General features: G+C 38.3%; 4 protein-coding genes, 1 long non-coding RNA gene, 4 other non-coding genes and 2 pseudogenes across 33 annotated transcripts; 6 read left to right on the top strand and 5 right to left on the bottom strand.

The window, feature by feature from the left end:
* Positions 1-68,384: 68,384 nt before the first annotated feature.
* On the bottom strand, positions 68,385-70,190 carry LOC122707415 (translation initiation factor IF-2-like). The gene is made up of 3 exons (XM_043922889.1): positions 70,066-70,190; positions 69,894-69,945; positions 68,385-69,107 (listed from the first exon to the last, which is right to left on the bottom strand). The coding sequence occupies exons 1-3, from the start codon at positions 70,188-70,190 to the stop codon at positions 68,385-68,387; spliced, it is 900 nt and encodes a 299-aa protein (XP_043778824.1).
* AKT3 (AKT serine/threonine kinase 3) lies at positions 69,096-341,901 on the top strand. 3 transcript variants are annotated; one of them, XM_043924030.1, is made up of 15 exons: positions 69,096-69,350; positions 79,545-79,708; positions 131,520-131,581; positions 203,717-203,842; positions 231,065-231,176; positions 236,731-236,875; positions 249,567-249,698; positions 257,517-257,582; positions 258,040-258,108; positions 280,558-280,680; positions 287,812-287,940; positions 298,371-298,585; positions 305,062-305,149; positions 328,804-328,906; positions 336,331-341,901. In XM_043924030.1, exons 5-15 carry the CDS (start codon positions 231,076-231,078, stop codon positions 336,414-336,416), a joined length of 1,257 nt encoding a protein of 418 aa, XP_043779965.1. In that variant the 5' UTR covers positions 69,096-69,350; positions 79,545-79,708; positions 131,520-131,581; positions 203,717-203,842; positions 231,065-231,075; the 3' UTR covers positions 336,417-341,901. The 3 variants fall into 3 exon arrangements, with proteins under 3 accessions (XP_043779965.1, XP_043779964.1, XP_043779966.1); XM_043924029.1 differs by lacking the exon at positions 131,520-131,581 and having other exon boundaries at positions 69,239-69,350; XM_043924031.1 differs by lacking the exons at positions 69,096-69,350; positions 79,545-79,708; positions 131,520-131,581 and adding an exon at positions 216,275-216,391 and having other exon boundaries at positions 203,716-203,842.
* Positions 307,002-328,676, bottom strand: LOC122708019 (annotated as a pseudogene).
* SDCCAG8 (SHH signaling and ciliogenesis regulator SDCCAG8) lies at positions 341,511-588,565 on the bottom strand. 11 transcript variants are annotated; one of them, XM_043924022.1, is made up of 19 exons: positions 588,202-588,565; positions 576,609-576,761; positions 575,808-575,890; positions 572,186-572,299; positions 561,170-561,292; positions 555,627-555,767; positions 542,735-542,799; positions 539,475-539,663; positions 526,654-526,792; positions 517,761-517,913; positions 497,834-497,968; positions 494,863-494,979; positions 453,426-453,568; positions 419,832-419,959; positions 417,632-417,740; positions 408,053-408,184; positions 352,057-352,162; positions 349,798-349,892; positions 341,511-341,863 (listed from the first exon to the last, which is right to left on the bottom strand). In XM_043924022.1, the coding sequence occupies exons 1-19, from the start codon at positions 588,266-588,268 to the stop codon at positions 341,815-341,817; spliced, it is 2,241 nt and encodes a 746-aa protein (XP_043779957.1). In that variant the 5' UTR covers positions 588,269-588,565; the 3' UTR covers positions 341,511-341,814. The 11 variants fall into 11 exon arrangements, 10 of the variants coding, with proteins under 10 accessions (XP_043779957.1, XP_043779956.1, XP_043779955.1 ...); XM_043924021.1 differs by having other exon boundaries at positions 349,798-349,895; XM_043924020.1 differs by having other exon boundaries at positions 352,036-352,162.
* On the top strand, positions 531,980-532,051 carry TRNAC-ACA. The gene has a single exon. It is a non-coding gene; the product is annotated as a tRNA-Cys (tRNA).
* Positions 547,489-549,580, bottom strand: LOC122707974 (annotated as a pseudogene). Its single transcript, XR_006344972.1, has one exon. The product of XR_006344972.1 is annotated as a zinc finger CCCH domain-containing protein 14-like (transcript).
* Positions 588,566-589,117: 552 nt separating the features above from the next.
* Positions 589,118-720,266, top strand: CEP170 (centrosomal protein 170). Of its 12 annotated transcripts, none has more exons than XM_043924011.1 (20): positions 589,121-589,374; positions 622,830-622,975; positions 632,499-632,588; positions 641,201-641,279; positions 652,651-652,709; positions 652,805-652,967; positions 654,760-654,894; positions 663,250-663,726; positions 667,997-668,640; positions 681,074-681,223; positions 683,916-684,042; positions 686,234-688,066; positions 695,640-695,874; positions 704,442-704,619; positions 706,611-706,781; positions 712,041-712,129; positions 715,472-715,565; positions 716,291-716,342; positions 717,926-718,051; positions 718,533-720,266. In XM_043924011.1, exons 2-20 carry the CDS (start codon positions 622,871-622,873, stop codon positions 718,541-718,543), a joined length of 4,818 nt encoding a protein of 1,605 aa, XP_043779946.1. In that variant the 5' UTR covers positions 589,121-589,374; positions 622,830-622,870; the 3' UTR covers positions 718,544-720,266. The 12 variants fall into 12 exon arrangements, with proteins under 12 accessions (XP_043779945.1, XP_043779946.1, XP_043779949.1 ...); XM_043924017.1 differs by having other exon boundaries at positions 589,123-589,374; positions 686,234-686,445; positions 687,523-688,066; positions 717,926-720,266; XM_043924012.1 differs by having other exon boundaries at positions 589,126-589,374; positions 667,997-668,160; positions 668,347-668,640; positions 717,926-720,266.
* On the top strand, positions 692,414-692,520 carry LOC122708351. Its single transcript, XR_006345138.1, has one exon. It is a non-coding gene; the product is annotated as a U6 spliceosomal RNA (small nuclear RNA).
* Positions 720,267-749,443: 29,177 nt separating the features above from the next.
* Positions 749,444-772,625, top strand: LOC122707373. Its single transcript, XR_006344820.1, has 3 exons — positions 749,444-749,551; positions 758,574-758,576; positions 772,592-772,625. It is a non-coding gene; the product is annotated as an uncharacterized LOC122707373 (long non-coding RNA).
* A 63,974-nt stretch (positions 772,626-836,599) lies between these two features.
* On the bottom strand, positions 836,600-836,672 carry TRNAG-UCC. The gene has a single exon. It is a non-coding gene; the product is annotated as a tRNA-Gly (tRNA).
* Positions 836,673-881,906: 45,234 nt separating this feature from the next.
* TRNAC-ACA lies at positions 881,907-881,979 on the top strand. The gene has a single exon. It is a non-coding gene; the product is annotated as a tRNA-Cys (tRNA).
* The last annotated feature ends 230,969 nt before the right edge of the window (positions 881,980-1,112,948 follow it).

The raw sequence follows: 1,112,948 nt of genomic DNA on the forward strand, positions 1-1,112,948 counted from the left end.
ACCCGCTGCCCTGAGAGCAAGCTCCACTTCTACCAACAGCAAAGGCCAGCCTGGGGTGGTCTGAGAAAAAGATCCTGCGGACAACAACCTCCTGGCTTCTTCCTCTAGCACAGGGGTGAACTGCTAGAATCCCAGGGGATATGGCACACAAAAGGTAGATGGAGGATGGGCACAATTCCCTGGGGCTGAAGAGAGAGCCACCACTTTATCTTCCCCAGCAGAGGGTGAACACACTGGAACACAGGTTCATAAGAGTAGAGACAGCCTTGAATCTGCCCTTGTGCATTCCTTTTTAACTGGGTGCTTGGCTATTGATAATAAATATAGATATATACTTTACAACAAGTATTAATAACCTGACAATTGAGAACCAGTATCATCTATTGATGTTCAATAGATCATCCAGATATACAAGTTGGATTTAGAAAAGGCAGAGGGACCAAAGATCAAATTGCCAACATCCGCTGGATCATTGAAGAAGCAAGAGAGTTCCAGAAAAACATCTATTTCTGCTTTATTGACTATGCCAAAGCCTTTGACTGTGTGGATCACAGTAAACTGTGGACAATTCTGAAAGAGATGGGAATACCAGACCACCTGACCTGCCTCTTGAGAAACCTGTATGCAGGTCAGGAAGCAACAGTTAGAACTGGACATGGAACAACAGACTGGTTCCAAATAGGAAAAGGAGTACGTCAAGGCTGTATATTGTCACCCTGCTTATTTAACTTATATGCTGGGTACATCATGAGAAACGCTGGGCTGGAGAAAGCACAAGCTGGAATCACGATTGCTGGGAGAAATATCAATAACCTCAGATATGCAGATGACACCACCCTTATGGCATAAAGTGAAGAGGAACTAAAGAGCCTCTTGATGAAAGTGAAAGAGGAGAGTGAAAAAGTTGGCTTAAGGCTCCACATTCAGAAAACTAAGATCATGGCATCTGGTCCTGTCACTTCATGGCAAATAGATGGGGAAACAGTGGAAACAGTGGCTGACTTTATTTTTTTGGGCTCCCAAATCACTGCAGATGGTGACTGCAGCCATGAAATTAAAAGATGCTTTCTCCTTGGAAGGAAAGTTATGACCAACCTAGACAGCATATTAAAAAACAGAGACATTACTTTTTCAACAAAGGTCCATCTAGTCAAGGCTATGGTTTTCCCAGTGGTCATGTATGGATGTGAGAGTTGGACTATAAAGAAAGCTAAGCACAGAAGAATTGATCCTTTTGAACTGTGGTGTTAGAGAAGATTCTTGAGAGTCCCTTGGACTGCAAGGAAATCCAGCCAGTCCATCCTAACGGAGATCAGTCCTGGGTGTTCTCCGGAAGGACTGATGTTGAAGCTGAAACTCCAATAATTTGGCCACCTGATGCGAAGAGCTGACTCATTTGAAAAGACCCTGATGCTGGGAAAGATTGAGGGCAGGAGGAGAAGGGGATGACAGAGGATGAGGTGGTTGGATGGCATCACCGACTCGATGGACATGGGTTTGGGTGAACTCCGGGAGTTTGTGATGGACAGGGAGGCCTGGCGTGCTGCGGTTCATAGGGTCGCAAAGAGTCGGACACGACTGAGCAGCTGAACTGAACTGATCATCTATTGAAGAAAGCTTTGACATGCATTCAAATCCTGGCTCTGCCACTTACTAACAGGCCCTTGCCCTTATTATTTCAGATTATTTATCTGTAAAAGAGTTCTACAGTTGTTATATGGATTAATAAGATAAGCACTTTGCATAGAATAATTGTTCAATAAATGGCAGACTTCGGTGCATGTTGGTGTGGCCTAAAATGGAGCCCAGGGAATTGCAAAATATAGAACTTTGCATTAACTCTGCCTGGGCTTTTACTGTAGGAAAAAATTATGAGACTCTTTCTGTTCCTGTTGCCAAACTAATGTACATGTTACAGTGCTTCCCAGGGCTACATGGATCTACTAGGATGCTTTCAGTTACAAGTACAGAAACCAAACTAAATGTACCTTAAACCATACAGCATTTAGTATCTCACATAACAAGACTATAGGTGGAAGAGTTCTAGGGTTAATCTGCAACCTGATCTATGTAACCAAGAATCTTTCCATTCTCCCATTCCCAGCCCTGTGGCTTTTGTTCTCAGGTTTATGGTTCTGGGGTCTTAAGATAGCTGCAGTAGCTCAGAGCATTTTCAGTTCTGTAAAGTTGCTCAGTTCCGACTCCTTGTGACCCCATGGACTGCAGCACACCAGGCTTCCCTGTCCATCAGCAACCCCCGGAGCTTGCTCAAACTCATGTCCATCGTGTCGGTGATGCCAGCCAACCATCTCGTCCTCTGTCATCCCCTTCTCCTCCTGCCTTCAATCTTTCCCAGCATCAGGGTCTTTTCCAATGAGTCAGTTCTTCATATCAGCTGGCCAAACTATTGGAGTTTCAGCTTCAGCATCTGCCCTCCCAATGAATATTCAGGACTGATTTCCTTTAAGATAGACTGGTTTGATATCCTTGCAGTCCAAGGGACTCTCAAGAGTCTTCTCCAACACCACAGGTCAAAAGTATCAGAGCATTTTACGCTTACACATTTTATTCAATAACTTAAAGAGGTAGGAAAACGAGGACATTTCTTAGCGTTTTCTTTTGAAAAGCAAAAAACCCTTTTTCATAGAAGATCACTACTCAGAAATCTTCTTCTCACATTGAATTGGTTACAGTTGTATCACACACTCATGTTTAACCAATCACTGGCAAACAGAAATAAGACCACCAGGAATGGGTCAGGACCTCTTCACTGAGTACAAGGACAATGGAGAATAAAGTAGACACACAACTGTGGTTGTTGCATCACTCAAAATATTTCCAGGCTAAGACTCTATGAGAGCCCCATCAATTATATTGCCCATGCTAGGTAATAAATGTCTACATATAGCAATGGGGTGGGAAGGTGTGAGCTTGGAGTTTTTACCAGCAAATTGCCATTAGAAAAGTTCATTTCATTTGTCTCTTTTAGGTTTCTGTCTCATTTGGCCAGATATGTGTTGTTGCTGTTTTTTTAAGTAACGACAATTGTTTTCATCAAAATGATATATGCTCATTACCTTTTCAAATGAGCAATACAGAAAAGTACAAAGAAAAAAAAGCAATAAATCATCCCCAAACCCACTGCCTAGAACTAACCACTGTTAACATTTGTTGTTCGTAATTGAATGCATCACTATGAATGTGAGATGGATTTGGAAATGGAGAGCTAGATAGAAATAACTGAACGAGGCTACATTCTACTAATTCTCTTAATAATTAAAAGTATTAAATTTAACTTTACTCGATTTTAATCTGCAAGAAAAACAACTTGAAGTGAAACTTCTGAATGTTAGACAAGTATTTCTTGACCACAAGATACGTTATTATACCAAAAATATCTATGATTTTTTTAAAAACAGAACAAAATGTTTAAGAAGCTAGACTATTTTAATTTTTAAAATACAGGTTGTAGATAATAAAGGTTGATAGATGGAATAATTAACCTCCTCCCATCTCTATTCCTGAATTTCTATTGGTGGTGATATTATTTTCATTTCGTCAAGTTTTGTGATGTCTTCACTCTGCTCAGTAACCATAATTCTGGGGCCAGATGTTTGAACAGGTCTCCCCTTCTTCCTTCAGGCCTTTGTGAAGCGAAGTGCCTTCAGGCAGTGCCTCCCACCCAGACTTCACCAGTTGGACACACAGCCACCTCACTTATGTCCAGCTACGAACTGTCATGCCTTCCTCTGAGATTTTCTATACTACTCCTTTCTCCCAGACTAACCAAGTCCTGTCCATTCTTCAAAGACTATTTTAACTTTCACATCGCTAATATTTCACGATTTAATTTTTACCTTTTCTCTGAAGCCCTCGTAAACTTCTTGTCTGTACCATTCATTTTATTATGCATTCTTCTGCTTATTTTGATATCTACGTATCATTTCCTCAGGTAAATAATAAGCTCCTTGCAGGCAGGGACCAAATCTAATGCCCTTTTTTTGACCAGCAGGCCGCTGAGTCCTCAGTATATACTAGTAGATACCTGTTCAGTTGAAAGAGCTATGTATAGAGTAACACAAAAGCAACAGACTCTGGTATAAAAGACTTTAAAAGTACAGATATACTCCTGCTTGCTGATTACAGAAAGCAAATGGCTGCCAAGCTCCCGACACCCTCTGGTAGAACGCACAGAAGTGTTATTTTCTGGCCTCTTGAACGATGATGATCTGTCACAGGAAATAATAAGTTGATTGAATTACTGTGAAGAAGTTCAGAAATTATAATGCTGAAAGTTCTTGGTCAATGGAAGGATGGTATTTTCAATCTAGGAAAATCCATATTTATTCACTAACTTGTCAAGTATTATTGAACAATTACTAGGTGCTAGATTCTGACATTGTTGAATTTGATATATGTGTGCTAGAGTTGGTGTTTGTTGAACCTGATATATATGGTCTCTGTCTGCAAGGAGAATAAGGGAGTGAAAAAGACAGACATTAAACAAACAAAAACAACATGGTGGGTAATTCAAAAGAATTGCAAATGCTAACTGAGGGTAGGACCTAACGGATCCAAAAGGCTTCCCAGATGAGAGGCTTCAAAACCAAGAGCTGAAGAGGGAGTGCAAGTTCCCTTAATTTAATTAGAAAAAGCTCCACCTGGAAATTTAGATTTAAGGACATCTTTGCATGCAGGTGTGGAATTAAATGTTAATACAGACAGAAGGACTGACTTCTTTAAACCTTAAGCAATGAATTAAGGATAAGGAAGTGAAAATAACCAGAGGTGACATGTGCTGCGTTAGTATCTGTCAGAAGGCTTGAAGTTTTAATTATGAAGCAGAAAATCAAGCTTGAATATCTCCTTAGTTGAGAACATTAATAAGTCCTTTCATTCTTTTATTTCAACACTCTATATCATTGGCTACCTACAAGGCTTAGAGGGTCATTTGCTTACAATTCAGCTCTGTACAATAACTTTTCCCCAGAAGCATCTTGAAAGCTTTTTCTATGACCGCTAGTGTATGAAAGCCTTTATGAATACATTTTAAGTGTTGTAGATGCAAAATAAATTTATTTACTTATACAACAAACATTCACATATTAGTCTATTTTTTAAAATAAGAATTTATCTTTTATCTAAGTTTATAAAGGGAGATGGGAGGGAAGTTCAAAAGGGAGGGGATATATGTATACCTATGGCTGATTCAGGTTGAGGTTTGACAGAAAACAAAATTCTGTAAAGCAATTATCCTTCAATAAAAAAATAAATTTTAAAAAAAGATACTTTGTATAGGTGCTTCACAAGCCCCAGAAAAACAGGTATCTCTCATTATACTAACTAGATAGATTATATCTAACTAGATAGATAGATTATATACTAACTAGATAGATTATATACTAACTAACTAGATTCCAGCAGTGTGTGCACGTTGTTGCTATTGTTGTGTTACTGCTGTTATTGTTGGAGTGGGGCCCTCATCAAGTACAATGTGTTTTCCCCAGTGATTTCTACTAGGGTAATAAAAATATCAGGCTGAAGGAACAAATAGAAATAAAAGCTTTCCAGAGTTGTTACAGAAACAAATGGTTTAGCTACACATCACTGACCAAATAAGGTCTTTCTCATCTCTGCTCTGCTTACACATGCTATTACATCAGCTTCAAACCATAATCTGCCCACCCCCACCCCAAAGTCACCCCGCTTTAAATGAGATGGAAGGCTCAGCTGACTGGCACAGAGTCAGCTAATGCATTTGCTAAATACAGGTTCCGGGCCCACCCCACCTTCAGAAATTCTAATTCAGGAGGGAAGGGAATATGAATTTTTGCTCACTCCTCCCCAAGGCATTCCAAAGTAGACAAATTGGGGAACCCCCCCCCCCCACAACACCCTGAAGCAGGATCTCCATCACATTATGCTTCCCAGTCTTAACATAAGACTCAGAATATGGTAATCCCTCATATATGTTTGTGAAATGAATCAAACCTACCAATCAGGAAAACTGGTTCACTATCTGTGAAGATGAAAGGCTAAATCAGGTTTGGTCCTTGGGGCACTCAGATATCTGCTGGGAGCCTCCATGTTCCTCTTCACCGATGGCCTTGCATTCCTGCCCCGCAGCCCCACAGCAATGGCCTTTATTCTAGAAGCCCTGGCTTTGGGCTCAATTCCCAGGTTGATCTTATCTCCTTTTGACCAGGAGTGGGGTTGCAATACTTAAACTTCACCCAAAATGCCCGAAATGGCAGACTTGAGATTCCAGGTCCTGAAACGTATCACATTTGAATGAAAGAGAAACACGTGTAATTTGGGTGGAGATTCTGAGTAAATTTTGATAGTGTTCTACCAATAAATTTATCTCCTGATTTCCACAAACACCATAAGACAGTTGTCAATTTCTGAGAATTCACTGTTAAATGAGACTTATATGGACAGGTAGGTACTAACAATCTTCTGAAATCCAATGACAGGGGAGCAAAGGGGCTGCCTGAAGAAAGAAAGAAAAGAGAGGTGACGGCGTAAACAAGAGCATTACTCTCTCCCAGAACGAAACGGGGTTTCGGTGGGCAGAAGGGCAGAAGGTTGTCTGTGAGGGGACAGTGTCCCTTCCGGAAAAAAAAAAAAAAAATGTAAAAGCACCCCGAGGACGTAGCTGTTTAGGAATGCCCGCATCGCGATTCTTTCTTTAACACTGCAGGGTTTGAGCCGGGCTGCGTACGCGCTCACAATATAAACAGGAAGGATTAGAGTGACCCCGCGTCCCGAAAGACTGCAGCAGTCCGGGGAAAAGGCTCTGGTTACCTCGCGTCCCGGGCAGCCCGCGCCTGGATGACAAACATCCCGGATGCGGGCGTTCTTTTGTGGTTCATGGGAAAGCACGGCTAATCCGAGCGGCCCCGCGCGCTCGCACAGCGCCCATTGAGCGCGGCTGACAAAGCGCCCGAGCCCGCTCCGCGCCGCCGCCCCCGCGCCCCCGCGCCCCCGCGCGGAAGGGGGAGGCCCGGGGAAGCGCTGCAGGGACGGGCTGCCTCTCCGCGTCCTCCGCAGCGAGGCTTCGGCGGAAGGAGGAAAAGACTCGATCACGCTGGTCTTTTTCCTCGTTCCATCTGGGATTTACCCCCACTTTTTAAACCCTCCAACCCTCTGTTCCCCTCTGCTTTTCCATCCTCTTGGTTCACTGAGCCCTTTGAAAGCTCCAGGCTCTAAGAGCCCTACAGGAAGTGACAGATCTAACAATCAGAATCGTCAAACACCACTGCGAGGCCGGTCTGTTTTACCGATGAGGAAACTGAGGCACAGGGTAACCCTTGGGGGCGCTGCACGCGAAGTCGGATTTCCAGTGTACACGTTCCTCATCACCTACGTTACACGCTGCGGCGGCTGTCACTGGCGCAGAACTTTCTGTAACCTGCAACTGAGAGTCACCTTGACATAAACACATCTATGTTTCCATATCAACTGTCTCATTTGGAGAGAGCGAGGAGTTCGCACGCCAGTCAAGTGGAAGAGATGAGGGGGGAGAAGCAGGGAAGACGGCTCGCAGTTTTTCAAGAGCACAGCGCGGCCGTGATGGGAGCTCCCTGGTTTCTGTAAGGGCGCAGGTTCAATGAAAGCGTCCACTTCCAGCTGCTCCAGCTTCCGCACTAAAGGGGGTGGGAAAAGTCTGTCCCTCTAGGAAGGGGGCTTAAAAACCAAGCTGTAAAAACATGAACCCTCTGTCCCAGCCATGTTCAGTGGATGGATGAAAGGAGGGTGGTCTGCAGAGGTTTCTTGTTTGCTGACAAGTGATCTGTTTGTCATTCTGGAAAATGCCCGCAATAGTTAGCTATGTTTCTGGGAATCATTGAATAATTCAGAAAACCAAAAGGCGGTAAACCAAGTTTACAAAGTCCAAGCAGATTTGTTAAGCTTTGGGGACATATTAATCAGAAAATTGTGCCGCATGGGTGGGGAGAAAGTTTCAACTTCACTAGTGATAAGAGAAACGAAATTAAACAGCAAAGAGATACTGAATTTTATCCTGCCCCTCCTTCCAAAAAATACCTAATGAGACAGAATGTGCCATCTTATGCACGGCTGGTGGGAGAGAAAATTGGAGTAAACTTTTAAGAGATAATGTGGAAACACTTAGCAGAAGCCTTTAAATGTATGTATTTTTGATCTTGCACTTCGAGTAACAGAGTTTTATACTAAGGTAATAAATTTAAATATGCCAAATAATTTTAATAGAGGAAGACTCAATACAGCACTCTTCAAAATACTGAAAGAATGGAAACAGATTTAGATGTCCATTAGTAGGGGACTGTTTAAATATGTTGCATAATCCATACAAAGGAAAACTGCTTATGATGTATTGCTAAAAGCAAAAAAGCAGATGGTAAGAGTCTGCATATCACAAAGCCTTTTTTTGGGGGGGAAAAAAGTCTTTAGAAATATATCTGGGAGGGCATGCAAAACATTAGTGCCCAATGATTGTGAATTTTGTTTTCTGCTGTTTCTAATATATCTTTTTTAAAGGTTTTTTTTTAATGTGGACCATTTTTAAAGTCTTTATTGAATTAGTTACATTATTTCTGTCTTCTATTTTTTGGCCAGGAGGCATGTGGGATCTTACTCCTTGACCAGGGATCGTACCTGCATTGGAAAGCAAAGTCTTAACTGTTGGACCACCAGAGAAGTCACTGTTTCTAACATATCTTTAGCTACTATGCATTTTGAATAATCAAGAAAAATGAAATGTTTATTTTTAAGAAAGAAAAACCAAATCTCTCTGTTTCCCCCATAACAATTAGGTGAGAGCAACCTTTGAGTTCAAAGTGGGATAGTCTTCAATTTGGGTGAGTATACTCTTCAGGCTCTATGACTTTCATAATGGAACATATATCTTGCCACATGGGTGTCTGGTACCCAGGCATAAGGATGTCCTTCAATCAGCAACACAAAGTTCAGACATGGATCTTAGACTTTCATCAGGGAATTTAAGTGGAAAGTGATTGTTGTCCGATGCTTGACAAATGCCCATCCAAGAGCAGCGAAATTCAGTAAAGATCATCTAAGGAGCCTACTGTCCACTGCTCCTGTAGGTATTAGCACAGTACTACTCCACACCAGTAAGACAATTAGCTCTGCACACAGACCTCATTAAATTAGTACTCTGCAGAAAAGCCTTTGCTGAATTACAGTATTATGTTACACACTTGGCTTTATGTTATCATATTACACCCTAGGCTTCTATCTGGGTTTAAAATGAAATGGTCATTTGATGGATTCCTTTTCTTTAAATCCTGCACTGTGGATGTTTTTTATGTCTCCGAATAGCTCTGTGTATTGACTCTCCTGATCAAATTCCTTCAGAGTAGTAGTGCTTAAACTGGCTCCCAGGAGATACTGAGCGGCTGAGGGACCACACATCTCTACCACCTGGGGACTCTGCTTTTCCTTACTCTGCCACAGATGCCAAATATAAGGCAGTTTTACCTCCTTCCAAAATTAACCCTCAGAAAAGAGAAATTCCTCTTATATATGTGCCCTTAATAACTCTCGTATTACCAGGTATGAACCAATTATTTTTAGCCATAAAGTATTATTTAGGAAAGACAAAGAATGTAAAATAGATTTAAGTAGCTATTTCTGGAGGTGTGACCTCACACTTGAAAGTTTATGGATGTCACTGAAATAAGCCTTTTAAAGATTATTTTTTAAAAAGAAAAAAGATGTGATTGTGTTGTAAGATCACAAATACATATTGCATTTGTTTCCTAGGACTGTTGTAACAAAGTTTCACAAACTGGTGACTTAAACAGAAATGGCTCACTCTTCTGGAGGCTAGAAATCTGAAATTAGGGTGTTGGTGGGCCGTTCTTCACCTGAAACCTGTAGGGGGATCCTTCCTTGCCTCTTCTAGTTTCTGGTATTTGTTGGCAGTTTTTGGTTTTCCTTGGCTTATAGATGTAGCACTCTGACCTCTGCCTCCATAGCCACATGGCTATCTTTTCCTTTTGTGTCTCTCCCCTGTTCTCCTTGGATATCAGACCGAGGGCATATTTTATTCCAATGTGACCTCATCTTAACTAATTACATCAACAAGGACCCTTTACTGGATAAAGTCACATTCTGAGGCACTAGTGGTTAGAACATCAACCTGTCTTTTGGGGAGACTCAATTTAACCCATAATATATACCTACAGAGCAAACAAAACAAAACAAAACTAATGTTATGTAAATTATATTTGTGTCTGGAAATAAAATTCCAGTAAAAGCCAGTGAAAATGTTAGTCGCTCAATCATGTCCTATTCTTTGCAACCCCATGGTCTGTAGCCCACCAGGCTCCTCTGTCCATGGGATTCTCCAGGCAAGAGTACTGGATTGGGCGGTCATTCACTTCTCTCCTGGGGATCTTCCTGACCTGGGTATCAAACCTAGGTCTCCTGCATTGCAGGTGTATTCTTTACCATCTGAGCCACAACCTATTGGTTCTGTTTTCTGGAGAACCCGAATACACACTGATATTAAACAGAGAACATATTTGTGGTTGCCAGCGGTGGGCAGTATAGGTCAAATGGGTGAAGGCAGTCAAGAGTTAGGAACTCCCAGGTATAAAGTAAGACATAGGGATGTAATATACATCATGGTGACTATACTTAATAATACTATATTGCATATTTGCAAGTTGCTATGAGAGAAACTTTGAAAGTTTTTATGTAAGAAAAATATTCTGTAACTATATAGAATTCCATATAGAAATTCTATAACTATGTATGGTGATTCATGTTAACAAACAATGTGGTGATAATTTTGCAATATATAAAGATATCAAGTCATTATGATGTATACCTAAAACTAATATAATGTTCTATGTCCATTTTATCTCAATTAAAAAAAAAGAAAATTGCCATTAATTCTGTTTAGAAGTAGAGAAAGTAATGCATTTGGGACAATAAGAGAGAAATAATAAGAGATTATGAAAAGAAGGGACAGTTAAATGAGGGATTTTTGGTAAACAATCCTTGGTGCCCCAAACTATTAATCTTTAGGAATCAGTGGTTGTTGCCTTCATTTGCACCTCCAGATGCTCACACGGCTTTCATTTTCACATCCTTCAGGTCGAAGCTCAAATATCTTCAACAGCGTATTTGACAACCTGTAACTTGTGTTTCTATGTATCTTGCTTAGTTCTTGTCTGTCTCCTCTTTAGATCATGAGCTCCTTGAGGGCAAGGATCTCATCTGTTCCATTTACTGTTGAATCCCCAGAGCCTGGATATGGACCACACAATAGTTCAATAGCAGTGTATTGAAAGAATGAATATTCCATCAATGAATTAATATGTGGCTATTTCGAAGATTAATTGAAGTAGTGCAAATTCTTCCCTCAGTGCTGTCCCATCCATCACTTTTCCCCAGTGAGACTTCTTCACTTTCTCACCTAAGATTGGTTTGACAAATGCATTCTCCTGATGAAACAAAGTTGGAATTCAGTTTAAAATCACGAGAAAGGACACTGTGAGCACAGATGAAAATCCCTTTGGGCCAAAGTAAAATAAATGCAGGGTCAATTTATTAGAATAAATGTAGGCCAGAAGGAGTACGGATTTTGGAAGGAGGCTGTCCTGCATTGAAGTCCTTGTTCTTTTCCTTCCCAGGTTTGCAGGATGGCAATTTCTCCAAGGTCTTCAAGCCTCAGTGTTCTTAGCTGTACCCAAGGATAACAGTATCTACCTCATAGGTTGTGAGAGCCAAGTGACCTGACAGACTGACACTCACAGCAGAGCCCTCTATAGTATCATTTTCATTTGCCAAAGCGGCAAGTCCCATTTAAAAAGCAAGCACTTATAAAAATAAATAAATAAATAAAAAGCAAGCACTTAAAGTAGCAAGTTACCTAACAGAGCTCCTCTTTTGCCTCATTTTTGAGATTTAATGTCAAGCATAATGATAAAGAATCCTCCTTCAATGCAGGAGCTGTAGGAGACTTGGATTCAATCCCTGAGTCCAGAAAATCCCCTGGAGGAGGGCATGGAAACCCACTCCAGTATTCTTGCCTGCAGAATCCCATGGACAGAGGACCCTGGCGGTCTATAGTCCATGGGGTCCCAGAGTTGGACATGAATGAACCAACTTAGTACACATGCACACACACATGCATAATGAAGTTACTTGTTTTTTTCCCTAACCCACACTTCAATAGGCTCTTGCAAGCAAGGAGAACTTACCAAGTATTTTTTAAAGCCATAATTTTTTTCTTTCTTGCCAGCATTGCATTTGAATGAATCTTTTCCCCAGTAATCATGCTGACATGGATTCATGTCTCTATTCAGCTTAGACTCCCACTGTTCTTTAAGGGTAATTTTCAAATATTTCTACACAAGTTGACATATATTTCCCATTGATAAATAATAGCCTCCATACTTTTACCACCTGCATACTATTTTGACAGATCACCACCCTGAAAAGTTTTTGTGTTTAAGAAAAGTAATTTGTCTAAAGGAAGAGAATATTTTCAAACCACACTTCTAAAAATGTCAAATAACAGGAATAAAGTGGGGGCGGGGAACGAGCCTTGGAGTAAAAGAGATAGCAGCTGAATAAAAGAAATCTCAAAATAAAAAGAGTAGAAAAGATCAAGAGATAATACAAAAAGGAAACTAGGAATCTAAACATTGTTAGAAGTAGAAAGTGAAAGTAGAAAATGAAACTGTATTCTTATCCAGTTGTGAGTTTTAAATGCCATGACAATGTAGGTGAAAAGGAAAAGAAATATTTCAAACCAGTGACTTCAGCTTTTGAAAAACTGTCTTTTTTTTTTTTTCTTTTAGAATTCAGGATACTGAGTACCACTTGCTAGAATGAATACACAGACACAAGTCTTTGTAGGTATAGTCCTTTAGTAAATTTAATAAAACTTATAAGTTCAAATAAATAGAGATAAGAATCTGTATATATGTGTTGTTTAAATATTAAGCTGAAATTAAAAATTCAATTATTCTGATGTATTCTCTTTTTGAGTTTTTTTTTAAACATAGATAATCTAAAAACCTCATTTAATGCTCTGAACACAAAAAGAAATTAAAATTTCTTTAAATTTAAAGCTTACCTACCTCCTTATAGCTCAATCATATTCTCAATAGCTGAGAATAATTTAAATTAGGCCATTTTCTTTCATGTTTGAATAACATATGGTGTAGTCCAGAGCTTCACTCACAAGTTTTACCTCATGCCCTCATTTAATTTTTTTTATATGTGTTAATAGGAGCTTAAGATATATTGTGTATCTACTGTATTCTAGATATTGGATGATAAGCCCTTTATGTATATTGTTTCACCTGCTATAATTTCCATGTTAAACTTAAGAAGTTTGAGGCTTATGGAGAAGCCTCACTCGCCCAAAATCACCCAGCTTTCAAGTATGGATTTGGATTTGAGTCTCTGGTGAGGCCATCAAGGTATGTAACTACAGAAATGGAAACTGACTAGCTACCCACTCCAGTATTCATGGGCTTCCCTGGTGGATCAGACAGTAAAGAATCCGCCTGCAATGCAGGAGACCTGGGTTCGATCCCTGGGTTGGGAAGATCCCCTGGAGGAGGGAATGGCAGTCCACTCCAGTATTCTTGCCTGGAGAAACCCCATGGGCAGAGGAGCCTGGCGGGCTACAGTCCATGGGGTCCAAAGAGTCAGAAACGACTGAGCAACTAAGCAACTGAGCACACGTAGCTGGTTTTAGCAAAAAGAAAGATTTATTAAATGAATAATAGATTCCTTATAGAACTTCCAGGAGGGCTACAGAAACAACCACAGGAAAACGGACAAGAGCAAGGGAAGTTATATATCTGGCCAATTCTGCTGTGCTGTCTCATTAGATATGAGTCATAGTAACTTGTAGCCCCAACAGTGCCAGCACTGGGCACTATACATTGATGTCACCACCACCATTCTTAGAACTCTGGAAATTGTACCCTTCAGCCACCACTACTTTCACCAGAAGGATATATACTTTTTTTTTGACCACCAGATGCAATCAAAAGTCTGGGGCAGGTTAATCTAATTGACTGAGTCTAGGTCATGTGCCTTGGCCTCAACTACAAGAAAGATTGAAATGTGAGTAGTCTGGCCCTTTTAGCACCAATAACGGGAGGCAGGCTACAACCTGCATCCAGATTCCTCCGGTGAGAAATTTCCTCCAAAGGGTAAAAGGGTCATTTCCTTTTGCTCATTAGTCAAGCATTTAACACAACAATGACACTAAGCAGATAGATGTTCAATAAACATGTGTGAAGTGAAGAAACGAAAGTATAATCCAGTCGTCTCTGAGAGAGGTGCAAGGAAGCACCATCAGTAGCTGATAACAGTATTGAAATGGCCAAACACATAATCTTCACTCAACTGAAGCTCTGGGCAGTGAATGAGGAAAACTGGAGGCCCTACTTCAGAACATGAAACTTAAACTGATGAAGCTGGGACTACTGCGCTTCTATACTTCCTAGGTAAGAAATCCTCCTGGAAAAGAATGCCTGAAAGAGCCCCCAAATCCTCAGAACTGGGCACTATGTGCTGTGCTTAGTTGGCCAGTCATGTCTGACCCTTTGCAACCCCATGGACTGTAGCCTGCCAGGCTCCTCTGTCCATGGGGATTCTCCAGGCAAGAATACTGGAGTGGGTTGTCATGCTCGCCTCCAGGGGATCTTCCCAACCCAGGAATCGAATCAAACTGGAGTCTTCCTACATGGCAAGCAGATTCTTTACCAGCTGAGCTCCCAGGGGACCCCACTTGTCACTATAGCTGTTGTCAACTAGGTCAGAAACAATTCACTTAAAAGTATGGAGAAAGCAGTCAGTGCTTGGTGTGTGCTACAGGTTTTACATGCATTATCTTGTGTAGTCATGAGAACACCCTGTGAAATAGCTACTGCTTGTAGTTCCATTTTACAGAAGACAAGAGGTAAGGCTTAGGGGAATTGCCTAAGGGTGCATAATCAGGAACTGGCAGAACCTGTCTTATTGATTCCAAACCCACCCCTTTAATAACTATGCAACAGTATACAACAGAAACTTAAACTGTAAAAACAGGTTATTGTGGAAGGCATTTCTGCTACAAAATTTACTCATTTCATGTCAATTTATACCATTATTTCTTATTTCACATTTTTACGGAAGAAATCAGCCTACACTTGAGCTGGCTCCAGAGAGGGAAATAGAGGGCTGAGCTCGGTGCTCTCCAAGGTTCTGAAAGCCAGTGTTTGAAATTTAAAATTTAACTGCCAGAGTAAAGGTAGCATCATTTTATATTGGCTCTTCAATTTTTACACCCAGGGCAAAGCCATCTGTGAGCGGAGGAAAATGAAATAATTATGAAATTTAGGCAGTTCTTAAGAAACTAAAGTTTTCAACACACCCACATCCATTCACTAAAATTAAGGGATATGAACTCTGAAAACAGACTTCCTTTATACATTTTTGGCTTTCCTCCACAGTTATGAAAGTCAATCCATGCCAGCAATGTCGAAAATCACGATGGGAATTTTCTGAGTGCTGCAGTAAATATATTCTCTTGGTTATGCATCATCAGTCCTGGAACGTTGCTGAGGCCAGGGTAAGCATCTGGAACTGGAGTACCTGGTGGCATAGGCAAGAAACAGCCAGTGGGGCGAGGATCAGAGTCAGAATTGGCAGCAAGAGAGGCTGGAAGAAGAAAGGAAATCAAAAGGAAAGGAGGGGAGTAAAGATCTGAAATAAAGAGAGAAAAAAAAATCTGAAAGCTTGAATGGGGCCAGACAGAAAGGAGCTGAGGCTGTGGCCAGTGGCAAGTCATGGTTTTCAATTCATGGGGAGAAAGGTATCATCTGCTCTCTCTTTACTCCTAATACCAACTGCAGTGATGCTGTTTCTTTCCAAGTCTTTCTACACAGCTCCACGGGGGTTGACATTGGGCTGGACTGACATCTGCTGCTACTTCTTGCTGCATTCTGTGCTATTTGGAGATACTCTATTGATATCATCCTTCTTTGACCTTGCTTCACTCTGCCCCTCCCACCCCTCCTTCCGCTGTCCTATTTGTAGCAGCCGCTTTAGTCCACTAACAAGGGCTCATTTATCTATTGGTCCTGCTCTTGCTTTTGTTTCTCTTGTCTATTTGGAGTTTAGCTTTTTGATATAAAGCCAGTGCGAATTCTCACTTGTCCTTGAGAAATGGTTCAACATAACTGACTTGCTACAACCAGCAGGTAAATGCCCAAGCTAATTCAACATTTCATAGTGGTCTATTTAGCAGCTTAAAACTTTAGCTAAGCAAATAACCATTCTCCTTTGCAGATATTGTCATCCTGCCCTTATTATCATGATCCCAAGCCACTGAGATGCAGAGACCACGTGTGTTTAGAATAAATAAATAAAAAGAACTGAGCTCCTGTCATATGGTTCTGGCTTGGACAGTTTGAACCCTGCCATTGCAGCTGAAGATGGGTTGCTGCTTACAGAATACTAATTGCTATTACTATTCTGAACTGATCTCTCTTGTGGAGGAAAAAAATATGAGAGAAAAGCTTAGTTTGGGTTGGTCACTCAAAATCATAAGCTGAGTTGTGAGAAATTCTATGTACCAAATGTATATAGATACATATTCTATGTTTTATATATATACATTATACAATAGATATATTATGCATAGAAAATATATATACACACATACGTTGTACTATATATAAATATATAGTATGTAGAAAAAAGTATATATATATATATCTCCAGGAGATATGTACTGAAATGCCATTGGGCTTGCACCAAGTCAGAAGTATCATGACTTTTTAGCTCTCATTTAATTTTTTGTGCTAACTTTGTCACAGCAGTCTGTCAACAATATTTACTGAGGGCTCATGTGTACACAGAATAGTGGAAGACTGGTCTTACAGTTTGTTTGAGTCTATTTAGATAGAACAAATTGATCTAAAAGTCTGTTTACCTGAGATTCACCATTGATCATGTATTCTTTGATGTGCCTTCTTTTTGTGGATTTAGCATCAGATGCTGTGTTGAAAACTTGAAAATAAGAGGAAGAGTATTAATCCTTGGACCCAGATACAGGTTTTCCTGGTTTGGTGGGAAAGTTATGGATTTGGAATCAGAGGACCTAGGATTAAAACCTGGCCCTGTTATTTACAAGGTGCTTGAACTTGGGCAAGTGACTTACTATTTTTGTTCCCTAGTTTCCCATATCACAGGATTATCATAAGGAATAAGTGAGACAGTGATATGAACCAGCTTTGTAAACTGTAAAAAAACCTTACCACATAAGGGATTAGAAACTATGATAATCTAACACAGTGACTATGAAAGGTACAAGTTGTCAGGATTAAGGATCACATTTCAGAGGATAGCCACTCTATATTGTCAACCTATCTCCCCCAAGTACAAGTTAATACTATTATTATAATAACTTCAAAATATGCTTCAATTTTCTCCTTCTAGGGTTTCATTCCACTGGATGAATTAAAACTGGAAACTTCACTAGTAGGGAATGGAAGTAGTTTGGTTCAACAAAGCTCTTTTCATTTAAAAAATATTCTTTATAATGTATGGTGAAGGGAACCATTAAAATCATTTTGAATATATCTGAAAGTGTCTCACCAAGAAATGAAGCAGTTCTATACAGTTTCTGATTAGTTGCCTCCTCCCAGGCAATGTATGTCAAATGAGACCATTAGGGCAACTTTTAGACAGACACATCCTCAATGAAGAGAGATCTAAGAGGCATTAGAGACCATTCTAAGAACATTCTCTTCAGATGCATGTTCTTCAGGAGACAGTACATTCCCTCTTTCTGGCAGTGATCTAGCAAAAGCCTAGTAAAGTTACCAGGGAAGAACTGAGGAAGAGATTTGAATGCCAGCTGGAGGTCTAGACTAGATCAGTAGTTCCTAGTTTAGGGTCTCTACCCTTTCCCCAATATTTAGGAAAAAAAAAATCAACTATTATACCATAACTTTACTTTTTTAAAAAAGGGATTATCTTTACATAAAAAGTAAGATCGTTAAAATTACAGAATAAAGATCAATCCTGCATTTCTTTTATTGAAAAACATTATTCTACTGTCCTTAGATTTTCCTTTTATTGCAAACAGGAAAAACTTCCCCTGCAGCTAGCACCAGTTGTTTGGCCAATATTTGGTAGTGCTTAGGAGTCTGTTCAATCTTGAAATGCTATGATCACAAAAATATACTAAAAGAAAATTATTGATTATTCCTCAAACACAAAATAATACTTTTTGGTGAGGGTGTGTGAGCAGCTATTTGTTTTGCTGTGGATAACTTCAAATTTTGAGAGCCTCTATCATTTAGTTTTGATGAAAAATGGTTTGATACTCTGATCATTTAATTCTGGTTACTTGCCCTTATACAATGAATTCACTTAAATAGCTAACAGGAAAAGAGGAAGAGAAAAATAAACTAGACAAAAATCTATTGCAGATTTTTTTATTATAAAATTGCACAAGCTGTTCAGATACTGTCAAGGAGGACATTTGACATTTTCCCTCAGGTGGAAGGTTCATTTTCTCAGGACGTTGCATCAGTGATTTCAGTTGCTCTTTGCCAGGAGTGTGGGATTCATCTGCCGTTTTCTATTTCTATTAGCTGTGAGTTTCTCTGCATGCAAGTTCCATCTGAGAAGACTACTAAACTTAGCTCATTTCAAAGAGAACAACTCCCACTGGGAAGGTGTCACTGGCTAAAGTCTCATGACCCAGGTACCTGAGAAATACAAAGCTCTGCAATTTTATTCATCATAAAAGAGAAAAATATGTTAAGATGTCCATCTTTATTTTTCTTAGCCATATTCAGATATTCACTAGACTAGACTGTTTTACATGGAAGCTCAAGAATCAGGATAAATTGTTTTTTAACAGAACAAAGAATTTTTTGAAACATCGATGTATTTCCCATAAATTGAACAAGATTGGGACTGTGCAAGAATATTTCAGAACTTTGTAAGCACGATATATAGCATTTTCATTTAGTGTTTCAGGTATTCTCTGCCTCAGAGAATAATTGTTTCTGTCCAAATCAAGTTTCCTTTTTTAAAGCTCCTGAAGGGACCAAGTTGATTTCCTGTCCTTATTTTCTCCCCATGTCAGCCTATCCTGAACATCAGCAAATGTAGGATAATGAGTTCACGGAAAATTAACCCATACTACATTAATGCTCACACATGCATTTACTATTTACTTGATGTGTACCCCATGCAAAGCACTGTGCTAAATTCTAGGACTACCAAAATGAAAAAAGAACTCACAGCCACAGTATGATGGGGTCTAAGCACACATCAACCCAAAAGGGGTCAGGACAATGTTTCTCAAAATAAAAGCTTTTTTTTTTTTTTAACTACAATCCACTGTAAGAAGTAAACTTTTTATCCCTATCCCATACTCAAAAACAGACATAGACACACCTTCATGCACACACATGCAAACACATGCAATCAACTCTCAACTGAAGCAAAATTTTTTGTTAAGTCAAGTTTATCCTTTCTACATGTGATACACAGTAATATTTTCTGTTCCATTTCCTTTAATTTTTTTAAAGACTGATATGACTGACTAAACTGATTTCACAGCTCACTTGCTACAACCTGCATTTCAAAAAATAGTGGTCTGGGATAATTCAGTATGAAGCTAAAAATACCAAAAAACGTTGTCAAGAAGTATACCGGAAAAAAAAAAACAAAAGGCAATACTAAAATAATATTAGAGTGTTTAGGCTGATGTACCTTAACAAAGATATTAACCACAGGAACACATGAAACAGTCTTTGCCCTAGAAGTGATAAGCTTAGATCTAATGAAGTATCATTTCACAAAGGGCATTAACTCAAGGGTAGTAAACCTAACACCCTGATTACACTGCAAGTGGTAGTAAATATAGAAAAAAAATGAACAGCTAAAAACTACTTGAATTTAATCTCCTATTCGACATCTGTTTACACTTGCACACCACAAGCTATATCTTTAGCAGTCTAAAAAGAAGATGAAGGTGATGTAAATATCTGATACAGTGGTAGCTTTCAGACATTCAGCCCAATCTTGCTAGAAGCAGAAGAAAGAAATCTGAGATGTAAATATAATTTTTATTAAGTACTTGGAGACTCATTGATAAATTAGCTGACAAATGTCTAAAATACTAGTGCTTTGCTTGCATATATGCTTCTCAGCATGGAACTGCCTGCTTGCTTCATCTCAGTCTGCATCAGCTTACCTGTCTGAGGGTGCTCCTCAGCTTACCTTTTCTTTCATTCTGAGTGCTCTCCTCAAGTGATCCATCCGTTTTCTTGCTTTGAACTTTCCTGAATGCACTGACTGGATAGTCACCGCAGATGTTCCCCAGACACATTAGTCAGCTGCCTATTGGGTCAATCAATCCAGCAGTCCAATAGATGCTTAAAAAGCAGACATATCTAAGGCCCAACTCCCTTCCTCCCTCATGGCAAGTCAGTTTCTTCTCCTCCTATGCTTCCCAATACACTAAATAGTACTAGTTGGAAACTGCCCATTCTTTCTAGGAGTCTTGTTTTCTCATGCCCCAAACCCAATCAATCAAGTCATGAAGTTCTGCCAGTTCTACCTCCTCAATGTATACTTTAATTTACCCTTTCTTCATACACATTGCCTCTATCTTTGTGCTGGTCCTCACCATCTCTCACTGGTACAAAAGTTTTTAAGCCGATCTCCTATCTCTGGCCCAGGCCCTGTAGCACAGGCCCAAGAGAAGGACTGTTTAGCATCACTCTCTTCTCTAAGTAGTCTTAGAGTGTCTGCCATGCCTACAGCCCCCTTCTTGGAAGTTTTTTGAAACAAACTGTTTATGTGTTATACCGCATCCCCACAGCTGATGAAAGAAGCTGACCCAAAGGCAGCCAATTGCAAGTCTAGGAGGAGGTCCAGCATCAGAGTCTTGCTCAAACTGGGAAAGGGGGTGAGAGGTGGGAATGGTCCACACTGGATTACAATTGGCTGCTATTCATATCCTCCCTCGTGGAGACAGGAGACAGAGAAGCTGCGGACACACAGATGCACAGCGGAGCACCAGAGACAGCCTAGAGCCACATGGGCAACAGGAGAGCACAGGCACCCAAGCGCACAGCGTTGTTCCGATTCTCACAAGGTCTCGCTGTGCAATGGTTGACATGGTTACCTCTTCCCTACTTTCTCCACAAATCGCTCAGGAGTCCCCCAAGAGCTAAGTGAATTTCTACCACTTAAAACTTTGAAGAGCCTAAAACTGCTCATTTTTTCCAATGCATCTTCTACGTGACTGCCAATGATTCTCCAAAATAAAATGTGAGGGCACGGTCCTGCCTTACACCTCTTTATAGCTTCTCCTTCCATGCAGGAGAAACATTTCAAATCCTGAGCACATCGTGACATCCAGTCCTGCCTTTTCTGCCTGGACCTCAGCTTCTGCCTCCCAGCCCAGGTGAACTCTCACCTACACTGTGATCTCTCACATGTGTGATGCGACAGACCCTCTTCCCTCTGTCTCGATCCCACCCGGTTACTCATTTGTCAAGTCTCAGCTTCCACACCTTCCCTCAGGAACTCCTTTCCTGTCTCCCAGACAATGTCTTCTATAAAAATCCCATGAAAGCAATCATGATGTGCACTGTTACCATTAACAAATCTGTATCTACTCTGTTCCCAGCTAGGATTGGGGGGTGGGGGTGGGGTGGGCAGGTAAGGTTTTATTTTGTAATTCCTGAAAGTATTAGTTGCTCAAGCATGACCTACTCTTTGCGACCCCGTGGTCTGTAGTCCACCAGGCTCCTCTGCCCATGGGATTCTCCAGGAAAGAACACTGGAATGGGTTGCCATTCCCTTCTCCAGGGGATCTTCCCAACCCAGGAGTCAAACCCAGGCCTCCTGCATTGCAGGCATATTCTTTACTGTCTGAGCCACTAGGGAAGCCCGTTTGTAATTCCTAATGGTCTTTAATTATGTCCCTTATTAAGCAAATACTTATTGAGCACCCTATGCAGACTCTGAAAATATACAATAAACCAAACAGGGGCAGAATTTATCATCTCAGAGCTTGGCAGGAAGATCAGCATTAAGTAGCATAAGGCAGTTAGGCAGTGGTGTTTTGTCAAGAATACAATGGGACACCATGGGAGGGGACAGCACAGGTGAGGAAGACTTCTTGACCTGGTGATATTCACATGAGACCCCAGGAGGGAGCAGAGCTCAGCAGAAAGGAGTTTTGTAGGAAGGAGAAAAGAGGGAAAGATAAAGGAAAATGTTAGAGGAAAAGGAGGCAGCATATATAAACCAGTAAGGTGAGAGGAATCTTGGTGTGTTCGTAGAAAAAGGAAGTTCACTGGAGGTCAGAGGGCCCACAGCCAGGGGCTGTAACCAGGTGGGAGTGGCCGCAGTGGTCAACTCACTGCGGCCTGTCTCAGTCATGATATTAATGCAGCATTTTATCCTAAGGGCAGTGAAGGCGTTTAAGCAGGACATCAGATTCTATTTTTAATAACCAATTAGCCTGAGTATCAATTACAGAAGAGAAACAACAGGTGAGTTGGAGGGCCGTTAGCGTAGCTTGGGTGAGCTCTGCTGACAGTGCAGGTGACAGAAGCGAATATAACTGGGAGATTAAGAGCGTGAGTGGGACTTTACTGGTGGGCCAGTGGTTAAGACTTTGCCTTCCAATGCAGGGGATGCAGGCTTGATCCCTGGTCAGGGAGCTAAGATCACAAATGCTTTGGGGCCAAAAATAACAAAACATAAAACAGAAGCAATATTGTACCAAATCCAATAAAGCCTTCAAAAATGGTCCACATCAAAAAAATTTTAAAAAAAGGGGGGCGTTGGTGACCAATAAGGACTTGGTGACTGATTCAGTGTAGGGGTGGTGGCTTTGTAATGTGTCAGCTTGAACTACCTTTCCTAGAATTCCTTATCCTGTATGTGTCCCGTCCTGTGAGCCGTAAGAGACTTCCTTGTGGGAGAGCTGGAAGAGGGAAGGTGTGAAAGAGGGAGGCCGTTAGACTGAGGTGGCTCTAATGCTTTCATGGTCGATGTAAGCAAACCCAAATCTAAGCCTGTAAATGCCTTAAGGTTATGGAATCAAGACACTAAGGACAGCCGATCACAAACAGCCAAATAGGCCTTGAGCCATAGCCAACCAAAAAATTATCCTTTCTTTGCTTTTGGTATTTTCTCTCTAATATCTTTCCCCGGCTCCTGTTGGCAAAGTGTTCCTAATCATTGCCTGATTAGAACTGATACACGCTCAAATACACTCTTAACATATTCAATATGCCTCACTTTGTCTTTTAGCAAAGTGAAGCAACAGCCATTTTGTAGCTCACACACCTTGTCATTTACCTGCAGGCTCATCAGCTCATCGTGAGAGGCAGTGACTGCCCCACCCTCCCCTGGACACCCTTCAGCTCCCCCATTCCCGGTCCAGCTGTGGGTGGCAGCATGCTGGCTTGGGCAGATACCCACACCAACAAGGCCAGAGGTGATGAAATCTGGTATGGGTTTCAGTTTGTCCCGAGGGGCTCCATCTCCTGCTTCTGAGCTCCAGGTTGCTCTTATTCTTCCTTTATATTCATCTCTCCTTCTTGGTTGCCCATTTTGTGGACACTAAACTCCAACATCAGAAGCAAAGAGAATATAGCCTTTCAAAGAGAGACTGATGCTGTGTGCTGCGCTTAGATGCTCAGTAGTGTCTGACTCTTTGCGACCCAATGCACTGTAGCCTGCCGGGCTGCTCTGTCCATGGGGATTCTCCAGGCAAGAATACTGGAGTGAGTTGCCATGCCCTCCTCCAGGGGCTCTTCCCAAACCCAGAGACTGAACCCAGGTCTTCTGCATTGCAGGCATATTTTTTTACCATCTGAGCCACCAGGGAAGCCCATAGAATATATGCATAATGGAATATTACTCAACCACAAAAAAGAATGAAATAATGCCATTTGTAGCAATATGGACAGACCTCGTGATTATCATATTAAGTCAGACAGAGACAAATATATGATACCACTTATATGTGGAATCTAAAAAAAAATGATACAACTGAACTTATTCATAAAACAGAAACAGACACAGTCACAGAGAGCATGCTTGTAGTTGCCAAAGTAGGGAGGGAGTGGGGGAAAGATGGATTGGGAATTTGGGATTAGTGGATACAAACTAGTATATATAAGATGGATAAACAAGGTCCGACAGTACAGCACAGGGAACTATATTCAGTATCTTATAATAACCTATAATGGAAAAGAATCTGAACAACTATACATATACATACATATATATATAAATATATAACTGAATCACTTTACTATACACTAGAATCTAAGGCAAAATTGTAAATCAACTATACTTCAATAAAAAATTCTATACAATCAAATTTTAAGTATTAATTTTTATTCTTAGTATATAGTGAAATTTTGAAACACTGCATATTTGAGAAGCTAATTTAGTGTTTTAGATCACAACAATAGCACTTACTTTGCTAGTTTATTGATAACCCAGCTTTCTAACAATTTTCATAATTTACTAGAACATACCAGTTTTATTGAGCCTACAAAAATTATATGAACTTTTATGTTTCATAAAGATAATATTCTTCTATCTAGTCCCAGTTAGGCATTTGATATTCTCGTCACATTCTCTCTCTCACGTCACCAGATTAAGAGAACCAAGAATCTGCTTTTACAAATGTCCACTGAAGATCCCTCCTAAAGAGATGCACTCATGAAAATAAACAAATGGAGTGAGAAAAGAAGGAAAATATGTGTCTTAATTTCATTACACCCATTAACCTATTTTCATCATGTGTCTGATATTAAATTTTTTTAAATTGTGTCCTGAATTATTTTAAATCTCAGGTTTTTGGATTACAGTTCTCCATTTTTCAAATGAGAGCAATAAGCCTAGCAACCTGTCCAAATTATTATATCTTTCAGAATGTGTTTGGTATTCTGAGGGGGTAGTATACACTTGGAGCTCCTGTCTTATTACAAAAATGCTCTTGAGATTTCCTTTACTGAATAAATAGTTGCATGGTTTACATTTGTACATACCCACTTTCAATATCAGAATTCCAATATAAAAAGAACCCACCCCAAAGCTCTTTTAATAAATTTGAAGAATTCTGTACAATAAAAATCTTAAGCCTTAGATTTTTTTCCCCATAATCTTTTGTATAGTGAAAATGCTACACAGTCTCAATATCCTTTATAACAGACATTTAGTTCACACTCCCTGTTCTGCCTGAGTAGCTCAGTATTCAGTTTTCATATTTTCAAAGGAGAAAGAAATACCCAGAAGTTAAGTGACATGAGGTAACACAGAAAGTGGCTGTGTCAAAAGTAGAATTTATAATTTTTAATTCTAATACCCAGGGTATTCAAGTCACAGTCCTGAAAATTATTCTTTCCCAGTAATAAATGTCAACTTTACTATATATCTGAAGTGTAAAATGAAATCTGCTATAGAATTCCATTTACCATTTTAACTAGAAAATTGGAAACCACAATCCAGGAGGACATGAATATCAAAACTGTAGATAATCTTTTTACAAACTACAAACAGCTTAATCAAACCAACAGGGCAGGTAAGGCAATTCTGTTATTTAATAACAACCCTCAGCTGTTTAAAATAACTATCTTAATAATCAATACCATGTTGAGACTTTCACCTAGCATTTATTTTAAGGAGCATCTTGTTTTGAACAATCATTTTAAATCCTAGTAAACTGAAGAATTAATTAGCAAGCACGGAGGCTCAGCAAACTAATGCTTTAGTCTGTCCAACCATCTGCTCAGGAGCACCCTTCTCAAATCTTGGCATTACAGAGAATGGGGGAGCACAGTACTCTCAATGCTTATGGTGGTAGACAAGTTGCTCCTCAGCACTTAACCATCCATCTTCCAAATAATCTTGAAGAAACCCATCTCAGGAACAAGCTCTTAAAATTTCTGCCTCCTTTTGCACTTATGGTCAGGATGTCAGGGGCTTCTCTGGTGGCTCAGACAGTAAAGAATCTGCCTGCAATGCAGGAGATCTAGATTCAATTCCTGGGTCGGGAAGATTTCCTGAAGAAGGGAATGGCTACCCACTCCAGTATTTTGCGTGGAGAATTCCATGGACAGAGGAGCCTGGTGGGCCACAGCCCATGGGGTCACAGAGAGTTGGACATGACTAAGTGGCTAATACTTTCACTTTCACTTCTTCAGAGCATCAATAAGGCCAAGGTTTCTTTAAGGGTAAGGACCTGGTTAAAAATGACTTCAATATCCAATTAGTAATGTTCCTTTCAAAATAGGTACTGTAGGAAGTTCTAGTCTTAATTCAATTATTCTTCCACTCAGATCACTTTTAAAATTTCATTTTTTGGAATTTTGTTTTGCATATCCCCGAACAGTGGGAAAGAATGCTAACCTCTTTAATATTGTTAGACATTTCCAGTAAAAGTTATATAATTATAAAGCAAAGTCTATTTTATAGTTTGTAAATTGACTCAGGAGGCTCAAAATTGGAGTTAAAAAAATTGGTTCAGGGATGGGCCCCAGATTCAAGCCTGAGACTTAATTCCAGGACTTCAGCTGAAACTGCCTCTTTCTTAAGGGTTATTAAGTTAAAATTACAAATCTGTAACTGCTAGGAACCATTATATGGGGAGATCTTCCTGAGGATGAAGTCAGTGCAGAGTAAGGCTGAGCTGAAAGATGGAGAAAGAATCCTGATGACCTTTGAGTAGCTAGATCCAGCTCCACCCAAAGCCAGGCTCCCGGGTTTTCAGTTATATGAGCCATTAATTCTTTTTTTTTTTTTTAACCCACTTAAGTGTGTCTCCCTATGTAATGGATTCAGTCAAGAAAAAAAAAAAAGAAATAAGAAATATAACAGCTTATACATACATAAACATGTGACTTATGTTCTGCCCACTTATGTCATTAGTTTTAATTTGACATCTTTAATCACGTATATTTTATTTTTCAATTTCATAGCTACACAAAGTATTTTTAATTTCAGGTCTACTTTACAAAGCTGGAGATTCAGTGGTAGGGGCAGGGAGGAAAAGGTAGGTAATCTTAAGACTGTTTTCATCAGTGACTCCTTAAGTTTGGAATGTAATGATTTTGAATGAAGACATATCCAAGTCAGCAATGTTACCATCAGAAGCTAAGAGAATTTAAACCAGAAATCAGCCTGACATCTTTTACCTTCCCTATGTGTTATGGCCTTTCCTTTGCCAATCAAGTTAACAGCTCTTTGAGTCTTTCTGGCAGGATATTTTCTGGGCTATCATGAAAAAACACTCCTAGTTTATCATATCTCAGCACAGTAAACCCATTGCAGGCTGTTTTTCTCTAAAAATCTGATCAATACATCTGTTTCCCCAGGGGTAGAGAAAGAACAAACAGCAAGTCCTGATAAAGCTTCTCTGGTATTGCTCATTTCCTCAAAGGCTATACATGGCACACACTTTTTGCTTTCGTCCTTTGCTATTAATAAGACTTCTTGAGGAAACACTAAAAGCTCTAATTCCATCCAGATGCAAGCAGTATGCAGCACCAGCACCTCACCCTTGATGTTTGGGCAAAATTACCGAGCGCACTTCATGACTCATACATTCTCAAGCATCCCTTTCTGTCCTCAAGTGAGACCAGGAAATTTTGGAGCAGGTTGCTTTTTGGAAACTGACTTTTCAGCTACTGTAACTCATATCATGGCTCTGCAATATATTTTCTCTCCTCGCAGAGAAAAGCAGCTAGCATTAAAGAATTAGCTCTGGAGTTCAGTTCCACATCGTTAAAGTTCCTCACAGAAAAATTCCAGTGCCACTCATTACAAAGGCGGAGCATCTTCAAAAGATTTGCAAACAAGTTCTTTGCTCCAGATTCTGAAATACCACCACTTCACACATTGTTGTTGTTATTGTTTAGCTGCTAAATCGTGTCTAACTCTTTTGCAACCCCATGGATTTTAGCCGGTCAGGCTCCTCTGTCCATAGGATTCTCCAGGCAAGATATACTGGAGTGGGTCGCCATTTCTGGCCCCAAGGGGATCTTCCCAACCCAGGAATGGATTCCTCGTCTTCTGTGTCTCCTGCATTGGCAGGCAGATTCTTTACCACTGAGAGGAGTTGAAAAAGCATTATTCTGTCAGGCTTGATGCAGAGAAATGAGCATGTGTCAGGCTGTGTCTTTTGTGTTGAACCAAATCCTCAAGATGCAATGCAATGATGAGCCTATGATTTCCATCTGTTCCTTTTTCTGCAGGAAACTGTCTCCTGGTGCCCAGTGGCAAGTAAAACTTGCCCCCTGTCATTTCTCCCACTGTTTCATTTCACAGTCGTATTCTGGAGAGGACGTGCTTCTGAGAGGCAAGAGCATTGGCAGCTTTACTAAAATGTCCAAGAAGTGTATTCTGGAATATTTGTGATAGGAAGTTTAGAAACAACTATTTCAACCATAGAAACTTCTGATATGAAGAGCTTAACTACATCCCACTCCACCTGCTCCAAGTAAGGCTACTTAAAGAGAAACATCTATTCAGAGGTAAAATAAGTGTATGGGAAACTACTACTTCTGCTTCAGAGTAGTCACTGGCTATTTGAACAAGATTATGGACAGAGGACCCTGGTGGGATACAGTCCTTAGGGTTGTAAAAAGTTGGACACGACTGAAGCAACTCAGCAGGAACACACACACACACACACACACACACACACACAGCTACCAGAAGGAGACAGAAACCCCTGGAAAGTTTGAAAAGGTCAGGGCTTTTCCAGAACAGCCTTTTTCCTTTTAAGTGTATTTTGGGGAGGGTAAGTAAGAGATGGGGAAAGGTAAAAGTTTTACTAAAAGATGTTGGTACAAAGTGTTCTTAAAGAAAGCACTGCTTAGTCAAAAAGTTGCTGCTGCTTCTCTAATTCATTTCAAATAAAGCTCTCGGTTTAAGAGCTTTGAAAGTTAACTATACATATCCCACTAATAGTTGGTTTGGGTTTTCTTTTGTCATTATATAATTTCCAACTTTGAGGAAAATACTAGTATTTATAGATAGAATTCATGAATTATGCAAATCAAAAATATAAAAGACCTTTAGTTGAAATGTTCATATCACCACATAGAGTGACTAATTTTTCAAATTAGTAAAGGAAGTTAGAACTGTGAGTCAGTCAGTGGATCACCCTAATGAATGAAAATAAAATTTATGCTTCTCCTAGATGCGCTGTATTTTATTTTTAAAATATTTATTAAGATTTATTAGTTTTGTGCTAAATTTTGTTAATAGTTATTCCCCATATGTGTTTCAACTATTCAGTATGCTATAGTGTTTCTACATGCACAATCTAATATTGAGTCAGAGAAAAAAATGGACCTTAGCAGATCATAAAGATATGCAAACAGTACAGTATATCCTGATCCACTCAGTAGTACAGGTAGTTCACCACACTTGGGAACAAGTTCAATATTTAACACAACCTTCAAAGCAGAAAAATAGTTCTGCACTCCTCATCTAATTACCAATATTGTTGTTCAGTTGCTAAGTCATGTGCAGCTCTTTGTGACACTATGGACTATAGATACCCACCAGGCTCCTCTGTCCATGGCATTTTCCAAGCAAGAATACTGGAGTAGGTTGCCATTTCCTTCTCCAGGGGATCTTGGATTGGTCCATGGATTGAACCCATGCCTCCTGCTTTGACAGGCAAATTCTTTACCAGTGAGCCACCAAGGAAGCCTAATTACCACCTACTAAACTACTAAAACCAGAGAAGGCAATGGCAACCCAATCCAGTACTCTTGCCTGGAAATTCCCATGGACGGAGGAGGCTGGTGGGCTGCAGTCCATGGGGTCGCTAAGAGTCAGACACGAGTGAGTGACTTCACTTTCACTTTTCACTTTCATGCATTGGAGAAGGAAATGGCAACCCACTCCAGTGTTCTTGCCTGGAGAATCCCAGGGACAGAGGAGCCTGGTGGGCTGCCGTCTATGGGGTCACACAGAGTCAGACATAACTGAAGCGACTTAGCAGTAGCAGCAAACTACTAAAACAGTGATGAAATCATTTATATGTCTATTTTCTTAGACCTTGTCAAATTTTACACATAATTAGATTTGTTTACCAGGTCTTGCTCTATGTGAAATAATCTTATTGCAGACTGCAGCAAGTGTTTGACATATTTAAGCATTCTTTATTTATTCAGCAAACATCCTTAAGCACCTACTATGTGCTGGCACTATTCTAGGTGCTATGATGACCAAAGAAAAAGGCACAGTCTTTGTGTTCATGGAGGCACATCTAGTATGAAGTGACCATGAAAACAGATATAATACAGGAGCATCATGACACGGTTTGTCAAAGCATAAAGAAATGGCTGCTGAGTGAAATGTGCACAAATTAGAAATGATAAAACTTTAGTTTCAAAGAGCTAAGATCAAGAGAAGCAATTGGGCTGATGATGAATATCTTTTATAGTAAAAAAAAAAAAAAAAAAGGGTAGCAACAAGATTCTTATAACCAACATACGGAGATTAATAGCAATAATGTGTCCTCAATCTTTCTTGAAAAGTTGAGGTCTGAAGGGAAAGATGCTAAGAATCCACAGGGATTCATTTTAGTAGCAAAGCAGAGACTGAGAGCATTGTAATGGTTTCTATGAAGGGGTCTCCAGGGACTTAACACCAAAGTTCAGGAGCTATGTAAGAAGCCCAAGTAGGTTTAGCATAAATATAAGCAGATGAATAGTGAAATCAGAATAATAAAGTTACCTTTTAAATAGGGCAGCTGAGGACTATAGCCTGGAAACCCTGTAATGACAACCTGGTTTAAAGTCTCAGAACCTTGTAGAAGTGGTCTCATTCCAAAAGAGATTCACATTGAGTTTGATTTCCTTCCTTCTTCTGGTTGTTGTCAAATTCTAAAGGAAAATTGGACCTGGCATAAATAGTGATTACAAACAGATTCGTTATAAAGGTGCCACAGTTGCCTTGATATTTATATTTCTTTAAATTTCACTCTAATGTAGTCAACCAACTACACTGTTCTTTAACATGTGTGCAAAGTCATTGCAACAAAAATATATTTGTATAAAAACACATGTGATTGAAACTAAAATCTTTTCAACTCAGTTAATTATGCTTACGGGATGCTTGGACCTTTGGAGGCCATTCTACCATAAGTCAGCACCCCCTCCATATACACATAACTATACAGGCAGATTATCTCATCTGCGGGCAAGATGAAATAACACAAACAGCTAACGTTGCTGATTTTTGCTATACGCCAAGCACTCTATTAATTATTTTGAATATGGTATTTTAGTTACTCCTCTCAACTACTTTAGCACATAGGAACCAAAGCCACTGCCATCTCACACATGAGGAAACTGAGAAGAAATTTGCATGTTTGCACAGCTGGTAAGTGGAGAAACAAGAATTCCAGGCCAGAGTAGATTGGACTCTAAAACCCAAAAGGCAAATGCATCTCTTTTTTTAAGGAATAGGCAGCAGGTAGGTACCTGCCTCTGAGTAAAAAAGAGAGAAAATTGATAGTGAGGAGGAGCATGAAAATGGAACAGGAAGGACAGAGAGACAAAGAGCAGAGGCCAGAAAAAGGAACAAGGCAAAAAATGTTGTCACTGAAGTAATTGTAGGGCTTCCCTGGTGACTCAAGCAGTAAAGAATCTGCCCGCAATGCAAGAGACCCAGGTTTGATCCCAGGTTGGGAAGATCCCCTCAAGAAGGAAATAGCCACCCATTTTTGCCTGGAGAATCCCATGGACAGAGAATCCCATCCTACAGTCTGTGGGGTTGCAAAGAGTTGGACATGACTGAGCTGCTAAACTTTCACTTTTTTTTCTTCACAACTACCTTATCCCACAACCAAACTCTCTTCAAAACGCTTACCGCAATCTGTAGTTTTCCTTCATTTTTAATCTTGATTAACTCCGACACTAGAAAGTCTGTTTTCCCGTAATGTACATACAGCACAAAGCACTGCCCAGCACATAATCAGTGAGCAAGTATCATGTATTGAATTCATTAAATCAATCCATTAAATAATATAATTTTCAGAACTGGAGGCTAAGCTAACATAAGGTTTTCCCCCATCAGCTAAGAATTCTGTTTGCTTTTCTCTAACAAGAGAGACATTGCTTGGAGCATAGTCTTAGTTTCTGCCCCTTGGGCAGTTAATTCTTATTTGCTTAGTGAAGACTCAAGGAACCATGGAAAGGAGAGGAGGAGGGGGATCATGTTAAAGGGGAGACGTTTGGATCTCCTTGAGATCAAAGATGGATTGTTTTGATTAGTAGATTCTGTACTACTTAAATTTGTCATGAAAGTCACTTTAGAGTTGCCTTCTTTGAAGAGGTAAGTTTTGTTGGAAGCCTATGTAGGAGAAAGGTGATATCAAATGCAGAAGAGGAATTCGCTTCCACCATCCAGGGCCATGTGGAATCTCATGAGGAGGTGGTGGTATTCAGGGAGAGTGGGAGTGGTGAGCAGTGTGATCTGAGAGTGGAGGTAGCAAATGTGGGAAGAGGAGGAAATGACAGCACTTAGCCGAACAGTGGGCTCAACAATCTGGCAGTAAACAGGGAGCTAACAAGGCCCACCTGGAGTGGTTAGCGACAAAAAAGACATTTGTAGCTCACCAAGAAGACTTAATTGAGGAGAAAATAATATGATGTTTGGCTAGCATGAGGCTCATGCTGTATCTTGGACCCAAGTTCTTTTGGAATTTTGAAATGGGCAAGAAATGACTGACATGTTTGTGCTTCTGGACTGAAAACGTTTTTCTTTGGTAATATTTTAGCACCCATGCCAGCATCATCGTTATTGGCTCCATAGTGATTTTGTCTTGACGTTCGTGTTTCTGAATGTAAGACGTTTTGTTACTACTATCTTCCTTATTAAAATTATTTTATTTTATGCTTTGATAAACTTCCTGGCACAGATGTACTTTCTGATGCTAATCATAGATTTGTTCCTTTTAACTTTTTATTTTCAATCTTTTCTATGATAGTTCAATTTTGCTTGATTATTCTTTTTGCTGTATACTTACAGAGAACCTGTCTTCCATTTTTAGTCATAAAGGATTCGTTCACCTTAGAGATTCTAACATGCTTTTTTTTTTAAGCCTACAGTCCATCTGTTACCATCTCCTCTGATATTAAATTGTATTACCCTTTGTCGTTTCCTCCAACTTTTGGCAGAAGAGACTGTTTTCCAATAAGCCCACTTATTGCATATGACAAGAAATGCATCAAGTTTTTTATCAGCTTTCAATGTAGACAAATCATTAAGCAAGCCCCCAAATGTTTAGATTTACCACGTGTTTATGTCACTGATGCAGTGGGTAGGGTGGGAGAGTTATCTACAGAACTATAACAAATTATCCTAAATTTAGCAGCTTAAAATGGCATATATTCATTATCTCACAGTTTCTGCGGGTTAGGAGTCTGGACCCAGTTTAGTTGGGCCTTCTCCCCAGGGTCTCACTATGCTGCAATCAAGGTGTCACCCAGGCTTCTTCCTTTCTGGAGCTCAAGGTCCTTCTCCAAGCTCATGTGGTTCCTGGCAGAATTCCATTTCTTGCAGCTATAGGACTAATGTCCATTCCTCCACTGGCTGTTAGTAGGGCTGCTTCATGTATAGTTCCTTGCCATGTATTCCCTCACAGACTCTCTCACATGACAACTTTCACCTTTTACAGGGCAGCAGGAGAAGGCAGAGTCTAACATAACCTGAGGTAATCACAAGAGTAACTATCCCCAGCCCCTTTGTGACACATCACTTTTGCTGTATCAGTAAGAACTATTCCTTTCAGTAGTATTGTGCGGCTTCTCCCTCTCCCCTCTGGGTTGGGTCACAGGAGTCCTACAAGAGATACATAACCATCGTTAAGATTTCCATAACCATCGTCATTCTTTGGACTCAACTGTGTCCCTCTCAAATCCTATGTCAAAGCCATCATCCCTAAAAGTGACCATACCTGGGGATAGGGATGAGCGTAAGTGTGGGGCCCTGATATAACATAACTAGTCTCCTTATAAGAAAGGACCCAGAAAGCACATTCTCTCTCACTCCCTCTCCCCTTCGCTCTTTCCCATGTGAGGTCACAGCAAGAAAGTAGTCATCTGCAAGCTGGGAAAAAAGCTCTCACCAGGAACAAGTCCTGCAGGAAACTTGAACTTATGGGTTCCAGAACTGGGAGAAAATAAATGTTTGTTGTTTACTGCAGCTCAATTCCAGAAAAATAAATGACCCAATCAAAAAATGGGCCAAAGATCTAAACAGACATTTCTCCAAAGAAGACATACAGATGGCTAGCAAACACATGAAAAGATGCTCAACATCACTCATTATCAGAGAAATGCAAATCAAAACCACAATGAGGTACCATTACATGCCAGTCAGAATGGCTGCTATCCAAAAGTCTACAAGCAATAAATGCTGGAGAGGGTGTGGAGAAAAGGGAACCCTCTTACACTGTTGGTGGGAATGCAAACTAGTGCAGCCACTATGGAGAACAGTGTGGAGATTCCTTAAAAAACAGGAAATAGAACTGCCATATGACCCAGCAATCCCACTCCTAGGCATACACACCGAGGAAACCAGATCTGAAAGAGACACGTGCACCCCAATGTTCATCGAAGCACTGTTCATAATTGCCAGGACATGGAAGCAACCTAGATGCCCATCAGCAGACGAATGGATAAGGAAGCTGTGGTACATATACACAATGGAATATTACTCAGCCATTAAAAATAATTCATCTGAATCAGTTCTAATGAGATGGATGAAACTGGAGCCCATTATACAGAGCGAAGCAAGCCAGAAAGATAAAGACCAGTACAGTATACGAACACATACACATGGAATTTAAAAAGATGGTAATGATAACCCTATATGCAAAACAGAAAAAGAGGCACAGATGTACAGAACAGACTTTTAGACTCTGTGGGAGAAGACGAGGGTAGGATGTTCAGAGAGGACACCATTGAAACAAGTATACTATCAAGGGTGAAACAGATCACCAGCCCAGGTTGGATGCATGAGACAAGTGCTCAGGGCTGGTGCACTGGGAAGACCCAGAGGGATGGGATGGAGAGGGAGGCGGGAGGGGGGATCAGGATGGGGAACACATGTAAATCCATGGCTGATTCATGTCAATGTATGGCAAAAACCACTACAATATTGTAAAGTAATTAGCCTCCAACTAATAAAAATAAATGGAAAAAAAAAAAAGAAATCTGGATTTGTCTGATAAAAAAAAATGTTTGTTGTTTAGGCCGACTAACCTATGGTACTCTTGTTATGGCCGCCTGAGCAAACTAAAATGTGTCAGTAACAGGGCCAACCTCCCCCCACCTCAGTGGCAGTGGAGGCCATGTGGGGAGCAATATTGAGGCACAGCTGTTCCATCTAGTCCTGGGGCATCAGAAGAGGACTCATAGGAAGCCAGAACTCCCAATCCCACTCAACGGTAATGAGAAACCCTTCCACCGTAAAGAGAAAAAAAAAACCAGAAAGTTTCAGCAAAGGAATTGAAAATCTTGGCAAAAAATAGATAAGTAAGAAACAAATGGAGATTATCAAACCCAAAAAAATTACCATAAGTGGGAAAAAAAGACTCCAGTGATGGAATCAACAGTAAAACAGAAAGGATAGAGTAAAGAATCAGTGAACTTGACTGTAGAGTCATATAATCAATCTGAACTGCTAGAAGAATATACTGAAAATTTTTTAAGTGAACAGAGCCTCAAACATCTGTGAGACTCTAAAAAAATATTTAGTATTCATATTATTCAAGTTCTGAAGAAGGAAAGAAAATGAGGATTTCCAGCAATAATGCTGAAACACTTCCAAATTTTGGCAAAATACATAAACCTACAGGAAGCTAAGCAAGCCCCAAACAAACAAACAAATAGAACCCCACCCCCAAATTGGTGTAAAGATACTTGATAATCAAGCTTTTGAAAACTAAAAGGAAATAAAAACTCTTGAAAGCAATGAGACAACATTATACATAGGAAAAAAGCATTGTAAAAGACAGAGAATTCTCATGAGAAACCACAGAGGCAGAAAAAATGGCCTAATATTTTTCAAGCTGTGAAACCAAAATTCTATGCTCAGCAAAAATTTTCCTCAGTAAAGAAGGGAAAGGAACTTCCCTTGTGGCCCAGTGGTTAAGAATCTGCCTTCCAATGTAGGGGACATGGTTTGGTCCCTGGCTCAAACCAGGGATCCCTGTGAAACTAGGATCCCACAAGCCACAGGGCAACAAAACCCACGCGCCACAACTAGAGAAGTCTGCACGCCATAATAAAGACCCATCACAGCCAAAAAAAGAAAAAAATACAAGAAATGAAGGGAAAATCAAAACATTTTCAGAATAAGGAAAATAAAGGAACTTGTTACCAGAAGATTTGCTCTAATAAATGGCTGAAGGAAGCTCTTTAAACAAAAGAAATGGTAAAAGAAAGTATTTTAGAACTTTAGAAAGGAAGAATTATGGAAAGAGTAAAGATACGGTAAATATAATGGATTTTCCTTCTCCTTTTGGGTTTTCTAAATTATAGTTGATGGTAGAAGAAAAACTTATAACACTGCCTGACTTGTTTCTCAGTGTATGTAGAGGAAATATTTAAAACAGTTACTGTACAAGGAGTAAGGAATGTAAAGGCAATGTAAAGTAAGATTTCTACACTTCATTCAAACTAGCAAAACGTCAAGCCAATAGACTGTGATAAATTATGTATATACAGTCCGCATTCCTATTTCACAGGTTATACATCCATGTCCCACCATTTTATATTAGGGACTTGAGCATCCACAAATTTTGATGCCTGTGAAGTTCTGGGACTGATATCTTATGGATACTGAGGGTGAATGTATAATGTAATACATAGTGCTGTGATGTGCTTAGTCGCTCTTGTGTTTGACTCTGCGACCCCAAGGAGCCTATCAGGCTCCTTGTCCATGGGGATTCTCCAGGCAAGAACACTGGAGTGGGTTGCCATGCCCTCCTTCAAGGGATCTTCCCAACCCAGGGATTGAACCCAGGTCTCCCTCATTGCAGGCGGATTCTTTACCATCTGAGCCACCAGGGAAGCCCATAGAGCAATCACTGAAAAAGCTACACATAAAGATACGTTTTTTCCCAGGTGGCGCTAGTGGTAAAGAACCTGCCTGCCAATGCAGGAGATGTAAGAGTCACAAGTTCGATCCCTGGGTGGGAAAGATCCCCTGGAGGTGGACATGGCAAATCATTCCAGTTGGACATGACTAAAGCGACCTACCAGGCAAAGCTTCACTAAAAAATACTACAGATAAATCAAAATGGAATTCATTTGCAATAGCCTGGATAGACTTTGAGGTCATTATGCTAAGTGAAGTAAGTCAGATGAAGCTAATCTCCAAAGGTCACATACTGCATAATCCCATTTATATAGTATTTTCAAAATGAAAAAAAATTATCAAGATGTAGAACAGGTTAATGACTGACAGGGGTTATGAATGGTGGGAGGGGATGTGTGTGACTATAAACAGCACAAAGGAGATCTTGGTGGTGATGGAATATCTCTGTATCTTGATTGTGATGGTGGCTATACAAATCTATACATGGGATAAAATGACATAGAAATATATAAGCATATTATCATAGTGTCAATTTCCTGGTTTTGATATTATACTATAATTATACAAGAGATAATTAATGGGGAAAATTGGGTAAAGGACATAGAAGAGGTCCCTGTATTGTTATTATACTGTACATATACATATAAACTTACTATATTGTATATGTATAAACTCCTTTCTTGCAATTTGTTGTGACCTACAATTTTTCGAAATAAAAAGGTTTTTGTTTTTTTAAGATGATTTTTTTTTGGCTATGTTGGATCTTTGTTGCTGCACGCAGGCTTTTCTCCAGTTGTGGAGAGCAGGGGCTCCTCTCCAGGACGGTGCCCAGGTTTCTCATTGTGGGGGCTTCTCTGGTTGCAGAGCCCCGGCTCTGGGGTGTGCAGGCTTCAGTTGCACATGGATCAGTATCTGTGGCTTGCAAGACAGTTACTCCATGGTATATGGGATTTTAGTTCTCCGATCAGGGACTGAACTCGAGTAACCTGCACTGGCAGGCAGATTCTTAACCATTGGACCACCAGGGAAGGCCTCAAATAAAAAATTTTAAAAACTGAATACAGATGTGTGTGTGTTTGTGTATTTGTGGGTGTCTGCATGTGTGCATGTTCAGTTGTGTCTGACTCTTTGCAACCCCATTGATAGCAGCCCACCAGGCTCCTCTGTCCATGGGATTCTCTAGGCAAGAATATTGGAGTGGGTTGCCAGTCCCTTCTCCAGGGAATCTTCCCAACCCAGGGGTCAACCCCGTGTCTCCTGCATTGGCAGGCGGATTCTTTACAGCTGAGTCACCTGGGGAGCCCCTGTGTGTGTCTACTTCCTGGTAAAATAGCTGCATCTATCAGGTACTCTGTTTAGTTTGTTTCTTTTTTTTAGCAAATTTTAAAGTCATTAACATAGGACAAGAATATTTACATATTGCTGTCACAATACCCAGTCTATGTACTGGTGGTACGACCTTGAGTAAACTCCCTGAACTTTGGATTTTTTAGTTGTAAAATTAGGATAATCATACTTACTTCACATGCCTACAGGATTTTTCTGAGGGTCAAACAAGGTTACATATGCAAAACCACTGAACCCTCTCTATCTGATAAATGATAGACACTCAAGAAGCAATTTCTTTCCTTCCTTCTTGCTTTCCTTTCACTTTGTATTCCACTACTTTATAAGTTTTTATTTCCAACTGGGTTTCAAGTACTATTCTTACTCCAATAGATGGATATATTTAATATAAAAAATATGGATAAAAGAAATTAAAGACCTCTGTAGGAACAATGATTTCAAGTCCAAGACAGGAAATGATTAGAATATCTTTTTGTACCATAAAGTAAGAAAACTCTCAAGGACTAATAGGATCATCTCAAAAAAAACACAGAAGCCTAATTTAAAGCACTTCCACTGGCTTTTCCAATGGCACCAATTGTGAAGGAAAAAAGATAGACTAAGAAGATAGCAGCAGAGGCAACATAGTTTTAATCTCCCTAAATTCCTCTAAATATGTAAAGGGCAACTATTGATAGCAAAACAAAAGAACAATGGATAGTATCTACAATAAGTCTAAATGACCAGATACTCCTATGATCCCTCAAGTGCTCAACACCTTCAGCTACAAGGCTTGAGCAATATCAGCATTTGTGCTGGAGAAAAAGAGCACGGACAGATGAGCTTCTAATGGCTCTGGGACCAAGAACCCCCAAATCACCATGTGGTGATCACTACAAAGCACTGGCCAATCTGAGAACAACAGCTGAAACTAAGAAGAAAGAAATTCATTGGTAAATTCAAGAGGACTGTGCTGTAATAAAGTCTAATGGAGCAGTCTGGGTCCAATAAGCTCTCAAAACTAAGAAAATAGATCTCCTCTACATGACATAGCCCCAACTGAGGATAAGCTGCTAAAAGGAGAATCCAAATGGAGCAAACTAGAAGGGCAAATAAAGAAAAGGACCAGTTAAAAGTTAGGAGGGGGAGAAAGCAAGTTAGGAGACAAACAGCAGAAATTACTTTTAGTCACTTTGGGGGAAAAAAAATACAGAAGCAAGAAATCTATAACTATAAAGCAAGAAAAAATCTTCTGCCCCTCTCCTGAATGGACAGGAAAGGTCATTTCATTTAAAAGTGAGCATCAGAAAAAAGATTATAGCTGACTGTCATACAAAGTAATTATAAGAAAAAATAGAATGTGTAGAATAAGATCCTTGTAGACAAAAAGAAAGTCATGACATGAAGAGTATAAAACTGAAAACTATAATTTTATACTTAAAAAACTAAAAAATTAAAATGATAGAAATTATGTGAAAAAACATGTATCAGAATTAGAAAAATTCAGGAATCAAATGATTGTTGAAAACAAATATTTAAAAAGACAGGTGAGGGAACTCAAGAAAGAATTAGAAAAAAATATATTTTCCAAAACACAGCTAGAATAACACACAATAGATAATGCTTTAAGAAAAGTAGAGTATGAAAAATAGAAAGCTTTGTAAAAGAAAAAACAAATTAAGAAAAGAATCATAAAGACTTGAAAGAAATAGAAGATAGGCCCAAAATGCCAACATACAAATGACAGGAAACCAAAGGAGCAAACCAAAGCAGTGAAACAGAACAAATGTTAAAAATTGTAACATTATAATATACTATAACAATACTAAAAGACAAAAAGTGCTGCACTCAATATGCCAGCAAATTTGGAAAACTCAGCAGTGGCCACAGGACTGGAAAAGGTCAGTTTTCATTCCAATTCCAAAGAAGGACAATGCCAAAGAATGCTCAAACTACTGCACAATTGCACTCATGTCACATGCTAGCCAGGTAATGCTCAAAATCCTTCAAGCTAGGCTTCAACAGTATGTGAACCATGAACTTCCAGATGTACAAGTTGGATTTAGAAAAGGCAGAGGGACCAGAGATCAAATTGCCAACATCCATAGGATCATAGAAAAAGTAAGGGAATTCCAGAAAAACATCTACTTCTGCTTCATTGACTACGCTAAAGCCTTTGACCGTGTGGATCACAACAAACTATGGAAAATTCTTAAAGAAATGGGAATATCAGACCACCTTACCTGTCTCCTGAGAAACCTGTATGCAAGTCAAGAAGCAACAGTTAGAACTGGACATGGAACAACAGACTGGTTCCAAACTGGGAAAGGAGTACATCAAGGCTGTATATTGTCACCATGATTATTTAACTTCTATGCAGAGTACATCATGCAAAATGCTGGGCTGGATAAAGCATAGGCTGGAATCAAGATTGTCGGAGGAAATATCAATAACCTCAGATGTGCAGGTGACACCACCCTAATGACAGAAAGTGAAGAGGAACTAAAGAGCCTCTGGATGAAGGTGAAAGAGGGGAGTGAAAAAACTGGCTTAAAACCCAGCATTCAAAAAACTAAGATTATGGCATCTGGTCCCATCACTTCATGGCAAATAGATGGGGAAACAATGGAAATAGTGACAGACTTTATTTTCTTGGGCTCCAAAATCACTGCGGATGGTGACAGAAGGCATGAAATTAAAAGATGCTTGCTCCTTGGAAGAAAAGCTATGACCAAACTAGACAGCATATTAAAAAGTAGAGATATCACTTGGCTGACAAAGGTCTGTCTTGTCAAAACTATGGTTTTTCTAGTAGTCATGTATGGATGTGAGAGTTGGACCATTAAGAAAGCTAGTGCCAAAGAATTGATGCTTTTGAACTGTAGTGTTGGAGAAGACTCTTGAGAGTCCCTCAGACTGCAAGGAGATCAAACCAGTCAGTCCTAAAGGAAATCTTAATGTTCATTGTAAAGATTGATGTTGAATGAAGCTCCAATACTTTGGCCACCTGACACGAAGAGCCGACTCACTGGAAAAGACCCCAAAGCTGGGAAAGACTGAGGGCAGGAGGAGAAGGGGGCAACAGAGAATAAGATGGTTGATGGCATCATCGACTCAATGGACATGAGTTTGAGCAAACTCCAGGAGATGATGAAGGACAGGGAAGCCTGGCATGCTGCCATTCATGGGATCTCAGAGTCAGACATGACTGAGCGACTGAACTAAACCTGCATGTGTGCGTGTGTGCTCAGTTTCTTCCGTCTTGTCTGACTCTGTGTGATGCTATGGATTGCAGCCTCAGTCCATGGGATTCTCCAGGCAAGAATACTGGAGTGGGTTGCCATGCCCTCCTCCAAGGGATCTTCCTGACCCAGGGATCAAACCTGTGTCTCCTGTGTCTCCTGCATTGCAGGCGGCTTCTTTAACCACTGAACCACTGGGGAAGCCCATATACTAAATCTACCTTATATTAAAACTGTAAAAGTAGTTTCTAAACGCTAAAGAAGAGTTTAAGCAATAGAGATTCCACCTATCGTGGCTGCAATTTAGTAAAGAAATAGGACAAATATATTGGTGATTTAATACCACCATTATTATTCTCATTTCTAAACCAACTTTGGTATAAGACTCTACAGCAGGGGATCCAAACTCCATTACCTACAGGGGATATCAAGTAACACACATGAGTGAAGGACTGTATCATGAGGGAGGAACTATGCCCCTTCTGAGGCAGACAGCCATTTGCCCCACTCCAAGGGGTAAACATCATTTGAAAACGATGAAGTATAAATAATTAAACAACAGTGGAGAAGAAAGAAGATACTAAAAATTCATAGGTAATAGTTTTAAAAAAGACAAAACAAACAGAGGAACAAAAAAAATTAGGCTGACAATAAAAAACAGTACGGTGGTAATCTTAAACCCAACCATACGGATAATCATACATACAAAAGTAAGGTCAAAACTAGCAATTACCAGACTCGTAGTCTTAAGAAACTTTGCCCTAATAGAAGATTATTGGGAACTCCAAAGAGCTTTTATCCATGTGGGATACACACACACACACATTATATACATAAAAAATCAAAAAAGAATATATTTATATATAAATACATATACCATGTAAAAATGCCATATTAGTTGTTAAAAATGAGAAATGTTTAATATACTTACATATTAATTCATCTAAAATAGCATAATGTGCTTTTATGATAGATAACTGTATTTTCCAAAACAAAGACAATGAGAAGAGTAACATTGTTTTACATTTTTGGAAATTTCTTTAATGCTTGGCTTGACAGAAGACAGTTGGATACTCTTGTTTTTACATTGAGTCTTCTGTAATAGGTTCTTTTGGTTGAAGTATACAAAGAAAATCTGGCCTCACATGGATATGTAGATGGAAAAGTTATGTTAATATCTTTTGCATATAATTGCAGACATTCATCTTTGATCCTACATCAAAACTTGAAATGTGGTAGTTGCTTAAAAGTTATGGAAAATGAAATTATTTCAATAAACTTTTCACTGTCAAGTACATTAAAATTCCTTTGTCTATCTAGCACCATGAATAGTTCTTTACCCACATACAATCATGTGTTAATCATTTGGAACATATTGGTTCACTGAGCTTTGCAAATGTTGGCATATTTCAATATACAACATTGCAAAAATTACAGTTGTTCATATCATTACTGATCTCATCTACTGGTAAACTATTAAGTTCACAGTGGCAAGTACAAGTTTTCCAAAATTCTAACTTTTACTTGAAAGCATAAATGTTATTATTGGTTAAAAAAAAAACCCCAAAACCTTCAGTCGTATTCCTTAAAGTGATTGAATAGCTAGATTTATTTTGGGGAGAACTGCTGCCATATATTCAAGTTTGAATAACCGTATTTCATTAGTTGTTCTTTCAAGTAAAAATAGTGCTTCATTTAAAAAGTGCTGTTTGTTCACCTTGCAACTCAAACAAGCTCACAAGTGCTTTTACTCAGGGCATCATACTTCAATATGTAGCTGAAGTACTTTATGTGTACTTCTAAACAATATGTATTTAATAAAATTGATACTTTGTAGTCCTTGATAAAGGAGTTTGTCTAAGTCAAACTTTTTTTTTCAAGTACATGCTGAGTATCAATGACTGTACTGCATTTGATGCCACTGCCTTGATTCATGCTAAGGCAATTTTATCAACTGTGGTTTTTGCATAATCAATACAAATGTACCATAGTGAACAAAACATCATCCTAGTATTATTATGAAAACCATTTTGATCTTAAAAACACACCCTGAAAAGGCCTTAAGTACTTCCAGCGGTCCACAGATTATACAATTGGTCTAAACTCTCCAATTAAAAGTCAGACGGTTATCAGAATGGGTAAAAAAGCAAGACCAAACAATATGCTATCTAAAAAAAAATAACACTCAAACACTGATCCTAAGACAGCTGGAGTGGGTATTCTTGTCTGGAGAAGCCCATGGACAGAGGAGCCTGGCAGGCTACAGTCCACGGGATTGCAAGAGTTGGACACGACTTAGAGACTAAACCACCACCAGACATCATGAAAAAGCATGAATAAAAGGGACATTTTATCATGGTAAAGTGTCAATTTGTTAAGAAGACATTATAATCCTAAATGAATACACAAAGGTACTAAAAATATCCAGAAAAAGTAGCAGAAGTAAAAGAAGGAATGAACAAATCCACAATCATATTTAGAAATTTCAGCACTCCCCTCATCAAGTGATAAAACAAATAGACTTCTAGATTCCAGTTCTGTGTACAAGGAACTTGAAGTCACCACTCCATTTTAACAAGAGAAAAACTTCGTAGACTGAGAAACCAACAACTTTTATTAGATCTATAAGAGTGGTAAGGACTCAGAGCAAGCCACTGTTCCCAAGATTGGAGAGACAGGCAGGCAGAGTCAGTTTCAGGAGCAGAGACGAAGGAGTAGAAACTGGCTTACGGATAGCGAAAGCTGAACTGTAATTGACAAACTGCCAGATTCTCAGTGTGGACAAATTTGGGGGTTAAAAACTTTAGGAGGACCCAGTCACATTGTAAAACATCATGAAATCAACCTCCAGGAGCTTGACCTAGTTCCCACAGTCAATACCAGGGAAAATCCTCTTGGGCTTCTAGCAGCCGGAGGAGAAAAGGAACCATTTTGAAATACATCAAAACACTCTGTTCTTAACATGGCTTGCCCTCAGGGGAAACTAGTTACCCAGAGCCTAATCTGCTAGGGTTTTATCAGGGCTTAAGAGTCTGCCTGCAGTGCAGGAGACCCCGGTTTGATCTCTGGGTCAGGAAGGTCCCCTGGAGAAGGAAATGACAACCCACTCCGGTACGCTTGCCTTGAAAATCCCATGGACAGAGGAGCCTGGTGGGCTACACTCCATAGGGTTGCAAAGAGCCGGACACGACTGAGCAACTAACACAGACACATTATTAGAGCCAACCTGAGTTGGGAAGGGAAACACCCAACTCCAGCCCATGTTTAGACATTCTGTCCAACCCAGTGGGAGAAAGAAAAGCTGAGAAACACTTGTGAAGTTCACAGTCCAGAGTCACAGGCTCACTAAAAGACCGATATCTACTTGTAAGACTATAGAACACTTCCCCTTTCCTCATAACTCATCAGCACATTACCAAGCTGCCACTTTACAATTCCTTTCACCCAGTACATCATGTTCCAAATACCAATGAAAAAATTACAAAGCATACTAAAAGGCCAAAAATACAATTTGAAGAAACAGAGCAAGCATCAAAACCATACATGACAGGGATCTTAAAATTCTTCAATCAGAAATTTAAAACAACTGTGATTAATATGTTAATATGTTAAGGGCTCTAATGGATAAAGTAGACAGGATGCAAGAACAGATGGGCAATGTAAGCAGAAACATGGACATTCTAAGAAAGAACCAAAAAGAAATGCTGGAGATAAATGCTGTAATAGAAATAAACAATGCTTTTGATGGGCTTATTAGTAGATTAGACATAACTGAGGAAAGAATCTGAGCTTGAGAATATCAATAAAACAAGTAGATGGAAAATCTGTAAGGATATAAAAGACCTGAACATTAGCAATAACACTGATTTAATTGGCATTTATAAAGCAATATATCCAACAACAGCAAAATATGCATTCTTCTCAAATTATTATGGAACATTCAACAAGATAGACTAATATACTGAATCAAAAGTCAGTTATTAGTCACTCAGTTGTGTCTGACTCATTGTAATCCCATGAACTGCAGCCTGCCAAGCTCTTCTATCCATGAGATTTCCCAGGCAAGAACACTGGAGTGAGTTGCCATTTCCTCGTCCAGGGAATCTTCCCAAACCAAGATTGAACACAGGTCTCCTGCATTGCAGGTAGACTCTTTCCTGTTTGAGCAACCAGTTGTCAATACTTTTACAAGGATTATAATCATACAAAGTATGATCTCTACTCACAATGGATTTAAATTGCAAATCAATAACAAGATGTCTAGAAAAGACCCCAAAATGTGGAAATGAAACAGTATACATCTACAGAAACCATGGTCCAAAAAAAAAAAAAAAAACCTACACAGAAATTATAAAATATTTTTATGATAATGAAAATATAGCATACTAAAATGTTTGTGATGCCTCTAAAGCAGTACTTGCAGAGAAATGTAAACACTTGTTTTAGAAAAAGAAAGGTCTAAATCAATAACTTACACTTTCATTTTAAGAACTATAGTAATTAGAAGGAAATTATAACTATAATACCAGAAATCAATAAAATAGGAAACATGTAAGAAATAGAGAAAAACTATTAAAATAAAAAATTACTTTTATGAAAAGATCAATAAGGTTAATAAATTTCTAGCTTTATTGATGAAAAAAGAAGTAAGACTCAAATTATCAATATCAAGAACAAAAGAAAAGCTATGTCTATAAACCTACAGATATAGAAGAATATTATGATTAACTTTATGACACCAATTTATATGAAATAGAAAAATTCATTAAAATTCTATAAGCCAAAACTTACAAAAGATGAAATAGAAAACATGAGAACTCCCATATCCATTAAACACATTGAATTTTTAAAAAACCTTCTCACAGAGAAAACTCCAGGCCCAAATAGCTTCACTACTGAATTTTAATCGAACATTTAAGACAGAAACAATACCAATTCTATAGAAGATTTTTTTTAAGAAAACAGAGGAAAAGAAAATATTTTCTAATTCATTTTATGAGTAGTATAATATAACCCTGACAACCAAAATAAGGAATGGCACTTCTCACAGAACTAGAACAAATAATTCTACAATTTGTACAGAACTGTATAAGACTCTGAAAAGCCAAAAGAATCTTGAGATAGAAGAGCTGAAGGTGCCATGCGCCCTGACCTCAGACCATCCTGCAAAGCTACAATAATCAAAACAGAATGGTACTGGCACATAGATCAATAGGACAGAATAGAGAGGCCAGAAATAAGCCTATGCACTTATGGTCAATTAATCTACTACTAAGAAGACAAGAATATACAATGGAGAAAAGATGCTCTCTTCAATAAGTGGTGCTGGGAAAACAGGACAGTCACATATAAAAGTGCATTTAGAACTTTCTGTAACACCATACGAAGATAAACTCAAGATGGATTAAAGACCTAAATCTAAGACTGAAAAGGATAAAACTCCTAGGAGGAAAACATAGGCAGAACACTCTTTGACATAAATCATAGGAATGCACCTGTCTTCTAAAACAAAAGAAACAAAGGCGAAAGGAGACAAATGGGACCTAATCAAACTTAAAAGCTTTTGCACTGGAAAGGAAATCATTTACAAAATTAAAAGACAACCTGCTGAATGGGAGAAAATGTTTACAAATGATACGATCAATAGTCAACATATATAGACAGCTCATCCAACTCAATATCAAGAAAACAAGCCTCCCAATTAAATGACAGGCAGAACTGAATAGACAATTTTCCCAAGAGGAAATGCAGATGACCAACAAGCACATGAAAAGATGCTCAACATTCTAATCATGAGGGAGATGCAAATCAAAACCACAATGAGATATCACCTCACATTTGTCAAAATGGTTGTCATCAGAAAGAACACAACAACTGTGGCAAGAATGTAGGGAAAAGCAAATGCTCATATTGTATTGGTGGGAATATAAATTGGTGTGGTCACTGTGGAAAATAGTATGTATTTCTCAAAAAACCTTTAAGCAAAACTATCATATGACCCAACAATTCCACACCTGGGTGTAAAAAACAAACAAACAAAAAACTAATTTGAAAAGATATATGCATCCCAATTTTCACAGAAGCATTATTTATAAATGTTAAGCCATGAAAGCAACCCAAGTGTCCCTCAACAGATAAAGAAGGTGTGGTACACATACACACACACAATGGAATACTATCCAGCCATAAAAAGAAAAATTCTTAGCCATTTGCAACACCATGAATGGACCTGGAGGGTATTAAACTAAGTGAAACAAGTCAGACAAAGAAAGACAAATCCTGCATGTCACTTACACGTAGAATCTAAAAATTGCAACAATCTAATGAACATAACAAAAAAGAAGTGGGCTCACAGATAAAGAGAACAAACTAGTGGTTACCAGTGGGCAGATATAAGGAGGGGCAGTATAGGGGGAGGGGATTAAAAAGTACAAAAATAAAATAAGCTAGTAGGATATGTTGAACAAAACAGGGAATATAGCCAATATTTTATAATAACTATAAATGGAGTAAAACCTTTAAGAATTGTGAATCGCTATATTGTACCTGCAATATATATTATACATCAACTCTACTTCAATTTAAAAAAGATATTACAAAAATACTACAGACCAATATCCTTATGAACAGAGATTCAAAGTCTTTTCTAAAAATTTAGAAATTACATTCAGCTATATGTAAAAAGGTTGACACAATATGACCAAGTGGGATTTGTCCAAGAAATACAAGGTGAGTTTAACATTTAAAAAAAATCAACTAATGTAATTCACCATATTAATAGAACAAAGGTGAAAAGGCAAATAAGTATATCAATAGATGCAGAAACAGCTTTTAACAAAGTTCACATAAATTTATGATAAAAATTCTTAACAAACTAAGAATAGAAAGGAATTTTCTCAGTCTTATAAAAACTTGTACCTAACATTTTCCTTAATAGAGAAATACTGAAGTTTCCCCACAACCCACATCCCTTTACTACTTTTATTTGATATTACAATGAAAGTCCTAACCAGTATAAAAAAACAACAAAAATAATTAAAAAGTATATAGATTTGAATTAAAAAATAATCTTTATTTATAGATGACATAATCATATACATATGCAGCTTACACAAAAGTTGTTAGAAATTGATAGACTAATTTAGCAAAGTCCTAAGATACAAGGTCAATATGCAAATATCAGTCATATCTCTACATGCTAGTAACAAATAATTAGAAAATCAAATTTATGAAAAAGAACCATTTATAACAGCTTTGAAGACCATGAAACATGTAAGGATAAAATTAACAAATATATGTAGATTTATACATTGAAATTTTTAAAAATTGTTGAGAAAAAAATTTAAATACCTAAATCAGTGGTGAGATATGCCAGGTTTGTGAATGGAAATTTCAGTGTTTTTAAGATGTTAATTCTCCACAACTTCATCTAGAGCTTCAACAAAATTCCAATCAAGAATCCAAAGTATTACTTTTTTGGCAGGAATTGACAAACTGACTCTAAAATTTTTATGGAAGAAATAACCTAGAATAGACAAGACAGTTTTAAAAAAAAGGTACAATGTTCCTTCAAACTACCTGTTTTTAAAACTTGCTAGTAAACTATTATGGTCAATAGAGTATGATGTTGACATAAGTAAAGAATGTAAGTCAATAGTATAGAATAGAGAATTCAGAACTAAATGCACATGTATATGAACATGATTTTGATGTTGAAATAATAATAGCCTTTGCAGCAAAAGATACTGGAATAACTAGATATCAATACTAGGAAAAGAATGAGTCTCAATCCTTGCCTCACATCATACACAAAAATTTTTCCCAAATAGCTCACAGACCTAATTGCAATTGACAAAATTATAAGATGTTTAGAAGAAAACACAGGAAGAAATTTTTGCAAAGATTTGTTAGATATCCTACAACAAATGCATAAAAAATATTGATAAATTGGATTTCATCAAAATTAAGAAATTCTCCTCTTCAAAAAATACTGCTACTATACATAAAAATGGGCTCATCAGGCAAAGGATCTGCCTGTAATGCAGGAAACATAGGAGACACGGGTTCCATCCCTGGGTCCAGAAGATTATATAAAACAGATAAACAACAAGCATTTACTGTACAGCACAGGGAATAACATTCAACATCTTATAATAACATATAGTTGAAAAGAATCTGAAAAATATACACATAATATATATATATAACTGAATCATTTTTCTGTACACCTGAAACTAATATAATATTGTAAGCCAACTATAATTCAATAAAAAATAAAAATAAAGAACACATTAAGAAAATAAAAGGAAAGTCACCAGCTGGGAAACAGTAGTAGCATTTCATATGTCTAACAGAGGATTTATACCCAGAATATGTAAAGAACTTTACAACTTAATAACAAGAAGACAAACATTCTAATCAAAACAGGGAAATGATACAAGAAGACATTTCACAAAGGCAGATACATTCATAGCCAACAAACACATAAAAAGATGATCAACATCATTAAATTTAATCTAACACCTCCACGAAATAACACAATATACTCCCTAGGATGGTGAAAATTAATATCACTGATAATATATTCAGTATTGGTGAGCATGTGGAGGAACTGGAATTCTCATACATTGCTAGTGGAAGTATAAAATGGTACAATTGCTTTGGAAAAGTTTTTTTTTTTTTTTAAATAAAGTTAAACATATGATGCACACGACCCAGCTATTCCATTCCTAGATATTTATCAGAAAGAAATGAAAACATATGTCCATCCAAAGATTTATATAGTAATGTGCATATTCATCACAGTCAAAAGCTGGAAACAGCTACAATATCAATCAACAGATGAATAAACAAATCATGCTACAGCCGTACAATGGGTAATCACCTAGCAGTATTATAGGACAAACAATCAATACACTCAACATAGGTGATTCAAAAGCAATATGGTGAGCATAAGAAGCTGGACACAAAAGAGTGCATATTGTATCATTCCATTTCTGTGAAATCCTAGAAAAGAGCATAACAAAGCAGAAATTACTAAAAGTAGATAGTTACCTGAGACTGCAGAAATGTGGTGGGGAGGCTGACCGCCAAGAGGCACAAAGGAGACTTGCACAGTGATGGAAATAATCTTTATTTTGACTCTGTCAGTGGTTACAGAGATCTATAAGTTTGTGTAAGTCTCTTGAAACTGCAAACTTAAAACAGAGAATTGTAGTTTATGTAAATAATACTTGAATAAACTTGATACAAAAAACTAGAAATTCAAATTCTAAAATATGACAGTTAGTTAAAACTTTTAGAAAAGTACGTATATGAAACTAAGGCAATACATCTGTAACCCAGAATTCTGGCCTGTAATTTACCAAGTACAGACTGACGAGTCCCTCTTGTCAACCACTGATGTTAAGTACAGTTGACTTTTGAACAGCTCAGGGCTTAGGGGCATCCACCTTCCTCACAGTCAAAAATCCACATTCCAGAATTCAACCAACTACAGATCATGTAATACTGCAGTATGTATTTACTGAAAAAAAATCTGTGTATAAGTGGACTTGCCCAGTTCACACATGTTACTATTATCTCCATTTTACAGATTGTGAAATGGAAGTCACATTACATATTTGCCCAATTTTACACAGCTGGTACATATAAAACTTGAACTCAAACCAAAGTTCCAAGTCTTCAATCCTTTGTCCATTCCATTCTATAATTAATATATATATATATTTATTTGCAGGCTTTTCTAGAAGACTTACTAATAATCCTAAGCCTCTCCTTCCTTAATGTTCTGAAGAAATTAACAAGCAAGTGATCTCAAACTACATATATTTTTTTCCTTTGTTGGACAAGAACAGTCTTAAAATTGTACATGGTCAGCACTCTCCCCTTGAGTTCTTTATATTTACTGTATTTGTAGTGGTTACTTGCATCTAAGCCTCTCCTCAATCCAAGTTTCTGTCTAGGTATTTCTTAATGATTTCCCTCACTTTGCACTCCCAGGATTAGTCTTTTACCCTTTATATCACATACTATTAACAAGTGTAACACAGCAGCCAAGGTTCTAACCTCCATATGTAACTAAAGGATAAAGAAGAATTAAATGTTATACAGTTAATTAATATTTTTTTTAATATTTTATCTTCATAAAAAACTCTCCTTTTCTATACTATCTATTGGAAGGTGGGTCACTGGAAAAGGAGATACTTATCAAATGGCAAAATAATGCAAAATGATATTCATTAATAAGACAAATATAACAATTTATCTGTAAATTGTTATGCTCATAAATATGCATACACATATGTGCTGCAGATTTACTGAACTGAAAACAAACTTGGAACTCAGTAAAAGATTATATTAAAGTTCTGAATATATTTCTAAGCTAGAAGTATTAATCAACCTAGAAAAAATTAAAAAAAAAACCTTGATATAAAAAAAGCTAGGACACAAAACAAGTATCAATAACTTTTAAAGAATTGAAATCATACAAAGTATGTTCCCATATTTTGGAGAATTAAGAAACAAAATTCTAAGAAAAATCAGAACTCAAATAAAAATTATTTTGAACTAAAAGATTATGAAAAGATCACATCTCAAATGTGATATACACTAAAGAAGTCTTTAGAGAAAAGTGTATAGCCTTTTACACATAACTGGAAAAAAAGAAAGGCTGGAAATGACTTAGTTCATCATCTATCTCAAAAAGTTAGAACACTGGGAGATAGAAAATTAGAAAGAGAGCAGCAACTAATGAATTTAAAATGTTGGTAAAATTGACAAACTTCTGGTGAGAATCAATCAGGAGAGAGAGACACACAGAAAGAAAAAAAAAACACCAGAAATGAAAAAGATGACATTAGAGATTCTTCAGACATTAAAAAGAAAGTAAGAAGACACTGTCTTTAAAAACCTCATGTCATTAAATTTGGAAAGTTTAGATGAAAAAAACGCCTTAAAAAAATCATGATATATTCACAGAGTGGAATCTATAAGAATGAAAAATATAGCTACTCACAACAATATGTATGGATTTGAAACACATAATACTGAGAACAAGGAGAAACTTAAACAAAACAATCTCAGCTGTGGACTGACAAATTGGAGGAAATAATGAAAACCAAGGAAACGATTATTCAGGAAGACAGGATAGTATTTACTCTTGAGGGAGGAGGCTCCAGTTGGGGAAGACTACACTGGATTCAAGGTTGCTGCTCGTATTCTCTTACTGGGCCTGGATGGTAGTTATATAAGTGTTTGCTTTACAATCACTGGGCAATCTATATACATGCTTTAAGTACTTGCTGCAAAAAGTGTTTTGCAATTTTTAAAATTAAATTAATACATGATGAAAAAGAAAATCCCATGAATACTCTTCATTTTGCACATATTAGTTCAATCTCTTTCTTTCTCTTCTTCTCATGCAAATATAGTATGTTGTACACTGACTATGAAAAAAATACATTCTTTTCTGAGCGAAGCACTGAGCTGATTTTGTCTCCTCTTGGAATTAAAATTTTGATTGCTAAAAAAAAAAAAAAAATTTTGATTGCTATAACAAGGTTGCTGCTGCTGCTCATTTGCCTCTGACTCTTTGCGACCCCAAGGGTACTGGAGTGGGTTGCCATGCCTTCCTCCAGGGAATCTTCCCAACCCAGAGATCGAACCCCTGACTCCTTCGTGTCCTGCATTGCAGGTGAATTCTTTACTGCCGGGGAAGCCCTGTAACAAGGCTGCATATATCCTATATGCATATTTATCTCAGCAGTCTTTTTAGTTAAGAATTTTTGAAAACAGTAATAGATTCAAATGTTGACATAAGCAGATTTAAATAGTCCTATAAATATTGGGTTGGCAAAAAGTTTGTTTGGTGTTTTCCATAAGCTGGCTCTAGTAGCATTCAGATGCCTTTAACTTCATTCAAAACAATTGTATTGTGACAACTGTCATATATGACTGCTTTAAAAAAAAAAAAACTTGTCAAAATTGGTGAATTTTTGGGTAGTCATTTTAATACAGAAGAAGGAAGAAAAAAGCAATATTTTTGGCATGGTATGCTTTATTATTTCAAGAAAGGTAAAAAATACAACTGAAATGCAAAAAAGGATTTGTGCAACATAGTTGCTGTGATGGACCAAAGGTGTCCAAAGTAGTTTTCGAAGTTCTGCAGGAGATTTCTCACTGAATCCATGGTCAACGGTCTGGTAGACCCAGTTGAAGTTGATAACTATCAAATCGAGATATTAATTGCAAATAATCAATGTGGGAGATAGCCAACATACTCTAAATATCCAAATCAAGCTTTGAAAATCGTTTGCACCAGCTTGGTTATGTTAATTGCTTGGATGTTTGGGTTGCACATAAATTAAGTGGGAAAAATCTTCTTGATCATATTTCTGCATGTGATTCTCAACTTAAACATAACAAAAATGTTCCCTTTTTAAAAAACAAATTGTGATGGGAGATGAAAAGTGGATACTGCACAATAAAGCGGAATGGAAGAGATCGTGGGATAAGCTAAAAAAACCCCTACCAACCACACCAAAGGCCAATCTTCATCCAAAGAAGGTGATGATGTTGTGTTTATGGTGGGACTGGAGGGGAGTCCTCTATTATGACCTTTTTCTGGAAAACCAGATAATTAATTCCAACAAGTACTGCTCCCAGTGAGCCCAACCGAAGGCAGTACTCGATGAAAATCACCCGGAATTACTCAAAAGAAAATGCATAATCTTCCATCAGGATACCACCAGACACATATTTCTTTGATGACCGGGCAAAAACTGTTACAGCTTGGCTGGAAAGTTCTGATTCATCTGCTATACTCCCCAGACATTGCATCTTCGGATTTCCATTTATTTCAGTCTTTTCTTTTTCCCCCAGTTATTTTTATTAGTTGGAGGCTAATTACTTTATATTTCAGTCTTTACAAAATTATTTTAATGGAAAAAATTTCAATTCCATCAAAGACTATTAAAGGCACCTGGAACAGTTCTTTGCTCAAAAAGATAAAAAGTTTTGAGAAGATGGAATTATGAAGTTGCCTGAAAAAATGGCAGAAGGTAGTGGAACGAAACAGTGAACACATTGTTCAGTCAAGTTCTTGGTGAAAAAATGTGTCTTTTATTTTTACTTAAAAGTTGAAGGAAACTTTTGGCCTATCCAATATAGACATTAGAGTTTTGAGGTTAGATTCAGATTTCTCTTCACTAAGGAGCCAGTGAAAACTCCTGATCAATAGTGCTAAACTAAGTTAGTTTTTAAGTATGATCCACATAACTTCTCTCTTTGTCAAAGTTCTGAGAATGCTCTTCTATTTCTCACACTCTTGTTGGACAGCACTGCTCTGTAACTTGCTTAGGTTTGGGTCTTTATGACTCTTTGTGGGAAAGGCTTGCTATTTTTGCAACTGTTTAAAGTTCACTTATTTTAAAAATCTTTTTTTGGCAGAGAAAGATAACTACTAACTGAGGGTTAGAAATGCTTTTCTATTGCATGTAAATGTGGTCACTCTGACACCCTGGCTCATTGTTATCCACCCCCCTGGGCCTCCTATGTAACCTTTTTTTTTTCAATTTCTTATATTTTTTTCCCTTTTATGCTTTTTAAATTTTATAAACTTGACTTATTACGCTGTGTGAATTTAAGGCTTATAATGTGTTACTTTGATACATTTATATGCTGTAATATGCTCACCCTTGTAGTAATATTTACCACATTATATAAAGATAGTACAATATTGTTGTCTATATTCATTACACTGTGCACTAGATCTTTAGCACTTTTCTGCAAGTTTGTACCCTTAAATAATATCTATCTTATCCCCCCATCCTCTAACCCCTAGTAATAAACATTTACTCTAATTTTTTAAATAAGTTTGACTTTTTTACTTCCACTGTGTTGCAGGCTCTACCATAGCATAATTTGACAACTTGAGACCTGTTTTTATGTGAAAAGTGTGGCTTCCTTGGTGCCTCAGATGGTAAAGAATCCGCCTGCAATGCAGGAGATTCAGGTCCAATCCCTGGATTGAAAGATCCCTTGGAGAAAGGAATGGCTACCCACTCCAGAATTCTTGTCTGGAAAGACCCATGGAAAGAGGACACTGGTGAGCTATAGCTTGTGGGGTTGCAAAGAGTTGGACGTGACTGAGCGACTGAACACACACATACAAGGTACTTAATGAGAAGCAGGCTTACCTCCTGTTCCGTTTCCCACAGCTTGGGATATTCAATTAAGAATAACTGGCAATAGGATAATTATTTAATTTTTAATGACTTTCTTATGGTGATTTGGGTTGATAAGAAGCTTGTATATTTTAAGCAATTACCTCTTCCTATTTCTGAGCTTATATCATCATTTGAAAACACATTGGTTGAATTGGGGAAAGTACTCAGACGTAACCAGATTCAAATGCTGAATAGATGGGTTGACAAATGAGGACACTGTTACCAGTTTAATCCCCATATGGGCCAATTAGTTTCACATAGAGAAGAACTCTGTTCCAAAGCCACAGATTGCACCATTAACCCCAGTCAGCCGTCTCCAAATTGTGTGTCATTGATCACGAGAGGCCCAGGTATGAGTGTCAATAGCTCAGAGCAAACCCATCATCACCTCTGAGAGCAGAGCCATTCTGTTATCTTACACATTCTTCACCTCATAGGTGAAGGAATATTACAGTAAGATGGAAAAGCTGAAGACCTCTCAGCTCCATTTCCTGCACCCCACAATCCTATTATAAAAGGTGAAAAATTACAACTGCATAGCTTCCATTTTTGTAAAAAATCATCACGCTTTAGAGGAAACTGGTGATAGCATTACTGATAAGCGATACAACTGGCAAGAAACAAACAGCTGGTGGATTCACTTCATCAATGATTAACTCCATCATTAAAGGTACCTTAAAAATCCTAACATTGACCCAAACAGAGAAGAAAAGCCAAATACATACTTTCCTGAAAACTTGCTACTCCTGGTTAGTTTGTAGAGTAACAAAAACGAATATCAAAAGTACAATTATATCAAATACTAAATCTGTCACATATGACTCCTGCAACAGTCTAAAAGGTATAGGTTTGTTAATCTTGGATTTTCCTGGCAAGAATACTGAAGTGGGTGGCCATGCCCTCCTCGAGGGGATCTTCTGCACCCAGGGATCAAACCCATGTCTCCTGCATTGCAGGCAGATTCTTTACTGCTGAGCCACCCAGGAAGTCCCTTGTTAGTCTTATTCATTCTCAAAACAAATAAGATCTTGCCTAATTTGATTTCTTGCTATGGAAAAAGTTTCAAAGCCATCCTTAACTTGGGACTAAGCCTGAAAAATTATCTCAAAAGGTAATTTGGGGTAAAATGGGGTCAAATTAATTTTAGAATAGGCATTAATAAAAATAATGTCATTCTTACCATCACTTTGGCAAAGCTATAATAGATGTTTTGATATGTATATCCATTTAGCATACTTATCCTGTGGTAATAGAATGCAATTAAGTTAAAGATAAAACTGATTTTAGCAAAAAGCTGATGTAGTTCTACTTTGTAACAGAGCCAACATTCTTGGTTCTTCACGAACCTTTTGAATTAAGCCCAAGATTTGGAGAATAAAGAATAATGATTTAAATCTAATGACTGGGAGCCTGGGTAGATATCCTTTGTGAGTCATGCCTTCTCTTAGGTAGGAACCACTTTGCAAACAGGATTGAAGTTCATGGACATTTTCTATCCTATGTTCCACATGATGTTTATTTTTCCCATTTCTTGTCATTCTTGCTGTTTCTTACCCTGCAAAGCCACCTGAACACTAAAAAAAAAAAAGTTTCTTTACCAGTGGTTTCAGAGAGTAAAATAACTCCTTTTTCTCCTGAATTTGGATCCCAATTGAAGAATACATACAAAAGGTAAGCATTGGAGAAGAAAACAGCAACTTTACATTAGTAAAAGTCAGAAATGTGCGTTTAAGCCTGCAGACAAGTGAGCTTGCTCATAAAATTCACGCCAGAACCAGAAAACCACAGGCCACATCTGCAGAGTAGTTCTCTGTTGGCACAAGGGGAGCAGACATGCTCCCCAAGCACAAGGACTGAGAAAGGGTTAAGTGCCTGTAGGAAGTTTGGGGGGATTCCTGTGGGGGGGTGAAGGAAGCAGGATTTGGCACAGTGAATTGCAGCACGATCACAATGAAGACTTCAGCTAATCCTGTGTGTGTGTGTGTGTGTGTGTGTGTGTGTTGTGGGGGGGTGGGGGGTGGTGTGCTGCGTGGGCAATAGAGAGGTCTGGGGATATGGATGGGCCTATAGGCTTGTCCTGAACTGAGGCAAGGGGCTAGCCCTTACATCCCAGACGGAACAGTCATTGGGAAGGGAGTGTGATCTGGGGTAAAGCTGCTCTCTCAGTAGACGACAATTCCTGGGAAGGGGACTTAATTAAGAAGTGTCAATGACCAACATTCTGAGCAGCTGGAGAAATGTCTGCTTCAGTCCTCAAAGGAGGGGTTGCAGATCTGGGCATGATGCCACTACAGTGTTGAAGGAACTCAATCAAATGCATGACATATACCGCCTTCTGTTCAAGGCACTAAAATGCAAGTTATGATTCAGTTTTCATCCTACATGCATCCTACAAGTACTGCACTTGGCCTTTCCTCCTCCATGTCATGGAGCACTGATGCCAGCAACATTTCCCCACCTGTCTACAAAACTCTTTCTATCCATGCAAATCCTTTCCATGTTTACTCTTATCTTGGAGAAGTATCTACCTTCCATTCAACGTAGGTACTATTATCTTTATTCACCTCCCATATCCTTTTGAAACATTCTTCAATAATCCCCTTTCCCTCATTTTCAATCTCTTTCTCTCAATTAGCTCTTTTTTCCTTTTCCCATTTATATTGTCTAATTTCTCTCATTCTTAAAAAAAGAAAGTCTCATCACCCTGGATCCCCTTCTGGCTACTATTTCACTTCTCTGTCCAACTTTTTGAAAAATATGAAATGATCTGACAGAAAGATCACTGGCTTCAGTGTAAAGCAGACCTGTGTGAGTTCTGGTTCTGTCCCTTGCTAGCCTAGAAAAATTTCTTAATTTTGTTTTGAAATTTGTCATTTGTCTCTGAATCTATTTCATCACTTGTAATGTGGGAATGGCAATTCCTACTTAATGAACTTGTAATGGAGGTTAAGATTAGAGTATGGTAGAATAGAAATGCATGAATTTAATTTCCCAAATTCAAGGGTTTCTAGAACTGAACTATATTTCAATATTGGGTCTCCATTGGGGTGAGTAATTAAAAACTTCCTTTCTGCCTAGGGTTGTCAAGAAGTCCTGGACGAAAGGCACCGGGGAGACTGGCTTCCATGGTATCAGTTCACGAGAAGAGAAAGGGCTATTGGTCTTGGCTGTACACACTGGCATCCTCTGAGATGTCAGTTATCTCAATTGCCCTTTGCTGCTGAGCTATCCGTTGGTCCCCTCAGTGTCATCTGCTGATGTGCGGGAACTGCAGTGCTAATCCTACCTTATAGTTGAGCATGGGGATCCCGTATGTCTGCTTAAACCTCAGAAATCCTGGTCACACGGGAATTGTGTTGCTGTCCAAGTCAAGCTGCCCACCTGGAAGCTCTGTGGGGACTGAATGCACACAGTAACTATGGGGACGAGACAACCCCTGGCCTTTCCATCCATCTAGAATCTCACGAGGAAAGAAACACAACTGTCTTTCTTTGGAATCCTGAAGACTGTCAGGTTATTTACTCATTTTCCCACTTGGGCTGGCCCTTCCCCAGAAACCCACCCATCTCCTCCTGCTAGTTTGAGGAGCATTTTACAGGTGGCACAGCGTGAGTGAGGCCGTGTTCTAGGCATCACGTAGTCTCCCAAGTCTGCTGTTTAAAGCCCTAGAGCTTCCATTTCCGCCGAAGGGCTAGACTTCAGAAACTAAAAAGCCAGGAAAGGATGCCTTTCTCTATCAATCTGTTCTAACATCTCTTTCCTGAGGCAGTGATCTTCTAGCTCTGTAAATGTCAAGAAAGAGCTAGGGGAGTCATAATCCAGAAAACAAAGGTGAATATTTCAAAACAGTGACCTGCTACACTTAAGCAAAATGCCAGAGGGGAACTTACTTGGTTCCCAGTTGTTGTTGTTGTTGAGTTGCTAAGTTGTGTCCGATTCTTTTGCAACCCCAGGGATTGTACCCGCTGGGCTCCTCTCTGTCCATGGAATTTTCCAGGCAAGAGTACTGGAGTGGATTGTCAGTTCCTTCTCCAGGCGATCTTCCCAACCCAGGAATTGAACCCTCGTCTCCTGCACTAGCAGGCAGATTCTTTACCACTGAGCCAACAGGAAAGCCCAACTCATAGTAGGTTTCAATAAATATTAGTTTCTGTTTCCATTACTCCACTATCCCCTCTTCCTCAATTGGCCATTTCCTCATTAACTCTTTGAAGCTATCATTCCCATTATACCATGAAATTACTTCCATAAAAATAACCAATGATGCCCCAGTTGTAAAATTCAACAGGGACTTATCAAATTTTCTCTTTTATTTGCCTCTCCTCGACAGCAGTTCCACTGGCAAATACATCTCCCTCCCCCTTTTTGAAACTCTCTCAACCTTGGCTTTTACAACTTCTGTTTCTCTCCTTACTCATTTGGCTATTTGTTTTTCCTCCTTTTTTTTTTTTTTCTGCCCTCAAGTATTACTGTTTGCCAAGGTTCAGTTTTTAGTATCACACTGCTGCCTTATCATTTACCCCATGCTCTGATGCAGACCCACAGCTTCAGACTAAGTCTTCTAGTCTGACCACCATATTTTCATATTCTCAAATGCCTCTAATATTAAATTAGCTATTTCCTATAGAGTGCTTAACACAATCATGTTAGTCACTGTATTTATTACCACATCTAATTGAAAGTCTGAAAAGTGTACATCAAATTTAATACCAAAAATGGTCCATTTTCTCTTTTCTCTCTCATAACCTTGCCTCTTGACAACCCTCCTCCCCAAAATAAGTGTTAACAACCATAGTGTGTACATGCTTACACACACACACACTCCCCACACACACACACTCCTCATCGCAGGGTCAGGAGGGCAGAATTCTGGACATCATCCTTCATTCCTCTTTTTTACACTATCCCTTTGCCCTGATGATTCTACATCAGAAATTAATCAGGAGATTCCTCTTTCTTATACCTCTCCAGTGCTCTTACATAAATATAGACTCGGGTTTTCTCATGATTATTCTTCAAGCCCAGCTCAAATGCTTTTAAGTCACTGAAACCTTCCCTGCACCATTTTTTTTTTTCTTTTTTCTGGAGTTCCTAATGGTACCCTCTCTTGCTTTTGTGTTCCTTTCACTGCCTGGAATGTCTCCTTCTGCCTTGTCAATTTCTGGACCTCATTTTATTTTACTTATTTTTTATTGTTTTGGTCAGGCTGTGTGACTTGTGGAAACTTAATTCTCTGACGAGGGATCAAACCTGGGCCCTTGGCAAAGAAATGCAGTCCAGTCCTAACCACTGGGGGGCCAGGTAATCCCTAACCTCATTTTAAAGCTCAATTAAAATGTCATTAACCTCTCTTTAGGTGGACCTGACTTATTCTGTCCCATCCCACTGTTCATTTTTCTATGGTGTGTTTTCTTACCCCTTTATATATGTTTCTATTATCACACTTGTTTGTATTGTGGTTGCTTATTTATGCTGGTTTCCTAATAGAACAGAACATCTTAAAGGTAGGCACTGGGTTGTATTCATATCTCTCTCTATACCTTTACATAGAGTGAATAAGTGTTTATGGAATTAAGTTGAAATGAATATTAAAATGTGAACTGTATGATTTGAGGTGTAAAACATTTTAGCAGAGGAGAACCTAGGACTAGGCCTGCCTCGTGGACGTTAGCCTGCCATTTGTGTCCAACTCTGACCCCATGGACTGTAGCCTGCCAGGGTCCTCCATCCATGGAATTTTTTAGGCAGGAATACTGGAGTGGGTTGCCATTTGCTTCTCCAGGGGATCTTCCCAACCTAGGGATCCAACCTGGGTCTCCCGCACTGCAGGCAGACTCTTTACCATCTGAGCCACCAGGGAAGCCATGGACTAGGCAAATACTCAAATGTTTTGTGAAACACCGACTGGAGATTTCAAAAAAGACATTACGATGACCCATCATGAAGGAGAAAGTACATGAAGAGTAACAAAAGTTGGAGACTTGCTTCATTCTTTATAAGTTTTTTCTTCATTCTTTATAAGCTTTTCCTTGCGAGCCATCTAAAGAAGCTTGTGTTCATAAGTAAGAGTTCTAAATATCATATAACTGATGTCATGTAAAGTCAGATATTTAGCAGAAGATATCTATAAGGAAGTAACTTTTCAGAAGGCAAGAGGGATAGAATGAGAACCTTCTGTAGGTACATGTGACATGTGTTTAGTAAACTGTTATTCTCTGACTTGTACACTCAAGGCTTGTAATAATACTTTGAATGGAGCAAGATAAAGTTAAGGGGTTTAACCTAGACATCAAAGCCCAACCATTTTCTAAATCTTTTATATTTTGATACAGAACAAAGAAAGGCAAGTCATCTTTGGTAATCACAGACATTAAAGGAAAATCAAGGCAGATTTACACTGTTAAAAAAATAAATACATCTAACTTGAGATTCATGCCTGTATCCAGCAGTTTTCATGGCTCAATGGAATTTAGTCGAAGTGACCAATTTTTAACACAAATTGTACTTCCAAATTTTTATTTTGGATTTTGTGGCATATTTACATTTTATAAACTCTTCAGGGATGAAATTTCATAGTGTTCAACTTTAAATTTTTTAAGAAAAAATTCTGAGAAATTAATCAAAGGCTAGAATCTAAATATTTAACATCATTAATATGGATAACAATGTATGAAAAAGGCAATTCGTTGTCACATATTTGTCAAACATAAATACAAGCAAATGTACAGAAAATACTCCTTTAATTAATTTTGTGCCTTGAACACCTATTAACCTCAACACATTTTTTTTTTTTTTTTGGAACAACTGATAATTTTTTTATACATCCCTGTAGCTCAAATGGTAAAGAATCTGCCTGCAAGGCAGGAGACCACGGTTCAATACCTGGGTTGGGAAGTTCCTCTGGAGAAGGGAATGGCAATCCACTCCAATATTCTTGCCTGGAGAATTCCATGGACAGAGAAGCCTGGTGGGCTACAGTCTGTGGGGTCGCAAAGAGTCAGACACGACTGAATGACTAACAGACAAGCACACATGTAAGTAGGAAACAGCAGATATTTATCCTACAGAGAGAATATGCTTTTTAATAAGCATTTAAAACTGAAATTTTAACTGAGAGCCCCAAATACCAAAAAAAAAAAAAAAAAAGGTGAAATTTCAAGTTAGGTAATTATTAAGAAGGAAATAATTCAAAACCTATTCTATAACTCAGATGCTCTTGTTCACTTTAAGAATATCAAATAGTTGAGACAGAGGATATCTGTGTATGGATTGTACTGGGGAAGGTTGAACTCACCATCTCTAGTGGGGAAGGGATGGAGAATGCTTCTTCAGCTCATGCCAGAGGGGCATCCATGGGCTTCCATGGGATCAAGTGCAGAGCTTGGGATATGTTCGTTCCCTGCATTGAGGGGATTCTGTTGATACTGGGAATCAGGTTGCCCAACTGTTTCTATGGCAGAACCACAAGGGAGAGAATGGTCAACAGGTGAGTATTTCCCAAAGACCAGATGAAGCCCCGCAGGAGAGAAGGAGTGGGCTGGAGCCATCTTGAGTCCTGCCTAGGAGACCTCTGCCGAGGCTGGGAGGACCCCAACAGGGAGACTTCAGTAGGGCTGAGGAAACTGAAGCTGAAGAGTGAGTAGGAGTAGGCAGCTAAGAGAAAAGGTGCATCGCCCACATTGTAGGTGTTGCAGTTAGAGAAGTCCGGAAGCAGCTCTCCAAAGAGCCCCTGGAGAGCCGACCTGAAACACAAACAGGTCATGGGCCAGTGACCTGTGTCGTCCCAGGCACACAGACTGTGCTTGGTTTAACTCTCTGCTCTTTTAAATTCTTCATTCCTGTTCTACAGCGGCGCCAGCATTTCCATTTTGCACTGGGTCCTGCAAGTCCTAGTGGGTAGGGGGGTTCTGTATGTCAGGCCAAGAGAGTGCAAAACTGGATTACAACAATACAAGCTAGATAAGAACTGTTTTGTTCTTCACCCTGAGACTGACTTGTGGGGTGCAAGAGGGAAACGAGATGGACAAATAGAGAAGCTGAGCTGTTTTCCCCATACAGGTTTTCAGCCTAAAAAAGGCTTGAATTCTAAATCAAATTCAGGGTTTTGATTAAAATCTAATTTCTAACTGAGATAGTATTTGCAATTGAAAGTGGCCATAGTTTTATTTAGGAACTAAAGGTGAATAGAAAAATTCTGATACTGAGTTACCTCTTAACATAAAAAAATCAAACTAGGATTATTTAATGAAATATTGCAAATACAACAGTTGAAGGGCTTTGTAGTGGGTGTAGATTTGAATCCTTATAGTTGACCCAGAAAGTATTTTCATTAGTAGAAGTTGTGTTTTAAAATAGATGGGGAAACTGTTTGGAACAGAACTGTATTTACATCAGATAACTGAAGAAGGGGTTGAGGTGATTACCGAGGTGAAGGTTGGAAATTTACTGTCATTATTTCACTGATAGCTGTGGTGTTAAGAAGTTCAGTCCTCTCAGAGCAGGTTCTGAAACAGCTAAAAAGGCACATCATCTCAGGGAGTCAAAATTATATCCTAAAATGAGGTTCTGGGATTAAAATATAGAGTTACTGGTATTATTGCATACCTTTATTTAGCTGCAGTCTGAATAATAATATGTATGCTCTTGCTTTGGAATCAGAACCTGAATTCTAGGTCAATGCCCCACAAGCAGTTATTTGATTGTGGTCAATAACCTTCTGTGGGCTCTCTTGATGGCTCAGTGGGTAAAGAATCTTCCTGTAATGCAGGAGATACAGGAGAGTTGGGTTCCATCCCTGGGTCAGGAAGATCCCTGAAGGGGGAAATGGTAACCCACTCCAGTATTCTCGCCTGAAAAATACCATGGACAGAGGAGCATGGTGGCTTACAGTCCACGGGGTCGCAAAGAGTCAGACATGACTGAGTGACTAAGTCCACACACACACCATGACACGTATAAAAAAAAAAAATTAAAAACTTTCTGTGTTCAGACCCAAGGATTCTGAAATACTAAATATTTAAGTATTAAGTTGCTAACAGACTTAGCTGTCTAAGAGAGAGCATGATAATATCAGTGAAAAAATTTTCATTCACACTCTAGTAACATAGTACGGAAAAAAAAGTCTGCCAATAAAACAAGGGAGAAGTTTCCAGAGAACTTTAAGTATCCCCTTTGCACGTGGCATCAGATTAGTGACATATTTAACCCTCAGGTATTCTCGTGTGTCACTAATCTAGCCCCATATCTTATAAAAACAGTATTTGTGAAAAAGAGAAAAGACAATTAGTATTGATAACTACTGTAACTTACTCTTCTGCTACTTATACCTGGACTTAAACTATGCTCTTTTGAAAATTGCTCTATAAATCATCTAGGATATTCATTAATTACGGTTATAGACTTAGCATGGTTATATCAGAAACCAACTGTGGCAGAGATTGGCTGGCTGTTCATGAAACCAATTACTTTTTCTTTGTGGGCTAGACTCCATTTCATGAGCTGCCTTGTAGTTTGGTGGCTTTGGAGTGTTCTAGCCAGCGAAATGTGAATGGAAGTGAGATGCATAAAACTTCTATTGAGTGATCTTCCATGTTTTGCCCCTTTCAGCCAGCTTGATATCATGATTACATGTTGAACATGTCATAACCCAAACATGGAAGAAACTTCACTCATAAATGCTTAGCAGAGACTTGCCCGCCATTCTGAACTTCACATGGATGAGAAATACATTTCTACTGCTGTGTGCAGGACAGATTTTCACAATTGTTTGTTTTACCACTGTTAACACATATATTTATGTTTATGGTAAAGGAATTTTAGCTTGCTGATCACTCACTATGTTTTAGATGCCATCTAATATTTCATCACATTGAATTCTCATAATAAGCTGTTGAAGTAGTTGTAACCATCATGGCACAAATGAGGAAATTAAGGCTTAGAAGAGTTCAGAAACTTGCCTGAGACCTAAACTCTGCAGAGAGAGGATTTGAACTCAGATCTCCAAGTCTGCAATGCGTGTTCATGATCTTTCCAGTAAGCCATCCCAAGAGAAGAGTACAGTATAAACTACACACAGGACACAGATTTATTTGTCCATTCATTCATTTGTCCATCAAACATATTTTGTGCATTCTGTGTGTCATGTTCTATTCTAGATACTGGAGACAAGATATCTTTGTTATTAAAGCACAGAAGCAGTAACTTAACTTTTGTTACCTGATGTCCTGTAATTCTAAATGTGCCTTATAGTTCAAGTTACTCCCAAGCAATGGTTGGAGGAAGGCATGGCAATCCACTCCACTATTCTTGCCTGGAGAATCCCCATGGACAGAGGAGCCTGGCGGGCTGCAGTCCATGGGATCGCAGAGTCGGACAAGACTGAGCGACTAAGCACAAGCAATGGTGGAAGTACAAGAAATAGCTCTCAGTATCTAATTTACTCATTGTTAGTCAATAAGAGTAAATGTTTTTCTTAAGACATATAAACAACTAGTACTGAGAGATATTAGCCTTAAGGATTTCTGGCTTAGTAAAGAATGAGGGTATGTTTCCAAAATTTAGGAGGGATATTCCCATGGATAAACATACTCCTGTTGCCCATATTATTGGAAAGTGATGACAGTGAAGAGGAGAAATCTAGAATACACTCTGTATGGAGTACCATCATCTCACAATCAGCAGATTCTCCACAACTCATGATGGCACAGTCTAAGAGAAAGAACAATGCTACTTAAGTAAATAACAGTGCTATAATCAATTCTTATGTAATAAAAGCTGTTATGCTTTTATTACAGAAATGGATGAAACTACCATAGTAGAAGAACAAAACACAGAAGAAATAAAACTTTACAACTTTTCAAATACATGAAGCCTAGAGTACATAATCCATGGCAGTTTATACAATATTTACTTGTAGGTTGTAATCTGGTTAAGATTTAATCCAACCTGCTGAGACTGAGAAAAATTTTGAGGCAGTATGGCTCATAAGACAAATTTGATTCTCATAAATACATTGATGTTAAAATTGGAAATAAAATTGCAGTTGAGAAGGGATATCCGGTAATTCAGAGTATCACAAGTCTCAGAGTTAAGTATTTAAGAGAGCTTTCAAAACACTTTTTAATGCTAGTGTCATAGGGACTATTTTCTTAAAAATAAAAAGTGACTTGAGTTATTATAGAATAAAAAATCTGACTCATTTTTGTTACTCTCATGCAAGAAATTTTTAATGAAATCACTTTACCAGTAGGGACTGTTAGAGGTCTGATAATTATAGCAATAAATTATATACTTTTTATACACAGATAAGCTGAATAGAGAGGCTTCCCAGGTGGCTCAATGGTAAAGAATCTGCCTGCTAAGGCGGGAGATGCAATTGTGAGACTCACGTTCCATCCCTGAGTCAGGAAGCTCCCCTTGAGAAGAAAATGGCAACCCAGTATTCTTGCCTAGAAAATTTCATGGACAGAGGAGCCTAAAGGATAGAGTGTCTATCTATTAATCAGTTCATGATGTGCTGGGAAATATGAAAAAAGGAGAAAGGCAGCAATTGGGGACTTTTACTCTTGGGTAGACTGTACATCTTAAAAAAGCATATTTTATGCTGAAACTGTCAAGTGTAGTGTTTCCTTTACAAATGGAGAAAATTGACTTAAAAAGCCCTTTCTTTTCTTATTAGGTTAGGTTCCATACTCCTGTCCACAATCCCAATAGATGTGCCTTTCACAACAGATGTCGACACAGATGTATATACCAGGGATATAGTGTAAAAGAATGATTACCATCCCAGTGTTGTCAGGAAATGGAAAAAGCACAGTAGGAAGTGCCCTTCAGAAACAGTAAGTCTTCTGCAGAAAAAACCCAAAAGCACTACCAAGAATCTTACATTGGAAGAAATAGCAGGTACATCAACAAGGCTAGAGTCACATGATGAAATAATATGATTTTTTTCAAAGTGTTCTAGAAGCAACAATACGTGGTGTCAGAAAAAGTAAACTTCTTTCATAACTTTCTGGAGTATAATGTATGGTTTTAAAAAAATGGCATTTTGCAAAAACAAAACAAAATAACACAATCTCCTTTGTAAACACTCTTAGAAGCCATGAACTTCAAAAGAAAGCAATGCTGTCTTGGTAGTGAAGGCAATACATCATGGCCTCCTCAAAGTCAACGAAAACTCTATACTATCTCTAAAAAATGTGAAATTTTAAGGTTGAATTACGATGCTACTGCAAGGTGTACACTATGCGTGGTGGTTACTGCTTACAGGAAGCGCTGGGATGGCTCTTCCGAGAGAGGTGTTCTAGGACTGGACTGTAAGGTCTCCCGCTCTGTACTGACCCGAGAGGTGCGGAGGGGTGGGGTCGCTTCTCTTCCAGCTCCTAGCTTTCGGGGGGCGCGCCCCTACAGGGAACCGCCTATCTCGGGGGCCTCAGGTCCCGTCCCTCTTGCTCCCGGCCTGACCTTCCCCGAGCTGCGGCGGGCGGGAGGAGAAGCCCCAGGCTCGGCTGCTCGTGGAGGGCAGAAGAGCCTCCCCTCCCGGGCCTCGGGAGCCTGCAGCACGCCACGAGGGCGCGGGGGAAACCCACAACTTCCCGCCCAGGAACGACGCCCAGCTCCTGGCTCCGGCTGGGGGGTGTTCTCGCGAGAGGAGAGGGGGCGCTGGCCGCCGCGGGCTCGGGGGCTCGGGGAAGCCCGCGGACGGGGGCCCGCGGGGAGGGGGCAGAGGCGGCGGGCCGGCTGGGGACGCGGGGAAGCCGCTCCCGCCAGTCGCCGTGCGCCAACCCCTGACGTCAGGAGTTTTCCTCAAAGTCAACAACAAGCCCCGCGGCGGCGGCGGCGGCGGCGAGAGCTGATCGCGGCCGCCCCGGCGGGAGGAGGGGGCGGGGAGGCGGCGGCGGGTCCCCCCCGCCCCGCAGCGGGGCGCGGCCCTAGAGGAGGCCGCAGACCCCCGACCCGCGCTGGGCCGCCAGGGCCTCTCAGAGCCTCCGCCCGCCGCCGCCTCGCCTCGCCGGCGCGACCCGGCCCCCGCCCGAGCGGAGTTTTCTGGTGATGAATTGAATTTGTAGCCGAGATCCGATTCCCACGTAGAGTCTCCGCCCCCTCCCCCCCGCCGCCTCCCTCCTCCCGCCGCCGCCGCCGCCGCCGCCGCCGCCTCCCGCTCCAGCTCCGCGGCCCGGCCGGCTCCCTCCCTCCCTCCCCTGCAGCCCGCCGCCTGCCCTCCCGCCGGCCACACCGGGCTCCAGGGGGGCCAGAGGCTCTGCGGGGTGGGGGGAGGACAGGAGGGGAGGAGGAGGGAGGGGGACCCCCGAGTCGCCCCCTCTCCTCCCCCCGCCCCCCGGCTCCATCCTCCGCCGCCGCCCGAGCAGCTGCGGGGCCGCCGCCGCCGCCTTTGCAGGTAACAGCCACCGCCCCCCCCCCACTCTCGCCCTCTCCCCGGCGCGCCTGCACTCCCTCCGGGGCCCCCCTCGGGCGGGGGTGGCGGTGGGTGAATGAGGTGGGGGCGTCCGGCTTGTCACCGCGCCGGGGGCGTGGGCGTGGGGCTGGGTCGCCGGGGGCTGGGGTGAGGGATGCGGGTGCGGAGGCCGGGGATGCCCGGCGCGGGCGGACCGCACCCCTCACTTTGCGGGGGAAGCCGGGGCGGCGGTGCGCGGGGGCCGGGGAGGGTGTTCCCGGCCTAGCGGTGCGGTCCGGGTCTGGGCCGCCCTGGCCCGGCGCCTCCGGTCTCGCTCGCTCTGCGCCACTCTCGCTCCCGCCCCTCACCCTCCCCGCCGGCCGGCGGCGTGGGGAGGGGGCCCCGCTCGGCCTGGGGTGGCGGCGGGGTTATGTAACGCGGGGAGCCCGGGTGTCAGGGCGTGTGGGTGGGGGAGGGGGCTGTGTGCGCGTGGGTGGGGGAAGGCAGGGATGCGACGGCTCCCCGGGGTCTTGTTCCCCACCCCACCCCCCCCGCCGTCGCCGCCGCCGCCGCCGCCGGCGCACAGGAAGAGACTGCACTGGTGGGGTGGGGGTGTGTGGGAGGTGGGGAACGTGCTTGTCTGTGTTTTTAATAGTAGTGGGTTTTGATCCGCTCGGGAGTTGTGTGCTAAGAATAGAAATGTGCGGAAGATGCTGGCTTTGGCGGATCCAGTGATGCTGTCGCTGCTGGCGGCGGCGGCGGCGGCGGCTCTGGCTGCAAGTAAACAAACCAGCCTCTTCCTCGTCCACCTCCTCCTCCTGCGCATCGGTCTGCATCAGCCATGATGCTGGTGGGGCCGTTCTGAGCCCAGAGTTGAAGCGGAGCCGGTTGCTGTGTGCACCCAGACTCTTAGGCGGGGTCACCCCTTGTTTGGGATATCCCGGGAATCTGCAGTTAGGCTCGATTGAATTTCTTTGGGGCCAGGTTTTCGATACCGGTATTTACTGTTTATCTTCTGAAAGCAGAGGAAATGCTTACCCATAAGGCAAGGCTGGGATACTCACATTACTTCCATCAAAATAATGTTATGAAAGTGACACCAACACGTTCCACCAGTGTGGTAATTGATCGAAAGCCCAGTAGTTTGTAATTGATAACGTTTCCAAATAGAAATTCAACAGTGAAACTTACATATCTATAGTAATTACTAGTGTTGATAAAACGTTCACGTTTTCAGTTTATCATGACGCTAAAGAATGTGAAATAATGACTTTTTTTTGTAGTTAATACGTTGTCAGCTGCCTCATGTCATCAATTTAGATGTATGTTTCATCTTTGGTAAAGTATGGTCTTATAATATCTTCTAGTGCATTATAAATCATTAGACAACTGTTGGGCTTTGGTTTTGGTGATAAGTCGTTAAATTAGGTTATAGATTGTTGGAAAATAGTTGAAAAAGCCAAAGGAGAAAGAATCCTATAAAGATGGTTTAGGAAACTCTGTCCTCAGAACTTGTTATTGCAAAATATGTATAAATGAATAAGAATATTCCTGGAGGTAGTTGTCTAAAGCGTGAAGACAACTTTTATTGGCGTATCTACTTACTAGTAGTACTTACTGGTATTACTAGTTTTCCAAGGTATACGACAGAATGCACAATTATTTGTATGGTATATGTCGGGACTGTAGATGTTTTTTTCTTTTGCCCATACATAATCTAGACTTTGAAAGTTTACCAGTGAGACTGTATTTGACGGTCTGCTTTTTGTTTTTCTCACTAAAGTTCACCCCACTATCTTTGGTTAGTTTGAGCTTTTAATTTTATAGTGAGGAAAGTGCATATATCACATGAATGAGACAACATTGGAAGTTAGAGACCAATGAAGAGTTTTAGTCTTGTTTGTATTGTGTATTTGTAGTATGTTTTCTTAGAGTGTTTAAAAAATAATATCGTGTCTAAAGTAATTCTGCAAAAAAATTTATGAAACTATTATTTGTGTTCATCTTGTCCCATACTCCTAGCCTTTCTGTAATGACTACTTTAGTGAATTGTTTTTGAATTTAAAATTAGTTTTTACTTTGACTCTTGAAGTTGCGTATTTAAGAATATTACTTTGGATGTTTTTGTTTATGTAACTTTAATGGCTGTAAAGTATTTTAAATAAGATTTCATTCATTCATTCATTCATTGAACAAGTACTAGAGTGTTGACTGTGTAGTAGGGACTGATTTGATCGAAAACTTTTACTGTTTACATTTCCTCCAGAAGATCACTACTACTAGTGAATTTGTTTTCAGAATCACTGCAGATCTAAACATGTTTTGGCTAAACATATGGAACAAATGTACTTAGTATAGAGTTTTGTGCAAAGTAAGGATTTAAGGTTTTTTAAATTCTAGCTCTCTAAACATGAGACCTTCTTACAAAAAACTCAATGGAAAATTTCAACTATTTAGGTTTCTTTAGAAAGAGGAACTGGTTTTCCAAATTGATTTTGTGGAAGTTTAGAATTTACTTAAACTTTGCATAGTTTATGAAAAGATGGTTACACTTTGTTGTTACAGCTTTTAGTACTAGACTTCACCCTTGTGAAGATAAGGCAGTTATTGTTAATGATGTGTTAATTGCATTTTTTAGCATGATTTGATAGGATCTAGTCTTTATATTGTGAAAGTTTCAAGCCCTGAAAAATACTTAATTTAGAACTATTAGCTTTGAATAACGTAAAATGCAAGGCATTTCGTTTTGACCAAATCTGTAGTTTGACTTGATTTTTATTTTTAATATAAAATATAATTAATGCACATGATTCATTTTTGTAGATTTGTGTTTATTTAAATTACTTAAAATTTGTTTTTCCCTCTGAGTTTTAGAGTGTGCATCAGTATTCTAAATCTTGGTTTCATACAGCATGTACTTTTCCGTAGTTGCCTGAATCATTTTATGATAACTTAAATATTTCATCATGATCTTTTGTGTTAAATAAGAGCTGGATTCAATTTAGAGTTAACGGGAGGCAGTGCCTGATGAGTGCTTGCATGTTCCAGGCACTGTTTTATGTGCTTAACATGTATAAATGCATTTAATCATCATAATAGCCTGTTACACATCTGAAAGTGATTTTCACAGGAGAAAACACTTTTCCTTGCATTGTAAAATTTTTGTTTCATTTGAACTTTCTTAGTTTTGAGGCACTTCTTTTACTGTTTTCCTAAACTGTTTATACCTATTATTAGAGTTCACAGTGACAATGCTAAATTTCACTAATGTACAATAAAATTTACACAGAAATCAAGATAATATGATTTGATTATCATCTTATATCAAGTCATATATAAAAAAACCATATTGACTGATCCACAACATTTTTTTCATTTTTTTCAAATGCCAAATTAAATGCCTCAGATGTTTAAATGTTTTATTCTAAGTACTATAGTCTTTGAACGTGTTAGATGTAAACATTTCCTAGTCTTCAAATAATAGTCGATAAGTAAATTAATATATGCTTCTTGACCTGTAGATTTCTTAGTTTTTTCTTTTCAATTCTCTGGTTATATTTATTTGTCATCAGTTACAGATATTTCACATATTTATATGGGTATATGTTGCTAATATTCAGAGGGAAAAGTAAAAAAAAAATTACTGGAAGAAATCACTTAGAGATTTTCAAATGAGAATTTTTCTTTATATTAATTGAAAAAGTCTCTGACTACATTTGGCAGTCTAGGGGATGAGAGGGGGAGGAAGATATTTTTGCCAGTGTTGGCATTTAATCCAAATTTTGTCTGAGTGAAATTGATGTTTGAATGTTTTACTAACCTTTTGAGGACTGGAACTGTGTATAATCAGGATACTGTCACCTAAGAGGTCATCTATAAGTGAAATAGGTACTCAGTAGCTTTGAACTTGAAGAACTATAAATAAGAGCTATTTACAGTTCATCTAATGCTACACTTTTGTTTTTATGGCTAAGGAAACTGAAGCACAGAGAATTAAAGGACCTTATACAGCATCACTCTGGACGGGGCAGAATTGGGAACAGGGACCCAAGTTTCTTACCCTGCCCTATGCTCTTTCTAATGCACCACTGAGATGAACTTTGTTACAGAATTCCATACCTACTGGTTAATTCTCAGCTTAATCAGGAGTAAAATCTGTCAGGCTGATTAGTAGCATGTTTGTGTGTGTGTGTGGGTGGGTGCTTTTTGTTTTAAAATCAGGAAGGTTCTCAAGTCAGAGTTTAGAAGGATTTTACATGTATATTAAAAAAATATGGCCAACCATGCAACTGAGATTCTCTTAGTAACAACCTTCATCCTATCCATTGGTCATTATATAAGTGCTTTCATATAGAGACAAGCCACATTTTATATTAAAAATGTAGGGGTGAATTTGTCAGTAGCTTGTTCAGTGGTTTAGGAGAACCAAAGGAATCCAATAAGCATTTTCTTAGTTGTTTCAAATTAAAATATTAACTATATCACCCAGTACAAGTTGCCGTTTTTAATTTGATTAATAGTGGATATGTTGGTTGAAATGACACTCAAATGCCCTGAACAGGGGTAAGAAAGAGGGCAGAAATGGTTTATGGTTTTGTATACATATTTCAAAGTTTATGAAGTTGATTTTTAAGAATTTGCAATTTAAAATAACTGATATTTTGTGTGAAAGTTAGAAATCTTGCCTATGCTTATTCAGGTATTTCCCCATAGTATAAAACAGTGAAGATATCTATATAGAAAGAGTTTAAAGAAAATCCACAGAGTGTATTATAATCTGAAGAGAAGAAAGGTATCCAAAGTATATAGTTTGTACTGTTCACTTCCCTGTATGATATGTTTTTAGCAGGATAGCAACTCATAAAAGGACAGACTGGCTTAGAGTTATTTGAAAAGGAGATCAGGTTACCTTGAATTTCCTTTCCACTCCAGTATTTTTCCTTTCCCTCAAATCTTTATAAATGTTTACATGTATTTATTACGGCATATATTAGTTTCACCTATTTCTTAGAATCAGTAAATACCATAGAAATACATTGTGGTTACCCTTGACCATCATTTGTTTTTCAAAGTAGAAACTTGCTATTGTGTTTGGACATCAATTCTTCATTAGTTTAGTTTGGCTAGCATATCTAAAGTATATTAAAAACGTGGGTACAGAGCAAGTATATTCTGCATAGTATTAATTATATCCAAATGTATAGTAGCTTTAGGGCTTCTCTGATGGCTCAGCGGATGAAGAATCCACCTGTGATGCAGGAGACATAGGAGACGTGGGTTCAATCCCTGGATCAGGAAGATCCTCTGCAGGAGGGAATGGGAACCCACTCCAGTATTCTTGCCTGGAGAATCCCATGCGGGCTACAGTCTATGGGGTCACAGAGTCTACATGACTGAGCATGCCCAAGCACAATGATGTAGTAGTTTATAGAAGGTTGTATTACAACCTGTTAACCTATGAATTTTATTCTTTATAAAGAAGAATTGCTAGGGGTGCTTTTTAACTTTCTGTCAACGTACTTTTAGTCTTCTGTTGTAATCTGTGGTGCAGTAGTTATATTTAATTTTTAATTTGTTTGAAAACATCATGCTTTATTGGACTTCTGATATATAATTTGTTATAGAAAAATTGTTCAGAACTATTCACAAATGTTGCACATATTTTTGAGAGTTCATATTTTGTTACTTTATAGAAAGTATACCAAATTGATAGAAGACTTGAATTGCTTCTTGTTACTTGTCATTAATTTGTTATGGTAACTGTGAAGAAATAATGTTATCATTATTGGTTGGTTATGGTCTTCTTAAGATCAAAACTGTAGATGTGATAACTACTGCACAGATTCATTTTTAGAGTTAATTGAGAAAATGTATGTGAAAGCACTTTGATAACAAATTATAGGTTTGGAAGACATTTTAAAAATATTTTGTTTAGCTTGGCCCTTGTATACTCAGTTTAGTTCTTGTCACAGAGTAGATATCAATACATATTTATTGGCTGAATATACATAGGGGTGTGTGTTTATTATATGTTATATATATACACACACACACAAAATTTCTTGAGTGAAATTTTTAAAAGATATTTGAACAAGTTTTTTTGCTTATAATTGAATGGTTGACTGCTCTAAGTAAACTGGTATCTTTTAAACATTCTTAAAAGTATCATTAAGAAAATATTCCATTCTTTCCCTTTTTTCCCTCCCATAGTGGATTATTTTGGGCCGTGTTGCTGCTTAATTTGTTTGGAAATTGAAACTTGACCATCTCAACACAAAGAGTCAAAAAATACTGAGGAAAAAAAGGATAATTTTAATGTATGTTAGGCCTTAAAATTAATGGAGGTCTATAGGAAACATACTTTAATGAATCAGTTCAGTTCAGTCGCTCAGTCGTGTCCAACTCTTTGCAACCTCATGGACTGCAGCATGCCAGGCTTCCCTGTCCGTCACCAGCTCCCAGAGTTTGCTCAAACTCATGTCCATCTAGTCGGTGATGCCCTCCAACCATCTCATCCTCTTTCATCCCCTTCTCCTGCCTTCAGTCTTTCCCAGCATTAGGGTCTTTTCCAGCGAGTCTGTTCTTTGCTTCAGGTGGCCAAAGTATTGGAGTTTCACCTTCAGCATCAATCCTTCCAATGATTATTAATGAATAGGGAAGAATATTTATTATAACTAATTATTTTTATGTAGGTTCTTCTATAATGTTTAAGTTCAGGTTTGTTTTTATTGTGGCTTCATACCATTCTGTTTGTTAACTTAGAATTTTAGTTTACTTTATCTTAATTCGTTATCTAAAGCTGCATCTTTTTTCTTTCACTCATCCATCTATTCATTCATTTATTCCATATTTGTAAAGCATCTCTTTATGTGCCAGGAAGCATCAAATTGCTTTACTAAATAATAATGCTATTGAATGAGATAAAAGATGTGAAAATGTTTTGTAAATTGTAGAATGAATTTAAAATATCTATCAAAATCTCAGATAATTTCGTATGAAAATACTTCCAGTGTAACTATATGTGTAAATTCTGAATTGAATATACCAATAATTTTGAATGAAATTTTTCATAAGAATGGGAAAAATTAGATATGCATTATGTTTAAAAGAAAAATAAGCCAAATTTTGTTGCAATAGCTCAATGGATAGAACAGATTTCTAGAGAAGTAGTTATTGTAGGAGGAAGTGAAGTTCACTCTACCTTAGGAAACAGATTACAAACCTAAACTACAGCCCAGCATTTAGCAGATTAGTGTTTTTAATAACATGTGGGACTTGAGTGGGAGAGACTTGTGTGGTGTTGGGCAAGACGCTTCATTTGTCTTAACTTTTTTTTTCTCGGTTGTGAAATGAAGGTGCCTTCTAGCTAACAATGTCTAACAATGAAATGTACACTTAAGAGAACAGAATCAATTTTGAAAATACTTTTGTTTTTCTGGTGTTTTATGTAAGGGTATGACAATGCAGATTATTCTAATAGGAAAATACTTATATTTGTTGATGTGTATTATTTGTTTGTTTATTACTAAGTGTTCATCACAGATCTCTTCCATTTCCAATCCCAAGGATATTAAGATACGAATTTTCGTTTACCCGGAGTATATCGTTTAATAGTTAGAAACCAAGGATGATTAATAGATGTGATGCCCCTTGTTTTAAGTATGACCAAAGAAGGTCTAAGTGCAGTTCTTCTAAAGACATCATTTTGCACTAGTGTCCCTAATATTTAACTTCCTTATACAGTTGACCCTTGACCAGTGCTGGGGTGGGGGAAGCGCCCCACCCCACCCCTGTGTCAAAAATCTGCCTACTGCTATCTGCCTCAAAAACAAAGGAATTGATAAATGACTCATCCAGGGGCAGGAAGCTGACAGTTTGGATAAAATAAGGACTCTTAGTTCTTTTGATTCCACATATTGTGATCTCTAATTGAACACAAACTTTTCCTCACACTTGGGTAACTTGAAGATCTGTAAAATGAAAATGCACGTACTATATTTTTTGGAAAAAATCTACATATAGGTGGACCTGCACAGTTCAAACCCATGTTGTTCAAGGGTTAATCGTAATTATTTATGCTGTATAAGGAGTCAGCCCTTTCAGTTATCTAGCTCCATATTAAGTAGCCAGCTGAGCATGTTGAGTTTTTAAGGAAGTTACGTAAATCAAATTAAAATGATGTTTTGATTCTTTACCAAGAGCTTTTTTGTTTTTTTGCCTGTTTTTAATGGTGAAATCGGTCTTGTCTTGAATTATGTGGTCATTTCCTATGGCTGTTTGTCACAGTATGTTCGCTTGGATTTCATTGCATGTTACTAAAGAGAAAAAAAAGCCTTGTGTGGTCAAATATGTTTAGAATTTGCTGAGATAAATAAGATTATACATGATATGTTTTATACCTTTAATATGGTATTGGTGATGTTTCAAGAGAATGACATGGTTTATAGAATTTCCCCAACTTGTTTGACCAAATAAATTTTTTTTCTTCTTTTAACCCTCTTATTTTTCTGGAATTTCCCTTTGTATTCTGTCAAACATGTTTTGGAAAAATACACAAAGATTCTAATATCCCTTTTGATTCTGTACAGTAGTTAGACTGGAATGATTTTGAGGACAGTCTTGGTGCAGCCTGTAGTAACTGCCCTCAGCCCCCTGGCACATGACTGGCGTGGTCTTCTATTCAGCCACACAGACTTTGTCAGGCTCTCTTGAGAGAATGGTAGTCTTATTTCCTGACTGCTAAATGATTGATTAGGCTCTGTACTTAAGGTGCATTGGAAAAAGAACTGTAATTCATTTCAGTACTAGCTAGGAAGTCTAACTTTGAACTTATTCCTATGCACTGTTTATCAAAGTCATATTTCAGAAAATACTGGATTGCCCAGAAAGTTCATTCGGGTTTTTCCCTGTTACAGAAAAACTCAAACTTTTTGGCCAATCCAATGGTATAATTCTATGGTCCATCCATTTTTTCTGGTTATCTAAAATTTATACCTTGGTTCCTGTATCATGTTTCTTGGTCCCTTTTTGTGGAGCTGCTTTCACTCAATTGTACTTGACATTTTCTCTTTGAGAGAGACAAGAACTAGCCTGTAAAACTCACTGCTGTGTGTATGTGAGGATATTTTTGAGGACTTTTGTTGATTACACTACAAGATCTCTTATAAAGATTCATGGGTTAAATTTCAGATTTTTGTCCCAGGAAAAATTTTCTTCTGAACAACATATTTTCTTTTAAAAAATATTTATGGATACTGTAAATAATGAAACTGATTTTATTTCCTTATTTGCATTGCTTCCTGAAAGCTTCATGTTAAATTTGTGGTCCTTCTTTCACAAATATGTAGATTTTCACCCTGGCGGCTTTTTATCTTTGCTAAAGTCAAAGAATGCGGGCTTCAGAGTCAGATTGCATTCAGATCTCGGTGCCGCCATTCATTAGTTGTTTTTAAATCTGGGAATCAGCTTGATCTCTGTAAGCCTCGATTTCCCCGTCTGTGAAATGTAATCGTGCCCTCACAGGGTTGTCCTGAAGATTACCAGAGAATAATTGATGTTACAGTTCTTGACATGTCTTGAATACGCCATACTGTTTCCCACTTTCATATTCCCCATGTTTCAATTCACCTACTTTAGAAAATGATTGATTTTATATTATTTATAATATTTTATTTGTTGTAATCTACCTAAGATATTTCTTGGAACAAGGCAGAGTAAGCCTGCATAAACGTTGGTTTCTTAGCACATTGGTTTTTACATAAAATCTAGCAATTTAAAGCTTTCACAATTGTTTTGCCATAACTATTTCAAAATTTACTGAGATTTTGAAACTAAACATACGTGAAGATTTACTTTTAGTCTGTCTCACTTTCATTTTCTTCCCCTTTCACCTCAAACACCCATCATCAAGTCAATTTTCTGTACTCTTTGAGTAGATATGACAGTGGTTAAGACTTTTTTTTTTGTTGAAACCTCTTAGGTTAAAAGTTTCACTATCATTTGAAATCTGTCACAAGACCAGAGAAGTGCATTCATTGTAAAACTACTTAATAAATAGGTTCCGCAGTTTGAAGAGCTAGACTTTTATGTGAGGTCAGGTCAGTTGAAGACATTTACAAAGAATTAGTTGTTTGTTATTGCTATGTGAGTTGCAAGAATGGAAAAAAAAGAAATTCTTTCTTCAATACTTCCTTCCAGGCTGAGTCATCACTAGAGAGTGGGAAGGGCAGCAGCAGCAGCAGCAGAGAATCCAAACCCCAAAGCTGGTGTCACAAAGTACCATTTCTCCAAGTTGGGGGCTCAGAGGGGAGCCATCATGAGCGATGTTACCATTGTGAAAGAAGGTTGGGTTCAGAAGAGGGGTAAGTGTTCAACAAAACTGAGAACAATATGGTTGGTAAGTGTGCTAACACTTAGTTGTGTCCTGGAAGTCAGTATCTTTTTTTCTAATGTTGGAAACAAAGTAAACTGACATACTATGTCCACTAAGATAGAAACGATATTTAACATGTGTTAGGAGTTTGCTTGTTATTTTGGAATTCTTTGTAATACTTGATTTTGATCATTTATAATCAAGTTATAAAGGTTTGGCTTATCTGGTATGTTGTGTGTACGTATGTTACAGAAAGTTTGTGTTGTATTTTCTGTATTGTCCACAGATTCTACAATCCAGAGAGATGTCTCTAGATATCTAGAAAAATGTCTAGCTTGTGTGCATTTAAAGACATGTAAATAAAAGTACTCAGTGATATTAAGCCATTTTTGGGTGGTGGCAGGGAAAATGATTAAAGTAGTAAAGAGGCAGGATTCTCTCACAAACTCATGGATTCAGTAATCCTGTATTTAGATAAGTAAAGTCCTAAAGTAAAAGACCTGATGAGGAAAGGGAATGTGTATGTGTGCCCGCGCATGTATGTTTAATTTTGTATTTTAATTTTTCATGATCTACTTTTATTATTTCTTATTTACTCCTATTTTAGATAAATAATTCAAATGCATTATTATTCCTTTTTAATACTAAAAAAAGCCTCTTGAATGTAAAGCTTAGTTTATCTTCCATGAGATCACCTACTAATGAGGTTAATGTGCTTATTTTGAAATCTAGACTAGAGTTTAGACTAGTTGCCAGGCAACTACTGTTTATCCACATGGCCAAATTCAGTAGGATGAAGATGGCTCCATTTTCAGAGCTTTAACTTCTTGTATATCTGTTTTCTAGTTAAAAGTTTCCTCTTAATAATTTTGTAATTTTTAATATTCTTTGAAGCTTTGTAGTTACTATTTAGGCTCAAAAGATGTCAGTAGTTAAATATGATTACATATTAATGAGCTTTTTAAAAATAAGCCTTATTGAGTTGTAATTTACATACAATAAACTTCACCTGCTTTAAGTGGTAAATGTTGCTAAATTTATACACTAGTGTAACAAATGCTACAACCATGATGTAGAACATTTCTGTTATCCCAGAAGGATCCCTCATTCCCCTATGCACTCAGTCCTCTTCCTTGAACCCTGGCAACCACTGATCTGCTTTTACTATAATTCTGCTTTTCTAGAATTCCGTATAAGTAGACTCATACAATATGTAGTCTTTTGGGTCTGATTACTTTTACATAGTATAATACTTTAAAGTTCCATCTGTGTTGCTGTATATATCATTAGTTCCTTTTTATTGTTGAGTAGTATATCACCGTCTAGATATACCACAGTTTTTCTGTTTACCGGTAGGTGGGTTGTTTCTAGTCTTTGACTGTTATGAATAAAGCTGCTGTGATCATTTGAGTACATATCTTTGTGTGATGTGTGTTCCTTTTTCTTGGGTATTAACCTAAGAATGAGATTGCAGAGTCATATGGTAAGTATATGTTTAACTTTATAAAAACTGTTTCCCAAAGTGGCTATTTTTATTGTTAGAGTTTAATTTTTCCCATGTTATTCTCATAGTGTAAATTTGGAAAGCATTTTCATATTTCAGTGCTGTATGAAAATTATTTAAAAATTTTTTAACTTGTCTGTTACATTTATATATTTTTTCCTACTTTTTTTGGGGGGGATGGCAAATCATTTAAACCTTTTGGAGTTTTATTTTATTAATCTCAAATATCTGCTCTCACAAGATAGTTGTGAGGGTTAAGTGAGATAGTGGATGTGGATGTGTTCTGACAGTTCTTAAGGTATTACTATCACCACATTTTATCAAGGTATTAGGAGTGGTTCTTGAGTCTTATTTAACTGTGTCTTGTCTGAAATACTAAAATAGAAGTTTGGTATGTCGTCCATGGCGTACAGAATAAAGAAAAAACGAAAGTGAGTTCTCAGTGTTTTTCCTGTATTGTTTAGTGAATACGATTGTGATGAGTGTGTGTGTGTGTTTATTTTGGGAAATAATGGTCATATAAACATAAGAATTTGAGATACACAAGGTATAGAATGAAGAGTAACTCTACCTCTTCCAGCTAGTTTCTCTCCTTAGAACTTTTTTATTTTTAATTCTGCTGATTATTATCCCAGCTTTATATTTAATATGCTAAACCTTATTTTTGATGAATCTTAAGTAATCTAGTGTATCTTCATTGAGAAAAATAAAAAATTTTAACTTTTAATACCTATTTTCTCCCTTCTTCTGTTTTTTTATTGTTTGGTGTTTGTGGTTAAACTTCTAGCTTTTGCATCATTAATTCTAGAAAGTTTTTAGACATTGACTCTAAACTTGCCACTTTATAAGTTGAGAAAAAGTGATACCCCTCCCAGTCTTTTCCTTTGAATTCCACATTCCCTTCCCATTTTATGTCGACTGTAATATTGATTTTATATTTTTAAGGCTTATAATAGTTGCTGCTTCAAAAAGCAGTAGTCTATATTATGATTATGTATATATTACTCACTGCTAAACAAAGTAGTATGATGGGATCCTTAGAGAAGAGGTGGATTTTTATACTCTATTGATATTCAAGATCATTCCATACTTTAGTTTGGCTTCTAGTATGGCATATCACTTTTTTCTGGATTTTCCAATGACCACATTTTCCCCCTGTTGGTAGAAGGGCCTTCTTCATCATATGACGTGGTTATCTAGCTTTTTAATCATACTATTTGTGGAAGTTCTAAGATAAACTGACTTTTCTGAGAATGATGCTTAGCTAGTGTCACATTATTTAATTGCATTCTTGGATAAGTTCTTTGCTTTCTTAGCTCTCATGTCTTTCCTCTTTTTGTTTTGGATTTATTTTCAGTTTTCTGGAGTATTTCCTGAAGTCACTTTTTCAGAAAGAACGTATGTGGGTGCTTGTCAACACCATGTTTGAAATGTCATTTTCACTTCTGCACCTGTACATGCCTTGGCTGGGTGTAAAATCAGGTTTAAAATAATTTTTCTTCAGCATTTTGAAGGTTGCGTTTCATTACCTTTTAGTAATGTTTTACTGATAAGAGATTTGATGCTATTCTAGAATAGTATTTTTGTAGGTAGCCTGATTTGTATTTTGGAAGCTTTTTGTGTTGATGCCTTTTTATCCTTGGCATTATAAAATTTGAAGAGGATGAGTTATAGTCCTTTTAAATTTTTTCTGTAAAGCATTTGTTAGACCCTTTGAAAATGTGAGCTGTGTCTTTAGTTCTGAGAATCTTCTGTATTTCTTTCATTATTTTTCCCTTCTATGTTCTCTGTGTTCTTTCCACATTGTTTCCCCTAGAGCTTCTATACCAAAGTCTGTTTTAAAGTTTTTCTTTTGTTTTACATCTCTTTGTTTTTTTGTCTATTTGTTCTGAGAGATTTCCTTGACTGTTCCGTAACTCTTTATTGAACTACTTAGCTCAAGTTCAAGTTCAGTCCTCCGACTCTTTGTGACCCCGTGGACTGCAGCACGTCAGGCCTTCCTGTCCATCACCAACTCCTGGAGTTTGCTCAAACTCCTGTCCATTGAGTCGGTGATAACCATCCAACCATCTCATCCTCTGTCATCCCCTTCTCCTCCCACCTTTAATCTTTCCCAGCATAAGGGTCTTTTCAGATGAGTCAGTTCTTCACATCAGGTGGCCAAAGTATTGAAGTTTCACTTTCAGCATCAGTCCTTCCAATGAACACCCAGGACTGATCTCCTTTAGGATGGACCTCTTTGCAGTCCAGGGGACTCTCAAGAGTCTTCTCCAACACCACAGTTCAAAGGCATCAATTCTTTAGTGCTCAGCTTGCTTTATAGTCCAAGTCAGCTATTACTTTATATTTCTGGGAATTTCGTCTCATCCATGGTCACTTGCTCTTATCTTATATATGTATATATATAATGTAATTTTTAATCTTAGGACACTAAGTAGGTTTTAAATTTTTTCTCCTCATCGAATAACTCTTCCAATTTGTTTATTCTGGTTCTTTTTGATGGTGGTAGTTGTTTCTTCGGGTATCTGGTCATCCTTATTTGTCTGTGTATACTTCTGAATGAAAGACCAGAATTACAGATAGTGCCCTCTCTTTTTACAGAGTGGGGATAATAATGTTTTGTTTTAGTCAGGCAAATGTCATGTAGTCTGTTGTTGTTTGGCTATATTTTGGTTCAAAGAATTTATTCTAAAGGATTGTTATGACTTCCTGCTTGCTTATTACCCTGTGTAGATTATTATCACCTGAACTTTGATGTACTCATTTGAAAATAAATATAATATCTACCTTCTTTACCTCACAGTGTGATTGTAGGCATTACAAGATAATTTATTTAGAGGAGTGGTTTCAGACTTTTAAACTATAAATAAATAAATATAGAAAAAGTTGTAATATAGTTCTTTGTCAGTCCTTTTTCTCAAATTTCTATTTATGAATCAGTTACTAGCTCCTGTCCAGGTATAATCTCATTGTATTTGTACTTTTAATGTGAATAAGTTGCTCTTTAGCTAATATCTTAGAATAGGGAAAGAAAGACTTAAAGATAATTATTGATATTATGTAGGATGCACACTTTTCTGACTGTGGCTATTAGTGATATATCAGTAGTGGAAACTTTTTTCCTCTACTTATCCAAAATCATGAGTATTGAGCTAACTCATTAATTTAGTATTGTTGGTGTTAGAAATTACAATGAAAGAAGTATCAGTTGCAAACTGGAGTATTACCTGCATTTTCCTTCTTCGTGGTCCTAGGAGCGCACCTAGCAGTTTGGTTGCACATCAGAATAAGAGGCATTTGCGCGTATATCAGACACTTCTTAAATCACTGTCTTCAGAGATCAGCCTGTGGGTGTACTCTGGGTAACTTAAAATCTTTAAACTAGGTGTCAGAAGGTTTGCTTTCTTAGTTTCTATTACAGCTAGTAGTAATATTTGCTCTGAAGAAACTTACTGTATTAATAAAATGGGAAATTTTAACCTGCTTAAAAGGTTTAAATTCTAGAAATATGTATATTTTAATAATGTTGCATAAGGGCTTATTGTAGTTCATACAATTTTGTTTGGTTAATAGTACTGTTTTTTAAAAACCTAAGTAGTCTATTAATGTGGAGAGCCAGCTCCTTTGATAGCAAGATAAAATTTGAATGTGTTTCTAGTCAACTCATCATCTTACTGTTTTGAAATTGGTACAAATCTAAGCGGTAGTTTTATCATTAAAGCATTTTGATTGATGAAAATGCTGCATGATGTGTCAATTCCTTACACTTTTTGTTGTATTAGTATCTAACAAATTGAACTTCATGTTATGGTCTGTGTGTGTAACCAGCTTGTGTTTTCAAAGAACTTTTTCCCTAGTTACCTTGTGATTATTATAGTTTCCATTCAGGGACGTCCATTGTCCGTAAACTGTGTCCTTTGAATGATATTTGTCTTACATTGTATGAAATGGTTTGCTTAGATGAACTAGAATGTTAGTATTTGGTGATTCTTAGCTAAAACTTTATATGTTTATGAGTTTTTTCACAAAACAGCTTAATCCCAACTGTGCAAAGTACACCTCTGTAGCAAAGATTGTAAGATAGATTATGGTTTAATGCATGTTGTGATCTAGTCAATTGTGTTATTACAGAGAAAACAAAGGTGCCTTTTTTGGGGCTGCTTTTCTAAGTCCAAAGGCCTTTCCTTCTCTTTTAATTTGTGTGTACTTATGTACATTTTGTTCATATTTTATTCACAAGGTGACTTTTGAAATAAATTATAAAGTGATTAAGAAAAGAGAAAATGACAGCATGATTTCCTGTTTACTAGTCAGTAGCAAGCATTTTCCATAGAGAGTAAAGAGCTGTGGTAGTGACTGCATAAACCACATTGTAGATTAGAGAAGCTCACTTTGACTGTTGACATTATAAAAGGAGCAGAAACATGGAAAAGTTAAATTTATTTTCTAATTGCATTAAACTTGGGGATTTAATGTATCTACAGTGATGTGAAATTTGTTCTTCCTATTGTTTCAATGTATTTGTTTTGAAAGTGTTAACCAAGTCAACCAAATGGAGAGAAACCAAATGGAGAGAACCATCAAATAGCTTTCATACACGTTCTAGAGTGTAAAATTGCTGTTACCCACCTTCCCAATCAACAATTGAGTTTGTGTATTGACTTTGTATTCTACAGTCCCATTAAATTCACTTTTTAATGTTAGTTGACTTTAAAGGTTTTTGTGTTGTTAGTCAAGTCATCTGCAAAGAGCCACAGTTCTGTTTCTTCCTTTCCAGTCTTTATGCCTTTAATTAATTTTTCTGGTCTTATTTCACTGGTTAGGACCTTTAGTACAGTGTTGAGTGTAATTGATGAGAGGAGACATTTTTGCTTTACTTCTTAAGTTTCATATTAGCTGTAGGATTTCACTGCTGCCCATTATTGAGTTGAGAAAGTTCCCTTCTATTCGTAGTTTGCTGAGACCTTTTATCATGAGGGGGTATTCAGTTTTTTCAGGAGATTTTCTGGTACCTATTGAAATGACCATTTAACTTTTCTCATTACTGTTTTAATATGTTAATATGGCATACTACTTTGATTGCTGGAATAAACCCCATTTGGTCATGATGTACTATTTTTAATATATTAACAGTTTTAATTCACTAATATTTTGTTAAGGATCCTTTTATACATTTATCAAAATATTGATCTATAATTCTTATTTCAAGTTTGTGTAATAGTTATGCTAGACTTATAAAATAGATTGAGAATCCCCTCCTTGATTTTTGAAGGAATTGGCAAAAGATGAGTTTTATTTCTTCCTTATATGTTTGCTAAACTGCAGTCAGTGAAGCCATCTGGGTTGGAGCTTTTTAAAATAATACATTCAATTTATTTAATAGATACAGGAGTCTTCAGATTTTGTTTCATCTTGTGTAGTTTGAGTAAATTGTGTATTTTAAGGAATTTGTCCATTTCCTCTAAATTGATTTATTGTCTGCTAACCTGACTTTAGGGTTTTCTTGAAGTTGATTTCTGTTGACAGCTCTTTTTCTTTGCTTCACATGTCTGGTATATAGTTCATTGTGTTGACGTGTTATACAGACTCTTGATCTCTTATTTCCTACTAATGACTACTGCTTTTTGTTTTTAATTGATACTTAACTCATTTTTATTGTTTCTTTACTTCATTTTCTCTGTTGTGAAAAGCAGTTAAAATCTCTGCTTTTTTCCTCGACGTTTTTGCTTTCTGTTTTTAGGCTCTTTTTTTTTTTTAATGCATGGATTATTCAGGGGTTAGCTAGAATTTGGGCAGAGTTTACATGTAGGTTTTGGGGCTCCTCCCCTGTGTTTTCCTGTCTTGTGGGGTATTCTCATTTTCTAGTCATGAAAAGTTTTTGGCAGCTCTGAGCTCCAATCTGACTCCTTTAACCAACATGACTGATTTTTTGTCAAAGTTTTATCCACACTAATCTCAAGAAATGGTGGAGCCTCTCAAGCAAGTCATATAAAAATGTAAATCTCATGCGGTATAGTCAGTTCCCTTCTTTCAGGGGTAACTTTCCCCAGTTTCTGCTTACTTTTGGTGCTTTCCACTGCCTTCAGATAGTTTTTATTTTAGTATTTTGTACAGGATTTATAGCTTTAAGTATGGGAAAGTTAGCTTAATACAAGTCACCCTACAGTCAATGAAAGTGGAACTCTGCTAGACATATGTTTTAATGTATAGATGTAAAGTTGTTTAAGCTTTGTAAGTCACTAAGTTTTGTTATTTGTTAATTTAAATTACTCATAACAAATTAAGAGGAGTAGAAACTTCATCTGTCTGTATAACCGAGGAAACTAATGGTTTAAACCATCTGAGCTCCAGTCACCTGGAAACATAGCTAAACCTTTTTTCCAGTAAATTTATAGAATTTTAAACTAGAGGAGTCTTTGGAAGTTGTCTAGTCTTATACCTGTTTATCTTACAGTTTAGAAAACAGGTCAGTTTTGGAGTTGAGGCAGAGCAGGACCAGTAGTGGAATTACTGTATTGCCAATTTTATGATACTTCATATTTTGTTCCTTTCCTGTCACTAAGGAATATACTGTAGTTCTTTTTTAAAAGCTATTATTAGTACTTGATGGGGGAGTAGATAAGAACTGTTGAACAGGAGGCTTTAAAAATCTCTAAGAATGGAAAAGGGAGTAGCTTCCATCTGTTGGAAACCTTGTATCCCAGTGGGGAGTACAGGGACGCTGTACCTGTTGAATTTACTGTGTCCGCTGCCTTGGAGAACCTGATACTGATGTGATGACTGTGCACTACTGTATTTTGTTAAAGATATGTTTTTGCTTATGCCAGTTCTGCTGCTTGGCATTTTCTTCCCTTCTGTCTTTGTCAGTGAAAATCCTTCATTTTAATTTTGATATCATCTTGATATTTTCCCAGATCACAGCCTTACAGAGTGAAGATGACTTCTCTTGTCTCTAATGCATTTGTGCCTTGGCTTCCTTTAGGCTTTTGGTTGACTAGTTATTACATAGATACATTATTTTACCTTCTCCATTATAAACTCCCTGAGGGCAGGAACCTTGTCCAGTACAACAATATTTCTTCCCCCCATAGGGTCTACCAGTACCTTGAACATAGCTCTTAATCTTTCTTTGATAAATGAATAAGGAAGAGGAAAAAACAATTCTAGATGTTCAAATATCAGTATGTCACAGATATCAGGGCTTAGAACTCAATTTGGGACAGCTGAGGCAGGGCAGGGAATACAGAATAGATAGTCACAGTTGTGGAAGTATCTGTACCTAGGATGGACTTCCCAGGTGGCACGGTGGTAAAGAGTCTGCCTGCCAGTGCAGGAGACACAAGAGGTGAGGATTCGTTCCCTGGCTCAGCTAGGTCCCCTGGAGTAGGAAATGGAAACCTGCTCCAGTGTCTTGCCTGGAAAATTCCATGGACAGAGGAGCCCCCCTCCCCCACACGCACCCTGTACATACCCACCCTACACAAACACATCCCACATATATACAGACACATACTCCTAGAATGGGATTTGGGGATTCCAGATCAGGTCCTACATTTATCATTTTGTTGTGCTTTTGTGTATAGGACTAATGGAGTAGAAATTAGGGCTGACTAAATGGTTATTCCCAGCAGAGATGGCTGGGCAGATCCCTCACAGTCCCAGAATAGGTGAGTATGTAAGTTATCTTAACCAGGTAAGTGGGACACTGTAGTGAAAAATGTAGTAATAATCATAGTTATGAAAGATTTTTTCATATCTAAGAATAATTTTTGCTTTACTCATAGAACTGAGAAGTACTTCCAAGTTCATGAAACTTAACTTTTCAAGCCTATGAGGAGAATCTTTTCTGATATGTTTCTGATGGGTCGTTTATTGAAACTAAAATCTCATTGTATAAGGCATAGCTGTTTCATTATTTAATAGCTCTGAGCACTAGTAGTCTTTATTTTGCCTTCCTGAGCAGAAAAAAAAAAAAGTTCTGTTTTCCCTGTGATAGGCCTTCAGATTGGAGAAGGAAATGGCAACCCACTCCATCATTCTTGCCTGGGAAATCCCATGGACAGAGGAGCTTGGCGGGCTACTGTCCATGGTGTTGCAAAAGAACTTAAGGCAACAAATAAGGCCTTTAGATATTTAAGATCACTGAAACGTCTTCCTTAAAATCTTCTTTCTAGGCAAAAAGTTCTCTTTTCTTTAGTTTGTTTATTGTATGACATGGTTTCTAGCTCTCTCATGCATAATCTTCGGTGTCCTTTTATGGAGATATCTGTTTGTCTTAAAATGTAGTGTTATAGATGATCTTATTTGCAAAACAGAAGTAGAGACACAGATGTAGAGAACAAATGTATGGATACCAAGGAGGAAGCAGAGGGTGAGATGAATTGGGAGATTGACATGTATATATATGAACACACTAGTATATATAAAGTAGATAAGTAATGGGACCCTGCCGTATAGCACAGGGAACTCTTACTGGGTACTCTGTGGTAACCTAAATGGAAAGAAGATCCGCCAGAGAGGGGAGACATGTGTGCGTATGGCTGATTCACTTTATATACAGCAAAACTGACACAGCCGTGTAAACAACTATACTCCAGTTAAAAACAGAACAGCAAAAATGTGGTGTCCAGAAGAGATAGTATATTTATCTTCCCATTGCTGGTTTGTAAACGTTTGTGTTGCCTCATGCCGTGGCCATCACTGGGTATTATTTTGTTTTTTAAGATGTTTATTGGTGATCTGTTTTATATGTACTAGTGTGTATATGTCAATCCCAGTCACCCAGTTTACCTCTCCTCCCCCAACATTCTTCTGTCTTTTTCAGTTTTTGCCATTTTATTGCTGTCTTATTTTACATCTCTTTGTTACTGAGGTTTAACTTTGTTTTTATTTCTTTTAGCCATTCCCCTCCCCCCGCCATAAATTGCTTGTTCTTATCCTTAGTCAGTTTTTGTATATGAAACTTATGTCTTTAATCAAGTTCATAAATTGTGTATGTTATTTGTTTGTAAGAGCATTTTATATATTCTGAATACTATTATTTTGTTGATCTTTTTGTTGCTGCTGCACATCTTTTACTGATTTGTTTATGCCTTTTAACTTTAGTTTTGTCATATAAAGGTTTTTAACTGCTATTTATTCTATTAATACTGTATCAAACTTTTCTTTAAGGATGCCATTCAGGTCATACTTAGAAACTTTTGCCTGTTTTGAGCATCATTATGATTTAAAAAATTTGTGTTATGGAAATAATATATGAGTTCTTTTTGTAAGAAGGCTAAAGCAACAGATAGAGTTGCACTATTATTTTCCTTCTCAGAAATATTGCTATCAAGTGTGTTGTGCCAATATAAAATCAGATTTTTCCTCAAATAGTTAAGAACCAGAAAGACACATGCCAAACTATAAGTAATATTTGTCTCTTGTCAAGAGATTTGGATTCAAGGAATTGAGCAGGGCACAGGAATCGAGATAATGAAAAAGATGAGACTTCTGTGCTTTATTCTGTATAAATATTTGGATCTTACTGTTTTGTCTCATTTTACATAAATGGTGCCATAGTCACTTAACAATATGTCTTAGAGATTTGTTTATTCTGTTGCAACATGTCGTCAGAAAAGAATGACTGCTCTGACAGAACTTGCTTTTAGTGAACCTATTCTTCTCATTCATCTGTTTGTCTCATTGTTAAGTACTCATATACTGTCAGTTTAGTCCAGTAGTTGAGAGAGTAGAACTTAAGTCTTTGCCTTGCCTTTTGCTAGTGGCTATAGGCAGAATACTCAGTATGCCTTGAATTTACCATCTGTAAGATGGAGAGGACAATAATTTCTCTCATATGGTGGTGGTGCTTTTGTCACCAAGTCACATCCAAATCTTTTGTGACCCAATGGACTGTATAGTCCACCAGGCTCCTCTGTCTATAGGATTTTGTGGGGTAGAACACTGGAGTGGGTTGCTATTTCCTTCTCCAGGGAATCTTCCTGGCCTAGGAATTGAACCTGCATCTGCCGCATTTGCAGGTAGATTCTTTGCCGCTGAGCTACCAGAGGAACCCTTTATATGGTTATGTGCTGTGCTTAGTCTCTCTGTCATGTCCTCGTGTCCGACTCTTTGCAACTCCTTGGACTGTGGTCCACCAGGCTCCTCTGTCCATGGGGATTCTCCAGGCAAGAATCCTGGAGTGGGTTGCCATGCCCTCCTCCAGGGGATCTTCCCAACCCAGGGAATGAACCCAGGTCTCCTGCATTGCAGAAAGGTTCTTTACCTTCTGAGCCACCAGGGAAGACCATGTAAAACATCGTAATGTTTGATTAGTTTTTATAACAGTACATGGGATATTCTAAATAGTTAATAAGCAATAGCTGCTATTATTGCTATTATATATACCTGCTATTATTATTATATATTATTACTACTATAGAATAGCTGCTATTATTACTTAGTAATCTGTTACATGACCTTGCTGAATTTGACATCAGTTTTACTGATATTTAATATTTAGCGTCACCCACTGTTTTCTTCTATAAAAACAATAAGGATCTTTGCCTGTAAAAGTTTTTGTTTTGTTTTTAATACCTTTCTGATGCTCTGTATTTCTCAAAGATTATTGATGCTACTTGGAACTCAGTGATAACTATCTTCTCAGCACCTTTGGACATTATAGAAGTGTGAAAGAGGAGTTACTCAGTATTCCTTTTCTCTTATCTGACCTGAATGTTGTGCTGCTCTCTTTCTTCCTCAGTCTTTTTTATCATTTTAAAGTTTCTGTTTATTTGTAACAGTTTTTAAAAATTTGTTTTTCTGTATTTATTCTCTGTTGTGATACTGCTGTCTTTTCACTTTTTCTAAGTGGATTAGTGCCACAGCAACAAGTGTAAACATTTTCCCTCCGCACTCAGGACTGGGTAAGGCCAAGTGATAGTTGCATTTTAATCTTGTGGTTGACTAAAAATGTTTGTCATTTAAGAACACTAATTTCCTTATTGTCCACATTTGCAAACTAACACGTCCCATCTAAAATTCATGTGTCAAGAGAGGCATAGGTATATTTTTTAATGTTGTGATAGCAACAATTGATAAATGAAAACAAAAAAAGCAAGTAAAAGTTGGGAAAGAAGGTAAAGGGGAACAGTTTTTCACCTTCATAGTGGGAAGTCAGTTGAAATCAAGAAAGAGAGCCATATGCCATAAGTATTAAAAGTGGCTGTATTTGACAAGTAGAATGATAAGGGTGTGGGGTGTATGTATGAATGGTAGAAGAGACACTACTATTTTTAAGTCTTTAAGTCCTTTCATATGTTACTGAATTATTATTACATTCTATAGGTATTAATAATAGTAGTAAATTGTATCCCATATGATCCTAGCTTATGCAGATAAAAAGCATATTTTTTAATATTGATATAGGTATAAAAATTGATTGGAAGGAAATATATACTGCAGTATTAAAAGTGGTTATCTCTAGGTATTGGTTTTTTTTCCTCATTATATTTTTCTATATTTTATAAAATTTCCAAAGTGAGTTTATTACTTTTATAATCAGAAAAATATTAAGGGGAAATATATAGGACTGTCTGCATTTAATTTGTCATATCTGGCATCAGTATGACATTTTTCTTTATATAAGTGCTATAACTTTTTTAAATTAAAGAAGTTCGAGAACCATTTGGAAAGATCCCCTGGAGAAGGGAAAGGCTCCCTGCTCTAGTATTCTGGCCTGGAGAATTCCATGGACAGTATAGGCCATGGAGTTGCAAAGAGTCGGACACACGACTTTCACTTTCAGTTTTCACTTTCATTCTCTCCATGTTTTAAATGTATTAGTAACACAGTATTCAGCTAAAAATAACAGAATAGGTAGCCAAGAGTAACAAACAAAGATGTGTTTATTTTTTCCCTTAAGACGGATAAAGGTCGGCAAGGACTGGTTGTTTATCAGATAAGGATAAAATCACCAAAGCTTCAAGCTGTCTCTGCTTGTGCACCTTTAGCTTACTGGCTTTTCATTCCTGTACTTGTTGCTTCAAGGATTCAAGATAGCTTTCAGTCTCTAGTGGGAGGCAGCCAAAGTTAAGGGGATTGGGGAAAGATGCTGCTTTAAAGAACCAACAGTGTGTGCCAGAAAACCTTTTCTTTTATGTGTGTGTGTTTGTGTGTGTGTGTAGTTGTAATGTCATTACTGAAGTTCTTAGATTTCCGGCAGAGACAATTTCCAACCTTTGTACAGGTCAGATTGAAAATTTGGCACATAGCATTCTCTAAAATTTATCCCTGTGGGGATTATTCTAAAAGATAGCTGTTTTGACTGTTTGTAGGACTTCTAGGCTTGTGCTCCCTTCTTAAAAAAGATAGTTTGTTATTCTGAGGTGATAGTGAATTAGGAAGTATGTTTGTAAAATGATCCTGAGTTTTTTTTTTTAAATGATCCTCAGTTTGATTTGACTTTCCTTGTAGAATCCAAATTTTAGTTTCCAGCCAGTTTTCTGAGGATTGTGACTTTTTAGTGTTATCAAATGAATTATATAAAGGTTTTCATTTTTGTTTTTAAGTCAGAATATGCAATGAAATTGGTAGCACGGGTGTTATAGCTGATGATTCCAGCTCTGTTGTTTAGTTCTCAGTTGTGTCCAACACTTTTGAGACCCCGTGGACTGTAGCCCGCCAGGTTCCTCTTGTCTGTGGGATTTTTCAGGCAAAAAGAACTGAAGTGAGTTGCCATTTCCTTCTCCAAGGGATCTTCCTGACCCGGGGATCGAGCCCGAGTCTCCTGCATTCCAGGTGAATTCTTTACCACTGAGCCACCTGGGAAGCCCGATTCCAACTCTACCATCTGGATTAGCCGAAAAGACCCAGATTACATCCTTCAAAATATTAGGGCTTATATTTACTTGGATTTTTTCGTTCATATATTTTAATGAATATTACTCCTTATTTTCTTACTCTTGTGACTGACTTCTTTAAAAATTTTTTTAAATGCAAGTTTATATAGCTTTCAGTGTTATATTTATGGCTTTCAGCATTAAAATGGTGCTGAATAAAAATACATGACTGTCAAATTAGACTCATTTGTAAAAGTTTAGATCTCTATAGTGTGTTTATCAGTGAATTGATAAACTTTTTTTTTTTTTTTGGTTAATTTTTCTTACCATTTACCCAGAGATACTTATTTATCCTCAAGCAATTTTTTTTGTTAGTCTAAAAAGCTGTTACCACTTTATGCTTTTGAGGAGTGGCAAATTCTTCTTGTAAAATAAATAAGCATATTTATTTCTAGTATTTGGATAACTAATATCTTTAATCAAATTAGGGAAATATTTGTTGGAGACTGGGAAGAATATGAAGATATAGGTCACCTGCCTTCATGGAGTTTAGAATTTAGTGGGGAAAGAGGCTCTTTAAGGTGAGTCAGTTTCCTCATCTGTATCATGGCATCATATAGTTCTTACCTACCTCATGAGAGTTGTGAGTATTGAGTGGGTTAAATCATGTCAAAGGCTTTGAACTATGCCAGGGACATAGTAAGTGCTTTGTAAATGTTAGCTGCTGTTACCATTATTTTTAAAAAATAGAGATTTGCACAGAATGCTTTGGGAGCACAGACTAGGCAAGACTGACTTCCTGGAAAAGGGAGGGAGTGATAAAATTTGTACCTGCTGTCAGTTCTGCTTCATAGTTTCCTTGTTTATCATTGCCATTTGAGTGCCTAGTGCATAGTCAGTCCTCAGAGGAAGAACTCAGAGAAGTTACAAAGGTGAACTTTTCTTAAAACATCTTAAAAGTAGATGACAGTAAAATTGGAAGATGTAGTGTTAAAATTTGTCACCCAATCTTCTATGCCTGACTTAGTCCTAGGATAGAATTTAGAATACTTTTGCAAGTAAGTAAGTAAGTAATAGAGGATAATTTTAGAAATAGAAAAGCTATTATTTTCAACCAGGCTTTTGAAACAATCTGGGTTTTCAAATAGTTTAAGATAATGCTTTCTAGCAAGGACTTGAGATGCAAGAATCATACACTTCAGACCAGACTCATGGCTATGAATTTTGACAGTGCTGTGTTGTTTTCGGTCAGTATAACTACATTGATTATTATCTGCTGCTGTATAACAGATTATCCAACACTTGGTGGCTTAAAACAATGATTTATTATTTTTCGTGATTCTGTGGTTTGATTCAGTGATTCTTCTGGTGATTTCAATTGGGGTCACTCATCCGGCTGGATTGAGAGTGTCACGAGGCAGAGCTGGAAAATCCCGGAAGGTCTTGCTCCCGAATTTGGTTCCTTGGTGCTGAATGTTGAGTGGGAGTGCCTCAGGTCTCCTTCCTGTTGCTTTTGTTGAGCAGGAAAGCCTGAACTTCAGAGCATCTGACTGGCTTCTGAGAATGAATACTGCCAGCCCTCCTAAAGGCTAGAACCAGAGTTGGCACAGCATTTCTTATAATCCATTTTTTTTTGTCAAACAAGTCAGAAGGCCAGCTTGGATTCCAGAGGAAGAGAAACAGAGTCCATCTCTTGATGGAAAGAGTGGCAAAGAATCTGTGGCCCCTTAATCTATAATGGATAGCATGGTGCCTTAATTTTCACTGGGTGTTTGCTTTCTGCCCTCCCTATTTATCCATTACGTTTCTTTCTTTATGTTTTATCTTCTTCTGTTTTACTGATTTAGATTTCTGTTCTTTTGATAGTGTGGATTTTAGTTCTGCCTTTGTTTTTACTTTCCCTTTATGTATTTTTTTTTCTAATTTTCTTTTAATATATCCTAATTTTAATATATCTTTTAATATAACCTTCTTACTTTACTTTGTCTTTTATCTTTAATTTTATGGAACCTAAATCTTTATTCCCACCGTAGGTCATAGGTGTGGTATTTGGGTTAGAAGAAGTGTTAGAAACACAGGGGTGGTATCCACGGGGTTATGTTACTGACGGTAAGACACTGAATCTTTGGTGTAGGGGCCTAGTGGAAGATGACGAGATAGCCCCTTTGATTGAGACAACTTTCAGCTTTTGATAATTACTACTGAGTTTTTACATGTTGTTAACATGGTTTCAGCTGGTTACCCATAAAATTGTAGTGAAATTATAAATTTCTTACATTTTGTGGTTTCAAACAGGTAAGATAAGCTGTTGATACGCTAGTTCAGAAAGCAGTTCAACCTGTGCATAACTTAAGTAAACTCAAGCCTTTAAAAAAAATTTTTTAGTAATATATTTTATTTAGCCTACATGTACAATGTGAGATTTCATTGTGTATCAATATGAAAAGTTATTGACAATGTATTTTATATTCTTTTACAATCTGAAGTCTTTAGAATGTGGTGGGTATTTTGCACTTTGAGAATCTCTCAGTTAATTCTGGCCACAGTTCAAGTGCTCACTGGCCACATGTGACCACTGGCTGCCATATTGGACAGTGAAGTCCAGAGTCGAGTAGAGCCTTTTGATAACTACAGCTGTGGTTAACACGTTGCCTGCAGTCTCAGGAGTGATCCTGGTCCAGAACTGAGCTAAGCCCCTCCTGCCCCGTTGACACGGTACTGAAGTTTACTGTATTGGAAAAGGTAGCACTTGACGTAATTTATTACATAAAAATTGTACAGATTTTGGTATCAGAGTGGTTTTATTTTGCTATAACAACAACCTAAAATGGAGGTCTGTCATTGGAACTCAGTGGTGGACACAAACTAGAAACATTTTGAGGCATTAGTGAAAGCCTAAAAAGCCTGATTAGACTGTTATTAGAAGTTTGATGGCCTTTGAGAAGACTGTGCGTGAGAGCTTAGAGAAAAATGAGAGAATTGTCATCAGCAAATTGAGGAAGGAGATTCTTGTTCTCTAGTGGCAGAAGTTTAGGAACTCTGTTACCTGCAGTAAAATAGGAAGTAGAAGAATATATGCAGTAAACTAGGTGATCTAGCTAAGGAGATTTTTTAAGCAGAACATTAAGGATACTCCTGGTTTCTTCTTGCTGCTTATATATAAAATGTAAAAGGAGAGAGACCAATCAACAGAAGTACCATTAAACAAAAAGCATATGTGAGTCTGAAAATTCCTAGCCTCTTCATTTGACCAGTGTTGCGAAAGTGAAGAACGTTCTGGAAAACAGCAAATCCAAAACACTCTCAGAAAAATATGTTCTACAAATGAAGCTAAGGATGTGACTTTAAAATCCTTTAAAACCTCAGAAAAATCCAAGGTGTTGCCTTAACAACCTCTTGAGTCAAACAACAGGGTTTCTAAGAACATTTAGAGAGTTGTCCTTCAGTGGTCTTCAGCAGAGGTGCAAGGAACAGAAGGAAGGGCTTGTCTTGAAGAGCTTTATGGGTATGGCCTTTGTCTCACAATGGAGTAAACCATAATAAGATTGTCAGGGGGCCCACGAAGTTTCTTCTCTCCTCTCTTCTTGCCTTTCACCTCTTTTTCTTCTAATGAGAATGAATCAGCACTGTCAACTTGGACTGGACTTGGGACAGAGACAGTACATGTGAAAAGCAGGCTTTGAGTCTCTGAACCTCTGCATGTAGGAAGCATGTTGAGATAACTACGTGGCTGCCAACATGGACTACCCTTTATGGAAGAGAAAGCATGATTTGGAAAGCAGGACCAAGAGCCTGGAGGACAGAAACAGGTCTAGGATTCTGATCAGAAATTGACTGTGTTGCACTGGATTTCAGAATTGCTGTGAGCCAGTGACTCCCCTTCACCTCCTGCTTTACCTGTTTTGAGCACCAGTGCTTTAGTAGTTTCTCTGTGCCTTTTGTGACTTTGGTCCTGAATTCCTGACCCACAGAAACTGAAATATGTGAAAGGTGTATTGTTATTTTAAAGCTTTAAGTTTTGTGGTAATCTGTTATGCAGTGATAGGTAACTAATGCAGTGGCAGGTTGAAATTGGAAGGGCTGAGAAGAGAACCGCACCAGCATTTCAGGCAATGGGAGTGGGGGAAAACAGGAACACAGAGGGGGAATAAGACCTCTGATTTCAAAGGTCTTGATCGGTTAGAACCATGGACTGACTGCTGGTCATTGGAAAAGATGTAAAGTCAAGAATATTCATTAATGTGTGTTCTGTTAAATATCGGAGAAAGGAATTCTAATTATTGCCAAGGACTTGAATTTTATGTTTAAAATGGGGAAGAACTTACTTATTTTATGTATAGTTTTACCATTTGACCTTGTTTCTTAGTAAGCAAGGTTGATTATATAGTGTATATTCTCAGAGGTCAATATTATTTGGTGTAAAAGTATTTAAGATAAATAAATGTACGATAGAGTTGGGCTCTAAACTCAGGTCTTACCAATTTACTTTAAAATGACTGAAAAGAAGAGGAAATTACTTTCACTGTTCACTTGAAGATTTTGAAAATTTTAATTATGTACAAAAGCTAAAAGTTTTAATACAGAGCTAATAAGCACATAAATCCTTAGTGTTTCACCATACTTTCTTTATGTATTTCCCCCCTATCTTTGAGGTATACTTGCTAAAACTTGTATATATTTGACATGTACAATACAGTGTTTTGGTGTATGTATGCTTTGTGGGCTTCCCATGTGGTGCTAGTGGTAAAGAACCTGCCTTGCCAATGCAGGAGACATAAGAGATGAGGTTCAATCCCTAGGTTGGGAAAATCCCCTGGAGGAGGGCACGGCATCCCACTCCAGTTTTCTTGCCTGGAGAATCTCATGGACAGAGGAGCCTGGCAGGCTGCAGTGCAGTGGGTCTAAAAGAGTCAGACATGACTGAAGTGACTTAGTGTGCGGGCATATGTTGTGAAATGATTGCCACAATTACGCTGGTTTAATGTTTTCTTTAACACTCATAATTACAGTGTTACTTTGGGTGTTTTGTTGTTGTTGTTGAATCATTTGAAAGCAAGGTGCAGATTCTGGTCCATCCCTAAGTTCTTTTAGTCCAAATCTCCAACAATAAGGTCTTTATGGTTACCATTAATCCAACCAAAAAAATTAATACATTGAATAGTCACATCTAATATGGCAGTCTAAAAGAGCTTTTATAATTTTTAAAAATCTAGAATCTATACAGTATGTTTGGTTATGTCTCTAGCCCATTTTATTCTGAAATAATAAAAATGTGACATAGTATTGCTTTCTATGACATTGAATCTGATATTCTTTGAGGATTTTAGGCCTCCAGTTGCCTCTGTAGAATGTTCCACATTCTGGATTTGTCTTAATTTTTGTTCATTATTAGGTCCAGGTTGATCCTTTTTTGGTGAAAATACTATATAGAAGACGTATACTTGATCAAAAAAGTGACTTCTGGAACTCTTCACTATAAATACATTTTTTCCATTTACAAACCTGTGCGGTCATAATTCCTAACAACCTTTCACTTTGGTTTTAAACTTCAGTTGATTGATGCCGCTGCCTGAATCCATTTTAACCTTGTGAATTGTAGGAAAATTCCTTTGTAATGGTCATATATAATGATCCATGTTTACAGTTTCCTGCCAAAAAAAAAAGAAATGCCTTGTCACTACTGAAAGAATCCACTGTTTTTTTCTTGTTAAAAATAAATATGTTATTTGGACTGTGGATTTGAATGCATTTATTGTCTGAGTTCCATGTATGATTATTTTCCATAATGAATAATTTTGAAAAGCTTTAGTTTAAAACAATAAGTTAATAACAGATCTCTTAGGATAGTTTTAGAACTGTTTAACAGTGAGGCTTATTGAACAGTTGTGTGATGCTTTTTGAATACCAGCTACAGTATTAGGAATCACACCAGATAGTATAATGTATTTAGCGTTAAAAATGTAGCCCTCAGATACTCACCAGATAAATTGAAAAGATAAGACACATATGCATGTAGAAACAGAAGACTATTTACAGCAAGAAAGCACATATGCTGAATCACTGGTATAGTCAATAGATGATTTTTGTGTTCAGGAAACTGTCACTTTGAACTTTGACATGTGCAAAAGGCGTGCAGGTATATGAAATGTCTTAGGATGTCCTTGACATTCTGATCCTGGACTTTTGAAACATACTTTGCAATAATAATCTAGTGCCTATCATGTTATAGCAACCAAAGAAACAAAAAGAGTAAAACATATCCATTGCCTTTGAAATGCGATTGCATGAGATGAAAAACACAGGGATCAATGCTACATAAGATCATAAAAAATGCTATAATAAAGGCATCTACTTAGTGCCAAGGCTGTATAGGGGAGAGAACTAGGAAGTCACATTGCTCCAGAGATGGGTGTGTGACAGGAAAGTCTTCCCCCAGAGTAAATGGCCTTTGAGTCTGGGAGGAAGTTTTTTGACTGAGAATGGAAGAGTATTCTAGGCAATAGAAGTGAAGTGAAGTGAAATCGCTCAGTCGTGTCCAGCTCTTTGCGACCCCGTGGACTGTAGGCCACCAGGCTCCTCTGTCCATGGGGTTTCCCAGGCAAGAATACTGGAGTGGGTTGCCATTTCCTTCTCCAGGGGATCTTCCTGACCCTGGGATCGAACCCAGGTCTCCTGCATTGCAGGCAGACTCTTTAACCTCTGAGCCACCAGGGAAGCCCCAGGCAATAGAAGATGGGCCCAAATACCCAGAGATTTGATTGTGTGTGGCATGTTTTAGAGCCACAACACAGTTGAACTTTAATGTTATGTACACTTTTTCAGAAGAATGCTCAAACTACCGCACAATTGCACTCATCTCACACACTAGTAAAATAATGCTCAGAATTCTCCAAGCCAGGCTTCAGCAATACGTGAACCGAGAACTTCCAGATGTTCAATCTGGTTTTAGAAAAGGCAGAGGAACCAGAGATCAAATTGCCAACATCTGTTGGATCATTGAAAAAGCAAGAGAGCTTTATTGACTACGTCAAAGCCTTCAGTTGTGTGGATCACAAGAAACTGTGGAAAATTCTGAAGGAGATGGGAATACCAGACCACCTGACCTGCCTCCTGAGACATCTGTATGCAGGTCAGGAAGCAACAGTTAGAACTGGACATGGAACAACAGACTGGTTCCAAATAGGAAAAGGAGTACGTCAAGGCTGTATATTGTCACCCTGCTTATTTAACTTATATGCAGAGTACATCATGAGAAACGCTGGGCTGGAAGAAGCACAAGCTGGAATCAAGATTGCCGGGAGAAATATCAATAACCTCAGATATGCAGATGACACCACCCTAATGGCATAAAGTGAAGAGGAACTAAAAAGCCTCTTGATGAAAGTGAAAGAGGCGAGTGAAAAAGTTGGCTTAAGGCTCCACATTCAGAAAACTAAGATCATGGCATCTGGTCCCATCACCTCATGGGAAATAGATGGGGAGACAGTGGAAACAGTGTCAGACTTGATTTTTTTGGGCTCTGAAATCACTGCAGATGGTGACTGCAGCCATGAAATTAAAAGGCGCTTACTCTTTGGAAGGAAAGTTATGACCAACCTAGATAGCATATTAAAAAGCAGAGACATTACTTTGCCAACAAAGGTCCATCTAGTCAAGGCTATGGTTTTTCCAGGGGTCATGTATGCATGTGAGAGTTGGACTGTGACGAGAGCTGAGTGCCGAAGAATTGATGCTTTTGAACTGTGGTGTTGGAGAAGACTCTTGAGAGTCCCTTGGACTGCTAGGAAATCCAACCAGTCCATCCTGAAGGAGATAAGTCCTGGGTATTCATTGGAAGGACTGATGCTGAAGTTGAAACTCCAATACTTTGGCCACCTGATGTGAAGAGTTGACTCACTGGAAAAGACCCTGATGCTGGGAGGGATTGGGGGCAGGAGGAGAAGGGGACGACAGAGGATGAGATGGCTGGATGGCATCACCGACTTGATGGGCATGAGTTTGAGTAAACTTCGGAAGTTTGTGATGGACAGGGAGGCCTGGCGTGCTGTGGTTCATGGGGTTGCAAAGAGTCGGACACGACTGAGCAACTGGACTGAACTGAACTGAACACTTTTTCAGAAAAGTATATGGCAAGCAGTGGATTGAAGAATGAATCCAGGAAACACTTACTCTACCTACAGTTGAGGAATGAGAGGAAAAGGAGTCTTCCTTAGGAATGTACCAAAAACATTTATTAGAAAGGAAGAAAGCTACAATAGTAGTGTCATTAGAACAAATTGATGAGATTTTACAAGAGGATGGTTAATATCACATACAACAGAGTGTACAAAGGAAATGAAAATTTTTAAAAAGGCTGTTGGATTTGACAATAATTTTGTGATTTCGGTATCAGTGATTTGGGGAAGGGCATTGGAAGCCATTTTTTCTTGGGGACAAAGGAGAGTGATGAATGCTTAAATACTCGGTTTAAACTATTTGGAAAATCTGACAGTGAAAAATAGAGGAGCAACACCATGAGTACAATTTGGTCAAGAGAAATTGTGTTTACAAGTTAGAGAAAGCCTTGTACATGTATGATGGCCGAGTGGAACATGCTAGTGGGACAGGAGATGCTGCAAGTTGTCAGAGCATAATTGATGGAGCAAAGGGTTGGGAAGAGATGACAACACAGGAGAGAGGATTAGCTTTGGAAAGGAGGAGAGGCAAGCTTCCAACTGATCCAGAGGGAATGAAGTGATCATGAAGGAAGAACAGAAAGGGAAGGATTATTAAAGAAGAGGATTGTAAAAAGGAACTTAGGTGATGCTATTACATTCTCTGTGAGTTTGGATAGAGCAAACATTTTGGTTTTTGAACTTTCTCTGTGATTTATGTATTTCAGGAGCACTGATGGATAAAGTACCCATCCAACATAATCTAAAGTTGAAGAGGGGCATGGCAGAAAATTAAAGGGCAAGGAGTAGACACCTGATATTTTCTATCATTAGAAAAATTTTAGTACAAAGAAAATACTGAACATCAGAATGCTCTAGTATTGTTTAAAAATGCAGTCATTTTTTAAACCTTGTTTAGGAACACTAAATATTACTGTGTTAAAAAAAGTTTTGGTATATAAATTTCAAAGTATATTTTATGTTGATAAAACTATTAACCTAATTTTTAATTGTTTGAAATTTTGCTGCATTTTTTAAAAATGGAGGACTTTTCTCTATGAGAATAATTAGGACTTTGCAGATTTTAAGCAACAGCAATTCAACACAAACTTAAGCAGTGAAGGATAAATTCAGAAGAAGGGATAGATTTATTAGATTATATAAATGAGGAATCCCGGTGGACTGATTTCAGCGATACCTGAATCCAGGAACCCTGGTGATGATGTCAAACATTCTTTCTTCTACTCCATTCTGGTGTTTTCATCTGTGATGTTCTCATTTCCAAGCAGGGTTCTGCTCTGTAGTGAGCATGTGGTTACTGGTAGCCTCTGGGCAATATCATGGCTCACTATTCGAAAGTAAGGTAGGCTTTTTCCCACCAGCCATATAGTAGATACCAGAGTAGATTGTGCCATTTTTCCATCCTTGATTATCACTGTAACCAGGGGTATATGTACTCTAATTATATAAAGGTTGGGTTGTGTAATCACCTCTTGAAGGAGGTCACAATAACTATGAGTTAAAGGGATGGTGGCTCAAAAATTTGGCACATTTCCTTCTATTTGTATGTATGTGTGTATCTACCTGTTGGCTCTGTAACAAACCAAGTATAGTGAATGCCTTGTGTCAAATTTCTTAGGAAAGAATCAGCCTTTGATTATATAAATAAGTCTTAACAGCTTTTTTAGTTTATGATTTCATAAGAGATACTGTAGAAGCCTTTTCTTTTTTTACAAGGAAAAGTGTTTTCTGTGGTATGTATCACAGTATTTTCAGGCCTTCACAAAAATGGGGCAGCCGTCCATGAGTTGACTTCAGTAGTAGTGAAAATAAACATCTTGTGATGCTGAAAACAACTGGATGGGAGTCTCACTGAAGTCCTGAGTTTTAGTCTTAACTGTTTCAGTAATCAACTGTGTGTAAATAACACATAAAACTACTTGACACCACTGAGGCTGTAAAAATAGGTGAATTGGAGATCTTGTGAAGCTCTAATAATTCAGGTTATAGAAAAATGTAAAATAGGAATCTTAGTATACTGTAAAGAAAGTTAATGATTGTAGTTTTCACTTTAGACAGATTTGGGTTTGAATTCCAACTCTTCTACTCACCAACTATGTAAACTTGGACAAATTGCTAAACCTTGTCTCCTCATGTAAAGAAAGGCAATAATAATAATACCTGATTTGAAGTTTAAGGATAGAAATGCATTTGATTTATGCCCAATAAAATTTTGATTAGTTTCTGTAACGTTCCTTACAGCTCCAAAATTTGATATTTGGAATTATTTTTGCCACATGTATATTCATTTCTCCCATTATAACTTTAATAACTCTATCTAGGAAAATAATGTAAGTTGCAAATGTATAGTTTTAAATGTATGTTTGTAACAGTTACGTTATGCCTGTGACATGCTTCCCTTTGAGCCATGTAGTGTAGAGAACTCATATGGACCTTTTCATAACAGAATTTGAACATTTAATTTAGCTATCTCACCAAAAGTTAGGCTTAGTAGTAGATTGTATTGGAATATACCTGGTAAAGGGCAAATTATGATAGCAAAAATGGGACATACAAATTTTGAAAAAAGAAAATTCTGATTAGGCAGTTGGAAATGAACTGTGGACTTGAGATCTAAGATTCCCAAAATCAAGCTAAATAGATATCACTTAAGCTTGTTGTAAAGATCAAAAGAACTAAAGTTTGTAAGCTCTTTATGCATAGTATTTTTCATATACATTAGTTACTACTATTATTGTTTTTATCTTCTAGGTGTACTTTTTCCTCATGATCAGCAAGCCACATTTAGCTGAGAGCAAAGGCAATGCAAAAATCCAGTGCCATTATTATCTAAGAATTCTGCTGGAACCTTCAATAGAAAAAAACAAAACAAACCCACAAAACTGAAGAAGTGCATCCAAAATCCAAAATTAGGATTTTTTTTTTCTGATTTTGCTTTAGATTCCTGAAATAATTTTTCATGAGAAAAATTTTTAGTATTCTTTCATTCAACAGGTATTTATTTAGTACTCATTATGAGCTAGGTAGCAGCTTCTGAGGTGGCATTAGTGGTAAAGAACCCGCCTGCTGATACAGGAGATGTAAGAGACACAGGTTTGATCCCTGGGTCGGGAAGATCCCCTGGAGGAGGGAATGGCTATCCACTCCAGCATTCTTGCCTGGGAAATCCCGTGGACAGAGGAGCCTGGTGGCCTATAATGCATGGGGTCGCAAAGAGTTGAATATGACTGAAGTGCCTTAGAATGCATACATATGGGCTAGATACTGAAGAAAAGAACAGTGAACATAGATAACATACTTTATTAAGAAAAAAAAATGGCTTATTTACATTTGATTTCATAATAGCTTTGTAGTTGCAAAATAAAATTAATTGCAACTATAAGATCAATTAAGGTGTTAGTATACCAGTGACTTTGAGTAGATAGTAAAGAAACTTCTTCAACTTTGTTTAATTTGGTGTTTCTGAAACTTGTTTCCTATTTTACCCCTTTTCCTCCTTCACTGAACCCAATTTCGGAGATAATAGTATATTAGTAGGTTTGTTTAATTGGAAGTGAACAATATTAGGTTAACCGTGTGATGTTTGTAGGGCAGAAACGATTGCATATCAGCATTTTATAGTTCATCTTATACTAATTGGACTGCTGTGTCCTGGTTCAGCTAGGACAGTTTCTGGTTTATGCCCTGTTGCTGTAGTGGTGTTATTTATAGTCTTTCTCAGAAGTGCCCTGGTTTGGATGATAAATTATATGATGCCCCTCTTGCTGACACTTTTGAACCACTTAAATGCCAGGCAGCATTCTCATCATTTGATGTATATTAACTCGGTCCTCACGACAACCCTGTGAGGTTGGTACTGTATTATCTTTCTTTTTTTAAGATGAATAAGATGAGGTACAGAGAATTTTAAGATTACACACCTAGTAAGTCATGGGCTCAGGATTCAGATCCAGGCACAAGAATGCTCTGTGAAGATGCTTAAGGGAAGAGGGGGAGGGCAGAGCTCTGGAGAATACTGCCAGTTAAAAGCAAGTAAAGGGAATAGAGACTTGGCGGTGTGGCAGATAAGGGACTAAAAGGAAGCAACTTTGAGTCATACAAAATACAATTTGGTGAATTTGATTTATTTCCTCTAATTATTCTCATCCCCTTTTTAACCAAAAGGAGATATGTTCCTCTTCATTGTTTAGTAAGTGCTCCAGTGTACTAGTCTGAGAATCCCAGGATTCTCATTCAAGAGGTCTAAGTTGGGACCCAGAAACCAATTAGTTTATTTATCCATCAAGTGCTTATTGACTGCTTTCCTAACATTTTCTTATGACCACAGTGTGTCAGTGATGTCAGAAGGTGACTCTGTTGCCTACTCTCTCATTGAAGGACAGAGATAATAAGTAAATAAACAGGATAATTTAATCAGCAGTAAGTGCTACAAAGAAAGTAAATTATGGTGTGTACTAGAATGTTACCCTGTCAGAGGAGAGAGACAACTGCAGATCATGATCTTGGAAGGGATCTTTCAGGAAGTAACTTTTTTTTTAAACCTTGCTTTTAAAAAATTATATTTGAAAACAGTGGTAAAATCTACATAAAATAAAATTGACCATTATAAGCATACAGTTGCGTGGCATTAAGTACATTCACATTGCTGTACAACTGTAACCACTCTCTATCTCCAGAACTTTTATAAAACTGAAACTTTGTACAGTTGCTGCTGCTGCTGCTGCTAAGTCGAGGCAGTCGTGTCCGATTCTGTGCAGCCCTATGGACGGCAGCCCACCAGGCTCCCCCGTCCCTGGGATTCTCCAGGCAAGAACACTGGAGTGGATTGCCATTTCCTTCTCCAGTGCATGAAAGTGAAAAGTGAAAGTGAAGTCACTCAGTCGGGTTCGACTCTTCCCGACCCCACGGACTGCAGCCTACCAGGCTCCTCTGACCATGTCCATGGGATTTTCCAGGCAAGAGGACTGGAGTGGGTTGCCATTGCCTTCTCCATTTGTACAGGTGGTCCCTTCCATATCCAAAGGTCCGTATGTTTGCCCAATTGCAGGCTGAAAATTTTTTGGAAAAAAAAAAAGGTTTCAGAAGGTTCCTGAAAGTAAAGCTTGAATTTGCCTTGTGCTGGCAGCTGTTTGCGTAGCATGTATGTTGTTTTAAATATTGTAAGTAATCTGTGATGATTTTAATTAAACAGGAGTGTATGCATAGGTTGTATGCAAGTACTTTGTCATTTTATATAAGGGGTTGAACATCCACAAACTTTGGTATCCGCGAGGGTCCTGGAACCCTGTGGATACATACCGAGGGAGGACCATACTCTTTACAGTAACTCTCCATTTCCCCCTGAATGAGAGGTACAGCAGGAATCAGAAATAGCTGACTTTTCGAAATCAGAAAGCAGATGGACAGGCAGTAACTGATTAGCAGAAAGGAGAGCTTACAGTACCTACAAGTGCACAATACCTGGAACAGGTGTAATGCAGTTGACCCTTGAACAGCACAGGGGACCCCCAGGCAGTCACAGTTTCACATGTAAGTTTACAATCTTGCCCTCCATATCTCGTGTTCTGTATCCACAGTCAACCAGCTGTGGATCATGTAGTACATATTTTGTGAAAAAATCTGCATATAAGTGGATCTGTGCAGTTCAGCTCATGTGATCAAGGGTCATCTGTACTGTATCTCTCTGAAGCTCCCAAAAGGCTCAGCGTTGGAAAGCATCAGACATTAAGAAAATCGAGATCAGAAGTGGAGCAGAAAAGAGAGAGATTGATCAGCAAATATGTACGCTTACAGGTGGAATCCTTAGGTTCTCTCCCTTTGTATCCTGCTGGTAAGTGACTCCGTTCACCACCAACCCTGGTCTCAGTGGACCAAGATATATTGTTTATAACATTGAAGAAGTACTTGTATTTTAAAACCAGGGGCAGTGGATGGCTGATTATTTAAAACGGGAAAATTAAGGGAAATCTGCATCCAAACTCTGGAACTCTTAACTTGGCTTCTTGTTCATCTGTCCAGCTCATATTCTGCAGCTGTCTTCAGGTACTGGTAGGCTCACCCAGAATAAATTCCATCTGTTGAAAGATCCCTCATATAGATCTTTCAGTCAATTTTTTTTTTCCAGAATCTTATTCTTAACTATGAACTAAGAATCCAAGACCATCAGACATTTGGGGAAAGCCTCCATTTAAAAAAAAAAAAAAAGAGGTCAAAATAAGCAAACAGAAATAAAGAAGTGAAGGAGGGAAATGATACTTGGAGTATTGGGAGAAAACAGACACCATAGGGATCAAAAGAAAACCTTAAAAAAATCCTCTATTGTATTATCAGAGAAGATACCCATCTCTCTCCCCGCTAACATGATAGAGAAAACTAAAGAACAATCCATGAGAATAAAGAGAGGGTAATGAGGGTAAAGAGAGCCGGATGAGAGATGAAAGCAGACAGAAGATATCAGCTGTTGGAAGTTGAGAACCTGATGCAGATTTAGCAGAATTGGGAAAGCAGAAACTTAGTCCTGTGGTATGGATAGGCGTGCGATCAGAAATCGGTCTTCTTTCAGTTATGTACTTTGCTTTATTCACACTACTGGTTCTTATTTTTTGAGTAGGATACTCTTTCTTGATTGAAGCTGTTCATGGGTTATCCACCAAGGGAAAGATCAGAATTCTCAAAGCATAGTTTTTGTTTTCGTGTGGTTCTGTTAAGTGGTCATACATTGCACCTGTCTCCCTGTTGTTTCTGAATCATAATTTTATAAGAATGGATAACTGATGCTTTTTTGGGTGCCAGTGACATGGGATTGAAAAGGATGCTCTAAAGAAAATACAAACAATATTTAGCTAAGAATGTGTTCTAAAGTTTGCTCATAAAGTAGTTATTTAAAGCTTGGTACTTTCTTTTAAAATGATGTAATAAATGGTCATTAGGTTCTCAGACTAAATTTTAAAAAACTTTTAATCAACAATTAAATGGGCATTGGTGAGTGCTCCAGGAGACTGAACTGCTTTGTGTAATATTTTCCTACAAAAAATTATTTTTTTGTGGTTAAAGTGGCTACATGGATTTGGAATCATGAAGACTTGAATTCAAATCCTGCCTCTGCCATTTTTATGCTTTGTAACCTTGAATAAGTTATCATTTCTGAATCTAAATTGAATCTAAATCAGCAAAATGAGATTAATAATATACTGCTCAGAGGGTAGTTGTCATGATTCAGTGAAATTAAAATAGATAACTCACTCAGACTAGCTCCTGGACCCTATATGGTCAGTGAATATTATTAGTTTCCTTCACTTTTCCCCTTCTGTGGTATGTAGTAAGAGGGAACATTAAGGAGGGACTTAAGGGAAGTGTGTGTCGAGTGAAGGTATGTTAATATTTTTTAAAAGGAATGCCTATGTTTTTAAAATTTTGCCTTGCTTATTTGCTACACATGTTTTCCTTGCCACTTGATATACTTGTTATTTTAATACTGTAGAAAGAGCATAGGAATGGGACTCAGGAAATCCAAGGTCTAGTCTGCTTCCTTACTGACTAGATGAATGATGACTGTGTATGTTACTTCTCCGCTTTGGGTCTCATGTCTGATTTGAAAAGTGAAAGTGTTTTATTATAAGATGACATCTAGAAATCTGTTTCTGCTCTAACATTATATGATCTTGTGATCTGTGAGGCTGAAGTTATCTTTTTTGCAACTTTTGTTTTATGGGGTGTTAAGGCTTAGGAAACATGTGTTGTTGTAAACTCAATATAAGGTGTTTGGAAGACCTGAGATTATTTGAAAGTAACCAGACTTATAGCTGATGTTTGGCTTTTTCTTTGGGAAATAGTTCTGGCTATGAAACCTATTTTTGATTGGAAATGTACCAGAAGTAGCCACTGTTTTTCTTCTTACAGAGATAAGTGATCTCTCTTAGTGCTGTTTACATGAAGCTATCACCGTTATTTTTTTCAAAGTCATACGGATTTTACCATTGCTCTTGTAAACCCTTTCCTCCTGACAGTTGTGGACATTCTTACTCCTAGCATGATTTGGGAGATGTGTGTGTATGTGTGTGTTTTAAATTGTATTTAATGTTTGTTATGCTAATTTTAGTTCATTTGTCATTACAAGAGGAATCCTACTCCCACCCCAGGCTAGATCTTGTTTCCATGGTGTTTTTTTCATAGTCTGAATATTATATATATTTATATATATTATATATATATATTTCTGATTTTATATCTTTTTTCCCAGTTGGATTGAAAGCTCTTGAAGGGTAGTGACCACATTTTTTTGCTAACTTTCATCTCTAATGTCTGGCACATAATTGACATTCAGGGTGTATTTTTTTAGAAAACGAATAAATTCATGTTGTTTCCTAACAAATATTAAATGAGTAGAAATATAGTGGTAAATAAAAACTCAAAATACTTACTGGAATTAACAATAGCCTTTGCCTTTGCTATTGTTAATAAAAACTCAAAATAAAAACTCGAAATCCTTAACAAAAATTAACTGTAGCCTTTGCTCTTACAAAGCAGTGAATCTAAAAGGAAAGGAAAAAATCAAGGTGATTGTATAAATGACTTTTGTTATTGTTTGTGCAAGAACAGTGAACATTCCCTAGTACAGGAAGCAACTTTTAAAAACTGTTGGCAGAACTAAGAAGTCAGACTGTCCTTGACCCTTAGATCAAATGTTTTAGAGCCCAAGTTTCTTAAATCTTTGTCAGTTTGGAATAAACATTTTGACACAATGAAAGATTTATTCTGTAATTCTGGTCTTTATAAACAAAGAGCTTAACTAAATTTGCAGAAACAAAAAGCAAAAACTTTCTAATTTGTATTAGTTTCATTTTTAAAAAGTTCATTTCCTTTCAAGTGCATAATACTGTCCTGGGAGCTCGGCTGTATTAGTAGATAAACATGTTGATGCATTTGGCCCTGAGCTATCAGTGACGCCTGGAGGGGCTCCTTTTGTTCTTTCCCCCACCCGCTGGCATAATGTTTTTCTTCCTCTTCTCCTTATTGTGGGAAGGGGCCTGGAATAAGTAACTATTCAGTTTTACCTGATTTGATTAAGAGGTAAGGGGAAAAGATTTCACTGTTTACTTCTTTTTCTTCATCATTAACATACTATGCTGTACTCTTCAGTCTCCTAAGTCACATCTGACTCTTTGTGACCCCATGGTCTGCGGCACGCCTGGCTTCCCTGTCTTTCACCATCTCCTGGAATTTACTCAGATTCATGTCCATTGAGTCAGTGATGCTATCTAACCATCTCATCCTCTGTTGCCTGCTTCTCCTTTTGGCTTCAATCTTTACCAGCATCTGGGTCTTTTCTAGTGAGTTGGCTCTTCGCATCAAATGGCCAAAGTATTGGACCTTCAGCTTTAGCATCAGTCCTTACATGAATGAATATTTATGGTTGATTTCCTTTAGGATTGACTGGTTTGATCTCCTTGCTGTCCAAGGGACTGTCAGGAGTCTTTTCCAGCATCACAGTTCAAAAGCATCAGTTCTCCTCTCAGCCTTCTTTTTGGTTCAACTGTCACACCCATACTTAACTACTGGAAAAACCGTAGCTTTGACTGTGTGAACTTTTGTTGGCAAAATGATCTCTGCTTTTTAATATGCTGTGTAGGTTTGTCGTGGCTTTCCTTCCAAGGAGCAGGTATCTTTTAATTTCATGGCTACCGTCATGGTCCACAGTTGGTTTGGAGCCCAAGAAAATAAAATCTGTCACTGTTTCCACTTTTTCCCCTTCTATTTGCATAAGGCATATGCTTTTCATTCAGTGCACATACTTTACTGAGTATGAAGTAATGTATTTCACGTCTCTTACAAAGCCCTTTAACTTAATGCTCTGTTTTGAATACTTTATTGTTATGAGTCAAAGGTGTCTTCAGGTATGTTGAGGATGGACTTAATTTTGGAAGCAAAGTATGCTTTTATCCAGTGGTATTGGGATAATATACTCATGATTAATTTATGGTAGAGATTTTATGTACTGTGTGAAGAACTTTTATAAGAAACATAGGATGATCCTTCGTATTTTGGAATATAGTTTAGAAAAGGACCAATGTATGTGATTTTTATATAAATCCTCTGAGTAGCTGCGTGTTTCAGCAGACATTGTTTTCTGTGTGTTTCATGTCACTTTAGTTAGTTCAGTTGCTCAGTCGTGTCCAACTCTTTGCGACCCCATGAATCGCAGCACGCCAGGCCTCCCTGTCCATCACCAACTCCCGGAGTTTACTCAAACCCATGTCCGTCGAGTTGGTGATGCCATCCAACCATCTCATGTCACTTTAGGTGTGGTTAATATGCAAAGATTAATAAGAAATTCTCTGTGCCCTCAAGTAGCTTACTATCTGTATAACATTCCCAAAGTCATTATGGGTAGCTGTTCCTCAAAAATAGATTCTTCTTTTGAATAAGTTTGGGAAATACCTAGACTAAACAAAACAGAAGGTTTCTTTAGTAGAGTTCTCCAAAGTGTACATTGTGGAATTCCAAAAAGTAATTATGCTTTGTGAAATTCTCTGAACACATTTTTTTTTTTTCCCCTCATGAATCTTCTCAGGTGGGATCTGAAGGGATGGGAGAGTGTCAGAGACAGTAGCAGTAGCATGTTCAGGAAGAGGATGATTAATGTGTCATGGGACATCCTTTGTAAAACAGTGGACTAATGTTAATATTCTTTTCTAGCCCATACTATTTGAATACTGTCTCAAAAGTCTAGCATTTGCTATAGAATCTATGCATCTTAATCCTTTCTAGGTCAGATGATGGGCTTGATTCTTGTGATGAATCAGTTAAATGGAAATGGGAATGACTAATTACTATGAAAAATGGTACCAGTTATCTTAAATTCAACCTGTCTGAATGCAGACTAACCATTTCTTCCAAAGTAGTTATACTTCCCAGCTTTTCTATTTGATTTTACTGTTTTATTCCTTTTCTACATGACCACAATCGTTATTGACCCTTTCCGTCATCTTTCCAACCATAGTCCCAATGCCTATAGCTTACTTTTACCTTAACGTTCTTTAGTCTTTCTTTCCATCCCCACTGCTGTCATATAGATTAGATATGCATGAAGTGAGTGACCAGTAAATATCTGTCAAGTGATGGAATCTGTATATGACATTTCCCAGGTTAACCTAATCCAACAGTACTTTTGTGGCTCAGCTGGTAAAGAATCTGCCTGTAATGCGGGAGACCTGGGTTTGATTCCTGGGTTGGGAGGATCCCCTGGAGAAGGGAAAGGCTACCCACTCCAGTATTCTGGCCTGGAGAATTCCAAGGGGTCGCAAAGAGTCAGACACAACTGAGTGACTTTCACTTTGACTTTTCAACAGTACTTTTATTCTGTCTCCCACTCCTAAATTTGTATATCTGTCTGAATTATGCTTTTCTGTGTGTGTTACATTATACATTGTTCTCAGATCAGTTCTCATGTGCCCCTCCCCCCTTTTGCACTCCTTAATTTCCTTTTCTTTGCAGCTTCTTTTTCTTTCGCATTTCCGTAGCAGGAATATTTTGTGTGGTAAGAAGTTGCTGTACTCTTTCATCACACTGCTTTCCAAAGTGTGGATTGAAGAACTGTCGGTGAGTTTCAAGGACTGAGGAATGCTGTCACCCTCCAGCATTTCTGGTTCCACGGCTTCTAATCATTTTTGTTATCTCCACCCCCAGTGCTTTTAATAACTTCAGGGTTCATGATTGACTGGTTTGCTGTTATTTACTTATTGTATACTTATCTGTTAGATACTGAGTTATTAATTGTTTGTAAAGTTAAGTTGCTAGTTAAATTTTGCTAATTTAAGCCGAAAGGAGATCTCCCTGAACCAACTGATGGAGAGACCAGGCTGTCAGAATTGGGGCTGACAGAAACTTCCCCAGAAATGGGGAAAGTGCCTTCATTTTCAAAATAGCTGTAGAAGAAAACTCAGTAGCTGAGTGTTTTGCTTTTTTAAATTGCATTCATATAGCTATTATACTCTTTCATTATAAACTTGTAAGTTGAGGAATTAATTATTTTTCTTCTCAGGTAGAGCTTGTGAGGGCAATAATGAGATAAGTGGATTTGTATATCCTGAAATTTTAAATCCAGAGATGGGGAGAAAGAGGAAACACAGATTTTCAGAATATGAAAGCATAATTTTGGTCTACTTTGTGTTTGAGTACCCCTTTCGTGAGGGCTTCCCAGGTGGTGCTAGTGGTAAAAAACCTGCCTCCAAAGCTGGAGGCACGAGTTCTGTCCCAGGGCTGGGAGATCCCCTGGAGGAGGGCAGGCAGCCACTCCAGTGTTCTTGCTGGGAGAATTCCGTGGACAGAGGAGCCTGTCCCTCTGTGACCCTGTAACCCTATGGGCTCTAACCCTATGGGCTACATTCCACAGGGTCACAGAGTTGGACACTGAAGTGACTTAGCACGCACCCTTTTTGAACAGAGTTAGAGGATACCCTTAGGTCAGTACTTTCCCAGTGTGTTGTCAGAACAACTCAAATCCCTTGATTAAAGCTCTCCAGTGGTTTCTTGTCTCCTGTAGAAGGAAAAAATCCAAACTGCTGTCAATAATCTTTTAGGATCAGAGTGATCTGGACAGAGGCAGGTCCCAAGAGTTGGACACGACTTAGCGACTACACCACCACCACCACAGTTACCATGAAGCTCAGTAAAGCTTAATGTGTCTTGTGTAGGCTATTTCTTGGACTGGACCTAAATTAGTTAAGCCCCTATAGTTTTAGACTTTGACTTCCTCCCTGTCACACCTTCCACTCTTTTCAGGTATGTTGGAGTGGACTCAGGCAGTTTTGGAATCCTAAGGAGAGATGTGTGGGATACATTAATGTGATTTGCTGTGGTTTTCACATATAGTTTAGTTCTTGTAGGCCGACCCAGTTTAAGAATGCTTTCCAGCTGGCATCCTCACATGAACCTACAGGACCAGAGGCTGAATGGTGATGTGAACTTGTCCTGTGTCATTCAGTCAGGACTGGGATGTGGATAATGGAGGAAAAACCAAGACTGGCCATTAAGTCTGTTGTACATTCTTCTGATCTTACAACCCATATGTGAAAGAAATGTAGAAGTTTTCACAAATTTGGTAATTTGAAGTGTTTATGGCAGTGGTGAAGCTCAAAGAAACGTCCGTGAACTATCGGTTATAAAAAACAAAATTTCACTCTCTATTCTAGATAAAAAACTGAACTGTTCTCTCTATAGAAAATATTATAAAATCATTGTCATAAAGAGGCAATCAAGTGCAATACAACCAAGATATGTAGAAAAATTTTATATAAAGGTATGCCAGGGAACTAATTATTTAAAATATTATGTTATTGTTTAGGATTGTTTGATGTGCTTGAGAACTTTTAAAATTTTGTAATTTAATGTAGTTTTCTTTCACAATTTAAAGAAATATTTAATTTAGGATTTAATTTTGTTTTCATAGTTTTGTATTCTCTTCCCCCAATTTATAAGCTTCAAGCTCCATTAAAAGTTGATCTACCCCAGATTTCCTCTTATGTACCTCTTTAACTTCATCTCACGTACTCATCCCCTCATTCATTGCAGTTCAGACATATTCATCATTTTGTTCCTCAAATGGATTATTTGCCATCATGACAGGCCTTATGCACTTGGGTATTCCACATTTTCCTTACCTTTTGAAGGATTTTTAATTATTTACTTCACAGGACAAGTATACTTCTTCTAGAGTCTTTGACCACCCAAAGTATCCTTTTCTTCCTCTCTCATCTCTGCCACATCACTTGTTCTAGTTTCAAAGCATTTACCAACACTTGACTTTTTACTTGTATTTTTATTGACTGCCTCCACCTTTGAGAATATGAACTTCATGTATGAGTTATATTGTTCACACTATGTTAGTAGAGCCTGGAATAACACCTGGACCTTTAGACACTCAATTGATATTGGATGAAGTGTTACTAATGAGTTTGACCATGTACATTTTGGTTGTATTTATTTGCTGTGTATTTAAAGTTTCTGTGTACATTTTGGTCTGTATTTATTTATTGTGTATTTAAAGTTTCTGACTTTGTTGTTTTTGCATGCCATTTGTGTATTCACTGAACGTAATGCTGGGTTGGTTTATCAATTTGTGAAAACTCTCTTTTGATCTTTTTTAAGCAAATAGGGCTTAAGTCTTCAGTTCAGTTCAGTCGCTCAGTTGTGTCCCACTCTTTGAGACCCCATGAATCGCAGCACGCCAGGCCTCCCTGTCCATCACAAACTCCTGAAGTTTACTCAAACTCATGCCCATCGAGTCGGTGATGCCATCCAGCCATCTCATCCTCTGTCGTCCCCTTCTCCTCCTGCCCCCAGTCCCTCCCAGCATCAGGGTCTTTTCCAATGAATCAGCTCTTCACATGAGGTGGCCAAAGTATTAGAGTTTCAGCTTCAACATCAGTCCTTCCAGTGAACACCCAGGACTGGTCTCCTTTAGGATGGACTGGTTGGATCTCCTTGCAGTCCAAGGGACTCTCAAGAGTCTTCTCCAACACCACGGTTCAAAAGCATCAATTTTTTGGTGCTCAGCTTTCTTCACAGTCCAACTCTCACATCCATCCATGACCACTGGAAAAACCATAGCCTTGACCAGATGCACCTTTGTTGGCGAAGTAATGTCTCTGCTTTTTAATATGCTATCTAGATTGGTCATAACTTTCCTTCCAAGGAGTAAGCGTCTTTTAATTTCATGGCTGCAGTCACCATCTGCAGTGATTTTGGAGCCCAAAGAAATAAAGTCTGACACTGTTTCTACTGTCTCCCCAAGCTACCATATTTTGGTTAAAAGCATTCTGTTTTAGAATATTAAAGCAAAGAAAAAAGTACAGAGAATAATAAAATGAGCACTCAAATACTCATCTTCTAGTTTTGTTGTATTTTAGTATCATGTTCTTTTTTTTTTTCCATTTATTTTTATTAGTTGGAGGCTAATTACTTCTTTTTTGTTAATCAAGCCTTAAGATACATTTGAAGTTTATGCATCCCTCTAGTACTACTCCCATCCCCATTTACCCTGCTTATCAAAGGTACACCTAGTTCAGTGTTTGCCATGCTCATACAGTTATGTTTAAATTTTTTTCTTTTGTAAACTTGCATATATTAATAGAACTAGTATGTTTTCAGACTTTGTATAAACAATGCCATCTGTAAATATCTTCATCAGATTTTTTCTTTTTTTTTAATTGAAGTACAGTTGATTTGCAATGTTGTGTTAGTTGTAGGTATACAGCAAAGTGACGCATTTATCCATATATACATATATATGTATTCTTTTTCTGATTCTTTTCCATTATAGGTTATTGCGTAGTACTGGATATAGTGCTATACAGTAGATCCTTGTTGTTTACCTATTTTGTATGTAGTAGTGTGTATCTGTTAATCCCAGACTCCAAATTTATAACTTCCACCTTTGGTATTCATAAGGTTGTTTTCAGCGTGAGTCTGTTTTTATTTTGTGCTATGCCGTGCTGCGTTGTTCACTCGTATCCGACTCTTTGTGACCCCATGGACAGAGGAGCGTGGCGGACTACAGTCCATGGGGATTCTCCAGGCAAGAATACTGGAGTGGGTTGTCATGCCCTCCTTCAGGGGATCTTTCTAACCCAGGGATCAAACCCAGGTCTCCTGCTTTGTAGGTGGATTCTTGACCATCTGAGCCACCAGGGAAGCCCTTCTATTTTGTAAATAAGTTTATTTGTGTCATTTTTTTTAGATCCCACCTTTAAGTGATATCATGTGAAATCTGTCTTCTCTTACTTCACTTAGTATGATAATCTCTAGGTCCATCCATGTTCTGCAAATGGCATTAATTCATTCTTTTTTATGGCTGAATAATATATGATTATATGTGCTTACGTGCTTAGTTGTGTCTGCCTCTTTGCAACTATATGGACTGTAGCCCGCCAGGCTCCTCTTGTCCATTGAATTTTCCAGGCGAGAATACTGGAGTGGGTTGCTATTTCCAACTCCAGGGGATCTTCATATATTATATATATATACACACACACACACACACACACACACACATGTTTATTTTTATATATATACACCACATCATCTTTATCCATTCCTCTGTCAGTGGACACTTAGGTTGCTTTCATGCCTTGGGTGTTGTAAATAGTGTGCTACGAATATTGGGGTGTGTGTATCTTTTTGAATTAAGACTTTTCATCTTTTCTCGATATATGCCCATGAGTGGGATTGCTGGACCATGTGGTAAGTCTGTTTTTAGATTTTTAAGGAGCCTCTGCTTTTTTCCATAGTGGCTACACGCATTTACATTCCTACCAATAGTGAAGCAAGATTCCCTTTTCTGCACACCCTCTGTATTATTTATTATTTGTAGACTTTTTGGTGATGGCTATTCTGACTGATGGGAGGTGATAACTTTGTTGTAGTTTTGATTTGCATTTCTCCAATACATAGTGATGTTGAGCATCTTTTCATGTGCTTGTTGGGCATATGTATGTCTTCTTTGGAGAAATGTCTATTTAACTCTTCTGCCCATTTTTTGATTAGATTGTGTGTTTTTTTTTGATATTGACCTATATGAATTGTATATTTTGGGAATTAATCCCCTGTTGGTTGCATCATTTGCAAATGTTTTCTTCTTTCGGGTTTTCATTTCTTTTTTAAAAATGGTTTCTTTACTGTACAAACTTTTAAGTTTAATTAGGTCCAATTTATTTTTGCTTTTGTTTCCTCTACTCTTGGAGATGGATCCAAATGAATACTACTGTGATTTATGTCAGTGAATGTTCTGCCTGTGTTTTCCCCTCGGAATTTTATAGTATCTGAGCTTACATTCAGGTCTTTAATGTACTTTGAGTTTATTTTTGAGTTATGTTATTAGAGAATATTCTAGTTCATTCTTTTACATGTAGCTGTTCACTTTTTCCAGCACCACTTATTGAAGAGACTGTCTCTTCTTCATTGTATGTTCTTGCCTCCTTTGTTGTAGATTAATTGACCATAAGTGCATGGATTTACTGCTGAGCTTTTCTTTTTTTTTTTCCTATCCTTTTCATTTGATCTGTATGCCTTTTTCTGTCAATACCATATGGTTTTGATGAGTGTGGCTTTGTAGTGTAGTCTGAAGTTAGGGAACCTGATTCCTCCAGCTCAGTTCTTCTTTCTCAAGATTGTTTTGGCTATTTAGGGTCTTTTGTGTTTCCATGCAAAATTTAAAATCATTTGTTCTAATTCTGTGAAAATTGCCATTGGTAATTTGATAGGGATTACATTGAATCTGTAGATTTCCTTGGATAATGTGATCATTTTAACAATTACTGATTCTTCCAATCTGGAAACATGTTATCTTTCCGTATGTTTGTGTCATCTTCAGTTTCTTTCACCAGTGTCTATAATGGGGACACGGGTCTTTTGGCTCCTTAGGAGGATTTATTCCTAGCTATTTTATTCTTTTCGATGTGATGGTAAATGGGATTGTTTCTTTCATTTCTCATTCTGATATTTCATTGTTAGTGTATAGAAATGCAACACATTTCTGTATATTAATTTTGTATTTGCAACTTTACCTAATTTATTGATAAATTGTAGTGGTTTGCTTCTTTAGGATTTTCTGTTGATATGCATAGTATTATGTCATCTGTAAGCAGTGACAGGCTGGCTTCTTTTCCAGTTTGATTGATTTTGTTTTTATACTCATCTGATTGCTGTGGCTGGCAGTTCCAGAACTGTGTTGAATAAAAATGGCAAGAACAGTGTGTACATGTCAATCCCCAATTTCCCCCCTCCTTCCCCTCACTGGTAAGCATAAGTTCGTTCTCTAAATCTGTGAGTTTGTTTCTGTATTGTAGATAAGATAATCTTTATCATTTTTTTAAGATACTGCATGTAAGCAATATCATATGATACTTGTTTTTCTGTGTTTGACTTTCTTCACTTAAGATGATAATCTCCAGGTTCATCCATGTTGCTACAAATGGCATTATTTCGTTCTTTTTAATAGCTGAGTAATATTCCATTATATACATGTACCACTTCTTTTTCCATTCCTCCGTTGATGGATATTTAGGTTGCTTCCTTCTTCAGTTTTGTTAATGTGGTATATTATATTGATTGATTTGCTAATGTTGAAATATTCTTGTATCCCTGGGACAAATGCAACCTGATCATGGTGTGTGATCTTTTAAAGGTACAATAAATTCTCTGTATATGAAACTTCAAGTTGAGAACTCTCAAAATTGTGAACCTGCGTTCCATCAACGCCAAGTGTGAGTGAAATGGCAGCTAGCTCTCCATTTCCTAATGCTGATGACCCTTCACCTCTGCCATTGCCCACCTCCTCTACTTCCTCCAGTCAGTAGCTCTTCTTGCTTGTTTGCTCGATGCCAGCCACTGTATGCCAGCTGTTGTATTGTGCTACTGTACTTTTTGAGGTATTGTACTGTAAGATTAAAAATGCTTTCTATATTTTTTGGTTTTGTTTTTTATATACTATTTGTTTGAAAAACATTGTGAATCTATTATAGTACAGTACAGTATAACACATTGTGTTAGTTGGGTACCTAGGCCAGCTTTGTTGGACTTAGGAACAAATTGGACTTACCTGTGTGCTCTCACAACTGAACTCATTTGTGTGCAGGGGACTTGCTGTCTTGTTGGACTCTGTTTGCTAGTAATCTTTGCATCTGTGTTCATTAGAGATGCTCACCTGTAATTTTCTTTTTTTTGTGATATCTTAGTGTGGTTTTAGTATCAGGGTTATGATAGCTTTGGAATGGCGATGAAAGTTTTCCTTTTTCTGCAAATTTTTGGAATAGTTGCAGAAGTATAAGTATTAATGCTTCTCTAAATGTTTGGTAGAATTTACTTGTGACGCCATCTGGTTCTAGACTTTTGTTTGTTGGGTGTTTTTAGATTACTGATTGAATTGCATTACTGTTGATACTGACAGAATTGATCTGTTCATATTTTCTGTTCCTTCCTGATTCATTCTTGGGAGATTATACCTTTCTAATAATTTGTCCATTTCTTCTAGATTGTCCATTTTATTGGTGTATAGTTGCTTGTAGAGTCTCCTAATGATCCTTTGTGTTTCTGTGGTGTCGTTTGTAGCTTCTCCTTTTTCATTTCTGTCTTGTCTGATTTGGGCTTGCTCTCTTTTTTTCTCAATGACTCTGGCTAAAGGTTTATCGATATTGTTTATCCTTTCAGAGAACTGGCTTTTGGTTTTGTCCATTTTTTTCTGTTGTTTTTGTAGTCTCTATTTCATTTATTTCTGCTCTTTATGATTTTTTGATCTGATCTTTATGATTTTTTTCCTTCTACTAACTTTGGGTTTTGTTTTCCTTTCTCTAGTTGCTTCAGGTTAGGTTGTTTATTTGAGACTTCTCTTGTTTCCTGAGGTAAACTTGTATTACTATGAATGTTCTTAGAACTGCTTTTTCTGTGTCCCATTCGTTTTGGGTTATTGTGTTTGCAGTTGTATCTAGGTGTTTTGATTTCCTCTTTGATTTCTCCAGTGACTCATTGGTTGTTTAGTAACATACTATTTAGCCTCCATGCATTTGTGGGTTTTTTTGCAGTTTTTTCTTATTGTTGATTTCCATTCTTATAGTGTTGTGGTCAAGAAAGGTGCTTGATTTGATTACTGTTTTCTTAAAGGCACTACAGCTTGTTTTGTGGCCTAGCATGTTCTCTATCCTAGAGAAAGTTCATGTGCAATTTAAAAGAATGTGTATTCTGCCACTTTTGGGTGGAATGGTGTCTCTGTATATCAATTAAGTCCATTTGGTTTAATGTGTTATCTAAAGTTTAGGTGATTCCTTACTGTTTTTCTGTCTAGATCATCTGTCTATTGATATAAGTGGGGGTGTTAAAGCCCTTTACTATTATTGTATTATTGTTGATTTCTCCTTTTATGTCTGTTAATATTTCCCTTATATATTGAGATACTTAAATGTTGGGTGCATGTATATTTATAATTATTGTATCTTCTTGGATTATCCCTTGGTCATCAAAGTGTCCATTTGTTTGTTTATAATAATAATCTTTAATAGTCTTTCTCTCTTTAAAATAATAGTCTTTGTTTTAAAGTGTATTTTGTCTCATATGAGTGCTTCTGCTCCAGCTTTCTTTTGATTTTTTCTGCCTGGAATACCTTTCTCCATCTTCTCACTTTTAGTCTCTGTGTTTCTAGTTCTGAAGTGAGTTTTTTATAGGCAGCTTATATATGGGTCTTATTTTTGTATCCAGTCAGCCAATCTAAATCTTTTGGCTAGAGCATTTAGTTCATTTACATTTAAGGTAATTATCAATGTTGTGTTGGTTTCTGCCATACAACAATGTGAATCATCCATAAGTGTACATATATACCCTTCCTCTTGAACCGTTCTCCCACCCTACCCCCTTCCCACCTCTTTGTTGTCACAGAGCACCAGGTTGAGCACCATATATTGTATAGTAACTCCCCACTGGCTAGCTATTTTACATACAGTAATGTATATCAGGGCTACTCTGGATTCGTCCCATTCTCTCCTTTCCCTGCTGTGTCCACAGGTCTGCATCTCTACTCCTACCCTGCAGATAGGTTCATGAGAACCGTTTTTCTGGATTGCATATATATGAGTTAATATATGGTATCTGTTCTTCTCTTTCTTACTCGCTTCAGTCTGTATAACAGGCTCTAGGTTCACCTGCCTCAGATCAACTGACTTGTTAATTGTTTTGAATTTGTTTTTGTAGGCCCCCCCCCTTCTTTTTTGTTCTCTTCTCTTGTGATTTGATGACTATCTGTAGTGTTATGTTTGGAGTCCCATTTCTTTTTTGTATATATATCTGTGATAGATTTTTGGTTTGCAGTTAGCATGAAGTTTTTGTATAGCAGTCTGTATATATACATGGTTATCTTAAGTTACTCATCTCTTGCTTTCAAATGTATTTTAACAACCCTGCATTTGCACTCTCCTCCTCTGACAGTTCTTGTTTTTGACATTATATTTACATCTAATTGTTCTGTGTATCCCTTATTGTGGACAGAGATGATTTTAATACTTTTTCTCTTTTAACTTCCCTACTAGCTTTGTGTGTGTCCTTGATTTCCTACCTTTACTGCATGTTTCCCTTTGAAAGTGAAAGTGAAGTCACCCAGTCGTGTCTGACTCTTTGTGACCCCATGGACTGTAGCCTACCAGGTTCCTCCTTCCATGGGATTTTCCAGGCAAGAGTACTGGAGAGGGTTGCCACTTCCTTCTCCAGAGGATCTTCCTGACCCAGGGATCGAACCCGGGTCTCCCACATTGTAGGCAGACGCTTTACAGTCTGAGCCACCAGGGAAGCCTCATGTTTCTCTTTAGTAGTGATGTATTTCATGTTGTAATTTTCTCATTTCTAGTTGTGGCCTTTTCTTTTTTGCCTAGAGAAGTTCCTTTAACATTTGCTGTAAAGCTGGTTTGGTGGTGCTAAATTCTTATAGCTTACTTGTCTTTAAAGGTTTTGATTTCTTCATTGAATCTGAATGAGAGCCTTGCTGAGTAGAGCACTTGGTTGTAGGTATTTTCCTTGAATCATTCTAAATATATTGTGCCACGTTTTTTCTGGCCTGCAGTTTCTGCTGAAAAAATCAGTTGATAACCTTTACAGCCTGGTTTATTTTTTTAGTGTTAGGTTTTTAAGGTGTATTTATATTGATACATGGAGTTGTGATTTCTTCATTTTCACTGCTGTGTGGTTTTGCATGAATAAACCACACTTTAAAAAACTGTTCTGTTGAAGAGCTTTAAGTGGTTGCCAATTTTTTCCCTATTACAAGCAGTGCTGTAACATGTTTTTGTACATGCCCTGTGTATATGTGAAATTTTTATTGCAACTAGAAAATTGCTAGATCTTAGGGTAGATCCTCTGGAGAAGGAATAGGCTACTCACTGCAGTATTAATGGGCTTCCCTGGTGACTCAGATGGCAAAGAATCCTGCTGCAATGTGGGAGACCTGGGTTTGATCCTTGGGTTGGGAAGACCCTCTGGAGGGAGGGCATGGCAATTCACTCCAGTATTCTCTACTGGAGAACCCCTATGGGCAGAGGGATTCTCTGTCCCTGGTGGGCTGTGGTCCACGGGGTTGCAGAGAGTCACACACGACTGAGTGACTAAGCACCGCACAGGGTGTGTTCAGCCTTCACCTTTACTAGACTTTCTACATTTTCTAAAGTGGTTGTTAGCATTTTATTTCCACCAGCAGTTTGTGAGACTAGTCATCTTGTCAAACATAATTTTTGTCATTCTGATGTATGAGAAACGGTATTTAGTATTTTAAATTTGATTTTCTCTGGTTATTAATGGCAGTCCTAGTTCTTTTTATATGTTAATTCCTATTTTTTTTTTAATTGCCTTTTCTACTCTTTGCTCCATCCCCCTTGTTCCTTTTGGCTTGTGGCTTGTCCTTCTAGTTGTTGTGTAGTAAAATTTTTTTGTACCAGAAATTTTCATTTTCAATATAGATACATTTGACAGTCTTTTACTTTATAATTTGCTCCTAGTATCATATTTAGGAACTTCCTTTCCTACACTGAGGTTATAATAATAGTCTTTTTATTAATTAACTGTTGCTCTATAACAAATTGGGGCTTCCTAGGTGGTGCAGCTGGTAAAGAATCTGCCTGCCAATGCAGGAGACACAAAAGATGCAGGTTCGATCCCTGGGTTGGGAATATCCCCTGGAATAGGAAATGACACCTCACTCCAGTATTCTTACCTGGAAAATTCTGTGGGCAGAGGAGCCTGGCAGGTTACAGTCCATCGGGCTGCAAAGAGTTGGGCACCATTGAATGACCGAGCACACATATCCATACACATACTATTAACAAATTACCAGCAAAACCTGTTTGCCTAAAAGAATAGATATTTGTTATTCCTTTTCACTTCTGGAAGTAGTGTGTCTGGGTGGTTCTGATCTTGGTCTCTTATGAGATTATAGTCAAGGTGTCAGTCAGGGTTTCAGTCATCTGAAGGCTTAATTACAGCCAGAGGACTTGCTTTTAAAGATAGCCTACTCAGATGGCCAGTGAGTTGGTGTAGGCTTTTGGTGGGAGGCCTCAGTTCCTCTTGATGTGACCCTTTACCAGGCCCACTTGAGTGTTAAAATTTGGAGGCTGACTTTCCCTGCATGAGTGAGCCAGGAGGTACCAGTGGAAACTTAGTCTTTTATGATCTATCCTTTGTAGTCACAGACATCACTCAGCTTGTTCTTTGTGGGAGGAGACTATACTGAGGTTGGAATACCAGGGAGACAGGATCACCAAAGGCTGTCTTAGAGCCTCGCTAGCAGAGTGTCTTGTGTGTGTGCTTTAGTCACTCAGTTGTGTCCAACTCTTTGCAACCCCATGGACTGTAACCCACAAGGCTCCTTTCTCCATGGGGATTCTCCAGGGAAGAATGCTGGGGTGGGTTTCCATGCCCTCCTCCAGGGGATCGTCCCAACCTAGGTCTTTCTCATTGCAGGCAGATTCTTTACTGTCTGAGCTACCAGGGAAACTCAGAGTGTCTTACACTTTAAAATAAAATACCTAATAGTTATTTCACATTTAGGCTTTTTTAAATCTACCTTGAGGATGTTATGGTGTATGTGTGTGTGTTTAGAAGGGGACCTAATCTTATTATTCTTCTAAAAGTATAGTAATTGCCGCATTTGTTGAATAATCCATCTTATTGTTCTTTTTATATGTGGGTTTGTTTCTGGGCTCTCTGTACTCTCTTTTAGCCTGTTTTTTTAAAATTTCTATGCCAATAGCACTTTACAGTACCATAGATCAATACCACTTGATCTAAGGCAAGTTTCAAACTCTTTACTCTTCTTCATGATTGGCTTAGTTCTTGTCTCCAAAGACTGTTAAGAGACAAATTGTTGAATAAATCCTTTTGACTTTTAGAATCAGATTCTATGAACATATCTTTTGGGATTTTACTTATTTTAAGGAATATAAACATATAACCCTTTTTTCATTATAAAAATAATAGTTGCTTACTGAATATTTATGGTGAATAAAATATAGATAAGCTGAAAAACTATAAAAAAATAAAGTGTCCATAACCCCATCCTCCAAACATGGCCATTATTGTAGCATTAAGAATTTTTTAAGTATTCATGTCAATGTATGGCAAAAAGCACCACAATGTTGTACGGTAATTAGCCTCCAATTAAAATGAATAATTTAACTAAAAAATTAAATCTGTAACAAAAGACATCGCATATTGGGAAAAATAAGGACTAACAGTGTTATTGTAGTGTGTGTCCATACAACATTAAGAAAAATATAAATAGAAAAATGGACAAAGAATATGAACAGGCATTTGACAGAGGTGGATGTACAGAGAAATCCATACACTCTTTGCTCAAATGTTAACATTTACCACATTTGCATTGTTTTTCTTTTTTCTCTCCTCCTCCTCCGTCTCATTTCCTCTCTGTCCCAGTGCTTTGTCCCTCATTCCACATCGATATATTTATTAGAAATACTTAAAATATTTTGAAGATACTTAGGTTCAAATACATGTTTATTTTCTGAACCATTTGAGACGTGATGACCCTTTTATTTTCTAAAACTAGAACACGATCTTACATAATTAAAGTGCAGTTATCAAAATCAAGAAACTAAGATTGACACAATGCTATTATCATCTAAATATTGCCAGTAATAATCTTCATAGCTCTCTGTCTCCAAAAAGTTCTTGGATCATTATGTAAGAGTCATGTGACTTCATGATGTCTAGTCATGCAGTGGAAGCACATGGTACTGATTTGTCCCAATCCTGGTGATGTTAACTTTGATCACTGGTTACAATGGTGTCTACGAAGACTGTTCCCCATTGTAAGGTTATTATTTTTCCCTCTGTAATTAAAAAGAATCTTGTGGTGTGACACTTTGTGACAGTATAAATATCTAGGTATTCTTCAAACTTTGGCCCACCAGTTTCAGCATTCAATTATGGCTCTTGTTTGGGTCAGCTATTTGTGATACATGGTGCTTTTCTAATTTATTGTTCCTTCTTCATTTTAATTGACTTTATTGCAGAAGTTTTTTCTCTTATGGGTACTATTTTACTCAATGGATTATGGTCTTTTACTATCATTATTAACTCTGAATTCTCAAACTATCCTGGATTTGGCCCCTGTAAGCCCCCGAAAAGCTAGGTCTGTATTATTTTGACATGTTCCCAGCAATTTGTGAAGACTTTCTGACACAATAAAATATTCCAGGCCTATCATATAGTTTCCCAGGTATGGAATCAACCATTTTCCCAGGGAGTTCGGATTCCTTTTCATGGGAAATAGTATTATCTTTCTTTTATTCTTAATTATCTTTATTCTTCATTACTGTTTGTTTTATACTATCTTGATTTGTTCTGTTTTTCCATGACTTATTGTACTGCTTTAATTAGGTTTTATAGTTTAGCTCTTTAATTATTCGATCTCCCTGCTATATATTTGACCCTAGAGAAGAATCATCTGTTTTTACTTGTCATCCAGTAAATATTTTTACTGTATATCCAGTAAATAATTCTTGTTTTTTCTTTTGACCTGTTTGATTGTTTATCTCATGCTTCTTCTGGATTCTTCTTCCTTGATTATAATTTTAAAGGGTAGATTTCCCTAGGATCCTTCCCTTCCTCTGAGGAACCAGTCAGTGTCACTGGTTCCTTCTTCCTAGGGACAATTTGATAATATATATCAAAATTACAAAAGTATATTCCCATTTCAGGGAGTGTATCCTTCAGGTATATTTTCACATTTTGTGATGATATATGTACAGGGTTGTTCATACAAATGTTGTATGTAATAGCAAAAGATTTGGAGATTATCCACAATAATCTGAAAGAAAACCTTATTATTGTTTTTATTCTGTTTTCTGCTCATACATGTGTAAAGTTTGATTTTTTTTCTTATATGTCAACCAAAACAGTATATTGTAATAGAGTGGAACAAAGGCTCAAATGTCCATAAATAGTGGATAGGTTAATAATGATGCAGTAGTATAGTGGAATATTATGCAGTTGAAAAGGAATAGGAAGAATAGTATTTATATGGAAAATCATGGAAAAATCATTGCAGTTAAAAAGAAAAGAGTAAGATGCAGAACTTATATAGAGTACTTTCTATGTAAAGGAGGGAAACAGATTGTGTAGTTTTATTTGCTCTATTGGTATAAAGGAACTCTGAAAGGAAAAATAAGAAACTAACAGTTTTCCCCAAGAAGAAGGATATGACCCAGGCAGGTCCCAAAGGTATGAAGAGACTCTTTACTGTGTATCTTTTTAATCTGTTTGATTTTTGACATGTGAAAATACTACCTGTTGAATTCAACTTGTCTTCCAGTATAACTTACACCTGGTTTTGGTGCAGTACAAATTCAGAGTTTTTACTAGTTCTGAACCACTGGCCCACAGCATAAAATGTTTTTCAACATACTGTGAAGCCTTTTTTCTCTGTAGCTTTATACTTTGCCACTTCTGGCTCCGTATTTTACACCCTGGCAACATTGAATGTCCTGTAGTTCTCACAAGTGGCACTGTTTCGTACCTGTGTATGTTTTACCTATGTATTCTCATATTTATATTTGGAGAATCAGTTTGTTTTCTTCTCTGGAAAGCTGTTGTGCACCTCTGCAGGCTGAGTTAGGTAATTGTGTAATACTCTCTGTGATTGTCTAGTATTACCCTAACCATATTGCCTTTTAACGATTAGCTCCTTATACAGTACCCACACATAGAAACCCAAAGATTTGCTTCGATTTTTTTTTTTTTTCATAATAACTCTGCATGTAGGGTAGAGGCCATCTCTCAAATGGCTTGTAGTCTTCAGTGGAGACCTTCATGCAGGAATGTAACTGACATATGACAGAGGGTAATAAATGAGACAATAGGCAAGGTTATACTTCCAGAGAAGTTCTTTTACATGGGTCTTAAGATGCACCACAGTCCAGATGGAGACCTTTTAATAGGCCTGTTCAGGAGCAGCAGATAATCAAGTATAGCTTCAATGTAGAGGAATCATGACTCAAGGTGAATTGGGAGGGAAAGTAAAAAAAAAACAGGGACAGATTGTGAGAGGCCTAATATTCTAGTCTGAGGAATTTAAATAGTATCTTGTAGGCAGAGTAGGACTATTGAATGTTTTTGAACAAGGAGCCAATCTGATATGTGTTTTCGGATGATTACTTTTATACTTTCTGTAGAGTGGTTTGAAAAAGGAAGCGATGAGAGACAGGGGCATCTGTTAGGATATTTTATACTGTAAACTACAGTGTTGAATATGGAATTGAAAAGGAACAGCCCCAGCTATATTTTCAAACTCCATTTTTCTGTCCATCTAGTCCATTCAACTTTGAACGGTCTTTTATTTCAAAAGTGACATTCTATTCATCTTTGGAGAGAGAGCTTATATGTAATGTCTACTAGTAATCCCTGAAAAATTCCCTCAAAATGTATTAATTGTACTCTGTTCTGACTGCATTTCACTTATTTATGACTTTTTTCATACTGTCTCATAGTAGTTGTCTTACTCACCCCTGAAATTGTTGCCTTCTGGAAACCTTTGAGTTACTTTATTTGTCTTTGTTCATCTAACACTTATCATAGTGTATTATTGTTGTTTGTTTCAGTAAACATTTCTTGGGTACCAAACCTGGAGGAATTCATACTTTTGGCAGTCCATATGTTATAATATATGATTAGATGTATGAGTTTTTTAGGGCAACTTTATTTTGATTTCTTGCACATATTTGATGATAGATATTTTGAACTCAGTATTATGGAGATACCAGAGGAACAGTGTTAGTTAAAAGCCCAATTTAAACCCTGGTTCTACCACTGTAGCCTGGGTCCTCTGTAGAGAAGTTATTTAGCCTATTTAAGCCATAGTTTTCTCAACTTAGGCTTCCCTGATAACTCAGTTGGTAGAGAATCCACCTGCAATGCAGGAGACCCCAATTCAATTCCTGGGTTGGGAAGATCTGCTGGAGACGGGATAGGCTATGCACTCCACTGTTCTTGGACTTTGCTTGTGGCTCAGCTGGTAAAGAATCCACCTGCAATGTGGAAGACCTGGGTCGATCTCTGGGTTGGGAAGATCCCCTGGAGAAGGGAATGGCTACCCACTCCAGTATTCTGGCCTGGATAATTCTGAGGACTGTATAGTCCATGGGGTCGCAAAGTAAAATGGGAAATTGGCTTGGGCTGCCATGACAAAATATAGACTGGGCGGCTTCAATGACAGAAATCTGTTTCTCACAGTTCTGGAGGCTATGAAGTATAAGAGCATAATGTCAGCATTTTTGGGTTCTGGTGAGAACTGTTCCTGGCCTACAGGCAATACCTACCTTCTCCTTGTGTCTTACATAGTGGAAAGAGACAGGACAAACTCTCTGATGTCTATTATAAGGGAACTAATTCCATCATGAGGTCTCCACCCTTGTGACCCTATCTAACTCCAATTTATTCCCAAAGACCCCACCACATTTCGGGTTAGGTTTTCAACATGAATTTGGGGGGAGCACAAATAGTCCATAGTACTATCTTATGCAGTGGTTTTGAAAATTAAATAATTAATGGAAAGCATTTAGCACTGTGCTTCTAGCATAAAAAGTGATATATCTGTTTATTCTATTGTCATCAGTATCATTTTGACTTTGCCTAATTTTACATACTATGAATGGAGGAAAACTAGAAATGAATTGGCGATTTTGCTCTTCATTGATGGAGAATATGTGATAGTATTAATCACGAAGAGAAATGTAGGAAGAAGGGCAGGATTGCAGGCTTGCTGATGAGAGGTGCTTTATTCACTCTATCAAGAGGCAAGGAGAACATGGGTGCAAATGTCAGGTTTATAGATGTAGCATAAAATGCCTAGAGTAGAAGAAAAGAGAACCTTTAATATTCTTTATATGTGTATGACCTTTAAATGCAGCTCTTAATTGTTTTTATTAAAATCTTTTATGTTTCTTTTCTCTGATTTCATTGATAAGGATGAGTTTTTGTGTGAGCCCAGGAAGGCAGAAGTATCATTTTTATCTTTATCCACAAATACCACTAAATTTGTTTTGCCGGATTTTCAAAAGTTCTGTTTCAAACATTGTGAATCTTTTGACATGTTTTGACAGTTTAGAGTTGGGCTATAATCTATTCATATCCTCTAGCTTGTGGGATTTACTTTCTCCTCTCTAAGTTAATGAATCAAGGGCTTATTAGCCTTTCTAGAACTATTAAGAATCTCTCAATCTTTCACTTTTGGCAATAATTGTCTCCACATTTACTTTATAGAGTCCCCTTTGGTGGAGCCCACAGGCGGAGAGGAAGCACAGGATTCATAAGATGGCGGGCGGGTGAGTGACTGAGAATTTGGGCTGAAATTGGAAAAAAAAAAGTGGCAGTGGTCACACCTTAGTAAGAGGAATAAATTTGAAGTCTGAGTTGGGACACTACATTGCCTTGGTAAGGTCTGTAAAGAATGGAATGGTTTTAAGGTTTATTTTTTTTAATACAAAGTTTATTAATACTTTATATAACATAGCTATCATGCCATATTGTATGATTTTATCAAAATTCACTCTGTGACTCAACACATAGTCAACAGTTTGAGGGAACATAGAAGAAATATTTATCCCAGAGTACATCCTTTTTGTGGTAGTAGTGGTTAAAAATACATCATTAAATTGTGATTTCGGGCTTATCTTTTTTGTTTTAAAAACAGAAATTTCACCTCTTAATAGTATACCCTTGAGTTGGCATACTGGTTTACTGATGAATTTATGACTTTTCTGTGAGTGTATGTGGTGGTATGTAGTTAGATGAGGCTGACTGTGCAATTATAAAGTAGAGAAAGTTTGTTTCTAGGCCCCTTTCACTGCTATTTCCTTATTGCTTCAGCCTCCTCCTTTGGTTGAAGGAGTTATCCTCCACAGGGCCTTGACAGGCTGTCTTTGTTGTTTCTATTTTCTTTCCGTTTATTTTTTGACAGGTTATCTTTGAAAGATTGAATAGCAGATTATTTTACGTTTAAATGAGGCTTTTGAAAATCCAAACAGAATTTCCTTATGATGAAACTAGAAACATTGACATCTCTTGGGACAAATATTTTTAGTAAAGAGAGTTTTTTGACTCTGCTTCTTGAGTCACAGCCTGTTGCCAGGTAGGAATGGAATGGACACTGTAACAGATCTCAAACATGCTAGTGTCTGAGTATCTGTGCTTGTGAGATAGGCATTCTTACTCACTTTTTATAGTAGAGGTACTGAAAGAGACACAGAGAAGTGAAGTCACCTTCCTAAAGAGGTCACAGTGGGGCACGTCTTAGAATCACATCTTGGGACTCTCACACTCCAAACCTTTTACGTTTACCAGTACACCAGAATTTGATGATCATTTTATCTTATTTCTTAATCTGTAGTTCTTTTTGGTGAATATAAGATATCTCGCCCTCAAGACTTCCTCTACATGCTTCTATAGAGATGGTTCCCCATCTTCTCTATATGTCACCATGCTAGATCATGCTGCTTGTAGTGGATGAGTCTTGAACTTTTTGTGTGTTTCTTGCTAGGAGTATAAAATTGCCTTATTAGTAGAGATGGCCAGCAACTACAACATTCAGCGGTAAACATTGAGTTAGGTTTGTTTTCCAACAGATTGACCAGCTCTGAATTTTGTATAGGGAAGTATATATGAGAACTGTATATATATGTGACGTATATGTGTGAACTGTAATGTTTGGGAATTATCACAGCAAGAATGAATAAATTTCTTGTTATTGATGCTTTTGAACAGGTATATTCAGGATTACAAAACATTTTGAAAATATTCATTCAACAAAGAATTATAAAGTGCTAAATTCTATACTGAACACAACATGAAAAACACATGGTTTCAACCCTCAGTGCAATGATAGTTTAAAAGGAGACAAACATGTGAGGTAACTATTAAGATACACTGTAGTCATTACAGTGATGGAGACCTGTAGGACAAAGAGTGGGCATACCATGAAAGGTCAGGTTAACTGTGCTTGGGTGATCTGAGAAGACGCTGTAGTTTAAACTGAGGGCCGAATATATTCTAGACTACAAGAAAATTCATGGTCTGCTTATACATACTGCATACACAGCGTTTGCACAGATGCATTTTCCTTCCTTGTGCATGTAATTATAGTATTAGGCTTGAACACTTAGTGTTTTTCCTTTACCTCATGTCGTACATCCCCATATATATCTTTCAGAAGGCTTCTCCTGTAATTGTTTCTTTGTTTCCCTTTATTTTTCTGTTCTACAGCTTTAAAATTTCTCTGGTTTTTGGAAAGAGGCAGACTAATTTCTGGATAGTAAAGGAAAGTTAAATTTATGATGATCGCTCTATTTCTGCATTCTTTACAGCACTTAGTAGTGAATGAAGCATCACAGTGAAGGTGGGAAATGGTAAAGAGAGCAGGGTAATGGAACTAGGCACCTGATTGCTTTATAATTTTTACTGTCACACAAATGGTTTTCTTCTGCCCCAAATAATCTAAGGACTAAAAGTGTGACTAGCTATGTTCTTGAGCTGAGAGTGAAATAGAGGACAGTCGTCTAGAGGGAAACACTGCATTCAGTGGTATATTAATTATTTCCTGCCCCATTTTGATTGTAAGGCTTTTTGGTGAATTATGCTTATGAAGCATTCCCCTATGATTAAGTATTAGGATACATGCTTATCTCTGTCTCTAATATATGCTGGTTTTTATAGGCTGACACATTGGCATATGTTTAGGCAGTTCAGTTTAGTTGAGAAGCCACTTTCCATGGTATTATGGAAAGAATCCTGCACCGAAAGTTAGGAAAACTGAATTCTGATCCTGCCTCTGCCTCTTAAGTAATTTTTTTCTCCTTTGATCTCACCAGGTAGCCTCTCTTAAGTCTCAGTTTCTTGCTTTTTAAATACTGGGATGGGATAATGCTCCTTAAGGTATTGCTCAGCTCACACTTTAATTATTTTATTGTTGACAAAAGGCTATTTATTCACCTACTAAATCTTTATTGCATGCTTCCATATTTCAGGTTCTGTGCTAGGTAGATGCAATCAAAGACACGTGGAGGATAGACGTATGGTCAGTGAGAGGGAATCGAGAGTTGAGAAGTAACTCTGGTAAATTTTTGACAAAGGTAGCAAGACAATTCACTGTGGGAGGATAGTCTTCAACAAATGATGCAGGAAGAAGTGGACTTTCACATGCTGAAGAATCAATTTAGATCCCCACTTCATACTATATACAAAAAATAACTCAAAATCGATTAAAGACATAAACATGAAAGCTACAACTATACATCTTTTGGGCTTCCCTCATAGCTCAGTTGGTAAAGAATCTGCCTGCAGTGCAGGAGACCCAGGTTCAATTCTTTGGTTGGGAAAATCCCCTGAAAAAGGAAATGGCAAACCCATTCCAGTATTTCTCCCTGGAGAATTCCATGGACAGAGGAGCCCAGCAGGCTACAGTCTATGAAGTCAAAAGAGTTGGACACAACTTAGCGACTAAACCATACATCTCTTAGAAGGAAATGATTACATCTTTGTGATCTTGAACTCGGCAATAGATTTGATATCAAATGCATGAGCAACCAATGAAAAACTGAAAAATTGGACCTCATCAAAATTAAAAACATGTCAAATGACAGTCTTAAGAAAGTGAAAAGATGATCCACAGGATGGGGCAAAATATTTGAAAATCATATACCTGATAAAGTACCCAGAGTATATCAAGAATTTTTGTAAATCATCTATAGCCCAAATTAAAAGTGGCCAAAAGATCTGAATTGACATTTTTTTTCAAAGAAGATACACAAATGGCTGGTAATACTTGACAAAATGCTCAATATCAGTAGCCAGCAGAGAAATGCAAAATCATGAAGGATACCACTTCACACCCATTAGGATGGCACTAATCAAAAAGATGGACAATAAAAAGTGTTGGTGAGAATGTGAAGACATTTTAACCCTCATATACTGCTTGTGGTCAAGGCTGTGGTTTTTCCGGTGGTCATGTATGGATGTGAGAGTTGGACTATAAAGAAAGCTGAGTGCCGAAGAATTGATTCTTTTGAACTGTGGTGTTGAAGAAGACTCTTGAGAGTCCCTTGGACTGCAAGGAGATCCAACCTGTCCATCCTATAGGAGATCAGTCCTGGGTCTTCATTGGAAGGACTGATGTTGAAGCTGAAACTCCAATACTTTGGCCACCTCATGCGAAGAGCTGACTCATTGGAAAAGACCCTGATGCTGGGAAAGACTGAGGGCAGGAGGAGAAGGGGATGACAGAGGATGAGATGGTTGGATGGCATCACCAACTCAATGGACATGGGTTTGGGTGGACTCCGGGAGTTGGTGATGGACAGGGAGGCCTGGCGTGCTGCGGTTCATGGCGTTGCTGAGAGTCGGACATGACTGAGCGACTGAACTGATACTACTTGGGGGTTTGTAAAATGGTGCATCTGTTTTGGAAAACAGTTTGGTAGTTCCTTGAAAACTTAAACCGAGTTACTGTGTGACCCAGCAGTTTCATATCTAGGTATATACCCAAGAAAATTGAAATCATGTTTATACAAAACTTGTCTGTGAATGTTCGTAGTAGCATTATTCATAGAAGGCCCCAAAGTGGAAATAACCCCAAAGTCCAGTAACTGTTATATGAGTCAATAAAATGTGGAATAATCTGTAAAATGGAATATTATTTAGTTGGAAAAGTAATGAAATATACATGCTATTACCATGGATGTACATTGAAAACCTTGTGCTAAGTGAAAAAAGTCGGATACAAAAGGCCATGTATTATATGATTCCATTTATATGAAATGTCCAGAATGGGCAAATCCATAAAAGACAGAGAGCAGGTTGTCAGGGAGAGGAGGAGGGAATGGAGAGCTAAAGACTGCTAATGGGTTCAGGCTTTCCTTTTTGGAAGATGAAAAGTTCTGAAGTTAGTGCTGATGGTTACACGACCTTGTGAATATACGAAAAGCAAAAACTGTATTCTTTAACATGGTAATTTTTATGATATAGGAATTGTATCTCAGTAAATTTTTTTTTTAAAAGACATGATCCTTTCCTTCATGGTGCTTAAATGAACTGCTTAATATGATAGGGATAACAAAGGGTTCTGTGGGAGGCCACAGTATGATATTCTGTCCTACTGTGTGGAGTTGGGGTCAGACTCCTGGAATAAGTAACATTGAAATGAATTGAAACTACTTAGGTGGAAAAACTGGTACAGTGGAAATTAGGAAACAGGAAAGAATATATCAGAATTAATAACTTAAAGCAAGTTTAGTTTTAAAAGGTATAGTCTCCTACCTCTGTCACTATGTAAGATTCTCATAGATCTTTTACCTTAAGTAATTTAATTATCCTGTAATGTGTATTATGAAAAAAATGTATCTTAACCTTCTGGAGGAAATGGAGCATTTATTTTTCATAATTTAATTCTAAATATTTAAAAATTTCAGTCTATAGCGTTTTAAAATTTAAATTTTCATGAAATCAGAGTAGATTCTATAAGTTGTTTAAGCTAGGCTTTGTCTCCCCTTTCCCTTTTATATATTTTATAAGCCAAGTTTCCAACCTTCCTTCATATAAAAGTTGTATTTTCATTCCTTTTGACAGTTTGAGGTTAATTTCAGAACCTTGTAAGAATTATTTGCTATGGGGTTAGGATAAATACAGATGTTTGTTTCTGTTTGCGCTTAGGTAGTAAAATATTTTATTAAGAAATTTCAAGCATGTACAAAAGTAGTAATAGCCACACCCATGAAATCAACACCAGCTTTAAAAATTTCCAACTCATAGCCAATTTTATTTTATTATACACTCATCTATTCATTTACTTTCTAAATTATTTGGGAGCAGATCGCAGAAGTCACATCATTCTTCATGCATGTTCATGTATCTCTTAATGAAAAGAACTCTTTTCTTTTTAATATGTATTGAGACAGTTTTAACTTGGAATGTTTTCATATGAAAATAAATTACTTGAAAGTTATCTGTTGCTGGAAATGAATAGTTAATTTTTACTCTTTTATACAGTGTTTTATTCACTTATATATAGTGTTCATTTCTTCTAATAAATGCTAGGTATGGTTCCAAAATCATAAAATTGATGGTATGAGAATGTGGTTCATAGTCTTTATGTTCCTCGTGGTGATTATTTTTGATTAACTAGGGCTTAGAAATGATAAAACTTTTCTCTACAGCTGATTATGTCCTTTTTCCATATTCAGTGGGTTTGACTACTTTGCCTTATAGGAGTGTCTATCACTCCTTGCGGAATGCACATCTTTAGGCTTCCTTGACATTTGACTTTCTTGGTTCATTCCTGTATTGGAGTGTTCTTTTACTGGCACGTTGTCTTTTGACATCCACCGCATGCGACTGTATCTCATCCCTACTCTGTTCTTCATCCTCTTTTATTCTCTCTGCAGACTCTCAGTTCTGCTGTCAGGCTATGCCGTGCCTACGTGCTCAGTCGTTTCCGACTCTTTGTGACCCTTTGGACTGTAGCCCGCCAGGCTCCTCTGTCAGTGGGGTTTTCCAGGCAGGAATACTGGAACAGTTTGCCATTTCCATCTCCAGGGGGTCTTCCTGACCCAGGGGTTGAACCCCCGTCTCCTGTGTCTCCTGCATTGAAGGTGAATTGTTGAATTGCTGAGCCGTCAGGGAAGCCCATGGCTGTCAGGTTAACATGATGTTATTACTTACATTCTGTATATATTAGTGAATCCCAAATATTTGTTACTAGTGAATGAAAACACCTATCTTTATTCTGGTTAATTATTTAAAATGTTCCCATGGATATATATCTTCCTCCTCTTTCAGTCTTCTGTGCACCTGCTGTTATCTTGTTCTGTTGACTCTTCAAAATGTATGTTATTTGTATTTTCATTATTATTACCTGTTCTATGCTGAACTACTTTTAGGTCATCTGAGTGCTCCTCTCTGTGATTCCATAAACCTTGTGTGTTCTCCACAGTCAGAGTAGTGTCTGTCTCTCCCTTATTTGAGTTCAGGCTCTTCGGGGCTGAGTTTGGATTTTATTCATGCTAGGACCATAGTACATGAGACATAGTAATATTCATTAAATTGTTAATTGAATTCTAATCTGTTTACCTACTATATTCCAGCAATATCTACCTAAGGTCTTGTCTTAGTACATCCTATGTAAAGTACTCCTTGAGAATCCAATAAAAGTGACAATCTCTATCATTGTGCCCTGTAAATTTCTGTCATAGAACTTATTTAATCTAAAATTATTGTTTATTTTCTTTTTTATTACCTTTTCTCCCCTTTGAATGTATTTCCTGTGATAGTAGGGACCATGACAGTTTTATACATTTTATGTATACATTTTATATAACATTGCACAGGGTAGGACCTTAATAAATACTTACCGAATACGAATGAGTGTGCTTCCTCCTTGGTTGAGAGCAGTGTACTTATCCATAATACAAATAATTTCATAACACTTATAAACCTTAGACTTTGAATCATTGTTTTATTGTTATCTGATTTTTTTATTTTTTGCCCCTCTGTGCTGTGAAGGATTGGGAAACCTGGCATGCTGTAGTCCATGTGGTCACAAAGAGCTGGACAAGTCTTGGGACTGAACGACAACTGTGATGCTTGTAGGATCTTGGTTCCTTGACTAGGGATCGAACCCAGCAGTGAGCACACCGGATCCTAACCACTAGGCTGCCAGGGCATTCCCAGACTGATTTTTTTAGAACAGTACTTTCACTGGTGAAATATCTAGTCAAACTCTTCTGCCAGATCTGAGATAGGTTCTGGGAATACGAAGATAAATAAGAACTTTGTTCCTTACTTTTATGGCATTTTGGAATAAAGAGAAAGAAACGCTTAAATCCCCTTGAGGAGGTCAAGGAAAGCTTCCCAGGGGACTTCTGATATCTCTAAGGTTTTTTAAGCTCAAAAATTGTATCATTCATAGGAGCCATTTTCCCCGGCAGTAGCAAAAAATTTCAGTAATCACAAAAGACTGATTGCTACCAGCAGGAAATTGTTGGCTTTCCTATGGCTGCTCTTATTCTGATTGACTTGAATATTTATTTCAACCTAGAAGTAGTAACTTTGGAATTTAAATGTAATTCCTTACTAGATAGAGATGATTTTTAGGTTATCCATTATTTTGTTAGCTGAGATAACTGAAAGGAGAATTCAGCATTTTTTTTTCATTTATTTTTATTAGTTGGAGGCTAATTACTTTACAGTATTGTAGTGGTTTTTGTCATACATTGACATGAATCAGCTATGGATTTACAAGTAATCCCCATCCCTATCCCCCCTCCCACCTCCCTCTCCACCGGATTCCTCTGGGTCTTCCCAGTGCACCAGGCCTGAGCACTTGTCTCATGCATTGTTATACGTGGCTTTACTGAACCCAGTGCAAGCTTTCCTTATTGGTGGTTGGTTTGATTTTTGTTTGGTTAACAAGAGAATTAGGAAATACTTGCACTTAGCACTATTAATACACTATTTTTTTGACTTATTTATATGACTGATTTACTTATTTTTGTTTTCTCTTTCATTCCTGTTAGAAGGTAAGCTCTGTGAGAACAGAATTTTTGTCTGTGGTGTTCATTGCTCTATAAATATTTGTGGAATGGATACTTATAAAGTCCATTGGTAGCCTTAACAGAGTGGTTTAAATAAAATAGTGGGGATGGAAGCTGGTTAATATGGTTGAGGATAGCCTGAACTGATAGTGATCTAAAAATCAAACAGGAATAGATTTTTCTTTCCTTTTAAAACAGTTGATAAAGAATATTTATGAAAATTCCCTTAGCCGCTTTCATTTCTTTTTACTGCTGATAGATTATAAAATCTTTTTAAAATTAACATGTTCTATTAGATTTCTGTTTTTGTAATTTATATATAAACTTTCTAATCACTAAATTCACTTATTACCATAAGTCATATGCCCTCAACTTAAGACTTTTTAGATTTTTGAAAAAATGAAAATTTTAGGTATTTTCTTCTTTAACCTAAACATAGATGTGAAGTGATGTATCAGTAAATAGTTTTAGACCTTAGATTAATTTTATTTTTTCAAGTTACTAAGCAAATGTGTACCAAAAGTAAATATGTATATAAATGACTTTATGTTATTCAGAATTCTAAAATTAGACATCTGTCTGATGAATGTTGTTCTGCATGTTGCTAAATAATTAATAGTAATTAAAAGGTTAAATATAAGCTGAAGAAAGCTTTGAATTTTGAAATGTTTGCAACAGCTAGTAATCTGACTGATGCAGACGTTTTTGTCAAAGTTGAAAAAGTTAGAGCTAATTAATTTCTTGGGAGACATATGATGAAATTGTAGGTGTGATAACATATTTGAGTAACATATGGTAGTTATGGGGCACCTTTCTAATGATTGAGCAGCCAGTTAAATATAGACTTTTTTGGTTGTTTTTCTTTTATTATCATTCTTTGTTAATGTGTATTTTTAAAGTAATTTTGCTTTCCGGAAGTCGGTACTCGGGATTTAATGATTTATATTTAAAATATTATCATGAATACTTTTTTCTAAATTGACATAAATTTAGTAAAAATTTTTCTTAAAAGTACAGCCACTTTTTCCCCCTCAGCATATGTATGTATTATACTTAACATGATTAATCCAGAGTTTAGGGGATTATACTGTCAGTACACATTGTTTAACTCAGATTACCCTTGAATGAAGATTTCCCCCAAATATTTTATGGTTACTTTTGATATATTAATATAAACAGCACATATCTGGAGGAGGGCATGGCAGTCCACTCCAGTGTTCTTGCCTGGGGAATCTCCATGGACAGAGGAGCATGGTGGACTACAGTTGATGGGATCGCAAAGAGTTGGATATGACCGAGTGACTACGCACAGCACAGCACATATAGATACGTATTTTTTTCTTTAGCTGTGTTTTTCTCTCATAAGGATTCAGTATTTGCATTTTGACTAATTTCCTTCCTTCCAGTCTTACTTTCTGAATACTGCTTGATTATGATAGCAGATTAAAAAAAGAACTAACCATTCTGTTACTAAAATAGTGTCTTACACCTTGGTAGAGGAATTTTGAGTTAAGAATTTTGCAAATAGAGACAAGTAATGACTTAGAGGTTTTTGTTTTCCCTCTTTTAAAAGTTGGATTTTTACCAGAATTTCTATGATTATAATCTAATGTCTAAATCTAAAATTTTCTCTTGTTCAAAAATCTGCAGAGTAAAACAAATTCAGGATGGAAATGCTTCTGTTGTGCTGCAGAGCCAGCCACTGGAGGGTGTTCAGATTAATTTCTCTTGGTCTTAGTATTCTGCTGATCTGTTAGGTTGATAGAATGAAATGTGAATGTGAAGGTTGTGCACTCTTTTTAAACTTTTTATTTTGTATTGGAGTTTAGTCGATTAACAATGTTGTGATAGTTTCAGGTGAACAGCGAAGGTACTCAGCCATACTCCCCCAAACTCCCCTCCCATTAGGTGGTGCTCTAACATTGAGCAAAGTTCTATATGCTATACAGTAAGTCCTTGTGGTTATCCATTTTAAATATAGCAGTCACACACAATTTTAAGAGACGATTAATTGATTACTGGGTTCCTAAAACACTATGGTACTTTGGAGACAAACTGTATGCATTAAAATCTATTTCCTAAGGGAATTCCTTTGGCAGCTGTCAACTAAGAAAAAACGCACAACATGAGAGTTGCGAGTTAAGTTTTATTTGGGACAAAATGTGGCTGCAGCCTGGGAGAGACAGCACCTCAGACAGCTCTGAGACACTGCTCCAAGGCTCTGCCTTGTTGTGTCATCTGATACTAAAGGAAAAGTGATATCTGCATCTAAAATGAAATAAACTGAGAGGGAATATGATTTTGAACCTTAAAGGAAAGTGAATTGAAAGTTGCTCAGTCGTGTCTTGACTCTTTGTGACCCCATGGACTATACAGTCCATGGAATTCTCCAGGCCAGAATACTGGAGTGAGTATCCTTTCCCTTTTCCAGGGGATCTTTCCAACCCAGGGATCAAACCAAGGTCTCCCGCATTGCAGGTGGATTCTGTACCAGCTGAGCCACAGGGGAAGCCCAGGAATACTGGAGTGGGTAGCCTATCCCTTCTCCAGCGGATCTTCCTGACCCAGCAATCGATCTGGGGTCTCCTGCATTGCAGGTGGATTCTCTTTATCAACTGAGCTATGGTGATGTGTAGATTCTAGAATTATGAAGGAGGTAAATATAATATTCCTTTGGGTTCTCATCTAGAAATTATTCAGAATATTACTATATATATGTGTGTGTCTGTGTGTGTGTGTGTATATTTGTGCATGCCAAATCAGTTTAATATCATACAACTTATAGCTTGGTGAAGCTGAAAAAATAGTCTTTGAAATATGTTGAAAATTGTATGATACGCAGTTGGGAGTTTGTCATTTCCTGTATATAGGAAACTATTTCCCTTTTTCTTCTTTTAATAATCTTACTTAAAAATTTGCATACAGTTAGAGGATCTAGCATTTCTAGAAACCTCCCAACTTGATTTACTAAACATTTTTTATATTACCACAATTTTTTAATTTAAATTTGAATATTCTACAGAGAATTTTGGTATGGACATCAGTTCTATGAATTCTTCCTTATTTTGAATCTGTTGCAAAGTTTTCCTTGTCAGTTGACTTGCTTTTTAGCCCATGGTGACAAAGACCAGATATTCATGAGGGGACTGCTGGAGAATTTTGCTCCAGTTGGGCTCTGAACTTAAGCCTTAAGTTAATAATAAAGGTGAACTTTCAAGTGACTCACAATAAACCACTTACTTTCTCATTAATTAAAATTTTGTAAAATTTGGATTATTACTAGTTATCTGTGAATACCGAGTCTTAAAGATAGCAGAATTTTCTGTGTATAGCTTACCAGTTTGAAAAATGGGTTTAGAGGTTTATTCAGGGCCTGTAAACTTTAAATAATTTAATTGGTAGGATTGTTAATGGTGATTAGAATCTCCAGAAACAAAATCCTAGTGAATAGACTCTTCACTTTTGAGAACTAGCAGTAAAATGATGATATATCAATTAACTGTTTGTTTTGTTAATTATCAGCAATAATAAAATATTAAGTTGGATAATTGTTAAAAATTAACTATTAAAAATTATAGTTATAATCCATATAATTCTAGTAAACAATAGGCAGTATTAAATGACAAATGGAAAGATGATAGTGTTTCATTCAGTAGGAAAATTTGATATTTGATTTCGTTTCATAGTTGAATAATTTTTTGCTTTCATAAGTTGTTAAAATATTTTCTATTCAGATAAGTCTGTCTTTATGTCATAAAGAAGGTAAATGACAGATATCTGTAAGCCAACACTGAATTTCACTGTAAAACTTGGCCCCAAACCTGAAAGCTATGGTTCATTCTAGAAATATTTCTGGAACAGTGAGTGAATGATTTTGGAAGATGAGATTTACATTTTAAGTACAGTGTCAACAGTCTTTACCTTGCCATGCATAATTTTTGTTGCCAGATGTGCCGAGGTCAGCATTTTAGCCATTCCTGTCTTACTTATTTTCTGAAATTACTAAATAACTGTTGAGGGGGCTTATGATCAAAAAGAAATTTTGGGGGGGAATATATTAAGAGCCTTATTAGTCCATTTTGTGGAGCATAATATGCTCTGTCACATGGAAATATTTTTTGGATGCTTTCATAGCCATCTGTAGAGGTGAATCTTTGATTATACATAAATCAGATAAAAAAGATAATTTTGACATTGTCTTTCCTTCCTGAAATACCTTGCTTCTGTGAAATAGTGTGTTAGCTTGATCACATCATTACAAAGGGGTTTCATAGTCAGCAATTAAAAGTATGCATAGTAAATTCATTGTTTATGATTTTTAGTGTTGACATGAAAAATTTTAAGAGCAGATGATCATCAGTCTAGCCTGAGAATAAATGATTTTTTTGCCTCTGGAATGAAAGACTAATTTTAATAAACGTATTTAAAATCTATCCATTTCACATACTTTATTCACTAAATATGTGCCAGAACATTTTAGAAACTCAGAATTACTATGAAGCTACTACACTTAGGCTTTTGAAAGTCAGGGGAAACTGTAGATGCTTTATTCATTTACAGTTACCAGGTATACTGACAAAAATCTATTATTTTGACTTTTAGAGATTATCTTAGCATCATAATTTCTTGTGAGATGTTGAATTGGACCAATTCAGGCAGCAGGAAAGATTCTGAGATAAAGGCACTAAAATCTTGTGCACTTTGTCTTCAGTAATAAAATACTTACCATATTTCTTAAATGAATATATATTACTCTATTCCTTAAAATGCATTCATATTATTTGCCTTGAAAAAACTGTCTCTCAGTTAGATGGTATCTCTCTGTGGCTACCGTTAAATCCTTGCTGTGTATCAGGCATGGTGCGGTGTGCCTTGCGTGCAGTAAGCCATTTTCTGTGTTAAACGCTACAGATAAAGTGGAGCAAGATCATTAGACCTCTGACTGCAGTCATGGGGGTGATCTGTGTTATTTAGGCCTATGCAGGTAAATGGGACAGCTCCTTCATAGGTACTTATTGATAGTGCAGCTGACTGACAGACGATCCCCAGGGTTTTAGGAAATCTTTCCAAACTTTCGTTCCTTGCTTGACTGAATTTTTAGTAGCCAGGGAAGATTTTCTGTCAATTCTGAGTTTTGATGTTTGGGATTCAGTAAGTACTTAGAGCAAGAGTAAAGGGGAAGTGCTTACCAAAGTGGGCGCTGAGTCTTGCCTCAGTTAGCTGTTCTCCATCTATTCATTTTTTTATTCAGTCAAATATTTATTGAGTACCTATACGTTCGTGGAGCTCATATACAAGTGAGGGAAATAACCAATAAAGGAGATAAATACATAAAGCATGTGATATGTTAGACAACAGAGAAGAATCAAGTCTAACCATGGGCCTTCATATCTGAGGATGCATATTCCTAGGTTAGCAGCCATTGCCTCTATTAATCAGGTGTTTTCTCAGTTAACAGGATGGGCCACCTTAAGTGTAAAACCACATCATGTACCTACAGTGCAGTTTGGGAGTATTAGGGTAAGTTGTTTAGAAGTATCATGATATAAACATTAGGTGCCTTCATTAATGTAGGAGATGCATTCTAACCACACTGTTTATTGTCTAGAGAAATAATACTTAATCCATAGAGGTGTGTTCCTTAATATCTTAGAAGTCTAGCTACCTTGCTGGTACATGTGATTATAAAATAGCAACTGATTCTCTTAAGATACACATAAAATTTAGCAGCTTTATATAGAGACTTATGGTTATTGGTTTACATTTACTTCATTTTCCCCTTGTCTCTTAACATTATTTTCTTCATTAAAAAATATATTGTGTTTGAAGTGAAGTGAAAGTCACTCAGTCGTGTCCAACTCTTTGTGACCCCATAGACTATACAGTCCATGGAATTCTCCAGGCCAGAATACTGGAGTGGGTAGCCTTTCCGTTCTCCAGGGGATCTTCCCAACACAGGGATCGAATTCAGGTCTCCCGCATTGCAGGCAGATTCTTTACCAGCTGAGCCACAAGGGAAGCCCAAGAATACTGGAGTGGGTAGCCTATCTCTTCTCCAGCGTATCTTCTGGACTCAGGAATCGAACCAGGGTCTCCTGAATTGCAGGCAGATTCTTTTTTTTTTTTTCCTTAACTGATCTATCAGGGAAGCCCATATTGTGTTTTAAAATGTAATATTTTGATCAGAACAGTGCTTCAAACATGAGTTTACAGTAAGATGGAAGATTATGAATTGATTTTGTATCTGCCAGTTGCCTCGGATGCCTTAGCAGTCCAAGGAGCGCCTTAATTTAAGTGTGTTCCCATCTCAAAGCCTTATTGTTCTGTATGTCAAGAAAACTGTTCCCCCATATATCTGCATCTAGCTTCCTCATATCTTTTCAATTTCCCTTAAAAATCACCTTCGCAATGGCAGCCATCCTGATTTACCTTATCTAAAACTTTAACTCCCCTATCCTGTTCAAACTCTTTATATTCCTTCCTTGACTGTTTTGTGTTTTTCTCCTTAGCACTTATCAGTATCTACCATTTTATGTATTCTTTTCCCCTCCATTAAAATATAGAGCTCATGAGCAGTGATTTTTGTTAATTTTTTTCCTATTATATTCCCAGTGCCTGTCATAGAATAGAGCACTCAGTATTTATTGAGTTTAAACAAATGAATAAAATTTTTTACTAGAACCTATTAAGAGCCTTAGTTGTTCGATAAATCTGTATCAAAATGCAAATAGGGAATATAAATGTAAAAACCTTCACATTTATTTTTTAATTTGTATTTTGAAGTAATTTTAAACTTACAGAAAAGTTGTAAGGATATTTCAGAGATCCATTTGATATCCATATAAGATATTTCCTGATCCATTTGAGTATAGGATACCTCATACTGCATACTTTGATGAATTTTTCTTACAATCAAGGACATTCTCATACATAAAAGAGTTTAACTATTAAGAAATTAATATTGATTAGTATAAGTCACTACCATCTAATCCTCACATTGTCTCCATTGTTCTTTGAGCTCATGCTTACTATCTGCACAGGATACTCTAGGATCATCTTGCTATATCCCCACCCTAGCTCTGGAATCAATATGCTCCAAGGAATCACATTTGTGTGTATTTAGACCTGAAAATGTTGGTACTAGTTGTTTTCGTTCATTGTATTGGGTGCCACTGTTCTCAGCCCCTTTCAGTACATAGTTAGGAAGTATCTATGTCTATGTGTGTACATATATATGTATATTTGTGTGTGTGTGCGTGGTGTACTGTCATTTCAGTCGTGTCTGACTCTTTGTGATCCCATGGAATATAGCGCCTCTGTCTGTGGAACTTCCCAGGCAAGAATACTGGAGTGGGTTGCCATTCCCTTTTCCAGGGGATCTTCCTGACCCAGGGATCAAACCCGGATCTCCTGCGTTGCAGGCAGATTCTTTATGGTCTGAGTCACCAGGGAAGTTCTCTAGATGTTGCCAAATGTCCACCAGGGATGGGGAGCAAAATCACCACTCCTGGTTGAGTGCTGCTGATCACGGAACTTAAACTCAAGTACAGACACAGGTATTAAACAGCTAGTCATTTAAATATATTTATTTATTTATTATAAATATAAATATATTCAATTATATATACAGTTATCAATTGTGATAAATGCTATTTAAGTTCAAAGAGCCAAAAAAAATGATAACTCCATATTGAAAACCAGTGAAAGTTTTTATACATTATATATTAGGTAATTGGTGTAAGTAAATTTTAGACATGGTCTAAATTTAGACATGTACATTACTCTACAATGTATTATACAAAATAGGAGGATTTTAGGAGTGTCAGAGTATACTGTTAGTAACCAGGATGAAACAATAAGTAGAAATGAGGCAAATCCTACATAAGGGCTTCATAATCTACTTCCAAGCTTCTATAATCTACTCAGGAAAAAGACTAATATATGAAACATGTAGAGATTAATTCAAGGAAATAGGAAATAAGCACTAAACTTTTTCAGATATTGGACTTTCCTGGTGGCTCAGATGGTTAAGCATCTGCTTGCAATGCAGGAGATCTGGGTTCAGTCCCTGGGTTGGGAAGATATGGAGAAGGGAATGGCTACCCACTCCAGTATTCTTGCCTGGAGAATTCCATGGACAGAGGAACCTGGCGGGCTATAGTCCACAGGGTTGCAAAGAGTTGGACATGACTGAGCGACTAACACCATCTTGTTATATATTAGTGTAAGAAGTGGTTTATTGTTATTTCTCCATTTTGACTTTATAGAAGACTTCATGAAGAAAGATGGGATTCTAGGTCTAAAACTTAGTTCTTGAGGTCCTCTCTAATATGACTCAACTGTTCCTGTTGAGTTCTTATACTCTGCTACATAATTTTCTAACCTGTTGAAGAGTTTGAATTTGATATAGCAAAAGGAGACCTGCTGCGGAGTCTTGATGAGGAATGTAACATGATGAAATGGTTATCTGTTCTGGTAGACACCATTCCTTTGTATACCAGCCTTTATAGTATCAAAATTGGGTTTTAAGAGAACAATATTATGTGAACTACCAAGTATATATACTGAAAGAAAAAATTTTTCTTAAGCCTATATGTAAGTCTCTTATAAAAAACTGATCTCCAAGGATTATTCTTATATCAGTGTATCTTCATAGTCTCTGGTTGGTTTTTTTTTTTTTTTATTAAACATTGCTTATATTTTAATTTCATATACTACTTAAGGCCCTATAAGTTGTTACTATAACTTTAAGCTAGTAGCTAAGATATTTATGTGTTGGCCAAAAAGTTCCTTTGGTTTTTAAGTAAAAATAAAAGATAATTTTTTTCATTTTCACTAGGACCACCATTGAATAATGTATTGACCATTTTGTTGCACTGCCTTCTGGTATTTTTCAGGCAGCTTCATAATTCTATCCTCCCAAAACAGTTTATCTTTTTGAGCAAAGAATTGTTCCAGGTGCCTTTTACAGTCTTCAAAAGGAGTTGAAATTTTTTCAATTAAGGGAATCTTGTAAAGACCAAGATAAGTGGAAATATCAAGGTTCAATGTCTGATGAATATGGCAGATAAATCAGAACTTCCCAGAAAGAACTCTTCCCAGAACTTCCCTGGAAGAGTTTTTGCTTGGTCACCAAAGAAACATGTGATCTTGCATTATCCTCTTGGAAGATTATGCACTTTCTGTTGACTTTTCGTCACGTGCTGCTTTCAGCTGGTCTAACTGGGAGCAGTACTTGTTGGAATTGATCGTTTGGTTTTCCAGAAGGAGCTCATAATAGAGGACTCTCTCCCAATCCTACCATAAACACAACATCATCTTCTTTGAAGACTGACCTTTGGTGTGGTTGGTGGTGGTTCATTTCCCTTGTCCCATGATCTCTTCCGTTTTGTGTTACTATACAGTATCTATCCACTTTTCATTGCCTGTCACATTTAAAAATGGAATGTTTTTGTTGCTGTAAATAGAGAATCTCATGCAGAAATACGGTCAAGAAGGTTTTGTTTTTTTTTTTTTTTTTTGCTTTTGTGGAACCCAAAAATCTAAGCAATTAACACAACAAAGCTTGGGGAAGATGATTTTGAATGCTTGATTTGGATATTTTGGGTATATTGATTATCTCCTACGTGGTATAATGTGGATCATTTTCAATTAATGTATTGATTTGATCACTGTCAACTTCAACTGGTCCGCAGCCTGACTGTGGAGCATTGTCCAACTAGGAATCTCCCACACAAAACTTCACAAACCAGTTTTAACACGTTTGATCAGTGACAGCACCTTCTCTGTACACTGCACAAATCTTTTTTTGTTTTTTGCTTTTCAGTTGCATTTTTACCTTTCTTAATAAAGCATAATATGCCAAAATGTTGCTTTTTTTCTTCTTTTCAATATTAAAATGGCTACACAAAAATTCACTAATTTTGATTTTTTTTTTAAACAGATGTACAGTGAGATGACAGCTATCACAATACAATTTAACAAAATTGTGTTGAATGAAATTAAAGACACCTGAATGCTATTAGAGTTATTTTGTGGGAGAAAACCAAACTTTCTAGCCAACTCAATAACGTTTTAAAAGGTTAAGGCATAGCTTTTCATTTATTCCTTTGACTGTTTGCATTCTTCTTGCCTTGCTGACATCAGGTGCTAGTAAAGGGAAGATCATAAACTTTGAAATATGGAGCATTTGGGGAAGTTAAGGCAGATCAAGATGGTACAGCATGATGGAAGAGGCATGAATTTCTTGAAACTGATAGAAATAATATCTGGATGTGGGAGAAAGATATGTATTGGAGAAAGGGTGCAGGAAAATATGCCAAAGGTACACTTACCCATTTCAGATATTTGCTTTCTGCTGATTTTGTGCCTGCGAAGAGGGATAGAAACTTTTACTTCCTTTTCCCCATCGTTCGTTTCAAGGATCTTTATTTAAGGCTGCTTTAGTTGATACAGGGCTTCCCTGGTAATGCAGCTGGTAAAGAATCTGCCTGCAATGCAGGAGACCCCAGTTCTATTCCTGGGTTGGGAAGATCCCCTGGAGAAGGGATAGGCTACCCACTCCAGTATTTTTGCCTGGAGAACCCCCATGGACAGAGGAGCCTGGTGGGCTACAGTCCATGGGGTCGCAAAGAGTCGGACAAGACTGCGCTACTAAGCACTGCACAGTATCTCAAGAGGGGCTGAGACACAAGAACAAAACTGTTGGGACTTCCCTGGTGACTCAGATGGTAAAGAATCTGCCTGCAATGCGGAAGACCCAGTTTCGATCCCTGGGTCTGATTGGGATTATTTAACAAAGTTAAATATACCTTTGTGATGACATCCTTACATTTAATAACAGTGTTATTCTCTGGAACAAAGCAGTCAGGGTACCCAAAAGCTACCCCTGAAGTTAAAGTGTAAAAGACCACTTAGAAACCTGCAAAGTGCTTTTATTATTTTAAAGTTTAAAATCTATTGAGTTTGAAAAAAAGTTGAAAACACCAAATCTAATACTGTGTATACTAATTGGAATGAGGTTTTTTAGAAAATTACATTTGGCAAATAATCCTTAATAAGGATTAATTATTTTATCTATTTTAGGGAAAAATTAATTTAACAAACCTATTATTATGTGAAATTCATGTAATGAACATGGGCAGTACATAATTTCTGTAATATTTATAGCGTCAACTACAAGAAAAGGCTGAATTAGTATTATCAATTGCAAAGACCATTCATTTCAGAATCAAAGCTATTCTTAAAGCACTGCTCATGGTCACTATAATTAATTCAACATTACAGGACTGTTTAAAATGCCATGCCATATCACTTTACTGGATATACCTTTTAGGTGCTTATGTGCCTCATTTTGGATAAATATCACTTTTTTATACCTTCCGATACTGAGTAGACTTTTTCCTTAGTTGAAAATGTTCACTCATCTGCTAACTTCTGGCTTTGTACCAAAAGTAAAGAAGCTCATAGTTAAGTTAGATGATAAAACAGGTCACCCAGCAAGCAGTTTACAAGACCCCAATACAGAACGTTAGCCCTTGCTCAGCAGCTCATTGTGGTTAGCGAACCAGGCTTCTATAAGAAAGTTCTCTCTCTTTTCCCTGGAGCCATTGGACTTTTGGTTGGGTAGAATATCATTGTGGATAGCAGATTGGCTTGGCAGTTGAAGGCCCCTGGGGTGAAGTTTCTAGCGGATAGGCAATCTCCTTGACAACTAGGAACCTAGCCCTTACTACCCGTCTCAGTCCTGCTTTTCTGTGTCTCCCATATCCTTTTCTTCCCAGCCCCGTTCCCTGTGGGCTGGATCCTGTTTCAGTTGTTCCATGTGTATCTCAAGCCTGTTCCTGTAGACAAGTTCATTTTGCAGTGAATGTTCCTGCTTTCTCCATTTTGCATTTCTGAGTTGGAGCCCTGATCAGATCAGAGCACCACTCACTCTCTGACAGTGAAGCACATAGCAGAATATCCTGTCTTTCTCTTCATTAGGCTAAGGCGGAAAACAGCAAAACAAAAACAAGGACTGTATCATTTTAAAAGATGAATACAGCACTGTCCTCCTAAAAAAAAGGAAATTAAGAGTGTATTATATATGTAAAATTTAGGTATAATTATATTTCTTAGACTATTACTCATTTAAGCTTTCTTTATGCTTAAATCCAAACATTTGGTAGAAAAGTCACTTACTTATCACTGCCTTAGATACACTTTAAAAATTCTGTAACATGAGTGGTCTTTGTACTTGCCTTGTGGCAAGTATCTTCACATTATAGAAGTGGCATAGATACTTAAAATGTGTTGTTCTTTGTAATTCTGTAGTAATTTCTGGAATTTCTTTTTTTCCCTTTAGTAGGCTATCTTTTAGAAGCATTTTAAAAAATGTGTCTGGTTTGATGTAGTTTAGAGCTGTGACATGTAATTTTCACAAGTAAATTGGGTCAGAGAATTCCAAATTAATAATTTTTTCCCCCAAAACATTAACTCATTTCCTTTGTGTGTTTATAACCTAGTGTTGTGAGTACCAGCAACTAAGACAAAAGGAAGTTTTCTTTTTAAAAAAAATTATCTAAAAATGTGATTTTATTATTTCCTAGTAGTAAATTGACTGTTAAGGCTGTCTAGCCTTAATAATACTTATTAAGAACCTACTGTGTGAGTGAAGAGTACAGTATATTTAGAAATAACCCCAGTTGGAGGATAAGGGCATTAAGCTCATTATTCTTGTAAAATACTGTGTGTATCTGTGTGATCAGGAGAGAGGGCAAGAAAGGGAGGGATGGAAGAAAGGAGAGTGGTAGGATAGGGGTGCATATAGTAGTTGCAAGTAACTTGTGGAGTGAAATAAAAAAGACTTAGGACACATCTAAAGATGACATAAAATACATGTTAGTATCAGTACAGTGTAAAGGTTTGGATTATTAGAGAGAATGAAATTATGATTGGAAATTATTGGGGTAAATTTAAATGGAGGTTTAAAGTAGTATTTTGAAGAAGCAGGGCAGATCAGCAGAATGTAAATTTGGGCTGAGTTCATAGGCAGGTTAATTTCCGTTTAGTAACTGAACCACTTTATTCATAGAAATAATACTTTGCCTCTTTCTATTGAAGTATATGGGAGTCCATATTGCATTTAGACAATCTGGGAAGTGTAGGCAGGGAAAGAGTTATTTAGGAGATTGGAAAAGATAAGAAGATTGCTGTGCCATAGAAGCTAAGCGATAGCAGTTATCCACATATATAGATTTTAGAATGAGGCCTGAAAAGAGGCCATTAATGACGGTTTCATTAATGACCTTGTAGAGACCAGTTTCAGTAGAATAGTGATGATAAACAAATTGCAGAGTTGAAGGTGGATATTGAAGAAATGGAGAAAGTCACTATATATTATTACTTTTGAGTTATTTTTTGATACAAGTAAAGAAAACATTGTAGCAGGTCAAAGATGATGCTTGAATGGGGTGAGCATGTTCATAGATTAGGGAAAGAGTCAGAATACAGAGGGAAATTCTGAAGATTCAAGGGAGATATAATCATTGACATAACAATATTTTTGTAGGGAACAGAGGATAGCCCTTGAAAAGGAGGATATATACACCCTCCTTTGAAAATTTCAGAGAGCATTCCAAATAAAGAGACTGTTTCAGATGGAGAGTTGAGACCCTGTGGACTGTAGCCCGCCGGGCTCCTCTGTCCATGGGGATTCTCCAACAAGCCTACTCGAGTGGGTTTCCATGCCCTCCTCCAAGGGATCTTCCCAAACCAGGGATCGAACCCAGGTCTCCCTCATTGCAGGCAGATTCTTTAGCAACTGAGCCACCAGGGAAGCCCTGAGATTATTTGCATTCAGTAGTTTCCATATTTTCTAGGAAGTAAGGTCATTACAGAATGAGAGAGATGGCATTTAGAGAAGACAGTTTTGAACAGGGTAAAGAAGATGTCTGCTTTTTTGTAAATAATCATTATCTATTTGACTTGATAGATGGTCAAGTCAGAAAGAGATGAGTTAATTTCCCAGGGTTACATGAATTACAGTGTAGTTTTTTTTTTTTTTTTGGCTTAGTTCCATGATTTAATATACTATTGCTCAGAGCAGTTACATGGAAAATAGATTGAATAGCACACTGAGGGTGGAGATTAATAAAATCTGTGCAGTGAAAGAAAAACTAGATGAGAAAAATAGAGACTGACCAAGGATTCTATAGAGAAGGAGACACATGAGTAAGGGTAGAAGGGAACTTGCAGATAGAAAACTGGAGAATGAAGGACTCGAAATGGTAAGTAAAAGGAAGGAGGAAGTTCAGTGGGAGTAGGAAAATTGGAATATTAGTTTAAAATACTAACAACAGAGTAGTTTATTCCTTCAGCAGTATTTGAGTGCGCGGCCCCCCCCTCGCCCCCCATTTTGCTGGGCACTATTCCTTGTGGTTTCTTAGAAAATGAAGTACCAAGTGGGTACTGTTCAACAGAGTTGCCACTAGATGTCACTGTGACTCACATGGCAAATTTAAACTACTCTCAAGATACAGAGCTTTGAAAGTCAGCTATGCATAAATAGGCAGTCTTTACAGAGTTTACACAGATTAATTAGTTCTAATCCAGGTATCTTATCTGTACAGCTACATCCAGAGAAAACCTCTTTTAGGACAAAAGCAAACCCTGAAACTTCCATGTGATGAGTACTGTCTTTGCATTACTGATTCATTTTTACTATGTTCGTCACACTTAAATAGCATTTTCTCTTTGTGTGCTGCTCAGTTGCTCAGTTGTGTCTGACGCTTTGTGACCCCATGGACTGTCACTGGGCAGGCTTCTCTGTCCGTGGGGATTCTCCAGGCAAGAATACTGGAGTGGGTTGCTATACCCTCCGCCAGGGGATCTCCCCAACCCAGGGATCACACCCAGGTCTCCCTCATTGCAGGCGGATTCTTTACCATCTGAGCCACCGGAGAAGCCCAAGAACAGTGAAGTGGGTAGCTTATCCCTTCTCCAGGGGATTTTCCCGGCCCAGGAATCGAACCGGGATTTCCAGCATTGCAGGCAGGTTCTTTACTGTCTGAGCAACCAGGAAGTATTTCTCTAGTGAGCTTTAAATTTTTCTGAAATCCTATATTGGATTTTTGCAGATATTTTCCTTTTTTAATAATACTTTAGTTGTTTGCCAGATTGGTTGTGGTTTTATAGGGACTAATGAGTTTTTATAAGGACTAACGAAGCTGCTTGTTACTAAGTGCTCAAGATTGTGCATGTCTATACCATACTGTGACTTGAAGTTTTGCTTGTGTGGCCTTTCTGTTCTCAACTGTAAGGAATGGTTAGTATCTATTCAGCTTTTTAAAAAAAAATCTCATTCTTGTTCCCTATCCCAGATAGGATCACCAAGTAGTTCTGCTTCTTTATCTTCTTGTTCAAAGAAAGGAGTCATGTTTAGGAAGCTTATCATACTTCTTGCCTTCCCACAAGGCTTTTCAACTTGGTTCTTTCAAAACCTCTGAACAATTTTGAGCAACTTTGCAATATAATTATTTAACAAGCATGCAAAAAAACAGACAAACTGACAAACCACGTTGACTTTTTCAGAAACATGTAAACAATACCCAGGCACACTATATATGTTTCAGGATTTGTTTATAATCTTATGTTTTCAGTTATGTTAATTTTTCTCCATTAGACTGAAGAGCCTGAGGAGACATTGCTCAATATAAACAATTTGAAAACCATTATAGTAGAAAAAATGTAGAGTCATCCTTTATGCATGTGATATGCCTAACAATATAACCCAGTGCTTTTTATATAACTCTTTTATTGCTGACCCTTAAGTTAGCTTGTGATCTGTTATGATCTTAAATAATTTTTAGTCATGTTTGCAAAAAATCTATACTGTGTCTTAAGTACACTATTAAATTTATCTCTTGAATTTCATTGTGTTTATGGACAAAGTCAGTTTATATTTTAAGGTGATTTTCTGTTGTACTTCCCATTGTAATGTTAATACTTTCATTTGGAAACGTACCTGTTTGCTAGCCTCATCATAATCTATAAACAAGTAGTAATCAGGAGAGCCGTTTGCATCAAGACGCTAGGAACAGAACCTCTGGCCTAGAGTTGGTAAGCTGCAAAGAAGGAAACAAGCACATTATTTGGAATAACTGGAAATAGGCTGAAGATGCAACTACAGCTTGCTTTGAGAATTTTACAAAAGACTTTTCCTCAATTGGAAAAATACTTATTTTTTCATGGGTTCTTAAGACCAAATGTTGTCAGGTAATATGTTGGTCTATTAATTGAAGATATCTTCCTTTAATGTTTAAATAAATTTCTCGAAAAAAATTATTTTGCTTTTTAGACAGGTAAACATGAACATTGCACTTACTGAGGTGTACTAGGTAGGATGGTAAACAGGAAAGGAGGTCTGCAAAAACTTCCCAGCAGTTGCGTCCTGATTTTACTTTCTAAAAATTGTATGGAACTAAACGACTGAACTGAACTGAATCATGGTTATAACCTCTGTAATAAAAAAAGCATTCAACTATGATGCAACAATGTTCCATTAATGAAATTCTTCTGGGAATTTTCCAGTAGTCACTTTTTAATTCTTAAACTCACTTTCATAATAATTTTCAAAATGAAACTTTTTTCTGACATTTCTTTGAAGCTTTACAGTGAAAATATTATATGTTCCTTTTTAGGAATATACTCCTCTGTTGTACTGGAAATAATAGGTTTATTTAGATAATGGCCATCTACACTCTCTAGCTCTAATCCCTAAAGGCCTTAACCTCCATTAGGAACAAGTGTAGATTTTTGTTTGCTTGAAATAGCTTCCTGGGCATGTGAAAACTCTTTTGACATCATTATTTAGGGGCTCCCATCCTCCCAGTGGAATCACAGCCTAATACAAAAACTTTGCAGCTGGTGAGCTCCCAAAGCCCCATTTGATGATTGTTTTTAAGCTCAGCATGGCAACTTGCAGTTGTTCCTTTCCTGTACTGGTACCCCCGCCTCACCCCACCCCTATGCTCATGGTCTTCTAGACAGTAAGAATTCTCCAGTGGTAAAATACAGGGCTGAAAATTTCTGATGCCTTTTTCATCCTCTGTTCCTCCTAATTCTTTTTCGTTCTAAACATATCCATAAAGTTTAATGGAGATTATCAAGGGAAAGATATTGTGACCTCTCTTACTCTGTCTCTCTTACTCTGTCTTCTGTGATGCCTTACTCGCTTTAACTCATTTATTAAATTAAAAAATGTCTATATCAACAGGCAGTAAGTATCCAGAGGTTACTTATGGGATTCCTTTGCTTTTCAGTAAAGTGTTCGGAATCAGAGATTGAATCTGCAGGTCTAACTATGGCCTAGTTATCAAACCTTGAAGTTTTTTCAGCTCTTATTATGTTCTCTATTTAAAAAGTAAGTACAGGTAACCCAAGCAAGTGGCAGTTAATGACTTAACACCCTGATAAACTGGTTGACAAGAAATTGTCTCTAAAGCTTTTTTTTTTCCTTTGCTTTAACTAGCTTTACCATCTATAGGCTTGTATTGGTAATTTTTAGACAAAAAAAATCACTCAAGATAAATTATGTTTAGCTCATTGAAATGTAAAGATAGAATATATTTTAATTGATTAAATAGGATGTGATTCACATATTATGAAAATATTTTGAAAATACATAATGTAGCTATAATTGTGTGTGTTAGTCTCTCAATCATGTCCGACTCTTTTCGACCCCACAGACAGTAGCCTGCCAGGCTTCTCTGTCCAGCTGTAATTGGGAAGCTCTAAAAAGACATGGATGGAGAAGGCAATGGCACCCCACTCCAGTACTCTTGCCTGGAAAATCCCATGGACAGAGGAGCCTGGTAGCCTGCGGTCCATGGGGTCGCGAAGAGTCGGCCGTGACTGAGCGACTTCACTTTCACTTTTCACTTCCATGCATTGGAGAAGGAAATGGCAACCCACTCCAGTGTTCTTGCCTGGAGAATCCCAGGGACGGGGTCGCACAGAGTCGGACACGACTGAAGTGACTTAGCAGCAGCAAAAAGACCTGGAACTGATAGGCAAGTAGTAGTAGTTTAACATTCAACTGATGAATGTTAAAATATGGGGAAAAAGATACAGAGAGAAATATGTTTGATTATTAAGTACTACCTGTGTTTGAATTTAATAAAATAAATGTTGAACTAGGAAAATAGAAGTGAAGCTAAGTGAAAAATTGTTCAGTGAAAGATCTTTTCAGTTTGGTTCCACATTGGGAATTTGTGCTTTTGCAGTTTATTGATAACATGTATTAAAGTTATGTTCCAGAGTCAGTGCAGATTTTGCTAAGTTAATTTTTTGCAGGCCTACATAATGCATTTTTAAATTGAGATATAATTGACATATAATATTGTATTAAAGTCAGGTGTACAACATAATGATTTAATATTTGTATATATTGTGAAATGATCACACAATAAGTTTAATGCATTGATTTTTGAAAGTTGTTTTCAAGATAAATACTGCAAGTACTGTTGATGCTCATTTTATATAATTATTATATGTCTTGAACTCACTAAATCCAACTTGAAAGGCATCATTTAGGAAATCCCTAGAAGTGTTAAGTAGTAAAATCTCCATTCCTAGTACCAGTGATCAGATGGGCAGGAAAATAGTACCGCAGTAAAATAAATAATCTCTCAATCTCTCATTCTGGAGAGTTGAATATGAGTATCTGTTGCCACCTATTTTTGCAACCTTGAGCAAATTACCTGTTTGTTTTGTTGTTTTTTTTGTGTGATATAAGAGGAATTGACCTAGGTAATCTCGAAAATTTGTACATGTGTTAGCAAAGTGTGATATTTTAAAATCAATGTTTTTGATGTCTTGATATGTTTTGATATGCCCCAAACTTCTGTTTTAGAACTAAAGTCTTTAATAGGATTATCACAAGAAATTAAAAAACCTCTCCCATTACTTGCAAAGGAAACATTTTTTTGAGAAAATAATAAACATATATTTTTTAATTCATAAGGACTAATATATATAGTTATCACAAATGAGATGCCCACATGGCAATAAGAATAACCGTTTCAAAAATTACCATTAAACATAGGAATATTGGAACTAATACATAATGGTGTAAAATATAGTAGGTTAAGAGATTCTGTTTCTTTACCAGTGATAATTTTCTGAATTATTTACTAATTTAAAGGTAAATTTTTTATTAGGGTATGAGATACATACAAAAAAATAAAAGAATTATTAAGAGCACCCCCTATGAATTTTCACAAAGTGAGCATATCATGTAACTATCATCTGTGTAAAAACAGAGATCATTACCAGTTCCTTCTACATTTTCACCTCCTATCCCTCTAGTCACTGTCCTCCAGTAAGCTAATAGGATGGCTTCTGCACTGTGGATTTTGTTAGATGCTTTCCTGAAGTTTTTTTTGTTTGTTTTTTACATTTGCACCAGCAGTTTATGAGTTCATTTGTCCTATATCTTCACCAGCACTTGAAATTGTCTTTATTTTTAATTTTAGTCATTCTGCTGGATATATAGTGACATGGCATTGTGTTTTTAATTTGTTTTCCCCTGATGACTACTGAAGTCAAACACTTTTCTTATGTGTTTGCTATTCATGTGGAGTACTAAAATAATTTTTTGACACTGTATCATAAAATACACTTCCTTATGTTAAGAAGAGGCATTGTAGATTAGATATTAGGTAAAACATTTGGCATAATCCCTTCTTCTATCTCTAGTTGATAAATTGTGAAATGCTTTGAAAATCTAACTTAATAAAACATTGTATTTCAAACCATAAAACTAATTTCAAATGCTTATCTTTTAAGTGTTCTTAAGACTAGTTATTAATGGTATTTTTTGGAAAAAAACTATCAAAATGAAGTAGTTTGAACAAGCAGTATAGACCTGTTTTTGTTGTTTTTTTTTTTTAAAAACACCAGAAGAAAAATAACTAGACTTTGTATAGAGTGTAATTTAAAGTTGATCTATCTAACTAATTTTAGTTTTAGTGGCCAGTTACAACCTGGTATTCTAACACAGAAAGTTTGGAATTTCTCTGAGCAGTGCTTTAGAGGTATATGTCTGAGGTAGAGACCAACTTTTCCACAGGCTTCTACATTTCCTACCTTTCTGTGTAGTTGTATTGGACACATATGATTCGTTTCTGGTCAGTGGACTGTGTGGAAAAATACCCTGTGTCGCTTCTGGGCTGAGGCAGTGTGTCTCCTCCCTTGATCCTTTCTCTCACGCTCTGGTGACTTTGAAGGCTGCCTACTCGAGAGTCTCTGATAAGCCAGCCAGCTCTTGTTTGTTGTAGCAGTCAGTATTAAGTAACCTAATACAATTTCAATTCAGTAAGCGATGCTTTGAACAAATATGCTTAGAAGCCCCTGAAGTGTTTTTATGTTCATGGTTTTTGTCAATAGAAGGATGTCTTCCTTAAATAGTACAGAGAATATGTTTATGCAGAGGAATAGATTTCTGATGGGAAAATAAAACAGACCAAAAAGTTTGTTTTTGTTTTTCTATCCCATCAAATGAGAAGAAAACATAAAGACTGATGTTTGTTTCTGATTGTCAGAGTCATATTTATTGTTTACGTGGAATCCCATTCTTTCTGTGTGGTTTTATCTAGTTTTTTTTTTTTTTTTTCTGATTTAGGAAGGTGACAGTTCTCACAAGAGGTATATGTCAGAGTATTTTGAAAGATTATGAAAAAAATATTGTAGTCTTTTGCTGAATATTGGGAATTCAAAGAAGCATCCTAATTGAGATAAAAAAAATACGTTTAGGAAAATAAGTCCTTTTTAGCTCCTTCTGTTATTTAAAACTTTTTTACATGAAAGTGATTTCTTTGAAGAGCTCTGATTTATTTCTTACTCTTTTGTTTTGTTTTAACAAGAGTTTCCAACAACCCAAAATAAGCCTTAGTAATAGGTAAAGAAGTATTTTATATACCATCATGTATTTGCTAATCTTCTTGTTTTAAATTACTTAAGCAACTTTAGTAGAAAACTTCAGAAATGTGAGATGTGTAGTACCAGGGGAATTATCTTAAATTGGACAAAATTGGTTAAGAAATTGAAATGAACAAGGAGCATGTGATAAAAATATGTAGCACTCATATTGGACTATTTAAATATCTTATTTGTGATTATTATTGGACTATGTTGGTGGCTCATCCTTATGGCAGAAAGTGAAGAAGAACTAAAGAGCCTCTTGATGAAAGTGAAAGAGAAAAGTGAAAAAGTTGGCTTAAAACTCAACATTCGGAAAACTAAGACCATGGCATCCGGTCCCATCACTTCATGGCTAATAGATGGGGAAACAATGGAAACAGTGACAGACTTTATATTTTTGGGCTCCAAGATCACTGCAGATGGTGACTGCAGCCATGAAATTAAAAGACACTTGCTCCTTGGAAGAAAAGCTATGATAAACCTAGACAGCATATTAAAAGCAGAGACATTACTTTGCCAACAAAGGTCCGTCTAGTCAAGGCTGTGGTTTTTCCAGTAGTCATATATGGATGTGAGAGTTGAAATATAAAGAAAGCTGAGTGCTGAAGAATAGATGCTTTTGAACTGTGGTGTTGGAGAAGACTGTTGAGAGTACCTTGGACTGCAAGGAAATCCAACCAGTCCATCCTAAAGGAAATCAGTTCTGAATATTCATTGGAAGGAATGATGCTACAGCTGAAACTCCCAATACTTTGGCCACCTGATGCGAAGAACTGACTCGTTGGAAAAGCCCCTGATGCTGGGAAATATTGAAGGTGGGAGAAGGGAACGACAGAGGATAAGATGGTTGAATGGCATCACCAACTCAATGAACATGAGTTTGAGCAAGCTCCAAAAGTTGGTGATGGACAGGGAAGCCTGACTTGCTGCAGTCCATGGAGTCACAAAGAGTCAGACATGACTGAGCGACTGAACTGATGTTGGTGGCCCAGTGGTAAAGAATCCAGCTGCCAAACAGGAGACATGAGTTCGATCTCTGGGTTGGGAAAATCCCATGGAGAAGAAAATGACAACCCCCACTCCAGTATTCCTGCCTGGAAAATCACATGGACAGAGAAGCCTGGCAGGCTACAGTCCATGGGGTTGCAAAGAGTTGGACATGACTGAGTAAACAGCAAGAACAACACAATGTTCTGTAAACTTACAAGAAAGTGAAAGTGAAAGTTGCTCAGTGTGCCCAGCTCTTTGTGACCCTATGGAGTATACTGTCCATGGAATTCTCCACACCAGAATACTGGAGTGGGTAGCCTTTCCCTTCTTCAGGGGCTCTTCCCAACCCGGGAATCGAACCCAGCTCTCCCGCATTGCAGGCAGATTCTTCACCCGCTGAGCCACGAGGGGAGCCCAAACTTAGGAAAATATTAATTCCCTCTGTTTAACCTCTTAGCAATATTGTCAAGTTTAATATTCTTACAGGTAAAGTTTCACAAGAAAGTATAATAGAATTGTCACTAGCCATAAGATTTTAAATAGCATCAGTATGAGGGAAAAAAGATAAATGCTCCTCAGTAAATTATTAGAGTAGTTTTTTTTTACTAGTGTTACTGGAAATAGGTGATCTAGTGCTAACTTTCTGTGTAATATTGATTTGTTTTGAGAGAGAGACAGAAACATTCAAGGAAACAAGAATCAATAATGTCCAAAGAGTAACAAACTTTTTACAGGAAATACAGGTATAAATTTTTATAAAACGAAAAACCATCGTTTCCTTCGAGAAGCAGATTTCCAGGTACTTCATAGCTTGAACAAGTACTTGTCCGAGTCCTTCCCTTCCACTTTCATATTTGAATATAATAAATATGCTTAGGAAATTTACACAGGTGAAGTTTCACTGTTTTTAGAGGCACAGTATAAATAATTACTCTTTCCTGTTTGGCCCTCTATACACTATTAGACATAAAATGAAGTGTAAAGATGGAGGTTAAAATATACTACTCATAAAGATTAAATTGGAGATTAAGCGTGAGGGCCAAATGGCTTGCTGATTGAATTACAGAACTAAGAAGAGTTTCCAAGCACATTTTAGGTAGTATAAATAAGACAGCACCATAGAACTTGGATGGTTTTCTTTTTTTTTTTAATAAAGGATCAAAGAGTAAATACCTTTGCAAGTCACATGGTTTCTGTTACACCTGTAGCTGCTCAACTCTGATTGTAGTGCAGGAAAGCAGCCAGACGGAATACCCAACTATTGGGCCTGGCTGCGTTCAGTAAAACTTTATTTATTTAGAGAAACAGACTGCAGGCCTTGTGTAGTTAGTGTGCTGGTCTCTTCTTATACATAGGAACAGAGACAGCAGACTAGCTTCAAAAGGAAGAAAAAGGACTGAGCTTAAATTTTGCATACCAGTTTATCCACCAGATAAATTACTCCAGAATTAGTGAGTAAAGGGAGAGAAAGAATCCTGGAATTATATTAAGGAGCATCTCTGATAGGAAATGAAGGGCAAGTTTTCCCTGGATCTTCAGGCTTACTACCCTTCCAGTGGACACACAAGAATCTGTTAGGCACAAAGCATTACTTCATACTGAATGTTTCAGCTCCGACAGTCTTGGTGCTTAGTCAGTGTTAATTTTGGCATAGTTTCTCACAGTCAGTCTATTTCTGGCTAGTGATAGTAAAATCATGTTAATGAACTCACAGGAGGACTCTTATCTTCCTGCCACATGTGTTGACACGAGGGCATGCTTTAAGATAGCTCAGATTACTCTGTTGACTGATTCGTATTTATTGAGTGCCTACAAAGTGCCAGGCATTTTGATAGGTGCTAGGGATGTAACAGTGAACACGAGTGACACAGTTCCTGCCCCGACAAGAGTTTGTGTCAGGTAGCTGGGAGGGATCTGAGGAGAGAAAATGACCTCTGAGTTGAAACCTAAAGTTTGAGCTGGAGGCGGCCAGTTGATAGGCATGGGAAGGAAAAGAGTGTTCAGTAGAACTAACAGCTTCAGCCCAAAGGAAAGAAGCATTGAGTAGAGATGGATGAGGCTGGAAAAGGAAGAGCAAGCCACTGTTGCAGGGCCTCTGTAAGAGTTGGGTTTATCCGAAGATCACTGAGAAGTCGTCAGAGGGCTTTAAGACAAGTTTGCACTTTTGCGTACATTGGGTTTGGATCAGAAGAGACAAAGGTTGGAACCCTGTTGCTGCGCTGCCCAACACTGTAGCCAGGAGGTACTTGTTGAGCACTTGAAATGTGGCTCATGTGGCTGTGGAACTGAATTTTAAATTTTATTTAATTAAAAATGGGAGCAGTAAAAGTATTTTCCTTTAACTTTGTTACAGGATTGTGTGATTGTTTTGGTGGGATTTACATTTTACTTAAACTGTTGAAAACAGCATCGAAACATGTATATTATCTAGGGTGAAACAGATCACCAGCCCAGGTTGGATGCATGAGACAAGTGCTCGGGCCTGGTGCACTGGGAAGACCCAGAGGGGTGGGGTAGAGAGGGAGGTGGGAGGGGGCATCAGGATGGGGAATACATGTAAATCCATGGCTAATTCATGTCAATGTATGACAAAAACCACTACAATGTTGTAAAGTAGTTAGCCTCCAATTAATAAAAATAAATGAAAAAAAAAAAAAGAAAATAGACCATCTGAACTGAATTGTGACCAACACATACTGGGTTTTTAATTCATGCTTTGGAAAAAAAAAGAAAATATCTCGATGTTTTTACTGATTACTTATTGAAATGATAGTATCTTGGATAATATTTAGTTGATTAAAATATATTATTTTAAATAATTCTACCTGTTTACTTTTTAAAATGTGGTTTTAGAAATATTAAAATTGGATATGTGGCTTGCATTATATATCTGTTGAATTATTTTGTCCTGAGATCAGTTAGGAGACTCTTAGGAAAATTCAGGTGAGACATCGTGATGATCTTGAATCAGGGTTGCGGCAATAGGGTAAGGTGGGTCAATCTGAGAACTATCTAGGAGATAAAACTGATAGGATTTGGCATTTGAGTAAGAGAGGTGGCAAACTAGTTGTTAAGAGAAAAAGGGAGCCTCCAAGTACTTAAAATATAGGAAATGGTATTAGTAATACTAGGTGGCAAATGAGGCACAGGTTTTTATATAATTTTGAGTGTGTAATGTTTCTTAACACCCTCCAGTTTGATGTCATTGAAATTTATTTGCATGTTTTCTTTAAGAGTAAACTTATTTCTGTTTAAAAGAATAAACACTTTAATTACATGTGAAGGTTACCGAGGTCCATCTTTAAAGTTGAAGCCCTAAAGTAGCTGATGAATGTTAAACATTTAATACTTTTTCCTACTGACCTTCTAAGAAATAAGATGCATTTTTAGCTTCATTTTCCAGTCTCTTAAGCTTATGAAAGTAGTCGAGACAGTTTGTTGACCCCAAAGAGCCCTTTCAGTCTCTGACTTGTTAGACAACAGGGTCTGTACTCTTCATTGGCATTCAGGTCACAAGCAGCCACTGGGCTCAGTGCAAAGCCAAGCACAGCTTTAGGATTTAGACAAAGCCAATCTGGCAGAGGAACCCAGTTGTCAGGGAAGCTGGCTGTATTGTAAAGAACTGTTGCATAATGGGGAGACCAAGTAGAACTATTAGGATGCAAATGTGAGAAAAATGGTGGAGCTAACCTGCAAAAACAAACATTTCTTTTTTGGTGAAGAGTCTATTCACTGTTGCTTTCTTCTGTTTAACTTTGCTGGGCTATAGATGTAGTTGGTGCAATTTGAGTATATTAGTTTATCTTAATCTCTGGTCAGAATGCTACTCTATATTGTTTTTAAGTAAACAGCTAATTTGTATAAAAAGACTAAGGTACTACAGTATTTTGAAATCTTTTCATAATTTTCAACTGTGTTCTACTTCAGCATTGATCAGTTTTTATGTGTGATTTTAATTCCCAGATTTTTGATGAGGAATCTTTTTGACCTTTGATTTCATTTCATCTGGTTTATAGCAAAATATCATTCTCATAATTGACATCAAATTACTTCCCATACTCGACTCTAAACTGTTGTCTTATTTAACGTAAAGCCTTCATAGGTACAAGAGGAAAGTATTGAAAGTCTTAAAACAGGAGTTCAGTTTTGTTTTACTAATGTCCTCTTAAGGAAATCTACTGTTTCTCTTGTCCTTTACTCTGTTCATCCCTGCCTTGAGTGCCCACTTTTCCTTTTGCTTTCTACTTCTTTCTTTCTTTTTCTACTTATTATCTTCTTTAGTTAATTATAACTGAATCCACACCTTGGTAAGTGCTGTGAAAGTGACTTGTGTAAGCTTATACATCTTATACATGATAGGTCAAGAAGGGTTTTCTAGAGATGGTGAAGGTAAAATTGAGATGGAAAGGAAGAGTAAGTTGCCTATACAGTGTGAGGGAAATCAGGTTACTGGAAGGAGACCGACAAAAAGTATGACAGAATGGAATCTGGCACTTTTCTGGAAGTGAAAGTAGATCTGTAGTCAGGGTAGTCTATAAGGGAGGGACTGGTGAGAATGAATCACTCTGTATTTGGATAACATTTTTCATATGCTGTTTAAGTATGCCACAGTTCATTTATTCAACAAATATTTTAAGAATTCACAAGGTTGCCAGTTACATGGGTCCTATCCATGGGAAATTGGAAAGAAAGTTAAAAAATATGGGTAGCATCCATCTGAATGAAATCAGATGGACTTTGAGGTTTTTAAAGGAGATGAATCTTGAGCAAAGTCTTTGTACCTCTCTGTTTTGTTTTAAATTGGTGTATGCTTTGACTTTCTCATTTTGTAGTTAGGCTTCCATTTTTTTTATCTTAGCACTTTGCAAATTTCCTAATTTAAGATTCTATTACTGTCTTCTCCATTCTTGTTTTGTTTTTGTTTTGAAATATCTTTAAGAACAAAATTGCTCTACACCTGGTGTTTTCCTGACTTTTAAACTTCTATCTATAGAGTCATTTTCTCCCTAATTCTATTTTTTTGTTTTCTTCCATGACTATGCTTCATTCAGCCTCCTTCAGTACCTTTTTTTACCAGTAAATTTCATTAACATTGGGCATCAAGCTTCGCCATTTGAGACCTTTCTCCTTGACCTCAGTTTTTTTGTTTCTTAAATTTGAATGCTGATTATTGTATCTGATAATGGTTAGTGACTGTAATTTCTGACATTTATCAGTCACAATATAGTATATACCAGGCACTATGCTGATTGCTTTATCTATCAGTTCAGTCGCTCAGTCATGTCCGACTCTTTGTGACCCCATGCACTGCAGCACGCCAGGCTTCTCTGTCCATTACCAACTCCTGGAGCCTACTCAAACTCATGTCCATCACGTCGGTGATGCCATCCAACTATCTCATCCTCTGTCGTCCTCTTCCCCTCCTGCCTTCAATCTTTCCCGGCATCAGGGTCTTTTCCAGTGAGTCAGTTCTTTGCATTAGGTGGCCGAAGTATTGGAGTTTCAGCTTCAGCATCAGTCCTTCCAATGCGTGTTCAGGACTGATTTCCTTTAGGATGGACTGGTTGGACCTCCTTGCAGTCCAAGTCCTGGGATGCTTTATGTATAGTATGTAATTTAAGTCTTGGAACACCTTTATTTGGTAGGCATTGTTATTGTCCAGCACAATAGTGAAAGAAATAGATCTTCAGAGAGATTGTTATTTTTTTTTTTTTTATGATACACTGATAGTAAGTTGGAGAGCCAGGATTTGAACCTAAATATCTGGAAACTTTTTACCTCATCTGAAGCTTTCTGTCTGGTATTTACATTTTCTTTTGTTTACAGATTTGTATTTTAAAAAATATTTGGCAGGTGGTTTAGACTAAATATAACCACAGCTAAATGTGTTTTCCCCTAAATTACCATTATACTTAATATTTACTTAGGATATTTTGCATTTACCACCAGCAAAGGGAAGTAATTTCAATTTGAATTATTAATTTTCAACTTCAAATTCATTCTGCCATTCTACTTAATTTCCCATGGCACTATCTCACATACCCATCATTTTCTTCCCTTCCTTTCTGGTACTTCTGAAATGTGACCCTTTTATTGGACTGAAATTTTATTTTCTACATATGATTGTGTCAAACATGTTTACTTCAGCTCAGTCTAATTAAAAAGGATAGAAATAGCTGGAAAGACTAGTAATAATGACAGTGATGACCACAAATACGATGATGATAGAAAGACTTAGCCACTCAGATACTGAATTTTGTTTCTGGGCATGCTATAATAGTGTCTAATAATGAAGGAACATGTTATGAGGGGATATAGAATAATATTTTCTTGCTGTAAAATCATATTACTAATTATTTTCAGTATGATTAGCATGTGGTTAAAGTTTTAAATATCTTACAAAAATGGCATTTTAAAAAATACTTTAATGTAATAGTATGATCTTCTTTTGCTTTTCAAAGCTCACAGTTTTTAAAAACAATATTCTAACATTTTAGTTTATATATGAACATTATACATGCATTCACTCACTCATACATTCTTTCATTTATGAATTCTGTTTGTGATCAGGTACTTAGCTTTTACTGGAAGTGCTAGCTAGGTCCAGGAGATAGAGTGACCACGGGGCTGACGTAGTCTCTGCCCTCATAGACTTCAAATATATCTATTACTGAATTGGATTTTAGGAGGAGCAGACTAGTTATATATTTTTCTTGTTCAGAGGTCCTGCTACATTTGACTTGTGTGGATTTTAGGCTTTGTGTTAATATATTTGAAAATCTTGACTTTAGACTATAACTTTTAGTTATAGTTATTGATTTGGTTATATGTATATAGATATTGATTTGGTTACTGGATATTTTTATGATGGTTAGCTTTTACTTTGCATTCTGAAATTTTCTTTTTTTCACTCAGTATTTGTGTTTTTGTGCTGTATCCATACCTATAGTATAGCTAAAAGGTCGTGCCTTTTAATTACTGTATAGTACTCCAGTTGAATAATTAGCACTATATTTTACTTGTTCTTTAACTGACAGACTTTTAGAATATTTCCACCTTTCCACTTCTATTTAATCAATGCTACAGTAATTTGAGTCTCTTCCCAATCAAAACTTTAAATAGCTTTTGAAAAAGAACCATCCTTTGTGTCATTAACATGTGCTTGAAAACAGAAGTTTTGAATTTTGCCTTTGGTATTTTTGACTGGGTCGTTTTGCAGAAGGTTCTAGTTAAATTAGCTTAAATTGCCTCTAGTGTGTCCTCTCTCTATACCTTAAGAGTGAAAGCCTCAAATTGGTCATTTTACTTAGAGCTTATGAGTTGGCATTGCATGGTACCGAACAGGTAAAAGGAAACAAAGTGTAGGAACGCAGCTAATTATAGTAATTGCAGCTGGTTTCAAAGTACTTCTGACAGTTTGTGCATAATGCTTACTTGAAAGCATCAAATGGGTGCTAGTTGTGAAATAGAACACCTGTTTGTTGTTGAGCCTGTGTTTATGCAGATGATTGTTGTTGTCAAAGCACCTTGATGTAGAGTAGTCCTGTTTACATTTACATTCTCCCCAAAGGATTAACAGTGTTCTCTCAATAAATTTGCAGTCTATTCTCCTCTCAAAGGCTGCTGTTTGGAGGGTGGTGTGAAAGAGGCAACAAGTGCTAGCTAATCACTTGAATATACATAATTAGCTACAGTCTGGTGCACTGGATTCTTTGTAGAACCATAACAATGCTGATAGGAAAAAGCTCATAACAATCGATGTGTTACCACATAGTTTTTGAGGGTACTTGTTTATTCATTGGCATTTAGTTCTCGTTTTTTTTAGAACTTAAGTTTTACTTAAAAGTATACAAATTCTTGTTCTTTTTAATGAACTAGTGTCAGTTATATAGCAGCTCTTTAAAGTCAACCCTAAATAGCAAATTTCTACTTCTAAAAAGACCAGTGAGAGTCTGAGGTGATTATTTAACACATTAGACATACTTAATAATTCCAGAGATTGAGAACCATTTAAGCTTATCGGGCAGCTAAACTCAGTCCACAGTGGAGGATTTTTAGAACAATTAAAAAAAGAAAACAAAACAAAGTTTAAGAGGACTAGATCTGTATGCAAAGAAACAAAATATATTCTCTTACTTCCTAATGTTCTAGCTTTGTATCATTTTGTTGAATAGCTTTGTTGTGGGAATATTTAGACCTCAAATTTTATATCTTGAAATTCAGAGGGTCATAGGCATTTCAGGTAGCCTTTCATGAAACCTATAAGTCTGTGGTAACTGTTTTCCTTTCCCATTCCCTTTTACACTGACATCCATTCAGACTTCCATTTCTGATTCCTATGAAGTTGTAGACAGATGGTCACTCACTAACTTAGTGTTCTAGAGGTCTAAGTGTGGTTTTCCTCCCTGCATAAAAAATCTGATAGTACCCTCAGACTTCACCAGTTTTGATTTAGAAGTGTTAATAAAGAAAAGTAGCATAGACGAGAAGCTTGTTCATATAGGAGCGCAGAAAAGAAGCTTGTTAACTGTCTTGGAGGTCACAGTGTTGGCCTATTCGGGAGATTCCTCCAGTGTCTCCTGCCCATAACCAAGGCACAGTGTGGCTGTTTAGGTGGTGCATGGGGGGAGTATTTTACATTTGGTTAGTGAAGTGTTTATTTTATAAATTGAAAACTACGATTGGCTTATCAGCTGTGTAAACTTTTGGTGTGGAAATCAACACAGACTTCTCCTGGAACAGAATGCAAGCTATTTACTCAGAATTTGAGCAGCAGGAGAGTCGGCCACTTTCACTTTGCCTGATATTCCAAGGCAGGCAGGGGAGTGGGAAAGCTTTGCAGTAAAAGCAGGGAGGCTCCAGATGTGCCCTGATGGGAGATTATTGGCATGGGGAATCTAGAGGCGGGGGTCTTACGTGATTGGTTTGGGGAGCATATTTAGCTTTCTCTGGTTGGTCACAAGTTAGAAGCAGGGGCAAAATTAACAAGGCTAGTCACTGTCCAGGTTCTGACTGTTTCGGGCTGTAGAGCTTGTGGTTTGGCTTTCTGGGCTGGTTACAGAGGTCAGAGTTCTCTTGTCATATATTGCCTGGTCATTGTCTGTTTTCAGTTCAGCCTCTTAGTAGGTAGTATTGGTGAGACTAAATGTATTAAGGAAAAATATATCCTTGTAATTTTAAGGACATGTACCTTAAACTCATTAACATTAGAAAGCTTTAAGATTTTAGCGTTTTGAAGTTTTCTTTCAACTGGTTATCCTTTGACACCTTGAAGAATTGAAAGTATATGACCAGAAGTTTTTAAGAACGTTGCAATTGCCTCTCTAGCTTTGTTTCATAAGGTTTTAGGTAAAGTAAACTTTATAATCAAAATTCACAATTGCTAGTATGATGCCTTAAGAAGCCGAAAGTTCCCAAGAACTCTCTATAAACTTTTCCTGATAATTATTAAAATTTATAATTGGCATCATGTCAAATGCTTACTTCGCAGATATCTCCCTCCCGAAGTGTTGATAGGAGAGCCAAGTTTATTGCTTGCTGCTGTAAGTGAGAATACCACTTGGTCAGAGCTTTGGCAGTGTCTTAGAGGGGAAAAGGCCAGGTTGTTATGTATTGAGGACCGAAGTTTGGTTTAAGGTGGGCAAGTATAGGGAGTGTCTGTATGTATGCATACGCGTGCATGTGGTTTGATTAGAATTGTATAAGAGGCTTGATACAACAATAAGGGATTCAAAGAATCTTAACAAACTCTCTCTTGGTACTTTCCATTGAATAACTTAATGTCATAGGAACTGCAACATTGTACTTTAAGCTGTTGAAATGGTGATTTTTCACTTATGTTAAAGAGATGTAGCTGAGGTCCTTACAGTTAGATCAGTTCTTACAAAATATCCACCTTCTACTATGGGTAACTATCAAATCAGTATTATAATTCTATTATAAAATTCATGTCAGCATCAGATCTATTAAATTTTTCAGGGTTTCTAAAATATTTATGATGCTTCATTTTCTTGGCTTTACTTTTTTTTCTTTACTAGAAATACTTTGAAATATGAGGGTGGAGGTTCCTTTTCTGTAGACTGAGAGGATGTGAAACTTCATTTCTTGAGTTCTAAATTCCCCTAAAGGCATTGTTTCAAGAATAGGGCTTCAACTTTGCATGTTTCAACCTACAAATTGCAGTTAAGGGCAATCATTATAATAATAAACCTTTGGTATTGTAGGTTGATTTATGAAGACTCACCTTGGAATTAAATGTTGTCTGTTGTCTGCCCTTTATTTTTATTCCCTTAACAAATGTCAGGTTGGCCTGCCTTGTCCCAATTTTGACCAGTAGTGTGTACGTTCAGCCTCAGTGTATATTATCTAGGTTGAACTCCTTTTGAACGTTAATTCGTTCACATTAATCAAAAAAATTTATACTGTGTGAATTGCTCATTTTCTATCATGACCTCGGGGTGTGGAAGTCGTCTGTTGAAGACTGAGTGGGCCCTCCACTGGGGCAGGTTTTACCACGGCATTGACAGTCTCTCCTCAGCTGGGCAGGAAGCCTTGGTCAGGCCACCTGTGCAGTCGCCTCAACAGGGTCGGATTGGCAGAACCTTAATCTGCATTGCTTTGATTTAATGAGCTTGTATTTGTAGAAGGATGCCAGGTGTTTGGGTAAAAGGAATTCCTCTTTGCTCTCTACCCCTGTCATTACCAAATTACCTGCTTTTTCATGAGGATACATTGGCTTTTAAGGGCTATGAGAACCATAAAAGAGGACAAACTTGATTCTCAGTTTGAGCATTTTGACCCATCTGGAACCTTGTCTTTGGTCCATGTTTTTTCATGTTGTTTTGACAACTCTGCTAGGGCTGTGGGACTGGGGACTTTTCCACAGATAAAGAACTTTCTCTTGGGTTGAGAAAGAGACTATTGGTTGATAAGTTGAGCAAATACAAATTTTTCCAGGAAAATTGTTTTCTGGTATTTTGAGAAGTTACTTTTGTAAGTTATAGAGACGGAATTTAGGTATTACTAAAAGACCATATTAAATATTTGCTATAGTTTTAGGTCATTATCTGCTTTAGTTAAATTCACTTAATGTATAAAATATTTTTATATCTAGTTGGTAGGTCACATGATATTAACACAACTGTTTTTGGTATATTAGACAAACTGAACTTTTTCATCCAAGGAATTTTTCCAGATGTTACCACTAGAATTTATTTAAGCATACTCTAACACATATAAAATCTTATTCCTTTTTCATATACTTTTCATGAATATATGAAGTAGCTTTGGCCAACAAGTAGGTTTATCCCCCAGTTTGAACTCCAGATTCAGCAAACTTGAGATCTGTTATAATGCCCAGCAACAGAGTAATCAGAACAGACTGCTGCTGCTGCTGCTAAGTCGCCTCAGTCGTGTCTGACTCTGTGACCCCATAGACAGCAGCCCACTAGGCTCCTCTGTCCCTGGGATTCTGCAGGCAAGAATACTGGAGTGGGTTGCCATTTCCTTCTTGAATGTATGAAAGTGAAAAGTGAAAGTGAAGTCACTCAGTTGTTATTCCCAACTCTTAGCGACCCCATGGACTGCAGCCTACCAGGCTCCTCCGTCCATGGAATTTTCCAGGCAAGAGTACTGGAGTGGGGTGCCTTTGCTTTCTCTGCAGAACAGACTAGGAAAGGCCAAATAATCTTCTCCCAGTAGGAATTTAGCAGTAAGTTAGTATTCCTTAAAGTATGGATTATAGTCCCTGTATATTCAAATCCCTTGGGACGCTTATTAAAAGTGCAGTTTTCCAGAAACTGTAATTAGAATGTCTAGTTTTGGGATCCTGCCTGACAGATATATTTATACTAAGTACCGCTGCTAATTCATATTTACACTAAAATTTAGGGTTCTTTGTCTTAAATTATGATGAAAATCAATAAAAATATATTTCAGATTGGAGAATATTTAATACATAATTTTGTCAAAAATATAACTAACTTTTAAGATATAGTAAGTTTCATAATGTAGAACATTTTTCCACGTTTTTTTGTATTTGAAAAATTGTCTTTGGAAACTAACTTCCTTATTGATTTTCAGTTCTTCATATTGACTACTGATTTGTTCACTTAATAGTTCTCTAATTAGGCTTAAAAGTATTTAGGCTTAAAAACCTTAAAACTAGATGTATAATCAACCTATTTTGTTGCTATGTAAAGTAGAAAATGGTAGTCTTATCTTTCTCTGAATTCTTGGTGTTTTTTTTCCCTTACGTCTTGATTTTTGTCCTTTCTCAGTTCTTTCTCAGTTGTTTCCTGGGTGTAGACTTTCTCTTTGGAAAGCCTCCGGGAAAAGGGTACTGTCTTCTCCAGCAGTCTCACTCAGCATTTGTACAATGGCACAGAAAAACAATTTTTAAAGGTTGAAGTACAGTTTGCAGTGTTAAACTAGTTTCGGGTATACAGCATAGTGATTTGATATTTCTATAGGTTTCACTCCATTTAAAGTTATTATAAAATATTGACTATATTCCCTGTGTTGTGTGTAATCGTCCTTGTATCTTATCTATTTTATACTAGTAGTTTGTACCTCCTCTTCCTCTTCCCCTATGTTGCCCCTCCCGCCGTTCTTCTCCCAACTAGTAGCCACTGGTTTGTCCTCTGTATTTGGGAGTTTGTTTCTGTTATGTTAATCCTTTTGTTTTATTTTTTAGAATTGACATATATAAGTGAAAATGTGTGGTATCTGTCTTTTTCTGTCTGAATTATTTCACTAAGAATAATACTCTCCAGACCCATCTGTGTTATTGCAGATGGCAACATTTCACTCTCATGTATAGCTGAGTGGTATTCCACTGAATGTATAATAACATCACATCTTCTTTATCTATTTGTCTGTTGATGGACGCTTAGGTTGCTTTTGTATCTTGGCAGCTGTAAGTAATGCTACTGTGAACATTGGGGTATATATATCTTTTTGAATTAGTGTTGTCGTTTCTTCTAATGAATGCCCAAGAGTGGGGATTTTGGGGTCATGTTCTATTTTTAATTTTTTGAGGAACCTCCATACTGTTTTCCACACTGGCTGTGCCTGTTTACATTCCCGCTGACAGTGTACTGGGGGTCCACATCTTTCACCAGTACTCGTTATTTCTTGTCTTTTTTTTTTTTATTTCTTGTCTTTTTAACTATAACCATTTTAACTGGTGTGAAGTGTTATCTTATTTTGTTTCGACTTGCATTTTCCTAATGATTAGTGATGTTGAACATCTTTTCATGTGCCAGTTGGCCATCTGTATGTCTTGTTTGGAAAAATATCTATTCCAGTCTTCTGCCCATTTTTTAATTGGGTTATTTGGTTTTTTGATATTGAGTTATATGAGCTATTTATATATTTTAGATATTAACCTTTTATCAAATATTCTATTTGCAAATATTTCCTCCTACTTAGCAAGTTGCCCTTTCATTTTTTTTTCAATTTTCATTTTTTTGTTTATTTTTTTTTCCCTTGCCTAAAGAGACATGTTTTTAAAAGTTATCTTTTCATATCTTTGTGTCATCTATAGCTTCCTTCATTACTGTCTTAGTTTTTGGAGTACAGGTCTTTCACCTCCTTGATTAAGCTTATTCCTAGGTTTTTTATTCTTCTTAATGTGATTGTTACTGGGGTTGCTTTCATGTTTTCTCATTTTGATAGTTTATTATTAGTGTATAGAAAAACAACAGATTTCTGTACGTCTTGTATCCTGCAACTTTACTGAATTCATTTGTTAGTTATAATAGTTTTTTGGTGGAGACTTTAGAGTTTTCCATTACAGTATTATGTATCCTGCAAGTTCTGACAGTTTAATTGTCACATCTGATTTAGATGTCATTTATTTCTTTTTCTTGTCTTACTTCTGTGGCTAGGACTTCCAATGCAGTGTTAAATAGAAATGGCAAGCATGGGCATCGTTGTCTTGTTTCTGATTTTGGAGAAAAAGCTTTCATTTTTTTCAGAGTTGAGCATGATGTTAGCTGTGTGTTTGTCACAGATGACTTTTTTTGTTGAGACATGTTTCCTGTATACCAGTTTTGTTAAATTTTAAATCATGAATGGGTATAAATTTTATCAAATGATTTTTCTGCGTCTGTTGATCATGTGGGGATTTTGTTTTGTTAATATGTTGTGTTACATTGATTGACTTGTGAATATTTAACCATCCTTGCATCCCTGAACTAAATCCCACTTGATCATGATATGTGATCCTTTCTATATATTGTTAAATTACATTTGCTAATGTTCTGTTGAGGATTTTTGCATCTATATTTTTCAGAGGTAATGACCTGTAATTTTCTTTTTTTGTAGGACACTTAGCTGGTTTTGGTATTAGGATAATGGTGGTCTCATAGAATGAATATGGAAGTATTCCTTCCTCTTCATTCTTTGGAATAGTTTGAGAAGGATAGGTATTAACTTTTTTTCATATGTTTGTTTGAATTTCCCAGTGAAGCTGACCAGTCACGGACTCCTGTTTGCTGGGAGTTTTTTGATTACTGATTTAATTTTAGTACTGCTAATGTGTTTGTTCAGATTATCTTTTTCTTCCTAATTCCGTCTTGGAGGATTGTATGTTTCTAGAAATTTATCCATTTTTCTATTTTGTACAATTCGTTGTATATCTTTTTCTAGTATCCTTTTATGATTGTTTTTCTGTGATGTTGGTTAGAATTTCTCTTATTTTCACTTTTGTGTATTTGGGTCTCTCTTTTTTTTCTTAATGAGCCTGGATAAAGGGTTGGTTGTCAGTTTTGTTTATCTTTACAAAAAACAGCTTTTTGTTTCATTGATCTTTTCTGTTGTTTTCAGTTTTTGTTTTGTGATGGAATTATGATTGTGTATTATAAATTTAGGTAATTTCTATTTCAGATCTCTTTCTCTAAAGTTTTACATTATAGCATATTTCTCTTTTATGGTAGCAAGTTCAAATGTAAGCCTAATAAAACAATAAAAACTTAAGCCAGCAGTCTAGTACTTGCAAAATGAATTTAGCAGATGTGTCAAAATATATGAATTGTTTTTAAGGTTAAACATTTTGTTTGTGAGAATAACATAACACCTGCTGTGACCTTTTAAGCTATGTAAATTTTAGTGACTGTAAAATTAGAATGTATTCCTTTCCAAAAGGTGTTAGGAAATTATTTAGAATGTTTTAAGCTTGGCTCTTTTAGAGATTTTATTATGTAATATGATGACATTCAAATTTGATATGAAAACTGAAACATATCATAATTCCTAGTCTTAAAACTCTTTTTTTAAAAGTTATCTGTAGGATAATCTCATCTCTGATGTATGTTATCCAGGAGCAACAGTAAGTGTTATCTAATACTACACTATTAGCTGTTTCCTTTTAGCACTAACAATCTTGGGGTCTATGGCTATATCTATACCTTGTTAAAGTACCAAATAGATAGGCTTATACTGGAATAATGAATTTTCCAGAGTTATTAATTCCCCTTTCTCTCCATGATATAGAAAAGAGTAAGAAAACATAAAAATTGTAAGAGTACTTGAGATATGGGTTCGATCTCTGGGTTGGGAAGCTCCCCTGGAGAAGGAAATGGCAGCCCACTCCAGTATTCTTGCCTGGGAAATCCCATGGACAGAGGAGCCTGGCAGGTTACAGTCCGTGGGGTCACAAGAGAGGCTGATATGACTTAGTGACTAAGCAACAACAACTTATTTTTCTAACTCTGTTTGCCAATGGAATGTGTTGCAGCAGCTATTTTAAAAGAATGGTTTACCTAATTTTTTTCCTGAGAGATATACTGTGAGCTTGGAAGATGTTTAAAAGAAAATGGTGTTTTACATTTTGATTTGATGCAAATTGCATTAATCCACAATGTTTATTACATTTATAATTTTGAAAGATAATCCTATTTCAGGAGAGTACCTCTTTAACTGGTTAAACTTGTGAATTAAGGCAGTATTGTGGTATTACCAAGTCTGCTTTTTTCTCCTCACATCTTTTAGACCAGATGATTAACTAGGGTCAGTCAGGTTGAGACCCTATTTGGATAAAAATCATAAAGCTCTATGTAGTATGTGTGGTAAAGCAATTGAAGACTGTATTTGATACTTGCTCATATTTGATTTAATACTTTTTGTATTGAAACATGTTTTTAACTGTTTCGTGTGTGTGTGGGTGTGTGTGTGTGTGAACAGAAAAAAATTTTAAGCTCCTTAGTGGCAGAGACTGCTTTCATCCCTCTGTTTCTTTTAATACCACTTTAATCGTTTTCAGTTGTACATTTGCTTCCTTTTTTTATGTATCCCATGTAATACAAGGTAGTTAAGAATTTATTGAGAATATATACTAGATGTTCAATATAGCAGAGATGGGCTGCTTGTTCACTAAATTCATTTGAATATCCCTCTCACCCCCACCCTTACACAGCCAGACTCTTTTTCTGGCTGTCTTGATATTAGATGTGGCCATAGTCTTTAAGTACTGGCTCCTAAAATACGAGCAACCTTAAGTTTTGTGACTTCCAGGTATAGCTTGTAAATGTCACCCCTGTTCAGTCCTCTTTCTCTTGTCTCTTCTATTGGCAATCAAGAAGCCAAGGAGATGGGTGAGACTCTAGAAGGAAAAATTCTGAATCCTTGAATTACTGCCTGGAGGAGAGCCACGCACGGATCAGGAATATTTGTTTGACTTTACATAGCCCCAAATAAAATTTTGGTTGTGTTAAGCCCATAAGATCCCATGGTTGATCTCTTTAAGTAGCTTACTAACACACTTGTTAAAGTGAATAATTTAGTTTACTCAATTTAATTCTCTTTGTTAGGAGTTGGAAGTGGGAGTCAAGAAAATAAAGTGGAACTGTGAGTGAGAAATTGAGTTTGTCTCCAGTTGGAGGAGGAGTCAATGTGGAACTAACTCAAAAGATGAGAGATGCATAGAGGATAGTGAGAAAAATTTAGAATGATGTGTTAGGGACCTGATAAAAACAGAGAGAGCAGGAAGTTATAGTGTAAGCACATTAGGAGAGCAGTCCTGGGAGCTGGAGGAATAGGGGACATTGTGAAATAAGAAAACCAAATCTCAGAGTTGGATAGGATTTTAAACACTTATTGGTTTTAAAAATGGGAATTTTGTCTCATTCTGTATGCAGTTTACAAATGTGTTTCTTTGCTTATTGCAAGTTTAGTTCATGAATATCTTGACAAAATATGATATTCACAAAAAAGTATAATGATTAAATGAATAGAGTTGCAAACCTACATGTGTATGCTGCAATTTAGATTCATTAGTTCGATTATTTTTAAAATGAGTCGTCGTGTCTGAAGTGAGTCATTCTCTTAGGTACGTGAAAAGAAAAGAATTATGGCTATGTTTTATGCATATATAAAATACAGTATGTCATATTTTTACAATGCCTAAATATAGGTGAAATTTACTCTGTGTTTTAGGCATGTAAGATACTGCACAGAATGTTTAAAAAGTGGAACATTTAACAATTCATTTACCATTTACATTTATTTTTTGTATTTTAATTTGATACCATTTAACCTTTTTGTGCCACGAAACTAGATTTTATCACTCAAGTAAAAAAAGCAGATTGGTTGAATATTGTGACTTAGATAGCTTTTTTAAAAAAGCTTTAAAATTGTAGAGTTAATAACACACATAAGTTAAAAATATACTTCACAACTGACCTGATGTTTCCAGTTTTTATCTCCTGTGTAAATAACAAGGAGAATATGTGCCGTCATTGGCTTATGAATACCAACATCCCAAGTCTTGTGTTTGTGGCTGTAAGATGTGAGGATTTTCTTGCCCGCTGTTAACGGCAGGTCAGCTGCAGATGAAATTACCTTTTATCCATGTGGTGAGACACTATCTGACCTGTACTTTGGGTGGTGTTGAGCAAGCAGTGGAGAAGGCAATGGCAGCCCACTCCAATACTCTTGCCTGGAAAATCCCATGGACAGAGGAGCCTGGTAGGCTGCAGTCCATGAGGTCGCTAAGAGTCGGACATGACTGAGCGACTTCATTTTCACTTTCATGCTCTGGAGAAGGAAATGACAACCCACTCAGTGTTCTCGCCTGGAGAACCCCAGGGACGGGGGAGCCTGGTGGGCTGCCGTCTCTGGGGTCGCACAGGGTCGGACACGACTGACGCGACTCAGCAGAGCAGGCAGTGGCAACCTCTGATTAAGGACTCCTCTCTCTTCCTGGAGGGAAGTAGCCTCCAGCAAGTAAAGAATGCAGCTCTGTTCTCCCACCGTGCACATAGTCCCATGCATGTTGAAGATCATAGATGTGTTGTATATTCAGTGTCCTGAATTCATTACAATGCTTTGTAAAATAGAAATGCTATTAAAGGTGATTTGAGTTTCCAAGATTTCTTGTAAGTATAATGTGAATGTATGCTGTATGATCTGTCAGTTAGCTGGAACTGCACTGGACTTGAATTCAGAAGAACTGTTCAATGGACAAGTCTCTTCACAGCTCTAAATCTTGGTTTCCTAATCTGTAAAATCATAATATCCTCAAATTTTAATGTTATAAATGACCGAAGGAGCAACCTTTCACTCAGATTTCTTTTAATTTTTGGTACATGGCCATCCAATGATAGGAAGCCTCAACATCATTCTCTTCTCCTGTCTAACCGTTTTCAAACTCTTGAGCAAAGTATCTCTTCATTGTTTGTGGGCCATTCATAGGAGTAGAAAATACTGATTGGAATATTAATACATGACCTGTCCATCTCACAAGGTAAGGAGAAGCTCACATGAAATAATGGGAGTGAAGGCAAAGTGAAGCATTGCAAAAATCTCGAGTCTTGTGATTCATACTTTGTAGTGCTTTTTCAGTTAATGACGTGTAGGAATTAACTGTCATTTGTAGTAGTAAAATTATTTTTATGATAAGCTAAGTTTTCAGTCTTTGACAAATAAAATAACCTTTGCAACCCTGTCTGTCAGATGGAGTCTATTAGTGCCCTCATATTTTTGATGCTACCTAATCTCTGAAAATTAAAAATCTTGACCCACAATTTAAAAACTATTGGATGAGAATCTTTGGGAGGGGTTTAGATTCCCAGTGCACAATAGTAGTAACCTAAAGACTATAATACAAACTGAAGTTGTAGTCATGCAGAGTCACATACGCTTTTGCCACATGATTAGTCTTATTCTTGAATACACTGTGTAAAAACTACTTGCATAAAAACATGACTATGTTTAATGTACTAACAGCAGATGACAGACTCAAGTGAGTTTTGCCTGGATGTGTTAATAGTTCCAACTAGTAGTCATTTAAAACATAAAGCAGTTTGGGGTAAGTTAGTGTGTTACTTTTTTACTGTGTTCATTGACTAATTCCTGAAAGTTTATAATTAGTAATTTTTCCAATTACTGAAACATCCAGTAAATTAGAAATATGTTTCTTGAGGTACACACACATACACACAGCTAGTATGGCTAAGTGTACCAGAGAGGCCAGTGATTTACTGCTCTCTCTCTAGTCCTTTCTAAGGGAAACTGCTCTACCTTCACGGCCTGTTATTTGGGATAGATACTCCTGCCCCAGTCAAGCTGATTAGTGGACATCTGACCCAACAACTCCTTCTAGAAGTTGGAGAGGTGAAAGACTGTACTAGTAAAGAGATGGAGAGATGAAGGCATAACAGTGTGTTGGGGTTAGAATTGCTAGTAACTTAGGAGGGAACTGACCCTCTAAAGCAAGGTGAAGAGCTAGTAGGTAGAGAGAATGTAGCAGACATTTGGAGAGCTAGGCAGTGGAGTGGTGGGGGAAATGGGAGCAAGAAAGAAGAAAGACCAGAGATGGAAACAGAACCAGACCACCCACAATCCCTGAGCAAGACAAAGGGAAGTGATGTTTGTCATTTTCTGGATCTAATTTGCCTAAGTTCTGCCTTTACAGTTCTTTTCCTCGGATTATATTTTTGTATTCTTAAAATAAATAACCCTTTGCTTGTATTAGCTTAAGTGTATTTTTGTTCCTTGCCACTGAAAGAACCTTAAAAGAACACTCAGCATTAGGGACAAAATATCAGCGGTATTTGTCCGAGGCCTGCCTGCTTCTGACTACTACTGTAGAAAATAACCCTCTTTTTTTCCCCCCATTCTTTCTCTATGTAACTGTAATAAAAATTTAAGTAATCATTGCTTTTTAACTTCTAGGCCCTCTTGATTTGAATTTCTGTGATAGGCATTCTTAGTGCTTGAATTGCTTTTATTACAGATACGAGAAGTTTGTTGTAAACTGATGGATTGCTTTTGTTTCTGCTGAAGAAGTCTGTATGAACGTTAGTCTTTTTGAATCTTTTTAAGTCTTGGAGTGGGTTTGCCATCATCGTTAGGGCATCAGCAGACGACATTGTTTTCTTAGTGGTGTGTCACTGACTTTGGACAAATATATGCAGGTATTTAAGGGTATTCTACGTAATACAAATTGTATTTGGTACCTGTTATAGGGATTTTGGTTATTCACATTTAATAAGAAAACATCAGCTTTTTACTTCTGTGGCATACACGAGCTCTTAAAAAGATATATGTTAGGTAAACCAGAATGAAAATGCTTATTGGACATAGTAGTATCACTTGGTTCTGTAATTTTAATTTATAAACATTTTCTTGACACTTTAGTTCAGTCTGAATTTTGTTCTTCACATTGCCATCCATCCCCGCTTAGGTAAAGTCTTCAAAATTGTGACTACACAAAGCATTCTTCTTAAACTACTGTTTTTACTCAACAAATAATTCTTATTAAAAAAGACTTTTAAAATAGTCTTAATTTAGCCCTTGGACAATTAGATGTTTTGCATTAGCATTGCATACTGCAAAAATGGTTTCAGGTAGAAGTTGTTGGTAGAGTTAGCTAAGGAAAATTGATGATGAAATACAGTAGCACAGTTTTTCAAAGTCAGGCCAATCTTTACTATTTGGGAATGTTTAGAAAACTATAAAGCAAAATATAAAAATGAAACATTTTAATATTAGGGTAAATTGGTTTTGTGGCCCAATGCTAGTAGCATAGAGGGAAGCCACCAGTAACAGTAGTTAGTGATAAAGATTTTATTTTCTAAGTTTATATCTTCCGAGGTAGAGATTTATTGCAGGAATTTACTGGTGCAACTTTTGGATGGACTGGTCCTTTCAAATGTAATTATGCCTGCCTTGGTGGGAGCACAGTCTTCTAGGATAGTGTTGGGATATCATTACCATTGATAAAACATTGTTTACTATCATGTAAGACACCAGTTTCAAACTTTAGTAGGGACTCCTGAGTTCTAAGTTGAACTGAAAGTTTCTTAAAATATATTACTTTTTCGTGTCCCCAGAATGCTGATCGGAACAGTACTTGTGGGTACATGTAAATGGTAGAAATTCAGACCTGTGATTTCATTTCACTTGACTGGAAATTTCAGTGATTCATATAAGTTCTAGTTGAGTAGTTCAGTGTTTAAAATATAGTTCATGGAAGATAAACACTTTACATTTTTTATCTAGTGAGACACACAGCTGTTATTAAAATGAATTTACTTCCAATTAGGGAAAAACTAACCTTACTTTTTTTTCTACTCATATTTCTTTGTCAGAAAAATGTCACTGTCATATATTGGATTTATAAGCAATGCCCTAATGTGATTAAACACTTTAAAAAAAAGAATGGTAGGTAGGTTTCTTATAGATTTCAGAGTGGACAAACAAAAATTTATGTTCAGATTTTAATTTAGAAAACTTTAATTTTGAAAACTTGTGGATATATCCTTCTTTTTCCTTTCATAGTGCTTGGCACATGGTACTTAAGCTATTTAATGGACAGATTTTCTGGAAGAAAATTTTAGGACACATACAAGGAAATTCTGTTGTCTAGGTTTACTGATACATATGGAGAAGAGTTATATCTGCATCAGTGAAATACAGACTTGAGTGACATGATCTTAATGGAAGGTCATTTAGTGATTTGCTATATTGAAATTTGTCCGTTCAAATCTTTTTAACAGCCATAGTTTATTCTTTTGGAAATTTCAAAAATATACTGTATCTTAACAGCAACACTCCTATGAACCTGTATTTATTTTTTTTTTTTGAGTTAAAAAACATTTTACAAAGTGGACACATTGTTTAATTTTGTTTTGCATTTTCTAGATTGGAGTGCAAGGCCAATAAATTAAACCCAGGCAGTTCTGTTGCTAATTACACACAACTTCTCTTGAGTATCAGATATTCAAATCCATTTTATGAATATGGTAGAGAGAATAACAACTGTAAAACAAAGCAGTGTGCATGTAAGTGACTGTTAGCGTGCATTTCAGAAAGGATAAATGCTCACCATATGGTACAATTACTGTGTCCAAGTTTTCAAATTAGCTTCTCTCATCCTCCTTATTACTGTCTTTAAAAAGAGAGGAAAAAACCCAACATGATTTATCTACTCTGCAGCAGAACTCTTGACGCAAAACAGCAGCCCAGTTCTGTCCAGTTTTTTTTTCCTTTAGCATAATAGAGGCTGTCGGACTTTTTTATACTAATTACTGTGTGAGCCTCAGATGAACCCCCTTCAATTCACAGGGCTTTGTTAAGGGAGGAGCTGTCAATGTGTCTGCCCGTTTGCAGCTGTGCTGTGGCTTTAGCTTGCTTAACATTATGCTGCTTTTTAGACTTGACAGAAGGGATTTTTTTTTTTTTTTATTAAGGCAAAGCAGCCTTGTAGCGAAATGGTTTAAGCAGCTGCATTGTAGGGAAGCACAAAGAAGTTATTATTGTGTCTGTTTAGGGGGGTGGAATGGAGGGGGGGATATTCGGCTGCTGTTGATGCCGATTGTTGACTTGCCATCTGCCAGATAGGGAGAAGAAAAAAATGACAGCTCCAGCAGGGTGTTCAAGAGGTTGTTTGGAGAGACGCATAAACATGTGCAGATGTCGAACTGAATAATGGCTGGAACTTGAGACGGTTTATGATGCTGCTGATGTTTGTGCATATACAGAATGAATGTATGTGTGGATTTGGTTAACCAAGGCTACATACTAATTATCATTGTTTTCCTGCATGCCCCTTCCCCTTAGTTCGTTAATTAGTTTAGGGGCTTAGTACTTCCTCTTCCTTCTGTTATTCACGTCTAGTTTTAGAAAACAGCTTCTCTTAAAATGGCAATAAAACCTTATTTCTCTGTACTGTTTGGTTAGTATTAGGTGTGAGCTGCTGACTGATAACAGGAGATTTTGATAAGGAAATAAGTCAGGTGAATCACCTTGCTCTTAATGCATACATATATTAACAGTTTGACACTATTCACTGAATTGATGTTATAGCTTACCACTAGGGGTGAGATACTACCAAATGCACTTTACTAAGCAATTCCATCATACTTTGAACTTAGAGGATACAGGTTGTGAAACAAAGTTATATAACAGCCTGGTCTTCTTGGTTACCCTTCCTTCTTTCTCTTGGTTGTCTTTGATTCTGGAAATGATAGTTACACATTTTCTTTATGGAGTAATGCATTGGTTGTCTATTTCCTTCTGATTCATTCTTGTCATTAGGTATTAGAGATGATACGTCTGTAATCTTTTTAAATACTGTGATAGCACTTTAGGGTGCACTGAGTATGTTTAGTTAACTTTTTAAAAATTACTTTGACTTTAAATAATTGAAAAGGAATAGTGATGCTAGGTAAAATTTCTGAAAGGTGTTTATGTTGTAGAACACCTCAGAGTTTTGCAAGACTTTAAGACCAGTCATATATGAGTTTATTAGAAAATGGAAAGAGAAGCTCTGACTTCTCTATTTCCTTTTTTCTCTATCTCTATCACCAAAAAAAAAAAGTCTGGGGAATTAGAGGGTTTTTATTTTGACTTTTGGTAAACTCATGCTTTCCTAACACATTTAGGGTCTTGTTGCCTAATTATTAAGAAAAAAGCCTTAAGTGTGGTTGAAAGGCAAACAGACTGACAGAGCTTTGTGTCCACAGTAATGTCTTTCTGAAAGGACTAAAGGGAGATTATCTGTTATTTTCTACTCTTCAGAAAGAAATAGAGGTCAGGTCTATTTAGAAAAACTTTGTGTCTTAAACATCAGTTTTTCCCCAAGTGACTAATCCATATTTGCTGAAAAGGCTAGAGGACCTTTCCTTTGTCTTGTATATTTAGTTTTTTCTTTTATTTGGAAAGCCACACATATGTCCATATTTTTGTATGTAGAATTATGTACATATGTTTATAGTTTTATAGTCAGTCCTGATATCCCTGCTAGGCTTGGGAAGAAGCAGCAAATCGTTTTCCAGGTAGAGGTGTTAAACTGAGAGTGTGATTTGACAGTGGCCGGGATGTTAGTGAGAGGCTGAGCAAAAGCAAGCTTGTATAAAAGCAGACTTGCAGTTCCTTGCTTTATTCATCATATCATGTTACCTCAGAAGCGTTTGTAAAATCTTGTGTGCAGGCAAATACACTTACTAAGGGGTTTGAAATATTCAAGGCAGAGTGTCTTTGAAGTTACACCAAATTTAAATATCAGTTAACTTAAATGAGTGACTTCATGAAAGTTCCTTTAACATGTCTGAATTTCTTCATGTGTTGAAAGAAGGAAACAACCACTGATATTTAAGGATTTTGTAAGAACTAAATGAGATAGTAATATCTTTGGAATGTCTGGAACATGTGCAATAGTAGCTGTTACTAATGTTTTATTTTTGTTGATGTGTAAGTCCAAAGACCTGTAACTATTGTAATTGAAGTGCTTTTATAATGCCTACTTGTTGCAAAATGAGCACACAAAGTCCAAGAGAACCATCTAAGATATATAAGGTTTTTTTTATAACCTAACATTTATTTGGTGATTTATATGATTGCTTCGTAAATCTGAAGGGAAATCAGTTATTTCAAGAGAATATCAAGAAAGTTGTTGAATGTAACTATTTTGGGAGTGTGAGGTCAGTGGTCATTTAGTAATGATGTTTTTATGTTGTATCTTATAAAATTGTTTTTCTACTTCAAAAATTTAGCACAGGGTGCAGAAAATTGTATTCATTCCCTTAATTCAATATTAATCCCATTATTTTGGAACCGTATTTTTCTCTGCTATGTGTGCATGCTCAGTTGCCTCAGTCGTATTTGACTCTTTGCCACCCCATAGACTGTAGCCTGCCAGGCTCCTTTGCCCATAGGATTCTCCAGGTAAGAGTACTGGGCTGGGTTGCCATTTCCTTCTCCAGGAGATCTTCCCAACCTGGGATCAAACCTGCATCTCTTACGTCTCCTGCATTGGCAGGCGGGTTCTTTACCACTAGTGCCACTTGGGAAGCCTTTTCTCTGCTATAGTCAGTACTTAAGCTGTATTGGGGTTATGATTATTTTTAAAATAAAGGTGTTTGAACACCTTACAGTTAGTAAATGTAATAACTGTAGTGAACAAACAACACTAAAAAGAATATTTTATCTCCTCAGGGCATTATAAAGCATTATTTGGTTGTTCTAACTGTTTTGCAGACAAAGAAACTGAATAGGCTCATATAGTGAATATAGTGATGAAAGTTCTGGGATAAGCCAATGTGTTTTTTTAAGAGGAGTAAAGAGGAAATGGCTTTGATTGACCTTCAGGAATCAATAAATTCAGTATAGGATGGTTATCACTCAGATGTTGATGGTTCTTTAAGGTTTTTCTTTTAAAATTGTTTCTGTCAAGTATCCTCTCTTCACTAAATATTACTAAGTAATTTTGGATGAAAGGCAAGGGATGTTGGGATGGCTGCCTGATCTTGTTTCTAAGAGTGGTTAACAGGACTGGGTATAGTCACTAATCCAACCAGTCCATCCTGAAGGAGATCAGTCCTGGGTGTTCATTGGAAGGACTGATGCTGAAGCTGAAACTCCAATACTTTGGCCACCTCATGCGAAGAGTTGACTCATTGGAAAAGACCCTGATGCTGGGAGGGATTGGGGGCAAGAGGAGAAGGGGACGACAGAGGATGAGATGGCTGGATGGCATCACCGACTTGATGGACATGAGTTTGAGTAAACTCCGGGAGTTGGTGATGGACAGGGAGGCCTGGCGTGCTGCACTTCATGGGGTCGCAAAGAGTGGGACACGACTGAGCGACTGAACTGAATTGAACTGAATGGTCACTAACGGAGAAGGAAATGGCAACCCACTCCAGTATTCTTGCCTGGAGAATCCCATGGACAGAGGAGCCTGGTGGGCTACTGTTCAAGAGGTCACAGAGAGTCGGACACGACTGAGTGACTAAGCACATGGTCAGTAAGGTCTTCTGTTTTAGTTTTAAAGAATAAATTGGTTATAGTTTTTAAATGAACTGCAATTTGAGCAATACTAGCTTCGTACTATGCTGTTTTAATTATTAATAGCACCTGAATGCCAGTATTCAGATACCAGTAATTAAGTATTACACTCTAATTTTTTTTTAAAAAAAAGGTATTTACCAAGAGCAACTTATAATGCTAAAGAAGTGGAAATATCTCCTAGTTTATGAAATATATCACAGATATTAGAATGAATTTATTTCACATATGAGTCAAACTGTACTTGGTGATCTTCAGGATAATTTTAAGAGAACTTAAGGAACTTCTAACTTTAATGGTATATAGATGTATTTGAATTGTGCCTCAGAAAAATCCTGCATGAATAGTAATTTTTTTAAATATTGGCCAGTCTGTTGAAAACAGAGGAATATTTTAGTCTGACATTCTTTAAGGCATCTTGTTAAATGTTTTGTCTTAAAATTTTTAATGTGTTTAGTTTTAAGAAAATCTGATTAAAGATGTTGGTAAACTTGGTAGCACTTTTTAGAACAGAAGATGATTAAGATACAAAGGCAGAAAGGCATAAACCGTGAAGTTCATGTGCTTTTTGGCTAGACGAGTCATTTATTTGCTTTTAGGCTGGAACACAGCATCAAAGTTCATAATTTTATACTTTTAAGTGAAAGCACAGAGAACAACAGCTGTTGTTTCCTGGCATCTTTCTGAGGAGATATTTAAACTTAAGTGTATATATATATATATATATATATATTATAGAAAAAAATTTTCTAAAATGACCTTCTTTCCCATCTTTTCATTTGCATTGTTTTCAATTCACTCTTTTGAGATAGCTGTTTGTACTTTCTGTTTTAGTGAAATAAGACTTGGAATTGAGTTAAGATTTTTTTACCTTAAAAATCAGTATGAAAATTAAGTGGGTGCTTTGACCTTTTAGTGCCAGTTTGTCATTTGAATTGTATTTTATTAATAAATGAATGGTTCATAACAATTGGACCTATTGGCTGTTAACTGCTTATAGGAAGAAAATGGAACCCCAGTATAATTTGGGGCTGAATGTTAATTGATTTGAAGTGCTTCACTCAAAGATTTATATGTTCTCATGTCCTGCAATGTTTAAAAAACAAATTATTCTACAGAGATCATTGTAATATAGATTTAATAAACAGCACACAATCATTTATATAATTTTTCATTTTACTATATTTTGAATAACTTCCGTGATATTGAGTCTTCAAGTCATTTTCCTTCATGATGCCTTAGTTCTAAGAAAATCTTTCCTCTCAAACCTGGAAATATTTGAAAATGTTATTGTGCTTATAGAAGTATGCATAATGACAATAAAAGAAATCCTTATGTACAGTGAGCAGATACACAGGTTGTTTCATTAAAATTTATTTATTTTTGAATGGTAGGTAAAGATTGTGTTTTTTGAAATTTCTGCCTATGTGTTAGGTAATACTGCCCTCAGAGGGCCAGGGTAAGTAAATTCATTTTTAACATTGAGAAACAGCTTTACTGCTGTTTATCTGATCTTTAAACTTGCTCCGGGAGGAGAAATGGACTTCTTTGAATCATTGAATAGTGTTTGATTTATGGTTGCGTCTCTTGGATTTGTTCTGTTCTTTAAATGTGTTAGCTGTATCCGTGCACTTCACTTTGATGACAGCCTCTAAGCATGTTCAGTTCTTTTCTAAGAAAATTGTAACAGATGACTGGCCACATATTGCCGAATTAGATTGGTTTACAATGGGGATTAGAAAATTACCTAGAAAAGAAAGTTAAGATGATTTTCCTGGGTGTGTGGGTGTGTTTTACTTTTTGTTTCTTTGGTAGTGAATATTCAGGTATTCAAAATTATGTGAGCCATACTTTTGAATGTATGGTAGCATTCATTGAAATGGAAGTATTATATTCCCCTCAGTTTTATAAATTGAAGCATAGTCACATCTTTAAAATATAATAAATCAAAAATAATGTACTTTACTAGAAATGCAATTGTTATATGTAAATATAAATATACCAAAAGTTGAAATATAGTATTATTCCATTTATAAAAGCCTAACACCTAATGTATGTTTTAACATGTCTTTGAAGTCAGAATGTTTAAGGTTAAGTGATAATTAACTCTTGCAATAAAAAGGTAAAGTGGGAAAGGCCTGATGTTAAAATACTGAGTTGCATGCTTTTGCCTTTTGCTTTTTTTGTATGTCGTAACTTTCTTAGGAGATAATTTGAAAGAAACATTGAGATGTTTAGTAGTAAATCCAATGAAGTGCTTGATTTTTTTCCCCCTAGAATTAACTTGATACTAAATTAAGAAAGACTATTTTTGTAACAGAATTATTGGTTTTTAATGGAAGATTTCAGCTGGTAAAGAATAAATGACCTGCAATTCATTATTATCAATAACAGTAGGTGATGAAAATAAGATATAAGCAAGGTGAAAAACAAAAATTGAAACTTTATCCACTAAAAAACAACACCTACTTTTCTCAAATAATTTTAACAGTGATAGTATATAAATGAAATTAATAAATTGCATTTGAAATTTTTTTGTTTTTTATCTATCTGTTTTGTTTTTTGAGGGAGGGGATGTTGTAGCCCATACAGGGGGAAAAAAACCCTACATTTGACTTTTTAAAATAATTTCCAGGTTTATAGCATTATAATTCAGTATCTGTATACATTATACCATTTTGTCCACTCCCCAAGCCCCACTTCCCCTCTGGTAATGGCTGATCTGTTTATCTTATAAAAATAAGTTTATTTTTGTTCTATTTTGTTTGTTCATTTGTTGTATTTTTTTTTTTTTTTTTTTAGTTTTTTTGCATTCCACATATGAATGAAATCATATGGTATTTGCCTTTCTCTGGCTTATTGCACTTCAACATAATACCTTCAAGGTCTATCCATGTTGTTGCTAATAGCAGGATTTCATTTTTTATTTATGGCTGAGTATTAAATTGAAGGCAAAAGGAGACGAGGGTGGCAGAGGATGAGATGGTTGGATAGCATCATGACTCACTGGACATGAACTTGGGTAAATTCTGGGAGATTTAGGGACAGGGAGACCTGGCATTTTGCAGTCCATGGGGTTGCAAAGAGTCAGATACAACTTGGCAACTGAACAACAACAACAAATCGTTCCTCTGTGGGCTTCCTTGGTGTCACAGTGGTAACAAATTCACCTGCCAATGCAGGAGATGTAAGAGATGCAGATTTGATCCCTGGGTCAGAAAGATTGAGCGACTGACTGAACATTATTCCATTGTATATATTGTGATATATACAGAATTATTCCATTGTATGTATTGTGATACACACACACATGCCTGCTTGGTAAGTTGCTTCAGTTGTGTCCAACTCTTTGTGACCCCATGGACCATAGCCTCTCAGGCTCCTCTGTCCATGGGATTCTCCAGGCAAGAATACTGAAGTGGGTGGCCATTCCCTTCTCCAGGGGCTCTTCCCAACCCAGGGATCAAACCTGTGTCTCATGCATTGGCAGGCGGATTCTTTACCACTGAACCACCAGGGATGCCCTGTGCATGCATGCCTGCTCTGTCGCTTCAGTCACGTCTGATTCTTTGTGACCCCGTGGACCATAGCCCACCAGTCTCCTCTGTCTGTGGGATTCTCCAGGCAAGAATACTGGAGTGCATTGCCATGCCCTCCTCTAGGGGATTTTCCCAACCCAGGGATCGAACCAGCGACTCATGTGTCTCCTGATTGTAGGTGGATTCTTTACTACTGAGCCACTGAGGAAGCCCCCCAGGGAAGCTCTACAATGAGCCAGATGTTCTATGTGCATTACAAATATCAATTTATTTCTTCTTCACTACTGTTGTTCCCACTTCCCTAGAGAGGAAGCTGAGACACAGAGAGATTAAACAGCATGCCCAAAGGCACACACAACTAGAGTGACAGAGTTGGCATTTGAACTCCCGTGTGTACTATGTAAAATGCTTGCCTCAGTTTTGCAAGCTTGAGTAGCAGGGCAGAGTAGAATTTTGTTGATTGCATTAGATATTTATTCAAATCTCAACTTTGTCCTGTACTTGTTACTAGTGTCTCAGAGCCTCAGCATGGCTATCTGTGACAAGATAGGATGCCGTCACAACAGTCTCTGCGTGCCTATGGGAACAGGTCTCTTGTGCCTAATGCCTGAGCCACAGTGCTTGGCTCAGGATATTCAAGTGTACTTGCCTGCCTTACATTAACCGCTTACGACTGTGATATATGAGTCTCATTAAGTATATCGCCCAGGGAAAGCAAAGGAGAGAAGAGAGAACCTACAAAAGCCCAAGTATTCACCCTCAGAATAATAGTTTGTGATTTGATGCAGTGCAAGTTTTGGGTCCCATGCTATTGGAAGTAGGCTTCTAAGGTGGCTCAGTGGTAAAGAATCTGCCTGCCAATGCAGGAGACGCAAGAGATGCAGATTCAGTTCCTGGGTCAGGAAGATTCCCTGGAGAAGAAAATGACAACCCACTTCAGTTTTCTTGCCTGGAAAATTCCATGGACAGAGGAGCCTGCCAGGCTACAGTCCATGGGGTTGCAAAGAGTCAGACCCAACTGAGTGACTGAGCACACATGTGTGTAGGTTTTGATTACATGCTATGCTATTGGAAAGTTCTTGTAGGAGGCTCTCCATTGGCGAGAGTCTAAGATAAAACCTGATTCTATTTTGTTGACTTTTGTTCTATGAGGCAGTGATTTTAATACAGGGGTGGGAAGGTTGAATCACCTGAGGGTTTTTTCAGATGACACAGCCCTCCTCCTGGTGAGCAAGCATGACCGCCGTCTCTGCCAGCTCCCTCTCCCTGCCACAGTGAGACACTGTTATTGTTGTCTATTCTATCCATCAGGTGTATTACCACAGAAAAATGGATTGAACTATGCAGGGTTGGGTTATAGTGGGATTTCCATTTGAAAGAGCTTTTCTGACATGAATGTAGTCCTTATTCTGCCTAGTGGTAGGTTTATTCGTCCATTCAGTTAGGGGAAAACGCCAGCCTTCTCCGTGGTAGGTGCCGGTAGTACATGTAAGTAGATTTGCAAATGGGCTCAGTACTTCCATGTTTGAAATTCATTAAGGTTGTTTACTGCAGTGCAAGATATTACATTGATTTTAATATAGAGAGAATATGATGTGGTGAAATGGAAAATACAGCAAGGAAATTATAAAAGTTTCCAATGAAGCCTTTTTTAAATTGGTCCATTTCTTTGAAGTAGTTAAAAATTCTGTTGGCCCTCGCTACTCTGTTAAAATACTGCAGGAATGACTGTATGTTTAATGTAGTGTGTGGAGTTGGAGTCTTTTTCCTATAATGCAGAAAGCAGATTAAAAAGAAAGCTTTTTTTGCTTTTGCAATCTACAAGGGCGTAAATGTAAGCAAAATAATAATTTAGCTCACATTTAACCCAGCAGGAAGCTGAGTACAGATTGAGTAATTCTCCACAACATATCTACTGCTATGTAAACTAATCTCACGGTTTATTCATTAAATTGCCAAGATGCTATTTTTCTGTTGGCTAGTTTGTATATGTGCTTTGTTTTCTCTCTCTCCCCCCCATTTTCCTTGCTTTTCTCTCACATCAAAACTTTATACTATAACTCTATTAAGATATTCTTATGTTTATAAGAATAATAAACATCACATTTTTGGCTTCCAGTGCAATGTTTCCTAAAAACAAAGGGAGCCAGGATTTGATTAACTAATTTACAGAATACTATGAAACAAGTACCAGACTGCTAAAGGTAGATGGTAATTGTGCAATTTTCTGGATAACAAAAGAAAATTATAAAGTAGACTAAGTAGTGGCAGACTTGGCATTCTGAGATCTTAGAGGAGCTGGCATTCCAACATCTTGTGGTATTCAGTGCTTAGGTACTTTTCTCATGATTGCTTCGGCTTCAAAGCAAAACATGGACCCCAGCCTTCTTCAGGAAGTAGATATGAAAACTACACTTAATATAAAAATGACAAGTTCATGCATTATGCAGTGGAAGAAAAATTTCTTGACTATAATATACTTTGAAAATAATCATGAAGGAGCATACGTGGTAAAACAAGAATGTGGGTACATCTGGAAAGCATTTAAGGCATCTTGAAAGCAGGATGCGGAATCACCAAAATTGTAAACACCTTCCATCTGGCCAGTTACAGTGGTAACGTTGACCAGTACCAGAGCAGACAAATCTCTCATGTGACCTCATGAGATAGCCAGACAACCTGGGTGAGATAATCATAAAAATATGAATGCTTTGCAATATGGCCTCATTAATCAATACCATACAGAAAAGTATGAGAGAAAAAGATACTACATTGATCAGTACTATACAGAAAATAATGAGAGAAAAAGACAAGCCTTGAAATGTGAAAGACTAAGGTGGTGTTATATGTTATGCTGGATGGAGGTTGTATCAATTAACTATATAACTCTGCTTCTCTGCTTGTATTGTCATGAGGCTTAAAATAGGAAGGGGCCTCATTTTGAATTAACACAGCTGCAAACCTGGATTAGCACAGTTCTTTTGCGAAATGTTCAGGGACCATATACTGCTACTGGTCTCTTCCTCACAATAATGCTTCAAACAGCAAATACTGAGCACCTTTTTCAACGGGCACTTAGGTTGCTGTTTGGAAATAACCAAGACATAGCTGGTATTACCATCCCTCACTATGACCTGCTGGAGCCTTAAAAATGATTATAGAAATGGAAGAAGTTTTCATTTTGAATTTTAATTGCTCAGTCATCTGCTTTTCTCCAGCTCTTCCCACAGCTGACTACTAAAAGCCACATGAGGGCAGGCACTCTGCCTGTGTCATTCATTGCTGCATTCTCAGTGCTTTTGTTTTTAGTAAGTATTTTGACACTAAGTATTTTTGAATGAGTTGATCAATTAGAAGCCCATTTCCCCCAGTGTTAAATAAATACGTGTAAAGAACCTTATTCTTTGATTTGGGATGCTCATGGGCCAGTAGCTCTAAACTCGGAACACCTGAGCTGGGCAGGAGTCATTAATTTCTTCCCCAGTGGCCCAGTGGCAAAGAATCCGCGTGCCAAGCAGGAGCCATAGGAGACAGGGCTTTGATCCCTGGGTCAGGAAGATTCCCCTGGAGGAGGAAGTGGCAGACCCACTCCATTATTCTTGCCAGGATAATCTCATGGACAGAGGAGCCTGGCGGGCTATGGGCCATGGGTTCACAAAGAGTCTGATGCGACTGAGCACAGACAGAGGCACATTTTGCAGATACCACCTAATTTCCAGAGTCTGACAACATCCAGAGCAGGTTAATGGCTGTGTGTTGAAGAGAGTGTTAGTGACCATAGAATCTAACAGTTTTAATTTGCTCAAGGGCAAAAAGAAAGAACATCCTTGAAAGGACTTAATAAAAAGGGGAAAGATAACCTAAAAATTTAGGTTTGCAGGAGAAGGAAATTAGTCAACATATGTAAGTGCAAGAGCATTTTCATTTATTAACATTTCAGATTGTCCCTCGTTGAAAAATTGTTATGCTAGCTCATTGCAGTGTAGGTGATATTAAAAAATTCTTTAAGATTATTTTCAAGACATCTATGAAATAGGATGATGATAATTTAAGTGAGAGAAATATTTCTTCTACTCCCTCAGGGATAGAAATAGGGCTTTTTCTTAGAACTAATTGGAATGTGATACTTGGATCTGCTATGTAAAAACGTAACAGGCAATTTTAAGAACTGCAAATACTGTATTATGTTTATCATCATGCATTTCTTCAGTAACTATATTTAGTTATAAGATATTTATAATATAGCACACTATTATGAATTATATATTCAGCATTTATTTGTTTATAGTGCTAATATTTATTTATGAAAATCCACTAGTGGAAAAAAGATTCTGCTGTGTTTTCTTTTAGGTAGTTCATATGTGTAAATTTGGTTGGCATCTGTCAACAAGCAGCAGAATATTTATAATATTGTGAACCATAAAATTAAATTTTATACTGAAATTAACATTAAACTTCTTTTGGTCTTAGGTAAAAACTGACTCATGAAGACTTTTATTTAAGACTAATAGTTTCTTAAAGTTATGTACATTTATTTTTATTGAAAGCTGTCATCTTTTGGCTTAAAGCGCTTCTTTGAAATTCTTAAACTATGCCCTATGTTTGTCATTTAATAAAAATAATTCAGAGAGACCTAAGACTTTGACTTTTTTCTTTGGAAGAGTAGTTACATCTGTGATATCCTATCCCTGTCTTAAAAAAGAAGTGAAAGTATTAAATCAGTGTTGTGTTTTGACACTGGATAACCTTTTTTATTTCTTTAGATAGGATTTGCTTTGTATACTTGAAACCAAGGAGACTTTTTTCTGTTGATGAAGTAAATTTATTGCTGATTGCTGCCTATTGCCTCAGTTACGTAAATATGCCTGAATAAGTGCTGTATTGATTAGTAGACTATTTAATGTGAGGTTGTTGCTGAATTGTAAATGATAACTACAATAAATGATTGTGGCTTCATTTAATAATAACAATAATAATCTAACACCTGCCATATGTCAGGGAATGTTATAAGTCCTTTTTATGTCCTTCCAAACCCTTTAGGTAGGCACTGATTCTCATTTTTCAGGTGAGGAAATTAAACTTTATGATGAGTCCAAACAGTAATGCCTCTTTCCTGACATTCATGTGAGAATGCCTTCAGCCTCTTTGTTATTAGTAGCAAATGACTAGCTTTTGAAGCTTCTGTTACAACAAGCATGAGTGACCATTGGTATTTTTAAAACCTGTATTACCTGTATCTATTACAGAAACCAGAATTTCAATTTGTTTTTAGGAGATTACAAGAAATAAATTATTAAGTAAGGTAAGAACATTGGCAAAAGTCCAGAATCTAAAATCATAACTAAGTAAAACTGTGAACTCCGAACAACATCTTCCAACCCCGCATTTCTTAAGTAGGACTCTGTTTTTTATCAGAGTGGTGTGGATTTTCCCCTCTGTATGTGTAAAGTATTAACTTTGAGTCTCTGTCAATGCCAATAACTTAATCAATAGGGTTTTTGTTGTTGTTGTTTGTTCCGGTTTTCAGTTTTTTGTTTGTTTCTGTAAACAAGCCTTTGGTTGTAGTGTTGAGAGGCTTCATTTGGTTTTTAGGTGTGCTGTAACAAATTACAGAAATTTGGGTGGCTTTAAACAACAGACATTTATTTTCTGACTGTTCTGGAGGCTAGAAGTTAGGATTACTATATCGGCAGGTGTAAGCAATGATTATAAGTTAGAATCCAGGTGTAAGCCTCCCTGCAAAGGCTTTAGAGGAGAATCCACTTGTTGCCTCTTCCAGCTTCTGTCTTCAGTTAGTCCTTTGCTTGTGGTGCGTCATTCCAATCTCTGTCTCTTTTTTCACATTGCCTTTTCCCCTTCTCGATGTGTCAGACCTTCTTCTGCTTCACTGTTACAGATACTTGTAATTGGATTTAGGGCTCACCTGGATAGTCTAGGATGGGCCTTCCCAGGTGGCTCAGTGGTAAAGAACCTGCCTGCCAATGCAGGAGACATGGGAGATGCAGTTTTGATTCCTTGGCCAGGAAGATCTCCTTGAGGAGGAAATGGCAATCCACTCCAGTATTCTTGCCTGGGAAATTCCATGCACAGAGGAGTCTGGCTGGCCACAAACTTGGACGCGATTGAGCACGCATGCACAGATTGTCCAGGATGAGTTTCTCTTTTGAAAAGCCCCTCTTCTCAAATCCTTACCTTAATAATCTCTTTTGCCAAAGAAAGTAATATTCCCAGTTTCCAGAGATTGTCGCTGCTGTTCAGTCACAGTTGTGTCCGACTCTGCGAAGCCATGGACTGCAGCACGCCAGGCCCCTCTGTCCCTCACCATCTCTGGAATTGCCCAAGTTCATGTTCATTGCATCAGTGATGCTGTCCAGCCACCTCACCCTCTGATGCCCTCTTCTCCTTCTGCCCTCAGCATCTTGGACTTTCCCAGCATCTTTCCCAGCATCATGGACTTTTCCAGTGAGTCGTCTGTTCGCATCAAATGACCAACGTAGTAGAACTGGAGCTTCAGTTTCAGCATCAGTCCTTCCAGTGAATATTCAGGGTTGATCTCCCTTAAGATTGACTGGTTTGATCTCCTTGCTGTCCAAGGAACTTTCAGAAGTCTTCTCCAGCACCACAGTTTGAAGGCATCAATCTTTGGCGTTGTGCCTTCTTTACTCTCCAGCTCTCACAACCGTATATGTGACCACTGGGAAGACCATGCCTTGACTATATGGACCTTTGTTGGCAGAATAATGTCTCTGCTTTTCAACACACAGTCTAGATTTGTCATCGCTTTCCTCCCAAGAAGCAATCATCTTCTGATTTTATGGCTGCAGTCACTGTCTGCAGTGATTTTGGAGTCCAACAAGAGGAAATCTGTCACTACTTCCACCTTTTTTTTTAATATTTAGTTTTAAGCCAGCTCTTTCACTCTCCTTCACCCTCAAGAGGCTCTTCAGTTCCTCTTTGCTTTCTGCCATTAGAGTGGTATCATCATATCTGAGATGGTTGTTTCTCTCGCCTATCGTGATTGTGGCTTGTAACTCATCCAGCCCAGCATTTCTCATGATGTGCCCAGAGTGTAAGTTAAGCAAACACGGTGACAGTAGTCAGCCCTGCCGTACTCCTTTCTCAGTCTTGAACCAATCAGTTGTTCCATACAAGGTTCTAACTCTTGCTTCTTGACCCGCATACAGGTTTCTCAGGAGAAAGGTAAGATGGTCTGGTATTCCGAGGTAAGAGCTTTGCACTGTGTGTCATGATCAGTACAGTCAAAGGGTTTAGCATAGTTAATGAAATTGATAGATTTTTTCCGGAGATTAGGGTGTATACATATATTTTGGGTTCACCCTTCAGTCTACTACAGAAGTCAAAATATCAGAAACTTTGTTATAAAATATATTTTGGTATTGGTAACGGCATACTTCAAAATATACAAAGCCTCCAGCCAACGAGTATGAATGAATTGGAAACACCCATTAAGGCAGATAGAAAGCTGTGATAGACATCTTGTCCAGGTGTGACTGTGGTGCTTGCTGACGGTTAATCATGATGGTGCATACACATTTCGAATCTATGATGGGTATCTGTTGAACAGTCTCTTCAGAAGACTTGGTACTCAAATGCTGCTGCTTTATTTAACAAGACTTTCTCCCCATTATAACCAGGCTGTCTTTTAAATTAGTTGAAATCTGTGGGCTATGAATATAAAAGTATGATGCAACTTCATTTTAATGCAGGAGGTACAAACTTGGGTGTAAATGCTATGCTTCAAAGATAAGATGTGATTAACTTTTGTTGTTGTTTAGTCACCAAGACTTGTCCAACTCTTTTGTGACCCCATGGGTTGTACCCCACCAGGTTCCTCTGTCCATGCAATTTCCCAGGCAAGAATACTGGAATGGGCTGCCATTTCCTTCTCCAGGGGATCTTCGTGACCCCAGGATTGAGCCCACGTCTCCTGCATTGGCAGGTGGATGCTTTACCACTGAGCCACCAGAGAAACCTTTTATCTCAGTCTGTCTAAAAAAGAATGGTGGCAGAGAGGGTAACTTTATTCTAGGAACTTAGCCCCTGCGAAAGCCAGGACTTTTTGGCCATATTGTTAGAGCAGACTTAGATGTGCCTTATTTGAACTCCCACTGCCTAAGCTGAGTCAGTTAAGGTGTTCCATGAGCAGCTGGACAAGATCTTGGTTTTCTTGGGAGTCCCAAGGCTGCAGGAGCAATTCTGCTTTGCTCTCCGTGTGCACACTGTCTTTGCAAACTGTTGGGGAAAGCTGTAGCTTTTTAAAATTCTTTTAAGGATTTTAGGAATTCCTAGGATATTCTAGGAATATTATCCTTCTTTTGTACTGGGTCTAGTATGTAGCAGTAAGCTCACTTTTTTGCTTTATTGATACCTTATGAGTTTGTGTCCTCTGTAAGGCCCATTTCTTTAGAGCTTTTGGAACTCAAAAAATGAATATTTAATTAGGCCCACACATCATGATATTACATGAGCTTTAGTTAAGAATGTTTATAGGAACCTATAATAAAGGCTTTGCTTTCAGGAAATACTCATAACCCTTCTCCAAATTTTAGTGGGCACCAGAAACCTGGTATAATACTGGAATATAAGCTTTATGAGTTAGAGACCATTATTTCTGGTCTGCTACTGTGTTCCTAGCACCTAGGATGATTTCTCAGAAAGCCCATTCATATTATAGATGGAAAATGATAAAATAAAAACTACATTCAGAAGTCTTCATTGAAAGTTTGGGATAAACTGTTAGCTTAGCATGAGAGTACAGTTGTTGGTTAACTGAATCAATTCAAAATTAGTAATAAAATTTTCTGAGAAATACTTAATGTTTATCTAATAAAGAAGGGAAATTTTTACTTCAGTTTTTCTTCTGGATAAATGACTATCACACTCTTCAAGTAATATGTGTCAGGGATGCGTAACAGACTTATTTTTAAGAAATTTTTGTTAATCAAAAGCCCTGCTATAAGCCACATAATATTTTTTATTCATTAAGATTCATTTAACAAGAAGAGAAAATATTTGTGGTGATGTTTTATGTCTTTCATCTACACATGTAAATTCTTAGTGGTTGATAGGAAATTATTCTTAGAATTGAAAACTTGACTTATTTCTTTCAATTATACATTTTTAAAAGAAATGTATTTAGTACTCTTAAAAGATAAGGAGAAATGTTGTGTAAGAAAAAATGATGTTATCCTGATTTTTTTCTTCTTTAAAATTTACAAAATGGATTTGTTTCATTTTATCTTTGGTATAGTTATTAAACTATTATTATTTAACTTATCAAAGTTATAGCATTTTGTACCAGTACAAGTTATTGTTTTAAAATAACATTTGAAATATAAATATAACATCACTGATTAGAGAACATCTAATGATTTTAATTTTTATATAGGAATACTTAAATATGAATAGAAAAATAAAACAATAAGTACAATTAAGAAAGGATCTGTTTGATTTTTTTTATTGAGAACTGTGAGTTTGTCATTCCGATTTTATAAATTTGGCCTGTGTTTATTCACATTAGGGCCATATTTTTAAGTAAGTTAAAGTTATGAGTGGTGTCAGGTTTTCCTTTTCTTTCCCATAAGTTTTTCTTGTATGCTTATATACTTGTGGGGGAAGATGTTCATATATATACTTACTCATTTAGTAAGTTATTTTTGAGCATCATCAAGTGGCAGGCACTAGATTGGACACTTGGAGTGTATCACTTTAAGAAAAATGAACTGACAGTATTTATTTCCATTGATTAAAACTGAGTTTTAAAGCAAAGTGCTTTAAAGAGTAGGATTTTGGAGAACATATCTGCTGTCATGAGCTGCAGAGCTTCCCACTGCTTACTTTCCTGATAAGATTTGTAGTGGTACTGAATGTGATTGTGTAGTGAATTGTGTCAGTATTTAGAAGATCAGTAGAACTTGGTGGACCAGTGTTTCCTAAATGAACGGTGTGTGCTGTTGGAAAATCATGCAGCGTGTAAAAGATTCGTTCAGTGTGAAATACAGACCCAGGGATTTCACATAGCAAAGTACAGAAGTTCATTGATAGTGGTTTCAAATTCCACATTGCAGGCAACCTTTTAGAAAATGACTGCTTGTCAAATGCTGGTGTAGTATCAAAGAAAGACATCCATAACTATCTGAATACTCATCCCTTTTCCAACTACATATCCTGTTTGGGCTAGAATTTTTTTTTAATATTTCAATCAAAAATATATTACTGTAACAGTTTAGATGTAGGAACAGATATGAAACTCTGACTGTCTTCTTAAAAGCCAAACATTAAAGAGATTTGCAAAGATGTAAAGCAATTCAGCTCTTCACCTTGATTTCTTTGTTTTAGAAAATAAAACTGTTGTCATAAAAATATTAATGTTGCATGCAATGAGTTTATTTTTTTACTGTTAAAGGAAGTAATAAAAATTTAAATTTTCTCCTTTTCAGTTTCTAATACAGTAAATGTTATAGTTGTAATCTACATACACAAAAATTCATTGGCTATATTTAAGTATTAAAAATATTTAAGGGTGTAAAGAGGTCTGAGGTGAGAATTTGGAGAATTGTCGACCCAGAGGAATGATTCCACATCTGAAATACATGTCAGGGATGAGATTATGGAAGAACTCATATTTTATACTAAGATACTGATACTAAACAGTAAGGAGTCAGAATATTTTTGAGCATAAAAGTGGTATCATCAAAGCAGTATATAAGGACATTAGAACTATCTGGAGGTGATAGATACATTATGATGGAAGAGGGGCGAGTAGAATGGGAGAAAAGTCATAGTGCATTAGCAGAAGAGCAGATGTAAAGTGTTAGGGCGTCTTAGTGAAGTGAAGTCGCTCAGTCGTGTCCGACTCTTTGCGACTCCTTGTACTGTAGCCTACCATGGGATTTTCTGGGCAGGAGTACTGGAGTGGGTTGCCATTTCCTTCTCCAGAGGATCTTCCCAACCCGGGGATCAAACCCGGGTCTCCCCATTGTAGGCAGACACTTTACCATTTGAGCCACCAGGGAAGATATCTTAGGTTGGCTAAATAAGAGAGACTTGTGAAGTCAGTACTGACTTAGCTACTGATGAGAGGGAACAGTCAAATGTTAGGTTTGAGCTTAGATAACTGCTGTCAGGAGAAACTGATTTGAAGGGGAAGCTGAACTGCTTTCAAAGTTTTGTAGTACTGTGATTAAGCACTTGACATTGAAAAGCCAGATAGAAATATTCGATAGAGAAGTGAAAATTGAGACCAGGGAGCCTTCCGGCTCTTATGGTATGGAGTGCCTCTCTTGCTTAAAATTAAAAAAAAGTGTGAAGTAAGAAAATGGTGATCTTGATGCTAAAAATTTATATTTTGGTAGCTAGTTGATAGCTTGTATCAAAATCTGACATAATATACATTTATTGACTGTTGTGTGCTTGGCACTAACTACTGTGTTCTTAGTTCTTACATTTGTGTGTATGAATGTGTGTGTGGTTTTTAAGCTCTGTTAACCCGTGTTCTTTCATTTCCTTGACTTGTTTACAGCATTTGTGCAGTTATTTTCCTTTTAATAATAGAATGTTGTTTAAACAAGTTATGCTCAAGATTTAACAATGAAAATAGACTTTTTCCCTTTCCTTTTAAAAAAATGACACGATTAGTTGTGGTACATGGAAGAGAAACATCTATTTCATGTCCCTCTTATGATAAGTGTTTTTCATCGAAATTCCTTGATACTGTGTGTATGATTTATTTACCAAGGCTTTTTAAGATGACTGAAAATATGCTCTAACAACCATCTGATATGAAAAACTGAACAAAATGTGTGCTCAGTTGAATGATTCTCTGAAGAAATAATGGTGCAAATGAATTATCAAAGTGTGAAATCATTAGAAACAAAACATGTTTGGGTTTTTATTGAAACTTAATTGCAGGCTTATGTATTTCCTTTTGTAAGCTAAGTTAAAAGAAAATTGCCTATCTAAATTTTTGGAGGCCAGTGTTGTAGGACATATATTGTACCATAATTTATTTTTTCACATAAAAGCTGCTGTTCATTTTTCCCCCAGCATTAACATGCATGCTTTCCTCATGTAGGAGAATATATAAAAAACTGGAGGCCAAGATATTTCCTTTTGAAGACAGATGGCTCATTCATAGGATATAAAGAGAAACCCCAAGATGTGGATTTACCTTATCCCCTCAACAACTTTTCAGTAGCAAGTAAGTTAATTACAATTGTTGATTCACCTTGTATTTATTTATTTGTATGTCTGTATGTGTCAGATACTTTGAGATATTTGGAAAGCCTATGAAAAAGTTTAGGTTTGTTCTTAATTGCAGATAAGTTTTCAGTTTATATAGAATTTCAGTTCCTTAGCATTGGAACTGAAAGGTTCCATGGATTATTATAACGTGTAGTCTTATATAATCCAAACTAGTGTAATTTTTTCATAGTTAGAACTTTGTCATAAAAACCATTCCCCAAGTACATACCTCAAGTTTTTCTTTAAAGTGTACTTTGAACTTGACTGCTGGATTGAACTTGGTTGTAAGATGTTGCAGTTCTTAGTGCACCTGTAATTGAAGTTTCCTGTCATAATCTTAACCCTTTTGATTGATCGTATGATAAGAAACAAGTGATTTACTTTAAACATTATTTTCTGAGAAGATTTTGTTTGTGGTCAATTTTTCTTCCTTACAAATATCTAACACTATTTCTTCCTTACAAGTTTCTAAATAAGTTTGTAATTTAAACTTATTTAGGAATTATATATTTTCTTGAAAATAGCCAAAAATAAACTGAAAGATGATGATGATGATAATGGTGATTATAATTGTTATAACCAGGCTTTCAGATTGTTCAAATTGCTGATTAATCAATGAAAGGGCTTTTCTGTGTTAATTCAGGAGTAAAGCATTTTAAAGCATAATGTTAAGTTAAATAAACTTGCATAAGAGATAAAATTTGTACCATTGTGATAAAATCTTTAACTAGACACACCATTCTTAATTTTTATTTTGATTGTATGCAGTTATCTATTAGTCACGATTTGGAAAGATATGAGGGAAAATTGAAGCAAAAATCAGTTAAAAAATATAGCAGCATCAGAAAATCCAAACTGATAAAAATCCTCGAATGTTATACACGTGATTTTATCATTATATAGCACCCCAGTCTCTCTCTTTTTTTAGATACTTTCTTTCAGTTTTTTTAAACAACAAGGTAGGACAATAAACCAAAAAGTTTGTGAAATCATTTTAACTAAAAAAAAAAAAAAAAAACTCTTGTTTATGTAAGTGGATTTTTCCATAGGGAATTTCATTTTTTAAAAAGTGAGGATACCGTTACATTTGTGTATTAAGAAAATAATTTTTTCTCCACCAAAATGGCTCATTAGATCCTTATGGCTTTCTCTCAGTAGAAAATTATTTTAAAAATTCTGTTGTCAATTGCAATAATATCTTATATTTTGTGTTGACTTACGAATACATTTTCTTTCTAAAGACATTTTGGGCAAGCGTTTGCTTTAAAATGATAGAAATTGTCTTTTAAAACATTAGCAGTATACATTATCATATCTGACCTAAAGCCAGTGTGGTTTCATAGTTTGTCTATTTTACTAGCAAATGCTATTATTGGTTTGTCTGAAATAATTTATAAAGTACAGAACTCCTGTATCTGCTGATCAAAATGCAGCATTTTTTGACCTTATGAAATTTCACACCCCAACAAGTTTTAAAGACATACTGTATGTCACAGTCTGCCAACATCTGCTCCAACACTTCCACTGGCAGAGGCTGAAATAAATGCTGCAGTCTTGAGGAGAGAACCTATTTTGTGCCTGACAGTCAGCTTATCCATGAAATCAATATTAGTTGGCATCTGTAATCTTTACTTGAATAATCAACTAGTTGTGGATAGTTAAATTAATAAATGAAGTTATAGACCAGCTCCTTAATTTTGGGAAACATGTTAATAACATGGATCTTACAATAAACTGTTTAAAACTGATTATTTTTAACACCTGACTTATTATAGTCATAAGTTTGCAATAATTTGCTTTTGTCAAAGTCGCGTCTGACTCTTTGCGACCCCATGGACTATACAGTCCCTGAAATTCTCCAGGCCAGAATACTGGAGTAGGTAGCCTTTCCCTTTTCCAGGGGATCTTCCCAATCCAGGGATCGAACCCAGGTCTGCACTGCAGGCAGATTCTTTAGCAGCTGAACCACAAGGGAAGACTGTGAATACTGGAGTGAGTAGCCTATCTCTTCTCCTGCGGATCTTCGCGACCCAGGAATCTAACGGGTCTCCTGCATTGCAGGCGGATTCTTTACCAACTGAGCTATGAGGGAAGCCCCCTTGCAATAATTGCCTGAGATGACAGTGTGTAGTGAAAAGGGCCCTAGTTGAAGAAATAGTTCAAATTTAAGCTCAGCCAAAAACCATGAGTATGACCTTGGGCAGGTCGTTCTCACACTCTCTGGTTTTTAGTCCCTTTATCAGCATGGTGAGGACACCTGAATGAGTTTGTAAGGCCCCTCTTGTCTCTAGCTTTCTGTGATTCTGTGAGGGAAGTTTGAGCAGGCCATTGAAGAGTGAGTGGGAATGAAATTATAAAATAGAGGACAAGAATATTTCAGGCAGAGGGTAACAAGGAATGTTTTCGTGAGGTTTTAAGAGAAGGAACAGGAAGAGCCAGAGAGGGTTACTCTACCAGTAGTCTCCCTCTGGTTCTAGCTGTCTTCAACATGTGACGAAGAGGAGCTAGGAATACGAGGTGCAACATACTCAGGTATGTCGGGAGATGTCATATATACACGGGTATTCCATCCATAGCTACAGAGTGTCACCTGATTTTCCTGATAATTAAAATGTGGTACTTCAAGATGAATCTTTGTGAGTTTTAATGAAACTTTACCAAAATAGGCTTTTTATTTGTATGAAAATAATAAAGTAAGAGAACTAGATGGGACTTAGTATTGATCTTTCCATTCTTCATTAAGTTTCAGATTCCTTTTCTTCTAGTTTAAAATTTCCCCAGAGATAAGTCTTTATACTAGTTGTTTCTACTTTTCAGTCCACCGCAGTCTTAACTTTTTTATTTGCTTGATGAAACCACTTTTAGTAAGTTCTCCAGTGACCCCTTAATTGTTCAGACTAGGAGACATTTTTTTTTAGTTCTTTTCCTGGATTTACATCTGGGGGGCATTCTATAGTTTTGATTACTACTTCTTTCTTGGGATGATCTCTCTCATTGTTTTCTAAGATGCTTTTCTTTCCTGGTTTTCTTGGTTGACTTACTGCATGCATTTGGATATCTAACTGGGTTCTGGCCAAGGACTATTCTCACTTTGTACTCTCTTCCTGGATGGTCACATTCACATTAAGGTTTCGTTACTCCTAGTATACAGCTTGCTCTCACATTTACATATCTTCAGGGCAGGCCTCTTTTCTGAGCATTAGATTTCAACTGACTATTGGACATCTCTACCTAGATATTTTTGGAGGCAACATATCTTAAGCTGAACTGAAGATAATTTGATTAACTTTTCCCCCTGTATTTACCACCTCAGTTCTGTCTTGAGCAGAAACCTGGATCTATTTCATGCCTTTTTTCCCCTCGTATCTTCACCTTACTCCCAATTTATTTCTAGCCTTTCCCGTCTTGCTTCTTATTTCTTGAAATTATTTCCTTCTCTCTAATCTCTAGAATAGGCCCTCATCATCTCTGCTATAGATTTTTAACTATAGATCTCTGCCTGTAGTTTCTACCACTCATATTCTTCCTTCCCATGAGTGTCAAAGTGATCTTTCTAAAATTAAGTCCTAACTATGCTGCTAACCTGTGAAAACCCGGCCCTAGATCTTCATTTTATCCTGCTGGATAAAGTCCAGATTCCTTAATATATCACGCAACGATCTCAGGCTGGCCTCTGCTCTCAGCTCTTTCCTCATCTCTCTTCTGCTGTCCATCTACACTTTGGCAATACTGAACTGTTTGTAATTTCCTGTATAAACTAGGTAGCATTTCTACTCTGAGCCTTTATGCTGTTCCCTATGTCTGCTATTTGCTGGAATATTTTTTTTTTCGTCCTTTAAGACTATTCAGATTTAAATCCTCAGCCTCATTCCTTGCTGAATCCTTCCTCTCTGTTCTTCACAGAGCTGTTATCTTTTGTTGTTAATCACGTTGCTTGGTTGTCTTGTTCATGTGTATGTCTCATCCAGTAAACTGTGAGTCATTTCAGGGGAAAGAGCTTAGTATTATAAGATCTTTATATCTCACATATCTTAGTGCCTACATCCTAGGCACTAATAGCGGGTTTTGAATGCATTTCTGAAAACATCTAGTCCAGGTTTTTCCTTTTGTAGATGAGAAAAATGAAGCCTTTGAAAATCCAGTGATTTTTTTAAAAAATTAATTAATTTATTTTAATTGGAGGCTAATTACTTTACAATATTGTAGTGGTTTTTGCCAAACATCGACATGAATCAGCCACAGGTGTACATGTGTTCCCCATCCAGAACACCCCTCCCACCTCCCTCCCCACCCCATCCCCCAGGGTCATCCCAGTGCACCAGCCCTGAACACCCTGTCTCATGCATCGAACCTGGACCGACGATCCACTTCACATATGATAATATACATGTTTCAACACTACCCTCTCAAATCATCCCACCCTCGCCTTCTCCCACAGAGTCCAAAAGACTGTTCTTTACATCTGTGTCTCTTTTGCTGTGCTGTCTCGCATATAGGGTCATTGTTACCATCTTTCTAAATTCCATATATATGCGATAGTATACTGTATTGGTGTTTTTCTTTGTGATTTACTTCACTCTGTATAATAGGCTCCAGTTTCATCCACCTCATTAGAACTGATTCAAATGTATTCTTTTTAATGGCTGAGAAATATTCCATTCTGTATATGTACCACAGCTTTCTTATCCATTCATCTGCCAATGGACATCTAGGTTGCTTCCACGTCTTGGCTATTATAAACAGTGCTGTGATGAACATTGGGGTACACGTGTCTCTTTCAGCGGTTTCCTCTGTGTGTATGCCCAGCAGTGGGATTGCTGGGTCGTATGGCAGTTCTGTTTCCATTTTTTTAAGGAATCTCCACCCTGTTCTCCATACTGGTTGTACTAGTTTGCATTCTCACCAACAGTGTAAGAGGGTTCCTTTTTCTCCTCACCCTCTCCAGCATTTATTGTTTGTAGACTTTTTGATAGCAGCCATTCTGACTGGCATGAGATGATACCTCACTGTGGTTCTGATTTGCATTTCTCTGATAATGAGTGATATTGAACATCTTTTCATGTGTTTGTTAGCCATCTGTATGTCTTCTTTGGAGAAATGTCTATTTAGTTCCTTGGCCCATTTTTTGATTTGGTCTTTTATTTTTCTGGAATTGAGCTGCATGAGCTGCTTGTATATTTTTGAGATTAATTCTATTTTGACATTAATTCTATGTCAGTTGCTTTGTTTGCTATTATTTTCTCCCATTCTGAAGGCTGTTTTTTCACCTTGCTTATAGTTTCCTTGTTGTGCAAAAAATTTTAAGTTTAATTGGGTCCCATTTGTTTATTTTTGCTTTTATTTCCATTACTCGGAGGTGGGTCATAGAAGATCCTGCTGTGATTTATGTCAGAGAGTTTTGCCTATGTTTTCCTCTAGGAGTTTTATAGTTTCTGGTCTTATGTTTATATCTTTAATCCACTTTGAGTTTATTTTTGTATATGGTGTTAGAAAGTGTTCTAGTTTCATTCTTTTACAAGTGGTGGACCAGTTTTCTCAGCACCACTTTTTAAAGAGATTGTCTTTTCTCCATTGTATATTCTTGCTTCCTTTGTCAAAGATAAGGTGTCCATAGTGAAGTCTCTCAGTTGTGTCCGATTCTTTGCTACCCCGTGGACTGTAGCCCACCAGGCTTCTCCGTCCATGAGATTCTCCAGGCAAGAATACTGGAGTGGGTTTACAGTTCCTTCTCCAGGGGATCTTCCCGACCCAGGGATCGAACCCAGGTCTCCCACATTGCAGGCAGATGCTTTAACCTCTGAGCCACCAGGGCAGCCCATAGGTGCGTGGATTTATCTCTGGGCTTTCTAGAAAATTCAGGGATCTTTTTAAGGTTGCTTTGCTAGGTAGTGGTAGCTAAGTGTGCCAGTCGCTCAGTTGTGTCTGACTCTTTGTGACCCCATGGACTGCAGCCGGCCAGGCTCTGTCCATGGGATTCTCTAGGCAAGAATACGGGAGTGGATTGCCATTCCCTTTCCCAGGTAGTTAAGTATCAAAATTAAAATTCATATTTCTCTAATGTCACTGAAGTGTTATCTCCCATTCCGTGCTCCCCCATTTCAGTTCAGTCGCTCAGTCGTGTCTGACTCTTTGCAACCCCATGGACTGCAGCACACCAGGCTTCCCTGCCCATGGGTTGTTCCCCCAACCCCTCCTCCATTCCCCACCTCCATTCTGTTACATTTTCCCTATCTAGAGCTTTGAGATCTGATTTTGGGTCAGAATTCCAACTCTTAAATTGCTAGATATCCTTTGGCATGCATAATGTAAGTTCTCCAATACCTATAAAATGTGGATAACAGTATTTGACCTTTATCCTTTTTTGGATGGATCAAATATGAACTATATTGGAAATGGCCTTCTAAATATAATACTGTAGAAATGAAAGTAAAATTATATTTTTTCCAAGAAAGTTGTATCTCTGCTCAGAAATATGGTTAGGTAAATTACTAACTATCAGCATTCAAAACACCAAGATCATGGCACCTGGTCCCATCACTTCATGGCAAACAGAAGGGGAAAAAGTGGAAGCAGTATCAGATTTTATTTTTGGAGGCTCCAAAATCAAATCATTGCATACAGTGACTGTAGCCATGAAATTAAAAAACACTTGCTCCTTGGAAGGAAAGCTATAACAAACCTAGACAGCATATTCAAAAGCAGAGACATCACTTTGCCAACAAAGATCCATATAGTCAAAGCTATTTTTCCAGCAGTCATGTACAGATGTGAGAGCTGGATCATAAAGAATGCTGAGTGCCGAAGAACTGATGCTTTCAAATTGTGGTGTTGGAGAAGACTCTGAGAGTCCTTGGATAGCAAGGAGATCAAACCAGTCAATCCTGAAAGAAATCAACCCTCAGTATTCACCGGAAGGACTGTTGCTGAAGCTGAAGCTCCAGTACTTTTGCCATCTGATGCAATGAGCCGACTCATTGGAAAAGACCCTGATTCTGGGAAGGATTGAAAGCAAAAGGAGGAGGGGCAGCAGTGGATGAGGTGGTTACATAGCATCACCGATTCAGTGGGCCTGAATCTGAGCAAACTCCGCGAGATAGTGGAGGACAGGGAAGCCTGGCGTGCTGCAGTTCATGGAGTTGCAGTCAGACACGACTTAGCAACTGAACAACAGCAGCAAATTTTTTTTTCATTTATTTTTATTAGTTGGAGGCCAGTTACTTTACAATATTGTAGTGGTTTTTGCCATACATTGACATGAATCAGCCATGGCTTTACATGTGTTCCCCATCCTGAACCCTCCTCCCACCTCCCTCCCCTAGCAAATTATTAATTATAGATTGAAATTTACCTTTGCATAGGAAACATTTCATTTTGACTGAAAAATAATATAGGATACATACAAGATTTGTTGCAAAGCTCTTTTCAAAGGTACATTGAGCATAATAGCTTATCTACCCAGGTAGTAGTGACGATTCCTGACATGTTGACAGTTAATTAGTTCAACTCAAACGTGGATGCAATTGATCAGTGGAGAGCTTGAACATTGCCCATGTCTTGAGACTGATCATACTTTTGACTTAGTCCTTCCTTCTCACTGTGGTGGTAAGGGGAAAGTGCCAGCCTATGTACCCAGGAGCACCTGCTAGAATTCTGCCTTATTCTGTGATGCAAATACTGGCCCACTCTGACAATATCCCTTTCCTCTCTGAAACCTTTCTTCTGTCTCTCTTAAAAAAAGAAATTGGTCAGCATTTCTTAGGCCAATTTTAGAAGTGCAATGGCCTGTTTACTCACTAACCTATTATTTGAAAGAAAATAAGGGAGTTATGGGACTTAAACCTACCCAAAACCATTTTTACCTCTGAATAATATTAGACTCTGAGATTTTAAATAAATGTGTAGAAAAATCAATTGATTCCTACTAATGCTTTCATTGTATTTGTTCATGGGGATAAAGGAATAGCTTATGACTTGATTCTTAGTATTATATGTGATAAAAAATAGTCTGTAGAAAACAACTCTGTAAATCTAGAATAACCATAATATATAAATACACAAGGATTATGGGAGATCAGAAAATTAATGCTGTGGAGGTTGAGGGAATAGATAAAAGTAAGGTAGGATGACTAGAAAAGAATTTATGCATAAGGCAAGGTTAACATAAGCCTAGAAGGACAGGTGATATTTAGGTTTTCAGAAGGAAGAAGACTTTCTCAGTGAGGTTAACAACATAAGCAAAAATGAAGTCCAGAATTAAAGATTAGCTTGTTTGTAAACATTGTAAATAATATGGATAGAAAATTTTTGTTGAGGGAAAAAACTCTTAAGGTTGGATAAACTATAATCAGACTGTGAAAGATCTTGAATACTAGTTTGATTTTTTTTTGATGGAAACCCATTGGAAACCATTGGAGACTTTTGATCGTTAGGTATCCAAGTCAGTATTGATTTAAAAACAACCTATCCGGTTTTAGTTCTCTTCCTCTTCCTGCCATAAGTCAGCCAGTCAGCAAGGTACTGCCATATTTTCCCTACTTCTCAGTCTTACTGCTGTCTTCCTCATTCAGTTGGATTATTATGATCGTCTCTTAATAATTATCTCTCGCCTTCAAGTATTCTCTGTAGTATTTGGAAGCAATACATAGGATCTTCAAAAAGAATCTTCCTTAGCAGATGACATTTTGCTTAGGGAAATCTTAAGTTTTCTCCATTTTCACAAGAGGAAGATGAATTTTTTTCTTATTTATGTTTATACATGTATATGTAAGTATTCCTTTTTTTCTTCTGTTACTCCTCCATGTTCCATATGTTTTTTTGGACACAGATTAGTAGATTTTATTAAGTTCAACTGGATGTGAAATTCCTAATCCTGTTTTTGTTTTGAGTGATTTTTAGACTATTTTATGTACTTGATCATTGTAAGACTTGTTTTCTCTAATTGTGTTCAGATTTTTAGGAAAATAGAAAGTTATATCTGGTACTTGGATTATCTGTCTCACTATGAGGAATGCCTTGGAAGAAAGTGAAAGTCGCTCAGTCGTGTCCAGCTCTTTGGGACTCCATGGACTATATAGTCCATGACAGTTCTCCAGACAGGAATACTGGAGTTGGTATCCATTTCCTTCTCCAGGGGATCTTCCCAACGCAGGGATTGAACCCAGGTCTCCTGTATTGCAGGTGGATTCTTTACTGTCTGAGCCACCAGGGAAGCCCAGGAATGCTGGCGTGTGTAGCCCATCCCTTCTCCAACACGTCTTCCTGACCCAGGAATTGAACCAGGGTCTCCTGCACTGCAGGCGGATTCTTTCCTAGCTAAGCTACCGGGGAAACCTGGTATGCGTTACTTAAATGAATTACTGTAAATTTAATCGAAATTTCTTCCTATCCTTCATTTTTATGGATGATACTATATTCATATATTTACAAACTTTAACCCATAAAACCAAGTTTAGAATTGGGAATGTCAAGAACCTTTTTAAAAAAATCACTTTAAAAGGAGGTAGTTTTTAGACAATTTTGAAGAATAATAATGCCATATTTAGTCACATATTTCCTCCTTCTCATTGAAATCACACTTCAATCTGATTTAACAAATTTTTCCACAGAATTTCTACTCTTTCGTTCTTTTTTCTACATTGTACAACAAATGTGCACAAAAGAAAATGTGTAATTCCATTTTAATGGATATGACTATGACAGTTTAGAATGTCAAACCCAGCTCCTACATATGAGAACTGTCTGTATCACTGAAACATTTCATCAGTTATATGTCCTCTATAAATGTAAATGTATGTGTGTATCATTTGAGCTTCCTGTTAAGTAATCTCATGATTTTACTACTTGCTTCATTATAATATTGCAGGTGAACTGCTCAGATTTTGCTTAGAGCATGTATTTTTCCTGGTAGCAGCTCTCATGATTTCGCACTCCTCTTTTCTGATTTACTCTAGAGCTAATCTGGGGCTTCTCTGGTGGCTCAGAGGGTAAAGTGTCTGCCTGCAATGCAGGAGACCCAGATTCAATCCCTGGGTCGGGAAGATCCCCTGGAGAAGGAAATGGCAACCCACTCCAATATTCTTGCCTGGAGAATCCCATGGATGGAGGAACCTGGTGGGGGTCACAGAGAGTTGGACACGACTGAGCGACTTCACTCTGAGAGCTAATCTGTTGAGTTGTGGTCTTTACCTTCTCAGTTTCAGTCATCAGACTGTAATTTAGTGTGGGTCTTATGTAGAATGGAGGAAAATAATAAACTTCCAGAGCATCATCACTATGTATACTCACTTAAAAAATTTCCTCCATGGTTTATTATAAGATCTGATATATTAGAAGATCACAAAACTTGGAATCAGAAGACCTAAGTTTAAGTCTTGGTTCTGCTTTTTTACTAGCTCTGTGACCTTGGGCAAATCACAAAACTCTCTTGATCTTCGTTTTTCTTAGCTTTAAACATGAGGTTATCTGCTGTTCAGGATTAGGATGGGGGTTAAATGAGGTGATATATGTGAAAACACTTTGTAAATTACAAATGCTTACAAATAAAAATAATAGCATAAGATAGAATATGCTCAGTAATATTTGCTTCAGTTCAGTTCAATTCAGTCACTCAGTCGTGTCCGACTCTTTACGACCCCCTGAACTGCAGCATGCCAGGCCTCCCTGTCCATCACCAACTCCCGGAGTCCACCCAAACCCATGTCCGTTGAGTCGGTGATGCCATCCAACCATCTCATCCTCTGTCGTCCCCTTCTCCTCCTGCCCTCAATCTTTCCCAGCATCAGGGTCTTTTCAAATGAGTCAACTCTTTGCATCAGATGGCCAAAGTATTGGAGTTTCAGCTTCAGCATCAGTCCTTCCAATGAACACCCAGGACTGGTCTCCTCTAGGATGGACTGGTTTGATCTCCTTGCAGTCCAAGGGACTCTCAAGAGTCTTTTCCAACACCACAGTTCAAAAGCATCAATTCTTTGGCACTCAGCTTTCTTTATAGTCCAACTCTCACATCCATATACGACCACTGAAAAAACCATAGCCTTGAATAGACGGACCTTTGTTGACAGAGTGATGTCTCTGTTTTTTAATATGCTGTCTAGGTTGGTCATAACTTTCCTTCCAAGGAGCAAGTGTCTTTTAATTTCATGGCTGCAATCACGTCTGCAGTGATTTGCTTAATTGAGTTAAGTGGCAGCCAATTTTCCAGTTAAGTTGTATCAGAGTAAGGTGGAAACTACTCTGTTGGGTTTTCTTTAAAGATGTTGCAAGTTTTAAGTAGAAGCTATGTACAACTAACATCACTGACTCAGTGGAGGTGAATCTGAACAAACTCCAGCAGATAGTGAAGGACAGGGAAGCCCGGCACACTGCAGTCCGTGGAGTCTCAAAGAGTTGAACATGACTTAGCAACTGAACATACAGATCTACAACAAGATTGAAATTGAGAATGACTCCTCTTGTTTGGTTTTGGGCAAAAAAATCTCAATTGTATTTAACCCCAAAGAGTTTGTTTGTAGAGACTGGTCTTTCTTATAACTAAGTAACATGTGCTAGACCCCTCAACCATGCACATGGCCTCCTTCTGGAAAATGAAGAACATCACTGCAGCTGAAAAGGCAGCACCTTTTCTGATCTCAGAGGACCAGAGTGATCTCAGAGGACCAGGGTGCAGGCCAAATTCTTTAATTAGAGGTTTAGTCAGAAGTGTTTTGTTTTTTCAATAAAGATAATAATATCCCCAAATGTCTTTCTGACTGTTCTAAGAGGATCCTTTGGTTACTATTCACTGGGGGAAAATTTCACATTAATTTGGTTCTTCCATTAGATAATTACTTTTTTGTGAGATGGAGTGTGCAGTGGGAATTGTTTTTAATGGAAGGTAGTCAAGGAGTGGTCAGCTTCTATAGCCTATATTAATATGAGGACATAAAAGAGGTCCCAGCAGAACTAAGCTTCCTTCCTCCCTTCCTTCATCCTTTTCTTTTCCCCTTCCTCCCTTCTCTTCTTCCTCTTTCTCTCTGCCTTGCTCTCTTCCTCCTTCCCTCCTTCCTTCTCTCATTCAGCTTCCTCTTAGGTCAGCAGTCAACTCTTGCTTATCCAGAGATACTTGTGTGAAAAATACTATGTGTGCAATAATTTTCACTGAATTGTTCTTAAATACGATTTCCTCTGACTCCTTTCTTTACTTCCTTTTCTCACCATCTTAAGTAGCAGCCTCATACACTTGTTCTGTTTTGAGATTTCCTACTTTGTTTGCATATGATTTAAAGTAACACAATTCGGATATATAGGAGTTATCACTTAATATTTAAACAAATTTTTAGGAAATCTAAGTTCAAATGAATATTTAGAAAGTTTTTATTGAGGGTTTATTGTGTTCTCAACATTGTACCAGGTACTGAGGGAAAAGAGAAGGAAATAAGGAAGGAAACCAACCTTTCTTTGAGCCTTACTATGTGCCAGGCCCTTTCACATATGTTATCTCATTTAATCTTCACAACAACATTCTGAGGTAAGTATTATGTTCTCCATTTTAAAGAGACTGAGAGATTATGTGACTTAACTGGCAAATGGCAGAGCCAGAATTTCAGCCCATGTCTAACAGAATGCTAACCTTGAAGTCTGCATTCCTTTCATTAATCCATAGATATAGCCCTTGGATTTGAAGAATTTATAATCTGCTAGCAAAATATGCCACAAGCCCTTGGAATTAGTATTTTTTGAGATTGGTATTTTGATGGTTCAGTTCTGAAGTAGGTTTATAATTAATATATTCAGTAAGTTTTAGGAAAAGGAGGTATCATTGAGGGGTAGATCATCAAGAAAAGCTTCGTTGGAAATTGAGATTGTTTGGAAAAATAGTAAGATTTCAAAAGATGATGTATATTTTAGGTAACAGATCACAATAATTTGAAAAAATTATTTCTGAGAAACTTCAGTTGAATCTCTTATTGTTAATTTAAATGGGTATGAAATCCTCAGAATATGGATGAAACCTCCAGATGGTGTGTTATTTCTTGTCCCTGTATAGACTGAAAGATACCAAAGGAGAAAGAAACATAAGTGACAGGAATAAATATGGCACCTGAAATATTTAGCAGACTGCCATAATCGTACCAGATACTCTGTATGATTTCTCAGTGTCAGAGTTAGGCATTATGTCCTCTATTTGCTGACTTGGCTTTTACATGAAGTTTCTGTCGTCACATTGCTATTCATCTTCTCTCCTAGTAGAATATAAAATAATTTTACTGATACAAATAAATAATTCTATTTTAAAATACCATCTTAAAGTCATTATTTTTTCTTTAGTTAAAAATAGTTTGAACTGTAGGTTTTAGCTTGGAAAGGGGCATATCATCTGTTTACTGTTTTTTAACCTGACTTATTTTATGTAAGAGAGCCGATGTGGTGTGACTGGGGAGTGAATAGTGGGCGTGGGGTAGGAGGACCACCACCTGCAGCCTGTGTATGATAAGCAGCTATGATGGGGTTTTGCATAATTTTTAATGTTAAATACTGTTAGGTCAGTATACTTCAGTTTTTCAACTACAGTTTTGCTAAGTGTATAACACTCAGGTAGCCTTTGGTGCTGAGGATCCTTGTACTATTGGTTTCTCTTATTACTGATCCTTTAATTTTCCTCTGTGATACTGTTCCATATCTGAAGAGTGACAATAATCCTTTTTATACACTTTTCTGTGTATACTCATTTATGGCCTAATTAAATCTATAGATTGTTTTTGGTTAAGTTAAATATAGATAAAACGTACCTGATTTACATGTTTAATATTTACTTTTTAACTTAGTTTCTTTTCTAGAAAGTAAAAGCTTATTTGTAATTACTTTCTAAAATTTTAAATTAGGGAATTCCCTGGCAGTCCGGTGGTTAGGACTACTCCGCTCTTTCACTGCTGAGGGCTCAAGTTAAATCCCTAGTCAGGGAACTAAGATCCCACCGGCCATGCACTGCAGTCAAAAAAAAAGTCCCCCGAAATTGTAAATTAAAAAATGGTTATATGCCCATTACTTGCTCCTTTAATCCTATTTTACTTATAATTGGGCTTCCCAGGTGGCTCACTGGTAAAGAATCTACTTCCCGACTTACAATTAATACATGTGAAATTAATAGAGACTTAAGGAAGTAAAAGGAAGAGAACTAACATTGTAAGCTCCTATGTATAAAGTGCCTTATTTACAGCAACATAACAAGAAAATCATGAGATAAATATTACCTTAAAAAAAAAAAAAAAAACTAGTGAAGCTGGGGCCTTGAGAGATTAAGAAATTCTAGACTCTCAAAGCAAGTACTTGGGAAAACTAATGATTTGGACCAGACTGTATAACTTCTGGGGCTTCCACAGTGGCTTAGTGGTAAAGAATCCGCCTGCAACGGGGGTTCGATCCCTGGGTCAGGAAGATCCCCTGGAGAAGGAAATGGCTATCCGCTTCAGTATTGTTGCCTGGAAATTCCCATGGACAAAGGAGCCTGGCGGGTCACAGTGCATAGGCGTGCCAAGATTCGGACACGTCTGAAGCAACTGAACAAGCATGCATTTCTCACACCTGGCTTGAGTGTATTTAATCATAAATGGAGTTCAGAGATAACTCTTCTTCAAGTAATGCTTATTCAGCACCACAGAAACTTTGTGATATGTCAAGTATTATTAACAGTAAGTTAGTAGCAGACTCTTGTTTTTGAGAGGTATATTGTATATAACCTTGATACTTAATTATGCTTTAGCAGAGGGACAAGCATGGAGGTGGTAGCCAGATGTCTGATTACTTGATAGAAATTTATTATGTAATATTGGGCCAGTCACTTCACCATCCCTGGTGTTTTATTATTTGTGATATGAAGGCGTTGGCATGAAGAACCTCCAAAGTCTTCTAGAAATAAATGATTTGCCTGTGAGCCACAGATAATTTCTTGGAACATTCAATCTTTTGAGAATTAATGCAAATAATAATTTACCACTTGTTGAGCATCCTTGTGTTATGCATTTTATATGTGTATTATTAGTCACAATGATAGTTTTGCAGGATATGTAATGTCTCTGTTTTATAGCTGGGGAAACTGGGCCCATAGAAATTGCCCATGGTCATGCATTTGGTGAACTTTGGGACTTAAAGCTAAAACCACAGCTTTCAGGTGTCAAGGCCAGTGCTTTTTACACATCACTGCTTAACTAAAACATCTCTGGCTGCTGTGGGGTCTTGTGGTAAAACGTTTTGTAGCATAGGAAGCATAGGTAGAAGGTGTGGGCTTTCCTTCCTCTAGATTATATGTCAGTGTCATGGATTGAGTCTTGTCATTCTCAACTAGTATATGAAAATATGTTTCAGAGCTTTCAGATGTTCCCATTTAAGGAAACTGAAACTAAATGCAGAGAATTTACTCTAATAAGTGAAGATTTCAGCCTTCCTCTTCTATCAAAAAAGGCATAAGAGTTTTAGAGACAGAATCGTCTGGATATTAGTATGAATTATATGATCATTGCATTTTTAACAAGTTAGGCTTGAGGGACACTATTTTTATCTTGCTGCAGCTATATACTGAATCACTGCCTTTCTGTTTCTTCCCCTATATCTTTGTTATTTTAAACCTTTGTTATATTTTGAGTAAAGTTAAATGAGGCTCAAGGCCATAGTGAGGGGAAGGACCTTTAAGCCTTGGAATTTAGGAAGGATAGAGGAGCATTCTTTTCGGTTGGAAATAATACATAATCAAGCAGATGCTAATGAAAAAATGAAATGCAGAGAATGAAAAAAGAGGCAAGGGTGCCTGTTTGAAAGTTTTATGGAGGAGAGTACATTGCCCCTTTATTACAATAATGTTTCTGCACTATAATAAGGTCTTTCATTGCAAGTTCAGCTTTTTTCATTCATTTGTTTTGTGCTCTGCTTCCTGTTACTAATTGTCAGCACAATGGTCTTCCAGCTATGAAGTCTCAGTGTCCTTTTGGACCAATTTGTCATTGTCTTTCTCCCTCACCCCCAACCCGTGCACTATTACTATGGTTGCATTTTTAGACATTTTTTATGTTTTAAAATGGCAATGCTTTTGAAACATGCCAGAATAGTTCATGCTAATTGAATCATCCATCCAGCAACAGTTATTGCTTCCAAAAGCACACTGATAAAGTTTCTTTCTCTATAGGATATTCTTATAAAGTAATTAAAATATATAATACTTTCTTCATAGCATTATTTCATATGAATTGTTTCCTTTGAGCTTTACAGTTGTGCTATGGACATAGGACATTTTGTTAAAATATTTTTGTTAAACTATATTAGTTACAGTTCTGCTGTTACCTCCTAAATTCTTTGGGATTTCTGTGACTTTAGGAACTTAAATTTCTGTTGTTTTCCTTCTCATGGCTCTATACTCTAACAGATAGATTATCTTATCATTAAGGAATCAACAAGATTGACTTAGATTGACAAACCTGAACAAGTTCTGATTCCAGCAACTCTAGTCACACGTTAATTTGTGTTAGTTTTAACATTTGGGCCAATAAGTATTTCAAATGTGCTCTCAGCTTTATATCAGCAATCTAATATTGACAGAAAGACATTTTTTCCAGTGAAAGTTTGGTCAGTTTTCTCTGGGGGAAAACTGTTTCAGTATTCTCCATGTCACCTGTTTCTGTCACTTTAGTATTGCAGAAAACTTGAAAATAAAATATAAATAAGTCTTGTTATAAATAAAAAATAAAACATTTCTTCCTTTCTTGTAGGAAGCTAACATTCCTAAAGCAGTATGTGACATACAAGAAGGTCCAAGAATTTAGAGCTAGAAAATCTGAATTTAGAGACTCAGCTTTACAACCTTAATGACTTGATGATTTTGAACAAGTGACTTAAAAATCAGACAACCTTCATTTTCTTATTTGTGAAATGGAAATGATGAAAATACTTTAGAACTTTATCGAGAGAATTAAGTGAGAAATCATACATGTAATATCTTAATCTTGTGGTTAAGCTGCTAATAACATGCTAAAATAAAGACTTAGTAGTTAATTATTGAAAAAGAATGAATTTTCGAGAAATGTATAATGGAAAACAGTTTTCCTATTGACTTAAATTGGCAAAGATGAAATTTGTTTCAATTCTGCTAGAGATGAATGAGCTGATTCTTCCAACATATGCTGTTCCTTTGGCTTACCAGTTAAACTAGATTATAAATTAAGTATTTTTATACTGCTGCAAGGACTTCCCTGGTGGCTCAGATGGTAAAACATCTGCCTACAATGCGGGAGACCCAAGTTTGATCCCTGGGTTGGGAAGATCCCCTGGAGAAGGAAATGGCAACCCACTCCAATATTCTTGCCTGGAGAATCCCATGGATGGAGGAGCCTGGCAGGCTACAGTCCATGGGGTCTCAAAGAGTTGGACATGACTGAGTGACTTTACTATACTGCTGCAAAGACCCAGAGACTTATTTGTGGTTGTGGTGGAAGTTTTTTAAATAAAAGTTTGAGTAAGACTAATCAGGCTGATAGTATGTAGGACAACTCAGACAGGAGAGAAGGCCAGAGAAAGGGAGACCATCTGGGAAACCATATTAGGGGTCCAGATTTTGGTAAATTCTCTGGATGGATATAGCAATGAAAAGAAGGGATGGTTCAAAAGACATTACAAAAGAACTGTTACAGTGAGTGTTGTAGCCTTAGCCATGGGTTGAAAGACAATCAAAGATGACTGAGGATGTGTTTCTTGGATAATTAGTAAGATTATATAGTATTAAAATGAACAGAAGCATTGTGTTGTGCTAATTTTCAGTTTGGAAGATTAGGAAAAAACACCCATTTAGATATGTTGAAAATAAAGAAATAATAGGTCCTCAAGAGAGCTGCCAGTTTTGCCATAAAGAAATGGAGCTTGATGGAAAGGCTGACACTAGAGGTGCAGGCTTGACATCAAATGTCACGTCTTAATTTTGGCAGAGTCATGTGAGAGACTCCCCAGAGTGACATCCAAAGTCCTTACCAGGTCACTGAGCATCTTGTAGAGCTCCTCTCCTCATATACTCCAGAAGTTACTTTGGTCACACTGCACTTAGAGTTTCTGACATGTCTGAACTCTCCAGCTGTGGGTCTTTGTTCTTAGCGTTCCTTCAGCCCAGATCACTCTTCCCACAGATAGCTGCGTTGACTGCCCATTTCACTAAGAGAGACCCTTTCTAACTAATCTTTCTAAAATAGTACTACTTTCCCTTTTTTCTGACTTGTTGCCCTGTGTAATTTGTCTTCACAGTACTAATTAGCACCTATTATGTTATAAACTAATTGTTTTTCATGTTTATTGTTTGATCACTCATCTTTTTAGTAAAACATAAGCTTTATGAAAAATACAGACTTGGTTTTGTTCACTGCTCTATCTTCAGTGCCTGGTTTGTTGCATACTGTAAGCACACAATAAATATTTATTTAACGAATGTCTAAATTTACTAAGGATAAAATTATCATAAAAGAAAATTGTAGCACAAAGTCCTCAGCATAAGGGAGCAGCTCAGTTCTAGGGAAGAGGCCCTAAGAAAGAAGATTAATGAATGGTCAGAGAGTTTCAGGTAAAATCAGGCAAGTCTGTGTCACAGGACCCTGGGGGAGTACCTTATGGGTAGGGAGCCAAGAGCATCAGATGCAGCAAAGAAATGAAAACGAGAAAAACAAAATATATCTGATGAGAAGAGATTTCAGGAGACCAGTAGGAACCACAGCTTATGTAAATGGTTAAAGAATATGTAACAAAGACCATTTTTGTAAATAATGGTTTTTAAAGGGAGGGAAAGGAGCATTTAGTACATGTGCATCTTGCTCTATATGTATATTTATTATTTATTCACCCTGGTATGCATTGATAAGCAACTATGAAAATGAGTAGAAATGGTCACATTGATACATGGAAGCTTGAGGTATTTAAGTTGTAAATTAGAGTTAATACAACTAAATTGATTTTTCTAATAGTGATACCTTTCCCTGGTGGTTCAGATGGTAAAGAATCCGCCTGCAGTGTGGGAGACCTGGGTTCAATTCCTGGGAAGATCCCCTGGAGAAGGGAATGGCTACCCACTCCAGTATTCTGGCCTAGAGAATTCCGTGAACAGAGGAACCTGGTGGGCCGCAGTCCATGGGCTCGCAGAGAGTCAGACATGACTGAGTGACTTTCACTTCTCTTAAACTTCAATGCCCAAGTGAAATAGTCTGAAGTTTAATTTATGTTCAGTGAATTTCATTTACTAGAAGGGTCTTTGTTTTAGATATTAAAATGCACATTTTATTTAAAAAAACAATTTCCTTGGACATTTTGATACATATTTTGTGAAAAGAATCTAATATTATTCTGGAAGGAGTTTCTATTTTTAACTTTTTATCATAAACATTTTCAGAGATACAGATAAGTAGAGAAACTAGTATTGAACTCTCATGACTACTGTATGCCTAACAAACAACAGAACCAAAAAAAAAACTAGCTTGCCTAATGGTATATTAGATGTTTGCATGACTGTTACAACTCTGTTAGGAAATGCCTCTTTTTATTTTCATTATCTTAATCATTCTCCCACAATGACCACAATGTGTTTTTACCTGAAGTTTCAAGTATACGGAGGATATGCAGAGAACAGTTGTTCTAGAAGACTCTTGAAGTGCTCGTTTGTTTAATTAAAAGCAGGATATGGTGGACCAACAAAATTGAAATATGTTGATGGGGGAAAATGTTGGCTCTAAAATGTATTATTGGTAAATGGTGGTGTCTATGGTGACCATATTCATTAAATAACAACGAATTAGGAGAGGTTCACCGTAACATGTTGTGATTTCAAATATAAGTTAAATCCACAAGTAGTATTCCATGTTACAACCAAAGCAGTGAAGTTTATGATAATGAAAATGTCAGGATTTGATATATGTATCATAAAGTGAAAACCTCTTATAGAGTGGAATATAATGTTAATAACCCAGTCTTATTCCCGTCTTTCATAGAATTTTGTATGTTATAAAATGTGAGAACTTCTTTTTTTTTTTTCCTATTCTATTTCCTTATGTGAGAGAATGGTTTGTTGATGCTGGGTAATAGGTAAATGATTCAGACCCAAACAGCTAGAAACATGCAGCTGGACCAGTGCTAGTTTGGGAATCACTTTTTTGTCATAAGTAGTTGAAATTTTTATTATAGCTAGCTTTATTGATATTGTAGTGCATAGAATCCAGCAGTGAAAAGATCTGGAGCCTCTGCTGCCCTCCTGGCTATGTTCTTTCCCTTCTGCTTCTCATCTGAATCCACCTTTCCCCTACATGCCTGCTTGGAGAAACAAAAAATGCCAGGACCAGTATCCTACTAAGAGTAGTTCTCATCCCTGACCGTCTCATCGCCATGGTGTGCTCAGAGCCAGGAGCAGACACACTGGGGCCTACCTCCCTCTCCAGACATTGTTTCCAGTGAAGATTATCCTGGTTTTCTTTGTAGGAGAAAAGATGTCACGCAAGGGAGAGCAGTCAAGCTTAGCAAGGTATGGGGAAGGCACAGAGGAGGGAACAGCCAGGCCTGCCTTCTGCAGATTATTGCTAACCTTTTTACAGGCAGTTTTCTTAACAGTGTATTCTTTCCAGATAAGAATGGAATGTGGTTTCAGACAGACCTGGGGGTAAAGCCTTATACAGGTACTTAAAACGAGCTAAACAAGCTGTGTGTTTGTGAGCAAGTTATTTAGCTAGTTTCAATCTCAGTCTGCTCATTTATAATGTGGAGGATAATAACAGCTCTTAGGTTTGACCTTCAGGTGAAATTAATATTTAGAAACCTCTAATGAGTACAGTGCCTGGCACATAGTGATCTCAATATATATATCCTCAATGTATATGATCTTGCTGTCTATCATGGTACCTACCTGCCACACCTAAGCTATTTTCCTCTTAGCGTAATGAATACATCTCTTTAAGGTTGATGAGTTGAGTCTTAACTGGGTGCTATGATTTTCTGCTCCCTGGACAATAAAAACTTTACATAAAAGAAAGAAATATTCTTTTCCCTCTTATAAAGAATATCTGTAATAGTACTATAATATGGGGCTTTAAAGATAAACTCTCCTTATGGTCATTATAACTCATAGTTAGCATTATTTAATTTTGTGATTTAATAATTAGATAGAATATATTATTACCCCTTTGTTTTCCACACCATATGTTAGTAGAATTATTTTTAAAAGAATATAGTTAGCATTTAAACGGTTAAAATCCTTGAAATAAGACCTAATCTTTGAAATAAAATCTGAACAGGTGATATCCAAAAACTTTTTTGGTATGTGTATTTTTTATCTGGGATCTTGCAGTTCCTCTGTTTATTTGGCTTTCAAGTTTACAGAATAATTACAGCTTTGAATAAACTTGGTCACCTGTGGTTCAGAGTGGTTCTAAAAGTAGAACATTTGAGGTTCAGCTTATAGTTTAACTTGGTCAAGCTGATTCTTTGAAAAGGTAAGTAAAATTAATAAAGCCTTAGCCAGACTCTTTGGGAAAAGGAGGGAGAGGGCTGAAATCAATAAAATTAGAAAAGAAGTTAGAGCAGACACCACAAAAATATGAGACAGGATCATGAGAGACTACTGTAAGCAACTACATGCCAGCAGAATGGAAGACCTAGAAGAAATGGACAAATTCTTAGAATGTACAGTATCCTAAGACTGAACCAGGAAAAAAAAAAAATGCAAACAAAACAATTATAAATAGGGAAATTGAAAGTGTGATTAGAAAACTCCCAACAAAAGTCCAGAACTAGATGGCCTCACAGACGAACTCTATCAGAAGAGTTAATACTCATCTTTCAGAAACTTCCAAAAAATTGCAGAGGAAGGAACACTCTCAAACTCATTCTATGAGGCCACCATCATGTTGATATGAAAACCAGACAAAGAGACAACAAAAAAAGAAAATTGCCGGCCAGTATCATTGATGAACATAGACATAGAAGTCCTCAACAAAATACTAGCAATCTGAGTCCAACAGTGCATTTAAAAGGATCATGCTGCTGCTGCTGCTAAGTCACTTCAGTTGTGTCCAGCTCTGTGTGATCCCATAGACGGCAGCCCACCAGGCTCCCCCATCCTTGGGATTCTCCAGGCAAGAACACTGGAGTGGGTTGCCATCATACATCACGATCAAATGGAATTTATCCCATGGATACAAAGGTATTTCAGTATCCACAAATCAGTTAGTGTGATACACTACATCAATAAACTGAAGAATAAATCCATATGATTATCTCAATAGATGCAAAAAAGCTTTTGACAAGATCATTCATTTATGATAAAAACTCTGGAAAGTGGGCATAGAGGGAAGATACCTCAACATAATAAAGACAACATATGACAAACCCATACCTAACATCATACTAAGCAGTGGAAAGCTAGAAGCATTTTGTCTGTGATCAAGAACAAGACAAGGATGTTCACTCTTGCTGCTTTTATTAACATATTTTTGGAAGTTTTAACCACAGCAGTAAGAGAAGAAAAAGATATTAAAGGAATCCAAATTGGAGAAGAAGTAAAACTGTCACTGTTTGCATGTAACATGACACTATACGTAAAATATCCTAAAGATGCCACCAAGAATATATTTTACTAGAGGTCATCAATTAATTCAGTAACGTTTCAGGATACAAAATTAATACTCAGAAATCTATTGCATTTCTATACAGTGAATTTAAAATAGGTAACCAATAAGGAATAGATCCTGATGGTGGGAAAGAATGAGAGATGGGAGCGACAATAGATGAGATAGTTGGATAACATCACCAACACAATGGACATGAGTTTGAGCAGACTCCAGCAGATAATGAAGGACAGGGAAGCCTTGTGTGCTGCAGTTCATGGGCTCATGAAGAGTTGGACACAGCTTAGGGACTGAGCAACAACAAACCAATAAGGACCTACTATATAGCACAGGGAACTTGGCTCAATGTTCTGTAATAATCTAAATGGGAAAAGATTTTGAAAAAGAATGGATACTTATGGGTCTAACTGAATCACTTTGCTGTATGCCTGTAACTAACACATCATTGTTAATCAACTCTAATATAAAAATTTTTTTAAAAAAAGAAAAATATCATGGGTTATGATATAATAAAAATTAGCTACCTGACATTTTATCTAAGAATGCTTGTCTATTTCTCTGTATTAAGTTGTTCAGCAATCACAGATAATCACTTAGTTAATACCTTTTTAGACTATCTAAAATTTCTTCCTTAAAAAAAAAAAAACTGAATTGTTCTACTTTGAGTTAAGAATCTTTACTAAAAGGAAAATATTCTTCTAAGTATTGATTAACCAGTTTACTTATTAGCCGTCTCCCTTTTAAGAATCCTCTTTAAAAAAGTGAATGTTTTCAGACATGCACTGTGTTCTGAAAACGTTCATGGCTTGTTTTTCTTCACTGTAGAGAGAATTGTGTGCTGTGTTCATGTTTCCATATTATGGCTAACATAAGAGAACCCAAAGTGTTTTTACTTACCGGCTCACTTGTTTTAGTATGGTAATTTAAAGTTTCAAGTGTTTTAAGTTTGGAGTCAGCTGTTTAATTATATTTGTTTATGCACAGCAGTAAATCCTGAAGTGTGGTAGAATATTCTCCTCTCCAGATGTTGACCTGTCACTTGAATATTGTGGACTGTTCTTGGCAGCCACTTTTCTTTTCTGCACTTTCCTGCATTCTCAAACTTACTTAGTTAAATTATGGCTTTGCTTAAATCCAATCCTCTGTGTTCCCTATCTGTACCCATGCAGCTGAATATATCTGGGGAAAAATATGATCCCCGGTGATACTTTAAATTCCAAGAGATCTTCCTGACCAAGAAATGGAACCCACATCTCCTGCATTGCCTGGTGGGTTCTTTACCATTAGGGCCACCTGGGAAGCCCCATTAAGTTCCATTGGACCCTTAATGCCATTTAGCAGTCATGGGTATTTATTTACCTGTCTGTTTGCTTCTAGAAGGCTATTACATATCTTTCTCAAAGCCCCAGTGCATCCTCATCCAACCTAATTCTTAAGGATGTCTTTACATCCTGATTCATTGAAAAAATGGAAGCAATGAGCATAATTTCTACTGGCTCCTACTTTCATATATACCCCTGTCTGCATTTGGACTCCTTTACCCAATCTTCTCTCCAGTTCCATCACTAAATTATCTGTACTCCTGACTGCAGCAGCCCCGTACTTGTTCAGTGAATCCTTTCCCTTCCTGATTATATAAGGAAGTTGCACCAGAAATTTTCTCCTCTTTCCTGTGTCATCAAAATTACCTTCTTGTTGGATTATTACTATCAGGATTCATTCACTAGGAAAATATTTACTGAGTGTCTGCTATATGTTAGGCACAGTTATAGGTGCTATGAATATGTTAGTAGAGCTTACGTTCTAGTTGAAGAAACAAACAGTAAATAAAAAATATATTAAGTTAGTCATCTCATATGAACAAAGATGGAAACATGCTATGAGAAATAAAAAGTAGAGCAGGCAAGAGGGGTTGGAGAGTCCTGGGGAAAGGATACAGATTTCAGCACTGAACATCATGGTTGAGGCAGGCTTCACTGTGAAGGTTTTTAGATTTAAAACTTGAAGGAAATGGGGGAGTCAGCTAGGGGGTTGTGTGAGGGGAAGAATACCCAGCAGAGGCACGACTAGATGAAAAACCCTAAAGACAGAGACTGCAGTGCATTGTGGAGGAAGTGCAGGGTGGCAGGGTAGTTGGCAGAGTGACCTGAAAGAATACTAGGGGGAGAGGTGAGAAACTTTGGTGGAATGGGTTGGAGGTCCAGATCGTAGGACTTTTGCTGATCATCTAAAGGCCTTTGTCTTCTGTTCTCAGTGAATTGAAAACATTGCAGGTTTTTTTTTTTTTTTTTTTTGCAGTTGTTCATTTTAAGGTTTCTGACTGTAGGTCTCTGCAGAGAGGAGCAGAGGAGAACTGTTCTAAGATTTTGGGAATATTCATGTCAGAGACAATGATGGCTTGTTCCAAGATAGTGGAGGAAGTGTGAAGTGATACTAATATATCTTGAAAACAGAGTCAACAGGATTTCCAGAGTGAGATGTGAGAGAAGAAGGGACTTAAAGATGATCCCAAGGTTTTTGACTTGAGCAGCTGAAAGGCTGGAGGTGCCATCATCTGAGATAGAGAAAGCTATAGTTAGGAGGTTGGCAACGGGAGCAAGAGTGGGAGATATCAGGAGTTTAATTTTGAATGAGTTCAGATGTCTCTCAGAATGCAGTTTCTATATTTAGTAACTTATCTGACCTTTCCACATCTCTAAGTAAGAAGATCCAGTTTTATGGCACCTGGGGAGGTTTAGGCATTGGATGGTGAGAGCCTCAACTATAGTAGCATCAATGGAAAAGTAAGAGCATATGCTCCCAGTATCAAAAAGGAAGGTCACCATGTTTTCAGTTTGAATGATGGAAAAATTAGGAAAGCCAGGTCTAAGAACAGATTTAGAGGGAAAGATAGTAGGTTGGGTTTTAGGTGTGGTTCCAGTAATTCAACCAGGTAGAAATAACCTTTGTATAGTTAGAATAGAGATTGTATAGTTAAAATAGAGAGCCTAGATGGAAAGAAATTTGGCTGAGACCATAAAAACTTGTTAGAAAAGAGAATGAAAAAAAAAGCGGAGACCCTTGATGAATTCTCTCTTTTAGTGTGAAGAGTAAAGAATTGGTCCAGTGTGATTAATGACTTTATCCTATAAAGACCCATGTAGTTGATAGTTGGTAATGATGAAGCTAGCACAAAACAGATAAGCAGTGAGAAAACACTGCTGGGTTTGTCAACTAGGGGTAAATTAGTCTCTTCTAAGAGAAAAGTGTCAGCGGACAGCCCTATCCTGTTCACTCGTGTTGTCCAGTACCAGATGGTAGCCCACCAGACTTCTCTGTCCATGGGATTGTCTAGGCAGACTACTGGAGTGGGTAGCCGTTAGGGGATCTTCCCGACCCAGGGATCGAGCCTGGGCATCCTTCATTGCAGACGGATTTTTTACTATATGAGTCACCAGAGAAGCTCAGGTGTATACATAATAGCAGCTAACATGTGAAACCTAACATACTGAAAACTTAGTATGCGTCATACACCACACTATTGTATCTACTCATTATTAATCCCCTGATGGCCCAGATGGTGAAGGACCAACCTGCCAATGCAGGAGACCCGGGTTTGATCCTTGGCTTGGGAAGATCCCCTGGAGAAGGGAATGGTTACACGCCAGTATTCTTACCTGAGGAATTCCATGGATAGAGGAACCTGGTGGGTTATAATCCATGGGGTCGCAAAGAGTTGGACATGACTGAGCCACTGACACTTTTATTGTTAATCCCCACATCACTTTCATGATGTAGGTACTCTTATTGTTTCCCCATTTAATACTTAAAGACCAGACAAATTAATTAACTTGTCCACAGTTGCATAGTTAATGGTAGGAAAAAAAGATCGTATCCAGGCTCTGTAGTATTAAAAATCCATGCTTTTAGCCACTACAGTATGCTCCTTTTCTTTGAAGTCTTCATAGATAATCCTTGACAGAACTTATCACTCTTTGATTGACCCTAGGTGACTCTAGAGTTTTAGGGGGTACTTACTGTCAAAGGCTTATAATCTAGGTAGGCATAAGGATATCGTCTTAAAAATTATAATATTAGATACTCTATGCTAAGGGAAAAATGAGAGGTACAATAATAAAAAATGAGACTATAGGGTGGGGAATGTAATGATAATGTTATAAGAATATAGGGTGGGGAATGGTCAGTCTAGACCAGGTTTTTATAAAAGGCTTCATGGAAGGAGTAGAATTTGATACCTTAGAGGACAAGTATTCTTTTGACAATTGGATATGCCTAGGGGTAAAATAAATAGGAAACATTCCAAATGACACTATTAGCTGGAGCAATGGTGTAGATACAGGAAAGAGCAAGATGTATTTAGGGAGAGTTTAATAGTCTAATTTAGCTGGGCGTGTGACCAGAATGGGCAAAGGATTAGAAAGGAATACTGAAGTCAGGTTTTGAACAACCTTGAGTGAGATCCATAGAAATCTGTGAAGTTGCAGTGGTTTGTTTAGAATGGAACTCTGTAGCTCTCAACTGTTTACTTGTTTAAATATAAGTATATTCAAAGAGACATTTTATTTTATTTCTAGAATGCCAGTTAATGAAAACAGAACGACCAAAGCCAAACACATTTATTATCAGATGTCTCCAGTGGACCACTGTTATAGAGAGAACATTTCATGTAGATACTCCAGAGGAAAGGTAAGAAACTCATTTTTTCTATTTTGTGAAACAGCAGCAGTCAGTCTGAAGATGTATGCGTAATCTGACTTGACCACTTGTCAATATATTGGTAAAATGCTGTTCAGTTCAGTTGCTCAGCCGTGTTCGACTCTCTGTGACCTCGTGAACCGCAGCACGCCAGGCCTCCCTGTCCATCACCAGCTCCTGGAGTTAACCCAGACTCATGTCCATTGAGTCAGTGATGCCATACAACCATCTCATCCTCTGTCGTCCCCTTCTCCTCCTGCCCTCAATCTTTCCCAGCATCAGGGTCTTCTCAGATGAGTCAGCTCTTCGCATCAGGTGACTAAAGTATTGGAGTTTCAGCTTCAACATCAATCCTTCCAGTGAACACCCAGGGCTGATCTCCTTTAGGATGGACTGGTTGGATCTCCTTGCAGTCCAAGGGACTCTCAAGAGTCTTCTCCAACACCACAGTTCAAAAGCATCAATTCTTCGGTGCTCAGCTTTCTTTATAGTCCAACTCTCACTACCATACATGACTACTGGAAAAACCATAGCCTTGACTAAACAGACCTTTGTTGACAAAGTAATGTCTCTGCTTTTTAATATGCTGTCTAGGTTGGTCATAACTTTCCTTTCAAGGAATAAGCGTCTTTTAATTTCATGGCTACAATCACCATCTGCAGTGATTTTGGAGCCCAGAAAAATAAAGTCAGCCACTGTTTCTACTATTTCCCCATCTATTTGCCATGAAATGATGGGAGCAGATGCCATGATCTTAGTTTTCTGAATGTTGAGCTTTAAGCCGACTTTTTCACTCTCCTCTTTCATTTTTATCAAGAGTCTCTTTAGTTCTTCTTCACTTTCTGCCATAAGGGTGGTGTCATATGCATGTCTGAGGTTATTGATATTTTTCCTGGCGATCTTGATTCCAGCTGTGCTTCCTCCAGCCCAGCATTTCTCATGATGTACTCTGCATATAAGTTAAATAAGTAGGGTGACAATATACAGCCTTGACTTACTCCTTTTCCTATTTGGAGCCAGTCTGTCGTTCCATGTCCAGTTCTAACTGTTGCTTCCTGACCTGCATACAGGTTTCTCAAGAGGCAAGTCAGGTGGTCTGGTATTCCCATCTCTTTCAGAATTTTCCACAGTTTATTGTGGTCCACACAGTCTATAGTCCCTTACTCTGTTTCTGGTATAATAGATAAATGACAGGCTTACAAAGATATTAAAACCTATAGAAGTGATGTAAGATATACTTTTAAACAGAAGACTGAACACTTAAAAGTCAAAATATAAATTAAAGAGGTCACCAGACTACATTTTAAGAATTATGTAATTGATTGTGGTCATATTTGGAATTCTAGGGCTGGTGATGGCAAAAGGTTTTAAACTGTGTGCCGTTATGCAAGTGGCTTCCCAGAATGTTATGCTGAGAAGGATTCTGAGATTGGGGCTGAGCTCAGTGAGGGGAAAACATCAGGTGTGATTGGTATTAACTGTCATCATTGCTAAAGAGAGGGATGTTAGCAACTAGCACACCAACATCAGGGCCACATGTCATCCTCCTGATCTACTGTCCTCGAATTCTATCTTAATGTTCTTTTATCTGGTGGCTCTGATACTGAGCTAAGTCCAACAACCACCAAATAATTTTTCTACGCATGTTACCATATTTGATCCAAATCAGAAACTTTGTGAAGTTAAATGTTATTAGCCTTACTTTTCAAGTGAACAAATTAGGTCCTAAGAGACTTGTTTAAAATTTAAAACAAAAACAACCTCTTCCTCAAATGTGGTGAAGTATTATTTTAGTAACACTTTTTTGTCAATAAATAGTAAGTAATAAAGTGTGATTGATTACTTTAGGAAGTATAGAAAAGAATGAAAAATTACTCAATTCTAATTCTATAACCAGACCTAGGGTCTGATAATATTTTCTTTAATATACTTTCCATCTGACTCAGTGCAGATGTGTAAAGGTCTTTGGTATACATAAAATTTGATATGTCCTCCTTTCCCACATACCTCTGTCTTCCCTATGCATTGCTATATGTTGGATCCTCAGTTTTCTTATATCTCTACTCATAACCATGGTTGAGCCCATGGTTGAGTCCTATAAATGAGGTAGGACTCCCTGCTGCCTACTTATGTATCTCCTTATGTCCTCTGTATCAAGTTTGTCTCCACTGTAATCTTTGTTTGCCTTTTTCTCTCTTGATTATAAGACTCTTGACTAGCAAGTATCATATCTTCCTTGCTTATTATTTTATCTTTAGCATGTAGTTGAAGATCTGACACAACGTTTGTTGACTGGCTGAATGAATGGAACTTTTCCCATGTCAATACATAGTCTTTGAAAATATTATTCTTAGTGGATTGTAACATCCCTTTGAAACAGTGATTGATTTTTCCATTTATGTTGGCAAAGCTGGACTTAAGCCATATCTTAATGCTTTAAAATATCTAGTTTGCTGTTCTTCCAATAATATCACACTACTTTTTAGAAAACTAGGAATAGAAGAATAAGGAATAAACAGAACCTGAAGTTAATAGAAAGAGACAATAAAGACTGGAGTAGAAATGAATAAAATAGAGACTGAAAAGAAAAACTAGAAAATATCAATGAAACTGAAAGCTGGTTCCTTGAAAAGGTAAACAAAATTGAAAATCCTTTAGACAGACTCATCAAGAAAAAAAGAGAAAAGGGCAAAATAAAATCTGAAATGAAAGGGGTGACATTGCAGCCAAATCCACAGTAAAAGAAAGGATCATAAGAGATACTATGAACAATTTTACACCAGTAAAATGAACAACCCAGAAAAAATCGATAAATTAATAGAAATGTGCAATCTTCCAAGACTGAACCAACCAGAAAGGAGTATATGAACAGACCAGTTACCAGTAATTGAAATTGAATCAGTTAAAACCAAAGTAACAAAAACAAAGCCTTTCCAACAAACCAAAGTCCAGGCCAGGTAGAAAATATTTGCAAGCAATGTAATCAATAAGGGCTTAATTTCCAAAATATATTTCCAAAATATACAAACTCATATAACTCAAAAACAGAAAAACAATTGTCCAATTGAAAAGTGGGCAGAAGATCTAAATAGACATTCCTCCAGAGAAGACCAATAGGCACTTGAGAAGGTGCTCAACATCACTAGAGAAATAACAAATCAAAACTGCAGTGAGTTACCTCCCACAAGTCAGAAAGGCTATCATTAAAATTCTACAAATAGCAAATACTGGAGAGGGTGTGGAGAAAAGGGAGCCCTCCTCTACAATTAGTAGGAATGTCAGTTGTTGCAGCCACTGTGGAAAACAGTATGGAGATTCCTCAGAAATCTAAAAATAGAATTAGCATATGATGTAGCAGTCTCACTCCTGGGCTTATATACATACAAAACTATAATTCAAAAAGATACATATACCTCTATGTTCATAACAGCTCTATTCAGAGTAGAAAACAGAGAAACAACTAAATATCCATTGACATATGAATGCATAAGGAAGATGTGGTATGGTTTTACAATGGAATATAACTTACCCATGAAAAGGAATGAAATAATGGCATTTGCAGCAACATGGATATAACTAGAGATTGTCATACTAAGTGAAGTAAGTCAGAAAGAGAAAGACAGATATTGTATGATATCATTTAGGTGTGAAATTTAAAATATGGCACAAATGAACCTATCTGTGAAACAGAAACAGAATCATGAACCTAGAGAATAGCCTGGTGGTTGCCAAGGGGGATGAAGTTGGGGAAGGGATAGAATGGGAGGTTGGGGTTAGCAGATGTTAGCTTTTATATATATAATGGCCTTGCTGTGTAACATAGAGAAATGTGTTTTAATATCCTATGATAAACCATAATGGAAAAGAATATATTAAAAAAGCATGTGTATGTATAAATATATATAAAACTGAATCACTTTGCTGTATGGTAATAATTAGCATTGTAAATCAGCTGTACTTCAATAAAGATATTGATCAAAAAAAGAAGAAAGAACTATAGCCCAGTATACTTGTTACTATTGTGAATGCAAAATTTCTTAACAAAATTTTAACAAACCAGATTCAAGAAAATATGTAAAAAAGGTCATATGTTATGACTAAATGGAGTTTATCATATAATGCATTTGTATTAAATCTGAAAATCATCCAACTAAATTCACTATATTAGAAAAGAGAAACTACATGGTCATTTCAACAGGTGCAGAAAAGGCGTTTGAAAAAATCCAACACCCTTTCATAACAAAAACACTCAACTGGTTAGGAATGGAAGGGAAGTTAATCAACTTGATTAAGTGTATCTACAAACAAACTACAACTTATATAATATTCAGAGGTAAAAGACTTGATACTTTCTCCCTTAACATCTGGAACAAAATAAGAATGTCTGCTCTCACCACTTTTATCTAATATTGTACTGATAGTCTGCTCTAGACCATTACAAGGCAAGAAAAAGAAATAAAAGGGAAACACATTGGAAAGGAGGAAGTAAATAGCTCTTCTTTATGGTTACATGTGTGGAATATCCAAAAAAATAAAAGCTATTAGAACTAGTAAATGAATTTATTAAGGCTATAGAATATATGGTCATCATACCAAAAGCAATTGTATTTCTAAATACTAACAGAAAAGTTGGAAAATCAAAAAAAAACTTAAAACTCCAAAATAGCATAAAAGAATACTTAGAAATAAATTTAGTTCATGGTTTGCAAGACATTTTCACAGAAAATTACAAACACTGAATTGGATAATTAAACATCTAAAATGGAGAGCTATACCATGTTCAAGAAGACTTAATTTATTAAGATATCAGTTTCCTCCAGATTGATCTATAGATTTAATGTAGTTCCACTTAGAATAATAGCAGAATTTGTCTTATGAAATCTACAGACTGATTTTATACAAATTGTATATGGAAGTAAATGATCCTTTATCTGATAACACAACTGTCAAAAGTAAAAAGCCTCATATTACTGCTCCTAAATCCTATTATTTAAGTTACAATCTATACCTATCAGTTTTTAAAAAAGAAACTTACCTATGATCTGGGGACAGTTTTTGCCTGTGAAAAGTTTTTTAGAACTTTTAAAAAAATTTATTTCTAACTGGGGGAAAATTGCTTTACAGTGTTGTGTTGGTTTCTGCTGTCCAACAACGCAAATCAGCCATAATTATACGTCTGTCACCTCCCTCTATTGGATCTTAATAGAGAAACTGAGTGTGTCAATGATGGACTTACAGATGCATACAGAGAATTAAGATTTGGTCATATGTTTAAATAATTTTTACTCAGTTTTCTTAAAACCATCATCATCATCTCCTCCCCTTCTTCTTCTTCTTTTTACCTCCAAGTAAATGCTAGTATTGATAAAAACTTTAGGCCTGTGATGTAAAATGCTTCTAGGATCAGCTTCAGCTTAGAGTTACGGTGGGGGATTTGTATTATTTTGAAATAGAATTTATATTGACTTTATATTTTATAGAAGAGAAATATTTGCATCATTTACGATTCTTTATTATAATGGGAATTTTTTCCTCGTTTTTATAGGGAAGAATGGACAGAAGCTATCCAGGCTGTAGCAGACAGACTCCAGAGGCAAGAAGAAGAGAGAATGAATTGTAGTCCAACTTCACAAATTGATAATATAGGAGAGGAAGAGATGGATGCTTCTACAACCCATCATAAAAGAAAGGTAGAAGAGAACATTTTATTCCCCTCTTCAGCACAACATTTATGTGTGTGGAAGAAATATGTCAACAATTGCCATTTGCAAAAATTGTTAGCCATTTATCTTATGATATGCCATTACATTGGTGTGAATGGTTTTTAATCAGGTGAATCTTAAACCTGTCGTTGTTTAAAACCACATGATTGAAACATCACTTTTTTCCAGTGTTTCAGCAATTAGCACTGAATGCTGGAAGGGCTTGTTAGGATGCAGTGACTGATGTGCCTTCATACTACTTTGTAATTTGCATGTTTCCCTTACTGTTTTTAATACTATTTTAGAAACTTGGAAATAAAATGTTTTCCCTAATGATTTGGTCTTTCTCCATTTGGCATTCTGTGTTCTCCTGAAAGCAGAAGCTTAAATGGCTCTGTGAACTTCCTGCTTGGTGCTCCAGCCTCACTAATATCAGCAGGAAAGTGAGCAGTCTTGGAAATTACAGCTTTTTATTTTAATGGCTGCTTCTAAGCCAGTGAGGGAAACAGACTTTTCCTATCTTCAGTGCTCTAGAATAATAAACACCAATTTATGTATTTATGGGAATTGTAAATTATGTTTTTCATTACAATAGAATATTGAAAAGCATCTTCCTATGCAAAAAGTGGTATTTTAAGATTAAGGGTGTAAGTGTTCAAAATAGATGAACATGCCATTTTTTTATGTTAGAATATATTTATTATATTAGATTTTAAATTAATCTTCAGGTTGAAAAATGCTAATTCTTAAGGTAATTATCCATGTAATTTTGTATTAGCACAGTGATTAAGAACTCTTTGGTGTTAGACTGCCTGAGTTCAAATCTCTTTTTCCTGTGTGCTAAAGATATGAAGGTAAGCTTTGCAATTGCAATTTAGATTTAGTTAATGTATCCTTTCCTTATCTGAAATTGCTGTTCTAATTAGAATTATATTCTATGCTTGATCTTGACCACATGTCTGAGAGCCCTGTGTAACTTCCTTGAACACTTATCCTCTACTTGTTAGCTATACTGTATCCCACTTTTCCTTTGAGTCACCTTATCTACCCTGTGCCCTTGCTCCTTAGTTATTGCCAAGAGAAAAACACAGTCTAGCTTTACCTCCTTCCCAGAGAGAAAAAAGTTCCTTTTGCTCATGTATGTTCACATGTACCCAATTAATTTGAAATTTGACTGTGCTCATAAATTTAAAGTCATATCCTGATTATTCTCATCCTTTGAGTAATAAACTACTTCATTCAATAGCAAACTATACCAGCTGTAGAATTTCTGAATAACAAAGATTAATAAGATGTTGTATCAATAGTTAGAGGTTGAAATTGGAAAGTCTGTAACATTCTTAACTAGAAATATTGGTGTAAAAATTTTGGAAATGAAAATGGAAATTTACAGAACTTTGAATGAAGAGAGACAAACATTTTGAATGATGCAAGAATGGAAAATACTACTCTTTCTGTTAAGGCTGGTTGTAAATGATTTTTAAACCATAATACATTTTCCTGTTTGCAGTTACCAGTGTCGATTGTCTTGCAGTTTCTCACCTTTACTAGTTATCACTTGTAAGCATTTATTTTATGTTTATTTCATGCTAGGCTCTGAGCTGTACTTTCATATGTATTATCTCATTTGATCCTTATAGGAATCATACAAGGATAAGCACTGTTATTATTCCATTTCACACTTGAGTCATCCGATATTTAGAGAAGTTAAATATCTTGTTCAAGAATGTAGTGACTTTACACACTATGCAACTTCAGTATGCAGTCTGCTTTTTGTTGATTCACGTATCTTGAGCTTCTGCAACCTCTATATTGTTATAATCAAGCTATATTAGAAAGAAAATTATACAGCCAGCCTCTCATTTTATACTTTGTTTCTCAAAATAGTATGTCCTATTGCTTTTACACAGTGGTTGGATATTAATTAATTTCATTTTGTATTAGAGCACTTCTGGAAAAATCAGTAGAATTTGAATATTATAGAATACTGGTGGAAAGGGAAACTTTTGTTGTCCTAGTGCTTGTGTTCGAGTCCTGGATCTACCATGTGTATTATTGTGGGGGAAGTTTCTTAATTCTTCTGTCCTTTAGTTTCTTGTCTATAAAAGGGAGATAACAGTGGTATTTACCTCATAGAGTTGTGAGGATTAAAATATAGTTGGGAGTGTATGTAAATTGTTTATATACTAAATGCTCAGTGAATATTAGCTAGTATTAGATAGTATTTTACTTTATCCACATAAAGATAATTAAACATTCACATATTTTTGAAACAGAGTCTCTTAGAATTCTCTTGTTGAAACTAAGTCTCCAAAATGGAAAATTGGTAGTCAGAAGTATTATTTTGAATTTTGGAATGGGATCCATTTTCTTATTTGGCCTGTAACTTATTTCCTTGTAATTTTAATATTTCATTTAAAATGAAATGATATAAAATAGTTTGAAATAACAGTACAGAAAAAGAGCATTTGTACCACTAGCTAACTGTTCTAGAACAATCCTAATAACTTGTTTCAAAAGGGTGAAATATTACTATCACTTCCTTAAGATAAATGACTCTAAAGCTACAGTTGACACTTGAACAACACAGAGGCTTGGTGAGCCCCACCCTCTGTACAGTTAAGAATCTGCCTTTAATTTATAGTTGACCCTCTGTGTCCGGGTTCTTCTCTATCTGTGGTTCCTCTGAAGCAGCAGTACTCCATATCCACAGTTGCTTTCTATCTGCCTGTGGTTGTGCATCTGAGGATTCAATCAATAGTGGATCTAAAAAAAATCGATTGAAAAAAATCCACAAATAAGTGGACCCATACAACCCAAACCCATATTGGTCACAAGGCAACTGTATATCTTTTGTGAATGTTACTTATAAAAAGAATTGTATAAATTCAGATTATTTTTAATTTTAGATTGTAAACCCAAATATTCTGTGATAAGAATATCCTTCTCATAATTTATGGAATACATTTTCTTGGTTCACTTTTTGACAAATAGATACTAGGAGAAAGAGAATAGCTACTGGTAATGGTAGCTATGATGAGAATTGTCCTGACTGTTCTCTCTTGTTTGGGTCAAACAGATGGTTATTTTTTCTAAGTGGTAGAGTATTGCCATTGTATCTGCTCTTCAGATTGAAACTCTTGGAGAGGGAAAGATAATGGTGGTAGAGAGAAGAGGCGACAGCCTTGCAACCAGATTCAAGTGCTGATCTTTGTTTAAATTAAAAGATGACGTTTCAAAGGAATTTGATTAGAATTCTCAGAAGTGTCTAATCTTGGTCTGCCAAGCTGCCACTATCTGGACCCTGTTAGGTACGTAAAGGGCCACAGTAAAAGCATTAATAGCCAAATGGGAATAAAATTTTTGCTTAGTTTTTGAATGATCAATATAGACTTCCCTGGACATAGCTGGTTATCATCTCATGACTTAGGAAGTATAATCAGTAAAGTATAATTCAGTTCAGTTCAGTCGACTACTCAGTAGTCTGTGACTCTTTGCGACCCTATAGACTGCAGTACTAAAGGATAATTTGTACCTCCTATATTCCCATTATGTGTGATTCCAGTTCTTGGAATTTTATTATTTAATGCCCGACTACCATAACTCATAGGAATCACTGGCAGACAGAGAAGGAGAGAAAGAAAAGAACAGACCTGACATCAAGTCATTTCTCACTTCCTCCCTAGAGGGAGGAGCAGCATAATTAGTGTTGTAGAAATTGATAAGATTAGAGCTTCCCCTTTCCTTGGGAAAAATCACTTGAGGAATGGAGGAGAGATGTGGGCAGAGAGATTTATTTCTTGAAAGACTCCTTTTCATTGCTTGGGCCTTATTTGGTGTATCTCTTATATTGTAAATGTGTGTGGAATTGATCTTTTTGGCCAAACTTGCTAAAACCACTGTATCCTTTTCCTCGTATTCCTGTTCATTTATATATATTTGTAACCTAATTTGGGGGTTTGGCGGCTTGACAATTATTTTTGTTACAATCTAGTGTGTGATTTGAATATACTTTTTAAAAATTTATTTATTTATTTTAATTGCAGGCTAATTACAATATTGTGGTGGTTTTTGCCATACACTGACATGAATCAGCCATGGGTGTACATGTGTCCCCCATCCTGAACCCCCCTCCCACCTCCCTCCCCATCCCATCCCATCCCTCAGGGTTGTCCCAGTGCACCGGCTTTGAGTGCCCTGTTTCATGCATCAAACTTGGACCGGTGATGTATTTCACATATGGTAGTATACATGTTTCAATGCTATTCTCTCAAATCATCCCACCCTCGCCTTGTGTATGCACATGCATCTTTTAGCCTAAAACAGCTACATTGATATGTTACAGAGATTATGTACAGGAAAGAGTATAATTCTGTAAAAATATTTTGTAATAAATTCTTAGGTTTGGGTTTTGGAGCATTACTTTTCTACAGAGTATCTAATGCTCTTATTTTAAAAAAGTTTTATTGAAGTATTTTTATAGACATTTCAGCTATTAAAAATTTTCTTTTATTTAAGTATAGTTGATATACAAAATTATGTCAGTTGATTTACAATATTGTGTTGGTTTCCCCTTTGGTAATCATAGTTTATTTTCTGTCTGAATGTTTCTGTTTTGTAAAGAATTCATTTGCACTGGTTTTTAAATTTCCACATATAAATGATATTATTGTCTTTCTTTATCTGTCTTACTTCACTTCACTTCTCTAGGTCCATTCATGTTGCTGCAGATAGCTTTATTTCATTCTTTTCTATGGCTGAGTAATATTTCATTGTATGTATGTGTATATATGTATACACACATATGTATATTTACACATATATACATATGTGTAATGTGTATATTACATATTACATGTATATACATGTATACATATGTGTGTACAGTTACACACATATATACATAAACACGCATTTGTTGGTTTACTTGCTAAATTGTGTCCAACTCTTTTGCGACTTCATGGATCATATAGCTTGACAGGCTCCTCTCTCCATTGACTTTTCCAAGCAGGGATACTGGAATGGGCTGCCATTTCCTACTCCAGGGGATCTTCCCAACCCAGAGATCAAACCCATGTCTCTGGTGTCTCCTGCATTGGGAGGCAGATTCTTTACCACTGAGCTACCTGGGAAGACAAGATATTAATACATACCACATATTTATCCATTCATCTGTTGATGGACACTTAGATTGCTTCCGTATTTTGGCTGTTGTAAATAGTATGTCATGCTCTTAAGTTTAAATAAAATCTTATTATATCTTTGCCCTTAACACTATCCAAAAAAGGAAAATAAGTTGCATTTTATTTGTAAAGAATAGATAATCACTGTGTATACTGCACTGAAGATGAGCATTTGCTATCATGGATACTTTTTTAATTTTTCTGAAGTTTTATCAAACTGGATCTGATACAACCTAGATATCTTTGAGAGATGAGTAGATAGGGAAGTTGTGGTACATATATACAATGGAATATTTTTCATCTATGAAAAGGAACACATTTGAATCAGTCCTAATGAGGTGGATGAACCTAGAGTCTATTATACAGAGTGAAGTAAGTCAGAAAGAGAAAAACAGATTTCGTATATTAACGCATATATATGGAATCGAGAAAGATGGTATGATGAGCTATTGGCAGGGCAGTAGTAGAGACGCAGACATAGAGAACAGGCTTGTGGACATAGCGGGGGAAGGAGAGGGTGGGATGAACTGAGAGAGTAGCATGGAAATGTATACATTACCATATGTAAAATTAGGTAACCAGTGGAAATTTGCTGTTGATGAAGAGAGCTCAAATCAGGTGCTCTATGACAATCTATAGGAGTCGGAGCGGGTAGGAGTGGGGAGGGAGTTTCAAGAGGGAGGGGACACGTGCATACCTGTGACTGATTCATGTTGATGTCTGGCAGAGACCAACGCATTATTGTAAAGCAATTATCCTCTAATTAAAAAGAGATTTAAAAAAATCTAAGAATTAAAAAAAAACTCTTCTAAAAATAGATATGATAAATGTTTCTTATTTAATCATATAGAATGCTTTGTTAGTAAAATAAATTTCCATGTAAATTCTTTTTTTTTTTTAAAAGATTGACAAACTGACAGAAGCTGTGAAATTTGGTGTTAAAGCTGTCATCCCTTTTTTAACCTCCTTGTCCCTAAGAATTGCAGTCCTTAAAGAAGATAGTACTATTTCATTATTATATATTGCTTTTCGGATGAAAATGTTATAAAGCAGCTTATAAATTCTTTTCTAATCTTTATCCTCAGAATTCAGTTTCAGTTTATATGATATTTAGTATTTAATAATGGAACACAGTATCATTTTCCAGTATTTTAGATATAAAGTGAGAGAAGGTACTGTTCAGATGAAGCTTTGAACAATAAAATAACATATGGCTTAGTCACAAGACGTGGATCAAAAACCACAATTTGATTGCTGCGATTTATGTCAGAGAATGTTCTGCCTGTTTTCCTCCCAAGAGTTTTATAGTATGCAGTCTTAACATTTAGGTCTTTAATCTATTTTGACTGTATTGTTATGTATAGTTTTAGTGAATGTTCTAATTTTGTTGTTTTACCTGTAGCTGTCCAGTTTTCCCAGCACCACTTACTGAAGAGACTATCTTTTCTCCATTGTATATTCTTGCCTCCTTTATAATAGATTAAGTGACCATAGGTACATGACTTTATCACTGGACTTTTTATCCAGTTCCATTGATCTATGTTTCTGTTTTTGTGACAGCACCCTACTGTTTTAATGACTGTAGCATTGTAATATAGTCTGATGGCTCGGCTAGATTCCTCTAGTGTCATTATCTTTCCCTCGATTGTTTTTGGCTATTCAGGGTCTTTTGTGTCTACATACAAATTAAAATTTTTTTTGTTCTACTTCTGTGAAAAATAATGTTGCATAATAATAAATATCCCCTCACTTTCAGTCTGTATGTGTCTCTAGGTCTGAAGTGGGTCTCTTGTAGACAGCATATATATATGGGTCTTGGTTTTGTATCCATTTAGCCTGTCTGTGACTTTTGGTTGGAGAGTTTAATCCATTTACATTTAAGGTAATTATGAATATGTGAGTTCCTATAGCCATTTTATGAATTGTTTTGGATTTGTTGTTTTTTTCTGATTTGGTGGTACTGAATTCTCTTATTTTTGTTTTTCTGTAAAGCTTTTGATTTCTGTCAAATGTAAATGAGAGCCTTGCTGAATAGAGTATTCTTTTCTTTCATCACTTTAAGTGTATCATAACACTTCTTTCTGGCCTGCAGAGTTTCTGCTAGAAAATCGGCTGGTAACTTTATGAGGATTCTCGTGTATGCTATTTGTTGTGTTTCCCTTATGACTTTTAATGTTTATTTGTCTTTAATTTTTGTCAGTTTGATTAATGTGCCTCTGTGTGGTCCTCCTTGGGTTCACCTTGTACAGGATTGTCTGTGATTCTTAGCCAAGTGACTGTTTCTTTTTTCATGTTAGGGAAGTTTTTGGCGATAATCTCTTTGAATTCTTCAAATATTTTCTCAGGCCCTCTCGCTGTTTCTTGTCCCTCTGGGGCTCCTATAATTGAATGTTAGTGCATTTGATACTGTCCTAGAGGTCTGTTCTGTGGTGGTGACTTCCACCACTGTGTCTTCCACCTCACTTTTGTTCTTCAGCCTCAGTTATTCTGCTGTTGATTCCTTCTAGTGTCTTTTTCATTTTAGTTATTGTATTGTTCACCTCCATTTGTTTGCTCTTTAGTCTTCTAGCTCCTTGTTAAACATTTCTTGTATCCTTTCAATTTGTGCCCCAAACTCTTTTTTTGGCTCATCTTTCCTATCATTAATCTCAATTCTTTTTCATGTTGATTTTCTGTCTCCTGTTCAGTTAGTTGTTCTTGTGGGTTTTTATCTTGTTTCTTGGTTTGCAGCACGTTTCTCTGTTGTCTCATTTTGTCTTTCTGTGTCCGTGGTCTCCTTTCCATAGGCCACGGGACCATAGTTCCTCCTCTTTCTGACGTCTGCTTCCTGGTGAGAATGTAGGTCCACGGGCTTGTGTAGGCTTCCTGGCAAGTGGGATGGGTGCCTTCCCTCTCGTAGGTGGAGCTGGGCCTTTTCCCTCTGATGGACAGGGCCATGTCAAGGGGTGTGTTTTGACGTGGCTGTGAGCTCAGTGTGCATTCGGCCATCTGTCCTGTTGGTTGTATGGCTTGAGGCTTTGCAGCTCTGGAGCTTGCAGGTTGTCGGATGTGGCCAAGTCGTGGTGCCAAACACGGACCTCCAGGAGATCTTACATGGATTGATATTCCCTGAGACTTCTGTTACCAGTGTTCTTTCCCTCACAGTGAGTGACAGTTGACTATCACCTACCCAGGAGTCTCTCTAAGACTCATGAAAAGTGAAAGCGAAGTCGCTCAGTCATGTGCGACTCTTTGCGACCCCATGGACAGTAGTCTGTCAGGTTCCTTTGTCCATGGAATACTCTAGGCAAGAATACTAGAGTGGGTTGCCATTTCCTTCTCCAGGAGATCTTCCCGACCCAGGGATTGAACCTGGGTCTCCCACTATGTAGGCAGACGCTTTACTGTCTGAGCCACCCTGGAAGTCCTCTAAGACTCATCAGTCAGTCAGTCAGTCAGTTCAGTCGCTCAGTCGTGTCCGACTCTTTGCGAGCCCATGAATTGCAGCACGCCAGGCCTCCCTGTCCATCACCAACTCCCGGAGTTTACTCAAACTCGTGTGCATCGAGTCGGTGATGCCATCCAGCCATCTCATCCTCTGTCGTCCCCTTCTCCTCCTGCCCCCAATCCCTCCCAGCATCAGGGTCTTTTCCAATGAGTCAGCTCTTCACATGAGGTGGCCAAAGTACTGGAGTTTCAGCTTCAGCTTCAGTCCTTCCAATGAACACCCAGGACTGATCTCCTTTAGGATGGACTGGTTGGATCTCCTTGCAGTCCAAGGGACTCTCAAGAGTCTTCTCCAACACCACAGTTCAAAAGCATCAATTCTTTGGCGTTCAGCCTTCTTCACAGTCCAGCTCTCACATCCATACATGACCACTGGAAAAACCATAGCCTTGACTAGATGGACCTTTGTTGGCAAAGTAGTGTCTCTGCTTTTTAATATGCTATCTAGGTTGGTCATAACTTTCCTTCCAAGGAGTAAGCATCTTCTAATTTCACGGCTTCATAGGTGGGTTTAATCCAGGTTTCCATGGAGCTATCACTTTATGCTGGGTACCAGCATGCATGAGACCTTGTGTACATCCTGCAAGGTTTCCCCCAGCCCAGTAGAGCTCCTGCACTCAAGTGCTGCTGGCCTTCAAGGCAAAATGCTCTGGGTGTTCTTCTTTCCGACCCCATACCCTCAGATTGTCTTGGAAGGCTGTTTTGCATGGTAACATCTCTGAGTAGCCTGTGTGGGTTTGATGTCTTTCTGTGTGAGGGTTGTTTTTAGAGTGGACGGCTGCCACTTCTTTTCTCTGTTGGCCATTATCACATTGATAGGAAGCTGACTGATGTTTTGGTGACCAGAGCCTGCACTGAGTATTCAGCAGGGCCTCCTCATTGCTCTGTGATTGTCACTGTCAGAGGTGGGATCTGCTTCCTAGCTGGTGGTGTAGAGGCCCCCAGATCTGTTCCTTAGCTTTTGTGTTTATGATCTGCAGTGCAAGGTAGGAGGGATTGGAGCACTCAAGCTGAAAGGGAAGACACTGTAGCTGATCACCTGTGAGTGTGCTCTGTTGTGTCACCCGTTACTCATTGTGCGAGCTCTCGGATTACTTCCATGGCACTGCTCTCGACCCCACCGCAACTGTGCGTATGCCATCTGTTGGCCCTGGTGTCTCTGAGATTGTTTTCACCAGGCCACCAGCATAGGTCCACTGAAGTCAGGCCCCAGGAATGCAGTAATCATGGGTGTGGATCCGTTGTGGGCACTATGGAGGCAACTCCGACTCTAGCCTGGCCCAGTCCCCACGTGTATGTGCTGAGAAAGTCTACAGCTGCAAAAGCTTGGCTGCGGGAGCACTCACTGGTTGTCTGTTCAGATGTTCTATAGGTGCTGAGTTTATAAGACTGGCCTCGAGAGTGTCAGTTTGCCTTTTGGGCAACTGAGAGGAGAGATTCTAGCTTTTCTTTCTTAGTTGCATATCCCCTAGGGCTTAGCTGTGGCTATAGCCTCCACCTCTTCTGTGGGCCATCCAAAGGGGTCTACTCCCGAGGTGGCCCTGGAACACATGAGTTTGCCTGGATGAGAAGGGAGTACAAAGGCTGTGAGGCAACTGGGATCGCGGAGCTCTGGTGGCAAGAAAGTGTGGGGACTCTGGCAGCCATAGGCATGAAAGAGTCAGAGTGCTGGGGCCCTTCCCAGCACTTGGCTGCATGCAGGAGCGTGCATGCTCAGGTGTTGATGAGGTGTGTGGGGAAGCTGGCTCTACCTCGTGCCCAGTGGTGGGTTCTCAGGGTAGCCAGCAGCTGTGAGTGTGAGAGAGTGTCCCGGCAGAGGTTCCTCCCAGCGCCCGGCCACAGGTGTGAAAGAGCCAGCCCACCCGGGACCCTTTCCAGCGCCTTACAACTGGTGTGGGAAAGCCAGCCAGCAGGGACCCTTCCTAGTGCCTAGGCGTGGAGAGCAGCCCCCGTGGGCTCTCTTCCTGGTTGCTGGAGAGCGGCAGCTGTGGAGAGAGAGGAGGCAGTGGCAGCTCCCCTTCTGACACATAACAGTGACCCTCCACAGACATTCCTACTTGTGGATTTCCTCACTTCCCACCCCTCAGGCTGTCTCCTCGCAGCAGCCTATAGCAGACCTCTCCCTGGGTTTGCTCCTCAAACCCCAAGTTCTTGCCCCGAGTCCCGTATGCACCGGGAACCCATGTCTCAAGCTGGAGCCCCAGGGCTGTGGCATGGACTGTCTGTGTAGGTCTCACTTTGTCCTGCCTACCACAGACCTGTTCTTGTCCTTTTCTGATAGCCTGTTAAACTCTGCTGCTCTGCCTACTGATCTCTCCACTGGTGAGGGGGCTTCCTGAGATGTGGGACCCGCTCTTCTTTTTTCTCTTCTTTCTTTGGTCCTACCTGGTTCTGCAGGGATCTTTCTTGTCCTTTTGTGTGTCCAGGGTCTTCTGCTAGCATTCAGCCTTTTCTCTGAGAATTGTTCTTTTGTAAATGTGTTCTTGATGCTTTTGTAGGGAGTGATGAACCCCACATCCTCCTAACTCCTCCACCATCTTGACCTCCCCGCCTTTTCTTTCTTTTTAAAATTTAATTGATTTCTTTTTTCTTTCTTTCTTTTTTTTTTGGCCACACCATGCCATGCTATATAGCAAGTGGAATTCCAGTTCTTTGATCAGGGATTGAACCCATGCTCCCTGCAGTGGAAGTGCAGATTCTTAACCACTGGAGAGACTGCCAGGGACATCCCTAATTGATTTCTGCCCTGATCTTTATTTTATTTTATTTTTTCTAGTTCGTTTGAGTTTAATTTGCACTTTTTGTAGTTTCTTAAGATAGAAGCTGAAGTCATTGCTTTGAGACATTTCTGACATTTACTTCAAATGGGTGGTAAAGAGGAAAAAAATACTTCTAAAAAGGCACAAAAATTTTCAATAACTTCTGATTGTTAGTAAGATAAAACCCCACCCTCTTATATTGTTTTTGTTATTGTTTTGGTCATTCTGTGTGACATGCAGGATCTTAGTTTCCTGACCAGAGAGCAAACCGGCACCTCCTGCAGTGGAGTGTGGAGTCTTAACCACCGGCCTGCCAGGGAAGTCCAATTTGTTATTTTAATATCCTTCTAAAAAGAATTTAAATTTAAGATTGTAAACTAAGCATACCTCCTCTTTCGTCTAAAGCCTGTTAAAATGATAGTAAAGACATTTTTAAAAGGGAAAAGTTCACAAAAATGAAAAGCTGGGTGGGGAAAAGGCCTTAGTGAACAAACATCATCAAATTTTTGGAAGTTTATGGATAAATAAAACAGAGCAGGATAAGCATTCAGAGAGGAAGCTATAGAGAGCAAGTAGTAATTCTCCTCAGTAAAATCCTGGTAATCACCTTACTTAGAGATGGGAATGAGAAATGAAATTGAAAACAGACAGATTAGGGACATTCTTAGAGTTTCATGACTTCCTGTTCTGAATTGGACGACTTGTTTTCTCAGCAGACGTACTGCTGTTCTTTCTTTGAACTGAGCTGCAGAATTCTTTTCAGTGTTTCTTATACACACATCTTTCTTTTTCTTGGAGTCCATCCTTATTTTGATAGAGTACATTCTCAAACAGTCCATTCAAAAGTACTTTTCTCTTTGATATATTTGGAAATGTTTTTGGAGGACATTTTTGATTGACTCATCGTTTAGGGGTAGTGGCACTACTAAATCCTTAGAAACTTGAATACTTGGAAGTGAGTAAAGTTGATTTTATTTTTCCCTTTGCCCTTATACTTTACTAATAATGAATAGTTGAGAGATTCTCTGCTCAAAATTATTGTCTCCACTATCTGAAAATTGTTTAAATTATTTCCAGCATCCATGGTTATAGATGGGAAAGCCAATGCCAGGCTGATCCTGTTTAATTTAAGCGTTCTTGGAAATTGGTAAAATTTGATTTTGAGTAGATAATGCCAAATATATACATACATGTTTACAAATAAATTTCATGAGATGTTTCATATTATATATTTTAATTTGTATTTTTCAGACAATGAATGATTTTGACTATTTGAAACTACTAGGTAAAGGCACTTTTGGGAAAGTTATTTTGGTTCGAGAGAAGGCAAGTGGAAAATATTATGCTATGAAGATTCTGAAGAAAGAAGTTATTATTGCCAAGGTAATAATACAAGAGTTGATTATAAAATTTTGGTTTATGTTGTCCACATGTCTGTGTGCTCATGCACGCACATGACTAGACTGTAGAAATTCCATTAAATAAGCAAAATGTTGATTATAGGCTACAGCTGCATAATATCTATATATTGATATTTATTTATAGTATTAAAATTTTCAAAATTTTATAATAATCTATTATGTACAATCTTTTATTCTTTTCAGAGGAAATTTTAGTCTGTGTTCGTTTGGGAGAATGTTTTCACTATGTGTTTGGGACCTGTGTCACTAATTATACTAGTGATTTTTTTATATTCCCCTAACAATTTGAACTTTTTATTAAAGTAGTGAATAGTATAGATTATTAGCATAGATTATTTATGCTGATAAATTTTATATTGTTGAATGGAAAAGCATCCTTAGTAGATTTGAAACTACTAGAATAATAAAACTAAAATGATCACTACTGTATGTCTACTTAAAGTTTATTACTACACATGGGTACAAACTTTATTTCTGTCATGAGAACTTTTAAGATTTATTTTCCTAGCATCTTTCCAATACACATTACAGTATTATTAACTATTTATCATTCTGTACATTAAATCCCCAGGAATTCTTTATTTCACAACTAGAATTTTGTAGTTTTTTTTAAAAGTATTTATTAAATTGAATTATACTTGGTTTATAATACTGTCTTAGTTTCAGGTTTATAGCTTAGTGATTCAGTTATTTTTTGTGATTATATTCCATATTAAGATTATATTCCATGTTAAGTATAATTCTCTGAGATACACAATAAATCCTTGTTACTTATCTATTTTATGTATAGTAGTTTGAATCTGTTAATCCCATATGCCTAATTAGTCCATCACTTCTGGTAATAAGTTTATTTTCTGTGTTTGTGAGTCTTTCTGTTTTGTTTATAGAATTCATTTAATTTTTTTTAGATTCCTCATAAAAGTGATACAGTATTGGTGTTTCTGTGTCTGACTTACATCACTAAGTATAATGATCTCTAGGTCCTTTCATGTTACTGCAAATGGCATCATTTCATTCTTTTATGGCTGAGTAATATTTCATTGTGTATATGTATGTATGTGTGTTTATATACACATACATATGCCAGATCTTGTTAAATTAATCATCTACTGATGGGTACTGAACTTGTTTCCATGTCTTGCCTGTTGTGAATACTACTGCTGTGAACATTGAGGTGCATGTATTTTTTTAAAATTTATTTATTTTTAACTGGAGAACAATTGCTTTATTGTATTATGTTAGTTTCTGCCATATATCAATATGAACCAGCCATAGGTAAATGTAGTTTGTTTTTTCTGAATATATGCCCAGGAGTGGGATTGGTAGATCATATGGTAGTTGTGTTTTTAGTTTTTTAAGGAACGTCCATACTGTTTGCCATAGTGGCTACACCAAATTTACATTCTCACCAACAGTATAGGAGAGTTCCCTTTTCTCCATATCTTCTCTAGCATTTATTATTTGTAGCCTTTTTGATGATAGTCATTTTGACAAGTGTGAAATGGTACTGAAGTGACAGTGTACTTTGCTGTGATTTTTATTTCCTTTTCTCTAATAATTAGTGAGGGCTTCTTCAGTGGTAAAGAATCTGCATACCAATGCAGGAGACCCACATTCAATCCCTGGGTCACAAGGATCCCCTGGAGGAGAGCATGGCAACCCACTCCAGTATTCTTGCCTGGAAAATCCTGTGGACAGAGGAGTCTGGTGGGCTATAGTCCATGGGGTCGCAAAAGAGTTGGATATGACTTGGCAACTAAACAATAGCAAAAATAATTAGTGACGTTGAGCATCTTCTTTGGAGGAATGTCTTCTGTGCTTCTGCCCACTTTTTAATTAGGTTTTTGTTTTTTTTTAAATTCAGTTCTATGAGCTTCTTGTATATTTTAGATATTAATTCCTTGTCAGTAGCATCATTTGAAAATATTTTTCTCCCATTCCATAGGTTTTTCTGTTTTGTTGATGGTTTCCTTTGCTGTGCAAAAAAATTTTAAGTTTGTTTAAGTCCCATTCTTTGTTTTATGTTTGCTTATACTTCTTTTGTTTTCAGAGACTAACCTAAGAAAATACTGCATTAATTTATGTCCAAGAATATTTTGCCTGTGTTCTGGTCAAGGAGTTTAGTTGTGTCATGTCTTATATTTAGGTCTTTGAATCATTTTGAGCTTATTTTTGTATACGGTGTTAGGGAGTTTTCTAATTTTATTGATCTACATGCAGCTGTTTAACTCTCCCATCACCATTTGTTGAAGAAGCTGTCTTTTTTCCATTTTGTATACTTGCCTCCTTTGTCATGGATTGACTATAGGTACATGGGTTTATTTATGGGCTCTCTATTCTGTACCATTGGGCTATAAATCAGTTTTTGTGCCAGTACCATGCTGTTTTGATTACTGTAGCTCTGTAATATAGTCTGATGTCAGGGAGCATGATATTTCCAGCTCTGTTCTTCCATCTCAAGATTGCTTTGGCAATTCAGGGTCTTTTGTGGTTCCGTATGAATTTTAAGAATATTTGTTCCAGTTCTATGAATAAAGTCATAGGTATTTGGATAAAAATTGCATTACATCTGTAAATTCCTTTGGGTAGTATGGCCATTTTAATTATATTAATTGTTCCATTCCAAGGGCATGGGATCTTTCCCTTTCATTGTTGAATTTTCAGTTTCCTCTATCAGTGTTTTATAGTTTTCAATGTATAGACTTTTCACCTCCTTGGTATTTTATTTTCTTGATGTGATTTCAAACAGGAATTTTTTTTTTATTTCTTCTTGTTGATATATCATTGTTAGTGTAATGAAAGAGATTTGTTTTATCCTGCTGTCTTGCTGAATTCATTTAGTAGTTCCACTAGTTTTTGTGTAGTGTTAGTGATTTTTGTGGGTTTTGCTGTCTTAAATGATCTTAAATGTCTTAAATGATCAGTCATTGAGAAAGTGAAATTTCAGTGAGCATTTGAAGGAAATAAGGAAGCAAACCATTCAAGTATTTGGGAGGGAGAATATTCCTGATAGAGGAAATCACAACCAAAAAAAGCACTGAGGAAGCAGCGTATTTTAAAAATAGCTAGGAATCTAGTCTAGCATGACCTGCATAGAGTAAAAACAGTGGAGAGTTGTTTATGATAGTGGTAGATGCTGTAAGGATATTGGGTTTTACTCATTGTACTGGTCAGCCATTGGAAGTTTTTATACTTTTTTTTTTTTTTTTTACTATATCATGTATAGTAACATGATATAGTTTTCATTTTAATATCATCACCTTGGCTATACTGTTGAGAATAGACTGTGGAAGCAGGGAGCTTGTTAGGAGTTATCTGCAATAATCCAGACAATTGATTATAGTGGCTTGCATCAGGGTATTAGCAGTGGAGGTGGTAAGATATATTCAGTCTGGGACATATTTTGATGAAGAACCATCAGGATTGCCTGACAGATTGAATGACAGTATGGTGGCTCAATTGGTAAAGAATTCACCTGCAATGCAGGAGACATGGATTCAGTCCCTGGGTTGGGAAGATCTCCTGGAGAAGGAAATGGTAACCCACTCCATTATTCTTGCCTGGGAAATCCAATGGACAGAGGAGCCTGGTGGGCTACAGTTCATGGGCTTGCAAGCATCAGATACAACTTAATGACCAAACAACCACAAGTATGACATCCTTTCTATGCAGAAAAATACATAGATTTCTGACATATGGCTTGTCAAAACAGAGCAAGTACATAACGATCACTTGTAGTCATTGTGGTTGATTAAGAATAAAGATACCAAGGTAAAATCTTTTCTCCCCTCTTCTCCCTGCTTCCCCGCCTCCTTCATCTTCTCCTCTCAGCCTCGTTTATAGCTCTAGATTATTTCTTTTTTAATGCTTTAGATGTCATGTATCTTGATTTCAACCAGCTTCATGAAGTCAGTCTTTAGAGTCTTGTGGTCAAAATGGAGAAAATAATGTGAACAGAGTTAAAGTGTACCTGGTTAAGTTGCTACTGAGTTGTTGAAAATGACCATTGATGTTGGACTTAAATGAGCTCAATCTTGACCTTTTCACCTGCAGTTTGAGCAGTTTGACTTCTGTGAACCTCAGTTACCTCATATAAAATGGGAATAATCAAAGACACCTGCTCAGTTACTACAAGGATTAAAGGAGATGACACTGTTGGTGTCCACAGTCATAGAGATGTTCTGTTTCTCTGTCATCATTTGCTCCTTGTCCACCTCCCGCCAAAAACTTAACTACCAAAAGCAATAAGTGGGGAGAATGAAAAGGAGAATTTTAGACCATGTTTGGTAAAGGGTAGTGATAAATTAGAGAGGATTGGAAAAATGAGTATGAGGAAGACTATTCTTCTGTGTCATGTTTGCAAAAAATCATGAAAAAATCCATTCTCCCTAAGCTGCTTTCTATGAAAGAAATTAGATTTTAAAATTCATTAGTCTTTTGCCATGGATGAATATATATGAAACTAAATTTCGAAAGCTTTTTCATGAAAACATTTTACTTATATACCCAAGCACTCTTTATTTGTAATCATGATCAACAAATGGATTTTTAGAAAAGCATCATATTGTTTTAACCCCTAAGTTTTATCAGTGTTATTTTTAACTTTTTGTTTTGACATGTTGCTTTTAACTGTAATTAAAAATTATTGACATCTGTGTTTACTTTTTAGCTTGTGCATACCTTATCTTCATAGCAGAAACTAATTAGTATGTGAAATACTGTACCATTAAATTTGCATTAAGGAGAAAATTTTAATTTGATCAGATGTAAAGTATGGTAGAAAATACATTTTAATACATAAAATATATGTGCATGGTATTAATTCTGGTTTCATTCTTATAACAAAGAAATACTGTTTTAGCTTTTGCCTACCTACATCTTTACTTGACTCCTTTAATGTGGTTAGGCAGATTACAGAATTTAGGGAAAAAAAATAATCTTTCATGGAACTTACTAAGTGATTTAGAAAATCAACTATTACATATAATGAGCTTGTTTCAACAAAATAGAATGAAATAGCTGCCAGAAATATTAACTGAAGTTCTAGGATATCTTTTCCAAATGGGTTTCATACTTCTCTTTTTTTTAGTCTTTTTCTAGTTTACTGCCTCAGATCACTTAAAATCCTAAAGCATAACTGGTAAATGTTGCCTTCTCTGACTGCATATAAAGTAATACTTCTGCTTTATCCTCTGTTGGAGGCATATAGCTGTTAGTTTTTCACTGTTAATTTTTTATCTCAGAAATATTTCAAACAGTCTTTCTTGCTCCTGGTGCCACTGCAGTCATCCTAGCCATCCTAATTTCACTCTTACACGCAGTTGTCTCCCAATTGATCACCCCTGTTTTTGCTGTGCTTCTGAGACGAGCCTGAGCAAATTTAAAACCAGAAATCAGTGTGTGCCCCGATCCCCAAATCCTACACCATCATGTTACTCAACCTGTGATCTTCCAGTAGCATTAATTTTCCTTCTTTACCCCACTTTCTCATAAGATCACTTATCAGAATTCATAATTATATCTTAAATTGGATGTCTACCAGTTTGATATGCACCAATGTCTTCTCCACTAGCGTGTCAACTCCATGAGCAAAAGAATCATAGAGTCTTTTTTACAAAAATGACTTTATACTTATACTGTTATTGTTATTTAGTAAGTGCATGTCAAGGATTTCATTTTTTAATCAATGAATTCAATTTTATAGCCCATAAAATAGCCACTTGTATAATCCTTAATCGTGTATTTTGTATCCATTATATGGTTCTCATAAACTTTATCATTCCCTTGTCTTTGTTTTTTCCATTAATGCTGACCACCATCTGACCAACTGGAATGATAGCTCCAGGAGGGCAGGACTTTTGTCTGTGGTGTTCAATATCCTGTCTTCAGTGGATAGAACAATACCCAGAGTATATTTGTTTCATATTTATTGAAAAAATAAATGAGTGAATGAGTGAAAGTTCCACATATGAGACATCTTGGAATTCATTCCTATGATAAACTGTTAAGTTCAACAAACATTTAACAACTACCTACTGTATACTAATCATTATGATAAGCGTGGGTATAGAAATTAGTTCTGATATCGTTTATATTTATTATTTTTTCCTAAGATGTTTGGTATTCTAATTAATTTAAAATTTATGGTAGGATATGATGGTGGTTTTCATGTTGTTTGAACATTTAAACCTGGTTCTTATTAACCAAATAAGACTTGAATGATTTCTTACCCATACTTTATTTCACTGGTTTTAAATACTATGTCATTACACTTAATTGAAAAAGACACATGTACCTAGAGCCTATTATACAGAGTGAAGTAAGTCAGAAAGAGAAAGACAAACACCGTATTAATGCATGCGTATGAAACCTAGAAAGATGGTATTGATGATCCTGTGTACAGCAAAAGAGACACAGACGTAAAGAACAGACTTTTGGACTCAGTGGGAGAAGGAGAGGATGGAATGATTTGAGAGAATAGCATTGAAACATATATATTACCATATGTTACTGCAAGTTGGACATATGAAGCAGGGCACCTAAAGCTGGCGCTCTGTGACAACCTGGAGGAGACAGGGTGGGGAGAGAGAGAGGAGGGGAGTTCAGGATGGAGGGGACTCATGTATACCTATGGCCAATTCATATTGATGTATGACAGAAACCATGACAATATTGTAAAGTAATTATCCTCCAAGTAAAATTAATTAATTTTTAAAAAAGAATTGGTTTCACTCTCTTGGAATGGCTTTTGGATTTTAGCATCTTTGATCATTCTCTTGCTCGTTTATCTTCTAAGTCTAAATAAGGTCAGATGCTTTTGTAAAGATTAATACAATGTCCTAAAGTTTCCACTTCTTACTTATAATCTTGATTTGCTGGCTGTGTTAATAAATTGATCCAGCAAGGGCTTTGTTCAGGATCTTGGCAGAAGCAGAAACCAGAGATGTTGTGTTAGTTTCAGCATTTATCTCCCTTTCCTTTCTTCTTTAAGATAGTGTTATTTTTGAGATGTGAAACATTTTTCCAGTTCTCCATTTGTTGAAGAAAATCTTCCCTAGTTTACTTTTGATGTCAAGATGAAATTTATGTACAAAATTGAGGAAATATAATTTAGTGTATTTTTGGCTTTAAATATATCCAGATATTGAAAGTGTCCTAAAATAGGCTATGATCTTTTTTTTAATTTCTTCTTTATTTTTCTAAAGAAAAGCATGCCAAAAAGCCACAAAGCAAAAATATACAATTTTATACTGTTTTTATTTCTGAAATGTATAATTTAGAATTAAACCTCTTAATGTGTACTGTGTTCCTCTTTTCAATAACTTATTTTTCTTCTAGGTAGAAGACTTACCAATTCTATGATCTTTACTGAAATATATCCTTTGTATCCCCCTGAATACAATGTAATACAAACATGGAAATATTAACTACTCCATACCTAGCTGTTAACTTACAGGACATTCTCTTCAAGGGGAAAGGCTTACTATTTCATTTTTTGTGTCCCTGGTAATTTTTGCTTATTATTATATCATTATTGATATATTTTGATAAAGTATGACTGAGTTTATACATTATAGCCACCTGATTTAAATCACTAATTTGATTTTTTTATTGTTGTTTTTTTTGGTAGAAGAGAAGCTAAGCAATAAAGGAGCATGTATTTAAAGTCTTTTTCTGTGTCTGGGTTTAATTTCTTCTGGTCTTAGAGGAATAGTGAAATTTTTGTATTATTTGTGCTCGGAGCATATATTAAAGGTTTATTTGCCTTTTTCTTTTGTAGGATGAAGTGGCACACACTTTAACTGAAAGCAGAGTATTAAAGAACACTAGACATCCCTTTTTAACAGTAAGTGACTAGAGGAAAGATGTTATAATCGTAACATTTTATATATAAGGGAGTTACAGCAATTAAGTATGAAAAGTAACATTTTCAGTCACATTTATTTAGGTATGCCATTTTCTTTGATTTGCAAAGTTCTTGTATGTTCCAGGTCCCAATGAAGTGTTTTAAGATTAAGAACAACAGATAGACTTTCAAAAGGAAGAAACTTTTAAGAGTTAGGATTGTTTTACTAATAATTATAATTTTAGTTTTTCCCGAAATAATGCCCATTGCTGATCTTCACAAAATGTGTTTTATATTTCTCATAAATTTTTATTTAAGTGTTCTTACAGGAATAAATAGACTCTTAAGGAACATGAACAATTTATCAATCACACTTACTGTTTCGAAGTGTTCTATTTTGGATACTGTTGTAAAAATGTAGGATTATAATATAACATGTTTTCTTTTTCATTTCAAGTCCCTGAAATATTCCTTCCAGACAAAAGACCGTTTGTGTTTTGTGATGGAATATGTTAATGGGGGAGAGGTGAGTCAAGTATAACCAACACTTGCATTTGCATGGTAGTATTGTTGTTTTTCTAAATTATTTACAAGTTATAGTGTAATAGTTCTCTACTTCTTGATAGAGATTTGATAGCTCTCTACTATTTTAGTAAATGAGAGCTGAATAATTTTTAATGAAATATAATGATCATTTTTTTAACTAGCAATATTTTCTGTATAGGGAAGCATAATCAACTCTTTTCTAAATTTTTTAAATGTAAATTTTACTACAGATAGTGATTTTTAAAATCACGGGTTTTAATTTTGAAAACCAGACATATAGGGTTTATGATGCTTTACATAGTTCTTCTGCAAGTTTTTTGTGAAATTTGTAAAAAATTATTTCACCCATTTTAAACTCAGTTTAACAATAGGCCATAGGTACATTGCGGTTGAGTTTTCTCTTCTACATAGTAGTTAAGAGTAACCTTGACTGTATTTAGATGATTTTTTAGTTTTGAAGGGAAATTCAATCATTTTAGTAGTATATTCACCTTTTCCTTTATTCTTTATCCTTTTCCCTATTTTTCATCAAAATCAATGTGAGGGGAAAATGTAGTTTACTGGAAATATTTCACATTGTGAGTATTCTGGAATTTAATTCTTAAATAGCGGCGTGTATCTCACAGACTTTAAAATAGTCTTATTACCTGAAAGAAAAGAAGAAGGAGAGGGAAGGAAGAGGGGAGGAAAAGAGGGAGGGAGGGAGAGGGAAGGAGGAAGATGAAGAAATAAGGGAAGGAGGGAAAGAGAGGGAGGAAGGAAGGAGGGAAAGAGGTAAGGAAAGAAGAAGCAATTATCCTCTATAGCATGTTTTCTCCTATTGAATTATCTGACTTACAAGAATTAGTGCATTGCAAAAAATTCATTCATTCATTTGGTAAACACATTTTGAGTACCTTGGCAGTGTGAGTTTATCAAAATGTGTTAAGAGTATATAATTTATCTTATAACTGTATTATAAATTAGAATATAGTAAAAGATTTAAGTGTTAATAAATTCATAAAAGGAAATTTGTTATGAATGGATCTAGTGTTTAGGTTAGGCTTAATGAAATTCCAACAGGGGAACTGATTTGAGAGGATATTTCAGGCAGAGAGAATGATTTGAGCAAAATCACTGGTAGGCAGGTACAGAGGAACAAGTTGAGTAGTTAGAATTTAGTAATCCAGGCATTCTGAACTGGACCCTTGTCAGATGTCTGAGAAAATAAAAAGAAAATGGGTGTCATAGAATTATATAGGATTGATCTGTCTTAAGAGTTCAATGTGGGTAGAAAAGCATTTGGTTGGGATCACGGAGAATTAATATGTGTGGTGAACTTATGAAGAGTGTGTTAAGAGTAAAATTATAAATTTGGTTTTAAAAAGCTTTTTCCTAAGGTTCCAAGAAATATGTATGTGGAAATACCACAGAGAATAAATATGGCTTAGAATATGGATACAGATTTGGAAGCCATTCCCATAAAGGTTGTAATTTAAGTTATGGAGGTGAATATTTCCTATTTTATAGGAAATTTAAATTGGTGAAGTCTCTATGTTAGTATCTATCAAAATTAAAAATGCACATATTCTGGAACCCAGCAATTTCACTTCTAGGAGTCTACTTAGATATTCATGCAGTGAAATACTTTATATTCATTAAAAAGAATGATGTTACCCAGTATGGGCTGAGACAATGCAGTTTCTAAGATATGTTGTGAAATAAGAAAAGCAAGATGCAGACAGAATATAAAGTATGCTACTGTCATGTTAAAGTAAGACCATATATGTGTGCATATATGTCTGTGTGTACATTGACTACCTCTGAATTATGTACTGGACATTAGTGCTTACCTTCAGGAAGGCAAACTGAATCACTGGGGGAAAGATGGGAGGAAGTCTCATTTTTCACTTTATTCTTGGGCATCTTTTGTATTTTGTATCGAAGGTGTATATTAAAGTTGAAGGAAGAAAGATAGGTAGGCAGATGGATGGATGACCAGTGGAGAGAATATTATATAGGGAAATGATAAACTGCAGGCAAAAAGTTGGAGAAGCACTTTTAAATTATAGAAATACTCTTAGACAGTATCATGTGTTTGTATCTATCATAAAAATTAGCACATTGCTTTATAATTATTTACTTATCTGTCCTTCCTACTAGGCTCAAAGCTCCCTAAAGACTTACCCACTGGTATAACCCTGGCACCTAACTCACTACCTGACACATAGTAGGAACTTGACACTTACTGGATGTTTTGAATGAGCAAATAAGCAAATAGATGAAAGTTTTCCCTCCAGGAACAGGGATGAAATAAGTTAGCAAAAGTGGTAAACTAGAGGGGACATCCCTGGTGGCCCAGTGGTTAAGACTCTGTCTTCCAGTTAAGGGACACAGGTTCAGTTCCTTCTTGGGGAACTAGGATCCCACATACCATAAGGCAACTAAACCCACGTGCGCCAACTGAGGCTTGAAGCAGCCAAATAAATGAATTAAAAAAAAAAAAAACTGGTAAAATAGGAACTACTGAGATGTAGGAAGTAAAATAGAGAGTAATGTGGTACATAGGTTCTTTAGAAAAAATGCTTAAAATGTATTTTCAGGAGAACCTATTTTTTTGTGTATTTATAAAATATTTATTTATTGAGAATGAGCAGTGTACTCTGGTAGATAAGTGGGTGTAGAGATCTGGATTAAGCATAGCTCTTACTCTAAAAGAGTTTATGGTCTAGTGGGGAAGATAAGGTATAAAATTTATACTAAGTGTAAAAGTGATATTTATCTCTGGTATCAGAAGTATATAGATTAAGGACCATGGGACTTCATAGGAAAGAAGGAAGAGTTTTAGATGGTGGGATGAAGGGAAGCTGCCTGGAAGCTTAGTAGAAGGAGCTAGTTGTCACTCGTACTTCTGTTCTAAACCTTGAGTACATAGACAATTAATCAATTGATGATTGTTAAAATATTTTTTTCTTACACAGAAGCAGATTTTCAAGCTAGCCAGATGGTTTTCTTACTCATTGAAATGCCTACACTATTTCTCTTGTTTGGCATTTTTTTTCCTTTTTCAGAACTTCTGTTTTAGATATGTGCTATAGATAAAAACTAAATTATTTTATGTATTGAAGCAGGTACACTTTTATATGGTAATGTAATTTTACATGCATGTATAGTAACTATAGAATTGCCATAAATATAAAAAATGGAAATAAAACTATGTTTACATGATTTTTGAAAAAATGAAAGTTTTATATGTGTACTCTCTCAGTTTTTTTATTCTTTTAGGTTATCAAATACGCTTTTAAATTCATTTTATGCATTTTAAGTATACTTTAAAATGTGCTTTATAAACACATACAAATAGTTTTTTATTTAATTCTTGGAACTTGATGGGGTTATTTCAGTTTTTAAGTTTTTCTGAGAAGCAAATCTGTACTCAGTGTATGCTTATGGTGACATTTTATTTTGGTGAATTGTTAGTACTCACCCAAATGGCACCATCCTCAAATCTCTTCTGTCCAGTGATTGCTGTGAGATAGGCTTCTTTAGTGGACCCATTGAAGTTAATTAGTAACTAGCTGAGTTTTCACTCAGTTCAGTTCAGTTCAGTTGCTCAGTCGTGTCTGACTCTTTGAACATTCATACTTATTGTCTGATGATTTTCAACTAGCTGTAGTATTCTTCTAGCCTATATTTTGGAATGTTTATTTTGAAATGTAAGTACAGCAGCTGAGACATTTCTTTATACTTTCTTCACATTTTTGTGAATGTTTGAACTTCTTTCAGCCTAATAGATGGCACAATAGTTTAGCATGCTTGTGGCTATGCTTGTATATTCCTATATTTGCAAATATTGTTTAAAGTGCTACATAATCTTGGTGGGAATAGATTATGAGAGAAATACTGGTTGTGAACAATCCTTATAGGCGTGTCAATACAGTGGAGTCACATCATAATTTATATGAATTCAAAGAAGTAGGCTTAGCAACAGATAACATAGATAGGAATGAAGGAGGGGTGAGGGAGGGGAAGAAAGGAGTGGAAAGGTAGCAAGGAAGAAAATGGTGATTCTGCCATTCCTCTTGCTAAGCATATTCAGAGTAACCTCAATATGAGAGAGAAATTGCTGTTCTTTTACTCCACATCAGTTTCTACTTGCCATACTTGGAGATTCATGGGATAGAAATTCTAGTGCTTAAAAATGCATAGTTTTTATAAAATATTGTCATTAAGTGGATTGTAAGTATGGATGGTCCTCCAAAGAAACTAGTATTTCAGTGCTAGAGGAAAAACTGTGCTGGCTTAAATATGTTGAGGCAGCAAATTTGGTCTTCAGTGTAATGCCTTCCTAAGGAATTTCCAAGGGTGGTTTTGGTTTATTTGATGGTTTATATGTTAAGTTCAGAACCCACTCCAGTATAATCCATTTGCCTATTAAATATTTAATGGGCAATTACAATGAATTGGACACCAGAGGATGTAGAAATAAGGGAAATACGGTACTTTCCTTGAAAAGATGAGTATCTAATTGCAGACAAGAAAATATACATATTCAGTGTCATTATTGCCATGAAAACACTGGTTGTCGTGGGATACAGAGAATGTGGATTTGAATCAGTCCAAAAGGAAGAGAAAGGAAGGGGGAGAATGGCATGGTCAGAAACACTTCTTCAAGTACTTGGCTGAGCTAAGTCTTAACTGTGACTGTAAGTTACATAAGTAAGGAAGAGAGGGAGAGAAAATAGAATGTTTAGAATATGGGAGCTCATGCAAGCTCTTCCCTACCTCCCCAGATGTAGCATGGTATGAATGACGCACAGAGTCCTGCAGAGAAAAGCCAGAAGAATGTGACCAGGTAGTTAGGGTCATGTTAGGCCAGATCTCTCCCAAGTAATTTAGATTTTATCCTGAATGCAGTGAAGCATCATGGAAGGATTTCTTATGAAATGTTTTAGAAGGAAGACTTTGGTAATGGTATGAGGCTTGTATTGGAAAAGATAAAATTGGATGCAGAGGAACAGTTTTAGAAGCTACTGCAGGTGGAAGGTTTAGGTAACCTGTTCAAAAAATGGTAGGTTGTTAACTGAGGCAATATTAATGAGAAGGAATCAAATTCTAAATGCTGTTCAGGTGTAGGATTTCTGGGATTTAATGACTGAAAGGAAAAAAAGGAAAACATCACACAGTTTCCTGTTTGCTACTTGGAGAATTTGTGTGGGTACTTGGCTATTTGTAAAATCAGGGAACAGTAAAAGGAATGATTTCTGAGTTGATCATCCTGTATGTGAGGTGCCTCAAGGGAATCTGCAGGAGGTGGGAGAGTTAGGTCAGAGATACAAACAGAGTTGTATCTGTTGAATACAATGTTGAAACCAAGGAAGGGAAGATGTCCAGTATGAGAATAGTGTGTAGTTCGAAAGATAAATGGCTAAGATGGTGCCTGAAGATACCGACATTGGATACATTGGTGCGAAGAGAAGCCTAAGGACGATACTGGGTAGAAGCAGCCGACAAGAGAAGCCTTAGAAGTTCAGTTCAGTTCAGTTCAGTTGCTCAGTCGTGTCCAACTCTTTGCAACTCCATGGACGGGGACTGCAGCATGCCAGGCTTCCCTGTCCATCACCAACTCCTGGAGCTTACTCAAACTTATGTCCATCAAGTTGATGCAAGTTGGTGATGCCATCCAACGATCTCATCCTCTGTCGTCCCTTTCTCCTCCCACCTTCAATCTTTCCCAGCATAAGGTCTTTCCAGTGAGTCAGTTCTTTGCATCAGGTGGTCAAAGTATTGGAGTTTCAGGTTCAGCATCAGTCTTTCCAATGAATATTCATGACTGATTTCCTTTAGGATAGACTGGTTGGATCTCCCTGCAGTCCAAGAGACTCAAGAGTCTTCTCCAACACCACAGTCCCCACAGTTCAAAAGCATTACAGTTTTGAACACCACAGTTCAAAAGTATCAATTCTTTGGTGCTCAGCTGTCTTTATATAAAGCCTTAGAAGTTAAGGGAAGTATATTGAGTATAAGAGTAAAGATACACAACTGAAAGTTAGCAGTTGAATTCATTGGATTTGACCTCTACTACTAGTTCCACTGGAGAAGGGATAGGCTACCCACTCCAGTGTTCTTGGGCTTCCCTTGTGACTCAGCTGGTAAAGAATCTGCCTGCAAAGCAAGAGACCTGGGTTCGATCTCTGGGTTGGGAAGATCCCCTAGAGAAGGGAAAGGTTACCCAGGACTGTATAGTTATGGGGTCACAAAGAGTCGGACATGACTTAGCGACTTTCACTAATTCCTAAGCAGAATAACCATGAATTCTTTTTTTATGGCTTGATGAATGTTATGTACCTTGACTATATAAGGGTTGGTTTGGAGCTCAGTAGAACAAAGTTATGATGGTTCAGTGCAACCGTCTACTTTGGTAGACAGTAAATCAGCACATGGAGAACTGATTATAAAAGCACTCTAATAATGTGACCCATCGCACTGCTGCTAACATATCCAAGCCACTCTCTTTTTGTAGCTTGTGTGGGTGTATGTGTGTATGCGCACTCAATCGTGTCTGACTCTTTGCAACCCCATGGACCATAGCCCACAAGGCTTCTCTGTCCATGGGCTTTTCCAGGCAAGAATACTGGAGTGGGTTGCCATTTCCTTCTCCAGGGGATCTTCCTGACTCAGGGATCAAACCCATGTCTCTTGTATCTTCTGCACTGCCAGATGGGTTCTTTACCAGCTGTAGCTTAGGTATTACCAAATTCATATGAGAAGCAGAAAAATATTGTTGGGGGGTGGGGGAAGAGGAGAGTAAACTGAAAACTGTTTAGTTTGATTTAGAATGTCTTTACTTAGGACCCTTTCCCCAAATCCTTACTCGTGGCCTTATTTCTTTCAGGTCTGTAAAACAAACCTCTATAAATCCTTCTCCAGGCTAAAATCTCCTGGAGATTGATACGAGATTGATTAGTAGGGAAAGAAAAATGATTACATAGAAATGTTAGTCATCTGATAAATTTTTCACATTCTTCTATATTCTTTATCTGGGTACAAATGAAGCTAACATTTTCAGTTGTTTACTATTTCTGTCCATATTTTAGCTCATTGTACACTCTATAGTAAGCCCTTTGATAAAATTCATTTTATTTTTTGCATATGACTTCTAGTTTCATGCCAATCTTGAGAGTCTCTCATACTTATTTTAGATTCTCATTATCTTGGTGGCGTATTGTCTTCAATGATCTCATTTTAAATTCACATGAGACAGAAGTGCCAGCAGTCAGCATGCTAGATCTACTTACTAATTTATGGAGGTGTGATTTGGGTGACTTTTAAATTAAAAGTATCCTTTCATATTCATAGTGATTTTTAAAAGTTTTCTAAGTTTACAGATGTACGAATATCTATATTGTCAGGAGTCTGACAAGTAACTTCTTTGCTAACCATTTTAGTTATTAGTATTTTTATCAGAATTCTATTGTTTTCATTCAGAGCTTTTCTAAAAAGTATCAAGCCAAGAAGGATGCATTATAATATTCACATTAGTACATAAAGTTCAGGCAAAATACCTTTGGGAGTGTTTTTTGCTGTGTGATTTTATGTTTCAGGGCTGCTGCGCTGTGCTTAGTCGCTCAGTCGTGTCTGACTCTCTGTGACCCCATGAATTGTAGCCCACCAGGCTCCTCTGTCCATGAAACTCTGCAGGCAAGAATACTGGAGTGGGTTGCCATGGCCTCCTCCAGGCGATCTTCCCAACCCAGGGACTGAACCCAGGTCTCCCGCACTGTAGGCAGATTCTTTACCATCTGAGCCACCAGGGAAGCCCATATTTCAATGATAAATTCCCCAAGTTCATTAAACCAGTATATCTCTGCTTGTGAAGTAATAATCCAAAGACTTGTCTAGCCTCAACATCTAAGTTACTTACTTTTGTATGTGGAACATCAGATGAAGTGGCTGAAGCTCCTGGAGCTGACTGGGCATTTATCTGTTTTCACAGTTTTTCTCCTTGTGGTTTTGGCACAGGATGGCAATTTCAATGTAGTCACACTTTTTGCACAAAGGTAGGATCACCCCAGAGTGAACATTTCAAGAGAGTGAAAACAGAAGGCACAATATGTGTATAAATTGGAAACTTGGAAGGAGAAAAAAAAAAAGGACAGTGTAGCAAAATAATATTTAAATATTTAAAACTATAATATCAAAACACAGTGTATAGTCATTTGTGTTCTGTGTCTTACACTTAACATAATAGTTTAAAAATTCATCAATATTGTTGCATATATCAGGAGTTTATTCTTTTTATGGTCTTATGTGGATATATTATAATATATTTATATAATCTTTAGTAAATATTTGATTTTCTTGCAGTTTGGGGCTATTATGAAAAAATTTCATGTGAATATTCCAGTACAAATCTTTGTGTGGATGTATAGTTTCAGTTGCCTTGGGTGAATATCTAGGAACACAATTTCTGTGTCATTTGGTATGTTCAACTTCATAAGAAACTGCCAAATTGTACCATTTTGCATTTCTAGGATATTATTTAACATCATTGCCGCACTTGGCGTGGTTAGTCTTTCTTATTTACCTCTTCTTTTGGATGTGTAATGGCATCTTTCAGTTTTAATTTGAATTTCCTGAATTATTAATGGTATTGAACATGCGTTCCTGTGCTGATTTGCCATGTTGTGTCTTCTTTATTGAAGTATCTGTTAAAATCTTTGGTCCATGTTTTGATTGGGTTTCTTAATATTGAGTAGTCAGACTTCTTTATACTGTTTGCAAGTACTTTATCATATATATGTTTTGCAAGTAGTTTCTCCCAGTCTGTGTTCTGCCGTTTCATTTTTTAGTGGGGAATTTTTTCTCTGTGTTTATTTTTACTTAAATCCATTTTTTAGAAGTCATATTGTTCATATGTAATTTATATTCAGTAAAATTTACCAATTTAAAGTGTATAAATTAGTGAGTTTTGACAAATGTGTTGTTTACCAATACCACAATCATGATATAGAACAGTTCTATCATTGTAACAAGTCCTTCATACTCCTTTACAGTCAGTTTCTACCATCACCTCCTATCCTTCTAACCACTGATGTGCTATCTTACTTACAAGTATGTTTTGAAGCACAAAACTTTTAAATTAGATGAAATACAATTTATCAGTGTTTTTCTTTCGTGGTTTACAGATACGGGATTTAATTTAAAACACCTTTTCCTAACCCAACTTTGTTAAGATTTACACCTATGTTTCTTCTAGAAATGTTAGTAGTTTTTAGAATTATATTTAGTCTGTAATCCACTTCAAGTTAATTTTTGTTTATGGTATTAAAGAATCAAGGTTCATTTTTTTTTTGCAATTGGATATTTAATTGAAAAAATATTTGTTGAAAATAGGATTGCGTTAAGGCAGTATGTGATTTTAAGTCTATGTTAAACAGGAACAGATCTTGTGGGGCAAAATATACCTTGTAGTTCCTCCAGTAAATAAGCTTGTATCTGATTAGGATGGATGATTTCAGACATATAAACCGATAAGCACAGATTTTTTTTGTCCTTTTATAGTTAAGAGTATATAAACATTCTGGACAGTTTTGCAAAGTTCAATAAAATTACATATAAATAAATCAGACACAGTTTCATTCAGTAGCATCATGATTTGAAATACTTAAGCATGAAATGATTTCTCATGACTTGACCCCCAGATATTTGTTACAGTTTTATTCCTAAGCTCAAAATTTAAAGTACTAACTCTCTGCCCTTTAAAAAAAAAAATTGGGCTGTTGACTTCTAATTTTTCTCTCATGGTTAAAATTCATTTAAAACAATTTAGTGAGTCGAGAAATTCTTTTTACTTGTAGCGGTATCTTGCTTGCCTCATATTTTTCCTGATTAACTTCTTCATAATTTCTCGATAAAGAGGCAAAAGAGAAAAGACTCCAGGGACTGATCTTTTCTGCTGGTGCAGATGGGTGACTCAGTGCATCAACTCAGGTGTTCTGGGCTTTCTTGGTATGTTGTTGTTACATATTGGCAAGAACTTCAGGTCTTGAAAGACTTCTATAAGTCTACAATAAACCTTGGTTTAGGGATAGAGTAAACGAAGAAGTGGGCTTCCCTGGTGGCCCGTTGGTAAAGAACCTGCCTGCCAATGCAAGAGTCATGGGTTTGATCCCTGGGTCGGAAAGATCCCCTGGAGAAGGAAATGGCAACCCACTCCAGTATTCTTGCCTGGGAAATCTCATGGACTGAGGAGCCTGGCGGACTACAGTTCATGGGGTCACAGAGAGTCTGACAAGACTTAGTGACTAAAACAACAATAAGAATTTTTTGAAAAGTATTTGTTGAAAAAGCTATTTTTCTCTCATTGAATTACCCTGACACCTGTGATCTCTGTCCATCAATCCGTATGCTTTATCTCACTGTCTTTAGTACTTTTGCTTTAGAGTATTGAAATGAGGCAGTTTTGAGTCTTCCAGTTTTACTCTTTTTTTAAAAATTATTTTGGCAACTCTATTTGCTTAACATTTTATACTAATTGTAGAGTGTTGATTTCTACATGAAGGTCTACTAGACTTTAATTAATATTGTAATCTGTTGATCAATTTGGGGAGAATTGACGTGTTAACAGTATTGTCTCCTGATCCATGAACATGGTATATCTTTCCAATTATTTAGATCTTCTTTAATTTTTCAACAATATTATGTAGTTTTTAGAGAACAGGACCTGAACATTTTTTGTTATATTTATCCTTATTTATTGTATGTGTTTTCTTATACTATAAATGATTTGTTTGAAGTCTCAAAAATGAGTTGTTTGTTGCATTTAGAAATACAGTTGATATTTACTTATTAGCCTTGAATCCTGCATCCTTTCTCAAAGTTTATTTGCTTGTTCATAAATATGTTGAGATTCTCTTTGTGGATAATCACATCATATGGAAACAAAGACAATTTTACTTCCTCTTTTTTCAACCTCAATAGGTTTTCTCTCTTTTTCTTGTGTTATTAAGCTAAGACCTTCAGAACAGTGTTAAATAGGAAGTTAAGAGCAATCATCTTTACCTTATACCAGATCTTAAGGCAAATGTATTTATACCCTCACTGTTAAGACTTTATTAAAGATTTATGAATACTTTAACAAGTTGAATAAGTTCCTTTTTATTCCTCTTTTCCTGAGTTTTTTTTTTTAAATAATAGAATGTAAAATTTTGTCAGATTATTTTTCTTTATCTGTTGGGATGATCATGTGGTTTTTCTTCTGTATTCTGGTAGTATCTTGAATTTCTTTTTTTTTGTTTGTTTTTTAATGTTAAACCAAACATTGCATTTCTTAGGGCTTGAGGTAATTTAGCTGGAAATTTTTAGCCAAATAACTATTTCAGAGTCCAGCCACCTGACTTTAAATCACTTTTAAATCTCTTATAGCATCCTAATGACTTAATTTGTATTTTAAGAAATGTAATATTGAACTATTTATTAAAATGACATTTTAATATTTTTGTCTAGATCACTATCTTTTCTGAAAGAAACTCTTCAAGCACTAAATATATATTTACATTACATCAAGTTTTCTATGCAAAATGCATAGAAACTATGGAGTTTAGCTTGTGAAAAGAATAGAGAAGATCTAAAAAACAAATGTATTATCTGTTAAATGTAGGTGTACTTTTATTTGATCTTGTAGAAGTACATGTTCAAATGTTTTATTGTATAACTAATACCATTCCAGTTGTGAGTGTAGTATTTACTACAGACTGAATCTTTCCCTCCCAAACTCATAAGTGAAAACCTAATCCTCATTGTGATGGCACTTGAAACAAAGTCTTTGGACTGATTAGGTCATGAAGGTGGAATCCTCATGAATGGAATTAGTGCTCTTGTAAAGGACATCTCACGGTTACCCTGATAGCTCAGCTGGTAAAGAATCTGCCTGCAATGCAGGAGACCCCGGTTTGATGCCTGGGTTGGGAAGATCTGGAGAAGGGATAGGCTACCCACTCCAGTATTCTTGGGCTTTCCTTGTGCTCAGCTAGTAAAGAATCCGCCTGCAATGCAGGAAACCTGGGTTCAATCCCTGGGTTGGGACGATCCCCTGGAGAAGGGAAAGGCTACCCACTCCAGTATTCTGGCTGAAGAAGGCCATGGACTATACGTCCATGGGGTTGCAAAGAGTCAGATATGACTGAGCAACTTTAACTTTCATAAAGGACAGCTCAGAGAGTTCAGTTGCCCCTTCCCCAATCTGAGGACACAGTGAAAAGACAGCTGTCTATGAGCCAGGAAATAGATACTCAGTTTGCCATTGCATTGATCTTATATTTCTCAGCCTCCAGAATTATGAGAAATAAATTTGTGTGGCCCAGTATTCTGGCCTGGAGAATTCCATGGACTATATAAGTCCATGGGGTCTCAAAGAGTCGGACTTACTGAGTGACTTTCACTTTCACTTTTATAATCCACCCAGTCTGTGGTAATCTGTTATGGCAACCCAAATGGACTAGGATAGTATTGTTGATGAATTGTCCTGTATGTGAGCTTGAGACATTCTTTTCATCTGAGGTTTTTTGTAAACTCAACTGATGTGTTAATCAGCATTATTGCACAGACTGTCATGCCTTGTTGCTTAATTAGTTGTTTTTAGAGTATTCGGGTTCTGAGCTCATCAGTATTATGATAATGAATGTAATCATTGAAATTATTGACTTGTATTGAACTTATTTTGTTATTTTCTCTATTAACTTACATTTTGCCATTACGAAAGAATGACTAAAGTTTGTATATACAGATAATATTTGCAAGAAAAATATAGTTTTGTTTAAAGTCTCAGATTGCGTTGATAATTCTCAGGATATTGTTTAAGTTCAGATGTTTATTTTTTTTGAAAGTTTGTTGCATAGTTTTCAAAATACAGTAATTTGTTTTCAAGATAAGCATTCTGGGTTTGTGATGAAATCTTGGCTTGTTTATTTAAATCATTAAAACAGTCTATTTGCATTACTCTGTTCTCACAGCATTATTAACCACAAGACACAACCAAAAAACATGTAGTCATTGCTAAAGAAAGTCAAACTTCTGAAGATGTGCTTCTTCCTTGAGGAGCAAATAATTCTTTTTTTTTTTTTTTTTTTTTTTAACACAAACAAGATTATTTAGTTGTAGTCTTTTTAATGTTTCTAATAAAAAACACTTTACCTTTAAAACTTTAAGCCTTATTTTTCTTACAAATAATTCTTTGGAAAGTATTTTTTTTGTTTTTTTTGGAAAGTGTTTTTGAATTTAACTTTATTCTCTGCAGTACATTTATAAAGCATATAATGTGCCCACATACTAGGCTTGTTGCTGAGGATGCGAAACTATAGAGTACTTGTATAGTCTTCCTCTTTGTCCTGAGCTTCTGCCAACAAAAAATTGTCAAAAGCCTGAATTGCTAAAAGAATCAATAGTATTTTAATTGAAATCTTTATATAATTTTCTCCATTATGAAAGTAACAATAATGCATATTCATTGTAAGAAAATCAGAAAATTATTTCAATTGATAAAATGTTTTATTTATTTATTTATTTATTGCTATTTACTGACTGCATGCTACAAGCTAGTCACTGTGCTATGTAATTAGTAAATGGCATGAAGAAGACATGGTGTCACATTTAAGGAAATTATAGGCTGTACCTTGCCTTTTCATTGTTTCAGTGATATTTTTGAGCAACAGGAGTTTTAAATTTTGAAATCCAATTTATTAATTTTGTTTTAAATATTGTTTAAGAAATCTTTGTCTGTCCTGGATCACAAATATTTTCTCCTGTATTTCCTTTTATAACTTTTATAGTTGTATCTACCACATTTAGTTTTATGATCTGTTTTATTTTTAGTACGCTGTAAGCTAAGAATTGAGGTTCTTTTTTTTTCAATCTCCTGTGGATATCTGCTTATTCCAGCATCTATTGTTGAAAAGTCCCATTGAATGACCTTGACACCTTTGTCAAAAATCAGTTTGACACATGTGTGTGGCCTTTTCTCTAACACTAATACTGCTGCACTGCAGAGGCAGTGTGTTCAAGGACTCCACTGGGTGCCACGTTTCTTAAAAAGTTTTTCCATTTTGCCTGGTGAAAACAAAGTATTTTTAGCTCCATGAGCTGTGATTTTTTTTTCACCTGATTCTTTCCAATGGCTCTTTCCCTGACCTTGGAATTTTCCTTATATACATGTGCTGATTAGTAAGACTCAAGGCAATTCATTGCAGGTCTCTGGAGCTCTCCGTTCTGTGGTTTTCTGTCTCATGAATTATAGCTACTTTTGTCTCCCCAGTCTCTGAACTCAATTCAAGGATCCCCCAAGTTCTTCTTGATTTTCCCTCCCTGTGTTGCATTCTATATGGTCGCTCAAACAACCATTAATTGTTTCCTTTTTCTTGTTTCCCTTTTCTTTGGGGTCAGTGTACCTTGAAGTGTAATACTTGATGTATAGATTTCCTTGTTTTATTTCTTTTGTATGTTTTCCTAATTGTTGAAGAAGGGAGTATAAATCTGTTATCTGTTACTCAGTTGTGATCAAAACAAAGTCTCTAACCTTTATACTTTATAGATAATTCCACTGGATGCAGGATTTTAGGATATGGGATTTTTTTTTTCTTTTAGCAATTTGAACTTGTTTTTCCATTGTTCGTTTGCTTATATAGTTTCTGAGGAGAAGTCTCCTATTTGCTGTGTGTATTGTTTTTTTCCCCTTCAGAATTTTTTAATGATTTTCTGCTTATCGCCAGTTTTTTAGCAATTTTACTGTGATCTGACTGGTTATTTTGGTTATGTTCTTAGTATTCATGCATGATTGTGAGTTTTCATCTCATTGGGTTTCATTGTAATACTTAGTCTGTACATTTATCTTTTTTTTCCTAATTTAGAAAAATTCAGGCTTTATTTTGCAGATGTCTCCCTCTGTCTTTCAGGATCTGGTGTTATTCACATGTTAGACTGCTTGATGCTATCCAACAGGTCACTAAGAGTCCCTTTTTTTGTTTTATAGGTACAGTTCATATAGTTTTCTTCTGCTATAATTTCATGTTCATTGATCTTTTCTCTTGCAGTGTCTAATCTGTTGTTTATCCCATCTAATAAAATTTTTATTCAGGTATTACATGTTTCATCTTTAAAAGTCCTATTTATTTCCCATTATCTCTTATTTATGTTCATTCATGTGCTTCCTTAAAGTTACTGTATGTTAATTCCATCATCTCTTGTTATTTTTTAAATTCTATGTCTAATGACTATTTTTTTTGTTGGTGATGCATCATATTTTCCTGCATCTTCTCATGTCTAGTAACTGTTGATTGGATCCTTTGAATTTTACGTTAAGTGTTTAGATTGTGTTGTCTTCCTTCAAAGAGTAAGACTATTATATCTTATTCTGGAGAGTAGTTTTTTACAAATATGATATTCTACAGTCTTGTTTGTTAGCTTTGTTAATGTAGGTTTAGCTTTTACTCTGACTTCTTTGAAATATCTACTGAATGCCTCTGTGTTCAGTAATGACACTCTAATGACTGATTAGAAATGGAATTTCTCTCAGGTCTGGGAATTATTTGGCATAGAGATCGCTACTCCTCTGCTTATTGTACGTGCATAACTTGGTATCAGATACAGGCAACTATGTAAATTGTATAGCTTCTTCCTCACTGGTATTCTGTTCTGATAATGCTACCCACCTCACCCGTCTCACCCACCTCAAAATCTGATATTTCTTTCTCCAACAATGAGACATCTGTGTTATGGTTGGTATGTTCTTTATTGTATAACATTCTAGAAAATGCCTCCAGACAGAAAGCAGACGATTTTAGGACTCACTACTTTTGTTTTCACAGGGATCATAGTCTTGCACCGCCTATTGTCCACTACCTAAAAAGAGTTCTGTTGTATATTTTTCTCAATTTTCATTTATTCCTTCTATATTTGTGTTTAGTTGCTTCGGGCAAAAGGGTAAGTCTAGTCGCATGAACTTTTTATTTTTGTTTTCTGCCTTTTTAAATTAGTTTCATATTTTATATTTAGCTGTCAGTTACATCTAAAATTTATTTTGTTGTGTTAGATAAAAGAAATCTAATTTAAAACATGTTCAACATGATTGAAAGTCTGTTTTCACATTTTTGTCTTATATACTGTACAAGAATATCCTTGTGTAGGAGATTTCTACATTGCTTTTTTTTTAAGGAAATTTTAAGAGGAACAACTGTATTTTAAAAATGAGTTCAATATCTATTGCCAATTGTCCTACAAAGGGTTTATGTTTACATTCTAGCTACCAGTGTGTATTTCTTCACACTTTCACTGATAATATTTCTCGAAGTGTTAAATTGTTTCATATATGTTTTATCTCTACTTCATTGATTATTATAAGGTGGTATAATACATACTATAATAAGTTGTATTCCTCTTATGTTGTCTTTGCCCTTTCTCTTTTTTCCCCTTTTGTTTTAGTGTTGATATGATTTCTCTATATATTATGCATATACACTGTAGTATTTGTCATAAATATTCAATTTACATTTTTGCTCTTTCATGTAGTTAATTCTACCAGTTCCTTCTTTTATGATTCTGTTTCCTCTTGCATCCTGAGATCGGGAAACTATTGGTTCATATTCTCTAGTTTATGAATTACATGAAATTAATTTTGTTATGATGTGAAATGAAAATCAAATTTTACTTTTCTCCAAAGTTAAGTGAATATTGTGGCACCATTTGTTAAATGGTCATTTTCCCCGTATACTTTATCATATGTAATTATCAACTTCACCATATTTTGACTTTTTATAAAGTAACCTATTCTGGCTGCCTGATATCATCGATATTTCTTTTTTTCCCCAAACCTTAACCTTTTATTTATATTGGGGTAGAGCCCAGTAACAATGTGCTGATAGTTCGGGTAAACAGCAGAGGGACTCAGTCATGCATACACATGTATGCATTCTCCCCCAAGCCCCGCTCCCATCCAGGCAGGCACATTAACCTTGAGCAGAGTTCCATGTGCTCTACAGTAGGTCCTTGTTGGTTATCCATTTTAAACATAGCAGTGTGTGCATGACCTTCCCAAAGTCCCTAACTATCCCTTCCCCCCGGCAATCTAAACTTCATTTTCTAAGGTTGTGAGTCTTTCTGTTTTGTAAGTAAATCATTTGTATCATTTCCTTTTAGATTACGCATATATGGGGTGTCATACAGTGTTCGTTCTTCACTGGCTGACTGGCTTCCCTTAGTATGACACTGTCTCAGTCTCTCCACGTTGCCACAAACGGCATTATTCCATTCTTTGCAGTGGCTGCGCTGTGTTCCGTTTTGTACGTGCACGTCTTCCTTATCCACTCCTCTGTCAGTGGACGTTTAAGTTGCTTCCGTGTCTTGGCTGTTTTCAGCAGTGCCGCGGTGAACATTGGGGTGCGTGTATCCTTTCGGATCATGTTTTTCTCCAGATATGTGCCTGTTGCATATGAATTGTAGCTTTATGGCATCTGTCATTTCTTAGGCAAAAGTTTTCTTGAAAGCATTTATGTATTGAGAAAAAATATGTTTCAGTAACACCTTGGCTCATCTCATTCATTTTTTTCTAACAGAGTCATGTACCATTTCTAGTTTATATTCTCTTCTTGGCCCACCTAAGTGTGATACCCCTTCCCTGAAAGATAACAGATGACCCAATTCCTTTGTCTGATAAATGTTAATTTTCTTGGTGAAACTTTTTGTATCCTTTATTCTTCAAGTATCATATATTTTTTTTTCTTTTGTATTTCTTTTAGGACTTTATCTTAATGTCCTATTCTGCCTCTTTTCCCTGTCCTTATCCCTGTCATGATACCCTAAAATTCTGACTTAATTCTGTTTCAGTTTCTACTAAATTTCTGGTCTATATCTTGCTTCCCAGCATCAGATTGTCATCACCAATTCAATGGACATGAACTTGGGCAAACTCTAGGAGAGCCTGAGAAACAGGGAGGCCTGGCATGCTGCAGTCCATGGGGTCGCAGAGTTGGACATGACTTGGCGACTGAACAACAACAATTTTGCTTCCTTGATGTTAACAGCATCCTGACTCATATTTATCTCTGTACCATTTGGTCCCATAGTACTGAACTGTGCTATAGTTCTTATTTAAATGTCAACGGGTCACGATAAAAGCCGTTGCTCCTCTGTTCCCAGCCCCATTCCTTTCCTTACACTGCTGGCAACAACGCAACACACTGCTGGAAACCTCAGAACTCTTTCTGCCTTTGCCCAAGTGGTGCTTGCTAATTCCCCTTGGGATACTGGCTCTCTTGAAATGTCTGGTACTACTGCTCCAGTTAAGGTTCCTCAGAAGCTCTTACCAGCTTAAAGGTAACTTCTTATACTACCAAAGATACTTACTTACTTCTTAAAGTGTGCTATTTTAAAATTATGTATTTTTAATGTAATTGTATATGTCTGGTTTTTCTAACCAAATAGTTAAATTCTTTCAGATTGATACAATTTCCTCCATTGTGTCTGCAGCTTTTTACAACACTGAATTGGTGTTTAGTAACTTCTGTTGCACTTTATGAATTGTTTTACCTGACTAGTCTCAGTTTGTTTGTTTTTTACTTTTTAAAATATTTATTTGTTTGTTTGGCTGTGCTGGGTCTTAGTTGCGGTGTTTGGGTCTTTAGTTGTGACATGTGGGATCTAGTTCCCTGAGCAGAGAATGAACTTGGGCTCCCTGCATTGGGAGTGCACAGCCTTAACCACTGAACCACCAGGGAAGTCCCTCAGATTTTAAATTGATTCTCTCCTTGCTGCCAGAGTTGTCTGTTTAAAATTATGCTAATTTTGGACCCAAATATCTTTGACACTCTTTATCTGCAGAATTAATCTCTAAACCACATCATGGAAGTCCAGGTCCTAAACAGTCTGACCTCATCTTTTTTTTTTTTTGCTTAAGTTCTGTCATTGTCATGAGTGGCTATCTTTGTTCTTCAGCTCTGTGCACTCCCTGCATGCTGTTTCTTTGCCAAGTTTTTTTCTTCAGAATTAATTCCTTCGATATGCATTTGTTAATTACCTACTATGTGCTATTACTATACTAGGTTGTGGTCAGAACATTAAGATGGGTATAACTTGTATGGCTCCCTTTTGTATGCTTCCCTTATATTCTCCATTTGTGAAAAATCCCATCCTTTGAAATATAAGTGAGATACTTCCTTGTCCATGAAGTCTCCTCAGATCATTCCAGTAAAGATTAATCATCCTTTGCCTCCAAAGCATTTTGAATATCAGATTTACAAAATTTCTCATAACTCTCTCATTTGTTATCTATACATCTATAGATTATGTCTTAATCACCATTGTATGTCCTCTTTTTCTCTTCCCAGTGACCTTAAAGTAATTGATGCTCATTAAATGGAAAGTTGGTTCAAAGCCAAGGTAGAAACTTAGAAGGAATATTCAGGGAAAATCAGGAGAGTTGCAGTACCAAACCTAAGGAATGTTTATAAGAAGAAGGGGATAATAATTGATATTCTACGCTCCAGAACAACAGGTCATTGGTTATGTTAACAAGTTCAGTTCAGTCGCTCAGCTGTGTCCTACTCTTTGCGACCCCATGGACTGCAGCACACCAGGCTTCCCTGTCTATCACCAACTCCTGGAGCTTACTCAAACTCATGTCCATCGGCATCAGTGATGCCGTCCAACCATCTCATCCTCTGTCGTCCCCTTCTCCTCCCGCCTTCAATCTTTCCTATCATCAGGGTCTTTTCCAATGAGTCAATTCTTCACATCAGGTGGCCAAAGTATTAGCGTTTCAGCTTCAGCATCAGTCCTTCCAATGAATATTCAGGATTGATTTCCTTTAGGATTGGCTGGTTGGTCTCCTTGCAGTCCAGGGAACTCTCAAGAGTCTTCTCCAACACCATAGCTCAAAAGCATCAATTCTTCGGCACTCAGCTTTCTTTATGGTCCAACTCTCACATCCATACATGACCACTGGAAAAGAGTAAGGTACATAAAGTAGCAAGGACGGACATCCGAGGACAGCAGACTGAGAAATAAATAGGTTTCTTCTCCTTAAGTAGTTTTTTTTTTTTTTTTAAGCTGATATTTTTACAGAAATTGGCTGAGAGACAAATTGAGGATTTATGATCTAAATAAAGATCTAGAAGCCTGCATATATTATGTTGATTTAGGGAGGATCTATATATTTTGTATAGAAGATGAGTGGGTACTAGGCTTGACATTATATGAAGAAAGTTTAGAAATCTAACCACTATTTTAATCTCATTAGAACACTACCATAAATCACCATAGAGATCACAGGGGTTTCTTCATCAAAATTAGTCATATCTTGTATTAAAGGATGATAGAAATTACTTTGCCCTAGAAGAATTTCAGATGATCCATGCTTCTTTCTACTTCCTGTCTTTGTTTGAATAGTAGTGTATTAATAGCATGAAGTGAAAAGTGCAAGTGTTAGTGGCTCAGTCATGTCTGACTCTTTGTGACCCCATGGACTGTAGCTTGCCAGGTTCCTCTTGCCATGGAATTCTCCAGGCCAGAGTACTGGAGTGGGTAGCCATTCCCTTCTCCAGGGGATCTTCCTGACCCAGGGATCAAATCCGGGTCTTCCACATTGCAGGCAGATTCATTATCATCTGAGCCACCAGGGAAACCCTGTTAATAGCATGTATTTGCCTGTATAAGATGAATCAATTTTGAAGCATATCCCTTATAAACATACCAGTTATACATTGGTATGATTTTGGGCGTAGTATATTTGGTTATTTATAAGATACTGAATAATTTCTTCAGTTGGAAGGCCTTTTATATTTGATGATGTGTTATAGTTTTAATTCACATCATTTTTTTTTCTTTCTTGGTCTTGACATAAAATGTTAGTGAAGTTACAATCAGCGGCATCTTAGATTTGATGAAATATGACAGTATAGTAGAGAACATTAAAGTTTAGAGACTGTCTGCCAAATATTTTAGTTTTACTGTAATTAACATTGAACGAGTCTTTTTTGGCAATAGTTACATGATATTAACTCCCTCTCTTTATTGGGAGAATGGGTTATGCATTAATTTTTATCTTAGTGATAGACTCTAAAGTGGAGTTGGAAGTGGGAAAGAGGAAAGTGAAAAGTAAGTGAAGTTGCTCAGTCATGTCCAACTCTTTGTGACCCTGTGGACTGTAGCCTACCAGGATCCTCTGTCCATGGGATTTTCCAGGCAAGAGTACTGGAGTGGGTTGCCATTTTCTTCTCCGTGAAAAGGGAAGAAGGAATCTATAAGGAACCTACTTTCTGTTACCTAGATTATGATTTGGTGCATGAGAAAAAAATCTTGGTTAACCATAATTCTTAGAAATTTGTAGAAGCAGTTTGTAGAAGTAATCCCTGTGAAGTTATAGTTCATTTCTGATCTTGCAATCAAGGATACACTGACTGGTTCATCACTTTTAATCAAAGACATGTATTAAGTACCTACTGTGATGTTGGCAATGTACTCAGTACTGCAAACACTCTTTGGTTGTTCATGACGGATTTCTTAATACAGTGAAACAGTACAACAAAAAGGTCAGTAATCAATTCATAGTGCATAGAACCGGCTCCTTTCTCATATACACGGTTGAACTGAGAGATGAAACAGGCAGTTTCTTAAACAAACAGCTTGTCTAAATGGAGAGCTGGATGCTTGACCACAATGAGCACTCAGTAAATACTTGTTGACTGATGAGTTGAAGTATCCTTTTAGGTGATTGACAGGAAATGGATGGGCTTATCATTTTAAGTGATTACATGTGAAAAGATTGGTGTCATAGGTAATTATTGTTAAAATAGGAAGAATATACATTGAGAATTATTAAGGGAATAATGGGAGCGTCTCAGTACCTTTTGGGCATTACTAAAATAAATTGAAAATGTAAAAGCCTCCCAATTTCTCATTGTGGAAAAGATATCATGATGAATCAAGAGTTGTAGAATTTAACGAGTTCATATAAATAAGGTTCCACAAACCCGCAGTCCTTTCTTTGAAATCAATTGTGAATCAGATAATTAAGTAGAAATGTTGCATCTCTGCTTATGTTCATTTATTTTAATAAAGTCTCAGTACCTAATCCTTGAAAGAGTTGAAGCAACAGTATATGGAGGAGGAGATGTAATCTGATGATGCATACTTTTTCCTCTGGTAACTGAAGGTTAAATGGGTAGCAAACAGAATGCCTTAAACAAGATTGGTATATTGATTAAAGCGCTGATTTAACAGCTCTCAGTCTCCCCTTGGAAACCTGGAAAAGATAAGCCAGCTGCTGTCTAAGAGTGCTCAGTGTCCACTGAGAGTACACTATCTATCATCACAATATGGTGATGAGAGGTGTTTTATGTTTGTGTTAATTTCCCCCACTAAATCAGTAATTATTACAGTCCTGTCCCTGCTGTTTACCCTGCAGCTGTTTTTCCATTTGTCGAGAGAGCGGGTGTTCTCCGAGGACCGCACACGTTTCTATGGTGCAGAAATTGTCTCTGCCTTGGACTATCTACATTCCGGAAAGATTGTGTACCGTGATCTCAAGGTAAAAAAGAAAAGTAATCAGAGTTTGTTTCTGCAGAGACTATAGGGACAAAGTAATTACAAAGTTACACAGTTTGAAGAAAAGAAGATCTAGTTGGGGAAAAAAAAACAACAACAACACTTTAAGAATGTGGTTCACTGTATCTGACAGGAAATTTCATTCACTGGTAAATGTGTAGTTCTTTTTATGTCCAAGTTTTTGACATGCAAAATAAGTTCTGTTCTACTGCTCTGATCAAAACCATCTACCAGTAATAGTTCCACTCTTCTGTTAGTGTAATGAGTAATGTTAAACATCTGATTCAACGTCTAGTCTCTTTGCAAGTGACATTTTAAAATCAATTTCATTATTATATTGTAGCATCCTGTGATGTATTATGAAGAAACTTTTATAGTAGATAAGGTTATTTAGGGGAAGGTTTTGATTTTAAAATCAAAGTCAAATATTTGATTTTGACTTTGAATATTTAGTGGGCTTAAAGAGCTGAAGCACTTTAATATAGCCTTTTATCAATTTATTTAGTTTCCATTTTAAAAAACACTGTGTTTGTTTTATCAGTAATGATGCCTGTATGTCTCTTAAGTTTCTTTCCGACAAGACCCTCGGAATAGCTCCGGAACTGGCGAACATTCTGTGAAGCCCAGAGAGTTCATATTCTAGGCGCTGCTGCTCTTAACTGTATCTTGTGCAGCTCCTCAGTGCTGCTGTTGTAGGATGAAAGCAGCCAAGCACAGTATGTAAATGAGCATGTCTGGCTGTGTTCCAGTAAAACTTTAATTACAAAAACAGGCAGTAGACAAGATTTCGCCCCCAGGCCATATTTTGCTGACCCTTGGAGTAGCTCATAAAAGGCAGTAGTAATTCTCACGACACTGTTTTCATTTAGATTGGCCATGTTAAGGAAATTTGTACCCTGGCACAACTCTGAACAGGTTCTAAATGTGACCATCTTACTTTCTTAAAAAGTGAATCATGTGATAATCTTGACCTGTTAAAGTCTGATACAGAATTGCTTTGTTTATCAAGTATGAGTTCATTTAAAGTATAATTCTGCTTGTAGAAATAGAAGTTATTTTAGTCTTTTATGAAATGCTGTTTGTGGGAAATGAGGTATGCGTGTTAGTTGCTCAGTCATGTCCAACTCTATGTGACCCCGTGGACTGTAGTCTGCAGGCTCCTCTGTCCATGGAATTCTCCAGGCAAGAACACTGGAGTGTGTAGTCATTGCCTTCTCCAGGGGATCTTCACAACCCAGAGATCGAACCCTGATCTCCCACATTGCAGGCAGATTCTTTTACCATCTGAACCACCAGGGATTGAGGTATATATCTACATGTTACAGCACCTGAGAGAAGTCACAGTTACCCCTCACTCCCATTCACTTGCTTTCAAACACCTGTGATTCTTAAATTATCTAATTACTTAACCAATTGTCTTAAGTTATTTCAAGATGTTGCTATCTTGTACGTTTGTATTATGAATGATCCCTAAGAAGTAACTATCTCAAAAAATATTACTCTACATGATGACAGTGAAATATAGTGTGTATGTCTATATAACATCATTACAGTTTTTATATTATTTTCTCATTTTATTTCTTAACATGTTATTTATGAAACAAGCTATGAAATTCTATTTTTAGAAAACATTTTTATACTATATCTATATCAGAGATGATCAACTAAGTGCCAAAATAGATCAGAGATGGATATAAATCAACAATATGATTGTCTTAGCCTGCAGCTTTTATAGCCAGGAGTAGTAGAATTCAGCATCCCTGTATCTGATGTCTGCATGGCCAAATAATCCTATAATGTTTAAATGTCTTGAATCTGAATTTTTAAAAAAGAATTTAATTATATGGTATGAAAAAACTTATGTTATATGTCATTTTCATATTTACTTAGAAGTAGTTAGCTCTTTTCTACTTGATCTTCCCCCTCCCCCCACTTTATATTTTCTGAATCCTATTTATAAGGATAAGGGCGAGGACTTCCTGGATTTAAGAAAAGGAGAACAGTTTTGAAGTACTTAGTAATATATCCAAAATGCTTAAAGCTCAAATAATTAGTCTAAAGAAACAAAAGAATGCTCACTTGATTGATAGCATTGAAAAAGGAATGATATAATTGGCATGATTTTGGTCAGTATCTCCACTGATCATTTCTCATTAATCAGCTTATCAGTACGTTGACACTCATTTAATGAGTTTTGTTGCTCTGTCCTTTCTGGTGATGAAACTAGACTAAATTTATTAGCCTGCAATGTGAATACCAGTCATGTAGTTAGTATATAAATAGACCATCAACTACTAGACAATTAAGTGACCTCTCCTCTCAATTTATTTCTGTTTTAATATAGCTTTAACTTAAAAGGTCTAAGTAAATGTGTAGCATTGGACAGGATCCATGGAATTTACACAAAGAAGAATGGATATCTCAAGTCAGACACTGAAAATTTGTACAAGTGTTATATCCATATTGTTTCATGATAGAATGAGATCTTTAGGTACAGTTGTAGAAATTCAGAGCTGACCCATAATTTACAGCTGAGGTCACTGAAGACTAGAAACCTAGTAAGTGATTTTCTCGAAATAATGGACTCAATTGGTAACATAGTCAAGATTGTTGGATTCCATGAATCCTAGCTCCAAGTATAATGTTCTTTTTATTACACCAATCGGCCTGTCTAGAAATGAAATGAATTTTAGGTGGGGGGATGCATTGGATTAACTCTAGGGGATCTTTGTAAATCTAAAATTTGAATAAAGCTGCCAAAAATAAGGAATGTTTTAAGTATATTCAAGGCACATCCTCTAACTCCCACTTCTAACTACTCTGGATTTCCTCTTTTATAAAAATGTTCAGCCATTGCTGCTATGAATCCCTTCCATTTCTAACATTCACATGTACTATTGGGCTATATTCCTCAAGTGTAGGAAATTCTTAAATGTAGTAACTCTGAAACCCCAGTCTAGGTGGGATCTCTGCTATTGTATATTGTGAATTCTTTTTCCAGTTTAGGAAGGTTCAAAGATTTCCTTTTGGCATTTTAATGCACTGTCCTAATCCCATGGTCATTAAGTTCATACGGGTCACAACATTTGGCACTTTGATGCCCATAAACCTAAATATGCAGGGTGCAAGGGAGGAGTTTCTTACTGTATTCTTGGGCCTGAGGCAGTCTTGGTACTGATATAACTGTGCTAAAATGGGATTGTAAGAGTGAGTGATGGGACTTGTTTGTGTTGCTACAATAGTTGTCAGAGCCCTTAGGAATTGCTATTATCATTCCTTTGCTTAATCACAAAATGTCAGCCATATAATTAAAATGAGACCTAAAAGATATATATGTGTGTATGTGTATTTTACATAGCTAGGTATTAGAATATATGATATATGAATTGTATATTAGAAAGCTTTTAAAAACTTAGAAGTTAAAAATTTGTAAACTTTCTAATAGCAAGAGTTTAATTTTATTATAGGCACCAGCAAGAGCAGAAAGGAGCATAGTATTTTCTTGCTGTCATTTCTTGTTAACGAAGCACAGAGGAAAAAAGATTTCAAAACCTACCAAATCAAGATCCTCTGTCAAATAATTTTTGTCCAGTTCAACTCGATAAAAAAATGTTGCCTTTTTTAAATGGAAACTCTGGGACGTATATGTCTAGTATATTTGTTTTCTCAAAGTATGAACTATTAGATAACAAACAACCCTCAGATACAAATAGTAAGCATTACCCAGATTTTGAATGTATACTCTTTTCTTTCACACTTCCTATTTAACTTCATACATTGCTTTTGCCAGTGGGTGTATCCATTAAGTATCATCATAATGCCCCGACCTCAATCCTGGATGCTAAGACTGATTGTGGAGAGAAAACAGATGCATTTAATGTTTTATAATAGAGAGTACCTGAACAGGCAGTTATGGTGTACATTTTTCCTTTTATGGTTTAAAAAAAAAGGAAGAAGGAAAGCATTCGATTTAGGAGAGAGAACCAAAGAAAGACCATTTGTAAACATTTTTATTCCTCCTTTACACAGTGGAAAGATTCCTAAAAATAACTTGACTGAATCTTCTTATGTTAATGTCACGCGCACTAAGGAAGTGATTTCCAGGTGTTTTTTTATATCTTTAAGTCATTGGTCTGCTTTTGAAAGATTTCCAGGTAATTCTGTGTATCCTTCACCTTTGTGAATCACAGCACTAATGGTTCTCATATTTAATGAAATCTTTGTTATGCATCTGCATAAACTCATTTATGTTTTTAACCAGACAGGATATTTAATTACCCCCGATTTACCTCTTTATAAGGTTAGATTTGGGGATATCACTTTTTTAAGGTGATGCATTTCTGACTATTTTTTCATACTGATAGACAAGTTGTTTTTGTCTTTCATGCTCAGCCAAATGATATTTCAGGATAGTGAGAGAAGAATAGTAATTGATGGAAGAAAGTGGACACCATTATAAAATAACTGGCTCAAAAATTGTAAAAATTTTTTTTGTTTATTCAAAAGAAATTGTTGCATATTAAAAACTGTTTTAAATGAGGTCACTGAGCTGATCAAAATTTTTTATAGGGTTCCATTTCTGAATTTTGCTCTTTCCTTTAACATACAGTGTTGTCTAGAAGAACACATACCATGTTGATAAATTATAAATCAGCCATTAAACCCTCCATGTTTAATAAATGATCAATACATTTGTTGATTAAGTTCTCCATTCAGTATCATTTCATTCTCAGAACAGTCACATTGGATTGTTCCTGTTATTTACCTGTGTATTATAGATCAAGTTGAGATGCATAGATATCAATAGCATACCCAAGGTTACACAGCGGGTGAGGGGTAGAACTTGAATTTACATTTAAGTTCTCTGACTTGCTTCCATAATCTCACCCACATTGCCCTCAACTGCCTCCTATTAGGTATGCTACCTTGTCCCCTTTATCGTGACCTCTACCCCATCTCTCACAGTCGTCCTGTAAGCTGACCTTATTTCTGACTGTATCATTATAATAAAGCTGATTAATAAAACAAAGGAATGATTAGCTGTTGTGGTTAGCCTGGCACTTCCCCAGCTAAAGAACTTTTATTAAAGATCCTTCATCCTGGGAAACCTCCTCAGTTGTACAAACTGAGAATTCTTGGTCACTTTCATCCTGTTCCTGTTCTTCACGCAAATCCTACCCCTGAATCTCATTTCATTCCTCTTCCCTCAACCCTTGGTATCTTGGAGATGAGATTAGATAATGAAGTATGGATCAAGATTTTTTAAAATGTATGTTCTTCTTTTTATTAAAAAACAGTATATATTCTGATATTCTGTATCTATGCTTTGCAAGATAGTCTTGTCAAAATGTGGACAGTTAGCACATTAGTGCATGCAGAGTTTTATTTTGCAGTGCATATAAACTGAATTGTTGTGATATACGTTAAATTATGTATTTTATTTAATACTACTATGTATTATTTGAAGTCTCCATAAGAATTCTTGTGTATTATAAAAGGTCTTTATAGCATTTTAAGGTTTTGTTTTTATATTGTAATGTATTTCTATTGTAGAACAATAAGCATATTTTTTAAAATTAGGAACAGAGCATATATTTAACACAGCAGACATCCATTATATACTTGTCTTTCCCATTATGGCAAGATAGAAGTAGGAGGAAGAAGAGAGTGTTGTTTGCAAGAGAAAGGGAAAAGGGAGAAAACCAGAAGCATGAAGAAGAAAAGGAAAGAGAAGTAGACAAATTCTTTTTTTACATTTCTGTTCAGTTTTACTATTTAGGACGTATTGTCATTTGTGCACATTGGGTTTGATTTTTGGGTTCCAGTTAGTAGAGAATCAGTCTACCTAAATTTAGATAAAATAAGAGAATATTCATTTTTAAAAGGTTTAACAATGTATTTAGGGTTCATTTAGCTCTCTGTAGACAAGTCAAAACAGACTCACTTCTCTAAAGTTTATGCAGTGTGTGAAACATGTATTGAGCATTGAGTTCAGTTGGGCAGCACATTTAAGTACTATACTGAGCATAGCTTACTTAACTGTATTTAGTTTCTGGTTTATAAGACATTGGATAATATATAGCAGTATAACATCATCACGTTTTATAAGATTGGTATCTATTTATGTTCTTATATGGAGTTCTGTTTTGAATTTGATATTGACTTCAGAGTTTGAGTAGGCACTTTCATATATTATCATGTTAAGGAGTAGAATAATTACCTATTCCTCAAATAAATTAATTATCATTCATCCTGCTAATATAATTTTTTCACATGTGTTTCTTTGTGAATGCATTTCTTATGTATTTCCTTAGGTATATGTACATGACTGAGCAGGGTTAGGGGCCCCATTGATATACATGACTATAAAGTGACAACTCAGAACTCATGTGTATTTCTGTATGGTGATAATCATAACTTTAGGTTCAAATTGAAAGAGTAAGATCAGTTATTGTTACTGTTTTTATTTGCATTAGCTTTGCACAAGCTCTTTTTCCCCCTTGCATTGCTTAATTTTTCACTTGAGGCTATTTGGTTATCTCTTTTAAGACTGTTGATTTTGTATGAATGGGTTTAAAGAAGTTCCAACTTTAAAAGGATTGGTATTTCTTTGTTACAAATAACTGCAAGAGAAGATAGTGCCTTACCTTACAAAATAAGATTTAGATTTGATTTACAGCCACCACCAAAGAAACATTTCTGTAAATAAATATTTTATCATAGAAATAGACTCCCAAGAGAAATTGTTGAAAACCATCTCTACATATCTAGAAGAAGATACTTGTCGCTTTGAAATTGTTTAGATCAAACTTTATTTTAAAAAAGGAAAAAAGAAGATTGATGTTTGCTTTCAAAACTTAATTTAGACTTTAGTTCTTAGGACTTATACACAATAATGGCTCTTACTTACTCCCATGGGTTTAAAAATCAGTTTATTATTGTAAAGTATTTGATAAAATATTTCTTTTTACACATGAATTAGGCAGCTATAGGGTTTAAGTATCAAAAGTTCTTTGACAAATTATGTCCTCTTTCCAGAATATCTTACTCAGCATTCAGTTGTTTTTCAAAACAGTATTTTCCTGTTTTTGAAGACTATTGTCTTACTATGCAGTTGGAGAATTTGATGCTGGATAAAGATGGCCACATAAAAATCACAGATTTTGGACTTTGCAAAGAAGGGATCACTGATGCAGCCACCATGAAGACTTTCTGTGGTACACCAGAGTATCTGGCACCAGAGGTAGGCTATGTTTCCATTTACAGAAAAATAAAAATAACACTGATGTTTTGCAAAGTAAATCATTTACGCTTTTGAAAAACTGCAATGTCTACTACTTTGACCTGGATTTCAACATGAATCAAATCTATTTTACTCCCACTTGTTTAACATGGTATTCCAGGGCAAAAAAATATATAAATCAGCACAAAAATACTGGTAACTGCAATCAAATTAAATCAGTTTTTACTTGTTGGCCATATGTGTTTTTTTTTCTTTGATTATGCTTATTTTTATTCACTTATTAAAATTAAATATTTCAGTGACTTCAGCAAGAATGTTAACAGTTTTATAAATCATTTTGGATTTTCCTTAGAAACAAAGAAACAATGATAATTTGTATTTGTAATTTTGTGGGTTTTCATACTTAATTATTAGAAAGGATTTCACTGGAAAAGTTAATGAAATGACAGTGGCTACATTTTGGAAATCATGCTAAACCAAAACAAGCTTCAGCCAGTGCCCTCCCATGCTGAGAATTCCATAGTGATGATTGATTTGTTTGTTCAACAAATATACATTATTCATCTACTATATACTGGATAAATTTCTGTGTGTGTGGTTATAGAAACAAGATACAAAGGACCCTGCTCTCAGGGAACTCACTTCTGGTGAAGGGCAACAGAATAAAAATAAATATATAGCATAATGTCATGCAATAAGTATGTGTCGTGAAGGGAAAGAAGCTAGATAAAAGGAGGCTGTGGTGGCTGTGTTAGGTAGCGTCCTCATTACTATTACTGCAAAACAGACCATCGCAAAACCTAACCATTTCATGTGATCGAGGGTTCTGAGTCAGGAGAGCAGGAGTGACTACTCATGGGGCACATGGGGCACAGCGGTGGCTGACTCTGTGGCTGGAGGCCGGAATCTGGAAACTCCCCGCTTTAGGTGTCTGACAGTTGATGCTGACTGTCAACTGGTGCTTTACAGGGCTCTCAAAAGCCTCAGCTTCCCCTTATGGCCTGGCTTCCTCATAACCTTGTGGCTTCAGAGTAGCCAGACTGTTTTGGCTTCGGGTTCTAAAATGTCCTAGGGAAGGAACAGTTTAGAAACTGCTTCAATTTGGTTTTTTTTTAACGTAGTAAACCATGAAGAAATGTTTTATTAATTTTTTAAAAATTTCTCTTCGTAGTATATTTTTTAAACTTTATTATCATATACCATAAAATTCAGCCTTCTGAAGTGCATAGTAGTGGTTCCAAGTTGTGCAATGCAACCATCACCACTCTCTAATTCCAGAATATTTTCATCACTCGAACAAAGAAACTCCATACATATTAGCTCCTGCCTAACCTCCCCTCCTGCTAGACAACTGCTAATCTACTTTGTTACTATAGGTGTGTCTATTCTAAACATTTCATACAAATGGAATCATACAATACATGGCCTCTTGTGTCTGGCCTCTTTTACTTAGTTTATTTTCAAGGTTCATCCATGCTTTAGCATGTTGTTGGTACTTCATTTCTTTTTATGGCCAAAATAATATTATGTTGTATGAATATAATACATTTTGTCTATCCATTCAGCAGCTGATGGACATTTGGATTGCTTTCAGGTTTTGGCCAATAATGCTGCTATACACATTTCTCTGTGAATTCCCTTTTATGACTTCATTTCAGGAATTGCACATCATTTCTGCATATGCTGAAACATTCCTGAGCCTGCATGTGTTTAAGAGGGTAGTGACATAGATCCCACCTCTCCATGGCAAAAACATGTGAGATGGGAGATACTGTTGTAGCCCTCTTTGGAAAGTATAATCTTCTACAGATAGGATGTTCAGGGAAAGTGATGTTTAATCAGGGACCTGAATGCTAAGAGGCAACTATTGTAAAAATACAGGGGACGAGTTTTCCAAACACAGGAAGCACCTAGTATAAAACCTGTGAGGCACAAATTCATTTCTTCCCTCAAACTCCAGCAGGGTCAGTGTGGCTAGAGCAAAGGTGGGAGGCATTTACGTTTGATGGATGATGATAACTACTTATTGAACATGTGTTATGTGCCACATGCTATATATGTACATTGCAAATTTGGAATAATCTTTTGAGATAGCAGACCTGTTCTTTTTAAAGGTAAGGGAACTGAGGATCAGAATTTTTTAATGTAGTCTGTACACAGGTAGGAGGTGGTAGAGGTAGAAACAGGATTCTAATGAGGTTCATCTTATAAAGCCTATTTTTACTTTTTTTAATTGCATAACATGGTAGCCAAAAAAAAAAAAATCACTGTTTCAAGGCCACTATAGATGTAAGTAATTGCCATTTTTAAAATAGATGCTTTGTAAATGCTCAACAGGAAAAGTAATCAAAAGAATTAGGAAATGGGAATATATTCAGAATGATACTAGCATTCCTTATATGTATAATAACTAATGCCAGTTTATTACTACAATAGCTCTTTTCAATTAGAGATTAAAATTACATTTCAAGAATTTTAAGTTTTTGTAAATAAATGCTAGTAATTTGAAATATTAGCAGTATTTTTTTACAGTAAATTTCCAAATATTATTTTATCAAGGTCTGCCAAAAGTAACATTTTTTTTCTGTTATAAAATCTGGAGTTTAAAATTTTCCATTTTTGTAGCTGAATTTGGTAAAAGTTTAGAATAATGTTTCTTGTTTATTCAAATACAAGATCACATTTTCTAGAACAGGATTGTTTTTGTGAATGTCATGAAAAACAAAATCTTTGTTTCTCTGGAGTTCCAATTGCCCCTGCTATACATTTGCCATAGATGATGATATCCCATATTTAGAATAACAAAATTAGTTGTATCACAATTAGGGGAAATTATTTCTGTAGAAGATAAACACATATCATTTCAGAAGCAGATGATCGCCTAAGAAACAAAGATACTGTTTTTATATGCAAATGTCATCAACTGAAGAACAAAACCAGGAATTTAATCCAAGAAGAGTCCAGTTGTTTCTAAATAGAAAGTTTACAGTTCACAAGGAATTATCAATTTCTTCTTAAAGACAGGTAAACCCTTTCTGTATGGTTTTTAAAAGATATTGCAGAAGGGTTTAAAAGCAGTTTATATACCTGATGGCTGAGAGATGTTGGTTCATAATTAACATCTAGACCTTATTTTCACAGGGGAGAGTGATCGTTGTGATTACTATTTGAGGATGACAAAACTTGAGACAACTAAACTTCTCACGCAGTTTCAATTTTTATATTTTAAGCATTTGTGTCAAACTGCATTTTGTTAAATCAGGGTAACTGTTCTATATTCTCACTTTTAAAAACAAGAATTTAAGTTCTTTCTTCTGGTCTCTGGTGTAGGCCATTTCACTGAAGAACACTCATTCATTCATTAAAGAAATATTTGTTGGGTATTTATTAGGTGTCATGCATTCTGTTAGGTGCTGGGAATACAAAGATCATAGAAATGTTTTTTGTCGTCCAGTAGCCTGCCATATTTACTAAGGTGATATGATTTGGAGAATAATCATACTGTCCAAGAAAAATAATTGCTTTACTAGAGTTATGTACCACTGGAGAAGGAAATGGCAACCCACTCCAGTATTCTTGCCTGGAGAATCCCAGGGACGGAGGAGCCTGGTGGGCTGCTGTCTCTGGGGTCGCAGAGTTGGACACGACTGATCAGCAGCAGAGTTATGTACAGTGCAGTGAAAGGAAGGGTGGTGGGAGGGTCTGGTGGCGGTAAAGAGGGAGCAGACTGAGAGGAGGCTGGGTGTGTAGATCAGAACCAGAATGGGAAAGAGTTGAGATTTGGTCTCACGGACAAGAGAAAATCACGTGAACTGAGAGCAGGGCAATAATATGATCCAGATATGCATGGTCAGAATTAGAGAGGGATTGGCAAGAGCTTAAACTAGCCTCTTCCCTTTACTGCAGATGCCACCTCTCACTTTCTTTGAACCTTAACATTTCTAGTACATAGCATTATTGATGCCAGACTTCTGGTAGTTTGTCAGTAGTAGCTGTTTATCAGACCTGGAGTACGTGCCTGAGTACTGCTTCTCTTCTGAAGGGCTCCTTGTTGGTATGTTACCTTCTCCTCACATGGGAGACCTGTTTACACATTGTGAAGACATCTTTCTGCAGCCTCTCATTTGTCTAGCAGTGGCCATCCTTTACCTTTTCAAGTAGTTTTGGAGGGGTTTTGTTCACTTGTTTGTTCTGTTTTTTTGGCCATGCCGCAAAAGATGCAGGATCTTGGTTCCCTGATGAGGGATTGAACTTGTACCCCTTACAGTAGAAGCTGGGAGTCCTAATCACTAGGCCTCCAGGGAATTCCCCAAACAGTTTTAATTTGGTCAGAATGCTTTGCTACTTAAAGGTGGTTGCAGGATATTTTAAAAAATACTTAAAAAATACTGTTAGAAATCAGTTCAAAACTGGTGTATTAACTGTACTATATCTCAGACTTATACCTGATTTTTAAATGAACTGAAGTTTTAAATGAACTTAGATTTCTTCTTAAAGACCACCAGGAAAAGAAAAATTTTATGATATAAAAATTCCATTTGTTAAAAACAAAGGATATTTTTTAAAGTATTTGTTCTCGTCTTTTGATGAAGAACTGTGTACCTTTTTTATTAAAGAGGGAAAAAGTATCTTTTTAAAAAGATGTTGCAGAGATACAGTCCTAATGGGCATATAAACTATATGTTTAGTGTGCTGCATCTCTAAAGCTGCATTAAAAATTAGTATAGATAGTTTTAAAGTGGTTTTGCTCTTTCTTGTATTAGAAGGAAATAAATTTGACCTGCCATATATTATGGACTGTGGTATTTTGAGGGGATTTTGTTTTCATCATCTCTACTATATTCTCATGCCTAGAAATATAAAGAAATTAGAAATCATATATAAAATCTTACTGTTAAATTTTATTATTTGATTTGGCTCTCATTGAATCCAAACCATCCTTTTATGCAGTGCTAATTATTTAGAGTCTCAGCTTTGCTCTTGAGTTAGCAGTACCTGATCAACTTTCCAACTGTAAAACAGTTTGAAAATCAAATGTAGCTTACATGCAAGACCCAACAAAATTAAAAGTGTTAAGTACGTTTTGGCAGTTCACTTTTATTATGCCCAGTCCTCAAATGTACCAGCAGATAATCATCTGAATGTTAGTTATTTTTCACATGCTTATGTGATCACACAAAAAGTACATGCTAAAAAGAAGCAGATGGTGACAGATGGGGAAGGTTGAATAAGGTGGTTTTGGAAACCTAGAGAAATGCACTTCTGTAATAGTGTAAAAATAAAAATTATTTGATAATCAAGTTAGAACTAACAAAAAGATTGCAAAAAATGACTTGATTGTTGGAAAATACATAATATCTAGTTGTGGTTGCTATTCAGAAAAAAATGTATATAATTTTATTTCATATGTGTAAAATGCTATGTTTTTCAGTGGCTGAAAATGCATTTTTAATGTATTCCAAGTTTTTGGAAACTCAGTTTTAGAAAATAGTCACTGAGTGTCATTTTATTCACTTTTCTTTTAAAGCCTACTAGCATCAATATCTTTTATAATATGTATTTTGACAGTATCTGAAATAGATGAAAATATTTTGATAACTATTTTCATACAAAGATTTGCTTAAAGTCATTGTGATTCTTTATAGATAATAGCGCAAATGAAAGGCCAAAAGTATACATTAACTTCTTCAGAAGGGTGGAGAGAATCATATTAATTAAGGGTGAAGATAGTTGGTAGCCTGGAGTATAGTGTAAATAGGTGGAGTAGGTAGAACCAAACTTGATTTTAAGTGTACTAAATGGAATTTTGTTTATTTTAAATACAACAAAGAATAAATGAAAAAGACATCATTTTATAGGCCTTATCAGTATTATCTTGAGGAGATCTTAAAATGAATGAAATCAAAGTTATTTATATATATATATTTCTACATTTAATCTGTAGATAAAAATAGTAGCACACATAGTTATATTTTGCTTACCCTTGGACAAAATTCTACTAGTTCTAACAGATTATGAAACCAAATCGTAAAACTTCTAAGCTTTTTGTAAAAATTAAAAGTTATTTTAGTAGCTTTTCCCAAACTGTATACATCCCTAATATTTTATTTAATTCTTAATGATGCATATAGCACTTGTCCTCTTGAAGTATTTTTGAAAGCCTTCACTTGATGGTTCTAAAACGTCTCATCACCAATATTAAGGAGGAAATTAAGTGAATGAGCACAGTGATTAGTTCAGACAAAAGTTGTCTGCTTTATTGTTAGAATTTTTATTTGAGAACGTCTGTCATGAGTTGGCTGTTTATACTGTTTCTGGATAATATTAAAAACCATCCCATTTTGCTGTACATCTGAAACTAACACAGTATTGTAAATCAACTATAGTTCAATAAAAAACCAGGTAGTTAAAAAAATTCCTACTTGGTCCCCAAATTAGATATTGTTTAAATATAAACAAAAATGATATTTTTAGTTCAATGTTAATGTCTCTCAACATTTATAAGTAGCAGCTTTTACTTCCCTAGAGTTCTGTCAGGTTTTTTTGTAGCTATTTTTCACCTAAAGTTCTTTTGAGTGTTATATAGTCTTTTGATTTTAACAATCAGAATATTTGCATTCAGTACTTTGGAATGATTCTAATTTAAGCACAGAGTTTAATTTTAAATTCTCTGAGACATAACATATACAAAACCAACCCTAACTGGGAACACTAGTGATTGCCTATAGTGTTTTATAATGGCCATTTTTACTTTGGTTACAAAGACCCAGTTTCTTAGAACCCCATAATGTCTGTTGCTTCAGGATAAAAAGGAAGTATAGGAATCTCTGGGAAGATACCTGTGAGTATGATTGAATCACCACTCTTGTTTGTATCCATTTAGCTTTGCCTGTTCTTCTAGCCAGAGAATGCTTCTGAAAGTAGGATGTTAACTGCATGCAAGTACTTGTGTTTGCATGCTAGGAGGTAGCCATAAAGCTTACAGCATCTTAATTTAGAGCAAATGGCACAGTTTCAGTCTCTTTAGAATCATTAGAGCAGTTGAAAACTGGATATACAGTGTATATTTATGAAGAAAATAGCAGTAAACCTTGGAATTCATTATTCTTATGAAATGTATGTAATATTTCTGTAGCTGCAACACATTTTAGAATCTGAATTAGAAGATTTATAGGTCACCTTTTAGCAACATTTCTGTGATGTTAGGAATATTAAAGGATTTCTGTAGATTATATAGCATATGTTTATATATAAAACACACATTATCAGTTACCTGAAATATAAGGTTACCAGAAAAAAAATTTTTTTGAATTAGCGGTAAATTGGTTCATCCAAGTTCGCAGTTTACTTTCACAACATAGGTGTGCAGACAGTTTGTTTAGATGTTTAGTTTCCCCCCATCTGTTCTGTCAGGATTATTGATTGAGCAGAAAGCCACTCCAGGGCACACGTAGCTCCTCAGAACTACTTGCGTGAGTGCTTCGTGTGGCCTGGCGAACAAGCTGAGAAAGGTATTCCTTCAGCCCCCCAGTAAATCTTACTCGGTACAAGAATACTGAAATGAATATGCCTTTTGAAAGCACTCATTCACGAACTAAATATTTACTTTGGGAACTTTAATTGATGGTATCATTTTTAAATTTATTATTTAATGTCATTCTTTGAAATTAGTAACCATTCAAGAGCTGTTCATAGTGATTTTTTAAAACTCAGCTGGTTTTTGATAAGTGGAGGTGTGCACATCAAATGTTACCAAATAGTAATCAGGTATTACCAGATCATTTAAAAATAATTGATAACCTTCTGTGACTTCCTTGAATTTTGGATTTTATTAGAAAGTGAAGCAATCTCTGGCTCCTAGTGGACAAATGGAAACTGCACCTCATTTCCTAGAACTTGGGCTCTGTTTGGGGTTTATTGATGTGACCTCTCACCATTTTTTAACATTTACATTCTTTTAGTGTTTCAAATCCCCACTTGTCCTTCATCTCTGGGGATTTGTGTTAAATGTTCTCGTAACATGTGAGGCTACATCTAGGGTTACAGAGGACAATAGGTATAGAAGGAAATACCAAATATCTTCCTTCATATTTTAACTTGATCTTAGTTTAAACATTAATGACATTGATTTCATGGAAAAGAACACTGTCTTTAGTTCTTCAGATAAGTCTTTCAGTGAATTATTTCTTTAGAAGCAGATTTTGATCTGCATATATATCCACATTATATGATAAATTGCATTGTAATGGAGTTTGAAATGTATTAACGTTGTACCTCTACATTACCATGTACCTTCTCTTTGGATCAGCCCTGATGCTAACCATGAAGTTAATTAGCCTTTTTGCTAGGAGGGGAAAAAATCATCAGAGGTAATCAGAAGGAACTGCAACTCTTAGGTTAAAGAATGTAAATTTTATATATTACTAGGCTGTGGGTGTTAATTTCAGTCAGTTCTACATTATTTCAAAGTATTATATTTCGAATTAGGTGTAAGGAGAAAGGATACTGTATGAATAGTGGTAACGTTATTTTGTAGTATATCCACATGTAGAATATTATAATCACTTTTATTTTTATTTTCTGTGTATTTCATCTTCCAGCTGTCTTGAGGTAGGAGTTGAACAGAAATCTTTCTTTTTAATTGATGACAAAGACTTCCAGATAAAGAGGACTGGCTGAGTTGTTAGGATATTTTCTCCTCAACATTGCCTAAGTTTTACATGTCACGGAGATGATATGTTAGTTACATCACATTTGTTCAGTACAGAGTAATACAGCAAACAGTTCTAATTGTAGCATTATGTATATATATTTCAATTAAAGCTCGTATGTTCAGAAGCAAAACCACTTATCTTGAGAATCAGTGTTCATTTTACGAAGCTAAATAAAATATACTTTATTTTATCAAACAGATTTTTTTACAATACAGTTTTATTTTTCAGTTGCTTATTTCTCTTCAAAAATAAAACCTTTTTTTATGTACTCACTTTCCCTTCTGGCTGCAAACCAGGTATTTAAACAAAAATAAAGGATTGCCAGTTTTGCCAGCTGGGGATGAGAACCCGGCTGGTGAAATGTGGGTTCGGGAGGCAGTTAATCCAGCTTTTATGCTTTTTATGGTTTTATGAAAAAAGAGGTTAAAAACCACATTTGGCTCTTTTTTTGTGTGTACCACTGTTTTGTTGGTGTTGTAGGAGTGCAATAAGAGGTTACTTAGACTTTAAAATTTTTGTTATTAGGTAAAATCCAGTGTCTATTAGATAAAGGCCTGTTACAGACAGCACATTCTGCTAATTGGCCATGGAATAGATTAAAAAGTCACTGGTGTTTAAAAATTACATTACTATACAAATACAGTATCTTGAAATAAAATATTAAAAGATCCAAAGGATTAATTTCCACTGAATGAGGAACATATCTTGTATAAAAGTAATCATATTTTTCCTGGTACAAACAGCAAGTTATGTTTCAATTTGAACAGGTTGCTCTAGCACAGCATAACTGATATTTGCATATTGTTTCTTACTAAATATATTTTGCATGTCATGTGTTTTGGGAAGTAAATTTAAGGGCGTATACCAGACAGATATTGAGTCCATGATTTTTATTGTTTGTGTTTAATAGAAATTGTTGTGAGGTTCTAAAACTTTGGATACCAAAGTTTATTACAACTCAGTCAATCAATCTTTATATTCACTCTGTTGCCTAAATATTTCCTGCAAGAGTTTCAATATGTAGGGTCCTCCAAAAGGTTTCATATAAATTTTCATGATTGTCATGCCCTGGATGCTTCTTTAATACAATGCATCTGTTTACTCCTATCTGTCACTGATTTGTATTAGTTAGTTCTTCTCAGTGCAAGAAGGTGTTAGACACATTATGTTCTCTATAATCAACACAGTTTAGCTCTAAGTTGTTACTTACTGACCACCTTAGTGGAGCCAGAATGAAAAATTAAGTAGGGCTAAATGAAAATGTGTAAGTATGCAAATAGTTTTCTTTTGATCCTTAGGGCACTCATATATTCATTTACTTTGTTTTGCTGTTCAGTGGCTAAGTTACGTCCGACACGTCCGAACTTTGCGACCTGACCTTGTGGACTGCAGCATGCTAGGCTCCTCTGTCCTCCACTTAATTCATTTATTTAGAATCTTGCAGTAGGCTGCAAAAAAGGTTGCAATACCTCTTTTTTTCCCCACCCCTTATATCTGGCTATATATTGAACATTTTACATATTTGATGTGATTTATATCTTTTGTAAGCTTCTTCATAGTTTAAATGTCAAGATCATAGAATCGCCTACTTAGGTTTTGAAAGTTATGATTCACTTTTGTATAAAAAGCTTATGTTTTATAAATAATCCTTTAAAAGTTAACATGTAAAAATTAATCTTTAAAAAAAAATTAATCTTTTACTGGTTTCACTTTTAGGTATTAGAAGATAATGACTATGGCCGAGCCGTGGATTGGTGGGGCCTTGGGGTTGTCATGTATGAAATGATGTGCGGGAGATTACCTTTCTATAACCAGGATCATGAGAAACTTTTTGAACTAATTCTAATGGAAGACATTAAATTTCCTCGAACACTCTCTTCAGATGCAAAATCATTGCTTTCAGGGCTCTTGATAAAGGATCCAAATAAACGGTAAGCCACAAATAACACGCAGTGAGTTACTGATGAATGTGGTTAGAAATTGTGATATGGAAATTAATTCACGTATAACTAACTCCAAGAAGCAATATATTTGATGCAGACATCTTCCCACTGAGACACTGACTTATTTTTAACTGCATAATATAGAACATTTAAAATTTTTTCTCAACTCTTCCCTAACTTGGAAATTTTATACAGATTTTACCAAATAAGGATTTTGAGAGTGTTACAAGCAAACAATTTCCTCATTTGCATGGTGCTTGCTATTGTGGGGATAGGAGGATCCCTTTTTTCCCTTTCAATCTCTGGGCTTTATATTTCTGCTGATTTACATTATAAAACGGATAGAACTGTCTCTATACTGTCCTCCCACACTAACCTATGTTAACATATCTAGCTACTTTTTTTGTTTGTCGTTTGAAGATAATTCTTTTTCATGCACGGCTGAAAGGACTAGTGGAAAAAATGTCTTTATACACTTTGTATTTCTATTTTTATAGCTATAGCTATGACCTGAAAAATCCTACAGTTCTTTGCTTAACGAGCTATAGTATTCTTTGTTCATGTTTATATATTTATTTATACATACATTTTATAAGTCACACATGAAATGACTATTAATTATAAAATGTATCTTAATCTATGTGTATACATGTAAATTCATTGTTCCTTTAGATATATATATATATACATATCACTGTTTCTCTGAAAATCTCTCAGACCTTAAGTATCTTAAGGGTAGACCATTTTATATATTTAACTTTTTGTAACACCTCACATAATTTTCATAATGTTCTGTTAGTGGTTGATGCTCAGTATGTATTTGTGACAGACTGAACTAATGAGTAAAGGAATAAGTGAATTCTAAAATGTGGGCTCTGTTTATCTTGGAGAAGGTTTCCATCACACACTTACAGCTTTTAAATTTGTGAGGAACATGATTGTCCCTTCGGCAGAAATAAGCAAACATAATAAAAGAGGTACCATCTTTTTGCTTAGTGAAGAACCATTAAAAAATGTTTCTGAATCCTGTAACTGAGACCTTACCTTATATTTATAAAGTAAAGTAATTTTGTGTTCTTTGCCAGGACATTTGCACATCTCTTATTTCCCTTGCTTTTTAGTAGCCTGTGGAGTAGAAGGGATAGATAGTATTCTCATTTCCATTTGACTGGGAGAAAATTAGGCCGAGGGAGGTTTAAGTGATTTATCCTAGTTCTCACAGAAAATTCGTGTAGAACAAGAATAAATATCAAGTTTTTATGTACCTATTTGATATTTATCTTGTATCTTCTTTACAGTGCACCATGTTCTTGGTTTAGGTTTTAAAATGTATTCCATTTGATGTGATTGTTTCACAAGTGTTGTAACAAGAGGTACTTGGCTATAGATAATCTTATAAATGGAGCTAGGATTTCTGTTCTATCTACTTGAGTTTTGGATCTAATATTTGCCTTAGGGCAGTGAATTTTTAACCCATCTTTTTCTGACTTCTCCTTCTGGTTTTCGTGTCTCCTTTATTTTTTTATAGTCATTTCCCCACCCACCACCCTCACCCCACCCTCTGAGAATAGCACATAGTAATTATTGAATATATGTGAGGGGAATTTCTAGAATGTAGTGGCCTGGTATGTAGGACACATCTTAAAGTTTTGTCTACCTAGAGGTTGATACTGTCTAAAGAGAAGATGTGCTATTTTAAACTGTTATTTCCTTTTTAAGGTACATAAGTCAAGCCCCTCCACTCCTACATTAAAATATTAGGAATGCAAGATGAATAAGATGAATTATCTCTGCTCTAGGGATTCATAGAATCATGTGGGGTACAAAACATATTTACAGATGCTCGGGCCAAACTACAGACAAATGCTATTGAAATTATTAGCTATCTAGGGGATTGGAAAACTTGAGCTGGCTTATGAAGGGGTTGGAATTTGCAGTGGTTTTCATGCAGAGAATTTTACATGTAAAGAACAGCTCGAATTACAAGTGAACATGGCATTTGAGAAGTTCATCAGCTGGAGCATAGAGTATGAGTTGGGTGACACTGGGAGATGATGCTCATGTGTTAGATTCTAAGGACCTTATGCTTCTTAGAAATAATTAATCTTTATTCAGAAGGAGATGAAAGCCACTGAATTATTAATAGTAAGGGATGGCGTAATCAGATTTGTGTTATGAAAAGATAACTCAGGCAGCTTTGTCATGGATAGATTAGAACAGTGAAGGGCCAGGGGCAAGTAGGCAGAGTAATGAAGAGTACATATGGAATTGTCCACATAAAGAGATGGGATCCATCCCCAAACAGTGGTAAATAGTGCTGAGTAGATTTTGTGAATGATTAAATAGAAATGATGAAGAAGTGGAAGGACTTTGGGATGCCTCTGAGGTTTCCAACTTGGATGACTCGTCTGGAGAATGGAGTTATTATTGACAGAGTGGGAGTACAGGCAAGGGAGAAGGCTTGATGGGGTGGATGGTGATATTAGTTTTGCTGTACTGAGTCTGAGGTTTCTGTAGAAAACCTAGATGTCAAGCAGGCAGCTGAAAATAGTACCAGTGCTTACTAGAAACACAATAGCTGATTTCCTCCAGGTATATACCCAGGAATGGGATTGCTGGGTCATATGGTAGCTCTGTTTTTAGTTTTTTAGGGAACCTCCATACTCTTCATAGGGAACCTCCCAATTTATACTCCTTCCAACAGTGTAGGGGGGTTCCCTTTTCTCTACATCTTCTCCAGTATTTATTGTTTGTAGATTTTTTAATGATGGACATTCTGATCAGTATGAGGTGATAACATCATTGTAGTTTTTGGTTTTCATTTCTCTAATAATAAGTGATGTTGAGCATCCTTTCATCTGTCTGTTGGCCATCCATATGTCTTTGGAGAGATGTCTGTTTAGGCCTTGTGCTCATTTTTTCACTGAGTTGGTTGGTTCGTTGTTTGCTTTATTGAGCTGCATGAGTTGTTTGTATATTTTGGAGATTAATCCCTTGTCAGTTTCATTTGCAAATATTTTCTTCATTCTGAGGGTGTCTATTTTTTTTTTTTCATGGTTTCCTTTGCTGTGCGAAAGCTTTGAAGTTTAATTAAATCCCATTTGTTCATTTTTGGTTTTATTTTTATTATTCTAGGAGGTGGGTCAGAAAAGATCTTGCTGCAATTTATGTCAGAGAATGTTCTGTCTCTGTTTTCCTCTAAGAGTTTTATAGTGTCTGTGCTTACATTTAGGTCTTTAATCCATTTTGAGTTTATTTTTGTGTGTGGTGTTAGAGAGTGTTCTAATTTCCTTCTTTTACGTGTAGCTGTCCAGTTGTCCTATCCAAAGTGAACTTATTTGCAAAGCAGAAATAGAGACACAGAAGTAGAGAACAAACTTATGGTTACCAGGGCAGGGTAGGGAGGTGAGATGAACTGGGAGATTGGGATTGACATGTATACAATGGTGTGTATAAAATGGGTAACTGATGAGAACCTACTGAATAGCACAGGGAACCCTACTCAGTGCTCTGTGTGGCCTAGATGAGAAAGAAGAAAAGAGGGGATATAGGTATATATACAACTGATGGATTTTTCTGAACAGTAGAAACTAACACAACATTGCAAAGCAACTATACTCCAGTAAAAATTAATCTAAAAAAACAGAAACACAAGAACTGAATATTTGGATTTGGGACCTGTAAATATCTCATGACTGGAGCCATGAGAATAGTGAAAAGAGTAGAATATAAAAAGAAGACACCCTAGGACAGAGACTTGGGAAATGTCAAAAATTTAGGAGGTAGAAAGAAGAGAAAGAGCCAACAAAGGACCCTGAAAAGTCTTTGGAAACATAATCAAAGATAGTATACCTCTTTATTGTTCCTGTTCTTTATTTAAATGCTGCTTCGGTTTTTCTGATACTCTTTACCGAATTGCTCTTAGTTCTATCAAAGAGTCAGCTCTCATTTTGCTTTTATTTCTTATTCTTCATTACTTTATGATTATTCTGTTAGTATCTCTTTTAACATCCTATGCAAATTTTGTAGGAACATCATAACCTCATGTTGCATTCAGTAACACAAGGAAAATGTAAATCCCGTGTTGCTTCTAGTTATGAAGAATCTATAATGGCTGAGGATTTTAGATTAGCTTTCTGATATGGGAATTTAGTATTCTTAGACAAAAATATCTTAATGTAAATCATATTTTGATATTATTTTGAAGTCTTAAATTGTATATTAGGGAGTCATTGACATTGAAATTTTTGACAATTTCACACTTTGAAGAAGCTTGTGTTAAAGAATCTCTACCAACTTCTAAAATGGCAGTCTAAGATTATATTCTTAGTCTTTGTATGGTATTCATGGCCTATACTTTAGTTATATATGTATTTGATAAATGTAGATTAAATGCTGACTATGTCCAAAGCCAAATATTGCTTGAGAACTAAGGAGTGACATAAAAATGAATGACTGAAGCTGAATTAAAACCTTTTATTTCTAAAAATGATTATAGTTTTCCATTTTAACTGCTACTTTACTCACTATCGTCCATATTTAGGTTGAAAATAGTATTGAACTAAATAATAACATAGATATAAGAAAATACAATGAACTTCTGATTTTTCTCATACATACTACTTTGATGCATACTTTGAAATGTTAATTCTTTCAGAAGCAAGTATTTTGGTGTTTCTGCTTTTCTGGCTTCCTAAGCACAGGCTTAAAACACTTTTTAGATAATCCAGTACTGAACTCTCCCCTCAAACGATTTGCATTCTACCAGGGGAGAGGCATACATAACTTGAAATAGAATGAAAAAGAGTGAGGCCAGAAGTCCAGTGCTGAGTGTTAACTAAATATAGAGTTGCCAGTCTGAGAGTTCCAAATATGAACATAACTATTATGATCTGAGCCAATCTAAAAGTTCTAGTCAGAGGTGTGATTTATTCTGTATGAATCTTAGGATAAAAGACCTGGGTACTGGGAACTATAGGATCATCCCTACAGATATTCAGAAATCCGCTGATTGTTTTGTGTTTCCATTCTGACAGTGTGTCAGAGGATCCTGGATTCTTCCTAGTGATGTATTCCTTATACCTAATAATAACCAGAATTCATTAAAATTGTATAACTGCTTATTTTCTATGACATGTTTGCTTTTCTTCCTACCCAGTGGTATGTTGGGAGTTGACATGTACCAGCTTAGAATAGCCAGTTGATAAATATCGAGAATTTTGTGAGCTGGTTGTTGAAAACAGACATTTTTTAAAATTACATTATATAAACTTATAATTAAACCAGGAACATTAAAATCAAGAATAGAAAATACTCAAAACTCATCACTCTTTGATAATGTTGTTAAATTTTACTCTTCTCTGTACTTTTGAGGATACTTATATATTTTGAAGTTGGAAATACTGAATGTTTTGCTTCTGCACATCTTCTATCGATAAATCTAATAATACATATATGTATTATATTATACATCTATAATTTCTCAAGATAGCTGATTATTAAACATTTACCAGCATGTATCATTCCTAACAATAAGAGTAAAATCAAATAAAACTTGCTTTATCAAATTCAGATTTAAAAATAGATTTCCTTTATTTTATTTTCCTCCTTGTTTCCCTGTCCTTTTTTCCTCTTTTCCTCCCATCTTACTTCCTCCTCTGTTATTTTCTGTTTCTCTCATCCTTTCTTCATAGTGACTAGTATGTACTATATGAAACTGAGAAATCTAGAAAACACCTGAATTTCAGATTGTGTCAGGTAACAGTTGAATAAGAGTACCTTCAGAAATGGGGTGAGGGTATTTTTTAATTTTTAATTTATATTGAAACTTGTATAGCAGATTCCATTGCAGTGATATTTCATATATTAACTTTCTCACTTCTGTAAAAATTCATTTGAAACATGAAAGCAATTTATTGGTTTCTGTTAGCAATGCTCTCTAAATTTTTTTTTCTAACCAGTTATGTAGTCTTTTCAGAATTTATGTTGACAAGGGTGCGTTTTGATTAAAGTCATTCTAAAATAATTTTGGTTTGAGAATTGACTATAGCTACTATTTATTGTGCTAGGTACTTGTCATTTCTAAATACTTAGCATTTAGAAATAACACGTACCCTAACAGTAATCTTCCATGCTGGTATTATTATTCCCACTATACAGATGAGAAAACTGAGCTTAAGTAATTTTTCATTGTCATACATCTCATAAGTTCTAGAGTTGCTTGCCTAGTTCTGGTTTGTCCCCAAAACTTGTGCTTTTTTCAGCTACCATACTGTCCCAAGGCAAATTCTTATTAATAGTGAATTAGGAAGACTAGATCTTCTACAAAAGCTTTTTATTTTTATGGCTATTTATCACAAGAACTATTTACACACAGAAAGTTACATTTCACAAAAGCTTTGTAGTTATGCATTCAGCTTATGCAAATGTTCTATAATCATTTAATTTTATTTCTGTTCTCACAGCCTTGGTGGAGGACCAGATGATGCAAAAGAAATTATGAGACACAGTTTCTTTTCTGGAGTAAACTGGCAAGATGTGTATGATAAAAAGGTAGGTTATCTTCATGACATTGTATTTTTACTCTTTTAACTGAATATTGAACTTCTTAGCACAAAACATTATTGATAGTTTTTGCATCTGAAATGCATTTTGAAATTTTATTCAATGTGATCAGTTTTTCTCTTTGTTATCACAGTAATTAGTTAGTCTACTTCTCATCATTTAATTAATTCAGAAAAAATAAAGGCACCAATGTCATGTTATTCTTCAGGAAAACTAGCAAAACAATCACAATTTTGAAACTTTGTCTCTATAACCTTTCATTTTAAAGTGAACTCTTCATGTTTATTTATACAGTTCCTTATTTTTAAAAGGAATTTAAAGCAGTCTAGTTTTAATATGTAACAAAATAATACATTTATTTGTCTTCTTTGGGGCTTCTCTTTTACTTGAAATAGAACTTTAAGACTTACAAGATGGACGCTACAAATCATATAATTTTATTTTTACTCTAATCTCTACTTGTTTCTAATACTGCAGTGTTTACTTAAGTTTAGGAATAGGAAATTATTGTCTATTTTATCTTTTAAATTTTTTTAATTTTGTTTTTACTACTTCAGATATTGTTAGTAGAGTCAATGATTTTGATATTTTGATTTTCAAATGCTCATATGAAAATTTTACTATGAAATTTTTATGTTATTCAGCATTTGCTTATAATTCTTATCTAGTCAGTTTATGTACTCAGTCCTTCCATTTCAGTTTATTCTAGGTTTTCATGTTTTTCTCTGAAATGTATTAATTAGCAACGTTTATGCAGTGTCTTAATTTGTGCTAAATACTCTGTTAATACCTAAAGCAAAGATAAAATGATATCATAGAGTTATGAGGAAGTAAGACAAGTGTACCATTTTTGTATTATGTTACAGTAATAGGGAATATGGTGATTTTAAGCATTTCTTGTAACTAGGTGTTTAAAATAGAGGCACCATGTTATGGTACCTCTACTCAAACTTCTATTAAATTTACATTTCTTGAGTTCTTACCATGTATAAAGCACTGAGGTAAGTATTGGATCCTTCTCAAACCTTGTGAGAAGTTTGTGATCATTCTTAAGTATCCTCAGTGTTTATTAACTTCAGGCAGACAGTTATATATCTACTTTATAATACTGATGAAATTCTTTATGAGTGGCATCTGTATATAGCCCCTAAAGCACCACTTGCTGTTTATCATGTCAGTGCACGGCAAAAGAACCTAGAAATAATATATGATCAAAGGTTTCCTTTGGCACACAAAGTTATAAGCCACAACTAAATGTTCCTTTGGTATATACTCTGTCCAAAGAGGACTCCACCACCAACAACAACAACAAAACAGAAAGAAAAATTTCCTTAAGAGCAAAATGTGGGGCACTGGTATGGCACTGCTAACTTCAAAGAAGGGGCAAAATATGGATTTTCTTCAGTCCTATTCAGAGTCAGATACGCTACTAAGATTGTAGTTTGGCATCACCTAAGGCAGGCACTGAGAACCCAGCCAGCACACAGTGAAGAAACAAGGCTTATCCTGTCTCTGCCCCATGGGCTCACATGCCCAGAGTGAAGGGACTGTTAAGATACCCAGGCAGCTCCCTTGTGGTGAATGAAACTGGAGAAGCCAGCAAGAAGGGCAGGACAAGGAGCTGCCAAAACAGAGCTTTAGATGATGTATGTGAAGAAATGAATTTAAGTTGTTAGAGTTTAGATAAAAATAGTTGCTGCTGAATTTGAGCAAAAATGCTAAGTATCCTGCATAAAGAAGCACAACCACAAAAATCACAAAGTTTCTATTAGTTGACACTTGCTACAGGTTTGCTCGGGGGTGTGGGTGGTGTCCTGGATGTCATACGGCACTGATGTTTTTAGCCATCTTCATACACCTGAGGAAGAACAATGTCATAGCAGCATGCTTAAATTTTGACACTCTTTCTCAAAGGTGGTGGAAATATGATTGGGTTTATTTGGGTTTGTATTGTGTTACAACAAACAAGGAATTAATTATAGGAATGCTAATACAGTAGCTATTTTCATGAATTTACTTGTGTTTTCAAACATTTTTGAGGGGTCTTATATCTTTAAAATACTTAACTTATTCTTCATCTCTCAGGTCAGGTACTTTTCAGTTTTACTAATGTGCTTTGGGAGAATTGCTGTTTTTATAGATTTATGACATGATTATTGGCCATTTTCCTATTGATATGTATCATGGTAAACTCTCCAGATGAAGGTATGTGTGAAGATACTGGTATGTTTAGCGGAAGGGCTTCCCCAGTGGCTCAGTGGTAAAGAATCCGCATGCCAGTGCAGAAGATGCAGGAGACGCAGGTTTGAGCTCTGGGTTGGGAAGATCCCCTGGGGGAAGAAATAGCACTCCATGCCAGTATTCCTGCCTGGAAAATCCCATGACCAGGGGGGCTGACAAAGAGTCAGACAGGACTGAGCGCCTGAGCATGAGCACTTCTAGGGGAAACTGAAACCTCTTCCTAGGGAAAGTTAAAAAGTATCATCATGGACCACTCCTAATAACTCCGTACTGGAAGGTGGGGGTACTCATCCTAGATGAGATGGCTGCTTCTCTCTTGTGTGGAAATGGACAAGTAGTTCTACAGGAAATTATGATCATTGAAGTGTCTTCAGTCTTTCAGATTCTCTGGTAGGGTGTTTTATATGAATTTATCTAGGTAAATTTCTATATGTTTTATACTCAGTTTGTCAACTTTATACACACAAGTCTGCTGGGAGTTCCCTGTGAGACTGTGTTCAATTTATAGAAGAATCTGGGGAGGATTGGCATTTGAAAAATGCTGACCTCTTTACTTATTTAGGCCTTCTTTAATTGCTCTCAGTAATGTTTCATAAATTTCAATGTTCTTATTCATATTTTCTTACATTTATCCATAAGTATTTCATGTCTTCTGATGTGAATGCTACTTTAAAATTTTATTTTCATATTGTTTGCTACCAGTAGAAATAGGATTGATTTTTGTTTGTGGATCTTGTATCCTACAATATTAGTTTTGGTAGTTTTTTTGTACATGATGTAGGGTTATCTAAATAGATGACCATTTTTATATAAATAAAAAGCTTTACTTCATTTTCAATCTGTATGTATTTTATTTCTTTTCCTTTATTATATTGGCTAGGACCTTTCTACAATGTGGAATAGAAATGATGAAAGTTAACATCCTGGTTTTGTTTCTAAGGAGAGAAAACATTGTTTACCATTAAATATGACATTAATCACATCTAACACTGAAATATTCGTTACGAAATATCATTCTCCAGTAAAAAGAATCAAAGTTATTTGGAGAAGTAGTTGATCTCACAGCTGGGATGGGGAAGGTAAAAGAAGAGTCCAAGAAATTTTGTGGTGCCAGAAAGTAAAAAAAACCAAGGAAGGTAGATGGAAAGGTTCTTGTTAATAGAACACAGGAACCAACCTTGTGGTGAAAGCTGGAACAATTTCAGTAGCAAAACAAATATTGTATGTGACCCAAAGAATGAGATCCATGTCCATTAGTCTGTACTGAGAAATTCTTGATTGAACAAATAGATAAAATGTTGAGAAGAGACATGTCTTCATTAAAGAAGTAGTAGTATTGTTGCTCAATCATGTCTGACTCTTTAAGACCTCATGGACTATATCCTGCCAAGCTGCTCTATCCATGGGATTCTCCAGGCAAGAATACCGGAGCGGGTTGCCATTCCTTTTTCCAGGGGATCTTCCTGACCCAGGAACTGAACCCAGGTCTCCCATATTGCAGACAGATTCTTTGTCACCTGAGCCACCAGGGAAGTCCCATCTTCATTATAGGTAAATTCCAATTAATAAATGTAGAAGGAATCAGGGAAATAGAAAATTATCATTAAGAACCTCAGAATAAAAATTGCTATATGCAATTCACCAATGAATGCTAAATATAGTGGGTAAAAGTCAAGAAACAGAATATTTGCATGTCCACATCTCTCTCTCTCAAAATATATATTTACAAAGATTAAAAGAGTAATTTTAGAGTTTAAAAAAAACCCTTGGCAGACGTTGCAAAATCATTGTAACCCATACTATGATAGCAAGAGAAGGCTATATCACTTTTGTAGTATTCTTTTTTTTTTTCTTCTGTAGTATTCTTCAAAATGAATAACCTCAGTATGATCATGAGAAAACCTGAAGAAACCTGCATGGAGAGATATATACCTCAAAATAATTGGTCAGATAGGTTTAAAGGTATCGGCTTCATGAAAGGCAAAGAATAATTGTGGAACTTTCACAAACTGAAGAGACTAAGGTGGCATGACTAAATGTAGTATGAAGTTCTAGATTGGATCTTGGAATAGAAAAGGGCCCAGTAGGTAGCTGATGAAAAAGTGAAAGTGTCAGTTGCTCAGTCATATCCAGCCCTATGTGACCCCATGGACGTAGCCCGCCAGGCTCCTCTGTCCATGGAATTCTTCAAGCAAGAATACTGCAGTGGGTAACCATTCCCCTCTCCAGCGCGTCTTCCCCATCCAGGGTTGAACGTTGAGTCTCCTGCATTCCAGGCAGATTCTTCACTGTCTGAGGCTCCAGGGAAGTTTTGCTTAACTTGTTTTTATCTCTTTCTGAAGTATATGTGCTACGATCTTTGAAGAGTGGCTACAGTAATTCCTGTCTCATCTACATCCCTCACTGAATCATCTCCCTCATCTACCTGTTCCCTGCGTGTAACAGGTATTATCTGCTTCCTCCTTGTTATCATCAATCAGCTGAGGACGAAATTCATACATTTTACAACCACTGAAAACTAGTGCCTACCCTGTTTTGAAGTCCTTCTTTCCATTTCTTGCTCAAGTTTATCCATCTTTTCTTGTCTTTTCCTTCCATATAAAGAAAGATTCTGGAGTTATTTTGGCAGTATTTGGACCTAGGGCCGAACACTCTGTTAGATCTTTTAATGACATTTTCTGTTCATTCTCTTCTTTCTTTAAAAAAAGATAGACGACACAGTATAAATCCAGGAGGAAGTGTGTCATGATGCATGCAGATATCTCCCCCTCCATGGCATACCCAAAGCCAGCCATGTTTGTTGTTTCTAGTAGTTCAAGAAAGTATTTGAACACTCTCAATTGTGGAGTTTTTCTTTTCTGCCTTATTGTGCTTCTTACTCACTGCTTCTGGTTTTTTCTCATCCTAATTATCTATAGTATATTTTTCAAGTTCTTCACTGCTTGCGTCACATTTTCTCACTGCAGTCAAGTCATGAGAGAACTTATACTTTAGTGTTCTGCCCGTGCATGTACCACAGATTGACGATCTGTACCTTTACTTAGTTTTTGAGCAGCAACTACAGGTTTGAATAGCTCATTTAGCTCTTGTAATTTTTACTGCTTGTCATCTGGTAATCTTTTTCTACTCCACCTTTTGGCTTCTCCAAGTCTTAGCAGGTTTGGGGGAGGAAGTCTTAGCAGGTTTGGGGGAGGCAAAGGGTGGATTATGGAGACAGCTGGCACTAGCCAGACTTTTTAGCACAGCTAGACAACATCATGGGGTCTATATCCATGGTAGGAAGAGAAGGAGGAACACACAGGCTTAATCACTGTACCATACTTTGACTTTTCCCTTATTCATTAGATAATATATGACCTCTAATGGAATATGCAGCCAATTTTTATTTAATTCAATTATTAACATAGTTGGGTTTAAATCTGCCATCTTGCAACTTTATTCCTTTTTTATCTACCTTCTTTTGAATATTTTTGTTTTGATTTTATCTCAGCTATTGTCTCATTAGCTATTCTCCTTTGTTTTTTTGTCTTGAGGTTGTTTCAGAGTTTTCTGTATATATGTTTCACTTACCACACTGTGCCTTCAATTAATATTATAACCATATCACTTTGAATAGCATATTCCTGTTTCCCCTTCCATTCTTCATTTTCATATATTCTACTTTCACATGTTATATACCATCAGAATATATCATAATTCTGTTTAGCTTTAGACAATTATATTTTAATGTGCTAAAAATGCTTTTTATTTACTACTAATAGCATTCTCCATTGCTTTATGGAGATCCATGCTCCCATCGGGTATCTTTTTCTTTGTTTGGTGAATAGTATTAAAGTTACACTGGCACTTTTCATGACTGAATCATGACTTACTATTTTCTGATTGAAAAATTCAGCATGAAAAATTTGGTGATTGATGGCAGTTATGCCACTGTTAGTGATTGTTGTTGTTTTCTTAAGTAAAGCAAGGTTAGACAAGTACAACATGAACACTCAACAGAGAAAAGAAAGAGGCTAAACAGATGCATCTAGGTAGCTTCACATTGATGTTCTCCTTATCCTACTCAAATGGTAGTCCAGTCTAAGACTTCAGATCAGAGAAAAATGAGCCACAAATATCTACCAAATGTTCTGAGAGTTTAACTTTAAAATTACTCTCTTCTGTTGATTGTAAGGCATTGCACTGAGGATATAAAAGAACACAGACAGCTGTCAAAACCACGTTAGCTATGGTATGAAATGCAAATGGTTTGAGCTTTAAAACCCTCAAGTGGGTTAAAAACAAAATGTAACTGGATGTTCTGTATAAGAATCTCACCTAAAACAGAATTACACAGAAAAATGGATAAAATAAGAGGATAAACAGAGGTGTAACAGTCAAATGTCACAAGAAATGAACAGACAGTAGTAATTTTGAGCTCAGTAGAGTGCAACATATAAACATTAAATGTGAGAAGTCATTTTTGGCACAATGAGCAATAGTATGATCTTCATGTAAAAATTAAAATTTTTGCACCGATAGGATTTGTGTACACAAAACACTATTATAAATGCCAGAAGGCCTGATAGAACACAATTTCTGTTTAATGTGGCAGAGGTTCATGAATTTTCTTGATCTTTTCAAAAAACCAGCTTGTGATCTTGGTGATTTTCTCTATCAGTTTTTAAAATTTATGAATTTCTACCCTCATTTTTATTTATTTCCTTATTATTTCAGATTTTATTTGCTCTTCTATTTCTGGCTTCCTAAACTGGAAGCATAGATGATTGCTTATAGAGCTTTCTTTTTGAATGTGTGATTAAGCGCTGTAAGTTTTCCTATATAGACCTTTTTTACTGCATTCCACAAACTTTGATGAGTTGTATTTGTTTTTGTTTACTTAAAAATATATTTAAAATTTTCTTGAAATGTCTTATTTGACCCATGTGTTGTTTGAAACTATATTGTTTGATCTCTGCTGCTGCTGCTGCTAAGTCGCTTCAGTCGTGTCCGACTCTGTGCGACCCCATAGACAGCAGCCCACCAGGCTCCTCCGTCCCTGGGAATCTCCAGGCAAGAACACTGGAGTGGGCTGCCATTTCCTTCTCCAATGCATGAAAGTGAAAAGTGAAAGTGAAGTCGCTCAGTCGTGTCCGACTCTTAGCGACCCCATGGACTGCAGCCTACCAGGCTCCTCCATCCATGGGATTTTCCAGGCAAGAGTACTGGAGTGGTTTGCCATTGCCTTCTCTGATTTGATCTCTATTTGGAATTTTTCCAGATATATTTATCTTACTGATTGCCAGTTTAATTTTTTTGTGCTCTGAGAACATACGTTTATATGATTTCTGTTCTTTTAAATTTAAGATGTGTTTTATGACCTGGAATATGGTTTCTCTTGGTAAATGTTCTGTGAGCTTAAGTAGAATATGTATTCTGCTATTGTTGGAGGAGGTAGTCTATAAATATCAACTCAATCCAGTTGGCTGATGGTGCTTTTCAGTCCTTACTAATTTTCTGCCTTTTGAATCTGTCAATTACTGATAAAGGGATGTTAAAAGTCTCCAACTATCATAGTGAATTAAATCTATTTCTCCTTACAGTTCTGTCAGTTTTTGGCTATTGTATTTTGAAACTCTCTCATTAGATGCATACACATTAAGCATTGTTATATCTTTCTGGAGGATTAACCCCTTTATCATCATGTAATGTTTCTTTTTCTATGATAACTTTCAATCCTCTGAAGTCGGTTCTGTCTGAAATTAATATGGCTATTCCAGCTTTCTTTTGATAAGTGTTACCATGGTTTCACCTTAACTTTTTTTTTTAACCTACAATTAATACAGTATTAGATCACATTAGTTTGTTTTATTTTTAATCAAAGTATAGTTAATTTACAATATCCTGTTAGGTGTATAGCACAGTGATTCAGTTGTACATATATGTATATTTTTCTTTGTATTCAGATTCTCTTCCCTTATAAGTTATTACAAGATACGGTGTATAGTTCCCTGTGCTATACAGTAGATCCTTCTTCGTTATCTAGTTTATATATAGCAGTGTGTATGCTAATGCCAACCTCATAATTTCTCTCTCTCCCTACTGCTTCTCCCCTTTGGTAACTCTGTTTGTTTTCTATGTCTGTGTGTCTTCTTTCCGTTTGGAAATAAGTTCATTTGTATCTTTTTTTAGGTTTTTCATATAAGCGATATCATATGATATTTATCTTTAACTGTCTAGCTTATTTCACTTAGTGTGATAATCTCTAGGTCCATCTATGTTGCTGCAAATGGCGTTATTTTATGTCTGAGCAATATTCTGTTGTATATATGTATACTACATCTTTTTTGTCCATTCATCTGTCAGTGGACATTCAGGTTGCTTCCATATCTTGGATACTGTAAATGGTGATGCTATGAAAAGTGGAGTGCGTGTACCTTTTTAAATTGTGATTTTCCCCAGATATATGCCCAGGAGTGGGATTGCAGAATCATATGTAGTTCTATTTTTAGTTTTTCAAGAAACCTCCATACTGTTCTGCACAGTGGTTGTACCATTTTACATCCCTGCCAACAGTGAGGGAGGGTGCCTTCCCCCCGCCCACAACCTCTCTAGCATTTATTATTTGTAGACTTTTGATGATGGCCATTCTGATCAATGTGAGGTGACACCTCATTGTGGTTTTGAGTCAGATTTCTCTAATAATTAGCGATGTTGAGCATCTTTTCATGTGCCTTTTGGCCATTTGTACATCTTCCTTGGACAGTTACATGTAAAAGAATGAAATTAGAACATTCTCTAACTCCATACACAAAAATAAACTCAAAATGTATTAGAGACCTAAATGTAAGACCAAATGATCTGTAGTATGGTGCCTAGCAGTAATTTTGGAATACTGTTCTTGCTTCAAGTATTTCTTCTGCGCCTATTTGTCCCTCCTCTTCTCTTAGTCCCATTACATGTACATTACATCTTTTATAGTTGTCTCAGAATGCTTGGATATTCTGTTCTTTTTTATTCTTGTTTCTCTTTGTATTTCAGTTTTGAAAGTTTCTATTAACATTTCTTCAAGCTCATCAATTATTTCCTTGACTGTGTTCTGACTATTGGTGAACCTATCAAAGACAAAGGCATTCTGTGTTGGTGTTTTTGATTGCTAGCATTTCCTTTGATGCTTTCTTAGAGATTCCATTTATCTACTTATATTACTCACCTATTCTTGCTCGTAGTTCACTTTTTCTACTAAAGCCTTTAGTATAGTAATCATAGCTGCTTCAAATTCCTGGTCTCTTAATTCCAACATCTCTCTCTCTCTCTCTGTCATATCTGAGGCTTGCTTTGTATCTTGAAAATATACATTTTTATCCCTTTAGTATGTCTTGTAATTTTTTTGTTGAAAGTCAGACATTATGTGCTGAGTAAAAGAAATTGAGCAATTGAGGTAAATAGGTCTTTAGTGGAGGTGTTACGTGTATCTCACTAGTTTACCAGATTTGAACATACTCACTAGTTTTAGTGCCATTTTTTTTAAGGTGATAATCTATATAATATAGATGATTGTGTCATCTGTTTCCAACTTGCATGCCTTTTATCTCTTTTTTTTCTTGCCTCCTTGCATTGACTAAGATTGCTGGAACAATGTTGTATAGAGATGGTGAGAATAGACATTTAATTATTACTAATTTGGGGGAGATAGTATTTGCATTTCCCCTTCTGATTATGATAATAGCTATAGGTTTTTTTATGCTTGCTGTCTCTCAGGTTAAAATTATCTGCTGTTTATTTCCTGAGCACTTTTGTTATGAACAGATGCTGGATTTTGTCAGATACATTTTTCTGCATTCATAGAGATAATTGTGTAATGTTTTTACTTTAGTTTATTAATATAGTGAATCACATAGATTTTCAAATATTACACCTATATTGCATGCCTAGAATAAACTTCTAAACAATGATGGCATATTATCTTTTTTATATATTGCTCGATTTTTGTTAGTATTTTTATTTTAGGATTTTGCATTGATATTCATAGGGAGCATTGGGCTATACATTTCATGTACTATCTGGTTTTAGAATCAGGATAATAATGCTAGACACTGAAAATAAATGGTGTTCCTTTTTTATTTTATGGAAAAGTTTGCATAGAGTTACTATATTTTCTCTTTCAGTGTTGATAGAATGTCCTGTGAAGTCATCTGAGCCTAGACTAAAGAAATTCAATTTATTCAGTGTATGTTCAGCATTTCTAATCTGTTTCTTTCCAAAAAGATTTTGTAGTTTATATGTGTTTCAAAGAATTTTAATACTTTATCTAATTATTGAATTCATTGACACTGAGTTGAGGGATTATTTGCTTTATTTTTCTATTCGTTTTACCTTGTTTTATAAATTAGCTCTTCCTTTTAGCCAGTTACATTGAAAACTTAATATATTTGAATCCTTTCTTCTTTTATAATATGATCTTGTAGTGCTATATTTTTACTACCTCTCAGCATTGCTATAGCTGCATCATGTAAGTTTTTTTGGTCATATTATGATTTAATTTTTATTTCAAGATGCTTTTTAATTTTCCTTATGATACCTTCTTTTACTCTATAGATTATTGAAGTACGTTGTTTGATTTACAATATTTGGAGATTTGTTAACTATTTTTCTGTTTAAGTTTCTAGTCTAATTCTGTTGTTAAGGAACATACTTTTATAATTTTAAATACTTTAACTTTTTTAGGTTTATTTTATGAAAAAATATGATTTATGTTGATGAGTGTTTCATATACATTGAAAAAATGTGTTTCTTGTTATATACAGTGTTCTATAAATGTCAATTAGATCAAGTGGGTTAATAGTTTTAAGTGTTCTACATCCTTACTGATTGTTTAACTGCTTGCTTTTATCAGTTAATAAGAGAGGATAAGTAAAATCCTGAACTATAATTGTGGTATTGACTAATTCTCTTTCAGTTCTATCACTTTTGCTTTAAACTTGCAGTTCTGTTCTTAGGTGCACCCAGTTTTAAGACTGTTATAACTTCTTTAAGTGTTACAACTTCTTTCATCACCTCATCTAGGTTAGCAAGCTTTTTGCATAAAGATTAGAGTGGCTGTACATGAAATAGAAAATATAAAATAGAGAAAGTCAGTAAAACCAAAAATAGTTGATTGTTTGAGAAGATCATAATTGACAAATTTTTACCTAGATTGGCTAAGAAAATGAGAAAAAATATTAAAATCACAGGTGGAAAACATTAATACTGATTTTACAGAAATAAAAAGGATTGTTAAGAGGATAGTGTGAACAGCTATATACTAATAAAGTGGATAAACCTGTATGTAGTGGAACAATTCCTAGAAACATACAAACTGCCAAAATGACTCAGGTAGAAGTGTGTGCGTTAGTCACTCAGTCATGTTCAACCCTGCAACTCCATGGACCTCAGCCCACTGGGCTCCTCTGCTCTGACCATCGGATTCTCCAGGCTAGAGTACTGGAGTGGGTCGCCACGCCGTTCTCCAGGGGATCTTCCCAACCCAGGGATCGACGCTGGGTCTCCTGCATTGCAGGCATATTCTTTACCAGCTGAGCTACATGGGAAGCCCCCCAAGTAGCAGTAGAAAATTTGGATAGCCCTAAACAGGACTGATAGGGATAAAGTAAACCGAGAACTCCAATAAAGAAAGGCCCACTCAAGATCAGATGGCTTCACTAGAGAATTATTCAAACATTGAAAGGAGAAATGATGCCACCCCTTCTCAGATTCTTCAAAGAAACTGAAGAGTAGTGAATGCTTGCTGACTCTGTTAGGACAGCATTACCCTAATTCCAAAGTTAGGCAGACACACATGAACAAAACTCCACAGCAGCATCCCCAGTTAATTCCCACGAAAGTACTAGCAAACCAGTCAGTGGCATATTAAAGGGATTATACATCCTGATGAAGTGAGTTTTATTCCAGGAATGCAAAAATTCAACATACTAAAATCAATCAATGGAATACCCTACTTTAATAGAATAAAATAGAAAATGTGATCTCCATTGGTACAGAAAAAACTTTTGACAAAGTTCAACACCCCTTTCATGGTAAAAGAACCAAAACAAAATTATATTTAGAAAACTAGAAATAGAAAGAGACTTCCTCATCACAATATAAACCATTTGTGAACCCACAGGTCACACACTCAAATGATGAAAGTCTGAAAGCTTTTCCCCAAGGATAAGGAAGAAGACAAGGATGCCTACTTTCAGCATATCAACATATCAACAAAAAGCTGCTCTTCTTTTCAACATAATACTAGAAATTGTTGTCAGAGTATTTAGAAATAACAGGCAATAAAATGCAGTCAAATGGAAAAGGAGGTAGTAAAACTACTTCTGTTAACAGATGTAGAAAACACGAAGGAATACACACAAACACCAAAAAACTCTTAAAGCTAATAAAATCACGCACAAAATATATTTCTGTACATTAGATAAAAACACATGAAAAGCAATTTAAGAAAATTCCACGTTAAATAGCGTCATAAAGAAGAAAATATTTAGGGTTAAATTTAGTTATTATATAATAATGTGTATTATTCTGTTTAACAACATAGGAATTATTAAAGTCCATCTGGTCTAATGCATCATTTTAAGCCTTACTGATTTTCTGTCTGGATGATCTGTCCATTGATGTAAGTGGTATGTTAAAGTCCACCTCTATTACTGTGTTCCTGGCAATTTCTACTTCTATATCCATTAATATTTGCCTTATATATTGGGCTTCCCTGATAGCTCAGTTGGTAAAGAATCTGCCTGCAGTGCAGGAGACCCCGGTTCGATTCCTGGGTCAGGAAGATCTGCTGGAGAAAAGATAGGCTACCCACTCCAGTATTTTTGGGCTTCCCTTGTGGCTCAGCTGGTAAAGAATCTGCCTGCAATGCTTGAGACCTAGGTTCGATCCCTGGGTTGGAAAGATCCCCTGGAGAAGGGAAAGGCTACCCACTTCAGTATTCTGTCCTGGAGAATTCCATGGACTGTATAGTCCATGGGGTCACAAAGAGTCGGACATGATTGAGCAACTTTCACTATATATGTATTCACTATTGAAGGCCTCCTATATTGGGTGCATACATATATATTTACAATTACTGTATCTTCTTGGGTTGATTCCTTGATCATTGTGTAATGTCCTTTGTCTCTGGCATTTGTCTTTAAAGTCTGTTTTGTCTAGGTATTTGTACTCCAGCTTTCTGTTGAGTTTCATGTTCATGCAATACCTTTTCCAGTCCCCTCATTTTCTGTCCGTGTCGTTACATCTGAAGTGAGTCTCTGTAGGCTGCATATATATATATATATATATATATATATGTATGGGTCTTGTTTTTGTATCTGTTCAGTCACTCTCTGTCTTTTGAATTAAGCATTTAGTCTATTTACATTTAAGATAATTATCAATAAATATATTCTTTTTGCTGTTTTCTAAAATTGTTTTGGGGTTGTTTGTGTAGGTCTCCCCACCCCCCGCCCTTCTTGTTTTGTTCTCATGCTTTGATACTATATTTAGGGTTAGGTCTGGATTTATTTTTTGTATGTGTATCTCTTACAGATTGTTTGTGGTTATCAGGAGATTACTACCGTATATATACATATATAATTGTTTTAAGTTGCTGATCTCTGACTTTCAAATGTACTTTAATAATCCTGCATTTGTACTCTCCTCCCCTCATGATTACTGTTTTTGATACCATATTTTACATCTAAATGTTGTATATATCTATTAACTGCTTATGGTGGATAAAATGGCTTTACCACTTTTGTCTTTTAATCTTTCCACTAGCTTTACACGTGGACATTATCCTTTCTTTACTCTGTAGGGTTGGCCAAAAAGTTCGTTTTTGGTGTTTCAATGCAGATGTTTTATAGTTCAGTTAAAATGCATTAATAAGTGATCCTCCAAACATATCTTTGTCCTTCTTAAGGAATACATGCAGACCTTGTTTTATTGCACTTCACTTTATTGTTCTTCACAGGTAATACATGTTTTTGAAAATTGAAGGTTTGTGGCAACCCTGTGCCTATCAAGTCTATCAGTGCCACTTTTCCAAAAACATTTACTCACCTCATGTATCTATCACATTTTGATAATTCTTAAAATATTTCAGACTCTTTCATTATTGTATTTATTATGGTGATCTGTGGTCAGTGATCTTTAACATTACTACTTTAGTTGTTTGGAGGCTCCATGAGCCACACTTAATGGATGCGCAGTAGATGTTGTGTGTGTTCTGACTGCATCACAGACTGGGCATTCCACCATTTTTCTCCCTCTTCTCGGGTCTCCTTATTCCCTGAGATACAACATTATCTGAAGAAGGCTGATTGATAACCCTACAGCGGCCTCCCAGTGTTCAAGGGAAAGGAAGAATTGCATGTCTCCCAGTTTAAATCAAAAGCTAGAAATGATTAAGTTTAGTGAAGAAGGCATGTTGCAAACCAAGACAAGCCCAAAACGAGGCTGCTTCTCCAGTTAGCCAAGTTGTAAATGCAAAGGAGAAGTTCTTGAAGAAAATTAAAACTACTACTCCAATGAATACAGAAATGATAAGAATGCAAAACATTATTGCTAATGTAGATAAAGTTTGAATTGTCTGGATAGAAGATCAAAGCAGCCACAGCGTTCCCATAGGCCACAGCCTAATCTGGCACCACGCCCTGACACTTGGATTCTTTGAAGGCCAACAGAGGTAAGGAAGGTTCTGAAGAAAATCTTGAAACTGGATGTTGCTTCACAAGGTTTAAGGAAAGAAACTGTCTCCATACATAACGTAAAAGTTCAAAGTGAAAGAGCAAGTACTATGTAAGAAGCTGCAGCAAATTATCCAGCTAAGATAATTAATAAAGGTGGCTATAGTAAACAACAGATTTTCAATGAAGTTAAAACAGCCTTCTTAAAAAAAAAAAAAAAAAAAAACAGCCTTCTTTTGGAAGAAGATGCCATCTAGGACTTCCATAGCTAGAGAGGAGAAGTCAGTGCCTGGCTTCAAAGCTTCAAAGGACAGACTGACTCTTTTGAGTCAGGGGCTAATGCAGCTAGTGGGGCTTCCCAGGTGGCTCGGTGGTAAAAAATCTGCCTGCCAGTGCAGGAGACACAGGAGTCGTGGGTTCGATCCCTGGGCCAGGAAGATCCCCTGGAAGAGGAAATTGGTAACCCACTCCAGTATTCTTGGCTGGAGAATCCCATGGACAGAGGAGCTAGATGGGCTGTAGTCCATGGGGTCACAAAGAGGCAGACACAATTGAGTGACTGAGCACGCATGTACAGTGCAGCTGGTGACTTTAAATTGAAGCCAGTGTTCATTTTATCATTCCAAACATCCTAAGGCTCTTAAGAATTATACTAAGTCTACTCTGCCTATGCTTTAAAAATGGAGCAGCAAAGCCTGTATGACAGCACATCTGTTTACAACATAGTTTACTGAATATTCTAAGCCCACTGTTGAGACCTACTGCTCAGATAAAAAGATTCCTTTCAAAATGTTACTACTGCTCATTACCATGCACCTAGTCATCTAGTGGGAATGCACAGCAAGGTTAATATTTTCCTGCCTGCTAAGACAGTCTGCTAATTCCAGTCTGTTTTAGTTTGCTGATCCCTAAAATGTCGATGTTCACTCTTGCCATCTCCTGTTTGACCACTTCCAATTTGCCTTGATTCATGGACCTAACATTCCAGGTTCCTATGCAATATTGCTCTTCACAGCATCAGACTTTACTTCCATCACCAGTTATATCCACAACTGGGTATTGTTTTTGCTTTGGCTCCATCTCTTCATTCTTTCTGGAGTTATTTCTCCACTGATCTTCAGTAGCATATTGGGCACCTACTGACCTGGGGAGTTCATCTTTCAGTGTCCTATCTTTTTGCTTTTAAATGCTGGACTGGATGAAGCACAAGCTGGAATCAAGATTGCCGGGAGAAATATCAGTAACCTCAGATATGCAGATGACACAACACTTATGGCAGAAAGCGAAGAACTAAAGAACCTCTTGATGAAAGGGAAAGAGGAGAGTGAAAAAGTTGGCTTAAAACTCAACATTTAAAAAACTAAGATCATGGAATCTGGTTCCATCACTTCATGGTAAATAGATGGGGAAACAATGGAAACAGTGACAGACTTCATTTTGGGATGCTCCAAAATCACGATGATAACTGCAGCCATGAAATTAAAAGATGCTTGCTCCTTGGAAGACAAGTTATGACCAAACTAGACAGCATATTAAAAAGCAGAGGGATAATTTTACCAACAAAGGTCCGTCTAGTCAAAGCTATGGTTTTTCTGGTAGTCATGTATAGATGTGAGAGTTGGACTATAAAGAAAGTCGAGCACCAAAGAATTGATGCTTTTGAACTGTGGTGTTGGAGAAGATTCTTGAGAGTCCCTTGGACAGCAAGGAGATACTACCAGTCTATCCTAAAGGAAATCAGTCCTGAATATTCATTGGAACGACTGATGCAGAGGTTGAAACTCTCAATACTTTGGCCACCTGATGCGAAGAACTGACTCATTTGAAAAGACCCTGATGCTGGGAAAGATTGAAGACAGGAGGAGAAGGGGACGACAGAGGATGAGATGGTTGGATGGCATCACCGACTCAGTGGACATGAGTTTGAGTAAACTCTGGGAGTTGGTGATGGACAGGGAGGCCTGGTGTGCTGCCATCCATGGGGTTGCGAAGAGTCGGACACGACTGAGTGACTGAATTGAAGACACATCCATTATGAAGCCCTTGAATTAAGGAATCATTTCAATTTTCAAGTCTTATTAGTTAAATTCATTTTTTTTAAGGCCACAGTTGCTGTACAGATTTCTCTGTTGGACCTGGGCAAAGTAAGTTGAAAGCCTTCTGGAAAAGATTCACCATTCTAGATGCTATTAACAACATATCATGAAGAAGTTAAAAGTTCATCATTAATAGGAGTTTGGAAGAAGTTAATTCCAGCCTTCATGGATGACTTTGAGAAGTTCCAGACTTCCATGGAAGAAGTAACTGCAGATGTGCTGAAAATAGAAAGAAACCTAGAATTAAAAGTGGAACCTGAAGATAGGACTGAATTGCTGTAACCTCATTTTAAAACTTGAACTCGTGAGGAGTTACTTCTTGTGGATGAACAAAGAAAGTCATTTCTTGAGATGGAGTTTACTCTTATCTCAGAAAGATCCTATGAAGATTGTTGAAATGAAAACATAGTGTTTAGAATGTTGCATAAATGTGATTGATAAAGCAGCAGTAAGATTTGAGAGGATTGTTTCCAATTTTGAAAGAAAATCTACTGTGGGTAAAATACTGTCAAACAGCATTGCGTGCTACAGAGAAATAATTTGTGAAAAGAAGAGTCAATTGATGCAGCAAGCTTCATAGTTGTTTTAAGGAATTGCCACCCCATTCTTCAGCAACCACCACACTGATCAGTCAGCAGCAGACATAAGTCCGCATGGATACAAAAGCCTCTACCAGCAAAAAGATTAGAACTCGCTGAAGGTTAGATGATACTTAATATTTTTTTAGCAATGTCATTTAGACATAATACTGTTGCACACATTATAGACTACAGTATAGTGAAAACACAACTTTTATATGCCCTGGGAAACCAAAAAGTTCTCGTGACTCTCCTTACTGTTCTTTTAGCTTTATTGCGGTGGTCTGTTCCAGAGTCAGTAATATCTCCAAAATATGCCTGTGGAGTCATTCAGATCATTTAAAGTTCTGTTTAACTAAAAACTTCCCAGGTTAGGTGGTACTGCTGCTTCTTATTTCTTTTAATTTTACCATTCTGCTGTTTAACTGCTAGTGTACATCTACAAGGGGAAGCTTGAATATATAACTTAGGAAAGACAAGTATGTGTTCACCTGTGGCCTCTCTCATAGATGCTGCCCTCTCTGCCTCTCTTCTGCAAAGTAAAGACTATATCTTTTCATCCTCAGCTTTTAAATCCGCTACTTACCTTCATTTCTCACCAAAACTTCGTCCCCATCAACCTAGGAGTTCTCTTATCACTGCCTCTTTTCTAGGGAGTTGATCTGGTGTGATAATGAGAGAGAGTGGTTGTCATTACAGGAACTTGAGCAAAGGAGCTAGGTTCTTGGTCATCCTCATAGAAATATAAATGAATTTTTCTATGAACGTATTATGATTAATGGTTGGTAGCCTTATTAACATTGCTTTCCTGTATTTTAGGTTTAAAAGACTTTAATATTACTGCCTGGGAGCCACATTGTATAGGATTTTTTAATTTGCTTTTGTTTTCTGTCTGTTGAAATAAGTCTTAGGTTTCCCCAGTGTACATATAGGCTGGTTTATAAGTTGAGAATTGCCTATATATATAAAATTTCTCCCCAATTTACATACTCATTTAACTTTTGCCCATGTTCTTGAACATTTCTAATCAGAAATAGTAATGAGTGGCTGCCACACTGCTGCTGCCAGACAATACCTATGGAATCTCCTAGAGGAGGGATAAAGAATACATTGTTTCAGCAGGTTCTCAGTGAACCCTGAATTTATATTGCATGCAATTTGCCCGCCATCACTATCACAGAAGCATCCAGTAAGTCCCTTTTCATTTCACTAATGAGAACACTCACCTTATAAGCAGCTCTTTTCCAAGTATTACTGAAATCTTCAAATATGCCTTGTACCTGTGGATGCTTGTGAAATAGTATCACCTATCCACAGACCTACAGTCAAAAGCCCTTCTAAGTTCCAGGTGTATTAATTAAATATTTAATGTGTGTTATAGCTAAAATAGTCATTTTGTTGGGGTCAATTCATGATAGAATAATTGTATATTAGTGTGATATATACCTTGGATCCCTTGGTGCATTTTTTTTTATGAGATCAAAGTGAACATTATGGACATGAATTACTATTGTTTAGTAATTTTGAAAAAATGAAAAATAGTTCTTGAGTTTCTGGTCATCTGTAAGGATAATTGGCATGGGAAAGCTTGGCAGATAATATAATTAAATCTTGTTAGTTTTGTCTGAAATAAATCCTCTTTCCATATTCCCATTTTTCCAATACCTGTATATATTGGAATACACAGACGTGCACACACACACACTCACAAACCATAAAACCAGTTTTTCAGAAGAATTAGAGATTAAATAAATCAGAATCCTTGCCTAATTTTAGTTACTCTCTTGAGTTATTTTAGAGGTGGAGCTGCAGTACCAGATTAGTGCCTATGGCAAATCTGAACATTCAACAGTTGACAGTTTTTACTATCAGAGTCTGTGTTCCCAGTACTTTTGATCCATGTATGTCATTACAGAATGGTGTATGAGATAACCACAGCATTTATTTAATTAAAATGGCAATTAAAGTTCCATAATCTATGTCAAGTTTAAGTCAGCAAAAATAAGACTAGGAGCTGATTGTGGCTCAAGATCATGAATTCCTTATTGCAAAATTCAGATTTAAATTGAAGAAAGTAGGGAAAACCACTAGGCCATTCTAGATTCAAGGGATTAGATCTGATAGACAGTGTGCCTGAAGAACTATGGGCGGAGGTTTGTAACATTGTACAGGAGGTGGTGACCCAACCCATCCCCAAGAAAAAGAAATGCAACAAGGCAAGATGGTTGTCTGAGGAGGCCTTATTCGCTGGATTTAGAAAACACAGAGGAATCAGAGATCAAATTGCCAACATCTATTGGATCATAGAAAATATAAGCAAATTCCAGAAAAACATCTATTTCTGCTTCATTGACTACCCTAAAGCCTTTGACTGTGTAGATCACAACAAACCATGGAAAATTCTTCAAGAGATGGGAATACAAGACCATCTTACCTGCCTCCTGAGAAACTTGTATGCAGGTCAGAAAGCAACAGTTAGAACCGGATATGGAACAACAGACTGGTTCCAAATTGAGAAAGTAGTATGTCAAGGCTGTATATTGTCACCCTGATTGTTTAACTTATATGCAGAGTACATCATGTGAAATGCTGGGCTGGATGAATCACAAGCTCGAATCAAGATTGCTGGGAAAAATATCAGTAACTTCAGATATGCAGTTGATACCACTCTAATGGCAGAAAGCAAAGAGGAGCTAAAGAGTCTGTTTAGAAGGTGAAAAAGAAGAGTGAAAAAGCTGGCTTGAAACTCAACATTCATAAAATGAAGATCATGGCATCCAGTCCCGTCACTTCATGGCAAATAGATGGGAGGAGAATGGAAACAGGGACAGATTTTATTTTCTTAGGATCCCGAAATCACTGCGGATGGTGACTGCAGCCATGAAATTAAGACGCTTGCTCCTCGAAAGAAAAACAGTGACCTACCTAGACAGCATATTAAAAAGCAGAGCCATTACTTTGCCAGCAAAGGTCCGTCTAGTCAAAGCTATGGTTTTTCCAGTAGTCATGTATGGATAATGAGAGTTGGGAGTATAAGGAATGGTGAGTGCCAAGGAATTGATGCTTTCGAACTGTGGTGCTGGAGAAGACTTGAGAGTCGCTTGGACAGCAAGGAGATCAAACCAGTCACTCCTAAAGGAAATCAATCCTGAATATTCATTGGAAGGACTAATGCTAAAGCTGAAGCTCCAATACTTTGGCTACTTAATGTGAAGAACTGACTCACTGGAAAAGACCCTAATGCTAGGAAAGATTGAGGGCAGGAGGAGAAGGGGGCGACAGAGAATGAGATGGTTGGATGGCATCATCGATTCAATGAACCTTAGTTTGAGCAGACTCCAGAAAATAGTGAAGGACAGGGAAGCCTGGCATGCTGCAGTCCATGGGGGGGCAAGGAGTAGGACATGACTGAGTGACTAAACAACAACAAAAATTACCCAGCAGTAAAACGGATGAGCTGTCAATACATGCAGTGATGTGGATGAGTGTCAAAATAACCTAATGCTAAGTGAAAACAACCAGATGAAGAATACATACTATTCGATTCCAAATACATAAAAATCGAGAAGATATAAGCAAATCGTTCATGACAGAAAGCAGACCAGCTGTTGCCTACAGGTGAATGGAAGAGCTGAGGGGATTATACAGGGTTATGAGAAAACATCTGTAAGTGATGGGTGAGTTCATCATCTTTATTGCATGGGTGTATACATATGTCAAAACATAAAATCGTATACTTTTTTGTATAGCCTTATCTTAAGATATATTTATAATTTATGTCAGCCATACCTCAATAAATCTTTTTTATAAGGACTTGCTCTCATGGAACTTATATTTTATTGGGGAGGAGACACAATTATGATGACAATAAACCTGTATTTTTTCTGTGTGTATATATAGGTAGATATGGATCAGTTGTTAAAAAGTTTTTTGAAGAGAAAGCAGTGTGAGGATAGAAAGTGGGGAGGGGAGGGCAGGTTTTGAGAGAGGTGGTCAGGTAATGTGATATGATATTTGAATAGAGACTAGTTTGAGCTCCCTGTAGTATTGTGAAAACTGCATAAAGTTTGTTTCAGTTTTTTTTTAAAGTTTCAGGTGACCATTCTCTCTCTCATCTAAAAAGATAACATCTTTCTCTTAACCATGAAGGCAGATTTAAGTTTCTGCCATCAGAAGGAAACAGATGGGAAGGGTGGGCAGAGATAAGCAAAACCTACTCCGCATTCTCAATAGAAGCCATTTCTGCTCTAAGAATTTCTTGTGCTTAATTTCTTATTAGAAGGGTGAGACCTATTTTTGGAACATTTGTAGAATAGTGAATCAGAAAGTTACAACCAAAATCCCTGTCTCCTGGTTTTCTGCAAGAGAGGCAGTTATCCATTTTCTTGAAGGAAAACCCCAAATTCTGCAGTCACTATCACCATTGGTGTTCTTATGTGTATGTCTATGATGCCAGAGGGATTTGCAAAATCATGCTCTCATGGGACTTTTATTTTGTTGCGGAGGAGGTGTAATGGTGATGAATGTGTGTATGTGTCAGGTGTTGAAAAGTATTTTGAAGGAGGATAAAGCAGTGTGAGGTTGTACTTCGGAATGAATGGAAGAGGGAAGATTTCCATCAGTGGTGTGAACTGCTTGCTTGTGTCCAGTCATCCTAATTGAGCTGCTGGAAATATGTTATCTTAGCAACAGTTGATCAGTGCAACCTGAATTTGATTCAGTCCCCCCAAGAAAGAGTGCTTGCTAGTGATAGAGACTTTAGAATATCTATATATTGGGGGCATAGAGAAAAAATGTTCAAAAGAAAAAAATTTCAAATGCTTTATAGCATGTGCTATAAACTGAAATGCGTTCCTTTATTTTGAAAACATGCTTTTAACTTTGCTTACCCCTTGGTTTTTTAAAGCATAGTCCCTCTAGAGAATAATTTAAAGATCTTTGTCTTACTGTTTAACATAAATTTGGTGACAGTAAGTGTGGAAAGTGCATTGAGTGATGCCAGTTGGGTATTCGTTTCTGTAAAATTTTTATAAAACATACTAATTTCTGTCATTCTGTTTTTCATTTTCTCTCTTCATGGTATTCATCAGAACATCAGAATGAATACCACCATTCATCAGAGTGGTATTCATCAGAGTATGCTCTGGGGCTGGGCTCCCTGTGTTAAACCTGTGCACTCTCACCTGTGAGGCTGGGAGCCCTGAGAAGCAGGAACCCCCTCCTGGCTCCAGTCCCACGGGCCAGTGGGGGCTACCGATGCAGAGGTTCACATGACTCAGGCGTCTGTAACCCTCAGCAGCCCAGGACTTTTCCCCCACCGCGTGCCTGCTGCGGGTTGGAGGCAAATGAGTCCAGTTCTCTGAACCCTTAGAGTAGTTCCTCCTGATCTTTTGGATCCTGGCTCCCTTTGAGGAGCCGATCAAATCTATGAACAGAACGTTTGCGCATCACTTCAGGGGCTGCTACAAGGCCCTCTTCAGTGCAGGGACAGATAGTAAGACCCATCTTAGGTTAGCAGAGTTACAGGTCTTTGCCAGGTACAGAGGCAGTGCTCTATTTGTGACCTAGGTAATATCTGTGTTATTAAGTTGCATTTTTAATAATAACCTGTTAAACCAGGCACCAGGAAGAGCTAGAGAAAGCCAGCAAGTACTTTTCCTCTAGCAGGAAGACCTTATGTTCTGTGACAGCAGTCCAGATCCATTGGTTTTGTATGTACTTTCCTAGGAAAAAATATTGGGACAGACTTTTCAATATTCTCTTCCCATTCTTTTCTTTGGTTTTCATTTGTTCTATTTCACATAACTCCTCAAATGTTAAATAGAACAACCAAGTATCTACTCTTCTCTGTTTAGACTTAACCATGAAGCCAAATACCTTGACCATGAAGCCAAAGACACATCTGCCTTGTACAGTGACAGAGAAGTCTAACCTCATACACTATTCATTCAATATTTGCTCTCTGATTTTATCCTAGGAATGTATTTTCCTAAATTAAAGTCTTAACAGTACCCTTTTGCTTCTTACAGCTTGTACCTCCTTTTAAGCCTCAAGTAACGTCTGAGACAGACACCAGATATTTTGATGAAGAATTTACAGCTCAGACTATTACAATAACACCGCCTGAAAAATGTAAGTAAATCTAGAAGGCAATTGATAATGTTCTAATATAATTGAAGAAAACAGCCATTTTTTTTAAACTGATTGTTTTTTAGTTCAAATTCAATAGTGATGTTAATCTGTTCCTTTTAAGAACATGGGTTTCTCAGTGGAAATACTTAAAGACAGGTAGCTAAGAGAAAAGTTTTTTTGAGTAAAAAAAATTATATATGGAAAAATTGTAGACTTGCGAATTATAGTCAATTTTAGACTAACTGGCTCTTCTCTGCGTGCATGTGTGCTGAGTCGCTAAGTTGTGTCCCACTCTTTGCAGCCCTGAGGACTGGCCCGCCAGGCTTCTCTGTCCATGGGGTTTCCTGGGCAAGAATACTGGAGTGGGCTGCCATGTCCTTCTTTAGGAGATCTTCCAGACCCAGGGGTCGAACTTGCATCTGCTGCGTTGGCAGGTGGATTTTTTACCACTGAGCAGCCAGGGAAGCTAATTCTTCCCTACCATTCTCCAATAAATTATTTTGACCTCAACTAAAAGGATTCTGAAATGAAGACCTCCCTTGTTTCCCACTGCTCATTCAGACACTACCTTCAGAATTTTGGTAATTCTGGTCTCATGCTTACTTAGCAGTTTTTTTAAAATTCACTTTAAACTGAATCACCCTTTTTTGCTTAGCTTTGTCTTAAGCATTAATATCTGTGAAGAAATAATTTAGTAGTAGTTTTTGATAAGTTAAATTACAAATTTATTAAAACTGTGCATTCATGCACCACTTAAAATCATTCCACATGTACTAGTGTGTGCCCCACATTTTAGTGAATACCTTTCCCTTAATGGGAAGAAAAGTTTATAAAATATAATTTATAAGCATTCTTACATATTGAAAAATCTATCTGTATCTATCATCACTAGATTAGGAGTGAGGACAAAATTGAGTTTCAGGGACAGACTTGGATAGCTAGAAGATTTCTTCAAATCACACGTCTTGTGGCTCACACAATAACATCGTATTAGTTTTTCCTCCTTTTCTTTTCCTTTATACCCTTCTCTACATTTCCTCCCCTCTCTTTTCCTTTTTAAAAAGCTGACTGGTTGATTGTGCTGATTTACGCCGAGCATCCATGAGAGGGAAGGTTGAAGTACTGTTGCAGTGGTGGATGTGGTCAATTGAGGACAGCTCTGAAAGGCAAAATAGGAGTCGTCCAGGCTGAGTTTTGAATCTGAGACCTATGGCCGACAAAAAAGAGGGATCATGAATACTGTGAAATGAAAAATATAATTATGTGTGCATATATACTTTTCTTTCTTTAAACTTGCAAGAATTTAAGAGCCTCTTAACTTTAATTTTATAAGGGAAAAAATTAAAACCCAGAGAGAAGAGGAACTTTCCCAAGTCCCGCAGTTAGTATTAGCTGTAGTCAGGCAGGAGTCCCAGCTTGGCCAGTGGTAAAGTCGGTAGACTTGTGAAATGGCAGTATATTGAGGCCCTACTTGTAGTTTGTCACCAGTGGTGGGTGAAGGGCTTCGTTGCTAGAATCAGAGTCTCTGAGAGTTGAAGATGTTAGAAGGCCTGTGGAGCTGTGGGCAGTCAGCTAAGGACCATCTGAATAGGAGCAGTTGGCAGAACCATGGCATGGTTTTCCCTGGCCCAGTGTAGGCTGTGGTGATACAATTTAATTGTCTGAAATTCTGGGCAACACCATTGAGTTGTTGGACTAGCCTAAAAGTACTTGCCACCAGAGAGCGTTTTGGGGGCCTCCTCATTTGTATATAACCTTGATTGTAATCAGACCACATCATTCTGCTTCCAGCCCTCCAGGGGCCTCCCAGCCGCGCCGTCAATCTCGCCGCTGACGCTGTCTGCACAGCTCTGTCAGATCTGGTCCTGTCCTCGTCTCTGAACTCATCCTGTCTGTCTTCTCTACAGTCCCTGGGTTCCAGGCCACTGTGAACTCACAGTGTGCCTCAGGACTGTGTTTACCGTTCTCTGCCTAGAGTTCTCTTTTCCCAGACATCCGCATGAATAATTCTTACTTGTCCTTCAGATCTCTTTAAGTGTCACTGTATCAGAGCACTTTCTTTAGCCTCCTCACCTTAAAAACAGTGCAGTCCCTCAGACCCCATCACCCCACCCCCTAATTCTGTACATTGACACCTTTACTTGCTGGAATCCTTCTGGTTAATTTGTTAGTTTGTTTTACTATCCGTTTCTCCAACTTGAACACGGTAGCTCAGAGAAGGATTTGGTTTGTCTTATTCGCTGCTAGCCCCAGCTCTGAGTTAGGTACCTGGCTCAGCATAGATATTCAATGATTATGTGTTAAGTGAGTAAAGAAATAGACTCTAGTGAGGCCTGGGCCAGGAGGAGGCACGGCTTGCTCCAGACAGTGCTGCTGCCCATCCCAGCCCAGAATTTGTGTTTGGCTGACGTCCTCATGCAATTTCACATGGAGCTTGGTGAGGTTCAGTAGAGCTTTTGGTATTTGTGAACTCTAACTCTTAGGAGAAGCTAATTGTGCTGTTTTGAGAGTCATAGAGATAGGTAGGCCGTGTAAATGCAAAGCCATGAGTGCTTTCCAGAAAGTTAAAAGGAAAATATCAGTGTGGAAGAGAAAGGTGAATTGAAAAAGCCCTGGACTTGGGCCCTCCTTTGTCTCCCAGCACCCCACACTAGCTCTGGGATGTGGCAGGTCACTTGTCGTGTGTGCCTGAAAAGCCATCTCTTTCCGAAAGGCACCCAGAGTCCTATAGGTTTAATTAACCCTATTTTTTATTTTATTGAAGCATCAGGTTAACCACAACCATAGTGTCCTTTGATATGTGACCCACCCTGTAAAGAGTGATGATAGGTAAATACCTAGCAAAAAAGAGCGGGCATGAGTGGAGGGGCATGGGGAAGGGACTGCTGAACTGTGATGCTGGCAGTGAGGCGGGACCCTTCCCTGACTCTGAGCCCTAGGTGGCCCCAGAACATGCATCCAGCAGTGTCTGGACTGACAAGAGTGTACCCCAGTCTACGGGCAGGACAGCCCTGTGGACCTGCTGTCTTAGTTTCTGATTCAGGGTTTCTAGAGAGAGAGGTCAGATGAGCGAGCTCAGTAGGGTGGGCTGTAGCCAAGAGGTGGGCACCAGCCAGGCTGTCCTCTGCAGCTCAGCCCAGCGTGGCTCCCAGGGCCAGGCCGTGGGGCTGGACCCCTGTCTCAGGACGTGGCCTCTGTGCTTGCCGTCTGCGGCAGCTGGCTTCTTCTGGGCACAAGGGCACTGTTTTCACTTGGGTGATCCGTGGGTATATCCTAAATCCCCTTAAGAGGCGGATCAAAGGAAAATCTGTCAAGCCTTGAACTGTGATTACATTTAACATAATCTTTTCTTCTTGTTGCTTTGAATAGTGTTGCTGGTGAGAAACCAGTGCAGCTCTGAAGCTGCTAAAAGCACAGAGGTTTTGTTCACAAAAGGCCGCAGTAGGACCATTAAGTTAGCGATTGTCTCCCCACTTGCCACCTTGCTTTTGTAGAACAGAATGGAGTTATTTTTTAGAACAAATCAGCAGTTAGAGAGGCACATGTTCCTTTTTTACAAACAGCTGCAGTAATACGCCAGATTGTCCTCACTGGTGTTAATTAATTGAGCAGATTTTGGAATGTGTCTTCTTGCTTTACATCCATTAATGGTCCTCTGCCTTCTTCTTAGAGAAAAAGGGGATTTCTTTGAGCTTTTGCTGCCATATAATTACTTTGGTTAACGTTCTAAGGAAATTAGGCAACTAATGCTGCCTGGATCCAGGGATTCGGTTGTAGAATATAGAGTTGATCACCCTGTTTCTTTTTCCCAGAGGTGTGCTGTTTGAGTTTTTTGCACAGTTCATGTCCACTATCATCACTGTCCCCTCTGAATCTTCTTTCTGAGTGGGAACACATTTATATACGTTGCCTGGGTGTGAAGGCCTGGCTGGGGCAGCCGGCTGCCCTGTCAGCCCTGGAGCGCTCCTTCCTCCTCAGCCCCCCACTGGCGTGCACAGTACCAAGGGCTCAGGGGAACCCCTCATTCCTGTCCCAGCGCCTCCCCAACTCACAGTTCCTCTTGTGGCCATGATCAGAGACTTGCCCCTCACTAATGCCATGTTCAAAAGAATAGGAGGGAAATGGAGAAGGTGATGTAACTGACTTTAAAGAAGATCCAGATGTGGGGCTCTCACAAGGTTATCAATGAGATTTATCGTTATGATCAGAAATGGGATTAACTTGTTCCTAAAGTGTCAGAATGAAAACTTTCTCTTAACTTTGCTGCCTCATAGCAATAATAATCCTCAGAAAGGAAATCCAACCCCTCCTCCTGTCACGAGCCTGACTGCCCTGGTCTCCAGGCTTTCCCCACCTTGGTGCAAGTCCTGGTTGCAGCTCAGGGAGCTGGGCAAGTCCTTCTGTGTCCGAGGCCAGACAACATCAGGCTTCCCACACATGCTGTCTGTTCGCTGTGCCAGAACACACCCAGCGAGACAAAGCTGCTAGTGGGGAGAACTGTTCTTTGCAATGTGATTGGCAGAGTCTGAGTGTTAAGATTTCAGCTGCCTTTCTGCTAGAGCAGGCTTCCCCAACCTCCGGGCTACAGACCAGGGCCTCCTGTCGGATCAGCGGTGTCAATGAGATTAGAAATAAGGTGCATAGTAAACGCGCTTGAATCATCTCAAAACCATCCCCCACTGCCTGGTCCGTGGAAAAATTATCTTCCACGAAACTGGCCCCTGGTGCCAAAAAGGCTGGGGACCGCTGCTCTAGAGAGTTTTTATAGTTTGTGACTCAGAACAGATATGCCATCCTCTCTGTCCTCCGTCTTGAGTATGTCTGAAAATACTGTGGAAGGTATTTGACCTAAAAGATGCTTGTGGTTTGCTTGATCCCTAACCAGTTATTTTATACGGAGGCAGAGATTTCCCTAAATCACAGTGCTGTCTGGAAATGCTGACTTTAAAAGGTCTGCTTGCAGGAGGAGGGTTTACAGGGAGCCGGGAACCACAACTGCTTCTTGATGGATTGAGTCCTACCTAATAAAATGATATTTTCTGGGATATTCAAGGCTACAAATTTTGGTTAGCAACTTGATCCCATTTCTGATGATGTGAAAGTTGCTCAGTTGTGTCCAACTTTTTGCAGCCCCCAGGTCAGAATACTAGAGTGGGTAGCCGTTCTCTTCTCCAGGGGATCTTCCCAACCCAGGGATCGAACCCAGGGCCAGAATCTTCTGTTAAAAATAGCGTGCTGGGTTTTCCCTGGTGACTCAGAAGTGAAGAATCGGCCTGCCAGTGGAGGAGACGGGTTCAATCCCTGGTCTGGGAAGATCCCCATGCCTCGGAGCAGCTAAGCCTGTGCGCCAAGCTGCTGAGCCTGGGGGCCACCGCTGCTGAGCCCACAACCCCTGGAGCCCGTGCCAGAACCAGAGAAGCCACTGAACCATGACTGAAGAGGAGCTTGCTCAGCATCTAAGACCCAGTACAGCCAAATAAGTAAATAAAATTTTTAAAGAATTTTTTAGTTAAAAAAAACCAGGATACTGAAAAGAGCAGTGAGGAAAGGAAAGGGCAGCAGTGTTTGTTATTCTTCAGAGGAATGCAGAGCAACATCCTTGTGTGACAGGGTCAGTGTCCACGACACAGCAGGGTCTGGCCCGTGTTCCTTCTCCCATTCTGTGGAGAGGCCGGAAAATTAAGAGTTGGTAACACGTATTTCCTATCTATTTTCGAGGAAGGGGAATTATTTTGCTGGAAGGAAAGAAGGTTGGGTATTTGAAAGACTCTCACTTGTTTCATCGGAGAAGGCAATGGCACCCCACACCAGTACTCTTGCCTGGAAAATCCCATGGACGGAGGAGCCTGGTAGGCTGCAGTCCATGGGGTCACTGGGAGTCGGACACGACTGAGCGACTTCACTTTCACTTTTCACTTTCATGCATTGGAGAAGGAAATGGCAACCCACTCCAGTGTTCTTGCCTGGAGAATCCCAGGGATGGGGGAGCTGGGTGGGCTGCCGTCTACGGGGTCACACAGAGTCGGACACGACTGAAGCGACTTAGCAGCAGCAGCAGCAGCACTTGTTTCATATAGGATAGCATATGACCAAAGGCACTTTGAGCAGAGCAGAGGGATTTAATGGGGCACCTCCCCTGCAGACAGTGAGCCCCAAGGACAGGAGGGACTTTGTTCAGAGCCCAGAACAGATGCACAGGGAATGTGGTGGGCCAAGTGACTGAACTCATGACCCAAAGAAGGAAGAGCATTCTGACACTGCAAGATTTTAATCATCAGAATAGTTATGGGAAAAGGTTGGGTGAGCCTTTGTAGTCTTTCGAATGCAAGAAAAAAGAGAGGAGCAAAGGGAGGAACTGCTTAAGTGAAAACAGTCTCTTTCCATGCCTTTCAAATCTCTCAGTTTGTTTCCTGATGAACTAGTACCTAAGATGCTTACATCTTTTCCTTTCTTTCCTTGACTTACTCTCTTTATTCTAGTTTAAAGTTTTATCATATGAAAATTAGGATTGATGAATTAGAGCAGGTATTAGATGTAAAGAATGTAGAGAGAACAGCATCGAAACATGTATATTATCTAGGGTGAAACAGATCACCAGCCCAGGCTGGATGCATAAGACAAGTGCTCGGGCCTGGTGCACTGGGAAGACCCAGAGGAATCGGGTGGAGAGGGAGGTGGGAGGGGGGATCGGGATGGGGAATACATGTAAATCCATGGCTGATTCATGTCAATGTATGATAGAAACCACTACAGTGTTGTGAAGTAGTTAGCCTCCAACTGATAGAGGTGAATGGAAAAAAAAAAAAAGAAGAAGAATGTAAAATCTTAACCATGTAATCAGGGGCTCAGATGAAATGGAATCACAAATAAACTTAATTTTGCAATCACACCGAAAGTGCCATGAAGAAGAAATACAAGTATTTCAAGACAGATTGATACTGGAAATATTAGCAGATAACTTTGAGTGCCGTAGGATTCTTTGACTTCGTAATTTTGACCAGCATGATTTCATGAAATTAAAGGTAACTGAAGATCGTTTGTTCCTTTTTATTTTTAAAAATCTTTTTTTTCATTTATTTATTTTAACTGGAGGCTAATTACTTTACACTATTGTGGTAGTTTTTGCCATACATTGACATGAATCTTTTCTTCAATAGTTTTTCACAGTTTTGAGTCTTGTTAGTGTCATGTTAGTATCGTGAAGGAAATGATTTGACAATATTATTTCTTCATAGATTATATGTTTGAAAATGAGATGGTTTTTGAGGTAAGTATATCCATTGTATGTTCTATTGAGAGACACAAGATTCTGGGAGCATTAGCCTCTGTTAATCTTTATTTTGTTAGGAGTTAGAGCTATATAGACCAGAGATTATGTTGCAAAAAATTAATGTAAAATTAAAATAGCTGTTTCCTGCCCACAGATGATGAGGACGGTATGGACTGCATGGACAATGAGAGGCGGCCGCACTTCCCTCAATTTTCCTACTCTGCAAGTGGACGAGAATAAGTCTCTTTACTTCTGCTACTTCACTGTCATCTTAGGTTTATTACTGAAAATGATTCCTGGACATCACAGCAGTCCTAACTCTTACAAATGCAGGAGCACCTTCAGACATCCCAGACCAGTCCAAGGTCTTCACCCCTCGCCGCCTTTCACACACATGAGAATACACATATACGCAGACACACTCGACATTTTTGTTTTTGCATGAAATTGTATCTCAGTCTAAGGTCTCATGCTGTTGCTGCTACTGTCTTACTATTATAGCAACTTTAAGAGGTAATTTTACAATCCTTGAAAGTCATGAGCCCACCATTGTTCATTTGTGCACCAACTGTCATCTTTTGATCTTTTAATTTTTGTTTTTCCCTAACAGTGAAGGCTAAATGATTCTAGGTACATTTTTTAACTTTCTAGACGATAAATCAAAAACTAATTAGACTAAGAAGATTTAGTTTTTAATTCAGAACAAGCAACTGTGGAAGCGTGGTGATGTGCATATGCAGAATCTTAGTAAAGCATATCAGCTGAGTGCATAAAATAGGTATGTATCAGTAAGATCCGGCTGGAATTCATTAGGAAGCATTTGAGAGAAGGACTGAACAACTGTTAAGATAGACAGATACATTTGTAAATTTAAATTCCTGTTCAGTACTGCAGAGGAAGCCTGGTGCTCCACGTGGATGTCCAGATTTCGCAGGCTCTTATTGGCAAAGGAACATCCTTCTGCCAAGGAAGGAAGTGTGTGCACAGCAGAGTAGGTGACGTAAGGGTCTCTGACATGATTTGCACCAGAGAGCATTTTATTTCCCCTGTGCTTGGAAACCTCTTCCCCTTCCTGATACTATCACCTCTGATGGCTGAAGAATGTAGACAGGTGTAACGATCCTGTTTTTCACCAAAATCTGTACACCGAGGTGAACAGGTGTTCACCTCATTTGTTTCGATTTGTTTTACTTTCAGTTCTACGTGAAATAGCTTTTTCTCAGATGTTAAAACTTCGAATGTCCTTTTATGATTTTGTTTATATTGCAGTAGTATTTATTTTTTAGTGATGAGAACTGTATGTCATGTTAGCAAATGCAGCTCCAACTTACGTAAAATAGACTTACTGCAGTTTCTTTTGACCCATGTGCAAAGAATGTACACGCCAGTGAGACTCATGCACTTTTTCTCCTGTGTAAAAAAATTTTTGATGAGGCTCTGAAATTGTACATATAGATTAGAATTTGGCTTTGGGAGAAGAGATGCTGTCATTCAACCCCTTGGTGCTAAAAATGAGAAATCCTCAACTATCTATGCCAAGGGGTGGAAACAAATGGATGTTATATTTGCTATTTTGAGAATTGAAAGGTTATGATGGCCTGGCAACATAATATAATGAAGAAAACTGAGACCTGGATGATAAGAAATGGACTTTATTTTGCAAAATGAACACATCTCAAGTATTTACAAAGTGGGCAGTAAAGAATAAGGACCTGGTGTGTTTATTCTGATCATGGTACATTTATCACTGAATTAAGCCATCAGGGAGAAAAACAAAACAAAAAAGAACACCTCTGACTTTTCTTTTTCTGTATATACTCATGTCCTCAAATTCCAACATTTCTCACTGAAAGGGGACATGTATGCAAACCTCATCTTTCTCTTTCATTAATGATGATCTTCAGATTAAACCCTTTGGTGCTAGGAGCTGACATTTTCCAAAGCAACCTATGAAGTCCAGGGGGCAGGGGGCCCTTGTGGCAAGCTGGAGGCCTCCTGACTCCATGGAGCCATCGTGGAGATGTATTTTAGTTAAACTATCTGACAGCTCCCAAATGGAAGACTACAGCGTGCCGTAGTGTTATGATTGCATTGTATGAAAGAGCAAGTGACTTTCTAAGTGGGATGAATCATATTCATATGCAGATGTCTTAGCCTCTTGACGCTGGAAGTGTGGGTTTATAGACATGAAACCACTGCTGGCGGTGGGTGGACCACTGGGACTGACAGGGGGTTAAAGGGCATTTTACTAAGGCAGCTAAGACATATTCAGACATAGATTTTATCCTAATTTTTCATATCTCTATCTGAGTGAAGTTCATCCTTAGTACTGAGTAGGAAGTTACAGTCAATGGTAGTTCATTCTTACTTACACATATAGCTCAACCTTTTTTTTTTCCACTTGGAATTATGTTGAATGTTTCACTTTGACAAGGAAGTAGACTAGAAGGTATGTCCTGTAAGTTGTCTTGCATCCATTATATGAAAAAGAAACAGGCGAGAGGAAGAGAGGAAAGCTGAGGCTGGCTGGCATTCAGAACATTCATTTCTGCAGAGGGAAAGTATAATACCATACACTAGCACACAGATGGTTTTGGTTTTGGGTTGTTTGTTTTGTTTTTTTCCCCCCCAAATCTTAAGGTGATTTCCATGACCTTGGCCAAGGACACTTCCTATGGATAATGACAGCATTGACTGTGCCCCAGGCTGGCCACTCTGCACGGCCCTCCGTCCCCAGCTGGTGCCTGGGGCACCCTCTGAGATGCCATTAGTGGCACACAGGGTGTTTTCTTGGCTTTGATTTTGAGAATCCCTTACTTTCATTCTCTGATCTCAGTCAGCTGACATGGAAGAACAGAGAGAAACAGAAACTGCGTGTAGAAGGAGATTCTAAAACTTCCCTCGTGTCTGCCCATAGCTGAAGTTTTGGATTCTGGCAGATGGAAAGGCCTGAACGTGGAGTCACTCTTTGGAATGGCGGGAGTTCAGGCTTTGCAGACTCATTCCTGTACCGACTTGCACGAAGTCTGCCTCTTGGCCGTAATGCAGCCATCTTGGAGGAAACCGGCCGTTTCTGCGTGGATTTCTGGCAGGGCTGCTCAGAGCTTTGCTTTCCACACTAACTCCATAGCATTATTCCAGTGTTTCCCATTTCCCATACCCGATCTCCAGCTTCTCAAAGCTGACTGTTCTTGCAGGGGCCACTTGCTTCTCTTAGAGTCCATAGTAAGGGCCTTCCTTACTAACTGCAGGGTCTTTCTATTACACGTCAGTGTACACACTTCGCTGCTACTGTTTGTACTGTCTACAGTAGAATTTCCTTATCTTGCTCCTGGTAGTGCATTACAGGCAAGCATGAAATGTAAAGTATTTATTTAAATAAAAAGAAAAACCTCTAAATTGGTAATTGAATTACCTCCCTGTAGCTTTATAGTTTGTGACATTTCTTGACCTTGCTAGTTCTTTCATTAGATCGGCACAAGATCTAGTCATCTGGTTAAGGATTTTAAGCAGACGCAACTACGAACCCCAGAAACTGTATTTACTCTTACTGTTGGTCATACTAAAACTGTTTCTTTCCTTAAGTATATGACCCACAAGGATGTGAAATAACTACAAGAAACTGTTTTTGTACACTGTACATCCTTAGTATTTTTACACGTATATGATAGGGACGCACATTATTTTCCTTCGTACAGACAGCTTAAATAAAGCACTATGTCAATCTGCTACTTCTCTGTTTATTGTTGTTGGATGTGGTTCTGTAATCTCAGAAAATTAAATATCCTTCTTTTCTGAAAAGATTTAATAGGTCCACCTGGTATTACTGCATTCTAGGAAACAGGAAAGTATGTAAATTTCTTGTAGCTCGAAAAACACACAGGGTTGTTTTACTACTTCAATAAAATGGCAATAGTGCAACTGTACAAAAGGGCTGCTTCCAAAGGGGGGATGCTGACTTCTCAGCAGCGGGTCTAGAAGAGATCTGTGAAGCTGGAGATTGATCTTTGTGGAGATTTGTTAAGCCCTAATAGTCCTCACATCAGGTGGTTTGAACCCAGAATTCTTAAGGAGTGTAGCTCATCAGCAGTGTCTTCCTGATTATGTGTTGCTCTGCATACTTCCTTTCTTAAGAGTATATTTTTAAAACTTCATGGCAGATTAACCAACATAGAAATGGATAATAGATGGGTAGGATGGTTGGACTACAGTCTGATTTACCTAGGGTCATTTTGGATGGGGCCTTTTTCTGATTTTACCTCATAAACCTACTATTGATGAACCTTGGCTTTGCTCCTGTGACTAAGCCAGATAGAGGAACGGCTTTGGGACCAGAGTTGGTCAAACATGTATGTGTGTGTCACACAGCCAAACGGAGGGCATTCTAACACGTGCTCTTCTCTCAAAACCACTGGGGTTGACAGATCCAGGAGGCTTACATACAGTGACCTCTATAATTCTTTAAAGGTGCTATATTTTTAGAATATTGTATAATTTATTTACTGTCCCTGAAATAGAATTAGGGACAATTAATATATCTTACGTGACAACCTTGATGTCTAGCACAGTTGATGAAATCAAGAAAACTTCTGAATCTGAATAGAAGTTCTGTTCTTTCAGGCTTGAACCTTGTCCATGCTCAAGAGACTCGGATGGTCTTTGCGGGTGTATCATCCCACCGCCTCTGGAGCCTAGTCCGCATCCATCTGAGAGGCCATGATGGTGATGTGATGACGATGATGATAGGTCTGTGCCAGGGAGAACGGCCCGAGGTTAGGGACTGGTCCCGACTGCAGCCTTGCCCTCAGTGTTCCTTGTCATCCTCAAGGACAACATAACACTTTCAGTGCCCATTTGTATTACTTTGAAGCATTCGAGGGCTTAATTGTGTATAGTAGAAATACTATTTTAAACTAAAATAATGATCTGTGTACAGATGTTTGATAGAACTTAAGTAAATTTTGTAATTTCACTGAGTACGTTTTTAGGCTCCTCTCAGTTACTCATATTGAAGGAAAAACATGACACCACCAAGCCAAAGATGCTTTTTGTCTGTTTTTGTCGCTAGCAGAGTGGAGAGGATAATGCTTAGTGCTTCCTGGTGTCTTCTGATTGTGCACAAGTGAGCACGATGATAAACAGTGGAGTCTGATGAGATGTTGATGACAAGTAATTAAAGCTGGAGGGTAATATGTATAGATCACCAAGAGGGAAAGAAACATGGATGGTAGGAAAAAGGTTTGGTCCTTAATACCCTTTAGCCTAGTTAAAAAATATGTGCCTTTTTTTGGTGTGTTTTTTTCATCACTACAAGATATAAAGGAAACATTTCAATTCGAGTCTTCAAAAATTTCATTTATTGAAATTCGTATGTGTAACAGAGCATACAAATGAGCAGATATAAAAACATAATAACTTCAAGCCTTTTCTGAAAACATACACCAGGAGGTCTCCTCATCTAGTGTCAGACTTCAGCTCCAGCCCGTCCGTCCTGCAGGGACCGCTTGGCAATGAATGTGGCGATGACGACGCAGCCCACCGCAGTCTGAGGTGGGGTCCATTGGGAAGGTCGCGGTGCATTGTGGCATATTACGTACAAATCAGATGAATGTAAATATCTCTTTGTAAATCATTTATTTCACTCTGTTTCATCCAGGTCAGCAATCAGATTGTGGCATGCTGGGTAACTGGAAAAAAATGATAATAAAAAGTAAGTTTAAATAGATCATGTTCTTCAATGTGATTTGTCTTCTTGCTGGTTTAGTGACCTCTTTCCAAGTTTTTGGAGGAAATTCTTTTGCAAAAACATATAGTTGTATGTAACCAATTGTATGAAAAGTCTATAGGTGTATAAGGTGAACTCTTATTTTAATGTTTTAAATTTGAAATCAAGCTATATTCCAGACATGTATGTGTCTGAAGACAGAAAACAGCCAAAGACCCATCTCTTCCCCTGTGAACAGGAGAAAGGAGACATGGATTTGTGCCAGGAACTGTTTACTGAAAACTGCTCAGAATTAGAGTAAAACTAGACCAAAAAAAGAAAAAAGAAAACCAGGATGTAGACTCAGTGTCCCTAAGAAATTCCTGGTGAAGTGATACAAGCTAACACCTCCAAATGTTTAAATGTAGTGTGTTTTATCACATATAAAGGCATTTTCATACGGACACCACCTCCCACATGCTGGAAGAGGGAACTTGGTAGATGTGGTCTCTTGGTTTTAAACAGGAATAAATGTTTCAAAACTAGCTCAGGAGAATTGGGTTGAGGGATTCGCAGGTTAGTGAAGTACTGAATACTGCTGCCTGTCCTGGCTGAGGTGGCTGTTGAGATCAGCTTAAACCATGTCAGGAACCACTGGAGATGGTTAATGCTGTGCAGGACACTTCTCAGGAAACTGCTGTGCTCTGTGTGGGAAGACGACTTGCCCTCTAGGAGCGTGAGGTCACCAGGATGACAGGGACTAGACAGAGGGCTAAAGTGATAACTACCAAATCCCAGTTTTCACTTCAAGAGACAAATGGGAAGGTAATGCAGGGATCTGGGCCCATCTGGTCTCTGTTTGGCTGGGTGAGAGTCGTCTTCAAGAAAAGCAAGTGGGCTCTACACTCCCCAGCAAAGATTGCCTGTGCTGAACAGGGCTCCTGTCTCCCCAGCTTAAGCCACTATTACTTGTGGAGGATTTCCAAGATAGGACAGTGAGTGAAACCAAATCAGTTTGCACAAGAAAAATATGAAAATTAGTCGGTTGCCTTTTTTAAAAAATGAGAAGATGTTTACTTGTCAAGTAGATTTCCCAGTGTGAGACACTCGTGATTTTCTTATGAGCAAGTCTGAGTTTTGACACGGTGATTACTCTCAGGTGTGCACCCCCAATCACACACAGCGGGAGGCCCCAGGCATGGTGAGGAAGCATGTGGGGTCTGTACGTGGCTCTCTGGGGGCTGGGGAGGTGGACGGGCCCTCTTCTGTGGTGCTCACGGGGCCCTGGAGTGCCACAGGGAGGCCAGGGAGCCCCAGAGCCCTGCCGTTGCAGAAAGTGTGCCCCTGTTTGCATCAAACACGTGATCTCCATGAGCCGACTGGCCTTCTGGTCCTGACGGAAATGATCAGTGAATGAAGGGCTTGAATGGCCCACCTGTCTCCTAGCTGGGCAGACTGCTTGCCCACCATGTTCTCTGGAGAAGGTGGCTTACTTTCTAATTTTAGAGATTCGAGGACATCTTTGACTACAAGGATAAGTATAAACCACAATAGACACATTTAAAAAAAAAAATTTCCACTTGAGGTGGAAAACACAACACCTATAACGTGAACAACACAGGACAGTAAAGACCTTAAGTAGAAGGGAACCATGTTGCAGAATTTTTTTAAACCCAGGCTCCAGGAAACAGGTATTTCTCACACGAGTCTCTTCAGGAACCTGGCCCATTCCTGCTAGTGCTCCTGCAGGGGTCAACCTGAGATTCCTGGGAGCAATCAAAGGTTTTTTCTTTGGTTTGGTTTGGCAAAGCTTTTATATCACAGAACTTCCTGTTCATTGCCTGATGCATCACGAGCACTCAGCAAATGTGACTGAATGAATAATTTACCCTATAACGTCATTGTCCTGCTAACCAGCTCTGGTGTCACCCTCAGGTGGCTGAATCTTTAGTAAAGAATGTTACTTGGTTCTTCCCCGTAACCGTGAGCATGTCCAGAGAGAAAGAAGCTTTAGTTACTGCCAACATCTGGCTCTGCCCTGCTTGGCTCAGATGGTAAAGAATCTGCCTGCAATGCAGGAGACCCGGGTTTGAACCCTGGGTTGGGGAGATCCCCTGGAGAAGGAAATGGCAACCCACTCCAGTATCCTTGCCTGGAGAATTCTGTGGACAAAAGAGCCCTACAGTCCATGGGGTCACAAAAAGTTGGGTACAACTGAACAACTAACACTACACTACTAACATCTACTCATCTGCCATCACTTAGGACGTCAGCCGTGCCTAGTTCCAGAAAGGTGTCTCATCATCCACACCACAGTGGTCATGGTCTGGCTGTATGTGGGACACAGCCAGTGTGAACTGTGGCTGGGGCCCTCAGCCACCCTCTTCCCATCACTGTGCCTGCAGACTTGTCACCAAGGCCCCTCGCCATGGCCTGTGGATGGTGTGGCCACACCTGCAGTTCGTGGCTGCTCCGAGGAGGGCGGAGGGCTGACAGCCCCCCTGGCAGCCGCTCCTCTGAAGGGTTGTCCACAGATGACATAAATGCTCCCCAACTGCAAGCCCAGTATCCCTGACTCGTTTTCTTTTTAAACACTAACGGAGCCTTCTCTTCACAAACCCTGACTTGTGCATCTAATTTTTTACTGAAGTTTAACTTAATTCAGAGTTTAAAAAATGAGTCTCTCTGGGTGATCTGAACTGTTCCCCAAGCAACCACACCTGGGGTCCAACCCAGCCTTCTCTGTTTTTTCCCCAAGCCTGTGGCCCAGGGACACTGCGGCACCAGCAAGGCCTCAAGGGGATGCTCAGACCTGGCCTGCCCCGTGTTTCCATCTGTCTCTTCTCTACGCGTCTCGACCTGGCCTCTTTCTTACCAGCCCCTTCAAGTGGAATATCTCCCTTCCTAGCTCCCTCCTTTGCTCATGTGTACATCTTCTGTCTCTGTTTGACCAGGATTTAAAAAAAAAAAATGAACCTGTTCCTCAGGCCTCTGGCAGAAGAGCATCTATTTTTAACTCAAGAGGACAGAATCCCTCCCCCAGCCTCCATGGGGGGTATTTCAGAGCTCGGCCTCAGCTGACAGAGCTCCAGGGAAGCCTCTAGTACCTGCCTCCTGCTGCCCCCACTTCGGGAGCCAGGCCACAGCTCTGTAGCTGCTCAGCTGGGGCCCAGCTCCAAGGCGCTGCCTGGGAGAGAAGACCCCCACGTCCCCCTTCTGTGCAGCCCAAGGCCCAGGGAATGAACATCAGTCTGGAAGTTCGTTCTGCCCATTCACTTCCCAGCTCTATTCACGCCACCTCTCTGGGCCTGATTTTTCCACCTGTGCAGAAAGATGTTACGTGATTTCTCCAAGTGGCCCTTTCAAGCCTACAGTGACCTCAGTGCCACCCTGGTGGATGCTCTCTGCTGGGCTCTGGGAATGCAGAGAGCTCCCTTTTAAAAGGAAGCTGGTTCTATTACTGATTTTTTTTTTAACCAGAAATTGACTGATGAACTGATGTGGAAGCTAAAAACTTAACTGAAGTGGTCCAGAACTGAGATTTGAACCCAGGCAGTTTGACCTCAAAGTCCAGGCTCTTTTTAATGCTATTCCAACCAACTTAGTGAAACAGCCACCAAGTTTGGTGTTTGTGGGATTAAGCAGCAGTCAAATATATCAGGCAACCTGGACTATGTAAGCCATGTGACCTATGGATGGTCATTAACTTGTCCTCCCCAGTCCTTCTGTGGAACTCTGGAAATGCGGCTCAGACGTGACCACTGACCTGTTAGAAGGCAGTTCTCCGCCAGCACAGGGCTCACGGTCGCGGACTCCAGGTCAAGAGGGGCCTGCCTCTGCCCTGCACAAGTCACCGAAGCTCTGGATGAACTGCCTCCCCCTCCAGCTGGCGCAGCTGCCAAATGGGCCGGAGTTCACAGCAAGGTCGCCGCAGACCCTCATTTTGTTCTTCCCCCATGGCTGCCCGGCTGGGCCCCAGACAATGAAAGCTCTGTGGCAGTCAGAGTTCAAGCTCCATTTTCCCTGAACTCTGGAGCCTGGGTTTGCCACCTCCAGGCAAAGAACTGGAAAAGAACTGCAGAAGCCAGAAGACAGCACCGGTAGAGACAGGACAGACCTTCTTGCAGAAAGAAGGTGAACACAGTGATTCCTTAGCTTCCTGGAAAACAGCACCTCTATGTGGACTTCAGACTTGAGACATGGGGGGAAGGCAGAGGACCCCATGCACAGACAGGAGTGGTCAGGTGGGCGGACCCACTAGCCAATGACTGGCATCTGCTCACCATCTCTTCCCCAGAGCACACTCCAACACATACAACGGTTCTTGCCACAGTCCGCGGGATCCCGACTTTGTCATCTTCCAGCTTTCTTGAATCCCATGAGTCACAAGAAACTTCCCGGGCACATGGGCAGGGGTCTGTGTTTTGTACGAACCGTGTTTCCATGGTAAATAGATTTTTAAGAATTTCCCAAAGGACAGACAGTGTCACCAACAGCAGAGAATGGAGCCTCTGGCTGCCTCATGTTTGAAAGCGTTAAAAATAAAGACAACATTGACATTTGGGGTTGTAATGTGACGGAATTACAGTCTTTTAAAGGCAAGAACCACTTATCTACACTACATGTAATATTCAGTGTTTTGTTCACTTGTCTAATTGGATTAAAATATTTAGCTCCCTTTAAAATCTTGATTGTGAATTTATATTGCAAAATGTAATGTCTGACTCGGGAAGCAATAAGTGGAGCAAATGTATCTGAAGCAATGTTAAATTCAATGTATTTTTCTTCCATAAGTCTTATTCTGAAATTATTCACTCTTGGACAAAGTGAACTGTTAGCAGAAGAGCAAGTTTGGCTTCAATAAAGCTGTATGCACTTTTCAATATTAATTACACGCAGGGCCTTCAGTTGAAAAAAAGAAAAAGTTAAACTATGCTATTTGAGTTGCTTGAGGAAGCTTCCCTGAGGGTCACAAGACCCCTATGTTAGAAATGTGGCACCAGGGGGTCTTACGTCATTCTTTTACAACACTCAGGCAGCAGGGAGTTAATGACATTTTAGCTGCATATGTTCAAGTTTATTTAAAAAAATATGCAAGTCACTTCGGTTGACAGTGTCTTGTACACAGTTTTGAAAGAATCAGGGCAAACTTTAACAGAGTCAGTTTTTATTTGAAAAATATTTTCTGGGAATGTATCAGTGTTTATTTTTGAGACTGACAATTCGGGTGAAAATCAGGATAAAAACAAAAAAACAACAATTTGGTTGAAATCAAATTGTTTGTTTTCATCTATTTAGAATTCTTTCCAAAAAAATCTTGGTTCAGGAGGAGGCTTTTTAATTTATTTTATTCAGTGTATTTGCTGTTCTATCAAGCACCATCTGTCCTGCAGGTAGCTAGCTTCGTGGAAGTGCTGATTTAACTGGGTGAAGCCCCCCCGGGCTCAGGGAAGGCCCACCACAGACTCTGTGGACACCTCCAAGTCTCTGCCGGGTGACCCTCCGGCTTGGTTTGCAGGCACTCAAGGGAGCCGAGCGGCTCTCACTGGAGCTCACATTTCGAGGCTCCCCCCTCCCTTTCCTTCAGGTCACAAACGGGCCTTCCCTCCCTTTGTCATCATCTGTTGTCTTTGTTTCTTGTGCTTGTTTTCAGCTCTTTTTATGAATCCTTTGGTGTAGAGAGATAATGTCCGTGATTTTGAATATAATCACATATGTCTGCTGGATCCATACACAAGTTTAAATCAAATTAGAAAGGAAATTCACTGCCAAAAATGCTCAAAAGTCATAGGGCCAACTGATTAATCACCCATCAGTCAGCTTCAGATGCTGTTTTCTAAACTGTGTAAGTGACGCATCTAAAGGGACTACAAAGACATCTCTCCCAGACTGAACACTGAGGATGGAGTCAAGCAGTCTGTTGGGACAGAGCTATCAGAGAATGCATATCGGCTGAAACCATACCCACCACCAGAGAAAGATACAAATAAAATAATCTTGGTATAAATGACATCCTCTAAGTGGACAGATAATTTCCATCCTCTCCCATCTCTCAGATGCAATTCTCCCCAAGAAAAGACTCTAATTTCCTTACCAGCTGGAGCCACCCTTCCTGGCCAGATGTTAGAGCTCCAGGCCCTGGGTCACAGACCTCTGACCCAGCTCCCAGCTGTCAGCCCTTGCCAAAACTCCTCTGGGACCCAAGTTCCACATACTAGACATCCCCCCAACCCCAAACAAGCCAGCCCTCTACTGTCCCTGAAAAGAACAGAAGAGAATCGTGTTTGCAGTGTAAAGCTGGGTTAGTGTTTTCACATCTCTTATTTCTCCCGGAGAACTAACATAGCATTTCATGATGTTTTAAAAGCTATTTTTCCAGAAGTTTTTTTCTCCTAAGAGTGAAGCAGGAGATTCATAAAGCCATTGTTTTTCATCAGTCCTAAACTAAGAACAAGTCAGAAAAGCAGCCTTGAACTTGGTGATCAGCAGACTGAACCACGTCTATTGGGTAAGCCACAGGGCCGGCCTAGCTCTTGCTGGACTGGCCACCACAGGTCAGCAGCCTTTCAGGGGATATAGGAACTCTCACGGCCAAAAAATGTCACAGTGGCAGTTAGGACTGTGACCATTGGCCAGGCGTGTTGTGCATGTTTCAGAAGTTAAGTAGAAACAATTTAGAATAATAAAGCCTTCTGAACAGGCTAGATGTTTCCTGTCGGAGGCCACAGGCCAACCCGGACTTGTCATCTGCTTCAGAGCACGGGACTGAGGCACAGGAGCAAATTGGAGGGATGTGACTCAGCTTTAGAGCAGCTGCCCAGGCCAGAAAATAGCCATTCTCTTGTGAGAATTCAATGGATTGAGATTTTTAGAGGCTGACGTGCAAAATTAACTTATTGTGCTTAATTCATCCAGGCTGGGAAAATGGAAGCCTTTAGCTAAACCACCCTGAAACCAGAGATAAACCAGAGGACTCTCTGGGAGAAGGGTGGGTGTGGAGTTGGTGTGTCTGGTCACCCCAGAACCCTCAGGAGGCAGCAAGCACCCTCTGAATATCTGCTGTGGACAAACAGCATCCTCAAGGCCTCATCAGAAGCTAAACGCAACAGTTCAAGTTTATTTTGGGGCAAAAATAGGTCTCAACACCACACTCGGGTACAAAGAGTAGGCCTTTGATTTAGAGAGTAGAAACCTGCCTGGGCTCCTGCCTCGTCTTTGAACACCAATACTTGCTACTGAAAGCAAACATTTTCTTGACCAAATTTCCTTTGTCATGTCCACAATTAAAATAACTCCAAATGTAAAATCTGAATCTGGAAAGATCCCTTTACAGACGAGCCAGATGGGCCAGTATCAGATAGCATAGGATGTCAAATCATTTCTGTTGCTTCAGGCAAGGGGGGAAGAAAAAAGCTTTGCTGATTTTTCTGAAGAATTTTGAGGTTTTAGGTTTATCTTTTTTCTTTTCTTAAAATGCATTTTACAAAAATTTCACACAATCCATTTGGCAATTATTGGGTTTTTTAAAGCCCCAGATGAGGTTTCTAAGCATCCATGATCCGTGTTAAGTTCTAAGGGGACTGTAAGGTAGGCAGATGGGGAGTTAAAAGGCAAACCCCAGAGGATAACGATCTGGCCCAGAGTGGAGAGGAGGCTGCCACATGCTTGGAACTTGTGTGCAAGACTCTCCACAACCCACATTCTGAAGTCCTTCTCGGCTCTCAGCGGCTGGGAGCTCCACTGATGCCCTGAGTTCCGCCAGCCTTCTGGAGGCCCAATGGCCCCAACCTTTGGCTGGCACCACCCAGGCCCCCCACTTCGAGGGCCACCCAGTGCTCCCCCAACCCCACCTTGAGGACCTGCCCAGAAAGCTGAGTTCTGGTCGTGGTCGGGCCACACAAGTGCAAGATGAGGTACCTGGGCACGTCGGAGGAGCTGGGTGACAGGAGTGCACGTCGTTCCATGGCTGCTACCCCACAGGATCTCTGCCGGACCTGTGCTTCTCCCGGGACCTTCTCCAGTTTGAGGAAGAGAAAGGAAAAGAAAAACCCTGACATTTCTTCCGCCTGCAATATACCAGACAGCCTGCCACACACCTCACAGCTGCCCTCATTTATTTTCCAGTGTCCCTCTGAGTTAGGCTGGTATGGTACCCACTTTGCAGATGTGGACACTGAGGCTTAGAAGAGACTTCAACTTGTTCAGGCCCTAGTGACGTGGATACATCCTGGGCTCATCCTCTGTTCTTTCTGCCTCCCAGCACTTTCAGAGGCTCTCAATCCCTAGTGTCTTCCAGAATTATCCAAACAGCTTGTTAAGCTGCAGATTCCTGGGCCCTGCTCCCAGAGATGCTGTCTGGTGTGTGTGAGGAGAGGCCCTGGGACCCATGTTCCTTTATTTATAGGTTGACAAGCATCCTGGATGACTGTGACTGTAGGGCGTGTAGAGCAGCCTCTTGGGAGCAGACAGTGCAGGTGTGTCTCCAGCCCAGGGCCTGAGCTCAGGGACTGGTTCCTGGGGGTGCTCACTCACTCTCTGTGGAACCACTGAGGACTTTGCAGAGGGGTCTGGTGGGCTGAGTGGGAAAAATCACTCAGAGGACAGTGGCTCCTCAATACCCTGCCCAGAAATGGTATGGTAAGGGTAAGGTAATACCCAGAAAGGGTATTTGGGCTCATGGTCATTTTGGAAATAGAATGAGACGACTTCTCATCATTTTCATTTCCAGATGCATTTTTCTCATTAATCATTCCGAGTACTTGCTGCGTGGAGTCCCCCAGGCACTCGTGGAGCACCTGGGCGCACTCCTGATCAGAGGCTGAGGCCTCGGCCAGCCCATGGACCACCTCCTCATCCTAACTGACTACTCAATGGGGTAAAAAGCCCAGCCTCTTAGACAGGAAGACAAGCAATGTAGGAAAAGAAGGTTTCATTCAATCCTCCAACTTTATTGTCCCTGCTGCTGGCCACAGACCTAACCTGAGCAGGGGAAGTCTGGATCACGGAGTCAGACTTCAGCTCTATTTTCAGTGTCCCTACTTGCTAGCTATATGCGCTTGTTTGAGTCTCAGTTTCCCTATCTGTAAGACAGAGACAATAATCAATCTTGCAGGTGTGTTCAAGGATAGGGGGAGTTAATGTGTGTTATCTAGGTAACATTCCCACACCCTCTGCAAGCACTCCAGACATTAGCTCAATTACCAGCTGCTTTAAAACAAGACTCCTACATTCTGTTCACAAGGACTCCCCTAATTGGGAGCATGCCTTTCCTCCACCAATTCAAACTACACACACCCTCCAGGGGCAGTTCAAAGCCCATCTCCTCCAGAAAGGCTCCTGACCACTGCAGCCCCCCACCTCCTGCAGCCTCCCACCTCCTGCTCCCCTCAGCGGGGGTGCCCTCACGGTGCTGCCCTGTCTGGCTTGGTGCTTCACTGTGGGTCTGCTTTCCTGTGCAAACTTTAGCTCCTGAAAAAGGACAGATTTAGGGCTCACACTTCCCTTCACTGGGCCCAGAACAGTCTTCAGGGTCTCCCTCCCAGCTTATTCGCTAACCCATGTGACCCCTGGGAATTTCAGCCTAGTAAGACGAATGGAGAGAGTAGCATGGAAGCATATACACCACCAAATGTGAAAGAGATAGCCAATGGGAATTAGCTGGATGACTTGGGGAACTCAAACCGAGGTTCTGTAACAACCTAGAGGTGTGGGAAAGGGTGGGAGGTAGGAGGAAGGTTCAAGAGGGAAGGGACATATGTGTAGTTAGTGTTAGTCGCTCAATCGTGTCCAGCTCTTTTGCGACCCCATGGACTGTAGCCTTCCAGGCTCCTCTGTCCATGGAGTTCTCCAGGCAAGAATACTGGAGTGGGTAGCCATTCTCTTCTCCGGGGCGGGGCGGGGCTTCCCAACCCAGGGATTGAACCCAGGTCTCCTGCATTGCAGATTTTTTTTTTTTTTTAACCATCTGAGCCAGCAGGGAAGTCCAGTATACATATGTATACTTACGGTTAATTCATGCCGATTTATGGCAGAAACCAAAGCAATATTGTAAAACAATTATCCTCCCATTAAAAATAAATTTTTTAAAAAGGGATAAGGAAAACACCATGTGCACCCCAGTGTGTTCCCTGGTGGGTGAGGTGCCATGCACGGTACCTGGGATCTCAGGTGTCCCACCTCTTCCGACAGGCTCTGTCTCTCCAGCAGAAGCTGGTTCTGCTTGTTGAGGAGCTGCACCAGCTGCTGGGCCGTGGCCTGGCTGTGCTGGTCTAGCTGCTTCAGCCTGGAGAAAGATCCACCCCAGAATTAGAGACGGGTTCTGAGGACTGGGGGCAAAAACTTCCACTTGCTCCCTGTATTCCCCTGCTCTGGGCGTGGGAGGGACGCCCCTGACAGTGGACAAGCTGGAGGTCAGATGCACCTGGATGCCCTCCTTCAGGGGAATGGAATTGTATCAAATGTGAAAGGGAATTGCCAGTCTTTTCAGTGAGTTGTTATTTAGGGAGCACACAGATAAAACTGAAGAAAAACTCAAACCTTAAACTCACAGAGCTCAAAGAAGAGGGGGCCTGAGTGCCTCCATTGTTCAGCGGGAAACGTCTCTGGCAAGCTGGAGCAGACGGCCGGCCCCGGCTGGGGATGTGGGTGAGGGAAGGCGGAAACACTGAACTAAGGGTTTTCCATTATTAATCACTCAGTCAATCACGAGCTCCGGCATCGCTGACCAGATGTCTTTAAAGATCCTATATTTGTCATTCTGCTGATGGACTCTCCTTTCCAGACTTGCTAATTCACTCAAACTATTAACCACATTTGTCCAAAGACAGCTTCCTACAACCAATAGCACACTCACCCGTGGAAATGTAGGCCTCGGATTAAATTTAGACTTGAACAACTACCGAGAACTGGTCTGTGAAGAAGTTGGGTAGATCATATGCCCTTCCTCACGGTCTTCATGGACCAAAAGCACCAGCAGTGAAATTAAGTTCTATTTTCATAAGAAAACTCCAGGCTACATATCCCACATTGAGTCAAGAAATTAAAAGTCTGTTTTGCAGACACTGGGCTCAACCCGCCGTCAGTTCAAGCTCTCCGATGGCCACATTTTGTGGGGAGGGGGCGGGGGCGGGGAGCTTTGAGCACAACTGAACATCTGTGAGGACAGACATTCAGGACTCCGGGAGCGGTGGGCAGACTTGTTTGCTAAAAGTGACTCAGCATCTGGAGACAGGTAAACCTAAAACTGCACCCTGGGAAACCTAACAGTGGTCTAGTACTTCACACACTGGCCTCAGATTCCTCTGCCTCCTGCAACCCTCCTCACTTCCCAGGTGGCACCTACTGCCTGACCCGCCCCCTTCTCGAGCTCCGGGCGGTTGTTCAAGCTGCCCCACCAGGCACACTTACTGCACCCCAGTCCACACCCCTGCACTCTCCTAAGAACACTCCGAGCTCCGGGTTTCAGTCACACCTGGTTTTCTACCACCCCTCCTCCAAATTCTACATTGCAAGGATGACAGGTCTGAACTGGAGATACTGGGGCAGGCGTCTAGCAGGCACTGCACATGCTCTCCCAGTAGGAGTCAGCTCTGACCATGCCCACAAGCCTATGCACCACCCCCTGCCCATGGCTGCTTCTGGAGAGAGCAAGGACCAAGGACAAGGCTTAGTTCTTCCTTCCTGTGTTTGTAGCTGCCTAGGACCAGGTTCCCCTGATGGCTCAGATGGTAAAGAAACTGCCTGCAGTGGAGGAGACCCAGGTTTGATCCCTGGGTCATGAAGATCCTTTGGAGAAGGAAATGACAACCCACTCCAGTATTCTTGCCTGGAGAATCCCATGGATAGAGGAGCCTGGCAGGCTGCAGTCTATAGGGTCACAAAGAGTCAGATACAACTGAGCAACTAACACACAAAATGCTTAAAAGGGGCTTTCCAGGTGGCATTAGTGGTAAAGAACCCACCTGCCAAGGCAGGAGATGTAAGAGATGTGGGTTTGATCCTGGGGTTGGGAAGATCCCCTGGAGGAGGGCATGGCAACCCACTCTAGTCAGTATTCTTGCCTGGAGAATCCCATGGACAGAGGAGCCTGGAGGGCTACAGACCATAGGATTGCAAAGAGTCAGACATGACTGAAGCGAGTTAGCAAGCACGCACACAGGACCAGGTTTGGGCTTCCCTGGTGGGTCAGATGGAAAAGAATCCACCTGCAGTGCAGGCGACCTGGGTTTGATCCCTGGGTTGGGAAGATCCCCTGGAGAAGGGAATGGCTACCCACTCCAGTATTCTTGCCTGGAGAATCCCATGGACAGAGGAGCCTGGCAGGCTACAGTCTATGGGGTCGCAAAGAGTCAGACACGACTGAGCAACTAACACTTTCACCTTCACTTTAGGACCAGGTTCAGGGTCTCCCTCGCCCAGAGCCTGGGCGACAGTCTGGTCCTGTCCATCCATGTATGAGCACTTTCTTGCATCTGTACTGTATAAATTACAATACCCACCTCCCTTGTACCCATTACTCTCCCCCTAATATGGGAGGAGAGAAAAATAAGTTCCCATGGCATTGCAGCTTTGGAAAGCCCAATCTGCCTCTACTGCCACTGACCATGCTGTTTATGTGGAGGAATTTTTCCTTAGAACAGAGTCTCCAAACTACCCCATTGGCATCAGACCAAACCACAGTTTTCCTCTATAGCATCCTCAGCATGGAGAGGCTTGGAGAAGCAAGGACATTCCAGGGAGCAGAGAAGTCAGGCCAGCTGGCTTCAGGGGGTGGGGAGCCTGGGAAAGGGAGGAACTATGCCCAGGCTCATCCAGCAGCTGATCTGAGTAGTGACTCTGCTTTCCAGCCCTGGAGTGGGTACCGTTGAAGATACAGAGATGTTGAGAACAGCTTTTTCCCTTAAGAAGCAAACAATCTAATGCTTTGACATTTAAATCAAGCAAGCAAAAAAATCCTCATTTGCAGTGAAGCTCTGTAAACCACCAGATGTAGGTGACCTTCCCCTACATCTAGTAGGGGAAGCAGACTGTTAGTAGCGCCGCAGACTAACAGTTACTGAGGTAGTAGCCCATTGGCGTCACGTTTGCTTAGAACAAATCAAACAGAAACATGTGACAAGTAGATGATACCATCAAGGCTTAAGGTCAGGAAAGGTCCAGGAGTGGCCACCCTCCATGAGGTCCCTTGCTCTGTGAATTGATCAATGAGTTAATATTTGGGCTAACAGATGGGTTTGGTGTGCGGTTTTGGGCTCCTGAAAAGAGTGGCTGCCTGATCCAGGGCTCTGGGATCAGCCAAAGCCTGTTTTCACAACATAAACAGCCAGCCATGGGCTGGCCACACCACTCACTGCCAGAAATGGGATTGGTTCCTGCCTAGACCCTCCTCCAAAGGAGCCCTCAGAAGAACCTAGATGAGGCTCAGCTGGCCGTGTTCTGCAAACTGTGGGCCTTGGATCCCTGCAGCAGTTATACCCAAGAGCTCAGGCCCCACCTAGACCAGATCAATCAAGTCCCAGCTGTGAGCTTTGCATCAGCATGAAACCAGCTGCCCAGGGTTTTCCTGCAGGAAAGTGAAAGTGTTAGTCACTCAGTCACATCCGACTCTTTGTGACCCCAAGGACTGTAGCCCACCAGGCTCCTCTGTCCGTGGAATTCTCCAGTCAAGAATACAGGAGTGGGTTGCTATTTCCTTCTCCAGGGGATCTTCCCAACCTAGGGATTGAACGTGGGTCTCCCACATTGCAGGCAGACTCTTTACTGACTGAACCTCCAGGGAAGACCTTCCGTCCTGCAGAAGCACAACTGATAAAAGGAGTAAGACCTGTGGGAAAGTCCTGCCTTCCCTCCAGGAGGCTGAAGCCTCACTAGCTTCACAGCTGAAGAGCCAAGGATGGATTTACTGTGACTCAACTCGAACTCCTCTAAGGAGGCCCTTTAAAAAGTATGCTCCCTCTTTTTTCAGAGTCAGCCTCTACCATGCCACTTTACTACACCGATAAAGTCAATCACAAACTCAGAAAAAGTAAAACCAACAAAACCCAAACTCACATTTGTTGAAAAAAAAAAAAAGCTACAATCCAGATTTTACATAAAAAGGACTTGTTAAGGAAATATATTAATATTTCAATGGTAGCCCTCTCAAGGGCTATTTTGAATTATTGGGAAAACAGATTTTTTTTTTTAATTGAATAGTTCTTTTTTGTAACTGCTCTCCCCAAACACTATACAACCCAGCCTACACTATTCACGAATGCTTTATTACTGTCAGTTAGAAGAGATTTCTTGGGGTGTCCGATTGGCACATACACTATCTTTTATTTTCTGTGGTGGTTGCTGCTCTCATTTTTGTTGTCCTAAGTTCACGTCTTCATCCAATCACAGCTGCAGCCACCACCACTAACAGCAGCTAACATTTGCTGAGCCTCTCAGCTCATCGCCCCATTAAAGCTCACTACAGTTCTAAGAGGTATGGCCAGGATTATCATCCCATTTTACAGGTGAGAAAACTGAAACTGACAGGTTCAATGAACTTGCACGACGTCACACAGCAAATAAATGGCAGGCTCCGGAGGCAAAGCTAGGCTGAGTGCAGGTGTTCTTAACCATCAGTAAAGGCTGGTTAATTCAGTGAGTTAACTCAGCAAACCAACCAACCCTTGGTAAACGGTTCTCATGACGTCAAGTTACAAAAAATTCCTCGCCTTAGGAGTTTCCCTACTAACTTTGGAGACAAAACAGGTGCTGCACTGAGAGGACCACCAAGGCATAAAAGCTACAGGGTCAATAGGGCAAGTGTGAGATCCAGGAAGGCTTGTGCCTACTCAGGAGAAAGACCAGCATCATCACCATCGTCTACTGAGTGCTCACTGTCTGCTAAGTGTTATTATTTATTAACTTCTTAGTGCTGTGACAACTTCAAGAAACAGGAACTGTTGTTATCCCCACTTTACGGATGAGGAAACTGAGTTATATAGGACTAGTCCAAGGTTACTTGGATAGGATATAGGATATAGCACTATGTCAGGATATAGTCCTGGATATAGGACAGGAAATGGGGCCAGTTCAAGGTCACTCAGCTGGCAAGTTGGGATGTGCAAAGATGAACGGTGTTGGTCTGGCAGGGGCCAGGGCAGGGCCTTCCACCTGGGAGGTGGTGCTGCAAAGACAAGGGTGGGCAGTGTGGCTTGACCAGAGGCTGCTCAGAGGGAGGGAATGCTGGACCCAGTAACGCTCTGACCCAAACTAACAAATACTGATGCTGTTCTTCAGACAACGGCATTGCCATTTACCAAAGGAGAATGGGAGGAGGCGCAGGGCCAGGGTGAGGTCCTGTGAGACACCCACTCACCCACCCAGCCGGGGTTCAGCGTGGGGTCTGAGGAAGGGTCCGGCTGGATCTTTAGCTGTGCCAATCAAACCCACCGAGAGGTGAAGCCATGAACGTGCTGGGAAAGCCTGGTGTTCAAGTTTGTTAAAGGATCATCATCCCATTCTACAGATGAGAAAACTGAAAATGACAGGGTTCAATTAACTTGCACAAAGTCACGCAGGGAATAAGTGGTAGAGCATGGAGGCAAAGTTTGGCCGAGTACAGGTGTTCTTAACCACCATTAGTGGTTGGTTAATTCAGTGAGTTGACTCAGCAAACCAACCAATCTCATGATGTCAAGAGTTAGAATAGGTTGGGCCTGCTGTACTGCCTACTGGCCAAGAACCTCTGCTGCAGAGAGAGGAAACACGGCCCGGGTCTTGGGGAACAGCCGCCTGTCAAGGCTGGGGGCAGGGAGCCAGAGAACACTGACGGGTGATGGGAATGAGGATGAAGGCTGGGAGATGGGAGAGGCGCCCAGGAGGGGCACGGCAGCTGGTAAGTGTCCCCTCCCTTCAGTAGGAGGCTGTGGCAGAAGCTGATTACAGGCACGGGAGAGCGGTGATTACCCTAGACAGGGGCTTGGCTGAGCGCAAGGTGGCAAGAGTGCGAGCTGGGGATGGAGAGGCTTGAGCCGGCGGGCGGGATGTGCTGGAGGAGAGAAAAGACATCTTAACACAAAGGGAGCTGGGCTTTTGGAGGCAGGAAGGCACCCGGGGAAGCAGGTGGCCCTCCTCCTGGAGGCAGAGGAAGCAAGCAAGGTGAGCCTGAGCCTGAGAGGCCTGCTCGGTGGCCTCCTTATTCCACCCCAGGTAAGAGCTGAGAGAAGAGGCAGCTCAACGGGAGATCTCTGAAGGGCGGGGGAGCTGGTCGTGGCAGGGTCACCCGAAGGGGTGCCTCCTCAGGTGGACACAGGCCTCCTGGTCTGCCCTCTGGATGATCTCACCCCCTCTCCAGCCTCTGGGGTCAGCGGCCCCCAGGCACCCTTCTGCTCCTTCCACCTACAAGCTTTGGGCCCCCTCTGCCTGGACTAGGACTCCTCAAAGTCCTCAAAGGACTTTGATCTCAAAGGGCTGGAAATGACTTGTTTTCAATGTTCAGGTCTCAGCATAATTGTCCTTCTGAGAGTTTGCAATTTCATGTTCTGTTTAGGCCCCTTGTTTTGAGCCATTCCCTCTACCAGGCGTGGAGTAATTAAAGGAGAGAGGGGGGCTGCCCTCAGGGACCTGTGGAGGAGCCTTTCAGCCAGAAGCCCCTCCTGCAAGGAGAAGCCAACAGCTTGCCAACCACGCAGAGGTTTTATACAGCAGGCAGGAGAGTGGAACTTTCAGCTTTCCAAGCTCAGTCCCTAGGTTGGATGTTCCCTTTTTAAGGTTTGGCCTTTCCAGGTGCCTCAGTGGTAAGGAATCCACCTGCAGTACAGGAGACATGGGTTCAACCCCTGGTAGGGAAGATCCCCTGAAGAAGGAAATGGCTGCTGCTGCTGCTAAGTCACTTCAGTCGTGTCCGACCCTGTGCAACCCCATAGACGGCAGCCCACCAGGCTCCCCCGTCCGTGGGATTCTCAAGGCAAGAACACTGGAGTGGGTTGCCATTTCCTACTCCAATGTGTGAAAGTAAAAAGGGAAAGTGAAGTCGCTCAGTCATGTCCGACTCATAGCGACCCGATGGACTGCAGCCTACCAGGCTCCTCCGTCTATGGGATTTTCCAGGCAAGAGTACTGGAGTGGGGTGCCATTGCCTTCTCCAAGGAAATGGCAACCCACTCCAATAGGGGTTGCCATTGGACCACAAGGAAGGACACTTCCAGGCTACTCTGTGCCCAGGCCAGGGCCACCATCCTGATCTCAGGTACAAGGTCCATTTCCTCAAGGACCTGTCACCACTGGGCAGACTGGGGCCTCTCGGAGGAGAAGAGCAGTTGTGCCCACGCTGGAGTAGCGTGCTCAGCACACCTGCCTGTGCAAAGGCTCCCCGGGAATTTCTGGCAGGGGGTGGGGGTGGGGGGTGAGGGCGATGGGGGAGGGGCCACAGTTGGGCTTCCCAGGTGGCGCTAGTGGTAAAGAACCTGCCTGCCAATGCAGGGGACGTAAGAGATGAGGATTTGAACCCTGGGTAGGGAAGATCCCTGGAGGAGGGCATGGCAACCCACTCCAGTATTCTTGCCTGGAGAATCCCATGGACAAAGGAGCCTGGTAGGCTACTGTCCCTAGGGTCGCAAAAAATCAGACATGACTAAGAGACTTAGCCTGCATATTGCAGGGGCAAGAGTTATGATGGGAACAAGAAGGCCCAGGATGCAGATACAATGAAAGGAGACTGGGACATGAGCTAGGCCCAAGCATGCTTCTATTGGTCCAACAGTGATGCTCTCTGCCACACCCTGCAGGCATGATCAGAACCAACATTTAAAAAAAAAAAAATATGCACGACTTTAAGATAAGATGGAGCAAGTGGTGAAATACAAAACAACTTTATGGAGCTGAGTGGGCTGGGAAAAATATCTTATGCAAAACAGAAGCAGTGCAAGCTGCCAGCTCTGGTCCTGTGCTTCAGACACTCATTTGCTATGAATACTGTGAAAGCAAGTGAATACATATATTTAAATTTTTGTATGTTGTATGTGATACATACAAAATATATGCAGTGTCTAAATAAGTTATGAGGCATAATAATCAAATGAACACTTGTGAACACGGTGCCAGTGCTGCGGGGCCACTCCCTACATATTTTTCTCCAGCCCAGCTCTCTGCTTACCTCAGAGGTGGCCAGTAACTTCATGCATGCATGTTCTTTCATCAGAGGTTGTAGTTTAACTCAACATTTAACCTGGGAGCTCCCTCCAAACTGCAGTGGGTGGTTTTTTGTTTGTTTGTTTGTTTTCGGTGGTGGTCATGGTAAAATGTCTTTTGTCCTGAAATGTTTTCAGACCAGAGATAAGTATTTTCAAAATGCTCAGACCCGCAGTTTCCCTGGGAGAGGGGCTTCCTCATGTAAATGAAGAGCAAATTTTCAACTAACATATGAATTTCAAAGGTGCACGTACTGTGACTGTAAAATGTGACTCAGTTCTCTACTCTTCCCAGTTGTTGTTCAGTCATTGTCTTGTCTGGCTCTTTGTGACCCCATGGACTGTAGCCCACCAGGCTTCTCGGTAAATGGAATTTTTCAGGCAGGAACACTGGAGTGGGTTGCCATTTCCTTTTCCAGGTGATCTTCCCAACCCAGGGACTGAACTCATGTCTCCTGCATTGGCAGGAGGATTCTTTACAATTGAGCCACCTGGGAAGCCCCAATAGAGTGCTCTAATATTTACTGTACTCAAGGAATACTGTACTCATTAGCTAAATTAATTCTCATAACAATCCTACACAGTATGCATTATTATCATCTGTATTTTGTGCATGAGAAAAGCAAGGCACAGTAAAGTTAGTCATTTGCCCAAGTTCAGACAACCAGAGGGCTTCCCTCATAGCTCAGTTGGCAAAGAATCTGCCTGCAGTACAGGAGACCCGGGTTCGATTCCTGAGTTGGGAAGATCCCCTGGAGAAGGAAATGGCAACCCATTCCAGTATTCTTGCCTGGAGAATCCCAGGGACAGAGGAGTCTAGAAGGCTACAGTCCATGGGGGTCACAAGAGTTGGACATGACTTAGTGACTAAACCACCACCACCAGACAACCAGAAGTGGGCAGAGTCAGGATTAACGAGCCACAAATGACATGTTCTTCCCTCTGTGCCCCTCTCACATGGAGGAGACCGCCCCGCGTCACTTGCCTCTGAGTCTTCCTTGCCTTCTTCCTCTCTGCCCATGTTGATTCTGATCAGTCCCTAAACCTAAATCCCTCTACAGCTTGTTCTATCTCATGCAGCTTATCCCCACTTACTACAGTCATTGCTGGTCTGCCTCTCCCACTGAACAATGAGTACTTTCAAGGACAGGAACAGGATCTTATTCAGCTCTCCAACTCTAGCACTTAGCAAGGTGCTGGATACATGTGTCAGAAGCAAACCACTTACCAGTAGAAAATGTTTATGCCAAATATAATAACTGTAATTTCATCTACAGTGTGAGTACACTTTAATATTCAATAACTTTGTTGCTTCAAAAACATAACATGTAAAACAAATAATTTTAGGTATGCTATTGAAATTTGTCACTTAAAGGAATCCTAGAAGAGATGAATGAGTACTGCACTTGGAAACAGGAGGCATGGGTTCAAAATCCCATCACAAACTACCTATTTTACTTGGGCATGTAAAATAGGCTTGTCCTCTCTCAACCTCAGGTTCTCCACTTTTAAAACTGAGCAAGGAATACCTCCTGATCTCCTGAATCACAAACACTGAGGATGCAGCCAAGCAATATATGTTTTAATAAGCCTTCTGGGTGATTCTGATCAATTCTCAAGTTTAAGAACCACGGGTATGCTATAATTCACAGTATCAGTCACATACAAAATGACTTCTTCTGGAGAATAACTTTTTTTTGTGAGGCTCCAATTTAATCATCAAAGCAGCCCATGTATAAGTGAAAACTTAGTCTACTCCTAAGTTTTGCTGTCAGTCATACAAACTTAAGCAAATCGTGTGATCACTTTGGATCTCAATTTCCTCACATATGTAATGACAGAATAAGCTAGAAATAGATCAGCAAACTTCACACCACAGGCCAAATTCAGCCTGGTCCACTGTCTGTTTTTGTACAGCCTGTACGTTAAGAATATTTTTAATATACATTTTTAAATGACTGAAAAAAAAGAAAAAGAAAAACAATATTTTGTGACATGAACATCCAATGAAATTCAACTTTCAGTGCCCCTAAATAAGCTTTCATTGAAGCACAGCCACGCTCATCCACTCGTGTATTGTCTACAGACAGTGACAGCAGAGCTGGGGAGTTGCGACAGAGACCACATGGCCACAGAGCCTAAAATATTTATTACTTGACCCTTTAGAAAAAAAGTTTGCCAGCCCCTGGGCAGGAAGATGACTAAGTTCTCTTTGAACTCCAAACTTCTAGGAAATTTTACTGTCTGTAAAATACAGAATTTGCCTGTCTTCAAATACTGCCGGCTATGTAGTCGGAACAGTACACCTAGGTTGCCCAAGTCAAAGTTTTGAAAACCCAATTACCCTAATTACTGCTCTAGGTAATTAATTTGGTGAATAAACCATATTAATTTAAAGTTGTACACTTTGTTCCAGTGCTTAAAAATTGCTGCCACATTTTATGAAATTCCCTTTCATTACTGTGGCCATACAGAATCAGTGAGAATAAGCCGTGTGCTCAGGAAGCTGGAACATATTCTAGCCAGTTATCCTCACTTAGAAAATTAAGGCAGTTTCTATGGCTGGTTTGCTGTTTAAATATCCTTTGCTCAAATCTACCCTTTTCAATAACTATGTCAGTGGAGAAATTCATTCTAATGGTCATGCAATTCTGGAGAGAGCTTACATTTCTGATAAAGACAATTTACATCCCCACTTACTGGTTTCGTTGCTGGCTCTGTGGTAAAGAACCCGCCTGCCAGTGCAGGAGACAAGAGTTGGATCCCTAGGTTGAGAAGTTCCCCTGGAGTAGGAAATAGTAACACACTCCATGGGTTGGTGAACCCCATGGACAGAGGAACCTAGCGGAATACGGTCCATGGAGCCTCGAAAGAGTCAGGAGTGACTTAGCAACTGAACAACAACAGGATTCCCTTTAATTTTTCATTCTCTCTAATTTCCAATGAGCCTTGGGTGCCTGTGGAGGAAAGCAGGTGGTAGCTTAGGACAGCAATGAGGAAAAGACCCCTGCTCTTCTCTTCAAAAGGGTCAGGTCATGTTAGACGTGAGAGGCACCTTAAGAGGCCATTCAGTCCTGCCCATTATGGTGAATCTGAGGGCCAGAGAGTACAAGCGACTTATCCAAGGTCACACAGACTGTCTAGAGTCAATCTAGGACTGAAACCCCTATCTCTTGACTCCAGATCCAGTGCTTGGCAGCATTTCAAAACCCTTTGTTTGAAAGGTCTGACTTCTATTCCATACTAAAAGATACAGATTTTAGGCAAGGACCTTAGAAAGGTGACATGCTGGACAAGGCACTGAGAAACGGCTGACACGCCAAGTTTTACCGCCAGGGCTGGGGAGAAGGCCTTCTCTAACTCAGTGAAGAGAGCTGAGAACTTCCGGTTTTGCAGTCGTTTTTTCACTTCCCCTCTGTTGCAGACTGATACTTTTGTGATAAACAATAAAAACGCTGGTGCACTACCTAATTGTGATAACAGTTTCTAAACATTCTCAATCTCTCTTCTTAACTCCCTGTCTGGGACCCACACTGACCTAGTTCACAGCCTGGCACTGGCATGAAGTAGGCAGGAACCAGAGGCCTAAAGCTCCAAAACCAGCCTGGACAACTCCTTGGGGGCCGCTCCGGTGCCACAGGACCCTGGGCAAGCCTGAGCTGAGCACTCAAAGGGCCCTGGCACTGCCCCGGAGCCCCTGACAGTGTTGCCGGCTCTCTGCTGAACCAACGGCTTAGAACACAGTTGCCTTTGCAAAGGAGGCACAATTTCCCCTCAGGTCAGTTAGGAACATCTGCCGGGTGGCTACCTTGCAGTCTTAAAGTGCATGTGCTATCTGACTAGGCTAAGCTCGTAATTCCCTTGGAGGGCTGAGCCTCATAAGGAATCCACAACAGAGAAACAGCGGGCATAGGAGCTGACATGGCAAGAATCTCAGACTCTGACAAACCCAGGAACACCATTTGCCTTAAGTCTCAGACACCCTTAATCAGTTCTTTATAAAGCAAGAGCAGGGTCATGGTAAGCACCACCCCACTGTGCAAAGAAAAAAACAGGACAGAGGGTTGAAAACTGTTGAAAATCACAACCTTTGCAGAGTTGAATCCAGGCAGGCCACTTAAAAGTAACAGTAGAAAAGCCCACACCACCTGTCCTGCCACACCTGGCCTAAATCCAAGCCTGAGCACTCTCTTTTCAAAAATGAGTTATTTAGAAATCATTCCATACTTATGGAAAGTTGCACAGTGTGGCATTTTCAGAAGATTCTGTTCTAAGGGGATCCTCCTGGTGCCCCCTGAGACAAATGCCCCCTCGAGTGGTCCTGGAGTGTTAGGTTCCACATTGCAGTGAGGATCCTTCTGGTCCCTTCATGCTGGACAGCCCCACCCTTGAAGTAGTCAGACTGGTCACAGAGGTATGATGAAATGAGAGTGAGCCCACGGCGGCTAAGTAACCGGACTCAGTCACCACGGCGCACTTAGTGGCGCACGTTTAATTAGGTTTTAATGCAAGTAATTTGATAACTACTCCTGGCCATCCACTACGGAGCTGTCAATGCTGAGAGCTTTTTTATTTAGCGTCTCTTCCATCTACACTGAGGCAGCCTCCCCGCTGACCCTTGTCAAAGAACCCCATCTGCTGGTTGCCACGGTAACTGAAGGCGACCAATTGAGCTGAACAGAGTGACTCAGAAATAAAATCTGCGGCCAAAGGAATTCTGCTAAGAGTAATAAATCATTTAGTAAAAGGGGATCCTCCACACAGTGAAGAGTGTTGGGATAATATGATGGCATAACTCTTCCAGCTAGAAGGTCCATGGCAGATCAGAGTGGTCAGCCTTGCCGGAGGGTTCATGTGGTTGTTAGTGGGCTCAAGCAGCAGAGAAGTCAGATCCTGCCCATTTATGCACCATCCTGGGGGAGAAGGAACCAACTACATCAATTGTTCCGTGTTCAGGCTGCAAAATTCTGAATTTTAAGAAGTGGCAAGAGAACCAGTCCAGGCTTCCAACACTCCATACTTTTTTTTTTTTTTTAAGTAGCACAAGTAAACAAAATGCCCCATGTAGCTCATGTGGCCTTGAGGAAGATGGCAGAGAGAACAAACACTGAGATTGCTTTGGAATAAAAATGTCTAGCACCATCTCTTTGTCATCAATCAACTTTTAGGTGCTACAAGCAGAGGTCATCTGTGTGAACAAAACATGCAGTCCTTGAAATAGCAAGGGAGATGGGATTCAACTTAGAGGGTTGACGGTATCTCCACAGGATGGTCTCAGAGAGGGTCGGGGCTCTGAATAAGATGGGCAGAAGAGAAAGGAAAGGAGAGGCCTTGTGGGGGGTGGGGGGGCAGTACTCTGGGTGACAAGAGGCGGCACACTGCAGGCCCCTGCAGCGGGCACAGAGTTGTACCTGAGTCCCACTAGGAATCTCTACAACCCACAGTGCCCAGACTTTAAGAAAAAACCCCAGACACACTAAATCATCCATCTAGCATTTAATCTGTACATGGCAGTTCCTTAGTGGTTGTGGTGCGAGAAGCAAGGTTAAGGGCAGCAGACATCACTGCCCTGACAGCCAATGACCACAGGGGATGACCGGCTCCAGGACACAGAGACAGCAGGGGTGTGTGCTGGAGCATAGAGGTGGGGGCGCTCCGCAGCCTTCCCCGCTGTGCTGCTCAGGCTGTACCCCACCCCTAAGAGGGCAGGATACTGACATCTTCCCAACCCCTAACCCCCTGAGTGAGGGGAGGACTATGGATCCGAAGTCGTGAACCCCAGAGATAATTTCCTGCTTTAGAAAAGAGCAACTGCCAAAGAGAAGGTAGGTCCCCCTCGCCCCCCTCCCACCCTAGATGTCACCAATAAAAGGCTTCATCTTAGAGTTTTAGTGAGATTCCGTAGATGGCTTTAGGAGCGGCTGTGCACGCGAATCCCAGGGACGGGGGAGCCTGGTGGGCTGCCGTCTATGGGGTCGCACAGAGTCGGACACGACTGAAGCGACTTAGCAGCAGCAGTGCACGCCCGGGACGAGACTTTTCCGGTGCCTCGCCCGTCCCAAGAGCCCACCAGGCAAAGCCTTCCGGGCCACGGCGCTTCTGGGAGCCGCCAGCCCGGGTCCCACCCAGCGCCGGGCAATGGTGTCTCTGCGGGTTGAAGGGTCGGCCGGGCTCCACGAGCGCCTCTGGGGCCCCACACCTGCGCTCGGGCGCCCGCGGAGGGCAGGGCGGCCTCCCGCTCCGGCTCCCGCCGCGGCCGCAGTGGGCCCCGCGCAGCCCAGCGGCTCGCCCTCCCCGCGGCTCGGCCGGGTCCGGGGATGGGGGGCGGCGGGCTCCGGCCGGCCGGCCGCGGGCGGGGCGGGGCGGGGGAGGCCCGCTGGCCGGCATCTGGCTCTGGAGGCTCCGCGGGGGCTCGCAAGGCCTCTGGACTTTGGCAGAAGGAGAGGATTAAGCTGAGATGGCAGTTGAAGGAGGGAAACGGATGAAAGCTTCATTAACTCCAAGCTCACGTCCCAATTTCTTTCCCTTGAGAAGCAATGTGAAAAAAGTTTCCTTGTGATGGGAAAGTGCTGAGTGATTGTGTTTGCTTTTCTTGCATTCAATTCCTTATTTGTAAACAATAACAAAAATTAATCAGTTTGCTGATCATGGGGGACTCAAATTTTAATTAAACAGGAGAAAAACTTGCTAATAGAGACGCTGAAGAAATATTACAACTCATTTTAATATCTACGTTAGTGATTAAGCTTCTCACGTGACTTAATTGAAACTGGCAAATATCTTAAAGAAATGGAAATTTAAAAGGTGCTGGGTATGATATGTCTTTAATTTTCCCCTGTTCTCGTCCAATAACTAAACTGACTTTTATGATCAACCCTAAAATGTGCCATAGAAAACAGGACTTTTAAAAATGATTTTATGATTCCATAAAAATATCTTTAGTCCTGCTTGATGACACAGTTGTTCATGCCTGAATTCCCTCTCCCTTCTTACAAAGTTACCATTAGTTTCACTTCTAAAACCCTACTTCCAATTCTTTGTCTCTGCTCACTCTCCCGAATTCTCCTCCATATTTCAATTCCCAGACACTCTTGAACTTTGCACATGCTGCCAGTTTGAGCCTGCACAGAATAATCAGTATATTAATTCCACTCAAAGACAGTGAGATTTTTCTAACACAATCTGCCCAACCTGAACTCTTTCCTTCAGAAACACTTTGCCTTTAAAAAGAAACTCCCAGCATGAACCTCATAAGAAGCGACATGTAACAGACAGTGCATGTGGCGCTGGGCGTGCAGCTCAGAATTAAAAGAGAATTTTTTACTTTGTTTCTTTGGTGCCATGTGCATAATGTACATGTGGACGAAACTGACATCAGACATTTAAAAGCAAAAAAGAGTGGGGGGAGGGGGACGTGATGGTGGAGGGAAAGAAAGAAAATATGTTGATAAAAACAGTAACTTCTGTTAATCTACATTTTTCAGTTACTGTCTTAATTAAGAATGTTAGGAAATATGTTGCAGTTTAATTGCATTGTTTCAAGAAATTCTAATGCTGACAAATTTGGGACCAGGGTACACTTGGATGGTAAAAGGAATTGAAGTGGTAGTTTCTTCCAATTGGTAGATAATCAAAATTATGCTTTCCACAAACAACCCCCATGCCCTTGATCCTAAATTCAGAAGACAGAGTAAGAATAGCCTAATACTGTGTTCAGTATGAAATGAGTTATGAAAAATAAAAAAGAATGTTTTTAATCTACATATATGAGATAGGAATAATTTTTTAGTATAAATGAAAAAAATTCACACAAAAAATGAAATAGCACTTCATCTGAAATTTCTGGGTAACATTATTATCCCTGTAGAAAATAGCTATTTAGGAAAAAGTTGGTAACAATCTTCAAATTATTCTCTGATGACCTCGAGACATTAAAAATCAAATGCCTCAGCCACAAGTACATAAACATAATGACAGTTTGAAAACATTCAGATGTCAGATGGCTGCGTCCTTTTCTTCTACTGCAGCCCAGTCACACAAGCTCTAGGCTTCATTTCTTTTGGAGTGGAGGGAAGACTGTATCACCACAAAGCAAAATAAATTAGAATGTATTTTCCTTGCTCAGTGTTCCTGTGATAGAAGTTGTAGAAGTAACTTCCCATTTCCTACAGTATACCATAGCCCACTCAGTTTTAACCTGGATGTTAACATTTCTTACTTGATCCCATTTTCTGGGACCTGTGCAGTTGAGCTCACTGCCTCTAAGAAGGGAAGTGGGGGCTCAAACCCTAAGGAAGGTGTTGATGTTCAGTGCCCTCCAGTCCCTAGGGTGCAGCACCAACTAGCACCAACCAGACCAGCGACCTCCACTGACCCAACTACTTCATTCAAACCGGTTTGATGATTTGGTCAGACAAACTGACCAATTCTTTGACTGCATTGACTATTCATTTCACCTTCCATTAACCATGATTTATGATACACCTAGTCTCAGGGTTCACAGCCCCCTTGGAGGAGGCGGGCCTAACTTTTCTAGCAGCTAAAGATACTTGCACCGTATGTGCAATGGCCCTGGAGTGAGAATAAAATAAGATCTGTTTGCCCTAAAACGTAGCTGAAATGTCCAAAGAGCTTGGGGCAGAGAACCAAGTCAAAAGCTCTGCTCTCACTGGGAGGTCTCATGGCTCCTTCTGCCTCAGCCTCTCAGAACAAGAATGGTCAGAGGACTTGTCCACGGCCGAAATACTGCCAACACGCTGCCATTCTCTGTGTCTCAATTCTTAAACTTTCATTTACTGTTTGTATTAGAGAATAGAATCCCAAGGTCTCAAATTGCGGGGTAAGTAGCATGTGTGACCTCAAATTCCAGAGTCTTCAATGCTATGGAATTAACATAATTTTTTTCCTATCTCACAGGAAGGCCAAAATAGTGAAGGACGCATCTCTGGTGTGCTCAACACCTGCAGCTGCCTGGCCAAGAAATGAAACATTTTCCATCTTTGGGGGTTTCTGGAAATTCTGGTGGTCGAAAACATTCCCCCCAGTAGCTGGGCAACCTTCCCAGAGAGGCCTTTGTCGGGCAGCGCTGGAGGCTGGTGTGCGGCGCCCGGACCCCTGCGGAGGGCGGCGGCGGCGGCCACTGCGCTGAGCAGCCCCTGAGCATCGGGCATCGTTAATCACCAGATCAGACAGCAAGAGGAAAGTTCAGGCAGGACACAGAGGCGGGGAGAACTCCCGAGTGTAATTAGACGTTGAAAAGTTCTGAGTCAATTCTCAGAGTTTAGAGAACATTAAAAGAAGAATACACAATACTGGGGTGGGGGGGTGGGGAGGATTGGAGATAGGGAAGCAGTACGCGCCCGAGGGCCAATTGCCTCTCCAGCAGCGGCAAGGCTGTTCCTGGGCTCGCAGGACCATTTGTTCCATTACACAATCTCCTGAAGCCATTTAGAGAGAGCTCAAACAACTGCCTGTACCAACACGACACATGGCTTCCCATCCCGACTCTTTGCTAATCCAGACGCTCCAACCATCTTTCTTTAAGATGCCATATGGTTGGCAGAAGCCTGTAGATCTAACAGCACATCTGCTTGTGCGTTTCTTCTTTCCTCCATCCCCCCAACAAAAGAAGGATAGAGAGACAGACCAAGAGGAGGGCATGCGTGTGTACCTCTGCCTATGTCGTTATTTCCTTTTATGGACTCTAACTAAATAAAACTATGATGGGGATGATTGCAGTTATTCAGGGCTGAATCAGTTTTTACTAGACAACATGGTGATCTCTTTGCTTGTCAATGATTTAAATCAAGATTAGAAAAACAAAGGATGGATGATCCACTTTCTCCAAAAGGGTGATTATTGGAAAAACCACTTCAAAGCTCTCCCTCATGGAATCCTTGCGAAGCTTTCATGCCGAAAGGGAGGGACAGCACCCTTGCCTGAAGCAATTTATCCTCTTCTTTTCGGTCAAGGAAGACAGACAAGCTGAGAAACTAGCAGATACCCAGAGCCTGCTTTGTTAGCAAGCACGCGCGGCTGTATGCTAATGAGTCGGCACCGACACACGCTGCTTTTTTGGTATGATGAGCAAAGATTGTTGACACTGTTGAAATCCTGGCTCTCCTGGCCTGTGAGCACACGGGCTGCCTCCTTGGAATCTGGCCCCCAGTAAGACAGGCTGCAAAAAAATAATACATTTTCTACTCTCCTGATGACTGAAATCTGGCCATTTGCGACTTAGAGCAGTTGGGCGGGGGGGAGGGGACGTTAGAAAAACATTCTAAAAGATTCTATCAAGCTGGGAATCACAAAGACACAGGTGAAATTTATGGGTTTCTTTTCAACTAAAAGTGAAACCTTGTAGACACATGTTGAGTGATTAAGGCCAGGGCACTGGCTTTAGGAGCAAACCCCTGAAAAGTGAAGGTGAGGGGCTGTTACTGTAGCCTTGGCCACATGGAGTGGCTGGGACATTCCCACCACCCTGGGCAGAAGGCACTCTGCAGATGAGACCACACTACTAATGGCACCATCTCAGTTATAGGAGAAAAGCTAAGTGTCTGATTTTCTTGTAAATCTCTCTGACCCATTTGTCAGTTGACCATACATTGTTTTCCAAGTCTGTGGAAATATAAGGTGGGAAAAAGCAAAGCAGATATTCCATTGTTGCAAAAGTACAACTTTTTTTTTTTTTTTTAAGTCAAGGAAGAGTGGGGGAAACTACATCTTTTGATTGCTGAGCATGAAATACCCCTTTGCCTGCCAAGAAACTCTAAGGGGTGGGTATTATTATTGCAGTTTAGCTAGATAAGAAGACTAACACTTAGAATTACACACAAAGAAGCAAAAGATCCCAACAGCAAAGCTATGCAGCTAGGAATTGCCAAACTCAAAAGCCCATGCCTGTCTCACTTACAGACCAATAGGGCCCACGTGTGCAACTACATTTATACACCCAAGCATTACCTCATGGATATGCCCAGGGTCACGTACGCCAGTCTAAGCAGATCACTCTTAGCTGGTGAGCAAAATGCCAGTTAGTTATTCAGGCAATTAGTATTCAGGCAAGGGGACCAAACAGTAAATTCCATTTACTTGTAATTTACAACATGAATATAGATTCATGTAACTGAAATGCAAAAACATGCGACAATACTAAAAAAACATTGAACATTGTAATAAAAATATTAGAATTTATCTATTCAAAAAGTATGCTCTTTAAATTATTCACCTTGAGGACGGCACATGCATTTCAATAACACTGCCATCACCTAGGACCTGCTGCTATGTTCCTTCATAGGTACGTGTCACTAAGGCCTAGGGCTTAGTGAATACACATGTAGGTTTGTAAATGAGTGCATATTAAGTACATTTCATCAAAATCATTTGTTTTAATAAAATACATGCAGTCTATGAAGCTTGGCATACTGCAGTCCACAGGGTCACAAAGACGCGGACATGACTTTGCGACTAAACAACATGCTGTGCTAACTAATGATGACACAACAACTCCGAGAAGATATGGAGCCTAATTCTACTATCAGCAGAGACGATAAACTATCATTACAGCTCAATTATTATCATTGAGGTATGGCTATGTAGAAAGACGGGTTTAAATTTTTAAAAAATATATGTTGAAATCTGAACACGATCCAAGGTGAGTTCTAAGCCTGTTTCATGTCTAATATAAAATGATACTACCTACCTCACAGGACTGTGGTGAGGATTAGAGATAGCCTGTAAAGTGTCTGGTACTTTGTAGATTCTCAAGAAATAAAAATACAATCATTATTGTTATTGTTTTCAATAGAAGGTTTCAGAGCATATAGAAACTGCTTTCACATACGTTAGCGCATCCAACTCTGAAAACAGCCCTGGAATGTAAGAAGTTTTTCTTCTGTCAGTGAATGAAATAGCTGAAATTTGAAAATAAAATAACTAAATCAATAATGTGAGCTATTATTGATCATTTGTTGAGCCCTTTCTGTATGCAGTTACTGTGATAAGTGCTTTTCTAGCCATTTTCGATCATAACAGCAACCCTTTGAGGAAGATACTACTGGTACTCTTATAATTCTCATTTAATAGACAAGAAAGTGAGGCTAAGAGATGCTGCCAATATCTTGCCTGGTAAGTGGCAGAGCTGGAACACAATCCCAGGTCTGTCTTCTAAACCCATGATACTAACAATAGCTATAAAACACTGAAGGCAGGACTAAAAACCAGATTTCTCTGTTTAAAACCCATGGCCCTTTTGTCTGTAATCATATTGTCCTTGGGTAGGATTTACCTAATGCTACTGCACATGTGACAAGGAAATTCCCTAGTACAAAAATCCTTGTCCTTACCAAATTTCCTGTACGCTAACAAATTCTATAGGGTCCATGGTTCAAGTGTCATAAACAGTGCATGCTCACACAGAGCCTGAATGCTGGGTGCTCCCTACAGCACCGTGAAACATTAAGGCAGTGTTCTTTTATAAGATGGCAGGACATGACATATGCATCTGAATGCATCACACACATAAACACACGCCAACAAAGCTGTCATTATAGTCATTATATATTTGGAAACTAACTTAATATCACTGAAATTGTCAGAAAATTTTTTATCAAGATAATAGTTGTTCAATAAAAATGAACTATCAATAGAAGCCTTCCAAATCAAAATTACGTGCTGGGGTACTGGAATATTCTGAGGTTTCTGATCAGATACTGACATGAAGAAATGGGAGCTGATGCAACTAAAATTTGGATTTATGGTTCACATATGTGCTTTACCAGACAACCCTCTTCAAATAAAGCCATGGAGCTGCTCTCATGAACTCCCTGCTTGTTTCTGATGGAGTGGGAAAGGGGCTGTCACCTCAGGCAGGCTCACCTTGATCCCTCTGCTCTCTTCCTCCTTATGTCTCCTTTATCTTACTGGACATGAACTGATTTCTATAAGTCAAGTTTCCCCACTGGTTCTCTCCTCTATTACCAGAGCTTCCAGGCTCCTAATTTCAAGACTGACTTCAACTCGGTTCAAAGTGGAACAGGATTTAAAAAAAAAAACAAATTCATAAATCTTTGATCACATTTTTAGTTGATGGTCGAAAGCAGTTTCCGGGAGGGTCCCAGCACATGGGTTGTAAATGGAGATGTGTCACTTGGAATTTAGAGCGCTCTAAGTACAAGGTGCCCCACAGGTTATAAATCTCAAAGGCTTCTCAAGAGTGTTCTGGAATGCATTATTATGAGGCAGCACTCGGATCTACCAAGAATGATCTACCAAGACCTGCGTATTAACTGTCCCACAAGAGTGAGACCAGGGGCCCCAGAAGCAGACATTTTAAATAACATTTCCTTCATTAATTTCATATAATTCCATAGGCTGCAGTAGCCTTGGATTGTAGCATGAGAACAAAAATACCATTTTATTCTAACTTTGCTAAAGATATGGGTAGGATGGACTTCCCCTATCATACGTGAGTGTGATTTCCTGAGCCACTTACCCACTCTGAACAGGATCAGTAGAACTTCCATCTCCCGGAGCACATGAGCTCAGTTTCCCATTACACCTTGTTCCTCGTGCTGAACACTTTAGCAACTCACATACCTCGTGTTTGCTGAAAACTTTCTATACTCCAGGCACTGTTCTGAACATTTCTGCATAATAACTCATTCAATTCTCTTAACCAATTCTCATAATTTAATAGCCTCACATTAAGTGAGGCTGCTGTTTAGTCATTCAGTCATATCGGATTCTTTGCAACCCATGGACTGTTGCCTGCCATGCTCCTCTGTCCATGGGATTTCCCAGGCAAGAATGCTGGAACGGGTTTCCATTTCCTTCTCTAGGGGATCTTCCCAACCCAGGGATCAAACCCACATCTCCTGCTTGACAGGCAGATTCTTAACCACTGAGCCACAGGGGAAGTACCATGCCCCAGATCCCACAGCACAGAAGTAGTAGAGCCTGTATTTGATGCTAAGCCATCTGGGTTCAGGATACACAATCTTAACTACCCTTCGCTCAAAGTGACTCTCAAAGACATTATGTAGGAAACGTTATGACGTCTACCTAGCCTACCAGTCATGGGAATTTGCTGACATTTAGCTTCTTTTGACCCTGAGTTTCTTCAAAGTAAAACATAATTTAAATAACACTTGTCCTACCTATCTATGTCACAAGGATATGTATTATATTTTTTCCATGTTTACTGCTTTTTTTTTTTAACCCTATGTGTAGAGGTCTTTTCTAGGCCCAAATCAGTTGTGACCACCTTGAGGGGAGAGGCCAGTATCTAATATATTTTGGTAACTACCATGACCAGAACTCAAATTTAGTCAGCACCATCTTAATCTTAGTCTCAGAAGTTGCCACTTTGGGTGCTATTAATAACTGGGCCCCCCAAAATGAAAAAACAAGGATCCCTTGCTTTGCTAGTTAAAGATAGGGGCAAAGACTTTTTCATACTGCATGTGGTGGTTAAATGCCTTTTCCAAAGCAGTCTCAGGTGAACTGACAAGCAGTGAAATGAGCCAGCCCCACTAAGACACGAAGTGATGGCCTGACCTGGACCAAGGGAGAGCTTCCCTTCTGGAAGCCCCTGAGGTCAGTCTGTCACCTGCTCACGGTCCACACGGATATTAAAAACAATGCCACAACAATGGACTGAACACAGCTAACACGATGAGAAGGATGATGAGATTATATACCTAAAAAGAAACACTGCCTTTCTGGAGACAGAGAAAATTGTTAATACAAATGAACAGCTGTTTGGGAAGAAAACATTATTTCCAAAACCCAGACAAAGCTCTATTTATTATATTTCAGAGACACTTAAATTATAGTGTCTGAAAGCTATCTTGTCATGGGTATCTGTGACATCTAAATTATCCAAAAATCTGAAAGGTTAAGCCACAATAAAGATTTTAAGTGAGAAAGACTTAGAAAAAGTTCTTTTTGTCTCAAAGGATCAGGTGAGTAAATCTGCTGTGTAGCATAACCTGATGAGTACTAAGCTCCAGGACTAAACCTTATGGAAATCCAATAGCATATGCAATTCAAAATTCATTCAGAGATGTTAATATGTGCCATTTTAAAATCTAAATGCAAAATTCACTGTCCCCATGGTCTGTGACCTTCTTGTTCACAGTGGTTCTCTGGGCACTTCAGCGCCCCAAGCTCCAGGCCTGACCCAGGTGCTCCGCAGGAGTCCTGGATGTTCTCTGTGCAGACTGTCCTGGGCCAGGCCTGCAGAGGAGATGCTGGGCACGGCAGCCACTGAGGGGGCTCGGGCTCAGATTTGTCACCATCAACCCTGACCCTCCCAGAAGAACCCAGGGCTTACCAATGCCTCTCCCACTGACTAGCACGTGTCTGACTGCCTCTAGACATTTCCAGAGAATGGACTGTCACACATTGGCTAAGGAAAAATAAAGGAGATCTTATTTAGGTGCATCTAGGAAAAGTTAAACAGTGGATCAAGTGAGCACACTGGGAGTCACTGTCACAGTCCACTGTAGATGTAACTCTAAATCTTTTCAGTTCATCATTCCAGCTGATTCAAGTAAAATACAGACTTCAATCTAGATTGGAAAGACAACTAAAACAACAGCTTAAAGAAGTAAACTGAAATCCATTATCACTTGATATTTACAGGTACTTTCAATCTCTGTTTCCTTGCCCGTGGGATGACCTGATCTTGAATGCCAGGGGTGTCCAATAGGAATCTTGATCACTCTATGCAAGTGCACTTGCCTTCCTCCCATCATCCATCTCTTGTTTATCGTTCTACCTTACTTCCTACACACCTCACCGGGTGTTGTGCAGCTTAGTAAGTTAGCAAAGGCTTGCAATTTTCCTAGTGAAAGGTGTTATGGTGTTATGTAAATACACAGTATTATTTTGTCTTTATTCCAGCATTGCCTGGTTTGAAATAGTTCAGTGTGTGTAAATATGTTGAATAATGTGTATTAATTGGATTTTTTTTTAGTAATTCCCTGGCATCCCAGTCACTAAGTGGAAGCAAGCTTACTTTCACAATGAAATATTAAGTATAGTCTCAGACAACTGTTCATAATTCTTTGTGCCTTTCAAATTGAATTTTAGCTAGATGAACCCACGAAGCACAATGAATCATTTGCTTGGATACTAGACAGAATCACTAAGTTGTGACCTCTTATGAAAATAAATAGAGGCAGATGCAAAGGTTAAAGTTCACAACACAGCAAGTAGCCCACTCCAGAAGATGGGAACAAGTATGTAAGCTCTCTTAATTGTAAACAGTTAGTGTAATTGAAGAGCCTAAGTGTACAACATTCAGAAAAATATTTCAAAGTACCAATACCACCACACGTTTTAAGTTGGAATTTTCAAAAATAAATATCACTCTGAGGATCAAGTATCAGTCAGGACCACGTTAGCTCCTGATGCCCACTTTTGTTGCCCCTGTGAACATCGTTTCATTTAACCATGTCAGCAATCTAGGGTCAAGGGGACCTGACCATGGCAACCTAACTTTCTTCACGGGGTACTGAAGAGAGGACTATTTCCAGACTTCTCTCTAGAGAACAGCCCCCCTACAGACTGCTGGCTGTCATGGGGACACTGAGAACTCATGTCAAGTACAAGTATTTCCAGGAGTGATCACTATTTACATAGCCTGTGTAGGCATGTGCCCATTTGGCAGAGTAGTCTCGTTATAGGCTCTATCACAGATGACAAAGAGTGCCTCCCAAACAAAGGGAGTCAAAAGTATAAGCTCTAGAATAATCATAAAGATGGGGAGAAAGTGTCGACAGATTGCTGAAAAGTGCACAAAACTCATAAAAGGGTGAGTTTAATGAGTGACATGACTATAGATAATGTTTTTGTAAGGTAGATTATTTTTCCTCCTAAAATAAAAATTTGCCTATAAATTCATACTGTAATTGGATTACAGGCATTATAGGAATTGGTTTGAGTCAGGACGGTCTTGGGGTTGAAAAGCCACAGGAAGATTCCTGGCTAGCTGGCTGAATCATCAGGTGGTCCAAAAAGACAAAGAACCATGCCATGATACTGGGAATAGAAGGGCAGTCAGCCAAAAGTGATGTGCTGCTTCTCATCTTGGGCCTTGAGTCTAAAATGATCTTCCACAGTGAGGAACCCAAGAACGTTGTTAGAGCAGGTACCTTATTCCCTTCTCTGTATATACCCCGCATCCCCTTAGGAGTCAGGAATCACTCTACTGTGGAGCATTTTCTGGTTTCCTCATACCTTTCCCTTCTGTGTTCCCCACGACGGCTCTTATCACAGTACATCATGACTGCCTGTCTTCAGCACTGAAATGTTAGCTCCTTGCGAGCAGGGATTGAATCTTACTGGTACCGACTGCATCCAGCCTGGTACCTGACACATATGAGTGTCGAATAAAAGAATGAATTGTAACGACAGCACCATAGAGGACTTGAGCGTGCTTCCAAAGCACCAGTTGGCCCAGAATCAGATGATATCATGCTGTAAATGTAAAGATTTGTTTATCCTTTTTATATAGATGGTTTTCAAAGAACTACTGGCAAAACTGCCATTTCTACCTTTGGTTGAAATAGAGAACTGGTGGCATTTGTGGCAGTCATGTTACTTTCGCCTTCCAAAGAGCCTAGACTTTTTTTTCTAAAAGAAAATTAGATGAAAGAGGAAAATGCCTTGGTGTAGAGAAAGCCTTGGGGACTTTCTAGGAAAACAATTTCATTGGCAGCAGTACTATGCTTTTTCTAAGGCTGTTTAAATGCCATACACACTATTATCATTGTTGCTGTTCAGTCGCTCAGACGTGTCTGACTCTTTGAGACCTCATGGATTGCGAACGATAGATGTTGGTGTTTTCTAGGTGACTAAAAGGCAGAGGCTTTAAGGCAATGTGAAAAAAATATCACAATATTCATTTGTTCTATTATTCACTCATTCATTTGTTCAACAACTATTTACTGATCTCCTATAATGTCTTCTCTCCTGGATATTGGGAAATGGTGGAAAACAAGACAGACAAGATTTCATTCCAAGGAGGTTGTGTAGTTGTTAACAGGATGGCACATTTGGGGGAATTTTGCAAAGTGCTTCAAGGAAAGTGCTAGGGGAGAAACCTCACTGGTGGAAAGCAGGAAAGTTGAAACTAAACTTAAGATTAAGTAATTCCTTAATGGTCTCATCCCAAAGATGAGGGGTTTCAGTTACCTTTGTCTAAACAGAAGTCCAAATACATTTTCTGAGCTCTGACCTTAGTGCCTACCAAAATATGTGATACTGGCCCCTCCTCTCAAAGAGGTCACAATCTATTTGGACCTAGAAGAGACCTTTACACATGGGAAAAAGAAAGCAGTAAACGTGTAGGAGGGAATGGTCCAAGTGTGAGTGAGTGGTCTTGGAATGCAGAAGAGGAATTCATTCAGGAAATCTTCTCCATTGATTCTAAGGCACTGTGTATTACTGATTTAAAAACAGTGCATTTATATATATCAATAACCCAGAAATAAGTATGGGGATGGAAATGAAATAGACAGTCTTGCTGGTAACAAAGGCTTCAGGGCAATAAATTTCAAAACAAAGTAGAATGGTAATGTAGCTTGAATCTGACTGGAAGTGCCAGAAAGAAAAAAATGTTTCCCACAAATGCAAACTTTTTTGGAAGCTAAGAAAGTGGACTTGTAAAGCTTCTCAAGGACTGCAAGTCATGCCACAGACGGTTAGAAGGAACGGGTGCCTCCTGAAAGCCATTCTGCAGATTGCTAAGACTTAGGATGCCACTCACTCCAGCTAGAATTCATGGCCTCCCGAGGTCAGGGACGCCTAACAGAGCACATACTGGAATAGTCAGGCTGACCCAACACACTTTCTCTTTGATCAACCTTATATTTGACTGTATTTTAGTAAATTATCCATGTAGTTGTATTTTGACAGCTCTCTTTACAGCAGTAAAACAAAATGTGTGCATCGCAAATGGCAAAGATTCAAATTTCAGCTATGTTTATCCAAAATAGCACTGAACTGCTTCTGTACTTATGCTATACTGCCTACAGCTTTACGGAAGGGAAGACAGATGGGATGAATTTAGCAGGGAAACAGCTGTGGCTTGAAGAAGAGACAAGCAAAAGTTTTGCTATCAGGCTTCATTATGTATCAAGGTACCAGTAAAATGTGTATCCGTAAGGCAGCCAAAAAAGTGTTTTTCATCTGACTAGTGATAATTACCTTTTCTCAACAGCTGACAATGTTCTAAGTGGCATTAAATAGGTAGAGTAATTAAGCAGTAAGATACAACAGGCAGTGCCTTGCTGGGAATCGTGGTTCCCCTTACGTGGTTGGGAGGTAGAAGCTAGAGAGCCATCGACTCCAACCTCCTGAGCAGTGCAGCGAGCCCAGGGATTTGCCGGTGGGAGTGCACACAAACAGGAAAAAGGGGGAAAAGCCATCCATGGAGACAGGCTGGGAGCCTAATCATGTGACAAGGACACTCCTAAAGAAAGTTAGGTAAGCTCCCACCTCTGACCTTCCCACCCGTGCCTTAGTGATGAATGTGCATCATTCACACTTTGTGGCAATCAACTGGACCTTGAAATGGGAGAGCTTGGGCTATTTATTTTCCAAATCATCTTTGCCTATTTTTAAATGTCCAATTAGATGCTCTTCAAGACTAAGATGCTTCAACTTTCTGAAAACAGGAAATCTCCAGTTTTTACACTGTTGAGGGGGTGATCAATTACTTTGTGAGTTAAGCTTGCACAGAGTGACCATTCCTGTGGACACCAATCCCATCCTCTCCAGCAGCCTCAGGAAAAACTTAACACATGTGCTACTGCAAATCCTATAGGTCCTTCTATACAATGTACCGCACCTGCACAAACTTTGTGTTTAAAATAATAAACCATGCCTTCTGTGAAAAAATTTTACCCCTGTGTTAATTACCTTAAGTAGAAGACTCTATATTGGGAGCCACCCCCAAATTATATATAATGTGCACTTTATTAACCTCTGATAAACTGTACTTTATTAACCTCTGATAAACTGTTTTATTGAATAGTTTTCTTTTAATAAATCTAACTTATGTCACAGTGGTAAATAACATTATATTCCACCCAGATTAATAACATTATCACTGTCATGGTAACAGACCAGAGAAAATCAGAGAAAGCCTTAAAAAGGAACATACAAAATACAACACTTCTCTGGTGGTCCAGTGGTTAAGACTCCATGTTTCCAATGCAAGGGGTATGGGTTCAAACCCTGGTCCGGGAACTAAGATCCCACATGCTGCATGGCATGGCCAATATTTATATATATATGTACGGTAAACCATTGTGTGACTAATATTTGGTGGCACAGACTTTTCTAAAAAAGCTGGAATTATCACATCACCACTGAATAGCAATAAATGAAAAGCATTCACATACTCAAAAAAGCATGTTCACTGTTTTAGACACTTAATAACTTCCTAAGAATTTTACCATCGCACTGCCATTCTTTCAAAAGGTGGTATGTTTTATTTCCTTTTATGTGAAACTATCTCTCCCATCCCCCAGCCCACTGTAAGCTTATTGTAAAGCTCCTCTGCCTTTTCAGTGACTTTTGCTCCTGGCAACACTTCTCAGGCCTCTATCCACTACATCTTGACAACCCCCCGACAGCCACTGATTTTCTGGGTCTGTTTAGCAGCAAAAAGACAGTGGGTTACTGTGCGACAATCATAGGTTTTGGAGTCCGGCAAACCTGGCAGGCTACAGTCTGTGGGGTTGCAAGAGTCAGACACGACTTGGTGACTTAACTACTACTACTGAAATTCACATTGGAGAAGGAAATGGCAACCCACTCCAGTATTCTTGCCTGGAGAAATCCATGGGCAGAGGAACCTGACGGGCTGCAGTCCATGGGGTCACAGAGAGGTGGACACGACTGAGTGACTAACACACACACACACACACACACACACACACACACACACCTGTTTAAATTCTAGCTTCTCCTTTTATGGGCTATGCAACTATGGTCACATTTCCTTCCTCTGAGCCTCAGTTTCTTGGTCTGTGAACTGACAGTAAACCTTGCAGGGCTGTTGCAGAGTTCCTAGTGTAATGGAAGGGTAGGAATGACATTACAGAAAGAAAATATTTTACTGAATTGCCCTTCTGCCATTGTCTTATTTCAAACTATTGCTTCTCTTCTCTTTCTGCTCACTATTCATCAATTTGCCTTAAAGGTAACATAAACGTATTTGCAACTGTTAACGTTTTACTCTCCCTACCACACTTTCTTCCATGTATCAGAGCATAAGTTTTCACATATAGAAGAGGATACTCATGCTTAGGCTATGCATGCAACAGCTTAAGACAGGTATGTTGGGACTCAATACAGAAACTGGTCAGATGCTCCTTGTGGGACAACTGTAGCAGTTTAATGGGGGAAAGCAGCTCATAAAGCAGAGAAAGGGAACATAAAACAATACTGAATTTTTTTGAATAACAGGAGGAATTTCTTAAAAATTGTTATTATCGGAGCTGAAGTATTTCTAAGACCTGTCTGCATCCCTTCTTCATAGGCTTGGGAGCAATACTGCCTGGGATCAACTTCAGACTCTGTCATGTAGTAGCTGGGTGACCTTGAGTCAGTTACTTAACCTCATTATGCCTCAGTTTCCTCACTGGTAAAATGGGGACAATGCTAGTATTTACCTCACAGGGTTGTTATAAAAATTAAGCATGTTAATGAAGGGAAGTGCTTAGAGTAAGAACAATGGCTGGTACATAGCAAGGACTATCTACATTAGTTGCTGCAACGATAATGATTATGACAAATACTATGTATTTATTATCTATTGTCTAATCATAAACTGTATAATAATTATCATTATTGTAAGGGGTGTCAGGAAATTTGTACACCATAGCAAGTGGCTTAATACCGTGTTCGATGCCTATCAAACTGTGGAAACTGGGGAATCAAGGAGAGGGCCGTTAAGCACGAAACGAGAGCAGATACGGGGCCCTGGAGCAGGGAGAGGAAAGGTGTGGATGAATTTACCTACATGAGCAATGACCTTAATACCGTCCTTGGTGAATAATCAAACCTCTTTATAAGGAGTAAGGTCCTAAAATTAGTAATCTGCTCAGACTCACACAAAAGTCAAGATCAAACAGAACTGTGTTTTGTGTATCCCGAGTGCTCATTCTGGGATGGATCCTGAAGGTTCCTACAGGGAGCTGTCTATCCATACCAGGATACTGTACTTGCCAATTTTATTTCTGACACAGAGAGATACCTTGGATACTGCAGAGGACAAGAGAAGAGCACCATTGCAGCAATCGAGCACCAATGCTGTCTTACAGTGTAAGTCAATAAAGATCTCTGTCTCTTGGTTTCCTTGTATTGTAAATGATAATAACCACCCATGGTAACCACTTAACAGGGTTGGAGAGTGCCAGCTGAAATCCATAAGGGGCCCTGTGCTGTTGCAATTATGTAAACACAGGGATAATCTCACTTTTAAGAATCAGTTTTGAATGACTTCAGATCCATGTGTTAAGGACAAAAGCTTTATAAAACTAATGAAAAACTGGACTTACATACTGTACTTTGACATCAAGCATCAACATTTCAAATTTCAGGTTTGCACAAGGACTGCTACTAGCGGACAGTTAAATAAACACATTGTATTTAAAAAACTTTTTCTTCATGTAGTGAAGCCACTCAACAGTGGGAAGCTGTCACAAATAAGGATACTGACAGGGCAAATACAGTTTTACCTAAAAGGGCGGATTCCTTCTTTGTATTTTCTATAGGTCTCCTATATTAAATTTAAAATTATCAGCTATAAATGATCAATTTTAAAGGAAAGAACTGGGTCCAAAACCAACTATAAAATAATGTGGGCATGTAAACAAATTATTTTTAGCTCTGTGATAACTTTCACCATTGATGTGACACTGAGAATAACATTCCTTTCATGTCTTCGGTGTTCAGGACAAACAGAACAAACATATGCTGAATTTAAATATTTGTAAGATTCTTTCCAGACAGGAACATTATGAAATAATCAATAAACTAAGTTTTACAAAGCAGGATGCATCTGGCCAAAAAAGAATAGAAGATCCATTTATTACTCACCAAGCATGAATGTTTTCTAACATGTGTGGTAAATACCTATGATTTTTCCACCTATTTTCCTTTTTGGAAGTTTATCACTATATATTCTGAGACAATCTGCTCCCCTAGACTATGGAGTTTGAATAAAGCAGATTTGGTTGATTTTTTTTCCTTAGATGAATACACAAAGACCCTTAAAAAACAAGTGTTGTTTAAAATAAGGCATGATGAGTATATTTAATATTTATTAAAAATACAGCATCTACCAAAAGACCTTGAAACTGAACTCTAGCTCTTCCAGCCCAATTCTGCAAGAGAGAGTTAAGTAAGCTCAGAATAAAAGGTTTAGGGAAAGCACTAAAAAAGAAGGGATAAAGACAGAAGACTGCCTCCCAAAATATAAAGAAAGAAAAAAAGAAACAAACCTTCCCCCCTCACCAGAAACAAACAAGTAAACTGCTTCCCCTACATTTTTTCAAATGCTGGGAATGATCCACTTTGACCTATGCATATTAGTGTAAAAATAAAAGCTAAAAGACTGGTTTTCCTTATGTATTTTCAAGAAAAGAATTATACACACAGCTGACAGCTCATTTGAATTTCCTTTATTGCTTTTTAAAAGTAGATTCTCCATTCTAGTTTCATTGCACTTGGAGGCATCCATTTCTTAAGATGAATTTTATTTTGTCACTATAGTCCCAAATTTGTCACGTGACTATTTCTGCAGGTTCATTAAACTAATCCCCTGAAATGCCTCATATCTCTTAACTTTGAATAACATGAATGGCTCAGTGGCCTTGGGTCACCCAGGCCAGCCACAGAGTTAATAAGAGAATTTCCCCACTGGCCAGGGAAGCATCAAGGATAAAAACAGAACCTGACCACTCTTCTGACGTAATTACATCAGGCTTTCCCTTTCCATGAACCAAACCAAGGAGGGGAAGCAGAGGAACAGGGCTCCTGGTTCACTCAATGGACAAGCGATTGGAGGAGACAGAAAACGAAGATGATGAGACCACAGACAGGAGCAGTGTTCTGAGGCCCCCAGTGCCTGAGCACGGCCATCACCTCGCCCTACTGGTCCGTGCTCCCGGAACACGCACGTCTGGAATGCAGAGACCACTCTGACTCATTTTGTTTGTTTCCTCAGGACGCAGGACAAGGCCCAACCAAATACTCCGGCAAATTTGAAACTGCTAATGTTTGGGGTAACATTATCAAATATACTCTGCCCTTGATATGTGGCAGAAATGGAAGGGTCTAATAAACTGAATCACACTTACAAACATTACAAGCAGAACTTACTGCAACGAATTATGTTAAGTGAAGAATGTCCACTTAAGTAATCAATTTTGCAAAATTAAATGTAATATATTGGGTGGGCCTAAAGTGAGATATAATGACAATAGCTTGGTTTTCTATCAAGCTGAATTTGGAGGAAGACATTTTGAATTAGGGTCATTTATTAAGTTTCAGAACCTCCAGTCCCTTTTCATAATTGAGTGTGACCAAGACAGAGGGCTTCTCTGGTGGCTCAGACAGTAAAGAATCAGCCTGCAATGCAGGAGAGCCAGGTTTGATCCCTGGTAGGGAGGATCCCTTGGAGAAGGAAATGGCAACCCACTCCAGTATTCTTGCCTGGAGAATTCCATGGACAGAGGAGCCTGGTGGGCTACCGTCCATGGGGGTCACAGAGAGTCAGACATGACTGAGTCACTAACACTTTTGCTTACTTCATTTTCAAGATAGATAGAAGTAAAGCAATTAAGTGTTTAGCAATTGGCCTACTTTTTTATGTCAGGATAAAACAGAACCTCAAAATTCCCTAGGAGTTTTTTGTTATGATTTTAAAAACTTTTCATTTCTTCATTCTGAAATAGATTCCCTTTTTTTAAAAAAATTGTTGTACTTTTTTTTAGAAATGTGCCCCAGATTTTTCTTGTCTGAGAAATTATGAAATTTTTATTCTAAGTAGTGTACATAACTTTAAAACTAATATTTATTTTGGTTATTGAAACTAAAATAAACAATGTGGTGGATTCTATTCACTATCTCCACACCCTTTGGCAAGTTTTCTCTGACCAACCTAGATGCTCAGCAGGGTGATGGTACACTTGTCAGGTTTATTGAAAGCTTGACCAGATCAATGGCCCATCCAGTGAGAAGTGCTATGTTGCTCACTATGCAAGATGGAAAAACATATAATACTTTCTCAAGTGCAAATCAGAACTATAATGAGGTATCAACTCATACTGGTCAGAATGACCATCAGCAAAAAGTCTACAAATAAAAAATGCTGGAGAAGGTTGGGAGAAAAAGGAACCTTCCTACACAGCTGGTAGAAAGAGAAATTGGTACAATCACTGTGGAGAAGAGTATGAAGGTTCCTTTAAAAACTAAAAATAGAACCACCATATGACCCAGCAATCCCACTCCTGTGATATCACTTAGGTGTGGAATAAAAAAAAACCACAAATGCTACAAATGAACTTATATACAAAATAGAAATAGACCCAGAGGCATAGAAAACAAACTTAATGGTGATCAAAGGAGAAATGAGGGGGAGGAATAAATTAGGAGTTTGGGGATTAACATAAACATACTATTATATATAAAATAGGTAACTAACAAGGACTTACTGTACAGCATAGGGATCCATAGCCAATATTTCATAAAAATTTGCTATATATCTAAAACTAACCCAATATTTTAAATCAACTATGCTTCAATTAAAAAAAAAAGAACATTTCTCTCAAGGAATTCACCATCCGGTGGGGAACAGAAGTCTATGTAACCCGGAAGATGGTGCAGGTTACAGAAAGAGCATGGGTCTTAGAAATCTCAGTTACTGAATAATTAAACACCAAATGAAGAGTCTCTCCTTGACCAAACTTTAGTCAGGTTCCCCTAAGTCCTCTTTTCAATTAGGCTTTGACCTTGGGCTTCACTGTCTGCCCTTGCCAGGCCTTCATTGCCAGTTTTAGCAAGAATATTACCAGTTTAGAGAGAATCTCCTACCCTTGATAACTGATCAACCTAAATATCTGATCAAATTCCCTTCCCCTTCCCCACCCACGATGTGATGTCTGGTCACCTTGGCCTGCCTTTAGGAAGAATCCTGTTAGATCCATTTAGCCAGAGTCCTCCCTTGTCTCTGGTGTTTCTTCTGAGTAATTTTCTGTCAACTGACTCCACAATCCCACACCCCCACCATCCTGCTCCTTGACTATGAACCCCCACTCTTCCTTATATGTGAAACTGAGCCACGTTCTATACTAAGTTCTCTCCCTCGCCCATTACAATAGTACCTCAATAAAATCTATTCTTACCCCTTTAACTCCTGCAAGGCTCTGGTTTCTTTGATACCTCTCCAAGATTTATTTTGCTCCTTTGGAGAATAAGATTATTATTATCAATATTAAAAATGAAATAAAATATTATTTTAGTTGAGGCCAAATCCCTATTAGTCATTCAGAAAATACTATTTCTTTTCTTGTGTGTGTGTGTGTGTATTAGTCACTCAGTCGTGTCTGACTCCTTGTGACCCCGTGAACTGTAGCCTGCCAGACTCCTCTGTCCATGGGATTCTCCAGGCAAGAATACTGGAGTGGGTAACCATTCCCTTCTCCAGGGGATCTTCCTGACCCAGGGATTGAACCTGGGTCTCCTGCATTGCAGGCAGATTCTTGACTGTCTAAGCCACCAGGGAAGCCCACTTTGTTCCTTACTTACAGTTAAAATACATGTTCTAACACCCCCAAACACATAATAACATAGTCTGTGGTGTACTGGGGCTGCAGGGCAAGAAGAACCACATTCAGGGCGGATGCGTTGTCTCCTACAGCTCCAAGAAGACCACACATGAAAGAGGTCTCTCTGCCCAGATGACTATGACGATGTGTGAGCCCATGAAGAGGAAACTATGAATTTTAGCCGAGTTACAATTAGTTCCCAGATGCTCAACTTGGCCTCTATGTCTCAGACTCATTGTCTCAAAGGGAAGACAATACTAATGATCCATCTTGCACGGTATATATGAAAAAAATATCTATTTCATGTTTTAAAGGTCACTGAATATATAACAGCTAGATAGTTAAAGCAAAATACCATATTCATCAGTGAAATAGAAAAGTTTAGCAGCATTCATCTGTTCTCATTTTAAATTTACCACAGTATGTAAATTAGAGGATTTAAAAAAGCATCAGGCAAAAATCTGAGCTAGGTGCGAATGAAAAGCACAATCAGAAGCAAATTTGTGACTGCTTGAAGTGTAAGAGTTTGCCAAATGGGCTGGTACTTAGATTTTACTACTAATCTGAGTTTATACAAAGCCAATAGAAAGATCCCAATTATTGTTAAATACCCAGAGTAGAAATTTGCTGCTAAACTGCTGTATAGTATTGGTCTCAGGTTGGTTTTTGTAAGCATCTTATTTTAGGTACTGAAATTATCACAGGAATACCACACACAGAGCTGAACTTTAAATACACAGTCCCAGGCATATATATAGCCTGAGGAAAATAAACTCAATACAATTTGGATTAGAGGCTGAATTACCTGATTTTAAAAAATATTTCACAGTAGTAGAACCTACTTAGCCAGGAACACTAGTTATCCTACCAACTTAACATGACAAGATACAACTGATGGCAAAATGAGATAACCTGATCATTCTTAACAGGATTTTCTTACATCCAAAACATTCACACTCTATCAGAAAAGTACAGAGGCGGGTTTGTGATTCACACTCTTGTAGATCTCAGTGGGCCAATATGTTGCATTGAGACATCAGCCTACTATTTAAATAGCACCTTGTCTGGTTTCCATGGAACGAATTATCTTCAAAAACAAAATGAACTAGATTAAGTTGAAGCCCAGGGAAGGTCAAACTCAGGAATGCTGCACATTCTTGGGAGACCTTGGGAGCCCTGCTGACTTGGGCTGGGGCCTTGAGCCAGCCAAGAGTGAAATTTCGCATCAGAAACAGCTTAAGTGACTACCAAGTCCAGCCGGAGAGACAAGGAGATAGATGTCCAGTCAGGTGCCAAGACCACCCCTGCTTCAAGACCAATCTTGTGACAAGACAGCATAAACCTCAGTCTCAGAATGCTTTCGATTATTTCCCACTTTCTCAAGTCACATCATGATATTTAATCAACTCTGAAAAGTGGGGATAATAAAATAAATGTCTTTTCTTCCTCATAATGCCTAATCATTCAAAATGTTGCACTTTTTTAGTGTCTGCTGTATTCTGAACACTGTTGTGCTGTGCTGCTTAGTCACTGAGTCACGTCCAACTCTTGGAGACCGCGTGGACTGTAGCCCGCCGGGCTCCTCTGTCCATGGGACTTCCCAGGCAAGAATACTGGAGTGGGTTGCCACTTCCTCCTCCAGGGGATTTTCTTGACCCAGGGATTGAATCTGGGTCTTCTGAACTGCAGGCAGATTCTTTACAGCTAAGCCACCTGGGAAGGCCCTGTAGCTTTGTACACCCTCTGAAGAGAAGTCTTGGCATCCCATCTCTATAAAAAGTTCCCCAACATTTCCAGGCTGGACCTCTGTCTGTCTTCAGTGATCCTGTACTGTTCCATGCCTATCTCTACTACAGTCTTTACCACATGAGGACTCGTGAGGACTTTGCACCTCCTCCACAGAACAAGGGAGGGGTCCGTGATTACTCAATATATCTTACATATCTCCAAGGCCTGTAGTTCCTATCACGTAACCACGTTTGTTTGTGTTGGTTTATTTTTGTTTTGAATGGACCAAACCATTCTGTAGTTTTAAAAGGTTATGTGTGTATGTTAGTTGCTCAGTCGTGTCTGACTCTTTGTGACCCAGTGGACACACCAGGAGCCCACCAGGCTCCTCTGTCCATGGAATTCTCCAGGCAGGAATACTGGAGTGGGTTGCTATTCTCTTCTCCAGGGGATCTTCCTGACTCAGGGATCAAACCCAGGTCTCCAGCTAATAGCTAATAGCTAATAAAGCCATTTCCTTCTCCAGGGGATCTCCCAATCCAGGGATTGAACCTGGGTCTCTGGCACTGCAAGCAGATTCTTTACTCTCTGAACCCCAGGAGTCCCCTAATAAAGCCAGGTGTGTTCAAATCCTAATAGACTGGTGGGGAAGAAAAGGACATATGGAATCAGCATATATTAACCCTAACCATTAGGCTAACAGCTTTTAAACAAACAAACAAAAAAATCAGTTTCTAGATAATTATTCATTAATTCAACATAGTTTTATACTCCAAGACTTCAGGGACTAACTCATGATTCACACAGAAGATGTCACAATCTAATAAAAGAGAAGAACATAGAACACCATGAAAACAGTGCTCTAAGAGCTAGGAAATAGAAACAGTTACTGTAGACATAAGAGGGAGTGACTGCCTAGAATTAAGAAATGCTGGCTTCTAGGGAGAGCTCAACTTTCTATTAGTCTTGCCCCTGAGAAAGTGAAGTCGCTCAGTCGTGTCTGACTCTTTGCAATCCCATGGAATGTAGCTCACCAGGGTCCTCCATCCATGGAGTTTTCTAGGCAGGAGTACTGGAGTGGGTTGCCATTTTCTTCTCCAGGGGATCTTCCCAACTCGGGGATCGAACCCGGGTCTCCTGCACTGCGGGCAGACGCTTTACCGTCTGAGCTACCTCCTGTCCCTAGCCACCCCCAAATCCTTCCCTGAAAGCTGTTCCTATATGAGATATCCGCAGATCAGGCCCAGACACCTTTTTCAGCCTATCCTTGTGGTCATTTAGTCTACACATTGAAGAGTGGGAGATCTAGGACCCTATGACGGGAATGTAGACAGGAGTGAAGGGAGGCTGTCTGGGCCACCTCATTTGCAGTCATTCAAACCTCTCTATTCTAGGCAAAAAGCCAAAAGGAGTTCAGGCCGCTATGACCCAGCCAGGCCTAGCAGGAGTTAACCTTGCAGGTAAACACAGTGGCATAATTCTAAATAAGAATTGTGGGCTTCGCAGTCAGTTCCGACGGTAAAGATTCTGCCTGCAATATGGGAGACCAGAGTTCGATCCCTGGATTGAGAAGATGCCCTGGAGAAGGGAATGGCAACCCACTCTAGTATTCTTGCCTGGAAAATCCATGGACAGAGAAGCCTAGTGGGCTACAGTTGATGGGGTCACAAAGAGTTAGACACAACTGAGGGAAGAAGTATTGTGACACTGTGAAATGCAAAACTAACTATGTTCTAAGAGCCATGTGGGAAAACTGGAGCACTGCAAGATATAGGTCACAAAAATGATTATTTAAATGTAGGACAGATAGAGAAGGCAAGTATATTTGGTTTGAGCTGGAAATGATCATTTCTTTCCAAGGATCAGCTTCTAAGGGCCCTTCTGCCTGGCCATGTAAAAAGAAGAAAAGTGTTTCCCAGCCTCAATTCTACATTATCATCTGCATCAATGATACAGAAATCACTAGCATTATGCGAAATGTTATTTTTAGCTGATTAAAAAAAAACTGTCACAAAAGTTGCATCTTAATAATTATTCTGTAATATATTAGGCCATTTGTGGAAAACAAAAGCTTGGAAAATGTATAACCCATTCCAAATAACTGTCATAAAATTTATAAAGTCAAAGTCATTTGTTTAACTGTTAACAACCTTAACAAGTAGCTCCATTAAGCATGACCTATAAACCTTGCAAAATAAGGACCAACTAATAACACAATGTAGTTAAATGACCTAAATAGAGTGAGAGCTCCATTTGTTTTAATGAGATCAAAGCATACTTAATAGTTGTGATTAATATTTACTGAGTGCTCACTGGTTGTGCATTACTATGCAGTAAAAATTTAGATTTATGTTACTTAATGATAGTAATTAGATGCACATATCTTGAGCAGTTTTTCCATGTGTGGGGATGTGGATAAGAGGTTATAAATTATTTTTAAGTTGTATGTACACATCAAACTCTGCTTTTGTCTCATGTTTTTTTTTCCCTTTTATAGTTTTGGGAGACTGAAAAAGGTGAGTTAGAAGACAAAAATGACTGTGGATTCATTTAGCGAGTGACTTCTGAGGGCCTGGCCCTTGGCTATGTACTAGAGAAACAATGATAACTAGGACATTGTTCCTGTTCTTAAGAAACTCCTACTCCTGAGTTAGACATTCAAAGATATGTGGTAATAGAGATAATCAAGACTTCCAGGAACTATTCTTTTCCAAATCCATTCTTTGACATGGCCTCAGTAACCTGGAATAATCACACCTCAACTTTCACCTGTGGGTAACAGACTCCCACTGTGTGGCAGTGTGGCTGTATGCAACAGCCACAAACAGCTCTTCCTACGTAGCGGTTGGAAAGCATAGATGTTGTATTCATGCCACACACTAGAGTCTAGAAGGAAACAGTGAAAATAAAAACAGAGTTTGGAATAGGAAAAGTAAGGGACGAAAGATGATTCAAGAGCCATGAAAAAATTACACAGGTCCTCCATGAAGTGCTACAGTGGGTCATTTTCAACTTTGGATTAACGTCTCCAAAAACAGCCCTACAGAGCAGTTTATGCCACACCCTCATACCCCCATTTGCGAAGTTTTAAATTTTGACATTTTAATTTATAATTTTATTTATAATATTATTTTAAACCAACTTAAACTTTAAAACTTTAAAGTTTAAAACTTTAAAAATGATTAATAATTTCTCAGATTTATGAAGACTTTTTAATACACTAATGTGTATTTGACTTTTCAGAGAAAGAGTCTTTGTAATATATCCCAAACTAAAACACACAGCATTCCTTTTTTCAAAAACCATTTTGCATGACTGATTGCCCATAGAAAACATATTGAAAAATGCTGCCCTATCCCTCTGTGCCACAACAAATGTAGCAAGGGAGTAAAGAGGCAGCTACATAGCATATTTGTGTGTTTGTTTTGTGAAGTGGGTGTGTAATATAATCATCTTGATAAATACTGATTTGATTAAGAAAGGAAAATGCAATGGATGCATAAACCAAAAGAATGACAAAAGGAGAAGGTGAAGGATTATATTCATAACTCAATTTAGAAAAAGGATAGTTGTTAATTACTTGTTGATTTGTTCATTCATTATTTAGAAATGAGACTTACTGCATCCATAGTACCCTTTAAAAACCAGACACAGGTTCTTAATACAAAAATTTATTGAAACCAATTTTGAAATCACTTGCATTTTTCAGCTGTGCAACTTCCTAGGAGAGCAGTTCTTCCAGGATTTTATACAGAGAGTAGATCAGTTCCCTAAAGAAAGCAGGGCTACATCCCCAAGGATCCCCAACTGAGTAGCAAATCACTTGAAAATCTGTACATGAGGGGTCATTCTCTAGGCTAAACAGTGGCCACTGCTTTTACTGCCAAGCAGTTGTGGAACATTCACTGAGTATAAGAATGCTCCGTTTGCCCATCTTTTGGGCAATGTGAAGCTGGCCTAAGACCCAGGGGGAAGAGAAAGCAAAAAGGGAACAAAGAAAGTTAACTTTCTTCTGCCTCCAGGTTGGTTGCCTCCACTCTGGTATTGATACAAAGGGGAAAACTGTGCATGGAGAATGCAGTGCAGCTTCTCTTATAAAACTAGTTTGGTGTATATCTTCACTTGTCTGACTCCAGTTGTTCCTTCCAAAGAATAGCAGAAACTCTCTGAATGGAAGGCCACTTACCCTGATCACCTGATGAACCAACACTCTCCCTTCCTCTCTATTACATGTATTGAATGGTGTCCAGGGCACTCTCAGTACTCATGGCCATTGGCTGGGTGTTTATGCTCTCACCAGCTGTGTTATATTTCCCAAAGTCTGTTGTGTTTCTTCCCAAGTCTGTACACGCTGCTAACATAGGCATAACTTAATGTCTAGTGAACTCAGAAATATGATTATTAGAAATTACGTTTGCTGAGTCTATGAAAACAAAGTAGAATGATTTAGAAAGAATCAACAAAGCTGAGTTTAAAAGAAGCCTGTCAAATTAAGTGTGCATGAAATAAATGTAAAAGACATGGTGGGAGAGCAAGAGGGTCATTAAAATAGCAAATTCTGCATGGAAGTTGCTTCTCAAGTATCTTTATGTCCTCAGTTGTTTCAGCAAAGTCAAAATTGGGTGAATCAAAAGAGGCTATTTTGGTATCATTTATCCAGGGAAAATGATATGGAACTCCAAATAGGGCAATTCATAAACGAAGAAGATGTCTTGGCCTAAACATAGTGTCACTTGCTATGACTTCCTGACTTTTCAATTAATCATCCAACTTCTGGTCTCAAGCTTACTGGATGAGCCACTTTCTGCCAACATCTGTTTAATATTTTCCTTCTGACTTTTAGTACTAACTAACCCATTGCCCTACTTATGGGAACACATAAATTATTGAGAGGGTACAGCGGAAAACACAGAAGCAGAAAACATAGATTTTAGTCATTACCTGAACTGTAGTCTTAGAAATCACCTTATCTCTTTGGGCCACCTTCCTCATCTATAAAGTGTCCTCCGTCCTTGTAGGGATGGAGGATGAGAGGTAGGTTGTAAGAGAAGGAGTGGGACTAGATAATCTTTCAGGTATCTTCTGCTTATTTAAAATGCCATTCTATGCAATTCAGCCTGAATTTTGAAGAACAAGCAGAGTTCTTCAAAACATCTGTTAATCTTTATTTGGAATATAACATAAATATTCAGGAAAAATACATAAATTCTTTGTTAATGTAAAGAGTAAGTAAATAAATTTACTTGAGAAAACAAATATTATTTAGAATTTTTAGAAGTTTTAGTTACAAAAAAGAAAATATGAATTTATTCAAATAAGATCTAAGTTGCCAATATAAAATTAATAATTGGCATCCTTATAATTTGAGAATGGGGGAAATGTCTTTAAGATGTTATACTTCAAGTATCCATGCTGTCTATAATAAAAAACTTTAGCAGAAACTATCCTTATTAATTGATATTTCCAAAGTGGACTACAAAGCTATAGTTCTGGGAATAGCATGTACTGTAAACTTGTTTAAATAATTTCCAGTGTTAATTTTAATTTGACAAATGCAAAACCACAATCACTGATTGGAAAAAATAAAATACTGAAAGAAAACAAATGCTGCCTTCTTTAAACTCATTAGTTCTGCAACAGAACTAAAATGAAAAATTAAGCTCAGGACTCAATTTAGATCAAAACTGAATTTCTTTAACAGCAGTGAGTCTTGTCAAAAATGTGTTTCTAGATGAAAAGAAAATTGCTAGAGAGTTCTGCCTAACATATTGTTTTGGTATTTCTTTCATTTTAATTAGAATGATGGCTGAATCAATTTTTGTGCAATGAAAACAATACAAACTAGACTCATATACAAAGATAAGAGATTTAAATCTATGTACACATCATCTTTTAAAATAACCAGTTGCCATTTGTGAGTGGGAAAAGAAACTGTAATATTCAGTTTATATGTTCCTTTGGAGTCTATATCAATTTCAAGTTTTCTTTTATGATTCAGCTATTCTAGGAATATAAAATATTTTATTAAGAATTAATGTGTTATCCACACAAATGGCAAATATTGAAAATGGGAATATAAATAAGAAAATAATAAAAATAGTAAGTCTACTAATGCTGAAGAGGAAGGAAGACAGGAGGGGGAGGCGAGCATGTGAAAGGGAGAGAGATTTTAAACATCCGGTTTCTATTCTGGACCGTTTATGGAAACAGACAGACACAGCGAGCAGAAGCCAAATATATTCTCGGGCTCTGACAGGATTTGTTTCCTATCTTGCCATTATTTTTACGGTATCCTTCCTAATAAGATTTCTCCAGTGTTCTAGATTTCCAGACCAACAATACCAGTCTTCCTGAGAGCTTAAAAATGAGAGTCTCAGAGGATTTGGGCATGTTCATGGAGTCTGTCTGTCTGTGAGCCTACTCGCTAGGGGTTTACAGGTTTTCCAGGAACTCTTCAGCACAAAGGCACACAATCATGGCAACATTCATCCCTCATCATATGCATCCTTCCCGAATTCCACTGAATGATTTTCTTAGGATCTAACATACAATCCCTGGCAGAGCAATAGATACCTGGTCTGTTGCAGAAAGGTAAAGATAGACGCATGATGTGCATTTCACTACCGCTGGCACAAGGGCAATGGACTCACTCAACAAGCCTCCTCTTTGTATGCTCTCTTTATGAGAGCAATTTCAAGTCATGCTAATATCTCAAGCAAGTACCTATCTACCTCAACCCTTTAAATTTCAACGCCACTGAGAGAAAGTCACAGTGCCCACTAAACATGCAGCTAGCTTGTCTCTACATCAAAATAAAACACAATAGAGTTCCTCTACTCCACAGATAATGAGGGAACTATTTTGAAAATATGAATGATCTGTTTATGCAGGCTATAAAAAAACATCCCTTTGCATCAAAATAAGTGTCCTTCTTTATTGCACACAGATTATTTTCTATAGAACTTAAATTGTACATGAAATTATAATTGTGTCTTGTTTAATGTAAATTGATTGTCTCAATTATTGGGAAAGCATTTGAATTTTAATGGACTACTTTGCTGGACATGTGCCAAGCAAATCAGCAAAAAACTCTAATAGCTCTAACTGTGGAGGTACACAGCCAAACATTTATATAAATCAGGAGGGACTCCTTGGTTGCAAGAATTAATCCTAAAGTGGTCCCGAACTGCTATTCACCATGAAGAGGAAATCAGCTGTTGATTTTCAGTGTTAGAAGATTCTGTGATAGCGAGGCTGTAATTTGGTTTCTCTCTCTGAAAAAAAATGAGTAGAAAGGACTCATTTCCCGATTAGTAGAAAGGACTTTTATGGATATACTTTTTTTTTAAATGTTTTTCCTTCTACAGATTAGGTTATCCATGAAAAATCAAGGCTTTGTCCTGAAGGCAGCACCTGCAGAGAATCTAGCAGTACTGCGTCACTAGGCACTAAGACGCACTTGGACATGAACCTTGGACGTCTGAGAGAAGGCCGCCCCAGGAAGTTGGCTGTAGGTAGACACATCTCAGCAGTGTGCCACATAGTCACTTCTTGACATTTCTCAGTTTATAAATTTAGTGTCTATGAGGCCAAACAAATACACTCCACACTTACAATCATAGGCAGACCTCACTCATTTTGCTACCAAGATAGTTGTAACATTTTCAGTTAAATTATAACCAGTAGTGCTGGAGGTATAGATATGTATCTGCCCAAAACTGTTAGCTTTATAAGATCTTTTTCTTACATCCTCAGCCTTAAGAAGCACTGTTGCTAGGTATAAAAATCACCTCTGGGTATAATATGATGAACTTCTTACTACACAGCCAAAGTTATAGTTCAGCTATAAACCATCATGAATTTACTATAAGTGCTATCTATTTGAGATATTTTAGGAATTGAAAATATAAGGTTTTACTCATTTCAATCTTGAAAGAGTCCTTTTTGCAACAGAAAACCGGCAGCATTAATCTAGACATAGATGTAGTTTTTAGGTACTGAGTGTAAATTAAGATTTGAGCCAGTGAATAAAGATTTCTTCTCCTATTCATCAAACTCTTCTGAATGAATTTCTATGATATTAAAGAATCAAGCTGAATATAAGGCATTTCTTTCCATAACAAATATCAGAAAGGGCAATAAGTTATGACCAATTACACTCTTGATTGATTTCTTTCTAAGCATTGATGTGGCTTGTATAAAACAACCTCAGTGTTAAGAGAGTTCAATATATTCATGTCCTATAACCTTTTTTAAGAACCCAGAGTTTCCTGCCAACTAGATACTTGATTAAAATTTGTAATTGGTAAGACTCAGGTTTTCAAAGATCATGTCAGTGTATGAGTATGGAATCTGACCACAGGTGGGTATCTAGAAATAAACAGTCAAAGCAAAGCAACAGAACCATGAAAAGAGAGAGAAGAAAAGTAATGGAAAGTGATGGGGAGTATCAGGCAAAGAAGAAGATGATGAAGAAGTAGCAGATAAGCAGAACTTTCGGGTTAGAGAATAACTCAGCATGACCTGCATGTTTGGCACCTCAATACCCATCCACCCACCCCCGGCCCCACATTTGCAGGGGATTGGTTAAGCTTCACTTAGCAGTCAGAGTTAGCAATGCATCAGCTACATGGATGTCACCTTTCTTTTAATGACATTTGCCTAGCAGATACACATTAAAATTTGCATTAAGAGGAAATGAGCGATTCAAAAGACACTTTAATGCTGCTTTTCTGTATTTCTGCAAAATACTTCTAAAATATATGCTCTTTAAACTGCTACCTATTTTCCATAGGCAATAATGAGAAAATGGTTCTGCCCCTATTGACACATACAGACACACACAGACATCCACAGACACACACACACACAATTTCATGTACAATAGTAATTTTTAAAACCAATTAATCTACAGAAAACAAAAACCCAGAAAATATCACTATCATCAAGATACCGTAAAACCAAATTTTCTCTCTAGTCTTACTAAATTTCCATCCCTAGCAGTCTGCATGTTATACATGGCAAAAACAACACGTGAAATTGCCCTCCTCAACCCAACTCATGAAATGTTTAACAAAGGAAAACACTTTAAAAAGGGCTGAAGGCATTATACTCCTTATGTAATCACCTTAGAAGTTATTTTGTTCAAAATGATCAAAGAAATGTCAAAAACAACACGGAATCCCACAGTTAGGGTTTTATTGATTCTAGATGTTGATCTTTTGAGCAACATGAAAGAACTAAAAGAGCACAAACAGGAATACTACCTACAGGGCTGCAAACGCAGCTCCAAGTGCCCAGCTGATCAGAGCCGAAAACTCTTCTTTGAGTTGAGAGGTCGGGACGGCCCCTCCCAGGTCACGTGGAAAAGGTCTGCCTCGGAACAAAATTCCACTAAAGCAGCCTAAAACAGAGAGCTTTCTGGGAGAAAAGTGAGCTATTTTTGCAATCCTAGCTATCAGTGCAGTTTATTTTGTTTTAAAGGAAGACCTGCTATGAATATTTTGTGTTTCTATTTTGTTTTGTTTTATTTAATGATGATACACTATTAAGTCTGAATTGCAAAATAAAATCCAAGAGCTTATTATTTAACAAAAGTATACATTGTTTCTTATGTGACTAGCAGATACTAAACTCTCTTCAATCTCAGAATAACCCTAGGCAAAGGGAACTGTTTTCCCTCCTTTTACACCTGAGGAGACTGCATCACCAAGAAGTGAGGAGACTTGCCTAACATCCACAGCCTGTTCCTTGGTGGGGCTGGGCTTAGAATCCAGGCAAGAAGCTCCAGAAACTGCATGTTTTTAACTACTATGTACCACATGCTCTATTAGTAATTTAAGAATTGTCTTAAAAGCTCATTTAGTCTTGCCATAAGCTGGGGAGATTTCTAAAGCACATGAGCCTGAAAAACCACTAGGGGAGACTTTGGCTCTTAGATGCTACACTATCACTCATGACTTAGAATGGGAAAATCTGCTCGGGGGCTTTTGTGACCTGGTCTTCTGGAGACCTGGAGACCAGGGCTGGCTCAGATGCTGGCTTCCTGGGAAACTTGGAGAGGTACTGAAGCACACTGATGGAACATGGGCTCCAGCATTAGATAACCTTGCATCTTTAGACTGGAGATGCAACATATTAGCATTTTAGTGTCTGTGGATAAGTCACATAATCTCTTGGAGACTCAGTTTCCCCTCTAAAAAAATAGGAGATGAGTATTATCTCAACGAGATGGATGAAATGGTTGGATGGCATCATTGACTCAGTAGACATGAGTTTGAGCAAACTCTGGGAGATAGTGAAGAACAAAGAACCCTGGTATACTGCAGTCCATGGGGTTGCAAAGAGTCAGATATGAGTTAGTGACTGAACAACATTATCTTAATAGAATTGATCTGATGCTTCAATTACTCAATGCCTCTCTGCTGCAGATTCTTTTATTACAAAAATGCAGTGCTGTGTTAGAGATCACAGTCCCATCTACCTAACAAATACTGTGATTCCATAATACTATGATTACAAGACAGTTGACTGGGCTTCCCAGGTGGCACAGTGGTAAAGAATCTGCCTGCCAATGCAGGAGACACAAGAGATGTGGGTTTGATCCCTGGGGCAGGAAGATCCCCTAGAGGAGGAAATGGCAACCCACTCCAATATTCTTGCCTGGAAAATTCCATGGGCAGAGGAGCATGGCAGGCTACAGTCCATGGGGTCACAAAGAGCACATATACACAGGCACGACAGTTGACTATACTAATACTGCACTATATTTATATAGTGCTTATGATTTCCAAATATTTTCACTTCTATGTTCTGATTAGATCCTCATTACTAATCTGCATAGTATTCAATCCTCATTTTATGGATGAAGAAATCAAAGCTGAGAGAATTTATTTGGCTTGGGCATGATCATACATTGTCAGGTGACATGGCTGGCCCACAAACTCTGAACTTTTGCTCCTTATCCAGGGTTCTTTTCCTTATAATTTGCTGGGTTTCCACAGAAGACATGAGGCTTGCTTGCAATAAGCTTATAGCACAAATGGGGAAAGTAAAAGAACATGAAGAAGTAGAAATGAATACTAATTGCTCTAAGATCCTGGATGCAGCAGCTGTCTCTGGTTTGTATGTCAGTTAAAATTTACTGAGGGGCCTCTTACACATCCAGTGGAAATATGATGCCTAGGCTTGCTTGGACAGCAGAAGCCAAGGTAGAGTTTCCATGAGGAGAATGAAGCAAAGGAAATGAGAGACATTTAACGAAGACATGGTTGCAAGAATGCTCATAACCAGTGAATGGTAATCGATGGCTCTGGAAGGGAGTAGAAGTGAAACAGTTGAAGTGATTGGAGATGCACATAATGAAGGTTTTCTCAAGGGCTGGCCTTGAGGTTGACATTATTTAATGTTATTAATATTCTCCATGACAGATATATCAGATTTGCTCAGGGCCATCCTTTCCTGGGCTCAATCCCTTGTTACTGCTACTGAGTTATTTGAATTCATGGAACTCTCTTGGTTCTGCCAAGGCTCACGGCATATAACTCAAGTCTCAGGTTCCTCCTGCCACTTGAGAGTCCAATGACATACCAACTTCTAGAATTTAGGATTTGACTTATGAAGCAACAGCTAAAAGGACTGATAAATGTAATATGAAATACAGGGGAATTACCTCCCATGAGGAAAATTCTGGACCCATGGGAGACATGAGATGGAAGTGGGGCAGATAAATTCCTTCTCCTTTCCTCCTTCCAGTGAGCTATTTGGAAGAACAGTTTCTCTGTACAGCCTGCCCAGAAACAGCCTGTGTGGCTGTGATTCTGTGGCTTATTATAAGGCAGTTGCCTGTATAGTAACATCACCTTACACGATTTTGCATTCTTCCATGCCTCACCTTCCTTCCTTTCCCTCACTCTCACTGTCCTAGGTTTCAACTAAAATATACATTAGCATTTAATCCTTGCTCAAGTTCTGGGACAGCAGAAGTGAAGGGATTGGTGAAGTCATAGTTGAAATTACCCAGTTAATTAAAACATCCAAAAACAGGCATGAAAAGATATAATAAGTCATGGAAATGTAAGTAGTCTGATAATGTAAGAAAAATGACTGGTGAAAAAGTCAATAACTCAGAAATCAAAAACGAACTACAGATGGGAAATGATAAGCAGAAAGCTATGAAGAGGCCCTTCTAGCTCACCAAGTAGGAGATAAATACCACGATGTTTAAAAGGCTAACATCACAGAAATGCCAACCCCCACTCTCCTACCTGCTTAAAATCCTTCAACAGCTCCTCACAGTACTCAGGATAAGTTTCAAACATTTTTACATGACTCAAGAGAAAGACCCTTTCAGGTCTAATTTCTGAGAGTCTCACTTTCTCTAAATATGTTGTTGTTCAGTCGCTAAGTCATGACTGCCTCTTTGTGACCCCATGGACTGTAGCCCACCAAACTCCTCTGTTCTTGGGATTTTCTGGGCAAGTATACTGGAGTGGGTTGCCCTTTCCTCTTCCAGGAGATCTTCCTGACCCAGGGACTGAGCCTGTGTCTCCTGCATTGGCAGGTAGATTCTCTACCACTGAGCTACCAGGGAAGCCCTCTTATGCAGAAAGCGACACACACACAAATGTTACTCCCACCCTAACAATGAGGAAAAAAAGTCAGATAACAAAGCCATATTTATTCTCAAGCCAGTCAGAGAGCTGAGGTTGGACAATAAGTAGGTGAACTAAACTTCAAAAAGCAGTGTGCCTCTCTGAGGAGAGGCAGAAACACTTGGGTTGTTTTGACAGAGCATGGGGAAGAGAAACAGCCACTATAAAAGGAGGGAAGGTGAAAGCAGGCAACATTTTAACCAGTTCTTAAGAGTGTGGTCCTTTAGTGTGATTGTCTACAACTCCTGGGAGCCCCAGACACAAGAGAACAAGAAGAGTTCACACTCATTCTTTAGCACTTTTCCATAGGCTTCCCTCCACTGGATGCTCACAAGAAAGACTGGGAGCAGGAGAGTAGACATGTATTCCTACTGTGCAGGGCATAAGAAAAAACCCTGCCCTCTGCCCACATACTGGACTCTAGTTTTTCACATGAAGCAAAAGCCTCAAGCTTCTGGGGAGGTGGAAAGAAACCTTCCCAGGAAAGGGTTCAGTGCCTCTGGGGAAATATTAGAAGCAAAAGCCATCTTCTCCTGGGAGGGGTGGAAGCCTCTTTACCTGACCCTAGGAATAGCTAAACTTTCACCAAGGAACAGGCCAAAAATCCATCATCAATGTGATGGTACATGCTTGATATCCAGCTCTCAGGGGGAAAACAAAGTCCTGGTTTGTAGTGTCTGCCCATTTCTGTGATGTGACTACTTCTGTGTGTGTATCTGTATATGTGCTAAGTCATGTCTGACTCTTTTGCAATCCTTTGGACTGTAGCCTGCCTGGGTCCTCCATCCATGAGATTTTCCCAAGCAAGAATACTGGAGCAGGTTGCCATTTCCTTCTCCAGGGGTCTTCCAACCCAGGGATAGAACCTGTGTCTCCTGCATCTCCTGCATTGCAGAAGGATTCTTTACCTCTGAGCCACCAGGTAAATATTTCTACCATGGCCAATTTAAAACTACCAGCATGATGTCAGATGACTCACACATTTATAAAAATTTAACAATCAGCTCAAGGACACAATTGCATCTGACCCTGAAAAGGTATTGGGCTTCCCTCGTAGCTCAGCTGGTAAAGACTCTGCCTGCTGTGCAGGAGACCCAGATTCGATTCCTGGGTCAGGAAGATGCCCTGGAGAAGGGAATGGCAACCCACTCCAGTATTCTTGCCTGGAGAATCCCATGGACCGAGGAGCCTGGCGGGCTACAGTCCATGGGGTCGTGAGAGTCAGACACGACTTAGTGACTAACCACCCCCCGCCTCCCCAGAGGAGGCACCAGAAAACCCCATCCTCATCCTAGTGCCCATCATAAAACCACAATGAGAGTCAAATGGAAAAGACCAGAAATAAACAAAAACCCAGCATCAACAATACAGAATTTCTTTGATGGGCCTGTGAACGGAATGGATTCAACACAGGGAAGGAAAATTATGAAGTCTGAGATTGGCCAATAGACATTATCCAAACTAAACACAAAGAAGAGAGAAAGGAGTTGGTGGGGGAGGCAGGGGGGTCGTGTGGGCAGAGAAGACTAGAATGGTGCATCTAAGAGCTATGAGACGTCAAATGATCCAAGCAATGTATAACTGGAATCCCAGAAGAGGGAGAGAGAGAAAGTGGAATGGGGAGATCTAACTCCTGTGCACTGCCTATGCATTTGCTGTCAATCTCCCTTCTTGCAGCCACCCTGAAGCTACTGAGAGGCCATGTCTTTGTCGACTCTCAGGACCTTCAAACAGTTATTCCTTTTTCTCTGTTAAGATTACTTCTACTTCTCAGGATTCAGTTAGGTATTATTTCTCTAAGGAATTGTACACTGGGTCTCTAAACCTGAATTGGCCGCCAGTCTGGTGTGACCCAGAACATCCTGATTCACTCTCATCATAGTATATTACACCCCTGTGATTACCATGTGCTCCTGGCAGAACTGAAAACTCCTTAAGGGTAGAGATGATGACTTTTTTCTTTTGTATGCTCAGTGCTTAATAAATGTGAATAAATATAGGGATATATTAATAAGCTAGAAGATACAAAATATAGCACAAACCAAGCAATCTAGTTTAAGTTTTCACATTGAACATGCAAAGCTCAACGTTACTGAAAGTTTAAAAAGCAATACAACAAATGTGAAAACAGAAATGAAAAATAAATGGTATTTAACTTGAAAGCATAAATTACAATTTAAATCATAAGAGTTAGGATAACAAAAATGCTAATCAAAAGTTCTCAAGCTACTTAAAAGATAAAACCAAAGTGATAAATTTGGCTTTAAAGAAGGAACTGACTCAGAGAGGCTTACATTGGATATATGGAAGAAATTTTTAGGGATCTTAAGCATGGAGACACATTCTTTTTCTTCAAACACACACACACATACATTCATATGCTCACAAACACTTGGAATATCATAGGCATATCACAAGTATGGTCTGAAATGTTGTTCTATAAATCATCTGTTGAAAACTCAGAAGGCATTTATCCTTAGAAATAACATCATGTAAACATGGTATTTTGTTTTACAGACTGGTTTCACAATAGCCTATTTAACCCATAATGTAAATATACTACCTTCTAGAATGTTTGCCTCTCAAGTTTCTGTTGGATGTCCAAAATCTAGAACAGAACCTGGTGTATATGTTAAGGAGTTGGTAAGTATGCTGAATGAAGGATGCTGAATGATTAATACTGGGAAACATTTGCTGTGGACAAAGATACTATTCTAAAGAGTTTTCAGGGGTTGTTTTAGGCCATTATCACAGCCTTATAAGGTAGCATTTTTCAGATAATCAAAGTGATAAAGTGAGGAAATAAGAAAGATTAAATTTATGATTTAAGGAATTTGCTTTTGACCTCACATCTAGGAAGAAAGCCTTCTTCTAGGGTGCATGCTCTTAACCACGGTACATACTGTGAAAATTAGTAAATAGAAATCTTATTTAAAATGGAGTTGGGAAGCCAGTAGGGGGAACTCTCAAGCCCTACCACTCCAAGTCAGGCCCAAACCCAAGAGGAAAAGACATAATTTGTATCTCCAACAGGTAGAAGGTTACTATTTTAAACCAACAAGAGAAAGAAAAAAAAGACTCCTTGCCAGGCAACAACCTGGCCCTTTAGAGACTGCCACAACTCAGCCAATGAAAAGCCACTACTTCAAATTCCCAGTTTCCTCCAATGAACTCTTTGTTTAATAACAGCTCCACCAACTCCTTTTCTAGAAAAGAACATTCTTCTAATTTGTTATTTGGACTTGCCTGTGGTGTGCTACAGATTACATGTCCTGAATTGTATATCCTTGCTGTTCTCAAATTAACCTATTTTGTTAGTAAAATAACTGGCTGTTTTATTGTTTTAGGTCAACAAGACTGTCTCTCTACTTTCAGTTTTAGGTCTTAAAAAGCATAGGACTAGAACCAGAATGTAGTTAAAAGAATGGAAGCTCCATAAGGGCAGGATGTCTGCGGGACAAGCAGATTTATCCAAGCACATCAGTGCTATGTAATAAGCACTCAATAAATATTTGACAACCCACTCCAGTGTTCCTGCCTGGAGAATTCCATGGACAGAGAAGCCTGGTAGGCTACAGTCCATGGGTCACAAAAGCTGGACATGACTGAGCCCCATTCTATTTTGCCTGAAAAATCCCATGGACAGAGGAGCCTGGCAGGTTACAGTCCAAAGGGTTGCAAAGAGTCAGACATGACTGAGCACGCATGCACACAGAAATAAGTAAAGGAAAGTCTTTTCCCTTTCCTTGGATATTGGGCCTATTCTAGCAAGAAGCATGGAGAAGGAAATGGCAACCCACTCCAGTATTCTTGCCTCGAGAATCCCAGGGACAGAGGAGCCTGGTAGGCTGCAGTCCATGGGGTTGCTAAGGGTCAGACACGACTCAGTGACTTCACTTTCACTTTTCACTTTCATGCACTGGAGAAGGAAATGGCAACCCACTCCAATGTTCTTGCCTGGAGAATCCCAGGGACGGAGGAGCCTGGTGTGGGCTTCCGTCTATGGGGTTGCACAGAGTCGGACACGACTGAAGCGACTTAGCAGTAGCAGCAGCAAGAAGCGTGAATTATAAGCCTGACATTTCCCTCCTTCTCTTTTGTTGGGTATATTTCTCATTTAATTTTCTTCCAGGTGATCAGTTATGATACTGTCTGCTTTGTTCTAGCTATAGCAACTGCACAGCCTGTTTTATATAACTTATTCATTCTCAGATCAAAATCTAACTCCTATAGCTAGAACTTCCTCTGTTACTGGGAGGAAAGCATCTGATTTCAGATCTTCCCAATAAAATGTAATTGAAAATGCCTTCCAGTCCTCTTAGGGATTTGCCAATAATGCATAGAATAATTGGATTTTAAAGAAATTGCTTGCTGACCCCAATTGACATAAATTTGGTATAATCTGGGGGGCAGGGAAGGGTCACGCTTTCTAAGCTGTTTCTGGTTTGTGTAGCTTCCTTTTTCCCTCTACACAATACTCTCAGATTGTTTGTCTTTAGACCCCTTAGGGGAGGCAGGCTACCTAATCCATGGTCTAACAAAATGAAAGCTAGTGATAACAAAGAAACATTTCAAAACAGAGTTGAAATGAGCTTCTTTCCTAGCAACATATGGACTACATATCAATGATTACAATTTAATATTATAAAATAATGGCATATAAATCTAAAATAACACATCAATTATGCTAATTTACTTTTAAAAGTATGTTGTCAGTTATTTAAACACACAGATTCCCAAGCAGTTCATCACCGAAGGAGTACTTCCCTAAAGAAAACTGGTGGTGGTGATGGACAGATAGGAGGTGGGAATTATACATACATTTGCTTTAGCGAAAGAGATGACAGATGATTCACTTCTGATTACAATTCATACAGGACTTGAAGCATATTTCTTGAGAAAATAATACACTGCTGTTGCAAATATGAAGTATTTCTTTATAAGAGGTTAGCAAAACAACTCACAACAAGTGAAATCAATTACTGTGAAACTAAATTGAGATTATGTCATAGCTAAAATTAAGAAGATCAGCATTGGAAGAGCAAGATGACGTCAGTGCAACACTGGTAATGCAACATGAACTGAATGTCCTTCCCCCAGATCACGGGAAGTCACACTAATGGTGCTTGGGCAGCATCACAGGAGCTCTGCGAGGCACGGAGGCCCGTGAAATATGCATTGGCGTTCTCAGTAAGCTGTTTTGACCTCTAAAACCCACCCTGTGGTACTTCTAAAACATTCATTTAATAGATTTTGACACTATCCATACGAGCTGCAGAAATGACCTATAATTTTCGGTCAGTTTTTCTGACCATCACTACCCAGGGAACTTTGGTCTATATTTTGATTACTCTTCTTAATGAGGAAAGATCAAGTCAAGAAATTACCTCGGGAATGGGGAAAGTTTGATCACTATACACCCCAGATTTAATATCAACAAACTTTTGGTTTATGCAAAACCAAGAAAACAGGAGAGCAAAACAAACAAATGAAAACAACCCTCCAGGCAACCAACTCCTGCCCAGGCTGCCAAGGGTGGCTGTCCCCCAGGACACCCCTCCTTTTTGCTTCTGGGGTTCCAGGAGGCACAGAGGCACAAGTCACCTCCTCCAGACGCAGGGGTGTCACAGCTGCCCTGGACCCTGGGTTCATAGCGCCTTGACCAGCTCAGACAGAGGGGGAGCTTGCAACTGTGGGAAAGGGGAAGAGGTGAAGACCCTTTTTATTTTTCTATCCCCTGGCCAAGTACAGTGACTTGGTACAAAATAGTTGCCTAATAAATACACAACAAACAAATTCTGGCCTCAGCTTACTTTACCAGCACCATATCCATAAACCTGCACTCAACAGCTCCTACGCTCTTTTCAACCACACCTACAGCAGTGTAGGAAGTAACTCTCCTGTCCAAATTTAATTCCTGATCAATGCTCAACGTCCCAACCTTCCTCTACACTCAGGACACCTGCATTGCCTCTGTGTCTGTGTTAGTATCTCCGTTTATTTTGATTCTAAAAACCCCCTTCACAGAAGTATATAGTTTTATGAAATCCCTTAGAAAATTTTAAATTATTTCATTGTTTTACATAATACGATTAAGAGGGGAATTTTAAGTAAAAACATTTTATTTGAAATAAATATATGTTTGTTTTCCTGGTAGCTCAGTAGTAAGGAATCCGCCTGCCAAAGCAGAAGATGTGAGTTTGATCCTGAGGTCAGGAATATCCCCTGGAGAAGTAAAAGGCAATCTGCTCCAGTGTTCTTACCTGGGAAATCCCATGTACTGAGGAGCTTGGTGAGCTAAGTCCATGGGGTCACAAAAGAGTTGGACACAACTTAGTGACTAAACAACAATAACAACCACCTCTGATTAAGACATCTAATTTTCTTAGGCTATTACATGTTTTATCTTACAAAAAATACACAAAACCTAATTTCTAGAAGAGAAGTTTTGAAATTTCTGCATATTACTTTACCAGCTTCCACCTTAAAGGTAGATAGTTTTCCTATAGTGTTCTGTATTAAATCTACTTCTGTGTCTTTAGAAAATAATAAAGAGGAAAAAAAAAAAAGAAAATAGTAAAGAGGGAACGTGCTCTCCTGTGTGTTATAAGAACAACCTAAATTGAGAAAGCATAAATAAACAGAAGTATTAGATTTTGAGCATGCTCCTTGAGTACCACAGTAACCATGAATTCTATTTATTCCAGAGCAATTCCCATTCTGTTTTTGAACCAAACACATTCACTATGTGGCATATCAGTTGATGATAAAGTATTACCTTTGCTTCATTATCTCATGCAGTCTCCCATGCTGGACACACTGTTCCTCTAATTCATCATTTCTTCTCTGTAACTTTTCCAGTTTGTCATATGTATACATTTTTTCTTGACTGAGCTGAGCTATTTCAGATCTAAAGAGATGTAAACAGAAATAACAGATGTTAAAGGTTTTTATTACCAGAGTATGTTTTTATTGTATAACCTCATCATTTCCTTGAACTCTACACTTGAACATGTGTTAATAAAATTTTTTATGTAAAATATTGCAGAAATTAGGAAATGTCTAGTAGAAGGATATACACATTGCAGGAACTCAAGTGGTAGCACATAAAGGAATAACAACTTGCTCTAATAGATTTTTCAAGAAACAAGGCAAAAATGATAATCAAATCCCATTTTTAAATAGGCTACTATTAAGTTACCAAATATTTACTGAGTATCTATCACAGACAAGCTATCATGCTGTTACAGGAACAACCCCAGGCCTAATTTCTATGAAAAAGAGTTGTTTCTTTTAATTGACATAACTAATTTAAAGGCACAAGATTAAAATAATATCATTTTTAAAAATGGTGGTTCACTGCTCCCTGACCCTATGTCTAGATTGTCAATATAATTACTATTTCGGTTGTAGTTAAATCAGTATCAGTTTTATGTTATAACAACCACATAAATATTGGTCCTTGTTACCTAAGGAGTATACTATGACTCTACATGTGTACATTTATATGGGGCTTCCCCAGTGGCACGAGTGGTAAGGAATCTGCCTGCCAATGCGGGAGACTCGAAAGACATGAGTTCAATCTCTGGGTTGGGAAGACCTCCTGGAGAAGGAAATGGCAACCCACTCCAGTATTCTTACCTGGAAAATTCCATGGACAAAGGTGCCCAATGGGCTACAGTCTATGGGGTCGCAAAGAGTTGAACATGATTGAGCATACATGTATACACATACATATTTTCCCTAAATGGGTGGGCTTTAGTGTGGAGTGATTGAGAGGTGAGCCATCTTTTCCGATGGGAGATTCCCAATAGTATCAGTATCTGTAATTCTTTCCCCTGCAGCCATTCTGTTTCTCAAAGGAAGGATTCTCCAGTTTTCTGCTTGTTGTGTACAATACTAATCATCAGTGGCCTAAGAGCTGACTGGAAATAGAGGCGTGGTGTTCTCACCTTTCAGAATGTAGTGCACGCATGCTTGTATGTGCTCAGTCACTCAGTCCCGTCAGATGCTTTGAGACCCCATCGGCTGTGGGCCCCCAGGCTCCTCTGTCCATGGGAATCTCCAGGTAAGAATACTGGAGCGTGTTGCCATTTCCTACTCCAAGGGATCATCCCCACTCAGATATCAAACCCAAGTCTCCTTCAGAATGTAGACTTTCTATTAATTCCTCTATTCTAACTTCAGTACAGCTATTTAAACCAGTGCTTGCTGGTTTAATTTCTTCAGAGAGGAAGCCCATAGTCTTCTGGGTGGAGGAGTGATGGTCCCCTGGCTGCATGGGGTCGGGGGTAGAACTGTCAACTTTGGTTTCAGTCCTGTGTTCCACTCCTGCCTTCTAAGTTTTTCTGGGATCCTGAGAGCAGATCAGCTTGTCTCACATACAAGTAACCCTGTCTGCAGACATTTAAGATTCCTCTTCCTCCATTTGCTAAGTCAGGTACCATTCCCACAATTTTCTTTCAGTCTTCACTAATTTCATTTGGGATTACAGATATCTATTTTGATGATGTTTGATGTCTGTCAGGAAATATGCTACCTCTTCTGTGTCTTGGATGGCTATTTCAAGTATCAAAATTTGAAGATAAGAAAGATATCTATCCAAGAAAAATTATATCCTTGTCCTTGCTTTAATTAATCATTACTTCTCACTCCACCATTTCCTCATACTACACTGCCTCATAGATTAGAAGCGAAAGCTTAAAACTCATGAATACTAAAATATGAGTAGCTAACAACTGGTTTGTTTCTTGAAGTTTAAATATTGAGTTGGCCAAAAGGCTCGTTTGGAAAAACCCAAATAAACTTTTTGGCCAACCCATAAGACACTTGATGTAAAATTACTTCCCTCCAAAGAAAGAATTCCTCCATTAGGAGCAATAGCCTTTTCAATTTTTTTTTTTTTTCCTGGAAAAGACTGGGATTTGCTAAAGGAGTTTCCCTCAAGGACCAAACTGTTTCACATGGCAAAAAGCAATTTCTCACTTTAGTTCAACTCATTCCTCATTTTGTTTTTACTTTGGTTCAAATTTCATCACAAAGGAAGCTTGTTCTGATTAATACGTGCAGTTCTTAACATGTCAGCATATTTTTTGAAACCTCTAGCTTTTATGCATACATTAGCTTATAATTTATTCCCATGAACTGTGCTCAGGGCTTCATCCTTCTTGCTAGATTACGCATGAGGGCAAGGATTATCTCATTTTCAAGCTCAAATGAGGAACTCAATCTACATTTACTTTTTCTAATAAGAATTTACTTATATTTGAAACATCTAAATAAGTAAATAATCACTTCTCTCTCCTTTCAAAATCACATACAATGTAAAAGAATTTAGGAGCAGTTATATAAAGCTGTTAATTTAGTATTCTTCCAAGGTTAGCGTTTTCTATCACAATATGCACTATGCACTAAAATTCCTAAAGGACCCAAAATACCCTTAAACCAGATTAGAAGAAAATGCAGAAGAATGTTATCTATTCTCAGGTACTTTCCCAGAAAAAAAACAGTCACTATAAGAAAAATCAGGGAGGAAGCATAGATTTTACAGTATAAAAATATAAAGCTTTTATTAACAACAAAAAACATGTTTTCATGAGAATGTTCCTTGTAACACTGTTTCTAGAAGCAACCTTGTTCTGCAACCTAATCTAATAAAACTTAACCCAGAAATGTATCAACAGATGATTAGTTACATTACATGAAAAAAGAACTATCAAGATGCTATTCTGATAATATAGTTATCTACTGGTATTAAATATTGACCTAAAACATGACATATTGGTAAAAAAGAAAAATATTAAAAATCAGTATAAAGTAATTCTATCTTATAAAATAAAAAATATCATCTCTTGGTGTCCAGATTAGAAATTTCTTTTTTTCCTTTTATTTTCTGAATTTTTACAATGAACATGTATTTAAGACAAAAAATAAAGTCACTTTGATTCTGAAAATGTTCATAAGAAACAAAAAGAACTGGGGACAAGTTTTTCAAAGTTAAGAAAAAGGGGGGATGTAAAAAATGAGATGAATGAATATTAGAAGCATTAAATAATAAATCACAATTCCCCACTCTTCATCAAAATTCCAATTAAAAAAGTACAAGGGGTATGAAAAATATTCACAGAAGAATAAACATAAATGATCTATAAACATTTAGAAAATATTCAATTTCCCTATTACTCAAAGAAATGCCTAATAAAAGCAGATAAATTTGTCTTTAATAAAAGTCAAACATTTATTGTATGCCTATACTATACCAGGTTGTAGAATTCATCCTTCACATTATGATCTCAATTAATCCTACAAGGTAACTGTTTATTCCCTTTTCTCTGTGGGGTAAATATGAGATTTAATGATTTGCCTAAGGTCACCCAAATGGTTATTAGCCAAGCCCAGACACAAACACTGTTCTGGCCAACTCTAAAGGGGTTGCCCCACCCACTGTGCCACACTGCCTCTCACTTCTTTTTATAAAAATCTCTCACTTCTTTTTGTCACATACTGGTATGCACAGAGATATACTGAGCAGAATTTACTGCAGTACTTAAGCAAAGTCATACACGTTAACAGCCTTAAAAGGGTGCATAGTCTTTGGACCAGCAATACTCCTTTCAGACATCTCAACTAAAAAGATCATGAAAAAAATCAGATTTAGGTATAAAATTATTATTATTCATTACATTTAAAAATAGTTTAAAATTCTGATGAATTACTATGCACACAAATGATTCAGTTAAAATTATGTTTCCACAGTATTTACTGATGTAGAAAAGTGTACATTAGATAATATTAAATAAAAAAGCAAGATGCAGCTATACGCACACACACACACACATGCACACTAATATGCCACAGTATAAATGTATGATAACTTACACATATACCTACACATGGAAAAGGACAGAAAAGAAATACATCCAAAGTTAACAATGGTTAGCTGGATGGTAATGTCACAGAAAAATAAATGCCTGATATTGAATTTATCTTATGTATATAATTTCAAAAATATAGATGTTAATTGTAAAGTACATATTACTATCAGGTATTTTATTTCTACAGTATTTTTCTGCTTTGCATATTTTATGTGTATGTTTTTTTTGTTTGTTTATAGTAGTAATTTGCCTACCAACTTCCAATGCTCAATAAAAATTTGGTACATGTATATGTTCATTATCTTTTATTTGTCTTTAGTCCATGATATATTGAAAGAACTAGCCATTTGCAAAGTTTAAAGAGTAAACTTATGAGCTTCTATGTTAGCTTGAGATTACATTTGTGGCATGACTATCCTAGCATCATATAAAAAGAAAATTGACTCTAATCCATTTTCATAGAAAATTTAGGTAATTTCTGGCTTTACGGAAGCATGAACTTCTCTCTGCATTTTTATATAGCAGTTATATTGTGTAATTACATTTGCATGAAGTATAATATTTTACTACTATAATTAGTATTACAGTGATTGCTTTTTAAGGAAAAACATGACCCCTTAATTTTTTATTCTTTTAGAGATTCATTCAACTTTTGGTAGTAATTAACAGAGGCCAATATCAGTTTCTTCCTGTATAATATAATTTTTGGAGCATCCCAAACTAACATCATCTAAACATGCAAAAAAAAAAAAAAATAGTTCAACCGGGTGTGTGTTCTTTACTTCAATTAAACTCACACAGTTGGATACCTACTGTTGCCAAAACAGTAATATAATTTATACATTATAGTCCACACAGTAAAACTACACTAAAAGTCATTTAACAATATTTATAACACCATAAAATACAGTGTTAAAATATATGAACTGCAATATGTACCAAAATTGTAAAATTTGTTTCTCATCATCAGTGATTAAAACCAGGATCATTGCTCTAGCCTCAAAACCCACAACCCTGGTGACAGATTAGAATTCAAATCTTAATGATCAATTTACAATTAACAAGATAGAAGTGAAACAAATTAAACCAACCATTAGATATAACGAGACCCAATGGACTCCCATTGTTCCTCTTAATTACAAAACGCAAATCACAAATACACAATGGGTACTGTTAGACATCAATCCACAAGCCTAGCAACCCAGAAAGTGACAATGATAGAAAAGAAAGAGAAGCAAAACCACATAGACCCCAGTTCTATGCTCTATGTCCTATTCTTTTCAATGGGGCAAAAGTGTTGAGAGGTGAAAACCTAGCACATGCTGGACCCCCAGTCTGCAGCTGGCAGAGGGTCCCTTCTAGCCGGTGCCCAACCTTTCTGAGCTCTTCCCAAGGCATGTTTTAGATTTCACTGCAAACTGCGCTGCAAACATTTTAGTGCTGATTCATCTAAGCGCTTTGGGAGAGGGAACACTTCCTTTACTTTAATAGAAAAAAAAAAAATCACAGTTGCACCAAAGATATTTAAATATCTCCATGTACCAACTTCGAAAACAAGCCTATCTATCACTGTAATAAGCTCTCAGAGTCCTGGGGAATAAAGACAAAGGGAGCTAAAGTTTATGTGAGTTTCATCTAAAATCAGCCAGAATGTCTGCCTGGTGCCAATTAAAAGCAAAAAGGAATTACTGCTCTTGTCTGATGGTCAAAAACAAGCTACATAAAATGCATGAAATTGGCAGTTCACTTTTAGCTTTAAAATGAGATGTGCCATTCACAAAACCTGGGGTTACAGACACCACTCGAGCAGTGTGGAAGGCATACTGTGTAGGAAGTACTGGCTCATCACTGTGGAGGGCTTGCAGACAGCAGAAGCAATAAGCACAGCCATAATGCACTTACGTCTACTTGGGAAAAAACACATATAACATACACACAGGCGGAGGAAACATTTCTAAACACTTTCACAAAGCAGCTTAGCATGGGGACGGGGTAAAGAGTAAGAGTGTCTGGGAGTGGTTTCCCTGCATTGTCAGCTAACCCAGTGATTCTTCAGGGGCTCTAGTCAAAGGACTAGATCTATGATTTAAAAAAAAAAAAGCTTAAATAAATGGCATGAATCCATATATTTAGTATGGGCTTTTGAATAACATAAAATTCTCAGACCAAAAAAAAATGTTTAAATTGTTCATCAACATGAAATAAATACACTTACTTTCAGGAAAAAATTTTACTGTGGTACTCTGAAGAAACCTGGATTAAAATTACCCTGTGGTTTAAATAATGATTTTGGAGATGGCACTTTCAAAATGACAACAGCTTAGAAAAGTCAAAAGACTTCAAGATTTCCTCATCTCAAAGCACAGGGAGGGGGCTATTTACCCCAAAAGTTTAGTAGAAGGTAAATAGAGACTCACTCCTGGAGAGCTTCTACAGGGCTTCATAAATTCATAGTTTTATTTTAAAAGAAATACTTGGAGCCCTACAAGTTTTATAGATGTTTTCAAAACAAAGATAGTATCTAAACATGGAGTGTCTTTCATGTAGGAAGCCAGAGTGAGATGAGAAATTAAGAGTAAACAAATAAGAAACCCCCAAACACAACTGATCCTATCTACTAATTTCTTGTGAGACACACAAAACATATATTTTGTCAATTTTAGGGGCCCTAAAACATTGTAACAATAATAAGTTACAACTTATTTAGTTCTTATTATTTGCTAGGTTTTAGTTTGGAATCAACTTATAAAGTTACAGTAGATGCGTATTTTAACTCTTCAGACTTACAAGACAAAGTCCAGAGCAGGACCCGAAACACAACCAAATCTACAATTTCCTGATCCTGCATTGCCTTCAAAAAGGTTTTCCATTGAGGTATAGACTTAATGTCTGTCAGCAAATTATGGCACTCAGACCCTGGCAAAGACAATGATTGCTAGGTGAAGGGATATCTTCATTGCTAGTCAAGAGCCTTAAAATGATGCCATCAGTGACAGTAATCGCACCTACTGTACACTTTTATGTGTCAAGCATGGTGTTAGGTGCTCTGTGTATACCTATATCTCCCTCTCTAAATTTCTAATTTCCACCAAAATCCTGTATCATAGTTTTTAAAAGGTTTTTACAAATGGAGAAGCTGAGGTTTGGAGAAATTAAGCCAGGGACCCAAGGTTATGAAGCTAAGTGGCAAAGCAGGATTCAAACCTTATTCTTTCTCAATTCCGAAGTGTTTGTTTTTACTGCACACTGCCTGTCATCAACAAAGAAATAGTGTGGAACCAGAGTCAGATCATGATACAGAGGGTAGCACCATGCTTGTTTGTTTCATTCATTCATTCATTCATTTATTCATTCAGTATGTATGTATTGGCTACCAGGTCAGATGGTAAAGAATCCACCTGCAATGCAGGAGACCTGGGTTTGATCCCTGGGCTGGGAAGATTCCCCTGGAGGAGGACATGGCAACTCAACCCAGTACTCTTGCCTGGAGAATCCCCATGGACTAGTCCGACACGACTGAGCGACTAAGCAAGCACAGCACCAGCCCTGCATCAGACATAAAGGAATACATTCAGTTTACAAAGTAGTGGTCAGGAGCTAGAATCAGAGTGAGAGGAGATGAAGTGAAGAGAGGCTGAGGGTCAAGTTCACTAGAGCCGGGTAAACTGATAGACCTAGAACAGGGAGAAGGCGGCCTCAGACCACATGGCACAGGTTAACCCCGGCTCACAGTTAACCCTCACATATGCAAGTATGCTCCATGGAAATTTAAAGATTAATTTTTCCCTCCTAAACTTTCCCATCATAATTACTTTGGTCTGGATTTTCTTTTATGGTGGATGTAAGATATTATTCTTATGAAAGGTCATATGTAGGCTTTGGAACCAGAAATATCTAAGTTAGAATTCTAGGGTACCTACTTATTAGCTATTTAAATGCTCTGAGTATTGGTTTCCTCATCCATAAAAGAAGCTAATTCATGTCTCAAGCTGTTGTGAGAATTAAATAATATAAAGCAAGCATATAGCTTCTCTTTCTCTTTTATATACTTCAATTTCCTGAATTATATCTGAATTAGACAGCAAGATAATTAATCAGTAATCAATCCCAAAGCAATCTTAAGATAACACAATCTTTTAAGGCCCAATTTTTTCTTAAATTATTAATGTGTTTGTTTGTATCTATGTTAAGTAAATCAAATATTTCTAGTTAGAATACTTCCTGTTGATATGAGGGTCTCCTCCAGGGCAAAATTATTTGGGTTTCCTTGTCAAATTTCCTGGAAATACTGGGTTTTTGGCACTCTGAGCCTTTTCCTTTCCCAAATAAGATATCTAATTAGTATTCACTAAGAAGGTGCATGCTCAGAGCACATTCTGGGTGGTTATAGGAGTTTCTGCCTTCCTGTGAGCAGAATGAATTGGATTCATAAGTGCTCTGATTTTCCAAAAGATTCAGGGATGGGGATTCCACAAGCTAGGCCAGATTATTGATGCAGGAACCCAAGCTGGGGCTCAGAGTGATCAGATACACTCTGATCCTCCTAGAAATTTGTTCTGAATGACACACCTAAGCCAGTAGTTGGTTTGCTGAGCCCTACTGCTTGCTCTTTGATAATATAAGTGAGTTTCAAAACGAATATAAAAGAGAAGATATACTATTTTCCCATTAGGTTATATTGTAACTGATACTTAAGCTAGTTAAGTGAATGATTTCTTTTGAGTTCAAGTCAAAGCAATTCTGTTCAACATCATTCATTTGCAAGAGGAAACCAGTTTGAACAGGCCAAATAAATTTGTCCAAGATTACACAGTTACTGTCAGAGTTAAGATGAGAACTCAGGCTTCTTAGAATTTAGAATAGAAATAATTCATTTATTGTGATAATATGATTGAAAAATGTACAGAAAAAATTCACTAAGATCTCAATCAATGGATTTATAAAAGAGCATATACTTATAAAATGAATGATGGCTGTTCTATTAAAATAAAACAATTTTAGGAGAAAAGATGGTTTTGGTTTATTTCAAAGTGTCATCTACGTTAATTTTTATACATATGTATTTTATTTATTATTATTTGACTTAAAGATAGCTGTTATGTGTTCATGGAGAACTATAATACACTAAAACATGTTGGCTGAATTAAAATCAAATTTTAGAACTGCTTGACTCACCTGTATGTTTTATTAGAATAATTGCCATTTTGACCCTTGTGTTCTAACATTTTGTAGTTTTTAATTCTGAACATTAAAAAGGTCAAATAATAGTATGTATACCTAATTATGAAAAAACACTGAGGTGTCTATATGGACAATTAAGAAAATTTTCATAGAGAGAAAATGTTTTTTACAGGGAATATGTCAATACCTATCTAATTTTGACATTAGACTATAAAATAGTGGAAATGCTGTCTTTTAGGGAAAAAATTACAGCATTCACATAAACAGTGCTCTGAAAGTACTGCATAAATAATATTACCCACCTGCTTTTCTGGGAGATTTGTTCCAGTTTCTTGGCTAACATGCAGCACTCTTCCTTCAACTTTGTCATAAATGAATTCTGGGAGGTCAGCAATGAATACTGTTCATTTTCTAGAAATAACAAGAAACCCTCCTGTAAACATCAGATGTTTATGGTTGTAGCTCTGCAGTGCAATGCATAGTGGTAAAAGCAATAAGACTGACTACCACATGTTTCCTGTAAGACACTAGATCACTTTTAGGGTCCTAGGTCAAAGGAAAGCTCATCTGGCAAGACACTGAATCTTGTGAGACATTTATTTTCCTAATAATTACACACCAGAAACATTTCTGATCATACCAGTTTTGTGTAAATTTTAACATGCTAATAACTGTCAAATACCTCAAGTGGGGTCATAGATTTTTTGATCTTTGTAATTTTCAGTATACTCTTCTTTTGAAAATTTTACTCTAAACAGAATGTCAAACTTATCACAATCAGGTAATTCAAAACTAAAATAATTGAGGAACTCTTTCTATACTGTAATTCATGCTTTATGTTTCATATTTTCTCATATATTTCACTACCCCCCCCCTTGCATATACTTCTCTGTTTATAAAAGAAAAACACATAATTTTCCTTATATTTCCATCAACAGTGTGAGCTTCAGTGCAGATCTTACCAAAGAAACTGAAGAGAGTATGTATTTTTGAGCAAAATACAAGGAAGTATTCTTATGGTGGCTCAGTTAATACTCTTATCTAGTATTCAGAGATACTGCCGAAGACTCCTTGACCACCAGGATCCTCCCAGTAGTGGGGGCAAACAATAATTTATCCTATAACTTCCTCCTTTTGTTTTTAGTGGAAAAACAACTAGTAAGCCTGGTAAATTTTCATTTCTTCTGGCCAAATGCTGTGAGAAGAAAATCTCTACTGAAATTGATGGGTGAATTATGCAGATCAATATGACATTTGCCTCTTTATTGGCAAATACATAATTTAATGAATTTTATGTTAGCAATTTTTCACTTATAAGCAGCACTTTTTTTTTAACCATGTTATCAAATATAGTATACATTAAATCACATGAAAATTAGGTGAAAGGTTTAACAGGCCCTTTCTTTCTCTTCAGTTTTCGATAGTGACTGGCAAAAAAGCATATAGCATACAAAGCAAAATAAATCAAGACACTAAAAATTAAGCAACATTTCTCTGGAAGAGACAGGATCAATTAAACTTTCCTTTTAATAGTACAATCAGCTTGGAGTATGTGGTGTGGAATTATAATGACTGACACTGTCTTGTTTTGACTAACACTTTCTGTGAACACACAACTCAAAAGTGAAAGGAACTACAGAATGCTCCGACTGAACAAATCAAACTGCCTATTTTCAAAGTGCATTTTACTTTCAAATTAAAGGTAAAGAGTTACTGGCCAACTCAGCCTGCAGAAAAGCGCCAATGTGATGAAAGATGGCAATTTTTAGCCAAGCTGCCAGCTGTGGTCAATGCCTTGTATTAGTGAATTTTAACAGCAGTTGTGAGAACTTGAAGAATGCAAAGGATTAAACATCACTTTAGACTGGGTTGGGGGAGGTGGGATAATCATACAAATGCTAAAAATGTTCGAAGCTGCAAAGATTAAATAAAGGAACATATCAATTTGGAGCCACTGAATTACATCCAGCTGCGACAGTGAATTAAGAACCGATTAATGGCTAAAGCTTTTCTCCAGTTTGGATGCTGAAGCAAACTCATTAGGCTTTTAGAGTAGCTATAATGTGTGTACTGTGGGAACTGTTCAGTGCTATTCAGGAGACTCTAACTGTAAGCTCAGAGCATTTCCCGCAGAGCTTCTGATGCTATTTTCTTTATATAACATGTGTGCCTGAAAACCCAGCCAAAAACAAGCCCTTTGTTTTTCTACTTTGTTGTGGTCTCTCTCAGCTTTACGTTTCTTGAACACAGGTAAATAAACTCATAATCCAGATGGTGCAACAGATGTGAGAACAGCACTCTGAAATCAACAGACAGTGGGCAATACTTTCCATTTTCTCTTTTAAACGCTAACTAATATGTAATTCGGAATCTCCGGTGTAGTTAGCATCTGCTCCCTTCGGCCAGCCAAAGGTTACAGGTGTTCCTGATGTCATTTCACAGTAAGGCGTGGGCCTGGCTTGTGAGCAAGTGCCCAGGCTCTAATCTTTCCCTACCACCTACCAGTTTTGTCATGCTGGGCTTCCATTTGCTGTATCTTCTGTGTCAGCTCCTGCTCTCTTTGCTGGGCCTGAAGGGCTTGGGCCTTTGCTTCATTGCTAAAGCTCTGCTGAATGCTATCTTTTTCCAGTCTACAAGGCAGAGAGGAGACAGACAGAAATTTAATCTACAGATGCACTAACCCCCATCATTTCCCCTACAGACCTCAGAGAGCTGATATGGAGTAAAACTGTTCAGCATAAGCAGACAACAATCTTTCCACAAACTCCCAATTTTCAGGGGAAAATTCAAAGGACCTTTCGAGCAATGTTTATTACCTGCCATAAATCCAAATGGACTAAGGTAAGCAACTTTAAAAATCAAAATATCATGACAACTGAATTAATGGTGTTTTGTAACTTTAAAACACAAATATCATTTTCTATAACATTCTCATTGTTGCTAGCTGCCAATTAATCTTTTTTATCCTGAATGGTCAATATTTCCTAAAGATCCTGAAGTTATAGGATCAATACCGTGTGACCCAATACACCCCAAAACTTAAATTCTTGAAACTAAGCTTTGGGGATCACCTCTGCTTTTCTTCCCAAACTTAATATGGAATCACAAATATAATGCAGGAGATTCTATCTAGAGGCAGAAACGTATGCTTTCATTAAATATTTTCACACATTAGGCCATGTAATGCAAATATAAATATGAAAATGAAAAAATGTTTCCCAGAACTTCATAATAAAATCCCTTTTGGGTCACACTGAAAGAATTGCAGGATGAGAAGCTTCTGAAGTCAAAGACGAGAGCTCATCCCACTGTGATTGGATATTGACCAGTGGATAGGTCTATATCCAATCACAGTGACTCCTAAAGAGATAAACTTCCTAAACAGTTAGAACCTGAAGAATGCAAGGACTTCATCTCTGACACCACTGGGGATACTGACACTGTGTGCAAGCACACACGCACACACACACAACACACACATGCTCGTGCAAAGACACACATTAGGTGGGTTCTTTGTACTCTAAATATGGGTAGGTGATATGAAAGTTTCCTTCCATTAACTGGCTGAGTTATTTCTAACTCCTAATCTCCTTGTGGGCATTTCTCATCCATGCTGCTTTAGTTTACTAATTGAGAGATTTACTGTCTTGTCTTTGCCAAACTAAAAATAAACAATCCCATAAACCTATCACTACTAGTCTATGTACCGCTGTGGAACTTCAGATCACTGGCTTCTAATTATAAAGCAACATAAGGAAAGTCTGTATTGAAATCGGTCAATGCATGTGGTAATGTTGTAGTAAAAAATTCCAGAATGAAAATACACCCACACCTCACTCAAATGGATCATCAGGGGGCCACGCTAAATGTGAAATAAGGTCCCTTCTGGTACTTTTAATAACAACACCCCTTGGACTGGCTCCAAGGTCTTGCCTCATACTCAGTTCCAAACTGGCATATTGCAGCAAATGGAGTTAGGCTAGGCCACTTTTTGCCTCTCCAGTCATACCACATACTTTTTGGCCATGGAAAACTGCATGTCTCCATGTTTTGCTGGGTGAGGGGGGTCCTCACCCCCTCTCTGCCCTCCACCAACTCCTGTCATCCTTGCCCAATATATGCTTTTCCTTTAGGACCTGCTCAATATTCCCCTCCTCTTCTCCCTCTTCTCCTAAATTAGCTATTCTTTCCCCAAGGTGACATCAATAATGAAAGAAAGTGAAAGTGTTAGTCATTCAGTGTCACATCCAACTCTCTGCGACCCCATGGACTGTAGCCTGCCAGGCTCCTCTGTCCCGGGGATTTCCCAGGCATTTCCTCCTCTAGGAGAGCTTCCTGACCCAGGGATAGAACCCATGTCTCCTGCCTTGGCAGGTGAATTCTTGACTTTGAGCCACCTGGGAAGCCCTGTGTACATTGCATCCTACTAAGATAACATTTGTCACAGTCCGGTTGTTGGTTTACTTGTCTGAATCTTTTTGTCCTATTTGTCTATACATACTCTGAGCCCAGTTCAGTATGTGGCACATAGGAAGTGGGCAGTGAACAGTTAATGAATGGATGTTCTTACATACTTGCCATAGGGAAAAGAAGGCTGCAATCTTTAAGAGAAGCTGCAGAATCTGCTCAGGTCTTACATGAGGAGGCAAAAACTTTCCAAACATGTTAAAAGAGAGAGAGAGAAGAGTACAGAAGAGGATAGTTCTAATGGTGTTGCCAGCTAAGGAGTCAACTTAAAAAGGGCACCTTGCATTCTTTCATTGAGCAACCATCTCCAAGACAGAGACTTAGGATTCTGAGACTCCCAATGCTGGGTGACCAAAAAATGCAGTGTTCAAAACCAATACCCACTGGAGAGTAAAATGGGCAGTAAAAAAAAAAAAAGAAAGAAAATTATTATTATTAATTAGTCATTAATAATAAATTATACTAAGGCAGTCATAACTGGGACTACCATTTGTAGACTGGGGCTTATGGTTCACTTACACAAAGGAGTTGTCAATCTCCAGTAATTTTCAGAATGAGGAATTACCTGATTATTGATCTCCTAGAGAAAAGAATCACTGTCTTATTGTAGTTCTCCTCATAAAACAATTTAAAAGGATGCTCTACCAACAATGTTGTTACACATCAACTTTTGTTTCTTGACTTCTCCAACTTTTACTCTTTTTAAGAAACTACACATTTTACTTTCAATTACATAAAAAATGGCATATTCTTGCTTTCTTACCTTCTTTATATACTCCTTTCCTTCTATGTTGCCCCTTTTCCCCCACAAGTTCTTTCTTTTTTTTTTTAAATACAACTTTAAAATGTTAGAAATGAGAAGGAATCTCAAATTTGTTTAATCAAACCCTTTCACATTATAGTCGGGGAAAAGAAGAGGGCCATAAAGTGTTAGAAATCTGCTCAAAGGTTACTGTAAATGCTATAAAGGCAGAGGTGGGATTTGATATATTTTGATTTAGGTAATGCAATAGTGGGTTGAAAGAATTATTAAAAGTTATCTGGGTATTCAAGGACATGATCAGAGAAGAATCCAAAACAATTTATTTAATATTTAACATAACTCTATTATGTGAAAGACATTCTGCTAGACACAGGTCAAATGAAGATAGGTAAATATGGCATAGTCCTTACCCTAATAGGAAATTCAAAATGGACAAAATAAAAGGTGACATACACTATAAAAAAGGTACTAGGGAATAAAACTTTCAAAGAATAGAAAGAGGTCAATGCCGCCTGGGTGTGAGAGCCTCATGAAAGATAGCTAGGCCGGTCTTCCCCTGCTGGTTTTCATTCAGTCCTCACTCAAAATACTGATAATCTCATGTAACCAAACTTATAGTTAGACATACTTTACAAACTGGAATAAAAGCAATGGGAGTAGAGAAGAATTTCTTGGTTGTTATTAAAATAATGCTGAAATATTTATTCATAATAACTAAAACCTAGAAATAACCTAAACGTCCATGAACTGCTTAATAGATAAACTGTGATACAGCCTTACAATGGACTACTAGGAGTGGTAGTAATAAAATAGTGATAAAAGGGAGCTGTTACATGTAACACCTGGGTGAATCTCAAAGACAGTATGCTTAAAGAAGCCTGGCACAGAAGGTATATTTTATGATTTCATTTACATGAAATTCTAGCAAATTAAACTATAGTGTGGCCTGGAGGTAGGGGACGGGCATAAGGGAATTTTGGGGGTTGATAGAAACGTTCTCTATCATGGTTATGATGGGTCTGTAACTGTTCACATTTGTCAAAATACATTTAATTGCAAACTTAAAATTGGTGATTTTTATTATATTTAAATTTACCTCAATAGAGCTGACTTTAAAAAGGAGCAAATGTACTAGAATTGGAACATCCACATTTTTCTCCAAGTTATCTACATCACCTGTGGCAGCACATGCATGTGCGAGTCATGTCCATGCTTACTTGATAACAATTGAGAGTTATTAATAAAAGGAGGGAGCAATACTCTGGAGTCTCAAATATGACTAAGTATACACAGAGGTTTAGGCACTCCTTTTTTACAATTATAATTCTGGTTGATTATATTTTCTCAAAATGTCATTTGCTATCCCATTTTAAAAAAATGGATTGAATAAAATGGAATTGAAGAATTAACTTTATGTTTCTAATCCACAGCTTTTCCATCTTGTTTATTTTAAATCTTGCTATTTAAAAAAATCCATGTTACAGAACAAAGATGATTTATTAAATAGATTTTTTAAAAATTTCACTACTTACATTAAAGGACTAAAAGTTTCTGATGATCCTAAAGTTCAGCGGTGAGTGTGGGTCAGAAATCATGAAAGCCTTAAGAATAACCTGAGGACAAGGATGTGGTGGCGGTGATCTGAGGCACCAATCCTGTCTGCCATGTTTATACCCATCTTTTTACGAGTGACTGAAATTCTAGTATCAGACATATAACCCTTTTTGGTTAAAAGGTGTTTTTCCCTTTTAAAGTAAAATATAAAGAGCTTTCTAACAGTAGCTTATTGGTATAATAAAATGTATGAGACCATTTACAACATGCTTACTAGATGAGAGCCATTCTTGATGGACTTATAGAGAGAAGTAGCAGGGAGCTAAGTTATATGATGTCCTTTTGTCCCAATAATGGTGATATCATCTTTGATCACTTGGTTGATGTTATTAGTGTCCTGGAAAATGTTTAATAATTGATTCGGGGTGGGGACATCCCTCATTTGCAGTGCTTACCAAATTTCAGTGTAAATACTTCTACCAAGGCCTATTTTAATGATATGATATTATCTTATTCTTGTGCACTTGTTGGCTTTCTATTCCATAAGATGTTCCGGGTTCATCTTGTACTGTCCTTTACCAGCCTTGGAATCAGCATTTGCTCAAGGAGCTCTTGTGCCTTTTAGTGGAGAATCCAAGATGTGTCACTAGGTGGTGATCATTGCTACTGACAAGTCTTGGCTTCTAGGTCACCTTAGTAGACAGAGCCAGTATATGAATATGAAAGCATATATAAATGTATAGATATGAATATTTGTCTATAGGCCTTTATATGAATATAAACATAACACATTCAAATTGATGTCTCTAATTCCAACCCAGTAACATAGATAGAACCTAGTTTTCCCTCTTTCCCTAAGTGTAACATTCTTCTCAACAGCGAGAAACTTGGAATCCGTTATCTTTAACATATTCATTTTCTTGAACTTAATATACACAGAAAGTGCTTTCAAAGTTGCTAATCTACTATGGAAAGCAAATCTATGAGTAACTAGAATTAAATATTTCCTTATAGTTTTGCTTTATCTAAAAAACTGAACAATAGTTGATTTATGATATTGTGTTAGTTTCAGAGGTACGGCTAAGTGATTCAGATTCTTTTCCATTATAAGTTACTACAATATATTGAATATAGTTTCCTGTGTGATACAGTAAATCTTTTTTATTTATTTTATATACAGTGGTATCTACCTATTAATGCTTCTTTTTTGTTGTTGTTTTAAAAAAAAGCATACACACCATTTTTCAATTGATTCTCTGTATTCTGGGAAAATCACATCTAAGGCAATGGAGTACAGCAGAAAACTCACAGAGCTAGAGGGTCCAAGTATAGTATAATATCCTTATTACCTCCTCATTGCCTATGTGACCACGAACAAGTAACTTAATTCTTTAAATCTGAAGATTCTTCATGGAAATAGGACAGGAAAAATTCTATCTTTAAAAGTTAATAATTTTAGTAGCCTGTTACTTATTAATATTTAGCATAAGCTAAGTTCTTTATGCATTCTTTTATTAATCTCACACAACTCTAAGAAGTAGGTTCTCTTATTATCCTTACTTTATAAATGAGGAAATTGAGGCCTGGAGAAGGTGTACAATTTTTCCAGAGTCACCCAGTTATTAAGGGACACAGCCAGGAAATTCAGGCCTACCTAAATCTAAAGTGCACATATGAATCTCTAAGTTTCAGTATCTGACTCTGTCAGCGATGCAGAGAAATGAGATAAAGGGTGACAAGAGGCTTATTTCAATTATCCATATATGTGTGTGTGTCATTTAATACCCACAGTACATCCATCTTGATAGCCCCGTTCCAAGCTAGTTTTCTTTCTCCTTTCCCATTTGCCCCATATGCAACTGGATCACTTCTTCCTACAACGACACCATCAATTAGTTGTATCCTCCTTAAAGAAATAAATTGACCTGTGCAAAAATATTAAAAGGCACATAAATATATCTCTTGCCTCAAGTTGGTCACAGACTTCTAGGATAGACAAGACATGCACATCTTAATTGGAATATAAGTACCTGAAAAATAGAGACCTTTGTTTTGCTCACTAATTTATCCCAAGAGCCTAGAACAGTGCGTGGAATACAGTTGTGTAGAACAAACATTTGATGATTAATGAGTGAATGAATGAACGAAAACTGTTAAGGAGTATGAAATACTAACTATCTTTATGGGTTTAAGGATCCTCCTGTCTACCGATTAGAAGAAGAAAATGGGATAAAATCATCCCTATTTTAGCCAATCATTTAATTTGGTTTTGTCATTGTTATTGACAATAACAATAAAAACAACAGTAAAATTAGTAGACAGCCTGATATCTTCCATTTTTTGGAATCCTTTACCTGTTTACCACTAACAAGGACTATGTTCTCATACTGGAGCAAATGAAGAAATCCTGGTATAGAACAAATAGGGAAAGGAAAATGCAAAAGGACTAGGATTCAGTAATCCCTATTTCCTATGCTGTGCTCAGTCATTTCAGTTGTGTCTGACTCTTTGCGACTCTATGGACTGTAGCCCACCACGCTTCTCTGCCCATGGATTCTTCAAGCAAGAATACTGGAGTGGGTTGCCATGCCCTCCTTCAGGGGATCTTCCCAACCCAGGGATTGAACCTGTATCTCTTTTATCTCCTGCATTGGCAGGAGGGTTCTTTACCACTTGTGCCACCTGGGAAGCCCCAATCTCTACTCCCTCAAATATGCATCATGCATATTTCTGAGAGAAAATTATTTATATTTTCTTCACTGCAAAGTATACCACAATTTTAAGTACAATATTGAAAGATGAATTATCAGATCAGAGCATGAGCTACTTCTAGAAGGGAAGCAGAAACAAAAGAGGTCAATTTCTTTCAAAGGAAGAAACACAAGAGGAAGGAAATAATTAATAGAAACTTTCCTAAAAATATTTTTGCCTCCAAAAATATTCTCTTTTAGTCTCTCCAAAATAATGTGAAAACTCTAACCTTCAAGGCCAAGGAGGGTATGGTAGACTCGATATTGCCTGCTTCTATTACACCTTCGGTATCATTCACATTTACTTAAGACAAAACCACAGACTCTTATCATCTCATCATCTTCCAGCGTCTGTGCTTTCTGTTTGACAAAGCACAGTCAGATGCATTGGCTTCTTTATTCTTCGTAATAATTCTGTAAGGCAAGGTGACAGAGCAGATATTCTTGTTTGACAGATGAGGTATCTCAAGCTCAGATAATTAAAGAGATTTGCTCAACACCACACAGCTAGCAGTAAGTTTGGTGTCCTTTCCATTCCATGGCATTGTCTTACATGAGGAGTATTCAACAAATACTTAAATAACTACTTTGTGCCAGGCACAAAAGTGTGGGGGTGCGTCAGTATACAAGATACAGGCCACGGCCATCCCTTCAAAGAGTTCATGATCTAGTGAAGAACACAAACAAGAAACAGCAACTAAAATAGTGGTGGTTTAGTTGCTCAGTCGTGTCCGACCCCTGCGACCCCATGAACTGTAGCCCGCCAGGCTCCTCTGTCCATGGGATTCTCCAGGCAAGAATACTGGAGTGGGTTGCTATTTTCTTCTCCAAGGGATCTTCCCGACTCAGGAATCGAAACTGGGTCTCCCGCCTTTCAGGCAGATTCTTTACCAACTAAAATAGTAAGGTAAATAATAAAAGGGGGCTAAATTCCTGCTCTCCTACAGTGGATAGGACTAGAGTTGGGGAGTGGCTAGGCACAGTGAGGCATGATTTCAGGAAGCTTAAAATATTAGAGGCTTAAAATGAGTAACAATTAGCCATATAAAGAAAGACAGGGATCTTGTTACAAGTGAAGTGGACAACTGGTGCAAAGGCCCAGGGACGAGAGAGAGGATCAGGTGCCTCTGGAAAACTGCAAACAGTTCTGGCACAAGTGGAGGGTGGAATATATGGGCTGTGGGGTAGAAGCGAGCAGTTGGTAGAGGGGAGACTGAAGGAAGATGAGACTGGAGATGTAGGCAGGAGCCAGAACATGAAGCTATTTTTAAGGACTCCATCCTCAGGGAAATAGGGAGCCAATGTAGGGTTTTAAGCAGGGGAGTGTTGTGATCACACCCAAGCTTTAGAAAGATCACTCTGGCGGCAGTGTGGGGAACAGATGGGGAAGGGACAACATTAGAAGCAGGGAGGGCACTTATTACTACAGCGATAGCAAGAGCAGTTCCTGTAATGGTTTCTTAGAGATAGTAGATATCATAGGTAGACACAGAGGCTGAAAGCCCTCAAATGCACACTGTGGGATTTTCAGCCTTGATATCTTTTGAATAGCACAGAGGACGGCGGAGCCTGGTGGGCTGCCGTCTACAGGGTTGCACAGAGTCGGACACGACTGAAGCGACTTAGCAGCAGCAGCAGAAGTCTCAAATGCATTAAGTGCTTGCACCGATCAAAGTTCCTGGGAAAATATCAGGCGCTCCTGTGCTGTTTTACAATACCAGGGGCCCAGTTCTAAAAACTAAAGAATAAGAACAAATACACTATTGCACGGAAGAATTTAGACCATGACTTTCCCTTTGCATTTTCATATTGCTAAAATGTTCACATTTCCATCTCTGGCTTTTCTGTGTAAACTGATTGCATTGGTCCACTCTTGCCTTTCCTCTCCAAAAAATATCAGTGTATCTACATATTCCCAATAATTAATCCTTCTGATGAGTAACTTCAAATTAGATATCAGAAGGATCAATATATATTATAATTGTATTTCTGTAACCTGTCAATGGATATGCATCACTGTCAAATTGTAGAACTGACAGAAAGTAGTTTCTATTCTATTATGAAAATGTTTTTGGATTAATTTTCAGGAACCATTTTTAAATGGGGAACATGTTGGTTACTCTGCTGTCTATTAAATTTATTCAGAAATATAATAGCAAGAGTCACAAATATTAAATATATTTCATAAACTCATTTCTCAAGCCTAATAGAGTAATACTTCATTTATCTGGAATATTGGGAGTGTTACACAAAAGAGAACTTTCCAGGTATTAGACCCACAGAATTCTGACCATTGCAATAGAAATATGTCTAAAATATATTACATCTCTGCTTCTTTAAGCAAACTACACCAAATATAACAAACTCTTCATAATCAAGGTTCATGCCTGCTTGCTGCAACATTCCCTTTGCTCGGAAGCTCCTAGGAACCATTGTTTGGTGCTGAATCTTCAGGTGTCTAACACAGTGATTGGAAATAGCAGACACTCAATACTGTTTGTTGCATGGAAGGTCTCAGATGCTATTCTAAGGAAACAGAAAGTATACAGAAGCACTAATCTGCTTCTTATAATTTTTTTTATTGGTTGGTTTGCTATGAATGCTGCCATGCTTTTCATTTTGTTATGTTTCAAAATTTTTTTAACATATAAAACTGATGCTTAAGATAGTTCCACGGATCCTACACAGAAAACTATGAGGGCTTTGTGATAGTTACTTGCTTCTCAGAAGTACTTTTAAATTTATATCTCAGTTTATGGCTATGTGTCAAATGGCTGAATTTACCAGAAGTCTACGCTTGAGGAAGTGGGGGAGTTTTGTAATAAAAACAGCAGGATTTTCATTTTTCTAACATGGTGGCCTTTGGTCAAACACCCAGTATGTTTGTACACAGAAATAAGGATTGTGAGCTACTGACTGACCTTGGCTTGGTAACAAAAACGCAGTTCATTTTTAAAGTTTGACTGAGAGCTCTAAAACCTCTCCATTGTTGCACAAAGTTCTGGAGCTGAAAAATACTGCACTTAGACAAGAAAGAAACTGACCCAAGGCCAAGTTTTCAGATTCTTACTCCAGTATAATTCTTACTCTTCTCAATAAGAAAATCATTGTTCTTGTCATAGTAATTAGGTCATTTTCCTCCTCAAAACATTTTTCTTTTCAGTGATTTTGTGATTTAATTATTTCTATTTGGTTCATAACACTTGCTTATAGCTGTTCTTATCTACATCCTTAACAGTTTCCTCTGCTTCAGTAACATAAAGTGTTTGTTGGGTTTTCTTCTTCCTCAAGCCATTTCTAAGCCATCATATTCATCATTCCTATAGTAGCAGAACTGCCTTTTCTATTTCTGAAAACCTGCTTTTACCTTTATTTTAAATCTATATTCAAATTCATTTCTAGGAGGCAGCCTGTCTTGAGCCTACCCAAACCAGCAGAATTTGTACCCTGAGAAAAGGAACATAAGCAACTAAAATTCTAAAATATATTTAAAGACAATGTTTCACTTTTGACCTTTACCCCTTAGTACATAAATTTCACTGCCAGAAGGGCTGGGTTGGCTATTATTCTTTTTAAGCAAGGAAGTAGGGATGAGGGAGCAGACTTTGGTGTCAGCCAAACTTGGCATCAGAGTCTCAGTACCTTCACTTACTAGTCATGTACTCTAAATGAGTTACTTACGCTATCAGCCAGTTTTCTTGAATGTGTAGTGGGGTTAGTAACAGCACCTCTCTTTATAAGACTAGGAAGGATATTGTATGTAAAATATACTTAGTATAGCACTGACACATTATTAAATGTTAAAAAATATCAATTAGTGCCATTATTATTATCTGACTCTGTGTTACCCCATGGACTGTAGCCCTCCAGGCTCCTCTGTCCATGAGATTCTCCAGGCAAGAATACTGAAGTGGATTGCCATTCCCTTCTCCACGGGATCTTCCCAACCCAGGGACTGAACCCAGCTCTCCTGCATTGGCAGGCAGATTCTTTACCATCTGAGCCACCAGGGAAACCCTATTATCATTATAATTTCCTAAAAGATGACACCTCAGCGTAACAATCAATACGATTACCTCAAAGACAAAAAACATTGGGGAAAAAATAAAAAATTTCCTCAATTTACTGACAAAACCCACAGAGGGAGGTGGTACAGTGGATATGAGCTTGGATTTGGACATATAGTGTCTAGATTTGAACCCTGGCTCTACCATGCACTAGTTGTGTGACACCAGAGTGGAGTTTCAGCCTAAGGCTTGTTTCATCATTTAATAAAATGATGGTATCAGAATACGTGAGGTAGTCTACATAAAATGACCAGCAATGTCCAGCCCAGATCACCATCTGAATGGTGCCTAAATTCACACAATGGGCTGGTATCAAATTATTTGTCAAGTTTACTTTCCACAGCTCTTCACATGTAAAGGTGAAGAGGGGACAGTAAGATATGGAAGAAATTATTGTAACGTGCTGCTAGTGCAGCTGTTGTTCAGCTACCTTCCCCATCTTCCTCCTCCCCTCAAAGTGACAGTTCTTCAGAAAAAAATTAACCAAAGTTAGTCCTGGCTACTGGTTTCCATTGGCTTTTTTTGGAAAGCTGACATGATTTTCTCACTTTACAGAATGATTCCAATTATTGTAGCAACAGACTCTAGGGTTCATGGCTGCATCTACAGTGGGCATTGTGGGAAAGCCAGGAAAACCGAGGAACAAAAGGTCAAGGGCTACCGTGGCTCGGACGACAGCCACTGGCCACGTGTGGCTACGGAGCGCTTGAATTGTGGCTAGTTTGAAGAGAGACCTGCTGGAAGTCTGGACCTCTGTGAAGAATTAGGGATAAAAAAGAGTAAGATATATCTAATTAGTTTATATTGGTTACATGTTGATGCTATTTTATACATTGGGTTAAGTAAACTATGTTATTACAATTAACTTTCCCTGATTCTTTTAAAATATGACTATTTGAAAAGTTTAAATATATGGTTTGCATTTTGTGGCTCCCTTATTTCTACTGAAGTGTGCTGATTTAAGCAAAACTCCTTTCCTCCTTCCCTAAAGCAAAGCATCATTTTTAATTTTGATGTTCCATAAATCAAACCAACCATGTTACCACATACTAACTTTAAGTATATCATGAAGATATAACATTTCATAATTTTAATAAAAAGCAAAAATTATTAAAATAACATTTTCTTATCTTGATAAATTGATTTGTGTCATCCAGTCATCATTGCTCGAAAGGAGAAACAAAGAACAACTCTGATAGAAAACTAAGAGCTAAAGCTGAAGTAGTCACCATATTATACAAATGTAAGCAATATAAGCTTTCTAAATTTTTTTCTGTAAATCAGATTTGGTTTGAAGCAACTCCCCAAATACATATTCATATTTAAAATTAAATTATAAAGCATATTAAAAATTATTCCATATAGCCAAGCTGGCAAATTATAGAAAAATGTCCAGTTATATACATGGATTACAGGCTTCTAATAAGTTAATGTGTGTATAATTGGAAAATCTTAATCATTTAATAGCCTTTGTATAATTGTTAAATGGGAAATAGCAGATTCTCTAAGATAAGCTCTCCCACAGATTTTTTTTACTGAATCTTCGGCAATCATCCTCATATCATTCAATCTTTATTTGTTTATAGTAAGAAACTAACAGTTTCAAAGTCTATCAAGAGTATTAGTCAGTCAGTCAATCTATCAACCCATGTAATAAACTATCCTACTGCCTGGTGAGTTTATCCACTGCCTTGTAATTTTTACTTATTGCAAAACATTATCTCCATTTTGTGAAATACAAATAAGCCACTGAATGGTTTCAAATCTCTACCGACACTGGTAGGGTTTATTTGTTGGAAGAAATACCATTTGAGAACCCGGAAAGGAGAGTGAGTGGGAATGCCAGGATGACATGTAAGCCCTCATGAGAATCATAATTCCAATCATCAATATCATTACAAGATCATTATTTATAGAAAATCTCACTTGAAATATTTATGAATTCTAAGCACTTTCAAGTGTATTTATAGAAATGTTAACACATTATGAGTGCTAAACTTCTCAACTTTTAGAGCATACTGCCCATGAGTTTGCTGCCTTTCTACTGAATATGGGGAAGGATACACACAGAAAGGAGGAATATCAGTATGCCAAGAACTGAGGGAGAATGAAATCTATCGCAGTGTTTGACTTAGGGTCCCAGACTTTAAATGCATGCCAATAATTCCTAGCAGAAAATTACTTAAAATAATTTATACCCAAAAGTACCCATCATGTTTTACTCTATGAAATCTTATTCTAAGAGTCAAGCTTTGAAAGGTACATCAACTCAGTTAGCTGATTGGCATCAAATTAATTGTCAAATTTATTTTATTTTCTAGAACTGTTGACATATATAAAGGCAAGTATGGAAGGACTTGCTATAATGTGACTCTGGCACAGCTAACTGTTCAAGTGATGGTCAAAGACGTCTCCCCTCTCTCACTTCCATTTTAGAGCACTGATCACACCTGACATGAGTTACCCACCTCCCTGCTTTCTTCATGAACGAGAGTGGGAGGTGGGGACAGAAAGTGAAGTTCCAGAGGTGCAGATGAGATAAGAAAACAATTCCCACGTGATAATTCTCAGATGTCCTGCTACAAAGTGATTTAGATTATTTTGTGTATTTCCCAAACCTGTTTTCTGGGAGATATGTGGAGATTTAAAAGCAAAGTTTCTCATACTATGTGTTAGCATGTTAAAAGCTCTGAGAAGCCCTACTGTCAGGAATCCTATTTAATTCAACTTTCCAAAAGGAATATTTTCACCCCACCCACTACCATCAGAGGCAAATAGCATAATGGATAAAACCTTATTCTGGAGCCTAACTGCCTAAGCTTGAATCCCAACTCCACCACTTGGTGGTGCTGTGACCTTGGTCAAGGTATTAACCTGCAGACACCTCAGCTTTCTTATCTGTAAAATGGGACTCATGGCAGAATCAACCTGGAAGGGTTGCATGGAGATTGAGTTAATGTGAGTAATGTGCTCATCTGAGCAGTGTGTCCAGGGAGCTATCTTTACCATCACTCCTAGGAGGAGTGTTCCAAGAAGCTGTAATTTTTGTTTGTAAGCTAAAACTCTGCTTTTTTGTTTCAAGAACCAATAATCATATGTCTGAGCCCCAAAAGAAAATTCGTTTCCCTTTCAGCCACAGGTCATCTGAGATTTCTACAGAAAGATTTTAATGTGTTTATTCAGACAAGCTATATTATCAATGAATACAAAAGAATAGTATGTGGAAGCCAGGGGAAAACACGAGATTAAAAGCGAAGAAATGGAGATTCTACTTCTAGCTTCCACTAAATGACTGTTGACCTTGGACATGTCACTGAACTTCTGTGCATCTCAGGTTTCACATAATGAGCATTGGCCTACATGGGTAGTTTCATTAATTCATTCATTTAAGATGATCTTGAGTTCAGGATAGTTCATAAATCTAAATATGCTGTTTTCTAGCTTTTACGCACGCGCACACACACACACACACACACACACACACACACACAGTATGTAGTTACAAAAACCTTGTCCACTAGGTTGTAGGATATCTGTAAAGAAGAATCACGTTCTCTTCATTTAAAAATTTTACAGAGCTTAAATGTTCCCTCTATAGCGGTAATAGAATATGCACTCAATAAATTTTCAATGAGGGCCTTCCCTGGTGGTCCAGTGTCTAAGACTCTGCTCTCCCAGTGCAGGGGGTCCGAGTTTGATCCCTGGGCAGGGAACTAGAGCTCACGTACCTCCATTTAGAGTTCACATGCCACAACTGAAGATCCCATGTGCTGCAACTAAGACCCAGTGCAGCCAAATAAACAAATGTTTAAAAATGAATAAATGTTGAATGAATGACTTTTTAACAGCAATCAACCCCTTACCCTTCATTCAAAAAAAAAAATTTCAAGACCCCTATGATGTAAAACACTATGCTGGGTACAACTAAGTTCACATATTTCTGGAAAGTTATTAGTTCTACCTATAAAGAGCTTTCAAATTGATTTGCAGTATGAATATCAAATGATGACACTAATTGTTGCAGTTTTTGTTCACTATTTTTCAATTTGAATTCCATAATTCAAGTGAGTTTTATGGTATTATTTTACACAGCAGCACCATGCTAGTAACATTACTATCAAAAGGTATTTAGTCACTATGATAGAAGAGTTGGCAAAATTAGTATATTACAATGAAAGCAAGTAGCTTCTAATCAATTTTATGTAAAAATTTAGATTAATAAGAATATCTATTGGATGAAAACTTCTTGATGAGTTGGAAGAAAGAAGTACATTTTAGAGTTGGTTTTAAAAAATCACACAGGTTATCAATTTCCTTTTATTAGAAGAAATCACTATTTTCCCTTCAAATGGATAGTTGTATATAGCCTCATCCAGTCTCAAAAGTGACCGAAAGTGTTGATCTCTACAGACAATATAAACGTAAGTAAACATCTTCTATAACTGCTAATCAAATTTCAGTTCTCTTCACTGACAAAAGCATGTCATAGATCATAGGCATTTTCTCTAAAATCAGTGTCCCAAAATACTCTGACCTAATCAGATGTAATCTATTTGATCCAGGTTGCTCTGAGATAGGGAATGTGAACACAGTGCTCACTGAATTTACTCTGAGTATTTAATCTTTGTGAGAAGAATGCAGAAACTTTTGTGGGTAAATTATTAGATCTTTAAGATCCCCAAATAATTGTGCATTTTCACTGTTTTTCCTGGTGATTGCTTTCTCACGGCTGCTCTTCTATTGGCATCTTTTTATCAATAATGTAACATAAGAACTTTTCAAGGACAAGAGTGGAAGACATGGGCCCACATAAATGGAAGGCATGATGTGACCAGACAGATGATCAGCAAGATGTCTTTAGTTTGCAGAGAGAAGGTTTCGTTTTCATAGGTCTAAGAAAAATTGTTTAAAAGTCTCTTATCCCCATGTAAACTGTTCCAATTATAAATGATACTTAGTTTGCAGGTGTCTGCCTGAAGGCAGGTCACTGAAAGTCAATGAAAATCAGGACAATCTCAGCAACAGAAATTAACCTGCAGATTGAGGCAGGCAAACATATATTTCAGAGAGCATTATTCCGACTGAAACAATCAAACTGGACTTCACAAAATGAACAGAGACTTACAACAACAAAAGCACCCATCGGCATCTATTTTAACATTGCAAATTTCTTAGATATTACAGATGCCACCCAACAGTGCGTGCATTCGCTTCCCATATGTGAACAAAACTGAGGCATCACAAGATAAATTTGAATGGAATGTTAATCTTCACTTAAAATTTTTTTTTTCTTTTCCTAGCTGACGACACAATTTTAGTATTATCATAACGGAGCTTCTGGCTGGAAGAAATTAAATTAATGGATGGATAAAAAAAGCTTAGAAACTTAAAAAAAATAAACAACTTTCAGATATCTATACTTGATGGTGTCAAGAGCCAAGATGAATGTATTTCAATTGCAACTTCCAAACTAAACTCACAAATTACTACCATTATGCTAAGTGTTAGCTACCCCACTGTGCAGTTTTGCTTTGTGAATTTTTACCTTCCTCTATGAACACTTTTAGCCACTGATCGCACAGCCTTGCAATGTTTTCTGCCTTTTCCTTTAAATAAACTGGCTCTGGCTCCTTCCATCTGGTTCCCCTTCCGTCAGCAACCCTGCACCTGTTCACACCTCCTCTCCTGTTGGATTCCACTGAACATTTCCTCCTCTGCCAGGGCTATTCTGGCACTCGCAACCTTTCTGTCATTCAATCCATCTGTCAGAAGTGAACTTTGTTTACCGCAAGCTTCTGCTTTCTTCTTCAAGAAGCAAAGCCCCTCAAGGTCATTGTCAAATGAACTGTCGGCATGGATTTAAATCCTCTACTGCTAACCAGCAGAAGATGAAGTTCTGTTGTGTAACGTACTTGTGAAAATTACTTTTGGGTTCGGGAAGACAATAATTTGGAGTCAAAGTAGTAAGACATAGTGTTTTAATGATCATTTGTAAAACCAGACAGCTGATATGTATCTCCTTCATGTGTGTCTGCACTTCTTATTATATCGAGTATGAACTATATGTATAAGAAGCAAAATAAAAGTTTTAAAGTGAAATCAAAATATCATAAACAAGTTTACACTATGTAAAAATTTCTTCATACTATATAGCATTAACTTGAGGAATAAATATTTTCACTAATGAATTAGCCAAGGGAAAGAGTATTCCAATTAAGAAATTTTACACTGAAGTGCTTAAAATGTACAAATATGTACCATTTCAATTATAAGCTATATATTAACACACAGCTCCATTACTGCTTTGAAAACTTTAACCTATGATATACAAATCAATTCATGGATATTTTAAATTCCATCATGTAAGAAATAAACAACTCTGCTTAAATAATACTCAAATACATGTTGCCAAACATATCATCTATCTGAAGAATGTAAGTTGTATCAATAGGCCAGTTTTGTGAAAGAAATAAACTCATGGAAATTAGGTGATTAGATGAAAATGATACTCTCAATTAAATGTATTCTGTGTCATCTACAGCTATCAAAGACTTATCCTACCTTCATAAATTGAACATGAAATCACTTTATGTTGAATTATTCACTAGTATTTTAGACAACCATATTCTTTAGCAAAAGACAAATCAATGACTTGACTCAAATTTCTTAAAAGAAAAAGATCACTTTTTAGGAGAAAATATATTTTAACCAAAGCATTCTTACAAATATAATGCTAAATGACACTTTGTTCATAATGTTGCTTTTATAATTTGGGAGAATTATTCCAAGATTTAATCTTATTATGTGTGCTTTTATGAGGTAAAATTAATCAAACCTATAAAATTCACTAAATTATTTTTAGAAAAGATAAAAATTAAATTCTTTTCACTGCTATATAATTGAAAGCAGGTTTTCAATTTAAAAACATTCTAAAACACGTAATTAAAAATTTGAATCTTAAGGTTCTGACTGATTAAATGTAATTTACTTAAAAAGATTTTATCAGAGCAATTTTTATATGTTTTAAGAAAATTATTTTAATACCAAATATAAAAGTAAAAATGAAAACCAAAAATGATAGTTTAAAATCCAAGTGCATAGCCATTCTTTTTTAGCTCTAATTTCAATTTTATTACTAATATCTAAAATACTCTATATCCTATAAATCACTCATATAATATATATAATATAATTTAACATATGGATTTTGAACACAAAATATGATTTCTTAGAGGTGCTTTCTCTTTCATCTTCCTAAAACATAATTTCTAAATAATTCCTTTTCACGTGGAAAAAATTTCAAAAATAGTATCTAATTTACCCAGCAAATTTGTTAACATTATTTTGGCTACTTTTTCCCTTTAGTGTAATCTGTGCTTTATGGTAGGTTTGGTACCTGGGTCCCTGTTTCTGAATAACATGGAAAGAATACTGGTAATTTAATCACTTCTGTGGTCTGATTTGCTATATGATAGAAATAAGTATTAGCAAAATGTTAGTTTAATAGAGGTTGCTTAAATTACCGTGAAGAAACTCTTCATTTTTAGCAAATTGCATTTGAAAAACACACTAGTAGGGCTGTTTTGGAAAATTTGTATAAGAACATAAACAAATAAAACCACTCAGTTTAACATCACTTTTAGTCACACACAGATGTATGAATGTGCATACACACACACACATTCACTATTCCCCTCCATAAACACGTAAGAAAAAGAACAGGGAAATAATACTATGATTACTCTTACAAATGGGCTACTTTAAGAAATTCAAAGACTACTGTCAATGTTAATATGCCTAATACATAACATGCTTATTTTATCTTCTAAATAGAAAACACTTCGGAAAAAGTTTCAGATAGTTTGCTACCAACACCTGAAACACAAATTTCACAGAAAAAATAAAGAGGCTTTGAAGCAATGCTGCCAGGTTGCACTAGAGAAAAGGAAAGCCGTTTCTAAGGGCACTTCCAGGTAAAGACCAAGAGCTGATGTCGTTCACGTTCCTTAACGTCAGTTTTCCTAAAGCAGCATATGGACATAGGATGGAAGGTAAAATATTTAAACTCCTTAATGAAGAACTGACCTTAATTAATCTACATACTGAAGGAGACATAGTTCTGTTTTTCTAAGAATTGAAAATGATTAAAATACTATTATTTTTCTCTGGTTTATTGATTTTTCTGCCTTTATATTCACGAAGTCTTTCAACACCGGAGGATATCCATTCTGCCACCCCCTTCCTCAATTACCTTAAGGCAAGACCTTCTTTCAGATGTGGAAATATTTGCAGGACTGCAGGACAAAGAACTGAGACATGTTCATAGAGTTGATTAAGGGGGAGAAACGGATTTGCAAGATTCTGTTAAGTAAGAAGAGACTAAATGACAACTTTAAATCTGCCACAATCATTTACTAATGTGCTGCTATATCAAATAAGTCTAATTTTTTGACAGCACCAAATTAGATTTATTGCAGAAACTGCTGCATAAATAGCATATGGCTATGTTATACCACCTATTTCAAATCCTGGTAATGTTTCCCCCTCCCCCTTCAGAATGAATAAATTGAGCCAAGCTACAAACCTTCTGCAAAGAAAGAAATATACTAGCTCAAAAACAGATGTAGGCGATCTGGATTTCTTTGTTAAAGTAATAGTTTTAACATGAATGTCCCACTTCTATATTTAAAAAATCACGGGCTCCTTAGTAAGTTATGAAATTTACCAGGTCAGTTTTCTCTTTCATTTCTTTCAGAATGACTTATTTTGATTTTTGTTTTAAGGTTTTACGTTTTGAATGATGCTTACATTTTGATGTTCAATCTACAATTACATAGGGGAAAAAAGCAAGGCAAGTGGCTCTGAATCAAACATGGCTTAAATCAGGTTATAAGAAATTATTAAGCACAAGGGCATGGATCTTACGGTTGGTTTTGGTTTGCATTAGTGAAAGACATGTAGCAGAAATCATCAAAAAGTCGTTTCTAATTTTAACTACAGCCTTGATACGGTAAACTCTTCGCTATGTAAAATATATAAAGTGATGGCTCCACGTGCCACACTATACACATGAGGATAGCAGAACCACACAAACTGCAAAAATTAAAGTTCTGTGAAAACTGGGATTGAAAACTCACACAACCATTCTGAGAGGGACAAGTCTTACTTTCTCCATCTCTGCCCAATACTCACCCCACCCCCAACTGTGATGCCATTCAATTCAATTTTTCTTTTTGAACAAAAGTTTCAGTTCTTCCTTAGATGGGAAAGACGTTGCAAGGTCTTATCTCAGACCAATGGGCACACCACTGCAAACATCATGGCACTCGGCTACCCCGCGGATTCTCTCTCTGTGGTCAGCCTTCCCAGCTGCCCTATCTGTTACTGTCTGATTAGTTCTGCTAAGGAGCCCCTCCCCGGCCAGCTTTCCGTGCCATCTGTTCTACACAAGATGGCTGCTGCCCAGCAACCTAACACTGCCCTCCTACCTGGCACCCGGCTACCATCCTTACCCCAAAGTGCTAACACAGGTTCTCACTGCTGGCAGAGTCAGGATTTCATTACTACTACTTTGACAAGTGCAGGGTTGTTTGTAATTTCTCTTTTATCCTGATTTTGATTGTACAACAACCTCCCACTGATTCAGTTTGCTTCAGTTTTGTTGCTCACAGATTTTACTCTCCACATTAATCTCCCTCTGGCATGTTACTGCATCTGTTCCCTTTTTTATTATTAATTTTCAAATTCCCACCATTTTTGACAAAAAGGAGGTAATCTACACTCTGTTTCTGCCCATTTCATTTTCTTTAATTTGGAAGATAAGTATGAAAGCATGCCAAAGAAGTTAATTCTCCGTTAACAGTTTATTTTCTGGCATCCCTAAGCCTTTGTATATGAAAAACAGATAGGAATAAATGTTGACTGAATCACAACAACATAGTCGCAACCATTCCTGAATTTAATGAAAAGCAAACATATGAAACAGCATTTAAAAAGTTTATTAGTTACATGAGTTGTCTCCTGCTGTCATTCTTTCTTCCACTTTTAACAGATAATTCTTCAGATAATTCTTTGTGCGAATTAGTCGGAGTGCAGGGTCTGAGTCTGGGTTCATCTACCATTCCACCATGAGCTCTATTTTCACTGTAGATGAATTTTATTATTCCTTAATATAATTATCATCTCTCCTCAACCCCAACATTGATGATTATGTCAATTGTGAATGACTGTGAATAAATGCCTTATTTCAGAAATAGGCTAAGAAGAGAGAACTGCCGTCAGTGCATAAAAGCAGGGCTTGAAGAGCCCCTAGGTTGAGGAACTGTTTCCATTAGATCTTGTTTAACAAACAGTTAATATCAGGAATGGCAAGATGGTTTTTCCTCTAAAGACAAGGAGGGCTACCTAAGATTCAGAAAATAGGTAGTCATATTATTTAACAATGTACTCTCTCTGTATCCCTAATTTGTCAACACCACCACCTTGCAACAAAGGACTTGGGTAATGAGATCATTGTCCTAACATTTTCTAGATTGAGCAACACACTGTGACTGATAATTCGTTTATTTTACATGCATTCATACTTACAGCATTGGAGTCCCTGAATAGATGAGCAACACCTCAGATTTACAGAAACCTGCATTAGTTTAGATGATTTTCATACTCATGTATATCCTCATAAAATCACAGTTAAGATCTGTAGGAAATAAAGTGTGGTAGGAGACTTCCCAGGGTGATGGAAGATAATCAGAAACAGAACTATGTCTAGGCAGGTGAACAACACTTCAGATCTGCTATTGAAAAACCAGAAAATCTTGAACTCCGCTAAAACCCACTTTTAAGGTCCTGTCTTGAACAGCCCTCTACCTCTGTCTCTTGCATATATTCCAAAAGTGAATTGTTACTTTATTTTATATAGTTCTTTTGTGGGTACAGTTATATTTATAACTACTCTCTCAACACAGAGTGCCTTGTTTTGTTAAGTCCCCTGGTCTACAATAGTAGTCACACGTTGGTTTCAAAGGACTGAGTTTAAAAGATACTGGTACCTTCCCCGTGCCCCACCTCTCACCTGGCCAGGGAGGGGCACGCTCAGCCCTCCCACCGGTGACCTGAGCTTGCTGGGCGGAGAGAGCTCACACAGAGCCAAGGTGAAGCAGTCTTCTTGCTCAGCTGGACATCTGCTCTACACGCTGCTTCTACACATTTTTTGACCTCTCTGGTTCCCATGCTGAGTTCCTGAGTTCAGGGCACTGTCTCCTTTGCTTGGCCTGTCTAATGGAGTGGTAGTTTAATAAAAGCTTGTTTACTGGAACTGGGCTTCCTGGTGGCTCAGATGGTAAAAAGTTTGCGTGCAGTGTGGGAGACCCAGGTTCAATTCCTGGGTCAGGAAGATCCCCTGGAGAAGGAAATGACAACCCACTCCAGTATTCTTGCCTGGAAAATCCTATGACTGGAGGAGCCTGACAGGCTACAGTCCATGGGGATGCAAAGAGTCAGACACAATGAACGACTTCACTTTCTTTCTTTTCTTACTTGAACTGGGCCTTCGTCCTCCATGAGACATGGCCCGAGACAGGCACTGAGGAGACTGGTTGTACTCCAAGCCTCTTCTTTCCTCAGGATCCTTAAAATGAGCTTTGATTCCAGGATTTACCAACCAATATTCACCCTTACCTTGGTTATAGTGGGTATATATTCACCCACTCTGTGGGTATCAGGGAGACACTAAATAACAAGTGGCTTATGCCTAATATTAAGTTGATGATTATTTAAATACTTCTTTTACCTTAAATTAATGTTAGCAGATCTTTCCTGCAGAAACATATTTAGACTGAGGGCTACTAGGATAACAATTCTGCTCTTGCTTTTTTCTCCTATTTTCACTGAGGTTGATGATCAGTGTTTTGAGTCAGGCGAGTGGTGTGGGTAATACTTTCTCGGTTTCCTCTGGGCTTCCTCAGAAAATGAATTGGCAGCCACCACCACCATGCTCCAGGCTGTGGGCCTGTGTGGCAGGGAGAACAGTACATCTCCAGTGTGGATGTTCATTGCACACACATTTGGGCTTCACAAACGTTAAGCAGAACCTGCAGAGACCATTCTCTGGTAGCCTCTGACTCTAACCTCTCTATTCCCCTGGGCCACACCTAGACAAGGGTTCTTAGCTGGTCAAACAGGTGGAGCAGAATGGACTCAGGCAACGTGGCATCCGTCAGAGCACAATGAAATGTCTTGTCTTTCCAGGCTCCCTGACAGCTTGTTCCCTCTGATACTGGGGAGGGGGGGTGGTGGGGGGCGGGGAGGAGGGAAGGAAAAGAGGACGCAATTTAAAACAGTACCAAGGCCGTCTATTTCAAGACTTAAAGATGTTGGTTGCACATATATCCATTTAAAATTATTTTTGACACGTTCTCTGCTTAATTTATTCATGAAAGGAGTATAAGAAAAAAAATGAGCTTAACTTTTAAATGGAAACTTTAGGCTAAAAATTCCTCAATAATTTGGAAAAAAAAAAGATACAGTTCACTATGGAATAGCAAGAATACATGTCAATGTTATACCATTCCCTTCAAAAGAAGAGATATTGAAAGACTGGTCTTTTGACCTAAATTAGCTGTCACCCGAAAAAGAGTGCTATTCCTTCCAAATTTTCACTAACAATAGAGAGGAAAGGAATGTTAATCCAGCATTTACAGAGATCTTGTCAAACAACCTACTGCCGAACTTGGTGCTAAAGACACAGAGAGGAAAAAGGCCTGTTTCTGGCCCGTGAACTGACACTTTACAATCCCAAAAGTATTCCTATTTAGCTCTTAAATATGTTTTTACACTTATTTGTGAATACCAATTCCAGATCACAGGTTCTAGAGTTTGATGGATCCAATGCAAACTCTGCCTCCTTTATTCTCACTCCCCCTTCCCGTTGTGTGACTTTTTTGGTTCCCTTATCCAAGACTCAGCTTCTTCAGGCTTGTTGTTCTCACTGAGAAAGCAGGGTGTTTCAAACTTCTTATGTAAAAATATCATTTTTATAAGCAATAGCTAATCTTTTGCAAAGCATTAACTTTGTAAAATGAAAAAAAAAGAAATACTAGAAAAAAAATAAAGATACAGAAAAAAAAAGAGAGAGCATACTGATCTTACACGTGGATGTTGTGGCAATTTAAAATTATAAAAACATTTCCAAACACTCTCATCATGGATTTATCTTGCCACAGAGTAGTAACACACAGCCCACCATGGACCACATTTACTAAACCACTGTTATCTGAAGCCAGGCACAGTGCTTGGCATGTGCTAGACATTCATCTATGCATCCTTTACATCTCTCTTTTTATATTCTAAGAGTTCTCTAAATAGAACCATAGATTATCCCTGTGGAGAACTGATCATGCCTCCTTGGACTTATGTTGAAAGTGGAGAATATCATTCTCAAGCCAACATGACAGAGATGTACTCTTCTTTCTCTTCTTTCCACTCCCAATCATCCCTTAGCCAAAGGAAAAAGCCGAGATTGCTAAAAAGACAATAGAGGACACAGAAGGGACCTCTGTTTTTATATTTAGTCAAGGTCTCTGACAACCTCCCCTTTGCTTAGTGCAACTCTCTTCCCTTACTCTTGGGGTTTTGCTGAGGCTGCCGGCCCCAGGACCCAAAAAGGTGTGTGTGAACATGACTCAGTTTTGAAATTTGAACTGAAGGTTTCAAATTAGAAGTGGAGGAGCCAAGAAATCACATTCTTATAGTTTGAAAACAAGGCATATCCTTTATCTTTAGTTCAGATTGAAGGATGTGGCTCTATGGTATGGAAGAACCTGAAAGAATGAGCCAACATTCAGACAGAAGTCGAGCCCTGCGATTGACAGAAAATGACTGCACTCGGGAGCTGCCTTGAGTCCCTGGTCCAAGAAACTCCGCGGCCCCAGCCACACCTGGGTTTTACATGGTCTGGTCATCAAACTAATCAATTCCCCCTTTTGGGGTTTCTGTTTACCTCAACCAAAGAGTCCTCACTCATATTGGCAATCTGAGAAGTCAAACCACTAAATTCAGGAACGTACTTGCGCTCAGTTGAGTCCAACTCTTTGAGACCCTATGGACTGTAGCCCACCAGGCTCCTGTGTCCATGGAATTTTCTAGGCAAGAATATTGGAGTGAGTTGCTATGCCCTCCTCCAGAGGAATCTTCTCGACTCAAGGATCGAATTCAGATCTCCTGTGTCGCTTGGATTGCACGCGGATTCCTTACCACTGTGCCACTGGGGAAGCCCAACCAATGGTTACTACCTGGAAGCTAAAGGCTCTGGAACAGAAGACTTAATCATCCTGCCAAAGTTAAAGCACCCATCACAATTGGATAACTCCTCTCTTACACTCTTTTTCACTCCCAAAAAGACACAAATACTAAAGTTCAAGTTTCTACATCTCACGGTCATAACGTTAAATCTTCCCATCTAGATCACAAAAGTATGTCATAGCATAATTACCCATTTCATGAACTGCCTTAGATTCCTGCTCTGAGAAGTTCTTCGATATATATATCATTGAAAACATTATTTATGTAAAAGTGGAAATATACATTTTAAAGGAAACTCTGCTGATATAAGCTGGAGCCTGCAGGATTACTGGCAGGTTGGCCCCCCTTTTGCATTTTGTGCAATCCAACTTCTAAATTCTCTGGAAAATAAACAGGGAAGACTTCCTGTAGTAATTTCCCTCCAGATTAGATCTGAGAAAAAGATACAGGATTCCAAAGAATGTGTTTCAATATACGCATGATAGTTATGGAGAAGAGTGATTGCCTCAATCAGTATTTAATAACAATTACACAAGCATTCAGAAATGGTTGTTTTAATATGTAATATCACTTTATATAATCTGTCCACTATGTATGTAAGTAGAAGTCTTGTGAGAAGGACTAAAATTCTATAGCTTTTTAAAGATGTTTGGATATGTCAAAAACAAATATGTGAAGGAAATTCCACTTTTTAATAAAAGCCTCTCTTTTCTCTTGGGTACAAAAGAAATGAAGAAGTAGAGTGATCGCTTTATTATAATACATTAAATGACTAAGGTGAATGATGCACCAAAGGACACTGTTTCTTAGGAAAATCACAAGCTAAGACGACAATTCATTGACTGGTATTTATATCAGTGTATAAGGGAGCATATGAAAAAGCAGAGACATTACTTTGCCAACAAAGGTCCATCTAGTCAAAGCTATAGTTTTTCCAGTAGTCATGTATGGATGTGAGAGTTGGACTATAAAGAAAGCTGAGTGCCAAAGAATTGATGCTTTTGAACTGTGGTGTTGGAGAAGACTCTGAGAGTCTCTTGGACTGCAAGGAGATCCAACCAGTCAATTGTAAATGAAATCAGCCCGGAATATTCATTGGAAGGACTGATGCTGAAGCTGAAACTCCAATACTTTGGCCACCTGATGTGAAGAACTGACTCATCTGAAAAGACCCTGATGCTGGGAAAGACTGAAGGCGGCAGAAGGGGATGACAGAGGATGAGATGGTTAGATGGCATCACTGACTCAATGGACATGAGTTTGAGTAAGCTCTGGGAGTTGGTGATGGACAGGGAAGCGTGTTGCAGTCCATAGGGTCACAAAGAGTCGGACATGACTGAGCAACTGAACTGAACTGAACTGGTAAGGGAGCAGCTAACACTTATCTCTATTATAAATTTATGTTATTAGTTTTCTTGGTTGTCTTTTGGAAATGATTGCATTAATCCATTTCCCTACTAACTCACATAGAAAACCAACTCACATAGAACTACAGCCTGATGGATAACTATATAGGCTTTGCAGGCAAATTTCTGGGTTTCAAAGACATACCAGTTGTGTGACCTTAGATGAATCATTTTACTTCTTTGTGCCTTAGTTGTGTCCACTGTAAAACAAGGAAATAATGGTCTTCACCTTACAGGGTTATTGTGAGAGCTCGATGAAAAGCACTCAGCTCAGTTCCCAGAACACAGTAGAGGTTCAGTAAGTGATGGCCACTTGCCTTTAGCCTCTGTTATTACTTTTTTAAAAGCCACTACATGTGGCATGGTACAAGGCAGACCCAAAATGAACTTATTCTTAACCTCAGAGACTGATGAAAATGAAAGTGAAAGTGAAGTGAAAGTCACTCAGTCGTGTCCAACTCTTTGCGACCCCATGGACTATACAATCCATAGAATTCTCTAGGCCAGAATACTGGAGTGGGTAGCCCTTCCCTTCTCCAGGGGATCTTCCCAACCCAGGGATTGAACCCAGGTCTCCCACATTGCAGGTGGATTCTTTACCAGCTGAGCCACAAGGGAAGCTGATTTATACTTGTATGTATTTAACTTTCTCATGTATACATGTGTACCTCCCAAACGCTAGTTTGGCCCCTGGAATTTCCCATGAAATGTCCTTCATTTCCATTTTCCTATATCCAAATGCTACCCAGGATAATAAGAAATTATCTGTCCCTCTGTTTGCATAATATTTTATCTGAAAAGTCCCTTCTGGATCTTATCATTTATCTTACCAACTCTTTGTGTATTTTCTTTTTGCCCCCACTAGCCTATAAGCTTCTGAAGGGCAGCATCTGAAGCTATTTTGTATTTATGTCTCCCACCATCCCTAGGATAGTGTCTTGTAACAGGAAATGTTCCATGTAGAGTGAGTAAATACATGAACATATATTTTTAAACATAGCTGGACGTTTGTTATGGAAAAGAAAGAAGCTATTTGATTACTATTAGCAAAGACATAAGTGGGAAGGGAGTAGCCTTGCTTTTGTTTTCATGTATAAAATAGCAACCTACTCCAGTATTCTTGCCTGGGGAATCCCATGAACGGAGGAGCCTGGTAGGCTACAGTCCACAGGGTTGCAAAGAGTCAGACACGACAGAGCGACTCCACTTCACTCACTCACATACTAGGCTATGTATGTTTAATGATCATGTTTATCAGGCACTGGTTTCAAACACTCTCAGAGGGACCATCTTTTAATTATAGAGACCTCTAGTTTAAAATTCTGTGTGTGTGTGAGGTTTTCAAGTAAGGTGAGAGGCACTTTACCAAACCTACTGAGTTGTTATCATCATTTGATTTGACTATACTTAAACTTATGTGCATAATAAGCTAAAAATTTTAAAAAGTTATAAAATCATAACATAGTATAATATGTACAAGAAAAATTCCCAACAAAATTTTTCATCTTTGTTCCATCTCATATTTTTTACCTGATGTATCTGAGAATACATATATATATATATATATATATATACACACACACACACACACATCAATACTGAGCTTGAATAAACAGTCATAAACTTGTATTAACCATTCTTATAATAATGACTTATTGAACTCCAACTCTTTGCAAAGTGCTAAGCTAGGTGCTCTGAGAACTATAATATTAATAAGATCTCTCCTCCCATTTGAAGAACAATACATCACAGAAGAGAAGACAAGCAGGTACATAAAAATCTTCAGAGTATGAATTTATTTTTTCAGATGTTCATTTTCCCTGTTTTGAGGAATTTGTTTAGTAGTAGCAAGTGCCTTCAGCTCTAAATGGGAAGGAGGATTCAGAGGGAGATGTGCTCCCTCTAGCATGGGTCCTCAGGGAGGACTACAGTGGAAAAATTAGGATTTCAGGGAAACCTGGAAAATAAGATTATAATAGAGCTAAAGAAGCTCAAAGGGGTATTCAGGGTTTACAGAACAGTGAAAGGAGAGGAGAGACCAAAAGTCAAAGGAGGTCTGCATCTGCTTAAATCACATGCTGGAAATCAGTATGTGAGAGGGTGGAACTGGTAGCAGTGAAATCAAGTTAGAAGGCTGGGAGCCTGTCATGTGTGCATGCATGCTCAGTCGCTCAGACATGCCTGACTTTGCGACCCCGTGGACTGTAGCCCTCCAGGCTCCTCTGTTCACGGGATTCCGTGACCGAGTCAAGACAGTGTTTATGAATATACACAGCAGTGGCTGGCAAAAGAGATTGGAAGGATGTTAGAAGAGTATTTTCATAACCCTTAAGAGAAGTCACCAGAGCCTAAATTATGATGAATGTAAATGGTGGTATGAAGGACATTTCCATGAAATCTCTCTGAACTTCACAAACTAAGGAAACATCTTGAGCAAAGGATATTTCAAGCAATTTAAGTACCTAATGCCCAGAAACAGGAATTTAATAATGCATTGTTTTAACTCATGCTGTTTGACTATCAGAGTTGGAAGAAAACTTAGAAATCATCTTGTCTAACCTAACTTTACAGGTGAGTATGCAGGTTCAAAGAATTAAGTAATTTGTCAAAAATTACAAAGACAGTGAATGCCTGGGTGAAGATACCAAAACTCAATTTCCTCAATCCTAGGATACCAGCTCCCCCCACCCTAGTTAACATGTGTATGGTTTTAATTGTTACTTCACCAAAAGTATACCTGAACCACACTTTATTCTTTTCTTATACACTGAAGGCCCCATTTCATTTCCTTGGCTATTCTTCCAAGTTCTTGAAAACATGGTCCTCTCTATGTGCTTCTACCCACTCCTTTGGCTACAATATCTTTATGTAAAAGCATCCAGATCTAAACCTCTGTCATGATCTTTCTCCTCACATTGGATCTACACTGGACATCTTCATCAGAGTTCCAAAATAAAGCATATTCTTTCCTCTGCTACTCCTTTAACATTCACTAGTTGAATTAATGGATCATCTACTTAAGACAGGCTAGAAGCTTTGGAATCACCTTTTTAAACTTTAAAAAAAATTTTAATTGGAAAATTGCTTTGTAATTTTATGTTGGTTTCTGCAGTACAACACCACAAATCAGTCATAATTATACACATATCCCTTCCCTCCCTTCCCTCCCCTCATCCCAGTATTCTAGATCAGGAATCATCTTTAATTCCAGTCTCCCTTATCATCACCCTAAATGCCTCCTGAAGATACTATATCCTTTCCATTTTCCTGGCGCATACACAGCTGAGGACTACTACTGTACTTATATTCTAATTGGAGTCCCTGCCAATCATCTCTTCCACAACCAATCTGTTTTCACAGTGCCTTTCAATTACCTTCCTTAAATATACATTTGATCCTAGCATAGTTCAAGCTCTCTTGACTTCTTGAGTTAAAGAGGACTCCCAACTGAGGGGCTATAAACTTTTTCTATGAAGGGCCAGATAATAAATATTTTAGGCTTTGAGGATCATACTCAATTCTGCCATGGAAATACTACACATAATACACAAAGGATAATCATGGCTGTGTCCAATAAAATTTTATTTATGATTTTTGTGTGTCATAAAATATTATTTTTCTTTTTTCCTCCCAGTCTAAAAATATATATAAAAAAAAAAACATTCTTAGTTCATGGATCACTTTAGAAACAGATGGTGCACCAGATTTGGCCTATGGGCTGTAGTTACCAACTCTGTCCTAACTGGTTTTCTTATCTCCTACATCAACTCTCCAAGTTCACTCTACACAGCTGTCTGAGTCGGGATCCTAACCCCAAAAGTTGATCATGTTAGAAGCCCTGATTAAAATATTACATTAAGAGTAATCCCTTATTCTTGGAATGGCCAAAATTCCAGAATATGGCCCACAAGACCCTTCCTCTGGTCCCTCTCCCTCTCTTGCCAAACACCTAAAGTGACTGTAGAGTCTACATTCTCTCCCAACTTAACATCTTTGCATATATTGTTCCCTCTACTTGGGGTGTTTGTCCCACCTTTCTCTACTTTGAGGACTCTTATTCCTGAACTCAGAAAGCTTTCCCTATCTCCTTCACCTCCACTTAATAGAATGAGACAGTTCTCTTTCCTATGTGCTTCGTGGCAATCTTAATTTCTCTCATTACACTGTCATCACACTCTACTGTAACTGCATATATGGATCTGGCTCCTTTGTAGAATGTGAACAACCTAAGGATAGGAACTGAGTTTTTTTTTTCTCTCTATGTCCAGGGCCAACCAATGTATGTAAAAGATAGTAGGTGCTCAATAAATACTCATTAAATAAGTGAATGATATATTTACTAATTGAGTCCTTCAAAAAATGTTGAATTTCTATTTTCCATATTTAAGTCCAATTAGATAATAAAGGGAAATTTCAAAAGAAGTGACAGGTTGACCTATAAATTTCTATTCATTTTAAAATTTTATTTGCCCTAGAAGATTTGAAATCCTTATTTTAATCACTGTTTTAAAGCATCTTTTTCATATTTAATTTTAAACTTTGTTTAGAATATGACACTGAAAATATTTAAATTAAGGCTAAATGAAGTGTTACCTGTGTGAGATTTATTTATTTCAGCTAAAAACAAGATATATGAAATTTCTCATCACACACTTGAGTATATAAATCAATAAAGAATGGTGAAGGGAAGGAAATGCTAAAAAAAACCCAAATAGTGTGTCAGAAATATTTAGTCCAACAAGCAAGTAATTTTCTGTGCAAAACAGAGATATATACAGTTCCTTTCATTTTTATTGTCATCTTTAAATTTATGAATGTGGATTTTATAAAACATGAACATAGACTAAGTGTAAAATGCTTACAAAAGAGTACTGCATTTAGAAAATAGATAATTAAGCTTTATTTTCTATAAAACTAAGTTAAATTTCTGTAGACTTGGAGTAAATAAAGCTCAATAGAAAAAGCTTTCTATGGAACCAAGCAAAACCGTTTTTCTTAAGAACAAAGGAATTAGTTACCACCAGTCCATTTTCAGCAGTTGCTGCATCTTAATATGCTCTACTTGCAAGAAATGGATCTCGTCAGACAGTACAAATTGATATAGCACAGGAAAACTCTCTATGGACTTTGACTTCAGAAATTAACTCTCTGAATAAGACAGAATGGCAAAGTGGGCAAAAGCAGCATTAATATTTATTTATTGAAGCTCAGCCACACTGAGACATTAAAAGCTGTCCTATTTCTGTGGGTTAGTAGTACTTAGCACACAAATGGTTGGTTCTCAATAGAAGTCTGACAGAGAAGAAAAACTATTAAATATCATGATCAAGCTAAATTCTGAAACTTCTAAGATTAAATAACCATAGGAACTTTGTTAACATTATGTTCTCACTTCTATAGTGAAATACTTTAAATGGGCATTAAAAGAATGGCTATTATTCTGCAGTATTAAGCAATTTTTTTCTCAATAAAGTGTTTCAACTATTGGGATTTTTCCAGATATCACATGTGTATAAATAATTTTTTTTCTTTCTTTCATTTTTTTCCTTTCTCTCTTTCTCCTCCTTTCTTCTCTTTTCTTTCACTGTTTAAAAGGGAAGTTGGCAAACCATTTGGAATATTATCATAACAAAATGTTTTTAACAAAGTTTGATTTTAACAGAACTAGAGGCATCTTAACACTAACCGAAAACTTTGGGAGGTTCAACAACCTCTAGAATATTTTTTTCTCCAAATGCAGGCTGTTCAAGTGGTGCTTTTCTCCATCTGTTATCATACCGTGCTCAGAATTACATTGTCATATTTAATGTAAAAGGGATCAGTCCCCTTTCATAGTTTAAATTCAACATTTTACTATGATTAGAAGACCAGTGTTTTTCTAATTTATGAATAAACCAGATTTTATAAACTTATGTAGGTATTTAGACAAAGTTCTCTCTAAAAACTGAAAAACTCTAAGAATTGAACAAACCCAAAGGCTTGATCTGAAAACTGAAAAATTGTACTAAAACTTGAAAGGAAAAGAAACCATTTATATGGTACTGTGAAACACCTACAACCTCAGTTTGAATTTTTCTCTGTGTCTGTATATTTATGCATATTGTGTATGTTTTCAATATAACTAATTTCCCAATGTTTACTACCTAAAATGTATTATCGTAATTTAGGGCTGGGCTATGTGTTCACTAAAGTTTTATGACAATGATGCTCTCACATCACAATATCTCATGATGGAAGTGATGTAGTTTGAAAGCGCGATGGTATAAGCACGGTTATAGTAATGGTTTAAACATGAACAGCGTCAGTCAGTCCCATGTCTAACTCTTACACCTCCTTAGGACTCAGGTTGCTTATTTTGTAGCTCTGCCACCTCAGTTTGCATCTTAGGATGTCTTTTGTTTTGTCTCTTTCACCACTGACAGTATCTCACTCTTTTCCTAAATATATTCCTCAGATACTTCAGTTCAACATTTTTATTAGACATAAAATTAACAGGAGAGGTAGTGGCTGTGGTAGAAGAAATATGTCATTTTGCTTATATTGATAGAGAATCACCTAAATATTTGAGCATTGTAGATGAAAGGTTTTGTAATCTATCAGTAATTCCCTGCCACACTTATCATTCACATGTCTGGGTGTTTTGCTTACCACATCTCCACTTTTCTTAATATGCCTAAAACTGTGTGTGAATTGAATGACTAAGACTTAACTCTAACAACTGTTTGGAAGCCTGTGGCAAAAATCCGAGGGATGAAATGGGTGCTGCGGTGCATAATGGGATTAGGCAGTACCTGGTGAGGTGCAGTTGGTGCTCGGAGTCGCCTAGCAGTTCTGTCAGTTTCAGGCACTCCTCTCTGGCCCGGGCTGCCTTCTCCTGCTGCTGTTCCAAGCGCTGCTTGCTTTCACTCAGCTCTAAACTCAATTTCTCTATTTCCTTAGGCAGAGAGAAGAGGGTGAAGAGTATCACTATAAAATATATGCACTTTAAATCAAAATTATCTCATTTTTATTTTTGCCATGAATTTCAATATGATGAAAAATTATTAGAAAATTTAGGCTAGCTTCCACTTTATGACAAAGGGAATTAACCCAGCCAGAAATGCACATTAGTGAGGATTTTTTGGATCGTAAGATGCAGTCTAATTTTAAAAATGAAATGATTAAATGAGCATAGTCAAAATGGATAATCTGTGCTTTGAATCTAAGGCTCAGTCTCTTTAAAAAATAATACGAACTTAAAAAGTCACTACTTTTTAAATATAACAGTTTTGTTTGTGAGATAAGATCAGACATGTGCAGTGATTTACATCAAATGTGAGACTTGATTTTAAAAGACACATTTATGGTTACATTTGGATGTTTTGAAAATCAAATTAAATGGTAAAATAATTTAAGATATCTTTTAGAAAAATATGAGGTGTAAAAGAAGACATCAATACGATGCACAGTATTATTTGGAAAAAAATACTTTAGGGAAAAATAAAACATGAGAAATTTCAAGCATTTGAATGTATGACATTGCCAAGCTAAAATAATATTGCATTAAAATTGCATTTAAAAGGCAATAAAACCACTCTGAGATTAACAAATATAAACATCAAAATATATAAAAATCTATAATAGCTTATTCTTTGGTTTCAGTATGAAATTATACTTTCTTACTGTAACTCCAATATTTCAAAGCAAAAGTACTTTACATAGAACACGGTTTAAATAATTTACACATTAAAGTACAAATATTTATTTATTATAGAACATCCATAATTTTTTAAAAAAAGAAAATAGAAGAGATAAATATTCAGACCACTAAAACAAGAAAAACAAAATAGGGGAAAGTAAAGACTGAAATATTTTCAATTCAGTAGAAAGCAAGAAGCAATTTTTATAACAAAAATGCAGTCCACTCTTGGAAAAAAAAACATGTCTAAGTAGAGTTTTAAACTTAGTATTTAAGTACATTTCAAATTTCTTCATGTTATGACTCAGTATTCTGAACAATCTACAACTACACTGAATATATCAGGCAGGATAAATTGTTTATTTTTCAACATTTATTGCACTACAAATGTTCAGTTTATCTCCATCAAAACTGTACATTACCATATAATAAAACAACATATAAGCTATTTTTTAAAAATTATGTAATAACGAGCATATTGCTTTCATTCATAATAGATTTTCTATATCTTTCAGATTAGATTACTAAGTGAAACTGATTTGTTTAAAATATTTTAAATTGTTAAAGTTCTATCAGTACATTTCTATCTCATTATGCAATATAATTAAAAAGATAGAAAAACATAAGAGAAAAGCCTAGCCTACTAAGTTTGATCTAACATTTATGAAATTAACAAAAAAGCAAAGTAGAACCAGAATTATATGTTAATTTTAAAATTACAAAAATGTATCCATTAATTTTTTTTTGCTCCTGCTCATGCTCAGTCACTTCAGTTGAGTCTGACTCTTTGCGACCCCATGGACTATAGCCCGCCAGGCTCCTCCGTCCATGGAATTCTCCAGGCAAGAACACTGGAATGAATTGCCATGCCCTCCTCCAGGGGATCTTCTTGAGCCAAGGATCAAACCTATGTCTCCTACATCCCCTGTGTTGCAGGAGAATTCTTTACCACTGAACCACCAGGAAATCACAAAAATTTATCCATTAATATTTTTACACAGTGCTATATGCAAGAAACTATGCTAAATATTATGATGGACTCAGTTTTCACCTTCACACTCAGGACTTAGCAATTCAGTTGAGTAAATGAGACAAACACACACAAAAAGACAATCAAAATACCAAGCGTGTAAAAAACAACAAATGGGTCTTAGAGAAAATCTGTGCTTCAGTAGGCCAGATTAAGGATATACCAGCATGGGCAAGAAAAGTGGGAAAGAAGGAAAGGCCACATAAACTCATGGAATGATAGATTAGACCAATTACCAAACATTTTAAATTCTAGATTTATAAAGCTGTATTTTTCCTTACAGATAATGAGGAAATAATGATTTAAACAGGTATGCAACATGAGAGAAGCTGAGCTTCAAAATACTGGATTAATGTGTATGATCATTAAGACAGTAGAGACTGGCAGTAGTAGTAGACCACAAAAAGATGGTTGCAATACTCCAAATATAAGACGTAGTGACAGTTAAGACAGAAATATAAAGAGAACATGATGAGTATATGTAAATAAAAGGATAGATATCAGAAGATAACAAAGATGACTCCAGAATTTTGAGAGGACACTACACAGTGACAGAAATAGAAGATGTATAAAATTCTAAACTTCCTTCAAAAGAAAAGGTGTAACAATTTTATCAGTACAGTCCAACAACAATAACATATGTAACCTTATATTGATAATCGGGTTTTATGTATAAAGTAGCTGCTTTCTTAGTCTCATGTAATAAAAAGTCAGATGCTGCACTGAAATCCAGTCAAACCTAGACATAAAGAACATGGGCTCAAGGATCAACACAAATCAGGGCTCAGACACAGCGCTGGCACTCTCCAGCTCTGTGACCTTGGACAAGTCACTCAACTCTTACCAGTTTCTTCAGTCTAAAACGGGAGTGACAACTCTAGAAAGCTCCTAAAACTACTGGGAAGACAAAAGGAAATGGTGAATACTTACCAGAGTGCCTAGGATATAGCAAGAGCTGAATAAAAAACAGCTGATATCATTACTGCTGATTTTTCTCTACCTTTCAAGAAGAGCAAAAATACAAGTAAAGGAAAAAGACCTGCCTAAGGATTTATGGGTATCCCTGAGCACTAAAGAGTTCCTAATTTAATTCAATAAAATTTCTGGATAAGCACTCTTTTGGAGGACACTGAATAAAACTTTATTATAATTTCAAAATGCAAAAAGCATTTTTGTTAGGAAGATGGAAAGTTACTGCCTGATTCAGATTATCTGTGCCAGAGAAACAGCTTATTGGTGCAGATAATCAAAATCAACAAATAATCGAACCAGCTGGACCAGGGCTCAACACTTACTCCCCGAGTCAGGAAAATCTGCCATGGCACCAACTCCAACAGTTAGAAGGGGAATCTCTTGCCAGAAATGCCATACTCCCACTGGCAGGACAACCCTTTGCTTTGCCCAACTAGGTCAGGGCTGCTTCCTTGGCTGTACACAGTGGCTCAGGGATGAAACACCACAACAGTCATAGGCCAATTGTACTCTACTCTCAAAGTACTCTATTAACCTGCAATGTACAGTGCAGTTTGACATGGCCATCTTCTGGCTAACTGGGTAAAGATGAGTCCGGGTAGCTTTACACTTTATCAAAAGATATACTTCAAGCCATGAATGTAACCACCAGAATAACTAAAAGTTGTTCAATTGTCAAGTCATGTCTGACTCTTTGTGACCCCCATGGACTGCAGTACACCAGCCCTCCCTGTCCCTCACCATCTCCAGGAGTTTGACGAAGTTCATGTTCATTGAATCAGTGATATCATCCAAAAATCTCAATAACTAAAAGTAGAAATGATTAAAGGTGGCTACCTCAGGAGAACACTACCAAGGAGGGGATATGGAGAAACAAGAGACTACTGTTCATTTACAATCTATAATGCACACAATTTTCTTATTAGTCATTTCTTTTCATCATTTATTAGATTTTCTTATCAAAGTAATGTGCCTAATTTAAGTCAAATAGTACTCAGTTGCTCCTAGCAGAAAGTCAGTGCCTGTGCTCTTCCCCTCCCCCATCTCTAAGCCAAATTGCCCATGGCACATAGTATCCATCCTTGATATTTATATTCTTACTTTAAAATAACATACTTGCTTCCCTGGTGGCTCACATGGTGAAGAATCTACCTGCAATGCGGGAGACCTGGGTTCAGTCCCTGGGTTGGGAAGATCCCCTGAAGAAGGGAACGGCTACCCACTCCAGTATTCTGGCCTGGAGAATTCCATGGACAGAGGAGCCTGGCAGGCTACAGTCCATGGGGTCACAAAGAGTCAGACACAACCGGGTAACTTTAACTTTTATCATGCTATACTTTGATTTTGCTACATAAACTTCATCTATTGATTTCCTATGTGGCACTAGTGGTAAAGAATCCACCTGCCAATGCAGAAGATGGAAGAGATGAGGATTTGATCCATGGGTAGGGAAGATCCCCTGGAGAAGGAAATGGCAACCTACTACGGTATTCTTGCCTGAGAAATCTCATGAATAGAAGAGCCTGACGGGCTACAGTCCATGGTGTTGGAAAGAGTTGGACACGACTGAGTGATTGAGAACTCATGCATGTTGATTTCCTATATTAAAAAAGGTAGTGATTTATCTTTCTTATACCATCCAATATACCCACCTCATCCTCCTCTATAACAATTTTGGTTAAATCATTAGTCAGTAGTTCATTTACATTATAATGATTATAGAAACATTGTTCAATACTGAGATAAGCATTATTCTGCTTAAATTAATTTTCTTGTAAAAATCTTTTATTATTTACAGAATTAATTGCTTGCTTTTTTAATAGTTTATTTTTCTTGGTAAGTGACATTTTTTTCCCCCAAACGTTCAAACAGTTCTGTGAAATACTCATTAATAATATTTTTTCAATAGTGGAACATATCAGTAAATCATTAGTTCCTTTATTTTCCTAGATATACCCTGCTTGGTGACATGTCTAGCCTGGCTAATCTCTGACTTGGTTGATTCATTTATACATGCTCCTATTGGAGTTTCTTGTTTTATGTGTTTTAAGTCATCCTGTTTCTCAGTTTACCCCCTTCTGTAGTTGAAATACCTTCTCCGGGTAACTTTCACAAGAAAGGGTACACAAATAATGCATTTTCAAAAAGTATCTGTATGCCTGAATATGTTGTTATTCCATGCATATCCTTGATAGTTTAAAGTGAAAGTCACTCAGTTGTGTCTCACGCTTTGTGACCCCATGGACTGTAGAATCCATGGAATGCTCCAGGCCAGAATACTGGAATGGGTAGCCTTTCCTTTCTCCAGGGGATCTTCCCAACCCAGGGATCAAACCCAGGTCTCATGTATTGCAGGCAGATTCTTTACCAGCTGAGCCATAAGGGAAGTCCAAGAATACTGGAGTGGGTAGCCTATCCCTTCTCCAGCAGATTTTCCTGACCCAGGATTCAAACTGGGGTCTCCTGCATTACAGGCAGATTCTTTACCAACTGAGCTATCAGGGAAGCCCACTTGATAGTTTGGCTAGGTATAATATCTATGCTGAAATTAACTTTCATTCAGGATTTTTAAGGGACAGTAACACTGTCTTCAAAATTGTAATATTACAATTAAAAAGCCCTATGCTATTATGATTCCTAATAGTCTGTGATTTGCTTTTTTGTTTCTAAAAGCCTTTATAATAATTTTCCTCTGGAATTTTGCAACTTTACAATGCTAGACCTTGGAATGGGCCTTTTTTCATACATTGTGTTGGGTTGTCAGTAGGACCTTTTTAATCTGGAGGTTTTCTTTTGTTTGAATAAATTATCTTATATTTTTATTTTAAAATATTCTGATGCCATACATTTTAATAATTCCTTTTCCTGGAACTCATGGACATTGGTTTTTGGCTCTGTTGCATTGATCACTTAATTTTACCTACTTGTCTTTTGATTCTAACTTCCGGGATGGTCCCTTGACATCATGTTCCAAAACTTCTATTGAATTAAAAAAACTTTTTAGCACAACTTTCATTCCAGGAGATATCTCTTTTTTCACTGTTTTTATATAGCATGATATTTTTATCATATGACTATAATACTGTATGCCTCCATTAAAATATTAAAGTATTTTAGATGTTCTCCTCTGCTATACTGCATCAGTTTCCTTTTTTGCTGTTTGTTTTAGACACTCTATTATGTAAAAGGCTTTCCTCAAATACATAGTGATACTTGGCTGTCTTTTTATATTTGAGAATGAAGTATTTAACCAAGTTTTGGTGTAACGTAAAAAGTTTATATTATCCTTCAGCAAATATTCACGTCTGTCTCCTTCCACTGGTAATGAGATACACTATATCTCCCCAATGACTTTGGGCTTCGTCATCTCATTTCAATTAGCCAATAGAATTTTCATGTTTATAATGAAAGCAAAAGTCATAAACATGTTTTTGTAGTTTTTGTTTTTATATTCTGGTGATTCTCCATGAGAAAAGCATGCCTTGAATAGCTGCTGTCCCTTTTGCCTGGACCACATAATAAATACATGTGGATCAGAACCAAACCCAAACCATAGCTCAGACAACCCACAACCTGAAGCAGAACCAACCAGTCAAATGCAGCACAGATCAGTCAAATTCCAGATGACCTGAAGATTCATAAACATGAGCTTAAATGATTGCTATTGTAAGCCATGAGATTTTTCAACATAAAGTAACTGACAAACCACTCTAAATGAACAAAAGGAACACTCTAAAGGATTCTAAAGAAACTAAGGGTCAAAAACATTGAATAATTGTCCAAAGGAGTAAATCTAAGCCTTGAACCAGATCTTCTTGATTTTGCTCCTCTATCTCATACCATAAATTAGCCAACATGCTTTTAATTTCTTTTCTTTTTAACCAAGATCCATAGTAAGAAATACATTTTATACCACAATTTATAAACATATACACTCTCTCACACATATGTATAAATGTAACTATTACCATAAAACAATACTAACCCTAATTATATTTGAAGCACTCAGATATTTCCTATTCCTTCCTTTTTTTCTCCTTTTTCTCCCCTATTCCTTCTAATTCTATTCCCCTTAAAAAAAAAGAAAAACTTTTGGTTTCACCCCATAAAATTGATTTTATGATAATACAATTTAAAAAGTAGCAAAGGAGTCAAGATGGTGGAGAAGGAGGAAGTGAAGTTCACCTCTCCCCACAAATGCATCAAGAATGCATCTACAAATGGAACAATTCTCAAAGAGCACTGGCTGAACATTAGCAGAGGTCTCAGACACCAAAAAGGACAAGAAAGACCCAGGCATAACCAGGTAGGATGAAAGAAAGAAGGGAGAAAGAAAAGGAGAGGAAGAGGGATGGGAACGGCACCACTGGCGGGGGAGCTGAAGGAGAGAGGAGGTTTCTACAAGGGAGGCAGGCTCCTCACAGTGGGGAGATCAGTTGGGACAGAACGGAAGCACTGGGGACTGTCAGAGGCGAGCACAACTGGTGAATGTGGCAGAACAGAGGCAGACCTTTACAGCTGGTCTGTGCCCCAGCCTAAGATGTGTGTCCTCTGGTACAGATGGGGGCTAGGTTCTGAAACACGGGTTTGGAAAGCAAATCCTGAAAGGGGACTGCTGTTAGCAACAAAGAGACAGCCTGAGGGCATAGGACTGAGGAATTCCATAACCCTGAATGCTTGTGGAGGAAACCCAGACTCCACAGAAGCAAAGCGCCATTGTTGAGTGATGTGCAAGGGGCAGGGCCACCTTTGCAGCCTCTCACCAGGCACTGGCTTCTGCCTCATTGCGCATTAGGGAGACTCCCACCAGGGCTGACTTTCACAAGTCCATGGCCACTGGCCAAAGCACCTCATTTCAGTCCAGGCTGGCCCTCTTATGAACGCAGCTGCAGACTTCCCCAAGCACCTGTCCCCACCCCTGTGGCCCCAGCGGCCACCACCGTATCCTCTTCACTCTATCTCCTCTATAGTAGGCACCCTTGTGACCGCAGCCACCACCACTTCTGTACCCCTTTCCTGCTGGGGCAGACTCATGTGATCTGGGGCAACCTTGAGAGCAGACCTCTGTGGGGCTGAAACCACAGCTGAACCCCAGAGGCCATACAACTAAGGAAGAAAAGCTAAAATCTCTCCTTGCAGCTACACAAACCATGAATTGATATTGCCATGATTGGTTTTGTAAACTCAGTGCCTACAGAACATCTGAATGAACAAGCTCCTCAGGTAAGACAGATCTGACTTTAGCAGCTGTAAACTTTATGAGCACAGACATGCCAGGGTTGGGCCAGGCCAGAGTCTGAGCTGCCTCCACAGTGCCTACAGGGGGTCCAGATCCAAATTACTGCAGTCCTGGGACCTGATTTCAGTGGACCTACCTGAGACTAATACAATATTGTAAGTCAATTACACTCTTACAATTATAAGAGTTAAAAATAAAAAAGAAATAGAATCACAAGATGTAGAAACACTTATGCTTACCAGAGAGTAAGAGGGGGAAGGATAAATTGGGAGTTGAGATTGACATAAATACACTACTATATATAAAATAGATAACTAATAAGAGTCTATTGTATAGCCCAGGTTACCCTAGTCAACATTCTGTAATGTCCTATATGGGAAAAGAATCTAAAAAAGAGTGGATATATGTATATGTATAACTGATTCTCTGTGCTGTTGAACAGAAACTAATACAACATTGTAAATCAGCTATACTCCAATAAAAATTAATTTTAAAAAATAGGGTATATTTCTGATTATTAAAAACTATATTTTTAATATAAATTAAATAGAATGAAATAAAGAATTTCATTAAAATAAGTTCAATATATACTTCTCCTGACTTCCTGAGTAAAAAAAGACTTAAGAAATGAATGTAAAACCCATTTAAAAAATTATGTCATCTTAATTCCAAAGAATAACTTTACTTGGAGTGAAAAAGTAGCATATAGGAACTATTTTAATCCAATGGTAGTGACTTATCCCTGCTAATAAATATGTGAATTAAAAATTATTTAACAATCATTAATCTAAGGTAATTTATTTATACACATAAGAAAATGAGGAGAAAAGCAAAAACACTACAGAACACTAGGAAGACTGGAACTCTTGCACAGTGAGAAAGAAGAACCTGTGGTTTTGAAGTGGTCAAAATTTGACAATGTGAATTTATCACTCAGAACCCAATGGATGAATTCATAGAACATATATAGAAAAATAAAGTGGTATATGATACTGAAAAATAAAACAACAATATATCACTTGAAAGATAAATGATCGTTTCTATCAAGTTCTGTGTGGATAAAAAGAATGTACTCATCTGAAATTGAGTATTCATCCATTGACACTTTTATTAACTTGTTGATGTTAAGAATGACTTTGCCAAACCATAAATAAGGTTGTCTGTAGCTGCACTAGCTACCTGTGGGCATATAAAATTAATTTAATTAAAATAGAGAACATAGCTCCTCAACTGCATTAATCACATAGTGCTCAGTAGCCACATATGGATCATGGCTGCCATATTGAACAGTGCAGGTATAAAATATCTCATCATCACAGAAAATTCTACTTGATAGCACTGGTCTAGAAAATAGCCAAATTTATTACTAAGACTCACTCTCCAAACTAGACTCTTAGAAAACCAGCCTATGTAAATAAAAAGATATTATAAGTAATATGAAAGTCATTTTAGAAATAGACAAAAATGGTTGTCTTTACTGTAGTAGATGTAGAAGTGTAAGCAGCTTCTTTGCCCCTTTCCTGTTCATTCCTGTTTTCTTCCGGTCTTAACGATAAAGACGAGATCACGACACAGCATTTAACCTAACTTCTGATTTCTGCCTTAATGAATGTACACAATGCCTTGCCTAATCTATTGATGCCTTTCCTGGATTAGAAGGCGTAAGAATGAAGACTTAAGTAGCTAAAGAAGGATTGGTTCTCTGCCCCTAGCTTCTCCTTAGTAAATCTGCAGGCAGACCCCACAGGTGCAGTTGCATTGTGTGGGTAAAACAGCGTCCAATTGTACAGGCAGATCACACGAGCAAGACAGACTCCTAAGGAAGACTAGAAGTCAGAAGGTTTGCATGAAATGGAAAAAGGATGAAGAATCTTACCTCCTATTTTAATGATTAACTATGATTTTTTTCCCTTTAAAAACTCATGGCTAAGCAGAATCTTCAGAGTTGGTCCCTGGACAGAAGTGCACCTTCTCCCAGGTTGCTGGCTTTTCTGAATAAAGCATCTTTCCTTTCTACTGATGCTCGCTCCTCAGTTACTGGCTTTGAGTGGCAAGCAAACTGAACAAACCTGAGTTCTATAACTGAAGGTTGCTGACACCATCCTAGAAGTTCTGTTCATGCTTATCATCACTGAGGGCACACAATATTGATTTAATAGGCTTTTACTTCAGGCCTAATAGTAACACTGACACCAGCCATCATTTCTCATGTGTCAGGCACTGTGTTAGTATTTCATACTATTAGATTTCCTGTTTTTAATCTCATTTTGTGTTCATGGCAATCTTGTAAACATAAATATCCTATCGTTGTTTTATGATGAGAAAACAGACACAGATATTTAGTGACTTATACAAAATGATATAGCGGTGGAGATGGGATTCAAAATGGGATTAATCTAATTTCAAGTCCTATACTCTTTATACTATACTGTATATTGTCTTCCTAAACAAACTTCAGAAGATTAAAAAGAAAAATGACAAAATGTGCTTTCTAAAACCTGTTGGACTACAACTTGGCATGGGTAAAAGACACGGACAGAGAGATTAACTCAAGACGTCTGGGATCAAATGTCACACTAGCTAACACAAGGCTCTCAGTTTGCAAAGCCCTGGCTGAGATTCACTTTGAAGAAGCATTTCCCCAAGGGATTTTAGGGGTAGCCTTGAGGGTGTGGAGTTTGAATGTGCTTAGCCTTAGGTCCCAGAGTTTATATCTTTTACAACACAAAGACTCCACACAGCAGGAGAGTCAAAGTGGCACTTGACCTTTTAGCCTTCCGAATACAATATGTAACAGCTGGTAAAACTTTTCAGTTTTCTATTCATTTCTAACAGACTCCTACATCAATTCTTACTCTAAGCAAATATTCTTTAAATAGTTTTAATAAAAGTTTTTTTTTTCTCTTTCCATAATGATAAAAGAAGTGGGATCAATGGATCACTTCTACTCAGGAGCACTTCCTTGGAGCTAAAGGAGCTCTCAAAACAAGTTTTCAAAACAGATGAGATGGGTCTATGGCAGAAAAAGTACCTTTCTAAAACAGTGGGTCTAAAGAGAAGAATTTAAGACATCTGGTACAAAACTGATTCTGTTACACTGTGACAATACACCAGCCTTTTTTGTTAAGCAAAGCTCACACTGCTGTTACGCGATGCCAGAAAATTCATGGGCAAGAAGAAGAATCATCGCAGCCCTGTGGTCAGTTTACAAAAAAGAGCTCAGGTCATAGGATTTTCTTTCGGGGGCTGGTTTCCTCCTTGTCTTCATTCATATCTGGTCTCCGTCTGAATAAATAGTAATCTATCCCAACAATAAAAGTAAAGTGATATGAATTAGAGTTTTTAAGGGAATGTCCTGGTGGTCCAGTGGTTAGATATCTGCAGTCTCACTGCCAAGGGCCTAGGTTTGATTCCTAGTTGAAGAACTAAGTTCCCACAAGACCTGCAACATGGCCCCCTCCACCCCCCCAAAAAAAGGTTTTTGAGAAACTGTATGAATGTCTCCAATGTAGTAGGAATACATGGTTCTAAACACATATAAATCAATACATACAAATCCATGTAGACTATGTTAATTTTAATGATTCAAAAGATTTTCAAAATTAATTTTGACCATATGGACTATTTACCTTACAAATTAAATTCAGAACATAACCCTCTCCTGAAATGTCATTATGCTATAGCGAAATATACTGTTTATTTTAGTAGTAGAATTTATTTCAATGGGCTCACAAATAATTTTAGTTCTATATTTATAAACATTCTAGAGGGTGAATGGGTCAGTTAAATACATTACTATATTTAATAGCAGGAATTAATTGCTTTTGCTATCATTAGTGAAGAGACTGGGATGTGTCCCTATAAATATCAAGGGACTGTAACTTCAAAGACTTGAAAACAGCTTCTTAAAAAACTGTCTCCTAACCACCCCCCACTCCCAGTTGCAAATTGATTGAATCAGTAATGCCTGACTACTGGACAACTACAAAGTTTAATGTATCTATAAGTACTGGGTTGGCCAAAAAGTTTGTTTGGCTTTTTCCACAAGATGTTATGGAAAAACCCCAATGAACATTTTCTCCAACCTAATAAAAACTTCCTTGGAATGACTGCTTAATTATTTACAAATTCACCTAATTGAATTATCATCCAAGAGAATATTCCTGTTTTACTCATAGCAGTACCTTAAGAGCTATATTAATGGAGTTGATAAACTAACATGTTAAATCTTTGGCAGTTTCTTGCTTTACAAAGCTAGTAATCCTATGGCACCTATCTATTCTACTGCACATGTCTTAAAATGTTTATTTATTTTTAATTGGAGGATAATTGCTTACAATGTTGGTGCTGTTTTCTGCTGTACAACGTGAATCAGCTATAAGGAAATATATATGTCCTCCATCTTGAGCCTCCCTCCCCGTCACCCCTCTAGGTCGTCACAGAGGACCAGGCTGGGCTCCCTGTGTTATAAAGCAGCTTCTGTGTGTGCGTGTACTAAGTCGCTTCAGTCGTGTCCAACTCTCTGTGAGCCTGTGGACTGTAGCCCACCAGGCTCCTCTGTCCATGGGATTCTCCAGGCAAGAATACTGGAGTGGGTTGCCATGCCCTCCTCCAGGGGATCTTCCCGACCTAGGATGGCAGCTTCTAATAGCTATGTATCTGACACATGGTGTGTACATCTGTCAATGCTACTTTCTCAATTCGTCCTGCCCTCTCCTCCCCTCTCTGTGCACAAGTCCATTCTCTACAACTGTGTCTCTATTGCTCTGTAAGTAGGTTCATCAGCACCATTTTTCTAGATTATGGAATCTAGATTATGGAGCCATATATATGCGTTGACATTTGTTTTTCTCTCTCTGACTTACTTCACTCTGTGTAACAGGCTCTAGGTTCATTCACCTTAGTTCAACTGATTCACATCCGTTCCTTTTGGTGGCTGAGTAATATTCCATTGTATATATATATATATATATATATATACATACCACAACTTCTTTATTTCATCTGTTGATGGACATCTAGGTTGCTTCCATGTCCCGGCTATCAAAATTAGTGCTGCAATGAACACTGGGGCACATGTGTCTTTTTAAAAAATTTAAACATATTTATTTTTAGTTGGAGGATAATTGCTTTACAGTACTGTATTGGTTTCTGCTTATGGAATCAGTCATAGGTATATGTGTGTCCCCTTCCTCTTGAACTTCCCACCCACCTCCCACACCATCCCACCCCTAGAGGTTGTCACAGAGCACTGGATTTGAGATCCCTGCATCATATTGCAAATTCCCACTGGCTATATAATTTTACATATGGTAATATATGTATATGTCTCAATGCTACTCTCTCAATTCTTCCCACTTTCCCCTTCCCCCATTGTGTCCGTAAGTCTGTTCTCTATGTATGCATCTCCATTGCAGCTCTGTAGATAGATTCATCAGTACCATATTTCTATATTCCATATATATGCATTAATATATGATATTTGCTTTCCTCTTTCTGACTTACTTCACTCTGTAAAATAGGCTCTAGGTTCATCCACCTTATTAGAACTGAGTCAAATGTATTCCTTTATATGGCTGGTAATACTCCATTGTGTATATGTACCACAACTTCTTTATCCATCTGTTGATGGACATCTATGCTGCTTCCATGTCCTGGCTATATGTAAATAGTGCTGCAATGGACACTGGGGTACATGTACCTTTTTGAATTATGGTTTTCTCAAGGTATATGCCCCGTAGTGGGATTGGTGGGTTATGTGATAGATTTATTCCTAGTTTTTTAAGATTTAACAGTTTTTTCATACTATTCTCCATAGGCTGTATCAATTTACATTTCCATCAACAGTGCAAGAGGGTTCCTTTTTCCTCACATCCTCTCCTGCATTTACTGTTTATAGACTTTTTGATGATGGCCATTCTGGCTGGTGTGAGGTGATACTCATTGTAGTTTTGATTTGCATTTTTCTAATAATGAGCAATGTTGAGCACATTTTTATGTGTTTACTGGCCATTTTTATGTCTTCTTTGAAGAATTAAAATGTTATGTTGGAACATTTAAATAGTCTTATAATGTTTTTGTTGAGAGAATATAACTAAAAACACCAATGCAGGTCTAAATTCTGTGTACACACATGAAGGAAATCCTTTAATATGCTGTAACCATCCTTGTTAGAAAATTTTTTGCTTTAACTTTTAAAACAAAGTAAAGCTCAAAAAATAATTGTTTGGCTTCTTATTTTCTAGAAGGAAATTATGTCAGCAATGTACTTAACATTCTAATTTGATAAAAAGAGAAACCATTTTACATTTAAATTGTTAATATATAAAATTGACTTTAGGGGAATGTTATTAATGAATTGGTGCAACCACTATGGAAAACAGTATGGAGTGTCCTCAAAAAATTAAAAATAGAACTATCATACAATTGAGCAATTTCACATCTGAGTATTTATCTGAAGGTAATGAATTACTACCTTGAAAAGATATCTGCATTCTTATGTTCGTCACAGCATTATTTACAACAGCCAAAATACAAAAACAACCTAAGAATCCATTGACAGATGAATGGATAAAGAGAATGTGATACATACACACACACACACACACACACACTCTGAAATATTACACAGACATAAGAAAGGAAATTCTGCTTTTTGTGACAATATGGATGGACCTGAGACCATTATCCTAAGTAAAATAAGTCAGACAGAGAAAGACAAATACTGGATGATCTCATTTTTATGTGGAACCTAAAAACTGTGAACTCAGACACATAAAAGGTAGGTTGTTGCTAGAGTTGGGGAATGGGGAGGTGGGCAAAATGGGTGAGGGTGGTCAAAAGGTAAAAACTTCCAGTTATAAGATAAATAAGACATGAATTTTTTTTAAAGGCCAATAATAAACTATAAACCGTGATTCCTTCTATTCTTCCCTGAGAATTGTGGCCATGATTCTTTGGCTGAGAGGCAAGAGGGTGGTCAATGAAGATAATCGGAGGTAAGAGTCATCAATGCAAAGTCACCAAGGCACCAATGCAAATTTTACTTGAATTTCCTAACAAATTATTATAATTATTTTTTACAGTCATAATTTATGTGAAAAAAAGTTAGACCTAACTCTAACCCAATCCTTTTGAAGGTACTTCAAAAGTATTTTGCTTGCTACAGTAAGTACATTCAAAAGAAAATAAGCCTGGAGCTTTCTTTCAAAATAAACTGTAATAAAAACAGGAAGGTCTCTTTTCTGATGGACCATCTTTATATAAAAAGGTTGGTGTTTTCAAACACCAAAGAATTATTTGGTATGCCTTTCTCTCTGACAAAACAGGAATGGTCTAATAAGTACAAAATCTGGAAGATAAAAAAAATGACTAAAGGAGAAATATCTACAAATAGATACTCCAAACTCAAATGTTCACACAGTTGACTTTAATCACCATTTGAAAATTGTTTTATTACCAATTTGGAAAATCACCCACAGTAAAAATAAAAGAATTCCAGTTTAGGAAAACTGTTACTTTATTTCCCCTTAAACAATTTCTTCCTAACTCCTCAGTTCAATACAATAAATATTTCTGAGTACCTATGTGCCTACCATGTGCCAGATATTGTATAGTATGTATATTTTATATTACATATATAACACAGATTTTATATAGGTATATATATATAAAATCCAGATGACCAGACAATTACAAATATATATCCAATCTGCTACTCTTCATCTCACTCTGTCTTTCTTATGCTTCATTACTATTAAAATAAAAATTTCCTATCATTTTGATAAAAAGACAAACCCAGTGATACATCTAAACTATTATATCATTTTCTCCTCAAATTTATAATAATCTCAGCTATGGTAAATAATAGAAATTACTGCCATACTCTTGCTTAGTTCTTATAAAAATTTATAGCAGAAAATGTTTTATAAGAATTAATATTAAGACTCCAGGATTCACATTAAAAGAAGTCCAACCATAATTTTCAGATTATATTATTACATTTTGGCTATAATTTGTTCCTTACAGCTCTGTATATTAAAGTTATAAACATTTTCCAATATAATAATTTGATTTAAAATACATTAGAATATATGATTACAGTAACTGGTTATATTGCCCAATACTAATTACAGAGTTCTTGTTACTGCAGCATTCTTTATGTGTAGAAATACGGCTAAACACAAATAAAAAATAAGACTAAAACAATTATAATAAACAAGAGAATGAAAGGCATTTTCAAGTAAGATTCTTTATATCTTTATTATATTTACCTATCTACTGGGCTTCCCTGGTGGTTCAGACAGTAAAAAATCTGCCTTCCTTGCAGGAGGCCCAGGTTTGATCTCTGGGATGGGAAGATTCCCTGGAGAAGGGAATGGCTACCCACTCCAGTATCCTAAGGGTGTTCCTCATGGCTCAGATGGTAAAGAATCTGCCAGCAATGTAGGATATGTAATTCAGGATATCAGTAAGACATTCTTATATCTTTATTATGCTTATCTATCTATAAAGATAAATAAATTTAAGTGAACTGAAAATACTACTAATCCTAAAGTTATATTTGATTCTGCCATAGGAAACATTATACATAAATTTAAGTATGTGAAGTTAATTATGTATTCATTATTTATAAAAAAATATTTTTATTACTAAATGTATTTACAATGATGTCAGCTTCTCATTATGAGATTAAAAATATTTAAATGATATCAAAGATGTCATTTATAACCCCAAATTAGTTTTCAAATTTTTTTTCCTTCAAAATTGAGACTGTTACTTTAAATTAACTGCAGCATAAAGTTCAGTGCAATGTGAAATTTCAATAATATCCTATATTTTCCATTAATGCATCAAATGTAATTTTTTTTGGATACTATAGTTATAGGAATATCAATATAATATTCAAGTATGCTTTCAAAGCCCCATACATTTTAGAATAGATATAAAAGTACTGAGAACTATAAAACCACAATTTCCAAAAAAAACTACCTAATAAAGCAGCTCTTATTCTAATAGTAGCATGATTATCCAGTTATTTTTTTCAGCTATTAAAAACTATATAAGAATAAATTATCTGATTTAGTCTTATCTAGAAAAACAGGGAATGCTGGCATAACTATTTTGTCTTTTAGATAATATACACATTTTTATTATTTTACAACAAGAACAAATTAAAACTCTTATGCTCAATGTAGCTTTTATAGGAGCTGTTAGAAGAATATTGGTTAAATATTCTGCTTCCTAAAGGGAAAATACAAGAAAAGTTTTGGGTTATTTTCTCATAACTTTCAAGACTTCAGTGTACATTTTTAAGTTATCAAATATAATTCCTCTTCCTTAAATATTATACTGGCTATATTTCTTCTATAAAAATGTGTTCCCACCAAAAGGACCCTAAAACATTTGGGAAGTTTAACTCCTCTGTTTACACCAAGATTTTGTTTCATAAAAACACAGGCCTTTAAAAATGGACACAGTTAAAGATAGGAGTCTTACTTATCATCTTTATCTATTCCCTCTCTTTACAGATGAGAACACTGGGGTCCAGTGAGGTTAAATGACCCACTGAGGCGCACTAAACTGGACTAGAATCCAGGCTTCATGCTCTTTACCAATACCTAGTTCCCTTCAAATGTGGAATAATGCCAAACCACAAAGCTAAGTCAGTTATTAGTACAAACAAGCTTCTACTGCAATAATTAATTTTTAAATGTAATAAAGAAAACACATCGTCTGTTTCCTTTCTGACAACTATTATTCAACATGAAGTTTTTCTTCTTGCTCTGTGTATCTCCTATTAGTTAAATTCTGTCTATCTCTGGCAATCAGAACAAATTTAAGACTCAGCCCCCTTTTGTAAAAAGTTAGTTTTATAAGACCATATATACCATTTCTCAATTGAGGGAAAAATATATTTTATTGGATTTCATTTTTATCAACATGATTGTTTAGTGCAAAATATTTCTCTTCTCTCAAACCAAGAAAAACTCAAACCTATTCAAGATCTCCCCACCTTGCACTTCAAATGGAATGATTTTATGTTACAGGAAATCATATTTTAATTCTCTGCTATGTCAGTTTCAAATGACTGAGAAAAGGAAACATCAATGTAAGGAGTCTGGACACAGCAGTATGGATGCTGGAGAACAGCTCCTCTTCTTTCTCATCTTAAGTACACTGGACCTCTGTGAGGTCACCTCTCTCTTCTACCTGCCCAGTTTCCACTACTCCTTAGAGTATTTGACTACAGAGAACATCAGTATCAATACTCTGGCTCTAAAATTCTGAAGAAAGAAAGACAAGTGGCATATTACTGAAAGCACACCTAGAAATTCAGACCTACAGACTCTTCGCTGAACACTTCTGCTGGGATACAGAATATTCCATGTCTATCTCCCACTCACCTCTTTGCTGCTACTCTGCTCGTGACACAAAATGGATCCTCTTCCACTGGAAAACTGGACAATTTAACCTTATCTTGTTGGAGGAGTTTCACCGAAATTAATGAGATGTTCTTATGTGAAGAGGAAACAGCAATTTTTAACAACAAAACTAGGTTTATTTTTAGAGATACAACTGATTGAAGAAAAAAAAAATCCTTCTGTACTGAGACATGGCGTACGTGATCTCACCTTATGGGGAGTTTTTAGAAAATTCACTTTAGCTGTGAATTATATAAATGTTTCTGTAAAATACTATTTGGGGAACATAAGAATGTGTTGTTCTTAGCTTTAACTATAAAATCACCTATATTTTCTAACTAATTTTGGCAAGAAGCTTTTGATGTAAAGTAGATGCTTTTGTGAATAAATGTTTTCAGTATGCTTCTTTCAAATTAACACCATCTGCATACAAAGGAGTAAATTCATCTATTCAATTTATTGACCATCTATTCCATCATAAAAGCTCCATTCTACACAGCTTTTCATAGTTTATGAAACACATTTATATGCAGTACTGAATTTACATGGGCTTCCCTGATGGCTCAGTGGTAAAGAATCAGCCTGTAACACAGAAGACAAGGGTTCAATCCCTGGGTTAGGAAGATCGCCAGGAGAAGGAAATGGCAACCCACTCCAGTGTTCTTTCCTGGGAAATCCCATGGACAGAGGAGCCTGGCAGGCCACAGTCCTTTGCGGTCTCAAGAGTTAGAATAGACTTAGTGACTAAACCACCACAAATTTATATGAATTTATATGCTATGACAATTAGAAAACACATAATTGTTGCTTTTATTCCTTTTCATAGAGAAAGATGAAATAGGTATAGAACAGATAAACATAGGGTAATGATTAGTACAGAACACTTTTTTTTTGTATTGAGATATAATTAACACACAACATTGTATTACTTTCAGGTATACAACATAATGATTTGATATATGTGTATGGACATAATAAGACTTTTAAAATGAAAGTAGGTCAATAGAATCAATAGAAGAAATCTCAACAAAGTGTTTTTGTAGACTCTAATTCCTCTAATTTCCAATTTAATCCATTTATCCAGATTATTTAGATGACAAAATTAGAATTCCAGGGAGGTCCATTCCTCTTCCATTGGGAGATTCCCAACACAGGTTTGAATCCTGCCAACTAGAAATCTGCTCCATATTTATAAAAGAACTTTGATTTCTTAGCTACATGCCTAATTTTTCACTATTTGCCATCATTATATTCTTCCATCAATGGCACCTAATGGTACCTAATAGTTCAGTGGTACCTAAGCAGACCAACTGTAAATAGTAGGTATGAAAGTAAATATCTTTTGATTGACTCGAGTTATTTTGAAGAAGGTAAATGGTTTGGTTCTTAAACAGGAAAACAAACACATTATACAGAAGACAGAATGGAAAATATCAATCTACAAGGAGGTCTTCAGCTACAGGCTGCAGGGCTGTGCCCTGCCATTCAAGTTATACTGCTTAAACCACTGATCTTAATGAAGGCACCAATGATATGATGATCAAATCTGCCTGTGACATAAACCAGAGAGGACTAATTTATTACAGTGAAATGTTAAAACCAGAATCCAAAAGGGTTCAGACAAGCTGACACCATTCATCCAAACTAAAATGATCAAATTTCAAAGAGACAAAGGCAAATAATCTGTACTTACTGCCCAATTGTAGGGCAGGACACTTATGCCATTGGAGGTTTTAATTGAATTTAAACTCACAAAAGTTCACAATGAGACACATTTGATAAACACATAACCCAAGTGATAACTGGCTCTGAAGCTAGATTAATATAAACTTAGATGATAGCTCCAATTTTATGTACTGCTGAGGTCATACCCAAAATATTTCGTTATCATCATGGCTCTGTAAAGCAACTAGATAAAAAAGAACAACAAGGGCCTACTGTATAGCACAGGAAACTGCTCAGTGTTATGTGGCAGCCTGGATGGGAGGGGAGCTTGGGGGAGAATGGATGCATGTATCCACCTGCTGTCCACCTGAAACTATCACATTGTTAGTTGGCTATGGGCGTGCGAAGTTGCGTCAGTCATTTCTGGCTCTGTGTGACCCTGTGGGCTATAGCCCTCCAGGCACCTTTGTCCCTGGGTTTTCTCCAGGCAAGAATACTGGAGTGGGTTGCCATGTCCTCCTACTTAATTGGCTATACTCCAATATAAAATAAAAAGCTTAAAAAAAAAAAAAAGACATGATTTTTAAAAATATAAATAGAATACAGTCAGGAAGCAGAACTGACAGTAGAGAATGTGAATAAAAATAGTAACATTAGTATAAAAATAATAATTATTAATATCTATGGATCACTTTAAGAGCTTCTCTGGTGGCTCAGTGGTAAAAATCTGCCTGCCACTGCAGGAGATGTAGGAGGCTTGCTTGGGTTCCATCCCTGGGTCAGGAAGATTCCCTGCAGAAGGTAATGGCAACCCACTCCATTATTCTTGCCAGGAGAATCCCATGGACATAGGAGGCTGGTGGCCTACAATCCATGGGGTCGCAAAGAGTCAGACACAACTTAGCAACTAAACAACCATAGATCATTTATTAATGTCATGTCCTGGGCTATGAGATTACCTCAAGGTTTGTACAAAACCCCCAAAAGTGGTAATTTTATCTATCCTCATTTTACAGGTAAGACAAAAAGGCTGGGACATATTATTAATAATTTGACCAAGTTCACCAGATAATATTATAGATATTAAGGTAAGAATCTGACTTTAGCCTATCTACTTTCAGGGTCTGAACTTCTGGCTACCTAACCACCCACCTATCCAGTTACTGTGACCCTAACTGCATGCTAGGCACTGAAGCCCTGGAATACAAAAGAGGATGTGACAAGTAAGAGAATCTGACTTCAAACTTAACATTCCAATGAAAGAGACATTTTTTTTTTTAACTAAAAAAAAAAATCATAAAAAGTTGTAAGTTTCATGACGGAAACAAACAAGGTACTTTGAGAGAATAATAGGGTGGTGTGCAACAGGATATATGTTAATAGAGAAGTGAAGACATTTAAGTGGAAACCAAAGAAAGAGAAAGAGTTGGTTAAGCACAGGAAGAGTGAAGAAGAACAGAAAAGGTCAATGTTTGTCCAAAGGCCTTGACATCTTTGAGAAACTAAAGGAAAACTATGAGGCTCGAGTGAATGGAGACAGGAAGAATAGATAAGGGTAGGTATTAAGACAGTTGGTGATCAGATTACACAGGGTCTGGTAAACTATTTATGTTTCTAAATGCAAATGGGAAAATATCTCAATCTGTTAAATGGAAGAACACTGATTCAATTCACAGTTTGTCTTTGCTAATGTGTTATATACATATTGAAGGGGACTGACTTCATAAAACTAATATTGTGGCAAGATAACAAACACAATAAATGAGTAAGATATAGAGTACAATAAAGCAGAAATGGGAAAGAGTGTACTGGGGGAGTGGTATACAATTTAAAATAAGGTGGTCAGCGATGGGCTCACAGAGATCATATCAAAGCAATTATTTGCTGGGTAGTGATTAACCTAGTGATCCATAAGGTTATCAGGCAGAACAGTGGTCCAGGCAAAGGGAATAGAAAGACAAAGGCCCTGAATAGGATTGTGTATCTGATGTGTTTGAGGAACAGCAAGGAAGCCAGTGTGACTAGAGCAGACCAATGGAGGAGAAAAATAGGAGATGAGGGGCAGAGAGGTTAACTAGAGGGAGGGACTTTGCAGCATCTTATAGATCAACTGTGGAAACTTTGCCTTTCCATATCTGAGGTAGGGAATCACTGGTAGTTGCAATCAGAAGAGGGACAGTATTTGACACAGATTTTAACAGATCCCTCTGTCCATAAAGGGATTAAAGTGGGTTGAAGCAGGAAAAAAAAGGAAGCCAATTAGGACAGTACTTCAATAACACCTGTAAAGATGGACATGGAAAGACAGACTGGTTCCAATTCAGGAAAGGAGTACGTCAAGGCTATATATTGTCACCCTGCTTATTTAACTTATATGCAGAGTATATCATGTGAAATGCCAGGCTGGACGAAGCACAAGCAGGAATCAAGACTGCTGGGAGAAATATCAATAACCTAGGATATGCAGATGATACCACATGTATGTCAGAAAGCAAAGAAGAACTAAAGAACCTCTTGATGAAAGGGAAACAGGAGAGTGAAAAAGTTGGCTTAAAACTCAACATTCAGAAAACTAAGATCATGGCATCCGGTCCCATCAACTTCATGGGAAATAGATGGGGAAACAATGGAAACAGTGACAGACTTTATTTTTGAGGGCTCCAAAATCACTGCAGATGGTGACTGTAGCCGTGAAATTAAAAGACACTTGCTGCTTGGAAGGAAAGTTATGACCAACCTAGACAGCATATTAAAAAGCAGAGACATTACTTTGCCAACAAAGGTCTATCTAGACAAATCTACGGTTTTTCCAGTAGTCATGTATGGATGTGAGAGTTGGACTATAAAGAATGCTGAGCATTGAAGAATTGATGCTTTTGAACTGTGGTGTTGAAGACTCTTGAGAGTCCCTTGGACTGCAAGGAGATCAAACCAGTCGATCCTAAGGGAAAGGACTAATGCTGAAGCTGAAACTCCAATAATTTGACCATCTGATGCAAAGAACTGACTCATTGGAAAAGACCCTGATGCTGGGAAGATTGAAGGTGGGAGGAGAATGGGATGACAGAGGATGAGACGGTTGGATGGCATGAGCAACTCAATGGACATGGGTTTGAATAAACTCCAGGAGTTGGTGATGGACAAGAACGCCTGGCATGCTGCAGTCCACGGGGTCACAAAGAGTCGGACGTGACTGAGAGACTAAACTGAACTGAACTGAAAGACGACAGGACTCTGAACTAGAGCATAGCAGTGGGTATACTGGAAGAAGATATATGGGTGGCAAGTAAGCTTCTGTAAAGATGTTTAATATCATTAAACCTTAGGGAAATGCAAACTGAAGCCACAATGAAATACCATTATACACTTACCGGGAATGGCAGCATATAAAAAGACTGATCAAACACTTTAAGTAAATATAATTGCTGAAATATAAATATCATTATAAAAGAAGTTATTTTCATCCTGAATTTAAAACTTTCTAATTAAACTTATCTCTTCAAGAAAATTAGAGATACCAAGGGAACATTTCATGCAAAGATGGGCACAATATAGGACAGATACAGTATGGAACTACCAGAAGCAGATGATATGTTAAGAAGAGATGGCAAGAATACACAGAAGAAGTATACAAAACAGATCTTAATGACCCAGATAACCACAGTATTCTTGCCTGGAGAATCTCATGGACAGAGGAGCCTGGCAGGCTACAGTCCATGGGGTCACAAGACTCGCTAAGACATGACTTAGCAACTAAACCACCACCAACCACACTGGTGTGACCACTCAACTAGAGCTAGACATCCTGGAGTGCAAAGTCAAGTGGGCTTTAGGAAGCATCACTACGAACAAAGCTAGTGGAGGTGATGGAATTCCAGCTGAGCTATTTCAAATCCTAAAAGATGATGCTGTGAAAGTGCTGCACTCAATATGCCAGCAAATTTAGAAAACTTAGCAGTGGCCACAAGACTACAAAAGGTCAGTTTTCATTCTAATCTCAAAGAAAGAAAATGCCAAAGAATGTTCAAACTGCTGCACAATTGTACTCATCTCACACACCAGCAAAGTAAAGCTCAAAATTCTCCAAGTCAGGCTTCAACAGTACCTACGTGAAGTGAGAACTTCCAGATGCTCAAGCTGGATTTAGAAAAGACTAAGGAACCAGAGATCAAATTGCCAACATCTGTTGGACCATAGAAAAAGCAAGAGAATTTCAGAAAAACATCTACTTCTGTTTCACTGAGTATGACTTTGACTGTGTGGATCACAAGAAACTGTGGAAAATTCTTCAAGATATGGGAATACCAGACCACCTCACCCACCGCCTGAGAAACCTGTATGCAGGTCAAGAAGAAGAGTTAGAATCAGACATGGGACCACGGACTGGTTCCAAACTGGGAAAGAAGTACGTTAAGGCTGCATATTATCACCCTACTTATTTAACTTATATGCAGATTACATCACGGGAAATGCCGGGCTGGATGAAGCACAAGCTAGAATCAAGATTTCCAGGAGAAATATCAATAACCTCAGACATGAAAATGACATCACCCTTATGACAGAAAGTGAAGAGGAACTGAAGGACCTCTTGGTGAAAGCAAAAGAGAAGCATGAAAAAACTGGCTTAAAAACATTCAAAGCATTCATGGCACCTGGTCCTATCACTTCATGGCAAATAGATGGGGAAAAAAGGAAACATGGAGAGACTTTATTTTCTTGGGCTCCAAAATCACTGTAGACGGTGATAGCAGCTATGAATTAAAAGACGCTTGTTCCTTGGAAGAAAAGCTATGACAAACCTAGACAGTTTATTAAAAAGTAGAGACATTACTTTGCTGACAAAGGTCCATATAGTCAAAGCTATGGTTTTTCCAGTAGTCATGTATAGATGTGAGAGTTGGACCATAAAGAAGGCCGAGAGCGAAAGAATTGATGCTCTTGAACTGTGGTGTTGGAGAAGACTCTTGAGAGTCCCTTGGACTGCAAGGAGATCAAACCTGTCAGTCCTAAAGGTAACCAATCCTGAATATTCATCAGAAGGACTGATGCTGAAGCTCCAATACTTTGGCCACCTGATGTAGAGACGACTCATTAGAAAAGACCCTGATGCTGGGAAAGATTGAAAGCAGGAGAAGGGGATGACAGAGGACAAGATGGTTGGATGGCATCACCGACTCAATGGACATGAATGAACAAGCTCTGCGAGATGATGAAGGACAAGGAAGCCTGATGTGCTGCAGTTCATGGGGTCACAAAGAGTTGGACATGACTGAGCAATTGAACACAATTAAACTTAAAAGCTTTTGCATAGCAAAAGAAGTCATTGACAAAGCTTGACAAAAAGACAAACTACTGAATGGGAGAAAATATTTGGAAATGATATGACAAATATGAAATTAATATCCAACATATACAAATAGTTCATACAGCTCAACATCAAAAAAGCAAACAACAGAATTTTTAAAAATGGGCAGAACCTAATAGATATTTTCCAAAGAGGAAATGCAGATGGCCAAGAAGCACATGAAAAGATGCTCCACATTGCTAATCATCATGGAAATGCAAATCAAAACCACCATGAGATATCACCTCACACCTGTCAGAATGGCTATAATCAAAAAGCCTGTAGATAACAAATATTAGTAACGATGTGGAGCAAAGGGAACCCTTGTATACTGGATGGTGGGAGTGTAAGTTGGTGGAGCCACTAAGGAAAACAGTATGGAGGTTTCTCAAAAAGCTTAAACTGGAACTACCATATGATTCAGCAATTCTACTTCTGGGTATATATCCAAAAAGCAAAAACAGAAACGCTAATTCGAAAAGACCCATGTACCTCAACATCCACAGAAACATTATTTACAATTGCCAAGACATGAGAACAACTTAAGTCTCCAGCAATAGATGAAAAGATAGAGAAGATGTGGTGTACATATACAATAGAGTACTACTCAGGCATAAAAAAGAGTGAAATTTGATGGACATAGAGGGCATTATGCTAAGTAGAATAACATAGAGAAGACAAGTATGATATCACTTACATGTGGAATCTAAAAAATATAACAAACTAACAAATATAACATAAAAGAATCAGACTCACAGATAATAAACCACTAGGGAATAAACAAGTGGTTACCAGTAGTGGGGAGCAACACAGGAATAGGGGAGTGGGAGGGACAAACTATTGAATGTAAGATAGGCTCAAGGAAGTATTTTACAACATGGGAAATAAAGCCAGTATTTTGTAATAACTGTAAATTGGAAGTAACCTTTTGAAATTGTATTAAAAAACTTTCTGCCTGTTATAGCACAACAAAGATGAACTAGGAGTTAGAGGATCTGTCAACTAGTTTAGGCACGATTAATTATTTGGGCTTCCCAGGTGGTGCTGGTGGTAAAGAAACTGCCTGCCAATGTAGGAGACATGAGACGTGGGTTTGATACCTGGGTCAAGAGGTATCCATGCCCCTGGAGGCAGGCATGGCAACCCACTTGAGGATTCTTGCATGGAGTATCCCATGGACAGAGGAGCCTGATGGGCTACAGACCATATGGTTGCAAAGACTCAGACATGACTGAAGTGACTTAGCAAGTGTGCATTAATTATTTAAAATTCTTTAGCTCATTTAGGCATTAATTTATTCAGTCATTCAACTAGCAGATAAAACTTGTAGTAGGCCTTCTTTGTGCTGGATACTAGAGAGACAATGATGAATGAGATATGGACTCTGACTTTGTCGTGTACGGACATTTCTGGCAAATGATAGCTTTCCTGGGCTCGGTTGTCTCTCCTCATCTCTTATGCCTCCTCTTGCCTTCAGGTATATATAGAACAAACAGTGTCTTTGCATATTTTATCCATTTTGCTGAATGACCTTCTATTCCCACTCTTTTTTCTCCTCCAGACTATGTTGAAATACGGATTTTATGGTAGAATCTCTTTTATAACAACTTTATTGACATAATTCACATACAATTCCTCCATTAAAGTATATCATTGAATGTGTTTTAGTATATTCATAGAGGTGGGCAACCATCACCTTGACCAATTTTAGAACATTTTTTCACGCCAAAAGAAAGTCCATACCCATTAGCAGTACTCCCCATTTGCCTTCAATCCACTCAATCCAAGCATCTACTAATCTTTCTGTCTCTATAGATGTGCCTATTCTGGATATTTCATGTAAATGGAATCATACAATATGCTGTCTCTTGTGACTAACTTCTTCCACTATGTGTAATATTTTCAGGGTTCAACCATGTTGTAGAATGTATCAGCACCTCATTCCTTTTTATTGCCAACATATAGCTGTATAGATACAGATAATCACATTTTATTTATTCTTTTATTAGTTGAAAAACATTTGGGTTATTAGTTTGTGGCTATTATGAGTAATGCTACTATAAACACTCATGAACATATTTTTACGTGGACATGTTTCATTTCTATGGGGTATATATGTAGTAGCAGAATTATTGGTCATATGGAAACTTTAAGCTGAAACTTTTGAGAAACCATCAGACTATTTCCCAAAGCAGCTGCACAGCTTATAATTCTGCCAGTAATATATGTCATTCCAATTTCTCCACATTCTTGTTGACACTTATTATTATCTATCTTTTTGATTATGGCCATCCTAGCAGATGTGAAGTAGTATCTCATTTTTGGTTTGATTTGCATTTCTCTGACAGCTAATGATGACGAGCATCTTTCCATGTGTTTATTTGCCATTTGTACATCTTCTTTGGAAAAACATCTATTAAGATGCTTTGCCTGATTTTGAATTGCGTTTTTATTATTAAATTGTAAACCTGCTTTATACATTCTAGAAACAAGTCTCTTATCAGATAGGTGATTTGTAAAAATTTTCTCCCATTCTGTGGGTTTTCATGCCACTGTCTTGATGATGTCCTCTGAAGCACATAAGTTTTTAATTTTGATGATATCCAATTTATCTTTTTTTTTCTGCTGTTGCTTATGCTTTTAGTGTCCTATCCAAAAAGTCATTGCCTAGTCCAAGTTCACAAGGATTTATGTCAATGTCTTCTTGCAAGAATTTTATAAGTTTAGCTCTTACATTCAGGTATTTCATCTACTTTGAATTTACTTTTACATATAATAAAAGGTAGGGGCCCAACTGCATTCTTTTACACCTGGATATCCAGTTTTCCCAGCATCATTTGTTGAAAACCTGTATGTCATCCATTGAATTGTATTATCCATGTTGAAAACTGACTGACTGTTGTGTAAAATATTTTTGAACCCTCTCCTACCACAGTAAGCTACCTTTCACTCAGCCCTCATCTCATCACAGTTAATGGTCTCACCAGACTATAAGAGTTGTGTGAGTAATAAATATATTTTGTTTCTCAATGCAACCCCAGTGCCTATTTGTTAGTGACACCTAATAAGTTACCAGTACTAATAGTTAAATAAATGGATTCATTAAAATGAATGAGAGGCATTCACTCTCAGCTCACTCACAGCCTAATCATTTCTGAAATGAAGGGGCCAGACTAACATTGAGTCTTATTGATTCTCAGTGCCCATCAAACTATTGCCCTTTATTATCTGATGTCCTCCCTTTGATCCTTCATATTTAGCCACTGAAACAAGGGAGACAAAAGATAAAAATTACCTTCATGAATTTTATTGCTATGTGGTTAGAAAGCATGGTCTGAAAAATGCCAAGCTATATGAAGTTACTCTCAACAATCAGCAATGGTTGAGGGAAATGGGAGTGGAGAAGAGGAATGACAGCAGTTACAGTTTTAGAAAATCCATGATTATGGATCCCTCCTGAGAATACTGATGGAATATAATGATGGATCTGTGGTTATGTTGGCCCCTTCTGAGTTATAATTGAATGTGAAACTGAGTAAGTAGAGGTAAGTAAGTAGAGGTGAAAGCCCAGTTATTCTTAGTATGACTTTAGAATGCCTTGTAAAATCTTTCTCATTTTCTCTTCCTACTTTGTTTTGCTTTTCCTCTTTTCTTCTTGTTTTTTTTTTTTTTTTATTTTTAACATAAAAGTTCTATTTTCTTGTGAGGCAGCAACAAGTAAATAACTGGAATAACTCAAGGTTCCTTTGTTCTCTCCTGGCTGATGAGGTAAGTCAAAGATATTCCAAATTCAGCATTTAGAGACTTCAGGCTCTGCTCAAGAAAACCCTGTTTATCAGTAAGTCATACTTCTTGTATTACATATTAGTGATAAATATATATATATATATATATATATATATATATATAAAATAGACACATACACTCATACATGTATCTATACATATACACACACAAAGATATATTTATAGATTTTTAATACATAAATAGATATTTGATCCATCCATTTACCTTAACTCCCCTTTTAGATCAAAACATATCTGGCTCTTGATATATAAACCCTTAAACAGCTTCAATTACTATGCACATAGTGGACTTTCAGTTACTTAGGGAAAAAATACTGTCCCAGCCCTATTCTTCTGTGATAAACTTAAGTGTAGAGGTAAGTTGAAAATGACAGCCTAAAGATTCTAATTCAAATTAGGATATGACAGTTACCTCTCAGTATGAGATTACCATATTAAGTAAGTCAGACAGATAAAGATAAACATTATACCATTTAAATGCAGAATTTAAAAACATGATACAAATGAACTTATTTACAAAACAGATTCATGGACAAAGAAAACAAATTTATGGTTTCCAAAGGGGAAATGTGAGCGCGTGCTCGGTGGTTTAGGGTAGGGCTTAGTTAAGCTTAGCTTAGTTTAGCACTAAGCACTAAGGTTAGTGCTTAGTCAGTTTAGTATCCGACTCTTTGCGACCCTTTGGACTGTAGCCTGCCAAGCTCCTCTGTCCATGGGATTTTTCAGGTAAGAATACTGCAGTGGGTTGCCATTTCCTCCTCCAGGGGATCTTCCCAACCCAGGGATCAAACCCACGTCTCTTACATCTCCTGCATATGCTTTATATGTAGAAGTATGTACATTTTTATGTACATATGTGAATTCTCTAAGAGAATTAAAAATCTGTTCTTGTTCTGATGATTAAAAAATCAAAGAACAAAAAATATCATATTCTAGGTCATCTAGATCCAGTATTACCATAGCATTTCATTCCAAGGCTCTGTTTATGAGATAGCACAAAGGAAAAACTGAAACTTAAAGCATCAACTATTAATGCCACGTCTCAAGGGGTTACCAATTTGTTCCTGAGGGTCAAGGGTTCACATAGATACAAAACCCTGGCTGAGAGTATTTAATTCTGCGGGCTTCCTGAAGAGTGACTTCTCTGCCAAAATACTGTTGAGAAGTTTGCTATTACCTAAAATCTTTCCTATAGAACTTCATTCCTAATTCAGAGTATATCTTTAATTCTTACTGCAGGTTAACTGATGTCTATCTTGTAACTTAATTCAACTGTTTAAAGGCTAGACATTTTATTGCTGTAGCATTCATCATAATGAAAAGAATATAATCTAAGGCCGATAATAGTGAAAGTTCATTCTTATCATAACAGAAATGTCATTTTTATAAATCAGAAAGAATGGCAAGTTTGGAATAACACTTGAGACTGCACATAATTTTATTGACTTTATTAATACTTAATTCATAATTAAGAATAGCAGAAATATATTTATGTTTCTGGAAACATGGGCATTCAAGACATAAAGAAAATTTAACTTTCACTTAGCCAAGCTTCTCACTTTACTGGAAAAGAAAATGAGGCTCTCAGAGGTTTGCTCAGGAAGTTAGGTGAAAAGTCAAATCAGGAAGTCAATCAAGTCTTTGGACTCACACTCCACAGCTAAAATAATACGCTGTACACTCTGTTTCGCCTTCCATTATCAGCCATGTGGAAATGTTCTACAAATCATTAAGGTTTCTTATTTCTAGACAACTCATCCTACTTAATTCTAACACTTTATTTTTAAAGTAGGAGTACACTTTGGTTTTAAACAATACTTTTTATTTATTTATGTTTGGCTATAGCGAAGTGAAGTGAAAGTTGCTCAGTCATGTCCGACTCTTTGCAACCCCATGGACAATAGAGTCCACGGAATTCTCCAGGTCAGAATACTGGAGTGGGTTGCCATTTCCTTCTCCAATATTTGGCTGTGCCAGGTATTAACTGCAGCATGCAGGGTATTTAGTTGTGGCATACAGTTTCTACTATCCAAAATACTATCTTGAGAAGTTTGCTGTGGCCTAAAATCTTTCCAATAGAACTTTATTCTTAATTCAGAGTAGACTTTAGTCCTCATTGCTGATTCAGTTCAGTTCAGTTCAGTTCAGTCGCTCAGTCGTGTCCGACTCTCCGTGACCCCATGGACTGCAGCACACCAGGCTTCCCTGTCCATCACCAACTCCCAGAGCTTGCTCAAACCCACATCCACTGAGTCTATGATACCATCCAGCCATCTCATCCTCTGTTGTCCCCCTCTCCTCCCACCTTCAATCTTTCCCGGCATCAGAGTCTTCAAATGAGTCAGTTCTTTGCATCAGGTGGCCAAGGTATTGGAGTTTCAACTTCTGCATCAGTCCTTCCAATGAATATTCAGGACTGATTTCCTTTAGGATTGACTTGTTGGATCTCCTTGCAGTCCAAGGGACTCTCAAGAGTCTTCTCCAACACCATAGTTCAAAAGCATCAATTCTTCGGATCATTAACTAGTGTTTAATCAGCATGTGGGTTCTAGTTCCCTGACCAGAGATGGAACCCAGGCCACCTGCATTGGGAGCATGGAATCTTAGCCATCGAACCACCAGGGAAGTCCCCTAACACTCAAATAAAACGTCATTTTGTTGTATGTCAACTGAAGTTTGAAAATCTTAAAATTGTCTCATTACATAGAAAACACTAAAAAAGAAACGAAAAACTTACACAAATATTCCCAAAATAAGATATGACTTCTGTGCCTGGTGGTAGGACATGCAGAATGTTGTAAGTAGGCAATTACACTGGGATTCTGAGACTGATATAAGCCTTTTTCCTATGGGCAATCTTTTATAACAGGGATGTGGCACTTGAAATACTGAGGTCAGTGATACAAGCATGCTATGGAATCAAAATATACATACATTATTTGAATACTTCCTCCTTTCCCTACAGGCCCATCTCCATTTCTTTGTTCAATCTGCCTTCTTCCAACCTACATGCCTTCATCTCCCACCCATGGTGGGCAACATCCTTACCATCCTTCAAATCTGTCCTCTCTCCTTCTCCTAAATCCACACACCCTTTGGTGGTTTGCTAACGACAGTTACTATGGTCTTTGACATATACTTACTTGGAAACCTATCTTATTGATACACACTCCCCTTTTTAAGATCAGAAGTTCACTGCAGTGTAGGGAGCTCAGCCTGGTGCTCTGTGGTGCCCTAGAGGGGTGGGATGAGACAGTAGGAGGAAGGGGATGTATACATAGAGCCGGTTCACTTCCTTGTGCAGCAGAAACTAACATAACATTGTAATGCTACTATACCCCCCAGGACAACAAAGAAGAACAGAAGGTTATTCTAGGTCAGGATAGTACATGCAATATATGGTTGTTGAATTAAAGAAACAAGTAAAGTCTAGGGCAAAAGGATTCTAAATTTATAACAGCATCTGTTCTCTTCAAAATATGACGTATCACTTTCTTTTGAAAGCACTGGGTTGACCAGAAAGTTCATTCGGGTTTTGAACCCAAATGAACTTTCTGGCCAATCCAATCCATGTAAATGACCACAGTAAAGTGATCTATGAAGAGAAGGCAGCAACAACGCAGCAACACATAAAAAGCTTAAGATACTGTTAAGTGAAAAAAGTAAAAAACAAAAGTATATCTAGGCGGTATTTACCACTTGAAAATAATATATATGCATATGGACAAAAAGTGGAAGGTAAAACAGAAAAATGAAAACAATTTGCTCTATTGGGTGATGGAATCATTGGCTTCTGTGAATGTGCTTCTGTTTATACAATAATTATTGCTTTTAAATGTATACATATGTAGTAATTAGTAATATTTATACTGGATAATGGTACTAATATTTCTGGACTATAAATAAAGCAGCTGTAGCTGTCCTATGTCTAATATCATTCAGTTTGCTGGCCCACATGCAAACATATTCAAAGAATTGCTGCTACAGAGTAGTCACCAGAATTTCTGACTTTGTAGCTAGAGAAGATGATCTGTAAGGTTAGAAGGTTGGGTCAACTTTTAAAGTCAAAATAAGTATGCCAAAAATTTTTAAGGACCAAAAGATGTATCATTCACTGAAACTGAAATAGAGCAAAAATTACATTTCTTTAGAATCAATAGTTTGTATGACTTCCTTAAACACAAAAATGTTTTTTGACTTCTCTTTACAGTTTTATACTCCTATCCAGAGGTAGGCATTTATCTAAATGTTTATCCCATAACACATATTATTTCTAAAAGAGCTTGTTTTATTTGTACCATTATTGCTAAATAGCCCTGAATTGTTACTTTCATTTACATTGTTTCTGCTTACACATTTGATTTTTTAAAAGATGTATCATTACGGTGAATAGCATTATCATCTTACCTAGAAAATCAAATGACTTTTTTGAGCATATGAATTTCTATAGTGTTTTTATGAATGAGACATACATATACTGCCACCTAAAACCACTGCCCAAATCATTATTAAAGTTATTCATGCTAAATGCCCCAAGGACCTGCAACTTGATATCCTTCACTGGATTGATGTGGAACGGTTTCTTTGTTCAAAAAAATCAAACTTACTTTTCTTTACTGCTAATTTTCTGAGCTTATGAATGTAATTATAATTTTAAATGAAGAAATTAACTTTATATGGTGTTTCAGAAAAATAACAAATTGGTAATATTTCATTAAATGGAGATATGTTAAATTATTTACATAACTCTATTTGTCCCATTCAAGCACCCCACAGCACAAGAACAAAAGAAGCTGATTTATTAGACATACGCCAGGGTGAAAATTTTTCTCAGAATTCTTGGTTGGGCTGTGATAAGAACACAAATTTATCTAAGTATATTGAACAATGCTTTAGGGCATACTTAGGGAAGATGCTATTTAAAAAAAAAAAAAAAGCCTTATTGCATCACACACATGGAACCAGATTCTCCTCTCATGGGCTGCAGCCAGCATGAAGTTCACACTACATTAATTTGCACTTGTCGATATGCTACTTTACAAGTATTTTTAGGCACATTCAAATGTGTACTCTGGCTCTTAAACTAGAATATAAACCCCCTAAGGGCAGGACCTGGGTCTTCCAGTTATCACCCCACAGTGTCTAGTGTAGCTGGTGTGGGCAGGCCAGGCCCTCTGGAATGGCTACAGTCTAAGTGAGGAGCAGGGAGAGGAATGTGCTAAACCTCCATCACTGAAAGAGGGTGTGAAGAACACTGGAGAGCAACTCTGTCATCACCAGGACCAAGTGATTACATGTACGAACGGCGTGCCCAAGTGGCCCCTCCCAGTCATTTTTCAGAGCTAGAAGTGAGACTGCAGGTGGTAGGTGGATAGTCTCTGAAGCCTAGCTCTCAGAAGCCATCCATTAATCTCAGTAAATTCCCCAAAAGCCCTCTGAAGAGAGTATATAGCATTACAGACACATAAGAGAGAACAGAGCCGAACAGGATTTTATTTTAATCTGTTAGTGCTGCATTATGAATGAAAGTGAAAGTGTTCATCACTCAGTCATGTCTGACCCTTTGTGACCCCATAAACTGTAGCCCCTCGGGTTCCTCTGTCCATGGAATTCTCCAGGCAAGAATACTGGAGTGGGTTGCCATTTCCTTCTCCAGGGGATCTTCATCAACCAGGGATCAAACCCGGGTCTCCTGCATTGCAGGCAGATTCTTTACCATCTGAGCCACTAGGGAAGCCCGAAATTATAGAAAAGATAAATATTAATAACCTTAGTAGCCATGTTAATACAGACCATGAAATGTTCCTAGGATGTTTCCAGAATCAAATAAAAGACAATGGACCTCAGAGATCCATTAGCTGAGTCTTCAGGTAGAGCACATTACGGCTGCTGTTTAAAGCTAAAAGTTTCATGATCTGTTACAGCAATCTATTTCAATCTTCTTGCTGTCAGAAAATTCTTATTTTGGGCTACTGTAATTTCCAGTTGCTGTGATTAAATCTCTTTGTTCTTATTCTTTCCTTAGTAAAGATCAAGAACAAGTGTTTAACTTACTCCTTGAAATTATGTCAAGTCCTTAAAGACAAGTGAAGCAATGCTTCAGTCTTTTCTAAGTAGAAAGGTACAATTCTTCAACTTTCCTTTATTGCTTTTATTTCTCAGGCCTTAAGTAGGTCGTACTTTAGGACATGTAGGGGTTCCTCTCTACACAAAGCCATACAAAACAGATGTACTACTCCCAACAATCTAATTAATTCAATTGAACTTATAACTCTTGTGTTGACACAGTCCACGTTTTTTAATGTCAGCATTAAAGTGTGGAGTCATGTTGCTGTAGATATGAGCAATCCTCAAATCCTTTTTTTTGCCCTAATTTTCTAGTCAAAATTTGCAGATTTATTTCTTTTGTATGTGAGCTTTACCCTTAAATATTTTCTTTCATTACCCCATTCAGGTAATTTTGAACTTCAGCTATTCCTATGCAATATTAGCCACAACTCCAGAGTTCTAACTTACACCATACTGATAAGAAAGTCTTATTTTTGACAGAAATTAAACTAACCTAAACATTTTGTACTATTATTATAAAACAATTTATGTATTTATATTTGTATTCCCATCCAAGCCATTATTAAGTCACATGCCTCTAATCAGACAATAACACAATGACCAGTCATATACCCATCTGCTGATGCCACTAGAGATCAGAGATCAGGCATCAGGCACATTTCCTATACTGCGAAATACTCTAAAGCTGTTCCGTTATACTTCAAGATTGGTGAGTTTTCAATCTCAAAGCTTCACATTCTAGAGGGCAGGGGAAACAAAAGTTTTATCTTTATCCTCAGGGTAGGGGTTGGCAAGCTTTTTCAGTAGAGGCTCAGAGAGCAAGTATTTCAGTTGTGGGGGCTATGCCACAGCTTCTCAACTCTGCCTTGTGGCAGGAAAGCAGCCATAGACAGTACATTAACAAGCGAGTGTTAACCCTCTTCTATGACAACTTGATTTGTAACAACTGCCTGCAGGTCAGAGCTGCTGGTGGGCTGTAGTTTGCTAGCCCTCTTCTACAGCTACAGGGCACCTGTGCATAAACATACGCTCATATCTGTGTAAGTAGGCATGTATATATGTGCATTAGCATGGTGGTCCCCAACCTTTTTGGCACCATGGACAGTTTTGTGGAAGATGATTTTTAAAGTTATTTTTTATTTTTTAATTGGAGGAAAATTGCTTTACAGTGTTGTGCTGGTGGCAGACAGTTTTTCCACGGAAGGAAGTGGTGGGGCAATGGTTCCGGAGATAATGCAACCAACAGGGATGGCAGATGAAGCTTCCCACACTTGCCTGCTGCTCGCCTCTTGCTGTGTGGCCAGTTCCCGACAGGCCTTGGACCACTACCGGTCCCAGGGATTGGGAACCCCTGCATTAGCACACCAAATCTTTGTCTGCTTATCCCCAAAATAGGGTGGCTTCATGGGCGTGTGACCAGTGTGCTCATATAGGGACCTATGTTTAGAAGGGCTCTGAACCTGCAGTTTAATGCTCTGTGGTCAACGTTTTAAAATTCTTCTTAATGTTTTATGTTGGAATCTGTGTTCTATAGGTGAAGTCTGATGGCACCAATGGAAGCCCCACTCACATCTGTGGTCTTGTCTCTCCACCGCCTCATGGCTTGGACACTTGTTCCCTTTCAGTTTCCTCTTCCTGGCCCCTGCCTTGGGACCATGCTGCCCTCCACCGTGGGTGGGACCAGGTCACAGCAGTTTCAGGGGGTGGAACATGTTCTGCTGGGCTTTGCTGGTGGCTGAGAATCCACCTGTAATGCAGGAGACCTGTTTTCGATCCCTGGGTCAGGAGATCCCCTGGAGGAGGGCATGGCAATCCACTCCAGCATTCCTGTCTGGACAATCCCATGGACTGAGGAGCCCGGCGGGCTATAATCCACAGTATCACAGAGTTGGACACAACTGAAGCAACTGAGCAAGCAGGCATGCACCTGAGTTCCGCTATTATCCTTTACATCTGGGGGGGGCCTGGATCTGAGCTTGAGAAAGGCTGGGTTGAGTATGTATGTCCCTGACATCTGAGGGTGGGACATGGAGCTGACAATCCCTGCTCCTGCCTGAGCCGTCAGGAGGAGCACACTCCGTGGACTCAGCGTCGAGCCTCTGCCCACCCTGATCCCAGCACGTGGAGGCTGCCCAGCTGACCCACCCTCGGATGAAGACTGACTGTCTCTCTTCCCCACTGGGGCATGGTATACAGGTGTTTTGACTGGTGGCATGGAGAACCTGGAAACTATGGACCCATCTGTACACCCAGTCACGGGGCACCTATGGGGGTCTGCAGCCCCCACCATGAGTATCCCATGCTGGAGGGGGTCCAACACTAAACAGCAAATAAATGACATGCAGGGGGAGGGAGGAAGAAGGAAAAGGAGAGAGGGGGAGAGAGAGAGAGAGGAGAGAGGCTGACTGCAGGAGAAAGGAAATGTTTCATAATTTATTACCTTTAACATCACTTTTTTCCTGGTTTTTTTTTTTTTTTTTTTTTTTGAGCAAAGAACCTTGTATTTTCATTTTGTATTAGGTCCTAGTCAAAAATTAGGGACTTAGATTAGAATCATCTCTAAGACTCATCCCCCAAAACGGAGGCTAACAAAGAAAACTTCACTTATGCATCACTTATTTCAGAGTGCTATCCTTCGTGCTTCCAGGGCTTCCTGCAGCCTTCCTAAATCTTAAATGTAAGGCTCTGAAATTAATTATATATTTTGAATGTCAGACTAATGGGCTCCTTTCAGAATATGATGATTGGGGTTGCTGCAAGGTAGCCATTTCCTTCAGATAGTTTGCTACAGAATTAATTCATATTTCCTTAGAATGGTGATGAAGTACCTTACAAATATAAAGCACTATCAAGACATTATGCTTGAAACTTATTGATAACAACAGACAGGAAAAGGCAACATTTTTCTAAGATTTCCCTTTATTTTCTATTAAAGAAGATAACACCATAACATTCTAACATACAAAAACATAACTATCTTCCTGATTCGAATAAGCTGACTACAGTCATTGTAGAGATGGTCAGAAAAGATTGAATATGGGTTGTGCATTATAGGATATTAAAGAATTACTGTTAATATTGTTAGGTGTGATGACATAGTGATTGTGAAAAAATTCTTCATAGGTGTACACAGAAGTATTTATTATGGGTGAAATGACTCAATGGCTGAGATCTGCTTTACATATTTCAAAAGCAGAAGAGAGGGAAAAAGACAGGAGAGGAGGAGAAGATGAAGAAGAAAAGGATGATAAAGATGACAAGGAAAATGGAGAGATAAAATGTGAAGTAGATGGAAAAGAATTGCAAAATGAGGAACCTGGGTGATGGAGATGTGGGATTTCATTGTAATAGTCTCTTTATCTTCACAAATATTTTAAAATCCCCATAGTAGAGTGTGTGTATGTGTCTAACTGTTGCCTATAAAAATTTTCTAGTAAAAAATCAGGGCACAGATTTTTCATTCTTCTACATACCAAATGTCCCCCCTTTTTTTTTTTTTTTTTTTTTTGGTGCTAGAAGCACCCTCTGAGGCTGGCAGGAGCTCTAACTGAAGAGACACAAAGGAGTTAGTTGATGGGAAGGATAATCTGCCCATCAGCTCCTGACACAATAAAAAAAAGAGAAAAGGAAAAAATGGGAGGAAGAGATTGTCATTGTTACTCTCCTAACCTTCCCTTCTAATTATGCCAGAGTCAAGGCTTGGGTCACAAGGAAAATGATTTTGATGCTCAACCATTTGCCCTATTTTGTATACATCAAAAAAGCTCTTGTTCTCACCACATTCCAATCTGACAGTTTCCCACCTACTTTAAAAATGTATCAAGAGGCCAGATTAACAAAAATATAAATAAACGGACCATATTACAAGGAACACCTTGTTTGTAAACATAGAGATAGCCTTCCTGTTATTCTGAATTGCATGATATGTAACACTTTAAAAGTGAAATCGCTTTATATTATTTTATAGGTATTCAGATATATGTTCAACAGCCCAGCTTTTAAAAGTTAAATGTAAATTTCTCTCCTGAGTGCAGATGGTGGCCAAGCAAAGTAGCTCCTCAGTCCTAAAGACAGAAGGTCAGGTCATGGCTGAAAGACCAAAGAACAATTGCTGCTTTGCTATTCCAGATCATCCATGGAATGAGACACCACTACTTTCTTGTTTTGAAACTGTCTCTTCAATTCAGAATAGTTACACAGAGTACCTATAAGATTTCCTCAAATTCTGTCCAAGAAAAAAATAGTATGCACATCACATTATAAACATCTTGGAAAACTATTAGGAGATTTTATTCCTAACTCTGACATCCTAAAAAGGCATACCTCTATCTAAAACTAACATTGAAATCATTATAAAAACTGTTCATGTTTCACAATTTAGCAGGTAATATTTACAAATGAAAACTGCTTCTTTTAAAAATCCTGCAGAATTTAGCCTTCACATCATTAGTAGTTAATTAAAATGAGATATAGTGAGAAAAGACAAATATTACAAATACTTCTGCATGTGTTATTCATTTATAAGAGATATTAAAATCTTATTGCTCCTATAGTGTTTTTTTCTCTCTAGAACATTAAAATGTAATTTTTAAATAGCTTGGAGACTCTACCTTATGATATATTTTCAGTTAGTCTAAAATGTTAAAAAAAAAAATGTTATGCTAGCAGATGCTACAGAATAACAGGAAAGGTATATAATAATGCTAGGGAGCATGACAATATGATACCTTTTTCAAAAAGTTATGATACATCAGAAAAGGAAAGTTCCATGTTGGTTGGTAATACTAGACCTTCAGTTTCTGATATAAAGGATTTTTAATTCCACTATCAGGCACGCCCCCAACTGGATAGAATAAAATAGTGTCATTATTTGAACATAGTGAAATGTACATTATTTGCTAATAATAAAAATTCTTCTGAAAATTTAAAACTCATTATAACACTATGAATGTAGTGGTGCAAAAGTAGAATTTGATTTTGGCTGTTTGGATTTTATTTCAGTACCAGGAATTTCAGCCACCACTTGAAAAACTTTTGGTACTAAATTTCATCATCACTTTCATTTTCAATACTTTTCCTGATTGTCTTTGCACTATTTGCATAGAGAGCTGATTGGGTTGAAAAGCAAATATGTTGGAAAATTTGGTAAAAAATGTTGAACTAGAATATATTTCAAAAAATTTACTTTGGGCTACCCCCTTTTAAACCATAGCGATTTCTTTAAAATAATGACACTGAGAACTCAGTCTTATTTTAATTGAATAGATTTATCAACCTGCTTTCACTGAATATAAAGAATGAAAGCTTTCAATGTTCTGTCACACAAAACTAAGAAAATCAAAAGTCAGTATATTTGGAACTGCCTCGCTAAAAACTTCATCCATGTTGTCAATTAAAATTGAAGTATCTACATGATCTGAACAAAGATATAATGTAAAACATCTGTTCAAACTTAAATTGAAGTAAGTAACATTTTTTCCCTAGCATTTCCAGTTTTACTGTATTTAGGTTTCCTGAACAAACATATTCATGATAGTCTTAGTTAAAACTGGTTCCACTCTGCCAACAATCAATTTGATTGACATGTTTACATATCAACTCATCTCATCTCACAAATTTTAAACTTTTTCACTTAAAATTGGATTCAAGTTGGCATTTTTCAAGAACTTTATTTACATATATTTTAGGTTCAAAATGTGCATTAGAACATTTTTTTCCACTTTTTAAAGTAATGGATACATATATCCAAATGTATATTTATGACCTGTCAGATTGGAATTTAATATGCATGCAGTTGTATTCTCACAACTTCATGTGAAAGGTGATAATTTTAGGCAACTGTATATGAAATTCTTTTAATAGTATAAATTGAATCATTCCATTAATTAGAAAGAATATAATAGAAATAAATGACTTAGGAATAAAATCACAAAAATTTCAGGAAAAAAACATTAGTTATGTCTTTAATTGCTGCAGGTACTACATTTGTACCAAATCTTACCTGATCTTTAATTTCAAGATCTCTTTTAGTTTTTGTTCTGTACTCTCTGTGCTCCTTTTCGGCCTCATCCTTCTCCATTTTGGTTTTATTCAATTGATAGCGCATTTCTCCACACACCTGTTAGATTACAAAAACTAGATCAATAGCTACTGGAATCTACTAGGCAATGCCTGCAATCAGATCTTTTGGTGCCCCCTAGAGGTCGTATTAATAAATACAACAGAAGTTTTCTAAGAATGGCATTTTCTATTTGCATATTCAATATATTGTTAAGATGTGGAGGCAATATCAGATATTATTGAGCCTTGCAACTTCAAATTACAGATAAAGCAAAGCACAACCAGGGAACTCTGGCAATATACACAAGAATTTTTCATGTAAAATAAGAGTTTCAATTGCATATTATTATCTAAAATGCACTATCATCTCACTTTTAAATAGGTAAAATTATTAATTAAAATATTAAGCTATGTTATTATTCATTAAAGTTGTCATGGTTAAAGATACACTCTATATTAAAAACTTGCCTTGAAACTCTTTATCAGTTAGGTTTTTATTTAAGGAAATTAATAAAGGAATTCTTCTCTCTGTTAATAGACTATATTATTAATATTTAGGCATAGAGTAGAACCCAGCCAGTATTTACTGTAGCCTTTGTAGATAATGTAAGTCTTACCATGCAAAACACTATGTATTCAAGTTAAGAAAATCAAAAATCACAGACTGCAATTAAGCCCACTCTGCTTTTAAAATAACTATAGCATTCAACATAAAAGGAAAATATACATGTAATTGAAATGATTTTAATACAGAATTAAACAGTAAACACATGTAGTATCTAAAAATTATGTATCATCCTTTACATATTCTTTCAATCCAGGCCATCTCCATACAGATAAATACGTTTGGGAAATGCAACTAGCAGACAAATCTAAATAAAGAAGTTACAAACTTCTGAGACAACTGAGAACTTGTAGGGAGATCAAATAATACGTGTCTGCTAAGTCAGTTTCTAAGTTACAAGTATGATATTTTAAAAATTAGGTATCATCCAATGGCTATTTCTACCTGAAACTTAAATTTTGGTAGTTCTCTAAAGTGATTATTAGAATTTTAGAAATTAGTTTCATCATTATTGAAGTTTTAGAATCTTGTAAAATCTATATGAACTTCCTATGTTCAAATAAAAAATACCTTAAGACTAAACTAGTCTGTGTTTGAAAATTACAGTGACAGGATAGAAGAAAAATTAAGTTTCTCCCCAGTGACCCTCAAAAAGTTTTTAAAAAATGAATAAAATTACTAAAACCTGTACTTGAAATTCAGTTATCTTCAATATGTGAGTTGATCCTTTCCATTTCAAAAATATTAGTAATGCATAAAAAATTATTAGTTAAAGCTACATAAAATTTAAAAATTAAGAACTACAGAAAAACATGAGAGGAGCCCTAATTGTCTTCCTTCACTATTTCAATCTATTTGATTTACATATAAGAATACAATTTAAAAATCCAAATTATAATACCAACACATAACAACTACACAGCCATGGTGCTTAAAACTCAGTATCAGTACAAAATTATCTATATAATAACTATCTAAGCATTAAGTCCTATTTAAAATAATTTTATCCCTTAAGTGTATTTTTAAAGTTTCCCCGCCTCACTAATTTCAGTTTAAAATGCATTTGTTAAATTTATTCATAACACTTAAGTTTCATCTAAAATACATCAACAAATTAAATTTAACTAGGATTATATTATCCCAGAGTTGGAAGCAATCACACAGCACTCCCCTGATGTCTGAGTCCTTCTGAACAGTTCTAAAGACAGAGTAATCATTCTTTACTGTCCATATTTCAACAGGAAGTTCTCTCCTTATAATGAACAAAAAATCCTCATGTAGCTCTCACCTATTATCCAGGTCAACCATTTCTATCCCTCTGTACCAATTCCCTTACTTCTGTCCCCTACTTCCACACAAACACATCAATCAAACTGGCAAATATGATATTTTAAGCTTCTGCATGAACTAGCTGGAATTCTAGAAAGCAAATGAAGAACTATATAAACTCAAGGGAAAAAAAGAAAAATTAGGCTTTCTTTCCCATTATATATTAAAGATAATTCAAATTACTGAGTTATAAAGCAATAACGGCATTAAAATGTGTCAATATTTGGGAAAATACGTTGAGAAATAAACTATAATATGAGATGAGTATGCATTTTAACAAAATTATCTGTGTATATATTGATGAAAAACAAATTGATTTATTACATCACGCATATCCATATTGAGTTACTTAGCCTTAAACCAATGATTACTGATGTCTATATAGACCTCTAGTGTTTCTTAAACGTGTACCTTCGCCACTTACGACCATTAAACATTTCAGTTCTTGGTTCACAAGTTTGCGATGCCCATAGCACAGACATTGTGATACCATAGTGTAAAGTATAAATTTAAGGACCGAAAGAATAAGAAGTTGTAGTATTAGAATCTTGATTTTAAAGAACAGGTCTGAAAGGAATGAGAGGTAGAGAATTTTTTTATGTTAAACATACCTTTATGTTGTAAATAAATGTATGTCTTTTAGTATTATTGAGAAGACCAAACTTATACTATCTCTGGGGAAAAAAATTACCCTTAATTGATTTATTTAGAAATACAAGTTTTATCAAATACTTAATAATTAACGTAATAAAATTTGCCTATTTACAAGTCTGTCTCAGCAACTTAACCCTTAAGTTCTTTGAGGACATTGTTTGTATCTAACCCTCTTCGTATTTGCAGCACCTAGCAAAGGGCCTGATGATAATAAACAAATGCTTGCTGAATGACCATTATGTGGATCCTTACTATCTCAAAACAAAAACATTTTTCTACTCTAGACTTCTTTCTGAGATTTACAGACTAGGAAAAAATTTTCAAAGAAAAGATTTACATAATTAGTAAACTAAAATCTTTGTACCTTTGTGACATCCATTTCCCGGGAAGCAAGCTGGTTTTGAATTTCCTCGAGTTGATGAACAGCTGAAATTTTCTCTCTTGTAACCTTTTCCACCTCAGCCTCCAGTTGGGCAATATTCTGAGATAGGGTCAACATCTATAACAGGAAATAAAAGTCCTAAATGATAATGTTATTTGACAAAATAAATATTTAAAACATCTTAAGTTAACAGAGTTTCAGCATGGCCACTTGACTCTCTAAGTCATTTCTCTGTGGATGGGGTATCTCCATGACTCTGCATTCTCAATTCATCAATTTCCCTTCACTATCACCTCATATAATTACTTATTTTTCCTAAACTTTTAAGATTTACTCTCTTAGCAACTTTCAAATATACAATGCAGTATTGTTAATTAGAGTCACCATGTTTTTTATTTTTAAAAGATATGTAAGTATGTATTTATTTGGCTGTACCAGGTCTTAGTTGCAGCATGCTGCATCTTTAGTTGTATCTTTAGTTGGATCAGGTCTATTTACCTGATCAGGGATGGAACCCTGGCCTCCTGTGTTGGGAACACCAAAGTCTTAGCCACTGAATTACCAGGGAAGTCCCACCATGCTTTTTAAATATTAAAAATAAAATCGATCAGCAGACATTTTTTGAGACACTTCCATATGCTACACTAAGTCTTTAATACCAGAGTTTATGAATTTCTAAGCACTTTAGAAAGACATGTCTAATATCTGAAAAATTCAATAAGAATATAAAATAGTATTTTTTAAAAACACTAAGTATATTAGTAATTTTGTATTAAGGCAGATACAAGAATAAAGGTGCTGAATTTATCCTCCAAGTTAAAATATATTTAAAATTTTATTGATATATTCTTTATCAACTAAAATTATTTACATGCATAGTGCTTAAGACATCACATTTTTTGCTGTCTGTTTCCTCATTAGACTAGAAGTTCCTCAAGAGCATATTCCTTAAGAGGCATATGATTAATGTTTGATGAATGAATGAATTGTTAGAATAAATGGGTTTTCTGAGGGACTCTATGATAGCAGGTGCTTAGTTTTTCTTCTAAGGGTTAGAAATGCTTTCTATATCTTAAATTTAACCTTCATAGTTTTTGGTTTGCAATTACATTTTAACTTCTGCTCTGGTGAGTCAAACTTTCCCAGGCAATTAGCTTCTCATCTGTATTAGTACTTTTAAAGTGATGAAGAAATGCTACCGTGCCCCCAGATTAAAACACAGCTATTCATTTTTAATCAGCTAAAACAAAAACTGATAACAAATTTGACATAATATTTAAAATCTACCATAATATTTAAAATCTACACTAACATGGGTGTGAATTCAGTTTTACAACAGAAATCAGTAACTAAAGTTTGTAGTAAAAATCAAGATTGCCTTTGGCAACTAACTAAAATTGAAAATAGCAAAATAATCAGCCCGGGTAGCTATTTTCTAATTTAGACAGTAGAGGTATTATTTAACTTGTCTAGGGATTGTGGAGAATTATACATTTAATATATGATTGTTTACATGTCCTTCTTATCATCAAGAAATTGGCTACAAATCTAAATTGCATGTAAAATTTCTTTTACTAATACCAGGCTACGAATTATCCTTATGCAGATTACAATCTGAAAGAAAAATTAAAGGTCAAAAGAAATTAAATGTAACAAATCAAAAATACTAACTAAATTTCCTTAATTTAAAAATTCAAGTGCATGAGTAAGCATATTATGAATATGTAATTATAGCTTTTCTGGAAACTTACAGTAACAAAAAACTTTAATTACCAGCTACTAAAAAATTCATGTATTATTTATGTTAATCTTATGGCAAATGTATTAATATTGTGTGTTTTTTTTTGAAGTAAATGTGCAGACATTTATTTTGCTAATGGTAAATTCTGAGTCAGTTTCTACAGCATGTGACAAATTGTGCACTTTCCACGTGATTCCCTCCCTCTGCCACCCATCACTTCATTCCTCTACCCACTACCTGTCTGCTCCCTTCTGTCACCCACTTCTCGGAGCCTCCCCTCCTGTTGACACACCTTCTTTTTCCCCATGCCCACCATCTGGAAGTCAACATTACACTGCAGGAACTTCTCCATCCACATCTGTTGCAGAGGCAGAAGTAACACAGACAGCTGCAACACTGTTGGAGGGCCAGGGTGTTGACATCAGGTAAGTCCTTTAAACTTTGACAGGGGCAAGCAACAGACAAGGACACCCAGGATGGGAGAGCCTGATAGAAATTTCTACAATAAAGAGTCCCTGGTGTATTGAATGTAGTATAAAATGGCATTCCTCATAAAAAAAAGGTACAAGAAGTAGGGATTCTAGCAATTGGCTATTATCAAGAAACCAACTGAGAAAAATTCACAAACCACAGGGGGCATTCAATAAATAGAAGACTGAATAACTGACTGAACTAACAAACTTAGTGTCTTAGTGCAACCAAAGACCATTACTGATGCCAACAGGCAAACTCACAGCAAGAACTGTTCATGGAGGAATGATTCAAAATCTGTCTAGGTGGAAGGCATCTGCTCTTCTAGAACTTCCCACATAAATGAAATTTTTAAAGCAGTAAGAAGAAAGGGAAGAAGAAAAATAATAAAAAGAGAGAAAGAATGTACAAGTCTCAGTAGCAAGCCCACCACAAGGAAAGCAGAGACACGTGCTCCAACACTAACCATTAGAACTTAAAATGTGATTGTTGAGACTTCCTACTAAAGTAACTTCTGGTGCTAGGCAGTGTGATAATATCCTCTTTTAACCCCCTTGGAAAAGGAATGTATTGGATTAACTTTCTGGTGAAAAAAATGAAAGCCAAGAATTTTCCCGGATTCATTCAAGCTAATAAATAAATAAAGCTGGACTTTATATTAAAATGTGTCAGCTTTTACTAACACAAAGGTCCAAGAAAGCTACCCAATAGAGCTAACTCTTTCACTAGAGTAAGAATAATAGCCACAAACTAAAATTTGTTTAATGTCCACCCTAAGCCAGGTAGTTTGTTAGGTACTTCAAAGCATTATTTTATTTAATCCTATCAATTCTTAAAGTAGATCAAATCTGTCATTTACTACTCTGAAATTTGGAGAGGTTAAACGAATTGTTCAAGGTCACAAAAAGGTAAAACTGGATTCAATACTAAACCCTTTTACTTCAAAGATTCTGCCATTTCCTGTGAAAGTACTGGCTTCACTGCTAGGATCACTTTCAACTCTTTATTCATACATCTTTATTTTGGGCAGGATCTTGAGATTAAGTGTCAAAGGTTTAATGGGGACAAAAAAAAATTCAGAAATGCACTGCATTTCTGTTGCCACTTGTTTAAATAAAATAATTATCAATTTAAGAAAATTATACATAAAAGCACCTGGAATATTGCCTGGCACATTTCAGACTTCATTTCTTCTTATCAGGAATTCTCATCAACATATTTTTACATAGTAAAAGTACTCAGCAAGGCAAAAGTTGCCACTAAACAACCCAGGAAAAAAGTCTCCTAAGCATAATTAGTGGCTGATCTTTGCTCTTGCTGCCATTGTCTCTCTCACACAAGCTCAGCTCACAACTTTGCCTTCCTCCACAACTTACTCATGTTCGCGTATCTCCCCCTCATACTGCATTTCTGCTGCTGCTGCTGCTAAGTCGCTTCAGTCGTGTCCAGCTCTGTGCGACCCCACAGATGGCAGCCCACCAGGCTCCCCCGTCCCTGGGATTCTCCAGGCAAGAACACTGGAGTGGGTTGCCATTTCCTTCTCCATTTATAAATCCTGCCTTTTTTTTTTTTTTTGAAGCTCAGTTAAAATGCCATCTTCTCCACAAAGTTTTCCATGATCTCTTGCAGACAGAAATCTGTTCTGATTCTCTGAACTCTTAGCATTTTAGTTATGCCTTTCCAGGGGAGGGAAATGGCAACCCACTCCAGTGTTCTTCTTGCCTGGGAAATCCCATGGACAGAGAAGCCTGGAGGGCTACTGCCCATAGGGTCACAAAGAGTTGGACACAACTGAGCAGACATGCATGTATGCCTTTCCAATGGCCTGGGGCCTTCTTTCTTCCATTTGTATTCCCCTTGTATTCATTCAATAAATATATATTGAACACATTTTACGTGGGAGGAATGTGCCAAGCAATTAGGATGTTAACAAACCATACATGCAGGAGAATCATAGTAAATTAGGGGAGATAATTCAATAAGATTTTGCAATAAATTGAGTTTAGAAGCCCATAGGAGGGGCTCCCAAAAATTCATCATTGGGAGACTATGAAAAGATATGGTGTCAAGAACTCTAAACCATCAGTTAGAGAGGCTAGAGGAAGATTCCTCTAGGCAATGGTGGTGGGGGGTGCAGGGATGGGAGAGGAGGGGCAAGGCCTTGCAAAATCCTGAAATGAAAAATTGGTATGGCAGATTGGCATGTTTGACATTTGAGAAAGTGCAAGTAGGTCAGTATGGTGATAATATAGGAAAGAAAAGAGAAGGGAGATGAGACTGAAGAACCAAAGGGGAAAAAAAGGTACAATCTTTATGTAACAGTGAAAGAGCTTAAAAAGATGCCACAAAAGAAGAAAACTACAGGCCAATATCACTGATGAACATTGACACAAAAATCTTTAACAAAATTCTAGCAAACATAATCCAACAACATATTAAAAAGATCATACATGATGACCAAGTGGGCTTTATCCCAGGGATGCAAGGATTCTTTAATATCTGCAAATCAATCAATGTGATACACCACATCAACAAATTGAAAGATTAAAGCCATATGATTATCTCAATAGATGCAGAGAAAGCCTTTGACAAAATTCAACATCCATTTATGATAAAAACCCTCCAGAAAGCAGGCATAGCAGGAACATACCTCAACATAATAAAAGCCATATATGATAAACCACAGCAAACATTATCCTCAATATTGAAAAATTGAGAGCATTTCTCCTAAAATCAAGAACAGGACAAGGGTGCCCACTCTCATCACTACTATTCAATATAGTTTTGGAAGTTTTAGCCACAGCAATCTGAGAAGAATAAGAAATAAAAGGAATCCAGATTGGAAAAGAAGAAGTAAAACTCTCACTGTTTGCAGCTAACATGATCCTCTACATAGAAAACCCTAAAGACTCCACCAGAAAATTACTAGAGCTAATCAATGAATATAGTAAAGTTGCAGGATATAAAATTAACACATAGAAATCCCTTGCATTCCTACACACTAACAATAAGAAAATAGAAAGAGAAATTAAGGAAACAATTTCATTCACCATTGCAACGAAAAGAATAAAATACTTAGGAATATATCTACCTAAAGAAAGAAAATACCTATATATAGAAAACTATAAAACACTACACTTGATCTTAGCCAAAAGGCCAAGAAGCAATGGTGAAAGAAATCAAAGATGACACAAATAGATGGAGAAATGTACCATGTTCATGAATTGGAAGAATCAAAATAGTGAAGATGAATATACTATCCAAAGCAATCTATAGATTCAATGAAATCCCTATCAAGCTACCAGTGGTATTTTTCAGAGAACTAGAACAAATAATTTCACAATTTGTATGGAAATACAAAAAAACTTCAAATAGCCAAAGCAATCTTGAGAAAGAAGAATGGAACTGGAGGAATAAACCTGCTGACTTCAGGCTATTCTACAAAGCTATAGTCATCAAGGAAGTATGGTACTGGCACAAAGACAGAAATATAGATCAATGGAACAAAATAGAAAGCCCAGAGATAAATTCATGCACCCATGGACACCCTATCTTTGACAAAGGAGGCAAGAACATACAATGGAGAATAGACAATCTCTTTAACAAGTGGTGCTGGGAAAACTGGTCAACCACTTATAAAAGAATGAAACTAGAACACTTTCTAACACTATACACAAAAATAAACTCAAAATGGATTAAAGATCTAAACATAAGACCAGAAACTATAAAACTCCTGGTGGAAAACATAGGCAAAATACTCTCTGACATAAATCATAGCAGGATCCTCTATGACCCATCTCCCAGAGTAGTGGAAATAAAAGCAAAAATAAACAAATGGGACCTAATTAAACTTAAAAGCTTTTGCACAATGAAGGAAACTATAAACAAGGTGAAAAGACAGCCTTCAGAATGGGAGAAAATAATAGCAAATGAAGCAGCTGAATTAATTAATTAAAAGAATCAATTAATTTATTAATTAAATTAATTAATTAAAAGAATTAATCTCAAAAACATACAAGCAGCTCTGCAGCTCAATTCCAGAAAAATAAATGACCCAATCAAAATATGGGCCAAAGAACTAAACAGACATTTCTCCAAAGAAGACACACACATGGCTAACAAACACATGAAAAGATGCTCAATATCACTCATTATCAGAGAAATGCAAATCAAAACCACAATGAGGTACCATCTCATGCCAGTCAGAATGGCTATCAAAAAGTCTATAAACAATAAATGCTGGAGAGGGTGTGGAGAAAAGGGAATCCTCTTACACTGTTGGTGGGAATGCAAACTAGTACAGCCACTATGGAGAACAGTGTGGAGATTCCTTAAAAAAATGAAAATAGAACTGCCATATGACCCAGCAATCCCACTGCTGGGCATACACACCGAAGAAACCAGAATTGAAAGAGACACGTGTACCCCAATGTTCATCACAGTACTGTTTATGATAGCCAGGACGTGGAAGCAACTTAGATGTCCATCGGCAGACAAATGGATAAGAAAGTTGTGGTATATATACACAATGGAATATTACTCAGCCATTAAAAAGAATACATTTGAATCAGTTCTAATGAGGTAGATGGAACTGGAGCCTATTATACAGACTGAAGTAAGTCAGAAAGAAAAACACCAATACAGTATACTAACGCATATATATGGAATTTAGAAAGATGGTAATGATGACCCTGTATGTGAGACAGCAAAAGAGACAGAGACATAAAGAACAATCTTTTGGACTCTGTGGGAGAAGGTGAAGTTAGCTATTCTCTCTCTCTGTGAGAGAATAGCACTGAAACATGTACATTATCATATGTGAAACAGATCGCCAGTTCAGGTTCAATGCCTGTGACAGGGTGCTCAGGGCTGGTGCACTGGGATGACCCTGAGGGATGGGATGGGGAGGGAAGGGGGAGGGAGGTAAAGGATGGGGAACACATGTACACCCATGGCTGATTCATGTCAATGTATGGCAAAAACTACTACAATATTGTAAAGTAATTAGCCTCCAATTAAATAATTAAAAAAAAATAGAGACAGCTTAACTTTTATCCATGGGGTTAAAGAGAGACATGAAAGGATTTTAAAGAAAGAGACTGACTTATTGATGGATTCATTTTAGAAAGAGCATCCTTGGCTCTTTGGGTAAGAGAACAGATGAGAAAGAGGTGAGACTGGAAGCAAGGAGACTATGGTGGGGCTGTGGGAATTATCCAAGGGTGAGATATGGAGAGCAGTGGGATGGTGAGACAGGGAAACATTGGTAGGGGTCTGAATCTCTAGAAGTTGGTAACTTAATGATGTACAGGGTAGGGAGAAGGAGGAGACCAGGATGACAGCAAGATTTCTGAGTTGGGCAACTGGATGAATGAATAGTAGTTTAATATGAAAGGGAAGGTAGGAAGTGAAGCTGGTTTGGGAGCTCACTAGAGAGCTAAAGATTTAGGAATCAATACCATATATATGGGGTTTCCCAAGTGGCTCAGTGGTCAAAGAATCCAACTGCAGATACAGGAGACACAGGTTCAAGCCTCGGGTCAGGAAGATCCCCTGGAGAAGGAAATGGCAACCCACTCCAGTATTCATGCTTGGAAAATCTCATGGACAGAGAGCCTGATGGACTACAGTCCATGGGGTTGCAAAGAGTTGGACATGACTGAGCATGCACTCATGCACAATGTATATGAAATTAAAGCCACAACAGTGCTACAGTGCAGTAACGAAGATACAGCACAACCAAAAATAATAAGTAAATAAATTTTTAAAAAAATTTAAAGCCACAGTAGTGCTAGAGACACCTAAATCTAAAGCTCTCTGCTAAACCCCAGAACCTCCTATCAAGGTGCTTTCTGGATGTGTCTCTTTCATTACCTCAAAGGCACCTTAAACTCAGACTAACCTAAAAGGCACACATCATCACTTTCCCAAATTAAGAATATCGATTCAGAGAAATCAAAGAAAGAGAAACTTTTAAAGAGAATAAGAATAAAAAAATATTCATTAAAAATAGCATAAGGAGGTCTTCAGTGAACATAGCAATGGTAATTTCATTGACTATGGGCACAGAAGCTGAAATGCAGTGGACTGATGAGTGGTGAGAAAAAGACAATGCATGCTCAGTAGTGTCTGACTCTTTGTATCCCCCTGGACTGTAGCCTACCAGGATCCTCCGTCCATGGAATTTTCCAAGGAAGAATACTGGAGTGGGTTGCCATTTTCTACTCCAGGAGATCTTCCTGACCCAGGGGTTGAACCTGCATCTCCTGTGTCTCCTGCACTAGCAGGTGGGTTCTTTACCACTAAGCCATAGAGAAAGTCCCCAAAAGACAATTGTATGTATGGACATATCTTTCAAGAAATTTGACTATTAAAGGAAAGAGTAAGGAGGGATATGGAATTACTAAGGTGGTTTCCAGCCTTGGCTGCACACTGGAATCACCTGGACAATTTTTTAAGATACTGACACTTGGATCCTACCCTCAGCTATTCTCCCATAGTTCATTTGGGATTCAGACTGGCTGAATGAGAGTTTTGGAACTTCTACACAGCCAAGATTGAGAATGACTGGATTAGAAGAAAGAGACTATTTTCCTGATGATAAGGAAAAGGCTATAGTGAAGTAAAGGCTGAAGATTCAGAAGAGAGTGGGGAACAAACGGAAATAAGTCCCTGAGGTGGTTGAGGGGCATGGGATCCAGAGAAAGAGGAAAGGATGAAGTCACTCTCATCTGACAGGGTTGCGGTGCAGGTGAAATTTTACTTTAGGTACAAGTGAGGGGAAAAATAAATAAGTTGAAGTGGTTACCATCTAATGGCGTCAACTTTCTTTGTTAGGTAAGTAGAGGTTCTCTGTTGAGAATTAGGGGAAAGGTAGTATGGTAGAGAACCTGAGAATTAAAGTGATTTGAAATAGTCCTTGAAAAATGGGGCTTAGATACCATCATTTCCCATCTGGACTACTGTAATTACTTCCCACTTGGTCTAAGAGGTTTATTCTGGTCCCCCTTCAAATCTATGGACAGATGATTTTTCTCAAATATAAATGGCATCATGACATTGCCCAATTTAAAGCCAGTCAGTGGTTTGTTGTTGTCGTTATTGAGTTGCTAAGTCATGTTTGACACTTTGCGACTCCATGGCTGCAGCATGCCAGGTTTCCTTGTCCTTCACTATCTCCCAAAGTTTACTCAAGCTCATTCCTTTGAGTCGGTGATGCCATCCAACCATCTCATCCTCTGTCCCCCACTTCTCCCCCTGCCCTCAATCTTTCCCAGCACTGGAGTCTTTTCCAATGAGTCAACTCTTTGCATCAGGTGGCCAGAGAATTGGAGCTTCAGCTTTAGCATCAGTCCTTCCAATGAATATTCAGGGTTGATTTCCTTTAGAATTGACTTTGATCTCCTTTCTGTCCACAGGCCTCTTGAGAGAGTCTTCCTCAGCACCACAGTTTGGAAGCATCAATTCTTCAATGGTTTACCATCACTTTTTGGATAACATTTAAAATCTTTCTCATGGATTTTAAGACCATTCATGATTTGGTCCCTGCATATTTCTCCAAACTCATGTTCCATTACTCTGTCTCTTACTGCCTATGCTCCAGTCACTTAAACTCTCCCTAAATTCCCAAAATGGATTATGCTTTCTAGCTTCTGAGCCTTGGGAGTATTGTTTTTCTGGGTCTGAAACTTCCCCTCAACTCTTCCCTTGACCACTCCTACTCAACTCCTTTGAGTCTCACTTGTAAAATCTCATGCTTAGGAAAATCTTTCATGACTGTGTAGACTAAGTCATATTTGCCTGTCATGCATTTTCATGGTAACTCTATACTGTATCTTCATGCTTTTATCACAGTGGTAAAAACTCATCTGTGGAAGTATGTGCGTAATGTCTACCTCTCCCACTAGTCTATAAACTCCATGGGGGGAGTGCATTGGTCCTGTGATGATGACATCCCCAGGACCTCTACTTAGTATCTGTTGAATCCCTGAATGAACAAGAGAGAGAGGAATGTACAGGGGGACTGCTAGAAAGCACCAAAAGAACCATGGACACCAAAGACCATAAGGGTATGGTGGTGTCATCTGCAAGATTGTAGCATTTTTCTTCACCAGCTGAGATCATCAATCCAAGTCATAGACGGTAGACAGTTAGACTTGAAGAAGGAATTCATAGGGCCTGGAATCCATCTTAGGCCTGTTCATGCTGATCATGCTCGGCCACCTCTCCAATGGACTCTGACCTCTGCGTTTAGTGTCTATGGAAATGACAACAGAAGGAAAAGTCTCCCTCCGGACAGGGGAATCTTGAAGATCATATCCAGGTTACTCATCACCTAAGAGAACATACACTAATCACCCCTTCCTCCAGACAGGCCATAAATTTTTCTGTATCTATTGGAGTGTAACCTCGTGCTTATTGATTATTGGCTAATTGTTTAACTGTCTGAGCACATGGCACATGAGTGATGGGGTTATTGGGATTGTATTTACCCTTCCTTAGTTAATGTAACTCTCAAGGAATTTGGGGTGGTGGGTTTGGACACGTGCACATGGAGTATAAAAGATTTTCGCAAATGCTGGTTGGGGTCCTTGGCTAAGAGGAGACTCTGCCTTGGGCCTGCCAGTGTAATAAACTGCACTTCACTATCTGCAATGCCCTTCTGAGTGAGTTTGTTTCCCAGAATGCGTGGCTACAACATTTGGTGCATGGGCTGGGAAACTTCTCACTTTGAGGAGATGGGTCTCATTTGAGGCCACCCCGAGGCTTTGTGGCTTAAATCTCCTAGAGGGGGGAAGGCGCTTTGCCCCTCTGGAAGAATTCAGCCTTTCAATGCCCGGTTTCTTCGCTTTGGCAGGTAGTGAACGGCAGCAAGGGAACTGAGTGCTCAGGTGAGGAGGAGCCCACCTGGTAGGGTGGAAGAGGGGGTCTGATCACCACCCTGGGAGGGACCAGAAGGGAGCCGCATAGGAAACTGGTTTAGGTTGGCGACAATAGCTGCTTGGCACTCAGGTCGAAGGCCGTGCCAGGGATAAAGAAAGGGAACTTAGGGTTTAAGAAAGCCAGTCAGGAGGTGTGTCCACACTGTCTTAGGAAACATGCTGTGTGCTCCTATTCTGCCCTCCCCCAGGAGGTACCCATCTGCTGTGTGACCCATCATCTCCCCTACCAGTGGAAACAGGTAGATTGGCTTCTCGGGAAGGCCCTGGGATGTGGGAATCCAGAGGTAAGAAAATGGGAGGAAACGAATCTAAAACTAAGGCCACTGTATTGGAGAATATGATTAAGAATTTTAAGAAAGGATTTGATGGAGACTATGGGAGGAAAATGACACTCAGCCAGCTCCGCACCCTTTGTGAAGTCGAATGGCCTTCAATGGGGGTTGGCTGGCCACCGGAGGGAACTATGGACTTAAATCTCATAAAGGCAGGCTACGCTATAGTTATGGGAAAGCCTGGACACCCCGATCAGTTCCCGTACACAGACTCTTGGCTGGGAATAGTCCAAGACCCCCCAAACGGGCCCGTTTTTTTCCCCATGGTGGGGGAGGAAAAATCTTGATGGCCCAAAAGGTAACCAAGGATGAGAACGAAATTTTACAGGACCCTGAAGGAGATGAACTTCCCCCACCGCCGTATTGGATGATGGTTCCACCAGCTAGTAACACCACGGCCACTAGAGGCCCAACCGGAGGAACCAGCCCGAGACTGGTAAGCCTCCCGGGTTCCTCAATGGTCCTGACAGCTCCACAGGTTGTAGAGCTGCCCCCCCGGCAGGCTCCAGCCTAAACTGGAGGGACAATGAGCCCACCGGACTCTACCAACCTGGATGCTGCCACTACATTCCCTAAACTCTACCTTCCACTCCCAGTAAGTACTCCGGGACAAGGGGGATGAACCACTGGAATTAAACAAAGGCTCCGCTCTGCCAAAGAGCCAGAGGAAAGAATACCCTTGCAGATGCCTCTTAGAGAAGTCCAGCAACCTCCAATGATAGGGGAAGACAGTAATTATTACCAAGCTCCTGTAGCCTATTACTATCAGCCCTTTTCATCAACCGACATACTGAACTAGCAAAAACACACTCCCTCTTACTCGGTAGAATCCCAGGGCATGACTAGACTAATAGAGACTATTTTCCGCACCCATCGACCAACCTGGGATGATATAATGCAATTACTAGCATCCCTCTTCAGTACAGAAGAGAGATAAAGGCTCAACACTGAGGTGAGGAAGTGGTTACAGGAGATGGTTCCTGAGGGCACTGCTAACCCAGAGAGGTGGATAGAGCAAGCCTTTCCCACTGACAGACCTAACTGGGACTACAATACAGAGGAGGGGAAAATCCAATTAGACAAGATACCGGACAGCGATTATACAAGGACTTAAAAGCGGAGCCCGGAGGCTGATGGACATGTCAAAACAGGCCAGAATAGCTCAGTAGGAGAATGAGTCACCTTCTGAATTTTACAAGAGACTTTGTGAGGCCTACAGACTCTATACATCCATAGATCCAGAAGCTACGGGCTCCCAAATCGTTATCAATTCGTCATTTATCTCACAAGCATTTCCTGACATAAAACGAAAGCTTCAAAAGACCGAGGGAGTTCTCTCCATGTCTAGTTATCAGCTGATTGAAATAGCAGATAAGGTGTTCTGGAATAGGGACACGGAAAAAGAAAAGAAATATGAGAAAAGGTATAAAGATGAGCAGAGGAGAACAGACGAGAGGTTTGCAATGTTGGCTGCGCGCTTGGAAAGTCTTTCAAAGACTTTTCCACCGCCAAAGGAAAGAAACCCCCCCCCAGCCTAAAGGTCAGGACAGCCCTCCAACCGGTCCCAACGGAGGCCTTGGGCTCCATTACAGCCAAATCAATGCGCCCGATGCTGTGAGTTTGGTCATTGGAAGAATGAGTGCCCAGAAGGAAGAAGGGAGAATAAATCCCTCCCAGTTGCAGAACTCACTAATACAGAGACTGAATAGGGATGCCGGGTCTCAAAGACATCAGGTCCCCGAGAGCCCATGGTAACTTTAAAAATTGGGGACCAAGACATTGACTTTATGGTGGACACCGGAGCAGAATTGTCTGTGGTAACTAAGCCTGTGGCGCCTCTGTCTAAAAGGACTGCCACTGTAACTGGGGTTTCAGGAGAAGAAATGGTTAAGTTGTTTTGCCAGCCCAGGAAATGTCAGATGGGGGGTCACCAAGTGACTCATGAGTTCCTCTACATCCCTGAGTGCCCAGTACCCCTGCTGGGGAGGGACTTACTCTCCAAGCTGGGAGCACAAGTGACTTTCTCTCCTGAAGAGAGGCCCACTTTTCGGGTGGGCACAACAACCTACTTACTCTCCCTCTCTGTGCCCCCTCAAGACGAATGGAGGTTACAGGAGCCCCCTGGAGATAGACAAGACAAGGCAAAAGAGTTGGAGAAAAGGCTAACTCAGCTGTTCCCTGAGGTCTGGGCTGAAGATAACCCCCCTGGGCTAGCCAGACACCAAGCCCCCAAAATAATAGAACTCAAACCAGGCGCCACCCTGGTGAGAAAGCGTCAATACCCAATACCCACAGAAGCCTGTATTGGGATTCTGCCTCACATCAATAGGCTAAAGCAGGCAGGCATCCTGGTGGAATGTCAATCACCCTGGAACATACCAATCTTGCCGGTAAGAAGGAAGGAGGACAAGACTATAGGCCTGTACAGGATCTCAGATTGGTCAATCAGGCCAGTGTAACTCTGCACCTGACTATCCCAAACCCCTATACCTTGCTTAGCCTCTTCCCACATAAGACAAGGATCTATACTTGCTTGGACCTCAAAGATGCCTTTTTTTGTATACGCCTAGCACCTGCGTCAAAATCCATCTTTGCCTTTGAATGGGAGGACCCCATCGGAGGCAATAAGCAGCAGCTCACCTGGACCCACCTCCCGCAAGGGTTCAAAAACGCCCCAACCATCTTTGGAGAAGCCTTGGCCTCGGACTTGGAAGCTTTCTAGCCTGAAAGGTATGGATGTTGGCTCCTGCAATATGTGGATGACCTATTGCTGGCTGCTGAGACCTGGGAAGAATGCTGGAAAGGGACCCAAGCACTCCTCCAATTGCTGGCAGAGGCGGGATACCGAGTGTTGAGGAAAAAAGCACAAATCTGCAATGAGGAGGTAAGGTATTTGGGGTTTGTCTTAAGGGAAGGCACAAGGTTGCTAGACCAATCTAGAAAAGAAGTAATTCTGAGGCTCCCCATGCCTAAGACTCGGCGGCAAGTCAGGGAGTTCCTAGGGGCCACGGGATTCTGCAGGATTTGGATTCCAAGGTATTCTCAAATAGCCCAGCCTCTATTTGAGTTCCTGATAGGGCCTGAAGAGAATCCAGTAAACTGGACTGAGAAACAGCAGAAAGCCTTTGAGGAGTTAAGACTAGCAATCACCTCTGCCCCCACCTTGGGATTGCCAGACCTCACCAAACCATTCACCTTATATGTGACGAAGAAAGATAAAACAGCCATGGGGGTTTTGACTCAAACCTTGGGAACATCGGACAGGCCAATAGCTTATCTTTCAAAGCGACTTGATAATGTTGCCACCGGGTGGCCTAGCTGTCTGCGGGCAGTGGCCGCGGTCACCTTACTGGTACGTGAAGCCACAAAGTTGACTTTCGGCCAGGATCTAATCATAAAGGTCCCACATGAAGTCAACACCCTCCTTCAAGGAGACCCCCACAAATGGCTGTCAAATCCCCAGATTATTCAATACCAGGGACTGCTATGTGAAAACCCCAACCTCTGTATCGAGCCTTGCCAGGGTTTAAACCTGGCAACGCTTCTCCCAAAGGGAGAAGGAGGACCTACTCATGATTGCAAGGAAGTCTTATAGGAGGTCTATGCTAGCCGTCCAGAGCTCCGAGACAGGCCAATTTCAAATCCTGACTGGACTCTGTATACTGATGGCACCAGCCTGGTAAAGCTAGGACAGCGACTGTCAGGCTATGCTGTAGTCACAGAGAGGACTGTTATCGAGGCCGGCCCCTTAACACAGCACTGGTCAGCCCAACGAGCAGAGCTATGGGCCTTAGTCCGGGCACTGCAGTTGTCAAAGGGCAAGAGAGTAAATGTCTACACCAATTCCCGGTATGCTTTTGCTACACACCACGTACATGGGGCGCTATACCGGGAGAGAGGCCTTCTAACAGCCAATGGAAAGGACATTAAGAATAAGGAGGAGATCCTGACCCTCCTAGATGCTGTCTGGAGTGCCACAGAGGTAGCAGTCATGCATTGCCGTGGGCACCAGAAGGAAGACACCCCACAGGCTCGAGGAAATAGGCTGGCTGATGAGACCACCAGACAGGCAGCCGAGGACAGAAAGGAATCTGGGGAAATCCCCATGAGAACATTTGTCCTAGCTGAGCTACCTGAGCTGGCCCTAGACTCCTCAACAAACACCGAGGCTCAAAACCAACTAGCTGAAGCGGAGGGAGCCACCAAAACAGAGAAAGGATGGTGGGAGCTACCAGGTGGTAGGCTACTAGTGCCCAAAGATATGGCCCCCTCTCTGGTGAGCCAAGCTCATCGTATGACTCACCTAGGACATGACAAATTGGAGGAATTGATCCAAAGGTATTTTCTGGTTCCTCACCTCTCTTCTCTATGTAGAATGGAATCCCAAAATTGCAACGCCTGCTCTCAGATTAACGCTGTTCCAGGGTGCAGGTCAAAACCCCCAGGTATCCAACTAAAAGGAACCCTTCCCTTCGAACATCTGGAAGTGGACTTCACTGAGATGAAACCACATCGCCATTTTCGTTACCTGTTGGTCTTAGTATGTACATTCTCAGGACGGGTGGAGGCCTTCCCCACCCGAACTGAAAGAGCATCAGAAGTGGCTCGGAGCCTGCTTAGGGAAATAGTTCCTCAATTTGGATTCCCCACCAGCATAGGATCAGATAACAGCCCAGCCTTCATATCAGATTTGATACAACAAGTAAGTAAGGCCATGAATATAAAATGGAAGTTACACACTGCCTACTGGCCTCAGAGCTCTGGAATGGTAGAACGAACTAACCAGACACTAAAGGAGACACTTTCTAAATGGATTATAGAGACTGACTGTTCCTGGGTGGATTTACCCCACGGTCCCATGGCTACTCTCCCTACAAAATTGTGTATGGGAGGCCTCTTCCCATAATAAGACAGGTAACAACTGATATACTTCAGGTAAGAGGAGACGGGATATCACAGCAGATGGAACAACTAGGTAAGGTAATTAATCAAGTAACTAGGTTTGTGCAAGAAAGAATACCGTTCCCCTTGGGGGAGCAAGTGCATGAGTTATACCAGGGGACCAGGTATGGGTGAAAGACTGGAAACATGACTCCCTAGCCCCCCGATGGAAAGGTCCATATACTGTTGTTTTAACCACCCCTACTGCAGTTAAAGTTGCAGGCATTGCCCCTGGGATCCATCACACCAGAGGGAAGAAGGCATACCACGCTGACCTGGAAGACGCCGAGTGGACCACCCAGAAGGACCCCACCGACCCATGGGAAACCAAGATCATTCTGAAGAGGAAGAAGAAAATGAGGTCCTGGATAAGCCCTCTCTAGTATGGAGCTGGGTAAACGACTCCTACTACTCGGCCTCACCAACACAATTCTGAACCTGACCACTGTTCCTGCACAGGACAACGTCTTCATCTCATGGGCACATTCTTACATGGACTTCCACAACTCCTCCAACTGTTGGGTATGTGGGGCTACGCCCCTGTCAGTAATGGACAGACTCCCATGGTGGGTATCGCCACTCCGTTATGGGGACTTTATACCATTTGTGCTCCTTCTTGGAACAACAGAAAGGAACTTTCCTTTTTCTCACCAATCATAACCTTTCTTTGCTCTCCTGATGTAAGAAAAAGCCACCAATGGGCTGGGGACATAGGGTTACATTTAACATGAACACTAGTCTTATGGAGGTAACAAGGGCTTATACCTCATATACGAAAAATAAAAAGGAGAGTGGCTCCCTTACAAAAGAGGGACACGCCTCCTGGTACCTTGAGCAATACTACCAGGTCTGGGATGAATATTTCTGATGACTCCTGAGAAAGGACAGTTGATTACTCCTGCTACTATTTGCTGGGAACAAAAAGAACACAAAGTTGGATTTGGAGACCACCCCTTAGGCCCAAAAGAATTAGAATATATGGGTTATTTGTCCCCTGAACAATGTAAACAAATCTCTGAAGTTACCTATCACCCCAATCGGTCTGTTCAGTGGCCCGGTTCCGACTGGAAATATAATCCCGGAATCCGCTGGGTAGCCCCCAGTGGGACCCAGTGGCTCTGTGGGCTTAACTTATGGCCATGGTTACCAGTTGGCTGGGTAAGGCGTTGCACACTAGGATTTGCTTTCGCCCATGGCAGTATTAAGCCTAGCCTACACCAACCTCCAGTAAACCTGCCCTATCTGCATGCAAGATGGACACGAACTGTGTTCCAATGGTATGACTATCTTGCTGCCTTGTTTGTACCCTCTATAGGGACAACGGATATCATGGTTAAGGTAGAGGCCTTAACTAATTTCACTAAACAGGCCCTCTTAGACAGTACAAAAGCCATTCAAGCCTTGAACGAAGAACAAATTCAGATGAGGAAGGCAGTAATTCAAAATAGGATGGCATTAGACATACTCACAGCAGCCCAGGGGAGGGACTTGCACCATAATTAAAGCCGAATGTTGTGTATACATCCCTGACCTATCTGGAAATGTATCTACTGCCTTGGAGGATATGCAAAATCAAGTGAAAGCCATGTCTAATGAAAATATTCCCTTTTGGACTTAGGTCCTATCCTGGGTAAAGGGAGACTGGTGGAAAACTATTGCTACTGTTGTCATAACCATTCTAATCATACTGCTTTGTGGGCCCTGCCTCTTACAAGGGCCTCTTACAAGGCCCTGCCTTGTGAAGTTTGTAACCCAGAGGTTGACAGTGTTCTCTCATGTGGGTAGCGGGAGGGCTAGGGTACAATATATCACAATAAATGATGCTCGTTACAGAAACTAGGAGCATCAAGAGGGGGTAATGAAGAAGGAATTCATAGGGCCTGGACTCCATCTTAGGCCTGTTCATGCTGATCATGCTCGGCTACCTCTCCAATGGACTCTGACCTCTGCGTTTAGTGTCTATGGAAATGACAACAGAAGGAAAAGTCTCCCTCCGGACAGGGGAATCTTGAAGATCATATCCAGGTTACTCATCACCTAAGAGAACATACACTAATCACCCCTTCCTCCAGACAGGCCATAAATTTTTCTGTATCTATTGGAGTGTAACCTCGTGCTTATTGGTTATTGGCTAATTGTTTAACTGTCTGAGCACATGGCACATGAGTGATGGGGTTATTGGGATTGTATTTACCCTTCCTTAGTTAATGTAACTCTCAAGGAATTTGGGGTGGTGGGTTTGGACACGTGCACATGGGGTATAAAAGATTTTCACAAATGCTGGTTGGGGTCCTTGGCTAAGAGGAGACTCTGCCTTGGGCCCGCCTGTGTAATAAACTGCACTTCCGAGTGAGTTTGTTTCCCAGAACAGGTGGCTACAATAGACTGACCTGTAAGTTAAGTTTTGATAGGCACAATTTTTTTTAAAAAAGGATAAGAAAACAAGGGAGTTTACATTGCCTCACATACTTGTATGACTTAAAACTCACTGGGCAGAATTTGTGCTTTTTCTTTTTATATAGCTTCAGGCTTACACATTGCTGTGCATACAGCAGATAATCAGTAGAATGAGTTAATTTTCAAATCTTGGAATATTATAAGACAGCACTTACAGTATAAGGTGTGAGACTGCTTTGAACAAACAGAACATATAACCATTGTTTGGGTTACTTCAAGGACCACATCTTGCTCAGTTTTGCTCTACTATAGCAATTAATAGCAATTTTAAAACTAGATTCCACTGAACTCTATATTCCAGTTTGTTACTGTTTTTCAAACACTGCCCATCTCATATTATCTGTTCCTTTTGCCTCTAATTTCCCTCTTCCACTTATTCATCATGTAATTTGTTCAGTTCAGTTCATTTCAGTCACTCAATAGTGTCTGACTCTTTGTGACCCTGTGGACTGCAGCACGCCAGGCTTCCCTGTCCATTTCCAACTCCCGGAGCATGCTCAAATTCATGTCCATCAGCTTGGTGATGCTATCCGACCATCTCATTTTTTTTGTAATTTGTCAGAACCTATTTTATACAAAGCATATCATCACTGTTTTTGGCTACTTGGTTTCTTACAAGTGTTTTATCTTCTTAATGTCTAATTTGGGAGTGGGGGGACGAAATGAAAGGGTAATCTCTCCTTAATTTAACCAAGGTTGAACTAAAATATGGATATCTGCAGAACACCTGCTCTCCTCTGACAAACGGAGAGGGACTCAAACAGAATGGCAGCATTAGAGTATATTTCACAATTTCCTATCATGAAATCTACTTATTTTCTTTGGAAAGGTCAGAGAATATAACTTTTATTGAGAAATACATTGAGAATAGAAAAATTTTATGAACTCTAATTAATAAGCAACTTGAATACTTAAAATATTTAAACATTTAAAGATCATTCAAGAATTGCAGACTGCAGACTCATCAATTACGTCACAAAAACACTTCCTCTGCAATGTGGATAACAAATTGAACTCTTAAGTACCTTTGAGCCCATGTCTTCTCTTTCTTTTGTTATTTCTTTTTTCAACATCTCTTTCTCAAAGGCTCTTTTTTCTTGCTGAGATGCAAGTTCTTTCTCAAGTCGGTCTGTCTGCCTCTCCAGCTCATTTTTCAACTGTTCGCATTGGATCAAAGCCTGCCAGAATAAGACACAGTGAAATGGAACCATAGAATTTAGAAGAAATATGGGGGAAATGAGACAATTGAGCTTTAATAATATTTAAAATAGTTACAACTTAATGTAAAGTCAAAGAAAAGAATATTTTTGTATTTGTCAATACTACTTGGTGATTCAAATATTACATATATTCAAAAGTTACAGTTATTCACATATTTGTTTTCACAATTAAGGCTATATTAACTAATCAACTAAGAAAATCCAAGCAACAAACCATGATAAAGGCCACAGAGGAGTTTGAATTTTATAAAAGGGGATCAGAAAATGTTCTAGTATCTTCAATTATATATCATTTTTATACTGTAAGAAATACATAAGTATATAATTTAACTGATTTTTCATTTGGACATGGTTAAAAATTATTTGCACTTTAAATGATAAATATCAAAATTTTAAGATGAGATGTGTTTGTCATTACCTAAAGGCATCTATTATTTAACACACAGTAATCAAATATCCTTAAATATAAGTAAGATAAGATTTGGTTCACTCTCCTTACACACATAGCTAAAGTAAAAATTAGGTAATAATCAAATTTCAGTAAGGAAAGACTCAAAACAGCCTTTACTACCTAGTTTTATAAAATGAGAAGTCTCATTTCATTTTGGCAATTTAAAAGTTGGTAATTATCCTTTAGACTAAATTTCCAGAATTTATACTAAATTCTGTGTTTCCAGAAATAAGAACTCTCTAATTTTCTTTTGGCTATATTCAGAATATCTTTATGTATAACACTCAATAAAAAATTGAATTAAAACTCTCAAGAGAAAAAAAAAATACAATTAAGGTGCTTGACTTATTAACAGAAAAATCTAAGTCATACTAGGGTTTCTTAGTCTTATCCCATGTCTCCTCCCAATATCCTCCTCTCTCAACCTCTATGTTGTTCCCTTGAATTGAGAGAAAGAAACTGAAGCCTTATATGACTTATATACTGTATGCTTATAATTTGATAGTCACAGTCATTGTTAATGGAGCTGGAAGTAGTCTCAGTAAGCACTGCAAAGTTTTATGCATTGCTATGCTTCCCTCTGGTGAAAGCTATAGTAAATACAGAAAATAAATACTTAGGAGAACTCATTAAACTCTAACTTCTTTCAAGCTCTTCTGAAAATGTTCTATACTCCTAGGTATAAAATATGAGGATAAAATGCAATTGTCTCAGATTAATTGATAAGCAAACACAATGCCTAAAAAAAAAAGATTCTCCTAGGGAGTTAGTCCCAAATCCAATTCTAGTTGAAAATGTTTGGAAGATAAAATTTTACATTAGATTTTAAAGGAAATGGAAAAGCATAATTTTTATATAATTTAAACCATTGGAGCTTGAAATATTACTAATTAGAGATTTTTGTGCTTTGGAAAACAATTGCTCTGGTGTAAAGTATTTTATAAGAACCTAATAAAAGCATTCATAAGGTTCACTGGCACATGACTATCATGAAAGAATAAAATGATTATAGAATATAAACTAGTATATCTAATCAGAAGGCTTTTCATTGAATAAGAACTCAGGAATCAACCTTAATAGGTACAAGAACAGTGGAAGGAACTGCTGAAGATCAGGCTAACATGAAGAACAACGAAAGAGTCAATTCAAAGAATTTAATCAGTTCAGCAACAAGGAACAGTAAATGATCCTGGCAGGTAAAAGGCCTAGTGCCAAAATGATATAAGCGAAAGTGAGCCAAAATGATATAAGCACAAGTGAGAAGCTATAAATCACATAAACAAAATATGTTGCTGAAGACTTGGTTTTGTGGATGGCCTTCTATGAGAAGTAGCTACCACTGAGAGGAGATGATGAGTATGAAAGCAGTAATGAAACACTGAATAAAAGTAGTAGGTTAAAAACTGGATATTGATCACTCTTGGTTTGTAACCAGTAATCCCATATAAAAATAGCTTTTAGTTTTACTGTTTTCATTTTAATATATATTCCTGGTCACAGTGAAGGAAATATTAACTAACACTTGGAATTAGAAAAGTTATTTAATCTTACAACAGACCTCATATACAAGATTTAGTTCTACTAAACAAATATGTATACATTCTTTCCATTAGGGCTTCCCGCAGTTGGTAAAGAATCTGCCTGCAATGCAGGAGACCCTGGTTCGATTCCTGGGTCGGGAAGACCCCCTGGAGAAGGGATAGTTACCCACTCCAGTGTTCTTGGGCTTCCCTTGTGGCTCAGCTGGTAAAGAATCTGCCTGCTATGTGGGAGACCTGGGTTGGATCTCTGGGTTGAGAAGATCCCCTGGAGAAGGGAAAGGCTACCCACTCCACCATTCTGGCCTGGAGAATTCCATGGACTCTATAGAGTCCATGGGGTTGCAAAGAGTCAGACACAATTGAGTGACTTTCACTTTCACTTTTTTTCTTTCCATTAAAGCTTTGTCTTTAAATTCTAAGACTCCTCTCCTATTTTTCAGAATCCCAGATGATTCAGTACTCCCTGATTATTCTCTATATAACCATTTAGTAAAGGCATATAACTGAATCCTCAATGACTAAGTCAAGGAATGGCCACCTACAATTAACTGATAGATCTTCACAGGTGACCATGTTAATTTGGGATCTGCAGCTGTCATTTCTCCTAGTAGTCCCCAAGGTCGTGGCTCCTTCTTTTCCCTGAGCACAACCCCTTTCTTGGTGGAAATGGCTGTAGGTCTTGGGGAGTTGGGGACTTAGACAACCTTCTTCCTTTTGCCCCCTTGGTTTGAGGTATTCAAAATTCAAATAAAGGCTAATGCACCTTATTTCAGTTTTTGTTAAAAATGACCTAAAATGCAGTGACCTAGACGGGAAACCTGTGTGCATGCTAAGTCACTTCAGTCGTGTCTGACTCTGCGGCCCCGTAGACTGTAGCCTGCCAGGCTCCTCTGTCCACGGGGAGTCTCCAGGCAAGACTACTGGAGTGGGTACCATGCCCTCCTCCAGAGGATCTTCCAACCCAGGGATTGAACCTCCATCTTCTGAGGCTCCTGCATTGCAGGTGGATTCTTTACCACTGAGTCACTTCCTACTGGGGGAAGCCCTTTATATATATATAGACACAAACTCTGGGAGATAGTGAAGGACAGGGAAGTCTGGTGTGCTGCAGTCCATGGGGTTGCAAAGAATCTGACACAACTTAGCGACTAAACAACAACAACAATAACAAATATATAGACACACATACATCCTTTATTCACATTCTTTTCAGGCAAACTAGTCTGTGTCTGCGAGTCTATTTCTGTTTCATAGATAAGTTCATTTGTGTCATGTTTTAGATTCCACATACAAGTGACATCATATGGTATTTGCCTTTTTTAAAACTTTTTATTTTGTATTGAGGTATAGCTGATTAACAATGTTCTAATAGCTTCAGGTGAACAGTGAAGGGACTCAGCCATATATATTCACATGCCCATTCTCCCTCAAACTCCCTTCCCATCTAGGCTACCACATAACATTGAGCAGAGTTCCGTGGAACTCTGTTTGATATAATATTTACAAAATGTAATTGCTTCCACTAACTTAGCATGCAATATGCAAAATATAACACTAGATGGCAACAAATGTTAAGGAACTATAAGAACAAAGTAACCATTTCATAACGCAGTAATAAAATAGTTGATTTTAAAATTAAAGTATATATGCTTTTTGATTCTTACTCTCAAAAAGTAAAATTCCTAGTATGTTTTACTATATCTTGACGGTGATTATTATAGTTGCACTGCATTTTGTAAACTGCTTAGAAATCAATCCTGGCATAAATACTAACTCAGTGAAAAACAGATTCACGATACACTATAGGCTTTCTAGTTATTAAGCACTGAAATATTAAATCATAAAAATTATTTATAAAAATTCATACTAGTACTTAAAGTTAATAGCTAACTTTATTTCAATTCAGCAAACATTTATGGTACAATTAATATGTAAATAGCCATTGTGAAGAATACAGTGATAGATGTCACAGGCCTGGTTTTTAAGGTCTTTTCACGGAGAGAACTATGTACACAGCCACAAAAACTATATACAGCTCATTAGGAATACACAGAAGGAAGAGATTAATTCAAACAAGAAGGGGTTGGAAAAAACTTTTGGGAAGATTGCCACCTGAGATGACTCTCAGAGATTGAATAGGTATTTCACAGATGAATACAGTGCAGAAAAGTACAACATGAGCAAATTCATGGAAAGAGTTGATATAGGTCCCATTACAGAAACAGCACAAGTTATATGAAATGTGTAGTAAAAGATGAGGCTGGAAAAGTTAGAGTGGGACCACATTGTGAAAGATCTGGAAGGTTATGCTAAGGATTTGTCTTTTATTCTACTGCAAGGGGAGAGCTGCCCGAATAGGGAGATTTACAATTTAGGAAGACTTTGGCAGCAAAATGAAAGATATACTGAGGTTGAAAGAGACCTGAGAGAGACCAACAGAAGGTTATTCCAACAGGCCACATAGGCTGCATAAGAGTACGTGAAGACTTGAACCAGGGCAAAGGTACGGGAATGGAAGCTGCAGGGATAACTTAGTGAGGGTCTCTGAGGAGAAGGTGCGAGTTTGGTAACTGATTGGATATTGGGAGTGACAAATGGGGAGGAGCCAAGGTATTTTAAATGATCTAGGCCAGAACTGTTGGTAAGATGATAATACCATTATCTGAAAGAAGATAATATGGAAATTTGTAGAAAGAAAAGGCGTGACAGACAGTAAGGAGGAGAGAATTAACATTGGAGTTTCAGATGATAATAGCGTATCGTCCATATAAAGAGATCCAGTAGCAGCTAGAAATGTAGGTCTGGGGCACAGGGGAGCTGCTAGAGCTAAAGACACAATGTGGGAGTGTTCAGTGAGAGGAAGACACAAAGTCCTGGAAATTAGGGCAACATGGGTGGAAGTCTAGGAACAAAATGAGGAATGTCTGCATTCAAGGCTTCTGGAAAACAAGTTAAAAGGCATGTGAAAGAGTAGAGAAGAGCAATGCAAAGATGACCCACAGAATGAAATACCAAACTAATCAAGGAGGAAAGATGATGTTATACTAGGACAATTAATGGCTTCCTAGAGTTGAGTCAAATGAGGACTAAGATGAAGTCACTGGGTTTAGCAATCAGGAAGTGACTGGTGACCATAAAGTGACCAATTCAGTAGTATGAAATCAGACTACAATTTGTTGAAAGCTTGACTGCAATGTGTTCAAAAGTGAATGGAAAGCTACAAAGGTAAAAACAATGGAGAAGGAAGGATGGAAGATATAAAAAAGATATGATAACAAATTGTTTAGGGTCCCTGAAACCTTGGGAGTAGGAGATATCAAGAACTGGGAGAGATTCATCTTGGAAAGTAAGAGGACCAGATAAGCAAGAAAAAAATGAGAAGACACATTTGCGGGATGATAACTTTTGAAGAGCCTCTTGTCAGTTGGTTGTGATCTCAGTTATAGGAGGTCAGCTATGAGAGTGAGGTGCTAAGTTGGGAAAATGAAGAAAGTAAAAAAGTCAACAAATAGATCTTAAAAAAAAAAAAACTTGCAATTAGTAATTGATTGGAAGCCAGGTATAAAAGAGAGGATGACATCCAGGTTTCCAATTAGGACATGACAGTGGACAAAAGTGCCATTCAGTAGGTAAAGAACACAGCTATCTTGATGGAGTAAATATAATGAGTTTAGCTTGAAATTGTAAAATTCACATCTAAATGGAAAGGGAAGAGGGCCAGCCTGGAGGTAATAGAGAAAATGAGGTATGAGAGGAGGTAGAAGGGGACACTGAATAGATTTAACTGAGATAGGGAGGAAGAGAAAAGGCTCTGGTCAGAGAGATCAGTTTTAGAGTTTGACATCTCATGGACACTTCAGTTCATGTGGGAGTTACTGCAGAACAGAAAAAAATCTTAGAGTTAAGGAAGACAAAGTGTGTTGGGACTAAGATGTTGCATATGTTAATAGCATGGATGTTGAAACCTTTCAGAATGATGAAAAGAGACAGAGTGGAGGATGCTATGAACTGAATGTTTGTGCTTTTCCAAAATTTATATGTTGAAACTTAACCCTAATATGATGGACTTAGATAGTGGGCCCCATGGGAGGTGATCAGGTCATGAAAGCAGAATCCTCATGAACGGAATTAGTGCCCTTATAAAATAGATGCCAAAGAGTTCTCTTGCCCCTTCCACCATGTGAAGACATAGTGAGAAGACAGAAAGTGAGCTCTGACCAAACACCAAATCTGCTGGTGCCACGATCTTGAACTTCCAAAATTGTGAGAAATAAATGTTTGTTGTTTAAGCCACCATGTCTAAGGTATTTTCATTATGTTAGCCTGAAAGGACTTAGACAAGAGAAAAAAAGGGTCAGAGGCTAAAGTTGTTAAAAAGTGTCAAAGATCTTACAATTATTTTATAAATCCAAGTATAAAAGGGATGATTTTTTAAAAAATGTGTCAAATAGTATCTTCTAGATTGAGTGTTTAAGTCAATTAAAATTAGAGAGAGGAGAATCAACGATGATTTCAAAGAGAAGTGGTAACCTAATTTCAAAGAGGAATTAAGCAGGACTTCCTGGTAGTCTAGTAGATAAGACTCCACGGTCCCAATACAGGGGGCCTGGGTTTGATCCCTGGCCGGGGAACTAAGATTCCCACATACTGCAATTAAGCCTGCCTGCTGCAACTACCAAGCCCACCCAGTCTAGAGCTCACATACCACCACTAGAGAGGTCCATAAGCCACAATAAAGAGTCTGTGCACCACAGCAAGCACAGGCAAAAGAAGTTATATATATATATATATATATATATATATATATATATATATGTAATAAAAGTAGAAAAAACCTATTTTTAAAACAAGAGGAATAAGGAGTAGGTACCATAGAAAACTAAGATCATAGCATTTGGTCCCATCACTTCATGGGAAATAGATGGGGAAACAGTGGAAGCAGTGTCAGACTTTATTTTTTTGGGCTCCAAAATCACTGCAGATGGTGATTGCAGCCATGAAATTAAAAGACGCTTACTCCTTGGAAGGAAAGTTATGACCAATCTAGATAGCATATTAAAAAGCAGAGACATTTTATGTTGCCAACAAAGGTCCATCTATCTAGTCAAGGCTATGGTTTTTCCAGAGGTCATGTATGGATGTGAGAGTTGGACTGTGAAGAAAGCTGAGGGCCAAAGAATTGATGCTTTTGAACTGTGGTGTTGGAGAAGACTCTTGAGAGTCCCTTGGACTGCAAGGAGATCCAACCAGTCCATCCTAAAGGAGATCAGTCCTGGGTGTTCATTGGAAGGACTGATGCTGAAGCTGAAACTCCAATACTTTGGCCACCTCATGCGAAGAGTTGACTCATTGGAAAAGACCCTGATGCTGGGAGGGATTGGGGGCACGAGGAGAAGGGGACAACAGAGGATGAGATGGCTGGATGGCATCACCGACTCAATGGACATGAGTTTGAGGAAACTCTGGGAGTTGGTGATGGACAGGGAGGCTGCGATTCATGGGGTTGCAAAGAGTCAGACATGACTGAGTGACTGAACTGAACTGAACCATAACAAAGGCCTGGAAATGGCAGTATGGAGTGATATGAATGCTAACCTCCTCCATCATAGCCAAACGAGATGAGATGAACAGCAAAGGGCTCCACTGGGGGTCATAACACCAGCAAGGGGCAGCTAGAGTTCATTATAAATGAAGAAGTAAGAGTGTTTGAAGAAACAATAAAGTATATTAGGGTATTTGGTCAGAATGAACATTACTTTCAAAAGGCACAGGGGCACTATGAAGGTCAAATTGTCTAGAAAGAGTTAAAGATGAACTGGACAGAGAAAAATGGATAAGGCAATGACTGAGGAGAAGTTTAATATGAATATTATTGATTAATATTAATCAATATTAATTGATTATTAATTAATATTAATAATTAATATTGATTAGCCCAATAAAATAGTGATGCTACTATATGGCTTAGACCAATGCCATCTAAGAGCATTTGTCGTGATAATGGAAATGTCCTATATTACACTGACTAATGCAGTAATCACCAGCTACATGTGGCTACTAGGTACTTCAAGTATGGCGAGTGTGTCTACAGAAAACACTCAGCAACTTTAATGGTTTAAGGTGTGGCCTCAAACAGCAATGAATCAACAGTAACCTCCTACTATTCAAAGTGCTTAGAACACTGCCTGATCACTGTGTTAACTATTACTGACGTTATCATTACCATTAAATGTGTTTGACTTAAGTACACAATGGATACCAATTCACAGCTAAAGATGCTATTAAGTACATGTATATTATTATTGTGGTATATTTGAATGTTCTCAAAATTTCCCAGGGACAGAGAAAAAACATGTGTCTTCAGTCATATATGAACATACAAAATGGGTCACTATGGGTGTTAATAGTTTCATTTAGCATTAAAAATTATTGGCAAATGAAAAGGTTAAGCATCCAACTCTCTCAAAGTACCATATTACATTGTACTGTTCTTTCAATAGTGATATAGCAAGAGAATTTTCAGAGGAATAAGAATTCTCCAAAGAGCAAATTTGTTTAATTTAGAAATTCAACACTAACAAACTGGTTTCCACTTTGTGTGTTTGGAAAAAAATTTTAGTTATGGAAAATAACCAAATAAGTACTCAGAAAAGGGAAAGAAAAAGGCAATTAAGGCATGCTTTCATTTTAATCTTATTAGACTTGCCTTGGTTTTTTCAAAACTGGCTTCCTCAGTCATCTTCACAGCTTGTTTCACCTGCTCATAAGCACTTGCTTCGCTTTGCTGCACCTCTGTCAAGCTGTTCCTCACGGAAACTAGTGCAGACATTAAGTCATCTCTTTCTCTGTCAGCACAAAAAGAACATTGAAAACAAGAAATGATCAAATGGTCAAGTATTCATAAGGCAGGGAGAAAAAAACATTGATATATATTAGAAGAAGAGCCAGGGCAGGCCAGCCCAGCACACGTTCAAGCACACCCCAGAGAAAGACCCTCTGTCCTCACTTGGTGAGGGGCAGGCAGAATGGCCAGAAGAGCAGGGAGCATTCATGGCAGGACTGCATCCGCGTGGGGCAATAACCCATTGTGGACAGGAATGGCACACTGAGGGCTGCAGAGGAAAGCCCAGAAAAGAGGAAATTAGCTAAAAATCTAAGTGTAGGCAGCAGAAAAGGAGAAAAAACTAATAAAGTAGTGAAAGTGTGAAGGTCGCTCAGTTGCGTTAGACTGTGACCCTATGGACTGGACGATACTGTCCATTGAATTCTCCAGGCCAGAATACTGGAGTGGGTAGCTTATCCCTTCTCCAGTGGATCTTCCCCACCCAGGAATTGAACTGGGGTCTCCTGCAGTGCAGGTGGATTCTTTACCAACTGAACTATCAGGGAAGGTGGGAATTGTACCTCAAAGTAGAAGTAACCACGGTAAGAAGGGACTAATGAGGTTTCATTTACACTACTGGCTCTCCGCTCTACTAGAACGAACGTGTCTTTTTTTCTTTTCATCTTCCTTCACAACCCTCTTTTTGACACTTCTTGGCTTCCCTGGTGGCTCAGATGGTAAAGCACTTGCCTGCAATTCAGAAGACTCAGGTCCGATCCATGGGTTGGGAAGATTCCCTGGAGAAGGAAATGGCAACCCACTCCAGTATTCTTGCCTGGAAAATTCCATGGTCGGAGGAGCCTGGTAGGTTCAGTCCACAGAGTCTCAAAGAGTCGGACATGACTAAGCGGCTTCACTTATGAATGAAAAACTTTCACCTACTTATGAAAGTATTTCTTCTTTCAATGGGTAGTACTGTTGGATTACTCAAATGCCTTGATTACACATAATGCTCATTATTTTACAAAACCTTACACCCCTAGGCTTGATCATTGCCTGGCTCTACCCCCTTCTCAGCAATTCTCATAGCTATGTCACTTCAGTCATGCCCGACTCTGTGTGACCCCATAGACGGCAGCCCACCAGGCTCCACCGTCTCTGGGATTCTCCAGGCAAGAACACTGGAGTGGGTTGCCATTTTCTTCTCCAATGCATGAAAGTGAAAAGTGAAATTGAAGCTGCTCAGTCGAGTCCGACTCTTGGCAGCCCCATGGACTGCAGCCTACCAGCCTCCTCTGTCCATGGGATTTTCCAGGCAAGAGTACTGGAGTGGGTTGCCATTGCCTTCTCTGATTCTCATAAAGCTAAGCTATTTCTTGGGGACAGAACTGAACTGAATGTCAAAATGCTTTGGCATGTAAAATGGCAGCAAGGTTCCAATCTCATGGATTAATTTAAGCAAATTCCACATAAAAGATTTCAGGATATCTGGAACTCATCCACTGGATAAAAATGATCAGTAGATCCCCCCAAAAGTGAGGTGGGAAACTTTCTATTAACACAAAACAAACAAAAAAAGTAAGTTGGACTGTTATTTATGCTATTCCACGCTTTGTTAAAGAGCTCAAGTTTTAAACTGTGATTTCAAATTCAGTTGAAGTAACTGCTGTAGCTTCCTTTTCATTGCCAAGTTCTGAACTATTGCTAAACAGTCAACTGTGTAAACTATTAACAAAGAGTAAATTTTAAGGAGTCCTAACTTAAAAAATGAAATCTCTGAGTTTGAATTACTTTCAAAATTAACCAATGCCTTGATTAAAAAATTTTCTTAAAAATAAAATAATTCAAACTATTTGTGGTATTTGGAAAACAGTCATATTTTTAAAAATATGTAATACTGAACAAAGTTACATTATTAACAGTTTCATAAAAGCTCTTTTTTTAAGCTCTTTTTGTTAAAAAAAAGAATACATTGCTGCAAGTATCATAAAATTTGTGGGAGCATAGTGATCTTCATTTTAGAATTTTCTGATTTATTTATTTCCTATTTATTTTCAATTGAGAAAAATAATTTTTTTGTCTAAAGGAAATGAAAAAGGAGTGAATTATTTTGATCAAATATAATCAAACACAATAATTATGTGAAAAAGTGGAAGAATCAAAGCAAGATTATTCTGGTTGAGTAAAAAATATTAAGTAAAATGCAAACAAAATCAAATTCATACTTATTTGCATTTCAGAAAAGATTCTAACATAAAAGGGACTAGCTTCATTGAGAATATGCAATCCAACTAGAACCTGTGTTTCTAAGTAGAAAATAAAAATTCACTCTTATGGATAACACGTCAACATCATATAGTTACCTTTCCTAAAGTTCTAGACCTACTAAAAAACCAAAATCACTATTCAATGATACTCTTACCTGTTCCTAATACTATACCACCATCAAACCTGAAGTTAAAAATAAAAAGATTAACAAAAAACCTCAGAATATATATTAACAGACAGGCCACAATAGGATCAAGTTTCTAACAAATTTGCTTCTTACAGGAGACTTACACTTAATTTATTTAAACTATTTCTAGTATATCCTCTTGCTGAGAGTAGTCTGTCACACAGTACATACTCAGTGAAATAAATGACAAGAGAACAAATGAATGAATAATGACTTTGCTACAGGAGGGCATCAAAAAGGTTAAGCAAAATTTTGTCCCAGTTCTAATATTTTACAGTTAAAAAAAGTCTTTTTGGCTTCAAAGCGTACGGAATCTTAGTTCCCCTACAAGGGATTGAATCCATGTTCCCTGGGGGGGGAACATGGAGTCTTAACCACAGGACTACAAGGGAAGTCCCCCCTATGTCAAAATTTAAAAAGTCACTAGACTATTTAGAACCGGAAACAAAAGAGTTTAATTGCTCTGGATCAAAAATTTTTCAGAATATGAACTCACCAATTTCAGACTATTTAATGACAAAAAATCATCAAAGATAAACCCTCAAATACCATGGTGGTTCAGACAGTAAATAATCTGCTTGCAATGCAGGAGAAGCAGGTTCAATCCCTGGGTCAGGAAGATCTCCTGGAGAAGGAAATGGCACTTCAGTATTCTTGCCTAGGAAATCCCCTGGACAAAGGCACCTGAAGGGCTGCACTCCATGGGGTCACAAAGAGTCAGAGAGGACTGAGCAACTAACACTCGCGCTCGCGCGCACACACACACACACACTGATGTTTTGTTAAGGTCACCATTCAACAGTGAATCTGTAAAAGGATTGTACTAAAAATTCGTGCAACCACTGGACTGACACACTCCAGTTTTCTGTAGAAGAAATGTAATATATGCTTCAAGGTGGCCCTCAGACCATCTGAAAAGTTCAGGAGAGATACTTAAATCACACACATGCTTATAGGTGCCACTAACAATTTTGGCAATTTAGGACTATCTAAATTTGGCAATTTAGGGCTTCCCTGGTGGCTCCGATGGTAAAGAATCTGCCTGCAATGTGAGACCTGGGTTCAATCCCTGGATCTGGAAGACCCCCTGGAGAAGGGAATGCCTACCTGCTTCCAGTATTCTTGCCTGGATAATCCCATGGATGGAGGAGCCTGGCAGGCCATATATAGTCCACGGGGTTGAAAAGAATTGGACATGACTGAGAGACTAACACACAGGACTATCTACTCAGTCACCACATTTTTGTTTTATTTGTTTTGTTTCAACTTAACCAGCCCACATACCAAATAGCAAGCACTTGAAAAAACAACTCTGGGTATGTTAGCCCTGTCCTCAATATAAGGCTTCCCATGGGGCTCACTAGGTAAAGAATCTGCCTGTAACGTACGAGATGCAGGAGAGGAAGATTTGATCCCTGGGGTGGGAAGATCGCCTGGAGAAGAGCATGGTAACTAGATCTAGTATTCTTGCCTGGAGAATTCCATGGACAGAGAAGACTAGCAGGCTACAGTCCATGGGGTCGCAAAGAGCTGGACCCAACCAAAGTGAATGAACATGGACGCAACATAAGGCCCTGCTTCCTGTCCCATTTCTATGTTCATCTGGCTGACACCTTCTTGAGTTTTTTCTCCTCTACTTCAGCCCCATGCTACCACTCATTATCTGTCCTTCAGAAATGGTCAGTTCTGGCTACCCCGATTAACTACTCAGTCAGCTGCAGTGCTGCTCCGAGGCCACAGCGCCAGCCCAAAGCCAGGCCAGAGCAAGCCTCTTACAATGGGGAGCTGTACAAACTTACACGATACATCAATGTGACAGTGAGAAGGCAGTTCTCCAAATTACCATCTCCCATGGCAAAAGTTCTTTAACTGCTTAAAAACACCATGGGAATATTTTGATGAGTGTGATCAAGGAGTTCTTCAACAAAGCAACCAATACAGCATTAATCCCGCAACATGCCATGATGCAGATAGAACAGTTGAGGCAGAAAATGAAGTAAGAAGCAGGGGTGTCGGTTCTAGGATGAACTAACAATCATGTAGTATTTAAGGAAACTAGTATTTAAGGAACCTAGAGCAACAATTGAGCAAAAAGGACTGAGAAAGTCTCTGAATAATCTTGGCCAATGTTTATAATAAGGAAAAGAGAGGAGTTGGTCTGATACATACATGAGCTTCATCTTGAAATATGGAGTACTCCATATTTAATTCCTTCAATTCCTAAGCTATTCCACAGTTATTAGCAGTTTTAAGCTTTATTAAACATCACTGTTTTTTAAAAAAAAGTCTAGAAGGCTGACTACAACATTCCTTTGTTCCTCATTTCTGGGAAGTTCCCACTACAGTCTTTCTTTTTCTTTTGGTTTTCTGTGTATGTGTGTAAGAGAGATGATGAATTCTTTTATTCTTAAGCAGTTAGTCTTAGTTCTTTAATTTTCTTTTGTAAAAACTGAAATACAGTTGCAAAGCAAGCTATACAGAAGATCGCCAATCACCCATTCCCAAATCACAAGCTGGACTGAAGTTCCAGGATAGTACAGCAGTAATCATTTCTGAAAAATACACTGAGGTTCCTTCAAGGCACTGTGAACTACAGATAGGAATTTAATACAAAGCAGTTCCATCTTGATTCCCATTTGAAAGTACTTTGATCATTAAGAAAGAAAGGTTACTGTTGCTCTTACCTACTTATGACATACTGAAGACTGAGTGAAAGGCAGAAATTAAGAAATACTATAAGGACTTCAAAGGGTTTCCCTGGTAGCTCAGACGGTAAAGCGTCTGCCTACAATGCAGGAGACCCAGGTTCAATCCCTGGGTCGGGAAGATCCCCTGGAGAAGGAAATGGCAACCCACTCCAGTATTCTTGCCTGGAAAATCCCATGGACTGAGGATCCTGGGAGGCTACAGTCCATGGGGTCACAAAGAGTCAGACATGACTGAGCAACTTCATTTCATAAGGACTTCAAGCTATCTTTTAAAATATATCCAATAAACTCAAAAGTTGTTAAATTTTCTCTCCAAAAAGTTTCAAGGGTCCTAATAAAACACCACAAACATGGGCAGTCTGGTCTTCAAGTTGTGCCTGACCCTCTCCTTTTCAGCTATCCAATGTTGTATCATGGGGGCTTCCCTGGTGGCTCAGATAGCAAAGAATCTGCCTGCAATGCAGGAGACCTGGGTTCGATCCCTGAGTCGGAAGATCCCCTGGAGAAGGGAATGGCAATACACTCCAGTATTCTTGCCTGGAAAATTTCATGGACAGAGAAACCTGGCGGGCTACAGTCCATGGGGTCACTGAGAGTCGGACATGACTGAGCAACTAACACTTTCACTACTTTCACTAGTGTTGTGTCATATATATCATATATTACAAGCTAAAAAATCAACAAAGTAGCTTAAAATTGGTACCACAATACTACATTTTTCAATAGAGACCAAGACACACTATTAATTTATCATATTTGGGATACAACTTCAAAAATTTCACATTAGAGTCATGCAGGAAATACTACAGTACAGTTCATTGAGGGCTCAGGCTTCTTAATTATGCTTAAAACTAGAAATCAAACCTAAAAAGTTTTGGCCACTTTTATGCTTCAAAGTCAGCATAACATTCAATATTTAGCATTCTGCATTAGTAAATTGAAAGAAACTGAACACCAGCTCAGGCCATGGGAATAATACAAAGATTTTCATTGACAGTAAAAGTAGAAACCTTCCACAGTATACTGTTATTAAAGTAGAATATGAGTCAATGACATGCTGACAAAGCAGAAAACTGAACTGAAAAGGTTGACATTTATTTTAAGAGGCTAAGCACTGAAATTTAGGATAGAGACAAAGGAATATATAACTGGGCAAGAATTGAATTTCTAAATGACTGCCAGGCTTGGAATCAATGTAAACATTGCAGCTTCCTTTTAAGGCATTTTACTTATAACCCAGGAGGATAATATGAAATCAATATAATAGGAAAAGGAAACCCTGTTTTTTATTTGCTGACTGGTTTTGCCTGACTAGTTTATCTTAGAATATCCTCTTCATCTGCATGACTTTGAATATGCTTTTTCCATTTTAAAATTAATCTTTCATTACATTCTTCTTATAATAAGTTAATTACCAATATGGTTAAAATTGTTAATTAAAATTTCAATGTATTAAAAAGCAGAGACATCACTTTGCCAACAAAGTCTGTATAGTAAAGCTATGGCTTTTCCAGTAGTCATGTACACATGTGAGAGTTGGACCATAAAGAAGGCTGAGTGTCAAAGAATTGATGCTTTGAATTGTGGTGCTAGGGAAGACTCTGAAGAGTACCTTGGACTGCAAAGAGATCAAACCAGTCAATCCTAAAGGAAATCAATCCTGAGTATTCATTGAAAGGACTAAAGCTCTGATACTTTGGCCACCTGATGCGAAGAGCTGACTCACTGGAAAATACCCTGATGCTGGGAAAGACTGAGGGCAGGAGGAGAAGAGGGCAGCAGAGGAAGAGATGGTTAGAAAGCATTACTGACTCAGTGGACATGAATCTGAGCACACTGTGGGAGACAGTGAAGGACAGCAGAGCCTGGCGTGCTACAGTCCGTGGGGTCAAAAGAGTCAGACACAACTTAGCAGCTGAACAGTGTTAGAGACGACTTAACAGACACTGTCAATTTCGATGCCTTCTTCTACTTCTCCAGTGGTAATCACTGTTAAATATTGTGATTATTCTTTTGCATCTTTTTCTACGCATGTATTCACCTGGTTGTGAGTGAGCCTCTAAAAAAATACAAATAGTTTCCTGCCAGGTATGTCTTTCTCATCCTTTTTCATTTTTTTCCTTCAATAACATATTTTGGAGCTTAGTTGAACATTAGTACATATAGATCTACTTCATTCTTTTTTTTTTTTTTTACATAAAATTTCATACTTTATCTAAACTGAAGTCCAGTTATTCTTCTTTGAGGGATATTTAGGATATCCCTCAAAGGGATATTTACATCTAAAAGGAAAACCTATTGTTTTCTTCTATAGTTCTATATTCACAATACTTCTGCTACCAGGTCTGTAGGTTATCCACACGTAGCAATTCTCTAATTCTGAGTGGCTACTAACTCAATTCTGATACTAACTGTCTGGAGTTGACACAAACCCCACAGGTTAAGGCTCAGTCCCATAAAACAATCTCAACTTTAGGTTCCAATTTTAAGTCCCAGGTACCTTATATCTCTTCTGACCAGCTGACCAAAAACCATAGGTTTCCATGATCCTTTCCAGTGCAAAATAATTTGCTAGAACAGCTGACAGAACTCAGGAAAGTGTTTTCCTTACTATTGCTCCCTTATTATAAAAGATTCAACTCATGAACAGATAAACAGAAGAGATCACTAGACAAAGGTATGTGGGAAGGTGTGTAGAGCTTCCACATCCTGTCTGGTGTCACATTCTAGTACTCAATGTGTTGACCAATCCAGAAGCACCCTAAACTCCATTGTTTAGAGTTTTTATTGAAGTTCCATAGGTATGATTGATTAAAGCATTGGCCACTGATGACTGGACTCCATCTCCAGCTCTCTCCCTTCCTAAAGGTTGGGAAGTAGAGACAAAAATTCCAATCTTCTAGTTACATGGATGGTTTCTGTGGCAACCAGCATTCCCATCCTTAGTCAAAAGTCACCTACTTAATATAAACTCATGGGCTTAATAACCTATTTCAGAAGCAGAGGACAAAACACAAATGTTAGTACAAAAAACATACTTATTGCTTTTACCACTTAGAAAAATACAGAAGTTTTAGGAGTTCCATGCAAAGAATAGGAAATGAAGACAAAAATATGTATTTCTTATCAAATGACAATATCACAACAGCATTACAAATAATGCTGCAAATGAATTCCCTACAAATGCCCTAGTATGGTATACATACATTCTCTAGTGTAGATTTTGAAACGTGTAATTTCACAATTTAAGTATTAATGAATAGTGCTAAATTACCCTCAAAAGTAGTGTCAATCTATAGTTCCACTAGCAGTGTATGAAAATACAGACTTATTCATAGCCTCATCAATTCTTGAGACTGCTAGTCTTTTTAAAATTTTCACCAGTTTGATAGTTGGCATTTTTAAACTGGTATTTCCTTGAATGAGGTTTTGTTGGTGGCTCAGCAGTAAAGAATTCACATGTAATACAGGAGATGCTGGTTTGATCCCTGTGTCAGGAAGATCCTCTGGAGAAGGAAATGGCAACCCATTCTAGTATTCTTGCCTGAAAAATCCCATGGACAAGGAGCCTGGTGGATTACAGTCCATGGGGTTGCAAAAGTTGGACACAACTTAGTGACCACCATTTTCTTGAATAATAACACCACCACCATTTTCTTGAATAATAACAGAATGAAGAGCTTAAATGACAAAGTGACAACAAATAACAAATGTTGGCAAAGATGGAAGAAAAGGCAACTCTAGAGCACTGTTGGTGGAAATGTAAATTAGTAAGCTGTTAGGTAAAACAGCATGAAAGTTCCTCAAAAAATTAAAAGTATCAAAAGAACTACGGTACAATCCAGAAATCCCACTTCTTGGTAGTTTTCAGAAGAAAACAGAAACAGAAATCTAAAGGGATGTAGACGCCACTATGTTCACTGCAGCCTTATATCCAATAGCCATTGTATAGAAGCAACATACAGGTCCATCAAAGAATGTAATAAAGAGGATGTGACATATGTGTATAAATACACATGCATAAACAATGAAATATTACTCAGCTATACAATGGCTGAATGAAATGAAATGAAATCTTGCCATCTGCAACAATATGGATAGACTTAGAGGGTATTATGCTAAGTAAAATAAGTCAGACAATAAAATATGATTTCATTTATGTTTGGAAAATCTGAATAACAAAACAAATGAACTAATGTAACAGAACAGAAACAGAATCAGATACAAACAGGTGGTTGCCAGAGGGGAGGGTTTTGGGAAGATGAGTAAAATAGGTAAATGAGATTAAGATTATTTATTTTGTAACTTAAAACAAGTCAAAAGGATGAAATGTACAGCATGGGATATATAGTTAATAATACTGTGATAATTTTACATGGTGACAGGTATAACTAGACTTATTGTGGTGATCATTTTGTAATGTATAGAATTACCAAATCACTATGTTGTGCACCTGGGGCTAACATGGTATTGTGAGTCAATTACACTTCAATTAAAAAAAAGAATGAATACTTACTCATGCATTATCATCCTCTTTTATTGCTTACCAATTCCTATCCTATACATACTTTGCAACTGGGAAGTTTTTCTTTTCTGTTTTTTTTTAAAAGAAATTATTTATACATTGTACCAAAAATTTTGTTATATAAAACATAAATATTTTCCTATCTTTTAGTTTAATTTGCAATATTGTATCAAAAGTAATTTTTTGTTTTAATGGAATCAAATGTAACATTTTATTTCCCCTTCTGACTTACTTTCCTCACCAAGCTCAGAACTTTAATTAGCCCAAGTCCATAAAGATGTTTTTCTATATTTTCTCCTAATACTTTCGTAGTCTAGAACTCATATCTAGGTCTTTAAACCATCTTGAATTTACTTTTGTGAAGTATGATTTCATTCTTTTTTCAAATATAAACAAGCAAATTTTTAACTTCTCTGAAACTCAGTTTACTTAGTGGTAGAATGACAGCAATCTACTTACCTCATCGATATTTTACTAAGATTAAAAGACAATATGTTTTAAATTTCCTGGTATAATCCTTGGTATATTAGAAATGTTTATTACACATCAGTTGCATCTGAAAATATATTTAACATACATTTAATAAATTGTCACTACATGAAATAGTAGCATGCGTGATCAGTTGTGTCTAATTCTTTGCAATCCCGTGGACTGTAGCCTGCCAGGCTCCTTTGTCCATGGAATTTTCCAGGCAAGACTACTGGAGTGGGTTGCCACTTCCTTCTCTAAGGGATCTTTCTGACCCAAGGTTTGAACCTGCATCTCCTGCACTGGCAGGTGGATTCTTTACCACTAAGCCACCTGGGAAGCTGAAATGTAATAAATATGTATAAGTTAATATTATATTTAATAATTAATATAATATTTAATAAAAAGCAAGGCCACCAGTGCAGATCATGAAAAGTACCAGTGGAGAAATTTAGTTTTTATATAACAACCAATAAGTTAGTTACATGTAGAAACCATGGCTATGGTTTTACTACTTCCAAGTATAGGAGGTACAGATGGGTTTTAATAGTTCTAGAGAATTTATAATATGGCAGGAAATGTCTGAAGCAATATATAGGTATGTATGCACTCAATGTTCCCTCAAAAATAACACTACTAGGCACTTTTACCTCCATTTTCAAGTGGGGGAACTGAGGCATGAGAGGATTGAACTCAGGTCTCCTGCACGCAGGTGGTCTCCGGCACTGCAGGAGATTCTTTACCGACTGAGCCACCAGTGAAGTCCTAAACAAGGGAAGCTGGCAGTAGAACCAAAGTATAGATCCAGGCAGTTTGACTCAAAAGCTAACACTCAAGTCACAAGGCTAAGCTGCATCCATAATATCCCAGGAGGTGGTATTGAATATCATTCACCAAAACAAAGGAAGACTTCAAACTCAGGGAAGTAAATTCATTCATCCAAAGGCCAAAACTGACTTCAATGACCAAATCTTTTCAGTCTCGACACCAGTTCCAATTAGAGGATCTCTGATGTTAACAAAGTTATAACCAACCTAGACAGCATATTAAAAAGCAGAGACACTACTTTGCCAACAAAGGTCTGTCTAGTCAAGGCTATGGTTTTTCCAGTGGTCATGTATGGATGTGAGAGTTGGACTACTAAGAAAGCTGAGCTCCAAAGAATTGATGCTTTTGAACTGTGGTGTTGGAGAAGACTCTTGAGAGTTCCTTGGACTGCAAGGAGAGCCAACCAGTCAATCTTAAGGGAAATCAGTACTGAATATTTATTGGAAAGACTGATGCTGAAGCTGAAACTCCAATACTTTGGCCACCTGATGCAAAGAACTGACTCATTGGAAAAGACCCTGATGCTGGGAAAGATTGAAAGTGGGAGGAGAAGGGGATGACCGAGGATGAAATGGTTGGATGGTATTACCAACTCAATGAACATGAGTTTGAGCAAACTCTGGGAGTAGGTGATGGACAGGGAAGCCTCGCGTGCTGCAGTTGATGGGGATGCAAAGAGCTGGACACGACCGAGTGACTGAACTGAACAGATGTTAACAATAAATGCCAAAATGTCTTGTCATATAAACAGCAAGTTACTGAGTGTCTGCTACAGACCAAGTACTCTTCCAGAAGCCAGGGATATAGAAATAAAATACAGTTGCTGCCTGCAAGTATACACAATATATTATAAAGTTACAAAAAGAAGGAGGCTAAGTCAATTGAGGACAAAATGGGGTAAGGCTGGTGAGAGAATACTTCTAAGAGGAAGTGATGTTTGGGCTATTTAAATGAACCCCAAAAGATAGTAAAAGGTGACCATGAGCACAGAGAAAAGCAGAGGGCATGTGAGAGAGAACACGCACTATACATCATCACTGGATACTGTATTAAATAATAATCCTCAACTTCTACAGAATAAAATTTTCATAGGAAAAGGCTTCCTCTGGAATAGTGAAAACAAAACAAAAAAGATGTACTCAGAGAACTGTAATATTTCAGCCTAGATGAAAATTTTGACTCCATAAAAACTCACTTGTAATTTGTCCCTGATCAATCCTCAAATATTAACAAATGGGATACAGTGGATCCTTCTTCCAGTGTACTCATAATATTCTTCATGACAGGCACATATTAAAGACTTGATAAAAAAAAAAAACTCACTTTATACTACAGCAGGGAAATCTGAAATCGGGCAAAATCAAGAGAATTCCTCTCAAACTGAGTGCTATTATGAATAGTGCTGGATCTTCCATTACAGAGTCATAGAAATGAACAGAATTATAAAGGCTATCTACTTCAATCCTCTCATTTCAAGATGAGACTGAAACCAACAAAGATAAAATCATTTGTCCAAAATGACTAGATTATACACAGTTGGCAGAACCTACATATTCTCTCTTTAAGAAAGCTACAACGAAGGGACCTTAGAAAATTCATTTTATTTGAAGCTTAACATTAATCACATGTGATTTAGCATGGGGATAAAAAAACTATACTGCTCATTTAAAGATATGGGTTTCCATGTTACCAACAATCCCACATACAGAAGCATACTTACTTAGTCAGTCTTTCAATGGTTTGTATGTGAACATTATTATGGGTTTGGGAAAGAACAGCTTCATGCTGAGCACATTTCAAACAAAGACCACCAACACGGTTAGAAATATTAGCAGCAAGAAGTGACTCTTTATGCTTTAGTCGCTCTTTAAGATCTTCACAGTTTTTCTGATATTCAGCTAAGTCTTTCCTAAAAAGAAGAGAAAAAAGGTTTAGCAAGTGGACATAGCAGGGGAAGAAATTAGGATAAACTGAAAAGTAGCACTGATATATACACACTATCATGTGTAAAATAGAAAATAGATAGTGGAAAGCTGCTATATAACACAGGGAGCCCAACCTAGTGCTCTGTGACAACCTAGAGGGGTGGGATTGGGGCGGGGAGACTCAAGAGGAAGGGTATATAAATATATATACACACACACATATAAAATCATGAATGATTCACATTGTTGTGAGGCAGAAACCAATACAACATAGTAAAGCAATTATCATCTGATTAAAGTTTTTTAATTAATTAATTTATTTATTTTACTGCAACAGTGTATTGGTTTTGCCATACATTGACTTGAATCCACCATGGGTGTACATGTCCAGGTAAAAGTATACTACTTTTAAATGTATCACCACAGTGATAACTACTATCATTTACTGGTATTTACCTTATTAGGTGCTTTTTATACAATACCTTATTAATTCTTACCACAACCCTGAGATGTAGATGTGATTATCCGAATTGACCCTTTGAATAAAGTGAGACTTGAAAATATTAAATTTAAAGTTGTTTTAAGATTTTAACACAGACTAGAGCCTTGACACTGGCTCTCTTTTCAAGGGATCCCATCTCTTCCCAGAGATAAAACTCCAAATACAAATCCTAAATAGTTTCTCTCAATAAAGGGATAACACAATATCCTTAAATTGAGGGAAATATCCTATTTCAAGTGTTAACTCTTTAAAACTTATAAAGAGAACCTTAAAAGATTGCATAAAGGACATGGATTTTATGCATGAGTAATTTACTACTGCCCATTTTTCTTCAGTAAAAAAAATCAACTAACCACAAAATTCTACAAAGAACTGACAGTAGACTACAGAAGGAAGTCAGAATTCGACAGACATAAGATTTCACAAGTAGCAGCTACTAGCTGGAAATATACAGCTTGATAATGAAAGGGCAGAGGAATTGTGTGTGAGTGTTCTTCATTTGTTTGTTTGTTTTAATGGGATAGTTCCTGGATAAGGTTTTTCTCTATGTTGATCTGCTAAGGATTAAATGACCAGTATATGGATTGTATTTTCCTTCCCCTTCTCTAAAAAGCTTTGGTAAAGTCAACTTAGGTCACTGAGCTTCCTTGCACACATATCCCTTTCATATTGTATTTTTTTTTAAAGTCTTAACTTAAAGAAATTGTTCTTAAATTCTTAAGACTGCAGAAGGCAGGCACTTTATCTCTGGCTCAGATTACTCTCTATAGATAAATTCAGGGATCTATAGCCATCCTATTTTGTTCCCTGTCACAAAGGAGAAGCCAACAGTCCAGACACCTGGCTGTTACACACTTCGTCGACTCTTGGGATTTGGGGGGCTTTCAGACAGCCTGGAAGAAGTGGAAAAGATCTACGGGCTATCTAAGGGTTAAAAAAAAAAGCAAATCTAATGACACTCTGAAGCAGAAAAAAAATGAGCTATTTATATCTTTTTCCCAAGACAATATCTACAACATAATGTTTCCTTTTAAGTATCATGTAGAAAAAGTCTGATGGTTGGATGGCATCACCAACTCAATGGACATGAGTTGGAGCAAACTCTGGGGCATGGTGAAGGACAGAGAAGCCTAGCACACTGCAGTCCATGGGGTCACAAAGAGTTGGACACAACTTAGTGACTGAACAACAACACAGTTTGACTTTCGAAAGCTTTGTAAAAAAAACCTCAGAAGTACATTCCGAAGTCAGAGAGTCCCCATTACTACTTCTGTCAGCTCCAAATTCAAAACACTCAAGTAGATTCAGTTACATGAAAAGGCAAACAGAAAATTAAAAAAATAGGTAACGTAAAACTAGAGTTTCCAAGAGCAGTGATTTTCTTTCTTTCTTTAAGAAAATGTTTCTTTAAATAATCTTAAATTATGCTAAAAGAAAATGAAGAAACAGAAGAATGCAGGGAACAAAGTCTGGTCCATTGCAAGGTGATATTTTAATGCAACGCAAGACTGCATAGTTGAATTGTGAATGGAACAAAATAAGTCATATTCCCATAAAATAATAAGCTAGAAATATATCACTAAATACTGAAGAACCAAAACGCAATAGAAATCAAACTATAGCAAAGCAAGAAAGCAAAAATCAGACCATCTTATGAAAGTTCAGATTTCTTCATGAAAAATTAAGAGTCTCTACAGAAATCCTCAACCTTATATGGCATGGAAGGCATCAGAATATATTAAAGTAAATGAATAACTACATTTGTAGCAAAAAGCCATGAGTTCTGGCTCTTGGTAGTACTTTAGTTATCACTCTAGACAATATATGACCTGTTAAATTTTATGTTTTTTTTAAAATTTTATTTCAAAAATAAAATTTACTAAAATAAAATTATAAAAATATTTTAAAGGTTATTTCATTAGAAAAGATTTCATTACCACTGTTTCAATTAATCTTTAACTAAAAAACTTAATTCCTGTATCTTTTCCTACTCACAATATAGAACAAATCACTAATGGTTAATCTATAATATATAGGCTCTACTGGGATTTTTGAAAACATATCAAAAAGTACATGAAAATTTGTATATACTCAAATTTGCCAAGGATATAAAAACTCAAACTATTATACTACTGTTGCAATTTTAAAATTAGATGAAGACCTCCTACAGAAGAAAAAAAATATACTTGCTTGTAATTTGAAAATTACAGTGCTTTATTTACATTATTTTATTTTAAAAGTATAATTTCTATAAGAAGAGCTACTGATTCCTTATGAAAGAGCTACTGATTCTATGTGAAAACATAATATTTTACAACTGATGAAGGGACAAAATTTATAATTTAGTTCACATTTCTTTGAAACAGGATTTGAAAAACGACCTCACAAATCCCTTTAGCCTTTACTAATCTGAGGAAATTTCATATAGTGTATATAAAATAACATCAAGCAATTCCTATATTGACTAAAACTTAAATTTCAGTAAACATTCAAACATATTTTTAAGATCATTATGGTTTTGCCAATGACTTTAAGTAGATGATAATACTTTACCTCAAAAAAGTCAATTGAGATTCCAGGATTTCACTCTTTTCCTCATAAGTAAGTTTTAGTCTCTCCTTTAGAAAAGAAAAAAAAAATGTACATTTTGTCCATGTCCTGTGTTTTAATTATTAATATTAAATCAGTTATTTTTTTTTTACCCAGGAGGAAAATCAATGTGCCCTCTCTGGAATCACTTTCCCTTTTCCATTCCAAACACTCTATTTTTATTGAGTGAAAGCCTGTGAAGAACTACTGAGTCATAAAATGGTGATTACTAATAAAAAAGTGTTTTTTTTCAAAACTGCATACACCAGTTCTTATTTTTACAAGTATGACTGGGCAAAACCAATTATAGCCTATAAAGTCCATGAGGGCAAGGATCAAATCTTCCTGGAATCTCCCATTGTGATTGCTGCATAGCTGACACACCAAAAAATATTAATATGTGTTAGATGAATGATAAAAGTTATAAATCACAGTATGATAGATCAAAGTGGTATATAATCTACAAGCCTTAGCTGATATCCAGTTTTTCTTTAATTCTAAGATAAAAACACTGCTACCTCCAAGAGCTTATATTCTGAGCAGAAATAGCAAGACAGATGAACAAATATAATTATATACAATTTACTCTAGTGAAAATACAGAAGGTAAAATGAAATAGAAAAGGCAGGAACTTGTAATTTAGCTGAAGAGAAGCAGAGAAGGCTTCATTTGAAAAGATGCTAAGACTTGGATAATTTCCAATAAAGCAAAAGGCACAGTGGCTGGAGAAAGTGTTTCCTATATATCTGGTCAATAAGTAGTTCAGTTATCACTAGAATGTAGAATGTTGGATGGGAGAGTAGATAGAGATGAGCTGATTAGGTAAGGTGGTCAGTGAGAAGAATAAAAATATGAAGACTTTTATTTAGTACATATAGCTAAATAAAAGCCTCTCCATAGCTGAGGCATTGGATGAATATTGAAATCTTTTTATCAGAATTGAATCTTATATTACACTGCTGCTGCTGCTAAGTCGCTTCAGTCATGTCCGACTCTGTGAGACCCCATAGGTGGCAGCCCACCAGGCTCCCCCGTCCCTGGGATTCTCCAGGCAAGAACACTGGAGTGGGTTGCCATTTCCTTCTCCAGTGCATGAAAGTGAAAAGTGAAAGTGAAGTCGCTCAGTCATGTCCGACTCTTCGCGACTCCATGGACTGCAGCCTACCAGGCTCCTCCCTCCATGGGATTTTCCAGGCAAGCGTACTGGAGTGGGGCGCCATTGCCTTCTCCGATATTACACTGAAGGATATGTAAAAGGGATCATCACAAATGAAGACATTGCAAATAAATAAGAGAGAAGCTGAGGAAGAAGTAGCTAACAGAAACAGACTCACAAACTTAGAGAATGAACTAATGTTTGCCATTAGGGGTAAGAACGGGGGGAAAGAGATAGTTACAGAGCTTGGATCGACATGTACACACTGCTATATTTACAATGGATAACCTACAAGGACCTACTGTGTCGCACAGGGAACTCTGCTCAGCATCATGTGGCCACCTGATGGGAGCAGAGTTTAAGGGAGAATGGATACATGTGTATGGACAACTGAGTCCCTTTGCTGTACACCGTAAACTATCATAACATTGTTAATTGGCGATACTCCAATATAAAATAAAAAGTTTAAAGAAAGAGTCATCAAGCAGCAAAGATAGAAAATATTTAGTACAAAACTGCAAACAAGCATAATTTATAGAATTTTTTTCTCTTGGTTTAGTGTTAAACTTTATTTATTTTTATTAAGTATAGTTGATTTACAATATTAAGTGTTTCAGGTGTACAGTCAAGTGATTTCAGTTCAGTTCAGTTGCTCAGTCATGTCCAACTCTTTGCGTCCTCATCAACTGCAGCACGCCAGGCTTCCCTGTCCGTTACCAACTCCTTGAGCTTGCTCAAACTCATGCCCATCAAGTCAGTGATGCCATCTAACCATCTCATCCTCTCTCATCCCCTACTCCTCCTGTCTTCAATCTTTCCCAGCATCAGGGTCTTTTCCAACGAGTCAGTTTTTCGCATCAGGTGGCCAAAGAATTGGAGTTTCAGCTTCAGCATCAGTCCTTCCAATGAATATTCAGGACTGATTTCCTTTAGGATTGACTGGTTGGATCTCCTTGCAGTCCAAGGAACTCTCAAGAGTCTTCTCCAACACCACAGTTCAAAAGCATCAATTCTTTGGCACTCAAATTTCTTTATAGTACAACTCTCACATCCATTCATGACTACTGGAAAAACCTTAGCTTGACAAGATGGACCTTTGTCGGCAAAGTAATGTCTCTGCTTTTTAATATGCTGTCTAGGTTTGTCAAAGCTTTTCTTCCAAGCAGCAAACGTCTTTGAGTTTCATGGCTGCAGTCAACATCTGCAGTGATTTTGGAGTCTAGGAAAATAAGGTCTGTCACTGTTTCCATTGTTTCCCCATCTATTTGTCATGAAGTGGTAGGACAAGATGCCATGATCTTAGTTTTTTGAATGTTGAGTTTTAAGCCAGCTTTTTTACTCTTCTCTTGCACTTTCATCAGAGGCTCTTTAGTCCCTCTTCACTTTCTGCCGTAAGAGTGGCGTTATCTGCATATCTGAGGTTATTGATATTTCTCCTGGCAGTCTTGATTCCAGCTTGTGCTTCACCCAGCCCAGCATTCCACATGATGTACTCTGCATATAAGTTAAATAAGCAGGGTGACAATATACAGCCTTGATGTACTCCTTTCCCGATTTGGAACCAGTCTGTTGTTCCATGTCCAATTCTAACTGTTGCTTCTTGACCTGCATACAGATGTCTCAGGAGGCAGGTAAGGTGGTCTGGTATTCCCATCTCTTGAAGAATTTTCCAGATTGTTGTGATCTACACAGTCAAAGGCTTTGGTGTAATCAATAAAGCAGAATAAAGATTTTTTTTTTGGAATTCTCTTGCTTTTTCAATGATCCAGCATATGCTGGCAATTTGATCTCTGGTTCCTCTGCCTTTTCTAAATCCAGCTTGAACATCTGGAAGTTCATGGTTCACGCACTGTTGAAGCCGTGCTTGGAGAATTTTGAGCATTACTTTGCTAGCATGTGAGATGAGTGCAATTGTGTGGTAGTTTGAACATTTTTTGGCATTGCCCTTTTTTGGGATTGGAATGAAAACTGACCTTTTCCATTCCTGTAACCACTGCTGAGTTTTCCAAATATGTTCCATTATAGGTTGTTATTATTAGGTACTGAATATAATTCCCTGTGTTACACAGTAAATCCTTGTTGCCTATCTATTTTATGCATAGTAGTTTGTATCTGTTAATCCCATACTCTGTCCCTCCTTCACTCCCTCTCCCCTTTGTCAACCATAATTTGTTATCTATGCCTGTGAGTCTGTTTCTGTTTTGTATATAGATTTATTTGCATTATTTTTTCAGATTTCACATAAAAGTGATGTCATATAGAATTTGTATTTCTAAAAAAAAAAAGAATTTGTATTTCTCTTTCTTCACTAAGTATAATATTTTCTAGGCCCATCCATGTTGCTACAAATGACAATATTTCATTCTTTTTATGGCAGAGTAATATTCTATCAGATATATATATAAACAATATCTTTTAAGCCAATTGTCTGCTGATGGACACAAGTTGCTTCCATGTCTTGGCTATTGTAAATAATGATGCTATGGACATTGGGGGGGCATGAGTCTTCTCAAATAGGAGGTGTCATTTTTGGGGAGGATAAATACTCAGGAGTGGGTATCATATGGTAGCTCTATTTTGAGTTTTTCAGGGAACCTCGATACTATTTCCCAAAGTGGCTGCACCAATTTACATTCCCACTAACAGGGCACAAGGGTTCCCATTTCTCCACATCTCTCCAGCATTTATTATTTGTATACTTTTTGATGATAGCCATTCTGACTAGTGTGAAGTGATACCTCACTGAGGCTTTGATTTGCATTTCTCTAATAATCTCTTTTTATGTGCCTGTTGGTCATCTATATATCTTCTTTGGAAAAATGTCTGTCTGGGTCCTCTCTCCATTTTTGATTGGGTTGTCTGTTTTGGTTTTTTTTTGTATTGAGTTATGGGATATTTCTATCTTTGGATATTAACCCCTTGTTGGTCACATAGTTTGCAGATATTTTCTACTATGCTATAGGTTTTGTTGTTGGTTTCTTTTGCATAGTAAAAGTTTTTAGGTCCCACTTATTTATTTTTGCTTTTATTTCTTTTGCCTTGGGACACCGATCTAAGAAAATATTGCTAAGATTTATGTCAGAGAATGATTTGCTTATGTTCCCCTCTAGGAGTTCTATCTACTCATGTAAAACTGACAGAATTTTATGACTGAATAGATGTGGGGGAGAAAAAGAAATTAAAAATAACCCTGGGTTGTTGACTTGAACAAAACCAGGTGAATGCTGGTGCTAAAGATTTTTCCAGAGTGAGAAAACGAAATAAAATGGAACCATTAAAATGTCCAACTAATTCAAAAGAAGGCAGGAAAGGAAAAAAAAAGAAAAGGTGAAGAAATAGCAGAAGGGGAAAAAAAGACATAACAAGATAGTAGATTTAAAGCCAAGTATACACATAATCACTTTTTTTTTACAAACATGCCTCAAATGTTTTAATAGATTTCAGCTTTTCCTTAAACTGTCTTTCCATAGTCAAAACAAAACAACAAAAAAAGACCTAATGTTAAAATCACTTAATAAACTTACAAACTTGAAAAATTAGACACTTCAGATAGGCAATAAACTTCATATTATGAAAGCAATATATTCCAAGTTTCAAAGATTTGACAAATTCTGCAGAATGTCTTTCATCAGTAGATGGAAACTTTCAAACGCCACAGTCTTCCGTCAGGTAGGACTGGGTGTCATTCACTGGTCTGAGGTCGAATCCGTTTCAAGGCATGTCGCGGTGGCACAGTAATGGTGGGGTGATAAAACGTACAGTCAGGTCGCGTACACTGCGTGTTAAACCTACAGTGTTTCGGATGATAGAGGGACACTCCATTTTCTTACAAGCTGGGAAGTGGCGGCACAGCTGATACTGGCAGGCGGTGCTGGTGCTGTGACTGGTTTTGGAGGCAGTCCTGGGGTTCTTCGGCTCATGTGAGTGAAGGGACAGTCTGGTTTAGTACATTTTGCATCATATTTACAATTTGGATGAACAAACAGACACTTCTCAGCAAATTTACAATTGGGAAAGGATTTGCAAGGCGACACGGGGTGACGGTAAGCGCACTCGTCCCCGTTCTTGCAGGCAGGCCAGTACCTGCAGCGCTCCAGCAGCTTCTCTGGCTTCTGTGCCACACTCAGCTCACTCATCTCAGCTTGACTGATCTGCAGAGTTTCCGCCATTACGGGGTCAATTTGCAATCGGGATAACAACTGCCTCTGTTGAGTTCCTTGACTTTTGTCTGTATCATCTCCTTTTGCTTCCTCTCCTTTAATGGGAGAACTTATCCTGGGGACTCTGCCTTGTCCCTGGACCCTTTCTGCTAGCAATTCTTCCTGAGAAGTTCGAGTTCTGGGAGCAACTGGGAGTGTCTGTTTCTGTGAGACTGTAGAATAGTTAGTTGTTTTTGTTACAGATTCTTGAGCTTCAGAAATAGCCTTCAAAATCAGATTCTTGTTAGCTTGTTTAGAAGGTGGAAGTGAAGGTCTCCGTTCGGGCTTCGCCGGCACCGACACACTGCCGGAGAGGCTTCCTGTAGGGACCCACAGTCATCATCTGCCTCCTCCTCTTCTCCATCGTGACTGAGCTCTTTTACTTTAACAACCGAACTTACCACAGGCAACTTTCTCTTCCGCAAGTTTTCTTCCTCAATACTCATCTTTTCTGAGTTGCTTCTGAAGAAGGGACTGTAAGTCTCTTCTAAGCTGTGAAGCACTTCTGGTTCACACAGACGTCCTGTCTCATACACTCGGCTGCTCTGAACATCAAGTTGTTTAGCGGCATGAATACTGTTTTGCTGCTGTTGAAACTGCAACCTGTTTAAATGAGCACCACTGTCTGCGTTTCGACTTGCAGGTGGTCGATAAATTTCAATAGAAGGGCGAGAAGAACCGTACGTAAGTGTCACTGTAGTTTTTTTCTTAGATAAGGGATTTTCCTGCACAAAATTGAGGTCTTCATCAGTGAGATCGTCTGGTTCTGGCTTAATATCAATCACATCTTCAGAGGGTGCTAGCTCCCTCAAAGGTTTCACTGTGGACATTAGTCGGGTTGCAGCTCCATCATCGCAAGTCTATCTGCTATTAGTGGCTTTCTGCTCCTGTGAACTTGTAGAAACTCTAGATTCTCTTTTTTCAGGTCTAGTGCTAGAAACTGCAAGACGTGGCACAGCAGCTTCGTGCCTTCTCTCATCTCCTGGACTGAAACTGCTCTTGTCTGAAGGTACGTTACCATCAAAGAGGTTGGTATCAGAAGACTTCAGACTAGAGGGGTCGGTTGTTACAGAACGAAGTTTATCTAATACACTGTGAAGCCATACGGTGAATGGAATTGCGTTGTTCCCTAGAAACAGGGACAGGTCCTCTGTCATTTGGTCCTCACTTTTCTTGTTGGCCACCATCACCATAATGTAATCAGGAAGTTCTTCATTGACATAAGCTCCTAATTCTTGCAATTTCCCTTAATGGCACTGGCTGATCTCCGTGGTGATCTCCATGGCTCCACGGGGGGAAGCGGCGGGCATTGCGCGGCATCCCACGGACCAGGGGCCCGACGCCAGCTTCCCCACCCGCAGCCAGACCTCCACCCCCATAATCACTTTTAAAGGACAGATATTGTCAGATTGGATAAAAAAAGCAAAACTCAACTATATGCTGTCCATAGAAACCCATATTAAATATGAAGATATAAGTATGTTAAAAGTAAAACAATAGGAAAAAAATACAATGATAACACTAATCGAAAGCAAGTAGGAGTCAGTCAAAATACAGAAACCATGGGCTTTTCTCTATACTAGCATGAAGAATAAGAAAATGAAAATTTTAAATATGTATATTGCTTATGATAGATAATACTCTTAAAAATCTAGAGGTTAATTCTAAAGAAATATGCGTAAGGCCTTTATTCAGAAAACTATAAAAAACTGAAAAAAATTAAAGATGACCTAAATGGTGTGCCAGACATCCTGGAATGTGAAGTCAGGTGGGCCTTAGAAAGCATCACTATGAACAAAGCTAGTGGAGGTGATAGAATTCCAGTTGAGCTTCAAATCCTGAAAGATGATGCTGTGAAAGTGCTACACTCAATATGCCAGCAAATTTGGAAAACTCAGCAGTGGCCACAGGAATGGAAAAGGTCAGTTTTCATTCCAATCCCAAAGGAAGGCAATGCCAAAGAATGCTCAAACTACTGCACAACTGCACTCATCTCACATGCTAGTAAAGTAATGCTCAAAATTCTCCAAGCCAGGCTTCAGCAATATGTGAACCGTGAACTTCCAGATGTTCAAGCTGGTTTTAGAAAAGGCAGAGGAACCAGAGATCAAATTGCCAGCATCTACTGGATCATCAAAAAAGCAAGAGAGTTTCAGAAAAACATCTATTTCTGCTTTATTGACTATGCCAAGGGCTTTGACTGTGTGGATCACAATAAACTGTGGAAAGTTCTGAAAGAGATGGGAATACCAGACCACCTGATCCACCTCTTGAGAAACCTGTATGCAGGTCAGGAAGCAACAGTTAGAACTGGACATGGAACAACAGACTGGTTCCAAATAGGAAAAGGAGTACGTCAAGGCTGTATATTGTCACCCTGCTTATTTAACTTATATGCAGAGTATATCATGAGAAAGGCTGGGCTGGAAGAAGCACAAGCTGGAATCAAGATTGCTGGGAGAAATATCAATAACCTCAGATATGCAGATGACACCACCCTTATGGCAGAAAGTGAAGAGGAACTAAAAAGCCTCTTGATGAAAGTGAAAGAGGAGAGTGAAAAAGTTGGCTTAAAGGTCAACATTCAGAAAACTAAGATCATGGCATCTGGTCCCATCACTTCATGGGAAATAGATAGGGAAACAGTGGAAGCAGTGTCAGACTTTATTTTTTGGGGCTCCAAAATCACTGCAAATGGTGATTGCAGCCATGAAATTAAAAGATGCTTACTCCTTGGAAGGAAAGTTATGACCAACCTAGATAGTATGTTAAAAAGCAGAGGCATTACTTTGCCAACAAAGGTCCATCTAGTCAAGGCTATGGTTTTTCCAGTGGTCATGTATGGATGTGAAAGTTGGACTGTGAAGAAAGCTGAGCACTGAAGAATTGATGCTTTTGAACTGTGGTGTTGGAGAAGACTCTTGAGAGTCCCTTGGACTGCAAGGAGATCCAACCAGTCCATCCTAAAGGAGATCAGTCCTGGGTGTTCATTGGAAGGACTGATGCTGAAGCTGAAACTCCAATACTTTGGCCACCTTATGTGAAGAGTTGACTCATTGGAAAAGACCCTGATGCTAGGAGGGATTGGGGGCAGGAGGAGAAGGGGACGACAGAGGATGAGATGGCTCGATGGACATGAGTTTGAGTAAACTCCAGGAGTTTGTGATAGACAGGGAGGCCTGGCATGCTGCGATTCATGGGGTCACAAAGAGTCGGACATGACTGAGCAACTGAACTGAACTGAACTAGACTGATATGTAATTTTACTATTAGACATATATTATCATAAGATATCAAGTCTTCCTCCCACGAATGACCTATACCTTTAATGTAATCTCAATCAAAACTACTTAATGGCTTTTTGAAAGCTAACTAATTATAAATGTATTTGGAAATGCAAAAGGCAAGAAATAGGACATTTTTTAGTTCTAAGAAAAATGTTGGAAGACTTGGTCTACCAGATACAAGGTTATAAGAATCAAGACATGATGGTAATAGCACAAAGAAGTAGTAACACAGACACCAAGGATATAAAACACAAAGCCCAGAAACAGACTCACACATATATGCAAACCTGATTTATAACAAAGGTATCAGGCAAATGACTGTCTTCTCAATAGATGATGTTGGGATATATAAATAACCCAATCGAAAAAGTAACCCCCTACACTTCCCATCAGATACAAAAATAAATTCCATGTACACTGTAGTTCTAAATGTAAAAAGCAAGATTATAAGTTTTCTGAAAGATAATATAGGAGAATATCTTCAGAATATCTGATGGCCTTGGGGATAGGGAAATACGTTTTTATATAGGTCAGAAAAGATACTAAAAAATAAAGGGAAAACACTGGTAAATTGGACCACATTAAAATTAAGAAATTCTAATCAAGAAAGAAAGAGAAAAAAGAAACCTATCAAGAGAGTTCCAAGAAAAACCACAAAAAAATAGGAAAATATGTTTCAACAGAGGTAACCAATAATGGGCTTATACTCATATTAAGAACTTTAAAAAAACATTGTCAGATAATTCAAAAAAATAAGTAGGATATTTGAACAGGCATGTCACTAAAAAGGACATCAAATGGCAGATACATGAGAAGATACTCAATCACATGAGAAATCAGAGAAATGAAAATAAAAATCACAATGAGAACACTCTAGGACCACCAGAAAAACAGAATATCAAGTATTGGCAAGGATATTGAGCAATGGTATCACTCATGCTGCTGACAGAAGTGTCAACTAATAAAAAAATCACCTTGGAAAAGTTTGCCCTTTTTTACTCAAATTGAGCATATACATACACTGTGACCAACAATGACACTCCAAGGTACATACCCAACATAAATGTGTACAATGCACACCAACAGACGCATAAAAGAATGCTCACAGCAGCAATAATCACAATATCCCCAAACTGGAAAAATACAAATATCTGTCAGCAATACATAAATACATAATTCTGTTATATTCATACAGTAGATCTATCAATGAAAATGAATAAACTTCTAACACATGCAACTAAAAAAATCTATGAATCTATCAAATATAATACTGAAAAATAGCTACACAAGAAAGAATAAGTACTATGTGATTCAATTTATGTAATATTTTAAAATCCAGGCAAAAATCAATTTGAATGTTTGGGGATCATGCTTAGGGATCAATTTTCATAAAAGTCAAGCGAGTGTTTAGCTTTAAGAGAATGAGAGGTGATGATTGGGAGTGGGCATGAAGAGGGCTTGTGGGACATGGTAATGTTAGACATCTTACAGGGACAATTACATGGTTGTTCATTTGGAGATAAATCCTAAAGCTGTACATTTTTGTTTTGCATACTTTTCTGAATTTATGTTAAATTGTGTCATTAGAAATATCAAAGGATGGCATGACCAGCTAATGTACATATTATAGAATGCTGCTCTGAGATGAGGAAGGAAGATGAAGACTGATATGTGGAGGTTATTAATGACCTTGAAAAGAAATGGTTTAGGGGAATATGGGGGGAGAAGCTCAAATAAACTATGTTGAAGAGAGAATGGGCCATGAGGAACAGAGGCGTGAGTATAGACAACTGCTTCAAAAGCCTTTGGTATGAAGGGGAGTAGCTGGGTGATAGTTCAAAGGGAATGTAAGATGAAGAGAATATATTGTGTTTACTTGCTTTAAGACAGGAGCTAGTATAGCACATATTTTGCTAAAAACCCAGTTAAGAGGGATATAAGGTACAAGAGCAAGAGGAGATACGTGCAAGAGTGAAATCTTTGAAAGAAGTGAGGAAGACTTGGAACATAAAGCACACAGAAGCAGAGACTGACCTTTGACACAAACAGGATAAACAAGTGAATCTATAATAGTTATAAATAGAACACTAAGAGAAGATGTAAGAGGGAAACTAATTCTAATGTGGGAAAAGGAGGAATGGAAGCATGTAATTAGGGAAGGTAGGATGGGAGGGGACATTTGAACTAAGTTTGGTAGGTAAACATTTCAATAGGTAGAGGATAAGAAGGAAGCATTTTAGGCAGGCATTATTACATAAGCCAAAGTCAATTCTTCAAAGAGAAATGGAACTGGGAAATAAGCTTATGAAGTAGCAAGAAGTGAGTGGTGTGTGTGCTTATAGCTAATACTTGTGAGAATGACAGAAGAATGAGAAGCGAGGCTGGAAATGTAGTTTGAAGAAAATAGCAGATGGCTTGGGAGATTGGTCCTAATCCTATGGGTATTAAGTAGCTATCATAGCTTATTCAGTTGGAAAAAAACCATATAATTTACTTAGTCTTTCTGATTTTTTTTTAAAAGAAAGGAACTCTTTCCTAAATACTAGAAAAAAGCTTGGATTAGAGAATGAGAAGGAGCAAGGAAATTTGGGCCGGAAAGAGCTTTTAGAAAAATTTAACAACAAAACCTGTGGATAATAATGAGAGTGGAACTATGATTCATTATATTTTCCCCTGGAACATTCCATTTTTGGTTCCATCATTCCATTATTTTCACCCAGATCAAAGGATTTAAAAGTATCATTTGATCTTAAAATATAATTATTTTAGACTCCTCGAGAGATTGGGACATTCAGAAGCATCTATGTATATGGGGAGTTTAGAAAGCCACAAACATGCCCAGGGAAAATGCATTCTCAGAAAAGTCCTAAGAAGACCTGAAGCTTTCACTTCAGGCTGATCTCTAGGCTCACAGCAGGCCTAACTGTAAGCTAACGTCCAGCACAGTCAAAGTGCAAAGACTTGGAGAGCTGGTTGTTCTATTTTTGGGGGGCTTCTTGGCTTTCTTGTTGTTGTTTGTTTCAGCTGCTGGCAGTCAAGGAAATCTCTCAAACATCAGCTGAATATGAGCTAATGGAACAGAGATCTCAGTGATCACACACAACAAGGAATAGTTTTTACAGAAATAGTTTGGAAAATTCTTTAAAGGACTATGACAGCCTTCAACAATAAAAAAGACATCAAACCTTAAAAAAATAGGGTATCTGATTTCCAGAGTTATCACATATAACAGTTTAATGCCCAGTTTTCAACAACAAAAAATCAGTAGGCATACAAAGAAAGAGGAAAACATGGCTCACTCAATTCAACAGAATAAACTGACAGGAACCATGCCTATGAAACTGCAGACATCAGACTTACTAGACGAAAACTTTAAAATGACTGCCTAAGAACACTCAGAATGCTAAGAGAAAGTACAAACTAAGAACTAAAGGAAGTCAGGAAAACAGATTATAGAAAAGAACCAAACAAATTCTGGAGCTGAAAACAACAAAAACTGAAATAAAAAATTCACTAAAGAGATTTTAGAGATTTGGGCAGCAGAAGAAAGAATCTGAAAATTTGAAGATGGAACAATTGAAATAATTGAGTCTGAGAAGCAGGAAAAAAAAATGAAGAATTACCAAATGATCCAACAATTACTTTCTGATTATATTTGAAAGTAGGACCTCAAACAGATACTTGTGCATCAATGTTCATAGCAGCCTTACCCACAACAGCCAATAGGTTGAAACTCCCCCAAAATCCATTAAGAGATAAAAGGAAAAACAAAGTGTGGCATATATGTACAGTGGAATATTATTCACCCTTATAAAGATATAAAATTATGATACACATTACAATATGGATGAAACTTGAAAACTGTATGCTCAATGAAATAAGCCAGTCAAAATGAGAAACACTTATGTGAAGTATCTAGAATAGACAAACTTATATAAAGACATAAAGCAGAAAATGTTCCCAAAGGTTGTGGGAAGAGGGGAATGGAAGTTATTATTTAATTGGTAGAGTTTTTGTTTGGGATGATGAAAATGTTCTGGAAATGAAGTGAGTACTGTTTATGGTTGAACAACACTGTGAATGTACTTAGTGTAATTAATTGTACACTTAAAATTTTAAATGGTTAAAATAGCAAATTTTGTGTTATATATATTCACCACAATAAAAAAGTACCAAAAATGTAGATGCATATGAAAAAAGTACCCAATACTCACCAGTTCTAGTTTCCATTTTTCAGCCTCACCAGCAGAAGCAACTTTGATAGTATCGGCATTGCCACATGAAAATGATCTCTTTGGAGCTTCATCCAACCTATAGTCTTCACCTGTTGTAACCCAAGAATTCTGCATGTTTCCCTAAAATAAAATGTGAAAGTACTTGCAATTGACTTTTAACTTCTAAATCAATATACATACTTTACAAATGGAATACTGATTATCTGTGATGAAAGGAATAAGGAAAACAGCAGATGCTTCTAGATACAAATCAACAATTATTTTGCATTTTCAAGCCGTTAGGGGCATATTCCAAATCCGTGTTGCAAAGTTGAATTCCTACAGGTACAGGCAATAATGTAAATGAGCGAAGAGGGCTCTATATCAGTGTATTGAACAAATGAAATTGTCTCTTACCTCTTTCGAGACATATACTCTTGAAACACATAAATCTCTCTTGGTTTGTTTTCTATTTTCCACATTTCATATAAAGCTTTGACTAATAATAATAATTACTACATAAGATGTTTACTATGTACCAGACACTGTTTTATGTCCTCCACATATATTAACTTAGTTAATCATTACAATAATTCTATGGGACAAGTTTCATTGTTATCTCCATTTTATAGATGAGGAAACTGAGTTACAGAGAGTAACTGCTAAAAGTCACAGAGGTAGAAAGTGACTAATAAGTGGCAGAGCTAGGATCTGAACCCTAGCAATCTAGCTCTAGAGTCCTAAACCACTATGCTCTTCTGCCTTTTCAGAAAACTATTTATCTTCAATGAGAAAAAACAGTGCATGGTGATAAACAGAACTGACATGCAGCTTGCCTGTCAAGGATCCAAAAAGTAGTCACAGGGACCATGACAAAGCAACCCCAGAAAGAAGTTACTATTCAGTTCCAGTCAATTGCTGCCGTGTGTGAATGCCATCTCATATTACCCCCAAAAAATCTTTAGATTTTCAAAAAGATGAGGCAGATATCTGGCTCTTCAATTGAAACACTGTTAAATACTGAGTCAGTTTTTCAAATAGACAAAACATGTCTAGAGACTGAATTTGGTGTACCCACTGTCAATTGGCAAACTTTGGCATTCTCTCAGCATTCAGTATAATAAGCAGCTCAAAATCTGGGTGATTTATGTGTGAATCCAGAACTAAAATATTTATTTAATTTATCCAACAAGTAATTAATGAACTCCTATTAAGGGCTAAGGGACACAGTAGTATTCATAAGCAAGGATATGTCCCCAAACGCAGAACTATACTGTGGTGTCATATCATGTTAGAATGTGGTAAACTGTATTCATTCAAAGTAGTATTCTGAGATTCTATTCCATATTCTTTGGGAAGTTCAAAGAACTTGTATAATACTATGTTCAGGCATTCTGCTAAAAGCTTGGTGGCCAGTGGTGGGTGGTAAAAATGAGCAAGACCAATCTTAACCTTGAGGAGTTTATAGGCTAACGAAGAAGAGAAAAACCTAAGCAGATAATTTCAACTTAATAAAGCCATAAGTGTGCATGTCAGGACAAGGCCAGACAGAAGAGGTATACTAAGAGCAACTGGAGATTCAAGGAAAGTTTCTGGAGAAGTTTTGACACTGGTGTGATATCTTGAAGGATGAAAAAAATAAGTTAGATGCCAAGAAGTGAGAACACCATGAGAAAACTCACAGAAATGAGAAATAGCATGGTGCTTCCCAGAGGCTTTTAGGAAATTCAGTATTATTAAAGGTTGACATACAAGGCAATAATGTCAGAAGATGAAAGTAGAACTGTTTATGACAGCCAAAGCATGGAAACAACCTAAACGTCCATTTACAGATGAATAAATAAAGATGTGGTACACATACACAATGGAATACTACTCAGTCATGAAAAATGAAATAATGCCATTTGCAGCAACATGGATGCAACTAGAGATTATCATACTAAGTGAAGTAGGTCAGAAAGAGAAAGACAAATACCATTTAATATCACTTATCATGTGCCATATTTGTACCTAAAATTTGGCACAAATTAATCTACGTACAAAACAGAAACAAGCTCATAGACATAGAGAACAGATTTGCAGTTGGCAAGGGATAGGGGAAAAGAGAGAAGGATAGACTGGGAGCTTGCTGTTGGTAGAAGCAAGCTATTACATTTAGAATTGATAAACAAGAAGGTCTTAATGTATAACACAGAGAACTATTTGATATATTCAATATCTTGTGATAAACCATAAGGGAAAAGAGTATAAAAAAGAACGCAAATATGTGTATAACAGCTATTTTGTGGTACAGCAGAGATTGGCACAGCATTGTAAATCAATTATGAAAGTGCGTGTGTTAGTTGCACAGTCGTGTCCAATTCTATACGACCCCATGGACTGTAGCCTGCCAGCCTCCTCTGTCTATAGAATTCTCCAGGCAAGAATACTGGAGTGGGTAGCCATTCCCTTCTTCAGGGGATCTTCCTGACCTAGGAATGGAACCCAGATCTCCCACATGGCAGGCAGATTCTTTACTGTCTGAGCCACCAGGAAAAATGAAAAAAAAAAAAAAGAAGAAGCCAGAGAATTAAATAAGGATCTGGAAAGTAAAGTATGCCATGCTAATAAGCTTGAACTTGATTCTTTAAGTAGGGAAAAATCTTCCAAGATTTAATTGTATTAAAAATAGTCTTGCAGAGCAATGAAGGAAAGTGGTACAAATTTCCTATGGAGAAATTGGAGGATGTATGTAGACTATAGATCACTGATTTATGATATCAAATAATATTGTTTGGAAATAAGTGCTAGTCTAATTGACATGTTCTTTCACAGATAGCTTTCAAAAAACTTGAATGATATTTGATCAAGATATAAAAAGTCAAACTACATTTACATCCCTGAAGATCACTGAAGACCTCTGATTTCTTAATTGAGGGGAGGGGTTGAAATGGAAGGGATGAAGAGACATGGAAAGAAATAGCTCAGAAATTTTCTACTTAAAAAGAAATTCTAATAAAAAGAGTATTTCAATATAATTTTTGAATTTGCAAGAAAAGCCCCTCAAGAAGGAATATGATAAAAAATGAAGATGCAAATGAAATATTCTTTGAATGGTTTTAGTTATTTAAAAATAATCTGCTTGCCTTTCAACTGTTAAGTCAAAAACTAAGCTAAAAGCTAAAAGTCATGTAGGCTACCATCAAAGTCCCAGTCCATGGCAAAGATGGTTTGGTTAAATACTGATAAGCTATTCCTAATCTAGTCAGAAAGGCAGTATTATTCAAGGCCAGGGAGATGGATCAGGGGAGTCAGACAGTGCTGTGTTTGAGTTCTAGCTTTGTAGGTTACTTAACTGATGTATACCTTAATTTAATCATCTGAAAGCAGATGTAACAACACCTGCCTTATGCGGCTATCATAAGACTGAAATGATACAATGTAAACAAAGTATTTGATACAGTACCTGGTACAGCATAACCATGCAGTCATCAATAAATATTAATTATTACTCTATACATATTTCAATTGTTTTTCCAAAGAAGGCATTAAGAAACATTGAAAATATATATTCAAATCTGCCAATAGCTTAGGCAAGATTTACCATCAACACGGTAATAGGCTCATTAAAAAGAGTTTAGGAAAAAAGGAAGATAATATCTCTCGATCTGTTTATATTTAAGATATTCTAAGTAGCTTTATTTATATCAGAACTCTCAATACAACACTATTCATAGGTTGCCAAAATGCCTCAATTCACCTCCACAAGTAGAAAGTGGGAAAAATAATTTTGTAACAACAAAATAAAACAGAAGACTAACATTAAAATAGGTATCAAGTTCACCTGACACATATGCAACAATCATTTCAATATCTGCATTATGTTTTTTCATGTGAATGTTTTTTTTAAAAAAAAGCTTTCTACAACTCTATCCTTTCTATAATCTGTGTATCTGTAGTTTTCTTAAGCAAGTTTCCTTTGTTCATAAGGCAAAGCATGTGTGCTTTTACCATCATTTCCTTCCCCTTTTGCATTACTCACTTCTCTAGCCCTCTGATTCACTTGTCTGCCTTATTTCCTTTCTCATTTCACTTCCCCATCTTCCACTTCTTTGCACTGTATAAATATCAAAGACTATGAATAACTGAGTCACTGTTCACTGCATATTTGGAGGAAAATCAAAAGAATATATTATTTTAAAAATGAGCTTACTTGTAAGTACTTTTTAATGAATCATTTTCAAATTGACCCAAAATAATAGCACCTAAGGCAAAATTTTTAAACACTAATATTAATAATACAATACTATAAATATTCAGAAAAAGTTATATGATGAGGAAAATAGCTGATCACAAAGTGATGTGTAATTGCAGAAAAATAAACTAAAGTGCTAATCAGCTCACATTATTATTCAGAGTTAACACATCCAGATACAATAGCAAATTCTAACACATAGAACTCCAGGATTACAAATGAAACAACAGGTCAGGTTAAGAAAAAAACTTCAAAAATTAGAGGACACCTAAGTAAAACATTAAAAGAGTTGTTTTTTTTCCTAAACAGAACTAATAATGACTAAAGCAAAAGCACCAAAATACACTGCAAAGTAAAGCCGAAACAGGCAAGTACCAAAACTTTCCCATGGAAAATTGAGTTTTGTCTCAAAAAGCAGAACAACTGTTATCAACTACATCCCACAGCAAAAGAGTAAAAAATATTTTGAAGGCAAAAGTATCTCTGACAACTCATAAAGAGAAATTAAATTTAAACATTATTTAAATATCGTTATAAAAATTTTATGTCACAGAATTATAGAGATCACATAATTCTCTGTTCCTCAAAATGTATTCCACCGATAGATTCACTTTGGTAACGTGCTCAAACACTAACCCAGACCAACTCTCAGGGGATAAAGCCGAGGATCTGCACTGTCAGCAGGCATCCCAAACCCCATTCACAATAAAGAGTAAGGACTGCTAATATTGGCGAATTTCTCAAATTGCCAATAAATGAACAGAGGACTTACAAGGTGAAGCCACGCCTGAAAAATCCTATAAAATTACTTGCCAGACATACAGCTTGTTAGGGTCAATGGGAAGAGTAACATTTTGAATCTTGGACACACGTCAGTGTTCTTTCTGCTACACCATGCTAATTCGACTTATTGGAACTCAAAGTTCAAAGATGATTTAGAGAAATACAACAGAAATCTAAGCTACAGTTCTGAACAGTTGCTGGGTTTAACGGAGTCCAGCCCTGTTAACACACTTCCTATATGACATACTTGCTGCTTTCAGACTTGCTCTTTCGTATGGAAAACACACAAATGGTAATGCTCAGAGAGGAAACTGGCGTGGCTGCTGGGCACCACTGCATCATTTAATTTGAGGATTCATACCACCATAGTGATTTTTAATTTCTGCAGCCCCAAGTGAATACCAGCACAGTACGTCTGCCAAACTTTAAGAAAAAAACTGAAGCAGTTAAGAAGGCTGAGGGAGAGGGTAGGAGGCAACATTCAGACTATATATATTTTAGTTTAATGGTTTAAATAAATGCTCACAGATTCATCCAGAAGTGTTTGTTCCCTCATTTCTTCTTGTCCTCGAGATTTCAGCTCTTGTTGGAGCCTTTCATTTTCAAGCACAACTACTTGTACCCTATTTTTCATTCCAGAGAGTTCCTCCTATAAAAAGCAGAAACAAATACCAAATACATTAAGCGTTTTTTCTTGCCTCTTTTTTTTCTTTTTAAGAAATGCCACTTGCAGACTGCATACATTAAGCAATCCTAAGTAGTGCTTTTCTTTTTTTTTTCTCATTTATTTTTATTAGTTGGAGGCTAATTACTTTACAATATTGTGTAGTGCTTTTCTTTGTTGATTACTAGATGATCCAACATGATATGAAGCATGGAAGACTGATGCTCTCTATCCATTTTCTGAAATATTATAATTATATCTCGACAAACAAGAAACTCAAGCATTAGCTAACAAACAGAAGGCTGGGGGAAGACAGTAGACGGCCTGCTAATGGCCATACCACAGGACTGTGTGGTTTCTGACAATTTTATTTTACAGACTTATATAAATTCTTTAATTAAAGGGTTTCTCTAAAAGACTTCTAAACATGATGTAGATACACTCCTAAACAAATAAGGAAAGATATATTATTATTTATGCTCAAATGCCAATAACATTGAAAACTGACAGAGGGCTACATAGATAATAAAGGACACTGAGACAGAAAGGTGAGGAAAGTTACAGTGATTATCTATGAACGGGTAGCCAGATGGAAGGAAACTATGAGTGAAAAAAGCTTGGTGGATAGTTCTTAAAGAGTGTTTCCTTGGCTGTGCAGGGAGTAATATAAAGAATTATAGGTATATAACAATTTGTATAGCTATTAAGTAGCATCTCATCCCCCAAAAAATGTAAAAAATACTGATATATTGAGGGTATAACACTTAATCTTCATTACCATTATAATAAACAACTATTGCACAGCATATAAAAATTCCATTCCATTTATCTTTTCAGAAAAAAAATTCAAAGCTGTAATTGAAAACCATAATTAAACAAATATTGTAGACTTCCAATTTTTGGTCTGACATATAAGAAGCTTGGAAGACATCACTCCCATCTTCATAACCAGAAAAAGAGCTGAACAAGCTTAAAAATAAACTACTCTTCTTAGATCCATCAGAGAATTAAGGTCACAGGGAAAACTATTATCCCTCAGAATGGAAAGACAGACAAGCACTCCTGAGAACCACAACCTAGCAGAGCAGAAACTTCTGGAGGAGCCAGTGGTAGGGTAGAAAAATATAAAAATAATTGATGAAATGCTGGAAGCTTAGTATAGACCAGTTTGAGTTAAAAACCCCAGAGGAACCCAGTCTCTGGAGGGGAAGGTGTCTCCCACACTTTTATGAGCTTTATCTCCAGGACACGAGCAGATTCTAATAGCAAAGACTAGAGGAAACCCCACTCCTGTTTCCTCCAGTAGGAGAGGAAAAGTAACCCAAAAGCATTCTGTTCTTTTTAACCAGGACTGCCTCAAGAGAAACTATTTTACCAGAGCCTGAGAAACTGGTTTTTGTTTTTTTCCCCCAGAACCTAAGTGACCTGGGGGAAGAGAGGGGAAACCCAACTCCAACTTCCTAGCCTTCTCATCCCACTTAAGGGGAGAGGGAGACTGAGAAACATTTGTGAAGGATATAGCCAAGGGCACAGGGTCACTAAAAGACTGAGACATGATCATAGGATTACAAAATGCTCCCCCTACTCCCATACCCTACCACCACATCAAAAGTACTCTTGTATCATAACAAGGGAATACACTAAAATAACTGCACATCTCAGTATATACTTCAGAAATCTTGAGGGAAACCCAAAGACAACAGTGGAGACAAAACCAGAACACTAGAGGAAATTTTAGCCTCTGACACATATAGTAGCAGCAAATAATAAACACAGTCTAAGTTCTACAACAAACAAAAAACCTTACACTAAATGTATATTTCCCTCAGTTCCTTTTATTCAATCCACCATGTCCAGAATTCAACAAAAAATTAGAAGGCATACTAAAAGACTTAAAATACAGTTTCAGGAGACTAAGTAAACACAGAACCAGACTTAGATATAGCAAAGATGTTGGAATTATCAGATGGAGAGTTTAAAATAATTATGATTAGCATGCTAAAGGGTCAAATGGGGAAAAGTGGTCCACATGCAAGAACAGATGGATAATATAAACAGAAATGGAAACTAAGAAAAAAAGCAAAATGCTGGAAATCAAAAACACTGCAGAGGAAATGAAGATTGCTTTTGAAGGGGTCATTAGTAGACTGGACACATACAAAGAATTAGTAAGCTTGAATAAGTGTTAACAGAAACTTCTCTAACTGAAATGCAAAGAAGAAAAAGAATGATACTGACAGAACAGAATACCCAAGAATTGTGGAACAATAATAAAGGTGAAGAAAGAGAGAAGGGAGGAGAAGAAATATTTAAATGAATAATGATTGAGAATTGCCCCAAATTGATTATAAGCACCAAACCGCAGATCCAAGAAGCTCAGAGACTGGGCAAGATAAAACTGAAAAATCAACACCAAGGTATATCATATTGAAACTGCAGAAAATCAAAGACAAAGAGAAAAAAGAAAAATTTTAAAGATGTCAAAGGGAAAAACCTTACCTATAGAGAAGCAATGATAAGAATTACATGAGGTACTCTTTAGAAATCATGCAGGCATGGACAAAGTATAATGGAATATTTAAAGTTTTGAATGAAAAGAGCCCCAACAAGCTAGAACTCTGTAGTCAGTGATACCAACCTTCAAAAGTTAGGGAAAAATAAAGACTTTTTCAGGTAACCAAAATTAGAATATCTGTCTCTGGTAGACCTGCCTTGCAAGAAATGTTAAAAGGAAGTTCTTCAAGAAGTAGGAAATTTATTTAGGTTATAAACTCAGATCTACATAAAGAAAGAAAAAGCAGTCCAAGAAGGCATATAGAGATAAATATAATCTTTTATTTTTCTTAATGTTAGCTGGTATAACAGATAACAATTTGTTCAGTATCATATTAGCAATAGTGTATATAGATTCAACCGGTATATCCTAAAGGAAATCAGTCCTGAATATTCATTGGAAGGACTGATGCTGAAGCTGAAACTCCAATACTTTGGCCACCTGATGCGAAGAGCTGACTCATTGGAAAAGACCCTGATGCTGGGAAAGATTGAAGGCAGGAGGAGAAGGGGATGACAGAGGATGAGATGGTTGGATGGCATCACCAACTCAATGGACATGAGTTTGAGTAAACTCCAGGAGTTGGTGATGGACAGGGAGGCCTGGCGTGCTGCAGTCCATGGGGTCGCAAAGAGTCGGACATGACTGAGTGACTGAACTGAACTGATATAGTGATAATAGCTTGTGGGTAACTGAAATGAATGACAGAAATGCATAAGGGTCAGGAGGAAGGAACTGGGACCACTCTGTTAAAAGGAATTTTCCCAACCCCTGAAGTGTTTATTGAAAATACACTTAGATTAGTGGTAAAGGTAACTGCAAACTCAAGGACAACCACTTATTAAGTTTTTTTTTTAAAAAAAGAATTTCAATTGATATGCTAAGAGAGGAGAAAATCACAATCATATAACATGCTAACTCAAAACCAGAGATGGTACCAAAAAAAAACCAGAAAGAACAAAGGCAATGAATAGAAAACAGTAAAAAATATGGCAGGTATTATAGATAGCCAACTGTATCAATAATCACTTTAAACATCCATGCTCTGACTATATCAATTAAAAGACAGATTGCCAGAGTAAATAAAAGACAAGACCCAAGTACACACTGTCTACAAGAAGCCTTCTTTAAATCTAAAGACACAGATACTTTAAAAGTAAAGTAATGGAGAAAGATATGCCATGCTAACATAAATCAAAAGAAAGCTAGAGAAAAAGCAATACCTGAGCATTTGCATATTTTTTCCTCCAGAACTCCAGGTATGTTTCTAATGAGCAATCATGTTAAAAACAACTGGACTATATGATGATCTTTTACTTTTATCTAGTTTCACTTTTTCTATTTCATATTCAGTGCTCATTTCATTTAGTATATGTTCTCCAGTTTCTTCATCTTTTTTTTATGTTCTTTCTCAGCCCTTATCAAGTGTAGCAGAAAAGTTTCTGTATACATATATATAAATATGTGTAATACATACATTTTAGAAAGCTTATGAATTTATGCATAACTAAAAAATTATGACAGTTTTATTCTACTTGTTTGATTTAATATGAATAGAATGCTAGATTTCTAATTAAACAAATAGATATGCAATAAGCAACAAAGGTTTACTGTATAGCATAGGGAACTATAGTCAATATCTTGTAATAATCTATGATGGAAAATAATTTCAAAAATAATATATGTGTATTTGTATAACTGAATTACCTTGCAATGCACCTGAAGCACTATGTCAACCGTACGTCAATAAAATATAGATATTTTTAAAAAGAAAAACATAAGAACAATAAAAAAATAAAGCTAGAGTAGCTATATTAATTTCAGACTTCATAGTAAGGAAAAAAATATCAGGGATAATAAAGAGGCATGACATATTGATAAAAAGTTCAATTTTCCAAGAAGACATAATAATCCTAACGTATATGTGCCTAACAACAGAGCATCAAAATACATGAAGTAAAAACTGATAGAACTGCAAGGACAAATAGATGTATTTACTATTTCAGTTAGAGATTGCAACATTCCTCTATCAGTCATTGACTGATCTGGCAGACTGGCAAAATATCAGTATGCACATAGTTGAACTGAATACCACTATTAATCACTTGGGTCTAAATGACATTTATATACTACTTCATCCAACAACAACAAAATATATACTCTTCTCAAGCTAACACATAACATTCACCAAAACATACCATATTCTATGGTCTAAAACCATACATTAATAAATAAAAAAGAATGGAAATCACAAAAAGTATGTTCAGACCACAATGGAATTAAACTAGAAATAAATAACAGAAAGATAGCTGGAACACGCCCAAAATATGTGGTGATTAAATAATACTCTTCTAAATATTTACAGGTCAAGGATAAGCTTCAAGAAAAAAATTTAAATTATTTTGAATTAAACCAAAATGAAAATACCACTTATCAAAATTTGTGAGATGCAACTAAATCAGGGGAAACATTAAAAAGAATAAAGATTTCAAAAGAATAATTTCAGGAAACTAAAACAAACAACAACAAAAGAAATTAAATCAATAGTAAGTAGAAGAAAAGACAATAAAAATTAGGGCAGAAACAAATGAAATTAAAAACAGAAAATCAAGAGAAAAAAGCAGCAAAACCAAAAGACTGGTCTTCGAAATGATGAGTGAAATTAGAGTCTAGCCAGGTTTATCAAGATAAAAAGAGAGTAAACACAGATTACCAGTCTCAGAAATGATACCACTACAGATTCTATGGAGCTTTCCAGGTGGCGCTAGTGGTAAGAACCCGCCTGCCAATGTAGGAGACATAAGAGATGCAGGCTTGATCCCTAGGTCAGGAAGGTCCTCTGGAGAAGGGCATGGCAACCCACTCCAGTATTCTTACCTGCAGAATCATGGACAGAGGAGTTCATAGGGTTGTGCAGAGTCAGACATGACTGAAGCAGCTTAGCACACATGCACAGATTCTATGAACAGTAAAAGGATAATAAAGGAATACTATGAGCAACTCTAAGTCCATAATTTGATCACGCTAGAGGAAATGAACCAGTCCCTTGAAAGACACAATCTACCAAAACCCCTAAAGGGAAAGGCAGTTAATCTGAATAGGCCTAGTGAAGTCACTTAGTCATGTCCAACTCTGCGACCCCATCGACTGTTGCCTGCCAGGCTCCTCTGTCCATGGGATTTTCCAGGTAAGAATACTAGAGTGGGTTGCCATTTCCTTCTCCAGGGGATCTTCCCAACCCAGAGATTGAACCCAGGTCTTCAGCATTGCAGGCAGACTCTTTACTATTTGAGTAGTAAAGAGTACTACTACCCTGAATAGGCCTACTTGTATTAAAGAAATTGAATAAATAATTGATCCTCTTTCAAAACAGGAAGTACCAGTCCTAATATTGGTTCACTGGTGAATTTTGATAAACATTTTAAAAAGAAATTAGATCAATTCTCTAAAATATCTTTTATAAAATACCAGAGAGAATACTTCCTAGCTCATTCTATGAAGTCCGCATTATCCTAACCAAACTAGGTGAAGAGACTACAGGGCTGAAAAGTGGCAGATCAATATATCCCATGAATATAGATGCAAAAATCCTCATCAAACATTAGTCAATCAAATCCCACAATGTATAAAAATAATTATACAACAGGACCAAATGGAATTTAATCTACCTATACAAGTCTGGCTCAATATTTCAAAATCAAAATAATTCAACATGCTAGAAAAAAAATCAAATGATCGTATCAATAGATGTAAAAAAAGCAAGTGACAAAATCCAAGAGCCATTCAAGGTAAAAACCTCAATAAACTAGGAATAAAGAAAAAACATCTTCAGTTTAGTAAAAAAAATCTACAAATAACCTATAGCTAACATTGTACTTCACTGTGAGACAATAGGTAGCTTCCCACTAAGATTAAGACAAGGAGGTCACCTCTTATCACTTCTATTCAACATCATATTAAAAGTCCTAACTAAAACAATAAGGCAAGAAACAGAAATAAAAGCTATAAAAGAAGAAATTCTTTAAAAGATAGCTGTATTTGTCACAGATGACATGACTGTCTATGAAGAAAATCTCAAAGAATAAAAAAAAAACCTGCTAAAATAAATCATTAAGCAAGGTTGCACATTACAAGGTTAATATACAAAAGTCAATTGTTTCCCTATATATTAGTGATAAGTAATCGGTATTTGAAATTAAGAACACAGCGCCATTTACATTAACACCAATAAAATTAAATACTCAGGTATAAATCGCATAAAATATGTATCAGATCTGTAAGAACAAAATTGCAAAACTCTGATGAAGACATCAAGGAATATCTAGATAAGTGGAGAGATATTCCATGTACATGGATAGGAGGATTCAATATTGTCAAAATATCAGTTCCTCCTAACTTGAGAGATTCAATACAATCTCAGTCAAAATTCCAGCATGTTACTTTGTAAATATTTACAAATTACTTTGGAGCTTACATAAAGAGGCAAAAGACCCAAAATCATCAATATGATATTGAAGGAAAAGACAAAAATTGGAAGATTGACAATGGAAGATGTCAAGACCTACTATAAAGCTCTAATAATCAAGACAGTGTGATATTTGTGACAGAACTGACCAATATATCAATGAAACAGAATAGTGAGCCCAGAAACAGACAGACACAAATAACAGTCAACGGATCTTTAACAATGGATAGAGAACAAACATGTGGATACCAAGGATGGAAGGGGGAGGGGGATAAATTGAGAGATTGGGATTGACAAATACACACTACTAATACTATGCATAAAAGAGACAACTAAAGGGAATCTACTGTATAGGTCAGGGAACTCTGATCAGTGCTTTGTGGTGACCTAAATGGAAAGGAAATAAGAGGGTATATATATATATATATATATCTGATTCACTTTGCTGTAGAGTAGAAACTAACACAACATTTTAAAGGAGCTATACTACAATAAAATTAATTAAAAAATGGAATAAGAGTAACTCAATGTTGATAGTCTTTTCAACAAATGATGTTGAACAAATGGATATCAATATGCAAAAAAAATTTTTAAACGTCTAGATACAGATCTTATACCTTCACAAATATTAACTAAAAATGGGGCACAGATCTAAATGCAAAACACAAAACTATTGAAAAGCTAGGAAAAAAAAAAAAAAGAAAAGCTCGAAAAAGAATTAGAGAAAATATTGGTGAGCTTGGGTTGGGTAATATTTTTAGATTTAATGCCAAAAGCACAGTCCATGGAAGAAAAAAACTGATAAGTTGGACTTGATTAAAATTAGAAGCTTCTGCTCTCTGATGCTGTTAAGGCAAACCAAAATTAAGAAAAAAGAACTGCAAAAGACATATGTGATAAATGACTGGTATCCAAAATATATAAAGAAATTTTGAAGTTCAACAATAAGAAAATGCACAACCCAGTTAAAAAATGGGCAAGAGACCTGAACAGACACCTCATCAAAGAGAGTATATAAATGGAAAATAAGCATATGAAAAAATACTCAACATTGTATGTCATCAGGGAATTGAAATTAAAACAAGATAGCATCACATATTTCTAATACACTAGAATTCAAAACACTGACAATACCAAATCCTGGCAAGGACTGTTCCACGTCATGAGCTTTCATTCATTGCTGGAGGGAAAGTAAAATGGCACAGCCATTCTGGAAGACAGTGTGGCAGTTTCTTATGAAAATAAACATACTCTTATATGTGATCCAGCAATTTTGCTTCGTGGTATTTACCCAAATGAGTTAAAAAAACAAACAATAGATTTATTTGTAGTTGCCACAACTTGGAGGCAAGTGGGATTTCCTTCACTTGGTGAGTAGTTAAAAAAAAAAAATCCTATATCCAGACAATGGAATATTACTCAGTGATAGAAAGAAATAAGCTATTGAGCCATGAAAAAACATTAAGGAAGCTTAAATGTATATTGTTAAGGCAATAAAGCCAATCTGAAAAGGCTTCAAACTGTATGACTCCAACTATACGACATTCTGGAAAAGGCAAAACTATGGAGGCAATAAAAAGATCAGTGGTTGCCAGGGGTTTAGCAGATAGGAAAGGAGGGATAAATAAGCAGAGCACAGATGATTTTTAAAGCAGTGAAACTATTCTCTATGATATTGTAATGGTAGATATATACCATTACATATTTTTAAAAAGTTATAGAATGTAAAACACAGAGTCAATGCTAATGTAAACTGAGGAATTTACTAAATAATAATGTAACAGTATTAGCTTATCAACTGTAACAAACATACTACACTGATGCATGATGTAAACAGCAGGGGAAACTGCTGGGGAGCTATAAAGTACATGGAAATACAGGATAATTCTATGTATTTTCCATCCACTTTTTCTGTAAACTTAAAGCTGACAAAATCTATTAATTAAACAAACAAATAAGGTTTCTAAACCCTTAAACATTACTTTCAATATCCTACTTCCTTGTTAACATGTGTCAAATGTATACTCTGTCTGACTTTCAAGGATTTTGTAATCTTCTATTTAACCAATTCGGCATTATTTTAATAATTTCTAAGTGATATCTTCCATTGAAGGAATGTAGACTAGATGCCTCATGACCCCCATAAATAAATCATATACATCCTGAATATTTTTTTCACTGCTGCTGTTTTTCCTTTAAAATTCTTTCATCTCCCTTCTGCTGATCTAATGATCCTACACCTTAAGATTTTTCTCTCCCATAAAAACATCCTCAAAGACAGTGAGCTTTTTAGTAACCTTCTTCTCTTATTATGACTATAGTTTATACCACAAAATAAAGGACCACACTGCATCTTTACTATCGTGTTGCTGTGATTCTCATAGGTAATAGTGCTGTCAACTAGATGGTGAGTTTATTACAATTTTTATTACAGAGTGGAAGAATCTGCCATCTCAAAATATGCCCCTCTGGAAGAATTATCTTGAGCTAAGGGCCCATGAAAAACAAAAGGCACAAGTCTGCTCTGACTTCCCCTTTTCTTCCAGAAAGCAGGACTAAAACTCCCATGTGAACGATGCCCTCCCTACACCAGGAAGAAAGAACAGTCTCATCACCAGAGACAGGGAGTAGAGACAGAGAAATCTGTACAGACAGACCCTGTTAAAAGAACTCATCTTCTTTAGCCTCCCCACATATTTTCAGTACATTTTCACAGCTGCCTCTCTTTGTTCAACCAAGTACAAAAGCACTTAGGTTTCACCACTTCTTCAGGTCTTCATTTCTTTATGAAGGCTCCAATGTCACATAAATCTTACATTAAATAAATGTGTATCCTTTTATCCTGTTAATCTATCTTATGTTGGTTTAATTCAAAGGCCCAACCAAAGACACCAAAAGGGCAGAGGTAATGTTTTATCTCCCCTACAAAATCTTTCAAGTTTTACCCACAGCATTTTAGCAATTAATAGAAGCTTATAATGGAATGAGTCCTAGGATACTATTTCAGCTTTTTTAGTAATCCAAGAATACCTGTATAATAATGAGTGCATCCTCCAAGAACAAGGAGAAGTGACATTCTAAGATCAGGAAACACCCTTGAAAAGCTGACGATGAAATGTTTAAAGGTTTCTTAAGCTACATATCAGACTTACACTTTGGAAGAGGAACCATATGTTGAAAATATAACACATGATACAAAAGATATCACTAAGTTCTATAAAAATATCACATAATCTGATGTATTAATATTAAAAAAAAGAAGACACTAATATACTTGGGAAGGCATTAAAAACATTATTAAGCCTCATACAGTCATGCAATACATAACATCTAGTGTTATAAGCCATAAGGGACAAAGTTTGGTTTCTTGATTCTCAGTATCAGTACCCCCATGAGCTATCTTCATTCAAAGTTACAGTAAGAACCTTTATACTGACAAGGGGTAGATACAGTCTACCAGCTTAGGATCCCTATTTGCTGCACAACAATTTCAACAGGTTGGCAAGAGTGGGAAAATGATTGGTATTACTATTCCAAAGCATTTGCCATAAGCTGGGCTGAAGCAGGGTGGAAAGGAAAAACTCTGAGACATAAGAGAACACTATCAAAATATTATAGACTACTATATAATTATAAACTACTGGGAAATAAAGTACTCAGAAATGGCATGGTCAGGAGTACCATTCCCAAGCTTGAGAAGCTCCGATTACACATCAGTCTTTTCAATCACAGAAAGATGGCAACGATCAAGGTGTTGCTATAAACATGAAGACTAATTAATAGCAAATTTTCACACAAGATATTATTATTAATAACAAATTTAACATAGTCTGGCTTAAATTTTTAATGGGATACTCACCTTGCAGAACTTGACTTCCGCCTCTAAATGATAAATGTACTGAGACTGGTCATTGATGATAGGAACAAGATTGTGGACAGTAGGCATATTGGTTTCCTCACATTCTGATGACCTCTAAGGCAAAAATGAAAACAAATGAAGCATGTTCGGATTTAGCAAAGAATCAGTTAATACCATCTCCATACTCAATTTAGCACTTATGTCATATAAACATAGAATAAACAGACTAAATCACAGTGCGGCTAGCAGTATTATTTCATCTTATAAATTCTATAAATAGATAAGATTCAGGAATATGAAAACTATTTTTTAAAGAGGGAAAAGGAAAATGGTTGTAAAAAGCACACAGCAAATGGAAAAATGCTCGAGTAGTATAATTTGGCTCGGGATGAACCACCCATTTGAGCCATCTGGAAATGTGACGTGCTATTCAGTAATTCTCAGATAAAGGGACAGCTTTTTAAGAAATCACCATAGAAGAGGGCTGCTAGCTAAAACTGCAGAACAGCTGCCTGAAGAAGGGATTCTTTAGACAAGTGTCTGATGCCAAATGTGTGTCACTGAGGTAAAATTTTATCTACAAAGAAGTACATAAGCAAAACCTGGTTTTTTATTTTTGACCCTAATACTTGAGGCAATTGGAGACTATGCTGTTCTGGAGCCTCCAGGACTAGAGTGCTAAAGCAGATATACATGAAAGTGAGACATTGCATTGAGGACTTTAGAAAAAAAATGTTAATTCTCTTTACTTTTGCAGCAGTCCTGTAATCGATTTTTAATATCCATCTTACCTTGTCCTAAAATGACTGTAAAATGGTTTATAAATCATATATCATCCACTCCAGTATTCTTGCCTGGAGAATCCAATGGACAGAAGAGCCTGGTGGGCCACAGTCCATGGGGTCGCAAACAGTCAGACACGACTGAGGGACTAACACTACTACCATGATATTACTTAAAGAAAAGAGGAAGTTAGGAAAAGGGAAAGTGAAGCTCTACCAGTTAGATGAATCCAGAGGAAAGTTTGAGGTGAGACACACAATCATTTTGTTTTTCAACACAGCAGAAATTCCTATAAATGATGAAGTACCAGCTCTCATGGCAGAATAATTAAGTACAGCTTTGCTTCTGGCCACATTTAATAAATTTAAAACCAAAAGACATGTTAATTAAATGAATTATCTGTGGTAAGTAGAAAGCAACTAATTATAATAATTAATATTAATAGAAAGGGATTCAGTGTATAGGCAAATATAAATTATTACTATGTGTATACATAGGGCAAAATCAATGGGAAAATTAAAAACAAGCTAGTATCATGTGGAAAATGTTCATATAAAATCACTTGTATGTTTATCACAGTTTGAATGTCCGTATTTTAAAATAACAAGTAATAATGTTTAGACATATTTTCTACCTCAGCACTGCCTCATTTCACTCTTAATACAGCCACATATTTCTCATACGTCATTTTGGCTATGAAACTGCATTCTAAGGGGTACAGTCTTCAAAAGCTACTTATTATTATAGCTTGTAATCATCATATGTAGGTTGTATACATTTAGAGTCTAAGTTCCATTCTTTCACATAGAGCCAATATAAATAGACCTGTGTATTGGCATATACTGTATATATTGAACTGATCATCTTGATGAGTCTTCTTGCTTATCTAAAGTCAATCAGTTTTGCAATATCACTGCTCAGTAATATCTTAAAAATACTAAGAAGCATGTCTGAGCATTCAACAGATACAGAAACTTAATCTATTAGACTTAAAAGTACTCTATCCGTATGTGCTTAGGAGCATTCTAGAAACTAGGTGTAAACAGTAATAAGTTCACTGAATAATGAAATATTTTATCAAAATTATAGTTTATATCTATAAATATTGAATAGGAACATGTAGTCCATTTCTCTAAAGTGGGAATTAAGCATGAAAGTCTGTGTCAGGCTGGAATGAAGTGTTAATATGGGGGTACTCTTTAGGACATTTCAGCTGTGAGTAAAGGTAACTGACATGTCTTCAAGTTTTCAGCATGTAGCCTGGGTATCCAACAGTCACAGACATTGAAAATGCAAGGTGGTTATTGTTGCCATGACATTTTATATTTGTGCCATATTTCATAGGTTTCCAAAGAATTTTAAATATGTGATCTTACCTCATTACTATAAAAACCCTGTGAGAGAGTACATGATAGACCCTAGATCACCCTAAAGCATAGACTATTATTTTGACCATTTAAACCTGGCCAAATCCTTACTTCACAGTACCCCTTCTCTACAGAACGCTTCCCTCCCACCCACCTTCTCCTGACACATACCCTTCCCTCACAGTACTCTCCCCCACTTCCACCCTTCCTTCACACCTATCTCAGGCTTTACAGCACACTGCTTCAGTCAGAAATAATATGCTCCATTAAAGCAAGAGCAGTAGAAAACAGCTGCAGAAGAAATAGAGTACAGTTTCTCATATCACACAATTTTATAACTATATATTTTTTAATGTAGAAAAAGATTACATGCTTCAAATTTAACATTTAACATAAACAAAGGACAGCCAGAATTAGAAAGTAAATTCTAAAAGTAATAAAAATACAGATATGCCCCTCTATAAAAGCAATGGTTAGGGACTTCGTGGTCCAGTGGTTAAGAATCCGCCTTTCTTTCTTTTTTTAACTATTTATTTTTAAAATGTATTTATTTTAATTGAAGGATAATTACTTTACAATACTGTGTTGGCTTTTGCCATACATCAACATGAATCAGCCATAGGTATACATATGTTCCCCGAATCCTGAAACCCCCTTCCACCTCCCTGACCAACCCCACTCCCCCAGGTCGTCACAGAACACCGGCCCTGGGGGTTCCGCTTCATGCATCCAACTCGCACTGGTCATCCATTCTACATATGGCATACGATAATGTACACGTTTCAATGCTATTCTCTCAAATCATCCCACCTTCTTCTTCTCTCACTGAGCCCAGAAATCTGTTTTTTACATCTGTGTCTCCTTTGCTGCCCTGTATGTAGGATCGTTGGTACCATTCTTCTAGAAGAATCTGCCTTTCAATACAAGGGATGCTGGTTCGATCCCTGGAAGGGGAACTAAGATCCCCAATGGCCCTGGGCAGCTAAGCCCACATGCCACAAGCACTGAGCCCTCACCTGCCACAACTAGAAAGAAGCCTGCATACCGAATGAAAGATCCTGCTTACTACAACAAAGACTTTGCATGCCACAGCTAAGACCTGAAGCAGCCAAAAATAAATGAGTAATAATAATAATAAATACTAAAAAAAAAGCAATGGTTACTCTTTCCCATATATTGTTCCTTTAAAAAAAATATTTGCTAACAGTTTCAAAGTAAATTCTCCAAACTATTTCTTCACTCACATTTTTCAAGTGAATAATAAATTAAAAAATCAGAATCCCCTCTGCCATGGAAGTCTCTTCTTCGGCCAAAATAATTTTCAGAGGGAAGATCATTTCTTTTAACACTTTCCACTATTAGCACGTCCAGCTCAGAATCTGTTTAACACATGTACTACTAAAATGATACACAAAATTAAAACATAGTTAGAAAAATAATGCTTTTGTTAGGCTGTAAATGGTGATACTTACCAAAGAGGATGTTTCTTGTCTTCTTAGAGATACCTCACTTTCCTTGGTTGCTTGTTGGCGCAACAAAGCTTTGAGTTGATTAACTATGGAGCAAAAGCAATAGGTTTATTCATCTTATTTTAAATCCATAGTTTATCATCACCCATCTATCCTTCCATCAATCTAACAAATATTTGTGTATTATGCATCACAAAATGTGCTATTGACAGACACAAAAACAAACATAAGAAAATCTCTCTCATTTAAGAGGTAAGAATCCACTGAGCAAGAGGTATATAACTAACAGATATAAACTTATATCTGATATATCTAACTAACTAACAAGATTATAAGCTCTAAATCTACCTATAAGAAGCTCTAGGTCTGCCTATAATGCTGTAAGAAGAAGAAGCACGTAACTGTGCCTGTTTTCACAGAGAAGAGAGTGTGAAGGATGTACAGGAGATCACCATGCAGAAAAGGGTGAGAAAAAGCCAGTTTGAACACATGGCTCATGCAAAGCAGAGAAGCACGGCCATAGGGTGGCATGAATAGAACATGGCTTGCAAGATGAATAGTTGAAAGGAAGATAGAAAAATGAGGCTGGAGAGGCAGCTTGGAATTACCTTAAGAAAACACTGCTTTGACATCCTATAGGCATAGGGAAGTCAAAGGGGAAAAAAAAAAGCAACGGAACTAGATTAGCTGCTTTGTGTTTCTTGACTAAAATCCTAGCAGTGAGGACAGGCTGGCGTCATTACTATATGGAGTTTAAAGAATTCACTGTGTGTCATTCAGGTTAGGACTGACATTCACACTCACCGGCATGGCTGTGTTGTAGTTCACGCCAGGCATTTCCAGCATCCTCGTTTCCTACACTGGTATTAAAAGAAGGATCCAGCATATCTTCTCCAACGGTGACATCACCTTCTTTCAGGGCACATTTCAACTGGTGAATGCTTCTATTTGCACGTTCTGCAATAGCATGATGAAAATCAGAGCCAGTGAAATCTGGGTGATCAAATGAACATGGACTTGAGAAGACAATTTCTAAAGGAAAAGCAATCATTTCTGATACTTTGTGGGAGGAAAAAAAAGCATAGCTTTGCTTCTAGCTTACTGAGGAACATGCCAGAGGAAATGTGAGATTAAGTTCATGGGGCAGAGGTTAGACTTAATGATCTCTAAGCTCCCGGACACCACTGTGATTGGTATTCACTGTATATAGCTCTACTGCCACGGACGACTGAATGGGAGAGCTTTTCCCCTCTTCACTCTCCCAAACAATAATCTCACAGGGGAGGCACTATCCTGACTCCTCAGTGCCTAAGACTCCCCTACACCTTTTGGCACGGTGTGGATAGGCAAGACTGGCAAGAGGGATCCCACCACCTCAAGTTCCTACCCAAAGAATCCTCCTTGTCCCTGGGGGCCACATGGCCCTCTAGCATCAAGACAGCTGACCACCTGGCCTAGTTCTGATCAAGATTTGAATAGCTGATGCGCTTAGAGCGGTATAGTTGTACTTATATACTGTACTTAGTATAGTTGTACTTATATACTGCTGGCTGACTACATCTCATGTAGAAATTCTCAGTTACTATGCCTGATTACTCTTAGAATTGAAGTTTAAACTTATTACCACATACTTAACATAAATAGTCTAAAATTAAGTATTTTAAGGTATATTACTCTAATAGTTCATCTCTAAAAACAGCCCCCAAAGAACTCACCCTTACATCCTTGTGCTCTCCCAACTTGAAACTTAGTGGACCTGTAACCTACACTCAAAAAGAGAATGCACTGGAATGCACATGACGCCTGACCCGTCACATCTTTAAAATGTTCGGAAGCTTCTGCTTCTACCCTCTTGGAATGTTGGTTTTTGTCAGCCCCAAGCCACTAAGTAGGAAGTCTGGCTACCCTGCTAGAGAGACTCTGAAGAGGCCATGTGGAAAGGAGAGGCTCTGAGATCACCACAAGGAGAAAGAAGAAGCCCAACCCCACTAACAGTCTGGCAGTCTCCTGGTGACTCCAGAACCAGAGGTCATCTACCCACGATGCATGAGAGAGACTCGAAAACTGCCCAGTTGCGGTCTGGTAAAACCACAGATCTGTGAGAGGCACTAAAAATGCTTTTGGTTGTTGGTTTCTGCCATCAAGCTTTAGAGTGAGTTGTGTGTGGGGGGTGTGCGTGTGTGTGTGTGTGTGTGTGTGTGTGTGCGCGCGCGCGCTTAATTACTCAGTCTTGTCCAACTCTTTGCGATCCCATGGACTGTAGCCTGCCAGGCTGCTCTGTCCATGGGAATTCTCTGGGCAAGAATACCGGAGTGGGTTGTGCTTGTTAAGCAACAAAAGGTAACTGAAATAATTATTCAGTGAAATACTCACCCAAAAAACCTTTAGCAAAGGATCCAAGTCCTACATTAATAACAGAACTACATACTAATATAGTAATGATACTGGGCATGTGTGCTCAGTCGCTACAGTCGTGTCTTTTTCGTGACCCTATGGACCATAGCTCTCCAGGGTCCTCTGTCCATGGGATTCTCCAGGCAAGAATACCGGAGTGGGTTGCCATGCCCTCCTCCAGGGGATCTTCCCTACCCAAGATCAAACTTGCATCTACTGCATTGCAGGCAGATTCTTTACATCTGAGCCACTGGGGACGCCCCAGTAATGATACTATATTATATGTTAATACTATAACATACTAATGACACTAGACATGACATTACTAATAACTCTATCCTGTTTTATGGATTTTTTTACATGTATGACAACTGGAGAATCAGAAAATTGATGGGTAATTTCATTAGTTAAAGACCAGATACTTTTTCAGGTTTAAACTTGTTACTTCTGCTAATCTCTTATAATTAGTTCTCCAGTTCCAATCTAGAAACATTAACTGTAACAAAAAATGTTCCTTTTACATTAGAGCTGAGACCCAGGTTTCAGTCATCATTTTTAAATGTTGACATCTGTATTTGAAAGTTATCTTTAATTCATTTATTTATTAAATATTTATATATAGCTAACATAGAAATTTATGTTAGAAAAAGATGAATTCCCATGCAAGTTCATGTACAGCTATTATCTATCTCAAATGGATTCCATCAAAAGAATTCTTAACATCTTCAGAGGAGAACTTTTTCTAAGTAAAATCTTTCCCTAATTCAGAGCAATGCATAACAATAACACCAATGAAGTTCTTTCTTCTGATCTAGGCCCTTTCTTGACAAGTTAGATCTACTTCTGTATTCAGGAGAAAAAGCTCCTCATCTTTAATACCTATAAGAGAACCCTAAGAAAGCTATAAAAATGAAAAAGCTTTTCATTACCAATCATGGATGAAAATATATTTATAAATATATAGTCTACAGGACCTTGAAAAATACATTCTATTTCTTTTAAGCTCATTAATTTGAATGTGTGAAACAGACAAAAATACCATAACTTAACAGAAAAAATATTCTCTATCTTACAAAATCTCTAATACAGGTCCTTCACTTACAGCAACTCATTTTCCCCTTGAGTAAACTAACAAAAATAGGTCTTTTAGGTCAGGGTTCAGCAATCTACACAAGAGACCCAATAAATTTATCACTGCAATTTTCTCCACACCAATCCTATTTCCACACAGACCTTTCTCTGACAGGAATTTGGTATTGATAACTAACCAAGCCTGGCCTCCTTTTATTCCTCATGAGTTTAAAAAAGTTTAGATAAGATGCATTCCTGGTTTCAGTAAAATGAGAAGCAGCAATAGTTTTTTTTTTTTTTTTTACTAACTCAGTATTTTCTAAAGAGATTTGTTAAAGGATAAGGAAAAATCGAAGTGTTACATGATAAGCAATTTAGTTCACACAGTTTTGGACTTACACACTGATACCTATGAATAAAGCACTTATCTTTACTGCATCCATTAAAAGGAAAAAAAGGGTTTGAATTACACTAAAAGGAGGCTCTGCGGAGCCATCAAATGACTTCATCTACAAGACAAAGGATAATTACTTATTTATACTTAATCTGACTAAAAGCTAACAAGCTATATTAGGAAAAAGAAAGGAAATCTGAAAAAAAATGTGTAATTGAAAATTCCTACAGGTAGAGTTATTTCATTAGCTTACAATAATGGGAGAGTTTTATGAGGCCATTTAATCCCTTTCCTGATATTCCTGTTTAATCTTTTAGAATTTTTATCATTTAAAGACTATGTGTTAAACTCTACTATGAAAATAGTATTATGTGAAATACTAATATATTGAACTCAACAGCCATCTCACTTTTCTCAGTGATTACACAAGGTCTGGGTTTTTTTTTGCAATGAATGACTTCAGTTGCTAGGGTCAGAGATGAAGAGAAGGAATTTGCAAGAACTGTATCCTGAAACTAAAACTAAGGAGGTAAGTGATATTTTAAAGTCATTCCAAGACTACATTTTAAAACATGCTAAACGTTTTTCAAATATATACATAAGAACATAATTATATACACTGCAACAGACAAACAGAATTAATCCCTTGGAATAACAACACTCAGATCTTTGAAGACAGACGAAACCCCATTGCTTTTCAGCTGGAGCCATTGCAACTGGTCTCATAATCCTTATTAAGAACACTGCTCCCCAGATGCCATTAACTGCTGCTTCTTGTTGTTGTTTAGTTACTAAGTCATTTCCGACTCTTTTGCGACCCCTTGGACAGTAGCCTGCTACGTTCCTGAGGATGGGATTTCCCAGGGAAGAAGAGTGGAGTGGGTTGCCATGTCCTTCACCAGGGGATCTTCCTGATCCAAAGATAGAACCTGAATCTCCTGCATTGGCAGGCACATTCTTTACCACTGAGCCACCAGGGAAGCCCTAACCCCATTCTGCTTACATGTATGGAAACCAGATTAGATAAGAGGTTCCAGTTAGGGTTTCCTATCCCACTGTTAATGGGCATAGCTTTATCCTCAAGAGTGGGGAAGAATACTTAGTTCCTCTTCTCTCCTGAGAGGATAGTAACAGATTTCACAATACATCCTGATTTCTTCTTCCCAGCATCAACCACAGGCTGAATACAAACTTAATTACAAATACAAACAGAAATACAACCTCTGAGTCCTACAGAATCGCATGAACATAAATATAAGTAATATTTCTGCTAGTCCACTATCCAAATATCAATCAATACAATGAGCACTGAAAAGGTTTTTAAGCTCCTGACTGCCAACAAATTTGTCTGTTTCATTCATTTTTGTAATCTAGTTGCTCTACTTTCCAGCTCCTAGCTCAACACCGAGCCTCTCTTCATCAAGACGTTTTTGAACAAAAAGGAAAATACGTCCCTGTATACCAAGGATTATCACTTACATACATACTGTGAATTATTAATGTCTACATTCTCCATCTGTAATGAGAATTATCCTGGTGACAAGGAGGCAGAACCGCACCCAATGAAGTGCCCAGCTGTCTCTGGGAAAACAAGCAGTGAACCATACCTCCCCAGGCTAAGCATGAGGCAAGCTGCAATGCTCAAAACAAGCTTAGATCTGGGCAGACAAGCAGAAAAATGAAACCACACCCAGATGAGATGCATGTGTCCGTCCACACTTGACTGGGTCTCAGCTAGTTCAGGGGATTGTTGTCACAGTTTATTGGGGGACTGACAATTAGTGTGACCAAGATGAAGACAGCATTAATCCAAAATTAGAAAAACCAGCTTTGTAACTGGCAATTACAATGATTAAAGAGACTAAAAGTTGTATGCAGAAACTACAAAATCTCAAAAAAAATTACTATCATAAGACTCTAATAGCTGAAAAATGTGTTAAAACTGGTTGGTACCAGAAGTGAAAGATAATCCAAATAAGAATGTAAACATCTTTAAGAGCAGTGTCTGGAAGATCATTAATGATGGATGGATGTTGGGAAATCAAGAAGATTGACTATACACATTATGAGGGATACACCTGGTTCTTTTTTTTTTTTTTTTTTTTGTACCAACTGAGAATACTTATGCACCTGTCACTTTTCTATTAAAGAAGTTATCCTAGCCAGACTGGCAGAACTTAGGTACAATTATCAGCCAAAACAATCTATATCCTTAATTGAAATTATTCTCAAGCACGGTTCTCACAAAGCAAATGCTATGAGTAATAACCTTGCTACTTCTAGATAGTGGTTCTCAGTCTCAGCACTATTGATATTTGGACTTGGTAATTCTTGACTGTAAGGGGATGTGTTGTGTTTGTACAGGAGCATCTCTGGCCTCTACCCACTAGATGCTGGTAAAACTCTCCCTGCCAGTTGTGACAGTCAAAAATGCCTCCAGACATTACCAAATGTCTTCTGGATGGGAAAAAAAGTCACTCTGATAACTGCTGGTTTATAGTAATGAAACAAGATAGCCAGTGCTCAGTTTTGAGGAGAGACTACCCACACTGCTACACCGGAATTACAGGTGCAACCTGATGAAAAGTGGTCAGGACACTGAGCTATTCTACCATTGTGGGAGGCAGCACACACAACCCATCGCCATCAACACCAAGATGAGGCACTTCTGATCCAGGTGTCAGGAATACCTATTGTGATCAAGAACTTGAAATTCATATTTAGTTTCATTTTGTTTAATACATGAAGCAATAGTTATACTCCAAGGCTATTTTTTAGAGCTTCTTTAGTAATCATTCCTTTAAATGTTCCAGTGGGCTTTGATGAAGCTCTCCCATAATCAAGGCTGCTTTAGCAAGCACACAAGCATGTTTCAAGCTATCTTTCCTACCTTTTGTACAATCTTGTAGCACCAAACCATTGTTTTGGTTCTACATTATTTCACGGATGATTATTACTTATAAAACACGCTTTTTGGGCTGCTAAATTCTGTCTTTTGTTTATTTTACCTCATTAGTTTTAGGGAAGAGAAAATGGAAATGCTACTACTTTTTGGTATTCTGGTAAAAGAAATAAAAGTTAAAACTACTAAGAACAGCCATATAAGTATATAAAACAAAAAATGAATATATGTAATTTAAATTTTATTAGCAAAAAAGTCAATTTAAATGTTTGAAAAATCTCATTTGCATTACCAATCCTTATTTATTAATAGCCAAATCATTGTATTTCTTTAGTTTCATAATGAATGCTTCCAGGGCCTTTCTTACATTGTTGCCAGTCTTGGTTTCAGTGAAGCTGATAGTTAAATAAGCAAACATTAGCCATAGACAATGTGTGTGAGTGTGCACCTAAATATTTTAAAATTTTAGAACACATTTAAGAACAGCAAAAACAAAAAAGAAGAAGAAATACAAGTTTGATGTGTAAAACTGAGAAAAAGAGGAACTTTTACTTAAGTTATATACATGTTTCCTTAAGTCTGCCAAAGGTCCAGATAATATCACTGCTAGTTAATTCAGTGACCAAATTATGGACTAGTAAGATTAACATCAGCTTTCTACATATGTATCCTTCTCTGGAATAAAAAAAAAAACACAACAAACACTTGTTTATATTTTACTTATGTACAATTGGAACATCAGTATTATTTTCAGTTTTATCCAACTAAATCAACTTACAAAGAAAAAGATCACCCCCCCCAAATTTTATATTTTCTTCCCATATTCAACTTCTCACTTTCCATGAACTTAGTTCCTTAATCTCATAAGGAAACACAACTTTTTATCATTCATGTGGTCCAATCCAGTGTTGATAAAAGGGACATTACAGATCTAGAGATCTGAGATAGTGGCTGAAGGGGACCTAAGCTCTCACATATTTTGCTTGACCCACATAGTATAGGATGAAGGGAAAAGAATAAAAGAAAGGGAAGGAAGAAAAGAGGGAAAGAGCAAGAGAGCAATTGCAAAGTTTTCAGAAAAAGCATCAGCTGCCCAGTTTGGCCATAGCCTCACTATTCCCTAATGTCTTCCACTGACTTCATCACACATTTTGTCATCTCCTTGGTTCCTACTGGCAATAACCCTACCTCCTAGTCCAAACTTTTCATATTCCCGATGAGGAAACAAGAGTCCAAGAACAGTTTATTAACTTGCCTAAGGTAACACAGACGGTTATTAGAAAAGCAACAGTAAGAATTGGAACTTGGATCCTAGTTTTGCATTCTTTTCTCTGACTCCATCATACTCTTCATAAATTCAATCTAGAGCCTAAAATAACAAAACATTGAAAGAAAAAGGAGGAATTACCATATAAAATGCATACAGAAAGTAAATGATGCATTCCTGTTTCAGTATAAGTTTGTTCCATTTCTTGATGCCCACTCAATCAAAGGTGGCCAGGAAGTTGGAGAATAGGTGAGTAATGTATACAGGCATAAAACTGAATCCACAGCTAACACTGCAGCAACATTTGAAACATGATTCAGTTGTTAAGGCTGGGACACTGAATTTCTAACAAATTTCTTCTTTCTAACATCACATTTCTACATTCAAGTGTATAGAATTTAAACAGCCTTCTGTTATACTATAACAGAACTAGCTTATTTTATACCTCATAACCTTGTACTATGATGTGTTAAATTTAGAGGGGGAGTATTTGCTATACTTCACAATTACCAATATAATTCTGTGGGTCTTGAATTTTAGATGCCTAAAGAGTGAATCACTGCAGATGGTGATTGCAGCCATGAAATTAAAAGACGCTTACTCCTTGGAAGGAAAGTTATGACCAACCTAGACAGCATATTAAAGAGCAGAGACATTACTTTGCCAACAAAGGTCCGTCTAGTCAAGGCTATGGTTTTTCCCGTGGTCATGTATGGATGTGAGAGTTGGACTGTGAAGAAAGCTGAGCGCCAAAAAATTGATGCTTTTGAACTGTGGTGTTGGAGAAGACTCTTGAGAGTCCCTTGGACTGCAAGGAGATCCAACCAGTCCATCCTAAAGGAGATCAGTCCTGGGTGTTCATTGGAAGGACTGATGCTGAAACTGAAACTCCAATACTCTGGCCACCTTATGCGAAAGTTGACTCACTGGAAAACACCCTGATGCTTGGAGGGATTGGGGGCAGGAGGAGAAGAGGACGACAGAGGATGAGATGGCTAGATGGCATCACCGACTTGATGAACTTGAGTTTGAGTAAATTCTGGGAGCTGGTGATGGATAGGGAGGCCTGTCGTGCTGCGATTCATGTGGTCGCAAACAGTCAGATATGAACTGAGCGACTGAACTGAACTGAACTGAACTGAAAGAGTGAATAAACACTTAACTAGACTTGGGAAGTCTTGAACTTTTGGTTCTAGATTAAACTAAAATAAAGTCTAGAACTTTTGGTTCTAGATTACACTGTGACTCCCAGGATACCTAGGATATGCTCAGCACTGAAAACAAACTTTTAGATCATCTACTATGTAGGCATACATTACAGATCTGTAGGGCAATGAAGCTTTCTAGTTTGTCTGCCAGAATTGTTACTTTGAAGGAGTCTTTACACCATTCCAATTCTCAGTGAGGGCACAGACAAGGGTTATCCCCAGAGGGTGACTACATGTGAAAGGCATCAGGGAAAGAATCAGCAGTGAGTATGGAGTCTGTAGATGGCTCTATTTCCATGGCTGCCATGGGATCATCAGACTCAAGGAGAGGCAAGAATTCACTTAAGTTTCAAAAGCAAGAAAGCAACACTGACTCTGCTTTTTACATCAGAAATTCAAATTCTTCATATACTATTAACAGAATAGTTCCAAAAATTATATTTAAAGTAAAGAAATAAGGAAGAGCTATAAAAACAAGAAACTATAATGGGAAAATTGTAAAACCATTTTGCATTTTTACATGTCTACTTCCTGGCTAAATACAAATGAAAGAATTAGTAATGATTACATGTAAAATTATTGAGTTAACCAGAGAAATAACTTGAGAGGAAAGATCAAGAATATCTATGACCTTTTCTTTAAGAATGAACGAGACAAGACATTTTGGGGAAGTAATGGTGAATAGAAAAAACCAAAATAACTTTACATTTTGCATTTTATCTGATTGTATAGTAACACAATTCTAGAGTTGTCAGACACAAATGCTTAAAATAATGAAGTTTCATATACAAAATAATGCCACCATACTGTGTTTATTCAGAAACACACATTTTGACTTTAAAGGGAATTATCCTATCTAAAAGTGGTCATTTATAGTGTGTGGAGTGAAGAGCTTCTGATCGTGCTTCTCTTCAGTATTAGTTCTGCTTCCTTCCATAAGCTGTTATATAAACTATTTAATAAACATAAAAATTAAAATGCTACTAAATAAATGATAAGTGCTGAAAACCCATGAAAATTTCCTAGTTGCATTTCTCAATTTATTGTTAAAACTATCATTATAAATTAATAACAAACTTTTCTCTGCTTTGTTTGCTCTTGATTATGTTTTCACTATCTTATATTGTTATAACACTAAATTTTTACTTCATTTTAAAATATCTTATCTTTGAATAAGAACTCTTCACTCTATAATTACTGAAAGCAGTATTGTGGGTTTTAAATATAGTACTATAACAGTTTGAAATTAACTGCATCAAAATGCCTAATATTAAATAGTCTCTAATGTTTAAATAAAGGTTCATACTAAGGTTAAAGAAGAAGAACTAGGAGGAACATAATGGAAAACAGAATTTTTTTTAACAACCTCAAAAATCAAATGCCACTGGTACTATCATTCTGCACAGTATTTTCTTGTTTTCAAATGAAAAGTTAGAAGTGGTTATTTCTGTATCTAACAGCTCTTGAAACATCAGTAGGCTGATGAAGATATTCATCCAGACTGATGATTTTACTCTTGCAGTTTGAATACTGAGAATGTTGACAGTTTATAACACTGCTGACAGATGGAAACAATACGTAATAACCTTTCAAAGTCTAGACTCACTAGATTCAAGTCTCTTATCCCCTCAAAAAATCTTCACTTTGCCACAAGTACCAGTTATAAATTGCAGCTAACATTTAATGAGGGCTTATGTGTCAAGTACTGATCTTTACCCTTTTTTTTTTTTATTGTGATAATCTGTAGCTATTTTACTGTCCTTCACCCCATTAATCCAAAGCCTCCCTGAGGACAGACACTTTGTCTAGTTACTTACGATATCCCCAGCATGTGGTATGTCTAACGTATAGTAGGCACTAAATTAATAAATGAGTCAATGTTTTAAATGCTTTAAATATTTTTAAAGCTGTTGGTCAGGACCTAAAGGGTTAAGAAAATGCAAAGGAACAGAAAGTATAGTGAATTACTTCTAGTAGAATAAATATTCTTTAATGAAACTTTTATTTTAGTCTGTATGCATGTGCGCATGCTCAGTGGCTAAGCTGTGTCCAACTCTTTGTGACTGTGTATGGACTGTAGCCCGCCAAACTCCTCTGTCCATGAGATTTCCCAAGCAAGAAAACTGGAGTGGGTTGCCATTTCCTCCTCCAGGGGACCATTCCGACCCAGGTATCGAACTCCCGTCTCCTGTGTTTCCTGCATTGGCAGGCAAGTTCTTTACTACTAAGTCACCTGGGAAGCCCCTAGCCTATATGTATATGACCCATATAAAATATATTTTTACTTATGGCTAAGAGTTAAAAAAAAGTCTGAAGAATCACTGCTTTATTTGAATTATTTCATTTGTTCCTCACAAGAACCATGTAGACAATATCATAACTTCTACCTTAAAATAAGAGAAATGAGGTTTTCTAGATGTTACATATGATGTTCAAGATGACAGACTATCTACAAGTATGTCACTTTTATTAATGATGTCACGATTACTATTAGTGAAACTTTAGTTAATTCAGATTTTCTTGTGATGCTTATCGGGCTTAATTAACTAAATAAAGTTTCAGTAATAGTAATTGAGACATGATTAATAAAGACAAACATAGGCTTTCAAGGCAGACAAGTCTGATTGAATTTAATACCTGGCTCTGCCACTAACCAGCTATGTTGGCTTTGGTCTAACTTAACCTCTTTGACCTCTATTTCCTCATGTGTAGAAGAGGGACAGTCATAAGGTTGTAAGTTTTAAGTGATTTAATGTATGTAAATAGCCTAGACCACTAAATAGAAGCTGTTGTGATTAAAATAATTATTAGCGGGTTTCCCCGCCCTCCCGCCCCCGGGTCCAATAAATCACATTCTGTCCAGTATGAGAACTGGACAGAACAGGCATAGAGCCGACCAAGAGTTTCTGCGGGCCTCGGGTAAAAAAGATGCCTAAGACAATCAGGGAGTTGGTTCAGGTCACTAGGGGAATCAAAGGAAACAACGCTGCTTAAACGTAAAAACAAACACAACTATTTAATCCTTCCACAGCAACATCCATCTTCTTTCTCTGCAGTCTGGCAAAGGCTGAACCAAGGTGTCAGGAATCGCACCAGGTCAGCTCCCAGCCACGAGGTCCTGGTATCAAGGGACTAGGGCACAGAGGTTCGGAGAAACTCACCCCGGAGACTACGTTGATACTGCCCCAGAATCTCCTCCAGGGTAGAGTTCTCCGGGGACTTCGCCATGCACAAACTCGGGGGCCAGAGATGGGAGTTGCGTGGGGAAGTGTCCAGTGTCCTCCCCTCCAAGAATAAGAGGCCTCAGCCCCCACGATGCGCCCGCCTGCTTCCTCCAGTTGCTGTCACAGGGGAGCAAGGAATCCCGGAGATTTCGGGCCTTTTTCCACCCTCGGGCCCTCGTGGTGGACGTCGGAAGCTGTAGTCCTCAGTGTCTAGGTCTACAGTCTCGAAGTTCCTACGAACCCGCCCAAAGACTACAATTCCCAGAGGGCAACGCGCTCGAAGTTCACGCTTTGGCGGTTTGGCGACCAGATCCGGTTGCCAAGAGACTGCTTGGAGGCTCCGCCCATTTCTGTAGCCCAGTCAGGCTTAGTCCTGCCTTCATCCTATCCTGCTGTCTGGACCACCTAACTGACAGAAAGGACTCGTTGGAAGGCTTTATTTATTCTTCTAAATTCACTAATATGCAGTTGATCCTTGAGGATTCTCAAGAACGCAAATAACGAGCTCCTACACCCTTCAGCCGCCTCAACATCTCTCAACACTGCTAAATAAATTTTCAAGAAGAAGCAGCTCTGAATTTCCCAAACGGCGTAGATTGTGAAAGCGGCTGACACTAGCAATCTTATCAAGCCCAGCGACCCGACAGCAGCTTGGAGTTGGCGCACTGCCCTCTGGGAACTGTAGTCCCAGCCCGTTGCGGTCCCAGCTAAAGCCCGGGTCCTGTTCATTGTTGAAGCCGGTCTTCGGCGTACGCCTGCGCAGTCAGCAGCTGGAGAGGCCTGTGGTTGAGACCCCCCGCACAACTCCTTTTCATTGTCTGTGCTTGGCGCCTGCGCAGTAGGAGTTCGCCGGGACTGAGCCGGAGCAGGGGTAGGGCCGGGCTCCTCGCCCTCTCCCCAGGCGCCTGCGCACTGAGCGGCCGCTCCTTGCCGTTACCGCTATGTGCGGAGCGTGTGTGGAATAACGTTATTGCCCAGCAGCGCCGAGGGGCCCAGAGCTCGACCGCGGCGGCGGCGGCGACGACGACAGGGTGGGGGAGGACGCTTGCGAAAGACTCACGGGACGCGGCGCGCCCCGCCCCCCCGTCCGGTCCCTCTCAGCAGTGAGGGGTAAGTGATGCGCTCTGATGCCGTCGCCGCCGCCTTTCCACACCCTGTTCCTTGGGTTTGCAGCGGGGGCTCGGGCGCGGCCCGCAGCGGGCGAGGGTGCGGGCCAGCGGCGAGGGGCGCTTCCCCGAGGCTCCGCGCGCCGCCCCCTCCCCCGAACCTGGGACTCGGCGGGGACGCCCATCCCCCCCTAGTTCCGCCCCCCCCACCCCCAACCCCCAACCCCGAGTCCCCCGGTCCAGCGGCCCGGCTTCCCCTGCTAGTGTCCACGTAGTGAGTCGTCTTTGGCTGTCCGGGCTTTGTGCAGCCCCCTCCTCCCGAGCTGTTTGCAGGGGTGCGGGCCGAGCAGTGGAGGGAATGGCTACGCTGCAGCGGGAGAAGGGGTTTTTCCCGATCTGAGCAGCTCCCGGTGTCGACCCTTTTTGTGTGGTTGGTTTTGGGGTGTGGGGCGGTTTGGAGAGGTCTGGCGAGAAGCCTTTTGGACGTGGTGGGAGGGCGTGGAAGACGTGGTGTCACTCAGCCCGCCGGGCCACAGCACCCGCGCAGGCTGTGGCTCCGTAGTAACCCGGGGGAGGAGAGAGTGGCTTCCTGTCGACTTCATTGTCCTGAGATTCAAATGTGGGCTTTGGTATGGGTCCCTTCGTTTCTGCCAGGGAAAGAAGAATTAGCAGCTGCCTAACCAGGGGCGGAAAGATGTGGGATTTGGATCCTAAGTCATAAAATCTCTGTTTTTTTAAGTGTTGAGCGGAGTTTTTGGTTTTTGTGTGTGGTTTTTTTTTTTTTTTTTTTTTTTTGAGAATGTAAGCTCCAGGAAGACAGGGACAGTGCCTGTCCAAGCATTGCCAAGGTGATCCATGTAAAATTACTAGATCACGATGAAGAAAGGACTAGGACGGGCCTGACGACAAAGCTGTTTGTGTAGCAGGAAGATGAACCAGCAGAATGTTTTTTCATTGGGTGGGTAACGCATTCACGTTCCTAAGGGAATAGGGTAGGATACATCTTTCCATTGTTTTTTAAGCATTCAAAATTAAAAATAGGCCTGGTATATTTCTGTTTCTGAATTTTTAAATGCATGTTTTTATTCTCTTAATAAAAATTTACCCGCTTGGAAGAAATGTGGTGAAGTAGATGATGCACTTGATTGAAAATGCATCGTTTAAAATGATTTTATTGTTAAGCTTTCAGTGCATACAATCGTTTGCTGGCGTTAAAACCAGCAAAAGAGATTGAAGCAGGAAGGGGAGGACCCGGTGGAGGAATGATGTGAAAGGAGAGAGTTACATTATGAATACAGTATCCAGATCTTCACTAATATAACCGTAGCGGGGCATGTGCAATGATTTAGGAATTCTGCTCTGGAAATACTACATTGCACGTTACAAATCATTTTGTATTTTTCTGCCATTTCTTTAAGTAGTAAAACCAGTGCTGCTTTTACTTTTTCGTAACTTTGTGTATTTTGTAGAATTTTTTTGTTTTAAAACTGAAAAATCTAAATGCACTTGACGGAGGAAGACATAAAACTTGGAAAGTCAACTGATTTGTCTGTCCAAGCCCAACTGCTAATGAAAGGCAGAATCAGATAAAACCGAAGTCTTTTTTGCAATGTGCTCTTTCATCTGTGTCCCTTGGTCCCCCTACCCTGTCAAAATTATGGAATGCTTTTCTGCATGCTCTTTGAGTTGTCTGTGACAGTCAAGTTTATTGATACCTCATAGTTGTATTAGTCTAGTCTTTTTCTTTTGATGTAAAAGTAACACTAATGAAGAGGAACTTTAGTTTATGAATTAACTTATTGATACAGGAAAAGATGCCTTAAAGTGGACTTTTCATAAAACAGAAACTGTTGGAATTTTCCCCCTACTTCATATTAGTAACCATATTTTAATGTTATCTTCTGCTCTTCAGTACTATTTTATAGTATGATCAACTCTATAACTGTTATAAATGAAACTGCCCTATAGGAACTCATGAAGTTCATCGTTCTTAAATTCAGTGAATTTTGTTATATTCAAGTTAAACAAGAGCTTACTGTTTGAGGGAAGAAAATTCACGTTGAACTTTTTTATTAAAATCATGCTCTTTTATTCAGTTGATTTTGCCATAAAATGGTTTTATTGTCTTATACTTTTTATCTTTTAGTTCTACACTATATTTTGATAAACTTTTAAAAGAGAATTAGTATGTCTCTTAAATTTCATCTTACTTAAAAGTAATCTGTAATCACCATGTGGAATTAAATCAAACTTGAAATGTATTCTACTTTTAAATTTAATGGTGTGCTAAAATTACTTTATTATGGGAGTAAATAACTATCTGCAAGTTTTTCAGCTTTACACTGTAGAATTATCATACATTCTGTCTATTAGTATGAATATCTAGGTGATTTTTAAAACCCTGTGTTTAAGGATTTGTTTTATTTGTTCCAAGTATCAGTTTCTTGTTTCCTTTTATCTCTTTAAAAAAACCCAAAAGCCTCTGAAACTAGTTTTATTGTTGCATCTGATAGTGATCAGCTATCACTCAGCTAGTACTAAATACTGTATATGTTTAAACTTTGTTGTCAGTATGATTTTTACTCAACAAAATTCTGTCCCTGAAAAATAACTTGGTATTTTAATTAATGTGTAGTGATTTTCTTTTCTTCTTTATCATGAACGCTGGGGGGATAAGCAGTATACTGTGCTTATAAATATCTAACAGACAACATGATATTAAACTGCCAACTGAAATATCTGTATAATTGTGAATTATTCTGCAAGTATATAAAAAAGGAATTGCATACTGTCTGAAAAAAATTTGGTGGATAAATATTATTGACTGAAGTATTAAGTGTTGATGTGTTTCAGTAAGAAATGGGTTTCCTCTAATGGGGAGAAACCTCAGACTATTTTTATTTCATAAGCTTTTGTTAATAACTAAGATTTCTAATAACTACCCTTGGTAAAATGGGTCTTTATTTACTCAAATATTTCTTGAGGGAAGTGCTCAGCAATGAGTTAGCCAGTGTAGGCTGTCTAAAAGAGTAAGAAAACATCTGTTGTAGTTGTTGTTTGGTTGTTAAGTCGTGTCTGACTCTTTGCAGCTGTATGGACTGCAGCATGCCAGGCTTCCCTGTCCTTCACTATCTCCCAGAGTTTGTTCAAACTCATGTCCACTGAGTTGGTGATGCCATCCAACCATCTCATCATCTGTTGGCCCCTTCTCCTCCTGCCCTCAATCTTTCCCAGCATCAGGTCTTTTCCATTGATTTAGCTTTTCGCATCAGGTGTCCAGAGTATTGGAGCTTCAGTTTCAGCATCAGTCCTTCTAGTGAATATTCAGGGTTGATATCCTTTAGGATTGACTGGTTTGATCTCCTTGCCCTCTGGTAGTATGCTTGATTAAATTGGATATATAGTCCAGTTTAGTTGAAATGATTATGCAACAGTATATTATATTTTGGGGGCAAAATAAATGACATAGCTGATATGTACTAAAGTAAATCCCACTCCTGTTCAGAGGTAGAAAGGAAACCAACAAAAGCAAGGTTATAGAAATTTCTTTCATCCAATAGAGACTATGCAAAGCATAGAAGTAGAAATGAATTCCAAGTATGCATTGCATAGGTTTGAAAATAAAAAAAAAAAAAAAAAAAAACACCGCAGAGAACAAGTTATTATTTAAGTGTATTGGTGGCTAACAAATAATATAGAAAATACTACCGTTTGGAGCATAATATTTACTGAATACATGAGTAACGTATGTGTGCGCTTAGTTGTTCAGTCGTGTCCTGACTCTGCAACCCCATGGGCTGTAGCCTGCCAGGCTCCTCTTTTCATGGGATTCTCCAGGCAATGAGTAATACTTGCTGTGTATTGAGTACCTACAAAGTGTCAGGCATTTTGTGTGTCTCTGTGTAATTCATGCAGCCATTGTATGAGTGAGGTTTTATTTTACACTTAAAGTTGAAAATACTTGAGGTCCTGAGTTAGTGGATATTTGCCTCTGTGTCATTCATTACTCAGTGGTAAAGCCTATTAACTGAAACTTTGTCTTTTTGACTGAAGCCAAAATTGTTTTCATTCATCTTTTTCAGTAAGTTTTTAAAAATAACATTTATTTCCTTCTAATTCACATTATTTTAGAATCAGAGGAGAGTTTAGAAGTCATCTCAAACAAGGTGCCGTTTATTACTAATCCCTGAAATCTTACTGAGCCCACCTTTTCCATGAGCAACACTTCCATGAACAAATGGCCATAGGATGGCTAATTTAGCTTTTGGAAATTATAATAGAATGCTCTTATTTAAACTGAGCTAGTATCTGCTTTACTATGTAACTTATTCCATTGGTTATAGTTCTTTTGTCAGATACAGTAAGGTTTTTCTCAATATAGTGGTTCTCTGCCAAGTTTTCCCTTTTCTAAATTAAATCTGCAACCACTACAATTTCATATGATTAAGTTTCCTTTACCTTCCTCATCTCTATCACTAGATAGCTATCAGTCAGTTTCCTCAGTGCTGTTCTTTTTCATTCTGATTCTGTTTCCACATATAGTTCTGCAGTTGTGGTCTGAACGCAGTGTAGTGAAATTATCCCTTTCCTTAATTCAAGCCATACAGTTGTGTTTACAGTCTAAAATTGTGTTAACTCCAACAACAGTAATATCTTACCAGTTCTAAGCAGAAAAATGCTATGTGGCTTTTCAGGTTATATTTATCCAATTCAAGGGATTATTTTCTTTTTTACATTCTGTATTTCTACTTTTCTAGTGTTAAAAATGACGTTTTTTTATGAAATGATAGTGTTGGTAGGTAGTAAGTTTCTTTTGATATTAATCTTTGGGTTTTGTTTTCATGTTCTTAAATAAGCAATAAAAAGTTGGCCTTCTGTTATTTCCCATTCTGTTTCTTAGAAAAATTTGTCTGGAAATCACTGATGTGGTCAATATAAACATGCACCTTTTTTATGTTAGGATATTTCCCATTCTGTATATACATATAGATAATGTTTTTAAGCAATGTTTACCTTTAGCCCTTTTAAATATCATCTAATTGAAGGTAGTTAAAACTTGAGATCTTCTTGAATAATGATTCTGTCATCCAAGGATTAGCTTTTCTTCCTGGCTTTTTGACATTTATAAATTTAACAAGCAAGCCCTCTTAGATCTTCATCCTGCGCATGTATTGGATATAGCCAAGGACATACCATGCAAATTTATAAATAGAAAAAAAAGTTACATAAAGTATGCTGGAGGAAAAAGGTCACCTTTGTGTGTGTGTCAACAAGAATAATGAAAACCATTTGAATGTTTTGTTTGTTTGTTTGTTTTTAATTAAAGAGAAAATCATTATATACTCTAGTACTAAGGGAGTTGGTTGAAGCTTACTGTCTGGTGTGGATATAGATAATTATATAATTATATATAAAGTCAAGCATAGATGCTGTGAGTAAAAGTAAATCAGAGTAAAGGGATAGAGAGTGATGGACTGCTATTTTTTATTTATTCTTAAGTAGTCATTCACATGGCACATTAAAATGGTCCAAAAAAACTATTTGAAAAATAATGTGAAAAATCCTCTCACCCATCCACCTTATCTGCTGACTTAACCACTTCTCCCAATCTAATAGGTAATTTTTTAATGTATCCTTCCAGTGAGTTTTTTTCAATTTAAGTAAATACTGTATATATATTTATACTATTTACCCTCTTTTACACAAAGATAGCTTCTTTATACAATATTCTGCATCTTGAGAGCTACTAGAGACTGGTTAGGTAATATCACTCTTTGAGAAAGTAACTGCAGCCATGAAATTAAAAGATGCCTGCTCCTTGGAAGGAAAACAGTGACAAACCTGTGCTAAGTCATTTCAGTCATGTCTCTTTGTGACCCTATGGACCGTAGCCCACCAGGCTCCTCTGTCCATGGGATTCCCCAGGCAAGAATGTTGGAATGGGTTGCCATGCCCTCCTGCAGGGGATCTTCCCTACTTAGGGACAGAACCTGGCTCTCTTATGTCTCTTGCATTTGTGGATCTTTACCATTAGTGCCACCTGGGAAGTGAAGTCGCTCAGTGAAGTTGCTCAGTCATGTCTGACTCTTTGCGACTCCATGGACTGTCAGCTACCAGGCTCCTCTGTCCGTGGAGTTTTTCACCCAACTGGAGTGGGTTGCCATTTCCTTCTCCAGGGGATCTTCCTGACCCAGGGATCAAACCCAGGTCTCACGCATTGCAGGCAGACGCCTTACCTTCTGAGCCACAGCCTGTGCCACCTGGGAAGCCCCTGACAAAACTAGACAGTGTATTAAAAAGCAGAGACATCACTTTGCCAACAAAGGCCCATATAGCAAAGCTATGGTTTTTCCAGTAGTCACGGATAGATGTGAGAGTTGGACCATAAAGAAGGCTAAGCCGAAGAATTGATGCTTTTGAATTGTGGTACTGGATGAGACTCTTGAGAGTCCTTTGGACTGCAAGAAATTCAAACCAGTCAATCTTAAAGGAAATCAACCCTGAATATTCATTAAAAGGACTGTTGCTGAAGCTAAAACTCCAATACTTTGGCCTCCTGATGTGAAGAGCTGACTCATTGCAAAAGATCCTGATGCTGGAAAAGACTGAGGGCGAAAGGAGAAGGAAATGGCAGAGGATGAGATGGTTAGAGAGCATCACCAACTCAATGGACATGAATTTGAGCGAACTCCGGGAGATAGAGAAGGCTCAGCTTGCTGCAGTCCATGGGGTTGCAAAGAGCCAGACACGACTTAGCGACTGAACAACAACAGGAGCTTTCCTAGGTGGGTGGATGTGACCACTGCTGCTGCTGAGGTTTGAACAGGAGAGACAGTTGCAGTGAGAAGAATTTGTTATCAGGAATTGCCTCAGAGGCATTAGTTGTGTGATCTTGAGCTTGTCACGACTTAGCGACTAAACAGCAGCAGGAACAAGGTATGTCACTTAATTTCAGAAGTTCAGTTCCTTTGTTTATAAAATAAAGCTGGCAATAGTCCAACTACCTCAGAGGTTTATTTTGAAAAACTCATTAGATGGATGGATAACAAAAGACATGAAAGTTGTAATTACACTTAGTGATCCTCTTCCCAGCACCACAGGTATGGTACCATTTGATGTTAGATTTGAAGAAATGTTTCCATCAAGCCCAAAATATCTGTAATGAATGAAAAAATAAAATCTGCCAAGGGTTTTAGTATTTTTTTTTAAAGAATGAACTTTTTTCATTTGTTATTTTTATTTTAATGTTTTAAATTTATTATTTTAAAAAATCTTTAATATTTATCTCTACTAATTATTGAATGATCAGTTTATTTTTTAGTTCAGAGAAAACACAAGCCTGTAAATATTTTTATCAGTACACCTTTGGTTACATTCCTTAGATTTTACATATACTGGTCTCAGAGTTTCTACTTTTTAAATTATTTTATTCCTTTTCACCAGAGTAAATTCGTGAGGTAAGTTTTGTTGTAAAATACAGAGCCTGTGTGTATGTGATTTATTATCGTTCTGGATTTTTTCCCTACTATTTTTAATGAAAATTGTTAAACATACACAAGGAAGTTGAAACAGTTTCATAGTGATGACTCGCATACCTACCATTTTGATTCTGCCATTAACATTATGTTAGTTTATCAGGCCATAAACCTTTGTCTATTCACCAGTCCCTCTTACATTGATCCATTTCAAAGTAAACTGTAGAGGTATATTTTTCACAAAAGGGTTCTTAAATCATTTGAAATTGTTTCAGGTTTAAGTTTTCAGAATGTACTTTTGAAATATTTTGTAGTAACCACTGTCATATTAAACAGTAGTTTAAAAATGAAGTATGCTGTTTTCTATTCCAGTAGTATTACTGAGGGCTTCCCTGGTGGCTCAGCTGGTAAAAATCCACCTGCAATGCAGGAGACCCCCATTTGATTCCTGGGTCAGGAAGATTCCTGGAGAAGGGATAGGCTACCCACTCCAGTATCCATGGGCTTCCCTGGTGGCTCAGACGGTAAAGAATCTGCCTGCAATATGGGAGACCTGGGTTTGATCCCTGGGCTGGAAAGATCCCCTGGAGGAGGGCAGGATAACCCAGTCCAGTATTAGGGCTTCCCAGGTAGCTCAGCTGGTAAAGAATCTGCCTGCAGTGCAGGAGACCCCAGTTCGATTCCTGGGTCGAGAGGTTCCCCTGAAGAAGGGATAGGCTACCACTCTAGTGTTCTTGCGCTCCCCTGGTGGCCCAGACGGTAAAGAATCCACCTGCAGTGCGGGAAACCTGGGTTCAACCCCTGCGTTGGGAAGATCCCCTGGAGGAGGGCATGGCGACCCATTCCAGCATCCTAGCCTGGAGAATCCCCATGGACAGAGGAGCCTGGCGGGCTATAGTCCATGGGGTCTCAAAGAGTCGGATACGACTGGGAGACTAAGCAGAGTATTACTGAACTCAGTTTTTCTGTAAATAGCTAGCTGACAAAGTTGACACCAGTGACGCAGGAAGACAGGACATTCATTGTTTGTTCATCTGTGTGTGTGTGCTTTTGAAGAGGAATGGTAGATAGTTTGGTTTTTGTTTTTGATTAAGCTGAAGAGCTATTGAAGGAAACATATACTGTTTCTCCCATCCAAGTACTAACAATGTCCGACCCTGCTTAGCTTCTGAGATCAGGCGTGTTCAGGGTGGTATGGCCATAGACTACACTGTTTCTCTAATCCACTGATTCTGCTATTTCCTTCAGTCACAAGTCAAGAAATGAAATATTTCTTCTCAGTTCAATACCTCACTGCCTTCCACTTCCACTATTCCCCTACCCTTCTTTTATGTGAAAAAGTCTGTGTTGGGCCATTCACTAAGTATAAGACCCTTTGCTTGTGGTGAAAGAGCATGGTTCCACATTGAGATTTTAAGTGGTTCCTGTAACAGATTCCAGAATGTTAAGGATCTACTATATGGACTAAAGAATTTAAAATTTGTAAATTGGAGAGGTGGAAACAAATAGAATGCAATTAAATGAACAGTAAATAAAGTAAAATTTAGACATTTATTTGGGGAAGGTGGCCTGAGGACAAGAGAATGGGCTTTTAAGTCTCTTGGGGAAGCAAGTCTACTGATTATTGTTAATAACATTCAGAACATAATTCATTAATAGAATCTAGCACTGTTTTGCTAATGGATTTTAGGTTAATTACAAGTTCATAAGTCTTGTTCACCAAAGATATGATGAAGTTTGTATAAGATGGATATTTCATCAAAGAATACTATCCGACGACCATTTCTTTTTTTTGAATTTTCAGGGGTCTAGTTTTATCACTAGGATTTCTAATCTCGGTCTTGCTCTTCCTGTTCTCTCTTCTTCCTGGGTGCAATCTGTAGTTTTTCCTCCAGTCTCAGCATTCTAAATCAAAACATTGTGTATTTCCTGTGTGCTCAGTTTCAGTTCAGTCACTCAGTCATGTCTGACTCTTCACAACCCCGTGGACTGCAGCACACCAGGCTTCCCTGTCCATCACCAACTCCCGGAGCTTGCTCAAACTCATGTCCAGTCAGTTGGTGATACCATCCAACCATCTCATCCTCTGTTGTCCCCTTCTTCTGCCTTCAGTCTTTCCCATCATCAGGGTCTTTTCCAGTGAGTCAGTTCTTCACATCAGGTGGCCAGAGTATTGGAATTTCAGCTTCAGCATCAGTCCTTCCAGTGAATATTCAGGACTGATTTCTTTTAGGATTGACTGGTTGGATCTCCTTGCAGTCCAAGGGACTCTCCAGAGTCTTCTCCAACACCACAGTTCAAAAGGCATCAATTCTTCAAAAATTCCTGTGCACCAGTACTTTGTAAATTTCTTTCTCTTTATTAAGTTACAGCCCATTCCCCCCATTCCCTTCTCTGCCATGTTGTCAGTCCAGTCAATCCAAGTTGAAGTGGTCTTTTTGAAGTACTGGAAAATACATGTTTTCGTGTACACATTTCTTCAATGATTTATCTAAATAAAGAGAGATTGGGGGAGAGAGTACCTGGGTTCTTGATACTGCCATTTATCAAGATAGAACAGAAGGAAAGGCAGATTTTGTTCAGAGGATGGAAAGATGCAATTTTTTTTTTTTTCAGATTAATTCTGACAGGTGAGTGGGGACTTGGAAATGAAAATGATTTACGAGTAATTAGAAATCAGGTCTCTATCTTATAAAAGAGGTTTTGGCTTGACATTTAGATGTGTCGCTTAATAAACTGTATTTGAAGTCCAGTACATCTGTCCCCAATCTTTTTGGCACCAAGGGCTGTTTTCGTGGAAGACAATTTTAGACAGTTTTTGTATGGCAACCTAGATCCCTCACAGTGGGGTTTGCAGTCCTGTGAGACTCTAATGCTTCTGCTGACCTGACAGGAGGCAGTAATGTGAGCAGTGGGGAGCTGCTGTAAATACAGATAAAGCTTCATCATTCTTGCGCTGCTCACTCCCTGCTGTGCTGCCCGGTTCCTAACATGCTACAGACAGTACCTGTCCATGGGCCAGGGGATTGGGATCCCTGGGTTCCAGTGGCTTCAATGAAGTCTCAAAGAGAACGTATATTGGGAACTAACCTCCTAAAAAATAAAGATTTAAAGAGAAAGTAGAGACTTACCAGAGAAGTCAGAGAAACCAAAGTAATGTTTCCAGAAGGTAAGAATGGTCGGCGAAATTAAGAGGTGATGTAATAGGAATGTTAAAGATTATTGGGCTTACAATTATAAGGATATTTTTGACCATGATTCAGTAAGGCAGTTGAGAGGAAGAGAGAGGACAGAAATTCAGTAAACTGTCAGAAGATATTCAAGAATGTTTTGAAAGGTAAGGAAGTTGGTTAGCAAAAACAGGCTGTTCTTTAAAGCCTAGCACCAAAAACAAGGAGGGAAAGCACTCTTAGACACTATATACTGTCTGTACTTTACTTTTTCAAGGTTTTAAAATTTTTTTTCATACTTTTTAATCATTTTAAAACAGTTTTAAATAATTTTTTTTGTACAATAAATTTTCAAGATGTAAAAACTTACATTTAAAAAATAATAAGCTCTTAGGACATATGATAATATATTTATCCCTTTATTTGAAAGTTAATTTTAGGACATAGATTCTGAAAGGTAAGATATTCTTAGGTTCATTTATATTCCAGCTTTGCTAGTGTATAAGGAGCTAGTTGTCAGAACTAGATTTTTAAAATAAGCTGCTGTCGAAGGGTATCATGCTCAAAATCCAAAAGTTACTTTGGCCTTGGAAATCCAAATTTACTAAATATATGTACTGAGTCCTGCTCTAAAACTGCTTTCTCCTTTTTTTTTCGATATTTATGTATACCACATACTCTTAAAAGTAAGTTTACCATTTGACAGAATTCAAATATAATGATCAAAATCACTTCTTTAAAATGTAGTAAATGTATTCTTTGAAATGATATTCTGATAATTAAGAACCTAATTTTGTAACCATCAGTTGTTTAATGAATTATATGTGAAAGAACAAACTTAAGGACATAATAACAGTTGAAGCGACTATTGAAAATTTTTGGCCAAAGATAGGCTTGATTGCTTATGTAACTTACTAATTTGTATGAATGAATTCTGTATACCTTTATCATTGAAAATATCATGCTTATTTGATCAGACCAGAGTTTCTCTTTCCAATGTAAATTATTTTCATCCTCCTATTCTGTGTGCTTCTATTCGAAAGGTATGAGGTATTTAACTGAAGTTATCCTTAATGTAAATTATCTTGTGATTCCTGTCTGTATAAAGTTGATCTAGCTAGAGTACCCACTAGCGGTAGGTGAATATTTGCATTTAAATTAATAAAAATTAAACAAAAAATCTTCTCAAATGCATTTGCCATATTTCAGGTGCTTAGTAGTTCACATGTGGCCTATGGCTCAGATATTGGACAGTGTAGATGTTAATACAGAACCCTTCTATCATAGTTCTTGTGCACAGTACTGGTATATTTACTAGCATTATAATTTAACATGAAGGTAAAAAGAAATAGTGCATAATTCAGGCTAGTAATTAGCAACTTGTTATTAAATAGTAAGTGCTTCTCTGATACATTCACAAAGTGTATCCTTGTCTAAAACATATTTTGAGACTTTTAAATTACTTTTTGATTTCAGTTTTCATCTATTTTACTGATACTATTATACCACCTCCCAAACAGTTTATTTATAGTGAATTAGAGGAGAAAAGGTAGTGATGATAAGCAGAAAAGGTTGTTTGCTTTTTTTTTTAATTGAAGTATAGTTGATTTACAATGTTGTGTTAGTTCCTGGTGTATAGAAAAGTAATTCAGTTATACATCCATCAATACTGTTTTTCATATTCTTTTTCGTTATGATTTATCATAGAATATTGAATTATAGTTCTCTGTGTTGTATAGTAGACCTTGTTGTTTATCTGTTTTATACATAATAGTTTGTATATGCTAACTCCAGATTCCTAATTGGTATCTGAAAGCCCAGGTTTGAATTCAGATAGCTTCTGTCTACTAGTATTAGATTTGTGACCTTGCTTAAGTCATTTAACTTCAACTTTCTTCCAGGGAAACATGTTTCTCACGTGCTTGTTTTGTTTCACTCATGCTTGTGTGAAAGCATAAGCACTGAGTACAGTTACTGGAACAAAGGACATACTAAATCTTTGAATCTGAGTCTTAATTGATTTGTTGGTGTAAAACAAAATTATGTTTTAACAAAGTCATACAGTTCTACAAAAGCAAGCAAATCAGCTTTTACATTTTTCATAAACTGGCAGAGAAAACTTAGCAGTAACCTTTACTGCCTAGACAATTTATAGAAAAGCCTGTCATCAAATCTAAGTCTTTTGAAGATCTATAGTAAACTCAGATATAGAATATATGACTATTGATATTAGAAATGTCATCTTCATTTTTCTTAATGAAAAATTTTTTTACTCTTTAATGCTGTTTTAGGCAAAAGTTGTTTCATAAATTGGGTTTTTTTTCCAACATGTATTTGCCTTTTTTTTTTTTCAAGATTTAATTAATAGTATATATGGCAGATTATAAAGTAAAATTTGGAGCAGTTGTTCCAAAATAATCAAGAGTATATGAAAGCAAAAGTTTTCCCAGTACAGATTTTGTTCACATGATCATGGAACAAGTATCTTGGTAGGTATCCAAAATAAGCACAGCTGTGGATTTAACTTTTTGGATTAACTGTACTATTTCAAATGAGGGTGGGGATTTTAAAAGGAATACATTTTTCCCAGGAGTGTATTTCATTATCTCCCTCATCTCAATTTAATTATACAGCAAAGCTGAATTTTTGAATATATTCTTTCTTGAATATATCACTTTCTCAGAGATGTTTCCCAGACCACCCAGCCTAAACAGCACCACCCTAACACTTATATTATGCTCTTCTTGTTTTTCATGTTCATATCTTCCCACTGTCACTGAAATTGTCTTATTCATTTACTTAGCTTTTGTTTGTCTATTTTTGCTTCCTTGAGGTTGTGAACTTTTTCTGTCTTAACACTCTCTCCCTCTTATTAGTGGGTCATACTTAAGTAACCTTATGAATGAAGAAAAATAGATTAATTCATTTTATAGTACTCTGTAAAGTGGAATTTTCCAGTGTAACTGTTGTATAATGTTTGTACATTTCCTAAACCTTCTGTCATTTTTGTTGTTAAAAACAACTATGTGAATGTGTGTGTATGAAATTCTTAGAACTGTCTGGCATATGCTTTCCTGGTGACTCAGATGATAAAGAATCCACTTGCAATGCGGGAGACCTGGGTTCGATCCCAAGTTGGGAAGATCCCTTGGAGGAGGGCATGGCAACCCACTTCAGGATTCTTGCCTGGAGAATCTCCATGGACAGAGGTGCCTGGCAGGCTACAGTCCATGGGGTCGCAAAAAGTCAGACATGACTGAGCGACTAAGCACAGCACAGCATAGCACATCTATTATTGTAAGTAAAAGATTATAGAAAAGTATGTGTTTGCCTTTGTAACAAGTGGTCAGTCATGTCTGCCCCTTATTTGATCCCAAGTCCTTAGCTGAAATGTAGCCCTAATGTTTTCCTCATTTTCAGAAATATGAGGTGTCAGAGGCAGAGCTTTTAGTGTTGAGGATATTTTCGATTAGGGCTCTAGTATGGGGAAAATGTGAAGTAGTAGTCCTGAATTTATACATTTATGTAAAATTTAGTCACTTATCTTTTAGGTACTTGATATGATAGAATAAAAAGACATGATATTTATAGCAGCTTTATTCATAACTGCCAAAACTTGGAAACAATAAAGATGTCCTTTCACAAGTGAATGAATAAACTGTCACTATCCAGAGAATGGAATATTATTCAGCGTTAAAAAGAAATGAGCTATCAAGCTGTGAAAAGATTCGGAGGAAACTTAAATGCATATCACTAAATGAAAGAAGCCAGTCTGAGAGGCTGATTATATGACATTGTAGGAAAGTGTGGACGCAGTAAAAAGATCAGTGGGCGCCAGGTTTGGTCAAGAGGGTTGAGTAGGAGGAGTACAGAGGATTTTTTTTAGGGCAGTGAGAATACTCAGTATACCGTAATGAGGGATACATGCAGTCGTATGTGTGTCAAAACCCCCAGAATGTACAATACCAAGGGTGAACCCTCATGTAAGCTAGGTACTTTGATACTGGTGTGTCAGTGTAGGTTCAAGAATTGTAAAAAAAAAAAAAAAGTATCACTGTTAGTGGGGGATGCTGATAATGAGGGGAGCTCTACATGTTTGGTGGTTGGGAGTATTGGGAAATCTCTGTACCTTCCCCACTCAGTTTTACTGTGAACCTTAAAGTGTTCTAAAATAGTGTCTTAATTTAAAGTAATTTTTAAAGACATAGTACAGGTTATAAAGGCCTAGATGGGCAGTTGATGCATCGATTTAGTTCATTTAATTTATAAGCTTTACTGCTCCTTAGATGACAGTTTCAGGAGGTGAACTTGATCACTTTTTTTTGTTGTAAGTTTTCTTTTTCCTTTCTCCTACTGTTTGTTCATTCAGGAAACAGAGCTGGGCACTGGACCAAACCCATGGAGATCATTGTCACCCTTTCATGCCTGCTAATACCAGAAGAAAAGTTGTCATGTGGGTGATAGGGTTTTATTAAAATAAGGATTATACCAGTTGAGGAAAGCATTTTCAGCTGTGTAGATTGATAGTGCTTATGTTTCCTACAGCGGTTATTTCTTACTGCAGGATTTGAGGGTTATGAGAGGAAGTTCGTTCTCTGTAAAGACATCTGGTGCTAATCAGCCAAGTGATTGCCAGAGCATAAGGATAGACTTTCCTTAACAGGTTTTTTTAGCTCAAGTAGTCGCATACACGGATGATCATTTGTGTAATAGTTTTATTTTTCTGCTCAAACCTAATAATCCAACTAAAATAGTTCTTTGCTGGGGGTTATGTGATGCATTCTTTCAAATTTCTTTCGTAATGTTATTATATATCAGGTACACTGTTTTTACCTATCACAAGGCTCTACATTACAGTAATTAAAATCACATACTCTTCTTGCTGTCAGTCCTCCATTTGAACTGTGACAAGCAACTTTAAAAAAATATATAAACAAAAGCAGTAAAATATATGTAATGTTGAAACTTAAAAGTGTGATGAGAATGTGTTCTGTGGTGAACATTTGCAGTCCCTGTGTTTTTGTTTTTTTTTTTTTTAATTTAAAGCTGTAATACCCCATTTGTAACCCATTAGATCCTGAAATGAACTCTTGATTTAATAAGAGAATCAATTTTTAAAGCTGACTGTAGCTACCAGGAACTTGGAAATGGGACTGTGATGCTAGGTCAGTGTTTACCTCCTCCCTGTGACCTCCAAATGTCAGAGCTTTAAACTTTGGCAGCTGCTGCCAAAAGACCTTATCTGACAAGGAGATAAAGAATAAGAGAGATAATTGAAGGCAGGGAGGTGGTGGAGAAGAGGGAGTTAACCAGGATTTAAAGGCTATATTTAATTGTAGCAAAGGTTTAATGATTCATTTCTCACCCTTTATGCTTGCAGATTTCCATATTATTCTCAACTCAAGAAGAGTTGTAGCAGCTCTATAGAGCTACTCATTCATTCATTAAAAATATCTTGTCACTCACACTGCAGAGCTGAGGAAAGGCCTCTCAGCCCTGTGCTGACTTGCAGTGCTGCTCCCCTCGGTGTTCCCCTCCCAGTCTGGAGTAAGGCAGCTTCTTGTTTGCTCCGGTATCACCTTAGGCTTGTCTCTGTATTGGCATCTACTGACCAGCCAGTAGATGGATTGAGTTCCTGGGGCAGGCTTTTCTTTTTGTTTTTCCTTTGTGCACCTTCAATTCTCAGAGTGCCTGAATTTGGTAGGTTTCTCTTAAGCATTTCCTGAAAGAAGAGGGATGGAGGAATAGACTTTGCCTACCTTCAAAGAGCTCACCAACTAGAAACATATGGTAACATTGCAATCTAGAGAACATAATCATATAATAATATTGCAGATATCAGTAATGCTTTAAGTTACAGTTTAAATGATAGCATGATAGATGTTTGAACTAAGTTTTGTAGGGCTGTAAAGTGTATTACTCCGCCACGGGGAAAGACTTCTAGGCAGCATCTGTTAATACTGCTCTTTATTATACTGTGAGATATCTTAAATGCTGAAATTAAGAAGCACAGAAGGTAGAGACTAATGCAGTTTTGTATTATGTGTAGTCTGCAACATATCTAAGATTGTAGGCTTCTTAATTTATTCCAGTGTTAGAAATTGATGCTATGGGAAATGGAAGTTTGGGGTTGTATTTTAGTTATATTGTTAATTACTTTAAATGAAGCAAGAAAATGTGTTCATTTCTCAATAATAGGCTTTAATATTTTGTAATTCTTAAGTTACCTTTTTTTTTTTTTTTTTTACATTTTATGGTTAAAGCTCTTACCTCTTCTCATACCCAAAACACACATGCACATAAATATATATTTAAGAGTTTTGTTGATTTTCTTTTTTAGAATTATGTATAAAACTCTCAGGACCCTGAATCTGTTTAGCTTATTAAATCTAAACCTAAGCCATGCACATGTTAATTATATGTTCATGGCTAATGGGTGAGCATACTCCGTATGGTCTAATCTCTGAAACTATATTAGTAAGTTTCTGAGCTAATATTTTAATCTCTTAAATTCCTCTTTAGATAAAATAAAATTCTTCCAGTTTATCAGATAATATGTATTAATGCCCTGGATGTATCAGATTCCTTTCTTTTTAACTCAAAGAATTTATCGCGAAAGGATTTTGCATGTTGTCAAATAGTTTTTTTGCATTGATCAGCATAATTAGTTAACTAATGCATTTCTGATGATTTTTTCTTTCATTTTAGCATTAAATTCTATTACCTTGATTCATCTTTATATGTTGACCCATCTTTTAATTCCAGGAATAAATCCCATGTAGCCCTGCAATATAATTTTTTTAATATTCTAGTGAATTCGATTTGCCAGTATTTTGTTGAAGATTGTTACATCAAATAATATATTAGTGTGGTTTTCTTTTCTTGTAGTTACTATGTCTCCCTTTGGCATCATAATGCTGCCCTCATGGAATGGATTAGGATGTCTTTCCTCTTCAGTTTTTGGAAGAGTTTGTAAAGAATTAGTGTTAATTCTTTTTTGTAAATTGAAGTATAGTTGATTTGTGCTAGGTTGCTTCAGTTGTGTCCAACTCTATGTGACCCCATGGACTGTAGCCCGCCAGACTCCTCTGTTCATGACATTCTCCAGGCAAGGATGCTGGTGCGGGTCGCCGTGCGCTCCTCCAGGGGATCTTCCTGGAGTAGTTGATTTACAGTTAGTTTCAGGTGTACAACATAATGATTCAAAATTTTTGTAGATTATACTTTATTTGGTATAATATTCCTGGTGTGTACATCTTTGAGACGTGTTTATATTGTATGTAGTAGTTCATACCTCTTAATCCCCTCCCCATTTCCTGCCCTGCCCTCTTTCCTCCCTCTCACTGGGAACCACTGTATCTGCAAATCTCTTTTTTGTTATATTCACTAGTTTGTTTTATATTTAGATTATACATATATGTGATATCATTCAGTATGCAGATGTCTTTCATGGACTTATTTCACTTAGCATAATATCTTCCAGGTCCATCCATGTTGTTGAAAATGGCAAAATTTTATTCTTTGTAATGGCTCAAGTAGTATTTCATTTATATCCCACATCTTTATTCGTTCATCTATTGATGGATGGACTCTTAGATTACTTCCATATCTCAAGCACTGTAAGCTCTGAACATTGAGGTATATATTTAATATATCTTTGAATTAGTGTTTTTGTTTTCTTCTGATATATACCCAGGAATGGGATTGCTGGATCCTATGGTAGTTCTATTTTGAGTTTTTTGAGGAACTTGCATACTGTTTTACCAAGTAAAACAGTTCCCTTTTCTCAACGTCTTTGTTGAGTTCCCTTTTCTTAACATCTTTGCCAGCATTTGCTATTTGTGGTCTTTTTTGATAAGAACCGTTCTTTTTGTGTGTGTGTGGCTTGGGATCTTAGTTCCCCAACCAGGGATCAAACCTGTGCCCACTGCATTGGAAGCACAGAGTCTTAACCTGTGGACCACCAGGAAAGTCCCCTGATGATAGCCTGGTGTGAGGCTGACAGGTATGAGGTATCTTATTGTGGTTTCACTTTCCTTTTTTTTGGTGGTTAGCAGTGTTCAGCATCTTTTCATGTTCCTGTTGATGTTGAGTTGCATGAAATCTTAGTGTTTTTGCCTTTTATCACATAATTTGGGTATTAAACCTTTATCATGTACATAATTTGCAAATATCTAGTCCCGTTCAGTAGGCGGCCTTTTCTTTTTGTTGATAGCTTTCTTCATAGTGCAACAATGTTTTAGTTTGATGTAGTCACACTTGTTTATTCTTTTGTTTTGCTTCCCTTACTTGAGGAGAAATATCCAAAAAGACATTGCTAAGTCCATGTCACAGTGTACTACGTCTGTTTTCTAGGGGTTTTATGGCTTCAGTCTTTACGTTTAAGTTTTTAATCCATTTGCAGTTTATTTTTGTATATGATGTGAGAGAGTAGTCCAATTTGAGTCCTTTGCATGTAGCCATCCAGGTTATCAACATCATTTATTAAAGAGGGCATTTTTCTCCAGTGTACGTTCTTGCCTACATGTCATAGATTAATTCACCGTATAAGTATGGGTTTATTTCTGGGCTCTTTGTTCTGTTCCCTTGATGTATGTGTCTCTTTTTAGACCAGTGCCATACTGTTTTGATTACTGCAGCCTTATAGTGTGATTTGAAAATGAGGACTGCCAGCTTTGTTCTTTATCAGTATTTTTGGGGGCTATTGAGTGTCTTTTGTGTTTCCACACAACTTTTAGATTTGTTCTAGGTATTATTTGCTTTTGGCGGTATGGACATTTTAACATTTTAAGTATTAATTCTTACAATCCATGAACACAGCATGTCTTTCCATTTGTTTGTATCATTTTCAATTTCTTTCTTCCGTATTTTACAGTTTTCTGATTATCAGTCTCTCACCTCCTTAAATTTACTCCAAAGTACTTAATTCTTTTTGATACAATGAGAAATAAGATTGTTTTCTTAAATTACTTTCTGATCGTTCATCATTGGTATACAGAAATGTTGCAGATTTCTGTACACTAATTTTGTATACTGCAGTTTCACCAAATTCTTTAATGAACTTTAGTAGTTTTCTGCTGACATCTTTAGGATTTTCTGTGTGTAGTGTCATTTTGTTTGCAAACAATGACAGTTTTACTTCTTCCCTTCTGTTTTGTATTCCTTGTATTTCTTTTTCTTCTCTGATGGCTGTGGCTAAGACTTCCAGTTGTTAGGTAAAAGTGGTGAGAGTGGGAATCCTTGTATTATTCCTGATCTTAAAGGAAATGCATTCTGCTTTTCTCCACTGAGTATGATGTTAGCTGTAGGTTTATCATATATGGCCTTTATTATGATGAGGTATTTTCCTTCTGTGCCTACCTCCTGAAGGGCCTTTATCATAAATAATTGATTATCAGATATTGCAAAGTCCTTGCATCCCTGGAGTAAATCCCATTTAATCATGGTGTGTAATCTTTTAGATATATTGTTGAATTTGGTTTGCTACTAACTTGTTTAAAAGTTTTGCATCCTGGTTCATCAGTGATACTGGCCTGCAGTTTTCTTTTTTTGTGTTGTCTTTGTCTAGTTTTGCTGCTGGGGTGATGTGGCTTCATAAAATGGGTTTGGAAGAGCTCCTTCCTCTGCACTCTTTTGGAATAGTTTAAGAATAAGTTAACTCTCCTCTAAATATTTGTTAGAATTCACCTGTGACGCTATCTGGGCCTGAACTTTTGTTTGCTTGTTTGTTTAAATTACTGATCAGTTTCATCTAGTAATTGGTCCATTAATGTTTTCTGTTTCTTCCCAGTTCTTTATTGAGACAATTGTGTATTTCTGGGAATTTGTCCATTTCTTCTGGGTTGTCCATTTTATTGGCATAATATTGTTCATAGTAATCTCTTACAATTCTTTGAGTTTCTGCAGTATTGATTGTAACTTCTTTTTCATTTCTGATTTTATGATTCGTGCCCTCTTTTTTCTTGATGAGTCTGGCTATAGGTTTATCAATTTTGTTTATCTTTTCAAAGAACTAGCTTTAGTTTCATTGATCTTTTTTTTTTTTTTTTTCTTTTTTTTTAGTCTCTGTTTAATTCTGCTCTGATCTTTATGATTTCTCTTCTTCTAACTTTGGGTTTTGTTTTGCTGGGGTGTTTTTTTTTTTTTTTTTTTTTTTTGGTAGTTCCTTTAGGCATAATGTTAGGTTGCTTGAGATCTTTTGTGTTTCCTGAGGTAAACTTGTATCACTATAAATTTCCATCTTTGAACTGCTTTTGCTGCAACCCAAAGACTTTGGATCATTGTGTTTTCGTTTTCACTGTCTACAGGTATTTTGGGGTGTCTTATTTAATTTTTTCAGTGATCCATTGGTTGTTTAGTAGCATTTTGTTAAACCTCCATCAATTTGAGTTTTGTATATTTTTTCCCCCTTGTAGTTGATTCCTAATATGATATTGTTTTGGTGTAAAAGTTGCTTCATATGATTTCAGTTTCCTCAGGTTTACTGAGTCTTGTTTTGTGGCCTAGCATGTGATCTGTCCTGAAGTATATTCCATATATGCTTGAAAAGAATGTGTATTCTGCAGCCTTTGGATGGGGTGTTTTATATGTTGCTATTAAGTTCATCCAGTCTAACATTTAAGGTTAATGTCTCCTTATTGATTTGTTGAGTGAATGACTGTTCATTGATGTAAATGGAGTGATTAGTAAAAAATTAGAAAATGTAAAAAAGAAACACAGCTGAAGAATATATAACTGGAAATTTAAAATCCATTAGAAGGAATTGGCAGTTGGTTATATGATACAGAGGAATAGTCAGCAAACTGGCAGACAGAGTAGTGGCAGTCACACAAGATTAACAGAAAATAATTTAGATTTAAAATGAGGCTAGATTAAGAGACCAATGGCACAAAGTCAGGTGTAAAAACATTCACATTATAGGCTTCTTAGAAGGAGAAGAGAGAAAAGGACAGAGAATATTTTTGAAGATACAGTAGCAGAAAACTTCCCTAACCTGGGAAAGGAAGCAGACATCTAGGTCCAGGACATACAGAGTGTCCCATAGAGGATCACCCAAAGTGGACTACATCAATATATATTCTAATTAAAATAGCAAAAATAAAAAATAGAGTATTAAAAGCAGCAAGGGATCAACAACAGTTACATACAAGGAACTGAGCTTCTGCAGGTGAGAAGAAAGTGACACAATATATTTAAAGGTATGAAAGGGAAAAATCTACAACTCAGAAAAATCTACCAGACAAGATTCTCATTGAGATTTGATAGATCAAAATTTTACAAACAAGCAAAAGCTAAAAGAATTCAGCACCACCAAATCAGCTTTTCAAGAACGATAAGTGATTCCTTTAAGCAAAAAAGAAAAGGCCACAGCTGGAAATAGTAATCTTTATTGTCTTCTTCCTTCAGTTAGCTTTGGTTTTGGTTTCCTTAAAGTGTTCACCTAGATTATTGATTTGAGATCTTTTTTTTGCTTTTTTTTTTTTTCCTTTTTACAGTGGTTACATCTATAACTGTAATTGTAACTTTCCCTATTAGGACTAGTTTTGAACAAATATTATTAGCTTTTTATTCTGTGTTGTTTTCATTTGCTTTTTCTTTTAAATTCTTTTATGATTGCTTCTTTTACTACTCATTGTCAAAGTGTGTTGTTTAATTTTTACGTACTGAGAATTTTCCAGTGTTCCTTCTGTTACTGATGAATGATTCCATTCGACTGTGATTAGAAAAGTTGTTTTGTACATTTTCCGTCTTTTTAAATTCATTAAGATTTGTTTTACTCCTAACATTATGTCATGAACATGTTCTTCAAGCGCTTGAGAAAAATGTGAATCTGAGTGAAGTGTTACATCAGATTGGTTTCTAGTGTTGTAAAATCCTCTCTTATTGATCTAGTTGTTTTTCATAGTTGAAAGTGGAGTATTGAAGCCTTCAACTTTTATTGTTCTACTGTCTATTTTTTCCTTTAATGTTATCTGTTTTTGCTTCATATATTTCAGTGTTCTGTTGTTAGGTGTGTATGTTTGCAGTTTTTATATCCTCTTGATGTATTGAACCTTTTATCAGTATATGATGTTCTTTGCTAATGACCAGTGCATTCTCTTGGCAAAACTCTATTAGCCTTTGCCCTGCTTCTTTCCGTACTCCAAGGCCAAATTTGCCTGTTACTCCAGGTGTTTCTTGACTTTCTACTTTTGCATTCTAGTCTCCTATATGAAAAGGGCATCTTTTCTGGGTGTTAGTTCTAAAAGGTCTTGTAGGTCTTCATAGAACCGTTCAATTTCAGCTTCTTCAGCGTTACTGGTTGGGTCATAGGCTTGGATTACCATGATATTGAATGGTTTGCCTTGGAAACGAACAGAGATCATTCTGTCATTTTTGAGATTGCATCCAAGTACTGCATTTCAGACTCTTTTGTTGACCATGATGGCTACTCCATTTCTTCTAAGGGATTCCTGCCACCAGTAGTAGATATAATGGTCATCTGAGTTAAATTCACCCAATACAGTCCATTTTAGTTTGCTGATTCCTAGAATGTCGACATTCACTCTTGTCATCTGCTGTTTGACCACTTCCAATTTGCCTTGATTCATGGACCTAACATTCCAGGTTCCTATGCAATATTGCTCTTGACAGCGTCAGATCTTGCTTCTATCACCGGTCCCATTCACAACTGGGTATTGTTTTGCTTTGGTTCCATCCCTTCATTCTTTCTGGAGTTATTTCTCCACTGCTGTCCAATAGCATATTAGGCACCTACCGACCTGGGGAGTTCATCTTTCAGTGTCCCATCATTTTGCCTTTTCATACTGTATGAACAGTTCTCAAGGCAAGAATACTGAAGTGGTTTGCCTTTCCCTTCTCCAGTGGACCACATTCTGTCAGACCTCTCCACCATGACCCGACCGTCTTGGGTGGCCCCACATGGCATGGCTTAGTTTCACTGAGTTAGACAAGACTGTGGTCCTGTGATCAGATTGGCTAGTTTTCTCTGATTATGGTTTCAGTGTGTCTGCCCTCTGATGCCCTCTCACAACACCTACCGTCTTACTTGGATTTTTCTTACCTTGGATGTGGAGTATCTCTTCATGGCTGCTCCAGCAAAGCACAGCCGTTGCTCCTTACCTTGGACGAGGGGTATTTCCTCCCAGCTGCCCCTCCTGACCTTGAATGTGGAATAGCTCCTCTTGGCCCTCCTGCGCCTGCACAGCCACCGTTCCTTGGACGTGGGGTTGCTCCTCTCGGCTGCCACCCTGACCTCGGACGTGGGGTGGCTTATCTCAGCCGCAGCCCCTGACCAGTGGTCATATATGGGTGTGAGAGATGGACTGTGAAGAAAGCTGAGCACCAAAGAATTGATGCTTTTGAACTGTGGTGTTGGAGAAGACTCTTGAGAGTCCCTTGGACTGCAAGGAGATCCAACCAGTCCATCCTAAAGGAGATCAGTCCTGGGTGTTCATTGGAAGGACTCATGCTGAAGCTGAAACTCCAATACTTTGGCCACCTCATGCAAAGAGTTGACTCATTGGAAAAGACCCTGATGCTGGGAGGGGTTGGGGGCAGGAGGAGAAGGGAACGACAGAGGATGAGATGGCTGGATGGCATCACCGACTTGATGGACCTGAGTTTGGGTAAACTCTGGGAGGTGGTGATGGACTGGGAGGCCTGGTGTGCTACGATTCAGGGGGTTGCAAAGAGTTGGACACGACTGAGCGACTGAACTGAACTGAACTGAATGTTCTTTGCCTTTCATAAGCTTTTTTGAACTAAAGTCTACTTTATCTGACATTGACATAGCCATCTCAACTTTGTTTTGATTACTGTTTGCATGGAATTTCTTTTATTGTGTGTTCTTTACATTGGCAGATTCTCTCATAGATGGCATGAAGATGGACCCTTTTATATTACCCAGTCTACTATTTTCTTCATTTTATTAGGAGAATTTAATACAAAGGTTTTATTAGGAAGCACTTTGAAATACATAGGTGTTTGAAGTTTTCCTTAGAGTAGCTTCTTTCCAAATTCATAAAGTTACCAAGAATATTTTTAGCCATTTCATTTAAGAGTATGGAAATATATTAGCATGTCATATGTTGTTTGATGAACTGTTATACTCATTTGTCTAGGGTTTGTCTGGAGACATATCCAGAGTTAGATTAACATAATCATGGAGACTTTTCCCTCTTACTTTTTAGCTTCTATTGAATCACAGTTGGTACTTGCAATATTAATAGTACCTGACTTGAAATCTGAACTCAATGCATTTAGAATGAAATGACCAAACTATAGATATGGAGAACAGATATTATCATTGGAAATTCACTTCTTTTAAGAGTAGCTCAATTTCTCAAGTCAATCTGTAGTTCAGTGTTATTCAAAATTGTATGCTAAAAGAAACAGTTTTCAAGAAGTATTTTGAATAGGACCCCTGGAATTTTCTCATTTCTTCCCAGTCTCACTAATACAAAGAGAAGGAGAGGAAGAGAAGTTGAGAAAGTTTTGGAAGAGGGGGAACTGTGGGAGGAAGAACTAAATAAATAAATTCTGTTAGAATCTTGGAAGGGCTTGGGAATGTGACATACCTTGTATCTTAGTAGGCAGGGTAAACAGATAAATTCTCTTAGAATCTTGGAAGGGCTTGGGAATGTGACATACCTTGTATCTTAGTAGGCAGGGCAGACTGAAAACAAGGAAATTAGTTGAAAGTTCATATAAAAAACTATCAGGTCTCATTGCCCAAACTCCCGTTCTCACAGATGAGAGGTTTATTATCAGAAGATACTAAATCAGAGAGACTCCAAACATGTGACCATCAGGCTTATTCAAGGGTAGGGTAAAGTGCTATGCTTAACCAAGGAAATAACATAGACACTCTTCACACAGAATGGTGATTCTTCCCAATCATTTGTCTTGACTTGACTTCCACAACATCATCAGTGTGTTTTTGCTCACTATGAGAGGAGATTGGATGATTCTCCTGTGGGTAAACTGAACTGTTCCAGATGATGGAAAAGTAAACTGTAGATGTTGACCCTTTCCACCCGAAAAAGTGAGCTTACATCTTCTTCTATTTCTGGATTCTCTCATTTTAGTATTTTTTGTTAATATAAGCTCCCTTTACCTACAGTTTATAGTTCTGTAATACATCACAGCCTTCGGTTTAATTATACAAATAAATGTTACCATTCTGAGATGAAGAAACTGGGGCAAAGGGAACAATTTCAACAAAAATTTCATTTGTATATTTTTAGAAATAAGTGTATTGGATTGTCATTCTACTGTTGAAAGACCTTCTATTTCAGTAAATTATACTCATCTTTTGTGCATTATAATCAATCTGCAAATCTCTCAGTGATTCAAAACAACAGTAATTTTATTATTGTTCTATATCTGTTGTTAGTAGTTGAATGATGTTCTTGAGGGCATGCTTCAGGTTCTATGTTAGATCTGTATCTGTTCTACCAGTGGGCTAGCCAGGGCATGTTCTTTTTATGGTGAAGGCAGAGGTACAAGAGATCAAACCCAGTTGCCCAAGCATTTAGTCTCCATTTACATCACAGCTATTAACATCACCCCATTGGCCAAAACAAGTCATGAAGCATAGCCCAGAGTTATATAGGGGAAAATTATACCCCCACTGAAGCAGTGCACCTCAGACTGGGACTTGAACCCGCATTCTGGGACTCAAATTTCGGGGCAAAACCCTAATAAAAACTTGAACCCATGGTCATTCAATCAGAATCAGTCACCTTGCATCTGGACTTACTGAGGCTCAGGTTCATTGTGTCTCAGCACACAAGTGATAGGCAAGAAGTAGTTTTATTAACATAAAGCACTCATGAGAGATACAAGTGGGCAGGTGAGGAAGCTCTGCCCCGAGGATCAAGAAGACTATAATTTTATAATCAAAGGAAGAGAGGGAAAAGATTACCTTCTTCAAGAAGATAGCAGGTTTACATCACCAGCACCTCCTTCATCTTGGGCAGGAGAGTGTCTGACCCTGGGAGGTCAACTAGGATTATCATAGCATTTATTCAAATCAGTAGAAGGGTGGTGACATTTTTCTTTCACCTGATGGCCTGGGACATATCTAGTGCTTTTATTTATGGCTATATAGTTAAGTAAGGCTGCTTCCTCCCATGATATTCCAGTAGCTTTCTTGAGCGATCATTAACTTAAAGTGGTCTCCTAGAGTTTCCTAGGTTTCCCTCTCTGTCTATCCTCCTTTTCTAGGACTTCCATAAGTACCTGTGTGTCTATCTTATTCTGTCCTTATCACCACCTTTAATTGGAGGAATTGCAAAGTCATAGAGCAAAGGTTATAGTTTATGGTTGTACTTGAGTATGTAAGGTCTGAGACTATAATCTTTGTGAAAGTCAGTGGTCCTCCATACTATTGAGTCTTTAGATTTCCAGTATGACTTAAAGACTGTGCTTTGAGAAAGAGTTTCAGGAAGTTTAATCAGTGATCAATTACATGGACTCTTCAGAATTGAAATATGTATGAATTAAAGGTTGTGATATTTTTCATTTTATGAATAAGTTACAAGGCATTTTATATTGCCATAATTTTTCCCTAAAATGTTTAAGTGAGTAATTTTAGAGTACTGATATAAAAGATATGCAATGTATGATTATTGTTTAGTTGATGTATTTTGTTAATGGGTGGGGCTGATGGGTCTGGCCGATACCAGACCACCATAGCTGCCTCCTGAGAAATATGTATGTAGGTCAAGCATCAACAGTTAAAACCAGACATGGAACAATGGACTAGTTCAAAATTGGTAAAGGAGTATATCAAGGCTTATTGTCACTCTGCTTATTTAACTTACATGCAGAGTATATCATGAGAAATGCCAGACTGTATGAGAGGCACAAGATGGAATCAAGATAGCTGGGAGAAATATCAGTAACCTCAGATGTGCAGATGACACCACCCTTATGGTAGAAAGTGAAGAGGAACTAAAAAGCCTCGTGATGAAAGTGAAAGAGGAGAGTGACAAAGCTGGCTTAAAACTCAACATTCAAAAAAATTGAAGATCATGACACCTGGTCCCATCACTTCATGGCAAATAGATGGAAAAACAATGGAAACAGGAGAGACTTTATTTTACTGGGCTCCAAGATCACTGCAGATGGTGACTGCAACTATGAAATGAAAAGATGCTTGCTCCTTGAAAGAAAAACTATGATCAATGTAAACAGCATATTAAAAAGCAGAGACATTACTTTGCCAACAAAGGTCTGTCTAGTCAAAGCTATGGTTTTTCCAGTAGTCATGTATGGATGATAGAGTTGGATCATAAAGAAAGTGAGCACTGAAGAATTGATGCTTTTGAACTGTGGTCTCGGAGAAGACTCTTGAGAGTCCCTTGGATTGCAAGGAGATCAAACCAGTCCATCCTAATGGAAATCAGTCGTGAATATTCATTGAAAGGACTGATGCTGAAACTGAAACTCCATACTTTGGCCATCTGATGTGAAGAACTGACTCGTTGGAAAAGACCCTGCTGCTGGGAAGGATGAAGGATTGAAGGATGGATGAAAGAGAAGGGGATGACAGAAGATGAGATGGTTTATGGCATCATCGACTTGATGGACATGAGTTTGAGTAAGCTCCGGGAGTTGGTGATGGACAGGAAAGCCTGGCATGCTGCAGTCCATGGGGTCACAAAGAGTCAGACACGACTGAGCAACTGAACTGAACTGAACTGATCACATCCATACACGACTCCTGGAAAAACCATAGATTTGATTATATGGACTTTTGTCAGCAAAGTAATGTCTCTGCTTTTTAATACACTCTCTAGGTTTGTCGTAGCTTTTCTTCCAAGGAGTAAGCATCTTTTAATTTCATGGCTGCAGTCACTGTGCGCAGTGATTTTGGAGCCCAAGAAAGAAGTCTGTCACTGTTTCCATTGGTTCCCCACCTGTTTGCCATGAATTGATGGAACCAGATGCCATGATCTTTTTTTTTGAACATTGAGTTTTAAGCCAGCTTTTTCACTCTTTCCTTTCACCTTTACCAAGAGGCTCTTTAGTTCCTTTTTGCTTTCTGCCATAAGGGTGGTGTCATCTGCATATCTGGCATTATTGATATTTCTTCTGGCAGTCTTATTTCCAGCTTGTGCTCTATTCAGCCTGGCATTATGCATGATGTACTCTGCATATAAGTTAAATAAGCAAGTTAACAATATACACCCTGCTTGAAGTACTTGTTCCCAATTTTGAACCAGCCCATTGATCCATGTCCAGTTCTAACTGTTGGTTCTTGACCTGCATACGTATTTCTCAGGAGGCAGTTTAGATGGCCTGGTATTCCCCTCTCTATGAATTTTCCATAGTTTGTTGTGATCCACACAGCCAAAGTCTTTTGCATAGTCAATGAAGCAGAAGTAGATGTTTTTCAGGAATTCCCTTGCTTTTTCTATGACCCAGTGGATACTGGCAATTTGATCTCTAGTTCCTCTGCCTTTTCTAAATCCAGCTTATACATCTGAAAGTTGTTTTTCACATTCTGTTGAAGCCTGGCTTGAAGGGTTTTGAGTGTTACCTTGCTAGCATGTGAAATGAGCATGATTGTGCGGTATTTGGACATTCTTTGGCATTACCCTTCTTTGGGATTGAAATGAAAACTGACCTTTTCCAGTCCTGTGGCCACTGCTGAGTTTTTCAAGATTTATATAAAATTTTATTTTATATAGTTATGTACTGACTTGGGCTTCCCTGGTGGCTCAGGCAGTAGAGAATCCACCTGCAATTCAGGAGACCCAGGTTCGATCCCTGGGTTGGGAACATCCCCTGGAGAAGGGAATGGCAACCCACTCCAGTATTCTTGCCCTGGAAATCCCATGGACCGAGGAGCCTGGTGGGCTACAGTCTATGGGGTCGCAAGAGTTGGACACGACTTAGCGACTGACACTTGACATATGAAATGCTAAAAACCGTTTTGACAGAAAGTAGACAGATGAATGCTTCCTTTGCTGGCTCAGTGGTAAGGAACCTGCCTGCCAGTGCAGGAAATGCAGGTGTGATCCCTGGATCAGCAAGATCCCCGGAGAAGGAAATGACAACCCACTCTGGTATTCTTCCCTGGGAAATCCCATGGACAGAGGGTCCTGAGGGCTACAATTCATGGAGTCACATAGAGTTGGACACAACTTGACAACTGAGCTTGCACACATGCAGACAGATGAGTAGAAGACTAACAGCAACATCAGCATCAAGGAGTTAGGTGAATGGAAGATTTAAGAATCCACATAAATTGACCATATTAATTTAATAAACTCAAAAGAGAATAGGACTTAATTGTTTTCACTTTACAGAAAATTATTTGCTTATTTTGATGAAATGCATTCTTTCATGTATGTGTAGACAACATACACATACACATATATGTATTTGTAGACAATGTGTAGGTAACATACAGGGTTTTTACTTTAACATAAAAGTCCACATTTTAAAGGGTTTTCTTTTAATATATAGATGTGTTTCTTATTGCAGAATGTTTCATTTCACTGTTTTGTGGTATAAAGTGAAAGTGAAAGTCACTCAGTTGTGTCCAACTCTGCGACCCCATGGACTGTACAGTTCATGCATGAACTCTCCAGGTCAGAACACCGGAGTGGGTAGTCTTTCCCTTCTCCAGGGGATCTTCCCAACCCAGGGATCCAACCCAGGTCTTCCGCATTGTAGGGGGATTCTTTACCAGCTGAGCCACAAGGTTTGCTGCTAATTAAATCGTAAGAGAATGTATCATTTCACGGGAAAAATATTTATAAGTAGTAGTCTTTGATGCATAAGAAAAAAGCTGTCGTGTAGACACTATCCTTGTTTCCATTGTACACAAGAGGAAACTAAGGGACCCGGGTAAGTAACTTGCCCAGGGTCATGCAGAAATAATTGTAGAACCAGGAGTGTCTGACTCTTAAGTTTATGCTCTTAATGACCACATCCTCTAAGACAGTAGTTCTTGAAGCTCAGTCAACAGGCCTCTGGGAGTCCCTGAAACCATTGCAAGGGTCGTGAAGTCAAAACTTTTAATATTATCCAAACATCATTTGCCTTTTTTATTGTATGGATCTTTGAACTGATATGAAAAGCAATGCTGGTAAGGCTGCTGCTTCCTTAGTGAAGGCATTGGCATCCTACTATGCTAATAGCAGTCATATTCTTCAATGCCATGCACTTGAAAGTAAGGAAAAAAAGTCGCTTTCACTAAAGAATGTCCTTGATAAGGTGTTAAAAAATATTAAGTCTAATAAATCTTGACCTTTGAATCACCATCTTTTTAATGTTCTGTATGACTAAATGGAACTGCACATAAAGCACTTTTTTTTTTTTAGCACTTTTTTCTGTATACCAACGTACTATGGTTGTCTCAAGAAAAGCTTTTGTGTTATTGTTTAAGTTGTGAGCTGAACTAGCCAGTTGTTTCATAGAACACTATTTTTACTTGAAATAATGACTGGCAGACAAATTATGGCTTTGCAGACTTGAGTATTTGGTAGACAGTATAAACCTGTCACTTCAAGGAAAAGAATTGACAGTGTTTTTTGACAGTAAAATTAGGCTTTCAAGAGAAAATTAGAATTTTAGGAACTTGATTCTGCTGCTTCACAACTGCCCAGAACTTAAAAGACTTTTCTGATGAGATGAATGATAATATTAAATGAATGTGATATTTTTAAATAGTACAGTAGAATGTATTATCACTTGGAAGATCTGTGTAACTTTGGGAACCAGTGTTTTTCAAGTGATCAATGCATGAGGTTACAAAATCCCTTCAAAGCAGAAAATGGATTCTCATGTTAAAAGGTATGGAAAGTTTCAGATTCCGTATTGTAATAACATTCAAGAAATTACCACCTGGGAAGTTTTGGTGTAATATCAAAGAAAACTGTCTAAAGTTATTTGGAAAGACTATTAAAATAAATTTACCATTTCCCACTAGTTATCTGGGAATAAGTATGAAGCTAGGTTTTTAAATATTTTAAGGTAAACAGATTGAATTCAGAGCAGATATGAAAATCTTCTGTTAAATCAGACCTTAAAGATTTGATTTTAAAAAATGTATAATGGTATTATTCTCACTTATTTTGGGGGAAGTATAATTAGTCTTCATTAAAATGTTAGCTATTGTTCTGTAAAGTTGATTTATCAATAATTTTAAAATGAATTCATACTAGTTTCTTAGTTTTTATTTCTAATATCATAAATATTAATATATCTAATCCATGTAAACAAAATGGTCTCTAGGGTCTTTTTTTTTCTTCCCCTGGGTATAGAAGAATCTCAAGGACAAAAAGTTTAGGAACTGCTGCTCTAGAAAAAATGAATTCAGAAAGTTGTTTTTCAGTTGCCATGGACTGCAGCACACCAGGCTCCTCTGTCCTCCACTGTCTCTTAGAGTTTGCTCAAACTCATGTCCATTGAGTCAGTGATGCTGTCTAATCATCTCATCCTCTGCCACCCCCTTCTCCTGTTGCCTTTAGTCTTTCCCAGCATCAGGGTCTGTTCCAAAGAGTCAGCCCTTTGTGTCAGGTGGCCAAAGTATTGGAGTTTCAGCCTCAGCATCACTCCTTCCAATGAATATTCAGAGTTGATTTCCTTTAGGATTGACTGGTTTGATCTCCTTGCAGTCAAGGGACTGTAAAGAGTCTTCTCCAGCACCACAATTCAAAACCATCAATTCTTTCTTGCTCAGCCTTCTCTTTATGGTCCAGCTCTCACATCTGTACTTGACTACTGGAATAAACCATAGTTTTGATGATATGGACCTTTGTTGGCAAAGTGATGTCTCTGCTTTTTAATATGCTATCTAGGGCTTCCCTGGTGGCTCAGATGGTAAAAAATCTTCCTGAAGTACAGGAGACCTGGGTTTGATCCCTTCTCTGGAGGAGGGCAACCCACTCCAGCATTCTTGCCTGGAGAATCCCATGGACACAGGAGCCTGGTGGCCTGCAGTCCACGGGGTTGCAAAGAGTTGGACATGACTGAGCGACTAAGCACAGCACAGGTTTGTCATAGCTTTCCTTTCAAGGAGCAAGCGTCTTTGAATTTCATTGCTGTAGTCACTGTCCACAGTGATTTTGGAGCCCAAGAAAATAAAAGCTGTCACTGTTTCTACTTTTTCCCCTTCTGTTTGCCATGAAATGATTGGACCAGATGCCATCATCTTTGTTTTTTAATGTTAAGCTTCAAACCAGCTTTTTCACTCTCCTCTTTCACCCTCATCAAGAGGCTTTTTGGTTCCTCTTCACTTTTTGCCATTAGAGTGGTAAAAGTACGGTACATAAATTGCATACTTTTGAAAGAACATTGAAGGGTCTGCACTGATAGTGAAGCAGTTTCTTTGTTGTCCCTTGTTAGCTCTTAATCAGTCATCAAATATATTCATTTGAATTGAGTCTGTCTTTCTCAAATCACTTGTAATTTAGACACTTACTTGTATAATATTGTAATATTGCTAGCATTTACTGAGGTTAACATGATACAAATGTGATCATTTACTTGAGAATTGTAGATCTTTATAAGCTATGCTCAAAACCTTTCAGATGTATGATAAATGTTATTAGTTGACTGCCTAATTGACTAATGTCTTTTTTTTTTTAATTGACCTTTTATTGGAGTTTGTGTACTTACTTCTGAGAATATGTTAGATATATTTTTTCCTGGGAACTGTGGACTATCTGTTTATTTAGTCAGGTGTAAATGTTGAGTGCAGTTCTATTCCAAGGTGTACTTATAGGGTTTGGTGAATAGATACCGAAATTGAAAATACCTCAATGTATGCTTTTCTAAATCTCTCTCTTCAGGATGACGTAGCTTTCCCAAGGACTTAGAAGCTAAACAGAAAATGAGCGTAACATCCTGGTTTTTGGTGAGCAGTGGAGGCACTCGCCACAGGCTGCCACGAGAAATGATTTTTGTTGGAAGAGATGACTGTGAGCTCATGTTGCAGGTAATTGTGTCCACCTTCTATGTCTACTCAAAACCTGAAATTGTTATGAAGTATTTTTCTACTCCTTTGAACAGCAACACAACTTTACTTTGAACTTTGAACTTTCCAACTCTCCCTCTTTAAACTCTAGCTACTAGTTTAATTTTCTCCTTCTTGTACCATTTAAAAATAAGTTCTAAGTCTTGGAGATTTATATATTAAAAAATGAGAACTTTGAGTAGAGAAGTTTATTTTTAAGAAGTTTCACATTATGCACTTTTAAGACACAAGTAATTTTATCTCTATGGAAGTGTACTAATTCATAAAATTAGCGTAGCATGAAGTAAAACTGAATTTTATTCATGGGTACTTGATTGATACTGGAATTAATCTGTTTCTTCTAGAGATATTCATATTTTTTCATTATATCTTCTAGTAGTTTGAGCATGCAGATTATTTGTATTTAAAACTGAATTATTTTTAAAGGTGAGTGCATGCTCAGTCGTGTCCCAACTCTTTGCAACCCCATAGACTGTAGCCCACCAGACTCCTCTGTCCATGGAAATTTTCCAGGCAAGAAATACTGGAGTGGGTTGTCATTTCCTTTTCCAATGGATCTTCCCAACACAGGAATCAAACCCATGTCTCTTAGGTCTCCTGCCTTGGCAGGCAGATTCTTTACCACTGTGCCACCTGGGAAGCCCCATTTTAAAGCAATTAATTTTAAAACACACCTTTAAGATATTTTTGAGCAAAGTAATTAGCAAAAATGATCCCCAAGTTTTTGAGAACTTTGTTAATTTAATAGGTCCTTACAGTCTAGAATAAAGTCTTATCCAATTGCTCTCCCTGCTTTTATTGATTAAAAACTGTAAACAAGTGCTTAGAGTAGAGATGTTTATTGTGTTAGCCCAGTGGTTCTCAGTTGGGATGATCCTGCCTCCCCTAACTCTTCCAAAAGATATTTGCAATATTTGGAGACATTTTGATTGTCATGCATGGTGGAGGGTTGGAGGTGATTGCTATTGACATTCAGTAGGCAAAGGTCAAGGGGCGTTGCTAAACATCCTACAGTATATAAAATACTTCTTCATACCTTCTATGTTACCACCGAACACACACAACAAAAAATTATTTGCTCAAAAATACCAGTAGTGCTGAGACTGAAAAACCCTTCATTGTCCCCAGAAAAGTCAGATTTGCATGTATTTATGTACATTTTTACTTTAAGAACTTATTTTATAGTTTTGAGACAGTAAAAGTAAAGCCACTATAGAGCTATATGAGTTACATGTTTAATGATGCTTTAATTAAATTCAGTGAGAGAAATAGAATAGTACAAAGATTTTCTGGGCTCCTTAGTGAGATGGAGTGGTGAGAATAGCAACTAAGAAGAAGGCAGTAATGATTCTGTTTGGATTTAGGCCACTTGTAACTGAAACATATCTTAAGTTCATATTGGGTAGAACTCATTCTTTAGAGAGTGGAAGAGGTAGTTTCTATGTGGCATTTGTCTTGAACCAGCATGGCATTATCTTAAGAAATATGGGAATGGCTGTTTAGGAACTTACAGGATAAATCTCTTCTTACATTTACATGGAGATAAGATTAAAAGACATGACTGGTGAGGTGTCTGTGTCTTGGTTTATGTATAACAAATGTAGGTTGTCTGACAATTAGTCAGGCGGAGGGAGGAAACTTGAGAATCCAAGGAGACCAAGACGTGATCCAGTATCGCAGAGGAAAGAGCTACACAGAGAAGAGCTCTGCAGAGAATTACCCTCGAGTGTGTGACTGAGTGGGACTTCCCTGATGGCTCAGTGGGTAAAGAATCCGCCTGCAGTGCAGGAGACACAGGAGACCTGGGTTCATTTCCTGGGTCAGGAAGATCCCCTGGAGGAAGAAATGGCAACCCACTCCAGTATTCTTGCCTGAGAAATTCCATGGACAGAGTAGCCTGGTAGACTGCAGTCCAAAGGGTCACAAAGAATCAGACAGGACTGAGCGACTAAACGCACACACATATGTGATTGAGTACTGATCAGCACACATGTGTGAAGAAACTCCCCAAGGGCAGGGGGAGAAAAACTCAAAAAGATTACAGTTAACAGTAATTGGCACTAACAGGGTTAGAAATGATTCCCATTTCTGACAGCCAGATTGGAGATCCTCATAATCTCTAATCTCTAATCACAGGGCATTAATCTCTACCGCTCTGTATTGGGGAAATAATTAATGCTAGTCTGAGTTCTACTCTTACCTAAATATTTTAAAAACAAAAGGGCCACATTTTTTTTTAAAGTAATTTATCTGTGTCCCAAAGCAAAGTTCAAGAATATTTATAGGAATACAGAAATATCCATCATCCAAAAAGGTAAAATTCCCAGTGTCTGGTAACCAGTAGAAAATTATCAGGCCTGAACCCACTCCAGTATTCTTGCCTGGAAAATCCCATAGACAGAGGAGCCTGGTAGGCTACAATCCATGGGATCGCAAAGAGTCGGACATGACTGAGTGACTTCACTCACTCACTCAAAGAATCAAGAAAATGGAACCCATAATAAAGATTGATTAAAGATTGTTTGTTTCTGAATAATTTGGCAAAGTTGGCAAAATTTAAAAATGGCAAAGCAACCTTCAAAAGAAGAATAAAGTTGAGTGACTCACAAATTTATTATAAATTTATTATGAAGTTATAAAGTTAGCAATACTGGAATAAGGGTAGACATATAGACAAATGAAACAGAATGGAGACTTCAGAAATAAGCCCATATACTTATGGCTGTTATGTTTTGAATTGTGTTCCCCCAGAAGATGTATGAAAGTCTTAATACCCCGTACTTATGAATGTGACCTTATTTGGAAATAGGGCCTTTGAGGATATAGTCAAGTTAAGATGGAATTATTAGGGTGGATTCTAAGCCAGTATAACTGGTGTCATCAGATGAGGAAAAGACAGACACAGAGAGAAGACAGTCATGTAAAAATAGAAGCAGACATTGGAGTTATGCTACCAGAAGCTCAGGAAACATGGGCTATGAGAAACTGGAAGAGACAAGGGAAGATTCTTCCCTAAAAGTTTTAGAGGAAACATAGTCCTACCAACTGCTTGAATTTGGACTTCCAGAGTCCAGAACTTTGAGAGAAGAAACTTGTATTGTTTTTAACTGATTTTACCACCCAATTTATGGTACTTTGTTGTGGCAGCCTGAGGACACTGCTGCATTGGGTTTTTGAGAAGGGAGCCACGTCCGTTCAGTAAAGAATGGTCTTTCCAACAGATAAAACTGGGACAACTGTACTTACACATTAAAAAAAAAAAGTGAATTTTGTCCCCTACTTCACAACATATATAAAAATTAACTCAAAATGGATCAATGACCTGAATATAAAAGCTAAAGCCATAAAACCCTTAGAATAAATCATAGGGATAAATCTTTATGACCTTGGATTTGGCAGTAGATTTGTGATACCAGTAGCACAAACATAGAAGCAGAAAGTAGATAAATTGGACTTCATCAAAATGAAAACCTTTTGCATCTAAGGATACTATCAAGAGAGTGAGAGGACAACTCATAGAATGGGAGAAAATATTTATAAAACCTTACATATCTTATAAGAGTTTAGTATCCAAAGTATGTAAAGAACTCCTACAACTCAACAACAGATACACAAATAACTCCCTTTAAAAAAATGGACAAAAGATTTGACACATTTCTCCAAAGAAGATATAAATATGGCTGATAAGCACGTGAAAGATGCTCAACATCATTTGTCATTAAAAAAAGCAAATCAAGGGGCTTCTCTGGTGGTCAGTGGTGAAGAGCCCACTTTGTGATGCATGGGACAGGAGTTTGATCCCTAATCCAGGATGATTCCACATGCCACGGGGCAGCTAAGCCCATGTGCTACAATGACTGAGCCTGGGCCCTGGAGCCCCCACCCACAACTATTGAGCACATGCACCAGAACTGAAGCCCATGTTCCCTAGAACCCGTGTTCCACATGAGGAGCCACTGCAAAGAGAGCCCCACGCACCAGAACTAGAGAGTAGCCCCCGCTTTCCGCAACTAGAGAAGGCCCGAGTGCAGCAACAAAGACCCAGTGTAGCCAAAAAAAAAAAAAAGAAAAAGAGTGTATCTATATGTATGTATTCTAGACATGAACTATCTAGAACAAGCAAATTCATAGAGGTGCAGAGTGGATTAGTGATTACCAGTGGCTGGGGGAAGGAGACTTGGGAGTTACTGCTTTACAGTAACAGAGTTCTGTTGGGGGTGGTGAAAAGGTTTTAGAATCCAGTGTCGTACAACAGTGATGTTTGCACACCATTGTAAATTTAATTAATGCCACTGAATCATACTCTTGCAAAGTTTAAAATGATAAATGTTATATATATATTACCACAGTAAATAAAAGGAAATCAGTGGCAACAAAATTTTAAAATCTCCTTGATTTGATTCAGGTATTATAATTGAAACAATGCCTGTATAACAAATTTAAAACAAAATAAATATTTTTTAAAGAGCTGAAAGCAATTTTACCAGTGTAAAAAGTCAAAAATCAACATTTTTATTTAAAGTTCATCAACGTGTCTAATGTGGACACCTCTTCTACTCAAGGCTACTTTTTAAATTTATGCTTTATTTTAAAACTGAAATATAAAGTTGATGAGGAAGCTCAGGGATCAAGTGAGGAAAAAACGCAGTTTTTACCTGTTCCTCAGACTCCACCTCTAAAGATACTTATGCCCTTTATCTGATGGGAGCATACTCCTTTTAGCACTGTGCTAGACACTGTATATTCTCTGAAAAAAGTCCATGATTTGATAAACATAATGGTTATCTGGTAATCAGAATCAGTGCTACAAATTAATGGAACTTCTTAGTACAGAGAGACATATCTTGTGTATGAAAGTGAGAACAAGTACTTTTACAAATTGTGTTTAGTTTTTAACTGGTTTAAATCTTTCATAGTCTATTAGTAAAATAAATGGATTATTTAAAACTTATTCTTTCTATATTATTTCTGAAAAGTGAACTAAGCTCATGTATGGCTTATACTTTTGAAAAGTGAATATTTGCAAGTATATAAATGTGAACTATATTTGTTTTGGAAAATGAGAGCTCTTGAGTTGATGAAGTTATGTTTTCATCTTAAGATGTTACATAGATTAAATGGTTCTGCATTGGTTAGACCAGTTGGTTTGATAATTGAAATTGTTAGAAATAAAAGTAGTACTATTTGATTGCTTTTTAATGAGTAAATAAAAGATCTTTTAAGATTTTGTTATCCTAATTAGCATTTATGGTTTAAAAACCCTTCATTTTTAACCTACAGGAAATAACTGGTTAGTTGCTAGGTTTTAGAATCTCTGCTAGATTATTTTCAGCAGTTTCTTACCTATAAAGATTTCAACTACAGTTAGATTTACTGGCAACAATACTTTGATGACAATGTAGCTTAAAACCTACTGCAAAAAGGGAACAAATGATCCCGTGAGGTCATATGATCTGTTTAGTTACAGCTAATTTTTTTTTGTTGTTAATTATGACCAAAAAAAAACTGAATTTTTTTTTTTTTTTGTGGTTTTTTCATCTCACTCCAAAAAAGATAGTGTAAAGAATGTGGTCCTTGAGAAGAAAATGTGCTTGGATATTAATGAGTAGGTAATTCTGAAATTAAGAATTCTGTTTCTACCACTTAATCTTGGAAGCCTTTAACAAATTAATTTGCTGTGCTTGTTTGTCTTGAAGGATGATTATACTATATTCCCTAAGACATGTTATATAAAACAAATCTTAAAGAGCCATGAATGCAAGGTATGAAGTATAATTAAGGATAAAGATTATATTTGCTTGGCTTTGAGTGACAGACAGTATTACTATTAAAAACACCATGCAGTTGAATAACACTTTCTCTTGTTCTCATTATTCATTTATGTTATTTCAATTGTTCCTCAACAATTTTTGAAAGATATAATTACCTCCACTTTGCAAATGATAAAATTAAGATTTAGAAAGATTTAGTGACTGGGTTTTATTATAATATATTGGATTCCTCTGTATGCAAATGAGTTGCCTTTTGAAAAGAGTTTTCAAAATTCTGATTTTTATCTTCATAAAATTTTTTAATTGCCCCAAATGCATGAATTTTCCTCTATTTGGAGAATCATCATTGTATTAATTAAACATTTTTTCTAATGCATAATAGTAAATAAAATTATATTTGATTCACTAATAATTTTGTGTGATGTATTAATGATGGAATATATTTTGAAGCTCATAGGTTACTAATTTTCATCGATTCTTTGGAGCAAAGGATAGCAAAGGATAAATCACTATTACTGTGATTGTAAAAATGCACTGGATGTTTAAACAATCTTTCAAGTACAATATCTTTAAAATTTTTAAAGTGATGGTGACATACAGTGGCAGTCTTCTCTTTTTAGTTTTTTCTTAGCATGTTTTCCATGTGTTTCTCTTTTTTGCTGTCTTAGATTTTAGTGAGAAAAAATAATAATGTTGATCAATAGCTGTTTCATACTCAAAGCATGTATGACATATCAAGTAGTCATTTGTACCATTTCATATGTTAGTTTTTAGTTACAGATTGGTCAGTGTGAGTTTTTGATGCTTTTTTGCTGTGCCTGGCCTAAAATTGTTTTTTATGTTTTGACTTTATTCAGTGGCAGGCTTTTTCTTGTTTGTTTATTGAGGAAAGGAAGTATTTCTTTTTAAGAAAAGTATTATTGCTTCATTTTGATACCCTTATTTTCCAAAATTTTCTAGTTTTATAATTATCTGAGAGCCTGTATTGTTTTGTTTTGGTTTGGTTGTGTTGTTTCAAGCCATCTTGTTTGTTGGCTTCTTAAAATTTGGCCTGAACTTTGTAACTTCTATACTTTTTAAATTTTATACATGAGAGAACTTTTCTACCTCTATCATTTATGAAATGAGATTGGCCAAATAGCGTGGATTTTCTTTCCAGGGATCCGGATGGGGAATACTTGTAAATCCATGGCTGATTCATGTCAATATATGACAAAAACCACTACAATATTGTAAAGTAACTAGCCTCCAACTAATAAAAATAAATGAAAAAAGATAATTTAAAAACAAAAAAAGAAAGAAACCAAAGCTACAAAAAAAAAAAAAACATATGCTAGGTAGGCCCTATGCTGCCTATGCTGCATGCTGGTGCTTCCCTGGTGGTTCAGATGGTTAAAGAATCAGGCAACCTGGGTTCAATCTCTGAGTCGGAAAGATCCCTTGGAGAAGAGAATGGCAACCCACTCTAGTATTCTTGCCTGAAGAATACCATAGACAGAGGAGCCTGGAGGGCTACAGTCCTTGGGGTTGCACAAAGTTGGACATGACTGAAGGCGATGTAGCACACATGCTGAGTGCTGAGGTATCATCGTGTATACAGATGGGGTCTCTCTGTCCTTAGGGTGTAGCTCTAATAGAAGGAGATATGTATGTAAATAAGTAAGTTTAACACAGGACAGTGATGGGAGTTGGTGTGGGGTACACAAAAAAGAGATTGATCACTTCTCCCAGTGAGAAAATGTGGGAATGAGGAATCTGGAAAGACTTCTAGAGGAGATGGCTTGAGCTGAATTATCTTAAAAGATGAATAAGTGGTTTCAGGAACATTAGAATGTGGTTGAATGTGTGGAATTGAAGATAGAATGGCATTCAATATCTGTTTAGGTAATTTAAATAGTTTCTTGTTTTTATATAGAATGTGAACACAAGCATTTAGAGAGGGTAAGACTTAGGCATTTGAAGACACCAGATCTTGGCAGGCCCTGTGTACTGTATTAAAGACTTGGTGTATTTTAACTTAGCCAGTAAGAGGATTGAGGAGTTTTCAAGCAGGGCAGTATTGCCTTTACAAATGTCTGCCATGTGTTTAGTCATCACACACAAAAAAAAACAACTATGAGCTAGATGAACCTTTTTATAGAATGCTTAATATGAAGATGAGTAATTTTACCAAGGTTCCACAATTGGCAACTGGCTGGACCAGTTCTTTTTGACTCCAGAATCTGTACTTTAAACCAGGGGTCCTCAACTCCCAGACCACAGACCTCTACCAGTCCATGGCCTTCTAGGAACCTGGCCACACAGCAGGAGGTGAGTGGCAGGCCAGGGAACCTCTATCTGTATTTACAGATGCTTCCTATCACTTGTGTTACCACCTGAGCTCCATCTCCTCTCAGATCAGTGGCAGCATTAGATTCTTATAGGAGCTGGAGCCCTACTGTGAACTGTGCCTGTGAGGGATCTAGAATACATTGTGTTCTCCTTTTGAGAATCTAATGCCTGATGATCTGAGGTGGAACCCAGGCAGTGATGCTAGCTCTAGCTCCAGTGGGGAGTGGCTGCAAATACAGATTAACATTAACACAAGAAATGAGTGTCCTTGAATCGTCCTGAAACCACACTCTCCCTCCAGTTATGGAAAAACTATCTTTCACAAAACCAGTTCCTGGTGCCAGAACAGTTGGGGTCTGCTGCTTTAAACCACTAGGGTTAGAGATCAGAATTGATGTAAGCAGGTAGACTTAATGACTTCCAAACTCTGTACAACAGTTCAGTTCAGTTGCTTAGTTGTGTCCGACTCTTTGCAACCCCATGGACTGTAGAATGCCAGGCTTCCCTGTCCATCACCAACTTCCGGAGCCCACTCAAACTTAGGTCCATTGTGTCGGTGACATGTATGTGCTGGACTGAAAACTGAAAATGATTACCTCCTCCCCATTTTGGATGGTTCCTTTGCTTTTAGTATACCAAGGATAACATAGTATCCCAGTAGTAAATAAGTGGTTGTTGAGTTCATATTCAGAGGTTCTCAGATTATTTCTTCCTGTGGCTATACTGTATTTCCTTTGGGTGCAAATTTCCAAAGGCTTATAGTTCATCTCTGAGCTACTTTCGTCTATAGATAACTCACTAAGCTCTAGGAGAAAGTGTGTGTGTATACTTTAAAAGAGACTCGAGCAATTTTCAGAAATCCGTTTGCTATTCTAATTCCTTTTTTTTTGACTTTCTCTTTCTCTCTTAGAGCTCTCCCATGAGTTTTAGAACCCATATTCTAAGCGAGGATAATTTTATATTCAGGAACATATCACATGAAAGATGAAAAGCCTGTATGGTAATTTTTCTTGCAATGAGGTACATAACACATGAAGTTATAATTCACATGATTTCCATATAAGAGTTTCATATTATTTTAAAAAAAATATTGTGATTTGATACATTCAACAAAGTCAGCTGATTTAAATTCTCAAAAGTAGAATGTGTGACTTTGGTAGAAAAGAATGTCTTAAAATTGTGGCAGCTTTCCTCTTTGAAAAATGATGCCAAATTTCTGTTGGATAGTAACAGTTTAAATCTTCATTTAATCTAGTCTTACTTTGGTGTTTTCCTATATTTACAATCTTATTAAAGTATTTAGCCAAAAATCATTGTTTTGGTTATTTATTCTGGCATTTTCTTGCATTTTTTTTTTTTTAACTTAAAATTTTTTCTTTCAGTCTCGTAGTGTGGATAAGCAACATGCTGTAATCAATTATGATGCCTCTACTGATGAACATTTGGTGAAAGATTTAGGCAGCCTAAATGGGGTAAGTTAAGAGTTTGCTTTTTGTCTTATTTGAATTTTTGTTTAACAGATAAAAACACAAAATCCTGTTTGTGTTTTATTTCCTTTTCTTCAGTGTGCACCTACTTTTAAGTGCTTACTAGGTACATAGCACTTTGAGGACCTTATGCTAGAATATGAATGTGGCTTATATTCCCAAGAAACCCTCTTGGTGGTAAATACTTACAGGAATTCAGATGGTTGTTGGTTGTTATTGTCTAATGGTTAAGAAAAAAGACTTCTTTAAGGAAGTAAGAGGAGGGCTTGTCCTTACTGAATGACTTGAATTTATATGTGAGAAAAGAGTGATAAGTCATGGCAGTAAGAATTCAGAAAAGCAGTCTTTGAGAGACATAATTGTCATGCGTGTGGGTTAACTTTGGGCAAAAAAAAAAGATGCAAATATGGTTTGGTGTTAGATCGTTGAAGAATCTTCTATATTAGAGTAAAAAGGAGTGAAACACATTCATTTACCTTAACAAATGTGGTGTGTTGTCTAAACTCTCGTGTCTGTTATTGCTTCTTTGGATTCCTGTGCTGAAAATTTTTGTGTTATTAATTTTTTATTAATTTTGTGTTAGTGAAATTTTTTTCCCTAATTCTTCAATTGATCTTTCTACATTGACAGAATGTAAGTAGCTGCAGAGTAACAGAATGCTGAGGTGTTGAATAATTTATCTTATTTCTTCTCAGTTTTCTCATGTCTTTGCTAACAAAAACAAATATAATTTTGTTGAGATCTGTGCTGTTGAAATTCTTTAAAAGAATTTCACAGAATTAAATGTGTCCATACTTCTAACTGGTACTGCTTTTCAAAATATACCATTAAACATTATGTGGAAAAACATGTAGAAATTTGGCAAATATGGTAATTTTTTCTTCTTCTCTGAATTGGCCTTCTCCTGAAGGACTTTTATGTTTATTCATTGAGATACATTTTTGGAAGCATGTTTTTCTCTTAGTTTTATTCACACCTTTGTTTGTTTCCTATGACACATAAATAATTAAGTCTTAATTCCTCATATTTGAACTGAAACACCTCATATTCGGCATCACCCACTTTTCCAGATTTATGCTCCATCACATTTTCCTAACCATGCCTCCAAAATAGTAGTTTTCCTACGATGCTGTCTCCCTCTGCAAATAATTTGTTAGATTTTCTGCAGCCCAGCCGTCCTTGCATGTGCCTTGTCTTATAAGTCATACTTTCTTTTTTTTTTCAATTGGAGGCTAATTACTTTACAATATTGTGGTGGTTTTTGCCATACATTTCACATCTTCCTGAAGGCAGCAAAAAAAAAGGTATTGAAGAATATTAACTTGTTGATGTAATTAACATGTTGAATGATTAAGATAGAGGAAATAGGCAGATGAGGTAGAAATTGTTCTAACATGGGGCATGTAAGAACGTAATTTGGATTCTGAGGGGTATTTACAGAGTACTCTATTCCTTGTCCACACCTACAGACTTCTGTTTTAATCTCTGTCTTAGGTGCTTTATCAGCCTTGCTAGTGCAAGGTTTAATAATCTACTTGTCAATCTGCTTGTGAATATCTGCCACTGTGCTAGACTTTGTGTTCTTCTGAACAGTTCATGGGCCTTTTGTTTTGGTAAACACACCACAGTGTCTCACACGAGGCTCTGTACAGTGCCTGAACCCAGTAAATCTTTTTGAATGGAATTGAATGAATTTTCTATATGAAAGACTTTATAGAGAATTTTTAATCCACTTCTATATGTGGAATGTTTTAAAAATGGTATATTCTGCTTTTAAAACTGGAAAATTTCATCTTGACCACAGCACTCCTCTTAGGTGTCTTTACATTATATCTTGGAAAATAATAAGTGAGAATTACATTCGTGTTTTAATCTTTTAAAACATTGTGACCAAATATAAAAATTATTGATGTAGGTTATAAAAATCAGGTGAAATATTAACTTCTAAGTTTATCAAGGCTGATCTTTCTTGTAATTTGATTGTACTTAGTAATTTTCTGAAATACGGTAACTCATAGAGAGTAAGATCTTCATTTTGAACTTGAAATCAGGACCTAGATTTGAATCTGTCTGTAACTTACGAGCATTATAATGTTGAACAAATTATTTAAACCCTCTGAAATTCCATTTCCTCATGTATATTCATAGTTGTGCAAATGCAATGAGTTGTGGTTCATGGGGTCGCAAAGAGTCACATGACTGAGCAACTGAATTGAACTGAATGAATTGAAGTTTATGAATGTGAAGACTCAACGCAAAATTTAGTTACCTGACTTCACTTTTAGAATACTGAAACCATTCAGTTTCAGTTCAGTTCAGTCGCTCAGTCGTGTCTGACTGCCAGCATGCCAGGCCTTCCTGTCCATCACCAACTCCCAGAGTCCACCCAAACCCATGTCCGTTGAGTCAGTGATGCCATCTGACCATCTCATCCTCTGTCGTCCCCTTCTCCTCCTGCCCTCAATCTTTCCCAGCATCAGGGTCTTTTCAAGTGAGTCAGCTCTTTGCATCAGGTGGCCAAAGTATTGGAGTTTCAGCTTCCACATCAGCCCTACCAATGAACACCCAGGACTGGTCTCCTTTAGGATGGACTTGTTGGATCTCCTTGCAGTCCAAGGGACTCTCAGGAGTCTTCTCCAACACCACAGTTCAAAAGCATCAATTCTTCGGCACTCAGCTTTCTTTATAGTCCAACTCTCACATCCATACATGACTACTGGAAAAACCATAGCCTTGACTAGACAGACCTTTGTTGACAGAGTAATGTCTCTGCTTTTTAATATGCTGTCTAGGTTGGTCATAACTTTCCTTCCAAGGAGTAAGCGTCTTTTAATTTCATGGCTGCAATCACTGTCTGCAGTGATTTTGGAGCCCGCCAAAGTCAGCCACTGTTTCCACTGTTTCCCCATCTATTTGCCATGAAGTGATGGGACCAGATGCCATGATCTTAGTTTTCTGAATGTTGAGCTTTAAGCCAACTTTTTCACTCTCCTCTTTCACTTTCATCAAGAAGCTCTTTAGTTCTTCTTCACTTTCTGCCATAAGGGTGGTGTCATCTGCATATCTGAGGTTATTGATATTTCTCCCGGCAATCTTGATTCCAGCTTGTGCTTCTTCCAGCCCAGGGTTTCTCATGATGTACTCTGCATATAAGTTAAATAAGCAGGGTGACAATATACAGCCTTGACGTACTCCTTTCCCTATTTGGAACCACTCTGTTGTTCCATGTCCAGTTCTAACTGTTGCTTCCTGACCTGCATATAGGTTTCTCAAGAGGCAGGTCAGGTTGTCTTGTATTCCCATCTCTTTCAGAATTTTCCACAGTTTATTGTGATCCAAACAGTCAAAGGCTTTGGCATAGTCAATAAAGTGAAACCATAATTCTTGCTTTATAGTAGTGTTGTGAGGATTAAATGTGACAATATATGTGTGTCTGTTACAGAACTTTAAAACATTACACAAATAATAAATGCCCTGTTACCCAAATGAATAGCCTAGGAAATATGCCAGAATGGACTCTGGTAGCCAAAGTGTGTGAACTACCAGCTGTCATTAATTTTGTTCATAGAAAATTTGGCTATCAGAGGTGCAGGTGCTCCAGAGCACGGAGGAAGCAGAAGAACTGGAGGCAAACAAGGGCTGTCATAAAAAAGAGAAGCCTCAAGGAGCTTGCAGGGAAACAGCCCACTCACATAAGCTACAGAAGCAGTTCCAGCTTCCTCAAGCAGAGCAGCCTCATTTCTGGTAATAATAACATTAAGTATGGACCTAGGTAACTTAATATTCATAGAATTCTAGAAATTTGAGCATCAGGTTAAAAGTAGTAATTTCAGAGAGGGCACAGCGTAGTGGTATGAGCCCAGCTTGAATTCTCACTAGTGGTGTGATGCTGGGCAAGTCACTTAATTTTTCTGATCCTCAATTTTTTAAAAATAGAAGTAGTAAAGTGGTACTCCTCAGGTTGTTGTGAATAAATTAAGAGTTTTAAACACCTAGAACAGTATGTAATAAGCATTCAGTAAGTGTTAGTTACTGGAGTTCCCAGGTGGTTCAGTTGTAAAGAATCTGCCTGCCAACGCAGGAGATGATGGATTCTGTCCCTAAGTTAGCGGGAGAAGATAGCAACCCACTCCAGTATTCTTGCCTGGAGAATCCCATGGACAGAGGAGCCTGGTAGGCTCAGGTCCATGGGGTCACAAAGAGTTGGACACGACTGAGTGCGCGCGCGCACACACACACACACACACACACACACACAAACACACAAGTGTTAGTTACTGCTGCTGTTATGATAAGAAAAATAGTTAAAACAAAGTTTAGCATCCTGTAGGCTACCTACTTTTTAGTGAATACATATGCAGTTAAATTTTTTTAAAAAGCACTATCAACTTAATTTATAAATAGCTACCTGTGACTACTTTCACTCCTACTTCCTTTCACCCTACCCTAAAATACACTTCCAAGTTACCTAGGTCCACACTTAATGTTATTACTACCAGAAATGAGGCTGTTCTGCTTGAGGAAGCTGGAACTGCTTCTGTAGCTTATGTGAGTGGGCTGTTTCCCTGCAAGCTCCTTGAGGCTTCTCTTTTTTATGACAGCCCTTGTTTGCCTCCAGTTCTGCTTCCTCCATGCTCTGGAGCACCTGCACCTCTGATAGTCACCATTGGCTTTTGCCATACCACTCTCATCCCATTCTACCTCAGCTCCCTGTGTTCCAGCCCCTGCTGTGTCCTCTTTTACACTGTATATCCTGCAGCATCAGACCAGTATAGAATGAGGAAGTAGGAAAGTAGTTAGGGGAGGAAGAGGAGACCTTACTCGCTGGCAACATGATTGAGGTATTGTGCTGCTGGCCACTTCCTTCAGATTTCCCAGAGCATTGCTGCAGTACCTGGTCGTTAAATGATTTTATACTGTCAATTATGTAATACATTCGTATTTAAATTAAACAGATGTTTATCTGGTTCAGTTGGCTTCTCTAGGGGTAGTGGTTTGGAAGGGGAAGTTTGGGGAGCTGACTTGGCTTGGTCACCCAAGCTTTCTCGATGTGCAGATTTGTAGTTCAGAGACCTGATTTTGAATCTCAGTAATTCTACTTCTGAACTCAAACCTTGATTGTTACTTCATGCTGTGTGCCTCATTGTCCTCACCTGTCCTACCTACCAGGTAGAGGTATGATCAAATGATGCTGGCATAAGAAATAAAACCTATTTTTCTTTCCATATCTAATTTATTAAAATGCTTCATAGTTGATTTATATAAATGATTTTTTCTCTTTTTGCTCTTTGAAATTTTCTCCCCTTTTATAATTTTAAACTATCAGAAGACTTTTTGCTCCCAGGTGTTCTCAGTTACATTTTGTGAGATGAAACTTTGTGTCTGGCTCATATTTCCTCAGCCTTTTTTAGACCTGAGGAAATATTTTTGTCATAAATGCTAGCATGTTAAAATTATGTTTTTTAATCTCTGAAAGCTCCTAGTACATTTGTTAAAAACAGTAAGTGTTTAATATTTAAGAGAGTTAAGCGGTGAGCTTTGAGCACATCTTATAGGTCATCTTAGGTCTTTTAAGTAAATATGGTATTTTAGCATGAGATGGTTTTAAATAAAATTGGTTTAGAACTGTGGCATTTCTCTTATACTGTGTATCTATCTTCTGCATACCAGACATCAGTTAGTTAATATGTTCTTTATTCTTTTCTCTTTCATCATGCTCCTCAACTTTTCTCTTCTGTAATTAATACAGAATATGTTGGTAAACTCAAAATATAATTCTTGAAACACTCTAAAATGTGCATTTTGGAAATGAGCCTGAAATTAGTGTTTATAACTGCCTGAGCCTTTGAATTTTCTTTGAATTAACTTTTCCTCCTTTCTGTGAAGCATGTTAGAAGCTTGTTATTTAGGATTATTCATAAATCATACTAATGTGTGATCTTGAGTTTGGCAGTATTCTGCTGTCTCCTTATATCAGGAATAAGATTGCAGCTTCTATTTTTGTTTGTTTGTTTTTGGTAGACTTAGAAACTGGTATTCTGTGACATATTACAAAGTGCCAGCTATGCAAAGGAATTTGAGAATATGATCATAATAACACAACCCCGATATGTATTTTACTTTATAACATTCTAAACTTATTTATTGTGGAGGGAACCTTCTCAAGCAAGGTATGATGGCCATCTCAAATCCAGTAAAATAAAGAACAGAAAAAACAAGATTCAAAAAGAATAGTTTTTAAAGTTTCAACTTATCAAAGAAAAACATTGGGCATTTACACGATGTCTGCATTCTAGGTAATTAAGTATAACATTGTTCTATGTCTTATAAATCAAGTGGATTCTAGATCTTAACTTCTAATATGTCAGGAAAAATAATCATTACCATTGACCATCTTGTGTCCAGTGGACCCGTTGAGTCTTTTTACAAATAGTTTACACAAGTAAAAATTAAAAGATGAGAGAACAGCTTGAACTTTTATTAAAAAATGAGACGTGTGTGTGTGTCGTAGGTCGCTTCAGTCGTGTCCAATTCTTGTGGCCCCATGGACTGTAACCCATCAGGCTCCTCTGTCCATGGGATTCTCCAGGCAAGAATACTGGAGTGGGTTGCCATTTCCTTCTCCAGGGGATTTTCCCAACCCAGGGATCGAACCCACATCTTTTTTGTCTCCTGCATTGACAGGCAGGTTCTTTACCCCTAACGCCACCTGACAAACTCCAATTTTTATTCCATATTTTCCTGGTTTTGAAAGATATGTAACATACAGAATGAGTATTGTTCTTTGAGAGCCATGAATGCATCAGTTGTCATGCATTCTCTGGGATATATATCCATTTTATAGATGCTGATTCAGATTTCAAGTACATCTCTCACTGGTTCTAGTTTACTATTATTTCTAGTTTTTCTTGCTCTTGCATTATCAAAATGCATCATTTTTAAGATTTTTGACAGTTTAAAATTTTATCAAGAAGAAGGTCATCTTCATTTTCTTCCATAATTGTAAAACATTACAACAGTTGCAGGATCAGTTCAATAATTTTATTTCTCTTAATACATCATCTCTTTACTATCAGTTACTTTTATTTAGATACATTTGTTCTCCTACATACTAAATCAAATAAATATTAAAGCGCAAACATTAAAAAATGAGAGAAAACTGTCACAATTTCTTTTAAAATGCAGAATCGTCAGTTTTGTGTTAAAAAATACTGTGTAATTCCTCTTACTGACTTAGGCTAACTGGATGAAAAATATTTTTTCGGGTTTTTTTTTTAACTTTGGAAACATTCTTCTCTCATCAGTTCTGTGTTAGCAAAATTCATCTAGGATTATCTTCATCCAAAGACTCATGGTCTGATATTTTGCTTATTTTGTTAATGTTTTATCATTGTTGCTATAGTCTAGAATGCTGCTATACTTTTTATATTTACCCTTATAACTGAAATATCTTCCCTTTTTTTCTTTGCCTTTATGGATGTTAAATAAAAAATGCTGAATTCTCAATTGTACTCTTTAGTTGCTTTTTGAAAAAGGGCAAAGATGCTGTCTTCAGATGTGTTTCACATCTTCTTGGGAAGATGGTGCAATATTTTGGATAATGTAGTAAAAAACTGAAAGGTTATACAGTATTTCATGATTGCATCATCCATCTAGCTCTGTTGATATTCACCACACTATCCATGTGTGGCTATTGAGCAATTGAAATGTGACTAGTCTAAAAAGCAAGGTACAAAAAAAATAATGTAAAATGCCTCCTTAATTTTTATATTCTAAGATGGTACTATTTTGGATGTGTATGTTAATTAAAGTATTTTATGAAAATTAATTTCACCTCTTTTCACCTGCTGGAAAATCTAATAGTATACCTACTAGTATAGTATACCTAGTATAGTGTACTAGTGTGTTCTAGGTAATTCTATTCTTCTGTTACTATTTTGGCCATTTCCGCAGTAAGAAATAATTGATAAAATGAAATAATTATGGGATAATGATGTTGATGAAACAGAATATTTGAGATACAGGAAAAATAATGTTTCTATAATGTATCTTAGATTCATGTAAGGGTCTTGTAATGTATCTTAAATTCTTAACAGCATCCAAAGGACTCATATGGCAATTGTAAAATAGAATGAGTTTTATTCCGTTTTTTTAAGTAAATTTGCTTTTTCTTCTTCAAAAGACTTCTAGGAATAACCTCAATCCTTACCAATAATTAAAACTGTCCAGAAAAATTAAAATTGAGTCTAGTGGACCCTGATATTATATCTAGAGCTAAATATTTCACCCTTTACAATTTCTAACTTCAAGTAGGATCTTTTCTTGGCACCATTTTTAGGTGCCTAAATTTGTCTTGGCAACATAGTAGACTTAGAGGAACTGCAAGTTGGTTCTTTGTATGTTACTTGTAATAGTAATAAAGAGCTTAGTATGAAATCTTTTATTATGAAATCATTTATTACAAGATGAATTTTATGATTATACACAAGCTGTATTAGCCACCATTCGATCTATATAGTATAAGGTTTGAATATTTGCTTGTCTAAAATATAATAATTCTTCAAATATTAACTTAACATCTTTTTTTTCTCTTGTAGACTTTTGTGAATGATGTTAGAATTCCAGAACAGACTTATATCACCTTGAAACTTGAAGATAAGTTGAGATTTGGATATGATATCCTTATATGATTTTGTGCATTTATTAAATTTATTCAAAAATCTTTATTCTGGTATAAATTAAACATTTCTTCAGACATAAGAATTCATAATATAAGCATGCTGGAAGTCTCTTTGCCCTTCCAAATTAAAATGCATGTTTAAAAATATACATTTTCTTTCTGCTTATTATGCCTGTTCCTAAAAACAATGTTGGAAAAGTTGATGGACTCTTTTTTTCCCTCCTCACTCTGTATTATAGTTTCAGCAGAAATATTTTTGCAGTGCCATTACATACGCACTTTGGTTATCAAAGAATGTAATTGGATAGAAGACAGAGTGTGTAATAGTAGACAAGTCTAGGGATTTATTTTTTCTGGTTACATGATAATGGCCAGGTCAACCTCCAGGAGGCATGGAAAGAAATTAATGCAGTCTTTTCTTCTGTCTCCATTTTTACTCCGTTTTATGCATTCCATCTCTGTTGCCTGTTTAATTCAAATTTTTCCATATCCTATGTCTTTTGAGACCTATGCTCCATGATTAAGTACATTATGCATTTAGCATATATTTAAAATTCTTTTGTTTGGAAATAGGATTCTAAGAACTGAATGAGGACATGGTGGTGTTCTCCTAGTAAAGAATCACTAGTGAAGAGAAGGGCCCTGACCGGATGAACAAGAATAAAAACAATTCTATTCATACAAGGTGGAAAGCTTTGTAAAAAGAATTTAATTAATTTAGAATTAATTAATTTAAATAATTTATTTAATTAAAATACAGATATTACATATTATATGGAATTTTTTTTAATCTGCACATTGATATTAAGGACTATATCAAATGTACTGGCAACTGGATGGACTTATCATTCTAGCAGAGAAAATGTCTCAGCTAAGGAGAGTTGATACTTAAATGTACTAACACTTTAAAAGTGTTCATAGAGCATAATTAGTTTTTTTAGATTTAACGTAAAATTTATGAAAAAAATAATTCTATAGCATTCATATATAATCTTTACATTTGTATAGGCAAAGCAGCATTAGTCATTAATACTTTTGAGTTGTATGTTTTAAATCCTTAAAAAATATATATATATATATCGAGCACAATGATTAGGAATTAGCATTAAAGCCTTGATTGATGGTTTGTTTTCCACCAACGTAAGTTTCATCCAAAAATAAAAACAAATATGTTTTGAATTTAAGTAGGTCCTTCATTCATTTGACATTAGCTGTTTCAAAATGTGAGAAAATAGTAGGAAATGGGTTTCAATAAAACTCTATAAAGTTTACTTTGAATTTTAAATTAAACTATTGAGAAGCTACTCATCATGCTTTTATAGATTGTATAATCATTTCTTAATAGTGAACTAATATTTCCTTATATACTTGCTCACAGTATGTCTGTCAAGCTGGGACAAGTGTTTTGTTCCAAAGGACTTTTTCAGTGTTGTAGATCAGTGTTAAGCCAGACTATCCAATCGCTCAGGTTAGACTCAGTTGATTTCATTATTTAAAAATGACATCTCATATTGCTCCTGATTTTTGAGCACTGTCTATGAATGAGCACTGTGCTGTTACAGTGGCAGAAATTGTATTATATAGGATGAAATTTTTAAAACAAATTTTTACATATTACATATACTAGACTGCAGCCATTATTGTGCTTTATTCATAGTAAAATTAGGTTTAGTAGTTAACTAGTCTACAGATTGTTATACTTTGTAGTTGAAAATTGTTTAATTAAAATGCCACAGCAACAGAAAGAACATTTACCGTGAATTAAGACTGGAAAGAACATTTACCGTGAGTTGAAACTGGAATACAATATATCTGCCAAAAGTATTTTTTTCTAATCAGAGTAATTAATTGATTTGGAAAAGCAAGTAGTGAAATATCCAAGTTTAAGAAATGACTGTAAACTCAGGAAATATAGTGAAATGCTACACTTCAGAAATAGGTACTGTATCTCCAGGTGGCTAGATATGTAACAGATCAGCAAGCCTAAATTTATTTATTTTACAGTTATTTATTGAATGTCTTCCATGTGCCAGACATTGTCCCCACAGTATGGGGATGTTTTGTTGTTGTTTAGTCATGAAGTTATATTCAACTCTTTTGTAACCCCATGGACTGTAGCCTGCCAGGCTCCTTCTGTCCATAGGATTTCCTGGGCAAGAGTACTGGAATGAGTAGCCATTCCCTCTCCAAGGGTTTTTCCCGACCCAAGGATTGAACCCACGTCTCCTGCATTATAGGTGAGTTCTTTACCACTGAGCCACCAGAGAGCCCCAGTCTGGAGATACAGTACTAATTAAAACAGACCACAGTCTCTGTCCTCCTGGAGCTTACACTTTGATGGGGTTGCAGGTAGCTGACAGCACACACAGAAAGAATGATAGAGGGTGATTAATTCTATCGAGAAAAAGTGTGAATGGGATAGAGAGCTAGTGGTGGTACATGAGAAATTATACTTTAAAAAGGCTGTTCATGAAGACTTCATTGAGAAGCCAACATTGGAGCAAAAATAAGGAGAAGGTGAAGATGCTGACCTTATGGATATATCTGGAGAAATTGCTCTTCAAGCAGATAGAGAGTTAAATGCAAGATTTAAACCAAAAACCTGTTTGCCATATTTGAGGAACAGCCTTGAAAAAAAGTCAGTGTGGCTGGAGTTAGTGAAGGGTCAGAGTATATGGGAAACCAGAATGTATCACCTTTAATAGGCCATTGTAATAATTTTGGCTTTTAAGTGAAACAGGGAGAGATTAGAGGGTTTGATCAAAGGAGTGAGGTGATAATGACTTACATGTTTAAAAGAATCCTCTGGTTACTCTTGTTCAAAGACTTAAGGGTGGGAGTGGGCAGGAGTGATAAGAGGGAGACCAGTTAGAAGGTTGTTATGGTGGTTGCAGTAGGTCCCTCCAGGTGAGAAATAATGGAGGTTTGGACCAGGGTGATAGAAGCAGAGGTAGTGAGAAATGATGGGATCTGTACATGTCTTGCAGATGGAGCCAGTAATATTCTTCATTAGACTGGATATGGACTAAGAGAAAAGAGTCAAGGATGAATCCAAAATTGTACAGTTGATGTAAACAGTTAGAAAAATGGAGTTGCTATTAATCGACAGCATATTCTGTAGGTAGAGCAGATATTGTGGAGAAAATGGGAAGAATCCGGCCCCCCCCCCCCAGTTCATTTAAATTTGATATAATTGAATTTTTCAATTGTTAATGTTTTCTGTTTGACTTCTATTGTCATTATTAACTTCTTCCAGGTGAAAGCTAAGATCATTCTAGACCTTTCTTTTCTAACATAGGCATTTAGTGCTATAAAATCCACCCCCACCCCACCCCCCACCCAGTATAAGCTTGCCTTAGAGATATTGTTTCAGTTCCAGACCACTATAGCATTGTAAGAAGCCAACCACACAAATTTTTTGGTTTCCCAGTGCATGTGAAAGTTAATGTTTAAATGACATTGTAGTCTGTTAGGTGTGTGATAGCATTATGTCTAAAAAATTTGTATATATCTTGATCAAAAAATGCTTTATTACTAAAAACTGCTAACTATCATCTGAGCATTCTATGGGTCATAATCTTATTAAGGATGCAGGGTCTTGTCTTGGTGCTGATGGCTGCTGACAGATCAGGAGGTGGTTGCTGGAAGTTGAGGTGGCTGTGGCTATTTCTTAGAATAACACAACAGTGAAGTTTGTCACATGAATTGACTCTTCCTTTCATGAGTGATTTCTCTGTAACACACAGTGCTCTTTGATTGCATGTTACCCAAAGCAGAACTTCTTTCATAATTGGAGTCAGTCTCTCAAACATTACTGCTGTTTTATCAACTAAGTTTATGTGATACTCTAGATCCTTTGTTGTCATGCCAACAGTCTTCACAGCATCTCTACCAGGAGTAGATTCCATTTCAAGAAACTGCTTTCTTTGCCCATTCATAAGAAACTTCTTATTCATTCTAGTTTTGTCATGAGATTGTAGTAGTTTAACCACATCTTCAGGCTCCACTTTTAATTCTAGTTCTGTTGCTATTTCCACTATCTCAGCAGTTACTTCCCCCACTGAAGTCTTGAACCCCTCAAAGTCATTCATGAGGTTTGGAATCAACTTCTTCCAAACTCCTGTTAGTATTGATATTTGACCTTTCCATAAATCACGAATGTTCTAATGGCAACTAGAATGGTGAATCTTTTCCAGAAGGTTTTCAAATAACTTCCCAGATCCAGCGGAAGAATCACTGTGGCAGCTGTAACCTTGTGAAATGTATTTGTTCAATAATAAGACTTGAGGTACTTCCCTGGTGGTCCAGTGGCGAGGCCTTCACACTCCCAATATCGGGGGTGCAGGTTCAATCCTTGGTCAGGGAAATAGATCTCACAGGCTGCAACTAAGACCTGGCACAGTCAAATAAATAAAAATATATTTTTTTTAATAATAAGGCTTTAAAGTCAAAATGACTCCTCGATTCATGGGTTGCAGAATGGATGTTGTTGTTAGCAGGCATTAATTTTGTACATCGCCATCAGAGCTCTTGGGTGACAAGGTGCATGGTCAGTGAGCAGAAATACTTTGAAAAGAATCTTTTTTTCTGAGCATACATGCGTGCTAAGTCTCTTCAGTCGTGTCCCACTCTTTGTGACCCCATGGACTGTAATGTGCCAGGCAGTAGATCTCAAACAGTAGGCTTAAAATATTTAGTGAACAGTGTTGTAAACAGATGTCCAGTCACCCAGGCTTTATTATTTGCTTGGCAGAGTACAGGCAGAGTAGATTTAGCGTAATTCCTAAGGGCCCTAAGATACTCAGAATGGTAAGTATGCATTGGCTTCAACTTAAAAGTCACTACCTGTTTTATCCCCCCCCCCCCCCCCCCCCCCCCGCAACAAGAGAATGAGCTTGCCCTTTGAAGTGAAGTCATTGACTTCTCCTCTCTAGCTATGAAAGGGTGTCTTCTTCCAAAGAAGACTGTTTTGTCTACATTGAAAATCTGTTGTTTAGTGTAGTCACCTTCATTATAATTATCTTAGCTAGATCTTCTGGATAATTTGCTATAGCTTCTGCATCAGCAATTGCTGCTGTACTTGCATTTTTATGTTATGGAAATGGCTTCATTTCCTGAGCTTCATAAATCATTCTCTCTAAGCTTCAAACTTTTCTTCTGCAGCTTCCTCAACTCTCTCAGCCTTCATAGAAGAGAGGGCCTTGCTCTGCATTAGGCTTTGGCTTAAGGGAATGTTGTGGCTGGTTTGGTCTTCTATTCAGATCACTAAACTTATTCCATATTTACATTAAATCTATTTAGCTTTCTTACCATGCATGTGTCACTAAAATAGCACTTTTAATTTCCCTCAAGAACTTTTTCTTTCCATTCACCATTTGGCTGTCACATGAGGCCTAGCTTTGGTCCTGTCTTGGCTTTCTTTTTTTTTTTTCTCAAATGTCCCTCCATCTCTCTCTCTCTTTTTTTTTTAACACCAAAAATATTTTGCTCTCTTGGCCTTTGACACGCCTTCCTCACCAAGTTTAGTCATTTCTAGCTTTTAACTTAAAGTACAAGATGTGTGACTCCTTATTTCACTTAAATGTTTAGAGGCTGTTGTGGGGTTATTAATCAGCTTAACATTAACGTCGTCGTATCTTAGGGAATAGGTAGACCAGAGGGAAGAGAGAGAGAGAGAACGGCCAATTGGTGGGCCAGTCAGAACGTGCACAACATCTATCAATTAAGTTCACCGACCTATATGGGTGAAGTTCATGGTGACCCAGAATGATTACAATAGTAGCATCAAAGATCACAGATCAGGGACTTCCCTGGTGGCCCAGTGGTTAAGAGTTCACCTTCCAGTGCAGGGGACTGAGATTCAATCCCTGGCTGGGAACCTTGCACCACAGCTACTGATTCTGGGCCCCTTGATAGAGAGCCCATGTGCCACAAACCGACGGACCACAACAGAAGATCCCACATGCTGCAGCCAAGACCTTGCACAGGCAAAAATAACTTTTTAAAAAGATCGCTGATCACAGATCCCCATAACAAATATAAAAATAATGAAAATGCTTGAAATGTGCGAATTACCATACATAGACACAAAGTAAGCGAATGCCATTGGAAAACTGGCTCTGATAGACTTGCTGGGTGCAGGGTTGCCACAGACCTTCGATTTGTATGAAGCACAGTGTCTGCAGAGCACAATAAAGGGAAATACAATAAAGTATGCCTGTACCGCTTTCACATGTAAGATACTTTCTAGTTTCTCTTTTGATCTTTGTTTGAGTTATCTTTGTTACTTAGTTTCTAAATATTTGGAATTTTTCCAAGGGACTTTCTGTTACTCATTTCCAGTTTACCCATAGTGGTCAGAAACATACTTCGGGTATTTCAAATCCTGTCCTTTCATGCATGGTATATCTACTCTATCTTGGTAAATATGCTCTGTGTACTTGAAAAGAAATGTGCATTCTGCTGTTTTTGGTTGGAGTATTCTATTAGGTCAAATCAGTTGTAGTGTTGTTCACATCTTCTGTATTTTACTAATTTGTTGTCTAGTTGTTCTATCAATTATTGAGAAAGTACTATCAAAATTTTAGAATCTCATTGGGTTTGTTTCTCCTTGCAGAAGTTTTGGCTTCATGTAGTTTGAAACACTGTTATTAGAAGTGTAAACATTTAGGATTGTTGTGTCTTGATGAGTTGATCCCCTTTATAGTTATAAAATGCTCTGTTTTATCTGTGATAACATTTTTTGTGCTGAAATCTGGTTTGTCTGGACATCAGTTTTGTTTGGTGTTAGCGTGGTATATCGCTTGCATTCTTTTACTTTTAACTTATTATTGTCTTTACATTTGAAGTAGGTAACACATAGTTGGTCTTAGTTTTTATTCAGTTTGATCATTTCTGCCTTCATCTGGGGATTTAGAGCATTTACATGTAATGATGTGGTTATTAAATCTGTCGTATTGATATTTGTGCTCTATTTGCCCCATCAGTTTTTTCTCTTTTTCTCCTAATTTATTTTGGATTACTGAGCTTTTTTATGATTTCATTTTGTCTTCTTTGTTATTTTATTACTGTAACCCTTTTTTAAAAAATTAGTGGTTAAGATTTTATAATTTTATCTTTACTTTTAAGCTGTGTCTTCAAATGACATTATACTACTTCACATACAGTATAAGAATGTTACAGTAGTATACTTTCATTTTTTCTGTCCTGATCTTTGTGCTGTGATTGTCATACATTTTATTTCTATATATGTTACAAATTGCATTCTACATTGATATCAGTAAAGCATCAGTTATCTTTTAAAGAGGTTTAAATAATAAGAAAAATAGATTTTTATGGCCATTGTATTCATATCTTGAACCACTGTAATTACCATTTCTTGTGTTTTTCATCCTTTTTTATATTGATCCACATTTTCATCTAGTTTCATTTTCTTATTGTGTAAAGAACTTCTTTTACTATTTCTTATAGTACAGCTCTGCTGATGATGAATTCTTTCAGCTTTCATGTGTCTGGAAAAGCATTTCACCTTAGTTATTAGAAGTTATCGTTGTTGGACATAGAATTCTAGATGACATTTCTTTTTTAAGTACTTTAAATTTGTTGTTCTCACTTGCATTGGTTCCCTTTTCCCCTGGTTTTGAGCAGTTTGATTTTAATGTGCCTTTGTACAGTTTTCTTCATGTCTCTTGTGCTTGGGGTTTTTTGAGCATGTTGAATCTATGGGTTTTTACTTTTAATCAGATTTAGAAAAAAAAATCAACCATTATTTTTTTAAATTCTTTTTTTCTGTTTTCCCCACTTTTTTCCCAAGGACTTCATTTAAATGTATATTAGGCTACTTGAAGTCACCTCCTAGCTTACTGAGGCTCTGTTTATTATTTTTTTGATGAGTGTTTGTTCTGTTTGTGTTTCGCTTTGGGTTGTTATTATTGTTGCAGTCTTCAGGTTTACTAAACTTTTCTTTGGCTGTGTCTAACATGCAATTTCCCTATCCAGTATAGTTTTCAGCTCTAAAATTTGGATTTTGTCTTTTATATCTTTCAAGTCTTTACATATTTTTTAAACATATGGAATACAGTGATATTAACTGTGTTAGAATGTTTGTTGACATTTGTGTCAGCTCTGAGTCAGTTTTGATTGATTTTTACATTCATTGTTTTGACTGAATGACAGACATTGTGACTTTTTTTTACCTTGTTGAATATTGTATGCATACTTTTGGATTCCTATAAATATTTTTGAGCTTTGTTCTGGGATACAGGTTACTTTGAAATAGTTTTATCATGTTGAATCTTGCTTTTCTAAAATTTTTTGAACTTCTAAGATTAGTCTGGGGCTAATTAATTCCCCATTATAGAAGCATGACCTTTCTGTATACCCTGCTTTAGGGGTCAGCAAGACCATTGGTAAACCTGGCTCTCAGCCTGTGTTTATAAATAAAGTTTTATTTGTACACAGACATATCCACTCACTTCTTTCTTTAGCTGCTTTTGCACTGTCATAGCAGAGTTGAGTAGTTGAAACAGAAATCATATGGCTTCCAAAACCTAGAAAGTTTACTGTCTGGCCCTCAATAGAGGAACAATTTGCCAACCCCTGCTTTATCCAGTGGCCCGTTATACATGAGGTTTTCCAGCTTGGCTCTTGTGATTAGACATTATTCCTAGCCCTCTCTGATAAGGGGCACTATTACCTCCAATACTTTAAGGTGGTTCTTGTCCCAGCCATAGGTATAAGTTTTCTCAAATTAATGTGCTGATCAGTACCCAACTGAATGCTTGAGCCAGCCCCTGTAACAATCTCTGGAATACTATTTCTGTGCAGCTTTCTGAACTGTAGTCATCTTGGTCTGCCCAGACGCTCAACCCCTTTTCTTCACAGCTTAGAGTCTGCCAGGTTCAGCCTTGCTTACCCCTCCCTCCAGTGTGACTTGGAAGCTCTCTAGAGATCCTGAATTAGGGCAGTGATTGCACTCCCCTTGATTTGTTCGTCTTCACTCAAGAATCACTGTCTTTTGTTACCTGGTATTGATTGTCTTTGCAAACCATTGTTTCACATATTTTTTCTGTTTTTCAATTGTTTCTTATTCAAAGAAGTTTGGAAATAATTTATAAATATTATATTTATTAATATCAATCAGCAATCATTAATCTAACAATTAAATTATTAATTATATTTAATTAATTAAATTAAATTATTATATTTAATTATATGTGTAATATGTAATTATATATAACATATATAAATACATATAATATATAATAAAATATAAATATATATAAATATATAATTATATTTAATTATATACATATTAATTAATTAAATATTAATTATTGACAAGAATTTTAGTAAACATTATTAATATTTAGTAAGCATTAGTATTAATTAAATAATTAATAACCATTAATTAAATAATTATATTTATTTATATAATTATATAAAATGTAAATAAATATATGAATATCTATAATATATAATAAAATATAATAAAAATATGTAAATATATAAAGTATATAATTATATAAATAAATATTAAATAATTATTAATCATTAATGTTAATGATTTTTAGTAAACTAGATTTAAGTAAGCATGTAACTTTCTGGAATGTTTTGCGATATGGTTGACGTACAGTCTGTACTGTGTGTCTTGTAACTCGGCCTCATAAGTAGTCGCACCTTGGACTGCCTGCCATTCCCTGAGCTCAGCGAGCTAAAGCAGCCGCCTGGGTCTGAGCCACTAGCAGGGTGGTGGCTTTGAAGGTGAAGCTGGAGTCAGAGCAGCCTCAGAAATCTCATGGTCACACTGGGGTTCTCAGGTGAATTCATGACCTGAACAAGAGGACTCTTGAATTCTTTGGTCTCCCACCCAGGAGTTTTTTGGTAAGGCAAAGTATGTGAATCTGAGTTATATCCTCTTTATAAGTTTTCCTTGATCCTAAAGAAGTCTAAATTTAAGAGGATGCCCTAGACTAACTTTGAGGAATAGCCTGGGGCACTCCCAGGAGAAATGTGAAGCAGCAGAAAGCACTCACAGCAGGCTAAAATCATATTTCCCATTGAAAAATAGAAATGACTCAGTATTTTTAAGATGGTGTTTTCCACTGTAAATGTAGGAATGCAATGAATCTTCTGCAGCTGTTAGTGAGTTTTTTGGGAGTAAAACAAAAGCTTACTAGAATTTTTACTTTTTCTAAGTACTTAACTATGAACTATATATTGTCATATATACCAGCAAATGTGTATCAGCATATATACATAATAAAAAAGGAAATTTTTTATTATTTCACAGTTTACTGGAAGCAATGTAAAGTGATAAGAAAGCCCTGGACTAGTATTCAGTTGACTATTATCTTGGGTTCTGCCTCTCTAGTCCTCAAGTTCCACATGGATAGAATGGGAAGGTGGGTTAATGGAATTGAATAGGATATTCCCAAAGTGCTTTACAATTCTGGAAAATTCTGAGTTTTTATTATTTTGATGAGTAGAACTATGGAACAAATACTTGTAAACAAGTTTACTGCTTGTTATGCATGGGAAGTCTATTTGTCTCCCAAGTGGTCATGATAATTACAGCTTTTTACCCTTGAAGTCATGGGTGCTCTGAACTGATAAAGAAGACTAGAATTTACTATGTGGTTATGAAAGTCCTTTCATTAAGGGGTTAAGTAATGGTGAGAAATGTGACCTCTGTTGTTTAGTGAAAGATCTTTTTAACATACAGAGGCATTGTTCTTTTTGGCATAATAATGAAAGCATTCATTATATTTAGCACTTGGTTCTAATCTGTATAGAATCAGTTGTTTGATAATGTAATTTGACCCTGATTGCAATTCATGGGGAGAAGGAGTGGTTGTAGTTGCTTAAAGACCCTAATTATAGCATTTCTTTTGCATTTTCAAGATGGATTTCATTTTTATCAGTGCTTGGGAAGTAGGAATAATTGAATTTCTTCAGGATTTACTGTTGGGTAATCACTGATGACACTTCTTTTTAGATTTTTGTGATTAGCTATCAATATAATTTGATCCAGGTGCTTTTCTTCTTTGTGGTCATATTACTGTTAGTGAGAACTGAAAATGTCTTTTGTGCTTAGGTTATTCACCTAGTTTGCTTCTTGAAGGCCGTGATTATTACCTAAGTTTGGAATTACTTGCTAGACTTTTTAAGATTTTATTTAGTATTAAAAAATTTTTATATGTGTGAACATAATTTAACATTTAACTTTTTTTTAACATTTAACTCTTAAGGGAAATATGGTCATTTTCTTATAATTACTTCTTGAAAACAGGACAATTTCTGTATTATCTTTGATTGTTTTAAGCTTATCAGAGTTTTGAAATTATATTCTTCCTTAGCCCTGTTTACATACAAATCTTTTCACTGTAGTACGAGGAGAAATGAGGGTCCCTGAAGAAGCTCTCAAGGTAAACAGTTTTACTTATTTCTTTTGTAAACCTGCCATTTACTAGGGTTGATTTCACTCATGGATATTTCACTTCCATTTTAAAATGTTTTGTAGCATGAGAAATTTACCATTCAGCTTCAGTTGTCCCAAAAATCTTCAGAATCAGAATTATCAAAATCTGCATGTGCCAAAAGCATAGATTCAAAGGTAGCAGATTCTGCAACAGAAGTGCAGCACAAACCTACAGAAGCACTAAAATCTGAGGAGAAAGTTGTTGGTAAGTTAACCTCTTTGAAAATACCATGTTTATTCTTGATTATGAAGAAATTGCATGCTTTGTTCTCAGAAAATTGTCCGTGTCCTTATAAAAATAATGATAATGACAATTTCAGAGTGGGTTTTAATGCAGCCAGTGCTTCTTAGAAAGCAGTACAGAACATAATTATATGGCAGTTGTATGTAGGTGTGTTTAGTATGTTCATTTGAAGAAAGTAAATATAATTTGCCTTATAGTATTTTTATTATTTCATATTTGCTTTTTTCCCCTTAGATTATAACTGAAATGAATGAAAAGGAAATGTCCAATAATGGCTACATTATCATAATTATTATGATATGTATCATATTACAGTAGGAGCTTTAAGAATATTTTATATACATAATCCCAGTCATACAAAAACAATTTTTAAAACTTCTAGAGGTTACCAAATTGCTCAAATATAAGCTTATTAGTCCAGTTAACAACTAGTTTAAATTTACTGTGCAGTGTCCTTAGGCTTTCAAATTTTTTAAAACAGCCACTTATACCAAAATTTAGTTTTGTCTTTTATGTTTAGACTTATGAGCCATTTCTATGTACCAGCGAACAAGTTGCACTTTGACTAAAAGCTGTTGGACTAGAGCAGTTTATATTACTTAGATATTAGCCAGTGCAAAATTTGTTTCTCATGTTCAATATTGAATGAGATCCACAAGTACTATTCAACTTAGAGTATTTTCTGCTATCTAGACTGTGCAGTTAACCCTTGAACAGCACTGATTTGAAATGTTGAGCAGCTGCTGCTGCTGGTACTGCTAAGTCACTTCAGTCTTGTCTGACTCTTTGCGACCCCGTAGACGGCAGCCCACCAGGCTCCCCTGTCCCCAGGATTCTCCAGGCAAGAACACTAGAGTGGGTTGCCATTTCCTTCTCCAATGCATGAAAGTGAAAAGTGAAAGTGAAGTCGCTCAGTCATGTCCAACTCTTCGCGACCCCATGGACTGCAGCCTACCAGGCTCCTCTGTCTGTGGGATTTTCCAGGCAAGAGTACTGGAGTGGGTTGCCATTGCCTTCTCCATGTTGAGCAGCACCATATTAAAAAAAAAATGCAGATTTTTTTCAATAGTTAATACTGCAACACTACACAATTCACATTAGTTGAATCTGTGAATGCAGAACTGCTTCCCTCGTGGCTCAGATGGTAAAGAATCTGCCTGCAATGCGGGAGACCCAGGTTTGATCCCTGGGTTGGGAAGATCCCCTGGAGAAGGAACTGGCAACCCACTCCAGTATTCTTGCCTGAAGAATGCCATGGACAGAGGAGCCTGGTGGGCTAGAGTCCAGGGTGTCGCAAAGAGTTGGACATTACTGAGTGACTAACACACAGGAACCATGGATTCGGAAGTGAAAGTTGTTGAAAAAGTGTTCTGCTCTTTGCGACCCATGGACTCTAGCCCACCAGGCTCCCCTGTCCATGGGATTCTTCAGGCAGGAATACTGGAGTGGGTTGCCAGTTCCTTCTCCAGGGGATTGTCCTGACCTAGGGATAGAACCCAGGTCTTCTGCAGTGCAGGCAGATTCTCTACCATCTGAGCCACCAGGGGAGCAGGCTGACTTAAGTTATACTATGCTTGAATTTTCAACTGCAGAGAGGGTGGAGGCTCCTAAACTCTGCATTGTTCAGGGGTCAACTGTACTTTGTTTATTCATTAAGTCAACTGAGCAATTCTAGCATTCTCCAAAGGCATGTTTGTTTGTTTTTTTTTCCTGTTTCATGTGCTTTAGACAGATTTTCCCCACTTCTTTACAGATACTTCTGCCATGCCCCGTGGTACTCCGTTGTATGGGCAGCCTTCATGGTGGGGGGATGATGAGGCGGATGAACAAAGACCTTTCAAGTCCAATGGCAAACCCGAAGAGAAAAATCATGAAACTGGAACATCAGGTAAAAAAATCTCAGACTATGACATTAAATGGTTTTTAGGAAGAACTTACTATCAAAGCAAAAATCTATCTGTTCTTAAAAGTGGTATCTCCTATTATTTAAATGATATAGTTTAATAATATGGTTGGCCATTTTGAAATAATTATTAAAATGTTTTAATTAGACCAAAACAGTAAATGCAGACTGACTTTGTGTGTTTTCACTAGATTCACAAGCGTATAATCGTATTTTTAAATGAAAAATTTTTATTATGTTCAAAATGTATGAAGTTAAAACTTCTTTAAAATCTCGGTGTACCTAATTTTGGGGGGTGTGATAGCAACAAGATTAGCTGTTAAGCAGCCAGAATGAAGAAATAATTCTGAATCACATTCTCAGATTAATTGTCAAAGAACATATTCTTGTGTTGCTGGAGAAATTTAGTAATGAACTAAGTCAAAAGCCAGAAAATCAAGATTTCCAGGAAATAAATGGAGGTATCAGTTGCCTCTTACATAAGGTCTTGACATGGACATCAACACTGGTGGATGGAGCAGCCGGTTTCCTTGATAATGGCAGATAAGGATCAAAACTGGGAATTAAATACAGGCACCAGGGAGCAATATGTAAAGCCAACTGTGACTCTGAGTCAAGGATAGATTCCATCAGCACTCCCGTCAACTTTCTACCTTTCACCATAATTCTACAAGATAAATGACATTATTCTTAGCCAGAGAATAAGGACACTGGTTCTTATTCATAAATATACTCTAGTTTTACCAGGATACAGGTCTAAGAAAGCTGGCCTTATCAACTTGCTCTTAAAGTGCCCCAAACTAAAGATGTCAACTTTGCAAATAAAGTCCCATCTCAGTTTTCTTATTTCTGTGGCCAACAAAACTTTTTCTTCATGTTCAAGCTCAAGCTTAATGTTATTTAGCATACTTTCAGATGCAAGTAACAGAAATGCCACCTGATACTAAACAGGAAGGAAATGTACCGGCTTAAATAATGAACTGCTTTAGAATTGGTTAATGCAGCATCTCAGTGGCACATCAGCTAGTGTTTTCTCTCAGACTCTCAGCCCTTCTGTTCCGTGGTTGCACACTAAGGAAGTTTCCCCTAATACTCATAGGCTGTTTGCCAGTAGCAGTTGGGGTGCATGCTACTTTGATCACATCCAGTTGGAAATAGCAAAGGTTGCTTCTAAAAGACCCCCTGGAAACTTTCCCCGAAGTTTTTAACACATCTGTCGTTTCATTGACCTCATGGGTTCAGGAGTAGATCACCTGCTTTTTTCTGAACCAATCCCTGGCAAGGGTTATGAGATTACCCTTATGCCAGTCTTACCCATCCTGAAGCTGAATGTGGGGTTAATTTTCCCTTAAGGCACATGAGCTGTATCAGGACAAGCAGATACCTGGGAATGTTGGAGTTCTTTTAGGAGGGAGGAATAGGAAATGGATTTTGGAAGACAGTCAAGAATGTCTACTTTATTTGAAATTTTTGTGTACATTGCCTACTTCTGTTGTGCTTTTTTTTCCCCATTGAATCATAACTGAACTATTTCCAGTTTCAACCTTTCTGCAGATTAATTTGTACAATAAATCTAAGCTGTCCTTTAATATCTTTGCTTAACAAAGACTTTATGTGAAGATTTTATATTTTTCGCACAGATTTTATGTCAAAGTTTCTAGCTGTATCCCACTTTGCTTAGCCTTGTATCCCACTACAGTTGTTTAGTGCTCTCCGAGTGCATTCCCACAAAATTAGACTAACTCCTGCCTTCTCTTCTCCCATAGGAGTATATACACATAAATCCAGTAGTATAAAATTCTAAAGGATATGTCTGTGTATGTGTATTGTAACACTTTTATTTAGTATTTTGTGTGTATCCCTTATCTGAACTGCACATTTCTTACTTCAAGGATCATGTGTTATATTATCATGTGTACTAGAGCCACCTAGGAGAAAGAGAGAGAGGGAGGGAGAAAAGGAGGAAGGAAGAGAGAGAAGAGTGAGAAAAAATATACTAATTATTAGGGAGTTAAATGAAACACAGCAGAATTTAATGTTCCCAGATTCTGAAAATAATTGTGATGGTGAGTTTATCTAGCCGTTAAAGATCCTTGTACCCAAAACAACTTCTGAAATCTTAAATATCTTGTGGAACACAGTGAAGTATAATTGTAATTTTTGTACTGGAGACAGAACTATGATTTATTAACAATAGATAATACTTCAGTGGTGCTTACTTTATCCAGACAGTCTTCTGAGTGCCCGCATGTATATTTAATCATTTAATCCTCATAGCTGTACCTGAAAGTAATACTATTATCATACCCATTTTATAGTTACGGAAGTGGCAGCACAGTGATGTGAGTTTATTCACGAGGTCACTCAGCTAGAAAAAGTGTAGCTGGGATTCTAACCCAGGTGGCCTGACTTAGAGTCCATGCTCTTACTCACAGTTAACATTTCAGCGGTCATTACACACCCACCCACACACACACAAAACCATTCCAAAAGAATATACTTTGTAGAGTATAAAGACTAAAACAAACACCCCAAAAACAAATTGACATAAAAATCAGTCCCTCATGCCTCAGCATAATAAAATGAATTTCAATCTGTGAAGTGTCCAGTAGTAATTTCATCTATGTGAATGGAACTAAATTCTTAAATGATTACCAGCTTGTGTAGCCTCTCTCATTGAGTATCTTTTCTGCCAGATGACAAAAGCTGCTTCATAATAGTGGGATTATTTTTGAGTTAGAAGGAATTTAGTGATTTACATCTTCTGTTAAGAAGCTTAAAGCACTCTGTCAGATTCAGCTGATTAAAAGCTTTAATGAGAGTCTCATTTACTTTCATATATTAGCATCAGGATGTGATTGTTTCAGATTCATCATTTGTAGTTTTTTAAACTGCTGTAGGGTGAGGGAAACAGTTTACAAGTCTGATGTAATTTATGATGCCAGCACGTATTGTAGAGTGAAGTTTGAAAATGTATATTAAATGCTATTTCATTTGGTCATTGTGAAATTAAGGTTTTTTTTAAGTGTTTAAAATTGTGAAATATAAATGATTAGTTTATTTGTGCTCTAAGCAATCTTTTCTGGTAAAAACAAAGTGATTTCCTTCTTCATTACCAGTTTTTAGAATGTAAAATCTTAGTTGTTGTCCTTTACTTGCTAAGTTGTGTCCGACTCTCTGTGACCCCATGGACTACAGCACGCCAGACTCCCCTGTCCTTCATTGTCTCCCGGAGTTTGCTCAAACTCATGTCCACTGAGTCAATGATGTCATCCAACCATCTCATCTTCTGTCACCCCCTTCTCCTCCTGCCCTCAATCTTTCCCAGCATTAGGGTCTTTCTTTTCCAGTGAGTTTGCTGTCTGCATCAGTTGGCCAAAGTATTGGAGTTTCAGCTTCAACATCAGTCCTTCCAGTGAATATTCAAGATTGATTTTCTTTAAAATTGCCTGGTTTGATCTCTTTACTGTCCAAGGGACTCTCAAGAGTCTTCTTTAGCACCCGAAAATCTTAGTACTTATTTTGAAAGGTGAGCATTCCAGAAAGGATACTAGAGTATCTACTCCCTAGTAACTTACATCCCTTTCTGTGGGTCCATGTGTATCCAGAATCTCCTACCGATTTACCTTAAAGTCCCCAAAACCCTGGAAGCAAATAGTAGAGCAGTAAAGTTCTCCTGAAGTAGTGTGAACATTTTGAGTCCTATTAAAGGAGAACTTGTCCTCAGTTTAGTTCAGATGTGTTCTCCAACCTGCTAACATGATTTAAACCCTTTTAAAGTTACAATTAAAGGCCTCTAAGTGTTGCATACATTTTGAAAAGGTTGCATACAACTGTAAAGAGTAGATTTTTGGCTCTTTTACACTGATTTTTTAATCTAATTGAACTAAATTTAAAAACTTGAGAGTTGTAATTCCTTTTTAGTAAAAGGAGTTTCCCACTCTTTGTAATTTGAAGTACTTGAACGTACTAGGTTGGATGGATATCTTAAGTAGAATTCGCCTTCGTAATTACAGTCTTTGTAAGCATCTTGAAATAGCTTAATATTTCATGTAATTTAGTACAGAAGACGGAAGGGAACATTTTTTTCTAGATTATGTATATCATGAGATTCCCTGGAAAGTGACACATCATAAAATGCCTTAAGAACTTAAGGGTATTGCTCTTCTGGTTTAGATAACCATAATTGATTCTAGCATGATCATTTATTAAATACTGTTAGTCAAGATTAATAATTAAGTATTAGTATGAATGGAAGTTATTCTAATAATATTTTATTCATGCCAATGTTTTATTATTAATCTCATTAAGAGTATTTAGGGCTCCCCTTGTGGCTGAAATGGTAAAGAACCTGCCAGCAATGCAGGAGACCCAGGCTCAGTCTCTGGGTCGGGAGGGTCCCCCTGGAGAAAGGAATGGCTACCCACTCCAGTATTCTTGAATGGAGAATTCCATGGGTGGAGGAGCCTGGAGGGCTACAGTCCATGGGGGTCGCAAAGAGTCAGACATGACTGAGTTTACTTTAGTATAAATAAAACAGGTTTTGAAGAGAAATGAATGTTAAATTCATAAATTTCAGAATGATTGTTACCAGTACTGAGAGAGGAAAGCTGTTTTATTTTTCTGTATTAATTTAGAAGACTCTTAATAATTTCTCTAGTGGGCCTACAATCCCAAGTATAGTAGGCCCACACTTGATCTGGTTTTATCATCTTTGGCAAAATGATTTCCTCTACTAATGAATTTTCCAGATGACCGAACTTCACTTTTACAACTGCAATTTTTTTTTTTTAAGTTTAAACATTCCCTTAATTTCTACTTACTCATGTCATTTCCTTCTTAAGCAAAGAAGGGTGAATATATTAAAATGTTTACTTTATGACTCAGAAGCCTCATTATGAATACCAGTAATTGAACTGTATGTTACAGTACTGTCCTTGGGAGACTTGAAGTGTGTAAGACTGTTTACCTGTTTACTGAATGGTTCTGAACTGCTGTGTTTTTGAGCCACATTTCTGCTCTTGATTGTTTTTTGACTTATCTCGACCGGTTGACTCGTTTTCTTAGTGCAGTATATCTGACCTTAATCCTTGCTTTTACATATCCTCCAGATTTGTCACAAGTAATCTGAGCAAATAGTCAAAGAAAAGGTTCTCAATGAGGGACTTTCCTCCTGGTAAAGATCACAGATAAGAGGGTATAGGTATTGTCATATCTGTCTTGGGTCTTTTAGAGTTAGATGTTTGGTTTTAGTTTCTTGTTTCCCTAGTTAGCTGTGTTGGAGATTTGGGGGAGAAAAAGTAAGAGAAACATTTATTTGTATGCCTTCTTTGTTCCAGACTTCTTCTGGGTGACTTATGCTATCTCAGTTAATATATACCTCACTGAATCTTCACAACAATCTTATGAGTGGGTATTATTTTCTCATTTTACAATGAGAAAAATGAGAATTAAGAACTGATAGAGATGGGACTTAGCTGATTTCAAATCTTCCTCCTGTTTTCTGCTAAGCCAGGCTATTTGGCTATAATCATCAGATCATGAATGCTGTCTTTCTACTCTGTTGTGCTACTTGACATTGTTAGATAATTGATTACTGGATAGATTGGGTGTTAACGTATAGAAGTCTCAGATTCTAATCTTTAAAGGAAAGTCAGTTTTGAAGTAGGAATAACTTAGGAAATAATAATCTTAAAAATAGTTATGTGCAGTTGGTGACCTCTGCTTTTTAATGTGTTATAAAGTGAAAGCATGTTAAAAGTGTGTCAGAAATAACTGTGAAGTTTTTCTTCTCAAGGGAGGAAAATTGAGAACATATTCATTTGACTCAGTAGTGACAAGTAGATGATAAATGCTATACCCCTGGGCCAGCTTGTTATAGTTATTGCTCCATAGTTCAGTCACATCATTTATTTGAGTATTCAGGTAGTGGTAGTAGGAAGCTGCCACTTTTTGTCCTCAGAGTTACTCTGTTACCTGTAAGGATGTGGAAAACAAAATGAATGAATGAGGACAGGTAGATAGGAAGGATAGTTCTATATGAAATTGATCAGGCACAGTACATTATTAAATTAGTAAATAAACCAATGTATGGAAAAAAAAAAATCAGTGATTTTATCAATATATATAGAGCGGCCAATGCATTTTACTTTCATGGTAATTTTAAGGTACAGGCCTTCAAAGTAAGCATTCAAGTGGACATTTTAATAATAAGGAAAAAATAAATGAACTCTTTAATAAAGAAGTTTTTGAAACATTACTTAGGTTATTAAGAATCTTTTATATCCTCTTCTAGGTAGTGTGTAGAATTACTGCTTTGATAGTATAGAGTTTTTCTGATACACTTTTTTTATTTTCAGTGGTGAGGAAAAACTAAGTAGATTTGACAAGGATAATTTTTCTGTTAATTGTTTTTGTTATGTATTCTGTTTACTGTCTGTGTAATATTGACTTTTTTTTTTTTTTTTTTGGAAGTGGAACTTGATGTCTTTAATGCTCTGTGCCTTCCTCCAGGGGGTTTTCACAACCCAGGGATCAAACCCAGGTCTCCCACATTGCAGCTGGATTCTTCACCATATGAGTCACCAGGAAAGCCCCTGAATACTGGAGTGGGTAGCTATCCCTTCTCCAGGGGATCGTCCCAACCCAGGAATCAAACCAGGTTCGCCTGCATTGCAGGTGAATTCTTTGCCTTCCCCGTTGGTTGTGTTTTACACTGGAGATGATTCTTAATTTGGAACTTCCCAGATGGTGCTAGTAGTAAAGAACCCGCCTGCCAATGCAGGAGACATAAGAGACGTGAGTTTGATTCCTGTGTCGGGAAGATCCCCTAGAGAAGGGAATAGCAACCCTCTCTAGTATTCTTGCCTGGAGAATCCCATGGGGAGGAGCCTGGTGGGCTCTAGTTCTTGGAAAGAACTAGACAGAAAGTCAGACATGACTGAAGCAACATAGCGCGCGCACACTGCCTTGTGCCACACTTTGAACTGTAGAGATGTTGCTGTAATGTTCTTGTATAATCTAAAAGCAGACAGTTTTATGACTGTTTCATATTCAGAGTATTGCTAAGAAACTGATTATAGCACCAGGAGAATTCCATCAGTATTTAATATTTGGAAAATGTTTCAAGAGACCAAATACTTCACTTAATTAGAAAATTATTATAAACAACCTTGTCCCTTGTGTATTCTTTCCTAATAAATTATCTGTAAATGATTTTTCTATCAGTGTGTTTTTAAAAGGAATGCTTTTTTGAGCTTTAGGGAAATAGTTTTTATTTGAATTCACTCTTTACCATCTTGAAAATAGTTCTTTTGCTTCCTAAAAACCAAAGCAGTTTAATCTTAAATTTTTTTTTGCATTTGTAATATCTAATAACAGATTTAAAACATTTCAGTTACCATTTTCATTTATATGCCTTCACATATTTTATATAGAGATTCATTTATTTTCATACCTTCTTATTTGTCTCTGAAGCAACAGGGGAGTAGTGTTCCAGAGTTACTTGCTTATGCCAGCTCTTGTTGGTGATCTGAGATTTATAATTCAGCTTTCCTCTAAGGATTTTTGACAGTTGGGCATATTCTGCTGTATAGAAATGTACATGAATTTTCTTTTGGAATTAATTGGCTGGCAACTGAATTTTCTGTTTTTACCTTACTTGTTTCACACTGCTGCTTGGATTGCATTTTACAAGCAAACCGCATGTCTTATCTTTACTCATTCTTTTCTTTATAAAATGTTATCTGTCTTCTTGTAACGATCACACATTAGTAATATTATTTTTGTCATTCTAAAAGTAATGTCTCTGAATTGTGATTGTGAAGAATGGTAAGTAAAACCATCCTGTCCAGAATGTTGCTCATGTATTAACCTCATGTTTCTTTCTTCATTTGAACACTCGTTCTCCTTTAGAAATTTACTTGTTTTTGCAATATTTCATCCTCCTTACTTGATAAGGAAATTCATATTATTTTTAATCTCTGTAGATATGTACATTGAACATACATCTCCATCTACATTTGATTTCATTTCTTTTGTACTTTTGCTAATTTCTGGATCCACGTTGGAAACAATATAGACCTAACCATGCAAAATCCCATCTCTTAACTACTTTGCTATCCTTTGCCACTGCTGCTTATCTTGCATCTCCTATTGGTAATGGAAATGCCATGTTTATAATCGAAATTATTTCTCTTTTATGACATTTGTCATTCTTTTTCATCTAAGCAGCGATCTGCCTTCCCATTCCCATGGAGTAATGGAAGTGGCCATTACTGTACTCCTTCAAGTTCTAGAAGCTCCCAAATATTTTGAATTTTCTCTTATTTTTCTTATTAGGGTGCAGCGTAGATGCCAAGCAAGTTGAAGAACAATCTGCAGCTGCAAATGAAGAAGTACTTTTTCCTTTCTGTAGAGAACCAAGTTATTTTGAAATCCCTACAAAAGAATTTCAGCAACCATCACAAATAACAGAGAGCACTATTCATGAAATCCCAACAAAAGACACACCAAGTTCTCATACAACAGGTGCAGGGCATGCTTCATTTACCATTGAATTTGATGACAGTACCCCAGGGAAAGTAACTATTAGAGATCATGTGACAAAATTTACTTCTGATCAGCGCCACAAGTCAAAGAAGTCTTCTCCTGGAACTCAAGACCTGCCAGGGATTCAAACTGGAATGATGGCACCCGAAAATAAAGTAGCTGACTGGCTAGCACAGAACAACCCTCCTCAGATGGTATGGGAAAGAACAGAAGAGGATTCCAAAAGCATTAAAAGTGATGTTCCAGTTTACTTGAAAAGGTTGAAAGGTAACTTTTCAGAACTTCCTTTTTTATGGTTAAGTTCAGTCTTCACAGTTACCAAACTATGATTAGAAAAATAATTATATGATATAAAGCTTCTACTTCTGCTTTTTTGAAGGTTTATATTTGATCTTAAAGTTCAAAAGCCAGCCATTCTGCCCATATCCAACTTACTCAATCAAAACAGTCTGCCATCATTTTCTTGCCAAAACCAAATTGGTTTTGTAAATTTATATGTATGCCATTAAATATGTTTCTTTTTCCTGTGGAAATATTCATTCATTTCACCAGTCAAATTCCTTAGAAGACAGTTCTCATCATTTTCCTAATTTAAGGAAAATATATGTTTAATTCTGTTCTCAACTGTGTGCTTCCTGTAAAATGTCAATATGTAGATTTTGAACATTTTAAGTTACTGAATTATGGGCTTATAGTTCTACTTTGGCAATATAGTCACATTGTTGGTGGAGTGTTTCAGACTGTTCTCAAGATACTCATATCATGAAACAAATTTTATTGAGCGATACTAGGAATTAATTGAATTAAGAATTTCTTCACTAGTGAAAATTGCAGTTAAATGTTTATTTTTGAAATAATTATTAAATATGTTTTATTAAAAATACTTGACCAAAGTTAGTTAAAATACATCAGAGTATCAACTAATCATTTTCCCCTCATTGGTTTTGCTAGTTAAATTTTAATTTAGAATTTGCTGAATACAGATTTATGTTACTATATCTTGATTTTATTTGACAAGCTTACTATAAGGGAAATGATTACATGTTAATCTGATCATTCTGTTACCATACAAAAAGTTGAAGAGCTTTAAAAGAATACTTGTTGAGGTCAGGGATTGTTTATTACTTACCTCATATCTTTAGCCCTTTCCTGGGACTTGAGTATGTGATAGGTACTCAGTAGTTTGAATAACCAATGAATGACTTCATTATCATTGACAAAACTGACCCTGGTTTAACCTGTACTTTATGGTTTGGGATTCTATTCACCTAATTGAAGAAATACCTATTTCCTATTTGCTTCTAAGGCATTTCGAGATAGTGAGATGGTATGATTACCTAATTCTTTGCCAGGGCCTATTAACATATTTAATTATAATCATAAGCAGTTACCTGGCATACAAACTTTTGACATGTAATTGTTGTTTTTACTCCTACTAAGATAATAACATATATAATTGAGACCTATCCATGTATTGAGATATATATAGGTTAAAGCTTACGTATAAAAGCTACCCATTTGTTAACTGATCATTTTTTATGGATTGGATAAAATAAGACTGATATCCTAGAATAATGTAAAAAGTAGTGTAAACTTTGAAAACTTAGAAATAGTATATTCTTTAGACCACCCTTAATAAATGTACGCAAATGAGCTACAAGATAAACCACCATTAAAAAATACCTTTATGGAACTTTCCTGACATTCCAGTGGTTCAGACTCTCTGCTTCCACTGCAGGAGGTACAGGTTTCACCCCTGGTTGGGAAACTAAGATCCTCCATGACCTGTGGTATGGCCAAAAAAAAAGAAAAACCTTTATTACACCCTTTTATTGTAACTGTAATTTTACTTATAATGACGGTTTTCTGTTTTAGCTGTTATTTTGATTCCTGTTAGAGGCATTAATGTTCACATTCAGACTGTATTCATATATTATGTTAGATTTTTTAAATCCTTGCCAGAAATTATACAAATTATTATTATCCCTCAGAGTTCATTTATAGGTAGATACATTCTAGTATGTTGCCATTGCATAGAACCCTACTTTTAAATTTGCCTTCAGGACATTTTACAAACCATCTAAGAAAATGTCTTTGTGAATATGCCTCATTTTTGATCCAAGATTTATCCATTTTATTTTTTCAGATTTATTTACAAATGACATTTTACTTTCCCCCAAAGTTAGACCTGCCATCATTAGATGAAGATTTTCCACAATTTAAGAGATCAAAAGTATATACCTAGACTCTAAATTAATATAAGTATAGCAAATAGAAACTATTTTACAATAATTAGACATTCAGCAACTGCTTAGATCAGTCAAAAACTTGAAAGTAGGCAAAACAAAACAACTTTGCTCCTGCAAGAGTGAAATGCATGTGCTTTGGGACAGTGAAGATAATGATGTTCACAAAGCCCATATACTTTTACCCTTTAGGAGAGTTGAAGCTTCTTTTGGCCACAGCTACTGATTAGTTACAGTCAATCTATCTTAAAAAATACTAGAAGAACTTCAACATATTGGTGCATGATTAATGATGGACAAAACAGAAAAAATCTTAATAGTTCCTTATGATTTTTTTGTTAAATAACAAAAATTACAGTTCTGATCAGATGTGTTATCTTGTATAACACTGGGAAATGAAAAAGAAGAATAATTTTCTACAAAGAAAATGGCTAATCTATAACCCTTTAACCTATAACTTAAAAGATACTGAAAAGCCCTGACACCACCAAAGTTTTATATGTTGTTACAAGAGTTAGCATATAAGTATGTCATAACATATGACTATATGTTATATATATGTTATAACATACATAACTATGTTATAACATATAACTTGTTTCAAGAAATAACATATAACTAACACTGACTCTATGGACATGAGTTTGAGTAAGTTCCAGGAGTTGGTGATGGACAGGGAAGCCTGTCATGCTGCAATCCATGGGGTTGCAAAGAGTCAGGCACGACTGAGTGACAGGACTGAACTGAACTGAACAAGAACTAGAGTCTGTAAAGATGGTGTTTTCATATTGTATATGTGTGTAATGTGGGTTATCTGGTCCTACGACACATGAAATATGGGAGTTTAGTTATTTACAGCTCTTACAAACTGGATTCCTTTTCAGTATATCCAGTGCAATATGAAATAGGTTTTACAATGTCCTATTTTTCAGGAGTTTTGTATTTGAACTAGTGGTTTTGTTTGCTTCTGCATTCCATCTGCCTATCCTTTATCCCTAGATTAATTACCAAGACAGGAATTCCATTAATTAAACTAAACACCGTTTTATTTTTGTTTTTTTCTTTTCGTATTACATTTTCGGTAGTTGCTAATTTGAAGGAAGATTTTCAGGTTTAGTTCTGGAAGTATTGAAATACACCTGGTTGACTAGATTCATTTAAGCTTTCTTTTCTAAAGAGCTATCTTTTAAGCCCTCATTTATGACTCAGTCTAAAACACATATAGAATAACTCAACTTTCCATTAAATTCATGCTGTAAGAATATAATAATTGTCATTTGATTATTTCCTCTAGTGTACTTATTGTTTACATGATAAGAATTCTGAATCAGTGAAAAATCAAGTAGTTTTCATAAAGTTTCACACTTAATCCTTAACAGAGCTATGAAGAGTAACAAAAAGCCTCTGTTAGGAAGCTGATGCTTTCAAAATTCAACTGCAGTATTCTATCTTGACTCTATATGCTTAATGGAGAAAACATATTTTTATCTCGTTATATTTAGCAACATGCCATTTGTCTGGTAGGTTTATATAGGATTTCATAGTCTATGCTTTTTCCACGCTAGACCTTTTAGCATGCTTTATTTAACTAGTTGAAGCCACCAGAGTTTAAATGAGCACACATACAAAATTGCAAAAATTATCATAGCTAGAAAGATGTTTGTAAAGAATTGTACAGTAATTGGTGGAAACTGCAAATTTGCATTTTTATATTTTAAAAAGGAAAGGAATGCTGTACTTTTGGAAGTTTTGAACATCACTGAAATTAACGATTCATCACACTGTTTTTGAACATCACTGAAATTAACGATTCATCACACTGTTTTTTATAGCATTTGCATTCTCTTCTCCTGTGTAATGATAAGCATTTTGGTGGGATCACACTTTTTTCTGTCTTTCCCTTTCTAATGCTATATATAAATTTTTGATTGTTTAAATAACATATAAAGTTTAAAGGCAGGATTAATATTTAATGTTACAAACACAGACTATCACAGATGTTGTAGCACTGCTTATCTTTTAAGGCATTGATGAACTATTATAAAGTTAAAATTTGAAGAAAGAAAAGTAATCCTATTCAAGTGTTTATAAAGGACTCATTGTTGGTTGATGAAATTTGAATGTAAGCATTGCAATTGAGGGAAGTTTGCAGAGCCTGTTACTGAAAAGAACATATGACTTTGGATCGAAAGGGGGGAGGGGCAGAACAAGCAGCACTTTTGTATATGCTTTGATTTTCTACATAGGATTTTTTTCCCTTCTCTATTATGTGGTTTCTTTCCTGTGTCCAGGAAACAAACATGATGACGGTACACAAAGCGACTCAGAAAACGCTGGGGCTCACAGGCGTTGTAGCAAGCGTGCAACTCTTGAGGAACACTTAAGGCGCCACCATTCAGAACAGAAAAAACTACAGAAGGCCCAGGCTACTGAAAAGCATCAAGACCAAGCTGTTGTAAGTCAAACTGCTTTTATGATTGCATTCTTTGATGAAGACAATCCCAGAAAAAGAAGGTCATATTCTTTCACTCAGAGTACGGGAATCTTGTGTCAGGAAACTACTTATTCAGCACCACATACAAAACTTGAAAAAACAAAATCTCCAACAGCAGATGCCAAAGTGGTTTCTTTGTCTTTACAGACTAGCTCTGCGCACCACAGAGGGGGGCATGGTGTTCCACATGGGAAATTGTTAAAACAGAAATCAGAGGAGCCATCGGTGTCAATTCCCTTCCTACAAACTGCATTATTAAGAAGTTCAGGGAGTCTTGGGCACAGACCAAGCCAGGAGATGGATAAAATGTTAAAAAATCAAGCTACTTCCGCTGCTTCTGAAAAGGATAATGATGATGACCAAAGTGACAAGGGTACTTATACCATTGAGTTAGAGAATCCCAACAGTGAGGAAGTGGAAGCAAGAAAAATGATTGACAAGGTAAATAATTGGTACTAGTTTTCTCGTGGTGTATTTAACTGTTGGAAATTATTAGAGGATATAAAATGTTTTCATGTAGTTAGTATATTAAAACTTTAGAATTTTATTAGGGAACTAGAAACCTAACAATAAGACCAAAATACTTTCTGATTTTGTTCTGCTTATATTCTGAATTTGCCTGAGTTTCATATGTAAAGTTCTGTACATATAAGCTGTTTGGACCTTTTAAAGTTGTAATAATTTAAGATTGACTTTTTAAATGCTATATCTTGACCATGCTCACTTTGCATTTAAAAACTAAAAATCAAAGAAAACCTGATTGCTGTTGACTCCATTAATATAAACATGAGCCTCAGTTGAAAATAGTTAAACAAAGGTTTCCTGCCTACTAATTTTATTTTGGAAGCAGATGAAAATACATGTTTTAATCCATTTTATTCTTTCTCCTTAGTTTCTTCTCTTATTTTCTATTCACTGCTGTCTGTGGTGATAGAAAAGAAATGTGTAAAAGCCAAATCAGTGTGTTTATGATACTCTGAGTTTAACCAAGGGTATACCTAGTCATGATGATTATTTACATTACAGATTTTATTTTTGTTTTTGATTAATATGTATAATGATTGTTGTATGGTTTAAAAAGTAGTTTTGCCCCCAGTAATGGAAGATTGACTTCAGAATCTGCTGTGTATTTTACCCCTGGAAGATAGAAACATAAATTTGGCTAAGCATTAATCTCTTGTTTCAGTTCTCATTACTTAGCATGTGAGCAGCATTAACATCACTAGAGATCCTGTTAGAAATACAAAATCTGCAGTCCATCTTAAACATAGTGAAAAGGAATCTGCTTTAAAAGTAGGGCTCATACGCAGATTAACATTTGAGATACACTAGTTCAGATGATGAGCTTACACAGTGATCTTTTAGAGAATAGACAAGGTAACCCTTTGGGAAGCAGGAAAATTATTAGGACTTATATTTACTTTTAATTTCATAGTTTTTATTTCTATTTAAGAGTGTGTTCTATAGTGTATACAGTCTATTACTACATTGGTGTGTGTATATATATATATATATATATATACATATATATATAAAATTTCTAACATCCATTTATTGAGCAAATGCTCAAAATTTTTCAGTGCTAGGGTATAGAGCTTCAGACTTTTGGAAACCCATTAGTTTAGGAAATAGATGTTATGATAGTTGTTAATGAGAGAAATAAATAAAAAAAGAGAAATAAAGAAAAATAAATAAATAAATAAATAAAAGAGAAATAAAAATTAACAAACAGATAAAGTAATATTTCTAATAATAGTAAAGGAAAGCTAAGAACACAGTCGTAGCAATAGAAAATGACTCAGTCATTTCTAATTATTTTCAACACTGGGAATCAATAATGACTTTACTTTCAGATTAAAGTTTATAATTTTTCCTCTGGTTATGGAGAACAAGTATATTGCTATTTAAGATATTGTCAAGTAGAAAATAAAAGGATAGGTTTTGAAAAGAAAAAAGAAAGCTAATAAGTTTTAAAATTCAGATTAATATTTTATTCTAGTGTAGTTTTGTTTGATTTATATATATTTCATTTATAGTTTATTGATGTTTCTCTATTAAAAGATCTTTCAGTGGGAGATTATATTGTAGTAGTTTAAAAACATGAACACTCATAGGCAGACAGATCTGTACTAGATGTACCAGATATAAGTACACTGAATGAACACTAGATTGCAAAAAGAATTCAATAAAATATATAAGAGGCTTATTATTAAAATGCTGTCTTATGATAAAAGGTCTATAAATGTTAGCTGTGTTATTAACCTTATGAGGAGTTTCCATGTATGAATCTCTACACTAGGTTTTGATAAATCCTAAAAAGTTCCTCAGCATTGAAAAGGTCAAATCTGAAACTCAAATGGAAGTTAAAGTGCAAGGAAATAGCCTGGCCACAACAACAGAAAGTCAAGAAGGAAGTCATTGTTGGCAGTTGAGATTCTTGAAAAGTAAACTGCTGGATGAAGAGAAGGACAACAAAACCTGGTGTATACCTGCTGTCCATAATAAGCATCCTTTTTTTCATTTTCAAAAAGAGTCCCAATTTCACTGACAAATTATATGGTCACACTATGGATAGAGAAAACCGAGAATCTAAAGCAGGATTCATTTAATGTCTGAGTAGATAATTCAGTCATTCTTAGTTTGTGTAAAGCAGAAAACAAAGCTAAGGCCATAATTGTAGGGAAAAGCAGGGGTCACTACATTACGTTGTGAATGCCAAAGAAAAAGAACTGAGATTCTACTGGCTGTGGTTAAAGCTAGAGATCAGATTCAGGCTAACTCAAGTCAGGCTCTGGGGAAATAAGTGTCTGAAGAAAATGAAGTAACCTGTGAGCATGAAGAAAACAAAGACCCAAAATAGAATCAGGGCGTAAGAAGGACTTTGGGAGGATGGGAGGAGATTCAGACATCATATCAAGTTGCTCGGGTAAGCTTTGTCATCCATTTTCTCCCTTTAGAGTGTGTGGGATGGAAGTGGGGACCACCAGCTGTTGTCCATCTGAATGTAATTGTTATTTGGGTCTGAAAACTTCAATGTGGTCTCTTTCCATTTTTACTCCCTCATTTGAGAGCTGGTTTATTTCATTAATTTTTTTTCTCAACCTTTATTCAGCATCTGCCATGTGCCAAGCTTTGTGTTAGGAGACAGAGAGATTGAAATGGAAAAGACAGAGTTCTTCCCCTCAAGAACTAAGTATATGGAGGCATGGAAATATACAACTGAAAACATATGCATTAAAAGTAGTATGGTGGATGCTTTGATAAGCAGACTGTTCAAGCAAGGGTACGAATAGCTTCCATGAGGAGATATCAGGTTTTCCTCAGAGAAGTCTTTAGCTGTCCAATCTAAGGAAACACCCTTCCCCTCCTCCGTGCTGTCAGATCAGCTTGTTTCATTTTAATCATAAGCTTTATCACCATTTGATAGTTTCCTATTTATTTGTTTGCCTCTCTGCTCCCCTATAATACACACACAAACACACACATGTGCACATTTTCAAGAATATAAACTCCATGACTGCAGGAGCCTAGTGCCTGGCATATAAAATGTCCTCAGTAAATACCGAATTTAATTGCCAGCCGAGCTCATTTTGAAGCATACGGGTTAATCCCATAATGGGCATAGTCAAGGAGAAGTTTTCAGAAATTTGAAGTAATCTTTTCAAAAGCCCAGGAGGGTAGAGACCTTGTTCAGAGGACCACACTTACTTTCAGAGAGATGAGACTGGACTAGACATTGACAGCCCCTCCATATCATATTAAGGACTTTAGTGTTTTTTTTAATGCTGAGTGCCATTGTGAATCATTGAACACTTTTAAATCTGGCAGTGACGTGCAAATCACTGTCATAAGTGTGAAGAATGGATTGAAAGTTGGAAAGGCTGGAAGCAGAGAAGATGATTAAAAAGCTACTGACATGTCCAGTAGTCAGTTGAATATAAATGTCTGGATCTTAGGTAAGAGATCTGGGCTAAAATAACATTTTTGGAATTACAAGAGGGTAGCTGTGAATGCAAAATACAGATGAGATCACCTGGAAAGAGTATAAAAAAGTGAAAAGAGGCAAAGTACGAAATTCTTAGCAACACCAGTATAGGTGGACAAAGGAATAAGAGTGAATAAAGGAGGGTCAAACATAGGAGTAAGAGAAAACCAAAAGAACAATAGCACCTTGGAATCAAAGACAGAATAATAAAAGTGAGTCAGCAGGAGTTTCATATGATACACTGACATTAAATATGATAAGCACTAGAATGCCTTTTCAGTTTTTCCCCAAAGTACACTGTATTTCTGCATCTAGAGATGATAAGCAGAACATATACTTGCCTTGCAACTCAGGAGAAGTTGCATACTGTTAAAGTAGGATCTCTTTAAAGAGATGATTGAGCTATAACGCCATTATCTTTTTCTGTGTCAGTTATACTGTTATGTGATTCAAAGGCACTGAGATCTCTCTGCCCCAACCTCCAAGTAACGGGATTACAGCATTTTGGTTTGTACGTCTATGTTGTGTGTTTGTCAGTAGATAAAACTTACTGTATGCTTTGTCCCCAAATTTACTTTTTATAATATTAACGCAAATGTCTGTTATTTATAAAGAACTCTTAAGTTTTACATCTAAGCTTACATGGAGATGTGCTATAATAAGAAAGTGCTGATAACTGCCTGGATTAAAGGTAATTATCTTCCGCTGCAATGATAGCCTCCCCTAGACCTCCCTCCTTTGACTTTCCTGTAATAACCTAGAGAACCCATCATAGCACCAGTTTCTTTCTCCCACTCCTTCGTCCAAAACACTGCTAAGGGAAGAGGAGGATACTGTCAGGGCTACTTCATAGACTTTTAGGCTAAATGAGAAAGACTTGTAGTGAAAACAGAAAGCCAAATATTAAATGAAAAGAAAAAATACTGGTCTTTGTAGAGGGCTTGAGGCTCTTTTGAAAAAAGTATTTTTCTTCTCCATAAATTTAATACCATAGACCAGTTCAACCAGATACTTCTTTCCTGAGTTTAATTCCCCCAATGCCTCTTATTAGCATATTCTCTCCCTTCATGGCTCCTTGTATCTATCAGTGCTGATTGTGTAGGCAACAGGTGGTAGGGAAGAATCCAGAACCAGGAGAGCTATACAGGACTGGAAAGACAAAGTGAGAAACATCGACAGCAGTGAGACATCCCAAAGGAAGTCAGTGCTGAGAACTTGGATCCAGGTGTAAGCAATTTGGAATGAAGATATTCCAAACTCTGACATTCACAGCAAGATTCTAGGTTCAAGTCAGAGCCAGGGACCTGTGATAAAGCAGAGCCAAAATCTAGGTAGAGAGCCTGTTAGAACACAGATGAGGGAGGTATGTACAGAGTCCACTCATATACTCAATCAGGTGTCTGGGAACTAAAGGAAAAGAGATCAGATAAGAGCCTTGAATAGTAAAAGAGGACCTTGATACTAGAGGCTGCATTTGGAATTTGACTTAATATTTTTTTTTTTCTAATTCTTATCAATCCAGAAATAATCTGAGTTAATATAAGGGCTGAAGCAAATAGTGGTTCTTAACAGGTAAATTCTGACAGCTTGATTTTTTTTCTTTTATGTTAATCTTCTTTTGTGCTGTCTCTTCACTGAACAACTTAAAAAACTTTTTTGTATCAGGAGAATTCAGTTTTGGTCACTCTGTTGATGCTTCTCTCCCCTTTTTAACACTCCATGTCCTTCTTAGGTACAGGAAACTCTTTACTGCTGTATTAATCCCCAAAGCTTCATAAGGAAACCCTCACCTTTTTTTCAGTTAAAAGCTTAAGATTTAAAAGGTTTGCCCAGATTTTCCTTTCTCTACTGTTGTAAGAGATCTTATTTATTTTCCTGGTTTTTAGGGGCTTTTCACTTACTGTGCCCTAGTCTAATAAGCTCTTCCCTGTGTGGTTTTTTGGTTTAGTTTTGCATGCCTACCTCCTTCTCATAATTTACTTTTAGAGGCTTTCTTTAACCACTCTATCTATAATATAGCCCCAGCATTACCCTCTTATAATACTACCATGATTTCTTTATAGAACTTACCTCTAGCTAGTTTATTTTCTCTCTATCCTTTCTAGAATGATCTCATTTGTATTGATCCTGTCTGTATTTCTTGTGCCTAGAACAGTGCCTAGTATGTAGTAGACAATCAGTAATTATCTTTTGAATGGATAAATGAGAAAGAAAAAATACTGACTTGATTTTTATGTTTATCAATATTTATATGTGGTTAGCTATATATTAGCTAATGTATTTCAGTGAATTTATAGATTGATTAAATGCAGTAAGGTCTCCACAAACAGATTTTCCTATATTTTATGTGCTGAAATTTGTTTATATCTTGATTCCAAAATAACTTGTTAAAATGTATAATTTAAAACCTGTGTTTTGTAAGTTTTTCTTTGTAATAAGAAATATGAAAGCTGCAAAAGACTATTAGTTGCATCAGAAGAAATATGTAAGTTTCAGGGGAATTTCTTTGATTAGTAGAAATCTAGAAATACTTTTGAGTTTGTATTAATACCCACTTAAGCACTTAATGCTTAAAAATCTGTTTGGCAAAGAAAACATAAGATGGTAATTGATAAGCAGCCAGATTTTAGGTATGAAAGAAAAGAATGCATGACAATGAATTAAGCCATAAAAAGGAGAGAAACTGGACATTTTAACTGTAGAAGCATTAGATAAGAACTGAGTGTGATTTGAATATGCAAAAGGAGGAACTAATAGAAAAAGAATGCTAAACAGCGAAGAAAAAGGAAAAGAAGGTGGTTGTAAGATTCCAAAAGAATAGGAAGAATCAAGGATGTAGGATAGGTTCTGAGAAAGGACAGAGATTTACCCAGACAGATGAAAAGGAAGAAGGTAAGGTCAGATGGTGCCTTTCAGTTCAGTCGCTCAGTCGTGTCTGCCTCTTTGCGACCCCATGAACTGCAGCACGCCAGGACCCAAACCCATGTCCATTGAGTTGGTGATGCCATCCAACCGTCTCACCCTCTGTCGTCCCCTTCTCCTCCTGTCCTCAATCTTTCCCAGCATCAAGGTCTTTTCCAGTGAGTCAGCTCTTCGCATCAGGTGGCCAAAGTATTGGAGTTTCAGCTTCAGCATCAGTCCTTCCAATGAATATTCAGGACTGATCGCCTTTAGGATGGACTGGTTGGATCTCCTTGCAGTCCAAGGGACTCTCAAGAGTCTTCTCCAACACCACAGTTCAAAAGCATCAATTCTTTGGCACTCAGCTTTCTTTATAGTCCAACTCTCACATCCATACATGACTACTGGAAAAACCATAGCCTTGACTAGACAGACCTTTGTTGACAAAGTAATGTCTCTGCTTTTTAATATGCTGTCCAGGTTGGTCATAACTTTCCTTCCAAGGAGTAAGCGTCTTTTAATGTCATGGCTGCAGTCACCGTCTGCAGTGATTTTGGAGCCCCAGAAAATAAAGTCAGCCCCTGTTTCCACTGTTACCCCATCTATTTGCTATGAAGTGATAGGACTGGATGCCATGATCTTAGTTTTCTGAATGTTGAGCTTTAAGCCAACTTTTTCACTCTCCTCTTTCACTTTCATCAAGAGGCTTTTTAGTTCCTCCTCACTTTCTGCCATAAGAGTGGTGTCATCTGCATATCTGAGGTTATTGATATTTCTCCCAGCAATCTTGATTCCAGCTTGTGCTTCTTCCAGCCCAGCGTTTCTCATGATGTACTCTGCATATAAGTTAAATAAGCAGGGTGACAATATACAGCCTTGGCGTACTCCTTTTCCTATTTGGAACCAGTCTGTTGTTTTATGTCCAGTTCTAACTGTTGCTTCCTGACCTGCATATAGGTTTCTCAAGAGGCAGGTCAGGTGGTCTGGTATTCCCATTTCTTTCAGAATTTTCCACAGTTTATTGTGATCCAAACAGTCAAAGGCTTTGGCATAGTCAATAAAGCAGAAATAGATGTTTTTCTGGAACTCTATATGGCACCTTTAAAAACACAAACAAACAGGTAGGTGGCTCAGTGGTAAAGAATTCACCTGCCAATGCAGGAGACGTGGGTTCGATCCCTGGGTTGGGAATGTCCCCTGGAGAAGGAAATGGCTACCCACCCCAGTATTCTTGCCTGGAATATTCCATGGAAAGAGAAGCCTGATGGGCTACAGTTCATGGAGTCACAAAAGAGTCAGACACGACTTAGTGACTAAACAGCAAAATTCACATAACATTTGCTATATTAGCCGTTTGAAGTGTACAGTTTATTGATTTTTAGTACATTCACATTGCTGTGCAACCATCAACACTGTGTAACTCCAGGACATTTTCATCACCTGATAAAGAAAGCCCATGCCTGTTAAGCAGTCACTCTGTCCTCTGGCTCCTGGCAACCACCAGTCTACTTTCTGCATCCGTGGATTTGCTTCTTCTGGCCATGTCATATAAATGGGATCTCATAGTATGTGGCCTTTTATGACTTGCTATTTTCACTTTGTACAGTCTTTTCAATGTTTGTCCATGCTGTAGCATACATCAATACTTCATTTCTTTTTTTGACTGAATAATAAAAAAATAATAATACTGTGTGGATACACCAAATTTTTTTTTATCTTTTCACTCATTAATGGACATTTGGGTTGTTTCTACCTTTTGGCTGTTGTGAATAACGCTCCGTGAGTATGCATGTACTTGTGTTTATTTGTGTATCATGCTGAATTATATATTTTGTACCCTCGTTCTGAGCTTTTATAACTTTGTCTGATTTTAAATTTACATAGAACAGTGTTAAACGTTCAGAACCATTTATTCCAGTGAATTTGTCAGCTTTTGAATTTTAAAAATGAAATTAGATTTTCTTGGAAAATTGAAAATTTAACTTGTATTAAATTTTCCTGATTTTGTTCCTTGATGTTAATGGCTAGCATTCTGCATAGTTCTTGAACTATTATGTGTCAGGTAATTTCCATAACCCATGAGAAACTCTACTGTTGTTTTGAACTAGTAGAGACTGGCAGATTCTTTACCATCTGAGCCACCAGGGAAGCCCCATTTCCATTTCTGTGGGAGAATAAATTACAAATTTCAACTGATTTGGAAAAATTTTAAACTAATACATTGAGAACTATTGCTATTCACTTGCTCTTTTGCTCTACATTAGTATTATCCCGTTTGTATGCATAGGTCTTCTCCCTTCCTCTACCCTTTTTCACACTTCTGTCAGCTTTCTGTCACAAAATGTGTGCAACCTATGTCTGAGATTACCAAATGTAATTTGATCCCTCTTTCAAGTATTCAGTAGGTGTAATATTTACCCCCATGAAAGTTAATCTTGGGTTTGATAGACCATTACTCCCCCTTCTCCAACTTCCAATTTCAGAATTAGACACTGGACATTCTCAATATAGTCTGAACCTTTAACTAATAATGACGACAGTGATAATATGGTAGTGAAAAACCAAGGTCAGACTTTTCATAGGCTCACTTTGTGTTATATATGCTACTCTTTTATCATCCTGAAGAATGTTTAGTTTCTTTAAATTTAAAATTAACTCTAAAAATATTGCCTAGTTCTTTTTTAACTACAGAGTACCTCTGCTTGGTTCAAACGGCATTCTGTTTTTTTGTTTTTCTTTTCCCCTAAGCTCCTGATTTAGACCTCAGCTCCTTGAGAGCAAGGACAGCAAAAAAAAAAAAAAATATATATATATATATATATACACACACACACACACACATACATATATATGAGTAAGGTGGCAACCCACTCCAATATTCTTGCCAGGGTAATCCCATGAAAGAGGAACCTGGTGGGCTACAGTCTAGGGGGTCGCAAAGAGTTGGACACGACTGAGCAACTGAGCTTATATATAGTTTGTTTATTTTTTTAAATGCCCTATGGTGGTGAACCCAACAACTTATAAATAATGTTACCATACCTCAGTAGCAGGTTGTTAAGACTAAAGTAGCCAATGAGGTATAGCTGTGAAATCCCAAAGTGAGTTGCTACATATCACATGTATGCATTCAAAGGAAGAGATTGAGAACATGTTCCCTAATTCTATCTTCTTACCCTAAACCTAGAGGCTCCTAGAGGAGTCACAGGTCACTTCCCTCTATAGAGATGCATCTGTCTGGATCAAGGGAATTATAGGGAAGAATACATGAAAACCACTCCCAGCCCCTAAGGTAAATAAATTATTTTTAAACTGCCAATACCAGAGAGCACAGAGAGTACAAGTTCAAAAAGAAATCCCTTAAACTCCTGCTCCTTCCCCATGCCCTTTGGAAAAATTAAAAACTGACAAACTTAGGAGGAGGATTCTACTTAGGAAATACAAAAGTTGGACAGATACCTGCTCTTTCTTTCTCACTTTAGACTTCTAATCTAACAAAGTTTCTAGCTGAGTGAGAGACACCCTGATTTTGTACTTTATCAGGTTTGGGGGTTTAATTGAGCCCTGCCTAGTGGGGAAGAGAAAAGATTGATGAGCCTAGGTTAGCATAGTGTGTTTGTGATATAACTGAGCCATCTAGGAGGAGAAAGTGCAGACAAGTTGAGTAACTGTTTGCAGTTAGTGATTTCAGTGAGGATCACCTGGGGACAAAATCTAGAATGAAAAGATGACAAAATCTACCAAGCTTGGTCTCTGCTTTGAGGAGCCTTCAAGTTGTGTTTAAGTTATGTATGCATGTCAGATTATATGTACTTTTTTAGATGTGAAAAGTACTATAGATTTAAAGTACACAGAGTATAGCTGTTTCTGTCTTCTTTGTTTTCACGTGAAAGTTGTAGGTTTTTTATACTGAGACATGAAAATGACAATTTAGATTTCAAGCTGAACAAGTTATTAGTATCATTAATTTTTCAAAACACTATCAAAAATATAGGTATGAACTTTGAAGGCTTCCTTGCTCAGACAGCAAGCACTACTTCAGGCCGTATTACTTGCTTGGAAAATATCAATAAATTGCTACTTCTCTGGCAGATATGTGTATAGCTGTTAATATCTCTGATGTTTTAAGAGGAATCTGTAGGAAGTCATGTGACTACACTTTCTGTACAGCTTCAGTCCCCTTCCCTAAAAACATTAGTTCTCTGTGTGTGTGTGTCTTTCATTATTATTTCAAAATAGTGTCAGAAGCAATTTGAAGAGATTTAATAGATTCGGAACTGCTGATGCTTAGATATTTAAGGAAATCAAAGTTTTGGAAGTCCATTTCGAGTATGGATTAGAATTAAATATCTTCAAATCAGAAATTAACTGAAGGTAAATTTTATATTAATGTGCCAGAGAGATACAACATACAAGTAATCACATGTGATTATTTTTATCTTTTGCTGAAAAACTTGAGTTGTAATTTTTTGTGTGTGATTATGCAAATAAGGAAATAAGCTTCAGTAAATGTGGAGTTCAGTGACTTGAGTTAGAGATAATTTTAAAATTTTAAGGTAGTCACACATAACTTAGTAGTTCTGATTTCTTTCTTTACAAGTGGAGTTGAAGGCAGAGCACATGGAAAGATATATTTAGTATGTCTTACTGCTGTTCTTGTTAAACTTGCTAATTCTACTGTTTGGCAAAATGAAATGGGTTTTTTTTTTCCCTTCTGTATACTAAAAAAAATTAATATTTGATTTAATAGTCAAATAATACCCAGTTTTCTCTTAAAACAAAGACAATTTGAGTATTGAGTGGTTCAACAGAGTATTAAGTCATAATTCTTGAAAACTGTACAGTTATATTTGAATTAAACATTAAGTAATGACATCTAGTGGTAACATTTCCAAGTTGAGTGAATTTTGCAAATTTGATATTTGCTTTACTAAATGTAGACTTCAGAATTTATCAGCTATCATTAAAAAGTACCATATTATTAAAAAGTTTTCTAGAAAATAGTTTAACTTAAAGATTTTTTCCATTTTTGTAGAAAATGAAGGCTGTTTGATTTTATTCTAAATCTCTCTTCTACAAAGTGTTAATTCAAGCACATGTTACCATTGTTTATTTTAATAACTAGAACCACAACTAATACCTATGAACAATAACCATTGGCAATCAGATAGACTTAATAGTAAAACAGTGTTAAAATTTATATAGTTATAAACTTTTCCCAGTCAATTCAAAGCCTTAGTTGTGTCAATAAATGAGTAAGACTCAGGTAACTGCCCTTAAAGGTACATGCTTGATTGTTGGTCTCTGTGTTTAGAATATTTCAGAAGCGTTGACTACAGACAGCCTTCTTATTGAAAATGCTAACCTATGTGAACAGACTCAGGAATCTGCATTTCAAACAAAGGCCTTTAAAGTTTAAAAATTATGTTCTACTCTACACAAAGTTTAAGAATTATAGTATATTTTATACAAAGATCACACAATAAAATCTGTTATTTAGTACCTGAGAAAATTATATGTATAAATTTAATTCATGTATTTACATACATATTAAGCACTTGTTTGGGAAGGAACAGATAAAATCAACCATAAGCTTTAAGCTTCCAGCATGCTTCTCAAAAGCAGAGACAAGCTGAAGTGGTGTGGTACTCTGTCCTAACACTTGGCATCTTAAAATGCCTAACATTATTAACATCTTTTAGCAAAGCAAATGTAATATCCTGAATATCTTATTTATTATCAAATGGTACATTTGCTAAATGTTTAAAAAGGTTAGTTACATTTACATAAGCTACCACTGCCCTGTTTTCATTTCCAGCTATTACTCCTATTGGATGTTACCCTATCATTAAACAAGTTTCCCTCATTATTGAATTTACCTATGAAATTAACTTAAAATACTGTTTTTTACCTCAGAAGTTAATGATAATGCTCACATATTTATCTGCTACTCAGAATCTCATTTATAAAATAATTTTCTCCTCCTAGGTATTTGGAGTAGATGACAATCAAGATTATAATAGGCCTATTATCAATGAAAAACATAAAGATCTGATAAAAGATTGGGCTCTCAGTTCTGCTGCAGTAGTAATGGAAGAAAGAAAACTGTTGAGTACACCTGGATTTCACAACTCAGAGGTATACGCATCTTCCTCACATCTTTTACATGCGCAAAATATAAATTTTTATCATTTGCTAATTACAGCTGACCCCTGAACCACACGAGTTTGAACTGCACAGTTCCACTTTCACACACAAGTACATACTACAGTAGTACATGATCCATGGTTGAATCCAAGGATTGGGAACCCCTGATACAGAGGGCCACCTGCAAAACTATCCATGGAATTTTGACTTCACAGTGGGTTTTGGAGCTCTTATTCCCCCTCGGCCCTCACTTTTTTTCAAGGGTCAGCTATATATTATTTTAAGCAGTTAATATATCCTCTTGTAAAACACTGTAATATTTTTTTATCAGTCAGTGAAAATGTTAAATTTCAGTTAGCAGTTAATGAGCTATATGCTCACTATCTCTGACATTGAGATAAAGTGTGTGTGTGTGTATACACACACACACACACACACACACTGCATATACTTACTAGAAGGTCATGTATTTGGAATGGAAAGATCTATCGTGCAAGGTTGTGCCTGATACATACAACTTAAAAACCTAAATAAGTGCCCTTGTAGTGCATCCCAGGATGCAACTAGAAAGGGTGGGTTGGTTGATAGTTACGGAGTCAGTGTAGTGTAGTAGAGCTTCTAAGACCTGAGTACAGATCCTAGAACTGCCACATCTAACAGGGTACCTTTGAGTCAGTCATTTCCCCTCTTCTCATCTTCAGTTTTCTCATCTGTGCAAATGGTATTTTTCTAAAACCTATTTACAGGGAGGGATATGAAGGATAGAAAGTACCCAGCAGAGTAATTGTCTTAGGTTTATGCAATCAGCAAGTGTTTATCCCTTTACTAGAAATGTTATTAGAGTTTCATTGTACACTAATATATTGGAAGAAATGTAAAAAAAAAATTATATATGACTGAGAAGTATTATAATTTATTCAACTAACAAGATCTAGCATTCAGTGGAAGCTTTCTGTGTACCATTTTACAAATAATGAAACTGAAGTATGTAGAAATTAACTTGGTCAAGGTCTTAAAACTCATACCTTGTGAGGCCAGAATTTGAACCTTAAAGAGCTTTGATGTGTTAACCCTTTCTCTTATTCATTAATTACCTTTCTATTAATTTAAAATATACAAATAGTAAATATATACTAAATGTAAGTTAAATCAAGGTATAAATAAAATATAAATGAAGTATTTGTGTGAAATATATTCTTTATAGTCAACTAAATTCAGATATGTATTTGCTTATTAATATAAAATTTTTCCCTTTATGGTCTGCTATTTCCTGGAAACTGTCAAAGCAGTTTTATTTTGATGTTTTTCAAGATGCTTAATTTACTTACTGAAAGCAAGTGATACTTATTCAAAGCAGTATTTTGGTATTCTGATTAATTTAGAAAGGGTGCTGGTGACTCTGAACTTGTTGGACTCCCTCTTCTCCTCTTTAACCCCTCAGCCCATGCCAAATAAATTTATATATAGCCCAAATATGTACCTGCCTTTGAAGGAACCACCTAAACTAGCCATTAGAACAGTCTTCACAGAATGGGTCTACATAAATGTGTGTCTTTGAAACCCATTCTGTTGTGGGTATTCCTAGAATGATGTGAATGGCTCTGGTACCTCCTTCAGTCTCAGAACTGTGAACAACTCCCACAAAATCTTGGTGGGAATTCAAAGATTCAGCAGGCTTTGGTATCTTTAGGCTTTACTGTATGTATGTCACTTTGTATGCAAGTTACTATTTTAATCCATGATTCTTGAAATCATATAGTATATAGTCTTATGAAATATTTATCAGTTTTTAGACTGCCATTTGACACTTTTAATAAAATGCTTTCTGAAATAATTCAGAATAAAATTTGATCAGAGCTTTCCAATTCTTAGTTATCATTACAGTTTCAGTACTGAGCATTGACTTAAGTTTCTAGTGAGGAAACATTTTTTTCTATACACCTAGATCTTCTACCTTAAATACATAGATTGACCTGGGCTTAAGAATTACCAATATATAATCCATATATATGGAACCATATCATGAATTAAATTCTGTTTCACACTTGACTAATCATTTGCCTTAAAGACAGGTCTAGATGGGACAGGTCTATGTTCAGACTGGTTAAACAAAAATTCTTAAAGATTTAAGTGAGTTCTAGCTTCTTCTGGAAATACTAAGTATTGTAGAAAGAAGCCTAAAGCTTTGGGCTTGTATTTGAAATCCCTGAAGACATGATCTGGCAGATTTTAACATGCCCTGAGAGTGTGGAACCAGTCTGATTTATGGAAACATTTAAAGAACTGAAGAACAACTTAGAAATAAATAGGTCTTAGACTCTGTTCTATAGAATGGAGTAAAACTAACTTTGCTGTGCTAGCCATGAAGCTATTGTAGTACACCTAAGTTTATTTAGCAGCAGTAAATTTTAAGCTCTAAGAGTTTATTTTAGTACCATTGTTAGTACTTAATAAGTACAGAAAACTTTACTACATTCACTGTAATAATCTCATAGTTAAAAGAGATGCCCTCGAAAATCTTTATATATAAGGAAATATAACAAATGATAATATATCAATGTGAGGTTTAAATATTGCTTTATATGATATGTTAAAGGGAATTTAATGACTAAATGAAATTCTCTGAACATGAGAACAGACTTGACAGACTAGTTCATTTCATTCTTTTATTTCTCTCCCTTAGGAAGGTACATCTTCGTCTGGAAACAAGCGTTGGGTTTCACAATGGGCTAGTTTGGCTGCCAATCACACAAGGCATGATCAAGAAGAAAGAATAATGGAGTTGTCTGTACCTGTTCCTTTAGAGCATGGTATTTTCTTTCCTTCTTTTTTTTTTTTTGTGAGCCATACCTCAGTTTTTAAAATACTATAGGCTAAGTCTGTGTAGTGAATTAAACCTAAATAAATATATTCACATAATCTCAAGCTACTATATATAGATTTTATTTTCACTAAAAATGCAGACATCATTAATGTAACCCTAACTGAAAATAGAGGTAATTTGTAGATGAAGCATGTGTGTGTGTGTGTGTGTGTGTACTCATAAAAACTTATATATGACTATATGTATATAACATATATACATGTGAAAATTTAAAAATAAGACTAATACAGTTCCAAACTGTCCCATTCACTAACACATCAAATATTTAAAAGCCACTTTTTTCCATATGTTCAATGAAGAAAATTTACTTAATACAACTTAATTTATTAAATATATCTTTTACAAATGTATAATATGGTTTTTATTACTACCTTTTTACTATATTTCTGTGAACTGAAATATAAAGTTTCTTTAAAAAAACAAAAATTTTGATGCCTCTTATGATTTTATTATTAGATTCAGTTCATTACATTCTTCGTTAAAAGTAAAACACTCAGGAGAATTTGTATGTGGCTTTTTATCTGTTTTCTTAGCTGTGTTATCACTGGAAGTTGAAATAGAAACTTATTTTGTGTTTATTGTGGCACCCAAAAATCAATTTAGGAATTTTGTAAACGTTAGTCAGCAAGTATTTGAGCAAGGTACACAGCAGTGTACTAGAAAAGCTGTATAGTTTATCATAAAAATTAGAAGTAATTTTTAGTATTACCAAAATTTTTGGAAGGACAGCATAATTTTCAGATTGGTTCACATAAACTGATTACAGTTTGGGGAACAAAAAAGCAAGTCAGGCTAGAGGATTTATAAAGAATCATTATAAAAGTATTATTAGCTGTGGAAAGCAAAATTCTACCCTTGTTATAAAAATTAATGATACTTGGCCTTCATTATTTTGTTCCTGTTTCATCATATTCTAAATGAGCTTACTGAGATAAACTGATAAGTCTACTTATATCCTAAAATGTTCTTGTCAAATATCCATTGAGTATGTGTTAGGAGCCAGGACAGTGTGAGAAATGCTAGAAAAGTACAAAAAGATAAAATAGCTATGACTAAATAAGTTTGGTGCTTGAAGTAGTACTGCGGAGATAAGACATAACCAAATAACATGATCATTTGCTAAATTAAAGTAACATTAGTAAATTATTAAGTTATTTTCCTACATTATAGCCATAGTATTGCTATGAAATTTAGATGCTAAAATTTTAGAATTATAAAGGGATGGCCACAGAAGCTATATCTAGCATCTTTTTTTCCACTTACACCCAAAAGATTTAAATGCTTTATATGTTAATTTATATTTCCCTAAAAAGATCGCTTTTCTCAGAAATACATTTCATTTACAAACAGTCAGGAAAGTCCTCCTTAAGTAATATTCTCAAAGTCTGTCACATGGAAATGTTGAAGTTATATATTTTCCCATCAACTTCTCAGTTTGAGTCTTTAATATACCAGAAGATCATAATATGAAAATAACTCAGTTTGTGAAATTATGACAAATCCTGTCACCTTTTTCCTTTCTTATAATTGTTAAAAATCTTTTAATTAGCTTTGAATTTTTTCTTTTAGAACACGTTGTTAAAGTTGTACATTTTCTGTTTTACTTGGGAAATCCAGACTTGTCATTCTTTCAGTAGATAATGATGCTTATTAAAAATTAGGTATATTATTATTCTTTACTATGTAACTCAAAGTATAGCAAATAAACTGTTTATTAGACATTATTTTTACAATTCTATATATACTATGCAGAGTCCATTTTTTGTGAGTGAAATTTCACAGATGGGACAAGTCACAAAAGCAAGAATGTGAACTTCTCTCCCATAAAAGACATTAAAAGAAAAAGAGAACAACAGATGTAGTTTTAAGATAAGATGACCCTAATTTTCATCTCATAAGATTTGCTCTATTAACTCCTGTTAGTAATGTACCTATTTGTGCATCTCAGTGTTGCATTTTCTATTTAAATTACACTGTCACAATCTTGGCTTATTTCTTCAAAGTTTTACTTTATACTTAAGCCATTTCTTAACTTCAGAATCTAAAGTAATATGACATTTGTCTTATTTTCACTATTTTGCCCCAGTAAGTTCCTTATTTGTTGTTTTCTTTTACAGATACAGATATCAGTGAATCTGGCATTTCACTGAGAAGTACTGGCTCAGCAGCTTCCCTGGCTAGTCAGGGAGAGAGAAGGAGACGAACCCTTCCCCAGCTTCCAAGTGAGGAAAAGTCTCTTGAGAGCTCCAGAACAAAGGTTATAGCACAGAGGTCAGAGATAGGAGAAAAGCAAGACACGGAGCTTCAGGAGAAAGAAGCACCTACACAGGTATACCAGAAAGATAAACAAGACACTGACAGAGCCTTGGGTAAAATGAACAGGGCAGTGAATGGTGAGACTCTTAAAAATGGTGGAGATAGTAAAACCCTGCTTCACTTAGGCAGCTCTTACTCTGGAAAGGAGAAAAGTGAAACTGATAAGGAAGCTTCTTTGGTAAAGCAAACATTAGCTAAAATCCAGCAACAAGAACAAAAGGAACAGGCACAGTGGACACCTACTAAATTATCTTCAAAAAACATCGCAGGTCAGATAGATAGATGTAGGGAGGAGTCTTTTAAGCAGGAGTCACAGCTTCAAGAAAAAATTCCAGGACTTTCTGCAGGCAAAGGAGAAAGAGCAATACAAAACGAGGGTAAGAGAAGAAAAGCTGAGGAAATTCTGAAAAGTCAGACTTCAAAGGGAGGAGACAAGAAGGAATCCTCCAAGTCATTAGTGCGACAAGGAAGCTTCACTATAGAAAAACCTAGCCCCAACATACCCATAGAACTTATCCCCCATATAAATAAACAGCCTTCATCAACACCCCCTTCCTTAGCATTAACAACAGCCAGCAGAATAAGAGAAAGAAGTGATTCCATGGATACTGATTCTAGTATGGACACAACCCTTATTCTAAAAGACACAGAAGCAGTAATGGCTTTTCTAGAAGCTAAACTGCGTGAAGATACTAAAACTGATGAAGGCCCAGATACTCCCAGCTATAACAGAGACAACTCCATTTCACCCGAATCTGATGTGGACACAGCTAGTACCATCAGTCTGGTTACTGGAGAGACTGAAAGAAAGTCAACCCAAAAGCGAAAGAGTTTCACTAGTCTCTATAAAGATAGGTGTTCCACAGGTTCTCCTTCCAAAGATGTTGCAAAGTCGTCATCTTCGGGTGCTAGGGAGAAAATTGAAAAAAAAACAAAAAGTCGTTCTGCAGATATAGGTTCTCGGGCAGAGGGTCGTAAATTTGTGCAGTCCAGTGGAAGAATAAGGCAGCCTTCAGTAGATTTAACAGATGATGACCAAACCTCTAGTGTACCTCACTCGGCCATCTCTGATGTTATGTCATCTGACCAGGAAACTTACTCTTGTAAATCTCATGGAAGGACTCCACTTACCTCAACTGATGAGCATGCACATTCCAAACTGGAAGGAAGTAAAGTAACTAAATCCAAGACTTCTCCTGGAGCACCTGGTTCGTCCAGTAAATCCACCACTCTCCCAAGACCACGACCTACCAGGACTTCCCTCTTGCGCAGAGCCCGACTTGGTGAAGCTTCGGACAGTGAACTTGCTGATGCTGACAAAGCATCTGTTGCTTCTGAAGTGTCCACAACAAGTTCGACATCCAAACCTCCCACAGGAAGGCGTAGCATTTCTAGGATTGATTTGTTGGCTCAGCCTCGTAGAACAAGGCTTGGCTCATTATCGGCTCGCAGTGACTCTGAAGCAACGATCTCTAGAAGTAGTGCCTCTTCACGGACCGCAGAAGCCATCATTAGAAGTGGAGCCAGATTAGTACCTTCAGATAAATTTTCTCCTAGAATTAGAGCTAACAGTATCTCTCGACTGTCTGACTCCAAGGTCAAAAGTATGACCTCAGCACATGGCTCTCCTTCAGGTAAATTGGATCCAGACTTTTTATAATATTAGTGTATTTCTTTTGTGTTTGGGGACTTCTTCTTTGAAAAATTGTTAGCCGATTCCCAAAATTTTCAGCAGAAAGATCATACTGTAGAGGGTTTTGTTCCTTAAAAAGTTACTTTAGTTAGCTTGAAAATGAAGTGAAAGTGTCAGTGACTCAGTTGTGTCCAACTCTCTGCAATCCCATGGACTGTAGCCCGCCAGGCTCCTCTGTCCATAGAATTCTCCAGGCAAGAATACTGGAGTAGGTTGTTATTCCCTTCTCCAGGGGATTTCCCGACCCAGGGATCAAACCCGGGCCTCCTGCATTACAGGCAGTTTCTTTACCATCTGAACCACCAGGAGGAAAATTCAGAAGTTACATACACTTCCAGTTAAAGTCCTGGTACAAAATAGTGAATTCAAAATTTGAAGTATTATTGAACTGATTTGGGAATTTTAATTGTCTAGTGGGTGAGGTATCTGGGTTTGTGTTTTAGACTTAGATTAGGAATTATTATCTGGTCTATATAATAAAAATGAATATGTGTTTCTGAAAACATGTTCAACTTTTAAATATCCTAACATAATTCTAAGTTCTTGTGAATCTGAAGAACAGTAGTATACTTTTTGTTACTCCTTTCAGAACTAAATGAAAAATGAGTTTTACTCTTTTCCTGTTTATTTTGAAATGTCAAATTTTTATTAAATTGATTTATGATTGGGGTGGGTGGAAACTAATCCTTTATTTCAGTGGAAGAAGATGGATTCGTGAGACAGTCACTAAGCACATGGGCAAAATTGGGCTATAGAAATTTAACTGGTTATGAGCATTACCTCATAACGTGCCGTCATATCATTTAACTGTAGTAATTAGCTGTCACTGATTGTGATAATTACAAGAGCTACTTTCTCCCCACCAGAATTAACTGCTTCTGGCATATTTGTCTGTGTATATACTTCATTTTCAGAGCTATAGCCAGTGAGAATACATGTGTGACCAAAGAGTAGCAAGACAGATATTTGTGTGTATCCTGTAAATGTGGTCTTATTACTTCATAATCAGCCTCATGTGGGTGTGGCTGAAAAAGGACATTTGAGGGGAAACCAGCTGTTAAAGGACTTAAAGATTCATTTTTGTTGGTTACCTAAGTGAGCCCTAAATCTTGAGTGAAGAGTAAAGGGAAAGTTGGTATGCAGTCTTTTCTTTTAAATTTTTACTTCTGTCACAGTTCAGCCCATAAAACCCCAAACCATAGTACTTTGCATGTGTTATTTTTTTCATTTTCTGTTCTTCCTCTCTTCTCTTCACTGCTGCTTTCCTCCACTCCATTCACATTCCTGTCTCCTGGTCTGTGGGTGAGGTGATGGTAATCATCATGTGAGGAGCTGAGGATAGATAACATAGAGTCTAGATTCCAAAAGAATAGGTGACATTTCCTTTATTACTCCTGTCCTCCTTGTTTCTACACGTCAGACTTTGGTTGGTGGCTAATGGGTCTGTTGCCAAGTATTTTAAAACTACCTCACTGCTTTATGCTCACCCACTGTTGTTACCTGGTGTTCCACGTGGCTGTGCTTCTTCGGTGCACATTTCCTTGTGCTGCGTTCTGCCGTGTGTGCTCTGATGAGGTTTCTTCTGCCACAGTGCTTGTTTGCTCGCTTCAAGTCTATTTAAGTACATGAAAACATTTAAGTGCTCTTCTGTCTTAACATAAGTTGTATGTTACCATGTAGCATGAAACTCTTGGTAACTCTTCCTTCTGTACTAGTTGCCTAGCTCTTAACACATGAGTGATCTGATTTTATTCTCAATGTTTAACAGAGGGACTTATTTGAGATGCAGACCAAATATGATTATTTCTAATAAGTCTAAGAAACAGCTATAAGATGCTATATATATATATTTATTATATATATGTCCTTATATATATGTATATGTATGTCTTTAAATATGTCTTCAAATTCTATATTTTAGCCTATATTTTGTTTTCTTCTTCTTTGAATACAGAACTTGGTAAACATGCATCTTTCTGTGTCCAAAAAGTACCTTGAATTACTTAATGAAATTTCCTAGGGCAGATTGAGGTATGTGACTTTGGCCTTCTTCAAACTTACTAGCAGTATATTAAATAATTAACATCATTGAATTTAATAGTTCGAAGGGTTATTCAGTTTAGAGAACTAAAGCCAAGAGATGGAATAACCTGCCTGGTCACATAGATATATCAAGAACAGGTTGTGAATCCAAGGCATTTAATTCCCAGCCTGTTGCTTTTTCTACAACAATCAGTCTAGCGCTGAGAAACAGACTCCACTTATGTGCAGACTTCCAGAGGACAGCTAGACTATTGGATTATTATCAGGAGTATATATATATAACCAATAGACAATATAAATATTTTGGTATTATTCACTATAATCTTTGTAATTATGATGTTTTACCAAGTCCATGTTCTCTCTCCCACCTTTTTGAGCCTAAAGCTACATTGTGGTCCAGGAATATATATTCAGATTCTTTTAAGATGCCCATTTCCAGTTTTATATCCTATCTAGGACAATGACCTGGACCTTTCAGTCAGTGGTAACATACTAAAATAGTTATGTGTGGTAAATAGTAATTACAACATTTCTACTTACTATAATTATAAATCTTAAATGGAGAAAGGAAATAAAAATTCCTAGCTTTTGAAATATTTAAAAGAATGTGAAACCATCCTTGTCAGTGTTGCTAAGCACACTATAAACTTTTAAAAATCTTAAAAATGCCTGACCCTGGAACCTGTGAAATTATCCAAACTAATACATAAAAATAATTCTGTAAAGCTTCAAATTGTATAGTTTAGCCTGTGTTAGAAAAAGCTTTTCCAAGAAATGAATATGATAAAAATAAAATGGAAATGTCGTTATTTGACAAAATTAAGAGTAAGATTTCTTCTATGTTTCTTTAATTCTGATGTAGCATGCTTTCAGGAGTTTAGTCCACCCCCTCCCCAACACTTCAAAAATTTTTTCATTGATCCTTCAATATAAAGTTATGTTAAAATATCCAGATGTATTTAAAACTAGGTACCCTGAATTACCAAAGTAAGGCTTCCCCAATGGCTCAGTAGGTAAAGAATCTGCCTGCAGTACAGGAGACCTGTATTGATCCCTCGGTCAGGAAGATCCACTAGAGAAGGAAATGGCAACCCACTCCAGTATTATTGACTGGCGAATTTCATGGACAGAGGAGTTGGGCAGGCTGCAGTCCATGGGATTGCAAATAGTCGAACACAACTGTGACTGATTTTCACTTTCACCCTGAATTATCAAAGTAAGGCAGTTTTCATTATGTTTTAAGTATACATTCTAAAATTTTCAAAAATCATGTTAACATCCTTAAAATTTTTTTAGACTGTTTTCCCATTTTTATTGTAATCCTCAAAATTTATAGATGATGATGTTAACTCTTGGACATGCATGGGTTGAGTTATTTCTTCTCAAGTCAAAGACCAATACAGAACACCATGATCTTTTTGTTACATGCTCATACATATTAAACATGTTTGTGGCTTAATTTCCCACAAAAATATTTTTATTTAGGTATAAAAATGTAATGTTTGTCTTCTGAAATTTATTTGTTATATCTGTAGATAATGATGTGTTTTGATGTCAGCAAAGTTTTGATTAAGAGTAAAAGAAATCAAACCACTCACAGATAAATGATCCTAATAACTCTTTTTCCCCTTTTAAATTTTTTAGACATCATGAATAATATATATTCTTGATGAATGTAGTAGTTTATTACTTCCACAAGAGGGAGTGTTGTATAATTTTATAGCTAAAATGAGTCTGTTTAACTAACATAGCTAGAGTAATTTTCAGGTTAGCTACAAAATAATTAAGCCCATCTTAGAACTTTTTCTCACTATATTATATGTGCTGTCCAGCACTTCATCAACCCAGGAAGCTTCATAGAGATTGGCATTTCAGATACCTTCAACACAGTTTTCTCATTTTATTATATGTGCTGTCCAGCATTTCATCAACCCAAGAAGCTTCTTAGAGATTGTCATTTTAAATACCTTCAACACAGATTTTCAATTTAAGCATTTATCTGAAATGCCTTATTAGTATCAGTATATCAAATGAGCCTAATAATATAAAGTTACATTTGATTCTCTAAATAATTTTATCTAAGCAGGGTAAATTTCAAGAAGAAAGTAAAAAAAAAAAAAATTTCATCCCTGTAAAAATCATAAAACAATCATTCTATGAGAATTCTAGGGTGTCTTTTTTTTTTAATTAGTCTAACTTAAAATTTTTTAAAATAAAATATTTATTTAATTTTAAAGCACTTGGAGTGCTCGCTTCGGCAGCACATATACTGGGATTGGAACGATACAGAGAAGATTAGCATGGCCCCTGCGCAAGGATGACACGCAAATTTGTGAGGCGTTCCATATTAAAAAAGAAAAATAAAAAAAAAAGAAAGAAAAAGAGAAAAAAAAGAAATAAATAAATAAATAAAGCACTTGGAATGAGTTTTGCACACTGAGAGTCAGTAGACCTGGCGTAAACTTTGATTTAAGCAAGTCACAGGACCTTTCTGAGCCCAATTTTTATCTATAGATTGAAGAATTTAAACTAGCTCACGTCCAAAGTCATTTTGTTCTAAAATTCTATAAAATAAGTAGGCACTGGGGAAAGTTAAAAACATTTTTACTTAAAGTTTCCTCTACAAAAGCTAGTTAGATTATAGGGATTTTTCTTCAGATAAAATATATTGCTGCTTTAGTTTGGAAGCAAAGATTAAGAAAGCAAAGATATTGAGAGAACTTCTTCGACAAATAATAGGTTAGAGGTCCTGGCTTTAACTCCCTTTCACAGTCCCTTTTTCACCAGTAGTCATCATTTCACGTCTCATTTTTTGTTCAGAGGTTAACTTAAGCTTTGCTTCATAGCACACCATGTATGATATGCTTTCCATTGGTAGAGATAACTTTTAGTTACTTGAAGACTTACTAATCATATTTTTATTTTCTGCTATGTCCTGTATTTTATATTTTCCTTCTCACCTTCCTTTTATTATTTTTTCATTTTTTATGCAATTTTAAAGGTTACTTTTTATTTACAGTTATTCCAAAATATTGGCTGTCTCCCCCATCCTTGAGCTCATCTTACACCCACTAGTTTGTACCTCCCACCTGCCTCCTATATTGCTTCTCCTCTTTTAAAAGTTATTCTTAGAAACTTCAGTATTCTTGCTGGGTTCTAGGTAGACTTATAAAATATAGGTGGAAAGTTTATGAATTTCATTTGAAAAAGAAGTTTTTTCTTTTATTCTTTTCTCCAAAAGGTAATGATTTTCTGACCTGGAGACTTAGATTGCACAATTTAGATTCTAACGGGGCTCAGCTTCTATATTGTCACCTGATAACTAATGTCACCCGACTTGTAGCCCTTGTTTCTCACTTTCTCATTCTGCTTTCATGTGCTCTGCCACTCAAAATACCTATCAGTTATTGATGCCATTCTCTCTAAATTACCTCCATATTAACAACCTGAACTCTGTAATACCTGTTTTCATACCTTCTGCAGTTTATTAAAACTCTTTGTTACTGGTTTTGTCCTCTCCAATTTTCAGTTATAGGTATAGTTACATAGTTTTCAAATAAAAAATTTGGAAATTTAATCTAACAAAAGATCTTTTTTATTTATGAATTTCCTTTTATGAATCATATTCTAGGGTAGCAAAATAAAAAACATTCAGCATTTAATGAAATGTCTTTATTAAAAAGTACAGATTTGTTTGCTATATAGCTAATTGCCTTGCTGTGTTTCTTTAAAAAAAAACAAAACTTATTTACTCTTTCTTAATTTTTCCTAAAGCTGTTTTCAATTCTCAGGGTCAGTTCAAATGTCTAGAAATTAGTAAATTTCCACCATGGTAAAAGTATTATTTGTGCTAATGAATTATCTTCTAATGTTAAAATCAAAAATTATTTTCAATAACCCCTTAAAAAAAACTGATTAATTACCTGGAGTTCCATATATATGTTCATGTACACTTTTACAGAAAGTCATGAAGTTTTGCCTATCTTCATTCTCTGAAATAAGAGTTTAAATCCAGACAAATGGGTAGGCACTGATTTATGATATAGTCCTGATTACAGATTTCTCTGTTCTTAAAGCAGTTCTGGGAACAAATATCAATCTTATTTGAGTGCCAACTCAGCCTTACAGAGCCTTGAGCAGAAATGAGGTTTATGAAAGAAAAGACAGGAAAGGCATAAAATTCAAGTGAAGTAGGATAAAGGAATTCTAGACCTCACCAATGTACACAGCCTAGAGTCAGCTTCTGTTTTATAAGAGAAAGATAAAGAAAGCTCTTAATATTAACAGCAGTTGGAACTTAACAACGGAAGCTAAGGTTTTAGCACTTTAGCCACCAAAAACATCTCATGCTTTTTTACTAGGTTTTCCTATTTTGAGGAAAGGAAATGGTCAGTATCTAGGAATTAATTCATTTATTCAAACATATTTATTAAACATTTGTTAGCCAGACACTGCTAAATGCTAGGAACATGTTAGTGGATTAAGCAGGCATAATTCCTGCCCTTCTGAAGTTTTCCAGAGATTAGCCGTTTTTTCCCTATTTTTACCTCTTTATGCTTCACACTTTATTTGCATGTTTAATTATTATATTAACAGTAGTAGTGACCTGTCTGCATTAATTTGTCTTCTAATTTTCAAATGTGTCCACAAAACCATTTTTTAAATCTTTACTAACCTTAAATAAGAAAGTGATTGCCACTTTCTTTAATGTGACTATTGTCAGTATCTCCTGTGCCATAAATGTTAATGGTTGTGAGAATACCTTTGTAGGTTTTCACTCCTTGTAGGTTTTATTGCCATTGTCTTATTTTCACCTGTATGCTTTCAATGTCAAAGCAGCAGAGTTGTACTGAAGATGCTTTGTTGTGTTTTTACCGTGTAAAAAGATTTTTTCCAATCATAGCATAACAGGATGTTGAATGACAGAGGTAATGTTTTTTTTTCTGCCATAAAGGCATAATTTCCACAGCAGGAATTATGCATATTTGTTTGTTGGGAAAAGAGGGTTTTTACCATCTCCATGTTGAAAAGTCCATGTGGCATGAGGAAATCTTTTCCCTTATTTTATTTTTTTGTTGTTGTTGTTGCTGTCATTAAAAAAGAAAAAATCCATGTCACTTAAATGAGAAATATTTGCAATTAAATAGTACCTGAGTTAAACATTTATGAATAGAGCTTGCTTAGTTGTTTGTCGTTAGTCAGCTGTTCATCTGAATGTTTGTTTACTCACCATGCTACAGAAAATGTGATCTTTCTATTGTTCTTAATTCTTCATTGTTTTTAATTCACCAAAGTATGATGTTTCTATCTTAAGGAGTAGTAGACTTAATGGTTTTGTAAACTATGTGTATGTCAGTTTTTTAAAATTGTTCTGTGTGTGGTCTCATGGTGTTTTTGAAATCATGATTTTTATTTTCTCTCTTTTAAAAGATAACATAATAATTCTTTTTTTAATAATTAAACTAATTTAGTAAATTCAAGATGGAGGCGCTTTCCTACTGATTATGCTTCCACCTCAGAAGATGAATTTGGATCAAACCGTAATTCCCCTAAACATACCCGTCTACGTACTTCTCCAGCCCTGAAAACGACTCGATTGCAGAGCTCTGGGTCAGCAATGCCTACTAGTTCTTCATTCAAACACCGGATAAAAGAACAGGAAGACTACATCCGAGATTGGACTGCCCATCGAGAAGAAATAGCCAGGTTGGTTTTAATCCGTTATCTCTAAGAGTTGAAATCATTTGTTACTGTTTCAACTTGATAACAGGTTTAGCTTTTACTTTGTTTGTACCAAGAAATGAAATCCACAGAGAACTAAGAATGTTAGTTTTGTTGATAGTATTACTCATTATCCTTTTTTTTTTTTAATGCAAGTGCTGCTTACATGTTAAATAATTTATTTTGGTAAACCCCTCTTTCTTATTTCCAGTAGAGATGCTGATGAATTAATATAATTTTGAAAGGTAGTCAGTATCAGCTCTACATAATTGAGAATTATGCAGATACTTTTTTTTATTCTTTTACCTTCCAAAGAGGTGTGCTTCTTAGAGATGTTGCTAACGTTCTCTGGGGAGAATTAGAGTAGGCAGATTATTACTTGCACTTTTATGAGTTCATTAGATTGAGTTAGTACAATCCTTTAATAATTAAATGAGAATATTATTTTGAATATTAAATGTTTATAATAACCTTAAGATTACATAATTAAAAGTGAAATTTATGCTGCAGATGTGATTTTTAACCCCTAACATTGCAGTTGACCGTTCAATAGAGGCTCTATTCAAAAAAATGCTATAGTAGTCAAGGGTTTTTTGGTAAGTTTGTAAGGTATTAAATTTTCTGTTACATGTTACCTAAACATTTTCACTGTGTACATGCTAAAATTATTTCTGCCTTTAGCTTGAGGTCCTAATTTTCTTATACTTAACAACATTTACTAAAGAAATTATATATAATAATTCATAAATTCCTTTAAAATTTTTTATGAAGATTTTATGATGTTTATCTTTTTTTTCTTTACTCTATAGACTTCTGTGAATTGTTTCTTTTTTTCCTGGATCATTAGTTTAATGTTTAGGTTTTTTTTTTGTTTTCTTTAGTGACTATTCACTTGTGGTTGCTTTTAGTTCTTGCAGAACATGCCCTTCTAATCTCATTGTGTTGCTTAAACATTACTTTTTGGCCATGTAAATGACAATAATTGTTGAAGCATTGTAAACCAGTTCTGATTAGAGTAAGGGCATGTATGTGCTTTGGGATCCATGCATTATTGTCCATTGTGCTAAGTTGCTTCAGTTGTGTCCGACTCTGTGCAACCTCATGGACTGTAACCCACCAGGCTCTTCTGTCCATGGGATTCTCCAGGCAAGAATACTGGAGTGTGTTGCCATCCCCTCTTCCAGGGGACCTTCCCAACCTAGGGATCAAACCTGCATCTTGTACATGTCCTGCATTGGCGGGCAGATTCTTTACCACTAGCGTCACCTGGGAAGCCACTCCATGCATTATTATGGACCCGCAAAACTGCAATGAGAGAATCTTGGTACTGTATTTTTTTTTCTTGTGGGCACAGCTGGCAACAACAGGCCTTGCTCTTGTCTCATTTTTTTTCCTCCCCATGGACAAGTCTCACCACATGAACACAAGGGGTACCCAAGGGAACTAGAATGTTCTGCTTTTTCTTAGGCAGCTTTGTCTCTTAAACTCTCTACCCTAAACTAGATCACTGAACACCTTCTGGGCCAAATCCACTTCCCTGTCCCTAAACAGAAAAGAATTATGATACAAAGGGGAAAGTGACTAAGAACTGTCTATTATATTTTCACTTGGTTTTATTTTGTTAGTATGTGTATTTTATTACCCTTGTCTGTATATATTTTATTATCTATAGTAGTACTCTAAGGCTAGCCTATTTAACACCTAATGATTGTATGCCTTTTTCCTCCAGTTTGTTAGTAGCATTATGTTAATAAAACTTGCTGTTGGGATTTAATTTTTCAAGGTATATTTTCCAGCCATACATCTCACAGGAAGAGAATGTATTTTTATTTTTGTTTTTTAAGATATTAAAAAAAGTAAGAGGGGAAGATAGGAAGTATAGGAAGGAAAGAAAGTTAATGTTGATGTTTAATGTTCCTATAGAATACTGACATTTGCTTAATGTGCAGAAATTTATTTTCAAATAACTAAACTAAATAGAATGTGAGAAATACATGTTTTATTTCTATAAATTGGCTACCACTTTCACTTAAGAAATTTGAAAAGCATAATAGTGATTTTAATTGATTACAAAATGTTTTCTGCTTTTTCATACTCTTTTTGCTTATATTTTAGAGCTGTATTACTAAACCAGCACCTTTACACCTCTGCAGTTTTGTTTTGGATCAAGTTTATGTTTGCATAAATTTTTTTAATGTATTGTATAATCCCCATCCACATGTAATTCCCATTCACTCAACAAAGAATTCCTAAGCAACTTCTATGAGTAGAACATAGTATTTAGCCTGAGTGAAGTGTAAAGATGACTTAGACATGAGTATCCTCAGAGAGTTCAGAGTCAGAGGAAAGAAGCAAAGGTGTTGCATGAGGTGATATCAGGCAGAGTGGTAGAAGAGGTTGTAGAAAGGGTGAAGTTTGAACTTCCCTCGTAGTCCCATGGCTAGGATTCCATGCTTCCAATGCAGGGAGCCTGGGTTTGATCCTTGGTCAGGGAACTAGATCCCACACACTGCAACTGGAAGAACCTGCTTGCCGTAATTAAGGCCTGACACAGCCAAATTAATTAATTAATTAATTATTTTTAAAAGGGTGTCTGCAACAGGAATTTACTGGAGGTTGAAAAGAGAAAAGAAGTAGCATGAAAAAAAAAAGGAGTGGGTGAAGTTTGTCCGAGTCTAAGATATAAAGGTATATAGTTAATAGATGACCAAATTGAAGATAATCCTAAACCAGCTCAATAATAGGAGACATTGAGTGCCAGCTAAGAAGCATACATATTATTTTATATATAAGACTTATGTTTATAGCATTGAAACAAGTATACTATCAAGGGTGAAACAGATCACCAGCCCAGGTTGGATGCATGAGACAAGTGCTCAGGGCTGGTGCACTGGGAAGACCCAGAGGGATGGGATGGGGAGGGAGGCGGGAGGGGGGATCGGGATGGGGAACACATGTAAATCCATGGCTGATTCATGTCAATGTATGGCAAAAACCACTACAATATTGTAAAGTAGTTAGCCTCCAACTAATAAAAATAAATGGGAAAAAAAAAAAGACTTTAAGATTTTTGAAAAGGATGATAAGATCTATATTAAAAGAAGGTTACTCTTAAGGGCAATTTGTAGAATTGTTTGAGAGAGAAGAGAACCTATAGATAAACTAGGGATCTATTCTAGAAGTTAATGTGCAAGACATTGAAGGCCTTAAGTTAAGATAGTGACGGTATAAATGGACATATGGATGTGTAACATTTGACAGCATTTGACGATTGCCAGAATAACTTCATGGTTGTTCAAATGAATATTGTTAAGAACTCCTATGAGCAGAATGTAGTTTTTAGCATGAGTGACCCGTAAAGGTGACTTAGAAATGGATGTCCTCAGAAACAAAAAACAAAAAGGAAGATAAGCTCTGTTTTGGGCATGCTGACTTCAGGTACTTTTGGAACAGACATGTGAAAGAGCATATAGCTCTGCAGCACAGGAAGCTCATGAGAGCTAGAATCATCGTTTTGGAAGTCAGACAAAAAGAAAATAGTTGAAACTGTGGTCATAGACATTGCCAGGAAGTGGTGAGTGAACTGAGAATATTATTGAACTCTGAGGGATAACCTAAATTATAAGGATTCAGTATAGTTGAATGATCAAAATCATGGACTCTGGGATCAGACCTTCTCAATTCAAACCCAACTCTGCCATGTGGTCTGTAAGACCCTAGACAAGTTAACTAACTGTGCTCTAGTTTTATGTGTAAAATGGACATAACAGTAGTGTCAACTTGAGAGAGTTGACAAACCAAGGCATGTGCATAACCTAGTGCTTGACGTAGGGTAAGCTATCAAATGTTAGTTACATTTAAGTGGAGTGCAGAGAAAACAGTGGTGTGTGTATAGACTCAAACATGATTGTGTTTATAATTGTGAGTATTTGGTTTTCTGTATATTTGATAATTTAAATTTATGAGACTTCAGATATAACTGGAGTTTCAGAATCAATGTTATTTTCTTACAATTTGTAAAATATTTTATTAAGGCTTACCCTATACTAATAGGAAACCTAAGAATCTCAACCAAAGTTTCATTCAGATTTCATTTCAAACTTTGTTTTAAAACATTCTTTTTTCCTAATAATAATAATGCTGATCTATAAGTAGTCTATTTTTAATGTTAAAATGACACTTCCAGTCAAGAGGAAAGAGGCTTTATTACTGAATCTTTTACATATAGTATTTTTATTAGTGAAATTCAAATAAGAATACCTATAAGTGTATTTTTTAATATTTTAAAATATAATGATGATTTATATTTTTCAAGTCTCAATATTTATGATTAAAATTACAAATGCATGGTAATCTTAATGGCAAAAAACCAAATTGTAATTGTAATACATTTTATTAGAAGTTTTTTTATATTTTTGGTAAGAGCCAATTTAATTTAGTGGCCAGAATTAAGTGATATGGGTTTCCTTATAATATATGCATGCTTAGTTTTTTCAGTCATGTCTGACTCTCTGCAGACACAACTGAAGCCTGTCCATACAGCCTATGGTCTGTAGCCTGCCAGGCTCCTCTGTCCATGGGATTTTCCAAGCAAGAATACTGGAGCGGGTTGCCATGCCCTGCTCCAGGGAATCTTCCCTACCCAGGGATTGAATGCATGTCTCCAGCATTGCAGGTGGATTCTTTACCCCTGAGCCACCGGGGAAGCCCTTATAATATATAAAGCAATGTAATGAAACATTACAAAAGTAGGAAGTCAGGAGATACCTGGCCTGGCAAATTGGGCCTTGGAGTACAAAACGAAGCAGGTCAAAGGCTAACAGAGTTTTGCCAAGAGAACATACTGGTCATAACAAACACCTTCTTCCAACAACACAAGAGATGACTCTACACATGGACATCACCAAATGGCCAATATCAAAATCAGATTGATTATATTCTTTGCAGCCAAAGATGGAGAAGCTTTATACAATCAGCAACAACAACAAGACCAGGAGCCAACTGTGGCTCAGGATCATGAACTCCTTATTGCCAAATTCAGACTTAAATTGAAGCAAGTAGGGGAAACCACTAGACCATTCAGGTATGACCTAAATCAAATACCTTATGATTATATAGTGGAAGTCACAAATAGATTCAAGGGATTAGATCTGATAGACAGAATGGCTGACGAACTGTGGACAGAGGTTTATGACATTGTGCAGGAGGCATTGACCAAGACCATTCCCAAGAAAAAGAAATGCAAAAAGGCAAAACGGTTGTCTGAGGAGGCCCTTACAAATAGCTGAGAAAAGAAGAAAAGCAAAAGGCAAAGGAGAAAAGGAAAGATATACCCATTTGAATGCAGAGTTCCAAAGAATAGCAAGGAGAGATAAAAAAGCCTTCCTCAGTGATCAGTGCACAGAAATAGAGGAAAACAACAGAATGGGAAAGACTAGATATCTCTTCAAGAAAATTAGAGATACCAAGGGAACATTTCATGCCAAGATGGGCACAATAAAGGACAGAAATGGTATGGACCTAACAGAAGCAGAAGATATTAAGAAGAGGTGGCAAGAATACACAGAAGAATTGTACAAAAAAGATCTTCATGACCCAGATAACCATGATGGTGTGATCACTCACCTAGAGCCAGACATCCTGAAATGTGAAGTCAAGTGGGCCTTAGGAAGCATCACTACACACAAAGCTAGTGGAGGCGATGGAATTCCACTTGAGCTATTTCAAATCCTGAAAGATGATGCTGTGAAAGTGCTGCACTCAATATGCCAGCAAATTGGGAGAACTCAGCAGTGGCCACAGGACTGGAAAACATCCATTTTCGTTCCAATCCCAAAGAAAAGCAATGCCAAAGAATTCTCAAACTACCGCACAGTTGTACTCATCTCACATGCTAGCAAAGTAATGCTCAAAATTCTCCAAGCCAGGCTTCAACTGTATGTGAATCATGAACTTCCAGATGTTCAAGCTGGATTTAGAAAAGGCAGAGAAACCAAAGATCAAATTGCCAACATCCATTGGATCATAGAAAAAGCAAGAGAATTCCAGAAAAACCTCTACTTCTGCTTTATTGACTATGCCAAAGCCTTTGACTGTGTGGATCACAACAAACTGGAAAATTCTTCAGGAGATAGGAATATCAGACTACCTGACCTACCTACTGAGAAATCTGTGTGCACATCAAGAAGCAACAGTTAGAGCTGGACATGAAACAACAGACTGGTTCCAAATCGGGAAAGGAGTACATGAAGGCTGTATATTGTCACCCTGCTTATTTAACTTATATGCAGAGTACATCATGCGAAATGCTGGGCTGGATGAAGCCCAAGTTGGAATCAAGATTGCTGTGGGAAATATCAATAACCTCAGATATGTAGATGACCCCACCCTTACGACAGAAAGCAAGGAGGAACTAAAGAGATTCTTGATGAAAGTGAAAGAGGAGAGTAAAAAAGTTGGCTTAAAACTCAACATTCAGAAAATGATGATCATGGCATCCAGTCCCATCCCTTCATGGCAAATAGATTGGGAAACAATGGAAGCAGTGAGAGACTTTATTTTCTTGGGCTCCAAAATCACTGCAGATGGTGACCTGTAGCCATGAAATCAAAAGATTTGCTCCTTGGAAGGAAAGCTATTACCAACCTAGACAGCATATTAAAAAGCAGAGCCATTAGTTTGCCAACAAAGGTCCGTCTAGTCAAAGCTATGGTGTCTTCAATAGTCATGTATGGATGTGAGAGTTGAACTATAAAGAAAGCTGAGCACCGAAGAATTAGTGCTTTTTAGCTGTAGTGTTGAAGAAGACTCTTGAGAGTCCCTTCAACTGAAAGGAGATCCAAACATTCAATCCTAAAGGAAATCAGTTCTGAATATTCATTGGAAGAACTGATGCTAAGGCTGAAACTCCAATACTTTGGCCACCTCATGCGAAGAACTTACTCATTGGGAAAGACCCTGGTGCTGGGAAAGATTGAAGGTGGGAAAAGAAGGGGATGACAGAGCATGAGACGGTTGGATGGCATCACCGACTTGATGGACATGAGTTTGATAAACTCTGGGAGTGGGTGATGGACAGAGAAGCCTGGCGTGCTACAGTTCATTGGGTCGCAAAGAGTCGGACATGACTGAATGACTGAACTGAAATAGCCTATTTACAGTGTTGTGATAGTTTCTGCTTTTTTACCACTGCAGCCCTTAGGACCTAGCACAGTGGCCAGATCATTAAGTATTTATTGGTAAATAAAAAGAAATTGACCGTAGATTGCTTCTGTTGGGCCATAAGCTTCAAGTTAGCTTCTCCTTTTAAATCTGTAGTTAAGTTTTTATGCAATTACTCGATTCCGTGAAAGCCTTTCAAGCTTACATTTTGCATAAGTTAAAAAGTTGTTACTTTGCGCTTTGGATTTTAGAATTGGAAAGCTTATATGGGTATTTTACAAATATTCTGTCATTCCAAAGCTTTGGGTTACTGTGCAGGTAACCAAATTGAGATCCTATGCAGTGGCTGCATAACTTAGAAAATGTTCAGTTATCACTGATAACAGTTACTTAGTTCTTCAGTCCATGTGTCTGAAAATACAAATAAATGACTTTAGGGACATGATCTCAAAACATGGAATCTGGCCCTGTGTCAGCTACTTTTAAGTTGTGTGGTCATGAGCAAGCCAGTAATTTTCTCTGAAAACACATATTTCTTCATAATCAATCAGTTAGATAAGTTCTTCTACTACCTCGTGACCCTCAAATGACTTGTGATGTACTGTGAAGTATGGTAGATAACATAAAATGCTATGCTCTGTCAGAGCTCCTCACGTCTTTGGTACCATACACCCCTTGGGCCATCTGGAGGAGCTTAGGGAGCTTCTCTCAGAAAGGTATAAACATTAGAAACAATTATATTGAAATACAGCTTTTAAAATATTTTTAAAATGATATAGTAGTATATAATTCTTCGTTAACATAGTAAATGGAACGTTATTGCTGTGGGTGTAATGAAGTAGTTTTGAAGTAGTAGTGATGACTAAATGTTTTGATATACTCATAGAAACTATAATGTGATTAGTTTTGCTGACAAAAATCACCGGTACTGCTAATACCACTGTTGTTTGTTGCTTATCTTTGTAATTGAAAGAAATGCTAAGTTTCATTTAGAAGGTTAGTGAAAATAAAGCTGTAATTGCTTTTCTCATTCAGGTTCACAGGCCTTTGAATTGTTTACCATGCCTAAGTTTAAAAACTGCTGTAATATATTAATGCTGGTAATTACCATTAACAGTGTGTTTTTAAAAGACACACATCAGTACTTCAGGCACTTAACTCATCTATTTGCAAGTGACAACTTGTAAATTATGTGTGGTTTAGTTTGATACATATTGGAATTAACATTTTAATTCTTCCAATATCAAAACAGTTAATGGCACACGTAGAAAATCTGAAGTTTTGAGGACAAATCTTTAAATATACAACTTATAAAACCGATTCTATCGGAATGATCGTTTGTAGACCTGCTGTGTGAAAGAATTAAACTTCTTTTCTGAAATCACCGCCAGGATCAGCCAAGACCTCGCGCTCATTGCTCGGGAAATCAACGATGTAGCGGGAGAGATAGACTCAGTGACCTCCTCAGGCACTGCCCCCAGTACCACAGTAAGCACTGCTGCCACCACCCCCGGCTCTGCCATAGACACTAGAGAAGAGGTAGGAGATCTTCATGGAGAGATGCATAAGGTTCTTCCTTTTCTTTATTTCTTTTGCTTTTAGCTTTTTGCTTCGTTTTTTTTGGTTACATCCATCCTCCCTATTTGCATGAAGCTCTGCATTTTCCAACTTTGCTTTAACAAATTTCTCTTATGTTCTTATAACAAAACTAGTAAAGGCTAACATTTGGTCTACTATTAGCATGAAGCTGTAAAATTATTCAAAATAAACACTTTGGAAAATATGAAAATAAATGATACCTAAAAAGCACATCCAAATTTGGTAAATAATTGTATAAATAATAAATCATTGTATACAGTTTCTATAAATCTTACATAGATTCTTAACTAGAAGTTATCTCAAGTAGCAAGAAAAAGTCTATAGTTTTTACTACTTTAAATAATTCTGTTGATGAATATATATATATATTCACAAAGATTCTTCAAAAATTGAAATATACATACATATACACTCTCACTCAAATATATGTATTCAGTTTTAAAACATTCTTGTGAACTGTGCAGGGTAAGTTAGCATATACAGACTATTGCCCTGCCAAACCAGAGTCCCCTGTTCTCCCCCTCCAGGGGACACCACAAACAACAGATGGCTCCAGAAGTTAACCTTTTAAAATATAATATAAAAATAATGGTATTCTGGCCATGTTGGGTTTCTTGATTTGGTGCAGAGATACAAAAAAAGACAGACACTTTGGAAGAATGAGTTACAGTTTTATTAGGACAAAGCCACACTGATTTGTTTAATTATCTTCTGACTGTTTTATGCTACAATGTCAGAACTGAGTACTTGAACAGAGACTGTAAGACTGCACAGCCTAAAATATTTATCATTTGACCCGTTACAGCAAAAATGTGCCAATCCCTAATATTGATTCATTTCACTTCCTTAATTTTATAAAATAATGTTCTCAATAGTAGCCAAAAATGGCTAGCCTTTTTGACACATTTAATTCTGGTAAACTCTTCTACTAAAATTTTCTTCAGTTGCTTTTTGTCACATTTATAATCTTATTCTTTAATGATCATAATTTTGTTGTTTTTTTTCCCCTTTATGTGTTCTCTAATTTGGTAAATAATGTTTCATCAGTCTGTGTAGTTTTGTTACCACACTGATCAATTGTAAATGTGTATAAAAAATCGTCCTTATTGGTGAAAAACAAAAGGATCTTCTTGGTGGCAAGACATACACAATTCTTCCTGGTACATTTTGAATGATGAAGATATTATTTTCTCAGCTGTCTAACTAAATTATACCTAACTTGATTGTACATTCACTCAGACTCAGTAAAATTGTTCAAACATTTCATTAAGTAGAATTCCATTTTATCCTTTTGACTTCATTTCTTATTACTGTACTAGAGTTTATTCCTTCTTCAGTAAACCTGAGTTACTTTGTACTATATGTGCATAATTTGCACTGTAGATGGCAGTATATCACTTGTACTGAAATATGTCATTTCTGTAGCATTACTGCTAAAAGTTTATCTAAGATCAAAATACTTTGTGAATTAAAAAAATTTTTTTTCTTTTGTAAACTTAATTATAATTTGTAATTTATGTATCTGAAGAAATTTGGCACCTGAATTTGGGGAGGAAAAAAGGAAAAAACAAGATAGGAAACTAAAAGAAAAAGAAACATTATTTTACACTGGTAAGGCAATGTGAGTAAAATGAACTCCTTGTCCATCTACATGGCTCAGCTTTTCCCATTTACCATCTATGTTTTCCGTTGGGGGAAACTTTATCCATGGAAGAATCAAATTTAACATAGTTATTATATATATTTTGGATTTTGAAAATCTATGTAGATGAACATCTATTTTATAAAACGGACACCTTTGAAGTGCTTACAAAAAGAAAGAGTAATTGGTTTATTGAAGATATCATGCTTCTGTTACTACCTGAGAATGGAATAACTTCTAACTATAAAAACTATAATGCCAGTATCTGTGTTTTTCCAAATTACTCTGTGCTCATGAGGATTTGCTTTTGTCCTGTTAGTTAGTTGATCGTGTTTTTGATGAAAGCCTCAACTTCCGAAAGATCCCTCCATTAGTTCATTCAAAAACACCAGAAGGAAACAACTGTCGGTCTAGTGACCCAAGACCTCAACCAGCAGAGCCTCCTGATCACTTAACAATTACAAGGCGGAGAACCTGGAGCAGGGATGAAGTGAGTAAACTATAAACTTCAACAAATGGCAGAGGATGCATGCCCAATTGGTTGGAAAAAGAGGAGGAGAACTGTTCATATATGTGTGTGTGCTCAGTCGTGTCTCTGCAATGCCATGGACTGTATGTAGCCTGCCAGGCTCCTCTGTCCATAGGGTTTTCCTGGCAAGAATACTGGAGAGACTTTCCATTTCCTCCTCCGGGGGATCTTCCTGACCCAAGGATTGAACCTGTGTCTCCTGCACTGGAGATTCTTTACCACTCACACCACCTGAGAATTCTCCTGTTTAATACTTACAAGCCTCTTAAGATAAACAGGCAAGGTTTGGTAAGAGGATTGGTGGGCTTTGGATTATTTTTGGAGCCATACTTCAGGTCCTGTAAAGACTACATTTGTAAAACAAGGACAGTTTTGTTTGGTTTTGTTCAGTATATAGGGCTGGGGAAAAAGTGCTTGTCCTTATGGGTAGAATAGAATTTCATCCTGGCATCATATCAATTACAAATAATTAACTCTAAATGAATTTAGTTCCTAAAGGGCAAAAGCAAAACTTTAAAATTTTTAGTATAATATAGGTAAATATCTTTCAGCACTGCAGCAGAGAATGATTTCTTAAAAGACTCGAAAAGTCTTGACTTACAAATAAAAGATTGATAAGTTTGAGTATATTAAAGGACTATGTGAAACATACAGGCAACAAGAGATTAGAATACAGAATATATCAGAGCTCCTACAATCAGTTTAAAAGGCAAAACAGCCCAAAAGAAAAATCTGCAAAAAACATGTGCAGCATTTCACTGAAAATATTCAAGGCCTATGAAGAGATGTTCAACTTTATGAGTATTCAGAGCAATAATTTTCAAGGCTACAGTGAAATTATTTTATATTCATTCAATTGGCAACAAATTAAAAAGTCTTAAAACATTAAATATAGGAGAAGATGTGAATACATAGGCTTTCTTATTGTTGCTAGTAAAGTTAAATTGGTGGAGTCACTTTGGCAAACAGTTTGATATTATTTCCTAAGATTGAACATAAATGTAGCCCATTATCTAGCAGTTTTGCTGCTTGTGTATACCCATTCTCACTGACAGCAAAAGTCTTGAAAGAGGATATTCATAGTAGCACTGTGGGCAGTAACAAAACTTGGGAATAGTCTTTAAGTGTTTGTATCTGAAGAAAAATGAATGTATAAACTGGTATGTGCACAAATTGAAAAATCAATGGAGGGATCAAAACAAATGAACTACCCTATGCCACCATGTGGATGAATTTTAGCAATAGAACATTAAATGAAGAAAGTAATTCTCAAAAGATCGGATAAAATGTGTTTTGTCACAAATTAATAATGTTATATACTTAGGACAGAAATAGATATAGCAAATTATATAAGAAGAAAACCAAGGGAATGATGAATGGGATTCAGAATATTGTTTACCTTGGGTGGAGGGAGACAGGGAGATGGGATGGAAAAAACCATGTGACTAGAGGCAGATTATATTAGTCGGCTGTTTCTTTCTGTTGTTGCTCAGTTGTGTCAGACTCTTTGCCACCCCATGGACTGCAGCACGCCAGGTATCCCTGTCCTTCACTCTCTCCTGGAGTTTGCTCAACTCATGTCTATTGAGTTGATAAAGCCATCCAATCATCTCATCCTCTGTTGCCCCCTTCTTCTCCTGCCCTCACTCTTTCCCAGCATCAGGGTCTTTTCCAGTGAGTCAGCTCTTTATATCAGGTGACCAAAGTATTGCAGCTTCAGCATCAGTCCTTCCAATGGGTATTCAGGGTTGATTTCCTTTAGGATTGACTGGGTTGATCTCATTGCAATCAAGAGTCTTCTTGAGCACCACAGTTTGTAAGCATCAATTCATCGGTGTGCAGCCTTCTTTATGGTTCAAATCTCACATCCAAACATGACTACTAGAAAAACCATAACTTTGATTCTATGTACCTTTGTCAACAAAGTGATGTCTCTGCTTTTTAATACACTAAGTTTTTCATAGCTTTCCTTCTAAGGAGCAAGAGTCTTTGAATTTATGGCTGCATTGATTTTGGAGCCTAAGAAAATAAAATATGTCAGTTTCCATTTTTCTCCACCTATTTGCCACAGTGTTGAGACCCGATGCCATGAACTTAGTTTTTTGAATGTTGAGCTTTAAGCCAGCTTTTTCACTCTCCTCTTTCACTTTCATCAAGAATCTCTTTAGTTCCACTTTGCTTTGTGCCATACGGGTGGTATCATCTGCATATCTGAGGTTGTTGATATTTCTCCCGGAACTCTTGACTCTAGTTTATGATTCATCCAGCCCATCATTTCTCATGATGTACTCTGCATATAAGTTAAATAAGCAGGGTGACAATATACATCCTTGTTGTACTCCTTTTCCCAATTTGGAACCAGTCTTTTGTTCATGTCTGGTTCTAGCTGTTGCTTCTTGACCTGCATACAGGTTTCTCAGGAGACAGGTAAGGTGGTCTGCTATTCCCATGTCTTTAAGAATTTTCCACAGTTTGTGGTGATTCACACAGTCAAAGATTTTAGCGTAGTCAGTGAAGCAAAAGTAAATGTATTTCTGAAATCCCTTTGCTTTCTTTATGATCCAGCGGATGTTGGCAATTTGATCTCTGGTTCCTCTGCCTCTTCTAAATGGAGCTTGTCCATCTAGAACTTCTTGGTTCATGTACTGCTGAAGCCTGGCTTGAGAATTTTGATTATAACCTTGCCTGCATGTGAAATGAGTGCAATTGTACAGTAATTTGAACAACCTTTGGCATAGCCCTTCTTTGGAATTGGAATGAAAACTGACCTTTTCAGTCCTGTGGCCACTGATGAATTTTACAAATTTGCTGACATATTGAGTGCATCACTCACAGCATCATTTTTTAGGATTTTAAATAGCTCAGCTGAAATTCTATTATCTCCACTAGCTTTGTTCATATTAATGCTTCCTAAGGTGCACTCAACTTCACACTCCAGCATGTTTGGCTTCTAGGTGAGTGACCACAGCATCCCAGTTATTCCAGTCATTAAGACCTTTTTTTGTATGGTTCTTCTGTGTATCCTTGCCACTTCTTAATCGCTTCTGCTTCTCTTAGGTTCTTTCTGTTTCTGTCCTTTATCATGCCCATCCTTGCATGAAATGTTCCCTTGATATCTCCAGTTTTCTTGAAGCCATCTCCACTATTTCCCATTCTTTTGTTTTCCTCTATTTCTTTACACTGTTGATTTAAGAAGGCCTTCTTATCTTTCCTTGCTAATCTCTGGAACTCTGCATTCAGTTGGGTATATCTTTCCCTTTCTCCCTTACCTTTTGCTTCTTTTCTTTCCTCTGCTATTTGTAAAGCCTCCTCAGACAACCACTTTGCCTTGTGTTTCTTTTCTTTGTGATGGTTTTGGTCACCACCTCCTCTACAATGTTACTAACCTCCATCTGGTAGAGGCACTCTATCTACCAAATCTAATCCCTTGAATCTATTTGTCACCTCTACTGTATAATCATAAGAGATTTTATTTAGGTCATACCTGAATGGCCTAGTGGTTTTCCCTAGTTTCTTCAATTTAAGCCTGAATTTTGCAGTAAGAAGGTCATGATCTGAGCCGCAGTCAGCTCCGAGTCTTGTTTTTGCTGATTGTATAGAGCTTCTCCATCGTTTGCTGCAAAGAATATGACCAGTCCATTTTCAGTACTGACCATTTGATGATGTCCTTGTGTAGAGACGTCTCTTGTGTTGTTGGAAGAGGGTGTTTACTATGACCAATGTGTTCTTTTGACAAAACTGTTGGCTTTTACCCTGCTTCATTTTGTACTCCAAGGCCAAACTTACCTGTATTCCAGATATCTCTTAACTTCCTACTTTTGCATACCAGTTAGCTATGATGAAAAGGATGTTAGTTCTAGAAGATGTTATAGGTCTTCATAGAACTGTTCAAACTTCAGCTTCTTCAAAATTAGTGGTTCAGGCGTAGACTTGGATTACTGTGATGCTGAATGGTTGCCTTGGAAATGAACTGAGATTATTCTGTCATGTTTGAGATTGCACCCACTAGTGCATTTCGGACTCTTGCTGACTTTGAGGGCTACTCCATCTCTTCTAAGGGGTTCTTGCGCACAGTATTAGATTTAATGATCATCTGAATTAAATATGCCCATTCTCATCCATTTTAGTTCACTGATCGCTAAGATTCCGATGTTCACTCTTGCCACCTCCTGCTTAACTATGTCCAATTTACCTTGATTCATGGACCTAACATTCCAGATTCCTATGGGGTTTTGTTCTTTACCACATTGGACTTTACTTTCACCACCGCTACTGACAATACATGGAACTGATTTTGGAACCCATATCTATTTTTAGGATGCAGGCCAAATTCAGCCTCCCACCTGATTTTGTAAATAGAGTTTTATTAGCTGCAGCTCCTTTTGCTGTAATATAGCCTCTCTTGCTATGGTGAGAGAGGTGAGTAGTTGTAACAGAGACCACATTGGCCCCAGTCTTCACTCTCTTGCCCTTTACAGAAGTTTGCCAACCCTTGCTTTTGCCCATAAACTTCAGCTGGAATGGTAACAACTCCCAACATAAAAACTTATTCTTGGGGACTTCCCTAGTGGTCTAGTGGTTAAGACTGCCTTCTGATGCAGAGAGGGTATGGGTTCGATCCCTGTTGGGGAGCTAGGATCCCACATGCCTCATGGCCAAAAAACCAAGGCATAAAACAGAAGCAGTAGTCTTAGCAAATTCAATAAAGACTATTAGAAAAATGGTCCACATTAAAAAAAATCTTAAAAAATAAACTTACTATTTTGTATACATTTTAAAAACTTATCTGTCCCACTGTGGAGAACAAGGATTGTAATCTTCTTGATCTCTTTGTTCATCTTATTTGTTGAAAGAATAGATGACAAATTATTGTTCTAAGTTACTTATATTCTCCCAATTATGATAATTTGAATTGGAAGCATGAGAGACAGAATCATGATAGTAATTAAAAATTAGATAACATGGGTTGTCTTTTGAAAGTTATATGATGAAAATAATATGGAAATGTGACAACTTATTTAACAAGAATTCCTTTCTCAATTTTTATTTCTCATTCTCAGTGTAGTTACACAGTACTCTTAATTAAATCCTTTATCAAGTTTTATTAAAATTAGCATAAATATGAAATGCCCCTAAATATAGTGAGTTGTGACCATTCTTGGTGCTTATCTGAGGTAGTGGTAGTATTTTAATGTCTTTTCTTCCCTTTCCATGTTTCAGGTCATGGGAGATAACCTGTTGCTCTCATCCGTCTTTCAGTTCTCTAAGAAGATAAGACAGTCTATAGATAAAACAGCTGGAAAGATCAGGTACTGTGTACTCAGATATCCTTGCTTCTATAAAAGCAGATTACTTTCCTTTCTAGTATATTTTGAAGGATGACCTATATAGCTAAATTTTACATGGCATTAGTCAAAAAGTAGGTGAAGTGAGTGGGCTAGAGGATAATGAGACATGACATTGGAGAGATAAGGAAGGACCAGTTTGGGCAGAACTTGTTTAAGGAGTTTGGACTTTATCGTAAAAAAGCCATAGGAAGTTAATACCTCAAATGCGTGGCTTTAAAATATATATGTGTGTGTGTGTGTATATATATAAAGAGTTTTAATATTTTATTTTCATTTCCCTGATTATCTTGTCTCTCTCTCAGGACATACACATGCCACTTAGGAAAACATAAAATTAAGGAGGAAAAAACCCAATGTGGCTGATAATAGCACTTTGCCTGAGATTTAATTTTCAAATTTTTTCAATTTCATTGGTTTGGGGGATTGGTTTGTTTAATACACCAGTATTATCCATAAAGACACCATGTAAGTCTCCTCATGTGGTCATGTGACCTAGCAGCAGGAAAAGCTTGAGGCCTCCTTACCTACAGATGGGAATCCCCTATTATTTCATCCTACCTGCTGAAATATGTGCCTTTTTTTCCCCAGTAAATGAGCCCTCATCCAGTCATTTATGCATTCAGTAGATCTTCATAGAGTACCTGCCTTACACCATTCTCTCCTGTTGATAATTCCTTACCACAGAGTATCTTTCTCAATCTGCACTGAATTAACTCATCCCTAGTTTCCTCTAGAAAAAAAAAATTGTAGCTTAGACATTTAAATAAAATTGTGACCATTGAACACATTGATGGTTAGTTGGTTGGTTGATTTTGTTGTCTCAGAAATTTGACAGAATTTCGAAAGTATAAAAAATTAATATTTTTTTAATGTTAATTTGTTGCCTTCAGTTTGAGTGTTGAGTTTTGCTGTGTGTAAAGCACTGGCAGGCTCTGTGAGAGAGAATAAGAAAGATAAAACATGCTGCCCACTGTTATGGTCTTACATCTGGTCGGCGAAGGACAGCGTATGTACAGGTAACTGTGGTACAGGAGAGCACATGATAGATTAGTGCCCAGTTAGAGGTAAGAACAGAGAAAGGATCACCTTCACCCCGGACTGTCAGGGATTTGTGGAGGAAGTAATATTCAAAGCTAGATATAATTTTTGGTGAGCAAAATCTAAAGAATAGAGGCCTGAGCCTTTTACACAGATAGTACTAGAATAGTTTGAAAAATGACTGGTCTTTAGGTCTGCACCAGGAGTTATAAACTGAAATGCCTATCCAGACCTGTCTAAAACTATGCTGTAAGTTATTCTAATACTTTCTATAGATCCTTGGATTCCATGTGAAAGTGCCCCCCTCAGGGTGTTCAGTGTGGCCCTGCATTGGTCAACTCCCAGTTTCCAACCCCGGATTTGCATGAATTGGGGGCCAGTGCTAGAGAATAGATTGTGGGGGTCTTAGAATATGTGCCTAAGACTCTTCTTTACCTAAACCGACTACTTTATCAAAAAGGAGTTTTATCTTCATAGTTAAATTATTGAATGAATTTAGTTTTGGAATTCAGTATATTTTCATGCTGCTGTTTAGTCTGACTACTCTTTTGAATTCATTATGTAATATGAAGATCGGTTGAAAGCCCTGATTGTTTCTGAAAGATCTGTAATGACCTTTGCACAAAAACCATTTAAATTCTAACCATTATGATCTGGCCTGATTTCTTGATGTAGTTTTCTGCTTGCTTAGTGTTTAAGTATTACACTTCACTCCATGAAGCCAAAATTACGATTGGCTTTATAAACCTGCAGCACAGTCTTTACAAATTGTCTTTAAATTTTTTATCCCTTTAGTGGCTTAGAACTTCTGGGATGTGTGTGTGTGTGTGTGTGTGTGTGTGTGTGTGTGATTTGGGAGTCTCAGGTAGCATTTTTACCAAAGATGAAATATGTATGGTTTAACAATTTGAAAAAGCGAAAAAGCACTAACATTGTACTCAGTAACCATCTTCTGGCAAAATTCACCGAGTTTTCAGGATGGCTAAGCACAGACACATTAAATAATCATTGTTTTCTTACTTTCACCAATCCTAATGCTCTAAGGACTCTCTTAGAGAGCACACAGTAATTTCTCAGGCCTTAATTTCACAGTCATTAGGATAACAGCTCCTAGATAGCTAGCAAGGATATTTAGTCTTTGGGGTGTAGAAATTTTAACAGTAGATCAGAAGAGTATTCTCTTCTAGGATTCTAGATCCATCGTTACCTTTTGAAGCATGATTATTTGTAATTGTAGATGTTCCAGACTTGTAATTTGACATGATGAATTTGGTATTGACTTGATATTGATGAATTTCATGTTTTTAAATAAGTTGAACCTGGCATTTTGAATTTTGAAGAAATACAAATAAAAATGTAATCTAGTTTACTACTTAAATACTGATCAACTTCTAATAGTAATACTTTACCTTCTTGTACAATATTGGTTATTGTATAAGGCCGTTAAACTAGATTTCCAGCCCAATGAAGAAATTCAAATAGAAACTAAAAAGATACTTAGTATTTACAGCTCTCTAAAGCTGCTGGGTCATGTCTTCTAGATTGGAGAGAGAGATACCACATTTGAAAGATAAGTCAGAATTTTGTGATGCTTTATTTTATAAGATGCCTGAAATTAATTTCGAGCATAGGATCTTTATTGGCAATTGTTTTTGTCAAAAGGATAGTTTCTTAACTCTTAACAGGTTATTATGTAAAATATATTAACATGAATTAGCATTTTTAAAGAAAAGAAGCATAAGTATTCTATTATAATTTTCAACCTTTGAAATTACGTACACACTTTGATCAATTACTAAGAAGCCTTTTCCTGTTTAAAGAGGTCCTAACAAACTCAATTGCTTATACTTAATTCAACCTGTTTTCATCTTAAATTCATCTTATATTTGTACTGCATATGTACTGTATGAAACAAGTTGTATTTTTGTTATAAAAGGTGGTTATATAAAAATATTAGATAAAATTTTGGGGTTATATTGTCATCTACATTTGTTTTATATTTGATTCTCAATAAAGAATGAGATAAATACTAAAGGGTTTTTATGTGTCTATTTGTAGCTAGTCAGTTACTGTTTTAGTACAGATCTATCACATAAATGAGTTTATTGTTAATATTGGCTCAGTGTTTAATTCACAGTTCATGTAACACTTAGTGGTATTTTTAATTCTTGTTTAGCTTTGAAAAGATATGTTGTTTTTGTGTTATCATTAAAAATGTGATTTTTTAAAATATGAAATATAAAAAGCTAATTTTTTTATTTATAGAATATTATTTAAAGACAAAGATCGGAATTGGGATGAAATAGAAAGCAAGTTAAGAGCTGAAAGTGAAGTCCCTATTGTGAAAACCTCAAGCATGGTATGGTAATTTTTCTTGAATATTAAAACATTTTTTTTAAAGGTTTTATGTTCAGGGAATGATATGCTGATTTTTTAACTGTTCATTGATTTCATTTATAAAAGAAGATATAAGAGCACGAATTTGGGGCCTTTTATGCTTTCTCTTTTCTGTCACAGGGTTTTAAAGTGTTGACTGCTTCAAAGTTGTACAGGGTGTGGAGGAACCTTTTATGTTTCTCACTATTAATACACTCTTGTTCGTATAATTATATGTTATAAATAAGCAATTTTGAAATAAGAGCAAACTCAAATATAAGTTGACATGAATCATTTCTGTTTACTTAACAGATTGCTTATCTCTCCAGAATTTGTACTGGTTTTTATTATTCAGGAAATCATCCTAAAATTGAGGTTGCAGTTTGTACATTTTCCATAGACAATCCTTAAGTGCTTTTTACAGTTGTTGGAAGATTGATCAATATATCTTTACATATACAGTATTATTATCTAACTTTTCATCTTCTATTACTATCTCACTGAAAAGAATTCTGTTTCAGTATTAAAGATTTTAAAATTCAAGTCTTTTTACTGAACATCATAATTATCTCATATCCTGTTGCTACAGATTGGGGCCATGTCAGTAACATTAAGGATATCAAATAAAATTAGTGTAAAGTTTGTTGCTTATCAAATAAAAATGTTTTAATTAAAGTAAGCTAATTCTTGTCATTGTTTTCCCTACAGGAGATTTCGTCTATCTTACAGGAGCTAAAAAGAGTTGAAAAGCAGCTACAAGGTAAATTTACTACTGATTAGGTATCAAGAGCTAACAATTTTAGAGCAAGTACATCCTAAGTGATATTTCTAAAATACTATTAATTTGAACACTATTTGATTAAGTGTAATGATGTATGAATAAAGATATAAAGTTCTACATATTTAAATTACTCATAAAAAGACAGTATAAATAATTAAAAATACAATTCATAGTATTACATAGTATCTATTATTTGTATCTATATGGTAGATACAATATAGATTATATTATATATCTATACTATATAGTATCTATTATTTGTATATATATTTATAAATTATAGTATATGAAAAATATGTAAAATAATATATTGAAATGTGTATATGCAGCTGAAAATGCTTGTTGACAATTAGCATTGTTTACTTGACTTGATAATTCTTAAATTATATTTGTGGTACAACCCATGTGAAGTAATAATGGTTTTATAAGTCATAATAATCATTTGGATGTACCATAAGAAACACGTGCACATTGGACATAGGGACCAGAAGAGGGAGTAGAGAAGAAAAAGAGACTGTTGGCCTCCTAAACTTTAACAGGGACATTGTTTTTGGTGTGTGTCAGATCTGTAATTACGCACTTATGCCTATGTGTATTTTGACCTAGAAGTCCCCAGTGGTAAAACAGGCAGATCCCAGAGTAGGTTCTAATTTTACTCAGTCTTTGTTTGAATTATCATAGGCATGATGTGTTGGTCCTGGCTAAGTGGTTCTGAATCTTTTCTCAGCCTCAGCACACCTAAGCGTATATCCCCATGAGGCAAAGTGGCTTGTTTACATGATTGTTAGCTGGCAAAAGGGAGTATGCTTTTAAAAGGACCTCTTAAATAATTCTTCTATCTGTGATGCTTCTTTTCCTCAGCTCCCCTCTCTACCCAATACCACGTTGAAAATCACTGCCAAAAACTTTCCCTTGTCCGCTCAAGGATCTTTTGGATTGAGAGCTGGTCTTTATCTGGCCCTTGCCATGGAGAATGCAAGGTCTGCTTGGCCTGCCATGGAATATGAATATCTAGGCTGTGAGGGATTTTTATGACTCAGTGGTCCATAAAGATGTACTTGTGCATAACAAATACCCTAGCACGCTCACCAGGATGAATGACAACATGTTATGGTCGCTTCAGAGTGTGCTGTTTGCCTCCTCAACTTTCATGTTACTCTGAACCCCAGCTTAGCAACTAATCCCAATTATTTGAGTAATAAATAAAGCCAGGAGTAGTTTCTTTCAGTCCTAACCAGTATTTTCATCATCCTCTTATAATGATTAAAGCATATTTCAAAGAGACCTTTCCTGAATTCCACATCTCCAAATCCTAGTCTTCCAGCAGGTTCAGATGCCTGTAAATAGCCTACTCAAGGGACCATAGAAAGCTTTCAGGTTTTTATAATCTACGATATAGATGAGCCCCAGAATTACTGAAAGTGGGGTTTTAAATACAGAATTGGAAGGACTAAGCAAATTAAAGCTTATATAAGCATTAGTAATTAAAATATTATCCAAATCATAAGCAATATTCATATCCAAATTTAGCTGCATCCCTCTATTCCTTTCCTTTCTTTCAGCTATCAATGCTATGATCGACCCGGATGGAACTTTGGAGGCTCTGAACAACATGGGATTTCCCAGTGCTATCTTGCCATCTCCACCAAAACAGAAGTCCAGTCCAGTGAATGACCACGGCAGCCCGGGTCAGACACCGACACTTTGCCAACCAGAAGCTAGGGTTCTTCATCCTGCTGCTGGTGCAGTCTCAGCCGAATTTGAGAATGCCGAGTCTGAGGCTGATTTCAGTATACATTTCAATAGGTTCAACCCCGAAGGGGAAGAGGAGGACGTTACAGTACAGGAATGACTTTCTCTTGCTTGTTAAAATAACCTGTGGAATGACTAGAATTATTGGAAACAGCATAGTGTTGACTTTTAGAGAAAATAAGACAGCTTGGTCAACTGCAATCTTGTTATCTCTGTCTTCTTAATTTTATTTATTTATTTTTTATCTATAACGTGGAGCCATAGTAATCCTTTCGAACCATTGAGATGACCATTTAATGCACATAGAGGAAAAATTAGATGGTGAAAGTTTCACATTTTGTGGTTTTTATGATTTTCAAATTGAATTAGATAATTGCATCCTTTCCCTTCATAGATCTTTGTTTTTTTTTCTTTAAGCCATGCTGTGACCTACAAGCAAACTAAATACCCAACCTTTCTGACCCCCATGTCTCCTGTGCCAAGCTGCTCCCTGAAATGGACTTGCTCTTCGTCTGTACAGATTTGTTAAACACACTTATATTTGCTTCTTAATAATAGGATTTATATTAGTATTCATTACCATTGGATACAATGACATATTGCTCTCCACAGTCAAACTGACCTTTCAGAACAGTCCTTCTTGTGTTCTAAGATTTTCCAACATATATGTGATTTATATAACTTTGTTGCTGCGTAAATTGTCTTAGGGTTTATGGAAATGAACTATTATGTTTGCACTAAGATTTGCTGGGAGTGGTAGGTGGACATATCTATAAATAAATAAGGACTAACCATCATTTTTTGTATATAGGAGATTGATAATTGTATTTGTTTTAACCCCACAGTGTTTTACTCCACTTTCAAAAAGATCAATTTGGCACTTTTTTCCCTTTTTTTTTTTTTTTTTTTTAGTGAAAGTAAGATTTTTGTCTCATTTTAGGGCAAATGATAAGTAGAAGGATTAAACTAGACGGATAGGTTATAGGTGGAGTCTATTTTTAAAACTAAGAACATGTATACAGGTCCTGTGTTACCAAGTTTATATGTGACAGTTGAAAAAATTTTTCCCTTGAAATGATCATGAAATTAAAATTTTGGGCATTAGGAAACTTGGAGAACCAGTAGTCATAAGATTAGTAGATAGTTTCACTCCCAAGCAATGAATTGCTTCTGTGTGTTTCCCTGTAGGACCCAGTAGTAAATCCTGTCTCAGTCGTATACATTTATAAGGACCCTACAAGATGACGACCAAGGCTTTGGGCCTATGCTAAACAGGAAGCTTATGAAAAGTATCTTCTATTAACTTGTTTTTTCTCTTTTCAGTAAGTTCACATTTGGATAAGTTTAAAAAGAAAGTAATTATCTTTATGTTTCCAGAACACTATAATTTTGGATAATTCTTAATTCAGTTAAATATTATTAGACCTGGATTTTTGAAACCCTTGATCCCATCAGTTTATAACGGTTAAAGCTGCAACTTTCATGAAATAGTCTTTAATATTTCAGCAATAATCCTATGCTACATTTGTTTTAAGAAAGTAACTGTTCAATTCAAAAGTTTACAGGATTTTTAAAAATCCTGTACTGTTGGGCCAGTTAATAAAGATGCAAAAAAAACAAAACAAAACCTGTTTTTAGAGACATATAAACAAAAGTCTGTTGTATAATGGATCTCATTATTTTTTTTTAATTTAAAAAAAGTAAATGAACTGTTCTTGTAAAGCTAAATTCCCCATTCTGTCTAATAAAGGAAGACTGAAAAAATGGTTTTAAAGAACATGAATGGAAAGATACAGTTGCTTTGAAGGAATAAATGAAATGTTAAAACAGGGTTGATCCATTTGAAGAAAGAGTAGAAAAAATTAATCACCACTGTTTCATCTTTGTTTAATGTTTGGGTACTGATGATATCAACATGGAAGTAGAAGGTAAGGAGTTGTTTAGGAAAATATTAGCATCTGTTCTACTTACATTATCATTTAAGTGTTTACACAGTTTTGTTCAATTACAAACATTTGGCCTTTTACTATGTTATTTTTATTTTGTATGAATACATTATTCTCCTTATTTATTTTTGTTACCTTTATTACTTATGTTATTTTGTTATGCATTTACAACTCCATTTTTAAATAAAGTGTTTCTGGAACTTTATGCAGTTGATTGTACATAATTTATTCTATCATCTGAATTGCTAATACTTCATCAGTTTATCAAATAACTCTATATCATTTTCTAAGGTTAAGTAAAAAACGTTCTTCAGTTTACTTAATATGTGATAACTGTAAAACTCACACTCTTTTGAGCTAAAGAAGAAAATATTTTCTTAGCAAATTATAGTAAATACAATTCTCTTAGCTTAATAATCTAATGTATATATAGATAGATATTTATATATGTATTCGATTCCTGGGTCAGAAAGATCCCCTGGGAAAGGGAATGGCAACTGCAGTATTCTTGCCTGGAGAATTCCATCGACAGAGAAGCCTGGTCGACTCTTCGCGACCCCATGGACTATAGCCGGGGCGCCCCATGGGGGACATTAGTGGTAAAGAACCTGTCTGCCAACACAGGAGGCATGAGACGTGAGTTTAATATCTGGGTCAGAAAGATCCCCTGGAGGAGGGCACGACAGTCCCATGGACAGAGGAGTCTGATGGGCTCAGTCCATAGGGTCACAAAGAGTCCGACATGACTGAAGCCACTTAGCACACACGCACACATAGATACTTACATATGCGCAGCCTTTCTTTGTTGCTGGCATGGAATCATCAGGAAGCTTTATAACTGATATATTCGGGGAACAAAGAAATTCTAAAAAATCTTAAATTTAAGAACTATCCATTTGAACTCATTTGTGCCCAAGAGTCTTAAATATCTCCCCGTTACTGTTACACTCTCAGCTTTTTTAGGCTCTCCATAATCTGGCTCTTTCCTTATGTGTCTGTGTGCAGCTGATACAGACTCTCCACCCTGAGACAATCTGGAGCTTTTTCATCACTCTATGTGCTTGCTTCTTCCTCCCCTTCCTTCCTGCTTACACACATTCCTTCCATTCTTCAGTTCCACTGAACTCTTCATAAAGCTTCCCTCACTTGACTGAGCCCTAGTAAAGGGCTGTGTCATACTTGCATTTTCCCCTTCCCTTCTCCCTACACAAAATTTTCTTCCTTCTAAATTAATAATCTTTATTTCCTGGATAAACTGTACTTTAAAATGTCTGTGTGTTTGCTTCCTTTGTGTGTCTTTGATTTTGCTTGTCATCTATGTCTCTGCCTGATAGGATCTTAACTTTTGAAAGGTAAATAGATGCTTGGAATCCAGACCCTTTCCTCACTAGCTAAAAATGTGTTTGTCTTCTGATCTACAGGAGGAAAGCATCTTAATATCCAAGAAATCTCTCCCAATCCAAATGGTCTATGACTTCAAAATAGTTATCCATCCTGTTTTTCTTCAGAAAAATACCCCAGATCATATTTATTCAACAACTGTGTACGAGGCACTGAAGTTACTGTAGATAAACAGAAATAAATGATTGCCTTCACAGACCTTCTATTCGAGAGTAGGGAAACAGATAATAGAAACTAAAAATCAGTTCAGTTGATGATATCAGATGGAGTAATCGCATTCTCCTTTACCCTCCCAGTGGATTATTTACATTGCTCTCTCCCTAGTTTCTTAAAAGTGCATACTGCTCAACAAATGATTCAGTTAAATACTTTTTGTTTGGGTTTTTGGGAACATTTTGTGATCAGACTTTGAACCTCCACGTTTTTCCTCAGTTCTGCTCTTTGCTGTAGTAAGACCTATAGCCTCTCCCTCTCTTTTACTGAAGTATATTTGATTTACAATGTTGTGTTACTTTCAGGTGTACAACAAAGTGAATCAGTTATACACACATATACGCCCACTCTTTTTTAAGAGTCTTTTCCCATATAGGCCATTACAGAGTATGGAGTAGAGTTCCCTGTGCTATATAGTAGGTTCTTATCAGATATCTATTTTATATACAGAAATGTGTCTGTCATCTGCAGCCTCCCAATTTATCTGTCCCCCTCCTTACCCCCTAGTAACTGTAAGTTCTCTACATCTGTGACTCTGCTTCCGTTTTGTGAATTAAGTTCTTTTGTACCCTTTTTTGGACTCTACATACAAGTGATATCGTATGATATTTTCTTTCTGTGTCTGATTTCACTCAATATGACCATCTCTGGATCCATCAGTGTTGCTGCAAATGGCGTTATTTTGTTCTTTTTTATGGCTGAGTAATATTTCATTGTATATACCACATCTTTATCCATTCCTCTGTCAATGGACATTTAGTTTGCTTCCATGTTCTGACTGTTGTAAATAGTGTGGCCGTGAACATTGGTTTTTTATTAGGTTTTTTACAGGCATATGCCTACTAGTGGGATTGCTAAGTCATATGGTAGTTCTGTTTTTAGTTTTTTAAGGAACCTCTGTACTGTTCTGCATAGAGGCTGTACCAATTTACGTTCTCACCAACAGTGTAGGGGGGTTCTCTTTTCTCCATATCCCCTCCAGCATTTATTGTTTGTAGATTTTTTTTCTTGAACTGTGTGACTCCACAAAAATCAGAAGGCACTAGGTAGTGAAATGTGCTAGACAGATTGAGTGGGGCCAGCATGGAGCTTTTCCTTGTGAAGATGCAAGAAAAGGGAGGTATGAAGCTAACACTCCACACTGGGAGATGGTGATGGAGAGGGAAGCGTGGCGTGCTGCAGTCCACATGGGTCACAAAGAGTCAGACACAACTGAGCGACTGAACAACAGCAACAACTTTAACTTGAAAATCCAAATTATTTGTGACCACCCTCCGCGGGCTGTTTACCCAGCAGGCAACTTGTAGAGCCTGGATAAGCCAGTGCTCTGTTCCTGTTCTTCAATGCTTTGTCTCAGGACAGTGACCACAAGTTTGAGGAGGTCATTTGGGTCCTTCCTCTACTTTGGGGTAGAGTTCATTGAGCTGGGGATCCTAATAAACTTCCAACGGTAACAAGCAATGACCAAATGTTATGAATGTCTTCCTTACCTGGAACACAAATCCGTTGAGAGAGATTATGAACTGTCTCCTAGAAGTCTGGATATTGAGTTCTTCAGGGAGAATGCTATCAAGAACCATGTTAAGTTATGAGATGACTGTTGCTCTAGTCTTGGTTTTAAAGATACAAAACCCAGGGCTGCAAATATGGAATTGCTGTCTCTAGTGAGTCCATATCAGACCTGTGACTAGAGAGCTGCCTCAAGCTTTTCATTATAATACTTCTAAGCAAGGCAAACTGGAGAGAAGGAAATACCCTTTGAATAAACAGAGAATGACCCTGGAGCTTTATTAGAGACAAAACATGGATGGAGTGCAGCAAGAGCTGCTCTTTCCTCCCAGAAAAATATAACACAGTCTAACCTTACAATCAATTCTAAGAGGGCCTCCTATGCCAACTATGAGGGTAGGGTCTGTTGGATTTTCTCTGAATAAGAAAAGAATTTCTGCCAAATTTGAAATGAAGAAATGTGTAAATGTTTTAATTTTATATATATGCACAAGTATATATACACACATATAATACATGTATGTATACATATACATAATGCATATATACAAATTTTAGATCTTATATATTATCTATACATATCTGTGTGTGTGTGTGTGTGTGTGTAGTGTTCACCAGACATTGCACCTTTGGTTATCCATTTATTTCAATCTTCAAAAATTCTTAATGGAAAAAATTTCAATTCCCTGGAAGACTGTAAAAGGCACCTGGAACTGTTCTTTGCTCAAAAAAATAAAAAGTTTTGGGAAGATGGAATTATGAAATTGCCTGGGAAGTGTCAGAAGACAGTGGGACAAAACAGTCATTTCATTATTCAATAAAGTTCTCAGTGAAAATGAAAAGTGTGTCTCTTATTTTTACTTAGACTGAAGGGATTTTTGGTCAATCCAATAATAAAGTTGACAGAATTAAGACTAGTTGAAGAGATGTAAATGTGGGAAGATGATATATAGTATTTTTTAGAGTTTTGAATGTTAAACAGTGCTGGCTAAAAGGTGGAAATTCTTGAGAGTTCAGGCCTAGATAGGAGTCTTTTCACAAAGATTTCTGGGAGGAAGGTGTGAGCACAGGTCAGAGCTAGTAGGAAGAAATGGTAAAAAGAATGGGTTTTTAGAACTTGGTGGGCAGGTGTTTCGATTTCTGTTCTCAGGACTTCCCTGGTGGTTCAGTGTTGAAGACTCCACGCCCCCAATGCAGGAGGCCCAAGTTTGGTCCCTGGTTAGGGAACTAAATGCCACATGCTGCAACTAGGAGTTTGTATGCCATAACTAAAGATCCCACATGCCACAACTAAGATTCAGAGAAGCCAAAAAAAAAAAAATCACTAGTTACTACATATGAAATCTTAACAAGTTGGGTAGTCTTTCTGAGATTCAGTTTTTCATTCCTGTAAGGTGCAGCTAGTAACACCCAGTTCATAGGGCTAATGAATAAAATAAATTATAATGTACATAAAGCTTTAACACACTTAGTAGTACATGTTATGCTGTCTGTGTTATGCAGGTAGAAACATCTCCAAAGCAGATACAAGCAAGAGAAGGACTGAGTAGTGAGTAGGACTAAGAATTTTAAGATAGAACTTAGAGTTAACAGTGCCTAGGTGATCATTAGTAATCTTTGATAAAACAATAAAGTGGAAATAGTGAAGTTATAATATTTCCTTTTTTAAACTGGAACTATTTCAGATACATTATGTAAGTCAGGCCACATTGCTTCAGGTTCAACTTTATTTGGGTGGTGGTGAAGAAATGGAGGCAGAAAGTTAAAAGAATGGAAAGAATTGGAATATTTTACTTGGAGAGGAAATATGGCTCTTCACCTTTTTTTAACTCCAAACAACTAACACAGTAGTGAGAATACCTCAAAGGCTCAAATAATGTTTGTCTTAACTAAAACAAAAATACACGTTACGATCATGTGGATTATAACAGATGCTTTTTAACAAATTTTTAAGACTCCAGACACACACTGGGTACCAGGCCTTTGCATCACTGTTTCTTCATCTGAGACCATTCTTCCCCAATTATCATGCTGGTGCATTCCTTCATTGCATTCAGCTCAGATTTCAGTTCCTCAGATAGACCTTCTCTGCACACCCTCTGAGATAGCCACTCATGCCCTATTACTTTTCAGGGATTGACATTTACATTCTTTGTAGTATTTATCATCCCCTGACATGCACTTATTTATTTACTGACTAATATATTGCCTGGGCTTCCCTGGTGTCTCAGTTGGTAAATAATACACCTGCGATGTGGGAGATCAGGATTTGATCCCTGGGTTGGGAAGATCCCCTGGAGGAGGACAAGGCAACCCACTCCAGTATTCTTGCCTGGAGAATCCCATGGACAGAGGAGCCTGGCGGGCTACAGTCCATGGGGTCACAAAGAGTCAGATATGACTCATAGACTAAGCATAGCACAGTATATTGTCTATAACCTCTCCCTCAACTAAAATGCATGCTCCAAGAGAACACAATTTTTGTTTAATTCACTCCTGTGTGTCTAGTGCCTGTAACAGTAATTAGTGCATTGGCAGTTAATAAGTGACACACAGAGAGATGAATGAATGAACTGAGTTTTTGTCTTTCTGAGTAGCTGAAGGAGAAAGTGTTATTTTCCTCTCATAATTGTTACTGATCCATTAAAAAAAAAACAACTTTGTATTATTTTGGAAGAGTCTTAGAATTATTTTAAAAGGTACAAAGATAGTACAGAGAATTCTTACCCTCTTCACTTAGTTTTCAACCTTGTTAACATAACGAAGTTTCAGACTTTACTTGGATTTCACCAGCTTTTCCATTCATGACTTTCTGTTCCAGGAAGCAATCCTGACTGACATTGCATTTAGTCACAGCCTCTTAGCTGGCTCAGGTCTTCAGCAGTGCCTTGGTCTTTGCTTCTTTTTCGTGACCTTGACAGTTTCCGTGCTGATCCATTATTGAAAGTGTTGACAGAACTTCTACTCTCCATCACGTTATCGCTCTCTTGCCTCTCTACAATTTACTCGGTTTTAGTCAAAGTTTGGGCTCCTGCCATGGATGGCCTATTTTCGTCTGTCTTGTGCAGCCTTATTTCACATATCAGTGAACATTCTATAAAGAATGCTTGTGAAAATTTAACTATAATATGTCAGCAAAGAAAATACATATTTTATATAATAGTGGATTCTTTCTGTGTTAGAAAATTTTGCTTGATATTTATGAGAAAGTCTACTCATAGCCTTCTTCCTTTTAAGTGTCCTGTTTAGTCAATGCTTCTCCTCACTTTTCCTGTAAAGGGTATATATCTCTCAAGGAATAGCATGAGGTTTCAAATTAATGTAGTTTTTCTCTAACCTGTGGAAAAAATTTGATTTTTTGTAAAATTTTACCTGACAGGACAAAAAAAAAAAGTGTTTTTAGTCACATGTATGAATGTAGTAAATATGTTAAGTATCCTAAAGCCACAACATAGGATAATGACAACTTTGACTCACAGGTTATTTACATCAGTGTGGGTTCACTGCTATAAAACTCAAAACAGAAGGAGGAAACCTGTGATTTTTTTTCTAATAAGTGTACTTAATTTTCCCAACAGGCCCTGCACTGTCATATGTATGTTACAGATTTATTCCCTGTATTGTACTTAGATGTTTATTTGATTTTCTTCCTGATGGGGATGTGAGTTTTGCAAGGGCAGAGATTGTGAATAATTTACATTTATACACCAGCTTAATTTATAAGGGCTGGGCCCATAGTTGGTGCTCAAACACATGGGAAAGCCCTTATAAGTTAATGAAAGTATTTAAATTACAAAACTCAAGACACATCCATCCTAATTCTTTTGTTTTTGTATTCTTGAAAAGGTTTGAAATGTTTTTATTTTCAAAGAAGTAATAAGTTCACATAGGAAACACAGCTCCAAGCAGAATCACTTTTACTCATGTCTGTTAATTCTCGCCTTGGTCCCAGGAGTTTAACAACATCAGGTGCCATGAGACTTCCAGTCTGGCTTCAGAGATGGTTACTAAACTGGTGATCAACTTCCACCTGGTAAGGCCGTTAGCTGTGTCAAGACCACTGTCTCTCCTCCTCTTCTGCATTCCCTACTATGGAAAGGTAAAAACCACAGAGGGCACACTTGAGACCCCCAGGAACATGCCTGATGGATCCCTGGGGTCCTCTGTCATGGTTTTTAATGTTTGTGAAAATGCCAAGTAATATAAATATTTTATTGTCCTAAAAATTGCACTATTTTTGTCTGCACTTCTGGGCTGGCATAGAAAGGTAAAAATTGTTACTGCTTATTAAACAACTCCCACGTAGGAGAGCTATGGTAATTGCTAGCCCTTGTTGTAAATGTGAAAATGAGACTCAGAGACAGGAGTTGACTTCACCAGTGTCACTCAGTTTGAAGTGGCAGAGCCATGGTTTGCACACAAACTTTAAACCAAAATAGACCTTAAAATAAAGAAGATTACAAGAGATAAGGAAGGACACTACATAATGATGAAGGGATCAATCCAAGAGGAAGACATAACAATTGTAAATATCTATGTACCCAACATAGGAGCACCTCAATACACAAGACAAACACTGACAGCTATAAAAGGAGAAATTGACAGTAATGCAATAAAAGCAGGAGATAATAACACCCCACTCACACCAATGGACAGATCATCAAAACAGAAAATTAATAAGAAAAAACAAGTCTTAAATGATACATTAGATGAGATAGATCTCATTGATATCTTCAGGACATTCCATTCAAATGCAGAAGAATACACTTTCTTCTCAAGTGCACATGGAGCATTTTCCAGGATAGTCCACATCTTGGGTCACAAATCAAAATTCAGTAAATTTAAGAAAATTGAAATCATATCAAGCATATTCTCTGACCACAACACCATGAGACTAGACATCAATTACAAGAAAAAAACTGTAAGAAACACAAACACATGGAGATTAAACAGCACATTTCTAAATAACCAACAGGTTACTGAAGAAATCAAAAGGGAAATAAAAAAATTTCTAGAAACAAATGACAGTGAAAACACAACAACTCAAAACCTATGGGATGCAGCAAAAGCAGTTCTAAGAGGGAAGTATATAGCAATACAATCCTACCTCAAGAAACAAGAAAAACATCAAATAGACAACCTAACTTTACACCTAAAACAATTGGAAAAAGAAGAACAAAAACCCCCCAAAATTAATAGAAGGAAAGTAATCATAAAGATCTGAGCAGAAATAAATGAAAAAGAAATTAAAAAACAATAGTAAAAATGAATAAAACTGAAAGCTGGTTCTTTGAGAAGATAAACAAAATTGACAAACCTTTAGCCAAACTCATCAAGAAAAAAGAAGAATCAAAACAACAAAATTAGAAATAAAAGAGGAGAGGTTACAACAGATAATGCAGAAATACAAAAGATTATAAGAGACTATTATGAACAACTATATGGCAATAAAATGGATAACCTGGAAGAAATGGACAGATTCTTAGAAAAGTTCAATATTCCAAGACGGAACCAGGAAGAAATAGAAAGCATGAACAACCCAATTAGAAGCACTGAAATTGAAGCTGTGATCAAAAATCCCCAAAAAATGAAAATCCGAGGACCAGATGGCTTCACAAGAGAATTCTATCAAACATTTAGAGAAGAGCTAATGCCTATCCTTCTAAAACTCTTTCAAAAAAACTGCAGAGGAAGGAACACTTCCAAACTCATTCTACGAGCCCAACGTCACCCTGATACCAACACCAGACAAAGAAACACAAAAAAAGAAAACTATAGGCCAATATCACTGGTGAACATAGATGCAAAAATCCTCAACAAAATTTTAGCAAACAGAAATCAGCAACACATCAAAAAGTTCATACACCATGATCAAGTTGGGTTTATTCCAGGAATGCAAAGGATTCTTCAATATCCACAAATCAATCAATGTGATATACCATATTAGCAAATTGAAAGATAAAAACCATATGATCATCTCAATAGATGCAGAAAAAGCCTTTGACAAAATTTAGCACCAATTTATGGTTGAAACTCTTCAAAAATGGGAATAGAAAGAACCTACCTCAACATAGTAAAGGCCATATATGATAAGACTACAGCAAAGATTATTCTCAATGGTGAAAAACTGAAAACAGTCCCCGTAAGATCAGGAACAAGACCAGGGTGTCCACTTTCACCACTATTATTCAGCATAGTTCTGGAAGTCCTAATTATAGCAATCAGAGAAGAAAAACAAATAAAAGGAATCCAAATCGGAAAAAAAGAAGTAAAGCTCTCACTGTTTGCAGATGACATGATATTGTCCATAGAAAACCCCAAAGATAGTATCAGAAAATTAACAGAGCTAATCAGTGAATTCAGGAAAGTTGCAGGATACAAAATCAATACACTTGCATTTCTATATACTAACAGTGAAAAATCAGAAAGAGAGATTAAGGAATCAATCCCATTTACCACTGCAACAAAAAGAATTAAATATCTAGGAATAAACTTAACTAAGGAGACAAAGGAACTACACACAGAAAATTATGACACTGATGAAAGAAATCAAAGATGACATAAACAGATAGAGAGATATTTCAAGTTCCTGGGTAAGAAGAATCAATATTGTGAAAATGACTATTCTACCAAATGCAGTCTACAGATTCAATGCAATCCCTATCAAATTACCAATGACATTTTTCACAGAACTAGAACAAAAGATTTCACAATTCATATGAAAACACATAAGACCCCGAATAGCCAAAGCAGTCCTGAGAAAGAAGAATGGAGCTGGAGGAATCAACCTTCCTGACTTCAGATTATACTACAAAGCTACAGTCATCAAGACAATATGCTGCTGGCACAAAAACAGAAATATAGACCAATGGAACAAGATAGAAAGCCGAAAACTAAACCCATGCCCCTATGGGTACTTTATTTTTGACAAAGGAGGCAAGAACATACAATGGGGCAAAGACAGTCTCTTCAATAAATAGTGCTGGGAAAACTGGACAGATACGTGGAAAAGAATGAAATTAGAACACTTCCTAACACAATACACAAGAATAAACTCAAAATGGATTAAAGACCTAAATGTAAGACCAGAAACTATAAAACTCCTAGAAGAAAACATAGGCAGAACACTCGATGACATAAATCAAAGCAAAATCCTCTATGACCCACTTCATAGAATAAAGAAAATAAAAACCAAAGTAAACAAGTAGGACCTGATTAAACTTAAAAGATTTGCACAGCAAAGGAAACTATAAGCAAGGTAAAAAGACAGCCCTCAGATTGGGGGAAAATAGTAGCAAATGAAACAACTGACAAAGGATTAATTTCCAAAATATAGAAGCAGCTCATACAACTCAATGCCAGAAAAACAAGAAACCCAATCAAAAAGTGGGAAAAAGATGTAAACAGACATTTCTCCAAAGAAGACATACAGATGGCTAACAAACACATGAAAAGATGCTCTACATCGCTAATTATTGGAGAAATGCAAATCAAAACTGCAATGAGATATCACCTCATACAGGTCAGAATGGCGTCATACAGGTCAGAATGGTGATCATAAAAAGTCTACAAACAATAGATGCTGGAAAGGGTGTGGAGAAAAGGGAATGCTCTTGCACTGTTGGTGGGAAAGTAAATTGATACAGCCACCTTGGAAGACAGTATGGAGATTTTTTTTAAAAACTAGGAATAAAACCACCATATGACCCAGCAATCCCACTCCTAGACATATACCCTGAGGAAACCAAAATTGAAAAAGACACGTGTATCCCATTGTTCATTGCAGCACTATTTACAATAGCTAGAACATGGAAGCAACCTAGGTGTCCATTGACAGATGAATGGATAAAGAAGTTGTGGTACATATACACAATGGAATATTACTCAGCCATAAAAAGGAGCACATTTGAGTCATTTCTGATGAGGTGGATGAACCTAGAACCTATTATACAGAGTGAAGTGAGTCAGAAAGAGAAAGATAACTATTGTATTCTAATGCACATATGTGGAATCTAGAAAAACAGTAGTGAAGAATTTATTTACAGGACAACAATGATGTAAAAGACATAGAGAATAGACTATGGACATGGGAAGAGGGAAGGAGAGGGTGAGATGTATGGAGAGAGTAACATGGAAATTTATATTATCATATGTAAAAAAGATAGCCAATGGGAATTTGCTGTATGGCTCAGGAAATTCAAACAGGGGCTCTGTATCAATCTAGAGGAGTGGGATGGGAAAGGAAATGGGAGGGAGGTTCAAAAGGGAGGGGGTATGTGTATACCTATGGCTGATTCATGCTGAGGTTTGACAGAAAACAACAAAATTCTGTAAAGCAATTATCCTTCAATTAAAAAAATTTTTAAAAAAACTGTAGAAAGATATAGAAAAGTGTTCTGGGCATTCATATGAAATTCCACCAAAAAATATAAAGAATAACTATCATTTATATATTATTAAAGGATTTTTGGCTTTACAAAAGAATTTGCCATAGGATTCCTCTGCATGGTAGTGTGCTTCATTGAATTAAAACTTTTATTTGGTCTCCTACAACTGAATTTACAAGGAACTCTTTGGCCATGCATTTATTGGGTAAAACATATCACCTTATAACTTTTTTTAATTTGTCCTCGTCCTCAAATTGCACTGAGTTTAATAATTAATGTTAAGTAGCAATAAAAAGTCAGAATCCCAGGGCTGGGGGGTCACTAAAGAATTCCAGTTATAAAAACAAACAAAACAAAACAAATTCCTCTCCTATATCTGAGGGAAACAGGTAAGCCAAACTTGAATCTCTTTCTCCCTTAAGTTTTTTTTTTTTTTTAAATTTTTTCATGCTCTGGGATATTGTGAAATGATTTTAAAACAGGCAAGGGAGAAATATAATTACCTCAGGTAGCTGGTTTCTAATCAGCCTGTGAATACCAGGTTCCAGATGGCAATGCAGTTTTAATTTTGCTAAATGCTGTAATTATCTATTGATCTCTATTAAACTGCCAGCAGCTCCATATTCTGGATTGCTCTTCAATAATTCGAAATGACTTAGATCTGCATTGTAAACATGTCTGCAGCACTGAAGCTGGTGACATTTCTGAAATGACATTTGATTCTGCTTCATCTGGCCTATTCACAGGTGGCCAGTCCTTATTTACAGACATAAATCAGTTTTCTGCTTCCTTCACCCCCCTTCCTACTGAAGATGTGTTAAATCTGTGAGAGTTTGGACCAGTCTCATAACAGAAAGGGTCTGGTCTGGGGTCTGATCGTTCTCTGGCTTTAGATCCTATTTAACAAAAAGTTCAGGGTGCCATCCCTGAGTATTCGTGAACCAGAGAAGAGCACATGGTGGGAGAGGTGGAGCATGAGGGAGTAGAGAGGATTCAGAGCCTTTCTGATATGGATAGATATGGATATGGATAGATATGGATAGATAAGGGTAGGTTGCTCACATCATCAGGCCAGAGCTCAGATCCATCCACAGGAGTCAGCTAAGCAAGGAGCTGCAGTCAGGGGTCTGGATCCAGGCAGATGGCAAGCACATGATTCACTAAAAAAATATTGATGGAGGATTTACTAAGTGCAAAACAGTGTCCAGAGTCCACGTTGCTCAGATCATGAGGCAGGGATCAGGAAACACAATGGGATGATGGGAAACATGGAGCAAGTTAGCTCCTAGAAGGTAGGAACTGGCCAGAGATCTGGAATAAGACTCCTAAGATGAGGTCCATGTAGATTCATGTCCAATTACCCCTTATTCATTTTTTCTTTTCTTTTAAACATGACTATGGGCACCTCCCAGATAAAGCAGCCCATGTTGCTAGTGGCTGACCTACTGGGAGAGGTGGAGAAGGAAGGAAAAGCAGGCTTTATTTCTGGGACTTGGTGAAGGATGGTATTATCAGCCTTAGAAGGTTTTCCTTATCCAGCTTGCTTGTTTAATCACTCAGTGGTGTCCGACTCTTTGTGACCCTTTGGCCTGTAGCCCACCAAGCTCCTCTGTCCATGGGATTCTCCAGGGAAGAATACTGGAGTGGGTAGCCAATTCCTTCTCCAGGAGATCTTCCCCACCCAGGGATCAAACCTGAGTCTCCTGTGTCTCCTGCACTGCAGGCAGATTTTTTGCCCACTGAACCATGGGGCAAGTCCAGACCAAGACCAATCATCAATTCTGAAAGAATTGGAGGACAAACTCTAATGAGGCTGTCACCCTTTCAGACTAGCACAGCAACCTAGATTTCTGGCACCCAGACAAGTAGATCTGGGTCCGCAAGGAAGGAACTAAAAACTCATTTATGAGACTAAGTGAAAGTTTAACTGGGAGATAAAACTCATTTATGAGACTAAGTGAAAGTTTAACTGGGAGATAAGACCTCTGTGCATAGCAGCCAGGGAGTCTGTGAATTTGTAAACTTCTGGGGTCTGTCCCGGAGCTTTATAAAGGTGTCTGGGACTGCCCAGAGCTCTAGATGAATTCCCGGCCCATCTGGCATCCCCTCCCCTAACTAGCTCCTGTGTCCCCGATGTCCCTGCCCTGCAGGGCAGGCTGACTACACAGTGCTCATCGTGGCCACTGGTGTGGGCAAGTTCGAGGCGGGCATCTCCAAGAACCGGCAGACCTGCGAGCATCCCTGCTGGCCTCCATTCTGGGCTTGAAGCAGCTGATCGTGGCCATCAGCAAATGGACAGGACTGAGCCTGCCTACAGCACCGAGCTTCCAGACCACCAAGATGTGAGCATCTACTTCAGGAAGATCTGCTACAAGCTGGCTTCCAGGGCCTTCACGTCCATGTTGGGCTGTCATGGTGACACTGTGCTGGAGTTCCCTCCCTAGGTGAGAGCAGGGTGGGGTCGTTGGCCAGCAACGTGGATCCTGGGATGGACACGTGGCAAGCCACATCCCACATCTATGTCCTGCTTCCCCTCAGATGCCCTGACTCAAGAGCAGTGAGGGCAAGAGGAGAAACATGTCTCCCTGTGGTTTCCTCAATCTTCAGTATATAAAAATTCTATGTATTTACTGAATAAAATTAATAAAAGTTAACTGGCTCTCTTGATTTCTTCCAAGGAGAAGAGCATGAGGTAAATGGGGAACTCTAGGGAGATTGCAACTAATTTAAGGCCCACAGGCTTCAAAGTGTTTGTGCCTTAGGTTGTGACTGTGATTTATGGTCTTACCTCCCTCTCCTACCCAAGGCTCTGTCCCACTCCACTGTTTCCCTCAAACCTAATCACCTCTGGCCAGTCCTCCACTTGAGGAAGAAGATTGGTTTGGGATGCGAAAATATATTCACAGTGGTATAGGGCAGGATCTCAGTGTCAATACGTTAGTCCAACACAACCTCAAATTACCCTTTCAATGTCTCCAAGAAGCACGCAGTTTGAGCAGGGTTTTTCAAATAGTGGCTTTTGGATTCACAGCATCCTAAATTGGGCTTCGATGGTGGCTCTGTGGTAAAGAATCCACCTACCAAGTAGAAGACATGAGTTCAATCCCTGGATCAGAAAGATCCCCTGGAGAAGGAAATGGCAACCTACTCCAGTATTCTTGCCCAGGAAATCTCATGGACAGAGAAGCCTGGTGGGCTACAGTCCATGGGGTCACAAAGAGTCGGACATGACTGAGCAACTAAACACACACACAGTTTCATGGGGCAAAGGAAGGGGGGATATGAGAAATATAGATTCAGGTGCCCTGTCGCAGATACAGTGAATCAGAATCTTTGAGGATTATGAATTTTAGAAGAAAATAAAATCACTCACTTCTAATTGTGAATCTTATGCAACCTTATGAGAACTGCCAATTTAAAGGGATATTTTGGGTGAACTTTTGATGTAAATTTTAAAAATTAAAAGTATATATATATATAAACATTATTGCTAAAGTTAGAACTAAAGCTCATACTTTAGTAAGAATTACTGTAAGTCACTAGATTTCTCTGTTTTCACTATGGCAGTCATTGTTTACATTTACTACTATGGATGCTTGAAATGAGTCAGGATGTGGTGCTGGAGTCTGAGAGCTGGGGACTCGGTAATCTCCTCCCAGTCAGAAGTATCTCACTGTGAAGTAACATGGCCCTCACGTGAGACTGGACCTTTCTTGAGGGCAGGGACTTATGCCATCAACAAATTGAAAAGACTGTCTACTGAATGTGAGGAAACACTTGCAAATGCTATGCTCAGTAAGGGGTTAATGTCCAAAATATAGGGATAACCTATACAACTCAACATCAAAAAAACAAATAACCTGGTTAAAAAATGAGTCAAACACTTGAACAAACTTTTTTCCGAAGATGTTCAGATGGGCAACAGGCACATGAAAAGATGTTCAGCATCATTAATCATCAGAGAAATGCAAATCAAAACCACCATGAGATATCACCTCCACCTGCTGGAAGAGTTATCATCAAAAAAAAACCACAAATAACAATTGTTAGTGAGGATATGGAGAAAAGAGAACTTTCCTACACTGTTGGTGGTAAATTGGTAAATTAGGACTACCAAGTTGTTGTATGCCTGACTCTTTGTGACACCATGAATTGTAGCCTGCCAGGCTCCTCTGTTCATGGGATTTCCCAGGTAAGAATACTGAAGTGGGTTGCCATTTCCTATTCCAGGGATCTTCCTAACCCAGGGATTGAAGCTGCATCTCTTGGGTCTCCTACATTGGCAAGTGGATTCTTTACCACTGCATCACCGGGAAGCTCAGAACTACCTTATGATCCAGTGATTTCACTCCTGCATATATATCTGAAGAAAATTTCAAAAGATACATGTATCCCGATGTTCACAGCAGCATTATTTACAATCATGGAGATATGAAAGCAAGCTAAGTTTCATCAACAAATGAATGGATAAAGAAGGTGTAAGATACATATATATACACACAATGGAATAATTCTCAGCCAAAAAAGAATGATATTTTGCCATTTGCAACAACATGAATCAATTTTGAGACTATTTGTTCAGTTAGTAAGTTGTGTCCAACTCTTTGTGACCCCAGGGACTGCAGCACGCCAAGCTTCCCTGTCCTTCACTATTTCCCAGAGTTTGCTCAGATTCATGTCCATTGAGTCGGTGATGCTAACCATCTCATCCTCTTTCTCCTCATTTCTTCTTTTGCCTTCAATCTTTCTCAACATCAGGGTCTTTTCCAATGAGTTCTTCACATCAGGTGGCCAAAGTATTGGAGCTTCAGCTTCAGCAACAGTCCATCCAATGAATAGTCAGGGTTGATTTCCTTTAGTATTGACTCTTTTGATCTCCTTACAGTCCAAAGAATTCTCAAGAGTCTTCTCCAGCACTACAATTAGACAGCATCAGGTCTTCAGCACTCAGCCTTCTTTATGGATCAACTTTCACATCCATACATGACTGCTGGAAAAAAACCACAGCTTTTACTATTTGAATCTTTGTTGGTAAAGTGATATATCTGCTTTCTAATATGTTCACTGTCTAGGTTTGTGGCTCAGTGGTAAAGAATCTGCCTGCAAATGCAGGCAATGCAGGTTTGATCCCTGGGTTGGGAAGATCCCCTGGAGAAGGAAATAGTAACCCACTCCAGTATTCTTGCCTGGGAAATCCCATGAACAGAGAACTCTGCTGGGCTAGTGCAGGCTACAGTCCGTGGGGTCACAAAGAGTTGAATGAGACTTAGTGAATAAGCAACAACAACAGCTAGGTTTGTCATAGCTTTCCTTTCAAGAAGCAAGTGTCTTTTAATTTCATGGCTGGAGGTAGTAGGTTGGGGCAATTGTAGGACTCATCCTTCTCCTATGCTGCCTGATGTCTGATTTCTAAATTTCCATCTAGCTTTAAGTTGTTTAGAAAGGATAAATCTAGTGTCTCTTAGTGCGTCGTGGCTGGAAGTGGAAACCTCAAATTTGTAGGCCAATTTTGAAATAATTTTTTTTTCTGTTAAGTCTGTTTAACCTAAGAGTATCTTGTCAAGCAAGTCAGCTACTAAAAACAATAATAAACTACACAAAAAACCCTATTACCAATATAATTAGTTATGTGGATAAGTCATGACTCATTAATACTTTTACAACCAGAAAAAACACAAAAGTCAGCTACATGCCAGGAATAATGTGAGATGGACATTAAGATCCATTTAGCCCCCAATTTGAAATTTGATTTTACTATTTTTCATATTAATTATTATGACAAATCAATATAGATGTATATGTCTAAAACACACTTTACACTAATGAGATACTACTTTTATCTGTTATATGGAGAGATGATAGTCTTTTTCTATAAAAATTCATTTTTAAAGCATACTCCTATGCTTAAAAGAGGTTAAAAAACAACTGTCTTAGTTTCTGTCATGGAAACTGTTTCATTGCAACAGTCATTAAAGATTACAGAGTGGAGCAGCTGAGGAACAAAGAATGAGGTAAGCACAGTGATTGCTAAAGGACATTGACTCAAAATGATGAATAGTTGTAACAAGTTGTAACACTGTGTCTGGACACAGGCACATTTCAAAAGCAGCACTTAGGCAAAAACCACTACAATATTGTAAAGTAATTAGCCTCCTAATAAAAATAAATGAAAAAAAAAAAAAGAAAACTATCCAAAAGCAGCACTTAATTTTACTGGGTCCCTTTTCTCCACAGTGGGAGTTTCTAAACAGATGTTAATAGGGCAAAAGTGATTTGGGGAACAAATGAGTTTGGAAGAAACTTTGATAAAGCCTGCATCAGTCGGTCAGTCAGTATTAGTTGCTCAGTCTTGTCCGACTCTGCGATCCCATGGACTGCAGCCCGCCAGGCTCCTCTGTCCATGGGGATTCTCCAGGCAAGAATATTAGAGTGGGTTGCCATTCCCTCTTCCAGGGGATCCTCCTGACCCAGGGATCAAACCCAGGTCTCCCGCCTTGCAGGCATATTCTTTACCCTCTGAACCACCAAGGAAGCACAAAGCCTGCATACAATGTCCTATTCCTGGCCATGCACAGTATGTGTTAACATGAAAGGCTCCGACAGATATTTAATTTTGTTTAATTAAGCATTTTACAAAACAATATTTCCTGAGAGAAAAGTGTTATTTGCAAAATCAATTCTGGAAATTCTGATGTAAAAATGTTTATATAATAAGCACCATGATTGTTATTATAATTAGGGTCTTACTTTAAATGTTGACTGTTTCTATTTTATCATTGTTGTAATGCTGCTCTGTGAAATATGTGGCCACCAGCTATATGTGGCTATTTAAATTTAAATCAGTTAAAATTAAGCACAGTTCAAAATTCAATTCCTTAGTCTTACTAGTTACATTTTAAGTGCTCAATATCCATAGGTGGCAGGAAATTACCTTTATGTTCTTTTGTTTTTTTTTGGGGGGGGGAGTGGGTGCTCTATTTGTTAAAAGTAAATATTAATGGAAATCTTCATAAATTTCTAAAACATGCAGTGTAGACACTATTATCCAGAGTTCTCTAACACCTTTGAAAACAGCAATTTATTAATTTTCAGAAAAGCTTTGTGAAGTATTAAGCATGATTCTTTCCTGGGGAGAAGACCTCCGGTGTTTTCATGTAAGGGAAATTTTACTTGCTGCATTTAACTTAATTGTCCAATTAGTCATTTGTGAAATTCCCTGGGGTCCTCTAAATGTGCCATCAGCAAATACACCGTGTGTACAAAACCAGAGGCCAAATCCTCACCATTTTATAGTAGAAAGTGGGGAAGTCGCATGTTACTGAGTACCCTAACAGGTACAAGTAGGAATGAGTGTGTGGCACTCACCCCAATCTTGAGGTGTAACTTGAAATTTTGTTAGAGGAAACACTGACCAAAACTGCCCATCCTGGCCAGGCCCCATAGTAATCACTTCATGAGTTATGTTACCATAGGAGCTCCTGGCAAGGAATGTGGAACTAACAAGCTACCATCTACTGGAGGAATTTAGGAAAAGTCAAAAGGAGAGAAGAGGTTGTCCTACCCACCTCCCAGAATCCTTGCTGGAATCCATCTTGGCTGAGCAATGTGTATGCCCCCAGGAAGAACCCTGAGTTAGGGTCCTTTGGACAATGATTGGCCAAAGACTACCGGGAAACTAGCCCCATTACCATAAAACCTGCGGCTGTGAGTTCTCCTGGGTTCTCTTACCCTGCTGCTCTCCATCCAGGCACCCCTTCCCGATAGGCTGTTGCTCCTCGGACATTTCTCAATGTTAGACAAGAGCCCACTCTTGGGCTCTGGAAGGGACCCCCCTTCCTGCCACACTTCAAGCTCTTCTCTCGGGGTGCTATTTTTGGCCCTTGGTGCTAGAAATTGTCCATATGCCTGTATTCCAAACATCTGCTCCAGACAGAGTAGCAGGGTCAAAACTTTAACACCCACACTGTTTAGAAGTGCAAAGAAAAACATAGCTTATTTTAAAATATTGATAACTAATTAATCTTTTACAAAGGTCTTTCCCTGTAGGAGGGATGGGAACAACAACTTTAAATGTGGTAAGTGAAAATAACAAAATCTCTTTCAATTTGGGTGATCCTGTTTGGGTCATGCTGGCGTTTTGGTTTCTGCTCTATCTGCCTCCAGGAGGGAGTCTGGTGTGTGTTTCTGGGACATCCATGATGAAGAGCACAAGGAGGATCAGGATCCATGCATAAGGAAGCCTTGGATCTTTGTTGGTCTCTGCCTTGAGGGGCTGCTCTGTTATACCGTCTGGCCTTCTGAAGACCGAATGTATCCTCTCAGTTGAGGTGGTCAGAATCAGCAAACAAAAATACAGGACACCCAGTTATGAATTTCACATAAACAACAAATTAGACTTATTATAGGACTTCCCTAGTGGCTCAGATGGTAAGAATCTGCTTGCAACTCGGGAGACAGGGTTCCATCCCTGGGCTGAGAAGATCCCCTGGAGAAGGGAATGGGTACCCACTCCAGTATCCTTGCCCAACTCCAGTATTCTTGCCTGGAGAATTCCATGGATGGAGGGGCCTGGTGGGCTACAGTCCGTGGGGTTACAAGGAGTCAGACACGACTGAATGTATAAGCACAGCACTTTCTCTACTTCATCTTCTCCTTCTTCCCAGAGACAGAAGTTTCAGACCCAGAGCCTGAGTCTTTACAGCAGAGTGCCTCCTCTCCACGACACTAAGGAAGAAATGATGGTCTGGGTGGATCAGGTATAACTCTTAGTTTGGGACAATTTGAAACTAGAGACAATCAAGGATGCAAATATTTGGTTTCAAACAAGAATAATGTCATGATTTTCATTCAAATATAAAATGAACACACATCAAAGATTTTCTTTAAGTTATTAATGAATGAAGGAACCAGAAAGTTGTTATAAATGGTTCAAAAGAGAATCAAAAGAGTAGACACAATTATAGACCATTAAGAATGTTGATATGTATTTATATTAGGTAAATTAAAAAAAAAATGAACTGGCTTCTTCCAAAATAAGGGAAGGGAAGCCAATTGAACTTCCTTGGGAAAGAAATTATTTGCTTACTATTCAGTTCAGTTCAGTTCAGTCACTCTTTGCGATCCCATGAACTGCAGCACGCCAGGCCTTCCTGTCCATCACTAATTCCCGGAGTTTACCCAAATTCATGTCCATTGAGTTGGTGATGCCATCCAACCATCTCATCCTCTGTTGTCTCCTTCTCTTCCTGCCTTCAATCTTTCCCAACATTGGGGTCTTTTCAAATGAGTCAGCCCTTCATATCAGGTGACCAAAATATTGGAGTTTCAGCTTCAACATCAGTCCTTCCAATGAACACCCAGAACTGATTTCCTTTAGGATGGAATGGTTGGATTTCCTTGAAGTCCAAGGGACTCTCAAGAGTTCTCCAATACCACATTTCAAAAGCATCAATTCTTCTGCGCTCAACTTTCTTTACAGTCCAACTCTCACATCCATACATGACCACTGGAAAAACCATAGCCTTGACTAGATGGACCTTTGTTGACAAAGTAATGTCTCTGCTTTTTAATATGCTGTCTAGGTTGGTCATAACTTTCCTTCCAAGGAGTAAACCTCTTTTCATTTCATGGCTGCAATCACCGTCTGCAGTGATTATTTTGGAGCCCAAAAAAGTAAAGTCAGCCACTGTTTCCACTGTTTCCCCATCTATTTGCTTACTATTAGGTTTCTACAGTTAATTTCTGGACATCACCAGATGGTCAATACAGAAATCAGATTGATTATATTCTTTGCAGCCAAAGATGGAAAAACTATGCAGTCAGCAAAAACAAGACCAGGAGCTGACTGTGGCTCAGATCATGAACTCCTTATTGCCAAATTCAGACTTAAATTGAAGAAAGTAGGAAAAACCACTCAGGTATGACCTAAATCAAATCCCTTATGATTACACAGTGGAAGTAGCAAACATTCAAGGGATTAGAGCTGATAGACAGAGTGCCTGAAGAACTATGAACACAGGTTCATGACATTGTACAGGAGGCAGTGATCAAGACCATATCCAAGAAAAAGAAAGGCAAAAAGGCAAAGTGGTTGTCTGAGGAGGCCTTACAAATAGCTAAGAAAAGAAGAGAAGTGAAAGGCAAAGGAGAAAAGGAAAGATATACCCATTTGAATGCAGAGTTCTAAAGAATGGCAAGGAGAGATAAGAAAGCCTTCCTCAGTGACCAATGCAAAGAAATAGAGGAAAACAATAGAATGGGAGAGACTAGAGATCTCTTTGAGAAAATTAGAGGTACAAATGTTCCCTAATACCAAAAATAGGGGACATTTCATGTCAAGATGGGCACAATAAAGGACAGAAATGGTATGGACCTAACAGAAGCAGAAGATATTAAGAAGAGGCGGCAGGAATACTCCGAAGAACTATACAAAAAGCATATCATGACCTAGATAATCATGATGGTGTGATCACTCACCTAGAGCCAGACATCCTGGAATGCGAAGTCAAGTGGTCCTTAGGAAGCATCACTACACACAAAGCTAGTGGAGGTGATGGAATTCCAGATGAGCTATTTCAAATCCTAAAAGATGATGCTGTGAAAGTGCTGCACTCAATATGCCAGCAAATTTGGAAAACTCAGCAGTGGCCACAGGACTGGAAAAGGTCAGTTTTCACTCCAATCCCAAAGAAAGACAACGTCAAAGAACGTTCATAGTACTGCACAATTGCACTCATCTCACACACTAGCAAAGTAATGCTAAAAATTCTCCAAGCCAGGCTTCAACAGTACGTGAATCATGAGCTAAGTTCATGAACTAAGTTCAGATGTTCAACCTGGACTTAGAAAAGGCAGAGGAACCAGAGATCAAATTGCCAACATCCATTGGATCATAGAAAAGGCAAGAGAGTTCCAGAAAAACATCTACTTCTGCTTCATTGACTACGCTAAAGCCCTTGACTGTGTGGATCACAACAAACTGTGGAAAATTCTGAAAGAGATGGGAATACCAGACCACCTGACCTGCCTCCTGAGAAATCTGTATGCAGCTCAAGAAGAAACAATTAGAACTGGATATGGAACCACAGACTGGTTCCAAATCGGGAAAGGAGTATATCAAGGCTGTATACTGTCACCCCAATTCTTTAACTTATATCCAGAGTACATCATGAGAAATGCTGAGTTGGATGAATCACAAGCTAGAATCAAGATTGCCGGGAGAAATATCAATAACCTCTGATATTCAGATGATACCACCCTTATGGCAGAAATCGAAGAAGAACTAAAGAGCCTCTTGATGAAAATGAAAGAGGAGAGTGAAAATGTTGGCTTAAAACTCAACATTCAGAAAATGAAGATCATGGCATCTGGTCCCATCACTTCATGGCAAATAGATGGGGAAACAATAGAAGCAGTGACAGACTCTATATTTTGGGCTCCAAAATCACTGCAGAAGGTGACTGCAGCCATGAAATTAAAAGATGTTTGCTCCTTGGAAGAAATGCTATGACCAACCTCAACAGCATATTAAAAAGCAGAGACTTTACTTTGCCAACAAAGGTCTATCTAGTCAAAGCTATTGTTTTTCCAGTAGTCATGTATGGATGTGAGAGTTGGACTATAAAGAAAGCTGAGCACCAAAGAATTGATGCTTTTGAACTGTGGTATTGGAGAAGACTCTTGAGAGTCCCTTGGACTGCAAGGAGATCCAACCATTCCATCCTAAAGAAAATCAGTCCTGAATATTCTTTGGAAGGACTGATGCTGAATCTGAAACTCCAATACTTTGGCCAGCTGATGCAAAAAACTGACTCATCGGAGAAGCCCCTGATACTGGGAAAGACTGAAGGTGGGAGGAGAAGGGGACTAGAGGGTTAGATGGTTGGATGGCATCACCGACTCAATAGATATGAGTTTGAGTGAGCTCCAGGAGTTGGTGATGGACAGGGAAGCCTGGAGTGCTGCAGTTCATTGGCAGCAAAGAGTTATAGATGACTGAACGACTGAACTGGACTGACTGACATAACATATATAAAGAACTTCGCAGGGTGCTTGGCACAAAATAGTTGCTAAATATATTACTGTTATATGATCATATAGCCATAAGATATAAGACACCTAGTGAATGCTGAAGGAATATGAGTTGCATTTTTTTTTTGCTTTCCTTCCTTCTCAATTTCATGCTTCCTTTTTAAAAAATGGCATCATTTAAAAAATAATTATATTTATTTATTCACGGCTGTGCTAAATCTTTGTAGCTGTGCAGAATTTTCTTTAGTTGCAGTGAACAGGGGCTACTTTCTAATTGCAATGTGCAGGCTTCTCATTGCGGTGGCTTCTCTTGTTGCTGAGCAGTGGCTCTAGGGCATGTGGCTTCAGTAGATGCAGCTCCTGGGCTCTAGAGCACAGGCTCAATAGTTGTGGTGCACAGGCTTAGTTGCTCCATGGCATGTGGAATCTTCCTGGATCCGGGATCAAACCCATGTCTCCTTCATTGGTAGGAGGATTCTTTACCATTGAGCCACAAGGGAAGCCCATTTGTTTTCTACTATGAGGTGACAGAAGAGTGGAAGAAAGGAAGAAGACCTCCTGTTTGCACTCTAGAATCAGGATCCCAGAAGAATCTACATCTCATATCTGCTGTCAGTAAGATGGGCAGGAAAGAATGTGACTTTACTGTACTGTCTGATTCCACCAGACACAGACTGAGCACTGCATTCTGGCTCTAATGGGCTGCCAGTGGGGATGGTGTGAAATGAGGACAGAGAGAAAAATAAAATGAAACAAAATGTGAAGAAAGAGCATTATCTTTTGAGTTCTCTGAATATCATGAACATCCCCAAACAGCAGTTTCCATATTTCAAAGTGAACTTAGATTTCCTCAGTAATTTGCAAGTGAGAAATTCTCAGAGTATCTTCAGTAGACCAGGAACAAGGGCAAAGCTTGAGAGACATTTGATTAATGAAGTGGGCTATGATGGCCAACGTATCTCAGAACATTAATTTAGAAAAGTTATCAGGGTAAGTTTTTGACGTGGAAATAATGCCAGCCCATAAAGAATGCCCACTCTGTTTTTGTTGGTCTTGGAGAGAATTTGAACTCAAAGTCCTCTACACTTCTGATGTTTCAATGTTTCATGGAGAGGGTGTTAAGTGTTGCCTGGGACAATGATTTTGGCTCAAAGAAATATAAAAATCTGCCTAAACCAAATTAACTAACTATACCTAAGTCAAAATATCTTTTAAAAATGTTGTTGTGCATGAACCTATTTGTGCATATATGTGTCTGTGTATGTATAACAGATGGGGGAGGAAGGTCATTGTGTGTATTTATTTCCTTAGTGTGAAAGAGTTGTTCCTTTTCCTATGGATGTTTTAGTAAAGACTCAACAAGCAACATCAGATGTATGAAATCAAATGACAAAGCAAAGCAAATCAATTCTATCCTGATGCAGTTTCATATGTGCTTAGTATATTGCAACCACTAGCAATTCTCAGGATGTTATATTTGTGAAATAAGGTACTTAGTTGAGAATGAGATTTTAAAAAAATTCAAGTGACTGCCATTTAAGAGTTTCTATCAGTGTTCTGAACCAAAACAAGAGAATTTGCTTCATCTTTGGGAAAGATTTTTTTTTTTTAAAGTATGGGTTCTGTTTAGTATCCTAAGCTGGATATATTCATTTTCTTGGTAGAAATAGTAGAAACCAAGTCTTCTAAGCATCAGAAGAAAAGAAATTAGAACATCAAATGGCTCATGAAATTGATGAAAACATTGGAGAGCTAGACTCAGGCTATAAATACCCAAGAACTAAGGAAAGTTTTACAGTTGACCACAGATGCAGGTCATGACACAGAACACCCTGCCTGGGAAACCACTGCTGCCAGTGAACCCAACCACTTCTGTCCCCACTACTCTGGATGGTAGTCACTGAAAGTCACCACTCACCACCAAAATTAGGTCTAATAAAGCTTCCTTGTCATTAGCTTCTGACTTGAAGCTCTGGCAAGGTCTCTATAATGTCCAAGTTTAGGTCATGAGCACAGTTGACTGCCTATGTCCTGTTTGCCTCTAAGACCCACAGGAATGTGGGTTTCCCAGATATGACAATTTACTAACCAACCAATGAACTTAAAATATCAAGTATCTACCACATACAGAATTTTCCCTCAAATTTTTGTTTTAATCTACACTATCCCTGATTTACAGTCCAAATCGGTCACTTTGAGAGTGAAAGGTGGTGCTGGGATAACACAGGTGTAAATTAGAACTGCCCTGGGCAAACTGAGATAAATTATTTTCTTACCTGTATCTGAGTAGTTATTTCTTGTCTTTAAGGGTCATGTCTTTGTCTAACCTATGAATTTGCTCATGGTGCACAACAGGTTGAAACATAGCAAGAAGGCTTGATCTTCTCTTTAACTCAAGAGCGGGGAAAAACCCTATGATAAAGAATGGAATTGACAATTTGGTGCAGCTCTGTATACTGGGAGTCAAAAAGGAAGAAATGTTGGAGACCACCCCCCCCCCCCGCCCCGTCCCCCCAGCCTTTGGGCCTCAATAGCATATTTCTGTGACTGAGTTGTCTGGATCTCAGGACTGTAGGCTAGGAGGTACCCTGAATAAAATGGATGTGCTGTCCATTAAAATTCTGAAGCAACTAAAGAAGAAGGCTTTGGTAAGGGGTAGGGAAATGTATTTTTCTATTGAGAGAGTGAAATGTTTCATTGGATCTGCACTCTAAGGTGCAGAAACAATTGGTGATTCCTGCTAATGGTAGGGTGGGGGAAATCGCTTCTGGGAACTCAGAAGGGACTCAGAGGTCAGATTTCATTATGATATATCCAAGTGTGCTTTCTATGTACTCATCATGCTTCTTATAGCTTTTTTTTTTTCAATCTGTGACTTGATGATATCTTTCATTTGTTTTGAAAAATTCTCACTTTTTGGAAAACAAATTCAAACTTACAGAAATTTACTATAATCTTAGATTTTTTTTCTCTGAATTGTTAGGATTGAGCTGCCAACATGATGCTCCATAACTCTTGGATAGTTTAATATGTATTACCTGCAAACAAGAATATTCTATGAAACCATAGTGCAATCAACACAATCAGGAAATTAACTATAGCTTGCTACTACCGTTTAAACCTCAGATTCCATTCAAAGTTCATCAGTAGTCCCAATCATGTCTTCTATATCAAAAAGATCAAGTCCAGAACTTTGCACTTAAATTTCATTTGTCTTTAGTCTCCTTTGTTGTCGTTGTTCAGTTGCCCAGTCATGTCTGATTCTTTGTGACCCCATTGACTGCAGCATGTCAGGTCCCCCTGTCCCTCATCACCTCCCAGAGCTTGCCCAGAGTCATGTTCATTGCATCCGTGATGCCATCCAGCCATCTCACTCTCTGACGCCCTCTTATCCTTCTGCTCTCAGTCTTTCCCAGCATCAGGGACTTTTCCAATGAGTTGTCTATTCACATCAGATAACCAAAATACTGGAACTTCAGCTTCAGCAAAAGTCCTTTCTGTGAATATTCAGGGTTAATCTCCCTTAAGGTTGACTGGTTTGATCTCTTTGCTGTCCAGGGGACTTTCAGGAGTCATCTTTAGTCTGGGACAACTTTCTATCCATTGAATTTTTCCTTGGTTTTCATAAGTTTGACACTTTGGAAGACTACAAGCATTGTTTTGTGGAATGTCCCTCAGTCTGTGTTTGTCTACTGTTTTCTCATCATTGGATTCAGTGTATGCATCTTTGTTAGGGGTGTCACAGAAGCAGTCCTTCATTTTCTCTTTGTATGCTGTCGGAGGACTCATGATGTTGGCTTATTCTCTTAGAGATGATACTCGACTTGACCTCTTGATTAAGGTAATCCTCCCAGTCTTCTCACCTATAAAGCTGCACTTTCTCCTTAGTAGTTAGTACGTAATTTGTGAGTGGGTACCAAAAGACTTCCCAGGTGGCACAGAGATAAAGAACTCGCCTGCCAGTGCCAGAGATGTGGGTTCAGTCTCTCAGTTGGGAAGATCCCCTGGAGGAGGAAGTGGCAACCCACTCTAGTATTCTTGCCTGGAAAATCTCATGGACAGAGGAGTCTGGTGGGCTACAGTCCATGCGGTCATAAAAGATTTGGACACAACAACAACAATAACCTAAAGACTATTAAATATTTCATTCCCCCTCAAAATTTCAATGTATTCATTTATTATTTATATTATCATGGTGTCATGAATCCCTGCTTTATTCAATGTGTTATAATCTGTTATTGTCAATGACCCTCCTAAACAAGGTCCTACTGTATAGCACAGAGAGCTGTATTCAGTATCCTATGGTAAACCATAATGGAAAAGAATATTAAAAAAGAATACATATATAAGTATAACTGAATCACTTGCTGTACAATAGTAATTAACACAACACTGTAAATCAACTATACTTCAATAAAGAATAAACGCTGACCCTCCAGATGAGAGAGATCCTTAAAGGAGACTACTTGGATGTCCTTCACAACACTTCTACTTACATGTCATTAGTCAGAACTTATTCAAATGACCTCATCTACCACTAAAGGCTCCTAGGGAAAGTTATTCCAGGTGTCAACGTGCACAGCTAGAATGTTCTGTTAGTAGGAAAAATGGACAGAATGGATATTGGGAGGCAACTAGCAGCTTTTGCCACTGTGGTTTAAAAAGTAAAAATTCACATGAGGATTTCCTGATGTATTCTGGAGTATTATTTCTTAGCAACATTTATGAAATTAGACAAGATATGTATATTAATCACAATTTTAAGACACTATATCCAAAAGTCTTTTTTAATAGTTGTGTACTTTTTAAATAGTACTCCTTTGAATGCTTGCAAAACAGGGTAAAATGTAAAGAAATGTGCTTTGTGTTCCAATTTTGGCTATTGATCTGCTTTGTAACATTTGGGAAAGTCATTTGAAATGTTTGTATGACTGTCTCTTTATTGGTAATTGAAAAAATGTCTATAATAAGAGGGGTTTTTAAGTCTAGAAAGTGAATAAGACAATTTCTCCCTAGGACTAAAGATAAATAAATAAACAAAAAGATAAAAAAAAACAAACACATCATCATTTTTGAGGGATACTAGTCTATGTCTACTTTGTCAGATTATATAAAATAGATTTAACGGTAGACATATTGGGGGTAAAGGAAATATTAACATTTATTGTTAAAGTGTGTTCCCTTGGATGAAAGGGCCTCATTTTCCTCATCCATTAAATGACTCAATAATCTTTACCTCCCAGAATTATTGTGAGACAAGTGTGATAGCATATAAAATGTGATTATCACAGTGTCTGGCCCATTGTATGTAACTAATAAGTAGTACCTATTAATTTTATAGTAGTTACATTTTTATGATTAGAGTATATCTGTTCTTGTCTGTGTAAAGGGATACAGAAGTGTCAAAACAGAGATGAGGCTTTGGTCACTAATGTTAAGTGATTTACTACTTGGATAAAAACTCACAAAAATGAAACTGTGAGCATAATAGTTTGCTGAAAATTTTAGAGTTCCCACTCCACTAGTAGTTTCCATAAATAAGCTAAGCTGAGAGAGGCATGACAGAGCCCTAGAGATCTCTGCCTGCACACCTCCTGGAAGCACTTTCCTCACTTCTGATGATGCATTGGATCCTGGAGCATTCCAGCTCATCATCTACAGAAAATACTGGAAGAAAAGATACTGTTAAAGTTTATTTTTAAAAAGATTTTTAAAAAATTGATCTATTTTTGTCTGTGCTGAGTCTTTGTTCCTGTCCCCGGGTTTTCTCCAGTTGCAGTGATCGAGGGCTGCTCTCTAGCTGTGGGCTTCTTACTGTGGGGGCTTCGCTTGTTACAGAGCCCAGACTCCAGGGTGCATGGGCTTCAGAAGTTGTGGAGCATGGACTTAATTGCCCTGCGACATGTGGGATCTTCCTGGACCAGGAATGGAACCCATGTCTCCTGCTTTGGTAGGTGGATTCTTAACCACTGGACTACCAGAGAAGTCCAAAATTTATTTTTAAAATGAGTTAAAGCCAGGTCCAGTGGAACTCAGGTTCTAGCATTTTTAATGCCTTGGTTTTTGCCACAGCTATTTGTGTAATGTTGGAATTCTGGAGTTGATACAAGTCTATAAATCAAAAATACTCTCTTCTGTCTCAATTTCATGTGACTAAAATAAAATGAATCTGGTTGAACTAAAACAATAAGATTATAGTAATATAATTTCTCTTTGGAGTACTTCCTCTATACCTGGGCTTCAACCTTACCTGCAAAGAGTTTCAGAACTAAAACTATTATAGGAATAAAAACTGAAAGCACACACTTTTGAAGGTATTTCAATTCTTGTGAAATCTGTAGGCATATTAACCTCACACAATTGGAGGTGTTATAGAGCAAGTGCTTAGCATTGCATTATCAAGGTGACAATTTTTATGCCATAACAATATAAGACACCTGGAAGACAATATACAGCATGTGTGCACGCATGCTCAGTCGTGTCCGACTATTTGCAGCTCCACGGACTATAACCCACCAGGTTGTCCATGGAATTTTCAAGGCAAGAATACTGGAGCGGGTTGCCATTTCCTACTCCAGGGGATCTTCCTGACCCAGGGATAGAATCCATGTCTCTTGTGTCTCCTGCATTGATAGACAGATTCTTAATCACTGAGCCACAATGTGCAAAAGGTAGGGTGGCATTGCTGATGCATGAAAAAACCATAAATCTCAATGAAAGTGAAAGTTGCTTAGTTGTGTCCAACCCTTTGCAACTCTGGGCTATATAGTCCATGGAATTCTCCAGGCCAGAATACTAGAGTGGGTAGCCTTTCCCTTCTCCAGGGGATCTTCCCAACCCAGGGATTGAACCCAGGTCTCCTGCATTGCAGACAGATTCTTTACCAACTGAGCTATCAGGGAAGCCCAAGAATATTGGAGTGGGTAACCTATCCCTTCTCCAGTGGATCTTCCTGACCCAGGAATTGAACCAGAATCTCCTGCATTGTAGGCGGATTCTTTATGCTGATGCACAGTGATTTTTAAAGGCAGACACTTTCTTACTTAACTTTATTAATGCTTTTACATTCTCTACAGACAATGCCTTCTTGCTTCCAGGGGACTGACAGTTCTCTCCAGTCTGTCCTCAGTATGTCACTGAAGACCTTGGAGTTTTATAACATAAGTCATTTAAAATTACTCTTACATAAGGGATTTTGGGGAGCAGAGTGGATTGCAGCTTAATTTCCAAAGGCAATTAACTGTGTTTTTTAAAGGCCACTGCTTTTCCTTACTTGCTCTTTGATCTGTGTCATCTGTCTTGGATCACTTGTACAGTCTGCTTTTTAGGCTTTGTATCACTGAAGTCACTTTTGCAGTTCATGATCCTTGAAAATACGTTAGCAGTGAAACAACACACCCAATTCAGTGTTCAAAGCAAATTTTCATGTCCCCTCTAGGTCAGAATCCAAACTATGGGAGAAATAGGGATATATCAACTTTAAAAATTAGTCAAGTCTTCTAAAAGTCTGCCTAGCCAAGTAATTAGATAGTTCTCCCCTCTATTAAACAAAGAAAACAAAAAAGCACAACAGAAAGTAATTTTTCCCTAGACGTATCTGTTTATTATGGAAAAATACAGTAAGCCCCAAAGAAGAAAACAGAAGGCAACTCTTAATTCCACTACTTAGGGATAGCTATTATTTCTTCAAGTATATGTTTATTCTCAGCTCTATATAGACTGCATATATCTATACACATATATACACACAGTTGTTACTGCTGTTTAGTCACTAAGTTGTATCTGACTCTTTGCGACCTCAAGAACTGTAGCCCTCCAGGCTCCTCTGTCCATGGGACTTCCCAGGCAAGAATACTGGAGTGGGTTGCCATTTCCTCCCCCAGGGGATCTTCCCGACCCAGGGATTGAACCAGAGTTTCCTGCATTGCAGACAAATTCTTAACCATTGAGCCACCAGGGAAGACCATAAACACGCAGAGTACATTTATATATATACATATTTAGATATATATTAATACTTACATAAACTGTTACATAACCTTTTCTCACTGAATAGATTATGAACAGTTATCTATGTTATTACTGAAGATTTTTCCTGAAGACTTAGAATCAGGCATTTTCTCCTCTATCTGGAGACCCTATACTTTCAACAGGCCTTTATTCTGTTGGAAAGATCTGTTTGAATGTAGTTATGACCAAGAAAGGGAATATAAGGTGATGCCTGTTAAGTGCAGAATTGCTCTGTTTTGGCATTTTATTCTTTTGAGATGATTTAGAAGCATGATATTTCAAGATATACACTATTTGGTTATCATCCCTTAGCCTCTCCAAGAAGTGACAAAACTCAAAAGATTGTTTATGAAAGGACTGATAATTTAATGCCTACATTTCAGTAGCAGGAAAGACATCAGAACAAATTCAGATTTATCTACATTGTCCTTAGTGTGAAGGACAATCATTCATTTCAGTAGGACTGATTAGAGTGTTTAGTGTTGGCATCAAGTTTAGGTCAGAATTTTACCAAGTACAGAATCCCTTCTACAGCAGCCCCAACAGCAGATGGCAGCCTAGACTATGATTGAATTTCATAAAGGATTACTCTGCCAGTTGCAATCCAATTCATTAATAAACAGTTCTAGAGAAGAGGAATTTATTGCTTATGTTAAACAAATTTCTGCTTCTTAATAACTCTCCTGCCTATATCTAACATCTACTCTCTTGACCACAAATTAGTCCATTCTGCATTAGTCTTCACACTTGTCTCCCCTGAGTCTTTTTCACCCTAGCGGGAACATCCTACTTGATGTAACAGTTGACATACCAGCTGGCTTTCTTAGGATGTACTCCTGATACATTTCTACTCTCTGAGTCATTCAGATTGAAAGTCATCTCCAAGTTCTGGTCTGCATAGCAGAGGTCTCAGTAGCACCAAGATCTCTTATGATCAAGATCTAGAAAATATAGACTGAGACCAAAGTCCCCTTTTTTGTTGTTTTGGCTTCAGTGTCACTCTGTTGGATGAGAATAAATGTGAATATGCTGCTTATTCTCTGTTTGCTTCCCCAGTAGATGGTTTCTCCATTTGGTCCTCCCTGAAAGATTCCCTAGGAGTCTGATCTCGACTGAATGTACCTCTCAGCTGGCCTGGCTCTCTAGCTTCTGATTGGATTTTGCCTCATCAGGAACTTTGAGGGTAAGAGTAAGAAGGTATTGAACAATTTTTTAAAAGAATAGTGAATATGTATTACCTATGGCCTCAGCTCCTGCTGGGCATTATGGTGCCAGTCCTTGGGTGATCCACTGTTACTAGTTTGTTGCCTTATCCTGTTAACAGTTCCTTTATTAAACTCTTCTCAGTTAAACTCTTTGACAGTGCCACCATTTCCTTCTGGGATACAGATGGTATGGGCTTCCCTGGTAGTTCAGCTGGTAAAGAATCTGCCTGCAATACAGGAGACCCCAGTTCAATTCCTGGGTCAGGAAGATCCCCTGGAGAAGGGATAGGCTACCCACTCCAGTATTATTGGGCTTCCCTGGTGGCTTAGCTGGTAAAGAATCTACCTGCAATGCAGGAAAACCGGGTTTGATCCTTGGGTTGGGAAGATCCCCTGGAGAAGGGAATGGCTATCCACTTTAGTATTCTGGCCTGGAGGATTCCATGAACCGTATAGTCCGTGGGGTCACAAAGAGTCAGACACTCCCTGATGGCTCAGTGTGGAAAGAATCTGCCTAGAATGCAGAAGACATAGGAGATGCGGGTTCGTTCCCTGGGTCAAGAAGGTCCCCTGGAGAAGGAAATGGCAACCCACTCCAGTATTCTTGCCTGGAAAACCCCATGGACAGAGGAGCCTGGCGGGCTACAGTCCAAAGGTTGCAGAGAGTTGGGCATGTCTAAGCATGCTGGCATGGTACAGAGGGTATAAGGATCATGCTGCTGCTGCTGCTGCTAAGTCTCTTCAGTCGTGTCCAAATCTGTGTGACCCTGTAGATGGCAGCCCACCAGGCTCTTCTGTCCCTGGGATTTTCCAGGCAAGAATACTGGAGTGGGCTGCCATTTCCTTCTCCAATGCGTGCATGCATGCTAAGTCGCTTCAGTTGTGTCCGACTCTGTGCAACCCCGTGGACAGCAGCCCACCAGGCTCCTCTGTCCACGGAATTCTCTAGGCAAGAATACTGGAGAGGGTTGCCATTTCCTTCTCCCATAGGAGCGTGCAGGCACTAAAATACTGGGAAATTTTTCAAATGAACTGCACCAGAACAGATCTTCCTGATTCTGTTTTGTGTAGAACATTTTTTTTAGCTCCCAAATATAGTATTTTGAACTTAGCTCTCAGGGAGTTCTTCATGTTGGTGTCAGCCAATCATTTCAGATGGTTGAGATCATTTGGATCTTGATTTTGTTAGTGGTCTTAGCCTTTCCCCTCAACCATTTGCTAATTATGTACAAATTTTATTACTATGTGATCTCTCTCGCTATCCATGGAGAGGCAGTAGAGCATCATGAAGAAAAATCAACTTTGGGGTTGAGTTAGGTTTGAATTACTAACTGTGTGAACTTCATTTCTTAATCTATAAGATAAGCATAATGCCTGAAAAATTTGGCATGATTTTAACAAAAATGTCTTTAAAGCCCTTATGTCTCACTTGGTCCATGATAAGCCTTCAATAAATGATAGCTTTGTATGCAGGAGAGAAAGGTAAGCTATCCCCAAAAGAAATAAGCCAATTAAGAATACCTTCAAGATAAAAGTATAGAATGAGAGGAATATGGATTGTGTGTGTATGTGTATGTGTGTGGGGGAGGGGGAGAGGAGGGCAGTGGACAAATGAAGTGACCCTCAAACTTCCTGTAGAGAGGAAAATAATTTCATTGGGAATGTCAGTCATCTGAAAAGATGGTTATTTGACCATTTCTCTTTGGGCTTCTGCTTTGCTCTTCCTGTTGTCTTTGTTTATTGGGCTCTCCCTGCCTTCTCTAGTCTCTGCCCCAACCATCTCCTCCCTCCCCTAATTCAAAATTTTTCCTCCCTCCTACCAAGACATGTACTTTTTAAATTAGTTCTCTGTTTCTGTTTTCTAGTATGCTGTTTTCTGCTTTCTTGTTTACTAATGCATTATTTCTGCTTTCCTAGGAGTAATTATTCATCTTTTACTATTTTTTGCTAATACTTAGTATCTTTCATTCTTCTCTATTTTTCATATTTACTATTTTTGTCACTGTTTTCTAGATAGTACAAATTTTATTTAGATTTATTTTTGACAAAAGAATTATTTGAGAAAACTTTTATGTCCCCATGTTGTGATTTCTGGTTTTATTGCATTATAATCAGAGAATATTATCTGTATTTGTAATAGCATTTGTACCATATTTATACTTTTTTACTTCACTCAGATTTTTTTCAGATGGCCTAACATGTTCTCTTTTGTAAATATATCATTGACATATAACAATTCAACAATTCAATGTACATTTTCTGGTTATAGGCTATACAATTTGCTAATACAATTTAATGTGCTTGTATTAGGGCCTTTATATATTTTCTTTGTTGCCTTCTTTCTTTATCATGAGATAAGAGGGTAAGCTAAAGTCTCACCACCATTTTTCTTTCCATATCTCTTTGCATTTCCTGAAATTTTGTCTTCATGAAATTTTTATGCATAAAACAGTGCACATACAGTTTTTGTGTATAGCATTTGGATTTTACCTTTTATAAGGAGATCTTTTCTCCCCCTTGATTTTGCTTGGCCTGGAGTTAATGGCACAGGTTTAACATTTTTGTTGTTGTTTAGTCACTAAGTCATGTATGACTCTTTTGTGACCCCATGAACTGTAGCCCACCAGACTCCTCTCTCCAGGCTCCTCTGTCCATGGGATTTCGCAGGCAAGTATACTGGACTGGGTTGCCATTTCCTTCTCTAGGGGATCTTCCCAACCCAGAGATTGAAACCACGGCTCCTGCATTTGCAGGTGGATTCTTAATCACTGATCCACCTGGGAAGCCCACAGGTTTAATATTTTAGAGATTAAATTGATTAGGAATCAGAAGGTTCTCAGGGTTGCTAATAGTGGTTCAGAACCACGGACAGCTATCCCTCTAGGAACCACCTTCCTCCCTTCAGGGTCTTAAACCTTTGTGAGTCACAGAGTTAGAGAAGAGATATGGAGAGGCACGTTAAAATGATAAGTTGATTTCTAGTCTTCCATGAAACCTAAGATAAGGCTAATGGACTGTGCAAATTCAGAAACCATTCAAAGTAAGGATGTCATTCCTAGCGTATTCAATCTTACCACCTCATTGGGCTAGATTATTCCCATCGTGAGGGAGACTGCCTCAAGCTATTTTGGCTGAGGCATGTTTCTAAAAATGCATCCAATTAACTTCCTTTGTTGTGGTTTCTTGCTCACCAAACATTATTCTGATTATGATTCAACATCCCATAAAATTCCATCTGCAGGGAGAAAATATATTAGGCATGACAATGTTAAACATTTCAGCCCATGTCACTGTAAGCATTTCAACATAATTTGGTAACTTGGCACCTTGGTTCAATACATTATTTTCTGTGTGCTTAATAAGCATAATGAATTCACTTTCAGAAACACTCATCCTATCTCAATTGTGGGTAAATCAGCTTTTGTGTGTATACACACACACACACACACACACATATACATATATACACATAAATATATGGTTGAGAAAATGGAAAACTATGAATTCACTAAGACAACTCTTTTGATGGTAATTTGCCAACTTGCACTTTTTCATTACTGTCATGTTCCAATAAATGCATGGACCATGTGTAAGCAAGAGGAGAGCCCTGTGGCACTCCACCAAATTCCCCACTCCAAATTCACATTGGCATATTAACCAATGCTCACTATCACATGAAAGTCTGTAACTGAATCTGGGTGCTGACATGATGAAATGGTGTGATATTCAAGCAGCAATGCACATATTCAAACATCTGTTTATTTCCTGGGAGAAAAATTTTAAAGAAAAGTATATTTAAACAACTGTTTATATTTGACTAAAGAAAAGCAAGCAAGCACTTAATTTATGAATTTGCTAATTAGAACACCGGTGTTGAATATATGCCATTTTTTTTTTAGATTTTGCACAGAAAATAATTTCAAATACTAAATGACATAATGCCTACATGGAGCCTGAGGAATGGCTATAAAAGCAATCCTGGGGCTACTGAAGCTGTCACAGTGGCACATAGCTTTTCTGTTTGGACCTAGGGGCCATTTTTCTCAAAGTAAAATAAGCTTGGTTCTTAATTATAAGACATAGATAGATACACAGAAGTTCATTTATATTTGAATTTTGGAAAGCCTATTACTATTAATTAATACTAATAGGAAGGCACATCTGGACTTTTTTTTATGCTGATAGTGATTCAGTTCAGTTGCTCAGCTGTGTCCGACTCTACGACTCCATGTACTGCAGCACGCCAGGCTTCCCTATCCACCACCAACTCCCAGAGCTTGCTCAAACTCATGTCCAGTGAGTCAGTGATGCTATCCAACCATCTCATCCTCTGTCGTCCACTTCTCCTCCTACCTTCAATCTTTCCCAGCATCAGGATCTTTTCCAGCGAATCAGTCCTTTGCATCAGGTGGCCCAAGTATTGGAGTTTCAGCTTCAACATCAGTCCTTCCAGTGAACATTCAGGGCTGATTTCCTTTAGGATGGACTGGTTGGATTTCCTTGCTGTCCAAGGGACTCTGAAGAGTCTTCTCCAACATCACAATTCAAAAGTATCAATTCTTCGGTGCTCAAGTTTCTTTATGGTCCAGCTCTTACATTCATACGTGTCTACTGGAAAAACCATAGCTTTGACTAGATGGACCTTTGTTGGCAAAGTAATGTCTCTGCTTTTTAATATGCTGTCTAGGTTGGTCATAGCTTTTCTTCCAAGGAGCAAGCATCTTTGAATTTCATGGCTGCAGTCACCATCTGCAGTGATTTTGGAGCCCAAGAAAATAAAGTCTGTCGATGTCTTCACTATTTCCTCATCTATTTGCCATGAAGTGATGGGACCAGATGCCATGATCTTAGTTTTTTGACACTCTCCTCTTTCACTTTTATCAGGAGTGATTAAGGCAGCTCTGCTTTCTGTCCGAAGTATTTTCTTATGCCAGAGACGCCAGAAATAGAACATCTCTCAGTTTTGGAGATCCTTTGTTTATGAGGACTTCCCTGATGGCTCATATGGTAAAGAATCTGTGTGCAATGCAGGAGACCCAGGTTCAGTCCCGGGGTTGGCAAGAACCTCTGGAGGAGGGTATGGCAACCCACTCCAGTACTCTTGCCTGGAGAAGTCCATGGACAGAGGAGCCTGGTGGGCTACAGTCCACGAGCACAGCTACATTTAGTCAATTTCAGTCAATGATATTCACTAAATGCCACTAGAGCAGAAGTAAATACGAAAAGAAAATCACATCTTACAAAGACCATCACCTCAGTGTCCTAACCTGCCACTTCATAATAACTGAAATTCCTCTCTTTTTCTGCAGTCAGTCTCCTGATTGTGGCTGGAGGAATACAGATGGCTATGTAGCCTTCCAAGAGCACTTGTATGACCTTTCTAGAGAGGAGATTCTTGGATAGTGAGTAATTTTTGAAAGCTGGAATGAATTAGCAGCAGTAACAGAAGGAAAAAAAATGAGTGTGGCCAATTCAAGAAGCCATCAGTAGGATAAGGGTTCTGAGGGAAACCCCTGGTTCAGCAAGCAACTCCGGAGTTTCTTCTGTCATAGAAGGGTGGGATAGTAGGAGATCAGGAGTCTTGGGGATTTAGTTGCCTAATTTCTTGCCTAAATGCTAGTGCAAATGATGCAAAGTACTCCAAGGGCTTCTGCTTCTGCCACTGTAGAGTATATTTGTTGCATTTTGGCAACAATATTTTGGTTGCATTTCCTATTAGCACCACAATGTCCCTTCATTAGGAATTCTTCACTATAGACAGTTTCGCTGGTATGGGTGAGAGCATGTGACTTAGTTTTGTCTTCTTGGAGATTTTTTGTGGGACTTTGAACAGTGAATGGGAGATGGACAGTCTTGCTCCACAGGTGCAAGTAGACTAGAATGTTCCTGAGGCAGCCTATATTTTCTGTTTCTCAGCCCTGAGGGGAAATCCTTTTGTTTTGACTTGTTCTACAACTTTTTGTCACTTCTTTAGGTCTTCCCACTAATACCTTAAAACAAATCCGTTTCTGTTAAATCTGTCTAGAATACTCACATGGTCCTGACTAACTTCAAGGATGGTATAGGAGTGTAATCCCACCATGTTTTTGGAAGAAGAACTAGCCCTGTCAGTTCCACAATCACATGTACCACACATTTATATTAATCACTTGTCTTATAAAGATTACTGCATTCTCTTTGTGTGATTTTCTGATATGCCCACCTCAAAAAGGAAGCACTTAAGTGGAAAGAAATTTTCTTTAAAAAGTTTACTTTGTAATTATGACATGACGGGAATGTGGAGTTCTTACTGATGAACTCAATTTCCTCAATAAATAAAATGAAATACTGAGAAGTAAAGTTAAAATTTGAATAATAGTTAGATTAAAGGAAAAATTTTAATTACTTTTTAAATAACTGAGACAAAGACATTTGAGGCATCAACACGATTCTATTTAATTATGTGTTAAATAATTTGTAGGAAAATTGGAAACAAGTTGATAGTGAAATCAATATGTCACTAAACAATGGTCTAATTTTTTGCTAAATTGACAAAATAAGGCTGTAGTTTAAGTATCATCTAAATATAGCCATGTTCCTTCAGAAAACAACTTACAGGTAGCATTATTCCTGAAAATTGCGGCATGTAATTAGCACTTGTGGGTTTTTAGCTTGTGAAGGAAGAACCTAAAAGGTGACAGAAAGCAAAGGGGTCGTTAGAAAACGATAACTTTTCCCCCACATTTTGGCCACGCTATGTGTCTTGTAGGATCTTAGTTCCCCAATCAGGGATTGAACTCCAGGCCAGGGCAATGAAAGTGCTGAGTCCTAACCACTGGACCACCGGGAATTCGCTGCCACCCCTAGTCTTCCTTATAGCTTACCATCTGTTCAGCAGATGGCTTTAGACTGAACATTCTTATTTTTTTATTTCCCCTTTCCTTGTCACCTTGTCCCGACACACACAGGCATACCACCCTCCGCTCCGCAGCGGAGAAGTGTCAGCTCATGAAGTGTCATTCATGTTGGCAACTTTGCTTTCTTCAGGGCTTGGTCTACCAACCTACTTTCTCTTTAGAGAGACGAAATAAAAGCAAACTCATCTCCATCCTCTTAGCCTTTGGAATCTTTAACTGCTGTGATCTTTAAAAAATTAAAGAAGTAATAACTAAAACAAACTCATTTATTCCCTAAGTCTGTAGTTTCACATCAGTCTTTTGAAATATATGCTCTGAGTCCAATGTGGTGACTTTGGTGGGTCATGCTCAACCCACTGTGAACAGGAGAGCTGCCCTGCACCCTGAAGTGTGGAGTCCTTTTTTGCCCTTCAGAATGGCCGCCTGAACTAATTTATCACTGTTTGAAAAGCCATTTTTTATAACTCACTGTATACCTTGTTCGTTTCTCCAACTGTCCTGTATAGAGTATTGATTTCTCATACTAGCAGTGACTAAGGAAGTCACCTCTTCATTACTCCCTAATGAGGGCAAAGTGGACACGTTCTGAAGCCCAGCACCCACCTCCTGGCGCCCATGCCTCAGGCTCCTCTTGTCTCCAGCAAGTGGAGGGCTGTCTTCAGGGGCTATCTCCCTTTTGCCATCATCAATCCGATGACCATATCGTCCCCATGGAAATCTCAATTTCCAGTCAGCAAAGGATGCACATAAAAGATCACTGTGAGGTTTTTTTTTTTCTCCTCACTGGCAGTTTGCATTTTCCTGGGGCTTATAAATCTCCTGGCATTTATTATACTTTCTGGTTTGATGTCAGCTTATTTGTGAAGCTGTCTGTCATCATGCTCAAAACTGAGGGGAGCCACAGTCTAGCCAGGAGACGTGACTAATTCCCACTGTCCTCCCTGCTAGCTTTTGGGCAGTAGGAAGCTCTGAGGCTCTGCAGACAAGCCCCCTCTGGCATTTGGGATGCTTTCCCACCATGCCTTCCCGTTAATTAACCGAGCAACTAACAGAACCATGACTGGTGTTCATGTCTCCTCTGAATTTGCTTGCTTGATTTGTCCTTGAGTGACCTTGGAAGAATTGCTCTCCCCTTGTTCCCTGGGGTTTGGACACTCCGTCCTTGGGACGGGCTCCAAGTTGACTCTGGTGCTGACTTTGGGCAGATACCGTAGGCCAAGAAACCCACGGCCTTGGCAAAACTGGAGATGCTAGATGTTTCCTATTGGGACACAGGGAGACTCAGAACCTCTAATGAACCTGGACTACAAGTTAAAATCGTGCCAGACTCTTTAGAGTTGTTAGCCCTGGGTTACGGGATTAAGAGGGACATTTATTGTTTTTTTTAGATTCAGCTGCATTTTCTGCAATGGGCATGTATCAATAAAATACATGATGCTGTTCAGAAGTTGCCCCACCCTTGTCACATTGCTGGTGTTATTAGGGGTGCTTTTGTATCTGATGAATAAAAATCTAGACTGGACACTCCAAGCAAAACGTGTTTTTGCTCAGTCACTAAGTCATATCTGACCCTTGGACAGTCTCCTGGGTTGGCAGGTGATTCTTTACCACTGAGCCACCAGGGAAAGTGAAAAGTAGTGAAAGTGTTAATCACTCAGTTGTGTTCAACTCTTTGGGACCCCATGGACTACAGCCAGCCAGGCTTCTCTCTCCATGGAATTCTCCAGGCAAGAATACTGGAGTGGATAGCCATTCTCTTCTCCAGGGTAACTTCCTGACCCAGGGATTGAGCCCAGGTCTTCTATATTGCAGATTCTTTACTGTCTGAGCCACCAGAGAAGCCCACCTCCTCAGGCAAATTAAATGGAGTTAATTTTGACATGTGTTCTCACTTCTTAACCCTTGGGAATTTTAAACACAAAACTATTCCACATGATCAAATACACAAATTCAGAGAGTGGATGCGTGTCCTGGCTACTGCCTTTCTACTCCTCCTAGCAGCTGCCTTGGCTCATAGTTTTGAGAATGGTGGGTATAAAGGTAACTGTGTACCTCTCATAAGTGGAGCATTCAACTCCCTCTTCTCTAGCAACTGACCCTCTCTCTGATCAGGCTAGTTTCACTCCTAGGCCTCCTGGGTTTCATCAGGGCCATTGAAGAGGTCAAGTTTCCTTTTGTTTCTCCTCATACCTTCAGAGGAAAGCATTCAGTTTATGTACATGCCACAGACTGCAAAATACAGTCACTTAATCCTCTTATCTGGTCTGCATGTCCCTTTGCGGGGGCACATATTGTGACTTCGCCACTCCATCCTAATAGAGGAGACTTAATAGAGGAGACTATTTAATGGAATCTGGACAGACCCTGCAACTTGTTTTGCCAGTAAAATATGGAGAAAGCAATATTGTGGGACTTTCAAGGTTGGATTATAAGAGGCCTTGGAACTTCTGCTTTTTCTGTCTTTGAATGTTTCTCTGATACCACTAACCTACTGGAAGATGAGAGGTCATTGGAAGAGAATCAAGATTCTCAGTCAACTGCCAGTCATGTGAATGAGGCCATCTTGGACCTGATGGCCCAGTAAATGCTTCCACTGTACATCGTCAAAACAATGAGGGAACCCAGACAAAAAATAACTCGGTGAGTTTGGGGGTGGCAATTGTACAGCAATAGATAATCAAAAAGCTCAATGCCTTTTAGAGACAGAAACACCTAAATCCTATTCATGTTAGCACTTGGTTAGTACAGTATAGATGTTGAAGTGGTGTTGGTTGCAGGTAAAGTAAATATGCAGTGACCAGAGCACAAGGCTTTATGGTCCATGGTCAAGAGTTTAGACTTAATCCTAAGAACAGCTATAGAAGGATTTAGGCAAGAACATAACTTGGTCAAATTTTCATTTCATAAAGTGGTATTAGCATCCATATGGGTTTCCCTGGTGGCTCAGTGGTAAAGAACCTGGGCCAGGAAGATCCCCTGGAGGAGAAAGTGGCAACCCACTCCAGTATTCATGCCTGGGAAATCCCATGGACCGAGCAGTCTGGTGGGATACAGTCCATGGGGTTGCAAAGAATGGGACACAACTTAGTTCCTCAGCAACAATTTGCCTCCATGTGCAGAATGGATTTAAAAGTGTCAATTCTGGAGGCAGGAAAACCACTTGGAAGGCTATTATAGTGATTGTTTAAAGTTGAAGGTAAGCTTAGAAATGGGGCAAGTGGCAAAAGAAAATAGTTTCAAAGATTTTAGAGATATTAAAAAGGCAAAATTGGAAGGACCTGATTGCATGAGGAAACTGGGTGGAAAGTGGTGTCAGTCCTTGAGATGAAGAATTCTGGGGGCAGAGGAAATTAAATTTGGAAGGAAAGATGATGAGTTTGGTTTTTTAAATGTTTATGCAGGAGGCATTCATATGGAGAATTCTGATGGACAATTTTGTATAGAGGACTGCATCTAAAGAGGTCAGGAGTGGACTTAAAATTGAAACCACCAACAATTATGAGTTTTAAATAAATAGTATTTTCCATTCTGGTTGAAGGTAGCACACATATAAGTCAGAGAGCCATAAATTTATTTTTGTCTGGCCAACCTATAGAACAGAACACAACTTATACAACAGAAGGTAAACATGAATTTTGAGGATTAACTGGAAAGCTCATAAGAGAACAAGAAAGATTCTGTTTCATGATTCATGAGGGATGATATTTTAGAGTTGATTTCATAAGGGAATTCATTAAGCCAGTATAGAGCCATGCCATTTTAACTGTAATGTTTAAGGATCTTTAGCTCTGATTTTTTTAATTAGAAGAAGCAAATAAAGAAGGCTTCATTTTAACTGTGGGAAATCACTCTTCTGTATTTCCAGTGACTTCAAATTTGTCTTGATGCTGCCATCCAGATAATCCTAGTGCTTACAAGATAATTGTTAAGGGGCTTCCCTCATAGCTCAGTTGGTAAAGAATCCGCCTGCAATGCAGGAGACCCCAGTTCGATTTCTGGGTCAGGAAGATCCCCTGGAGAAGATACAGGCTGCCCACTCCATTATTCTTGGGGTTCTGTTGTGGCTCAGCTGGTAAAGAATCCTCCTGCAATGCAGGAGACCTGGGTTCGACCCCTGGGTTGGGAAGATCCCCTGGAGAAGGGAACAGCTACCCACTCCAGTATTCTTGCCTGAAGAATTCCATGGACTATACAGTCCCTGGGGTCACAAATAGTCAGATACGACTGAGTGACTTTCACTGAGTCCCAAGTGCTTACTTTGTCTCAGTTTCTTTCGTACAAGACTGGTTAGGAAAATGGGCATAGGACCTACTAATAGGCCTTATTGATAGCCTCTGACACAGCCGCCGGTGGGAGGAGTCAGACAGTATATGTAATAGATTTTTTTAGTGCCAGAAGAGACTTCAGAGGTTGTTCACCTATCACCCCTCTCACTTTCACTCTCTCACTCTATCTCACACACGCACACACCACCCCACACACTCAGATTCAGGCACAAAGAATATTAATAAAAGCATTTTTTGAGACGTTTTTATATATCAGGCACTGCTCTAAACAGTTCACATATATTAGCTTGTTTAATCCTTAAACCCCAGTTGAGTAAATACTGTTACTATTTCTTTTTCTTTGCCAAATGAGGGAGCAAGGTACAGAGAAGTTAAGTAACTTGCTCAGCATTACTAACCTAGTAAGTGATACGGCTGAAACTCAAAGGAGAGTGTCTGGCTCTGGGATCAACCCAACCCAAAGAGCATAGGTGTTGACAACACGGCAGGAAGTTAAAAAGGATAAACTGAGTTCAAACTGAGCTTCCCTCTAACCTCAGCCTCACCCCCAAACAAGCAGAAAGCCAGATGCATAAGCAATTATGCATTATAATCTCATTTTAATTGTATCCCCCTACTTGAAAACTGTGCCCCCAGACCAGCCTCCTTCCCCAGACGTGGTGCCTGCCTGAGCCGGCCCCCAGAGGGCAGTGCGGCGCTGTCTACCCGGCAGGCAGCGCACGCTTTCTTCCTTCGGACGCTCCTGTTTGCCTCTCCTTCGCTCCACTCAGGTTGCTCAGTACTAACAAGTAGCCTGCCTGTGAAACCTTGCCCTGAGCAACCTACAGCAACCCCGGCTTCATTTTCCGAGTCTTTATTACTACCTGACATTATATTCTCATTTTAATTGTGTCCCTCTGCGTGAGAAGAATCCTGTGAGGACAGGGACTTTTCCTGTCACATCTGTTATAGTTCCCACAACTACCATAATGCCTGGCACATAGTAGGTGCTCATTAAATATTGAGTGCTTCTGGAGCTCAGGGCAGGCTGCCCCCAAATATGCCAAAGTGGCATATTGATTATTTTCAATTAAACTTACTTGAGAAATAGCCAGCGCAAGAAGAGCAGACTGACCCTTCTCTCTGTCCACTGCCCTACCGCCCACCCGGAAAGTAGGAACTAAGTTTCCCATCTGAAAGTTACTGCACCAAGAGATAGAGAGAAAAGCATTCCTAACACCCCAGGTAGGGAATTCAGGGCCAAGAAGTCTGACAACCAACCTTGTTACTTCTTTAAGAATTTATTACACTAAGCCCAACCTTTCTTTAGATTCTTCACTAATCAAGCACCCAAGCCTAAGTTCCTTTGTCCTGTCAGTTCCTCACAAATGTATTGTCTAAAAAGTATAACAGCTACCAGCCTTGGCTATTTCTATGAGACCTTTGTATGTACCAATTAAATTAGCTTTTTTCTCCTGTTCATCTGCCTTTTATTAGTTTAATTATAAGACCAGCACAAGGATTCAGGAGGGGTAGGGAGAAATGTCTTCTCAGCAGTGCATGATGAAGACTGGTGAGTTCAGCTTCCCCTGGTCAGAAGGACAGGGAAACAGAGAATTTGTTATAAATACAGTGAGCATTTAAGAGTTCAGCAGTTCTAAGCAAGGCCCTGAGCCAGGCTGTGTACTGAAATCTCCGGGCCTCACTTGCAGCTTGAGTGTGTTGATTTGATCCCCATCATGGCACAGAGGCCAGTTTAGGTCTTTTGTTTGTTTCTCACCGGGAAGGAGATGATCATGGTTTCTGACTGTGTACTGACCAGGAGAGGGAGAATTGTGGGAAGACTTGGTGGCTCCCAGGCTCTGCTTTGCCTGGACATCCATGAGGGCTCCAGTCTGTCTGTATTCCATCAGCTCTCCTGGGATGAAGGCACTGCCAGGCTCTCCAAGGAAGAGCTGTTCTCTAAGACAAAGGAAGGTCTGCTCTAACAGGGAGAGTTGGACAACAGTATAGTCTTTGAGAGGTTAGGCTTTGAGCTTACAATAAAAAAAATTTCAATTCTGTTCCTTTCCTTGAATGAGTAGTGTGACCTTGAATGAGTTCCTTAACCTGAGTCTCTTCTCACCTGCTTAATGAAAAGAACTCTGCCTATTTTGTGAGATAGTTCTCAGGACTCAGAAGTGCTGACTAAACAGTAGTCTATTAGAAAAGAATCACCTTATTTCTGAAGTGGGCACTTCAACATGTTTTTATGAGCTTTTGGTGTGATTTCAGGTATTTAGTGGGATTTTGTGAATGGGTTTATTGCAAATAGCTTTCATGTTTCAGAATTTTCTTCAACAACAGGTTTTCCCAAAGTGCATTCCATAAACTACCCATTACCAGCATGTTAGTAGATATCACAAAAACAGGCCAATATTGCAGTGTTTTTATAGTCTGTAATAAGCTGAGTGGCTATTGCAAATATCTAAGAGAAGTATTTTCTAATTTTACAAATTCATTAGATCACAGAATTTTCTTTTTATGGAGTGCTTAGTAGAACTTACATTCCACACAAAGCAGTTTGAGAGAAAATACTTTCAAAGAAAAAGGACTCAGTTTTGTATCAGAAATATCTGTCACCTTATTGTATTAAACAACCAAGTCTCATTCTGGGAAAAAAATCTTAATTTTTGTCCATTTTGGTTTAGGTAAGAGAGTTAAAGGAAAAAACACCATTTTGAATGCTCCATACTTAGGGCAGTAGGCACCCAAAGTCCTATTTGGCGATAAAGAATGAAGAGAAGAGATATCCAGCAGGGCCCTGTGGGGTTCCTGGCCACAAAAGCCTTTCTGTGTCCTGCATTTCTTTGGTTACAGGAAATAGTCCTCACTCAGCTTCAATGACCTTCCTTGAGGTCCAATGGGTAGGTTCAAGCAGTTGTTAATTAGGAAAGAGAGGGGATGAAGGCCAAGGGAGGAACAAATTGTTAAGAGAAACAATACTGTTACCTAATGGCCAGGTCCTGGTTCCCTGTCTAGGGATACACACGGCAATATCTCTGAGCTGTTTTGCAGATACTGAAACCCCCAACAGGTGGGAGAAGTTAACAGTTAACTGGCTAATGATGGTACACTGCCCACAAGCATGTAGACCCCAGCCTGGAAGGTTGGAACCAGAAGGTTGATGATGCTGACTCCCACTTTCCTCATCACCAGCCCATCAAAAGAATGCCATGAGCTGATCATGCCCCCTTTTTTTTTTTTGATCATGCCCTTTTTGAACCATTACTATCAAGCTCCTCACTACCCCCTCCAGGTCAGGACACAGTTTTGAGGGTGTTAGTCCACTGTGGCCCCCTTTGCCTGGCCAAGCAATAAAGCTCTCCTTTTCTACTTTACCCAAAACTCTGTCTCTGAAATTTAATTTGGTGTCAGAGTACAGAGGCCATATTTGGCTTCAAAATGATTAAGTGCACTTCTATTGCTAAGACATCCTGAGGAGGATTTGTAAAGTACCTTGTAAATGGGCGGTATGCTTTAAATTCAAGCATCCCCCTGTCACAGATATGGTAACAACTACTCTTTAGGCTGCAGGGAAGCTTTAGGTAGAAGCAATTTCATACCTAGGCCACACTGATTTTAAATATAATATTGCAAACCATCTTAAAATCATGTAGAGGTTACTAGACAGCAGGTGAGGTTCGAACACCTATCACTTTCCTTGAAATGAGTCTCTGTAATGTTCTTATTTGCAAAATTTATTTTTTGCTCAGACAGTTGTTGTTCAGTCGCTAAGTCATGTCTGACTCTTTGCAACTGCATGAACTGCAGCACGCCAGGTTTCCCTGTCCTTCACTGTCTCCCAGAGTTTGCTCAAATTCATGTCCATTGAGTTGGTAATACTATCAAACCATTTTATCCTCTGCAGCCCTATTCTTTTGCCTTCAATCTTTCCCTATTAGTCAAAAATTATGTTTGGTTTTTATTTAAGTTCTTCTTTTATTAGAATGACTTCCAAGTTATTCATTAAGTAAAGAGAATTCAAAGATTTTGTCCATAGGCACAAACTGGATTTCTTAAAAGTCCTGCTGCATATTTTGTAGACAAGAATGTCTGTTCCTCTTCCCTTGTGTCCCCTCATTCCTATTTGTTTCAGGCCTGCATGCAAATACCAGCTTTATAGACCATATATTGACTGAAGCATACTTGAGCCTCAAATAAGCTTAACCTCTATGCCTTGGTTTTCTCACTTGAACAGAGGGATTTTTTTTTTTTTTTGAAATGAGGGATTTTTATGCCTGTCTCAAGAAACTATTATGAGGATGGAGGGACAGGAAGTGCAGTTGGTGGCCAACGAATAGCACCTGTTATTCTGAGCATCCTTGCAGCTTTGGGTTTCAGCTACTGAAGAGTGTGAGATGACCCTTTCTTGCTGTGCTGTGCTTAGTCACTCAGTCATGTCCAACTCTTTGCAATCCCATGGACTGTAGCCTGCCAGGTTCCTCTGTTCATGGGGATTCTCCAAGCAAGAATACTGGATTGGGTTGCCCTCTTGCAGGGGATTTTCCCAACCCAGGGATCAAACCCAGGTCTCCCACATTGCAGGCAGATTCTTTACTGTCTGAGCCACTTTCTTAGTGCAGTGGTTAAAAATGGCAATGAAAATATCAGCACTCCTTTCCCTAATGAAGTCATAGGTGTTGTTCAGTCACTAAGCCACATCTGATTCTTTATGACCCCATGGATTGCAGCACACCAGGTTTCCCTGTCCCTCACCATCTCCTGGAGCTTGCCCAAGTTCATGTCCATTGAATCGGGGAGGCTCTCCAACCATGTCATCCTCAGTCACCATCTTCTCCTTCTGCCTTCAAACTTTCCCAACATCAGGGTCTTTCCAAGGAGTCAGCTCTTTGCATCAGGTGGCCAAAGCATTGGAGCTTATAAGATAGGACTTGGGGCTTCCCAGGTGGTGCTATGGTAAAAGAACCTGCATGCCAATGCAGGAGATGTAAGAGACTTGGTTTGATTTCTGGGTTGGAAAGATCCCTTTGGAGGAGGGCATGGAAACCCACTCCAGTATTCTTGTGGAGAATGCCATGGACAGCAGAGCCTGATGGGCTATAGTCCACAGGGTTGCAAAGAGTCAGACATGACTGAATCGACTTAGCATGCTCGCATGCAAGATAAGAGTTGTCATGCCTGAAAAAGTGGACTGGGCTGTGGAGAGGTGCTTGATCACAAGCTGCGCTGATCCTCAGAGGTATGTAGGCCTCTTTGGAATAGTATTTGAAAACATGGCCATAGCAACTCATGTTTGAAAATCAAATGGCGACTTAGGGCAGGAGCTAATCAGTTTTGGAAGAAGGATGTGTTTATTGCCAGCTGAGTCAGCAGCCCCTGGGTCTGCTCTCTTCAAGCTCAGCCCTACTCTGCCTGCAGCCAGACCAGCTCAAGGAGGGCCTGAGGGAGTCGTCCTTTTGTTGTGTCCAGTCTGCAGAGCCAAGGGGAAATATAGCATTCTCTGGGAGTTTGACTTTACATTCAGGTGGGCAGAGAGTTCTGCTGATTGGGACCTGCATCTCCTTCTTCATACATTCCCTACCTTTCTTTGTTCATTCATTCAACAAATATTTACTATCTAGTAATAAACATTATCCAGATACTAAGCTGGAAACTGGGGAGAGAAGATGGATAAAACACTATCCTGTCCTCTAAGAGCTCTTAATCTAGTAGAAGGACACATCTATATCTTTGTTGCTGTTGTTTAGTCACGCAGTCATGTCCTACTCATGGACTGTAGCCCTCCAGGCTCTTCTGTCCCAGGCAAGAATACTGGAGTAGGTTTCTTTTTCCTTCTCCAGGGGATCTTCTCAACCCAGGGATCGAACCTTGTCTCCTATGTTGGCAGGTGGATTCTTTACCACAGAGGCACTGGGAAAGCCCCCACCTATATCTTAGTAAACACCTCATAAACATAGTATATCTCATAAATACTGGAAGTGGTATGTACAGAATGATTGGAGTATGAAGTGGACAGCCAGTTCAAGTTTAAGTTATTGAGATGGGAAAAAAACAGACGCAGAAAGTGTTAGAAGACCTATGTTATTTCATGCTCCCGCTCATTTTTCCCCTTGTCTCTTGTATCATCCTTCCCTCGAATCACAATCAAGGAATTTGGAAAGATGGTAGACTAGAGTAGCCCTTTCTGAAAAATTCTTCTTGGGGATGAACAGTTGCTGTCCCCTTAGAGCCTGACTCTAGAGATAGCCACCATTTATTAACTGTTTATTATCCACTTGGTTCTTGATAAGTCCTTTAGGTGTATTATGTCATTTAATTTCCCTGAATCTTTATGATAACATCTCAATACAGATGTTTTTAATATAAGGAATAGGGAGACTTAAAGTAATTGAGAAATTTTCTCCCATAGCTAGTACATGGTAGAATCTGTATGTGAGCTCAGGTTTGACTTGCCCTAAATCCTTGTCTTAGGGTGGATTGTCAAGTTGACTGGATTAAGGGATGTCTACCTAAAACATTTCCATGTGGGTCTTTCAGGGTGTTTCTGAAGGAGATTAACATTTGACTCAGTAGGCTGAGTAAAATCATCCTTCCTCCTCAGTGTGGGTGGACACCATCCAATCCACTGACTGCTCTAATAAAACAAAGAGGCAAAGGAAGGAAAATTCTCTCTCTCTCTCTTCTTGAGCTGGGACATCCATCTTTTCATGCCCTCAGACATGGGAGTTCCTGTTCTTGGGCCTTAGGGTTCCAGGACTTATGCCAGTGGCCTTGAAGTTCTCAGGTCTTTGACCTCAGACTAGGGTTTACACCAATGGCTCCCTTGGTTCTCAGACCTTCAGGTTCAGACTGAATTATATCACTAGATTTTCAGATTCTCTAGTTTACATATAGCAGATCATGAGACTTCTCAACCCTTATAACCTCATGAGCCAATTTCTGTAATAAATCCCCTCTTATACATATCTCTTTATATATTGGTTCCTTCTCTTTGGAAGACTCTGACTAACACAGGTCTTTTCCACTTTACCACTGCCTCTCTCATGCCATTTCTGACCTGCAAAGAGCTTGTATCTCAGAATAAGCATAGAGGCGAGGAATGGGTCAGGTGGTCATCTGTTTTATATGCATTGATATCAGAAATGGCAGATACTTTGAAGATGAGTTGCATGGATTAAGTGATATCTCACTAAATAAGAAAGAACTCTCGTGGGAATTAAAGCATCTTCTCCTTTTGCTCTGAGTTCTTTTTGTGGGTCTACCTATTTTGTGTGTTGACCACAAGGCATTCAAGTTTACTCAGCTTTTCTTTGATACTGAACTTGAGACTGGTTGTCATTGTCCTAGTCTCGTCTCATAGTGCTTCATTTCTTCTATTTAGCACCTGGAAATGATGCACCTTCCTCATCAGGGGACTCCAGGGTCTAGATGATGACTTATATCAGCAATCCAGAAGGGGGCCTAAAACAGTACTGGTGGCTGTTCATTTGTACTAGAGGTGACACTTTCCCCACAGAAAGCTCTTATAAACTGTTGCTGTGAATGATGTGCTGATTGGAGATAATGGTGACAATGATAATTCTTTAATTATGCTCTCATCTCCTTGGACTCTCAAAAGAGTCCAAGTTCATACATGTCCTTACTCAAAATAGATCCATTAGCTATTCTGAAATAAGAAGGCTACGGATAAAGTGCTGGACATTGAGGCTCATAGGGGACAGAGCCAAATAGATATAACCCTATTCACTGTTCTTTCCCCAAATATCTTTTTTCTTGTGATCCTCTCAATGGTGGTTTTCACATCAGGTCTACAAGACATCGTGGTGATGAACCTACAGGATTAGGCACATAAGGATTCTCACTTAGGTGGGCTCACTTATTCTGCTGCACTGGGCGGAGGGAGGCCAGCCTACCCCTGTGAGTGCCAGGAAGCACAAAGAAGGCTGTCCGAGGCTCTCTGCCCACTCAGCTCAAACATATCCTCTCCTGGGCAAATTTGAGAAAGAGGAGTCTTTAAAATGGGGCTCTCTCAAGACTAGGCAGTTCTCTTTCCTTTATAGTCTGTTTTCTTCTCTCTGTCTTTGCACTGTCTCTATTCCAGTCTGTTCATCTTCTTTGAGAAGCTGCTTTATCACCAGCAGAGCAGGAACCCAAGATCTCACCATGCAGCTTCTCCCTCTGTCTCACTATCCGTCTTTAATCTCTCTTCTCTCTGTGCTTCCTTTTTTCATTTTTTTTTTTTCTTTCTGCAGACTGATTTCTTTTTAGGGCCCTCAAAATTCTTCTAAAATGGCAGCAGTCCAATCACTTGAGTCAGCAGAATCTTCCAGCTCAACTCCCCACAGTCTCCCAACTCCCAGCAGTCAGAAGAGGGTATCTGCTACCTCCAGTTCAGATGTGTCTCCCTGGCCCAGGCAGGCTTTCTCTGGTTGCGGTGAGCGGCTCCTCTTTGTTGTGGAGCATGGGCTTCTCACTGCAGTGGCTTCTCTTGTTGCAGAGCACAGGATCTAGGTGCATGGCCTCAGTCATTTTGGTACATGGGCTTAGATGCCCTCCAGCATGTGGAATCTTCCTGAACCAAGGATCAAACCCCTGTCCCCTGCATTGGCAGGTGGATTCTTTACCACTGGACCACCAGGGAAGTCTTACATGTTAATTTTATTTGGTAGACATGCAAATGATTTCTTTTTTAAAAAAACGATTTTATTGCCCTCTAAGACTTAAAGCAATTTGGTTTCTAAATTAGCAAACTTATTTCAGCATGCCATTCCTGACGGTCTATATAAATCTTTGTTCTTCAGATTCTCCTTTGAAAGAGCTTACTGTTCTTTGATTCTGTCTTTTGTGAGGAGCATAAATCTTTGACACATACTCACTCTGTGTTTATATGATAATTGTGTTTTAATTTTTTGAAAATTATACTTTGACAACTCAACCAAACAGGCTGCAGAGAGTTCTATGAGAATTGTCAGATCAGTCACCTGGTCAGAAGCACAAAGGATAGAATCAGCCTTTTCTTTATCGTGACTGACTTAAGGTTCATTCCCAGATGTAAGTTTCCTTGACCAGGGCCTGATGTGGGGATGGGGAGGGTTTCATTGCTGAGATACCCATATTGTAAGGAAAGCTGGGATCCATAGTAGAGGAGACAAAGTAGGAATGATGAAAGTGACTAAAGAAATGAAATTTTTCACTAAATTTGGAAAACAGAAGAGAGTATGGCTGGATAAGTGGGGAACTTAACACAACAAGCAGAGGCAAAAATGGGAATATCCCTTATCCAATAAACTCTGACTAGAAGCCGCCTATAGTCATATCTTTATTCATGTTCAGAAATTTACTTAAAAGTAGTAATAATATTACAAACAATCTAAGTATGTAGTTAATGCCAATGTTTTGGTTTCCTAATAGTGCCAGCGGGCTTATACATGGTATTGCTGATCTTTAACCCCATCCTGCTAATAGGTAATGTGATGAAGAGAGGGACATGAAGAAAGTAAATAACCCACCCATGTTTTTTGCACAGTTAGAATTGCTACAGAAAGGATTTAAATCTAGGTTTATCTAATTCCATGGTCTATATGATCACCCTTTCCTTCCTCCCTATCTCCTCTCTCCCTGTCTATCTCAAACATTTATTGAGTACCTATCCTGTGCCAGACTCTTTGAACACAGAAAGAAACAAAGTCCTTGTTTTCAGGGAGTTTACATTCCAGTGGGAGGGACATAGAAAGTAATAATTTAAAAAATACATCTCCTGTGACATCAGGGGCTATGACGAAGACACAGCTTTCATATTTTGTTTGATGTCTATCAGCTGTGCAGTCTCTCACACTACATCACACTCATCCACATGCAGTGCTTAACTCTGTCCTGGAGAATCAGGAGGACTTCATAGAAATACCTGCACTCTCTTTGTCTCAGGGTCTTTGGCAAAGAGGAGCGGACACAAGTGACAGACAAAGCTGCTGGAAGAAGTGGTGCTGGAGGCAGCCAATAGCTTAATCATGCATCCCAGAGGCAGTGAATGTGACATCACATCTCTGGTCCTGCAAAGGAATCTGAGGGCAACTCCTGAGAAGTCATCGTGGCTCCTCGCCTCCCACAGAGGCACCTACTCGGCTTCTGAGGTGTGACTGCAGAGGCTCGAAAGGGTTCACTCACTCTGACAGGAATCAGTAATAATTGTTGTTCAGATAAAATTCATGCTAAGAAATCAGCATTTATAAGTGAGGATCTCAATGGAGAGGGCATGACAGTAATTAAAATAGGTGTCACACCTGAGTGATTAGACCACGCTAAGGTTGTGCTGGAGAAGTAAAAGCTTACCTCTACCCTTCTAGGTTCTTCTGGCTGGTCTAAGATTTAAATTGACATAAGACAGGTTAACAGTAGAAAATAAAATTTAGCTTCATACAATGGGAATCCCGTATACATGAGAGGTTCAGAGACAGAAATGCAAAATGAGGTGTAGATGCTCTCCTGAGCTAAGGAATGGGGCAGGGGCCTGGGGTTTCCAAGGACAGGAGGGTCATTTACTGGACAATACGGAGAAAAGCAGGTATTTGCTAATTAGATGCTTGCCTTGCCATATAGATGGGGCCACTTAGACAAAATTTATTTCCAATAATAACTCCTTTCTGGGAAAAACCTCCAATTTAAATTATTCTAGGTAGTTAAGGCAGGGGCAGTAGTTTCTCTCGAAACTGCAGAGCCTTGATTAAATTCAGTTCAAAATAGGTCTCATGCAAAAGTGGCACATTTCGGGAAAGCTCATTCTGAACTCCTGCAGTTGCTGTTTCACCTGTTGGCAGGGATTCTGGTTGCAAAGCAGTATCAAAAATGACAAGGACGGTTTCCCTGGTGACCCAGTGGTCCTTGTCCAAGCTCATTTCCTATGTTTGTTGGTAGAGTTCATTTCCTGTAGTTGTAGGACTGAGGTCTCCACATTTATTTCTGGCTGTCAACCAAGGGTTGCTCTCAGCTCTGTCAAAAAAACTGATGAACAGAAACTTCAATTAAATAGAGTCAGGGAGCCAGGGGAGGAGCTTTCACATCTGTGACAGCAGCAGAGCTGAACAGGAAGAAGAAAGATTCCTCTTTTTTCCTGGCAAGGACTCAGCCAATGAAAAATCATGGACTCTTTGCTTACTTTGCCTTCCCAAGTGCTTTTTCCTCTCAATAAAAGCATTCTCCTTCACCTACCATGTGGGGACTTGCATGTTAGTTCAGGTTGCAGAAAAAATTGAATTGCAATTCTCTGCTGATTCTGAATAAACCTGTCTTTTTTTTGGGCTGGAGAAATAACTGGAAGTCTATTTGACTTAGGTCAATGTTTTGGTGACCTGTATGGGGATCAGAGAGGACTCTCAACAACTCTGGTGAGCAAATAGGTGCTCGTATCCACAAGCTGAACCTGTGCGCTCACTGATTTGTTGACTGACCCTGGAGTTTGAAGTTACCCCAAGGTCATGTTCTCTTTGCATCTGAACCCTCTGCAGACTTTATTCAGGATCTAGTTAAAAGGTTTTGTCTTTCTGGTTAAGGCCTTGTTCTGTATACAGGTATCCATTTGGTACTTGGTTTGGTTTTGGGGATCAGACTGTTTCACTGAAATTGGCTGAGAAGCCTTCAGCCCTTTCCTTTGGGAACGAGGCTGCTTCACTAAAACTGTGCCAGTTCAGCCATCAGCCCATTCATTTATCATAGCAACTGTTCTGTGGGAACTGGCTGGAAACCTGTGGCCTGTCTCCTCCAGGACCAAGCTGTTCCCTTAGAACTGGCTGGTATTAGGCCTGTTGGCTATTGAGTTGCAAGCTGTTTGAGATATTTGAACTGTTTAGGCTGTTCAAATTGCTAGCTGCTTGAGCTGTCTGAAAACTGTTCTTTTACTATAGAGAAAATCTTTTGGGAAACAAGATCTCAGTTATCTAAATATTTTGAGGACTGCTGTCTCCTGCAAAAGAGGCTCCAGCAGATTTTATGTTTAAAAACTGTTGTCCTTCCTCATATGTATTTCTAATTAAATGAGCTGACCCGACCAAAGGCATTTTAGATAATCAGTTGCCATTCTGGGGAAATTTTGAAACACCCAAATTCAATTTTCTGAAAGCTGAATTGGACTACAATAGCTTCAAGTTTTCCAGAAAAAAAATGGACTGCTTATTTTGGTTTGTATTTGGGGCTTCCAAACATTATCCAGAGCCTACAGTGACTTTTTTCTTGCAGAATAAGATTTTAAGATTGACTGAGGCAAATACATGACTAAGGAAAGATGAAATAGCTCTTCTTCCTTGGCTTCTTTGCCTCAGACTCCACCTTCTTGCTTTCTATGCAGCCTATAGCTCCCATATACTGACCCTCAGTTCCCCCATACTAAAGCTCTCACCAAACTTTCCTTTTTCTCTGAACCTCTCTCTACTTTATTTCCTCTGAACTTATCAGAACCTGTCCTTGTAAAATTAAGCTGTCTGAGAACCCAAGAGGTGAAAAAATTTCTTATAGTCTCTAGACATAACTGAACTGTAAGCCGTCATCAAAGATGTTCCCACAGTAATCAAAGATCCTCACAGATTTGCTGAGGCATTAAGTATAGTTATTCAAACTTATCGACCTAGTTTCTCTGACCTATATCAGTTAGTTCATATTCTTGTTGGTGAAGGCTGGGATGTTGTTGGGTGAAAACCACTAACTAGAATCTTGAAACGTCTCTAGACTTAAAACTGGGAGACCAGTCTGCTAATTTATTAGGTGGTCAGTCTCAGGCAATTGCTTGGAGAATTCATCAAGCAATTCCTAGGGCATTTTTTAAAGCTTGTTGATGGGAACAAAATTCAGACTTGCACACAAAAATCTGATGAACCTGCTCAAGGTTATTATAATCAACTTGATTTTTTTTTTGAAGAAAATTCTGGTCTTCCTTCAGAATTTGATTCTGTCTGGGTAGCTTTTAACTCTATGCTTATTAATGGACTGAAATGGGACCTTTACATTCTAATAATTGGCTCAGCTGGTAAAGAATTCACCTGCAATGTGGGAGACCTGGGTTTGATCCCTGGGTTTTGTAGATTGCCTGGAGAACTGAACAGCTACCCACTCCAGCATTCTGGCCTGGAGAATTCCAAGGACTGTTAGTCCATGGGGTTGCAAAGAGTTGGAAACAACTGAGAAACTTTCACTTTCACTTGGGGCTTCCCTGGTGGCTTAGTTGGTAAATAATCTGCCTGCAATTTAGGAGACCCCAGTTCAATTTCTGGGTCAGGAAGATCCCCTGCAGAAGGGATAGGCTGCCCACTCCGGTATTTTTGGGCTTTCCTCATGGCTTACCTGGTAAGAATCTGCCTGCAATGTGGGAGACCTGGGTTCAATCCCTAGGTTGGTAAAATGCCCTGGAGAAGGGAATGGCAACCCACTCCAGTATTCTGGCCAGGAGAATTCCATGGACCATATAGTCTATGGGGTTGCAAAGAGTTGGGCACAATTGAGCGACTTTCACTTTCACTTTCAAAGAGGACCACAGAGGAATGGGAAAGTATATCCACTCTAGATTTATTTAATCTGGCAAACCAGCTCTCTTGTACTCTAGACGAGTGACTCAAAGGAAGACCACCCAAATTCTTAATTTTCAACCACAGCAATTGAAAGCTCCTAAACAAAAACCAAAGTCGTCCTGGTTTCTGCCACTATTACAAATGGCCAGGATATTGGGAAAGAGACTGATACAAATTGAAGCACTTTAGGTACCTCCAGCCCTCTAACCAGCCTTTCCAACACCCCCACAATTCTCAGTGATGGGCTCTTTCCAATCCGCCCTCTTAATTGGCTTGGAAAAACATTCCTCTGGATTGGGAATGAATTTCTTCCAGTCCTAAATGACAGCAGAGCCACACTCTCAGTGTTCAATCCCACTACTATAAAACATCCTCTGCCTTGGAGTACTAAAATAGTTCAAGTAGTGAAGATCTCTGATGAACATGAAGAGATCTCTGCCTCTGAACCTCTTCCCTTTTGTTTAGGCTCTTTGAGAGATACTCTTTTCTCCTTAGTTCCTCTGTCTCTACCCATTTGCTAGGCTGAGACTTCTTAGAAAAGTGTCATGTCAGGCTTTCTTTCTCCCAAAGGTGGGAAATAATTCTAGAATTTGACAGTAGTCATCAAGTAACCCATCAGGTGAATTAAATGACCCTCTAACATCTATTGTTAGTTATTGACATCAATCATTTGTCCCTATTGAAACAGCTACCACTTTCCTTATGGGCTAAATAAATCTCCCACTGATGTCAGCAAAGGTCAAGCATGCTTCCCATCAAGATTCAAATAGAAACCCCCAAACCTCTTCCCAGAGTCGATCAATATCCTGTAGGCAAAGAAACCCTTCAAGGCATAAAGCCCATAACAGAATTTTTTATTAATTAACTAATTTTTTGGTTGCACTGGGTCTTCATTGCCTTGAGGGCCTTTTCTGGTTGGGTGAGTGGGGGCTACTCTTCATTGTGGTGCATGGGTTTCTCATTGTAGTGGCTTCTCTTGTTGCTGAGCACGGGCTCTAGACACACAGGCTTCAGTACTTGCAGCACGTGGGCTCAGTAGTCGTGACTCCCAGGCTTTAGAGTGCAGGCTCAGTAGTTATGGCACATGGGCTTAGTTACTTGGCAGCATGTGGATTCTTCCTGCACCGGGGATTGAACCCATGTCCCTTGCCCTGGCAGGCAGATTCTTATCCACTGTACCACCAGGGAAGTCTCCACAATAGAATGTTACAAGACTCAATACCTCATTATCCTTTGTACTAGCTCCTGAATTACTCCCATTTTACCAGGGAGAGAACATTGAGTTTCATCCAGGACAACTGAACAATTAATGCCCCAGGGTTTTACTGAGCTGTCTTCTTATTTCTCACAAATCCTGAAGGCTGATCTGGGTGATGTAAGATTCCCTGGGAGTTCCACTTTGTTGCAATATGAGGATGATTTGATTTGCTTCTTGCTCCTCTTCTCAAGCTTCCTCACAGGAAGACAGAATCCACTTACTAAAGCTTTTTGCACTAAATGGACACGGTGTAGCCAGGGAAAAATTATGGTTTGTTCAAACCCAGGTTTCATATTTAGGGTATCTGATACAGAAAAAGGGCTATACCTAGGCCCAGACAGACTTCACAGAGTCCTGAGTTTTTCAAAACTTTAAGCTAAGCGCTGACTATGAGCTTTACTAAGGCCAGTTGGTTACTACTGAAACTGGATTTCAAATTTTTCTTGTATGGCCAAACCTCTGTATTATTTACTCAATATTAACCACCTTGACCCAGTTTAAAAACAAATTTTTATTTTGTCTTGGAGTATAGTCGATTAACAATGTTGTGATAGTTTCAGGTGAATAGTGAAGGGACTCAGTCATACATATACATGCATCCATTCTCTTCCTAACCCCTCTCTCATCCAGGTTGCCACATAACATTGAGTAGAGTTCCATGTGCTATACAGTAGGTCCTTGTTGGTTATCCATCTTACATATAGCTGTGTGTACATGACCATCCCAAACTCCCTAACCATCTCTTCCCCCTGGCAACCATAAGTTTGTTTTATAAGTCTGTGAGTCTCTTTCTGTTTTTTACATAAATTAATTTGTATTTTTTCTTTTTAGATCCCACATGTAAGGATGTCATACAATATTTCTCCTTCTCTGCCTGACTTACTTTACTTGGTAGACCAGTCTCTAAGTTCATCCATGTTGCTGCAAATAGCATTATTTTGTTCTGTTTAATGACTGAGTAATATTCCATTGTGTATGTATGCCACATCTTTTTTATCCATCCCTCTGACCTTGACCCAGTTTTATAGGAAGAACCAGGCAACATAGGGTTCATGGCCTTAAAGGAGAGTCTGATGAATCCATTTGTTCTTGGTATCCCAATGATCAGATCCCCCTTTTCCTTTTTATATATGGGAAGAGATGGAATGGCCTTAGGGCACTCATTCCCAAATATGGGGATTGCCCCTGACCCATAGGGTATTATAGCCAACAACTGGACCCTGTGGCACAGGGTCACCCTCCTTGCCTAAGAGTCATTACAGCCACTGCCCTTTTGGTTAAGGCCTCTGAGAAAATTGTTGCGGAATTCTCTTTAGCCATTTTTGTACCTCATGCAGTAGGAGCTCTCCTATATTCTCATCACTCTCGACATTTCTCACCCAGTGGCCTCACTTCCTGTGAAGTCCTTTTGTTAACTGCCCCTCACATAACTCTTATTATGTAGTAATTGGGAAGATCCCCTGGAGAAGGGAAAGGCTATACACTTCAGTGTTCTGGCATGGAAAATGCCATGGACTGTATAGTCCATGGGGTCACAAAGAGTCAGACATGACTGAGCAACTTTCACTTTCACTTTCCTAGTCTAACTACTCTTCTCCTCTCCATCACTGATGAAGTCCCTCACAACTGCTGAATGCTGATGGACCACCTCCCGATTCCCCATAACAATCTACAGGAAATTCCACTAGGTAATACAGACTTCTCATGGTCCTTATCTAAAAGATGACAGTGACAGATATTATGCTGGTTGTGGTATTACAACTTCCTTTGATGTTATTGAGGCAGCATCTTTACCTATGGCTACTTTAGGCCAACAATGCTGAATAATACACAGGCTTGTACTTTAGCCAAGGACAAAACTGCCAATATTTAGATAAGTATACATACTTTCAGAGTAGCTCATGATTTTGGAATGTTGTTGAAGTATTGTGGCTTTCTTACTTCCATTGGAAATAAAATTAAAAATGACTCCTATGTTTAGGAATTATTGAATGTAATACTTTAACCTGCCAATTAAGTATTATTAAGATTCTAGGACATTATAATCTTGACTCTCTAAAAATTAAGGGAAATCACCTTGCTGACATTTCTACAAGGAATGCTGCCCTTAAAGGATGAACAGCAGCCAAACTTCTGTCATGGCCCAAAGGAATATTTCTCCAAATGATAATTTAGAAAAACTGACTAGATAGGCCCAGTAATTGGCCTCAGGAAAGGAAAAACAAGATGGGAAATCCAATAAGTTTTGGTTTGATAAAAACAACAAGCTCACCACCCTCAATCATCTGGTAGGTACTACGTATAAACCCAATCTTAACGGAGACCCTAAAATTCCCATTCCTTACCACTATACATGTATTAAACCATCAATCTATTGACAATATGATAGCGTCCATGAATCAATATTGGTGCGAAAGCACTACTGTACTGTTCTGTGCTTAGTTGCTCTGTCGTGTCCAACTCTTTGCAACCCCATGGACGGTAGTCCGCCAGGCTCCTCTGTTCAGGGGGATTCTCCAGAGAAGAATACTGGAGTGGGTTGCCATGCCCTTCTCCAGTGGATCTTCCCAACCCAGGGATTGAACCCAGCACTTTCACAAGTCTGTGTTTTTTGCCAGTTTTATAGCACTTCCACTGTACTTACTATTCCAGTCCTCTGATTTTGGGATTATTAATACTCAATTGGCAAAATTTGTAGAGGGTCTCCAAACACTTTGCCTAAAATCATTGTCATTTGTCCTTCTAAACCTCACGGGTAACCCTTTTTGAACTCATGAACTTTCACCCATTGAGACAGTCACAGGGTGCCCAATACACTTGATTCCTGATTCTTTTGACCCATTATTAACAAAAGGATAGATATTCCAATATTTAAAAGGCTTAATAGCTTCTATTGAAATAACTATGTTTTGGGAGAGCCATCTTTTTGCATTGCATGCTCAGGAGATAAAGACCTCAAGCATCACACCTTGCAGCCTAAAGATATTGTCTGTTGGGAAGGACACATCCAGAAGAAATCTCTTCAACCTCAGTGGAAAGGTCCCTATCAAATACTGCTAACCAACCCTTGCACCACTAGACTGTAAGGAATAGACTCTTAGACTCACACGACACACCTAAGGAAAGCATGGAAACCTGACTGGATCTACAAATCATCTGAGAACCTGAAAAAACGATTTTTGAATTAAAGAGACAGCATCTGATGAGACACCTTTCCCAGGATATCTGGACCAGACCTGTTGGAAGTTTGTTTCCAAACCTTTGATGATGACATAACACTTCAGATGATCTCTAATGTCTATGATCTTGATAGTATATGAACTTTATTTAACATTTTTTTCAAATTTTATTTTTAAATAAATATAGTTTATTTAAAACTATATTTAGGAATATAGTTGGTTTACAATATTGTGCTAGTTTCTGCTCAATAGCAAATTAAGTGTAATAAATATACATATATCCCCTCCTTTTTAGAGTTCCTTCCCATTTTGTTGCTCAATTGCTCAGTCGTGTCTGAGTCTTTCTGACCCCATGGATTGCAGCATGCCAGGCTTCCTGTCACCATCTCCTGGAGTTTGCTCATTTAGGTCACCATAGACCATTGAGTAGAGTTCCCTTGCTATATGGTAGGTTCTCATTGGTTATCTATTTTATACATAGTAGCGTATATATGTGAATTCCAGTGTCCCAATTCATCCTGTCTCCCATAACCTCTTTGGTATCCATAAATTTGTTCTCTACAACTTTGTGTGTTTCTATTTCTGCTTTGCAAATAAGTTCCTCTGTACCATTTTTCTAGATTCCACATACAAGAAATATTTTCTGATGCTTGTTTTTCTCTTTCTGACTTAATTCTCTCTGTATGACAGTCTCTAGGTCTATCCATACCTCTGCAAATGGCACGGTTGTGTTCTTTTTTTATAGCTGAATAATATTCTATTGTATATATGTACCACACTTTCTTTATCTATTTCACTGTTGATGGAAATTTAGGTTGCTTACATGTCCTGGCTATTGTAAATAGTGTTGCAATGAACATTGATAAGCTCTAGTAGTTTTCTGGTGGTTTCTTTAGGTTAAAAGCACCTGAGAGTTCCTCTTACCCCTGCTTGTTACTTGAATATGACCTCAGTAGGTTTCCAATCTGTTCACTTTCCCTTTGACAAGAGGCACTACGTCCAGATAGGTTCCATCTGACATTTAGAGACAAAATGTCCCTGAAACCAGAAAACCTGACTCTGATCAGGGATACTTTCAGAGAGAGATCTTGATCAAAAGGGGGGAAACATAAAAATTTTAATAAACAGAAACCTTAATTGCATAAAGCTGGGAGATGATAAAGGGGAGTTTTCACTCCTTGTAACATTAGCAGACTCCTCTTTTCCTGGTAAGAACCCAACCAATGAAAAGCCATGAACTCTTTGTTTACTGTATCCCTCCCAACTTCCTTTCTCCTCTGTAAAAGAATTCTCTCCTTGTTATGCAGGCACTTAACATGTGGCTCACAGTGGTTACAGACTCCTAATTGCAGCTCTCTGCTTTCCCCAAATAAACCCTTTTCAGCTGGAAAAATAACTGCAATGTGCTTAAGTCAATAGCTCCTAAAGGCCACTCTCAGATTCTTACCACAAGGGTCCATCCATCTTCAAAGGCAGAAGGAGATTGTCTCTTGAATTGAATTGCTCTCAGGTTTGCACAAATGTCTCTGGTCTCTCACATCTAGGCTTAAAGGACTCATGTGATTAGGTCAGACCCATCCAGGAAAACCTCTCTTTTGCCATAGTAAAACCTGTGATTTTTGCATAGGTTCTTGGTGGTGTTTAGTCACTAAGTTGTGTCTGAATATTTTGTGACCCCATGGACTATAGCCCTACAGGCTCCTCTGTCCATGGAATTCTCCAGGCAAGAACACTGAAGTGGGTCACTATTTCCTTCTCCAGGGGATCTTCCCAACCCAGGGATCAAACCCATGTCTCCTGCATTGGCAGGCGGATTCCCACTGAGTCACCTGGAAAGCCTACATAGGTTCTTCCCACACTCAAAAAAGAGGAGGTTATATTGTATAGCAGATGGAATTCCACTCAACAGTTATGTGCCAGCCTGGATGGGAGGGGGACTTGGGGGAGAATGGATACATGTATATGTATAGCTAAGTCATTTCGTGTTCACCTGAAACTATCACAACATTGTTAATAGGTTGTTTCGGTTCAGTCACTCAGTCATGTCTGCCTCTTTGTGACCCCATGGACTGCAGCACACCAGGCTTACTGTCCATCACCAACTCCCAGAGCTTACTCAAACTCATGTCCATCGAGTTGGTGACGCCATCCAACCATGGCTATAGTCCATTGTTTCCCCATCTATTTGCCATGAAGTAATGGGACCAGATGCCATGATCTTTGTTTTCTGAATGTTGAGTTTTAAGCCAACTTTTTCACTTTCCTCTTTCACTTTCATCAGGAGGCTCTTTAGTTCTTCTTATCTTTCTGCCAAAGGGTAGTGTCGTCTACAAATCTGAGGTTATTAATATTTCTCCCAGCAATCTTGATTCCAGCTTGTACTTCATCTAGCCTGGCATTTCACATGATGTACTTTGCGTATAAGTTAAAGAAGCAGGGTGACAATATACAGTCTTTATCAATTTGGAACCAGTCTGTTGTTCCATGTCCAGTTCTAACTGTTGCTTCCTGACCTGCATACAGATTTCTCAGGAGGCAGGTCAGGTGGTCTAGTATTCCCATCTCTTAAAGAATTTTCCACAGTTTGTTGTGATCCACACAGTGAAAGGCTTTGGCATAGTCAGTAAAGCAAAAGTAGATGTTTTTCTGCAACACTTTTGCTTTTTTGATGGTCCAGGGGATGTTGGCAATTTGATCTCCAGTTCCTCTGCCTACAGTCCATGGGGTCGAAAAGAGTCGGACACGACTGAGGGGCTAACACTTTCACTTTTTGTGCATGTGCATATTTGTGTCTTTTTTGCTGGGAAGAAGATCTATCATTTTCATTAGATTCTCAAACATCCTGGAAGTGTTCACTTATCACAGGCACCCCCAGGTGAACCAAATCGGAGTCACTGCAGATATTAAATCCAAATGATCGCCTGAGTGGAAAACCCCCATGTGCAAAGAACACAGGGCTTGAAAGATAAGTGAACTTGGTTTTTATCTCATTACCGGTGTCTCCTGACCCTGAGCCCTTAGAGAAATCACTCAACTTCTCTGGGCCTCATTTGCAAAGAGGATTATAATACCAAGTCCTGTTTCTCACAGGGGGTAGGAGAATTAAAAATATGTAAAAGTGCTTTACAAAAAACCTAAAAAGTTGTTTTGCAGAGTATGAAGGGTTAGCATTTACCAACTGTCTTATCCGTGTGAAGAGACAGTGAGTAGGAGACAATATTTTGAGTGAAAAAGAAAATAAAAGTTCACATCTATCAAAGTTCAATATTAAATACTCTCTATTTTCCAGAGTTTTCTGCCGTTGAGAAAAGGTAAATTGCCATAACCTTTCTGGAAAACAATTTCCCAATCTTTCTGAAAGCAATTTCCCAACATATAGCAGGAGTGTAAAAAATGTCTAAGCCAGTTGACCCCAGGATAACATTTCTAGGGATTTCTTTTAAGGATTAATTTCTTTTTCTTTTAAAGATTTAATTAATGTACAAAGATAATGGGCAATATAAAATTGGAAATAATCTGAATATTTAACAATAAGGGATTGTTTAATGATAAGTGAGATGTTATTTAAGCATTAACATTCTTTTGCATTTAATATTTAACATGGAAATATGCTTATAGTGGATGCTAAGTTGTTTCAATCATGTCCAACTCTTTGCAAGCCTATGGACTTGTAGCCTGCCAGTCTCCTCTGTCCATGGGATTCTCCAGGCAAGAACACTGGAGTGGGTTGCTATGCCCTCCTCCAGGGGATCTTCTCGACCCAGGGATATGAACCTACATCTCTTATGTGTCCTGCATTGGCAGGCAGGTTCTTCACCACTAGTGCCACCTGGGAAGCCCAGCATCCTTATAGTAAATAATCTGAAAGGCAATTTATAAATATGGTTCATATGATATATTTGCATTTTTAAGGGTTCTGGAAGGATTTTTACCAAAATATTGATAATAGTTAGGGGATGAAATTTTTGAAAATATTATTACTTCTTTCTTATGTTGAATCTGCATTTTTTTTTTTTTGTATTTTCCATTAAAAAAAAGAAAGCTATTATAAGTACTCGATGTTGTTAAGGACTGGGATGGCCTCCAACCCTACCAAGGGCAGAATCCATTTTTCTTATCTCAAGGGAATAGTCAGGAAAACAAGGGGGCTCATCCCAATGCAAGGGGCTGACTCAGAATGATAAAATAATTACCTGCTTTTCTGCAAAAGGCTGGCCATCCTGCCTTCCCCCACTTTTCATCCCCAAGCTGGGCCAGGATATTTTTGAGCAAAATGAGTCGATGAAACCTCCAACCTGAAAATTGTCCCTCCTTAAGCTGAGATCTCTCAGTCCAATCTCGCTGATTGCCACCCTCTGCGCCCTTTGTTCTCACAGCTGGGAGTCTGACCTTTCTTGAGAACCAGCTGAAGTAGTGTGCGGGTTGGCGTGGAACCCGGGTCTAGCCTACCAGGCTAATTAGCTGTGCCGCTTGTGCATGCAGTTTACACGCTCTGAGTTTGGGTTTCCTAATCTCTGGTTGCCAGAGAGCTTAGATGAACCCACAGGAGTATTTGCAAACTTGGACGAGTTCATGTGGCACTTCTGATCAAACCTTCGTTCCTGCTTTTCTAACTACTGCTGATGTTCCAGCTCCAAAATTGTGGCTCGCTGTGTGCCACAAGTCACCCGCTGAGATGCTGCTGCCATACTTGTGTCCACAGTCCTGTTCTAAGCTGTGGCCTAATACTACTCTTCTCCTCTCTGTGGCTCCTGTCACTGCCTCACACCAGGATCAGAACCCTTTTTTAAAAAAATTTATTTTTAAATGGAAGATAATTACTTTACAATATTGTGTTGGTTTCTGCCATACCATCTGTGAATCAGCTATAAGTATATATATGTCCATTCTCTTTTCAACCTCCCTCACACCCGACACTCCATCCCACCCCTCTAGGTTGTCACAGAGTACTGGGTGGAGCTCGCCGTGTTATATAGTAACTTTCCATTAGCTATTTGTTTTAGGTATGGTGATGTATATGTTTCATTGCTACTCTCTTCATTCATCCCACCCTCTTCTTCCTCCGCTGTGCCCACAAGTCTGTTCTCTACGTCTGTGTCTCTGTTCTTGCCTTTTTCTAGATTGCAACTGAGGAGAATAGCCAAGTGAGGAGATAGAGAAAAAACAGAGCATGTGCCCATATATATGTGTTAATATATGATATTCGTTTTTCTTTTTCTGACTTACTTCACTCTGTATAACAGGCTCTAGCTTTATCCACCTCACTAGAACTGACTTAAATGCATTCCTTTTAATGGCTGAGTAATATTCTGTTGTATATATGTACCATACCTTCTTTATCCATTCATCTGTTGATGAACATTTAGATTGCTTCCATGTCCTGGTTATTGTAAATAGTGCTACAATGAATTTTGGGGTACATATGTCTTTTTCAGCTATGGTTTTCTCAGGGTTTATGCCCAGGAGTGGGGTTTCTGGGTCATATGGTAGTTTTATTCCTAGTTTTTAAAGGAATCTCTATACTGTTCTCTGTAGTGGCTGTATCAATTTACATTCTCACCAACAGTCCCAGCCCAAAGTGTAAAGTAACGTTTTTCAAAGCACATTTCCTGCATCATTGGTTTCCAGTGTGCCTGGATCCTGGTTAGAAATCAGATCCCTGGGTTAAACTCCAAACTTATGGATGAGAACTGGCTGTTGGAATGCTTAGGAATCTATGCTGTTTTAAGTTCTCCCTGTGATTCTTCTGCACATTCACATTTGAACACCACTGATCCAGGGCTTGGATACAGAACGTAGACCTCTCAGGGGCTGCCCCTTTCCTTCCCTGGCTGGCCTGGACTCTGGTATTGGGAAGTCCCTATTTCTAAGGCTCTGAAACTTATCTTGTACTTTCTTGTATGATTAGTGAGTGCACTTTTACTTACAAAGGAACAAAAACTCAATCCATAATAATTTAAGAAAAACAAAATTGTAGAAGTTCTAGAATCTACTGCTTTCAGGTATGGCTTGATCCAGGGCACATGTTGTTTTTCTCTGTCTCCTGACTTGTCTACTCTATGTAGGTTTCATTCTCAGGAAGAATTGATCATGTGTTCACAGAATGGCTGCAGAGGCGTGAGGTCTCATACCCTATCAGATATAAACCCAGTAGAAAGTTCAAGGCTGAAATTATCATCAAAGTCTTATAGACTATCTCTGGCCCTGATGTGGTCACTTGTGCATCCTTGAGGCAGTCTCAAGTTTCAGGGGAATGGGTGCTTCTGATTGATGATGGTATAGTGGTGGTTAGCTTTCAAAAACATAGACTAAGGTGGGAATGGTGGTGGGAGGGCATGCGTTTCCAAATGAAAATTGTAGGCTTTCCTCAGAAGTAAGGTACATGGATGCTCCGAGACCCCAGGCAGCAAATGTCCATTTATTTTTCTTGTGAAATTTGGACTCTCCCCGAAACTGTTGTGACTCAGGCCCACAGTACTGTTGTCTGATGTTCTGACCTTGTGGGTCAGCTCCTGCAGCTGTGATAAGGTGCCTTGTTTGCGCAGTCCTGTGGCTTCCTCACATCCTGCCCTGTCTCACTGTGGCCGTTTCAGCCATGCACCTCTGAGTGCCCAGCTGTTGCAACAGGCCCAGTTTCCTCTAACCACCCTCAATTACTACCCATATCCAAACCCAGAGCAAAACAGAAATTTCTTTTGAAATCCAAAGTAGAAGTGAGCAGTTGCATTCAGACCCAACCAAGGGTAAGGGAACCTCTTTTATTAAAGCCCTTTCCCTCTGTGAGAGGTCATTTCACTCAAACTCTTAAAAGCTCAAGATAATCCACCCCCCACCAGGCTGCACAAAGTGAATAGCCAGAGAGCCTGAAGCACAGGGGTTGGTGGTAGGTGAGAGGCTGGCTTTGTTTCCCAGGAGAGAGAACTGCAGATTGAGTCTGTTCCAGTCCTGCAGGGGTGACGATGCAGCTGGCTGCCCAGGGGGCTGACCCCGGGGTTAGATTTCATGAAAAGGATTAAGCAAAGAAGTAACCTTGACCAGGAGGAGCCTTTGTTCTCTGGGCCACATGCCGGAGCTGGAATAGACCACAGCAGCCTGAAGCCCACCGTGCTGTGTGCTCTTTTGGTTCAGGAGGGGATTCCAACAGGGGTCTAACCACCTGCATCTCATCGCATGGAGGGAGATTATTCTCTTGCCTCTCTCACCTTTATTGGAGCTGAGACGAATTTCCAGAGAGAGTAAACCTACAGGACAGAGGCTATTCCTACTGGGCAAATGTAATTAGATGAGACAAAAACAAAGCCCTGAAACCCTAATTAGGGGTAACCCCCTAAGTGGTGATCAGACTTTATATATATCTAAACAGCCAGGAAATGGGGGGTTGAAGCTGTCCTTGCCAGCCTGGGACAGAGCTAATGCTGGGACTGAAAGCTACACCACTGATTCTGTGCGTGGCTTTAAAGCTCCTTCCATTTAGCAGCCGCAAAGCCTGCACTTTGGAAATTGTTTTTGGTGTATCCACGGAGGAAGGTCTGTCAGTGCTTGAAACTGGATTGTTCCAAGTAAACATTGCATGGAAGGACAGTGAGGAAGGCAAAATATGGATGCTTCCCCCTAAACTTTAGGACCTAGAGGGAATTTTGGGGAGGGGAGAGTAGGTTTACGTAATGTATTTTTTTTTTCATTTTTTATGTCAGTATAGTTGATTTACAATATTGTGTTAGTTTCAAGTTTAAAGCAAAGTGATTCAGATCTATCTATATCTTTTCAGATTCTTTCCATTATATGATATTACAAGACATTGAATATAGTTACCTGTGCTCTACATTAGGTCCTTGTTGTTTATCTGTTTTATGTATAGTAGTGTATATCTCGGAGAAGGCAATGGCACCCCACTCCAGTACTCTTGCCTGGAAAATCCCATGGACAGAGGAGCCTGGTAGGCTGCAGTCCATGGGGTCGCCAAGAGTCGGACACAACTGAAGTGATTTAGCCGCCGCTGCAGCAGCAGTGTATATCTGTTAATCCCAAACTTCTAATTTACCCCTCCCACTTTTTCCCTTTGGTAGCTATAAGTTTGTTTCCTATGTCTGTGAGTCTATTTCTCTTTTGTAAATAAGTTCATTTATACACTGTTTTTAGATTGCACATATAAGTGATATCATATGGTATTTGTCTTTGTCTGACTTACTTCACTTAGTATGATAATCTCTAGGTCCATACATGTTGCTGCAAATGGCATTATTTCATTCTTTTTTTGTGACTGAGTAATCTTCCATTCTTTCTCTCTGTATAAAATCACATCTTCTTTATCTATTCATCTATTGATGGACATTTAGGTTGCTCCCATGTCTTGGCTGCTATGAGTGTACAGATGCTTGTGTCTCCTCAAATTAAAAGTTTTCATCCCCTTTCCAGATATATGCCCAGGAGTGAGATGGCTGGATCTTATCATAACTCCATTTTTAGTTTTTTAAGAAACCTCCATACGGTTTTCTATACTGGCTGGCCTAATTTGCATTCCCACCATCAGTGTAGAACATTTCCCTTTTCTCCACATCCTCTCTGGCATTTATTATTTGCAGACTTTTTGATGATGGCCACCTGACCAGTGTGAGATTATATCTCATTGTAGTTTTGATTTGCATCTCTCTAATAATTAGCGATGTTGAACATCTTTTCGTGTGTCTGTTGGCCCTCGGTATGTCTTCTTTGGAGAAATGTTTATTTAGGTCTCCTGCCCATTTTTGGACTGAATTGTTTGTTTTTGATACTGAGTTGTATGGGCTGTTTGTATATTTTGGAAATTAAGCCCTTGTCAGTAAGACCTAAAGGAACTTATCATCACCAGCTGACAGATTTTCTACTTTCTAGGATGGAGACAGTGGGGAGGTGATTGAGCCTGGACTGGAATCTCTCAAGATCCAGGAGATTTTACCCAGGGACACATGGGATGGGAGCAGCAGGAACACTGGAAGAAAGAAGGCTTCAACACTGAGATCTGGAGATTTTCCTAGTCTTTCCTGGGTCTCAGGAACCTGCTGGCAGTGCCTGTGATAGCACCCAGTTTTTGGGTGTAGGGTCACAGATCTGCTTTTTATTCAAATCTTTCTGGCTGCCGAAAAATGTAAGAATATCAGTGAGGAATAGCTTATAGAGCTGCCATTGGTCTTCTTACCAGAGAACCAGTATTGGTTGTGAACAATAGGGTTACATCAGGGGTCCAAAAGTATGAATTTCTCAATGATGTTTCAAGGAATATTGGAATCTTATCAAAAGCAATGTATCAAATTATTGATTCAGTTACTTAAAGTGCATTACAGAGGATGCCTATCAGACTCAGACATCTCAGTGTCTAATCCAGTGAAAAGAGCACACATAGGGAGCATATGTTAAAGTTCTTTGCATCTCTATGTGAACATAGTGTACGACATGTGACATCAATATTATTTCTTGTGTGTGTTTGTTTTGGTTGGGTGATGAGATGAACAAGGGATTAAAATTCCATGTTTGCTTCCACTGACCTACCCTGCCCATTTGGGAAATAATTTGTTTTCTGGAACACATCATCTGACTTCTTTTGTGTTCAATCAATAGAATGGATTTTATAAAATGAACTGAAAAAATTCCAGTAAGGCCAGGCCACAGGGATATTTCCACAAATGTCAGGTCATTGCAGCATTTTCTCCTCAGTTGTGGGTACAAAAAGTTCATATACCCTTAGAAACTCTTGCCTATACAAAAAGTATAGCTTAGAAATGAAGCAGCACTTTGCTTAAATGTAACTGTCTTAAGCTTTTTATGACATCAAAAGCATATAGATCAACATTTGAATAACTAAGTCAGTCATCAAAATGTTTGGTTTGCATCGTGTAAAACAATCATCTCTATTTGAATGTCATGTTAGCACAGTCTTTATTGAATCCTTTTATTAAATCTTGTGAATTCAAAGATCCCCAATTTTGAGATATCTGGGAGAGTTGGTCTCATCATGTTTCCCTTAGGGATTTGGGATGTGGTCCAAGAGAGCAAAGCCTATTCTTGGAAGAATCCTCTAATTCTTATCCACAAAGGAAGGCCAGGAGAGAAGAGAATGTATTCCCGTTTATTGTCTACAGGGTTATTTGTTTGTATTGCTTTGGAAATAGGATGACTCTATGTCTGGTTATAGTTGACAGAATAAAATATTATTTTACACCACATCTGAGAAATAAATAACTTTTGAACCTATATAAAAATATTAAAGTGGGTCAGCTCCCTTTGGGAACATTCTCTGTCTGTCCCTAGAATTCTGCTTCCATTATTTATATCGATAATATCTGACATTTGTTTATAGCTATGTGCCTGTCAACTCTGTATTTATTAATATGTCCCAAGGCTTTCTTGTACTTCCATAAGGTGAGGAAAACAGTGATGCTATATATCCAGTTGGAGGTATCTTTAAAAAACAAAACACTCTGTGCTGAATTGTAAGCTGCTTCATAAGGTAGAAGCTATTTGGGAAGGCCATCCTAGAATCCAGGCTCAGCTGAATACAGAGCTGTCCAGTCTGGTGATTCCTATGAAACCAAGTTTGGATGACTATGGAATAATCCTGGATTTCAGGGTCACATGAAATGATGCTGATTTAGTTCTTGCCTGCCCACTTCTGTCACTCTTTTACTTTATGACTTGGAGATAAGTTTACTTCCTGAATCCTTGATCCCTGATTGCGAAAAAGAGTAAACTAACCAAGACCACCTTGAATCTTAAATAAATGGTTTATTAATAAATATTTAATATTTATTATGTGCTAACCACTGTTGCCAGCACCTTACATATTTTAACTCTTGTCATCCCCATAGCAGCCCCAATGAGGCAGGTCCTGTCACTATCCCTATATTGCATGTGGGGGAGGTAAGATACCAAGAGGGTAGGTCACATGCCCCAAAGCACATGGTCAGGACAACAGTTCAGGTGTCTACCAGAACTACACTTCTCATGAACCCCTGCCTTCCCTTTACAGTTGCTTATATGTCCTGGGGATCTGGAAGCTTGGGGAGGCGTTGGGTCAAGGATGCTTCATGGGTTATGTTGTTACATCACCTTTCTGGAACTCCTTCAAACAGCAATTTCATTCATTACAAGAACAAACAAGTGAAAGAATCAAAAAGCAGCCCATAGAGAGTGAGCATCAGTTAAATTAAGCCTTGGCTGCTTCACACACTGCTGGTGAGCAGAGGACCTTGGAAAGCACTCGTGGTTTATTTTGGTGGAGAGACAGAACAACTTCTCCAAGTTCAGACAGCTTTCCTGGACCCATGAGGGCCCTCCCTACCTGATATCTGAAACACAATTGTAAGCTCTGAGATCCTAAACAAAATATGAGAGATGTGAGGGTAGAGTTTGGTAATGCATTTCCCCTTTCTCATCTCCAGGCTGGTTACTCAAGTTCTAACGGTATAAAATCTTTAAGAAGGAGGGATCCCCACAAGATCATTCAGTCGTACTTCTAATCCAAGCGTGGAAATCCTGCCTACAGAGCTAGAGTGCTTGCCTGGGCCCACATCCTGGCACTACCACTCAGCAGCAGGATGACTTTCAGGAAGTTATTTAATTTCTGTAAGCACTGCTTTCCTTATCTGCAAAATGGGGATAATTCTGATAACCACCTTTTCATATTCTTAAGAGGAAATTTGTAAAGAGGTACTTAGCACACTGCCAGGAACATAGTAAACATTCAATAAATGCACCTATTATTGTTATTGGACTTCCTTGTAGCTCAAACAGTAAAGAGCCTGCCTGTGATGCAGGAGACCAGGGTTCAATCCCTGGGTTGGGAAGTTCCTCTGGAGAAGGGAATGGCAACCCACTCCAGTATTCTTGCCTGGAGAATCCCATGGACAGAGAAGCCTGGCAGGCTACAGTCCATGGGGGTCACAAAGAGTCGAACTTGACTGAGTAACTAACACATCGTTGTTATTATTTGTCATCTTTGTTCAAATACTTGCAGTGATGAGGAGCTAACTACCTCATAAATCATCTTGTGGGGAAGCTCTAGTTCAAGGAATCCAAAGATTTGAAATATAAGAGAACAGTTAGTTCAGTCTCATTAGCACACAAGCAAGGAATCTAAGGCACAGAAAGATTAAATGATCTACCCAAGGATATACCAATAGTCAAGGTAGGACCCACAGTAGAACTTCTGAGCACATGGTATTAATTCCAGGGTCTTTTCCCTTTCTTAATCATTTCAAAGGCCACCTCCCTGTAATTTTTCCGTGTGAATCTAACTTTCTCCCTGTCATGGCCCCAGCAATAAATACTCGATCCTTTAAAAACATGAGTGTTGAAATGAGAGTTCACATTGTCCTTTATCGGACTTTAATAAATAATAGAATTCTTGTCTTTTTCTTGGCACTTCTAAGTACTCCACAGATAGGTTAAAGAACCAGAAATGCTGCCCTTTATAAACATGGCATGGAGGTATTTCTGTTTCCTTTTCACATTTAGTTAAAGAGTGGTCGCAACATACAGCCATCCTTATGCTTTTACCCCATCTAATTATGAGTAACATTTTATTCATTCTTCAATCTACCCATCTATTGCTCAAAATGAATCCTTATTCTTTGCCAGATACTGTGGACACACAAACAAAAAGACATGTTCTCTGCTCTCCAGATGCTAATGAAGAATTAAAAGGGTAGATCCATGAACAGTGGAAATTGGGTGATGGTTAATACTGTAGAGATAGATGCTCAGTTCTCTAGAAGCACAGAGGAAGGAGGTTTAGGCTGCCTTGCATTGGAGGTTCAGGTAAAGTTGTGTGTAGACCTAGGAAGAGAGTCCGCTGAGGAGGTGATCTACAGCTATGCAAAGGTAAGTGGTACCATTAGTTACTGTGACAGACAGTGGCTGGTTGTTCAAGGACTTGTCTCTCCTTCTTCCTGGGCACCCAGCCCTGCTTGTGGTCAGGAGGCCATATGACAGAATTTAAGCCAATAAAATGTGAACAGAGGTCATGAATGTTACTTTCAGGCCCAGACCACTAATTCTCTGACATGCAACTCTTCGTGTGCTTCCTCCATCTGTGGGATAGATACAGACACAGGCAGTGAACTGGAAGGCATGTGTTGGCAGAGGTAGCCACAGGATGGAAGGGGCTGGGTCCCTGGCCAGAAGAAAGCCTCTGGTTGTTCAGGAACATGTATTTCAGACTTCATGAATGTGAGAGATAAGTTTCTATTATGTTTAAGCCATTACACATTTTGAGATTAATTTTTTGTTGTTGAATCAGTTGGAGTTACTACTGCTGCAATGAACTCAGAAGTTGGGATTTATTTATAGTACATTGATGCCAACCAAACTAGCCTAACCAGTCTGATAAAAGTACAACCAGTAATCCTGGCTTCTTAGTCTGCTAGACAATCACTTGGGAGCTAGACTCACAATATGTTCCTCTCTTGGAAAATTCCATTTGAAATATATTTGGCTCCTTATCCTTGAAGAAATCATTTTAGCCTTGATTGAAATGTTCCTGTTTCTCTTAGATAACATGGCTTACTCTACAGCTGGTTGCTGCTGTTAAAAATCTACAGCTTGCTTTTTCTTTTTTTTTTTTGTAAGCAGAAAGGAAGGATCAGGAAGCAACTTTACTCCTAACACAGAGAAGGGAAAGAGGACTGGAAGCTTCTGTAAGAGAATGGAAAAGACAAAGAAAGAAAAGTGTTTTGTCTGTGTTCAGCGTGATTTTTCAGGGCTTTTTCTCCAGTTAGCTCGGCTTTCCACATCCCTAACTTGATCTTCATCAGATCACATCATGTTTCATTATAATTTTATTGTCACTTTTGACATTTCTGACACAAAATAACCCACAGATTTCAGTCAAATCAAAGCAAAACAAAATCAAATAAGGAATAAATTGGAGAATTCAAAAGAGAAAAAGAAAGATGTCTGAATATTGACATGTCTCTGGTTCATATATATGCAACACATTTGCTATTCATTCGATTTAAGCATCTGTATTAGTTACCTAATACAAAGTAACAAATTATTCTAAAAATTGGAGAATAAATTGGAGAATTCAAAAGAAAAAAAGAGATGTCTGAATATTGATGTATCTCTGGTTCATATATATACAACACATTTGCTATTCATTCAATTTAAGTATCTGTATTAGTTACCTAATACTAAGTAACAAATTATTCTAAAATTTGGTGTCTTACAACACCATCGCTCATTATCTCACTATTTCTGAAGTTTAGGAATCCATGAGTGGCTTAGCAGAATGATTCTGCTCAGGGTCTCTCATGAGGTTGCAGACAGGATATTGGCTGGGGCCTACAGTCATGTGAAGGCTTGACTGTGGCTGGAGGATCTGATTTCAAGATCACACAGTCACATGACTGCTGTCTGGAGGCCTCAGTTCCTCATTGTGTGGCTCTTTCCATAGGGCTGCTCATGACATGTCAACTCATTTCACCCAGAGTGAGTGATTCAAGGGAAAATGAGTGAGGAGGAAGCATGGCTCTTTTGTGATATGAAATCAAACACTATTAGGTTTGATTTATTCTTTTCATTAGAAGTGGTTACACAATTTTGCATTCTCACCCATAATAAGTGAAAGTTTCTGTTGCTCTACAACATCAGTAATATATGGTGGTGTCAGTGTTCTGGATTTTGACCCTTCTAATAGGTATATAGTGAAAACTTATTGTTTTCATTGGCATTTCCCTGATATATGAAGTGGAACATTTTTTCATATGCTTATTTGTTATTTGTATATCTTCTTTGGTGCAGTGACTGTAAAGGTCTTTGGCCCACTTTTTGATTGAGTTTTTTTAGTTTTCTGCTTGTTAAGTTTTAAGAGTTCTTGGCAGATTTTGGATAACAGTCTTCTGATATAGGTAACTTTTACAAATATTTTCTCCCAGTCTCTGACTTGTCTTCTCGTTCTCTTGACATTGTTTTTTTGTGAAGCAGAAATTTTATATTTTGATGAAGTACAGTTTGTCAATTATTTCTTTCACAAATCATACCTTAGGTATTGTATCTAGAAAGGCACCACTATGCTGAAGTTCATCTAGTTTGCTCCTATTATCTTCCAGGAGTTTTATAGTTTTGTGTTTTACATTTAGGCTTAAAATTGATTTTGAGTTAATTTTTTTGAAGTGTGTAAAGTCTGTGTCTAGATTCATTTTTTTTGCATGCAAATATCCAGCCTCTTAACTCAGTCAGTAAAGAGTCTGACTGCAATGCAGGAGACCTGGGTTCAATTCTTGGGTTGGGAAGATCCCCTGGACAAGGAAATGGCAACCCACTCCAATGTTCTTGCTTGGAGAATCCCATGGACAGAGAAGCCAACAGGACAGACAGGACAAACCTGAGTGATTAAGTGCACAGCATGTACATCCAGTTGTCCCAGCACCATTTGTTAAAATGACTATCTTTGCTCCATTGTGTTGCTTTTGCTCCTTTGTCAAAGGTCAGTTGACTATATATTTATATGGGTCTACTTTGGGGCTCTCTATTCTATTCCACTGATACAGGTCTGGTTTATCACAAATACCACACTGTCTTGATTACTATAGCTTTATAGTAAGTATTTAAGTTGAGTAGAATTAATCCTCCAATTTTGTTGTTCTTCTTTAATAGTGTGTTCATTATTCTTGGTCTTTTGCTTCGTGAGTTCAATCCCTGGTCAGGAAGATGCTCTGGAGCAGGGCATGGCAACCCACTCCAGTATCTTGCCTGGAGAATCCCATGGACAGAGGAGCCTGGTGGGCTACTGTTCATGGGGTCACAGAGAGTCAGACATGACTGAAGTGACTTAGCATGCACATAAACTTTAGAATTGGTTGGCTAATATCCACAAAATAACTTGCTATGATTTTAACTGGGATTTATTGAATCTATAAATCAAGTTAGGAAGAACTGGTAATATTGTCTTTTTTATCTATGAACATGAAATTTGTCTCCATTTATTTAGTTCTTTGATTTCATTCATCAGAGTTTTATAGTTTTCCTCATGTAGATCATATATGTTTTGTTAGATTTATACTTAAGTATTTCTTTTTGGGGGAGTAATAATGTAAATAATGTGTTTTTAATTTCAAATTCCACTTGTCCCATTGCTGGTATATAGGAAAATAACAGACTTTTGTGTGTTAAAACTCTATGCCCTGCAACTTTGCTATAATTGCTTATTAGTTCCAGGAGGGTTTTTTGCTGTTGTCATTGTTGCTAATTCTCTTGGATTTCCTATATAGATTGCTACATTGTTGGAAAACAAAAACAGTTTTATTTCTTCCTTCCCAGTCTGTATACTTTTTATTCCCTTTCCTTATTTCATTACCTATGGTTTCTAGTACAACAGTAAAAAGGGAATGTTGAGAGGGAACATTCTTGTCTTGTTCCCAAAGCATTTAATATTTTAAGGAACTGCTAGACCGTTTTCCTAAGTGGTTGCACCATCTTACATTCCCACAAGCAATGTATGAAAATAGGAAGTTTTGTCTAACACGTTTGGTCAAACCTTAGGCTTAACTTTCAGTTTATAGCAAACATTGACAGATAAAAAAGTTAATGGACACCATGAGGAAACAATCAGAAAAATCCAGAAAGTGAGACATTCTCTAATTGATCTCTTCAAAACTTCAGAGAGTCAATGTCCTGAGAAAAGGTTAATGGAGGATATTTTAGATTAAAAGATACTAAAAAAACCATAACAACCAAATCTAATGTGTAAATCTTAATTAGATTGTACTTAGAATGAAACAAAACAGCTCTAGAAGACACTTTTGGAATAAGTTGGGATATTTGACTATACACTGGATGTTAGATAGTATTAGGAAATTATTACAACATTTCTTAGATATAATATTCATATTGTAGTTAAATAGGAGGAGAATGTTCTTATTTTTAAGAGATGCAGCTGAATTATTTAGGGACTTTAAGTCTCATGATACCCGCAAATTCTTTCCAGTTGTTCAACAATCTCTTTCTCGGACATATATACACACAAAGACAACACAAATAATGTAATGGGAGATGCTAGTTTTTAAATACAGGTGATAAATATGTGTATGGATGCTCAGTCTATATTACTATTTCTGTTTCTGTGACTGTTGACATTTTTCACTATAAAAAGTTGGAACGAAAAGAGATTAAAAGCTCTGTGATTTATAATTCTAGCTTTGTCTCTGCAATTAGGCTGCAAACGCTGAAGGTCTAGGGCCCAATTTGTACCTGTCAGGCTCCTGTACCAAGCCCAGTGCCCAGAAACTTGAAGGTTTCTGGCAATGATGCCTCAATACAAATGTCTCATCATTAACCAGGAGGCAATAAAGGAATTCACACAGACTAGCAGTTCTGAAAATGTTGCTAAAGTGGAAGGAAATATGACATCCTTCACTCTTTATAGCTCTAGCTTGGAAAATGAGTGGGTGGTAATTGCAGCCATGTTCCTGATGACTACCAGCAAAAACAAACTTTTTTAGCTTTGCTCCCAGAGTCCTCAGTGCAAAAGAAAACAGGAATCAACCAGCATCCCAGTTAGCATTACTCATGTTGATTACTGCTTCTGCCTAAGCTAAAGCAAGTCAGCTAAGTAATGTTCTGAAACAAAACATAACCCCTGGGGTACTGAATTTTTGTTGTTCTAAAAGACAGATTTTGGGGGAAAGTTTCTTGGCATATATGCACCATTCAATACGTATGGGGCATTTCTTACACTAGCCTGGGTGGGGAGAAGGCAATGGCACCCCACTCTAGTCCTCTTGCCTGGAAAATCCCATGGATGGATGAGCCTGGTAAGCTGTAGTCCATGGGGTTGCTAAAAGTTGGACACGACTGAGCGACTTCACTTACACTTTTCACTTTCATGCACTGGAGAAGGAAATGGCAACCCACTCCAGTGTTCTTGCCTGGAGAATCCCAGGGATGGGGGGAGCCTGGTGGGCTGCCGTCTATGGGGTCACACAGAGTCAGACATAACTGAAGTGACTTAGCAGCAGCAGCAGCCTGGATGGAGAGTGAGTTCCTGGGGATTTAACAAAAACACCAGGGTCACCTGGGCCAACTAAGACCAATCCTAATCTAATATTCTTCTAAATTTTCCATTCTTTTCCTGATACCTGTTGCCAGGAGAAGGAAAAGAATTGTCCCTCTGTCAGTGTAGCTTTCTTCACCTGGAAACGAGTCATTTTTTTTCTCTACAATATTGTTTTTAGGATTATGCAGTGAATGCTAGAAATATAATGTGTACCTTAAGAGAAACAGAGAAGTAAGTGCTTGGACTAGACAAATCTATGCAGTCTTCCTTCATTCATAGGTAGACGGCATGTCTCAAATCTCTTAGAAACTCCTAATTTCAAAGGTACTGTGTTATTATTTCTGTAAACTGACTAAATGTCCTGGTTTTTCTTTTGTCTTCAATTTTAATCTGTTTTTCTCAGATATTGTCATTATTCAGTCGCTAAGTCATGTCTGACTCTGTGACGCCATGGATTGCAACACACCAGGCTTCCCTGTCCTTCACTGTTTTCCAGAGTTTGCTCAAACTCATGTCCATTGAATCATTGATGCCATCCAAACATTTCATCCTCTGTTGCCCCCTTCTCTTACCCTCAATCTCTTCCAGCTTCAGGGTCTTTTCTAATGAGTTGGCTCTTTGCATCAGGTGGCCAAAGTGTTGGAGCTTCAGCTTCAGCCTAAGTCCTTCCAATGAATATTCAGGGTTGATTTCCTTTAGGATTGACTGATTTGATTTCCTTGCTGTCCAAGGGACTCTCAAAAGAGTTTTCTCCAGCACCACAATTCAAAGGCATTAGTTCTTTGGTGTTCAGCCTTCTTTATGGTCCAACTCTCAGATGACTATAACTCCTTGTGATGCAAAACTCTTTTCTTATACACTAGGTTCTATTAGTTTTTGAAAAGTCTTGTCACTATGAACACTGTTGCAAAGCAGGAATAGATTACTTTCCTGATATAAAACAACTTTGATTTTTTCAGAGTCTGACTTCATGTTCTGAGTTCCCAGGACAGTGTTGGTTTACATTTTATATACCTTTGCTAGCCCTTGTATTTTGACACTTTATCAGTCCAGCATATATTAAATTTTTGTTTCCAAACATGTGGTGGCCATTGCTGCACCCACATGAGACCTCGCTTAATAACCATAATTAATAACCATAGTCCTGAAATTCATTTTGTTAACAGAATTTAGGCTTTGAAGGGACCATGTTGAACCTCATTAAGATTTCTGGGAGTCCAATACCAAGTCCATTAAATTTGACACAGGGGAAAGAAAATTGACACAAAAAATTAAGTAACTTACTTCTGGTAGTGTTTCCTGAGATGTGTATCAGAGAAGAGATTTGTATTCCAACAGATTTGAGAAAATTGCACATCAGATCCTTCTTTTTGAAGGCCTCAATGCACAGTAACATACTGAAGGCTTAGAAAGGCCCTGCAGTAAAGAAATCTGTTTAATTTTGTTTAATTCAGTGTTAGCTAAATTTATTGGCCCACAAAAATGTCTTTTAAAAGCTATATAACATCAGTGTCTCAGGGAAGGTAATTTGGAAAATTATGATTTATAATTACTATAAAGAAAAATGTTATTCAAACCAACTCTTAAAAATTAGGAGTCAATCAGAGAAAATTGAATATTGATTGAATATTTGATGGCATTAATGAGCTATTATTAAGTGTTATAATGAGATTCAGTCTGTGGGTTTTTTCTTGACTCATTATCACATGCTGAAAGACTTACAAGTAAAATGATTTAGTATCCTAAATTTGCTTCAAAATGATCAAGGCCAGGGTAGCTTAAAGTAGGTGATGATATGAACTGACATCAGACATCAGTTGGTAACTATTTAAGTTTTTTATTTTAAAGAACATTTTCATGTTTCCTTAAATTCTTTTCTGACATTGGAGATCTGAATACTTGATTACTGTTTGATGGCATGAAGATTCTTCAGTGAGTATCTCCAAGTAACTACCAATTTGCAGGATAGTAGTAAGATGGTTTGGCTTTCCAAGTGGCTCAGTGGTAAAGAATCTGCCTGTCAATGCAGGAGACACGGGTTTGATCCCTGGGCCAGGAAGATCCCCTGGAGAAGGAAATGGCAACCCACTCCAGTGTTCTTGCCTGGGAAATCCCATGGACAGAGGAGCCTGGCAGGGCTGCAGTCCATGAAATTGCAAAAGAGTCAGACACAACTTAGTGTCTAAACATCAACAACAACAAAAGTAAGGTGGTTATTTCTAAGGAGATGCTAAATACCTGGATTAGGAGCATTCCCCAAGACCCAGCTCAAGGCTGTCACCATGCAATAAGCACGTGTTAATCAATGGATTGACTGGGTGGAAGACCCAGGATTATTCCAATTCTAAAGCATCTCACCTATTCATATACTTTATTTTTATGATGGAACTTTGCTAGGATTCCAGAACCTTTAGCTAGTCCAAAGATCTCATTTGACAACTTAAGACAAGGAGTTCCAGAGATTGTATCCATCATGGTAAGCTCTGGTGGCTCAGAGACATAGTAGAGGAAAGACATGGCTTTAGAACCTGACTTGGGTTTGCCTCTATGGATCATCACTTTCTAAGCTGTGAGATCTTAAGCAAATCATTTAGGTTCTTTTGGCTCTGTTTCTTCACCTGTAAAATTGGAATAGTAACAATAATAATGTTGTGGTTGTTTAGTCATTAAGTCATGTCCTACTCTTTTAAGACCTCGTGGACTGTAGCCAGGCTCATCTGTCCATGGGATTTCCCAGGCAAGAACGCTGGAGTGGGATGCCATTTCCTTCTCCAGAGGATCTTCCTGATCCAGGGATCAAACCCTCATCTTCTGCATTGGCAGGTGGATTTTTTTTTTTTTTTTTTTTTTTACCACTGAGCCACCAGGGAAGTCCAAGAACACAGGAATGGGTAGCCTATCCTTTCTCCAGTGGATCTTCCTGACCCAGGAATTGAACCAGGGTTTCCTGCATTGCAGGCAGATTCTTTACCAACTGAGCTATCAGGAAAGCTCCTCTGAACCACCAGGGAAGCCATAATAATGATACCTCTCATAAAGCCATTGGGGCTATTAAATCAGAAGTTCTATTTAATAATTATCAATGATCATGTTCATCACCATCAACATAATCTTTCTTGTCAGTGATGGGGAATGCTCGTATTATGAGTAACTCCCAGTCAAGTCATATGAGTCCTTAATTTCCAACAAACAATGGGAAATAGTTATTAAACTAATGGAAATAGGTAGCTGCTAAGCAATCACAGTAATTCAAAAGAGGCACAAAATGGGCATTATGTATCTACATTAGGAAAAATTTTTTCTCTTTTTGAATAGTTTTTACAATAGTAAGGCAGGAAATACCATTCTGATCTTTATTAAAACAGAAGTTTGGTTAAACCCTAAATATTCAAATTTTATCAGTGATGTGTTGCTGGTATCATTGCTATTATAGGTTATTCTTGTGATAAATATTTGTAATATTCCTAAAAAGGCATGCATGGAGTGAATACTTACATTTTGATTTCCACCTACTTTAATAATGGGCTTCCTAGGTGGTTCTAGTGGCAAAGAATCTGCCTGCTAATGCAGGAGACAAAAGAGACTTGGGTTTGATCCTTGGGTTGGGAAGATTTCCTGAAGTAGGAAATGGCAACCCACTCCAGTATTCTTGCCTGGAAAATTCCATGGACAGAGGGGCCTAGTGGGCCACAGTCCATATGGCTGTAAAGAATCAGACATGGCTGAGTGAACACACACACACACATACACACACACTTTAATAATAATTAGAAATATATCACCTCAGGAAAAAAAGATGAAAGTGATGATGTAATAAGGAGCTTAGGCATCCAAATATTCCTTTCAAGGAACGTTTAGTCTTCATGTATCTTTAATTTCCCTGCGTGATTCCTTTAAGAGCTGAAATAATTGGTTCAGATGATTTTAGACAGTTAACAAATACATATTTTTAAAACCTTCATATTTTTTTCATTCTTCTTGGATTGTCATGATGATTTCTTAGAACTTAAAAGAAAATATGCTACAGATATTCAGAAAATTTTAGCAATATAAACCACCTCTGATTTTCATTCTGTACATAAGCACCAAGGGGAGAGTGTTATGATCCAAAGACTGAGGCTTTGTAGAACAGAAGACCTGGATTCCACTGTGAGAATTATTTCGGCTGTTCTGGGTCTTCATTGCTGCATGGGCTACTCTCTAGTTTCCATGCATTGACTTCTCTTTGCAGTCATCTCTCTTCTTGCTGCTCAGTAGTTCTGGTGCATAGGTTTAATTATCCAACAGCGTGTGGAATCTTCCTGGATCAAGGATCGAACCTGTGTCCTCTGCATTGGCAGGTGGATTCTTTACCACTGAGCCACCAGGGAAGGCCCAAGAATGATTCCAATTTTGCTAAGCTTTGATTTCCTATCTATAAAACAGCTTTGCTTACTGATTAATTCAAGAATTGAAAGGTAAAAAGCATGCAAAGTTTGGCACATAAACCTCTAAACGTTAACTATTTTCAGTGAACAGTTGTCAAATGACTATAGACATTTTTAAAAGTCTTGATCAGAATTTAAAAAATCTTGTCAACGTCTACCAGATTATCCTCTTCACTTGTTCTCTGTTGATCATCTCCACTTCTGGACTGCCAACCAGAAGCAAAAGCATTGTATGCTCTTCTCTCCTTGTAGAAGCAAGAGTTTCATTTACAATTTCTATTCTCTGAGAGGCTGAAAAATGTTATTCTTGTGTGACTCTATGACTTCTTGTGGTTGTGGGAGTTGGAGTGACATTCTCTTTGCACTTACTAAGTCAGAGGGGAAGTCCCTGAAGGGACTAAAAGGACATTAAGGGACAGTCCCTTAACGTCACTGAATGCTACTGCTCTGACCACCGCTGAGAGATGGTTCATGGAAAAAGATATTAAATAGCTAAATTGGACCATTACTTACCTAATGAATTGCCACAAGAACTGAGTATCTTTTGAGAGACTTTTTTTTTTAAAGGTACCTTGAAAATAGGGGCTTCCTAGGTGGCTCAGTGGTAAAAAATCTGCCTACCAATGCAGAAGACGCAGGTTCAATCCCTGGGTCAGGAAGATCCCCAAAGGAGGAAATGGCAACCCACCCCAGTATTCTTGCCTGGGAAATCCCATGGACAGAGAAGCCTGGTGGGCTACAGTCCATGGGATCACAAAGAGTCAGACACGACAGAGCAGCTGAACATGCATGCATCTTGAAAATATATGGGTCAGGTTTTTAACCATTCATTCTATGCTTTCTGGTTAGTGAACAAGTTGTTGGACACATTTCCTAATAAAGTCCAAACCCAGGAGTCCTTCCTTGTATAAAAATGTATTTATCCAAGGGAAAAAATGGTTCTGAGGGTCCTATGATCTCTCAAAGGGTCTTGGACTTTGCTTTTCTTCCCTTTTCTTTTCTTTGTGATTAAAACAAAGATGCAACATCAAAACAAAATCCTGAAAACTAATCAGCGGCTCTACTGAAAGCTTCCATTTCACTCAAAAAGACAAATACAAGTAGATTTGTTTTCCCAGTTTTACCCTGCATCCAGCATGTATGGATAGTCTATTTTCTCAATGTATAAGTAAACCATTCTAGTCATAATAAAATGCACATGAGTGCCCAAGTTCATAGACATGTTCACCAACTCCAAAGAGAATTTCTCACGCTAGGTGAGATTGCTAGTTGTCCTTCTAGATTTTAAATACCAGGGAGTTTCACTGTTTCATTTCTTTGTTAGGATGGTATGGTATGATCTTCTTTATCTGTTGAATCCCATTATTTTCCTGAGCCCACACTCAGATAAGTAAAGCCCACAGCTTATTTTCTTGGGCTCCAAAATCACTGCAGATGATGACTGCAGCCATTAAATTAAAAGACATGCTCCTTGGAAGAAAGGCTATGACAAACCTAGACAGCATATTAAAAAGTGAAGACATTACTTTGCTGACAAAGGTTGATATAGTCAAAGCTATGGTTTTTCCAGGAGTCACGTATGGATGTGAGAGTTGGGCCATAAAGAAAACTGAGTGCCGAAGAATTGATGTTTTTGAACTGTGGTGTTGGAGAAGACTAAAGAAAATCAGTCCTGACTATTTGTTGGAAGGACTGATGCTGAAGCTGAAAGCTCCAATACTTTGGCCACCTGATGCAAAGGACTGATTCAGTGGAAAAGACCCTGATGCTGGAAAAGATTGAAGGCAGGAGGAAAAGGGGATGACAGAGGATGAGATGGTTGGATGGCATCATCAACTCGATGGACATGAGTTTGAGCAAGCTCTGGGAATTGGTGATGGGCAGGGAAGCCTGGTGTGCTGTGGTTCATGGGGTCTCAAAGAGTTGGACATGACTGAGAAAATGAACTGAACGCTCAGATAATGAAAGGAACACTTAGATTAAAAATAAATATGCACATTATTAATTCTCCATTTCATATCTTATGAGGACAGCTCTTTATTCTTGAAATTCATTGTTGAGAGTCATGGTCTGCAGAGAGTAAGTAGGAGTTTAAAGTGGTTGGTACCTGATGATAGGTTTTTGTCAGAGATTGCAGGAGTAAATTGAAAGCAAATGTCCTGGCCTATCTGAAGGACCCAATTCTCTCCCCAGATGTGAGAAACTAGCATGCATTCAACTGAAGTAGAGCATGAAAGTATTTGAATTAAATTAGGGTTGGAAAGAGACTGAACCTCTCTCTCATTGACAACACAGTGGGATATGATCTTCAGTAAATGACAATCACATGCATATTCCTCCAGGCTCTAATAATCCACTATTTTCTGGCCCATTGAGGGTCCAAAAACAAAGAACTCTTGATCAAGGCACAGACAGAACTTAGCATTTCTATTGTTTACTTCTGATTATCTGGAGTCATTGGTTTAAGGTTACATAGATTTGAGAGGGGGAGGGATTCAGTCATATAAGTAAAAGGGGTCCATATAGTCAAAGCTATGATTTTTCCTGTAGTCATATACGGATGTGAGATTTGGACCATAAAGAACGCTGAGTGCCAAAGAATTGATGCTTTCAAATTGTGGTGCTGGAGAAGACTCTTGAGAGTCCGTTGGACAGCAGGGAGATCAAACCAGTCAATCCTAGAGAAAATCAACCCTGAATATTCATTGGAAGGATTTGTGCTGTACTTGGGCCACTTGATGTGAAGACCCAACTCATTGGAAAGGACCCTCATGCTGGGAAAGATTGAGAGCAGGAGAAGAGGGCGACCGAATATGAGATGGTTGAATGGCATCATTGATTCAATGGACACGAATTAAACCAATGGACACGAATCTGAGCAAACCCTGGGAGACAGAGAAGGACAGGGAAACCTGGCATGCTGCAGTCCATGGGATTGAAAACAGGTGGACACAACTTAGTGACTGAACAACAACAACATTAAAGAGGCAAGAAAAACAGTATTGCAAGGAGTGGAGGGGAAGACAAGAGACTAGGCAAGTTCCAAAACAGAGGCAGGTTGGGATAGAGTCCTAGAAAAATAGGACTTACTTCACAAGACTAGGGGAGAGCTGAACAATAAACACGAGGCCAAGATAAGAATGAGTGTCCTATTTGATTAGCCTTAAAGAATCTCCTCTTTGTGAGAATCAGTTGGACCAGAATAAAATGTCTCCAACCAGGAGGCAACTTGCATCCTTCTAACTCATTAACCGGAAAGCTAGTCTAATGAGCAATATCCCAGATAAGGCTGATTTGGGTGTCATGGTTCCTTCAGTATCTGCTGGGTATCTCTAAGGACCAAAAGCATCTTAGTGTACTTAACCTGTTGGTCATTAGGAGGGCAGCAGCCTGGATTCTGGAAGCAAAATTCACAAGGGAAATGGAGCTCGGCTCAGCTTTGTGCCCTGTTATTTCTCTCAGGCCAGCAGACCAGGACTTCTGGTTATCCTTACATCTGAGTTGGGAATGGATCCATAGATCCCGGTGAGCATCACAAAAATTCCTGGAAGAGGGTTTTGAGCCAGAGTTGTCATTTAAGCAATTTAGTACTTCCAGGGGGCATAGCTACCTTTCATTGCCCCAGCTGGCTTGTATGCAGTTCTGGTGTGTGATTAGGGGAGGGTAGGATTCATGTCCTTTTGACAACAGTTCAGTTCAATTTAGTTCAGTTGCTCAGTCGTTTCTGACTTTTCGTGACCCCATGGACTGCAACATACCAGGCCTCCCTGTCCCTCACCAACTTCCAGAGTTTACTCAAATTCACGTCCATTGAGTTGGTGATGCCATCCAACCATCAATGACAACAGTATCCATCCACAAACGAGAATGATACAGTTTATTTCTTAAGAGTACTATCAACCTGAACATGATTTGTGGCTGGCTTTCCAAATGAGCTGTAACTTTCAGGAGAAGCCCTTACTTCACCTTGGCAACAAATACATTCTTTGCCTTGAGGATTCTAAAACCAGTTTCAACCTAAGATAGCAGCTAGAAGGGGAGAAAAAAATCCTAGTGCCTCCTCTCAAATTATGAGACTTTATGCACAGAAACATACATGTTCCTGCCAGGGCCAGGACCATGTTGTGGCCTCTGCTCCATGCCCAAGCCTGGCATGTAGTAAATACTCCATAACAAATGATAGATAAATGAGTATAAGAAATGATTGGATGAATGACTATAAATTCTTTGTGTTAGATTCCAGCTCATTTGTAAACTTAATGGTAAAGTTTAACCCAAATAACCATTTTACTTGTATTTATCTGCAGAATTTCTTCAAGGGCAAAGAAAAAAATAACAAGAGGAGTAATATGGGAAGCACTTCCCTGGTGGCTCAGTGGTAAAGAATCTGCCTGCCAATGCAGGGGATGAGGGTTCAATCCCTGGGTCGGAAAGATCCCCTGGAGAAGGAAACAGCAGCCCACTTCAGTATTCTTGCCTGGGAAATCTTATGGGTGGAGGACCATGGCGGGCTATAGTCCATGGGGTTGGGAAGAGTCGGATACAACTGAGTGACTGAACGACAAATTGTTTAAGCCACCCAGACTGAGATACTTGTCTCTGCGCAGCCCTAGCAAACTAACAGACTCTCCTTTCTGCAACCTCTATTTAGTCCTCCTCTTCCCCAACCAGGAGTAGCTTACTCTCTCTGACCTCCCAGGTCTTCTCAGCAGAGCTGCTTCATCTGAGGCTGTCTCTACTACATAGGACTCCAAGTTCTAGAGTCCTTTGATTCAATTCAGAGATCAGCTGCCACTCCCACTCACGTAAGAGGTGCTGTCGCAGGACCAAGGAGCAGAGAAGATGCTCTTTGGTGGTTCTCACAGCCCCATCTCAGTTGACCTCTCTCTAGGTCAGTCTCATTGGAGTTTGCTAAGTAAATACAATAAACTTATCAACAAATTCCTATCTGGATTATCATGGATCTTCTAGTCTAAATGCTTCCTCTAGGAATGTACTTCAACAAGGTACTCTTGAGATGAGGAACATTATCTCATTTATTCAACATTTAGTGAAGTACAAGGCATGTCGAAGATGCTCAACAAATCTTGTTTCTAGAATCAAAGTGATCATCTTGCTTCCTTTTAGACACTTCAGGTGACTGAGAGCTCATTACTTACAGACATGACAATTTCCTAGCGTAAGATTAAGATACAAATTTAGGAAATGCACATTATAATTAGCACATTATGAATATAATTTAGATTAAAATTATAAAAAGGAAATAAACATTTCTTATTTATAGCTTTGGAACAATACCCTTTCAATTGGATTTAGCTCTGATATATGAAAATAATTTAATTTCTCTTAGACTTCAAACCTATTATTTAATCATCAGATATCTTTTGACACTCTACTGCATATTTTAGGTACTGGTACAGAGTGCTGAAGAGACCACAGCTAGAGAAAGCCTGTGTGCAGCAGTGAAGATCCAGCACAGTCAGAAAATAAATAAATAAAATACAGAAAATCTTAAAAAAAAAAAAAGAAATTATCATTAACATTGTAGGATGCTTTTCCTGTTTGATAAACTATAATTCTACCTGCTCCTCTTGAGAGGATATGTTTTCTGGTCCAGGTGTCCTTCGTGAGCCTCTTTTCTGCCAAAATTATGTGTGGCTTGAATTTCAGATGGGGCAATTCTTCCAACATCCCTAAGAATATGTGTGTATATTCCTGAGTGTCTAATATTGTATATCCTAACATCTTTTTTTCTTATAGCCTTTTCACATATGAGATGGGATTCTCAAATAGTAAGAGCACATTTACAGCTATATGAAAATCCATCTTTTAGGAGAAGGAAAATCCATCAAGAAGAGAAGGGGGTGACAAGGAAGAGATGGTTGGCTGACCCAAAGGACATGAGTTTGAGCAAACCCAGGGAGATAGTGAAAGACAGAGAAGCCTGACTTGCTGCGGTTCACGGGGTCACAAAGAGTCGGACATGACTTATCAACTGAACAACAACAACAACACACCTTTTATCTTCCTTTGTTAGTTCCCAGCCCTAATACAGCTTAATTAGAACTTGACGTTCAACCTAAAATGCTATTTCATTATGGCTATATCTTCACTCCCATCCTAGATTGTAAGCTCCTAGGGTCAGTATTCAGGATCGAATCATCCTAGACATCACCAAAGACTGAGACCTCTTCATTTAGCTATTTTTCTTGGTCTTTCCAAACCCTCAGCATTGCCCCACCATCACCACAGGGCGAGTACATGGTAAATGTTAGGACTAATGGTCTAAGTCGGGGGAAAAAAAAAACAATAAAAATAAGTATATGTTTTGGCCCAGAGGGGGATTTATTTTACATTATTTTCTGCCTTATTATAAAATATTGAATGGCTTGTGCTACAGGGATCTGGAGAAGATGTCTTTCTAATCATGCTTTAGGTTAAAAAAGAAACAGATCAATCAAGAGAGTCATTTGACACTTGGTTTGAGGAATGCCGGAGACCTAGAGTCTTTATAGAACATTGTTAATTAGTAAGTTGTACCTTGCATGACTGTTTTATAACAGTCGTGGCTTTTGTTTACAGTTTTCTTTAGCTGTTAGAAATTGATCACTTTTGACAGGCTACTTATTTGGTTATTGAATCACATTTATTCCATTATTTGGTTATTGAATCACATTTATTCCATTCTAAAGAAAGGGATTGGGCTTCCCTGGTGGTTCAGATGATAAAGAATCTGCCTGCAATGCAGGAGATCCAGATTCAATCCCTGGGTTGGGGAGATCCCCTGGAGAAGGGAATCGACCTACTCTAGAACTCTTGCCTGGAAAATCCTATGGATAGAGGAACCTAGCGGGCTAGAGTCCAAGGGCCTACAAAGGGTCAGATGTGACTGAATGACTAACACACACACACAAGGAAAGGGATCATGTCTTGTTTAATGTTGTTTTCCAACACTTGGCACAGTGCCTGGCACATAGAGGTGCTCACGGATATTTATTCAGTTTATTATGGAATTCCAGAGTATATAGATGTTTCCTGGAAATGTTTCTGCTTATAGCCTTATATTGGTCACATTATATTGAAGCTTCTTAAAAAGTGTCTAATAACTTCGGGCCATTTTAAGGGCTTCTCTAAGATTCTCAAGTTGCCCAGAGGGTTTAATCTGGGAGCAAGCACCCTGTCCTACACACTCCATGGGACTAGGAGTTCCTGACCAAGTCTCGACTCTCGGAGAACAAGAATCCCTTCTAAGCTTATTTTTTTTAAATAATTATTTGGCACAGTACATACAATTAAGTGGTCAAAATATGTTTGTGGATGGCAATGAGTAAATGTAATATGAGAAAAGGAATTATACCAGTTCTATGATTGTGAAAACTAGAGCCCTGAGTAGTCAAAGCTTTAAAGATTTGCTCCTTGTTCAGAGTCAACTTCTGAAGATTCAGCTATCAGTACTATTGTTAGATACTGATGAAAATACCAGCTGGTATACACTTGACTTACAGCATTAACTATCTGTCAAAGAGGATCATGTGGTGTCCTAGGATTGAACTCACTTCTATTTCTTGCTGATGTTTTCAATTGTTTAGTTGTGTCCAACTCTTTGCGACCTCATGGTCTGTAGCCCACCAGGCTTCTCTCTCCAGGGGATTTCCCAGGCAAGAATACTGGAGTGGGTTGCCATTTCCTTCTCCAGGGGATCTTCCTGACCCAGAGATTGAATTTGCTTCTCCTCCAGTGACACGAAAGTTCTTTACCACTGAGTCACCAGGGAAGCTATTCTGTTTTCAGTTCAGTTCAGTTCAGTCACTCAGTTGTGTCCGACTCTTTGTGACCCCATGGACTGCAGCACACTAGGCTTCGCCGTCCATCACCAACTCCCAGAATTACTCACACTCGTGTCCATAAGTCAGTGATGTAATCCAACCATCTCATCCTCTGTCATCCCCTTCTTCTCCAGCCTTCACTCTTTCCCAGCATCAGGGTCTTCTCAAATGAGTCAGTTCTTCACATCAGGTGGCTAAAGTATTGAAGTTTCAGCTTCAACATCAGTCCTTCCAATGAACATTCAGGACTGATTTCTTTTAGGATGGGCTGGTTTAATCTCCTTGCTGTCCAAGGGATTTTCAAGAGTCTTCTCCAACAGCACAGTTTGAAAGCATCAATTCTTCTATGCTCAGATTTCTTTATAGTCCAACTCTCATATCCATACATGACTACTGGAATAAAAGTAGCTTTGACTAGATGGACATTTGTTGGCAAAGTAATATCTCTGCTTTTTAATATGCTGTCTAGGTTGGTCATAACTTTCCTTCGAAGGAGAAAGTGTCTTTTAATTTCATGGCTGCAGTCACCATAGCAGTGACTTTGGAGCCCCCCAAAATAAAGTCTCTCACTGTTTCCATTGTTTGCCCATCTATTTGCCATAAAGTGATGTGACCAGATGCCATGATCTTAGTTTTCTAAATGTTGAACTTTAAGCCAACTTTTTGACTCTCCTCTTTCACTTTCATAAAGAGGCTCTTTAGTTTTTCTTTGCTTTCTGCCATAAAGGTGGTGTCATCTGCATATCTGAGGTTATTGATCCCGGCAATCCTGATTCCAGCTTGTGCTTCTTCCAGCCCAGCGTTTCTCATGATGTACTCTGCATATAAGTTAAATAAGCAGGGTGACAACATACAGCCTTGGCGTACTCCTTTACCTATTGGGAACCAGTCTGTTGGTCCATGTACAGCTCTTTTTTTTTTTTTTTCATTTATTTTTATTAGTTGGAGGCTAATTACTTTACAATATTGTAGTGGTTTTTGTCATACACTGACATGAATCAGCCATGGATTTACATGTATTCCCCATCCTGATCCCCCCTACCACCTCCCTCTCTACCCGCTCCCTCTGGGTCTTCCATGTCCAGTTCTAACTGTTGCTTCCTGACCTGCATACAGATTCCTCAAGAGACAGGTCAGGTGGTCTGGTATTCCCATCTCTTTCAGAATTTTCCACAGTTTTTTGTGAGCCACACAATCAAAGGTTTGGCATAGACAACAAAGCCAAAGTAGATGTTTTTCTGGAACTCTCTTGCTTTTTCGATGATCCAATGGATGTTGGCAATTTGACCTCTGGTTCCTCTGCCTTTTCTAAATCCAGCTTGTACATCTGGAAGTTCTTGGTTCATGTACTGTTGAAGCCTGGCTTGGAGAATTTTGAGCATAACTTTGCTAGCGTGTGAGATGAGTGCAACTGTGCAGTAGTTTGAGCATTCTTTGGCATTGCCTTTCTTTGGGATTGGAATGAAAACTGACCTTTTCCAGTCCTGTGGCCACTGCTGAATTTTCCAAATTTGCTGGCATTTTGGGTGCAGCACTTTCACAGCATCATCTTTTAGGATTTGAAATTGCTCAACTGTAAATCCATCACCTCCACTAGCTCTGTTCATAGTGATGCTTCCTAAGGCCCACTTAACTTTGCATTCCAGGATATCTGGCTCTAGGTGAGTGATCACACCATCGTGATTATCTGGGTCGTGAAGATCTTTTTTGTATAGTTTTTGTATAGCTCTTCTGTGTATTCTTGCCACCTCTTCTTAATATCTTCTGCTTCTGTTAGGCACATATCATTTCTGTCCTTTATTGTGCCCTTCTTTGCATGAAATGTTTCCTTGGTATCTCTAGTTTTCTTGAAGAGATATCTAGTCTTTCCCATGCTATTGTTTTCCTCTATTTCTTTGCATTGATAGCTGAGGAAGTCTTTCTTATCTCTCCTTGTTATTCTTAGGAACTCTGCATTCAAATGGGTATATCTTTCCTTTTCTCCTTTGCCTTTCACTTCTCTTCTTTTCTCAGCTATTTATAAGGCCTCCTCAGACAACCATTTTGCCTTTTTTCATTTCTTTTTCTTGGGGATGGTCTTGATCACTGCCTCCCGTACAATGTCATGAACCTCCATCCATAGATCTTCAGGCACTCTGTCTATCCAATCTAATCCCTTGAATCTATTTGTCACGTCCACTGTATAATCATAAGGGATTTGACTTAGGTCATTTGATGGTCAAAATGCAGTAATTAAAGTGATAGGGAAAGCCCTTGACACTCTCCACACACCCAAGTGTGTGAATACCTCCCGTGTGCCACAGAGACTGCAATTCTCAACACTTCTCAAAGCTGAGAAGTTTAAAGAAGACACATTTGCTAGGTTACACAAGAGTAGAGATCATTTTCAGAGAAGGCAATGGCACCCCACTCCAGTACTCTTGCCTGGAAAATCCCATGGACGGAGGAGCCTGTTAGGCTGCAGTCCATGGGGTCGCTAAGAGTCAGACACAACTGAGCGACTTCACTTTCATGCATTGGAGAAGGAAATGGCAACCCACTCCAGTGTTCTTGCCTGGAGAATCCCAGGGACAGGGGAGCCTGGTGGGCTGCCGTTTATGGGGTTGCACAGAGTCAGACACGACTGAAGTGACTTAGCAGTAGCAGAGATTATTTTAGAAAATGTACCCATATTTTTTAGAATTCTGTATTAGATTCAAAGAGTAGGTATCAGTAGGGTGGTAGGGTAGGGATCATGGGCAGAGTTTAAAGAGAAGAGGGAGAGAAAGGGAGGGAAGAAGAAAGTATGAATGTGTGTGTGAGAGAGAGAGATCATTTTTTACTACAGGCTTAATCAAGCCCACAGGAATCAGAGTACAAAATTTACATATGTTCCTATAAGTGAAAAGTGTTAGTCGCTCAGTTGGGTCTGACTCTTTGTGACCCTATCGGCCATAGTCCTCCAGGCTCCTTTGTCCTAGGGATTCTCCAGGCAAGAATATTGGAGTGGGTAGTCATTCTCTTCTCCAGAGGATCTTCCTGACCCAGGGATTGAACCCAGGTCTCTTGCATTGCTTTTTCTTAAATCTTAAATTAATGGTGAGAAAGGGCACAAATTAGCCAAATATTTCCATTTCAGCTAGGTAAACAAAAATTGGCAACATGTTAGCCTTTTGAGGGCAGAAGTTTATTACTGCTGTATCCCCAGTGCCTAGAAAGGTATTTTGCACCTAGTAGGCCCTGGACAAATATATATGAATTTTAAAAGTTAATTAATCACTGCCAACATTTACAAAAAAATTAATACCAAGTCTTTACAAACTTTTCCAAAAAATAAAATAAGAGAATGTTTCCTGTCTTATTTTATGAAGCCATTGTTATCTTGATACTAAAATCAACATCACTACAAGGAAACTACAGACCTATCAATATCTGTTATGACCATAGATGAAAAATTTCAACAAAATACTAGTAAACTGAATCCAGCAACATATACAAACAATGATACAAATACCATAATGAAATGGAGTTTACTTAATTGTAAAAGACTGAATGCTCTTCTCCTAAGATGAGAGAAAAAAATTAAGGACATTTGTTCTCATCATTTCTATACAACATTACCTAGAAGTTCTAGCCAGGGCAATTTGGCAAGAAAAGGAAGTAAAAGGCATCCAGATTGGAAAGAAAGTAGTAAAGTTATCTCTATATACAGACAATCTGATTTTTTATACAAAAAACTCTAAGGAATCCACTAAAAAATGATTATAATTAGTAAATGAGTTCAGCAATGGTTCATAACTTAAGATCAATATGTAACATTAGTTCAAAATGGATGAAAGGACCAAATGTAAGAGAAAATTTTATAATACTCTTATAAAAAATAGAGGTAAATCTTCCTGACCTTGGAATTAGCAAGTTTCTTAGTAGACCAAAAGCACAAGCAACCAAAGAAAAAAGAATAGATAAATAAACTTCATCAAAATTAAAAGCTTTTGTGTTCCAAAGAACACTATCAAGAAACTGAAAGAGAGCCCACAGACTGGGAAAAGTCTTTTTTCTTTTTGCAAATCATATATCTGATAAGGGAGTTATGTCAGAATATATAAAAAGTATAAGACTAAGAAAACAAATTTTCTGAATAAATAATAGGCAAATAATCTATGTAAGCATCTCTCCAAAGAGGATTGCAAATAGCCAATAACAAGCAAAAAGATGTTTGGTACCATTGGTCAACATAGAAACACAAACACAAAATCACAATGAGACAGTGAGGTACCACTTCATACCAACAAAGATGGCGATGATAAAAAAAACCCAAAATACAAGTGTTGGTGAGGACGTGGAGAAATTGAAACCCTCATACACTGCTGGTGGGAAAGTGAAGTGGTATGGTCACTTTGGAAGCATTTTGAAATTCCTCAAAAAGTTAAGCAAAGAGCTACCTCATAACTCTGCAATTCCAGTTCTATTAGTTATATTCCCAAGAGAAACATCACATATGTCTACATAAAAACATACACACAAATATTCTTGGCAGCAATATTCATAACTCCTGGAATAGCCAAACAGTCCAACTGTCCAAAAGTTGATGACTGAATAAACAAAAGTGATATATCCATACAATGAGATATTATTTGGCCAAAAAAGTTACTTACAAATTACTAGTACATGTTACAGCATGAGTGAACAATGGAAACATCATGCTAAATGTAAGATATAAGTCATCAAGGACTACATATTGTGATTGCTCTTATATGAAATGTGCAGAATAGCTATTAACAAATTTATAGAGACAAAAAGTAGCTGTGTGGTTGCTGGTGGGTAAGGGCAATGGAGAAGTTTTGGAGTGATAACTTAAGGGTCTGGTTTTTTTTCTGGAGTAACAAAAATGTCCTAAAACTGGGGTGATAGTTGCCCAACTCTGAAAACAAACCAAAAATGATTCAGTTGTACACCCTAAATTAATGGTATGTGAATTTTATCTCAATAAAGCTGTTACCCAAAAAAGAATGATTTAATAACTTGAGAGCTTGAGGATTAGAATAAAGCCTATCACATAAATAAATAAATAGATAAAGTATATATCCAAATTTTAAATTAACCAATGAAACCTTTAGAAATCACAGACATTTTCTCCTTCAATAAAAAATTTCAGTCAAATCTATAGTACTAGATTAGATTTACTCAAAAATCTTGCCAAACACTTGGGTTCTATGGAAATAATATTTAAGGAGGAGCCTCTTTTTAGCCAGTGTTGAGACAAGTAAAACTACATGGTGCATTTAAATACATTTCCAACTGGTAGCATAGATTTGGATAAAACTGTAACAACCTATTTAGTTCATATAAAGCCGAGCTCCCTGGTGGCCCAGGCTCAGTGCAGTGTGGTGTTCAAGCGAACATTAGGCTGACATCCAACAATAGTTGAAAAGCAATTTAAATATTATGAATCATTTCTCAAAGCATTCTTAATACCGACCAAGTTTATTAAAATCTCTTTCCCTCTTGCCTCTCTCAGCAACTCATGAACATGACAACTACCCAGATAACTCCCTCTTCTCTTATCTGAGCTCATCTCTCCTTACCTCCTAAAATTCTCTTTCCAATCCCCTCTGCTGGCTCCTGTTTTTTCCCTCTCATCTCATCTTCTGTGTGTAGTCTGTACTCATTTTAATAACTTTTAATTCAGCTCAGCTCATTTTAATTACTTTTAATTCTCCCTTTCACACATCACCCTGCTTCTATGCAAGAAAGATTACGAAAACATAATTTACTTTAACAGACAAAAGAGGGTGTGAGGTTATAATCTTTTTCTGGTCATATTGCTCAACATATTTAAACATTTAAAAGACAATTTAATTAATTTATTTATTTTTGACTGTGCTGGGATCTTCATTGCTGTGTGGGCTTTCCTCTAGTGGAGCAAGTGGGGGCTACTCTCTAGTTGTGGTGGGCAGGCTTTTCATGGCAGTGGCTTTTCTTGTTGTGGAGCGCAGGCTCTAGGGCATGCAGGCTTCAGCAATTGCAGCTCCCGGACTCTAGAGCACAGGCACAGTAGTTGTATGAGCTTAGCTACTCCATGGCATGTGAGATCTTCCTGACTCAGGGATTGAACCCGTGTCTCCTGCACTGGCAGGTGGATTCTTTACCCCTGAGTCACCAGGGAAGGCCTGCAGAACATATTTAAAAATTAGAGGTGACAGGTTAAGGCTTGTGGGAAGAGAAAGTGAGCACCACTCTGTGCTTTCTGGAATCTTCTACTTCCCAGTGCAGCCAGAATATCAGTTGGAAGTAAGGGAAGGGGAGTTTAGCTATCTGTATACTTTGTGATGACTTTCACTCCAATTTGAAGAAGAATTGTTTAAGCCTTAGAAAGCATGACTCCTTCATTTACATTAGTCATCTTAAGTGGACTAACCCCAAGCACTTGAGGTCAATAAAATTATAAAGCATATTAAGGATCTAAAAGAATCCATAATGACTCAATTCTTTAAAACAGAAACACACAATGATGCTTCAAGTGCTAAGCTGAAGACAGCATGAAAAGGGTTAAGAAATTGTCAATTCCATGAGTACTCAGACTGTTTTTCTAGTTATCTTCCCATCAGCCAGTCAATGGCATTTATTGAGAGATTGTCTTCTGTGTCTCAAGCACCAAATTAGCCTTCAAATTGCAAGTTCTGTAAAAAGAACTCTTTTTCCCCTTTGGCCAAAGTAAGTATCTCTTTCTCTATAAACAAACTCCTTCTGGGCATTCTGGGGCATTCTTGTTGCCTCTGCACAGCAGTTAGAGGTTGGGGCTTTAATTTCACATAAACAGAGGAGGCAGACTGCTTTTCCTAGTTCCCCTGCTTATTCTCAAAGTTGGTAAGAAAATTTCAGCCAAAGTTGAAATCCACATTAGGAGAGCCTAGGCTGATTTTAGAAAGCTCACTTGATTGAAGATGATTTTCTGACCTGCCATCTCTCTCTTATGCTCAAATTTCTCTGACTTGGGATCTTTCCCTGAGAAAGAGCAGCAGTAGGAATCCCGCCTAGATCTGTGCGGGTCACAGATTGAAATGTCAGTTGAGGTCTCCTAGGGAAGATGACAAGTAAGGAGCAGTCAGTTCATGAGGTGAAGTCATGTAGTGAAAGTGAAAGTGTTAGTCGCTCCTCGTGTCTGACTCTGCGACCCCATGGACTGTAGCCTGCCATGCTCCTCTGTCCTTGGGATTCTCCAGGCCAGAATATGGAGTGGGTTGCCATTCCCTTCTCCAGGGGATCTTCCCACCCCTAGATTCAAACGCAGATCTCCTGCCTTGCAGGCGGATTCTTTACTGCCTGAGCCTCCAGGGAGGCTGCTGTGTGCATTCTGCCTTGTTTACTTCCCCTAGTCATTTAGTACTTACACTCATTGACAGTAAATTTGTAGAGGGACCAAAACCAGCTACTCTCGTTTGAACTTTTCCCCCCCTCTATTTCCTTCTACCAGCCCACCTTTGGGCTCTTTTTGAATTTGTTAGCACCAGTGAGTAAAAGTTGAGGGAGAGGAAAAGAATGGCAAATCCTGCTTAGTTGTGCTAGGTGACATGTTCTGGGGTGTAGAACTTGAAACACACGCCAGAGTTCTGAAAGAAGCATTGCTGACTTCCATGCTTTACGTGTGCAGATGAAGAAGAACAGTAATGAACAGCGGGACTAGAGAAGCCCGGCTCCTCACGTGGGTGTGAGCTGCTGTGTGCACGCTGCCTCGTTCACTTCTCCTAGGGAAACCCTTACACACCGAGAGGCTTTACTTCTACCGGTGTAAGCTGAAATGTGCCAGGCTCGACCTTGACAGACTTCAGGAAACACATGAGATGGAAGGTGAGCTCTGAAGTCTACGCCATCACTCTTCGGGTTCAAGTCTAGTGATCTTGTTTTCCTGTCAAAATAGAAGGCAGAGCCTTATCGGCAATACTGAAGAGACTGTCTTTACACACAGAATCTGTACCCGGAGACTGGATATCAAGTTAAATCATTCCTTTGAAACTTCTCAGCTGCCTGAACCAGATAAGATTTGTAAACTTCAGGCTCAAGGTAGGACTGATATGTCCTAAATTGTACTTTTCTAACATTCCCATGGATTTCCAGTCTGATTGCGTGTCACCTAATAATGGATGGCATTGAGCCTTCAAGTCTGAGAAAGTGCCTTAGAAAGTAAGTAGTTGGGAAAATAGGGCATTCTTTTTGAATAACTATCAGCAATTTCTTTGTGAAATGTGCAGATTCTAAAATGAGAAACTTCTCAATTTTTTAAAATGAAAAACATTTTTATTTCTGGCAACTGAAGAAAGCATGCCCTGGATGAGGAGTTACCAGGGAGAAGGCTTCACATTAACTCATTTGCCATTAAGTGGGACACGAGCAGCACAGGAACCATGAAGAACAGCGCAACTATTGCCCAATACGTGATGTAACCAAAGTGAGGATTAGCTCTTCTAATTATGTGTTGTGTGGGGAAGGGGGAGGTAGGAAGAGATCACAAAATAATTGTAGGCCTTCCAAATGTGTGACTTTGTTGTTTAGTCGCTAAGTCGTGTCAGACTCTTTGTGACCCATGGACTGTAGCCCGCCAGGCTCCTCTGTCCATGGGATTTCCCAGGTAAGAATACTGGAATGGGTTGTCATTTCATTCTCCATGGAAACTTTGCAGCCCAGGGATGGAACCCATGTCTCTTGCATTGGCAGGTGGATTTTTACCTCTGAACCACCACGTTGTGCCTCTTTACTGTGGTTCAAATGTGTGTGGGACTGCCACTGGGGAGGCAGACACAGCAGAGCAGAGCCTCAGTGAATTCATGGCTGTCCCAGTATTTTTTCCAATCTCATGTTCACCAGTAGTTCTGAAAGTTATAAAGCAATTGTTAATAAAATGCACTCTTTCTATGTTAATTTCCCATTCTGTGCCTAGCACAAGACTGCTAAAATTGCTTAATAGCTACCTATTATTGCTAAGAATGAAGAAAATAGTTGACTCTATTTACTGCTTTTTTATTTCTAGATAGCCCAGAATTTTATTTTCCATAATTTTATGATGATTAGTGCCTGGGTTCATTTTGGCAGTTGAATATTAATGAATTCTGAAACATTCACTTGGGGTATGACAATGAATAAGGCACAGCTTGTGTCCTCAGAGGCTCATTGTCTAGTGTGGGAGACAAAGGAATAGACAACTAACCACAAAGTGCTGGAGTAAATTCTGAGGATAGAGTGCAGGTCAAGGGAGAAGGCGCAGGAGGTACTTCCCTGTGACTTTTTTCCCTGGTAGACAAGAAGGACTTGAGCCTCCTGTAGAAAACAGACATGGTTATGCCTGGGTCATCAGGAAAGAATATTTCCACATCAGGGAATATAATGCTAGAATGTGGGCTTCCCTGGTGGCTCAGTGATAAGGAACCGACCTGCCAATGCAGGAGGTGTGACTTCAATCCCTGAGTTAGGAAGATCCCCTGGAGAAGCAAAAGGGAGACCACTCCAATATTTCTGGGAAGTTCCATGGACAGAGGAGCCTGGCAGGCTACAATCCATTGCAAAGGGGTTGCAAAGACTTGGACACAACTTAGCTACTGAACAACAACAAGGGAAAATAAAAATTTGCCCAAGAAAGAAAGTAACTATGGTACACTGCATGACTTAGTAGTTAGCAGTGTTTACTCCTTCTCAGGAGGGCTTCTTAACACCTCAGACATTGTTGTGAAGAAATGTCCTGCCCACTGCAGGACTTCTAGCATCCCTGGCCCTCACCCACTAAATGCCATTAGCCCATCCCCTCCCACCCACCCCCTAACACCAACAAACCAAATGTTGTCCCACATTTCAAATTTCTTTTTAAGGGGTCTTACTGAGCCAAGTTGAAAATCACTAGTTTACAGAGTTGTAATAATGTAAATGTTAATTATAAATCAGACCAAAATTGAAACCAAATTCAATTGAAAATTTAATTGCGAAGACAGAGTGACTACAGAATGTGTAGACAAAGGAGGGGAACATATGAGAACCACATCTTCATTCTCCACCTTGGGAAAGTCAGTACTTAGTGCCTAAAACTGACCAATCATGATCTATTTAGAGATTTGAAGGTAAATACAACGGATCAAAATAGCTGTTGTTGCTCAGTCTGTAAGTCCTGTCCAACTCCTTGCAACCCCAAGAACTACAGCACTCCAGGCTTCTCTGTCCTTTACCATCTCCCTGTGTTTGCTCAAACTCATGAGTCAGTGATGCCATCCAACCATCTTATCTTCTTTCGCCCCCTTCTCCTGCTCTCAATCTTTCCCAGGGTCAAGATCTTTTCCAATGAGTCAGCTTTTTGCATCTGGTGGCCAAAGTGTTGGAGCTTCAGCTTCAGCATCAGTCCTTCAAATGAATATTCAGGGTTGATTTCCTTTAGAATTGACTGTTTTGATCTCCTTACTGTCCAAGGTGTAGGAGACAGGAAGAATAAAAGAAAAGCAGGCCCCGGCAAGGGCTGCAAAAGAAATTTATAATTATTGATAAACTGGATGCTATAAGGCATGAGACTCTTGGAACAAGTCCAGAGGGAATAGTTCATAATCTTGAAAACAAGATATGATCGTGGGGTCAGAAAACCAACCCCAGACTGTTTCTCAACTGGCGTCTCAGAGTCACATGTTTTACATATCTGGTAGAAAATCTATAAATGAGAATATTAATCTTAGTTACTGACTTGTTATTGATTACTGTTTCCTAATTACTCAGTGGTTAATGATCATGTTGTTCTTTGGCCCTGAAGGCCACATGAGTTATAGCTTAACTCCCCACATATTCTTTCATTCACGACTGAAAGTATAATAAAGCTGGCTTGGATTCAGTTTTGGCACCTTTACCTTGAAGCGGTGTTGGTCCCCTGATCCTTGCTTTTCTCTGAATTCTTATGTCTCATTTCTCATTCTCTCGCTGTTATCTTGCTTTTGGAAACCCTGCTTGTTGAACTGGTCTCGACACAAGGGACTCTCAAGAGTCTTCTCCAGCACCACAATTTGAAAGCATCAATTCTTTGGCACTCAGCCTTACTTATGGTCCAAAACTCACATACATATATGACTACTGGAAAAACCATATCTTTGACCATATGGATCTTTGTCAGTAAAGTTATGTCTCTGCTTTTGAATACATTGTCTAGGTTTGTCATAGCTTTCCTTCTAAGGAGCAAGTGTTTTTTTTAATTTCATGGCTGCACTTAATGCCCACAGCAATTTTGGAGCCCAAGAAAATGTGCAAGTATAGTTTTGATAAAATTTAAAATGAGTTTAAAGGTAGCAGTGGAGGCATGGAGACTAACTAGGAGTAAGTTGGGAATATATTTTTATCTATCTGTCAGTCTGTCCATCTACTCGTATGTCCATTTTACAGAAGGTGACAATGAGGCTTAGGAGACTTAGGTTAATAAACCATCCAGGTCACAGAGCCAGCAGAGAGAGGAGCCAGAAAGCAGTCTGACTCTAACCCTAGAGCCCCTGATCACTCCTCTTGGCTGCCTCTAAAAGAGCAAGTGAGAGGAAAGAGTGAAGGGAGTGGGCCACAGACAAGAGGGAACCCGTGAGATGCTCTCTGAAGGTTGCTCCTACCTTCTGACCCTCTAGGTGTTGCCTAGGGGGGCATTGTGGCTGATGTGATTCATACAGCTCTGCTCTTAGATTGCTATAGGAGGGCAGCCCTACATAGCTGCTAAGAGAAGAGAGGGGACCAAGACTGAGTCTCTGGCTTCAAATGCTGTTCTTCGAGTGAAAGAACAGACCTGAGGAATTGTATGTTTCATATGGTGGATCCCGGGGCACTGTGTCAAATAGGATTGGCCTGTTTATTTAGAACTTCCACCCTAGTCATTTTCTCTTGGGTGACTTTAGAACCCACCTATGTAGGGATTCTCTGTGAATATATTTGAAAGTAATGTCATCCCCACAGTGGTTTGGTTTAGATTTTTCAGCTTTTATTTTTTTCTTGGCACAAGGAAATCTAATTTCTTTCCCCAAACACTGTTTTTTACCTCTATCATATACCTTATATATCATGTTTTATATAGACATTAATGCTATTTTAATCGCAGTGTAATCTCTTCTCCTTGAAGAAAGTTGGAAAAAATTAGAAAATTACAAATAAGAAAATGAAAGCCTCCATAATTCCACCACATAAAGACAGCCACTGATTGTACCTGAGTGGTGCCGTCTCCTGCATACACCCGAGACCTTGAGCATGTGATGAAAACTTTCATCTATGAATCTCCAGCCCTCATCAGGGCACCTGGCAGAGCTGACACTCAGTAAATGCTTGGTAAAGCTTTAGTTAGGCTTCTGGTATTTAAGTAAAAGATGCATCTAAAAATGCAAGAAGTAGCTAGCTAGTCCACTTGGGCAGAGAGATGAGGAATCTCTGAAAACTCTACAGATCAGCTTTAAATCACCCAGAACACTTTAAAAATTTTCAAAAATCCTTTCTGCTATCTTGCTTCTTTTCTAAAATTTGTCCTCTACAATGGAGCAGCATTCTCTTCAACTTTCACTGAGTCGTTCTCATAGCCTCATGAACTCCCTGGGCTCATTTCCATCTTCATGTCTCCCTGTCTCCTAGCAGGGTCTTTTCTCATGCCGTTCTGCTTCCCAGTGGTGCTAGCGGTAAAGCACCCTGCGGGCCGATTCAAGAGACATAAGAGACACGGATTCCATCCCCGGGCTGGGAAGATCCCTGGGAGGAGGGAATGGCAACCCACTCCAGTAGTCTTACCTGGAGAATCCCATGGACAGAGGAACCTGGTGGGCTACAGTCCATGGGGTTGCAGAGTCGGACATGACTGAAGCCACTTAGCTTGCATGCACACATGCTGTTCTGTTGTCTATTGCTTATCCATCCTTCCAGTTCCAACTTGAGTCCACTCTTCCACCCGTGTGCTGACTACTTGACTTCATTTATTTCCCTTTCTTGACTAAATTCTGCAGCCCCTGCAGCCTAGTGCTTCTTGTGGCTCATTTGAACCATATACCATAATTACACCTGGGTTTGCTTTCTTTCTCCATAGAAGAAGACTAGACACAAGGTAGATGTCGGTATCTTAGACTGATTACTTGAGACTGCTGCAAATGCAGGAAAATCCCCTCAGTACAGGCATGCCTTGGAGAGAATGTGGGTTTGGTTCCAAACCACTGCAATAAAGCTAATATCACAATAAAGCAAGTCACATCAATTTTTTTTTTTTTTTTTGGTTTTCAGGTGCATGTGGAAGTTATGTTTATACTATACTGTAGTCTCTTAAGTATGCAATAGCATTGTCTAAAAAATGTATGTACCCTAATTTAAAAATGCTTTATCACTAAAAACTGCTAACTAGCATCTGAGCATTCTATGAGTCATAATCTTATTAAGATTGCAAGGCCTTGTCTCCATGTTGATGGTTGCTGACTGATCACAGAGGTGATTGCTGGAAGCTGGGGTGGCTGTGGCAATTTCTTAGAATAAGACAACAGTGAAGTTTGCCACATCGATTGATTCTTCCTTTAACGAATGATTTCTCTATAGCACACAGTGCTCTTTGATTGCATTTTACCCAAAGGAGAACTTCTTTTGAAATTGGAGTCGGTTCTCTCAAACCCTGCTGCTGCTTTATCAACTAAGTTTACATGATATTCTAGATTGTAGTGTCAACAGTCTTTATAGCATCTTTACGAAGAGTAGATTCCATCTCAAGAAAGCCACTTTCTTTGCCTATTCATAAAAAACAATTTAATTCATTCAAGTTTTACCATAAGATTGCTACAATTTAACCACAGCCTTAGCTTCCACTTTTAATTATAGTTCTCTTGCAACTTCCACCACATCTGCAATTACTTCCCTTGCTGAAGTCTTGAACCTCTCAAAGTCATCCATGAAGTTTGGAATCAGTTTCTTTCAAACTCCTGTTAATGTTAATATTTCACCTCTTCCCATGGATCACAAATGTTTTAATGGCATCTAGAATGGAGGGTCTTTTCCTGAAGAGTTTCAAATAACTTTTCCTAGATCCAGCAGAGGAATCACTGAGGCAGTTGTAGCCTTATGAAATGTATTTATTCAATAATAAGACTTGAAAGTTGAAATGACTCCTTGATCCATGGACTACAGAATGGATGTTGTTGTTAGTAGGCATGAAAAAAACTTTAATTGGGTAGATCTCTATTAGAGCTCTTGGGTGGCCAGGTGTGCTGTCAGTGAGGAGAAATACTTTGAAAAGAATATTTTTTTCTGAGCAGTAGGTCTCAAAAAGTGAGCTTAAAATATTTAGTAAACCATGCTGTAAACAGATGTGCTGTCACCCAGGCTTTATTGTTCTGCTGACAGAGCACAGGCAGAGTAGAATTTGTGTAATTCTTATGGGTCTGACTAAGTAAGCACTGGCTTCTATTGAAAGTTTTCTGCTGCATTAGGCCCTAACAGGAGAGTCAGCCTGCCCTTTGAAGCTTTGAAGCCAAGGCATTGACTTCTCCTCTCTAGCTATGAAAGTCCTAGAGGACATCTTCATCCAATAGAAGGTTGTTTCATTTTACACTGAAAATCTGTTGTTTAGTGTGGTCACCTTCATTAAAATTGTCTTAGCTAGATCTTCTGGTTAACTTGCCGTAGCTTCTACATCAGCAATTGCTGTTATGGAGATAGCTTATTTCCTTAAACATCATGAATTGACTCTTAGCTACAAACTTTTCTTCTTTACCTTCTTCACCTCACTAAGCCTTTGTAGAATTGAAGAGAATTAGGGCCTTGATCTGGATTAGGCTTTGTCTTAAGGTAATGCTGTTGTTGGCTTAAACTTCTATTCAGACCGCTAAAACTTACCCTATGTCAGAAATAAGGCTGTTTTGCCTTTGTATCATTTGTGTGTTCACTGAAGTAGCACTTTTAATTTCCATCAAGAACTTTTCCTTTACATTCACAACTTGACTTAACTGTTTGGCACACAAGCTGTAGCTTTCAGACTATCTTGGCTTTCTGTATGCCTTCCTCACTAAGCATAATCATTTCTAGTTTTTGATTTAAAGTGAGAGACGTGTGACTCTTCCTTTTACTTGGAGGCCATTATGTTTTTTTGTGAAGTGGCTTAAGTCTTACACTGTTGTGTCTCAGGGGATAGGAATGCCAGAGGAGCAGGAGAGAGACACGGGAACAGCCAGTCATTGAAGCAGTTGGAACACATACAATATCTCAAGTTAATCATTTTAATGGATGAGGTTCATGGTCTTGAGAACAATTACAGTAGTAACATCAAAGATCATGGATCACAGATCACTATAACAAATATATTATAATGAAAAAGCTCAAAATATTGCTAAAATTACCAAAATGTGACACAAAAATCTGAAGTGAGAAAATACAGTTATAAAAATGGTAGCAATAGACGTGTTGGAGGCAGTATCACCACAAAGCTTCAATTTGCATAAAACACAGTATCTGCAAAGTACAATAAAGTGACGCATAATAAAATGAGGTCTGCCTGTAGCTAATCCTAAGTTTGAGAGACGGTTTCTTGGTAATGCTGAGAGTGGGTTATGAAAAATGCTCTTTCAAAGAAGTGAAGGATCAGATACTGGGCTTTGGGGTTTTTTTTTTTTTTTTGGTAGAACTCAAAAAAGATATGAAATACAGAGTTGTTTTATTTGGAATCTGTGGGTTAGCCATAGGTTAACAACCATGTGGGCTTCTCTGGTGGCTCAGAGGTAAAGAATCTGCCTGCATTGTAGAAGATGCGGGTTTGATCCCTGGTCCAGGAACCTGGAGAAGAAAATGGCAGCCCACTCCAGTATTCTTGCCTGGAAAATCCCATAGACATAGGAGCCCGGGGAGTCACAGTCCATGGGGTAGCGAAGAGTCAAACACAACTTAGCGAATAAACAAGAAGCAGTCACATGCATTGAAGAGGGCAGCTTACCTCCTGAAATCTCTAAGCACATAAAAGGACAAGAGTTTAATCTCTGCAGTAAACCTGCTTCCACCAGAAATAAAATAAGTGGGAGGAAAGTGAAATAATACAATCCATCTGAAGAACCTTGAGCCCAGAAATGTTTCATTAAAGCTCTCAGAAAATAACAAGCCCAACAACAACAGATATTTCAGTTTAGTCTGTGGGCTAGGGAGATTTGCAGAGCAGGAAGGATAAACTCACCCAACCATTTTGACTTTCCCCCTGGATACTGTTGCCCTTGTAAAAACCCAGACCTGGCCACCAGGGAGAAGGCTCACACCACTTCCTCGTTTCTGTCTTGCTTTGCAGTTTTGCAATCACGCCCCACAAATGGGTATGTGAACTGAACAGCAGCAGAGGTGAAGGTGTAAACTGAGGTCGCTCCCAAGCAGGTCGTCATTCAGGCTAGCAAACAGATTCTCTGAGACACTGCACGGGCAGCTTATTAACGAGAATTTCTGGTGGTCTGAGTAAAGGTTTATGGTGTAGTCTTTCTCCCCACTCCTTTTGGGAGATATTTTACTTCCAAACTGGAAGATTGCTCACGTCCGAAACTCAAGAGTGTGGCACACAGAGGCTGCAGTAACGTCCTGCCGCGGGTGCGGGGCGGCTCCTCGGGGCGGCCAGGGAGGAGAGCTGGGCACTGACGACCGCCGGCCCTGAACTGGGAGGCATGTGAAATTCTGAAAGTATTGTTATTGTTTCGTTTTTGTCGTTTAGTCGCTAAGCTGTGTTGGACTCTTTGCAGTTCTGTGGACTGTGGCCTGCCGGGCTCCTCTGTCCTTGGGATTCTCCTGGCAAGAATACTGGAGTGGGTTGCCATTTCCTTCTCCAGGGGATCTTCCTGACCCAGGGATCAAACCAGTGTCTCCTGCTTTGGAAGGAGGATTCTTTACCGCTAAGCCACCTGGGAAGCCCATTCTGAATGTATTTCCTGCACCAAATTGGCACTAGAGTAAATGTGGTAAATTCTATGGATTCTACTTGGGGATCACAGATCCCGTTTTCCTTTGAATTTCTATCTTTCTTTTTTGCATTTAAATTAGACAACAAATTATCTCTTCCTGTTTGGATTTAGCAGATGACTTATTTATATGACACCATATCCCCATCTTCGGAAGAAGCTTTCCCAAACTGATTGACTCAAAGACTAAAGCTGGCCTTTCAGCTCTTCAGATGGAGTTAGAGCAGATACTCACTACTGACATTTTCTCTGAGGCTGTGTTGTGTTTGTGGTTGTTTTAATCCTCTGAATGTCTGCCTCCTGCAATACATATTTCTTTCTTTCTCCCAGCTCTATTGAGGTATAATTGACTTCAACAAATAAAGTAAATAAAAATTGCATTTCAGATATACATGATGATTTGATGTATGTATACATTGTGAAGTGATTACCACAGCCAATAAGCTTTTATTTGTTTGTGGTGAGCATACCTAACACCTACTTGCTCTCTTTAGCAAATTTCAAGTATATAATACGCTATTAGTACCTGTGGGCTTCCCCAGTGACTCAATGGTAAAGAATCTGCCTGCCGATGCAGGAGACATGGGTTCGATCCCTGAGTTGAAAAGTTCCCTTGGAGAAGGAAATAGCAACCCACTCCAATAATCTTGCCTGGGAAATCCCATGGACAGAGGAGACTAAGGGGCTATAGTTCATGGGGTGGCAGAGAGTCAGAAGTGACTTAGCAACTAAACAGCAACAAATTGGAACCTATAGTCATCACGCTGTACATTAGATCCCCAGAACTTATTCATAATGCATATTACTTGAGTGCTCCTGAAAGGTAATATCCTGGTGGTGGTGGTGGTGAATGTGTTGGGTGGAAGAGGAGAGAGCAGATGACATATAAAATACCTCTGGCCTTGAGGTCCTCAATTAGTAGAAGAGATTGGACATGCCTACCCAGCTTTCATGCCAAACAGAATCTATTTTGTATGTATATATAGGTAAAGTGCTCTGGGGGATCAGGAAGAGAGAGAAAGGACCTAGGCTGTTGAGGCTAGGAGAAGCTTAGCATGGAAAGAAATAACATTTACGCCTGGCTTTGAAGGCTGAGCCTGGTTTCTGAAAGAGGCTTTGGGAATGGATGTGAACAAGTGCAGTCCAAGAAAAGTTCCAAACCCTATAAAACCTAGAAGAACCAGTAATTCTATATAGTCAGAGAAGACACAATATGAAGTAACAGGCTAAGAGCATGTGCCCCGAGAATCTGACAGCCAGGGTTCCGCTTCTGCCTCTGCCCCTCCTGCTTGGTGATTTTGAGCAGATTATTTCACTTCTCTCAGCTGAAGCGTCCTCATTTGTATGGAAACCCTCAGCACTGCTCATGGCATCTCCTAAGTCTGGCCCATTCATGACCATCTTGGCTTTAGCTGATGGTGGGTACTCCAGCATCCAGACAATGCCTCTGCTTTCCTCATCGAGTCCCCAGGTTGGGCTTGGGCAGTGTTGGGGAGCCCCTTCTCTCCCTTAAACCTTCCCCATCTGCTTATCTTATCCTCCATCCACTCCATCCATTTCAGCGCCCCATCTTCCTCAGGTGGTTGCCTCCAGTCTCCATGAGCAGTGTTTCTAGCTTTATAATACCCTAGAACTGAGTGGCTCTAGGGTTTTCACATTCTGTAAATCATAGCATCTGCAAGACAAGACAGCTTTTCTCTTGCTGATATTGGTCAGCTCCTCAGACAATAACATGTTCAGAAGCTCTGGCTATTTACACTGTCAGACCTTCCTTCTTCTCAGGTGTGAGGAAGGGGAAGAAAGGGGAGGGATATGAAATGAGCTAGAACTGCATCTTTCCACAGGTACAATAAAGACAATGAAAGTATTTGTCTCATAGGTAATTCCCCAAGATCACATGGAAATAATGTAAGCAAAGCCCATGACACAGTGCCAGGCACAGGGCAATCTTTCAATAACTATTAGCAGTGGTAGCATTGTATCTATATTCTAGGGGCTAGATGACCTGGATAGTCAAGATAAAACTCTAAAGTCCTGAGAAGCAGAATTTTATCCATCTTCTCCCAATAGGGTTACCTCTCTGAGTCTCAGTTTCCTCCTCTGTTAAATGGAGGCATAGTACATGTGCCCAGATTGGTTCTGAGGATGTAAACGTATGTAGAGAGAGCTTAGAACAGTGTCGTGTACACAGTCAACCCTGTCTGTGTTTGCTTTATCATTATTATTACCAGAGACTTCCAGCTTTCTGTGTCTTTGTGCAAACATCAATTTCCAAGGAAGAGAATTGAGCTGCCTATATTGAGCTAGGTGTCACTTTGGGATAAGCTGGTTGGGGCAGAGGTGAGAAAATTATTTGGTACGGACAATGGAACCCATATCACTGTCTTAACAGAAAAGACAGACCCCATAGGAGCTGCCTACTGTAGTCAGTATTCCCGTTTTACAGATGAGGCAACCAACTAAACATCAGATACATTAGATTACGTGTTCAAGGTCACATTGAGTCATCAGTGAGATGTAGAACTTAGATTAAAATAGAAATTTCTGTTCCTTTTCAAGCCTGCAATCTCTCCATCTACAGTCTGCTGTGTTCCCTTGTGTTCCTCTGAACATGTGTAGATAGCTGCCTTTAAACCAAATCACCATGATGTGGTAGGTTCTTCTTCTTGGAAGAAAACATAAGTGATAAATGATAGCAAAGAACAGTATATGCTAATGCTTACTTCACAGTAAACTGAAGAGAGAAAACCTGAAGTTCACTTTCTCATTTTAAATTAGGTTACACAGGCTATTAAGTCAAGACATAATATATTTTTAGATTTTTGGACGGAGTGTACAATAGCCAGAACTTATTGCTATGCAAATGAAAACCAGACATTCAAGGTTAAACACCAAGCATCGCACTTAAAACTAACCTTACCACCAACATCAGCCTTGCAAGAGCAGATGGAAAGTCTATTAGGCATTTATCTTGACTTTTTTCACTATATAATTACCTTCTAGATGCTTTCTATCTGTAATGAAACTATCTCTTTAGTATCTCAAAAAAATTATCAGGAAGTAGAAGTTGTCTTGCATTTGGAACTGTTACTGATTGTAAGTTTTCTTATTATGAAAATCATTATCTCAGTATAGCTTTGTCTCTTTCTTTTAATTAAATAAATACAGCTCATCCAGTCTGAGGGTGTAGCATTGAATAGATGTGAAGAGGCTGTGTAGAAAATTCTGCAAGTTCTGCATGTTCATAGATTAAAAAAAAAAATTCTCAGCTTTGCCAATGAATGTTCTTGAATAAGAAAGGACAACAGAAATGCATACATTTTATAGATTTTACTTCTCTATGCACTCTTTGTTTCTACCAGTAGACCGAATGTTCCTTATGGGCAGAGGCCTTGCCTATTTGCTCATTATTGTAGCCCCAGTGCCTGGCAAAAAGGTTTTCTGCTTAACCGGTATTGCTCAAGGTGAATTGGATTCCAAGAACTTTGCTTGTATTCCCATTGTAATCACTATTTACAAATAAATAGCCGGATAAGGCAGATACAATTATCAATGTGAATGAGGGTAGGAGGAGAAGGGGTGACAAAGGATGAGATTGCTGGATGGCATCACCAACTCAACGGACAAGAGTTTGAGCAAACTCTGCAAGACAGTGATAGACAGGGAAACCTGGTGTGCTGCAGTCCACGGGGTTGCAGAGTCAACACAACTTAATGACTGAGCAACAACAACAAACTGAGGCAGGAAAAAGTCAACTAACCTGTCTTAAAGTTAAACAGCCAGTAAGTGAAAAGCAGAGGCTGGAACCCAGAGCTCACGTCTCTGAACCTGTACTTATTCTACAAGACAGGACAGGAGCTGCAGTTGTGGCACCTTGTTCCTACTCCCATACCTATGGGGACTGATATGAATAGTTTCAGAGAATTATTGTCTTTAGCTGTTGCTAAATCATTGTATGAATGTTCCTATATGAAAATATTTTTAAATTGATAATGAAATATACCTGGAGTTGACTTGATATCTTTCTATTCCTCAAAACCAAGCCAAACATTTCCTAAATCCAGAGTAATTGCATTCATTATTGTCTCATGTTTTCTTTCTTTTTGTAAGAAGTCATCAGGCTCACGCTTAACTTAAAACTTCACAGTGATCAATAAGCAAGCTGCCACATGGTTCCCCCTAATCATTTTATCTATTGAACCAAAGTCTGAGACTCATGACAAATATGCCTGAACTCCAAACATTATCATATTAGTTCAGTTCAGTTCAGTCACTCTGTCGTGTTCGACTCTTTGAGACCCCATGGACTGCAGCATGCCAGGTCTCCCTGTCCATCACCAACTCCCAGAGTTTACTCAAACTCATGTCCATCGAGTCGGTGATGCCATCCAACCATCTCAACCTGTCGTCCCCTTCTCCTCCCGCCTTCAATCTTTCCCAGCATCAGGGTCTTTTCAAATGAGTCAGTTCTTCACATCAGGTGGCCAAAGTATTGGAGTTTCAGCTTCAACATCAGTCCTTCCAATGAACACCCAGGACTGATCTCCTTTACGATGGACTGGTTGGATCTCCTTGCAGTCCAAGGGACTCTCAAGAGTCTTCTCCAACACCACAGTTCAAAAGCATCAATTCTACGGCACTCAGCTTTCTTTATAGGCCAACTCTCACATCCATACATGACTACTGGAAAAACCATAGCCTTGACTAGATGGACCTTTGTTGGCAAAGTAATGTCTCTGCTTTGTAATATGCTGTCTAGGTTATCATGTTATTTAACAGCAAATGCTTGCCTTCCCCAATCTCCAGAGCTATAAGAAGCCTCAGCCTCTTGAGTTTTTTAACTTTCACCATGGAACACATTTCTGATTTTCTCGTCATCTTGATCTATTTCTTTCCCTAATTTCTTTAAGTCTGGGTTGTACTTAAAGTATACTCAAGAAGCAATTGTGTGTCTCAGAGGCAGTTCATACTGGCTTGCTGGAGTCACCTGTTAAATTTTGAAGAATTTTGCAAGCTGGTTATTAAATCAACCATTATTAAAACTTAAATTATTGGTGTGAGATGATACCTCATTATAGTTTTGATTTGCATTTCTCTAATAATAAGCAATGCTGAGCATTTTTTCATGTGTTTATTAGCCATCTGTATGTCTTCTTTGGAGAAGTGTCTGTTTAGGTCTTTTGCCCATGTTTTGATTGGGTTGTTTGTTTTTCTGCTATCGAGCTGCATGAGGTGCTTGTATATTTTGGAGATGAATTCTTGTCAGTTGTTTCATTTGCTATTATTTTCTCTCATTCTGAGGGCTGTCTTTTCACCTTGCTTGTAGTTTCTTTTGCTGTGCAAAAGCTGTTAAGTTTAACTAGGTCCCATTTGTTTATTTTTGTTTTTATTTCCATTACTCTGGGAGGTGGGTCATAGAGGATCTTGCTGTGATTTATGTCAGAGAGTGTCTGGATAGAGGGGACACATGTATACCTATGGTTGATTCATATTGATGTATGGCAAAAACCATTACAATATTGTAATTGTCCTTAAATTAAATTAATTTCAAAACTTAAATTATTTAAATTACAATTAAATACTATATTAAAAACAGGTAATAAATATGAAAAACATCACTTCATAATTATTACATTTTACTACTCTTATCTGTGCTCTTGAAATGATTGGTCCATTGGTGGAATTACCATAGAAGGTGTCCTCTTCCCAACTCTGTATCCAGTGATGTTATATTAGCTTGACATCAGCCTTGGTGGGAGTATTTTCACCATGGAAATTGGTAAGCTGTACAAAGCAGGGATTTTTTTTTTCTGTAGATCCACTTGTTCAGTATTTACTGGCATAGGTTTAGCCACAGGAGAACGACATGGCAGACTCTGAGCCTCTGATTAATAACTATCTCACCTTGGGTGAGATACCCAATCTCCCTGCGCTTTAGTTTCCTTGTCTTTAGAATAGGCTTGCTGTAAGAATCAAATAGTGGTATGCATATAAACCACTTATCATAATTCTTAGCTCATCACATGGAATACACTTTAAAAATATGGCTAACATAATTATTAATAATGCCAGCCTTCTCTTCTTTCTTTCTGTAGTAGGAAGAGAAAATATCTTTTCAAAGACAGCTGTTGTTGCTTTTGTCATCTACAAGAATAGCATACTTTGTCTTATGGGTAGATTTTTCCACGTGTAAGAATATAGCTTGATGGAGCTTGAGGAAACTTTTATGGGTAGAAAAGTGAAGCCACCTTTAACATAGACTGTTTGGGCAACTTTAAGTATAAGTTAAGACTGAATTTATTTGCACAGTGAAGGAATAAAAACTTTGAGATTTGGTGGGTAATCCAGAAAAGAGGAGTGAAAAAACAACAGAATATACAAAGAATTGCAGAGCTCTGACTGGAGTCTGTAGGTGGAGGTGAAAGAGCAAGCTAGCAACAGGGAACCAGACAAGGTTGAAGAACAACCCACCCACGGGAAAATTCCCTGTGATGGAAGTGGGGTGGAACGTACAATTTACAAGGTGAAGTTGCTTCTGGTCTTGAATTTGTTTTCCTCCATTCCTGCCACATGTAGTAAAAGTATGGAACATTGTGTTAGTGGTGCTTTGGGAAGTCAGAAGGAGCTAATTATGTGGGTCTAGAAAATTCAACAGAAAGTAAAGGTATAATAAGAATGTAATCTGCACCCTACCAACTCTCATTTCTCGGGAACCTACAGAAATCTGAGTGAGCTTCCTGAGTCCACAGTATATAAGATGGAAACTAGAGTTATTTTCCTTAACTATTACAGGCAGATTTAGAAGACATCTAGGAAGCAGACTTGTGGGTACAAGTAAAAGTCTTAATCCAAATTCTACACAGATATTGACCCCTAAACCTATATTTTCATCCTTAATCTCTCTCCAGCTGCAGTCTGCCTGTCCGAATGCCTGGTTAGCCTCTCTTCCTGTACTTCAAAATTAACAGATGAAACTTGAAGTCTGGGCTTCCCTGGTGGTTCAGTGGTAAAGAATCTGCCTGCCAATGAAGGAGACGGGGGTTCGATCCCTGATTCTGAAAGATCCCACATGCCACTGAGCAACTAAGCCCGTGTACCACAACTACTGAGCCCATTCTCTAGAACCCAGGAGCCAAAACTACCGAGAGCACACACCACAACTAACGAAGCCTGTCCACCCTAGAGCGAAGCTCTGTGGCAAGAGAAGCCACCACAAGGAGAAACCCGCGCACCACAACTGGAGAAAAGCCTGCACAGCAACGAAGACCCAGCATAGCCATAGATAAATAAATAAATAACTTTATCTATATAAAAAAGAAAATTGAAGTCTAACTGCCTCCGCAACCATGTTCCTCTGCATTGATCATTTTTTTTTTTTTAAATATATATTTATTTATTTATTTGACTGCATGAGGTCTTAGTTACAGCACATGGGATCTTGTTCCCTGACCAGGGTTTGAACCCGGGCCCCCTGCATTGGAAGCACAGAGTCTTAGCCACTGAACCACCAGGGAAGTCCCACATTGATCATTTTTATTAGTGGACCATTTCCTTCCAAGATGTTTGTAGTAAACAGCTACTAGAGTAGGAACATGATAATTAATGTCCCCCACACCCAATACCCAAATTAAAAGGGTTGCTACTGACGAGCAGCCTTCCCTTTTCTCTAAAGGATTCTTGACAGTGTTAAAGGATTTATACCCAAAGATCTCCCATGAGTCAGACTAAAATATTGTGAACCATCAGGTTTTTCCCATTTTACAGATCAGGAAACCAGTGTTCAGTAGCAGAGAGGAAGAGTTTAGTCCTTCTCAGTCCACGAGCAATGGGTTGCTGGTTTTTTCACCGCAGGGCCAGCATTCTTTGGGACCACTAGTTCCCCACTTGCCTGAGGACCAGCTCTCTCACCTTAAGACCCTGGTTTCCATTGCTCTGCAACGTCAGTTCTTTCAATAAAGAGCTCCCTAGGTGGTTTATTGTGGAGTCAGTGTTGAGAACTGTTGTCTTAGAACTTGACTCTCTGGTCAGGGGAGGGTCTCCTATATGATATGAGTTGGCTCCTGAACCTGTACTAGTGATTCTGAACAAAAAGAGAGGATCATATTAATTACATTTAAATGTCACTTATTTTTGCCTGAGCTAGTGTGATTACTGCTGTGAGAGTGATGGCTCATACGTATCACTGACTGAGATGATGCTTCTATTGTTGTCTGCAAACCTTTAGTGTTTGGGTGATTTTCTTTCAGCAAGGGAAACTGTATAGTGAAGAACATGATGCTTTCAGAAAGGATTTGTTTTATTTTGAGCTAGAAGAGGGAAGAACTAAAACCAAATAGGCTGGTGGCCTTGTGGGTGAGACAGGACTTTTTTGCTTAGTTAAGGGATTTCCTGAAAAGCCAGATCTGTGATTCTTAAGGAACAGAGAATAGCCAAGTGTAGACCCTTGATGGGGAGCACCTGGAGCTTGGTCTAATGCTGGAATTGAGGGGCTGAGGATGCCTTGTGCCTGATATTGACAGTTAGCAGTCGGTGCTTGTTCCCTTCCCATCTCTGTATTCCCACCTGGTAAACATTGATGCTTTCCTCAGTCCCACAGTTAAACCCACCCTCTCTTACCACCTTCTCTGAGGGGATTTTCTTGACTTACCCACACTGAATTGATTTCTCCTTCAGCATGTTCCCATGACCATGAAGATGAATCATCTCTGCTCACCAGAAGCTCATGGTCCAACTGGGAATGGACTGAAACTACCAAATTGACACACCATCACATGAAAGAAGGAGGTATCACAGGAAGCCATGGAAACAAGGTGAAGAGAGCATGATTTTAACCCACACTCCCTACATGGCAAGGCAAAGGCCCAACCATTGGACCACCAAGGGAGTCTCACTCTTCCAGTATTCTGCAGATGCCACCAAATTTTATACATATCATCATGTGAATACACTTGAGAATCACTGCTGGTATCACTGTGTATTATTTTTTCCAAAGCATTTATAACTATCTGAAATTAACAAATTTGTTTACTGGTTTATCTCATCTCCCTTTGCTAGAATATAGCAGACTTTAACCTATTCTGTTCATCCTTGTATATCCTACAATGTCTAAAATAGTACCTGCCACATAATAGGTGTTCAATACGTATTTGTTAAAAGAATGAGCCCTCTTTGTTGCCCAGAAAGCAATGGTAAGTTTAGGAAATTGGAATAGGATTTAGGGTAACATTCAAGCACTGAGTAGGTGAAATAATCTAACAGCTGTTGGCAGGATAATAAAATAAATCCTTAATTAATTTGAGCTGCTACTACAAGCCCAGAAATAGAATTAATGTAGTTACATAACATTATGCGCCAAAAGAACAAATCATAGCAAAATCAGCTGATTTGATTAATACAAGCTAAGTATGAGGCTGTGGAAGATTCTGCCAAAATCGGTATTTGCAAATTCATAATATTTATTTAATATTTAATACTAAAACCAAACTGCAGAAATTTACTGAGATAATAACTTTCATTCTTTGGGGGAGTACAGGAAAATCATGCTGTAAAAAATAAGCTTCTCTTTTTATTATGAGTTTCTGCTTCCCATTAATTTCAGTTCTAAGTCAGTAGATAGGTGAAAGAAGTTCAGATCTTATAGCATAATGAGCGAAATTATGGCTAGAATTTTGACAGCTAACTACTGATTTCCTCTTCTCCAAGAACAAGCAGAGAGGTGCAAAAGAAGTCACTATTCTATCTAAAAAAGTAAACCTGTGCTAAGAGTAACATAAAAAACATTTCATGGATAATTCTTTCTCTGGCCCACTACACAATTTTATCATCAAAATAAAGAAAATAAGTTTACCTGAGGTTTTTTTTTTTTTTTTTTCCCTGAGCTCCAAACTTCCTTGGGCTTCCCTGGTGGCTCAGAGGAAAAGAATCTGCCTGCCAATGCAAGGGGGGTTTGACCCTTAGGTGGGGAAGATCCCTTGGAAAAGGAAATGGCAACCCACTCCAATATTCTTGTCTGGGAAATTCCATGGACAGAGGAGCCTGGAGGTCTACAGCCCATAGGGTCATAAAGAGTCAAACACCACTTAGTCTCTAAACACACCAAACACAAATTTTCTTATGCCCTGCTCACCCCACCTTTAGCTCACATAGCACACACTTGGCAAACAGCATAGCTGTCTTTCATTTAAGGAATAAATTGCCAAATCTTTATTGCTAAATTGGTAGGAAGTATTCTTACAGTGGTTTCTCCCACATGACTTCAGAAAGAATCATTATCTAGCGAAGTTGAGCGGCCACAGATACTATTTAAGACGATGATCAAATTTCAAGTCTACCTTCCCTTTGATCAGGAGCTGTGTGAGGGGAATACATTCTGTTCTTTTCACTTTTCAATATGATTTCTTAGAAACAGGTTTCAGTATTCTGGAAGCATTGCCAGCCAAGAGGGACATTAGCAAAGGACAATCTTAAGCTGTGTCTACATGAGGTCTCTACAATTAGTTTAAATGTGAAACATGCAGTTGATCAGCCTGTATCATTAAAGGAGGGAACCAAACAAGCCACCTTACTGACTTAGCTCCACTGAAGAACTTAAATTTTGCATGAATTAACTAATGGTTTAAGGCAGAGCAACTTTTGCCTACATTGCAAATCAAAGGAGAAAAGACATTTAGTGATTAGATTGCGTAGCAGGTTTACTTGGAAGAAACTTCACTTGAATATTGTTTTGATTGGAAGTATATACTTTTTGGGCTTCCCTGGTGGCTCAGTGGTAAAGAATCTGCCTGCAATGCAGAAGGCATGGGTTCGATCCTTGGATGGAGAAGATCCCCTGGAAAAGGAAATGGCCAACCTTGCCTGGGAAATCCTGGGGACAGAGGAACCTGGCAGGCTGCAGTCCATGGGGTCATAAGATTCAGACACGACTTAGTGATGAAACCACCACCACCAACACACTTTTCAGGCTCTGATGCTGCTGATGCCAGAGACTAATTTGAGCCACAGCACTGTTTTGTATTTTCTTTGCCATCCACAGTGAGGCTAGCCTGGTGTCTGAATCTCGAGCTTCTAACACAGCACTTGCTCCCTGGGAGGGATAACAAAGGGCAGTGGGCTGCAAAGGGGGCAGGAAGACAGAGGCATGAGTTCCTCCTCAGGCATAACAATGTCACTGGCTTCTACAAGAAAAGTCTGTGCAACAGCTTTACCTTGGTCTCCATGGAAACCAGTAATATATTAAAAAATGAAAAGTTAAAACACCTTTCCACAAGCTCTCCCTCTAGGAAGGAATCTCCTGTGACTAAAATATGTTAATAGATGCAGTCTCCTGCTGGCTTCTGCCAGACCTCAGGTGACAGAGTTCTGTCCTTTCAAGCACAGGCCTCCGTGAAGTAATTACGTTTCTTTTCATTCTTTCAGTCCAGTGAACAAGAGAAGGGAGAATCCAAAGCAATCCATTGTATTCCAGTGAGTGTGAGCTTAGGGCTTCTCTTTAGACACACAGAACGGAGCTCCTCTGTCTCCTAGCTTTCTGTTAGGTCGCAGTTCTCGATTTTCTTAGAACTGAAAGCAGATATCTTTTGTTTATAGTTCGGTCTAAGTTAAACTTGGGAACTCTATCCCAGTAAATTGGGTTTACTGTAGGGGGAAGGTAGTGAATTTCAACATCTCCCCAACTTGAGCTTCAGAGGCATCTTCTATGACCGAAGAAGGAGGCAGCCCAGGGTAAAAGAGTGGCGGAATCTATGTGGCCACTTTGTGGGCGCTAGTTCTAGAAGCTTTGTTCTCCTCTCTGGCTGTGACTGGGAGACTTTGCAAATGGCCCTCAAAAGAGAACAGAGAAGAATGGCCAATATTGACCCAACACCTGTCAAAGAAATCCTTAAAGAGTCCAACCTTGGCTAAAGACTAGCAGGGGGGCACTCTTTCTGCCCGCTTCTGATGTCTATGTCAGAAGCTTTCTCTATCTCTTTTGTGCTTTAATAAAACTATATTACACACACACACACACACACACAAAAGAGCCCAACCTCATGAATGCCCTCAGGCTGGTGTCTAATTTTTAGGAATAATAAGGACTCTATAGTAGAAATGGAGGTTGCTTAGCATATTCATAGGTGGTTCTCAAACCACAGAAGCCCTACCCCTGATATGCAGATAGCACCTCATCCCCTCCCACCCAAACTTTTTTTGGGGTGCCTGCATGCTCAGTCGTATCCCACTCTTTGTGACCCCATGAACTGTAGTCCACCAGGCTCCTTTGTCCATGGAATTCTTCAGGCAAGAATACTAGAGGGGGTTGCCGTTTCCCCCTTCAGGGGATCTTCCTGACCCAGGGATTGAACCCATGTCTCCTGCATTGGCAGGTGGATTCTTAATCACTGAGCCATTTAGGAAGCCCTTCTTTTGGGGTGGAAAGATGTAAATGACGAGCAGCATCAGGTAGGGCTACAAATGGACTGTGTGCTCTCTGCCCACAGCATAAGCAGTAATACACAGCAAAGCAAAACAGAAGAAGGTAAAATGCCTTTGTTCCTGAGTCCTCCCAAAACAACAACAATAACAACAACAACAACAACACACACACACACACACACACACACACACATATATCACTGCTGCACCAATCACGTGGGGAGCCGGCCCTGCAGGAGCCCTAGCACACAGACTCACCTGTGTTGCTTACTCAAAAGAAACAAGTCTGCTAATGGTGCATTTCTGTGCAGAGGAGATAAGTGTCCTAATTGGGAAAGTTTCAGAAATGAATGATTGAGGCATTGCTTGATCTGATTTGTGTATTGCTTCAGTCTGAAGCCTGAACATGTTAAGCAGCAGTGAATTAGAGTAACAAGGCAGCCTAGGCAGAAAGAAGGAAATGGAAAAGGTCTATTGGGAAAGAAAATCCTTAATGTGTTTTCTATTGAAATTATCTATAAATGGCTTGTGAGAAATAGGTCATGGTGAAAATATATTTATATATTCACCCTCCATCCTTCCTTTGTGTCCAGCTTGTCATCCAGAAAGCTTTAACTCTGTGGTTTATTATCATTAGAGCATTAACACAAATAACACTGATGTTTGTAGATAATGGCTTTCAACTTGACAGAAATATTTGGAAGTGCTGTGTGCTGGGAATCAGGCTAATGTCTATGTGGGAATTCTTACATCTGACTTCAAATCTTGCTGAAAAGTCAGCTCCTCTGTGAAGACTTCTAGGCTGTCCCACCTTCCACCATACACACCACCCGTATCCTAACAGGTTAAAAAACAAACAAACACACATTTAAAAAATGGATAACCAACAAGGACCTACAGTATAGCACAGGGAACTCTGCTCAATGTTATGTGGCATCCCAGATGGGAGGCGGTTTTGGGGGACAATGCATACATGTATATGTATGGCTGTGTCCCTTCGCTCTCCACCTGAAACTATCACAATACTGTCAATTGACTCTACCCCAATACAAAATAAAAAGTTAAAAAAAATTAAATAATTATTACTTTTTGCCCTTGCTTCTATTATTGAAGCCATACAGTGCAGTAGAAAAGGCACAGGGATAAGGAGGCAAGCTGACCTGCATGCAAAGACCAGTTCTCTGGCATAGAAGACATGTGATTTAGGGCAAGCTGAAGCTCTTGGTTTTTCCCACTGTAAAGTAGAGATGATGGTTATTCTGGCTTGGAATTGTTATAAGATTTGAATGATATAAAGAAGTACAGAATGTGCATTATTGAAGAATAAATGTCTAAGATAATTATTCAGGTACTGTCACCTGCACTATTGTATGTAATAGCTTATAATCCTTAGAGTTTATGAGTATGTTACCTTTTACCTATGGCAAAAGGGATCCAGCAGACATGACAAGTTGAGGATCTTGAGATGGGGAGATTTTCCTGGATTATCTGGGTGGGTCTCATGTAATCACATGGGTCCTTAAAAGTGGAAGAGGGAGACAGAGGAAGGGTTGGAACCATGAGATGTCAGGATTCTACCTACTATTGCTGTCTCTGAAGAAGGAGGAAGAGCACAGGGAGCTAAGAAATTCGGTAGCCTCTAGAAGCCAGAAAAGGAAGAAAATGGATTGCCCCCTAGAGCTCTTCATAAAGGAATGCAGTACTGCCTACAAAGGTCCGTCTAGTCAAGGCTATGGTTTTTACAGTGGTCATGTATGGATGTGAGAGTTGGACTGTAAAGAAAGCTGAGCACCTAAGTATTGATGCTTTTCAACTGTGGTGTTGGAGAAGACTCTTGAGAGTCCCTTGGACTGCAAGGAGATCCAACCAGTCCATCCTAAAGGAGATCAGTCCTGGGTGTTCATTGGAAGGACTGATGTTGAAGAAATTCCAATACTTTGGCCATCTGATGTGAAGAGCTGACTCATTTGAAAAGAACCCTGATGCTGGGAGGGATTGAGGGCAGGAGGAGAAGGGGACGACAGAGGATGAGATGGTTGGATGGCATCACCGACTCAATGGACATGGGTTTGGGTGGACTCTAGGAGTTGGTGATGGACAGGGAGGCCTAGTGTGCTGCGGTTCATGGGGTCGCAAAGAGTTGGACACGACTGAGAGACTGAACTGAACTGAACTACACCTTGATTTTAGACCAGTGAGACCTGTGTTGAAATTTTCACTGACAGAACTATAAGATGAAGAATTCTTGTTGTCTTAACCCACTAAGTTTTGGGTAATTTGTTAGAGCAGCAATAAACTAAAACACTCACCTTAGGGCCTCCCAGGTGGTACTATAGTAAAAATCCACCTGCCAATGCAGGTTGAATTCCTGGGTTGGGAAGATTCCCTGAAGAAGGAAATGACAACCCTCTCCAGTATTCTTGCCTGAGCAATCCCTTGGATGGAGGAGCCTGGTTGGCTACAGTCCATGGACTTGCAAAAGTTGGACACAACTGAGCACGCACACACACTCACTGTGTGTATTTTCCACCCGACAGCCAGAGGGAACTTTTGAAAACCTTGGATAGGTCATGATGCATTTCTGCTCAAAACCCTCAATGGCCTCAGTCTACACTCTGAGTACTCCAGAGACTGACAGTGTCCTCAGGACCCTACAGTTTCTGACCCTGCCACTGCCCTGATTTTAGCTCTAGAAAGCTTCCCTCTCTTACTCTGTGGCTGTTCCTAGGATATGGCCAGCCTTCTCCTCACCACAGTCTTTGCCTCCACTCAGGTCCCCCCTTCTTGAAATGCTCTGACCTCAGAGTGGTGTGGTTGGGAGTGTTAGCACATGGCCTTGAGCAGCTTGCCTGGGTTCTAGCCACACTGCTGCCACTTGCTAGATAGTGGCAAGTTATTTAACTTTTAGTCAAAAAGTAGTTGTAGTTTTAGCACTTGTTTCCTTATCTGCAAAATAAAGATCATCACAGCTCCTACAGCACGTGATATTCATGAGGATTTAGGACTGTACCTGATTCAGCTAGACCCTCTTAATAACTATTTCAGCAAGTCTTTGTGGCTCCATTTCTTTTCCTGTCTTGGCTCAGCTTACTGATTCCTATCATTCTGTCAACTCAACATATTTTTCCTCCCTGCACTCATCATCTCCTGACATGCATGTATTTTCTTACTCCTATTATCTCCCCTGTAAGGGGAGCTTCTGTAAGGGACTGTAAGGGGCTTCTCAGGTGGCTCGGTGGTAAAGAATCTTCCTGCCAATACAAGAGACGCAGCTTTGATCCCTGGGAGGGGAAGATCTCCTGAAGAAGGACATGGCAGCCCACTCGGTATTCTTGCCTGGGAAATCTCCTGGACAGAGGAGCCCGGAGGGTTATCCCAGGGTCATAAAAGATGCAACTGAGCAACTATTGATAACAAATAGACTGTAAGCTCAATGAGAGCAGGGATTTTCTTTTGTTCACTGTGGAATCCTCAGCCCCTGGAAGCGTGTGTGGCTCCAGTAGGCTCCCAATGGTTTTTGAGAATGTATTTATTCCTTTCGGGAATGCAGGAGAGGAGATACCCACAGTGAATCTGATGTTGAAGCATGAGACCTCTAAAGTTTTTTGTTCCCAAAGTTGAAGATGTTGGTCATGTTCACAGCACTAAGTCCTGGTTGTTTGTTTGGGATCTCAGGCAAAATTTTGTCTTAATACTTTATTATTTCCCTTCTAGTTTATGCCTTTCCCATAAGGGCCCTCCCCTGGGGCTTCTTGGCTCTTCCATGTTCCTACCTCTAGGAAACATATTTTACTTGCCTGAGTCCTTAGGTACCTACTTGGTGCCATGCAATAGTTGATATTAATGCCTAAATAAAACAACTTATTTACAGTGAGAGAACACGAGGTCCTAACATAACTAAAAATGCCCATGACCCCAGAGTACTTCTAAAGGTAAAAAGTGTTGACCATGAGGCAGACAGGAGGCAATAGTTTTAAGAAAGACTCCTTAAAGTCATGTCACATAAAGAACTGGCATTTGTAACTCTTATAGTTGAGTGAGTTGGGCTGTAATTTGTCAATGGTACTGTGAAAACTGCTAAAAAAAAACAAAAACAACAATAGAATGTGGCCTATTTGGAGATTTAAGTCTTACAGTGGTATAAGGTCATTTAGAGTAATCTTATTTAAAGTATTTTCTGAATATTGATGGCATCTTACTGGTACATGCAGACTTTGTGTACACAGAAATAGAAGAGCAATAATAGGTTTAATAAATGAGTTATTCAAGCCATTGATAGAGTTAAAAAGATGAAATGAATGATGGTTTATTTGACTGAATAAAGATAATCAACTAGTTGACTTGTATAGCACTCAAGGTTTAGGTACAAGTAATAAACACTTGACGGGCTCTTTTTTCTTGTAGTAAAATTAGTAAAATACATAAAATTCACCATTTTAACTGCCAACTGTACAATTTCAGTGACATTAAGTATATTTAAAATTTTCTGCAGCCATCGCCACTATCCTTTTCCAGAATTTGTCCATCATTTGAAACAGAAACACTCTACCCAGTAAACAATAACTCCCCATTCATTTCAACCTGAAGGACTCTCGTAACCTTTCTTGTAGGGCAGGTCTAACATAACACTAACAAGCTCTCTCAGTTTTTGTTTGACTGAGAATGTCTTAATCTCTCCCTCATTTTTGAAGGACAGTTTTGCAGATGTGAAGTTCTTGTTTGACAGTTTTCTTCTTTAAATATTTTAAATATATCAATTTTGTTGAAAGGTTTCTGCTGAGAAATCCAGTGGTGGTCGTATTGAGGATCACTCATAGGTGATGAGTCACACCATCATCAATTATTCCCCAATCCCAAATTCCTTTCTGCTAATCTCCATATTCAAACCAAGTCCCTTAGATCTACCACTTTTATGTTTCTTAAGTGTATTCTTTGTCTCTCTATCTTCACTGCCACGAACATAGTTCATCTCTTGTTAGGATTACAATTTGCTTCCTACTGTGTTTTTCTAAGTATGTCTTTGAATTTCTCTGGTACATTCTCTACAAATGTTCTACAAATTTAACCTGAAAGACTTATGACCATGATGTTTCTTTTTAAAGTTGTTGATTGGTTCCTCATGGCCATTGGCTAGGTCCAAACTTCTGGCCGTGACATTTAAGACCTCCTGCCGAAATCTTTCTTTGCCCAGTTTTCTCAGGCTTTCCTAACTACTGGTGATTTCATGAGTACTTTGGGTATCTTTTGTAACTATATGCCTGAAAAGTACTCTTTTTTCATTTTTGCTTGAATAATTCCTACCTACCCCTTAACACTTGGCCTAGGACATACTTCATCTGGAAGTCTCATCTCCTTGTTTTCCTACCAACACAGATTAAATATTTTTCATGCTCTTAGAATATCTTATACATATTTTTATCATGCCACTTGGCACTCTGTATTGTACAGTCTTTTGATTGGGTATTTTCCTGCTGTACAGTAGGGAAGGGACATTTTTTACTTAGCTTTATGTTTTTAATGCCTAGCAAATGTAGGTTCTATAAATCCATGTGGTATGAATAAATGAATGGGTCACCACCATCCTTATCATAGGAAAGTACTTTTAAAAAGCTGTCAGCATTCCTCTTTCTCTAGAGAAAAATTTTAAAATTTCATTATTATTAATACTTTACAAATACCTAATAATTAATGGAAAGAATTTGGCCAATTTTTATGTCTTTCAAGAGAAAGAAAATTAATGTACTACAAGTAGAATCTTTTTAGATTTTTTTCATGATGCAGCCCATTCACATGTCTCAGTTGCTATCATTTCTTAAAAAGCTTATTGTTTTCCATTTTCATATTACCTCCCCAGTTCAATTACTAAAGCAGTAATTTCCCCCTCTATTAAGGGAAGCCTCACTGTTTGTGCGGGACTAGTGTTCTTCACAGAGAAGCAAATGGCAACCCACTCCAGTGTTCTTGCCTGGAGAATCCCAGGGATGGGGAGCCTGGTGGGCTGCCGTCTAAGGGGTTGCACAGAGTCAGACACGACTGAAGCGACTTAGCAGCAGCAACAGCGTTGTTCTTCAAGCACATACTTAGCTATCACACTGAATAACATTTTATGAATATTTCCACAGTCAGTCTGCACCATCACTCTTCCTTATGACTGGTCTGTTTTTTAATTTTTGTTGTAAGGGCAGTTAATAATATAATCATTCTGGAGTTCAGCTCTGCATATTGCATTATCTCCTCTAAAGGGGTCAATTTAATCCATCAGAGTTGGAGAGTGACCAAAGAAGAGTGCTAAATTAAATTAAGTCAAGTCCATTGAGTGAGAGTGAGTCACATAGCATCCTTACAAGTTGACCAGTCATTTCCACAGTTGTCATTTCTTTCGAAGAAAATAAAAATTAGACCCTGGGAAAATGGCACTGTTTAGATACAGGGCAAAAGTAGCTTAGAATTTCCATGGGACTAACTGCCCAACTGTATTCCTTGGAAGATGTAGAAAACAGACCACTGCAAAATTTTTGCCATGCTCCTTTCATTTTTTCCTTTTTCGCAATGATCTCCCTATGCTTTAGCTAAGTCAGGCTGCTCATTCTTTCTCAGTCACATCCTGAGAATTCTCACTTTTATACTTTCTTGGAAAACATCCATCAGCGTTCTATTTCTCTGAGTCCTTCCTATTCTAAAATAGAGCTTCCTACATGGAAGTTCACTGTTTTCCCATGCACTGATCTCTTCCTTTTTCTATGAGCCCAAAGTAGTTTCTTTAACCATCTCTTCATTATCCACTTTATGTGGAGATTATTTCTTTTTTGCCAATTTTGCACCTTAATATTCCTAGCACAGTGCCTCGTGTCTAGTAGGTATTCAATAAGAGAATGTGGTAAGAATGTTACAAATGTGCATGGTTCCAGAGCTGTGACAGCATCAAGGGAGGCACTTCTTGGCTGTGGGAGACAGCAGGGACCAAGGGTGTGGACACAAGCACAAAGTGAACGTGAAAGTGAAGTCGCTCAGTCATGTCCGGCTCTTTGCGACCCTGTGGACTGTAGCCCTGTCCATGGGATTCTCCAGGCAAGAATACTGGAAGTGGGTTGCCATTTCCTTCTCCAGGGGATCTTCCCGACCTAGGGATCAAACCCAGGTCTCCCACATTGCAGACAGACGCTTTAACCTCTGAGCCACCGGGGAAGCCCCGGACACAAGCATGAGTGATGTCGAAACTGAGGCAGTGTTTCCACAACTAACACGTGGAAGAAGAGGTGCTGAGTGAAAGGTGCATTAGAAATGTCAGAACTCTGACATATTCCTGCCCTTTGGGAGGGAGGGAAAGATGAAAGAAAGAAAGCCAAAGCCAGATCCCTATGTCCTGCTCCGTTCTGCCCTGTTAACTCTTGAGTAGAGTTATTCTGGGAAGAAAGAGAAAGTGACCCTGAGTCTCGAGGAGGATGAAGACGCCCACAAGGAAGGGGACTTTTACATTTCTGACACTGAACACAGTGACAAAAATGACCTAAGCTTTCTTATAAGGAGTTATTTTGGCACGTCCCCAGGGGGCCACTGGTATTTGGAGAGGGGGTTCAGGTAAAAATAATGTCAGCCATATGCACTCAGCTCTCTCAAGGGGCTTGGGGTCTATGTAACATTTGCTATTGCTGATGCAAGTTTGATTTGCAAAGCTCTGGTTCCAACCCTGGGCTCTGGGGTCCAGGGCTGTTTTTCATATCTCAATGGTCCTGAAGGAACTTACATGTTTACCCTTGTCAGACTGTGCAGGCTAACTAAAATGTCAGGTGTTTTTTTCCTTTAAATTGAAATCAGATCCACGTAAGGTAGGAACACTTATGCTAATTTGAACTTGATAAAATGTGAGCTAATTTTAAAAATACAGTTTCTTTGTAGATAAGCTCTTTCAAACATGGGTTTTCCACAGTACTGGTACGAAGACGTCTGAGCATTTTCGCCCTTTTGCTCTGTGAGGAGACGGAGGAATACTTTAGTTCCCCAACCCTCTGAGGTATTTTGTATTCCTGTGTGTTGTTATTGTTGAGGCAGGTCTGATTTCCCTGCTGTTCTCCCATTTCACCCATCTTCTGCTTGTTTAAATAGCTAATTAGCATCAAATTGGGAGTTATTCTTGGTGGCTCAGATGGTAAAGAATCTGCTTGCAATGCAGGAGACCCAGGTTCGTGTTCCTGTGTTGGGAAGATCTCCTGAAGGGAATGGAAACCCACTCCAGTATTCCTGCCTGGAGAATCCCATGGACAGAGGTGCCTGGCGGGCTACAGTCCATAGGGTTGCAGAGTTGGACACGACTGAGCAACTTTCACTTGAGCATCAAATTACTTTTTGAGGCGCAAGTTTACCAGTAGTGTTAGGCTTTGTATTTTTTAAATGATTTTATTTATTTTTGGTTGTGTAGGGCTTTCACTGCTTCGTGGGCTTTTCCTCTAGCTAAGGCGAGCAGGGGCTACTCCCTAGTTGTGATGCCCAGGCTTCTGATTTCAGTGGCTTCTCTTGTTGCAGGGCATGGGCTCTAGGGTGTGGCGGGCTTCAGTGGTTGCGGATCTAGAGCAGAGGCTCAGTAGTTTCGGCTCTTGGGCTTAGCTGCTCCGAGGCATGTGGGATCTTCCCTGCCCAGAGATGAAACTCGCGTTTCCTGCATTGTAGGCGGATGCTTTATCGCTGAGCCACCAGAGAAGCCCTCAGGCATATTTTAGATTCTAGTTTTCCACACGTGTATCTGGTGCGAGAGGCCAGGATCAAGAGGCCGGGGAGCTGGGAGTCCTCAGCCACAGATCTAGGTCTGCCATCAAAATCTCTGGGGTCTTTGTGAGCACCTCGACTTTCTGGGACTGTTTCCTTCCCTCAGTCATGTCCCACTCTTTGCGACCCCATGGACTGTAACCCGCCAGGCTCCTCTGTCCATGGGATTTCCCAGGCAAGAATATGGAGACGGTTGTTATTTCCTTCTCCATATTAGACTTTTTATAATCTACTAAAGCCGTTCATCTAAAGAGACTGCTTCCTATTTTGTTCTGAAATTTTAAAACACTTCAGAAAACAATACAATATACAAGATGTAAAAACTTTTGTAATATAATTTTATCACTGCATATATAAGACTATATTACTGTGTTTGTTGTTTCTTTTTAGTGTTTTGAGTCAAATGATGAGGTGGCAAAGAACTCTAGGGAGGGCAAAGAATTCTAGGGAGGAATTGTACATAATCCTATAACACTAAAGTAAAATATTTTCATTTTTGTGTCTTATCCTTTAATCCTTGTTCATATGATCTGTAAGTATTTTTCTTGGTACTGTGAAAGCATTGTACATATTCCATTTTGGTTTTCATAATTTTTAACTAAAAACCACATATTGTCAAAATAATAGTCTACCTAAAACAAAAAGAGTAAGAAGTCAAGAAGATAGCAACAAAACACAGAATGCTGAGAACTTGGAAAGGTACTGGTAGAAGAGAAAACAAGAAGGGTAGAGAAAGTTGATACTTATGAATTTTTAGTTTTAAGATAATATTTGGTGTATACATGACAATATTAAAATATATATGCAAGCCATAAAGCATAAAAATACAATGGTAATACCACCTAAGTTAGATCTTGATCACATATTCATATTTTGTATCTATATTCTCCATTCTGATTCCATCCTACTGCCTACCTCACAAAGACAACTGCTCTCCTGAACTTTGTGTTAAATATTTCTTGTTTCTCTTCCTATATCAGAAGTGGAGGTACTGAGTCATGTAGCTTCAGGCATATAACTTAAAATTGTAAAGCTAAACCCATGTAGAATCCAAGGCAGAATATAACTTCAAAATCTAAATAAAAAATCAAAAACAATATAAAATACAATAAACAAAAATAAAATACTAACAAAAAGGCATTAGAATAAAGAAATGTAAACCATAAAATAAAACCAAAATGAAACATATTTGTTTGAACAGCAGAAGGGAGTGAACTTAACTGTTGAAAGAAAAAAGCTCTTAGAATGGATTTAAAAACACACATTTAGCAATATGTTATCTAAAAGAGACATAGCTAATTCCCTTCTCCAGGGAATCTTCCTGACCCAGGGATCAAACCTGGATCTCCTGCATTGCAGGCAGACTTTTTACCGTCTGAGACACCAGTAAAGCCTAAGTTAAATAAGCAGGGTGACAATATATAGCTTTGTTATACTCCTTTCCCAATTTTGAACTAGTCAGTTGTTCCATGTAAGGTTCTAACTGTTGCTTCTTGACCTGCATACAGATTTCTCAGGAGACAGGTAAAATGATCTGGTACTCCCATCTCTTTAAGAATTTTCCACAGTTTGTTGTGATCCACACAGTCAAAGGCTTTGGTGTACTCACTGAAGCAGAAGTAGTTGTTTTTCTGGAATTCCCTTGCTTTCTCTATGATCCCAAGAATGTTGGCAAATTGATCTCTGGTTTCTCTGTGCATCCTAAATTCAGCTTGTACCTCTGGAAGTTCTTGGTTCATGTACTGCTGAAGCCTAGTTTGAAGGATTTTGAGCATAATCTTACTACTGTCAACTACAAATTGGCACTTACCAAGAGCATTGCCAATGACTGAACAACAAAGGCATTTACCATCTGCCTCTATGGAGGTTGAACCCCATGCTGCTATAGTTGTTGACCTTCAACAATCCCTGAGGGAGTTCACGGTGGAATGAGGCACTCTGAGCTCCAGGGAATCTGGTGGGATAGGTCTTTAGACAGTTGGGTGTTTTTAGGAACAGATTTTATGATCTCAATCTTTGCATCTCCTCGTATCTAGAGAAGCGCTAAATCCTTTCGTGGTAACATCAGATCCTCATGACTAACGAAAAAACCTTTTGTAAAATGAGTGCTTCATGGTATTGAACTCCCCCTTCACCAAAACCTTATATATTGTCTTTCTCCCACTGCCACTTTGGAGCAGTCTCTCAGAGCTGTCTGAGATACTGCCTCCAGGGCTGCAGCCCTCATTTTGCCCCAAATAAAACTTAACTCACAACTCTCAAGTTGTACATCTTTTTTTTTTAGTTGACAGTAGCATGCGAAATAAGGGTGATTGTGCGGTAGTTTTTAACATTCTTTGGCATTGCCTTTCTTTGGAATTGGAATGAAAACTGACCATCTCCAGTCCTGTGGCCATTACTGAGTTTTCCAAATTTACTGACAAATTGAGTGCAGTACTTTATCAGCATCATCTTTTAGGATTTTAAATAGCTCTGTGCTCTGCTGTGCTGTGCTTAGTCACTCAGTTGTGTCTGATGCTTTGCGACCCTGTGGATTGTAGCCGGCCAGGCTCTTCTGTCTGTCCGTGGGGTTCTCCAGGCAAGCATACTGGAGTGGGTTGCCATGCCCTTCTCCAGGGGATCCTCCCAAACCAGGGATTAAACCCAGGTTTCCCCCATTGCAGATGGATTCTTTACCATCTGAGCCACCAGGGAAGCCCTTTTCGGAGGATGCCAAATTGAGACAGAGTTTTCAGTGAAGTAAGAAAGAATAGCTTCATTGCTTTACCCGGTGAAGGGGGACACAGTGGGCTCCTTCCCTTGAAAACTGTGTCCCAACATGGGAGGATTTGGTGAGGAGTTTTTAGAGCAATGACTGAAGGATGGGGTTGCTGACAAGATAGAGTGTGAGCAGGATCTGTACCCCTTGAATCGGGCTTCAGGTGCTCTAATCTTTATGACCTCCTCCGGGTCCTCTAATCTGGAATGAAGAATACTAACACCTTTCATTTGTTGGTTTTTTTTTTTTTTTAGTTTTGTAAAGTGTTCAAAGATATTGTTATTAATATGTGTATCCCTTGAGGCAGAGCCAGGATCCTGCCCAAGGCTGCACTATTGTTTTCTGACTGCTCCTTCCTTCTTTCCCTCATATCCCCTCCCTTCCCTGATTAGCACCTGTTCAAATCTGCCCTTTGGCTTGCAGGGAAGGTCATGGAAACTGGAGTCAGGAGTCTTGCTCTGTTTTAAGACTAATAAACATAAGTAAAATAGAACAATGCAGAAATTAATGAATTAAAAAACAGACAAGTCCAAAGATTTTAAAAGTAATCCTAAGAGCAAAATGGAGCAATCATAAAAGTTAAAGGTAGTTAGAATTTAAAACAAACAAACAAACAAACGTGCTGCCTTTAGTGTAGTCTGTTGACCAGCTCACTTCCCTGCCACCTTCTCCTGATAGGGGGAACTGGAGAAACTACTATGTCTCAAACTTAGATTAGCCAATGGATAGAAGACCATAGTAGTGACATCTTTTTAATTCCATAGATTATGAAGTCAAACCAAAGCAGCCTGGTAGAATTACAGTGCTATGAGAACAGCCTGTTATGCTCTTTTTGTTTTTTTTTTTTTTTTGTACTTTGGGTAATTCCAAGCCTCTAACGACTGTGCAAAATTAGTAAATCATATCTGATCTGCAAACCAGAAATAATCGTTTGAGGATGGATTTCATATTCCTGGGTAGTACATGTTTTCTTATCTTAAAGTGTTAAATCTACTTTTGTTTAACTTACAGGTGGCTAGAATTGTTGCTTTCATCTTTAGAAAATCATTGAATGAAAAGTAAACCTAGATCTGGGGCTTTGAACTGATGCTATAAAGGGATAAGACTCCAGAACATTGGCAGGAAGTGACAGTATTTTGTAAAAAATAAATCACTGGGCCAGAGGATAGGCCATAAGAGGCAGAATTTTACTCTGATCCCTCAAACTCCCACCTCTTTTTGTGCCACAGTATCTAGTCTTCTTGTCTTGAGTGAAGCTGGAGCTAGAGAATATGATGGGACATTACACCCATGATTAGGTTACTAAATAGTTGACTGAGATAATAAAAAAAAGGAGATTATCTTTGCTGGGCTTGACCTAACCAGGTGAATCCTTAAAAGGCATGGTGCTAGGCATCTCCTGAAGTCAGAGAGAGTCAAAGTAGTAGAAACATTCTCTTGCTGGCTTTGAAGAGACAAGCTGCTATGAGTCCTGCAACCACAATGAATTGAACTCTATCAATAATCTAAATGAACTTGGAAAGGACCCCGAGGTCCAGATAAGAACACAGCCTGACCGACACTGAGAGACAAGATTGTAGCCTTGTGATGCCTGAGCTGAGAAGTTGGTCAGGTAGCACCAGAATTTCTGACCTATGGAACAGAGAGATAATCAGTGAGAGCTGCGTTAAGCTCCTGTTTGTGTTAATTTTCTATGCAATAGTAGAAAACGAAATCCGCAGCCTTCTAGTGGAAGAATCATGGGAAATGGCAGGGGCTTTGTTTGCTTTGTTTGGTTCCTTTTAAAACAGTAAACATAGTGTTAGTTTTTTGCATCCTTGTCTGTATTCTGTTCTTCTTTCCCCTACTCTCTCCCTTCCTTTTTCTCCCTTTCTTCTACTATCTCTTCCTCCCTCTTTAAATCTTCCTTTGAAGTTTCTCTCCCTAGTAAGACTTGATCTCTGTTTCTGTCATAATGTGCTCCTGTATTATAGCCATGTGCATTTATAATCAGTGAAGTTGAAAGGGTCATAAAGATGTCATAAAGGACTCCACCATTAGTTAGCCCCGGTGGACTTGAGCAATTTACATAACTCATTTGCAAATGAGAAAATGTCTGAAGGATCATACTTGCACAAACGTTCAACAATTATATGAACTGCCCACTTCTGTGTGCAAAATTGAAGATAATGGTGTCACTGTTTCTGGGGTGCTTTGAAGGGTGACAGGAATGGCCAGAGTCAATAATTTATCTTGAACAGCTGCCTCCCCTGGAAAGGCTTGTGATGTTCCTAAATCACCAGAGCCTCATTCGAGAGCCTCACGTAGGCTTTAAGGATTGGGCTTTCATCCCAGGCAGGCTCTGATTTATCTTTCCTGTAATATCGCTTCAATTTCCTTACCAACAATATAGAAGAGATCTAAAGGAACAGATGCCAAAAAAAAAAAAAAAAAAAAAGGTAAGAATTCAGTCTTAGAGTGATCTTCCCTTCTGATGATCTCCTTTCAGGAGGTTAGAATTAGCCTCTATAAATTCGGCTGATAAGTAATCAGCATTTCTCTTCTAAGTGAGTGAGTGGGTAGTAGTCGCTAAGTCATGTCCGACTCTTTGTGACCCCATGGATTATAACCTGCCAGGCTCCTCTGTCCACAGAATTCTCCAGCAAGAATACTGGAGTGGGTTGCTCTTTCCTTCCTCTTACTCTTCTAAGTACTGCGGATTAAAAGATGAATAAATCAGACCTTGAAGTAGCTCACATTCTTGTTGGTCAGGGTTTGTGTATGACCATATGGCCATGAACAACTGTAAGCAAATAATATCACAAAATCATAATAGGAATATAATCAACATATTAATATTATATAGGAGTTAAGAAGAGACAGATTTTAAGGTTGAGAATTATAGTGTTCTTAAATCCCTCCCCCCTGGTGGCTCAGTGGTAAAGAAACTGCCTGCCAATGCAGGAAACACAGATTCGATCCCTTGTTCTGGATGATCCCCTGGAGAAGGAAATGGCAACTCACTCCAGTATTTTTGCCTGGGAAATCCCATGGACAGAGGAGCCTGGTGGTTTACAGTCCATGGAATTGCAAAAGAGTCGGACACAATTTAGTGACTGAACAACAACAATGAATAACATTCTTACATGGATATAAGATGTTTTCTAAAATAGAAAAACAATTTAGTGAGAAGAATGGTGCTGTTCTACATTTTTGCAAGTCCCTTTAACGTCTGATTTAATGGAAGAACACAGGATTCTGCTTTGGCATTTGGTCTGTTGTTCTGCATTTAGTGTTGTTTTGGTTGAAGTAAGAGAAGAAAATTCAACCTCACGCAGATGTCCACTGGTTGGAAAAGGGAGGAATATCCGAACAGCCTTCTCACATAATTATGAATACATACTATAGCCTCTTTAAAACATACTGTACACTCATGGGAGAAAGAAAGTGAAAAAGGTACAGCACATCTTGGTATCTTGATGAAAGTGGTTTTGACCTTGCAGCCTCCCTGAAAGGGTCTCAAGAATTCTCTGGGATCCCTGGACCCACCCTGAGAAGTGCTATGCTCAAGAAAGGAGTAAGCATCCAGCCAGAGAAGCACTGTACTTGTCTCCAGGGAGAGGCTCCTGGTGATACTGGCGGTCTCTGAAGATACAAGGATGAAGTCCAGAAAATACCATTTAGGTAGCAACTTTTCTCTTCCCCTTATCTCTTCTCTGTCCTCCATCTCGAACACTGGAAGGGTTGGAAATACAGGTAATCGATGTGGAGGAGGAAGGATAGGAAAAGGAGAAAGAATCATCCAACCAGACCTCCCCTCCCCCGTGGCAGCCTTCCTGATTGCAGTAGTCCTGAGGTGGGGAAAAACAGCCTGGCTTTAAGACTGATCCTTTTAATCTAGCATTTTTCAGAGGATCTTTTGCTGCTAAAATGATCAGATAAGAAAATGTGACTGCCTGAATTTTCAATTGGGGTGGAGAAGAAAAGGAACTCCATAGAATAAATGCAGTGAAAAGTGAAAGAGTTAATCTCTCAGTTGTGTCTGACTCTTTGTGACCCCATGGATTGTAGCTCACCAGGCTCCTCTTTTCATGGGATTCTCCAGGCAAGAATATTGGAGTGGGTTGCCATACCTTCCTCCGGGGATCTTCCCGACCCAGGAGTCAAACCCACATCTTCTGCATTGGCAGGTGGATTCTTTACCACTGAGCCAACTGGGAAGCCCTAAATAAATGTAAGTGGGTAGAAAAGAAAATAAATTTGCCTGATCAGCATTTGGTTAAATACTTTTTAAACAAACAAATCATTGCACAAGGAATGTGTACTGTCTATGAAAGAAAATCACAGATATATTCAGTTCAGTTCAGTTGTCACTCAGTCATGTCTGACTCTTTGTGACCCTGTGGACTGCAGCACACAGTGCTTCCCTGTCCATCACCAACTCCCAGAGCTTACTCAAACTCATGTCCATAGAGTCAGTGATGCCATCCAACCATCTCATCCTCTGTCATCCCCTTCTCCTCCCGCCTTCAATCTTTCCCAGCATCAGGGTCTTTTCAAATGAGTCAGTTCTTCGCATCAGGTGGCCAAAGTATTGGAGTTTCAGCTTCAGCATCAGTCCTTCCAATGAGTATTCAGGAATGATTTCCTTTAGGATGGACAGGTTGGATCTCCTTACAGTCCAAGGGACTTTAGAGGTAAATTTTATTTGCAGGTATTTTAGAGGTAAATAAAATGTCCTAGTTTGGTCTCGGGAAGAGGATCTTGATGGGAGACCAAATTGAAAATATGGAATTGGAGTCAGATTGGACAAGGGTTTGGCTGCCACTTGGAGCCACTTGTGCTCAGCTTGCTGGGCAGGTAGGAGAGACTGGAGCCCTAGAGCTATTTGAGAGGAATCTGATTTTATTTTATTTTTTTTGGCCTTGCCTCGAGGCATGCAGAATCTGAGTTCCCCATCAGGATCTAACCAGTGCCCACCCCCCTCACCCCCTGCAGTGGAAGCAGCATGGAGTCTTAACTACTGGACCACCAAGGAAGCCCCAAGAAAGGAGTTTGCTTTAGACAGAGTAGCTTTTCTCCTTTTCAAGGAGAGTAGAGCCATGCAAAACCAAGTGGGTCAAACAGTCATGTTTAAAAGCTTTTATCCTTTTCTCCAGGAGTATTTCTGAGACTTTTGAGCATATATAAAATTTGTCTTTCTTCCCCTCCTTTCAGATAGCGGGGCTTACTCTCTCCAATTCTGCTCATGGCAAACCTTGCAGGATATGAAAACTGCTGTCAGAAGGAAAATCGACTTTGTGTTGAGTTACACCCTAGGGAAGGCGGCCTCTAATCACCCTGGAAGATTGCTTCCTTTCCTTTTTTGTTTTCTCTGAATCTGACCTCTCCTTTCCCAGTCTCTGTGCCTGCTCACCCCTCCTTAGCCCACCCTTTGTGTCCCTGTCTTCAGAGTTGCTTCAGGGACCACCAGATCAGAGAAAATGAACAGGCCCAGGGCCAAGCAAGTTAGAGGCTTGTGAGGGAGTCAGGAGACAGTGTATACATGCCACCCTTAAAGAAGAGAGACTCCGTGGTTACAACCATAAACCTGGTCATCACACTGGTGGAATAAACTCATCTCGGCTCATTTGCAGAGAAGGGCTCACGTGGAAAGTGCTGCACCTGAAAATCACCTGAAGAGTTCAGCTCAGACAGACGCTTCCTTCTTAAAATGGTTTGATTGTGAAAGATGGGTGGGCAGGAAGGTTTCCTAATGGCTGCTACTTTATACCAGGCATCTAAATCATCTCATTTAGTCCTAAGAAAACTCTAGGAGCTAAATTTTCTTATCCTCATAATGCAGATAAGAAAGGTAAGGTGCTGAGAGGTTGAGTGACCTGACCCACATCACTAGTAAATGATAGAGCGGCAGATTCATTAGAGATAATTTTGGTGCCAATGGAGGTTCACATACTGCCCCACGGCACAGTATTTCCCACTGCTTGTTGTCAGTCATTCCACTGTTCTTAAAGAACAAGAATATCAGGTCAAAGTATTCTTAAAGTTCAAGGTTTTCTTAAAGTTTACTACTCTGTGGTTGGTGAGGATGTTGCTTGTTTTAAAATTGGGTAGGTAGAACAGAAAGAAAAGCTGGGGATGACTATTTTTATAAATTGCTTCTGAACAAGAGAATCTGTGTGTAGGAAAATGAATTCTTATTCTTTACTTCTCTTTCTCCTTCTCTCTGTCCCTTTTTCTTTCTTTCTGGATTTCTCTAAAAAATTCTTTTGTTTCAATAATTTTGAAAAAAATACAAGAAAGTAGGAATAATAATATAATAAATGCCCATGTATCTAAAAATTATTCTTTCTGGATTCAAAACAAGTCATCTCTAAAAATACTTCCCAGTGCCCTTTCCCTCATGCTCCCCAAAGGGAGACAATACCTCCTGACTACAGCTCTGAATTAAGGTCTGATTTTAGCTCCTTCATAGCAGACACACTTAGTTTCTAATAAAACAGCTCTTCCTAAAGTTTTGAGTTCTGTTTTTTCCATCTACTTAGGGCTCCTTCGTTCTGAAACAAGAAAGCTCCTTGGTAGCCATCCTCATAGGAGTGTTTCTAGAGTTAATGAGCTGAGAGAGATGCCATTTTGAGCTTCTTTAGAAAAAAAAATTAATGTGCAGCATATTTCTCCTGCTTCAATATATTTTTAGAATAAGGGGTTGTCTTATCATTCTCTTACACATACATGCATTTAACAGACACCACTCCAGGATTTATTGAAGGATAGAAACTGGGGCATAGTTTCTAATTGAATATTGATAATAAGAAAAGATTCAGGGCCATTCTGAAACACGAACATATGAAGAATAATTAACTGATAATAAAAATGATAAAGCTACACTAGTTCTTCACTTATCAATCAGCAAGCAAATACAAAGCATGATAAAGTTATTTCTTATATTAACATGAGTTTGCTCATTTATCTTTGGCTTTGTAGCTAGATTTTAATTATTTCATGTAATGCTACAAAATAATTACAGTGAAGGTGTTCTAGCTCTACCTTTATTAGCTGCATGACCCTGAGCCAGCAATTTCCCTTTTATAAGCCTCCTTCTCCTCAAGTGCAGCATAGAGATTATGAGGGTGATCACGTCACTGGACTGTGTGAGAATCAAGTGAAATCACTCACACACAGAGCCTGGTTCCTAACACGTGCCCAATGAATGGCCTCCACTGCCTTTGGGTTGGTTACAATAGTTTTAGTAGCTGTTTGGAATGAGAGTTATGTCACTCCCAGAAACTCTGGGAGTGAATAACTTGTCCTGTAACTCAGCAGTCTACATGGGGAGAGGTCCCCTTTGGGCATACTTTTGCTGAGGGCCTATTGAATTATAAAGTATGGCTGCCACCTGAGTGATCTAGGCAACTCGTGTCATGGGCAGGAAAGAAGAGGTGTCATTGCCTTGACCCTGAGTCCAGAGAAGTTAAACCTACTGTTGTATAATGGGCAGAGGGAGGACTATGTATGGAACCCAGATGATCCACTTGGGTGCTTCTTGGTACTCTCTTCTATAATTGTGACTATAAATGGGCAGACACAACAATGCCCACAACCTCAGCCTGAGAATTCTTTTTTTTTTTCCCAACAATGAGATTCTTTTTTTTAAAATTATTATTTTAGAGAGAGAAAGTAGGATGAAAGTCACAGAGGTTAATAATCCATGTTGCCAAGCTTCTGGGAGTAGAATTTCCCTGCTAAGAGGAATATCTCCCACGGTTTCTGTTTTATCGGTAAATATAAATATAAAGCATCTGCTCCTTCCCCGGCAAGTCCTGTACTCAGAAAGAACTAAGCCAAGTCTTGGAGAACAACCAATTCAAGTGGAGGAGCTGAAGCTTCCAAACACAGCCGCTGTTTCTGCCTTGCATCTTTATCTCGGTGGGGCATGGTCGCTGCCCAGGGAAGCTGCGGCAGGAAGCCCAGGGTGAAGCAGCAGCAGCTGTTTGTGTGGTGACGGTGGCTCCCAGCCCCTGGACTCAGCTCTGCATCATGGGCTTCTGCCTTCAACAACTGCTATGTAAGGCCAGCAGAGGTGAAGCTAATGGTGATAGTAATGTCAAATAGCTGGTGAAGGAGGGAGACGATGAGTATCAATTGCAGCCTGAGACTGACTGCAGTGGAGGAGAGGTAATTCTTCCCACCAACCAACCTTCCTCTTCTAAGTTTCCCACTGGAACCTGGGAGGAGATGTTCCCTGATTGTATATGGAGAAGTGGATCCAAATGGCACCAAGGGTGGACTCTGATAGACACAGAGACGTGCTGCTTACGTCTTCCTTTAAGGTACGACTTGCCATGGGGGGTGACCAGAAGGTGGCCTCCAGGTGTCTGCTCATCCCAGGGGCTGCCTCAGCATCTGGTTCCAGGGCTCCTGACTGCAAGGAGTTTCTGGATGGGCACCACAGTTCAATTTTCTTCTCTGTTCCATTTGCAGGTGTTGATTCCTTGTGAACATCTTGCACCCAAACTCTTTCTCAGCATTTGCTTCTAGATAACTAGACCTGTGACAATCCTTGTTTTCATTTGGAGCCATGATAATGCTCCAAATACCTATTAATAATTCCACATACCACCCACCCTCCATTGTTCTTCCTTTCTAATTTCATTGTATATGATTATATTTCTTATTCATAATCAAGGCTAACTTTCCCCGCTCTTGTACCTCTTAGTGTTATATGTAAGAATCCTATGCAGGGACTCATATATGTATTATAAGTTAAGAACTAGAAATCCATTCTGGCCAAGTAAAGGAAAAGGAGGGAAAAAGAAAAGGAAAATTTGGAAGACTTGTGCAGCCCACAGAATCCAAGAAAAAGATAATCAAGCTGGATCCAGGGAAGGGGTGATCCTGTGAGAGCTTCAGGGTGTTCAGGAGTAAAAGTTCACAGACCTCTCTATTCCCCAAAGCACAATTTCCAGCGTGATGATTCTTCATTCTAAGCTTCAGATTCAAAAGAAAGGGAATATGAGTAACCAGCTGTGTCTGCTTCAGACTAGGGTAGACAGAAGAAGCTACTGGAGGTCGATAGCTAAGGGGCTGCCCCCATAGAAGAGGAAATCTGGGGTGGCCATCCTAAGAGGCATTTATTGCTTTTAGTATTAAGACAAAGGCCCATATAGTCAAAGTGAAAGTGAAAGTGAAGTCGCTCAGTCATGTCCAACTCTTTGCGACCCCATGGACTGTAGCCTACCACGCTCCTCCGTCCATGGGATTTTCCAGGCAAGAGTACTGGAGTGGGTTGCCATTTCCTTCTCCAGAGGATCTTCCCAACCTGGGGATTGAACCTGGGTCTCCTGCATTGTAGGCAGACGCTTTACCGTCTGAGCTACCAGGGAAGTCTAATATAGTCAAAGCTATGGTTTTCTCCAATAGTAATGTACATATGTGAGAGTTGGACAATAAAGAAGGCTGTGCACCAAAGAATTGATGCTTTCAAACTGTTGTATTGGAGAAGACTCTTGAGAGTCCTTTGGAAAACAAGGAGATCAAACTAGTCAATCCTAAAGGAAATCAACCCTTAATATTCATTGGAAAGGCTGATGCTGAAGCACCTATATTTTAGCCACCTGATGGAAAGAGCCTACTCAGTGGAAAAGATCCTGACGCTGGGAAAGATTGAAGGCAGCAGGAGAAGGGAGCGACAAAGGATAAGATGGTTGGATAGTGTCATCGACTCAATGGACATGAGTTTGAGCAAATTATGGAGATGGTGAGGGATGGGAAGACTAGCAATTGATGGGGTTGTAAAGAGTTGGACATGACTGAGAGACTGAACAGCAAGAGCAAGTCAACAGGTAGAGAAGGTGCATTTCAGTGACTCACTTGGTTGTCAGTACTTTGTTAGCAGAGTTGAAAAAAAATCCAGGAAGCCTAGCTTGTGTTTTTTGGTGTTTCTCCTCTGTCGAGGCTTTGCTCATCTTTCTCTTCTCTTCTTGGTTTTGGTGAACTGGGCCACAAGTCCTCTGGCTATTTGGATGCCTAGAGACAGTGACTTCCTCAGTGACTTGGTGGCCATTCATTGTGGAGAACTGGCTTTTCTTCCCCTTTCCCTGAGAGATCTGGCTCTGCTGAGTCAGTGAGCGAAGGAGAGCTACAGCTGGGGGCATCCCCACCTTAGTTCTCATTGCAGAAGTGATTTGAGGAATCTGCGATCTTCTGTATCAGTAACTTTGATGGAGGGAAACACTGTTTTCTAAAGGGATCTCTGTTGTCTCAAGAATAATTGCATTTAAAAAATTAATTTTATTTTTTATTTACTTTTGGCTGTGTTGGTTCTTTGTTGCTACATGGGCTTTTCTCTAGTTGTGGTTCTCAGGCTCCTCATTCTGGTGGTTTCATGGAGCACAGGCTCTCGGTACACAGGTTTCAGTCGTTATATCACAATCGGGCTTAGCTGGATCTTCCTGATCCAGGGATTGAACCTGTGTCTCCTGCATTGGCAGGCCAATTCTTTATCACTGAACCACTAGGCAAGCTCTGAAAAATTGCATTTCTGAAATTTATGAACTGTGTGATGTTATAAAACCAAAGCAGATAAACACAACATATTTCCCTCTTGCCTTTCTTCAGTTCCCACACCAGCCGAGGGCAGGTCCAGTCCTACTAACACTCCTGTTTTTCCCCCTAGTTCCTTTGTCTTACTGAGCTTTGCGTGGTTCTATATATTCTTTTCCTTTGGTCAGGTACTCCTGTCCGCTCTCAGCTGGTGCTCTGCATGCACTTCTGTGTCTGAAGGTGTATTCCTGATGTATCCGTGGAGAGAGATGTACCCCACATCCACCTACTCCTCCACCATCTTGTTCTCTTCCTCTCTCTTGCCTTAGTAGCTAGAAATGTTAGATCCATAATAATTTCCCAAGTGTAGAAATTTATTCAGCTGTGCATTTACTACCACCAACTCTTTCCTTTCTCTTTCGTGGATTCCTTTTTGCTCTATGTCTAATTGTCCTATTGTGCTATGTGTCAAATGTGTGAGCTGGCCCAGGTCCTTTTGGAAGCACATTTATAAAGATAAGTCATCTTTCCTCTTCCTTCCTCCAAAATAGAAAATAGTCATAATGGATTATTTTGGAGATAAGGAAACTGAAATGTTTTGATGAAAGAGAAGTGACCAAATTGAAGATAACTGCTAGGCCTTCCAGAGAACAAGATCAGTGTTTACAGATAACACACTGGCTCTTGGCACCAAGTTTCAAAACACACAGTTTTTGCCAGAGTTGCCTGTGGAACAGAGGCGCCACCATTTTTTCCTGACATAAAGGGGGTGCCCATGTCTCCTCTCTGTTTTTTAATCAGTTGAGCAAAAAATTTGTCAGTACATACTTTGCATTCACCTTGAGTTTGACAGTTAAATCCCTGAAAAAGGGATATTTTGGGTTAACTATCTCCTCTGGCAGAAATTGGAGTTGTAGCCATATGTAACATGAGGTAATATAATTTTGGACTAAACCAGCTGTTGGCTAAAAGCAAGACTTTGCTGATATATTTCTTCCTTTGCATCTTCTTCAGGGGAGTTCAAAGTCATTAAAACATTTCTAACTCATTTTCAATACCTTAAACTTTGGTCAATTTCTCTTCCTCTCTTTGATTTTAATTTATTTCTCCCATGCCTCATTCCTTTCTGGATTTGGACCTCTTTATGGCTTTTTTTCCCTGGTAGCTCAGCTGGGAACGAATTTGCCTGCAATTCAGGAGACCTCAGTTTGATTCCTGGGTCAGGAAGATCCATTGGAGAAGGGATAGGTTATTCATTCCAGTATTCCTGGGCTTCCCTGGTGGTTCAGCTGGTAAGGAATCTGCCTGCAATGTGGGAGACCTGGGTTCAATCCCTGGGTTGGGAAGTACAAAAGTTTCCTGTGGCTTTATATGCTGGTATCTTAGAAAATTTCTTAAATGCCACACTCAATCTCTTTTCTAAGCTTAATTTGTGTTACAGTTTCTTTTTACTATCCCTTTGTCTAGTTTCATGGTTTCTGTTTTCCTTTCCAGTCTTTCTGGATTAATGCTTCTTATTCTTATTCTTGAGTCTTGCCATAACTTTGCTTCTAGATACCAACTCTGATTCTCTCTTGGGTGCATTCTCCATAGCCCTCTGCCTAGTGGAGTCCTAAGTCCAGCCCCATGCCAAAACCTCTTCAAAGGTCAGCACTCACAGTTCCCACTTATGCCAGAAGGGTTTAGAAATTTTAAGCTGTATTTTACTCTCAATTCACTATAAAATAGAAACAGATAAGTTAACTCTCACCAAACAACATGACTGGAAAAGACACAGCATATAATCTACATCAGGGAGATCACCTTTTAACAGAAGCTAAGGAAGGACTAATGCTGAAGCTGAAACTCCAATACTTTGGCCACCTGATGCGAAGAGCTGACTCATTGGAAAAGACCCTGATGCTGGGAAAGATTGAAGGCAGGAGGAGAAGGAAATGACAGAAGATGAGATGGTTGGATGGCATCACTGATTCAATGGACAGGAGTCTGAGCAAACTCCAGGAGATGGTGAAGGACAGGGAAGTGTCATGTGCTTCAGTCCATGGAGTCGCAAAGAGCTGGACAGCACTTAGCAACTGAACAACAACAAGAAGTACTTTAAATCAATGCAATAAATACTTGACAGCTGAATTTCAGATAATGTGAGAAATTAACAAAGGAATATTTAGTGCAAGATGGTTATGTTCTTCCAGAAGTGGTCACAACGGGAATAGCTCTCCTTTTTAACATAGACTTGGACATAATTTTGAAATTACTTTCTTTTCTGTAGGCATGCTAGAGAATTTTCAGTCACATGTTCACATTTCTAACAACCAGGACATACTGAAGAATTCAGTCATTCAAAAAGATACATTTTAACCATGCAAATTAGAGTACTGTAGATGTTGACTCACTGAATTGGATTAAAAGCTATATTTTTGTGATGGGGAAACTGCTTGAGTGGGTATATGTGTGTGTGTGTGAAGGTACATATGTGTGTAGGAGAATGATAGGATCTGGATGTGGTGAAAATACTAGGCAGATGTGGCCGTACCCTAGAGTATACTCATATTGACGCACCTCCTGTTCTACTCCATCAGGCTCTTGAGTGGTCAAGGCTGTCCCTTGTCATCTGTGATCTCTCCAGCCCCTGGGACAGGGCCTGGCACAAACTCAGAATTTAGTACATGTGTATGGATTGAATGAAGTTGTGAGAATCATAGAAATGTCATAGAATCATATGGAAGTGGGTAGCCGTTTCTTTCTTCAAGGGATCTTCCCAACCCAGGGATTGAACTCAGGTTTCCCACGTTGCAGGCAGATTCTTTACCAACTGAGCCACCAGAGAAGCCCAAGAATACAGGAGTGGGTAGCCTATCCCTTGTCTAGCGCATCTTCCTGATCCAGGAATCGAACCGGGGTCTCCTGCCTTGCAGGCGGATTCTTTACTAGCTGAGCTACCAGGGGAGTATACGTAAGTTAAAAGATTTTTCTTCCAAATAGGAGAGTGCAGCCAATAACTATGCACCCATCATAGCTTGTTGATGGTTTATCAAGTATCAAACCTAGATATTCTGACTCTGAGCTCAGTACTCTTTTTGCTTCCTCACACTGCTCTGGGTGTGAAAAGTTTTTAAAAAGTAGTTTGTAAAATTGTTCATCAGATAACATGTAATATAATGAGGTTTTATTTTTGCTTAATCCTTTGAGCTTAAAATTCAAAGAGTTTTAAGTCACTGAAAACAAATGCAGTATTTAAAATTACCCATTTTCTTCTAACAAAGATATTTCCTTAGGGAAGAACACAAGAAATAGCAGAGTAGTCTACCTGAAATTGTTTCCTGGTAACGTCACATATTGCTCTTCAGCCCTGAAAGGTGGATTAATGGATCTGGAATGACTTGACATTAACAATTTTCTGTGACCCACTTTTATATAAAAGATCATGTTTGAGAATGAAAGAAGAAGCAGAGATATAATGGAAGAAATATCTATTAATGGAAAAAGGAGATTTGAACTTCTTCATTTTAAAATACCTTAAGAAAATTGCAAAACAAAATGAAACAATGTGAAGTGTTCTAAAGAAGAAAGCTGAATATAAATGAAACTTAACCTGAGAGATATTTCATGCATTTTCTGTCCTTGCTCCAGTTTGGTGGAGTGACTTGAAATCATGATCCAGTAACATTTTTGTTGAACTAAGTGATATCTTTATGCAGATGTGAAAGGTGGATATAAGCGTGATTAATTGTGGGGGGATGGGGGGACTCCCCTGGTGGTTCAGTTGGTAAAGAATCCACCTGCAATGCAGAAGATGCAGGTTTGATCTATGGGACAGGAAGATCCCCTGGAATAGGAAATAGCAATCCACTCCAGTATTCTTGCCTGGGAAATCCCATGGACAGAGGACCCTGGTGGGCTACAGTCCATGGGGTCACAAGAGTTGGACATGACTTATCAACTAAACCATCACCACCACCAATTGTGTGTGTCTGTGTGTGTTCATGTGTGTGACTGAGGATTGGAGTTAAATTTTATTAACAGGAATCTTCTTTTTAAAAATGTTAGTACCCTTTGGAGGAGTATAATGTTGAATTCTGGCCACCAAATCACTGTGTGACACTGTGAATATAACTACCCCACAAAATGTCATTAACTGTGAGGATTTAAATCAAAAGGATCCAAAATACTAACTAGAAAACTCAAACATTTGAGCTTCCTATCATTTACTCATTATAATCTGTATAGTCTAGATATTCTTTTGGAGCATTTATCACTCCAGTTAACTAATAACAAATCACCACATTCTGATCCAAGAATATGAAGATGAAAATGCTGGTGAAAATTATTTTTCTAAGGAATGTAATGGTTATGGCATTGAATCATTATTATGCACCCAGTGAATAGTAATGCTATTCTTATCTTCTGATTTATGAATTTTCTAAATTCGTGGGTTGGACTGAAAAATAATAACTTCATGTTTATGCTCCAGAATAATTTTTAATGATCTTTGCTTTTCAGTAACTTAAAAATGGATCTTCCATTTGTCTATTGATTCTCCCAGACAGATGGGGTATACATGATTTCAGATTCTCACCACTCAGATCAGCACTCAGTGAAATCTGCCAATTAGGCTCTGTTCAAATCCAATTACATTTTTGTCAAATATATTGAACATTTTATACATGAAGGATGAAGTGATCTAAGTTTCACGTTTTAGAAAAATTGTTTTTCTGATCGCTGGGATTTTTGAAGTTGCTGACTCTAGTGGTTAGTTGACAAGATGCCACTGGTTGATGTAAGAGAGGAATAAAAGTTTTAATGTATTATGTGTGTAAGATAAGACACTAGTCTGGAAAAGACTAAAATCATTCCTGGAAATTTGTCTTAACCAGCAATCTATTTTCCCATTTGATTGAACACTGAAGAAGTTCATGGGTTCACAAAAAGGAAGGGGGACAAAAAGGAACATCAAGGCAATCATAAACCCGTTCCTTTTTATATCAGGAAACTTAATGATTGATGGTAAATAACTTGTGCAAGATCCTAAACCTAATAAGTAGCTGGGACAAGAAATTAAGTCTCCTACCTTCAGACTAATTGTCTTACCATAGTTTTGTATTCTTCACTTAAAATAATTAGGCTGATCTGTCTCTATATGAACTTCAGTAAATTCCACTCTCCCATCTATACATTGTTTGACATATCTAAGCCTATGTTTACGGACAGGATGCAAAGGGGAAAAAACTCAAAAGGCCAAATTTGTCTGACTTGACATTTCCTTATCAACAGTATTTTAGGCAAGGTCATTGCATAAATAGATCCAGAAGAGACAAGAACTAAAAGGTGGATAGGGTGTAATGCTGGGAAAGGAGTGGGGAGAATGAATTAATAAACTTTAGAGTTATATGTTTAAAACTGAATAAAGTCTTTGACAGTTCAGTTCAGTTCAGTTGCTCAGTTGTGTCCAATTCTTTGTGACCCCATGAACCGCAGTACCCCAGGCCTCCCTGTCCATCACCAACTCCTGGAGTTCACCCAAGCCCATGTCCATTTAGTCGGTGATGCCATCCAACCACCTCATCGTCTGTTGTCCCCTTCTCTTCCTGCTCTCAATCTTTTTCAGTCTCAAGCTTTAGGGTCTTTTCAAATGAGTCAGCTCTTTGCATGAGGTGGCCAAAGTATTGGAGTTTCAGCTTCAACATCAGTCCTTCCAATGAACACTGAGGACTGATGAACAGCATTCAAATTTTCAGCATTGAACAGCATCCTACTCAAAAATAGGTCTTCAGAAAAGGAGTCACCCTGTTGAAGCCTGAATTGGAAATTTCTCTTTTTGGAAAGCCAAAAAGAAAGATTATTTTCAGGGCAGGGTTTTTATAAGTCTTAGTATTTAAGCAAGAATGCAAGATAACACAGTTTAGTAATGTTTTTAACAACATAGCTTGGAAAAAAAAGGAATTCTTTGTTTAATCCTGAGTTAATCAGAACACTAAATTAGCTAAAAGACCCTGAGCATCTGGATTAATTAAATTTTTAGTAGAAGAGAGATGCACATAAACTGAATGGGCCATTTGGATACACAGTGGGATTTAAAGCAGGATGTGTTGTGTCCTGAATTGGTAACTAGAAAACAATCTGTCAGGTGCTGAATGTCAGAAGGTACATTGGTACATCATGATCATCAGCAAACTTATTGAGGATCTAAGTACAGAACATCGTACCTGCCACTAGTTAATATGAAGAATAATGAGTTAGTTATTATCTGCATGGAATGAAATAAGCAATTTGACTTTTATTTGCAATCTTTTTGTTTGAATTAATTGATGTGCTGATGCTAGGTAGATATAACAGAGCTCTATGCCCTAACATGTCTGGCACTCCATATCCTGAAGCTGTGATCAAGTCTAGGCTTCGTTCTCAGGTTGAAGCCGAATTGTTTTCTTTTCTTAATTAGTTTTTATTGGAGTTTAGTTTATTTACAATGTTGTGTTACTTCAGGTGTACAGGAAAGTGAGTCAGTTATACATACACAGATATCCATTCTTTTTTAAATTCTTTTCTCATACAAGCCATTACAGAGTTTTGATTAAAGTTCCCCATGCTGTAGAGTAGGTAATTATTAGTTATTTTATATGTAGCAGTACGTATATGTCAATCCCAATCTCCCAACTCATCATTGTGCCCTCATTTCCCCCAGTAACCATGTCTGTTTTCTACACCTGTGACTGTTTCCATTTCATAAATAGGTTCATTCAGACCATTTTTTTTAGCTTCCACATATAAGCATACCATACGATATTTGTCTTTGTTTGACTTGATGATGAACTTCTGTACACTAAATTTACTTTGGGGAGAACTAATCTTTTCCCTTAAACTGTATGTAAAAAGTTATGACTGCCTCATTACTGAATTATCAAAAAACCTTGGGTCAACACCATTTTTCTTTTAAGGTTTTCATTAAAAACAACAAAACTTGAGTTTTATGGATTTTCATTCATTTCAATTAAACAGTTATTTTATGAAAGAATGAAGCCTATAATGCTTGTTATTAAACTTTGACATGGAGGTAAAGAAACTAATTCCTTTTAAGCAAAGAACTATTCATTGGTGCTCTTTCTGCTCCTAGAGAAGTTCTGAGCTAGAAAAATCAGAAGTATATGCATGTAGATTACAAATCATGATGTTCTCAAATGCCTTAGTTGCCTGAGTAAATTTTTCCTTTAATCACTCATCCTTCTTACTGATATGTAAGAGTGCCACAGATAAATTTCATGACAACTTTTTGATTCCCAGACATCTGCCCTGTGTATGCTTCTCCACCTTGAGATTTAAAAAGATTCTGTCTCACAATGCTTACAGCAGACTGGCTAAAGGATGGTCTTTAAGACCAGCTCTAAGAACTGGTGCCAAGTCTATGAGGTCAAATCTTGCTTTGTGAATGTCTCATAGCAAGTACACAAATTGATCAATGTGATACGCTGTATTAACAAATTGAATAATAAAAACCACATAATCATCTCGATAGATGCAGCAAAACTTTTGATGAAATTGAACACAATTCATGATAAAAACTCTCCAGAAAATGGTCATAGAGGGAAATCACCTCAACATGATAAAGGCCATATATGACAAATGCGCAGCAAACATTATTCTCAATGGTGAAAAACTAAAAGCATTTCCTCTAATATCAGGAACAAGACAAGGGTGTCTGCTCTCACCACTATTACTCAACATAGTCTTGGAAGTCCTAGACACAGCAATCAGAGAAGAAAAAGAAATAAAAGGAATCCAGTTTGGAAAAGGAGAGTTAGAACTATCACTGTTTGAGGATTACATACTATACATAGAAAATCGTAAAAACTCCACTAGAAGAGTATTAGAGCTAATTGATAAATATGGTAAAGTTGCATATTACAAAATTAATACACAGAAATCTCTTGCATTCCTATACCCTCACAATGAAAGATCAGAAAGAGAAAGAAGGAACAATTTCATTTACTAGTGTGAAAAAAAAAAAATAAAATATCTAGGAGTAAACATACCTAAGGAGGCAAGATATCTGTATACAGAAAACTATAAGATACTGATGAAAGAAATCAAAGATGACACAGACAGATGGAGAGACATATCATGTTTTTGGATTGAAAGAATCAATAGTGTGAAAAAGACTATACTATCCAAAGCAATCTACAGATTCAGTGGAATCCCTATCAAATTACCAATGGCATTTTTCACAGAACTAGAGTAGAACATTTTACAATTTGTATGGAAACACAAAAGACCTCGAATAGTGAAAGCAATCTTAAGACAGGAAAAAGTAGCTGGAGGAATCAGGCTCCCCGAGTTCAGACTACATTGGAAAACTACAGTAATCAAGGTAGTATGGTACTGGCAGGAAACCAGAAGTATAGATCAATGGGACAAGATAGAAAGCCAAGAGATAAACGCATGCACCTATGGTCACCTAATCTATGACAAAGGAGGCACGAATATATAATGGAGAAGAGAGTCTCCTCAATAAGGGTGCTGGGAAAACTGGACAGGCACATGTAAAAGAACGAAATTAGAATGCTCCCTGATACTATACACAAAAATAAACTCAAAATGGATTAAGAAATGTAAGGCTAGACATTTATGCAAATCAAAACTACTATGAGGTATTATCTCACACAGGTCAGAACGGCCATCATCAAAAAATCTACAAACAATAAACACTGAAGAAGTTGTGGAGAAAAGGGAAAACTCTTGCACTGTTGGCAGGAATGTAAATTGATATAGCCACTGTGGAGAACAGTTTGAAAGTTCCTTAAAAAACTAAAAATAGAACTACCATATTACCCAGCAGTCCCATTACTGGGCATATAACCAGAGAAAGCAATGATTCAAAAAGAAATTTGTACCCAAATTTTCACTGCAACAATATTTACAATAGCTAGGACATGGAAGCAATTTAAATGTTTATCAACAGAGGAATGGATAAAGAAGATATGGTTCATATATACAATAGAATATTAGTTAGGCATAAAAAGGAATGAAATTGGATCTTTTGCAGAGCCATGGATTGACCTAGAGGCTGTCATACAGAATGAAATAAGTCAGAAAAACAGTTATCAGATATTAATGCATATATAAGGAATTTAGAAAAATGGTATATTGCAAAATAGAAATAAAGACACACACGTAGAGAACAAAGATATGGATACCAAGAGGGGAAAAAGAGATGGAATAAATTTGGAGATTGTGATTGATATATACACTATTGGTACTATGCATAAAATAGATAACTAATGAGATAACTAATGGACAGATAACTCCTCTGTCCATGGGATTCTCCAGGCAAGAATACTGGAGTTGGTTGCCATGCCCTTCTCCAGAGGATCTTCCTGACCCAGGGATCAAACCCACATCTCTTAAATGTCTAGCAGCTTTGGCAGGTGGGTTTTTTACCACTAGTGCCTCCTGAGAAGCCAACTGATGAGAACCTTCTGTATAGCTCAGGAAACTCTACTCAGTTCTGTGTTGTGACCTAATGGAAAGCAAACCCAAAAAATGGGGGATATACATAAGCATAGTACATATATAGTTGATTACCAGGTAGCACTAGTGGCAGAGAACCCACTGACAATGCAGGAGACATAAGAGCCCTGGGTTTGATCCCTGGGATGGGAAGATCCTCTGGAGGAAGGCATGGCAACCCACTCCAGTATTCTTGCCTAGAGAATCCCAGGGACAGAGGAGCCTGGCCAGCTGCAGTTCATAGGGTTGTAAAGAGTTGGACCAGCTGAAGCAACTTAGCTCACACACATAGCTGATTCATTTTGCTGTACAGTAGACATTAACAGACTATTGTAAAGCAGCTACACTCCAATAAAAATTAATTTAAAAAGAAAAAAGAATCACAGGGGAAAAATGGTACTATTTCTATAACTTGTGTCCTTCATATACATGTCCAAGATTTATTTTTTCAATAGTTGTGAAATACAGATTGTAAAAAGAGTATAAAGTAAAGCTTAAAGACCAATAATAAAATGAATAGCATGTGCCCGACAGTCATGCCAGAAAAAGAATTTTCATACCCTAGGAGCTCGCTGTGGGTCTTCTCCAATCACATTATACTCAGTATCTGTTAGAAGTAGTTACTTAGCTGAATTTTGTTCTCTGCTTTTTCTTCACTGTTATCAGACATTTTTATATCCCTGTATAAGTACTGATTAATTCTCACTGTATTATAGAATTGCAATCTATTATGACTGCTTAAAATTATGTTTTGAAAAGTTATATTGATTTTTATAGCTGTAATTCACTCATATTCATTTTTATTTATTATTCAGGTTATGGATGTAGCTATTTATTTATTTCAACCTACAATTGATGAGTATTTAGACTGACTCCCATTTTTTTGCTGCAACAATTCTATTAAAAATACTTGTATATGTTTCTCTGATGACTAGGCACAGGAATTTTTCATGTATGTATATACAAATACACATATATATTATATAAATTGCTGTATCATAGGATCTGATACATGCTAACTACAGTTCTGTGTGATAGAATTCTTGCTTCTTGCTGTCCTTTATACCAGGGCTTTCATTCCAAAATTTTCACTGCCTGGAAATTTACTTTCAACCTGGAAGATAAAAAGAAAGGTGAAAAATTGTGCTTTGGCTCATTAAATTTTAGTATCTGGAAATAATACATATCAAGTCTGCTTACATTTCACTGGCTTAAAGAAATTACATAATTTCACAGCTAATTTCATGGAAGCAGAGAAGTATAATCCAACTGTTTGGTTGGAAGATAACTGGAAGTATCTTCTCTTAAATACTAGGAGCTCTAGTGTCTACCATATTACACCATTCTAGATATCAAAATATTTGGTTCACTGTCTTTCCCCCTTGCATAATACATAAATACCCTTCCCAAGGAAGTCAGCATAAAATTACCAACCAGTCACAGTAGTGAGGTAACAATCATGACTTCTGGGAAATGAGTAACTCTGTCTATAGGAGGGTTTGGAAAGGTAAATGGTGTTACTTATTGAATTGTGTTCCCCTAAAAATATATGTTGGAGCCCTAACCTCTGGTGCCTGTGAACATAATCTTACTTGGAAATAGGATCTTTATAGATAGAATCAAACTATGATAAGATCACACTGGATTAAGGTGGACCTGAAACCAACATGACTGGTGTCTCTAAGAAAAAAAGAAACAGATGTGAGAGGAAAGTGTCATGTGATGACATGAAACAGGGGCAGCAACAGAAGTGCTCTCTGCTGCAAGCCAAGGAACATTCTGGATCACTGGCAAACCATCAGAAGCTACGAAGAGGCAAAAAAAGGTTCTCCCCTATAGGTTTCAGAGAGAACAGGACTCTGCTGACACTTTCACTTCACGGTCTGTTGTCCAAAACTGTGAGACAATAAATATCTGCTGCTTTGAGCCACACAGTTGGTGAGAATTTGTCATGTCAGCCCTGGAAACTAACGGGCTTCCCAGGTGGCGCGGTGGTAAAGAATCTGCCTGCCAATGCAGGAGACACAAGAGATGCAGGTTTCATTCCCGGGTTGGGAAGGTCCTCTGGAGTAATGGAGAAAATGCAACCCACTCCAGTATTCTTGCCTGGAGGATCCCATGGACGGAAGAGCCTGTCGGGCTGCAGTCCCTGGGATCACAGTCAGACACAACCAAGTGACAGAACACAGCAGCCCAACACAGGAACCTGAAACACATGGTTGTAAACATTTGTTTCTACATTAGGTCAGATGGATTGCCTCTTGAATTCAAAACCTGTGAACTAAAAAGATATGTTATTGCTTACCCTTTCCCCCAACACATATACACCCACTGTACAATGCAAGGACAGGGCCATGGCAGGGGGCTGTGCCCTGCATACGTGGTGAAGAGAAACTGAACACATGGCCAGAGGCGTGGTGCATGGTGGATATTGCCACCTCCATTGATGCCCAGTGCACTTGTCCTTCTGGGTGCTTGTTAGGATTGTCCTTCCTGGTCTCTTTGAAGTCAGATAGTCTTGTGACTAAGTCTAGCAAATGGATTTGGGTAGAAATGATGTGCTTTTAGCTATTGGCTCAAGACTTTCCAGGTGTCATGGAAATAGTTTTTGAGATAAACCTTCACTAATCTGCATTCTAGACTGACTCTGATGATCAGAGCTCCCTTATCTCCACATTGGAAATGCAAGTAAATCCTTGCTACTTTAAGCCACTGAGGTCTGGGATTTGTCATCACAGAATAATCTAGCTGATCCTGACAGATCAACAAAAATTAATTTAAAATAATCATTCACATATTTATTTCTCATTCATATATTTATTCAGAGAGGGCAATGGCAACCCATTCCAGTACTCTTGCCTGGAAAACCCTATGGACGGAGGAGCCTGGTAGGCTGCAGTTCATGGGGTCGCACAGAACTGGACACGACTGAGTGACTTCACTTTCAGTTTTCACTTTCACGCATTGGAGAAGGAAATCGCAACCCACTCCAGTGTTCTTGCCTGGAGAATCCCAGGGACGGTGGAGCCTGGTGGGCTGCCGTCTATAGGGTTGCACAGAGTCGGACACGACTGAAGTGACTTAGCAGCAGCAGCAGTATATATTTATTAAATGCCAACTCTATATCAGCCCTACTTAGGCATCAGCAATTAAAGAAAAAATTACTCACCTGAAGTAATACACAATTTAAAGTGGTAGACAACATGTAAGCTACTTAACACCATTTCAGTGTGAGAAGTTCTACCTAAATCTTTCTAATGTTTGGTCCTCCTGGGGGACTGGGTCATGCCTGCTATGAGCTGCCTTTGGGGGCAGAATCCTGGTGTAGGTCACCTAAGACCCTGGACTGAGGTGGAAAATAAGGAGGGGTCATAAGATCTAATTTATTAGTCTGTGGAGAGACTTATCTTTGGAGAACCTGGTGACTCAACTGGTAAAGAACCTGCTTGATAATGCAGCAGATGCAAGAGATGAGGGTTCGAGCCCTAGGTCAGGAGGATCCTCTGCAGAAGGAAATGGCAACCCACTACAGTATTCTTGCCTGGAAAATTCCACGGGTAGAGGACCCTGGAGGTCAGCAATTCATGGGGTCACAAAAAGTTGGACACTACTGAGCACACACACAAGTAAAGAAAGAAAAGACAGGTGTGAAAATCTGGAAATCAAAAGTCTGAGTGTCGGAGAGGGGCAGGATCAGGATGAGAGAAGTGGAAGGCCAAATTTGGAATCAAGGACAAGGACTAACCTGTGGAAGAGGCTGATGAGGTTATATGTGGGGAGGCGGACTGCAGACTGACAGAGGTGATTAAAGGACTAAGGTGGGTCCACACTTTCACAAAGTGTTACAAAAGCTGAGAGGAAGTGATGTTTGAATTGCTTTTGAAGGATGACTAGGAGTTTCCCAATAATCAAACAGACAGGATTTATTGGCAGGTAATGTGGGAACGTCCCTGGTGGCTCAGATGGTAAAGCATCTGCCTGCAATGAGGGAGACCTGGGTTCAATCCCTGAGTCAGGAAAATCCCCTGGAGAAGGCAAAGGCACCCCACTCCAGTACTCTTGCCTGGAAATTCCCATGGGTGGAGGAGCCTGGTGGGCTACAGTCCATGGGCTTGCAAAGAGTTGGACACGACTAAGCAACTTCACTGGCTCACTGTGCGTGTGTACATGCTTAGTCAGTTGTGTTTGACTCTTTTGCGACCCCAGGGACTGTAGCCCACCAGGTTCCTTTGTCCATGGGATTTCCCAGGCAAGAATACTTGAGTGGGTTGCCATGCCCTCTTCCAGGGGATCTTCCTGAACCAGGGATTGAAACTCCATCTCCTGAGCCTCCTGCATTGGCAGGCGGGTTCTTTACCCCTAGTGCCACCTGGGAACTCCCTTGCCAGGTGTTAAGGAACATTAAAAGTCATTTTGGGCAGAAGAAAGTGATGTCTAATAGTCCCTGGGACTAAAGTAGAGTTGATGGGATTAGGATGTGGGGAGATAGGGCTCCAAACAATTACAAAAAACTTTGTACCCGAGGGTGAAGAGCTTGGGTTTGATTTCAGAAACAGCAGGAAGCCAATGCAAGCTGGTGGGAGGATAGCAGAACAGCTGGACAGAAGGACCATGTAGCAGTCCAGGCAAGAGACAGTGAGACTGGATCAAGACAGGGACGAATGAATGCAGAGGAGAGACCAGAAAATGAAGAAATTTCTAAGGTCAAAGCCTGGGATTTGGTGTCTGATTGGACGCAGGGATAAAGTAGACATAGGTAAACTATGCAGACAGTGACTTCAAAAGATAGTGATGAAAACCAGGGCTGGCTGACTAGCAGGGCCTTGCATTCCAATTCCAGTGCTGCAATAAACTGGCTTCTCGACTCCAGGAAAATAATTTATTCCGAGTTTCCTTATGAAAGGAGAAGATTAACTAGAAAATTTCAAGTTTCTTCCAGGTTGAGTATTCTATTTTCCTAAGCTATTCCCTTTCATAATACTTAGTTCTAAAACTAGTGATATATGAAACTCCTGCAAGTTTTCTCTAAAGTAAACTTAGAAAAATGTATGTTGCATTTCCTTTAAGAACCTAAGGGTCCAACATTTATTGAAAATATTTAGAGGCAGGTGAATAGCATTTGGGATTTGACCTTGATGAAACAGTGCATCAGAAACAGACTCAGAGGGAGAAAATGAGGGGAATTCAGAGATAAGCCTGAAAATTTGAATTGAACAGCTTAATTGAAAATTGAAAACATTGTTCCTCATTTGCTGCATTTGTTAAAAGTTCGTGAGTTCTACAAATATTGAACTTCAGTTCTTGAGCTTCACATGAAACGAACCCAGTTGATTTTTAGGTTATTTGGTCATTCATATTTTCTTAATCATTAGGAAAACTTCTGGAAGTTTCTATTTCTTTATAGTGAATAGTTTACGAGCTCTTTGGATATAGCTTCCTTTACCTGAGGTAAGTTCCAGAATGCAGTAGAGTAAAAATTGTCATGATCCACACATTTAATGGAAATTATTAGAAAAAATTTGGCTATTTTCCTCTACATTGTGACAGACCTCCTGATGAATGTTTTATGTTAATGTGCAGATGTTCTTTTTGGTCTCCCTGAATTTAGTGAAGCAGCTTGAAAATATTTCATCTCACATTTCAAATATTTTGTCCCAAGGATACTGAGTAATAAAATGTACTCCCCAACATCTTGAATAATAAATCCATTTATTCATGAGGCAGCTAATTTTGTAAATTTCATGTAATTTAGGTTTTTCTGATATGATCTAAGATTTTCCAAGAAAGAGGAAGGATGTAGAGTAAGTAGAATCTGGTCTATGGCTTTTTATTTTTCTAAGTGTAATTCAAACTCAAATATACCACCTCTTAAAACTGAAAAATTGGATGTTTTGCTCACAGGCTGTTAGGCTTTAGGCTTTAAAATCTTTAAAATGGACAATGGGCTTATGTCAGTGGTAGAAGACAAATAGGTAATGACTTCCAGAGAAACAGCATTCTACCTTCAGTTGTGGAAGAATGCATTTTAAAGCTTTCAGTGCTCTGACAGCCTTTGGGATTGCTAAAGAAGAAATAGGCAAAAACTGTGGGGAATGTCTCTGGTGGCTCTGAAAGGAGGAAGAGAGAGAATCTGTAATTACCATCTAGAAGTCACTGGGTAGGAAACTAACCACTAGCTTTGGCCTGGAGTTTAGTTAGGGTTAAATAAGGGGTGGTAAGATGTGGAGTTGGGAATAGGATAGTTGTAGCTGGTGAAAGCGAGGTAAATGAAAAATCATTTGCGTTCATTTATTCATTCACTTATTTATCCATCCATTTAGTCAGTCAATAAATATTTATTGAGATGTAGTATGTTCTAGGCATTTCTGGGGACAGAGCACTGAACAATACAGACAGAAACTCTTGTCTTCATGGAGCTTGTGTCTTAGTGAAAAGAAGTTAGAGAGTAAACAAGCAAAAAAAAAATATATACCTATCAGAATGTAATGAGTTGTAGGGGAAAAAAAAGCAGGTAAGGAGGATAAAAAGTACTAATGGTGTTCAAATGCTATTTTAAGTAGAGTGTTAGGGAAAGTCTCACTGATTAGACGATGTTTAAGAAGGAAAGGAGGTGAGGGAGAGCCTGCCATTTGGGAAGAGGGGATATTCTCGGAACAGAGCTTCATCCCAGGTAGAGGACAAAGGCCCTGGGACAGGAGGATTCTGACTTGTTGATGGAAACAGGTGGGAGTGAACCCGAGGGAGATTGTGGGAAAGGAAATGGACAGCACAGTGTGAAGTCTGGGGGGCTTTCCGGAGCATGACGCGCCTTGTAGATGCTCTCTGTGCCCGACATAGAAGCTGCTGCAGAGTGTTCAGCTGAAGAGTAATGTGATCTGACGTGGATTTTCAAACAATCACTCTGGTTGCTATGCTGTGAATAGACTGTGGGTGGAGATGGGGGCAAGGGCAAAAGCAAGGATACAGATACGTGGATCTTTCAGTCATCAAGATGAGAGGTGACAGTGGCTTGCACCTGGATGAAAGGAGTAGAGATGGGAAGCGGTTGGATTCTGTGTGTGTTTTGAAGGTAGAACCAACAGGGTTTACTGATAGATTGGATAGGTGCTACAAGAGAAAGAGAGGAGTCAGAAGTGACTAAAATAATTTTGTCCGAGCCACTGGAAGGATGATACTGTGAGACTGTGAAGACCGTGGGAGGTGTGAGGTCAGGAGTTTCCATCTGCACCTGTTAAATTTGGAATGTGTCAAAATGTGAAGGGAAAACTAAGGGAAACATGATCTCCCCCCAGATTTTAGTATGTTTTGCTTAAGAATACAGATATATATGATAAAATTTTATAAAGTAAAATAAAATAATGCACACAAAATTTAAGGAAGTGGCTTCTCCATTTGGGGGAGAAAGGGCAGAGTGATGGCATAGAAGAAGAACATGTTTGCTGATGCAATGAAGTTGGAGATGTTCCAGTTTTCAAGTGGAGTAGAAGTTTCATTGGTGTTCACTTTTTAATGTTTTGTAACTTACATGTATTTTCATTAATGAAATATTACATGATAAAATATTGAGAATGAGATGAATTGGAAACAAGTAGTCCAGACAACAATTTGGGGAGTTGCTTCTATGAAAAGGAACAGAAAAATATAGTTGAAGTGGGGTTAAGAAAGGGTGTTTTTAAAAGTGAATAATGAACAAAAGGATGTGAGTACGCTGATGGGAATGATACCATTGAGAGGGAAACATTGATAGTACGGGAGGGAAAAGGTATCCAGGCCGCAGAGATGCTCTTGACTAGGTGAGAGAATGTGTGCATTTGCTGCCTGCTGCTTGTTGATTTGATGGAGTTGCTTTTTTATTTCCAGGTGGTGCAGTGGTAAAGAATCCACCTGCCAATGCAGGAGACACAGAAATGTGGGTTTGATCCCTGGGCTGAGAAGAGCTCTTGGAGAAGAAAATGGCAACCTTCTCCCCTATCTTTGCCTGGGAAATCCCATTGACAGAGTAGCCCAGTGGGCTACAGTCCACAGTCCATGGTGTCCAAGAGTCGGACACGACTGAGCACAGGCATGCCACCACCACTTTTTGTATTCTAAACATAAATGCATTGGTTTTACATGTTGGAGATACCTTCTCTCATTCTGTTACCAGTCCTTAACATTCTTCATTGGACAAAAATTCCTATTTTTGAAAGTTCTGCCTATGGTATTGTTTCTGAATTTTGTTTACAAAGGTCCTTTCATGCCTCTAGGTCATGGAGGTAGTCTCCTATTATATTAAAATTATAACTTCCCTTTTCAGTTTTAGACTTTTAATCCTTCTGGCATCCTCCTTTATTTGTAGCATTAAGTAGTGATCCAAGTTCAAACTCTCAAAACCGTAAGTAGATTTTTTCCAGCGTAAGCTACTAAACAATCCACCCTTTCTCCCTTCAGTTGGTGGAAAAACAACTGTTTGCACGTGTTCCCCCTGCATGTCATTTTCTCAAATCGCCTTTTCACTTTTACTGTGTTTGGCTTCTGCCTTTCCCATTCGAAGTTTTTACTCTAACATCTGGTGAGTCTGCTGTGTACTCATACATTTTAAGATTGGAAGCTGTGTGTGTAGAGGAGCATTGCCTACTTGTACGTACTTTGTGGGCTTCCCAGGTGGCTTAGTGGTAAAGAACCTGCCTGCCAATGCCAGAGACATGGGTTGGATCCTGGAGTCAGGAAGATCCCCTGGAGAAGGAAATGGCAACCCGCTCCAGTATTCTTGCCTGGGAAATCCCATGGACAGAGGAGCCTGTGGGCCACAGGTGACTCTTCCCTGGTGGCTCAGATGGTAAAGCGTCTGCCTACAATGCAGGAAACCCAGGTTCGATCCCTGGGTCAGGAAGATCCTTTGGAGAAGGAAATGGCAACCCACTTCAGTACTCCTGCCTGGAAAATCCCATGGACGGAGAGTGTGGTAGGCTGTAGTCCATGGGGTCACAAAGAGTCGGACACGACTGAGCGACTTCACTTTTGTATGATGACTGGTGATCTGTGTCACTGAGCATTGCTCCATGCTAGCATCTGAAAATTTCTTCACTTAGGAAATCAGATTCTCCCAAGAAGTCATTTCAAGTATCTTGCCTGGAGGATATCAATCAGCTGCTTGCTTTCAGAAAAGGAGGGGAAAAGGGCAGGGGAAGTATTGAGGGAAGTTTTCTAAATAGAATATGCAAAATTTTCACATAAGCCCCCATAAGTTTTTATTAGGGAACCCCAACCTGTACCATGGCCTGTGTGTCCCTAAGTCCAGTGACTCTTAATTTTACACTATCAGAGAAGAAATGTCTGGTGGTTTTTCTGAATTCAGGAGGGGCCCCAGGTTAGCCTGGCTAACCGGAGTTGGGAGAATATATGAGGTTCTAGATTTTTGCAGAGACCTTGGCCCTCTTGCTTCAGCCTCACAGTCACCACACTCCAGATATACTCAGAGCTGCCAATTTCTGAGCTCTGCAGAACTCATGCAGTAAAGCCTGTGGCTCCTTTGCTTTCTCCTCTTCGGCTTTCTCAAGACTTCTACCTCATCACCATTCATTCATCTGTTTCCCAGCTTTCAAATTTTGGTATGGTTGCTTCTCCTTTTCTACGTCCTTTCATGGGGCCAGAGAATTTCAGTTTCCTGCTATCAGTCTTTCTCGGGACAGAGCCATTTTTGCTTTGCTCAGAGATGAGGCGTCTGGGCTGAGGCTTCACTAGGCTGCTCAGCTGACTGCCTGAGCTACACAAGGTGTGTGGGTGCTTAATCGCTCAGTCATGTCCGACTCTTTGTGACCCCATCATGGACTGTTGCCTGCCAGGCTCCTCTATCCATGGGATTCTCCAGGCAAGAATACTGGAGTGGGTTGCCATGCCCTCCTCCAGGGAATCTTTCTAACCCAGTAATGGAACCCAGGTCTCCTGCCTTGGAGGCAGATTCTTTACCAGCTGAGCTACCGGGGAAGCCCTATGTGAAATGCCAGGTCTACTGACAAGAGGAACTCACTTCACCTGGCTGTGGTGATCAACGGAACAGAACTCATAGCCCCAGAGCGGCAGGAGTCCCCATTCCCTCTCACTCTGCCCCCTCCGCTCTTAGTGTCCCTCTCGGCCCACAAACGTGCTTTTGCCTGATGCAAACTGAGCCAACTCTTTCAGAATTGAGCCATGGTGAAAGTGGAGAATGTTATCATGTCCAAATGACCTGTTCTTAAGGGACACGATCCCTGGTTCCTATAAAAGAAGGAACCCAGGAAGCATGGCAGTGCAGCAAGAGGCTGTGTGCACACACTGGTGTGCAGAGCTCTCTGACAGACCCGTGGGCCAAGGCAGCTGCTTGGAAAACAAAAGGCCTTTGTCTCCTGCTATGTGACTGCACAAGAGCACTGTTGTTCAGCCTCTCAGTTGTGTCTCTTTCTCGACCCCATGGACTATAGCCCACCAGGCTCCTCTGTTCATGGGATTTTCCAGACCAGAATACTGGAATGGGTTCCCATTTCCTCCACCAGAGGATTTTTCCCTCCCAGGGATACAACCTGTGCCTCTTGCATTGGCAGGCAGATTCTTTACCAATAAGCCACCTGGGAAGTGTGCTAGCTGAGAAATAGATGCCTGATCATATGTCTAATGCCTTTTTTTTTTTTTTGAGAAGGCAAAACTGGGATATTGGGGTCCCTGCTAAGAGGAAGACTATCCTCCCTGACTTTGTGCTGAGGCTCTAGCAGCATCCTGCCTTTGGACTATGAGATGATTTCTAGGTTTGTATCATTTTCCCTCCAAAGAGCTCTGAAACACACCCACAGTTCAGTTCAGTTCATTTCAGTCGCTCAGTCATGTCCGACTCTTTTCAACCCCATGGACTGCATCACGCTAGTCTTCCCTGTCCATCACCAACTCCTGGAGCTTGCTCAAACTCATGTCCATATAGTTGGTGATGCCATCCAACCATCTTATCCTCTGTTGTCCCCTTCTCCTGCCTTCAATCTTTCCCAGCATCAGGGTCTTTTCCAATGAGTCAATTCTTCCCATCAGGTGGCCAAAGTATTGGAGTTTCAGCTTTAACATCAGTCCTTCCAATGAATATTCAGGACTAATTTCCACGTATTTAAATCCCACCCCATAACCTACTTTGTAAATACAGAACCAGAGGAGCAGAGACTTAAGCAGCAATAAAGTCACAAGTCAGGGTTGGGTTCTGGAACAATGTTCAGGTCCTTTGTCTCAGCTGTCTCTCCTAGAGACCCTGACTTTGCTAGGAAAATTGTGCAAGTGAGTAGATAATTGTCAAAATGCCCTAACCATTTCTTGGCATTTTTAATTTTTTTTTTATTAAACTTTTTGACTGGAGGCAATGGTGATAGACTTCTAGGATTTCTTTTTTATTAAAAAAATTATAAATTTTTAAAGAGAAAAATAACATTATTTTAAAAGTTCATGACTTTTTTTTAAAGTTAAAAAAGCACTGAATATTTCATTGGCAAAGCTGACTCTGCATAGGCTTTATTGTTAGAGTATAATCTGTCATGAAGGAACAGTTTGGATGATGAATTAATAATGAACAAAGGATATTAAGTCTCTAGGATGGAAATTGGATCCATTGCATGTGCACAGGGAAAACTGTAGAAGGTGAATTAATCAATTATCTGTGATCTCACCCTGAATTCTGATTAGTATATTTCTTTCTAATAGTCATAACAAAACACCTAACTACTCAATCAAAGATGCCTTAAAAATGTGGTAGGCACAGTAAAATCATTGCAAATTGCCTTGGATTAGTATATTTTACAAAATGAGAGCTGGGATAATGAGGGCCTAAAGAGGACCCATAGCTTTGATCGTGTGAGTTCTAATCACGTACTTTCAACCTCTGGTTTTTCTAAACTTCTGTTTAATTATGTTCCCCACACTCCCACCCCCCAATCAAAGTTGCTCTTTGAAGCTGGGTTCTCACTGTTGTATTTCTCAACCAGTCAGTCAGTTCAGTTGCTCAGTCGTGTCCGACTCTCTGCAATCTCCATGGACTGTAGCACACCAGGCTTCCCTGTCCATCGCCAACTCCTGGAGCTTCCTCAAATGCATGTCCATTGAGTTGGTGATGCCATCCAACCCCATCTCATCCTCTGTTGTCTCCTTTTCCTCCTGGCTTCAATCCCTCCCGCATCAGGGTCTTTTCCAATGAGTCAGTTCCTCGCATCAGGTGGCCAAATTATTGGAGTTTCAGCTTCAGCATCAGTCCTTCCAATGAATATTCAGGATTGATTTCCTTTAGGATTGAATGGTTTGATCTCCTTGCAGTCAAAGGGACTCTCAAGAGTCTTCTCCAATACCACAGTTTAAAAGCATGAATTCTTCCATGCTCAGCTTTCTTTATGGCCCAACTCTTGCATCCATACACGACCACTGGAAAAACCATAGCCTAGACTAGACAGACCTTTGTTGGCAAAGTAGTATCTCTGCTTTTTAATATGCTCTCTAGTTTGGTCATAGCTTTTCTTCTAAGAATCAAAAGTCTTTTAATTTCATGGCTGCCATCGTGACAATTTGCAGTGATTTTGGAGCCCCCAAAAAATAAAGTCTATCACTGTTTCCAATGCTTCCCCATCTATCTGCCATGAAGTGATGGGACTGAATGCCATGATCTTAGTTTTTCGAATATTGAGTTTTAAGCCACCTTTTCCACTCTTCTCTTTCACTTTCATCAAGAGGCTTTTAAATTCCTCTTTGCTTTCTGCCATAAGAGTGGTTATCTGAATATCTGAGGTTATTGATATTTCTCCTGGCAATCTTGACTTCAGCTTGTGTTTCATCCTGCCTGGCATTTTGCATGATATATTCTTGCATATAAGTTAAATAAGCAGGGTGAGAATATATAGTCTTGACTTACTCCTTTCCCAATTTTGAATCAGTCCCTTGTTCCATGTCCAGGTCAGCAAATATCAGGAAAAAATGAAGGCTGATAAAACAACCACCACCTGACAGATTGAACCATAATTCACAACTTTCCCCTCCCCTGTAGTGTGGTTCTATTTTCACAACACTGGCCCCATGGAGGGCAGAGTGTTCCCTTGTTTTTGGCCTCAACCACAGGATTCCCTTTAGTGAAAGGTATGGTTGGGTTTGTTTTCTTGCTTCTATGCCACTGTCATGGGAAGATCACATCTCAATAGCCCAGTAGTGCCGCGTCCAGCACAGCGGGTAACAAAGACCTGAAACAGGGTGGCGGGGGGAGCGGGTGTGAGCACCTAATGAAAAGACAGACACATGTATAATTTGTCAAGTTGGGAGTCAGGGGGCCCTCCTGCTCTCCATGGCAGGAAGACAAAATGGCTCCTTTCAGCCCTCACTTTTATCACCAGAAGTCACATGAGATCAATAGGAAATAGCTGTACTGGGGAGTTTGATCAGCATACCACAAAGAGGGAGTAAAGTTAAGGCTCTGCTGTTGATCAGGAACATCTTGTTTTGTTTCCATGGGGACGGACGCAGGGGTGGGCAGTGAAGTGGTGCAGAGAGCTTGCCCGGCCCCAGGTATGTCTGTGTGGCATGCTTACTAGGACAATAACAAAGGTGCAGTTGCCGCACCCTTGAGTCATGGGGAAGGTTCTGGTCTCTGCTGTGGCAGACTGCAACACAGTAGCCCCAGGAGAATGCCCAGCAGAGCTGCCCCAGCCAATCTTAGACAGGTGAAAGTGAAAAGGTTAGTGGCTCAGTCATGTCCAACTCTGTGTGACCCCATGGACTGTAGCCCGCCAGGCTCCTCTCCATGGAATTCTCAAGCCAAGAATACTGGAGTGGGATGCCATCCCTTCTCGAGGGGATCTTCCTGACCCAGATCAAATCCCAGTCTCCCACACTGAAGGTAGAGTCTTTAACATCTGAGCCACAAGGGAAGCCCTTTAGACAGGTGACCAAGAAACAAATGCTTATTTCTACTTGTCATTGAGTTTTGGGATAGCCTGTTACATAGAATTATTGTACTTACAACTGAAAGATCTAGTCAACATTTTCTTTTATTTATCAAATAAGAACAGCAAAGTTCTTGTTATTATTATCATCATCTAATACTAGATAGAACATCTTATTACTAAAAACAGAAAAGAATACATTTTGTAATAAAGAACATTCCTTTAAGCTGAAATATTTAAATCTATGAAAAATAAATTACAGAATTCTTATTTTCCTCATTTGTTAATGGTACCTGTGAAAATGTCATCATTGACTTTGATAGTCTGAGGAATAACTAAAAAGAGTCTTCACTTAAGAGAAGTGTCTAGGCATGGGTTCCTGAGAAGATTTAGCTCATCTCCTCAGCTATGTATGGTTTACCTGGTGGCTCAGATGGTAAAGAATCTGCTTGCAATGCAGGTGACCCGGGGTTGGGAAGACCCCTTGGATAAGGGAATGGCTACCAACTCCAGTATTCTTGCCTGGAGAATTCCATGGAGAGAGGAGCCTGGCAGGCAACAGTCCATGGGGTCACAAAGAGTTGGACATGACTAAGTGACTAAAACTTTCACTTTAAGGCTTCAGACAGTAAAGAATCTGCCTGCAATGTGGCAGACCTAGGTTCGATCCCTGGGTTGGGAAGATCCCCTGAAGAAGGGAATGGCTACCAACTCCAGTATTCTTGCCTGAAGAATTCCATGGACACAAGAGCTTGGACGGCTACAGGCCATGGGGTCATGAAAAGTTGGACACAACTGAGTGACTAACACGAACACACACATACATCTTTCATAAAAATCTCCTTTCTTTAACTCTTTGAAAGGCAAGCAATACTGCTTCCATTGAAAGTGTTTCAAGAGGCTGAAATAGCCTGATAGAGGTCCTGCAAGTGGGGATGTGAGTCTCTAAACGGAACAAGTTATTTCCTGGCTTCATTTGGTAGTTTTGGCTGCTGACGCCCAGTATGGATCCAGCCAGTGGTCCTGAAAGCCACCTGATTAGCATGGCTCAGGCAGTGTGGGGTTTGATTTGTTTTCCCCACATCACTTTTCTTTCTTATTTTTAGCACTGCTGTTCACAAAGAAAATAAAGATAATCACCCAAAAGATTGAATATCAAATCGCTAGTTGCAGAATACAAATTATAGCCCAAGAGAAGGAATTTGGCTCTATTTCTTGTTATAAAACATGAAACCAGCTATTCACACAGGAAATCATGGTCTAGGGATAATAAAAAAACAAAGGAAATTCAAGTGGAGGACCTTTCCCAGGTAGGTGGAGAGCTAATTGAGACCTCTGTAATAGAGCAAAACCAAACCCATTGCTTTCTTCCACTTCTGCTGCTCATAGCCTGTTAATTCAGCCAGGCTGTTGGGCAAGACACCAGTTTCATGGCAAACCAGGCAGTGACTAGATACAGCTGTGCTGGGTTCTGCGTTGCAAAGTCCTCAGATTCTTTTGGTTCTTGTTTTTGAAATTTGAAAAAAACAACAACAACAAGCTATGTGTTCACATACAAATGAATATATATATATATATATATATATATATATATATATATATGATGAAAACGGAATAGAGTCTGTAGTTTTCAGCATTGTACCAGCGTCAGTTTCCTAGCTGTGATATCATATTTAGGATTGTCATGTTTTGTAAGTAAAACTACAGGATATTGAATTTGACTTTCAGATAAATAGCAAATTTTATTGTGTGTGTGTGTGTAGTAAGTCACTTCAGTTGTGTCCTGTAGCTCCCCAGGTTCCTCTGTCCATGGGATTCTCCAAGTAACACTATTCTCCCCTATCTACCATACATATAGAAATATAGGCATCCTCAGATAACCTTTGAATGAAATAGATTTTCTACCTTGGTGGATAATAGGTTATTCATCGAGCTACAGTCAGAAGAGGCTAGATACATTTCTCTCAACTGTGGGGAAAAAGCAGTTAAGACAACTGATAAAGATAAATAGGCTGTGACAAGTTTCTCTTCCTATTCTGTTACAGTCCTGAATGCCCCTCATCTGCTGGCAGTTGGATTGAAAGTAACATTTTCACTCTGAGTGTTTGGAGGTGAGCTCTCTGATGTTCTACATGACAAACTATCATGGCTGCTTAAGTGATTTAGATAAACTCTACGACTAAAATTAAGGAAAAACAGAAATTGGGAGTTGACTTTCTATTTCTTACCCTAAAAAAGTTACCGTTAGGACCATTAAGTATGTTAGGATGGACTGAAAATCAGTATCATCAAACTCCCAAATTCTAAGGGACCAAACCTGATGTGAAGAGCTGACTCATTAGAAAAGACCCTGATGCTGGGAAAGATTGAAGGCAGGAGGAGAAGGGGACGACAGAGGATGAGATGATTGGATGGCATCACCGACTCAATGGACATGCCTTTGAGCAAGCTCCAGGAGTTGGTGATGGACAGGAAAGCCTGGTGTGCTGCAGCCCATGGGTCGCAAAGAGTTGGCTATGACTGAGAGACTTAACTGACTGACTGAAACACTACCGTGACACACCCAGAGGATATACATTGTCCCCCTGGTTTGGTCCTGAATCTGGCCTGATGGTCTCTCCTAGCCTCTGCTCTCAGTTCACAGGGCTCTATGCTCTCAATGAAATGGGAACTGATGGTGGCCTGTGAAAGTTAAATGTCAGTTCCTCACTCTGCATGTATCTTCAATTTGCTTTGATGTGTTTGAATCCTATCATGATATGGGGACACCTAAGAAAGGAACTCCTCTCAGAGTACCAAATGGGTAGCTAGAGATCAGAGAACCAGTTTTATCCTCAACAGTTTTATACATCTCTCCCTTTCCTTGTCCAGAGGGGAATGCTGGGACAATGTTTGCTGACTTTGATCTCTTGAATCCCTTTCCTCAGATAAAGATTTCTTTGACATTTGCCTTCCATTACTGTTTGTTTGTCTGTTGTTGTTGTTGTTTTTTTTTTTTTTTTGCTTGTCATGGCTTTATAATCATAGGAAAACATTGCATTTTTTTCTGTCCAAAAAAACACTAATCCTATTTTCATGTTAGGAGTTAAATATCACTATATTCTTTTTTAAAGATAAAAATATAATTTCTATCCCTTCCTGCCCCTTATCAGTTAGGATAAAGATCATGTACCAAATGATTTTCAAAACATTCTTCTATTGAGAATGTCCTTATAATAATTACAAATAATTTTGTCTCTATTTATTCTTCTTATCTTAGTGCACTAGCCAGGGTTCCTAGAATAATTGTGAATAATAAGATTGATAGAAGCTTTGCCTTATTCTGACTTTTATGAAGTTTCTTTTATGTTTTGCCTCATGTTATGATGTTTTCTGGCAGATGCTCTTAAACTGAGAAAAATTCCTTCTGTTTTTGGTAATTTATAATTTACTCCATGAATAATGATGTTTTTAGGTTTCTTCACATCTTCGGTAAGTTTTGACTAATTATACTTTTATGAAAAATTATACATTTCCTGAAGATTGTCAAAATGTAGTTTTATAAATTTTTATTTACTATTTTCCCATACTTGAAAAATTCCTTCCTACTTGTAGTTCAGGCATTTTCTCCATTTTAAACCCTGCTTTTTTGCTTTCATTCTTTTCTTCCTAGACAGATCTGTCATAAGGTTTTTTTTATTTATTAGCCTTTAAAAAGAAACTGCTTTTGCTTTTAATGATGTGTTTTTTAATTAAATAAGTTCATTTATCTTTCCTGTTATCTTCATTGATCCTTTCCTTATACTCTCTTGAAGGGTTATTTTGTTGTTCACTTTCTAGCTTCTTGAGTTGAAAATATCAATTCATTCATTTTTATTACATTTCCTTAAAAAACATTTTATGATCATATTTAGTCCCATGAAAACTTCTTTGGCTGTTTTTCATAGGATTTTCTAAATAACCTAAAAATTTTATGACATTTTGATTCCACTTGCTTAACTTAGTATGAATACAATGCTAGATTTCTAAGTAAAAAAAAAAAGATATGAAACAAGCAACAAAGTTTTACTGTATAGTCAGTATCTTGTAATAACCTATAATGGAAAATAATCTGAAAAACAATGTATGTATATATGAGTAACTGAATCACCTTGCTGTACATCTGAAACATTGTGAGTCAACTATACTTCAATAAATATATATATTAAGAAAAAATGGTGTATAATTTATACTTTTATTTCTTACTTGTTTTGGTAGTGTTTAAAAATTTCAAACTGTATGGCTTTCTTCCCTTAAACTTTTCTATTACTGAACTTTAATGTCATTGCTCAGCAGTCAGTGAATCTGGCCTGTCTTTGTTCTACTTTTTAAAATTTATTGAGATGTGTATACTGGGGTAAAAGAGTAACCAAATAATACAGGCAGAGGTAGCCAAAACATAATCCCCCAGTTATGATTATGGCTGAAAGACTTATAAAGAAAATGCATAGCTAATACTGTTTGTTATTTGTTTTCATTATGTTTTTGCTTTGCCGGGGTGTATCATTTTGCTCACTCTTACTCAAGCCCATTAACTCAAGTATTTTGAAGTGTATGCTGTTCACACACAGATTTGAGTTGATGGCAGTTTGGGCCATGAAGTGACTGGGGCAATAGCCTGTGGTTGTGGCTGGTATATCAATGTGGGCTTCCTTGGTGGCTCAGGGGTAAAGAATCTACCTGCCAAGCAGGAGACACAGGTTCAATCCATGGGTTAGGAAGATCCTCTGGAAAAGAAAATGGTGACCCACTTCAGTATTCTTGCCTGGAAAATCCCATGGACAGAGCAGGCTGGCGGGCTACAGTCCACGGGGTCACAAAGAATCAGATATGACTTCGTGACTGAGCAGGAATGCAATCAATGTGGCACAGAAAAGAAACTGCACATGCTGGAGGCATAGAGTGGGGTTGAGGTGAAGTTTTTAGAGAGAGCTGGGTGAGGTGGTATATTATTAGTCAGTGTTCTCTAGAAAAGAACCAATATGATATTGACACATGTAAGGAGATTTATTTTAAGTAATAGACTCACATGACTGGGACAGGTGAATCTGAAATCTGCAGTCAGCCAGCAGGGTGAAGACTATTATGTTCATGTTCTTGTCGCAGTTTGAATTTGAGGGCCATCTTGAGGCAAAATTTCCTCTTCTTCAAGGGACCTGGCAGTTTTATCTTTTAAGGCCTTCAATTGACTTAATGATACCCTTTCATATGGTAGTGGATAATCTGCTTTACTCAAAGTCTACTGGTTTAAATGTTAATCTCATCTAAAAATACCTTCACAGAGACATACAGACTAGTATTGACCAACTTTTGGGCACCATGGCCTAGCCAAATGAAATTAACCATCACAAGTCCACCCCTTGTCACTTTGACATCCATACATATCTCCTTAAACTACACTTAGTCTCCAAATAAAGACAATAACAAGGCCATCCTTCCTCCTAATTTGATGCAACTATTTTACATTCAATGGAAAATGCACTAACCATTTTTCCAAAAGAGGATTCCAAGTCCTTTGTGATGTTTCTCTTCTTTTTGATATCCTATGGTGCATAAAAGTAAATATCTGGGAGCAACATCTCTCACTCAGTCTTCCATCTTTCCCAAGTCTTGTGGATATTGGAACGGATGCTAACTTTAAGCCATGTTTTCCTTAGAAATAAAGGACAACCTTCCCAGGAGCTGACTTCTGAGCTTCACAGACTTTGCCTACTCCATAATTTTGCTGAAGACCAGCCATTCTTTGTCCATTCTTAGTACCTATATCCCAGATCAAGGTCTGGAAATGAGTAAGCAAATTAGGAGCATTTCAAGCCACTCCAGGATTGGTTGAATTCTTTTGATACAATTCCTCTAGTTTATTGCATATCATAAAATATTACCAATCACAAAATCTTAAAGTTGGAAGGACTCCTATAAGCCACCTAGTCTATCATTTTCTAAATCCTGGTGTATCTCTAGGATTTCATGGAGAAGATTTTATGTGAAAGGTTTTTTCCATCCTAAGAATATTTGAGAAGGTCCCTGGACCTTCTCTTCATTGTTCAATCAAATGGTCAGTGTTTTGGAAGGCAGCTCATATCCTCCCTAGGCAGTAGATTCCATTTTTGTATGACTCTTTATACACACACTATAACTTAACCAATTACAAGCATTACTTCGTTTTTGACTGCTCAAATAAAGCAGAACCTTAGCATTCATAAATTTAACATCAGCAATTTCCATTTCTATTGCCACAGTCCTCAAATGTTCATGAAATGACTTAACTCATAATTTTATTAGACCATCAACTTGAGTGATATTTTCCGCTAGACTGGTCTGTAGAATTGAGTCTCTTAGGTAGTAAGTGGACTATCCAGAAAGTCAGCATTCACTTGATTTTTTTCTCCTATTTATGTTCACAGTAAGTCTTATAAAAAGAATAAATAGCCTTACACATGATTTTGGTCTTATTTTTATTAAGTATAAAGGATTGAAAAGAATCATTTAAATTTTTTAACAATTTGTTATTAATTTTTGTAGGAAAATAAATGCTCTAGTGGTATTTATGTGTTTAGGATTTTTGAAGGCCTTGGCAAGTATTCCTAGTGAATGTCAATGGCCTACCATATAATTTGTTTCCACAGGGCATTTCTCCAAGGAGATCTGAGCACTACTTTAGCATTTCTTTATTACCAGGAAGGAGGTGGGAAGGGAGATATATACTGAAGCCCATAAAGATTTTGACATGTTGAAATTAAACAGCATTTTAAAAGGAAACTAAAAGAATACCACCTGATTTGACACTAGCAGGGAGCAAGATAGAGGCATGCTATGACCAATGTGTGCCTCAATTCTGTTGATGGAAATCCCCAAGATGAATATCTGTGCACAAAATTTACATGATGGAAACTTTAAATTTAGTGACTCTTCTTCACAAAATGAATCTATTTATATTATTTTATTTATACTCCCTTTTGCTCGAGAACTAATTTGAGTTGCCTTATAAGACTATTGAATTGATTATATCATATGAGTAAAAAAGTAGGAATAATGTGTGTGACTTTCTAAAAATCTGTTTTATAAGAAAAAGGAAACTGTATTCAAAAAGACTACCAAAGGATATCATACATATCCAAGGTCAGCAAACACTGGCTCATGGCCAGATCTGGCCCTGTTTATGTACACTATGCAATGGACATGAGTTTGAGCAAATTCTGGGAAATGGTGAAGAACAGGGAAGCTTGGCATGCTGCAGTCCATGGGGTCACAAAGAGTCAGACATGACTTAGCAACTGAACAACAGCAATAACAATGCAAAGTAAGAAATGTTTTTACATTTTTTAGTGACTTTAAATGAAAAAGAAACCTAAACAAACAAAAGAAAAATAATATGTTTGAACATGTAAATAATATAAGATTTAAATTTTAGTTTCCATAAACAAAGTTTTATTGGAATACAGCCACTTTCAAAGTTCAGTCATTTACATATAATCTATGGCCTTTTTCATGCTAAAATGCCAAAGTTGAAGGGTTGAGATGCAAACTGGAAAGCATGCAAAACCTAAATAATTTACTGTCTGGTTCTTCATAAGTAAAAGTTTGCTGACTCCTGATGCAGACCATTTACCAATATCTCCTGCATGAGAAGGGCTAAGATTAAGGAGGGGTCTGGATGACCATCTGATCCCCACCAATCCCTGTAACAGCCTAACCGTGTTCTGAGTCATATGATGGAATTGCCGCAACACGCATTGAGGTTCAGCTGTTTCTTTCAAGGAAGGGACCAGGAAGGTCATGGGGCAAGAACCATGCTAGTCTGCTGAAGCTTCAGAGTCTGTATTGAGGTGTAGCAATGCAATTAGCAATCCAAAGCTCTCTCTTCGGGAGAACAAAGAACAAAAGAAAGAAAGGTGGATTGTGAAAAGGAAGCATGGGGTGAGAAAGAAAAGAAGTGAACACTGAAGGGAATCTTTGAATCTGGCTCAGTTTCCTTACTCACCTCTGCATTATTAATGAAAGGGGAGGTTAGAAGAAGCAAGAAGAAAATATGAAGTGTTTAAAAATATTCTTCTGTTTCAGTCAATTTCAGTTTATATCCATTTGTTTCAGTCAATTTCTGTTTAGCCTGACCTGTTCAAATGATGAAATATCATGCAGTCAGATATGCTGACCACAATTTGGGGGATAATAATAGAGTACCAAAAATGTTTCATGATACTGTGATTAACGACTGTAAATAGCTCAAACCTTGGCTAGTTAGTAATTGCTACTCTACCCCTCCGCCCCTCCCTGCCCCTCCTCATCCACAGTAGCTGCAGCTCTCTGGACTTAGGAGTTATGCTTAAGAAACAGCAACCAAGTAGGAAGCAAGGTGCTAAGGTACAAGGTACTAAGTCAGCACCCAATGCTTCTGGTGATGACTGGTAAGAGCTGGGTTACAGAATGAAGTTTAAATTGTGACCTTCTTTGCCTTAAGCCTGAACAGAAACTGAGATCATACTATCCTCAGGTTCCCATAGTAAAGGAAGCCTTTATACTGCCTGCAGTCAGGTAGGCACACAGGCCATACCAGCTCATAAATCAAGAGCACGTTTCAAGTTCATGAACACATAGCTTCATCAGAAAAAGAAGTTCAAAGAAGAGACAGAAGAGATAGTCTCTTGACCTAATTTATTGGTCAGAGTTCACAGTGGCTATTAATGACCTATTAATGGCTATTAATATTCACAAATGAAGAAGCCACATCAGTGACTTGGAGGATGGCAAAGTAAAGCTGTGAGAAAGCTGTAGAATGTTCTTTATAATGATTATTCCCACCCACCCCCCCCTTTTTTCGGTGTGTAAAATAAAGATGGACTAAGTGATTTATAAGGCATCTTCCCACTTTAAAATTCTATATTCCTAACTTCTACAAGTGAAGAAACTGTCTCAAGTTCTATCTCTTACTGTTCTGATAATCTTTTCCAGAAATGCTGCTGATCAAAAGCTTGAAACAGACAAATGTGACCCCAAATTATCTCATAAATCTTACTCTAATGAGTTCAGAAATAGCATACTTCACACAGACTTAGTGATGCCTACAAGTTGAAATATTTGCAATTCAAAATTTCAAGCTATTGGTTCCAGTCCAAGACAGGAATATCGGAGTCTCCTTAACTCCCCTCCTCCCATGGCCACACAATCTATACTGCACACAGAGCATTTTCTCTGAAAGTAATCCAGAAACTAGACATGGATTCCTATATATTGGGAAAATGAGACAATACTCCTATAGAAATGGGTAAGAAGGACTGAGACACACTATCTATAAACCACACCCCAGGTCAGATGCCGTATAATCAGGAGGGAACTCCCACTCCCAGCTTTTCCCCAAGGAGCAAAGGGTTTAAACTTCACATCTAGCACTCCAACATTTAAGACTCTCACCTGAGGAGTTTTCATATAGTGAGCTCTGAAAGCCAGTGGGACTTGCTTCTATACGATGCACCAAGCTATTTCAATCTAAGAAATAGTTCCTAATTGGCTCACAAGGACTCACAGTGGCTATGACCCAGGACTTAGTAGAGAGGGAGCAGTCACAAAATGCCCTCCCAGTCTTTCCTGGAGAGATGCCTGTTTGCATATTTTAAAAGCTGGTGCCTGAGTCAAGCTTCTAAGTTAGCATACAACTAGAGGTTTGACAGTGATCTTCAGAGGCAGGGAAGACAGGAGACAACCCCTCGGGCATCTCCCACTAGCCCACTGCAAACTGCCAATCTCTCTCTAGAAGGAGCTTTTATATGTATCAAGTACTTTAACTTTTGCAGCTGCCACCCAAAGGATGGGTCCCTGGCTCTGAGAGCAAATGGGGCTTTCGTTCAGAAGTCCCTCAAGACTTTAGCACATAAAAAAACAAATCAGTTCTTAATGGGCACAGGAGCATCCCCATGCCCTGTGGCTTTACATCCCAGTCCAATGTAGAGGGAACGGGCCAAAATGCCCACCTCCCGGTTTCCCCCTGGAGGGCCCTAACCACAGACTCTCTCAGCTGTCACCTGAGGGTCTGCTTCCAGCCATCCTGCATCTAGGTGCTAACTGCAGTCCTCTGCTGACACTCCTCCAGGAGATCTTCCCAACCCAGGGATCAAACCCAGGTCTCTCCTATTGCAGGCGATTCTTTACCATCTGAGCCACCAGGGAAGCCCCTGACACTGACAGGTCATGGCATACCTTCAATTACTAGGAGCCACTTAGAATAAGGAAGGTACCCTAGACAACCACAGAGGAAAGGAAAACCACTGTTTTCCACTGTGGCTGCAGCAATTGTAAAACAGTACTAAAAAATTAAAAATAGAGTTACCATACAACTCAGCAACCTCCCTTCTAAGTGCATAAAAACAGGAAATGAAAACAGATATTTAAGAGATAATCTGAACTTGCATATTTATTACAAGACTATTCACAATAGCTAAGATATGGAAGCCACATAAATATCAATCAGCATGTCAATGGTTAAAGAGGTTGTTATATATACATATGTGTATATGTGTGTTGCATACCTGTATACACACATGCATATATGTATACATATGTATGTGTGCATGCTAAGTTGCTTCATTCGTGTCCAACTCTTTGTGATCCTATGGACTGTGGCCCGCCAGGCTCCTCTGTTCATGGGATTCTCTAGGCAAGAATACTGGAGTGGGTTGCCATGCCCTCCTCCAGGGGATCTTCCCCACCCAGGTATCAAACCCATGTCTCTTATGCCTCCTGCATTGGTAGGCAGGTTCTTTACCACTAGCGCCACCTGGGAAGCACTATATAGGTGAAGAAATGTATATGTGTGTGTGTGTGTGTGCGCAACAATATCTACAGCTTGAGGACATTTTGCAAAGTGAAATAAGCGAGACAGAGAAAGACAAATACTTCAAGATATCACTTGTATGTGGAATCTGAAAAAAATTCTTTTAAATCAACCCATAGAAATAGAGAATAGAAAAGTGGTTGCATTGATCAAGGGCACAAACTTTCAGCTGTAAGATAAAACCTGAGAGTCTAATGTAAAATATGGTGATTATAGGTGATAACATTGTAGAGTTGATAACTAAAATTTGCTAAAATACTACAACTTAGATGTTACCACCAAAAAAGACAAATATATGAGATAGACGTGATGACAATTAAGTAGATGGAGGGTGGGAGGAGTCCTTTCACAATGTACATGTATATCATGTTATCCCAGTGTATACCTTAAATGTCTTACAACTTCATTTTGTCAGTTATAACTCAATAAGCTGAAAAAATACATTTCATAATGAATCATACCTTGTCTCAGGTTCTCACTTGGAGGATCAAAAATAACAACAAACCGAACAACTGCTCTCCCCCTACAGCCCTGCAAATGATTATATCAGTGAGATTATATTTAGCTGCACAAAAATATTAACAGAAGCTTAAAAGTATTAAAAGTGTATTTCTCTCATACACAAAATAAACCCTGATGTAGGTCGTTTAGTCTGCCATGGTGGCTCCACAGTCAGGGATGACCAGTCAATAGGCACCATGCTGTTTCATCATCCTCAGCACATCATTTCCAACCTCAAGGTCACCACATCATTCAGAATGGCTGCTGGGGCACCAGTCACCATGCCTGCATCTTGGTATGAAATTAAAGGGTGCTCTTTAAGTAGCTTTCCTGGGACACATTCATCATACTTATTTCACTATCAGAACTTAATGAAATATCTTCACCTTGATACAAGGAAAGCTGTGATTAATATATTTTCCTATAGGGGTGCATTGCTATGTGAATAAAAATTGTAGAAGATGGAGAATAGATGTTGAATGGGAAATCAACAGCTCCTGATGCAATGATGAAGAATGAAAGTTGCCTCAATATCTACTTCTGGACCAGAGCTGAAAGCACTTGGGATGATCCTCTCAGTTTAGTAGGTGTTGTCGAAGCACCAGCTCCTTCAGCATCCCAGGTGTACTCTCTCTAAAGTCTGGTTCATTAGAAAGAATGTGGAATAGGGGCTGAGAAGGTTTTCGTTTTCATCTGGCCTCCACTTGTTACAAGTGGTGTGTCTTGGGCAGTAACATGCCCTCTGACTGTATTTCCTTACTTGAAAATTGAGAATTTATATGTATTTCCCAGGGAGTATGTAAGGCAGTAAGTTAACATTTTTTGAGAATTCACTATTCTCCAGTTTTGTGGGCTGAATGTTTTATGTACAGTAGTTAATTTCATTGAAAGTTTGGACTCATACTCAAGATTGCCCTAAATATTGATGGTGTCTATTATGTGAAAAGTATTTGGTTTCAGTGGTAAATAAGAGAGAGATGTCTCTGCCCTTCAGGGATTATATTCTGTCAGAGAGCCAGACATTAAGCAACACACTTACAGAATTAATTGCTCCATGACAAATATCCTCAGTGCCATGAAGGTAAAGTGCAGAGGCCAAACGTGACTTATAGTGAAAAGTCAAGAAAGGCTTTCTTGGAAGAAGTTGTTGTTGTTATTGTGTTTAGTCGTTCACTCGTGTCCGACTTTTGTGACCCCATGGACTGTGGCCCAGGCTACAGTCTATGGGATTTCCCAGGCAAGAATACTGGAGTGGGTTGCTACTCCTTTCCCCAGGGGATCTTCCTGACCCAGGGATTGAACCAATGTCTCCTGCACTGGTGGGCAGGTTCTTCACAACTGAGCCACCTGGTAAGCCCCTTGGAAGGAGACCCAGAACCTATGCTGTAGAAGGATTAGAAATTAGGCAAATTGGTGGAAGGTTTCCAAAAATGAAGTTTCTACATATGAAAAACTACAAATGTTAGAAATAAAAATGAAAATTTTCTCATTCTAAGATAAAGACTGTAAAGATCTGTATTTGGAAGGTGAGGCAGAAATGTTTTAAATTGCTTATTTTTCTTTTTTCCCCAAGTGTGTACATGTATACAATCTTCTCCATATACGGAAGAAAATTGGGCTAAAAGTTGTATAACTTTTAATTTAACTGTAATTACTTTTATCGACAAACTGAAATTCTCCAATCCCAGCCAATTCTGTCCTGCCAAATTCCCACTGAAGTTGAACTAATAAATGATCTGAGAAATAAACACCTTGTACCATTTCCCCCACACAGTTGGAAGTCTGTGATGTTTGCTGGTGCTTTGTAAAATTGGAAGATATCCAGGAACAGCATTCTCTGCAATTCTCTCTTACTCATGAAGCCAAGTCCTAGGAAACGCCTTTGTCAGAAAATATACTAGAGCTGCCATTTGGTAATTTTCATTATCAGCAAACTTCTATGGTTGGCTTGCCCAAAATTACTGCCTCAGCCAAAAAAAGGATGGCAAAAAGGAATTGAAGCTAAGTGGGAAGCCAACCAAGATACCAACATTCTTCATTTGCTGATGCTTTTATTGCCAGACTAGAGAGAAAATAACTGACCTTGAACTTTTTTTGAGGATTAAAAACTTCTCAAGGGCATGGTACAGGCCCTAAAACTGTCCACTAATATCTTTAAGACACTTGGTATCAAATCCTTTCAAGTGACTTTTTCCCAGTCTTCAATATCTAGTAAAAAACTTCATATATCTGGTTTTACTTTCTCAGAGGTAAAGCAGTGCTATGTCGCTTCAGTCATGTTGACTCTTTGTGACCCTATGAATTATAACCTGCCAGTTCCTCTGTCCATGGGATTCTCCAGACAAGAATACTAAAGTGGATTGCCATGCCCTCCTCCAGAGGATCTTCCTGATCCAGGGATTGAATCCGAGTCTCTTAAATCTCCTCCATTGGCAGGCAGGTTCTTTTATCACTAGTGCCACCTGGAAAGTCCTTGAGGTTAAGTTATCACCTTAATACTATCTTTTAGCTCTGTAACACACAGATCTGTATCAGTGGCAAACTAGAGAATGAACAATTACAGATTTAACTTCAGAACTTGAATTTTATCATTGGCAACAAATACTGTCAGTTGTTTTCCTTGAAGGCCCTGGTGTATTTTGTTGATTTTAAATAAATAGTCCTTAAATATCCAAGTCTGAACAATATAGTTTGCCTATTTTCTGGCAGTTGTTCTTTCAGGTAAAAATAGTATTCAGTGAGAAAAGTGGGTAGATTGGCTCACAATGAAACAATTGCACTGGTGCTTTTCTGCAAGACAACTGTGAAATTTCACTGTGCATCAGAAGTACAACACGTGTAGTTCCCATTTCATCACAAGAAATATTAAATAAACATGTTTTCATGAGTTAACAAAATTAGCATGGTTTTATTGCTTCTTTATGGATATTCCTCAGGGACACCGACCTTTCTTTTTCTGTGTGTGCTTGGGAGGGAAGAAGAGTGACTGCTGGGATGGTGTGGAGACACCACCTCAATTCATCCTAAGGTACCGGCAGCTTTGCCTACCATCAGTGCAAATGTTGACACAGTGAAAAAGGTGAATATGTAATAGAACTTCATAAAAATAATTTTGACCTTACAGACCTCCTGAAAGATCATGGGGATCACTAGGCATCCATCAATCACACTTTGAGAACTGCTGTTAGATGTAATTGCTTTCATCTTTTTAAGAAATTCAGTCTCATTTCTATTCTTTTAGGATAATTATAAGCTTTTAGAATTTGGTTATTTATTTGTCAAATATCAAAATCCATACTGGCTTCCTTGTTGGCTCAGTAGTAAAGAATCTGCCTGCATCGCAGGAGACACAGATTCGATCCCTGGGTCAGGGAGATCTCCTGCAGAAGGAATTAGCAACCCACTCCAGTATTCTTACCTGGGAAATCCCATGGACAGAGGAACTGGGCAGGCTACAGTCCATGGGGTTGCAAAGTCAGACATGACTTAACTGCTGAACAGCAACAGCAACACAATTCCATACCATCTCCTGCTCTTAACCAATCTAGGTAAAACTAGAGAAAAAATAGAGTTTGATTAGTTGTCTGATGCACACTATTTGAAATGCATGGAAAAAATAGGCAATATTTTAGTGGGAAAAATAAAACAAAAGCATGAGATTTGGAGCCTGAAAATCATGGTTTGAATTTAGTGGTAATGTGACCTCAAATAATTAACTTAACTTCCTTGAATATCTATTTACTCATCAGGTAGAGCAAGAATGAGAGTCATAACAATGCTCATAAGTGGGGTAATACTAACTTTATATTGCATTTGTGTTAATTAATTGCGAAGAATAATAAAAAGAAAAAGCCTCATATGATGCCTGTTTCTGACAAATCAGCTTCCTTTTCCTCCTCCTGACAGTTTGTCCTGCCCTTGTTTTCTTAAGACAAAAATGGGATTTGAGTTTTATCCCTCAGCAGACATCTTTTACAACTTCCATCTTCCAATGGATTAACAAGATATTTGTTAAGCACACATTATGTAAAAAGCAGTCTTTTATGTGATGTGGAAAATGCAAGGAAATATGGGCTTGAACTCAATGCATGTCCACATTACTATGCAAACTTATTAAATAGCTTAATTTCATAGGAAGACAGTATTTATAAAAATTCTCTGAATTAAAGATATGAATAGTGTGTGGTCTTAAAGCTCTCAGGAGGTTTGCCCTCATTTCAACATGGTAAAATTAGGGAGACATATTTTGTTCTTTAACATTTGGACAAAAACCTATTTTTCTCCAAGACAAAAATGTCCAAGGTTGGATGGGCTTATGTATATGCAGAATCAATTGACATATGAGACAACCATTTCACTGGAAAAATGAATAACTTACTCTTAGCTCCCACTGGTTCTGTACATTGCATGGTTTCCATAGCTGCCAAGAAACTACCCGAATGGTCTGTGTTTTCCTCTAAGTCTTGTGGGCTATAAGATTGCTTGGGTTATGGCCTGTTTTTCTCACCAAGGGCAACGTGGTAATAATTATGAAATCCAGGTTTAATGGGGATGGGCGATTTGGGGTAAAGTTTACTCAATTTTCCCTCAAGAAATATGCAGATTAAAATATTTTAAATTAGATTTTTGCTAAAAGTTTGTGTATTTTAAATGGTAGGTAATCTTTTCAAATGGTTATGTGCTGGATTAAGAATGTGTGTGAGATTTAGAAAGCCTGCCTGCCCATCCACAGAGGATATGTGAAGCACATGGGAGGAAATTGAAACTCAATAGTCCTTGCAGAGTCCACTGGGTTTGGCCACTTGAGTGCTTTTCCTGATGTGGTCTGTAGTGTAGCCTTGTTATAACTCCCTCCACATGAATCTCGGAGCAAGATCATTTATAAAAGGATGTGTGCTGTAGACGACTTTTATTTTAAGATGAAAAAGTTTTCCTTTCAGAGAAAGTCACTTTTGAGCTCATAATTCTCAAGTGATACTGGGATTTTAACATAAATTTTGGATTTCTTTTTACAGCAGCCACATCCTTAGAGCAAAGAATTAAGTGGCAATGGATTTCCCATTAATGAACACAGTAAAAAAAAGAAGTCCAAATTATAGATTAACTTCAGAATCAATTTTCTTTTCATTGTATCATGAAATATCTGATGCCAAAAGAAAATGGTATGAATATGTACATATGTGAACATTTGCCAGTCTGTAAACTTGAGATTTGAGATCTGCAATTACTATATGTAAATTATACCTAGAAAGTAAGCATCATGGAATATAATAAATATCCCAACTATTAAGTATTATAATTGAACAAAAATTCTATTCTCAATACCCAACTTGAGCTATGACATTATCAGTACTGTGAAGGGTCTTTTCCTTGTTCTACATAAGTGTATCCTTTTTTCTGCCTTCCCAGGTCTTTCTACGATTCTATCTTTATTGTTTACTTTTAATTTTTTTATATTTTAATACCATGTAATTATACCAAATGACATGGTTTACTTTTGTCTGGTTTTGAACTTCATGTAAATGACTTGTCAAGCTCTTCAGCAACTTTTTTTTTTTCTCTCTTAACACAGTGCTTTGGAATTTATCCATGTTGATTTGTAGAGATATTATCCCGTGACTCAGGGAAAATGGAGTATTTCAATGCCACATTAGGATAAAGAAGACAGAGATTACTTCTCCTGTGGTCTTATACTTGTCAGTAATTATGTAACCATTTCTTTTGGGGAAGACAGGAGGAACTTGATTTCTTTTGCCTTCAATTTCTAATATTACATGATTAATTTGGGCAAGATGGCAGGAGAAAACAGCCATTGTGTCTGAATTAGGCAAAGAATTGATCAGGAATGCTCTCAAAGGCTGTTACAAATTATCAGCTGCCTCTTTTATATTTAAAAATGACTTACAACTAAACCACATACAAAGACATGTGAGATGCAAATTATGAAATAATGGAAAATATGTATTGGTCTCTGCCACCAGTTCCTGGCACAGAACTACTGTAACTCTTGTAATTTCCTAAGTGACAAGAGTACTGCTAGCATCTTGTTCAAATATTAGCATTTTATTCTAGTATCTTGTCTTTGACACTGGTTCCTGACACCCTTTAGAAATCCTTGGAATTTTCTGGGAGATAGGGTGTCCTTTGTTCTAATGAGGCAACTCTGGGTGGGCTCCTGCTTGGCTCCTGGATGAGAATTGGTAACGAGAAAGACCAGGCCATGATTAGAAGCTTGAAAATTTCAGCCTTCCTACCCCCTTTCTCTTGAGAAGGGAAAAGGGCCGAAAATAGAGTCAGCGATGCGTCAGGCCTTGGCGATGAAGCCTCCACAAGATTCCAAAAGTTTGCAGAACTTCCAGGTTGGTGAAGACATGTAAATGCTGGGAGTGACATGCCCAGAGAGGGCTTGGAAGCCTCGTACATCTTCTCACATTCAGGTCCTACACATCTCTTCCATCTGGATGTTCATCTGTATCCTTTAGCACATCCTTTCATAGTAAACTGGTAAATGTAAGGAAATGTTTCCCTGAGTTCTATGAGCTCCTCTAGCTAATTCAAGAACCAGAAAAGGGCAACATGGAGACCCCCAATTTATAGCCAAGTAGGACAGAAGCTCCAGGAGTTGGTGATGGACGGGGAAGCCTGGCATGCTGCAGTCCATGGGGTTGCAAAGAGTCGGACATGACTGAGCGACTGAACTGAACTGAGCACAGACGTTATGGATAACCTGGGGGCCTACTACTTGTAATTGGCATCTGACTTGAGATGCAGTGTAGTGCTGAGCCATGATGGGGCCTGAGGCAGAAGGAAAAATCAGCAATGCTAATCAGTCTTCATTTAAAATGCTGATTTTTTTTGTTTTTGTTTTTTCTCATACAGTGTGCTTTATTTTTATTTATTTATTTTTTTATTAGTTGGAGGCTAATTACTTCACAACATTTCAATGGGTTTTGTCATACATTGATATGAATCAGCCATGGAGTTACATGTATTCCCCATCCCGATCCCCACTCCCACCTCCCTCTCCACCCAATTCCTCTGGGTCTTCCCAGTGCACCAGGCCCGAGCACTTGTCTCATGCATCCAACCTGGGCTGGTGATCTGTTTCACCATAGATAATAAACATGCTGTTCTTTCGAAACATCCCACCCTCACCTTCTCCCACAGAGTTCAAAAGTCTGTTCTGTACTTCTGTGTCTCTTTTTCTGTTTTGCATACAGGGTTATCGTTTCCATCTTTCTAAATTTCATATATATGTGTTAGTATGCTGTACTGTTCTTTATCTTTCTGGCTTACTTCACTCTGTATAATGGGCTCTAGTTTCATCCATCTCATTAGAACTGATTCAAATGAATTCTTTTTAACGGCTGAGTAATATTCCATGGTGTATATGTACCACAGCTTCCTTATCCATTCATCTGCTGATGGGCATCTAGGTTGCTTCCATGTCCTGGCTATTATAAACAGTGCTGCGATGAACATTGGGGTGCACGTGTCTCTTTCAGATCTGGTTTCCTCAGTGTATATGCCCAGAAGTGGGACTGCTGGGTCATATGGCAGTTCTATTTCCATTTTTTTAAGAAATCTCCACACTGTTCTCCATAGCAGCTGTACTAGTTTGCATTCCCACCAACAGTGTAAGAGGGTTCCCTTTTCTCCACACCCTCTCCAGCATAAAATGCTGATATTTTATTCAAGATGCATTTGGGGGGAACATTAATTTTATTTTTAATAAATATTATTCATCAAAATATTTAATATAAAATATTAATAACAAATATTATTTATCATTATCCCTTATATTTTAAGCTTCAGGCCAGTGCCTCACTTGCCTCACCCTAGTCCTGCCTCTTTGGGACTCAATGCCATGTTGACAGTATTTAAAATTAAATGACAGAGGGAACGTGCGTAGAGAAGTCAGAAAGAGAATACTCAGCAAAGGAGCTGATACGTTCAGGGCCAGTGAGTTGGAAAGAAAACAGGGAGAAGAGGTCACAGGAGGTTCAAGGTGTTCAATGTTTACCGAGGAGATAGTCGTCAACCGGGTCTAATGCCTAGGACAGAGCCAGTGACTGGCCACAGAGGACTGACGGATCAGGGGCTTTGTTTGGGTGGGGTTCTGGGGTGACATAGGAAAATTCCTTTAGAGAGCTGGGGTGGGCTGAGGAGAAATTAGAAGGTGAAGAACACAAGCATCATCCACAATTTCAAGGAAGTTTTTTCTCAAAGGGAGCAGAGAAATAAGAGGGGTAGCTTGAAGGGGAAACGCAATCCACAGAGGGCTTTTTCTTTAAAGACAGGTGATGAGAAGGCATATTTACAGGCCAGTAGGAGCCATCTGGTGACAAGAAGACACTGATGGGGCAGAAAAGAGAGGGGAGCTTTGTCAGAGCAGCCTCCTGGGGCAGATGGAGGTGTGTGTGTTGAGCACATGTCAGGGAGTTGACCTGGAAAGGACAGGATGTTTACTTCTCTGGGATGGGAGAAAAGTCAGAATATGTGGCTACAGATGAGGTGGCTTGCCAAGTTATTAAGAATGTGAGGCTCTTCAGGTGTGATTGTCTCTGTGCTCTTGAAGATGTGTGAGGTGAGTCATCAGCTGGAAGTGGGGGGAAGGGCCTGGGAGATTTAAAGAGAAAGGAAAACATGTGAACTGCTCATTTTGGATCGTGAGGAAGTGGGTTTCTCTGGGCAGGATAACAGGCTGTCTTTTATCCATCCACTTCACAGAGCTCTTCAAATTCAGCTATACTTCTGGTTTTTCCAGATAAATAATATGCCATCTCTTCAAATAATAACAATTTACCGTTTTCTCTTTTCTGTTTCATGACTTGTGACCTTGGAGAGAACGTCTAGAGGAAGGTGATGGTGTTTCCTTCTCATTTTATTATCTTTTCATCTTATATTGCTAATTATAATATCATCTTTTGCTTAGAAATATATTTTATTTATTAAGAGATAGTATCATTCGACAGCCAATGTATTAAAATGTTTCAGTAGAAATGATTGATTGTTGAATGTCCATTAATTTCTGATCATTACATAAAAGCTTTTTCTTTTCTTGTTTTAAAGATTTAATGTTAGTGTTTCAGACCCCAGTGGGTGACTTCTGTTTATCTCCCTCATGTTTTCCAGCTTAAATCTGATTTTAATTTAAACTTACCTAATATCTGTTTGGACTTCCCTGGTGACTCAGCAGTAAAGAATATATCTGCAGTGCAATAGTTGTGGGTTTGATCCCTGGGTCGGGAAGATCCCCTGGAGAAGAAAATAGCATCCCACTCGTGTTCTTGCCTGGGAAATCCCATGGACAGAGGAGCCTGGCGGGCTACAGTGCATAGGATTGCAAGAGTCAGACATGGCTTAGTGACTAAACAACAACATCTGGTTAGGAGCTTCTCTTAAATGTTCCCCATTCCAGCCCTATTTTAGCACCCACCACATTGTCTTATTAATTTATCTTTCTTGATAGACTTAAAACTACCTCAAAAATTTATTTATTAATACCATCATGTCATCAGCTCCTAGCACAATGTTTATTGAATGAATTAATGCTGTGGTCATCTGTGTGCTAGTTCTCTTTGCCATCAATCCTCCAATTATACTTGCCCTAATTTGGGGGCAAGGAATGTGCTTGTATCATTATTAACAATAATTGCTGTTTAGTCACTCAGTTGTGTCTGACTCTTTGAGACCCTACAGACTGTAGCCCACCAGGCTCCTCTGTCCATGAGATTTTCCAGGCAAGAATACTGGAGTGGGTTGCCATTTCCTTCTCCAATTAACAGTAATAACCACCACTGTAACAAATGCATTGTATTTATCATCTCATCTATTCATTATAAAAATTTTATAGACATAAGTACTACTATTATCCCCCATTTTATAGATGTAGAAAATAGAGACCTAAAAAGGCTGAGTTGTCCAATTTCAATATGACCCAGAATCCACTATATTTACGCTTTCAGCTACTATATTCTCTTGCATTCTTTTATTTATATCCATGTGTGTGCTCAGTCACTTCAGTAATATCTGACTGTGTGTGACCCGATGGACTGTAGCCTGCTAGGCTCCTCTGTCCATGGGATTCTCCAAGGCAAGAATACTGGAGTGGGTTGCCATGCCCTCATCTGGGGAATCTTCCCAATCCAGGGGTAGAATTTGTGGTGTCTCCTGTGTCTTCTGCATCACAGGTGGATTCTCTACTGCTGAGCTACCTGGGAAGTTCATTTATACCCCCATCTCCCTCTTTATTGTGTTCTCTGCAATTTTTGAGACAATAACTTTGTCAGAGTTGGAAAATGCTTGCTATTAAAACATGAATTAGATGGTAAGATGGGCACCTGATTTGTGGGAACTCTATGTCATCGAAAAATGGTTAATGACATGAACATTTGCTGGATCAAGAACTCTGCAGTACATTTTGTTCTCATTTCTTAAAAAAATCTTTCTCTTGCCTGTGTTACATATTAGTTACCTTTTGGTCTTGGCCTTGATGTCTTCTAGCGCAAACAAACATTTTCCTTAAAGAATCTTAGATAAAGCATTTGTCTACACTTCTGTAAATGGACATGTTGATGTCACAACTTGCTGTGATGTGCTTGGGATTGCTCTGTGAGATTGTTACTAAACTGGATAATAATCTCAAAAGACTTAGCATTACATGGACGAGACCTAGTGACTGAATGACAACAGCAAATACTTAGCATATATTGAATATTTACTCTGAGCCATTAACTGTGCTAAGATTTGCTATGTATTACCTCATTTTTTTAAAAAAAAACAATCCTCTGCACTAAGTATAATGACCATCAATCTTCTTTAGATGAGTAACCTGAGAGAGGCAGTGAATAGATCTTTGGACCATTACTATAGAGTCAGTAAGTCACAGTCTGAATTAAATTCACAAAGTCTGAGTTCTTCAGCAGATTTTGTTATAACAGTTCCCAGATGTCCTTTTTAGGATACACTCTCTCAGAATCAACTTGGTCTCTTATGAAAACTAGAGATTGTCAGGAACCAGATTCTCTAAGTTTGAATCAATAATTTATATTTTTAATAGACTCTCCAGGTGAGTCATTTTGATATAAAGCATCCTGCCTTCCGACTGCTATCACTTAACCACTCTGCCTACATTCTCTCTCTCCCTTGTTATAACCTGTCCCTATTGTCACTGGAAAAATTTGTGTACTAGACAGTTATGAAAAATTTGGGAGTAGACCCATCTGTAAATGACTTATTCATTTTTTGGTGTGTTTCTCATATTATTTAATCCCTCTAAAATTGTGCACACCCATTCATAATAGCCTGAAGTGGCCAATACTGATAACTCCAGGGTTAATACTTTCCTGCAGTGACAACACCTGTTTATTTTTTTCAAATGCTGCTGGCATGAAGCTTTCCTCTTTTAGACACTATTAAGTCAGCACTCTGTACCACACAATTTTCTCAAATTGACCTGGCCCTTCTGATAACCCGGCAGTTTGAAGTATATACTTGGAGCCAGAAAAAATATTTCCCAACTTCAACTGGCAGAGAGTGAAAAGCTGCTTATCTTCTGTTTTCTCAATGGCATTCACCATTAACAATAAGCCCAGTAAGGCAGAAGAAGCATAGGTCTGGTAAGTGTTTCATGACTTCTGAATACCGAGGAAGGAATTGTTTCATAGAGAGGAAAGTGTTTGTCTTTAATCTCAAACTGGACAAATTTTCTGTGCTCTCCTTAGATATTTTGACTCCTGTTCAGTATCTTTTAAGTTGTTTTTCAGAGGTGATTGTCCTTTCCACCATTGGCAAATGATTTCATATTTTCCCATTTGTGGAAATTTGGCCAACTTTCTTAGCCTTTACAGGTATTGTACTGAATTGTTTTCTCTCCAGCCCTGAAGAAATTTGTGTGCTTCAATAACCAAGGATCTTATTTCCTAGAATAAGTAAGCTGGTCAGTATGTCATACTCTCTTGTTCCCCTCTTCTTGGAATCCTTTCTTGATCACCTGAGCCCCAAGTGATCATACCCTTTTATGAGCACTTGCATATTCATTTCCTCTCAACAGTTCCCAGATGTCCTTTTTAGGATACACTCTCTCAGAATCAACTTGGTCTCTTATGAAAACTAGAGATTGTCAGGAACCAGATTCTCTAAGTTTGAATCAATACTTTATATTTTTAATAGACTCTCCAGGTGAGTCATTTTGATATAAAGCATCCTGCCTTCCGACTGCTATCACTTAACCACTCTGCCTACATTCTCTAGAATCCCTGCCCCAGACATCTTTCAAGCATGGGGACCTCCAGTCCATTGACACTACTGCTTTTTCCCCACCTCTCTCTCCTCACATCTTTACTTCACATCTTGCCCTGTGAGACACCACAGCTTAGCCACATCAATTCCTGACATTTGTTCTCTATTCCTTTGTCTCTTTCTCCCTCCAAGTAAAAAAAAAATAATGAGAATTTGGAAAATTGCAAATTCTGATTTTGTGTAACTATCCACCCACCCTGTGGATGTACCTGTTTTTGTTGTTGCTTAGTCACGAAATCATGTCCAGCTCTTTGTAATATCATGCACTGTAGCCTGCCAGGCTTCTCTCAGAGCCTGGAAATCCATGGGATTTCCATGGGATTTCCCAGTCAAGAACGCTGGAGTGAGTTGCCATTTCCTCTTCCAGGGGATCTTCCCAGCCCAGTGATTGAATCCATATCTCCTGCATTGACAGGTGGATTCTTTACCACTGTGTCACTAGGGAAACTTGAACAGCTAAAGATTTCAGAAGAAAATTTAAAGGTTTTAATTTATCATCATAAATTTCTTAAAGATATTCAATGCTGTCAGAAAATCCTAGCATACCTTCCCCATCCAACTTTTCGTAGTTTTTTTTCTGAGTCTCTAAGCCTCTCCCTCAATTCTCAAAATAGAAGTACTCAAATGTTAACCCTGCACCTTGCCACCAAATAGTCCAGCAGCTCACCAGCGTCTATGCCCTTTGCTTTGCTTTTAAACCCATTGCACTGGAAGATGCATCCTATTTCTACCAAAAGCCAGCCTCTTCATTTGTACTTTGGATCCTACTTACCTTCCATTATTAAGAATTTTATTCTCCAATTTACTTCACAGTACCTCTTCTGCAATATTATGTTTTTCTTTTCTTCTTGATCATTTGTATTATTAGATAAACATACCTTCATATCTTCTTCTTTTTTTTTAAAAAAAAGACTTTGAATCCATACGTTTCTCCACCTACTACCCATTTTTTTTTCTGCTCACTTTACAGTAAAACTTTTTGTGAGATTTGACTGTCAGCTATCTTATCTTTTTCATAGCCCTGTCTCATTTCATCCCAATAGAACTGTTGATCCCAACCACCATTTCATTGAAGTTTCATCTAACAAGGTATCTAATAATTATGTTCCATCCTAACAGACTCCACTGTCAAATCTCTGTTCTTCCCTTTATTCTGTATCTAATTTGACTTGGCTGATATAGTCAATTATACTCATCTTCTTTAAAATACCCTCTTCTTTAGGCTTCCACGGTTTTCTGGTTTTTCTTATATCACAGATTTTTTCCCCCCACAGGAGTTTCTCTCTCTCTCTATTAGTCTTCTTTGTCAAAAATCTAGGGGTCATCTTTGATTCCTTTCTTTTCTTCATGCCCAGTATCTGACCTGTGAGCAAGATTGGTCAGCATTACTTCAACAAATAGCTTGAATCCAGTAACTTCTCAGTGTTCACATTGTTATAATCCCAGGTCAAGTCACTACTTTCTCTCACCTGGACTTCTGAAATAAACCTGTTTCCTGCACTTCCTTCTAGTCTTCAGTCCTTCAAATCAGTCTCCACAAAGCAACCATTGTAATCTTGTTAAAGTATAAATCTAATACTATCATTTCCTTTAAAGTACTTCTTTGGCTCCCTATATCAATCAGTCCTATATCAATTAGTTCTATGTTTACTCACCATTCAACAAAGTGTATTGAATATCTATGAGCCAGACACTGTTTTAGGTGTTGGAAGAACATTCCTGAACAGAATTAGAATCCTTCCCTTATAAGGCTTACATTCTAATGGGGAAAGCAGGTAATAAACAAATTGATAAATAAACTTTATGGGTCATCAGATCGTAGTAAATGATCTACAAAGAAATAAAGCAGGGAGGTGGGGAGAGTCTTCAAGCAGATATTGGTGGTGTAATTTTAAATAAGGTAGTGGACAAAGACTTCATTGAGAAGGTGACTAATAGCCTCTGCAAAATATCCAAAAGAGGAAAGGGGAGACCCATGGACTGTCTGAGGGGAAGAGGACTCAGGAATCCTGCTGTGGGCATAGGTCTGTGGTGGGGTTAATAAATGTCCAGGAGGCCAGTGTTCTCTAGAAAAGAGAGTGGGCAAGGGGGCAGTTGTAGAACATAAGTCAGAGTTGTAACCCACAAGTGAGAAATAGAAAATGTAGGACATTGTCAGTTATGTTAAGAACACTGACTTTTAATCTGAGTAAGGTAGAAAAGTATTAGAAGATTTTGAGTAGAAATGACTAATATTTTAACAGGATCACTGCGGGACCTCTATATAAAGACTAGATTGCAAGGGGCAAGGACATCTTCTAGGGGATCGATTACAAAATTGTTGCAATAATCCCCCTGAGAGATGCAGGTGGCTTGGATCAGGGTAGTAGTAGTGGACGTGGTGAAAGGTGGTTAGATACTGGGTACATTTTGAAGGTGGAGTCATCGGGATTTGGTTACAGATTGAATGAAGGGTATAAAAGAAAGGGAGGAGTCAAAGATAGTTCCAACATGTTTGGTCTGAGTAATTATAATCAACTCTAATGGGGAAGATGCAGAAAGAGCAGCTGATTAGGGGAAAAAAGCAGTTAAATTTCAATTGTATTATTTCAGGGATACATAACTGTCCAACTCTTTGATTAAATCATGATTCCAGTGACAACTTGGTTGCAGCCTTTGTGGGTCTCTGTAGCAGGAGACCTAGCTAATCTGTGCCCAGATTCATGGCTCACAGAAACTGTAAAATAATAAATGGTATCATTTTAAGCCACCAAATTTTGCAATATTGTTAACAGTCATAGATAATCAATCCCATGAGAGTGTGCTGTGATTGGTTTGGTTTCCAAAGTATTCATTGTTTTGACTAAGCCCTCCAGGTTCCTCCGTCCATGGAATTCACCAAGGAAGAAAGCTGGAGTGGGTTGCCAGTTCTTTCTCCAGGGCATCGTTCCGACCCAGGAATTGAACCCTGGTCTCTGCACTGAAGGCAGATTCTTTACCATCTGAACCAACAGGGAAGCCCTATTTTAAAGGGTGATGTCTCTTGTACGTTCAAAATAAGATTTTATCAAAATTAAATTTAAAATTTATTCGATAATATATATGCTGCTGCTGCTGCTAAGTCGCTTCAGTCATTTCCAACTCTGTGCGACCCCATAGACGGTAGCCCACCAGGCTCCGCTGTCCCTGGGATTCTCCAGGCAAGAGTACTGGAGTGGGTTGCCATTGCCTTCTCCGATATATATTTATAGATATACATAAATATAAGGTGATGTTACTTGTCTTAAGATCTGAACTTTAGGATTTTCAGAGCTTTAAAAAATATTTTTCTTTGGAAATTTCTATTTTATTTACATTTCCCAAGAGCCTTTTATGAATATAAGCACAGGTTCTTTAATCTGGCATATCTCATACTGGTTTTGTCAAGGGTGGCTAAAAACAAAGGATGGAAGTGGTATACAGTCCTGGAGAATTCATTTCATCTGACCATTTGGGGAAATGAAGATTTGAATTCTTATGACATTGAAATATCTTGTAAAATAAATACAAAATGCGAGTAAATCCATCAGACTGCAACTTACATGTGCTGGACAATTCAAGGGGAGCAAGTGAATCGAAAATGTGGTTGTTTTGAAATTTCAGGAACCCTGGTGCTCTTAGCCCTCCTGGTAACAAAAGAGCTATGAGAACAAATGATGCTCAATGCAGCATGCTGTTGTATTGCCAGAGAGCAGGCGCTACTGCGCCAGCATTACCAGAGATAATGGAGGCTGGCAAGGTAAGGCTTGCTTTTTGCTTATTTGTTTGTCTTAATGCATTTTTCACTATACCAAGAAAGTATTTTTAAGCATACAATTAGACTCAAAAGCCATCAGCTACCATAAATCAGTACGTTTTGCCTTGATTACAATAAGCCATTTAGTTAACAAAATTCACGGATTTTGCCAATACTATAAGATCTCCTTCTCCTCTCCCTGAATTTTATTTTTTCACAAATTGGTGGCATCATTTATCTTCTAAAAGAGAAATAACTGAAAATGATGTTTTCAGATGGAGATATACAACTATGGCTAAAAGCAGGAAGTTAGAGGCATTCGTTTGACTAAAGAAGGAATGTGCAAGATCATACTCGGTCAGGTATCATCAGGGGAGCTCCCCATGACTCCCCTGACAGTGCAAATGAGAGCACCCCTGAACCACTCCAGAGAATCAATAGATGGTAGGAGCTGATATAGAAGATTTTCATTTTTGTGGGGATGCCATGTAAGAATCTATTGCACTGATGGCATCAAATCCATAGTACAAAAATTTAATAATGTTAATTTAGAATAAAATACCTGCAAGTAAAAATTGTAGATGTAGGTTAGACAATCCAATGAGAAGTAGCATTAAATAAACATTTTAAAAAGTGTTTTGAAGCTTCCTATAAAGTCAGTTGCAGCACTTATCTCTAGGTTCCACTCACCTAAAAGGAGACCATTGGATGAAACCTTGAATCTGTTTTGGGTCTGAAATGGCTCCCTAGGCTAATGGAGGCAATTATTAAGTGACACTTTCATATGATACACTTTAATGTGTTCAACAGACATATTGAAACAGCTGTTTGGTGATTGGGGTTGACCTTGTTTCTTCCATTACAGATACCTGAAGGCTTGGCATGAATAATATGCTTGTTCTATAGGCTTCCCAAGTGGTGCTAGTGGTAAAGTTTTCTGCCTGTCAATGCAGGAGATGTGGGTTCTATCCCTGAGTCGGGAGGATCCCTTGGAGTAGGAAATAGTAACCAGCTCCAGTGTTCGTTGACTGGGAAATTTCATGGACTATGGAGCCTGGAGGGCTACAGTCTATGGATCTATGCAGAGGTGGACACAGCTGAGTGACTGAACACTATTTGCCACAGGTTACCATATTTACAGTTATGTTGTCCTTAAAGGTGTTAATTTAAAAAGGACTTTTGGCAAAATAACTGGTGAAGACATTCTCAACAAGATGTATGAGGTATTTAGCAGGCACTGTATCATTTATGAAAAAAAAGAAAATAAAAGCTTGGCCATGTGCACAGATGGAGTAAATCTGGAAAGGCGAAGCTGAGAAGAGGAATGTCTCACACTAAGACTGTTAGTACACCCAGGAGAAGATCAGCATCCACTGATCTTTTACCAAGACCTCAGAAACTGCCACTTTCTCAGAGTGTTCAGTGGGGGTGGAGGCTATAAAATTATGACTTTTTTAAAAAGTCATAAATTGATTAAAATTCTCATCTTTTAAAAATGAATTTTTCAGTACAGCTGGCTGTACTGCACAGACATAAGCTGGCTTAGCCAAGAGAAAGTTTGTGTCAGAGTTTATTTTTTCTAAATGGACCTCAAGGGTGCAATATTGGTGAATCATCAGCCTGTTTCATGTCATACTGTTATCTTTAATTTACCTATAAACCACTTTTGTATGATTTATTATAAAATATTTTAAATAATGCTGTGAACACCTATAAACTCATCACCATTTAAAGAACCAGAACCTTATTAATGTCCTACTTATACCAACAAGCTTTCATCTGTTCCTTCTTGAATTTGGGGGTTATCGAGTCTTTGCTTTAAAAATACATACAAGTGCATTGTTTCAAGTAGCTCTAGTTCATTTTCACTGGAATATAATATTTCATTGAGTGAACATACCAGATAAGTTAAATCTAACATAATCAGGATGTACTATCTTCTTTATACACTGCTGGATTTAGTTTGTTAGTACATAGTCTTGTGTTAAATGTACCAATGAATTATATAACTACAGAACGTCTTGCTGGGATTTTGATGGGTATTTATCTATTTATTTATGTTATGTTTGGAAAGTATCCTGTCTTTATTTATTTGAGTACTTTTTCAGTCGTGCCCCACTTCTCTCTTTCCTAGACACTATTGACATAAATATTAGATTTTGAAAATATCTCTGCATATCTCTCAGCTCCAAATATGAGACGTTTGAAGCAAACAAATAAAAAATAAACAGAACAACCCCAGGAAACTCACCACTGTGTTATTCCTTGGACACTGAGGTCCCTAGCAAATCTGTCTCAGAATCTTCTTATGTTTGCTTTAAGTATACTATCCAGGGCTTCTAGTTGCACTTAGCACAAGGATTACAAAAAATTACATCAAATCCATCTTCATTTAAACATTTATTTCTATCCTTCAAAAAAACAATGGAGAGAAACACATTTTATTCTATAAGTATCATTTATTCTTTATTATACATTCATTACTTAGAATAAGAATTATTCATTCTAGTATTCTCCTAATACAAAAACTGTGCCAAGACATCACAACCAAAGAAAACTAAAGACGAGTATCTCTTATGAATATAAATGCAGAAGTCCTCAATAAAGTACTATCAAACCAAGGCCAGCAATATATAAAAATGATTATACACCCCCCCCAAAAAAATGATTATACCCAATGACGGAGTGAATTTATCTTGGCAATACAAAGTTGTTTCAACATCTGAAAATCAACTACTGTTATAGATCGTATTAACAGAAAAAAAAAAGACAAATCTCTATAACAGTCCTAGTAGACTCAAGGAAAGCATTTGACAAATGTTAACACCTTTTACATTCTATGGCCACCTCATGCGAAGAGTTGACTCATTGGAAAAGACCCTGATGCTGGGAGGGATTGGGGGCAGGAGGAGAAGGGGACGACAGAGGACGAGATGGCTGGATGGCATCACCAACTCAATGGACATGTGTTTGAGTAAACTCCGGTAGTTGGTGACGGACAGGGAGGCCTGACGTGCTGTGATTCATGGGGTCGCAAAGAGTGGGACACGACTGAGCAACTGAACTGACTCAACTGAACACCTTCTTATGAGAAAATTCTTCAAAATATAAGAAATAGAAGAGGACTTTTCTCACCTGATAAAGGATCTCAATGAAAAACTCAGAGCTAGCATCTTACTTAATGGTAAAAGATGAAAAGTTTTCCTTCTAACATCAGGAACAAGACAATTATTGCCACTTACATCAATTATTACCATTTCTATTCAACATTTTACTGGAGGTTCTAACCAGCACATTTTGACAATAAAATGAAATAAAGGAGTTCCAGATTGGAAAGGAGAAAGTAAAACGTTTTATATGCAGATAATGTGATCATGCATGTAGAAAATCCTAATGAATCCAGTAAAAGGTCTTATAGCAAATAAACAGGTTCAGCAAGGTTGTGGGCATAAAAATCAATATACAAAAGTTTATTGTGTTTCTATACACTAGAAATGAACAATCTAAAACTTAAATAAAAAGAAAATCCCATATGAAAGTATCAAACTAAAAAAATACCTAGGAATAAATTTAAGAAAAGAAGTGAAATATTTGAACATCACTGAAGGAAAATGTCTAATAAATGGGAAGATATTTACTTCTTGTGTTTCTGAATTGGAAGATTTAAGATTGTCAGGATGGCAATATTCCCCAAATTTGACTAACAAAATCCTGTTTTTCCTTTTTTTTAAAGAAACTGACAAGCTGATCCTAAAAGTAAAATGAAATGCAAGGCATCAAAAATAGCCAAAGTAATCTTAGAAAATAAGAACAAAGCTGAAGGACTCACACTTCTTAATACCATAATTCATTACAAAACTATAGTAGTAAAGGCTGTGTGCTACTGATATAAGAACAGACATGTTACTGAGTGGAATAGGATTGAGAATTCAGAAATAAACCCGTATATCCCTGATTCACATTGCTGTATGGCAGAAACCAGGACAAAATTGTAAAATTTTAAAAAACAAAAATTTTTTAAAAACGAGAGGGAAAAACACCAAGAAGAGTTAAGTGAAAAGTGTGAGCCACAGATAATTATGGAAATCAGGGTCAGCAAACATTTTCTTTAAAGTACCAAATAGTAAATGTCATAGATTTTACAGTCTACAGTTAGTTGCAATTACTCAAACTTGTCCTTGCACCATGAAAGCAGCAATAGACAATATGTAAACAAACTGGGACAATTGTTTACCAATAAAACTTTATTTATAAAAACTAGAAAAAAGAACAAAAATAAACCCATATATCCATGGTTAATTGGTCTTCAGCAAAGGTACTGAGACAACTGGGGAGGCAATAGTTTTTTCAACAAATAGTACTGGAACAATTGTATCTCCAAATATAAAAAAATGAATTTGAACTTTATACTATATACAAAAACTAACTCAAAATGGATCAAAAACCTAAATGTAAAAACTAAAATTATATCAATCTTAGAAGAAAAGATACGTGTATATCTTTGATCCCTTGAATTGGGCAATTGCTTCTTAGCTATGACACCAAAGGCATAATCTACCAAGGGAAAAAAAGTGTCTAAATTGGATTTCATCAAAATTTAAAGTTTTTGTACTACAAAGGACACCAGTGATAATGTGAAAAGACAATGCACTAAATGGGATAAAATATTTGAAAATCAAATCTGATAAGGAGTGAGCATACAGAGTTTGTAAAGAGCATTTACAATTCAATGATAAAAAGACAAATAGCCCAATTTAAACAAGGACAAAAGATCTGAATGGACCTTTTTCCAAGAAAGATATATAAATAACCAGTAAACACATAAAAAAAAAAAAAAACCCTCAACATTAAAACCACAATGAAATACACCTCACACCCACTAGGATGGGTAATTTAAGGGACACTAAAAAGTGTTGACAAAGATATGAAGAAATCTGAGCCCTAATACATTGTTGGTAGGAATTTGAAATGGTTTATCCATTGCAGAAAAAGCCTGGCAGTTTCTCAAAGAATTGATGATAAAGTTGTCATGTGACCCAGCAATTCTATTCCTTAAGTATATACCTAAGAAAACTGAAAACATATCTACATAAAAACTTACAAATATTAACAATGCCATTTTTTAAAATAGTAAGAAATGGAGACAACTCAAATGTTGAATGAGTAAATAAATGTGGTATATCCATACAATGGAATATCATTCATCCATATAAAAGGGATGAGTGCAGACACATGCTGTAACATGGATGAACTTTGAAAACATAAGGTTAAGTGAAAGAAGCCAGACACAAGAGGCTGCATATTACTTGATTCCATTCATACGAAATGTCCAGAATAAGAAATTCATAGGGACAGAATTGGGTGCCAGGGATTGTGGGAGGAGGAGAAGGGGAGTGACTGCTAATGGATGAGTTTCTCTGCGGGGAGATAACGAAAACATTCTGGAAGAAAATAGGGATAATTGCTGCACAAGTTTGTGAACATCCTTAAAACCACTGAATTGTACACTTTAAAATGATTTTTATTTTATGTGAGTTATCCATTCAGTTCAGTCACCAGGCCTCCCTGTCCATCACCAACTCCCAGAGTTTACTCACACTCAAGTCTATTGAGTTGGTGATGCCATCCAAGCATCTCATCCTCTGTTGTCCCCTTCTCCTCCCACTTCAATCTTTCCCAACATTAGGGTCTTTTCAAATGAGTCAGTTCTTTACATCAGGTGGCCAAAGTATTGGAGTTTCAGCTTCAACATCAGTCCTTCCAATGAACACCCAGGACTGATCTCCTTTATGATGGACTGGTTGGATTTCCTCGCAGTCCAAGGGACTCTCAAGAGTCTTCTCCAAAACCACAGTTCAAAAGCATCAATTCTTTGGTGCTCAGCTTTCTTTACAGTCCAACTCACATCCATACATGACTACTGGAAAAACCATAGCTTTGACTAGATGGACTTTTGTTTGCAAAGTAATATCTCCGCTTTTTAATATGTTGTCTAGGTTGGTCATAGCTTTTCTTCCAAGGGGCAAGTGTCTTTTAATTTCATGGCTGCAGTCACCATCTGCAGTGATTTTGGAGCCCAGAAAAATAAAGTCTCTCACTGTTTCCATTGCTTCCCCATCCATTTGCCATGAAGTGACGGGACCAGATGCCATGATCTTAGTTTTCTGTACATTGAGCTTTAAGCCAACTTTTTCACTCTCCTCTTTCACTTTCATCAAGAGTCTTTTTAGTTCTTCTTCGCTTTCTGCCATAAGGGTGGTGTCATCTGCATATCTGAGGTTATTGATATTTCTCCCAGCAATCTTAATTCCAGCTGTGCTTCATCCAGCCCAGTGTATCTCATGATGTACTCTGCATATATGTGAGTTATAGTTCCAAAAAATTGGGTGAGGAAAAAAAATTGGCATCTATATCTTCCAACTGTTAAATATTGGCATATTCTCATGTCATTTGATTTTCATCATTCTGCTTGGTTTTGATAGATTGTCTAGACATTTAATGTGGAATTTTCTATGGACATATCTTTTTATTTTCTAAAGTCTTAGCCCAATCCCCCATATGCATGTTTCCTTAAGGGTAATGCATACTAGGGAAAGACTCAAGACAAAGCATAATTACTGAGTGTGTGTCTCATCTCTGTTCAGTTCAAGGAGAAAACTCCTTAGGAGTGAGAACTAGACACCAAAAGAACCCACAATTATCACCACTTTCACTCTCATCACACCATACAACTCTTAAAGTCAGGGCTTTACCTTCAAAGTCCCAGGGAGATATGCACTGGAAGGAATAATCTCCTTAGTTTGAATCCATGAACTGCAGGACTTTCTGGTAGAATAGGTGAAAGAGTGACTGGAGGCCAATTGGACCTAAATGGTTGTCATTACCTCTTCACTCAGAGGAATTTTTAAAGGAGAAAGATAGTATTTGATCTTGGTATTTAGGTGGTTGTAAATTCTCAAAACCTGTGACACCAAGTCAGAGTTGTTTTAACCATTATGCAGATTTAGGGCTCTTGAATGCAATCCAATTTTCCAAGTTTGATAGATCCACTATTACGTATCTTTCATTATTTAACCAATGAGCCTTAAAGAAATTTGTTTCTTTTCCCTGATGGTAATTGAAAGTGCTATTTTTATGTTAAACCACTTGGATATATTATGAAATAGAACACAAAAATTACAAATTTTGACAATAAAGCACCTAACTTGCAGTCAACCATGTCAGTATAAACAGATCAGATTAATTGAAGTCCTTGGCACTCTGTCTAAAAGAATATTTTTAGTAAAAATGCTTGAGAAGCATTATTCTAATTTAATAATCTACCATCCCTTACTTAAAGGTGTGTGGTATCATGTTTAAACAAGATTCTAAGCTCTTGTGCACTGACTTCTGAAAACCACACTGTAGTTTTGGAAACACACTGTACTTTTGCTTAACATAACTTGATCTTTCTCACTCACACAGCTCATGTTTAAAAATGATTGTTTCCTCATTTACAGTGACTACTTGGGGTCTTTCCCAATGCAATCTTTGACACAGGGACCTCCTTGAAGAATTCATTTTGGTTTCCAAATGTGGAAAATTTTCATAATAGAGTTTACAGTGTGATTTTTGAAGAGCTCTAATCCCTTTAACAGTATTTGCAAATATTAGTGCTGGTGTTTGGCTTTATCACATTGAAAGTATTATTGTAGGAGGCAAATAGCATAGAAATTGAAATGGGGTTTTGACATATTTTTCAAGGAGGGGGCTAAAGGGCTTGGTAGCAGATTTGGTGGCCAACATCTCTGGAGACCCCTGCTAACTAAAAGGAAAAATGATTCTCCAGCTTTCCCATCTGCTACACATTGGAGCTCTCTTGCAAATACCAAGTTTAATGAACTATACATCCTGAATCTTAAATACATTGAAGGGGGAATAACAATCACCAACTCCTGCCTGCTTAAATGTTTACTCTAATAAATTAATTGCCTGCGCAGCTGTTCAGTTTTGCAGTTTCTCATGGTGACTAGTCCTCATTTCCATCTCTGAGCTACTTTTTAAAAATCTTGGAAAGAACATTTAGTTTTTAAACTGAGCAGATTAGTGATAATCTTATTAGCAATCTGGATGGTAATTTGCCTTTAGTAGGTGACTTCTCTGTGAATCTTTGGCAATTTTATTATTCATTGCTCCTAAACTTTCTGCTCAAAAATTTCTTACCTAAATAGGAAAGTCTGTGTCATGCATGTTATTGTAAATCTCAGCTCCTAGAGGAATTGGCAGACTTGATAGATACCCTGAGAGTGATGAGGTGGAATGTATAGGTCAGTTTTGGACATGGTAATGCTTCATAACAAACCACAAAATACAGCAAAAAGTATCTATTTCTAGCTCATGAATACATGACTCAACTTGTCTGGGCTCAGCTGGGTTTGACTCAAGGCCATGGGTTCAATTTAGATCTGTTACAAATATCTCATTTTTCTTGGACAGTTAGACTAACCCCATGTTCTTCTTGTGGTAATGTCAAGGGCCAGAGCATGAGCCTAATCATGCTAACATCAGGTCATATCCCATTGCCCAAAGCAGACTTGCTACCAAACTCAAGTCATGGGCAGGGAAGAACATTGTGCCTCTAGTGGGAGGAACTGATAAAACATAGGGCAACAGATATAAATACAGAAAATTCTGAAGTAGTGAAGCTGTTTGTGTAATCTACCAGATGCAGGTTTTTTAAGAGTGTGTCAAATTATAATAAAATAAAATTTAAAATTTCTTACCATGAAGTTATAGCATATGCACACACTTTTCTTTTCCTAAATACCTAGAGATAGGGACTTCCCTAGTGGTCCAGTCCAGTCTTTGAGAGTCTGCCTGTCAATGCAGGGGACACAGATTTGATTCCTCGTCTGGGAAAATCCCACTGCCCCAGAGCAACTAAGTCCATGTGCCACAACTACTGAAGCCCCCGAGCTCTAGATCTTGGGCTTTGTAACAAGAGAAGCTTGAGCATCAAAATGAAGAGTAGCCCCGACTCACTGCAACTCGAGACAGCCCATGTGAAGCAACAAAGACCTAGTGCAGCCAAAAATAAATAAATAAATTTTTAAAAAATTCTCAGAGATAAACTCATTTGTCAGAATGTAGTGGTGATTTTCATCTATTCCCTCACTTAAATATTTTTAAAGGTTCAAAACCCCCTTTAAAGCAATTTTATGTAGAACTTCAATTTATGAAATGGATAATGGATGCTGCTCCAGTGGGAGGGCAGAGAAAAGGGGAAGTTAGGGTACCAGGTCAAATAAGGATGTCCAGCTAAATTTGAATTTCAGATAAACAATAATTTTTTTAGTATAGGTATGTCCAATGGTGTCCTTTTCTTTGTGTTTCCCTTTTATTATTTTCTTTTATTTCCTTCCTCTTGCACCATCTTTCTTCCCTCCTTCCTAACTTTTTTGCTTTCTTTTTGCTATATCTGGCAAAGCTGGTTGAGAACAACACACAGTTGTGCCCTCTCTACCTCCTCCTTTATTACCTGCTCTACTAAAATGTTCCTTGTTGCCCCAGACCTGTTTGAACAAGGCCTTGCTTCTCTCCTGGCTTCCCCGGTGGCTCAGGGGTAAAGAATATGCCTGCAACGCAGTAGACATGAATTTGATTAAGTCAGCAAGAGCCCCTGGAGAAGGAAATGGTAACCCATTCCAGTATTCTTGCCTGGGAAATCCCATGGACAGAGGAGCCTGGCAAAGAGTTGGACACTACACGACTTAGCGACTAAACAACAATAACAACCTCAGCAGGTTTCTAGGCTCAAATCTGTATTCGCAGGGTTCCTCAATGGGAAACACAGTTCAAGAGTGCCTCTATCCCACAGTGCCTCCTAGTCATTTCTGTGTTCTTTAATAAAATGTTACCGAGGAGTAAAACTAAAGCTGGGCTGAAGAATGAGCATAGAAAAGCAAAGCAGAGACATATTGGAATCCTTTCAATAGTCACCAATGCTAGATTATGGAAAGTGCTGAAAAAATAAGCAATATATATTGCTTGGAAAAAGTTCCAGTGCTTAAAAAAATTAAAGGAGGGAATGGTTAACAATCCCGTGCCATTAGAATTTCTAACCAGTGCAGTGACTGATTCCTCACTGAGCACTTGAAAGATTCATTTTCACTCAAGGCAGAGGTATGACTGTCTTCCCCCTCCCCTCACCACTGCCCAGTCCTCCCCCCACGAAGCAACTCCACATAACACATCTCATATATTGATCTTCCTCAATTTATGATGCAGTTATAACCTAATAATACCCTCTGAAGTAAAAAAAAAAAAAATGTTAAAATTGCATTTAATACACCTAACCTACTGAACATCATAGCTCAGCTGAACCATTCCTTAACTGTGTTCAGAGCACTTACATTAGTCTGCAGTTGGGCAAAATCATCTAATACAGAGTCTATTTTGTAGTAAAGTGCTGACTATCTCATGTAATTTACAAAATGCTGGACTGAAAGTGAAACACAGAATGGTTGTGTGGGTATGGAATGGTTGTATCAGTTGTTTACACTTGTAGTCACAAGGCTAACTGAGATAGAGGATCAAAGACAAAGCACTCACCCAGGAAAAGATCAAAACTCAGAATCTGAAGTAGGATTTCTATTGAATGTGTATCTCTTTTGTACCCATGTAAAGTCAAAAAGTTTTAAGTCAAACACTCATAAGACCAGGACCATCTGTGTTAAGGTTCTGAATAAACTATTTCAGAGGACCACAGGTTCCTGGTGGACAAGGCAAACATTTAGGTAACTCTTCTTGCTTTTCAGAAGTTTGGTTTCTTTAACCCTCTGACCACAATATTTTTGCACAGCAACGAGCACTTAAAGAGAATCAGCACTGTTAAAACTGATATGATTGATTCTCTTCCTTAGGGCAGGAATTTAAATTGCAGATGGTTGGAGGTGGTGGGGGGGAACTTCAGGCCACCATGAAATGGAAGTTGCCTTAGACCTGTGTCTCTGAAGATCATAAACAGATGGGCACAGAAGAGCCTGAAGACTGTTGTATTAAATATTCTTTCTTCCACAGCATGCCAGTCTTCCCAAAGATTGTAATGAGTATGAAATATTTTATCTACTTGCTTACATCAGGAGTAAGCTCAAATGTTCTGAAAAAGGCTACCTAGGAGCAGTCCAACAACAGTTACTTTTGTTGGTTTAACTTTCCATATTCAAAGTGTCAGGGAAGTTTGTAATTTCCTTGGTTCTCTCTCGCCACAGCAAAAATTTGAATCAATGGACAGACCAGTGTTATAATTCAGTTTTATTGGCAAGCAAAGGAAAATACATCCTCGAGGTGTGAGGGCAGGCCAACCCAAAAGACGGGAAGAGAAGAGAGGCCCCAGCCCTTCTAGGCTTCCTCCTTTTATACATTTGTCTCCTCCTCCCCCAACCCCAATCCTGCCCTATGTAAACTGGGCTATCCAGGAGGGCTGTTTGTTTTACCTGAGGTCCTCACTCCAGTCCTTGGACCTTCCTTTGTTCTACTTTCTCAGGCTTTTCCCTTCTTTGTCTTTTAGCCACCACCATTTTGGACTCTATTTTCCAATTCTAACTACCTAACATTCCTCCCTCAAGAGAAGGGAGGCCCAATTCTTTGGGAATAGGGACGTTGAGGTCTCTCTGTCTACTTCTTGCTGAGCTGGGATGGTGAAGGGCATTGGGCCTCCCCTTTTTGCTAGTCTCAAGCCTCAGAGTCCTTACAGTGGTGTCCATTTAAGGGTGAGTGATATTTTCTGTAGTTGGCTGTAGTTTTATATATCCTGGTTGAATTGGCACTGCATGTTGTAGTCTGTTGACCTGGACAGAGACAAAATGGGTTAGATACATAAGCAGCATCAATATGGTGATAACAAGGATTAGTAGGGGCATTAACCAACTCCAAATTCCCCCTCGCCAGGAGAAGGCTCCCCCAAAGATAGATTGTAGCCACCCTGAGAACTCTCCAACTCGTTCTTTGAGATCCTGTAGGATCTGAATGTTTCTAGACTTTCTTTAACTTAGCTGGAGGTATTTACCCAGAAACAAGGTGCCATTTCTTGATTTTTTTTTTTTTCAGAAAAGTCTTTTTTACTTTACAACTTTGTATTGGTTTTTCCATACATTGACTTGAATCCACCATGGGTGTACATGTGTTCCCCATCTTGAAGCCCCCACCCCCTTCCCTCCCCATCCCATCCCTCTGGGTCATCCCAGTGCACCAGCCCCAAGCATCCTGTATCATGCATTGAACCTGGACTGGCGATTCATTTCACATATGATAATTTACATGTTTCAATGCCGTTTTCCTATATCATCCCACCCTTGCTCTCCCCCACAGAGTCCAAAAGACTGTTCAATACATCTGTGTCTCTTTTGTTGTCTCGCATACAGGGTTATCGTTACCATCTTTCTAAATTCTGTATATATGCGTTAGCATACTGTATTGGTGTTTTTCTTTCAGGCTTACTTCACTCTGTATAATAGGCTCCAGTTTCACCCACCTCATTAGAACTGATTCAAATGTATTCTTTTTAATGGCTGAGTAATATTCCATTGTGCATATGTACCACAGCTTTCCTATTCATTCATCTGCTGATGGACTTCTAGGTTGCTTCCATGTCCTGGCTATTATAAACAGTGCTGCAATGAACATTGGGGTACATGTGTCTCTTTCAATTCTGGTTTCCTCAGTGTGTATGCCCAGCAGCGGAATTGCTGGGTCATATGGCAGTTCTATTTCCAGTTTTTTAAGGAATCTCCACACTGTTCTCCATAGTGGTTATACTAGTTTGCATTCCCACCAACAGTGTAAGAAGTTCCCTTTTCTCCACACCCTCTCCAGCATTTATTGCTTGTAGACTTTTGGATAGCAGACGTTCTGACTGGCATGAAATGAGACCTCAGTGTGGTTTTGATTTGCATTTCTCTGATAATGAGTGATGTAGAGCATCTTTTCATGTGTTTGTTAGCCATCTGTATGTCTTCTTTGGAGAAATGTCTGTTTAGTTCTTTGGCCCACTTTTTGACTGGGTCTTTTATTTTTCTGGAATTGAACTGCAGGAGTTGCTTGTATATTTTTGAGATCAATCCTTTATCTGTTGCTTCATTTGTGATTATTTTCTCCCATTCTGAAGGCTGTCTTTTCACCTTACTTATAGTTTCCTTTGTTGTGCAGAAGCTTTTAATTTTAATTAGGTCCATTTGTTTATTTTTGCTTTTATTTCCAATATTCTGGGAGGTGGGCCATAGAGGATCCTGCTATGGTTTATGTCAGAGAGTGTTTTGTCTATGTTTTCCTCTAGGAGTTTTATAGTTTCTGGTCTCACATTTATATCTTTAATCCATTTGAGTTTATTTTTGTGTATGGTGTTAGAAAGTGTTCTAGTTTCATTCTTTTACAAGTGGTTGACCAGTTTTCTCAGCACAGCTTGTTAAAGAGATTGTCTTTACTCCATTGTATATTCTTGCCTCCATTGTTGAAGATAAGGTGTCCATAGGTTCGTGGGTTTATCTTTGGCCTTTCTATTCTGTTCCATTGTTCTATATTTCTGTCTTTGTGCCAGTACCATACTGTCTTGATGACTGTGGCTTTGTAGTAGAGACTGAAGTCAGGCAGGTTGATTCCTCCAGTTCCATTCTTCTTTCTCAAGATTGCTTTGTCTATTCGAGGTTTTTTGTATTTACATACAAATTGTGAAATTATTTGTTCTAGTTCTCTGAAAAATACCGTTGGTAGCTTGATAGGGATTGTGTTGAATCTATAGATTGTTTTGGGTAGTATACTCATTTTCACTGTATTGATTCTTCCAATCCATCTATTTGTGTCCTCTTTGATTTCTTTCACCAGTGTTTTATAGTTTTCTATATATAGGTCTTTTGTTTCTTTAGGTAGATTTATTCCTAAGTACTTTATTCATTTCGTTGCAACAGTGAATGGAATTGTTTCCTTAATTTCTCTTTCTGTTTTCTCATTGTTAGTGTATAGGAATGCAAGGGATTTCTGTGTGTTAATTTTAAATCCTGCAACTTTACTATACTCATTGATTAGCTCTAGTAATTTTCTGGTAGAGTCTTTAGGGTTTTCTATGTAGAGGATCATGTCATCTGCAAACAGTGAGAGTTTTAATTCTTTTCCAATCTGGATTCTTTTTATTTCTTTATCTGCTCTGATTGCTGTGGCCAAAACTTCCAAAACTATGTTGAATAGTAGTGGTGAGAGTGGGCATCCTGGTCTTGTTCCTGACTTTAGGGGGAATGCTTTCAATTTTTCACCATTGAGGGTAATGTTTGCTGAGAGTTTTTCATATATAGCTTTTATTATGTTGAGATATGTTCCTTCTATTCCTGCTTTCTGGAGGGTTTTTTTTTTTTTTTAATCATAAATGGATGTTGAATTGTGTCAAAGGGTTTCTCTGCATCTATTGAGATAATCATATGGTTTTTGTTTTTCAATTTGTTAATGTGGTGTATTACGTTGATTAATTTGCGGATATTGAAGAATCCTTGCATCCCTGGGATAAAGCCCACTTGGTCATGATGTATGATCTTTTTAACATGTTGTTGGATTCTGTTTGCTAGAATTTTGTTAAGGATTTTTGCATCTATGTTCATCAGTGATATTGGCCTATAGTTTTCTTTTTTTTGTGGCATCTTTTTCAGGTTTTGGTATTAAGGCAATGGTGGCCTCATAGAATGAGTTTGGAAGTTTACCTTCCTCTGCAATTTTCTGGAAGAGTTTTAGTTTAGTTCTCTAAATTTTTGGTAGAATTCAGCTGTGAAGCCGTCTGGTCCTGGGCTTTTGTTTGTTGGAAGATTTCTGATTGCAGTTTCTATTTCCGTGCTTGTGATGAGTCTGTTGAGATTTTCTATTTCTTCCTGGTTCAATTTTGGAAAGTTGTACTTTTCTAAGAGTTCGTCCATTTCTTCCAAGTTGTCCATTTTATTTGCATATAGTTGCTGATAATAGTCTCTTATGATCCTTTGTATTTCTGTGTTGTCTGTTGTGATATCTCCATTTTCATTTCTAATTTTGTTGATTTGATTTTTCTCCCTTTGTTTCTTGGTGAGTCTGGCTAATGGTTTGTCAATTTGATTTTCCTTCTCAAAGAACCAGCTTTTGGTTTTGTTGATTTTTGCTATGGTTTCTTTTGTTTCTTTTGCATTTATTTCTGCCCTAATTTTTAAGATTTCTTTACTTCTACTAACCCTGGGGTTCATAATTTCTTCCTTTTCAAGTTGCTTTAGGTGTAAAGTTAGGTTACTTATTTGACTTTTTTCTTGTTTTTTGAGGTAAGTCTGTATTGCTATGAACCTTCCCCTTAGCACTGCTTTTACAGTGTCCCATAGGTTTTGGGTTGTTGTATTTTCATTTTCGTTCATTTCTATGCATATTTTTTATTTCTTTTTGATTTCTTCTGTGATTTGTTGGTTGTTCAGCAGCGTGTTGTTCAGCCTCCATGTGTTGGAATTTTTAATAGTTTTTCTCCTGTAATTGACATCTAATCTTACTGCATTGTGGTCAGAGAAGATGACTGGAATGATTTTAATTTTTTTGAATTTACCAAGGCTATATTTATGGCCCAGGATGTGATCTATCCTGGAGAAGGTTCCGTGTGCGCTTGAGAAAAAGGTGAAATTCATTGTTTTGGGGTGAAATGTACTATAGATATCAATTAGCTCTAACTGGTCTATTGTATCATTTAAAGTTTGTGTTTCCTTGTTAACTTTCTGTTTAGTTGATCTATCCATAGGTGTGAGTGGAGTATTAAAGTCTCCCACTATTATTGTGCTATTGTTAATTTCTCCTTTCATACTTGTTAACATTTGTCTTACATATTGTGGTGCTCCTATGTTGGGTGCATATATATTTATGATAATTATATCTTCTTCTTGGATTGATCCTTTGATCATTATGTAATGTCCATCTTTGTCTCTTTTCACAGCCTTTACTTTAAAGTTTATTTTATCTGATATGAGTGTTGCTACTCCTGCTTTCTTTTGGTCTCTATTTGCATGGAATATCTTTTTCCCGCCCTTCACTTTCAGTCTGTATGTGTCTCTTGTTTCAAGGCGGGTCTCTTGTAGACAACATATATAGGGGTCTTGTTTTTGTATCCATTTAGCCAGTCTTTGCCTTTTGGTTGGGGCATTCAACCCATTTACATTTAAGGTAATTATTGATAAGTATGGTCCCGTTGCCATTTGCTTTGTTGTTTTGGGTTTGTGTTCATACTACCTTTCTGTGTTTCCTGTCTAGAGAAGATCTTTTAGCATTTGTTGAAGAGCTGGTTTGGTGGTGCTGAATTCTCTCAGCTTTTGCTTGTCTGTAAAGCTTTTGCTTTCTCCTTCATATTTGAATGAGATCCTTGCTGGGTACAGTAATCTGAGCTGTAGGTTATTTTCTTTCATCACTTTAAGTATGTCCTGCCATTCCCTTCTGGCCTGAAGAGTTTCTATTGAAAGATCAGCTGTTATCCTTATGGGAATCCCCTTGTGGGTTATTTGTTGTTTTTCCCTTGCTGCTTTTAATATTTGTTCTTTGTGTTTGACCTTTGTTAATTTGATTAATAAGTGTCTTGGGGTGTTTCACCTTGGGTTTATCCTGTTTGCGACTCTCTGAGTTTCCTGGACTTGGGTGATTATTTCCTTCCCCATTTTAGGGAAGTTTTCAACTATTATCTCCTCAAGTATTTTCTCATGGCCTTTCTTTTTGTCCTCTTCTTCTGGGACTCCTATGATTCGAATGTTGGGGCATTTAACATTGTTCCAGAGGTCTCTGAGGTTGTCATCACTTCTTTTAATTCCTTTTTCTTTTTTCTTCTCTGCTTCATTTATTTCTACCATTCTATCTTCTACCTCACTTATCCTATCTTCTGCCTCCATTATTCTACTGTTGGTTCCCTCCAGAGTGTTTTTTATTTCATTTATTGCATTATTCATTATATGTTGACTCTTTTTTGTTTCTTCTAGGTCTTTGTTAAAGCTTTCTTGCATCTTCTCGGCCCTTGTCTCCAGGCTATTTATCTGTAACTCCAATTTGCTTTCAAGATTTTGGATCATTTTCACTATCATTATTTGGAATTCTTTATCAGGTAGATTCCCTATCTCTTCCTCTTTGGTTTGGTGGGCATTTATCCTATTCCTTTACCTGCTGGGTATTTCTCTGTCTTTTCATCTTGTTTATATTGCTGTGTTTGGGTTGTCCTTTCTGTATTCTGGCAGTTGGTGGTTCCTCTTTATTGTGGAGGTTCCTTGCTGTTGATGGGGTTGGACTGGTGGCTTGTCAAGGTTTTTTGGTTGGGGAAGCTTGTGTTGGTGTTCTGGTGGGTGGAGCTGAGTTTCTTCTCTCTGGAGTGCAATGAAGTGTCCAGTAACAAGTTTTGAGGTATCAGTGGGTTTGATGTGGCTTTGGTCAGCCTGAATATTGAGGCTCAGGGTTATGTTCCTGTGTTTCTGGAGAATTAGCATGGTATGTCTTGCTCTGGAGCTTGTTGGCCCTTGGGTGGTCCTTGGTTTCAGTGTAGGTATGTAGGCATTTGATGAGCTCCTATCGTTTAATGTCCCCTGGATTCAGCAGTTCTCTGGTGTTCTCAGGATTTGGACTTAAACCTCCTGCCTCTGGTTTTCAATCTTATTCTTACAGTAGCCTCAAGACTTCTCCATCTATACAGCACTGATGATAAACATCTAGGTTAATGATGAAAAGTTTCTCCACAGTGAGGGACACCACCTTTCGAAGACAATGGGCTGCCTTTCTGGGTGCCTGATGTCCTCTGCCAGCATTCAGAAGTTGTTCTGTGGAAGTTTCTCGGCGTTCAAGTGCTCTTTCAGTGAGTTTGTAGGGGAGAAAGTGGTCTCCCCATCCTATTCCTCCACCATCTTAGGACCGACCCCCATTTCTCAAATTTAACCTGGCCGAAACAACCTCGGCTTGGGCCATGCGAGGCAGAGGCCAAGTGCAGCAGAAGCCCAACTCGGTGAAAGTTCCCATTGTGGAAGCACAACGTAAAGAAAACCCAGTGCAGTGGAAGTGACAAGAAGCCTACTGTGCTGGAAACTGGGACAGCAAAAAGAAACTCAACAGAAATCTTGCGTGGCTCAGTCTCAGATTCTAGGAGACCTTCAGTTGGGGTAGGAAGTCCTCACTCCTGTGGCTGGAAGGTATATGGCTAACAAAATCTTAATTTATTTACAAACTCTCATTTTTTGTTTCCTCAAACCCCCTGTGAACAGGTGAGCAGCAGTGGGTGCCCTAGTATGTCCTGAAGGCTCCACTATCTGCGGTGCCCTAGTAGCTGTTACCCAAGTGGGTGGAGGTTCTTCTGTCCTTGATCCTCTTTGTGCTAAGGATCAGGTCAACGAAAACTGTGAGCACAGGTCAAGTATTTAGCAGATTTTCTGGCAGGTTATGAAGGGGATTCCTCAGCACGATTTTCCTAATGCTTTTTCCTCCCACTCTTTAGCTCCTCCCTCCTGCGACTTGGGCCTGGCCAGAACCCCTGGTGCCTGGTTTCAGGACCTAATGAAGCTCAGATTCTTGATGTCTCATTGAAAAAAATTCAGTGAGAGACACAGCACAGGTAAGAGGTAGATTTGTTCGGATTCAGAGAGAAGCACATTCCACAGGGTGTAGGCCATTGCAGAGGGTGAGTTCAGTGGCCATGGAATGTGATGTGGTTAGTTTTTGTGAGCTGGGTGACTTCATATGCTAATGAGCGGGAGGATCATCCCAACAATTGGGGAACCACCCATTCCTTGGTGCCTTGGAACTGTCCTGGTACCTCTGGGTGTGTCATGTAGCTTGCAGATTGAGGATCAAGGTTTAATTGAATTTGACTTGTCATCTTGGACCCTTTAGATTTGAATAGGCTTATGTTATGCCCTTGGGCTATGTCATTCTTTCAAAAGTTGTGCTCATGCTTTTCTCCTGAGCCCTGTCCAGGCCCACAATGTTGTCTCTACAATCTTCTGGAGGGACAACCAGGAAATACCTGGCCTTTGGGAGAGAAATGCTGTATAATATCCAATCTCTCTAGATATTCAGGCCTTCATCTTCCATGTTTCCTACAACATGTGCAACAGCATCTCTCAGTGAACCTGCTAGGACGGGTGACAGGCACACAATGCCTGCTAGAAGTCCATCTGTTGGCATCCCTTTAAGGGCAATTGGGCTTCAGGGATAATGTTTGCCACTTTGGGAGTTAGCCCTGCAGGCCGTTTGGGCCTAAACCCTTACCACCCTTCTCCTAAAGTTATGAACATACCCCTGGATCAAATCTCCACTCCACTTTTATGGAACATCTGGTTTGTTGCCTCTTATCAATTTGTTCTTGAGCCACTTACTAACTCCTACAACCAGGGCCCTGCTCCCTTGTAGGCAACACCGCTCCACCCTGCTTATTATTAAAATACTGTTAATGCCCCTAATAGGACCAGATAACCCACTTCTTTGTCATTACTTCCATTATTACCTAAAGTGGGTCTATGACAATGAAATGCTTACCATTGCAAACACCCTAAACTGCTCCTATGGAGGACTAGGGGAGGAAGTCAGTGACTTACACTCCCTCAGAGCAATAAGAAGATAAGTCTTATGACTATTTCACCAGGTTCCCAGTCTCAGGGCACAGACTTTGATTGCTTTACATCATGGTATTTATTCCCATCTGTGGTGGACAAACCAGCAATGAGTTAAGATTATAATACCTTAGTCCTACCCAGCACTGTTCATGCTGGAGACCAGGGGGACACCCAACTCCAGCCTGGGGGTGCCAGGAGGCCCACCTGCCTTGACCTACTTAGGGATCCAGTCCCTGGGAGGTTGTCACACCTCATTCTGCTCAGGGATCTACCAGTCCAGGAGTCCCAGGAGGTTGGCATGCCTCAACCTGCCTGGGGATTCCATCTCCAGGAGGCTGTCATGCCTCAGCCTACCTGGGGATCTTCACCCTGACCCAGGGAGGCCCAGCTCTCAGGTTGCAACAGTACTGAGTAGGATAAGCTTCAGAAAGACTCACCCCTAAGAAAGTCCACCCGTGGAAATAGAAGGAAGCCTATTAGCTGTGGGACTATGCCCAGTCTCAGCAATAACTCAGGAGTCTAGTGAGAACCTCATTGCCTTTCTGTAAAGGTTAAGAGGCCCTCCAAAAATTTACCAATCTGGACTTAGACTCTTAAAAGGGACAGGTGATTTTAAAGTACAAATTCCTATCCCAATGTGCATCAGACATCAGGATAAAATTACAACAGCTACAGCAGCAGGACCCTGCTGCCTCTTCAGATGAGATGGTCCAGACAGCCACAAATACCTTCTATAACAGAGAACAGGAGAGGGAGGCCAAGGCCCAGGAAAGGGAGAAAAGGAAAGAGACAAATCATGCCCAGATGCTGGCCGCCCTTCAGGGAAGCCCTATGGCAAATTCTGAGTCTTTAAAGGACAGTTCAGTTCAGTTCAGTCACTCAGTCATGTCCGACTCTTTGCGACCCCATGAACTGCAGCACACCAGGCCTCCCTGTCCATCACCAACTCCAGAGCTTACCCAAACTCAAGTCCATTGAGTCAGTGATGCCATCCAACCATCTCATCCTCTTCTCCTTCTCTTCCTGCCTTCAATCTTTCCCAACATCAGGGTCTTACCAAATTAGTCAGCTCTTTGCATCAGGTGGCCAAAATATTGGAGTTTCAGCTTCAACATCAGTCCTTCCAATGAACACCCAGGACTGATTTCCTTTAGGATGGACTGCTTGGATCTCCTTGCAGTCCAAAGGACTCTCAAGAGTCTTCTCCAACACCACAATTCAAAAGCGTCAATTCTTCAGTGCTCAGCTTTCTTTATAGTCCAACTCTTCACGTCGATACATGACTACTGGAAAAACCATAGCCTTAATTAGATGGACCTTTGTCGGCAAAGTAATGTCTCTGCTTTTTAATATGCTGTCTGGGTTGGTCATAACTTTCCTTCCAAGGAGTAAGTGTTTTTTAACTTCATGGCTACAGTCACCATCTGCAGTGATTTTGGAGCCCAAAGAAATAAAGTCAGCCACTATTTCCACTGTTTCCCCATCTATTTCCCATTAAGTGATGGGACTGGATGCCATGATCTTAGTTTTCTGAATGTTGAGCTTTAAGCCAACTTTTCCACTCTCCTCTTTCACTTTATCAAGAGACTTTTTAGTTCTTCTTCACTTTCTACCATAAGGGTGGTGTCATCTGCATATCTGAGGTTGTTGATATTTCTCCCGGCAATCTTGATTCCAGCTTGTGCTTCCTCCAGCCCAGCGTTTCTCATGATGTACTCTGCATATAAGTTAAATAAGCAGGGTGACAATATGCAGCCTTGACATACTCCTTTTCCTACTTGGAACCAGTCTATTGTTCCATGTCCAGTTTTAACTGTTGCTTCCTGACCTGCCTACAGGTTTCTCAAGAGGCAGGTCAGGTGGTCTGGTATTCCCATCTCCTTCAGAATTTTCAACAGTTTATTGTGATCCACACAGTCAAAGGCTTTGGCATAGTCAATAAAGCAGAAATGGATGTTTTTCTGGAACTCTCTTTAAAGGACAAGGCATGAAGCAAATACCTAATCTCTAGACAGGCGGGACATTGGGCCAAAGAGTGTCCAAACCATGAGAAGTCTCCTAAAATGGCTTGCTACAGATGACATCAATTGGGACATTGGGCAGCACCCTGCCCTCGGGACCCAAGAGCCTCAGCGTCAAACACCAAGCCTTCCCTCAAGTCCTGATGGCTCGACAGGACTGAATTGGCCCACTCATGCCAGCCTGCCTGTCACAGATAAACATCACAGGGCTAGAGCCAAGGGTGTGACTGGATGTGGCAGCTAGGTCCAAGAATTTCTTTGTTGACACAGGGGCTACGTACTCTGATGTGGCTTTATACTCCGGAGACTTCTCCTCCCAAACATGTACTGTTTTGGGTGCTACAGGAAGAACTACAAAAATATTCACCTGAGAACTTCTTTGTTGCTGGGATGGACAAATATCTTCCCACCAGTTTCTGGTTGTCTGTGACTGTCCTACTCCCTTATTGGGAAAAGATTGTTCCCTGTCTACAAAATCTTGCAGCTATTGCAGTCATAATAGAAGATGCTTTAAAACTCTTTCTTGGGGGCAAACTATTTTTACCAACCACCAAGTGAAACAACTCTTGAATGGAAGAGGCCATTTATGGATGTCTGATCAAAGGGTCCTCAGATATCAAGTAGTGCTGATGTAAAATCCAGGCCTGACTATGTCCCCTTGTGAGGTTTTTAACATAGCTACCCTCCTGCCTACCCCTGAGGGCTCTTTCCCCTTTAAATCTTGCCTAGAAACTTTGGACCACTGAACAAAACCCTGAAAGGGACTGTCAGAAGAGCTTCTGACTAATCCTGAGTAAATCTGGTACACTGATGAGAAAAGCTTTGTCTTGGATGGAAAAAGAAGAGTTGGGTATGCAGTAATGTCCAATTTTGAGACCATAGCGGCTGAACCTTTGCCACCAGTTACTTCAGCCCAATTAGCTGAGTAGCCCTGACTTGAGTTGGGAAAAGGAAAAGGAGTAGCCATTTACACTGACTCCAAGTATGCCTTTCTGGTGCTACATGCACGTGTTGCTATTTGGAAAGAAAGAGGCCACTTGACCACCCGAGGTTCCCCAATCAAATATGGTGATCAAATCCTTAGGCTCTTGGAAGCAGTTCATCTGCCCACTGAGGTTTCAGTCTCTCATTGTAAAGGACACCAAAAAGGGAGCATGGAAGCGGCAGTCAATCAGGCAGCTAAGAGAGCAGTATTACAGAACAATGACCTAACAGGGATTGCCACCTTAGTTCCATAGACTAATTGCCAGAAACTCTTTTATACTGAAGGTGAGACTCTTAAAGCTAAGAGTGAGGGCTTTCAAGAAGATCATATGGGGTAGTTCCAAAAGGAGGGACTCCTTTTTCTGCCTGGGAACCTCCAGTGGAAGTTGATTAACTCCTTACATGCCACCACTCACTTAAGGAAGAAGGCCCTCCAAAGATTACTAAAAAGCTCCTTCAGAGGAACAGGCCTCTAAACGACTATAAGGCAAGTGGTTTCCTCTTGTCCCACTTGCCAATTAAACAACCCCCAAGGAGCTCAAAGACCCCAGCTGGCCCAACCCGTCCAATGACATGGGACCTATTCAGGAGAGGACTGGCAGATGAACTTCACCCAGATGCCAGTTTCTCAAGGGTATAAATACCTATTAGTCATGATAGATACATTCACAGGATAGATTATAGTCTTTCTCACCTGGACTGAGAAGGCTGAGGAGGTGGTAAAAAAGCTGCTCCATGAAATCATTCTAAGATTTGGTCTGCCCAGGTCATTACAAAGTGATGATGGTACATCATTTACTTCTAAGGTCACCCAAGGGGTCTCTAAAGCATTGGGCATTGCTTATTATCTCCATTGTGCCTGGAGGCCTCAGTCTTCAGGAAAAGTAGAAAGTCAACCAATTCTTAAAATCAGTGATAAAAAAGATAACCCAGGAGACCACCCTGAGACAGAAGGAGGCTTTACCAATAGCTCTCCTCCACACCCGTATTGCCCCTAAGGAACAGATTGGTCTTAGTCCTTATGAGATCCTATATGGAAGATCTTTTGTTTATGTCAATGACCTCATCCTAGATCCAGAGACTCAGACCCTCTAGTCTTATACCATGGCTGTTGGGCAATTCCAACAGGATATATCCCTGTGGGTGTCAACCAGGACCCAAAAGATTCTAAAGAGCCACCACTATATGCTCCAGGACTCAAACCCTAATTAAAGTCTGGAAAGATGAGTCCCCAAAGGCTCAACCCCAGCCCACCTGGAAGGGTCCCTACCCTATAATACTTTCTACCCGCAACAGTCAAGGTTCCAGGACACGACTCCTGGATTCACTACTCATGAGTCAAGCTGTGGAAGAAAACAGAAGAGGACACTCAATCCACCTGTGAGCCCCTGGGAGATCTCAGATGCCTATTCAGAACTACAAATGAGTGCCATTCTAATGAACATTCCCAAAATTAAGTTTCTGGGGATAAGATTTCTCAGGATAGCTCTAAAGAGCCAACACAGCTTGGCATGGGTTGTACTCCAAAACAGACAAGAGATAGATCTCCTGATCCCTGAACAAGGAGAAACTTGAGCCATCTTGAATGAGATGTGTTGGTTCCAGTAAATACCTCCAGCTAAATTAAAGAAAGTCTCACAGTCCTCAAGAAAAGCATTCCAGATCCTACAGGATCTCAAAGAATGAGTTGGAGAGTTCTTGGGGCTAGCTACAAGCTTTCTTTGGGGGATCCTTCTCCTGGCAAGAGGGAATTTGGAGTTGGCTAATGCCCCTACTAATCCCTATATTCACCATATTGATGCTGCTTATGATTGCTTCATGTATTATCAATTATCTAACCTGTTTCATCTCTGCCCAGGTTAACAGGCTACAACATGCAGTGCCACTTCAACAAGGATATATAAAACTACAGCCGACTACAGAAAATATCACTCACCCTTAAATGGACACCACTGTAAGGACTCTGAGGCTTGAGACTAGCAAAAAAGGGAGGCCCAATGCCCTTCACCATTCCAGTTCATCAGGAAGTAGCCAGAGAGACCTTGATGCCCCTATTCCCAAAGAATTGGGCCTCCCTTCTCTTGAGGGAGGAATGTTAGGTAGTTAGAATTGGAAAACGGAGTCCAAAATGGTGGTGGCTAAAAGACAAAGAAAGGAAAAGCCTGAGAAAGTAGAACAAAGGAAGGTCCAAGGACTGGAGTGAGGACCTCAGGTAAAACAGGGTAAAACAGCCCTCCTGGATAGCCCAGTTTACATAGGGCAGGATCGGGGTTGGGGGAGGAGGAGACAAATGTATAAAAGGAGGAAGCCTAGAAGGGCTGGGGCCTCTCTTCTCTTCCCGTCTTTTGGGTTGGCCTGCCCTCACACCTCGAGGATGTATTTTCCTTTGCTTACCAATAAAACTGAGCTGTAACACTGAGTCGTCAGTCACTTCAAATTTTTGCTGCGGTGAGACAGAACTGAGGAAATTACAGACTCCCCCAACAAAAGGAAGGCTCGAGGCTGGAAATCTCCAGAAAACTTGGATGAAGTCCTTGCTGCAGTTAGTTCTGGTGTGTGTCAGAGGATGGAGTCATGGCGGTGGGGAGGGGGGCGGGGACAAGAAAGGATGTGGTGGGCTTTGGGTTTCCTCCCTCATTTCCACTCTTTGCAGGGGCAAGCTGAAGCCATAGGCACCAACATGCTCTCTGGCCCCTGCCTATCCATCCAGAAGATAAGTAATGCATTTGTTTTATTCACTTGTTTAAACAGTAACTGCAAAGGAAAAAAAGCAAAGATCATTTTCATGTCTCTAAAGTGACAGGAAACTCTATACGCTTTGGAGATAAAAACTTGTCCAATAAATGGAAACATTTGAGCAGCGTAAGGAGACAGTAGTGAGAAAGCAGAAAATTAAACAAATAAGATATAATCCACAGTGATTGTAGTTTAAAGTGGTCACTGTCACTTTAAATTGTGCATTGTAAAAAAACCCCCAAGATGTTTGCTTTCTTCAGAGTCATGCCCTTTAAGACCAGAAGATTTTATTTTGTTTTATTACTTTATTTTAGAAGCAGCAGCAATCCGGTGCTGTTATTAAGGCTGGCAGAAGTGGGTTCTCCTTTGGTTTTGCAGAGGATTATAAAGTACTGAGAGCCATCAGCATCCAGTTTTTGTAACCCTGTTAGATGGACCCTGATATCATTTTTTAAGGAGCAAAAAAGTTATGACCATGCCTGCAAAGGGCTTGTGCACATGAAACTCTATAGAGGCAAAGCCCACTTACTGCATTTTCTCCAGCAGTTCCTCCTCTCTGTATAAACAGAAAGCACAAGGCTCTGTCATATACAGTCCAAAGAGTGTCCAGAAACAGAATACAATTTCATTTCATGACTTACTTGAAATGCATTCAGGAACTCCTATTGCATATGTATTTCAGAATCATAGTCACAACATAAAAGTTGTAAACATCTCCTCTTGTAAAATACATGATATATTTGATGCTTCTAATTATTATAACAGCAAGATAGTAAGATAAATCAGTGCTATCATCAAGGTAAAAAAAAATCTCATAAATATATTAATATATAAAAGCCATGTGGAAGGAATGAAAAAGAGAGACCAGTGGACTTTTTATTTATTGTTTATAATAGCACTGCTCCTAGCATATTAAGGATGCTGCCCTGAATCTTCTTTTTATCTAACAAATTACATTTAGTTTGTCCAGGTCTACTGAGGTATAACTGACATTCACCACTGCATAAATTTAAAGCATACAGCATAATGGTTTGACTTACATGTCTTGTAAAATGATTACCACAATGAGTTTAGTTAACACCCACCATCTCACGTAGGTAACATCAAAAAAACAAAAAAAAATTTTCCTTGTGCAAAGAACTTTAGGACATACTCCATTAACTTTCACATATATCATACAGTACTGTTGACTAAGGTCATCATGTTGGACATTGCATTCCTGATATTAATTTATCTTCTAACCAGAAATTTGTACTGCTTGACAATCTTTCTCCTATCTATCCCACCGCCAACCCCTGCCTTTGGTAACTTTAAATCTGATCTCTCTCTCTCTTTTTTTTTATGTTTTTTGCTCTTTGGTCTTTTGTTTTTAATATTTCATGGACAAGTGAGCTCATACAATATTTGTCTTTTGCTAACATATTTTACTTCACACAGTGCCTTTAAGGTCCATTGGTGTTGTCACAAATAGCAGGATTTCCTAGTTTTCTATGGTTGAATAACATTCCATTGTATATATATTTATATATATACACCACAGCTTTTTTATCCATTCACTCATTGATGGATACTTAAGCTCTTTCCATGTCCTTGTTATTGAAAATAATGCTTCCATGAACACAAGGCTGCAGATATTTTTTTGAGCAAATGTTTTTACTTCCTTTGGATATATTCCCAAAGGTAGAATTACTGGATCATATGGTAGTTCTTTTGTCAACAAAGGTCCATCTAGTCAAGGCTATGGTTTTTCCAGTAGTCATGTATGGATGTGAGAGTTGGACTATAAAGAAAGCTGAGTGTAGAAGAATTGATGCTTTTGAACTGTGGTGTTGGAGAAGACTCTTGAGAGTCTCTTGGACTGCAAGGAGATCCAACCGGTCCATCCTAAAGGAGATCAGTCCTGGGTGTTCATTGGAAGGACTGATGTTGAAGCTGAAACTCCAATATTTTGGCCACCTGATGTGAAGAGCTGACTCATTTGAAAAGACCCTGGTGCTGGGAAAGATTGAAGGCAGGAGGAGAAGGGGATGACAGAGGATGAGATGGTTAGATGGCATCACCGACTCAATGGACATGAGTTTGGGTAAACTCCGGGAGTTGATGATGGACAGGGAGGCCTGGCGTGCTGCTGTTCATGGGGTCACGAGGAGTCAGACACAACTGAGCGACTGAACTGAACTGAATGGTTGTTCTATTTTTATTTTTCAAAGTGAAAGTGTTAGTCACTCAGTCATGTCCGACTCTTTGTGACCCCATGAACTATAGCTCTCGGGGCTCCTCTGACCATGGAATTCTCCAGGCAAGAATACTGGAGTGGATTGCCATTCCCTTCTCCAAGGGAGCTTCCCAACCCACGGATTGAACCCAAGTCTCTGGCATTGCACACAGATTTTTTACTGTCTGAGCCACAAGGGAAGCCCCTAATTTTTAAAGCATCCTCCATATTGTTTTTCATAGTGTCTGTACCAGTTTATAGACCCATCAACAGTGCACAAGGGTTCCTTTTACTTCACATCCTCATTAGAATTTTTGCTCTTATCTTTTTAATGATCCTGACAGGTATGAAGCGATATCTCTTCATGGTTTCGATTTGCATTTCCCTAACAACTAATGATGTTGAGCATCTTTTCATGTACTTGTTGGTCTTTTGTGTATCTTCTTTGGAAAAATGTCTATTCAGTTCTTTTGCCCATTTTTAATTGGATTATTTGGGGTTCTGCTATTGAGTTGTAGGAATTTTTATATGTTTTGTTATTAATCTTTAGCAGATATTTAGTTTACAGCTTTTCCCCACTAAGTAGCTTGTCTTCATTCATTGATTATTTTGTTGTGCAGAAGCTTTTCAGTTTGATGTAGTCCCATTTGTTCAATTTTGCTTTTGCTGTCTTGTGCTTTAGATATCACATCCAAAAAACAAAAAATCATTGTCAAGACCCATGTCAGGGATTGTGAAGGTTTTAAATGCAGAATAGATATACTTTCATATTTGATCAATCATTGAAGATGCTAATGATGGGTAGATTGTTGAGGGAAACAATTCATCTATGTGGCTCATTTTCTAGGCATACATTATTTAATATAAATTTGCCCATAAGTACTTTTATACCACCACATATTTTTCTAGAATATGTTTTTCTCAAAGGCCTCCAGCTATAAAATGGACAGACTTGGACTTCAACACAGGTTGTCTGAGTATAAAGTCCACTGCATGGTTGTGAAGAATGGCCTTGATCTACACTTACCTGGCCAGTTTGTCAGACTCCATAAGACATGGTAAGAGGCCTTAGTGAAGTGAAGTCGCTCAGTCATGTCTGACTCTTTGAGACCCCATGAACTGTAGCCTACCAGGCTCCTCCATCCATGGGATTTTCCAAGGCAAGAATACTGGAGTGGGTTGCCATTTCCTTCTCCAGGAGATCTTCCCCACCCAGGGATTGAACCTGAGTTTCCCACATTGTAGGCAGATGCTTTACCATCTAAGCCACCAGGGAAGTCAAGAGGACTTACCTAGATACAATTTCTTTTTAAAATCTGTCAGTGCATGGCAGAATTATGTATTCACTGTGACCTTGTGTGTATTTTTTTCATATGTATATATTTCAAGTTATATTTTACTCATGCTCTGATTTCATAGGAAAGAAATAGTTTTTCCAAAATTAATAATTTTATAGAATTTTACTAAATATGAAATATTCTGAAATCCACTGGATAAAGCTCCATGATAGGTATTGGAAGACCCAAATCCTGAGCACTGACCTGCCATTACCCAACACTGAGCTTTAAGAAATAGTTCCTCTTCTATAATTTCTTTGTCTGTAAAATGAGGACAGTAAGTGGAATCCAGGGTAAGCCCAGGTCAGCCCAGGTGCAGATGAGGAAGCAAGGTGAGGTGCAGGGGCTGACTCCCATGGGAGTCCCATGAATTTTCTGGATACAGCCTGTTTGGGAGAGACCCTTTGAAGGCTCATGGGCCTTCCCTGCTGACCTAAGTGAGACTATCCTCTGAGCAAGCTTTGAGGGACCACTGTCAATTACAGTTATGGAGAGCATAATTGGAAGCAGCATTCCATACCTCCTGGTTCTTTGTGGGATATTACCCCACTGTAATATATCTTTCTAATAATTATTCTTCCCAATATTTATTCTCTGAGAGTCCCGTTGATCAAGGTTTCCCTGATTTTTTTGAGGTAACTTGATTTTTTTCTGTACTAACTGTTGGGGAAGGGAAGAGATGCCCACATCTTACTAGATAAAACCTGGGCTATAACTAAATACATTTTTCCCCCATGCATAAAGGTTCTCAAGTTAAAAGAAAAGATTATTTTGTGTGTTTGTGTATATGTCTCTGTGTGTGTGTGAGTTTGAGAGATTGAGAACAAGAGTGAGAGGAAAAGATTGAGAATGAATGAGATTTAAGGGCCTGTTCTCTGGCTTGTGTTCAAACAAAAGATCACTAGAAATAACTGGAAATAATTTGGAGTGAGGCAAAACATTCTGGTTCTCCAAGGGTGGCTCTATATATTTCAGATTTGTCTCAGAATACACAGTGAGATACAAAGGATGATTTAACATATGACTTAATTAGACTCTGAAGCAGCATTGTCCAATAGAACTCTCTATGATGATGGGAATGTCCTCTGAAGTAACCCTCTGCCACGTGTAGTTACTGATTTGAGGAACCTATGAGGAATCATTGAGGTCCTATGATGGAGGGACTTAACTTTTCAGATTTAACTCTTATTAACTTAAATTTAAGTCTAAAGGGCCACAAAGATCTTGTGACTACTATATTGAACAGCACAAATTGAAACAGATGAATTTAGTTACAAAATGCCTTCCCATTTGATTACCTGTCTATTGTGGCTTCCCTGGTGGTACAGAGGTAAAGAATCCACGTGCAATGCAGCAGACACAAGTTCAATCTCTGTGTTGGGAAAATCCCCTGGAGAAGGAAATGGCAATCTACTCCATATTCTTGCCTGAGGAATCTCATGGACAGAAGAGCCTGGTGGGCTACAGTCCACGGGGTCACAAAAAGTCAGACACGACCAAGCGACTAAAAAACGCCCCCCAAACCTGCTACTTAGCCAGGTGACCTATGAACAGTTTCTACCTTCCCTCAGCTTTCTCCAGTGGACTCTGAGAGGACTTCTAGTCTAAAATTCATTCTATTTTAAGAGCTTAAGTAATAGTAGAAAGCTGGGAAGACAAACTTGACAAATGACTGTTGTATCTGAGACTTTAAATTCCTTTTTCTCTCCCCAACTATTGAAAACATTAAAAGCCTACCACAGAGAAATTGTGAGCATTTTGTTCTGAAAGTAACTGCTCCAAATAGTTTGTAGCCATAGAACATATTTTCTTTTGTGTTTTGTTGTTTAGTCGCTCGGTCGTGTCTGACTCTTTGCAAACCCATGGACTGTAGCCCACCAGGCTCTTCTGTCCATGGGCTTTCCCAGGCAAGAATACTGGAGTGGGTTGCCAGGGGGGATCATCTCAACTCAGGGATCAAACCCACATCTCCTGCATTGACAGGTGGGCTCTTTACCACTGAACCACCAGGGAAGCATTCTTCTATACTTAGCACCTAAAGAGATTTTCCTAAAACATAACCCCTGATCTACTTAAAACCCTTTTTCAGATTCTCCCAGAGCTCTCAGGAAAAAGCTCCTCCCCCTCAGCATTTGGTGTTCTATTTACACCCAACATCTGCCTTCTCTCATGAGGCTAGCTTTCAGGCCTTTGACCACTCCATATATTGCCACCTTAGCCAGCAAGTCTTCCCCCTGTTCCTCCCATCCTTCTCCTCTTTGATGATCCAGCTCCTTTCATCTATAGCCATGTAAAAGCCATACTGGCTGTTCCCTTCCTGGAGGCCCTGGGAGGCAGTAGAGCACAATGGTTCAGAGCAGATTATGCAGTCCAGACTGCTGTGAGCATGTTACTGACATTTGCCTTCAGGCTAGTGCTTTTCCTTTGTGCTCCGGTGGTACTCTGACTGTGACCTTAGCATCACCTCCAAAGCTGCATTATAACAATCTGCTTTCTTATCTGTATCCCCTACCAATATAGGGGCTATTAAACTGCTGGTCATAAAATCAACTTAGTGGGTTGTTGAGGGCATGTGTGCTCAGTTATGTTCAACTCTGCCACCCCATGGACTGTAGCCCTCCAAGCTCCTCTGCCCATGGGATTTCCCAAGAATACTGGAGTGGATTATCCTTTCCTCCTCCAGGGGATCTTCCTGACCCTCATGTCTCCTGCAGCTTCTGCACTGCAGGTGGATTCTTTACTGCTGAGCCACTGGGGAAGCCCAGTGGGTTGTTACTGTTATTGAAAAATGAGTAGAATAGAATAGAAAATAGCAGTATTCTCTTTATGATTCCTTAATGATATTGTCTTATGAAATTGTGATTATTTTATTTTTATACACATACCTAAATACATATATATGTGTATTGAGTAATAATATAAAATTGTATCTTTTTGTTAATTGGGGTTAATAAAAGTTTTAAAAAACATTGCACTAGACTAAAACTTCTAGGACATATGGTCAGAGGCTGATTCATGGTTGCATCTTTAGTATCTAATACAAAGTTCAACTACTGACCACAATACATTCTTATTGAAGTAGTTGGGGGCACTGGGGGTGGTATGGAAAGGATGGAGGCCAGAGCAAGAGACTGTCTGCCTGCAAGGATCAGAACTAGGAGCTTTGCCTGCTAGTCCAGTCCAGGTAAGCACTGCTTTAAGACCAGGTGTAGAGATTGTGTTGGTGGAGTTCATGGTGGGAGTCAGAGGGTGTAGATGGACTGAACTGTGTTCAAAGTGAACCTGAGGGTGAAGTCAGGGTTATTCTGGCCAGGTTGGGGGCTAGAGATTCAAGGCTAGAGAATCAAGAGATTCAAGAGACCTTGAAGAAAGTAAAAACCTATGATTTGAGTTTTGAGACTCAGGATCTGCCTTGTCACTCCTACCTATACCTTGTCCAAGACATCACACGGCTGACCCTCCCTGCTGCTTCCTCTCCCACCCCTCTGCTCTTTTCTCCATTCTCATTTGAAGTTTCCCTCTCAGTGTTACTCTATGGCCAAGCCAATCCTGAGTTAGGCCCAGGAGCTTGTAGTAGTTATTTCCCTGCATTCTTTGTCAATCAGACATAGAACCCATTTTCCAAAGCCCACTGTTGTTTTTCCCCAGATTTGTCTCTTCAAGCCCTGTCCTCATATGCTGGCCCCACACTAATCCCTCACTGCCTCCTTGTCTTTTGTTGGAGAAATTTCACTGGAATCTCAAAACATGCCAGTGAGGAGGCAAGGAAGGAGCGGGTTCAGTCGGGGGGTCTGGCAATATGATTTCCTAAGGTGGCTGAGTGCAGCCACAGACACTCACTAGTGGCCATGACTGCTGATTCCAAGAGAGGGGCTTTCTGCAGCAAACATACACTCTTGATCTTTTCTTCATGCTGGAAGCATTCATTTAGGAAAGAACTCTAAGAAGTTTCCCTTAGGTCCAGCCCACTACTGGTCAAGTACGCTGGTAGGTGGGCTCTTCCTGGGACATTGGACAAGCTAGATTTGGCTGTGGGGCCTGCAGACAAACTCCAATTACTCTGATTGTTAATACAGAAAAAAAAATAACAAAACGTGGAAATGAAGATCGGAGTCAAATCTTTTCAAGACATCTCAGGTGCCCTTCTAGCTCCTCCTATGCATAGGATTTATGATTCAAAATGACAGGTAACCCTCACATCACGAGTGTTGCAACCTAGAGTGAGCTGGTCTGCTGTTCTTTTGGACGTGGGTTTGTGGCTGCCTTATGCATACACAATGAGAGAGATGCAAACTGCTGCTTCCTGAGCATTTGCCATGTGCCAGGTACTATACTTGGCAAGCAGTATAACTTGGTTTTCTTTTTTCTCTTCTTCTTTCTCCTTTCTATCCACCTTTCCAGTCCCTTTCTCCCTCCTAGACTGGGATGAACAACAATGTCCTCTAAACCGATGCAAAGCTATGATATAGAGCTGTGCTGTGTGCTTAGTCACTCAGTCATGTTCGACTCTGTGACCCCATGGACTGTAGCCCATCAGGTTCCTCTGTCCATGGGATCCTCCAGGCAAGAATACTGCAGCAGGTTGTCATGTCCTCCTCCAGGGGATCTTCCCAACCCAGGGATCGAACCCAGGTCTCCTGCATTGCAGGCGGATTCTTTACCATCTGGGCCACCAGGGAAACACAAATGCTCAATTCCAGAAGAATGAAAGTGAAATATTTCTCTTCTAACTACTGATGGAAAACTAATGGTGATAAATTTCAAACTATTTAAAAGTGTAGCATACTTTTTTACCCCAAATGAAATCTTACCTGTAAAATTGTAAAAAAATTAAAAAGAAATGAAATTTTTAACAAAGCAGATGTATTATTTTAGTTGAAGGGATTTGTGAGTGGAGTCTGAATCCCCAACCCTCAAGGCCTCTAGGCACATCTGCTTGTCTCTTTAGGGCTTTGGGGATATTCAGTGGAGCACCAAGCAAGCAATAGTGTCCAGCTCTACCTAGGGAATTCTCTCCATGGAGAATGCATCATTCCTACATGCATCATTCCTTTGCTGTTCATGACACCATGATTTAGTAGTAGTAGTAGTTGCAGTATTAATATTACTATTATCATCCCCTTTCTGCAGAAGTTTCCACTTCAAAGGCTTGAAATGTTTTAAACATCTTCCTCAGGTGATAGAGCTTGCATTTAGTTTGATAGCTTGACTCTGAAGCCAACATTCTTAACCTTTATTCATTGACTCATTCATTCATTAAATATCGAGCATCTTCTCCAAGTCAGGCATGCTCTAAGTAAAGATAACAAACAAAATTCTCTGCCTTGTGGAGCTGACAGTTTAGCTGAGACAAGCAGATAAGATGAAAGTAGAAAGTAAATAAATTAAGTGAGAAATAGTATGCTGAACAAAATATATAAGTGTTCTGAATGGAATAAATAAATGGGAAACCATAGTAGAAAATACTGGGTGGAGGGGGTGCTTAAAACTTTAGAGTGAGAATTCTTCACCAAGTAAGTGATAACTATGATATTTGATCTAAACTTGAAAAACCCAACCCTGAGTAGAATAAAGATAGATAATGTCAAGTCAGAAGTTACTAAATTATATTAATTAAATAATGTTAATGGTAAAATGAACAAGAGCTTGAAAACAAGTTTTTCTAGTGGGTAAAATTTAAAAGCAGTAGGAGTTATCCATTCATATACCTTAAGATACATTTAAAAATGTCAACTCCCTGTGTTACATCTTTGTCCAGAGAATGGAAATTTTTTACTACAGATGAAAGATTGCTCATGGACATGTGTCCAGGGTGATCTGTGGGAGCTTTGGGCACGTTGAATTCCATTTGTCATCAGCAGCCAGACAGGGTGTGCTTACTTTGACAATGACTGCTGGCTTTGATTAGGAAGGATTTCCTTGCTCGTTTTAGCTGAACATTGACGCATTCTGTTCCTTCACAGTTTGCTTGGCAGCTGTTCTATTGAAAATCCAGGCAAGATCTGATAAATTTAGCACTGGTTAAAAACTAAATCCTTGAGCTTTACGATGGGTTAAGGTACAATTATTTAGCACAATCGTTTCCTTCCCACTTAGGAAAGCCTGAAGAAAAATGTACAACTGGATCTCAAATTTCTTAATTATAACCATAAACTTAGGCAATTATTTGCTCTCTAAAGAAAGTCTGGCTTCTTTATGGAACTGCCTTATATTGCCTGGCTTCTATAAAGATCCTTCATGCCTTATATATGACATGTAGCAAGACTGCAATAACACATCACAAAGTCTTCAACAAAAAGAGAAGCAAGACCTATTTGTGCCTGGCTGGTCAGACTGACCATGACGTTACAGTTTTGTAAGCCAAAGGGGTAGCAGTAATCAACTAAAAACATCATGGAAGTGACGGTTGAATTATTAGACATAGAACAGGCCTTTCATGTGGGAAAAACAGAGCCTTCCATGCATCCAAGTTCAGCAAGCAGTTATGGAATGACTCCCATGTGCCAGATCCTACACAGGGTGCTGAATTTACAGTGATAAATAGGGATTGCAGGGTAATTACCGGATGGCTTGAACATGTGCTTAAAAATGTCACCTTCAGGGCATGGACACAAATGCTACATAATCTGGCATTGGTACAATTCTTTGAACTAGAACATTTCCTCCTAAAAGTCTTTATCACATGTGTAAATGTATAACCTTGAAAACAGTAAGATATTAACAGATATGAACCTATATTGACAAAGCTTAGCCTTCCAACAGAGTGGGAGAGCATTTATTTATTCATGAGTGATTCCTTTGTTTGGATATCTATTGAATGCCTACTATGTATCAGACACTGAACAAAACAGACAAAAATTTACTTTCTGGGGAGAAGAAAGAAAAACAGACCATCAAATATTTATAAGGGGTGTCAGATAGTGAAAAATAAGGCAGAGTAGAGGGGTAGAGAGGGACAGTCAGGCATGACCACAGGGCTATCAGGAAAGAGCTTTTTAATAAGCTGGCATTTGAACACAGGCAGTGAGGGAGAGAAGCTGGCAGCAGTCTGGGCAGAAGGATCAGGAAGAATCAAGGCCCTGAGATGGGAGGGGCTTTGAATGTGATCCAGGAAATGTGGCAAAGGAGTTCAGTAGGGCTGGAGTGGAGGGGTCCGGGTAGAGGAGCCTCAGAGACCTGACAGGTGGGAGAGAGACGATCATGATGGAAACGTACCAGAGGATTTGGATGAGAGAGTAGACCCTGAGCAAATAGTCTGAGACCAGTAGATAGAAGAGGGGAGAGGCTGAATGGGAGGCTGAATTAAAAGGAAAAGCAGGAAATGGAAAACAGAAATCAAAGTGTCCAAAGAAAAATTCTCCTCTTATATTTTTCTATCTAGGTCTGGTCCCTGGCTACACATCACTGTCTCCCCAAATATTGCACATTTAATCTTGTCATGAGCTGAGTCACAGCTGGCCCCAAATCAGTCCGCTTTTGCTGTTCTCTTCCTCTGCCTCCCTGTACCTGGACCGGCTCCTTGAAAAACTAACCAAACCACCCCAAGAGTCATAAGACGTGGTGTCTAGTCCTGGTTCTCCCATTAGCAATGGTGTAACTTCAGCATTTCCTTATCTTATGGGTGAAGGATCTCAGGGCCAGAGAGATGAAGTTCAGATACACCTTCCTAGAATACAAAAGTACTTGGTCTGGATACAATTCTGCCTTTATCCATACATTTTGTTTAGCCCTACTTTTCATCATACATCGATGCCTATGAACTCTCCTTTTAACACTCCAGAGGTCCTAATGATTAGCAAACACCCAGTAGATGTTTCAACAGAAACTTAAGGAATCCCAGTTTATAGGGGAGGTACCTGGGTTCACTGGAGAATCATGTCTCCAGACTTAGTGATTTTTCCTATTTTAGCTCCCTACAAATCACCTGGGAGCTTGTTTAAATGCAATTTTCCAGAGAAAATGTGCAGGATTTAGATCAAATAAGTTTGAGGTGAGGCACATGAGCTATTGGGCTTCCCTGCTGGCTCAGTGATAAAGAATCTGCCTGACAATGCAGGAGACATGGGTTTGATCCCTGTGTCAGGAAGATCCCCTGGAAAAGGAAATGGCAACCCCCTCCAGTGTTCTTGCCTGGGAAATCCCATGGACAGAGGAGCCTGGCAGGCTACAGTCCTTTGGGTCGCAAAGAGTCATACATGACTTAGCGACTAAACAACAACAAAAACAATGTGCTGAGAGTCTAACAAGAGGATTCTGAATCAGGTGGTGATGAGCCATTCTTAGAGAAACACTGGGATGTGTATCAGCAATTATTCTAATATCAGGAGTGGTGCAGGTGTTGGTGATGATATTAGCATTTGGAAGTTAGTGGAAGTATAAGTGTTAAGTATAATTATACTTAAGTATAAATATAAGAAGTATAAGTAGTAGTGGTGATGGCGATGATAGCAGTGATGGTGAAAGTGATAGCACTGGCGATGGTGGTGGAGGCGATGGAGTTGGTTTAAGACAGTATTGGGTTGGCTAATAAGTTCATTCAATTTTTTCATGTAAGATGACTTTAGTAGGGCTTAGTTATCTTTAACTTGATTTGAAGCAATTTGGTTAGATTGCATCATGACAACTGTCATATCAGCATGCATTTTAAAAAGCTTATCAAAATTGGTGAATTTTAGGGTAGCCATTTTCATATTGAAGATGGAAGAAAAAGCTTTATTATTTCAAGAATAATAAATGCTTATTAAACAATGAATGAAACGTTTTTCTTATAGCATTTGGTGATTAACTTATGGTCAAAATATTCACATATAATTATTCAAGACTTTGTTTCTATCACTTTAATAGTAAAATTCTTTGATGGAGCAGTTTAATAAGATTCAGTGAAAGAGCTTGCTCTGTAGGACATATCAGGATAGACATGAGAAAGGAAGAAGTTGGCCTGTGAAGATGGTCTTTCATCAGAACTGGTAGAAAGAGAATGAGTTGTTACCTACCCTGGCATCTGGATGTAATGGAGAAGGTGGCACCTTCTCCCTGACATTCCCTTTATGAAGGGGTCAGCCATACTTTGTAATCAAATTGAAGATTTGCAATGTAACTGATTCCTGGAGAGGAGAGCTTTTGGTTTAAGTTTGCCCTGAGGAGAAACTGGCTAGAAACAGTCTCTTCTGACAGCAGGTTAAAGATCAGTGGGGATGAAATAGGGGTGTGTGGAGAGAAAGGAACGTTATAGGAATAAGGAGATGGTTATGGTAGTGTCCTGACACCCTTTGTCCTGTTACAGTTTTTAGTACTTCCCTAATATTAATCTTCATTTTTGTTCCAAGAGAAGCTTATCTGCTCAGGAAGAAACAGCTTCCTGTCCTCTGATGGGATGAAAGGACCAGTGTTGTTTGCAGTGATCTTCACCTGGATGAATAAGCCAGGCCATAGACTAAGGGCTCCACCTCTTGCTGGGTGATACTCTCTGAGTTAAGCCCTCTTAGGCTTACAGTCTTCATGTTGTTCAGTTAGCTTTCCCTACTCGTTTCCTTATAGCTTCCCCTGAAGTCCCCAAACTGTGCCTTTTTAGCTAGAAATTTTAAAAACCAGCAGGAAAGCTTCCCTGCAGGAAAAGGGGCCTCAGAGAGAAGCAATTACAGTCTTTGATTATGAAAGAGCACTCTTAAGGGAATTATGTTTAAATATTCCAGCCCTGTCTCCTTTTGCCTTTTCTACAAGAAGGGTTATGATCAATAGCAGAAGTACAGAGGCCCAGCCAGCCAGGAGGCTTGGCTCCGGTTCAGCTCCATGTCCCAAAGAGACGGACGGCTGCTTTACTTTCAGCTCTGCCTTGGTTTGTTATAACATTTAAAGGAAAATTTCCACTACCTCCAAAATGTTTAGGTCCACAAGCCAGTTAAGAAAATATAATCTGGACTTAATACATAGTTGTCACCTTACTCTGGAGATGATATTGTTGAGGGACTTCACAGTGCCAACCACACAATAAATTTCCCAGGGACCTGGTTGGGGTATGCAGTAAACAGTCCTGGGGAGGGAACTTTGTACAAATTTGCAAACTCTGTACAGGGTTAAAAACAAGCCCTGACTGAAAAAGATGTGTGACTTCATGAATAGCTAAGGATCTCTGTTTTGTGTTCTCTGTAGGGAAAGTGATGATAATGATCTTGACTGTCTCTCATTGTCTGCTAATGAGTGTTTTTACTGGCTTGAGTATGATTTTCTACCTATGTGTTCATTCATCAAACATTTGCTGTGTGTCTTCTCTGTTCCAGCTCTCTATTGGGTCGATAGTGTAAAAGTGACAATAAGACAGTCTCTGCTTTTTTATGGATATCACTTATTAGCAGGAAAGTCTGCTGGACCATTTAAGTGCAATAATAGAGCTATGGTCTGATGTTAGCTAGTCCTGACCGCTGGTGATCTAAGGGACTATTGGCTTTACCACTCTTCCTTTTGCTCTAGTTTTATGGATGTGCGTGCATGCTAAGTCACTTTAGTCGTATCTGACTCTTCGCAACCCTATGGACTGTAGTTCACTAGGCTCCTCTGTCCATGGGATTCTCCAGGCAAGAATACGTGAGTGGGTAGCTATTCCCTTCTCCAGGGGATCTTCCCAACTCAGGAATTGAACCTGTGTCTTCTGGCATTGGCAGGTGAGTTCTTTACCACTAACGCCACTTGGGAAGCCCTAGTTTTATGCATGTGGACCTTCAAAGACTTCCTCCCTCTTTAGAGTCTCAAACAAATTCTCCTTCTGGTTTTATGCTAAGGACTCCTACCACATTCTCTGTGGTCTGGGAGCCAGCTGACACTGGGCCTTCAAAAATTCTGGATTCAAAAGTACCTGTGAGTCAAGGGAAGGGTGTGATTCACTCATTTTGCAGGTCATGAAAGAACAATGATTGATCTGGATCTTGCAGAGTCAGTAAGAGCTTTGCAGATGTCAAGGTCAAGTGCTGTGCCTGAGAGAAGCAGATCCCATTCTCTACAGAAGTGGTATCACCATCTGTTCCTCAGACCCTGGTTTTAGGATAGATTCTTAATGCTTCTGGTTTCTCAGCCACAAACAAAGCTTTCTCTTCTCTGAACACTTCATTACTGTTTAATTTCATAGCAGGCATCACTTGAGCATTATTATGGCCATGAAGAAATGTGATGAAAGAGAGATTGTATGCGTGTTAAAGAGACAGAGTTCTGTACTATGTGGGAACAGGTGTAACTAAACTAATGTGGGTGTTCTGTTCTCTCTAGTGGAGAATGTAGGCAAATAAAATTAATGATCTGTTACCTTTACAACAAATAAAACAAAAGAAAGGAGAGGAAAATTTCCAAGAAGAGCCTTGTGGGGCTTCTAAATAGCCCTTAAAATCTCATCCAGCTGGGTGGACATAAGATAGGAACCCACAGTGGTTGAAGTGCCAATAATAAATCAGATGTTTCTGGCTGAAATATTAAAACATGATTCCAGTCAGTCACTTCCTAATATGCATTTAAATTCATACAGTTAGTAAACAAGAAGGAATTGGGACTTGTTTTTTTTTTTTTCTCTCTCTTTTTTTTCCCTTTTCCCAATGGACTTGATGGTGAACATAATGAAAACTGAAATAGAGAGGTCTTTTGTGGAGTGCTGTAATATTTGTCCATCTGCCTCTGAGCAGATTCCTTGGCCTCTATTCTGTTCATGCCCCAAATTCCACAGGACTACTAGCTTTATTAATATCTCTCATAATGATCAAAGGAGATCATGGAGGAGGAAAGAGCCAGCAGAGGGACATCACAAAAATCCTTCTGTTGTTGATTGGTGTGACATCTGCTCCTTGCCTTCAGAGAGAGGTAATCAGCAAGATTATTGTCATTCAAGGTAACTGTCACTCAAGGTAACACAGACTCAGAAATCTTACGGACCTGGGTTTGAGTCCCAGTACTGAAGCTTATCCGATATGCGACCTGGACAAGATTCCTAAGCCTCTGTGTTTCATCTGAGAAAATGCAAGGCTATCTCAAAGCAATATTCTAAAAAAATAAGAAAATTGATGTATGGTAAGCCCAAAAGCTAGTAAACACACAATAACCAAAGCATTAGGTGTGACACCTTTAGTAGTATAGAATGATCTATGAATGCTTTTTTTCCAATTAAGAACAGCAAAAGAATTATTGTCTCTTAGAAAACAAAGCATTTAGCTTTCCTGTTTTTAATTTTAGTGATTCCAGTTGGAAAAATAACATCATAAAACATTCAGAAAGTAAATTAAATGGAAAAAAATTAAGACACATGTTGTATGATTTAGTATGGAGAGGAAATATAAGAGAACAAAGAGGAAAAATGATGATGATACAAGCAGAGGGAGAGAGTTTAGGGAGATAGTGAGAGGTAGAGAGGAAGGAGAGAGAGAAAATCGGAAAAGAGAGATGAAATAGAAGTTAAAGGGAAAGTTTCCTAGAGGACACATCCTATAATTCTGGAGGTCTGAGCTTTGTAATATTGTCACTTGTTCCTTCTGCTTTTTCAAACATTTATTAAGTCATTAACTATTGTTCACCCTTTGTAATTACATTTGAGATAATGAACACAGACAATGCTTAGCTGTTGGAAATGCAGAACAAGACAGGAGATGAAACTGGAAAGAGAAGAGGAAATAATAAGATAGAGAGGAAAATGAAAAGGCAAGAGAGGAATTCCTCTAAAGGAGAGGAGGGGGAAAAAGAGCCAAGAATTGAGCTTTAGGGCAGGTGCACGACGGAGCCCAAGGAAGAGGGGAAGACTGGGTTAGGCAGGACGGTGCCAAGAAAGCCAAGGCAAACCAGAATCTCCCAAAAGAAGAGGCGGCTGACTTTGTCAAGTGTCATGAAGGTCAAGCAGGATAAGGGCTATGAACATTTAATCTGTCTTGATAAGATGGACCTACGATATTTTAATAGTGAAACGATCTTTCTAGAAGGCAATTTGGCAACAGGTATTTGGTACCATTTAAATGTTTGGATTCTTTGACTCAGCACTTCTACTTTCAGGAACATATGTTCAGAAAATAGTCAAAGGCTTGAATTAGAAAAGTAAAACAAAACCGTTGTAAAATAAAAAGTTTATTTTTCAGAGCAGCAAAAATAACAAACATCTAAGTTGAGTAATGAGAGTGTGATAAACAATGGACAACCATATGGTCAAACACTATATAGTCCGGGAAAACTATTTTTAAGTAAAATTATAAAAATAGAGATAAAACATTCATGCAGAAAGATGCACACACCATAAGTGTATTGATCCATGAGTTTTTACAAAAAGAGCACAATCATGAAATCACCCTACAGTTCAAGAAATAGAACATTATCAGCATCCCAGAAGTCTCTCATGTACCCACTTGATCATTGCACCTCCAAAGGCAGTCACCATCCTGACTCCTACACATCACAGATTAGTTTTGCATACTTTTAAACTTTATATGTGTAGAATTATTCAGTATATACTGTGTATTCTTCTGCTCAAATAAACTGTTTATGAGCTTTTCCTCAAGTTGTGTTGTGTCATAACAGTTCATTGTTGCATTTTATTCTACTATGTAAATATATCACAGTGTATTTACATATTTTATTGCTGATGGACATTTGGGTTGTTTCCAGTTTTAAAATTATTACAAATAATGCTACTATGAACATTCATTCTCAAATATGTTTGTGGTGCCCTTATGTATTTACTTCTGTTGCTCTGTAGCTATGCGTAAAATTGCTGGGGTGTGGCATGTATTTGCTAAGCTTTAGTTGACATATTAAATGTACTAAATCACTTCAGTACTGTCCTACTCTTTTGGGACCCCATAGACTGTAGACCACCAAGCTCCTCTGTCCATGGGATTCTTCAGGCAAGAATACTGGAGTGGGTTGCCATTCCCTTCTCTGTATTACCCTAAGTTAGACTTTCTCAAGCAGTGTCTGAGAATTTCAACTGTATTATATCCTTGTCAGCATGTATTGTTACAGGGAAGAACTGAGTCCAAGTCAGATCTGTTTCTTTCACTTTAACCTTTGCTTCCCATTGCTTTTGTTCCCTAAAAGGATACTGCCTGCCTTGGCATCTCCAATTGTTTATTGCTAGTAAATAGAAGTATAATTGATTGAAGTGTATCAGTCTTGTATCATGCAACTTTGCTAAATTTGCCTACTAGCTATAAAAGATTCTTTGTAGAGTCTTGTGGAATTATCTACTAATCATATCATCTAAAACAGTTTACTTCTTTTCAAGCTGTATTCCTTTTATTCCTTACACTGCTGCATATGTTAGGGCCTCCAATGAAATATTGAAGTTTTTGAGATCAGACAAATTTGTCGTATTTTTAATATTATGGGGAAGGTATGTATTCAGTTTTCATCATTAAGTATGAAGTCAGCTTTAGGGTTTTGTACTTGTCATCTTGACAACATTCCCTTCTAATTTCTCTTAGTTTTTCTAATGAATAGATGTTGAATCATGGCAATTGCATTTTCTACACCGAGATGATTATGTGGTCTTATTTTATTTGTATGTTTTATTTTGTAGGTAAAATGAATTATACTGGTTTTTGAATGTTGAACCAGTCCTGAATTCCTGTAATAAACCAGAGGAGGTTTTTCTCTCTTTTTATATTGTTAGCTTTGACTTGGTAATATTTTGTTAGTGACTTTTACATATATAGTGATAAAGAATATTGATGTGTATTATCCTTTTCTTGCAATGTCTTTGTATGGTTTTAGTATTAGGACAATGATGATTTCTTAAAAAGGAGGGAACTTCTTCCCTCCTCTACTACTTTCTGAACTCTTCCAAAGATTAAGTAAATTATGTATCCTGTCTCTTTCTAAAAGTGCTCACCCTTCTCTGGAAGTCAGCGTACTCTGCTGCCTTAAGATCTTAACTCTCTGAAAGATGTTATTAAAAGTTTTAATTTTGTAGATTATCTGGGATTTCCTTATTCTTAGTATGGGAGGTGTGTCTCATTGTCACTTTCTGGATTTCAAACAGATGCAGAATTCTCCCATCCTAGTATTGGTGTGTTGTACTTCCTTCATCATTTATTTCAAATATTCTCTAGTTTTAATTACGACTTCTGAATTAATCTGATTATTGCTCACATTATTAATCTAATAGGCTATTAATTTATTATCTTCCAAGCATTTGAAGATTTTCTAGTTATCTGATTATTTAGTTCAATTCATTTGCTCAGTCGTGTCTGACTCTTTGCAACCCCATGGACTGCAGCATGCCAGGCTTCTGTGTCCATCACCAACTCCTGGAGCTTGCTCTAACTCATATCCATTGAGTCAGTAATGCCATCTAACCATCTCATCCTATGTTGTCCCCTTCTCCTCCTGCCTTCAATCTTTCCAGGCATCAGGGTCTTTTCCAATGAGTCAGATTTTTTGCATCAGGTGGCCAAAGTATGGAGTTTCAGCTTCAGCATCAGTCTTGCCAATGAACATTCAGGATTGATTTCCTTTAGGATGGAATAGTTGGATCTTCTTGGAGTCCAAGGGACTCTCAAGAGTATTCTCCGACACCACAGTTCAAAAACATCAATTCTTCTACACTCAGCTTTCTTTATAGTCCAACTCTCACATCCACGCATGACTACTGGAAAAACCACAGCCTTGACTAGACAGACCTTTGTTGGTAATGTCTCTGCTTTTTAATATGCTGTGTAGGTTGGTCATAGCTTTTCTTCCAAGGAGCAAGCATCTTTTAATTTCATGGCTGCAGTAACCATTTGCAGTGATTTTTTTGGAGCCCAAGAAAATAAAGTCTGTCTCTGTTTCCATTGTTTCCCCATCTATTTGCCATGAAGTGATGGGACTGGATGCCATGATCTTAGTTTTCTGAATGTTGAGTTTTAACCCAGCTTTTTCATTCTCTTCCTTCACTTTCATCAAGAGGCTCTTTAGTTCTTCTTCACTTTCTGCCATAAGGGTGGTATCATCTGCATATCTGAGGTTATTGATATTTCTCCCAGCAATCTTGATTTTGTATGATGTACTTCCAGCCCAGCATTTTGTATGATGTACTCTGCATATAAGTTAAATAAGCAGGGTGACAATATACAGCCTTGACATACTCCTTTTCCTATTTGGAACCAGTCTGTTCTTCCATGTACAGTTCTAACTGTTGCTTCTTGACTTGCATACAGATTTCTCATAAGGCAGGTCAGGTGGTCTGGTATTCCCATCTCTTTCAGAATTTTCCACAGTTTGTTGTGATCTACACAGTCAAAGGCTTTGGCATAATCAATAAAGCATAAGTTGATGTTTTTCTGGAATTCTCTTGCTTACTGATTTCCAATTTAAGTATACTATGGTCATATGAAGTTTGCTTTTAGAACAACAGGATCTATTTTGATAAATGTTTTCTGTACACTTGCAAAAACATTTTCTTTTGTTGTTGAGTATAGGCCTTTTTGTGTGTGTGCATGTGAGTAAACTATGCCAGTAAAAAAGATCATTTTGTTCAAATCCTCTGTATAGTTATTGATGTTTTGTCTGTTTGCCTTATCAGTAACTGAGAGTAGTGCATTAAAATCTCTATCGTGAATTGGTTTGTTTCTCCTTTTACATACGTGGGGTTTCATTTACCTATTTTGAAGCAATATAATTAGGTGCATAAAATATAGAATCATTATCTATTACTATTAAGTTTTTATTATTTTGATATGCCCCTGCTATTCTAGCAATACTCTTGTATACTCTTGACTTAAGAGACTGAACAACAACAAACAGTTTTGTAGCTACCCAGATTTTCTTGTGGTTAGTGTTTGTATGGTAAATCTTTCTACAGCCTTTGACTTTTAAGTTCTCTCTGTCTTATATTTAAGTTGTCTTTCTTATAAGTAGCATAGACTTTTCTTTTGTTTTTCAGTCTGATAGTCTTCCATTTAACACAGATAGTCCATTTACATTTTATGTAATTACTTATAGAATCGTATTTATATCTACCAATCACTATTTGTATTCTATTTTCTTTTTTTTTCTTTTAAAGTTACTTTGTATTAATAATGTTTTAAATTATCTTTTAGTGGTGCCCTAAAGATTTAAACATGCATCCTTTGTTCATTTAATCTACTATAAATTTACCACTTCTGAAACAATGCAAAAACTTAGGATATTTTATCTTCCTTTTTCTTTCTTTTTTTGTTTTATACTATTTTGTCATCATTTTAATTCTACATGTACTTAGAATTCTACAAAATATTAGTAATATTCTGTTTTACAGTCAGTATTAAATTATACTTATTTACATTTTTACCACGTCTGTGGTCTTTCTTTCTTTCTGAATTTCTGTATCTCAATATAGGATCAGTTTTATGTCTGCCTGAAAGCTCTCCTTTAGTGTTTATTTAAATGTAAGTTCACTTACAATACAGTTTCTTAGTTTTTGTTTGTCTAAAAATATCTTTATATCACCTTAAATTTTCCAGAATATCTCCCTGGATATTAAATTTTAGAAACACAGTGTGTTTCCTTCAGTAGTTTAAAAATATTCTTCCATTCTCTTCTTGATTTCATAATTTTTTCTGAGATTTCAGTTTCAATATTATTATTGTCCTGTGTAAAACTATAGGTTTTTTTCATAACTGACTTTAAATTTTCTTATTTGCTTTATTTTCAGCAGTATTATTATAAAATGCTTTGGTTTTGTTTACTCTTATTTATGGTAGTTGGTGTTTGTTCAGTTCAGTCGCTCAGTCATGTCCGACTCTTTGCGACCCCATGAACTGCAGCACGCCAGGCCTCCCTGTCCATCACCAACTCCCGCAGTCCACTCAAACCCACATCCATTGTGTCGGTGATGCCATCCAACCTCTCATCCTTTGTCATCCCCTTCTCCTCCTGCCCTCAATCTTTCCCAGCATCAGAGTCTTTTCAAATGAGTCAACTCTCTGCATCAGGTGGCCAAAGTATTGGAGTTTCAGCTTCAACATCAGCTGATGTTGAAGTCCTTCAACAGTCCTTCCAATGAACGCCCAGGACTGATCTCCTTTAGGATGGACTGGTTGGAACTCCTTGCAGTCCAAGGGACTCTCAAGAGTATTCTCCAACACCACAGTTCAAAAGCATCAATTCTTCTGTGCTCAGCTTTCTTTATAGTCCAACTCTCACATCCATACATGACCACTGGAAAAACCATAGCCTTGACTAGATGGATCATTGTTGGCAAAGTAATGTCTCTGCTTTTTAATATGCTGTCTGCTGCTGCTGCTGCTAAGTCACGTCAGTCGTGTCTGACTCTGTGCGACCCCATAGACGGCAGCGCAACAGTTCTGTTCCTGGGATTCTCCAGGCAAGGATACTGGAGTGGGTTGCCATTTCCTCCTAGGTTGGTCATAACTTTCCTTCCAAGGAGCAAGCGTCTTTTAATTTCATGGCTGCAATCACCATCCACAGTGATTTTGGAGCCCAGAAAAATAAAGTCAGTCACTGTTTCCACTGTTTCCCCATTTATCTGCCATGAAGTGATGGGACCAGATGCCATGATCTTAGTTTTCTGAATGTTGAGCTTTAAGCCAACTTTTTCACTCTCCTCTTTCACTTTCATCAAGAGGCTCTTTAGTTCCTCTTCACTTTCTGCCATAAGGGTGGTGTCCTCTGCATATCTGAGGTTATTGATATTTCTCCCAGCAATCTTGATTCCAGCTTGTGCTTCCTCCAGCCCAGCCTTTCTCATGATGTACTCTGCATATAAGTTAAATAAGCAGGGTGACAATATACAGCCTTGACATACTCCTTTTCCTACTTGGAATCAGTCTGTTGTTCCATGTCCAGTTCTAACTGTTGTTTCCTGGCCTGTATACAGATTTCTCAAGAGGCAGGTCAGGTGGTCTGGTATTCCCATCTCTTTCAGAATTTTCCACAGTTTATTGTGATCCACACAGTCAAAGGCTTTGGCATAGTCAATAAAGCAGAAATAGATGTTTTTCTGGAACTCTCTTGCTTTTTCAATGATCCAGCAGATGTTGGCAATTTGATCTCTGGTTCCTCTGCCTTTGCTAAAACCAGCTTGGACATCTGGAAGTTCATGGTCCACATATTTCTGAAGCTTGGCTTGGAGAATTTTGAGAATTACTTTATTGGCGTGTGAGATAAGTGCAATTGTGTGGTAGTTTGAGCATTCTTTGGCATTGCCTTTCTTTGGTGTTTGTAATGCTACCTAAATCTGTCGTTTGGTGTATTTTATCCTTTTTTAAGACTTCTTGGCTATTATCTTTTTTTGGACTATTGCTTCACCCATTCTCTTTCTACTCAATTCTAATTACATGCATAGTTTCTTCTCACATTGTGTCTTATTTCTCATATAATCTTTTCTGTATTTCCATCATTCTTTTCTCTGTGTGCTTCAGATTTCATATTGTCTACTGTTATCTTTCAGATGACTAATCCCCCCTCCTGTTATGTCTAGTCACTGATAAACGGGATCTATTGAACTCTTAATTTCAATTGTTATTTTTTCTGTTATGCAATTTTCACTGAATTTTTTTATAGTTTCCAGGTATTTTCTGAAGCTCCATATTATGTCATCTAATTTGCTGAACATATTAATCAAAATTATTTAAAAATATATCTTAAAGACCTTATGTGTTTTCTTCATAGTTTCTATTTACTTGGTCCAATGTTCTATACCTGATAATTTTTAAATGTTGTAACACTGCATATGAACAATTATAGAGATTCTGGCTACTTTTTTTGGAAATAGAAATGAATTTTATTCTAGCAGGCAGTTAGAGTCAGGCCACATTTCTTGACCATGTGGGTAGTTTGAGACTGGCTCATAATGTTTGTGATGCTTGGTCTCTTCTTAGTTTGCTTTTTCTCCCAAGATCTGGCTCTTCTTGGGTCTCAAATCAAGGCCTAAGTTGTTTACAGGGACCTCCTCCTGGAAATTCTGAACTCCAATTTTTGTTTCACCAACACCATGAGAACACTGAAAACTCAAAAATGTACTTAGCCCTTCATGTTTTTATTCGCCACTTCCTAATTGTTTTCTTAGAAAAGCCTTACTCTCAATTTATTGTTCAGTCACTCAGTCGTGCCTGACTCTTCAAGACCTCATGGACTGCAGCACGCCAGGCTTCCTCTTCCCTCACTATCTCCTGAAGTTTCCTCAGGCTTACAATTGAATACTTACTCTCAATACTTATGACTTAATAAATGACATATGCTTTGAGAGGGAAAGCAGTGCAGAGTGTTAGACTTTAGTGAATTTTTCTTTTTTCATCTTTCTTTTTTCCTGATCCCTGAAACTCTGGAACCTAGTAAATTTTTGCTTCCCAGTTTTCTATTTGGCCTGTGCCCTGAAGTGTTTACAAATAGCAATACCACAAGGGGCAATACAGGGGAAATACTGATCTTTCAACATTTCACTTCCCCTCTTTTAAGAATACTGGCCCTTCAAGGCCTGATTGTCTTGGTAGTTCTCCAATACTTTCACACTGATGTGTTTCTTATATTTTATCCAGCTTTCATATTTGCTTTCTTCAAAAAATTGATTGGAATAACCTACTCTACTATAGCCTGAAGAAATTCCTAAAAATTTGAGCTTTAAAATAATATTTCATCATATAGGAATGTGTTCACAGTATAGTATTAAATTTAAAAGACAGTATATTAAATGTGTCACAATTTTGTTTTCTAAGTATAAGGTGTGAATCATATACACATGATACATACACATTAGATATAAAATTAGATTATACATATATACATGCATATGAAAGAAATCTATTATCGTGTTGATTCCAGGTTCATTATACATGCTTTTAAATATTTTCTAAATTTTCTGCAATGCTTTACTTTAGCAGTAAGAAAAAGACTTTTTATTTTAAAAATAAATACTTTAGCAAAGTATATTTAAGAGCATAACAGAAAGTTAAGCTACTAGATGCTTTTACTCTCAGAAGACGTTCTGGGGCCAGAGAAGGTTTTACTTGGACTGGGTTAAAGACAATTGGCTGACTCCTGGGGGAAAGGTCAGCTTTCAGTATCTTATGCCACAGGCATGGAAGCAGACTGTATGTGTAAGCAGTGTAGAAGGAGAACAAAGATCATATTGGTCTTTTCAGCAACTTTGGTACAAGCTTAGGGAGTCAGACGAAATGGAACTTCCTTTAATTGTTCTTTATTGAACTATGCCATTACCTTGACCTGTCAAATATGGGAGCAGACCCTGGCATTGTTTTACATCCTGTAAATGTATTACCCCTCAGGGATGGGTCAGTGTATTGAGGGGACAACTATAGTTTATTCTGGATATGTTTTCCCTTTTATAGGAGAAAGGAGGAACATTACTGCAACACAATATCTGAAACAGGGAAACATTTTGCAATTGTCTAACCGCTCAAAAGTATTTAACTCATGGAAATCATTCTCATTCCAAACTAGTTCTCCAGTTGAATAGTTCCCCATGCCTTACTTAGTGTGGTGCTCTCTGCTTCTATTATCCTGATTCAAGTTGGTGCTAATCCCATAGAATTACTCCCTCTCTTCTCCACAGCTAACTTTTTATCTTTTTTTTTTTTTTTTGGTGACAAATGTAGCACAGCATAGCATAGCGGTTAAGCTCCGAGGTGTGGGCCAGATATCCTGGGTTCAAACCACAGCTCATGAATTCTTATTATTTTTTTTAGCTTTCTAATTTGAGTTGAGCCTGTTTGGGGAATTGAAGCAATACCATGCCCTCACAGTGTTATGTTGGAAATTCCCTTAACCCTTACGTGGCTCAGTTAGAAGAGTAAGAAGAATTTACATTTGACTCATAGTATGTCGTTTGCAATTTCACATACATTTTCTCTTTTGACTCTGTTGTCAAGACAGATCTTATTTTCTCAATTCTTCTTGAAGAACAAAAAGCAGATATAGATCAATTTCAGAAGTTTTGATGATATCTAGTTCTCCCTACAAATTTAACAGAATATAAAAGTGAATCCACTTTCCCTCATAACATTGACAGTAATGGTGGGAGTAGATCCAGATCTTAACTGCTTAAGATAAGATATTCTCTAATGCTCTTTCTCTCCTCTTTTCAGCATTATAAATAGAGAGATGCTAAAGCAAAAATAATCCCATTCCTTTTGATTTTGAATAATCAAGTTAAAACTCACTTTGAATTTGAATAATCAAATTCCTTTTAACTTGATTTGAATTTGGCATAAAACTCTGTGTGTGTGTGTGTGTGTGTGTGTGTCTGTCTGTGTGTGTGTGTCTGTGTCTGTCTGTGTGTGTGTGTCTGTGTCTGTGTGTGTGTGTCTGTGTCTGTGTGTGTGTGTCTGTGTCTGTCTCTGTGTGTGTGTGTGTCTGTGTGTGTGTGTCTGTGTCTGTCTCTGTGTGTGTGTGTGTCTGTGTGTGTGTGTCTGTGTGTGTCTGTCTGTGTGTGTCTGTGTGTGTCTGTGTCTGTGTGTGTGTGTGTCTGTGTGTGTCTGTGTGTGTGTGTCTGTGTCTGTCTCTGTGTGTGTGTGTGTCTGTGTGTGTGTGTCTGTGTGTGTCTGTGTGTGTGTGTCTGTGTCTGTCTCTGTGTGTCTGTGTGTGTGTGTGTGTCTGTGTCTGTCTCTGTGTGTCTGTGTGTGTGTGTGTGTCTGTGTCTGTGTGTGTGTGTGTGTGTGTGTGTCTGTGTGTGTGTCTGTCTGTCTGTGTGTCTGTGTCTGTGTGTCTGTGTGTCTGTGTGTGTGTGTCTATGTGTGTCTGTGTCTGTGTGTGTCTGCGTCTGTGTGTGTCTGCGTGTGTGTGTCTGTGTGTGTGTCTTTGTCTCTCAGTCGTGTCCAACTCTTCTTGACCCCACAGACTATAGCCCACCAGGCAAGAATACTGGAGTGGGTTGTCATTCCCTTCTCCAGGGGATCTTCCCAACCCAGGGATCAAACCCAGGACTCCTGCACTACAGGAAGACTCTTTCTGCTCTATCAGAACATAAACTTCATGAAAGAATTTTTGGTTTGTTTCATTCCCTTCTGATACACAGTGCTGTGCTTAGTCACTTCATTGTGTCTGACTCTTTGCAACTCTGTGGACTGTATTTAGCCTACCAGGCTCATCTATCCATGGGGACTCTCCAGCAAGAATACTGGAATGGGTTGCCATGCTCTCCTTCAGGAGATCTTCACAACCCAGGGATCAAACCCAGGTTTCCCCCATCGCAGGCAGATTCTTTACCATCTGAGTCAATACATAGTAGGCAAGCAATAAATACTTGTTGAGTGACAATCTCAAGTTCCTTCACCTCTTTTTGAGTATGCTATAGGGTGAAGAACTATAATAATTGACCGTGTTTATACCCTCAAGGCAAAGGGCTAGATAACAAATAATGTTTTTGCCAAATTTCAAAATTATTGATCTCATCACAAAATTTTTTCACCCATTTCTCCTTTTATGAAAGACATGGAGTAAAGAGCTAACAAGGTTGGTACCTAAGAGAAAACTGCCTTAACACAGTAGCTTAGTTTTAGTCCAGACTTTTAGTTTTAAGTATTGAGGCATGAGTCCTCATTCCAGTGCCTCTACTCTAGATAACTTCTGTGAGGCTCACAGTGGTTAAGCAATTTGTTTAGGTCATAGACTTCTTAGTTGTGCTACCCAGGCTACACTGAGGTTTTCCAATTTTTCTAGACCACAGCACTGACATGTAGACTCATTCATGTGGACTAAACTGCAAAATCAAGTGCATGTCTTTTTTCAGGTATGTATAATCAGGTGGGTTTGTACACAATGTGTTACTCTGCTGATTGTTTCTAAATGACTATTGATTCTCAAAATACATTCCTAGAGGAAGAATCAGTCTATTCATGAGGTAGCACATATGTACTAATGAACTTGGCCACGTTGCAGGCAAAGTTTCAGTGGAGGAAGTTTCCAGCTTAGCTACATGCTTCAGGGACTTGCCAGGGATTGATAAGCAAGCAGTTGAGGCATGGAAGTGTGTGGACTCTGTAGACATTTGCTGTTAGGTATTTCCCTCCTGGGTTTGTACAGCTCATGTATGCTTTTCTAAGGGGAGTGACATTGTAAAAGACCCTGATGCTGGGAAAGATTGAAGGCAAGAGGAGAAGGGGGTGGCAGAGGGTGAGATGTTTAAAGAGCATCACTGACTCAATGGACATGAACTTGAGCAAACTCCGGGAGACAGTGGAGGACAGGGAAGCCTGGTGTGCTGCAGTCCATGGGGTCCTAAAGAGTTGGACACAACTGAGTGACTGAACAGCAACAAGGGGAATGAAGCATCAGTATGATCTTGGCTAATCCATTTGAATTCACTGTGTACTTATGGCCAAATTTTATGCAAAAACTGAATTTTGGAAAATATGAATACATTTGAAAAAATGAGAGATTCTTTATGTTGGGTTCAAGTCCAAATTTATGAATCTGGAAACAAAATCTAAAGATCCTGGTGATTTCTCTTGTCTTTTCAATCTGAGCTCCTGGAGTAAGAGGACTTGTTGAAAGCTTTTTGTTGGAAATAATCTAAGAGCCTATTGATTTGGTTTCACTCTTCATGTATATCAGATTTTTACTTTAAAACCATAGGAAACAAATAAATGGAAGTATAGCCAGAGCTTTCATCTTAATAAACAAAGACAGAGGCAAAAAATACATAATTTTAAAACATGCTGAGTGAGGAGAAAGATAATTTTATAGCTAACCTATTTAATATAAAAAACTGACACCAGATAGTTAAAAATGCTAGTTTACTAGGGTTTCCTAGCAGTAATCTATCATTTATATAGAAAACTTTTGACTCCATACAGATGGCTGGTCTCAGGAAAGGAAGAGATGAACATTAAAAAAGGTGCTTATTTCATGGGAATCAGAAAGTCTGCAGTGAGTCCAGACCACATATCAAGTCACTGTGGAGAAACTCTCTTCCTCTGGGTAATGCACACTTCAGCATCAATTTCACCTTTCCCGGAAAAAAAAGTTTCTGATCCTTTCAGAATAGATCCTTTTAGAAACTTGTGTTTCCCATCCCACACAAATTTGTCTTTATGTCTTGAGATTATTTACCACATTGTATTGATATCACATATTTCCTTTCTGACTCTCCTCTAGATGTCAAACATTGATTCTTATTTTCTACTGTGTCTTTAGCATTGCACATAACAGATATTCAAAACTATTTTTGGATGCAATAAATGCATGAATAAGAAATATATTATACACACACGTATCAAGAACACATAACACTGAGAGGGGAGTCAAATGTGAAGTTAAAAACAATGGATACCATGGGAGTCCAGATGAAGTTGGTAATGTTGAAGGTTGGACATTTTGAGAAGCCTGATAAAAAGAATCAGTCATTGCTGGGTCTTGAAAGATTAGCAATAAAATGTTTGATAATGATTAAGTAAGAGGAGAGAAGCCTCAGGTCAGAGTACTAGGGATAAATCAATGTAGAACCTCTGTCCTTGGCTGTACCTATTGGTTCCATTTCTAGGAGTGTTAATTTTTACTATAAGCTTCTTTTTCATTTCTCCTGTTATGTGTCACCCACACAGACAGCAAAGGCTCTTTTGAATCTTCTCAGAAGCATTTACTAGGTGATCACAACCACATTCTTCGGCTGTGTGTGTTTTTCTAACTGCAGCTTTTGTCCCAAAGAGGTTTTCATTCATCTCACCACTTCAGTGACTTTATATCATTTTGAGACAATGCTTCAAATGTTTAAATGTTTTTTACTTAAATGTTTCCGTGTTTAAAATGTTTTCTCCATCTACACTACTTAGATTTTCTTTGTTCAATTATCCTCATTTAGTAGTTGTATTGCTCATGGATAGGATAATCTGATAGCATAGAAGGATGCTATAAATAAAACTTAATTATCATTGCATTCTTTCTGCCTCTCCATGTTACTGAGTAGAGAGAGAGGACATCTCAAAGTAAATGATGAAGATGATACTTGTTAATAAATAGCTGTTCCAGTAGCTTAAATATCTCTCTGGAGGCTGTGAAAGAAGCTGACTGCCTCTGCCCGTTCTCTCTGCACTCACCAGATGTGTACCTGGCTCACCAGCAGGAGGTAGAAAATAAACACTTAGGAGAGATTTTGTTTTGAACAAAAGGCAGTATTGTACACAGCCCTGAGATAAGGCAGGAGGTGTGGGTATAGGGAGATTGCAGAGTGGTAATACAGACTGCATCCCACATTAAGGGAAACTCTTACCTATTTGAGGGAATGAATGAGTATAATAAACAAATCGGGGCAGAATCCTAGGCAATTAGTTATTGGTGCTATACCCCCAGAGTGTATTAGTACCTGCTTCTATTTCTTTCCACTTTCTATTGACTCAGCTTAACATCGTAACACATATCATTTTGTAAAAAAAATTAATGACCGTATTCTGGCTGATTTTTAAGCATCAGCAAGTGGAGGGGGAAATGCAAAGATGAAAATCTGAACATGTTCCTTTCATGCTCCTGGGTCACAACCAGGGACACAGAAGGAGCTAAGAATGGGGAGCATTTGGGAATGGACTGAAATCAGCTCTCCCTGAACACCTTGAAAGACAAGGATTGGGAGAATTCATGCTCAGGTCCTGGTGTTACTTGAAACTGTGATCCTGAGTAGTAAGCTGGATTTAACTTCTCTGCGGCTTTTTGTCTATAATTATCTCCTGGCTTCAAAGAGGTGTAGTAAACATGTTATTTAGCAAAACTTTGGGAACTAAGCTATATGAAAATCAGGTGGAGTTATTACTAATACTGCACCCACTCAGGAGCTAACCACTTAAGTTCTGAAATAAGGTCAGTTGAGGCAAAATCCAGTTTTTGTATGAAAGCCAACAAATCTTGGCAATTAGGTTCAGAAGAAGCAAATACTTTTTTTCCCATAAGTGATGGCTCATTTATTAATGCATTGATTTAAGCCAAAATGTAAATAATTCTAAGTGTGTGTTTCTTGAAGCAAAGGAAACTTTTTCTATTTTAAAATTTTTATCAGTTCAATAATGTCTTCCTTGTATCTCTCATTTTGGGCTTATCTTTTGCCTGCAAGTATGTTTTATTTATTTATTTTTCAAGTAAGCAGAGCAGAGAGGACCTCCCACCAGGGAGAAGAGAAGGCCCCCAGCATTCAGCTGGCATATTTGGTAGATGATGTCTATGGCACTTGCTTTGACTCTACTTGATCTTGAGCTACAACTCCAACCTAGGACATCATCTGCTTTCACTTGGCCTCTTGCAGGTAAACACCAGATTTATGCCAATGAAAGTGAAAGTGAAAGTCACTCAGTTGCATCCACTTTTTGCGATTACAGTCCATGGAATTCCCCAGGCCAGAATACTGGAGTGGGTAGCCTTTCTCTTCTTCAGGGGATCTTCCCAAACCAGAGATCAAACCCCGGTCTCCTGCATTGCAGGCAGATTCTTTACCAGCTGAGCCAAAAGGGAAGTTTGATTTATGCCAAACATTGTCATTATACACCTGGGTAAGGCTTTATAACAGAGGGACCATTTCTCATTATGTACTATTCCTGTGGTCCAATGAGGATAAATTTCATTTTAAAATTTGTCTTCCCCAGTGGCGCTAGTGGTAAAGAATCTGCTTGCCAGTGCAGGAGACTACAGAGACTCAGGTTCCATCCTTTGTTCAGGAAGATCCCCTGGAGAAGGAAATGGCAACCCACTTCACTATTCTTGCCTGGAAAATTCCATTGACAGAAGAGCCTGGCAGGCTACAGTCCACGGAGTTGCAAAGAGTCAGACACAAGTGAATGACTGAATACACACAAAATGAATATAAAGTAATGGTTCAGTGGTGCTCAAAGGTGCACCTGGAGCCCCTTCTTCCTGAGGAACTTCTGAGCCCAGCAATTTTCTCTGAGATGGAGCATATCCAGATGGCAGCTTCTAAAGAACCAAGTTCAGCTCTCGAATCAGTCCTGTTTTATGCTCCAAATGTTTGATGCCAGGACCTCTCTGTCAGACACCGTGCTGAGAGTACTCAGCAGCTGTTGGCCTGGACCTCCCAAGATCTGACCTGCTGGGCTTTGTCTGGGACATAGAGGAGGACAAGGAGAGAATCTGGCTTTGTGTACCTCAAGGGAAAAAAATTCTGCTTGCCTCAGACTTGGAAGAAGTTTGAAGGCTATTTTAAAGAGTTTAACTGACCTACAGAGTGCAAATCAAACAACTGAGCCCTTAGCTATTATTCCCAAACAAGCTTTCTCCCACTAATTACCTCCCCTCGTACTGGTCTCTGAGGACCTCCTAGATTTGACTTGAAAAGACTGAAATGCTTTAGGTACCACAGGAGTGATGGGAGCACTTTCCAAGTGACTCAGTAGGCAAATAATCCACTTGCAACGCAGGAGATGCAGGAGACGTGGGTTCTATACCTGAATTGGAAAGATCCCTTTGAGGAGGGCATGGAAATCCACTCCAGTATTCTTGCCTGGAGAATCCCATGAACAGAGGAGCCTGGCGGGCTATAGTCTGTAGGTTTGCAAGGATTCCGACATGACTGAAGTGACTGAGCATGCATGCACTGGCAATACAAATGAATAAATCTAATCATTCATTCAGCAAGGACACTGAGCCCTGCCCCATGCCTGGCTCTGTGCCCTGGGAATCTCTCGTGCTGTGCTGAGAACAAAGATGTGGTAGATTATGAAGCCAGGTGACCAATGCTGTGACTGGTCAGCAAAGGGTCTGCCTCAAGGAGTTCAGAAAGAGATTGTAGTCCATGCTGGCTTTGGGGAAAAAAAAAAAGCTTCCCAAAAGATGTGAGCTGTGAGCTGGGGTTGGAAAAAGAGAGCCACCTGAAAGAAAAGCAGGTAGGCAGAGGAATGAGGCTGTGCACACACAGGCCTGAGAAGGCTTAGACTTGCACAACAAACCAAGCTCACCAGATGCTAAGAGTCTACTAAGCTCTCCTCCTGATCCCGTTGCCTCTGGAGGCTGATGGCTTGAGCAGTTGACAGCATGAAGGGTACATACTGGGCTGGCTTTAGAACACACTTTTCTAGTAAAGTGAGGTCTCTTTAATCTTGTGATTCTACTGTCTTTTACCACCTTGAGTATTTCTGCATCGTGGACATAAATGCCACAGCCATTTGTACTCCATGCAAGGTAAACTGGGGGTCCAAGTTAATTTAGAAGAAAGAGTTGGGCTATTTGATATGTCTGGTTTGACTAGAAGTATAGAGAAAAGAGTCTTTCAGGATGTGCCAAGAGATTAGAATTTAAATCCTGGCTCTGACAATTGCCAGCATTTAATTTTTTCAGGGTGCTTATTATCATCTGTAAAATGGACTTAATAATATCCAGTCTCTCTTTCTCATAAATAAAAATGAAATCAAAATGAAATGATCTATCTCAAAGTGTTTGAGATGAGACAAAGAAAATAAAATATTTTAAAATTTAATTTGTTTATTGACTAATTTTATTTATTATTAAGTACACTCTTAAGGAGAACAATGTGGATTTTGATTTACTATAAAATTTTATTTTAAAATTTATTATATGGTAATCTGAAGATGTTATCATTAGTTCACTTTATTCCGTTGGTCAGTATTAAATGCTGGAAAAGATACGCCACAGATTTCTAGATTCAAATAAAAGTTGGGCATTGTTGGATTAAATTTAATATTTATTTTATTTTTCTTATTATGATATTTATTTTCAATGCAATTCTCTAATTATGTCCATGTTTTCCTTGAAATTCACTTAATAAGTTTCTATTTCCCTGGGAGTCAATCACCATTTAAGCAAATTAACTGGAAGGCCCTGCATTATGATATTTCCAACAAATATGCTTAAAATTACTTGGAAAACCATTCTTAACAAGTTGAAAAATATGGATTCTAAGTTTAAGTGAGCGGAAATGAGCGGCCTAGTGAATGACATGCATTGTTGTAGGTAACAACATTTTGAAACAAATCAGATATTTCTAAACATCAGTTTTTCAGATGTTCATACCATTGTACAAGTTTTTTCTCTTGAAACTTAGCTTTCCTCTTTCATTTCTCTAAACTCAGCTTTGTAATGAAGGGACAAATTAACTGCACTTATTTTGTTGAGAGTTTTTGTTAGCATGCTGTTAACATTTCATCACAAAACAGTTAAATGTTTTAAATACTTGTGTTTGGTAGAAAAAAGAATGTGCAACTCATTGTCAGGGTCCATTCAAATATAAAATGAGTTATATGAAATTAAGCTAAGCAGGCTTAACTTCATATAATTTGGGGATATTGCATATATACAACATATATATTATATAGAGAGTAAGTTTCACCATTTTTTTCCTGCCCTAACGAATCAAAAGAGTTGTGCACATTCTGCTTTAGAACCACTGCTCTAATAGTTGACAAAATGTAACTTTCCCTACCTCTTAGGAAGCCAGGAAATTGCTGCTGATAAGATGATATGTGGTGGAAAGTTTGGGGCCTGTCTTCTTCCTTCGTTGAGTAAAATTTGTCATAGGAGATGATGGGTACTCAGCCTCCTCTCTCCAACCTGTGTTTACCTCACCAGTCACCAAACCACCCAAAGTCTAGTCTCCAATGAGGTCACTTCCTTCTTACTTTTATGCTCCCCCTGCGCATTCCCTAATGCTCTATGAAGTTTCTCGAGATCTCAACGCTTTTCAAAAAGCTATCAGTTTCATGAGACTACTCTTAAAATTCAATGCTAATTGGGAGTGGAAGGCATACACTTCGTGAGTCTGAGTTTCTACATTTGTAAAGAGGATTCAACTATATTCCAAAAGGTTCTTTTATCTTCAAGTTGTTGTAGTTCAGTTGCTAAATCATGTTCGACTCTGTGACCCCGTGGATTGCAGCATGCCAGGCTCCTCTGTCCTTCACTGTCTCCCAGACTTTGCTCAAATTCATGTCCATTCTTATCTCTGAGAGTCTTTATTTTCTGACTCTCCCTGAACAAAGATATATGACTCATAGTTAACTTGAATACTTGTACTAGCTCCTCTATATTCTCAACACAAGTTATTTTTTTTTTTTTTTTACTGCATTGTAAGTTAATTTGCTGGAAATATTTTGAAGATTATAGGAAATGTATGATCTTCTTTCATTGAATATCCTCAACTACTTTCTCAGATTTGAAACTGAATTAATCAGCTTCTTGTGCTGCAAGGTGTTTAAATAAAATCAAACCCATTATTATTGATCTTGCTTACCATTTATATGACACTTAGTATTTAAAAACTAGCATTGCAATTATATAAGTATACAGAATTATAACAGCTGTTAACATGAACTGTTCTTTAGCTTTTGGTAGGAAAGAGTTTAATAACAATAACAAAGTATGATAATAATAATAATGGCAGCAATAGCAAATTGTTTTGGTTTAGAATCATATTCTTTGGGATGGAGGTGGGTGCCTTCATTAGCTACCGTTGGTTGTATTGGCGGGAAAAGTATGCTTCTAGGAAGCATAAAAAATAAATAACAAATATTTATTGGGTTTCTGCTGCAAGGCATCATACCAGGCACATATAAATGTTTTCTTAAACAGTAAGTTAAGGAATTGGAGCAATCAGGCTAGTAGGAGGTATCATTTATCCATGGTGTGAGTTTCACTACTGACCTGAGAACTTGGGCCTCTGTAGATGGACTTGAACCTCTCTAGGTGAAGTTTTGAATTTAAGCTAAATGGTCTAAATGGTCTTCCAAGATCATAACAATTCAGGATTAGATGAGAGAATCTCTGCTGCTTTCATTGAAATTACAGAAATCAGAAGATGACTTAGCTCCTTGAAAGTACATGAATGGATATGACCAGACTTTACTTTCTTTTAGTACTGATGTCCCTGAGTCTAGGGAAACATATCTCTGGAACTAGTAGAGGTTTCTTTTCTTTTTAAAATATTTCTTTCTTTCTCTCTTTGGCTGCTCCAGGTCTTCGAGTCAGCTTGCAGAATCTTTGATCTCTGCTATGGCATGCAGGATCTCTAGTTGCAGCATGTGAACTCTTAGTGAATTTTTGAGAAAGACAGTAAATTTTGTTAAACAGCTAGCAGCTTTTGATAAACTGGCTTAGATTTCACCAACTCCACAATAATAATTGTAAATGCCTTGCAAATACTTTCATTTCCCCTCTTGTGTACCATCCTCTTCACCTGGCAAAACCCCAATCTTGGTTGAGCCCCAAAATCACACACTTGTACCTGAGTACCCAAAGATTGCTGGAGACAATCACGTAAATGTCCTTGCTCTTCTTGCTGTAAATCTCAAATGGATATTTATATTGCCACTTAATCTTTATAATTCTTTCCTTTCTCACTCTTTTAGAAACCTGGGCATATCTTCCTCTTTATCATCCCTCCACCCCAGTCAAAGCTAACTTCTCTCTCATTTGACTGTAAACTGCTAACTGACTAATAATTCATTGAAGAAAAACAGATGCAAATACGTAACAGTGATTTCATCTTCTGCCTGTCCAATCTAATAGTCTGCCCGACTCTGTATGGAACGCTGCCTCCTTTCTTGTAATAATGTAAAATGCATCTTTGTTCTTAGGTTCAATCGTTACACTTTTACTCTGATTCAATGCTTTCTTTCCAACTCAAGAAGTTTCCTCTCACAATTTATTTCTCTGTTATTTCATCATTTTCTCCTTTTTAGCATTCAAAGACTGATAAACAACTAACACTACAAACTTTTATTTTCCCATCTCTCATGTCAGCCCTTTGGTATCAACCCCCCCAGGTCTCTTGAAACAGCTCTTACTAAGATTATTAGTGATTTGCTTGCTGCCAAATCCAATAGTCAATTTCACCCTTGACTTTATTTAATCTCTTAATAATATTTGACACAGTTGTATCTCCTCTCTTCTTGAAATATTTTCTGTTAGATTTTATAAACAGCACAATCTTTTGTATTTCTTCCTACCTTGGGCTGCCCCTTTCCAGTTTCCTTTGCTGGCTTTCCTTTAGGGGTGATTTCTAGACATTGCAATGCTCCAGGGTTCAGTGTTGGACCCTCCTCTCTATGTATACTCTCATCTATCCGATCAAACCTTGACCTATGACTTTGAATACCTCCCATAGACAAATGTTCCCACATATGTTTCTGTCAGGCTTGACCTTCACTTAATTCAAAGAAGAAGAATTCCAATTGAATGCCTAATAAGAACCTGAAAACTAACAGTTAAAAAATATGTTTTTTATTTTCCTTGCAAAGTAAATCCTCTCAGTAAATAGCAATGTCATCTGTTTGTGTTGTTCCTTGGAACATCTGGTCATAGTAAACACCCTCTTCCAACAACCTTCCAACCTTCTCAGACAACCATTTTGCCTTTTTGCATTTCTTTTTCTTGGGGATGGTCTTGATCCTTGCTTCCTGTACAATGTTACAAACCTCTGTCCATAGCTCTTTAGGCACTCTGTCTATCAGATCTAACCCCTTGAATTTGTTTGTCACTTCCACTATACAATTGTCAGGGATTTGATTTAGGTCACACCTGAATGGTCTAGTGGTTTTCCCTACTTTCTTCAACTTAAATCTGAATTTGGGGATAAGGAGTTCATGAGCCACAGTCAGCTCCTGGTCTTGTTTTTGCTGACTGTCTAGAGCTTCTCCATTTTTGGCTGCAAAGAATATAATCAATATAATTTCAGTATTGACAATCTGGTGATGTCCATGTGAGAGTCTCCTCTTGTGTTCTTGGAAGAGGGTGTTTGCTATGACCAGTGTGTTCTCTTGGCAGAACTCTATTAGCCTTTGCCCTGTTTCATTTTGTACTCCAAGGCTAAATTTTCCTGTTATTCTAGGTATCTCTTGACTTCCTACTTTTGCATTCCTGTCCCCTATAATGAAAGGGATTTTTTTTTTTTTTGGTTGTTAGTTCTAGAAGGTCTTGTAGGTCTTCATAGAACCGTTAACTTCAGCTTCTTCCACATTATTGGTTGGGGCATAGACTTGGATTACTGTGATATTGAATGGTTTGCCTTGGAAATGAGCAGCAATCATTCTGTCATTTTTAAGATTGCACCCTAGTGCTGCATTTTGGACTCTTTTGTTGGATAATACAAAGGAGAAGCCCCAGCAAGATGGTGGAAGGGGCGAAATTGCATTTAGACCCACCAGAGATGCTAGGAGGGCTCAAACAAAACCTTGTGCACACACCAGGAGACCCCACAGAGACTGAGCCAGACCTGCCTTTGAGTGTTTTTATGTCTCCTGTGGAGGTATGGGTCAGCAGTGGCCTGCCACAGGGGCAGGCGCTCTGGGTGCAGCAGACCTGGGTGTGGCATAAGCCCTCTTGGAGGAGGTCGCCATTAACCCCACCATAGAGCTGCCAGATCTTACACAGGACTGGAGAAACAGACTCTTGGAGGGCACAAACAAAACCTTGTGTGCACCAGGACCCAGGAGAAAGGATCAGTGACCCCAAAAAAGACTGACCTAGACTTGGCTGTGAGTGTCCAGCAGTCTCTGGCAGAGATGTGGGTCTGACGGTGCCTGTTGCAGGGTCAGGGGCACCGAGTGTGGCAGTGCATACATGGGACCTTTTGAAGGAGGTTGCCATTATCTTCATTACCTCCACCATAGTTTGGTCTCAGGTCAAACAACAGGGAGGGAAAACAGCCCCCCTCATCAACAAAAAACTGGATTAAAGGTTTACTGAAATGGCTCCGCCCATCAGAACAAGACCCATTTTCTCTCACAGTCAGTCTCTCCCATTAGGAAACTTCCATAGCTTCTTATCCTTATCCATCAGAGGGCAGACAAAATGAAAACCAGAATCACAGAAAACTAATCAAACTGATCATTATGAACCACAGCCTTGTCTAACTCAATGAAACTATGAATGAAGCATTATCTAGTTTAATGCCCTCAAAGTCCATCCATGTGATTACAATGGAAGAGTGTCCTTCTTTCTCATGGTTGAATAATATTCCATTGGGTATATATTCCACATCTTCTTTATCCATTCATCTGTTGAAGGACAGTTAGGTAGTATTTTCAACTTATAATGGATTTATTGGACATAACCCCATTGTAAATCAAGAAAGATCTTGAATTCATATCAATACCTCTAATTTCAATCTAACACCTAAGAGTTTATTCTTGTTTTCTCCCTGTCCATATTTAAAACTCCCTTCTCTAATGAAGAGAAATATGGCCTCCTTTACCCTCAACATCTTTACTATTTGATCAGTCTCTCATGTGTCATCAAACTCTCATCACCACCACCCCTTTGCTCATGCTGAAGCTTTCCTCACTCTGATTAAGTTCTAACAAATTGTTCCAGGGTTTTTCTGCCCTCTTTCACCCACTTTGTCTTTTTAGCACCCCAACCTAGTATGCTTTTTCTTGTGGGTGACCTCCTTATCCTACTTGTTGTGAAAATTTGGAAGATGGTTCCCCAAAAGAGTCCCGTGCCTTGGGTTCTTCAAACAAGTTCCCCAGGCTTTCTGGTGATCTTCAAAGCTCATTTGGCTTGACATGGAAAAAAAATGGGCAAGTAGTAGCAGAAATTAATTCAGGAACAGTTGTGTCAGGTTTAAAATATGTTCTTTATAACAAGGTATGGAAATCATGCCATAGCAAATCATTCTCCTTTTCTGCTGCTAAAAAACCCCAAGGACTTTGAATTCATCCTCAGGAACAAATGTTGCTAGTAGTTCCTTTTGTGACTTCCTACACAGCTGTCCTGATGCACTGTAAGATCTAAGAGGAAAGAGCCAGACAAGATGATTGGGCGGCAAAGACAGACCCACTGCATAGGCCACAGCATACCAAGGACAGGTGAGGGGGCGTTGGAAGGGAACGTTAGGATTCTGGAACATTAGCAGGAGTTCATGGTTCTTTATTCACAACTCAATTCTACATATTAAAAATGTTCTGAACACAATTTCACCTCCAGTTGTTTCTATCTGTTTGTTTGCAGTCTCTCCCACTTCTAAGGTCATAGAGCTGGTGTTATCTTTTGGAGTTCTGGAGTAAAGTTTCCATAGATCATGGAAGGAGATAAAGGATAGTTTCTCGACAAAAGCTATGATATTAGTGAAAGCAGTGTCTTTGTGCTTGTTCAGTGAAACAGCTTCATTGCATTTAGCTTTAGGTTTAGCTTTAGGTACTGCCATGATGATGGTTACATTATAATTTTAAATTATTAACATGTCACCATGATATTTAGAGGCAATCTCTGGAAAAATCTCTTGTAGTACTTCCTGGGTGAGGTACAGGTGATCTGGAAGATATTGTTTAGAGCAAGGAGAGCACATGCTTCTCATGGTGGACTTCAGGAGATACTGCTTGGAAAAATTCTAGGAATTCTTCTTTAGCCTTATATCCTCTTGTGGCATATAATTCATAGGTGTGTGTGTGTGTATCTGTTTATGTATTTAGCTTACCAGAGAGTTTTGCAAACTCCTCTCCTTAAGTCTTTCCAGAATTGGTAAATTCTACCTTTTTCTTGAGGGTCTGCCATTAGGGAAGGAGGATGAAATCAAACAACATCTTCTTATTGAAAAAGAAACAATAAAAATATTTTACAGTTATTTTCCCTCAATAGCAAAATGCTGGAATCAAAGCTCTCTGGAGAAGCTTGATTTTCAAGTTATAATTTCTATCCTTGTGCAAGAATCAACTGGACCACAAGGTAAGAACACCAAATGGAGCTGTTCAAATTGTTCATGTTGCTCTTTTTAGTCTTTTTCTTGGGCTCCATTATGTCACTCTCCCAGATGAAAAGGCTGATATGATAGATAAAATGTAAAACCAAAGTGGTCCAGTGATGTGACATTGCCTGTAAGAGCAGAGTGACCTTGCATAAGTCTCTAAGGCAACTCTTCATGCCCTTGTGTGCTGTGGGACACAGCAAGCCATGGTTAGGGAAAGTGAGATCCCTTCACAAAGGAAATTCTCTCTGGGTCTCTGTCATTGTCCTTGCATTGAACCTGGGGAGGGTGGTGGGCAAGAAGCTGGGGGGAGGATAGAGCACATAGTTGCTGGATGTCAGACTTCCCTGTTATTAAAGAGAGAAAAGGTAACATAATTTAAAACTCCCCTTTGATTTGGTGTCACCATTTTATGGGCATCAGCATTTGTTGTATCGTCAAAAGATGTCCTTGAGGCTGTTGCAAATGCAGTTCCCCTTGACCTACATTAATGGACCAGACTACTAAGCTTTCTCTTCTTACATTTTTCTCTTAATTTCCTGGCTCATTCTTCACTGTCAGGAAGTTAGATAACACATCTTGCTATTAGTCTACTCTTCTTAATAGTCACATTTGCTTCTAATTTGTTTTGGGCAAACAACCCAAATAAAACCAGTTTTTAGACATGAATGTAAAAGGAACTTGGAAAGTGTACATTTTTAGCTAATAGACTTTAGCATGTAAAATTGGACTGTCATTGCATATGCTCATAAGCTTTTAACACCTATTTTCATGTTAAGCTACATTTAAGGAAGGTTATTTGAGGCCTGATCTCCAGATATTATATTGGGTTTGTATTATTAGAATTTTATATACTTGACTTTATAGCAGAGTTACTCTCAATTAAACACAAACTACTATGCTACTCCACTTTCAAGGTCAGGAGGGGCGGCCATGAGGAGGGCTTTGCTGGAACAGTCGTGAAGAGATACCCCATGTCCAAGGTAAGACAAACCCAAGTAAGATGGTAGGTGTTGTGAGAAGGCATCAGAGGGCAGACACACTAAAATCATAATCACAGAAAACTAGCCAATCTGATCACATGGACCACAGTCTTGTCTAACTCAATGAAACTAAGCCATGTTGTGTGGGGCCACCCAAGACGGTTGGGTCATGGTGGAGAGGTCTGACAGAATGTGGTCCACTGGAGAAGGGAGTGGCAAGCCACTTCAGTATTCTTGCCTTGAGAACCCCATGAACAGTATGAGAAGGCAAAATGATAGGATACTGAAAGAGGAACTCCCTAGGTCAGTAGGTACACAATGTACTACTGGAGATCAGTGGAGAAATAACTCCAGAAAGAATGAAGGGATGGAGCCAAAGCAAAAACAATACCCAGCTGTGAGTGGGACTGGTGATGGAAGCAAGGTCCAATGCTGTAAAGAGCAATATTGCATAGGAACCTGGAATCTTAGGTCCATGAATCAAGGCAAATTGGAAGTGGTCAAACAGAAGATGGCAAGAGTGAATGTCGACATTCTAGGAATCAGTGAACTAAAATGGACTGGAATGGGTGAATTTAACTCAGATGACCATTATATCTACTACTGTGGGCAGGAATCCCTTAGAAGAAATGGAGTAGCCATCATAGTCAACAAAACAGTCTGAAATGCAGTACTTGGATGCACTCTCAAAAACGACAGAATGATCTCTGTTCGTTTCCAAGACAAACCATTCAATATCACAGTAATCCAAGTCTATACCCCGACCAGTAATGCTGAAGAAGCTGAATAGTTCTATGAAGACCTGCAAGACTTTCTAGAACTAAAACCAAAAAAAAAGATGTCCTTTTCATTATAGGGGACTGGAATACAAAAGTAGGAAGTCAAGAAACACCTGGAGTAACAGGCAAATTTGGTCTTGGAGTACAGAATGAAGCAGGGCAAAGGCTAATAGAGTTTTGCCAAGAGAACACACTGGTCCTAGCAAATACCCTCTTCCAACAACACAAGAGAAGACTCTACATATGGACATCACCAGATGGTCAACGCCGAATTCAGATTGATTATATTCTTTGCAGCCAAAGATGGAGAAGCTCTACACAGTCAGCAAAAACAAGACTGGAAGCTGACTCTGGCTCAGATCATGAACTCCTTATTGCCAAATTCAGACTCAAACTGAAGAAAGTAGGGAAAACCACTAGACCATTCAGGTATGACCTAAATCAAATCCCTTATGACTATACAGTGGAAGTGAGAAATAGATTTAAGGGACTAGATCTGGTAGACAGAGAGCCTGACGAACTATGGATGGAGGTTCGTGACATTGTACAGGAGACAGGAATCAAGACCATCCCCAAGAAAAAGAAATGCAAAAAGGCAAAATGATTGTTTGAGGAGGCCTTACAAATAGCTGTGAAGAGAAGAGAAGTGAAAGCCAAGGAAAAAAGGAAAGATATTTCCATTTGAATGCAGAGTTCCAAAGAATAGCCAGGAGAGATAAGAAAGCCTTCCTCAGCGATCATTGCAAAGAAATAGAGGAAAACAACAGAATGGGAAAGACTAGAGATCTCCTCAAGAAAATTAGAGATACCAAGGGAACATTTCATGCAAAAATGGGCTCAATAAAGGACTGAAATGGTATGGACCTAACAGAAGCAGAAGATATTAAGAAGAGGTGGCAAGAATACACAGAAGAACTGTACAAAAAAGATCTTCAAGACCCAGATAATCACGATGGTGTGATCACTCACCTAGAGCCAGAAATCCTGGAATGTGAAGTCAAGTGGGCCTTAGAAAGCATCACTACAAACAAAGCTAGTGGAGGTGATGGAGTTCCAGATGAGCTATTTTTTTTTCCCCAGTTGAGCTATTTCAAATCCTGAAAGATGATGTTGTGAAAGTGCTGCACTCAATATGCCAGCAAATTTGGAAAACTCAGCAGTGGCCACAGGATTGGAAAAAGTCAGTTTTCATTCCAATCCCTAAGAAAAGCAATGCCAAAGAATGCTCAAACTACCGCACAATTGCACTCATCTCACACGCTAGTAAGGTAATGCTTTAAATTCTCCAAGTCAGGCTTCAGCAATACATGAACCGAGAACTTCCCAATGTTCAAGCTGGTTTTAGAAAAGGCAGAGGAACCAGAGGTCAAACTGCCAATATCCGCTGGATCATCGAAAAAGCAAGAGAGTTCCAGAAAAACATCTATTTCTGCTTTATTGACCATGCCAAAGCCTTTGACTGTGTGGATCACAATACACTGTGGAAAATTCTGAAAGAGATGGGAATACCAGACCACCTGACCTGCCTCTTGAGAAGCCTGTATGCAGGTCAGGAAGCAAAAGTTAGAACTGGACATGGACCAACAGACTGGTTCCAAATAGAAAAAAGAGTACGTCAAGGCTGCATATTGTCACCCTGATTATTTAACTTATATGCAGAGTACATCATGAGAAACGCTGGGCTAGAGGAAGCACAAGCTGGAATCAAAATTGCCGGGAGAAATATCGATAACCTCAGATATGCAGATGACACCACCCTTATGGCAGAAAGTGAAGAGGAACTAAAGAGCCTCTTGATGAAAGTGAAAGAGGAGAGTGAAAAAGTTGGCTTAAAGCTCAACATTCAGAAAACTAAGATCATGGTATCTGGTCTCATCACTTCATAGGAAATAGATGGGGAGACAGTGGAAACAGTGTCAGACTTTATTTTTTTGGGCTCCAAAATCACTGCAGATGGTTATTGCAGCCATGAAATTAAAAGATGCTTGCTCCTTGGAAGGAAAGTTGTGACCAACCTAGACAGCATATTAAAAAGCAGAGACATTATTTTGCCAACAAAGGTCCATCTGGTCAAGGCTATGGTTTTTCCGGTGGTCATGTATGGATGTGAGAGCTGGACTGTGAAGAAAGCTGAGTGCTGAAAGATTGATGCTTTTGAGTTATGGTGTTGGAGAAGACTCTTGAGAGTCCCTTGGACTGCAAGGATGTCCAACTAGTCCACCCTGAAGGAGATAAGTCCTGGGTGTTCATTGGAAGGACTGATGCTGAAGCTGAAACTCCAATACTTTGGCTACCTCATGTGAAGAGTTGACTAACTGGAAAAGACCCTGATGTTGGGAGGGATTGAGGGCAGGAGGAGAAGGTGATGACAGAGTATGACATGGCTGGATGGCATCACTGGCTCAATGGGCATGAGTTTGAGTAAACTTCAGGAGTTTGTGATGGGCAGGGAGGCCTGGCGTGCTGCGACTCATGGGGTTGCAAAGAGTCGGACACGACTGAGCAACTCAACTGAACTATGCTCTTTTGTTCATAGTTCAATTGCAAAGGACAAACACCCTCTAGCTGGTCTAAACAGAAAATAATACACTAGAGACTACTAGAATATTTACAAAACCATTGAGAGGGCTAGAGGAGCAGGCTGTAGTCTGAGCTTCCATGAGCAACTCTCTTCTGTGGGAACTATTCTACTTGTGCCATGAGTAGGAAAGGAAGCTGCTACTGCTACTGCAGATTGCAAACCACACCATTTCCAGCACAACTCATGCCTACTGAAGAGATTCCCTACATGCAGTGGGTTTTCCTCCACCTCAGATCTCACACAGCAGATGTGTGAAGTCTGTTACATCCTGAATCCTAGCTGCAAGAGATCCTGGGCATTATAGCTTTAACTTTCCAGCATCAACATCACAGGAGGTAGTACCAACAGTGATTTGGAACGTGAACAGAAGCCGATTCACAGAATAGCTTCTCATGTCTAATAATCTTATCATATAATTTTATTAAGCACATAAAATTATCTATCACAAAAGAGCTAAAAAGAAAATCCAAACAATGTGCTAATGGCTTATGCCTGAAAAAATTTTTATTCTGGAGAGAACAAGATGGCGGAGGAGTAGGTGGACGTGGAGTACATCTCTCTCCATGGATACATCAGGAATGCACCTTCAGACACAGAAGTACATGCAGAACACCAGCTGAGAGAGGACAGGAGTACCTGACCAGGGGGAAAGAATATATAGACCCACGCAAAACTCAGTGGAGTCTTTGTTCCTGACCAGAGATCAAGTCCTGAGCCTTTGGAGTGGGAGCACTGACTCAAGACCCTAGACCACCAGAGAACTAACCCTGGGGGGTATCAAACAGTGAGAACTCACAGAAAGGAAACCACTGGAATACAAGATCTGGCATCACCCAACCACCAGTGGCACCCTGTGAGGGACACTGCATCTAAACAACAAACAAAACAAAAATACAAATCCAGTCATCGGCAGACAGGATTACCACCTCACTCAGCCTTGCCCATCAGAGGAAAAACAAGCAAAAACTCAGCTCAAATCTCACCCTGTGAAAAGCTCACACAAACCACTAGACCAAACTTAGAGGGCAGAAACCGAAAGGAAGAAAGAATTCAACCCAGAAGCCTGGGAAAAGGAGACCTCAAACACAATAAGTTAAACAAAAAATGAAAAGGCAAAGAAACACTACACAAATGAAGGAACAAGCTAGAAACACAGAAGTCCAAATAAATGAAGAGGAAACAGGCAAACTACCTGAAAAAAAAAAAAAACTACAGAATAATGATGGTAAAGATAATAAAAAACCTTGAAAACAAAGTGGAGAAAATGCAAGAATCAATTAACAAAGAGCTAGAAGAATTAAAGAATAAACATGCAGAGACAACACAATTACTGAAATTAAAAATACTCTAGAAGGAATCAATAGCAGAATATCTGAAGCAGAACAAATCAGTGAGCTGGAAAATAAAATGGTGGAAATAATATCTGAAGAGCAGAATAAAGTAAAAAGAATAAAAAGAACTGAGGATAGTCTCAGAGACCTCTGGGACAAGATCAAATGCACCAACATTCAAATTATAGGGGTCCCAGAAGAAGAGAAAAAGAAAGGGTATGAGAAAATTTTTGAAGAGATTATTGTTGAAAATTTCCCCAACACGGAAAAGGATATAGTCAATCAAGACCAAGAGGCACAAAAAATCCCATACAGGATAAACCCAAGGAGAAACACACCAAGACACATACTAATCAAACTAACAAAGACTAAACACAAAGAAAGAATATTAGAAGCAGCAAGGGAGAAGCAACAAGTAACATACAAGGGAAACCCCATATGCTTAACAGTTGATCTTACAGCAGAAACTCGGCATGCCAGAAGGGAATGGCAGGATATATTTAAAGTATCGAAAGGGGAAAACCTACAGCCAAGATTACTATACCCAGCAAGGATCTCATTCAAAATTGATGGAGAAATAAAAAGCTTTTCAGACAAGCAAAAGTTAAGAGAATTCAGTACCACCAAACCAGCTTTACAACAAATGTTAAAGGGACTTATATAGTCAAGAAATACAAGAGAAGAAAAAAGATCTACAAAATTAACCCCAAACAATTAAGAAAATGGCAATAGGAACATATATATCATTAATTACTTTAAATGTAAATGGATTAAATGCTCCAACCAAAAGGCACAGACTGGCTGAATGGATACAAAAAGAAGACCCATATATATGTTGTCTATAAGAAACCCACTTCAGGCCTCAAGACACAGATAGACTGAAAGTGACAGGATGGAAAAATACATTCTATGCAAATGGGAAGGAAAACAAATCTGGAGTAGCAGTCCTCATATCAGAAAAAATAGTCCATAAAATAAAGATTGCAAGCGATAAGGGAGGACACTACATAGTGATCAAGGGATCAATCCAAGAGGAAGACATAACAATTGTAAATATCTATGCACCCAAAATAGGAGTACCTCAATACATAAGACAAACACTAACAGACATAAAAGGAGATGTTAACAGTAACACTAATAGTAGGAGACTTTAACAACTCACTCACACCAATGGACAGATCATCAAAACAGAAAATTAATGAGGAAACACAAGTCTTAAATGATACATTAGATGAGATGGATCTCATTGATATCTTTGGGACATTCCATCCAAATGCAGAAGAATACAACTTCCTCTTAAGTGCACATGGAACATTCTCCAGGATAGACCACATCTTGGGTAACAATCAAACCTCAGTAAATTTAAGAAAATTGAAATCGTACCAACCATCTTCTCTGACCATCAACACTATGAGATGAGATATCAATTACAATAAAAAGACTGTAAGAAACACAAACACTTGGAGATTAAACAACACATTTCTAAATAACCAACAGTTTACTGAAGAAATCAAAAGGGAAATTTAAAAATTTATAGAAACAAATGACAATGAAAACATGACAACTCAAAACCTATGGGATGCAGCAAAAGCAGTTCTAAGAAGGAAATGTATAGCAATACAACCCTACCTGAAGAAACAGGAAAAACATCAAATAGACAGCCTAACTTTATACCTAAAACAACTGGAAAAAGAAGAACCCCCCCCCCCCAAGTTAGTAGAAGGAAAGAAATCATAAAGATCTGAGAAGAAATACATGAAAAAGAAATGAAAGAAACAATAATAAAGATTAATAAAACTAAAAGTTGGTTCTTTGAGAAGATAAACAAAACTGACAAACCTTTAGCCAGACTCATCAAGAAAAAAGAGAAAAGAATCAAATCAACAAAATTAGAAATGAAAAAGGAGAGGTTACAACAGACAAAGCAAAAATAGAAAGGATTGCAAGAGACTATTAGGAACAACTATATGGCAATAAAATGGATAACCTGGAAAACACAGAAGATTCTTAGAAAAGTTCAATCTTCCAAGACTGAACTAGGAAGAAATAGAAAGTATGAACAACACAGTTGCAAGCACTGAAATTGAAGCTGTGATTAAAAAATCTCCCAAAAAAACAAAAGCCCAGGACCAGAGAGCTTCACAGGAGAATTCTATCAAACATTTAGAGAATAGCTAATGCTTATCCTTCTAAAGCTCTTTCAAAAAATTGCAGAGGTCTTCCCAGTGCACCAGGCCCAAGCACTTGTTTCATGCATCCAACCTGGGCTGATGATCTGTTAAAATAAATGGGAAAAAAAAAGAAAAAAAATTGCAGAGGAAGGGATGCTTCCAAACTCATTCCACGAGGCCATCATCACCCTGATACCAAAACCAAAGACAACACAAAAAAGGAAAACTATAGGCCAATATCACTGATGAACATAGATGCAAAAATCCTCAACAAAATTTTAGCAAGCAGGATTCAGCAACACATTAAAAAGTTCATACACCATGATCAAGTTGGGTTTGTTCTAGGAATGCAAAGATTCTTCAATATATGCAAATCAATCAATGTGATACACCATATTAACAAATTGAAAGATAAAAAACCATATGATCATCTCAATAGATGCAGAAAAAGCCTTTGAATAAATTCAGCACCCATTTATGATTGAAACTCTTCAAAAAAATGGACATAGAATGAACCTACATCAACATAATAAAGGCCATATATGATAAGCCTACAGCAAAGATTATTCTCGGTGGTGAAAAACTGAAAGCATTCCCCCTAAGATCAGGAACAAGAAAAGGGTGTACACTTTCATCACTATTATTCAGCATAGTTTTGGAAATCCTGAATATAGCAATCAGAGAAGAAAAAGAAATAAAAGAAATCCAGATCAGAAAAGAAGAAGTAAAGCTCTCACTATTTGCAGTGAGGTCTCACTGATGACTTGATACTGTACATAGAAAACCCTAAGATAGTATCAGAAAATTACTAGAGCTAATCAGTGAATTTAACAAAGTTGCAAGATACAAAATCAATATGCTTGCATTTCTATATACTAACAATGAAAAATCAGAAAGAGAAATTAAAGAATCAATCACATTCACCATTGAAGCAAAAGGAATTAAATATTTAGTAATAAACTTATCTAAGGAGACAAAAGAACTACACAGAAAATTATATGATACTGATGAAAGAAATCAAAGACAGCATAAACAGATGGAGAGATATTCCATGTTCCTGGGTAGGACAAACCAACATTGTGAAAATGACTATTCTACCAAACACAATCTACAGATTCAATGCGATCCCTATCAAATTACCAATGACATTTTTAACAGAACTAGAACAAAAAGTTTCACACTTCATATGGAAACACAAAAGACCCTGAACAGCCAAAGCAGTCTTGAGAAAGAAGAATGGAGCTGGATGAATCAACCTTCCTGACTTCATATCATACTACCAAGCTACAGTCAACAAGACAGTATGGTACTGGCACAAAAACAGAAATATAGACCAATGGAACAAGGTAGAAAGCTCAGAAATAAACCCATGCACCCTTGGGTACCTTATTTTTGACAAAGGAGGCAAGAATGTACAATGGGGGAAAGACAGCCTCTTCAATAAATGATGCTGGGAAAACTGGACAGCTACCTGTAAAAGAATGAAATTAGAACAGTTCCTAACACCATACACAAAGATTAACTCAAAATGAATTAAAGACCTAACTGTAAGATCAAGAACTATAAAACTCTTATAGGAAAACAAAGGCAGAACACTCGATGACATAAATCAAAGCAAGATCCTCTGTGATCCACCTCCTAGAGTAATGGAAATAAAACCAAAAGTAAACAAGTGGGATCTGATTAAACTTAAAAGCTTTTGCATAGCAAAGGAAATATAAGCAAGGTGAAAAGACAACCCTCAGAATGGGAGAAAATAATAGCAATGAAACAACTAACAAAGGATTAATTTTCAAAATATATAAGCACCTCATACAATTCAATGCCAGAAAAACAAACAACACAATCAAAAAGTGGGAGAGAGGCCTAAACAGACATTTCTCCAAAGAAGACATACAGATGGCTAACAAACACATGAAAAGATGCTCAACATTGTTCATTATTAGAGAAATGTAAATCAAAACTACAATGAGATATCATCTCACACTGGTCAGAATGGCCATCATCAAAAAGTCTACAAGCAATAAATGTTGGAGAGGGTGTGGAGAAAGGGGAACACTCTTGCACTGTTGGTGGGAATGTAAATTGATATAGCCACTATGGAAGATGGTGTGGAGATTCCTTAAAAACCTAGGAATAAAACCACCATATGACTCAGCAATCCCACTTCTAGGTATATACCCTGAGGAAACCAAAATTGAAAAAGACACATGTATCCCATTGTTCATTGCAGTAGTATTTACAATAGCTAGAAGATGGAAGCAACCTAGATGTCCATTGACAGATGAATGGATAGAGAATCAAATATAAAAAGGATTGCATTTGACTCAGTTCTGATGAGGTGGATGAACCTAGTGCCTACTATACAGAGTAAAGTCAGTCAGAAAGAGAAAGATAATATCATATTATAATGCACATATATGGAATCTAGAAAAATGGTACTGAAGAATCTATTTACAGGGAAGCAGTGGAGAAACAGACATGGAGAATAAACTTATGGACATGTGGAGAGGGGAGGAGAGGGTGAGATGTACGGAAAGAGTAGCATGGAAACTTACATTACCATATGTAAAATAGATAGCCAACGGGAATTTGCTCTATGACTCGGGAAACTCAAACAGGGGATCTATACCAACCTAGAAGGATGGGATGTGGAGGGAGATGGGAGGGAGGTTCCAAAGGGAAGGGATATAGGTATACCTATGGCTGATTCATGTTGAAGTTTGACAGAAAACAACAAAATTCTGTAAAGCAATTATCCTTCAATTAAAAAGTAAATTAAAAAATCTTTATTTTCTAATATCTTTATGGGTGTGGATGTATACGTGTTTATATATATGTATATGTATATCACATACACAATGTGACAGGTAAACTGTAAAATCACAGTAGTCTAGTGACATATGCATACAGACAGAATCAGCTGAGTTCAGTTCATTCAGTCGCGTCCGACTCTTTGCAACCCCATGGACCATGGCACGCCAGGCCTCCCTGTCCATCACCAACGCCTGGAGGCCACCCAAACCCGTGTCCATTGAGTCGGTGATGCCATCCAGTCATCTCATCCTCTGTCGTCCCCTTCTCCTCCTGCCCTCAATCTTTCCCAGCGTCAGGTTCTTTTCAAATGAGTCAGCTCTTCGCATCAGGTGGCCAAAATATTGGAGTTTCAGCTTCAGCAACAGTCTTTCCAATGAGTGTTCAGAACTGATCTCCTTTAGGATGGACTGGTTGGGTCTCCTTCAGTCCAAGGGACTCTCAAGAGTCTTCTCCAACACCACACTTCTAAAGCATCAATTCTTCGGCACTCAGCTTTCCTCACAGTTCAACTCTCACATCCATACATGACCACTGGAAAAACCATAGCCTTGACTAGACGGGCCTTTGTAATGTTTCTGCTTTTCAGTATGCTGTCTAGGTTGGTCATAACTTTCCTTCCAAAGAGTAAGAGACTTTTAATTTCATGGCTGCAATCACCATCCACAGTGATTTTGGAGCCCGGAAAAATAAAGTCAGATAGTTTCTCATCTATTTCCCATGAAGTGATGGGACCAGATGCCGTGATCCTAGTTTTCTGAATGTTGAGTTTTAAGCCAACTTTTTCACTCTCCTCTTTCACTTTCATCAAGAGGCTCTTTAGTTCTTCTTCACTTTCTGCCATAAGGGAGGCGTCATCAGCATATCTCAGGTTATTGATATTTCTCCCAGCAATCTTGATTCCAGCTTGTGCTTCCTCGGCCCAGCGTTTCTCATGATGTACTCTGCATATAAGTTAAATAATCAGGGTGACAATATGCAGCCTTGACATACTCCTTTTCCTATTTGGAACCAGTCTATTGTTCCATGTCCAGTTCTAACTATTGCTTCCTGAGCTGCATATAGGTTTTTAAAGAGGCAGGTCAGGTGGTCTGGTATTCCCATCTCTTTCAGAATTTTCCACAGTTTATTGTGATCCACACAGTCAGAGGCTTTGGCATAGTCAATAAAGCAGAAACAGATGTTTTTCTGGAACTCTTTTGCTTTTACAATGATCCAGTGGATGTTGGCAATTTCATCTCTGGTTCCTCTGCCTTCTCTAAATCCAGCTTGAACATCCGAAAGTTTTTGGTTCACATATTGCTAAAACCTGGCTTGGAGAATTTTGAGCGCTACTTTACTAGTGTGTGAGATGAGTGCAATTGTGCGGTAGTTTGAGCATTCTTTGGCATTGCCTTTCTTTGGGATTGGAATGAAAACGGATGTTTTCCAGTCCTGTGGCCACTGCTGAGTTTTCCAAATTTGCTGGCATATTGAGTGCAGCACTTTCACAGCATCATCTTTCAGGATTTGAAATAGCTCAACTGGAATTCCATCACCTCCATTAGCTTTGTTCATAGTGATGCTTCCTAAGGCCCACTTGACTTCACATTCCAGGATGTCTGGCTCTAGGTAAGTGATTACACTATTGTGACTATCTGGGTCATGAAAGTCTTTATTGTACAGTTCTTCTGTGTATTCTTGCCACCTCTTCTTAATATCTTCTGCTTCTGTTAGGTCCATGCCATTTCAGTCCTTTTTTGTGCCCATCTTTGTATGAAATGTTCCCTTGGTATCTCTAATTTTCTTGAGGAGATCTCTAGTCTTTCCCATTCTGTTGTTTTCCTCTATTTCTTTGCACTGATCGCTGAGGAAGGCTTTCTTATCTCTCCTTGCTATTCTTTGGAACTCTGCATTCAAATGGATATACCTTTCCTTTTCTCCTTGGCTTTTCGCTTCCCTTATTTTCACAGCTATTTGTAAGGCCTCCTCAGACAGCCATTTTGCTTTTTTGCATTTCTTTTTCTTGGGGATGGTCTTGATTCCTGTCTCCTATACAATGTCACAAACCTCCATCCATAGTTCTTCAGGCACTCTATCAGATCTAGTCCCTTAAATCTATTTCTCACTTCCACTGTATAGTCATAAGGGATTTGATTTAGGTCGTACCTGAATGGTCTAGTGGTTTTCCCTACTTTCTTCAGTTTGAGTCTGAATTTGGCAATAAGGAGTTCATGATCTGAGCCAGAGTCAGCTTCCGGTCTTGTTTTTGCTGACTGTGTAGAGTTTCTCCATCTTTGGCTGCAAAGAATATAATCAATCTGATTTCAGTGTTGACCATCTGGTGATGTCCATGTGTAGAGTCTTCTCTTGTGTTGTTGGAAGAGGGTATTTGCTAGGACCAGTGTGTTCTCTTGGCAGAACTCTATTAGCCTTTGCCCTGCTTCATTCCATACTCCAAAGCCAAATTTGCCTGTTACTCCAGGTGTTTCTTGACTTCCTACTTTTGTATTCCAGTCCCCTATAATGAAAAGGACATCTTTGGGGTTTTTTTTGGTTTTAGTTCTAGAAAGTCTTGCAGGTCTTCATAGAACTATTCAGCTTCTTCAGCATTACTGGTCGGGGCATAGACTTGGATTACTGTGATATTGAATGGTTTGTCTTGGAAACGAACTGAGATCATTCTGTTGTTTTTGAGATTGCATCCAAGTACTGCATTTCAGACTCTTCTTGACTATGATGGCTACTCCATTTCTTCTAAGGGATTCCTGCCCACAGTGTAGATATAATGGTCATCTGAGTTAAATTCACCCATTCCAGTCCATTTTAGTTTGCTGATTCCTAGAATTTTGACATTCACTCTTGCCATCTTCTGTTTGACCACTTCCAATTTGCCTTGATTCATGGACCTAAGATTCCAGGTTCCTATGCAATATTGCTCTTTACAGCATTGGACCTTGCTTCTATCACCAGTCCCATCCACAACTGGGTATTGTTTTTGCTTTGGCTCCATCCCTTCATTCTTTCTGGAGTTATTTCTCCACTGATCTCCAGTAGCATATTGGGCACCTGCTGACCTAGGGAGCTCCTCTTTCAGTATCCTACCATTTGGCCTTCTCATATTGTTCATGGGGTTCTCAAGGCAAGAATACCAAAATGGTTTGCCATTCTCTTCTCCAGTGGACCACATTCTGTCAAACCTCTCCACCATGACCCCTTCATCTTGGGGGGCCCCACATGGCATGGCTTAGTTTCATTGAATTAGACAAGGCTGTGGTCCATGTGATCAGATTGGCTAGTTGTCTGTGATTGTGGTTTCAGTCTGTCTGCCCTCTGATGCCCTCTCTCAGTGCCTACTATCTTACCTGGGTTTCTCTTATCTTGGAGAAACTTGGCGTATCTCTTGCTTGGGATATCTCTTCACAGCTGCTCCAGCAAAGCGCAGCCACTGCTCCTTACCTTGGACGTGGGGTAGCTCCACAGAGAGAATCATGTGGTACCAAATATGACTGGCTAGAGATGAACAGGTATTTATCAGGCTATGTACAAGGTATTGACTATATAAAGACAAGAAATTTCATCTGCACCCTTGAAGAAATTAATATGTGGAAGATACTCATGAACAAATAAATATAACAAGATAAATATTATTCTGGAAAAATACAACCTCAATTTTTTCATGAAAATATCATCAAAAATATATCTTGAACTGCAGAGAAGGAAAGAATAGAGATGTTGCTTACCATGACCCTCTGTAAAGGATGAAATTATTTGCTATCTCATATTTTATCTTTAAAATTCTGTGAATTTTGTGTTTTTCATATTTGTAATTCTATATACATATATATACACATATGCATGTGCAATTATATGTTAATATGTATTTTAAATAACTTGCCATCTTGAAAATAATGTTATTTTTATTTTGACTCACAAAATATTGTTACAATGAATCTGTTATTATCAGAAATAGGAGTCAATTTAAGGGGACGGACACTGGGTTAGGAAATTCCTTTTTCTGCTTCATATCAGAATATTTCTAAAATCTAGGCCCACCAAGATAAATATCTATTAATGGCAACCTTTAAAGAATTTTTTGAGCATTATCACTGACCTAATCTTTATTGTTATGATTAATAATTGACTTGTTTATCTTTTCCAAATTCTTCTCCTTTGTTTTATTTTTTCCCAGGAAGAAATATAACAGTGAAAGCTTGAGTACATAAATTCTGAGCAGCATTTTCTTCCAACTAAGGCAGCATTCATCCATATAGCAGTGGTGCTCTGTAGCAGGACAGGCATGGAAGGAGTACAGGGGAGCTGTCCACATCGGTGGGAGGCATATATATATATTAGCACTGACATTACCTAGAATTGCTGGAACATGTGGTGATGATAAAAAGCAGACCTAATTTTCTACAGACAATGCATTTGTTTATTGCCTGTCCCCAGGACAGAGGGCTCCTGCTGCCCAATTCAAGTAGTCACTACTATAGCATGTGGAATAATCTTCAAGTCACTTCCCATTATATTGCAGCTTGGTTACAAAATGATTATTCTGTGTACTTTTTTTCTATAATTGATCATTTTTACCCCTTCATTTAACATACAGAAACACTTCGGAAACATCATCTTTATAAACATAGGGAACAAAGAAACCAATAAATGAGCCAGCTCATTATATTTATGCCCTAAGTTAAAAGTTATATAAGCAACTGGGTTACATTTGCTTTTCAACCAACTGTTTACAAATGTCAGTGGAGAACAACAAAATAGATCATTTAGTAGTCCAGGAGAATCTTTTCACCTTGTTACTACATTCTGAGTCTAAAGCAGCTTAAGTTAGCTTCACATCTTCATCATCTTTTCCTCTTTTTCATGACTTGGTCTCTAATGTGTGTCTGAAACTAACTTCAAAGAAAGTCTCAGGTAATTTCTAATGTGCTTATATTCAATTGTGTTTTTCTTATTGTTCTTGGTTAAGACTTGCTTCTTTATCATTGCAAACATTCTTGTGATTAACTTTAAATCTTCCCAGGGTTGATCTCAAAATATCTCCCCAATAGTGATAGTCTCATGAAGTAATTTCTCAGGTTGTTTGAGAATGTGCGGGAGAATAGGCAGGGCAAGCAAGAAATAAGACTGAATTTTTTGTCAACCCCGAGGAATAAAACTTTCCCGTTATTTCTTTCAAATAAAAATGGCTTATTTCTTGGGCTTTTCCTTCTCATTCTTATTCATGGTATTAATTTTTGCTGCATGACAAATTACCCCCAAATGTAGAGGTTTAAAACCACAGTCATTGATTTAGCTCACAATTCTGTGGATCAGCAATTGGGGGCTGAGTCCAGTGGGGCCATTTTTCTGATGTGGGTCAAGCTGATCTCCTCCGGTTCTCATTCATGTGTTCTGAAGTTGACAACTTATTTGCGGGCCAACTGACCGACAGCTGGGGTGCCGCAGTTCTTCACATGGCTTTTCAGTCGCCAGTGGACTAGCCTGGACTTGTTCACATGCAGCCGTGATCTGAGAGCTGTGCACCCAATGCACAGTATTTTTCAAATTTCTGCTAGCACCACATTTTACAATGTTATAGTCCTCCCTGACTCAAGAGTTGAAAAAAGACTCTGCTTCTTCAAGGGAGAAGTTAAAAGTTATATTACAAAGGTGTGGATGTAGAGAGTAGAAGGATTTATAGCCATCTTTGCAGTCTACTATAGTCACTTACATTCATGTCTAAACATATTTGACATAGAATTTGAGGTAGGTCAATGTGGAGAAGTAGAGTTATAATAATATGTACTTGAGTATAGATGCATCAAAAATATTCAAGGGGTTTTTCACACCAGTCGAAATGACTGTCATCAAAAAATCCACAAACAATAAGTGCTGGAGAGGGTATACAGAAAAGGGAACCCTCCTACACTGTTAGTGGGAATGTAAATTGGTACAACCACTATGGAGAGCAGTATGCGTGTTCCTTTAAAAACAAACAAAAAAAAAGCCTAAAAATATAGCTACCCTATGACCCAGCAATCCCACTCCTGGGCATATATTAGAAAAAAAGTATGGTCCAAAAGGCTACATTCACCTCAATGTTCATTGCAGCACTTTTTACAATAGCCAAAACATGGAAGCAACCCAAATGTCCATTGACAGAGGAATGGATAAAGAAGATGTGGTATGTATGCATGATAAACTATTGCTCAGCCATTAAAAAGAAAGATCTAATGCCATTTACGCCAACAAGGATGGACCCAGAGACTGTCATGCTGAGTGAAAAAGTCAGACAGAGAAGCAGAAACATCCTGCAACATCCCTTATATGGGGAATCTAAACAGGTACGATGCAAATAAGCTTATTTACAAAGCAGAACATACTCACCGACTTAGAGAATGAACTTCTGGTTGCTGGGGGAAGGATGGGGAAAGAGATAGTTAGGGACTTTGAGATCAACATGTATACACTGTCATATTTAAAACAGATAACCAGTAGGGTCCTACTGTATAGCACAGGGAACTCTGCTCAATGTTATGTGGCAGCCTGGATGGGAGGGGAGTTTGGGGGAGAATGAATACACATTTATGTATGGCTGAGTCCTTTTGCTGTCCACTTGAAACTATCGCAACATTGTTAATCGGCTGTGTTGTTGTTTAGTCACCTAGTGGTGTCGGATTCTTTGAAACCCCATCAAAGCCTGTAGCCCACCAGGTTCCTCTGTCCATGGGATTCTCCAGGCAAAATTACTGGAGTGGGTTGCCATTTGCTTCTTCAGGGGATCTTCCTGACCCAGGGATCTAACCAACATCTCCTATGTCTCCTGCATTGCAGGCAGATTCTTTACTGCTGAGGCACCAGATATACTCCAATACAAAATTAAAAGTTTAATTTAAAAAAAAAAAAGAAAAAGGAAAAAATGTGTAAGAGATCTTAAAAAGTATCCCAAGTCTTCAAGTCAAATGCACACTGAAGGAAAGTATTCTATGTGATCACAGAGCTACCACCTGACCCCCCACTGGGCATCCCTGGGAGTGAGGTACTGTTCTTGAGAAATGGATTCTCAGAGGTAGGTAACAAAGGCTTTGATAGCCTGACACAGGCACTAGTTCTGCCTGGGAGAGGGGTGTAGGAGAAGAAAGTGACAACTGAAAGTGTTAGTTTCTCAGTTGTGTCTGACTCTCGGCCATCCATTGGACTATAACACACCAGGCTCCTCTATCTATTGGATTTTTCAGGTAAGAATACTGGAGTGGTTGCCATTTCCTTCTTCAGGGGACCTTCTTGACCCAGGGATAGAAACTGAGTCTCCTGTGTCTCCTACATTGAAGACTGATTCTTCATTTGCTGGGCTTCAGGTGGGTAGGAGAAAATGGGTATAAAGGAAGGAAGAAGAACCCCCAAGACTAGGGGAATGAGCAAACACAGGAAAGAAATTATTGTATAATCACTTTAACATTGAGGTTATAGGGCCACTCAGGCATGTGAGATAAATCACTACAATAAATCTCTGCTATCTGTCACTTGCAAAACTTGAGACTATTATTTCAAATATCTCTCTAGAATTATTTTTAGAAAGTTAATTGAAATTGAATACAAATAGACCAACCAGATGATGCATTTCCTCTCAGCTTTTTAAAGGATTATTGTTGATCATTTTGCTTGGAGATAAATAATACTAAGCAGAAATAAATACAATGGGAGAACAGAATGAAATTCTGCCTAGAAATTATAAAGCTGGAAAATTCTTCAGAAACCTTCATTAAGAAAACCTTTGAGTCAGGCCTAAACTTGTGATGGGTGAATTAAAATGTCTGTTCACTCAGTCTGGGAGTCTGCCTGGGTGGACCCAAGCTGTGAACTACCACCTTACACACCAGGTAATTTATCTGTGGCTAACCATGGCTTTTGGAGATAAGGAACAGGGAGTCAGAAAAATTAGTCCCTATAATAAATTCACATAAACTTCTGTCATTTACATTGGGCTTGTCTTTGGCATCTGCTATTGTGATGGTGGTACTTACATGTATCCCTCAGAGTTGAGGGTTGCCCTTTGCTTTCCCGCTAACAAGCAATTAAACATACATTTTAAAAAACAACAACAAAGAAGCTTCAAACAATCCTTTACCCTGGTAAATGGACTCCAAACTACTCAGAAAGAGAGTATGAAGTATGTGTTTGGTGGGAGGGGTGATGAAAATATGCTATAGGCACCCTTCCACCTAGCTGTCAGCTCTGCCCTGCATGAAGCCGGGATCGTCCGTCCCCAGAACATGAGGACATGCTTTACAGCCTCCAGCCTTCATTATGCTCCCTATTTCCCATTCCTTCTGGTGCCCAAGTCCTTGCAGTCCCCTCCCTGCGAGGGGCTTTTCCCCAGCATTCATCTGGTCTTAGAAAACTTCAGGTCTCCAGTGTAGGAGTGAGTCAGATCTTGTCTGCCCACCTCTGTACTCAGAGAGCGAAGTGAGGTGTCTGAGGGCTAGACTGGAGACAGCAAATACGTCCAGGTGGCCTTCGACTCTCCTCCATCTCTATCCTCTTTTATTTATTTCTTTGCTCAGCAACAGAAAGTCATAGATCATGTGAAGAAATAGTAATATTTTAACTTCTTTTACAGGCTTCCCAGGTGATGCAAGTGGTAAAGAACCTGCCTGCCAATGCAGGAGATGCAAGAGACATAGGTTCAATCCCTGGGTTGGGAAGATCTCCTGGGGGAGGAAATGGCAACCTACTTCAGTATTCTTACCTGGGAAATCCCATGGAAAGAGGAGCCTGGTGGGCTACAGTCCATGGGGTCAAAAAGAATTGAACACAACTGAGTGCGTGTGCGCACACACACACACACACACACACACACAACCTATTTGACAGGTTTTCATGTGAGGGGTCATAACAAACACCTTCTCCTAACAACACAATAGAAGACTCTACATATGGACATCACCAGATGGTCAATACTGAAATCAGATTGATTATATTCTTTGCAGCCAAAGATGGAGAAACTCTATATAGTCAGCAAAAACAAGACCAAGAGCTAACTGTGGCTCAGTTCATGAATTCCTTATGACCAAATTCAGACTTATGTTGAAGAAAGTAGGGAAAACCACTAGACCATTCAGGTATGACCTAAATCAAATCCCTCATTACAGTGGAAGTGACAAATAGATTTAAGGGACCAGATCTGATAGACAGAGTGCCTGAAGAACTATGGACGGAGGTTTGTGACATTGTACAGGAGGCAGAGATCAAGACCATCCCCAAGAAAAGTAAATGCCAAAAGGCAAAATGGCTGTCTGAGGAGGCCTTACAAATAGCTGAGGAAAGAAGAGAAGTGAAAGCATAGGAGTTATGCCCAAAGCAGAAGATATACCCATTTGAATACAGAGTTCCAAAGAATAGAAAGGGGAGATAAGAAAGCCTTCCTCAGCGACCAATGCAAAGAAATAGAGGAAAACAATAGAATGGGAAAGACTAAGATCTTTTCAAGAAAATTAGAGATACCAAGGGAAAATTTCATGTAAAGATGGGCACAAAAAAGGACAGAAATGGTATGGACCCAACAGAAGCAGAAGATATTAAGAAGAGGTGGCAAGAATACACAGAACTATGCAAAAAAGATCTGCATGACCCAGATAACCACAATGGTGTGATCACTCACCTAGAGCCAGACATCCTGGGATGAGAAGTCAAATGGGCCTTAGGAAGCATCACTATGAACAAAGCTAGTGGAGGTGATGGAATTCCAGTTGAGCTATGTCAAATTCTGAAAGATGATGCTGTGAAAGTGCTGCACTCAATATGCCAGCAAATTTGGGAAACTCAGCAATGGCCACAGGATTGGAAAAGGTCAGTTTCCATTCCAATCCCAAAGAAAGACAACGCCAAAGAATGTTCATACTACTGCACAATTACACTCATCTCATATGCTAGCAAAGTAATACTCAAAATTCTCCAAGCCAGGCTTCAACAGTACATGAGCTGTGAGCTTACAGATATTCAAGCCAGATTTAGAAAAAGCAGAGGGACCAGATCTAATTGCCAACATCCACTGGATCATTATAAAAGCAAGGGAGTTTCAGAAAAACATCTACTTCTGCTTTATTAACTACACCAAAGCATTTGACTGTGTAGATCACAACATATTGTGAAAAATTCTTCAAGAGATGTAAATACCAGACCAACTTACCTGCCTCCTGAGAAAGCTGTATGCAGGTCAAGAAGCAACAGTTAGAACTAGACATGGAACAATAGGCTGGCTCCAAATCGGGGAAGGAGTACGTCAAGGCTGTATATTGTCACCGTGCTTATTTAACTTATATGCAGACTATATCAAGAGAAACGCTGGGCTGGAAGAAGCACAAGCTGGAATCAAGATTGCCAGGAGAAATATCAATAACCTCAGATATGCAGATGACACCACCTTTATGGCAGAAAGTGAAGAGGAACTAAAAAGCCTCTTGATGAAAGTGAAAGAGGAGAGTGAAAAAGCTGGCTTAAAGCTCAACATTCAGAAAACTAAGATCATGGCATCTGGTCCCATCACTTCATGGCAAATAGAGAAACAATGGAAACAATGAAAGACTTTATTTTTCTGGGCTCCAAAATCACTGCAGATGGTGACTGCAGTCATGAAATTAAAAGACAATTACTCCTTGGAAGAAAAGCTATGACCAACCTAGACAGCATATTAAAAAGCAGAGACATTACTTTGCCAACAAATGTCCATCTAGTCAAAGCTATAGTTTTTCCAGTAGTCATGTATGGATGTGACAGTTGGGCCATAAAGAAAGCTGAGTGCAGAAGAATTGATGCTTTTGACCTGTGGTGTTGGAGAAGACTCTTGAGAGGCCCTTGGACTGCAAGGAGGTTCAACCAGTCCATCCTAAAGGAGATCAGTCCTGGGTGTTCATTGGAAGGACTGATCCCGAAGCTGAAACTCCAATACTTTGGCCACCTGATGTGAAGAACTGACTCATTTGAAGAGAACCTGATGCTGGGAAAGATTAAAGGCAAGAGGAGAAGGGGATGACAGAGGATGAGATGGTTGGATGACATCACTGACTCAATGGACATGAGTTAGAGCAAGCTCCGGGAGTTGGTGATGGACAAGGGAGCCTGGCCTGCTGCAGTCCATGGGGTCACAAAGAGTCATACATGACTGAATGACTGAACTGAACTGACTGATGTGAAGAGTAAAGGGGTTATTGCATGTAAAAGCAGTTATTGCAGTGTCTGACATATACCTCATGCTCAGAAATGATCAACTATATTATCAGTTCTCTACTTGATGCTCCAAGTAGCCGGGATGAGATAGCCTCCACTGCTACACGTCCACCAGTAACTCTGCCACCTTCAGGGGCAGTACCGTCCCTCACATAGTGAACTCCAGGAGCTCCCAAACCTGAGTGTTTGGTGAAGTTGGTGGAAGTGACTTTTCTCCTCCTATTCTTCTAATATATCAGAATTATACCAAAGCAGTGCCACCTTGCACCCCAGGGTGTTACAAAGGTTTAAGTGAATCTTGAGGGAAAACTGTTTTTTTAACTTTTACCCACAGCTTTTGTACTGTCCTTAGGGTGTCCTCAAGGTGAGGATGAGCATCATAGTACAGAAAATCTAAATGGCAGACTTGTGCCATGTTAATTCATTCAACAAATCTATGCTGAGTACCTGATACATGCCAGGCAATGCCCTAGGAGCTGGGCTATACCCATGGCCAGGGAGGAAGTTATAACATCTGGTTTGGGATCCACTACTTTCTCTACTATGGGAATATCCCCAGTGGAAAAAAGAAGGCAGGTTTTCCTTCTAATTACTTTGTCAACTGAACATCTGAATTAATAGACAAATGACATTTACTAGGAAAAAAAGACCCTTAACTATTGGATGACTTTAGTAGGATATTCTCAGCTAAAGGTTTACCTAATAATATATAGACCCAGAATATACAAGACAGGGCTCCCCAGAGAATGTCCCACAGAGAATGTCCCAGAGAATGCTGTACACCTCTCTGGGTTATCACTTAAAAATGCTGACTACTGTTTGTGGGTTTCCCTGCTGGCTCAGTGGTAAAGAATCTGCCTGCCAATGCAGGAGACAAGGATTTGATCCCTAGGTTGGAAAGATCCCCTGGAGAAGGAAATGGCAACCCACTCCAGTATTCTTGCCTGGAGAATCCCATGGACCGAAGAGCCTGGTGGGCTACAGTTGATAAACTCAGAAAGAGTTGGACGTGATTGAGTGACTGCTCATACCCTGTTTGTAGGAACCTGCAAAACCCCAGGTCGAGACTGAGTCTTATTCTGGGCCAGAAAGCACACGTCTGATGTGTAAAACAAGGACCTGGGAAGTCACAGGAGTGTTCCTGATCTCCTTTCTTTTGTCTGTGCTCCTTGACTGACTCCATCTTTGAAATAATTTGCGACTCTTGATACTAGGTAAGCTCTTGGGACTCATGAGCCTGAATTGACAATCTAATCCTAAATGTTAATCCTTTATGTGACCCCACAGATAAAATTATTGCCTTTTACAGAGTTTCTTTCCATCCTGGGAAATCCTTCTTCTGATGACTCAGACTTTGTTACCGAGTCTAATTCAGCACGTTACAGCTTGGTGGTTGAAAAGCAAGGCTGATGCCAGACTCGTCCTGCTCCTTGTGGCTGGGTGACTTAATGCAGCTCAACCTTTCTGAAACTCACTTTTCTGTCTGTGAAATGAGGTTGATGATGGTACTCACTCGTGGAGTCATTGTGAGCTGAGTTAATATACAGAATGTGCTTAGAATAGAGCTGCACGTGATGCAGTTAACATACCTCTTGAACATGTTCCTTGAAGTTTTCTTTTTTGGATATTTTAGAAGTCCCTAGTACAAAGCTGCTTACCAGTTAATGGTTATGTCATGGACACAACTTAGACCTAAATCAGTCCTTACACTTACACAGATCGCTTGTCATCTTCGTGTATGTAGCTGAATTTCTTTGGAACTGACATCCCTTATTGAAGATTAATTTTAAGACAACATTCATTTGAAGTTTGATGGGATATTTATATTCTGTGATCCTTCCCGAAATATTCCAAATTTATTCCTAGGATATCTCATGAAGCAAAAGTCTGCTTAGATTTGGAATGACTATACACCCCATTTACATGTAATTTTAAATAATATTACTTAATTTGCTGTAAGCTGAATCTTCCCTGTGGGTAAATGTTAAAAAATAGTAAATTGCCTACTATAGTTCATATTCCTTAGAGTAACCTCTGGCAGAATAATTTGAATGTGGCCCCAGGTGCTGGTTTTGAAATACAAACGCAGCTCAATTAGGCACTGCAGCTGTGGCCATTATATTGCCCACCTATGCTTCGGTTTAATAAGAATTGATTGTCAGTGTGTATATTTGGCTAAGTTAATGATTCCTTAGTATTCTGCCATTCAGTATTCTCTCTTTCCAACTTTCTGAATGAAAAGATTCTCACACAGTGCCCTTTATTTTGCTTTGTGAATTCTAAAATTCTTGTCTTCTATACCTTCAGTCTCTCTTAGTATATAACACGTGATCTGGTACATGGTGGACACTCATTTAATATTTGTTAATAAATACATAAATGACAAATGCCAATTTATGAAAGGCTGAAGAATTGACTGATTATGCTATAATACCTTTTTAAAAGTTACTTTTTATTGTTCTGCAGAAAAAGAATTTTCTATATTCTTGCTAAGGATTATTACATCCTGTTTAAAGGTATTTTATATAAAGTAATTGTGTATCATTGGCCCAACAGCCCTGATTACCCCATTATTCTCATTTTCAGTGAGCATCCTAACGCTTAGGGTATGCTGATGACTTGTCCCACGTTATTAAATCAGTGTTTGAGAAGCCCCAGGGTCTGTTTTTCTTTTAGCTTTAGGACGCTTATGACAAATTATAGGAAATGCTACTTAATCAGTAAGCGTCTAAGGTCTAGAAATAAATGGAGATGAGAACCTGCCTGAAGCAATTTAAACACTCTCAGGCAAATCACTGACTGGAAAATGTAGTAACAGAACTGTTCTGATGAGCAGACTCATCCCTTTATTTCCCCATACCCTCTTTGCAGAAAATGTCTAAACATTCTAAACATGGAGGAATTGTGGAGGCATATTCAGGGATTGACAAGTAGGTGTGTGAATCCATTCACCTGTGCCACTCAAGCACAGCCTCTTCCAAACTTCTGGGCATTTAGAGTCATTTCTATTCAGGAAGTTATAAAATCTCTGTGTTTCAGCTATTTAAAGCAGGCCTTCTACTGATGACCTTTGGCTAGTGAAGTTCCTACTAGAACAGCTCTAATCAGTTTGGCCATGCACCCAGACCAAGCAGATTGGACACCATGAAAGCTCTGCAGCAGATTGACTATCCAATGACCCTCCAGCCATTCCATTAAGAGAGCCCCTACCTGTCTCCACCCCACACACTATATCATTATTCTAATCTGCACCTTTGTGTCCAACAAAAGGTTGTTCTTTGACAACCAATGTCAATTTTATTTGCACTGCTTAAGCAAGAGTCTAGGTATAGAATGTGAAGGCTGAAACTTAGTATCTGGGCCATCACACCCACGAGGGTCTTCTGAGCCCCCGTGCAGAAAGCAATGGCTGAGAAGGAAACCTTGTGCCCCTCCTCTGCCAGGTAGCATATGGAACACCGTTAGACATCAGGCTGAGACTGAAAGCGTTGTCAATTTCAACCATAACACCCTCTGCATCTTTATCTGTGGAGCAAGGCCTGGCTCAATGACTCCAGCCAGCAGGCTCCAAATTGTCTAAAGATCCAGAGCACATGAGGAGCACAACCCTAAAAGTAGTTTCTTCTGTCCTCCCTCTTGTTAGAGGAACAGGATGTGTACAGTGGTCAGATAGACTATTGAAAGAAATGATTCAAAGTGCTTTAAAGGCAATGCTTTCTTGGAATCAGGACATAGTCAGTAGTTAACCTCTTCTAGAAGACAACCTTCTAGAAGTTACCTCTTCTACAAGATACTTCCCATAACAGCTTTGAGGCAGAAAAACATGAGTTATGGACAGGCTTAACAAAGATTCCACCTGTAAGATAGAGAATTATGGAATGGTTCGATCCCCATGTTTGGAATATACTTATCTTCCCAGATCAGGGATGGAACCCATGTCCTCTGCACCAGCAGGCAGACTCTTTACCACTGGGCCACCAAGGAAGTCCCTTTATTAACTATTTAAATGAATGTTTTAATTTATAGAAAAAAAGATATTTAAATGCAACTGGGTAATATATTGGGCTTCCCAGGTGGCGCTAGTGGTAAAGAACCTGCCTGCTCATGTTGGGACTTAAGAGACGCAGGTTTGATCCCTGAGTTGAGAAGATCCTCTGGAGAAGGGCATGGCAATCCACTCCAGTATTCTCGCCTGGAGAATCCCATGGACAGAGCAGCCTGGTGGGCTACAGTCCATAGGGTTGCAAAGAGTTGGACATGACTGAAGCGACTTAGCATGCATGCACAAGTAATATATTCCTTAAAATTTTCATGCTTATGGAATACGGACTTTACAAAGCACAACTATAATACACAAGTACATTTTATTCAAGATTTATGTGTGAAAGGCAAGGGGAAATAAGATTGCTTTTTATATTCTGACTTTGTTAGCACAAGCTTATAAAGTGAAATGAAATTTCCATAACTGGAATTCCAGATTCAATAAATACAATCTTACTTTACTTAATAGACAAGTAAGTTGGAAAGCATTAAAAAGGATAGTGTTTCCTTCTGAAAATTTGGAGAGTTGCTGTTAGTAAATATTTCTTAGTTATAATACTAGTTATACAGAAACCCTGCCAAAATTCATTAGCCCACCAAATCACCTCCAGTGTTTTTTTTTTATTTTGTAAAAAACCAATGATAGATTAAACTCAGGAGATACCCTTGAAGGTGACCTCAAAGTTCTAGTTTGGAACCTCAAGGTATAAAACACAAGGGTTTTATTTTTTATTTATTTTGATTCATAACTTTTCTTATAATACAGACAGAACAGAGCCTGTGTTTATCTGCTTGTACACAAGCCAGAATTTCACTTCCAGGTCCATAACTGTATGCTAGAGTGGTGGATTCTTGTTCTATCAGTTAGGATATACTAGCTTGTGTGCTGTGGTAACAAACAACCTCCAAACTTTGATGGATTATTTTTCTCTCAGGTTTCAAGTGCACTGCAGATTTGCAGAGAGCTCTGCTCCTTGTCTCCTTAATCCAGGCCTGATGTTTTCAGAGCAGCCATCATCTCAAATATTACTGTTGCTATGACAAAGGGAGAGAGTTTCAGAGGACTTTGCACTGGTGGTTAAATGCTCTGGTGTAAAAGCAACAGTCATCACTTCCACCCATAGCTTATTTGCCAGATCAGTCACATGAACCCACCCAGCCCCAAGGTGACCGAGAAGTACATCCACACGTGTATTCTGAGAGCAGAAAGCCAAACATTTTCAGAGCCAGAATTAAATTCTGATCTCCTGACATCTCCTGAAACACTCTTCTCTGAAATGCAACCCAAACCGAACATATCAAATAGCCCAAAGCATTCTTCTAAAATACCCTGGACCCCCAGTTTACCTGGCATGAAGCACAAATGACTGTGGCATTTATGTCTGTGATGCAGAAATACTCCTTTTGCCCATAGCAGTTCACTTATTCATTATGCTTTCATGGCTAGTGATAAATGTTTTTCTTCAACTATATGAAGGCTTTCTTTTTTGTTTTAAGGATGATTACTAAAATAAATATTAAAAGGAAAAACTATCATTTCTTTTCTCTACATACTGAATACATCTGATACCAATTGTATGGATTTTCCCACACACACTAACCAATTCTCTGACAGCTGCTGGGTTTCCTACAATTAAATTCAGTTCTGACACTATCTACCTAGAGTTAGAATCAGATCTCACAGGTTAAAGGGCTCAGTCCCACAGGCTGTACCCTCACTTTACTTCAGACGCAGATCGCAAGTTCCAAGTTGTCATCTATAGTTCAACCAACTTGTTATAAATTGGAGGTTCCCATGACACTCCTCTTAGATTCAGAAATTGTTAGAATGGCTTATGAACTCAGGAAAGCACTTTACTTATAATTACCAACTTACTACAAAGATATTATAAGGAACACAAATATGAATACATAGAATCATAGTTGAAGAAGGGTCCATGGAGCAGAAGCTATGGTCCCCATGGATTATGGGGTGCACAGCCTTCCGGCCATGTAGATATGTTCACCGACCCAGAAGCTCTCCAAACCCCATAGACTTTTTTAGAGGCTTCATCATGTTGGCATGATTGACAATTAATCTTCAATTCTATCCTCTCCCTAGAGGATGGGGGAATGGGTTGAGGCTAAAAGTTCCAAGCTTCTAATCATGGCTTCATCTTTCCAGTGACCAAACCTCATCCTGAAGCTATACAGGAGCCTTTCAAGTATTGCCTCATTAGGATAAAAGGCACTTCCATCACCTAGGCAAATCCAGGGGTTTTAGTTGCTCTGTGTCAGGAACCAGAGTCAAAGATCTGAAATGGCTCCTAGGTCCTTGAGAAAGACATTCTTGGGTCATAAAACTGACAGACTGGGGCATATTTCAAAAGGGTTTATATACCTTTCAAAGAGAGGAGAAAATACTTATACCATGACAAATTTTTGAAGAAAAAGGTGAGGGGGAATCCCTTTCCTTATTTTCAACAGGGAGAATTAAGCCTCCTATTTTTAATGTATGTGTATCCTTACAAAATGAAGATATCTCTACCATCTAGGCTGTATTTTATCCTAGAAGGTCAGCATATCTGTTGCCTCAATTACTAGTGTCAGTATCTCTAAATGTTACTTAGTATAGGATTTTTACTATAAAATAAGACTGGGAAAAGTCTAAATACACAATCATTTATTTTAAAACATATTTTAATTATTTATTTTTATTACAATGGGTCTTCTTTGCTGCATGAGGGCTTTCTCTAGTTGTGGTGAACAAAGGTTACTCTCTAGTTGCTGTGGGTGGGCTTCTCATTGCGGTGTTTCTTTTGTTGCAGAGCAGTTGCCCCAAGGCATGTGGGATCATTCCAGACCAGGGAGCGAACCCACATCCCCTGCATTGGCAAGCAGATTCCTAACCACTAGACCACCAGGGAAGTCCCGATCATTTATTCTTATTAAAAATAAAATTTGCCTTGATGAACATCTGCCTCTGTGTGTGTAATTATGTAAACATTTATTAATGGATCTTTAACGCTCTTCCAGGATAAAGCCAGGATGTTCAAAGCAACTAAAATAGTGTTGGAAAGAAACAGATTAAATTACAGGAGGTATGTGAAAATCACTCTCTTTTTTTCTTTTAACATTAGATTAATCACAGAACAAAAATGCTATTTTAATTGCGCTAAAAAAGACTTTGATTAGAATTATCTTAATGATGATTCCAGTTCACTTTTCATGTGTAATCAAACTACAGGGTGCACAGAAAATATTAATTGGTTATGAGATTAATCATTCCTGTGGGTTCAATTTACTTGCTACTAACCCCTCTCCTTCCCCAAGATACTGAAGAGAAAGAGATTCTATTTCTTCCCTTATCACCAAGCATCTGAGATGGAGCCCTGAGAGATCCATCTTAAGCACCACAAATTGAAATCAATGATGAAATAAAGATCTCATTCCCTATAGTAAAGAATTGTTCTCTTTACCATTGTCTATTTCTCAGGTGTAAAAATGGATTAGCTTGCACTAAGTTTGAGTGTTTCTTGGATATAAATGGCAGGTACTCAAGCATCAGAAGAACTCCCAGAATTTCTGAGTTCTCAGGATTTTGTCAACCTAGATCCATCCACTGATCTCATCTATAACTTGGCCAAAAGAGTCTAATCTTCCTGTTGGGATGCCTGTCACTGAATATGTGCTAGGCATTGTGCCTGGAGTATATAGAAATTAGCTTATGTTATCCTCACATAAATCTTTAAAAAAATTTTTATTTATTTACATATTTATTTTTGGCCATGCTGGGTCTTCGTTGCTGTGTGTGGGCTTTCTCTAGTTAGGAGAATGGAGCTACTCTCTAGTTGTGGTGTGAGGGTTTCTCACTGCAGTGGCTTCTCTTGCTGGGGAGCACAGGCTCTAGGCACTCAGGCTTCGATAGCTGTAGCTCCTAGGGTCTAGAGCACAGGCTCAATAGATGTGGCACACAGGCTTAGATGCTCTGTGGCATGCGGGATCTTCCCAAATCAGGGATCGAACCTGTGTCTCCTGCTTTGGCAGGCAGATTCTTTACCACTGAGCCATGGAAGCCCTTGTGCATGCATGCTCAGTCACCCATTGTGTCCAACTCTTTGTGACCCCAGGGACTATAGCACACCGGGCTCCTCTTTCCTTGGGATTTTTCAGGCAAGAATACTGGAGCAGGTGGCCTTTTCCTCCTCCAGGGACTCTTCCTGACCCAGGGATTGAACTCATGTCTCCTGTGTCTTCTGCATTAGGCAGGCAGAATCTTTACTGCCTGAGACACCATGGAAGCCCTCACAAAAATCTTATAAGTAGATTTTCAAAGTTTAGAAAAGTGAGGATTAGGTGTTAAGTAATTTGCCCCAAGTCAAGCTTATAAACAAAGGATGGAAGTTAAACTCAGATCCATCCAACTTCAAAGCACATGCTTGGTAAGGCATTTCTCTTTCATAAAAAGCAATGATCAATTAATATAATCTTAACTAAATACTAGTTTAGGTTCTTAAGCTAGGACCACCTTAAAGAAATCTCAAATCATTAAATATTGATAACAAAAGCAAAGGATTATCTCCATTAGGGCCAAATGAGAGCTGTAGATAATTAAAGATGATTAGTTGTCTGCCAGGATTCCAGGTTTTCATTTGTGAGTTTAGAGGTTTCCTCCTTCAGGCAATATTGGTGGGCAGTTTATCAGGTGGGAAGCCTCTTCTAATCACAACTGCTCTGACTCACAGATCACAACCTACTTTGTAAATATTAAAGAATGGAGAGAGAGGGCATTTCACTTTTATGAACAAATGTCCCTCGAGTAACAGAATGTGGTAGTTTTTTTTTTTTTTTAAGTGAGAATAATGACTTGTTATTGCCCAATTTTCCATTAAGTGAGCTTAAAAAGAAATGAAAAAGGAAGGTGCTTTCTCATTGTAAATGTTTGTTAGAATAAGGTCTATGTCCAGTTAAATAATCTGAAATCAGCAAATCCCATCAGGCTCCTCTCATGGAGCCGTAGACTGACCCACTGCCAGAGCATTTATGTGAACATAAAGACCCCCAGGGCCAACCTTTTGTTCCTTAGCAAAACTTTAGCAGAAAACATTCATGACCCTATGGTAAGTTCACAACCAAATACAGACAATGCAACAGAGCAGAAGGGCTCTGCATAAAAGCTGAATGTGGTCATGTTTAAGAGACATTCAAAAGGGCCAAGATGCAGAAACTAGTATTTCCTATGTTAAAGTTCTTTTTTCAGTGGAAAACCTAAATGTCATGACAGAGATTTCAGAAATCAGAAATACTCCTCATAGAAAATGTGTGCTTTATAATGTTTATTGATAAGACTGAAATAACTGAGACAAATAAATGTAGAGCTGACAAGTTGATCAAAATAAAATGTCTTTTAATAATATGTATTGATTAACTAAATATACTATCTTGAAAGTGAAAGTGTTAGTCGCTTAGTCATATCTGACTCTTTGAGATCCCATGGACTGTAGCCAGCCAGGCCTCTCTACCATGGAATTCTCCAGGCAAGAATACTGGAGTGGGTTGACATTCCCTTCTCCAGGGGATCTTGCTGACCTAGGGATTGAACCCAGCTCTCTTGGACTGCAGGCAGATTCTTTACTATCTGAGCCACCAGGAAAGCCCCAAATGTTTTCCTGAGTTCTGTCAGCCATTCTGCATGCATGTCAAGTCACTTCAGTCGTATCTGACTCTTTGCAACCCTGTGGACTGTAGCCCGCCAAGCTCCTCTGTCCATGGGATTCTCCAGACAAGAATACTGGAGTGGATTGCCATGCCCTTCTCCAGGGGATCTTCCAGACCCAGGGACTGAACTTGTGTTTCTTATGTCTCCTACACTGGCAAGCAGGTTCTTTACCACTAGCACCACCTGTGAAGCGAGATGCTATCTTAATTGTGAATTAGATTCTTGTACACTCAGGTAATACATTGAGACCAATGTTTTCCATCAAAATTTATTAACATTATACCACATAAATATGCCCTTAAAGTGTCACATCAGAGTTGTCTGGTTTTGTTAGCCAAGTTTCACCTGGAAAGTAAAAAATGCATAGATACAGTACAAAAAACTAAAATAGAAGATGTGTCATGGCTTTTATCGGCTTCAAAAAAATTCATTATTCTAATAAGTTTAAAAACCACATTATACAGATTTTTTTGTTTGTAAATATAGAAAGTCAATGAAAACAAAGGACCAGAGAAGGCTCCCAACTTACTAGACAGATGGAGTCATAAATTCAGGAGAAAAAAAAACTACTATTTTTGGGGGAATGTAATTTTTACTCTTTAGTTACAGACAATGCTGTTACTACACTGCACCATAAGCAGTGATGACTAATTAGAAAAACTGTGAGAGAAAAAATGTGTCGCAAGTAAAAATAAGTATATTTGAGAATAATAATCAGGTCCAAATAAGAAAAGTACACAGGATTCCTGCATCATGATGAAACTCGGAGAATTCCACATAAATGTTATTTAATTTGTATCCCCTTAAGCCCCTAAAAACATTCACCTTAAGTTGGCTGCTTTATCTCTAATCAAGGAACAATATTACCTCTTATCTGAGCCAATTTGCCTGCTGAAAATTTGGAAGCTCCTTGAATGATTCATTCTGTATAAAATCATTTGATTTTTGCTTGCTGTAGATAATTGGCTCTTGGCACCAGAACTTAAACTATTTACAGTCCAAGTCTGTTACAATGACACTGAGATTTAGCTTAAATAAACAGAATCAAACTCACGGGCATGTTTTTCTTAATGCTCTTGGTTGTACCTGCTGTAATTAAATTTCAAAATGCTTACTAAGACCTATGGTAGAAATGGAAATGAGAAACTCCAACTTCTAATCTAATGATACATTTGATAGGATCTGTACAGAAAGAAAGGAGAAAACTGAGAGTCAGAAAGGAGTCTTTCTTTTTGGGGAAGCATCAAAAAGGATAAGACTCTTCTTGTCAACCAGGAGCACATCGTGTAATCCGAGGGCACACAAACCCCAAAGTCACACTTTAGACTTTAAGATGTTAAAGCCTCCCTAAACGTGAAAAATTACTTGGGAGGCAATGTGCTTAGCAGCTATGGTATAACAATGTAATATATTTTATTGATCTAAGTAATATAGTAAAGAACTCTAGCAACTGGGAGATTGGGACCTTGGACAGTGGCTTTATGGCCCTGGAGGGTGGAAGTGAAAACTTTCTCAACAAAAAGTGAGTATTAAAAATAACTATATTAACTAATACTTATGAATGTAAATATATGCTAAACATTGTACTTTAATTATGAGAACTAGATAAATTGATACATATAAAACACTTAGGCCCTTAACTGGCTTGTATAAACACTCAATATATTAGTAATATTAAATTATTAGTGATATTATTAGAAAAAATCTTGGAAGTTCTCATTGCCATGTGCATTTTGAAGTCCAATATAGTACTTATTGAGGTTTCAACTCAATAACAATGAATTATTTAAATTAATCCTTCTAAAAATACTTATGTATAATTTCTTATAGCAAACAGTCATGAACATCTTAAAGTGCTTATGAGCTTTGGAGAGTTTAAAAGACAGAGGAGAATCCCCAGGCTAATTAATTTTTGACTGAAAGCCTATAACTGGGAAACAAGCAGGTATCGAAGCTCCAAAACTGCACATATCCTGAGTTCATTTGCTGATGCAACAAATATAGGATCTGGTTCCTAGAGTATGCAGGCAAGGGCAGAGGCCAAGGCCCAGAGATTACCAAAGGAAAAGGGACTAGAAGCCCTCAGAGTAAGGGAAAACCATACATATATCACCTCTAAGCCCCAAAGAACAGCAGATAAGGCCATGTCGGGGCTGAGCAAAGTAGAAGATGAGGGAAAAGAAAAAACATGATTTTTGAGTCGCATGTCTTCAGGTCTCTGTACTCTCAGAGTTGTATAAAGCAGTAATAGTAATGTATAATTAAAAGATAACAATAAAAATAAGATATATTATGAATATCAGCCATAAATAAATTGAGGAAGGTAAAGAATTAAAATATTCTTTAATTTCTTTTTTCTCACACTTTTATTTCAATAATATCTGATTTGTTGTTGCAGTTATTTAGTCTCTAAGTTTTCTCTGACTCTTTGTGACACCATAGACTGTAGCCTACCAGTCTCCTATGTCCATGGAATTTTCCAGGCAAGAAAACTGGAATGGGTTGCCATTTCCTTCTAAAGGCGATCTTCCCGACCCGTGGATCGAACCCAAAAATTAAGATATTCTAAGGACTTGCATTACCTCAAAGGAAAGTAAAGATCTGGATTATTTTCAGATTGAGATAAATAAATAAGAATATTGTTATTCCTAGAGTAACTACTAAAATAAATAGAAACAGGATAAGACTTCCAAGCTGATGGAAGTAAAAATCATAAGATGAATCCTACTTAGTTAATAAAAAAAAATGGCAAGAAAGGATAGTTAAGGAAACACCAAACATATGGAACAAATAGAAATTATGAAATAAAATAGCAAAATAAATTCAAATATACAGGTCAATAATTATATGTAAACAGAATTTTGAATTAAATTTTGTCAGTATTTTGAAACAAAGCACAAGATAATAAAATTTGACAGGAAACTATTTATTAAAAAAAGAATTCTAAAACAGATACATTCAGAAAGATTAAATGTAAAAACATAGAAATTGCATTAAAGAAGAATTAGTGAAACTAAACTTGAAGTCAAAAAGCATTCCTACTGATAAAGAGATTCACTTCAAAAAGGCAAAGTTAACTTTTACTATGAAGATATAATTGGTTTAAATTCATAAACACCAAAGCAGAACTAAAAGCAAGCATTAAAGAAATCTACAACCACAGTAGTAGATTAAAGTACACAGCTTCTAGTGCTTTATAGCATAGATAGGAAACATATTACTGATTTAGAGAATATGTGAACAACATCATTAAAACACTGGTCTAATACACATGTAAAAAACACTGTAACATGCACAATGTGAGAAACTAATGCTCTTTTTTGACACTATGATTTTGATTTTCCTAATAGTCAAAAGTAGATATTTTTATATAGCAGGCATATATAATTTGCATATAGTTACAAAACAAATAGAAAACAATATTTTGAAAATATATAATAGAAATACATCAAATAAAATAGAACAGATTTCTCTTTTTTCATCTACCTCAAGCCCTGTTCAATTTCCTCATGGGCTGATGAGATCAGTAACTCAAAGTACAATGAACTAATTCAGGGGTTGCCTGTGTACACAGCACAGTTGGGAAGCCACAGCATAGAGGATTCTTGGGGGTTTTAAGTGTGGAGAGAGAGAGTTCAGGGCTTTATGCCAGAGAGTGATCACAGCTTACCAAAAATTCATATTCTGTATTCCATCCAGAAAACCATTAAATGAGTTGCTGAGCTGTAATCCCTCTTTGTATCTCTGTTTTTTTTTTTTTTTGTCCTGGTGGCTCAGATAGTAAAGAATCTGCCTGCATTGCGGGAGACAGGGATTAGATCCTTGGGTTGGGAAGATCACCTGGAGAAAGCAATGGCCACCCACTCCAGTATTCTTGCCTGGAGAAGTCTACAGATAAAGGACTGACAGTTATAGTCCATGGGGTTGCAAAGAGTTGGACACGACTGTGTGACTTTCATTCACTCACTCATCTCTTTTTGTGGTAGAAGGTGAAAGTGAAAGTGAAGTCGCTTAGTCGTGTGAGATTCTTTGCGACCCCATGGACTGTAGCCCACCAGTCTCCTCCATCCATGGGATTCTCCAGGATACTGGAGATGGGTTGCCATTTCCTTCTCCAGGGTATCTTCCCGACCCAGGGATCGAACCCAAGTCTCCCTCATTGCAGGCAGACACTTTAACCTCTGAGCCACCAGGGAACCCCCAGTGATGCTCCTCTTCTGATATTTACTCCCCTGTGTAAGTTCCTCCTACAAAAATAAGGTTGAGCTATGTAACCAAAAGATACTGCCGTAATGATGAAGTGTGACCTCTGGGGCACTGCACCTTTCACCATGCTGTCTTTGGGATTATTCACCTAAGAAAGCCAGCCAATGTGTTGTGACGATACTCCAGCAACTCCATGGGGAGGGCCACAGGGTAAATATTTGAGGCCTTCTACCAACAGCCAGGCCTTCCTCAGTGGCTCAGCAGTAAAGAATCCTCCTGCAAGGCAGGAGACAAGGATTCAATCACTGAGTTGAGAAGATCATCTGGAGGAAGAAACGGCATCCCACTCTAGTATTCTTGCCTGAAAAATCCCACAGATAGAGGCGCCCGATGGGCTACAGTTCATGGGGTCACAAAGAGCCACGAAGAGGACAGCTGAGCACACGTGCACCAGGAGCCAGCACTTTCCAGGTGGATCAGTGGTAAAGAGCCTGCCTTCCAGCGCAAGGAGCCGCAGGAGATTCCAGTTTGATCTCTGAGTGAGGAAGATCCCTTGGAGGAGGAAATGGCAACCTACTCCAGAATTCTTGCCTGGAAAATTTCAAGGACAGAGGAGCCTGGCAGGCTACAGTCCATAAAGTTGCAAGAGTCTGCCACTTTTGGGCACACACGCAACACAAAACCAACAGCCAGCATTAACTTTCCCTCCACGCATGGGAACCAGCTTGAGAGCAGATACCCAATTCCAGTCCAATTTTCAGATGCATACAGCCCCAGTTATATCTTGACCACAGCTTTTTGGTAAATCCTAAGCCAGACCAACCCAGAGGAGACACTCCTAAATTCCTGAACCACAGAAGCTACAAGATAACATTGTTGTCATTTTAAGCCTCTAAACATTGAGGTAATTTTCAAACATCAGTAGATAATGAATTCCAAGTAAAACATGACCCTTTTCCACGTACCCAATCAAACTTCAGGGTCTAATATTCCATGTGGATTCAAAGCCACTGCAGAAAGTCTGAAAGTTGTATTAGATTCTCTCGAATTTTCTTTGGGCACAGGCAGAAAGGTCCCCGAAGGGTTCGTGGGGATTGTGTCAGGCAGACATAGACCAAGCGTGATCTGAAGCTCCCGCTGCCTCAGCAATGACCTCTCCACATGAGGACTGGCATTTTCTCCCCTCAGCACTGTTTCCCAGATGAAGGGATTGTTACGTAACCACTACAGCATCTGCGTTGTTGTAACAAAGGGCATGTGTAGCCAGGTTTGAAGTAAGAGTGTCCATCTGAGATGGGTAGAGGAAAAGTCTGGAAACACCTGCAGAGGGTTCTGGGGGATGGATTGTGAGCATGAGAGAAACAGAAAAATCTAAGGGTAAGTTCAATCTATGACTTAGGACACCAAGAGTTCAGAGCAGAAAGCCTGACCTGTTGTCTGGGCCATGGGAAGAGTGAATCAGATACTTGACATGAGGGGAACAGACCACAGAGCACAGAATGGGGACAGATGAGACACAAGGAGGGTTCGGTGTGTCCCATGACTGGGGCCAGCTCTGAAGCTCCTCTGTACATTGGTGAGGCCTGGACTAGTTTTGTTTTTTTGAGGCTCCCAGGAAAAAAAAAAACAAATAAAAAGTGAAAGTTAAGAAAAGGTAGAATAGAGTTATGAAATAGCAATGCATTTTAAATAAATATTTACCAAACAAGCATTTTAACAAAAAAATTAATGCCATGGATTATATGATACTTGCCAGATGTTTATAGATTTTATTTTAAAATGACAGTGGGAGGAGTCACCGAAAGGGTGGATAAAGAGGACCATAAGCTCGCCTCCTCCTACAGACACACCAAAATTACAACTATTTACAGAACAGTGTATTGATGAGAAAGACCTAAGACTGGCAGAAAAGATTTTCTACAACTTTATATAGAAGAAACGACAAGACTAGGAGGAGAGGCAGGGACACAGTAGCGTCAAGACTTATAACCCAGTGTGGACAACCCACTAATGGGAGGATAATGACAATTGCAAAGGTTCTCCCCCAGAAGCAAGGGATCCAAGCCTGACATCGGACTCTGCAGCCCAGGAGTCCTGCACGGGGAAGATGAGCCTCCAGAACTTTGGACTGTGAAGGCCCGCAAGGCTTACCTTGGGGAGAAACTAAAGCGCTATAGGAAATAGAGACTCCACTCTTAAGGTTGCACACAAAATTTCATACCCTCCAGGCCCAGGGCAGAAACAATCATTTGAAAGGAGCCTGAGCCAGACCCACTAGCTGATCTTAGATAAACTTCCAGAGAAGGAGGAGGCAACTAGAGCTCACACTGAGAACATAGAGGCTGGAGCAACCATTTCTGGTAGCTCCTTTATCATGAGGACAGTGGTGTTAGCAAGCACCATTTTGGAGTCTGATTTCTCATTTATTAGCAATAAGACCTGGCCCTTCCCACCAGGCTGTGGACACCAGTACTGGGATACCCCAGGCCAAGCAGCTAGTTCTTGTGGACATAGCCCTACCCATCTGCAGGCTGGCTGCCACTAGAAGGCCCAGCACCCAGCCCTGTCCACCAGTATACCAGAACTAGCCCCAGGACACCCTGGGCCTTGTAGCCAGAGCACCTGGGACCCAGCTCCATCCAACAGTGGATAGGGACTAGCCTTGAAATAACCTGGGCTCTAGACTCACCCACTACAGAGATGGCACTAGCCCCAAGTCCCCAAAGACCCTGCAGCCAGGTACCCTGGGACCCTGCTTCATCCACCTTAAGGCCCAGAATCCAGCATTACCCACCTATGGGGCAGCACCAGGGCTGCACAACCGCCAGAATGGCCATTACCTAAGAGTCTATCAACAATAAACGGTGGAGAGGGTATGGAGAAAAGGGAACTCTTCTACACTGTTGGTGGAAATGTAAATTGGTACAGCTACTATGAACCTATGAGCCAAGCCATGCAGGGCTACCCAAGACAGATAGGTCATAGTGGAGAATTCTCACAAAACATGGTCAGCTGGAGGAGGGAATGGCAAACCACTCCAGTATTCTTGCTGCAAGAACCCCATGAACAGTATGATATGGCAGAAAGATTTCAATGGACATGAATCTGAGAAAACTCCAGGAGATAGTGAAGGACAGCAAAGACTGGTGTGCTGCCGTCCATGGGGTGGCAAAGAGTCAGACACGACTTAGCGACTGAACAACAAAAAGGAGGTTCCTAAGAAACTAAAAATAGAGTTACCATATGATCCCGCAACCCCACTCCTGGGCATATACCCAGAGAAAAACATAATTTTAAAAGATTCATGCTCCTTAATGTTCATTTCAGCACTAACAATCTTATGGTTAGCAGAGAGGGAAGTGGGCAGGGGAGGGACAAATTGGAAAATTAGGGTTGATAACTAACAAGGATCTACTGTATAGCACAGGGAACTCTACTCAATACTCTATAACAATCTATGTAGGAAAAGAGTTTAAAAAAGAGTGGAGATTATATATATATATACATATGCATATGCATATATAATTGATTCACTTTTTGTCCAGTGAAAAGTAACACAACATTGCAAATCAACTATTAACCAGTAAAAATTAACAATAAATTAATAATATAACATTTGTTGAGTACTTAGCGCTGACAGAGAGCTAAACTAAATCAATGTTAGTTACCATTACCATTTTATCCAAAACAAGGATGATAAGCCAAGACCTCTTTGTAACTTGCAACAACTTGTATGTGCCTGCCCTCTGGAGGTGCACACAGTCAAGTCTCTCTTTCACAGACTGCCCCTTCAGATGCGTCTCCCTGCACTGTCTAGTCCCCAGTGAGAGACATTTCCTCCAGTACTTCATTGATCAGACACTGTGCTAGGTCCTGAGAGCACAAAGGTGAATGAAAACAGTCTCTGCTCATAGACGTCCAGGAGAGCAGCCTGCGATGAGGCTGATGATTCAGGACACTGAACACAGGCGACGGCAGAGGGAGGCACAAGCTGTCAGGAGAGCATGTGGAAAGGCTCCTGAGCCGGACGGAAGGGACCCGGGAGACGTTCCTCTGGGGAGATGACCGCTGAGTGGGGTACTGCAAGAGGAGCAGGAACAAGCTGTGGGGCACGCATTTTAGGCAGACACGGTTTCATGTACAACCCGGAGACAGTAGTCTGTGTTTTTTGAGTGAAGACGTGGCAAAGACAATAGCAGTAGAGCTAAAAATATGGATAAAGCAGCTGCATGCTAGACTGCCCAGGAGTTGTGAATGGGGAGTTACTGAAGGGGTTTAAGCGGAGGAGCAGTGTGACCTGACCTGACAGGGGCTTAGAAACACTACTTACAATTCATTGTGGAGAATGGGTTGAGGAGGTCAGTTTAGAAGTAGGCCAACTCATTTAGCGGTAGCATCCACAAGAACATAAGAAGGACAGCATCTTTTCTCATACATCCTTCTCTAGATGAGGCCTATGCTGACCATCTATTTACCATGCAAACTGCTTCTTCCCCTCGCACTCCCAGTCCTCCTGACTCTAACTTTCTCCTCGAAACTATGATCACCCTTACCTATTATATAATGTATTTATTTTGCATTTTGTCCTAGGATTACTTTGGATAGGAATGTGGCCAGTTTTTTCAACTGGTGTATCCCAAGCACCCAGAAGAGTCCTAGGCACATTATAGGCACTTAATTTATATGAGTCAACTTCATTTGAATAAATGAAAATTTGAAGACTTAGGACAAAGCCTATAAATTTTGGAGGTGTTCCAAGAAGTTGAAAGATGTCAGCAATGAAAAAGAATGCTATATCAAGTAAAATGGTATAATCAATGTGGAAAACAGTATGGAGGTTTCTCAAAAAACTAAAAATAGAACTACTATATGCCCTGGAAATTCCTATCCTGGATATATACCTGAAAAAAACCCACTAATTTGAAAAGATGCATGCACTCCAATGTTCACAGAAGCATTTTTTACAATTGCCAAGATGTGGTAGCAACCTAAGTGTCCATCCACAGATGAATTGGATAAAGAAGATGTGGTATCCAAATGTGGTATCCACATGTGTGGGTGTGTGCTCAGTTGCTCAGTCGTGTCCAATTCTTTGTGACCCACAGACTGTAATCTGCCAAGATCCTCTGTCCATGGAATTCTGAGTGGCTTGCCATTTTCTACTCCAGGGGATATTCCTGACCCATGGATCAATCCTGTGTCTCTTGAGTCTCCTGCATTGGCAGGCAGATTCTTTATCTCTGCACCACCTGGGAAGTCAAAGATCTATCAGTTCAGTTCAGCTCAGTCACTCAGTAAAGTCCAACTCTTTGTGACCCCATGGACTGCAGCATGCCAGGCTTCCCTGTCCATCACCAACTTCCGGAGCTTACTCAAACTCATGTCTGTCGAGTTGGTGATGCCATCCAGCCATCTCATTCTCTGCTGTCCTCTTCTCCTCCTGCCCTCAATCTTTCCCAGCATCAGGGTCTTTTCCAATGAGTCAGCTCTTTGCATCAGGTGGCCAAAGTACTGGAGTTTCAGCTTCAGAATCAGTCCTTCCAATGAATATTCAGGACTGTTCTCCTTTAGGATGGACTGGTTGGATCTCCTTGCAATCCAAGGGACTCTCAAGAGTCTTCTCCAACACCACAGTTCAAAAGCATCAATTCTTTGGCACTCAGCTTTCTTTATAGTCCAACTCTCATATCCATACATGACTACTGGAAAAACCATAGCTTTGACTAGATGCACCTTTGTTGACAAAGCAGTGTCTCTGCTTTTTAATATGCTATCTATATCTATACAAAGGACTACTACTCAGCCATAAAAAAGAATGAAATGTTGCCATTTGTGACAACATGGAAGGTATTATGATAAGTGAAATAAGAAATGCTATGTATGATATTGCTTATATGTAGAATCTAAAAAATACAACATACTCATGAATATAACAAAAAAGAAGCAGACTCACAGATTCAGAGAACAAACTAGTGGTTACCAGTGGGAAAACGGAAGGGGAAGGGGGAAGGATAAGGATAGGGAATTAGGAGGTACAAGCTATTATATATAAAATAATCTACAAGGAAATGTTGAAAACATGGGGAATGTAGACAATATTTTATAAAAACTATAAATGGAGTAAAACCTTTAAAAACTGTGAATCACTATATTGTACACTCCTAACTTATACATCAACTTTACTTCAGTTAAAAAAAAACTTATTTGGGACTTGGGAGAATAATCAGCAGCCTCTTGAGAGAGAGAACAGTAAGTGCTTGGGGTGGGGGGAGTTTATTTTGAGCCCCAGGGGTGAAAAAAGAATACCACAAGGAAGATGAGGATGTAGAAGAGGTTGTTTTTCATGGATAGTAATTCCAACACTTTGGGGTGGTTCCTGGGGAACAGTGCTCTTATATCTCCCTTGTGATTGTAAGGCACAGCCCAGGGTGTGTACAGTGACCCTTTCATCAGGGTCAGAGGCACTGAGCCTCCTGGTGTTGGCGGAACCACTGTCACCATATATGGTTGTTGACCTCAGAGAAGTGCTCTGTGCCTTTTTCCTGAGTGGGATCACGTCACATCAATAGCAAAGGTAAGCCAGTCTGTAGGGTGGAAGGATTGTGACCCAGTTCTGTGCCCCCAAACATCTAACACAATGTTTTATGCACAGTGTATAATCAACAGATAGTCTTTGAATGGATAGATGGATGTTTTTTCTCATAGGGGTATGTGCATGCTTCATAATCTAAAGGTCACAAAGAAACCCCAAAGCAGACATCTCTAATGGTGGAAATTCAGACACTGTGCAACCTGAGAGGCAGAGATAACTCTAGAGGGCAAAGGAGGCTTTCTGAGGGTCTTTGAATTTGTTCATTCCACCAGTATTTTGAGTTTGTTCATTCCACAGATATTTACTGAGGGCTTGCTACATACCAGTGCTGCTCTAGGCACCCAGGCTATGTTAACAACCAAGACAAAGATTCACGCCTTTCTAGAGGTTACCTTTTTGGGGATACAATGGCAGTAGACATAATAAGTGGTTAAATTATATACCGTTTTAAAGGGCATAAATTCTCTAGAAAAAATAAAAGGAGAGTCAGTGAAGGAGATCAGGAATGCAAGGAATGGGATGGTATGGGGTGTTGCAGTGTTTAATTCAGTGGTCAGGGTGGCCATACCCGACTGCAGCCTCTGTCTGGAAAGACCAAGTTAACCTGGGTAGTTGGATTTCCTCAAGGAAGGCTTGTATACATTTCAAATATGTAGCTCAAATATATAGAACTAAAACATACATTCCAAACTGAAGAGAAAGACAATACACTACTTCAGAGAGTTTTCATGAGCCCTGCTTACAAATGCTTAAGGAAGTAGAGCAGAGCAGGAAGAAAGAGTAATTTATTTGCCTTGATGCACTCTTGCTGTAAACTTTAATGTGCATTTTGGTTAACTAAATATTGCCTTCACTGTAAGTGATATTCATTGCCATTGAATGAAAAGATGAATAATGGGACGGTGGAAGCCCCCACCCATCACTCTTTCTGTTTTCAGAGGTAGTATCATCAGTATCAGAGAGGCACTGAGCCTCCTGGGGATGGAGATAACCACTCCCCAGTCACTGACCTCAGGGAAGAGCTCTGTGCATCCCTTTTGAGGGAAAACTGTGACGTCATCATGGCTGGTTACCAGGCTTAAGGATGCCAGTATTATAAGGAGAAAGGGCACATGTAAATGAAGAAAATAATCATTAGAGCTGTGTTCTAACCAGATGGACATTGGAAGAAGGTTTGTTGGGAGTTTGGAAGAAATGTATGCAATAGAAGAAGACTGAGATCATTTAGGCTTTGTCTAAGAAATCTGCAGCTCCATACACAATTTTTTGTTTTTCTCTAATTTGCCAGACAAATAAGATGCAACAAGAAATGATCTTAACTTTGTAAACTTGCCCTCTCTTTTTCATTATTTGTTATTATTTGTGCATACTGATGGTATTTTAAAACATACAACTTATACATATACTTTTGTGAAAAGAATGAAAAATATAGAAAGGCAAAATTGAAAAAATAAATATCACTGATAATTCTACCACTCAGAGATGAACACTTCCATTTTGATGTACATTTTTCTGGATTGTTTATTCAATCCTACCTTAACACATATATTATTTTATAATCTTGACAATTATAAAACAAATGACAAATTCTTTCCCTGTATGTCTATATCATATGGTTTTTGATCATTTAAAATGGGCACTTCTGAAAGACACTATACTTAAAAACTGAAGATAGATAAATGAAAGTACTATTAAAAAGACTATTGTTTGACAAAAATTTTTCATAATATTTTTAGAAGAAATATTTGTAGGAATATTTGTAGAATATTTCAGGAAAAATATTTGTAATATAGCTTAGGCAAAGGTTTCTTGAGCAAGACACAGAAAGCATAAATCAAACCAAACAACAAGAAGAACTTCATTGAAATTGAGAACTTCTGCAAAACAGATATCTGACAAAGGGCTTTTATCCAAAATATATTTTAAAAGCCACTCAATTACAGAGAGATAAACAACCTCTCTACCTTACCAAGAAATGGATAAAATATTTGAACAGACATTTCACACAAGAAGATACATGTGTGAAGTACATAAACATCATTAGTCATCAGGGAAATGCAAATTAAAACTCTGATAGCCTTACTAGCGGAGAAGGCAATGGCAACCCACTCTAGTACTCTTGCCTGGAAAATCCCATGGACAGAGGAGCCTGGTAGGCTGCAGTCCATGGGGTCGCTAAGAGTCAGACACGACTGAAGCGACTTAGCAGCAGCAACAGCCTTACTAGAATAACCTAAGTCAAAAATTCTGAGCACACCAAGTGTTGACATGGATGTGGAGCAACTTGAACTCTTAACACTGCTGCTGAGAATGTAAAATGATAACACTTTGGAAAACAAGTTGGCAATATTTTACAAAGTTAAGTATATACTAATCATACAGCCATTTCACTCGCTCTTGAGTATTTATCCAAGAAAAATGAACATATATGTTCTCAAAAAAGACTTGTACACAAGCGTTCACAGTATCATTATTCATCATAGACAGAAAATGAAAATAACCTAAATGTTTATCAACTGTCAGATGGATAAACAAATTACTTACACAGCAAAGGAATAAGATGTTAAACACACAACAACATGAACTAACTTAAAAAAACTTTGTGCTGAGTGAAGGAATAAAACACCAAAAGGACATTGTATGGTTGTATTTATATGAGATACTAGGTTAGTGGGTGCTTAGGGAGAGTGGTTGTAAAAGGGGATGGTGGTTACATGACTGTGGACAAACTCTACACTTTAAAAGAATGAATTTTATTGTATATAAGTTATGCCTGAATAAGCTGGGGAAAAGAGAATAGATGAAAATTACTATAAAGAAAAAAGCTGTTGTTGGAGGCCTTGACTATGCCAAAATCAGAATCAAGAGTTTCATCAACTTTTTCCTTCAGTATTAATATCACCTGATATGACATTCAGGAAAGGTACTTCTTTGATTTAATCAGTCATTATTGATTTTTCTTTTGAATTTATGTAGCCCATACTCTTTGGAGCACTCAAGCTTAATTCATGGAATCTGAACTTTGTCTATTTAATATTTGTGAAGTAAAAATAACAAAATAAAGGTGGAAATAAAAGAGTGTGAAGACCCACAGTAAACATTACAAAATCAAAGGAGTTCATAGCAATAAGCAAAATTGCAATCAAATTAGCAACTATGTCATAGTTGTAGACCTTTGAGGTATTATATGCCTCAAAGATGTACCAATTGCTTATATAATATGTACAAATATGTGATCCAGTTCAGCCAACATTTACAGAGTCTTTACAGAAAAGTATATCTTTGGCTGGTTCAAAGGTGCTAGATATTCAGCTAGGGGTTCAAAGACATATGATCCTTGTCTTCCAAAAGTCTAGTGAAGAAACAAGCACTCTGACAAATATATGCAATTGAAAGCTATTATAACAAAGTTGTATATAAAATGCAACCACAACCAGACATAGGAGTAATCAATTCTGTCTAGGAATTTCAGAGATGGCTTCACAAGTGTGATATTTGAGCTGCAGTTTTTCAGAAAATTAAGAAGGGAATTCCATATAGAGGAAACAGCAGGGGCAAAAGAAGAAGAGTATGAGTACAAATAGTATTAATAGATTCAGCCTACAGGGAAAATTCAAATGAGAATTGCAGAGAAGGAATAATGGTAAGATATAAGACTGGCAAGGGTAAGCAGAGACGGGTCATGCTGAGTGGGTTTTATATTTTCTTCTATTGAACAGAGGGCTAAAATAGTTCCTCAACCACTGTAGAGTAGCTGCTTTGGGTTTGCTTTACTGAACCAGCACTCACTGCCCCCAGCTGATGTACATGTTCACTGCTGAATGCTTTCAACTGCCTCTCTTCTTTGGATAATTATCCTCAGGCGACAAGTCGCTTTGGCTTGGAAATCACTCCTCTTTCCCTACCAACATCTCAGGCAATCCACAGCCAAAGATGGAGTTAATGGAGGATTCAAGAGGCTAGCCTCTTTACCCTAAGAAGGAACAACTCTGTGCTGTGGTTTATGCTTATGAGCCCTTCCCCTGTGGATGGGACCAAGGCTAGACTTCATGTGACAACACACCCGTCTCTCTTCCCTACCTTCTTCACTCCTTCCCTTACAGGTTTTTCCTGAGAGGACCCTTTAGTAAACCACAGGCACCTTACCTCGTGTTTCAAGCTCCACTTCTAGAGAACCTGACTAAACACACCAGGGAATGAGGTGATCAGATCTGTGTTTTAGAAGGAGATCTCAGGCATGTGGAAGTTGGACAAATTCTAGCAGAGGGAAATGTTCAAGTTTCAGCTGGGCAATTATGAGGGCCAGCATCAGAGCATCAACAGCATAGGGACTGAAAAGGGGAAGTGACTCCATTATCTTTTGGCTCAGGAAGAAAAGTCTAGGATGACTCTCAGTTTTAGAGAGCAATTAAGTGGATATTGATATCATTTACTTCCCCAAACAGTGAAAGAGAGGAAACGCATCTGGGAGGCATGATGCAGACAGAGTTGACCTTGATGCACCTTAAATTTGAGGTATCTAATGGGGCTTCCAGGAGATAATGTCCAGTTGATAGTGAGGAACAAGACTCCAGAGCTCAAGAGAAAAGGCTGAGATAGGAAAGCAGATGTGGGAACCACTGACATTCATTTAGTCATTGAAGCTATAACCACAGTTAAAGAAAAGTGAGCCATGGACCATTCCTGAGAACTAACACTTGAGAAGCTATTGGGAGAAGAGAAACCAGCTGAAGAGATAACGAAAGACTCCAAGGGGAGAGAGGAGAATCTGGAAAAAGAGATAATGTCCAAACAAGAGAAGATACATTTCTGAAAAGCATAGAGATATTAAGGACCGTGGAGAGTTGGAGGAGATGAGTACTAAGAAGAAGCCAACTGAGTTGGTAACCTGGAGGCTCTATATGATTCTGTCAGAACTATTTCCATCTGTGATAAGGACAGAGCTAAGTGATGTTGAGTTGAGGGGTGAATGAGAACTAAGACTGAAGAGTCCAGAAGCTTGCAATGCAGGGATTTACTCTGTCATTTCTTTCTCCGTACTAAATGGAGTTATTTTTACTCCTCACTTCTAGCCAATTTTCTGTTTGGGCTGTGGAAGAGAGTTGTGCAACTGTCAGAAAGCAGAAACATCTCTGAATTGGGAGGCACAAGAGGCTCAGAAGTTTTTTTAAACTGTAAAAAAGTAAGATGTTATCCAGTTAGCAAACTTTCTTGCCCACCCACAGCTCTGCAACAGCAGCCTAAACGATCCCTGAAGAAGCCCTCGGAGTCCCAGCCCTCCCGGCATGGGGACCCATGCTGTGATCCTGGTGGAAGCCTGGAGGTGCTGCACTCCAGCACCAGGAGCTAAAGGTCACAGGCATCCTGGTACATAAAAATGCATTTCCTGTGCAATTGTGACATTCACAGGAGGATAGGGAAGAACGAAGAGAAATGGTTCAGATAAAACTACACTTCCAAAACTGGCTTTTTTGTTTGTTTAAAAATTTTTTTTGTTTCTGTTTTATAAAAATCTTTCTATTCAGTATTTCTTTCTTTGTGTTTGATTAATTCATGCTGTTTCTCTCATTTCTGCTCCCATCTCTACAACACTGTGCCTAAGTTTTAACGCAGAGAAAGAAGATCAAACTCAGGAGAGAGTCTGCATTGGAAACAGGTATTGAGTCACAACAATCCAGGTTATGTGCCTCCTCAGGTTTGCTCAGCTCCATTGGTTGACCATTTGCTCAATGGAGAGCTCTGATTGCGGCTACCTAGCCTAGTCTCCTAACACTTCAGGCTTTTTCAGCTTCTCTTGGAGATGAGGGCCAGTAAAGGCAAAGTTTCCATCTCACCTGACCTCACCCAGCCAGACAGACTATGGCTCCACTAACACTTCTAGATACAGAGAAAGAACCACAGTAGTTTTTCTAGCAACTAATATGAAGGGCCAGGCAATGCAACCTAGATATGCAGGAGGATCAACATTCTATGGGACAAACTTCGATCAGTAAAATCTAGGACATGGGAAGAAGCCTGTCTCTTCTTCTTACTCTGCATCAGAGTGAAGCAAGGTGTTTATGTCAAGCATCTGTGTTTCCTCTGAAGATGTGGCCAGTAGAGTAGGCAAAACCTTGCATTTGCTTTTCCCTCTTTCTTGGATTACATCCTTTTTTCCCTCTCACAGATGGCCCTGGAAGTGCACCTTCCATCATTTGAATATACTAATCCTGAAAAGGGAGACAGAGAAATTACTCTTAATTCAAAGAAAATGCATACAAGTAAGAAAATTTGTTTTATCCTTTTCTAACCTATTACAATAAATATAGCTGGTATAATAAAAATAAATTAGATTACTTAATTCTTTCCCTGGATGTCCCTGGTGGTTCAGTGGTAAAGAACCTGCCTGCCAGTGTAGGAGATATGGGTTTGGTCCTTGAATCAGGAAGATCCCCTGGACAAGAAAATGGCAACCCACTCCAGTATTCTTGCCTGGGAAATCTCAAGGACAGAGGAGCTTGGTGGGTTACAGTCCACAGGGTTGCAAAACAGCCAGACATGACTTAGTGACTAAACACAAAAACCCTTTTCCTGGTTAACATACTGCCAAGCATGTGCTGGTTAGGTCTTGCCAATTTGCATCAGCTTCCTTCTTAAAGCTCTAAATGAAATTTAAGTGGAACAAAATGCAGTCAAACTGGTGCATAATGCCTCGCTAGAGCTTGTGCATCAATCCTGATTGGTCACTGAAGCACTCTAGTCATTTTCTAGAGATTCCCTGTTCCCCCCCTGCATTGTCATTCATATTCTACCTGTCTTTATCATGACATTCACCTCATGGTGCTAGAACTCTTTGTTTTTGTCTGTCCCTCTATTCTCACTAGCTTCAAAAGTGAGAATTGTCTTCTTCATATTTCTAGTCAACCCCCTGACACAGCCAACCACCCTCTACATAGTAGGCATCAAATGGGTGATTCCTGGATTAATATTCCTTTATCCTAATCTCTAAGCTAAGAATATCAACGCAGGGATCTACTTTCTCTGTCAAGTTAGGGTAATTGTTGATGAATAAGTGAGGCAAAACATCTGAAAGTTATATGATTTTTCTTTCTAGGTAGTAAAAGGAAATAAAAAGCACAAATATTTTGAAACTCCCAGTGGTATTTTGGGTAAGCAGCTTGAACTAAATTTGAGGAAGGAATGTTATTCCTTAATTCTCCTCTTTTGAATCTTAACTCTGTGCCTCTTTTTCATTTTCTTGACAATAAAGTTCTTTTTCTTCCCAACAGAGCTCTTAGATTCTTTTCCCAAAACCTTAAAAAAAGGCCTGGGAGCCAGAATGTGTATATGACACTATAAAACTTTACCTGTGCAAATTTTGTTTTTTAGAAATAGCTGCCCAGCAATGCAAGCACAGTGATACTTTTCAATTTGGCTTATTTTGACATGTTTCCCAGAACTAAAGTTTGGCACATTTATTGTTTTCCTCCTATTTCTTGCAAATATTAACTGAAGAGACACGTTGACATCTGAAGATCATGCCAGGAACTTGTTTACAGCAGAGTTTGTGCTTCAGTTTTCCATTTTCCTCAGTGATAATGGATTGGTGTCTCATTGGTCAAAAAGCTAGCTTAATGGAAAACTGTGGTCTGTGACCTCATAGCAAAGTTGAGGTACTGACCTACTCCAAGATACCTTTCTCCTGACTGGCATGAGGATACCTGCTCAGTATGAGTGTTAGACGGTCTCCCTAAGGAATATTCAGTCTCCATATAGAAGCACATTTCCGTAGCACACTTTTCTCACTGATAAAAGCAATAAGCCTCCTTTTAAATTGCATAAAATTACCTGAGAAGGTTAATTTAGGTCATCTCCAGCCATTAATACTTTTATTTACTCTCTCAAATTGATTAGGCTGCAATGCAGTGAGTCAGAAGGAGAAGATTTTGATGGGGTAGGGGGAAAGAATGTCAACATTCTCTCTTGAGCCTGGCATAATTTTAAGTAAGTAAAGCCCAATAGAGCTCTATGCTAAGGGCTTGTGGTTGTAAAATAACAGAAGACTTGGTATTAAAATAACAGAGGATTCAGAGCTTTGAAGGGAAGCTTGGGGCCTCTGAAGGAATTTCACATTTAGCCTGCTTTACAATTTTGCCCAGAGTTAGTCCTACCTGAAAGCAACAGCAGCTGCCCCACTACACTGCTTAAAAACAAACATCAGAAAATAAGAACTGGAATAAGGAGAGCTAAGTGCAATGTGCGTGCTAAGTCACTTCAGTCATGTTTGATTCTGTGCAACCCTATGAATTGTGGTCCGCCAGGCTCCTCTATCCATGGGATTCTCCAGGCAAGAATACTGGAGTGGGTTGCCATGTGGATCTTGCTAAGTGCAATACTGACTTTAAAACTATAGCCTCTTTCTGTTCATTAGATAGGGCGACTGTTAGAACTGCTGGCATATACCTTGGAAAACAAACACAACAACATGAAATGAAACTCACTCAGATCACGTATTAATATTTAATGCCATCTGCAGTGGATAGTCTTATTTACATTGGAGTTAGTTGGACTAAAGCAATAGCTTCCCTTGTTTGGACAGATTTGGTTTCAAAGAAAAAATGTTGCCTGTCACATCAGTAAATAAAGGATGTTACAGACCTCAAGCCACTATAGTCACTCCTGGTGGTGAGCCCTGAGGGAACTCAGGATGGAGATAAGCTAGCTGCTAGCTGCAAAGCCCTTGACCACACCTCCAACAGAACACCCTGAGGAGACTCAGGATGGACAAAAGTAGGATACTGGCCCCAGAGAGCTGAGGTGCATATCAAAGGAATTATTTCAGTGAGCCCAGACGCCTGCATCTTCCCATATATAGAAAAGCACTTAATTCCTTAACTTGAGATATCTGATTTTCTTTCTTTCTTTTTTTTTTTTATTAGTTGGAGGCTAATTACTTCACAACATTTCAGTGGGTTTTGTCATACATTGACGTGAATCAGCCATAGAGTTACATGTATTCCCCATCCCGATCCCCCCTCCCACCTCCCTCTCCACCCGATTCCTCTGGGTCTTCCCAGTGCACCAGGCCCGAGCACTTGTCTCATGCATCCAACCTGGGCTGGTGATCTGTTTCACTGTAGATAATATACATGCTGTTCTTTTGAAACATCCCACCCTCACCTTCTCCCACAGAGTTCAAAAGTCTGTTCTGTACTTCTGTGTCTCTTTTTCTGTTTTGCATATAGGGTTATCATTACCATCTTTCTAAATTCCATATATATGTGTTAGTATGCTGTAATGTTCTTTATCTTTCTGGCTTACTTCACTCTGTATAATGGGCTCCAGTTTCATCCATCTCATTAGAACTGATTCAAATGAATTCTTTTTAACAGCTGAGTAATATTCCATGGTGTATATGTACCACAGCAGCAATCTTTTGAAGTTCTGACTTACCTGGTCTTTGTTGCAAAAACTCCTGTGTATCCTGGCTCCTCCCTTATATCTCTTTGGAGCAGTCTCTCAGAGCTACCTGAAAGACCGTATCTCAGGCTTAAGTCCTCAGTTTTGTCCACCATATGAAACGTTCTTAGCTTTTAGGTTATGCACTTTTTTTTTCAGTTGGCAACAGCCACCAAACAAAGGCATAATTTAGCCATCAACTTAAGTTAAGACATGTTCCTCAAAGCAAATTTTTCATGTACCCTTTGCAAAAAACAGTAGATACCCTGGGTAGACAGCATTGGGAAGGATCAAGTGGAAACCAGCCTTCTGCCTTTTATATAGATGATCAGAAGACTATGGTAGCTCTTGATGCTATTTAAGATTATTCTAAAGAGTTATAACATAATTTCAGAGTTGACTGTGATCAGTGTTCATTAGAGACACAACATTAAGTGATAAAACTGGGGTGTACATGCCATAAGAATCTTGATGGTTCTACTGTAGATTTGTTAATGTCTTCATCATCATTATCATCATCAACAACAATAACAACAATGCATTTGAGTATTATGACACTTAGGACACTGATAGTCACTTGGGCTGTTAAATAATAATAAAAGTATTAGTATCCCACTTTAAAAAGAATATACCCAAAAAAAAAAGAATATACCCAGAGGAATATATTTATAGGTAATTAACTAGAATGGATATCTGTATATGTATGTATGCATACATACATATTAGTTTTTTAAAATTTATTATATTATGGAATTGTTCTTGGGATTAAATTAGAAGGTTCACTTAAAACACTTTGTGCCTATTATATAGTGTTCAACAAATGCTCATTTCCCCCACCCCCACCCCCATAAGCATCACTGAAGGAAGTGGAGCAGTTTAATCAGGAGAAGGAAAATGAATAGAGATTTTCCCATCTAATTGTAACCAAGCAGAGTCCTATGGAGCCTACCTCAGACAGACCCCACTCCCCCATACCCTCTGCTTTAACTCCTCTCTGAAATACCTGGGCTTCCCTGGTGGCTCAGTGGTAAAGAATCCACCGTCAACTCGGGACATGTGGGTTCAGTCCCTGGGTCAAGAAGATCCCTTGGAGAAGGAAATGTCTACCCACTCCAGTATCCTTGCTTGGGAAATCCCATGAACAGAGGAGCCTGGTGGACTACAGTTCATGGGGTTGCAAAACAGCTGGACACAACTTAGCAACTAAACAACAACAACTTAGATAACAGTATCAGATGTACATTTCTTGAGTTGGTTTGCAGATGCTAAAACTCCCATTAAATGGAAGGAATTAACTATCTAATCACCACACGTACATAGCCCCTAGACCCACTGGAGCCTGAAGGTTGATGATGTGACCCTGCCCTGTTACTTCACTATCAATCAGTCAGAGAATTGTGCAGGAGCTGGTCTTATACCCTGAGACTTCCCTCCCTCACTTTGCATTTAAAAATTATTTCTTAAAACTCATCAAGGAGTTTAGGTGTTTTGAGCACTAGCTGCCCTGAGTCCCTTACTTTGGCACCCTGCAATAAACACTGCATTTTCCTTCACCACAACCCACTGTCAGTAGATTGACTTTACTGTGTCCAGGCAAGTGGACCCAAGTTTGGTTTGGTAACACAAATCACCTTTTTTAGATGCCACATTTTCCTGAGGAGTAAATTATTGGTATCCTGGGCCGCTGAGAGGGAAGTAACAATAGGATGGTTTAGATTATTCTTAGCAACATATTTGGACAATGGTGTGGAGCATCTTCTAGCCATGCACACACATCTGTCAGTGGCAGATTCTTACCTTGTAGGGACCAAAAAGTAGCTCCTTATCATAAGTGGTGTGTAAGGGCACTTCATCCAATGGCAATGAGCAGACTTCAAGTATTAACTCGGTTTAACCAGAATTATCGATTTAACTCAATATAACCAGAGTCTGTCTCTCATGGTGCTCAGCTGACACTCAATACTGTCTTCATTTCTCTCTGTGGGGTCCCCCCAGATCTGATTCTCTTATCTTTGCCCCCTCCAACCCCCTCAAGAATATATGCCATCTCCAGATCATTTTCCCTTATGATATTTACTGCATAAACTCTGTTTCATGATCCTTTCAGAACCTCCCATTTTGAGTTTTAAGAATCAGTTCTGGAGGTCAGAAAAACAGAACAATAACTTTGAATTTACTTTTGTATTTCAGCTTTAACAATGATGATTCTACTCAAGGTTATATGTCCTCTTCTGCCTGACTGGAAAGGTAGGAAAACAAAGGGTGAAAAAAAAATCCATAATGATGAATAATTCAGGGACTATCTGGCTATTAAAATAGCTCCAAAACTGGACATTCTATGGTTATACAACACAAACCAAGTTCACAATCCCTCCAAAGAGACAGAGCTAACAAAATGGAGAACAGTAAACATGAAGTCCTAGACAAAGGGCTTAAACAAAAATCCAGACACGCTGGAAAGTAGGAGAGACTGATGTGAGCTAGGGCAGTCTCTTGCCTTTGATAAGGTTTCTGCAGAATAGAGGATCACTTGGATTTATACTTAATTCTATTTCTGCCACTGAAGGAGACTGACGAGAGATATTGAATAATTAAGGGGACTCTGACATGAAGTGAGCCTAGGAACCTAGTATGTATGAGTCCTGGGGTATTACTAACCACTAAGCAGTTTTATGCTGGATCCAGTTTTCTTCTCTCATCCAAAACCACTTGACTAGGATCCTGACAACTTGCCTGGAGTTTATCTTACCCTTCCACCTGTCAATCTCCGTCTAAAAACCTCTGCTGAAAAGGTGGACCATCTAATTCATAAAACTGATGTCCACTCAGATGTAATATCATTGGCCACCTGGAACCTTTCACTGATATGAGCAATTTGGATGAAGCATACCCTCCTTGCCACCAACCGTCACACTGCACATGGCTCCACTAGTGTTCAGCTTCTTCCACAGGAAATATTATAAATAATTATATTATAATTACTTTGACAACTTACATGAAAAAGACACATTTCTTGAAAGATATAAACTACCAAAGCTCATTCAAGAAGAGACAGAGTTTATGCTATAAGTATTGTATGGGAAAATAAGATGATGATGGCACATATACAATTTCCTAATAGCTCTATATTTTTCAAGAGATTGAATTTTTAATGAAAACACTTCCCCATAGAAAACTTCAGACCTAGGACCTGGGAGTCTTCAAATAGTGAATTATCTGACACATTTAAGGTAAATATAATGCCAAATATAATAAAAATTCTTCCAGAAAACAGAAGAGGAGAAAAACTCCCAGTGCATTCTATTGGTCCAGTGTTACCCTAATATTAAAACCCAGAAAACAATATTACAAACAGATGAAAGCAAAGATCAATACCCCTCATGAAAATATTTGCAAAAATTAAAATATATATACTAAAATTATAAATATATCACATATATATAGCCATAGTGATCAAAGGAAGTAGTTCCAGGAATACGAGGTTGGTTTAATATACATACACAAAAAATTACTGCAATAAACTATGTTAAAAGAATAAAAGAAAAAATATGTGATCACCTAAATATGAGGCTTCCCTGGTAGCTCAGCTGGTACAAAATATATTAGTAGACACTTCCTAAAAGCAAATAGACACATGAAGAGATGCTTATGGAACATGGGAATGAAAATTAAAATCATAAGAAGATACAGTCAGCCACTTTGGAAAACAGTTAAGAAGGAAGGGAAAGGGGGAAGGAGAGAGGGAGAGAAGGAGGGTAGGAAGGAAAAAGGGAAGGGAAAAAAAAGGAAGAAATGAATAGCTTTACTTGCTTAAAGCACAGGTTGGAGCCCCAAAGCCTTGCCCATTCAGACCTCTTCACTCTCCCTTCTTTTAACTTCCAACCTTGAGCCTCATTCAAGTGACCTCTAATTTGAAAACTGTCACTTCAGAGCAACTCTCTCAGCTCAGGAGCTAACTTTAGAATATGGGAAGAGAACAATCAAGGCATTTGAATTTTGCTTTAATATTTAATTTCTAATTCTTCTTAATCTAAACTCCTAGAAAGCCTGAAAGTGAAATACCTTTACTATTCCATTATAGCTAAGAACTCTTAAGTACATGTGAATAAAACACCTACGCAACATATCAAAGTGAACACAACTTACCAAAGCTTGTTCATGTCTAGATGATGTCTTATTCACTAGATGATGTTGTTCATGGCTTGGGATTTGCTTTTACTGCCTAGCTGTCCATTACTTGAATGCATAGTAACTAAATTCTCAGAGTACATCTCCAGGGATATACAGATAACTCTGAAAAGTCATGGGAAGGGTTGATTACTGTCATTACTGAACCCAAGGTATAAAAAGCTAAAAATGGAAACAATCATGCAGTGAAATATCAGGAAGAAAGCACTGACCAATAAACTCTGTATGAAAGCTATGTATGAAACTCTGTGTATGAAAGATCAAACCAGTCAATCCTAAAGGAAATCAACCCTGAATATTCATTAGAGGGACTGATGCTGAAGCTGAAGCTCCAATATTTGGGCCATCTAATGCTAAGAACCAACTCATTGGAAAAGACTCTGATCTGGGAAAGACTGAGGAGAAAGGGGCAATAGAGGATGAGATGTTTGGATAGCATCACCAACTCAATGGACATGAGTTTGAGCAAACTCAGGGACATAGTGAAGGACAGGGAAGCCTGGCATGCTGCAGTCAATGGGGTCCCAAAGAGTCAGAGACGACTTAGTTACTAGACAGCAATAACAACATGAAAGACGAAGCAGTTCTTATCATGCATGAAAATTAATCCTGCTGTTTTCAACTCTTTAAGATACTGACAGGTAAAATGCCCCTGACCCCAGATTATGGCAGATAAACCTTAGTCTTTGCTAAATCTCCAGATGCACAAGGGACAATATTTTTATACAGGTAAAGTATTATTAAATTCTGTTTGTCTGAAGCTCTGGGGTAGATCTTGAAGTGGCAATAAAACTGATACATCTACCACTCATTTTCTTTCCCTCAACAAAGTGTTTCATAGCAACAAGGTACTGAACTGAGAACAAAAGACAATGGTTTTATTTTCTTCTCCCACCTATTCTCACCATAGAATAATCTTGGGCAAGTCATGTGAAAACCCTGGCCTTTGGCAGTCTGTATGTAAGATAAGGTTGTTAGACCAGAAAAACTCTCCCCTTTTTACTCAAACTAGAAACATCTGAAATGTGCCAAGGTTGACACTGTCCATGACCACCTCCTCTTTGACACCTGCTTCATTTTAGAAATGAGAAAGATTATAAAACGAGGATGGGGAAAGAAGTGGAAGATGAAGTGAAGCTTATGCAGATTTAAAATCAGCAAAAAAATTGGAACCATAACTGGTTTTATTTCATGCCTTCTACCTTCCTGCTACAAGTCATATTCATATCCATGAGGAACACAGAAAAAGTATTTAAGGCAGAAGTCATTATTCCCAAACACCAGATGGCCTCCTATATGAAATGTATTTAATAGAGAAAGGAAACCCAGGAAAGCTGTCCCTACATTGCTCATATTTTAAAGTCAGGAGGAAGGAATTAAGAAAGCCCATCAAATTATGATGACTTTGAACTCAGCTCCTCAGGGTGAGGTTAAAGCTCCACAAACTAGGAAGTATGAAGTATTTTATTGCAGGCTGGAGTTTCACTGACTCTTTGAATAACCATGGGTAAGACTATTCTCTATATCCTGATTTGCTACCTACATATCAAGAGAAATGCAAAATTTCAACTCAGAAAATATTAAATGAGCATCTTCTTTGACCTAGACACATGGGCCCTGGTCTTAAGGATCTCATAGTCTAGTGAGGGTGACAGATATGCACCCTCACATGGACAACTAAGCACTAAGACAGACAGTAACAAAATTAAGTTAGAGGTGCAGCAAAGCGCTGGGAGACAGGAAAGAAAGGTTATTTAGTACAGCTTTTCTCTTCCTCCTGTGGCAGGATAGCTTTTTCCCATTATCTGCCAGATTTTATGGATTAAAATGTATCTATTCTCAGATTCTGGGTCACTTGCATCTCTCTTTAAATACTTGGTCATTGGCAAGGAACCTGTTGATGATCAATAACAATGATGAGCAATGACAACCTAGAGGAAGGAGGTAGAGTGGGAAGGGGGTTCAAGAGGGAAGGGATATATGTATACCTATGGCTGATTCATGTTGATGAGTGGCAAAAACCAACACAATTCCATGAAGCAATTATCCTGTGTAGATCACAACAAACTGTGGAAAATTCTTCAAGAGATGGGATTACCAGACCACCTGACCTGCCTCTTGAGAAATCTGGATGCAGGTCAAGAAGCAATAGTTAGAACTGGACATGGAAAAACAGACTGGTTCTAAATTGGGAAAGGAGTACATCAAGGCTGTATATTGTCACTCTGTTCCATTCAGGTATGACCTAAATCAAATCCCTTATGATTGTACAGTGGGAGTGAGAAATAGATTTAAGGGACTAGATCTGATAGACAGAGTACCTGATGAACTATGGACAGAGATTCATGACATTGTACAGGAGACAGGGATCAAGACCATCCCCACGGAAAAGAAATGCAAAAAAGCAAAATGGCTATCTAAGGAGGCCTTACAAATAGCTGAGAAAAGAAGAGAAGTGAAAAGCAAAGGAGAAAAGGAAAGATATTCCCATTTGAATGAAGAGTTCCAAAGAATAGCAAGGAGAGATAAGAAAGCCTTCCTCAGCGATCAATGCAAAGAAATTGAGGAAAACGAAAGAATGAGAAAGACTAGAGATCTCCTCAAGAATATGAGAGATACCAAGGGAACATTTCATGCAAAGATGGGTTCGATAAAGGACTGAAATGGTATGGACCTAACAGAAGCAGAAGATATTAAGAAGAGGTGGCAAGAATACACAGAAGAACTGTACAAAAAGGATCTTCATGACCCAGATAATCACGATGGTGTGATCACTCACCTAGAGCCAGACATCCTGGAATGTGAAGTCAAGTGGGCCTTAGAAAGCATCACTATGAGCAAAGCTAGTGGAGGTGATGGAATTCCAGTTGAGCTATTTCAAATCCTGAAAGATGATGCTGTGAAAGTGCTGCACTCAATATGCCAGCAAATTTGGAAAACTCAGCAGTGGCCACATGACAGGAAAAGGTCAGTTTTCATTCCAATCCCAAAGAAAGGCAATGCCAAAGAATGCTCAAACTACTGCACAATTGCACTCATCTCACACACTAGTAAAGTAGCGCTCAAAATTCTCCAAGCCAGGCTTCAGCAATATGTGAACCGTGAACTTCCAGATGTTCAAGCTGGATTTAGAGAAGGCAGAGGAACCAGAGATCAAATTGCCAATATCTGCTGGATCATCGAAAAAGCAAGAGAGAGTTCCAGAAAAACATCTATTTCTGCTTTATTGACTATGCCAAAGCCTTTGACTGTGTGGATGACAATAAGCTGTGGAAAATTCTGAAAGAGATGGGAATACCAGACCACCTGACCTGCCTCTTGAGAAACCTATATGCAGGTCAGGAAGCAACAGTTAGAACTGGACATGGAACAACAGACTGGTTCCAAATAGGAAAAGGAGTACATCAAGGCTGTATATTGTCACCCTGCTTATTTAACTTACATGCAGAGAACATCACGAGAAACACTGGGCTAGATGAAGCACAAGCTGGAACCAAGATTGCTGAGAGAAATATCAATAACCTCAGATATGCAAATGACACCATCCTCATGGCAAAAAGGGAAGAGGAACTAAAAAGTCTCTTGATGAAAGTGAAAGAGGAGAGTGAAAAAGTTGGCTTAAAGCTCAACATTCAGAAAACCAAGATCATGGCATCTGGTCCCATCACTTCATGGGAAATAGATGGGGAAACAGTGGAAACAGTTGTCAGACTTTATGTTTTGGGCTCCAAAATCATTGCAGATGGTGATGGCAGCCATGAAATTAAAGGATGCTTGCTCCCTGGAAGAAAAGCTATGACCATCCTAGGCAACATATTAAAAAGCAGAGACCTTACTTTGCCAACAAAGGCCCATCTAGTCAAAGCTATGGTTTTTCCAGTAGTCATGTATGGATGTGAGAGTTGGACTATAAAGAAAGCCGAGTGCCAAAGAATTGATGCTTTTGAACTGTGTGTTGGAGAAGACTCTTGAGAGGCCCTTGGACTGCAAGGAGATCCAACCAGTCCATCCTAAAGGAAATCAGTCCTGAATATTCTTTGGAATGACTGATGCTGAAGCTGAAACTCCAATACTTTGGCCACCTGATGCAAAGAACTGACTCATTGGAAAAAACCCTGATGCTAGGAAAGATTGAAGGCCTGAGGAAAAGGGGACGAAAGAGGATGAGATGGTTTGTTGGCAGCAGCGACTTGAGGGACATGAGTTTGAGCAATCTCTGAGAGTTGATAATGGACAGGGAAGCCTGGCATGCTGCAGTCCATGGGGTCACAAGGAGTTGGACACTACTGAGTGACTGAAATGAACTGAAGTGAGCTAATGTATGCAACATCCTTATCAAGCTATTTAAACAAATTGGCTGAGTGTAGTTTCTGTTCTGCCAAGGAAGATGGTTCTTCTCACTGTCCCTGTAGATGCATTGGTCTTCTATAGACAAGATAGACATATCTTAAAGCAATATCCTCATCAGCTGTGGCTCCTGGGATTGTGAGCAGGTACCTGATGCAAACTACCAAGAAATTAACTTTGTGCAAAGGAATCATGCCTAAAAAAAGATAGGTTGGACCAATCAAGTACTTGCTTTAGAAAATTTTAATTTGGAAAATGCCAAGCGATTTAACTGTCAGCAATGGAATAACAGAATTGGAGAGAAAACAAGATACAGTCCAGATAATGAGGGAACATGACAAATTTAACAGATTCTTTTGAATTGTGGTGTTGGAGAAGACTCTTGAGAGTCCCTTGGATGGCAAAGAGATGAAACCAGTCAATCCTCAAGGAAATCAGTCCTGAATATTCACTGGAAGGACTGATGCTGAAGCTGAAACTCCAATCCTTTGACCCTCTATGCGAAGAACTGACTCATTGGAAAAGACCCTGTTGCTGAGAAAGATTGAAAGCAGGAGGAGAAGGGGACGACAGAAGATGAGATGGTTGGATGGCATCACTAACTCAATGAACATGAGTTTGGACAAGCTCCAGAAGTTGGTGATGGACAGGGAAGCCCAGTTTGCTGCAGTGCATGGGGTCAAAAAGAGTTGGACACGACTGAGCGACTGAACTGAACTGAACAAGTTATGATCAAGGGAAACAATACATGAAATATAAGCCAAAGAGGTCAGCAAGACCAGACTAGAAAAAACATTTTAAAGCATTTGAGTTTCTTTAATGGTGGGATTTTCCTAGGTTGGAAAGATCCCCTTAAGTAGGAAGTAGCAATGTGCCCACTATTCCATATCCTTCTCTATTTGTTGGGCTATTTTGGAGCTGTATGCTTTACAATAAATTGGTATTAGAAACAAAAATCAAATAAATTTTAAAGATCTAATTGACTTTATTGAATAATTCAAGATTGGACATGGCTCCACTAACAAGTAGTTGGGAGCTCCAAAAGGCTAAAGAAAGGAAAGGGTTTGTAAAGACAGAATATAGAAAGAAAAAAAATGATTACTTCAGATTAGGTTCTGGGAGCTATCACAGAAATTATCAAACTTGCAGGGGGATGGGGCATGGGACAAACTCCCCTCAAACTTGTGGTTTGTTGGACAGAAGGATGGGTAGACTGGGAAACCCATCTGCAGCTTGTCTCTGAAGTGGGGGCAGTTCTGTTGGACTGAGCTCTTTCAACTCATGGGATCTGAAACTAGTTCCATTTATATGGACATCCAGGTGGTATCAAAGAACTGGGATGCTGGTTATTGGTAAGGAAAGAAAATCACAGGCTTTATTATGTTTCTCTGTCCCCTCTTTTTAACTTTCAACCCTTGGTTATTGAATAGACTTTATTTGACTCCCAGTCTAACAAAATTTGTTGGGTAAATGCATGTGTGTGTTTGGGGAGGAAAATTTCCATTTATCATCTCAGCCATACAAAATTTTCTCCTCTAGAAGAATGCAAGACAGTTTCACAAGCTTTGTAATTAGTGGCTGTTGAATATGGATTTGGTACTCACTTGATTGCTAGATGCTGCCACTTCTTCAGTAGCTAGAGTGCCCAGAGTATGAAAAAGAATTAATTTATTAAAGAGAAAAATTTTAATAACATCATAATGCACTTGAATGATATACCATAATTTATAAAAAGCCTCATGTACACTACTTTCAATTTTATTTTTACAGTTCTGTGAATTATGCCTATATTAGAATGGGAAAGTGAAAGTTTAGGTCACAAAGCTGTTAAAAGATAAGTTGAAACATATTAAAATTTTTAAGAATTTCTCTGGGCATAAATTGACTCAAATTGGCTATCACCAAACCAGAAATGGTTCAGAGCTGATGGGAGTTCAGGGAAAGACTTATAGAGAAAAGGTAGAAACAAAGCAAGGAAATTATTTGATTAGTTATAGCATAAGTGGCTGACTTATTTGGGAAAGCCTCATTGGTTGTCTGTGTTTGGTTGTTCTTGTGTTTCTCAATAACTTGAGGCATTACAGATTTAGGTTTGAGTTTGCTTCCCAGGTGGCTCAGTGGTAAAGATTCTGCCTGCCAATTCAGGAGACATGCATTCAATCCCTGGATCAAGAAGATCTCCTGGAGGAGGAAATGGCAACCCATTCCAGTTTTCTTGCCTGGAGAATTCCATGGACAGAGGAACCTGGCAGGCTACAGTCCATGGAGTCACAAAAGAGTCAGACATGACTGAGTGACTGAGCAGACACACACAGGCTGCTGAACACACACACACAGACACACAGGCTGCTGACACTGTAAAGCCACCTTGGTTTAATGGCCTCCTTGTTTAATTAACATAACAAAGCTAATAAGCTGTTAAATCCATCATTCAAACTCAATTTTTACATGTCAGTTCTAATATTTTCTTCTAGTAGGTGACAGAAGCCCCAGATAATCATGAATCAGAATAGCCCACGTAAATCAAGAAAGGGGCATCATCTCTGCAGAAGTGTTGGGGGACATTTCCTGAGCATGAGTGAGTGGCACTGTGTGGGTAAAAGACCCCTTTCTAGTGTAGAATCAAGAATAGAAAAGGGCTCAAGGTCCACCCATGGGCATAAAAAAAATTTTTTTCCAGGGAGTACTATTGCAATGTATCTACTCCAAAACTCCTCTTCCTCAGTCTTAAAGCAGTTTAGATGTCATTGGAAATGCAAAAGTGCACTGTGAAGATTAAGAAAGCTTAATACCTCCAGCTAATCTGGTTGAATACCTGGATATAGAAAAGGCATATAAAAATATTTCTCCCTTTGACAGAAGACAAAGTTTTCAAGAGTTTATAAGATACATATATATAGTTTTACATATATACAAAGAACTATAGAATGTATTTCCATATGGAAATTCCTCTGTTCCTTTCAAAGCCCATTAATGTATTCCTATGGTCTTCAAAAATGGATGTATCCTTATCTAGAATTCTCCTCTTCATATTTAGTCTCCCCATTCTTCTATATGGTATTCTAAAAGAATCCCGTTACCTTCTATTTTTTTATTTCTATTTTTTATGTCTCAACAAATAAACAGATACTATTTCTTGAGGGTTTACTATATTCCAGGCACTGTGCTAAGTGATTTTTTTAAATTGGAGGATAGCTGATTTACAGTGCTGTGTTGGTTTCCACCATATGACAATGTGAATTAGCCATAAGCATACATATATCCCCTCCTTCTGGAGTCTCCCTCCCACCTCCCCCATTCCAGCCCTCTAGGTCATCACAGAGCACCAGGCTGAGTTCTCTTGTTTTATCCAGTGCTTTCAATATATTTTCTCGATTTATTTTCCCAAAATCTATGAAGGAGGTATTATTATCATTCAATTGGCAAATGAGGAAACTGAGGCTTGGTGAGAATTAGGAGAAGATGTGCTCTAGGTTGTCACTCTCCAGAGCTATTCCTGATATAAGCCTCCAACTCCAGTCCTTTTCACTCCTGTGTAGCTCTAGTTCTAAGTCCTAAGGAGCTCACTTGAGTCATCTTCCAGTTCAGATCTTGCCCCCTCTCTTTGATCCAGTCCCTTTAACACACTTCTCTCCGTTAGAATGTCCCCTGTTAAGTTTAAAACCAATACATCCAAGATGATGCTCATTACTAATTCCTCCTTCCTAATTTCCCCATCACTGGATGACACTCTCTCTTGCTGGGCTTCAAACCTGGGAATGACCCAGGACCCCAGTCAACCTTCCATGGCCTGGTGTCTTCCTCCTCTGCCTGCAAATCATTAGATTGGCCAGAAACGTGGCAGAGGCAGAGAAACACAGCTTTTCCCAGCACCTTTCTATCTCTGCTGACTCCCCACGTGATTAAATGATCCAAGTGTTCTCCACCAATTAAACACCTCTTCTGCAATCTGCAGACTGCTCTCCTGCAGCCATTTGTGGGGTGGCAGTCTCCTTCTTTCATTCATCCCTATGAATACAACACTTTCTGTGACTAGCATCAGATAATTTATTACAGAAGTGTGGTAGCAGTGCTACTGTTTACCTTCTGAATTTTAATGACTCCGCTGTGGTCACCAAATTGACTACCAGTTTTGCCCAGGCAAAGATGGACAAGCACAGGGCGTGGATGACCTCGGCTCCAGGCTGTGGGCTCCTTCTGCATTGCGTTCACGCCCCAGCCACTAACTGCGTATGAGAGAGATTCCCTCTGTCACTGTGGACAGCAGAGTAACGGCTTGTCAGGGCTGGCTTCTGCTGCATGGTGACTCTGGGGACATTAGGCATTCTCATCATGCTGACAACGTTTCCAGTTCTGTGTGCTGGTCATGGGTCATTTTCTGAATGCGGTACAAGGCCCAGGCGTGCACATGGGAATGGCTCCAAGAGAAAGCAGTAGTTCACCAAAAACTGTCCTCACACACACACACACACACATCAGGAGTGCTCAGAGGTGGGTGTCATTATAGCTTCCCATTTCCTCACATGCTCCATTTAGTGAGACCTTGAGAGAAAACATGAAAAGCACTTTATCTTTCAGAAGGTTCGCAAGTAATGCACTTGTGCCGAATATTTACCCAAAGGGAAAGAAAAAAAGTCTTACAAAATTGCACTCTCAAATGCAAATGAAGCTAAATCCCCTGAGGAAATTAAAATACTATTTGCTATATATGTAAAACCTAAAGGTATCCTACTCTAAAGGGCTTCCCCGATAGCTCAGCTGGTAAAGAATCTGCCTGCAATGCAGGAGACCTGAGTTTGATCCCTGGTTTGGGAAGATCCCCTGGAGATGGGAACAGCTACTTACTCCAGTATTCTTGTATTCTGGCCTGGAGAATTCCATGGAGAGTCGGACATGACTGAGCGACTAACACTTTCACTTTCAAAGAGATTTTACTTTGTGTTAACAACCAAAATTTAGAGTCCTATAAGATCTCTAGAGTCCCTGTAAGCATTTTAAGGAAGGCCTCATCAGTTAAGTTGGAGAAGGCAATGGCAACCCACCCCAGTACTCTTGCCTGGAAAATCCCATGGACAGAGGAGCCTGGTAGGCTGCAGTCCACGGGGTTGCTAAGACTTGGACACGACTGAGTGACTTCACTTTCACTTTTCACTTTCGTGCATTGGAGAAGGAAATGGCAACCCACTCCAGTGTTCTTGCCTGGAGAATCCCAGGGACTGTGGAGACTGGTGGGCTGCTGTCTATGGGGTCGCACAGAGTCAGACACGGCTGAAGCAACTTAGCAGCAGCAGCAGCAGTTAAGTGTTTTAACTTGCCTCAAAATTCTCCTTTTGCTTGAAACTAAGTATTCACATGAAAGGACTCTAGACAAATGCTTCTCGCTCACCTTTTATCTTAAAATCGTCCTACACTCCTGGGTTCCTAATGATAACACCTACTTTTCCCACAGATAATTCACGACCCAATCTACTTCTTATATGCCTCACCTCGATGCCATCTGAACATCCATGTATGAACTTTGGGAAACTGACCTCTGACCTCTCTCAGAATCAAGAAGAAGCATGCAAGTCTGCATGAATGAGCAAACACACAAGCATAAACAGAAATGTCAACACAAATATCACAAGAACATAACTCCAATTCAGTAGGTAGCATTTTCATTATTCAAGTAAAGGACAGAGTAATCCCTAAAAAGCAGAAGATGAAGTAAATGCTCTTCATGTATGTTTATTTGAAAATATCCAGAAGTCATTTCCTCTGCAATTAATAGCCTTGTGCATACATTATTTCTCTTTTTTGCCAGCATGACTGGGAAAGATTCTTAGAAATAGGATTGCTGAGTTAGAAGGCAAGTGGATATAATTTTTGCTAGATATTGCTTACTTCCCACTGTGTGCAGTGAGAGCTTAAATCTAATAACTCAGTGACTTAACAGAAAGATGTTTGCTTTGAGGTTCAAGCTTCAGGTTCAAAACAGCTCAGTGGGAGGTAGGTGTGCTGAGCTGTGTTGTCACGCGGGGCCTAGGTGTTCTGTGCTATGCCATCTCAGCACTCAAGTTCACCAGATGGGCAAGAGTGCTCGTGGGGAGTCCAGCCGGCCTTCTGTGCTTTGTCCATGAAGTGACACAGCTCACGCATACAGGCTCACGGCCCATTGACCGGAACTTGTCACATGAACTATTGAACAATATAGGGTGAGAATCTGGAGCACAACAGATCCCAGCTCTTTGTGGAGCGGTTGTCAGTCACATTTGAACTTTGAGGTCATGTCCCTGAGATTTTGCTGTACAGATGCTCATCAAAGAGCTGTTTATGATAGAAAGGAGAGGAGGAGAGGAGAAAGAGAGGGAAAGAAGAAAACAGGAAAAGAGGGAAATGATCTAGAGGTCTAACAATTAGAGAAGGGTGAATGTTGCTGATTATGCATGCAAGGGAAAAACGAATTGATATGATTCAGGGCATAAACTTTGGCATTAGAGTGCCCCGGTTTACATTTTGTTTCTCATACTTTACTTTTTTTAAAGTCTTTATTGAATTAGTTACAGTATTGCTTCTGTTTAATGTTTTGGTTTTTCGGCCAAGAGGCAAGTGGGATCTTCACTCCCCAACCAGGGATCAAACCTTCACCACCTGCATTGGAAGGCAAAGTCTTAACCACTGGACCACAGGGAAGTTCCCTCTCTTACTTTTTAGACGTGTATACTTGCTTATATTAGTTAAGCTAGACTGTATAATGAAGATAATAATAATACTGACCTTTTAAGTTTGTTAGAAAGATTAAAATGTTAAAAGACAATTTAAAATACTTAGCACATGGCTGGCTCTAAAACACATTTTGCTATTTTTTTAACCACTAAATCATTCATAAAACATATACTGATATTGAAGGGTATATGCATTATTATATTCAATAAAAAGAAGCCTTGAAACTCTTTGCTTGGTATATAATAAAGGTTTGTTATTTAAAAGTCACAAATAGATGCATAGGAAAATCTGGAAGATACAATAAAATGTAGACAATGATAACTTTCCATGTACATTTTTCTGGATTCCTATAAAATAAAATACAATTCTATCAAGAAAAGGTAACAATTAAACTTAGGTTAGGTGTACAGCATGAGCCAAATCACTTGAAGATTATGAGTTTCATCCTAGAGTTTCATGTTCCTGTAGCTCATCAGGGAGACCAAAACAATGTCTTCAGTTACACTTATAAAAATGAGATAGTCTGTGTTTAAGAAATCAGCCTTCCATGCAACCAAATACATACTGCTTATGCCAAGAGGTCTTTGGCAAGTCTCATGGATTACTTCAAAAGGGAAAAAAATGTACTTGTAAGGCAGATTTGCATCCATATTTTTCTAATTGCATTGTCATTCTGGAACTCTATGGCCCTTTCTTCCTGCCAACAGTTTCCTCTGAACAGCTGCTTCAGATAGCTCCAATCACTGTGTGGTACTGGCCTCAGAGAATTTTCTGCCTGTAAGGAATCTAAGGGGGCTTCCCTGTGGTGTAGTGGTAAAGAATCTGCCTATCAAAGCAAGAGAGGTGGATTTGACCAGGGTTCAGGAAGATCCCCTGGAGAAGGAGATGGCAACCCACTCCAGTATTCTTTCCTTGAAAAGCCCATGGACAGAGGAGCCTGGTGGGCTACGGTCCCAAGGGTGACAGAGTCGGACATGACAGCACAGCAGACACACATACACACAAAGAAATACAATTTTGGTGATCATAAAAAGTATCCATTGATCATGAGAAGGTCAGTCCACATTTTAGAGTTTCAAGATTGGAAAGACTCCTGAGAACTATTTATTAATTCTAGCTTTCAAGTCTGAAATAAAATTATCTTCCTTTTTAAAATATTATGATGTAGCAAACAGGACACTAAACTGAAAATCAGTTTCCAACACTGTTTAAGAAATTAGCTACATTATCTCAGGGAGGTTGTCTGATAACTCTGTCTTAGGTTTCCTCAAGATTAAAATTGGAGAAGTTGTGTAAAAAAAAAAAAAAAAGGCTACTAGGAATCTATCCAGTTTTTTTTTTACAGTTTAATGGTTTTCCATGCATTTGTAATCTCAGCAATCAGCTATGAAAACTATGTATTCAAAGTTTTCATAGTAAAATTCTGTCTTTATTGATATAAACCCACTCATAGTCTAGGTATTCCAATTATGGTTAATACATTTTACTGAAAAAATATTAGTGTATTTAATTATATCAGCTGATCAAGACACTACTGAGATTGTTATAAAATATATGGTATATGTTCATTTCAGTTCAGTTGCTCAGCTGCGTCCAACTCTCTGCCACCTCATGGACTGCAGCACGCCAGGCTTCCCTGTCCTTCACCAACTCCTGGAGCTTGCTTAAACTCATGTCCTTCAAGTTGGTGATGCCATCCATCCATCTCATCCTCTGTCATCCTCTTCTCCTCTTCAATCTTTCCCAGCATCAGGGACTTTTCCAATGAGAAAGTTCTTTATATCAGGTGGCCAAAGGATTGGAGTTTCAGCTTCAGCATCAGTCCTTCCAATGAATATTCAGGACTGATTTCCTTTAGGATGGAATTGTTGGATCTCTTTGTAGTCCAAGGGACTCTCAGGAGTCTTCTCCAACACACATAGGTCAAAAGCATCAATTCTTCGGCACTCAGCTTTCTTTATGGTCCAACTCTCACATCCATACATGACTACTGGAAAAACCATAGCTTTGACTGGATGGACATTTGTTGGCAAAGTAATGTCTCTGCTTTTTAATATGCTGTCTAGGTTGGTCATAGCTTTTCTTCCAAGGAGCAATCATCTTTTAATTTCATGACTGCAGTCACCATCTGCAGTGCTTTTAGAGCCCAAGAAAAGAAAGTCTGCCACTGTTTCTATTTGCCGTGAAGTGATGGGATTGGATGCCATGATCTTAGTTTCTGAATGTTGAGCTTTAAGCCAACTTTTCACTCTGCTCTTTCACTTTCATCAAGAGGCTCTTTAGTTCTTCTTCACTTTCTACCATAAGGGTGGTGTCATCTGTGTATCTGAGGTTATTGGTATTTCTCCCAGCAATCTTGATTCCAGCTTGTGATACATCCAGCCTGGCATTTCACATGATGTACTCTGCATATATGTTAAATAAGCAGAGTGACAATATATAGCCTTGACTACTCCTTTCCCAATTTGGAACCAGTCTGTTGTTTCATGTCCAGTTCTATCTGTTGCTTATTGACCTGCATCTGGATTTCTCAAAAGGCAGGTCAGGTGGTCTGGTATTCCCATCTCTTTCAGAATTTTCAACAGTTTATTGTGATCCACACAGTCAAAGGCTTTGGCGTAGCCAATAAAGCAGAAATAGATGTTTTTCTGGAACTCTCTTGCTTTTTCAACGATCCAACAGATGTTGGCAATTTGATTTCTGGTTCCTCTGCCTTTTCTAAATCCAGCTTGAACAATTGGAAGTTCACGGTTCACATATTGCTGAAGCCTGGCTTGGAGAATTTAACGCATTACCTTACTAGCGTGTGAGATGAGTGCAATTGTGCGGTAGTTTGAGCATTCTTTGGCATTGCCTTTCTTTGGGATTGGAATGAAAACTGACCTTTTCCAGTCCTGTGGTACCACATTGCCTTTCTAAGATAAGGAAAATTCTGAATTCTGAAATGTATTCAGCCTCATGATTTGGATAAGAGGTGAAGACAATTACTGCTCTTCTAAAGTTGAAGAAACTGAAGAACAGAGATATTAGTTACCTTGTCCAAGGTCACACAGGTAGTAAGTGACAGAATAGGATTCAAACTCAGTCAGTATTGACTTCAACTGCTTTTTATAGCCATATTACAATTTTTTAAATTAATTTATTTTTTATTGAAGTATAATTCCTTTACAGATTTTTAGTTTTCTGTCAAACCTCTACATGAATCAGACATTGGTATACATATATCCCCTCCCTTTTGAAAATCCCTCCCATCTCATTCCCCATCTCACCCCTCTAGGTTGTTACAGAGCTCCTGTTTGAGTTTCCTGAGCCATACAGGAAATTCCCATTGGCTATCCTTTTCACATATGGTAATGTAAGTTTCCATGTTACTCTTTCCATACATCTCACCCGCTCATCCCCTCTCCCCACGTCCATAAGTCTATTCTCTATGTCTGTTTCTCCACTGTTGCCATGTAAATAAATTTTTCAGTACCACTTTCCTAGATTCCGTATGTATGTGTTTGAATACATTATTTATCTTTCTATTTCTGACTCACTTCACTCTGTATAATAGGTTCATCCACTTCATTAGAACTGACTCAAATGTGTTCCTTTTCATGGCTGAGCAATATTCCATTTGTATATATGCCATTACTTCTTTATCCATTTATCTGTAGATGGATATCCAAGTTGCTTCCATGTTCTAACTATTGTAAATAGTGCTGCAATGAACAATGTGATACATGTGCCTCTTTAAATTTTGGTTTCCTCAGGGTATATGTCTAAGAGTGGGATTGCTGGGTCATATGGTGGTTTTATTCCTAGTTTTTTAAGGAATCTCCATACCGTCTTCCATAGTAGCTGTATCAATTTACACTCACCAACAGTGCAATAGTGTTCCCTTTTCTCCACACCCTTTCCAGCATTTATTGTTTGTAGACTTTTTGATGATGGCCATTCTGACTGGTGTGAGGTGATATCTCATTGTAGTTTTGATTTACATTTCTCTAATAACGAGCAACATTGATCATCTTTTCACATGTTCATTAGCCATCTGTATGTCTTCTTTGGAGAAATGTCTGCTTGAGTCTTTTTCCCACTTTTTGATTGGGTTGTTTGTTTCTCTGGTATTGAGTTGTATGAGCTGCTTGTATATTTCGAAAATTAATCCTTTGTCAGTTGTTTCATTTGCTATTATTTTCCCCCACTCTGAGGGTTTTCTTTTCATCTTGCTTATAGTTTCCTTTGCTGTGCAAAAGCTTTTAAGTTTAATCAGGTCCCACTGGTTTACTTTTGTTTTTATTTCCATTACTCTGGGACATGGGTCATAGAGGATCTTGCTTTGATTTTTATCATTCAGTGTTCTGCCTATGTTTTTCTCTAAGAGTTTTATAGTTTCTGGTCTTACATTTAGGTCTTTAGTCCATTTTGAGCTTATCTTTGTGTATGGTATTAGGAAGTGTTTCAATTTCATTCTTTTACATGTAGCTGTCCAGTTTTCTCAGCACCGTTTATTGAAGAGGCTGTCTTTGTCCCATTGTATATGCTTGCCTCCTTTGTCAAAAATAAGGTACCCAAGGGTACATGGGTTTATCTCTGAGTTTTCTATCTTGTTACATTGGTCTATATTTCTGTTTTTGTGCCAGTACCATACTGTCTTGATGACTGTAGCTTGGTAGTATAACCTGAAGTCAGGAAGCTTATTTCCTCCAGCTCCATTCTTCTTTCTCAAGACTGCTTTGGCTATTTTGGGTCTTTTGTGTTTCCGCTTGAATTGTAAAATTTTTTGTTCTAGTTCTGTGAAAAATGCCATTGGTAATTTGATAGAGATTGCATTAAATCTGTAGATTGCATTTGGTAGACTATAGTCATTTTCACAGTATTGATTCTTCCTACCCAGGAACATGGAATATCTCTCCATCTGTTTATGTCATCTTTGATTTCTTTTATTAGTTTCTTATAATTTTCTGCATACAGTTTTTTCATATCCTTAGGTAAGTTTATTGCTAGATATTTATTTTTGATACCTTGTTGAATGGAATTGATTCCTTAATTGCTCTTTCTGATTTTTCATTGTTAGTATATAGAAATGCAAGTGATTTCTGTGTGTTGATTTTGTATCCTGCAACTTTGCTAAATTCACTGATTAGCTCTAGGAATTTTCTGATACTATCTTTAGGGTTTTCTATGTACAGTATCATATCATCTGCAAACAGTGAGAGCTTTACTTCTTCTTTTCCAATCTGGATTCCTTTTATTTCTTTTTCTTCTCTATTTGCTATAGCTAGGACTTCCAGAACTACATTGAAAAATAGTGGTAAAAGTGGGCACCCTTGTCTTGTTCCCGATCTTACGGGAATGCTTTCAGTTTTTCACCACTGAGAATAATCTTTTTGTAGGCTTATCAAAATGGCCTTTACTATGTTGAGGTAGGTTCCTTCTATGTCCATTTTTTGGATAGTTTCAATCATAAATGGGAGCTGAATTTTGTCAAAGGCTTTTTCTGCATCTATTGAGATGATCATATGGTTTTTATCTTTCAATTTGTTAACATGGTATATTGCATTGATTGATTTGTGTGTATATCGAAGAATCCTTGCATCCCTGGAATAAACCCACCTTGGTCATGGTGTATGAGCTTTTTGGTGTATTGCTGAATTCTGTACACTAACGTTTTGTCGAGGATTTTTGCATCTATGTTCATCAGTGATATTGGCCTATAGTTTTCTTTTTTTGTGTTGCCTTTGTTTGGTTTTGGTATCAGGGTGATGGTAGCCTGATAGAATGAATTTGGAAGTGTCCCTTCCTCTGCAACTTTTTGAAAGAGTCTTAGAAAGATAGGCATTAGCTCTTCTCCAAATGATTGATAAAATTCTGCTGTGAAGCCATCTGGTCCTGGGCTTTTGTTTTTTGGGGGATTTTTTATCACAGCTTCAATTTCAGAGCTTGCAATTCTGTTGTTCATAATTTCTATTTCTCCCTGGTTCAGTCTTGGAAGATTGAACTTTTCTAAGAATCTTTCCAAGTCTTACAGGTTATCTATTTTATTGCCATAAAGTTGTTCCTAATAGTCTCTTATAATCCTTTGTATTTCTGCTTTGTCTGTTGTAACCTCTCCTTTTTCACTTCTAATTTTGTCGATTTGATTCTTCTCTCTGTTTTTCTTGATGAGTCTGGCTAAGGGTTTGTCAATTTTGTTTATCTTCTCAAAGAGCCAGCTTTTAGTTTTATTAATCTTTACTATTGTTTCTTTAATTTCTTTTTAATTTCTTTTTGCTTGGATCTTTTATGGTTTCTTTCCTTCTACTAATTTTGGGGTTTTTTTGGTCCTTCTTTTTCCAGTTGTTTTAGGTGTAAAGTTAGGTTGTCTATTCGATGTTTTTCTTGTTTTTTGAGGTAGGAATGTATTGCTATAAACTTTCCTCTTAGAACTGCTTTTGCTGCATCCCATAGATTTTGAGTTGTTATGTTTTCATTGTCATTTGTTTCTAGACATTTTTTTTATCTCTTCAGTAACCTGTTGGTTATTTAGAAACATGTTTAATCCCCATGTGTTTGTGTTTCTCACAGTCTTTTTCTTGTAACTGAGGTCTTGTCTCACAGCGTTGTGGTCAGAGAAGATGCTTGATACAATTTCAATTTTCTTAAATTTACTGAGGATTGATTTGTGACCCAAGATGTGGTCTATCCTGGAGAATGTTCCATGTGCACTTAAGAGGAAGGTGTATTCTTCTGCATTTGGAGGGAATGTCCTGAAGATATCAGTGAGATCCATCTCATCTAATGTATCATTTAAGACTTGTGTTTCCTTATTAATTTTCTGTTTTGATGATCTGTCCATTGGTGTGAGTGGGGTGTTAAAGTCTCCTACTGTTATTGTGTTACTGTTAATATCTCCTTTTATGTCTGTTAGTGTTTATCTTATGTATTGAGGTGCTCATACGTTGGGTGCATAGATATTTACAATTGCTATGCCTTCCTCTTGGATTGATCCCTTGATCATTATGTAGTGTCCTTCCTCATCTCTTGTCATCTTCTTTATTATAAGGTCTATTTTGTCAGATATGAGGATTACTACTTCAGGTTTCTTTGCTTCCCATTTGCATGGAATATATCTTCTCACTTACAGTCTATATGTGTCTTGAGGTCTGAAGTGGGTTTCTTGTAGACAGCATATATATGAGTCTTGTTTTTGTATCCATTCAGCCAGGCTGTGCCTTTTGGTTGGAGCATTTAATCCGTTTACATTTAAAGTAATTATTGATATATATGTTCCTATTGCCATTTTCTAATTGTTTGGGGTTAATTTTGTAGATCTTTTTTCTTCTCTTGTATTTCTTGACTATGTAAGTCCATTTAACACTTATTGTAAAGCTGCTTTGTGGTACTGAATTCTCTTAACTTTTGCTTGTCTGAAAAGCTTTTTATTTCTCCATCAATTTTGAATGAGGTCCTTGCTAGGTACAATAATCTTGGTTGTAGATTTTTCCCTTTCAGTACTTTAAATATATCCTGTCATTCCCTCCTGCCCTGCAGAATTTCTGCTGAAAGATCAACTGTTAAGCATATGGGGTTTCCCTTGTGTTTCACTTGTTGCTTCTCCCTTGCTGCTTTTAGTATTCTTTCTTTATGTTTAGTCTTTGTTAGTTTGATTAGTTTGTGTCTTGGTGTGTTTCTCTTTGGATTTATCCTGTATGGGACTCTTTGTGCCTCTTGGATTGATTGGCTGTTTCCTTTTCCATGTTGGCCATATTTTCAACTATAATCTTTTCAAAAGTTTTCTCATACCCTTTCTTTTTCTCTTCTTCTGGGACCCCTATAATTTGAATGTTGGTGCATTTGATCTTGTCCCAGAGATTTTTGAGACTGTCCTCAGCTCTTTTCATTCTTTTTACTTTATTCTGCTCTTCAGAATTTATTTCTACCATTTTATCTTCTAGCTCACTGATTTGTTCTTCTGCTTCAGATATTCTGCTATTGATTCCTTCTAGAGTATTTTTAATTTCAGTAATTGTGTTGTCTCTGTATGCTTATTCTTTGATTCTTCCAGGTCTTTGTTAATTGATTCTTGCATTTTCTCCATTTTGTTTTCAAGGTATTTTATCATCTTTACTACCATTATTCTGAATTCTTTTTCAGGTAATTTTCCTATTTCCTCTTCATTTATTTAGACTTCTGTGTTTCTACTTTGTTCCTTCATTTATGCAGTATTTCTCTGCCTTTGCATTTTTTTTTAAAGTCATTGTGTTTGTGGTCTCCTTTTCCCAGGCTTCAAGGAAAGTTGACATTTCCTTGAAGAAGGTTGAATTCTTTCTTCCATTTTGTTTCTGCCCTCCTAAGTTCAGTCCAGTGGTTTGTGTGAGCTTCGTAAAGGGTGCAATTTGTGCTGAGTTTTTGTTTGTTTCTTTGTTTTTCCTCTGATGGGCAAGGCTGAGTGAGGTGGTACTCTTGTCTGCTGATGATTAGGTTTGTACTTTTGTTTTCTTTGTTGTTTTATTTGAGGCATCCTGCACAGAGTGCTGTGGTGGTTGGGTGATGCTGGGTCTTGTATTACAGTGGTTTCCTTTGTGTGAGTTCTCACTATTTGATACCCCCTACGGCTGGTTCTCTGGTAGTCTAGGGTCTTGGAGTCAGTGCTCCCACTCCAAAGGCTCAGGGTTTGATCTCAGAAATTAAGTTTGCCATCAACTTCCTCATGATGGGCTTTTAGCTTCTTAGAACCTTAAAAGAAGTGGTATGCATCCAAATTTTAAGCCTCTCTTTCCAGAAGTTCCTTAATTTCAGACAAGTTCTTTAATCTGGTGAATCACTCTCCAGAGCTTCCTGGACTGGGTCTTTGCCTTTATTACTATTTTTAACTGGAATACAACTATTATTGCTGCTGCTACTACTACAACAAAAATGACAGAAACAATGATTACTTCTATTTTTAAATATATTCTCAGCACTTAATACAACCTTCATTAACACCCTGCTTACTGAATTTTGAGTGAGACTTCATGCTAGCTACTAGAGGAGCAGTCCCAGTTCTCAAAGTGTATATTCTAGTGATAGGGGAAAAAGAATAAATAAGCAAGTAATAATAACAACCAAATAACTACTGATGTTGGTAAATGTTATCAAGAAAGTAAACCTAGTGATAGAAAATATTAAGTTGAACAATTTAGTTAGGTCAGCTTTTCCCTTGAGGAAGTCACTTTTCACTGAAAACTAAAAGATCATTTAGCCACTCAAAGAGCCAGGGGTGAGTGGAAACAAAAATAAGCTCCCTGAATTAGGAAAAACTAAAAAATGCAATGACGGTGAAGATGTTATCTTAACTACAAACAGAATTTAGATTTTATTCTAAGCTCCATGGGAAGTCATTGAAAAGATTTAAAGCAGGAAGTGGTATGTGCTCAATTTTTAAGGGCTCAGTCACTCAGTTGTGTCTGCCTCTTTGCAATCCCATGGACTATAGCCCACAAGGCTTCTGTGTTCGTGGGATTCTCCAGGCAAGAATACTGGAGTGGGTTGCCATTTCCTGCTCCAGGGAATCTTCCTGACGTAGTTATCAAACCTGCATCTCCTGCATTGGCAGGCAGATTCTTTAGCACTGAGCCACCCAGGAATCCTTAACTAGGAAGAGAACTTATATTTTGTTCTACACTCCATGGGGAGTCATTGAAAAGATTTAAGGCAGGAAGTGACATAATTTTATTTATATCTTTAAAAGATTACTCTAGCTCTTCCTTTTCCAGTAATAGTAGGCTAGGTAATTTAGACAAACTAACCAAACCTTCACATTTATCCTAGTCCTTATATTTTTCTTACAAATAAAACTCCAATAACTATAACTAGGACACAACAAAACATAGCCAGGCACATTAAAACACACACACATACACACCAGAAAAGTCAAAACAACTGGGGCTCCAGATATTGGAACCATATTTCACAGATTTTTAAACTATACTTACTATGTTCTTATTTATTTTAGCCAAGAACTAAAAGCAATAAAAATGATATATATTTGAAAAAGAATCAAATAGAAACTTTGAAATTAAAAAATATGATGACAGAAGATAAAACTTGATAGGGGAGTTTAGCTTCAGGTTACAATCTGTACATGGCTGAAGAGAGAATTAATAGGCTGGAAGTCAGGTCAGACAAAAGTATCCAGAATGACTTGTAGAGAGACAAAAAGAATCCACACATACACACACACACACATAAGGCAAAGAGAGAGATATATATAGAGAGAATACTAAGAACAGTAGAGTATATACAAAATAGTAGTTACTAAAAGAAATAAGACAAAGATTGGAGGAGAAGAAATATTTGAGAGTATTTTCCAAAATTATTAGAAGGCAAAAGGCCCAGTAACCCCCTAGCAAGATACACACACACACACACACACACACACACACACACACACACAATCTAGAAACATCATAGTAAAACTAAAGTACAACTAAAGTTAAAGATAAAATATAAAAAGTAGCCAGAGGAAAAAATTCAGATTTCATGGAAAAGAATAAGAACTGTCATCATCTGACTTCTCAAGGAAAGAAAGTGAAGTCAAAGGATAATGAAGTGAAATTTTCAAAATGGTGGAAGAAAATAACTGTTAAGAGATACAACTATAGATCTTGTAGTCACTGAAAAATAGAGGATAATATGAACAACTTTTATAAGAATGCATTAGAGACTTAAAAATAACAAATATGTTTATTAAAGCATTAACTTAACAGAAGTAATATAAAAGGAAATAGAAAGTCCATGTTCCTATTATGATTAAAGACATTGCATGTCATAATTGAAATTTGGTCCAAATCATTTCACCTAGGGAATTCTAGCAAACATTTCTGGACCGTGTAGTACCAATAATACATGTTGTTGATGTATTGTTGTTGTTTAGTCACTAAGTCATGTCCAACTCTTTTGCAACTCCATGAACTGTAGCTCTCCAGGCTCATCTGTCCATGAGATTTCCCAGGCAAGAATACTGGAGTGGATTGTCATTTCCTCCTCCAGGGGAATCTTCCCGACCCAGAGGTCAAACCTTCGTCACCTGCTTGGCAGGATTCTTTACCGCTGAGCCATTTGGGAAGCCCATCTGATAATACATAGACTTGCTAAGAAAATTTTTTTAAAGGGAGCACTCCCAAACTTGCATTTTGAAGCCAGCAGAGCTTTGTTTCCAAAACCCAACAAGGACATTAAATAAATTATTTTTTAATCTGTAAAAATTTTATTCATGAATAAAATGGAAAAATCAGCTAATAGAACTTAATAACATTTTGAAAGGATGAATCATAATTAAACTGTGTTTGTTCCATCAATGCATATGTTTTTGACACTAGAAAATCAATGTAATTAGCTACATTAACAGACTAGAGAGAATATACAAATATCAGATGCAAAGTAAAAAAATTCCACTTTGTTTTTGACAAAATCTCCATTTTTAACAAACTAGAAATAGAAGAAAAGTTTTCTAATATGATATAGGATGCTTTAATGGTGATATTGAAAACACCCACTTTAAGATCAGAAACAAAACACTAGTACCCATGGTTAGCACTACTGTTTTAGAATACGCTGGAATCCTGTGCACTGTATCAAGAAAAAGAAATAAACACGAATAAAGATAAAGAAGAAAGAAAAAACCACATAGAAGGGAATTTGTCTTCCAAAGATAGGTCTGGCCTTTGCCCAGATGCTTCGGAGGTAACTTCTATAGACTTGGAGTTTCCTGAGTGCTAGAGTGTCTTTGTTATTCATGGTGAGCCAGATGCCACATCATAGTTTGTGCTAATGAGATGATTCTCGACGGGCTCATTGGGCCAAGTAATATCAGCTGAATCTCGGGAGAGGAGGCTGAGGACTGAGTTCAACCACACGGTCAATGATTCAAAAGTTTTGGACACAGAAGCTCAGGTGAGCTCCCTGGTTGGCAAGAATACTCTGTATGTGTTACCACTCATATGGTCAGGAAGAGGTAATGTCATTCATGGCTCCAAAGGGAGAGGACAACCAGAAGCTCCACACCTTCCCAGACCTTGACCCATTGTGTCTTTTCCTTTGAAGGGTTCTAATTTGTATCCCTAACTTTAATAAATATGACTATCAGTGTCATAGCTTTCAGCGGGACTTTCCCGATGGGAATCCACCTGCCAAGGCAGGAGACATGGATTCAATCCCTAGGTCAGAAAGATCCTTTGGAAGAGGAAATGGCAACCCAGTCTAGTATTTTTGCCTGAGAAATCCCATAGACAGAGGAGCCTGGTGGGCTATAGTCCAAAGGGTTGCAAAGAGTTGGACATGGCTGAGTGATTAAGCAAGCACATAATAGCTTTCAGTGAGTTCTGAGTCCTTCTACCAAATTTTGAAACCTGTGGTTGGTTCCGGGAAACTCACTGGGTATCAGAGATCTTGGCCAGACTTAGTCTGGAGGACTGCTTAATCCGAAACTCTAGTGAGACTAACTCCATAGATGATTCACAAATGATACGATTGGACACAGAGAAAAACTATATAAACTGACAAATTATTATATAGGTCAGTTTAGCAAAATACATGGGCTCATGATCAATGTAAAACTCAACTGTATTAGTACTATTGTTGTTGTTCAGTTACTAAGTCTTGTCCCACTCTTTGTGACTCCATGGACTGCAGCACGCTAGGCTTCCCCATCCATTACCAGCTCCCAGAACTTGCTCAAACTCATGTTAACTGATTCAGTGGTGCTGTCCAACCATTTCATCCTCTGTTGTCCCCTTCTCTTCCTGCCTTCAATCTTTCCCAGCATCAGGGTCTATTAACAAATACAAAACTATTAAATATCATTTTCAAGAACATTGAAAATATTATATACTTATGAGTAAATTTTATAAAAGTTGGGCAGATTTTCTGTATAGAAAATTATAAGTGTTTTTAAGGAAAATTTTAAATGACCTAAATAAATTGAGAGATATGCAACCTTCCTGGGCTGAAAGAGAAGTATTTTAGGGACATTAATTATCAACAAATTAACTATAACTTCAATGCAATCCCAACTAATATTTCAAATTTCTTTGTATATCTTGACCAACTAATAGGAAAGTACATGGCGAAATACACAGCTAAGAATAAATTAAGCCAAAGAAAAACAGAATGAGAGAAATTGTTCCACTAGATAGCAGTGTTCTTTAAAAGTGGACCAATCTATTATTGGTGTATGGATAGACAAATAAAAGAATAGAAAAGGGCAGAAGGCCCAAGTACAAGGTCACTTAATATATGGACACTGAATTTATGACAAATGCGGGATGGCAGGGCAGTTGAGAGGGAATAATTCTCTTTAATAAATAGCGTTGAAATAGTCAATCATCCATGTAGACCTTTACCTCACTCAAAAAAATCAATTCCAGAACCCAGGGTGAAAAGCAAAACAATACAATTTTTCAAGAAAATATAGGAGAATATTTTTAGAATCTCATGATAAAGAGATATTGTTGAACAAAATTACTAAACAAAATGGGAAAATTAATGAAATACATTAAAATAAGGTGTTTCTGTTAATCAAATTTAATTATCAAGACAGAGAAATGGCAAGCTTATTGAATGAGAAAAAGCATTTGCAGCATGTATAATCAACCAAATAGCTATGATCCTGAACATATAAACAATTGCAATTTAACAAGAGGATTTCCCTGTGGTCTAGTAGTTAAGAATTTGCTTGCCAATGCAAGGGACATGGGTTCAGTGCCTGGTCTGAGCAGATCCTACATACTAAGGAGCAACTTAGCCTGTGTGCCACAGCTATTGAGCCAGCACTCTAGCTCCCGTGAGCTGCAACTACTAAAGCCTGTGCACCTAAAGCCCATACTAGAAATTAATATGCGTCTCATTGTAACTGCCACCAAGATAACGTCTATTGTTCTATCATTGTTCCTCAGGAAGTATTATCTGTGCAAGCCGGCTGTGCAAGCATACTACCGAAAGTGAAAACAACACATGGAAACACATATTTTCCCAAGAATGTTGTTGATGTTGTTTAGTTGCTAAGTCTTGTTTAACTCTTGGCAACCCTATGGACTATATCCCACCAGGATCCTCTGTCCATGGGATTTCTCAGGGAAGAATACTACAGTGGGTTGCCATTTCCTTCTCCAGGGGATATTCCCGACCCAGGGATTGAACCCATGCCTCCTGAAATGGCAGGTGGATTCTTTACTACTGAACCACCAGGGAAGTACTTCTTAAGAATGCTGCTGCTGCTGCTAAGTCGCTTCAGTCGTGTCTGACTCTGTGCGACCCCATAGACGGCAGTCCATCAGGCTCCGCCTTCCCTGTGATTCTCTAGGCAAGAACACTGGAGTGGGTTGCCATTTCCTTCTCCAATGCATGAAAGTGAAAAGTGAAAGTGAAGTCGCTCAGTCGTGTCTGACTCTTAGCGACCCCATGGACTGCAGCCCACCAGGCTCCTCCATCCATGGGATTTTCTAGGCAAGAGTACTGGAGTGGGGTGCCATTGCCTTCTCTGTCCCAAGAATACTCCTGAATAATATTCAGTATATATAAATAGAGCTTTCTTATTGCAAAGAACATATCTTCTTCATTGAAGTTGAAGTGATATGTGAAAGATGTCAAAATTCTCATTCTATGTATCTTACTTCTTATAAATTCCTGACATCAAGGGACAAGTTGGCTTAAACAAACAGGTGAAAAACTGGCTGATCAATTTTCATAACTACTTTTAAAAATGAGATAGATCAAATAGATAAGAGATAAAATAGATTTAAAAAAAAATAACACACACATGTGTCCCACCACTATTTGTTTATTCAAGAAATTCCAAGCATTACCTTGTAAATTTTCCTAGAAGAAATCTGTTTCTTGAATTCCCAAGAGCTGAAAATAAAGTGAATCTGTATGTGCTGATTCACCAACACATCTCTTTGAAGAAAATGGTCCCCTTGAGCATAATAAGAAAGCATCCAAGTAGAATTCATGCCCAAGTCTTCTAATTAGGGAAACACACATTTCACCAGTTAACAAGATACTGGTTGTCTTATGTTCTCCATAGAACTTCCTTCAATGTGGAAAGTCCCTGTAGTGTCTATGCTGCTTCCTCCCTCCTTTGCACCTTGGGCAGGATTTAGAAGAGAACAAATCACAGAGCTTGTACATAGTAGGCTGTCAAAGAATCTGCCTTCAGTTTATTATTAGCTGTGACCAAAAACACAAGCCAGCCAGTCACCAGCTTCTTAAAAGGATATTTCTCAATGCAATGGTACCAGGACAAAGATTGAGGGTTGCAGCAGCAAGTCACCTCTCCTAAGAGTTTCTCTTCATCCCCTGTGACATGCACAAGGTCTTCTATGAAGTGCTGGGAATGGGCTTCAATGAGGATTGTGCGAGAGTGGGTTTGAGGAGGCTTTCTTAGCCTAAAGATTGGGCTACTTCCAGACAAATCACGAGAGGTTTGGGGCACAATTTTGCTTGTTTCCAGTCATGATTCCCAGTCATTCTGGTTGGCCAGAAATGAAACCTCCAAAATTGTGGCAAGCCAGATTGATCTTTATCTTTTTGTGAGTCTGGCGGGCTATAGTCCATGGGGTCTCAAAGAGTCAGACATGATTTAGTGACTAAACAGCAAACAATTATCTTACATGATATTAATAAGAAACATGGCAAACTATAAACCATAATCCTTATTTTGCATATAGGACTCATGAGTTAATAACTCACCCAGTGTAACAAACTAGTAACTGTCAGGCTGTGCCCGGATATGAAACCATGTCTGTCTAATGCTTGGCCCAGGCTTTTTCTACCACTGGGCCTCACTGAGATGATTTCTTTTCTTCTAAAAAGACTTGAACCATCAGTAACTTCTTCACAGAATTTCTAAGAACCAAATGGTATTATGTTTGCAAAACCTCTTTGAAAACTTAAAGAGGAATGTACAAATATTAAATGTTATTGCTGACTCAGATAATACCTGACTGAGTTTTTTACTGCAAATTTAAATAAAAATCATGTTTGAGAGCAGCAGTCCCACTCTGGGCAAACCTAGGAACATCTTTACAGAAGATGTTTCAGTAATTCCAGATTTGAAATGACTTTTTAAAAAACTGCTTCTCCCACCTAATAGCTTTTATTAGGCGTGAAGAACTTACTGCGTCAGTGCTATTCCACTGTCCTTAGCGCCTTCCTCTCTGGCCTCACGGATCTCATTTTCCCATTTGTACCCACTCATGGATTTACAGCCTGCTCTGTGATGTGAAAGTGAAGTGAAGTGAAATATTAATCACTCAGTCACAGCCCGCCAGGCTCCTCTGTCCATGGAATTCTCCCGGCAGGAATACTGGAGTGAGTTGTCATTCCCTTCTTTGGGGATCTTACCAACCCAGGAATCAAACCCACGTCTCCCGTGTCTGAGGAAGATTATTTACCATCTGAGCCACGCAGGGAAGCCCCCATTCAATGCCCCAGTATCTTAATATGATAGCACTGTCATGCACAGTTTTACATTGTGAGTTGCTACGAGACTGGATTCTGGAAGTCAAGCACACCTGCTTTAAATTTTGTGTCATCTCTTAGAAGCTATGGCTCTGAGACTTGTTACTCAACCCCACTGTGTTTAGGAAGTAGTGCATATTACAGACATGGGCTAAATGTTTCTTTGCTGCAGTCGTGGTACCAGTATAGCTAGTATTTGTGATCATTCTTGTTGTTTGTTTTTTGCATTACACTCTCCCCTGAGGACCCTTTGATACTTGGTCATTTCTCCTGAAATTTCTCTTCCCCTTGCTCTGCATTCTTTGGTCTGCATTACATTCCCTCTCTCCTATTCACTCTTTTGCTTCTCTGAATTCATCCTTAGGGTACTAACACAAAAAGTGTGCTTTCTCTTCGGTATGCCCTGCTGCTGTTTACTCTACATCTGTATGTAAATCTGCATGTAAATCTCTCTCCTATGTCTCTGAAACTCCTGGCCGTGCTTCAGATCTCAGATAAAGCTCAATTCGCTCAATTCCAGAAAAATAAAAGACCCAATCAAAAAGTGGGCCAAAGAACTAAACAGATATTTCTCCAAAGAAGACATACAGATGGCTAACAAACACATGAAAAGACGTTCAACATCACTCGTTATCAGAGAAACGCAAATCAAAACCACACTGAGGTACCATTACACACCAGTCAGAATGGCTGCTATCCAAAAGTCTACAAGCAATAAATGCTGGAGAGGGTGTGGAGAAAAGGGAACCCTCTTACACTGTTGGTGGGAATGCAAACTAGTATAGCCACTATGGAGAACAGTGTGGAGATTCCTTAAAAAACTGGAAATAGAACTGCCATATGACCCAGCAATCCCACTAGTGGGCATACCCACTGAGGAAACCACAACTGAAAGAGACACATGTACCCCAATGTTCATCGCAGCACTGTTTATAATAGCCAGGACATGGAAACAACCTAGATGCCCATCAGCAGACGAATGGATAAGGAAGCTGTGGTACATATACACCATGGAATATTACTCAGTCATTAAAAAGAATACATTTGAATCAGTTCTAGTGAGGTGGGTGAAACTGGAGCCTATTATACAGAGTGAAGTAAGCCAGAAGGAAAAACACCAATACAGTATACTAACGCATATATATGGAATTTAGAAAGATGGTAACGATAACCCTATATGCGAGACAGCAAAAGAGACACAGATGTATAGAACAGTCTTTTGGACTCTGTGGGAGAGGGCGAGGGTGGGATGGTTTGGGAGAATGGCATTGAAACATGTATATTATCATATGTGAAACGGATCACCAGTCCAGGTTCGATGCATGCGACAGGGTGCTTGGGGCTGGTGCACTGGGATGACTCAGAGGGATGGGATGGGGAGGGAGGTGGGAGGGGGATTCAAGACGGGGAACACATGTACACCTGTGGCAGATTCATGTCACTGTATGGCAAAACAAACACAATATTGTAAAGTAATCAGCCTCCAATTTAAACAAATACATTTATATTAAAAAATAATAATAAAATAAATAAATAAAAACAATGTTAGAGAAAAAATACAAAAAAAAAGATAAAGCTCAATTCACTGAATTTTGGTGTTTGGGTTTTAGTTATTGCAGATTCACTTCACAGTGTGAGGGGCTATTTATCTAGTATTTATTTGCTACAGGAAAATGGTAGAATATTCATCTGCCTGGGGTTTGGCATTGCCAGTTATGGTTTCAGTGCCCACATCGGTCACAAATTGGGTATGTTGAGCCTATAAATAAATGAGAGGTAATGATCTTATTTACTTTAATAAGGATTAAAGAATTAAAATGTGTTAAAAATTCTTTGTAAACCAGGAAATGACCACATATAAATTTGTTATTATAGTCTTGAAACAAACATTATTTTTGGAGAAAAGAAAACAATTCTAGGAGGAGCCATCAAAAAGAAACAAAACAAATACATCTCTTCCTCATAATTCCCATTACCTAATTGTAAAGTGTTCTACAATTCACAGTAAAGCCTCTGTATTTTCTACTTCAAAGAATGTAAGCAGCCCCCTTCCTGGTCTTTAATCCTTTCCACTCACCTCCTTTTTTTGAGATTATTCATCTGAAGTCTTTACTGAATCATAACATTTGTACATCTCTCTGCGGAACTAGTGTGCAAAAAAAATCCATATAATTTATATTCATTTAATTTGGAATTTGTAATGAGTAATGCTTAGTTTACCTCTGCTTTAGTTTACCTTAATAGTTAATAGTTTGCTTATAAACTGTGATTTACCTTTCCTCCATATATGAGGAACAATGTTTTCTTAAAAGGTAATTACATAATTAATATTTCTAAGTTATGGTTTAAAATATCTAAATGAAACAATTGTACATTTTTCACAGATAACCTAAAAACATATTTCTACAATAACAGCTGCTAGTAAGTGTCAAGCATACTGTTAAATTCTTAGGATAAAAATAATTGACATGACTATTTTAAAGCATTCTTATCTAGTCATTTAATTGTAAGAGGAGTTTATCCAGGCAAGAAATTTATTCAGGAAATAAAAAGAAACCTACAAATTGCTGCATCATAGCTAAATTACTGAAAACCAAAGATAAAGAGAATGTATTGAAATCATCCAGAGAAACAACAATGACTGCTGACTTCTGACCAGGAAGAATGGAGGACAGAGACAGGGGGATGACATCTTTCAATGCAAAGAAAAAGATTTCAACCTCCAATTCTATGACTAAGAATATTTTTCAACACAAAGATGATCATTGCTGTAAGAATGAGAAATGATGTAGCCACTTTGGACAACAGTTTGGCAGTTCCCTGCAAACTAAACACACTCTTACTGTATGATCCAGCAATCTCATTCTTTAGTCTTTACCCAAAGGAGTTGGAAATGTTTGTCCACGCAAAACCTACACACTGATTTATAGCAATATAACTCATATCTGTCAAAACCTGAAAGCAACTAAAGTGTGAATGGTACAACAATGGTACATTTGGACAATGGAATATTATTTAATGATAAAAAGAAATGAGTTGTCAAAAAGCCTCAAATAAAGAGAAATCTTAAATGTATATTACTAAGTGAAATAAGCCAATCTGAAAAGCCTATTTATATACATATATAAAAAGATTTATTATAAGGAATTATGACTCATGCAATTATGGAGGCTAACAAGTTCCTAAATCTTCATTCAGCAAGCTGAAGACCCAGGAGAGATAATAATGTAAGTACTAGTCCAAGTTCAAAGGCAGGAGAAGAGCAAAGTCCCAGTTCAAAGACAGTAAGCAAAGAAAGACAATTCTCCATCTCTCAGTCTTTTTGTTCTATTCAGACCTTCAGTGAATTAGATGAGGCCTACCCACATTAGGGAGGGCAATCTGCTTTATTTTATCTATCAATTCAAATATTATTTTTATCCAGAAACATCCTCACAAACACACCCAGAATAATATTTAATCAAATATCTTGACAACCCATGGCACAGTCAGGTTGACACATAAAGTTAACCATCACATATAATTTCCACAGGATGACACTGGAAAAGGCAAAATTACAGACAGAGTAAAAAGATCAGGGTTGTCAGAGGTTTCGGAGAATGGAGAGAGGAATGAATAGGTAAAGCACAGGATATATTTAGAGCAGTGAAAATATTTTACATGATACATAATTTTGGACATAAACATTCATATAATCATACAGGGGCTTCCCAGGTAGTGTTAGTGGTAAAGAACTGCTTGCCAACGCAGGATATTTAAGAGATGTGGGTTCCATCCCTGGGTCGGGAAGATCCCCCAGAGGAGGGCATGACAACCCACTCCAGTAGTCTTGCCTGGAGAATCCCATGGACGGAGGAGCCTGGTTGGCTACAATCCATCATGTCGCAAAGAGTCTGACATGACTGAAGCAATTTGGCACATCATACAGTTGTCAAAATCCAAAGAAGGAAGGACAAAGAGTGAACCCTAATGTAAACTATGAACATAGTTAGCAATATTGTATCAATATTGGCTCATCAACTGTACCAAATGTTTAAACAAATGTAGGATGTTAACAGTAGGTGAGGGGAAAGAGGAGAGGGTATGTGGGAACTCTCAGTACTTCCTTTTCATTTTCTCTATAAACCTAGAACTGCCCTAAAAATTCAAACTATTAATTTAGAAACAAGATGATGATGGAGTAAAACATTCTAAGATTAAAGAAGTTAAAATGAAGTTTTTCAGGCTGAATAGGAATGGCACTAAATAGAAATTCAAATGGAAGGAACTAAAGAGTACTAGAATTCATAAACATGTGGTAAATGTAAAAGACTATATTTTTTTCCCTTGAATTCTCTTCTTAATCACCTCTATTAGTCAACATAATGTTACCCTGAGGCTTCTTAATGTGAATACGAGAGAAAGATGCAAATTAATTTCTCAAAAAAGTTGATAATCTATATTTTTAGTAATTAAAAAGATCTTTTATCCCAATTAAGTTGAATTTATGGGAGATTAGATTAGCAAATATGTATGATGCCTAAAAGAAAAAAAATTAGATGGTAAAATATCTGCTCTTTAAGTTTGATTAATTCAGCCTGGCCAATTCTGGCAGCCATGGGAATGAACCACTCAGACCTTCTGCAAGAAAGGAACTGTTGAAAAGATCACAGTGTGCTAACAGCCTCTAACTGCAGTGACTTTGGGACTCACTGCAACTTTCAAGCTAGGGACATGAAAACATGCTCTCCTGGGCAGTGACAGCCAATGACAGAGGAGGAGGGGGTTGCAGGAAGCAGACATGTAGGGTCTTGTAGGCCAGAGGAAAGATTTTGAATTTTATTGTGTATGAGATGCACAGCCAGGGAAAGATTGTGAAGGGAGAGATGATCTGACTGACACTCTAACAGCATCTCCTTGGTTGCTCTGTTGAGAATGGCATGTGAATAAGCAAGGCAGCTCAGTCTCAAGACCATTTCTTCTGCTGAATGATCATCCTCCTGACAGCAGGGTCTCTAATCTCCATTTTTTAAGGCATTGATTCCAAGCTTGTTGATGTTTTGAATGAAGGTGCACTCTGCCCTCCTTGGGATCCTTTTTATTTGGGGTGTGGCACTCGAAGTGTGTCCTCACATCGTGTAAGTTCAGCGATGTATTAGAAAGCTTCTGCTCCACATACCTACCTAGTGGCACTGCTTCAGAATTGACTGTACGCCTAGAAGCAGAATCCCCCCGCAACTTGTTCTTTCCAAATTCAGCTACTGAAATAAATCATGAGAGGCAGAATCTAAGCCATAAGTGGCCAGGGCTAATCAGGAAATTGGAACTGGATGAGCAACCTGAGATTGGGAATTGGAGAGTTTCTCCATTAAGCATTTACCAGGCTTGATGCAGATAATAAAATGGAAGGGTAGAGAGCAGAGCAGTTCAGAGTGCAGCTCCTGGAGCCAGAATTGCAGAATCCAAAATTACAGGCTATTTATGACTCAGGACAAGTCACTTAACCTATCTGTGTTTCAGTTTCTTTATCTGTAAACTTGAGGTGATAACAATAGTAAATCCCAAGGGATGAGAGGATGGCGTAAAATGGTTTCAAGTATGTCCTTGAATGAACACAGTGACACAGAGTGTAATGAATATTAATCTCTAATGATCTGTTTTGCTTTTTAAAAGTAAAATGTGTTCTTTCTTGTTTTATATGGTAGTGCTCACACTTTAAGTAAATTACATTATTTATACATGTATATTATACATATTGCTTGTTGTTTTTTTTTTAGTTGCTCAGTCGTGTCTGACTCTTTTGAGACCCCATAGACTGTAGCCCGCTAGGCTTCCCTGTCCAAGGGATTTCCCAGGCAAGCATCTGGGAGTAGGTTGCTGCTTCCTTCTCCAGAGGATCTTCTCGACCCAGGCATCGAACTTGTGTCTCCTGCATTGGCAGGCAGATTCTTTACCACTGAGGCACCAGGGAAGTCCATATTATACACACAAAAATATGTTAATTGTTATATTGTTACTGGCTTTCCTAAAGGCAACAGATATTCCTTACCTTAGAGCAACTGATGCCTCTTTACAGGGACAGCATGGTAAGTGGAAGACTGGGTTTTTGTCTTAATTTTAAGGGCCAGAGAAAAGGCTCCTGGGCTATGCCTGCTGCATTACCCCAAAGAGTTTTCCTTTCATTTCCCTGTGTTCGCCTGCATGCTGAGATGGAATTAAACTGTGCAGGTATGTTATTAAGGGAAATACTTGTGGGAAGGAAAATCGAAAGGGAGGGAACCTGGGAGAATTATCAGTCTGATTCTGAGTGAAGAGAAGGAGAAAGGCAGGGAGGTAGGAGTGCCCTGATTGTTGCTTTGCTATCTGAGGAAGGCTTAGTAAAGCCCCGGGAAGCTGTGAAGCTTCCCCTCATCGGAGGGGGTCATTATCTCTGGTCCAGGGCTTTCCCGCTCAGAGCTCAGGTTCTGGAGCGCTCAGGCATTGGCTAGGAGCCGAGGGTGGTGAGGCATGGCTCCCCATGACGCCAACAGAGGCGAGGCCCTGAGCGGTTTCCCCTGGCTGCCACTAGATCGTGGAGGGCAGGGAGGGGGGTACGTCTGTGCAACCGAGTTTGTTAGCCCTGTTTATCCTCGTTTTAAGTCGGAGATTTAACTCTCAAGCTTAATACCTTTTATCTGCTTGTGTGGCGTGTTATTCTAGTAAAGTGGTAGCAGATCTATGAAAGTGGAAGTGAAAGTCGCTCAGTCGTGTCTGACTCTTTGAGATCCCATGGACTATATATAGCGCATAGTCCATGGAATTCTCCAGGCCAGAATACTGGAGTGGGTAGCCTTTCCCTTCACCATGGGATCTTCCCAACCCAGGGACTGAAACCAGGTCTCCCACATTGGAGGTGGATTCTTTACCAGCTGAGCTACGAGGGGAGCCCCAACCTAACAAAACGTTCCGCGCTTGAAGGACTTTTGGTGATTCACTAAGTCCTGGAGAAGGAAATGGCAACCCACTCCAGTACCCTTGCCTGGAGAATTCCATAGCTAGCGGAGCCAGGCAGGCTACAGACCATGGGATCACAAAGAGTTGGACACAACTGTGTGACTTTCACTTTCCTTTAAGTCCTTGAAATGGTTCATTTATTTCACAGTCAGGCATCAAGTTCCCCCTGTATGTAAGGGCAAATTAGACAGTATAGATCCTGCCTCAAAACAGACATGTACATTGTTCTGTTCTTCTTGTCCTGGCCACGATTTCCCTCCTGGAATATGACTGACTGGGACCCCAAAGATGAGTTCCTCTAAAGGGAAGCTTGAAAAATTGTAACTTTATACATTTTATATATTTAAGCTTTTTAAAAATCCTCACATATGTAAATATTTGGAGTGTTTTTTTCTCACTGAAACGTCTTAGAGGTGAGAGCAGACTGCCTGTTCTGAGTTTCATCAGCCTCAGTGGCCCTCCTCCAGCTTCTCCTTCTCTGGTAGGAATCAGCTTCTCTGGATGTGGGTTTCATCCGCTGATAGGTTTGGTGTGACTTTGCAGTAACATTTACACCCCCTTTGTCAGGTCTTGTGCTGCCTGATTGAAACTCTGATCAGTTTGATTCATTTTAGCTTTTAGTCTGTGTACTCTGGCAGTGGAATTAATAATTTCTGAGGCCCCAAATTCCAAGACTGGCAGCACAATTGACGGGCACTCCCTGGAGTCATGCAGGAGGAGTATTGCTTTCCTGTGGGCCATTTCTCTAGGGACATATTTGTCAACAATAATGGAAATTTCTCTACCGGATTTATACACAAGCGATTCCTAGTGGTGCAGAAAGTAGCAAGTGTATAAATCTTGGAAAACCTTAGTATATATCTCTACCTTGAATCCTTTAATATCTTTGTACCTTCCAACTCATTAATGGTATCACTTCTAGAGGGAAAATTTGAATTATGCTCTCGGAACCTCATAATGTTGATAAAGTAGGGCACATGGTTACCAATTTTAAACTTGGTAGTCAAGATCTTAGACACCTGGATTGCATTTGATACCAAATGGAATTTATTTTTCTTCAGTATAGACTTCAAAGTCACCTACTCTAAACACTGTAGAACTGAGACCTCATTAATGCCAAATTCTGTTGAAACTTCCACACATTGGACATTTGACTAGAAGTACAGACAAAGTCAAGACCCCAAGAAAAGCTTCTTCCTCTAAGCAGGTCCTACATAAGTCATTCTAAGTGTAAATTTTAACCCTTGACAAATTGCTATCACCCTAAAGTCCATTTATGGATATATTTGCCACTGGTTAGAACCGTAATGTGGTCAAACCAATTATTTTAAGGGGCATTTATCTACCCTGCCCTCATTATAGGACTTTCAGCTTACTAGACATTCCATTTATATTATGTGTGAGAGTCCTTTGTCAAAAATGGAAGTCTGAACCTTTGGGGCTTCCTTGTTCATTAGGAGCAGGTGGTTTTAGGTGAGACTGAATCTCCGTTAATCATAATTATATTTTATATTACTTTATGGGATCATATATGATAATTGACAGTTTTGTTCAAACTTTGCTCAGGACAGGAGTTAGTTATATGCTCTATATGGGCTCAATTATGGGTGTGTGTGTGTGTGTTCAGTCACTTTAGTCATGTCCAACTCTTTGCTACCCTCTGGAATATAGCCTGCCAGGCTCCTCTGGCCATGGGATTCTCCAGGCAAGAATAATTGAGTGGGTTACCATGCCCTTCTCCAGGGGATTTCCCGACCCGAATCTCTTATGCCTCCTGCATTGGCAGGTGTGTTCTTTATCACTAGCACCACCCTAGAAGCCCCAATTATGGATACCTGCCTCTAAACACTTACAGATTCAGGATCACTAGGAATGTCTCTGATACATCTAATAACACTTTCAGAGGTAGGAGTAAGAAGAAAGTCTTAGAAGTACAATGTCTGGAATTTAAGTTGTCTCTTGGCCTGTGCTGTGTTTTGTTTTTACACCACTCCTCCATTTCCTAGGTGAGACCTCTAAACCTGAAGGAAAGTTCCAGCCAGTACAGCCTTGTGTTGGAGGGTGATGAGAAGTTATGGGACAGGCAATAAAAGGAGGTACGCTTTCTCTGCATCACATAGCCGGTATGCCAAATTATCTCCTATATGTCCGAGGAGTCCTGAGGCAGAAGAAGCATCCAGGATGGTGGCTTATCCTCGCCTTAGGAAGGACCAGGAGGTGTTAAGCCTGGAAGGGACCATTTGGGCCAGTCCAGCTCCTCATATATATGGAAGGTCTTCGAGGCGGGGGGCCTTTGGTGAGACTTAAGTCAGTTGTCAGTTTCAGGCTCTGGACAATACTGGTTGTGTTCCCTCCATGTCTGCATCTACCAAGACTCTGTTTGCTCAGGTCCCACTGCCTACTCAGGCTCCTCTGGAGAAACTGGGCTCTGAGGTGTCAAGGATTATTCATTTGTAATCCACTCTCTTCATTTTCAATACTGCCTTGCCTCTCCCACTCACATCTCTAAAGCCTGAAGGAAATCAACACTGTGAATTTAAGGACCTGTCTATGAAACCACACTCCTCTGGATGGGACTCCAACCCAGCTGCTCCTCACACTGGGACTTGAACCCACAATCCCTGACTTAAGAGGGGACTCAAATTCACTGTCTTTTAATTAAAACCACTCACCTGGTCCCAGGACTTACTTAAGTTCAGATCTGTTTGTTGTGATGCAAAAAGAATTCAGAGTGAGGTGAAGTGACAGGCAAAGAGTGATTTTATTACCATTGTGAGAGATACCAGGGGATTAACAAGAGGGTGCAGACCCAGGAACAAAGAGGGCTACATTTTTATAATCAAAGAGAAAGTGGGGAGGGGAGAAGAATACCTTCTTTCTGTCTTGGGTAGATATCAAGGCTTACATCATTAGCTCCTCCTTTAACCCTAGATGGTCTAACTGGGACTGTGGTAGCACTATTTAAATCATATATGTATCAGCACAAGGGTGATAGGGTAATTCATCTCAGTTTTTAGTATAACATCTCCTTTCCACCTATTTTGTCACCTTTCCAGATATTTCTGTCTTGACTATATGCAGAAATGCAGTTGTTACAGGGTCTGTTATCTTCTCGATCGCCCAAGGCCAAATGCAGGTCTTGTACCTATTTTCTGTGTGGCCTAAGTAAATCTGCCTAACTGTTGTTTTTTAGTTGCTCAGTCATGTCTGACTCTTTTGCAACCCCATGGACTATAGCCCACCAGGCTCCTCTGTCCATGAAATTTCCCAGGCAAGAATACTGAAGTGGGCTGCCATTTCCTTTTCCAGGCGATCTTCCTGACCCAAGGATCCAGCCTGCATCTCCTGCATTGGCAGGTGGGTTCTTTAGCACTGAGCCACTGGGAAGTCCTAGTAACTCTGCTTGATTTCAAAATGTTCTCATTGTTGCTTAGCTGCCAGATGTTCTGGACATTTTCTGGTTGGTGCCTAGCTTCTGGTGATGTCCTAAAGTTTCTCTCTGTCTACCTCTAGTGGGACTCTTAGCTGTGTAACTATCTTATTCTTTCCCTAGCACCTATTCCCCTCAAGTCCTACTTGTTCACTGATTACTGATATTTCTAGGTGAGGGATAACATATATTTGTTAGGTGGCTGTTGAAGTCTACAGTTTGACAAATATAACTTAAAATGATGGTGACTGTTGAGGTATCACATGGATCTTAAAGTGAATTTGGATGTGGATCTCGACAGCCAAGACTGACTGATGTCAGGTCCCTGAGGATGTCTTAGCAGAGGAAGATGACGTGGAAGCGAGCTGCTGGCCTCTGAAAAGATGAGGAAAAAGCAGCCAATACTGAACACTGGCTTCTTTTCTAGGGGAAATTGAAATGGGTTAGGAAAGAACCAGGACCCTAAACACAAAGAAATGTCTGCTAGGGAAGTGGAAACATGGAACACCCTCCCCAGGCCTCTTGATTTTGCCCTTGCCTTCCACTGACATACATCAGTGGAGTCTCCCTAGGAGGTATTTTTTGTCCTTGAGCAGAACATTGCCTAAATAATGAAGGAACTCTGCTCTATATGATTTTTTTTTTTTGAAAGAAAGTACATCTCTTTATTTTCCTAAAATAAAAATTTGAAAGAAGTCTTTTCCCAGAATTCTAGATTTCCTCCTCTTCTTTTTTCCCTCTCCTTTTTCAATACTATTTTGCCATATGGAATAATTTGTTTTGTTTTTTTTTTTTAAACAGAGTCCATTCTGTAGAGTAGTATAAATGAACAAATGCATTTGTAACAATGCAATCTGTTTTTTTCTAGTATTACTTAACATCACTAATAAAATTAAATGAATATAGCACAGGAATATGGTTAATACTATTGTAATCACTTTATATGAAAGCAGGTGGTTACTAGATTTATCATAGTCATCATTTTGTAATGTATTTAAATGTTGTACACCCTAACCCAATCCAATATTGCAAGTCAATTACACATCAATTAAAAAATAAATTAAAAAACAAAATTAGTTGAAAACCAAAATACATACATACATACATACACACAAACACACAGTTAGCTCTTGAATAACACAGGGTTTAAGAGCACCAGCTTCGACACATCTGAAAATCCACATAACTTTACAGTTGGCCCTCCACATAGGTGGTTCCATATTCAAAGATTTAACCAATCAGTCGACCATCTTGTAGTATTGTAGCACATATTTATCAACAAAAAAATCTACGGCTCTCCACAATTCAACCCATATTGTTTAAACATCAGTTGTACTTGCAATTTTTTAAAACTCTCCTCCTTTGTATTTAGCCTTAATATTGTCCCCGATCATCTTATCTGTGTCCTTTTCTGATCATCTTTTTTATTGACATCTTCTTGTTGGGACTAGTGATGGTGAATGTGACAATATAAACAACACTGAATATTTATATATCATTTTATATTTTAATAAGTGTTTTTCATGGATCACCACTTTTTGAAATATTTATCAAACTGTCATCACAGATACCATATGGATACATAAATGTTGGAGTTTATTCATTTTCTTTTTTCAAAATTTTTTCTCTAACAAAAAATGACTCTTGTTTATGTCATCACTTTTTATCTTTTCTGCAACTTAGAGGCATTTACTTATACCAACAAATATTATGAGGTTTGAAGAGGAGTTTTCACTTATCTGAAGTCATATGGATAATCTTATGAAGAGAAAGGTGAAGCTACACTTTTCATACACATTATTTCTTTTTTACTCTCACTTCTGAAGATGTGACTGTTTTAAAGTCAGTTTTATTACAAGACACCTTTGTTTTCAGACTTTGAGTTACCCTCATTCTTGAACTCTTTCATTGTTTTGTAGTCAGTCTTACTTTTAAAAATTGTCCTTGATGATTCCTCATTTTACAATAATGGAAAGAATTTATACTTTGGAAATCAATTTGAGTTCTATAGTCTAAACTTCACATTACAGAAACAGCCTTTGATCTTAGTGTCTATCACCAAAGCTTAGACCAGGCTCACCATCTATTTTTGTAAATCAAGTTTTATTGGAACACAGTTACACTCATTCATTTCCTGTTGTTTATGCTTGCTCTCTTGCTGCAAGACAAAGTTGAATACTTGCACCCCAGGTCTGTGGCTCATTGATCCTTACTTACCATCTGGCCCTTTACAGAAAGACTTTGCAGACTTCTGGCTTAGAGCTATGCTAGGGCCAATCAGAACCTGGTTTAGTAACTTGGTTATTAATAATGTATTTATCCTCTCTATCTACACATTCCTCCACTCATCCTTAGTATAAGATACACACATTCATCCATTCATCAGTTTTACGTTTTTCCTTCTTTACTCAGGAAGGTGAGAGTTATTTTCAGGTAGATGTTTATATAGCTACTTTTTATAAATAAAAATTGTTGAACAATATTTGTAACAAAAATAATATGAAAAATGTACTTCTTTCTCAGAGAGGCAAGTTTTAACTACTTTGTTCTAAGCCAGAACTTACAGAGACTTCAGTGGAGTTGAATTTCTGATGTATATGGCTGTGAATAGAGAAGATTCTCTAAAGAAGGAAGATTATAAAATTTTATGAATATTTTTCCCACCACTGTTGGGGTTTTATCTCACAATAAGTTGCTCTTCTGTTGTTTATCATAAGTTGCTGAATCTGAATGAAAAAGAAGTCTTGGGAGCTGCTAGTCTTTCCTTCACATCATTATCAGTTCTCCTGCCCCTGGAGCTCCTGTTCTCGCCAACATCGCAATCCATGCCGAGGTCTAGTTGTGCTGAACTCTAATCTAGACACTTTGAGAACACTGCAGTGCTTACCCCTGACAACACTTGGGATTTATTTGCTTTATACATAATATATGTAATTTATATTTAATATATATAAATGTATGTGTGTGTGTATATATATATATATAGAGAGAGAGAGAGAGAGACAGAGTTTTACTCATTTATTTATTTAAGTTATAGGTAAGAAAAGAAAAGTTCCTCAAAAGTTACAGAGCTGGTGATGACAAGCCATAATGCACTGGAGGCATGGTTGTTCAGCCCATGACACAGCCTGTAATCCACCCATGTGCAAGACTACTAGAGACGATGCCTCAGAGGAAGGTTCGTGGTCACACCAAACTCATACGTCATTTCAGCATTTTAGTCTCACTCTTGTTCATTCTGATCAGTGAGATATCTTATTTACTTATTAAATTTTTTCAAAAATTCTCTCCTTTAAAAATCTTTATTTTTAATTTTAAAATATATAATGTGATGATTTAGTGTATATACATACTGTGAAATGACACCACAGTGAAGTTTATCAAAATACATCCATCAGCTCACATAATTACCATTTTTTTGTGTGTGTGGTAAGAACACTTCAAATCCACTCTCAGTGACTAAACAATACAGTATTATTAACTCTAATCACATGCTATTCATTAGATTCCCAGAACTTACTCATCTTATACTTAATCAATATCTCTCCCCATGAACATACTCCCTCAACTCCTGGAAACTACTGTTCTACTCTCTGATTAAATGAGTCTGACTTCTTAAATTTCACATATGAGTGAGATCATGCAAGATTTGTCTTTCTGTGTCTGGCTTGATTCACTTAGCTTAGTCATCTGGCTTCATCTATTTGTCACAAATGGTGGAATTTCCTTTTTATGACTGAGTAATATTCTATTATGTGTACACATATGAGAGTTTTGTCATTCATTCATTCATTCATCAATGGACACTTAGATAGTGCACAGCAAAGGAAACCATCAGCAAAATGAAAAGACCACATCTGGAATAGGAGAAAATATTTGCCAACCATATATCAAAAATACAAGAAACTCAAACAACTCAACAGCAAAAAAAAAAAAATCAATTAAAAATTGACAAAGAAAGTAGCTTCCCTGGTAGCTCAGTATGTTAAAAAAAAAAAATGACAGAGGAAATGAATAGGCATTTTTACAAAGAAGACATGAATGGCCGACAAGTATATGAAAAAGTTCTTAACCTCAATAATCATTGGGGAAATAAAAACCATCAGGAAATACATAGTGAGAGATCACCTCATACCTCTTAGGATGTCTATCATAAAAAAAAACAATAGATAACAAATGTTGGTGAAGATGTGGAGAAAAGGGAACTCTTGTGCACTCTTGGAAGCAATGTAAATTGGTTCAGCCATTATGGAAAATATGGAGATTCCTCAAAAAGTGAAAAATAGAACTACCATATGATCCAGAATTCCACTTCTGGATATATATCCAATAAAAGTGAAATCAGGATCTCTAAGAGATATGTGCATTCCAGTGTGTGTTTCAGCACTACTCACAGGAACCAAGATGGCTAAGGTACCCTGGGAAAGATTCCTTAGAAATTAACTAGTTCCATCTTCCATACATCAAAAGGATCCCCTCTCTGTAAACAATCCATATTCATAGAAAGTTTATTCATAATAATGAAAACCTGGAAAGAATATCCATCACTAGGAGAATGGATTTAAAACATTGTGATATATACTCATATATATATGTGTGTGTGTGTGTATACACTCATATATATATACTCATATATATACTCCGCTATAAAAAAAAGTCACATACTACTGATACATGCAAATATTTGGATGAATCCCAAAACATGTATTGGGGAAAGAAATGAGACATAAAAAAGGTCATACCATGTAGCTTCTTACATAAGAAATTCAATAATAGGTGGAAGGAATCTTTGGTGATAGAAATCAGAATCCTGGTTGTCTCTAGGGAAAGAAAGTTTAACTGGAAAGAATTCTGAAGAGTGATGGAGAAGTTCTATATCTTGATTGACTACCTAGGTAAATACATTAGACAAAATATTTGTCTTTATGTACCTTATACTTTTATTTTTAAAAATGTTTTAAAAATTATGAGAGAAAAAAGAATAATAAGGAATTGGAGTCAATGAGTAGCAATGACTGTTGAAGTCTTGTTGAAATGGAGAATAAGGAAAGTAGAAAGTAGCCGGAGCATGACATGGGGCCTAGTGAAGAATTTCTAAAATGTTTACAAATAGAGCAGCATATCTGTATGCTGATTGCAGTGCTCCAGTAGAGGGGGGAAATCGATAATGCAGGCGAGAAAGGGAGATCAGCTAGAATGATGTCCTTGAGTGCGTGAGAGAGAAAAAGATCTAATGCCCAAAGGGAAATTTGGATTTAAACAGAAACACAATTCATCCAAAGTAAGAAGGGAGGAGGCAAGGAATATAATAAAGAGTGAGAGAGAGTGGTGTGGGGCACAGGGTGCTAGTTTTGGAGTCAATATTCCAGGATTTCAGCAATCAGCACTTACTAGATGGATAAAGTGATTACTGCCCTACTTTCATCACAAGAATGTAGTAGGTATTTAATAAGACTAAGTTTGTGACATAATAGTGCCTATAAAAATAATAAAGCTTGCTACAAATGTTATAATGAATAGTGAGATTTACACTGGAGTAGACAGACTTATCAGGTCATGTGTCTCATTTCTTTCCCTAATACATGCTTTTGGGATTCATCCAAATATTTGCATGTATCAGTAGTATGTGACTTTTTTATAGCTGAGTAGTATTCACAATGCTTTAAATCCATTCTCCTAAGGATGGATATTCTTTCCAGGTTTTCATTATTATGAATAAACTTTCTATGACTATTTACATACAAACCTTTTTGTGGACAAATGTTTTCATTTCTCTTGGAAATATTTATCTAAAAGTGGAAGTGGCTGATCATAGAATTAATACCTGTTTAACTTATCAGAAACTGTGAAACCATTATCCAAAGTGGTGTAACATTTTATTCCCATACATTCCCATACATTCCATTAATCTACTTTTTAAAAAAATGGTGTTGCATGGGCAAATGATGATATTTAATTGTCATTTTAATCTTCATTTCCCTGATGCCTGATGATATTGAGCACCTTCTCATGTGCTTACTGGCTATTCGTATGTCTGCTTTTGTGAAATATCTGTTCAATCTTTTGTTGATTTATTAAAAAGTGAATTGTATTATTATTGAATAATAATGTTTTATTTTTCGAATGCTACATGAAAAATTACCATAACTTATTTACTGGCTTAAACAACATACGTTCAGCATCTCACAGTTTCTGTGGATCAGGAGGCCATGTCTCTGTTAACTGGATCCTCTGCCTAGAACAGGACTGCAGTCCAGGTGATGGCAGGGGCCAGTTTTTCATCTAGAGCTTAGTGTCCAGGCTCCTTCTGACTACTGGCAGAATTCAGTTCTTTGTGGTTATAGGATTGCGATCCTCAGCTCCTAGGGGCTTCCTCTGTCTACAAGTAAATCACAACGTGACAGCTTCCTTCTTCAAGTCCTGTGGGAAAGGGTCTCTCTTGTTTTGAGTCTCTTTTGAAAAGCTCACCACAAAGATAGTTTCCCTATTGATTAAAGTCTACCAATTCATTGACTTTATTTTTTTTAATTATTATTATCATTTTTTATTAGTTGGAGGCTAATTACTTTACAATATTGTAGTGGTTTTTGCCATACGTTGACATGAATCAGCCATGGATTTACATGTGTTCCCCATCCTGATCCCCCCTCCTACCTCCCTCCCCATTCCATCCCTTTGGGTCTTCCCAGTGCACCAGCCTTAATTGTATCTGCAAAATCCTTTCACCTTTGCCATATGTTGTAACCTAGTTACAACAGTGACATTGATCATATTTATAAACCTTGCCCACATGTGAGGGGAGGGGATTATAGTAGGCATATACATTGGGGAAGGGCATTCCCAGGTAGCTCAGACAGTATTCTTACCTGGAGAATTCCATGGATAAAGGAGCCTGGTGGGCTACAGCCCATGGGGTTGCAAAGAGTCAGAGACAACTAAGCAACTAACACTTTCACTTCACATATATTGGGGGTGGAAATATTAGGGAACATATTAGAAGTATACCACATAAGAGTTTTTTAAAAAATATATATCCTAGATATACCTTTTTCAGATATATGGATGTATTGCAATTATTTCCTTCAAAGGTTATTCAATTATTTAACTTCAAAAGTTAGTGTTTCTATAGTCTTCCACTATGATCATCTCTGCAAAATATATTTACTGACTATTAACTCCCTGGTTCAGTATGAAACTTACATTGACCAATATGAAATTGACAAGAAGAGAAATGAAAAGTTTATTTATGTCTTCTTGTCATCCACAGGGAAGATAATAAGGCCTCAGTTCTCTTCAGTTGTGGCATAAAGGGGATAATCAGAGTGTTGGATAAGGTTGCAAGTTTTTCACCATGACATTTAGGGCCTGGATAACCTCATTATTTCCATCAATATACCCAAGAAGGGGTGGAAAGATAAGAGAAGGAAAAAAAAGTCACCTTTGGTAATTTCAATTCACAGGCTAACAAATTCATTTTAATAGAAACAAACCTAGAGATACTTCATATAAGGTTAGCAATCTATCATTTTTATAGCAGTGGGATGTAGTTTTCAATCTCAGTCCCTTATATCATCGAGTCATATTACAGAAAATTGCCCTGCTGGCCCTGAGTCAGCTTGAGTACTTAAATGATTTGATTAGCAGGAGGAGGAATCCTGAACTCAGTGCAGTTTGACTTAAACTGTAATGCAATAACCTGGAGTAGGTGATCCTAGTGCTCTTGAAGATCTATGGCTCTACATTACCAAAGGGATTAGGCACAGGAGCCCAGTCCATTATCAAATAATGATCAATGCCTGGAGATATAGCCTCCACTGACCTTGGCATGGGAGTAGGGCAGAGTTGACTGCAGGGTCCCTCTGGCTCCTGCACTGAGCTCCCCTGTGGAGCTTAATGCAGTCTTTACCTCTGTACTTCAGTTCAGTTCAGTTCAGCCGCTCAGTTGTGTCTGACTCTTTGCAACCCCAAGGACTGCAGCACACCAGGCTTCCCTGTCCATCACCAACTCCTGAAGCTTGTTCAAACTCATGGCCATTGAGTTGGTGATGCCATCCAGCCATCTCATCCTCTGTCATCCCCTTCTCCTGTCTTCAATCTTTCCCAGCATCAGGGGTTTTTTTTCCAATGAGTCAGTTCTTCCCATCAGATAGTCAAAGGATTGGAGTTTCAGCTTCAGCATCAGTTCTTCCAATGAATATTCAGGACTGATTCCCTTTAGGATGGACTGCTTGATCTCCTTGCAGTCCAAGGGACTCTAGAGGGTCTTCTCCAATACCACCCTTCAAAAGCATCAGGTTTTCAGTGCTCAACTTTCCTTATAGTCCAACTTTCACATCCATACATGACTACTGGAAAAACTGTAGCTTTGACTAGATGGACATTTGTTGGCAAAATAATGTCTCTGCTTTTTAATATGCTGTTTAGGTCATAGCTTTTCTTTCAAGGAGCAAGTGAGTGTCTTTTAATTTCATGGCTGCAGTCACCATCTGCAGTGATTTTGGAGCCCCCCAAAATAAAGTCTCTCACTGTTTCATTGCTTCCCCATCTGTTTGCCATGAAGTAATGGGACTGGATGCCATGATCTCCATTGTTCGAATGTTGAGTTTTCAGCCAGCTTTTTCACTCTCCTCTTTCACGTTCATGAAGCCCTTTAGTTCTTCTTCACTTTCTGCCACAAGGCTGGTATCATCTGCGTATCTGAGGTTATTGATATTTCTCCCGGCAATCTTGATTCCAGCTTGTGGTTCATCCAGCCCGGCATTTTACATGATGTACTCTGCATGTAAGTTAAATAATCAGGGTGACAGTATACAGCCTTGATGTACTCCTTTCCTAATTTGGAACCAGTCTGTTGTTCCATATCCAGTTATAACTGTTGCTTTTTGACATGCATGCAAATTTCTCTGGAGCCTGGTAAGGTATTCTGGTATTCCCTTCTTTTGAAGAATTTTCCACAGTTTGTTGTGATCCTCACAGTCAAAGGCTTTAGCGTAGTCAATGAAGTTGAAGTAGATGTTTTTCTGGAATTCTCTTCCTTTTCCTATGATCCAAAAGGTGTTGGCAATTTGATCTCTGGTTCCTCTGCCTTTTCTAGATCCAGCTTGAACATTTGCAAGTTCTCTGTACTGTTGAAACCTTGCTTGGAGAATTTTGAGCATTACTTTGCTAGCATGTGAGATGAGCGGAGTTGTGCAGTAATTTGAACATTCTTTGGCATTGCCTTTCTTTGGGACTAGAATGAAAACTGACCTTTTCCAGTCCTGTGGCCACTGTTGACCAAAATTTGCTGACATATTGACTGCAGCACTTTTACAGCATCATCTCTTAGGATTTGAAATAGCTCAACTGGAATTCCATCACCTCCACTAACTTTTGTTTATAGTGATGCTTCCTAGGGCCCACTTGACTTCACACTCCAGGATATCTGGCTCTAGGTGAGTGATCACATGATCATGGTTATCTGGGTCATTAAAATCTCTTTTGTGTAGTTCTTCTGTGTATTCTTACCACCACTTCTTAATATCTTCTGCTTCTGTTAGGTCCATACCATTTCTGTCCTTTACTGTGCCCATCTTTACATGAAATGTTCCCTTGGTATCTCTAATTTTCTTGAAGAGATCTCTAGCCTTTCCCATTCTATTGTTTTTTTCTATTTCTTTGCATTGAACACTTAGGGATGCTTTCTTATCTCTCCTTGCTATTCTTTGGAATTCTGCATTCAGATGGATATATCTCTTCTTTTCTCCTTTGCCTTTTGTTTCTCTTCTTTTCTGTTATTTGTAAGGCCTCCTCAGACAACCACTTTGCCTTTTTGCATTTCTTTTTCTTGGGGATGGTTTTGATCACTGCCTCCTATACAGTGTCACAAACCTTCATCCAGAGTTCTTCAGGCACTCTGTCTATCAGATCTAATCCCTGAATCTATTTGTCACTTCCACTGTATAATCATAGGGGATTTGATTTAGGTTATACCTGAATGGTCTAGTGGTTTTCCCCACTTTCTTCAATTTAAGTCTGAATTTGGCAATAAGGAGTTCTTGATCTGGGCAACAGTCAGCTCCTGGTCTTGCTTTTGCTGACTGTATAGAGCTTCTCCATCTTTGACTGTAAAGAACATAATCAATCTGATTTTGGTATTGGCCATCTGGTGACGTCCATGTGTAGAGTCATCTCTTGTGTTGTTGGAAGAGGGTGTTTGCTATGACCAGTGTGTTCTCTTGGCAAAACTCTGTTAGCCTTTGCCCTGCTTCATTCTGTACTCCAAGGCCAAACTTGCCTGTTACTCCAGGTATCTCTTGACTTCCTACTTTTGCATTCCAGTCCCCTATAATGAAAAGGACATCTTTTTGGGGTGTTAGTTCTAGAAGGTCTTGTAGGTCATTATAGAACCATTCAACTTCTTTGGCATTAGGGGTTGGAACATAGACTTGGGTTACTGTGATAATGAATGGTTTGCCTTGGAAATGAACAGAAATTATTCTGTTGTTTTTGAGGTTGCACCCAAGTACTGCATTTTGGACTCCTCTGTTGACTATGAGGGCTACTGCATTTCTTCTAATGGATTCTTGCCCACACTAGTAGATATAATGGTCATCTGAGTTAAATTGGCCCATTCTGGTCCATTTTAGTTCACTGATTCCTAAAATGTTGATGTTCACTCTTGCCATCTCCTATTTGACCACTTTCAATTTACCTTGATTCATGGACCTAACATTCCAGGTTCCCACCTGCACTTATAATGACCTCTTTTAATGCCAAGAGAGGGTAGATAACAGGACAACACACTTCATAGATCCATGTTAGGTATAGGATTGGAGGTATCAACTTCCTTTTAAGAATTCAGAAAATTTTATTCTCCTATGCATTTCTCTATCCTTTCAAAATTTCAAAGTAATTTTATATCAGTTAATGTTCCATTTTGGCATTCACCACAGCCTTGATCCCAGTGGGTTCTCATGCAAATGGAATAGAAGTACTAGGGTATACTGAAACCAGAAGACTTGTATTTGGAGCCCTTGGAGCAAAAAGAGAAAAATTTAAACATATGGTTGAATATGGCTCTCAAAATGGACTTTACTAACTTTATGTAAAAATCTGTATCTAACAGTTTAAGTTTTGGTTGTAGTTATCTGAAAGATAAAATTTTACCACCTTCCCCTCCACCTCCCTCCCCACTCTCTATATGATAAGCATGACCAGAACTGCTACAGAAGTGGGTTTGTCCCTTTTCCTTAAAGAAAAGATTCTTTGGCAAAGAGAAAATCCTATTATACCACTGCAGAGGCCTGCTTTAATCCTAACATCAGCCAATTCTGGTATTTTCTTTTTTTTATCATTTTATCATTTATCATTTTATTGTTTTTACTGGATCAATCTGCCTTGGTTCTTCTGGAATGCAGAACAGTGTCAAATTGATACACCAGTTATTTCACTCATTTACTAGCCCCCTGTGTGTGGTTTTCTTGTTTCTCTGAACCTCATTTCCATATCTGCAAAATAAAGAAAATAGTAATTTACTGGGAAGATTCTCATAATAAGATGATGGAGGTGATAACTTTGCCCATAATAAACCTTTAACAAATAGCTATTCTTAGTAGCCATTATTGTCTCTACCCAATCTTTGGTGTAACTGTGCCATGGAAACACCCTCTATAAAGTAGGTAAAACAGGTTGATAGGTAATGAATTAGAAGTTGGTGAATAAGCACAGTGTTTGGAGTTTGGAGACTCTCAGAGTCTTTATCTACAATGAGCTTGGAGAGGGAATGGGCTAGATTTTCGAAGAATTTCTCTAAGGTCAAAGGAGGTCGAACTGCTTCTTCTCAATTTTTTTTTCTCATCCATAACCCAGGCAATGGGCTGGCCTTTACTCGTATAAGTAGGGATCTTCCTGAAACCTCCATTCTACCAGAGAATATTCATACACTCACAGAAAGAGAGAAGTAATGTATGGTAGAGTCAAGATCTGAACTCAGAGATGAGCCTTACCAGTCAGGTATTCTTTACTTTCCACCATAGTTGCCTGTATAAATAAAAGTGGAAGGTGGGAGGTGGTCACTTTCTGTCTTTTCAATCATTAGGATGTTGAAAGAGCCAAGGAACAGAACCCAAAAGACTCACCATTAGTTCATGAATATTCTAGAGTTGGCAATGAATATATGTATGTACATATAGATGCATACACATATGTGTGTTTCATATACATCTATATATCCATTGCATATATATATATATATATATATCCCTTGTATATATATATGCAGAACCACATATATGCAGAACATACATATACATGCATATATATGTCTGTGAATACACACACACACACACACACACACACACACACACACATATATATATATGCAGAACCACATGGAGGCCACTACTTTCATAAATTCCATTCATAGTGATATTAATTTTAAGTTTCCATTTCCTTATTCCTCAAAGCAAATTCTTACTAAAGACATGATAGTTATATTTTAGGGAGTAAGGAAATTCAATAGAAGAATTTTTAAATTTATATGTATTTTCATTCATGATAAGGAATTATAATCAATTTTTTAAAATGTGGAAACAGCAAATGAAAAATGAATCACTTTGAATTTCATTGCTATAACACAATGACCATTAGCATTTTGATCTCATTCATCCCAGTCTCCTTCCTTAAGAAATTTTCTCTTTAACAATCTTTTCTTTACACTTCTCTGTTAAAGTGTGTTAAATCAATAAAATATCTCAATAATCTAACTGACAGTATTAACCATTAGTTCTTCTTCCAGGAGATTTTAAAGTCCTTTAAAGCAGGAACCATGTCTTACTCAACTTTCTATTTCTGATTTTTCTTTTTCGCCCAAGGCCTACCATAGTGCCTTGTACCCAGTAAGTATGCAATGAGTCTTGCTGAATCATTTTTTGCATGAAAATTGTAGGAGACCTAAGATGCCCTGGGAATAAAGATTCAAGTGAGAGATGGTTATAACTTGAAGACAAAGAAATACAACACACTATTCCCAGGAGACCAGTTAGATTCAAATATGCACTCAACATCGGGATTTCCGTTTTCTCTCAGGTAAGAGTATTCCAATTTATTGAGTTCATTCACAACTTGAGCAGATTCCTGTCCTTCAAATCAGATTGGCTTACAGCAATACTCTTATGCAAGAGGAGCATGCAAAGTAGATTTTTATTAACAAACATACCTGCTAGTCTCTGAAGGAAGTGGCTGGCGGAACTGCTTTTTGCGTGATAAAGAAGACTCACTAAGTGAGGGACTGCAGTTAATCTCTGAGTTTATCCTGATTGTTCTGGAGTGCTCTTTTCAAAAATAAAATGTGAAAGTCTTAACTTCATTGAAGTTTTTCATAGCAACCTTATTTAATCTTCAAAAGGAGTTCCAGGTGTGGATGAAGTGTGTTTGTGTCTGTGTGTGACTGTGTGTGTGTATGACAAGCTGTCCTACTTTTGTCTGAAACTTTTGAACTTTAAAATGTTATAATAACCATAATGCAAACTAACACGGAGTTTTAATAGAATCTTGGTATCTTTAGTTCTGATATTTCATTAATTCCTCCCTCCAATCTTTAAATCTGTTAGCAGTGGTCTCTTAGCCCATAACTGAAAGGTTTCAGTGTTGGGAAATTTACTACTTCCCATCCCCTCTCCCCCACCAAAAAAAAAAATCCATATTTGAATGTGGAAATTTCTGAAGACCGTCTCTCTGTACTTTCTACTCATTGACATTACTTCTAAGGGAGAAAGTTAATGAGTTATGATTGCTCACTAAAGTCCACTTGAAGTGGGACCTGTTTCCTACATCTCTAGAATCACCTTTCCCCCCCAGCCTCAGTCTGGCCCAGAAGTCTTAGACACTGGAACTCAGTGAGAGAGTGGCAGATAGTGGAAATTGTCAGAGGTAGAGAAAATAGATTTTGCATGGAAGAATGGTAGAAATATTTTAAAGCCCTCTAAAACGGTGTAATAGAAGAGAACAGGGTAAGGTGAACTGGGTTGTGTGTACTCAGGATGTGGGGAAAGGAATTACAGAACAGGAAAGGAGGTAAATTCCAAGCCAAAGGGGCTCTGGAAACCAAAGAACGGGCACAGAGCATGAACAGGAAAAAGACTTTGAATTCAAGTTTGGAACACCCTAGATCTTTTACTGCATCCTCAGCCTCATTACCCTACTCACCTCTTACTCCTTTGGAGCACCAAGGTGAGGGGACAGGGAAATGAGCCATCCTCAGTGAGTGAGCTGCCCAGAGAAACCTTCTAAAATAAGGCTAAGCAGGATGTCCCCAGTGATCCAGTGGTTAGGAGTCTGCCTGCCAATGCAGGAGACATGGGTTGAATCCCTAGTCCTGGAAGATTCCATAGGCCAAGGGGCAGCTGAGCCTGTATGCCACAGCTACTGGAGCCTGCATGCCCTGGGGCCCGTGCTCTGCAACAAGAGAAGCCATTGAGATGAGAAGCTCCCACACTGCAGCTGGAGAAAAGCCCGCACATAGCAATGAACCCAGAGCAGCCAAAATTAATAAATATAAATAAGTAAAATGAAAATTATAAAAGTAATGCTAACTCCAATTGTCATTTATAATGAAGTGCTAATTCTTTTACCTACATCATCTATTTTAATTCCTGAAGCACCTTCTTAGTTATCTTCATTTTACAGATGAGGAAAGTGAGGCTGAGAGTGGTAAATAAATTGTTGAAAGTAAAACAGATTAGTGACAAGGCCAGGATTCAAACAAGATCACTTGTCCCCAGAGTCCATAATCCAAACACCCCACACACTGCCTCTATGCTGGTGCCATATAGCCATAACTAAGTGCTGGGGGAGGTGATGATGGCAGTAGGCGTAGATGTGTGTGTGCTTCTGTCTAACCTGCCTGTGCATATATGCAGCTAACATGGTCTAGAGAATATCTAAAATCAGAGAACAAGCTCAACTAAAAATTATGAGTTCATTAGGGAAATGGAAAGAGATGAACATTTGTGGAGAATCAACTAGATGCCACACAGAATGCTAGAAGCTTAAGATAATAATAAACCACATCATGGATATAATAAACTAAATAATAAATAAACCATTTTAAATGCTCAGGGCTGGTGCACTGGGAAGACCCAGAGGGATGGGATGGGGAGGGAGGTGGGAGGGGGGATCGGGATGGGGAACACATGTAAATCCATGGCTGATTCATGTCAATGTATAGCAAAAACCACTACAATACTGTAAAATAATTAGCCTCCAACTAATAAAAATAAGTGAAAAAACAAAAAAATAAATAAATAAACCATCTTTTGAAAACTAAAAATAGACTATAGCAGGAAATTTTTTATTGAATTTAATCCTGCACAGACCTGACTCATTCCATGTGCTTAATATATTTATTAAATTAATAATTGATAAATAAAGGTCCCCCCTAAAAAGGTAAACAAAAAGCTTAAATAGCACTGGTTATGAGCAACCAATAGGATTCTATGCTAATGAGGCCAGGGATATACAATGAATATGAAATGGGCTTCTCCCCTCATACACACACACCAGACAAGATATATACAGCAATCTACAGACAAGACAGCATGTCCTAAGCATCATCATACATGAGTAGACAAGTGAGCAAAAAAGAATAAATGCAGGTTTTATATAAAGGAGGGGAATAGATAAGAGCCATTTCACTGTCCTTGAATTTCAAGCCTCAGCTTTGCAAAATTGAAAAAAAAAAAACCTCGTTTGTTCTTGCACATAAAGCAAATCCCAAACTACCTACTACAATGACTAATGATGCCTGAGCTGGGACGTGTTTTGGGAGCCATCTGTGAAGACACACTTCTTGCACTTGTCTCCAGTGGGATTTACAGGGAGGTGAGCTGCTTGTTGAGCTTCAGACAAAGAGATTGTGTGACATTAGGTTTTCCTTTACTGATAACTGCCTCTAGGTCAAATAAACCTTGACTGTGGGTCCCCTGTGGCCTCCATATCATCACTTGCTCATGACCTTTCTTGTATCTCTCTCCAATGGCAATTTGTTTAACTCTAGGAAGCCAAATACAATTATGGCATTTTCCCCCGCCTTTTCTCTTTACAGATGATTCTTAAAACAGTGGTGAATTCCAATTTATCTGTTTTGGCCATTCCATCCCAAGATTCTGATCTTTTGTCTCTATTATTTCCAAGGTTTTTGTGTAAGAAACTTGAAAGATTAGAGCCCAGTGGCATTGCTGAAGATTGCTGAAGTGTTACACGCTAACAGGATAAAGACACATCTGTGAGTCTCCGAGTTTACAGTATGTTCCCTACATAGGGCTTCACTGGTGACTCAGAAGGGAAAGAATCTGCCTGAAATGCAGAAGACCTGGATTCGATTCCCAGGTCGGGAAGATCCCCTGGAGGAGGGCACAAGGCAACACACTTCAGTATTCTTGCCTAGAGAATCCCATGGACAGAGGAGCCTGGTGGGCTAGAGTCCATGGGGTCACAAAGAGTCAGACATGACTAAGTGACTAAAACTTTCACTTTTCTCAGGGAACCCTCTTACACTGTTGGTGGGAATGCAAACTAGTACAGCCACTATGGAGAACAGTGTGGAGATTCCTTAAAAAACTGGAAATAGAACTGCCATATGACCCAGCAATCCCACTCCTGGGCATACACACCGAGGAAACCAGATCTGAAAGAGACACGTGCACCCCAATGTTCATTGCAGCACTGTTTATAATTGCCAGGACATGGAAGCAACCTAGATGCCCATCAGCAGACGAATGGATTAGGAAGCTATGGTACATATACACCATGGCATATTACTCAGTCATTAAAAAGAATTCATTTGAATCAGTTCTAATGAGATGGATGAAACTGGAGCCCATTATACAGAATGAAGTAAGCCAGAAAGATAAAGACCAATACAGTATACTAATGCATATATATGAAATTTAAAAAGATGGTAACGATAACCCTATATGCAAAACAGAAAAAGAGACACAGGTGTACAGAACAGACTTTGGGACTCTATGGGAGAAGGCGAGGGTGGGATGTTCTGAGAGAACAGCACTGAAACAAGTATACTATCAAGGGTGAAACAGACCACCAGCCCAGGTTGGATGCATGAGACAAGTGCTCAGGGCTGGTGCACTGGGAAGACCCAGAGGGATGGGATGGAGAGGGAGGCAGGAGGGGGGATCGGGATGGGGAACACATGTAAATCCATGGCTGATTCATGTCAATGTATGGCAAAAACCACTACAATATTGTAAAGTAATTAGCCTCCAACTAATAAAAATAAATTAAGAAAAATACTTTCACTTTTCTCTGCATAGGAACCATCAAGCTTAAAGATGCAAACATGCATTTCATCAACATTAGATGTAAGTGAAGCTTGCAGCTTGCCCTCCATCTCCTATTGCTGACCATCCTTCAGCTCTACCATCTCCTACCTCCTCTCTGTCCTCCAGTCAGTATCTCTTCTTACAGCTCGCTAGAGGCCAGCCCCTGTGTGCCAGCTGTTGTTCTGTAAAATTGTACTTTTCAAGGTATTGTCCTATAAGATTAAACATGTTTCTTTTGTGTGTTTATTTTTTATATACATGTTATTTGTGAGGGAAGTATTGTAAACCTATTACAGTACAGTACTATACTAGACTTCCCTGGTGGCTCAGGGAATCTGCTAGCAATGTAGGAAACCCGGGTTTGATCCCTGGGTTTGGAAGATCCCCTGGAGTAGGAAATGGCTACCCACTCCAGTATTCTTGCCTGGAAAATTCCATGGACAGAGGAGCCTGACGGGCTACAGTCCATGAGTTCACAAAGAATCAGACACGACTGAGTGATTAACACTCTCACGTTTTCACTTTCACTATATAGCTGATTGTGTTAGTTGGGTACCTAGGCTAACTTTGTTGGACTTATGAACAAACTGGACTTATGAAGATGAAGTCATTTAAAAAATATATTTATTTTATTTTTATTTGTTTTGCTGCTTTGGGTCTTAGTTACACCATGCAAGACCTTCGTGTGTCAGGTGGGATTTTTCATTAGGACACATGGACTCTCTAGCTGCAATGCACAGGCTCTCTAGTTGTGGCACACAGGCTCTAGAGTGCACAAGCTCAGTAGTTGTGGCGTGTGGGATTAGTTGCTCTGCAGCATTTGGAAGCTTAGTTCTCTGACTGGGGATCAAATCCATGTCCCCTGCTTGCAAGGTAGATTCTTAACCACTGGACTATCAGGGAAGTCTTGAAACAGAATGTGTTCATATGTAGGGGGCTTCTTGTATTTTCAAAGGAAATAGAAATGATAAAAAACCAAGGTGCAAACAGTGTGGAGCTAAATGGGTGATGTAGCAACATAGGATCTTGAAAAAAGGCATCTGTGTACACACAGGGATAGATCCCCAGTGCAGTGCCTGTGGTCAGCTGTCAGGAAGCAAAGGTGATGTTGGTTACAATAGTCACATTCCCTCCTCTCTTTGTTTCCCCTGCATAGGGACAGGCAAGGTTAATGCTATAGCTACTCAACATCCTGATCAACAGAATAGCCCATGTCTTCTTTTCTTTTTCATTTTCATCAGAAGCAAATCTTCTAGGCAGATAAAATACATACTGATTTTCAGCCACATCTATGCAAAACATAAACTAATATTTTGACAAGAGATAGGACTGTTGCATTGTAATGAAGTAGGATAAGGAGACATATTTGTCTCTTCTTTCTTTTTTCTGTGTGCAATGATGTCTGAAGAATGTTTAACAACGGACTCTTGGAGTAGGGAGACAATGGTAGGGGGAGCCCATATCTGTAGTGATTTTGATTTCCATGGTGTAAACACTCCCATCATTGCTGATTTCAAGTTACCAGCCTGAAGTCATTGAACACAGATTTGGGGAGAGATGCACACAGTTGCCCCTCAAGCACCTAGGTGCCAGCTCCAGCCCGACACTGCATGTACAAACCAAGTGAGTATGAGTCTACAAGTAAAATCTAGCCCTGGAGTTAGAACTCCATTATTCTTCATGATTGGGTCCTGACCTGGAAAACTATTATATTCAAACAAAGATAAATGTCACTTACTATGACATCATCATAGTGAGTATTGAATTTCTGATGAATGTTTCCTGTCCAAGTGGACCGGAACACTGACTCTAAATATAAGTGCTACAATTTAAAGCTGACTTCACACTGCTTACATTCACACATTGCTCTGTGCTTTCCTGGTATGTCATAAAATGATGGTAATTTCCTAGGTGTCATTTTTATTCCCAGGTGGACTCTGAGAAGGAAGTAATATATTCTAGCAGGGAATCCCTTTTGAAGTATTTTTACTAGAGGATTTTTCTTGAGCCTCTTGAAATAACTTCATTCCCTTTTCCCTGGATAGTCTACCCATGGGCTACAAACTGCTTCACCAAGAGGTCTATAAAGAGAGATGAGAAGATAGGCAGAAACAAATAAAAGAAATGACTTACAAATGAAAGGAAAGGAGATCTTTGAAAATTATTCGAAGTTCTAAACTATGAGACTTAAAGGGAACAATGAAAATCTCAAGACTTACAATCCACAGGTTCCTGTTGTTGTTCAGTCACTACGTCATGTCTGGCTTTTTTCAATGCTGTGAACTGCAGCGCATCAGGCCTCCCTGCCCTTCACCATCTCTCAGAGCTTGCTCAAACTCATGTTCATTGAGTCAATGATGCCATCCAACCATCTCATCCTCTGTTACCCCCTTCTTCTCCTGTCCCCAATCTTTCCCAGCATTAGTGTCTTTTCCAGTGAGTTGACTCTTTGCATCATGTGGCCAAAGTATTGGAGTTTTAGCATCATTCTAGATTCATTTTAATAATACAAAAAAAAACAAAAAAAGAATAGTAAGAGAGATGGAAGGTGGGAGGGAGAGAAAAAGGAAGGAAGGGAGGGAGGGAGGAAGAAAAGAAGGAAGAAAAGAAAACATCTCTCATGTGATAAGCTTATACCAGGCTTACGGTCTTTGTTGCTTTTTCCTTTATTCTTCGGCAGCCTTCCTAATCTCCTCATCTATTTCTAGGAAGAAACTGAGTATTTCATTCCCTTTGGTGTGAACATAATGTAAAACATACTATGATGTCAATCATAAAATTCTGTCTGCCTTTCTCACCATTTTCTGTCTTTCTTCTCCTCCTGCATGTTCTACATTCCATAGAGACTAGGATATACACCATAAATCATCTTCACATTGAGTCATAATTTATTAAAACAGAGGTATTGAAATTTCTGCCAGTCCCACCAGCTGTGATTTTTCCTTCCCTCCTTGTTTCAGCATGGTAGCTCTCATGATGATGTTTTCTCATTTCGTAGATCTAAGAGCACACAGGTACAGTATGGGATGTAAACAGAATTGGCTCATTGCACTCCCTCTTGTGAGAGAAAGGAGGCAGCATCGGCAGAGGAGGAAGATGCATAAGCCTGTGTCTCTCATCTCCTATAGGCATGGAAATAGAAAGGTCACTTTATCTACCAGTTATTGAGGACATTCCTGATCTGGATCATTTTATTGCACCCCACAGAAACAGTAAAAGTCCTTCCCTTCAAAGGCACAAAAGACAATGTTCATTATTCTTTCTCAACTTGGCAAGGGTCATAATTTAAAGAGATAAAATAGGAACTGGATTATTTTTAAAATGAAGGCAGGAGTAAATTTCCAACCTTTCTTTGGCAACACTTTAAAGCACCTTGAGACCCTTGGAATCTTGTACAGAGTAGCTGTTCAGTAAAAATTTACTTCCTAAAGAGATGAATAAATGAATACTTGAGTGAGAAAGTGTTCCAGGTTTACCATCTGGATTCATTTGTCCAACTATCATACAGAGTGATTTTCCCTGCTTCTTGTTTGTGCTAGGACAATAGGCAGAAGATGGGATCTATTTTTCTGTGACTTCTGTGGGTTTACTTGAATGTGGTTAGTACTTGTGACTACCTTTGGAATTTGGTTTTATTTTTTTGAGAACTAGGGGTATTTGGCAAGTGCAAAGCACCTAATTATTTCTTCACCATTGAGCATTATATTGGCTATGGGTTTGTCATAAATAACTTTTATTATGTTGAGATACGTTCCCTCTTGGCTTCCCAGGTGGCACTAGTGGTAAAGAACCCTCCTGCCAATGTAGGAGATGTAAGAGACTCAGGTTCCATACCTGGGGCAGGAAGATCCCCTGGAGGAGGGCATGGCAACCCATTCCAGTATTCTTGTCTGGATTCTTGTCTGTCCTCAATCCCATGGACAGAGGAGCCTGGTGGGCTACAGTCCATTGGGGTAGCAAAGAGACAAATATTACTGAAGAGACAGCATGGCATGGCATGTTCCCCCTACACGCACTTTCATAAGGATTTTTATCATAAATGGTTGTTGAATTTTATCAAATGCTTTTTCTGAATCTATTGAGATGATCATGTGGTGTTTTTTTCTTTTGTTGATATGGTGTATTACATTGATTGATTGGCATACACTGAACCATCTTTGTGACCCTGATTATGTCTCCAAAGTGGCTGTACTGTATTGTTTTTATGTGCTATTGGGTTCTGTTTGCTAATATTATGAGAATTTTTGCATCTGCATCCATCAAAAATATTGCCCTGTAATTTTCATTTTTGGTGGTGTTTTTTGGTTGCAATTTTCCCTTTCCTATAGATCCTTATTTCTTTCATAATTAGAATAAATTAAATAATTCTTATTTATTTATATTTAGAGAATATCTTTCAATATTTCCCTTATGATAGGTTTAGTATTGCAGTATTTTTAAAATTTTTGTTTTTCTGATAAATTCTTTATCTTTCCTTCTATTCTAAATGATAATCTTGTTGGGTAAGAATATCCTCGGTTGCAGATATTTCACTTTCAGGACATTGAATACATCTAAACACTCCCTTCTGGCTTTCAGCATTGAGAAATGAGCTATCTTATGGGAGTTCTCTTGTAATTAACTCTTTGCTTTTCTCTTGGTGTCTTTAGAATCCTCTCTTTAACTTTTGTAATTTTTATTATAATATGTCTTGGTGTAGTCCGTTAGGGTTTATCTTGTTTGGGACCCTCTGTGCTTATTGTGTAGGGCTTCCTTGGTGGCTCAATGGTAAAGAATCTGCCTGCCAATACAGGAAATGCAAAAGATGTAGATTCGATCCTTAGGTGGGGAAGATCTCCTGGAGAAGGGAATGGCAACCCACTCCAGTATTCTTGCCTGGAAAATCCCATGGACAGAGAAGTCTGGTGGGCTACAGTCCATGGGGTTGCAAAGAGTCAGACATGACTGAGCAAGCACGCATGCACGCACGTACCTGCTTATTGTACCTGGATATGTTTTCTTATTTAGGTTTGGGAACTTTCCAGTTATAATTTCTTCAAATACATTTTCAATCCCCTTTCTCTTTCTTCTCCTTATGAGAACCCCCTTTATGTATTGCATGTCATGCTTTAGATTATCCCATGTATCTCTTATAGTGCTTTCATTTTTTTTTTTCCAATTTGGCTTTCTGTGTTCTGTTCTGGGTTGGGTGATTTCCATTATTCTATCTTCCAGATAAATTATTCGTTCTGCATTATTCATTCTCTTATTCATTGCCTATTCATTGGCTTTCCTAGTGTCTCAGTGGTAAAGAATCCGCCTGCCAATGCAGGAGATGCAGATTTGATCCCTGGGTAGGGAAGATCCCCTGGAGAAGGAAACGGCAACCCACTCCAGTGTTCCTGCCTGGGAAACCCCACGGACAGAGGAGTATGGCAGGCTATAATCCATGGAGGCCCAAAAGAGTCAGACATGACCTAGCAATTAAACAACACACAACTAAAAAATTCATTGCCTTTAGTTCAGCTTTCATCTCTACAGTTACATTTTCTAATTATTTGTGGTTCCTCCTTCTAGTTTCTTTTTATAGTAATCTGTATTTCTCTTGATCAGTTCAGTTCAGTTCAGTCACTCAGTCATGTCCGACTCTTTGCGACCCCATGAACTGCAGCATGCCAGGCCTCCTTGTCCATCACCAACTCCTGCAGTTTACTCAAACTCATGTCCATCGAGTCGGTGATGCCATCCAGCCATCTCATCCTCCGTCATCCCCTTCTCCTCCTGCCCCCAATCCCTCCCAGCATCAGGGTCTTTTCCAATGAGTCAACTCTTCACATGAGGTGGCCAAAGTATTGGAGTTTCAGCTTCGACATCAGTCCTTCCAATGAACACCCAGGACTGATCTCCTTCAGGATAGACTGGTTGGATCTCCTTGCAGTCCAAGGGACTCTCAAGAGTCTTCTCCAACACCACAGTTCAAAAGCATCAATTCTTCGGCTCTAAGCTTTCTTCACAGTCCAACTCTCACATCCATACATGACCACTGGAAAAACCATAGCCTTGACTAGACAGACCTTTGTTGACAAAGTAATGTCTCTGCTTTTTAATATGCTGTCCAGGTTGGTCATAACTTTCCTTCCAAGGAGTAAGGGTCTTTTAATTTCATGGCTGCAGTCACCATCTGCAGTGATTTTTGGAGCCCAAAAACATAAAGTCTGACACTGTTTCCACTGTTTTCCCATCTATTTCCCATGAGATGATGAGACCAGATGCCATGATCTTAGTTTTCTGAATATTGAGCTTTAAGCCAACTTTTTCACTCTCCTCTTTCACTTTCATCAAGAGGCTTATTAGTTCCTCTTCACTTTCTGCCATAAGGGTGGTGTCATCTGCATATCTGAGGTTGTTGATATTTCTCCCGGCAATCTTGATTCCAGCTTGTGCTTCTTCCAGCCCAGCATTTCTCATGATGTACTCTGCATACATGTTAAATAAGCCTTGGCATACTCCTTTTTCTATTTGGAACCAGTCTGTTGTTCCATGTCCAGTTCTAACTGTTGCTTCCTGACCTGCATATAGGTTTCTCAAGAGGCAGATCAGGTGGTCTGGTATTCCCATCTCCTTCAGAATTTTCCACAGTTTATTGTGATCCACACGGTCAAAGGCTTTGGTGTAGTCAATAAAGCAGAAATAGATGATTTTCTGGAACTCTCTTGCTTTTTCGATGATCCAGTGGATGTTGGCAATTTGATCTCTGGTTCCTTTGCCTTTTCTAAAACCAGCTTAATCATTTGGAAGTTCTCAGTTCACGTATTGCTGAAGCCTGGCTTGGAGAATTTTGAGCATTACTTTATTAGCGTGTGAGATGAGTGCAATTGTGCAGTAGTTTGAGCATTCTTTCGGATTGCCTTTCTTTGGGATTGGAATGAAAACGGACCTTTTCCAGTCCTGTGGCCACTGCTGAGTTTTCCAAATTTGCTGGCATATTGAGTGCAGCACTTTCACAGCATCATCTTTCAGGATTTGAAATAGCTTAACTGGAATTCCACCACCTCCACTAGCTTTGTTCGTAGTGATGCTTTCTATTGATATTTCTCTTAATAGCCTTTCTTAATTCCTTCAATATTTTCATTATCTTCTTTTTGAACTTGGTGTCAATTAGACTGAAGAGTTCTGTTTCATTATGTGTTCTTTCAGGGTAATCCTCTTGCTCTTTTCACTGGGAGTGGCTTCTCTGCTTCTTCTTTTCACTTATATTTCTCTTGCTCTGTGAGTTTGGGAGTAACAGTTATCCACTGTGACCTTGGAGGGCTAGTTTTATGTGAAAACATCCCTGGGTAGCCTGCCTGGGTTTAATATTTTCGGTGCAAGGGCTATTTTTAGTACAGATGCCTGACACCTCTTTCCTCAGTGTCTTTTGGCCATTATCCCCTTGATAAGAGGTGTGACTGGTCTTGTGGTGACCAGAACCTGGGCTGGATGTTGAGCAGGGCCCTGTCATTGCGCTGGGGTTGTCACTGCTCTGTTAGTGGCAGGAATTGGCTCCTTCATTGTTCGAGTAGAAGCCCCATGTCTGTTTCTGAGCTGTGTTTCTGAGCTGAGGTGTGAGGGAGGCAGGGTTGGAGTGCTCCCACTAGGAGAGGAGCCACTGGGTATCCCTCCACTGAAGCTGTTCATGGATGAGTGTGCTCGTTAAGTCATCTTTCACCCTTTGTGTGAGTTCACAAAATACACCCTTGTTGGCACTGTCCTTGGCCCTGCCTCAACCATGGGAATGCCGGCAGTGGGCCCAGGTGTCTCTCAGACACTGTTTTCACAAGGCCACAGCACAGGTCCACTGAAGTCAGGCCCCAGAAGTCACAGAAGTTGTGCACCTGGATCTATTGTGGAAGCCATGGAGGCAGCTCAGATGCTGGCCCAGCCAGTCCCCGTGTGCACACACCCACAAAGCCCACAGCTGCTAAGGCCAGCTCAGTCCCTGGGAGCACCCATTGTCCTTTGGGATGTCCCTCAGGCATTACATTTACAAAGCCAGCACAGGAGGCCTAAATCCATGGCTCACACAGCCACAGGGGGAGAGTTTTCAGCCCTGCTTTCCAAGTTGTCTGGCCCCGGGGGCTCAGCTGTGGTTTCAGCCTTGCCTCTGCATGGGGGTAACCTCCTGGCATCTCTCCAGCTCTCCTGGTGCCTGCTGAGGCAGTGCTTGGCACTGAAGCCAGCCTACAAGGCAGCTGGGACACACTCTTCCGGAGTCTGTGGAGGTGAGAGAAAGAGGGTGTAATGGCAGCTCTACCCCTCCCTTCTGATGCAACTTAACAATGGCACTTTCCTTCTATGGCTGGCCCCGGCTTCTTCTGCAAACAGCCCTGGTTGCAGTTGTACCACATTCCGGGCCCTTCAGGCTGTGCCCATGCAGTCAATGACAGTGCTCATCCCAGAGCAACCCTCTAAACCCTGAGTTTTAGCACCCAACCCTGCCCTCACCAGTGGGCACATGGCTCAGGCTGGGATGCTCAGGATGGTGCCACCTACCATCTTTGAGGTTTCTCTCTGTCCTGCTTGCCACAAACCAGTTGTTGCACTCACCTCTTTAGCCTCTGAAGCTCCTTTTCTGTCCCAGGGGACCTCCCTCCTGGTGAGGATGCTTCCCAGGGTGCAGGAACCCTTCTTCCTTTTCAGCTCCTTCTCAGCAGGACAGGTCTTATCCTGCTTCCTCTTCTTTTTTTTTTTCCACCCTACTGGTTCCATGGAGATCTGTCTTGTTCTTTTAGGTGTTTGAGGTCTTCTGCTAGAGAATATCAGTAGATTTTTTTGTGAGAGTTGTTCCATTTGTAGATGTATTTGTTGGAGGAGGTGAGCGCCACAGTCTCTTACTCTGCCATCTTGATTCTCCCCCTCAAGGACTTTTTTAATATACAGAAGATGTTGCTCAATATCCGTCTTGACCTTACACCTGCTTAAGCCAGAAGACTGGGGTCAAAGCTTAGGAATTTTTTAACACACTGATTCATAATATGATAACTGAACTGATTCTCTGCTAAGTCCCAGAGTAATTATTAGAATTGAATGAAGACTATAAAAACAAAGCTACTTATTGGTAACAGCAATAAGCTCTTGGTATTCAAAGCTATTTTAGCCCTAATCAGTTATTGGATTGACACTCCTGCTAGTATACTTTAAGACTGATATCTGAACAAGTTTATGGTGTTGGTTATACTACCTTGTATGGGCTTCCAGGTGGCCCTAGTGTCCCCTGCCAAGGCAGGAGACATAAGAGATGTGAATTCTATCTCTGGGTCGGGATGATCCCCAGAAGAGGGCATTCTAGTATTCTTGCCTAGAGAATCCTATGCACAGAGGAGCCTGGCAGGCTACAGTCCATAGGGTCACAGAGTCAGGCACAACTGAAGTGACGGAGCATGCACACACGCATGAACTGTGTAACCTTATGAAAATTGGTTGTCACGGCCAGGGAAAGTAGAGAGCAAACCTCAACCATTTTCAAAATTCAGAGATGGCCCAGATGGTTGGGGGCAAATCATCAACTGGAAAGAACATGTTATTATCTTTACTCAGGGAGATTGCTCAGGCCCTTTATCTTCAAAGTGTGACATGTGAAAATAAAAGGGAGTGTTATCTAGGCTATATATTGTCACCCAGCTTATTTAACTTAGATGCAGAGTACATCATGTGAAATGTTTGGCTGGATGAAGCACAAGCTGGAATCAAGAGGGTCAGGAGAAATATCAAGAACCTCAGAATCACAGATGACACCACCCTTATGGCAGAAAGTGAAGAACTAAAGGGCCTCTTGATAAAAGTGAAAGAGGAGAGTGAAAAAGTTGGCTTAAAACTCAACATTCAGAAAACTAAGATCATGGCATCCGGTCCCATCATTTCATGGCAAATAGATGGAAAAACAATGGAAACAGTGAGAGACTTTATTTTTTGGGGCTCCAAAATCACTGCAGATGGTGACTGCAGACATGAAATTGAAAGACACTTGGTCCTTGAAGGAAAAGCTATGACCAACCTAGACAGCATATTAAAAAGCAGAGACATTACTTTGCCAACAAAGATCTGTCTAATCAAGCTATGGTTTTTCCAGTAGTCATGTATGGATGTGAAAGTTAGACTATAAAGAAAGCTGAGTGCCGAAGAATTGACGCTTTTGAATTGTGGTGTTGGAGGAGACTCTTGAGAGTCCTTTGGACTGCAAGGAGATCCAACCAGTCCATCCTAAAGGAAATGAGTCCTGAATATTCAATGGAAGGTCTGACGCTGAAGCTGAAACTCTATTACTTTGGCCACCTGATGCAAAGAACTGACTCACTGGAAAAGACTGATGCTGGGAAAGATTGAAGGTAGGAGGAGAAGGGGATGACAGAGGATGAGATGGTTAGATGGCATCACCTACTCGATGGACATGAGTTTGAGCAAGCTCTGGGAGTTGGTGATGGACAGGGAAGCTTGGAGTGCTGCCGTCCATGGGGTTGCAAAGAGTTAGACACGACTGAGCGCCTGAACTGATCTAGAAGGGCTAGAAATGTAGAAGTACTCAATATATGGATTATGTGGTACCCATCCTATGCATATTCTGGTTCATCTTATCACAGAATAGATGGACTCTCTGTTTCTGTCTGCCTTGCCATAGTAGAATGTCTCCATGGTCGTACCTTTCCTGTGGCATTACACAAGATTTCTGGGATCAAGCACTTCATGGCTAGAAAATGGAAGTGTTTCTTGGTGGATTCAAATGAAACATGAGAACATAACCAGGTTTATTCCAAAAGGAGACACTGGAGGAGAACAGATCTGGATTTATATGGTAGCATATATATTTTTCCCCCTGGGGCTTGGGGAACAATGTACATAGTACCCAATCCATTCATGGGAAAGCCTACAGATAGAAGGTGATGTCTTCCTTTTGAAGAACACAAAGTCAGGGCTACACCAGAAGTTCTACATGTCTGGAGTGGAGGGACAAGAATGTCTAATTTTATGAGCTAATGCTGGAGGCTTTTCTGGCATTGCTCATTTTTGAATGCTCTGCCCAAAAAGGCTGCTTGAGAAGTGAAGTGACCCAGCAGAGGATGGACCTGAGGAAGCCAGGATGGAAGGGGACTCAGAGGAAAATTTTAAGCAGCTCCTCTGAGTACACATTACCAACATAAGAACTTCAGGAGAGAGATCCTTAGTGACAAGACTTTCAAAGAACCCTCTATGTTTCCCCCATGGGAGGAAAAGAATCAGCATTGGTGTATGCTGCATGAACAGAGTATTGGGACCATCTAGGCAGAAAGATGTTCCTTCCCTCTTACCATTGGTCCCTGTAGTGGATGCTGTGGTGACCCATGGAGACCCTCTTTAGAAAAGAAAGGCTTATTCCCCCAGCTTTCTGGAATACTGCCTCAAGATGGCCTTCAGCTGTCAGCTTTCTTTGGGGACTACCTCAGCTGAAGAAAATTGCCTTGCCCAAGGTCACAGGGGGTGTAGCACACACAAAGACTGATCAAAACTGGGTACAAATGAATTTCTAGCTCCCTACTTCAACTAAGGCTAAGTTAAAGAGCCATCCCAGCTCCAGAGCACTCCATGGGGTCATGTGAGACCTTTTTGGGATTGATCGGTTTCTCCCTTTGCCCCCTTCCTTCCACATATGTTAATCCCTAAGGCCGTCTTTGGATACTAATCTCTGTTTCAAGAGTCTAATTCCTGGGGAACCCAACCTGCAACACTCTTTATTCTAATGTCTAACCTGGAGAGGCCACAAGCAGAGGTTATTAAGAGGTAAAGGAGACAGAGCAGTCTCCCTCCCCAACTGCAGGTTTTCAGGAAGAGGGAAAAGTCTGTCAATTGCATGCAAAATTGGAGTTCTGTGATTCCTAGACTGAACTTCCTAAAATTAAAAAAAAAATGACAAAATAAACTATGAAACATGCCAGAAGCATCCTTTATGAGCAAGGAAAGAACAGTTACACAGGCTGAGTTTAACAGGGTGAAAGTACACAGCTGCTTTCTATTCATTTAATAAAGTGATTACAACAGAATATATATTAGGAACCTGGGTATTGAAAATCAGTACTGGGTTGGACTCCAAGTTCTGTCACTTACTTTTATGTGACCTTGAGCAGTTCACTTAACCTCTTGAAGCCACAGTTTCCAGAATATGAAATAGGGGTAATAGTAAATTGCTTTGAGCATTAGATGAAAATGTATATAAAGCTCTTAGCATAGCACCTGGCATGGAGTAAGCATTCAGACTTGTTCCCATCTTTATATATCCAGAAAAAACAAAACTACTAATTCTAAAAGATACATGCACCTGATGTTCATATGTGTGTGTGTGTGTTAGTCAGTCAGTCGTGTCCGGCTCTTTGCGACCCCACGGATAGTACCTCTATTTACAGTTGCTAAGACATGAAAGCCACTTAAGTGTCTATCAGTTGATGAATGACTTGAGAAGATGTGGGGGGTGTGTGTGTATGTGTATAATGTATATAGTGGACTTCTACTGAATCATAAAAAGAATGAAATATTGCTATTTGCAGCAACTTCGATGTACCTAGAGAATATTATGCTTAGTGAAATAAATCAGACAGAAAAAGAACAAACACTATATGATATTATGTATAGGTGGAATCTAAAAAGTACTACAAATTTATGTTTATAAAAAACAGTAACAGACTCACAGACATAGAAAACAAACTTATGATTACCAAAGAGGACGTGGGAAGAGATAAATTAGGGGTATGGGATTACAAATTGTGGGTATAGAGATTAAAAAATACACACTATACATAAAATAGATGAGCAATAAGGATTTACTGTACAGCACAGGGGATTAAACCCAATATCTTGTAATCCCTGCTATGGAATATAATCTACAACAAACAAAAACAACCAACCATGAATCATTATGCTTAACTATACTTCAAAAAACAACTTGCTCTCCTCCTGAATAAAGAGCTTCTGTGGTTTTAGAAAAATCCAGGTAAAATTTTTTGGGGATCAAGAGGGTGTGGAAAGTGATGTCTCAGGTTGGGCTCTGTCTCATCTCACACATGAAGACTGGGACAGGGTGAGTCATGAGAGTTCATATAAATCATGCACCATTTTATTTCTCATAATAAAATTGTAAATGGGAAAAATGACTCTTTTGGGGGGGCGGAGTATAATTGCCTTACAATGTTGTTAGTTTGTGCCGTCCAGCACGTGAAGCAGCTATAAGTGTGTGTGTATAAGCCCCCTCCCTCCTGAACCTCCATCCAGCCCCGTCCCACTACTCTAGGTCATCACAGAGCACAGAGCTGAGCTCCCGGTGGCGTGAGGCAGGTTCCCACTGGCTATCTATTTGACACACGGTAGTGTATAAACATCAATGCTACTCTCTCAATTTGTCCCACCCGCCTCTGCTCCCACCACAGGAACTCAGGCCTGACCCCCTGACCTGGGAACCAAGGCCCCACAAACTGTGCAGGGGAATAAAAAGGCAACAAACAACAAGGGAACAGAACAATAACAAAGAATTAGAAACATTAAAAATGCATTAGGAAAAATAAAAATGAAAACGTGGGCCCCTCTGATCATTGGAACCCCTCCCCTCGCACAGCTGATCCTCAGGGGGTGCTGGTCCTGTACTGCCTCCACTATTTCTATCCTGTCTTCCACCTCCCTCCACTTCCCTACCCAGTTGTGCAAGGATTCCTCCCATCCTTTTAGGGGTCCAAGGCCCCCAACTAGCAGGTAGGTGCCCTAGTTGTGAGGATACGTGAAGTCTGCATCCTCCAGCTCGGCCATCTTGACTCCAACCCCAGCAAGGATTCTCTGAAATTCCAATTGGCTTGCTGCCACTTTGTCTTTTTCTGTAGTTTCCTGACAATTTACATTCAATTTACTAGACCCCCTTATCAGCGAAACCAGTTTTCCTTCTGCATTTCCTACGCATGTTCTTAGTGAGCTGCTGATATCTGATTTTAACTTGTTTTCTATCATCCCCTCCTTTTCTATCTGAGTTCCTGGTCTGGAGAACTATGAGTCCTTTTATGTCTCATGCACACTAAGGAACTCCTTGGCTAGGTTTTCTAGTTATAATTTGTTTCTACCCCATTGGGTTCAGCCGCCTTCCTATTCCTTTACTGGAACTTATAGCCTCCTTCATCTACCACTTGCAGGTAGGTAAACACTATGATGTCTGATAAGTGTAAGCCAGGGAACTCTCTTCTTAGAGAATATAAATGTTTTAATTACCTTTCTCTCATACTGTATACCATTGGCTTTGAGATTTTCTGTCAAGATTTTGAGAAGTATACATATTCAGGGTAACTGAGGATTTTAGTAATACTTTATTATAATTCATTTTTTTCCTGTCAGCAAAATTCTAGTTGAACAATCATTTAGAATAACCCTAAGTATACTAATGACTTATTATATTAGAATTATAACTAATGCATCTGTATTTGTAAAATAAATAACTGGGCAACACAGTAACAAGATTAAAAGGGAGGAAATTACATGCACCTGTTCTTTACATGTCTGTTCCCAGTAAAGACACTGAAGCCTATAGAGTTTACATTTTCATTCTGAAACTGGGACTACAACCAAATTATAACCCTCAGTCCAGTTACGTGTCAGGTTCGGCGAGTGAACTTTCAGAAGCTACCTTGAGCATCCACCTATTCCGCACTAATGGGTACATCAAATAAGTTAGAATCTCTCTTCTAAGCAGGCCTTTTTATTTTATGTTTAGCTTGCTAAACAACTCTCAGAACCAGTGTGATACCTGCCACTTACTGACTTTTCCCAAACCAAAATCTGCCTTCCCAAACCAAGTTATATACCCTAAAATCAGGGAAAGTGTATTTTTCAGTGCCTCATTGGGAACTATTGATTTAATATCTTATTTCTTGACATTTGATCATTTCTCAACATAATCTCATGTTTTCTCAACATTTTATCATAATCTCATGTTATCTGTGATTTGGTTAGGGTTTGTCTATTTTTAAGACTGTAAATTCATTTACACTAGGGTTTATGATTCCTCTGAATTTTGAATGCCCATGGTGGTCACCAAACTAAGGACACACTGGATACTCAATACATGTTTGTCAAGTGGAAATTCTGAGTTGAATTCTGCAAAGCTGAGCTCTAGCTCTCTGCTAAGATCATCTAAATGTGTAACCATATTTTCTTTTTAGAGTCTTATCCCCATTTGGGTAATTTTCTCTGTTACTTTTCCCCTGGCTCATACTTCTCCTGGTTTTGCTGCACCTGTAGCTGTGTTATAGCATTTACCTGTCTGCTTCTCCAACCAGATCAAGCTTAAATAATTTTTAATCTTGTTTTATTTATCTTGTGTCTTCACGGCCTAGTACACATAAATTGCTAAAATGAATGCCTTTGGAAAGGACTGGAGTATCTTGAGAATAACTAGAATAGAAATATGCAAAGAGGGAAATGAAATATGTTTAATGTTCACTGTCCATTTTTGTATATTAATTTAACAGTTTTTACAGCTTGAAACCAATCCGTCAGATTGACAAGCTGACAGACAGTGTTGGCTCATGACAGAGTAACTAATTCTTCATCTATTATTTATTCTCTGCCTTCATTTAACAAAGCCATTTGCAAAAAATGAAGACTGGAAAAATATCATTAAAACAAGGGCAATGAACTAGAATCACATAATAGGGAGGAGTGAGAGAAGGACATCAGTGGCTTAGAAAACCTAAGACCAAGAAAAGCTCCAGCAGCTAAGCATAAAATTTAGCTTCAAGCTTTCTGAATTTCATTGTTGGGTACTAAATATGATACATTTTATCTTCAAAAAATATTGTGTAATGTACAGAGCTATCAATAGTGAGCTTGGACAAGCATTGAGATGGTACATATCAACATGATTTACCACAGAAATAAAAAAAAAACAACTACTCTAATTGTCAGGTATACTGAATATCTATGAAGTTAGTAAATTCCTTTTTAGCACAGATGAACAAGTAGGAGATGTCAGAGGTGTCTAAATAGTTTTATGATATTTACTAATTCCATATTATTGATGTCAATAACAATGGGTTCCTAAAAAGAACAAAAAGTAAAAGAAAGCTATGATCACTACCAGGGTGGCATAAAAATATAAGAAACCATGCAAAGAACATTCTTCATGGGTGCCCAGATTCAGTAAATATACATCATTCTCACATCACTCTATGTAAGGTTAGATTTCAGTTTTAAGATTCTAGGAATGAGTGAGAATTATGGTGTAACTTACTATATTAATGGTATAACCATAATTATGGTATAAGTTACCAATCAGATATTTCCTTTTTTACTGCTGGGTTGAATATACTTTATAATGATACCATGCTGTGCTGTGCTGTGCTTAGTCGCTCTGTCGTGTCTGATTCTTTGTGATCCCACAGACCACAGCCTGCCAGGCTCCTCTGTCCATGAGGATTCTCCAGGAGTGGATTGCCATGCCCTCCTCCAGGGGATCTTCCCAACCCAAGGACTGAACGCAGGTCTCCCACATTGCAGGTGGACTCATTACCATCTGAGTCACCAGGGAAGCCCAAAAACACTGGAGTAGGTAGCCTGTCCCTTCTCCAGGGGATCTTCCCGGCCCAGGAATTGAACCAGCGTCTGCTGCATTGCAGGCAGATTCTTCACAAGTTGAGCTACTAGGGAAGCCAATGATACCGTAAGAGACACATAAAAAATTGTCCCAGGTACTCATAATTGAATTTAGACTGTCAGGGTGATTTTCAAGTAGGAATTCACAGTTCAATGGCTGTAGGCATAAGGGCCACATGAAGTGACAATTTAAGCAACTGTCTGAATGGTTTAATCTATCCACACTATGAATTAGGATGACTTAGATTTCTTTTTTCCACCAGAAGCTTTTTGTTGTACTAAGCATCCAGTTAATCTTTTCAACTAACCTCTTTACTTTTTTCTCAGTATAGACATTGGCTAATTTTTTGTGACACAGCCAATCAGATGTGTTGACATGATAGATCTGTCCAGTGCTCACTGCAGAGGTCAACTTTGTGATTAAACCATAGCAACTTGGCAGATGTAATTAGGCAAAATATTTTGATTAAGTCCCACAACTAGTTGGTTGTCAAGTGAGCTGGCACTAGAACTAATGTTTTTAACACTCAGAAATATCACACTGCTATCTCATTTGGTTATCCTTGTGTGAGTAAGATGTGAGCACCTAACACTATAAACTCATTCTACTAGAGTCTCATCCTGGGGGCTAATCAACTTTTCCCATTACTTATCAGCTTCTTTCTGGCTCACTGTGGCACTCTTAACCCAGCAGAGATGCCAGGGACCCACACAAGACCAGACAGGTTTGTGCTGTGAAAACGGTATTGAGAGTTGACCCACTCTTGAGTTTCGGCCATAGCATTGGCTTTTGTTAGCTGTGTCTCTTGAGCAAGCTGATCTTCCTGAGTCTTTGTTTCCTCATCTGAAACACAGGAATGATTATGTTTACTTTGCATGGTTTTTGTGAGAAACAAATGTATAATACCTTTGGTGATGGACCAATTCAGTGACCAGCAAAGTAGGCACTGAAAAAAAGAATTGCTAGTCCAAAAGAAGTTTGTATGCAGATAAATTCACTTTGTTAATAATTTAATATTTCTAAAATCCTCATTGTCATTTTGTAACTAATCAGTAACAACTACATGGCTATAGACATGGGCATGGGTTGCAGGGGAGGAGAATAGGTGGAGCACTGAAGATTTTTAGGGCCCTGAAAGTATTCTGTGACACTATAGGGATGGATAATGTCTTTATACATTTGTCCAAACCCATAGAACTTACAACATCAAGAGCAAACTCCAAGGTAAACTATGGACTTGGGGTGATTATGATGTTATCAGTATAGGCTCATCAGTTGTAACCCATGTACGATTCTGGTGAGTGATGTTGATGAGGGAAGCTATCCATATATAGAGCAGGTAGATAATAGGAAATTTCTGTATTTCCTTCTAAATTTTGCTGTGAACCTTAAAGGGTTCTAAAAAATAGTCTCTTTTTTTTTTTTTCAAGTAATGCAATTTTAAGCAGCTGGATCAACTTATTGACAACAAAGACTAGAGTATTTCTTGGGTCAATGTTTTAATATGATCTTTAATACTGCGAAGGTAATTAGGGAGGACATAATGTATGCTACCAAGGCAGGTCTAATTATTGAAATATTTTATTTAATAAACCTTTAACAAAACCTGGTTATAACTTAGTAAAAGCAAACACATTAAAAAGTAAAATGCTGTATATTAAGAAGTATTCATTTGAGATATTTTGATTTTAGGTTAGAGAAAAAATCCTTTATTTAGAGTCAATGAACACAGCTTGTAGACCAGACTCTGTGATCAAGACAACTTTCAGATAATTTTTCCATGAAGTAAAAATGTGATAAAGGGTATGAAAACATGCTACAAATGTAAATATTGTAGAAATGTAAGGTACCATTATTGTTATGAAAGGCTTAATAAAACACTCCTCCCTGTTACTTCTTAATACTCTCAGCCTGCTCTAGCCTTAGGTTTTACACTCATGCAAAATGTTTAATTCAGACAATGTTAAAATTTCTGGCCAATGGTATCTGTTAAGTTTAAGTTTGAAATCAACAGATGTTGATGGATCGTGTATGTTTTACTTGAAAATGCTATACAGTTTGAAAGTATTGTGTAAAATACCAGTAATGACTTTACCAAGACTGGGTAAAGTGCTTATAGAATAAATATAAACTTTAATGAGATGCAAATTTGTGGATCAGTGCAGTTTCTATAACTGATTACAAGCAACCAAGATTAATTGACATAACTGCCAATGAAAATGACAATATCATTGGCATTATATAAAGTACTTTCCTGTACCTGAATGTTCTGATAACAACAATATAGCAGCCTATTGTTCATAGTGTTTTCTTATGTATTATATAATTTAACCCCTGTAGCAATTATTTGAGGTAGTAATGATTAATCTCCATTTAGTAGATAAACTTGAAGCCTACTGAAATCATATGAAAACCATTCAGCACAGTAAAGGATCAGGTGTGGTCTCAGTTCCCCCAAAAGCCAATGGACTGATAGGATAGATAATTATAACATCTATGCTGCAATAAGAACTTATAAGAGCTATGAAAATGTATAGGAAAAAGTGTTATGGGTGTGAATTACTTAATATAAATTCAACAATATTTACGGAGAAGGCAATGGCAACTCACTCCAGTACTCTTGCCTGGAAAAATCCCATGGATGAAGGAGCCTGGTAGGCTGCAGTCCATGGGGTCGCAAAGAGTCGTACATGACTGAGTGACTTCACTTTAACTTTCCACTTTCATGCACTGGAGAAGGAAATGGCAACCCACTCCAGTGCTCTTGCCTGGAGAATCCCAGGGATGGCGGAGCCTGGTGGGCTGCCGTCTATGGGGTCGCACAGAGTCGGACACAACTGAAGCGACTTAGCAGCAGCAGCAGCAACAATATTTATACATTTCAATAATATTTTAGTGTCAGATTCTCATACTAAAATCTCATTGGCTGTCTTTAGAAATATTATCTTCTCCACAACAGTTTGAACTAAGTCATTTCATATACAATGTTCTTTTGAAGGTCAACCAGAAAATTCCACATTAATGTCATAATCAATGAATCTGGACAGGATCCAAGAGAGAAAAAACTATTGTGAGTACGATTAAGCCCAGGTTTATTTAAATTTGTTGAATCCATTTTGATATCTGGCACTGTATACTAAGTAGATTAAATATGAAACAGTACAAATTTATGCTTTGACTGATTTTTTTATCATAAAACATTATCTATGAATTGATTTACTGTTCAATTTAGTAGCTTGCCTGTAACATGTATGCTACCAGTATACCTATTTTTAAAAAATGGTGGTATTATCTATAGTGTTTTCCTCTAAAAAGGTAAAGAAAAAAAATTATTCAATATGAAAATCTGACTTGATATGGACACCATTTGTTTAAATTCAACTACAGTGGAACATTTCATTATTACTCTGAATTGCAAATCTGTCTCTTGTCAAGGTTTGGCTATATCACATGACCTACAGTGTAATATTTAGAACAAAAAGCAGAGAAGCAGAGGTAGCCTTACAAAAGGGCAGTCTGATTTTTCTAACACCAATATTACAAAAGATACACACAAACACACACACAAACTTGTGGGCTTCCCCGGTGGCTTAGCAGTAAAGAATCTGCCTGCAATACAGGAGATGGTGTTCAATCCCTGGGTTGGGAAGATCCCTTGGAGGAGGAAATGGCAACCCACTCCAGTATTCTTGCAGGTATATAAACCCATGGGCAGAGGAGTCTGGTGGGCTGCAGTCCATATAGGATAGCAGAGTCCGACACAATTGTGTGTGTGAGCGCGCACACACACACACACACACACACACACACACATACTTGTAATCATTTAACTTGTATGTTTATACTTAAATAAAAGCAAAATCAGTGAAAGTTAAATTGTAATATCAAAATATGAGAGACAAGCCAGTGGTATGTATAGCATTAGCTGTCTTTTAAACGTGGTTCAAATCCTTGATTTGAAGTGTGATTCATGCTTGAGTCTTAATTCTTTCCGTCACCAGGAAAATGGGATGAATAACCTGTGTCTTTGCAAACTGTTGAGATTTAGAGATAACCCATAGACTGCATATACATTACACAATGCAATTCAGCTCCTAAGAAAATCGATTTAGAATAACCAAGAATTGTGTGTTGTTTATATGTAGTTGCTGCATCCTCAAACTGACTGCTCGTTGGATTTTATTTCAATGACTACTATTAAAACATCATCTTTTCATTTGGAGACTTTAAAAGGATATGATACACAATTCTTGCCTTCATAGAACTTCAGCAAATTCCAACCCAGAATTTTTTTCTTTGAAACTATCAAGCAAGGTGAATAGTTCTGGGTAACTCTTCTGCCAAGGGCCAGAGAGATCAGTTTATCCTTTGCGGCTCCCTTTAAACTCTCCATTACACTTCAGCTTTCAAACACTTAACAAGCTTTTAAATGGACCTGAGAAATCCTTAACACTAGTTCTCATTCGGCTTTTCGGAAAAACCAAAGAATGTTTTGAAAAATGTTGATTTTAAAAACAGCAAAAGGATAGAGATTATTAAGATTTAATGATCAATATGCCACCTTATTTCTAAAAAATTGTCTAAAAAATCATGCCACACTATCTTAAGACTGAGCCTGGGAGGGAAAGCACTCCTAAAAGGGTTTGGGCATGCAAACCTGTTCAGGGAGCTTGGGAACCAAGAAGAGAACCGCACAGCACTCCAAAAGCCTCCAGAACGAAGCGGAGGCAGAGTGTCCCCTGGAATCGCCCTCCCAGGATCCGAGGGGCGAGGCTGCGGGGAGCCAAGCTCCGCCGCCGGGCTACCGCACCCGGAGGGTCCGCATCTCTACACACCCTCCCAGGAAAGCGCACCAGGCTCAAGAAGACACTTGTCCTTGGGGCCGTTTTCTGGGGTTACTGGACCCCTTCTGTTGGGAGTCCCCAGGGGTGGGATAAATGGGCTCGTGAGGCTGGAAGTTACTGAACTTTGAGAAAGAGGGGAGGCAGAGGTCGGGGCGGCGAGTGGGGGAAGGGCAGGGTGGTTCCCAGGAGGGAGGGGGCGCGGAGATGGTTCTGACTTGTCCAGGCGCGGTTCGCTTTCGAGTAAAAAATACGAGGGGAAGAGACGGAGCCCTGCTGAGGGAAGGATGCGGAAGGGAGATCCGCCGCCCGCCTGGGCGCGGCGGGAGGGGCGGCGGCCGGACTCGCAGTCC

This window comes from Cervus elaphus, chromosome 14, assembly GCF_910594005.1.
Source record: "Cervus elaphus chromosome 14, mCerEla1.1, whole genome shotgun sequence".
Lineage (NCBI taxonomy): Eukaryota > Metazoa > Chordata > Mammalia > Artiodactyla > Cervidae > Cervus > Cervus elaphus.

Excerpts from the sequence above, each read along its gene's own strand:
- LOC122707415 (XM_043922889.1), bottom strand. The coding sequence starts at position 70,190 with ATGGCTGATGCAGACCGATGCGCAGGAGGAGGAGGTGGACGAGGAAGA. Across the intron at positions 69,946-70,065 it reads GCATCACTGGATCCGCCAAA|TGCAGTCTCTTCCTGTGCGC; the intron begins GCCAGCATCTTC and ends CCACCCCACCAG. Across the intron at positions 69,108-69,893 it reads CGGCGGCGACGGCGGGGGGG|GCGGCGGCGGCGGCGGCGGC; the intron begins GTGGGGTGGGGA and ends CTGGAGCGGGAG.
- AKT3 (XM_043924029.1), top strand. The coding sequence starts at position 79,663 with ATGAGCGATGTTACCATTGTGAAAGAAGGTTGGGTTCAGAAGAGGG. Across the intron at positions 249,699-257,516 it reads AAGAAGTTATTATTGCCAAG|GATGAAGTGGCACACACTTT; the intron begins GTAATAATACAA and ends TTTCTTTTGTAG. Across the intron at positions 280,681-287,811 it reads TTGTGTACCGTGATCTCAAG|TTGGAGAATTTGATGCTGGA; the intron begins GTAAAAAAGAAA and ends CTTACTATGCAG.
- SDCCAG8 (XM_043924019.1), bottom strand. The coding sequence starts at position 588,268 with ATGGCGAAGTCCCCGGAGAACTCTACCCTGGAGGAGATTCTGGGGCAG. Across the intron at positions 572,300-575,807 it reads GACAAGAAACATCCTCTTTG|AGGTCATCAGAATGTGAGGA; the intron begins GTAAGTATCACC and ends TTTTTGCCTTAG. Across the intron at positions 561,293-572,185 it reads CGGAAGTCAAGTTCTGCAAG|GAGGAACTCTCTGGAATGAA; the intron begins GTGAGTATCCCA and ends TGCTTTTTATAG.
- CEP170 (XM_043924005.1), top strand. The coding sequence starts at position 622,871 with ATGAGCGTAACATCCTGGTTTTTGGTGAGCAGTGGAGGCACTCGCCAC. Across the intron at positions 622,976-632,498 it reads ACTGTGAGCTCATGTTGCAG|TCTCGTAGTGTGGATAAGCA; the intron begins GTAATTGTGTCC and ends TTTTTCTTTCAG. Across the intron at positions 681,224-683,915 it reads CTGGATTTCACAACTCAGAG|GAAGGTACATCTTCGTCTGG; the intron begins GTATACGCATCT and ends TCTCTCCCTTAG.